The following is a 996439-nucleotide window of genomic DNA, read 5'->3' on the forward strand; positions in this document are numbered from 1 at the left end:
CCCAACCGACGCGCTACGACTTCTTGGGCTTCCGGGGCGTCCGGCTCCCCTTGGCAGACTCATTTCTTGATCATCACTTGATTTGCAACGGTTTTGACAGGATCAAACTATCCGAACCACAGGCATGGTGGGGTGCGTAGCATGCGCTGCTCGATCGCCGGAGGCTTGCCGTCTGAAGACACTGTCTAAAGTGTTATGTTCACTACATTTCCCGTCAGATCATCCTGAAGCACATGTTGCACTATTGGAAGAATTTGAAGTGCAGCTCATCCAGCTAATGTCCAAATGCGGAACCGCGTCCTCTAGTCGTCAGTCAGATCAGGTTGGAAAGCCTTCATCTGAACATCTGAAGTCGCGCTCTCGAACTAGCATCCCAGGTCCACGACGAATGTGCATGAAAACCAGCGAAAGCACGAAAGACAATGCAAATTTAGTGGCCTACCAGCACTGAAAGCCTCGACTCGCTGCGCACGCCACAACCCTACGCCAGGCGCAACTTACCAACTTGGAGCCTTGCTGGCATGGATGGGTTGGGAAACTAGTGTCGGCAAGTCCCTTTGTGGGCAGACTTTGCGACTGTTTGGGGGTGTTATAAATCTCTGACGACAGCGGTTCCGGCCATAGTTGCCAAGCGATGATCCGACACCACTCGCACACAATCGCGCCTTCCAACAAGCAAGCTGCGCGAACAGGACGCCGATTGTGCTTACGTTGCGTTGCAATCTGGTGATGCAAAATTCGGATTCAGCGGAACGCCCGTTTCGCTTCTCTGAATATCCTCTTGACATCTAGCTCTACATCAACTTTTTGCCGTAGTCAGCCATGGTTCAGTTCAGCTCCAACAACATGGGCTCTTGTGCTGGTGGAGACTGAAATCTCGGTGTTTGCGATCCTCGGTCACGGCAGATGTCTTGACTCGGCCTCAGAATGTGATAAGGCTGAACAGTTGCAAAAGACGTCATAAGGGATTAAGTGTTCCTGGTTATGGTCCAAGGGTCAAAGGATCATTATCCTGCGCTTCGAACTACTTGATGGCAGGCCCTGGATGATGACTTTCATCAAGAGATAAGCGAATAAATCATCGCAGCAGTCGCTCATTTGTTCAAAGCTCTCTGCCCGCCATCAACTATTCTATCATCTTGCATGTCGCAATACTGGACCTTAATGAGCTGGAGAAATCCTGGTCAGCCGCTCTTCAGGTACGATTACGAGTCTCGCGCTACCATTCCCCGAGCTGCGAATGCTTAGCAGAGCTGATTCTTCGAGATGAAAGTTGGACTTGCTTGCTCAAGAACTTCCCGGGCTTCCCCATTGCCAACGGCCATTCCTTGGGCTTGCAAGGTATATCATTGGTGCGTGGCTCTCAGCGCCGAAGACGCCCAGCCCAGATCCTCGCGGACCCGCTACCTTCTTCGGGGAAGTGACTTGTTCCTCTCAGCCTAGCAGAACCAGCTCCCACGAAAATGGTAACTACGTCGTCCCGACTAGCCCAGCCTGGAAACCTCGGTTTGTTGTCGAGTCCGAACGCAATCAATTTGAGTCCTCCAAGAGACCGCAGTCGGTACCATGTGTCCTGTGCACAATGCGAAAAAGACCTTTATGTACAGACTCTTGTCTTAGTTGTTGTACAGCCAGTTATCGCTCTTTCAGCTCGTCACTCGTTCAACCACTCACGTCGGATATGCTTTCGAAACTTTCTTTCCTAGTTTTTGGGCTTTCCCACGTTATAATTGTCCAGGTCGCGGCAGCGCCACAGCCGCCACAACAACCGCCCCAAGAACCCCGGGTAGACCTGCCATGCGGTCCTGTCATAGGAAAGCGAGACCCAAGTCTCCCAGTGAATAGCTTCTTGGGGATTCCATACGCTGCCACACCTCCCAAACGGTTTACGCCGCCGGTGGATCCGGCTTCTTGGAGACAGCCTTTGAAGGCAACTGACTACAAGACGACGTGCCCGTCCTTGTATCGTGGTAAGTTCTTTGTACCTGTTTGTCGATCCAAAGTCCCGCGCTCACTGGCATCAGATAATGTGACCACAACCCTTTATAACACGCCCCCACTCGACGATAGCGAAGATTGCCTCTACGTCAACGTGTTCGCTCCAGCCAGCCCGGCTCCTCCGGGTGGACGAGCTGTTGCTTTTTGGATCTATGGAGGCAACTATGAATTCGGCGGTTCCCAGTTCCGCAACTACGATGGCAAATACCTAGCTGCGTATGAAGATCTTGTCATGGTTACGTTCAACTACCGGACAAGCTGTACGTTTCCCGAATTATTGCCTGGTGAAAACTAACAGTGGTCACCAGTTCTCGGCTTCACAATGTCGCCAGACATGCCTCTCGAGGAGCAAAATTTGGGATACTTGGACATGCGGAAAGCCTTGGACTGGGTCCAAAAAAACATCATGTTTTTCGGAGGCGATCCAAGAAAAGTAACCATATTTGGTATCTCCTCTGGCGCCATATCAGTGAAAGACCTCGTTGCATACCCACCCCAACCAGTTCCGTTTCGAGCCGCATACTTTCAGAGTCGAGAACCGGGCCAGTTCCAGCCGAGTGACAGTTGGGCCCGATTAGCCAAGGAGCTGAAGTGTCCAGACACTGCGCGGGAGCGGCTCGACTGCATGGCCCGCCAAGACTACTCCCAGGTGTTCGCTGTCATGCTTCAAAAGTCGATACGCTTTGCCCCTGTTTACGACAGCAAGACGACGGCCAAAAGCCTGGTATGGAGAATTCAACAAGGAAAAGCGGCCAACATCCCCATCTTATACAGCGCTATGTACAACGACGCCGCTGTTTTTGTTCTGCCACGATCGACGTACCAGCCCGTCCTTGACCAGGATCCCAAGATGACGGCTGAGTACGCCATCCGGCAGCACGGTGGTGATCCGAGCAAGGTGCCTGACTTTGTCAAAGCTTATAACGTCGCGCCGCGGCCGGATCCAGAACGAACTCGCGCATCTGTGGCCAAGATTTACACGGACGCACAGTTTATTTGCCCTGCCGAGGGCCTCACGCGCGCAGTTGCTGCTACTGGCCAAAAAGCTTTTCGATTTGTCACAAACGCCACGTTTCCCAACACGCAGTACATCCCGTACATTGGAGATGCGCACCACACCGCGGACACCCCGGAGATATGGGGGACGTATCCTAGGGACGGCGCAACTGAGCAGCAAATCAAGCTGAGCCGGTACATGATGCGCTCTTTCGCCAACTTCGTCAAAAACCCTCAAAAAGGACCTGGATGGCCAGATGTCACCTCGGGCAAGGTGCAGCTGCTGGGTAGTAATGGTGACTTCGGTGGCTACCCGGTGGAAGAGTCGGAAATAGATTCGAGGTGCGCCATCTTCCGGGACGCTATCGCTGCGGTAGGGGGTTAAGCATGATGAAAGTGTTTTCCAGCATCGAGGAACTGCGCAGGCAGCCAGTTTTTGTTACATCAGCGGGGAATATGTCACTCTCGACATACTTTTTAGGTGTCTGAGATTTCAAAAGATCAGTGATGTTTGAAAGACGCGCCGGGAACTATTTTTGCCATGTTTGCTGAGATGTTTGCCGCAGGTTCCGCCATTCTCATGACACGAGCGTACTTGCCAAGTTCGACGCCTCCGCACACAACTAAGTTAACCTAGGCATTTACGCAGTGCTCCACAAAAGCTTGTCGGTTGTGATCAACGATGGAGGCTGAAACAAAGCATTGCGCAATTCTTTCCGTTTTCCAGAACACGCAAGGCTTCTGCTGGAAAGCCATGGCACAGCAAGTGCCGCAGCTAGTCTGTGGTAGCGGTAAGAGTGCGTGCGACTAGCAGTTTGGTTGCAGACCAGTGCGGCGGGGTTTGGTTTTAAGCTTTGAAAACAGCGGCTGATCCCTACCCCGTGTTTTACGCCGCAGATTGCAGTATTCAAGCTTTGAAAACTACCGCATTGGGAGACTCGGCAGCAAGATAAACTGCCAAAATGCAGGGTTGACCTGCCAGTTTCTGACGTGGACCGGTTAAATCCGCGTTGACCAGTCGCGTGCTTCCACTAATGCTTGCAATACAAGCAATGGATCAGCTGGTCGGCAATGGCGTCCTAAATTGATATACACAAAAGGTCGCCGATGTTTGCTTTTGCCGATGAGGCGCTTTCTCCAACAGCGGCAGGCGTAAGTTCACCATCTTCCCTCTTCTACGCCCTCGATCAATTCCAAAGACTTCCATGAAGCACCCGAAAACCGAGGATTCAACATACCGGCTTCAAAGGGAAGGCAAGAGCGACAGTCCCAAATGTCCACGTTCCCTGCCGTCCTCTTGCTAGCTGCGGCCCGGACAGAAACCCCTCCATGCTCGAGCCTCCTGCTTCAACAGACGACCCATCGTCCCATCCTACACAGACATCTTTTGAACTAGTACCTGCACCAGCAAGGTGCCACTTTTCGCATGACCGCGACGAGTCGATGGAGGAGCGCGGTTCATCTTGCAGCCTGCGAGATGGAAAGAGGGCGTGCGATGCAAAGACTTCGAGCGAGAGGCTGAGCAGAAGCAATATCGAGCTTTCCTCGTATGAGCTGGCAACGGCCAATCAAGTAGACTGGGAAGTGGGCGATCCGGGAAACCCAAAGAACTGGACTCGGTGGAGGAAATGGGGTGTAAGTTGGGCCATTGATGCGATTATCGAAGCGCACTGACAAGCGCAGGTCACACTTATTGTTTCCGCATTCGCCTTTATCTCGCCTCTCTCTTCGTCCATCTCCGCACCGGCCCTTTCGCAAATCGGCCAGGAGCTCGACATTCCAGAAGGCTACCGACTCCAAATGGTCTTGTCAATCTTCATGCTGTCTTACGCGGTAGCTCCGTTGGTACTATCGCCATGTTCCGAAATGTTTGGCCGCACGCCCATCATTCGCTTTTCCAACCTCATCTTTGTCGCATTCAACACTGCTTGTGGATTCTCTCGGACTGAGGCGCAACTTACGGTTTTTCGTCTTCTTGCTGGATTCGGAGGTAGCGCAACACAAGGCGTGAGTCCATGGAATGTCCAGTTTGAACACGCGCTGACTGGCTTTTCAGATGGGCGGCGCAATGATCTCGGACTGTTGGCATTCTGAGGAGCGCGGACGAGGCATAAGCATATATCAACTGGGCCCTTTGCTTGGCCCTGCAGTTGGTCCATTTGGTAAGTCTTTCAACTCCGGCCTAGAGAACAGCACTGAATCATGTCGAAGTTGGTGGCTTTATTGTTGAACATACAAGCTGGCGCTGGACATTCTGGGTAACTTCCATTGTCAACGTTCTCATTCAAATTCTCGGACTCTTCTTCCTTCGCGAAACCTATGGACCACGTCTTCTCGCCCTGAAAGCACGCAGGCTCCGACATGAAACTGGAAATCCGCATCTGCACACTGCACACGAGGCGCGCTATCAGGGGTTCTCTGCACATTTGCTCAACCATCTAACCAGGCCATGGAAGCTCTTCTTCTCTAAAATGCTGTTGATGATACTTGCGATACACACAGCGTACAATTACGGCACCATCTATCTGATCATTTCGACGTCACCAAACCTCTGGAAAGACCACTACCACTTCTCACCCTCAAGGGCCAGTCTACACTACCTCTCCCTCGCTCTGGGAACGCTGCTTGGCTCCCAGCTCTTCGGCCCCGTATCCGATCGCCTGTACCGGTGCATCACGAAACGCTACGCACCGAGGCAATGCGACCGTGGAGCATTGCAACCATCTCGCTCGCCATCTCCTCCTCCAACTTCAGGAACCGAGCACAGCCAGACGCCGCTGAACGGCAGCAGTAAAAAAGACGACAGCGGCAGATGCAGCAACGCTAGCATCAGCCATAGTCGACTCGGCAGCGTCGAGACGAACGGTCCACCGCCGTGTCCCCTGGCACGCCTCCCGCTCGTCCCCTTTGCCGCGCTCCTCACGCCCCTCGCACTGCTCCTGTTTGCGCTCACCGCCGCCGCGCGCGCCCCTGTGCCCGTCCCAGACGTCGGCGTCTTTTTCTTCGGCTTCGGCAGCATCGTGGCGTACCTCTGCCTGCAAACCTACATTGTCGAGGCCTTTGGAATACATGCGGCGAGCGCGGCAGCAGGAGCGTCGGCCGTGCGCAACCTTGCGGCTGTGGTTGTACCGTTGTGGGGACGAGGGCTGTTGATAGGGGGCATGGGGTGGGCAAAGGGTGGCGCGCTCATGGCTGGAATAGGGGGCTTCTTGGGTCTTGTTGCTGTGGGTGCTTCTGTGTGGTTTGGGTGGATCAGAGGGATCAAAACGTGGACGAAAGTGGACCTTGGTCGAGGCGGAGCTACGGACGAAGCGGAGGTGAGGTGTTGTGGATGTTCTTGGTTTTGCTCCGACAGCGGCAGTAGAGGGGTACGGAACGTTTGACCAGATCAGGAGGGACCGGATGGTTTCTTCATTTTGCGATGAGGTTGTCCACAAAAGACGGATTTGAGTTGTTTTTCTGGAATCACCCAGTGTCACGATGTAGAGGACCCAGCACATTGGTCCATTTACGACATATGTATAGATGACGACGACATGTAGCCCATACAAATAAGCACAAGCATGTATCAATTCGGCTCGCAGGCTATCTCTTTCGAATCCAATGGAAGAGAATGAAGCTCCCATCCGACCATCGCAAGATTCTCAACCAAACTGCCTTCATTGCACTTCCAACTTCATTGCACTTCCAAGGGGTAACCTCACATGCGCCCCGTCTGTTTCAAATTCCCCGCCGTACACAGAGCAAAACAGAGCTCCAACCTAAAGGTCGAGCAACAACCGACAGACATCCGCTCATCAGAAATCCAGACTGGAGACACACCCGACCCGACATGCCCGTCCCGGCTCAGCACTTTGAAAACATACTTTTCGGGTCCTGGACGGAACGGCCGAATCCGTCTGCATGCCGGCACGCTGCGAGGATCTTCAGGTCGGCCAAACTCCTGGTGTCTCTTCTAGCAAATGAGATGTCTGTGAATGGAGAAAATTGACCAGAGCGTCTAAGGGGCGAAAACGAGAAGTGAAATGGCGACAGACGTTGTTGGTTGCGCTTCTTGGCAGCGTCTCTGCTGAACTCCATACCATCGGTGTTCAAACTTTCTGTGGCTTGATGTCATATGGCTTTCGTCTCGGGACGGCTTGGTTTGAGAAGATGCCTGGAAACTCCCAATCCCTGGAGCGCTGAGTTGCGCTGATGATCTGGCTGCTGTTGCGACGGCGGCGCAATGTCCATAGTATTTGGATACTGCCGAGTTTGTGCCCTCAGGAAAGCATTTCGAAGGTCCCACCGAGGACGTAGTTCGCACAGGACGTGTCTTGTCAGTGCTGGATCTTCGGTCGGGGTTCTGGCAGCGTCTGAAGTGGTCCAAGATATCGGTCAAGTCTTGATGCCGAAAACATGATTAGCGGCACCTGGAGGTGCGTGGCTCGGCTTTGTCAGACTATCGACTGCCGTTGAGCGAGATGTGACGATGCTCGACGATCCAGACTCCCCGGTCTTGAAGCCTTTCTGTCGGTTCCGGAATGGCTAGAGGACTTTGTCCACCACGGTCAGCCTTTTAAGCTCGGGGAAGCTGAACAATGGAGAGTCGAGCCATGAAGACAGAAAGTGGTGAATGGACACTTACCACTTATACAATGAAGCGCATGTCGAAAGACGAGCTCCATGAGAGTAGACTGTCTCGGAACGAAGTTTTGGCATCCACAGGTCAAACCCCACCCCAGCACCCCCTTCGCCGTGGCGAAACGTTCCCGATGAAGCTATCGCGTGCACTTCGTTTTCCTGCTATAAATCCAAACGGCTCAGTAAGGCCTGTCGCCAGTGAAAATTGTTTCTTGAATGTGTACTTACGACTAGCATCTTCATGGCCACGACCTTCCAGCGCCTCCAAAGCCTTGGCTGTGTCACATTGCCTCCTAGCCTTGGCCTCCTCCTCGGTTTCCTTCTCGCCGTTGCTCTCTCCGTCGACATCCTTGGCTTGCTCAACCTCGTGGTGAAAATCACCTTCCAAGCTCTTCAAAGTTTCGTTGCGCCACCACACCTTCGTCGTTTCCGGATCTTCATTTGCATTCAACGGGCCTACTTGGAATCCAACAGCATTGAGGATTTCTGCTTCCAGTGGTGAAATCTCGCTGTCTTCGCAGCCAGTCCCCACTTGATGGCTGCGGTTGGCTCGACGTTGGCTCCGAGGGTCATGATGCGGCTGCTTTGGAGACGTGGGTAGTGCTTCATGATGCTCGAATATCCAGTGATCTTTGGTTGGCTGGTGGTCTTCGGCTGTCTGGAACTCGATGGTTGCTTCGCAGTACTTCGTTGCATCGTAGAGTCCACTTTTCATACCGTTCATGTCGTCTTCAGCGACAAAGTCGACCCTCTTGCCAGATTTTCACTGGACATGTTCCGAGCGGGGTCGAGTGGAAATGTTGTTTTCGTCCCTTGCATTTCTTTCCGAAGTCCAGGCCGGCCCCGCTCCAAACATGCAGACTGCTGATCGCTATAATTAGTAGCCAGATGGATGGCGTGAGCCCAGGCAGGCCATGTTGGAATGGCTCAATAAACCTTCTTGGGCCATGGTCTGCAATGCGACGAAGTTGGGGGAGGAATGGGGGCGATCAAGAGCCACGGCGCGTCGGCCTTTGATCGCGAAACTCAAACAGCATCAACCGCAGAAACCACACCTCGGCCCGAAAGGCTCGAATCATTCACTTCAAAGGAACAAATTAAAACATCCAGTATATTGTTGGCGATAAAGAGAAAATATGGGACCTCCAACGTGGAAAGTGTGCCACAGATACCTCAGCCAATACCCTCACACAGTTCTGTTAGGAGAAAGGCATTGGAAGCGGAGGAGTGGCGTGCTTCTCTGGTATCAAAGCAAAGACAAGACGTCTAGACATTTGACGATTTCCAGAGGCGATTTGCTCTTCGCACACAGACTCGATCAACACGTCATAGAATCTCGTCCATCATGAGATGTAGAGTGGCGTGTCGGCTCAAAGGTGGGCGGTTCAATAGGATGCAAATCTGCTCACTAGCCTTCATTGGCGGTAGCAGTTGAGGGAGGGTCGTCTTCGTCATCTTCGTCGTCGCCTCCAATGTCCATGACTCGATCTGAAGCCTTTTCCAGTGTACGACGAGCCACTACTCGAACAGCTTTCCACAGACCCTGCACAATTAGCAAAAGTTCCAATACCGCCATGTACGACTTACGTATAGGAAGGTTGCAACACCGATCGCGACAGCAAGCCAGCTTATGTTTGCCAGCCTGTCACGACCGGTGTTACCTGTGCGGACGGTGCGGCCGGAGTGCACAACGATCCGGGGTTGAAACAACCGCAGCGGATTTGTCAAGAGGAATTTGATGAAACTCAGCAGCCCCAAAGACGTGAATCCTTTGATGAAATGCAGAGGCCATCCTTCAATGAAGTCTTCAACGGGGAACTCTTCTGAAGGTACTGGATACGTATCGTAATCCGTACCAAAAAAGATGGTTGTAACCGGACTTTGGTACAGATTGATGATTGGGTCAGCAATGAATCCAAGGAGAAAAATGGCCACGAGGAAGACGAAAAGCGTCAGGACGATTTGAGCGGCGGAACTGCTGAGGTAGGCTCCCCACGTCATCCGCTCCAAGCGGTATTTGAAGCCACACGTGGGACACTGCCAATAATTTCTCCGCCCATACGAAGGATCGGCGTGGCGCCAGCCTTGAAGGCAGCCGTCGTGGACATAACGAGATGAGCCTCTGCATTTGCAAGGGCTGATCAAGCGGCCTTCTTCGGATTCGTAGGTCACCTTGGGTGCAGCAGACTGGAATAGACCAGGAAGGTTTTCAGCAATGGGATGAAAGGTAGGCAAGACGGTCTCTAGGCAGATTCGGCAGGTCCGAGGTTTGTAATGCCTTTTCCGTTGCTGTTGTTTCGGTGACTCTTGGGCAGCATCTTGCTCTTTCTCGGTCCAAGGCGGATTGGGTAAGGAGTCCTCTTCTTCGGTCTCGTAGCTTCCTGGGACATTACCTGGCGATGTTGACCGTCGGCGCCGGCGGAATGAGCCCTTTTCCGCAAATGGCGAGCTTTCATCGCCAGCCGTGGAATAGGCTCTGTCTTGCGAGTGTGTCCAGCCAGGGACGTCTTCGCATTCGTTTGATGCCATGTCTTGTTGGTACAGATCGAACGGGGTGCAGGTTGGTTGTGGACAAAGTACAAGGGTCGGAGAGCACTGAGGGGGAAACCTTGAAGTTGTGGCCAGGGTGGCGTCGAGTGAGAGATGCCTAGAGAACAAAGATCGGTTTATATTAGGCAGGTGCAGACAAAACTGCGATACAGGTCGGATCAAGGTGGAATGTTGAGCCCACGAGCATTTCTGGGAGCATTATGGGCCGGGGAGTTGACCATGCAGAATTGTGGTGTGGGTGTTGGGGCGACGTTGAAGGTGGACGAAGAAAATGGCCACTTTTTTCTGGGCGGAGCCGCCCACGTGACCGTCTTGGCCCGCGCGAGCATCCGCGTAACGGAAGCTTGCCTACAGCTCCGACCTGAGCTACCTATCGACAACAGCTTCACACGTCGTCGCCTTCCACCACTCGCTCACTTCCTCCAACGCCGCTCACAGTCGGCGATTCTTCATCGCTCTTCTCTTCTACGCCGTCGTCTTTCCCCTCGTCCAAGCGCTCAACATGGCCGACCGTTACTCCTTCTCGCTCACAACCTTCTCACCCAGGTCAGTCCTGTCATAAGCGCTTAGAAATTGTCAACGTGCTAACCCTTGGAATAGTGGCAAGCTGGTCCAGATCGGTATGCACCATATTCGTGGTTGAACATGTGGTTGAAGAGAGCACCGCTGACGACTTGCGCAGAATATGCCCTCAACGCCGTCAACCAAGGTGTGACCTCATTAGGCATTAAGGGTAAGCTGCCCATCAACCGGGCCAAACGGAACCAGAGCTGATCAGATCTGCAGCGACAAACGGCATCGTTTTGGCAACTGAGAAGAAGTCGTCCTCGCCGCTCATTGACGCGCACTCGTCGTCCAAGATCAGCCTAATAACACCAAACATTGGAATGGTCTACTCGGGCATGGGTCCCGACTACCGCGTTCTCGTCGACAAGGCGCGCAAAGTCTCGCACACGGGCTACAAGCGCATCTACAACGAATACCCACCAACGAGGATATTGGTTCAGGACGTTGCACGGGTCATGCAGGAGGCCACGCAGTCTGGTGGTGTGCGGCCCTACGGCGTCAGCTTGCTGATTGCGGGCTGGGACGATGGCATCGAGCCGGAAGAACAGGCCAAGGAGGGCGAGTCGGAAGCGGAGAAGACCAAGGCCTCTGGAAAGACGGGCGGCATCTTGAAGGGCGGGCCCAGCCTTTACCAAGTCGACCCCAGCGGCAGCTATTTCCCGTGGAAGGCCACTGCCATCGGCAAGAGTGCAACGAGCGCAAAGACTTTCTTGGAGAAGCGCTACACGGAGGGTCTTGAGCTTGAAGATGCAATCCACATTGCTCTGCTCACCTTGAAGGAGACCATTGAGGGCGAGATGAACGGAGATACTGTGGAGATTGGTAGGTTATCGAATCAGAGCGCGAGGTTCTTGCTGACATTTTGCAGGCATTGTTGGCCCGCCGGAAGACCGCCTCCTGGGATACGAGGGAGTTGAGGGCGCTACGGGACCGCGCTTCCGGAAGCTGAGTCCTCAGGAGGTCGAGGACTACCTGACGAACTTGTGATGAATGATTGTTCGGCTGCATCATTTCCATGCATCGCCTCGAGCTGGGAATATGGTCCTGGGTGTGGGAGATGGCAGGCGTTGGTAGTAGAATAATCAGCTATGAACGAAAATACAATGCATCAAAGGCCACGAGAGAGCATTACTTCCGCGTGTTGATTGTTTGATTCTACGAGAAATGTAGAGCAGGTTAACATGGTTAAAGCGCGTCAATGTTATTGACGTTTCTTTCGGAGACCAGTCCTTGAGGGAGAGATGTTGTCAAAGAATCCGCAGATCGCCGCAAATTGCAGACGATTACCCCAAAGAAAATATCATGGGGAGGCTGGGCAGCTATTCAAGCTTCAAGGTGGTTAGACAGGTCGGGGCGTCGGTAGTCATCGGCCTCGGCCTATGGTCCCGCATTCGGGGCATTGTTCGCCCCGGCATCCCGGCAGAAATTCATGACGATTTGACTCATGGATTTGAGAAGACTCCACCATCTGCCACCGTATCTCAATTGCCTCTGCGCGCTCCCCCAGACTACGATCCCCAACCTACTTCGGACGATCGCTTTCAATCATGGCCGACCACATTCGCAAGACGTTCCAGCAATGCAAGAAAGAGCAAAGGGTGCGTGCACGCGACTCTCGTCTCGGTCAATTTCGGTGTACTGATAAGTCAATAGGCGGCTCTCGTCACATACGTGACGGCTGGATTTCCCACGCCGCAGGAGACTCCTGATGTCCTGCTGGCCATGGAGGCCGGTGGTGCTGGTGAGTAGCAGCGAGTGTTCCAGCGCGTCACAAGTTGACTAACGGTATCCAGACGTCATTGAACTCGGCATGCCCTTTACTGATCCCATCGCCGACGGTCCTACGATTCAAAAGGCCAACACCGTACGTTGAAAAGGAAGGGACTCGGGTGCGAATGGCAGCGGCTGACAGGAATCAACAGATTGCGCTCAAGCATGGAGTCAACACCCCTCAGGTCCTGCAGATGGTCCGCGACGCCCGCGCAAAGGGTCTCCGCGCTCCCGTCATGCTCATGGGATACTACAACCCGCTCCTCAGCTACGGCGAGGAGAAGATGCTTCAGGACGCCAAGGAGGCTGGTGTCAATGGCTTCATCATTGTCGATTTGCCGCCCGAGGAGGCCGTGAGGTTCCGCAACTTCTGCTCGACCTACGGGTACGTTACATGATCGAACGACGGAGTATACCGCTGACTTGGGACAGACTTTCCTACATCCCCCTGATTGCCCCTGCGACCTCTGACGCCCGTATGCGCGTCCTGTGCAAGATTGCCGACTCGTTCATCTACGTCGTCTCCCGCATGGGCGTTACTGGTGCCAGCGGCAGCCTCAACGCTGCGCTGCCCGAGCTCCTCAACCGCGTACACAAATACTCAGGCAACATTCCTGCAGCAGTCGGTTTCGGTGTCAGCACAAGAGACCACTTCGTCAGCGTTGGTAAACTGTCCGAGGGTGTCGTCATCGGCAGTCAGATTATCAATGTCCTTGGCGCTGCTCCCGCTGGCGAAGGTGCAAAGAAGGTGCAGGAATACTGTTCATCCATCACCGGTCGTGGTCCCGGCCATAACGGTGTCAACGGTGTCACAAGGGAAGTCGGCATCGTCGAGGCCGTGAACGAGGCTCGGGAGCCCGAGGGCGTCCAGGTGGACAAGGTCATCAAGGACAGCGACGTTCCCTCGGGTCCTGGTCTTGCAGACCAGATCGAGGCTCTCAATGTCGACGGTGCCAACCCTCAGGCTCTTCCTCCCCGCTTTGGCGAGTTTGGTGGCCAGTATGTCCCTGAATCACTCATGGACTGCCTGTCGGAGCTGGAGCAGGGCTTCAACGAGGCCCGGAACGACCCCAAGTTCTGGGAGGAGTACCGAACTTATTACCCTTACATGGGAAGGCCGGGCCAGCTGCATCTGGCGAACCGCTTGACCGAGTACGCTGGTGGCGCAAATATCTGGCTCAAGAGAGAGGATCTCAACCATACGGGATCTCACAAGATTAACAACGCCCTCGGACAGATTCTGCTTGCCCGCAGACTGGGCAAGACGGAGATCATTGCGGAGACTGGCGCTGGTCAACACGGTGTCGCCACCGCAACGGTGTGCGCCAAGTTTGGCATGAAGTGCACCATCTACATGGGTGCCGAGGATGTCAGACGTCAAGCCCTGAACGTGTTCCGCATCAAGCTTCTCGGCGCTCAGGTTGTGGCTGTCGAGGCTGGTTCAAAGACGCTCCGCGACGCCGTCAACGAGGCTCTCCGCGCCTGGGTCGTCAACCTATCCACCACCCACTACATTATTGGTTCTGCTATTGGACCCCACCCCTTCCCCACCATTGTCCGCACTTTCCAGTCCGTCATTGGCAACGAGACCAAGGAGCAGATGCTTGCCAAGCGCGGCAAGCTACCAGACGCAGTCGTTGCTTGCGTCGGCGGCGGCAGCAACGCGGTGGGCATGTTCTACCCCTTCTCCAACGACCCCAGCGTCAAGCTTCTCGGTGTCGAGGCCGGTGGTGATGGTGTCGACACTGCCAGGCACAGCGCCACGCTCAGCGGTGGTACCAAGGGTGTTTTGCACGGAGTGCGCACCTACGTCTTGCAAGACAGGCACGGGCAGATTAGCGAGACTCATTCCGTGTCGGCTGGGCTCGACTACCCCGGTGTCGGGCCGGAGCTGTCGTCTTGGAAGGATTCGGAGAGGGCCAAGTTCATCGCGGCGACGGATGCCGAAGCCTTCACGGGCTTCCGCCTCATCTCGCAGCTCGAGGGCATCATCCCCGCGCTCGAGACGGCGCACGCCATCTACGGGGCTATTGAACTGGCCAAGACGATGGAGAAGGACCAGGACATCGTCATTTGCCTTAGCGGCAGAGGCGACAAGGACGTGCAGAGCGTCGCCGAAGAGCTGCCCAAGCTCGGGCCTAAGATTGGTTGGGATCTGAGGTGTAAGTGTCCTTATCACGTCTTCTATAAAGTCGAGTTTAGTGCTAACGTCTTCGGCACACAGTCTAAGCGGGGATCCTGTACAGGACGCCGGCGCGCGGGGACGGGTAGACGGCAGTGGAGGAGCGGATTGATACTTCTCTTGCACGCGACAAAAATAGAGCCGGTACCAGGGTGGTTGCAAGCAACCTTGTTCCGGTTGAGCCAAACGCAGCGAATGATTTCATCTGTGGCTGTGCCAGTCGACATCGGTGACGGTGAATTTGTGATTCGCTGGGGCGTGGGATCGGAATTGTGGGATGGCGAGTCCGAGACATGGGTTTCCGATCTCAGAGTGAAACCGGGGTCGTCAATGGCCTGACTGCACGTGTGCCCTTCTTGTTTGTTGTGGTCGAGTGGACGTTGTCTACTTGGATACGCGCCTGAATGACGCACATTAACACGGCGCTACTCGGTGCTAGTTCGCCCATTCGGCCTGATGAGGAAGTTTTTATCGTGAGCAGTGGCTGGACTGGCACGTCTCCAGCCATCAGGTATTCCCCGGGCTTGTGGCGGTGTGGTCGTGTGTCGTGGAGCAGACCGGGAGGCAATTCCCCGTCTGAAACAATTCGCAGCGCAAGGTGTTGAGTCGGAAGCAGGCGGTCTGCCTATAGCAACCCACGGCGGGGCGGTAAACGGGCGTGGTGCGCCGGCATTATCCTCGATTGCTCCGCACTCGCGCCAGAAATGAGTGAGGCTGGGCTCTGGCATTGAAGCGGCGTCTTTGTCTTTTGCCAGAGTTTGAGCAGTGATAAGTGAGCAGAGCGTGTGTGGATTGGCGCGGAGGAGCGGATGGAGCGTCAATAAGGCTTTGTCCAGCCAGCTGAAGGCAAGTGGATGGCGGATGGTGGTTGACAAGTGTTGGCAGCGTTAACCGGGGTCGTGGCGCCTCCGGACCACACCCACACCCACCTCAGGGCCTTGACTGCCTAGACCGTTTCAAAAATAAAATGTTTGGACGACGATGAGCGGAGGGCAGGCGTTGGACCTGCACTGCTTCAGCATGCACGCCCGCCTGCAAGCCGTCGACTGCTCCACCTGCATTTGTGCGACAGTTCCTACAATTATTCTCGCCGACGTCACGACGCTGTCCGTCTGTTCGTTCAGTTGTCCCTCTGGTCCCAAGACTCCGATTGATCTACAGGGAGCGTCCTCGTCAAGGGCGCCGCCGCTCGCCCTGATCGCCGTGTAGACACACCTCATCCACGCCCACGCCCACGCCCACGTCCCCTCGCCGCTTCCCTCTCCCGCCGCCTCTCTAAACCTCGTCTCGTCTCGTCGTAGGGTGAACACCTCACCACAGCAACCCTCCGTCTCCACTCTTCGCTCTTCGCCCTCGACCGCCGACAGCCAACGCCCCAGACGCTCCCCACGACTTATGAAACTCACCCCCCGTTGACGCTCTCTGCTCGTCATTTTCTCGACTCTGCGTCACACCATCAACTGCCACAGCCGTCTGACAGCTCCATTCGGGACTAGTAACCATCAGCCCCAAGGACCCCGAATCTTCTAGCTCCGCTCTCGACGCCCGCATAGAGCCAGCCACCTTCCAACCCAATCCAGTCAAAATGGACGGTGATTATTCCAGGCCGCTTACCGCTAGCTCGGACAACGATACTGTGAGTCCCCGTCCCCGCGTGGAGGAGGCTGCAAGGGAACTTTTGGCCCACGTCCAAACCAGGTCGCTAATGCCACCTTCCGTCGACAGGACAACTTCGAAGACGCGAACACGGAAATGGCGAGATCAAACTCGACCGAACGCTCCTTGACTGCCCGCCCGCTCTCTACTGCTTCGTCCTCGACCGCCAATTACAACAACAAGCGGGAAGCCGACTCCCCCGCAAATATGCCCCCTACGCCCATCGAACATCTTTCTCCGAGCCCGCCTCCAGAGTCTCCAATCGAAGCCAGTGACGACGACAAGGACGAAGTTCCTCGGAAAAAGTCCCCCCCTCCGACTTCACACCCTCAAATTTCGACCGAGACTATGGACGAGGTCAACTTGGACGAAGGTAGGCACGCCGCCCACACCAACAAGTCTTTAATCCAAGGGTTTCCAAACTCTCTTCACCGAGAGCTCGTGCCTGCGGCCGACGCGTGTGCTCGCAGGCGCCAACGCACTCTTCAATTTTGACATGCGCCACGAACCCACTCGCTGATGCTCTGCAGAAGCCAAAAAGTCGCCCGAGCACTCTCGCACCACGACCCTCGAGTCTGCCCCACCGAAGACTGTAGAGGAACCGACGATACCGGCCACTGCTCAAAGACCAGCTGTTCAGCTTTCACCGCCGCCCCCACCGCAAGAAAACAAGCCTCCACCTGCCGAAGAAAGACCAACCGCAAAGCGCACATTTACAAGCCCTTTCGCATGGATCGCTCGAGCCAGCGAAAAGAAGTCTTCACCGCCTGGCTCGGCTAGGGGTGATAACAGCCGGCGCGGTACAAATGCGTCAGTCATGACCAATGGTAGCTCTGATCTCATGTTGAGCAGGCTCGAGGACAATGGTTTGTCGAGCAGCACAAGTCACCCACGGTCAAGTCGGAACAGCTTGAAAGACCGTTTCAAATTTGCACGCATGCGGGAAGAGGCCGGAATCACTTTGGACGAGGACAACTTGCCAGACGCCGTCAAGATTTCTACGCCGAATTTCGCAAGCCCGGCCGACGATGGTGAAGGTCAAGCGTCGCCTCCAGGGGGCGGCGTAGCCAGCCCAGGAGGAACCGCCACGTCTCTCGTCAATCCCACTCTTGCGCCCGGGACGGCGTCCGGTACAGCTCTCGGACCAGACGGTGATGCGGCGGCGCCAGTCGACTGGGACTTGTGGCAATCGGTCGTCTACGAAGGTCCCGCGGCAGTGGCACGGACCAGCCCCGAGGAACTCAATGCCGCCATTGCGAGTGGAATTCCTCAGCCGATCCGGGGCGTCGTGTGGCAAGTCCTTGCGCAAAGCAAGAATGAGGGGCTGGAGGAGGTGTACCGGGAGCTGGTGAACCGAGGCACGGACCGCGAACGTGTTGCGTTGAACCTGCCCCAATTGAACCGCAACGACAGCAGCGCTGATGTCAGGAAGAACGAATCGGTGACATCGTCAGCATCTTCGGTCCACTCCAATTACTCGACTCCGGCGACGACCACCACTGGCGGAACTGCTCACGGAAATGGCGTTTCGTCGCCCACAACCAACGGCCAAGACGGTGACATTAGTGACGCTACGGCAAAGCTGCAGGACGAGAAGCGGAAAAAGGCCAAGGCAGAACAGGCGGCCGCCTTGGCAAAGCTTGAAAAGGCCATCAAGCGCGACCTTGGCGCGCGAACGAGCTACTCCAAATATCTAATGGCTGCTGGGTTACAGGATGGGCTGTTCAACTTGTGCAAAGCGTATGCTTTGTTTGACGAGCAGGTCGGATACCCTCAGGGTGTCAACTTCATCGCCATGCCTCTTTTGTTTAATGTGAGTACACCATTCGTCTGATCTGGGTAGCCGCTAACTGGTTTACAGATGCCAGAGGAAGAGGCGTTCTGTCTCCTGGTCAAGCTGATGAACAAGTACGGCCTCCGAGATTTGTTCATTCCAGACATGCCCGGTCTCCACCTCCACCTGTACCAGTTCGAGCGCCTGCTGGAGGAGTTTGAACCAGCACTGTATTGTCATTTGCACCGCCGCGGTGTCAACCCTCAGTTGTACGCCACGCAATGGTTCTTGACCCTCTTTGCCTACCGATTCCCGCTTCAGCTCGTTCTCCGCGTCTTCGACTTGATACTCAGCGAAGGCCTCGAAGGCGCGATTCTCAAGTTTGGTATCTGCCTGATGCAAAAGAACGCGCAGACGCTGCTGGGCATGAAGGACATGTCACAGCTGACCACGTTCCTCAAGGAACGTCTTTTCGACGTCTACATTGACAAGGCACCAACGCAAAAGTCGCTTCTCGAGTCTGGCTTCTTTGGCAGCGCCGCGGGAGTCGACAACGAGACATATCGCGCCGACAGGCTCGTCCAAGATGCTTGTTCTGTCAAGATCACGCCCGAGATGTTGCAAGTGTATCAGAACGAGTGGAGGGAAAAGCAGCATGCCGAGATGATGCGTGAGAATGAGCTTCTCGACTTGAAGTCTTCAGTCGCCTCTCTCACCTCCAAGGTACGCACTCTGGAAGAGCGCGCAGAAAAGTCGGACACGGAGCACGTCGAGCTTGCTTCGGAACTCGTCCGGACAAAGGTCGAGAACGAACGTCTCGAAGACGAGAACGAGTCGCTCAAGGGCCAGGTCGAAGAATTGCGCAAGTTGGTGGACGCCCAGGCTGCCGACGTTGAGGCTCGCATGCAGGGTGAGCTTGAGGCTGCCATGGCCAGGAATGCCGAAGTCCACGACGCGAACCGAGCCCTAGAGGAGCAGCTTTCCGAGATGGAAAGAGAACTTGTAGAGACAAAGATGCAGCATGCACAGGTAAGTTGTCCGACTCGATATCTACAAAACAGCTACTGATTCGTGATAGGTCCATTCGGATCACGAAACGCTTAAGCAGAAGTGGAGTAACATCCAAAGTATGCTTAACGCGCAGTAGTGGGTTCCCCGTTCGTAGCTACTTCCACCCCGTCTTACATATACATCATGTTCTTTCATGTCGTTGTATCCTCTCTATACCACCCTGTCACCACTCCACCCGCCTTTCTTTCCTCTTTTCCGATCGTTCATCTCCGTATCTGGAGGCTTCGTCCACAACATGAATCCAACGAACACATCGAGGAACCACCAGGCTTAACACGACATGCGCGTTCCGCGCTTCGCGCCGCTCCAGCATTCAGAAAACGGTACATTTCTCCGCTACCGCATCCAGCCTGCCATCGTCGTCGACGACACCGTCTTCGCCCACGACGGGCGCCACGCCCCCGACCCTGACCCTCAACACGGGTCTCCCACTGCAGCAGCGTCGCAGCATCATCTACGCGCCCAACTCGCCGCACCGCCCTTCGCCCTCCGAGCTCTTTGGCGCCTTCGACCCGGCGCCGCATCCGCATGTGCGCCACCACTTACACAGCAAGCCAGGCCACCGCCGCTTTGACTCGATTGACGAAAACGCCACGCTTTGGGACTGCGAAGACTTTGCCCTGCCAGCTAGCCCGATGACCACTGGCTTCAGCGGCGCGTCTATTGCTGATGAGGACGGCCTCTCGCTCTTTTCTCCTACAACCAACGGCACGACGGGCGATGATGCTGCGGTCTCTGGTGCTGCTGCGGTCGGGGAGCATTCATCCTCTTCGTCGCAGAGTACTGCTGCTCGACAAAGCATCAGTACCACTACCAAGCGCACTTCGACGTCATCGTTTGCATCTTCTTCCGTTTCGGCGAAGCGGCATAGCAGCAGTGTCGGTCTCGCACCGCTGTCGCAGCGCCACCGCGCTAGCGTTTGCCCGTTTGAAGCCGTCGCGCCGCCTGGCGAGGACGATGCCGATGACCGCAAGGCGTTGAAGAGGGGGAGCTTGTTTGTTGGGTAGGGAGCTATTTAGCTGGCGTATGGGTGGTTTTGCTTTGGGGTGAGTCACGTTTTTCTCTTGATCTGGGTGGGCATCGTGGGTGATGGGGTGTGGGTTATGCTGGACGAAGCATTTGCATGAGGGCAGTGGGCATGATGGGGGAAAAAAATGGATTGGTGGTCTTGATGGCCTTGGGGTATCGGCTTCGTGAGGACATTAAAGGGGGTTTCTTTTTCTTGTGCATTGATATTGTCATTTTCGTCTTTGGGGTGTTTTGTCAGTGGTCTGCGGAGGGAGGGAGAGGCAGGAGAGGTCCAGGACAAGCAGTCTATCAACGTGGTTTGATACTTCACTGAAATTGGCCGATCCTTTCGCACTGCTCCAAGCAGTCAGCCAGGCTGGCAGGAACATCTCTCCAGGCCTTTTCGTTGACAGTATTCAAATGAGTCTTCACAGTAAGCGGCGCAATTGTGGGTACTGGGTTGGCACACAGGGCGTTCCTCTTTTTCTCTATTTAGGTAGTTGGGACTTGAAAGGCTTTTTTCTCTCCTCGTCCCAGTTTATCCATTTGGTATGATTTGGGTGCTGGGTGTATTTGGATGTGTGGGTGTGGAATGCTGTGTTGGATGCGTGCGCATTTGCTACGTGTGGTTGAAGCAGGATTTCCCAGGGAATATTGAAAACGGCATAGGAGTACGGGCAAGGCAATCAATTACTCACTCACCGGTCAGTAGAGTAGGGGTGCGTCGTGGTAGTAGGGACACAGACAGATCAGACAAATAGCACTCGCAGGCCCGATCGCCCATTTCCCGCCACCAGCAGAGCAACCGATGCATGTGTATGTAGGTAGGCACCGGTACGTAGATGCGAGCGAGTAGGGTGTCTCCTCCCCTCCCCTTCCCCTGCCTTCCCTTTTTCTCTCCTCTCTCAGCTTCTCTCATACCCTCTGATTCGCCCGGCCGTGCTCATCGTCGATTTAGGCTGCATTCCACACGTTCACGCCTTCGCGCATTCCAGACATGTGCATGTGCCAGCGGCGGGTGAGTGAGTGCCCCGGTTACCCGCCAACCACCTACTTGAGTGCTCGCGAGCAACGGTCCGGTCCGTGGCGTGGCGTGGCGGGGCGTGGCGCTGCCGTATCACCACGCTCATCCGTCCTGTACTGGTCAAGGGAGAGAGGAGGTCATGCGTGTATTGCCATAGGGCTGCCGCGGCAAGATTGGCGAGTTGTGATGGAGAAAGGAGACGAGAAACGGCACGGCATATGACGGACCAGAAGTGGCCGTGCAAATGCATTGATTGCTTGCCTGGCCGACTGTGTGGCTAGCTAACTCGCAACCGGTAGTAGTCCTCGGTGAGAAAACAAGGAAAAGGCAGTGCTCAAATGATGGACAAGACGAAGCGAAGCGAAGCAAGATAAAATCGCAAGAAAAAAACGAGCGAAAAATCGAAGACTGGAAAGACTGGAAAGACTGGCTGGCAATAGCAATGGCGATGCGTGCATGCTACTGCTGCTGCTGCTGCTGCTGCTGCTGCCGCTGCCGCTGCAAGCCAAAGGAAAACAAAGTAAGGGTGCGTTTAGATATACCTGGTTTGCTATAGATCGGGGGATTTATAAAGGGGGTGTTGGTAGATAATGTTGGAAAAAAGCAAAAGTACTTGGGGGAGAGGGAAGGGAAATTCGTGGCTCATTACCGCCTCTCTCTGCCTGCCTGCCTCTGCCTGCCTCCTTTTGTAGATGTTGTTGTGATGTGAGTGTGAGAAAGGCCCAAAACAAAGGGGGGGAGGGGGGCCAGTCGGTGAAGGCGGTGGTGGTTGGTTAGTTGAAAGCGAATGATGAAATGACAGCTGAGCGAATAACGACAGACGACGACGATGCGAGAGACGAAAGGGACAGTGATGGAGGATACGACGACCGCCTTCTTCTCCAGCCACATGCACATGATGCACATCCTCGCGCATACATCTCTCTCTCTCTCTCTCTCTCTCTCTCACTCACTTACCCCAGCCGCCTACCCTACGCAGCGACAATCTCGCTGTCCCTACACGTCGTCCCCTCAGCAACATCGCCCATATCAATCCACCCACCATGATCACACACGGCAAACCCCATGCCGCCATCGCTCTCGGGCACGCACTGGACGTCGCCGTCGTCAGCGCAGTCGCCGAACGGGCGCGCCCGCACGTATCGGTCGTCGCGGGAGCCGTCGGGCGACAGGAAGGGCAGGCACATCATGCCGGGCGCGACGGGGCGGCTCCAGCCCCACGCCCAGCCGTTGTCGGTGCTGATGTTGAAGAGCTCGGCCGGCTGGTTGCATGTGTAGAAGGCGGATTCGCTGCCGCAGAGGAAGGCGCCCGGCGTGCAGGGGATATAGGGCGATCCGGCTGCGTTGGGGTCCGATGTCACGTACGGAGGGTGGGCGGAGCCCGTTGCCGTGGCCGGAGCCGTGGCCGTCGGGGGCGAGTCGTCGCTGGCAGGCGTCGAGACGTAGGGCGTTGTTTCGGCGAGGTTGGTGATGACTGGTGGGAAGGAGAAGGAGGGGCTGCTGGTGGGCGTGGGAGAAGAGCCTGGGTTTTGTTAGAATGCTGAGAGTTGGGGAATGGTGTTGGAACTTACTGCTGCTGCTGCTGCTAACGACAGTGCTCAACGTGCTCAGTCCCAAGCCTCCACCAACACAGGTGGTGGTGCAGGCATTGACAGGAGAGCAGGTAGCCGGTGCAACGCAGTCGCAGCTGACGAGCGGTGCGGCGCAGGTAGACGCCGGCGCTGGCGCCGTGTAGGTCGAAATGATGGTCGGACGAGGAGGGCAGCTCGAGCTCGAAGAAGCGAGAACGGTGCTGCTGGGAGAAGAGGTGCTGGCAGTCGAGACGCCCTCAACGAAATTGGCAGCAGATGAAGAAGACCCAGAAGTCAGGACGCTCTCGATGAAGTTGTTAATCACGGCCGAGGTCTCTGACTCGGATCCAGACGTGATGGAGACGGTCGTGGTGCTCGTGCTCGAAATGGTCGTGGAAATCGAGGTGGAAGAAGAGCTCGAAGACTGGGTCAGAACGGAGTTGATGAAGCCGTTGATGGCGGACGACGCTGAGGGAGAGCTGGACGAACTCGAAGACGACGACGACTCTGCCGCCGCCGCCGCCGCATTCTCCGCCATGGCAATGCCGCTGTTGCTGTTGGTCTTGGACGAAGACTGCTTTTGCGCGTTGGAGCTCGATCCGCTCGCGCCACAGGTCGAATCCGGGATTTCGCAACTGCCCTTGAAGGCCGGCGACGAGGCAGTCTCGGTGCCGTCATACTCGACATCGGGTCCAGGGTTCGGGTAGACGGCGTCAGTCCCTTCAGGGACCACGCAACTGTTGATGCTGTCCAGATTGGCGACAAAAAGATTGGGCAGCGAGCACAGATTGCCCGAGCCGCTGTTTTGAATGTTGACCACGGCGCAGTTCATGTAAAACTCGCGGTTTCCCGTGTGGTTTATCCACGTCCAGGCGAAGATTGCTTTGCCGGCCGGCGCCGCCTCTGGCATCTGAAAGTCATACGTCGCCGTGCCCATGGTGGGACAGCCACCAATGATGCTCTTAATGACCTTCCACGTCTTCCCCGAGTCGTAGGATAGTGACAGCTGGCAGGAGCCGCCATTGTGGACTGCACTTCCGGCGAGGCTCACAGTGTAGTTTTGGCCGGCTTGATACTTGGCAGTGGCAGTGAGACCAGACAGCTTCGAGGTCATGCCCTGGCAGGGGAAATTCGAGCCGCTCGACTCCAGGGGGGAGGTAATGTCGTAGTCGCGAAGGCCGGCATTGGAAGCTTTGGGGCTATCCCAGGGCAGAGGGTTCGTCATTTGTACATGTGCGCGCACAGTGGGTAGCAGCGCGCTGCTACATAGCGTCGTGAGGAGTAGAGAGCGAATGGAACGGTGGTTAGATAAACTCATGATGGGCGAACGACAGACGCAAGAAACGAATGAATGTGATGGGGATGTGATGCTGGAGTGGAACGAGAGCCAGATGGCAGTCTTAAGAGAGGCCAGCAAGGAGAAATCCTTCAGCCCCCTTCGCCTCGTCGAGGGTGGAATTGACCAGACGCGTCACGGCGAAGTAGGACGAATCGGCCTTGGCTAGAGCAAAGGTCGAACATGTTCAGCCACACAGCCACCGGGACTGCTTCTGGCCAGCTCGCACATTTCTGACACGGTCTTGACTGGTCTGTTGGTCAGCCGGCGGGAGTGTTGCATCGCTCAGGGTGGCTGTGGGACGGGTGCTGCAGATTTTCAGGTGATTCGTGTGGTCCCAAGACACATTCTTCATCCCTTGAAAGTAAGGAATGGCCGTCCACCCCTGCTCTAGCCACCTCCAAGATCGCAAGAGGTCAAAAGAGAACAGTTCACAAATAGCATGGAGCGGATGATCCCGCGCTATTGCAGCGTGAACATGGCGTCGGGGCGCCCATCGCCGGCCACACTAACGAAAGAACCGCATTCCATGACCTAACTGCTTCTCTTTTTTGCTCTTGAAAGAATCCACCAGGCAGACCCTGACCGTACGAGGACCAACGCCACCCAGCCCGACTGCGGAGCGGACGACCCGCCACGGCATTCGACTCAATCCACGAGAAACTCTTCGATATCTTTGTCACTGTCGGCATCTCTTTGAGACTTGAGACGTTCCTCTTGCTTGACCAGCAGGTCGCGAATCATCTTTCTCTGCCGCAGGCGCGCCGTCCGGCCCCAGTCATTCTTTTCCTCCTCTTCGCTGTCGCTGTCCACGCCGGGAATCGCAATCTTCTTTTCTAGTTCATTCCTCCTGGAACCGCCGCGTAGATCGGCGGCCGTCGCGCCGCGTCCGTCTTGCTCACCGTCCATGGTCGCTTGCGAGTCTTTCTGGTGCTGCTTCATCTGCATGTGGGCTCCGAGCTTCATCAGGTATGGCCGCAACAGCGCGTACGCGCCGATGATGACAACCAGACGAATGTAATCCTGAGCGCGGAGGTTGGTGAACTGTGTCAAAGTTAGACGCGTTCATCAACGAAGAAGCAAGACGAACGCACGGTCTTGTGTGTCTGGGTCGTGAAGTTGTTGCCCCAGGTGGAGAGTAATGTCATGATGTCCGGCGTCGAGCCGGGGGTGCTGGTCTGTGTCGAGCGCGGTGGTACGTCGGCCATGGCGGCGATGGTCATCAAAGCGAGGTCAACAGGTCAATGCAAGCAATGCGGATCGCGGGTGCCGTTTGATGAGTGTGTTTGGACGGTCTTGAGGAAAGAAGCGGGTTGAGTTAAGGTAGTGACCTAGCCAACGCGACCAGCGCCTCGCGCAACGCCAGCAGCGCCTTCGCCCAGTCTAACCCCAACATCCCTGCGCACATCATCTCTCCCCGGCCGACGCGTCCTCGTCGCGTCCCCCACATTTTGTTTCTCAACTCGACTAGCCTCGTCTCACCCAGCACGCATCGCCGAAAGCTTTCTTCTACCTTGTAGCCACAGCGGGCGCATAATCAAAACCCAGTGTCCCAACAGTGGTCAGCCACCGCCGTGGACCGAAAGACTCCAAGCGCAACCGCTTCATCACTGCAAACAACCGTCATCACGGCGCTATGGCATCTCGCGACGACCAAGAGGACGCGGCGCTGCGCGAAGAGGTGCGTCCCCTACCAATCCACCCACACGCGCCACACACTAACAGCCCACAGCGGCTCAAATCCACACTCTGGTTCCACCTAGGGCAATACATCGACACATCGCTCCTATCGTCGCCATCATCCTCGACCTCCGTCTCAAACGCAACGCCACAATTCATCGCCGCGCTGACCGAGCTCGTCTACACGCACATTGCCAGCACTTCGCGGGACCTCGAGGCGTTCGCGGCACACGCCGGGCGCCGGCAGATCAGCACCGCCGACGTGCTGCTGCTGGCACGGCGGAACGAGGGGCTGGAGGCGCTGCTGCGCGGCTTTGTCGAGCAGTGGAGGGCAGAGCGGGGCGTCGATGCGCCGGTGGCCGCGGGGAGAGGGCGCGCTGCGCGGGCCCGGGGAAGTGATGGTGAGGACAACGACGAGGGTGCGGGTGCGGCGGGTGCGGTGAGGAGAAGAGGAGGGGGTGCCGCGAGGGGGCGCGGACGGGGGCGGGCGCGCGGAATGGCTGCAGCAGCCGCTGGCAGGGCCAGGGGGAGAGGCAGGGGAAGAGGAGCGGGGTGAGTTCGCGCCGCGAGCCGTCCGCCTTTGATGATATCAAAGAGGTGGTGTCATGGTCACTTGGTACTTGGGAGCATGTGCGGAGTTGTGTGGCTGGTGCTTTTGGGACGGCGTTCAATAGACGCTCTGGACTAAACTTGGCGTCCAAAAGGTCTGCATGATCGATGCTTGGGGACTGCCCAAGGTTTGCTTGGTGTGCACCATGGCAGCTGAAGATGCAGATTGCATTGCTGCCTGCTACTGTGCCCGGGTGGGGTACCAAGAATTGATGGGTGCCAAATCGGACCGGCCAAAGTTTGTTCATCCGTAGCTCCTGATGCGGACGGATGCTTTGATTGCGCTCGTCTTGCGCAGTGCAGTTGATACCGACATGACAGTGATTGTAAGATTCATATTTGTTCATTGGTCTTTCGTGCTTTTGTCGTTATTAGCTGATTCCTGGCATAACCCCGTGTCGGGGCCTTTCCTCCCATCCCTGCCGTCATCCTAGTCATTCGCAGACGCTGTCGTGCGCAAATGTGGTATCCTGCGTAGCATTTATGAAACCAGAAAAGCACCGAAACACCGTCGAAACACCGTCCGTGAGAAACGAAAAAACGCAATGATCGCATGCCAGCAGTGGTGATCATGATGATGTAATGAGAAAAAAGGCATTTCAAGCCGATCCATGCACTCCGGTACTCCGCGGCATGCAGAACTCAAAAGTTGTGATGAGCAGCGGACTTGTCGTAGCCATATGGATTCGACATGGGCGGAGGAGTTTGCTGGGTGAAGTATGGTCCGGTGGTGATGGGCTGAGCGGGAGCTGACGGTCTGTACGGCTCGTACTTGGTTGTACCGCCGTTATTCGGGGCGACTGTCGAGCCCGTGTAGGCCGTCTCGCCGCTGGGCCTTGTTCCAACGGCTTCGGCACCCGAAACGGTAGTTGCGGGAACGCCGGCGCCAAAGTCTCCAAGGGTCGAGTCGCCGTTGTCAACCGTCTTGGCGCGGTTGCGGCGGAAGAATCCCAAGGGATTGCGGCCGCTGCCAGAAGTGTAGTTGTTGGCAGGCGAGGGGCCATAACGCTTTTCCTTTTGCTGGACACGTGCAAAGAAGAATTGGCACAGGGCAGCCAAGAGAAAGAGGAAGCTAGGGTCGTGTGTCAGTTGACAGGTTGCGCTGGGGCGCTCGACAAAGAAGCTCACACTGCAATAATGGCCACTGCGCAACAGACTTTGTTGAATCGACAAGCAGTTCCGAAGGTGGTCTTGTACGTCGTTTGCTCGCCATTGCTGGTGCCGAATCCGCCAGCGCCAAATCCGTTGCCTGCATTGGAGTCTCCGCTGCCAATGGGCGTGTCGATGTTCCTGCCATCACAGGATTTCAGGCCGTCGCGGGTGAGGATAGCCACAGCAATGAAGGCGGCAGCAAAGGCAATGTCGAGGACCATGCCCAGGAAGGCAAAGAAGCGGACGCCGCCGAGACATGGAGTGAGAACAATGGCCACGATGGTGTAGACGACGGCAACGCCAGTAATGCCTTCAACGGCCTTTTCCCATGACGGAATGACAGAGTTTCGGTCGGACAGGACAGCAAGGAAGTAGCTGTAGAAGCCGAGGATGATGGCGGAGCAGGCGAAGCAGAGGAAGTACGGGATGGTCCCCACGAGACGGCCGAAGAAGCCCATGGCGGCGGAGAGGTGTGGTCAGGCTGTGAGAGGTGGTGATTTGGAGGTCGAGATGGAACCGGTCGACGGCGTTGGTGTCGAGGTGACGGAGGCAGGTGGACAAATTGCAACAGAAGTCAAGGCCAGGCCTTTGGGACAGGGTGACAGGGAAGAGGGTGAGGGAGGGAGATTGGATCCAATGTTTTATACAAATGACGCACCGCCCACTTCCCCATACGTCACATGGGGTGTGGCTGCGGGAGAGCGATTGGCTGCGGGCGCGGGGGATGGCGGTGCTGTGGAGAAGCAGAGCAAAGCCTGAGCCCACATTACCCTGGCGATCCAAATTCTAGTCCTTCAACCTCTTTCGCCCTTCGACAACACCTGACTGGCCGCCACGCTTTTGCCGCCGCTGTACGTCCGTTGCTACTACTGCTGCCTCCTCGCCTGCGCCTGCGCCTGCGTGTGCAACCCCCAGCCTCCATTCTCCGCCGTCGTACCGTCTCAGCCGACTTGGCAGCCTGCCGTAGCTTGTCTCTAACCAAAACCCAACGTTGCTCAACACCACCGCATTCGACCTCGCCCTAGCCAATGGCCCGGCCGATGGGAAAAAGAACCGTTACAACCCCAATCTTGCCCAGCTCCCGCTCTCGACAGCGGCTAGCTAGCCATCTCGGTGCACAATGACAACATGGACAAGGACACGTCTTGGTCTTCTCAGCCTAGCCCGGCAAGCTACCACGTAGCTGCAGGCATTGGCCGCGCCCTTGCGCTGCACCTAGCCAGCCACCCGGTATCAAAATTTATTGTCCTCGAGGTCAGAGGAGTTGGGCGCCTTCTTCAGTACAAAGACCGATTTCTGAGCGAGCAGGCTCCAACTGTCCCATGCTACCTTGGCCTCGGGCTGTGACATCATTTCCACCTCACGTGCGCCGTCACCGGCACTCGGCGTCTACGCAATAGAGTAATTCCTTTGTCCTCTTCGCGCCGAATGGACGAGACTGGAGCTGATGGGCATTGTTAGCGGCAGCCTGAGTGACAAGAGATCCCAATTAAGCCTAGCTGCCTCGACACTGGCTTATTTGGGAACAACGCGTCACAGTGGATGTCGAAAGACGTGATATCCCCAGGACCGTGGCCGCGTCCGGGAAGCATCCATTTCCCACCGTGACTGCACTCAAGGAGCATCCGTTCCCCACCACGGCTGTGCTTCAGGAGCTGTCATCCGCTACTACGGTTAGACCAAGGGAGTCTCATTCCATTCGACACCCATTGTGGCGTGGAGTCATTGGAATCTCGCTTTTACCAAGGTCAATTGTGTATCACGCATCGCCCCCTATTCTCTCCTCCTACTTTTTCCGCCAGGTACCAAATGAGATGAGTGGGAGGCCTATCTTCACAGCGCCGCCTTGTACGCGCCCAATTCCGCTGTACAATGCTCCTGTGCTCACGACGGGGGCAGCAAGGCTGGTATGACATGGCAATCAAGTCCATCGGACCCAATGCATTCATTCAATCTGATCTTTCCAAAGCCTTCGAGATGGTCGTCGTATGTAAAGTCTGCAGCACTTCCGCAGGGCCCAACAGCTTCGTCTATCCCATTTTGCTTTTTCGACAAAAAAAGAAAAGTTGTGCCTGTGCCTGTGCCCGCATGGCTTACGTCCTCCTCATGGGCTCGAAAAGGTTTCTGTTATGCGCGGCGGGCGGTTATGCGCGATTCGGACGACTGGCTGGCCGTTCCCCTGTGGTACAGTACGCAGTCCTTCTTCCAAGCTCAAGTCTCGACAGCCATTGGATCCGGCATCTTGCTCGCTCCCACGGTGCGGATCATTAGGACTCTTTCGCCTGTCTTCAACATGGCTACTCGCTCGGATCAAGTCTGTCCACACCACGGATGCGATGCGACCACTCTATGCGAAGTCCGCAAGCTTGGTCGAGCACACCGTGTCCAGATCGTAGCTGTCGTCGGACGTTTTTGACGTCGCCTGATGACTGGCGAGATGTATCCGCCCTGTACGCCAGACAGACAGACACTTGAGAACATCATGCACGCGTATCTTCTCGATTCAAGGATATCGATGACCAAGTTCGACGTGCGGATAATGCGAGTCCGCATACTCTATCTATCTAACAGGGCTGTAGGCTTCCTCTAAACTCCAGATATGAAAGATGCGTGCTTCAAAGACGACCGCGGCGTTTCCACTATCCAGATCTATCTGCCTTTCCTCCTGTCCTCAGCGTGTCAGCCACCGTCCAGCGACCCTTCTTTACTGACACGTCCCAGACCACCCCTTCTCTTCCCAATCAGCACATCCTTCTCCATTCTAGTCAGCACCAGTAACTCAACCGTCCTTCCCTGCTACACCAAAGAAACTCCCTCATAACTCCCCGTCATCCCTCAGGAATCAAATAAAAGCAAGAAACGCAGTAAAGACCCTCCACCGCCATCTCCATTGCTCAAAACTAAGCTCATCGCTATACCCATCACGCTGCCTCTCTGCCAGCCCGATCAACCCCTCGCCTCGCCTCGCCTGCTTCAGCACTGGCAGACCCTAGTAGACACACTCGCCCGTCGGCCAAAAAGCCGCTACGACCGACTCTCCTGTTAACGTCCCCGCTGCTGCGATGCCACTGCTGCTGCTTGGAGATGGGAGATGGTAGGCTGTACGGTAGACGTGAATGTGCGGGGAGAGCAAGAGGGAGAAGGAGAAGAACAAAGATGAAGGAGATGACGATGATCAAGGAGATGGGCAAAGACAAGAAAAAGGCAAAGATGAAGGATAAGGCGAAGGAGAATAACAACGGGACGCAAGCAAATGCAAAAGCCATTTTCTCATTGGGTACCTGTAGAGAGAGCAAGCAATCCCGCAAATCTTTTGACCCCGGACAAAGGGGACTCCTAACCCAAATTCTGTCCTCTGGGAAAAGAAAGAAAAAGAAGAAGACCGCAAATCTTCTGCTCTAGGACAGAAAAGAACTCCCAACCCAAGTTCTGCCCTGAGGAAAGAAAAGGTACCGCAAATCTTCTACCCTGAAACCCAGCCCCAATCTCTTTCCTTGGAAAAGAGACCGCAAACTTTTGCCCTTGGATACAAGGGGACGATCTACCGGGTGGCCAACCACTCGCTCCAGCAGTCTGTAGGGACACTCTGCCACAGGCCAAATGAAAGCTCATCCACGAGCGGGAAAAGAAAAGAATGAGGACCCAAATCAAGGAGCCTCGGGCAGCAAGAGCATGGAGCCCTGCGCAGCGGGCGGCAGTTCGAAAAAGTCGTCTTCGTCGTCCAGAAGCCTCTGCAGCTGGAGGAGCTGGACGCCAGTGTCGGGAGAAGGGACGACGACCTGGTTCGTGATGCGGCCATCAGCCGAGTGCACGAACGCTTCCCGGAGTATGAGGCCCAGGCGCCACGCCGGGCGCAACGTCTCCTTGAAGAGGGCTTGTTCGTCCAGCGACTCGATGCGGAGGTGCTTGAAGAGTGCCTTCCAGAAGGCGCGCTTCAGCTGCTTGTGGTTGTTGTAGAAGACGAAGCCTCCATTTTCCATGGTGGTGTTGTAACCCGTAGACATCTGCACGATGTATAGTTCGTAGCCGAATTGTTCGTACTTGGCCGAGGCCCAGTCGACGAGGCCATTGATCTCGAACGTGGCGGGGTCGACGAGGAAGTTGGTCAGGTTGAGGTCGCCGTGCATAAGGATCTGACCGTGTGAGGGCTCGTGGACGTACGCCATGTTCTGCTCCACAAGTTCGATGTGCTTGCCAACGAATGCGCCCGTTGGAGACTCCCTGAGGAGCTGCATCCTGTCCCAGGTCCTGACGACGCGTGTATCCTGGCTGTCCGGGTGCACGAGGTGGTCAAGTTTGCTCACCCAGCAAGACTTGAAATATCTGCTTGCGGTTAGCCAAGGTCCCAATGTATGGCGGAGCGCAAGGTACTCACTGCGCGAGTCCTTCCATGAACTTCTCCAGCAAGCCATGCTGCGACTTTTTCATCATCGAAGTCGTGGGAGCCAAATCTCTTGGGCAAAGGCCTGCCTTCATCTCCGAGACGTAGACCAGCAGGTTTCCAAGCGGAGCGGCCAGCCAAGTCTCCGGTACGATGTCTCCATGAATGACCCGGGCAGTCTTGATCAATTCCAGATTCAGGCGCGATTCTCCAAGGCGGAATTGCACGACTTCCACGTCGTACCACGTCTCGTCGCCCTCAGGCTTCATCGAGCGGGGTCTGCCTTCGCAGATCAAGGTGTAGCTTTGGCAACCCTGAGCAGACGCCGCCCTGCAGCGCTTGTGACCGGTGATAGACAAGGCATACTTGTCGCATTGCTCTCTCGACGGCGTGCCTGGAACACTGAAGAATGCGTCAAGTCTGGAGGCGGACAGAGTTGCAGAGGCGCGTTCTTGGTCCTGTCCTGGCTCCATCAGAGATGGTTCTGTTGTAAAAAGAAGGTAGGTAGTTCTAGTCGGCGTAATGCAAAGTGGTGTTGTGGGATGAGAGGGAGAGGGTCGACGTCGATGCAGTGTGTCGGCGTTGTCGCCGAAACAGGAAGACGCGACCTTTTATCGACGGTCCTCTTGCCAGCGCAGCTTCGTGTCGAACAGTGCAGAGAGTGGTGGTGTGGGGGAGAAGGGAGTGGGATGTCGACGCAGTCGCCAAAACAGGAAGACGCGACCTTTTTATCGACCACGCTCTTGCCAGCACAACCACATGTGGAATCCAAAGTGTCTGTGCGGCCTAGAGTCAAGTGAAGTCGACAAAAAGCACTCATCTTTAGAAACGTAAACGACCGCGTTTACAATGCTTCCATCATTGCTGGGGTTGGGCAAAAGATAATTGAAGCCAAATACGTAACGCGACAGGGAGACACAATGACAAGATACTACGGCAGTTTCCAGTCAACTAAGGATATCTTCTTCGATAATGTAGCGATGCCAGGCTTCCAAGCCCAAGGTAAGTCAATTTTGCCAATTGGTCTCTCACAGGACGAATTACTCAAACGAGACCACGTCCATTACATCCAAAGGTCCTTGAAATTGATCCGCCAGCAAAAAAGCAAACATTCGTAGATTCGTCAAGCATCGAGCCCGTCATTCACCAACGCATGGAAGGAACAGTGCCTTCCCCCAGGCAGGTAACCAGCCAAACGGGCCTCGTATCTTCCTCGCGGCTCCCTCTCCCCTTCCATTTGGTCATTCACCGCACAAACGCCACAATCTGAACCCAGAATATCCCATCCTCTACGCCGGTGGAGCAAGCATCTCTCCGAAAACGCCCTTCGTCCGCGTTTGCACGCTTGATCCCAAGGAGCGTTGGTTACTCGCCAACGTCATTCGCACGAATCAAGACCTTGACAAGGCGGTCTCTTTCCTCAATCAGACTCTTAAAGCCGCCGTCAAGCACACCCTCGAGCCCCTCGACGCGCTTCGAAATCATGGCTTCGGGGGTTATCAAGCCCTGACTGACGGCGTCAATGACGGCAGCAAAATCGCCCTTGCGATACGTGGCAACGCCCATGTAGGTGCGCTCCTTGAAGCATAGAGAGTTGGCGTCGATGCGTGGCGGCTTCTCCCAAATGGCGACGTTAACGATCTTGCCTTCGGCGCGCACGCTCTCCACCGCGGCATCGAGGCCTGCCTGCACGCCGGCGCAGTCGAAGGCTACGTGGGCGCCCCAACCGCCGGGCGAAAGCTTGCGCACTGTTGCGGGGATATTGGTTGTGAGTGGCGAGAGCACATGTGTCGCGCCAAAGGAGGCAGCGAGCTCGGCTCGTCGTGGGGATGGTTCGGACACGATGATGGTGTGGTTTGGAGAATGGGCGCGCAGCGACTGGATCATGCTGAGACCAATAGGCCCGCCACCGAGGATGAGGGCCGTGATGGCCGTTGGTGGTGGGGGCAATTGGGCAATTTTGACGGCGTGCCAGCCAACGGCGAGAGGCTCGATCAAGGCTGCCGATGGTTAGTTGTGGCATGCGGTCAGGGGTCGTAAGAAATTAGGGAGCATACCGCCAACTTCGAGCGATACATTATCTGGGAGCTTATACACGGCATCGCGCGGAATGACCATGTGTTCGGAGAAACCGCCACCCCAGCCTGCGTGGCTTTTGTGTCAGTACATCAAATCATCGAGTTTGTCGTGTCTCGAGCAAGCATAAGGCTGAGACAAGACATCAACTTACCACTCAAACCGATAAACCCGTTGCTATAACAGCAATTGACCAATCCCGCCTCGCATGCCCCACAAGTTCCGTCGTAGATTATGGGCTGCACGCAGACGCGGTCTCCTGGCCTCAGATCATTTACTCCTTCGCCAACCTCCTCGACCACTCCGCTCAGCTCATGGCCAAATGTAACAGGGACTTTCTCACGCGTGATCGGATGCGGCGTTGTAGGGCAGAGATTAGGCCCACCAAGATACTCGTGGAGGTCTGCCATGCATCAGTATCAGAAGCTTCTTTGATTGGAGCGGAGTTCTGGGGGCCTGCGTGCGTGTGGGGAGCAGTGGCGGTGCAGCTGTTCGCGACTGGGGGTTATGCAGCCCAGCTGCACGACACGTACTCCAGGTCGTCACGCGCTTGCGGCTGAGGGTGTTGGTGGGTAGAAAGATGATTGGCCAAACGTGCACCAACGCGGACAGGCATGTCAGATGAGATGCAGGAGACACGAGAGGGTGTGGCGCTAGCCGGAATTTTGCAAAAGTCTGCTGATGAGCGACGAGTAATTGGCTCGGGAGAGCTGAAGTGAAAGCTTGGTGTTCCAATTTGAAGGCCGACGAAAAAGGAAGCGCGTGGAAGTCATGCGGACAGAGCGGGGGGATGATGAAGAACTGGGGTTGGAAAAGACGAGGCTTGGAGATGAAGCGGGGCTTCTACCTGTTCCGCAAATTCCGACCCAGGCGGGTTTGAGCTGGTGAGGATATCAGCATTTGGCAGGCGGTTTTTGTCGTGTGGGTTTTGGGGGAGGATGCGCAAATGTTGTAATGGCGTACCTTGACTTGGGAGGGACCGACATGCGGCTCTGGGATGTTTTCAAGCCTGAGGTCCCCCTTGCCATGGAAGCGCACGGCCTTCATCAGGGATGGCTTGGAAGAGCCATTGATGCCGTTGGACAGTTCCTGTGGAGCCATTGCGGTCTGGGTATGGTTCGATGCGTGGTCAGGGATGTTTCCGGGGTTTTGTTGGTGAACAGTCGGGTGGGATCTCTTCTGCTTCGTGGGAGCGAAGACGGCGGTGGTAATTCAACCAGCATGGCAGCAGCACGGGAAGTCGAGGGCTTTTAAGGTCGTCGAGGGTCCAAGCCAGAGCCAGAGCCAGAGCCAGAGCCAGAGCCAGAGCATCGTGGGCGGAGCAAGAGTCAAGTGGCCGCAAGCAGGGCGTTTGGTTGGCGAAAGGGCGATGCCCCCGCAAGTCGACAAAGGATTCGTCGGCATGCCAGTCTGGGGAAGATGGAGCCCGTTCCTTGGGTCCCCTGATCACGCTCCGAGAGGCGCAGACGATGGTTTGGCGTTACTCATGAATGGAAGGGCTGAGGGTCCTGTCGTGATGGATGGGCGGGGTCTTGGGTTGGATCTGGGATGGGCGAGCTGGAAGGTGAGCCGAGGGTCCATGTTGTTCTTCCATCAGGCCCCACGGCATCCACCTCGCGTCATTTCATCCGAGTCTCGCTGAGAGAAAACATGAATGCCATCCCACATCTCCATCATTTGCAATTCCCGATCGCTCTGATCCAGATTCGCCCGACAAGGCTCCCGCTAGCCTGCGAACAGGAAGGATCCGCCCGCCGGCGTTGCACGCCATGATTGGTGGTAAAATGCATGACGTCTCCGACCAACGCGACAGCCGCACCAGCTGCGCCAACTGGACCTCTGCGAGACGCGACAGCTCCACCGCCTGCGACTTGGCACGCTGAAATACTCCATCGCCATGAGCCGTCGGAACCTTTGTCGTCGTCTGGATCCACCATTGTGGTGCGTGTTGGCGGGGCCAGCCGTACAACCAGGGCGAGAGTCGATGATGCGCCGTGTCGCCATTGACGCAGATAGCCATGATAGACGGCCTAGGAGCTTTGGGCAGACGCGCCGGCAAGGATGAGCTCACTGCCCAGAAGCCTCTTTTAAACCCCTCCCCCGCCTTCCTCTGCCTGTTTCACCCCTCTACAATCCACCTGTCCTCTCAACTCACATCCGCTCTCCTACAAGCAATCACTCGCCATGCCTTACCCCGAGACCACCACCGGCTTCTGCGTCACCGACATCAAGAACTGGTCCAAGTTTACCAAGCAAGAAGTACTTTCCCCGCATTGCGAGCCCCCCACTCTTTCTGACGCCCTCCAGGTCAAACTGAAGCCCTTTGAGGACCGCGACGTCGACGTTGCCATTGACGCATGTGGCGTTTGCGCCAGGTACGTAGCAGCTCAATTGAATTGTCAAACACCAAACTGACAAACACCGGCAGTGACGTGCATACCATCAGCGGCGGATGGGGCTCCGATATTCCGCTTCCTCTGTGCGTTGGCCATGAAATCGTAGGCAAGGTCGTCAAGGTGGGCAAGGACGTCACCACACTCAAGGTTGGAGACCGCGTTGGCGTTGGAGCTCAAATCGGCGGTGAGTTCATGCGTCTGTGGAGCTTCCTTGGAGCACTGGCTGACGAAATGGTGCAGCCGACCTCACCTGTGGCAACTGCAAAGCAGACCAGGAAAATTACTGCCCCAAATCCATCGACACCTACGGAGCACCATACCCTGACGGCACAATCAGCCAAGGAGGTTATTCTAGCCACATCCGCGCTCACGAGTACTTTACCTTCAAGATTCCGGAAAACATTGAGGACAGCCTTGCGGCGCCCATGCTCTGCGCAGGCCTGACTGTCTACAGTCCCCTCAAGCGTCTGGGCGCTGGTCCAGGCAAGACAATTGGTATCGTCGGAATGTAAGCAACCCACACTGGCCTTCACAGTTCAAGACTAATCTCCTACAGCGGTGGTCTCGGTCACTTTGGCATTCTCTTTGCCAAGGCACTCGGCGCAGATGTCTACGCCATCTCGCACACCCCCAACAAGAAGGAAGATGCGATCAAACTGGGAGCCAAGGGCTTTATCTGTACCAAGGACAAGGACTGGCAGGAGCCGTACAAGTTTGCGTTCGACTTCATCATCAACACGGCCGACGCGACGGACCGGTTCAACCTGCCCGACTACTTTTCGACGCTCAAGGTCAACGGCACGTTCCACATGGTCGGCTTCCCGGACAACCCGCTGCCGCAGATCCAGGCCCAGGTCTTTGCCCCCAACGGCTGCTACATGGGCGCCTCGCACATTGGCAACCGCCCGGAGATGATTGACATGTTTGAGCTGGCCTCGAAGCAGAACATCAAGAGCTGGGTCGAGACGATTGATATTTCCGAGGAGGGCTGCAAGGAGGCCGTCGAGCGCGTCTACAAAAATGACCGCGTGCGCTACCGCTTCACTCTTACTGGCTACGACAAGGTCTTTGGCAAGCGCGCTTAAAAGGGTGCTGTGACTGGTCGACAATGGGGTCAGTTTGGGCGTTACCAACAAGTGAGTGAAGGGCGCGGCTGTTGACGAAGACGAAGACGACGACGATGATGACGATGAGGCTATGATTAGACAATTTGGATGGAAAGTAGAGACTGAATACAGGCGCAAGAGCCGTCAATGACCTGCCATAGCCATACCTTCCTCCTTCGTCCTCATGCTGTCCCCCTACTGAACCTAACAGACACAAGGCTTTTGAAAAGCAAAAACCATTCACATCAAGCCTTCGCTTTCGCTAAAGAAACTCCTCTTCTGCAGTCCATCCATCCATCCATCCGTCGATCCACCCATACAGCATCTCTCCCCTATCTTATCTCCGCCGCGTGCAGCCCACCCACCAGTCAGTCAATTAAGCACTTAGCGTGGCGGGGCGGGCCAGCGACCAGCGGCCACCGTTCGTGCGGACTGGGCCTGGCTCGTCGTCGTGAGCGTCGTTGGTGGGTGGTCGGCTGGAAGCATCGCGAGTACCAGCCCCAAAGCGGCAACCCGGTCCGCGCATACCCGCATCGGGCAACTCGAGCGTTTTTGTCCGCAAGGTAGCTGGCTCGGGTCAGTCGGTCAGCCACCGGTCAACCGCATGCACGCCCTGGGTCTAGGCTCAACTAAGAGGCTAAGCGGCGAGAAGCCTAAACGCTTCGTTTTTCCCCGAGCGCGCCCATCGTACCCAGCGTCGCGGCGCGGTAAAAGCGAGCGAGCGAGCGAGCGAGCGAGCGAGCGAATGGGTGGGTGGGTGGCTCGGGTCGAAAGCGGGGAAATGTAACCACGGCTTGATAGATTGATAGACGTCTTTGGGAGATGGGGAAATGTTGGCGTGCGCGGTGATGATTCGCGTCGGTGTTGCTTTCCTGTCTGTTGATCGGTGGGCGGAGTGGCGGGCTTAGGGCGCGGCGGAGGAGCTTGGCTATCTTAGTTGACGATTGGAGTTGCATTGCGCGGCGGTGCTCCAGGTGAGGTGCTCTTTCATCAAATTGCTTCTTAGGTTTCTTCATTCGGTCTTGACGGCCGAGGCTGAGCACGCTTTCGAGCTGGGCGTGCCTAGCTAGCAGCGAGTATGGGAGGAAGTGCTTGTGTTGACTCTTTTTCGCTTTTCCACGTATTCACTTACCATGTTTGGACTTCATTCTGTTATTTTGTAAAGTGCTATCTAAACATGCAATCTATGTAAACATGCAAACCGGGTTTAGCTCCCTGTGAGCGCTGGCATAAACACGATGCCGGAGCAAAGACATCATGGCTGTCGGGCTGTGATGTGGTTTTTCCTTTGCAGTCCATGTACCTGTGCCTATAGTTCTTGCGGTTCTTGCGGAGCCAGGCAACAACACTTGCTGTTCCAGTGGGATAGGGGGATTCGGCTGCTCAGGCTAGAGGTCAACAAGGACAGTCTACTGATTCCCGGTTGCTTCGTTGGACCTTGAGTAGCCCGTGAGCTGTTTAAGCCTGTCAAGCACTTGCGATATAGTCGTTGCAGCATCCTGCTATGGGTCTCGTTGATTCAATGACGTCGTCACAGTACGAAAAGACGACGTGGGCCACGGAAAGCGTAGGTATGAGTGCCGCGTTGCTGAGTGGATCCTAGCTGCGGCGGAGGTGGAGAAGACAGTGAATGTTTTAGGAGAGCTAAGTCCATAGTAACGTGGAGCGATTCTGTTGCTCGAAGTCTGCTTCAGTGATCAATCAATGTTCCATTTTATCAAGTCAAGTGAAAGCAATGGAAACTGAAGGCTTTTCCAGAGCGGAGTCTCTATTCATGGATTTTCCCGCTACCGAGGCTACCCGCTACCCTTCTCGACGTCTTGAGCGCACCCATCAGCATGAGAATTCTCAGGCTCGGAGTTTTGGTCTTCGCCATGAGAAGGATGCTGAGGTGGTGATGGTGGCGGTGGCGGAACATAAGTGCCGTAGTCACCGAGCTTGTTTCCTTTTATAAAGTGGCCCTTGACTCCGCGGACGCGATATAGGGCCCCCGTTTTCATGTTTCTCAGCTTCCGCGCTTCTTCGACCAGCCTTTTTAGCACCAGTCCACTCACCCGAACCTTACTGTCCATCACTTTCTTCTGTAAGAGCTCTTCCACCTCAGGCTCGCTCTCCATCTCTTCACTTTCAATGTCTTCGGCGTCCATTTCTTCGGCTTCCAGGTCTTTACCCTCCACCTCTACGCCCTCCATCTCTTCACCCTCCTGCTCTTGGCCTTCTGTTTCTTCGCTTTCGAGTCCTTCGTCGTCCATTGGTTCATCCTTCACCTCTTGATCGACCATCTCGTGGTCTTCCATAGCTTTGCTCTCCATCTCCTTGTCCTCCATCTCTTCAATTTCTTCTTCAACGCCTGCCACGTTCTCGCCCCGCTCATATCCGACCTCCTCCTCAAACCTTTCTTTGGCACGGGCATCGAAGAGGTCAAGATCATCTGTACCGTCGTCGGCGGCGTAGAATATTTGATCATCGTCGTCGTCGGGCAGTTCGACCCGTTCTCCCAGGTCCTCGTCAGCGCTCAAGTATACGCTGCTGCTGCTTTCCCGTGACTGTGTTGTTTGGCTTGACCGTGGCTCGAGTTCTGGCGACCAACTCTCTTTAAAGTCTGACGTCGGCTCAGCACGGTCTCGAGCAGTTGCTTTTCTCCCCACAAGATGATACTTGATGCCTTCAGTGGCTGCGCGTCTCATCTTAAGGAACGCCCTATCTGCGCCCTCTCGTATCGCAGCACCCCTTGACTTTGCTTTGACTTCATCCTTCTGGATCAGCACGCGATTATCCAGTAAAATTCTGCTGCTCCAGAGTCCCGTCTCTTCGTCAAAAAATGCATGGAATTTGAACTTATCGCGCAAGTCCGCGGAAACGTAGCGTAGCAGACGTGCACGTTGGCCACCACAGTTGACATTGTCGCGTAAGATCCGGTTGAGAATTTCCAGTAGGCCGAGTCTTTCAAGGAATCCTTCGCAGGCAGACATTCCAGCGGCTTGGCCATCCAGCGGGCTTGGGTCGTCGGCATCTGTATCTGTGCCCGCATCTGCGGCACCAGTGGATGAAGGCGCCGGATTCTGGGCCGAGTCAATGAAAATGGCGCCAAGGATGGCCTCTACAACGTCAGAGGGGACCTTAGTGATGGCTTCCGATGGGTTGAAGAATTTCCAGGGAAAGACATCGTCATTTTGAAGCGCCTCCCAGATCTTGCTGCGCATCTCTTCGTGCTGGGCCTCGCTTTCTTTGAATGTTTGCATCAATGTAGGCGAAGAGTGCCGGATCCAGTGCCACAGCGCAGTGCGCTTATACTCGCCTTGTTCCTCTACTGTGGCCTCACCAGTCTCTTGGTCGACCCTGACGCGATGAATTGGCCGTATCTGCGCGCATTCAAAAACCAGAAAATTGAGGATCCCCTCGTTGACAACAGCAGTCTTGACCGAGTGCATACTTCCCGGACTAAGCTCTTTTCCAAATGCATACACGCGACGGGAGACAAGCATGTCGAGTATCGAGTCGCCCAAAAATTCGAGCCGTTGGTATGAACTGGTTGGAATTCCGTAGGAGCTGTTGGCGCTGCCATGGGTTATGGCTTCGAGGAGAAGATAGGGGTTGTTGAACTTATACCCTAGGAGTTCTTCGAGTTGCTCGAGATGGAGGGGCTTGCCAACTTGTTCGGCTTGCGAGGAGGCATAGCAGGCAAGAACCGAACGACGATCATCCACCGATTTCCAAGAATAGAATGGAAGCAGAGTCTTGACGCAGCGTAAAACCTTGGGCATTCCGCCCTCGACGTATGCTGCACCAATCAGAGATTCGACCACGTCGGCAAGCAGCTTAGAAGACGCCTTTCTCCTGGTAGTCTGTCGGGATTTGGCATCGGAAATGATGTTGAAAGCAGATCTAAGCTTCCAGTGCTTGTCTGAATTGAAAACCTCCTTGACAAGGAACTTGTCCAACCCGACATTCAGGGAAGCCTTTGTGAGAACACTGTTGGATACTATTTTATCTTTCCGTCTTGTAAGATAACTCTCCGGCCACGTCAGGTGCTCGGCATGAATATTCAAGCAAGTGATGAATTTGAGGATGGAATCTCCTAGATTTTCGAGCCGTTCATAGTCCAACTCCATTGCGCCCGAGGCGCTGATGGCGCGAAGTACGAGTTTGGGATCATTGTATCTGATCTCTGCAAGGGTAGTCTTGCATAGCTGATCGGCAACCATGAGCAGCTCCATTTGATGGAGGACGGGAGGTAGGCACCGCGCCAATATTGAGTATCCGAGCGGAATGCTGTCAACCAAACATTCGCTTGCTGGCCTGGACTCAACCTTGCGCTTGTGCACCGCATTGTGGTTGTTATTCTTGAGAAGCACGAGACCTTTGGGCTTCGGACAAGAGGTCAGCTCCATGTTCAAAATCCCTTCTGTCTCGGAAAATCCTTTGAACCGATACCGTGGGCCCATGGGCTCGCTGCGCATAGAAACTAGTCCGATTGTTGGTTTCCCTTGGTTACTCAAGACTTGGTGAACATATTCGGCGGGTAGCTTTGCGCAAGTAAAAGCCCGACCTTCCCTTGGAATGGGGTCCACCCATCGTTCGCAAAGAACGACCGGGTTTTTTGGTTCCTCAACCTGGATGGCAGCAGAGGAAAGCAAAGCATATGTGGAAGCTTGCAAAGTTTCGACCGCCTCGACAGTATAAGTCACAGGTTCTAGGACATTGAACCTCAGCGCGTGTGTCTCGCCCGTATTCCAGTACACCTTGAGCTCAGAAGGCGGTGCAACTACGGGGGCTGGGAGCGACATGACTATTTCAAAATATCCTTCCTCCAGCTCCAAGGAAATCTTGACGCGAGACCACTTCTTCTCTCCATAATTTTGGAGCATATCGGCGGCAATTGGCTCCCATGGGTCAACTCTGTCGGGAATCTGGAGGAGGGATGGTGTGTCGGCAAAAGGGTTCTTGTCGGCGTCGTTGAACGGATCATGGTCGGAATACTCTGTCAAGGGAAGTAGATTGTCGTTCACAAGCCCGGATTGATGAAGAGCCTTGTAAGCTTGAAATGCCGCAGCCTTTCTTGCACATCGTTCTGTTTTCCAGGCGCCTTCGCTTTCATGGTGTCGCAACTTGGCTTCAAGCACTGCAGGGAGATCCACGGAGGCGATAATGAGGCCCGAATCATCTTGTTTGAAGGAGAATTCTGGTCGTGGATCCATGTGAAGAGGTTTGAAGCCCAGCATTGAACAAAAATGATGGAGATGCTGTACACTGTTGTCGAGGTTGAGGGTTGCTCTGTTTGACTTTGGTCAGCTTCTGTCACTGTCACTACGCAAACAGCAGTGGCAAAATGGTTGCTTGTAACCTACCCTGTGCTTTCAATTCGGTATTCAAGATGGCCTTCTTCATCTTGCTGTTCTTGATCCTCTGCGCGTTCAATCTCTCGAAGATGATTCTGATAGACAGCTTGCATTTCCTCCTCCAGGCGAGTCCAATTCTCGGGTGATTTTACGAGCGGCGAATCGTTGGGGAGCATAATGACATATTTGGAGTCCTGTTTTCGTGCCCGCCCCCGGCGTTGGACAAACGACTTCATATTCGGTGGGGCATCAAAACAAATGACCGTGTTGCATGTCGATATGTCGATTCCTTCTTCCAACACGCTTGTCGAAATGATGAGATTCTTCTTGCCGGTCCTGAAATCGTCCAGAGTCTCCTCTTGCTGTTTGACACTGGCCAGGTCACAAAGAGCCAGGCTTGATTTGCGCTTGCCTGCTATAGACGACATTCCTACAAAAGTCCCGATGCTGAACAGCTCTCTAGTCTGAGGGTGATTGGCCAGTAGAAACTGCATTGCGACAACGGTCGCTCTTTGCGTGGCGAAGACGATGCAAGTGAAATCAGGTCGAGCCTCAGAAACAAGGAACTGGATCAAGGCTTCCATTTTTGGCGGAATCCATTCGGTTTGATTGCGTGGACAGCTTTTGAGCTCAGAAAAGATGTTCTTCAAAACTTTTCCTTCCTCATCTGACCAATCGGCAAACATCATACGCATTTTAGAGGCGTAGTTTCCGAATTTTTCGATGACACTTCTCACGTAAAAATCCGTCGCTGCTGCACCGAGCTCGTCGAAGATATTGAGAGCGTGGAGATAGAGTCTCTTCAGCTGATCATGAACGTAGGTCTTTCGATTTTGCAGCAACTCGGTCAATTCGTGGAAAGTTTTTTCTTGAGCATGGCCTGTTTCCTCTAGAGATCTTTGGCGAAGCGAAATAATGTAAGGATCTTGTTCGATGTCATACCCATAATATGCACGGCTTAGAGCAAGGAGTATGGGAGCAGGTTCTTCCTGGAGTCTTGATTCAGAGGCTTCGTAAGAGAGCTGGATCAGTACAGGTTTGTGCGTATACTGAATAAGCTCGGTGCGATGTGTTTTTGGAGCCATGGCCAATGCGTTGAGACTTTTTTCAATGACACTGGCCAGTGTTAGCGTTGGAATGATCAAGGAGGCTTTGAGGGTTACCCTAGATCTTTGCAGCTTGCACTCACCACGGGAGTAGCAGTTAGACCGAGAATGTGGGGGAGGGAGGTCTGCTCGTCGTGGAATCTGTTGGAGTGATAGAAGTCCTGCATGATTTTAGAGGCTGGATGTCTTCCTCTGCACATGTGAGCTGCCAAAGTCAGTCGTTGCAACAAGAGGCTCAAAGAGTGGGATTTGAAAGAACCTTCGTCAAATATAAGGAGGGCTATCTTGCTCATTTTGACAAAGCCATGGCTGAGTGCATCGTGTAGTATTTGTGGAGTAGATACAACAATGCGGGTGTCTTTCAACACGGCATCCCAAATGCCTTGGTTGCTCCAGGAGTCGACATTGTTTTTGCCACTGAGAAAGCGAAGCGTGTATGCCGGCAAGTATCTTTCAAACAGGCGCGCTTGCTGATCGCAGAGAGGGACTGTTGGTGCCAGGAACCATACTAGCTGCTCATATTGTAAGCTTTTTGCCCCATCATCATGGGGCCTAGAAGTGGACAAACCTTGTCAGGATCGCATCTCTGCAATTCGGTATCGGTTCGAGCAATGGCGCTGTTCACGTGTTACCTGAGTGATCTGGACAAGGTCCTGGAGAGCGTACATGTGTGTCTTTCCGCTTCCAGTGTCCATCTAAAGCCAAGGTCAGCAGCATTGACACAGCAAAGACCGGAAAGTTTGCGCACGGTTACGATGATATTCTGCTTCAAGCTCTCCTCTACCATTTCGGTCTGATATGAGCGCAGTCGGAAAGAGAACTGGCTCTTGAGCGGGGATGCACTGTTGACTTCAACCATGGTGATTGTTGGGTTATTAGAGTAAGCTAGCCGACTGCTTGTAAAGCAACGAATTGTGGGAGCGGAGGCGCGTCGAAAGCTACAGCTTTTGGTGGAGGTCACGGCGGCGCGAAGTCTGAGCGAACCGACATGTCGAGATGCAAGGAAAGCACGGGGGAACGTCCGCAGCATGCTCATACCATTGTTGCTTCGGGCCAAGGCGCGTGATGTTGTCGGGGACGGGGACGGGGACGGGACAATCGGAAATATTGTAGGTACCTTTTTCATGGTGCCTGGCAAGCGGCAAGGAAGACGGGAAAGTACGCCCCGGCCGCCACCCGAAAGAGACCTCCGCTGACCCACCTGGCACCTCACGCGTCTCCCCGGCTCCAACCTGGACCCAACCTACATCATCTCTCCTCCCACCAGACCGCTAGCTATGCCAGCGCAACCAAGTCGCGCGCGAAAATCCGCCACCACCGGCAAGCGCCCACGCGGGCGTCCTCCATTGCCGGCGAAATCAAATCCCCCAGTCGTTGCCAAACCAGCAGCAAACAAATCTTTCGGGAACAAGCGCCAACGACAGGTCGCGCCAGACCCTGATGAGGACGAATTGCAAGACGAATCGGGCACGACTTCTCTGCACCGCCCATTGAAAAGGCAGCGCTCCGCACACGCGAACCATGACAGGAATCATTCGGCCGACGAGAGCACCATGTCGGCCAGAAGCCTGTCGAAGCCGCGTGTCAAGTTCCCCCATCTAAAACCGCAGACTCGAAACGTTCCAAAGTCCACGATTGCGTCCAAGTGGAAGGCTGCTCCGATTCCGGCTCAGCAGGCAGCTCGCAACCTGCTCGTCAACGCGAAGCGTGCCGTGATGCTGGACCGCCACGACAACAAGCGTCGAACAGAAGCCGAAATCAACCTCGCCTCGGTCCTGCGCAATCTCGAGAAGAAGCTACCTCGCGTGCCATTCCCTCCCCGCACAGGAGAATCACATTTCGATCTGGACAAGGTGATGGAGCACAACAGGGCGTTGGAAAACGACCTGACGCCGGCAATACATGCGGTTGAGCTTCTGGAAGCAGCTGTGGAGGAAGAGCGGGACCGACTGCATGAAGATGGCCAACGTCTCGCAAAGCTTGAGGAAGACGCTCGAAAAGAAGAGAATTTCCAGAGGCGAGCTTTCAAAATGCATCCACTGTTGAAAGGGCCACATGCGGCTGCAAGTGATGGGCCGGACCACATCAGCTTGGTTGCGCCCAGGGATTTGGAGGACCAAGGCCGGACAGATTGGGTACATGACGAGGACGTGGAACCATTGCTCGGTCAGCTCCGCGACCATGTTTCGTCGTTGAAGACGAACACGGCGCAAGTCGACGGCCTTGACGAAGCAATGGGCGATGGCTATGCGGCAGTGGATGGAGCGTTGACAAAGTATGCGGCATGTGATACCCTGGGTTGATAGTACGGTACGGCTGGAGTTGGGGCGCTCATTGTACTTCGGAATGAAATGAATTATTTTCTCGTGGCGGCCCATAGCCCTACCACATGCTTCTGTCCCGGTCCCTTGTAGGTACATGTAGTGAGTGACATCGGAGAATCAAGTCAAAAGCGACGCGCCAAGCGCCGGCGCAAAGGGAAGGCCATCACACGCCCCGCCTTCGCCCGCGCGCCCTCTTTTGCACCGAGCCTCCACTTGAAGCCCTCCAAGGCTTCATCTCCTCCCACGCCGCACCCGCCAGTCCTCTCGTCCTTCTTCGCCGTCGACCTGACGTTTCCATGTGTCCGCCACAGCTTCTGACGCGCCCTTCCGACGAAGACCCGTATGCGCCTGCGCCGGCGCTGTTCCGATCCGCATCCGCTCCTCAGTCTTTTCCGAGCTCCATAACCCCATTCGATGGTTGAGGCTACACAAGACACCGCCGCAAAGGATTCTAATGGAGCTGCGCCTCCGGTTATGACATCGCCACGGGAATCCGGCTACCAGGGCGACGCCTCCAGCAAATCCTCGGCGTCCAAAGATTCGAAACCCGACTTTGACAAGAGTGCCGATGCCGCAACCAAGAACCAGAGCTCAGCGAAGAAGAGGAGGAAGGTCAATCATGGTGAGCTGAAGACCATAACCGTTTGTCCTAGTTTTGCTGACATTGCCGACCGCCCAGCATGCATCTATTGCAGACGTTCGGTGAGCCGCCGCGACCCTTTCCTGCTGTCCTGCGCCGGGCGCAAGCGTATGTGGGCTGGGCACAGCTGTAGATGAACACGACATGCTGACTATGATGCTATCTGTGTGTCTACAGCACATGACATGCGACCTCGTAAGTCCGAGCCCTATGCGCCGGTGAGGCTGGATGCACGCGCTGACTGCAGCGCCCTGGATACTATTAGGAGCGTCCGTGTACCAGGTGTATCAAGCGGAATATTGGCCATCTTTGCCACGATGAACCGCGCGAGCCTGCAAAGCGCCAAAAGACGGAGCCGCCGGGAGGAACCCCTGGGGATGCGGAAGCTTCGAAAAAGCTGGACCCTACTACGACCCCCGATGGCACACTGCGCCCAATAGATCAGCGTAACAACTCGCAAGACTCAGGGCTAGCTCTCCCGCCGCCTCCAATGCCCCAAGGCATCTCAAACTCTGCTTCCATTGCTCAGCCCGCGCCAGTCTCTGCGCCTCAAGCCTCCAATCTTGCGGGCAGTTCGCAGTCTTGTTCGTGACTTTGACACTTCCCCCTGGTTGACAAATTTGCTAACGCGAGGTTCGGGAAGTCTTGAACTACAATGACTGGAATTTCGGCACCCCTAACAACTTCCAGGACATGCACGCCTTTCATCCATCCTACATGTTCAATTCGAGCGAGGCTTCCAACGAGTACAATCTGCTAAACGACTTTTTGAGCACCAGCTTCTTGGACGATGGCGGCATGTACGCTGGTGAGGATACTCAGCAGGGACAAGTCCTGCCCGATCAATCCTTGACAAACACCATGAACATGCTATCTGGCCCGAATTCCATGCCACCTCCCAACCAGCTTAGTAGCCAACCACAACCGCCCGCCCAACCCAAAGCAGGCAGCCAAATCTCGCGGCCTTCGAGCAGCTTTCCGCTTGACAAAGCTCGCGAAGTCTACTACATGACGGCTGCTGATCCTGCTGGCACCGATGCGCCTGAAGAGCGCATGAACAAGCTGCTCAAGGCCAAGTTTGATGCCGGCTTGCTCAAGCCTTTCAACTATATCAAGGGTTACGCACGGCTCTATCAATACATGGAGCGCAAATTTCACCCAACGTCGCGGCAAAAGATTCTGCGCTGCATGGACAGATTTCGGCCAAAGTTCAGAGAGCGCGTGCAGACACTAACCGACATCGAGCTCGTGCGGGTCGAAATGTGGTTCGAGAGGTGTCTGATGGAGTACGACCGCGTCTTTGCCAGCATGGCTATTCCAGCATGTTGCTGGAGGAGAACGGGCGAGATATTTCGGGCCAACAACGAAATGGCAGAGCTCGTCAAAGTTCCCACCGAGAATCTGCGCGATGTGAGATTGGGTCAGCTATCTACACTTCAGAAATGCTAACACTTTGTAGGGCAAGACTTCTCTCCACGAGATCGTCGAGGAGAAGTCTCTGGTTAGCTACTGGGAAAAGTTTGGCGCCATTGCGTTTGACAGTTCGCAAAAGGCGATCCTGACAAGCTGTCTCTTGAAAAACCCAGACCCGGAATCCAAGGAGCCAGAGATTCGTTGCTGCTTTTCTTTTACCATCCGTCGCGATGCTTACGATATGTAAGTCTTGCAGCCTTGGGCCATGTTTCTGGAACTAATGCGGCTCAGCCCATCCCTAATCATTGGGAATTTCTTGCCTATTATTACCGACAGTGACGACCCTTAATTACTCGATCTTTGGGGTATATACTTGTTGCTTCCTCTCCAGCTCTTTGTGAACATAGACAAAAAGGGATAGGCCAACGGATCAGAAAGGAATTGGGTGGCCATCTGTCGATTCTGGTTTTGCTTTGGAGTTGTCGGGTTTGCGCTGAATAGGTGAATTCGATAAGCTCTGCTAGTAAGTCGCTCTGGGCGAAAGATAGTCTGTAAAATATGCTTGTGCAGGCTGAAATTTCGACAGTCGAGGCGCAGATCGCTAGCCACAGTGACTTGACTCTCAGTCCATCTCGTGTGGTGGGAAAGTTCGAATCCTCTAGCATTTCTGCTCGCAAAACATTGCGCCTCGAGAGAGCGACTCTGCGCGACTGGCCTGCTGCCTCGGACCCAAATTCCGACGATTCTCTACTTTTCCCGCAAAAGTTCCAGCATTCACCCTCCCACCCACAACCCATCCTTTCATCGACATGCACTCCGGCCCCAAGGTCCGCCAAGCTGAGGAAAAGCACATTGCGTCGCTGACCTGTTGGTGCATCGGCGACTCCGTCTTCACGCAGTCTTTGCTAACAGACACTTCGCGCAGCCTTTGCAAGCACCCTTCACCGCCGCTTCCATTCCAACCTTGCCGCTCCAGACCTCCCGCAGGAATTGCAGCACCACATTGACAAGTTTCCACTATCTCAATCCCCAGCGCTCGCGTCCAAAGCCGACATCTTTGATCGGCATGCTACGGAGCTGTGGAATTTCTCCACCCGAATCCTTCGAGACGAGCCGACTAGTAGAGATGAGTCTCGCAGGAAGCTCCTATGTCTCATACGCGTGTTTGCCGTCTTGCTACTGGACTCTGCGCAAACGAGTGGGAGAGCCGTCAAGACCCTGGACAATGTGATACGAGTGTTGAGGGTAGCGCTCAAAGCGGCCAAGTTTTGTCTCGAGCAGGGACATTTGGATGCTTGCACAAAAGCTTTGGAGCGGGCAGCCCACTGGCAAGACGAGTTTGCGGATCAACGTCAGGACTTGGACTCAGATGTCCGAGAAATATACGACAGACTGACCGCCGAGTATTTTGTCCTCCGCACGGCGCATGTGGGTCGCGAAGCATTCTTACCACAACGTCCAAGACTGACATTTGCGTAGGCTTGGAAGCAATCCAGACTCGACCTTGCCGAATACTTCTACTCCAAAAGCGGCCTCGATTCTTCTCACCTTTCGCCTGAGACGGCCGAGATGCTTGCTGACGTCCTCTTTGAAATCGGCAAGGATCTGTTGCAGAAGCAAGAATGCGAAAAGGCTGTTATATGGCTCGACCGGGCCTACAATGTCATTGGCGAGCAAAGCATTGAGGAGCTGACAAATGATGCGAGCGAGCTCCGGCTCGCGGTGCTCAACTACCTCATACGGGCGCACCTCAAGCACAAGAGACCGGATGCTAGAGAAAAGGCGAGCGGTCTCATCGACGTGTTGGAGATGAGCCAAGGGGACAAAACGGTCGTTTCCCTGCTTCGAATGGATCTTCTCACTTCTCAGGAGAATCCAGACGTGGTCAACTACCATGAGGCCTTGGATCGCATGATGAGACTGGTTGTTCTTACAGAGCAAAATTTCAGGACTGTAATCCACCACATCCACAGGCTCATGAATTGGAGCCCAGATCTGTCGTTAAAGACTCTGGACGATCTACTTTACTCACGGCTTTTCGAACACCAAAATAAGGCGTGGATCGAAAAGGCAATCGTCACCAGAATATGGATCACGGTGGAAAGCAACGACCAAGACTCTATCGAGGCCCTCTTCGAGATATTTGACAACGTACATCAGAACATGGGGGAGCCATTTAGTGCCCCAGCAACCCACGCATCCCAAACAATATTATGGAAACGAATCGAGGGAAACTGCAAACAAGAGCAATATGCCCCAGCGGAACGAGTGGCTCGACTGGCGCTGCACCCCATATTTGCCAAATCAGGAGAACAAAATCGAGCCAAGATTGCGCGAAAGACGATAATGTGTGCCACTGCGAGACAGGACTGGGCCGTAGCTCGTGAAATATTTTTCCAAATGTCCGGAGCGGGGAGAAAGGAGCCACTGACGCGATTCCTCATGTACAAAGTGGCTCTCAGGGACCACGACCGAGCCTTTGCTGCCGAATGCCTCGATGTGGTTTGCTCTCAATCGGAAACCGACGCGACCATCCTCTATGCCTGTGTCATGGACGCCCAGGTGGCGGACGACAAGCAGTCTACAATTCTGGCGCTCCAAAGAATTTTGGAAAAGTACGACTACGAACCTCCGCCTGGTGTCCACCTACCGGCTCTGTTGCGCTGCACCGCTCGAATGCTTGTCAATGAGCTCGAGCCGCCGAACTCCTCGACTGACGACGTGATGGGGTACTTGGCAAAGCTGTTCAAGGGTGCTGCGGCGCAAGCAGACAAGCACAAGCCGGGAGAAGGGGGCAAGAGGAATCCCGTCTTCCCTCACGAAGAGCTGGAGTGGTTCTCGCGCAACAGCTACAACATCTGCATTAAGCACCTTGCCTCGATGCATCCCGCGCAGCTCCTTTCGATGCTCGACAGCTGCATCAAATTCACCAGCCTGCTCCAAACGAGCGGCGGGTCTGCCGGCGCGGCATCGTCGTCGACGCCAACGGACATCACCCTGCGCCTCTTGATCGCACACTTCATCGCGGGATCCAGCGCCGTCGTCCTCGCTCGCTCCTCGGACTCGACGCCCGACTCCATCAACGCCTACGCCCGCGTGTCCCAGCACTCCAAAGCGTACCGCGCGCTCCTCCTCGCTTTCACGCCCAACGCCGACCTAGGCGGCTCCAGTCTGTCCGACCTGTTCAGCAAGCGCGCGCAGCTGCTCCGCCATGAGCTCGAGGCGGCGCTCATGTCGCGCAACTGGGACAGCCTCGACGCGCTCTTCACCGAATGCTCCGACCATGACGCGGTGCAGAAGACGGGCGCAGGCGGAGACCAGGCGTGGTATGCGCATCATCTGGCGACGCTAGCGGACCTGGCGCTCAACGCACACGCCGAGCTGTGCAAGCAAGACAGTCGAAACGGGGACGACGCGTCCGCGCTGCCTTCCACGGCGCACCACCGCCGGCGCATCCTAGACGTCCTGCAGCGCATCATCAATGCCAGCTGGCAGGTAAACGGCAGCAGCGGCAGCAACAAGAGCCAAAACGACGTCGCGCACCTCTCGCGCTGGCTGCGCTGCCTCTTCCAACTCTCTCTCGCCACGCCGTCGCTATCATCCACCTCCTCCTCTTCCCCGTCCTCCTCATCCTCTTCTTCCCCCGACACCATCGCCCTCTCCTGCGTCCACCAAGCCACAGCCATCGCGTCTTCCTCCTCGTCACCGGCGGCGGTGGCGTACCCCCAAACCGAACTCGAATGGCTCGCCACCTCGTCGTTCAATCGCGCCGTCGACTTCTACTGCGCCGACGACGACGCGCGGTGTCGTGCGTGGGGCGAGGCGGCCGTGCGTTTAGCGGGCGCGGGTAGGGGCGCGGATAAGGGGCGCTTGGAGGAAGTGCTCAGGCGGAAGCTTGCGGAGTTGAGTTTGGGTGCGTAGGGGGTTGTAGTGGGATGAATAAGTGCTTTTGCAGGAGAAGGAGTGGGTGGGTACGGGAGTCCTTGCTGCTTTTTTGCTTCGTTTGATGTTTGCTGTTTGCTATTTGCCACTGCGCTTGCTCATCATAGCTTACTTATCTTCTTCCTTCGTTGCAGGTTTTGGCGTGCTGTGTCCGTGACTGCTCCCTAGATCTCTCCCACATTGCCTGGCACGTTACCTACATTAATGGAACCTGTGATTTAAGCTTCACCGCAACCCTTTTCCATCCAACATAGATTTCACAGCACACATGCAGCCCAACACCTTTACTTTCACCCTCCAAGCCAATCACTCACTCAATCAAACACATGCATGCATTCATTTTATTCGCATATATAGTTAGTCAATTCGTCGTCGGTGCAGGTGACGGCTCAGCACCGACGAAAAAAGCGGGTATCATTACAGTAAAAGCGCCCACGCGCACACGTACGCGCCTTAAAACACCTGCCTCGCTCCTCCCCTTTTTGGATTCGCTCTTCTCTGCTCTGCTCTGCTTTGCTCTGCTCTCCTCCCTCTCGTTCCCCTTTGCTTCCTTTCTTTTCGCTCTTGTTGAAGGGAGGTGAATGATGGTGTGCTTTCCTTGCCCTCTGGCTCATTTTCCTTTGGTGCGCTGCTTTTTTGGTAGGGGGATGGATAAATGAGAGTTCCATCGGCCCGAGCTCGCCTTGGGGCAGCGGGCAGCTTAGCGCGTTGTTGAATACAACCGACGCAGCCATTGCTACGCGGAGCAGTGGTGTTGAGGCGGTAGAGCGAGTGCCTCGACTTCTGGCACCTACCCACATCCACATCACCCCCCTTTGTCGACCAACCGCTCAATACTGGCAATAAGCTCCCCCACGCGAAACGGCTTGCTAACCACATCGTCCATCCCCGCATCCATCGCAGCCTGCACCTGCTCAACGCGCGCATTCGCCGTAATGGCAATGACGCGGACGGGCCCGGCGCCGCAGCCGCCGAGGCGGCCCTCGCGCTCCAGCGCCCGAATGCGCCGCACGCACGTCAGCCCGTCCATGACGGGCATCTCGATGTCCATGAGAATGACGGTGAGGTCGTCGGCGGCGGCGTCGGTGGTCATGGCCGACGTCTGAGAAGCTGCGGGCGGGCCCTGGCGAGCGAGGCTCGGGCCAGGGGGCCCCAGGAAACTGCCACCGCCGCCTGGGTTGCTGTCGCTGCTACCGTCGGCGTCGCCGGTGGGCGGCGTGAAGAGGACGTGCTCGGGGACGCCGCCGTGGGGCGGGGCGAGCATGCGGTCGTGTTCGGCGCCGGGCGTCTCGGGGGTGAGGGGCCCGTTGCCGCCGGCGATGAGAGGCGATTGCCCGTCCACGAGCGTGTCGTGTCGCCACAGCTTGGTGCCCTTCAGGAACTCGAGTGCTTCGAGGCCGTGGTTCGCCACGTACACCGTGTGGCCCAGCTTGACGAGGCCTTTGGACATGACGGATTGGTTGACCTTGTTGTCTTCAACGATGAGGCAGGTGAACTTGCGCGAGGATGTCGGTTTGGAAGGTCGCGGTTCTGATGGTCGAGACGAGGGTGCCACTTTGTGGCTTTGTTCAGGGGAGGAAGACGGGTCGAGAGGGTCGGTATTGGATGCCGATGAGCTGACAGGGGGCGTGGCAGGGGGTGATTGTTGAGGCCGATGTGGTAGTGACTCTACGGGCATGTAGACGCTGGGCACTCTGGAATCTTTTCTCTGCACCAGAGGCTGCTCAAATGCTTGCTCCAGGTTTTGGCTCTGTCGTTGCGCCGTGGGCTCGACTTCAGCAATATCGCCACAATCCCGCGTCTTGACCTTGACGATTTCTCCAGAAGATGCCCCAGGCCCGCTCTCCAGATGCAGCTCGTGCTCGACGCTTTTCCGCACCTTGAGAAAGAATGCAAACGTCGATCCGCGGTCAGCCTCGGACTCGACGCCAATGCCGCCGCCTTGGAGCTCCGTCAGCTCCCGACAGATGAAAAGGCCCAGACCACTTCCGCCGTAGTGCACCATGGTGCGAGGAGCTTGGGAGAATCGCATGAAGAGCAGTTTCTTCTCGTCGACACTGAGACCGCATCCCGTGTCGGTGACGGAGAACTGGAGGAAGAATGCGTCGCCTGTTCCCCACTCGCGACGGAGAGTAAGGTCCTCGCGCGGTCGGCGCAGCGGCAGGTACTCAATTCCTTCAGGGCTCTGGATGGGCTTTTCCAGCGAAGCGCTGACGCTAATGCTTATTTTTCTGGTTGAAGAGTATTGCGTAAACTTGATGCTATTGGTAACGAGATTGATAAGAATCTGTTTGAGACGTGACGAGTCCATGATGACGTTGTCGATCCCAAGGGCGTTGAAAGATTCTGAGACGTGGGTTGTTGCCGTGATGCCTGCGGCATTGTACTCGCCGGCGAACATTTTGGAAAGATCTTCGAGGAGCCTTATGGGCGCGACCTTGACTGGAACAATGCTAAAGAGCCCCGAGTCCAGTTTGCTTATGGTCAGAATGTCGTCGACTGCTCCTTGTCAGATGGTCCAAATCATCGATGGTCGAGGGCTTACCTATTCGTTTTTGATGCTGACAGCAGTGTAGCACTGTTTGTGCAGCGTCGATGCTGTTTTTGACAACGGTTTCGAAATTCATCGAATCACTCTCAAGGGAGCATAGTGAAGTGATGATGTCGTCCGCTGTACGCAGTCAGCAGAATTCTTCTCTGAGCATGACGCCCATCGCGCTTACCAGATATCATAATCGCACTCAGCGGATTCCTCATCTCGTGACTCGTGACGTCGATGAAGTTCTCCTGTTGCCTCTTCGCCTCCAACGCGTCCTCCATCCTCCTCTTCTGAATGCCCTCGGCCCACTTTACGGCAGTGATGTCCGTCGCACTGCCGACAATACTCCTCAACCACCCGTCTTCTGTGACAATCGAAAATGCGCAGCATAATATCCACGTGCAGGGAAAGCTTTCATCCACAGGCGGCCTAGGGAGGCGATTGACCTTGCTCCGGGGAATGCGAAACTCAAACGAGACTTCCGTCTTCTCCTCCATGAGCTTTCGCCACTCGACACGGACACCGGGCACATCGTCAGGGTGCATGAGCTGCCAGAGAGGCGAGCGCCACGAACCCGTGTCTTCGCGAGTGTCGCCCGTCAGCTCAAACCATTTTTCGTTCCTGTAGCGGTAGGTGCCGGCCATGTTGTCAGGGGTGAATTCGAGGACGAAGATGCCGGTCGGGACACCATCGGCAAAGTGCTTGAGTTGTAACTCGCTTTGTTCAAGCTCCTGAGTGCGCAAACGCAGCAGTTCCTCAATCTTGAATTGGTCGTAGGCGGCTTGCTCAGCAATAGTGCGGCCGCGCCTAGTCTCTTCTTCGAGGAGAAGCACGGAGGCCATGGAGGTGGTGATTTGGCGGTTGAGGAGGTTGATAAAGGTGCGGTACTCTTCGTCGTACGGACGGTGCGAGTTCAAGCCAATGACCAAGAAGCCGACGGCAGTGTCGCGAGTGAGGGCATGGCCGGTGGTTGGCCGGATGGGGCTAATGACGACGGAATCGCAAGGCTCATGCCAGGCACGAGACTCAATTCCTTGCACTAGTGATTCTGGCAGAGTGCCATCCTCGACTCGGAGCAGCAACGGCTCATCGCATTGTGCAGCATTGCGAAAGTAGGCGGTGAAACCGTCTCGACCCTGGGTTACATCGATCGGGGTTGCTCGAGCTGGGTGCCCGTCTGGTACTCCTATGGAACCTTCCAGATCGTATCTCTTCGGACCAGCCGAATCTGGTATTGTAATATGGCCTTCTGCTGTAGAGTCTTGAACCGAGTATAGAACGGCAAAACCAATGTCGTGACTGTTTGTACCCAATGCTTGCAGGACATGCTGCCAGTAAGCCTTGAGATCTTGTGAAGTGGCCAGAATCTCTCCAAGCCGAAGTAGTGTCGACATGCGCCGTTCACTAATCATTTGCTTGGTCGTCTCAAAGACCACCTCGTACCAGCCGACAATTTTGTCCTCTTCCAAGACCGGTGTGAAACTGAACGAGCAGTACATTTCTTCCTTGGGTCCATTTCCGCGGTTGAGAAAGAGCAACATGTTTTCAACCATCGCGCCACGACCAGACACTTCGCAAGTCCGGAAGAAGGGCTCGAAGTCGTCCCAAGCCTCGCTGAAGCCAACCCACGGTGCAGATCCAAGCAGCGCGGGGTGCTTTTCTCCAGCAAGTGGAAGATATTGATCGTTGTATATCATGGTAAGGGAAGGACCATAGAAAAGGATAGCCGGGTTTGGACAGGCCATGAGCAGGTTGCACATGTGTCTTAGAGCATTCGACCATTTGCCAATAGGCCCCAGGGGCGTGGAGGCCCAATCGACACTTCGAGCGAGCTGGATGTGTGGTGAGAGATTTGGAGGTGGTGGTTCACAGGTCCAGTCATGGCGGACACTAGCTGTCAGGGAGCTATGACGGACGTTGGTGCTGGTTCCTGGCGTGACGGGTGCGGCGCTCGTCGGCGGTGGTGAGCTCAACCTTCGCGTCGTCGCAATGGCAGGGACTTGTGGCTTTTGCGACGACGGGTGACTTTCGGTCTTTTCTTCCTGGGCAGTCTCCGCAATCTCTGGCATCCCATGGTCCACTTGTTCTCTCGGTCGATCGTCCGGGATTTGCGCAGCACGAGGCTCCGGTTGCTTCGGCACATTTTCAATCGTAGCCACCGTCCCAACCGCCTTGTTTGCCCAAACAACGTTGGTGTAGTAGCAGGTAATGTCCGACTCGTGGCGATAGGCATCTCCGACAACCACTTTCCACCTCCTTCGCACGGTTGTGGCGTTCCACTTCATCCCACCATACACGATAGAAGTTTTTTTCCTCCTCGGGGCCCAGTCCCTCATGCCATCGTCCATGATCCACGCTCGAAGGACGGAGTAGGTGACCCATGCTGGCTGAGTGTAGGGATCCGCGCTCTTTTTGCCCGTCACGACGTCGAGGAGACCGGGAACATCCAAAAGGAACGGGTTGCAGTATATGATGGGCAGCGACCTTGGCTCGGCTTGGATGTTGGAGTAGATGTCGGGAGCGCTGAAGGCTCTGGCGAGCAAATCGACGACGAATACGGGTTTCTGCTCGACTTCAAAAAAGTCTATGAGCGCGATTTCGCCAAAGACGTCGTCCCTTGCGTAAATGTCGGGCTCGGATTCCGGACCTTGAGGCGAGGCAGACGATGGGGAGCGTAGGCCACCGAATAGATACCACGGCAAGCCGGATACGCTGTGAGACTTTTCCGAGGGTGGACCGGCCTTGTGGTTGTGGGAGGCAGCGGGGCCTTTCGAGGCGAATGAGGCGAGCATCGCGCGTCAACCCATGGGATCGTGCGTCGAGGAGAACCGGCAGCAGCAATTGGTAGAGTGGGTGGTGTAGAGAGGCGGCTCCGATTCGAGACGGCGGAAAGACGGACGGGGAGCAGCGGCGACTAGGGTGCAATGCGAGACACGAGGAGGAGGAGTACAGAGCCTCGTGCTCCTGGGTGAGGTAGGGCTGATGGGCAGCGCAGCTCAGACAGGGACGACAGTAGCACGACCTGACGAGTGTGAAGAGGCGAGAGTTTGGAGAGGAGAGAGCCAGGCAAGGAAGCTAATTCTCAGCGGGCCGGGGCTTCGAACGCGGCAGAGTCATTTCGAATACGGATACTGCTGATATGCGCGGATCGACCGATCTCTGGCTCGACCTAGGCGCGCCGGGTCTCGGGCCGACCAAGAGTCGAGGACCTGAGCCTGAGCCTGAGCCTGAGCGTGACCGGGGGCGGAGAGGGGCGGGAGGAGCTGTTGATGGCTAGAGGGACAAGATGGACAAGAGGGAGATGGGAGTGGCACGGCGAGCGAGGGCGTCGGAGGCCCAAAGGGTCAGACTGAGGTTTGGTGGAGCCGTTACCAGTCGCCCGGGTTTTCCCTGTGCAGATCTGCTCTCCCCGCGCTCCAAAGTCACCTCCGCGCTGCTCCAAAAAGATCGTCACAACGGGCGGGATGCTTGCAGCCCTCAAGTTTCATGCATTACGCCCTCTCACAGCACCACCTCCAACACCCGCTGCCGCCACTCCTGCACTTCTTTGTCCTTGGTCTTCAGCTCCGCCTCTAGCGCCTTGACCCTGTCTCGCAGCTTCTTCTCCTTCTCCGCCTCGTCCTCTTCCTGTTCGCCCTGTGTCTCCTCTTCCTTTTCCGCTTCGGCGCCATCAATGCTCAGACCCTGGATTTTGAACTCACCGCTGCACCCCCCTAAAAGCAAGCTCCAGCTGACATTAAACACTTCCTTGATCTTGCCGTCCTCGCCAGCCGCTGGCGTCCCGTCTGTTTGGCCGTCTTCGTCCTCTTCGTCGTCTATCGGACTCTCGTACCCGTCGCCACTGATTCTGTACTTTTGTACCGCAATCTTCTTCTGGCCCCCGGACACAGGTCCGTTGGCGAAACCGAGCTGCGCCGCATACCCCAGCCAGCAGGCAAAAGCCACCAGTTGCATTTCCAAGTCTGGCTTTCCGCTCGAGGAAAAGACAACTGAGGGCCCGTCATTTTGTGAGCCCAGGCGTTTGAGCAGTGAATCTGCCAGATCCTTTGCTTCCTGGCCACGCAATCGCTTTCGACTTGTCAGGTCGGCACGCAAAAGGTCCGCAACCAAAAGCCGTTTGAGATCTTCCCGCGAGACCCTTGGTGCCGGCTTTCCGGCTGGAGCGAATTGCGGCACTTGATGCGCATGCGGACTGTCCGACTGACCGTTGACAAGCACCGTCGGAGTTACTAGATGTACGGGCCCGCCCTGGTGTTGAGGAACCTGCAAAGACAGACGCTGCCCAGCCCTGTTGTGTGCAGGCGCCATTTGCCCAGCCTGCGTTGCTGATGCTGGTGTCGGCGGGAACTGGTATGCTGGATGGACTTGCCGGCCTTGGTGTTGTGACGCTTCGAGTAGTTGCTGTCCCACGCTCTGGTCAACCGGAGTTTGCCCCGAACTGCTGTGTCGGCGGTAGTCAGATTTCGGTCCTTCTTTGGCGTTTGGATTGGCTGGAAATGTGACGAATGGCCCATTTCGGACGGATCGATTTTGTGGCGGCCTGCCACGAATCTTCCCGCCCCCACCTCCACTGCTGCTAGGCCATGCTGATGAGACGGCCGGGCCATGTCGTCTTCGTTGTCGTTTTGACGTCGACGGTGTTATCGCAGACGACGCGTCGTCGGGGAATGCTGAGTCTGGAGGCCGATCGGTCATTGGACTCACGGCGGACATTGGGTGCGGCGTATGTGGATTGTCTTGGCTGAATCGGAATTGTTGTCCTCCAGGAGCAGTCGCAGCGGATTGTGGCTCGAGACTTCTTTGCGCGTTGGCAACCGACAGCGAGGCCCACGGATCGCTGTAGTCGTTTGGCTGGGCACTCAGTGCAAGAGCACTCTGAGCGTAGGCTGAATGAGGGTGCTGGTGAGGAGTATTCAGGGCAAAGGACGTGTCCAGCTGTGGTCTTTTGGGGGGCGTTGGATTGCTGCCACCATCCACTTCGTCGACTTTTCTCCGACCGCGTTTCGGCCTGAACGTCGGATCGAGAGCCCGTACGGCAAGATCTTCCTCTAGTGCAACTCCATCCCGGACTTCTGGGACCGGTCCGTCTGGAGACGGAATGTTGTTGAGGTAATTGTGCGGCCGACCGCGCAAAAACTCAAAGAAACCATCAACGTGCAGTGCACGCATCCAGCGCTATTTGTGTCAGCTCACAGAGAACAATCTTAAACAAGTAATGTTTGGAGAGATTTGCACAGTGGGTGTCGTAAGAAATGACAGCTCCCTCTGCAGAACGACAGCTCCCTGAACGCTAGCAGTGGTGCGCATGAAGTATCCATGGGCTTGGTAGGCTTCTGAATGACTGCTCCTCGAACGCTCGCTGAGGTATTCCATAGGCATGGCTGCGATGCAGAGTAGTAGCTCCTCAGGCTCAACCACAATGCAGGGTTCTTCCAACGCCCACTTCAAATTGAAACAACAACCATGATGGAAGAAACTCACCTTTAATCGAACTGCGTACTGTTGAACTTTTTGAGCGGACTGGCCAGGACCAGGCGAGTCGACGCCTAGGTCCAAGGCCAATTGAATCCAGGTCTTGATTTCGCCAGATTCGAGCTTGCCGATGAGGCCGTAGAGTTTCCAGAGGTCAAACGTCTTGTTATCGCTCATGGGTGGCTTCTTGAAGATGCGTTTCAGCTCGGTAGTGGCAATGTTGGCGGGCAGATATGGGTTGCAGTAGACAATGAACTGGGCGTAGGCATCGTCGAGGTTGTCGGCAGTGACAGAATCTCTATCGGGCAATGCGCGATCGGTAGGCACGTAGCCATTGTGCTGGGCCGGGCCGGGAGAGCCGTTGAAATGTGGAGATTGGTTGGAGTAAGGAGAGGGAGATGCAGCAACGTGAGAAGAAAGCTGCGACGAGTTGGTGGGAGGGGTCGCGTTGAGACTGGGATCAATCGTCGCAAAGTGGGTGAAGCCAGTGTTGGGTCCACTGGTTTGATGAGCGAAGCTTTGGGCGGCGGTGCCTCCGCTGTTGGAATAATCCATCGTCCAGTCGTCACGCAGTTCCGGTTGGTTGGATGCTAAGGTTAGGTTGGTGCTTGATCTTTTTGGCTTCTACAGGTCTTGTCGCGACTGAGCCCAGGCCAGGCCAGTCCAGTCCAGCGTCAAAGTGAACCCTGACTTGACTTGACCTGACGACAACGCGTACAGCAGAACCAGGCAAGCAACGCGGGCCAGTGCAGGGCAGGAGGATGTCGGAGGGAATTAGTCGCGGACGTGGAGGACGTGATTGTCGTTAAATAGGCCGATTAGCAGAGTTTTGAGATGATTTGGGGACGTCAGGTCGTTGCGGTTTTCCCAGGCAGGCAGGCGAAGCCCCTTTCGAAACACGCCCGGGGCTGGCACAAGGGCGCTAATCGACACACCCACCCACTGGACGAATTGGATGAACAGCCAAAGACGTGACAGTTGGCGACTGGAGGACCATGGATGTTCTCAATCACGGCACCTCAGGCAAATACATGGCGACTTTGAATTGCGCCACCAACTCTTGGGCTTCGTTACGAATACGTCCACGGCTTGCTATCTACGGTCGGGTCGCGGCACGCAGCTTTAAAACGGCGGGCAGGCCGCAAACATGCGCACGGCACGCTCTGTGTAATGCTACATTACATTACCCTGAACTACTGAGCTTGTAAATCGACATGGAAGAGTCAGGGAGTGTCCAAGCTCCAATTTGGTGAGCTTTACGTATGGATGTACATGTAGGGCATGGATCAAATCCAACTAAGGTAGTGGCCTGTGCGCCGCCAAGCTTTCCCCGCTGTGCCGAGGTCATGGAAAGCCGACTGGCCGCGTGCATGCGTGAGGTGCAGTCATGTCGACCAGCAACCATCATTTTATTCATTCCATCATCTACACAACCACCATCTCCAAATCGACTCCATTCCCGCTCAGCCTCCGCTTTGCCCTCCGTCATTGACAGCATCATCCGCTTGGACTCTGAAATTAGCTTCCGCCCTCTCCACCTCTGCCGCTCCACCACGCCCTGCCCCAAAATGTCGTCCGCCCAAGCTCAAGATCTCAAAAAGGCCGACCAAGGCTCCCTCGCCACCTCGACCGCTTCTCAACAGAGCGACAACGTCGCCCATGCCTTGGCCGGGGCTGGCGGAGGCCTGTTCTCCATGGCCTTGACGTACACGCCCCTGCCGGATGACTCCAACACCCATGCTGATGAATGACAGCTACCCGCTCATCACCCTGTCCACCCGCGCACAAGTTGAGTCCAAGCGCGCCCAGTCCTCCACCCTCGACGCCGCGAAGCGCATCGTCCAGCGCGAAGGCATCTCGGGCCTGTACTCCGGCCTCGAATCTGCCCTGTTCGGCATCAGCGTCACCAACTTTGTCTACTATTACTGTGCGTAACATGTGAAGAGAGAGGTTTCGCGCCGTGTCAAATTCCTGACAGCTACAAGGGTACGAGTGGACCAGGGCCGGCTTTGAGAAGGCGGCCATCAAGGCTGGACGAGCCTCCAAGAACCTGACGACCATCGAGTCGATGATTGCCGGTGCCCTGGCCGGCAGCGCCACGGTACTCCTCACCAACCCCATCTGGGTTGTCAACACGCGCATGACGGCCAGGAGCAAGTCCGAGTCGAGCGAGACGCTTCCCGGCGGCGCAAAGCCCAAGGCCCCTTCGACCATTGGCACCCTCGTCTCCATCATCAAGGACGAGGGCTTCACCCGTCTCTTTGCCGGCGTCATGCCCGCCCTGGTGCTCGTCATCAACCCCATCCTGCAATACACCATTTTCGAGCAGCTCAAGAACATGCTGGAGAAGAGGCGGCGCGTGACGCCCAAGGACTCGTTCTACCTGGGTGCGCTTGGCAAGCTGCTGGCCACGTCCATCACCTACCCGTATATCACGGTCAAGAGCCGCATGCACGTAGCAGGCAAGGACGGTCCCAAGGAGGACATGTTCACGAGCTTCCGCCGCATCCTTAAGGAGGAGGGCTGGGGCGGTCTCTACGGAGGTATGTCTCCTCAAAGCACAAACCCACTGGGATCTTTCTAACATTCAACAGGCATCGGACCCAAGGTCACCCAGAGCGTCATCACAGCCGCATTCCTGTTCGCTTTCAAGGACGTGCTCTACGAAATGAGCGTCAACGCCCGGAGGCTCGCAGCGGCAAGGAAGTAACGGCTCCAGCCGAGCACATCAATCAACGCTGCTCCTTGACACCCGGCACCCCAACAGGCTGGGCAGGGATAACTCAACTCAAGCAGCGGCAATTGTATCAATGGACTACTACCATCACATATATGACACGAGCGGGATATCTAGAGCGGCGGCGGACGGCGGCGGGCGGAGGAACCTGTTTTGTTATTTTTTGGAGCGGAAATCTCTTTTCTGGTTTGGAAAGCCCACCTACCTTCTCACATGTGCTGTACCAAACGAAAACCCCTCGCAAATGGAACGTATCCAAATCGACATGTCGACAACAAGGCCAAACGTGCAAGTTTATCCGGTGGCTTGTGTGGTGTTGTTTTTTTGCAGGGCACGAGACCAACCTACGTAGCCCTCGCCGGGCGTGGCGCTTTCACATGCCGCCAGAATAGCTCGGATGGGCCGGGACGGCCGCTAGTCGACGTACGTCACGGCCCGCCCGCACCTACTACTACCTACTGCCGAGCCTGCCGAATGCACCCGAGCGAGCTAGGTGTGTATCAGATGGTGTAGCTGTTTGAGTCTAACCGCATGGGTTATGCGAAGAGATGGATGACCAGACTGGTGCTAGTGTCTTGTAGCAAGCGAGCGAGCATGCGTGCGTCGTGCTACACCGACCCTGCAGAAAAAGAAGAAGACGAAAGGAATGGATGGCTGTCATCTGTTCATGCATGTCGATGTGTGTTTGTCGTAATGAGTTACAAGGAGAAGAGACAAAGAGATGTTCTTTGCCTGTTGTTGACTGGAGATGAGTATGGCAAGGAAAGTCTGCCATATACATAAACATAGATACTCCTTCACAAAATGTTGTGCCCTACCCGCCCCCCCCCCCCCCCCCCCAAAACCAGCGCTTTAATTTTCTCTTTCATTCCTCTTCGCTTACTGTTAGGACGTGAGATGGCGGACAAAGTGCTTACACGCATGGATCTCACAATGCAATTGCTACAACGACAGGCTACAGCCATCTCAGCAGCAGATTCGCTTTTTATTGCACGATGCAACAGGATATTCAAACATTGGATGGCGAATCCAGTCGAGACGTACATACCCGGGCAGATACATGCACGTAAGAGGCAGAGAATCAACGCGATGGCGCAAAGAGGCAGCAAACAAGTACATCATATAGACTCAGGACCACAAGGTACAAATTTCCAGTAAGACACGACAGAAACGGCAGAGGACGAGAAGAGGGGGGACCAAATTATTGTATCATACAATCAAAGCATGCATGCAGAGCTTCAACCTACCTATCCACCTCCCACCACAACCACAACCATCCATCTCATCAAATCAAAATCAAACACAAAGCGCAAAAAAAGGCAATCAAAACAGGTTCAGCAAGTACATAGGTATACAGAACAAACCCGCTCCTGCACCACCCTTTTCCTCTTCCGCAACCCTTCATGATGGCGCAGCTACAGCAGCGGCAGCCTCCCCTATCTACCCTTCAACAACGTCGTCCGCCTCCTGAAAGAAAGGAAGGAAGGAAGGAAGAAAAAATAGAAGAAAGCCAGCAATGCATGCGTGCATAACATGCTATATAACTACCTGCTGTCATGTCCGCATTTTCATTCGCTCGCTCACTCGCATCCCATGCCAACTCATTGCCTTCCCTTGTTTTTTTTATGACTGGCTTGCCAAAGTTCCACCGCCGCCGCACAAGAGAGAGAGAAAGAAGAAAAAGAACCCGTCCTTGAGGATGCAGAAGAAAAGGGGCAAAGGAAGAGGGAAAGAAAAAGAGGGCCGAGTGACCGTATGGTGGATCAAAGGATGAATAGGTAAATGCAAGCAAGCATCCCGACCACCCCCACCACCCCCGTTTACCTCCATCCATAAGAGATAACCCGCCGCTCCGATCAAATTGACCGAAGAAGAAAAGGCGAGAGAAAGAGGGGGAGATGAAGGGTTCCATAATAGTGGAATTACCTCTCCCCGCCTCATACGATCCCCTTCTCGCTTTCGCCCCGCAAGCTATGCAGATTTTTTGAGGAAAAAAGCAGAGTAAAGCCACCACCGATAGTATCCACCGCCATTCCTGGTACAGGGGATTTCCTGATTTGGGTCGAGGGTGCACAAGATGCAGCACGCGAGCAAGGAAAATGGAGAGAGTGGAGCGGTCAAGTGCTCGCAAGACCTGCGCAGCAGGTACTGGGCCGACCACCTATGGTATTCGACCCCAATCAAATGCCAGGCAACTGAAAGCCGAAGCCAGGGACCGGAGGCGGCACGCCAATGGTGTGCGGTTCAGGACGAGGCTCGCCGCCCTGGGGAGGACGGGGGTCCGGCTTGCGGAACCTGGAGCCATGGCCGTCGCCCCCACCGCCGCCACGGTGACCGTGGTGGCCGTGTCTGCCAAAGTGTTTTCCGCCGCCGGGTTCGGGGCCGACGCGCTTGCTCATGGCTGCCAAAGTAATCAGCCTTGGTTTCTTTTTAGCGTTGGAAGTGATTTTGAGCATACCTTTCGACGAGACACCCGTGCCGATCTCAATGTCGGGCTCTTCAATCACCATGCCAGTCTCGAGCGGTCGGCCGCCCGTGCCGCCGTACTCTGAGTTGACGACCCATTTGAGATCAGCCTCGGTTAGGCGGTTGATGGGAATGATGCTAATGCCGGTGCTGTAGTCGCTGCATTCTCGAGGGCCGAATCCAACTCCCCAACGCGTCTGCCAACTGTTAGTCAAAAACGATGACCGCTGCCGCACTGTTGGACTTGCCTGGCGAGCCTTTCCCAGCACTGTCGGATCCTTCATCTTCTCCATGCCTAGCTTGGCAGCAACCGAGTCTGTGCGGTTGACCATTTTGACAAACGCGTGGTGCTTTTCAGCGTTGACAATGCACGTCTGCACTGACCCAAACTGGCTGAAGATGGATCTCAACTCTAGCTCCGTACCACTGCATCCAATTAGCTTGTGAGACGGCGTGTCTTGTCTTCTTAGAAAGCTTACCTGACACCACCAACAAACAAGGTGCGACTAAGAACTTTGATGTTTCCATCAGGGAGAGAAGAGTCGTGCTGGACGTACTTTTCCTGCGGAGGGCCGACAGCCTTTTGCTGTTGTGCTGCTGGGCCTGTGGGAATCGGCGGACCCTGGTTGACGGCAGGGGAGTTGCGGTGTTTGTCACGTTTCTTACCTTTGCGACCACGGCCTCTGGTTGCTGCACCCTGCTGCTCGGCGGGCTGAGCGCTTGGTCCAGCGTTGTTGGCACGAGGTGTGGTGGCAGGGTCGTAGATACCATACGTTGGACTGTCACGTCGATTTACAGGAGACATGCGCCGACGCTTGCGATCAGGAGACGGACTACGATCATGGTTCCTGTCGTGGGTACGGGCATTGCTGTCCCTCAATCTAGGATCTTGAGCAACTTGCTCAATGGATTGGCTCAGACCGTTGGTCCCGACCTGTGCTTGTCCGTTTTGACTGAAGGCGGCCGCATTGCCGGCAGAAGCCGTCTGATTCTGCGCGCCTCCCATGGCAGCGATGATTTGTGCTATTTGCTCCGGTGACCATCCTTGCTGCACCAAGGAGCCTATGAATTGCACAAACTGGTCATTGCCTACACCGGGCATGCCTGGAAGGGCCTGGGGCGCGGGCTGACTAGGCGCAGTGCTCGCCGGCACGGGAGCTGGAGCTGGAATAGGATATCCAGTCGCGCCGTTACCTTGTCCTTGGGCAGGAATACTATATGGTGGCATGGGCGCCGCAGTCACAGAGGGGCCTACGCTATGCTGTTGCGGCTGCTGAGCAGGGGCGACATACTGCGCGCCGTTTTGCTGAACAGCTGTTGGCGTCGGTGTCGAAGGCTGCTTGCCAAGGTTGGCGAGGCTGGCAAGCAGAGAAACTGTACCAGAGGGCTGAGCATTAGAAGTAGCAACAGTTGGTGTTGAAGTCTGCGCTTGACTAATTGGACCGGGACCGAAGTTGATGGGAGTCCCCACTGATTGGTTGGCTGCCAAAGGCTGCATGAGGTTTTGAACATGTGCAGCGCTAGCAGTGTAGGCTTGCGTCGTCTTACGCGCTGCCAGGCGCTGTTTAAAATCGGCGAGCATCTGCTGTGGGAACGTGTTGCCGCGCTCCCAAATCTCGATCATCTTGCTGATTTTTTCCTGCAAAGAAAGAGTGAGTACATTTCACCGTATGGTGGCAGCGAGTCTGGACGAGTTTCGTGACTACAATGTTAAAGAATAACAGCACGACTGGTGTTTTGCGGTCATGGCCTTTTGCTTCGCTGCGGCTTGTTGGGACATACCTTTTGGTCTTCGGGCGCACTCTGAATGAGATCGTTCATCATGGGAGTGAGCATCTGAGTCGCAATACTGACGCCTACAGCGTTGGGAGTTTTGGCGGGGTCATATCCCGATGCCATGGCATCTTCCTTGTTCTGACGCGCCTTTTCGTTCCATTGGCGCACCACAGCGTCCAGTACGTACAGAACGCCCAGCTTGTGTGTTGATTCGGTCGCGGAAAAGCGGTTGCTGATGGCCTGGAGGAGGGCAGGGCATTGCTATCGAGAGGGTCAGCCGTTGCGCAACGACATGGTCAAGGAGCGATCGGAGCGTACTGTGGCGTTGTTGATGCAGAGGTTGGTGATGGTGGTGATTTTGGTCTTGTTCGCTCCTGGGGGTTTCAGCGCAGACAGCGACAGCAGCAGGCTATTCAGCTCTTCCAAAGCCGACATGGTTACTTGTGGGATGGGGCGACGAAGCCCGTGTTATCCTCGATCAAAGGAAGTGTGTGCGCGCAGTCTAGGTCTAGCAAGTTGTGGGGTTGAATAGGTATGGTGGAGCGGGCCGCTACGTCACTTGATCAACCTAGGCAGAAGATGGGAGACGATGCAGAAGAGAGTTGGCGACGTGTAGAGCGAGCAGAGCGCGAGGTGAGGTCGCAAGCTGAAAGACGTCTGGTGCCGCAAGTGGTACGAGGTGTGGAAGCGGCGAGCCCTGACGCGCACGTCCAAGGCGCAGAAGAGGGCAAGCAAGAGGAAGTCGCCTCACACGGCTACTGGCAAGCTGGTGGGAAACGAGGCCGTAGCAGAGTGAGCAGTGAGAAGTGTACCGAAGGTGTAGGACTGCCTGTTCAGGAGGCGTCGGACTGACGATCGATCGCGTTGAGGGCAAGCCGAGAGTGAAACGGCACGTACGCCAAGACCTGCGAGGGCCGCCGGCCGGGAAGGCGGTCACGGGCGGCCTTTCAGTTGTCCGATGCCCTGGTGCTGTGCTGACTGATGGCCTGACGTACGGTACGGTACCAGTCCCTAACCGAATTCAGCGAATCCGTGGGGGAGCGTCGCCCATGCGGCTGGTGGAGCACGACAAGGCGCAATCGGCGGGGACGGAGCAGGCCTGGAGCAGCAGTCGGCGCCAGCTGCAGCGGAGAATGAGAGAGCGAAGGCCGGAGAGGGATGGTGTTGTTGATGACGAGAGAGGTGTGCTGAGGCCGGGGGAAATATTTCGGGGGACGGCTGGAGAAGCGGAGCGCAGGCCCGGGCACAGACGCACACCCGACCCGGCTGTCATCGCCCGCGTCTGCCCGTGCCAAAGCTTTCCGACTGTCCTGCTGCCAACTTCGCCCTCCCTCTCCCTCTGTTGAATTTATCTTCGCTCCTCTCCTCTCCATCTCCCTCTCCTCCCACTGTCCACCCATCCCCCCCACAATGGCTTCTTCCATGCGCCTCGGCTCGGCTGCTCTGCGCTCCTCGTTCAGGACGCCTGTGCGTACCTCGGTTTCCAATGGCCTGCGCTTCTACTCGAGCAAGACCAGCGTAAGCTCCCTTTCCTCCCCCTACGATTGCCTCAATCATGGTAGCTGACCCTCGACCCAAGTCCCTGAAGGAGACCTTTGCCGCCAAGATCCCCGGCGAGGTTGAGAAGATCAAGAAGCTCAAGAAGTAAGCACCCGTCCCCCACCATCCGTGCCGCAGCTCGGTCCTGACGTATAATTGAAGGGAGTACGGCAACAAGGTCGTCGGCGAGGTCACCCTCGACCAGGTCTACGGTGGTGCCCGTGGCATCAAGTCTCTCGTCTGGGAGGTTTGTACATCTAGCGCTGTCGCCATCGTTTAAGCTGACATTGTACCAGGGTTCCGTCCTCGACTCTGAGGAGGGTATCCGCTTCCGCGGCAAGACTGTAAGTCGAATTGTTTGCTACACTAGCACGGCTCATCTGACAGACTTTAGATCCCCGAATGCCAGGAACTTCTCCCCAAGGCCCCTGGCGGCCAGGAGCCCCTCCCCGAAGGTCAGTACCGAAAACCCAAGAGTGGGAGAAGCTGCTAATCGTGGATAGGTCTCTTCTGGCTCCTCCTGACTGGCGAGGTTCCCACTGAGCAGCAGGTCAAGGACCTCTCCGCCGAGTGGGCTGCCCGCTCCGACCTCCCCAAGTTCGTCGAGGAGCTCATTGACCGCTGCCCCAACGACCTCCACCCCATGGCTCAGTTCTCCGTCGCCGTGACTGCTCTCGAGCACGAGTCTAGCTTCTCCAAGGCCTACGCCAAGGGCATGCACAAGTCCCAGTACTGGGAGCACACCTTTGAGGACTCGATGGACCTCATTGCCAAGCTCCCCACCATTGCTGCCCGTATCTACCGCAACGTGTACAAGGACGGCAAGGTCGCCCCTGTCCAGAAGGACAAGGACTACTCGTACAACTTGGCCAACCAGCTTGGCTTTGCCGACAACAAGGACTTTGTTGAGCTCATGAGGTTGTACCTGACGATCCACTCGGACCACGAGGGTGGCAACGTCAGCGCGCACACCACCCACCTGGTCGGCAGCGCCCTCAGCTCTGCATACCTCTCCCTTGCCGCTGGCCTCAACGGTCTGGCCGGTCCCCTGCACGGTCTGGCCAACCAGGAGGTCCTCAAGTGGCTCGTTGAGATGAAGCAGGCCATTGGCAACGACCTCAGCGACGAGAAGATCAAGGAGTACCTCTGGAGCACGCTCAACTCGGGCCGCGTCGTTCCCGGCTACGGCCACGCCGTCCTCCGCAAGACCGACCCCCGCTACGTCTCGCAGCGCGACTTTGCGCTCAAGCACCTGCCCGACGACCCCATGTTCAAGCTCGTCTCGCAGGTCTACAAGATTGCCCCCGGCGTCCTGACGGAGCACGGCAAGACCAAGAACCCCTTCCCCAACGTCGACGCCCACTCTGGTGTCCTCCTCCAGTACTACGGCCTCACGGAGCAAAACTTTTACACTGTGCTGTTTGGCGTGTCGCGCGCCCTCGGCGTGCTTCCCCAGCTCATCATTGACCGTGCCGTCGGCGCGCCCATTGAGAGGCCCAAGTCGTTCAGCACGGCGGCGTATGCCAAGCTGGTCGGCGCCAAGTTGTAGAGGGACCGGGACAAGATCTAGAGAGAAATAGAATGGTTACCCACGTTGTTTGTTCATAGGGAGCAATAAAAGCAGGATCATGGGGTTGGCGCTCTTTCAAACGCGTAGAATGTATTAGCAGTGCAATGTATGTTGATGAATGACGATGCCGGTGCCTTGAAACGCGTGCAGCGCCCAACGGATGGTGAGTGGTGAGCTCCGCTCAGTCGCGGACGCGGCGTGGGTGCGGGTCGCACAAGGACGGCGACGGTCCGGCTGTGGGCGCAAAGTAAAAAAAGGGAGTCGAGGGCCACAGCACAGGGCAGGGCAGGGCGACAATGGGGATTGAGAGCGAGGCCAGGGGCCGGATGGTGCAACCGTGGTTGGCGGACTTGGGTCGAGGGCCGTGCGCTTCTCTGGGGCGTTGGGGTGGTGTTGAGGCCTGGGGAGCCAGCCCGGACACCGAGACTGTTGAGCGGGAATGCCCGCCGCGAAATGAAGTTGACATGCACCACGGCACGCTCGACGGTATTCCCGCCGCCGGGGCTCACTCTCTCTATTGTTGTGCGGCATCGAGCGCAGTCGGCCTGCGAATTCCAGGCCATGGCGCACATGCGGCTGCCCTTTTGCGCGCCGTGGTTGGCTGGTTCATCTACATGCTATGCTCTTAGCCTCAGCTCACCTCACCCACCCTGTGGAGGCGCCCGACAACCGCAGCCCGCTGATTACCACGACCTCCACTGCACCGACAACACCCGAACCGCAGTCAGTGCTCAGTCGACGCTTTTGTTGTTCTGACACCTCGTAACCCTGTTGTGGTGGGTTCCATTTCCGTCACCGGCCCCCCCGGCGTAATTGTACGTAGTCCTAGCTCCAGTCCATCGCAGCGACACGACGCTCGTGCGTTACTCAGCTCCGCTCATATACATTCCGCTGCGCCCACGTCCTGTCCTCCCCTTTCCTCCTCCCTCCATACCATTCCCATTCTCTACTTGCGAAGAAGCACCCTTTTGCCTTGGTCAGGCCCCGTCTCACAGCGTACGCACCAAGATCATGTCCACTCCCGCAGCCACCATGGCAGGCGTCGAAGCGCCCCCCGCAATTGAAAAGAAGCCGGTCAAGTTCAGCAACTTGCTGCTTGGCTCGGGTCTGAACATGTTCGAAGTGTCGACGCTGGGCCAGGTGAGTTACTACCTATCATCCCCATTGAAATCAAGCTAATCCGCGTAGCCTCTGGAAGTGGTCAAGACAACCATGGCGGCCAACCGCGCCGACGGCTTTGGTGGTGCCATTGGTAGAATCTGGGCTCGTGGTGGTGTCCTTGGATGTAAGTACCGGTCTTGTCAGCATATTCAAGTAAACGTCTAACAATGACCCTTCAACAGTCTACCAAGGTCTCATTCCCTGGGCTTGGATCGAAGCCTCGACCAAGGGCGCCGTCCTCCTGTTTGTCGCCTCGGAGGCCGAGTTCCGCGCGCGCACCATGGGCGCCGCCCCCTTCCTCGCCGGCATCACAGGCGGCATGGTCGGTGGTCTGGCGCAGGCCTATGCCACCATGGGCTTCTGCACATGCATGAAGACGGTCGAAATCACCAAGCACAAGGTGGCCGCGGCGGGCATGAAGCCCCCCGGCACCATGGAGACGTTCATGGACATTTACCGTCGCGAGGGCGTCCGCGGCATCAACAAGGGCGTCAACGCCGTCGCCGTGCGCCAAGTCACCAACTGGGGGTCGCGCTTCGGGCTGTCGCGCATCGCCGAGGACGGCATCCGCAAGTTCACCAGCAAGGACCATGGCGAGAAGCTGAGCGTCCTCGAGAAGATCATCGCGTCGACGCTTGGTGGCGGTCTCTCCGCGTGGAACCAGCCCATCGAGGTCATTCGCGTCGAGATGCAGAGCAAGGTCGAGGACCCCAACCGCCCCAAGAAGATGACGGTCGCCAACGCGGCCAAGTACATTTACTCCAGGAACGGCGTCAAGGGCTTGTACAGGGGCGTTACTCCTAGAATTGGTTTGGGCGTTTGGCAGACGGTCTGCATGGTTGCTTTGGGCGATGTGTAAGTCTTTTCTCGATCCTCTCACCCTCACACCAACCTTTGCTAATGTACAACGACAGTGCCAAGGAGTGGGTCGAGAAGGTCACTGGCGACAAGGTCACGGCTAAACACTAGACGGACGGCGTTTTTTTACATATGGTTGGGGGCTCACTTGTCGGTCGGTCAGACTGGGTGGGCCAAGGGTCTGGCGAATGATGGGGGGGGATTGCTACTTCTACGACTTTGTCGGGCTTTTGCGTGCCCGTTGTGGCTGAGACGAGTTACGAGCGCTCCAACAACTACTACATCTACATCATTATCGTCATCATAATTATCAACGACGACTATTTGTCCTTTTTTTTTTTTTCAAGATCGAAGCTCAGATGGGCGGTTGTAACGTTCAACAATTTGCTGCTGCGACAGCAGCCGGAAGCTTTCATTGAACGCCAGCATTACCCTCCTACCTCCTCGCCATTCACAAAAGCAACATGCCAAACACTCATCACTGCGCTTTTCCAGCTCTCATTGTTTGTTGTTGTCGTCGTCCAGCCAGCCAGCAGCCAGACCCTTGAAAACGAGAAGGGAGCTTGGGGCACCCCAGCACAGCTCAGCTCAGGCCAAATAGCTAGGGCCGAGCCAGCGCTCACTCCCTTCCTTCTGACACTATCCTTTTCGCTCCGCTGTGGTTGGCTGGTTGGCTGCTCCCCACTCTATCGTACGGTGGTAGATGGGCAAAAATGGGCATCCGCGGTCCACAAGTGCTTTGCCGCAGCCCGCAGCGTGTGTGACCTGTTTTGTGGAAGAGGCTGTGAGGCGTGTGGGTCGTGAGGTCATTGTGATGTGGTCATTTGCTTTTCTGTTTGCTTGCTGGTGGTAGACGATGCGTGCGAGTGAGTGCTTAGGGTCGCTTTGTGGGTTGGAGGCAGTGTTGGGATGTGTCTCCGCATGTGGTGGATGTCTTGTGTGTAGATTCATATTGTTGCTTTGACCGACTGCTGCTGAAATGCATCCCTCACTCACTCACTCACTCACTCATTCACTCATTCACTCGCCTGGTCGCTCGCTTATCCAACGTGCCCTTGCATGCAATAAGATGAAGAACAAAAAACAGCATGAAGATACGTGCACCCCACTCTCCTACACAGTTCCTCCATCCACGTCCAGTACTCCGGCTTCTGTCCTTCGTGCCATATTTCCTCGGCTGTACGAGAGGAAAGCAAAAAGAAGTCCCTCGCGTGTGTCTACAGCCCCACAAAAGGGCAAAAAGAAACTCTCCCGGACAGGCTTGAACTGTCAACCTCCTGATTGCTATCAACTGCTGAAGCAGTCGAATTAACAGTCAGACGCGCTAGCCAATTGCGCCACGGAAGAAATGGCTGTTTAGCTGTTGTTGAAATCCAGCGCAGAATTTATGAATATATACTGTTATCAAAAAGGACAAATAATTGGGAGCGGTAGCAATTCTTGGGCTTTGTTCTGGGCACAAACGGTTTCTGAAGAGTGTGAAGCAAGTTAGTAAGAACATTAATTTGGGGAGGGTGTAGACAGGCCGTCATAAGGTAGCTATATGCGTGGTGTATGCGTTAAAGGTGAGGGCGGTGATTGATGTTAGGAGGGCGGCCACGACTTTCACAGTCAAGTGGGGTGCACCTGAGAATTGCTGGCCGTGTCCACGAATACAGCGCAACAAATTCATGAATCGAGATGTTTTGGGAAAAGCAAGGGAGGAGGGTAATATGTGGCAGGAAAAGAGATGACGCGCGAAAATCGAGAAAAACGAGCAGAGGGGAAGCAAAAGAAGAATGAGCCGGATTAGATGTCCTAGTGGCGGAAGCTACAGTCCACACACGTTTCTTTTCAGGCGGGAGATGGGAGCTTTTGCTTGTTCGAACAGCAGAGTGATGGAAAGAGTTGACGCGGTTTATGTAATCCACGTGGGAGCATTCGAACGGTTTCGAAAGATGTATTCCGGGAGCATTCAAGCGCCGACTTGTTGACAGGGTAATTGTGTATGACATTGATAGGGAGTATTCAGGGTTGCTTCACCGATGATTTAAGCAGCGAAGGTTGACACAGCGAATTAATCTGAGATGTCCACGCTCCAATTGACCGAGACCACAATGTGGGGTACGAAACTTCGAGGGCAGCATATCCAGCATAATGAACAACAGCAAAAAGAAGAGCCACAACGTGCATTTCACTAGAGAACTCGCTTCTTGGAGCCAAGTCAGTCTGTTTTCACCAGGAAATCCATGCTTGAAACAGCGCGAGGCTTGACGGGCTGGATGAGGCGAGACAAGCCTTTCATCTTCAGCCTCGAATTTCCCAAAAGTCGACCAGCAAGGAATGCGTCAACCAAGAATGAATGAACATCGGCTTTGCAGCCGAAACCAAGACGACCAATTTGCCGGCTGCAGGCATGGATCGACGCCCACCAGCGGCAGTTTTGGCGACGAGAGAGGACCTGCTAGGAGTAGTCTCGAGCGGGCAAGCCGGGTGTGCCCCCACGCGTGGATGATGCTCAGAGGCCGGTCTCCTGCGAACAATTTTCTTAAGACGTGACACACCCGCGAGTCGAGAGACGGCCCGGGGGCAGGCGGGCTGGTTGGTGGTTGTGGAAGTTTGTCGACCAAAAAGAACATCAACGCATACATAGAGCCGGCCAACGCGAAGGAGTGCGGCGTGATGGCCGCCACATTGTGATGGCTCGGCCAGGACGCTCTGATGCGGCTCCCATCTTGCATCATTCCATCTATGGTCGGAGCATGCCGATAAGGTGGGAATACAGATGACGAAAGGTGGCGGCCAAGTAGCGGTCTACCGGCAGCCAACAAGCAGGGCAGGGCAGGGCGTGCAGCGACGGATCCAAGAAGAGCTGGAGCTGGAGCTGGAGCTGGAGCTCCACTGGACGGGAGGGCTCCATTGGAGGCGCTCGGCCGCGATGCTTTCCAGCAAGCCGTCCTTCTTGACCTGCATAGCTTTCTCGGCGCGGACAGAGGTGGTCGTCTGGCAGCGCAAAAATCATCAAGGCGCCCCAGGCCTCGTGTGCCTACTTCCCCACAAAGCGCTAGCATGACCTGGGGAAATGGTCCACGAGCGCAGCTTCTCCAGGCCCACATGACCAGAGTGCAACGAGGATCACGGCGCCTGGTGACAACCGATCTCGAGACCCTTGCCGGGAGCGGAGCATGCTAGAGGCAGCGGACGGGCAGATGATGAACTGAACAAGGGCAACAGCAAAGGCTATTCTTGGGGGGAAACGCTGCGCGTGGCATGATTTTTTATTCTGTCCAAAATATGTATGGCTGGGGACGAATGAAGAGGGCGAGGAACTGTATAGTGCGATATGTCGTGGTGCTCCTGAGGCGGTGCTATCTGACACGGCATTGCGCCCGCGGCGCGCGGCGACTCCGTCAGATAGAGTGAGGTAGGGAGGTGGGCGGTAGCTAGCTGAGGTACCGCACAGTAGCGGGCACAGGAGGGAGGGAGCAGCGCGGACGAGAGAGCTGGAGACACTGGAGTCGAGCAGCAGACAAGTCTCGTTTGTTGTCTTCGAGTCTGGCGTCGTCGTCGATTATATCACATCTGATTCCCTTCCCCGTCCGAGCGGTGTGCGATTCGGTCGTTGGGTGGCCCGGCAGCAGCTGCTGCGTTGCGCTTGGGCGCCCCCGGTCTCTGCCCCAAAGACGTCGCCCGCAGCAGTAGTGTCCGGTCCTTTCCAGTCGTCTCTCAACCCAAGGCACGCCCACAGGCCTACACGAAGCGCTACGTTGCGTCGTCCTGCTTCTTTCAATGCCCGTGATCCACTCGTCAGGCCTGGCCTCCCCAAACCGTCCTACAGCCACCGCCCTCGGACCCTGTGCCCGCGACGTCAGCGGGCCTCTCCTCTCCTAGTCTAGAGAGACTACTGCTACTCACCCGTCATCGTGGAGAGGGCTGCTCCAACCCAGCCCAACGTCCGTCAAGATTTCTCCCCCATCCTCGAGCCGCCGGCCCGCCAATATTCCTCTCCACGCCTTGCGGTCGACCACCTCATCCCACGACGAGAAGACTGGGCCCCGCCATTCCTCGTCCGACTCCGACCACTCGGAATTAGACTCGCTCTGGAGCGAGACGGGCGATCTCGTCGACCAGCTCGCAGACGAAGAAGATCCCTTGCAGGCTCGACTTCGCCAATCGCAAGACCTCGGTGCTGAAGCCCGTCCTCACAAGCGCCATCCGCAGCGCCGCGTACACTACGCCGACGACTCCTCGTCTGGCGCCAACAACGAAAAGGCTGGGCGTATCAAAAAGGAGGACATCCCAGTACCGACTCCCCCACGGAAGGTTGTCTCGCGAGGCGAAAGGTACCGTCGCCCGCCGCAAACGCCGTCTACACTATACTCACAACCATCATCAGGATCCTCGCTGCCATCATGGCTCCTAACGATGGCCCGTCCCGTATGCATGGGTTGCACGGCAAGAAGCTCATGTGCGTCTCCATCCCCTCGACCGCCATTGACTGGCCCAGGGCTGACCTCTATACCAGTTATTTCACCAGTGTATTTGTATCATTAGGGGTTTTCTTGTTTGGATACGACCAGGGCGTCATGTCGGGAATCATCACGTACGTCCAATCCCCCTTGACGGTACGCTTCGGGCTGACGGGTTGTGCGACACAGTGGTTCCTACTTCAAAGACTACTTCAACCAGCCCACCCGCGCTGAAATCGGTACAATGGTGGCCATCTTAGAGATAGGGGCCCTGATAGCATCTCTAAGTGTCGGAAAAATGGGAGATATCTTGGGCCGTCGACGGACCATTCTCTACGGCTCCCTCGTCTTCGTCGTCGGTGGCGCCTTCCAGGCGTTTGCGACGGGCATGCCCATGATGCTGCTGGGAAGGATTATTGCTGGTTTGGGTGTTGGTGCTCTATCCACCATCGTCCCAGTTTACCAGTCCGAAATCTCTCCTCCGCACAACCGCGGAAAGCTGGCCTGCGTCGAGTTCACAGGCAACATTTCTGGCTACGCGGCCAGTGTGTGGGTGGACTACTTTTGCAGCTACATCAAGAATGACTGGGCTTGGCGACTCCCCCTTCTCATGCAATGCGCTATGGGGTCGTTGCTGGCCTTAGGCAGTCTGCTTATTTGCGAATCGCCGAGGTAACATCCAACCCCCACATGGACCATCACCATACTGACGAAAAGTAGATGGTTGCTTGACAATGATCACGATGAGGAGGGTATCGTCGTTATTGCCAACCTATACGGCAAGGGCGACATTCACAACCCCAAGGCCAGAGATGAGTACCGTGAAATCAAGATGAACGTCCTCATGCAGCGCCAAGAGGGCGAGCGGTCTTACAGTGACATGTTCAGGAGATACTACAAGCGCGTCTTCATCGCCATGTCGGCGCAATCTCTCGCTCAACTCAACGGCATCAACGTCATTTCCTACTATGCCCCATTGGTCTTTGAACAAGCCGGTTGGGTTGGTCGCGAGGCCATTCTCATGACTGGCATCAACGGGCTCAGCTACTTGGCCTGTACGATTCCTCCGTGGTACCTTGTCGACTCCTGGGGCCGCAGATTCATTCTCCTATCCGGTGCTGTCGCCATGATAATCTCCCTAAGCGCGATATCATACTTCATCTTCATCGACATACCAGTCTGGACTCCCCGGCTGGTTGTCATTTTCGTCATGATATACAACGGTGCCTTTGGAGCCTCATGGGGACCGATTCCTTGGCTTTACCCGCCGGAAATCCTGCCGCTCAGCATCCGCGCCAAGGGTGCCAGTCTGTCGACCGCGGCCAACTGGGCCTTCAATTGGTTGGTGGGAGAAATGACGCCGATTCTTCAAGAGTGGATTCAATGGCGTCTGTACCTGCTGCACGCATTCTTTTGCGCAGTCAGTTTCGTTGTTGGTAAGTGCTGAAAAAGTGCTGTGGATCACGGCGTGCTGACTTTTGTTCCAGTGTGGTTCATCTACCCCGAAACCGCAAACGTGCGCCTGGAAGACATGAACTCTTTGTTCGGTGATGCGACGTCCCAAATGCCTACTCCCGCGACATTGGCCGAAGCCGAATCCCTGTTCAGCGCAGGATCTCCCGTGCCATCTTTGGACATTCGTCGCAGTGGTGGTCTGGGCGCGGACAATGCCATTCCCGGACTTGACATCAACCCACCCAACGTCAATGTTGAAGGCGGCAAGCCCCAATACAGCAACAACAGCCAACGCAAGGACTCCAATGCCACAAGCCAAAGAGAGGGGCTGGGTGGGTGGATCTCGAACCTCGTTAAGCGCGGCAAGGACAATGGAGAAGGGGACAGCCAGAGTGGCAGTTACCGGCGAATCAACCAGGATGACGAATGAGATTCTAGATGAGCGGTGGACGACATTGCTTTGGGACGGCTTCTGCATGGAGACCCAATAGAGATTCCGCGGCGCATGGGTTCTACACTCTTGGGCTGGCCACGACTAATTGAAGCGGGGCCACGGTGCAGGAGCGAGAGGGAAGAAGAGGGGGTGGCAGGGTCTCAAGGGGGGGGGCAGCAGGCGGGATTTGATCAGTTTGGTTCTCTTTTCTTTTTTCCATTTGGTATAGTGTAGACTGCGGACTCTGCAGCGGCCCAGCGCGCAAACTGCGGCGGAGTCGAGTTGGACGTGTATAGTACAGTAGGTAGGATATATGGGGATTATCATTCATGATGCATCACAGGATCGCGAATCATTGCTTCACATGGGGCCTCGGGACGGGTTGGGACTTGGGCAGGGCCACAGGCACACAGGGCGCGTCTTGCCGTGGAGCGGAGAGAGGGACTGAGGGGAGGGGGCGTAGAGAACACGTTACGAGACGCGCGGAGTTGGACCGAGCCCTGCCCTTGCCTGAGCAGATCGCCGTAAAAAGTGGCCGGGCTGCCCGTGTCCTATTTCCAGCCCAGCATCTCTGCTCCTGTTCCCTGCTCCGCTCACGACTTGGCCCTGCGATTCCCGTTGTGAGCCTTGCGCCCTGCACTGCAAACAACCACCTTTAAACTCAACCTTCCCTCGCTCCCGCACTGCTTATCCATCCTCACCTACCCTCGACCGCCCGGCAGCAGAGGGGCTGCATATCACCATGGCCGACCCCCAGAGCTATGCCTCTGGAGCTGACGCCGCCGTCAACGGCGATGCTCTGCGCAGGAGAAACATTCCCAACGGCAACGGACAGCTCGACCACCACTTGCGCGAGCCCGAGGAAAAGTCGAAACAAAAGGTCAGTCCAGTCGCCGCACGAGCTGTGCCTCCTGCACCTGCATGCCTCTCCCAATGCTGTGGACTGACAGTTGCCCCGCGTCTGCAGACCAAAACTTTCCTCCAGACCCTCGACGAAACCGAACACATCTGGGCGCCCATCCTCTTCACCGCCCTCGCCTTCTTCACCCGTCTCTACAAGATTGGTTTGTCCAACATTGTGACGTGGGACGAAGCTCAGTAAGCCCAAACAATGCCATTGTTTAAGCTGGCAACAGCAGGCTGACTTGCACCCAAAGTTTTGGAAAATTTGGCTCCCACTACCTCAAGCGCGAATTCTATTTCGATGTCCACCCGCCGCTGGGCAAGATGCTGGTCGGCCTGTCCGGTTGGCTGGCTGGTTACAATGGCTCCTTCGAATTCAAGTCTGGCGAGCAGTACCCCGCAGAGCTCAACTACACGTTCATGCGAGCCTTCAACTCGGGCTTCGGCGCCCTCTGCGTCCCGCTGGCCTACTACACTGCAAAGGAGCTCAATTTCAAGCGCCCCGCAGTCTGGCTTGCGACTCTGATGGTTCTATGCGACAACTCCTGGGCTACAATCAGCAGGTTCATCCTCTTGGACTCGATGCTGCTCTTCTTTACATGCACGACCGTCTTTTGCTGGTCCAAGTTCCACAGGCTGCAATACGACCCCTTTTCTCCTGAATGGGGTCTTTGGCTGATGCTCTGCGGTGTTTCGATCGGTTGCGTTACCAGCGTCAAGTGGGTTGGCTTCTTCGTCACGGCTCTCGTTGGCCTGTACACTGCTGAGGATTTGTGGCGCAAATTTGGCGACTTGAAGATGCCCAAGGTAAGAAAAGTGCTGTCCAATATTTCTGCCAAGGCTGACATGGGATAGGCTGAGCTGGGAGCCCATCTTGGATTCCGGGTCTTTTCACTGATTGTGATTCCATTGATGGTCTACATGTTCTCTTTCTGGCTCCACTTCCTCATTCTCGAAAACAGCGGCCCTGGCGACGCGCAAATGAGCTCCCTTTTCCAGGCCAACCTTCGTGGCACAGACGTCGGCAAGGGCAGCCCTCTGGAAATTGCCATCGGCTCTCGGCTCACCCTTAAGAACATGGGTTACGGCGGAGGTCTTTTGCATTCTCACGTCCAGACCTACCCAGAGGGATCGCAGCAGCAGCAAGTCACTTGCTACCACCACAAGGACGCCAACAACGACTGGTTCGTGTACCCCAACCGCTTTGACAATGACTATGTCGTCGGCGAGGATCTCCGCTTCCCCAAGGACCGTGACGTCATTCGTCTGATTCACGCCCAAACTGGCCGCAACCTCCATTCGCACACCATTGCTGCCCCGGTTACCAAGGCCGACTACGAAGTCTCCTCGTATGGCAACGTGACCATTGGTGACACCAAGGACCACTGGACCATCGAAGTTGTGCGCGACGTAGCCTCTAGCGACTACTCCAAGATCCGCACTTTGACGACTGCCTTCCGCCTGAAGCATGTGGACCTTGGGTGTTACCTGCGCGCAGGCACTGTCAACCTGCCGCAGTGGGGTTTTAAGCAAATCGAAGTCACTTGCGACAAGAAGAACAACCCGAGGGACGTCTACACGCACTGGAATGTCGAGAGCCACTGGAATGACAGACTCCCTGCTGGAGACCCTGGCTCGTACAAGTCTCCATTCTTCCGCGACTTTATTCACCTCAACGTGGCCATGATGACCTCGAACAACGCCCTTGTTCCCGACCCTGATAAGCAGGACGATCTTGCCTCCCAATTCTGGCAGTGGCCCATTCTTCACGTCGGCCTTCGCATGTGTGGCTGGAATGACGAGAGTAAGTGACTATTTGGAATTTCTCGAACCATGATGCTAATACTGTCACAGCTGTCAAATACTTCCTCCTCGGAAACCCCTTTGTGTACTGGGCTGGTACTGCCTCGCTTCTTGGTGTTGGCTTGCTCTGCCTGTGGCATCTCATTCGCTGGCAGCGTGGCTACAAGCCCCTGCCCCCTGCTGACTTGGACCACCTCGAGTACTCGGGAGTCTACCCCGTCATCGGATGGTTCCTCCACTACTTTCCCTTCATTGCCATGGCGCGTGTGACGTACGTGCACCACTACTTCCCGGCGCTCTACTTTTCCATCCTGTCCTTCAGCTTCTTGACCGACTGGTTCTCGCGGCGCACCAGCCGCAACGCGCAGATCGCCCTGTACGCGGTGCTGTACACGATTACGATTGGCTTGTTTGTTTACTTCCGCGACATTACATTTGGCATGCAGGGACCCAGCACGCAGTGGAGGCATTTGAAGTGGTTTAATACATGGAGGATCTCGGACTAGATTACTCGCCGGCGTTTTTTCTTTCTTCCTTTCTCCTTCCTTTGCCGCAGTCTTTTGAGACCCCTGATTTGACGCATGGTTGCTGCGATTGCCCCCCGTGGGTGTCTGGCTGGGGTCTGATTCGTAACTCTTTTCAAGCTGCTTATCCTCCTCTCTCTCGTCTCTTACGCTGCTGCTACTACTGCGTCCATGGTTCTCTTGCTGTTTTGCATCGCTGTTGTAATTTTGCTTGTGTCTGTTGTCATGAAACTTTTTGTAAGGGGCATGGATGAATGGGCTGATGGAGCGGGCAGTAGATGTACGGGTACAGACGCCCGGATGGACGGATACATGTATCACTGTCCACGTGGAAGGTTTGTTTGCGTCTTTCATTTCAACGGGGAAAACAACAACAACAACAACAACATCGATGGCTCAGAGCCAGGGAGAAGGTCTGACGACTTGAGACGATGGTAAATCGGATGATTGGTAGGTAAGGCAGGCAGCAGGCAGGCAGGCAGGGCCAACGAGACGGGGGAAAAAGCGAACGATGAGGACACGAAAAACACAAATACGAGACAGCTATGCCGGGAAGAAATAGTAGTCGTCGGGGCGTGCGTGTGTGTGGCAGGGCAGGTAGAAGAAGAAGAGAAAAAGAAGCACGCTGCGTGTAGTTGTTTCTCACTGTCCATCTCTTTTCTGTCTGTTGAGCCATATCTTCTGCGTCTTTTGCATCTTCGCTTTCCTGCCTTTCCAGCATCTCTTTTTACGTAGTCACGGCCTAGGGATCAGCGCAAGGCGTGTTTGTGCGCGTTGGAGTAAGGCAGCTGTAGGGTAGGTAGGAAAGGAGGTGCTGTAGTTGTCAACATCGTCCATCTTTACTGCTGGAGCTGTTTTGCGCGTGCTATCTATGTACTACTGGATTGGTCTGTGATGCATACTGTGTCTGTCTACGGCCCAGAGAGGCAAGTAATGAGATTTGACGTTGAACGTCTTGTCGCTGTCGACGGAGGCCGTCCGGGCTGAGAAGAGATGCCATTTCGAGAGGGAGCGTGTCTGAAGAGAGGAGCATGTCCGAAGTACGGACGACGTCCAGAAACACATCTAGACGTTTGAAGTTGGAGCAAAGACTTGCTCCTTTCGGCTCCGTGGTCCTCCTCTCTGCTGTCTTGGGCCAATCGTGCTGTCATCACATGATCCTCGCGCTCGACATAGTCGCCCATCTGGACGGCCTTCTCTTTCGGACAATCTAGGAGCGAGTGGGGCAAGGAACAAGAAGCCCTTTTGGGTTGCGCGGTGCGTCGGAGACAGATGCTGATAAATCTTCCCTGGATGAAGTTGTCGAGATTGGAAACGGCACCGTTGTACTCTCTGATGAGTGTGCATTCGGGGCGCCGACGAGGATTGCGAAGGTTTTGTTGAGCTCTGGGACTGACTGAGACGGTGAACGAAAGAGTCTGCTGAAAATTTTGAATTACAGAAAGCTCGCTCGCTATTCATAAGTCGTAATATAATGGTGGTGGTCCTGGTATCTTCTCGCCCAATCTGAGAAAAATGCAAACGCTCGCCTGCTCAATCAATCTTCTGCCGAATACGCTATCCTCTAAATCCCAAAACGAAAAGCGTAAAGATCCAACTCGCGGTTCCTCCTGATGTGTGGAGGTTAGACATTAAGTCGCGTCGCAATAACAAAACCATGCATGTGAGAAAGCGTCAAAGCGCAATAAACCCCCCAAAGGAAAAGAATGCACGGCGTTGTGGGAAGTCCATCGTGGAGAAGCGAGTGCGCCTCTACCCAAGCACCGCAGCCAAGACAACGATTAGCAGAATTATCGACGTGCCCACCACGGACATGATGCGATTCAACCTCCTCCAGTATCTCCCCCTAGCAAACGCCCTCTCGGCCTCAGCCTCCCCCAAACGAATGGCGATTGGGGTCCCGCAGCTCGGCCGACCCTCTGGCACATTCAGGTCCTTCTCAACCACCCTTCCAGCATGGACTTCCGCGGCCATCGAAGCCCGCTGCCGATATTCGTCGTCCTGGCCCCTCTCCAGGTCGTCGAGGTACGGATCAGAAGAGGGAGGAGGCGGCGGAAGACGGAGAAAGGCAGCGACTATCCATGCAATCGGGAAGAAGAATCCAAAGGCAAAGAGGTACAGTTGTCGGTCGACTCGGGGATCGTCGTGGGTACGCGATGGAGGCGGCGAGGGTGGTGCCAGAGACCGATACCAAGTTGTCAGGGTTGCCACGGTGTTGGTGTTGCTTTGCACGGAGAATCGTTGGCGACGCGGCTCCGGTTCGGGATCGTAGACTGTGTCGGGCGTGCGCGGATACTCGGGCAATGCTTGGATTCCCATCTCGGAGCTGTTGTCGCCGGAAAGCGAATCAGATTCCTGAGTCAAGGACGAGAGTGCTACTCCATGATGGTTCGGCATGAACGAGGGCCTGGGGACACCGTCGGGGCCAAAAGCCTCTGCAAGCTGATCATCGTCGAGGTTTGCGCTGTAAATTGTGCTGTGCGGTCGGTTGCGGGGACGATGCACACGCGCAATGCTAAATTCAGAAGATGAGGGCGAAGCCGTTTGGGCCGTATTCGACTTGGATGTAGGTCGCGAGAGACCCGACTTGAAAGTGGTTCCATTTGAATGATTGAAATCAATGGCAAACTTTGCCCGTGGAGTTTTTGGAGTTTTAGGAGTCTGTGGGGGGTGAAAATTGCCCAACGAAGTAACTGATTGTGATCGAGAAGACCCAGCATGAAAAGAGTAAGAACTTGGGTTTGTGGTTGAATAAAAGGTCCTGTCATGACTTAGCAGGAGGCGCAGAATCTGTGAGAAAGATCTACATACCGTGCCCATGCGGGCAAAGTTCTAGCAACATTGACAACCGTAGTGTTGCTCGAATTGCTCCCTGGACGCGTCGGTGGCCATGACCTGTCACCGCCAAATCCCATATGAGCAAAGCTCATCGAATCTACCGATTGCCAAGGATTACGGAGAGGTGGAATGTTGGTTGTGTCGTCAGAAGCCTTGCGGGTCCGGTCTGTCATGGTAACGAATGTCGCAGGCGTGGCTGTTCCCTCAACCTTGGTGATTGTCGAAGCGGCCATCGACTTTTGTCCGGTTGGTGGCGGGTCGTCGACATGGACTTTCTCTGCCGCGACGGGCTTCCTCTGGACAACTGGTGTCTTGTTATCGGATGTCGCGCCAACTGTCTTTTCTTCATGTCGAACAGGGGACTTTGGAGGGCTTCCCTGTAGCTTTTCCAGGGTCTGGCTGTTTCGATTCCGTATTCTTGGCACAAAGATTGGCGCTGGCGAGCCATACTCCACCGATGCAAAAGTTCCGGCCGAAGCATCTCGCATTTTGGGATACTGGAGGACAATCTCTTCCGGAGAAGAAACTTCCCTTGACGCCATATGGAGGCGTGATTGAGACCTGGAGTGGCTCAAAAACTGTTCGCTCAAGATTGGTGTGGATGACGGTCGTCTCGTCCTGGTTTGCGACTCGGTGTCGAGAAAGGGCTCAAGAGGATTCCCAAAACTAGTGACTGGCCGCCTCGAATCGGATTCATTGCCAACACAGTGGATGTTGAGCCCTGCGGGTGTCGACGATGGCCGCGCAGACTGGAAGCTTGGAGGCCAGAGTGTCCAGTTGCTTCCGGTAGACTTTCGATCCACATGGCATCTAGTGGAGAGAGTTTCTGAAGACGCCGATGATCTATCAGAAGCACCTGGGAATTTTGACGACGGTGGAGCCAAATCATCGGCGTCTTCAGAGGCTTCGACAGAACGTAGCCCCGAGCGTCGACGGTCCGAGTCTTGGGAATCGGGAGATATGTGACGTGAAGCAGAAGATACAACGTTCCTGTCCCTGTCTGTCACAGATCTTATGGTACTGATGGATTGTCGGTTTTTCGTATCTACAGAATGACGTTTGGGAGAGTCGGCCGGAAGAGAAGGTTCCGAAGAGCCCAAAAGACTATTGAAGAATTCCGGCGTGTCTGTAGAAGCAGACGATCGCTTATCCGACCGACTGCTGGGAGAACCCGGGCCGGGGTGCACTTGGGATGACAGAAACGGAAATGAGGGTCTGGTTTGCGTCGGGGATGGCGCACTCAAATTTCTCGAATGTCGTTTTCCAGGGGAGTCATTTTGTTCCTTTCGTTCTCGAGCTCGCTGAAGTTCCAATTCTCTTTCGACACGAAGAAGTGGTGGCACCACGTTAAATCTTTGCGACGAGTTTGATCTTGCGGTGTTTTGATTGGCCGGTGAAATTTCTCCCAGTGGTTGTCGCCTGGTTGCAAACGCAGATTTTGACCGACGTCGCGAATCCCTTGCGTTTGAGTCTGGATTGAGAATCGATTGAGCATTATCGGATTTGGACCGACTGCGTCCGGCGACCAAATCATTTTCTTGAGAGCCCTGGGATCTTAAAGGCGGCGGTTTGGGGGCTCTGTTTGAAGGCATGGGAGCGAGAGAATCGTAAGACCGATAGAGACACCCGCGGCTGGAAATTTATTGACTGGCAGCTTCGCGACTCGGATGGATCGGTATACAGCAAAGAAGATGGATTCCGGACATGGACGGATGATCAAGGTTGCGCAACAGGAAGAGAAAAATTTGGTAGAACCAGGAGACATGGAGAATCTATAAAGATAAAGTGGCTGCATCAGGTGGCACGTTGGGCACGCCACAAGGACGGCGCAACGCTCCCACCTCTGGACCTTTCCTTCTCCACCATGGCCGCCCAAGAAATTGTCGGTTCTGAAGCATAGCGTAGTTAAGGGCCGGCTCTGTTTGGATTCATATCGTGGCCCGCCACATGAAGGCGGAAGGGGCGCTGAAGAGGCATGGGCAGGCTTGCAAATGCCATGCTGGGGAATGCGATGGAGTTGGGTAGTCCTTGGAAAAAGGGGGACTAGTCGAGACGAAGACACGTCGACGCGTGCTTGGATGTAGCTTTGCGGTCAGCGGCATGCGCAGAAGAGATGGCGATTCCGGGATGGATGGACGAGCAGAGGAACAACCTGGACCGGTACTGGGCTGAGGATGGTGTGTAGGGAAGCGTCGCCATGGTGGAAGAAAGTCGGTCCTGATGGAGAATTGGGCGCACGGGCCTCTTCCTCTTCCTACCTGTGACTCGAGTCAAGTCAACAAACCAACCCAACATCAACACGCCATCTACAATCTCGTCAGCTCCATGTTCAGCCCGTCTTCCTCGTCGGTCCTGCTGCCCTGTCCTTCGCCGACCCGTCGCCCCGAAGACCTCGTCATCATCCCGGGAGATGATCATTCATCAACCAATATGCTGTGTCGGCGAGCTTTGCTGGCTACCATGATCTGAGCGCTGCGCCGGTCGATCCAGCCAATCCTCTGCTCATTCTCTTGTGCGGCTTTCCAGAAGCCACAGATTGTTGCCATCATTCCATCTCCGAGCAAGAATTCCATCTTTTACACGCGGCGCACTATTCCCGGCTGAACAACCCGCCTTTCCCAGACAAGTGATGCTTCCGGTCGGACTGCATGATTCGGAGCTCTACACGACGTCGGAAGCTGTGCTTTGGTCTTTGCTCTTCAGCCTAAAGTCTTGGGAATCAGGCTTACCTTTCCTTTCCTGAACGCATTAGCAACTCTGATTATTGCTACAAATACTGACGTGTCCGCGGGACAATTCAGCTGTCGGCTTGTCTCTTTCCATTGACCGTGCGCGGAGTGACGCAACCTGCTCCGGGTTGCGGGCTGCGGGTTGCTACGCAAGGAGGCCTTCAAGATTTCGGGTTGGCCGAATATACCGACGCACTGCATTATTCTTGAGGAATTGATCCACTAGGCAACGCCTGGTCGACGTGTACCACAAAGCTGCCAGCTCTTTGAAATGTCATGGATCAATCAACTGAACACGAGTACAATGCTCGTTCCCTGAGGTGGTTTGCTGATGGCAGAGAAGCTGAAGCGCTGATGCCAGTCAGGCGCAGACGACTGAAGAGCGTCGTGCAAGGCCTCGTTGTCCTGCTCATTCGACGAACTCTATCCCAAGTCATCGGAACGCCATATAAACAGACTGCCACGAACGCGGAGTGGACCCGAGTAGAGCGCGGTGGCATGATGGGTGACAGATCAATTGGGAAGGAAACCCGGCTTTTCCTTTTATCAGGTCAGCCTCCATGGCCTGGAGGTTCTGCATTGACATTTAGAGGTCACTTACCAAACGGTGAACGAAAAGTGTTGCGGTCTTGTCAATTCCCAGGTCAAGCATCATGGATTTAAATGTTTCAACTGCCTCTTTTCGCACGCACTTCGCCGGGACCATTGCACTTTCACGCTACAAATTCTTGAAACAAAACACAAAAATCATAACAACAGAGGCTGCAAATCCTGCCACCATCTTGATCTTCGGGTGCTCGAACAATCGCAGAACTTACATACTCCATGCCGCCGCACACTGTGCAACATTACGACTTGCAAGCGAGCGACCTCAGCCCCAACGAACAAACTCAATAATCCACCACCAAAGCGTCTTTGCATACCTCTGCGCAATTATTGAAACCACAAACGTCAAACAAAAAAGCTGTCCAAAATCCGGAGACTAAGAAAAATGTCGAAACGCCTAAACGCGCCCACCAGCACCACAAGTCCGACATCTACGCCTTCGCACGTCACACCAAGTCGCGCCACCCAATCAACGCTCTTCCGCCACACCCCACCCCTGCTCATCTCCTTTCCCTCTCCTCTCCCCAACCATCTTATAGCCGCATCGAGAAGCGAAAGGTAGACCGGCTCGTGCCAGTTGAACCACAACGCAGTCTTTTGAGCGAGAATTCAACGGCGTTTGGTAGAGAAAAAGTGTCAGACAAGATGTCTGTCTCCATGATTCCAACGCCCTCGCATCACACATCCCCACCCCGTCCCAACGACCGCCCTCCACCTGCAGCACGCCCATGTCGATGCACGGCCGGCAGGGGGCCGACTCCTCCACGCCCCCTCGCGCCGCGCCGCACCGCGCTGGCGGCCGCTTGATGCTGACGGTACGGCGGTGGTCAGTGGGAATGTTTCACATGTCAGACGTTCAAAGTTCATGCGTTGCGCGGCGAGGCAGAGCGATTTTGGGTCGTGTGCATGATGCCCTGGTAGATTTAGGTACATGAGCGTCTATTGATTGTGCCTTGTGGATGGATGTATGGATGGGTGGGTGGGGTTGTGGAAGGAGGGGGCTGGGGACGGACGGGGCCAAGGAAGCTTGTGGGTGATTTGCTTCGGTCGTGTTTGATACTGAACCCTTCGTGTCGGTTGGCTGCATCGTGTTATGAGAGTGTTCTTTTCCGCGATCAGATGGGTCTTGGCCAGAGGCTGTGGAACCAGAGGGTGGAATTTGCTAGATTCACGGCGTGTTGGAGTTTGTTTAAAGGCAAAAAAAGATCTTCTTCTCTATCAAAGTAACTCTTGAATACCCCCTTGGTACGTCTACTCTGTCTTGCCTCTATAGCTTTGACCTGACATTTTCCCACAAGCTAGGCTTGTCTAGGTTTGCTGGCCCGTCGTAAAGGTCTCGTTCGATTGCGCGGATGTTTACCTAAATCAGGACATAAGTTTTTGGCGATGGTGAGTTGAAGAGTTGTTGGGGGTACTCACATGTTGCAATCCCAGTTGCTCAATCCTCTCGACACCAAGGAGCCTCATCGCTGTCTCCGTCTCTGCTTTCAGGACTGATCGCGGCGTCAGTGCTTGTTCTATCACGGAAATCGTCATGAAAGGACTCGACTTACTCTCCAAGACACGCGCAACACCCTCCTTGCCACTCGCTCCGAGTCCAAAGAGTGCGGCGCGACCAACACCGACACCCTTCGCACCCAGGGCGAGCGCTTTGACGACGTCAGTGCCACGCTTGATTCCTCCATCTACCCAAACCTCAATCTTGTCAAAGACCTCTGGGCAGTACTTTCGAATCTCGAGCAGCGTGTGCACAGCCGGGGGTGCAGTGTCCATCGCCCTACCGCCATGATTGGAGAGGATGATGCCTTTGACTTGAGGAGCATGCAAGGAAGCCAGGTATGCATCCTCGTGTGTCTGCAGGCCCTTCAGAACAATCGGCAGCTTGGTATGCTGGGCCAGCCAAGGCAGCGTCGTTTTCCACGTAAGATCTGGAGCCGTGCCCATGAACAATGCCCTACCGACACCGCCGGAACTCTCCCCACCCTCCTTGGACTGTCCGGCGGTAGCATCCTTGGGATCGGGGCTCGTGGAAGAGGCTGAGCCATCCTGGATGGCAGAGCGGACGGGCAGGTTGGATCCGACATTCTTAGACTTTTCGTCGTGCTCGCGCTTGCCCGGGACAGGAGCATCGAGGGTCAAGCAAATGAACTTGATTTGCGGCAGCTTGGCGATCCGGGCAAGCATGGCTTCACTCTTTTTCCGATCCGTTTGCACGTATAATTGCCATCCGAACGACTGCTCTGGACGGGCGTCTTTGACGATTTGCTCTGGTGTCATGGATGCATTGTTTGAGATCAATTGCAACGCGCCGAACTTGGCGCAGGCCTGCGCAATGCCCCATTCACCGTCGGGGTTCGCAAGCCGTGCCATGGCGGCCGGAGAGACATAGATGGGAATGTTCACCTTGTTGCCAAGGAGTGTTGTGCTGGTGTCGCAATTGGTGCAGTCGACAAAGACGCGCGGCCGCAATAGTATCTGACGGTATGCTGAATTGTTCAACTGCTTGGAGTGCAAGTCATCAGCCGCAGAGTAGTAATATGCCCATGCCTTGTGGCTAATCTGCTTGGTAGCAACCTCCTCAATGTCGTCGAGGTTGAGCAGGGATTCCAAGTCTGGTGGGCCCTCTAGTTCGCCTGCTTGTTCCTGCGCAGGCGATTTCTCCTCAGATGGAAGCGTAGCCTCGTCGAATTTCCCCAGCTTCGCCTCGGCCGGAAGGCTCTCCTCGAGGATGCCTGGAGGGTGGATTGGGTCGTACTCTTCCGTTGCGTCCTTGCCAGCAAGAGACAATATGATTTTGGGGCCGCCTGGATGTTCGGAGAGAAAGGATGTCACGTCGTATACGTTTCCGTAGAGAACAACCCAACAGCTCTCTCGGGTGTTGTGTTTGGAGACTGAGGAATGTTAGCGGCTGGTGCGTAGTCGCCGAGGATCGACGTACCTTCGTCATAGCTGTAGACTTTGGCCATTGTAAGCACACACAGTGAATCAACAAACGATGGAAGCTGGGAACAAGCGTAGTAATTCAAGAAGCGCCGGACGCTGCCACAGGACAACAACGAGGTCAAATCGATTCAAGGCGCGGCATCAAGGTTGGAGAGTCTACAGGACTCGGTCGAAACGTCAGCGACTCTGCGTACAATTGCATTTCGGTGATTGGATGGCGCAATGCCTGATCGGCAAAAGTGGGATACTGCTTCCGTGGCGAGAGAAGGTCAAGTTTCCGCGTCGGCGGTCAAAATCCGATGAGCAACGGAATTGGAACGCGGGGGAACTCGGCACGACTTGCCCCGTCACACGGCTTCCCGCCAACTCGTGAAAATTGTCCCTCCCGGCGTCTGAACACCATCTCCATCCCGGCCTCCTCGACGCACCTCAACTCATGACATTGCAATCCAACGACCGTCCTCCGCACCAGGTCCGACCGCGTGGCGACCGAGGGCGCGGTCGTGGTGGCAGAGGAAGAGGTCGAGGCGGCCGTTCAGCTCCTCCAAGCGCCGCACAAGTTCCAACCATCAACCAAGTCGTTGCGGGTGCACATGTCTCCATTGTCCTCAAAGTTGATCAGCCTACCGGTCGCCAAGTTCAGGGAACAGTCTCCGAAATCTTGACGCGTGGCAATCATCCCAGAGGAATCAAAGTGCGACTCGTCGACGGTCGAGTTGGCCGCGTGCAACGCATGGCGACAGACGTCGAAGCAAGAGATGGATCGCAGGGCCTGGGCAATCTGGGCAGAAATGGAGAGCCCAGCCGAGACTTCGCTTCGACTGGAGTTGGCGCGTCATCCGGATCACGCTTCCAGATCAGGTACCGCGATGTCAGAGAGGAAGAAGAACTCAACGCGCCACCATCGGGGTACAGTTTGGGAGACCTACTCCCCCCGGGACACCCGTTGCGCGAAGAGTCTCAGGAACGTAGTGAGCGCGGATCGTTTGAATCCCCAAGTCTCAACTCTGCTGTTCAAGTCTGCCCTGTCTGCCATCAATTCGAGGGCGATGAGACCGCCGTTGCACACCATGTCAACTCACACTTTGAAGATTGAGTAGCACAGATCCACGAAAAGATTGCAGTTCTGGGCGCAACTTGCCGTTTCGATCCTAGACAGGGAGGCTTCATACGCATGGACCATGACAAGAAGCATTCATACTCCTCTAACGTACCATCGAGACATCCACCGAGATCAATCAAGGGAGCATTCGACTACCTATTCGCCTACTCGTCCTGCTTCAAGGCTTGTTTTACAATTGCTCCGCACAGTCTGGCGTACGGATTCGTCTTGACTGCCATCTGTTTCGCCATTTGATCTCCATACATTCCACCGGCGTAAAATTCTCGGCTTGCTCTCTCTTCCAACTCGTTGCGGTCTTTGCCCTTGATCTCATCCGGGCCAGCCTCTAAACTGCCTTGTCCAGCCGCCTTCGCTGCCTTCAAGAAAAGATATCCGCGGTGGGTATGAGACGTGGCCAAGAGACGAGCTTGCAGAGGAGATACTGCATCTTGTGGAGACTTTGGAGATAGGAGGCGGATGCATTTGGCCAAGTCTCCGAATAACGCGCTCGTAGTTTCCAAATTTTTGGCATGAAAAAAGTCTCCATCGTCGTCGATCAAAAGCCGGAGCGCCTGCGCACGATTCATGTACGCAGAAGCATACTGAGGATTCCTCTCGATCAAGAGACTCAAGGAATCAATTGCAGATTTGATGTCTTTTTTGTCTGGTCGCGTCGACGTCCCTAGCGAACGAATTGCGTCTCGTTCCGTCAATTGGAGGGGTGGTAAGAGTGCGTCGGGAACGTGCGGAAGTTTTTGACAATCACTTTTAATTGTAACGGATGTTGAAGGGGAGGATTCGGGGTCAAAAATTGCAGAAAGAACTTTGGCATCGTTGGAAGAAAGTGCGGTGTTGACGTCTGCCATTGCGGAAACGAAGATTTGGTGGTTCGCGGGTTGGGGTTGGCAGGAGACAGATGTTGTTCTTTCAAAGCAAGCTTGTGGGCTAGCCGACCTACCTGAACGCCTCGAACTTGCGCCCCTCGCCTCCCCGCAGCCGGTCACATTGCGCCAAAAGATGGAATCTGGGGCACGTCGAAAGTCAGTTTCGAGGCACCGCATGCGCTGAGCCGACTAAAGCCGAGACACGTGACGGCTATTCCTGCGCTATCTCCATTGTCTCTATTGAGCTCCTCCTCTAGCCTGGCGCGTTGGCGGCAGGAATCGGCCCAAAGCGGATTTCCGGCATCAGCACTACGCCGGAGGACGCGCTGCTCCGTTGGTTGGGTCAGTAATATTTCCACACCGTGGAACCTCCGGAAGTTGAATTCACAACTTTCTCCCTACCAATTTACTCTTCTCTGGTCGACAAGAATCTCTCCCTGTCCTCCTACGGTATCTGTGTCCACTCGATTTGCAAGATGGCGCCTATGGCTTTACCAACAGAGCAAGACTCTCTGTCCAACTACCAAGGATACCATTCGGTCCACTGGTATGTGGGCAATGCAAAGCAAGCGGCTGCATACTATGTAACGCGGATGGGATTTGAAAGAGTTGCGTACAAGGGCCTTGAGACTGGCTCGCGTGGCATGGCCTCACACGTGGTGAGGAATGGCAAAGTCACTTTCGTTCTTTCCAGCCCTTTGCGAAGCGGCAAGGGTTGCGGAAAGGTAGCCGAGATTGACGAAATAGAAGCAAAGCTGGTTGAGGAGCTACATGCTCACCAAGAAAAGCATGGCGATGCTGTCAAAGGCAAGACCTGGCGCATGACTGGCGATATTTTCCTGGTCAAAGCTAACATTAGTTCAGATGTCACTTTTGAAGTGGATTCTGTTGACGCAGTATACCAGCACGCAGTGGCCAATGGCGCAGTCAGCGTCGCTGCTCCATACACGTTGAGCGATAAAGAAGGATCTGTCCGCTTGGCCACCATCACTACATACGGCGACACTACTCACACGCTGATTGAGACGCGGAATTATAAAGGTTCCTTCCTGCCTGGCTACCGGGCAGAGACGGCGCAAGATCCGATCTCGAAATTCTTGCCCATTGTCGACTTGGAAGCGGTCGACCACTGCGTGGGCAATCAAGACTGGGATGAAATGGAGGATGCTTGCAACTATTATGAACAGGTTCTTGGCTTCCATCGCTTCTGGAGCGTCGACGACAAGGACATTTGCACGTGAGTCTTTCAAACCCTCTCCGCCACTGCGCGCGCATTAACGTCGGTTAGTGATTACTCTGCATTAAAGTCCATCGTCATGGCCTCGCCCAATGAGGTCGTGAAGATGCCAATCAACGAGCCCGCCACTGGCAAGAAGCAATCCCAGATCGAGGAGTACATCAACTTCAACGACGGGCCCGGCGTGCAGCACATTGCGTTGCGCACCCATGACATCATCGCCACCATCACAGCCCTCAAGCAGCGCGGTGTCGAGTTCATCAAAGTACCAGATACTTACTACACGTCCATGCGCGAGCGTTTGGCACGCACAGCGAGCGCCAACAAGTGGCAGCTGCAAGAGGACTTTGACAAGATCCGGGAGTTGGACATTTTGATCGACTTTGACGAGGGAGGCTACCTGCTGCAACTCTTCACCAAGCACCTCATGGACCGACCCACTGTGTTTATCGAAATCATCCAGAGGCGCAACTTTGATGGCTTTGGAGCCGGCAATTTCAAGAGCCTGTTTGAAGCAATCGAAAGAGAGCAAGAGCTGAGGGGCAACTTGGTATGAGGGAATCGTGCAAAGGTCATTGGCGTTTCGTAGCCTGGAATTCCAGTCCTCTCGGTCCATGCTTGTCTCCGTCCGTGACGAATTTTCTGTCTCCGAGGCCGACATTTCGTGCCGACATCTCTTGCCGACAACCAAAACTTGCACACACCGCTGTTGTTCAAGTCAGGTGTCGACTAACGAGATCCATCCTGCGGAGCATCTGACGCCGAATTAGTGTCAACGTCACGGTGTTGAAGGATCCCGTCCGATCCGCCTGTCTCTTCGCCTTGCCAAATTGTCAAAAGGTGGAGGTGGGTGCACAAGGCGGACAGGGTTGCATAACGACTTGCCACTCTCATGCTAGATGGAAGCGTCTTGACAGTCGAACTGCAGGAGGGTCGGATCCGCCAAATCCTGTCCCGCACACCTCCCGCCATTCCAATTTACCCAATCACGATGCAGGTGAACGGCACAAACGCGTCGATCGTATAGTTGACGTCGCTCGTGCTCATCCTTCAAGGCCTGTTTTCCAGATTCGCGAAAATGGCCTCTGTGGGCATCTGTTGCGAGCCAATGCACCGCAACGGTTTGGTCAATTGCCTCGATTCAGACAATTGGTTGGGAAATTCGACCAAGACGCCGTCGCCATCTATATCGTTCGTTGGCCTCACTTTTCTTTTTTGCAATCCGATTGACATTCTCTTCTCCCGGAGGATTATCGCCCAGCTTGTCATCATCCATCGCCGCCCTGCACCGCGGCTCATCGGTCGAATCGTACGAAGCCTCCCTCGGGCTGCTTTTGGATCCGGCCGCCCGCATGGTGGCCCAGACCGACGGCGAGCGACGACATGCTCGGTCTCCCAGCACACCGTCACTCCATCACGGAGAGCGTGCTGACTGGCAGCAGCATCGAGAGAGGACCAAACGGTGAAGCCGTCCATGCTGCCGGCCGGTCCAAGACGAGGCTAGAGCTGCGCGCGAGTGAGTTCGAGGTGCAGCCACAAACCAAGCAGGCTCACCGTAAAGCTGCTGACCGATGAGAGGAGGGCGGCCAGTGGATTGCAGTGAATCGATACCTCCAGGCGCTACGGCTGCGTCTAGCGAGCATTCAGTCAAGACCAGAGTCGCGCGTAGGAGCTGTCGTCCACTATCACAGTTGCGCAGCACGTCATTGGCCGACTGCACCACCTCCGACTCTTTCTTCAACACTCCCACGCGTATTCGTGTTTTGTTCTCCTCGTCTTCAATCACATGGATGACAGCCACCGCCGTTTCATCGGATACCTCACCGTTATCTGATCTGGCGGCATGGCGAGCAAACGGACGCAAAGCATCCAATCTCGCATCTCCATCTGTTTTGATCCGCAAAAAGGGGGCACTTCGTTTTAGCTCCGCGGAGAAGAGAAGCGGCGCCCACTACCACCATCCATGAAAATTTTCCCAGAGCGCCTGTGTGGGCTGCTGTAGCTACGGTCAAAGTGCTTACTCTCGGCCGGCGCTGGATGGACGGATGGATGGATGGATGGATGGAGTGATGGATGAGAGCCAAGATGAATCGGTAAGTCGTTGCGGGGCGAATTGTGTGCGGTGCGAGGGTTGCCAAGAGTTGGCCGAGCATGCAGGCAAGAGCGACGACCAAGACTTTTTGAATTGCCGAAGGGTTGGAATGCCGAAGAGGCTTTGTGGGAGATGTGGGTGGCAATGGTTGGTTGGCGGTTGGTATTCTTCTTGCTGCTGCTACTACTACATGCCCAGCAGACGGAGCGATGGCGGCGGCGGGCACGGCCACGACGACGAGACGACGCGGCATGGCGACCTGCAGGACGGGCGGCGGACGCTTCTGCAGCCATCGTGTCTGTTTCTCCTCTCCATCCGTGGGCCGGCTATTGGTTTGCACGCGGTTGGAGATCGTCGTCATTGTTAAAAGTGGCGATGCGTTGCTTCTGTCTCATGGCTCACCTCTTTTTCTCTCTCTTCATCCCCTTTCCTGCAGTCTCTACCTCGCTGCCCGCTACGGGAACACGAAAGCAGCCGGTCTAGCCTTACAATATTTCTCTCAACTTCTCTTCTCTCGACCTTTGCTTGCTTCTGGAAAGCTCCCGTTGTGGTGCCCGGCAGCACTACTTCTCCCGCGGCGCAATGACGCATCCAAACCTCGAAGAGATAATACCCACACCCGCTCCAATTGCCTCGATCCCACTGCGGACGCAAGCAAGGAGCCTCTCAGGCAGCGGCAGCGGGACACCCACTCCCAAACCCTCAGTTGAGATCAAGAAGCAACCAACAAGCACATCAACCGACATCACACCGGGCGCCATCATTCGCCCAACCCCAGGCCGGACGCTGACATCCTCTTCCTCCTGGCCCAACCCCCCGGATCAAGTCTACAACCGCTTCTCGCCGGGCCGCAAGGCGGCCATCACGGCTGTGTGTTCATTTTGTGGGTTCCTGGCGCAGGCGTCGTCGACGGCCATTTTGGCGGCCATCCCCGAGGTTGCTGATACTTTCCGCACGGGCGGTCCCATCATTGACTTGAGCAATGCCTTTTTCATGCTATTCATGGGGCTGAGCCCGCTGTTCTGGGGTCCGTATGGGCAAATATACGGGCGCCGATGTGTGAGTTAGCCCTCATCCAGGGGGTGAAGAAAAGGGAGAAGACAGGATAAGTCAGCTGACGGCTAGATCAACCAACAGGCATCCCTCACCAGCGCCATCCTCTTCACCATCTTCAGCGCCGGCTCCGCCCTCTCGCCCGACCTCGTCTCCTTCTTCGCCTGCCGCATCCTGACCGCCATCCAGGGCACGGCGTTCCTCGTCATCGGCTCCGCCTGCATCGGCGACATCTACCACCCGACCGAGCGCGGCACGGCGCTGGCGTGGTTCCTGTCGGGCACGCTGGCCGGTCCCGCCTTTGGGCCTTTTCTCGGCGGCATCCTCGTTACGCACGCCTCGTGGCGCCACATTTTGTGGATGCAGACGGGTCTCGGTGGCGTTGGCGTCTTGGGCATTGCGTTTTTGCTGCCCGAGACGACGCACTACCGGCGCTGCGTTGAGTTGAAGGGTTTGAAGCGGAGGGAGAAGGCCGGGCGGTTGTGGGCGTGGATGAATCCGACAAGGGTTGTGCGGTTGTATCGGTATCCGAATTTGATGGCGGCGGTGAGTCTGCCTATGATCCGACTGTCATTGCGTTGCTAATCTTCGTCTGTCATTCAGGGCGTCGCCTCTGCTTCTCTAATCTGGAATATGGTGAGTTTTCATTTACAATGCACACAAGCCCCTGAACACTCACATGGGTGCAGTACTCTCTCCTCACGCCCATCCGCTACGTCCTCAACCCGCGCTTCCACCTGACCTCACCCGCGCAAGTCGGCCTCTTCTACCTCGCACCCGGCTTCGGCTACGTGCTGGGCACCTTCGGGGGCGGGCGCTGGGCGGACCGCACCGTACGCGTGTGGATCAAGAAGCGGGGAGGCCAACGGGTGCCAGAGGACCGGCTGCGCTCGAGCCTGCCATTCATGGGCATCGTGATACCGGCGTGCATCGTCGTGTACGGGTGGACGATTGAGAAGCGCGTCGGTGGCATCGCGCTGCCAGTCATCGTCATGTTCATCCAGGGCGTCGCGCAGCTGTTTTGCTTCCCCAGCCTCAACACGTACTGCCTCGACGTCTTTCAGTCGCGCAGCGCTGAGGTCGTTGCCGGCAACTACGTCGCTCGCTACTTGGCTGCCGCCCTCGCCAGCGCTGTCTGCCTCCCTGCCATTGATCGTGTCGGCATCGGCGCGTATTCCACTCTGAGCGCCGCATTTCTGATGGCTGCTGCTGCCCTGATATGGTTGACAGCCGAGTTTGGCGAGGATTGGCGCAACAAGGTGGATGAGAAGCGGCGGACAAGACGGGATGGAGCGCGCGGTGCTGTGGTTCTGGTTAGCTCCAAGGATAATGCGGAATTGGTATGAGGCAAGCGAGCGAAGCCAAGCTTTGGATTGGATTCGGTGTGGCACGTTACAGGGGTAGAGGTGTTTTTGCATTTGCTGGTACAGGACCTGCCCGTGTTGGACGGTTGAAAAGAGATGAGCATAAGCACAAGCATCGTCATTTACGTCGCTGCTCCACCCAACGAATTTCAGGCCGAGTAACGTTCCGCATTCTGTGAGCTTTGTCTTTCGTACAAATAGACAAGTCGATTGAATATCAGCAACGGTTGGATGTAATGTCGACTGAAAATAGCTGAGACGGCAAGCGGGTATTGCAGATGTGACATTTCGCTTGACATCGACTCTGACAGTGCGATGCCTGCTCCGTCGGAAAGTAACAGCGCGAGTTAGTTTTACTACATGGCGGCCCGGGCCGCAACGTTGCCATCAGGCGGCGCAGATGTCTCCTGGTGGTTCAAGGCGCGATATGATCAGTGCCGTTGAAATACCCCCGTAACCAGGCGTTGGCCAATGAGTTGTAGACTGGCTGAGATGTTTTCGACAACTTGAAAGTCTTGTGCAGTGAGTCTTGGAGACCACCAGTCGCTCCGGGGCCGGTGAAACAAGACGAGGTTCCCGGGTGTATTCCATATATCTGCACCTACCAGACAGAGGTGGGGGCACGGCATGAACCTAATGGCGTAGGACCACGAGGTGCCGTCCCATTGGTAAGGCCTCCTCGTAGACTTAGGACGACATGGAGTTTCGATGGGCAGCATGGAAACAGACGGACAAAGGTCTCGAACCAGCGAGTGGACCGACGGGCTGTGCTTGAGTATTTCCGGTCATAGGAATACGTGACTCGTTATCCAGAGCAGCCGTTCAAGGCTGAGTGGGTTGGTGTTTGGTGGTACTGGACGGTTGCGCTGCATCTTGGCAGGCGTGGACCTCACACAAGTCTGTACCATGTAATTCGAATCATGGCAAAATACGACTTTTTGAAGCAGCAATTTCTTGGTGCTGTGCAGGGAGCCGAGTCAAATTTGTGACGGGAAAGAGGCGCATGCAAGCACAGCAAAAGTCGACGTGTACGGTAAGCTGCAGACGACCGGGTTCCAAACGAAGGTAGTGCTGGAGAAAGAATGCGGAGTAGCACGCGTTCTGGTGGAGCCAGGGTCGGGGCCTGGAATGAGGGCTGGGGATGGGCGGAGCGCGAGGCTGACGATGTGAGCGGGATGGAAGACGAAAGCCTGGACGATTCGATGACCTGTATGATGGAGACAAGAAGCGGAGTTGTTGATGAGAAGAAGGCAGGACGGTGGTGGAGATGGAGGTCCAGGACAGCGGCAGAGGGCCTGAAACGGGGCCAAGAGGCGCCACAGCCGAGCAAGCAAGGCACAGGGAGCGACAACACCAAGACAACCAACCCAAGACAAGACACCACAGTGCAGTGCAGTGCAGGTACCTCCATCCTGCTGCAGGCCAGCCACCCGGCGGCTCTGCTCTGCTGCCCCGCTGTGCCACGCTGTCCAAGAATGCGATGCGATGCCGTCAAAGAAGAAGGAAAAAAGACCCCACTGCTGACGTGCAGCAAGTGGCCGTGTCTGTCTCGCGGCGCGTAACTGAACCAAGGCAGATAATTGCATCCAAGGCCTCAGCATGCAATCATTGCCTGTTCCTGTCGTCGTGGGCGCAAGGAGGGCGGGTCGTGCCACCGCGTCGCTGTGCCTGGCTTGATGGATGCCCTGAGGTGGACACAGAGACGCGGCGCGGCTTCCATCACGCCGCCAGTGTCACTGCAGTGCACATTTTGGACATCATGGCCCACGGCACACCCACTCCACCGTCTGCACTTTTATTCCGCCGCCAGCCTCCTCTCTCTTCTGCGTCCACTCTCTCCACCTTTCTCTCTTTAAAATTCTGGAGTCTGCCTGCGTGCCCTCCGCTCCCACTCTTTTACCTCCTTTCTCTTCTCCTTCGATATGAAGTTGCCTTTGCTTCTTCTGGTGACTCTGTCACTGGCCCTTCTTTCCTTTGCCAATCCCGTCGCTCTCTACCCCAGACAAAATGCCACCGGCGCCAGCGTTGGCTCGCCATGCGCCTCGGTCAGCTCCCTCGTCAGCGCTCAAAGAGCCACTGCTACGCCCACTGTCCCCGCTGCCGTCGCCTACGAATGCATTCAGAGCGTGCCATTGAACAAGACCTCTGCGCTTCACCTCATCAACGACATCAAGCCCTACATCAATTGGCAGAGCACCGTCGCCTACCTCAAGGACCCTCCCTCCGAGTACGTCGAAAAGGTTCAGCCCGCCTGGGACATCTGGGCCGAGCTCGACAAGATTGAGACCAAGGTGCGCAACGACGAGTATTCGGGCGAGTACGACTTTGGATGGGCCCTCTACACTCTGTTTCAATCCGCCCACGACGGTCATTTCGTCTACGTCCCCGACTCGATTGGAGGCATCTTCACCTGGGGCAGGTCCATTGCCATTGTCTCCATTTCCGACGACGGCAAGGAGCTCCCTAAACCATTCGTGTACACTGATATTCTGGCCGCTTCGTTCCCCAACTCTACCTATACTCCTTCGGCAATTACGGAAATCGATGGCGTTGATTTCGCCACCTACCTTGAAAACTGGAGTCAATTCGGTTCGCTCCAGGATCGCGATGCCCTCTACAACAACGTCTTCTACAACTTGGCCCAGGTTCAGCTCGGCGAGTCCGGTGCTGCAACCGGTACCTTTTCTGGCGGTGGACGTGGTAGATGGGTCTATCCCGGTGCTTACACGACTCTGACGTTTGCCAATGGCTCAACCACCACGTACGAAAACTTTGCCAGGGCCCAAGTCTCGTTCCGAAATGTCGAAAATGGAACTTCCCTTGCGGACCACTACTTCTACTATGACTCTGGCGCTACTGCCTCTGCCCTGGCAAAGGCCCAAGGTGAAGCTGAGGTCAAGGTTGAAGCTGACACCACCTCGACCAAGCGCGCTCGCTCAACTCCGGCTCCTGGCTACCCTGAGCCCGTCGAATTTGCCAGCGACAACTCCATCGCCGGTTACTACATTGATGACGACGAGTACTCTGAAATCGCTGTCCTTGCTCTTCCTTCCTTCACCGGCTCATCCATTTCACCTGAAAGCTTTCAAAACATTTCGACAGAATTCATCGCAAAGGCAAAAAAGGCCAACAAGACAAAGTTGATCATCGACGTCAGTGCCAACGGCGGTGGAACGATTCTGCTGGGCTACGACTTGTTCAAGCAGCTGTTCCCCTCCATTCTGCCATATGGCGGGACCCGCTTCCGTGCTCACGAGGCCTTTGACTTGATCGGCCAAAAGTTTTCGTGGATCGCGAGGGACATTCCCCGCACCATCGACGCCGTGGAGGGCAATCTCACCACTCTGGACATTGTGCCGGCTGCTTTCAACTACCGCACCGACGTTGACGTTGACTACAAGCCCTTTGAGTCTTGGCCTGACAAGTTTGGTCCGCACGTCTACCAGCATGACAACTTCACCTCCATCATCCGCTGGAACATGTCGGACCCGATGAACATCATCAATGGCGGTATTCAGATTAGCGGCTACGAAAACCGGTCCAACATGACGACCCAGCCATTCAATGCTGCCGACATTGTCATCATCACCGACGGATACTGCGCGTCAACCTGCACCATCTTCTCTGAGCTGATGCGTCAGCAAGGCAACGTGACGACCATTGCCTTTGGAGGCCGCTCGCAGTACGGAGCAATGCAGGCCGTCGGAGGTGTCAAGGGAACCAACAATTTTTACTGGCAGGACATCAAGTATTGGGCTCGCGAGGCCTACGACCTGGCCAACGATGAGGAGCAGGTCAAGTGGAACCAGTCTTTCCGGGAGAACTACAACTCGTATGTTCCGCTCAACCGCGCGGCGTACACATCCAACCTCAACGTCCGGGACGGCATCCGCGAGGGCGACGAAACGGGCACGCCGCTCCAGTTTGTGTACGAAGAGGCCGACTGCCGCATCTTTTACACGGCTGAGATGACGTTGGACGTGACGGCCATCTGGAAGGCCGCTGCAGACAGCAAGTGGGGCACCATTAGCAGCTGTGTGGCGGGCACGGGAAGCTACGAAGGAGAGGGTGCGGCGGACAGTGGGGTCAGGGTCAAGGCGGCCGTGGCAAAGAAGGGCAAGGTTGATCCGGCTCTGGCAGACAGCCTCAGCCTCTACACCAACCCGAAGAAGGTGAAGTTGGGCGAGGGCTACATGCTGCCTTGAGCGTGGAGCATGGTCTTTCTTCGACGACTTGACGACGGCGCCCATTTTGCTGGTATCGCATTTTGCTCATGGCATTTGAACGGAATAGCTTTGTAATGTTTATCGGGGCGTGGAGGTCTGGGGAGTAGCTGGTACTGGCGGTAGCTATGGAAGTAAATGGAATGAACCAATCACAACCACGAGGCTTGATCGACGTGATGGATGCTCGTCCTTGGAGAATTGACTATGACATGGTAGTCTCCTCATCGAATCTCGTCTCGCGCATCTGATGTGGAGCACATGGGCGGATCTGCTCTTCGCCGAAGCCGTTGGCCATGAGCATATATAGATGCGGGGACCTCAGCTTCCAATGAGCCTTTCTAGCCTTTCAACATGCGTCCCCGTGAGGGCGTCTTGCTTCCACTCCACTCATCTTTGCTCCGGATCTGGAACACTCACATTGAATATTGAACACAGGGCCCAGAAGTAGCAATCAACGTCGACCGCTGGGGAATGATGATGCCGTTTGTTCCGTCCCAAGACGCATGCGCCTTTGGAGAGCCTCTGGGGCAAGCAAACAAGCACGCCGTCGCCGACGAGCACGTTCACACTCAGTCAGCAACCTACCGGTACCTTGGCAGCGCAAGCCCGCCCTCCCGCCAGCCATCCCGCCATCGCCCGACGCGGTTACGACGAAATCCAGAGCGCAGACCAGTCAGACAGCGCGGCAACCAGGAACAAAGGTTTTGTCGGCGGGTGGATCGAAGCAAAGCACAGAGGTCGTCGGCGCGAACCGGGAGGGGCGGGAGATGCGGCACGGGCAGAAGGCGTGGTTGCGGCAGGGCAGACTGTGGGGGAAGGGCTGCTGCGTTGCGGCATCTTCGGCATCTTTCATTCATTCCTTCCTGTCCTTCAGGTCCCGTCGGCACCGATTCGCGGCCGGGCCGTGCCTCGGAAGAGGCGTCCCGGATTGGCCACGATGGTGCCTGGTATTGTAAGTAAACCAATGCTCAGATAATGTGTGGTTGACGCAAGTTTTGCTTGTTTGTTTTGCTGGGAATGCTGGCGGATGAGATGGCATGGTTGTAGAGCGACGATGTGGATTCATGGACATCTGATTCATGCGACGAGGGGAGAGACTGGACTGAGGACCGTTATCTGCCCGCAGTCTGTCCCACGGCGGCACCCCTCTCTCAGGCCAAAATGGGGTGATGATATCAACCTAGACGCCCTGTGCAAGGGGCACATCGAGGGTTGCTGCCGCTGTGCTGGTGCTGCTCGGAAGGCAAGTCTGTGTGTCAGCAAATAATGGTGCTAGGAGTTTCGAAACGGCAAAAGCCTGCCGACGTCATGCAGAGTCAGTCAGTCCCGTTACGTCTCCGCGGCAGGGCCATTGGTTTACCTCAACTTTCGTCACTCCCCCTCCATGTCGTCTGCGCCATCGCCGCTCGACAACTTTTTTTAAAAAGACCCCCTTCGTCTGACTTTTACTCACCACTTCTATCGCACCACTTTTTCCACCTCGACCCATCCGCTTTACCGCCCCCATTGATCCATTGCAACCCGCTGAACCATTACTGTCGCGAGACCTACCTACTACCACATTTACCACGCCAACTTTACAACAATCATGAAGATTCTCACGCCCGAGGAGGAGCAGGCACACTACAAGTAAGTCTCGCACCAGAGTTCCTGTCGAGTCGAGGACTCCATTCGCAACTCGCATCAAGCGCCTCTGCGGCGCAGCAACCGCAGTCAACGAAAGCGAGCGAAGGCTGACAACGGCGCAGTGCCACGGTCAGAGGAGGTTTGACTGGAGGCGCCATCGGTCTGGCGGCCAGTTCGCTCGGCGTGTGGGCAGCCTCTAGGAGATTCCCCATGTTCCGGCAACTGTCGCTGCCCTTCAAGGCGTTCCTGCTCACATCTGGTGGTTCGTTTGCTGGTACGTTGGCCCAAAAGCCGCCCCTCAACGCCCTCCGCTTCACAGACGACTGACGTGCTCTCACCGCAGCAATCATCCAAGCCGACCGTTCCTCGCGGCGATATGACATCGAGACGAACCCGCTCAAGAAGCAGCTGGAGGAAGAAGAGCGGCAACAGGCGGAGCTGCTGGCAGCCAGCAAGGACGGCGCGACGCGGGCCAAGGAGTGGGCGACGGAGAACCGCTACTCGATTGTGTTTGCCGCGTGGCTGGCGTCCATGGGCGCGTCGTTCGGCATCGTCGCCCGCAACCCGTACCTCTCGACGGCGCAGAAGATTGTGCAGGCGCGTGTGTGGGCGCAGGGCCTGACGCTCGCCGTGCTGCTGGCCAGCTTCGCGCTCGAGGCCAACGACGCAAACCAGGGCAAGGGCCGCTGGGAGACGGTCAAGGTGCTCGACCCCAACGACCCCACCCACTCGCACTACGTCGAGAAGAAGATTCACCACGAGAGATATCAGGGCGAGGACATGTGGAGAGGTAAGCCGTGCCACTACTACACTCACTCCGTGCCTGACGCTAACACGCTCCCAGAAATGGTCGAGGCTGAGGAGCGCAAGATGAAGGAGCGCGAAGCCGCCAAGAACAAGCAGCAGCAGCAGGTCCAGCAAAAGGAGCAGCAGCTGCAACAACAGAAGCAGCAGCAGTAAACCAATCAACAGATCTGGACAAGCTGCTCCTCTACCTAATCCATCACCGCCCTCTTGAACCCGCCTTCTCCGAATCCCTCCCTCCTGCAACTCTTCCTGCAAAAAGTGTTGGCGCCTCTTGGTAAACCATTTGCTCGTCGGCTCCGTTCCGCGGAAAAGAAAATCGACGCTTAGGATGTCCTTTTTTTCCCCTTGTTCTCTTATTGGACCATGCGACCAAACGAAACGAAAAAAACGCTAAAAATGGCCGGATGGGGTTGTTGACGAGCGGGGACTAGTGTTGGCGCGGCGAGCAAGCAAGCAAGCGATTCAAGCGAGTCTTTAATTCCATTTCCTGATTTCCATCATCTCAAACGTCATTTCTTTTCCTTTTACTTATGTCTGATCTTTCCACGTTGTTGACGACGTCTGTCTGCTGGAGTCGGCGTGTGGCGGCGCTCTTCCCTTTTTCACCATCTCGTTGTCGTTGTCATTGTATATAGATGGGTCGGTCAGTCGTAGGCGTCGGGTTGCGTTGAGTCGTCTATAAAAATGCTACAATCATCGACCTTGGATGTGTGTTGTTGACTACACCACTCACTCGAGTGCTCGTTGTTTGCGTTGACTGCAGAGATTGGATGCTCCGTTACCCTGTCTATGATACATTTATCCATCACACGTTGAAGCGCACGAATGCTACCTATGTATGTAGCTTGAGCACTTTCTCTCTTCAACCAACTACTCAAAGCCTCTTCGTCTGATGTCCATCCCACCACATGGGGCTAGGCTGATCGCGCCGAGATCATCCATTCGTTCTGTGTCTGACGTTTTGCGCATGCATGAGATGTATGCATGTCGAGATGAACAGTACTCCGGGAGCGGCCGCGTCTAGGTATCAGATGGAAAGAGGAGTACACGAATGCGCGCGCGCGCAGCAGTAAGGCACCTAGGTCTCCAGCCTGGCGGCAACATCCCACTGGCATGCCATCGTGTGCGTGTGGGTGGTGTGGTCCAACATGTCGTCCAGCAAACACGACGGACGACGACGGACGAGCATTGCGTGCTCCCTCCTTCCCTGCCTCGACACTCCTCGGACTCGTGTCGCTTGTTTCACCCTTCGCGTTTCACAGGAATGCGGGAGGCGCCGAACCCTGCTTCTCTGGACTGACGTCTTGTGACGGTGGGACGGCGTCGTCTGATGTGATGTGCTGCGGGCGAGGAGACGAGACGGCGCGATACGACACGATGAAAGACCACTGCGCACCACGCCATGCCACTACCATGACGCCGGAGCGGAGCTGGACTCGGACCCGAATCACGCACGCACGCACGAGAAGTTGCGCTCGACTGATACTGTTCTGGTTGGAATGCGGGGTGCCTGGGCAGGTGGGTTCGTGGGTGGGTGGGTGGATAGATGATGTGCACAAGGTATTGTAACAGACGGGACTGTATGACGATTTGCTTGACTGACTGACTGATCAAGAGAAAGCGAAAGGCAGGGGATGGCACGCGCGGGCGAACCAAAAACACGGGAAGTTGTGGGAAACTCGAGTCTGCCTTCTTGGTACATATTCAGTCTACTTGCGACTCTATCAGTCTGTCTGCTCTACAGAGATGCGCACGTGCTCGGAAACCTTGAATTGGCGCTGTTGAGCGTGACGTGAGAGATTCGTTATATGGCGGGTGGAAAGCTTGATTTGAAAGGTGCAAGGAAAGGTATCGAGCGAGAGAGATGGGCAACGCACGCTTGATGCAGCTGAGGGTGGCTTGGGATGGATTGCTCGCTTGCTCGCTGAGGAAAATGCCTGGCGTCAAAAGGAAAAGCTCATGGAGAAAAATGGTATGAAAGTAGAAGAATGGAAGAAAAGGGCCGGGATCTGGCCAAGAGGCGCAAAATACGTGTCGATACTCCCTGAGTTTAGCGGCCGTGGTGGACAGCTTCTTAGACGCAACTGTGGTGGCGGATGAAAGCCCCCCAGCGTTGTCCGTAGAAGTGCACGAATGATTCCAGATGCAGCCTCAGTGCCACGAGACATCATTTCTTTTGATATCCCCTCTGAACTCTGACCTTACCTCTTCCTCCACCTAACGCACGCCCATGCCACTGCTGCCACGACCACCGACACCCTGCCTATCGCTGCCGCAGCCACTGCCTTGCGGACGAGTTCGTAGTAGCCGTCCAATAGGACGCCGACAGCGCTCGATCTCGTCCGCTTGCGACCCAGGCGGCTGTAGTACCGCTCGACCCCCAGCCCGCTGATGCCAGACTCAGGCGCGGCGTCGGCTTCTCCCTCTTCCGCCTGAACGATGACGACCGACTCGTCATTCCTGGTGCCCACAGCCTCGAGGCCTTCTTCAATGGCCGTGACGCCGCCCGTCGGCTGGGGTACAGGTTCAGGCGTGTCGAGGACCCCGAGCACCTCTTTGGCTTTGCGCGTGCGGAAGCGGTACGACAGGGCCCAGAGAATGAAGCGCACGTCGGGCGAGGTGAACGTCGGGTACGTCCACAAGCGGACCGAGTTGTGCGGGGGAATCAAGTCGAGAAAGTCGGCCATGATGCCGAGCGTGAGGCCCCAGAGTAAGAGCGGCGATTCGGTTGCGGAATCCGTCTGGGCGCCAGAAGCAATGCGGGCGAGCGACATCGAGCCCCAGGCAGAGGAGGAGGACGCTATCGAAGACGACGAAGTAGACGCAGCCGCCACAACATCGTCGGGCACGAAGCCGGGAATCGTCGACGCGAAGCTCGAGTGGCTTGGGATGAGGCGCACCGCCGCAAATATCATCTTGCCCAGCGTGAAGCGCAGAAACGCGCGCTTGAGCCCAAACTCCTGTCGCGCCAGCCGGTTCGATACGTCCTCGTGCCAAAAGGTCCGCTGGCCGGGGCTCAGCAGCGCGCGCACAGAAACCCAGTGCGCGCTGGCGACCTCGCTGGGCTGCAGCCGCAGCGCCGGCGGCTCCGGGCCCGTCATCACGTACACAAAGGGGCACAGCACCATCAGGCTTCTCCACGGTGAGTACATATGGTAAAGTGGCGCGGCGTGGGGTTGGGGCGAGACATACGGCACTTTGCCCCAGGAAGTTGTCACGACGCGCTCGGGCAGGTTGCCCACCGCGATGGAGTTGGCCGCGTCCAGTGATATGCCCACCTCTTCCACCGTCTCGCGCACCGCGGCGGCTCGGTCGCTGTCGTCGGTTGGGTCGCGTCGTCCGCCCGGCAGCGCGACATGGCTTGTCCAGCGGTCACCTGGCCGGTGTGCCCGCTTGATGAACAGGACCTCGGGGTCGCCGTTCTGCACCCACTCTTGACTGAAGAAGGCTTCGAGCCGTTGCTCTACCGTTTGCTGTTCATTGTTGTTTTGATTTCCGGGGGAATAGCTGCCATTGGCATCGGCGGGAGGTGGCGGGTGACTGTAGCGCGGCTGGATGCGTATGATGAGGGCAACGGAAGCCCGTTTTTTGACGTCAGGCGGGTTGGGGACGTGAGGATAAGGGTAACTGGAGAGGTCGAGAAGGACGCTATGGAGGTGGCGAAGTAGGTCCGGGGTCGGAGGAATCTCTGATATCTCGGGAGGACGTGGCATTGTGCTGGCTGTGGAGTTGGTTGTTGACTGGAGTTGAGGCGCGATTGGTGTCGTCTGGTGGTGCTGTACGCGCCGAGCCATTGCGTCAGACCCGCGGCTAGGTATTTCAAGGCGCGCGGCTGCGACTCTTCCCAGCTTTTCAAACAACCCATCAACATCTTCGATTTGGTCATTTCGACAATGATGCTTGGTCAAGGCGTTCAACTGTCTGCATTTTGTTCGGTGTCTGCTGGATTGGACCATTCCTCCCAAACCCTCAAGCGGTACTCAAACATTCCACCGGACCTTGATGAAGCATTGGTGCCAAATGTCGGTATCAGTTCTTGCAGCAAGCCTGGGTATCGGTAAAGTACATGTAATTTCCCTTGATCTCTTATCTTGTGGCATGCTAGCCTCTCAATCGCTTCCTGTCCTCACACTTTCCTACCTTCATTTCTTGTCGCAATGATCTCCCCTCCAGTCCTTTCTAAACCGTCGTTGCTGCTTTGCACGCCGGGCCACTTCTTCACAGGCTTCTTGCAAGCCACATGGGGTGTCCTTAAGCCGAACAATCTATCCGGATGTCGCCCTTGGTGTTTGCTATTGGCTCGCTCGCCTATATACAGCAGCGACTACAGGCTCGTTCTGGAAGCTCCTGGCGACCTTCAACGATGCGTGTAGGAAAACATACATGCCGTCCATCTCCTGCACAGGTTGCTGCCATTGAGGTCACTGCAACGTTGCCACCCTGGCTCTGATGTTCCAGCCCTCTCGGCTAACAGCTCTAGCCCGACCTCGACCTCATCGCCTCCGCTTCAACAAAAGAACGAGCGCCTTTGGAACCCCACAATGATTCTTCCAAAGAACAAAAAGAGCAAAAAGAAAGTGGTTTCTCCCCTCCCAGAATCGAACTAGGGACCTTTCGATGGCATTGAATTCCATTACAGTCGAACGTGATAAACCAACTACACCAAGAGGAGGAACAGCAGTTGTACTACTGTCTTGGTTGAGGAATGATCTCGCATTTAGGGTATATATTTAGGGCAGATTTTGCAGAATGTGCTACAGAGGGCTCTGGGCCTTTTTCAAGCCATTTGAGCATTGGGGCAAGATCACGCAAAATGGTTCGGCTTACTGGGGGCCAGATTTTGCGTGTCTGTGCATGGGGCGCGGTCCGATTGGACAGTAACTGAAGTTGAAAGGAAATACCGACTGCACTCGACCAAACTCTCCGAATGAGCCAGTGTTGAAGGCATTTTGGGAGACGGAGGAGACGCTCGGAGTTTTGCAGAAACATGCCAGGGGTGGCAGACCACAATGCAGCAAATTTCGCCAGCAAGCAGGCTGGGTAGATTAGAGACACAGTCTACCTTACCTCAAATTGCCTCAAAGCAGCGCGCGCCCTAGCAGAGCTGGTAGCAAGATTCTGATGGTGCTGTTTGATAAATAGGGTAGTCAGTGTCTGGAAGCGGGTGGACTTTAATGGTGAAAACTCCAAGAGATTCAAGCATTGAAAGCAGGCTGAATTTGTATGTCGTAGTCGCCTTTTCTGGTCCAACAGTTTTGCCATTTTCTTGTCCACAATAAATCATTGGCATCTCGAATCACAAAATGTGTAAGGACCACCACGCCAAAGCAGGCCAATACAAGCTGACACTCAGCCTGCAGTTGATTTCAAGTTCATGCGTGCTTGCCTCAGGTCAACTTCCATCTGGATCACCCCCGGCCCCGGCCCCTGCAAAGCTAACGCACGGACGCGACCTCGACGCGCGAAGCACGCCCTCCGCGAGCAGCACATCACCACCGAACATTCGCAATGCTTCCGGAAGAGCTGCTCTTCACGTCTCTCAGCGAAGGTTATCCTTGTCGCGCTCTCCAGATCCGTCAATTACTGTATCTGTACAACGTAAGGCGCTCTTGAGACTGTTCTTTCGCATACTGACTTGCATTCAGTCTCCATTGCCCAGTCCTTCCACGCTTGTCATCCACGGCCTTGCCGCTACCGGGAAGAGTACGATCACGAGGGACGTCCTTGAGTCGCGCAAGATCAACCATGCCATCATTCAATCGCGAGAATGTATAACAGGGCGCCATTTGCTGGAGAGGACACTCGCCGCATGCCTTGACGCTGTGGACGACCCAGACCTTGACCGAAGTCCGTACGCTCGATGCGAAAACATTAGCGCACTGTTTGTGCACTTGGGGCGTCTCTTGGAAGGGAGAGAGCGCTTCGTGCTGGTGTTTGATGGTGTCGACAGGCAGCGAGAGACTCCGCCAACCCTCTTGCCCGCGCTGGCGCGACTTGGTGAAGTGGTACGCGGCGGTTGTCCCTACTCAAAGGTTTCACGAGACTGACAGACGCAGATACCGTCGCTGAGTGTCATCCTCATAGTATCAGTTACAAGAGCGGGCTGCCTCCACGCCGCATGCACGCCGTTCATCCACTTTCCGTCTTATACCCGCGACGAGTCGATTCGGATAGTCGCTCGAAACCCGCCAGACATTTTCCTCGAACCACCGTCCCCATCAAAGGAGTATGACGACGAGCTTGCGGCCGAGGATAAAGACTGGTTATGGACAAGATACCTAGGTGTCGTGTGGGACGCTTTAGCCAAAAGTGCGGCCAGAGATGTCAGGAGCTTCGAGGCACTGGCAAGAAAGTTGTGGGATCCGTTCGTCACGCCGATTCGAGACGGCACCTTTGGCACAAGAGACCTGTCAAGGCTCTTGGTCCATCGAAGAGCATTGTTCCAAAGCGAGAGCGCCTTGGTGGAAAGTGTTGTGCCGAGCGAGACAACAGGCGTGTCCAAGCTCAAGTCACAGGGTCAGTCGATGCAGACGCATTTACTTAGTCTTGATGCTGACATTCTATTGACAGTCACGCACGAGCTCCCTTACTACTCCAAATACTTGCTGTGTGCGGCGTACTTGGCATCCTTCAACCCTGCACGCCAGGACACCATATACTTCACCAAAGCTAGCGAGAAGAAGAGGAAGAAAAAGGGCGGAGCAGTCAAAGTTGGCAGAGTACCAAAACATCGAAAGGTCTGTTTACGAAAATAAGCACTCGCAACTTGAAAGCTGACAACTCCAGATACCTCGGAACCTTCTTACCCCGTCGGCATTTCCACTAGACCGTCTGCTATCCATATTCAACGCTATCTTGCCGCATTCTGTTGCTCCGACAGCAGACATTTACACTCAGATTGCGACCCTATCCTCGCTACGCCTGCTTTTGAGGTCTGGAGCAGCCGGAGCGGATCCTCTCGATGGAAGTTGCAAGTGGAGAGTCAACTACGGCTATGAGTTCGTACGAGAACTCGGGCGCAGCGTCAGCTTCGAGATGGGCGAGTTTTTGGCAGGCGGGGAGTAATTCCAATGCATGCTCCTGGACTCTTTGAAGATCAATTTACTCAGATACCCAAGACTGGTGGATTACATTGATGCCGTTGCCCGTGGGCTACCAACATGCCCTTGCGCAGAACTGGCCAATCCGTGCGGTCCCGATAAAGCGAGGTTGTGCAATGTTACTCGCATGCTGAATATGCAGGAGAAGGAGAGACGATCGATCTTGGAATATCATCCAATCACGCCATGACTGCAACAGCCTTTCCAAGCGTCTTGCAGATTTGTACTGCTCGTGTTCTGCTCTTCACCGCAGCCCTCATCCGAGAGAGGCCGAAGTCGGAACAGCAGCGCCAATCGAGACTGTTGCACAGCATGGTCGCACAGTGTGACCCAAACAATGCGAAAAAAAGGATGCATTTCCCGATTCATCTCCCAATATCGATCAGACCTTTCAAGCGCACCAAAGCGCGTGTTGGTAGTCCTTTTCACCAGGGCCCGCTCCGTATTGGCCAACTACCCAAGCAGACAATGGGATACCTGTGACCATCGTTTGATAAACAATTCCAGATCACAGCGGCAGCTGCCCGACACCAAAGACGAGGATTGGTTGATGATCATCCCCTGCAGGGCGCAGCGGCAGGCGGGGGAGAAAGACGCTAATGCAAGTAGCGCATCTCCACACGCAACTCCGGGTACACGCAGATGCTACGTTCAAAGCAACCAACCCGACCAATAGGCTCCGCCCGTCAAACGCATGTAGCCGATGCTTCCATTTGCAGGCGTTCGAAGTTGGACGAGCCGCCAATCAAACAAGAATGGCACGAAGTTTGATGCAAAGTCACACATACATCTCCACTACGTTCAAAGTTGCAGACCGGCGAATCATGCCGCGTCGTGGACTCGCAAAAATACCGCGCTCTGCGTCCGATGTTGCTGGCTGCGCCAATGATCAGAAGGATGCCTGCGTCTTGCGCTTCGCAGACGTCCGAAGTTGCGCGGCCGATCCAATCAGCGCGCTCGCAGCGTCTTGTCGAGGGCGACCTGTGTCTTGTGGTCAGGAGCGTCTTCATTTTGGCCGCGGTGTTTCGCAGCTTGATAGACTGTCCACGTAGTCGATTTCCCAGTAATTTTGAAGACAGCATAATGAGTCGCAGCAGCATTCGGTTGTCGCTTCGCTGAGGACTTGAACGTCTCTTGGCAACTTTCCTAACGCGGCTAGCGCTGCTTTCCGGTCTTCGCAAGGAAGCTTTGCTATGTCACTACACACCTCTTCCTTGCAAATCAAAGGCTTCTCACGGCGTGTCCATGCGAAACTGTACAATTTGGCCTTGGTGCTGCGTAACAACGCCGCAACACGAGTCTGCTGAGAGGCGCCTGCATGCGTCCGAAACTGGAAAGGAACCGCAACTTCAAACGTAGCATTTGCGAAAATCGTTCATAAGTCGTTTGTATCTCGTTCAAAACGTGTTGGACGGGCGGAGATCGCTCGGGCCACCGTCCAGCTTACTGGTTCTGGCGTCCCTTGCCTCGTCTTTGTCCGTGGGCATTGTTTTGGGGGGGAAATGAGCTGCCTGTGCTATCTGCCTGTGTTATCTGCTTGTGCTCCAATCTTGGAACAAGAAGCGAGGTCCTTGTGCGGAGTTGACGCCTTCGGTTGGGGCTGTGGTTGAGGGTGGGGGCAGAAGTGAGGGCACAAGTGAGATCATCTTGGGCCATGAATGGGTACGTCGTCTTGTTCGGATCCCCAACCAATTGGGACCGTGGTTTCCGAGTGCAGGGCTAGAGAAATGATGAAGAGGGACCACATAAGCCTGGTTTTGGCATTGCATGATTTCCCAAAAGGGCTGGCTCCTCGGTCTTCATGACAGGCTACCGGCTCAACAGCACTTCGTCTTTCGACCGTCGGATGCCCAGGGATTCAAGCGTCAACCATGGTTTTTGACCACTCTCACCACCCTCTCTCTTGTGGTTCAGGTTTGTGACCACATCGCAATGCGCACAGACATATCGTCCACCAAGTTCTTTGGTTCGTTGGGCCATCCGTTTCGAGAACAGGGACATTCACGCCCTGGGCATGTCGACCCATGGATTGTCGCGAGAGGCTGTGCTCGAAGACCCAGGTCACATCGACCTGAGGGTTAGCCAGAGAAGCAAATCCAGGGAATCGCAGCTTGAGAAAGTTTCGAGCGTTGGAAATTGTGGCTCTGTAGGCTCAACAGAGAAGGGGGTCCGGAAATTGAACAACGACAATTTTTCAACAAGTGAAGCCCAAACAGGCCCAAACCATCGATGGCTGTGGCAAGCTCAACATGTGGTGGTGATTCGGTCGTCAAAAATGTTGTAGGTAGCATTGCTCGCTGCGCTCTGGCGCACATCGTCTTGACCATAGCCTTATTTTTCTATATTTCCCACTGAAACGGACGCGAGCAACAGGTTCATTTTGCTGAACAATCGGAAAAGAACAAACTGGCCTGCACCCGAGAATGTGCTTACCGTGGTTGACAATTTTCTCCAGCTTGGCGTCTCTGTGGACATCGAGTGTTGAGACGAAGCCCTGAGGCCAGATCTACGTCCAGCTCTGGAACTGATTACGCTCCTGCGTTTGCTTCATGAGATGCATCGGCCAGATAGCATTTGCTCAACGCCGTTTGAGAGCCGTTCTTGCAATTTTGGACGAACAATAGGCGCAGAGATGCTCATCTCGGGGTTGTGTTGATGGGGAGCTTTTCGACATGATAGGTTGGTGGCAGAGGCGAATTCGACAGAGGTCAAAGAAGGAATTACGATGCCACACTCGAAAGCCTGGTATTGACGTGCACACCGAGTCGTTAGAAGGCAGCCGATGTAGATGTAATTGCAGAAAGCCTGAAAGCTGAGGGAGGTGCCAGTGACATTTTTCCTTGCAGGCAGGGATCTCTTGCTTACGTCACGCCTCTCCTGCATCGTGTCCAGACGTGAGCTTCCTCACAACAGCAGTTTGCGACATCCACCACCCAATTCGACCTGGAATCGCCCTCGAGGCTCACACACTGTGCACGATGAACATCTTCAGGTTACTGGGTATGTCTGCATTGCCTTCCTCTCAATGGCCTCGCCCTGAGCCTGCCCAACAAAGCTCGAGCTTGCTGGCAAGCAGAACAAGACCATGCTAACATGAAATCGATTCGCAGGGGACTTGTCCCACCTCATATCGATCTTGATCCTGCTCCAGAAGATGAAATCGACAAACGTACGTCCTTGACCCCGCCAGCGAACGCTATGCTCGAGAGCAAGCAAAGCTCCCGACAGCTCCGTAACGAGCTTGCGACGCGCCCAACACAAACGCGACGCTGACCTGGGGCGACAATTTGGCAGAGCGCAAATGGCATCTCGTTCAAATCGCAGTTCTTGTACCTGATGGTATACGTCACACGCTACATTGACCTCCTCTGGACCTTCTACGACCCCGGCGCGCTCTACAACACCATCTTCAAGATCATCTTCATCTCGTCGGCGGCGTACACCGTCTACCTGATGCTCAACGACTACAAGCCGACTCACGACCCCAACCTCGACACATTCAAGGTCCAATACTTGTTGGGTGCGAGCGCGGTCATGGCCATCTTGTTCCCCTACAAGTACACCCCAACCGAGGTGCGTGAATCCCGTTGGGTTGAAAGGGCAAGCTTGAGGAAAGGCTGACGATTTCAGATGCTCTGGTCATTCTCAATTTGGCTAGAGTCGGTCGCCATCTTGCCGCAGCTCTTCATGCTGCAGCGCACTGGCGAGGCCGAAACGATTACGACCCACTACCTCTTCGCATTGGGCGCATACCGAGCGCTCTACATTCCAAACTGGATATACCGCTATTTCGCCGAGGGCTACGTTGACCCCATCGCTCAAATCGCGGGTATCATCCAGACCATTCTGTACTCGGACTTTTTCTGGATTTACTACACAAAGTGAGTGAAACAACATGGAGGTTGGAGCGTGACGGCGCATGATGCTGACGAAATATTGTCCAGAGTTCTTCAAGGCAAGAAGTTCAACCTCCCCGTATGAGGAGTTTCCGCAAAGTTTTGGGGCGTTCTTCACGCGCGAGAGTATACCCGATGTCGGAACGTACGCACTTTCTAGCATCTACTGTAGTAGTGCGCTGAAAGGGCTTCAGATTGTTGCAGCACGAATCTGCGCAACACCGTCAATACCGGCTGTCTCGCCGATTTGGAGGGGTTGCGCAGATGTCGATTACTCGGCAGCTAGTAAGTACGGGCTTGGAGGACTGTTTTGTTACCCTAGAGAAATGGATATGGATTGAATGAGAATACTTCCTCAGTGATGGTCTAGAAGCTTCTGAGTCCGCAGCAGCTCGTGGAAATTCGAGGGCTTCTGAGCAGGATCGGCTTCCGCGTCACTTGAAGTTGGTTTAGGCGCGCTAGCAGAATGAAACATTCGCTCAGACATCCCCTTTCGACGATGTCTTGACACCGTGGATTGTGCAGATGAACAGTGTGTCTGAACGGCCTCAGCAAACGCTCGAGCGACCGCTCGAATGTGAATTTTGTTGCTCGCCCAATCCCCAATGATGAGCCACAGTTTCCGCCATGAGGCTTTGAGGGGAAACGGTGGATCCGACATCCAGTGGTCACGACCTGAAGTCCTCAACATTGCTTAGTTGAAAACCGCGTCGCCTGCTTTGTGGAGTGGATGTCGCAGACAGAAGTGAAGACAGGCCGAAAGACGCCCCAAAGCTACGTCCAATATAAAGGGAGGGAGTGCCTCGAGGAATAACTCTCGAAGCGCACAAGTCGTGCAAGGCCCTTCCGTCGCGAGCAACCTAAGTGTCTCCACCGCGAGCCCCATCATTTTGGATTGACACCACCGATATTGTCAGGACCCCGTTGCAGTATCATCGGCTCTCGACTCCTTGGTTCGATATGGGCCCCGCGATTCAGACGATCTTCGCGATCTTGACAAGCCCGCCGCCCTTGTTTGTTACTGCGCTGGTAGGACCCTGGCGCGACGACCAAGTCAACCTTATTTGAACGACGATGAAGCGGCTTGTTGCTTTGCGGTGCAACATAGGAGGTTTTCGGCGGTCGCGCGTTGCTGTTGAGGGTACAGGCGCTTGCGTTGCCATTCGAGGCGTGCTGTGAGGTCGATCAGCCGGACTTCTCGTTGACCTCCGTTTGGAAATACTGAAGTGTTCATCAGGACTTTTATTGGCCAGTAACTCGCCTTTGTTCGTACGAAGGTCGCTGGAAAAGCTCAAGTCGCCGAAGTCTGTCAAGCTTTCGGGCTTTTCCAGCGTCGCGACGCGTTTTCGCTCCAAGTTGCGGATAGGCTGCTTGGGACAGGTCCACATCAAGCTGGTCGCTCCAGGATACAAAGGTCGTCATTCGAGGTCTTTTTCCAGTAGGCCTTGTCAGAACACTCGATTTCGAGCAAGAAGAAAGAGCTAGAAGACGTTGAAAATGAAGGAAAGAGAGGGATGGTGATGCAAGAAAAGTATGCGCTTCGGCACCGGAATATCTCCCAAGACCCGGACGAAGTGCCGGTGTAGCAACACCAGAGATGCCCCCATCGGTCTCGGCTTAGGGCACAGACGCGGCGATTCCCATGGTAGAAGAATTTGTCCTGAGGCCAACTCAGTCAGGGGCGCGAATATGCTCCGTATGGATGAACAGCAGCTCGCTTTGAGCTCTGAAAACACGATACCAGTCACAATTCCCAACCACCGATCGCACAAGGACGTCGTCTCCGCTCTCTACTCTTGGTACTGACGCTGTATGGCCTCCTTACTGTCTCCAATATCTTACCAAGACAATTCGACCTACATTGCTGCCCACGATTTGGTGGGAGTACCTGCCGCTGGATGTCGGTCGCCCAGCCATGACTTCTTCGATACCGATGCGCAAATTGGCGTCTTTGGTCTCAATGTTCCGTTCCCATGATCCTCAACGGACATCGTGCTTTCAGGCGTCCCGCTTCGCAACGGAACGCTAGCCCCTTTTGCATAATCCCTTTCGACAGCCACACTTCGCGAGGAGAGAAGTTCAGTCACGAAATACTACAGCCTACCAGCCATCCAGGGCTCTCTTAGGGCTGATCCATATCTTCTCATGCCCGATTTCGACTTTATAGCCTACCAGCCACCCTAGGACTGACCCATCTCTTTTCATCCACGATTCGAGCGTTCGAGTTCTAGCTCAAACTGGCAAGCCCTCGATCGCCCTCATCACTCTCCTGTCCATGGCCATGTTGTTTCCACGGTAGTATGTCATAGTCATATTCCCTTCTCGCTCACTGACCAAAACTCTCCTAGTCTCTCCATAAAAAAACATCTGCGGCAGTCCCAACTGTCGCGGTCGCGATTTCATGTGCTAGATCAGCATGTGTTTTGAGGCTGCTGTCACTTCAGGATGCTTTGAGCTTTGATGCTCGCATTCATCAAAAGAGGCTGGTGAGAGATCAGACTGGCGAAGCATGCGTCACTGTCACCGTTCTGAGTATCCAAAGGGGCCCAGGGTTGCGGGAGACACTGCACTTGTTTTGTCGCAATGGCCATCGGAGTGATTGGATCCCGGACTTTCATCAACCCTGGCTTCACAGCGGTCGATCTCGTTCAGTAGCTAACATTGGTCTTCGTTCGGTTCTAACTCAATTCACTCTCTGGGCATCCGGTACGCTAACGACCCACATTGCACAGCAACGTTGGTGTCGAAGCTTTCCCCATTCGTATACACTCAACGGAGAACTCTGGATCGATGACTGATCAATTCATGTGCAAATGCTCGTCTATGAGCCTGCGGCTTCTTGCACCTTTTCCATCGAAGTTCTCTTTTCCACTTTCACAGCTTTCTCTCTCACAGACGTCCTTTCACAGATTTCTCTTTCACAGCTCTCCAGCTTCCAAGAGACCTTCTCCCCACACATCCACCACTCCTCGTACCCCTTCTCACGGCATCAAGAGATACCACAAGTCTCAGGCATGTCTTCTTCTTCCTCCCCTGTTGACCTGTACAAGCCCCAGCAGCGTGGATACGTCTGGCCCTCTCCCCCGTCATATGCAGAATTTGGTAAGCTTTCTCCCGTCCATAAAGGCAGCTATATTTACTGACTTCCCACAGATCCCAACGTCACCAACGCCGCCGATTATGGCGATCCCTGGGCCGGAGTCAAGGCCCACGGCAGGATGGTGGACGCGGCCGTCTTGAGCGGCAATCCCTGCATCTATGGCAGCCACACGAAGAGGCAGGGCGACTGCAGAGACTGCTCGACCGTCGCTCTTTTCCGGATCCTCAAGGGTCGCAAGGGAAATCTCAAGAAAGAAAGCGGCCAGTCGACGGCCCACAAAGCCGACACGCCATGCCTCGACCTGTACCTCGAGTACACGGCCATGAAGAAGGCGGAGAACGCCGGGAAGTCGAGCTGCAAGGAGTTCGACCAGTTCGTCAACAACGAGCTCAAAGGCCAGGTCCGCGTGTGCGCCAATGCCCCTACAAAGCACTGGGTGAAGACGAACTTCTGGCTCTCGGAAGACGGGGCTCTCTACTGGGGTAACGGTGACGGCAAACAGCGCCAGATCAAGCGGGAGGACGGCTCGAAGACCCAGGGCCGCATCATGCGCGACTACGAAGCAGCAGAGCTGGTCCACGACATCCACCAAAAAGATCACTGTGGGCGAGACGCCTTGATCGCCCGGATCCAGCAAGAGGGCTATAAGCCCCCTGTCAAGGAAGTCGTCACTGCCTGGATCGGCGACTGCACCGGCTGCGACCGCGGCACCAAGAACCGGAAGCGCAGCCGGGACGACTCGACTCCTGCCGCGGTCTCCGGCCCCCCTTCCAAGAGACAGAAGGCCGACCCCCGGGCACCCAAGAGGAAAGAGCGCAAAGATTCAACGAGGCCGACTCCTGATGTCGTCCCCGCAGAAGCCGCCCTGCTCCCCACTGCCCCTGCCCCTGCCACCCCCGCCATCACCGCCGAGCTTCCTGAAGAAGCCATCCAGGAATTTCCAATTGACCCCCTGGACTACCTGCTTTGTCCCTCCTCGGAAGTTCTGGTGGAGCAACACAAAGAAGCGGCCCCTCAAGTCCTTCAAGGCCTCCCCGCGGAAACCCCACAGTTCTTTCCTCTCCTTGCTCCCGCCGCCCCCGCCATCAACGCCGAGCTTCCTCACGAAGCCTTCCAGGACGTGGACGAGTTCGGCGTCGCAAGCTTGGAATTTCTTTTGGAGGGCGTATACGACGAGGCGGAGTTCAACGCAACCGTCGAGAGCGTCGAGAACGCGGCCCAGGAATGGGGCATCCCGGAAAACACCCAAGCCTCCCCCGCCGACTTGGACATTACCTGGTTCGACGTGGACGGCACGCTGGCGAGGCAGGATGCTTCTCGGTCTTCTGGATGATACCCCTTGGCGCTCGGGGTCCTGGATTTCACTCAGATTCTTTGTTTGTTTTGATAACCCCTGGCGCTTGGGACCCTGGATTTCACTCGCCTCTCTTGTTTGCTTTGACAACCATTGTCTTGATCCCCGCTTTTGTTGTTTTTCAACCATTTATTTGCATGCGATACCCCTTTCTATTTGTATGGTTGTTCGGCGCACGCATATGGATGGGCCTCTGCACATTGTTTTTGGTGTTGGAATATAAGCGCATACTTCGCGTTTTTTTTTTTTTCTTTCTTCTCATCTTCTGTTTCTCAACCTGATCGATATCTGCATTTTGCTGGAGTCACATCTGCATTTATTCCACATACCCAAACAGCACACGATCTTGATGAATATCAGCTTTTCCACCCTTCAATATTTTCCCTAAAATGTAACTTTGATCGTGGTGATATGGAACTGTGATGGTCGTGATTTCGCGTGATGAGATACAACAATAGCTCCTTTCAGAGCTTGTTTGCAGCCAGTACTTGACAATGATGTTTGCTGTAGTGCACTATCGATTGCCATGAGTAGTGCTGTGCGGGTGGCATTACCTTGAGTGGCATTACCTTGAGTGGCATTACCTTGGGCGGCATTACCCTTGACCCACGCTTCGTTCATGCGCGCACGGCCGATGGTGCCATGACTCAAAGAGATCAAAACGAGGGCTGTGAAGTGGGCCAGGGAGCATTCGTTGACCTGGGGAGGATAAAGGCAGGAGGGAATCAGGCTACGACCGATCAAGGCGACAAGGAGGCTTCGTGCTTCAAGGTGGGTGTCGTTGGGGAGCATTCACGTCCGTTGACAGCCAGAGTCAAGGGGCATTCATCGGCCTGGGGAGGATGTAGACAGGAGGCAATCAGGCTACGGCCGATCAAGGCGACAAGGAGGCTTCATGCTTCAAGGTGGGTGTCGTTGGGGAGCATTCACGTCCGTTTACAGCCGGAGTCAAGGGGCATTCAAGTGACGGTCGACCAGGGTTCAAGGGGTCTTCAAGCTCTCATGAAGGACGTTCACAAGGAGCATCCGAGCGACAACACGTGGAGATTGCGGTTCAGCCTCAAGATTATAATATCTGTCGGGCAGGACCTGCAGAGCCGGCGCATTGGGAAACCTGTCGAGCTGCACCTCGATGGAACCTTTCCATCCGATGAGAGTACGAAGGCAAACTTCCTGCGCTCTTCTTGTTGCATGTCCAGATCATATCTCTCGACAACGCTGTTCGCGACGCAGTAACAGTTCTTGCAAAGCTTTCCAACAAGACCCTGGTACGCCGGATTGTAGACTTCGCCCCTGACCGTCTCCTCCCAAGTTGAACAGATGCACTCCATTTCAACCGGTTCGACCTTGGAGGCGGCAAATGTTGCCCTCGCCTCCTTCCACTGCTCCAAGTCTTCGACGGTAGCGTCGGGCGCACCATGGAGGTACCAGTATGTGTAGCAGGCGTCGCAACAGAGAAATGCGACTGGTGCTTCCTTGAGTTGCGTGGCCCGGAACGCGCCCTCGATGTCAGCCTTGGGGGAGTTGGGGATCTTGAGCGGTCGGCCACAGACGCATCGGTCGTTCTGGGCTTCGAGTTGGGAAACCCGACCGGCGACGTCGTCTGACTGCTTTCGCCACTTCTTGATGATGAATGGCACCCAGTCACCAAAAGTGTCTTGAGGCGCCGCAACAGAGACGACGCGGTGTTCTTGGCTTGGGCGAGAGCATCTCCTTCCATTGTTATTGCAGCTCCATGTGCTGCGATACTCGTAGGGAGCGTTCATTCGCTACTACGCGTGCGCTTGAGGAGCATTCGTGTACCACTATAGTTGCGCTTAGGAAGCAGTCGGTCATTGCCGCAGCCAGACCGTGGGAGTTTCATTTCTTTCGACACCCGCTGTGGGAGTATTGGTCTGCCGGTCCGACACCTTGTGCCAGTGCATGGGCGTCGTTAAGGTCCTTCCAAAGAGGCTGTTCTATCCCAGGAGGAACGGCCAGTCTCGCTTCCGCGCGTACCGTCGGGGTGCGCTACCTCCCATTGGACTTCGTCTTCGAGATGCAATGTGTTGAAAAGGTCCGTCTGCTGTGGAGAAACCAGGCGTGGGAAACATATCCACGGGCTTGTATGGATACCGACCACCAGAGGCTTCAGCTCGTTTGTAGAGGTGTGAACAGGGAGGCTTCGTATCCATCGGCACGGTACATACGAGGAGGCTCCGAGATTCTCGTCGAGTGATTCGGCTGTCGATACACCCCCGGGTGCGAGAGGTGCGAGGAGTCGTCATGAGGTTTCCCATTGTGATCCGATTGCACATGACCTGACCGGTCACGCCTCCAACGTGTAAGGTAGAGGAAGGTGCTTTGGCGGCTCTTGACAGGCGACCTTGCGAGAGTTTGGCATTGCTGAGTGGCAAGCGCATGGTGGTCGTGCTGTCTGTCTCGATGTTGCTGCAGTTTGTGAGGCGTTGTTGATGGCATATTCGGCCAGGTGGAAGGTGGCGAGGATAGAGTTGTTGGACAGCTTCACGAGAAGACGATGGAAGGGGCAAGCCATGTGGTTGGCATGAGAGAGGCGCATGGAGGGCTCCAGAGAGGTGCGGCGAAGATGGTCGTTGGTAGAGGGCCGTCGCGAGTTCCCAATACGGCTTCAAGCAAAGTCATGGCCAGAGGCGTTCCAGGTGAGCTCAACACGAGGCGGGAGGTCGATGGTCGGAAAGAGACATGTTGACAACGAAGGCCCCAGATGATGACGGCGGGAGTCTCTCATGCTGGCATTAGATGCATTGCTCGAGTCGATGGTTGCGGAGGCAGAGGCGGTGGTGATGGAAAGGCGTGGGTGGCATCAGTCGGGGGAAGGCGCGTTGATTGCGGTGCGGTTTGCAGTTGCGCCCACGAAGACAACATCGTCCAGCGGTTTCCGTAAATAGCACGCGTCCAGAAAGTGAGCAGCAATGGAGACTGCAACAACTTCAACTTCTCTGCCGTGGCATGTCGTCGCTTTAAGCCGACTCTCAACCTTGTTCTTCACTACTCGGCTACCCACTGAATCCCTGCCGCAGATCGCGCCCTGGCCAAATTTTTCTGATGGCCCGCCTCTCGTCTCGCGCTTCGGCCAACCGCCGCCGTCGCCTTCGACAAACTCGTTCCACCAGCGACGATGTCATGACCGTACACCACTTCTCCACCGGCGAAGACGAGGATGCCGTGCTGGAGAAATTCGCCGTCCAGCCCATCGCCGGCAAGCTTGTTGCGCTCAAAACCAAGAGCGAGATTCGCGCAAGCAACGAGACGCGTACGTTACACGGGCGTTTGACCCAACATCCTTGACCACGCCGTAGTTTTAATCCCAGCCACAGTCGAAGTCTATGTCGTGGAACTTCCAGCTAGGGCTGCCAGTGCCGTTGTCCGGTAAGACATATCTACCATCTCAACCATGTCCCAATCTAACAGCAATCAGAGTCCTTCGCGCAGCGCTCCCACATGAGCCCATCGCCGCCCTTCAGCACCTCCGGCGTGTCATAGAACCTTCCTTCCTTCCTGCGCCTGCTCTCGAAGTCATTGAGCCTACCCGAGTCTCTACAAAGGAAGGCCAGGACGACACTCGCATCCTGCTTGTCGGTCCTACAAGCCTTATCCCACAGCCGGAGCTTGAGGACCTACTCAACGCCAACTCACCGTTTTCCGCTACGTCGGCGAGGCCATTTCCACTGGTTGTCCACAAGCTGCCAGTCCCCACGTTCCCTCCGATCTCCACCGAGCAAGCCGAGGCGTGGACTGCACAGTATTGGCCCGTCGGCTATAGGAACGCCAACCCGTTCGGCCCTCATCCACCCAGCGTTGCATATGCAGCGGCAGAGATAGAACCCAAGGTTGGACAATGGCTCGCGGTCGCAGAAGAGGCTGCGAAGCAGTCTTCCGACAAGGGACTGGGAGAAAGGGTCGGCTGCATCATCGTTGAAAGGCGTCTCGATGGCAACGGCAGAGCCACCGAAGCTCCTAAACTCGTGGCCGTAGCTGGAGATGGCCGCAAGTGTGGCCTCGATACTGACGTCTCCGAAGCGGATACGGAGTGCGCTGGTCAAGGCAATGTCATGGCACATGCTGTCATGCGCGCTATCGGCATGGTGGGCGACAAGAGGCTGCGTATCGCCAAGTCGCAACCTCCTTCCACGAAGACGACCACGCTCCCTCGCCCTGAAGAAACGACGCCCGTCTTTCCCACGTTTGCGGTTGAGCCTCGCACCGAAATCGAATCGCACGTCTTCGCCAGGGACAACATGACGCCCGGCGGATATCTCTGCGTCGATCTCGAAATCTACCTCACCCACGAACCTTGCGTCATGTGCTCCATGGCCATTCTCCACTCTCGGTTCAATCGATGTGTGTTCAGAAGGCGCATGTGCAAATCAGGCGGCATGACTGCTGACGACAAGGGTCTGGGCCATGGACTCTTCTGGAGGCCTGCTGAGCTGAACTGGAAGTTCTTGTGCTGGAACTGGAAAGATGATGAAGAGGAGACCACTGGAAAGGAAGTCGGCGTGGCTGAGACCATCAACGCCTAGGTGGTGGATGAAAAGCCCTCCCTGGGCAACTGGAATACGCATGGAGTTTATCGGAAGGCATTGCAACGGATGACTGTAGAATTAGAGCATACACCACTACAGAGTGCATAGAATGGAGTCAACATGATTTTGATATGGGTTCCTTGCTGCCGTGCAGTCGTCATTCCATTTTGCGTATTGCAGTGGGCAGGTGGGTGTAGAGTAAGTACCCCTGAAAAGAAACGCTCAATTCATCTAATCGCTGACACTGATATCTACGAGCTACAGCTGCACTGCAAGGCCCGGCTGTACTTGGGCACATCTCCACAGAACCTCTGCTCCTCCTCTTCATCCAAACCCCACGTCTCATTGAAGGGGTTGAGCGACATGTTCATGACAGTCTTGAGGACGTCGCGCTCATTCTTCTTCTCGACGCGCTCAATCAGCTCGTCCAAAATCCAGCCCTTTGGCACGAACTGCAGCACATTGTCAGATCTCACCGCAAAACTCATTTGGGAAAGGAGAGGTGGCTTACCTTTGGATTCACGCTCTTCATGGCCGCAATTCTGGCCTCGTCCTGCCCCTCGCCCCAGTCCTCCAGCACCCTGGCCCTCCACTTCTCCAGCCACGCAGAAATGCGGTCTTTCGCTGTGTCTTCGCCGCCCGCCACGCCGTCGGCGTGGAAGAAGCGGGCAGCGACGTCTTTGCGCTGCTCTGAAGACTCGATTTGGCCGAGCGGCACGTCGCTCAGCTTGCGGAAGCACTGGTTGAAGTCGAGCTCATGCGCCTCCATGAGGTCCAGCCACTCGGAGAAGAGGTCGTCAAAGTCGCTCTGCTTGTGGGTTTGCAGGCCCAGGCGGGCCGTCATCAGGCGCTTGTACTCGGCCAGGAAGACGGCCTTGTATTCCTCACCTGTCTGCTCGATGAGGTGCTCGGCGCGCTGGACCAGCTCGTCGGCGCGCGCCTGCCGGACGCCTTCTTTGGCGAACTCCTCGTCGTCGCACCACTCGCCGGCGCCCATTTGCTCGCCCAGCGCTTCGCCCAGCCGCACCAGGTTCCACCAGATGATGGTCGGCTGGTTGCGGTAGCTGTAGCGCAGCAGGAAGTCGTCGTGGTTGGGCGTGTACGCCGGGTCGAAATTGTCCATGAAGGCGAATGGCCCGTAGTCCATCGACAGCCCGAGAATCGACGTGTTGTCCGTGTTCAGCACGCCGTTCATGAAGCCATACGCTTGCCAGGCGGCAACGGTCAGCGCATTGCGCCGTGCGATCTCGCGATAGAGCCGCGTGAAGCGGTTTTGAGCTTCCTTGCCTTCGCCCTCCGTCTTCTCCTTTGGCACGCCCCGAGGCACTTCGGTCGAGTCTGGCGACGGAAGCCTGCCTGGCAGCGACTCCCACCCTTTGTATACATTTTCTCCGACATACTCGGCCAGCTCCCGGAGCAATTGTCTGTCGTTGCGGGCGCGCAAGAGGTCAAACGTTCCGAGACGGATCCAACTTTGGGCGAAGCGCGCAACGATTGCTCCAGGCTCAAGCCTTTCTCTTTGCACGCGGGAATTGGGGCAAAGGACCAGGCTCAGCGCGCGGGTCGTCGGGATCTTGATAGCATTCAGGTACTCTGAGACGACAAACTCACGGATGCTCGAGCGCAGCACAGCTTTGCCATCCGCAAATCGCGAGTAGGGCGTCTTCCCTGCACCCTTGAGCTGCAGCTCATAGCGAACGCCAGTGCTCGGATTCGTCGTCTCAAACAGAGAGATGGCGCGTCCATCGCCGAGCTGTCCAGCCCACTGTCCAAATTGGTAGCCACCGTAGCATTGGGCCCACGGATACACACCTTCTCCCGTCTCTTCATCCCAGGATATTATCTCATTCCCCGCCAAGATGTGCGCGAATTCTTCGCTGCGCTCCTCGTCCGGCTTGATCGCAAGGTCTTTCATTGCTGCTCCGCTGACTCCCAGCAGCTCGGGCGACAGTGCGGGTTCCGGGCGCACGTATGTGTACAAGGCGCCCTTGACCATGCGCGGGCCGAGGGTCTCTCGAGGCGCATTGTGTGAGTCCCGCGGCGTGGGAAAGGCTGGATCCGCAGGAAGCTTGGAAGTAAAAACGTTGGACTTGGGGAGTTCGCGAAGGCTGAAGCCGGGCGAGGCGCCGCCCTGTCCCCCGCCGTTGGCACTTCCGCTCGTGCTAAGGTGGCTCGCCATTTGCGCAAGTCGCGTGCGGGGAATCTGGGAGTGGCGGAGTTGCCGCGAGAGCGATAGCATATACGGCGGCGAGTTTTCAGTCGATGGCGAATTTGTTTCTGGGGATTTTCCTTTGCTGGGGCTGGTCAAGGAGGTTGATGAGCTAAGTTGACCGATGTTTTCTGTCGGATGGTGAGGAGGGGAAAAAAGTACAGGAAGGTCATGCTGTGGTTGTCTTCTCCATGTCCGGAGATGGAGATGTTGCTCCGGCTGCGTCATCGAAATGGGCGAGGCAAAGTTCGTATCGATAAGCACGCACGGGCCATCCGCAGTGGTGTTCGGGTGCCGTGGTTCATCGGATGGATGTTTTTATCTTTCTCTTTTTCACCATCTCCAAAGCTCTAGACCACTTGAGCTGTGGTTGGATGATTGCATTAACGCGCTTTACCTTCATCTTGTGGTTGGGGGAGAAGCAGGACTTTCGCCGGTAGCGGCAAGGCAGCCGGCGCACGACGCCTATCATCATGGAGCCTCCAAATATACCGGGCTTCTACTACGGTAAGACTCGGACCCTCCCCTGCCGTCTTCATAGTGGATAACAGCTGTCTAGATCCTGAGAAGAAGAAGTACTTCAAAATTCAAAAGAATCATCACGCGCTGCCGGGGTCGAAATATTCTCAAGATGCTGTCAACAAGCAAGAAACGCTATCCAAGGTGCGCTAAAGGCAGTTCATTTTGAACGATACATTAACAGCTCGTAGAAACGTAAACGAGAGGGGCTTGAAAAGGCTCAACGAGAAGCTCAGACCTTGAAGCGTTCCCCCATGCTCATCAATTCCGCCTCATGGACCATGACAAGAGAAGTTCAAGGACTGCGATCGGACTCAAATACGCGAGCCAAAGCACTGGCAAGCGTGTTTGAGGCAAATTTCTTCCTTGAGCTCCACGACTACTGGTATCGACTAATCCGTCCAAGCAACGTCATTCGAAGCTTCGATTATGACCCTTTTGGTCTGACATTGATCACCGGAATTTCAGGCTCCGACAAATGTTTGGCCAGCACCTTCGTCGACCCCCATCTGGCCCTTCGTGATGGCTTAAGAATTCACCGCAACATAAATGGCCCCAAGAGCGCCCCCTCATGGCACAAGCGAACTTTTATACCCTCTCATTCCGACGTTACCTCGGTCACCGTCGGGCAAAATCGGACCCTCCTCTATACCACCTTGGGAGGTTCAAGTTCTGCTGAAGTCCACCTGTCCTCGTTGAACGCGCACTTGCCTTCAAGAGATGATGAGCAGGAGTATGTGGACTGGTATGTGTCCCTGGGCCCGCACGAACCCGACACAATATGGACAAGTACAGCCAACAAGTTCGTCAAAGACAAGGACGTCTTCACCGTTGGTACTTCAAGCAAGGGTGAGTATTCGGAATGTGGTAGCAACGTCTGAGGAGTTTTTCAACTGACATTCTTTGTCACAGTCGTCAACGTTGAGAATGGTGAGAACGGTGTGCGGTACAGGGCCTTCTCCCCGTACCAGCGAGACCAACGTGACGATAAAGATGATGACGCCCTGGCTCTCGACTGGCTCTCGCCGAATGTCCTTGCCAGTGGCTTTCGTTCAGGGAATATCGTCCTTTACGACCTCAGGACCAGAGACTCTGCCTTACGTCTAAGTCATCCTTCGTCCGTCATAGGAATTCGTCGTGGCGATTCCGAATCTCGTCTCGTCGTTGCAGGTCTGAGAAACAACATGAATCTCTACGATCTGCGCATGGCAGGACCATACAACAAGAAGAAGAGCTCCAGGTAAGAATTGGCCAGACGTCTCACATAAGCAGCTTCAGACTGACATGGACCAGGTCAGTTTTTCGATTCAAGTACTCAAACGAGTATACAGTCTCATCCGGCCTCGACGTCCACCCCGAATCTGGAGTTGTTGCCGCTGCGCAGGGACGACGAGTGCAACTGTACTCGATCAAGAATGGCGCCCAAATTCGCCACTTCGATGCTCGTCCAACGCAATGGCATGGCTTCGAATATCCTGTTCAACCAAACGTGACATGCCTCCGGTTTGTGGAAGATGTCACGGGACCTGAAGCAGGAAGGACGAAGTTGCTGGGGAGCATAGGCACAAGAGTACTACAGTTTCGGTAAATCAACTGGGCCACATGGGGGCACGGTGTTTCTGAAAGATGTGAGAGTCTGGGTCAGAGGAGTTGCAGTGGTGAATGACTGCTCTCCAATCCGTAAGCGCAACCATACGGGCAAACAGCTCTCTGGGTGAAGCTAGCAGTTGTTGAACGCTCTCAGTATGCAGCCGCGTTGCCAGGAGGTCTCACTTCTTTCAACACCGACTGTGGGGCAGGCATGCAGCTGCAGAAAGATAGATGCGGACCAGGAGTAAGTTGTCCGCCGGCTTTTTGGTGTTGTGTAGCGGCATGCGGCAGGCTACGAGATGACGCATTCGACAGCGGAATTCGACCTTCCGATACAGTAGATCGTAGAGCAACCAAAAGACCACAAGGAAGACAAACTAAGTCAAACGATTCATGGTGATGTTTGCTATGTGGTCCAGGGTAATGTGTGACAGCAGCGAGACAGTTCGGTTGATGGGCGCAGTCGGGACAAGCCTGCCTGGAGGGTCTGCAAGGGTCGGTGAATCCTCGGCTCAGGTGTGCTGCGGCGAATCTTCCGTCCCGTCGTATGTTAGACATCATCATCATAGCTCCTCCTTCACTTCACCCGTTCCTTGCTCTTGGTCAGCAACGAACATTGTCTTTCGCTCTCGCGCTGCCGCATTGGCGTGAGGCCTGCCACCATGTCGGACTTGCAGGAGCTCTTTGCCAGGCTGCAAAGCCCGTCAAACTCTGCACACTCGCCTGGCGCTACCACATCTGCCGCCAACCAAAGCAGCACCCTCAATCGTCAGCCAACCATCTCCTCTCCCATCTACAGTCCTCAACCTGGAGGGCCTCAACCTCACCACTCGTCTGCCATCATGAGTCCCAACACCTCGGCCTTGAACACGCCGGCAGCTGAGGCGGGCAACGCTGATCGCACCGTCAACCTCCTCAACCTGCTCAAGTTCAACCAGGCGAACGCGCCGTCGCCTACGGGCCAGGACAATGCCAACGATCGGCGTCCTTCGTCCAACACTTTACCGCAAGCTCAGGCGGGTACACAGGAGCGAGGAATCTCGGCGTCGGACCTGGTGGCTTCGTTCATGCGCAAGCCCTCTGGCACCGCGTCGACGCAGTCGCCACCCATTGCTTCGCCAGCTCCTTCAAAGCCCATCGAAGCTCAGTCAGAAAACCCCCAGGAGCTCCTTCTGAGGCTTCTCAATCAGCCGAAACCGGCCCAAGATGCCTCCAACCAGTCTCTGCCGTCCATTGGAAAAGATGTACCAGAGACCAAGGTCGATGCCCTCGCCCAGAACCTTGCCAACACCACACTCGAGTCTGAAAAGACTGGCACTCAAGGTTCATCCTCGCCGACTGGCGAAAAACCACAATCGACCGCCTTTGTGCCCAAGAACACGCTCTTCACCTACGTCAACCCTTTCGAGCAGCTCTCGGCCTCGTCGCCTCGCAACCGCACCCCTGCGCCCAGGCCCGAGATTCGCTCCGGCACAAGCACTCCGAAGGTCGAGATCTTGAAGCACGGTCGTGACACACCGTCTGTTACGGGCAATTCTGCTCCTGCTTCCAAGTCGAGGAAGCTCTCTGCTACCGGCTCACCTAGCCCGGTCAACGAGCCACATGCACCTGAGACTGTTGCTGAGGCTGTGGCCGAAGTTGGCGAAAAGGTTGACAAGCAGGTGATCGAGGCCATGGCAATCATTGACAAAGAAGCTGGCCGTGAAAACGCGGCGGCCACGCCTCTGGAGAAGGAAGAGCTGGAAAGAGCTGTTCGCGACGTCGCTGCTGATGCGCAGGCGCAGCTTCAGGATAAAGAGACGCGTCGCGAGTTTGAAGAGAGCGTGCCCAAGGAGGTAGCCAAGGCCGTCGAAGAGGTCGTTGAAGACGTGACTCAGGAGAAGGTCGCCGACAGTTGGGAGAGCGCCGAGGACAGCCCTGGCAAAGATGAGGGCGTTCCCGTGTACAACTTTCCTATGAGGCCATTTGTCTCGATTGAGATTCGAAAGTTGCGCGACCCGCCGGTTCCCATCCGTCAGGCAACCATCATGGACATTGCTCGTCTCAAGAAAGAGTTTGACCAGATCGACCGCAACCTGGTGTCCGTATCCAAATTCTTCATTGCTTACGCCATGTCCAAGAACGGTGGCTTCCGCCTGATTCGCCAGGATAATGGCAAGTACAAGCAAGTCTTCAACAACACCAAGGAGCGCATCTTCAACCTGCAGATTTGCACGGGTCCGCCAACCAAGCCAGCCCAGGCGTCCGAAAGCATCCTCGCCACTGGTGTTGACGGAACTGTTTTCTGGGCCAAGGTTGACTGCCAGTCAGGCTCGGACACTTTCAACGATGAAGCCCTGGAAACAAAGGGCTTCATCTTCCCGCCAGTCCCGGCACAAGACGACAACACTTCGGGCGGTCAGCTTAAGACGCGCGCAAAGAAGAGTTCGCGTCACCCGGAATTCATGGGAATTGGCCGCGGCAAGTCAATCTTCGTTGTCTTTCCCAACGTCGCAAAGCATCCTGCGTACACGGATCAAAGGACTCGCATCTGCAACAGCGAGAAGTACCTCGAAGACCGCTCCTTCAGGATCGTTACTGGCAAGGCTGGCAAGGACTTTGCATTCAGCGAGGACGACACTGTCATTGCCTCGCTCGACAAGGCCGGTCGACTCAGGTTCTGGGACATTCGCGAGCTTATCCAGGATGCCAACGATGGCGATGAGCCTGGTCGCTTGCCATCGAGGGAAATCCGCAACCCAATGATGCAGCTTTCAACCGTCGCGCCAGGCGACAAGTCTTGGCCAACATCGGTCTACTTCCTTGACAAGGAGCGTCCATGTGTTAAGGGCACTGCGCTCAGGTATCTCATTGTGGGTTTGAAACAGAACCATACCATTCAGCTTTGGGATATCGGGCTGGGCAAGCCCGTCCAGGAGATCAACTTTCCTCATGAGAATGAGTCGGACGCCATTTGCAGCATTGCATACCACCCAAAGACAGGCATTTTGGCCGTTGGTCACCCTACGAGGAACTCGATCTACTTCATTCACCTGTCCGCCCCAAGATATAACCTCCCTCCCATGTCTCAGGCCAAGTACATTCAGCGCCTTGTTGAGAAGGACCCCGAGCTTCCAAAGCCCGAGTCGACTGCTATTATGAGTGGCATTCGTGAATTCTCCTTCGCCTCCAAGGGTCAGCTCCGCAGTTTTGAGATGCTGCAGGAGCCCGCTGCGTCGCCTGACGCTCCCGATGACGCTGCTCTTTTTGAGCTCTACGTCATGCACTCCAAGGGCGTCACTTGCGTCGGCATCAGGAAAGAGGATCTTGGCTGGAGCAAGGACAGCAAGGTCATGTACCCAGTCGATGCTACTACGAATGGAAGCATCAATCTCAGCGAAATTCGCGTGCTTGCTGCCAGCGAAGCGGCACCCAGCACCACCGAGTCTTCTGCCAACGGAGAGTCTGTGCAGCAGAGCACTTCGAGTGCTCGTACAGTCCGGCCAGCACCAAAGGAGGTCATTAAGAGAGACCCTGTCAACAGGTCCCGGGCGACTTCGCAGACCCCTGAAACGGCGTCCATGATCGCTACCACGCTTGAAAGGGTTGAGAATCAGCAAGATGCCGTCAGAGCCGCAATCATCAACGGCGACAAGGACAAGAAGAAGAAGAAGAAGTCCGTGCCTTCCACCGTCGAGTCTCCGACTCCGATCGCGAGCGCGCCCAAGCCTCCTGCGGCTCCGGCAGCCCTTGGGTCGTATGCCAATGTTGCTCAGCGTGCCAAGACGCCTCCACCCGCTGAGATGCAAAAGAGCGTCGATGAGATTCCTGCATGGGCTACCAAGTTGCTCAACCAGGCTCCATCTAGTGGTCCAGCAGTGACGGCAAGCAGCTCGGTCGATCCTGACTTGGCCAAGAAGGTTGAGGAGGGAGTTACTGCGGAACTTTCAAAGACTTTTGCCAAGGAATTGGAAACCCTCCATCGCCGCCTCGACAGCGACAAGCGTGTCCTGGAAGCTGCTAACTCAGCCAACTTGGACGCCCTCCTGCGTGTGGTCTCCAGCACCTTGACGGAGAACGTAGAACAGAGTCTGTCCCGCATTGTGTCGCAGAACATCCAGAATACTGTCGTCCCTGCGCTCAACGACTTTGTCGGTGCCACTGTTGAGCGCCGCCTCACTGAGATCCTCGCCCAAACGGTGTCCACCACCGTCCCTCGCGAATTCAAGCAGTCCTTCCCCACTGCCATTAACATGGCCATGAAGGATCCCGAGACTTTGCGTCTCATCTCGGACCTCATTTCTCACAAGGTTAACGGACAGATTGACCAGCACCTCTCCATGACTCTTCACAACCTGATGAATAACATCCCCACCAACACTGCTCAGCAGGTCAGTGGCGATATGGAGCGTCGTTTTGCTGAGCAGCTGCGTCAGGCTGAGTACCAGCGCCAGCAAGACGCTGCCAAGATTGAAAGCCTTACCCACATCGTCACTGAGCTGTCCGAGGCTGTTCAATCCATGTCATCTGCGCAAGCCAACTTCCAGTCGGAGATTCGAAACCAGAAGCAGGCTAGTAAGGGAGATGCTTACTCTCAGCCATCAGCGCCTGGATCAACCGTCGGCTCTCAGGTTTACGTGCAAGCCCAGAAGACTGAGGAGGAGCGTGAGCTGGAGGAAATCACGCAGCACATGAGCTCAGGTCAATACGAGGAGGGAACCATAATGGTAAGTGGTCTGTTTCGAAAATGATGTGCCAGTTCTAACGTATGTTTCCAGTGGCTCCACTCTCCGCGCCAAGCAAAGCTCTTTGACGAACTCTTCGTCCATTGCAACCCCGCGTACGTCATGAACCTGAGCCCGCTTGTCGCGCTCTCCGTCTCTGCCGCCGTCACCTCCTCTCTCGATAAGAACGTATTGGAGCGGCTCATGTGGCTCGAGACCGTTTACAACTGCATCAACCCCAGTGATCCCGATATCATGGACGTGGCGCCCAAGATCATGGACGTCCTCTCCACCAGGCTGCAGGGCGCTTACATGCAGATCGCCGAGTCGGATCCGCACAGCCAGGCTCTCCGCAGGATTGCCAACCTGAACAAGAGGACTCAGGAGTTGAAGGCAATGACCGGTTGACTGCGCTGAGTCGCAAGCTGGCTGTCTTTCGGGCCCTCTACGGCTCACAGCAGTATACCCTTTTTCTGGCCTGCGATTTTCGGGGATCCCCTCTGAACGAACGATGAACCGAAAAGGCGCAACGGAGGATGAATACCACCGGGCTTGACTGCCCGTCGGTTGGAATGAATGAAACGGGTGGGAGATGTGGACAGGTGGTAGATCGAGAAGACGCTGGAATACGCTCTTCGGGAGAAAAGCCATCATCTTACATGATTCGCAGTCCTGTGTGTGTACACTCCGAATAACAAAAAATTTCTCCTTTTCGTCCTCTTAACCACACTCCCTGAGATGGCCCAATCTTTCATGTCAGGTTTCTCCAGCAAACCTATTGACCCCCCTTTGGCTGGGAAGCCTTTCTCCCATGATGTCCATGGTCTGAGGCGACAACTCCATTCGTTACTCTTGAAGGGCGAGGTGGCAAGGCGAGGTTTTCGAAATCAGGCGGATGGCGCGGGTTCTTGGTACACACGCCAATCCCGCTTCCGTCGTCAACGGCGTCGACAATCGGTGATGACGACGCGGTAATCCCTTAAAATGTAATGCTCGCTCTATTGCTTCCCTACGTGGCTTTGCGGCCTGCGTGAATGCTGTTTGCTCGTCAATCCTTCTCTCGATCTATTTGCTAGCGAGGAACCGAATTGCTGCTGGTTGTCGTCGGCATGTTGGTAGTCCGCATTGGCTTCGCCACATCCGGCGCATCCCTTCTTCTATGTATTGGCACGGACTCGAAACTTGGGGTTTTGCCATCACGTTCGGTGGATCCACGGATCCTACTTGACTTTGCCTGGTCTCACTAGATCAAGATAGGTACTATCACGGTTGCATGCATGGAGATTTCTCTTGTTGTTGCAGCCAGCTCTAGGGAGTCTCAGATATTTTGATAGCCACTTTCCCAGTGAATTTTGTTCTCCGGTATGCTGGATGTTCTGGTGCAATTAGATGTGGACGTTCGGTGGGTGCTAAAAGTCCTGATCGTCTGCCACAGTTTCCGATTTTGAGGTCAAAAACATTGCATTGATAAACTTACCTTGCCGTCTCTTCTCTCACGTACGACCATAGCAGGTAGAAAACTCGGAACCCCGTCCGCTCTTCCATAGATAAGCTACCTTGCGGCCGATTAGTAGTTGCGTGGGTGACCAGCAGCGAATCCCGGCTGTTGTACGTTTTGCATTTCTTTTTGTCGATCTAGTTTGCGAGGGAAATGATCATTGGAGGAGATGGCGTTGCTGATCTGCTTTTCAGTGGAGCTGCACCGAGGTGTGGCCGTTGGCTGGCGGTGCCATGTGTTGAACAAGGGATTGATGGTCGGAGAGATGGGGGATGGTGTTTGAAGAACTGGCGTTGCTGTCTCTTTGGGTGAGAGTGATGAGGAGGAAGATTTGTTGGCGATAGAGGTGGTGTGGTTTCGGTTCTTGCGCGCTCTGGCGTACTCTTCGTGAGGGAGGATTCAGGAACTCCACAACCTTCAGGCCAGAAAATCAAGACTCTGCTTTTTTTGAGGGCGTCGAGGAAAGAAATTTGATCGTATTCAGGGGAACAGAATGCGGCGGCCGACTTCTAGGAACTTGTGGCCAAGACGTACCTCGGGAGCATCGACCAAACAAGTCGTTCGAGCAGACCATGAGATTCACCCCAAAGAATTGCAGTTGTGCCGGCCTCCATCGGTGATGGTAGTGGAGGGAGAAGTGAGATCTAGGTGTACTGTCTCAGGTCACCAAACTGCGAAGGCGATGAGCAAATCATAGTAAGCCGACAGCCGTGTCCAGCTTTGCTACGCACCATCCACTCCGCACAACGATGCCATCAACGAATCGCACAACAAAGACTCATAGATAACTCTTACCTGACCATCACGGTAGTCGTTGAGACCGAGGAATCAAATTAAGCAGCGACAAGACAACCAGCAAGAGGAGATCAGCAGACGAGCACGCAATCACCATCAAATGAGCGTCCAACAAAAAATAATGCACTGCAGTGCCGTCGATCGCGCCATAACGAAACGCCAAAAGACGGTGCCGGTGTGGAGTTTTGCAGCGGCCGTCGTGCAATGCGCAAAGCAGGTCGGAGCGACGCGTAGGAGGGTCGTGTGCCGCACCGCCAGCCAGTCAGCCAGTCGGGCACCCCCGGGTCGGTTACCGACGACAACGACGATGGATGCTTCAACCAACGACGCAACAGCTGAGAAAGACATCAAAAAAGACGCAGATCTTTCAGCCATTGAGCACTGCCGCTTTGATCGATTGGCTTGAGTTCGGTAGGCTATTGAACGCTGGGCGTTCCCATTGCGCACATTACATCAGGCTAATCGAATAAGACTCGGGACGCGGCAGTCGACGTCTTCGGGCAATGTTGGAGGGACGGACAACGCGGCCTCCTCGGCTCAATGTTCTGCCTAATGCCCTGATCGAGACAATTACTGCGTGGACAGCACCAGCAAAGCGGCAGGAGGAGCACGAGAAGAATTGAACCGGTTGTTGGTCGTCCGCGGGCTAGATTGACTGGTCCCGTCCGGGTCAGCAAGGAACGAAATCCGATTGTTCCCGCGCTCTGCTCGACAGCCACGACGACGACGACCCTTGTTGAGGAGCCATTCCTGGCGATATGCAAGGTGTGCGCCGGCACTGGTGTTTGGCGGTTATCGCGCCATGACTGTTGAATTTGAGGTGCATGTCAAGCCGGCTGGGATGCGGTGACCGAAAATTAAAATACAGAGCCTCTGAAATTTTCCCATCGGTCTGCGTAGAGAGGTCGTGGCAGCCCTGAGTGCGCGTACGACCTGGTGCCAGGTACATACGTGACACGGCAATTTTCCGACGAAGCGGTGGCTATGTTGCTTCCGTCCGGAGGACCACGGCCGAGGATTTGGCATGTACCCACCTGCCTGGGGTTGTGGATGAGCTGCGGGTAAGCACAAAGACTGGGGTTAGCAAAGGGACGTCTCAAGCGAGGTTTCCGGGACATGTACCCGTAAAGTACCATGCGCGTAAATGATGTATTTCTTACTGTTCGTGCTGCGACGTTTTGTGGACATAATCGACAGCATAGCGTACTGTTCGGAGCAAGGGTTTGCGGAGGATAAGACGATGAAGCAGGACAGCAAGGGCGCCGTGTGTCTGTGTCAGCTTGTCTGCGATAATGATGGACCTGACAAAAACCCTCAAAACAACACTTTTGATAGACTGGTCGCGAATCAGACCTTTCTTAGTGTCAGCTTTGGCACGTCTCAAACCAAAAACCAGCGCTTGCCAATGCCTCCGAATTTGGACTGGGGGTATAAAACGAGAAACAATCATGCAAACAAGAAGAAAAGAGGAATTCCCGCAAGACATGCCAAAGCTTGAACCAATGCTCCAACGGACCAAGTTCCATCATTCAACTTCTTCCCACTCCATGGCGTCCTCGACCGCCTCAAAAGGTGCGTCGTCCATATCCATCGCATCATCTTCAAAGTGATTTTCCTCAGTGGTTGAACAAGCAGTGACATCAGCGCCAGCTTCCCTTCCACCAATTTCTTTTTCTTCGCACAAGAGATACGCCTTCTCCAGCGCGCCCATGACGCAGCTCGCCATTTGCTGCAGGGAGAGCTTCATAATGTCCTCACTCCAAGCATGAGCATCGGCGTCGCCTTCAGACTCGACGTCGGCATCCTTCCAGCGGTTGCGGAACGCCTTGGCCGTCTCTAGGTGTTTGCGCACGTCGCCTGCGCCCAGAATCTCACGCAGAGGGTTGTCTCGGCGATCGAGAGCAGCAAGGACATTGGCGTGGTAGCTATGACCGTATGCGCTGAGTGCTTTGGAGCGAAACGTATCCCCGTCTTCGGCCTTAGTCTTTGGAACCGAGATGTGGAAGAAGGCGAGGAGTTGGACGAGAGTGCGCTCGAGAAGCACGTAGTATTCGAAAAAGTCGAGCTTAAACATTGTCATCGGGTTCAAATAAGACGATCGCGGTTGGGCGTCCGCTGGGAGTGAGTCGAGCGCCAAATGCTGAGAGCTGAGAAGGAACTGCGTCTTCCAAGACACACGCGCTATGAGCTTTCTAATGCGCTCGAGGTCAAGCTCGCGTAGCGTCGAGATTTTGGGTTTGGCGTTCTTTTGCGCAGCATTGGGTTGAGTGCCAGTTTCCGAAGCATCCAGTGCCGAAACGGTAGCAGCTCCATTTACATGCAGATTTGGTGTTGTAGTGCCGCTCTTGCTTGGAGAAATCCGCGGCGATGGTGCCGGTGGTGCCCACTTTGATCTGAGTATCGTGGCTTCATCCCAATGTTCCGGTACCCATCTTTTGCCAATTATGTCTCTCTGGTCGTCTTCGATGCTGGAGGTGACGGTGTCTCGCAAAGGTACCAACTCTGGCCTTGAATTTTGACGTCTTGGAGGCAAAGGTCGTGTATGATCTTCTGCAAAGACAGGTGGGACCGATCTGGACTTTGGAACGAGATTTTGTCGCGGCCGTGTCACCCTGCTACCGATCAGGTCGTCACCATGCTCGGAGCTCATGTTGAGGCCGGTAATTTATGCCCTTGCGATCCAAAGAAATTGAGAGAGATGCGTGAGAGCCGTCCGTGGGCGATCAAGTTGTGTTTCTTCGGCGGTCGACGCGTTTGCCTGCGCGCAAGCGCGTAATGTCGACAAAACTACTTGGACAGCAATCCAAGATCAGGTAATAGTCGGTCGTCGTCCGCAAATACGCGTGTGTTGTAGTGATGTTGCCTTTGAAGTACTGCGGTGCTGATTTGGATTCGTCGCGTTAAGAAATACGCTTGAGCTTGAGACATGACCTCATGTTGCGTGTCGATAAAGCTGTCAGATCTCCGGGAAAGACCACGCAATCATCAGCATGGTGTGATGGGGATGGCGAAGGCTACCTGTAGGTCGTGCTTCGAAAATGCAGCCGACGTTGGCATGGATCCGAAACGGCGCCGTAGGGCTGCAGACGCACGCGCAAGAGCCAGAAGCGCCCTGACTAAGCATGAACTCGGATTCGCCGAGCTCCCAGCGCAATATCAAGATGCGAAAACAGACAGACTTTGCGAGGGCTTGATTGATTGAGAACCTAGGAACGCGGCTGGACGGGCTGGTAAAAGTCTTGGCTCGAGCTATGGTGCTTATGATGTCACTCCAGCGTATCGGCATCATCGGCATAAAAATAGAGCGTTCTATTCAACCAGCGATCAAACATGGCACACAGCTTTTGCGGACAGCCGGAAAGGCGCGAAAAGCAGTAGTTGTCCCTTCTATTTTCTGTACAGCTGCAGACAGACCCTCTTGAGTAAACTTGGCGCCGCCTTGGAGTGTGGTAAACGGGCTCTCGGCCAACGAGATACGCTTCAGATTGCGAACGCACTATTACAGAAAACAGAAGAAAGCTTGAAGAAACTCTCCCAAAATCCCTCGATCGTCGTAGGGGGCTCAATGGCGAGCAGTCTAGCTGTCCTTCTTGCCAGGCTTGCTCTGGACGAGCATGCCAGGCGTGCCGGTGATAACCTCGGATCCTTGGTTCTGTGAAGCCATTAGATACTATCCTCAAATTCCAATGCCATCTTTGTATGCTTACCCTGAGGAACTCTTCGGAGGCCTCCTGGTACTCCTTGGTCATGGTCGGGGGCGCGGGGCCGGCGAAGATGCGAGCGAAGGCGAACAGCGCGAACGAGACACCACAGCCAATCATGGTGTAAAGGAAGATCTTCTTGCCTTCACCGGGCGGGGGAAGGGCGCGGGGGCCATGGGGACCGAAAGAAATCCAGTAAGCTGTGTTGTCGGATCAGCTCTGCACTTTGAATTGGTAATAGGAGAGCGTCGGCACATCCAGCAACGGCATCTGCGTTGCCTCGTTGTGGCTATCCATCTTGCGCAACTCCAAAATTTCAACCAGCAGGCTTGGATTGAACATACCAGCCTTCTTCTCCGCCAAAGTCATCTCCTTCCAGTCGACCTTCATGCGGTCCCTCAGAGCCATCCACAAGTCGGCCTGCTCCTGGGGAGGCATAGTCTCCCATCGCTTCTCAATATCGGCCAAGGTCGGGTTCGAGATGGCATGGGCCTGGCGACATTGCTGGAGACCGGAGGCGACGGGCGCGCGAATGGCTTGACGGGCAACCGAGGGAGCAGAGCCGGCGGCCCTGGCGACGGTGGAGCGCAGCATTGTGGAAGAGATTGGAGTGGAGAGTCACACGAGATCGAAAGGGAGGGTGGGTAGACGGCCGTAGGGCTCACCGCGGGGGACCAATTGATCGGGTGGTGGTTGCTTGCAGCTGTCTGAGGTATTGTGACGAGAGGGCGCGCAGATAGTGGAGGTTTTGGAAAATAGGTCACGCCAGCGGGTCCTGCCGGCCGGCGCGAACTCTTCGCAGGATCAGAAAAGCGCCCCATCACCTTTTCTTCACAACGGCGTATGCCAACCACTTGCTACACACGTGCTAGTCCATGGCCAAGTGCCTGCAGCCATATTGTCATCAATTTTGGGGCAGTCTGCGCGCAAATGGTGCGTCTCCATCGCTCGCCCTTGCCAGCCAATCAGAGCCCAACGAGAAAAGCTGGACAAACCGGGTTAGCGCCACCAGCTCTCGACGCCCGTCGTCCATCAAGCTTCGCCGCATTCTAAGCGTGCATGTTGCAAACTACCTTTCACCACAAGCTTCTTCTGCAATTATGCCACCCTGCAGTCACGGGTCAACGTTGCTTGAAAAGCGTCGTTTCTTAAGATGGATTTGAGCTATACCTATCCATCCCATCGAAGCACGTCGAAGCCGTAAATTCCAAGTATTCATCTCAACCATGGCCAGCATACCGCCTCATATAGGTACATTTCAGTCCTCCAGCATATCGATTTATTTTTCTGCCAAACAAATCCAAGGACAATGCTCGCGGGAATCGCCTATGTGATTGCGCGTTAGAAAGTTGCCGACCTGCCGATCCGTTCACGTCAAGAGACGGTCATTTAGAAGCAGTCTTCAGCTTGGAACAGTTCAACGGTTGCTCGCTAGATGCTTCTCATGGCGGCCGTGGAAGCGAACATAAGTGTCCCCAAAAGCTGCGGACTCGAAACAGGCACCGGTCGTGAAATTTGGTGTGCCAATCGACTTTTGATGTTCGGCTTTCGCAGAGCATTTTGATAGCGAGAATAGTAGGCGTTGGGACCGCCAAGACCTGTAAGCTAGCTCCGTTTGAAAACACCAGGGGGCAAACCTCTAGCCACTCGCAGCTAGTGGTCCTCGGAGGGTAAGGAAATGTGTCAATCTAAAGGGTCTGCTTTGCAATTGTCCAGTCTTCCGATAGGGTCCGCCGGAATTTCAAAATAGCGCGTATAAGAAGACTTTTGGGAAGCTCATGTTGACTCGAATTTGAGAGACTAAGAAATGCGAAGGTCAAAGATGTCGAGAACAGCAAAATCCAAAACACGAAAAGGTTGGAAACGCAGTTGAGACTCGAGACAGCGCAAGGAAATTGAATCAACATACCCCTCACAGATCACAGAGCACCTTGAGGGTTTCGGAGGGATTGTTGTTGCAAACTTTCCGACTTGGCGGCTCCAATGTTACTTGTCCCTTTTGAGCTTCCGCGGGTGCCGCAGTGGATAAGTTGTGGAACGATGCATGGCCGATACCGCGTCGACCGGATGCTGAGGTGGACGGGTTTGTTGTTGATGGAAAGATGGACGGCCAACGTATCCTTTATCATTCGGACAAGCAACCCCCAGCAACGACATGATGCCGCCCACCGCCAACGGAGTGGGACACATGAAGCCAGAGTGAAACAAAGAATCGCCCGACTTCGCCTTTTAGCAGCCGTGGTCGGCTCAGGGGCCCAGTCGTGGACAGGTGTTGACGTCGAATCTATCGTGACCTGCTCTGCAAAGCGATAGATTACCGGGCCGACGGTGGGCTCCTCGTCCTATGTCATTCGAGCAATACACGGGGGCTGAGCAGGCCATGACATTCGACGGTGGTCTGCGGTCGAAATTTGGGTGGGGACGCCCGACGCTGGAGCGGCCTGTTGAATAAGCGCCTAGCGAATCGCGCCGGTCATCGAGCGGATGCGCCGTTGGAGCCGTTTGGTTGTGCACCCCATTCCTGTCACAGGCGTATGGAAAGGCGTTACGTGAGGCGAGGTAACGGTCGTCCTGAATCCTGAGTCATCCCGACCGCGGGTGCTGGCCAGGCCGGGCGTTTTCGGGTTGGCGGCCAGCTGCTCCCCCGGGAGAGTCCCGAGGCTGCCGTTGCGGGGACCTGGGAGGACAGACGATCTGTTTGTGTTATGAGATCATATCATGATGTCTTGCCATGCGGTTTCAATGCGAATGCTGTCGAAGAGAGCGCCTTTCTTGGGCTGACCTGAGCGTTGCACAACTTATCAGCGCCCAGCCAGTAGTCACGTCACGGGCGGCGGCCACTAAATAAAATACACTCAGTACACAACAGCTGCCCCGCGGCCGAGAACGCATAAGTAAACCCCACCTCGCCGTCTTGCAAGCCTTTCTCCTCAACATAAATCCCAGAGCCCCTTCGTCGCAGACCTTTCTCCTCCATCACTTCTGCACCTCACATTTCCTCCCAAGCCAATTCTACCCTACATCACTCAAGTGAGTCTTCCATTGTACTCCCTTCTCACTGCAAGAGTCGTGGCTGACGCAACCCTTCCACAGCTGCAATCATGGTCGTCAAGGTACCACACTTGCCCAGGACCCTTTCATGCCTGTAGCAACTGACAGTCCAAACAAGGTCGGAATCAACGGCTTCGGTCGCATTGGCCGTATCGTCTTCCGCAACGCGTAAGTGGGCCGCTGCAAAATCTGGCATCGAGCAGAAGCTGACTTTGGACGCAGGGTCGAGCACCAGGATGTCGACGTCGTCGCCGTCAACGACCCCTTCATTGAGCCCACGTACGCTGTACGTATTATAAATACCACAAGCCAATCTAGTAGGCTGTAAATGGCTAACGGCCCTGTCACTAGGCCTACATGCTCAAGTATGACTCCACCCACGGCCAGTTCAAGGGTGAGATCAAGGTCGATGGCGCCGACCTGGTCATCAACGGCAAGAAGATCCGCTTCTACCAGGAGCGTGACCCCGCCAACATCCCCTGGGCCGAGACTGGTGCCTACTACATCGTCGAGTCCACTGGTGTCTTCACCACCACCGAGAAGGCCTCTGCTCACTTGAAGGGCGGTGCCAAGAAGGTTGTCATCTCTGCTCCTTCTGCTGACGCCCCCATGTTCGTCATGGGCGTCAACAACGAGACCTACAAGTCCGACATCAACATCCTCTCCAACGCCTCTTGCACCACCAACTGCCTTGCTCCCCTCGCCAAGGTCATCCACGACAAGTACACCATCGTTGAGGGTCTTATGACCACCGTCCACTCCTACACTGCTACCCAGAAGACCGTCGACGGTCCCTCTGCCAAGGACTGGCGTGGTGGCCGTACCGCTGCTGCCAACATCATCCCCAGCAGCACCGGTGCCGCCAAGGCTGTCGGCAAGGTCATCCCCGACCTCAACGGCAAGCTCACCGGCATGGCCTTCCGTGTCCCTACCGCCAACGTCTCCGTTGTTGACCTCACTGCTCGCATCGAGAAGGGTGCCAGCTACGAGGAGATCAAGCAGACCATCAAGGCCGCCTCCGAGGGTCCCCTCAAGGGTAAGTCGACTACACACGATAAAACATGAATAAACAAAGCTAATAGGACCAGGAATTCTCGGATACACTGAGGATGAGGTTGTTTCGTCCGATTTGAACGGAGATCTGCACTCGAGCATCTTTGATGCGAAGGCGGGTATTTCCCTTAACCAGAACTTCATTAAGCTTGTCAGCTGGTATGATAACGAGTGGGGTAAGCTACAACAACGATTTCTACTCCAAAACTTAATAAGATGACTGACAATACCTTTCAGGCTACTCCCGCCGCGTCCTGGACCTCCTCCACTACATCGCCAAGGTTGACGGCAACGCTTGAATGCAAGGAGGGAACGAACAAAAGCGGAGACGCCTGTGATGGGCTCCTTACCGATTCAAGGACCGGTTTTTCTTTAATGGTTTCAGCATGAGAAATGACGAATGAAGGGTGCGGACATGTATAGAATGGAATAAAAGGCATCCAAAACACTCCTGAAGGATTCCGTTGCGCGTGACTAACTTGTTCTTTGACTTGTGGGTTGATTAGCTGACAGGCTACCGTGGAGTACTTTCACAGGCAGCGTTGCTTCAAAATTCACAGTGCAATGGGTGTGGTCATGGTGGTGGTGATAGATCGGGAACGGGCTCGGGGTTCTATTGGTCCGCGGCTTCAGCCGAAGATTCCCCGGCCAGAAGGCCCCCAGCCCCCGACGGCTCCTCCGCTCCTCCGTTCCTTGTACGCTACCTCAGCAAGTAGTGTCAACACTCATGTGCTTTCGAGATTTTTGCGCACCGAGAGAAAATAATTGTTACGAGACTTGATTAATTTCTTCGTCTCACTCGTAAATACTTTTTTGGCCGCGACAAGGACACAAATGAAACCAGTCCAAGGGATGGTTCGTCTTGTTAAAGGCTACGTGCTGGGCAAAGTTCGCCGCAAAGCAACGGAAGCCGTGACAACTTACAGTCTCACTAGAAAAATGGGTGCTTGTATGCTTCATGTTTTGAAATCTGGATGCCCTCCTATATCGCTGTCTAGTATTTTCAGTAGTGCCCATCCTTCCCCTCCTGCATGCGTTGAAAAGCGCCGTCTTCGTGTATTCACTGCTCAAGTACAGCAACCATTGGCAGCAAACTTGGGCGCTGTAACGGGGAACGTTTGGGAAATAAGCGGCTGTGATTTCTCTCGCAAACTTGACCATTGAATGCTCGACCAACGCTCATGCTCTACCCGCAACAAGGGATGTAGACAAGATCGCCCGAAGAAGACTGCAAGTTCACACCATACTTCCCAGAGTGAATCGTACGAGGAGCATGGGAAATTTGATTTAGCCAAGCCCTTACTAAGTCTCCAAACCCTTATTGACTGGCTGCGTGTCTTGGTTGCAGAGTCATATCTTGTCATTGAATGCTCATTGAATCGCTCAAACTCATGGCCAAACAGTTCCCTTCTTTTTTCCAAAGACTCGTGAATGGGTGTTTGACTCGCAGAAGACAAGCAAACAAGTAAGTTGGCAAGCAGAATGCTATTTTGGCCGGAAGCGGGTTAGCGTTAGGGCTCGAATCACGGGCGACGCTATGGATTAAGCAACATGGGAAGCCGCAACACCACTCTCTCCCTCACCAACCCTACTCCAAGCACCCGATATTTGACCTTCAAGTCCAAATAAACTCGGCGTTGGAGCTGATCCTAGGTGAGAGTCTGCCCACGCCCTAGCAGCCGCGCATTCCCATTCGTTGCCGCGTCACGTCGCGCAATATCCCGTGGAGTCGCCCGTACCGTGAAGCGGAACCTCTCACCTATCCACTCCACACTCTCCAAGCCTCGCCAAACAAGTTCACAACCACCCGGGTTACTTGAAACTCACACGCCAACGCTGATCCGCTCACCAGTACGGAACCCACCCGATCTGAAAAGTTCCGTCAACAGAGTCTGAACACCTGACGCTCCTGTCCCCTTCAGCAGCGCTCACGTCTCCTGCGTCTGCCTTTGAAGTCAAGTCAGTCGATTTCCCAGTTTCAGCCCATGCATTCGGTTGCCTCTCACGGGCGCCTCGTGTCCCCATTTCACGCCATGTCAACATTCGCTCGGACATCTCTCGGTCGGCGTCTCTTCAAGATGCCCACCTGCTCCGACTACCACGCATCTTGCTAACAGCATGCCAGTCTCGTCAACATTCAACTATGCATCAATGACCGACACGCTTGCCACGTGACTTTCGGTTGGCCTATGAGTCCAGTTTACCATGATGCCAGACGCGGACATGTATGTCGACAATGACAGCGCTGTCATCAAGTCGACAGAGACAAACGGCGCGGCGTCTCAGACTGTGGACCCTTCCTTTCTCAGCGTCGACACCCAAAGCCTGAAAGTCGGTGGTGATTCCGAGCAGGCCTTTCCATCCGCTGCCCAAGATGAGAACTTTGACGCCTTTCCAAAGGTCCTGGATGAGGTTGTGGCGAGCGGCTCGTCGTCAGCATTATCCGTCAAAAGTGAGGAGTTTCGAGAAGAATTTCCCGCATATCGCCAGAGAGCCTTTGTCGTCATCAACAGGGCCCCGCCACCAAAGTCCAAAGCGCTGCCATACAGCTCGAGCAGGACAGGCCTCGTCTACGACGTCCGGATGAGGTTCCACACAGAACCTCTAGATGCCATGCTCAGTGAAGACGATATCCATCCGGAAGACCCAAGAAGAATCATGGAAATTTTCAACGAACTTGGGGAAGCCGGCTTGGTAGAGACATCACAGCATCACGTTTCCGACCCAGACTTTGCTCTATGGCGGATCGACGCGAGAAAAGCGACCCGGGAAGAAGTATGTCTAGTGCACACACCTGAGCACTATGAATGGGTCGCCGGTTTATCAAGTACAGACCTCACTCAGTATTGCTCGATGGAGTGAAGCTAAACTTGCCTCTAGGTAAATCACAAGAAGATCTCAACCTGCTGGCCGGCAAGCTCGATTCCATTTATCTTCACCCCGCCACCTTTTCCTGCGCCAGCCTCTCTGCCGGTGGTGCCATTGAGGCCTGTCGCGCTGTTGTTGCCGGCCACGTAAGGAATGCAGTGGCCGTGATTCGACCTCCTGGCCATCACGCAGAACATGACCACCCAGGTGGATTTTGCTTCTTCAACAACGTTAGCATCGCCGCGCGGGTCTGCCAAGAGGACTTTGGATCTTCATGCCGGAAAATTCTTATTCTTGATTGGGATGTGCATCACGGGAACGGTGTGCAAAGAGCATTTTACGACGACCCCAACGTCCTTTACATATCGATCCACGTCCACATGAACGGTACGTTCTACCCCATGAATAGCTACGGGGACCATACGCACTGCGGCGAAGGCAAGGGAGAAGGTCTGAATGTCAACATCCCTTGGAGCCAACAAGGCATGGGCGACGGTGACTACCTATATGCTTTCCAGCAGATCGTCATGCCCATCGCGCAGGAATTCAATCCCGACCTAGTCATTGTTGCCGCTGGCTTTGATGCTGCAAAGGGAGACAGACTGGGCATGTGTGAAGTAACGCCACCATGTTACGCCCACATGACGCACATGCTCATGTCCCTGGCCAATGGAAAGATTGTCGTCTGCTTAGAAGGCGGCTACAACCTGCAGTCCATTGCAAAATCGACAGTGGCCGTAACTCGGACACTGATGGGAGAGCCTCCAGACAGGTTAGATGATGATGTGGAGCCGAGACCGCTAGGACAAAGCACAGTTGAATTGGTCAAAAGATGGCAATCAAAATACTGGAAATGCATGCACCCAAAGCAAAACGACAATCAGGTTGCAACCAATGCACACGCTAGAAGAGTGCATGACATAGTACGTCAGGCAGACAGCGCGGAATTCTGGGAATCGTTTAGGATGACGGAGCTCTTCATTCTGCGAGATCGCATCTCCAAAAGTTTCGAGAAGCAAGTGCTGGCAACGTGAGTGAAGAGAGTTGCTCATACGACCACGACCAAATTGACAAGACTTGCAGACACAACTTTGCGGAGCCGAGACCTCTGCTCATTATTTTCCACGAGCCGCCAGAGACTACGGCGATGACAGACCCGCAGAGCGCCAAGCTCAGCCTGCACAACATCCTTGTGGTCAGTAAGCTCAAACATCTTCTGCCGTCAAGAAACTAACCTGATGGAGACGGATGTTACCAAGACCTACATCGACTGGGCTGTTAAGAACGGATTCGGCGTGATTGACGTCAACATTCCGGAACATATCACGGATCCAGATGTAAGCGTACTCTGCTTGCTGTCAAGCGTGTGTGCTGATAATCTATCAGATTCCGCCCGAGTTTGTCGAACCAGCTTCGTCCGACGAGCGGGCTGCCCTGACTAGGGAACTGGCGACGTATTTGTGGGACAATTACATATCGTAGGTGCCATACTGGGTGTACAGGTCAACTGGCTTTTGACTGACGCATTTCGACAGGCTAGGAGACACAACCCACAAGTTTTTCATGGGTGTGGGGGCCCCGTATGCTGGTATTCTTGATCTCTTGGGCGAAAAAGGTGAAGCCGCTTCGAAAAGTCTTCTTGTAGATACTAACTCTCTGCAGAGGAATGCCAGGAAGAGACGGACCACTTTTTTGCCTTTGTCGGCAATCAGACGTTGACAGGCATTAAAAGGCCGACAGACGACTATATTTCCAATTGGTACCATTCGGTAAGCATGCTCTCAACTCAAGTCACGAGGCCTCTCTAACCACGCATACCCTACTCCAGCATTCGTCCGTCTTCGTCGTGGACGACCACCCAGCGTTCGACCCGTCTCGACAGCGGCGGCTGCGGAAGCGCTTTGGCAATGTAACGCACTCCCAACAGACAACGATACCAAACATGCTCGAAGCGCACCGAGACGAAGTCATAGAGCAGATGCGCGAGCTTACCGAGGACTGGCGCCTCGAGCAAGAGGAACACAAGGCCAAGCGGCAGCGCGCAGCCGAGACGTCTTCTTCATCCGCCGATGACACGAAGCTTAAGAACCTCGCAGCCGTCGCGTCGAATGCTTCGCGCGCCACGTCCGAGGCCAGCGGCCGCAACACCAACCACGCCGGCAGCGGCCGCAACACGCCAGCCAACTCGACGCACCATCGGCACCGTTCGTCGTACGGTGGGAGCAACGGCGGCGCGGCGGCGCTGCAAATCGACCCGTCTGCCGGCCGCGACCACTCGGCCACCCCGCGCAGTACGCCGGCCGCGCTGCGTAGTCCGCACCGGCCGCCGCCCATGGGCACGTTTACGATAACACCGAACCGTGGTGGCTCTGTGCGTGCGGCCAGCGCCGGGGTGGGTGGCCACAACGGCGGGGCCAGTGGGAGCGCCAGCCCAGCTAAGAGGATGAGGGGCGAGTGAAGCGGAGAGGAGAGGGCGAGGGTTTCTGCTCGTTGTGCGTGGAGCGGCGGTCAGGAGAGGTGTGCTCTGGGATGGTGCGGTGGTTTGCGATGGAGAGAGAAGAGAAGAGGAGAGGAAGAGGCGGGAGAGGTTGCGCCACCTTCGCGATGCGACGCGGATACCTATTTATCCTGGCTGGACATGAACGGGGTCGATGATGCAGGCGTAGCGTAATATATACATTTGCGAAGCCTGCGTTGCACGCGAGTGGATGGCATATTTCTGCTAAGAGAACTTCGTGTCGTCATGGCTGATTCGAGCATCTGGCAGCCCATTCGAACACGGCGGATGGGCGTGGTTAACGCCAACAGGTTTTGCGGCAGGTCTCCATTTCGATGAGGGTTGTTGCTTTTCTGGATGCGCGACCAGGGAGCAGCGGATCTTGGTCTTTCAGATCATTCAGCTCAGCTTTCTGCGGTGGGTATCTACAAATTCCTACGTGTAGCAAACCTCACTGTTCCTCAATACCTCAGCAAACGACAATCCCATGTTCAGAATAGACGGTAGAGGCGTTCCTACTGTCTTGCGCCCGGCGAGGTGAGGGGCGTGGCTCGCTTGTTTGCGGCGTTTTGGCACGTTTTCGCACCAAGCTCGTCATGAGCTCTAACAGCGAGGCAGCGGGAAAAGGTGGTCGAGGAGCGGAGGAACGCAATAAGTGGACCGAAGCAATACATGCCGTCCGTCATCGACGCAAATCACGCCCTCTTCCTCCACCGTCCCTGACGCATTATTCGCCCCTCCATCTCAGTCGACGACACGCTCAGATCTACAGATTGACAGCAGCACGACAGGCATTCGAAGCATTTGATTGGCCAAGGCAGTCGGTGTTCAACCGCTGCGACGGGATTGGGCGGCGCAAACAGAGAGGAAGAGAATTTTCATCTGCTTCGGTTGGGCGCAAGTGATGCAATGAGGAGATGGACGAGGGGGCGATCAATCGTTGGGGAAGAAAGGGGGCCAGTGCCGCGGCGTCAGTGGGAGATACATGTCATCGGCACCCAGCGGACAGCCAGCGGTGTTTTTTGGTGATGCGCAACGAACGAACGAACGTGCGGGCTCGTCGATCGCGGCGTCAGGCGGGCCGCCGCTCGCTGCCGGGTTGGGAAGTTGCTAGGCGGGAGGAGAGATTTGGTGGAGCGGAGAAGGCAGAGTGATGAGCGAACGGCAACAAAGACGTGATGATGGAGTGGAGTGGACCGGATAGGGGTGCGTGGGAAGGGGACCAAGGGGGCGGCGACGGCGGCGGCGGCGGAGCGATGCAAGGGGGTGTGGGGAAGGAGATGAAGGATTGGCGAGCGGCAGGCATGCATGTAGCCAGTGCGCTGGAGTTTGTTTCTGGCTGGGAAGTGATGGCGGGGAACCGCAGCAGCAGTGCGTCGAAGCGTCACTACAAGGTTTTTTTGTTTTTGGTTTGTTGGTTCCGAGCGAGAGCGAGAGAGATCGGGTGGGCGGCAGTCCCAGGTGCGACGATGGGCCAGAGAGGAGGGATATGGAGGGGAGGGAGGGGGAGGTTGTTTCGGGCCGCAGGATGGAGGAGGCGTTTTACAGTTTCGAGTGGCTGAAGACAATCGGCCATGACAGCAGCACAGCGCAGGAGTGGATGCGTCATGGCAAACATGTCGTGTTTGGCGGCGGCGGGGCTTGGCGCAACGGGTCTCGTGGACTTGACAGACGGGAGTCGTCGCAGTCGTCGTAGTCATCGTCGTCGTCGTTGTCTTGGAGGACCAGATTTGTGTTTCAGAGGGCAGGCCGTTGGGCCAACAGGGCGGCCCTGGGAACGACGATGGCCAGCAAATGGCAGCGGTGGGCAGGGCAGCAGAGGGAGCCGGCGCCAATAAAGCACGGGGTTGCGCTCATCAACCCATCCAGCTGGCGAGCACGCGGCGGGAAAGGCCTCGCAGCGGCGGCGGCGTCAATAAAAAGCACGAGCGCTGCATGGCTTTTGGTTCTCGTGTTGCGGAAGCCGAGGCGGTTGCGGCCAGGCGGGCCAGGCGGAGCCGTCTGAAACGAAGGCTGCCAGAGTCAGACCCTTTTTGATGCAGCGCAGGACGGCGGCGACGACGATCGGAATAGCGGGGGGTGAGAGCCGAGGGAGAAGGAGAGAACGAGCGAAACAAGTCGAAGCGCAGCCGTCGTGGGCAGCGGGCGCGGTGTTGGTGATGGCGGTGATGGTGACAGTCGTGGTGGTGGTGGTGGTGGTGGTGGTGGTGGTGGTGGTGGTCGAAGAGATATTCTTAGAAATTGCACTTGCACGGCAGGCAATAAGTCGACTCGCGGCCAATTTGGCTCGCTTCTCAGTTCGAAACACGCGAGCGCAGGCCCTTGTGTAGCTGACACACATGACGGCGACTCTGCGACGGCCAGGAGCGCAGCCTAGCCCCAATCCAGCGCAATCCCCTGCACCCGCCTGGGGTACTAGCCCACTGTCCGAGCGCTAATTCATTCCTCGAGACTCTCTCTCTCTCTCGCTCTCTCTCTCTCTCTCACCTATTATCGTCTCGTCCTCTGCCTGCCCAGCCCAGCCCAGCCCAGCCAGCCCTCGCCATCTCCCGCTCCTCATCCCTCCCTCTCTCACCTCTCTCTACACCTCGACTCTTCAACATCGTCCTCTCCCCCCTCTCTCCCTCTTCATCGACACCATGTCGACCGCCCTCGCTGCCTCGCCCGCCGCGCCCCCGCCCGCTCCAGCCGACCACGCCCACGCCCACGCCCACGCCCATGGCCACGTCTCGCCGCGAAACACGTCCACCATGGGCCTCTCTCCAAACTCCAACCACCAACCCGCTCGCTCCCCCAGCGCTCACTCGTCGCCCACAACCAGCGAAGGCTCCCACAAAAATGCCAAGCGCTCTCCCAACTCGTACGCTCCATCCTACAATATCCGCCCCCCCAAAGCCCGTGTGCATCATGGCTGATTCGTGTGCCGCTGCAGTTCCCGTAACACACATGCGCCAAAGATTGTCGTCAAGAAGGAGCCTTCATCGCCTGACATGCCCGCCTCGCGCCACCGGCCCCGTCGACTCGACCTGTCCAACAACATGTCCGTCAGCTCCGCGACCTTGAGTGCTCGCCCTTCTGCTCCTCTGACCGGCAAGGAGAGCGCCGGCCTAGCCATGCACGACGTCGGCCTCGCATGTCTGTCGCCCGGATTTCACACCCAAGACCCTGCCATGCGTGAGCAGTTGCAACGCAGCATAGACGTGAGGGACAGGCAAAGGCAAATAATCGAGGCTCGCCAAAAGGGCAAAAACGTTCAGATCGAGGCTGGCGATGCGTCGCGACACGATGGAAACCCCTTCAGGAAGATGCCTGCCTCGTCGCGCCGCAAGGGTCCTCCTCCTGGCTTGTCCATCGCGACCCCGTCCGCCCAGCAATTCGCCAATGAGCGTGTCATCCAGTCGGCTCCGCTTAACCAGTCCTTTACAGGCATGAGGGCACCGCAGTTCCAAGCCCTCTCAAGGCAGGTCGCCAACCAACCTTCAAATCTTTCCCAGACCTCGCACATTCACCACGTCCCTGCCAACCAAACCAACAACCGCCTCCCTCCCATTTCAGACGTGTTTGCTGGCGAAGCCCTTGCACCTCAACGCCGGAGCCCCGGAAACGTCCACTCGGCCCACCAGCATCCCCTCCCGTCTCCTGGCTTCCCTCACAACCCCCATGGCCACCCACAGACTGCCCGACCACGCGAACACCGATCTGCCGAGGAAGCTCTCCAACACATGGCCGGCGGCCGCGACGACCTTCTTCCTCGCATCGTGCACTATGGGGGCCACCAGCCGCCTACGCCTCCTTCGCCAATGCCCGGCAAGTCTCAGAGCAACCAAAACCTGCAGCCTGGAGCGGCCGAGGTCCACCGCAGCAGCAGCAGCCGACGCCGCACACGCGAAGAGTATGAACGCGACATGGGCACGCCACCACTTGGTCGCCAGGAGAGGCGACCAGGACCGTTTGGCGAGGGGCGGGATAGCCCGGAAACTCAAAAGAAGAAGAAAGAGGAATTTATCGCCCTCTGCGCCCGTGCATGGGATCTTTTCCACTCTTAAACCGGCCAACGCAACCGCTTTTTCCATGCCGACGCTTTTTGCCAATTTCGATTTTGTCGCAGCTCAGCGTCTTGAACGTCCGCTGCAGCGTTTCGATGTAGAGACGCAGATCTTTCATCTCCCCTTTTGGTGTGGTTCGGTGATGTTGCAGTCTATCGCTACCATTTAATACTCTCGTTATGATTGTAGGAAGTAATATGGGACCAATCTCTCTCGCTTCGTCCTCGCTGCCTCGACAGGCGGCTGAAGAGGAGTCGGATTTGGCGCCTGGACGAACATGTTTCCATGTTCCCACGACTGGATGCCTCGACGACGAGGAACATTCACGCTTTGGAATTTTAGCTCATGCTTTCGGAAACGCTGGGTCGTCCTTTTTTGTTTCGCATTTTGCGCTCCTTCAAGCCCGCTCCACTTTGGAGGATTTCGTCTTTCGTCTTTGAGCTACTTCCTTCTCATCTTCACTGGCCCTCCCCTTGGAGCGGTCGCTGTCTGAGTACGGCTTAGGGTTGCGATTTGGTGATATTCTGGCGTTTCTTCTCTTGTCCATATAGGGTTTTTTCTTTTTTTTTCCGACGGACAAGTGTGCAAGGCCCCGTCTCTGCTCCGGGTCAGGGGGGAATTATCAAAAGGGCGCTCAAGGGGTTGGGGTTTTTGGGAGTCGTCGAATCGAGAAAACACCTTGGTCACCTTGGTGAGATGTCATACGTCGTGTGTGCCAACCGTGCCAGTGTGAGGCGTCGGGACCGCGCGCTGCCTTGTTCATGATGAGATGCATAATGGGCGGTTCCAAGCGCTCGGAAGGCAGCCGATCGACCCGCGCCCGTTGGCTGACAGCGCACCTCACCCGCGGTGGGTTTGCATGTGATCACGCTGGACCCTGAGTTCCCGGATGCAAGATTAATCCGGCCGAGAAACTTCAATGCGCCGCGCTGCGCTGCGCTGCTGTGCCAATAGTCCGCGACTTGCGCGTGGTAGATGCTGTCGGTTTGGCGGACGTCAGCAACGCGTCGCCGCGACGTTATTGCACGTCTACCCCGCCGTCTCCCCAGCTTGTCCGCCGCCCATGCCCGCTTTCAACATTTCTCCCTCAACCCTGTTCCTACGGTCAGACCCTCACCTCTCCAAAACACAGTCGACCGTTCAACTAACTTGCTCGACATCAAGATGGGGAAGAAGAAGAACAAAGTGAAGCAGCCGAGTGCCAACCAGGCTCTCAGTCAACCTCAATCAGCCCCGCTACCTCTGCAGCCATGTGCCAATGCCTCTGCGTCCGCTGCAGTCGCCACGACCGCGCAACCCTCGGGCGCATCGCAACCCAAGAAGCGACGACGCCGAATGCCGAAATCGCAAAAGAAGCAATTGAAGAGGGAGAAGGAGGCAGAGGCGCAGCTGGCTCAAGATCTGAGCGGTCAGACTCTTGGGCCTGCTACGGCGTTCTTCTCACCTGAGCATGCGAGGCAGGACGCAATGTCATCGCGGCGGACCAGGAACAACAGCTTCGTAGGTGATACATTGCTGAATGTGCTGGAAGAGGTTCAGCAGGGAACAAATGGGTCTCGCTCACCGACACGGGCGGCAACGTCAGCGCCAAAGGCATTCGTCGATGGAAGCAACGAGGAGCCGACTCCAAAGAATCGAATGTCCACTGCAGCCTCAGCACAACAGAACGCTCAAAATCCACCACAACCATTCTCCGACGGCTTAACTTCTCAAGCCCTCTCGCCTCCTACCACGTTTCCTGGGTCGGCCCCTGGAACACCGTTCGGTTACAATTTGGCCAATGCAATGTGGAACTGGAACAATCCCTATGCAAGCGTTTTCGCAGCACACGAAAACACAACACAAGCAAGCGGATACCAACAGCAAGCACTGCCCCCAAACGGTCCATCTGGCGCTCCAGGATCGATAGCAGGGGCTTGGGGTCAAGCTTTCACACCCACGGAACAATCCAGTTTTCCAGGAACGCAAATGCAAGCGTCGCCAGCGGCGAGCAAATCCGCATATATCAATCCTTCATGGCGTGTACAGAGCCAGGCCGGTCTTCCAAATTGGATATCACCACATCAGAAGAGAGCAATGTCAGTGCAATCTCATCAAGATTGAACTCTGCCTGCTAACGAAATTAGGGAGCCAACTCAGTATCGCGGCATTGCTACCGACAGTCAGACACCCAGCTGGAGAGTCAATGCCAGCGGGAACGGGCAACTGGCAGGTGTTAAATCACGGCCACAGTCTCCCCCAAAGTCGCCTAAGCGCGAAAAACCGAACAAACCGGGCCCCCCACGTCCTGATCCGTCGCCCACCTACCTAGCTCAATCGGCCATGATCTCGTACCGACTCCCTATTCCGCAACCTCTCCTCATCATCATGGATCTCAACGGCACCCTGCTCTATCGACCCAAAAGGTCAAACTCGTCCCACTTCGTCCAACGACCCTTTACTCCACCCTTTGTCTCCTACCTCTTTGCCAACCACACGGTCATGGTGTGGTCCTCGGCGCGACCCGAAAATGTCAATCGCATGTGCAACGGACTCTTCTCGGCAGCTCAACGCAAGCAGCTCGTTGCAGAATGGGGCCGCGACATGCTGGGTCTGACGCAAAAGCAATTCAACGAAAAGGTGCAGGTCTACAAGCAGTTGGACAAGGTGTGGCAGACAGCCGATACGCAGCAATGGCATCCGTTGCACGCGTACGGACAGAGGTTCAACCAGGCAAACACGTTGCTGATTGACGACAGCGTGGAGAAGGCGGCCTCGGAGCCGTACAATCTGGTCGAGGTGGACGACTTTGAGGGCAAGGAGGAGCAGATGAACCGGGACGTGCTGCGCGAGGTGGCTGGCTACATTGAGGAGGCAAAGTGGCAGAGCAATGTGTCGGCTTGGGTGCGTGCTGGCAACAGATTCGCGTATGGCATGGGTTGGGATCGAGATTGGCAAGACGCCAGTATCCCGCCAGTCGCATCTGGCCTGGCTACGGCACATCATCTCGCCGAAGGACTCGTGTCAGCTCCTGCGCAAGCTCCAGGTGGACGAGTACTGCGCTCTCACACGCGAAAGACGCGTCTGGAATAGGCCAAGCTGGCCCCTTACCAACTATCCATTTACGTGCGACCAACCATGAAGCATTTGCTCCGGAAGCGAGTGGAGCCTGGGTTTTACAGGAAAAGCAACTAGAGGGCCAATATGAGGACGCCGAAGCATGAAGAAGGGCCTCGACAAAGGGGCCATGCAGACATTTCACTTTTGCTGATTTGCATACAGGGCAAGCAAGCTATCGATAGATACCAAATTCCAAGGGTTTTCAGGTGCAGTAAGGTATTTGTCCTTGTCCGTGATCACGCGCTTCTCTTTCTTCCCGTCGCTTTTCAATTTTGATTTCATCACTCTGCGTCAATTCCGCATTTTCCATCCAAGCACTCCCCTCCCGATACCTCGACGCTCATCGCCCTTCCCGTTTCTTTTACTCGCCTTACATGCCCCTCACTTCTGCTGCGGAAACTTCTCCTTATTCCACGCATCAATGATGCCGCGCGCCTGCTTCACAATATCGACGCAACCGGGCGAATCCGAATGGCAGCAAAGCGAGACCTGGTAGCCACCAAGCGGCAACTGGACCGTCTCGCCCGTCACAGCCGTGACAGTGCCCTGATACACCTGCTCCGTAATATGCTTCTCCGCCTCCTCGGCCTTCCACGCCTTCTTGACGCGATCAATCACCAAGCTGCGGTCGGCCCGGTACTTGACGTCGCCGTACAGCTCGGCCACGAACGGCAGCCCCAGCTCGCGCGCCACCTCCTCCTGCTTGGTGCCGGCGAGTCCGAACACCGGGACGCCTTTGGGGACGGCGCTGTAGACGGCGCGGCACAGCGCCGCGTCGCGCGCGATCATGCCGTACAGGATGCCGTGCGGCTTGACGTGGTGCAGGGGCACGTTGGCGGCGGCGAGGAAGCCTTGCAGCGCGCCGATTTGGTACAGCACGATGGCATGCAGTTCGTCGGGCGACATGGCGATTTCGCGGCGGCCGAAGCCCTGTCGGAGATGCATCAACAACAACAGTTGACCAGCGATGTGTATGCACATGTTCAAGAAAAGCAAACGCAAGCATACCTGGATGTCGGGCAAGCCCGGATGCGCGCCGACCTTGACGCCGTGCTGCTTGCACAGCGCCACGGTGCGCGCCATGATGAGCGGGTCGCCGGCGTGGAAGCCGCACGCGACGTTTGCGTGGTCGATGAGCGGGATCAGCTCCTCGTCGGGCCCGCACTTGTAGTTGCCGTAGCCCTCGCCGAGGTCGACGTTGATGGCGATGGGGTGCGAGGATGGCGGCATGGTTCGTCTCTATTTCGTGCCGTGCGTGGTGTGGTTTGTTTGGGGAGAGAGGTGCGAGGGAGGCGAAGGGGGTTGTTTTGGTGCGGTGGTTGAGCAATTGGGAGGTGGAAGAGGATGGGTGATGGGATGGCACATTTGTCAGGCATGTTAGGTTGGCATATGGTCAATCAGTCAATCAACGAGCCAGCCAGCCCTGGATAATAATCCAACGGAAACGTAAACTTCCCTCCGCTCCGCTCCACAGCACTGGTCAATGGGTATCTCCATGCTCCAGGGCACCCGCACCCGCCCCAAAAGCGTGAGCCGAAAAGACAGAAAGACACAGAATTGTCAGGACCACCACGGCTCAAAAGTGGGGTCTCACAAATCGCAATCATTCAAGAATCGATTAGGTAGAGCAGGAGAAGGGGAAGAAACAGCAGAGAAAGGTGGCAGGGATACCTCGACTGACCGGGCGGCGTTGTCTCGTTGCCCGCTCGCTCAATCACTCAAAGATAAAGTCGAAAGGCCGCGCGACAACAGCGGCGGCGGGGTACGAGGAGGGGAGGGGTATGAGGGAGGTGTGTGCATGATGGTGGCTTGAGCTCAAGCTCCCCCACCTCTCTTTTCCGCTTCCATCATTCGCCAATTGGAGTGTGGGACGTCTCTCCAACCTTCCGCCCGCGAGCCCGGCAGGGAACCTAGCCCTATCGTGACGATTCCCGGGATACAGCAAAACGACGTTTCTACGTGGTGGTAATTGCATCTCTTCCTTCTGCTACAGTCGCCATCAACTGAATAGCCTCTCGCACGGCCAGCTAAGTTCTTCTCTCCCCACCCCGCGTCCCTCCAGCTAGAGCAGCAGGCGAATCCATCCATCCATACCCAGCCAACGCCAATCGCCCGTCGGAAGCTTGATCCCTGCCCTGCCCTGCCCCTCTCCCCTCCGCTCTCCCCCTCTTAGCGTCCAAGGACGCTGCTCCTCCTCCTCTTCCATCTCCCTGCTGATACCGCTGTGTTCTGCCACCCGGACTATACCGTTCGTGTGCCATGGCGAGAGCGCGCGGGGTCATTTTGCCTACTCCTCATGCATATTATTGTATCTCCAGATCAACAGTGAGGGCGATCAAAATGCGTCCATGCGCCCCAGTAAGGCAATCGACTGATAGGTGATCGGGAGCGGCATCCGTCCGTCGATCCGTCCGTTCTGCCACCGTAAACGGCGAAACCGAGCGCCAGGATGGTCGTCGGTGCAGCGACTCGCGGACACCACGGTAGGTACCTGACCACACACGCCCGCCGCTGGACGTGGCAGGGAGAGGGCAGGCGGTTCTGCCATTAGTCGCGCTGCTTCCATGGCTTGCTGCCCGCTGCCCGCTGCCCGCCCGGTTCGCTGCCGGTTATCACATATCTCCAGCAACCAAGCAACGGAAACGAGGCTATGCTCGTCATCAGGTTTCCCGCAGATTCTACCGCACACACACTGATTAGGGATAGGGAACACGTAAAAAAAGAACGGACCCGCCAGCCATCTGGTTGATATAGAGCGGACGGGCAGGCGTGCGTGCGTGACCTGGTATCGGGAACCCCATTGACTTAATCTTGTTTGCCTTCTTTTCCTCGCGCGCGCGCGCTCTCACGGCTCGATCAACTACCTACCTTGCACTTTTTGCGCTGTCCAGTCTGGATATCCGCTTTCTTTCTTTGGGGTCTACACAGAGGAAGAGGGTGTTTGACGTACAGTACATGCGCTTTCGCTTGTTTCGTGGCCCGCAGAATTGAGTTGCGTTGTGCTGCAGTAAAAGAGGAAGAAGTGAGAAGACGCAGCTGCGACAAGGCAGAATGGAGGCCATCAAGACGCTGCTGATAGCCAATCGAGGCGAGATTGCGGTAAGTGAAGACCACTCGAGTACCAGCGGAGAAGAATGCTAATCACCTTCAGGTCCGCATAATCCGCACCGCCCAACTCCACCACATCCACACCATCGCAATCTACTCGTCCGCCGACGCCGCCTCCCTGCACGTCTCGCTCGCCGACACGGCCGTGCTGCTCCCCTCGCCCTCGCCCAGCACCGCCTACACCGACACGGCCGCCATCATCGACATCGCCCGCCGCCACCAAGCCGACGCCATCATCCCGGGCTATGGCTTCCTGTCCGAAAACGCCGCCTTCGCGCGCGCCGTCCGCGACGCCGGCATCGCCTGGGTCGGCCCGGGCCCCGACCAGATCGAGGCCTTTGGCGTCAAGCACGTCGCGCGCGACCTGGCGCGCGCCGCCGGCGTGCCCATCGTCCCCGGCTCGCAGGGCCTGGTGCAGGATGCCGACGAGGCGGCGCGCGTGGCGCGCGAGCTGGGCTTCCCGGTCATGCTCAAGGCGACGGGCGGCGGCGGAGGCATGGGGCTGGTGACGTGCGCAAACGAGGATGAAGTCCGAGAGGGCTTTGCCGTCGTCCGCAGCAGAGGCGAGACGCTGTTCAAAGAAGGCGGCGTCTTTCTGGAGCGCTTCTACGCCGAAAGCAGACACGTCGAGGTGCAGGTGTTTGGCAACGGCGCGGGGCAGGCGGTGCACTTTGGCGAGCGCGAGTGCTCGATTCAGCGCAGACACCAGAAGGTCGTCGAGGAATGCCCCAGCCCGTTTGTTGAGAAGAGGCCCGAGTTGAGGCAGAAGCTGGGCGACGCTGCCGTGCTGCTCGCCGAGTCGATCAAGTATGCGTCGGCGGGGACGGTCGAGTTTTTGGTCGACGACAAGACGGGCGACTTTTTCTTCCTCGAGATGAATACGCGGTTGCAGGTCGAACACGGCATTACGGAGCTGTGCTACGGCGTCGACCTGGTCGAAATGATGCTGAAGCAGGCCGACGCTGAAAGAGCAGGAAAAGGTGGATTCGAGGCAAAATACCTAAAGAGTCTGCAGCCTTCGGGACCCAAGGGCGCGGCAATCGAAGTACGAGTGTACGCAGAGAATCCAGTTCGAGACTACGCTCCCAGCCCCGGTCTGCTGCAGCAAGTCAGCTGGAAAGAGGTGCCCGGGACGAGAATCGATACGTGGGTCTTTACGGGGGCGCGAATAACGCCCAACTACGACCCCTTGATCGCCAAAGCCATGGTCCACGCTCCTACTCGCGACGAGGCCATCTCTAAGATCCAACAGGTCCTCTCGGGCTCCAAAATCTGCGGACCGCCGACCAACCTCGAGTTCCTCGAGGCAATAGTCAGCGACGCCAATTTCAAGGCCGGCTACACGCTGACCAGCTTCCTCAAGACCTTTGACTTTGCTCCGCACGCAATCGACGTCATCTCTGCCGGCGCATATACCCTCGTCCAAGACCTCCCCGCGCGGCCCGCCGTGGGCAAGGGGATACCCCACTCAGGACCCATGGACCCGCTGGCCTTTCAAATTGGCAACCTGCTCGTGGGAAACCCGCGCGGCAAGGAAGGACTGGAGATGACGCTCAGTGGCCCTGAGTTGCGCTTCATTGGCCCGGCCGTCGTAGCTCTGTGTGGTGCGCCCATGGAGGCAACCCTCGACGGCGCACCGTTCCCTATGTGGACGCGCAAGGCTATCGTCGCGGGCCAAAAGCTTAAGATTGGCAAGACGACTGGCGGCGGCTGTCGCTCGTACCTGGCCATCTACGGCGGACTTCCCGGCGTGGCAGACTACTTTGGCTCCAAGAGCACGTCGCCGTCAGTCGGCCTAGGCGGATACCAAGGGCGACCACTTGCCCCTGGCGACTTTCTGCAAGTAGCGCGCGAGATACCTTCGGAGCTGGCTACACAGGAAATCAGCATCCCAGAGCACCTGCGGCCCGTCTACACCAACGACTGGAAAGTCAAGGCCATGTCGGGCCCGCACGACGACGGCTTCCTGACTCCCGAGGATATCGAGATGATTTACTCGACCATCTGGAAGGTGTCGCACAATGCAAGCCGCACGGGAATCCGCTTGGTTGGCCCCATTCCCAAATGGGCACGAAAAGACGGCGGCGAAGGCGGCGCCCACCCAAGCAACCTCGTCGAGTACGGGTACCCGCTCGGCACACTCAACTGGACCGGCGACGACCCTTGCATCTTTCCCGTCGACTGCCCCAACTTTGGCGGCTTCGTATCGTCTACGACGGTCGTGCGCGCCGACTGGTGGAAGTTGGGCCAGATCAAGGCTGGCGACAAGCTGCAGTACGAGCGCGTGTCACTCGGGGACGCTTTGGAGCTGAGGGCGCGGCTTGAGAGTTTCCTGAAGAGTTTGGAGAAGGCGGTCGAGACTGGAGGCAAATTTGAGCAGGTCGAGCCTTTTGATGCCCACAGTCAAGCGCCGTCAACGGCAAAGGGGAATTGGGAAAAGGCCGTTCTCTGGCACAGACCTCAAGAAGGCAATCTGCCAGCCGTGACTTATCGACAGGTAAGAAAACCAGCAACGGAAGAGAAAAGTACTGACGATGCAGGGCGGCGACGACCATATCATGGTCGAATACGGCAACCAAAACTTCGACCTCAACCATCGCAGCCGCGTCACCAAGCTCGAGACTCTGCTCCGCGACCCGAGCAAGATACCATCTTGGCTCCATGATGCTCTCATAACCACCATGGGCTGCTGCACAACCCTCACCCTCTTTTACGATGGCGCAGCGCTGCCGCGCGATAAGCTCATCTCGCAGCTCCAAGCCTACGAATCGCAACTGGGTGACCTCTCAACGACCAAGATCCCCTGTAGACGCTTCAAGCTGCCCATCAGCTTCTCCAGCCCCGAACAGCGCGAAGCTGTGGCCCGGTACATGGAGACGCAGCGGCCGCACGCGCCCTACCTCCCGGACAACCTAGCCTTTGTGGCGCGTAACAACGGACTGGAGCCGCAGGATCTGGTCAAGACGTACTTGACGGGCACGTTTGTGGCCGTATGCGTGGGCTTCTACTGCGGCAACACGGTATGCCTGCCAGCAGACCCGCGACATCGTATGAACTGCCCCAAGCAGAACCCGTCGCGCGTCTACACGCCTGCAGGCACCGTGTCGTGGGGAGGCTCTTGCATGAGCCTATACCCGGTCGACAGCCCCGGGGGGTACCAGATGACGGGGCGCACGGTGCCGAGCTTTGACGCGCTGGGGTGGCGCAAGGGATGCAGCCCGGTGCGGCCGTGGGTCTTTCAGGATTGGGATCTTTTGACCTATTCCGAGATCAGCGAGGATGAGATGGGGCGCACGCTGGCCAAGTGGGAGGCTGGATTGTATGAATGGGAGTGGGAGGAGGTCTTGTTCGATGTGGCTGAGCACAACGAATTGCTGAAGAAGACCAAGGACGAGGTCGTGGCTGTCAGGGAGAGGCAGCGCAAAGCGAATGCCGAGATGATGAAGGAGGAGCAGATAAGCCTGGCCAAGTGGAGAGAGGAGAAGAGCAAAGTCGGTCTCGACATGGGGACGGTCGAGAAATTGCTGGACGGTAAGAGTGCCATTTCCACCTCTTCTCATCTTGTTGGTTTACTAAGTTTGCCCAAAGACCCCGCAATCGTGGCCATCGAAGCGCCCGTCGACGCCAATGTCTGGAAGGTCGAGGTCGCCGACGGCGTCGCCCTCGAACCCAATCACCTCGTCTCCATTCTCGAAGCCATGAAGCTCGAGATTGCGGTGCGGCTACCGGATGACATCAAGGCTCCCGCAAAGATTGAAAAGGTGTTGGTCAAGCCCGGCGAGACGGTGAGCGCAGGAGCCAAGATTGCGCTTGTGCGGAGAGGGTGATGGAGAGATGCATGTGGGATGAACCCAGATGGAGGTTTTGGTAGAGTGAGGGGAAGTCCCTGATTTTGGTCGCCTTGGCTAGAGTTTGATTGGCTGACAGAGGTCCTGGTCTGGCATCCATAAGTGTGAGATGCAAAGTGCTTGTTTTTTGCGAATGCTTCGTCCTCTTGGTGCTGCGATATTACGTGTTGGAATGCGTTTCGAACAACCGTATCACGCGTAGAAGCACTGTCGACTTCTTGCCAGGAAGTTCCATCGTTGGATGGTCAGTTTCGAGATTGTGCAGCCGCGGAAACGGTGAGAGCGCCTCCAGCCAGTGGGACTGGTCTTGTGAATCCCCTGCGCAAGCCTCTTCAGCAAGCAGCACAGAGGCGCGAGCAAACGCGTGTGCGTGCGCCGTCCCCTGACGCAAGCAGAGATTACAAAACAAAGGGCGGCGACGGGTGGCTGAGGTGAGCGATGCGAGTGATGAGCAAGAGGCGCGTGGGCCAGCCCGACACCCGAGACCCGACAGCCCGTCACCTCAGCGGCTGGGATGAACCAAGCCCTGCCGAGAGGTTAATGGGGCAATTAATACGCCGACGTATTGACGCCCTGACAAAGACCAAGACGGAGTGACGAAGAGGAGATGAAAGAAGAGACTTCTGGATTTCTCTCCAATGGCTCTCGGACTTCGGGGTCCTCCGTGCGTGCGTGCGCGGCTCGGTCGTTGCCGGACAGAGCGAGGGGAAGGGGAGAGAGGGGGATCGTCATCCGGGCCCGGCGTAGTCGCCAGTGTGATACGAGTACGGAATTTGGCGGAGTTGGTTGTTGCTGCCTGTCTGCGAGGGTGGCTGTAGCAAATGCGAGGAAGCACGACGGGCAAAGGGGCAGAGAGACAGTGTGTGAGAGAGAGATTCCTTCATCAGAGAGGTTTGGGGGGCCAAAAGCTGGTTGGTACACGGTGGCACTGGGCTGGCTCGGCTCGCCACGGGCATTGGTGTTTCTGGCGCCCGCTTGGCAACGGCAAGCCACTCGTTCAGCGTGGACGTTGTTTGCAATGCGGATGGTGTAGTTTGAGTTGGCGTTCGTGTTGTGGTTGACAGGAGCGAGCGGGTGAGCGGGCTCCAACGGTCGACTAGCGGTGGGTTCCGGTCCCTTCACAAAGTCAATTCCAACCTCGCCAGCTAGAGACACCCGTACACCATGTCGACCTTTTCATTTGCAGTCTTGTCGTACAGAGTCCTACACGCGCTCATGCCCTTTGGCCATGGATCTTATCTCCGAAGCGGCGGGCTTCCGGCTGTTTGTGGCTTGGACAAGTGAACACAGCGTGCTGCGGCTGGACCGGAGAGAGGACGAATGCCTGTCCTGATCATGACGATGGGGCTTTCGCTTGGACGCGTCGGCGCAACGGCCAGTTTGGTGAGTTGGGTCGGGTCCGGTCGCTGAGGTGGAGTGGACGTGGGGTGAAGTCGAAGAGAAGTGAAAGTGGTCGCGTGCCCTTGTAGAACACTCCCATCGACCGGACTCCCCGCCAGATCCAACTCCACTTGGCCTACAGCACCTTACGATGCCGAAGCAAACCAGGTCCAGTACACGGATGTCTCTTTGCCGGCTCGGCGCTACGAATGCCATGGCATCGTCAGTCAGCCAACGTAAGGTAATGGACGTCGCCCCGGCTGCACGCGACCTCTTGCCTGCTTAGTCGCTTGCGCAGTGCAGTGCAGCCTGGCTGTCTCTTGCCATCCAAGTCAAACCTGCCCTGCCTGCCCTGCCCTATGGCCCCACCACCCTCTCACCTGGCCTGTCGTCTCATCATCGCTCTCTCACCCTCTTCCCTTTTCTTCTGTTTGCTGCTTTGGGTACCCTCCCACCATCACTCCCCATGTACCAACATTGACGTCTTCTCCAAACCACCACCGCCGCCTTGTCTCTTCTTCTGCTTCTCTTTTCCCTGTAAATATTGCACTTTATCCCTCCCTCCCCCCTCTCCCTTGACACCCTCTGGCTGCCACGTCCCCTGCGGCCGCGTCACCCATTCGTGTGACCTCTGCTGGATACATAATCCCTAGATTGTCTCCTCCTCCCCCTCGACCAAGCCTTGGTCGTCATGAGGGTCTTGGGTCTGCTCACCTCGGCTGCTGTCGTCGTCACAGTCTCGGCCTCAGCCATTCCCACTGCCAAAAATTACAAACATGAACTGGTGCGGCGAGAAGATACAAAATACTTTCGTACGTGGACTGCCCCTTTCCCCTGCCAGGCAACTGAATCATCTAACAGACGACAGACGAGCCTGGGTAAGTCGCCGCGTACCAGTTGATCGTGCTTCGCAAATATTTCTAACACTGAAATCAGCGGCAGCGAGATTCTAGGCCATTACGATTTGAGATATTTCAAGGGCCAGGACAGCTACGAGGACCGCTTGCTCACGCTCCGCCACCTGACGCGAGCCTACCTCACCTGGTTCCGGGAACATGGTCTGGAGACGTGGATCGCGCACGGCACGCTGCTTGGTTGGTGGTGGAGCGGCGGCATGCTGCCGTGGGACTGGGACGTCGACACCCAAGTGGCCGACTCGACCCTCGTCCACCTCGCCCAAAACTACAACATGACGCGCTGGCCGTACGAGTCGGACCTGGGCGACGATGTCAAGCGCGAGTACCTGCTCGACGTGAATCCCTACTCGGCGGAACGCATCCGAGGCGATGGAAACAACGTCATCGACGCTCGATGGATCGACACGAGCAATGGCCTGTACATCGACATTACCGGCCTGACTGAGACGCGGCCAGACGAGGATCCAGGTGTCTGGAGCTGTAAAAACGAGCATCGTTATAGGACGAGGGATTTGTTTCCACTGCGCCCAACCTTGTTTGAGGGTGTTGTTGCTTGGGTACCCTTTAACTACGCCAAAATTCTTGTCGAAGAATACAACAACAAGGCGTTGACACTGGAAGAGTACGAAGGGTAAGTTTGCTGCCCATTTTGGCAAAGCTGGACACTTACACTTGGGCAGTCATCGGTGGGACCAGCAGTCGTTCCAGTGGGTGAAGTTGGAAAAAGAGGGCGAGGGGGGAGACCAGCCTACTTCATGATGTGACGATGGACATTTGCATGTGTGTTTTTGTGGAATGGGTTCTGGTTTTTCAGATGTTTAGCATGATACCCCAGGCGTCTGCCAAGCGACAGCATCAATCGGCGTTGCATGAGCTGCGGAAGCATGGCGACTGCCACCTTGTCAAAGCTGATTCTTTGTAAAGCAATATCAATCAAAAACGTTGGACACAGGAAGTAGTCATGGTCACGACATGACGGTTGGGATTAAGTTGAGGCAAAAGGCGAGGAAGCTTTTTGGCCAAGCCCGAGCCACGCTAAACCGTGTTGATGACCTCATTTGTAATCGGAGACGCTGCGGATGCGACTGGAAATCGGACGAAATCCATCCCCGTCCCCCTCGACATAACCTATACATATCCTCCGTCAGCCGCAACCATGTCGCCTCCTCTCCATACAACCTTCCCTTACGAATCTGGCAAACGACACCGCCATGGCATCGAACGCTGAAGCCTCTACAACTCCTCAATACCAACCCACATCGCCGACTCGAGGTCTACCGTCAAGCGACGACCAGGTAGCCGCCACGAACGACGCTCACGATGAAACCTCGCCCGCGAACGATGACAACCCCCTCTACCTCTCCTCGCCCACGGCCGACTCCATCGCCCTCACCCTAACCCACCACGGGACCAAATACACTCTCCACTTCGCCCCTCGCGCGACGCTCTCCGACCTCTCCTCCGCCATCTCGACGCACCCCTCCTTCCAGCTCCCGCCCACCCACCAGAAGCTGCTCATATCGCCCAAACCGGGGCTCGTCAAGCCGCCCTTCAGCGCCGCACATGCCTCGCTGCCCCTCGCTTCTCTCGTCTCGCGCAAGATCCAACTCCTCGGCCACGCCCCCGCCGCCATCGCCGCCCTGCAACACGCTGTCACGGCCGGCACCACCGCACACGCCGCGCGCTCCAACCGCGCGTACCCCGTCGCGCCCGCCACGCCCGCGCCGACACGGCAGCGCAGCGCGCAAGCGGCGGCCGACGCCACATACACGTTCTCTGCCATCCGGCCGCTGCCACACCTCCCGCACGCCGAGCGCAGCGCGGCCCTCCTGCGGCGCCTCGCCGACGACGCGGGGATCCGCAGCGCGATGCGGACGCACCGGTTCCGCGTCGGGCTGCTGACGGAGATGGACCCGGCGGCGCACACGACGCACGAGTCGCGCACGCTGGGCCTGAACCGCAACCGCGGCGAGGTGGTCGAGCTGCGGCTGCGCACCGACGCGTACGACGGCTACCGCGACTACCGCACCATCCGCCGCACCCTGTGCCACGAGCTGGCGCACAACGTGTGGGGCGACCACGACCGCAACTTTTGGGACTTGTGTCGCGCCATTGAGAAGGAGGTCGAGCGCGCCGATTGGACGAGGGGCGGACGGAGGGTTGGCGGCAGTGGCGGCGATGAGGTGTACGAGCCCCCTGGCGATCCGGAGTTGAGGGGCGATGCCGTCGACCATGGTGGGTGGACGGGCGGGACGTTTGTGCTGGGCGGCGGCGCGAGCGGGACGTTGAGTAGTAGTGTGAGCAGTCCAGCTAGTCGGAGGGAAATGATGGCCAAAGCCGCGGAGGAGAGGGCCAAGAGGGCAAGTCGGGAGAAGGAGGGAGAGAAGTAGGTGGATAAGGGCATCCATCAACGCATAAAAAGATAGCAAACGATTCCCCAATGGCAGCTCATTCACACTTCTCAAAAAAGACTTTTTGCAAGACAAATAGTCATTGGATATCATTCTCCCTGTATCTGGGAACCCTCCCTGCCCATCCTATCCTGAATACCATGCCATGATGCGTTGTTCGTGTCTGCTACATTTTGACCGAAAGACGTGAAGAAACAAAAAAAAAAAAAAGGAAACGCCGAATGCTTTTGCAAAAAAAAGATCCAAGCCACGCAGCAATTTTTGGTTTCGACCCGATAGGGCAAAGCAAAAGCCGGGGCAGCAAAAAGGACGTCAAGAACAAAACCCTCCTTGTACATTACAATGAGCTCATGCCTTGAAAATCTTCTCCAGGCCCTCGAGCAGAATGTCGGCGTGGTGCCTCTGGAAGATCAACATGGGCCGCAGACGGACGGCGGCGGCACCGCTGCCACCAATGTTGATGCCGATAGTCTTGGCCTTGGCCAGCACCTCGTCACGGCGGGGGCTGTCCCAGGCAATGAAGGTGCCCTGGCCCTTGCCCCTGAGGCTCTGGATCTCGTTGGGATACTTTTGCTGCAGTTGCTCGAGTCCCTGGTAGAGGTAGTCGCCAGTGATGGCCGTGTTCTCGACGAGGTTGAGGGCCTCGATTTCCTCAATGATGGCGCGGAAGAGGATGGCGCGGGCAGGGTCACCCATCCAGGTGTTGAACTGGCGGTACGGCTTGTTGGGACGGAGCTCGTTGTTGCCAAAGTAGTAGCCAGCAGTTTGGGCCTTCTTGGAGAAGGTAACCATGTCGGGAGGCGTGGGGAGGTCCCAGTGCTCGTGCGCCCAGAACTTGCCCGTGGCGCCAACACCAGTCTGGACCTCGTCAACAATCATGAGGATGTCGTGCTTCTTTGTAATTTCGCGGAGGCCGCGGAAGAAGGCCGGCGAGGCGTGGTTGTCGCCACCCTCGGACTGAACGGGCTCGATGATGATGGCAGCGGGCGGGTTGTGGTAGGTGGTGAGCAGGCGCTCAGTCTCCTCGAGGCAGCGCTTCTCCTCGGCAGCGTTCTCGGCGGCGTACTGGTCGAGAGGGTACTTGCACATGGGGAAGGGAGCCTGAGGCCAGTCAAAGGCGGGAATGTCGAGCTTGTGGATGGGCTTGCTGCGGGTGGTGGAGAGCGATCCAAACATGCGACCGTGGAAGCCAGACTTGAAGGAGAGGATGGAGAAGTTGGGAGCACCAGGCTGAGCGTTGTTCATGGACGACAGCATCTCCTCCTCGGTGAACTCGACGTGGGCACCACCGCGCTGTTGTTGCCTCTTCCACATGAAAGCGGCCTTGAAGGCCAGCTCGTTGGCATCGGATCCAGACTGGCCGGTAAAGACCTGGTTGCAGCCCTTGGGCGCCACCTTGAGAATGCCAGTCTCGAGAATCTCGGCCCAGTCGTGCTGAGGAAAGTTGCCGAGCGCCGGGCGGTTGATGATGGCGCTGGCCATCTCCGGCGAGGTGGCGGCCTTGAGAAGGGTCGCGTTGTTGTAACCAACGGGGATGGAAGCAATCTGGGCGTAGCTGCAGGAGTCAGCAGAGATTCTCAAGATCAGCATGTCCGACTTACACATCAAGCAGCACGTTGCCGTCCAAGTCGGCAATGTAGTTGCCCGAGCTGGCGCGGTAGTCGGCCATCATGTTCAAGCTGCGCGTGTCAAAGACCTTCTCCAGGCGGTCAATGGCGGGCTTGGTCTGAGGACCCGGAATCTGGGTGCGGATGACGGGGCCGGCGGGCTCATTGTGGAAGAGCGAGGGCTCGGTGCCGTTGGTGGCAGTCGCAGCAGCAGCAGCAGCAGCGGTGGCATACTTCCTGCTGGGCACAGCAACCCTTGCGGAGGCGCGCGCAACAGCAGGAGAAACCTTGGGGACGGAGCGGGCGAAGGAGGCCATGGTGAAGAGTGGCAGTGTGTGTGGGCAGGGAGAACGGATGCCGTGGACGGGCGGAAAAAGGGCAGGAGCGTGGCGGTTTCCCCGCGTTGAAGGTTGGCACGGGCGAAGTTTGTCTGAGGCGGTTGCTGACGGGGGTGAGAAGGGTGGGTAGGTCCAAAGGCTGAGAGTAAGGAAGAGGATGCGATGATTCAGGAACGAGGGCGAGCAGGCGTTTATATCCAGGCTGGTGGTGTTTGGGTGGAGAATTGTTCAGGTCAGGTCAACCAAGACCCCAGGACTATCTGGCGTACCGTAGGGCGTGCAGGGGCGTCGGGGCCGAGCAGCGAATCGACGCACGCCAAGATGGCGCCCTTGACGCCGCGGGGAAAGCCTAGGCCGAGAGTGGGTACTGCATGCGACGGCCATGGCGTGTACGGCGCTCTCTGCACACCAACAGTGCCACGATAAGACGCTCTCTCCCGCAAACAATTACCAAATCTTCACCTGTATCCACTGCTCCGCTGCTCCGTCTCCCGGAGTATCGCAAGAATCGCAAAAACACCACTGCCCCGACCTTCCCCGAATCCTCCCGATGTCGCTGTCGAGATGCAACCAGCCAAGCTAACCATGCTCAAAACGCCTTTTCCATCAGAGCCACCCCACGCCGACTTTTGCGTCGGAACCCAGAACCCAACTGACCATGCAGCAACCGAAGAAAGCATTATTAAAATTTCTGGACAAGTCGAATCGCAACCACTGCCTCCATCATCCCCTCGTCACCTGCCGCTGGTGATGCCCAGCTGCCGCAACCGCTCCGGATTCATGCGATCAAAATTGCCTTCGCACGAGTCGCTGGTCGATGGCGTCGCCAGCTGCATCGGACTGGGATGACCGTTGGCTCCAGACGCGTCTGCACCGTCTACCCTGACAGCCATGTTCCTCTCTACGTTGGCTTCGTTGAGCAGTTTGGTCGAATTCTCCGTAGCCTCGCCATCCGCCGCCATGCCTTGATTTGCGTCGCCACCCTCGAAAGCATCCACGTCGTCTTGCTCGTCCATGGGACTACCATCGGCTGGAGGCGGCGGTGGAGGTGGTGGCGGGGCCAGCTGTGCCATCTTCTGCTTTTTCGATGCCGAGGACACGTCGTCGTCTGGCGAGGTGCCGTTGGGAGTCTCCTCGTCCCTTTTGCGCTTGGAGTGACTGTCGGTCTGCGAGATGGGGGATTCTTCGTTTGCGTCTGCAAACTCGTCGTCGGAAATATCGGGCATCCCTTCGTCTTCTGCTTTGGCGTCCTCTGGGGTCTGCTTGACTCCTGGCTCACCAAGCGGCGTCGTGCTCCCATTCTCTTCGGGAGCCGTGGGCTTCGCCTTTTCTTGCGTCCGCTTGCGATCCTCGCGCTCTTTCCTCTTCTTCACCGCCTTGCCAAGGAACTCCTTGCAGTGCTGTTTGATACCAGCAATTTGCTTCTTGGCTATTTTGGTAGGATCTTGAACCCGGCCGTTTTTGTAATCCGAGTTGGCCAGCTTGTCCGATAGCTGGAACATGTCAGCGACTGAGGTCATTCAGGGCTTGGAAGCTTACCTCTTTGCCAAACCGCTTCAGGTCGTCCCTGGGCAGCTTGTTCTTGAACTCGTGGAGGACGGCATTTATGTGGGGCCACATCTGACAACTGTTAGCATGTCGGCTGAGAACAAGGCCAAAGAGGCTCACAATCTTTTTGTACAGCTTCTTTTGCTGTTCTTCTGTAAGCGTCCTCCACTTCTCCGTGCTCGGCTTCTTCTCCTTTTTCGCAGATTCGGTCGCTTGGGGAGTCGTCGACTCGGCAGGGGTCTGCGTCTTGGGCGTCCCACCCTCCGTGATACTACGGATGATGTCTTCTAATCGCCTAGACTGTTCATTTTCTCGGGGAGGTGGAGGTGGTTGCGCAGCTGGAGCGGTTGGACGTTGCCAGGTAGTTTCGCCGCTGGAACTATAATAATACGGTTTTCCACGATCATTGTGAGCCATGAACCATCCCGGAGGAAGGGGCAATTGAGGCGGACGACGAAATTGTCTTGCTTGCGCAAAAGGTGGTCTTGCAGGGAGCGCGTTGCGAGGAGCGGAGGGGCCCTTGGGAGCTGCTGGTGACTTTGATCGCGACCTTGAACGCTTCCTCTCACGCTCCTCCCGCTCGTTGCGCCTTGATTCGACGACAATGTTTGGATCGCGCTTGACTCGAGGTATGCGGTATTCCATCTTCAGCTGGCTCCATTCGTAAAGGAGGCGACCGGCTTTGCTGGCTACCTGCTCATGCTCGCTACTCTTGAGCTTCTCGACCGTCTCCTCAATATTTGAATTTTGAATCTTGTTGCGGGACAAGCGTGGCATCTTGTCCAGAATTTCCAGAATCTGCAGGCAAACATTGTTGTCGTCAAAGAAGTTGTTGAGGGCGGTTTTGAGGATCTGGTAGCCATGCATGCGAATCACCCGATTCATGACCCTTTCATCGTCGCTGCGCTGAATACGGCTCAGAAGCTTAACGGCAATCCACTTCTCCTTGCACTGCATGAGCGTTGCCATGACTTTGGTGACGCCGCCTTCCTCAAGAGACTTTGGCTGAACATTGTTGACATATTCTTCGTCGTCTTCGGCAACCTTTTTCTTGCGGGGCTTCTTGGCAACGGCGGTATCCCAGCCGTCCGAGTCGTCAATTCCGAGGGCTTCGATGGTGGTGTGCGAGAGCTTGGTGGCCCGTTCGGTCTGCGTCTTGCCTCCAATGTAGCCTGTGCAATTTTGCTCGCCGCAATAGCATGGTTGAGGGTCAGCGCCATAGCGATCGACGTTGTAGTTGAAGACGAGCTCCTCGCCGGCTCTGATGTGTCTCTCGGCAAAGATGCCCATGCGCAGTTTGTCACCGACCACCCACTTGTCGACGTAGCAATTGGGATTGCACGAGTGGTTGCAAAAGCGTCCCAGGTTTCCTTTCTTCGTTGCATCGACAAATTCGCCTTTGGTGAGCGACATGAAATAAAAATGCTTAATGCCCTCGTGGTCGTATTGGGTCATCCGGCGGCGAAAGTGGCCCTCATTAATGACCTCCCCAATGTACTCGAAAACAAAGTCATTTGGCTTCAGGTTGGCGTTTGCACGCAACCCATATCCTTTCTTTTCGGTTTTGATGACTGTCACGTCGGCGTTTTGTTTCCTCAGGAATCGCTGGTTTTGGCAGTTTGGGCCGCAGCCGCAATCGCCGACGCACTCCATCTTGGTAGCGCGGTTGATGCAATCCGAGTCTTCGCCGCACGCGAGGTTTTCCTTGCTCTCCGAGTCTAGAAATGTCAGCAATGCGCAGAGAAACCAAGGCGAGAGCCATACCCCACTCCTCGGCGCAGTCGCACTCGAGGGCGTGCTCGGTCGAGCCCATGTACTTGTTGCCGTAGGTGCATTCCTCGAGAAGAGTAAAAGTCGTGGTAGACTCTAGAGTCTTGTCCTCGTAGTCGAGGAAGAGCGGCGGCGGTTTCTTCTCGATCCTCTGCGACGATGAGCGCGCAAGTTTGGGAGCCTTGCCGGGCTCTAGCTTTACCGTGATGTCGCCACCAACGACTTCTTCGCCCTCCAGGCTCTCGGCGGGGGTTTGGCTGCCGCTCTCCATCTTAGCGGGGGTATGTGGGCTCGATTTGACGGCAGACTTGGGTGGCGAGGCGGATCCATTCGCGGTCAGGGCCTGCTCCTGCCTGTCCGGCTCCAGCTCGCCCTGGTGATGTGCGCCTCCATCGTCTGCGGGGCTCTCAGTCTCAAGCTTCATGTCGCGCACCTCGGGCTCCAATTGAGCGGCTTGCCTGTCGGTTTCGCTTTCCGACATGGTGTGCAGGCGGTCGGAGTTGACGCGGCGAAGAGCGCAGGAGAAGAGGCAAATGGGCGGATGAGGGAAAACAAGCCCCAAGACCGTCGAGCACTAAGCGATGCCGTATCTATACAGACGCTCAACTCGCAGCGGCATGACCCCGCACCACGTCTCTCACTTTGCGCGTCGGATGCGAAATGTTGGCAGGTTCGGCGGATGTCAGGCCAATTCTCAAATCTTGCCCTCGTCGGTTGAGGCACCGGGTGCGCTGCGATGCGGTCGGCGATGTCCAAGGTCGGAGGGAAGGGTCGTCGGTCGCGGGCGTAAGCGATTCGTATCGCGACTGGAGGGTCAAGGAGCCAAAGGAGCGCGCAGGCAATGCCGGTCGTGGTCTGGTAGGGAGCGTGGTGGGAGTGAAGGAGATGGGATGGTTCAGTTGGACCGGCGAAGTCGCGGAGCAGTTGGGCGGACCCCTATGGCATTATAGTTTTGGCGGGTGGTTGACGCGTTCGGCGTAGGACGACCGAAATGTGCTTGCGATCGCTGCAGGTCCCGTCACTGATGCGGTGTTTGCAAACTCCAGACACAGTCCTTGTGGATGGCGACGCAACCTCCACTGAGGCTCTACTGTCGGGTCTTGGCCTTGGACGCATCTCGGCGAAAGCGGGCTCCATGACCGACGGAACGGTACCTGCCTGCCTGCACCTATTCCAGGTCTGACCTCGACGACAGCCAATGGCGAGCGCGTAAACGTCAGAAATGATGGGACATGTTCTGCAAAAGTTTCACAATTTGGTTTGAGTACGTGTCTCGCACCAGCGATTTTTACTCTTTTTTCCCCCCTCCGTCGCTGGTTTATGTAAAAAATATACTATCAATGGGTTTGCAGTGCACAAGTTTCGAGCGTTGAGTTTACTTTGACCAAGTGGCGCAATGAATTGACTCGATCGCTCACGGCTTATGACGCAGACAAGTCGTCGAGCTCAGGACCACGAGAAGATGGATATTATTCATGAAAGTAGAAGTGGCACAGTGGGTGTCGAAAGAAATTAGACCTCCTAGCGATACAAGTGCGCCTAGGGAGCGTTCATTCGCTGCTTCGCCTGCGCTTAAGGAGCATTCATATACCACTGTATGCGCTTAGGAAGTGATCTTTCATTGCCCCGGACAGACGGTGAGAGTCTCATTTCTCTCGACACGCACTGTGGTGGAATGAACGGCACCTCGCGGCTGTGCTACAGCTGGCGTCTTAAAGTAATCGGGCCACGACTCTTTGTTGGACCAACCACGACGACAAGTCAGCGGGGAGTAGAGGCCCGCGGTAATCAGCTCTCGTATAAAGGACGACTCGATAGTGCAAACGTCGTTGGTCGCGTATCATGATTTGCAGCCGAGAGCAGGGGTGGATGGCCAATCCCGTTTGGTCGAGGGGTGCATCATGGACAAGTTCGTTTTTCGTCAGAGGGCTGCGGAACACAAACAAGGTTGGCAAAAGTATGCGATAGTGGGAGCTGCTGCCTGCCTGCCTGGTCAGGAATGAGCCAAAAGGGCGTGAGGCAAGCAAATTAAAAATGCAAAAGCCAGGCGAATTCTGAAATCTGAAGGATTCGAGCAAAGCCTCGTCCAAACAACAGGTGCGACGCCGACATCTGAGTGCCTTGCAGGCTCAGCGACGACATCCAAACGCCCGGCGTGTGTGTAACCAGCGGTTGCACCTCAGACCGGGGGCTCGTCTGCGGAGGTGGCACCAAATCGGCACGGCTGCCGGCGATCAGGAACAGCACAGCTGTTGAACCGAACAGGCCAGAGAGGAACGAAGGAATGCATCTGAGGCAGCATTTCTGGCGGCAATAATTCAGGCCGCAAACGCGATAAGGCTGAGGACGCAGCCGGCAGAAGACAGCTGGGCAGAGGGCTGTAGAGACGTCCGGTGTGGCATTTGCGCCCTTGGCACCGCCGATTACTCAGTGGTTTTGGCTCCCGCTGTGGCTACGGCACTTGGCGGTTGGGCGCGGACGGACTCGCCCGTTTCCCCCGTCGTGTAGTGTAGGACGTGCCGACGATGCAGATGGTCACAGAGGTCGGCTTTGATGTCAGTACCGTACCTGGGCAGCGGGCGGGCTCGGCAGCGGAGTTGTACGTGGGTAGGTAGGTAGGTAGGTAGAAGGTAGGTCGCGGTGCGACGAGTCCCTGCATGCAAGGCCAACGGTGTACGATGGGGAGCCGGCAGTTTGTGTGCAGTATAAAGAGTCAGCCTCGTTTGTACAGTACAGCATGTGGATGGGCTCGCGGAAAACAAAAAGCCAAAAGCAGGACCGGGCCAAAATAGCGGCACATGATCATCAGCCCAGGCCAGGCACAGGTCGATGAGGTCAAGGCCTCTATCCCCATGACCCTGGAGCTGCTGAGACCGGAGACGCCGCACAGGCGTGAAACTGAGCTTAAGATTGAGGGTCAAAGTTTCGACGCGGCGGACGACAAGCCAGTGCTCGGCCATGGGAGGGAAGGATTGCGACGGGCGTTGGGGATGGCGAGGGAGGGAGAAACTCAAGTCGTGGTGGTGGTGGTGGTCTTGGTGGTCGTCGTGGTCGGGAACATTTGATGGCAGTGGGGATGGCACCTCTCGTCGTCGTGGTCGTGGTCGTGTCGCACCCTGGCACTGGCCCTGGCCCTGGCTAGCAACAGTGCTCTAGCCCTGGCCCTGGCACCGGCAGCAGCCCGCCGCCCGTCCTCGCACCACAGAAGCTGCAGCTGGAGCCCATCGCATCGACTCTCTCGACAAAGTCTCCTCTCCTGGTGCCTGCAGCTAATACGCCCCCCCCGCCCCGCCTGCACTGGCTGGGTGCCATGCCATGGCAGATCCGCTTTAGCGTCCGTCCCCGTCCCCGTCCCGGGCGAGAGGTGAGGTGAGGTGGGTGGTGTTGACGACGAGGTCCAAAAACTAACGCGCGACATATGCACGCCATGGCGGTGCTGCAGAGGCAGGGGCATGCGCCCTCCACCAGCGTCCATCCATGTCTTTTTTTCAGAGTTCTGTTGCTTTCGTCCCATCTGTCACCGCTTCCTCTTCTTCTCTCTCGCCCTCGACTCGACTCTCTCATTTCCGTCCTCACCTCTCTCTCTCTCTCTCTCTCTCTCTCTCTCTCTCTCCTTCTTCGCTCGCTACAATCCACCGTCACGCCCCATGGCCTGCCCCGACTGCCCAGCTTCACCATCATCCTAATAATCAATGCCGTCGAGCTGTGCCATCCCTCCGCCTGCAGGCATGTAGCTCGTGCTGTTCCAACCGCTCCAGCTACGCTGCTTTGCTCCCACACGCTCGTTTCAGTCTCACTGCTCATTCGTTTGATCCCGTTGCTTCAAAGCGAGCCCGCCGCCCGGCCTCTGGCGCGCGCCTCTGCATCTCTTGTCGGCCTTGTGATCCGCTTGTTACTCATTTAGTCTGCCTGCATCGACCCCCCAGCGTATAGACCTGAGACTTTACATTTCCTCCCTCTCCGTATCACGCTCCAATCCACGCCATGGAACCCTCGAGGGATATACCTTGGGCCGAACATGAAAAGGTACGCCGTCTTGACCCCAACCACTGCCCATTGAGCTGCTGTCCAACCCCCACCAGGTCTACCTCCTCGCCGAAATAATGAAAGCTGCGCCAGTGTCGTCCGAGACCCTTTTTCAGTTCATCAGGAATGCCGGCATCCAGCCCAAGTGGGCCGAGATAGCCCTCCCCCAAGGTATACCACCACTTCCGCGCCGACCTCTTGCGGTCCCGGATCATGTCTCAAAACACCCAAGTCGCAGCGTCGCTGATGCATCCTAAAGGCCGCTCTCTGCGTCAATGCCAAATGGCTTTCCAGGAGCTTTCGGCCCAATACTCGACAACAGATCCCCGCAGTAGCGCCAGCGCAGGCCCCATCCACTATCCGCATCCTCAACACCAACCACCACAGCAGCCTCCGCAACAGCCGTCAGTATACGCAGTTCCCGCAGATGTTTCTCGAAAACGCCCGCTAGCACCCGACATTTCCACCCCCCAAGGCCGCCTCCTCCAGCCCCGCCCGCCAAATACATATCCCTCGGACGTCCTCTCAAGACCAGCCTACGCCATGAGCCCATCAATCGGCGAAGGCAAAAAGCGTCGCGGACGTCCAACCAAGGCCGAGGCGCAGGCCCGAGCCGCCGAAGCGGCAGCTCGCGGCGAACCCTACCCGCCACCAAAAAGCAAACGCTCGAGTCTAGCAACGATGAGCAGTGGCAGTCCCGGAGACAAGCCCAGCAGCGGAAGCCCTGGAACACCCGCCTCTGGAGCCGTAACGGCCGCGCCCAGGTCTGATCAAATGAGCGTCAGCATGGTCATGTCGGCGCCAGCAGGCGAGAGAAGAGGCGCGGGAGAGTTCGAGGCCGAGCCGCTGGGAAGAAAACCTCTGCCAGAACGCACCGAAGCTGCCGGTCCAATGCTACAACCGCTCCAACGAGAAAGATGGGAAGAAGGCCCGTCCACAGAGGCAGGCGCGCAGATGCCAGAGGAGAGAAGAGAAGGATTGATTTCAAGGCCCTCCCCGGCGCGAGGCTCGACGCCTGTCGGGGAGCAAAAAGAGAGCGGCGCTACGAGAGAACCCAGCGAAGAGCCGTCGCGTCGCGCAACACCGCGCTCATTCAAAGACACGGTCGGCATATGACGCGACGATACGGACGAATTACAGTGTATAATGCCTTGCGAGGCCAGAATGATGTTCTACGAACGGCTGCCCAAGATCGAGACGGTCGAACCAGCGCCAATTCAACTCCTCACGGAATCACGGATATGAGAACCACGCAGCGTTACGCGGCAAATGTCTGTTTCTAGCGCTGTCTCCACCAAGGGCGTCGGTGTTTCCAATCGCGTTTCTCGCTTGTCCATGGTACGTTTCATTAACCCCTCTCCCATTTTACAGGCGTCGCAGCCTCCGACTGGCCAAGATTCTCATTCTCAAGTACCGAGAATGCGTGTGATCCAATGGTCTCTGTCGCGCTAGCAGCGGCAGTTGTCTTAATTCGCATCGGTTTCACGCGCTCATATTACTTGTTACGAACTTTTCCATATTCTGTATGTCTATGCAACTCCAGCGCACGGCCTACGAAGCATGCCTCTCTTTGCGGAACAATCTACTCATGACATTTGGGGACATAAAAAGTCTTGCGGGTTGCCCTGTAGAATACCTTTTTCCTTCTTCCGTTCTCCTGTCCACGCCTGCTTTCCTTGGTTTCTCTTCTCATTGTCCTGAAATGCATGTGTGTAGAATGTATGCTTAGCGCGAGCAGCAGCAAACTTTGGATGTAAACTCTTGCCGACTTGACAAGCTTCCCCTGCGTAGATCTCATCCAGATCAGGTATGCATCTTACCCTAAAAGGGCGCGCCAAAAGAAGGTTGGGTGCCGAGAGGACCATATGTCATGGTACTTCATAATGACCACTCGACTGCTACCTATCTAACCCGTCCCGTCCCTCCCGCTTTACATCTCACTTCCGGGGCCCCGGACTGACGACAGATGCTGCGCCAATCTGACTCGAAACCACCACCTCGGGTCTCCTTGGTCGACGACGTTTGTGGCCTGATACCAATGAGCCTTTCCCATCTCGTCTACAGCACCCATGCATGTACAGGTACATGTACGATCGCAACCGCAGCCTCACCAGGGCTCCCCTCTCAAGAGTCCCACGTGTTGACCGAGACAGCAAACCTGAAAGTCTGTTATCCAGATCGCTCCGCGCGCTGAACGATGTGACATGGAGTCTTCCCGGTTCACAGTCTTGCAGCTGTTTCCTCAGGCCTCCACCCGAGCGACCTTACGACCAGTAGCAGACCAAAAGTCCGCGGAAGGTCTGGCTGAAGCGAAGTTTAAACTCGTCCCTGGGGGGCGTCTGTCATTCGTCCAACCGCTCATCAACCACAACAGACGTCATTTGACAGCGGACAAACAAGCATGGCCCCAGCCAAGCACAAAAAGGCTTCGGCCATCTCTGACGTCTCCCCGGAACTCTCAGGTCCCGGCACGCTCCCCCTCTCTTTCTCAGCTGCCAGCGGCCTATCTGAATACGCATAAACACATATACGCCCAACCAACGCCCATGGTCAATGTTAACTCTCAGCGGAATGACGTGCCTTGGATCCAATTGGTCGTGCACCGCATCTGCCCGCCGGCGGCGCTCTATTAACCATTTGAATGTCGCCGAGCATAAACCTTTTTTCCCTTCGACGCCCATCCAGTCCTTCACCCACTCTTCTTTTACGTCGAGTCTTTACGTATGGCACTAACTACTGAAGCCAGCCACAAAGACGACGACGGCCAGACGGTGAGATCCGGTCTTCTTGTCTCCTTCGCCGCTCCGCATGGTTTCCCTCACCAAACAAACCCTCGCCAATGAAAATGAACGCCACGGATGCGAACAAGCTGCGCTGCGGCTTAATAGCTGAAGCCACCGCGCACGCGCCGAATAACCGCGAACTCAACAGACGGACCAAAAAGAAACAAACCTACGTAAATACCCAGACACATACACACGTCCAACGAACGAACGAGCGGAAAAACCTGGCTTCGGACGGGATCTTCCTCCCCCTTGCGCCTCGCTAGGTCACTCCCGTCCGCGTCCCGTCTTTCCCGTTCGGTTCGGGGAGCCTGGGTGCGGTGTCCCATCCCCTCTCATCCCATCCCGACCCCCACACACACACACACACATCCCAACCCCGCGTCCATGCATTCATTCACTGACCTTGATGATTGAGGTCGCGCGGTTTGTTTCCGCACTTCTTAACATTGTTGAGTTTGAGATGACCCTGCTTGCCTGATTGCCTATCTGTCTGCCAATCTGCTGATTTGCGGATACCGTTATCTGCGCTGAGCCACGAGTCCGCGACGATGATGATTATTCCCGTACCGCGCGCGTGCGTGCAAGCAAGCACACTGGTAGGTCCGTTCGTTCGTTTCTTACGTGCGTACGCAAGCTGCTTCCTTGACCCCAGTACCCAGGACCCAGTCGTCGACCAAACGGCTGGTTAGCGGGCAGGCAGGCAGGCAGGCAGGCGTGCTGTAATAATCAGGGCGGGCTTGGCTACAGTATTTATCCATAGGCACGTGTGCGCCAACCCGCATGCGGAGTACATGCACTTTTGTACCATACCGCGTCACGCCGCACTGCGTCCATTTATTACGGTTTTCTTGTCTCGGTCGTTATCATGTGAAGACTGGAGAGGAGAGATGGATGCCGGAATACGGAAATAAGGCTCGCTCTCTCTCTCTTTCTCTCCCTCTCTCCCTGTTTCCTGTAGGGTGCAGCCAGCCTGGTAATTTGAGAGCCCGTTGGCCGGGGTTGGGGGTTGGTCTTAGCAGTTGAAAGTGACTGGGCGGGCTGCCTGGCTTGCCTAATGGGTTTGTGGCTGTGCTGTAGTTATTGGGGAAGTGTGCAAGGGAGATTGATTGAGGATGGATGGATGAATCGATGGGAGCTAAGGCTTGCTGAAGACTAAGGCGAGTGTAGATTGATAGAGTGTCGTGCGGCCTGTCTCTGTGCGTCGTGCGCGAAGGCAGTAAGACTGGTCCTGGACTGCTACGTGGGAAGTATGTAGGGTCAGGCAGAAATCCACACATTTCTCCGACTGACTCCATTTAAGTGACCTCTCTCCAAAGACCCACGGTTGTTGAAGCTTTTCGTTGTATACCCCTCGGCTCTCCCCATCCCCCGCCCACATGCACACGCGTCGGAAAGACTCAGTCATCTCACCCACCCCCCCCCCCCCCCCCCCCCCTCCCCCCCCCGATCCAATTCGCCGTCCTCCACCAGAGAATCAAGAGCAATTTCGACAAATCCACAACCGTACAACGGTCAGCCGCTCAATCGAGCGGTCACTCAGGCTCCGCACGAAAAGAAGCGATCAAACCAAGATCACGAGGGAGACACGAAAATCCAACCAGTCACTCACTGAAACGACAGTAATTACACGGAAAACCTAGATCCTTTAAAAATCCGGTAAGGGTAGACAAGCGCGATGCGTCGAAGTATCAGTCCGTCAGTGTCCGTCAGTAAGTCCCGCGGCGTCTTCTGTGTAGCATAGCGTGGCAAGGTAGGGTACAACATGTAACAAGGCTTTCTTCCTTTCAATCTTCATTCCGCGCCCTTCTCCCACCTCTCCTTCCTTGGCGACGGCGTGTCTGGCTGCTCGCCCGCACGCTCGTCGGGATATCAGACCGCATGCATAGGGCCGTTGGAACACAGAGTGGGCGAAACCTCCTTGGCCAGTGCCGTCTGTCAACCAGCGCGACGGAGAAAGGTTTGGCGTCCAATTGAACCCCTGACACCAAGGGGTACAAGTTTACATCCCGACAATCCCCACTCCGATTCTGTCTTCGGAGCTTGCTCACTCTCAAGCTCTCAAGCTCCTCATTCCTCCTACATGCTCGGGGCGGCATGGCCGCAGTGCCCCCACCGCCGTCGCTTGCAGAGCAACTTCGGAGGACAGACGCTACATGGGCGATTGGCCAATAGAACTCGAGGCAGTGAAAGACGCCAACGACTTCGGTAAAGCCAAGTCGATTGCTCCGCCCCCCGAAGCCGGATGGACTCATTATATGATTAGATGCTACAGACGGCTGGAATATAGCTGCGAAAGACTCGAACCCGACTCCTCGTTTCCAAGTGAATGAGGTCATGATCCGCCCATATTGCGCCAAATGAGAGCAAGCGAGCAGAAAATTTGTTCCCGCCTTCTTTTTGCACAGAGACCTTTTTCAGTCGCGTCATTACTCCAGCTGGTCGTCAGTCATTACATCCGCACCTCGTATCCCTGACAGCTGCTGTTTTACGTCGCCTTCTCCCCCGAGGCACCAAACACTACGAGCGCGCTCTCGCTCTCCGTTAGTGTCCAGAGCAGTTTGTAAAAGCCAAGTGCTCCGGCCACGAGCAGGATGTAGTATGCTACTGTCCATGCCACGTGAGCCTCACCACTGGCGCCACCGCTATTCTTTCCACCGCACTTGTTGCAGCGGTCACCGTCGCACTTGGTGCATCTGCCATTCACCGGGCCATCGAAGCGTTTGCCTTCGCCATCAACGCCGGCGGGGCCAATGGATACGGCTTCGACCGAGGCGGCGACGGGCTCGTCAAAGGGGTCTGTCGGCGGCGCGACGCGGCCCCAGAGGCGCGGCAATCCCATCCAGTTGCAAAAGGAGTGAGCGGCGATGGCGGCGGGGAGAGAAGCCGTGCGCAGAAAGACAAAGGCAGCGAAGAAGCCAAAGAGCGACGTGTAGGTGAATTGGAAGAGGGAGCGGAAAAGAGCGGCCAGGGGTCCCGTGTGCGGATGCGTCAGGCGAAACTCATAGTAGTGGTGGACGTGGGCAATGCCAAAGTAGAGGGGCGTGGTAAAGACGACGGCGCTGGGGGAGACGTGTGCGTAGAGATGGAGCGGGACAAGCAGACTGCGCCAGACGAGCTCTTCGGTCGTGGGACCCTGTCGGAAGGGGTGGTTAGGTCAGGGGTTGCATGTTGGGGCCGGGTCAAAGAATACGTACAGCAACAAAGTTGCGCCACCCGATCCAGCTGCTCAGCGTCTCGTTGACGTGCCTTCCTTTGATCCAATTGCGCCACTCTCCGTCGACTACTCCATACTCGAACAGAGGACCGGCGAAGAGGACGCACAGCAACAGTATGGTTTTGAAAATGTCAGGGACCGAAATTGGCCACCATCCAAGGTAGTGCAGAGCCTCGGGGAGGGTCGCATGGCCGTGGTGGAACAGGACGTAGAGAGTTATGAGGGTGCTAACGATGCACGAGGATGTCACGGCGCGAATACGAGCGCGGATCACCGAAGGAGCATCTCGGTGAAGGGTTTGAGAGGGCCTCGTGGTCTTGGAGAGGTAAAAAGGGACCACGTAGATGACTGTGAAGAGGACCTGGGCGAGGTGTTAGCGGGAGGCGGGAGTGAGGTCGGCGAAACGTACAGACAGCAGCGCAGCAGAGCGCGGGGAGATGGCAGGTGCGGTGGGGACTGGTGAAACGGCCATGTCAGTAAAGACGCGGTATGTATCTGGGATGCAAGGGTACAGGTGGTGGAAGCGGGAGCGGTGGAGAGTCAATTGCAGCCGCACAGCAACAATGGCAGGTCCACAATAGCAAAAAGACACGCACCGGGGGCTTTGTTGATGCGGAGCTTGAGGCGCTGGAGGAAGTTGATGGGCGCCATGGTCAGCTCCGCGGCGGAGAGGAGCAGTGGCTAGGGCGAGGACAGAGACCTGGCTGTGGGCGGAGCTCGAGGTGGGCAGAAGGTCGTGGTGTTGATGATGTTTCCGCTGCATCGTCATGTCATGGCGGGCGGCAGGCGGAGGCGGAGGCAGAGGCGGAGGAGAGGTGGCCCTTGCGTCTGGCCCGCCTCACCTCTCCAACGGAAACCAACCAACCAACAAACCAACTGGACCCAGCACAACATACAGCTACGAGCCGCTAGCACAGCTACCGACCAGCTAGTCGCGTTTGTCGGCTGGCTGTGCATGGCATGGCTGTCGGACACGACTACCGCTTCGATCACGCCCCATGTCCGATCAAGCTCAATCTCGGCGACGATGCATCAAGACCCGCTGCACGTCTGCCACAAAGGCTCCAGCGCTCGCCTGTCGATTCGCTCACGGCGACTCGCTGCAATCTCACCTCCATCCTCTCATCAGTCACTTCACTTCCACTCGACAAAACACCACAGCTTGCCCTCGCTCCCCCTCAACCAAGCCTCGCCTCGCAACCATCAAGCGCCGGCATCTTGCCTGTATCGCGCCCTGGCCAGCGCCCTGCCTGCGCAGAGAGAAAAGCCCCGTCGTCTCGTTGCGCTGGCCGACTGAAGCTGAGGCTCTGCGCCCTCTCTCCTGACGACAAGGCCTATATACAGCCACCAGCACCCGCCGTCAGCCCTTACAACCACCTGAACCTCCTACCGTCGCCGCCTCTCACGCCCCCTAATCGCCGCCCCCCTGGCGTTTGCCTTCTAACCGCCTCCTCTCCTTGAGCATGCGCGCCTAGCCGCCGCCTGTCGCTTTCTCTTCAGACTATCGATTATCTTCCATTCTTTTTACATTTTTTTTTTTTTTTTTGATTTTCTCCAATTTCGTCATCCCACCCAACTACCCCTCCTTCAGCCGCCGCATGCAAGTAATTTTTTAATGTCTCTGCGGCCCGGCCCTGCTCTGCTTCGTTAGCTTCAAGGCCCTGAGAACATGTCCTACCGGCCTGATGCGGATGTCCGTCCGTCTTCTCCTTCATCTCCCCATGACGCACGGTCGACCTCCCCGCGCCAGCCGCCGCGCCAAAATCAACTCAACGCCGCCACGCGCCCGACCATTCGAGTAGTCGAGGACCCGGGCTCTCCCATACAGGACAAACCTCGGCCTCCGCCTGCCGGTACCCCGTCGCATGCACTTTCGCCAGACCCTGCGCAAGGATCCCGCGTCAACGACCGGGACTCTGTGGTTTCAGATGACACTCATTCAACCAATTCCCGGGCTGCCTCGAGCGCTAGTTCTTTTGTCAGGCAAATGGTGTCCAATTACGAAGTTCGTAGCAAAGAAAACCTCGCGCCACTGCCAAGGCAGACCTCTCAATCTAACCGCGCCTCAACTTCGACCCACAACTCGGACGCAGACACGTTGAACACGCTGACATCAGCTTTTTCCCCCACGGCCTCTACCAGATTCTCACAGGGGACGACGCCCCCCACGTCGCCGATACCCTTTTCAGACCGCAAGCACGACAGCTTTGGTAGCCTAGGTGTAGCCCACGACGACACTCGTAACGTTGGTCCGACCATTCGTCCCATAGTTACCTCCACCTCGACCGCTTCAGGATCCCACGCGCCTTCGTTGGAACCCGCCCTAGAGCTGACTGAACGCGGCTCTCAACCCTCTCTCGTGTCTTCGGATTCTTCTGCCCCCACTGTCACCTACCACGATCAAGACCCCGACACTTCGTGGGCGACTAGCTTCACCGAGCACACATCCGCCGAGAGGCCGCCAACCCGCGGTAAGGATTCGGAAAGCCGAAAGAGCTCGTGGGCTAGCCTGAACGTCGCCCCGCATGAGAGAACCCCTTCCCGCGACAACGACCACTCTCCTGAACGACCTCCCACTCGGGGAAGCAATAGCATTCGGAGTGGGCAGACTGGTCAAACAATTCTGAGGAAAAAGTCGTCAGCGCAGCTGAGGAGTCCCGCCAGAAAAGAGTCGGAACAATCCTTGGCACAATCCGACGACTTTGACGATACCGTCATCCACCACAGCCGGCCAGACTCGTCACCGGTCAGTCCCACACATGATTCGAGGCACGAAGACGACGAAGACGATACCGTTATCCACGAGCCCTTTTCTGGTCCAGGGTCCGAGCGCTTCCAGCGGCCATACCGTATGACGACGCACAGCGGATACTACAGATGGAGCCCTCCTCTGTCGACCATTGAGTCGGCGTCCGAACCGCGGACGGGGTCGGTGGCGAGTACGCTTGCTCTAAGCGGGGCGAGCCAATCGCATAGACGGCAGACTTTGGGAAGTTATGGCTCGTCCCAAATGGGCCCTTCCTCAGGGCCATCGAACGGTCTGCCCTCCACACCGAGCGAGCCGTCTGCCGGCCAACGCCCTCAGTTTACTCCAAAGAATGGGGTGCTTCCAGAAGCTCGTCCAGATTCGAGTGAGGGTGCCGATACGGTTCCAGAGCTCAATCAGCACAACTTGCGCCCATCGCGGTCAGGGATGCTGAGCAGGAATTCCAGTGATGGACGACCAGATACTGCACTCTCTGAGCGTAGTTCTTATACAAGTTTGTTTTTGAACAGTTTGCCGTCGTGGGCAAGGTAAGCTTCCCCACTTTGCAAGCTTTGGCCCCGACAAAAGGGCCGCGCGTCATTTAGAAAGGCCCAGAAAAAATAACTAACGGCTATCTTTAGATTTTACTATCGCAACGGTGACCGCACGTCATTTGGCACGGTTAGTGACAGTACATCAAGCTCGGCCTCCCGCCATTCTCGGTCAGGGACGATGCAGAGCGGTGCTAGCCGCTCTCCCACCGAATCCACGTTCCCGGTCAATCCCATTTGGTCTCCGCGACAACGTCCACTCAAGAACCAACGATCCAAAGCTTCTCACCTCCGTAACATTTCGTCGTCGCAAGATTCTGGAATCAACACCATTCCACCAAGATCAAGAGACCGTCACGGGTCTGCCAGCCACCGTAGCATGGACGAAATCAACTCTGGCGCAAGCGGCCGTCCCGAGACTTATGTACCACACCTCCGCAAAGATCGCAGAAGCGCCGCCCTAAGCATATGGACGGTACCGAGCATTGACACGGCTTTCGGCCACCTCTTCACTGGACGCGGCCAAAAATCCAACAAGTTCATTCTCATGTTCTGCCTCGGCTTCGTCATGCCGCTCACTTGGGTGATTGGAGCCTTTCTGCCCATCGGTCCGCGACCTGGCGAAGAATACGACCCTCAATCGCGCGCAGAAAGAGGCAAAGAGCAGGAGGTGACGACAGACGTCGAGGGAGAACTTCAATGGAGCGACCGGGACTTGGAAATGGAAGAGCGCAAATGGCGCAAGGCGTTGTGGTGGCGACGCGTCAACCGCTGCTTTGCGGTGCTGGGCATCGCAGTCATTGCAGCTGTGGTCGCCGTTGCGCTAACAGCGGAACTGTAACGGTCTTGCGTTCCAAAAATTGTTGCATATTTTCTCATTTCCCGCTAGGTGCGACACATGAGTGGTGGCATATACCCTTGGTTTTTTCTCCTTTTTTCATTTTTCCACGTCTCATGTGCCACGTCACGCACCTCCATCTCCCTTTCGTCTTGAGTCTTCTCGTTGCTCTCTGGCGCTTTTTCAGCACCAGTTCATACATCTCTTCGCCATTTTTTCCTTGTGGTTTTCCGAGTGCCAACTTCCGGCCACCAACAGCTCCACGCTTCCTCATTTCCTTGACTCAGTTTATGCTTCTCCATGCTTTGGTCTCTCTGCGCACAGATTCTGCAAGAGGAGTCTTGCAATTTGCCATTCTTGCTTGGAGTTTGTTCTTCCGTTGGGTTTGTTTCACTGCTCTGCATTTAAATCCGGCATTTGGCAGTCGGACCTAAGGCTCCGTGATGCCCTTGTGCACACATGCTGCCTACCGACTCGTTTGCACTGCTCTGTGCTATGTCATTTGTACTCTTGTACTGTTGTAGATCGGCATGGGCGCGTTTTGGCTTGCTGCAGTGCTTGCTGGCTGATACCCACGGCTCTTGTTACATGTTTGTCTGCATAGTAGACGGTTGTTTATTTCTTTGGTCGCAACTTTGTCAGATTCTGGGTTCGACAGTGCGACGCATCAGTGGTGGATGCCTGAGAGGGCAAAGTTTGACCGTTGAATCTTGGCTCATAGTGCGGGGGTGGAGGTGGGGTGTGCTGGCTGTTGCAGGGTGAGAGCCTGAAATCTACAACCGGGGCAGCTGGTGGTCACTGGCAGGCAGGGAATAATCGAATTGCAAGTGGTTGATGCTGATTACACATCTGGATTACTAAATTCATGTGATGAGCGCAAGACTACATATGAGGGTCATAGTGAGGGCGTCAGAAACCCAAGGCTGCTCTGTTCAGGGGGCATTGGCTGCAAGTCTGTGCGCCCTTGACCCCCCTATCGCCGCTCTACATCTTTCGTCTCGCGAAGGAGGCATCGAATTCCCATCTAATCGCGAGGGGCACCATTGCACGCACCTCGATCTAGTCTAAACAACGCATTGGCTTGCTATTTCTCGATTATCTAAATCTTTTGCTTTATCGATTCTTCAGTTCGACGCCTTTTAGGCCGTTCATCCTGCCTTGCGACATTTTCCTTGACCAAACCAATCGACTCTTCCCACCAGCCTCTTCTTTACATCACTAGTCCTGTAGTCCCACGGCACTCGTGCAATCCCAGCCTGACGCACGCAACCCCAAAACCCTGACGTCGATCTAGGCAACTTTCCGCCTCGCGTCCTCGAAACCAAGCATCTCCAGACCCTGCCATGGGCGCTTGTTCCGTCTCGGAGCGTTTACCCGCGCCGTTGGTGTCTGACCTCTTTGTCCCGTGTCTCATCCAGCCAGCAACAGCTTTCTGTTTCTCGCTCTGTTGGTGGGCGCGAGCGAGGGTCAAAGACACGTCTCCATGACTTCTGCCCAAGCATTGAGACAATGACATAGGATGTATGGATGGATGGATGGGCGACGGACGGGCCGCGCCGCTTTGTTTGTGCCCTGCATGCGTGTCTACCTTGTCCGTCGCCTTCTGCCGGCTGGGTTGCTGGCCAGCCGTTAATCCAATCATTCACTTCACTGCCGGCTGGAGAGAAGGCAAGGCAAAAATCGCGGGTAAGACAGACACACTCGTTGCTAGGTTGGCTTGGCTATCTTGTTTTACTACTACCACCTAACGTCACGTCGCTCTCCTCTCCTTCTCTGATCAGTTTTACGTCTTTCTTTGTCCGCCTGTCACTCATCTCCCCCAAATCTCTCACCAACAAAGCCAAAGCCAAGACCACCCAAGACGCACTGTGTTGCATCAATGAGGCCGTCTGGCCAGCTTTTCTAGACCGTCGTCTCTTCCAGACCACTCTTGACGCACACTGTCATGTCAAGTCACGTCGAGCCGAGCCGCGCCGCGCCAAGGGGACCGTGTCCAGACCCTGGTGGCTCGCTCGCTCTCGTCTGTTTTGAGCGCACGCGAGGGTCTTGTTGATCTAGACCCTGTGTATCTACCTGTCCGTGGGCCTGGCCATTGATCGAGTCGACTGAGACAGATGGACGACGAATGACCAGACAGGCAAGTGGGATATTGGCGAAAGAGGGGGGAAAGGCGATGTTGGTCAGACTGTGCGCGCGCGCCGCTGAGGCGCTGGATTACGGTCTTCTTGGGGAAGTGTTGGTGGTAATGGTCTTCTCCGTTCCCATCTGTCCAGAGTTGAATAGCTTCTTCTTATAACGTAATATGCAGGTGGAGCTTTGCCGCAGATCAACTCACCATGGAAGCTCTTTCCTAGCTCCCATACAGCGAGAGACAGGAGCAACACGACACTATGGCACCTGATCAGACAACAATGGGCGGTGCGACATGAGCGGCATGGAGCGGCCTGGACAGCTTACCATTTCCTTCGTCTCTCTCTCTATCTTTCTCGCGGGACGAGCCAGGCAACAGCAATGGCGGTCGACGACAAAGCCCCAAGACAGTGAGCCAGCCAGCCAGCCCGGCCTATCTGCCTGCCTGCGTGCATGCAGAAGCAAGTGGACGACGCAAGCAAGCAAGCAGCCACCCGCGAATCTTCAAGCAAGGGCGCCGACAGCAACAGACGGAAGCAGCCGTCCGTCCATCTGTCTGCTCGTTTGTCTGTCTGTCTGCCTGTCTGCCTGTCTGCCTGCCTGTGGATGTATCCGCTCACACCCGGCGCGCGGCTTGCTGCCGAGGAAAGGACGGCCATGCACTCCTCATTCACGGCGGTGGTGGCGCATTCTTGTCGAAGCTGTATTGCAGGATCGTGACTTTTTTTCTGCCTTGCCTGCCCGCTTGCTTGCCTGCCTGCGGCACCCACCATCCACCGCTTACGTAGGCCCGGCGTGGCAAACCTTCCGATTCGAGAATTATTTCCCGACTGCGGCGGTAAGTGATATACCCAAGCCAGCACCTCGAGCGGGGCGGGCTAGTCTGGGCAATGAAGGGCGTGACGTGATGTTTGAAGTAAGGGAGTGGCGGAGGTGTGGGGTCGGGTGCGTGTGTAGGTGGGTGGGGAGCATGGAAGCCTGGGTGCTTGGGCACGAGCACGAGCTCTTTCTCTCTCTCGTTTCTGCGCCTGTTTGTCTGGTTTGCCTCGTGCGTGACTGTTTGACTGGTGTCAGTGGGGAAGAAGATGCATCGTTTTTCTGTTTGGTTGTTTGCATCATTGTTGTTGTCGTCATCGTTTGCCGGAAATATCGTGAAACTTGTAGCTGTTGATTCCGAAGGTAGAAATTAGTATGGGTCGGAGAGTGCAGATTTCTGTTCGATCGAGTTCAATTGTCTGTTGGAGGAGAGCTTGCACTGCGTGTGAGAGATGCCCCTTGCGCCGCAACCACAGAAGAACTTCGACAACAGCCAACAACTACTCTTACTTTTGGAAGGGACATCAGCAAAAGCTTCAAGACTGCTCGCCATACTCCCCACTGGAACAGCCAGATATGTCGTCATGACGGCGTGTCCAAAGTTGAGCACCACAAAACACTGACGTCGAAACAGACCTGTCATCCCCGCATTCGACAAAGTCCCACCAGCAACAAAATGGTCCCAGCCATCGACTCAAAGATTGGCGCTGCACTTGCAACCACGATGACCAAGGGCGCAGGATCGGAAAAGACGGCACGCCCCGAGCGAGCGGAACCAACACCACCACCATCACTGCTCGTACAAGCAAAGGCCAGCAGAGCCAGGCAAGGAGAAGGAGGCTGAGCAATTGGTGCTGCCACATCTAAACGACGACGACGGACAGTATACAAGACATTTCACGCCAGCAAATTGTAGGACAAGGAGTATCGAGGACCCGAAAGCCAAACATAGAGATACGTATCTGATGGTCGCTCTCGAGCTACAGTACAAACACACAGTGGTGGCGAGAAAAGGACGCGCGTCTAAAAAATGCAGGACACAGAGCCGAAGCAAAAGCAGCAAGCAGATACAGATAGTTGATGAGGCAAGCAAAAGACGAAGGAAGCCAGAACGCAGAGCCAGAAACAAAAGAACCAAGAAAACGACCGTGGCGCCAATCCATGCAAATGCATGCCTTGCGGCTTGTTGTTTGTTTCCCCCGATCCGGATCAAAAAACTCCAAGCCAGAACCCGACAAGACAGAAGCTGCCGCCGCTGCGAAAGGAGGCGAGCGAGTGGTATACCGCAGCAACGGCAGCAACAGGCAATGAACAGACCAAAGACTCCCCCAGAAGACACTTCCCCCAGCCCGACCAACGACTCCTGAAACAGTGACTTGACAGACGGCGAGAAAGGAGGCAGGGTAAAAGCAAGAAGACTGTAACGCACAACCAAGCAACGCAAGTCAAAGCAGACTTTCCATCGACAGTGCAATTTACCCTCTTATCCCCGACATCTCATCTCCCCGTGCGGGCCAGGCCGACCTACTTGCCCTGCCTGAACTGGCCCCAGAGGTTGTGCATGCGCTGCTGCTGCATGGGGGTAAAGTCCTCATAGCACGAGTCGATCGAGTAGTCCATGTAATTGTGAATGGGGTCGACGCCGGACAGGCCAGGGCACGAGTTCTTCGCGGGCGAGGTAGGGCAGCCGTCGGTGCTCTCGGCCTCGGCGCGAGTGTCGTCGATGAGGTCGCCGTCGCCGTCGCACGAGTTGCCCTCGAACGTGTGCAGCAGGCCCATCCAGTGGCCCGTCTCGTGAACCGCCGTCATGCCCTGGTTGAAGCCCAGCTGGCTGCCGCCGGGCATCGTGCCCGCGTTGACGCTGCACCCGTCCGTGTTGTAGTCCGACGCCGACCCGCCCCCAATGGCCGACGGCATGGTGCAGGTGCCCAGGATCCCGCCCCCCAGGTCCGAGTGGAAGTAGATGTTGAGGCTGGCGTAGCCGCCCTTGCGAAGCGCCTTCTTCATGTCCTTGATGTCCTGGCTGTCCGACTTGGCCGATGCCCACGCGTCGTTCTTGGTCAGCTCCGACCCCTTGAGGTTGAAGCTGATGCCGTGCGAGTTGTACGCCTTGTTCAGGGTCGTCGCTTGGTCGTTGGCCATCTGCTGCCAGTTGGAGAACTGCCCTGCCTTGGCGTTTGTCGTCACGACGTGGAAGTACGTGTCGATGGCAATGTCGCCGCTGTCACGCGCCAGCATGGCGGCACGAGCGGCCGCTGACCCGCCCTTTGCCGTCTGCGCGCTGTGGTGGTCCTTGATGGCCGCCATCAGCTCTTCTTTGGCGTGTCCTTGCTGGGAGCCGCAGTCAAAGTGCGAAAGCTCTGCGTGCCCCGTGCCGTTCCCGGCAAAGGCAAGGCCGCCCAGAGAGGCGAGGAGGAGGATGAACTTGTGCATGCTGGCTCTTGAGGGGCAGTCTTTTGGTTTTGATTGGAAATGACAGATGAGGGAGTTGTGGGATCGGAGGAAATCTGCACTGCTGAATGTGCTGATGATGGACACTTGAGAGCCCCCATCTCCCACTATATATCCTCCTCATGGCGATGGTCTGGATTCCATGCGATATGGTGGACGTCTAGACGTGCACGATGGATGCCTCTCTAGAACGTCCTCGTGGCAATTCTGGAGCTTGACCATTCTGGACGAAAACGGCTTGTTTCCAGGGTATCACTGTACGACAAAGCAGCCCTACACGCAGACCCAACGTCTGGCTCGGCAGGTGAGACCTGGGACTAGTGAGCTTGTGCCTAGAATTTCGATACACGCGGCAAGGAGAGGGCCCAGAAGGAATTTATGCATCATCATTGTGAAACTCGAAAACATCTAGAAGGGAGCAGTCAAAAGCACCTATGCCATCCTTATACAATGTCCCAGGACCGTCAACGCCAGGCGTGCAATAAGTCAAAGAATATCCAAAGAAACGTTATCTTGCAATTTTTCCCATCAAGCCTCGCCCGGTCTCAAGCTTCGGCCGGTGGCGTGGGCCGAGCTGGGGTTGTCGTTATTCCAGGTCAAGTAAGTGTGGTCGCCGAGTTTTCTAGACTCATGTCAGTCGAACGATCGCCGTGGCTTTGTCTGCCGCAGCCGGTACTTGCCTTGGCTTGATCAGGTGGGTAGCCGTGAAGAGGGTGCCCAGAAGTATGCAAAGTCCACCGACCACGACATAGGCGATTCCGAGGAACGGGTTCTTGCCGCCCATCACCGTCCTGGTCGAAATAAGTATGGACTTGGTACCACCATACTCTGTAACGTCGAAGTCTGCGTGCGTCAGCAGGCCCGCCATCTCTGACAACGCCACCCTCACTTACTATCATAAATGTCCATCTGGTACCGTCCAACCCTCATGGTAGCCGTATCATTCCGCAGCGCAAGCTTGCTAAATGCCGGCAATCCGGCTGTCCTCATCCAAACCTGGAAAGACTCGTCTTCGTTGAGGTTTGGGATTGGGTTGTCGTCAGTGTACCCGTCCGGATACCGCTTCCGCCAGTTCGGAGGAGGCGAAACCTGATCATTCGTGTAGGGCGCCTTCTTGTACAATTCCTTGTCGCTTGCCCAAGCGATGCCCTTGTTGGTCATGTTGTAAAACCTCTCGTCGCCGGTTCCCACGGTGATGAGCTCGAGCGGAGTCTTGAAGGTGTCGTTGAACAGTGAGTTTGCAATCAAGCCGCACGGGTAGTAAGCCTTTCCATTTTCATCCAGCTTCAAAGGATCGCAGTCACTGCCGGAGATTGAGCTGTTGCTGCGAAACGTGCCTTGGAGTTGCGTGGCATCTTCCGACTTGACGTAGCGGCGGTGGTTCTGGTAAAAGTCGGTAAGGCGGTAGTACATGAGGACTGGCGGGCCAATGTCGTTTTCAATGTCGAATTGGAGCGAGCAAACCGAGGTGTTGACCGAGACCGAACTCGAGTAGTTGACCATGACTGTGCTGTGAGCCCATTTCGGCCGGCCTCCGGTAACTTGGCGAGACTTGAAGTGGCTGTTGACCCTGTCAGAAGGCACATCGACAAAGTCGCTAGCCTCGGGCGGGTAGCGAAGGTTGGTCGAGTTCTTGGCTTTGGCTGCACAGTCTGAATAGTCAATCGCAATCTGCTCAACCTGCACAGAATCAATACACATTCGGCGGGTTTGGCTTTGTCCAATGCCCGGGCCACGGGCTTAGCAGTAGGGCGACGCACCTGGGCACTCGCCCATATCAGCAGTCCACCGATGGGAGCAAAGATGATTCCGACAACAAAGAAGAGCGGCAGGACGGTCTTGGGTGTGAGGATGGGTCTGCGAAAGGCTGCTGTCAGCAAGTGCAATTCGGGAGCGGCGGCAGCATGCGGGATGGACGACGTACTGCCAGGCCTTGAGGCGCTGCTGGCGAAAGGCGGTGTCTTAATCACAGCAAAGAACCATCAGCACATGAGCATTTTCCGAGGGTTGGCGTGTGGCAGTTGCGTACTCGCAGGTCTCCTGCTCTTTGTCTTCTTTCCATCATCCGAGTGCGGTTCCTGGCTACTGATCGAGTCCGTGTGCTGGACGTTCGTTTGCGACATCATGGGCGGCGGGGCAGCGCGGGCGACAGTGGGCGCATCCGGCAGCGATGGGAGAGAGGAGGGACCGCAGATCCGAGGCGCGCGGTGGAGTTGAGATGCGGTGCTTGCGTGGAGTACGGAGTCGGAGGCGCGTTGGATGGAGGCCGCCCGCTTCGCTCTAGCTATTTTGGGATGTCCGCAGCCCTGAAGTGGCTGCCTGCGTGGCGCAGGCTCTCTGGCCTCGGGCTGTCTGCCGGGGCCCGACTAATCCGCAACTCAACTCCATCGATTCATCATCAACGACATCCGGACGAGTACCGGCGCAGACAACGGAACTCAGGTCGCTCCCGGTCAACTCCATCGACCACGTGAGTGACGGGTCCCTTTCGTCATTGCCAAGCGCCTTCCCGTCCGTCCCGGTGACTTGACAATTGAAGCTCTGCTCTGCCCCATTCCAGCCCTCCAGTTATTCTTAGCCGTTGTGACTCTGACGTGTCAGCAGGAATCCGGACAAGTAAACAGGATCCGGGCCAAGAGTACGCGTCTCCAATTGACTTTCAGCATCCAGATGCTACGCCCAACAGCCTTTCTTTCTGCGCCCGATCTGAGACGGGCGTGCCGTCGACAGGGCGGGGTTATGACTGACCGCTGCAGCGTTTGAAGTCCAGACTCAACTGCACGTCTCCACCAAAGGAGCAAGCTGGCCATTGTACCTGTCTACAAGCATCGATTGCTCCCCTGCTGATTCAATCGTGCTGCGAGCCCCCAACTGGTCACTTTGCCGTCGATGCGCCGCCGTCAATCGGAAAAAGAGTTTGATCATCTTACCATTTTCGTTTCATCACAGCGCTTGCACCATGGCGCATCATTTCATCCATGCTGTGTCTCCTTTATTCGTTGCCTATCTCGTCTAATCTCGCAGCAAAGCCTCGCCATTCCAAGCAAGTTTCCTCCAAATCATGGCCATTCTCGATGGCTCCAGGTATTCTCGCTCCAAATCACCCAGGTGTATCATTTCCTTGCCTCCAGTCAAAACAAAGCAGCACAGCAAGTACAAGTCATTCAATCACATTCCCAGTCACTCGATTCCTCCACCACTCACAGCCCGGCTTCTCCTCGACACCCTGCTGCTCTTCTTCTTCTTGCTCTCCTGGGCCCAGCCCTTCCCACTCGGTCCATGAAACAAGACCATGTGCACAGGCGGCCACCCACAGCAGAAGCGGCTCTTTTCAGGCTTGCGGCGGCCGCAGCTTGCGCACTGCAGCACCAAGCTCCGACTGCCGCTGACCGGCGAGCAAGACCTAGACTCGAGCCCTTTGCGCGTCAAGACGGCCGCGCTCTCGCTGCGGCGCCGCTCCAGCGCTGCCATCATGAGGGCTGCCGCAGCTGGCGGGGTCCGCGGCGGCGTGTCTGGGTTCATGTAGTCGCGGCCGCGCGAGCTGGATGCCGGCGAGCACGGCGCCGCCATGGCCGACGCACGACGCGTGGCGTGGGCATACGGCGAGGGCGAGCGCATGTATGAAGAGGACGAGGCAGACGTGGGTGGCAAGGGGCGGAAGTACGACGAGTGGTTAGGAAAGGGGGTCAGAGGAGACGGGGTGTAGGGACGTCGTGACCCAACTCCTCCACTTCCCGGTAGGTGCAGATGCATCGGGCCAGGCGTGTTGGGAGCGGTGCCAGGGCTCTCAGGGGCCGGCGTGTTCTCTTCGTCGTATGAGGGCAGGCGGGCTAACAAAGGGCAAAAGCTACCCCACGACGACGACAGTGTGGGCGCGGCGGGTGCGCTGGCTCGCCTGTGCACGCCGCCTCCAGCAGCGCTGTCTCCAGGAGTCGTTGTCGAGAAGCCCTTGCCAGCCGTGACGGTAGACGAGGAGCTAGAAGAAGAGTCGGTGGCTGAGGATGACACCGTGGTGGTCGACGACGAAGACCCAGACGACGATGAAGACGACGACGATGTTGAGAAGGACGATGAGAAGGTCAACGTGGCGTACGATGGGCGGCCGTGGTTGCTGGACGCCACGACGTCGCGGTAGTCGAGCTGCTGCTGCTCCTCTTCACTGGCGATGCGGCGAAGCCCAACAACCTCGCCGCCGCCGCCATTTTCGCCTGTCTTGCCATGATCCGTTGTCCGTCGTGGCGAAGCAAAAATGTCCCGCGCCTCGCCTTCTGCCTCATCCTCTTCGTTCGCCTCCACTCCCTGCTCTTCCTCCTTCGCCGCCTCACTTCCCTCGCATAGCCGCTGTGTCTGCAGCAGCGCCGGCGCAGTCACCAGATGTCGATGCTGTTGGGGCCGCAGTGGCTGCGGCGGCACTCGACAGTCGGGCAGAGGCGCCGCCTCCTCGCCGCCGTCGTCCAACCGCGCATGTGGGCAAATAGACGACGGGCACCGCGTCCGCTGCTGTTGCTGCTGTGCAAAGCGGTACGTGCTGGAGTGATAAGAACCAAAACGGCGGTGGTGGTGTTGGGGAGAAGCAGCGGGCGGAGCAGTAGGAGCGGGAGCAATTGTCGAAGGATTGTTATCCCACGCCAACGCCGGCGCCGACGGCGTGACGGACATGGAGCGCAGCGCGGCGTCGAGCGTGGTGAAGGAGCTGAAGGACGTCGTTCGGCTCTGTCGGCGCGACGACTGTTGCTGTTGCTGTTCTTGGCCCGCTGTCGTCTTCGACGGCACTTCCGAGCCTGGCAGTGCTGGAGCCATGTTGCGTGCGTGGGTGCGAGCGTGCGTGTGAATGTAGCAAGGTATCGAGTCCCGTACGTAGTAGGTATGTAGGTAGGTACCAGACAGACGTCCGTAGCTAGCAAGCAAACGAAGAAGACAGCAAGGCCCTCCAGTCTTTCTTATTTCCCTTCTTCTTTCATAAATCCTCTTTCATCCGGAGCCCCCTCCTCTCTCCAAGCTTATGTACATATCAAACCTACCCCACGATCACCGATGCCGCAGTGTTCACTCCGGAAAGAGGTCGCGATCGGACTCAGATTCCACCCGACGCAGCAGGCGCGTTCTTTGTTGACAGAGTAGAGACACTATTTCCGACCAGTGGCGAGTGGCCGTGGCCCGGCACATGCCTCTGGCAGAAAAGGCATCGCGATGCGGCTCCCGCATGACACTTGCATCGAAGATGGCCCATGGCATTCTCGCGCACGCGAGTGCCAATGCGACCGTAATGTGTCTATCACGACGGTCGATTGAGCGATATGGGTCAAAAAGGGCATCCAGCAGGCACGCGAGAGCCAATGCAGCCATGACATGTCTACGGCAAAGGTCGATGTGGGCGATGTGGACGGTTTGGCACAATTAAGCTTGTTCGAGCACTGCAAGAGAATAAAACCCGGTAGATAAGTCTATCTGGTGCCTGCGCTTGTCGCAGCATGCACTAAAGTCTCGCGCAAACTCTCAAACTGGCCCCTGTCTGTCCAAAGGGGCGACTCAAACGAGATCAAAAAGCCGGAATGAGTATGGATAAGTCGTGAACTTGCCGAAGATAATATCTCCTCCTGCTTTCATGAACGTCGCAAAAAAGCGACGGAAAGCAGTCCCAAGACGTGATGGTGTGAAAAAAGTGGATGGTGGGGGTATCAGAGAAGATGACATGGATGGGGATATAATGTGATCCCGCCGGTGCAAAGACGCGAACTGGGTCAAAAAACGGAAACGGAAGCACAAAGGGGCAGGGCAGGGCGGACTGACACCGGCCCAAGCCGAAACAGTAAACCGAAGGTTGTGTCCCAAAACAGGCTCCCCAAAACGCCCCTCATACATATCCAAGAACGCCGCTGTCGTGATGTGTGTGTGTGTGTGTGCGTGTCCCAGCCGTCAGAAAAAGCGGGGAAATGTGCGAAATGTTCCACCGTGTGCGAGCTTGCCGCCAGAAGTTTGTCCTGGAGCAGCTTGGAAGAAGAAACCGAAAACGCCTTACCGTCCAGAATATGCCGAATTGATGAAATGAAAATGCTCCGAACAGTCTGTAATAGCTCCCCAAACACCGTCGTGTCGACAAAGCGTAGAATCTCGACAAGAATCCACTGTTCAAAAGCTTCTTCGGGAATGGTCTCAGAGTTTCACACGGTCAGCGATCGGCCGGCGAACTGCTGCATGCGTCGTACTCGTGCTCGCCATTACTGGTCGAACTCGATGACGCTGCCGAGGTACTTTTGGAAGTGGTGAGGCTTGAACCAGCCAATGCGATCATATGCCGACCACAGCTTGCTCGCCTTGTTTACATCAATCTTGCAGGCCTGCTGCGCCTTGGTCTTGTTGAAATCCTCGCCCTTTTGGAGGGCCTTGACGCGGGCAGCAAAGATGCGGCGCTTGTTGGCAATGTAGGTCGCGCAGCTGAGTCGCAAGACGCCCGCCATGATGAGCTCCGAAGGGTGGAGAAGCTCGCGGTCCGGGTCTGTCGAGAGGTCGAGGGGCGGGCCTTTCCAATCCGTCTTCATAATCTTCCTGCCATCTTCGGGCAAAGTAGACAGAGGTGGCGAGTAGTCCGGAATTGAGCGGAAATCGACGTCATCCCGAGCGGTCACGACTCTCGGTGCTTTGGGTGTGGCGGCAGGCTTGACTTCGAACGAGTCAAGAGGGACCGCCTTGGGGGTTCGCTTAGTGGCGCGAGGCGCGCGAGGGACTCTGGCGGTGGCGGGCTTTGTCTTGCGAACGCCAGCAGGCGCAGGTGCCAATTGCTTCAATGGCTTGCTCCTCTGCTTGTTGCCTGCTCCGCGGCCATAGACGTGCCAGGTGGCGCGCTCGTTTCGCAAGTACTCCCTGGGATTCCTGGAATAGAGGTCGAGAACGCAAGACCTGAAGGAGATGGCCAATTCGTAGTCGGACCTGGAGGGAAGGACCGAGGGGTGGCGGGGAGCCGTGGCGGCGATGTGCTGCGAGATGATGTTGTCGTGCTCAGGAGTCGAAGAGGTGCTTGGGAACAGGGGGGCGGTGGTGTCGATCCTGTCACCGCTCGTGGACGGAGGGAACAGAGGCGGGTCCCTGCTCGTGTCCTCTACCACCGAGCCCTGAGAGTCCTCCTTGTGTGTTTGCTCATAGGGCGAAACAGGTGGAGAGGGAGGCAGGCCTTGGGTCGAGGCGCGCACGTTGCTGGGAACCGCGTGGACGGTCGTGTGCCTGATGGAGTCGGCAAAGGGCGAAGATTTGGCAGGTTCCGGAGCAGAGGCGACATGGTTGGGAATTGGCGATCTGGAGAAGCTGTCGGAGCGCTTCATTTCGGGCGGTGAGAGGAGCGAAGAGACGGAGAAGAGTTTGGCGGGCTTTTGAGTAGTTGGCGGGCGGGAGTCCATTGTTTGCGACCAAGAGTTGGCAGAAGAGCGTAGGTCCAGCTGGGGAGGGCCGGGGGGTGTTTTAGGGCAGCAGGCGGCGCCGGGGAAGGTGCTGGAAGGCGTGCGCTGGAGGGACGGGGTGTTGCGTTGGTCGCTGAGGTGGCGAGCGACTGGCTTGTTATAGGTACTGTAGCTGGAGCCAATAGGGGCAGGGTAGTCTTGGCCGGTCAGAAGTGGAATTAGGCAGAACCAGGACGGTCGGATTGATGGATTGAGAGAGGGAGGGAGGATGAGTGAGTGGGAGCGAGAGAGTCGGAGAGAGAGTTGAAGAAAGCTGAATCGGGAGCGAGCGCGATGGATGTGGCGGACAAAGGCATCCTTATGAACGAAGGCACGCTTGGGCCGCCGCAGAAGGCTGAGAGGCTTAGGCTGGCTGGCTGGCTGGCTGGCTGTGGGCTTTGGAGCTGTCTGGACAGGCTCAGGCTCAGGCTCAGGCTCAGGCTCAGGCAGGGAGCTTGGTCGATGACTGGAAGGAGCAGATGACTGCTGATTAGACATCATGCGGAAGCGTCGCTCGCACAATAGCCCAGGGCAGGACAAAGGACGAAGACGAGGACGAGGGCCGCCACGCGCCGCCCGCAAGGGTTACGAGGAGTGCGACAAGGCGGCAGATCGCTGGTGTCAACTGATAGGGACGAGTGGCAGGGCAGTCCATCATCAGGCACCTGAGGTGAGCCTCTGCTGACGAATGGCACTCGGGGACGGCGAGGGTGTGGCGGAGCGGTGCGCGGCGGCATGATGCCATGGATGGGATTGGCGATGGATGTGATTGAACCGGGTGCTGTGGGTGGATGGGATGAGGCGGCGCTGACTTGACTCCATCGATTGGAAAAGGTTGTGGCGGGACGTGGATGGATCATGGTGGAGGAGACATGACAGAGGCGCTAGCGAGGCGCATCCTTGGGGTTGAGGTGGTTCCATTGCCCATTGCCCATTGCCCATGCTGATTACTCTCTCTCTCTCTCTATCTCTCTCTCTCTCTCTCTCTCTCACATTCCTCTCTCATGGCCGCAATTGATGCCATTGACTCCCCATCTCAAAGCAGCCGTGTGACTGCAGGAATGCGCTCAATGCCCTCCCACGGCCAGGCCAACGAACCACGGTTGTGTCGCATCCCCACCTCCACCCACCCACTCACTCCACGGCCTCACCTCACGCCCCCAACACGCCCGCGCCAAAAACGACCAACGCGTCCGGCGACAGCCTAAACACCATGGCAGCCAACAATGGCGCCTTGGCTCGCGTCGGGTGGCGCGGCCTGTCTCGAGACGCCGACCTGACTGACCCTTGGGTTTGATTTGCACGTGTAGCAGGACAAACCAAGCAACATCAACAACCAATTCCCGTCGCCGTCCGTCAATGCCTGCCCGCCTGCGCGCGACGAGAATGCAAACGGGGCAGCCATTGACGGGCGCAGACTCTCGCAGTCTCGCACCCAACAAGCTCTGCTCCAAACGACTGGGCCCAAGAGCCTGCTGACCGGTTCCTCTCCCCTAACCCGTCGACGTCATACCCGGTCCGTTTCTGGCAAAAAGGGCCTCCTCGTGGACTGCTGGTGCCAAAGGGCGCATGTGAAAGGGCTCCGAAACCTCCTCACCTGACGGCTTATCGCTTCTTGTCGCCATGAGCCCGAGACATTCCAATTGCGATCATGGGGGCACCTCTGCCAGGCCTCTACCGCCGGCCATCTGCCCGCCCAAACACCTCTCCTCTCCCCCACACATCTGTGTTTGCTGCGCGACGGGCGGCTGCACGCCATCACCATACCATGACCATCTGGGTTGATAGGCCCCGCCCGTCGCCTCAGGTCGGCTGCAGAGGTGATCCGTGGGACCCTGCATCTTTTATCGTGCGCCTTCTGCGGGTGTGCTGCCCGCGCAAGCGGAGGCCTCGACCTGGACAACTCTTGATTGCTGCTCGAGCTGCCGTCTCGGGCTAGTGGCCACAATCCAGACTGCCCCCAAGACCCTGGCTTCCATTCCCTCCACTGCCCAACTCCTCCATCACCACCGACCGCAACTTCAACTTCATCGACAGCCGGAGCGAAAGGCGCCTCTGCCGCGGCCCCAATGTCGTCAAATACCCACGTGTGGGGGTGCGGTGCGGTTCGCGCCGACTCCCTCTACCGACACGGACACCAAGACGTCAGGTCAGGCCCCCCTTTCGAAAAAAAGACGTCAAACATCCTCCATCTGGGCTGCTCTTGCACGCGCCCCTCTGCCTCTCCCTCTGCAGTACGAGGCTGTACAGATCGGTCCCGTCCATGCATGTCAATTAAGATTGCTGCAGGCGCGCTGTCGCACAGGCCTCTGGCTTGACAGAGGCCACCAGGTAGGTCGCCTGTGGGACCACCCAGTCAGGACACAGTCTCTTGCCCTCTTTTTTTTTTTTTTTCTTCGTTTTTTTTTCTCTTCGCTTCTTCTCCAGCCTTTTCGCCGTCGGAGCCCCGGTTTTCAGAATTTTCAATTAGGTTGCAGCCGCCGGTTGCTGGTGCCTGAACCCTGTCGGCCCCGAGTGAGTCAGTCAGTCTCCATCCCACTACTACAACACCATCCAAGCCTTCACGGTGGGTTCCACAGCATCTTGCTGCTCGCATTCGCAACCTCTTTTCCAGGCTCACTGCCTCTTTTTTCTTCATCACATGGTCACCGTTGACCTTGTCCTCTCCCCAACGGCACACCCGCGGCAGCATGCTTTGCACGGCATCCGCATTTGCAGCGGAGAATTCCTCCCCGCATTGAACCCGTCCGCACAACTGCTTTGCTCAACCACCATCTACCTCGGAATACCTGCAATCCACCCACAATTGCCCTCCTCCCCGGTTTCCGCAGCCCTGTTGGTGCGACAGGCCCTTTACAGTAGTCTACTCTACGCTTCCCAACATCACCTGCCCCTATCTGCTGCTTCAAGACCCTCACACTGCCTCTGATTCGCGTTGCCCAAATCGGCTTACCCAGACGCTTGGGACCGCTCAACGCTTCCCGCGCCGCTAACTCAACCACCATCACCACCACAACCATGACCATGACCTCACAGATGGCCAATTTCCCTCATCAACACCATGCAGGAAATCATCGCCCGCCTCTCCTCTTCCATCAAGATCACTGCCATGGAATGACCAATCGCCTCTGCTGCGCCGCCATGGTTGCGCCGCCAGGCAACCACATAGTTCAATCACCTCGCTTCAACACACCCATTTGCTGCGCATCCCAGTCCATCTTGTTTCCTGTCGTCCATCCTTCCCGTTCTTCCGAGACACACAACCATCCTATTTGCCCCTACCCAACACCACACGAAGGGGCGGCCAGGCCAGTATCGCCACTTTTCTGGTCTGGCCGGCCATGATCCGTGCAATCAACTCTTCCCCCTCCTCCTTCTCCATCATCTAAATTGTACTGTACCTCCATTTTTGGCCCTTGTGCACCTGGCGTCGCACCGCCGCGCTGCAGCGCTGCAATCACGTACATACAGACGCCGTGTCTCTGTTTCTCCCTCTCCGTCCCTCTCCTTCTCTCTTTCTCTCCTCAACCATGTCATGTCCACTTCTGTCCTGTCTCTGACCCCGGCCGCACACGAGCGAGCACATACGGTGAGAGAAGCCGAGAAGCCGGGGTCCGTCTTGCATCTGGCGTTGTGTCGGACGGGGAGAGACCACCACCACGCATACACACAGACATACAGACATGTCAGGACCCCCCGCCCACCCGCCGACCGGTCTGGAGGCCATGGGGTACATGCGTACATACCGTGTGTATCTCTCGGTCTGTCTCTGTCTTTACACGCCTGCCGTGCGCTCGGACACACGCTTTTGACAGTCCGGATGCCTGCCTCCTCCTGCTGCACACCATCGATGTTGACGATGATGGCTGCCGGACCGGCCGCCTCCCCTCATTCAACGACGCATCGCACGGCGGCCCGCGCAGAGCAGGGCAGGGTCAACGGCTGTATGTATGTGCCGCGGAGATCGGGGTCAGACGAGAGGCGGCATGGCATGGCATGGCATGGCATGATTGTCGATCTCGTTTGCTACCTGCGTGCATCCTCCTCATGTAGGTGCGCGCATGGACGTATGTTTGCTGTGTGCGCGAGATGTGGTTGTGGATGTAGTAAGAAAAGCGGTGGGCGATTGCGATGTGATGTGATTGCGGGATGAGATGGAGATGGGGGAGTGGGGGAGGGGTGAGGAGGAGATGAGGAGACCCGTAGAGAATGACATGATGGGAGGGGAGAGAGGTAGGCGGGAAAGGAGGGCGGCGTTTTGATGGTGAGGTAGGTTGGCAGGCAGTTTCGCCTGCTCATCACACCTTCGAGAAGGACGACCACTCGCTCACAGACCAGAAGCATCAATATATCTACACGTACTGTCGACGAGTAGCATACACACCCATCACCCTCTCGTCAGACAGCTACCCACCCACTAGCTATCTTCATTCATGTTTGAAGAGGTGACGAAGGTGGAGAAGATAGTTGAGAGGTTCTGGTAGACCTGGCTACCCATCTACAAACAAATCTGTCTGTCTGTATGCCCAACACCCATCATGCCACCGCGAGCGCACCACGTCGCTCCAAAAAGCGAAAACCAGTATGAGAATAACCAAGCGCAAGCGCAAGCGCGCGGCAACCTCTACAGCATCCAACCGCTCCTACCTGCTCTATCTAGCTGCGCTTCACTGACTGCACATGGACATATCTCGCCCACCCAGAACTCCGATGTTTGCGAATCATTAGATTTCAGCGAGCGGGCAGCAGATGGAACAGCACACAGGATAGCACACAAGAGATTCAAGTCAGGCTCAACTACCGACTCAATTACCTCACCATGCCTACATGCCTACAGCGGCAACTCAACACATGGCCGTTCATTCGAGAATTCCTGGTCAGTGCTGCCAACTGACCGCAGACGCCGAACCGGCGGGGTACGCGGGAGAAGAGAAGTAGGAAAAAGAATAGGCACAGGAGGAAGGGGGAAAGAAAAAAAAGTAAGGCAGAAAGAGGGAAAAAAGAAAAGAACAGGGGAGGGAAGGGCATGAGCGATGGTTCTTCGGTGCCAGATACTAGCGATCTAGCCTTGCAACTGGAGTAAGCCTGTGTCCTATGCCATGTCCCCTACATGTGTTCGCATATACCCACCATCGCAATCTTCCCTTTCCTTGCCTATTTTCTCCACGGTTTTCCTTTTCCCCGCCGCCGCCGCCGCCGCCGCCACACCGCCACGTTCGGCGCCCTCAAATACTTACTTGCTTTTGGCCCCTCGGAACCCGACACCTTGTCCTCGGTTTTGGATCAGTTCGGTACGCGCTGGAGCGGCTTGCGCGCATTGGACACTGCCTTGGTTGCAAGGAGCGTCGATTGGCGAGCTGCTATGCTGTGCCGTGCCCCGTCGGTCTTGTCAGAGGAGAGAATGGGCATGGAGTGAAGGTATAGTGTGGTGTAATTACTTGCTTCCCAGATACACGCATCGCGGAATATTCTTGATGGGGGTAGATGGACGGTTGAACGAGTTGAGGAGGAGGAGGATGAGGAGGGGCAACAACACGACGATGCAAACCCATTCATCGATCAATCGGTCATTGCAGCGGCGACGGCGTCCAGCAGAGCCCAGCCCGGCGCAATCCAGCCCACTATGCATGTACGACGGGAGGCGGCAGTAAGGCCAGGGCAGGACCGAGCAGAGTAGGCTAGCAAAGGGACGATTTCGAAAAGTGCAAGGACTGCGCTGAGACGAACATCTGGCGGTGAGTGAGTGTGTGGGTGGCATTGATAGTAGCATTGCTGATGGCATGCCCAATGATGCAGAGAGAGATGGAGATGGAGAGAAGGAGACAACGCCGAAGAAAAAGAAAAGAAAAGGACCAAATGGGAAAAGATAAGAAGGCAAGGAAACACCTCCGGCCAGTCAGTCAGTCTGTCGCCAAGCAGCAAGACGAAGCCAGGCAAAGCCTCGCAACGAGGATGATCGAATTATGGAAATGGTCCCATGAACAAAACGAATGATTTTCTTTTGCTTCCCCGTCGACCGTCGCCGCTGCCCATGTGCCATACCGCACATGGATGGCATGCCACCCAGCAATCCCTGCCGAGCTGATGATGTTGCTCCCGCCGTCGCTTGTCCCGTCCATGAAATCAGCAGCACGACGAGGACGACGACGACGCTTATCCCATGAGCTCAAAGAATAAGACAGCAGCACACCCTCATCCAGTGTAGCCAAGAAAGAAACAGGAAGAGGTGAAGAGAGGAAAAGGAAAACAGAGACGGAAACACCTCTTCAGTGCAACATGGGTTTGATTTAGATAGGGTGCCGCCTCCGCCAACACCAACCATTGCTTTTTTCTCTTCTCCGTTATCGACCGCGCGCCACATAAAAGAGAAGAAGAGAACGAACGCCCCCAGAAAGGCCCACCCCCTCTCCAAGCCTCAAAAATGAAGAGAACTGCCGCCTCCACCGCCAAAATTGCCCGCCCGCTCCGACGGCCCGTCAGCGGTGGGTTTGGCGGCGTGACTAAGCTACGCCTCCGACCAGCCATGCCCACCTTTCATCTGGGAGGAGTGAGATGCAGCTGTGATGATCAATCCAGCCGAGGCGGAAAAAGGCGGAGGAGCATGACCACGCCATCATCTATCAAGGCACCCGAATGCCCGGTCTTTCTCGGAAAGTAATGAAAGAAGAGGATTCCGTCCGCCGCGCTCTCCCGACGCATGTCCACCATCCACTCCAAGCCAAAGCTTCGGCGCAATCACATACTCGAGTGTCTGTCTCATTGCAAACCTGGCGTCGTGACAGAGTCGTTTGCTGTTTGGATAAACATGTGCTCTTAACCACGGCGACTACCACCAGCTCGGCCTAGCTTCAAGCGCTTTGCCGCGTCTGACTGACCGACTGACTTGACCGACTGGGTGTTGACAATTGGTTGGCTCTTGGGCGCAATTGTAAAGCTGCGCATCTGGGTCTGTTGACGTGCGCGGTCAAACATGGCTGGCGGTGCGAGAGCCTTGGCACGTGCAGCGGCTGCAGCTTGCTGCTGCGATGATGCCTTGACAGCAGTACGATCGGGAAGGCGCCTGCGGATTTCGGTTAGCATACTCCTTGAGATGGAATTATATGAGACATACGTAGGATCGTAAGCGGCCTCTGTAACCTCCTTCTTGCGGTAGTCATCGGACCGCTTGAGGATTGGTCGAGTCCACTCGGCCATCAGGCGCTCAGCTTGAGTCTTGATGCTGTTCTCTGGTCTCTTGCTCTTTGTGTAGAAGTGAATGACCTTTCCTATGCCACTGGCGACCAGCGAGTCTTTGGTGATGGGAAGTTTCGCCAAGGTAGCAAACAGCTCACGCTGAATATTGTATGCGGGCAGACTGCCGTCATTCAGCGGCTCCAGGAAGAAACGGACCGCCTGGAGCAAGTTGATGTCGGGATCCACCAGGTTATTCTGCAGATTGTTGCGGTTCAGAAGAGCGACCACTTCTGGCAGAAGCTTGAGCTTGTTGGTAGCAGGCAATCCGCGCTCACGGCCCTCGTTGTCAGCCTTTGCAGCGTCAGTCATGCGACGGCGCATGTCGTCAATCTCCGCGTCAGCTTGCGCTTCCAAGTCCTTTTCCCTCGTTAGCAACTCAACAGTCAGATTTGCCATGGAGTACATCACTCACGATACCCTTCTGAACGCGGCGCTTTGTTTTTGGCTTCAAAGCAGCATCCATCTTTGCATCCAGCTCACGCTTGCGACGCTCATCGGGAGGTAGATTCTCCCAGTCCTCTGGCTCTGGGGTTGCCTTTTTCCTGCTCCTCCTCTCCCTCGGACCCGTCTCCACAGGAGTAGCACCAAGGTCATTCTCGTCTTCGCCGCGCCTCTTCCTGCTCTTCTTTGGCTTCTCTCTCCTGCTCTCCTTTCTCTTCTTCCTGCCTCCTTCACCGTCGCCATCGCGCTTCCTCTTGTGTACACCGATCAGATTGACGTTGCTCTCGTCCACCGCGATGGCCGGACGGTCTTCGATGGCGATGGCGTTGGGGTCAAAGTCCTCGAATTGTGCCTCGTCGACGTCTGATAGAACTGAATCTGCGTCGGACAGATCGTCTCCCTTGTTCTCAGCCTCCATGTCGCCCGTGCCTTCTCCAGCTTCCGTGAGCTCCATGTCTTGCTGCGGAGCTCCGATGGGTGGATTTGGGGTGGACGCCTCTTCGTCAATCTCGGGGCGGACAGGCTCTTGCGGGTCGTTGCCAGCTTCCGGCAGCGTGCTGGGGTCGGGAGTCGAGTCGAATTCAACGTCCTCCATGGTTGTCGCAGTATGGATATCGCAGCGTGGAACGGGTGCAGTCGTCAAAGGTTTCACAGAGCGATGTGAGAGCTTGGAGATTCAAAGCGTTCGATCGAAGGGTTTGTGGTGAGGTTGCGGTTGGTTGTCGTTGTGGGAGTTGAGGTACAGCGCGCGCCGAAGGAAAGTCGCTCCGCGTCGGCGGTTGTCCGTGCACGAGGCAGGTATGTAGTAGCCGCACCTAAAGCAGCATCACACGTCATCTGCGGTCACTACTTCTTTGTCGCGCTAGGCTAGCAAGATTTCCGCGCAACCTCGCCGCAGCATCCAGCTCCAGCGCAGCGTCATCGTCATTTGCAATTGAATCCCACTTCACAACACCACCACAATGTTCGGAGGACGTGGGTCATCCAATCAGCCCTTTTTGCGTCTGTGCTAATCTGTCTTGTAGCCCCACCACCGCCCAGCAAGGCCGAGTTGGCCAAGCAAGTCAACGACGCAAACCAGACTCTCAACTTTGCCTACGCAGCCTGCACGCTCCTCTACCTTTGTAAGACTTGCCCGGAGCAAATCCCCGTGTAGCCTTGCTGACGGTATAATTTACTCAGCTCCCTTGGCCGTCGACTACGTCACAAGCTTCTTCGGCCGCTAGACACGGATGCTGTACCAGTACTGGATTGAGATGGTAGGGCGAAAATTGGCACCGGAGCCAGGGTTGGGCGTTTAGCAGGTCTCTCTCAACGGGTCAAGTCTCATTTGCTTTGGGGAATATGCAGCAATGGTCATTAAACCTCTGCATCTGAACTTGCGCGATCTACCTGTGCCATGGTGGTCGGCCTGCTAGAGGCGCCTGCGCAAGCTTCACGGCCTCCGCTCCCTCCCTTCCTCCCACCTTCTTAGAATGCACGGCATGGTATCTTGCGCAACCCAAGACTTATTCAAAGCCGAAAGCTCTCCAACTTCTCTCCATCCCAAAGTGTTATCGGATCATCTCGTGTTCGCAGGTGAAGTGCTGAGGTCGTGCCATTCGGTCCACTCCTTCGTGATCGAAGTCAACTCCTTGCGGAGATGCTCCAACTGCTGGTCAAAGTCGCTGAGAACCTACAAACTGTTAGCAGGGATCTGTTGCGGGGAGTTTGTACGAGCGCCAACCTTCTTTATCGCCTTCACGCTCTCCTCGTCCAGCGGCTCTTCCTCTACCTTGGTCTTCCTTCCCGTCCTTTCGACTTCTTCTTGTAGCCGTCTTGCACTCATCCGAATGCCGTGCAGCTTGCCCCAGATCTCCTCTTGCTTTCCATTCAACATGGGGTCAAAGACCTTTCGCTCGAGCGCCTTGAGCGTCTTCTTGAGCTCTTCTTCCCTGGGATCCATTGCATAGCCCCGATTCCTCAAGACTTGTGCTTTGGCAGCCAGCTGCAGGCATCGCTTGGTGAGCGCAACATGTTTCCTCTTCGCCTCCGTCACGCGAACCGAAACCTCCAAGTCATGCTTCCGGAGAAGCTCGTCTAGCGTGTTGTTCATCTCATGCAAACGAGACTGGAGTGCTCCAACAGCCTTTGCCTGCTGCTCAAGACGTGTGCCAACCGAAGTGAATCCGCGGCCGATGATGGGAATGGCGCCCTCGTTTGGCTTCTTTGCCAGTGCCTCCTCCCATGCTTTGGGATCTTCGTCGGGGGGCGCAACGTAGTATGGTGCCTTTTGGGGCTTCACTTGGTTGTAAAAGTAGTATTGGAACGCAGACGAGCTTTGCGAGGGGTCCCATTTGTTGATGACCTCCTTCATTTGTTCGGGGATGGACTTTTGGTCTTGACAGGGTGAGATCAGCCCATGTGCCGAGAATAGCGGTATTTGGACAAACTTACGAGCCGGAGGTGGTGGCTGCCACACGGAGCTGGAGGCATTGGGTGCCCCCAGAGGTTGCGGGGGAGGCAGAGGAGTACCAAAGACGCTCTGGCCTAGTGGCGCTGATTGGGTGGGCGCAGGCTGGTTCTGTTGTGGGTTTGTAGAGCCTCCAAAAAGGCTGCTTCCTTGAGGTTGCTTTGAACATGATGAGCACCCGATTGCGCCATGGGTCGTTGGATCAATTACCTGATTATTTTGACTGGCGCCGAGGCTGTTGCCGAAGAGCCCAGAGCCACCGCCCTGCTGGCTACCCCCAAAGGTGCTCCCCTGATTCCAAGAAAAAGACATCCTGCTGTATTGCTGTAAAGAAGGAGAATCAACGCAGTCGGCCAGGAAGCAAAGCGCAAAGGCAGGCGCAAAGTCGGCGAGACGCGTCGCTGGTGAGATGTGAGACGAAGAACCGCAAATGTCGCTCTAGGCGTGAGGCTCGGGGAGTGTGGAAAGCGTCTTGAGCCTCAGTCGCGGCGGCTCATGGCGGTGGAGGTGCGGGCCTGGTTGCTTGGGTGCGATGGTCTGTTGTTTCTTTTGGACCAAGCGGGAATCGAGCTTGACGCCGCGCGGCTGATTCTCGGCGGCGAGCTAGGGACTCTGGGGACGAGAGCTCCACACGGTGCTCGCCCGCCAGCTCCGCATCATCCAATAACCTCACCTTGATTCTGGATTATCCACGCCAGAACACTCAACATGGCGGCCCGCGAACCCAGGTACGACTTTTGGAGAAGAGGCTGCTACCATGCTTGACCTCATGAATTGGCCTACCAAAGCCCGTGCTGATTTCGTATCGCAGGTTCAACGACCGCGTGCTGATCGATGTTACTCCTATGCCCGACCACATCCCCAAGGTCAAGGAAGTCGGCTCTACCTCTGCTCCCCTCATGAGCGCTGCGTTCTTCATTGGTGCGAGATGCAAACCCTACAACGACGACTACATGATGTGCAAGGATGATTCCAAAGGACGTGGTGAACTGGAGTGTCTCAAGGAGGGCAGAAAGGTGACGAGATGCGCCACCAGCGTGTAAGCTCTCAATCACATCTGTGCGAATGGTTGCAATTGGAGATGACATGTCCTCCACGACAATCGCGTCCATGCGGGGTGCTCGGGGGACTCGGTACAAGTACGGCGCTGATGACGCTCGTGCCGCAGGCTCGAAGATATCAACAAGCACTGCCTGAACGAGTTTCGGTACCATTGGAACTGTCTCGAGTCAAAGAACCACCAGCTGTGGAAGTGCCGCCGCGCGGAGCGCGTGCTGAACAAGTGTGTCTTTGAAAAGATTGTTCGTCGCCCAAAAGCCATATTCTTTCGGCTTTACAAGACTCTTCGGCGTCTTGCTAACGTGTCAGTAGAACCTGGAGAAAACTATCCCGGATACACCCAAGGGCGAAGTCCCTGTCCATCTGCGTGAGAAGCAGCTATTTGCTGATGACGGCTTCCTTGGATCACCATAGACTACGAGATGCAGGACTCATTTGTTAGACATGGTGCCCGACAGCCTCAATCAGAGATGTGATCCGTCGGTATCCTCAAGAATCAAGAAATACCAAAGCACTTGTCCGACCTTGGGCCCCTTGTTTTCTTCTTCATCGCAGTGGTTACATCTCTGCCGGTTCCACCATAGGCCAGGTTTAAACAAAAGCTCGAGCTTCGGGCAGCAGTTTGTGCATGTTTCTGTGATAGAAAGAGACGGGCGGAAGTCTCCCTTGTCTACGTGGTTTGGATGCTGCATCTCTCTTACAAAGTTTGACAAGCCTACTTCTCTCCATCATCCACATTGTGCGCTATGCCTCGAGGTCGCTCTAGGCAGAAGTGTCTCCCTCAAGTTCTGACCGGCGCGGAGACAGAGACAGAAGTTGCACCAATTTTGTAGATAAAGAAGCATGTCTACTGCAGCTTCTGTCAAAAGGACGGAAGAGGCCAGCGTTATCTCAACTAACCACTCGCCAGTTACGAAAGCATGATAAAAGGTCGACCACTTCTCGACGCACATCGTACATTCCATCGAACGAGGAATCTCTACGGGGGTGAGCAACCGGCACCCGAAACTTGCCAGAAACTCTATCTACACATCGGGATCAACCGAAGTGGAGAGGATTAAGACACCTGCAGGGACCACATTCAGGGAATGTTCAGTCCTTCAGAACCAAGAAAAGAGGCAGGGGTGAAGAGTATTGGAAAACTCTGATGAGAGAGAACTGAGAACTGATGTATCTTCCCATAGCCACCGCCTTTGCCTGCGCGAATACCTCACACCGAGCCTCATTGCTAGACACTCTACGCTACCGCTCCGGACTGAAAAGAAACGAGACCCGAATTGGAAATATCCCACAATCAGGATGCCGGCGTGTAGAAGACATCTTTGCATTTGACTGATGCCAGGCCACAACTTAGGTACCGCATGTGGGTTCATGTCATTGTTCCAATGGCAAGATCTCACTGGAGCACAGCAACTGTATCATGCGTTTGATTGTATTCTTCAAGAAAACTTTCGCGCTTAGGAATATTCGGCGTGGGGAGCTCTTGTTGGTTTGCTGGGTGGGCCTGTTTGGCAGACGTCCGATGTCACATGACGAATACGCCGCGAACGGGGGGCGCCCAAGTCGCTCTTGCAGGATTCTGCTGATGTTGTCGCATGCTGACAGCTTATAAGATTCTGATCATCACTGAATTGATCTTGTCCTCGACGTGGCGTCTTTAGGACAGTCTTGCAATATTGTAAGACCCCTCATCTTCCAGATGTGCTGATATGGACGATACCCCAAGCACTGTCACTCTACAAATACTTCCAACCTGGTTGCTGACGTACCAGACAGGCCGAACACCGAGGAATCACCTCAAAACATGGGTATTCATTGCAAATTCCAAATCCAAGTCTTCAGGTTTTGTACACTATGTTTACATAGAAGCTAATTCTCCATCACCGGCTACCACCAAAGACTCCAAGCCTGAAATAACCGAAAGCCATCGCATCAAGAATCGAAACAACCCGTCTCATCGTCACAGAAAGACACTCTCGGAGGCAACACTTAGGCCTTGTTGGCGGCCGAGAGGTCACGAGCGTGCTGGCGGCCGGAGCCAGACGACTTGAGGATGTTGGCAACGACGTACTCGAACCACTGCATCAGCTGCTTGACGGTGAAGTTGTCAGGCAGCTGGGCGTCGGGCTTGGGGACGCCGGTGGCCGTCGCGACGGCCGTCACGGCCTGGGTAGCGACGGACGTGGGGATGAGCGAGGAGAGGCCGGCAATGTCCGAGGCCGCGGGAGTGGTGGCAGCGGGAGCGGCAGCGGCAGAGGTGACGGCCGAAGAGACTTCGGCGACGCCAACGGCAGAGCTGCTGGCGACGGGGGTGGCCGCCGCGGAAGAAGTAGCTTGAGCAGCGGGAGTGGTGGTGGCGGGCGTAGTAGCCTGAGCAGCCGACGAAGCCGGCGTGGTGGCAGCGGCAGCAGTAGAAGCTCCCGTGGCCGCCGCACCGCTGCCGGCCGTGTACAGAGTAGGACCAGGAATGGTGTAAGAGCTCATGCTGGCGTAGATGTTGACGAGGATACCAGGGTCAGTCTCGCTGTACAGCTTGGTACCCAGAGTACCGCCAGTGGTCAAGTCATCGGAACCGGAGCCGGTGATTTCCAGGTTGACACACTGGGGGTAGTTCTGGGCGCCGTCCTGGCTCTCGGCGCCGTGGAGAGCAATGATTTCGTTGCGGAGGACGTAGTTGCCGGCGGCGATGCTGGACGGGATGGTCGTGACCCAGGAGTTGTTGTTGCTGATCAGTTCGTCCGAGGCCCAGGTACCCGGGACGCTGGAACCGTCAATCAGGCCGGCGGCATCGATCTTGACCCACTCCAGAGTGGTCTTGTCGACAGTGGTGCAGTTGCCATTGCAGTTGGCCAAGTAGCTGATGACCGGGCCATGGTGGCTTTCAGGCCACTCGGTCCATTCAAGAGTGACGTTGCTGCCAGCCGCGACGGATGCCGAGGTCTGGGCGTTGGTGGCGCCCTTGTGGCAGATGATGTTGGCGTCGGTGTAGGCATCAGGAGCCACATAGCCGTTGTCAAGGTCATCGGGAATAGCCCAACCGATGACGACAGGAGCCGGAGTCTGGTACTGCATCGAAGGAGAGTAACCCTGATGGTAGGTACCGTCGGCAACGATGCCCTGGAGGGTTCCGTGGGCGGCGGCCGTGGAAGCAAGAGCACCCAGAAGGGCGGCGTTCTTGAAGATGGCGGACATTTTTGGATTGGGATTTGGAGACAGAACGGCTTGCGTCTGCGATGAAAGAGCGAAGTGTTGTTGGAGGGAACGGAAGTGCTGTCAAAGCAAGAGAGAGTGTATGGATTCCAGCTTCACACAGTGAAGGATAATCCGAAGAAAGAAGGTGATGAGAGAAAGAACGACTGCAGACTGCAAGAGAATATCTTGGTGGAGAACAAAAAGACCCCTCGGGGTAGGAAGAGCGGCTCTATATATCGGTGCTGAGAGGCATGCTGTGGCTCTTGCGTCCAGACCTCCACGGTCGAGGCAAAGTCCTGTGGGCGGACACGAGCAAGGGGCCCTGGAGAGGATACATCAGCTCGGGCAGTTGAAAACGGTATGGTGGCAAGTTGGAGCGTCTCGCCAGTATGCCAACAGTGGTAAGGGCGCAGGACGCGTCGTCACTCGGCCGGTGGGAACAAGTTTAGAAGCGCCGGGGCTTTGATCTGCGCAGGCATTGCTGCTGGCGAGGATCAAAAGGCGAGATTGAAGGATATGGAGGACACGGTATGCATGGCACACCCACCGCTCGCGTGCGTTGCCCTCCTGGGATGCGTTGGTCCTCCTCTCCGCCCTTCGCGAAGGTGTTGAATCTCGCCAGGCTCGTCTCGATTCGCCGCAACCCGGACCCCGGCTATGGCGTGACCACCCCGAGCCTGTAGGGCAGGTCTAGTGTGAGCGGGCCAGAGACATCCTCCGCTTTGATCTGAGTAGAGGGCAATGTCGATATCGCCAGGATTCCCTTCAACCACGCGGTATTGCGCCGACGAGGTGGAGTAGAGGAGGGCCGAATTGCGCAGGCGGCGTCACATCTCACCACGCTCGCCTGCGCGCTGGAGGTATTTCCGACAGATATCAGACAAACGGACTGGCTTGACTCGTAATCGATTCTCACTCAGTACCGCCGGAGAGCATTCTTGGCCCTGGTCCATGACTAGGAAGTGCGGGACAAGCCTTTTGGAATAGGTTCCTCCCGTCCCGAACCGGTAACCTTACCGCCACCTCGCCTCGCAGCGTGAAACAAAAAGCCCCCGCTCCCTCAATCTACCTCACGCACAAAGACTTCTCTGCCTGCTCTCGCCCTCCCGTCTTTTGCTGCAACTTCAACGCCTCTCTCATATCCGCTGCCGACTTACCGAACCGACGGCGTTTGCCGAACAAACAAAACTTTTCAAACTCCCCGAGTGCCACAGCTGCGGTGCATAGTTCGGCCGCTGTCGAGAATGATTCACATCATCGAAACAACGAGAATCACGGAACACCATAGTACACATTGGAGCTCAAAAACGCGCTCGAAAAGAGTCCAGCATAGAAATATCCATGGCCCAATCAAATCCCCGAATCTAGGATAGGCCTGTCCCTCGCCTACAGCTGGCCTCGATTATAGACAGGCTTTGGGCAACACCGAGCCTCTCTACCAAGGCGATATTTCCAATCCCTGTCCCGTGGGGTCTCTGTCTTGCGGTGCGAGACTCCGAACGACCAACACATCGACGAGAGACGTACGTACGTTCATTGGTGGCCTTTTCTCTCGGAAATCCCTGGAGAACTGCGGGCAAAGCCATGCGAATGAAAACGACTGAAGAGTCTTACCGCCTGCTTGGTTGCAGTTCGCGAGCATCAAGAGCGGACCAACACCTGGCTCGACAGCTGGGCCAGAAGACCACCCCTGACCTGCTGCACGCCGCATCCCCTGGACAGACCGCCACGGCGCCAACGTTCGAGGCTGCAGCAAATATGATTGCTCGCAGCAGACGGCACTGCGGCGATGCGTGTGCTCCTGGCAACTTGCGTTCCCTCGCTATGGTTTGCATCTTTGAGAGTCTCCCGTCACGAAAGCCAGCCGAAATTACACAGCAGGAGATTGCCTAGGAGCTTGCGAAGCGACAGCTGTGGACAGCAGAGATTGCACGTCTTTATGCACTCGACGTGCCGATGTCCCGGCCGTCTCCTTTGATCAATGAGTGGGCCTGAAGCCAGCAACTGGCCTTATCCGCGTTCAGAAAAACCCCCCAACATGCCGCTGGAAGACGGAATTGAGAACGACATAGCAGTCAACGGATGGCTGTTCCTACAGGTATGTACATTTCCAATTCCAATCCGACACCATCACCTGTGGTTTAGAGAAGGCAACGACGATTCTGTCGATGATTACCTCGTGCGGTCTTTCTATTTTGCTTTTCCCTGTCGTACAAGTGATCAGCAGTTCGATCAACCGACCCCTCCACACTTCTCCCCACGGCCAATAGCCTTGGCAGAAGCTTGTCCGAAGCTTGTCAAAAAGCTTGTCTCTCGGATCCGACCTTCCGTCGAGATTGCTTGCATTGCGCGTCAGATCTGCGGCTCGCCCTGGAGAGTAACCCTGAAGCAATGGGTGGGTAAGTTGTCTATGTTTGACACGGAAAATTGGAGCCCTCAATTCACCTGTAAGCTCATCTGGCAGCCACGTCCCCTGAGTTTGAATGCGCCAAAACTGCGTGAGGGATCAAGGGAAGATTTTCGAGCGGAAGTCACAGCTCGAGGCTTTGTTCCAGGGCTGTCATCCATGAGGGGCTTATGTCTCTCCAGGTCTACATCTGTGACCGTGATGAATCCTCCCAATCTTCCACCTGCCTCCACCTGCCTTTCTTTCGCATCATTTCCTCCATGGACTTCGAAGCCTGTCTACGGTGGATTTTTAGAGGAACGAGACTTCTCAGCACTAGGTGCAATCTGATGATGCTACGATTCAGGAAGTATCAAATGCTCCAGTCTTTTTAACTATCCCCACTGTCTGAAAATCCAAATTTCTCACTACCAACTCCGCGTCTTACTACGGACATCTTATGAAACAATCGTCTCGACGCATAAGAGTTCCTCCCTCCGCAAGCAAATGCCGCAGGACCGCCACTTGACGAGTGATTCTTCCCAAGCAGCTCCGTTCCAGATCACAGTCAAAATAAAGAGCAGAAGCTCAACAACGAGAGCTTTCTCCTTCCGCTGTTCGTCTCCCTATCTTTCTCTCTTTGACGTAGACCGCTTTATACTACCACGGCCGCACAAAACGCCATGCGCGTTTCTCCTCTCCAAGGAGCTCATACTTACCTCGCCCTCCAGCAGGAAAACCGGCGTCTCTCCATTTCCAACAGTAGTAGCAAGAGCAGTCGTATCGATTGCAATATCACCATCCTGGCAAACCCTCGCCCGTCCCCTCCCCCATTTCCCCTGCCTCCGCCCGCTCATCCACCTACCTACCTACCACTCCGAGCCGCCGCCTGCCGGTCTGGCCCAACCAGATCGCGACCTCAGCCATCCGCTTACATCCGAGCCGCGTCATAATGCTAAAAGCTCGAATGCCTCTTTCGTGACGTCGTTGCTATTGTTTCCGGTCTACAATACCTACCGGTCTCGTCCTTGCGGCGGTCTGTGTCAGGGCCTCTCTTTATCCCTGTCACATCCGAAGCCCGCACGCAGCGTTAGAACACACATCATCAACGCATACGGCGGCGGCGGCGGCGGCGGCAGCAGCAGCAGCTCACCCACAAAAGCAAGCCTTGACACATTCACTCAACCCCCCATTCAATCGATTGTGAGAATTTTTAATTCGGTTTTTGAAAAAGGAGGTTTGCTAGCTAGGGAAGCCTCCGAGCTCCAGCCACCAATCTCCATCCAGCCCTTTTTCCAGCCCTTCAAGTCCTCCCAGATGACCCTCGCCCCCCGTGCGCGCACTTTCCAGGATCCACTCCCAACTCAACTTTTCCCTAGCCAGAAAGCCAAGCCAGGTTGTACCCCCAGGAAGCGTAGTTGTGGTACAAGTTGGGGTGGGGCTACCAGAATTCTAGGGCTCAAAGGGGAAGAAGCGGGTGGTGTGGGTGGTTGATTTTGTTTTCCTCCGCCACCAATGTGACCCTCGTCCGTCGACCGCTCCCCGATTCTGCTGCCCGTCCGCCTTTTTTTTTTTTTGCAAGACTTTTTGAACTTTTGAGTTTTTTTCTCCCATCGCCACTCGTTGGTGTTCGAGTGGTTTCGCTCGGCGGCGAAAGAGGGAAAAAGAGGAAAGCCCACCCGCCCTCCCATGTGAATATGTCCGATGATGTGTGTCGATTGCCGGGGGTGTTTTTGGTCGATCGAGCGATGATGCGTGGATGCAACAAGTAAAGACCCCGGCGCTGTGTTTGGAAAATGAAGAAGACCGCTGAAGAAGAAGGAAGAAGACGAACCGGTCATGAACATGCGAGGGGGATTAGAAAGAGGCAATGTCCATGAAGCAAAGCATCTCGCACGTGGATGCCGCATTGGGGACCCAAGAACAAGTTTCGGAAACCAAGAAGACCAGAGTTGGGGGCGAACGGTGTATGCGAATGGGAATTGTGTGCAAGAAAACAATTGGGGATGGACCAAGACTGACGGGCCCAAGCAGGAGACTGTGGACAAGTCGCCGTCCCGTTGCCAGAAGGTCCCGCAAGCAATGCCGAAAATGCCGAAAAACAAAAGGGAGAAGAGTCGTGCCGACTTTTGTGTGCGTCGTCTGTTATTGTACAAGACGAGGGTCGTATTCGAAGAGCCTCGGTTCGGCGGTAGACCGGTGAAAGTTGAAGTTGGCCATGATGTGTTACTTGCTTTTTGTGGTCATGGTGTATCGTGACTCTGATGCCAGGAGACGAGCTATGCCCATGGAATGAAATTCAATCACAGGGAGAGACCCGCTCTTCCAGAACGAAGAACCTGACCCAACCGGAAGAAATAAGCTGTGATACGTGTCATGCTGGTCGTAAGAGTCGTAAAGTCGTCAGGTACTGGACTTTGAGCGACCGTCTAGTAGCCACCGTTGACATTGCCGTTTACACCGTTGTTGACACCGTTGACGCCGCCGTTGGGACCGCCGTTCATTCCGCCGTTGATGCCGCGGTTGTACGAGAACGTCTGCTGAACAGCAGCCTGAAGGTTGTTGGGCACAGCGGCATTGGTGAGCCGGTGAGGCTGCGGGGAGGCCAGGTTGGAGCCGAATCCGTTGGACATGTTGTTGAACGGCTGACCATTCATCGGCTGGGTGGAGCCAAGCGCCATGGTCGCTGGGTATGCCAGCTGGTTGGGCGCGCCGGTGGCAATGGGAGTGATGTTGCCGCTGGAGCTGCCGCTCATGCGACCATCGAACTCGTGGACCTTGGTCGCGATGCGGCGACCATAAGGCGTAGAGCGAATGGAAGGCAGCATCGGGCGGCAGGCCTCCACGAGGCGGACCTTGGTGGGGGCATCCGAGTAGTCCAGCTACAGCACGTTAGCAAAGTCGGCCGACGTAGGAGAAGGCTACTACTCACAGCAGTCTGGACGACGTAGTTGCCGTAAGAGTCGCGAATCAAACGCTCAAGCTCGCCAACCTGGAGAAGCTCTTCAATCAACGCGCGCTTGGACTCGGCATTGGAGACACGGATGCACTGGAGCTGTTAGCGACGTCAAGGTAGAAGTTGGTTCGAAAACATACCTTTTCCATCACGTTGGAACTGAACTTCTGCTTGGACAGCTGGCAGACACGGCCACGGAAGCTCTGGCACAGAGGGACCGTGAAGCCCTCCTCTTGCAGGTCCAGAATGTATTGCACAACGTAATTGCCGAAGGGATCCTGGACGAGGCTGATGGCGTTGCCCGTGATCTGGGCAATCAGAGTGTTCCTCTGGTGGCCAGAAGAGTGATCGATGCAACGCTGAAGAACGCAGCAACCATGGCGGTGAGTACCAACAATGACACAAGCATCGCCCACAGCATGGAAAATGAAGGCGGCGTCCTCAGAGCCGAGATGGTTCAGGCACTTTTGGATGACGTGGTTACCGTTGAGGTCCTGGATCAGAGTAACGACGTTCTGGCAGAGCGCAGCGATGATGGTGTTGATCTGGTCGCGGGTAGACACGTATTCGATCATCTTCTGCAGAGCCCTCGTGCCATGCTGGTTCAATGCGATAGAAACCATTTGGGGAGCAGCGTTGATGATGAGACGGGTGCGCTGCTCGTCGTTGCAAAACTCCAACATCTTTTGACACAGGTAGTTGGCGAAGGGATCCTGCATGAGGTCGACGACATGCTCCTTGGTGGCGTCGAAGATCTTGCGAACAACGTCCAGGTTGCGACCCTCGATCTGCTTCTGCAAGTAGCGGCAGCCATGCTGATCCTTGCAGAGCTCAACAATGTCGTGGGGCAAAAGCGAATCGAAGTTGTAGTTGGTTTGCGACCGCAGGTGGTCCTGATGGTTCTGCATCCGGCGCTGCTGGATGACGCGGGCCTGGCTGTCGGGGTAGCGAGGCTGAGGTGCCGGGGCCGTGTACTGGCTGTACTGGCCGTACGCGTTGGCGTAAGGGCTGCTGAGCATGCCATTCATGCTAGCGAGGCCGTTCATGGCATTCATACCCGTCATGTTGAGGCCGTTGATGCCGTTCAAGTTGGGCATTGGCATTTGACCGTAGGAGGGCTGGCCGCCCAGAGGCTGGTTGCCATATTGACCGACCTGAGCGCTCAAGTTCAAGTTTTGCATGTTCATGCCCATCATTCCGTAGCCACCGTAGTTGAAGTTGGTGGCAGGGTACTGAGGGGCCTGGGGAGGCGACATGGTGTTGAGCGCGTTGGTGTTGAGAGCGGTTGTGGGGGGCGAAGAAACGGCAGCAGTGCTCGCAGGCATGAGCGCGTTGTTGTTGTTATTGTGATTGGGACCGAACGGAGCGGCACTCGCGTGAAGGCTCGACCGGGGCGAGCGGAAGCTCTGGTGCTGGTCTTGCATCTGATTCTCAGAGGCAGAGACGTCACGGCTGTGAAGCGCGGTCGCGGGAATGCGGCCCATGCTTGCGTTATGCTTGTGAAAGTGATTCTCAGCGTGAGTGTTGATGCCTGTGTTGGAGTTGGAGGTGCCCAGGCCGTTGGCGTTCTTCATGGTGGGGATGTCGTTGGTCGAGTACGACGACGACAGCTTGGGCATGCCGTTGGAGGCGGGCGGGCTAGAGAGCAGACCCGGGCGCTTCTGGTCGCCGAAACCAGTAAATCTGACTTCGGTAGAATGCCTGTTGCTCAGGTTCGTGCGCCCGTCCGAAATGTTGTTGCCAAAATCGAACTCGTCAGACTTGTGAAGATTGTTCGCGGGCATACTGTGCTGGGCGACGTGGCGGCTGCGGGTGGGCTGCCAGTCGTTGGCGGTTGTGGGCACCTCGGGGCCAGGCTCGCCGGGGGAAAGAGCCAGGTCAAGGGCGGCCGAGCTGGCCGACAGGCGCATGGAGCCGTCGCCGTCGCGACGAACCAAGATGGGGAACTTGTCGTCGGTGGTGTTCATCTGGAGATAGCTTTTGACATCGGGCGAAGCGGCAGGGTTGTGATCTCTACCGTTCCTCAGTTGGTCGTCGTCGCCGAAGAAATCCATGTGGCCCAAGACGGATTTGAGGTCCGGAAGGCCAGTGCTGTTGTCGGCGTGGATGCGCTGACGAAGGTCAAGGCCAGTGACGGGGACAGAGTTCCTATTGAGACTTTGACACGATTAGCTTGTGAGCGAGCAGACGCGCAAAACGCGACGGAATGCAGGTTGACGTTAAAGGCCACCGACTGCAAGGGCGAGGCTAGGACCAGCTCGTCGGCGCTCAGTTTGCAGGCGAAGGGGCCAGGTAGAAACGCGAAGCCAAGCAAGAATTTTGCGCGTTGGGGCAGGGTTACACGGTCAGGCGAGGATCTTCAAAAGGGTAAGACTTACGCAGCACCGGTGCGAGGATTCATGTTGGCGATGCTGAGCTCGTGAGAATCTTCTTCCTCGTCCGAACCACGACGAGAGCCAGGCATTGACTTGGATGGCATGTGCGAGATTCCGTGAGAGACGTGCGGAGGCGAGGTGATCTGGGAGCCCGAACGGCTTGGACGGTTCGAGAGCGTGGTGCCCGACTGAGGCGAGGTGAAGCTCTGGACTGAGTAGCGCTGGGGACGGGAGAAGGCAGTAGGGAAGCCGTTGTCGCGGTACTCGGGTGGAGTCGTAGGCTCGGACTGAGGCGCAGGCAGATTGGTGCGATTGATCTCGTCGCCAAAGCGGGAGTAGTCAATCTGCGTGCCCTTGAATGGCTTCTCGTAGCTCTCCATCTCAGCGTCGAACCGCGCACGCTGCTCCTTGAGAGCCTCCAGGTCGTTCTTCTTCTTCTCAAGCTGATGCTTGTTAGCCGACCTGTCGCTACCAATCACAGTCGTAGCACCGCTCGAAAAGTGAGAGTATGCCGAAGACGTATCAGTGGGCAAGGGAACACCTCCAAAACTGTCAGAGGTTGGGGTGTTGAGAGAACCCTCTGAAGGAGGATAAGAAGACATGGTTTGTGCAGTACCGTAGCACGTTACTTTGGGTATCAAAGCCACGGGCAACAGGCGCTGAACTTGAATGCAGAAGTGCGAACCACCAGGGAGCTGGAAGAAGCTCAAGGGTGATGAAGGGACGTAACAACGAAGCAAAGAGAAGGGCAGAGGAGAGGATGATGCGGAGGATGAGAAGATGGTGCGGAGGAGGAGGAGAAAGATCGTGGAGGCGGAGTTTTAACAACCTCATGCGGCCCCCGCTTTGAGCACAGGGCGAGTGACGCCGTTGAACGTCGAGAAGTGAAATGAACTAGCCCATGTTTGGGCGCTGACAGACAAGGCACATGGGAAACGCGCATCGAAATCAAAACGCGAAGAGGAAATACTGCGCCTACCATTTGGACCTTGTGAAATGTCTGTGACAATCAGCCTCGAGTCCCAATTGGCAGCAACTGCTCCTCCATACGAAACCAAATGCCAACGCCAATTGCCAAACGCCAAGGACGATGCCCGAACACCCAGTTCCGCAGCAAGCAGCACCACCCCGGATGACGAGAAAAGAGCAAGGAATGAAGAAGAAGACTCAATTGGAGCTGAAGAGCTGGGGAGAGGTGCCAGAGGCGGATGGGATGAGACGAAGCAGATGGAGAGAGCTTACCGCGGAGGTGAAATCGACGCTCTCTGCGGCCTGTCGGCGCTGCTGGCCAATTGGCGACAATGGGGATATTGTGGGCAATGTTGGTACAGTGTTGGTCGTAAAGCGCCGTGGCAAGGTGGCGCGGGCGTCATTTGCAGTCGACGTGTGGGCCTGCATTTGGCTGGCAAGACTGCGAATGGGGGAGGTAAAGCCAGGGAAAGACGACTCGTCGCGAGGAGACTGGGGACTGCGAAAGCGGCGGTCCTCGGGGCGATCCCCCAGGCCGTTGGAAAAGGCCATGGTGTTCTACCTGAATGGGGCCCGAGACATCAGCATGGGCGTGAAGAAGGGAGACGTGTGGGGTTGGCTGGCTGGTTGGTTGGGGCTGGCGGAGCGGCCAAGCTAAGTCAAGTTGCGCTCGGAACCAGCTCAGTCTCGCAGTCTTGACAGAGGCAGAGAGACGGGGCGCTCACACTCAAAATCGTACACAGGGCGGGCGCCCTCTGAAGTCCGGACTCGACTCGAAATTCGAAGGAGGGCGCACAGGAGACTGCGAGGTGGGCTGCAGAACTACCGCTACGTTGTACAGTGAGACCCCTGGCACTTGGCCGTTGCTGGGACCAGAGGAGGGCCGAGGCGTCGATTCGAGAGGGCGGGACGAGGTATGGTACAGCAAAAATATCGTACAAGTACAGAGGGCCGGGTCGCGAGGTGTTGAGAAGAACAGAACGAACGAGGTAGGTCGCGAGAGAGAGAGAGAGAGAGGAACGGGACGAGTTTCAGGCGGGCGAGGTGCTTAATGCCGGAGACCCTGAGCAGCAGCAAGCCACCACGGAAAAGCATCCCAGCAGCGCAGCACGCCCAGAGTCCAGCACACGCATCGCCCCCATAGCTTCATGGCGTTAGGTTGCCCAGTAGCCGCCGACGCGCGTGCTGCGTGATTGGGGCGAACTCTCTCCCGTTCCCACTCCTCGATCCTCTCTTTGACACCGTCTGCGTCCTCACGTCATTCGCACCACCGACTCGCGATCGACAAGTCCCAGATCAGCACTGCGCCAGCTCCAGCTCCAGTCGGGCGGCAATACTGTGCGGTGTTGTATAGTCACCTACGACCAGTTGAGGCCAGTCCGGCGCCAGCGCCAATAGCTGCCCCCGCACTGCGCGGGCTGGACTCGGCCTGGCCCATATAACGGCGACGCGGCGGCGACTACGACTACGACTACCGGGCGACGACAACGGCTCCCGCGGCTGTAGAGGCGTCGCGTGCTTTGCGGTGTGCCGGTGGTGGTCAATGAGGTGTCGTCGCGGTGGTTGGACGAACCAACCAACCTTACCTTGCTTCGATGCCAACCCACCCACTCACTCGTTCGCCTTCCTGCCACCTTGACCGCGACCCGGACCTGGACCTGGACTGGACCTGGTACAACCAAGCAGCGCATTGCCAAAGAGGCTTTGGCGGCCACTCTACACCGCCTGTCCCCCCAACGGTCCTCGGCGTGTTTGCTCATGGCTGGACTTCTAGTGCCTGACTAGACCGCAACAATGCAAGCGGCGGCATGTAACCGCGTCCCTAATCGATTGTCGGCCTAGGGCGTGGAGCATGGCTACCCAGGCGTGAAACAGCCTTGGCCGCTGACGATGACGACTTTTGGGCGGTCCGAAGCGGCGAGGCGCATGCCGCGGCGATTGAATTGCAGCCGCCGCCCAAAACCGTGGCCATGGCGAGAGTGGAGGTCTTTGGGAACCTGTGAGTCGCGCGAGACGACTCAATCATTTTCTCAACAGCCGCGCCAGCCCTACCGACAGCTTCGACCACCAAGCGGAGCGCGCTCGCGGGCGGGATCTTCTGGATTGTGCCGAGCACGGGGACGATTGCGCGCTCTGCCACCCCGAGATCTCCATGACTTTGCAACGCCTCTGACTCGCTGGCTGCGTCGCGTACCTCTGCTCTGGTATCGTCCGAAAGGAATCGCGGGGCAGCCTTCAGAACTCTCCATACGTGTCCACCTACCTACCCAAACCGCGTTGCGTCGGCCCAATCGTTTGACCATTGTCTGCTAGCTAGCTACCACCTACCTCCGTCAGAAAGTAGCACGTTGCATCCGGTCACTTTTGGCCGCGCCGGCAAGGCGCCGTTCGCCTCTCGTCTTCCTGCTGCAGGCACGAGACTGGACCCACGACAGAGGACCCAGCATCTGCACTCTTCGGCCTTTTCTGGCCGTCATCAAGTCCAGTCCACCGGTCTGTCTGCCTGAATTGGTCAATTTGATGACTCTTAAGTCTGCTCCGAATGCGGAAAGCTGTGACCGCAACGTGGAAAACCGACAGAATGCTCCGAAGCTGTCTTCCCGCTTCTTGCGGCCCAAAAGTTTCGATGACCATATGCTTTCTTCTAACTCCAGTCCATCGCCAAAGTCTATGGAATATCCCAAGCCAAAGATCATGACAGTCCCTCGTTCGCGGTGTCATTTGAAGACAGGGATTTTCTCAACTACTGCTCACAAGTGCTCTTTCCCATACGGACAAGTTTTGCATTGCTGCATCTCGCAAATGAAGGCCTAGAGCAGAGAGAATCATGGTCCCAATCTTTCCAGCATTTTGACAAGCCTTCACTCAATCGAAATACAACGCTAGCCGCTTTGTTGGTTTTCAACTCCAATCATACAAATTTCGTGGAATCTGGTACTTCAGAGGACTCCTGGAAGGACTCCTGGAAGGCTTCTGGAAGAAAAGTAGAAATGGGTTGCGAGTATCAATCCCTTCGAGGAGTAGATTCAATAAAAGTGACCCTGAGAGTATTCTTTGGCCCGCTAGTTCTGTTGACTTGCCCCCTGCTCCAATTTTGCTCAAATGTCCAATGACGAGCATTGCTCAGTGCAGGGCAGCATTCTCACCTGAGAAGTCAAGTTGCAGCGAGATTGACATATAGCTTCGCTGTAAATCAAGCTCACAACATGAACGCAGGGCAACACGTCACACTGCCATTGACGTGCTGACGCGGGGTACGGTAGTTGAGCAGACCTGGGAGCCTCAGGTTGACATGTGTGGCCAAGTCTCATGGTTATCGCCAAGGCATCAAGGCCGAAAGTCTTGGCAGTGCGGGACTCGCGACCGACATCTTCACCCTCGCTGCTCCGCATATCCACAACTCCCCTCTCCAAACCCATCCCTTCACTCTTGCCCACCGTAAATCGCAATCGGCGCGCAAGAAGCCAACATGTCCGCCGGTGCAAAGGCAAAAGCCTCCAAGAACGCTTGGCGACGCGCCAAAAGCAAGGCCGACAAGGCGAAAAAGGCAGAGGTAAGACATCGCACTCGACCTCATTCTCATCTGGATGCCGCTCACAACCACCAGATACCCGCTCCCGAATCGGAGGCCGTTCCCGAAAAGGCCAACGATGGTACCGCCGAACCTCAGGCTGAGCCCAAGACAGGAAATGAGACGGCGACCGCAACCAACGGTCAGCCCGCCGAGGGTGGCAATGACGTCGCCATTGAAATGGAAGTAGACGACCCGCTGTACGAGCAATTCAAAGACATCTTCGATAGGTTTGGCTACGGCGAGCGGCAAGACGAGACCAAGGCCGACGACAAGCCTACCATCTACGAGGCCGAGGACGCCATATTCGACGAGGAGAGGGAGGAAGAACAGGAGCAAACAATTTCGAAAAGAGAGAGAAAGGAGAAGAATAAGTTGTCTGTCGCCGAGCTCAAGGCGCTGGTCAAGAAGCCTGAACTGGTCGATTGGACAGACACATCGTCACCCGACCCTCGCCTGCTGGTTGCCATCAAGGCTCACCGCAACGTCGTCCCTGTTCCCGCCCACTGGTCGCTCAAGCGCGAATACCTATCATCGAAACGTGGTATTGAGAAGCCGCCCTTTGCGCTGCCCAAATTCATCCAGGACACGGGTATCGCCGAGATGAGAGACGCAGTACTCGAGAAGCAAGATCAACAGTCGCTCAAACAAAAGCAAAGGGAGCGGGTGCAGGGAAAGCTGGGAAAGCTTGACATTGACTACCAAAAGCTCTACGAAGCCTTCTTCAGATTTCAAACCAAGCCAGAGCTAACACGATATGGTGAGGTCTACTACGAAGGCAAAGAGTACGAAACCAACCTCAGGCACCTCCGGCCAGGCGAGCTCAGCGAGGAGCTCAAGGAGGCTCTCAACATTCCACCTGGTGCCCCTCCGCCGTGGTTGATCAATCAACAGCGTTTCGGCCCTCCCCCATCCTACCCATCTCTCAAGATTCCCGGTTTGAATGCCCCACCGCCTCCCGGTGCTCAATGGGGCTTCCATCCTGGTGGATATGGTAAGCCTCCCGTGGACGAATACAACAGGCCCCTTTACGGTGGCGATGTCTTTGGTGTGCTTCAACCGCAGCAAGAACAGCCTGCTGGTGAGCCGGTGGAGAGAACACTATGGGGCGAGCTTCAAGAACCCGAGGAAGAGTCTGAGGAAGAGGAAGAGGAAGAGGACGAGGATGGAGAGGACGAGGATGAGGACATGGGTGGTATGCAGACTCCGGGCGGCCTCCAAACGCCCAGTGGCATGACTTCAGCTGTGCCGACCGAGTACGGCGGTACAGAGAGTGTGTCGGGCGAATTCAGCTTGCGCAAACAGAAGCGTGGCACCGAAACAGAGGAGCCGGCGCAACAGCGGTCGGCTTACACGGTCCTTCCTGAACGCGACGTTCGTGCCCAAGGCTTCTTTGGAAGCGAGCGTGCATATGACCTCAAAGCTTCGCAACAGGTGCCTGTGCTTGGCCAAGAGGACAGCAGTAGAAGAAAGAGGAAGGCTGGTGACATCGATGTTAGCGTTGATGTGGATGCGCTCGAGCGTGAAGACAAGCTGAGCAGAGACGAGATCAAGAAGCAGTACGAAGCGCAGCGCCATGCCGAACAGCAGGGAACCTGGGGAGGTTATCAAGACGATCTCAGCTCCATGATTGCCGAAGAGAGCGCGAAGAGGTTGAAGAAGGATCAGGAGCGCCGCAGTAGGCGCTAGAGGCCTGTTGACGAAGAAAAAGATAAAAGTATTACACACGCTGAAGAAGGATCTGGCAAAGCTCCAGACGGTCAAGATACCAATTGAACAACGGAATTGCATTGGGAAAGGGTTCCATAGCCGGCGGGCGTTGGAGGATGGCGAAATTTCCGGAGTGATGGACAGGAGTACCACTAAGAAAATGCTTTGCTCTTTTGCCACGGATCCCGATGTCGACTGCGCTGGAGACAAGACGTGAAACTGTCAAGAAGCACACCTGCTGCCAAGGGAAACTTGATGACGACGAGCCACGCCTTGAGGATAGAGAGCTGACCATGTCTCACTGGATACAGGGCAGTTCCGCGGTCAATTTCCCCACAGGTCTCGCTGGGTTGCGTGGCACAGCGGGCAGCAGAGCCTCTGATCCGCCATGGCCACATCAGACCCAGACCGACGCCGCTCACATGAGCAATGGAGCAGCTGCATGAAGTCCCCAACAAGAAGAGAGGAGACCAAATAGACCGTCATTGAGCCATCCATTCTGACTGGATTGGGATTTGGACTGGCATCAAGTCCGAGCTTGGAGCGCAACCCACCGTCGGAAACGCCTGATCACGTGACTCGAGACTTGGCTGTTGGTCGAGCTCCTTTCTCGTTAGAAAACTTCGGCCATGAAAGCCATACCTACGCAACCGTACTATCGCAACAACCAGGTCACCTCATCTGCACTCAGCATCGTCATGGATCGCGAAAGAGACAGGGATCGCAGGTAAGTCATGCCCAGTGACGGCTTGTTGTGCTGTTGACCCGGCCGCCGCCATCGCCATCGTGGTGGTCGTGCGCGGTTCACAAACACGGCCTCAAGCTACCACAACCACGGCGCCCACCCCCAACGCAGCACGAAACCTGACACAGACAACCCAACAGACCTGGCGGTGAGCGCTACGCTCCAGGAGCTTCTACTTACAGGCCTGGCCGCTCGCCTCCTCCCCGAGACAGCTACCGTTCTACACGATCACCGCCCCGTCGTCCTCCGCCCGCCGACACCTACGTTCCCGCCTCTAGCAGAATGGCACGCCCTCGAAGCCGATCGCCCGCCTTTCGTCGACGCTCTCGCAGCCCTCGCGGTGGATACATGAGGCCAGAAAGTGATACATGGAGGAGGCCAAGGTCACCGCCTCGACGGGAATACTCTCCAAGGCGTGAGTTCTCGCCTCGTCCGGCTCGCTTTGATGACAGGAGGGACACACGACCTAGGTCGCCCCCTCGCGAGTTCATCAGTGACCGGTACGATAGGCGTTCGCCTCCGCGTATCAGAGAGCGTTCGCCGCCTCCATTGAAGCGCAGCAGAGACGTTTCGCCCGTGGGCAGCCGCGGCCGCTCACCCCCGCCAGCAAAGAGAGAGAGGCTGGCTTCGCCGCCGCCTAGAGCGAACAGATATGAAGAACCAAGGCCAAGGGCCTACAGGTACAACAGGATGCCGTGGGGCGGGCCTGACCGTCTGTCTACTTACACTGAACATAGTCCTCCGCGACGTCCCTTCTCCCCGCCTCGTGAGCGGAACTTTCGCCCGCGCTCTCGCTCGCCCCCGCCTCGCGAAGATAGGGTTGATCCGTACGGAGTTGACACTTGGAGGCGTCGGTCTCCGTCTCCACCAAGATTTGCGACGTTGGACGCCGGCGTCCGGTCCGGTCGTGAATCCGTCGCGTCGTCGCGCCGCTCTTCACCTCCCGTTCACCCCAGCAGACTCGGATTGGTTGCCGACGACCGTCCGCCTCGACCTACCGACTTTTCTCCAAGGCCGCGCTCGCCGTACCGCCCTCCGCGCTCGCCGCTTGAGCGAGAACGTTCTCCACCTAGGCGTGAGCCAATGCCGATCCGCGAGCCTCTTCCATCACGGGAACGCGAGTATACAAACGGCAATGGTCCACCCCCCAGCGGTCCTCGTAATGGCGACTTTTCCCGCGTCCCACCCACTGGACCAGCAGGTGGACGCTACGGTCCAGCCATGTCACCTCCGTCAGGTCCCTCCATGTCCATGTCGGCGCACAGCCGCAATGCGAACCCGATACTCAGTGCACCTTCTAGACCTCGCGGTGGTGGACGTGGCAGTTTCGGACGAGACTATTCTCCATATGAGCCTGCTCCTCTAGGACCTCGACGCGGATCGGGCCCGTGGGCAGCACGCGGAGGCGGTCCATCCTATCACAGCGGTCCACCAACGGGACCTCGCGGCGGACACCACGGCGGCTCAGCACCTTTCCGCGGCTCAGCAAACAGCACGTCGACGACGTATCCGCGAACGCAGCGCTTCAACACGACGACCACAACACAGCCTCCGCCAAGCCCAGCCCAGAATTATCTCGCCGACTTGCCACCCATCATCCCTGGCGGCCAGAAGCAAAAGGACGTGGTCGACTCGAGCCGCCTCTCAAAGCTCGAAGACGAAGCCAGGAAGCTCCGCGAGCTCATTGCCGAGAAGGAAGCCGTGGGTCGCCGCGGCAAGCTGGAATGGGATCGCATGGAGCGCGAAGGCGAGACGGCCAGCCTCCGGGCCGACCTGGCGGATGAGCATCTCAGGAACCTCAACGGCGAGCCGATGAGCAACGCGGCGTTTTAGACGGATGCCGCGTCGACGGAGCCGCCGGAGCGCCAGGTATGCAGTAGGGGTTATGCTTGGTGATGCAGACATTGCGATGAATGGCGGATGGTGGTCCAACACTATTTGGTGTACGATTCGACAGAGCGATTTCAACTCGACCACCCGGCCCTTGAATTCACAGCCGCGGTCTGCTGGTTCGACCAAGAGGTACGGCGCCCGGCCGAGACAACAAAAAAACCGAACCTCAAGCTTCCTTGTACCACTACTACTACGACTTGGACCCACTCCGCCCAGTCTTTACGGCAGAATACTCGTCTGCGTCTCTCACGATCACGGATAGTCTATGGCGATCAGAATGCTCCCTCGACTTACGACTAGAGTCCCCGCGGGAATCACGACCGCTTCTACCCCTACCTGCCTCCCATCTTCCCCCTCCCCCCGTCCTTAATCCCACACTTTTCCCCCTCCCGCCCACACTTCTCCCGTCCTTCGTCGGCTTTTTTGTCTCTTTCTTCCCTCCCTCTTCTCCTTCGTCTCTTTCTGGATAATCTGGCGCAGGAGGCGCATGGCGTCTGTCGGTCGTGGCCGTGGTGATGGCTGCGGTGGTGGTGGCCCGTGTCGTTGTCATGGCGCTGAACTGGACTGATGGACTTCTTTTCAAAATGCGGACCGGGATGACGACGGTGTTGTGGCTGGTTCAGTTGGCTGGCTGGTGCGGATGCGATGGCCCGTCTGTCCTTCCGTCCTTCCGGTCTGAATGGAGTTACCCAGTGATAGTAAACAAAAAATTCAATTGATGAATGGCATCATGCATGGATGGAGAGATGGAACGATGGGATGCTCCTGGGTGTGCTGTGTTAATTTGACTTGTCGACTTGTTTTTGATTGGCTCCTGAAGAGGCTTCCTGTCGGGCGACAGCGTGAGAAATGGCGGATTGGTGGTTCGCGGAAAGGAATACCAAGAGCAGCCACAAGTCACATTGCATGATCCATGTTTATCCATTCATCGCACGTGCGCTTTGAAGCTCAAGTTCAATGGGTATTGTTTTTGACTTGCCTATCCAATGCTGACCTATCTGCCAATCACTCATCCCAAGCTCTATCAAGGGCCGTTGAAATGGACGGCCTACCTACTTGGCCCTATTCATCGGCCCCCAGTTGGCACGTGGATTCTGCTGATACCGGACCAACTTCTTGTCATCGCGGTCCTTGCCGAGCTTCTCGTCAAAGACGACGTCCATCTTATGCAGACGCTCCAGCTGCGATTCCTTCTCGACGCCCTGGGTCAGCGGTGCCGTCTCGTCGCTCTGAGCGGCCTTTTCGCCAGCCTCTTCTTCCTGTTCCTTCTCCTTTTCTTGCGCCGTCTCGTTGCTCTGATCGGCGTCTTTGCCAGCCTCTTCTTCCCTTTCTTTTTCTTGCTCCTCCTTTCCAGCCGCCGTCGTCGACTCGCCCTGCAAGCGGCGATTCTTCCACACCCCCCAGCCAGCCGTGCCCTCCTTGACGGCGCCCTCCTTGAACGGCGCCTTCTGCCGCACCCACTCGCGCATAATCTCCCACACAGCGGCCCACGGGGCGTCCGTCTTGATGGCGCCCGCGCGGCAGTGGGTGCGCGTTGTGCGGTAGCCGGCGTGGCGCAGGGCGCCCTTGATGGCCGCGCCCGACGGCGCCTGGCAGTGCAGCACGCGCGCGAGGCCGCTGATGTCGAAGAAGAAGGGGTGCGAGTCGGTCAGCGCCGGGTCGATTTGCGGAATGATGGGAGAGGGTTCTTCGGGCTTTGGTGTTTTTGATGACGGTATATATTGTGGCGCGGATGATGGGACGTAAGGGGATGCGGACTCAGCGGGCGAAAAGAGCGTTTCGTCGTGTGCGGTGCGCAGCATGCCTTCAATGCGCTCGGTCGTCGCGTACACCTCTTTGTCGAGGTCGGGGAGGTAGCCGAGAATCTTCTCAATGAAGGCTGGGTTGTGCAACGGTCCGCCGTACATGGGTCCGGCAATCTGAGGTACAAGTCAGGTCACAAGAGTTCAATATTGACCTTTGTCCACTTACATGAGTCTTGAAACCGCAGTGCGGGCAGTTGGTGGGCGCAGAGGGACCTTGAGCCATGCCGTACTTGTAAAACGGCCCCTTTTTGCCATGGACCGTGGAAGTCTTGCCAATGAATTGCGGCGTCCATGCTCCACAGCCCGAGTCGCAGTTGTATACCAACATTGACTTGCCTGCCAGGAACTTGACATCCGCAGGACTCTTCTTTACTCTCACGAAGACTCTGGCGTAAAAGTCGATGGACAGGGAAAGCAGGGGCTCAATCGCGATTCCGTACTTGGCAGCGGTTGTGGCAATCGAGTGCAGGATGAGGCGCAAGCCGCCTTCATGAGCGTGATGACCCTTGACAGGGAGCCCGCCGTAGAGGCTGTACGCCTTCTCAGGGTAGCCAAATGAGTTGAAGACGCCGGCATCTGTGCATGTGACACACAAGAGACCACCGTCCGTGACTGCCTGCAAGGCGCCATCGAGGAATGGAACTGCCGAGCCATAGGGATCAAGGTCAATGACATGATATTTGGGCTGGGACGCGGTCGCAATGTCTTCTCCGACAAACTGATACATGTGCGCGACGGCATTGCCAGCATTCGGCTTCACAACGTCCTCAACCTGGTTGTGGATGACGTTCAACTTCATGGCCCGAACAGCATCAGGAGAGAGATCATTGCCAGTAATTGAAGTGGCAAATGGTATTTCCTTTGCATATCGGAGAGCTCGGAGACCGGACGCGGAGAGCGCATCCAGAATGCGAAATGCAGGTTTCTTGGCGACGCCATTCGTAGAAGCATTCTGCTCCTCGCTGGCGGGTTGCTCTGTCCGCGGTTCTACGGCTGCAAGCAAATCTTGATCCTTCAGCACCGAGTCATCAAAGTTGGTGATCTCGCCACTGGATTTCTGTTGCTCACTGGCACCTGGTTCCGCCTCTGCCACTTCTGCCTCCTCTGCATTCTTCTCAGCCTCGTCGCCAGTACGCTGCCTCTTGTTTTCGTTACCAGTATGTTGTTCCTCATGTCCATCACCAACAGGCTTCCTCTTTTTGTTTGCCTTTGCCTTTGCCTTTCTTTTATCTTGCTGCTTCCGCTTGGCTTCCTTTTCGGCAAGGAAGGATTCGCCAAAAGCATAGATTGCGAGGACGCTGAGGTCGCGATTGAATTGCTGGATGGGATTGTAAAAGACCTTTTGTCTTTCCTCGTCGGACTCGCCCTTATTGGCTTTCTTCGGGTCTGTCGAAGTTGCGGCGTTGGGCGGGACGAGAATGTGGGCCAGTCCTTCTCTCACGGTAGTATACTCTTTGCCCTCGTGTTGGATGCGTTGGCCAGCCTTGGGGGGGTCGGAGAGCGAGGCGGCAGGGGTGGTAGGTGCCGTGGCGCTTTCCATGGTGGAAGCAGTCGAGCAAAAGTTTCTCGCGGCGGTGTTGTAGGACAAGCGTGGAATCTGGGCCGCTGGGATCACGTAGAAGCCGCGGGAGAAGCGCGGCAGGCGGCAGAGGAGAGCCAATGTTGGGACGTTGGCGCGTGGGCGGGCTTTGGGTATTCGGTGTGGATGGTGGTAGAGATGGTGACTTCACGGCGCATGGCAGACAGTCGACCGCGGTGAGGTGGAGAGTCCCAAAATTTTGGGAGCACGGTCCAGTCTGGTTCAGGTCCCCCCGGCCGGGAAGATCATCCGCGACGTGAGCTTATTTTAGTTGTTGCCGCCTATACGAAAATCCAGCATCTCACTACCATCCATCGGCTCCGTCGTCCAAAGAGGCTTCGTATTTCCGCAGCCATTGGATTTCAACATGAGCTCCGTGCATAACACCTGATAGCGGGGTCTGGGACGGTGGCAGCCGCCGGGCCTAGCTATTTACAGCCTTTGTTGCCTGGTGGCTTGCTCACGGACTATCACCACGACCACGATAAATACTCGCCCCCAGCGCCTCACTCTCCTATTGCCTCCCTGTCATCGCTTGACTTCTTGCAGTCTTTCAGCTTGAACCTCTTTCGCATTGCGAATCATTCTTCCCTTCTTTGCAAGCTAAGAATGGGCCGGCCCGCACCCCCTCCCGTCTACCGCGACGACCCTGACGCTGTTTCTATGCACACTACGCGCGGCGACTATGAATACGACGATAGTCTCCAAGTAGACGATCAGCTGCCTGCGTACTCCGACCATGCAGGTCCCGTCTCAAAGTCAAACATCCCCAGCCAGGGACGAGCATCTCAGCTCCCCGAAGACGAGTACTCTGTGATTGAATGCGGCAACACTCAATACGCCTTCGGAAAACCGGTCAATACCAAGGCCGTGACTTTTCGGATCGATGAGCGTCTCACCGAGCCTTCGTGTCTCTTCAAGTATATTAGCGACGTTCTGACGGTGCTGCCGCCGAAGCCCCTCGTCCAAGTCCACGGCTATCACTGGCAGACGGTGCGCAAGGGCAACAAGAAAGAAAAGAAGCAAGTTGTCGACTTTGACATCAAGCTCAACATGCAAAACTACCTGGGAGAGCCTACCCAGGACTGGTGCAAGCCAAGGACCGTTGGCAGCGCAGAAAAAGCTCTTCGTGGTGGTTTCAGGAAGACTGTTGCGAAGGATCCAAAAGGGGACTTGGAGGTCGGCGACTTGAAGCAGGATCTTTACGATTGGTGCAAAGAGTACTGCAACTCGAATCGGATGCTGAAGAGGTGCGCAAACCACATATCTGGTTCGGAAAGCCCACGCTGACATGAATGCTCCTTGTAGCTTCCGCATCAACCGCACCATCTCCGGTCTTGACACCAACTTGATCCATCAACGCATTGAGGCTCTCATCCGGCAAACCAACTATCGTGGACACGTTCTCATCACTTTCCCGATCGAGAGCCGCGGCGTAGACATTTACAACCCTCATCGCATCAACCGCTGGCGTACCACGCCCTGGATCCGCTGGATTTTCTACCTCTCTTTCCTTTGGCTGTTCACATGGCCACTGCTCTACTTCTTCACTGCCCGTTGGGCCGTCTACACCGTCGACTGGCCCTTTAGTATCTCCATGTCGCAGTCACCGTCTGGCTCGGGACGCAACAACCGCAAGTGGGCGACTGTCAGCGAAGAGGCCTGGTTTCTGAAGCATCGGAAGCTCATTCGGCGCCTGGCGTTGTCGGGACACCAAGGCAATGCTGATGAGCTGGATTTGGACGAGGAGTACGAGGAGCCGAGGGCAATCTCTGGTCGTTCAGGAAATGAGCATGTTGACACCGCTGTTGGCATTATCCAGGCTGGTGTCGCAGGATGGAATGCTGTTCAAAGAGGCATGGGCCGGGACCCAGATGGATGGGGTGCTGACTGCTAAGACCAGACCTTCGCTGGAGGGCACCAAGGAGCATTCATAAGCTGTACCATATTGTATGTACCATGACTTTTGCAACCGCAGCCTGATGCTTGTTCTTTTCTATTTTGTGAAACCAGATTCTTACCAAGGCATACGATGGTGCTTGGAAGGTACTGTTCAAATCTTCGCATCTCCAAGGACTCGCGTGAGAGAGGGCGAGCCGAATGGCCTGCCTTATGTCCGACCGGGAGTCCGACATTTCCGATTCCGAGAGCGAGAGCGAGGACCTGACGCTCCACCGCACGCATGTCTTGGACTTGCGGAGTCAGCCTTGATTGTGGATCGTGTCGGTAGCTTATTTGGACGTCGTCCAAGGCTTGTTGACGAAAGTCATGGGACATGCTACCAATTTCTTGGGTTGGAGTTTGAGTGCTCCCTACTCCCATCACTTGTAGATGCTTGAATAATGCTCCTGATGACTTTGCAACAAGGTAGTATGAATGTCGGTCACCTCTGAGAGCAGAGTGCTCTTCGTACTGCAATGTTTGCAACTCAAGTTGGACGAACGGTGGAACCGGAATGCAACCAGCAGGCGTTGATATTTACAACCTCAATACAAATGCAAGCAACAGCTTCAAGAACCCAACAATTCTCCGGCCATTCTCCCAGAAGTAAAATACAGCAAAACTCGCTAACTGCAGCGCAACAGGAGCAGCATCAGCTCAAAGTCCACCAACTCCTCCTTTGCATGAGAAGTATCCCAAAATGTTCCGTCTAGTACCAAAGCGCCTTGTTCCAAAACAGGCTCTTGTCGTTAGCCAGGTCGTCGTCGGTGATGTACAAGGTGGTGTTGAAGCAAATCTGGTTGCCCTTGGTGTTGTTGTTGGCGTTGTACTTGGGCCAGAAGAGCTTGTCGTCGGCCCACTTAGTGTTGGGGTTGCCCGTCAGCACGAACGACATGAGGTACTTTTGCATCTTGACCTGCATACAATCCCTTGTTAGTATACTTGTTTGCTTTGGTTGGAGTCAGAGTGGAGGAGGTCACTTACGGCAACGGTCGAGTCGATCGAGCTGCTGCCACCCATGCCACCGCCCATGCCGCCGGCGCTGCTGGTCGAGTTGGACGAGGTGGAGTTGGAGGAGCTGGAGGACGACGAGCTGCTGCTGGAGGACAGCGAGTAGGTGGAGTACCCTAACCCAAAACATTAGCAGACAAATCTTTTTGGGGCGGCGAGAACGTCGTACAGTAGTAGCTCTGGTCAGTGCCGTGGGTGGCACTGTCCAAAGAGACCCTCGCGTTCCAGGTGTTGTTCTTCAGAGCGTGGGTCAGGGCAAGGTTCTTGCCAGTCAGGTCGAAGGACTGCTTCATGTCGGCGAAACGAAGACCGGGGCTCTCGTAGTCGTCCTCGGGGTAAAGTTCGAGAAGCTCCTCGACGACGTCGTCGGTGATGGACGGGAAGAAGATGCGGAGCTCGGTCGAGACATCCTCGGTGGTGTTGACGCCCGAGTAGGCCTGGCTGTTGGCCTCGTGCTCCTCGTGCGAGATGACCAGGGGACCGCTGAAGTTGAAGTGGCCGGCGTAGAGGCTGGCCTCGTAGGTGTCGGCGACAATGTCACCATCAACGCGAGGCTGGAACTGGTAGGTGTAGGTGTCCTCGACATCCGTAGCGGCGTCGACCAGAGTGGTGAAGTTGACCTTGCGCATGCAGTCAAGGTTGCCACCCTCACAGCCAACAGTGGAAGAGACGTTCTGCCAGAACTGCTCGCCGTGGTGGTGGCCAGCGCCAGGGACGAAGCCAGGCGACATGATGTAGGCCTTGTTGAAGTTTTGCTCGGCGCGGCCAGCAAAGCGCGTCAGCTGGAACATGACCTGGGAGCCACCGGCAGAGAAACCGACAGCCGTAATGTCATCCGGGTTGCCACCAAACTTGCTAATGTACTTCTTGGTCCAGGCAAAGGCGTGCTGAACATCCCAGATGGCCGTGTTAGAGACACCACCCTGGTGGTTGTAAGTCGGGCCGTTGGCGAGACCAGTCATTCCGAGGCGGTAGTTGTATGCGACGAAAACAAAGTCCTTGGTCAGGTCGAAGAGACCTTCAGGGGTGTTTTCAGACTTGCTGCCTCCAGTGAAACCACCACCGTAGGTCCAAACCATGACGGGAAGGTTCTTGCCCTCGCTGTTGGCGGGGGCCCAAACGTCCATGTACAGGCAGTCCTCTTCGGAGGAGCAGTCGACATCGGCATCGGCTAGGTCACCGGTGTTGACCTCGGTCTCGACAGGGGGCCACTGAGGAGCGGCCCAGCGAAGATCGCCAGTAGGAACAGCAGCGAAACGAATGTTTTGGTACTTGTAGTATCCAAGAGACTCATTACCGGCGGCTGCAATAATAGTGGAGTAGTCGAGAGTGACCGAAGGCAGAGTTGCGTTGGTAGTCGAAGTCGGGGCGGCCTGGCCAACGACGGCCAGGGAAGCGAGAGGAATGATACTCTGGACCTTCATCGTGGTCTCAGTCGGGCAAAAGAGTGTGCTGAGGTTGATGGACCATGACTGCCGCGGAGCGACATTCTGCTCTTATAGATGGACAATCGAAAGTCGGCAGCTCCCGAGAGATTCACTGAGGGCGTGGATCGACGCGTCAGCGTGTGCTGGCGCAGTGTCCATGTGGTAAAGGCGAGCAACTTGACTTGGCTCTAGCGCTGGGGTTCAACAAGGCGTTGCATCTGTATACGCGGCTTCCGGTGCGGTGTAGACAAATCTCCGCAAGGGGAACGCATCATGTTCTAACCAAGTTAGCCCGTAACCGGAGCAGCGCACCCTCGGAATACCGAAGACCGCTAAACCAACGCGGCAGGTTCAGCCTCGTTGTGGCATGCGAACTCGACTGTACAGTGATGGCGAAGCAGGAGCCACAGAGCGATGCTGCGAATCTGGAAAATATACTTAGTTTCCCAAGCAAGGACGAGCCTTGTCCAGAAGCGCTATCAGGCGGGCCGAAGCCGGTGCCACGCTTGCTTGGAAACCGTCTCCTGTTTGTACTACTGTACAATGGTATTTGTGAAACACTTTTTGAAGCTCCTTTGCCTGTTCTTTGCGGTTGCAGTCAATTGAGTTGCTCATCACCATTCAAACAAACTTCAAAGACGATTAAAGAAGAGCCACTCGCCCAGTAAGTAGGGAAGACGGGTGGAAGAAGTAATCCACGAGTCGAGCGTTGGGGGTAAAGTAGATGAGATTCCTTGTCCGCGGCCTTCGCGTATCGCCACGGGTTGACCACAAGGTTCGCGACTGGGGGGCCGCATCGTGTCAATCACACGCCTTTCCAAAGCGGCATCGTCTTGGCTTCTAGTTTTTATGTAAATGTTGGAGGAAAAAAACAATTGATACTCGGAGATAGAAGGGCAGCTCGGGAGCCCGTGGTATGTCCTGGAGATGTTGCTCGGGTCCGAGTTGCCTCGGTGCTAACTCCGCTCGGAGTTGTTCGATGTCCGCCGCTTGGGCGGCGGTCACCAGTTCTGCCACTATCAACACACCATCGCCGAGATATATTCGATTCGGGGACTTTCTCCTGTTCTCCTGGTTTTGAAAGATTGCTTGCTGCACCCGAGGCAGGCGCTGTTGTCGAACTGATGGAGCACTGCGTGGGCGAAGCGATGGGAAAAGGGTCACTCTTGAGCAGGCGGGACGGTATCGTGTCCATATTCCAGAGATCGATCCCGGAGAGGTCGATTGTGGAGCGCTCCTACGGTTGAAGTACACATATTCCCTCGACTTTCAATATAAACAAGTTGATCCTGTTGCTAAGATGAACAGGAATGCCAGAAGTCGGCCATATCTGCGTCTATGATCCCGTCAAGATCAAGAACGCTCCCTATGCGGTATCACCATAAAGTAGACCAAGTCCGAAACGCCCAGAGAAGAGAAACGCCGCTTGCTTTGGCGAATGAGTTGCACAGAAAGAGAAAACCAAAGAGAAAGAGGCCTCACATCTCGTCTTTCCACCGATCCGACTCCCACTTCCTGCAACGACCGAGTGAGTCTGTAAAGACGCATTGTTCCTGCAAAGATGGCGCCGGAGTTATAGTTGACGCTGGAGCCTCGGTGGGAGATGGGTCCACACAGATGAGACCGAACCATTCTTTGGAGCTGCAGCTTGTCGAAGTCGACGATGCCGTGCTTGGAGCATTCGTTGGACTGTTACACCCAAACCAACCAGGACTTTCGCAACCGGCAGTCGAGGTAATCATTGCAGATGTCTGGGACGGCTCGGCCGTGGCCGTGGTGGTGGTGGTCGGATCATTGCAGCCGAACCAACCAGGGGTCTTGCAAGTTGACGTCGAAGAAGAAGATGTCGTAGTAGTTGGCGGCGTCGGCACTGTGGACGTTGTAATGATCGTGTGGGTCTTCTTGTCGTTGCATCCAAACCAACCAGGAGTCTCGCACGTGGTTGTCGTGATTGTTGTGTAGTATGTCGTAGACGGGCCCGAAGTCGTGCTCTCATCAAGACAGCCCCACCAGCCCGGTGTTTTACACGTCTCAGTCCTCGTCCTCGTGGTCGTAGAGGAGCTACTGGACGTCGTAGTTATGTCTGAGCCATTGCTTTCGAAGAACTTCCAGTTGTAGCAGTCAGTGCAGCCCGGATCTTGTCTGCACTCTGGAACGCTGTCATATTTTTCAATCACATCGTCGATGACTCCCCAGATTCGATGCGTTCCGGCACCAACTCTCCATCCAAGATCGCCGACTGTGTCGTATGTGCATTCGGATCCGGTATGACAGACGCTCTGCATCGAGTAGCCAGCAATGGTGCAGACCGAAGTGGCCGTATTACAAAGACCCATGTACATTGGATCCGCCGTATGGCCGAAGTGGTAGACTCCAGTATCGACACGATCTTGGTGACTCCCCAGATGATAATCCGGAGGCGTAGGAAGCCCGAGACGAGCTGCCGCCATGGCCTCACCCGGAGCTTCGAAAGTGATGACAGGAAGTCCGTATGTAAGGCCCAACAAGCTTCCAGTGGCACCACCAAGAGAGTGGCCGGATATCCATACGTCGGACTTCGGATATAGGTCAGTCACATTGTGGTAAAGGTCCTTGACGGCGTAATAGTATCTGTTTTTCTCTCGCAGTTCCTGGACCAGACAGGTAGAGTTGCACGTATATGTAGACGTCATACAACTGCAAACCTGCCGCCACATGTACTGCCCTCCTTGACCACAACAACAACCGAAGAAGAGATTGTCGTTGACCTTGTCATTTGTGGTGGTTTCTGATCCATCGAAAACGGCCGGCGATGTACCCTTGAGGCCAATCACCACGGTGCGGTTCTCAGTGTCGGCAAATATGTGGCCGCGGAGGCCGTCGCCTTCCCATCCAAAGTCTTCGGTGTAGTTGAAGCCACCTTTTACCTGTGACCAATCAGCATGAATTCTTGACCTTTTCTGATCCACGCACATCTCTCCATTCTCCGGTCCCTGGCTCGGTGACATATGCGTCGGCAGCGATGCGCGCATAAGTCAGAACACTCTCTTTGTCTGTCACGTTGGGACCTTGAACTTCGTCTATGGTCCACGCAGACGCAGGCAACGACACGGCCTTTCCAGTAATACGTTTCGTATCTAGAATGTCGTCTATGGTCTCGGGTCGGCGATCAACAAGTCTTTGGATATTCATCGGTTGCGACCTAGCGCGCAAACGTGACGGGTGATGGCGCCTGGAGCCATCATCGTTGGCAATCCACAGAGCAGTCTCGGGCGTTATGTCAAGCCGGCGGTGCAAGTTCGGATACTTGTGAGTGCCGTGGTGGAAGACGTGTTTTAGTTCCTAAAGCGGCAATCATATTAGCCCCGACCATTTCGTCATGACGATTCGGTCCGAGGATACTCACAAAGGTCAGCTCCCTTGGCTGCAGGACTGGCGGATGATGCGCGGCCTCTGGAGGAAGGACTGGAAGTATAGGAATGCCACGTTCCTCTTGGCCAAAAAGCGCGGCGTTGGCTGGTTGGGTCGCGGAGAAGGTGAGGAAGGATAAGAGGAGGTTGGCAGTCAGTCTGCCGGCGGAGGAGCAGTGGCGGCGGGACTTCATGGCGGCGGTCATGATACGCAAGAGGAGGCAGGCATCACAGGACGCGGAAAAGCGAGGGCAGAGTCGCACGGATCGCGTTGACGGGAGTCTTATAGCAGTCTGATGAGAGAAGGTGGCGGAGAGGCAAGCGGGTGGATGGATGGGAGCTAGGAGGAGAGCAGGAGCAGCTCGTACGGACTAGAGGGTCTCATATGACGACGGCGCTTATCGATAAGCTACATGTAGGAGCAGGCACCCAGGCACCCAGGCGCCCAGCGGGGGCGGCGGAGGCGCCATGACAACCATCGCCCGCAAAGTGCCGGTACCTAGCTCTCCATAACCTACTCACGATCCATTCCCACGACTTTCAGACATGGTCTTCACCCCCCTCATTCTCTAGCCATCGCCGTCATGTCCCACGAAGAAGACACCCCGAAGCCGCTGCAGTCCTCCAAATCGTGGTCTCGCTACGACTCAACCCCACAAGGTCACCATCGCGGCCGCGCAAGCACCGTCGGGGCCACCATTCCCGAGATCCTGCACCCCAAGGCCTTTGCCGTTTCCCCCAAGAGCGACACCGGATCCGAGGGTGCCGACGTCTTTACCACTCAGAGTGATGATGGGGAGCATTCACGCGACGACCCTGACGACACGCTCAAATTCCCCCAGACGTTCGAGGAGCTGCCCATTGAGATTAGGAGCCAAGCCGAGAGGTGCGAATTAGCCGCTGCCCGTGATTATCTTTTCCAGCTGACAGTAAAAGCTTCCTCGAATCGCTCTCCGCCCGCGTCCACCCGACTCCAATCGCCATCAACGCCCTCGCCGAGCTCTTTCAAGACTTCTACGTTCGCGCATACTCCTCGATAGACACACACATAGCTGCTCTGTCCACTAGAATATCACGTCATGGCTCAACAACATCGCTCTCTTCCAAAATCTCGCGGAAGGCCGGTCCTGAGCAGCAGATGCTGACCCCAACGGAGATTGCAGACCGGAGAAAAGCGCGGAAGCTGCTTGAGCTCAAGCGCACTGCTCTGGAGGAAGCTGTCGAAAGAGCAGTCTGTGAAAAGGTTGGAACTGCAACATTGCTCAGTTGTAGCCCCTGTATCATGCGTTGCTAAATATAGCTCAGGTTTACTCTAGGATATGGCGACATCGAAGCACCGAAGATGGGGAGCGGGATGAGAAGCTCCGCTCCAGAACAGCTGCGCTTTCGGTTGTTGGCATCGGCTTGAAAGAGCTGCTCGGTCATGGGTCGGATATTACACCAGAAATGCGCAAGTCTTTGGAAGAGAAGGAGGAAAAACTACCTCAGATGTTGTCCGACGCAAGACGGGATATCGAAAGGATGAACAACGAAGAGTACCCACTCGGCAAGCTTACGCACCTTGTAGCGGCTCACAAGAGCATCGTGGAAGCGCTGTCCCAAATATTCCCAACTTCGTCCTCGGCCGATGAGATTCTCCCTACCCTCATTTATACCCTCATTACTTCGTCGCCGGAGAATCTCTGCGCGATCAGCAACCTACACTTCATCAAGAGATTCAGAGCCGTGGGAAAGGTCGACGGCGAAGCAGCATACTGCTTGGTCAATTTAGAGGCATCCATAACCTTTCTGGAGAACGTGGATCTCTCCACGCTTCGCGCAGACGAACTTCCCTCTGGGCCTGGGAAGTCCAAGAGCAGACCAACGACTCCACGCTCAGAGGCACCCCCAATGAATCTTGGAATAACTCCGGCAAAAGCGAACCTCGACCCTGAGGACGCTGCGTTTGACAGAGGCGCATCGGACGGAGACCGTATGTCCCAGCTTGACAGGTCACAGCGGCGCATCTCCCATCTCATCCAGTCCCAAACAAATCGTATCGAAAATGTCAGTGAGGCCGCCCGGCAGGCTGTCCTCGACAGCGCCGACCAAGCCTTTGACAGCATCAACGCAACAGTTGAAAACAGTTTGAAATTTCTCTTTGGCCGTCTCAAAGAGCAACAAGCTGGTGGACCTGCTTCTGCACTCGCGCAACCCAAAACGCTGGAAGATGTGCGCAAGCTGGTCAGTACGCCACCGCCCATTACAGACGACAACGCGTCTGCAACAAGCAGCATCACAGAGGAAGGCAGCGAGCCATTAAACTCTCGGCCTTTTGATCCCAAGGTCACAGACCTATTTGGAGGTCGGCGCCGCGGCACGTCGACGCGTGAACGCTCCTCCGACAGCGCCATGTCGGGCGGCAGCGGCAGTAACAGGCGTTTGGCGTTCACCCCGGCAGACACATCGAACCCCCTGTCAGGTACCCCACCGTTGGCCCCCGACTCCAGTCTCAACAACCCCAACAATGGAGAGGGGCTCAGCCCAGCAGCAGCTGCTCCGACGCCGGCCCCTCCTGTCTCTCCGGGCGCGTCGGCCGTTGAGTCGATGCGTAATCTAGGCAACAGCCTCAACCCATTGCGCGGCTTTGGTGGCATCAACATGCTTCCGCGGTTTGGACGTAGCGTCACAACCCCAATATCACCGTCACCTTCCCTTGCCACCGCGGCACCTACTTCCACCGCTTCTACTAATAATGCGACTGGCGGCGCTGACGCTACTGCTCCAATCAGCTCTGACACCGCTATTGGTGGCCCAATCGGAGGCACCCCAAATAATGCGAAAAAAGATAAAGCCCTCCGCAACATTGAAGAGTTGAGCAAGACGCCGCCGCCTAAACGCAAGTTTATCGATTGCAAAGATGCGCGAGACTTGAAAATTGGAGAAGTTGATGATTTACTAAAAGAGTACCAGCGTCTTGCTGACTTGTTGAGGGGAGTGGTTCGGCTGTCGTAGATATTGCATGAGTGCGGTTGTGGTAGAGAATGATCGCTCCCTAAGTGCAAGTGCAACAGGTCGCAGCTCTCAAAGAGACACTTTGCGGCTGGCAGATGACGTGGGTAGTTGTGACATTCCTATTCGTTCTTGTTCTCTTTTATCTCCTTTACTCCTTCCTTACCTTCTTCGGCGTCTTGGAATCGTTCTCAGGCTGCATAATCCGGCGTTGTTTTCTCCGTCTATTCTTTCTGCTTCTTAGCTCCTCATACGCTTTGTCGACTGTTCAATTTGGATGTAGAGATTCGCGGGCGGGTTTCTATGCTTGTGTTCTTCTGCATCGCACCGGTAGTTAATAGAGGCTCTGAGACTATAAATGAAATTGGCAGGTGGATTTCTTTCTTGACCTTGTAGTATGATCTACCTCTGGAGAGCAGTGAGTGTCTGGGACCAAGGGAGCAAAACTTCTTTCGTGATGTTTGGAGTTGGAACTGATATTTGCGAAATCTTGCCTAAGGCTGTAAGGCAGGTGTTCTGTGCACCAAGGTAGGCATTATACTCCGGAGTTCTGAAGTCCTTGTTATCACGTTCTTGTCATCACATCTCCCCGGACCTCGCACATCCGATGCACGCGCGCGGATCTGACGAGATCGTCACGTCTCGCTCGTTCGCGATGCGAAGTCAAAGTACAGCGTGAGGTACTGAGGCACAAAATGACTACGTCACTGAGACAATGCGAAACGTGAGGCACAGAGGTACTCCACCTCCGCCCTACCCGCTCGCCATGGTTGAAATTCCATCTCATCTCATTCCATCCCATCTCGTAGTCGGACCGCCCGTGACGACAAATATCGCATCTCGTACTCCGCATTTTCGCCACCACCACCACAACAACTCCCAACACCAGCGGCATACGAACACGAATTTCCTGGCCAGAGCTGCTCGGCGTGCGTGCTCGGATCGAGCGCCCACAGACTCACCTACTTCAGTTCCACGACACGGCCAAGCGCTTCCCCTTCTCTCCTGAGATCTCCGTGGCTCTCCGTCCTTCCACTGCCTGGCATCGCGAAACAAAGACGATCTGAAAAGCCACACCCGCAGACTTACTCAGTGCTTACTCGAATGCATAGCAAACCGGGAAACACGAGCAGCCCCATTCAGCCAGCCGCAACCGCACGAATAGACGGGAGCTCCGCGCAGATCAAGGGAACGGATGTGCGCGCGACGGTACGTGCGTGCGTATACCTGCCTGCCTTAGTGAGCCAGTGGAATAATGCAGGGAGCACGGCAATCCCGCCGCCGCATCCGGACGATCCGGGGACGCAATCTGCCTGAGGCTGAAGGTCGGCGCGGAGGCTCGGTTCCGACGGCTCTTGTTCTCTCCTTTGAAATCCAAAGACCCAAGTGATCATCAGCCTTGAACTCGGCGGCGCGAGAGTGGGGTTGGGAAATGATGTGATGGTGGAGGTCTTGGGATGTTGGCGTTTGGTGGTGGCGACGTGATGGGACGAGCGGGCACTGCTGGGGAGCGTCAGTGGCTGGCGCAAACGCGTAGACGCGTGTATCAGCCGCGAGGCTTGTTATCTGCGATTCCAATGACTGCAGATGAATAAGAGAAGAGGTTGGAGATGTGGCGCCGCAGCTGTTGGTCGTGCGTGCTTAGACATTGCTCATTCAAGACGGAGCTGGGCAAAGCGGGGGCGACATAAACAAAGACATTCAGCTAGAATTGGTCCTCGGTACTCATAGGAACGTCGCCAGTTGACACTGCCCAGGCTCGGAAGGGCTTTCCGCAGGTACGTGCGTGCGGTCCTTGGGATGATAGAGTTTAGGTTTGGAGGGCTCCCGTCAAAGGGGCTGGTAATCATTGTCGCGACGCGCTCAGTGCGTTGCCCGCGTTCCGCGCGCACTGGGAAAGGCTTGTCGCTGCTATGCTTACGCAAAGAGGGCCTTATTACCCTATGCTTAAGGCACAGGGCACCGATTCTTGGATAAGCATAACCAAAGCCCGAAGATTCACATTCTCTTGGATCATTTATGCGCGCAGATGGCGTTCTCTCCGGTGCCAGGTCAAACATCCACGGCCTTGATCTGTGGGGATAAACGCCTTTCTCCTTGTCGTTGCGATGGCGTACGCGATTCTCCGCCGCAGACCCTGGGAATAGACGGCTTGGTGTTGAGTCTTCAGCCTCTTCATTGGACGCGATCCGCAGAAACGCACGATTGTATGTTAAGAGTCCTGTAACAAGTTCGGAATGGCGGAGAGCCAAAGCTGTGAATGGGCGAAGTCATGAAACAGCAAATAGTCGAAACACATTGAACTCAAACATCGCCGCCGACATCACCTCTTGCTCTCCGCCCTGCTGTGTCAGCGATGGTCTAGGCTAACACCTGCCAAAATTGGCAGACTTAACCCATTTTGAGACATTGTGCGACATCTTTGCTTCCCAAAATCCGCTGGTGTCGTCTTGTTTGCACCGGTCGAGGATTGGTTCGCAGTTTGGACTGGGCACTTGGCTTTCAGGAACTCGTTTCACTCAGCAGCAACCCCATGCCGTACTGACTAGACTGCATCATTCTTCAAGATCGATGACAGCAGCAGATGTATCGTTGCTTGTCCATGCAGGTGCTATTGTCTTCAAGTGGTGCGTGAGGTTTTGTGGCGTTTTTTGTGCGAGGATTTCGCATAAGGAACATCGTTCGGATCAGGAAAGAACTGGAAAGACAACCGGGGAACGAAAACAGTTGACACACAACTGACCGAAATTGACCTACTCAGTGGCTCTTGATTGGATCCAGCAACGGTAGTCGACGCAGAACAGGGGCGCGTACTTCCCTAATCCTTCACATGGATCTTATGGTACGTCAGCGCCTAGGTACATCTATGATGAAAGTACGCGAGTACATACCTTTTACCTTCTTGGCCAGCCGATGTTTCCCCTCCCAGTCCACCGCAGCCACGGCTTTTGCTCTGCTGAGACAGCAGGAATGCCGACCAATCAGGAGCCCGTGTCCGTACGTACCTGTCATATAGCTGTCGAGACTTTGTGAGCCACGCACAACGGGAATGCCGCAGCAATTCCGCGGGTTCCGAATGCTGAAACAACGTAACAACGCCGTTGTTGCTTTGAGGATACCAAGACAAGCCAGCAATCGCCAGGAGCAGAGCCACGATGGAGTATTGCGCGTTGCAATGGCCACGAAAGGCGTCTTACGCTCTGGCCGGGGGTGGCGAGGAAAAAGTTCTTGAAAATTCTACAGCCACAGTCCGTCGTGTCAACGGCAGATGTACAGGGCTGAAGGCCAAGCCAGCATCGGTGACGACTGCTCCCCCAGAGCTCGCCGGGAAAACAGCAGCCGATTTGTGTGTCTGAAACACCAGCTGTCCGAGCCGCGAGCCAATGACGCCGTCCGCGTCAACCAAGAGCGCGAGAACGTCGCCCTCGCAGCGAGCACGACCCCCGCTGGCCTTGTTTGAGGAAGGCCGTTTGGCTTCGGCGGGGCTTGAGCTTGTTGAACGTTGTCCAAGCCAGCCGCTCAGCCAGCAAGCCAATTCCGTTGGCTCGCAGCACACCTAGGCCTCGACCCCGGTTTCTGGTACCAAGAGTGCAGGGAAGGTGTCCAGGAACCTGCCAAGCCCTGTCCTGTCCGGGCTCTGCACGCTTGCCCTTTTGGGAATTTCTGGGGTATGGGCGTTAGGTTTCTGGTTTGGCAGAGCATTGGCACTGCTGTCTGCTCGCCGGCTCTCTATGCTTCATCTCGATAGAGTTTGGGATGGTTCTTGCTTTTCCCCAGGCGCGGTTTTGCTAAGTAATGTGTTGCGATGACGGTGACGGGCGTGAAGTTCGGTCGAAGTGTTGCTCAAGGTGCAAGGCGAGTATATAAGCCCTGATACCCACCATTTACTCCAGCTCTATCACAAGCAACTGCTTTGAATACCATTTTCCACTCCTTTGAAGACACCCCAACGTTCATTCATCGCTTCTCTTCTCTTCCAACATGAAGACTTCGTTCTTTACCGCTATGGGCCTTCTCGCCCTTGCTGGGTAAGTGCCTTTCGTTGCGATGCTTCTCTGTCTCGACTAATGGACCAAGTTTGGGTGCCACCAATCCAGTTGCCAAGGAAGGAGGGTCAAACAACCAGCCTAGGCCCGAGTCATTCAACAACGAACAACTCAATCAGGGTCCCCCTCCTGGTCGTGGTCGCGGTCGTGGCGGTCCCGACCGCGGTCGTTTGCAGCAGCAACAGCAGTATCTTTTCTACTGCAAGGCTGGTGACCAAGGTGATATTGGTCAGATTTGCGAACAGTGCCAAGGCACTCCCGTTGAGGACCCAAGCTGTGCTCCCGCAAAGCAAGGCGTAAGTGGCAGCTGTCAGCCGTGGAATGAGTTTTGCGATTGTGCTAATCCGTGGGTGTGTACAGTGCAAGGTTAAGGACGATACCTGCTTCACCGATCAGAAGTGCCAGCAGGAGTACGGTCAGGAAGCCAAGGCCCAGCAGTGTGGAAAGCAAGATGGTCTCCAAAACAACCAGCTTCTCAGCACCAACCAGGAGCAGCGCCCCGAGCGCCAGCCGCGTCCCGAGAGCGGTGGCAGCATGGAGGGCTAAATGTAAATATTTTCTAGCCCACCACGGAGGTTCGACTCTCGACTCCACGGCTTGGAGTGGAGGAAAGTGGTTCGACTTCTCATTCTGAGGAAAGAAACATGCGTTTACCGCACCCAGCACTGAATCTGGGTATTGTACTATAGGGTTCAATTCTATTTATCAGATTCTCTTTCCCCATGCTTCAAAACGCCGTACGTACCACAGAAGGGAAGTTAAGAAGCTCTCCAACGCGCAACAATTAGGGCAGAGGATGCTTCCCGAGCGGAACTGTAGTGTCAGATGACACTTCGAGCTGATCCATTCAAGTTTTGAAACGCTCTTGAGCGGTCAATTAAGAATAGCTACCGCCTCGCTTGCGCTGGAATCTCGAATCCTCGGTTCATGAAATCCGTGTTTTTGTTCAAGCCTTTCGCCGGGTCCTTGTTGGAGAAGAGACTGTTGAGGTTGTCGTTATTCTCCATCTTCCTCCTCTTGTTCTTCTCCTCCTGCTCTGCCAATACCTTGGCAGTCAACGATGCTGTGGCGCTATTCTTTATTCCATCTGATGACTTCGCTTCAGTCCTCTTTTTCTTTTCCTTCGATCCACTTGAATCAGATGCCTTCTCGTCGCTGCCATTTGCCGCATCAGCGCCCTTTTTGCGCTTCTTTCCACCAGGCGCCTTTTTGAGCGAGTGTGTAAGTCCGCTGGCATGGAGTGTTTTGTTTCGCTCATCGAGCTTGGTGATATCTTCCTCCGACGTCGGGATTATGGAGATGATATCTCGCGTCTCGTATGCGGTATTGCACTCAAGGCACATGCGATCACCGCCAGCCTCTTTGATAGCAGTCCCACGGAAAGCGTGTCCACATGGTACCAGATAAACCGCCTTCGAGCCCGGTCCGAGCGGCTCTCTCGTGATCGGGCAGACCCAGATCTCTCGGCCGTCCTCGGCCTTGCGCTCCTTGCCAGCATCGTCCTTGTCTGTCTCAAACTTGACCTCCACGACGTCGCGCAGGCTCTTGATGCTGCCTCGAAGGACATTCTCGCTTTGTTCCACTTTGCGCACAGCAGCGTTCGGATCTTCGTCGTCGGCGGGGAGGAGGTACTCGAGGACCGCGTCTTTGTTGTAGAGTTTGCCGTTGCAGTCGGAGACTATGGGTCGCGAGAGTGGTTTGTTGGACAGTGGACATGTGCTCCAGCGGTGAGACTCCTGTTCTTGTTGTGCTGCCTTGATTTCGGTCGTAGTTGGGTTGCGCGCCGCTTCTTTGACAAGCTCGCGGCGAGTCGGAATGCTGGGACTCGTTAGTTAATGATACATTCAGGGTGGTTGCAGGAAGCTACTTACCTGCCACCATCGTTACCCATGTTGCGGTTTTACGAGAATGGGCGATACCAGGTTTGGGGAGGCAAGTTGTTGGAGTACGGACGGGAGTGTGGACTGAGGAGGTAAGGCGGCGATAGCGCGGCCGCCGTCTGAAAGATGCGCTTGGAAAAACGTGGCCGGCCCACGTGGTTTCGCGAAGTCGCGTTCCAAGCCTGAGATGCTGTGTGAAAGGTTTAAAAAGACCTCTTGATGCGTTTTGGAAGTGCTGAAGTCGAAATGACGGTATTGTTCTATATACACATGCAGGCGCTTCTGTCCTGTCTATCTAGGTATCCGTCAAAGAGCTGTTTGAGAGCTCAAGCCTGGACATTGTCGTTAAAAGAGTGGGAGTCCACTTCTAAGCCTGTTGGTGTTATCACCCACGTCAGATCCACGTATCCCCCCCATCACGGTGCAAGCCCGTAGTAGGCAAACCAAGCACCGCCGAGCGAGGGCATCCACATGCCCAAATCGCCCAGCAGTGAAGGCGCCGCTTCACCACCCTGCCGCTTGACTACACCGCCAGGACCAGGCACAGCATTCGACTTGGGCTTCCCCTGCTGCCCACCATTGTCACCACCCGAAGTGCCATCCCCTCTATCACCTCCCAGATCTTTCGACTGTCCCGGAGCCCTGGAGCCTCCGCGGATCTCGGGGACGCGCTCAACGACCGTGGCGTCCGGGCAAGCCCAATCATCGCACCTGGCAGCGTAGCCTGGCGCCGGTGACACCGTCTTGACGACCTCCGACCTGCCCAGCACCTTGCCATGCGCGTCGACGGCCTCCACGTACGCGAACGCAGCGTAGTCGCGCGCCTGGAACGGCGTTTCGAAGCCGCCTTTCTGCGCCGTGCCCAGCTCCACGCCGCTGCCGCCGTTGCCGCCGCGCGACGAAGTCAGTCCGTAGAAGCGCCACTCCGCGACGTCGGTGGCGCCATTCCACGAGACAGCGAAGCTCGTCGGACCCGCGTCGCGATTCTTCGCAAAGGCGTACAGCGCGGGCTGCGTCTTTGGTTTGGCAGTCCAGTTGGCCGAGTAGGCGCGGTAGTTCATGACGGGATAGTCGCCCCATGAGGCAGAGAGCAGCGGGGTGCCGTCGGATGAATGCTCAGAGAGAGCGTTTTTGTTGCCCCAGCCCTGGAAGACGTTCCCGTTGGGGAGGACTTGCGTGTTGGCTTGGCTGGTGGCTATCAATTTGGGGTCTGGCGGAGGTATGCGCTGCACCAGCGACGCGCGCTTCGTTGCGTGGTCGAGGTTTATGATAAGGCCGGCGGAGTTGCTGGATGTTGAGTTGAAGCCGTTGGAAGCGTTGTCGAAGAGCGAGATGATGGTGTTGGTGTCGTTTTCTTTGATGAAGCGTGCGTCATGTTGATAGGAGAAGTTGAAGTTTGTGCAGGCATAGTCTGTATAGTCTCCGCCGGCTGAGAGTGTCCAGATGATGCCTCCGTCTTTGGCACTGATTAGGTAGATTGAAGATACGGAGCGTGCTGAGATCAGGTAGTCACCAGAGCTCGTGGACTTATCAACCGAGTTGATGTGGCTATTTTCAAATCAGCTCGAGACCCGGAAAGAAGCCAAGGACCTGGCTAGGGAGCATCCATGCCCACTCACAAATAATCCCAGGCATCACCAGGAGTCAATCCAGTACCTCCAGTATCGGTGCTATTTGGAAAGACATAAGTAGCCCTCAGACGCACGTGGTCAAGAGAATGCCACTCGAAATTCTTCTTGCCCGACTGAACATCAATGTCTTGTAAAATGCCATCCAAGACGTACCCAACTCCACGTCGGATGCCGAAAGCGCTCAGATCGGCTTCAGTCGGTTTGTACGAGGTAATCAGAGCAGACTTTCCGTCCCCAATCAGGTTGAACTCGTGCATGTCTGCAGCAGTGACGCCACTGCCGCCGAGCTGCACAGATTTGACGACAGTATACGAGTTGTCCAGGATCAAGTCGTTGCCACGGGCGTAGCCCTGGATGGTCATGCCTTGGAAGAAGCAAAGGTGGTCCTCGCCCTGATATTTGCATGGCTTAAAGTTGAATGTCTTTTCTGGGCCTGCGACTGCGTATCCGGACCAAACGAGGTTCTACAAACGCCGTCAGAATATCGCAAATGAGGTCCAAAGCCTTGACACTGACACATTTCTTGTCGTAAATGTAAGGACCACTCTGTGGACCACCATACGGCGAGATGAAAATGTAGCCTGCATCTCAGTCAGTGCCACTCTCCCGTGAATGCTCCTTGCCATACATACCAGGACTGAGTCCGTCTTTGTTGATCTCGCAAGTCAACGCAGGTGGATTGAGATCTGGTCTCTACAGTTACGGAGCATTAGCTGCCAAGCAGACTACCATATCCGAACGGGTCTTACGGAATAAAACGACGATCGAGGTGCAGTTTTGTTGTCGGGCGCAGCGCCAACGCTAGAATCGGCCAAGGCGAGTATCAAAGCGACGTAAAGAATGCATGACTGGACCCGCAGGAGATTCCAAACCATGTTGTGACGAATAGAAGAGAGGCAGAACGAGGAACTGTCGTTATCTGGCGATGCTCAAGGCGAGAGGCATGCCGAGTAATCGGAGGCTTGCGGATTCTTGTTTCTTGCAGCAAGACGCAGAAAGCTGATCACTCGCAGCGGCAGGGTTTGACTTGGCCTGGAAACATGTCCGTAGTACTCCAGGCCTCTGTTCCCCTAGGTAAGCAACGAGAAAGCCGGCAACTTGTTCTCCTGAGACAGACATAAGCTCAGCGACCGGCATGCGAGTTGCTGGCCCGGCGCTCGTCGTCGACATGGAAGATCGTTGCAGAAAGACCAGAAGCGAACCAGACAAGGGAAACGGGGCAAAAGTATGTTCCTTGGAACGCGAGACAGCGTCCGGCGTTGCTTCCGTCCGCCCAGCTAGAAGGAGTAGGAGTTGTGACAAGATTCGGTCCTCACGCCGAGGACGCAGTCAGGAGCTCCTCCTGGCCTATATACCACCGATTTAGTACCGCCTTCTGACGTCTATGGTCGGTGATGGACATGATCAGTAGCATTGGGGCCTTCGTTAGTTGTGAGGACGACCACGTTCAGAGGCTCAAGGTCCTGGTCCAAATAAGGTTTGCTCCCGAGTCAAGGTGATGGGATCCCTGATGAGCGGGAGCTGGCTCATATTGCATTGTTGGCGCTCGTGGCTCGTCGACAAGAGGATGAGACAGAAACGCTGGAAGGGGATGTCGGAGCCAGCCAGCTTTTCTCGTGATGGTGCCATCGAAGGCAAGCGAAGACACCGAGCCTTGGTTGGCTCGCGCCCCACCGGGCGCCATCATGGTGTCTCTCGCACGGCCACATGAGCGCACGAATACAAATTCAGCCCCTCTCCCACACTCACACACAATATTGATGTCTTCACTTTCTTCGACCGTTGACCACCCGCTTTGTTTTTTTGCTGGCTGTTGTCACCATGCCTATCTGATCTTATAGGGGGAATCGAATGCTCCAGAGTCCCATGCCACTCGCCAGACAAAGGAGTCTGCTGCGCACATCGCCGTCTGAATCCACCTCTCTTCCGATCCGACTTTTGCACCGCCGTTTCCGTCGCCGCTCGTCCAATTTGGCCCGGTCCGTCCGTTCATGAGCAGCTCTTTCGAAGCCGCTGTCGAAGAAGAAGAAAAAAAGTGCGAAGTGGGAAATCAAATGTGCTCCATGCTGCCTAAACAAGTTTTTTGGGGGCATTCGCGAGGTCGACCATCTCGGGAGCTGAAGATTCATCGACGCAAGAGAAATGAAAGGTCGTCATCATGAGCGGCCAAGATTTAATCGAGGCCCACCGTCGCTGATACTAGCAGTCTTCTCATCCCCATGGTGCCGGTCGGCTCAGGGCAAGCTTAGTTGGGGCAAGCGGCCTGGACGTGGCCGGGCTGCTTGCACTTGTAGCAAACCCTCTCGGCAGACGTCTCCGAGGGGCAGTCGCGAGACAGGTGACCAATCTCGCCGCCTGTGATTCAAGGTCAGTACGTCTTTGTGGCTCAGCTTGGATGCGAATTTTACTCACAGTTGTAGCACTTCTGGCCCTGGGTGCAGTCGCGAGACATGTGGCCGTAGCCGCCGCACGAGTAGCAGGTCTGACCACGGGGAGCACCAAAGGCACCACCACCGCCGTAGCCGCCACCGTAGCCGCCACCGTATCCGCCGGCACCGGCACCGGCACCGTAGCCGCCGCCCTGCGTGCAGTTGCGGGCAATGTGTCCGACCTTGCCGCACTTGTAGCACTCTTGGCCGCCGCCAATGCCGGGAGCACCGCCCTCGGGGCACTCGCGGGAAAGATGTCCAATCTTGCCGCAACGGTAGCAAGGCTTCTCGGCCTGGGGCTCGCTGCACTCTCTGCTCAAGTGACCCTGCTGACCGCAGTTGTAGCAAGTCGGGGTGCCCTTGGTGGGGCAGTCGCGAGCTTGGTGGCTGACATCACCGCCTTCTCCAGGTTAGCATTGGCTCATGCGGGACTCTTGAGAGAGAATTCGGAACGTGACGACGAAGCCATAACGCCCGAGCCCTTGCGCGGAACGGACAAGGACAATGAAAGGCACGAGGTAGGAAAAGAGGTTGTAGATGCGCGTTCGTATGAACGAGAGATTGGGTTGAAGGCTCGAGTGGCCTGCTCGGTTCCCACGCGATCGATCGACGACGTTGGCATTGGCGCTTGGAGCGCGAACACGACGACTCCAACGAGGATCAAAGACTTGTTCCGGATCGAGCAGCCCAAGAAAGCGTCCCCGCTGGAGGTGAGGCTTAACACGGGTTTGGAAAGGGGGAGGCGTGGGTTGTGCATGTGCTCGCAGGAATGTTTGGGCGGAGGGGCGAAGAGCCGTGGGCGGAGGGCGACCAGGACCCAACGTGTGTGAGAGGCAGACGTACAGTTGTAGCAGCCACGGGCAGGAGGAGCGCTGTAATCCATTTTTGGACGAGGTAGGGATGTGTCGTGTAGAGTCTGCAGCGCAGCGCAAGTTAGCATCAGCACCACCTCGGCAGCGAGGATGAGAGGAAAAAAAATCCTGAGGGCGCGAGGGCGGTGCACGAGAGCGACTTACGGATGTGAAGGCTGAGGAGTTGAGTCGGCACGGGTCTGCAAGCAGGATGTTTAGGTGCTGGCAGAGGTTTGTCGGTGGAGGGAGGGCGAGTGAGGGTGGAAAGGTTTGTCGGTTGGATGTGGTGGTGCTGGCGTGGTGGGTGAAGGGGACGCTAGGCCACGGCAAGACGTCGGGGCCGGCCTTGCTGGGGCTTTTAGCGAGTGCGGTGCGGTGCAGTCAACCGCCGGCCTCCTCAACCAGAAACAAACATCCAGGCCGTCTGCGCCAATGGCTAAATTGAAAGTCCCGACTACTGGCCATGACTTGCTGCCTGCATCCGTTGGCGCGCGCTCTCCTTCATGTCTTCTGCTGATCACCTCGATGCGTGATCGTCGAGGGTCCGGGTCCGCGCAGAATGTGGAGACTGCCTGAGGTGGCTCTTCCGCCAGCTTGCTCCAGCTCCTGCCAGGCAAGGCTCGTGACAGTGCGCCGCGACATGTCCGTCGCACTACAGCTGTCAAGTTTCTTGTGCTCCCAGACGACTGGTGGCTGTTGGCCCCAACGGCTCGTGGATCGACTCTGAGGCACATACATACACCCAAAAGCAATGCGAGCCATCGCACCGCTGCCCATTGCATCTCGATGCCGAGGTCAGAGACTGGCATGATCGCGGATCACGCACGCCACCCTCAATGGCTGCCTCGTCAATCTGGATACCAGAGCAGTTGGGAGGCGGCTCGCATTTCCGACTCAATTACTCGTCAAGGTACCATCCCACTGTGGGTGTAGGAAGAAATGAGACTCCCTGGGTCTAGATGCAGCAGTGAACGGGTGCTCCCTAAGTATGGCTGTACTAGTAAATGAATGCTAGGAGGTCTTTCGCATTTCTTTCGACACCCACTGCGGTTCCGCCAGCGCAATACAGCTGTAGGCCTCGAGACCGGCGCATCATTTGCCCAGAGCATATTACAAACGTACATATAGGTGTGCTTATACACTCGTGAGGTGGCATGTCCGGTAATTCTCGAATGACTCGAGCAAACCATACGGGCTTTTCCATCGCCGGGTTACCCTATCCGGCGCAATGGTGCTTTAGGTAAAATCATAAACGACGAGAGCCTGGTTGCCCTGACCCCACTCCCTCAACACTATGACGTTTTCCTCATCGAAGCCTACCCAGTCGCCTGTACGCGTCCACTCGTCTGCTCGTCGCAAGGCCATGGCGAGGCTCGTTGATACGTCAGGAGCAGCATGGTCCGTCGCGCTCAACTCGTAGGATGACGGTTGCTTCTGGTCGGGTTGGATTCGAATGCTCAATTCTCCAGCTGGTTGGCGCCTCCTGTTCGACGAGGAGCCCATGCCCCCCTCCAACTCCCACACTCTTATCTCGTCTCCCCTCGAACTGACCGAGACAGCTTTGCCCCTAGCAGCAACATGTACTCCAGACACAGACGAAGTGTGACCCCACAACCGAGTCCCAGGTCCAATGGAAAGCGAGTCCTTCGTGGATTTTACCATGTAGAGCGTCAGGGTGTTATCCGGGTGCGAACTCAGGAGGTAGGGATGCGTATATGACAAGGACAGTGGCTTCGAATACGTGGCCGCCGATTTTGAGGTAACGTACCGGGATGATTCATCAGACGGCGAGTTGAAAGGCCGCTTTGACAGAGATTGAAACCCTGAATTTTCGGCAGAGGCTAGTCGAGAGTCGACCAACTTTCCCTCCGATGTGATGCGCATCTCCTGTATTCCGACGGTCCATCCGGAGAGGTATGTTGGCAGCGCGTACGCAATCGATGCGACGAGGTCTTCGCTTGAAGGTCGGATGGAAAGAGAAAGGGGTGGCCAAACAGTATGAGACCTCAGTGAGTAGAGTAATCGGGGCGGGTCAAGCACTTCGTGGCCGGACTCTTCGTTTCGTCTCCTTGGAAATTTGTAGAGCGACATGAGTTGCATACCATTCATTGTCAGCAAATAAGGCCATGCACAAGCCACTGCTGATACTATGCCATTGGAAGAAGCTGGATGGCTGTAGGGTCTCCAGAATTGGCGTATAGTTCTCGATAAACTGTAGATGGAGAAACTGCCGTCCCCGAATCCAATGACCACATCTGTTGAGCCGGACGAATGCTCCTTGTCATCGACGGTCAAACACGTTGGGGCCGGTTGTTGGGGGTCCAGCGCAATGCTTGCGATCAAGTTGCGGCCCTTTCCAGCAGACCACGCTCGAAGTCCCGACTCCAAGTCCGCGGTGTAAATGATTCCATCATGGAAATGAACCAAGATGGGTGATGTCGAGGGTGTCTCCAAAAGAGGTATTTCGGCCACATCGCAGGTACCTCTTGACCAATTATGCCGCAGCTTGTATTGTCGTTTCCAGTTCGTCTCTTTTCCATTCTCAACAAGGCTCGCCTCGTCCAGCCACTTGGAGATCCTGGAGGAGAAGTAGAGGTGTCCAGCAGTATTTACTTCTTTGATTCCAGGTAACCTCGAGGCTCGGGGGCGAACGAAGCGATTGTAGTATGCAGCCTTCCAGAGCTGCGAGTCGCAAGCGATTGCATGGAACCTTTTCGATACTCTATGTCGTGTCAGAGGGGAGAAAAAGATTGTTGCCAACGCGTCTCACCTTTGACAAGCATTGAGGCTGGGTATCGGAAGATATGAAAGGATGCGCAGGAGGGTCTCGTCGCTGAGTTGAGAAAGACGGTCCGTATCTGAGGAACCTCTTGTCCGCTTCCTCGGAGGCGACCCAACTTCGCTCAGAGCGTCGGCAGTACGCTTCGCCATGGTTGCAGCCTTGGCAGGCTCAGAGTGTGGATTTCAAGAGAGCGGCATGGTTTGACCAGAGGCAATGTATTCCAAGAAACATTAGTAACGGCACAATGAACGTCACTGTTGATGGCGGGCAGCCCGCAGCCGGCTCGGAGGCGTCCAGTCGTCGTCTTATCGGACCGGGATCTTATCGGAGATCTCACGTGATCGCGATGGCGCTCGACGCGTTCCGTCTTGTTCCTTTCGCCTCTTTCGGTTCCTTGCATCAATGCTCCCCTGCTGTTGCCTTTAGCACGAGCACCCTTCTCTGCCTTGTACTTAACCACATCATCTCTCTGCATACCAACCCTTCAGCGCACCCGCACTCTCTCTCCTCCCTCTCCGCAGCAATCGTCTGTGATGCCTGACGCGATGCGACGCGTCTGACCTGCACGAGTCATGGATCAGGACGACACGTTCTCCCAGGAGTCACAGGGCCTCTCTGCCGCTCATTTTGAAACCCTTCAAAAGAGCATACGCGATGAGAAAAATCAGTGTATGCGGATGGCCAGCCTGGTGTTTCCAACGATGCACTAACTCACCCATTCAGACAGACATCGGATACGAGTTCTTGAGAGAAACAACTCTACCTTGCTTGTCCGAATCGACGAGCTTGAGCAAGAGAACAAGAGCTTGAAAGATCAACTGGCTGCAGCTTTGGATCATCATTCAAATGCAGGTCGAGTCGACCCGCCGTCGGAAGCGCAAGATGATCTCCCGGATTTCGCAGGCAACTGCCCGGCCAGCTCTCCTCCTGCCACTCACAGCGACACTACCCACGTATCTCACGAAAAGTGGTCAGAGCTCAACCAGAAATACAATGCTCTCGAACAGCAACACCGTCAAGACGCCGTTGCCAAGGAACGGCTTCAAGAGAAGTGCATAGAGTTGAAAGAAAAGGCAAAAATATGGGAAGATTACTTCAGAAAGCACGGAAACCCGAAGAGGTCAGATCCTGGAAGCTCTAAGAGCAGAGGCCCTCCAACGCCGGCCAGTGTGATGTCGCCATTACCTGAGGCTGCGGGTCTGACAGAAGCAGCCCAAATACTAATTCCGCCGGCCACGGAGCAGAACCACCGAATGCCTCCTGCCCATCTCCGACTTCAGAAGAAATGCGCAACGCCAATTGACCAATTGACACAACGTACTCCTCCAGGAACCGTAATGAAGGGCGTTTGGAAAGAACCAGGACACCAAGTCCACCCCAGGTCAGCCATTACTGAACCCGATTCAGAGATTTCGAACGGAAAATTACATCAAGCTTCTGATGATGGGAACGAAGCAGATTTTGATGGTCTCGGGGGTGGCTCAAAAGAAACGCGGTCCAGTCAGACAACCCAAGAGGAGGATCACGAGTCAAATCAGGCAAGGCTGTCTGATGCGAGAGTACAAACATCGGATGATGAAATGCCTCAAATTCTTTCGGAGCGGACACTCAAAAGGAAACGCCGTGGTGCTCGAGAAAATCCCGATTTCACCGTGTTTCAGGACAATTCGAACGCATCGCAATCTAGCCCTGCATCGCATGTACGGGTTAAGAAAGAGCCAGATGAGAGCGTGCCAGTCTCACAAATCTTGGCGCCGTATCGCCCGACTGGTTCGGCGCTGGACCTGGACATGACGAATCAGCTCAAGACACCAAGAAAGCGTCGTCACTTGCGGACTTCAGCGAACTTTTCTCGAAGGAACCGCAAGGTGTATCCAGATGTTCCAGCATTACGACAGGAGAGATCATTCAGCGCTCCTGCCGAGTTAAACCGGCGTCTGCTTCCAGGAGCGCAACGCGCCAGTAATGAGAGACGGGCTACCCGGACTGAGGAGATCCCCGATTCTGATTCCGAACCCATACATAATAGCAGTGGGGACGAAGAAAACACTGGCAAGGTCAACTCTTCTATTGCCAGTCCAAGAAAACACCTCAACACCAGACCATTGATCCAGGTGGACGCCAATCCTCGAGTCCCCCTTCCACAGCCCAAATTTGATTCGCGGCCTGAAAAGAAGCGCGTAAAGCAATCCAGAGGAGCAAAAGTGATAAATACTGTCTCCGAAAGCGGCGAGGAAAAGGCCCCTGAGTGCGAAATGGCCCCAGAGGTGAGCAAGGAGTCGAGGCGCCGATTGGCTAGTCTTCTTGAGGCAGAAACTGTCCTGGAGTCTCTTAAACTCGCAAAGCCCTCAACTCCCGCATCAAGTCGAACCGCTCGACGAGTTCACAAGCCTGATCCTTCTGGAAAGACTCCACAGTCGGAACCTATGCAAAGGAAGACACTGGCATCGACCCCGCAGACCGCGTCGAAGATGCCTCAACGGACATCCAAACGCTTGCTGGAGCGGTACCCCCAGCCACTACGGTCAAAACCGCTTGAACAGCTTGGCATCAATGATTTCAAAATCAATCCGGTTGTCAATGATGGCGTTTCGTTTGCCTACAACCAGGTCATTCGGAACCGAGAGGCGCGTCGGTGTTTGCCAGGATGCATCAGAGAGGAATGCTGCGGCCCAACTTTCCGTGCTCTTGTCGAGTCCGGCGTCGACCCTCCAGTGGAGCAGGGTTTGTGGGAATCGCCCGAAACGGATCTTACCACAGACGACAAGTACCTTCGCGCATATCTTGGCTCTACCTACAACAAGGAGGCTTTTCAGCTGAAACCTCTGGCAGAACAACAGGCAGTTCTGGAAATGGCGAAAATGAAAGCATGGGCAAATCATTCAGGACGCCACAAGCAAGTTTTTCAACGGGAGCGGACACCGCCTGGGTTCTGGAGGACAGATTTCCCAGCCACACAAGAATTGCAACGGGACAGAGAAGCAGCCCGGATGGAAGAGAGGAGGCTTGTAGAGGAGCGATGGAGAGAGGCAATGACAGAAGGGGGACGGTGGCTTTTCCGGGACGAGTGACTGCGTCCTTCTTGTCTGATGTGCTGCCTCGCTTCTCCCCTTTGGGACAATGAATCAACAACATTCACATTCGTGTGGCATGGCCACGAGGCTCCAAATTCGATTGTTACAAGGCATGTTACAAGGCATGGAGAGACTTCATTGCACCGATTGCATGATGGGGAGTAGCTGCATCGCTTTCATCGGGAACATGACTATATTTGGGGACAAGCACGACGACACAATGTTTCTTCCCTGCAGCTTGCACCCGGCTGGAAATGCAAAAATGCTAACTTTGTTTGGACCGTCCAAAGAAAATGCTGACAATCTTCCCTAGAGTGTGATCCCAGTGCTGAACAAACGTTTCCAGTCAAGGTCATGCCGCATCGAGTCCACGGCCATTGGTCTTCTAAGAGTCCTGCCACAGTCTTGTCAGCATCTCTGGTCCACACCCGCAGAGGGGCAAAGGCTACCTTGAGCAGCTCAGAAAATCCTCTGTAGGAGCAGAATGAGGACGTTCGCCCCGAAGATGAGCAAGACGTTGGCGGGGACTTTAATGGCTGCATTGTCATCGCAGTCGTCGCAGTTGTTATCTCCTCCTCCGCCGCCGCCTCCGTCTGGATAACCACCTCCTCCGCCCCCTCCTCCACCTCCTCCGTGGTGCCCATTATTTTCTCCTTCCCAACCACCTCCAGAGTTCCATCCCGGCGCCGGAGCAGGATTGGCTAAAGCGACGGAGGCGGAGAAAAGAGAGAGGAAGACGAGTGTAAGAGAGAGGATGGAAAGGCTTCGAGCATAGAATGAAGCGGCCATTTTGAGTCGAGCGAGCCTGAGTTGAATCGAGGCGGATGTGGGAAGCAGAAATGACAATAGTCTATCAATAGGTCTCTTTTATATATGGCAGCGTGCCGACAATGGGTCAGGCATCAAGAACTCTTGATGCAGCTGACGTGCAGCGGGTTTCTTGTCCAAATCATTGATTACGCTCTTGAGATGCAGAAGCAAGAGTTCGGGCGCTGTTAGCACAGAGACCGCCATGATTCTTGGGTTACATTGCCTTGGTGGTTGGGCACAGGCGCAGAGAAACTACCGTCGAGAGGCAGATGTCATGACGATGGATCCCAGCTCGGTGCGGCGGTGTAGTGCCGGTGAGGGTTGTGTGGCTTGTGTGGCTTGCCCGGCCACGTCGCGTCGTCCCGTCCTCTGCACGACGCGTCTGGCTTTACCACAACCAACTCCAACGCCGACGACAACTCACCATGGACGACCAGATCCCCGACACCCAAGACATTGCTCTTGAGACGCCTGTTGACGACGTCTTTCGTGCGCCCTCGGTCCAGCCCTCGGAAATCTTCAAGGGCGCTTCTTACTCGCACTTTTCCCCTCTCCCTCAGACCATCGCCAGCGATCTCACCACCGAATGCGTTCTCGGCGTCGATGAGGCCGGGAGGGGGCCCGTACTTGGTTATTCCACTTGCAATGTCCGAGACTTCAATCTGGCTAACAGGGACAGGCCCAATGGTGTACGCCTTGCTCTACCTTCCGCTTTCCCTCCACCGCTCCCTCCTAGCCGAGACGCACCACTTCGACGACTCCAAAGTCCTCACTCCGGCCGTGCGGTCCGATTTGATGGAAAAGCTATGCACGACTGGCACCGACCTCTACCAGAATTGCGGCTGGGCCACCAACGTCATGTCCGCGCGCGACATCTCGGCTGGCATGCTGAAGCCCAACGGGACGTACAATCTGAATGCGCAAGCCATGGACGCGACCATTGACTTGATCAAGCAAGTCTTGGCCAAAGGTGTCAATGTCAAAGAAGTCTACATTGATACGATTGGCAATCCCGCAGCGTACCAAAAGAAACTTGAGCGCATCTTCCCCACCTGCAAGATCACCGTGGCGAAAAAGGCCGACTCGCTGTACCCTTGCGTCTCTGCCGCGTCTGTATGTGCCAAGGTGACGAGAGACGCCGCCCTCGACGTCAGCTACGAAGCGTACAAGACCGAAGCCGCAGATGGTTGGGGCTCTGGCTATCCTTCTGACGCGCGGTGCTCAAGCTGGCTCAAGAGAAACAAGGACCCTCTTTTTGGATGGGGCCCTGAGTGTCGCTTTAGTTGGGGTACGGCAAAGGATTTGCTCGAGGACAAGAAGATCAGCTTGAAGGTCGACTGGCCGGTCGATGACGATGCGGAGGGCATGAACATTTCATCCTTCTTCAATAACTCCGACGAGGCGGACGGAAGCGAATTGTCAAACTGGTATGGTAGACCAGTTACTGAAGAAATCTTTTAAACTCAGTGCTGGTCTGCACGAACGTCCATGGTCATATTGGGCCACTCCGCCTGGCGCTGAGTGGAGTTAAATGCTAATCTCAAAGCTGTTGGCAAAGACAACGACAGCTCCTTGAAACAGGGCCCAGTTGTGGTCTCATGCCATGGTCCTGGTCTAAAGTGGCCTCGTCTCCGACTCTAGCGTCGATATTTTAAACTGTGGATTCCAATGTCCAGAGAAGCCCTCCTCGCAACCGCACTCGTGCCTCGTACGAGTCCCTGGGATTCGGACTGAACGACTGTATCAAGACTCGAATTGTCAAGCACTCCCGCAATCTATGGGATGGATCAGCGCCAACTTCAAATCAACATCTTGGCCTGCAGACCAACAATCCTCCACTCTCGAGCCCCGACTTCAGGAGTCAGATCCAAGGAACAGCAGACAGCTCTGCTTGGGGACGCAAATCAGACCAAGCCGCGTCCATAGCGGCAGAATCGACTTGAATGGGATTGGTTCATGCGCGCGGGAAGCATTCGACACAGTCCCAGCAGATAGAGTCGCAGTGATTTTTGGAGGCTGAGGAGCTGCCACGTACCGTGCCCAGTTGTCCAGATGATAGGGGATGTGGCGAAGACTGAAAATTCTGGTATCCTACGCCGCAAGCTGTGGACTGAGCAGAGGATTGAAAACTGCACGCGCAGCTCATGCGCGGTCTTTCTTTGGTTACAGGTCCAGACGTAGACTTGCGATTGTTCTTGTCAGGGCACGGAATTATCAGGTTGATTTGTATCGTTATCCAATCTTCTACCACACGCTCTGTCACCTGGTCGTCATAAACGAGATGTCGCTGTAGAATTGCACCCGTCCAATAACATCATTCACTTTCCTAATCTCTGCAGCCACCGCCGTTGCAAACAAACGAACACACGCATGCTTCACAGCATACATTTTGGGCGCGGCTCTGAGGGGACAACTGTTGGGTAGATAATTGATAGACAATTCATGCTGCAGATTCTGCTTCTATAGGCTTCGCGTTGAAAATGGGCCCTCACGAAGCTTGCTTAATCAATTGCATGTTTTCGTTGCACTTGCTTTTACCAACCATATTTGTTGGCGAGTTGCAAAAATTGTTGCGAAGCTGAAAATCCACGAAGCAAAGATACTAGCGGTGCAACATCTTTTGGGTTACTAGGAGACTGTACTTTGAGCAGTTGTGTTTAGCAGGACCTGTTGGCACTCTAAATATTACCATCACGTCTGTTTCTGTTGACGAGCGTTGTTGTGTAAATGGTCTTGACTCGAATGTGTATGACTTGACCGACCACCACTAGGTTCCGTCACTCTTTCTGGCAGACGCAAACCTCTCAGACGAAAGTTACGACGACACCAATCACGCACGATCTAAGAATGGCACAAGCAGCAAACAACTACGCAGTCCATTCTCGACTTCCACCAAACTGACCGACCAGCCGACCGACTGCTCGACCGACTGAACCCCTTTCTCATATCATTACAAGCCTCTCATTCATCCTTCCTCCCTGCATGGCCTTATTCTCACCAGTCAAGACACAATGACGACCGCTCCCTCAGCCCAGCCTCAATTTCTCACAACTCATAAACGAGCGAGCAGATATTACGACCAGTCCTCCCAGGCGTTCGTTCGTCCGTCCCCAACGCATCGCGCAGAGTGACAGGCTGATTGCTTTTCGCCTTTCGCAGCTTGCATATTCCCATCCATCCATTCTTTGATCTGACCTAGGCTTGCCTTGCCTAGCCTGGTCTAGCCGATCAACCAACCAACCCGACCAATCCCTTTTCCCCTTACCCGCTCATGATACAAGTGACGAATTGAATTTTGGAGACCAAATTAACCAACCAAACCGACCAGGACGCCGAACGCTCCCCCGGTTTGTCAAAATGAATGTGTGTGTGTGAATGTGTATATGTGCAATAGTAGGGGCACGGGAGAAGAGAAAGAGTTGTGAGCAGGTAGAGATAGCTGACCTGCTCAGACTGCATTGGAAACGAACCAGTGGTGCTGAATGTCTGCCCAAATAAAGGACCGCTCAGATGCCGCAATCTAGGAATGCTCCCGGCTTCACCGATCATGCGGCCAAGGCCTGTGTCCACTCGCACTTAAACCCAAATACGCCGCCGCTCCAGCACTCCCGGACCCAGAGCCTGCGGCGTGACCTCCAGAACTGCCAGCACCGCCGTGTGATGCACTAGATGAGGCGCCATTGCCGTAGCCATCGAGCAAGCCCAGGAGCTTGTTCATCTGGTCGACGGCCGTCTTTGCCCTCTCCCGCACATCAAGCTCTGCGTCGCTGAGACAAAGGCGGACGCGCTCCTCGACGCCAATGGCGCGTAGCTCCAGCGCCCGCTGTTTCGCTGCCGGCGTATCGGACTGGTCCTCGATCCAGGTCAAGTTGTTGACGAGCCAGACGCAAGCGACGCGAATGCGACGGTCGGGGTGCCCGAAGAGAGGGAGGAGATGCTGCATCAGCGAAGATTGCGAAATGACTAGTTGCCGGTGGGAGGGCTTGCCGTTGGCGACGTGGACAATGATGAAGGTGGTGGCAAGGAGGATTTCGGGAGGCGCGAGGTGAGAAAAGTTGGCGGGAGCAGATGTAGACCGCTCGTGTGCGGAGGTAGTCCGGCCGTGTGGATCGGGCGAAGAGGACGTCGATCCTACGGGAGCTGGTTGGGACTGTGGAGATGCGTTATTTGGACGTGGTCGCAGTTTGGCCGTCAAGATTTCAAAGAACCTATCCCGTCCAAAGGTTTGTAGGACGTGGTCAATCATGTCGCCCGGGCTCGAGCCAGCGTCAACCATGATAAGGTTGCGGATGAAATCGAGAGCTTGCTCTTGAATGCGCAAGTCTTCCTTTTGAGCGCGTATGAGTGGGTTGGTCTCCGCTTCCTTGATCGCACGAAGCTTGGCTTTGTTCTTAGCTGCGACGCTGCTTTGAGTGCTTCTAGGCCTCAACAACCCGATGCTGTCGACCATCATGTCATCTTCGTCCCCAGAAATCTGGGAATCGTTGTCGACATCCATCGAGGGTTCCTCGGGGGCATTGAGGAGATCAACTTGCTCGCCGGCTGCATTAGGAGTCCCCATCCCAAGCGGAGTCTCTGGCCTCGAGGCCTGGACTCTGACTTTCGAGGGCATCTGCACCTGCTTGGTCTCCCCGTAGACGGTCTGAACCAACCACCCAACGCCAAGCTCTTCCAAGCACTGCGATTTGGTTCCGTTGTTAGCCTGAAGGACGAGGTGCTTCAGTGCCCACATGGAAATAAGACGTATTCTTGAGTCCGCCGAATGTGCGTGCTCGCAGAGTGTCGTCAAGACGCCTGCCTCGATGAGATCCTGGAGTCTGTCAGCGACACGGCCTGTCAAAAAAAACACTAGATTCTCACCTCTCGCATGGGACTGAATTGAAGCAACAGATTGCACAATACGTCCGTGGTTGCAATCTGCACGTCCACGACAGGGTGCTTGAGGAGCCCATAAATTGGCTTTGCAATGTCATAATCCATCATGCTAGTCCGTAACACGCTGACAGATCTGGACATGGCCCGAGCCGCGTTACACGCAGCTATGAGAACAGGGTCCGGATTGCCGTCTTTAGGGCCGTTCGATATGTTCTCTCTGGCCGCCCCTTCCTCGTCATTGGAGTACGGTATGAGAGAGTCTGCGATGCAAGCTACAGCACCGCTTTCGATGATGGTCTTGCGGTGTATATCCTCCTTGTGCGCAAGTCCAGCCAGGGCTAGGAGAGCGGCTTCTCGACACTTGAGCAAGCTCACTATTGACGTTGGAGGACCCACGCTACCTAAAACGTCGTGTCTCTCCATGCCCTCCAGTGTGTCCATATCTTCATCCGGCGAGGGTGTCGGTGACCATCGCTTAGGCTGTGTACCGCCGACCACGTCGAAAGTCTTCTTAAGAGTCTGGCAAACTTTCTTGATGATGCCAGCGTCGGCAGCCGCGTTCTGTATCATCGTGTCATAAACCAGTATGGCGGCGAGCGATTTCATGGCCTCGGTGGCAGTTTCTGACCATGCTTTTGAGTCCGTCTCGTTGATCATACTGGTCAACAAGGGGACGATGAGAACTGCCAATAGCCTTCTTTGGCCTTCCTTCATTTGATCCGTTCTATGGTCAATGGGATTCGTCTCGGCAAACTCCACAAGCAGCGTCAGCAGCCGTACATACGTGAGCCGTTCTTCGTCATGGTGTTCTCGAGCCATGCGAACAAGCCATGCGTAGAGCGGGCTCTCGTACTCTTGCCCTGTGACGGGCTTGGCGTGGCTCTGCGATTGTGATTCGGTGAAAGTTGAAAGCCGGGAACTATCACCGGGCGCTGAAAGGGAACCCAATGCGGGGAAAGCTTTTGAGAAGCTGCTCTCCTTGGTGTGCGCAGCCTGCAGTTGAGGGAGCAAAAACTCAAAGGAGGGCTCCTCTTCGCGATTGCGGTCGTAGAATCTCGACGTAATCATAAACCCGTATTTCTCAAGAGATGCTAGTTGTTTCGTGATCGGAAAGACAGCAACGATTGATGAGCAATACAGGAATCGCGCTGTCCGGTAATCAGAACCCTCTATGATGCTGGAGATGGCAGAAACTAGGTGGAGAAATGTCGCCTTGGACGGGGTAGGAGGCAATCCTTCGATGGCAGAAGCCTCGGCTACGGGGCAAAGGAGAGGCGAGGTGGAAACGTGGGCAGCGAAATGAGCGGCAAGCAGATCCAGCGCTCCAGATTTGACAAGGGAATTCCGATGTTGCTCATCCCGACACGTTTTTTCAATCAGCTCCGCGACCAGAGCGATCTGCTCTTGTACACTGCGTTGCGCAGACCGCTGAGCCAAAATCTCAGTCAAGTAATCGCCCTCGGGCTTCTTGTAGATTGCGCTCGCCACCCGATCTCTGTAATGGCTTGGAAAGAGGTCCGTTCCTGTCGACGAGGCGATGGAGATGAGAGTGCGCAGGGTCGCCGTGAGTAGCCTTGGAGGAGTTTCGTTGGGACAGAGAGCGCTCAAGAGAGGTTCCAAGAGGCCGCCTGCGATGATGGGAGGTATGAATGGAAGGCCACCTGAACAGCATATCTCGGTCAGAGAAACTTGGTCCTGAAGCTCACAGCAGCAAGGATTGAGTAGACATACCCACAGCCAGACTTCCGACTATCAGCGTGGCCTGCAAGCGCTCTTCATCGTCATGGGCCCAGCTTTCTGGGCACTCGGTAGAGGAGGATGCCACAGGTCCGCCATTCAATTGTCTCTGGCGTCTTTTCCCAGCGCTCTTTACATTGGACTGGAGGACTCGGCTGAGTTGGGGTATCAGGCCTCTCCTGACTACCAGCTCCTTCCTGTGGTCGTGGCCGACAATAAAGTTCTTGAGCTGCTTGAGGGCGGCGACTTGCTCGGCGGGGCCCAAGGGTTCTCGCAGCTCGCGGAGAGCTGTGGGGGTTTGTGCGCGTGTCATGTTTGGAGACGTCGAAGGGTGAGCGAAGGGCAACGGGGACCGCTCGCAAGGCGTGGCGATGTCGTGGGTCAGCTCGAACGGAGGCGCAGGTGCGGAGCGCGGAGGGCGGGCGGGCGGGCGGGAGATGAGCGTGTAGGTGGGTTGTCGTGTTATGTGTCGACGCAACGATGTGCCATTAGGATCGGCGGTAGAGACGGGGTTGGGTCGTGGAAAGATGGTGGAGGTGAAAGCGGTCGAGCAGCGGTCTGGTGAAGCTTGTCGGCCGGCAGCAGCGACTGGACCTGCGTGACGTTGATGCCGAGCGCAGCCAGAAGCCAGAAGCCAGAAGCCAGAAGCCAGAACGGAAGCCAGACCTGAGCGGCCCGCCCGCCTGGAACCTCTCAGAGCCAAACGCCCTGCCAAACATTCCGTTTCGCTCAACACCACAAAACATCCAGGTATCTTGTTGGAAGAAATTTCTGAAGTCATGTTTCTGAGGCAGGGATCGAATGCTCCCAAAGAGCAACCATGGTAGCGATTGACAACCCCGTACATGCAAGTAGCGATAAATGCTCCCTGTACCCGAACAGTTGCAAATCCAGCCAGTTCATATTTTCATTATCTGGGCTATCCCATGGTGAATCTAATATTTACGGCTGACTGCTCAGTCCAAACTTCAGGCCTCGTCCCTCTCTCCCGGCTTGCCTCCTTCAGTCAAAATAACAATCCCGATGCAGGCCGCATATGCCTCTCTGATTGCGCAGGCCATGCACGTCTTTTCGATGTTGGCGATGATGGCACTGTGGCCATTATGCGCGCACCATGCTCTCGCCAGCACCTCGTTGTCGCTAACTCCCAGTGCTTCGACAACCAGCACGCATTCCAAGTATGTGTTTGCTGGCTCTGTCTGTGTCAAAAGTGTCGTTTTTGAGCTGTTTCGAGATACCGATCCCGAGCCTTGATTCGCAGATGCGCGAGCCGGGCGGCGTCCCCAGTCGACAATATCCATCAGGCCATCGTCGACTCGGATCGCCCTATAGCTGTAGTCGTAGAACAGAACATGCGGTCCTTGGTGACACGGGTACGCCGAGACGAAGTCGACGTCGTATCTCAGTCTGAAAGACCGGCTCTCTCCTCCACAAGCAAAGATGATTGAAGCGTCCCACCACAAAGGCGCGCCCTCTCCCTGCCGCGACATTGATTGGTCCTTGACTGGAACAAAGCTCAACTTTTGGACCCGAATGTCGTTCGTCACCTCTTCCAATTCGGGCATAACCAATTCAAAATCATCGACAGGGTATTGTTCGTCTGCAGGGCCAAGCGGTTCCGTCCGTTCCTTCATTGTCAGTACGTCAAGCTTGACGACTTTGAACTCGGGTGGAGTGCTCTGTCTGACCTTGACACACTCGGTGCGCTTCAGGTCAGGACTGAAGTTGCATGGACCGATCCAGCCAGCAACTTGACTGACTCCGCGTGACGCACCCAGGACCTTGCCAACGATCGACCTGTATGACCAGTATGTCACGGACTTGTATTGAAAGCCAGAGGCGGGGACGACATGGGTCAGGTACTTGAGCGGAGGACCCGTATCTTTGTCGCAATCAATCAGGGAATTCATGAGAAGCCAGGGAAGAGTCGGCCCTGGCAGAACGACGCCAGTGAACCACGTCATGGCGTCTGCCGAGCGCTCCTCCACTGCAACTTCTCCCCGGCCTTTCTCGTCGAGAATGTAATTCACTTCATCCAAGCCGGGCCACTTGAGTAGCTGCGCGAACCGCCGCAAGGCTTCTCTTTGCCGCCTCTTCATCCGAAGTTCAAAGCCAAAGTGGCTCTCTTTTGATGACGTTTTGACCTTTGTGATGCTCATGCACTGGAGCCATTTCTGAGCGACTGCCAGATCCCACAATATTTTTGGTGGCAGGGCCTGGAACAGGTGTTCCTTGGCCATCTCCTCGTGAGTGTCATGATGCACTCGGAGGTACAGCTCCATGGAAAGAAGCAACTGGTGAAAGAATTTGTGTTTCCTTGCAGGATCTTTGCTGTCGAAGAATTTGGCAACCACCTGATTCTTGGGCAGGCTAAAATCGACCCATTCATGGCTGTTTGAAAGTACCGTTATGAGGTCACTGATTTGCTTTTCCAAGCCTCTTGGTTCATCGTAGTTCAATGGACGCTCGAGCAGCGTTGAGTATAGAGCATGTGCAAGCTCGTCTGGGTGCTAAGACACTGGTTAGCGCGGTCCGTGTTGCTCTCTGCAGCCAGCGTGGGTATGACCAACATCGCTATCAAATCCATTCTCCAAGCTACGCAACCGATCCAACGTATGTAAGATTTTCAGCTTCTTGGGCTTGGCATCTGTGTCGTATTTCAAGATCGTCTTCAGGGTGCCAGCCTGGCCTATACGATAATTCAAGGTCGTCGTGCCCGGGTATTTTCCAAACGCGTAAGCCATGCAAGGCTGTTCCAACGAAGTCCACGGGAACGGAACAGGGCCAAAGATGGTCATGGTGCAGTCTTCGAAAGCCACGTGGGGGGCTTCGGCGCGATCGTTGCCCTCCGCATGCTCGTCCTCCTTGATGGCGAAGAAGCGATAGTGGTCTGGAGGCGCGCCGGGGGCTTGACGGTATTCGCCAGCAAAGGTGGACGCGCCGGCGCAGACGAGATCTTCGGCCTGGACTGGATCGAGCGTGTCCTCCAAAGTATAGCCGCGCGGAGGCCATTCTCGCCGGCGTCGAAAGTCTGCGAGCGGATCGACGGGTCTTGGAGACGGCGGGGGATTGGGACCGTAGAGATGGGCATCATGCGAGCTAGTCTGTCGGTGTCGCACTGGCAGATCCCACTCGTCCTCAACCATTAGAGGCGGCGTAGGGTCAGAGACGTGTCGGTCGGCGCGTGGACGGTGCGCGGGGCGCGGGGCGCGGTGTGGGGTAGGTTTGTGTCGACGCTGGATGAGATGGTAGTCAGTAGTGAACGCAAAGGCGCGCACAAGGTGGTACTGATACCGAAGAGTGAGAAGAAGAGGAAGGAGAGGCATTATACGGTTTCGACCGGCCAACGTCGCTCTTCATGCCGCGATCATGATTATAATACTGTACAAAGGTGCTACGACGTGTCAATGGGTTTACCTGTAATCGGACAAGAAGCAGTCGTGGGCTCGCGTGACGGTTGAGACACACCAAGCAGGTTGGATCAATGTGATCAGCTCAGTGTCGGACTTGGTCCATCGAATCCCACGCGGGGGGTCAGGATCTGGGAGCGCAGCTTTGTAGTCGTTCTGTCCAGCATCCAGATAGACAAGCAGCAAAGAGCGTGGTTTGAACGGTCAGGGCAAATGGGGCTCGAGAGTTTTGTTGGCAGGCGAGGAGGTGAAGGACGGCGGAGGTTGGCTGCCGAGAAAGGGTCGAAGTGGTGAAGGGGAGTGATCCATGGCTGGCCATGCAAAAGCAAAGAGGCATGGAAGAGGGTGGTTGTTTGCGCGTGGCGGCCAGGCCGGCTCTAAACGCAGCGCAACCTCGTCGACACGCCAGCCCATCCTATTGGGCCAGCACAGCACCCGCCTACTGCATGTCCGCGGTACCTACGCCAATTGCTTTCACTTCTTGGCAGCTTGGGAAGAGAAGAAAAAAAGTTAAGGACATCGAGAGGACTTTCTTCGTGGTATCCGCGCTGTGAAATGCCTTGCAATGCTGCCCCCGAACGCCCCAATTGAAAATGCTATCCTCCCTGCCGCTCGTAGACTTGCTCTGCCCGGCTCCGCCTTGTGCTCACTGGTCCGACGCTGCTTCAGCCGCAATCTGCTCAACAATGTAGCCCTGGCCTCGCTCTACCAGACTGGTATAGTAATCAACTAGCACCTCAGGCTTTGGGACGATCCGCCACTCTAGGCGTGTGAGAAACTCCATTTCTAAAAGGGCCAGTTCCCTCGTGCTGACACCGCCGACCCTGGCGTACGTGTTGTTGGTCCAAAAGCTGTCGCTGAGACCCTTGGAGGCAACGGTGGCGGCGGCGATCAGGAACCGGTGCACCGTGAGGCTGCTGATGGTAAATGCGGGGTACAAGAGGCACAGTCGGTCAATGTAGTAGACCATTGAAAGCAAGATGGGCGGAGAGAGTGTCGCATGAACTATGAGACGATTCAAGTAGTCGCCGACTGATATACTCGGAGGAGCCCTGCGGCCAAAGTCAGAAAATTTTGGCGCCAGGTGCATGGCAGGAGGGCTCACCGAGAGTGGAAGCGCGTCAACTGGCCGTCCTGCAGCGGCAATCCGTCGTTCAAGCGGACCAGCTCCATGAGCATGTCGGATATCAGAACGCCCAAGTCTTTGACATTACATGTCTCGTATCGCAAAGGCATCACCTTGACGGCGTCTTGTTCTGGGGCTTGGGTTGGCGTGGGTGAGGGGTCTTGCGGCGGCGGCTGGGGTTCTTCATGCTTCTGCGGTGTAGCGCGAGGGTCCTGCGAGTGGGCATCGTGCAGAGTAGCCTTGACTGCGGCAGTGGTGGTCGTGTCGCCAGAGGGCAGCGTCTCGCGGCGTTTTGTCCTGGCGCGGACTTGAGAGGGATCGAAAGAGGCGCTCGAGGTGCGCTTGCCGGGGGTCGTGCGCTCGGGAGGGGTGTACTGGGTGGCAGCATCGGCCGTCTGGCGCTTCAGTACGGGGGAGCGGGCGGCGGAGGACGGCGAGGCCGTCGCCATGATTGAGGGAGAGGCATCAGTGCGCCTTGCGGCGGGAGTGAAGGGGCGCGGAGAGGGCGCCGACGAGGTCGAGGAGCGACAGGAGGCGTGGGGATTGAGCTGGACGGTGGGCGAGGTGGGCGACGACGAATTAGCTAGCATGGCCGTTTGCCGCGACGCATGTTTTAGTGACGACAGGATTCATCGAGAGGAGCGCGCGCCAGTGCCTCACAACGCGATAGACATTACCTTATATACCGTCCGCCAAGCGTGTGCCTCGCGGGCCAATCACGTCTCCGCATCTGCCACACGCTCTGCTGCCCGCCGCTGCTAAGGCTGGAGCCACGGCCTCTGCTCCACCGGGCCCCAGAATTATGATGAGAATTTGACTGATACAACTGATATACTATCTAGGTACATGACAAGCCGCCTCCAAGTCCAAACTCGATTCACCACCACCGCCCTCCCTTCGGCTCCGCAACCCACTTCCCGACTTCCGCCCTGCTCTAACGCCTACCCGGCCATTTCGTGCACACTCGCCTTCTTCTGGCTGAGACCCCGTGTCTGTATAGGCGGCGGCGGGCTGACGCTGGACGGCAGTTCGTTCCTGTCCCTGATTAGCCCATGTCCGGCATTGCTGGCCTCATCCACGAACCCTGTCTGGTAAAGTCCGACCTCGTGAAAGTTCCCACGGAAGCCGCCCACCGGCGATTGGATCGTGCTGTAGTCGACTGGAGAGTACGTGGGCGGTACTGCTGATGTATATCCGTCGCTTCTCGGAAAGAAAGCGCCTCCTGGACTTTGGTATGTCTGGGGACTGCCAACGGGCGACTTGAGCGCCACCTCCTCCTTGAGGGACTTGTTGCGGCCAAAAAAGAAGAAGAGCGCCCCTATTAGAGCCACCACCGCTATAGCTCCGACCACCAGGCCACCTATGGCTCCTCCAGAAAGGCCCCCACTGTCGTTGCTGGATGTTGGGGAACCAGTGCTCGTAGGGATGGAGCCCCTGACCGAGGTCGAATCGGCTTCCGAGGGAAAGCTCTCACCAGGGCTGAGCGCGTATGAGCTGTCGCCGGCTCTCTCCTTTTGGACCTGTAAAGAGGTCGTCTTGTTCTGTTCAAGTCAGCCTTTGCCATTCCTCAGAGTACAAAGACTTGGAGGTGGTGACGCACAGGATTTATCACTCCAACCATCTCGTAGTTGATACAGCTCCCCGGAGCCGAGCAGTAGAAGAAAATTGGTAGAGTATCATTGACCCTGACCCTGAAAATGGGTGGCTTATGGAAGTTAGTAGCAAGAATCAGCGCGTTAGCTGCCAGACACTCACATCGTTGAGGATAGCATCGACCGGCCGGAATCCAGAGTAAAAACCAGCCTTGCCCACTCCCGTCATCTCATAGGGGACACATGGGTATCCATATTCGGCACGGACAATCGAGTGGTTGACCGGGTAGAATTGGAACTGTATGATGTCGCCGACAGGAGCTTGCACAACGTCTGGTTCAAACTTGTGGTCTAGTTTGCCTACCAGGATCGTATGCGTCGTGACGGCCGAGTTTGTAGCTGATGGTGCTCCCACCCGCGTCACCGAAATGGCCTGAGCGGAAGCTGAGGACCTTGGGGCAGAAACGCCAGATCCATTGGTTGAAATGGTCTGCGACATGGTCTGGCCGTTGGTGCCCATGGCCAGGACCAAAAGGCTTGCGATGGCCGCTGTAAACATCTGCGCTGATCGAGTCATTGCTTTGTCTTGGGATTGACGAGGCGAAGAGGTGAGTGCGAAGTCTCGTGAAGCGCAGAGTCAGCGAGCCATGTGGGTATCATGGTTCGGGACAAAGGACTTGCAGCGACGGTGGTCAAGAAGATCTCGAACGTGATCAAAACGCCTCGAAATGGAACAATCTGGCAGGTTCATTGTCCCGGTAAATGAGTTCTTTGTGCCCTCTGGTGTGTTTGGCGCCGCTGTCCGATCCTGCCTGTCCGTGGAAAGCCTAGTAGATACAGAGAATCATGCTGGTCACTTCGTTGATTTGTGCCTTTTTGTAGTCATACTCGAAGATCAGACCAAAAGAAAGACTGACAGGAAGGCTCCCAGTCGGCAACATGGAAACAACCGTAACTGCCTCCAAACAACACAGCGGTCGACGCTCAGAAGTTTTGGTTTGGTACACAGAACCGAGGTAGAAAACCCGTTGTTGGAGAGCAATACCGGTGAGGCACGATCGCCTTGTATTGGATGGGCCCTTCGAACAAAGCGTCTTGGAAGGAGAGGTCCTGTCACTATTCGGCCATTCTCCGTGCAGCTGGCATCTTCTTGCGCTCCTTTCCAGTGGCCTTCTTCCGCCGCCTCTCCATCAACTTGTCCCGATCCTTGCCCTTCATGTCCTTGAATTTGTCGACAAGGGCTAACTTCTTCGCCTCGGCTGTGATCGATTGGGTTAGCATTTGCGTCTCTGGAGACAAAGCCGGGCTGCTCACATTTCTTGAGGTAGTAAGGCGTCTTGCCCTGCTTGATTTCCTCCTTCTGACTCTTCTTGTGTTCGCGAACAACCTTCTCTTGCCGTTCCTTTGATTCTCTAGCCTTCTTCTGGCTTTCCATGCTCAGCAGCTTGCGCTTCAGAATCTCCTTGTCCTCCTCGTTCTTTGTTTTCTTGATGGTAGCCTTAAGTTCGGCCATTTCCGATTCGCGATACTGGTCCAGGAATGCATATTTATGCTTCACTTTGTTCTCGTCTATAGGGCCAGACATCTTGTCAAAACGCGGGTCCCGAGCCACGCGCTTCTTTGTGGGGACGACTTCTCGCTTGCGACTGACGGGCTTCTTGCTGGTCATAACAGCTGGCGCGTTCTTGGACTTGCGTTTCTTCGAGGACGCCTCTTCTTCAGAGTCTGAGCTTTCAGAGCCATTGTCGGAATCTGATTCCAGTGGTTCCCGCTTGCCGGGCTTCTTTGGGGCTTCGACGTCCATATTGGTGTTTCCCTTGATCTTCTTCAGCTGTCGCAGACGCTCGCGCAAGGCCTGCAGTTTGTCCTCCTGGTCCGCGGTATTTTCTGCGCCTCGCTTGCGTTTCCTCGTGGTGCCATCCTTGTGTAGACTGTCGTGCGCCTTTGCCAGTGTTCCGAACGATATTTTGCTCAGTTGCTCTTGCACGTCTTCATCTTGGTGGGCTTCCGCGTCCGCATCGTCATCGTCATCCGAAGCCGAGTCGGGGTCTGTGCCAATGTCGCCGCCTTCGCCCGTGTCCAACACAGACGGCGAACTGGCTTCGAGCTCGTCGGAGTAAGGTTCGGACGCGGAATCATCGTCTCGGGCTCGCAGGGAGCGGCCCAATGTACGGGAGAGGACCATGGCGACGTTAATCCGGCGGGTTTCAGGGTTGGAATGCGCGTTTTTCGGAGTGAAGATTCAAGGTCGCGACAAGAATCGAACGTCGGGGCCGGGGAAGAGCGGGCCGGGCGCTCATCCCAACTGGGTGGACCCTGAACTCGTACAGCCCTTCCAGCCACAGCAGCCACAGTCATCATGCTGTTCTGTGAAACCCTTGCTGTTCCTACTTCAAGCGTCATCACAACGATTGGTGGTTTGGTTGTTTTATCTTGCGAGCTACCAAGACTCGAACTTTTATCAAATTCCAATTTCATTGATGGGTGACACACCACCATTCAATTCGTGTATTGAGACAGCATAAAGCGCAGAGAGCGATTTCAGTCTTCACATGCCGCACTGTCCGAAGTACTTTCTTATTGGACAGCCCGGTTCACAAACAGACAACACTACTAGAAAGGTTCGAGCTGTGCCATCAGCTCAACATTCGTTGCTGTCTGTCACTAAACCCTAGACTGATAACTCGATTCCCGCTTTCCATTCCTGTGCATGGACAGTCGTTAGTGGGTTGTGGGTCTCAGGAGTCATAAGCTGTAAAAACAAATCATGAAACAAGAACATTTGGAGTTTGCCCTCGAGAAGTGTCATGAATTGTAGCCGAAGCTACGAAGGATTGTGAGCGACATAGCTGCGATATGACTGGTGAAAGCCGCAAGTTGCCAAATGCCAAACCCGTAGCTAGGGAATTGAGAGAATAAGCGACGCATATTCCAGCAGAAATAAAGTGCATAATCATTAAAGTCAATCTACAGTCATCCAATACCGCATCTGAATTTGAAGTCGTAGTCATGAGCTCATGAGCATACGACCATGAGCTTTGCCCCTCCCCATGGTAAAGGGAATCATAACAAATCCCCATGCTGATCCCACCGTCAAGTCATGAAAAATGAGCAGGAAAAGACAGGAACCGGAGATTGCGAGCAGACTTCTCATCGATGGGTGATCGGATGCCAAAGCGCGGCTCGATCCCCTTCTTCATGACGCCAGGTCGCCCCGTTGGTCGCATAAAGTCCAGGAACTGTGTATGCAGCGAATCGAAGGCAGCGAGGCCTTAGCAGCACTTGCCCGCTTGCTTCTCTTGGTCCGCGGAATTGGAAATCTCCAGCGTCGTGCGCTCGCGTCCGATCGGGTTCTGGGCCGATTCGCCCTGGTCCAGTGCCTTGCTCGAGACGATGCGGTAGATTTCTGTAGTTCTGTCAGCATCACGGGAAGAATCCGAGACGGTAACCTTGGGTGTAGAACTGATCCAAGGATGCGGCAACGACCGTTGCCAGCAAGCTCGAGACCAAGGTCTTCGACTTCTGTGGCCAGGCAGAGTGACTGACCGGTTAAGATGTTCTGGAAGGCCAGCTCGACGTTGCTTGCGTCCAGAGCAGACGTCTCGATGAAGGAAAGGTTGTTCTCGCCTAGTGAATCCTGTTAGCAAGGCGAGCCTCTGGCAGATGGATGCCTGGGCATGCTGAGGGTTCCGCACTGGCAAACTGCTTGGCTTCCTCGGTGGGCACCGCCCTCAAGTGTCGCAGATCACTCTTGTTTCCAACGAGCATGATGACAATATTGGAGTCGGCATGGTCTCTGAGCTCCTTCAACCATCTCGTCACGTTCTCATAAGTCTGATGCTTGCTGATGTCGTAGACGAGCAGCGCTCCGACGGCGCCTCTGTAGTATGCCGACGTGATGGCCCTGTAGCGCTCCTGACCAGCAGTATCCCAGATCTGAGCCTTGATGGTTTTGGCGTCGACCTGGATTGAGCGGGTGGCGAACTCGACGCCGATGGTGGACTTGGAATCGAGGTTGAATTCGTTGCGGGTGAATCGGCTCAAGAGGTTCGATTTACCAACACCCGAATCTCCTATGAGGACAACTGAGATGGCGGTGAGCGGGGGATCGGAGGATCAGGGACTGCGGGCAAAGAACCTTTGAAAAGGAACTTGAGTGGGACAAATGTCAGCGTGAACGGAGAGAAAGGGAGCCGGCTAGGCAGAAGAGGGAGGTGCTCACATCGTACTCGTCGTTGGCCATTGTTGCGGAGTCGGGTCTCGACAGATGGCAGCGCGCGGAGTGGAGGGTGGAGGAGTCGCAAATCTAGCGGGAAAAAAAGTGGTGGGACGCAGATGACGGCAACAGAAAGCAGGCCAGGGGAAGGGGAGCAGTCGAGCTTGACGGACTTTGTCGGGGTGTGGAGCAGCTGGACTGGTGGGATGTATGGTGGCCTCCTCGTTGGCTGATGCGACCTTGTCCGGGGCGGTCTACCGGTAAGGTGCTGCAGAGGCACGTGATGGGCGGCGTCACCAACCAATCTGCATTCACCGCCTTGGAGCTCGGGCCCCATGGCTGTCCGCCCGGCTGGACGTCTGCAGAGTGGCACGTGCGCCTGTGTCCACCCCACCGGCACCCGGCCGTTCGTTTGACGACTAAACCACCACTGCAGATAAAGACGCGCCTAGGTGGTCAACAGAGCGGAGCTTGTTACATCGACGGTTCACGGTCCCTGATCCATAAAGCTACTACCGTCCCTGACTTGAGCCCTGCACTTCTCCTCTCCCTGCTGGTCTGCTTGGAATCAACCAACAAACTGTGCCTGACTCGCTCCATCTCCCATCGCCTACCACGAACGTCAATTCTGTAGGTAGTCGCATACATGGATGGTATCAGGCGATGAGCCGGCTGGAGCATTCAAGTGCCTGCAGTCCAAGGCGGACATCCGAGTTTCGGGCCCAGCGTCTGCATCCGATGGTGGTGAATGGTCATGCAGGTCAAGATGAGCTCCAAGGTAATCCATGTGGGTCGGGCTGCTATCCTGGTAGAAAAAAGAAACACCGACTATCATGAACACGTCAAATCCAGTCTATACAGATTTGACGCGTTTCACTCGTCGCTCGCGACCACGAACGACACATCAATTCTTGTAGAGACGGGCCACGCTAAAAACCACACTTCCGCAACTCATCCGCGCGCGTTTTCTGCTGCACCTAGCCGCGACTTGGTTCTGCTCCCGGCCCCGCACAGGTCGAGCTTTCCTTCCTGACCCCAGAGCCAGGGACTGTGGAGACTGCCCTGGAGCGGTACATGACTACATACCGTAGACTTTTCCAGCGCTTGACGCCCTTCCCGTTTCTTCCGCTCTCCACTAGCACATTTCCCTTCGCAAACGGCCCGCCCTAATCCTCCAACACCCAACTACACACATACAGTACCTACACTAGGTACAGCGCGTCCCGCCTCCATTTCGGGCACCTGTCGTCATCCTGCCATTGTTTACTGCTCCCTATCGCATCGCGGTCGCGTCGACGCGCACGTCGTCAATCTCCCTGCCGCCCAAAAGATTACTTCGCCGCCATGGCCTCGAGATGGCGCGACGAGGATTCTGAATGTTCCGATACATCCCTCGCCTCCACCCAGGACAGTGAGCCTGCCGACGACTACACCGTCGAATGTGTCGTTGCTCGAAGGCCCGATGGTGATGGCGATTATGAGTATTTAGTACGCTGGGAAGGTTACCCCGAGCACAGGTAAGGTGCGCCATCTTCCAACTCCGCCTGCAAACTAAGTTGAAAAGGAACACTTGGGAACCAGTTTCTAGCTTTGCTAGTGAACAAGCAGTCAAGGAATTGTGGCGAGAGCGACTGCAAGCAGAGAGGCGCGGCAAGACTCCTCCTTTTGACCTCGACGGGTGGGAGAGGGACCAGTACGATCGCGAGGCGGCGGCTGAACGACGAAGGGCGAAGCGGCGCAAAGAAAGAGCCAGGAGAAAAGCTGCGAAGTCAAAGAGAGCCAGACTCACCCCGAAGAAAAGGAAACTAGACACCTCGAGCGAAACCCATCGTTCAACCAAGAAACTCTCGTCAAAACGCCGTCATGTCTTGCTGGACGACTCTTCCTCTTCCTCTTCCGATGATGATATACCTCTTGTCAAATCCACTTCCAGACAGCCCCGTTCGCAGGATACGAGGACAGATTCGCCAGTCTCAGATCTGATAGACTCTCATCTCTCCACGCCATCCTCAAGCCTTTTCGTCCACAGCAGCGATCTTCCACTCAATCCACCACCTCCTCCAAAACCGAGGCCAATTGCGAACATGAAACCATTGTCTCAACCAACATCAGCGAATCAAAATCAGTCGGGCAATCCGAAGGCTCCCACAGGGGAGCGTCCTGGGCCTCCACCAACACCAGCGAATCAAAATCAGTCGGGCAGTTCAAATACTCCCGGAGTTCAGCAGCCTCAACCAACGAATGCCCCCACAGCGCAGCGTCCTCAGCCTCAATCAACGAACGCTCCCGCAGTGCAGCGTTCTCAACCTCCACCTATCTTCCAGCGTTCGAAACTAATTCAACGCGAGCGCAACAACGGCCCTGGTCGTCCTCGTGGTCCTCAGATGCATAGCAACGGCCGCATACGAACCAATGCCGAATTGTTCCGTATTTTAAACGGCCAGCGGAACCTGAATGAAAGGCCCGATCTCGAGGCCTTGAACTTCATCGACTTGAAAACTGGCCAAGATGACACGGCAACACACGACGCTCTGGTCCGGCAAAGGAATCTCCTCCAACAACAACAGCAATAGCCACAACAATGATGGTGTATGGGACCTGCTTCATAGTGCTTGGGGACCACGGTGCCCAATTACTTCTTCATCGGGAGTTTGAAGAAGTCAGGTGCGGGAAATGGCTGAGTATAGGGAGAATTCGTGCCGAACAACAGCTGTACACAGCGCTTATTGGCTGGATTGAAAACGGCCAACTGGGGAGCCAGGACAGAACTTGGAGGGGAACACCTACCTGAAAAAACGATGTAATGACCTCGCTAAATAATAGCTTCGACGGCACGAAATGTGCGCCACCCATTCTCTAGTGTATTGGGCTTCTGCCACACTTAAAGGAGCATTCATCTACTGCCACAGCCGTACTCAAGAAGCATTCATTCACTGCCACAGCCGCACATTGTGTTGGTTTGCTTAACTCGCGAATTTACGATTCTATGTACAAAAGCTGCAGGTTTGTTGAATTAGCAGCAAAGAACCCTGACACGGAAAGATGAGAGAAAATATTAGCAGCAAAAGTGCGAAGAACCCGAGAAATTTTGCGCCGCCCATGTCTAAAATGACGCCTGCTGTCCAAGGGTATGCCGTTCTCCTCCAGTCCCTCATACTCTGATATAGACAGTGCTGTGTCTGCCACCTTCTCCCTAACAACATCCACCTCCTCGGTTCATTGCGTTCGCAGCCGCCACGTCGTTCATGCCCAAGTTGACCGTTCTCGCCGTATTACCACCACCGGCGTTCGCACTCTTGACACCAGACCTTCGGTCGTTGAGGTCGTACCTGCCAGCCTCGATGTTTTGATAGATGCGCTCTGCGACCTCGAGAAACGCGCGCTCAACGTTCTCCCCACTTTTGGCAGACGTCTCGACGTACTCCATGACTCTGTTTTGCCGACACCACTCCTCGGCCTCCTCGCGCGTCACTTGCCTCTTGTTGTCCTGGTGGGCATGCGGATGCTCTGCTCCGTCGGCTCCTGGAGCTGGCGCCACGGTGCTGGAGGGCGCCAGATCGGCCTTGTTTCCAACAAGCACGACGACGATATTTTCCTCTGCAATCTGCCGCAGGTCTTGTAGCCAAGAAGTTGCGCTTTGGAAGGTGGAGCGGCGCGTAATGTCGAAGACGAGAAGAGCGCCGCTGGCGCCGCGGAAATACGATCGCGTGATGGATTTGTAAGTTTCCTGGCCGGCCGTGTCCCACAGCGAAAGCTTCATGTACTTTTGCGGTTGCACGGCGGCTTTCTTGGCGGTCGCCGTGTGCTGGTCTGCATCCGGGGCCTTGTTGGGATCGTTGATGCCGAGCGCCTGTGACGCCGGGGGGCCAACGGGCACGATGCGCGATCCGAATTCAACGCCGATGGTCACATCGTGATGCGGTGAGAAGCGGCCTTCGCACAGCCGGACCGTTAGCTATGTAGCATTAGCAGAATGTTTGAGTCTGCGGGGGAAGTGGGTTTCTTCTCACACTAGATTTGCCGCATCCAGAGTCGCCCAACGATACTATCTTTGCAATGTAGTGCCACTCTTGCGACATTTATGGAGAAGCGGAGGGAGGTCTTGGGCGGTAGGGCAGACTGGTCAGGTTGACCGAAAATAGGGACAAGGGCGCAAATAGAAGCGGTGGTTTGCCCAAGGACAAAGGACGGGCGTCAATGGTCAAGTAGAGGGCGACAACCGCAGCAAAAGAGAGGCAGACAAGGGCAGAAGCGCACGGTAGCGAGACGACCAAGGCGCAGGACGGTGTGGAGGGGCACAGCAGCGCTGCGGAGTCGATGCAGTACAGTGACAGGGAGCGCAGGACGAGGACGTGCGGGTCGGGCGTTGTGTTGAGGTCTGCTGGGCTGGTTGATCTGATTGATTGCGGTGATGACGTCTCGGGCGAGGATCCGGGGTTGGAGCGATTGCCTGAACTTCGGCGGGAGCCTTCCTTGACCTCGACCTCTCCATCTATTATTCACCTCGAGGTATTATTATCAGTCCTCGCTCCTCCAACGCCACAAACACGTCTCGGTCAGACCCCTCGACCATCACGCAGTCCGGTCCATTGATCCCACGCCACGGTAGGCCGTCGTGGCCCGCTGCCAACGGCTGCCGCCGGTCCCTCGTTGCTTCATCACTCCGCGCCGGCCCATTCACCGCCCGCTAGGCTCGCTGCCTCACTTCGCACTGCCTAGCCTCAACACCACGACCCGTATCCCTTGCCATCTCTCCCAGCTGCGACGGCCTCTCGAGCGCCTACCCGGCCGAGCAAGCCATCATGTTCTCCGAATGTAGGTCACTCACGCAACCACATGCTGCTGCCGTCGCAAGCTCGTGACTGGCCTTGTCTCACCCGCTCGCCTTTGACCTCGCGTGACTGTCCCAAGCTCACCCAATATCTACAGATGCCTCCCGATTCCTCGCGCAGTCTCAGTCGCGTCTTCTCGGCGCCCAGGACAACGCAGATACCCAGTCCCGCACCCGCTCCGCTCGCCATTCCCGAGGACAAGGCCCTGGAGCCTCGAGGCACCACAGCTCTCGATCCTACTTGCAAAAGCCAGCCATGCCAAATCCCTATGGCCCCAGCGGCTCTCAGATGTCGCGCTTCCCGTTTGCTTCGAGAACCTCGGCCGCCCCGGCTCCTCTCTTTTACAGCGCGACCGACGACTTTCGGGAAGAGGACGACGGTGAGGAGCACGAGCGCGAGGTAGCCGACTTTTACGCTTTGCAAAAGTCGCGCAGGCAATTTGGCGGCAGCCATCTCACAGAATCATCCGAAACCGATGGGGATGGAGATCGATCCATGAACAAAAGCCAAGGAGATGAAGATGATGGTAGCGGACCTGCCTTTGGCAGAGGCATTAGAAGCTCTTGGAGGGGTGGTAGAATTACAAGTCGCGGCAGAGACCCCAACATTCAGCCCATCGACGAAGGGGATGGAAGAGGCCGCAGCGTGGGTGCCTCTGATGTCAGCGCTCCAAGCAGTAAAGGGAAAGGCCGGATGGTGGATGTGGAGTTGGCATCGACGGAAAAAGATAGCGCAGATGATGAGTACCAGGAAGACCTATCCGATGACATGGAACCACCACCTACACACCACCATTTCCGGCGGACTCCTGGCATCCAACCTCCGAGGAATCCTCTGCAAAATGCGTTGCCCATTCCGCTAGAGACAGACGAAGAAGCGCTTCTGGGAAATCCAAGGCCGATGAGTCCTGATCGCGAGACAACCGTCACTGTCGTCCCGGACGAGCAACTGGAAAAGCACGACAGCTTCTGGTCCTTCATCTTCTTCATTGCAGCAGCAGCCTATTTTGGAACTGCGGTACTGGTATGGATGCACACTTCGGCGCCAGACAAGAAGAATCCCCTGGGCGACACTGTGTACAGCACGTTGCACTCTTCGTTCCACCTCCTCTCGGCTTACACGCTCGTGTCCATCGTGGTGGCAGCACTATGGTTGGCTTGTCTGGCCTACTTCGTGCGACCTCTCGTCCGACTTATCATGGTAGGGGTACCGATCATTTTGATATCCTTTTTCCTCTATCCGATGATCTCAAGCTATAAAGGAGCGTGGCATGGGCACAGTGTCCAGGACAAAGCTATGCGTTGGCTGTCTCTGCTGCCCGGAATTTGCGCCGTAGTCTGGATATACACAGTCTACCAGGGACGCCGCTCCATCGACAAAGCCTCCAGGATTCTCGAGCTTGCAAGCCGAGTCCTGGGAGCGTGCCCGGCGCTGCTCTTGGTGGGCTTGGGTGTCCTGACCGCAACTGTCATCTGGACCTGGATCTGGATAGGCATCTTTGCTCGACTGTTCCTCGAGGGCCACTTTAAGCGGCGCGATGGAAAGGTCAGTCTGTGGGCTGTCGACTTGAGCACCTGGTGGCTAGGTATCTTCTACATCCTCTTCTACCTCTGGTCCCTCGGCGTCATCTCCGGAATACAGCGCTCCTTGACATCAGCTACTGTCAGCCAATGGTACTTCCACCGCTACGCAGTTCCAAAGCCGACGAGCCACCAGGTTGTCCACGCGTCCTTCTGGCATGCGAGTGGGCCCATGTTCGGAACCATCTGTCTATCAACTTTCCTGACGCTGGCCCTCCGTCTTCCTCTCATCGTTCTTCCTCGCCGCTTCGCTGCCTTCCTCAGCTTCTGCGTTTACCAACTAATTCCATCTTCTGTGGTCACCCTGACAAATCCACTTACTCTCACCTACGCCTCCATTCACTCGATGGACCTGCGTCAAGCCGCCCACGGCCTTGGCCAAATGTCCTTTGTATCGAAATCCTCGCCTACGACGACACTGACGCCGAGATCATTCTCATCGCCTTCCGGTCACGAACTCGTCCCCTACCGGCTCTCGAAGCTTCTCTTGCACGCCACGCGGTTCGTCATGTCGCTCGCATTGGGTTTCGGTGGCTGGGTCTCCACGGCACGAGCTCTCGAGCTCTCAGGGTCAAGCCACCGCGGAAGCCTGTACGCCTACGTCGTCGGGTTGGTAGCAGCAGCAATCGGGTGGGGCGTTCTTGGTGCAATGGAAGGTGTGCTCGGTGGCATTTTGGATGCCTTGATCGTCTGCTGGGGCAGTGAAGTCGGCACCCAAGGTGCTGGACAGAGTAAGTACTGTCGCGAAGCTGGCGAGCTTTTCGGGGAGAGTGAGGGCCGTTGGTCGTGAGATGCATAAGATTTCAGAGACTGCTCATAGTCATGAAGAGATTTGAAAGCATTCAATTGCAACGAGCACTAACGCGAGACACTTGATGCTTGGACGGTTCATCATCACGGGGGTTTTGGCGTTTTCTCTTTGGCAACTTTCATTGGATCACGCGTTTTGCCTTTTTGCTTTGGTTTTCAGAGTTCGGGCTCTAGGCGAGAGACTATAGATGGATCGACTGGGGGGGGGGGGGGGGGGGGGGGGGGGGGGCTCTTCCGGGGTTTGGTTGGATCAAGGCACATTCGTCATCGGCTCTGGCGTAATATTCTCCGTTTTCTTCATTCCTTTGGGGTTCCTGGGGTTTGGTTTGGTTCTCATCCTTTTTGGTTCCTTTGCTCGTCGTCGGATTTGCGCTCAGCGCCGGAGCGCAGCATTCTTCTTGGTCCTTTCTTGCCCATCATTTTTGACCGAGTGCACAGACACAGACGCAGATGAATAGGTTGGATAGATTGAATCGATGCACATATATCTCTCGAGTGGTTGAGCAGGGGTGTACATGGGGAGCATCCCACAGCAGTGAGGTATATGGAGTGGATAAGAACTGGTGCTCCTGAAGAGAATGTCTTGTTTCATTACTTCGTGTCTTGCTGCTGAAATGACCGTCAAACTGCCCCGTACAGGGAATCGGAAGTGTTCTACGAGGTATCATGACGAAGAGAAACAAAGGTTGGAATAAAACAGGTGTGGCGCGAATCCATCACCAAAAGGGCGTGACCATGTCCGAAAACTCGCCAAGCGCGTCGTCGACCTTGAGCGCGAATTCATCGTGCAGGCCATCCAGAGCTGCAAAGTGCTCCGCAAGCTTGAGACCCCTCTGACGTTCCGCCTCGACGTGCTCCCACGTCCACTCCCCAGGGTTGGTGTCTGCGGGCAGTGCGGAGTCTTCCAGGACATCTTCCTTCTCTGCTACCGTCTTTGACTCCGAACCACGCTCCGTCGATTCGTCAGTCTTCTCCGGCAAGAGTCCCGAGTTCCTGAGCACCAGCTCCGGAGCCACGGTCCAGCGGCCCTTTTTGACCACGTACTTGGCGATACTCGTAGCGTAGATGGCGCCCTTCAGCTTCTCCCGCATCTGGTCCTGCTCTTCCTGGCTCAGCGCTTCCACGCGTCGACCTTGGGCGCCAGGTTTCTTCCATGGCTGCAGCGTGAAAGAGCTCGGTTTGGCGACACCCGGCCGGACCATGTGGGACACGAGGTACAGCCACTTGTGATCCCACGCCAGCAGCCTTGTCCAGATTTCGAAGCGCGCGTACGGCTTGACCTCGCGCTTGAAGTGGCAGGTTATACCGCCGAGGGCGATGCTGAAGGCTCCCTTGACATGTTCGGTTCCTGGCGCGCTGTCCTGTGGCGTCTTCTTGGACGAGAGGCGGCGGATCCCAGTGCGGAGCAGGGCGGAGACAAAGTGTGAGCGGCTGATGTCAAGGTCGCTGAAGTACGTGCTGTTGGACTTGTGGAGATTGTAGTCGCACTCGGTGATTGGAGTTCTCGTCGAGGTTATGAGAGGTTGGAAGAGAGCGCGTGGAGGCAGAGGCGTTGGTTGCCAATAGAGGTGGTAGACCAGAGCGCGGAAGAGCCGAATCTGTGCAAGGCATTGGATTAGCAACGAGAGGCTAAAAACTCTGGAGAGAAGCCACTTACGTGCCAGACAAACGGCACGGTCTTGAGATTGAGGAAGACGGATATCAGAGCCACCAGGCGCCAGATGCCACCAGGAGAGTCGGTGCCCAGCACACGCGCGACGACCGCGCGAAACTCTGCGAAAGAACCCATGGATGCGACGAATGCTCCCAGAGATGTTGCGCCGGCGACGAGAAAAGCCACGTACGCCCCCGTCGATGCGGGCGACATGTCAATGCTGGTCGCCAATTGGTCGCGTTGCGGTTCCTCGGTGTGCCTATTTCAGCCGAGGCTTAGGGTAGCACAAGTGTTTGACGGCCAACGAACGCCCTACGTCACCGCCGACTCATCGAACTTCCGCACGTTTGATTCAGTACCACACAACGCTTGGGCTTTGCTTCTCGCCCTTCTCGTTGCAGCGTCAGATTCTCTTGCTGTACCATGCAATCCAGTCGTCTGCCAAACGTCCTGCTCCGCTTTCCCAATCTTCAGCCGATGCCGCTTTGCTATTGGCATGGCGGAATCTCCTGCGGCGCAGCTTAAGCGCCTCACCCACTATGATTGATCCCGTCATGGTCCATTGGTATCCGTTCGAGCCTAGTATGCTGCTTGTCCATTGCCTGGTTGGGCGGGCTTTGGCCCCAAGCGCGATGCGGTCTTGCCGCCGTGTTTACGCGCCCCTGTCTCAAGCATGGTCTGCGATATCTCGCACCAATGAGGCTCAGATTGAGCCAAGGCCAACTGGCATAAGAATCTCAGTGTCCAGCCTCGCGGATCTCTTGGTTCCAATTTCAACTCTTCCTCTACCATGGATACAAAGCCAATTCCAGAGCTGTGGGCGCAGGCAAGAAAACTACTCCAGGAAGAGCTGGGTGAAGATGACTGGAGCCTTTTTACGTCCCAGTTGGATCCAAGTTCTCCAGGAGACGTCATCGATTCCCTCAAAAGAGTAAAGGACCAAGCTCAGAATGAGCACACCACTCACTCCCTAACAATCAAGGGCAAGAAAATCTTCGAGATTAACGTTAGCCGCATCGTGCAACGTTTCCAAATTCTTTCCCAAATGGTGGACTCGACAATCACTTTCGCACCCGAGCCCGCCCAAATCGTATGGACGACTCTCAAATTTCTCACCCAGTTCTTTCTGCAAGATGAACAGCTATGCACACTCGTTACCGCGACGTTCGAGAAAATATCTGATGCAATCTTCTTTTGCGACATATATGCTTCTCGACTCTCCAAAACGGCTTCTGTAATCACGAAGAAGGTTATGGAGAAGATTCCGCCCGTATACATGGCTGTCTTGCAATTCTCTGTCGAGACGAGAAAGCTCTTCCCACAAGAGAACAAGCACCGGCATTGGGACACGACCATTCGCAGCATAAAGGGTGTGTTCGGCAAAACAGGTGAGCTTCATACGCTCGCCAACAAAGTCGACTCTGGGCTGCAGGAACTGCGCGAAATTGCCGGTTTATCGTCCCAAGTCTTGGTTGAAGATGGTGTGGGGGAAACAAATCTGAAGGTGAAGGAGATGACAGAGCTACTTCTTTCTGAGAAGGAAATACTTTCAGAGGAGCGATCAAAGGCAAGAGATGAGCGGGAGAAGAAGGTTCTCGACGAAAAGTACAGCAAAAGATTGAAGTGGTTACAATCTGGAACAGTGCTCGACGTATCGCAACCTCGGCACCAACAGACGGAGAACATCAATGAACGGACTCCCGACACATGCCAGTGGATTTTTGACCACAACGATTATCAAGCCTGGGTTTCAGCCTCTGCTCCAGAAAAGCGCATCCTGTGGCTCCGGGGACCAGCTGGAGCTGGCAAGTCAATATTGTCGTCCTCTATCATCGAGAAAATGAGCACTCAATCAGCCGGTGTGGAGAGACCGCTCGTGGTGTATTTCTTCTGCAAAGTTGGCAATGATGCAAAACAAAACGGCCAAAAGATCATGCACCATCTCCTGCTTCAACTCTTCGAAAGAATCGGCGATGTGAATTCTACAAATGAGTCCAGCACCATTGATGAAGGAAACATCAAGAAGACCTGCGTTGATATCGTCCAGGCAAGAGCTAAGATGGAGGACTCCGGTCAGGCTGACAACCTCAAGATATCCACAACAGCCAGTATGTTTTCCGACATCGCAGGGTCTCTTACGCGCAAAGTTTTCATAATCCTGGATGCTTTGGACGAATGCATAGACTGGTCCGCGGCGGAGTCTAGGCTTCTTCAGTCGCTGATCGATATTACGTCGACCAATTCCAACGTCAGTCTTTTCATTTCCAGCCGCGCTGATGCCGACATTGAGAGGGCGTTCTCAATCCATGCGTGCCGCATCCACGTTGACAAGTCTACAAACAAGAAAGACATCCGGAAATTACTGGATCATAAGCTCGGCCAGGAATGCTTCCGGCCCATTACCAGGGAAGACAAAAAGACAGCCAAGAAGAAGATCTTGGCAAAGAGTGAGGGAATGTTTCAATGTGAGTCACTTCTGCCCGATTCAGTGTAAATTTCATACGCAACTAACCAAGTCTAGACGCTGTGGTGGCTCTCCAATCCCTTAACAGTGGAGAATCGATAGCGAACTTTTCAAGGGCCCTTGACCGGCTTCCACGTGGTATGAATCAGCTCTACGCAAGAAAATACCAATCACTGGAAGACGGACCACGAAGCAATCTGTGCATCATTTTACGATGGCTTGTGTGCGCAGAAGGGGCCATTCAAGCTGCACCCATCGTTGACGAAATTGGCGAAATTTACAACGACCGCGACAAACCAAAAGAATCACATGTGAACGGATTGGACGACTACGACGAATCCGACCAATCCGACGAGTTTCACGAATCCGAAGAAGAGGCTAGTAATGAAAACAGCGGCAATTCCGATGCAAATCAGACAGCTGATGTGGCAGCTACTAGCATGAAGTTACTGATCAAGGACTTCCGCGACTTTGTGAAATTCGACTCCCATACCAATGTAGTCAGTCTGCACCACAAGTCAATCAGAGACTGGATCATTGAAGACGCGAAATGTCCGAAAGTAGTTTCTGATTGTCATGTGTGTCGGGAACGGGATTTAGAAGATTCGGGCAAAACATTGCATATTGCGCCAAAACATGGCCATCTTCATATGGCGTGCAATATTTTGCGCACCCTCAACAATCCCGTGTTCCAGGAAGACTATGCCAAAGACAGAATCTACATGGAAGGGGAGGGGCTTCGATACGAGCTATCGCATTGGACCTTTCACGTTCGGACGGCAGAACAGTATTGGCCGGAACAAGAACGTAGAAATGAAGACGTCGCCGCCAAATGGACCCAGCTTTATAAAGCTATTGAGGATTTCATGTCTTCGAAGATTTTTCCGAAATGGAGCGGTCAGCACCCACTGCACTTTGCTGCCCAGGAGGGACTGCTAGGAACTCTTCGAAGACTTGTTGATAAAGGGGGAAACCTCGGCAATTTGGACGCAAATGGTCGCAATTTGCTGCACATGGTATGCGCGGGGAGAGGGAACTACATTGGCCTTGAATATCTTCTCGAGAGAATGGACCCCCGCCATATCAACCTCCAACAACAATCCACCCGAGAGACGCCTCTGCATACCTTAATTCGCGACAGGCAGGGAGCGGTCAGAGTCACCAATCATGTTCAGCTCCTTCTCGAACATGGAGCAGATCCTGATTTGGGAGGCGGTTATGGGACCTGTCTCCTTCAGGCAGTGCGCCAAATGGATCTCGAGCTCTGCAGAACGCTGCTGGCGACAAAAGAGCTAGATGTGGATAAACCGGACATCCCGAAGTCATCGAGTGGACTCTCCGCTCTACACTACGCACAATCCACTGAAGTAGCTCAACTTCTCATCGACCATGGCGCGGATATCCAGTTCCGAAACGAAGACAACCAGGATCTTCTTTTGACAGCAGCAATCACGGGAAACGTTCAGCTTGCACGCTTTTCCCTCGATCGCGACGCCGATGTCAATGTCAAGTTAAGAAGCTCGGGACGAACAGCGCTCCATGAAGCTGTAATGGATGGCAACTTGACAATTACCCAGCTGCTTGTAAACCATTGTGCGGATATACTTGCAACGAACCACGAGGAGAAGAACCCAATTCATGTGGCTTCCACATTGGACTCCAAAGCTATCTTGGGGTATCTGCTCGAGCAGCAGAAAGTCAGATCCGACGACACTCGTTTCGTGCTGCTGGCAGACCGCACAAGACGGACTGCCTTGCACGAAGCTTCAGGAGCTGGGCACGTCGGAAACGTTCAATTGCTGCTGGAGTTTGGCCAGCCTGATGTGTTGTGCTCACAGAAAGACGACAACGGCCAGACTCCGTTACACGTAGCAGCTCGGGAAGGCCATGAAGATGTCATTCGACTCCTGGTGCAAAGCGACGCTCGTCTCGATTGTGTCGACGATTTTGGACAGACACCCCTTGGACTGACAATCGGTGAGTGGAACCTTTCGATGGGTGACTTAAAGGAGAGTCACGAAAGAATACTACTGTTTCTACTACCCCTGAGTCCAAAGATCATCCAAGAAGTCGAGCTCCTCGAATTGGCAATCGAGAAGGGAGCGGGCAGCATATGTCGCCATCTGATTACGACCAGTCTGGCAAATGAGCCTGATGCTCATGGATGGACACCATTGCTTCTGGCAGTTCAACAGCAGGAGCAACACATCGTTGACACGCTGTCGCAATTCGATACTTCCGGTGTCCTTGAAAGGCTATCCGGCAGAGAAGACGCCGGAATTGGATACCCTCCCACCGGGATAGATCCAAAATATGATAACGAATCGATCGCTATTTCCGGAGATGGACTGACATTGGACCTCGTCGGCAATGATGGTGAGGAATCATATTTTCTCTGGGAGTCATGCTGACATCTTGACTTAGACACGTATTTTTGGGGCGATGGCTCTGCTTTCGCAGACCACCCGATTCCTGCTGGTATTTCCCGCTATTACTATGAGGTGGTATTCCAAGATGGTAATCACCCTGACAAGTAAGAAGCTCTTAGTCTGTTAATGGAGAGGGAAACTTTCACCTGGTGCGGGCAAAAACTGACGACGCCAAATAAAAGGGCCCCCTCATTACGGCTCTACTGTACCTGTGCGATCCCCTGCTCGCTGTTACGAACCTGTCCAGCCCCTCAAAGCCGCCGATCATACATTGCTGCCACCAACACCATCCACCCACGTCCAGGCTCGCGAACCCGCAAACTTCTCCCACCAGCCTCTGCCGCAATTGGCTTCTGCTCCCAATTCTCATCTCTAGAGCATTGGCTTCCAGAGGTGGAAAACAAAGCTTTCTCGCAGTGGGTGTACTATTGGGACAGGGGCAGATACCAGTTTGGCACCAATGTGTCCGACCATTTCGAGGGCCAGGAAGGATTCGGCCACGGAGACGTTGTCGGTGCTGGCATCGATTTTTGCGAGCGCACGGTGTTCTTCACCAAGAATGGTAAAAGACTTGGTAAGTCAGAAGTCATCTCAGCACTGAATTTGAGTTGTTTTGCGTGCCATACATGTTCAAGTCTCAACTTGGTCATTGGGAGGATCTTTTCATACACAGACTTGAAATGTTTTCATTCTCAAACCAAAAGATTGAGAAGTTGCTAATCTATTTTGTCAAAATAGAGGGTGAATTCCACGGTGACCAGGTGAAAGGTCGCCTGTTCCCAGTCATTGGAATGAATGGTTTCAAGGTGCGAGTGAACTTTGGCGCTGAGCCGTTCAAGTACAATTGGTTGCCATGATCACCCACATTCAAGAGGCACCTCGTGCGGTCTGGAGCCAGTGGAGCTGGAAAGCGTCGAGGGTGGCTTACGCTACTCGGTGACGAATGTCGCGGTAGTGGGACATCAAAACTTGGCGACCAGATAGAGCGCGGGTAGGGAGCATTCGTTCGCTCCAACAGAAGATGGGTGACAGGGAGCTGGGAGCATTCAAGATTCAGTTAACGGCAAGCTGCTCGATAACATCAGCAACTCAAATTCCCAACCAGCAAGAAGACCTTGTCCAATAGAAGGTTTTGATGGCTGACTTTCCCCTCCTCTACACATAAGCGAGCATGAGTTCTTCGCCCCGTGAAACAACGCAGCTATCTATCACTTTCACGACGACTCTCTCGGCGCCCTTCCACGTGAAAAACTTCAGTTCGAGATTGCTGCACTGATCGCACGTCGTATATCGAAGGTACCTGGTCCAGTTTCCTGCAACAGCGCGTCAGCACCACGTTAACAAAGCGATGCTCCCTCTGAGCTATGCCCGTACCTTCGGAGTCTTGGGAGATCTGATAGATGACCTCACGACGGCAGACATTCAACGCGCGGGGGTACTCCTCGATGTCCTTCCCGAACGTCACGAGCCCGATGAGCTCGGCGATGATGCTGCCGCCGCGAAAGCATTGCAGTGCCTTTACGGAAAGGGTTGAAGGTTCGACTTCCACGATGTTGACGCTGCTGTCCTTAGGGAAGATGATGGAGGAGAGGCATTGGCAATACATCTCGTCATCGCGCGCGTCCGGCTCCTCCGACTGCTCCCGGTAGCAGACGTCGCAGACGTAGAATTCCGCAGTGTACTGCTGCCGCGGGTCTTCGTCCGGCCACACGGTCCTGTCGACGCGCGACTCGTTGGTGTAGCGGAACGGAGCCTTGTGGCGCAGCATCTCGACGATTCCCCAGCGGCTGAGGTAGAACTGGTCGTTGCGTAGGGCGGCTGGCGTCGTTGGCAAGGGCTTGCTGTCGGAGGGTGGTGGTTTGCTCAAGTATTGACCGCTTCCAAAGTGTGCGGGGTTTCGAGGACGTGACGCTGTGACTCTCTCGAGATTTGACATCGTCCTGCAAGGCTCTGAGATGATTCCGTCCTCTGAATCAGTAGAGTCTTCGACTGCGGCCTCGTCTTCGACTACGACCTCGTCTTCGGCTGTGACCTCATTTTCGACTGAGACCTCGTCTTCGCTGGGAGATGGAGGTTGTTCAGGAACGCTCGGTGGACCACGGCGGGGTGGCTGTTCAGGACCTGGCGGGGGCTGCTGAGGCACGCTTGGTGGTTGCTCAGGAGGTGGCCCACGACTCGGGGGCTCGGATGGGATGGTTGGGAGACGCGGGTCAGGAAGGCTGACGGTGACTTCAGGAGGGTCGGCGGTGCTTTCAGGAGGTCTGGCGGTGACTTCCGGAGGGCTGGCGGGGGCTTGAGAAGACTCGCGGATGAAGGCGTCTGGAGCAAAGAGCTCGTCGTGGTCACCTTCATAATCCAGCGGAGTCAGAGCGACCTACAAAGGCAGGCAAGTAAGCGCAAGTCTCGAAGCATCCAGCTTCGCCGCGGGAAAGCCCAAAGCCACTCACCAAGACATCCGTATGGTGTTGTCCTTCGGGGCCTTCGATGGCGACGGCCAAGGCGATGCGCGAGACGTCGTGGCCGTCTTCGGCGACGTAGCGTAGGACTTCTCGAAGGGTCTGGACGGCACCAGGGTTGATTGAAGCACGGCCGACTTGGCCAGATACTACCAGATCCAAGGCTTCTTCGAGAAGCTGGAGCGCAGGCCCCAGAATTGTCGCATTTCCCGTGGGCTGGTCAGACATTTGAAGCGGTGGTCAGGGTTGGGCGTCGGAGGAAATGTGGGGGGGGGGGGGGGGGGGGGGGGGGCAACGTGTAGAGGAAGTGTCTGCGTGAGTCGCAAGATGTTGAAGTGAATGCTGGCTGTGCTGCGGCGTGTTGAGGAGTGCTCGGCGTTTAGAAAAAGTGTTTAAGTGACTCGCAAGATGTTTACAGTAATTCTGGAAGTACGGCGGCGTGTGAGTGACTGCTCGGCGTCATATTGAGCACTGCGCAGTGCGCTAAGAACTGCTCGACAATCAGAGGAAGCATTAAAAGAGTCGCAGAATCTCTACGGTTCATCAAGTCACGACAGAATCATAAAAGCAGGGGGGTTTTCACTGTGGTTTGGATACTTCCTGCGTCCTACTTCCCATCTCAAAGTGTCCCCAGCAATGATCCCCTGATTATGTGTTCTCCGATACACACGAGTCTCCGTTCGCCGTTGCTGAAGCCACACCTCCATCAGTGTCTCCCACGGTAGTCGTAGATGCCGGGCGAGACCTTTGCTCGTCTGTCGATTTCAAGTGCCGTTGCGGCCTTTTCCACCAACACCTGCTTGGAGCTTGCTGGCTTCAACGTCGTGATGACCAACGAAACCATCGCGACCCTCCTCGTACTCAACCACGTCCATCAGATTGTCAATGAGGTCGGACAAATTCAGAGCGTTGAGCCTCTTCTTGCTGTGGGGATGCATCTCATAGTTCAGCTTGCTGATCAGGGCCTTCTTGGCCGAGACTGGATCCCACCCGGCCCTCTGAGTCAGACTGACAAACTCGGTGACGAATTCTCCAAGCGGGCGGTTGTCTTGCTGCATGAACTCGAGCTTGGTTCGAGCGGCGTGGAGCTTGTCGCGAGTGTCGAAAAATTTGTCGAGGCATTGGACAACTTCAACAGACGACTTGGGGACAGCGGCGCCGGGTCGATTTATGAAAATCGACAGGGCCTGTCCTCGAAGTCGTGTCATGATGTAAGCCGCTTTGTCTTCCTCAAGACCAAGGCGTTTGTCGAAGTCCAACTTGACCTTGAGCTGGTATCGCCAGGCCTCATATTGACTTCTGTCACCCTCGAATTCGGGAATGTCGGGGATTGGAGACGTAAGGTTTTCGCTGGCAACGGCGGTAGGGGCGGATTGCTGTTGAGCCTGGAGGGCGCTGACGACTGCTGCTTCGATGTCTTTCTTGAAATCATCCTTGGTTGCGTACATGGGATGCTCCGCATGATCGTCGATGTCCGTGTTCTCTCTCAAGTAGTCTTGACTATGAGCAGCATCTCCAGTCGTGATTTCCTCGGTGATATGGGGTACGATGGTAATGGTCTTGGGGACCTTGATGAGTCGCGCCTCGTCCTTGGCTTCGCTGATGATGGAAGCAAGCGTAGAAGTCTGAGATTGGCACCAGTTGTTTCGCTTGACGGCGCACCAGTACTCGAGGGAGTCTGACAGATCGTCGAGTAGGAAGAGACATGCAATGTTGTCTTCAACCTTCCAACCAGCAACAGTTCGACAAAGTTTCACTTGATGCTCAAAGGCGTCGATGTACTCGCTGATGGAGCCATAGTCGGCAGGCTTGATGTGTCGGAGGCCATTGATGGTCGCAATCTTTGACTGCAAGCTGGGCTGATCGAACAACTGGTGGAGCCTGTCCCAAATCTCCTTGGCGGTAGTATGGTGGTTGGCAAGCTGCTCTCTCACCTTTTGAGAGCAGTTGCTGTAGAGTAAGGACATGACAACGGCGTCTCTGTGCCTCCATTCCTTTCGCTGGACGGGATTCACGCCATAGGGAAAACTTCCGGTCAAATGCTCTTCGTTGTCCATGGCCTTGACGTGGAGCTCCACGGTTGTCTTCCAAGAGGCCCAATCAGCTCCATCTTTGAGCTCTGGGACGTTGGCCTGCGGATGGCCGTCCAGAGACGGAGCCATGATGGCAGAAGCGTTGGTGAGAGGATGAACGAGGTTGTTAAGAGTTGAAGGGGAAAGTGACGATTGGGGTGTTTTATTTTGCACGTCGTTTGTGGCCCGGCGTCGGGTCGGCTTGGTGCCGGAGGATGGGTTTGGGAAGGAAAGAACGGAACAACTGCCTTGAGACTCCTCAGGTCTAGCTACCCGCACAGCAGCGAATGAACGCTCCCTGGGCGGACTTGTACTGCTAGGGGGTCTAATTTCTTTCGACACCCACTGTGCCTCTTACTTCTTACGTGCCTGCCCATTACAGCCTCTTGACGTCGCCCACACTCCACTGCTCATACGCCTCCACCATCTCGGCTGTAATCCTCTTGGGCACCTTCTCCAGCGCAGCTTCGAAATCCGCCGACTCGACGCACGGAATTCCAGTGTCTTTCCTCTCGATCCGGCGTCTCAACCTCGTCCTCGCCGCTTCTGCACACACCTCCACAATCTCAGCACCGCTGTATCCTTCCAGTCTCTCAGCCAGCACATCCAGGTCCACATCGTCTCCCAATGGCCTCCTGCGCATTCCGGCAACGTTCAGAATCTGTCTGCGGGCTTCCAAACCAGGCGGTCCGACGTATAGAATGGCATCGAAGCGACCAGGGCGCATGAGAGCAGGGTCAAGAATCTCCGGCCGGTTGGTTGCAGCAAGGACGAGCACACCCTTCAAACTCTCGATGCCGTCCATCTCATTGAGGAGTGTTGTCAAGACATTCATGCCGGACAAGTGCGAGCCGGACGTCCTGCTAGCAGCAATGCTGTCGATCTCGTCAAAGAACAAGATGGAGGGCGACGCGGCACGAGCCTTGCTAAAGACGTCGCGCACGGCACGTTCAGTCTCTCCAACGTACATGGATGTCAGCTCCGCGCCTTTGACGGCAAGGAAATTGAGCGACGACTCGGTAGCAATGGCTTTGGCGCACAGAGTCTTGCTGCAGCCCGGTGGTCCATACAGCAGGATTCCTCGCTGCGGTTGGAGATCGAGAGCGTCCATGTCATCTGCGTAGCGGTAGGGCCATTCGGTGACTTCACGCAGGGCTTGCTTGACGCTGTCGGAGCCGCCAATGTCTGACCAGCGAACCTTGGGGGTTTCGAGGAATACTTCGTTCATCGCTGTCGGGCGCACTTGGAGAAGAGCGGCTTCGAAGTCCTCGAGTTTCACTTGGGCAGGCTCCCGGTACACGAAATCTTCGTCATCGAGTTCAATCTCAACGGGCTCCTGGGCGGCCTCTTGCTCCTGCCGCTGCTTTTGAGTGTCGTCGTCCTCCTGTTCTTGAATCTTCATGGCATCGAGCGATTGCTCGAGGTCATCGGCTGATGAATGCTTCTCCTGCTCGAAAAACCTATCCACTGCTCTTTTGAGTGCCTTTTTGTAAAGGGCCGCGAGATCTCGACCTACAAAGCCGTGGGTTCTGCCGCCGATTTCGTCCGCAACCCAGTCACGGATCGGCCAGTCCTGGTCCTGGAGCACCTTGAGAATCTCGACACGGGCTCCAGATTCGGGCACCGGGACTTCGATCTCATCTGAAAAGTGTTGTGGGGTTCTCAGGGCAGGGTCAACATTGACCAGTTTGGTGGTAGTGCCCACAACCATGACACGGGCCGTTCCCAGTTTCTCTATCTCCGCCGCAATGCATCCTGCTAAGCTCACTCTGGAAGAAGCACCATCTTCGATCCGGGGGGCGAAATTCTCGAGTTTTTCGAAAACGAGTAGACTTGGCTGGGCCTTGACGGCCTCGTCAAATGCTTTGCGTAAAGCGCTATGGCTCTTTTCGGATGACCCAGCCGGTTCTTCCACATTGATGACTTTGCGCCATGGTGCTTCGCTCAGTCGACGCAAGAGTAAGCTCTTTCCGGTACCAGACGGACCATGAATTAGAACCCCTGTGCTGGTATTCAGAATAGTCGGATATTTTTGACGGCGCAGGGTGTTGGTAAGGGTTGTCAGGCGTTGATTGAGCTCCAAGACCTGGCGGTGCAGTCCGCCGATGCCCTCGGCGCTCATTTCAAACTTGGTGGGCTCTTGTGCAGTCGTCGTGGACACAGCTTGGCCTGCTTCAAGAAGGCAGACCTCGCTCTTGTAGTCGCAATAGTACGGCACATGGGGTTCCTCGGCTGGAGGCTCGACCTGGCTGACTACAAAGCGTACTTTTCGACCAGACCGAGGGTGTGTGACTGCAAACGTCCCGTTTGGAAGGACAGCATCAAGAGACCCTGCGAGAATTGAATAAGAGAAAGGACTGGATAAGGGCACGCGGGATAGAGACACGGAAACAAGGGACTTTCAAATTGCAGAGGTCTGCTTACACAATGCTACTTTGGCTAGCAATTCCAAAGCCTCCTTGGGCAGCCTGATGCTTCCAGGCTCCAGCTCTTGGATATGAAGTTTTTGGGCATGGCGCAGTCTCTGCGGTTCAAATTTGGAAACGGTGACCTTGTCTTCCAGTTTCAGACCAAACAGGTCCTTCAGGGGCTCTTCTATGAAGGCAATGCGGTTCTGGTCCTTTGGGTCGGCCTTGGTATTCCAGGCCACGCCTACGGCTTTGGGGTTTCCATTGGGCTGATCAAGGAGGCAGTAGTCGCCAACTTCGAGACCCAGAGACTTGAGGTTTTTCATGGACATCAAGACCCTCAGACCGCCTGCGTCCAGGGCGCGGGGCGGCGTGGAGGCCTTGGCCGAGGCCCAGCGGAGGCGGAATGGAGAAATATCCATGTCGGGGGGGCTGGCACGGTGGGAGGGGGAGCGGGAGCGGTCGTGGGCGTGGTCGAACTTTTTTTTTTTTTTCCAGATGTGGTGGGAGTTGACCAGTCAGAGCCAATCAACGGGCTCAGAATTTGCACTGATCAGCCCCTCGTTGACGTCGGTCTCGGGCGTCTCCAGATCAGCTCAGAGTCAGGGACAGGAGAGTCAGAGCTTCCGGTTGCCCTGGGTGGCCGCTCTCCGTCGCTCCCCGCCCGTCCGTCCGTGCTCGGGCGCTCGGGCCGAGTGAAGCTCCCGTCGTGCCGCCCCCGTGTCCGCATCTCCAGCAAGCCCAGCTTGACGCGACTCTCCAAGCAAACTGACCTCCCACGCTTTCCACCTGGCCCGATTTGGCCCAATACGCCCTTCCTCCGCCTCAACCCATGCCGCCAACTCGGCAGCTACCCTTGGATTCTCTCCATCCTCTATCAATCGCCCTACGGAACTGCCTCGGCATCACCGATCGTCGCCTGCTCACCCGAGCTCTCCACGTTTCTCCAAGAACCTCTCCAGACGTGCGGCGCGTCGTGTACTCTAGCAAAGAAAACGGTCCTGGGGAGGAACTTCCCCAAATCGCGTCTGCACAAGGCCGCAGGATATCCCGACTGGCGCAATTGGATGAGGAGTTTGTCAAAATCGTGGAAAGAGGGCCTCGCGCATCGCCGACTGCAGGAAACTACAGCGAGAGGCGCCGACGGCTGACAGGTGCTCAATCAGATACGCAGAGCTCGCATGAAGCGGAGACCGTGGAAACAACGGAAAAGCGCTCTCGAATAATAGAACCAGGAGCGCCGCTTAGCTTGCAGCAACCGATTGGACAAAGTACGGGAGATGACGAGAAGCGCGGCATGTCTTCGTGGTCTCCCGAGTTGCTCAAAGAGACACCGAAAGGGCAGAGTCCGAGTCCGAGCCCTCATGTACAAGTCGACATGATGGAGAAGCAAGATTGGACTGGAATCTCGTACAACGAGGCCATGCAAAACCTCGACATTGAGCAAGTATCAGCTACGACTGAAGATCCAGTCGTACTAGATCAGGTCGCAAGGACGTTGCGCCAGAGCAACGAAGAAGCATTCCAGGACAAATCCATTCTCGGAACACAAACGGAAGTGGCAGATAGTTCAGGTGAACAGGGAGCTGCTCAGGCGTCTGAGTACCGTGGTCGAGATTTGGAAGTCGAAGAGGTTGTACAGCAGGATCAGCCTCCGCAGCTGCGTTTGGAGAAAGGGCAGCACACTACCACTGTGGAAAATCAAGGCGGCCTGCTAGCGGCCCTGTTTCCTGAAATGAGCGGCGCACCAGATACTGAGAACCGAACCGTCGAGCAACAAGAGGAAGCGGATGCCCTGGAAATCCCAGGAGGACTGGTGGCTGCAATGTTTCCCGATTTGACAGAATCATCGGAAAACGAGAACAAGGCCGTTGAAGACGACCCCAATGAACTATTGGACATGTTGTTCCCCGAACTCAGTACAAAGCAATCCAAAGCCGAGCGAACACCCACAAAAACTAGCCCGGATTCGAAAGAGGACCCGGGAAGTGGAGTAGGAAAGTTTAAGTGGTCATTCCCTGAAGAGACTTGGGGGCGAAATGGGCAGCTTCCACAGGCCATCCTGCAGCAGAAATCTGCAAGAATGAATTCTGACCAGAAGTCGACAAAGAAACCCAAGGACACAGTGAAAGTCAAAAGAGACTCGAAACCGGTCGATGACTCTGGGACAACAAAAGAGCCAGTTGACCGCAACTTGAACTACCATGACGTTGTTCCAGAGAATCTGCTCGAGGAACTCTTCCCGGAAGAGTCCAAGACGCAGAGCAAAATGGAGGTGGCCAAACGACGAGAATTTGAGGTTCCGAAAATGAGACTCGACTTGGCAGCAGGGCCTCAGCTGAGACACTACATCCGCTCTGGGGAGATCAAAACCCCACGACAAGAACATACCTGCATCGTTAATCTGCAAGCCGTCAGTCCTCGACTGACCGAAGAAGACATTCGAGGCCTGCTCCCACCCACAATGCACATTGAGGGCTGGAGCTCCGAGTACATAAAAAGTGAGCCACGCCCGTCTTTCCTTTCTCGCCTTTGCTGACTCCTCTAGCTATCCCAATACGTGACCCAACCACGCTCGCTCGAAAGGACGCGTACAATATTCTCTTTCGCAGCGCATACGGCGCTCTAGACTTCCAAAAGCGCTTACGCAGGCTACACGACATTCTCTTCAAACAAGCACCAACATCAATGCTCTCGCCGCGCACACATCCACTCAGCCTGACGGACCCCGAAACGGGCGAAAACTTCAGGGCATCGCTTAAGCTGTACACACTGGGGCCGCCAAGCCAGCGCGGCAACGTCTACGCGAAGGTCCTGGGCGAGCCATGGCCGCACGAAACGGCGCGCCTGGTACACAATGGCGGGTATCCGCAGGTCATGGACCTCGCGCCCGGCATCGCCGCCAAGGTGCTGCTGCACTTTGACGGCATGCAGCCCACCAAGTACGAGATCGTCGACGCCATCCGCGCCGATGGCCACGACCGCGGCGTCCCCTGGGACATACCCGGTGGCCACAACGGCGGGCCCACCGTCGTGGCTGGCGTGGTGCAGCTGAGCACGGCGCGTCGAGACGACGCGTATTCGGATACGTCTGCCCTTATGCGCAAGTTGCCGCCGAGGTGGCTGATCAGTTTTCGGTCCAAAGCTGAGGCGCATCGTTTCGTGAGGAGGTGGCATCGGAGGCCTTTTCCGTGGCAGCCTAAGGAGTATAGTGAGTATGGCGAGGATCTGCCTACGGTGAGGGCTGAGGTGCTGTGGTAGGCTGGGAGTCAGTTGGTGCTGTAAATAGCGTGAAACCTCGTAGATACAATGAGGAGCAATCCGTCAGGGTCTTGGACGAGAATCAGAGTATGATTGATGATGCAGATCAAAAAGGACGGCAATAATGTATTGAGCGTTTTGATATTCATCTGGCGTCTCCAGCCATGAATGTCCTTTGCTGCATATAAACAATGCCCCGTCATAAAAGATCCCAACGCCGCGCTATGCCAATGCGCTCCCGATTGAAGTTCCCAAAGTCAGCCAGAAGCGCCTTTCATCAGTCCCACGCCTATTCATCCATCTGCCATGCGTACTCCAGGTCCCTCCGATTGGCGCGCGCATTCCTCGACTTGAACCACTCCCTCTCAAAGCCATTGCTGCGATCAACGCCATCCCAGCGGTGACCGGGGCGGATACCATAGCGATTGGGCTCAAACGCGCCCTTGTACAACGGCTTGCCCGTCCGGCTCTTCTTCTCCTTTTTGGTCGTCAAAAACTGCATCGCAGGATCATTCCAGCGCTCGACCTCCTTCATCTCCTCGTTGATCTCCTTGTCGTCGGCGGTGCGCGCAAAGGGCATGTACTTTGCCTCGGCGAGGGCCTGGCGGCGAGCCTCCTTTTCGGCGCGCTGCACGTCGCCCTTGGCCTCCTCCTCCTCCTGGCGCTTCTTGGCCTCGGCCTCGTTGGCCGCGCGCCGCGCCTCCGCCCGCTTCATCGCCACGTTGATGATGCGTCCGCTGGCGTCGCGGTAGATGGTCTCGCCCGCCGCCGCGCCCGCTTCGCGCATGGCCGCTTCCATGTGCTTGCGCTCCTCGCGCTGCCGCTTCTCGAGCGCCGCTGCCACCTGCGATGCTGTTTGTAGACCCGCCGCCGCGCCGGAGTCCATGACCGGGCCATCTTGGTTGTCGGCGACCGTGGGTGCTTCGTCGTCTGCGGCGCCTGAGGCTCGGTTTTCTGCTGCGGCCGAGGCGATGATGGCGTCGGCGGCGGCTTGGTCGGCGTTTGTGGGCGCGCTGCTGCCAACGGTTTTCCAGCCGGAAGTCTTCTTTTTGCGGAACTCGGCGCTGGTTCCGGCGACTGGAAGGATTGTCAATTACTGGTTGGCGCAGAGTGGGCGTGTACTCTGGAAGAAGTCGAATATGCGTGGTGGGATGATTGGGAAGACGTACCGTTCATGGGCGCTTCATCGTCGTCGTTGGTCTGCGGACCTGAATTCCAGTCCGTGGCATCGTCGTCGGCAATGACAAGGCCGCCGCTGGCTTCGGCCTCCTTTCTTTTGCGCTTTTTGCTCTTCTTCTTTTCCGCAGGACCGTCGGCAGTCAGGTACTTCTTAGCGAGGTAATCGGCAAGGGACATGATGCTTCCAAAGACGGGGACAGTTGACGGGGAGCTTTCGAAGCTTTCGGAGGTGACGTCCTGCCGCGCTAGCGGAGCGATGATGGTCTGTGCATTTGGACAAACATGGCAAACCTCAGGCAGGCGCCACTGCTCCCTCCCCCGGTGAAACGCTACTCGAAGAACTGAAGTCTATCTCCACCAGGATTCTGCAACTTGACTTTCAAAGCCCATGTCGATCGAACTTGATCGAATCTTGCGAGTTTCAATCCAAACCCAAGATTTACTTTTTGTTCTGACTGTTCAGTAGCTGAAGCATCGCAAAAGACGAGTCACTCGCAGGCAGAAGTCGTGGCCGGTCGTCTTGCGGCCTGGCATTCTTGACGTGCTCTATTCCTACGAGGCCCACCCGGTGACCAGCTTCGACAACTTTGGAGCCATGTCTCGCCGGTCCGAAGAGGCGGCTGCGTGGTTTGCAGCCGTATATCAGGCAGTCCAAGAAGTGCCCTACGGCAAAGTCACGTCCTATGGGCACATTGCGCGACTGGTGGGAAGACGTAGGTGACAACCTCGAGTCAATGTATCTGTAGTCGACGACTGACCTGTTTCCACGACCAGCCGAGTGCCCAAGGTGCGTGACACGGTCTGGGGGCGTTGGTGGTGAGGTCTGACCATGACCCTTGCAGGCAAGTCGGTGTCTATCTCAAACACCTGGCGTCGTCACCGAACGCAGCCGATGAGAGCAGCCGGAGCAGGCCGAAGTGGCATACAGCCAACGTACCATGGCAGCGCGTCATCAACTCCAAGGGCATCATCAGTCCGAGGTAAGCGCCTTGAATTCCTTGTCTCACGCATGTCCCGTGACTTTTGGGGCGCTCGAGGCTGACTTGTCGACAAAGAGGCCCGTCGGGTGCGAGCAGGCAGGCAGCTGCCCTACGCGCCGAGGGCGTCCACGTGGATAGGGGCAGCTTGGGAGAGTATTTAGTCAGTTTGGAAACCTACGGCTGGTTTCCCGACATGCTGCCCAGCGAGGAGGCGGAGCTGGAGAGCAGCGACCCGGACAGCGACAGCGACATGGGCGAGGGCAATGACGTCGAGCGCGCAGCAAGGTAGGCGGAGGGGGAGGATGACATGGACTAGATCCGGCGGGGACCCAAGTGCTGCTTTGCTTACGGGGGTGGGTGGATCCGGAATGCAGAGAGATTTCGGGGGGCTTCGCGGCTTGGGTGGCTACGGGCGTATAGCGAAGCGCAATTCAAAGGTGTAGATGCGGCGTTGGATGGGGAAACGCGGAGGATCATCGGCCAAGGACTTGTGGTTGGTCGTGATGCGGGCACCTCACCTCCCTCGGGGCACGGCCGCCCGCTACTGTACACCCAAACTCCATTACCACCAAGGTGCTGAACTGCGACGACCCACGACAACCCAACGCCCCCATGTGCGCGAGTGAGGCGCGATAATCGACGGCCGGGCCGGAGCCGGACCTGGGGCATGGCCAGGTGGAGAGGCTGACAGACAGCAGCAGCAGCAGCAGCAGCAGCACTGGCAGGCCGGGCCCGGCTTCGCGCTCTCTCCGCTCCCCCTATCAGCGCGCCGCGAGCTGAAGCGTGGATGGCTTTCAGGGCACCAGGAGGGATGGTCCCGTGTCCATCTGCCACAACCAAGGCTGCTCCTTATCTCGACCTGTCCTAGTCCCTTTGTCCCAACTTAGAAGCCCGCTGGCGTCATCCGCCGTACATAAACAACAACACCGCACCCGCCTTTATCCTGCCTTGCGCCCCCCGCAAACTGCTATTCCCAAACCACGCTGCCCATCCATTGCTGTCCGCATCCGCATCCGCATCCGTGCAAACACCGCCCTGCCCTTCTAGGAAAGCCCCCTCCTTTTCGAGACGCCGCTAGACCTCCCCTCCCCGCCGCACCGCCACTGCTCCATTCGGCCACGGCAGTGACTCAGCTGGCCCGAGTCATCCTCTGGACCGGTCACGACCTCCGTCGACCCTCTTGACCTATAAGACAACTTGCACCTACTAGCTCGCCTCTTAACCTCGACCTCCACCGCATTCCAGCCATCCCAACCGACCTCCATTCACCTCACCCATTCTACCTCACCACAAGTCGTTCCCTTCCTGCAACCAAGCATCCCATCACGTCGACCATGGCTCCCGAGCAGTCCTTCTCTAACGATCTCCGCTCCGCTGCCGTCGACTACAACCGCGACCACGAACAGAAGCACAAGTGGGCCTTGGGTGGCCAGCACGGCCCCGGCCGGATGGGCGAACAACCCAGGCCCTTCCGCTATGCTTCGGGGTAAGTCGCGCATGGCGGGGAGAAGCTGCCGACGTTGACACGGACTGACGTGATTGCTAGTATGAACGCCGCCTTCAAGCGCGACAATGCCAAGACCGCCAACCGCGCTGCGAAGCTCCGCAAGCAGGAGATTCTCCCAAGCGAGCCCTACACATCCAGCGACTCATCGGCCGACGAGGAACCCGTCGAGGCCTCGGCCGCGCCCGAACCTGATGCCGAGATTACATATTCGTTTGATGCGGAGCGGGGTCCTAGCCAAGGCAGCCAAATCCTGAACCAGGCGCTTGTCCAGGCCATCGAACGCTTTGAGGATCGCAAGACGCACGAGCTGGTCGAAGAAGAATACGAAGTTCTCGATGAGAACGGCGAGGCCGCACAGGTCAAGGCGCGTCGTTCGGCCAAGGGCAAGAAGAAGGCTTCAAAGTCGGACGACGACGACTTTGTCGTGGTCTAGCGGGGCGATTAGGCTCGAGGGCGGTCTCTTGTGCTGCAGTGATTCGGGTTTCGGCATGGCGTTTTGGTAATCGACGGCCTGTTACGAGCGGCCAGATTGGGTTTGATTCTGACTAGCATGGATACGGGCATTTCAGGAGAGGAGCTCTGGGTTTTGCTGTTTCTCGAGGAACTGATGGGCCCGGATAGTCAGCGACGGGCATGGGCTTTTTTTCGCGGGGAATGGCATGGTAGATGATTGCTTTTCGATGATGCGCTGATAGGCGCCATACGAACGCTCGCAGATTGCTCATGGTGCAACATGAACCTGGACAAGGCGGCAGCTACGTGAAGTGAACGAAAGCATGACGATAAGGGCTGCAAAGGTGGAGGCGTGGAGCTGGCGACGTCCACTGACGATCCCGGGGTCGGGAATGCCAAGGCTCGCGCAACATGCTAGACCCCGGTTACGTCATGCGGCTGGACCACCCGTTACCTTGGACGGCCTATCGCCATTCCTCCGCTACCTAACCGCTCACTATTCTTCCTCCTCCTTGCAAACATCTGGTCGACTGACCTGACTGTACCCTCAACGACTCCTCTGTTTTTGCCTCTTCTGGAGCGCTAATGCACTCGCCTTCGCTGACTCGTCTCTGACCACGTCTCCCCACTCTTGCCCTTTCTTGTACTGTACACTTTTCTGGACATGGCCAAGTCCAATCCCCCAGTCTCCAAGGCACCGCGCCCGCGATGGGTGCTTCACCTCCAGGCTCAAGTCTGGCGCGTTCTCATGCAGATCGGCATGATACTCCATCGCTTCGCGCCGCCCCGTCCTCCTAAACCTTCGTTCTCGCGGACCGTTCCAACAACCGTTTCTCCCACAAAGGGCCAGTTCACTCTCCAATTCTACACTCCCGAGGATTACGACATCCAAAAGCGTCTGCGATCTAAAAAATTCCCCGTCGTCGTCAACTTCCACGGTGGCGGCTTCACACTCGGCACAGCCCATGACGATGCCCGCTGGTGCGCAACTGTCGTGCAAGAGGTCGGCGCCATTGTGGTGGGCGTCGACTACCGCCGCGCCCCTGAGCACCCGTTTCCTACGGCCGTCGAAGATGGAGTGGACGCCATTCTCTATCTGGCCGAGAATGCAGAATCACTCAACATCGACATCGAGCGCGTTGCCGTCTCTGGATTCAGCAGTGGAGGCAACATGTCGTTGACGGTGCCTCTGCGGCTGCAAGGCGAAACAATTCCCGAACCACCAAACGCCGAGACGCCCTACGGCATGCAGCGTGTTCCACCCTCGACAGACAACATACCACAAAAGACGCTATCGGCGGGGCGAACGCTAGTCAACGTGCGGCGCGAGCTCTGCATCAAGGCAATAGTGGCGTGGTATCCGTCAGTCGACTACACGCAAACACGCGAGCAGCGCCGCATGACGTGCGTGCGGACCGACCAGGAGCTCCCTGCCATCTTCACCAAGCTCTTCGACGAGTCCTACCTGCAGCCGCCGACCATGGACATGGCGAACCCGTACCTCTCGCCCGGCGTTGCGCCCACGGCCATGCTCGCCGGTCTGCCAGAAGACATCATCCTCTTTACGTGCGAGTGGGACATGCTGCTCGCCGAGGGCGAGCGCCTTCGCGACAGGCTGACCAACGAAGTCAAGAAAAAGGTCGTCTACACCTGCATCCCAGGCGTTCCTCACGGGTGGGACAAGGCGCCAAATCCCATGAAGCCGACACCTGGCGTGCAGGATTACTATCTCAAGGCGTGTGCAGAGTTGCGCAGGGTCTTCCACGAGAAAATGCCAGACACGGCCGTCGAACGCGATTTCGAGGGCTTCGAGGACAGCGACGAGGCCGAGTCGAGCAGCGCGGGCAGTGGTGTGGGCATGACGGCCGAAGAGGCGAGGAGGAGTAGCCGGCACGCTAAGAGACAAAGTGTCGTCAATTAGCACGGGAAAGTTGTCGGTCTTTGTCGGTGTTGGTGTTTGATTCGTTCATGTTACCCTGTTGTCCATCATTGCGCGGTGTTTGCTTATGGGTTTCCTGTTCTCTTTGTCTCCGTGCCGTTTGGACGTTCGAGAATTTTCGTTTTTCCTCTTCCTGTCTCGTCACTTCAGTCTTTCTCTGCGTAGACAAAAAGTCGTCCAATCAACGTCATCGATCCTCGTCGAACCTCTGCACTCTCCCTCTCTGATTATCTTCTGCCCCGTGTCGACTCGGCGAGGCTAAGGCATTTCGTGCGCTGTCAAACTCGGATGCTCTTCAAACTTCAGCATCAGGACGAAAACGGCAAAAGGTCAAGACGGCTGGCATCGCAAGCAAGAGGCAGACAACAGTAGAAGAAACAAGACCTGAGCTCGGCTTCAGACATGCACGCTCCTACTTATATCACATACTTATCCCGCCCGCCATCCGCCCTTGCTTGGATTGACATGTCAGCAGCAGCAGCAAGTGGCGGTGCAGCATCATGTGCCCATGTCCGCCTCGCTTTATTGGTTGGTTGGTTGGCTGGCTGCCATCACATCAACGTACGGCTTGCCCAGCTTCCTTCCTGTCGAGTCATGGTTGAGTGTCGGATTTCCCTCCTGCTGCTGATGGCTGCCTACGCACATGCATGGAAAAGACCAATGCCGTCTTTCCCTAGACTTCCGCTTCCTGAGTGACGAGTCAGGTGGATGCACTACGCAAGACTGCGCTGTCGTTTTCTCTCTTCGTGTGCATGTGGAATTTCCTGGCCGTATGTGTACGTATACATGTATTTGGGCTGGTAGCTCGCCTACGGACTGCGTTTGATAGATCGCTGTGTGCAAGACAGGTGATCTGTCTCCCCATCTGTATACCTACCATGCTAACCCTTGGTCTGGCATGAACAGGACGTTCTGATCCTGTTGTATGGCAAGGCAAGGTGCGTGTGTAAAATAGATGATCCTTTGTAGAAGTCTATGGTCTGACTGCGCTGCTCCACTCTCTGTGGTCAGTTCGTCATTGAGGCATTCCTGCGCCGGGCATTGGCGACGACTGGAAATTCAAGTCCTTCCTCGTAAGTACGAAGAGATCCGAGCGGAGCTAAATGACTGCGCGAGTAAGTCTGCAAAAAGACACACCACCGTCATGCCCTTCTCCTTTGGGGGCGGGATGGTACATGGTACTGGTGGGTCTTCTGGACTCCCGGGACAGCAGAAAGAGCCGGTCAACATAGGGCTGGAAGAGCCGCATCCTTGGAACTCAAACGCCCGCGGGGCGTGGGGTCCTTGTGCGAAGAAGCCGTCGCAACCGATACTCTTGCTTGGGATGATGCTGAAAGGGGCTACTACTAGAGGGCCACAGTGGGTGTCGAAAGAAATGCGACAGACCTCCTGGCAATAAGAGTGCACTTGGGGAGCATTCATTCGCTACTATAGTCACACTTAGGGAGTATTCATCTGCTACTATAGTCACGCTTAAGGAGCATTCATTTACTACTATAACCACACTTGGGGAGCATCCGTTCACTACTGCATCCAGACTCGGGGAGTCTCATTTCTTTCTACACCCACTGTGGGGCCATGATCTGACTTGGGACGATCCTCATCCAAAGCGGCAGTAATCGACTTGCTTAGAGCAGCGAGCGCATTGGGAAAGGCAAGGTCCGAGCTTTTCCTTTGGGATACAGGTGTGAGGAATCAGGCGGGCTCGGTAGTTTGTTCTCAAGATGACTTTGATGTGTTGTTTCTTCCAAACGGTCGGTCGACGGTCTTGAGAGACAATCCTCAGCCCTCCAGAATCAACACGGGCGATTCAACTTGTCTCGTAGGCGGTCAGCGCGGTTGCGTCTGCAGAGGTTTCCTGAAGATGCATTAGCTATTGTACTGATTGAGCCCTATGACCCAAACATTCGCACAGCTAACTCGATCAAAGTTCACCTTGCGAACTAAGCATTGCTAAGCATTAAGCCCTGCGCAAGGAACTTCAGCCCCAACAACTGTTCATCGCCCCGGCATTTCAGCCCCCATCGTCTTTTTGCAGGTGTCGTCTCCACAATTTCTGGCCCCCAACCGTCAGGCACCAGGCAGGCCCTGCGCCTTTCTCGATGCTCCATCCAGCAGTGCCGAACATGAGAATAGCTCAGACTGTTCACCACCAAGGGAAGTGATGGACATTGTACGTACCTTCGGACCAGAGTTCGTCGCCCCAAAGTAGCGGAAACGCGCGTTGAATGGAGACCCACTGCTCGAGATGGAAATCTACGGCGACGGTGAATGTGTATAAAGAAGTTGAGTCTTTTTCTCGTCCAGCAGAACATCAACTCATTCTCCAACACCATCCACAAGCGCATTACACTCAAGAAATACCTTTGACAAGTCTTTACATCCACCACCGCAACAATGCAGTACAAAGTCGCCCTTTTCTCTTTCTTTGCCGCTCTGGCCATGGCTGCTCCCACCCCCGACGGCCTCCCTGACGGCACCACTTGCACCATCGACAGCACCACGACGACCAAGTGTGTTGACGGTAAGCGATTGGTGGACAATTCCCGGAAAAGACCAGCGCTGATTTGATCGTACAGGCACCTGCTATGCAGTGAACGAGGGATGCAGCAGCCGTATCTGCGCAGTGCCCAGCGGATCCGAGATTGGCTCCTGTCAGACTGAGACCAAGAAGCTGAGGAGAGGTCTCCCCGACGGCACGACCTGCACCATTGGAAGCACCACGACAACCAAATGTGTTGATGGTACGTAAACATACCGCTTGGCAAGGAACGACAGTGCTAACTTGCCTTCCAGGCACTTGCTACGCTGTGAACGAAGGATGCAGCAGCCGCATTTGTGCCGTCCCCAGCGGATCCGAAGTTGGCACTTGCCAGACTGAGACCAAGAAGAGGGAGGCGGCGCCGGAGCTCCTTGAGAAGAGGTGCACCGCCAACGGTGGCTCTTGCACTCAGCTCAGCCAGTGCTGCAGCGGAAATTGCGAGTACGACTCTTCCATTGGCCTCGTCTGTAAGGCCTAAGCAGTTCGACTTGAGGCAGTGGAGGGTAGACGAGCTCAAACAAGGCGAACGGAAATGGGCGCTTATTACGACGTTACGTGGAGCGAATGGAGAAATTGAAATGACAGACTACGAAGAACCTAAATATTAGAAGATGAGAAGCACGCAACTGCTTGACAACATGTCGTCGTGAATCACCTCATGCCTCTTTCTCTCTTGTGATGCTAGACTTGGGGTCCAAGGGGGCGAATCCTCTGATGGATCTGATTGGATCGTGGCGTTCAAAGGCTCAAGGTGATGGGAGCCGTTCACCTAGGTACCTTTATGCGTCCGGGGCGATCCGTAAAGTGTTTTGTGCAGACTGGGAGTGCTATGAAAACTGCGACTGGTCTTCAGGACACTATTTGCTTTTTCCTTGGCGAGAAACCGCGCCAATGATGCCGCTTTGGCTCCTGTTTGCGGACATGGCGGAAACGGAGATGCCGCATGAGACTGTAAGGTGAATGAAGCAGGTGCAGATTCCGTATGGCTGCACCTTGGATATCGGCTTGTGTTTTCTTTCAACTGTCGCACGACTGCTTGCCGGGTGGTTCGAGTCATGCCATTTGCTCTGCGGTGTTCTAGCTGTCTACTGAGCAGTCATTGGTGGAGCTGTGCAGAATCCGGCGTGTTGATGTTGTTGACAAGGCTGAGGAATGCAAGGCTGTCTGATCTTGGGCCTGATGATCGAATGGGTTCGGTGGGCGGAAGAGGACCGACATCGGATTGCAATTCCAAAGCCAACAACATGGATCTTTTTTCTTAACCCAAACTCTGGTACACCCAACGAAATCTTAGAGTATTGAAGTTGGATATTTATAATCGACAGCGGAACCATTCCTCGCCAATGAAGCATTGTGGGGGCGTCTTCCGTCGTCAAGACACCTGACGTCATGCACGTGATGGTCAGCTCAGCCGAGAACCACCGACAACGGGGGCAGGCATTGGAGTCCTTTCGGCTTCCGAAGCTCAGATATCAAGACAACAAGGCCGTCTCGTCTGCATCTCACGGGCGGCGCCCGAACACCTCACCTATGACCCTCGCCCGCCACCATGGACGACGACGGCGTCTCGCCCAAGAACCGGAAGCCTTCGCTGCTCGACCTGCCCGTGGAGCTGCATCTCCGCTGGATGTCGTTTGCCGGCGACGCCGTCATCACAATGCGCCAAGTAAACAAGCACTTTGCGAACATCATCGAAGCCAACGAGCGTGTCCTGGCTGACCGTATTTTCTGCCATACGGCAGTGGGCCGTGCCGTCGTCGACAAATGGGGAGTGGCATGTGACAGCTACCGCAAGTCGACCAACTGGCGCAAAAACGCCATGTTCTACCGCAAGTTTTGGCGCGTCTTTGGATGCAAGAAGATTTACGACGGTTGCTACACTTCCAACACCGGTTTTCCTTTTCTTGACCTCGAGGTCTTTGACGGCGTCCTCATGCGCTCACCCCTTGCGCTGGCCTGTATCTTTGCCAAGATGGATCCCGTGGTCGAAGACAATCCTAAGTGGTTTTTGGTCTCGCTCAAGGAGTCGCGCAGAAAGCCGGTCGACAATGGGAAAGTGGGGAATTGAGCCGGGTCGTTCGGCACGGGTTTCTCAAGAGTTGGAAAGGACACCAAACCTTATGTTGTCGACGATACCAATTCGAAAACGACGAACGACCAAGACAAGACCAAGAAGAGGATGCGGGTAGAAGGCTAGGAAAAGGGATTCCATTTCGAGGGTCAACCGAGGTCACTGAAAGCACTGACGCACCATGCTTCCAGCCGCGGAAATCAACTTGTCCAGAGCTTCAGTGCGATGCGAGACTACCTGACACAACTTTACCCCACCATGATGAGATGGTATCCCGACCGGCGTCAGGAACGCTTCCGATGTGGACGATCTGATCAAGCCAAAAAACGGTTTTCCCGCTTGAGAACACCACCAATCAAATCAACTCGCAAAGGATCACCGTCGAGGCTCATGGTGTGATCCACGCCTAGTCGGAAACTATCCAAAGCTTCCGAGGATCCCTGTATTTTAACAGCGGTTTCCCCAGATCGTCATCTAAAACGACATCTTAAGGAACATCGGAGCACCGTCAAGGTTTATCAAGTACCTTGGGGCTCCAGCTCAAGAAAGTTTCGGGGATCAGGAGCCATCAGCTGCACATCTTACTTGTCCACTGTCCGCCTTTGACGTATCTCACTGTGGATTAACAACAAAGGTTGATGCCAATCAGACGGGCGCTTTCGGATTCCGGACCGACGTCAACCTAGAAGCTGATGGCCTGCAGCATTGGTTGGCTACAGAACAGAACCAAAGATTCACGGTGGTACACATCGACTTGGACCTGTGGCTGTCTGTCACCATGGAATTCATGCAGCTTGTGGCGCCAATCCATGAGCGAAAGCAAGCTGGATGGCGTGCATATTACATGCCGAGCTCTCATGAGCTGAACCAAAGACTAGCTTCTTGCGAGCTTGTAGCCTGATGCGGTCAGTTTGGCGAGCCGCTAGGCGGAATGGCGCAGCGCAGGTCTTGCCGAGTACCAGAGACACCAACCCCACTTCAAATGGTTTTGAGCGGATGAGCTCCCGCGGCTTGGCCAAACTACTTGGGTGTTCAGCGTTGGGCGTGTAGGTAAGGGCTTTGTTGCTCCGGCGGCCCGATGGGGAGCTAGGATCTCCCAGCGCAATTCGCAAGGGGAGGAGGAACCGAATTTCAAAGTTGCTTGTTCCGCGCTACCAGGGTCGACTACGAAGAGGTCATGAGGCTATCAGAGTTGACTGAACATCCCCTCCAATCATGAATTTCGTACACTACTGCCCATTGCTCCGTGCAACCATGGACTTGGTACGGTGAGATTCGAAAGACAAGTCCAGCACCCTGTATATACGAGTAAAAAAAGTGCCATTGCAAAGATGAGTGCTGCGAAGGGGTACATGGGCCGTCCTCGTCAAGGATAGACCCCGGAACATTGAAATCAACAACATGCGACGGACTCGCTCAAGGCCCAGATCCATGCTTTGTGTATCTCTTATTCTGGTCCTTATACTTTGTGGGAGCGTTCGACATCTGGCTCAACTTCAACTACTGCGGTGCCGATAGCACATTCGCTCGTCCGAAATCCTTCACCCACCGGCGACGATCGCTAGCTTGTTGCGGGAATTTACGCCACTCCACACCTTGAGAATCAGGACCGTCGAAGAACGACTACATGGCCGAGACTTCCGCAGCGACACGGACCTTCCTGAGCTAGGCAAAGCGTACCAGACAAGTCTCGAGGTTTCGCATGTAAAAACATCGCCGACCTTTGATCGCACGGAGGACACAACCTACCAAACGTCCGTTCCCACCCTGCATTGCACTGCCGTCATGGTTTCTGGCAGAGAGGCAACAGTTGCCTGCCTTGTGTCGTCAGGAATCGCCACTGGGTTTGTCGGATTACGCCTCTACACTCGCTTCAGGATCAGTCGCCATCCGGGGTGGGATGACACAGTGATTGTCATTGCCGACATCTTCTCGATAGCACTGTGTCCCATATATCTCTATCGTAAGTTTGCTCTTGCTCGCCATAAGAAGTGCCGCCTCGTATAACTCACGCGCAGCAGAGCTCAAGTATGGAATGGGTCAGCCCATAGCGAGTCTGACGCCCGAAGCACTCGTCACGCTGCAAGAGTGGTTTTGGGTGTCCACTTGGGTATATGTCTTAGGAGTTGCCTTTGCTAAGGTGTCGATTCTCATCCAATTCTTGCGGATCTTCGTCGACTTCAAGACGAGGTTCGCTTCCTGGTTTACCATTCTATTCATCGTAACTTGTTGTACTGTATGCTTTTTTGGGGGAATCTTCGCCTGTAACCCTGTGCACAAGTTCTGGGAGCAGTCATTGTCGGGGACATGTATCAATTACATGGCAATTTGGTTAGTTGAACCTCCCCTTGAGTCTACCCCCCATGACTAACGGCAGTTGACAGGTACATGCACGCGGGCATGTCAATACTCAGCGACATTCTCATCATCATTACTCCGCTTCCCATAATATTCAACATGAACCTTGAGAAAAAGAAGAAAATCAGTTTGGCAGTAACTTTTGCGATAGGTGGATTGTAAGCCATGCCCAGCACCAATCTGTTGTGCCAACTGACCATCGCCAGTGGCCTCATCACCTCTGTAATTCGGCTCTACTACCTGCATAAGCTCTTCTTGGTAACCGACAAGACGCTCTACAACCCGCTTCCCGCACTCTGGTCGGCCGTCGAGCTAAACACCGTTATCATCTGCGGCTGCCTAATCACGCTTCATCCTCTTCTCTCTATCGTCATCGGTCCCATCCGACGTTATGCATCATCCTCGTCACCTTCCAACTCCCATGGCAACACCATCGTTGGCCAACTTGGCAGCGATGGCGCAAACTCGAGTCGTCCGCGTCTTTGGGGCACGTCAGCGCGAGCCGCCGGACCGAAGTTCAAAAGCGATGAGGATCAAGGCAGTCTGAAGCCTCTGTATCCAAATTTGGCGGACGGCGTCAAGATTACGACGACGATAGACATGCGGTCGACGCGGAGAGGCTCCCTGGCCGGCAGCAGACACCTCTACAGCGCGGGCGAGCTGGATCCCAGCAGACAGCTGTCCTCGGCGTCCCAGAAGAGCACAGAGATGCGAGAAGTGGTATGACCGCGTCTACGTTGTCTTTCAGTGCTTTCAACACGCTTATGAATTGACTTCTACGCGGGTGTTGATTAGGTCGTCGGTCTTGCGCATCCGTTGCACTTTGTAAGAGTGCGTTCTTGTACTATGTTTCTGTCTACACAGCGAGCTATTTTGTTGGACTTTTGTGGCAATACCCCTTTTCTAAAAGTAATTTTTCGAACAAGCAACCATTTATCACCATTAGTCAACCTTTTCCTTGGCTCCGAGAGACACGTACCTTCCACTACTCAGGTACAGATTTTCAATGATGTAGGAGGTCCTTGTCCATTGAGACTGCTTAAACAGATGCCACTGCCCCCTAACTCCGTCGCCTTTCCCCCTTCAACCGGCACGTCGCTTTCGCCTCCGCGTACCCGCTAGACAGGACATGCAGCCATCTTCGCCCTTATCTACGCCCCGTACGGCGACCTCCCCCATCCGAGCGCGACAACGAAACCACTGTCAGGACCACCGTCAGGACCACCGCTCCCACTAGCACCCTGCTGCGAGCCACCACCTCCCCCTCCACCTGCGGAGCCATGCTGCCCATACCACCCCGGATGACCCGGCCCTCCAGGAGCTGGGCCATACCAACTCGAACTCGACTGCGCAACCGGAAAACCGTATCCTTGGCTCCCTGGACCAACAGAGGGACCGCAGACGAAATCACGCCGATCTACCCTCAGGCCTACCATCGCGGCCGTCGTTCCTGGCCCGTATCCTGCGGCAGACGGGGCGGCGCCGCCGCCGCCGCCACTGCCGCCACTGCCGTTACCGTTGTGGCCTCCGTACGGGCTGTAGTGGTAGTGGTTGTGGATCGTCTGGTGCAGACCGCTGCCACCACCATTTTGCCAATGTTGACCCTGACCTTGGCCGTGGCCGCGCGGAGCGAGCGGTGGAAGAGAATACGGCTGAAGATGTGAGTGGAGAGAACCGGATCCGGATGTGCCAGAGTTACCGGACAGAGCTGCGGCTGCGTCGGGCGAGCGCGGACGACGGTTGCGCCGTTTTCTGGTTGTCGGTGGAACGGAAGAGGAAGAGTTGTCGTTGTTGCTCATGGCTTTGGCTCGATGATGGCGTCGCTTTCTGAGATGCTGCGTGCAATGGGGGTCAGAGGCAAGTGTCTTGATGAAGCCGGTGAAGTTCGTCGAGTAAGAATTGAACAGTCGAGCGGGAAGTCCAGTGGAAAGAGATCAACAAGGACGCTGATGGACGCTGACTGACGAAGTGTGTAGGGGAACCTGGAAGCTGCCCGGCACCGCTGGTTTTATATCATGTGAAGTGACTGCTGCGTTTTCGCTTGCTCTCGTTGTCTGTCTGCTTTTGCTGCACAACAATGATGCTAGCTGGACACGCCGAACTGTCTCTTCCTCGTTGCCTCTGGTCTGGTCGTGGGACTGCCAGCTTGCCAGCCAGACAGACAACGCATGTAGGGAACTGTTGGCCCGTCTGTCTTACCGGCTTCCTGGGTAGTTCGCTGCGTGTTTGTTTGTCCTGTCAGGCTGTCTACGCCAGCTTAGGAAGACGAGATCAAGCAACAATGCAGACGAGGTCAAGACGGAGCAAAGTGTTTGGGCCAACGGAAATCCTCACACATGCAGACATGCATTGCAGCAATGACGAAAAGAATGGCGCGAAAACGACTGCAACTGAACAAAGAGAACAAAGAGAAGGCGGGATTGTGATGTCGCCGGCAAGGAGTAGCAAACAACGTGCGCAGGCAGAACAGCACGCAGGCACCCACGGCTTCTTCGTTTGCACTCTTTGTTTTATCTGAACAACGGCGAAGAGACCGAAAAGCCTCGAAACAAAGCAAAGAGAGGTGATGAGACAGGTGGCAGCGAGTCCACTCATTTAGTCGTTCAAAACGCATTTGCCGTGGAAATTCACACGGAATTGGCATAACGTTTGGTGAAGATGCGACTGCTAGACTGCTTTTTTCTTCTCTCCGTTTACATTTCCACTTTCAAATCTCTCCACCTCTCCGCCTGTTTTCCTCCGTCTTGACACCCTTCCACCGCTATCAGATAGACAGACTAATTGTCGACCCTGAAGTTGACAAATGAGCACCGAGCCTAGGCTATCATGCTTCCCACTACCCCTTTTGATTCCTCTTTGCTCCAGCACAGTGGGTGCCGAGAGAAATCAGACCTCTTGGCAATACGAGTGCGTATAGGGAGCGTTCATCCGCTACTACAGCTGCGCTTGGGGAGCAGTCTCCAGACCCAGGGCGTAGAGATTGCAGTCCCTGCCGACAATGGACAACGCGAGCATGGCGAAAAGGACAGATCGAAGAAACTCAAATGTGCAGTACCACATTTGCCAATGCTAAGGACGCTTGTAGGCAGTAGAGATTGCTTCATTGGAGCATGGATAGTGAGAGGGCGAAACGACGCAACTCAACGCAATGCGGACAAATGCGCCCGAGTGCCAAACTATATTGGTGGACCGCACAACAAAAGAAAGGCAGAGAAAACCCCCCCCAGTGAATGGTGTGCACACAATGAGGACGGACGGATGACATCATTGGCAATGGCAATGGCAAAAGCAACAACAGGCAAGGCATATGTAGAAGAGAAGAGAGAAAAAGCACGCTAGACGACACCACCACCTCAAAATAGTGGGAGGCGGGGCAAAATAGGACTAGGGAGAAGAGTGGTGAACAACAATAAGCAAAAAGCAGACCATGATGAATCATGATACGGTAATGAGCCCGACCGGCCAGCTGGCTGACTGCAAAGCATTCCATCCCGTCCCGTCCTATTCCAGGCATCCCGCTCGAAAATTCAGCACGCAGTGCGAATGGAAAACGCAGGCAAAGGGGAAAAACAAAAGCCAATCCCGGACCAACCCCGACCGAACCGACAATGTATTGACTGACTGGCTGACTGACTGGCTGACTGACTGACTGCTGCTGCCGATGGGCAATGTGCCCCATCAAATCTACTACTTGCTGTTACTACTGCGTGGCTTCCCTTCCTTCCTGTGCATGTTCATCTACTCGTACGTCGCTGTATCCCTTGTGGGGCAGTCCGCCATCTGCTTCAAGGGCGTTGGATTTGGCGGCCATGCTCGGGTTGTCGGGCGGGCTCGCCGGTGTCGTCATGATGACTGGAGGGACGGCGCTGACAGGGGTGAGAGGCTCTTGATCCGCTTGGGGAGATTCCAACGAGCCCGTCAAGTCACCTGCCTTTTCTGAATTGTTGTGTGTACTGCTGCCCTCGGCGATATCTGGGACGTTGGGAAGCTGCTTCGGCGATTCATCGAGAGGCGTTGAATGTTCTTCGGCTGGCGGAGACGGCGACCCAACGTCCTCAATGTGTTCTGTATTTTCGTTCCTCCGAGAGCCACCACTCTTGGCTCGCTCCTCTTCGTTGCCAATCACTGCTGCCAAGCTTCGAAAGTTGAACATGGGCTCTGTGCCCGCGCCTCCGCCAGGCGGCGTCTCTGCAGCGAAGGCGGGATCGCCCGGACTGTTGTTACCTGTACCTAGGCTCAGGCCCGAGGCGTTGGGTGAAGGCTCAAATGAGGATCCTGATGCAATGCCAGGTGCACCATTGTTGCGAACAGAGTCGCGCTCAGATTCGGACTCGGCAAATGAAGATCCGGAAGAAGAAGCATTGGACAGCTGACGGAGCATTGTCCGGTGAGAGGGCGCATTTTGAGAGTCTTGGGGTGAGGGAGGAGTTGTCACGTCGGGAGCGTTGGAGGACTGCGAGGAGTGGATGCGAGCGCGGCTTTCCTCGAGATGGCGTTGTGGATCAATACGCGCCGACGAGGAGCCAACGGTGGAGGTCGGTTCGCTCAGAGGGTTGAAGCCGACGCCCGACCTGTCAATGGCCTTACCCTTGAAATCGTTTTGGCTGGACGGACCAGCTTGTGATGAATCATCCTCGGGCACGTCAACGGGGAAGAAACCAGACTTGCGCGTGTTTTTGGTCATCTTCTTTTCCTCCTTGGCCTTCTTCTTTTCCTCCTTCTTGGCTTGCTTGGCTGCCTCCTTTTCCTCCTTCTTTTTTCTCTCCTCTTCCGCCGCTAGACTCAATCTGATTGCCTCCATCATCATGAGCTCTTCGAGATCTTCCATTCTCGTCCTACGTGAACTATGCCGTCCTGGAGGGTTTTCATGGTTGTCGCCGCTTCTGCTCGTGTTTGACAGCAGCTGCGTCAGCGGATCGCTCGAGCCGTTCCGCGGGGTGCCTTGGCCGCTGCTGTTGGGACTGTCTCCAGAGAACAAGGTTCTTCTTCTCCTGCCAAGGCCAAACCCTCGGCTCTCTGAAGGGTTGTTGCCAATGACGTAGGCTGCATTGTGTAGCGCAGTGGCGGCGGCGGACCTGCGCAACGCATGCGCGCGGGCGTCGTTGAGCTTCTTGGCCCAGTCTGGTCGTATCATGTCGGTTGTAATGACGCCAGGAGAGTTGGCAGAAAGAGATTTTCCACGCTTTCGTGCACCCTCTCCATCAGAGATTCCAGGAGAGCTGAGCGAAGATGAAGATGACATGGCGGAAGGGTGAGAAAGCTGGCCCTGGTAAGCCAGCCCTCTTCTGAATGGCGGAGGTTCGTAGGTCACACCGAATTCCGGTTGTACACAAAATGGGCATGCGGCAGGCTCGGAAATCAACATGCAATCATCCTGCGGCTCCTGCGAGGCACTGGGATCGTTTGGGTCATGGTGTTCGGGAGGATGGGGATCAGGACGTTTAATCTGCACGAAGCACTCGGAGCAGATGGGTTGGTCGCAACATCTTGTCCTGTTCAAGTACGGAGGGTAATATAAGAAACAGATGGGGCACTCGGATGCGTCCTTGTAAAGGAATGCCTCTATTGGCTGGCCGTTCACGTAGGGATCTTTGGGCAACATGATCTCTTGAGGAGTCATGTCAGCTTGAGAGTTGTTCTTGGACGTGGTGCTGAGAGCCGCAAGGGTCTTTGCGCGCGTCCGAATGAAGGGGTTGGACGAGGTTGTTTTACCGGCAGGCGAGCTTGGCGATGGGAGCGAAAACCCTCCGTATCCGGGCGAAAGACGTCCTGAAGTGTCAGAGGTGGCAGAGGGGGAGCGAGCAGTGATGGGGACCATGAGGCCATTGAGGTTCGTGTCGGAGGCTTTGGGACTGGCATGCGCCGATGGCTTGTTTTCCAATTCCGGAGGAACCTCGTCTGCAGGAGGAATCGGCATGCCACGAACAGCAGCGACCAGTTGATGTTCAGCCCATGAGTCGTTGTGGTCGTTGAGTCCTTTCCAGAAGGGCGCTATCCGACGTTCAATCTGCGGGCGTTAGCCGTGCGCCCAGTCACAAGGCGTTTGAACATACCATGAGCTGTCTGACGATTTGCTTGTTAAAGTCTTCTGTTCCGGTGTAGGTTCCCAATGTAACTAAATATCCTCCGTCTACGCCCTCCTCCTGCATGCTCCGCTCGCGTTCCTTTTCCCTTAGCTCGCGCTCTTTGGCAAGCTTCCTAGCTTCGCGCTCGGCCTTGGTTTCGCGGCGCGTGTATCCTTCAGGAGGATCTCTACTGGAGCCAGGGCCGATGCCCAGGAACGATAGGTCGGGTCCACTGCCGCGGCCGGTGCGGGACGAGTAGATGCGATCGCCAGAGGCGTGCGACGAGTGAGAGGTGGCGGCGTGCGAAGCATCGCCAGCTCTGGAGTGGCCTGAATGACCGACGGAGGCCGTGGGACGACCCTCTCTGCTCGAGTTGTTACCCATGGTGGAGGTCCAGAGCTACAAGTCGGAGTGGTTGGAAAGGGATCGAGTTTCAACAGGTAAACATTCGATAGCTCGAGCAAAGCGGGGGACCCAGGTCGATGGCTCGAGTGTCACCAGGACTGCGAGAGGGGAAGTTGGTCATCCGCGGCGCATCGTGGGTGTGGTCGAATTGGGTGAGCGACCGGAGCTTGTGCAAGTTGCGAGAGGTAAGGTAGTGGTAACGGTGAGAGGTTGGCGGGTTGGCGGGGAGGCAGGTGGAGGATGAGTGAGGCTTGTTGTGGACGGGCCGAGGACTGGCTCTGGATGGATGCGGGAGCGGGTGCGCTGGCTCCAGCTGCGACGGCGGCCTCTGCTGTGCCTCGTAGAATGTTTCTTTTGCGACAGGATTCGCGGGGCGTGCTTTTCGAAAATTGGGTGCCGTGGGTTGGATGCGTGCGTCTGGTCTTGTCTTGTCTTGTCTTGGGTTGTGCGAGTCTGAAGCTGTGTGAAAGGCGCGCCGGGTCCGGCCTTGTTCCCGTGCTTGTGCCTTGATTACCTGGTCGCTTTGCAGCGCCGCCCTACAATCAAATCATCATTCAATCATCATCCCGGCTCGCCCTTATTCGACTTCAGTTACGTCAGTCTGGGTGGCCTCGCAGCATAGCATCATGTCGCCCTCCGCTGCTCCCGCTGCATCACCCCCGTGATCACTTCTCACGCGACCGCATGCCACTCGTCATAAAGACTGAATTGTTCCCGAACCGCGATCCCATGCCAAAACTCCACACTCCACCAGCGCCGTTCGCAATGTATCTATCGTGTACACGTAATCCCGTCAACGCAGCGGCAGGTCTTTCATGTCTGCGGCTTCTGGCTCCGGGCTCGCTGCAGGAGTTGGCCATGGGGCTTCGGACTCGACTTCCGTGACCGCTTTCTTGGTCGTCCTTTTGCTAACAAAGCCCTCCGACGGCGACTCCCACGTGTAGTCGACAAAAGATCCAAGACATTCCTGCACGCCCTCGGCCAAGATCTGGACGGCGTGCTTCCTGTTGCGACTCCACTCGTGGGCTCGCCGCCAGCGACCAGCGCGGTCGGCGATTCCCTGGCCATCCTCCAGCCCATCCAATATGCTCCTCCAGACCGTCATGGTTTTCTCCAGCTCGGAAGCTTTGCTAACGCCAATGACGCTCACTCCCAGCTTCTTGCCGCCCACTTGCTCAATCGTCTCCCTGGTCAGCGGCACTCCGGAAGCAGGATCGCCAAGAGATCCAACAAGCGCACCCGTCTGCAGCCAAGTCTCGAGCGCAAAGCGGATGGCGAGGACCTCGAGCTTCTCCCCGTACTTGTCGCAAAAGTCGGAAGCGTCGCGCACCGCAGCGCGCAACTCTCTACTAGCCGGGTGAAAATCCCCCATGGAGCCGACCGGTACGCCTTCTCTCCGCAATAGACCCATGCCCAGAGGGCTGGCGTTGGGCACCACGTCGACGCCCGCATTCACCAGCCGCTCTATTCCCTTGGTTGCCAGTGTTGTGTTTTGCAAGGTAAAGTTGGCGTAGTTTTGAACAATGTCCAGCGGCTCTCCAGTCTCACCGAGGACTCTCTCCGAGATGCGACACAAAGTGTCGACAGGGTATCCAGAGATCCCTACGTACTTGACGGTCCCCGTCTCGTCGCGAATCCGGCGCAATTCGCGAATGGCACCCAGCACTTCATCCTCGCTCACGAACTCTACGTCATGGCAATACACGGCATCCAGGTATGGTGTCCTGAGCCGCTCGAGGCTCCGTGCGACCGATGCGCGCACCCATTCCGGGCTGTAGTCGAACTCGTCCGAGGAAACGCGACCAACTTTGGTCAACAGAAAGTATTCCTCGCGCGGAACCGACGCGCGCACAAAGGGCGTCGCGAGGGCGGCGCCCAGCAATGACTCGGAGGGCCCGTAATAGGGCGAGGTGTCGAATGCGCGAATGCCCAACTCGAGCGCAGACTGGACGAGTCCAACAGTGTCGAGCGCATAGGGATCTTTGTTGTATTGGTGGTTGAAGGTGGCGGTGCCAAAGATGAGGGGCGGCAGGCTGGCCGACAAGGGCGTCTTTGCTTTTGCTGCTAGGGACATGATTTTGAATTTTACGGTTGATGGCGAGTAAGGCGGCAGCAGGACCGAGGGCGGGCGTGAGCCAATGGGCGAGTGAGGCTGCAGAGGTAGGTTGGCGGCTGAAGTTTATTGTCGCGAGTCGAGGCAGAATCGATGAGGCTCTTCCGGGCGGCCTGGGGATGGAAAAGAAGGTTCAAGGTGTTGTCGGGTGCAGCAGCGGGAACGCTTTCTGAGAGGCCGGGCGTTTGAAGACAATCCAGAGAGCCGGAGAGAGCGAGAAGGGAGACGGACCCTGAAAAGAAGAGAAGAGGGACGCGCAGACATGGCAGCGAGGTCCGCCGTCCGCCGTCCGCCAACAGCCCAGCCAGCGAGCCCAGACGTTCGGCCGATCGCGCTCAAGTCGTTGACGTGCTTGATTATTTGATGCCTGAAGATGAAATGTCGTGGCCGCGCTAATGCAGGAACCACACCGCAATCAGCGTCTTCAATCCACCAATTCATGATTCTACGCGGCACCGACTTTGGCCAGGCTGGCCGCTCTGGGCCCGCTTTGCTTCCATGGCGCTTGTGATTGCTAACACGGCCGCCCCGATCCTCCACCATCTACAACCTCCCAGGTTCAGCTCGGCAACCGACCGAACACAGAACCCTGATCGACACTGCCATGGTCGACACGACGCCAACGGCTGGCATGCGTGGCTGGCTGGTTGGCTACTATAGTCATCTCATCGAATTGGGCCTCGGACTTGGCTATAAGCACTATCTGCCACGCAGAAGATGGATGCGGCGCTGGCCCAGACTGTCGTTGCTGGAGTCTGAATGCCATGCGCCGCTCCGGGTCGGGATGGATCGGGTGCTGCGCAAACATGGTGTTGTGGGGGAACCAACACGCTGTCTGCTATGGCGGGATTGCGCAACGTGCAGTGTGTAGATCATGTCCTGGCCGGCGGGATTGTGGTGGTTGCGGGAGGCTCCTATCGCTGCAGGATAGAATACAAGAGAGCCTGCAAAACTTGCTCGAAATATTCACAGAGCTTACCGTCACTTTTGCAAATCCTCCATCTCGCGGCAAGCTCGAGTCCAACTCAGCATTAGTCGCCAAATCTTCACCGAGTCAAAAATCAAACTGCTCGAGCATACGTCCTTCTACTCGGCTCCGTCTCCTTCTCCGACTGCTAGATCAGATACGCTGGCGGTCTGCCAGCTCCCAGAGCAGCCAGCAAGCAAGGTATATGCCAGACCACTTTATCGCACGCAGCAGCGCGTTGCAGGCGGACGTGCGTCATCTTGCAGTCCGATCTATGGCGTCAGCAACACCCCGTCGAGTAACACCGCCTCTGCACTCATTTGTAAGCCTCGCCCACGATCAAGCCAAGCCAGTCACTTTTCCGCCAACATCGGGTGGTGCTTGGTGTCTTGAGCGGAAGGTAGTGGATCAGACAGATGTGACGAGTCCTCTGCGCCATTGTCCGTTTGTCAATCTCGAGTAAGCTTTGCTCGCGCACCCCCGCTAGCTTGGTCCATTGCTTGGTATTCTTGTCTGGCGCGGGAGAGATCCGTGGCTGTGGCGGGCCATGTTTCGCGTCTCGGCGCGTGGCCGGTTACACAGTCATGCCTTGATAATGCGCGAAGCTGCTGGGATGGTGGTTTTGATAGGACGAGTTTGCCCCTTTTGTTTCGAAGACTGCACTCCTCCTTTGACTTCACCCCTTACCATCCTCCTCATTTTCAAGCGGTCGGTCATCTGCGTGAGTCCGAGTCCGAGGGGTTTGAAAGAATTTGGTGGTTGAGCAGCGCGATCGGTTCCGCGACACAACTCAACTACCCAACACCATCACTTCCACCCCACAGACTTTCCGCATCACGAACAGACCTCTTCTTGTCTTCTTCCGCTTTGTCTAGCACGGTCCTCGACGCGTGCGACTCGGATTGTAGCTGGGAAGACGCCCTCGCGTTCTCGTAGCTCCACGTTGATATTATTGTTTCACCTCTTTCTTTTCCATCCTTTTCCACCCACTAGTCCTACCCTTTGTCATTGGGGTTATGCCTTTACTCCAGCGTTTCCTTCTCGCCGGCTGCCGCAAATTCGCCGCCTGGCACGGAGAAGCTGTGTCAACTTCCTAAGCCCCTTATTTTATGATTTATATAATGTCACAAGCATCTCTCTTCCATCAATTCACAAGCGGGGTTGGTGTAGTTGGTTATCACGTCAGTCTAACATCGAGTTTCCGAGCAATTGGAGCTTGTGTCAGAGCACTGAAGGTCGCGAGTTCAAGTCTCGCATCCCGTACTTTTTGCCCACCACAATCCCGGCGAGAAAGGGCCGAGCCTGCTTTTTGCCGGATCCCAAGGCGAAGGAGAAGCCATATCACAACGGGGAAAGGGAGGGAAGGGGGTTCTCTGGCTTCAATAATAGAATGGGGTGTAAGTGTCGACACAAAACCCCCTTTCCCCCCTTCTCCTCCCCCTTTTATGTGTTTGTCGGACTGGGTATGATGTGTGAGACCTGCTTGCTCATTTTTGGTTCACACTGCTATCTGCGAATTGAATTCTAGCCGCTTACCCTCGTCCTCGCGAATATTTAAAGATGCAGATCACGGCTTAAAGCTACCTCAGCCTTGAGTTCACCGTGTTTCTAATATGTCTAGTCATTAACACGCGCTACCACTAAGGCTTTTTTGGTCTTGTAGGCGTTTCTATCGTCTTTCGGATACTTAAGCACCAAAAGGTGGGGCGATGTGCTCGCTAGACAAGCGAGGGGCCAGAGAGGAGGGTTGACAAACTTAAAGATAAAGGAACGTGCGAGAGATGGATGGCTGTCATGATAAGGCGGTGCTTGGCTCCAGTCACAAGACAAAGAAGACTTGAGATTGTGTGGTGGTCACAAAGACAATAGATCTACATTTTGATTGTTCGAGGCGGATGAGGGATGAAGGTGGAGACTGGGTCGAATGTGTAATTGCACGACGAGGAACCTCTTCACTTGTTACACAACAGACGAGGGAGGTGGAAAACCGCTCCAGACCGAGTAATGCGATCCCTCGTTTTTGGTGAGGGATTGGCTAGCGAAATCCATCTTTCCATCAATCTTTAAGATAGCAACTCATGGCGAGCTTCACAGCTTCGGGCTTCCCTTCTCCTTCTCCGCCTTCAATCGCGCATCCCTTTCCCGCACCGCGCTCTTCAGCAACGCATATACCGTCTGCAACCGCGGCAGTTCGACGCCTCTCTGGCGCGCGATGCGGATGGGGAGGCCGAGAATGACCTCCAACTCCAGTGGCTGGCCGCGCTCCCAATCAAGCAGCATGCTCGGCTTGCCGCCCTTGTTGCGCTCGGTGCTCTTCAAAATGGCGTCGGGCCCTGCCAGCTTGTCCGGAAAAGGACGGCCGAGGATGCGCGGCGCGGCGTCGTAGAGCTCGGCCATGATGCCGTGCAGGTGCGCGCGCAGCTCCGCGTCCGTCACCATGTCTGCGTTGCCGCGGCCGCCGCTGAGAATCGCCGACGGGTTGAAGGCGGCGTTGATGAGCAGCTTGTGCCACCGCACCTGCTGCAGCGACACCTCATCGTAAAATTCGGCGTCGCGCAGCCCGCCCAGGTCGTTGAAGAGGTGCACGAGCTCGCGCACGCACGCGTCGCCGCGCTGCGATAGCTGATGCTTCTCATCCTGCTGCGGCGTCGATTCGTCCGCGCCCAGCCCGTCTGTAAACGCGCCCATGCTGATGCGCGTCCAGCGATTCTGCCTCACGACGCCGTGCCGCACCTGCTCCGCCGAGATGACCGTGACGGCTGAGATGACGGGGTTGCGTGGAAAACGCTTGCGATGCGCCTCTTCGATGCCGACTCCGTTTTGAATCAGCACAATGCACGTCGCGCCCGCGCCAACCACGGGCTCGATTGCCGCCGCGTCGTCCGTCACGTCCGGGAGCGCCTTGGTCGTCACAATCACGTAGGACCATCCCGACGCCGGCGTGGCCGCGGCCGCTTCGTCGATGGAGGCATAGACGGCGTGCGGCGCAAAGTGGTAGTTGCCAAAGTTGCGCGTTTCGAGCTCGATGCCGGAGCGCGAGAGGGCGGGGTAGTTGGAGCGCGCGACCAGGGAGACGTGTATATTTTTAGATGGCTACATCAATGATTTCGTTAGAGCTCGCCGTCGAGTTGATATCAGAGGTCAGGCACACACGTGATGAAGTCGTGATGCGTAAAAGCAGCCTACTGCGCCAGCGCCGACGAAGAGGATATGGATGGGCCTGGCATGGTTGTTAGCATGGGTCCAGATGTCGGCAGACAAAAGAGAGTTGAATAATGCGCATCTTACTTTGCATCCGACCGCTCGGCTGATGCCATGATGTAGGTGAGATCTCAAAGGAAACAGGGCTTTTGCGACGAGTTGGTTGAGAACGCTACAAACAGAGGCTGGAAGACTGGAGAAATGAAAATTTGACAAAGCCTGGAGAAATTCAAGCTGTAATGTGGCGTCTCATAGACTGCGATGCAGCAGACCAGATGCAACTGACAACGAGAGAGACCATCACGTGGAGTGACGACTTTCAGACGGGACCTCGGGAGATGATTCGGAGATGCTCTCTCACCATCCCGTCTCACCAGGCCGTCAGTAGGCAAGCATCAGGCCACAAGTTGAAACCCCAAGGCTAACGTAAATACTAAATTTTTACCGTGCTATGCAAAGTTGCGTCTAGGATATATGGCCAATAAAGTCTCTCGCAAAATTCCACCAAGCGCCATTTTCCCATAAACCGTGAATCTGATGACTACGTTATCCAAAATTCTTCCTGATTTTCTACAGCCAATGAGCTTAGAGCTTGGGCTTCTCCAGGCCTTGCCAACCAGCGGCCTCGGCAACGAGCTCAGCGCAGCGCTCACCGATGCTCAGCACCGTAAGCATGGGGTTGATGGTGACCATCTCGGGGAAAACACCAGCGTCCGCAATACGGAGGTTCTTAATACCGCGGACGTTGAGCTGAGGGTCGACGACGGCGAAAGGGTCCTTGGTGACGTCGCCCATCTTGGTGGTACCGGCCGGGTGGTAGACGGTGTGGTGGACGCGACGGCCGTATTCGCTGAGCTCCTCGTCCGTCTGGATCTTGGGGCCAGGGGCAACCTCGCGCTTGATCCACGACCGGAAGGGTTCCTGCTCGGCAATCTGGCGAGCGGCCTTGAGACCTGCAACAATCGTGGCGGCGTCGTAACCCTCGGGGTCGGTAAAGTAGCGGAAGTCGAGCGCGGGCTTGACGTTGGGGTCGGAAGACGTCAGGTAGAGACGGCCGCGAGAGCGGGGGCGGGGAATGTTGGGGGTCATGCAAAAGGCGTCGATGGGGGTGTCGTAGCCAAGGCTGGTCGGAGTCAGTTTTCGGCAGTCACAGTTGTACAAAGGACGCTTACCGAGCGGTGTTGTAAACAAAGGGAATCTGGTAGCAGTGGCACATAATGTCCGCAATGTCCTTGTCGTCGCCATTGGCGTTGGGGATCTCGCGGCGGAGAAAGATGGCGGCGTCAGAGTCCATGGTGGTCTGGTCGGCGGGCACAGGCTTGTTCAGCTCCCACATGATGATACTCTCGGGGTGGTCGAGCAGGTTCTCGCCAACACCGGGAATGTCACGGACGACGTTGATGCCCAGGCTCTGGAGCTGCTCCTTGGGACCAAGACCGGAGAGCAGCATCAGACGGGGAGTGTCGACGGCACCGTTGCAGATGATGGTCTCGTGCTTGGCACGAACGGTGCGCTTCTGGCCGTCAAAGAGAGTAATGTTGACGCCAGTCGCGCGGTCACCTTCGATGTTGATCTTGCTGACCCAGGCGTTGGTCAAGATGGTCAGGTTGGGCTTCTTCTCCTCGCCGCGGAGAATGGGGTGGATGTAGGCAACAGAAGCACTGCTCCGGCGGCCATCGTCGGGGTTGTAGGCAACGGAGAGGAAACCAACGCCCTGCTTGAGGTGGCCTTCACGCTTAATCTCAGCGTTGAAGTCGTGCAGGATGGGAATGTCGAGGGCCTTGGCGGAAGCAACAATCCAGTCCTTGCAAAGCTGGTTCCGGTGGCGCTCGTGGACGGGCTGGACAGTGTTGCGGAGGTTGTCCTGGCTTAAAGTTAGTTCATGACGTAGTACATGTCCACGCGGCACGTTACCAAAAGACGGTTGATGGTCTTGAAGTCCCATCCTTTGCAGCCCAGCTGCTGCCACCTTTGCATGTCATAGTCAAAGGTGCGGAAGGAGATCAGGGTGTTGTGGCTGGAGCAACCACCGAGGACCTTGGCGCGAGAGTGCCTGATGTGCGAGTTGCCCATGGGCTGCTCGGTGGTGCCGTAGTCGTAGTCAAACTCGCCGCCGAGGAGGTTGAGCCACTCCTTGAGCAGGAGCACGCGGTCATCCTGGTAGTCCGAGGGGCCGCCCTCGACCAGGAGGATCTTCTTGTTGGGCAGGTACTCGGCCAGGCGGCTGGCAACGACACAGCCAGCGGTTCCACCGCCGGCAATGACAAAGTCATAGTCGTTGACGGTGTGGGCGGGCAGCTTGGTGGTGGTGGACATTTTGGCGGGGCTACGACTATCAACGGAGCAGACGAGGAAAAAGAGGGACGGTTGCGGTTAGGACGAAGGACAGAAACAAGGAAAGGCGACGGGGAAAAGTCTCTTGAAGAGTTTTCGGGAGAGAGGATATGCAGGGCCCTCTGGGATCACCCTCGGAACTTTGGCAGAGGTTGTCAGGCCTCGATCGCACCGTTGTCAGTCGACCTGACGAAACGGCCGTCGGTCTGTTCCTGGCGCGGGACTAGAGCGCAAGCCGCGTGGTGGGGAGCGCGCGGGTGTCTTTGCTGAAAACGGGCAACAATGGAGTGCATCGATAGCACACGCTAAACAATTTTTCTCGACCACCGCTGTGCATCGCGATCCCGCGCCGCATTGCACTTTCTCTGCATTGACGTCGCCCTGTGTCGTTCCCCACTAAATCCAGTCCCGCCGCCGTCCGCCGCCCTCAGCTCTCACGTCCGCCTCCGTGCTCTTACGATCAACCGTCATCGCTTTGTTGTCACCACCATTGTTGAGTTCCCACCACCACCGCCATGTCGCAAACCTACGGTACGCGCCAGCTCTACTGGGACGGCAAGTCTCAGCCTGCCTCCTCCGGCAAGACGTTCGAGTCCATCGACCCGTCAACCGCCAAGCCCATCGCCACCGTCCATGCAGCCTCCCACGCCGACGTCGATTCAGCCGTCGCCAGCGCCCAAGCCGCCTTTCCCGGCTGGTCCTCTACACCCGCAGCCCAGCGCGCTCGTATTCTGCAACGGGCTGTCCAGCTTCTGCGCGAGCGCAACGACGAGATTGCCAAGACCGAGACGCACGATACGGGCAAGGCCTACAGCGAGACGAGCTGCGTCGATGTCGTGACGGGAGCCGATGTGCTCGAATATTTTGCCAACATGGTTGGTAGCGGTGGGTTGAACGGCGAGACGATACAGCTGAGGGACGATGCGTGGGCATACACGAAGAAGGAGCCGTTGGGTGTGTGCGCTGGCATTGGTGCTTGGAACTATCCTATTCAAATGTGCGTTATACTCATCAGCATCTCTTTGCGCTTCAATTCCATGTGCGATGCATGCCGTGAGTGCTAATGTGTCGACGCAGCGCCCTCTGGAAGTCTGCGCCGTGTCTGGCCGCAGGCAACACCATGGTGTACAAGCCCTCCGAATTCACCCCCCTCCACGGCGAGACCCTCGCCCAAATCTACACCGAGGCTGGCGTTCCTCCCGGTGTCTTTAACATTGTCCACGGTGCTGGGGATGTCGGTGCGTACCTGACGCAACACTCGGGGATCGCAAAGGTGTCTTTCACCGGACAAGTGAGCACCGGGTCCAAGGTTGCTGCGTCGGCCGCTGGCGGCATGAAGTATGTGACCATGGAGCTGGGCGGCAAGTCCCCAGTCATCATTCTCGAGGATGCGGAGCTCGAGAACGCAGTCGATGGTGCTATGATGGCCAACTTTTATTCGACCGGCCAGGTCTGCACCAACGGCACGCGCGTATTCGTCCCCGAGGCGTTGCTGCCGGCTTTTGAGAAGCGACTTCTCGAGAAGATTCAGTACGTGCGCTTGGGCGACCTGTTCGACATGAACACCAACATGGGTCCGCTGGTGAGCAAGGTGCACTACGAAAAGGTCCTGTCGTACATTAAGCACGGCATCGAGAACGACAAGGCCAAACTTCTCTGCGGAGGCGCCGAGGCTCCCGCGAACCTGCCATCGGAGCTCAAGGACGGCTTCTGGGTGCAACCGACCGTCTTCACTAACTGCACCGACGACATGAAGATTGTCCAGGAAGAAATCTTCGGGCCTGTCATGAGCATCCTGCCGTACAAGACGGTCGACGAGGCCGTTGCCCGAGCCAACAAGACCCAGATGGGGTTGGCGGCTGGTGTCTTCACCAAGGACCTCAACGCCGGCCACAAGGTGATTCAGCAGCTGCAGGCTGGTATCACCTGGATGAACACGTGGGGCGAGTCGCCAGCTGAGATGAGCGTGGGCGGATGGAAGAAGAGCGGCGTCGGCGTCGAGAATGGCAGACGTGGACTCGAGGCGTGGGTGCGCAACAAGAGCACGCTGATCGACATGAGCGGGCAGGTCGCGACGGTGTTTGCGAAGCTGTAAGCGCGCACTCTCCTGCTGGGTAGCAGCATTTAACCGGCGTTTGGCGGCTAATTGGCATCGCGCTGCGGAACTTGATCGAGCATTCGTCCTGGAATTATGTGGCGAACTCGTGGAGGAGCGTTGGGGATGTGCGGACCGGGAGCGGCCCGTCCCGTTTGTGGACTGAGAGGAGGGGCCCGTTGGAAATGAAATGCCTTGACCAGATGTTGGCGGTCGGCGCCTATTTAGTAGGCAGGACCAAGAACAGAGCAAATCCAAAGACATCTGTCGTGTACTGTGCCCCTCACTTGCATGCATGCGTTCAATACTCCCTGCTTCATCCGGGGCCTGACGTCACTTCTTATGCTCAGGATGCGCTTTTATTCTTAAAGCTGGTCAACATTACTCTTGTCTTGCCAACACCACGTCTGCTGTCGACCGAACAGACCCGCAACAATCCCTGGTGTTGGCTTCCGTCGATCGAATAAAAGGATGGTTCGATATCAACCGCTAAGCGCCCTCGCCCCGACCCCTGCCCAAATCAGTTTGCCGGGACCCACTCCAACACTGCAGCATCGCGGCACCGAAGACGCTGAATCTCAAAACTCCAACTGAAGCTGATGAGTCGCACGGGGCCGAGAGATACTTCAGAGGGCTCAAAAAATTGATATCAATGCTCCCAAGCTCTATGCAAGAAATTGGTAGCGCATATGTTAGGTTGAGGCGCGACAGGAAGCGTTCATGCACGCTGGTGGAGCGCAGAAAGGGAGCTTTTGAAGCCCCATATCCAATGCCATGGACATCAATGAGAGCAAGATAGAGCCCAATGACTGGTGAGATGGGTTGGATTACTCAACCATGTGTGTGTTTGATCCTGTCGGACTACAGTTCCGTGAGCGAAAAGTCTTTCAACCTCTTCATTGTTATAGAGCTTCTCGCGACATTCTTTGTCAACCTTTTCAACACCTTCATATCTTTGGTAACGGCAGAGTGAGTTTGCAGCATCCAGAACCCCAGTCTACTTGCCCCCTCGGCTTCATTTCCGTAGTTCCAGGGAAAAGATAACACCCAGGATGCATTACTTGGACGCCAAGCTGAAAACTCGTGTTAGAAGATATGTAGCGTTGGCTTATACATACTGCTGGCACGTTTCGGAAAAGAGGAAGTTTGACGAGAGGGCAGCTACAGTACACTGCCTGCAGCAATTGGGCACAATTTTACACCAAAAAAGCTTGAAATTGAAGCTGCCTTGGATTACGGCGTGTAGACGGAGAGACGGGGGGCTTGGATTTCTAGATGCCCCATGTTTCTGTAGGACCGTCCCTGTGAGCGGATCATGTCCTTGGCTTGGCCATGTCTTGTCGTCCACATATCCACCTTTTGCCCGTATTCGTGCTCGTTTTCGAGTTTGTTTACGGCAGCTACCTAAACACGTACCAAGGTAGTTTAAGAGGCGTCGGGATCAGCGTAAGTGCGCATGGTATGACTGGCCAAGCCGCAAGTACCACGGATACCTACAGTGATATCCTACTCATGTATTACGGTATCCGCACGTGAACAACGTGCGATTTCCACTCTCCACAAGACTTGGCATTTCCTGATGACCTTATTAACCGCCAAGCGCGCCCGAAAGCTTGAGTGGGGTGTCAGCAATCAGCCCTGAGGTTCGGTTGGCCTTGATTGAAGATCAACGGCCACCTAGTTTGAACCGCAGTGCGAAACCAGGCGCAGACACTGTTGCCTGCGCCATGGACGATGAGCCGAATCTGCATTGACTCTCTCTAGATGGCGTCAAAGATTATTCCCGTACTCGTAGTTTTGCAGATGATGCTTTTTCAAATCCAAGCCGACAGGCTCAACGGCTCCCCCACAGTAAACGTAAACCGCATAAGGGAACATGCCGGCGGGGGGCACGTGTTTTGGATGTCGCAGCGTCTTTCCCCGCGCATTTCGAAAGCAAACTTCGAGGACTTCGAATTTGTTGAAGTTCGTCTACGCGCAATGTTGCAAGACGATGAACGATTAGTGCTGTTGTACAAGTGGCGGAGCGCTAGCGGTGCGGGTGCGGCGGAACCTGCGTCAGCGCGTAGCCAGGCCACAGCGAGGCGGGACGCGGAATTTCTGGGACGGGATCAGATGTGGATGAGACGACGGATTGAAGAGTTAGAGCATTCGGGCAGTCGAGCATCCGTTGTGGTGGTGGAGGGGAGAAGTGTGTTGCCTAGTGCGCCGTCGTCGGCCATAAATTCAACGGCTCGGAACCTCGCCTCGCGTTCGTATTGCCTCCCGAACCCCCATTCCCACTCACCTGCGAATCGCAATGAGCCCAACCGAAACCGATATGCTGCCCTCTGCCTCACGCAAGCCCCATCGCAAGAGCCGAAATGGCTGTGGACATTGCAAAAGAAGAAAAATAAAGGTCAGTCGGTTTTTGTCCACTGCCAATCGCCCCGCTCGACCCTCGTCAACGTCCAACGCTTTCTAGCCCCTTTTGCACCCTGTCGTGTCTCTTGCTCCACGCGCCACGAGCTGTGACACTGCTCCATCAGGGCTTCCGCCATCTCAGGGTTGACTGGACGTTCACCTCTTGATCCGGACGCCTTCACTCACACCTTCACGTGATGACGCCGCTGACCAGCTCCAATTCAGTGCGACGAGACGAAGCCTGTTTGCAGGAATTGTGTAAAGCACGCAATACAATGCGATTATCCAGATATCATGGCCCGGAAGGCCGCGTCGTCTTCGAGGAGCCCGCAAACGCTGCCGTCGTTGCCACCATCGAGCGCCCACCTTCACTTCCCCGCAACTCTGCCCGACACGAGCGCCACGAGCAGTCCGCTTGTCAATGGCGAAGTGGCCCTTCTCGAAGACGAGGAACACATGCGACTCAACATGGTTGACTTGGAGCTGCTTCACAATTTTTCGACGTCGACGAGCCATACCATCACTGCGAACCCTGAGCTTCGGACCTTATGGAGAGTGGAGGTGCCATGTCTGGCCTTCAAGTACGACTTCGTCATGCGTGCCATCCTCGCCGTATCAGCTCTCCACATGGGATACTGGAAACCCGAGAGCGCCGAATTTTACGTCCAGCGAGCCATTGCCCACCACAAGATTGGACTTCGCGGACCTACGGCTATTCTCCCCCACGTAACTCGAGACAACTGCTCGCCGCTTTACGTCTTCTCCGCCCTAACTGCCATGCTGTCGCTCGCCATGCCTCGAAAGTCGGACGACTTTCTGTTTGTCGGCACCGAGGGCGTGGCCGACTGGCTCTTCCTGATGCGCGGCATCACGTCCATAATAGAGTCTTCCCGTGACTGGATCCTATCTGGCAGCATTGGCGCAATGCTACATCGGGTCAACCGCGATGGCTTTGACCCGCACACCAGCAACACCGAGCCCCGGCCTCCCGAAGAAGACCACCTGGCGGACCTCCGGCGGTTCGTCGAGCGCGAGATGGCCGGGAAGCCAGAAGATCGCGAGATCTACGTCGGCGCGCTGGACGAGTTGAGCAAAAGCTACCACATTGTGCACAGTCTGGGCCCGACGGACTGTCGCATGCGGCCCATCTTCAGCTGGTCTTGTCAGGTGTCCAACGAGTACCTGACGCGCCTCACAAGTCACGAGTCCATGTCGTTGGTCATCTTTGCTCACTACGCCGTGTTGCTGCACCGGCTCGACCACCTTTGGTGGGTCAAGGGCTGGGGCACGCATCTCATCACCAAGATCTACGCGCTGGTAGAGTCGGTCTACCGGCAGTGGTTGCGATGGCCGGTCGAGGAGATTGGCTGGGTGCCCAGGTAAGGTCTGACTGTTTTGTTTCTTGCTTGCCCGCGGCGACTCGCACTCGCCAGACGCGCAGTTGAGTGACGCGCTGAATCGCAGCCACGGCGGTCTCGCAGCGCCGGGGACATCTTCCCCGTGGTCGTGATGGGACGTTGCTGTCCCTCGACCACGTTCGTATACCGACTCGACACCCGTCTTTGGATACCCGCGGAGATCCCACACCGCGTTCCAATCCTTCCGCGTCGAGCTTCTTCGAGCCAGTGGAACATGACGGACCTTTTCGATCTTTCCAGACGTGGAACGTTCGCTACTGCCGCAGATCGAGTCGGCAACAAGCCCCTAAAGTCTGGGCGGAGGCCAAAAGATAAGAGTAGAGCGAATCCGGGCCCGCGCGTTGGCCAACGACAATGTTGTGAACAAAATATGGCAAGGAAAGAAAATTACAGTGCCTCTCCGGAACCAAGAGCTGGTGATGGGGCGGAGGAAAAGAAAGAGTAACGGCCTGGGAGGGGGAATGGGCGGCAGCAAGCACGCACTTTCGCTGCGGAAAATTTCCAGACAACATGTATGATTACCTGTACAACAATGCAACAGAAGATGTTTGTGCCTGTACAATTCGACACGATCGTCAATGAAATATCCAAACCACGAAGTCAACCACATTGGGCCTTTGCGGCCAAAGTTCTCCCGCCCTCTCTCCTGGTGCTAAGTGAGGCGAGTTCACTTCGACAGTTGGTTGGTTTCCCTTCGAGGAATTGGTTGGTGTTGAGGTCGAGCGCCGATCAACCCCCCCGAATGCTTCCAAATGACACACCCGCCACTGCATACCCTACTGCTCAACTTTTCGCACGGTACCGCCATTTCTGACTGCAGACAGACTCAACACCCTAAGCCATCTGACCTTAAAACCCCCTTGACTCCCCGTCCCTCCCCCTACCACTATTGTTATAATCCTTTTTTCCAGATCCAACCACCACGTACGACCATAGCACGTAGAGAATTCGGAACCCCGTCTGCTCTTCCATAGACAAGCTGCGTTGCGGGCGATTAGTAGTTGCGTGGGTGACCAGCAGCGAATCCCGTCTGTTGTACGTTTTGTGTTTCTTTTTTTGATCCGTGGTGTTGTGGAGATTTTTGTCCTTTTGTGGGGCGGATGGTCGGTTGGTGGTGCACGGGCATTTGGGGATGACGACGGACGATAGGAAGAGAAGGACCGGACTGGTGAGGAAGTTGTTTTGATCAATGTGAAGGGAGGTCATGTTTTAGATAAAGAATTCTGTCTATTGCATGTGTATGGTTGTGTGCCTCTTCTATATGCGGCAAAATGCTGGCGATGCTCAATGCTGGTATATGTGCAGTGAGGGAGTGACGCGAATGCTATACAATCCACGCGCCGCTTATCTCTTCCCCCCTGAATGCTGCTTGGAAATGAAAGACACTCGTAAGAAGGAGATGATGCGAATGCGAACTCAAACAGAAAAAAATCAAGAGAGCAAGGACACAAGGAAACAACCAACCCCATCACCACACTCGAACCTCGACAGCTCGCATCCTCTACTCGTCGTCGACCCTCCTCCTCACCCACAGCATAGCGCTCGGATCAGGGGTAATGCTGTCGCCCCTCTCGCGCGAGGCCGGCCTCAGCTCCTGGCCAGCCTGCCCGCGCTCGCCCAGCGCAACGTCCCACCCCTGCACGAGGAACGCAAAGACGAGCTTGATCTCCATGGCGGCGAAGAAGCGGCCAGGGCAGCTGTGGCGGCCGAAGCCAAAATGCAAGCTGTTCTTCGTGGACGCGGTGAGGGCGTTGCGCGTGGTCGTGGCGGCGGTGGTGCCGTGGGCGGCGGGCGAAGCAGTCCCCGACGTCTTGAGGAAGCGCTCTGGTCGGAAGGATAGCGGGTCGGCGTACATGGACGGGTCGGTGCCGACGGCTTCGCTGGGGCACGCAACGTGCGTGCCGGCGGGCAGCGTGATGCCGTTGGAGAGGGGGATGGGCTGCAGAGCGACGCGCTTGCCGATGACGAGAAGGACGGGCGAGAGGCGCTGCGATTCCTTGATGAGTGCATCGAGGAGGGCGCACGAGGACAGTGTTGATTTGGTGAAGGTTGGAGGGTCGCTGGGGGACAGGGACAGTGCGGCATCGAGTTCGTTGCGCAGAGGGGTTAGGACCGAGGGGTGCGCGGCGAGGTCGAGAAGGCTGTTAGAGCGGAGGTGTTAGTTGATAGATGGCGTGTGGGATGCAGATGGGCTTACGCTTGTGTGGCCGTGATGGTCGTGCTGTGAATGGCAACCATGCTTAAGCTCAACTGAGACATGGCAATTGCGTCATCATCGTAGCCATATTGGTCCGCCTTTTCCAGCATCCACTGCAGACAGTCGTCCGGCTTCTCCCACGACCCGTCATTGCTAGCCATCATCTGCCTCCGCTTCTCAATAATGGGCCGCATGTACTGCTTAACGTTCTCACGATGCTCAGTGATGCGCTTAAGCTCCGGGGCCCAGCCCAGCTTGATGGCAAGTGGACGCAGGACTGAGGGCAGGATCTTGAGCTTTTCGGCCGCAATGAAGACGTCCATCGTGTACTGCGTTGATAGGTGAATCCATTCTTCCTTGCGGCAAAGGTCCGTGCCAACAAAGGTAGATCCAGAGGCGATAGCCACAACGCGGAGCAGAACCTTGTTAAGGTTGATGGCCGTCCATTCTTTGGATGATGGGAGTTCTGTGCGGAGAGCACTTTGGACTTCTGCGGACAAAACAGGCATTATACGACCTAAATGTTCAGCTCAAAGACCCAAACCAATTGACTTTGGCTAACAAACGTACCCAGATTTGGCGTCAGATCATTTCTGATAGTCTCGGCCACCATAGTGTCGTTCGTGAGGCCAGTGTATTCGACTTGCATGTCCTGCTCGGCCAGTCAGGCACTTGTGCCACAAACGGCATCTGGGGAACAAACATGTTTGACAGGCTCCATGAAGCTAATCATCTCGTCCGGCTTTTTGATAATCTCATCCATGACATCTCTGGACACGACAACCGTAGGGCCAAACTGGGTCGTGAGCCGGAACATGCCTTGAGGAAACTTGCGGTAGCCTTCGCGGAGGAGCTCTTTGCCGTGCTTGAGGTACTTTGCCTTGCGCTGGAAGCCGAGTTTGAAACGCTCGTCCATGCTTGGAATCTTGCTCAGTCCGGAGTTGTCCCTCCATGTCGAAAACAGGTATGCAATGCTGAAAATGGCCGCAACAGCGGATAAAAGGAGCGCCGAAGGACTGAGTCCCAGTTGGTTGAAAACCGCCGTTTCCATGTTGAAAGATAGATGTTTGCGAATGATTTCCAATCTAAAAGAGCGCGTAAAAGCGTGGGTCCATCCTGTTGCTCCCTGGCCTCTATATTTTTATAGCAAGCGCTCGCCCCCTTGGGCGCTGGTGGTAAACCTGAAATCGTCATCTTTCAGGCTGTCGCGTGGCACAGATCCCTTGAATGACCGAAGTTGTACGCATCGCCGCGCGTGGTGTGGCCTTGCCATGCAAACGAGGGCGAAGCCGAGACCAGAAGTGGAGGAGTGGTGGCGTGGAGTGGTAGGAGGCCGAACCAGATCAGCGTTGATTGTTGCACACACCGGCAGAATTAAAGAGCCGTGCGGGACGTGACCCAGTAGAAAAGATGCTGCCTTGCCAGTGCCTAGCCTACAAAAGGACAAGAGGCTAGGTGCGTTGGTGGTGTTATCCGAATCCGATTTCTCTGTCCGAAAACGAGCGCGAACCCGAGTCCTCCAACGCGGGGATGTGGAGTTGACATTTCGAGCATTGGCGACCCGAGCATGCACCAGCAATGCGGTTGTGTCGCAACGTCCACAGGCAGTGTTGACGATGCCGTTACACGCACTGCATGCCCTATTTGGACAATGCCGAAGGAGAATCGAAGCGTGTGTAACTGTGTTGAAATCTAAATGCCAGCGGGACACGACGTAGAAGCCGTGTCTGGTTTGTCGTTCTCGGAAAGCTTTTTCGTATCGGACCCTGAAAGAAGCCGTCGAAAGTATTTCCCATTTTCTAGGCACCGAAATTTCAATGGCCAGCATCAATCCACGCCAGTTGGCCGCCTCCCAAGGCGCAGTTGGGTCCGCTGTTTCTGTGTGCCTATTGTTTGGCGGAGCGTGCTGGACCGTGTGAATTTGATACTGCTTTTTCCCGGTGACTTGAGGCGTTGCTCGGGAACCCGAGCTGGAAATGGCTGAGCCAGCTGCGGACGGGGAGAGCGTGTCAACGCATGTGCTCAACACCTCGACATCCTGGTAAAGAAGGCGCCATGATACATGCCCTCAAGGTTTTACGGGAAACGCTTCTGCCTAATCCTAAATATTCCGTCAACAGTCGATTATAAGATGCCAAAGGAGTTCTCTTGTCGAGACCTTTGAAAACCACAGCCTTCTCCAGCATTCGACCATTCGAACGACACTCTACCTTATCACTCGACGAATTGAAATACTTCCAACCCGACAACGTAGGGACTCGCAACGTTAGAACAAGATGGCCAAAGAGTTTATACTTTACCACTACGACCCATCCACTGCCTTGGCCGCAGTCTTCATCTTCCTCTTCAGCAATGGATCACTGGCGCACGGATGGTTCTTGTGGAGACATAGGACTTGGTACTTTATTCCGTTCATCATTGGCGGCATTTGTAAGTTGATATTATACATTAAAGAGGTCGAGTTCCTCGCTAACTCGAGAATAGTCGAGCTTATTGGATATGCGGGCCGCTTCATCTCATCGCGACAGTCACCCAACTGGGCCACTTGGCCTTACGTCATGCAGAGCTTGATGATTTTGCTGGCGCCAATCTTTTTCGCGGCTTCGATATACATGGTCCTCGGCCGAATTATCCGCCTCGTTGACGCCAATTCTTACTCTCCCATCCGAGTGAACTGGCTGACGAAGATTTTTGTGGCGGGAGACATCATTTCCTTCTTTGTCCAAGCGGCAGGTGAGTAAATGTTTTTGCCATGGTTGAGCCTGAAGCTGATTGCCCTAGGCGGTGGAATGATTTCCAAGGCGAAGGACGATGACCAGGCCAAGTGGGGCGAGCGCATCATCATCGCCGGTCTCGTGATCCAGCTCATCTTCTTTGGTCTCTTCGTGGTCGCGGCCTGGGTCTTCCATTGGCGCATCATCCGGGCGCCCACGCAAAAGGCCGAGGCGGTTTGGGGGCTGTTGCGACAGTACATGCTGGTGCTTTACGCTGCCAGCTTCCTGATCATTGCCCGCAATGCCTTCAGGGTAATTGAGTATGTCCAGGGATCCGATGGAGAGCTCATGAGCAAGGAGATGTGGATCTACATTTTCGATGCCACGCTCATGTTCCTCGTCATGCTGCTCTTCGTCATCTGGCACCCGAGCCGCATCATCAACAGGAGCGCAGTCGCCTCCTCGACCGACGTTGAATCAGCGAGCGGAAGCCACTCCATGGTCACATTCTGGAAGCGAGGCACTGTGCAGAGGGAGTCATCTGTGCGGTGATTCCTCTCATGCAAAAGTGGATTTGCGGCGGATCATGTGGAGGCGTTCGCGGAGTGATCTGGTACTGCGCATGCTTTTTGTGTTCGGAGCGCCTGTTTGCGCCTCAACGGCCGACACGCGGGTCATGCGTGCGATCGACTCTGTACCCTTTTGGCTTTCTCTTTCCAACCAGGCAGCGAGGTCTTTTTCAAATTGTTCCCCGTTGAATTTCTTCGGCCATCCATTTCGAGCGTAGAGTCGTTTAATTTCCGTGTCGGACCCGGGCAGAGACGAGGAGAGCTGGAAGCCGCTGAGGCCTCGCATGGGGACCAGGGTCAAGGTGGTGAAGCTGTCGGCAAGGTCGCCGAGGACTTTTGCGGCTGGACGGGGGCTGAGACGGTCAAACTCATTGCGGCCTTGCTCTTTGCTGTACAGTTGGAATGGCGTGGCGAGTTTCATAGTCTGAGAGCTGACGTTGTAGACATAGAAGTTTCCGAAATCGGAGCAGGATTTGAACAAGAGAATCTCGTCGGGGCGTGACACTTCGAGCATGTCCTCGGCCTCGCCAGAATCAAGGTAGTTGATGCCGTAGGTGCCGTGATCCAGCTCGGGGCTGGCGCGTTGAATGACGGTGTTTTTCAAAAAAGGAATGTGGCACAGGATCTGGATCACGCGGCTGTCGAAGCCCAGCGGAGCCAGGACGGAGTGGATTTTGTCGTGCGGCGGCCAAATGAGCTCAGAGTCTGGAATGTAGCGCATGGCCACCAAAAGATTGTAAATGCGGCGCACGCCCTGGATGAAGTCGCGATGAGGCTCCAGGGTGGGCGGGAGCTGGGCATGCTGGTCATCCTTGTCGACTTTGCGCAGGTCGAGGGAATCAGCGTCGTAATCGCAGCCATGAGTGCCTGGACCAAGTCAGCGGCGTAAGAAGGATTAGCGGGCGGCCGAGTGGTTGACGTACAGCGCGGTTTGTCACCGTCGCACTGGGGCTGGTGCTTGGAGCACAGCGAACATGCCGAGTCAGCAACCGACGGGGGCGGTGAGGGCGGCTTGGCGCGTTCGGTGTAGAAGTTGGCGCGCGTGCAATTTGGGCCTAACGCAGGTCTGGGTTAGCTCCGTGTCCGACCCCAAGGCGACATGGAAACAGAAAACGCACAGTCGAGGGATTGGTCGCCAAGAACTGGCAGGGCGCCGCAGGCATTGCAGTTCTGGGGGCTCTGCCAGCCGTCGACGCCCAAGGTGGCGGGGTAGCTAGCGACCGACATGGTGGTTTACAGAGGTAGAGGTAGAGATGGAGTGGAGAGTTGCTGGCGTGCGCGTTGCGTTGGTTTGCCGGGTTCCGCGGAAAAGTCGTCGGGGTGAGGGTCGGCAACGGCGACGGCGCTGACGGCGAATGGTGGAACGCGGGGCGACCAAGTTACGGAACCATGGGAAAGGTGAATGAGGATGTTGGGAAGGGTTGGGTTGGGGGGAGGAGGATGAAGAAGTAGAAGTAGAAGTAGGAGCACAGGAAGAAGCGAGCAGGCTGGGCATAGATAGCAGTTGGGATGGGATGGGATGGGATGGGATGGGATGGCGCTTGAGAGATTATTCCGGATCCAGTTGAGGTTACCCTCCCAGCAGCACCGCACCGCAGCGCACTTAGGGGCGCCACCAGCTCGGCCGAATAGCCGATACCGTGTCATAATAACAACTGAACTCCACCGCCGTGCTCGTCATCGCCATGACCAACTCATCTGCCACCCCACGGCCGCCTCACGCTGGCGACCACGAGCTGGGTGCGAGATATCCCCTAGGTAGCCCGTACGTCAGACTGCCGCTTCTCCGTCTTTGTCTTTGCGCGTCTTCCTCTTGCCCAACCTCACCTTTACGACTACTCCTCCCCAATCTCCAAGCCCAGGGTGCTTGTGCTTGTGCTTGTGCCCACTCCACCCGGACTGCCAGGCGCCAGGTCCTGGCCTCAGCTCTGATCCAGGTGCGGTTCCCGAGGGCCAACGCTCCAGGTTCGCTTTGCGTCGCCTGCTCTGCTCAGGGCCGCTGCACTCGCCGCGGCAGCCCCCGTGCCCACCGAAATCCAGCCTCTCACATCCCGCACGCCTACACCACGGTCTCCACCGGCGCAGAGCCTACATGTACGTCGTCTGGGGCGGCCACCGTCCTCGTCAAGTCACCAGTGCAACAATTGACATCACTCGGCGCCTCCCAGCTGCCTTTTCTGGACTCCCATTTGCCTCTCATCCCTCTGTCGCCCCCTTCCTCTGTCTCGCCTGCACAGTCCCGTCCCCCCAGAGCACCTCACTCCTTTCCCCAGATTGAAACCTAAATAAACTGAGAGGCGGAGTCGGGGTAATTCGCACGCCCCTTCGTGCATCCCGTCGAGCATGATTTCGACATCACTTGGCCCCCTCGATCGACCTGCGCTGCCATTCAGCCTCACTCGTCCTTGTCCCTGTCCCTGTCCCTCCCTGTCAGCCTGGGCTTCCCTCGGGTCGTCATTCTGCCTTGCACGTGGTTCGCCAGGAGGTGGGATATTCCAACTCGCCTTCCAGAAACAAGGCTCTTGGCAAGGCTACACCCAAGATTGCCAATCCGGCCATGCATTTCGCCGCGCTTCCTTCGCAAACACAAGTCGATTGGCCAAGCGAATCCAGAGCTTTCTTTCCCTCCCCGGGACTGCTCCAGGTCAAGCAGCCCAGAAAACAGGAACGTTGCAGCGCATGTCCCCCTCCTGAACATGAACACGTCCGGATGGATGGAGGTTGCTGGGTACGTTACTTCTCTTGGTTGTGCACCACGAGGCCGTTGCATTTCAGGCCCCTTTTCCCAGCCAGTGATCTTCCATCATCTCCACTGTTGAGCACAGATATCCCCAAGTCTTGGCACTGCACCCTCCTGTTTTGCCCACCATCAGCACCGCAGCCGCCTGCCTTTGGACAAAATACGGCCATGGCTATTATTCGTGTTGCGAAGCGGAACTTCGTCGGACTGCGCGTCGCCAATCAAACAGGTTGATCAAGTCATTGTCGTTGACAGCGTGTCTCTCTCGTCGTGGCCCCCCTAATGGGACACGCCAAATGCGTCCCTTCCCACGCCTGAGACTCTTTGAAACGGAGTGAAGGTTTGGCGCTGTCAAAAGTTCCAGCTTTCTGGGCCATCTTTTGTCGTCTCAAGGACAGCTCCCCAAGCTTCCGTCGTCGCAAGGTCTGGTCAATCTGGGACGCGGCCACGGACCGAATAGCAGAATCCACGGCGGCCACTGAGGGAAGCACATTCCAGGCTCGCGGGGTAGCAAGTCCTCGCAAGCCTTGCCCTGCAGCTGATGGTGTGCGGAATCGCGATGCTTGACTCGGCGCCGGACGGCCATCTGCCTGCTTTTGGTCCAGTCCAATGACAAGGTTCGTCGACGACCCGCTGTAATTCAACCCGTTTCATTGGTTTGCCCACAACATCCCTTGGACCTTGGAATCTGCCAGTCTCAGTGGTTTGCTTCTGGGCCAAACCTATCCCAACTCAGACACCAAGGCCCCTATTCCAAAGGAGTATAGTATCGACCCACGCTCGCCGTTGCAGGACATGGACAGTACGACGTGGCACGGCATGCCAATTGAAATTGGACTGTGGAGTCCCGAGACAGACGCATAAACAATGGACGCCCCGCAGACTCAATCCTCCACACGGCTGTGGTACATACACACATGTACGGGGGTTCTGATGGTGTACCTAACAAACGGAAAAGAGATAGGGCGTGACGTCAGCTGACGGGAATTCCGCTGGCCCAAGACTTGGCAGGCAGCGGACATGATGCGCCAAGCATCCGAGTGGGAGTTGACGAGGCTACGGACATGCACCGATGCATTTTTATTCCCACCAGTCGTGCCGTTGATGAAACGCCAAGTTGACCCGTTTCAAGCACACCGAGCCGCGACAGCGCCGCGAAGCAGCCGACGACGACGCCGTTCGCGGCCTGCCATCTGTTGCCGACATCCGGCCCAGACTGCTCGACGTGAAGAATTACGCTCGAAAATGACAGCCTCAATGTGCGCGCCAATGGCAATGAATGGCAATCAGATGGATGGCCTGCCATGCCACTCAAATCCGCCTCCGCCTCCGACTCCTCCAGTCCAAGATCTTCTGGCTCCCACACCACGGCCTCGCTCACCGCCGAACCTCACCGTCTTGCTTGAAATCTTTGCACCCAGCCCGCCGCAAACAACTCACACCATGATGCCCACCACCTGCTGCCACTCAAGTGGAGCCCGCATCTCCCGTCCTGTCCTGTCCTGCCGCCGCAACCGTGCCGCGCCGAGTTCGCGTCTCTCGCGTCGTCCCGCCTGGCACTGGCAGCACCCACGCCAACGCCAACGGCAGCTCATCTCGCCTGGCGACTGCCGAACGAACCACGACCCTTTCGCCAAACGACCCGACGGCTTCCCACAAAAAATGTCAAGTCCCAGTCAAGCATGCTTATCTCTTGACGACGCGGCGAGTCAGATCCCAACTTGACGGATGCCCGTCTCCCTCAATTTTGAACCCAACCTCTCTCACCGTCAAAAGGACACCCTCAGGAACGGGGCGACGGTCGTGCCATCGCCATCGGCCGAAACCTGGTGACAGACGGACAGTCGGTACATTCCTGGGCATCCTGACGTCAGCATCCGCTCGAGGCACGAGACAGTAACGCCATTCGGTTGCGGCGGGATTGTGAGATGGTGAGAGTGAACTGGTTCGTTTCTCCGGAAACGCCTCGGGGGAGGGGCGCGCTGGCTGACGACCCCAACCTCGTACGCTTGTCTCTGTTGGGCTCAAGTCGCTGTGGCACAATCACGTCGCGACGTTCGACGTTCGTTTGTCGCCCCCGTTTGTTGCTGAAAATAATGCCGACGGCGGCGAGCGCGAGCGCTGGCGGATTTCCGCAAACGTCAGCTTCCGTTCCTCACCACGTGTCCTTCGCCACGTGCCATGACATGTGTCTGACGAACTTGCTGGGACGATGAGGTGAGTGCTGTGGCTTTGTGTCTTTGTACCTGCTGCAGTTGTCTGCAGGTGTCTTTAAGGCGTCAACGCAATGCGTCTGCCATGAGCGAGGAGAATGGTCCATTTGCGGTCAAAGGAAATTCTACATCTTGATTCAATGATCTGCTCTCACGACGACACGGTCATGACCACGCTTCCTTCCAACTTGCGGGATGCCTCTTTCGTCAGCCAGTCCCTACAAATGAGACGACCTTGTCTTCTTCAGCGCCTCGTCGATGACAGCCGCCACCGCCAATAGCTTCTCGTCCTGGAATGTCGGCGCAGCCAATTGAATCACAGTGGGCGCACCGTCAATCTCTTCAGGCACATCTGTTTCTGTCAGCTCTACGTTCTGCCGCGAGGAAGACCAGTCTTACAGTCAGGGCCCTTTACCCGGTCACCGATGACCATGGGCTCAGGGTCAAGTTCCTTTGACGCCTTTCCGACAGGCAAAATAGCCGCGGGGTACTACATAGAGTCAGCATGGATGTGAGCGATTTTACCGGAAAACTTGCATTCAAGAGGTTCCAGATGGCCGTGTAAGGCGGCAGGATATACTGGTCATGCCTGACAGCCGTGTGCTGCGCTGCCGGCGCCATTATTACGTCCAGGCCCTTCTGCAACCACAGGCTGTGCCACGCCTCGACAAACTTGTACCTGGCCACGTTGAGGTCGGCCAGCTGGTCGATCGTCATGGCGGGCTTGTCGCCGCCCCCCAAGCTGCGACCAGTCGCCACACTCGGGACAAACGGCTCGCCGCTCTTGCGAACGTGCTCGCCAGAACTGTCGAGCGGATCCATGGTAAAGTACTTGAAGGACACACGAGTTGCATGGCCCACGCCTTCCTCCTCGACAAACGGCAGTGGAACGATCTTGTGGCCGGCACTCGCCAGCGCCGCCGCTGCGTCGGCCAACGCGCGCTTGACGGGAGGGTGCAGCGGCGCCGCCGGGTCCTCTGGCAGCACGCCAATCGTCAGCGGACGCTTGCTCAACTCGGCGTCTGCATCGCCTCGCAGGCCGCCGAGCCAGGGGACGCTGCTCGCGGTGGCGTCGTAAGTCCACGGGGCGGCGTCAATGATAGCCTTGAATAACAAGCGCAGGTCGGCAAAGCTGTTTGCCAACGGGCCTGCCACTGCCGTGATGGGGTGTGGTGCTCCCACGAGTCCCGGGTGCGCTTGTCCCCCGTACGGGATCCGATCCGCTGTTGGCTTGAAGCCGTAGGTGCCGTTGCAGAGGGCTGGAATGCGGATCGATCCGGCAATGTCGGTGCCGATTCCCAAAGGAGAGCCGCGCAGGGCGAGGAGGGCACCTTCGCCGCCGGACGACCCTCCTGCTGTAAGGTAAGTCTTGTGCGGGTTGAGCGTGCGCCCGAAGACGTTGTTGTCCGAGTCGGCGGTCTGCGATCAAGTTGGCAATGGTGAGTATTCCGCAAGCATCGTAAGAAGCAAGACCTGAAGCATCCTGCGCACACTCACCATCAAAGTCTGCGGTATGTTCGTCTTGACGTAAATCACTGCTCCCAATGAAAGCAAAATGTCAACCACCGCCGCATTGCGCTTTGCCGGACGATCCAGAAACGACACGTAGCCGATGCTGCTGTCGACGCCTTTGATGAAGAAGCTGTCCTTGACGCTGACGGGCAGTCCATGCAGAGGCCCGAACGGCTTCTTCTCGCGCGCCAGGTACTCGTCGAGGAAGCGGGCCCGCTCAATGGCCGTGTCGTAGAGGGTTTCGGTGAGGCAGTTTGTCTAGAGTCGCAGTTTAATTAGCGCAGGTGCCCCTGAAGTGCAGTGTACAGGGAGCATTCATGGTTTGTTTCTCTCCTCTCCTCATTCATCTACTTCATCAGACTTGCCATAAGTCGGCTTCCATCTCCAGCCATGCAGAATGAGCAGGAAAGGGCTCAAAGAAGAGCAAAGGGAATAAAATAAATCCAACTCACCAGCTGCCCCGCAACACACGCTCTCTTGCAGTACGCCGTAACAACCTCCTCGGAGCTTATTTCGCCTTTACTCATCTTTTCGACCAGCGCGCTCGCCGTCGCGCCCTCTGTCAGCGCCAGCTCGCGCTCACTCAGCACCCCACTCTTGCGGACTACGTCGCCGGCGATGAGCTGCGTCGGCTCCGTAGCGCTGGCGTTGATTGCCTCAATGAAAGACGGCGACAGCTGCCATGCCGCGGGAATTTGCGATGAGAGGGTTGCGCGCTTGCGGGCGACGAGGGTCTGCCAGTCTGTCGAGCTTGCCATTGTTGCTGTTGTCGTGGTCGGCTGCGGTGAATCAATGCGTTCGTCGTGCGTTTTTGGCGAGCCGTTTATTTGGTGTTGTGAAGACTACACAAAGGTGTGTGTGGCGTTACGATGAGACTGACAGGCAAGTACCTTAGTGTTTTGGTCTGGCTCGAAAGTGTCAACGCATGCGTTGACGAGCAAGTAGGTACCTACCCACCTTGATGTATGCAGTAGGTGGGGTGGAGCGGGGTGGAGCACAGCTATCTTTAACCACCTGCCGTCAGCTTTCTTCCTTTGCAGGCAGAGTAGCGGGGCGGAGAGACTTGCCAACCCTTTCTTTTTTTCTGCGATTTGCTCCTGAAGTCAGCTAGTCAGTCAATCAGCGAGCGAATTTGTTTATCGAAGCAGCGGAGGGCTGGCAGGAGCAGACTAAGAAATTGGCACAATGACAGTCCCGCTTGCTTTCACTCGCTCCCCTCTTCTTTTTGAATGCTTAACCGGAAAGGCCTTGGAGCTCGTCTACCTAGGTCCGCATTCATGCCTGCACTCCATCCGCCATGCCCACACCAAACGGAGGACGGAAGACGGAACGGAAAAGCTCCGCGGAGCCGTGCAAACAGTAGATGGCTGCCCAGCCATGATTGGCCAAGACGCACTCCGGCCGATACGTCAGAAAGGCGGAGGGGAGGGGGCGCGCGACGCAAGCAAGAGCGGGGCGGGGCAACGTGGTCTTGGGGGCTGCAACAATAATTGCCGCGGTTGATGAGAGCCAAAGTGGTGTTGGTGGGGTATGTGAGATGAGGTGGGTGGGCAGCAAGAGATGGCGGACGATTTTCCGCTGTAGAGACAGGGTAGTAGCTACTTGCCTCTTTTGTAGGGGAGGGGGGCAGCAGCAGCCGTAGAGCTGGCGGACCGAACTGACCGAACTGATGAGGGCAAGCGGGAGGGCGAGGCGGCTGGAGTACTGCAGCGCCAATTCGCGATTGGAGTGCTGTGTGTGATGGGTCGTGAGATCGAGAAGTGGTGGTCTGCAAGTCAGGCGAGCTGGTCGATTTTCACACTTGTGCTTCCAGTTTGCTGCTGTATATATGTATCTCATCCACCGCACTTGCCGCCCCCAGCCAGACTGTCAGCTCAGCTCCACAAACGACGCAGCCAGTGGCAAGGATCTCTGATAACGCAATAGAAAGGCAACAACGTAGATCATAAGCTCAGCTTACCACATGGCACGCGAGCAGGTGTTTGATAAACACAGCAACGGTGGGGTGGATAACGGAAGAGGACGTATCCTCCGAGCGGGCGAGCAAGAAAGGAAGCGATCACGTAGCAGGGAGGGGAGAGAAGTCAAGAGAGAGAAAGTATGAATGAGAGGACGAAATCTAGCATGTGCTAGCACCAAAACCTCACGAATGCCGACACAGCGGGCGTCGAAAGAAACCCACGGTCTATCTACGGCAGTAAATGACTACCTGTATGAATGCTCCCTATACGCATTCTACTCCTAGGAGGTTTAATTTCTTTCGACACCCACTGTGGCGGTCAATGACACCTGGGTGATACGATACGCCCAAAGAGTACACGGAGAGAACGAAGGAGATTGAGTTGAGATTCGGTGTGGTGGTCAAGAACTCATCACAGGCTAGAAGGGCACGCACGTTGATCACACCGAGCCGATGAAGCTGCGTACAACATTCTATTCGATCATGTGGCTACATCCAGCAGGTCAGGAACCACTCGAATGCTCGACAGCTGGGACTATCCTCTTCGTCCCAGCCAACTGTCCTCCTAACGGTTTGAGAAGAAGAAGAAGAAGAAGAAGAAAGGGGGTGTAGAGAAGCAGAAGGTAAATGCAGCCGTCACGTTTGATGCACCCATCCAGTCAGTCCACCAACCCAATTCGTTCCATGAAGCGCAAAAAGACGGCAGTCGCAAAAGAAGGAAAAGAACAAGATGCGCCCCGCGCCCGTCCCGCACAACGCCGCGCGTTTTCAACGGGACAACATAGAGAAGCGTTCGTGCCAAAGGGCCCTGTGTCCCGAGGAGACTCGGTGCTCAGGCAACGCGCAAGGAGGCAGGCAGGCTACGAAGGAAGCAAAAGAAAGCAAAAGCCTGATGGAGAAGAAAAGAAAAAGGGAACAGAACACACTCCAGCGCTGTGCAAATTACACAAAAAGTATAGTCTGAAAACACCCCAGGTGGAAATGAAAGATGAAACCGCTGGGTATAACTCGCTACCACTGCTGTGGGAAAGGGGAATACAGATGAAGGAAAGTTATAGGTGAAAACAAAAAAGGCGATATCTGGAGAACGTTAAGTATCGGCAGAGCCGATTGTTTTCGTCGGTATGCGACACGTGTCAGTCATCCCTTGTCCACAGCGAATGACTGCTCCTTGAGCGTCGTTGTGACCACAGACACCTCCGATCCCATTAAAAAACCGTCGAATCATTCTGCACTTTGACCGGGCCCCTAATCTTGAGGCCTGCAGGAACCTGTTCCAATTCACTCTCATCGGCTTCATCGACGCGATATGCAGACCTGGGAGCTGCATTGCTACCACCTCGCATGACCTTGGCTTTGGACTTCCGCGAATCTCTCGAGTCATCGTCTGTGCTCGGCCGGCCATCCGATCCCGTCGAAGTGCTGCCATGCGAATTGCTACGGCCGAAGCCGAAGCGGCGACGCTTGGGGTTGACGGGTGGCACAGGAGGAGGGTCCATCATGCCGTTTCGTAGGCTGGCACCGGCAGGAAGCTCAATCGTGTCGACAACCGAGGTAGACGAAAGAAACATGGGTTCCGAGATTATGGATTTTTGAATCGACTTCTTGCGTGGCAGATCCGTCTTGCTGCGGCTCGATGACTGCATTGGGACTGGAGGGGGTGCGCGATCCGGGGCAAAGTCAGAGATTTCGGGAGGAAAACTGTTGATTTGGGGCGCCGAGTGATTTGGCTGCTGGCCAAACAGTGACTGGGGCTTGCGTGGAAGAGGGCTCGGTGCCAGAGGAGTACCACCAGGTGAGCGTCCCGTGCCCACGTAACCCCTGTGAGCATTCATGCCGGATGGTATGGCGGAACGGTGGCCCTGCGCAGGCCCTGGACTGCGAGCCGGTCCCGGCGGAAGCATAGACGTCTGCAAGGACGTCTTGCTGCTCTTGGGAGCGATTCCTCGGGACCCCGGTGAACGCTCGCCAGACAGACCAACTGCAGGTGAGCTTGGCCGAGGGTCCGGAACAGGCAGAGAAGCGGTAGAAATCTGGTCAGGGACAGGGGGTAGATCAGCTTCGCTGGGACGAGGAGGACGGCTCTGCGCGCGGCCCGAGACAAGCGATCCAGAGCGGCTCCTAGGGCCGCTGGTGATGGAAGAGGACCTGCTCTTGGATGCTCCCAGGGTCAAACGCTCCTCAAAGTCGCGGCGATATCCGTCATCCGGCGAACCAATAGGCTTGGGCGACCTGCCAAAAGGTCGATTCCACGTGTCTTCGCTCGTGCGGGCCAGGGAAGCAGAGCTAGGACTTGCGAGGCCAAGCAGTGCCGTCGTTTTGGACGGACCCTGCCGCGTTGCAAGAGAGTCGCGGCTCGTTTTGGGGCGCAACATGCCCAAGGCTTTAAACGCTCCTCCAACGCTAGGAGTAGGGCTACTAGAACGACTCTCAGCCTCGACCTTGTTACGAAGCGTTTCCTGGATTGCCTTTTGACGCTCCGCAAGCTCCTTTTCAAATGCCGCGCGCTCAGCTTGTGTCGCATGGCTGACGTTGCGGTGATGCTTGCTGCGCGTCTCTGACTCGGACTCGGAGCCTCCCCGAGCGCGAACAGGTTCCATCTTGGCTCCCCTCATGGCCCCAGGGCCTCTGTTGGTAGTGTCGATTGGGCTGACCGAACTTAGACTATCCACGTCGGCGTAGCGGTCAATATCCTCCAGATCCCAGGGATTCGAGTGGCTATAGCTCGACGTTGCGGGAGTGTCAGACAGCTGGTTTGCGCGACCCTTGGGTGATTTGGCGTCTGGCTCCGGGCCGTACAGCGAAGACTGGTCGCTTTGAGAGCGAAGATGTTGTCGAATCATTCCGCTCAACCCTCCGGCTGGGCCCAACGTGGGCGAGTCTACATCAGTGGCATCTGACTTCACAACAGTGGAAATTGAAGATTTGCCCTCAGAGTCCACAGGTGAAGTCCAGCTGTTGTTGGGCTCCTTCGGGTCTGGCTTGGGTGATGTCAAGTACTGGGCTCGCATAGCTGGGTGCTCCTCAAGGTGTGGGGAAGTGAGCGGAGGAGAGAGGACGCCAGCTCCGGGAACAGTGACAATGTTTCTCGGCGGCGTATATTTCTGGGACATAGTCGAAGGAGTTTGCTGCGCGGCAGGACGAGGCGCTTGCTCTGGACTTGAAAACTGCTCACTGTCACTGCCCCCCGACTCAATCGGAGACATGGGCCGCTCGTCTTCACTATCAGCCGTGCTGGCTGCACGCATTTTGCTAGCAGCCTTTTGGAATACTGAAAAGGGTGTTGGTTTATCGTCTTCGTCCTCTTGTGCCTGTTGGACAGGTGTAGGCGGGAGATTCTTAGTCTGGATCGGACTCGGAAAGGTATTGCTGGAACTAGTTCCAGGACGACTATTACCCGAAGGACGACGACTGTTCGCAGCACGACTGCTCCCAGGGCGACTGACTGGTTCATTAGTCGTCAATGGCTGCAAGGGAGCAGGCGGCCCGTTGCTGGTACCTGGGCGGCTGGCGTGGCCTGTGCTAGGACGGCTGGCAGGTCCATTACTCGTACCTGGACGACTACCAGCAGCAGACCCGTTGCTCGTGCCCGGGCGACTTGATGTCTCAAACTTTTCACGCTTTTCCAGGAACGAGCGAGGAGGCGCTGACGGGGGTGACTGATCAACAATCTCGAATCCAGCAAGCTCATCCTGCAGGGCGTCGAGTCGTGCCCGGGCACTCTGAGCCTGAGTCGTCGGTGTCTTAGACCTCTGGGGCAACGATTCCGGTGACTTGGGCTGTGGGCTGATTGCGGGTGGTGCTTGCCTGAGAGCTTCGGCTGCCCTCTCTTGGTTGATTTGCCTCTGGCGCTCCAAGTACTCCTTTTCGTCAAACCTTTGCGCGGGTTTGTTGAAAGCACCCATGGCCGTGGCTTTGCCGCGATCATTTGGGTCGATAGCGCGAGAGAGGGGGCTATTCTCGTCCGAAGGCGTAACTGGCATGAAGGGGCTAGTTGGGGTGCCGGCACCTGGGCTCGAAGTACCAGAGTCGCTGTCCACGATGCTATGCACAATGGCGCGGTTGTGTGCAATGGCAGTCGGGGATGGACTTGACGGCCTGAATCGATTGTTGTAGCGCTCATTGAGATTCGAAGTACTTTTGGCTTGACTCAAAGGAACAGGTCTGCCACCTGCGCGGGAGTTCAAGCGGCGCATTGCCGAGTTTTGCTGTTCCAGCATACTCCGATCCAGCCCCACCTCGTAAAGGCGTTTATTCTTGGTCCCTTGACGCTCGAGGCCTGGAGAAGGTATTGGAACAGCGCTCGCGCCTTGGGATGCTCCCTGGGATGCTATCGAAGTGGCCGCAGTCGAAACGCGCGTACCGCCTCCTGAGGTGGTCGAAGAATTGGTCCCTCGTCGGCGCAAGGAGCTCGAATATGAAGAGTTGACCTTGTCATCCGACATGTCCTCGTCGACAAGGCCATCTTGTCCGGTCAGCTTTTCTGCTGCTCTCATTCTCTGCCACGGCGACAATGTGACGTCCTCGTCGAAAACAGTACGATTACCGAGGTAGACCCGCGAACGGCCTCCAAACATGACGTTGCTCTCACCTGGCCGAGGCCTTGACATGATGCTGCCACTCTTCATGGATGCTCCGTCGTCGGAGCCGTAGCCGTCGGCCGAGTCGTGCCTGCCATAGAATGTGGGCCGACCTGATCCGGTGATGGACGATACCTCGGCAATGTCGCCCAAGTTCCCCTGAGGAGTATATCCAAAGTCGCCCAGGCGGGAGGTGCGTTTCGGATGCAAGACGCTGTCGTCCATGGCCTTGCCCATCAGAGATTCCGGGTTGTCTTGATCTCGGAGCATGGAGAAGCGTTTCGACAGATTCGGCATAATCAGGCTTGTGCGGAACGTGTCGCTGGAAGGGAGGGACAGCTCCATGCTGACCTCGGGCTTGGGCTCCTCCAGAGTCTTTTTGCTCTTCTTACCCTTCTTGGAAGAGAGGAGCCCATTGCCGCCGTCCAACGTCTCCTGGGTCTTTTTGCGCGTCAAGAATCGACTCATGGTCGCCTTGTAGAGGTTAGTCACTCGGGATCTGTCGGTGGCGACGGGATCGCTGCGCGTGGAGCGAGCAGAGTCCTGCGAGGTCTTTGCCGCGAGTGGAAGCGGCATTGGCGCTCGAGGGGTGCCCATGGCGCAGCGAGAGCAAATACGTACAATGTCGGATTATGAGCGAGTGACAGACAGGAACGAACGGGCGCTGCGGGGAGCGCGAGCTGCGAAGTAGACGTCGATCAATGGGCGGGCTCTGGCAGAGCAACGGGTGGATCGGACTTTTGGGGGAACCCGTAGGAGACATACGTGTACTGGGTGGTGTTTATCTGGAGAAGGCGTGACGTTGCACTGCAGCGGCCATGCAGCTGTCTTGTCGTGTCTTGTCGTGTCGAGTCGAGTAGGGTTGGGGTCGTGTCGCGACGACTGGAGGTCAAGGAGCGGAGTCGGGGTAGATCAGACGGTGGTGTTGGGCGTTTTGGCGTGAGGAGTGGCGCAGTCAAAAAATTGGGGAGAGAAAAGCGGTCGTCCTTTGGGAATGCGTAATGAATGGATGTGCGAGGATTAGCTCGCGACGGCGCGAGGGGCGGAGGGGGGCGAGTTGGAGCGACCGAGGCGTCGAAGTAGCGAGCGGCGAGAGAAGGACGAGAGGCGGAGAGAAGAGACGCGGTGGATTCGAATTCGAATGGAGTGTGGATTGGAGAGCAGCGAGAGAAGATCTGAAGCGCGATGGATGGCGAGGGCAGCGTCAATGGTTGACGAGCAAACGGGCTTGATTGGTCAGAAGGCGAGTCGGGGTGGAGGAGCAATTTCGCGGGACGGGGGCGCACGGACACGCAAGGGGGCAGCCCGTCAATTTCCACTTTGGGACCGACGGACTTGGTGAGGTGAGGTGAAGATGTTGAGGGCCAGAGACACAGACAATGCCATCTCTCCACCACATGCCTCTCCATCTGAACTGCAGTTTCATCCCCGCCCGGCCTGCAACTGGAATCCCGCAGACGCGCGCATGAACAGGGCCTGGCTGGCTGACACCTCCTCAGTCGGCACCACCAACGCTCCAGGCCCTGTCGCGTCGCATCCCATCCCATCCCAACCCATCCCATCCTCTCCGTCGATAAAGGCGCCTCATTGTCGAGGTGCTTGTCCCAACATGGGTCATGCTGGGGCCTTCCCGCCGCGGCTCTTTCCTCTTCCTCGGTCGTGGCCCATCTCCCGCTCATCTCCTTCGCCGTACAAGTCGACGCCGCAAGGACCAAAGAACACCACGTCCGCCTATATTGATGTTTCTGGCCTCCTACCCAGAATCCGCATTTCCGTCCTTCGGCGCGCCTTGTGAGACTTTGCACCGAGGCCGCCCGCCCAAATCCCAGCTTCTCTCGGCGCCGTGCCCTTTTTCTTGCGGTTTCATCCGTGACACCCACCAACACTGGTCAGCCCAAAGCCGCCGCATCCCAGCTCTCGTCTCAGGTAAACTCTCCCCCCATTTCTCCTCTCGACCTGCATCATCGACATCACGCTCCACCGCTCCTCAAAACGATCAAAAAGATCACATCATGGTATCCGCCCGATCCACTGCTCCGGCCTTCCGCGCCAAAAACAAGTCTCGCTGCTCGTCGGCACGACAACTCAACCCTCCCGTCACTTGTTTCCAGCGTGCAGAAGAAGCGGGGTATGGACGGCATCAAAAGAAATCTGATCTGGCGACACCCGAATTCCAGTCGCTGTTGCTGTGTGGCTTCGTTTGCGCGCCAAAAAGCCCACCACATGGGCTCACAGACTCATGCCTGGTCACCTGTGGCCATGACTCGGGAACCCCAGATCAGCAGCACGCTCCTCCTTCACGCGTGCCATGGATCGTCATCCCAATCTGTCACCTTCGCAACGTGAACAGAAGAAAAAAGTTTAAACAGACGCCAGCGCTAGTCCTGTCGCTTCTCGCCCCACCTGTCATGACGCCTGTAGGTTCTGTCAAAATCCAGACGTCTCGATCGCTCGTCTCCTGCCGCTCGGCTCGACGAGACGAACAGAAGAATCTGGGAATCCAATCTTACGGCGGAGACCATGTTCGGCCAAATCTACGACACGCATGACCTCTGTCCATCGCGTCGCACCTTGGACCAGCCAACCCCAACATGCTCGCGCCCATGACAATCTGCTGGAGCACCCTCACTCAGTTGACAATGGCAGCAGTGGCGCATCATGAAGAGCAGTAGACGCAGAAAAACATGACTACGAGTGATAAAAACAGAGGGGGCCTCAAAAAAGAAAGAAAGAAAAAATAATGGACCATGGCCGACTCGCACAAGGCAGGATCCTTGCCTGGTGCTTGCCCCTGGCGCGCGTTCCTGCATTAGGCATGCCGCTTTGGTACGCCACGGCTCTCGGATGGTTGGTTTCACAGGGTTCTAGGGTACAACCTGACTACTCAACTAGCCCGTAAGCTTAACTGCGCGGGAGCTAGGCTAGGCTCGTGTATGTGCAAGTCCAACCAAAGGCGATGACTACATCATGGACAGCGAGCTGAGTCTGCAAGCAAGGCGCAAACAGCTCGTGTAAGCTGAAAATATTAGGGTGCGCGTATATTCTCGTGTTATTCTCGTGGCGAGCGCCGTCGCTGTCAAAGACGCCGCCGCCACTGACAGTTCTTTCGCATTATCTGACAGTGTTGGTCAAGGGGCAGGAGGCGTTTGGTGGCGGCGGAGCTTTCGCCGTTGGTTGTACAACGATACCTGGAGCAAACAAGCACGCCTCTTCGGCTGGACCGCAACCCTCGCCGAGAGAGGAAGACGAGGGATCTGCTAGTGCACCACGCTCATCTCCATTGTCTCCATTGTCCTTGCGCCGGCGTAAGGTGACGCTAGCCCACCTGTTGAACAGGACATCCAAGAGTCTGCCACTTGACGTCCGACACTTCTTTTTTGGCTAGAGTTGCAGGTCCCGCCGACGTATCTCCTTAGACCACACCGAAGAGCCTCCATCCAGGTGTGTGCTCATCAGAGCTTTAGGTCACTAACTTCAAAGTAAGCAGCTATGCCCTCATGCAGACACCAAGCGTGCAAAAGAAAACTTTACACAGTTAGCAACCAAACAATCAAACCCCGCCTGCAACACCAAAGTATCTCGTCAAGCCCAATCGCGAGCAAGAGCAATGATCCCTCGCAGTCTTCACACCGCAACAAAAGCGCCGTCACAACAGTTGCCGAAGCAGTCTCCAATCCAGACGCAAAACCCAACCCGCCAAAACCCTGAGCGCCCCCTTGCAAACTTTGCTTGAACCCTGAAACGCAAAACACACGCACCCACGCACGCCGCCAACAACAAGCGGCAGGAAGAAAACAACCTCAAACTCCATGCACGCGCCGTTGACCCGTCGCCTTGGTCTGCTCGCCATCGACTTCGCGCCATCATCGCCATCGCCGGCTGCCCCGGATCACTCCGAACCCGACAGACCCGTTGGAATGGTTCGCTCACCGGCGGCGGCTTGTTTCTGATCGCGACCGCCTCCCTCGCTCGCTTGTTTGCTCGCTCGTTGAAGAAACTAAACTTGCGTCGACTGGTGGCTAGCCAAAGCAAATCTGCGAATGTGAGACAATGGGGTCTGGGCCTGCATACATGACTACTAGTAGGACGGGGGAAAGGAGGTGGTGTGACGTCATTACGCCCCCTCCGGGTGCCAGCACAGGTATCGGAATGCCTAGTCTTAAAAGTCGTGGCACACGCAACGCTGGGAGGAGCCAGTCAAGGCGTATTCACATACACTTCAACAGATACCCAACAGGGAGCATTCGAGCCCCAGTCAGAAGAGCTTTATGGTTATGTGTGCAATGACTTTTGCTACCAAGCCTCGTACGCACAGAGAGGTGACGACCGTATGCATATGATTGTATATACCGGTCCCTGGTTGTAGCTTTTGGCTAGGAGATCTTTGTAGGTGTCTAGATCGGAATGGCTGGCAGACGGTTCTTGCATGAGTGGACTGGAAGTGGACTGGCGAGTCTCATACTTGATCATATTGAACACAAGGTAGGCAGTTATCGAAAGCAAACTTTGATAATACAACTCGTCAAAGTTGTTGTTTTGTCATATATGCGCGCTCGACTCCGCTATATCTTTACCATGAACGCCAATGACCTAAGAGACAGCTAAAAGGAAAATCAGAGCAAAGGAAAAAAGCGCCAGAGAGTGCGTGCGTGCCTGCTTCTTTTCTAGACGGATAGCAAAGCAACTAGCTAGCCCATGGGTGCTCATCTCATCTTGTCTTGTCTCGTGTCAGTCTTTTGATAATCGCCATCAACAGCGGCGCTGCCAACCTGTCGCCTCTCAACTTGTACATCAGAAACAACGCTCTGGGCAAGACTTCAACAACGGGCTCAACTTCTCAGGGAACACTCCCGTTCGACGCTCCTGCAGCCCCAACGAGCCCCTCACAGCTCATCCTTATTTCCATCCTTCTTCGCCGACCCATTGGCGCCGCCAACAGCACCCGGGCCACAGACAGCCGGCGTGCCCACCTCCATGCGATACACGCACTTCTCCTCCTCGCGGACCTTCCAAATCTCGTCATTCTCCGCACAGCCAAGGATGACGGTAGTCATGCGGTTAGGGCCGTTCCAGCAGTGCTGGCCATTCTCGTACTTGATGGCCCAGCGCTCGCCGGATCCTAGGCCGCGGCCGTCCGGCCCAACGTCCTCGTCGACCGTGACGGTCGTGAAGCCGGCAAAGTTGCCCATGTTGACGTGCGCGCCGCCCTTCTTCGGCTTTTGCATCGTCTTGGACAGAAAGCAGTGCTCGTACTCGTACTCGCCGCTGTCGACCGACGTGCAGCGCGACTTGAGCGCGCGGAACACGCCGTCCGGTCCGTAGTCGGTCGTCAGGTCGCTGCTGTGCTTTTCAATCTCCTTTTGGCCGTTGTCGCGATCGCGTTCGGCTGCGTGGAGGCGGTCTCGGGCTTCCTGCACGGCCTTGGTTTCGGAGACCGAGTCGCCGTCCGCGTCCTGTCCAGGAAGGACGCCGTTGTCGATTAGGAACGCCCGCAGAGAGCGCAGCTGTGCATCGACAAAGCTGCGAAGCGGCGCAGGGAGGTAAGCTGTGATGGAGTAGACTTGTAGAGTTAGTACCGAGTTCACCTGGCTTGGGGCAAAAACTTACGGACGTCGACGTCGCTTTCGGCGTCGCGCTCAAAGTCATCCCAGTTCAGGCCTTCAATCTCGGGCTTGAGGAACTCATCCAGATCCCGATCTTGTGCGGCGTTGTCTTCGGCTGTCTTGGAGGCGGCGTAGTCCAACCATGAGTTCACCGCCCTCTTTACACCCTCGTCGTTGAAGTTGGGGTTGTACTCTTCGGAAAAGCGAGAGAGGATGGCCTCCAGCTCCTTGACCTTCTCCCGACTGGCATCCCTCTCGCCCCTGACACGGGTCAAAGCCTCTATCAGTTCGTCGATCCGTTGCTTTGCCAGTCCCGCCAAAACTGCAAACTTTCCACCCTTCTTGCCTCCCTTGGCAATCCTGGCCTTCTCCTGCGCCTCGACTTCTTGCAGCTCCTTCTCCATATTTTCAGCCTTGATCCTGTGGCCCTCGAGCTCTGTTGCCAGTGTCTGCAGCCGATCCTCGACTTCCTTCTTCATACGTGCTGCCTCAGCCACCAACTCCTTCCTCTTAACTCGTGCCGCGTTTAACGACTTTTGGCGAGCCTCGTCATGCTTCCGCCACTCAGCACCAATCTCCTTGCACCGGTCCGCACATTTGACCCCGCCGACCCCCTCCCACTCATCGCTACCATCGCAGCACAGCTCATAATCACAGACACCGTCGTTGACCGAGACGAAGGGAACGTAGGCCGGAATGTGTCCCTTGTTCTTGCAGTAGAAGCCGGGAAGCGTAGTGTTTGGGTCGGCGGAGGAGGGGTCGGCTGAGAGAGCGACGCCGCCAGCGGTGCGAGGAGAGAGAGGAGAAAGGTAAGCGCAAGCACTGGTACCTGGCTCATCACTGCCATCGGGGCAGTCACAGTAGTCATCGTTCAAGCGGGAGACGGGGAGCACGATGCTCGGGTGGGAGATGCAGGCAAACTGAGCAGGGTCCTTGTAATATTTGGCAACTTGAAAATAGTCAGGTCAGTGACTGATGGCTGTATATAGAGCGGCTCGAAAATTGGATGCGGGACGGAGGGGCAGGTAAGCTGGAGCTCCCGGCTGTTTACTTACACTCGGGACCTACTCCACGCGGCCTGGAGCTGCCTTCAGCCGCCCGGGCTGCGGGGGCAATGGCAGATCCGAGGAGCAGGAGAGCTTCGATTGACGTGCTCCTCATCGTGGGACGTCACGGCGGTGGTTGGAAGGAGATCGGGGATGTTTGGGCTGGAGAGGGAGCTGGAGCTGTCGAGGCCAGCTTGCTGTGACGATGGTTTGCCTGGTCCGAGCTTCCATGCGGAGAAAACTGGGACTCGCCTGGTGCAACCACCACGACCACGCCGACCTCGACCACCCATCAACTCCCGATCTGAGTGACAATGAGCAATTGTGGTCCGGGTACTCGGGATCATTCGTTGTCAGGATGCACATGTGCAATGCCTGGGCTCCGAGGAAGCGCTTCACGGAGCGAGGCCTCCTCCACCTGGGAAAGTACCACACGATGGCCAGCTGAGCATGGCAACTATAAAGTGCTCACAAATGCACCTTCCTCCGCTCAGTCAAGCCGATACGTTCACTGACTGACCATCTCCTTCGATGCTTCACCTCCCCTCTCCTTCGTCCTGCAAAGCCTAATCGACGCATCCCTTTCATCTTCATCAGTCGCTGCCTCGCTATCGCTGGTCGATAGACGGTTCACTCATTGATTCGGCTCACATCGACACAGCAGATTTTACCAGAACAGCTCAATCCTCAGCCATGGCTGACAAGATGAACCCGTGGCTGGATCCATCAGCAGACGAGAATGTTGAAGTATCAACGCCAGCCACGGCCAGCGACTCTGACCCCCTGCAAATGACGCCCGAACGCGAGGAGCATGCACTCACCAAAAGCACATCTGACAACCAAACGCGAGGCAGCATACCGGATGAAGAGGAGTTGGACGCTCCAATGCGGTGGCCAATCAGGCACAACTCAGCATCCTCGGACCCAGTTACTCGTGAGCGTCGAGTGAAGAGACTGGGCCACTTGATCGAAAGAGCCAAACACCGCGCAGCGCCTGAGAGGAAACCCTTGCAGACACCAGTCGAGACAGTCCGTGTTCACCGTGTCCATGCCGTGGCAAACCCTGGCAAAAGGCGCACTTCTGCCACGGTTACTCCAAAGCTCCTATGGCTGACAAGACCTTTGGGCCACCACCAAGCGGGAGCGGAAAGATTGCTTCGACGTGCTGGCCGTCACATGAAGCCAAAATCCGGCTCTCATGCGGAGGGCACTTTGCCCATCTTGACGCCTTCAGAGGAGAGTGACCGTTCTCGAATCTCGGCTCCCGAGTATGCTGTGCTATCGCGCCGTGCAAGTTCTGGCGGACTGAGCAGCAGGAGCATTCCAAACATTGAGCCTTTGGGATACAGTCATCGTCACGAACGCCAACCATCCCTTCAGCTCCTATCCGAGGGTTACAGAAATAGAAAGGATAGCCTTTTTGTCAATCCTTCATCATCGCCCAGGTCTAGCATTACTCCATCAACAGACAGTGGCTCGCGTGGCTCGCGGCGTTCTGTAAAGAGCACGTGTGCTGACGTCGCGATAACAAAGGCGGATGTTCAAGCCGTCACAGTCTCGCCTACGCGTGGCAGCGACGACTCCTCTTCCTGTGATACTCAACCCTCGGTCAAGCATGTAGTCGAGTCGGGACATGGCGCCTACGAAATAGTTTGGGACGACCATTCTTCTGCTTTCGACGCAGACGAATCGTCTTCTCGGCCGCGCTCGAATTCAGATCCATGTGCTTCTCGGCCCAGTCTTTCTGCATCGCGACGGGGCTCCTATCATTCATCACCTCCAGGCCTGATGGGCGTCAACACGAAGCTCGAAGAGTGGTGCTTTGCCGCGCGCGAGGCTACCGCGCTTGATCGCACTCGTAGCCATCCCCATTTCCGCTCCTACGTGGAAGTGTATCAAGATCCAGAAGTGCCGACATTCGATTTTGAGGAAGATTCCTCCGAAAACCTCACCATGGCGCCGCCAAACAGCGCGCTCCACTCAACCCTCGCATCTCGTCGAGCCAGCATGGATACAACACCTAGATCTTTACTTGGATCCGCATCTCCTAGCCCTCAGCACACGAACGCTTCCGATTCCGAGACCGAAGACTTATCCGTAGAATACAGGCCTTATACTCCCTTAGTCGACCTGTACGAACCAGAGCTCATCATTCCCAGCGGCTACTATTCGCCGCGCCCAAACAGACGCGTCAGATCCAGCGATCGGCTGAAGCCGCAATCGCGAAGCTTCTCGGGCCTCTCATCTCTTTCAGAAGACACGCACGACCTGCTCTCTGTTCCCCAAACCTACTCATCCAATCCCTATTGCGATACGCCTACGGTGGGCACAACTCACCAACAACGACAAATTTTTCGTCTGCAGCAAGAGCGGTACCCCTTCCTCCCGAATCCGCCGCTTGGCGGTGACTTGCTCAACGCTGCTCACCGCGACAGCATCGTCTTGGCCAAAGACCGCATCCGCAGGAAGCACGCTGCCGCCGCCGGCCCCATTCGCGACCTTCCGATCCCGAAGCAGCCGGGCTCGACTGCGCCCGCATTCACGACTGGCCCGATTATCATCCCCGTTCCTCGTCCCCCTTCGCAGCTTACGTTTGTCGGTGCTTTGAGTCCCATTCCTGATGGCAGTCCGCCGAATTGGGTGAAGGGAATCGAAGAGAGGGCCCAGGAAGAAGAGGATAGGAAGAAGGCGGTGGAGGCGGCGGAGGCAGCGACGCATCAGGACGAGGATGAACTCAAGAAAAAGGATGACGATGGACATGACGATGTGGAAGAAAGTGCTGCTGTCAACGCAACCGAAGGTCAGTCTTAATTGATGGGGCCTGTCGACACTGTGTTGAGCCGCTTTCGCCGGATGAGAAGGAAGTGGCGGCTTGTGACTAAGATTGTTGCCGTTCGTGTTTGGTGGCAGACTGCTAGAATGAAGTATTTTTCCTCTCATGGTGTGCGTCTGGGGCCTCATACCACTCGAGTGATCATGCTCTGCTCAAGAAGCATCCAAGTCCTCTAAATTATTACTCATGTTCCTCGGAGAAGGTGTCACAGTGGGTGTCGAAAGAAATGAGACCTCCTGGCAATGTGAGTGCGTCTAGGGAGCATTCATACACTGCCGTAGCTACGTCCAGGAAACAGTCATTCATTGGCGCAGCTAGAAGCAAGGCGTCGCATCTCTTTCGACACCCACTGTATGGCCTCTGACATGATATTCACACGTATCCATACAGCTTCCCTGTACACTGAATACAAGGCCAAAGCAAGCCTGATCTCGAGCCTTTCGGACCCCTGAATGTGGCTTACTCATCCACGTTCTCGACAGCCACCTGCGGGACACCAGTGGCCTTTTGTTCCCTCTCCTCCAAAAGCTCGCGCTCCCTCTCCGCCGCCGCCTTCTCAGCCGCGCGCCTCAGGCTCCTCTCCCTCAACGCCGCACGATCGACCCAGCCATCTCCCCTCAACATGCCCATTCCCTTCCTTACGACACCGCCCGTGACGGCCTTGGGGTCGCGCTCGTAGACGGCATTGATGAGCGCCAGGCTGGCGACGAAGAGCAGCACGTCGCCGTTGCGGACGCCGCGCCACCACTTGTGCTTGACGCCGACCTTCCAGAAGCTGTCGATGCTGGCGCGCAGCGAGTAGAGGAACGTGGCGCGGCCGTTGTCGCGCTCGAGGATGGCCCACAGGCCGGCCAGCATGCCGCCGAGCACGAAGCGGCCCTGCGGCAGGAAGCTGCGCGGCAGCCAGGCCTGGAAGAAGCAGATGCTGGCCCACGCGGAGCCGATGGAGCCCGTCGCGAAGAGCGTCATGCGCAGGACGTTGGCCGCCAGCTTGTGCAGCGTGGCGAAGGGCGCGTTGACGAAGGACTTGTAGCGCGGCAGGCTGAAGATGGTGAAGATGATGGCGAAGAAGCGTGCCGCGGCGGGGACGGCCGTGATGAAGTAGGTTATGTAGGTGCGGGCGCAGGAGGGATCGTGAGGGTGGAGGAGCGCGCACGAGAGGGATTTGATGGCCGGGTGCGCTGGCGAGGTTATTGGAGAAATAGTTGTCAGAGTTCGGGGAAGGGTACGTTTGTGGGGGAAGAGGATTGGAGACGTGAAGGGACTGAAAATGTTAGCCGGTATTTCGCGGTCGAGAAGCAGAGAACTTACGGCCAGCGGAGACGCGCAATTTCTCCAATGCTGTCGACGATGGAATAGGTGTCGGGCCAGGGAAGATTGCCTCTGTAGTTGTGAGGCCGCTGCTGGATATATTGCGGCGATTGCTTGAGGATGAAGCGGCCGTAGGCCTCGGGGAAACAGTCCCTGTCAAATACAAATGCATGCAGCAACTGACCGCATGTTGCAGGAAATATCAGCCACGAGCCAAACCACCATGGCGTGTCCTTGAACCACCCTCTGTCTTCCAATCCGTTGTACGCGAACTCTAAAGATCTAGTCAAGACATAAATGGCGATGGTGACGCGCAATTGATCCGCTGGATAGAGACCAAGGAAGAAGCCCGAGAGACTGGCGCCTATGGCTGGCGCAAGTCTGGCTGTCAAGACCCGGGTGACACGGGGATTGCGCCGCCTGAAGGGTCTGGCATTGTCATCCAGAATCGTGTCTCGCAGGCGATTGAAGAAGCGGTGGAGGATGCGGTGGAAGAAGAGGATCAACGCGAGGGAACTCGAAAGACGCAAATTGGACGACTTCCAGAACGGAACCTTTGATCGCCTGCTTGATCATGAGCAAACTGGGTAAACGTGTTGGACGGGAAGCGTACGGTGGTGGATGTCCTCTAGTCAGAAACCTCGACTTTATCGTCTCCCACAATCTGAGCGCAGCATATGTGGAGAGTCCAAGACGGACTGACGCACGAATGGCAGCGGCATTGTAGTCGTCTGTGCCCTTTGCAATGGCCTCGTAGCGGCGCGGCGAAGGGGCCTTTTTGCGCGCGGCCGGAGCGCGCGAGATCAAGTACTGGTGGAGTAGGCGGTACTCTCGCGCGCTGAGAGTGTAGCGGAGAGCATTTCGCAGAACGGGATCGACCTTGTCAGGTTTGCCAGACGACGAAGACGAGGCGACGGACGTCATGTTCAAGATGGTCGGGGAGGCATGGCACCACAAGGGACGTGGAGTGGGTCAACAGTGAAGGTCCGAGTGGAATGCGGGACATGGTACCCATGACTCGCGAGCCTCGGCTCCACCCGATCCCGTCACTCGCTGGCGTCGGTTTCGGTGAGCCGAACGGAAGCTTGTGAAGACGACGGCCTGAAACTCGCTCTGGCGTCTACACATATTCTATCAAGGCGGACGCTCTTCTCGAACAAATTCTCCGAGTGTCGCTGCGTTGCCAAGCCAGATCATTACCACCTGGATAGTATCAACACCCAGCTGCGACCTGTATCAATCAGCCACACGAGCACTTGGAGCGCCAGGCTGAAGTCGAAAAGCAAGGAGTACTCCCACTCCTACCTGCAGGAACCAACGCTCTGTTCGCCGTACCGTCGGTCAACACAGCCCTCGGATTGCAGCTTCGGGACATGACGTCGTTCCTGGCCATCGCCTGCTGTGGACCACGTGCGTTGAGCCATGAGTCTGTCCCCGGGTTTCGTTCTCTTGCTACTCGTTTGCAGGCTCCAAGGGAGTCTCCATCAGCATGGCGCAGCAACGTTTTGCCAGATGTGAAATGATGGCTCAATAGATGGCCCCCAGAAAAGCCTCTCGCCCCCACTGGGGCTGAATCCCTTTCACAGTCCACCAGCTGTTGATCCCTTGTGGAACGTGGCCATGAGCCATGCCCGTAAGAGCATAGGCTGTCCAAATTTGTACACCCTCTGTGGCTTGCACGCGCTGCTGACAGGCGCCGATACCAAGCCTTTGCCCTGAATTGGCATGGTGTGTGTCCCAATCAGCCCTTCGACGACCCTGAGATTTGCAGAAGGCCGCCGCATGCAAACCACTGCCTAGAAATTGAGGGCACAAAAATATTCCTTCTTTCTTCTGTGGACCCTGCGCTACGCCCTTGGGGACTAAGTCGACCGTCTACATAAGGTCTCTTTGTCCGCTACAGATTCTTGCACGCTACCAACCCACCAACTCTCCTCGTTTCCCCAAACTACACCGTTGCCGCGCGCAGTCTCACGTTTATACCAAGACTTCTGCCTAGAATTACGTCAATTCGACACGAGAAGATGGAGAAACAAGCCAATGGCGGTAGGTCCTCTCTGCTTCCCTGTCAGCATCCTCCTTGAACGGCCAGCCCGAGTGCACAACGACTCAGCTCTCCATTTCTTTATCCGAAGACCCACTTGGCAGCGAGAGTATATCTCTGGCGATTTCCCAAACGAAGCTCAATCTGGGGAAGCGTTCAGTGCAGCACTCCAAGGCAGATACAAAAACACACCTCCCCCGTGATCCGTCTCGAACTTCCCTTGGCGTTCAAGACTTTCAACATCACCTCCACACATACACGCCGCCATGGACGTCAAGACCGCCGAGAGGCCCAGCTCGATGGAGCTTCCGACCTACAGCAAAACCGACCCACAATCAGAATCCTCACGGTGTTCGTTCGCCGCCTGCCCGCTCCATTAGCACATCACCGAAACCACGACTCCGTCCACAGGCTAACGCCACCATTTTCGCAGCACCAATCATGACGCCCGACCAGACCGGGCAGACGATGCCCATGTCGCAGATTCAGCCAGACCACCAGACTTTTGCCCGTGAGGGTTACGTCGACCCCAACCAAGGCTTTGTCGGCCAGCAACCCGTCGGCGGCGACCAACAATTCCGCACCGCCACGCCGCTGGCCAACCTGCAGCGCTCCGCCGCGCCCGTCGACTGCCCCGCCTGCGGCGCGCGCGCCCTGACCGTCACGAAGTTCAAGACGGGCAACACGACGCAGTAAGTAACCTCAACGGCTGCTCAGCACGAAAAAACACGCCCAGCCGGTCTGGCGTACAATGGCGCGCAGTTGTTATTTGGATGGGATATGGTTGACTGACTGTCTGGACAACAGCGCCTGGGCCTTTGGTGTCTGCATCTGCGTCTGCCTCGGATGCATCCCGTACCTGGTCAAGGGCACCAAGGACGTCGAGCACCGCTGCGGCAAGTGCAGCAAGCACCTCGCGACGTGGCACCGTAGCGGCACCACCGAGGTGCTGGCGCACGCTTGAGCAAGCCGTCCACCTACCTCGACTCGCTCGCGAACATCGATACTTTTTTGGGTTTCTCCGGCGCGGTTGTTGGCGGCGTGTGGCTATCCTGGGTGCCTCCTCTTTTCTTTTCTTGATCTTTCATTCGTCGTTCTGGGACTGGACTGGATGGATTGGATGACTTCGGCGACTCGGAAAGACTGCAATGTACGAATAACGGACGGATGTGTTTGGGCCGGGTAGGGAGTGGCATTGGGAAGCGGTCGGAGCTTGGTATATACCCACAGAACGAGACGGTGTGAAATGAGGCGGTTTAGACTCGCTGACTAGGTATATCTCTCTTCCTCGGCTTTGCAGCCTTCCGCGTCGTGAAAATGGGGCCAAGAGAGACTAGTCCTCATGATTCCATCTCTTGACACAAGATCGCTCTTCTTATTTCCCCGGCTCTTTGTGTCTGTCGCGGCTCACCGATCTCCGTTGCCTGTCTTGGACGCGCCAATTCCTTTGCATGACGTCGTCGCAAGAAGTGATCGCCTCGGAATGACCGGAGGAAAGAGTGAATGTGGACAAAGAGGACAAAGACCAGCCTGGCGTGGAAACACAGACATGCTTCAGATGATTATGCGTCTTGTTCACACCAACAGCCGGAATTCAATCAGTGTTCAGGTCCGGGTTGGGTCCGGGTGCAGCTCGCATGCGCAATGCGGTCCGTGCGCAGATCACGTGCGTGGTCCAAAAAAATTCGACGCAACACCAAATAAATTGATCTCCAGCTTATTGACACATCAAAAGAGAAGGTCAAAAGGAATTCCGTCGCCGGGAATTGAACCCGGGCCTTGCCGGCGCTTCACAGAGCGAGTCGGACCCTCTTTGAGACTCTTTGAGAGCGGCAAATCCTAGCCACTAGACCACAACGGATTTCATGAGAAGGCGCTCAAACAATGCGCATATAACTTACAAATTGACACCAGGTTTGATGATCATTCTCTTGCAACTCTTTGTCCATTCCCTCCATTCCGGTTAGATCTGAAGCCATGCAGAAGTGATGAAGCGGGGACACGGGAAAGTCTTTGTAGCCGGCCGGGGGGCTTGTGGGTGGCGTTCGCTGGCCGCTTCCAGAACCCCAGTCAAGTCAGGCAAGAAGCCGACCACGACTGGCCATTCTGCATATCAAAGAAACCGCAATAGATCTCCGAGTTGAAGCTGTGACGCTTGAGCATTTTCAAATGTGATATCCGCAAGCTGGTACCTTTGCGCGTGTGAGGAAAGTCTGACGAAGCGGTTCTGCCGGTGGAATGCTCGTGGCATCTCGCGCATTGAAAGTCCTAGTCTAAAATCACTTGTCCGAGTTTCAAGCTCCAAATGTGGAGCTTACGGGAGATCGTTGTATCAGATGAAGTTGAGATGTTGGACCGCGTGGTTGTAACTCGTTGAGATTACAGCGCGACTCACTGATGAAAGTCTCAAACTTCTTCATGTGCATTTTTCAGGCAAAGGCTATACGCAAAGCTTGTCGTTTCCTGGAAATTTAGCCCCTCGGCAAGGCTGTTGGCATGTTGGATCTAATGCTGGAAAAAACTGTACATTATTGGTTGGAGGTTCATGTCTTGATCGCACGAGCGTTTTAGGACCTTTCTGGCATGTGAGTTGGACAAAGTGGAGGTGTTCCCATACGGCAGTTGTAGGTCACATTCAAGCGCAGTCGCGTTGCGTCAGTACGTACATTTTCAAGCCTTCGCAATGCATACCGATGAGGAGTGTTCAAGACCCAGTTCGCAAAAGCTGCGACCGTATGCCATGACACCAAGCCTCGCTTGCATAAATTTAGAAGATGTGCCTGGATTCGGCTACTTCTCGGCGCAAGTGGCCATGAACATAGGCATCATGACGTAGGTATAGCAGCCGACTGAAGAACGAATGGCTTTCGATGTCCAAGAGTGGTTTGTCTTTGCTCCGCTTTTCGGTAAGTGATGGATTGATTGGGCTCAGGTCAGAGAGTCCTGGGGCTGCCGCGAGGCTCGAGCAATGGCTCAAGGGTGAGCAGCCTGTAATGCATCTACAATTGGGAGGGGTTGCTCCGCTATCAGACGAGGCCAAGGCGTTGGAGTGGAGGAGCGAGCGGCCATCGACACTTATACGAGCAGCAGGCTCAAGAGCAAGGAAAGTGCCCAGCGTGTGGGACGACAGACATTCCGTTGCATTGACTGTAGCTAGGCGCCGTTATCAGTTCGGAACGGGAATCGGTCTCGGAGAGGGCGGCGAAGCATGTTACACAGATGTACAAGTCGGGGTACCAAGGGTGTCGAAAGTTCGGAGGTGGGCAGTGCGCTGTAGATCCAGAAGCGCATTGCCAGAGCATGGCTAAAACTCGCAAGAACTTGTGGTCAAAACGAGAGACAATGGCAGCGCGACTTACATTGGCATTGACGGGGTTCTGGTGGCATCATCGGGAGCATTCGATAAGGACTCCCACGCCGCGTAGCAGGAGAACAGAATAAGCAGGCGATCGGCAATGCACACATATGGTCCCTGGCCCGGACAGAAAAACACGAGAGGCGAGGTCAGATAAGGCGCACCCTCGAGTGTTTTTTTTTTATTTTTTTCGCGCGTCTCTTCGCAGCAGAAAATGTTGAGAGGGTCAGGGTGGGGATCCATGTGGTGTTGTACTGGATCTCTCAGAGTGGAAGGCAGGCTATTTTTGGTTTGTCGCGCAGTGGCACCCGCAGGACCCGCAGTTGCAGGTTTGGTGTCAGGGCGGAACGATTTTGCTGCGACACGAGCTGGATTCGTGTTTGCGCGCGGTGGAGGTCCAAAACGCAGAGGTGTTGGTTTTGCAGAGGCACGACACGAGTAGGAGTAGAGGCGTAGAGGCGAAGAGTCGGGTGTCTCCTGTTGATTGACGGCGGACCAGGTTGGAGGCCGTGGAGAGAGTTGTGGAGACGTCGACAAGAGGTGAAGATAAGGTAAGCGGCGTGGAAGTGGCTGAGACACTAGGCCACAAGGGGAAATGCAGACGAAGCGGGCGACGATTGGCGCAGAAGCGCTGCACTGCACATCCCGGACCATCACACTGGACACTGGACACTGCGCTCCGCTCCGCGTTGCCTCACCAGCCACTCACCCACCTCACCCATGCCCTCCCTGACTCTCCAGCTGCGGCGAACGACCTCTGACATTCCTCTTCCGACGTGCTGATGCGTCACCTCCGTCGCAGAATGCTGGCATCCACCACTCACTGCAAACGTCGGCTGCCCGCCCATTACCCACAAATTCGCCAGACACGTAACCTGCCGCGCCCACGGCCGCCAGCCATGCCCTCTGCTTCCAATGGCAGCTCCCTCCTGCCCGTCTCCATCGCTATTTTGAGATGGCCCTTCCCATCTTCCCTGCTTTGCCCTTTGCGACCATCCTGCGTGACGATCGCTCTGCCACTATCTGCTCCCTGGCCCGCTCCTCGGTGCTGCTCCCACTCCACGTCTCCCGTACTGCCTGCCTCTGCCTTCGTCTCACTCCACTCTGCTCGTACTTTGCTCTCGACTCCGGATACATAATTCTGCCCCTCGCCTGCCATGCGTGACCCCGGGTTTACCGCTTCCTACTGCGCAGTCGACATGTCTACCGCCGCAAACCAGTCTCACGTCCAGCAGCAGCCTCAGAACCTGCCTCCTCCGTACAATATCGACTACACAGATGAAAAGGCAACTCGAGAGTACTCCAAGTGGCACCCCAAGTCATGGGGGAAGAACACGAAACGAGCCGCCTTCTTTGGCGTGTGCGCCATCATCGTCGCCATCATCTGCGGCGCCTACTTTGGTGTTCGTGCAAACAAGTACCCCAACTACAACAAGCTAAATTACACTTTGCGAGACACATGTAAGTTTACCGCACTACTGGTCAAGCAAACCTGACAATATCAGACTCTGGCTCCGACTTTTTCGATCGCTTTGAATACTTTACAGGTTATGATCCCACCTCTGGTTTCGTCCAGTGAGTCTCTCTACTCTCTGCTCAGCGGATTATACTGACGAATGATCCCAGCTACGTCGACAATGCCACAGCTTCATCCATGAATCTGACCTATGCCTCCACTGAACGTGCAATTCTTCGGGTCGACACTTCTGAACAGAGCGCAACCACTGGCCGTAAATCCGTGCGCATCACGTCGAAGCAAACGTACGACAGCGGTCTCTTCATCTTCGACATTGCGCATACGCCCTACGGTTGCGGCACTTGGCCCGCTGTTTGGCTGTCGGATCCTGCCAACTGGCCTTACAATGGCGAGATTGACGTGGTGGAAGCAGTCAATAGCGTGCCACATGGCCAAGTGCAAATGACCCTGCACACCACTAAGAACTGCGACATGAACCGGAAGCGCAAGATGAGCGGCACCAACATCAAGTCAAACTGCTACAACGGCACCAACGACAATGCCGGCTGTGGCGTCTATGGCGAGCAAAACACCTTTGGCGCGGGTTTCAACGCTGCTGGCGGCGGAGTGTACGCCATGGAATGGCGCGACGCTGGCATTCGCATCTGGTTCTTCGATCGCAATTCACTCCCCTCGGATCTTTCCGCCGCCATCGATGTCTCGGGCGACACTTCGTCATCGTCAAACTCGACCACCGCTGCCCCTGATCCGTCCGGCTGGGGCGAGGCCATGGCCGACTTTCCCGGCACAAACTGCGACATCAGCTCGCATTTCCGCAATCAGAGCATCATTGCGAACATTGACTTGTGCGGGAGCTGGGCTGGTACGGAGACCGTGTACAACGGACTTGACTCGTGCCCCGGCACTTGCACCGACTACGTTGCGACCAATTACAGTGCCTTCACCAACGCGTACTGGGAGTTCAACAGCTTCAGAGTTTTCCAGGCCGAGTAAACGCGGGTATTTCGTTTTTTCAACACGGCAGCTTGCTCCGCCCGTCTGCTGGTCGACTGGTGGCGATGGCTGCCCGCCATATTCTTACGATATGAATTTGATGATTTGATGGGGCTTACTTGAAGAGTGGGTGGGGTTTTGGCTTTCAGTTCCTGGATCATGGCATAGGCATGGCATTTTTCTTCTTCGGGTTTGGTTAATGACGTTGTCGAGGGTAATAAGCACATGGAGAGGCACAGGTTTGGTGTGCTGAGTGCTGGATGGTGGATGGTCATAGATACCCAAAAGTGACGCTCACGCTGCGTGTATAGATTGGTTGGATAGGCGGCAAATTATTGTCTTTGTATCTTTCACTGTGAACTGCTTTTTCTTGAGTCGTTCTCCTACTCCAGATTCCTTCGACACGGCCCTTCATTGTTCGCAGCCAAACCTGCAAATTGAAATTTTGCAGATAAACCGGTTTCAAGCGCTAGTTTGACTGGCTACGTCGTCTGCACCTATCCAGACATGTGCACATTGCACGTTTCCAACGCCAACGCAACATCCTTCTCGGGACCAACGACACGCACACATGTGCCTGACCGTCTAGTGGCGCCATTCAGAGAGTGCCTGCTCCCAACGAACCACCAGACCCTGTGATGTCACACCAGACTGCAAACTCCCGTTGCGGTGTGCAGCGGGGAAGGGGGACGCGTCACCGACCGGCGGCCGCGCAGCCCTGCCCATGCCCTATTCCCCTCCCATTTGCTCCGTCGTCTATCGTGCTGCGTTAACTCGAAACGCCACCTGCCCGCCGTGGTCGGCCACCCGCGGATGCCGTGCTCGCTCATGGGCGGCGGGGCGTGGCATGGCGTGCGCGGCAAGCGGAGCTTCTACATGCACGGCGGGACCAGCACATTGGGTACAATTTTGATCGTGATTGGGCTTAAGTGAGGCGACGGTGTTGGGAGCTTGACGGGTAGGAGCAGATGGCGAGAAGATGCGTTCATGATGGAGTGATTTCAAAGGGCAGAGTAGTCAAGAGAAACTGGAGCCAGTTGATGACGTCGAAGCATTATGAACAATCATCTGTAGGAGTGACAATTTCCTCGAAAGTCTTGTTCATCATCCTCGGATTGCGAAACGTGAAAACGAAGGGTTCTGTGGACGAGACTGGTGCGAAGAAGAGCATCAAACCATTAAGCCTGCGGGACAAAAACGAATGACCGAAAGAGAATCCCATGCCTTTCAGACGGCACGTAGTACAGCAAAAATTGATGGAGACTGGAAAGCGATTTGTAGACTCTAGGTTCTGAAGACGTTTTGAAGGAAGAGTTGAGATACAAGAAAAGGTCAGAATTGAGTTGAAATAAGGTTGTGTTGGCAAAACCTTGAACACCAGCCACACTACTCGTAAGGCGTCGACTGGGGCTGGCATCCGTATGCTTGGCAGGAAAGCCCTGAGTACGGAGATCGAGTCGCGCTCGTCTAGAATGGCGAACAAGGGCAAATTCAGATGTTTGCAAATCAAAGCCATAGATGGAAAAGTGGTGAGAGAATGGTCGACGAGAACGCTTGGAGAAAACGTTGCCGGTCACGTGAAGATCTTGGCACCTCCGAAATTCTGGAGCTCCGCAACCCAACACGACCTCCATCTGTGCATTATCGAGTCGCCTTCCACAACCAAAATGCGGCAACTCACTCGTCTTACGCGGTCAATTGATCGCACGCTCGAATCTACCGTCCGACCTTCAGCTTTCTCCCCCGTTTGCAGCACCTGCCGCCAAACAGCCGCGCCGTTTTCCACCTCGTCGACGCGCGCCGCCGATCTGCCCAAGAAGTCAAGCCAAGGTCTCGAGGCCATCCGCAGGAAGCTATGGGGCACCGCCACACCGCCTGGTCGCGAAGATCCTTACGACCCCAAATCGCCCATGCGCCAGATTGAAGAGACGGAATCGAAGCCGGTACGGCCAGGACAAGCGGCGACTGCCGAGACCACCGCGGAAGCGGAAGAGGACACCAATTTGCCGAAAGTGGGACCTAGGAGAATCAACCGATCATCAGGAGACGGATATCAGCCCGCGAGGACGTGGGAAGGTTTGGAATGGGTCGGCACTCCCGATTGGGCTTGGAAGCAGAAGTCGATACCAAGCTTCAAAGGGCAAGTAGGCCCCTATTGGACTGCTCTGTGCGAGGATGGTACCAGAAGCGCTGACTCCAGTCTCACAGTCGTCTAAGCGCAGACCCAGAGCAACAGGCGGGCGATATCCAGGCGGCACTCCGGAAGGCGCTGATCGAGGTGGTTGCTCAGAAAGAAGTATTTCGGTACGTCATCATAGCGGCGAAACAGGGAGGAAAGCCAAATTGGACAGACCGGGTCCAATTGGACGTCGACAGGAACAAAAAATTGGTGCTCAGATACATCAAGAAGACCAAGGACGCGCAGGCGCTGGAGGGCGAAAAACCTGCTTGGTTTGATGCATCACTTAGGGATCCCGGATTCAAGTTCCAGGTAATCTCAAGCGCAGGTTTTGACCGGATTGCATGCTGACGCCAACAGGTTGCCAAGAGGTTTTTGAAAGCTACCGGAATTCCCGTTTCCGACATTGCTCTCCAACAGAGCAACGACCCAGTGCTTTTACTTCACGCCATCAAGAAACAAATCAACGTTACGAAGAAGGAGAAGCTCGCTGAAACCTTGAAGAACAGCTCTCGCTTCCAGGAGCTGACGAACGTCAAGATTGTGGACAGAAGAGTCACCCCAATTGACAAGGAGAAGGAGGTTGGCAGGTGGAAGCTCATTGAAGATGAGCTACTTGAGAGGGGCTTACCCGTCACCGGAAGGCCTGTGGTTCAGTAATGGAGACTTGGAGGCTCACAAATATTGCATCTTTGCATGGCAACCGCCAACGGGCGGGGGACTTGAAACATCCAACGCCTTTCCCGCTTCGATGACCGGAGCGGTGGCCACCTCGAGTTCTCCAAGTCCTGAAAATGAGGAACAGTCTGGAATCCACTCAAACACGGTGGAGGGCTTTGTAAGATGCCGGAAAAAGGTCTCGCGGTTGTTGTGCTACCCGGACCAGAGCAGTGCCACTCAGAGAATCAACTACGATCAGTTTTGCTCCAACCACCGTTTCACAGTCAAGCGCAAAGCGGCAATGGTGATTGCTCACATTTGGAGGTGAAGCTCGAATACTGTACATTCTGCAATGCGGTGCAGTTCAACAATAAGATCCAACCCTCCAGGATCGACCAACAGCAGGTGCCGGTGTCCACATGCCCCCTCCCGCTGGCAACTGTCGGAATGCCAGCGTTTCTGAATGCTCACTAGATTCACCGGCTGCTGGTTCGGTAAAACCGAACTAGCTTTTGTCACACCATGAATCATCAGTTCGATTTTAAGTGGAGTTCTGGAATCTAGGCAGGGAGCATTCCTCCGCCCGTCGTCGTCTGTTTTCCTATCTTGAAATCTCTTTCCATTCCAAGAACACTACACGGTTTCTGCTCGTGTGACTACCACATGGGAGACGGGTGTGGCGGCGTGTATGGCGATCAACTTCGCACAGAAAGCAACCCATTACTGACTGGCCTTGAATCGTGTACTCTCATACTAGAGCCCTTCTCGTCGTACCCAAACATTCAGTGGAAAATCATTTGAGAAGAACGCCCACCTGCAACTTTGGATATTAATAACAGGGCGCCTCGTTTACGCTCGAGTGCAGCACGCGCATCCAGGAAATGCGAGGTCTGGGCTTGGAGCTGCTGCATGTCGCGGGAGGACCCGGCGCCGCGAAATTGCAGCATCTCGCGCGAACAACCCTTGCCAGACTTCCATCATCACGCCGGAGGTAGAAGACGTCACATTTGGACTCGAAATCTAGTGTCAGATCGAACAGTGCTACCGCGGGTTGGACACGGAATGTTGACTTCCAGTAGACCACAGGCATTCACAAAATTGCTTTTCCGGTCAATCTCGAGGCTACACGCCCAGGCCGGTGGGCCTTATCTGCAAGACGCGGCGGGTTACAACTTTTGCAGCGCCGTAAATGCAAGACTTGCAAAAAGTACGTACCAATTCCACGGGAGCAGACAGAACAGCTCATGATGCGTCTGCTATGACTGCAACCTCTCAACAATATAGCGCGCTGCCTGGGGTGCTACAATTTATGCCGTCTGCCAGCGCTATATTGAAAAAAGGTGAAGCCATAGGTTGGAATGCTCATGACGAAACTGGCTGCAGCCAATGAGGTACACTGCATGGCAATCCCAGCGTCGTGCAGCTTGACCGGCCCATCAGCCTCTTCTGCCTGAGCTGCAAATCAGGTTTCTGCAGCGAGGTGGGTGGCTTGCAATATTTCACCTATGGTACATTGCTTTGCAGTATCTCTCGGCTCGGGACTGCGCATGTCTTGCTTGGCGCAGCCCTACAATTACTTTGGATTTGCAGGACAACCACTCGAGTGTGATTCAGACGCCGGAAGCTCCTCTCGACTGCACGTCATTCAGCTTTCACGGAGCGATGGAGCGCAGAGGATCCAGGCGTTCATCCCCTGCATGCGGTTCGGCGCGACACCCTCCCTTCTCATCAGCTTGTCATCCACACCGCCGACCGCGGAGTCATGCCCGCCTGCCTGGAGGTACCAAGTAGCGGCGTATCTACTACGAGAGTTCATCTTGGTGAGCGAAAAGCCGCGCTCCGTCGCTTCCAAGAGATGCGCTAAAGCAAGTCAGGAGACACGCTTCGCCAAAGTCACCGTCTGACTGGTGAGCAACGCGTGCTTGAAGCCAGCCCGTGGTTGCTCAAATAACACCGTCAGCTAGAATTGTCGCTATACGGAGTCAAAGACGGATCCTCCTCCGAAAATCGCTTCGTCTGAGGAAGCACAGGGCTCGATTGCCAGCAGCAGCGTGCGTCTGTGGCCTGAGACCTTTTCTCCCCCCAAGCGCGGTAATCGAAGGCCCTGGTTCGGGATAATGGATGATTGGACCTTTCCAGCCCACAGATCGAAAGATCCCTCGCAGGGCCAATCACCTCGACGGAGCTGCCGTAAGCCATCTCATAGAGGTCTGCAGGAACACCAGAAGATACGGTGGCGGTGCGCAAAGTCTTTGCTCGAACCCTAAAGAACCGCCAAACGCCACCATGTATTTTGGGCGGCAGGGAGCTGACGTCGCGGCATGTCATGAGACGTGGCTCGGTCAAGGACTTGGTCTTTACCGGATATCTGGACAGCGCTGGAGGATGAGAAGTGAACTAAGACTCAGCCCCGGCCTGATTGGTGATCACGACCTGACGTACCTAGGAACCCGGTGAAAGGGGAAAACGAGCACGGCAGCGCCACGGTGAGGCAAAACGTGGTCAAGATTAATTGTCCGAGCGCCCTCTTGCCCACCCAGGGCGCGCTAAGCTTGTCACTTTGCTTTTCCTGTTGGTCGAGTCCGAGGTGCAGTCGAGGCGGAGCGGAGCAGAACAAGTGGTCGTGTCTTTCGGACTGCATTCGTGCTCAGGCGACTGGCCGTCCCGAAGGTCGCGCAAGTCCCAAGCAATCTTTTTATTCCTTTGTGGCGAATGGTATGCAGGTAACATCTGCATGCGCCGGAGATCCCGCATGGGTGTCAAGCAGAAAGCCTCATTCGACAATGGCCTCGTCACGGTGCTTGCACCGCGAGGCATAACTTTTGCTTGGAGAAGGTATATAAAGGTTGGTGGGATTCACCTGGAGAGCATCATCAGTTCATTCCATCGAGCCATCAACAGTTCTCACCATCAAGACTTTCCTGAAAACCTCCACTTCACCTCTTTCCGCCGCTCCAAACATGGCCTTTTCCCAGAACAACTCTCAAGCAACTCGCCAGGCACAGCGTGGTCCAAAGGACCCGTGGCCCAGAGACCCGCCTCAGGGAACTTCTTAAATCAACACCTCCAGCATCTGGTATGTCTCAGTAAACACTTTATCAAAGCATCCTCAATGTTGACATTAGCTTCGGAAGCAGTCACAAGTCAGTCCTCAGAAAGAGCAAGACCGAAAAACCTCTACCTTCAATCAACGCAAAAAAATCCCTCACGGTCTCAAAAATCATTCGGCTGCGACCATCCTCGACAGGATGGTCGCACGTACACGGCGTTGGCAGAACGGCTGCCTGAAGATTTGATAGATGTCATAGACGGAGCTAAAAAAAAATTGGGGAACAATGATTGGACTTTTTCTCAGTGCAGGAGTTTTTTCGAACGGGCGTCCTTGCTTTTTAGAGTCTAGACTTACTCTCCTCTGCTGCTCATCACCACCCTAATGTTTAATCTGCATATTAATACTTTGGAGGTATACTTTCTGTGTCTCACACGCTTGCGACTCCGCTTTGCCTCTGCTTCTGTGATGGATGTGGCCGGTACCATTCCAGACCATGGGCCCAAGAAATAGCTGCAGCAGATCATCGCCGGTCACTGCTTGATCACGATGCATTATCCTCCGATTGGCTGCTGTCCAGTAGCTCACGAAACGTGACTCACGACCAACCGTTACGCTAACCTCTGATTCCTCTCACGCAGGCACTTGAAAACGGCTCATGGCAACCATGGCAACGAGGGAAAAACGCCTTTGACGTATAAGCTTTGTAGCTCCTTGCCTGGGCTGCCTGCGGTGGTTCGTTGTGACGGTCGGCCTCTGAACTTTCTCCGAAGCTGACGGAGAGCGTACCATCGAGGAGGAGGAGGAGGAGCGTAAGGAGCATCCCTCAGCTTCCAGCAGTCACCCGGCGGCCGCACGACTTCTCCACTTACCGCCGCATTCTTCTCAAGTGAGCTCATGTCCAAATCTCCTGACCGAGCATCCACACTACACGCGTACATTAGTCTCGTAGCAAAGACAACAACCATCATAGGGCATTGGTGCCCAACAGTAGCGAGGAAAAGCGTTGAAAGCAAGACTGCGAGTCCGCCTGCTTGGGTTTGCTTTGTGCACCCTCTGGTTGCTGCTGCTGTTGCTGCTGGGCCTCGAGGGAGATCAGCAGTCGTGCACACACACCTTGGTACCCGAGACTAAATTTGCGAGTGTGGGTGTGGGCGTGGGCGGCGCGTGCGAGGCCTTTGCATATGTATGTACCATGCGGGATCGAGCGAGCGAGCGAGCGCGAAAGAGAGTAGAAAAAAAAAAAATGCAGTGCGACAACAGGCTGCGCCTGCTGCGGACGCACCGCGGTCTCTTCCCCAAATTGACGCGCGCCGTATTCCTCAGCTCTTTCTTTGTTGATGTTCGAGTTGGACCCACTCCACCGCGTTGCGTGTGGTGGTAGAGAATGAAAGTGACTGTCTTGCCGTCGGGCAAGCCGATGCAAGAGAGAATGAGACGCGGATGCAGCGTGTCGTACGGACAAGGCCGAAGACGGCTGAGACGAACGGGTTTGTAGTTGCGCCACTCGTCGTCAGGTCTTGGCTCGCCTGGCTCGCGTGCGCTGTGGATAGACAGACCAGACGAGTTAGATGACGGTGGGGTGGCGATGGTAAAGGGATCAGTGAAAGTCGGAAGGGAAAGGGGAAGCACGAGGGAGCTCGCAGCGGCTGCAAGCCACAAGACCACCATACCTTGAGATCGCCGCAGGGGTTCTCTGGTTCTCTCCTGGTGTTGGAAGCCACGAATGCTCCGGGTTTGGGGCAAACCATCCATTTCGCAATCATGCCATGCCTCCAGATCTTCTAAATCGTGTTAAATGATGAATGAAGAGGATTACACCAAATGGCTAAGCCGGAATGAATTGATCCCACAAAGATTCTACCAATGGCTGTCCAAAATATGATGGCATCCACCTTTCAAAACGCCAATCGCACAATCAACCCCGTCCCAAAGTGCTCCCAGATCCGCAGTCCTCGCCTACCTACTTATATAAAAATTGTCATGAAACTATCCCATCATGCTCAAGCAGCACCACCTGCTGTAGCAGATCGCTGCCTGTATTCCTGAAAGTCTCGTATGCTCTGCTCGCCTTCCTTGTCGCCGTCGCCAGCCTGCTCTCGCCTCCACTCCTCCTCTTCCTTCTCCAACATGGCCTGGAACCGCGGTTGCTGGCCGCGGCTCACGTAGACCGGTCGACTCCTCCGAAGCGCCGCGTCCCGCGTCAGCAGTATGTGCTTCGTCGTACTGCCTGGGCACTCGAACATGGCTTCACCGAGCAGGCGCTCCATCACTGTGCGCAGACCACGGGCGCCTGTGCTCATCTTGCCGGCCGCTCGTGCGATTTCACGGAGCGCCGGAGAAGTGAATTTGAGCTCGATTCCTGACAACGACAGGAGTTGTTCATACTGCTTGACAAGCGAGTTCCGCGGCTCAGTCAAGACCCGCACGAGTGAATCCTCATCCAGTGCCGAAAGTGCGCATGAGATGGGAATGCGGCCAACAAGTTCTGGAATGATGCCGTACTTTTGTAGGTCAGCGGGTTCAACAAGATCAAGAGTGTTGATGTCACGGCTGGAGGCCGAGGACGAAGTGGAGTTGGACGGAGGATCAGCCATGTAGAAGGGAACGTGCTTGCGATAAAGCGCCTCTTCGCCCTTGAAAGCCGTTTCCATCGCTCCAGTTTCAGGGTTGGAGGCGCGGACTGGTGCGCCAAAGCCAATGCTGCCTTTGGAAATGCGGTCAAGGACAATCTTGCTCAGACCGTTGAAAGCCCCGGCGCAGATGAACAGGATGTTGTCGGTGCGGACATTGAAGACTTCACTCCGCGGGGGTGATTGTCCCGTGTTCATGCCGCCTGCTCCTCCGCCACCAGTACCACCAGGTGGGCTGTAGGTGTAGCCCGAGGGGTGTCCTCCAGAACTTTTGGGGCCGCTAGCGGCGCCCCGCTCAGGCTTTGCTTGTATTTGCAAAGTTGTACCCTCAATAATCTTGAGGAGAGCTTGTTGAACGCCTTCTCCGCTGACGTCCTTGCCATGGCTGACGCGGGCCGTGGCTATTTTGTCTATTTCATCCAGCACGATGATGCCTCGTTCAGCGGCCTCGACGTCGTAGTTGGCAGCAGCCAAGAGTCTTTGTACGCAGACGTCGGCATCCTCGCCAATGTATCCCGCTTGGGTAAAGGGCGTGCAGTCAGACATGCTAAAAGGAACAGCAAGCACCCGAGCAAGCGTCTTGGCCATCAACGTCTTTCCAACTCCCGAGGGTCCAAACAGAAGAATGTTCGATTTCTCAATGGTCATGGGGCTTTCATCCACTATGGGTGCATCGCCAAGTTTAGGGTGGGCGGGCGGCGCCGGCGATGGAGAGGGAGGCTCGACAGGGTAAGAATGGTCCCAGTCGTTGGTGGTTTGTTGCTGGCCAGGGAACTCATCTGAAGCAGACAAGTCAGCAGCGCGCGAGAGGTTGTCGGCGGTGCCATGGCTACCTTCGACTGGGTGGCGGTGCCCCATGGTTCTCCGGGCTTGCTGCTGCAGGCGCTCATTCTCCTCTTCTTCTAGCCGTTGCAGCTCCTGTACCCGCTTGTAGTGGTTGTATACGGCTACACTCAGGACCCTTTTTGCCCTCTCTTGGCCCACGACAAACTGGTCCAGATGTTGCTTGAGCGCTTTTGGAGTTAGCCGCGGGGCGCCGAGGTTGCTCGCTCCTCCCAGGGGTCCCGCAGTTGGAAGTCCAGGCTCATAGGTGCTCGTGAAGCCGCTGGTAAAGTCTGCGCGGTCATAGTAGCCCGAAGACGACCGCGAGGCCGAGGTTTTGAAGCCGCGACTTATGGAAGCCAGAGAGAGATAGGACAGGCGGAGCGGAGGCGCCGAGTGTATGGTGAGGCTGGCAGCAAAAGCCATGTTGGGCAACCGAACGGGAGCAGTCGTGGTCGGATGACGCAGGCAGTCCTCAGCTTGTAAGCAGCGTCAGTGGCAGGGTTGCGCGAGATGTATGAAATGAAGGCTCATCGCATGGCGATGGCTTCACTCCAGCGCGGGTACCCGCTTGAGTCAGCGCGGCGGGGTCAGCGCGGCGGGGAACAGGCAGCGGGCAGAGGCAGAGAGGAGGCTGGGGCCGCGATGAGAGGAGAGAGAAAGACGAGAAGGGGCAGCGAGGCACAGGAGATAAGAGGGAGAGGGAGAGCGACGTCGAGATGTTCGCGGCCATGGATGGGTGCCGGTGCCGTCGTGATTGAGCTCTTGACGCGCGCGATCCAAGCTCCTTACCCCAGGCGGGGCTAGCCCCGTTGCGGCAAGGCGCGGCGGATGACGTCTGGGCGAGCCGTATGTTTGCCAAAGGGTGCGGGTGCATCTCAGAGGCGACTGGGCGCAGGGAATGCGCTACTGTATGCCCGCAGGTGGAGAGAATTCATACTCTTCTCAATCCCTACCCGCTACACCTGCAGCCTCTACTTAAGCCTCGCCCGCCGTCGCGTTGTCTGCTTGCTGTGCTCATCTCAACCATCCCTCAACGTACCCACTCCTCTCCGCATGCCACTCTGATCTTCCCCACCCGCCATGGAAATCAACAACGCCTCTGACAACTCGGTCGTGGGCGACTCTGCCGGCTCTCTGCCCTCTGATGGCACCGGTATCTTATCTCGCCCGTCTCCAATCCGCTGCGCCGTCGTCTGACCTGACCAGGCATTGTATCCCTCGATCCGTGGCTGTCGCCCTTCAAGGACGGTCTCCGCACCAGGTACAAGAAGGCCCAAGACTGGATCAAGACCATTGGCGACAATGAAGGTGGTCTGGCCAGCTTCAGCAAGGTAAGGTGGCGGAAGCTCCCCCCCCAGCGCCTGTGCTGATCCCGCCTGCAGGGATTCGACAAGTTCGGGTTCAACGTCAACGCAAACAACGACATTGTCTACCGCGAGTGGGCCCCCAACGCCCTGCGCGCCTATCTGATTGGCGATTTCAGTAAGCCGTCCGCTTTTGCAGTGTCAATGGCAACAACTGACGTGAAATCTCACAGATGGCTGGAACCGGGACTCGCATCAGATGACCAAGGACAACTTCGGCGTCTTTGAAATCATCCTCCCCGCCGTCAATGGCCAGCCTGCCATTCCGCACGATTCGAAAATCAAGGTACTGCAGCTTGCCGTGGTTGGGATGCAAGGCTAATGGCTTGACAGATATCACTGGTCGTTCCAAATGACCATGCGCGGCAGGAGCGCATCCCCGCATGGATTACACGAGTAACACAAGAGCTCTCCGTCTCCCCCGTCTACGATGCCCGATTCTGGAACCCACCCAAGGAGCAAAAGTATGTCTTCAAGCATCCGAGGCCGCCCAAGCCTGCAAGCGCCCGCATCTACGAAGCCCACGTTGGCATTTCATCGCCCGAGGGCAAGGTTGCGACCTACAAAGAGTTTACGGCCAATGTTCTCCCCCGGATCAAGCATTTGGGATACAATGTCATCCAGCTCATGGCTGTCATGGAGCATGCTTACTACGCCAGCTTTGGGTACCAGGTCAACAGCTTTTTCGCGGCTAGCAGCCGCTACGGTTACCCCGATGATTTGAAGGAACTGATTGACACGGCCCACAGCATGGGCATCTCCGTCCTGCTAGACGTCGTCCACAGCCACGCGTCGAAGAATGTCTTGGATGGTCTCAACATGTTCGATGGCAGCGATCACCAATATTTCCACGAAGGTGCAAAAGGCAGACATGAGCTGTGGGATAGCAGGCTGTTCAACTACGGCAGCTACGAGGTCCTGAGATTTCTCCTCAGCAATCTTCGCTTTTGGATGGATGAATATCAGTTTGACGGTTTCCGATTCGATGGTGTCACGAGCATGCTGTACACCCACCACGGCATCGGAACGTAAGTCTGATTTCGAGTCCTCTTATCGTGTGTATGCTGAATTTGTCTAGGGGTTTCTCCGGAGGGTACCACGAGTACTTTGGTGACAACGTTGACGAAGAGGGCGTTGTGTACCTGATGCTGGCAAACGAGCTGCTTCATAGTCTCTACCCTAGCGTCATCACCATCGCCGAAGACGTGTCTGGCATGCCAGGACTGTGCGTTGCGCTCTCTCTGGGCGGGATCGGATTCGATTACAGACTGGCCATGGCGATTCCGGATCTTTACATCAAGTGGCTGAAGGAGAAGCAAGACATTGATTGGGACATGGGGGCCCTGACCTTCACTCTGACCAATCGTCGGCACGGCGAAAAGACGATTGCTTACGCCGAGAGCCACGACCAAGCGTAAGTGTCCCGGTTGCTTGATTTGTTCAAGGCTGATGTTTGTAGGCTCGTTGGCGACAAGTCACTGCTCATGTGGCTTTGCGACGCTCAGCTCTACACCAACATGTCTGTCCTCACTGAGCTAACACCGGCCATTGACCGAGGTCTTTCGCTCCACAAGATGATTCGCCTCGTCACCCATGGCCTTGGTGGAGAGGGCTACCTCAACTTCGAAGGAAACGAATTTGGCCATCCAGAGTGGCTCGACTTTCCGCGCGAAGGCAACGGCAACAGCTTCCACTACGCACGTCGACAATTCAACTTGGTGGATGACCAATTACTTCGCTACCGCTTCTTGAACGAATTCGACAGCAAGATGCAGTGGACCGAGGAGAAGTATGGCTGGCTCCACAGCCCTCAGGCATATATCAGTCTCAAGCATGATGGAGACAAGGTCATTGTCTTTGAGCGTGCGGGGCTGCTTTGGATTTTCAATTTCCATCCCTCAAGCAGCTTCACTGACTACCGGGTGGGCGTCGAGCAAGAAGGCACGTACCGAATCGTCATCAATACGGATTCAAAGGACTTTGGCGGTCACGGAAACGTCGACGACACCACGCGTTTCTTCACGACACCATTCAATTGGAATGACCGCAAAAACTTTTTGCAGGTCTACATTCCTTCAAGAACGGCAATTGTAAGTCGTATCCATTGGTGGCATTTTCAAGATGGAGCTAACATCGATAGGTCCTTGCGCTCGAAAATACCCTGTAATTGTGAGAAGGAGGGGTCGAACGGACAAGTTTCGGGAGTGGATGCGAGATGGAGATGTCGGATGGAAGGCGTTGGTTGCTAGCTACAGATGGGCATAGATTCACAAAAATTCAACTCACCCCCTCTTCATAGTCGTCGAGGGGAGTTTTGGCCCAAACTTGACCTTGCTAGCATCCAAGGGGCCGAGAGAGCGGTTACGAATGGAGGCGAATGGAGTTTGGTCCGAGTTCGGCCCCAACGCGGGGGCTTGCCTTGAATTTGCCATGAGTGATGTATCCGCAGTTCGGCACAGGCGCGTTGACGCTCTCGAGAAGCGGTTGACATGCGAGCTGCTTGACCAGGCGGCTCGACTTGCCGCAATGGTAGAAAGGGCCGGCCGTGGTCAGCATACCAGCAAGCTGCGAGGGGAAGGCTGGCGAGGACGTAAATCGGGGCAAAGGCTGCCGGTGCAAGTCGGGGAGGCCCGAGGCAAACATGTCTGTACCAGCCACGTCGGCGAGGACGGTTAAGCGGTAAAGACGACAGTTGTGCAAGAAGCTACTCCTGTCGAGCACCTTGGAGCATTCGATGGTGCATTCAAACAGTAAATACGCAGATGAAGCTTGTTGGAGCTGCTGAAGACCCGAGTGTTTCCGGCGTTACTGGCTCATCACGTGCTGCTCTTGGCGTCAACTCGTCCGGCAGAGTGTGAAGCTCCGCCCTTCGACGTCGGCACGAATCTTCTCTCCTACACACCTCTCCGCTCCCATCATCACCCCCCTCCGTCGCATTTCAAAATGCTCAAAAGGTACTAATTGAGCCGGTCTCCGATGCAATTGGTCCCCCGTTGGATGCTAATCTGATGATACAGCCTTGCGAGGTCCTCGCTGAGGGCTTCCTACCGGCCTGCTGTTCGCAGCGCCTTCAGGCCCATCCAGAAGAACTTCGCCCCGGCACTTGCTGCCCGCTTCGCCAGCACCGATGCTGCCCAGGGCGGCAAGATTCACCAGGTCATTGGTGCCGTCGTTGACGGTATGCGAAAAACTTTTCCGTCCGGCCTGCTCCCGTAGCTACGACTGGACGAGCCCGCCATCTCCATCATCGCTGCTAACGCCCTCATCTAGTCAAGTTCGAGGGCGAGAAGCTCCCTTCCATTCTCAATGCGTTGACGACCGAGAACGGTGGCCAGAAGCTGGTCTTGGAGGTCGCGGTAAGAAAGCTGCACGGACGGCCCTGGGGAGCTCCGAACGGTAGCTAAACTCGGTTACAGCAACACTTGGGTGAGAACGTCGTCAGGTGCATTGCCATGGACGGTCAGTATACCTTTGGAACAGTCGCGTGGAACGGGGGTTGACAACATCCACAGGTACCGAAGGTCTCGTCCGTGGTGCCGCCGCCCTCGACACCGGCGCCCCCATCACGATTCCTGTCGGCCCTGCCACCCTTGGCCGTATCATCAACGTCACTGGTGACCCCATCGACGAGCGTGGTCCCCTCAAGACCGACAAGTTCGCTCCCATCCACGCCGAAGCCCCTTCCTTCAGTGAGCAGTCCACCTCGGCCGAGATTCTCGTTACCGGTATCAAGGTCGTCGACCTGCTCGCTCCCTACGCTCGTGGTGGAAAGATTGGTCTTTTCGGTGGTGCCGGTGTCGGCAAGACTGTCTTCATTCAGGAGCTGATTGTAAGGCTTTCCGGACAAGGAAGGAACTGTTGGGCAGCGGCTGACTTGGGCACAGAACAACATCGCCAAGGCCCACGGTGGTTTCTCTGTCTTCACTGGTGTCGGTGAGCGTACCCGTGAGGGTAACGACCTGTACCACGAAATGCAGGAGACTGGTGTCATCAACCTCGACGGTGAATCCAAGGTCGCCCTGGTGTTCGGTCAGATGAACGAGCCCCCAGGAGCTCGTGCCCGTGTCGCCCTTACCGGTGTATGTGAACCCCCCTCCCTCCGCTCACCACCCCTCACCATAACACCACAACAACACCACAACAACATCATGATCATGAAGGACAATATATTAACGACGCAATGAAACAGCTTACAGTTGCGGAGCACTTCAGGGATGTTGAAGGCCAGGACGTGCTTCTCTTCATTGACAACATCTTCCGTTTCACCCAGGCCGGTTCTGAGGTGTCTGCGCTCCTTGGCCGTATCCCCTCTGCCGTCGGTTACCAGCCCACCCTCGCCGTCGACATGGGTGGTATGCAGGAGCGTATCACCACCACCCAGAAGGGATCCATTACTTCCGTCCAGGCCGTCTACGTGCCCGCTGACGACTTGACTGACCCCGCCCCCGCCACTACCTTCGCTCACTTGGACGCCACGACTGTCTTGTCCCGTGGTATCTCTGAGTTGGGTATCTACCCCGCTGTCGACCCTCTCGACTCCAAGTCTCGTATGCTCGACCCCCGTATTGTCGGCCAGGAGCACTACGACACCGCCACCCGCGTCCAGCAGATTCTCCAGGAGTACAAGTCGCTGCAGGACATCATCGCCATTCTGGGTATGGACGAGCTGTCGGAAGCTGACAAGCTTACCGTCGAGCGTGCCCGTAAGATCCAGAGGTTCCTGTCCCAGCCCTTCACCGTCGCCCAGGTCTTCACTGGTATCGAGGGTCAGCTGGTCGACCTCAAGGAGACCATCAGGTCTTTCAAGGCCATCCTCAGCGGTGAGGGTGACGACCTTCCCGAGGGTAAGTTTCACGAATTTTTGATTTGATATGATGACGCTAACAATGCCTCAGGTGCCTTCTACATGGTTGGTGACCTCGAGTCTGCCCGCGCCAAGGGTGAGAAGATTCTTGCCGACCTCGAGAAGTCCACGTAATCGGGGTCTTTTAGTGGTTGAGTAGGGACAAAGCCCATTTTTGGGGTGTGCAAGTCGACAAGGTTGCCGCACATGCAGACGGAGCCTCGATGTGGGTTAGAATCTCCGAGATGAGGTTAGGTCTGCTTTGGGGGAACCGATTTTTTTTTAGCGAGACCGCCTCACAAATTTTTGTTGTACAGAGAGCAAAAAAGGAGATTCTAAAGCGGATGGGGCATCTGGCACGAAATATGTCTCATGTGCATCCCCCCGGAGGCGTGTAATCTTAAGTGAAAGACTTTTTTCGTGAACAACAGCAGCAGCATGGAAGCAATATGTTTTGTCGTTTGGCCCAAATACTGGCAATTCTCGCCGCAATGTTGAGGACGTGATGTACGCATGCACTGCGTCCCGGGGTGATGGGCTTAGTACTGACAGTGGGCGAAAGAAATGAAACTCCCTGGGTCTAGCTATGGCAGCAAACCACAGCCCGGGCTCATCTGTGATGGCGGATGAGTGCTCCCTAGGTATTACTATGAGAGTAGATGACTGCTCCTCAGGCGTTACTGTAATGACAGGTGACTGCTCCCTGAGCGCAATAGTGGCAGCGAACAATGTCCAACGCTTTCGACACCCACTGAGGCTACGTCATATTGAGTGGAGAACGTGTCCAAGTCGTTATAGCGTTGTCTACTCCGTCATCTCATGTCTGTAAAACAAGTAAAATGCTATCACTCTTCTAAATGAAAGCCAGAGTGGCTGATTGTTTGATTTGTTGGGCCGCTGTAGATATGTCGCCGAGATGTTGGCGTTGGATAGACGGCCTGTCGTCGTGTTTGGGTATTGATGAAGAGAAGGGAGAAGGGGGTGTGTCGTTAAGCAATCACTCAATCACTTCTTCCAATAAGTACTGTTCTTCTATTTCATTTGGATTTGGAGAGCTATACTACCCTAAAGAACAAGACCACCATGGAAAGCCACAGAAAACCACCTTGATGACCCAAGACAGTATGTGAAATATACGGGATAAGCAGGAGCTGTAACGTGGGATGAATGAACTCCGTTTACAAGACTTGCAGTCGGAAAGAAACCAATATATCCTCCTTGCTGACGTGGTATGAGCAAAATGGAAAGAGCATTGCCTCGCCATAGGGAAAAAGGCTGGGGTGATGGCTTGAGACTGGCAACCTCCACGGACGTCGCTAGCCGCCAAGTCTGGCTGTCTTTCCGAGATCATGACTAGCAGCTACGATGACCTCGCTCCACTCAACGAATGGAAGCGTTGCTTTTTCAAAAGATAGCAATCCAACCCCTGCCGAACGCAGAGCAGGGCCGCTCATCCGCCAGGCCGGCAGCAGCAGCCCTACTCGAAAAGCAAGTCGGCGACGCGCCGCAGGGCCGCCTCGTCGTAGCTCTGGGTGCGCACGACGGCCGTGCCCGCGCCCATGGCCGTCACCAGCTCGTCGACCTGCGCCGTGGCTTCCTCGCTCTCGGCGTCGTCGTCGACCAGGACCAGCACCGTCGGCAGCTCGCGCAGGCGCTCGAGCACGACGGCGCCGTCGAGGGTCGGCGCCAGCATCTCGATTGGCGGTTTGGGCGAGTCTGCCTCCAAATCGTCGTCGTCGTCGTGATGATGGTGGCTGTCGGCGACGGCGACGGCTGGATCCATCTTTAGGAGACTCTCCACGGGAGGCAAGCGTCGGCGTTCTTGGGGGTAGTTTGTGAAGATCACTAACACTACTGCGGCGGCGTGCTGCAGGAATGCCAGGTGTGTTGGGGTAAGGCCGTTCTCTGGCACGTAGACGGTATGGCGGACCTCCTGGTGATAGGCGTGCAGCGCGCGGCCCAAAGGCTCAAATGGGTCTGACTTTGAGGGGAACGGAAGATATGGGGTGAAGAGCCATAGATTCTGAAGGGATAGAAGATTTCGGATCCCTGAAAGACAGGCCGGGTCTCGGTTCAAGAAGCGTGCTGTTGCTTGGACTGTTGGGGGAAGCTCCTCTTTTTCGTGCAGAGAGTCCCGGCGAGCTGCTCTGCGGTGGACAAACTTGAGCTCTCCCATGGCGAATATCTTCCGAGACTAGTGTATAGATGTCGAGAGCTGGAGGCACAGATTTGGGACGGCTACCGAAGACGAGAAAAAAACTGACGGCAGATTTGACGAGGTAGGGTATCGAGGAGAGAAAATGACGCTAAAAGGATGACGATTGAACAAAAAATGCGGCTTGCAAAAATCCTCCCAAGGAAGCAAAGTAACTGAACAAAAAGTGTTGATAAACGCGATGCTGAAAACTCAATGATATGCTTTGGCGATGGATCTCTGTGGCTTTCGATATCTTGAGGCGAGACTGGACGAAAAGGTCGACATCTGGGCGACTATTATAGTGGCTCGAGAGGCGTCGTTGGGCAAGTATCGATGACTATGGAAGGAATGAGAGCGATTGGTGACACAGCCATGGCGGTTGTACAACATGCTATGGATAGATGATCGAAAAATACACCAAATAATGGCTCAGGGGGCGGCACAGCCAGTGCGACTCGGCGAGGGACAGGGGGGAGTATGTGTGGGCTTCGTCTCGTCGCTCCCAGGACAGACTGAATGAGCGGGATGAGGTGACGCAGGAGCAGAGTCGAACGGGAAGACGATGCAGCTGGTGGCGGAGGAGCTGGAAATAGGAATAACCATCCAGGTCAAGGCAGAGAGCAATGTCGGCTCGAGGTATTCAATCCGCGTGGACCGGGCGAAGAAGGTCGCACAAGACGTCCAATAATTCGCGGGCGCTGGCGAATTGAAGCTGGCGAGGGCTGAGGCCGGTGCAACGCCGTCAGACGGCGAGTGGAGCATGCGAAGTGACTGATGCAGCAGGATGCCAGCGATGAGCAAAGAGGCAGTCCGCGCCGCGTTGTTCCTGGGCCGCTGTGGGAGTTGGACGACGTCGTTTCGCGCGCTTTGCCTCTTTCGGCCACGCGTCGGCTGGCAACAACATGGGCTTCTGTACGGACCCTCTCGCTCGCTCGCATCCATGCCCACGGCATGCTCCTCCATGCGCTCCACCTCCACGCCGTTGCTCCCTCGCGCCTTCTGCAATGCCTGCACCGACTCATGGTCACTTGATTCCCCTCCTGTCCAACCACCACACTCGAATCCCGCTAAGCATGCCTCCAGACACGAATACCGACGCGAACCGTGCCATTGAGGCCCTCGCTGTAGGTCCGTCGCTTTCGTTCTGTGCCACGCCTGCTCGGGGATTGCCGCTGATCATCTTTCGACCAAAGCCTCCAGGACTGCTGCAAAGCACCGCAAGGACAAGGTCAACACTGTTGTCGACCCAATCTGCAATTATGCGTACCAGAATGGCCTTGATCGCCAACAGCTCAGGGCCATCGTCTACCTCGTCACGCGCAAGACGGAACTCGACCAGTCCACTTGCACCACGCTCATCAAGAACTTGTATCCCCGCCAAAGTGTTTCTCCCCAGGTCGTCATTAGGGTCGTCACCGGTTTTGGTCAAGGCCAAACCAAGCCTTCCATTGCTACCCAGAGCGCCCTGTTGAAATGGCTCATTGCCGTGCTCGACGTGCTAGAAGACCCCTCGGTCCTGTCCAAGCTCTACGGCGTCCTCTTCAACCAGCTGGATGTCATGGGCACCAGAACTCCGTTGTGCCAATTGCTCAGCCTAATCACCAGGCGCAAGCACGTGCGGCCTTTTCGCATCCAGCAGCTTCTCGAAATGGTCCACCTTACAGGACAGGATCCCGCCCTGGTCGGCCTCTTGCACGTCTTCAAGGACTATTATCCCGACATCATCATCGGCAATGCCGCCAAGAGCCGAACATCCCTCCCAGCGCCGTCCCATGACGAGTGGAGACAGCGCCTGCAAGCCATCCAAGAAGCCGACGTGGACAGGGCTGAGCAGCTCCTGACGCAGCCGGGTGGCTTCAAGGTTGTCCGCCGGGGAGCAAAACGAAGTAAGGCGTCCATTGTGCCTGAAGTGCACACGTCTCACGCAGGAGCATCGTCCGTGACGCTCGAGGAGATTGACAATGCCGATGGCCTCGTGAAGAACCTACACAAGATTGAATTGCCGAATCAAGTTTTGGCTGCATTGAAGGACCCTCTGTTTCAAAAGTATTTGATACTGAATCCCTCTGATGCAGCTCTCCGCCGCATTGAACTGTGGTTGGAAAGCTATCTCCGCGAAGTCGTCGACGCGGCGGCGAATAGGACGCCTACCCCACCACACCTGTCTGAGCTGCTCCAAGGACTCCTCACTTTTACGCAAGCCACAAAGGTGCGGATCTCAGATCCATGTGATAATCACTTCTAATGGACGCACAGACGCTTCTGCCAACTGCCCAAGTGTTTCTCGAGACGTACCTCCCCCTGTGGAGCGGAGACCAGGACTCTGACGCAATCCTGGGACTCGTTGCCTATTGTCCAATCCAGAAATTCAAAGGTGGTCATATCCAGCATCAGCAAGGGCTGTAATACTGACTTCCTGCAGCCTTCCGAAAGTCAATTCTCGAACCTGCCGAGCAAGCCGTCATTTCCAAAAGCGGCGCAGACGACGACTACACGCGCATCATCACGCTCTACACGCAGCTTAGCATCAACTGGAACCTCGCGGCCAACAACGGCTCCAATGGCCCAGGCCCTTCCGACGGCGATGCCGCGGCGCAGAACTTTGCCCTCCTCACCTCGCACATTCATGCCTCGATACTCTCCCTCCTCGTGGCCTACCCCCCTCCCCCAACCACCGCCATCACCAGCGCCCTGCACCACTACACGACGCTGGCGTCATTATCCAGCGCGGCGACTCCACTAGCCATCCCACCGTCACACACACTGTACACACTTCTCTTCCAACCCTCCCTCGCCACGCTTTCGTCGACATGTGCGCTTTTAGCAACGTACAAGCGCGCCTTTGAAAGCGGGCAGCACGCGGCGACGCTGCCGCGCGAGACCACAAACGCCTTCAACGGCTACCTCATGGACGTGGCCAATCTGCTCTGGCGCAACCGCGCCCTCACCAGCCACGACCCCAACGCCCTTGCCTGCCTATGCGCCCCACCGCTGGCCGCCTGTCTCAATGCCTACCTCGCAGCGCTACCGCCAGTCCCGAGCACCACACTGCCGCCTGGCAATGCCGCCGGCGGAGCAGCGGACGAGGCCGCAGCGGCGACGGGGACGGGCCCCGAATACGCGCTCGCCGCGCTCTTTGGGCTCCCCTTCAACGCGCTGACGGCAGCCATGGCGCTCGCGGCCTTTCGACGCGTCGAAGACGCCGCAGCTGCCGCAGCTTCAACCGCGACAACGACGATAGCTACGGGTGTCCGCCATCCTCCTGGCCCTGTGACGCAGCGCAGCCTGCATCGCGTGGCCAAGGCTGGCGGGCTGGTCACCGAGCTCAGCTGGAAGGCGTATCGCGTCGAGGTGCTGCGGTGGCTGGTGGCGCGGGGAGCGCGCGGGATGCGCGATTTCATGTTTGTCACTATGAAGGATTTGATGAGGGAGGGATTGCCGGCGGCGGGGTCTGGGGGTGGAGCGTAGGCGTTAGGAAGTGGTAAGGAGATTTTCAGGACTTTGATTGTGGATTGTACTGGTCTTTGTACGGTCTTGTATCGTGTTGCTTTGCCGAGGTACATTCAACAGCTCGATCCATGCCTAGTCAGTTTGATAAACCGTGTTGGATCTTCGTACCAGAACGAGACGTTGTCCGGATCTGGCTACACGCTCAGGTACCGCACCATTACTCCGTAGCACAAGACCAGCTTCACGGTTGCGAATACACAAGTATGATCCCATGTGTGTGTACTATACATACAAACGATTTGGCACGCTTCTTATGTTGACCAACCCTGCCCCTTTCAATCACCAACCATCGGAGAACCAAGACGAAGATTGAAGGTATAAAAATTCGTTTAGGAAGGTATTACAAACCGTGTATATGAATGATATGAACAAATCGCCTGCGCGAATTTCCCTTTTCGTTTCCCATTGCGCCGCGTCTCAGTGACCATGTCATGATTTCCTGTCCCATCTTGGCTTGGCAAAGAAGCCGCTCAACGCCGTCGCCGCGAGGGAGATCCAAATGCCGCGCTGCTATGCTCTGCTCTGCTCTACCTTCTCTGATCGTCCAAAAAAGAGGCCAGCTTTCATCCGCTCCACCACATTAATTTATCGTCACCTTTCCCACTCGGCACCAGGCAAGGGTCCTAGAGCTCCCCAGCAGCAGCGACGGGCCCCGTAGCGGCATTGGCAGCCGAGCCGGCACTGCCAGCGCCGACGACGCTCGACCGGACGGCCTCGGCGGCGGCGGTCGCGGCGGCCTTGACGGCAGCCACGGCGCTGGCGCTGCTAGCCCTGGCGTTCTCGGCCAGGTGGGCGGCGGCCGACGCCGGGTGGTCGCCCGACAGGTAGTACAGGGCGCGGTCGGCCAGGAAGGATATGTGTTCGGGCAGGTAGAGCGAGGCGGCGATTATGATCATGCTGAGGAAGAGGAAGAGGAATGAATCTGTGAGGGCGGGCGTGTTAGCGGTCGGGTCCGATTTAATTCATTCGCACGGTAGCTGAATATTGGGAAGCGGAGAGTGGACGAGGAGAGCTGAGGTCAAGTGGTGCGACGCTGATGTTGTTGCGTCTACGTCGGGTGCAGTGGAATGCGTGTATGAGCATCGGGACCGGGGCAAGCAGTGGTCACACGTACTGAAGATGAACTTTTCGGTGGGCGTTAGCATGTACAGCGAAAAAGTGACCTCGTACTGGTAGCGCTTGCGCTGCAGCCAGCGCAGCACGGCCGTCGGGAAAAGCATCAGGGCAAGGAGTAGGAGGCTGGCTGACGCGGCGATAAAGGCGTATGTGAGGGTTGACGTGTAGTAGTAGACGGTTTCGCTGAGGACGCTGTCGTCGCCCGGCATGTGTCTGCGTGGGTCGGGAGCAGATTCGGCGTGCAAGGCGCAGCGCTGGGGTACGGGTCGAGGTCGATTGAAAGTATATGTCGAGCCCAGGCCGAGTGGTGTTGATAAGACGGATTATTTCGGACGGTGCGGACGCGCGGCTGGGCGGATGCGGCGGAGTGTTTAAGGATTCGGCCGGGTGGTCTAGCAGTCTCTGCGAAGAGCACGTCTGGGACGAAGGAATACGTGTGGGGATAGGCGCGGAGTCGACTGGAGTGTTGAGCAGAGTGGAGCGGCGTGGGTTGTGCGTGCAGTAGGAAAAGGAGCGAATCGAAAGGCGGCGCGCCTGGTCCCTGCCGAGACCCTGCGATCCGCGGCTCGTGCGCTCTCGCGTCTCCCGACAGGCTGATGGCTGCTCTCTCGCCTCGACATCTCAAAACGACTCGCAGCATGGCATCTCTGCTTGCGCGACATGCCGGCCATGTGATGCGAAATAGCCCATGCCTCAAAGCGCCCACTCGAGCCTTGTCCGCTGCCGCAGTGCTTTGCGGCAAGCCTTTGCCGCCGCGCATCCCGATCAACGAAGATGATATTACCGAAAGCTTTCTCAAAGGCTCAGGGCCGGGCGGTCAGAAGATTGTACGCCAAAGCAGGTCATACATTTGAATCATTGTTGACCGTTGGCTCCAGAACAAAACGTCTTCGGCCGTGCAGCTGAAGCACCTTCCCACGGGCATTGTCATCAAGTTTCAGGGCACGCGGTCTCGCGAGCAAAACCGCAAGACTGCACGCAAAATGCTGTCAGAGAGGCTGGAAGAGATGGAGTTGGGGGACCAGAGCCGGACGGCCATCAAGCGCGCCAGCGCTGCAAAGAAAAAGGCAAGCAAGTCGAAGAAGTCGAGGCGCAAGTACCGCGCTTTGGACGAGGCCAAGAAGGCCGCGACTGAGGACGAAGGCGAGGAGGATGGCGACGCTGAAGGGGGCCAAGATGGTGTGCGGGAAGAGCAAGATGACGCAAAAGAGGAGGGGACAAGCAAGTCGTGACGAGCCTCGAGGTTAGTGAGTAAGGATTACGAACATCCCTATCAACCATTTGCTCTACTTGCGGATATTCTCTCGGGCTACCGTCGTCAGGTTGTCCCTTGATCTATGCAAGTCTAGAGAAACACTGGATGGATGTCAGCCCAATGGTACACGAGGGATCGGCCCGGGAAGTCACACATGAGCCCAGCGGCATCACAGCATTGGTGTCGAGATACCGTGCCATGTATCTGCGGGTCCGAGAATGCTTGATGGAGGGGAAACAGGCTCACCCATGACACCAGCGGCAACTTTAAGGGCTCGCAATTTGAAGAATTCAGCCTAGGAAGTTTCTTGCGAAAAAAGCAAAAAAGGTCTTGCTTTCTCAATAGCGGCTTGTTGATGGAGACGGGCCAGCAGTGTCACATTTCCGGCACCATGCACGTCCAGTTGCAGCGTGGAAAGCCCACGGCGCATGCCATCAGATACGAAGGCCCAATCACATGGACATGCTTCTTGAAAGCCCAGGCCCGGGGTATCACAAGCTGGAGTGTGGTGGAACGGGTAAACATGGCGGGATCTGATTGTTTACTGCAAATGAGCAGACGACTTGAGCCAACGCGGGGCAACCAGACGGGATTGGACTTGGGCAGCTTCAAGCGCGGCACGGCATGGATGGTCCCCGTCAACAGTACGCTTCTTACCATTTGGCGTTAGGCCGGCGGGTTGGGCGTGGAAGGGACAAAAGTAGGAGCCGACGCGCAGGTTGTCAAGTGTCAAGCTCTGTCGTTTCATCAGGGAAGTGAAACGCAACCGGTCAAGGCAAGGACAGATGGAAGCAGATGCAATGCGTGGCAACGCAACGGCTACATAGACGGAGACGAGCACCGGTTGCGGAGAGGTGCGTACAGATGCCCGGTTTTTCGGGGGAGGGTCTTCTCGAAGTCGAAGGGCATTATCAGATCAGAAGCGCCTTTGGCCCGCCACCTCCTGGGTGAGCAAGGACTTTTTTCGGGGGGGTGGTGCGGTCGATCCCTGGCGAAAGCATCCAGGTGGCGGGCGGGCGCACGCACCGAGGATGCTCGCAAAAGTGATTCCTGCCCTGCCCTGCCCTGCTCGCTGGCAGAATGGGGTGAAGGTAAGGAGACGGACAGGCGCATGTGGGGGGGCCAAAGTGTTGAAGGCCCCAACAACTTCTTTCGTAACTCGACCTGGGGTCGGTGGCCTGCAGCCCGGCGCCCTGATTGTCGCCGTGCGTGATATGCCGACGGCATCTTTTTGTCCTTGGCTCGACTGGCCGTCTAGCGTCCTGTGAGGTAGGTAGTGCATTATTGCCGTCCTTCTCGCCTTGTCCTGCCCTGCGCCAAAGAGAACTAGGTCGCTAGCAGCGCCGGCGGATAGCCAAGCGTAGCAGCGGACAGCGGAGCGGCACCATCAAGCCAACACACATGTGCCACGCTGGAGAATCGGTACGGTACGGTACGGTACCCCACAGGCAGTCTGTGTGCAGCGCTTTGGCGGTCTGCTGCAGCCACTGTCGACGCGCCGATATCACATTTGCAGACGGTGTGTGCGTCGGCGGCGGCGACGGTGAGAGCTGGGGCTCCGGACGGCGACAAAGTGTGAGAATGTCTGACGGAGCTGAGATCAGGCTCGGGCTCAGGCTGGCTGTGCTGGATACACGACGTGACTGAGTGGCGGCCGTGAGATGGGCTGTTGGACTGCGGCTCGTTCGCGGTTTCGGTGCCGGGGGGTGGTGAGCAGTGGACCCCTGACCTGACCGACCGAGAACGCGCCTCGGCTGCCCTGCGCGACCCGGACCTCTGTCCTTCTAACCCACGGTTCACCAATTTTGCCATATGGCCATGCCAGAATCCGCACTAACGTAGATAATATCCCTCCGTCCGCCCTCGACTGTCTTCAAAACTCTTCCTTCTCTTGACAGGGCCCCTCCTCTGTCCAAGTCCTCTCCTCCACTCCCTCCCTCTCGCGCTCTCCCTTCCTCTCCCTCCAACCTCTCAACAACACCTCTCGCCCAACAAACTTTCCGCCGCAGACCCCCGCCGCCCTCTCTGCTCTGCTGCCACCCCTCCTCAGAGCACACCCGTCTCTCGCATCGCTCTTTCTTTCTTTCTTTCCAATTCCTCGAAACCATGGCCTCCACCACGGCTATGCCTCAGAACCCGGTTCTGAAGCGCAACATCACCAGCTCCACCACCTCGTCCTCGGTGCCCTCCGTGGCCGCTTCTCCCAACGATTCGCCCACCCAGTCTCCTTCGTCGACCTCGCTGTCTTCGCTGGGCTCCATCGACGACGTCAAGAACGCCCGTGGAAAGCTGCTCGACACGTACGGCAACGAGTTCGAGATCCCCGACTACACCATCAAGCAAATCCACGACGCCATCCCCAAGCACTGCTTCGAGCGTTCTGCCATTCGCTCCCTTGGCTACGTTGCCCGGGACTTTGCCGTTCTTGCGTCCATCTTTTACGTCACCTACAAGTTCAACACCCCCGAACATGTTCCCTCGACTGCTCTTCGCGCCGTTTGGTGGGCCGTCTACTCGGTCGTCCAGGGTCTGTTTGCTACCGGCGTCTGGGTCCTCGCCCACGAGTGCGGTCATCAAGCCTTTTCTCCATCCAAGGTTCTGAACGACACGGTTGGCTGGTTCTGCCACTCGCTTCTGCTGGTCCCGTACTTTTCCTGGAAAATCTCCCATGGCAAGCACCACAAGGCGACCGGCCACCTTACTCGCGACATGGTTTTCGTTCCGAAAACTCGCGAAGAGTATGCCTCTCGCATTGGCCGCTTCGTCCACGAGCTGCACGAATTAACCGAGGAGACTCCGATTGCGACCGCCATTCACATGTTCAGCCAGCAGATTGCCGGTTGGCTCATGTACCTCTCCACCAACGTCACTGGCCACAACCAGCACGAGCGTCAGCGCGAGGGCAGGGGCAAGGGCAAGAAGAATGGCCTCTGGACCGGTGTCAACCACTTCAACCCGACGAGCCCCTTGTACGAGGCCAAGGATGAGAAGCTCATTCTTCTGAGCGACGTGGGTCTTGCCATTACCGCTAGCATCCTTTACTGGATTGGTTCGACGTTTGGCTTCACCAACCTCCTGCTCTGGTACATTCTGCCCTATCTCTGGGTCAACCACTGGCTGGGTACGCATTCCACATGCCAAATCTGACGGACCAAAAGCTAATCAGAACAGTTGCCATCACTTACCTCCAGCACACCGACCCCTCGCTGCCCCACTACGAGCCTCACACCTGGAACTTCACTCGCGGTGCTGCTGCAACCATCGACCGCGAGTTCGGCTTCGTTGGCAAGCACATTCTCCACGACATCATCGAGACCCACGTCCTGCACCACTACATCTCCACCATCCCCTTTTACAATGCCCGCGAGGCCAGCGATGCCATCAGGCCCGTCATGGGCAAGCACTACCGCTCCGATACCAAGGACGGTATGATGGGATTTTTCAAGGCCATGTGGAAGAGCGCTCGTTGGTGCCAGTGGGTTGAGCCCAGCGAGGGTGCCCAGGGTGAGGGCCAGGGCGTTCTCTTCTTCCGCAACAGGAACGGTCTCGGTGTTCCGCCAGCAAAGATTGCCGCCCCCACCGAGAAGAAGGGCAACGGCGTCGTCATCGGCAGCGAAAGCGACGTCGACGCATAAGCGCTCATGTCCGAAACGGCTGACCTCATGGATAACGCATCTCTTTTTCTCGCCGGGATTATCTCCGCGTCATTTGCCGTCAAAGAATAGATGAGGTCGTCCGCATTGGAAGTATCTCGACGAAGACGATGTTGAGAGTTGGCATCGTCCTACCCCGCCGGCTTTTCGGCTGCGTCGTCGCTCGTTCTGACACCCCGGACACATGGACCTCCTGACCTAACCCCAGCCTCACCGCCCTCTCGTTGCACCGCCGTACCGCCACCGCTACGAGCTCGGCTACCTTAGTTTGGACCCTTCTCAGCCATCGTCACCATCATCGTCCGTTTTTGCAGTAACACCACCAACACATCCTTCCTATCGATCGTTTCTCGTTGGACATGCCGAATAATGGTGCGTGGAAAACCGAGACAGCAGCACAAAAAAACTTTAGGGATATGGACATGAGGGGTACCGGGAGACGCATTTTAGACATAGAGACAGACTTTACTCGCCACGCTTTTTTCAAGCTTTGTCGGGGTTGTCTTTTTTCTGTTTGCTACAAAAAACAGTAGACGCGTGGAAGATCCACGCACCAAGCAAGAGGAGGAGGTATCAACGTAGGCTCTTTGCCTCGTGGCCTCATCTACAATCGAAACGCTTTTCTTCTTCACTTTGCACTCCCTTGACTGAGACATCGTGTTTCATGCCTTTGAGATGACGGTTGAATCAGTGATGACCCGAAAACCAACTATGTAGCCAAATGAATGGGCCAAAAGTTTGCTGCATTTTCTGATTCCGCCCTCTGGCCACTCTTGTTAATGCCCACTTTCCATTGGTCGGCCACTTGCTGTCCCCTCGCAAGCAAATCTGGAATGTCACCAACCCCTCTCTCCTTACCCTCCTGCGCTGCCACCTCCCACCACTCGCTCTCCATTTTCCGGTAGTAACTCGTCCTTGGTACGTAGCAGCCGAGGCAAACTGGCTGACTGACAGACTGAATGACCGACCAAACGGCATGGAGTATGAGACACTTCGACGAGCCGAGACTAATGCACGCTAGACAAGGCAAGGTAGGTAGGCAGGTATGTAGGCGTGTGGGGATGTTGTTCTCTGTAAGCTGAGTAGCTACCTACAACTACCACGTGGGTACGTACGTTGTTAGTTGCTTTCAAGTTGCAGATGTCGCTTGGGCAGATGGCCAGTCAAGTGTTTGGCATTGTGTTGTTGACGCATCTTGATCTCAGTTGGTACGACCACACGGCGTGCGTGTGTGCGCCAACATGAGTGCGGTAGTATGTCTGATTAGCTCGCAGCGTCATCATCACAATATGGAATATGGACTTTACTCTCCGTCTCAACAAATGCACCACCACACACACTTCCGTAGATAGTACCTCATCACCCGTCGCCACCGGTCCAGTGATCTGCGGCCGCCGTAGCTATCTACTGTACATGTAGCCAGCCACCCAGCTACCTCGCTCTACTGGCCTACTCCTACTACTCCCGTCCGTCCTACCTTACCTTACCCAGAGCGATCCGTGCCACAAGTAACGGGCAGGCAGTTACCTACCCAAAGCAGCTAGCCAGCTGCCCAGCCGCGCGGGCTCCTTGGGACAGGGCACCAGCTGATGCCCTTTCAATTGCCACGACTGAGCCTCGACCACGGCTCCGCCCCCCGCCGCCACCACCACCACTACCACCACCCCGCCCGCGTGCCTGGACTAGTGGATGCAAGCTTGACATGCTGACCGACTACTGCACGTAAGTACGTACGTGCTTTGCCCACCTGTTCGTCGCCACCGCGCTGCTTGCTGTCTGTTGTTGGTGCGATTGCTCCTGCCTGGAGGAGGCGAGGTAAGCCAGATAGACGGGGGCGACGGGCAGATTCCTGACCACCTACTCGTGGAGCCCGGGCACTTGCGGATGGTTAACTTCAATGACATCATTCGCATCTCACTTGGCTGGACAACAGACAACAATGGATTGAAAGTCAGAAGTTTCGTCTCGTTTTCCATGGGGTTTCCCCAAAACATCCGACCGCGTGTCATTGTGTTCTCCGTGCAACTTCTAGCCCTCGATATTACCAGTGACAGGCCAAACATACGTACAGTGCCCTGCTCTGACCTGCCCACCGTGACGTCCTCTGCCGTGCGCTGCCGTGCATGCCGTGTGGCCGTGTTCTGTCTTTTCTCTCCCTCTTTCCCCTTTCTAGCCAGATGTCCGCGTGTATTTCCCATGATGAAAATGAAAGAAGGGGATGAGGGGAGAGGTATGGAGCATAGTGGAGCGGAGTGGAGTGGAGAGGAGAGTAGAAGGGCGCAGGGAATGGCCAAAGACATGTCTCTTTTGGAATCCACTGCGAAGGGGAGTAGACAGGGAAAGGGATAGATTGAGAGCGTGTAGTTTGCCTTCAGTCCGTGACGCGCCTAGATGGGCTTTTCTTCCTCATCTCGTTCTTCATTTTCCTCGTCCTGTTCCCTTTTGACGGCTCACTTTCTTGTTTTCGCGCGTAAAATGGCGTCGCTTCGAGTACAAATTCTTCTTGTTTGATATCGATGACAAGTTTTTGGCTTTTGACTGTCCGATCTCCGCAGAGACTGGAGATGAAAATGCTGGGTCCAACAAACGCCTGAAATATGCAGAATTCGTGGGTGTTGACCTTTTCCTTTTTTCGTTTTTGATTGTGGATAGGAACGGAGACGCTTCTTTGCTTCCCCGTCTCCCTTACTCCTCGCCCCAATTCAGCTTGAAGCGGCCCTCGGCGATCTTGTATTCCTTCAAGCATTGAATGACCTCTTCAGAATCCAGAGCCTCGACCATGATGCCGGCGTTGGTAGGGGCTATAAAGCCACTGCTGACGGCGTTCTTGACCCACGTAATGAGGCCGTCCCAGTAGCCGTCGACATTGAAGACGACGATGCCGCGATTGTGAATGCCAAGCTGGTTCCAAGTTATGACCTCCATGAGCTCTTCGGCGGTCCCGAATCCTCCGCTGAGGGCGACAAAGCCGCCGCCAGGTCCGCCGCGGATCACTTCTTGTGCCATCATCTGCTTGCGGGTGTGCATGTCCTTGACGACGGTGGTGCGGCCGTACAGCTGCTCATTGATGACGTTGCGGGGTCCCGACGCGGACGGCGGCAGGCCATTGTCGAGAGCCTCCTGCTCGGCCTGCTTGGAGGCTTCCTCGTAGTTTTGCTCCAGCTTGACCAGCGCCGCTGGGATGATGCCGTGCACGGCTGAGGGCCCGGACAGCGATACCAGGGTCCGGGCGACCTCGCCCATCAGGCCGACGGTGCCGCCGCCGTACACAAGCCGCATGTCGTTTTTGTGGAGGGCATGGGCGAGTGCGCGGGCCGCTGCCATGTGCTTCGGGGAAGTGCCGCTACTGGCGCCGCAAAAGACGCAGACGACGGGGCGCGGATCTGTCGGCGTATTCGTCACGGACGAGGCGGCAGCTGCGCTTGACATGGCGGCGGAGAAGGTCATGGTGGGCGAGGAGGAAGAGGGCGTCGTCGAGAGGTGGCGGCGGCGTCTTTTTGAAAGATGGGCAGTGACAGAAGGATCGTGATGTTGAGTCAGGACGTCAAGTTGCGGGAGAATACGGTGCACCTGAGGGCGGGTGGAAGCAGAGAATCATCCATCGGGGGCAACTCCATGGTATATATACGGAAGCCAAGTACAGAGGACAAGTCAGTTGATCTGTTGACGTGCGCAAGCTTGCTCAATCGTCGGATCCGCCCCGCTGCCCGACGCTGGCCGGTCCCGCCTCCGCCCCAGCCAGCCCCAACCCAGCTCTGCTCTGCTGTGCCTCCGTCTCTTGAACTCTTCACCTTGCAAGTCAACCTCTCGAGCACCCTCGAGACGACCAAGGCACCCCTCTCCACCATGCCCGAACAAAGGCGCGAGGAGCAGAGCCAGCAGAGCGTACAGTGTGCCCCAATCCGAAGTCCCCGACTCTTCTAACAGTCCTCGCAGTTCCTGCGCACAGCCGCTCAGAGCGTCGGCATCTTCCTGCTGATGCAGTTTGCGGCTAAACAAATCTTCGGCATCGGTTCAGGCTCTTCGGATCAGGGCGCCTCTGTCCCCGGTTCAAACGTCGCAATCCCAGACTTCAAATCGAGGCCCGCCGGCCTCAACCCGGACGCCCATTACAGCGCAATTCCCAATGCCATTGCGCCAATATGGCAGCCGGGCACGCCGCTCGACATCAACATTTACGTGTCGCCCTCCATGGTCATGCCCTCTCTCAAGTCAATGCCCAAGGACTCGCTCGTTGTAGACGAAAAGGCGTTCGAATACGGTGACTGGAAAGACCAGCGTGAAATTGATACCACGATCCAGGTTCCCAAGGAGGCGCAGGCTGGTGGTCCCATCTGGGCGCATTTCTTCATCGCGCAGTCGGGAAAGCAGATGGACCCCGCCGCGCCCGACTATGACTCCTCCTTAGCATACAACTTTGCACGTCCGCTGACCCAGCAGCTGCCTAAGCGCAAGCAAAAGAAGGCGAGGAACCTGCTGGCGGACAAAAACGACGTGTTGGAAGAACCCGAGCCCGAGTCCCAGGGCTTGCAGGTCGCCAATTACTATCATCCAAACCACACCTTTTCTTTCATTCCTGACGCGGGCGTGCAAAAATTCCCCTCGCTCCACCCAGGATTGCGCCAGTTCTTCCAACTCGAGGCATCTGGCGCCCGGGACGTTACGGGCCAGAACGGCTGGTACTATCCCATCCTGTTTGTCAACACGTTTTGGCAGCTCAAGGACCACATGATGGAGCTCAACTCCACTGTCAAGGAGGTCCCGCTGCGTATCACGCTCAACCAGCAGTCGTTTTGGAAATTCAGCATCATTGCCAGCATCGACACCAATGTCAAGTCGAACGGCATCAACGCCGCTGCTAATCCTGGCCAAATGTCCATGAGCGGAGACGGCGCCGAATTTGAAGAGGTCAAGCGCATCATTCTCGACAGCAACGTGTACTTGCTAGCGACCACTGGTGTCGTGTCTGTCCTCCACATGATCTTCGAAATGCTTGCGTTCAAGAGTGACGTCTCTCACTGGCGCAACAAGAAAGACAACGTAGGCACCTCTGTCCGCACCATCATCGCCAATGTCTTCATGCAGACTGTCATTTTCTTGTACCTCATGGACAACAATGAAAACACGTCCTGGATGATTCTCTTTGGGCAAGGCACAGGCATCCTCATTGAGGCCTGGAAAGTCACCAAAACGGCCGACATTCGCATTCGACAGGCCCCTGAAGGCTCCTTGATCCCCTACAGAATCACCTTTGAGGACAAGCATCAGCTGTCTGAGACGGAGAAGGAGACGCAAGAGTATGACCGCATCGCTTTCAAGTACCTTTACGTGATAGCGGTGCCGCTACTACTGGCGTATGCCGGCTACTCGCTCATCTATGAGACGCACAAGTCGTGGTACAGCTTCACCATCGCCACGCTGGTCGGCAGCGTCTATGCCTACGGCTTCTTGATGATGGTGCCGTCGCTGTACATCAACTACCGCCTCAAGAGCGTGGCACACATGCCGCGCAAGGCCATGACGTACAAGTTCCTCAACACCTTCATCGACGACCTGTTTGCCTTTACCATCAAGATGCCCACCTTGCACCGTCTCGCTACCTTGCGCGACGACGTCATATTCTTCGTCTACCTGTACCAGTGCTGGGTCTACCGCGTCGACTATTCGCGTGTCAACGAGTTCGGTCAGGGTGGCGAAGACGAGGTTGACGAGAAGAAGGATGCTGACACGTCTGCCGGTGCTCTGACAGAGGGCGAGAAGACGAAGACGGATGGCGAGGCGAAGACGACAGGTGCGGCGAAGGAGGGCAAGGCGAAGAAGAGAAAGTGAGGGGTTGGTCAGTGTTGTTGGGCGTCGATGTGTATATGGATTGAAGAAGGAAAAGTTCTTGTTGATTATCTAGGATGGTCTTGCTTCTCTATGTCCGCTAAAGACATGATGAGTGGAACCTTCGTAGGTTGAGTAGATGTGTCAGTAAGGAATGGATGTGGATCGACAGGAACTATGTGGAAGTTTATGTGATGTTAAATGAAGCATGTTTGTGCTTAGGTTTAACTTCCAAAGCTTACCCTACAGCACGATAGATAAAGTGATCCTCTGTGTTGGAATACGAAAACAAGTCATCGACGATGGGATGAGTATTTTGAGTAAATCGAGGCAGTTGCTTCCCGGCCACCACATCCCTGCAGTGCGAAGTTACGGCGTTCGACGCGCACCATTCCCACATCCACCATCCCACCTCGCCGGCCATCTATCGGACTTCACCCACCTCAGCCACGGCCTTCACCTCACCAAACCAACCAGCCCATCATGCGTCTAACACCACGCAGCAGCGGAAGCTCCCGCAGCTGTTCTCACAGCTTGCTCACCGCCGCGACCGCCGCCGCGCTGCTCTCGTCCTCCGCCGTCGTCTCCGCCGCCAACATCACGCTCAGCATCGGCACCGCACACGCCGCAGTTCCCTCTCTCCTCGGCGCCTCGACGCACGCGACGCTGCACTCGGCGGGCCCCGCGTTGTCGGCGCCGCTGCGCCGCGACAACTCGTTTGCGTTCGACGACGTGGCGCCGGGCAGCTACCTGCTCAGCGTGCACAGCCGCGACTACGCTTTCGAGAACTTGAGGGTCGACGTTGCGATCGAGGGCGCCGAGGCTGGGCAGGAGGAGGTTGTCCGCGCGTGGCAGACGTTCCGCGGCAACGAGTGGGACAATCGCGGCGAGAAGCGCGGAGAGGGTCGCGGCGGCAGGGCGACCCTCGAGGTGCGCGTGCTGGGTGGGAAGGAGTACTATATCCAGAGAGGTGGATGTGAGTGTTTGCCTGCCGTTGCGTTTACATCCTCCACGACTGCCCGCTTTTGGTCTCACGGAGATGTGGTTGACTAAATGCTGATTATGTGACACGCAGTCTCGCCACTCTCTTTCCTCAAGAATCCCATGATTCTCATGGGTCTCTTCTCTCTTGGTCTCATAGTCGGCATGCCGTACCTGATGGACAACAGTAAGCCGCCACTCCCTTTCCTACAGCCCAGCCCATAAAGGCCACCCGCTCACCAACCTCCTACAGTGGACGAAGAAACCCGCGCCGAATTCGAGGAAATGCAAAAGAAGAGCCCCCTCGCCTCCGCCGGCAATCCTGCCGCCCAGCTGCAAAACTTCGACCTGGCATCCTTCTTGGCCGGCAAGACCAACGATGGCGGTCAACAGCAAAGTGCAGGGGAGACTCGAGGGGAGAAAAGCGGCGGCGGTGGTTCGAGGAAGAGAGGTTGATGGGAACGAGACAAAAAGAGGAGGAGGAGATCCTGGATGAGGGGCCGCTGTATCAGTGGTAAACTGATCGAGTGCGTCAGGGTAGACGGGTAGGGCTTGGTTGGCTACGAGCCACAAAAAGTAGAGCGGAAGCAGGACTTTGAAGTTGCTTCAACTTTCTCAGAGGAGACAAAATGATGAAGACACGAGCAACCCACGTCACGTCAATGTCGTCTTGTCGTCAGTTGTCACGAAGACAATTAACGGAGCACGAAAGTTCGTCGCAACTTTGAACTTTTTTCGCCTCCTAGCTGCCATCGTACCACATTACATACATGTACCTGACCCGTCCCCCAGAGGAGAGAAAGCCACAACGAAAGGAACACATGAAAAAGGACAATCAAGAAGAACTTTTAATCAAAAGACCAACATGATAGTAGTCTGCCAGCCCAACGCTATGATCGTCCGGTGTCCCACCGCATTGATGCCAGAGAATGCCGCCGAGACGCAAAATGAGTAGAAAAAAGTGCCGCCCTGTCGCTTTTGGTGTTGTTTTTAGAGAAATGAAAGATCCTCCGAGTGTCTGCCTTCCCCTCCACTTTCGCATCCTCTGCGTTTCTGGTACGCCTCATCGAGTTATCTTTCCACCTCCAACATAGGCGACTTCTTTGGTTGAGTTGCGAATGTGTGTATGTACTGAGCTGGCTGCGTGCATCTTGAGTGCGCCAGCCGTAGTCCCCCACCGAGGCTTTGCTTGTGCCGCGACAACTTTTACGTGAATGTTGAGAGAGAAATCAAAGAAAGAGTGCAGTCCCCCCTGATTGAACGAGAACTTTTGCGCCAAAGACAGCTTGTTACTCAAGTCTTTCCCTTTCAGCGTACATGATGGATGCACTTTCAGCCGCCTCGCAAGTGTTTGTTTTCTACGAAGTGGGAAAGAGAAAAGAGAGCGCAGAGGATCCAGGGGATGGAAAGGGGTTTGCTTGATCCACGTTGACAGGACATTGGCGAGCAGACTGAATGAAGAGAGTAAAAAGGACAAAGAGACAGAAAGACAAGGGGATGTACAACGCCCGGAAGGGTATCACAGTGTGTAGCAAGGAAAAAGCAAGACTGGAAAGGATGGAACAAAATCAATGTCCGATCCGGGGAAACAGGAGGGGAATTTGTCGTTGACAAGAGGCGAAAATTTTGATCGTGTCATGTCTTGAGTATGGCACTGCAAGCCAGGATGAATCCAACACCAAGTGCAGGATGACCATTGTGGGAGATGTGTAAGTCCTGGGCCTTTCAATGGGAGCAATCAAGAATCTTGCGTCCTCATTCACTCGTGCTGCCAACGCTTGCAAAGCTCTGTCTCTGCCCAAACGGCGCTCCAGGAGCGGCCAGCCCGCCACCGACCGCGGATCCTGCCCCAGCTGCCGACAACCCCGTGACAGGAGGTGTTGGGGTTGCAGCGACAACGGCGGGGGGAGGCGCATGCTTATCCCACAGTCGTTTAATCTCGCGAAGCCTGTTGCGCCATGGCGAGACGTACTCCCCCGCTTCACGGGCAGACCAGACTTGGCAGAACACCGAGGCGTTGAGCGCAAGCATACGAACGTAAGCGGGTAAACCACGACCGGAGATAATTTTGGTTTCCGAGGCAGGCGAAATCTCTGGGAATCCAGGACGGGTGAGTACTTGGACTTTGTAGTAAGCGTCGAGGTGTCGGCGTTGGTGATGTGAGTAGTGTTGATTTGGATGGACTGACTGATCGACAGGCTCAGATTGCGGCGGCGGGATGAGTGTGGGATGCGATTCTGGAGTAATGACAATGTACACATAGTTGAACTGTGAGGGGAACATGTCGAAATGGAACGGGTTTCCTGAGTTGTTGAAGACGATGTTGATGAAGTCATTGCCAATGTGCCGTTTTTTGTTGATGCAGAGGGGATCCATTTCGAGATTGGTTGGCATCAATGTAAGAACGTGGAAGATGATCTCAACTGCTCGATCACGCCAGCAGATGGCGAACTCGCCGTCCATGTCCATGGAAGTGTCCAGGCCTTGCGTGTTGAACTTCGCGTCTTTCAAGCGCATAGCTTTGTTTTCTCCCAGGGCAAGAACAAATGATGTGTAATCACCGGTACCCATGACGTTGGCGAGTACTTCTTGTTCTGTTGTTTGTCCTTCTCCGATAAATATGACGCCGACTTTGTGGCCGTCGACGGTTGGAGAGCGATCGAGAGCTGCGATGGAGCGCTGCGTGGCAGCATCGTCAGGTAATTGAATCCATGGGTTCTTTTCTCCGGCATTCGGGTCGAGGAGCGTGATCGGCGCGAAAAACCCTTGGAAGATGTCTTCCGGAAGGACTCCAACATAGGATGAAGTGTAGAACGCTTCAGCAGCCAAGCCAGTGAGCAATGGCACCTGATGCATGGGCGTCGGGGCAAGGGACGGGCGGTAGATGCCATAGCTGGTGTAGGACTGCTCAAGTCAGCATGCTGATCGAAAAGTCGACGGGGAAACTTACTGGTCTGCGTTTGATCATCTGAGTGACACCAGTTCGAGCCGCAGTCTCAAATGTCAGCAGCATCTCTTTGCCAATCACCCAGGACATTTTGGAAACTGGGCCATCTGCCTCCGAAGAAAATTGTTCCGTGTACTTGGTCTCGTCACGATCAGTGTGCGCACGGCTATGCAACATGTCGATTGTGATCTGAGCTTGCTCTTCCAAAGTCTCGCGGCCGAAGCGATCGGTATGGACCAGTCTCCTTACGATCCACGGGACAAACTGTTTCCGATCCTCGAGTTTCATGGCCATGAACCAGAAGGTAATGACGTGGTAAGCCAGAGCATGAACGTATTGGGAGAGGTCGTCAACTTGGGCCCGGGTATCTGATAGGCGATCTCTCTTAGAGCTCTGCTGTTCAGACATTTTTGAATCTCGAAGATCGCGAGACGGCCCACTGTGTCTCAATGCACCACCGCTCAACCGAGCAGATGCAAGCTGACCTTTCTCCGCCTGATCACGAACGTAGTCCAGGTAGCGGAAGCATACACCAAACACCATCTTGAACTCGTCATCTCTGAAGTTGACGTACAGGTCTGGCAATCGGACGAGGTGGGTCAAAAACTCCAGAATGTGAATGGCGATCTGTGGCTGGGTGATGATTTGAGACATCCTTTGGACAAAGTTCTGAAGATGCTTTGTTGTCGACTCTGGTATTTCGTGACAGCAGACTGTAAGAGCATGGATGCACCACTTAGATGTTCTCTCCCACGTGCCCATGCCGAGCAAGAAGGACTTGACCAATTCGTCTTGCTCGCTCTTTTCAAAGTTTTTGTGGTAGCTGAGCAGTATGGTCAAAATGTGGAAATAGCACACTGCAACATCCGCCCTTTTGAGGGAGGTGTAGGACGGCGGTTCCGGGACTGAGTTGTTGCGAATCTGCTCACAGATTACATTGCGCAACATCTTCATCGCAGGAACGCTATTCCTCCACGCAGTATGATTGCAGAGTTGCGGCCCAATATGGACAAGAAGATAGCTCAGAACCTCCCAGTCGGTGCAGTTTTGGAAAAGCTTGATGACTGTCTCAATCCAAAGACCAATGTCGAACACCGCACGCGTGGTTGGGACCAAAGGCAACTTCAGCTCAGACTCGGTCCCGTTGCTCTGTGGTTCTTTCTCCTCATCGTGTTGGACCACTGCTGGCTCCAAGTGCGTGAACAAAACCAGACTCGAACTTGATGGGGGGTCTTCTGGAAGTCCTGGTTGACCGGCGCCATACATCCACAAAGGTTGCACCGGCCTTGGCTTTGCCATACCGCTGGAGACTCGAGAAGGCACTCGAGAGTTGGGGCCCGTAGACACACCCGGCACACCCTTACCGCTAGCAACAGATCCACGATCGCGAGATGGAGCACGTTCTTCGACACTTGTTGGGCTGATGGCTTCCACGGCGGGAGCGGCGACATCCTCTTTCTGCGCCGCGGCAGCTGTGTCCGCCGTGCGACACAACACGGCCGCCATACTCTCACCTTCCGCCGCAAGACTGATCCGCAGTCCATGGTCAGCGTCACTCCGGAGACGGGACAGGAATTTGACGGCAGTGATCCGTGCATCCATGTCGCATTTGTCAGTGGCTGCGACCCAGATGATGAGCTCATATGCTTTGTTCGTTTTCCAAACCGAAGTTCGAAAGTTCCTAATGAAGATGCGAACAAGGGCTTTCGTGAGGACATTGCTCGGGGACATTGGATTCTCCGCAAGTATCCAATCCTCCTTGGATTTCTCGGGCAAGCTCCCGATGAACTCCCACAAGTAGACCTGGAAGATGTCCATGGAGTACTCGACTAATTCTTCCGACCCTTCCGAAATCACCTTGACTGCGGCATCGGTGAGGACTTCAAGAACAGCCGGATGGGTCTCTTCGTTGATGTGGTCGATGACCAATTTGGCGCATTCAACCTGCACCTCAGTTGGAAGGACAGCGGCCACGTAGTCATATGCTTCCACTATAGCGCGTATGCTGTAGATACGAAGCACTGAAGACCGCTGTTTATCCCTAAAGAATGGGCCAAGCAAGTGTTCCCAGGTGTCCTTCCACGACGGATTTGGCGGCTGTAAGAGGCGTTCATCTCGGTGGAAATCAATGACCCCCTTTGCAACGTCGTCCGGAAGCTTTCCGCCAAGTCGAACAAGGAGAGCCATAGTCTCCAGTCTCTGAAAAATATCCAGTTGATCACGGATTTCGTAAAGCCGAAGCAGGATGCCGCGCAAGGGAACTGATGGATGAAGGTTTTCGCTCTCCTCGCTGTCGACTGATTGGGGGAAGCTGTGATGTTCAATGCCGTCGAAATCGCGTACGTCATGATCCGGAACCTCGAACGAGCATTTGAGAATGATCTCGAGGAATATGGTCCAATCATACTCATCAAAGAGTTGGCGTTTGTACTTGTTCTTGTCGCTTGCGGTGAGCAATTTCCATATAATGATGAGGACATCAGCATCTAGATGTAAATTGTCCGTCTTCATCTTGAGCAAGACCCGCTCATCTTCAGTCTTGAATTCGTTGCCCTGCCGATGGCCGTTTTCATCGGTGATAAGCTCACTCAGGGCCGGCAAAAATAGCGACAACTGCAGCTCGGCAAGATGCTCAGCCCTCTCGCTGAAGAGCAAATCATCAAGCACCTTCACGGCCCCTCGCACAACGTTGGTGCGTTGTTTGGGCGAGCTCAACTTTCCATACAAAATGTTGAGAAAGTCGAAGACCGCCGCCGGAGCAACGTGTGAGCCATATAGGTTGACAATGACTCTTTCGGCAAGATCTCGCAAATCACCCAGTTGAAGCAGCCGGTTGCATACGGAACAGAGAAGCTCCAAGCAGGGCTGGAGATGCTTCTGCGGGATGTCCTTGTATGTGATGAGAGTATCAATGACCACAATGCCGTTTCTGAGGTCGGGCTTCCTTGTGGTACGCCGTGAGATGAACAGCACCTTTTCCAAAAGATCTTCGATATGCCTGTCGGACAGGAGCTTCGCATTGAATTTAATCAAGTCAATCAATAGTCGGAAGACTTCTTCCAACTGGACATCCTCAGCGAGAGCGACATCAGCTTTGGCATTCCGATGGGTATCTCTTGCTGTCCGCGCCACGGCGAAGCACTTGTCCAACAGTCGGCAGAGTACGGGGGTAACTTTTGTCTCCAAGGCATCGATATTGCGACCTCCGCTTGTCAGGGAGTTCAAGAGCTGTAGCCTCATGCCCGCTATTTGTTCATGTTCGCTCGTCGCTATGAGGGAGAAGAAGTTGCTTCTCTCGGCGGACGACAGGGTCGGAAGCTTGACCAAAGAGTACAAGAGCCGATATGCTGCTTGAGCAGCATCCGGGTTCTCTGACCTAAGCAAAGACTCTTGCGCGAGAATCCATATACCCCAGACACCTTTTATCGCATATTGATCGAGGATGGGACAAAGCCTGTGCGCCGCATCTATGCGTTGAAGGAGGGGTGCTCTGGGGCTAAGCTCTTCGATGTATTGAGAGAGTTCCGGGGGGCCTCCCATGACCGGAGGGATTGTAATTCCAGAAGCGTCGAAATGGCTTGGTCGCGAGCGTACGACGTGCCGACCCGGCGTAGGTTCCGTACCGTCGGCGGAAGCTGGCTCGAGATGTCGGGGAAGGAATGAGACACTAGGTCGCCTTGCGAATATGCCTTGGACGGGAGCTCCGCTGGTCACCGACGAGGGGATGTCTGTTGTCGATTGGCGATTGCGGCCGATGAGATCCTTGAACAGGTTGGAAATGGAGCTCGCAGACGCCTGGTTGCGGATGGGTGTCTCGGGAGACTTTGGAGGCTGAGGCAGAGCCTCGGGCGGCGGAGACGGAGACGACATGGCGGCGGGCACAGGAGCTGAAGGAAGGAGCTGGTCTGAGGCCATGGTTAGTGGGAATTCGAGCGATGGGTATGGCGGAGGCGAGCGTACAGCCAAGGGTCGCTCTCGAGTTGGATCAAGCAAGACTCAGTCAGCCTGAAGCATGAGAGAGCCTGCCCAGCCCAGTGTCCCGACAGCAGGCCCGTACCAGCAAAGGGCGAAGGTACGAGGGCGCACCCTCAGGATTGCTCGAGCTGACGTCCAGGAGTTGGCAGGTGCGGGTCGCGACAGGGCCGTGTTGGAGATGTTGTTGGAGAGGTCGAGTCCGGGGCGGCAGAAAAGTCCATGAGGGCGATCGGCGGCATGCGGACCAGGCGGCGAAGTCAGACGGGAGCCCAAGCCCTCGGCCCAACAGCGAGAAGAAGCGAGGGAGAGGGGCAACGGCGAGGTTGGAGAGGGAGGAGAGGCCAGGTACGCAGCGAAGGAAAGACAGAATGGAGAATCAAAGGCGCAAGTTAGACAAACCGACCCGAGTGACTTGCAAGTTCCAACTACTACTGACGGCATCGACAGCCACCGTGGGGTAAGCGGACACTAAACCCAAAGCTCGCTAGTTCCACCGCCGGGCTTGCAAGGCCTCCCTCGTCGCTCTATTTACATGCACTCGACGCGTCTTAGCCCTCCTCTACACCATGGCTGTCTCTGGGCGCATCCGTCGTCCTCGTCCACCAAAAGCCATGTATTCCATAAATGCTCCGTCCAGCTGACGAGCAGCTTTGAGACACCCATCCAACGCCCGCCGCGCCATCATCCCATGTCTCTCCATTTCCCCGCAATGGCTCCTGACCCCCCTCCTCTCAGACCATCACCTGAATCGCGCACAGTGGATTTGCGTGATGTCCAGGGAATGGCCCCTCGGTAATATCCACGCCCAGCTCTACCTTCATTCCGGGCATTACTCCCAAAGGCAGCACAATGTCGGCTTCGAGCTGCTGGACCGCGTGTGGTTCCAGCGTGATCAATTTCGCCCAGTGCAGCAGCTCCTTGCGAATTTCGCTTTTGATCATCTCCAGCGGGTCAACGCCGTCATCATGCCACACGTTGACCTCGGGAAAGAGCTGAAATTCGTAGTTTGTCGCACTCGTATTCTTCAACGTCACGCTCAGCTGGACGCGCTTCCCGCGGCCCACGCAGTAGAGTGGCACCGCGGAAAAGGTGGCCTGGAGGTGCCGGCCGTGTGCATCCAGGACCAAATGATATTCATCTCCAGCGGGCAGGGCTAAGCGCTCGGAGCCGGGTATCGAAAACTGGATGTCCAGAATGCCCATGACAGCTCCAACGTCTTGAGGTGTTAGACTAAGAGCCTGGCAATTCACTTGGCCGGCACGGCCGGCACGGTCGCGCCAGTTGCAGTGAAGACACTCGAGAAGCTTTTGTCGGTACCAAAAGCACATCTTGTCTTCGCGCGAAATCTGTTGGACATCGGTGAGGACAAACTGGCGATCTTGAGCCGCTGGGATCGCTTCGTTCGCGTAATCCAAGAAAATCCGAGGAAGCAAGACTGCCATACTGCTAGTCTGGCCAGGCTCAAGAAAGTCAGAACGAGCAGTGAGTTCAAGGGCTTGATTCTCGGCCGAGGCACCATCGCTGTACCAGGCGTCGACCGAAAGCTCCCGGTCGGAAGCGTTGGTGTAATCGAATAGAAGCACGAAGTGGCTGTCGAGGTCCGCACTTGGATATTTTGCCCCGATGATCTCGCTTGCTGCCTTGCCTGGAAGAATCGAAAAGTTCGATGTCGTGATGGAAGGCTGCACGGTGACGGAGATATCTTGTGACGCTCTACTTGTAATGTAGAATCGCTCAATTTCTGGGGGTGGATTGGTCGCGGCATACTCGACGCTTATCGTGCCTTTGGTGAGACCTTGTACACCGTACACGTCGACTGAAAAGGCCATTATGCCGTTCGGCACAAGCTCAGCGGATGGGCGAAAGTCTTGCGACTTCCACTCAGCCTGGGCAATGTCCAGTCCAAGCTCGTATATTTTCGAAGGAACATTGCTTGCTCTCCTCAGTCCTTTCAAAGCGTCGGCAATGTCATTACGTGAATGAAATTGCAGCACATGAGCAAGACAGGATGGGTCCTTTTCGCTATGAGCGAGCGTGGCCTCGAATTTCTTCGTCTCTCCCTCTAAAAGAGCCAGCGTGTTTTGGACCAGGTCGGTCTTCATGAGCAGTGTTGGCTGTCTTGGAACGACCGAAACAGATGGCATGAGCGGCTCACCGCTGGGCTGCAGCTTCACTGTGGAGGCAGTCCCAGGGCGAGAGGATTCATCTGACTTGGGATACTTTACAGCATCATGGCCTGTTTGTTTCATCTTTTCGAGCTCTTCCGGTGCGACGCCACTGACTGATACCTCAAAGTCATGCTCGCGGCAGTCTTCCAGCTTGATCCGCACTCTTGTCAGATTGTGTATGTCTGAAATGTCGGCAACCACTGGAACTCTCAAAGGCTGAACGGCTGATCCCGGGACGTCGTATTTGAGGTTTGGCAGGCAGTATATTTCGACCCCCCTGTCTGACACAAGCTTGATCGAATTGACGGTCAGAGAGAAAGCAAAAGGGTTGCGGAGGGTAATGATGAATTCAGCAGGCTCCCCAGCAACGAGCGGCACGATTACTGCACCCTTCGACTGGTTCCCAAAGGCTTGATGTTCGAATCTGGCGCTGCCCCTCTGATTTGGATCATCTCCGTCTAGGTTCTTGCGCAAGTGAAGATCTCGCTCTGCGCGCTCGTGGTCGTACTTGACGCTGTGGACGAGATGGTCGTACCAAAAGATGGCTTCAAGCTCTGAAAGATCCTCTCCCATGGTCTTTGCGAAGCCCAGAGTGCGCCTGATGTTCTCTCGGAGGCGCTGCTGGTCGTCTCTCGGCAGAATACATCGAAATCCAGGATCGTTCTCTTCTAGAGGCTCCTGGGGAGCTGTAATGTAGAGAAATGCAGACGAGAAGTCGACGACACCTTTCAAGTCTCCCATGGCTTCGCAAACTTTGATGCATCGTCGCAGAACTTCGGCCTTCAACACCAAGCTTCCATAGGTACGGAATTCATCTTGCCTCTTGATGTGAGGGTCTATTCTCCTTCGCGGAGGAACGCCGTAGTCGCGGATAAATTGTTCAAGGAAGATGAACACCGTTTCGCCATGCTTCTTGTCGCCAGGAGGGACGATTCCTCCAGAGAGCATACCAGCTGCAGGATGGATACCCAACTCTGCAGCACCGAGCTTACGAGCTTGAAGCAGTGCAGGAACCAAGATGTCCATGAGAAGGGTGACGACAAAAGCCCTCTTTCTGGATAGTCCCAGCCTGGCCAGGCAGCCCGCAGCTTCAGAATAAACAGTTGCGCGCTCGGCATCTGTCACTGCATTCGACTGGTTGACCTCTTCGATGGCCTCCGACAGGATGTTTGAAATGTGCACAACCTTTTCTGAACTTCCTTTAAGGGGACGCAGCGAACTGCTGTCTTCGCTCCCTTCCAGTAGAGACATGAAATCTTCTGATGTTGGCACTTCTGTCTTGCCTATTCTTTCAATCGTTGTCAAGAGTTTTGCGGTGCGGATTTTATTCTCCGAGTCGATAAGGGCTAGCAACTGTGCTGAGTCGGCTTTGAAAGACAACTTGTAAAAGCTTGTAACGCGCGACGTAAGATCTGGCGTCCACTCAATGATGCTTGATATGTTGCCTGCCACAGCCACCCCCTTTGTGCTTGGTGTGCAAGACGTGGGTATCTGTTCGAATATAGCGTCAGATGATTTCTGGCCAAATTGGCGAAGTGTTTGCCATACCTCAAATTCTTGGCCCTGTCCGATGAGGACTAGACTACAGATGACCATTTGCTCCAGCGTCTTCGCCATGACTAGATGATCATTGATTGACTCGGCTCTGAGATGGACCTCGTGCGACCTTTTTAATGCTTCGAGAACGTGCCCTGCCATCAGGCAGACTTGAGCATCAACCATGTCATGGCGGCATGCGTTGCTCAGCCGAGCTCTTTCCTCCATGCTTCCAGACCCAAAACCTTGAATGGAGAATCGCTGTAACGCGCGAGGCCTGGAAATGGACTCCATTGTTGGAGTGGTCTCTCCAGATCTTCCACCGGAGGGCTCTTCAGCTGGCGAAAGTCCTTCCGGTGGACTAGGTCGTTGCGTTTCATTTGGCAAAGTCAAGCGCAGCGGCACCGGGGACGCGCGGTTTACCGAGTCCCTGTTCAGCTGTGCCGGAGAGACTGAACGAGAGCCCGGACTGTCGGGAGTACCAATACCAAAGGATGATTGACGCCGAACAAGCGAGAAAGGAGATTTGGGTGGTTGCTGAGGGACGTTGGCGCTGGAGATGGTAATCTCTGGTAGTGCTTGAAGGGATTTTGCGAGTGTTGTCATTTCGGCGAGAAGTAGCGAAGACAAGTCGCACATGACCGTCTTCATTGTTGTTTTCTTCGATTCCGAGAGCGGAGGAACCAAGATTGTCTCCTCGGGGCACCAAGATGGCAAGGAAGGGAGCACGCTATCAAACAAAAGAAGACTGTGCACCAGTGCTCTTGAGTACTGCTCTCGAAGGACATCGACGGCTTCATTCAATTCCTCTCTTTTCAATGCCACGTTGGTGCTGTCTACCACAGCGCCTGACGAGCCTTCCTTCTCCAGGGTTTGATATTCTTGACCGTCAGCAATACCTAGAATCATGAGCGGCTCCCTGTACAGCTCAAAAGGAGACAGAGCAAGATAAGAAGGTGGAGGCATAGACGCTGTGAAATGATAGAGAAGCATGCCATGTGGATTGCGTAGCGGAGAGAAGGTTGCTTTTGGTCGCACCATTAGTATCGTCATCTTGCAATACATGTTTCTTTCTGAGTGGCAGGGACGGCCTACTTCTATCCGGCCGCGGGTCCGGGCTTATGTCTCCCAGGCGTATGGCATGCTCCGGTTGTAGACGTTCAACAAAAGAGGTAAATCTTGAGCGCTTGATCTTGCCCGCAGGCACCACCAAGACCCTGATGCGGGCCGGGGCGATGGGAGAGAATGGATCAACGGCCATGGTGACATCTGGTATGTGTCGTGACGCTCAAGCAGGGACAATGAGAGGAACAGTCCGGTGGTAGGTCGGGCCGGTCACGGGTGGGCGAGATACATGAGAGCGAATGTGCTCTGACAGATCGCTTGGCTCTCCAGCATAGGCGAAATCGGGAGGATGCAGGGTAGAGGCCAAAGGGGTAGAGTTTGATGCGATGAGAGCCCCCTGCTGCTGTAGGATCCAGTAGCGCCACGGGGCATCCAGAGGCGGTGAGGTGGCGGAAGTTCGTTGACGCGGCGGGTTTCGGGGGTTTGCGGGCCGACAGACACGCGGGCGGGCAAGGAACAGCCAGGAAGGATCCCAGGCACCCAGGCACCCAGGTAGCCTATGGGTCGCGGTTTGGAGCCAAAAGTCGTGGCGTAAACAACCGCGCCCGCGTGCCACTCGCATGGGCCACGACCTTTGGAGATCGACTTGAGACATGACTCGCTGCGCTTTGCACTCGACGTCCGGCCATCAACACTCACCCAACAACACCCCTCTCCTCCATCCCTTCTACCGCACCTGATCAGTCCATCTTTGGCTCCTTATATCTTCCGTGCCATCCGCCGCCCTAAGTCTCCTTTCGTCGTTGAAACTCATCCGCTCATCAATCTTCTTCAACGACCTGGCCTTTGCTTCCCTCGGACGCATACATTATCGGATGCGCGCTGTCATTCAGTACCTTGTACATACGCAGCTTCTTGGACCGATTCACCTTGGACGCCACTGGGCGCTTGCCATCTCTCTTGGGGGGAAATCTTGCTCCGGCCTCGCGCCATCGCCACCACTTTTGCCCGTTGACTCTGAAAAGTCGCCACCATGGCCGGTGTCAACTATGCTCGCATGCGCGAGCTGACTTTGCAGGAAGGTCAAGATGATACCGTCACGGTCAACACACGTGCCTTGATCGACAAAGTCCTCGCCCGCTACTCTGCCGAATTCACGACACTCAGGGAACTCGTGCAAAATGCCGCGGACGCTGGCGCGTCCAAGGTGACTATCAAGTTCGAAACAGATCCATCAACAAAGGTGCCTTTCCCAAGCGATCAGGAGCCGGGCACAGTCCTACGCCACGTGATTAAGCATCACAACTTGAGGAGCATGGATGTGTCCAACAACGGCAAGCCCTTTACTGATCCGGACTGGGCCCGCTTGCGATGCATTGCCGAAGGAAATCCTGACGAGACCAAGGTCGGGGCATTCGGTGTAGGGTTTTACTCTGTTTTCAGCGAGTGCGATGAGCCTTTTGTCATTTCGGGCAACAAGACCATGGCATTCTTCTGGAAAGGAAACACGCTGGCCGTGCGTTCATCATCTCTGCCTGCTGATCAAGCCTCTTCCTCTACTCGTTTCATACTGGACTACCGCAAATCATCCGAGAAGGAAGGGGAATTTACTCCATCGGGAATACCTGACCTTTTCGAACTCTCCAAATTTTTGACGACGAGTCTTACCTTCCTTGCTCTTGAATCAATAGAGCTTCATGTTGATAGCTTCAAGATATTAGAGCTCACCAAAACCATTTCCACAGCTGTTGCTGCGGCTATCCCGTCTCATATTACAACGACCTCTCAGAACGGCATTATGAAGATCCGCCAGGTCACGCATCAAACGGCAAACATTCGAGCAGACTGGAGCAACGCCGTTGCATGGGATAAGAGCGAGCCAACTCAAGAGACTGCTGTGCAAGAACCGCCACCCAGCATTCCTTCGATCAAAGGCTTCTTCGCCAAGTTCAATATTGGTACAGCTAGCAAGAGGGAACAGGAACAACGGGCTGCAAGAGAGATTGCGGCCGCAAAGCAACGTGCGATTGCTGAAGACGTGGCCGGGCGGTCGCAGGCGACGATCTCCCTCAACATCAACTCCGTCAACATCGCAACAAAGGTTCCACCAACTCTCTCCCGGGAGCTCCTTCGTGCCACCAAGAAGCCTCCACCGCAGCAGACTTCGCTGTCGATCCTCACTACTCCCCACACCCACTTGGAACATTTACTGTCCAATGCCGAAGGACTTACCGTCGACCGTGCAGCAGACTTGTTCGCGTCTGCGTTACCCATGAAACACGGGCGCGTTTTCATCGGCTTTCCAACTGGACAAACCACCGGCTATCAGTGTCATATCTTTGCCCCATCGCTAATACCCACTGTCGAGCGCGAAAGTATCGACCTCTCAAACAGACATGTGTCGATCTGGAATGAGAGCATGCTGGAAATCGCGGGCATTGCATGCCGCATGGCGTTTGATAAAGGGATGAGTACAGTCAAGGAGAAAATGGACGAGGTGCTGAAAGCCGAGGGCGTCAAAAGGCCCACCGACGCCCATGTTACCAAAACAATCCCAGATACTGTCCACGTCCTAGCGCAATGGACTGCGAAAGAAGCAACGCCCTCTGCCCTTGTCGGCAAGTGTGTCGAAGAAGGATTCTGGAAAGCGTCAAACAGGGCAGAAATTATGTCCACGCTCGGGGTCCTTCCTTGCCAGGAAGTGCGCGTGTCCGTCATGAAGCTCAACTTTTTGCGCGACCTCGCAATGATTCCAGAGGAGCTGATAGAACAGAGCTGGGCATTCATCGAAAAGCTCGCCAATCGCCGCATCATCCAGTATCTCACGGTTGAAGATATTGTCCAGAGATTGGAGAACAAGCCTCTGGACGAAGAAGAGATGCGGGAATTCCTCAAATTCACGGCGCGCATGTCCAACTCGGAAGTCATCGATGCGAGCGACCTGAAAAAATTGTTCAATGCCGCAGTTTTGTCCACCGAACAGTCAATAATTGCACTCGGAAGCATCAGCTACTATCTCGTCCCCTCGAAGTATCCACCTGAGCTCCCGTATCCGATTACGGTAATGCCTCTTCGGTACACTAAAGATTTCAGCCGTGCAGAATTGGAAGGCTTTGGATGGAACGAACTCCCTGTCGAGGAGTGGGTTCGTTTCCTTCTTGACTTCAACCAACGGACGGGTCCTAAATCGATCACCAAAGACTCTGAATTCGCCACCCAGGTTCTCAAAGTCATCTCAAAGCAGTGGGATCAGATGAGGACCAACCAGAGGAACGAGGTAATTGCGATGCTCCAACCACATGCCGTCATGCCGACGAAGAACGGCATGCAAAAGCCTCAGCAAACCTATCACCCAAATGTCAAGCTTTTCGAGGATCTTCCCAACTTGATTGTCCCTGGCCTCAAACCAAGATTCCTCGAAGCTCTGGGTCTTCGCCAAACCATTGATCTCGATTATGTCTTCACTCGCCTATTGGCAGGACCAAATACATCGTCCTCAGATTCCAAGCCGAGATGGAGCCATATGGATTTGATAGAATATTTGACCCAAGTGCGCGATTCAATTCCCCAAAAGGACCGCGCAACCCTGGCTGAGAAGCAAATCTGGCCTGTCGAGGACTATCCTGGCTTCCGGGGCGATGCCTCCAAACTTTATCAGCTCCAGAAGCTCCATGAGCCTGTCAAGGAGAATAAAGAATTGGGATTGCCCGTAATCAAATGGAAATCCAACGTGGAATATCGCTCTTTTGACCCAAAGGCAAGATTTCTCAAGGATCTGGGCATGCGTGGATTGCCCACTTGGATTGAACTCGTCGAGATGATGACTCAATCTGTGAAGGAAAAGGACGCTGCTCACTATGAAACTATCCTCAAGCACTTTGTGGCCAATCGTCAACAATGGCCGAGCTCGACTATTGAGGTCCTGGCCGAGAAGAGGATCTTGCCCGTGGAGAGCAAGCCCTTTCCGTTTCTTGTTCGGTCTATCGACTGTGTGACCAACAACCAGGCCTCTATTTTCGGTTACAACATTCTCCGAAGAGATCTTCAGCCATTTTCCAGTCTACTAGGCGTTCGCCGTGATCCACCCGTCGAAGTTTGTGCGAATTACATCATCAACACTCCACCAGGGAATCAAATAGAAGCTGCAGTATTTTTCGGATACATGGCTGGAAGGGTTGCCGACATCCAGAGCTCACGTCTCGTTGCGCAGGAGCTCGGCAGCGCTCCCATTGTGCCTATGGAGAGTCCTGGCGCGAAGAAAGTTCGTTACATTGCACCTCAGTCGTGCTTCGTAGGCAAGAGCAAGGAATTTGGGAACATATTGAACTTTGTGGACTTTGGAAGCATTTCGAATGCGTTCCTTCGAACTGTCGGAGCCAAGGATCATCCGAGTATTTTGGAGCTTGCCCGCATGGTGATTGAGAATCCCTCCAGGGTTTTACAGGAGCTTCAAGCATCAAAATACTTGGACCTCCTGAGGCAATTTGCTGTTGACGAAAAGGAGCTCAGGTCTGACAAGGTCGTTTGGAATGCTTTCAGGTCGAAACCTGTACTTCTGGCGCTAAAGGATGAGGTACATGGGGCCAAGGCACCCGAGGAAAAGGAGAAGGATCTTCTCGGAGACGACAGCGACGACGATGACGAATCCGCAGCCCAACAGGTCATGGTCAGCGCTGCAGCATCCCAAATTGCCATTCGCGACAACGTCCAGTACTACGCCGTCTTCAGAGGCTCGATTCTGATTGCGCCAGAGGACGATGTCATAGAGCAATTTTACATGCGGCTCGGGGCTGAAAAGCTAAGCGTCCGCGTACAGGTCGAGAAGATTGCCGGGAATCCAGTCCACGGTGGCGATCAACAAGCAGCGGCGCTGCAGAAGATGATTGTCGAACGCGTCCCCATTTTCTTGACACAGTACGACAAGAACCAAATTCACCACGACGCTCGTTGGCTTGAGCGCAACTTGGAAGTCAAGGTGGTCTCGCACCTCACTCACAAGCTACAACTTCCAGGACATCGCCCTGTGTCGTTGAAGACGACTGCTGGTCTGCTCCGTCCAAAGTCTCGGTTCGGTTCGGTCACGACTTTATATGTGATGCCTCAATATGACTTTTACGAAGTCAGTCGGGAGCTGGTCCCCCTGCTCTTGGTCCGTCAAAATCCAAAGCATGAGGTATTGATTCTCGAAACCATCCTCAGCAATAGTCTGCGGAGGCTGCGCGACAAAGGGTACGATGTCCAGCGCATTCTCGCCCGGAAAGAGAAGCAAAAGGCTTTGATGGATGCTCGGCTTGCTGAGGAAGAAAAGCAACGTCTCGCACAAGCGCCAGTCGCTGAACCCCCTGCATCTCCGCCCGTCGCTCGGCAGCCCCCACAGATCGAGGCGGCAGCCAATCAGCCTCCACCAAATCCTCGTCCGGCTACACCTGAGCAGAACAAGATGCCAGGAGGATTCGAAACTCCAAGTCCCGAGCGTGAGAAGCACGAAAATGAAATCACCAATCCTCGCAGGCGGAGTAATGACTCAACAGCTTCAGGGCCAGCAGACAAGCTCTTATCAAATCTTCCATCAGGATGGTCCAAGACCATACGAGACGCTTTTAACCGAACCACGGCAGCCGGTGGCCAGCCGAGTAGCCAGGGCAACAATACCGATTCTCGTCCCGAACGTCGTCGCCAGAACCCCAACAGCCTTTCTTCCGACATTCAATCCAACCTCTCTGCAGCAATTGAAAAATGCCGTGCCCACAACTCTGATAGTGTCCAATCATCGGCCAAAACCAAGGAAATCGAAGAAGCAAAGGGCTCTTACTGTGACAGCAGTACAAGCACGGACCTCAGCAGATGGAACGTTACAGCGAACGGCATCACCGTCTTCTTGACCAACCGTCCGCACGACCCCATTCCCATCGCAGATGAAGCGTTCAAGTCTGGCATCGGAACGTTCGCCAACCTGCTGGAGCGCATCGGAGGACTCTTCCGTCTGAGCAACAGCGTCATCAACATTTTCTACGAAGACGCCAGCAGCACCATTGCGTTCAATAAAGGCGGCTCGCTATTCTTCAACTATTTCTACTTCTTCAACCTGCACGCTCGGAACGTTGGAGGAGGTGGCGCGGCTGATGCTACGTTGTATTGGTGGGAGGTGTTTTGCCACGAGATTGCGCACAACTTGAGTGCGGAGCACTCGGCGAAGCACGTCTATTATGAGGGAAGCTTCGTCAAGGCGACTTTCAGGAATGTGGCCAGCTTGATTGGCGAGTCTTGAGTCGAAGGACTGTTGGTGGCCGTATAGAGATTTCCTATTCCCTGCAAATTCATATGGCATGAATACCATTGGCTAGAAAGATTCAACGTCTGGTTGTCCCTGCTGTGTTCGACTTTCAGAATCTGGTTTGTTCAATCATCAACCAGTCTTTACATTTCAAGCCCTCAAGAGCATCCTTATCCGCCGCCATTCGACTGTCAAAACATTTTGATTTTGAGTCTTTTCGATTTCGTAGGCAGCATTGGTGCTCTAGGTTCCTGCTGTCCTAGGTCTGCTAAATCACTGCCCTTTGGTCTTTTCGCACGTCTCTCCAACAGCTTGGACCTCCCGCCAACCCATTGCCGCCACCCATTGCTGACCGAAACAGCCTGGCCGAAGTACGACCGCCCGTAGCACAACGACTAGAGGTCCTTTTGCCCGTCCTTCCAGGACGCAGCCCTCTGCCCTCAATCAGGCACACAACTCTTCCAAGTCAGCAATGGTGCCAAAACAGAACAACTCGCCCCTCAAGCCTTGTGCTCCGTCATGAAAAGGGAGTATCGACGACAAACGAGCAACAGAAACGGCGTGCAAAACGGCAAAAAGGAATGCTTCCACTGAGATTTGAACTCAGGACCTCGGCATCGCTGATGAAGATCAGCTACTAGTGCCGCGCTCTACCAACTGAGCCATAGAAGCGGCTGCAAGCTGATTGCTTGGTGAGAGAAAGCGCTGCAATCCTGAATTATATTCTGCAAGCCTTATCCTGACTGTTTGTTCTGGAAGGCTCATCATCGAATTGCGGTCACCACAGATCAAACACGCTGTCAAGGAACGTGCGTGCGAGCGTGCGTGGATGCAAAGATTTTCTCGTCGGCGACGCCAGGGGTGTGGAGCAAGATCTGCTTGCCATTCTGGGTTTAGCGCCTGCGAGGGGACGGGCCGGCGCCGCGATGGGCAGGGTCTTGGTCGCCTCGTGGGTGACAACAAGCCAGAACAGACACCATTTTCTCGACCAAAATGGCTGCTCTGCACTTGTTTGTTGAACGATATTTCGAGTGGTCTGGTCAAGTTTGCCACGCCTTGACGGCATTGCTGATCGCGTGGAGCCAAAACGCTTGTTGGTCTTTGCGAACCACGTCAACACGGGGCAGCACCCAACGGCATTGGTCTTTACCAGCTCTGTCAAGTTTTTCACCGACTGTGGGGCGAGATCTTTGATGGCGAATCAATACTCGTTGCACCAGAGGAATGTTAAGGCCGCAGAGCCTCGTCACGTCCCCTTTCTGAATGTTCGCTCGCACCAACGCCCTCGCGAGCCTGTCGGATTCTGCCTCGATTATAGTGCGGACATGATTCATCATGCCTTCGAAAATCGATCGATCATTCGAGTCTATAGCGTCGCCGCTCGGACCCGATCATCTCGCGCAAGACCTTTTGGATCCCTCAGAAGTTGGTCGTATTCTATGGGATGAGGCAAAGAGCAAGGTCAAGAGCGAGGAGTTGAAGCAGCTTGATTCCAAGCAAGATGAGACCCCAGAAGCTGTAATCCAGGAACTTCAAGAAGCAAAGAAGCAAGTTGAGCCTTACCACCATGGGACATTCGACAGCATCATTGGGCGATTCAACATATTTTGTGACATGGCGAGCACCCCCATGAGTTTCGCCCCGCAGACGATTCAGATCGTTTGGACTGTCTTCGGATTGCTCATGAAGTTCGTCACGGCCTACAAAGAGCTTCGCGGAGTCATGATCGATGCTGCAGATGCCATTTCGGACGCAATGTTTTTTTGCGGCATTTACATCAGCCAGTGCCGCCAGTGGACCACAACCCAAAACATCACAGAAAAAGTTCGCGGGAGAATTCTCAATGTCTATTGCGAAGTTCTCTGTCTTTCCACCCGAATCATGAAATGGGCCGTCAAAAGCGACCGCTATGGACGACTCGGTTTGATGTGGAAAGTTGTCAAGGATTCTGTCGAGGCGGTATTCTGGAAGACAAGCGAGCTCAGCGCGATCGTGCAAAGTCTGAGAGCACAGCTTGAAGAGCTCCGTCAACTCAATGCAGAGAAGAGCCGCATGTTCGAGGAGAATGCTTTCAGAGCACTCGGAGAGAGAATGAAAGACAACACCGAAAAAATCTCTCAGCTGGCTAGCAATTTTGGCTTGGTAACGAAGCAGAATCAAGCATTTTTCAAGGAACTGGCCGAGAAACAAACGCACCTTCTGGACGTGTACAAGGAGACCGAAGAATTGAGGAGTGAAGAGAGGGAAGAAGACAAGATCAACGAGGAGTACATGGCGAAACTAGAATGGCTGAAGGCTGGAACGACACTGGGAGCCTCACAACCAGACGATCAACGACAAGAGAAAACAACAAACATGAGTTCAGGGACTTGCGAATGGATACTGGCCGAGGAAGATTTTGTTTCGTGGAAAAGAGGTGCGGGTAACAGGATCATCTGGATCTTTGGAAAAGCAGGATCAGGCAAAACGTTTCTGTGCTCCTCGGTCATCACCCATCTGACGGAACAAACAACTCCAAACGACGCAGCGCCCATATTGACGTATTTCTTCTGCAAGATTGATGATTCTCGCAGATCCAAGGGTGAAAATATCATGCTCCACCTGCTCATGCAGCTGTTCGGAGCACTGGGCAGCCTAGACAAAAAGTTCGCAGTCCCCATCCATTCTGGAGATCGCCGTGCCAAGACGAATATCATGCAAATTCTTGCAGAAGAAGCAAAGGACAAGAAACGGGCTGATGAACTTGGTCTTGCTGTTTGTGCGCGTATCTTTCAAAGGATAGCAAAAGAGTTTGACCGCAAGATTTTCATCGTCCTCGACGGCTTGGACGAGTGTACGGACCGACAGAACAGTGGAGTTTTCAATGCCCTGACCCAAAAGATTGGGCAGGAACCGAATGTTCAACTCCTGATAGCAAGCAGAGATGAAAACGACATAAGAGCAGCCTTCATGTCGGAACACACACCTATTCCCCCTTTCTACACCATCGAAGTCAGCGAAACCGCGACAAGAGAAGACATTGCCAGTTACGTGGCTCAAAGCCTCAACAGATATCGTCTGACAGATCCGGAGTGGGCGCATCGAGAAATTCTGGAACGTTCCGAAGGAATATTTCAGTGTGAGTCAAGTTCGGAGCTACCTCTGCGCAAAATTTTAATTCTCTACAGATGCTGCGATGGCACTTCGGATCCTTGAATCAGACCCCGTGACAATGAGTGGAAACCCTGCCGTGGCCATTAAAAGACTTCCCAAGGGATTGAACGAACTCTACGACCAGCGATTATCCCAAATGAATTCAGCATCAAGAAGAAGCCTCAAAATAATGCTTCGCTGGCTAGCATATGCAGAAGGATCTTCTGTCAAACTCATTCCAGTCATCGATGAGATCATCGAGCGCTATCGACATGAAGAAGACGAAATTCTCACAGGACCGGATCTAGAAGATACAGAAGAAGACAAGAGGAAAACTGCGCGACATTTCTGGGAGATTTTATACCCTGAAGTCCGGGACTTCGTCAAGTACAACGACGATAGAATTGTCATCGAAGCGCAGCATAAGTCCATTCTCGACTGGATCCGAACGCCTGTCCAAGATCCTTCGGTGTGCGGGAAATGTGGCCAGGGGCAGGCGGGTGAAGCACCTACTTGGGACGTTTCCCCCCCACGTGGACGATTCATTATGGCCCGTGGTGTCATGAAAACCCTTACACACCCCAGATTCCTAGAAAAGTATCTCAATTCGAACGATAAGAACCTGTCGCGAAGGTACGAGCTTGAATACTGGTGGCTCCTTATTCACGGCGCCGAAAGTGAAGCAAGTGGGGAAGACCGAGAAAGAGACGAATGGAAACGCCTTTATGAAGATATCGACAAATTTGTCTACGAAAAGAGCAACAGAATCTACTTTGAACATTGGCGAGCTCAGCGACAGAACCTCGGCTACCTCCCCTTTCCAGAACAGCCACTGTCTATTGCGGCAAAGATCGGGAGTCTGGGTTATTTCAAACGACACTTCGGGTTTGCCCTCGATTACGAGCAGAATGATGTTCTCAGTCAGAAGGACAGTCTAGGGCTTTCACCTTTACACTGGGCTTGCCGCTTGGGAAACATTGAGATTCTAAGATTCATTCTCGATGAAGACCAATCTCATGTCAACGTTCAAGGCGGCGATGAGCACAGGACCCCTTTTCATTTGATGCTCAGCGAACGTCAGTATTTGAGAAAAGACTCCATAACTGTTGAGCACGTCAGGCTCCTTTTCCGTAAGGGCGCACGCGCAGATATACAGGATTCGAGTGGTGACACTTCCCTCCACGCGGTTCTCGAATCAGGAGACTTGGACATTTGCAAAGAGATCCTCCGGAATGGGGAAGTCGACATCAATGCCAAAAACAAGTGGGGTGAAACGCCAATTTTAAAGCTTGGCCGAGACGCGAAAGATCTCATGAACATAACTCGATTGCTGCTAGACGAGGGAGCCAGCCTGCAAGTTAAACGATGGGACAACCAAACCCTGCTCATCAAAGCTGTTTTTTGGAATAACCTCGAACTTGCCAATCTTGTTCTTAAGGAAGCACCCGAGATAGTGAACGTGACGGGGCGTTCCCAAGCGGAGACAGCACTACATGCAGCCGCGTGCATGCTCAACAAGAGCATGGTGGAATTGCTGCTGGAGAAAAATGCGGACATCTCTCACAGAAACTCTAGTGGCTTGATACCTCTTCAGGTCGCTCTTGTGTCATATGCTACTTGGGCACGAAAAGATACTGGTACGGCCGATGCGCTCCATGTGTTCTTGAACAAGACTCCTCCCGGCGAAAACGACATCGAAGTCCTGAACACCGCCATTGAGCATGATCTTCCCGAGGTCTGCAAACGTTTTGCACACCTCACCAATCACCTCGACAGACACGGCTGGCCTCCGCTGGTGCTTGCAAAACAAAGAGAAAGAGAACGTATCTACGAAATGCTGTTCAAGAACTCAGACACAAAATGTTTACAAAAGTCAAACCAAGCGAATTGCCTCCGGAGTCCTCAGTTCCCCAGTTCTTGGAACAGAGACAGTGCAAGAGGTCTTTTGTCTGTGGCTAATAATGGTGTGACTATTTCTGGGGCCCTAGGTAAGTCCAATGAAATACTCCAAGGCTATCCTCGAGCATACATCACTAAGATTGACAGATGGCAAAGGCGAAAACGGACCCAAGGCCGATCCAGTGGTCAGAGGAAACCATCCCATACCCCCAGGACAGCGGTTCTATTTTGAAATCAAAATCGACGAGCTCTTTGGACAAAAATATCATAAAAGGTAAGCAGCACTTCCTCAGATTGACGTGCCAGGTCAAAACAGAGATGCTAATCATGTTGCGAGGCAGAGAAATTGACATCGGGTACTGTTCGCAAACATCGATACTGCGAAGATCTCTCGAATCAAGGCGAGACGGCGAACGTGTCCCATCCTGGGAGTATCCGTCTTACAGTGACAAAGCTTGCGCATTTCGCCACGGTTATCAGCGTTTAGAGGCGCTCAGCACCTATTTTACCTGCGGTGATGTTTTAGGGGCTGGGATCGACTGTGCTGCCAAGAAAAGCTGGTTCACGAGGAACGGGGAGCGCTTGGGTAAGCAATTCTGGACTTCCAAAAGATCCATTCTAATGCAAAAGTTTTCAACATGCTAATCAAACAGATGCCACTTTCGAACGCAGTTGTATGAGAGGGAAGCTCTTTCCCATCATTCAGATGGTCAATGTTGGCGTCAAGATCACTGCAAACTTTGGGACGCCGGGATCGCCGCCGTTCAAGTACAAGTGGGAAGATTACCTTCAAACCAAGGAGCAAGGCTAGATAGCAGAAGTCGTGGCATGCAGTACCCCTCGAAAGCTCCCTTTTTCCATCCGCCACAGAGCTTCAATGCTTCCAAATCCCTTGATGATGAGGTGATTTGAACGGTCCCAATTGAGCCGATGAATCAGAATCTTGAATGTCCTCCGTTCACTTTTTTTTGGCTTGTGCGTGCCACCCTGGCTCGTATGCGGCAACTCCGAAGTGCAGTGCAGCATCTGTCTGGAACAAAGTCTTCCACAGTTCATGTCCCCTTGCAGCAACTTCAAGTGTAGCAAATAACGTGCTCGGCCATGCAAGATGTTTAGTATGGGCGGCGAAGAATGAAAAATAAAGTCCATTTTCTTGCTTGGAAATTGACTTGTGGGGTATCTTTTAGACTAAGACGAACGACTTCCGCCGACAGCTTATCCAGAGGAAAATTTTCTTGCCAGCCAGTTGCTTCCATTCTCCATGTAGTCTTCCCTGGTCACGGCCAAGCTCTTCAACAGGTCTGTGTTCTGCGCTAGCTTCACACCGCCAAGCCATGTATACGTGATGGGATCGTCTGGCCGTCTGATTCTCAAAGGCCACTCTCCAGGCATAATGCTCCTCAACTCTGCCTCCAACTTCTCCATAAAGCCAGGTATCAGGGAGTTTCCACCGACAACTACGACGTTGGCTAACATAGCTGGCCAAAGCCCTTCTGGCAGTTGCTGGAGGCACTGAAGTATTGCCTCTGGGATGCCAGGTTCCTGGAGCCCAACATCCAGCGGATTGAACAGCAGCTCTGGGACCGCAAAGCGCTCATTTCCCAGTGGCAGAATGTCTTCCTTTGGCCCGCCCGACATTCCCAGTCGTTTTGCTTTTGCTGCTGCCGAGGGATCATGAGGGCGCGCATATCCACGTTGTCTGTCGGTGTAGTCGGGGAGGATGTAGTCGACAACGACGGATGTGTCGACGGGTTTATTTGCGCGCGTCCAGGTGCGTTCGAGGTCGACGGCAAACTGCGACGAAACGAAGCAAACGTCCTCCTTGATCTCGTTGACGAGATGTGTTTCGTCCATGAAGTTCAAATGACGCAGAGAGATGAGTTCCTTCATGTAGTTTGTCAAGAACTTCCCACCGACCGAGAGACGGCGAATGGCCGAGTGAAACGGACGGCCTTTGTGGAGCGGTGTGATGGTTGTATGGCTGTAGCCAGAGTCGACGAGTAGGAGGTATTCGGTAGGTGGAAATTGTGACGGGGAGACGGAATCCGAGAATAATGAGGGTATGTCGTTGTAGGTGTTGAGGGAGGGTCCCAGGATACGTAGGTACGACGCGAATTCGTACTCTTCAAAGATCATCTGGTCGCAGTTTGCTTGCAGGGCAGCCGGCGAATTCGGCGCCTCAGTGAGAATGAGATTTGTGTCGGACGGATCGCACTTTACGGTCAGCCTCTTCCTGACTTGTGTGTACTGGGCTCAGCTCTACCTTGAGCTTCGCGTCGTCTCCAAAGAATTCATGTTCCCATACTGCCTTTTCACCTTCCCAGTTCACGACATATCCCTTCTCCACAGGCCTACGAAAGGCCATCTCTCCAAAGTCTTTGCATCCATCTAGTTGAGAGCCGATCCAGACGCGTCGGTCTCGCGCGCGTGCGATGCAATTGGGCGTAATGCGGCATTGGGAGGGGTCGGCGTGTTCTGTTGCAAATCCGGCCTTAATGTTGTAGGCGCCGTTGTCAATGACCAATGTCTGCGACGGGAAGGATGGTTTGGATGGTCTGGAGCCACGGGGCATCGTGTGCTGCCTGGAAGGAAGATGTGAAGATCAAACTCGGCGGTGCGACGCGTCCGTGGTGACGTAGGCTGGGAAAATTGATGGCGGGGAAGGCTCGGATCTTGCCCTGCCCGTGGTCAACAACCACTCCACCCCGTCTTCCATGAACTGGTCTCGACCCTCCACCTTTTCGCAGCTTTTCGCGCTCTGCTGGTTGCTTCGAAAGCTGTACGACCCAGCTGACGGGATTTTGACTCCGCGTCTTACAACATTATCGGAAAACTCCAAACTGATGCCCGAATCCCGAGCGCGCCTGATGGAGGCTCACACCGATTTGTTGAACGCTCTGACAAGGTCTCGAGGATTGTCCGAAGGGTACGAAGCAACACAATGCAGGACCAGAAGCCAATCTCACCAAGTGTCCATACCAAGCCGTGCCTGCTCTTCAGATTGACCGACTCCGGTGGACCAAAAAGAGTTTGATCTAGCAAGCCAATTTTTAACCAGCACAACGCTCAACAATGAAAAGACGCTTATGTATCTGAAAATATCTACAATCTCAGATCATAGCCTAGAGATCCGGTGCCACTCTACGGTCCGTTCTGGATTCACTGGTTACTGGCGCTTGTAAGATGCACAATGTTGGCAGGAACTTGGCGGACTTCTTACTGCTTACACGTCGGCAAGGAGTTGTCACCCACGCTGTTTGAAGCGTCAAAAGCCACTGTCAAGGGATCAGCCGCTTTTCTTACTGTACTTGCAGGTAACTCACACAGATGAAGAGTTGGCATTCACACGTCCAGGGAGCGAAGTTCTCTGCAAGGTACAACAAGACCGGGTAAGCGAATGCAAACGTCTCAGCTTGATTCAGTCATAACCGGACCTGCAAAATGGCGGATCAGACGGGCTGACCCCCGCCGCTCCGGTTCAATGTTGAAGGCTGGTCGTCACCGAAGACGCCGTCTCTACAAGGCGTGAACTACCTCCATGCCAAATTTTCGTCAGTCGGCTGACGAGTGGATGCAGCTAGGATGGATCAGACACGCCAATTAAGCCTGCATGTACTTCTGCAGCCTTGGCAGTCCCTGAGTGCTTCATTTGCAAGCCCGCCACAACTTTTTGCCTTGAATCCTCGAATTGGACGTCACGCAGCAACACCCTGCATACACTCAAACGCCGCGACGCGTGTGCACCGAGCAGCCGTTTTTCCGGCACTGACCAACGGCTTTGGCATCTCGAGACACGGTGGCAGGTGGTGGATGTCACGTAATCCTACAACTTGGCCGGATTTCAACGTGGACTTTCAATATCGGGACTCATGTCAGACGGTCCACGCTCACGTCCGGCAATTCAGGCGCTCTTGACATTTTCGTGATGCAGGGACCGCTGACGACTCCAGTTCTGCGCAAATACACTGTGACGCAATGTTGGAAGATGTCGAAATGTCAAACATCCTTAGAGGCAGGCCTGTCGAGCGGGAGTCGTCCAGTCAAAAGCCGCGTATCTCTGACTTCGATTTTTGCTCCGCATAGGCTATGCCTGAAGGAGAGCTAGGCTGTCCAAGAAGAGGAAAGGTAGGAGGATCGCGACAACTTCTGGCGCAGTGGCACCGGGTGGCGCCGTCGCTTGCCGCTAATGCGGTTTACGTGAAAATGGCACATTGGCACCAGGAAATCGCGGTACGCAGCTTGGCCATCCAAGACTTGCACTGTCGGTCCTCTGAATTACCAGTCCGGCATTCTGGCGAAGCTATAAGCGTGGGCGCTGATCATGAGGCTAGCTGACCTAGAGACGACAAAGCCCTTGATACTGCATGTTCGCAGCGCCCGAAAGCTGATCGTCTTTTTTTCAAGATGCTGAACGAATCGAGATCCTTCAGAAGCTTACCCGAATCTCACAAGACCGGCATTAGAGACTACAGCGAGGTCGACGGAGTGGACCCCTAGTCACATTCTGACGGCATCCGCAGACAGCGGGATCTTCGCAACCGTCTTATTTTTTCCTTGGTCAGAAACACTTTCAAATGGCTGGTAGCCATGTGGACGAAGCCTATATCAACAGCCGCATCTCAGATCCACTAGCTCCCCAGCGTCTCCCTCCTCAAGGGCTCTCAGACCCTCGTTTGAAGCTGCCTCTAATCCAAGTCATTCATGGCTCTCTTGCAAAATATTTTCCCTTTCCTCTTATTCGCCGTCATTAGTGGCGCCCTTTTCCTTGTCTATAACCAATCAGTGCTATATCTCCATCGGCGAAAGGTCATCCGCGAGAATGGTTGCGAGCCTCCAACTGCGGCCAAACTCTTGGACCCTGTCCTCGGAATCGACAACATAATTACACTGGCCCGCGAGTCTCGCAATCACAACCTACTCGGACACATCTCGAATCGCTTCAAACAATATGGCCAAACGTACTCAACACTCCGTCTAGGTACGCCACTCATCATGACCAATGAGCCTGCAAATCTGCAAGCAGTGCTGGCGACACGCTTCAAGGACTTCGCACTGGGCCCGTTCCGACAGCCGGCAATGGGCCACTTTTTGGGAAAAGGAATCTTCACGACGGACGGAGCGCACTGGGCGGCATCGCGCGCCATGATTCGGCCTAACTTTGCACGAGATCAGGTTGCAGACCTGGCGATGCTGGAGAGCCACGTGCAGGACCTCCTAGCGGTGTTGCCGCGCGACGGGCATACCGAAGTTGACCTGCAAGAGCTCTTCTTCCGGCTGACAATCGACTCTGCCACGGCTTTCCTCTTTGGCAAGAGCGCCGATACGCTCAAGGAGAAGCTGTACAGCAATGATCCGGCCATGACGCGACAGGGTGCCAAGTTTGCGGCGGCGTTCGCGGCGGCGCAAGAGGAGTGTCTGAGTTTCGTTCAGATGGGCCCGTTGGCTGCACTCTTGAAATGCAAAGCGAAGGTTGGCGACGGCGAACTGGCTGTCGACGTTGTGCATAGCTACGTGGACCAGTTTGTCGACGAAGCCGTTCGCTACCGCCAATCCCTGGACGAGAAACAGCATGCCTTTGGCGCCGCGGACAGCCCCAAGGAAGACAAGTACGTCTTCTTGCACGAGCTGGCCAAGCAGACGACGGATAAGCGGCGCATCCGCGACGAGTTGCTCAACGTGCTGCTTGCCGGACGTGACACGACTGCATCGCTGTTGGGAAACCTGTTCTTTGTGCTCGCGCGCCGCCCCGACGTCTGGGCCAAGCTGAAGCAGGAGATTGCCGTGCTGGATGGCAGAACGCCGACATACGAAGAGCTGCGTGGTTTCCGATACCTCAAGTGGTGTTTGAACGAATGTACGTTACCCCCTGACCAACCCCTCCCTATCTACCCCTTTCCCTGTTCATAGAGCTCTCACTAAAGCACCAACCACCCCTTTCGAACACACAACTCAAGATTGAGAAAACAAACTAACCCCTCCACAGCCCTTCGCATCCATCCCGTCGTCCCAATCAACACGCGCCTTGCCACCGCCGACACAATGCTGCCCGTCGGCGGCGGGCCCAGTGGCACATCTCCCATCTTCGTCAAGCGCGGCACCGCCGTCGTCTACTGCCCCTTCACCCTGCACCGCCGCCGCGACGTGTGGGGCGCGGATGCCGACGTGTTCCGCCCCGAACGTTGGGAGGGCCTCAAGGTCGGCTGGGAATATCTACCTTTCAACGGCGGTCCGCGCATCTGCGTCGGCCAGCAATACGCGCTGACCGAGGCCGGCTACGCGACGGTGAGGATGGTGCAGGAGTTTGAGGCGCTAGAGGGCTGTCGGGGGGAGGAGTGGCATGAGTTGGTGACGTTGACGCTTTGTGGCAAAGGTGGGTGCTGGGTAAAGCTTAGGGGGTTGGGCGTCGGCGAGCCGAGGGCGTAGAGTGGATGCCTTGATGGGTGGCGCAGACGGGCAGTCCGTGGACAAGGAAAGTCTTTGGATTGAGCGCTGACGCAGGCGGATTTAGCTATGTGGTGGAGGGAGGGAGTGAGGCAGGCAAGGACAAAGGTTAGCGAGTGAGGCATTTTTCGTTCGATGAGGCAAAGCTTCTGCTGCTGCGTTTGGTTGAGCGTTTGTTGCGCCGATCAGGCTTTCTCGACAGGCATGGAAAACAAACGGCTTGAAGCAGACGGCGCGGGTCTGGCAAATCGAGGCAAGAGGAGGAAAGCGACGGTTTGTGATTGGCAAGGAATCGTCCTGTATGGATGGTATGAGCATGCGTCTCAAACTTGGTAGTTTCTGTAAAATGTAGTTGAGATTCAGTCTACAGGATGATTGCAACTCGTGCATGTTTGACGTTGCCAAAGGCGAAACCAATCAACGAAATAGGCCATGGCCTTCTCGCCTGATTGTTCTGAAGCAACCAGTCATCCATCCACTGCCATTCCTTTGCTTTCCTCCGATTACCCGTCGAGTCATTTGCTCTTAGTCGAGTGCATTTTCCCACCGTCGTCTACAACACTGCAGCCGCCAGCCCCACAACGCCTGCGATTCCCATGAACGCTGAACCTGCATCCACCGCTGCAGCGGCATTCGATGGCGTCGCCGTCGACGTGCCGGAGCGCGAAGACGAGTGGGTCGACGTCGAATTAGCGGCGGCAGCGTCGTTCTTGAGCGTGCCGGTTGCGGTGGTGCTGGCAGTGGCAGCGCCGACGGAACCGCCCGAAGACGACTCGTTGAAGCCAGGCACCGTGTTGCAAAACTCTGAGGCTTGCTCGGGGATTTCTGGCAAGAAGGTTAGTTTAGTGTTTGGGATAGGGTTCAGCTGGTGAGGGAACGGGAACGGGACTAGACGATTCTAGGGGCCTAGACGGCAAAAGTAAAGAGCCCGGGGTGACCATGGTGAAAAGACAAAACTATGGGGCTGTAGGGGAATGGCGGGTGCTTACGCGCAATCTGAGTCTCGGAGCAGGTACCCGGGTGGTTGGAGAGGTACTCGGTGATGTAGTTGTCGTACCAGTCCTTGCCGGTCGTGCAGACGCAGAGGAAGTCCGTGGTTTGACATGGCCGGTCTGACGACGAGCTAGCGGCTTCGAACGCTCCGGACGCGCATGAGTCTTCGAGGATTTTCAGGTCCTGGGCCATGGCCGTCGCAGCCAGTAGCGTGACCGAAAGGAGGGAGAGCGTGTACTTCATTGTAGAGGAGATCTGTGATTGAGGTGGATCGAGTCTGGATGGGACATTTCGAATGCATGGCGACGAGACAGTTAAGAGCTCTCGCAGAGCTGGTCAACAATGGAACGCAGGGAGGAATTCACAGCTGAGCAGATGGAGTACTGGACGAGCTAGAGCCGCGCCCCCAATGAACCAATAACTCTGAGCATTCAATTGATTTTTTCCACCCATCGCAGAAGGAGCATGGAGCAGGCTGATCCAGACCGTGGAGTTTCGCAGTCCAAGGGTGCTGCTGGAGGCGTCCCGGCGCTAACGTCGAATATTCGTGGCAAAAGCGGTCCTTTTCAGGGACGGTCATGAAGAAGAGTAGTCCCTGAACAGGGACAGGGCAGGTTATAGTCCACATGCGGAAATCAGCCCTGGGGAGAGGCATCAGCACTGGCGTTTGCGGCATAAAGCACGTGGTAAGGTTAAAAGTCGAGACGCGACTTGGGGGGATTTTTGACGGAGCGCATGGATCAGTTGGCTCTATCAGCCGCGGGGAATTTCTTTGATGTTTAAGTGGAGCCAGTTGTTGATAGGGCGGGCGATGGCGATGGCCGGGGGCCCGCGATGGATCTGGTGTCGTGGTTCCTGTTAGAGGCGCTCGACTTGCGGACTGGACGACTGACGGCGCAGGAAGATGGTGTTGTCGACTGGTGCCGTCGTCGGGTCGGGTGTGCATGGTGCATGGTGGGAAGCGGGGGATCCGGAGAGGTAAGCAGACGATCGGGACAGAGGGAACGGAAGGCGGTGACAGCAGCCATGGTGTCAGAGGTCAGAGGTGGTGACTTCACCACGGGAGTGCTGAGAGAGGCGCATGGCATTGGCATGCAATCGACAGAGGCGGAGTGGTTTTGCAATTGAGTCTCGAGGCCAATAGCGTCGCAGTCTCGTACGAAGTGCTGGAGTAGTGGGACGACGCGCGCCAGAAGAGTCGACGTGATGCGACGCCAAGCGAAGCGGAGCTCCCTCAGTCTTGTCTCTGCTCTGCTCTGCTCTGCTCTGCTCTGCTCTCACCCTCCCCCCATCTCTGCCGTCCTTCGTCCCAGTCCGCCGCCATGTCGCCCGTCAGTTGAAAACTTGTTCGTCTGCTTATCCACGGCCCTCTCCGCCCAAGGCAAGGCTCGCCAATCCCGCCTCGCCATGCTGACCTGATATTTCTTCCTCTTTGTTCGGTCGTGCCGTGACTGAAATTCCATGACGCCCGCTCCGTCCTCGTCCTCGTCCTCGTCCTCGCACTCTAATCAACCATGGCCGCGCCAACTCTGCTGCTGCTCTGCCGCCTCGCCCTGGTCAGCCTCATGGCCGCACCGCTGGCTTCCGCCGCGACCGTGACACCCTCCAACACCACCGACGCCTCTGCCGAAGACGATGGCATTGTGCTGCTGGTCAGCCACGGAGAAGGCATGGTGCCCGCATCCACCGTCGCACCCTTGACCTCCGTCGCGGCCAACGGTCTCGAAGTACGTACATGATAGCAAAACTCTATTAACCCTTCGCATCTTCTAAGCTTTTGCCTACCCCACAGCCACCAGGACGGACCGGGGAGCTATTCCTTGCAACCGACAGTACCGCCCAAAACGTTAATAGTTCAAACATTGCCTATATCAACTGTGAACCCTCTGCCTACGCGGGCAACATTGCCGCCTCGGATGTGCTAAGCACAGTCATCGAAAAGGGCGTCGCCGGTGCCCTCTTCTTCAGTCCTTCCGCCGCCTACTGCAACGTTACCGGCATCGACAGTACTACCGCCTACGTTTATTCCATGACCGACGCGAGTGTCGCAAGGAGCGTACTTTCCGACCTCGAAAACACCACAAACAACCTCAAGTACTTTGCTACCATCCAGCCGCGCTCGGATGTAAACAATACCGACAACATGAGCGGCAACAATACCACAACCTCCGACTATTCCGGGTCGAGCAATCCGCTCGGCCCCTCACCGTCCACGGCTGTCGCCATGATTATCTTGTACAGCATCACCGGAGTCATCACGGCGCTATTCCTCATTATAATCATCACTGGCGCTTTGCGCGCACACCGTCATCCCGAGCGGTACGGCGCCGGAGTCGTGCTTGGTGGAAACCGCGAAGGCCAGCGACAGACACGCGTGCGCGGACTGGCGCGGGCCATGCTGGAAACGATACCCATCGTCAAGTTTGGCGAGCAGCAAGGGAACCAGCAAAACAAGCGTGAGGATGTGGAGATGGGCGAGGCAAGAACAAGACGCAGCAATGAGGCGCTCCGCACGAGCGAGGACAATGGTCGTCGGAGCCAGGGCACCAGGGGGTCCGAAGAACGCTCGGCCGGCGCAAATGGTAGCACAGCGGAAGCGGATGATGGCATTGCCGCGGCGACGCCCGCTGCGAGCGCGGAGAACCTGGGTAAATCGGGCGGCGACGTCTACACGGGCTGCACCATCTGTACCGACGAATTCGAGCCTGGAGAAGACATCCGCGTCCTCCCGTGCGATCACAGGTTCCACCCTGCCTGCGTCGACCCCTGGCTGCTTAATGTCAGCGGCACTTGTCCATTGTGGTATGTTGACTGATCCAATTCCCAATTTCGTGCACTGGCTGATTTGATTCGCAGTCGCATCGACCTTCATCCTGCTTGCGAGGGCGCTACGGATAACGACCGCCCCGGCTCGGATCTAGCGCCTCCATTGTCTCCCACCGATGCTGCCGCTGCAAACATTCCCTCGACCCATCGACATCGTCGACACACGCTCCGAAACATTTTCCACATCCGCCCAGAAACACTAGAGGAGCGGCTCGCGACGGCCCGTAGTCTCCGGCTCCACGGCTTTACAGGCGGCGACTCGGAAGACACGGCACCACCTTCGCGCAGCGAGCGTGAAGCCCAGCAGGGCGTCGCTGGCGGAGAGGAGCGGCATCGACGGCGGTTGAGCGGTCTTTTCAACCACGGTGACGATGGTAGCAGTCGGACTAGAATCATCTCGAGTATTCCTCTGCTAGGACGGAGACGGGCAGGGTCGACGCGCTCCGCAACGCCTGCCGACGCATCCGCAGGCCCAGCCGCCGCTCCAGCCGCTGTTGAAGAGCGCCGCACTGGGTCGCGCTCTGGTTCGCTGCCGCGTGCAGATACGGTCTCGAGGACTGGCACGAGTACACCGCCGCGCAACGGCAGCCCTCTCCGGAATGGGACTCCCCCGCGCAGTGGAAGTCTCCCGCGCAGCAATGGCAGCCCATCTCGCAACGAGAGTCCTCCACGTATAGCGACTCCGCCACGCGTCAGCACGCCACCGGCGCCATCATCGCGCCGAGCAAGCGACGAGCACCAGAGGTAGTCTCGGCGGCGACGCGGTTGCGATCTTGGGCGTGGACGAGTCGAGTAGTTGATCTTATCCCCTTTTGCGTTCATGGTTTCTCTCGACGGCACCCCCGGCCGTTGTCTTTCACTCTCCACGTTAGCCTCTAGACGGGCACAGATTCTGTCTCCTTCGTTCTCATCTTTCTCGACACGACATGAATGGGGCATGGTCACGGCGTTGACGGCGTTTTAGCGCAATGGGCGGCATGGTGGCGGTAGCATCGTCATCATGATCATCATTTTCACTGTGAGCGCCTACCGGTCCACAGACATTTACATTGGACGGGACAGGGCAGATCAGGACCGAACAGAACGGGCGGCAGCACTGAGACTACGGCATGGCGGATTCTTCGTGATACCTATCTGTTCACCAGACGGCTGGGTCGGATGGTCATTTCTTTCTCCCAAGTCTTTTTTCATCGCTTGGATGTTTCCTCTCTCTCTTTTGCTCAATCTTTTGGCCTGTCTGCGGCATGTTTTCAATGCGCACGACGGAAGGCCCCGGGCATGCCTGGAATAGCACAGGTGGATAGACGGGATGGACACGGTCAGTGACGGTCGGACTGAGGAACTGTGTGTGTGGCGTGGCCAAACGTACTGGCTATGGGCGTACATGCGCACGCACGGCTGAACGGCCGAGATGGAATATACCACAGTGATGAACGTCAAAAAGAATTGAGAAGTCATTCACTACCACGGTGACGCTTAAGGAGCAGTCATCCATCGCCACAGATACTCGTAAGGAGCCGCCCGTGGTCTGTCAATGCAGCCAAAGCCGTCGTCATCGTGCAAGTCCGTCCGTCCCGGCTAGCAAGGCACATATCAACAATTCTCCCCCTTAGTCTCCTCCCCGGATGACCATATATACCGCTGAAGCAACACAAATTATCGGGTGGATAGGAGCACCAAGGATGCCCACATTCATTCTTGGTGCTCCTGTCCACTCACTCAATCTTTTTGCCAATTTCCTTTAATAAGCTAACCGCAGCGTGGAGCTTTTCCCCAAGCGATAGCAGGCGGCACCCGCATTGGGAAGTGCGCGCGGCGTGTGTTCGAGTCCGCGGGTGCGCTGTGTGTGCTTTTTTTTTGGGGTGTGTCGTTCGTGATGTATGTGTGTGTGTGTTTTTGCCGAGGGCTGGACGTGTGGGCGTGAGTGGTGGTAAATGTGATCTGGTGGGCTGAGGTTGGGTGTGGGTAAGTAAGGGAAGTCAGAGGTCAAGTCAAATTCTGCGTCAACATCTGCGGCTCTCATTCTATCTATATTCTTCTGATTACCTGGATCTAGGCTGTGTGTCTCGACGCGTCTTCTCACCGCTGCGGCCATCAAGGCGAGTGGGAGGAGCATTCGTGCGTGGAAATGAGGTTTTAAATTAGAGTGAGCGATGGTGGTGCTCTTCAAAACTTGCTTGACCTGGTCCTTTCAGGACAGTCAGTTCGCACGCGCTTGAGCTATCAGGACATATCTTTCTCACTGGTCGTCCAGTCCTCCATGCTAGATGTAGAGTAGAGATGGAATTGCCGCAAACAAGGAGACAAAGAGAAAGACACAACGCAGGGGTTGAAAGCGAGGCAAACGGACAAGGTCGTGCGCTCAGAACAAAGAGCAGGGAGTCCCTTTGTCAGTGCTCTCTGTCAACGCCGGATTCGACCATCTTCATGCTCTCGCTGGAGGCTATGTCCTCATCATTCACTTGAGCCTCAGTGTTCAGCAGCTCTTTCTAACAAAGCACAAGGAGGGAGACGACTGTCTTTGTTGGACTTTCGTTTTCATATGTCCGCCCGACGATACATTCACTTGGTCCACAAGGCATTCTCATCCTCGCACTGCTCAAACTTTCGCATTTCTCAAGAAGATTCACCCACCGACACATCGACGCCATGGCGAAGACGCCCCCGCTTCCCGGCCAACGAGTGATACCATTCTGGGGACAAATCGAAGAGCCCGAGGACCCGACGCCAATCTGCAGCCTCTGCCTCGACGTGCCCATCGGGTGGATCCGACCCGGGGACCCAGCAGACCACCACGACACGCTGCGGCTCAAGACGTGCGGGCACGTATTCGGGCGAAACTGCCTGCTGGACTACTACGACGCCGACGTGCGCGTGCACAAGTGCCCGACGTGCCGCCAGGCCTTCCGCCCGCCGCGCTCCCTCGTCTACGACCCCTCCGAGGACCTCATCGTGCCCGAGGACGGCAACTGGGCCATGAACGTGCCGGGCCGGCCGGGCATGCGCATCCAGGGCGAGTACGCGGGCCGGCTGCGCAGCGTCGAGGACTCGTTTTACGACCTCGAGTTCTTCGACCGCGCGGATGATATCCGGCTCGCGCGACGCACCCTGCCTCCTGCGTTCTATGTGAGCGGCAACTACGGCGCGTTCAAGGGCAATGTGCGGGAAGCGCAGAGGGACGAGAGGAGGATCCTGTTCACCCATGGAAACGAGTCGATTGGGGAGGCCGAGTTTGACCGGTTGATCGCTTTCGCAAAGCTGCCGCGCGTTGAGGCGGACCCGATGGTTCCCAAGGACTTTGAGCGAGTGCGGTACCAGTGGGTGACGGTCCGGGCGCAACACATGTCGAAGAACCTGATGACTCTGTGGAGCCAGATGCACTTCAGGCCCGAGTACGGAATCCGGATGGGCTCGCCGCTACACGCAGTCGTTCTTGAGGTCCTCGCTGCGCTCGAGCAATGGTGCGGCGAGTACGATGGCATGATGTGCCAGTTGGAGACTCTGCAGGAGAACATGGTTACGACGCTGAGCAATACCTGGCCGACTGTGACGAGGGATGAGTGTCCACAAGGCGCGGAGCTGCTTTTCACACACATTGTGCAGTGCCTGGCGTTGGCCAGGTTGACTCGTGAGATGGAGGCGTTTGGTCGTCTGCCATAGGTTGAGGGCAGAAGCAGGTCAGGGACACTAGTCGATTTGTCTTATTGAGCACTTTTTCTTTGCGATTGATGTTTTGATCATGTTGACAAGTCGATACGGTCAAGTAGAGGTGGTTGACGGCGCTAGCACGGATAGCTGAGACGACGGGCCAGAAGCCAAAATAAATTTTCACCTGCGACAGTCAATGCTAGTGGGGCAGCGAGCAGAAGTGACCGAGCCTAAGCAATCAATGTATGGGGTCCCCAGACAGACGCAAGTACAGCGGTGGGGCTCGGGCGTCTTGCTTGAAATTTGGCACCAAGCGCCGTTGAAGGAGGACTTGTTGGCTGGCACCAAAATGATGTCATGGCGCAAGAGAGAAGAAGAACGACGAGATGGAGAGGCGATTGCGCAGAGGGTTCGAGAAGTAGATTTTGGAGGTGGAGAAGACGTGTCCCTGTGCATCAGTGGGACCAGTAGGGCCCAGGCCCCCTTGGCCGAATATGCGGGGACACGGGGCGGCTTGGGCGACAACACAGATACCACGTCGCAGAGCACAGCCAGGGCGAGGGTTGGAAGGAGATGGCGATGGTGTAGCTAGAGCTGATTGTTGCTTTGACTGTATGGCGCGGGCTGAAAGGCGCGATGTTGTACGGTTTAGGCGCCGCACGTCAACAACAGCCAACCAACCACAGGCGGCACCGGCACGACGCATCCCCCGGCTCGGAGAAACTCACGGGGCAGTGGCGGTGCAGGGGGGCTGCCATTGGCTGGTGGTGGAGATGTGTCGTCATGGGGGCTGATGCTGGGGCTGGTGCTAGTGCTGCCCTCGGCTGGGTGGTCAGTGGCAGCAGGAGCGGCCCGAGCGCCCGGAGAAAGTTGGCAGCAACGCAAGCAACCACCTGCACCCACGGCACTAGAGTAGGAGTCCGGTAGCTACCGTACATTACAGTACATGTTCCTGACTGCTAGGGCACCCGCTACTCACAGGTACTAAGACCCCCTTCTCGCCCGCTTGCCCAGACCCTCACTCCCCAATCTCGGCCATCTGTTTGCGGTGCCTGCCCTTGGTCACTGACCACTGACAGCCCAGCCAAGCCTCTCGGCATGCGTAAGTCTTCGGTTCTTTCCACCGCCACACCCACACAAGCCACTCTTCGTGTTGGGGCCTGCCCGCTGCCGCCTGCCCTGCCCTGCCCTGCCCTGCCTTATCTAATGCTCTCTCTCCCTTATAACCGCCCTCTTTGTCCTCTCCCTACTCTGCTCCTCTTGTTCCACCTTCACCACTTCTCGCCTGTCGCGACCCTCCATCGATGGGAGATCCTTCTAATACCGACCTAGACCGTATCAACTCGTGGGCTCATGCGCATGCCTCAAACCGCACCCAGAGACCTGACCGACGCCCACCTCAGCCGCTGAGGTCCACGCCCAGCAATGGCACAAATCCTTCTGACAAGTCGCCTGCCTCGCAGTCCGACCCCAACTCAACCTCCACCTCCCGCCAACCCCCAGACAATACCCAGCTTGATGGAGCTTCGCCTGCCGCCGTAGAAGGCAACCCCAAGTTGCCTCCCCTCACTCGCGCCAAAAATGGCACTTTTCGATTCGTCAAACATTTCATCGATGCCCTGTGCTACAGCTGGGTGAATGTGCTCCTGGTCTTCGTGCCCATCGGCATAGCTACCAAGCCTGCTCACATGTCCGAAGAGCTGGTCTTCTCCATGAACGCCATTGCCATTATCCCGCTCGCCGGCTTGCTTAGCCACGCCACTGAGAGCGTGGCATCAAGGCTGGGAGACACTCTCGGCGCCCTGCTCAACGTATCCTTTGGAAATGCTGTCGAGTTGATCCTGTTCATCATTCTTCTGGCTAAGGACCAGATTCGTGTTGTCCAGGCTTCGCTGCTGGGCTCCATCCTGGCAAACTTGCTTCTGATTCTGGGCATGGCCTTTTTGCTTGGTGGCCTGCGCTTCCAGGAACAAGTCTACAACAACACCGTGACAAACATGAGTGCCTGTTTGCTTAGTCTTGCAGTCATGAGTCTGCTCTTGCCGGTAGGTCCTTGTTGATTTGTTCGACAAGACTGCCCATTGCGAATACTGACCACAAACAGACGGCCTTTCACGCCTCCTTCTCCAACGAGGCGAATGCAGATGTCAAGACTCTCAAGGTCAGCCGTGGCACCAGCGTCGTGCTCCTCGTCGTCTACGTCCTCTACTTGCTGTTTCAACTCAAGTCCCACTCGTACCTCTACGAAAGCACGCCCCAACACATTATCGACGAGGAGTCTCATCCTGGTGTGCTTGCCGACATGCTCAATTCCAGCTCATCCGACTCGTCCAGCTCTTCTAGTGACTCTAGCGACACCGACACGTCTTCTGGCTCGAACACGACGGCGAAACGGATCAAGCGCGCCTTTCGACACCGCAAGCGAAGAAAGTCGAGCGCAAGCTCGAGGACTAGCCCGTCCATGCCCTCGGCAGCATCCGTCATCACTAGCCCTTCGGTCGAGAATCACCGCGCATACTTTGACTCTCAGGCACACGCCAGCTCAGGCCAGACTGATGGGCCGTCTCGCGGCGAATCGGCCCTTGGTGCCATCCTGAGCGGCGATGAGGCCGACAATGACGAGGAGAAGCCCGAAGGCATGCCCCGCGTACGCGACTTTGAACAAGGCTCCTCGGTCTCTCCTCCTGTCGAAAAGCCCCGCAAGAAGGAAAAGAAGAAGCACAAAAAGTCGCGCTCCCACAAGGCTGCCGAGGGACAGTTGAACGAAAAGACTGCCGGAGTCAGCGAGCATCCTCAGGGCTCTGCAAGGCAACAAAAGGCCGTCGATCGTCCACACGTCGGATTCGCAGATGGCACAGCCGAAGCAGCACCCGAGACTGCGACCCAAAACAAGCGCCCGTTCAACATTCGTCAGCTTTCCGGACGACCCCCAAGGCTCCCCTCGCTCCTGTCCAACAATGTCTTTGTCACACCGTCGTCCAATGTTCCTCAGACGCATGCAAACACGGCTCGTGGCGCAGGATTGCGCCGCACAGCTTCTCTTCCGGATCGCCTGAACCGACCTTCGCCGGCAGTTGCTGGCCCACCAGCTCCTGGCCAGGTCAGACCCGTCAATTCCGAGCACGAGTCGCAGGAAGAAGAAGAGCACGGCGAAATGTCGCGCACGTGCGCCATTGTCATGCTGGTCATCTCGACTGGACTGGTTGCCGTCTGCGCCGACTTTATGAGTGACGCCATCCAGCCTCTGGTCGAGACGACGGGTGTCAGCCAGGCCTTTATCGGTCTCATCATTCTCCCCATTGTCGGCAATGCTGCAGAGCACGTCACTGCCGTGACAGTGGCCGCAAAGAATAAAATGGACCTTGCAATTGGTGTCGCCGTGGGCAGCAGTATTCAGATTGCCATCTTCGTCACTCCAATCATCGTACTGCTGGGCTGGATCATGGGCAAGGAAATGTCGCTCTACTTCAACATTTTCGAGACCGTCTCGCTGTTTGTGACGGCCTTTGTCATCAACTTTTTGATTCTCGACGGCCGCAGCAACTATCTCGAGGGCTCCCTGTTGATTGCGGCCTACATTATCATTGCGTAAGTTGGATGCACGTTGCTAGACATGGTATAAACTAACTCGTGTCTAGGGTTGCTTCCTTCTTCTATCCCGACGGCTGCGATGCCAGCCAGATCGGTGGCTCGACTGGATCTTGCTAAGGCTTGACCTGGCCGTAGCTTTTCAACTTCTTTTCTTTTCTTCCAAAGGCGAGGGCGTCGGCATGTCAGTGAGCAGTGAATGGATTGCTTCAAAAGCATGAGAGGGATACTCAAGCATTGACGAAGGTATTGAACGGAGACGCGGATATGTGAGGCTGGGGCAGAATCGAGTCGAGTAGTATTCGGGGTAGGGCTTGCTAGGTGTTTGCTTCTTTGATGTCGAGATGAGGCTTTTACGATGAGATACCAACTGATTCATTCTTTCACTCTTACCCTGCCCATTTCTTCATTCTCACATGACATTCCATAATTGTTCCAATAATGGAGCTTAATTCATACCAAGTTCAACACCAGACGCCGTTCCCGTCGTGCCTGTTTGCATTTTTTCAATCTATGTGGTCGTTTCAATCGTACAGTCTGAAAGTATTACAAGGCGGACAGCCAATGTCCGAGTGGAAGCGAGCGCAGGATATGAAAAGCGCAGCGCCGTGGTCCCCACGAAAGAAATGATGCCGCAATCTTCCTCCCATCTCCACCGCCGGCTTACCTTTTATCCTACGCCGCCGCAACGCGTGCCCCCATGCGCTGAAAGACGACAGCGTCATCATCCACGTCGTCGACGACGGGCGACTCGACGGGACTGATGCGGCTGCCCATGCGGTCCAGCGCCGGCTCAGGCGTCGTGCTTCGGCTGATGCTCGTGGGTTGCGGGTTCGGGTGCAAAAGGGGGACGTTGAGGCCGGAATTGACCTCTTGGGACTGGGGCTTCCCCGAGTCCGACGGCTTCGTCTTGGTCGGGGTGACCATCAAGCTGTCCTTCCGGCCCCTGGCGCCCTCGCCCCTGCGCATGGCGGCGACCTCGTCCTCGACGCGGCGCAGCATGTCCTGCTCGGCGCGCGGGTCGCCGAGGACCTGCAGCATGCCCTCGCGGGTGGCGACGCGCTCGATGCTGCCGAAGTACTTGACCGTCTTGACCTTGAGCTCGAGGGTGGCGTCGTCGTCGGCGACGACCATGGCGTGCGGGTGCATCTGCAGGGCGCTCAGGGTCCACATGTGCGAGACGCCGTCCTCGACGCAGCGCTGCAGGGCGGCGGCCTTGTGGGCGCCCGTCACGATGGCGACGACCTCGCGCGCGTCCAGCACGGTGCCGACGCCGACCGTCAGCGCCATGCTCGGCACGGCGGCCACGTCGTTGTCGAAGAAGCGCGCGTTGGCCAGCTGCGTGTCGTAGGCCAGCGTCTTGACGCGCGTGCGGCTGGCCAGCGACGAGCCCGGCTCGTTGAAGGCAATGTGCCCGTCGCTGCCGATGCCGGCCAGGAACAGCTCGATGCCGCCGTAGCTGCGGATCAGGGCCTCGTAGCGCGCGCACTCGGCGGCGAGGTTGGGCGCGTTGCCGTTGAGCAGGTGGGTTTGGCTGGGGGGCAGGTCGGTGTGGGAGAAGAGGTGCGTGTACATGAAGGTGTGGTAGGACTGGGGGTGGTCGCGCGGGAGGGAGACGTATTCGTCCTGCGTGGTGTTAGTCCATGGGGGCACCAGGGGTAAGGGGGAGGAAGAAGTGAGGAAGTGACGAGAGGAGAAGGAAGGAATGGCGGTGTGAGAAGAGAGACGATGCAGAGTCAGTCTCTCTGCAGCCCCGGGGCACGAGACATGTTTCGACTGGTGCCTCGTTCATGCATGGCATCAAGGGCAGCGAATGGCGAGGCCGACGCCATGTATAAGGGGGCGGGTGGCTGGCTGGACAGAGACATCATACCATGTTGAACGTGACAACATTTTGGAACGACAGCTCGCCCCTCTTGTACTTTTCGACCAGCAGCTTGTATATGATCTCCGGGCTGCTGCCCGTGGGCAGGCCCAGGACGAAGGGGCGCTCGGGGGTGGGGTCAAAGGACCTGATGCGCTCTACGACTAGATGAGCATCCATCCCATCGTCTTATCTATACCGCAAGTGACGCACCGACGATGTAGTCTGCAATGTACTGCGAGGCGGCGGTGGGGTCGTCGCGGATGATGAGCCTCCTGGATGGTGGTGTTGGTCAGCGCTAGTCCGCGAACAGGACGACAGGGCCACGGATCGAGTCGTACATGGTGATGAGCGGCGCCGGGATGCGATTGAGCGGTAGGCTGGTGCTAAAAGCGGATACGGAAGCCGGTCGGAGGAATTTGGGAGCAGTTTGGATCGTCTGGTACCAGAGGTCAGTGGTAGGAAACGGCCGGGCAGGTACATTTGACCTATCTATTTAGACTCTCGGGCAGACGTCATGGACGAGTGGATGCAACGGGTGCGGAGAAGAGAGGGTGCATCAGCGTGTTACTACGGAGCGTCGCTGCAGTGCAGTGCAGTGCTATCGCTGAGCTTAATCGTGACATGACTGATGGCCCCGGTGGGCCCTGATGGAGCGCGCCGAAGGGCCCAGGGTCAGGGTCAGGGTCAGGGTCCGCCTGGGTGCGGGCTGCAGTGCGGAGAGACGGCCACGGGCAGCAGAGTGGCTGATCAAACGGTTACATTGAGGCTGAAGGATAATCAATGTTTCCCTCGTCGAGTCCGACCATGTTATCTGCTGTCGCTGACATGGGCACGTTTGTCCTCTCCCTCTCCCTCTCCGCAACCGAAGCTCGACTCTTCCATTCTCTTCAGCCCCTGGACCACGTCCCATTCGCCCACACGCCTCGGCCCTTCCGTATTTGGGCCACACCTATCGTCCAGCCTAGCCTATCGCGCTGATAGCTCCATGCGGCACAGACGAAGACGCATGTCACCCCAGCTGCCAATCATCCAATCCACCCCCCGCGCCACCACTGGATATATACCCTCTTCACCTGCATACCACGCCATGCAACCGAAACAATTCCTCGCCTGGTCCTCTGCGTCCCCAAGACCGGTTCCCGCCCCTCCCTGCGCTACCTATATCCAACCACCACATGCTCCATGACAACCGAGTAGCCACATCACCACGAACCCACCCCGACATCCTCGCAATGGCTGCGTCCGACGTCGAGAAGACGACGCCCGCCAACGAGCGCCCGGCCTCGGACACCCATTCCGCTGAGGAAGCTGGCATTGCCGACTCGCGCCCGCGCTCGTGGAAGTACCGCGAGTTCAACATCCTGGGCCACCGCGTGTGGTACGCGTCGCCGCCAGCCCAGCTCCTCATCGTCTCGCTCGTCTGTTTCTTGTGTCCTGGCATGTTCAATGCCCTGTCCGGCATGGGCGGCGGCGGCCAGGTCGACACGTCGGCCGCGAACAAGGCCAACATCGCCCTCTACTCGACCTTTGCCGTCGTCGGCTTCATGGCCGGCACCATCGCCAACACCCTGGGCATCAAGTTCGCCCTTGGCTTTGGCGGTCTGGGCTACAGCATCTACGTCGCATCTTTCCTGTCCTTTTCGCACACGAGCAATTACGGCTTCACCATCTTTGCCGGCGCCTTCTTGGGCGTGTGCGCCGGCCTGTTGTGGTGCGCGCAGGGCGCCATCATGATGTCGTATCCCGCCGAGGAGTCCAAGGGCCGCTACATTTCCTGGTTTTGGATGATTTTCAACCTGGGAGCCGTCATTGGAAGCCTGGTAAGCCGAGCCCGCTGCGCTGGGTTGTGGTGCTGGCCACGAGCTCACAGTCAACATCCCTTGCTAACCATGGCGCGTTTCGTCACGCCTGCAGATTCCCCTCGGCCAGAATATCCACACCACAACCGACAGCACCGTCTCCGATGGCACCTACATTGGATTTTTGATTCTTACCCTGCTGGGCGCCGCCCTGGCTTTTGCTCTCGTCGATGCCAAGAGTGTGGTGCGCGAGGACGGCTCACGTGTCATCCTCATGAAGAACCCAACGTTCAAGTCTGAAATCATGGGCATGTATGAGACGTTCCTTACTGATCCGTACATCATCGTGCTTTTCCCCATGTTCTTCGCCAGCAACTGGTTCTACACGTACCAGTTCAACGATGTCAATTCGGCCTATTTCAACACCCGCACCCGCGCCCTCAACAACACGCTCTACTATCTGATGCAGATTGTCGGCGCCTTCATTTTCGGCTACGCCCTCGACTATCGGTCCGTCCGGCGTTCAGTTCGCGCCAAGGCTGTCTGGGGTGTCCTGTTTGTGATTACTATGGTGCTCTGGGGCGGCGGCTACGAGTTCCAAAAGGGCTACACGCGCGCCGACAAGGCCTCCGGCGACCTCAAGCCCAAGGACTGGAGTGACTCGGGCTACATTGGACCCATGTTCTTGTACATGTTTTACGGCTTCTACGACGCCGCGTGGCAGACCACTGTATACTGGTGCGTCCCCTCTCCCTCCCTTCTCCCGTTCCCAACTTGTCTGACATCTCACCAGGCTCATGGGCGCCATGACCAACAACGGGCGCAAACTGGCCAACTTTGCCGGCTTCTACAAGGGCATCCAGTCGGCGGGCGCGGCCGTCATCTGGTCGCTCGACCTCGACGGCAAGCCCTACATGAACCTCTTCGCGTCGTGCTGGGGCTTGCTCGGCGGCTCGCTCATCATCGCCGCCCCGCTCATCTGGCTCAAGATCAAGGACCACGTCAACCTGGCCGACGATCTGCGCTTCACCGACGAGACGGCCAGCGATGTGGCGCCCGATGGCAGCGCGGGCGGCGCCGTCGTCGAGGAGACGCTCGGCTTTGGGCCGACCGCGGCGGCCAAGGCGGAGAAGAGTGAAGGCGCAGCAGTGCATTAAAGAAGGGGAAGAAAGAAAAAGAAGAAGTGAAGCAGCGCGAGGGTGGCGGTGAGTGATTGAGCGAGCGTCTTGTCCGTCTGTGTTGCATTTTGGCCGGTTTGGGATCTTTTGCGTCTTGTGTGTGTGCGTCTCTCTCTCTCTCTCTCTCTCTCTCTCTCTCTCTCTCTCTTGGTTCCCTCTCGAGAATGACGACGACGACGAGATATTTATATACCACTTTTCTTCTTTTGTTCTTGGTGGTTAGTTGGCAGGAGGTGTATGATGACGATTGGAGAGGGGGGGAGAGAGAGAGAAGGAGGGAGAGTACAGTGGCAGGATGGCTTCGCTGGCTTCGCACATACATGTACCGTCTGTCTGCGCGTATCTGAAGCAAAAGAAGAACGGGAGATACCGGCGGTGGGAGAATGGGCTGGAAGGATCTAAGGACGAGGCAAGGATGGCATGGCACGGCGCGCGGCGGAATCGATTATCGGTACACCCGCAACTTCTTCTGTAGTTAATTGCAGTTTAATGACTTGTCCATTCTCTTCTTTGCACGTTTTTCCTCCACTCACTTTTATCACCTCCTTTCTTCCAATTGTTTTGGCCTTTTTCCCTTTACTCTCGTTTTATGTTTGATTCAGTGTACAGATTGCATATATCTCAATTTAGTAAACATCCATGACTCTTTCTAGCTATCGAATGCTTGATTATAAGCCACGAGCAAATCATGATGCAGTGGCTACACCGAGAAAAGCAATTATTTGATTGAAATCCACGGAACAGGATTCATCTCGACATACGATGCAACAAGTCAGCATTTTGACCGTACGTTCCCGTTTGGCTTTTGAAACTCGGGATCAGGGCAGAGTAGGTTGAAAACTGATGTGTTGGCCGTGGGAATGGTGGAGAGCAGGTAATCGTAATCATCTATATACCACACGAAGCATTTGCCCAGCACAGACGAAGGAGCCGGCACGTAGCAGTGGCAGTTGCGGTGGCGTGACCAGGTAGGATATGCACATACACGAGCTGGATGAACGACCTAGAGAGTACGGTACTTGCGGTAAGCGGTCCAAGCTACGCCTTTCGTGGGTACTCGAGATACCTCGGTACTTTCCTCGCAATGGCAGCAAGCAGCCAGCTGCCCGTTCCGTGGAATGTAGTGTGTGTGTGTGTACAGCGCCGGCCGGGCCGTTGGGATCCACGACACCAACCTAACGGGCGGAGCGGCCGACGGATATGTAAGGTTGAGCACGCTACTGTCTGCTCTGTGGATTTCCCCGGGGTTACGGCAATGCAAGGTCGCTCGCTGCTCGGCCAGATGGCCGGTTGGCCGGTTGGTCGAGGGGGTGTCTGGTCTACGTCTGTCGAAGTTGAGGAATTGAGGCTCTGGCGAGCCGTGGGATTTGGTTGGCGAGGTTTTGGGTTGGTGGGTTGATTACCTCGTTTGGGGGTAGGCTTGATGTATACCTATGTCGACAATGGTGCGTGTGGTCTGCGAGCAAAAAGATACATGGCACGAAAGGAAGAGAGATGGAGGGAAATGGAAAGTGACGGTACTCGAGCATGAAGAGATCGAATGTCCTTCCCAATCAGGCAGTCGGGTGCGTCAGGGCCGACACCTGGCTGGCTGAGTCTCTCCCCGCAACGTGACGCAGATCTGGCCGATGAGACGTGTATGCGGCTCAGGTGGTGGTGGCGGTCAAGGACTGTCTCGGCGTGGAATCTTGCCATGACCCAGTCTCTTTAGGTCTCGTGATAAACGGCGAGACTGAGAATGAGATGCAGTGGCGTGCGACTTTGTCATGGTTTGGTTCTCTTGTTTCATCGTCGCGATGCTACTACACTGCTCGAATACGCATGATCCTGGCAGGCTTATGATGCTGCCTGCCGTTGGTGGCGGCGGCTGGCCTCGAGACATGGCGGCCATTGTTTATGCGAAGAAGTCGACATCTGCCGGATGGCATGCAGGGTGAACAATGACGAGACGTCAAGCCGCTCCATCGTGGCAGCGGTCAAGCCGAAGCGACATCAACGTCTGTGAGGGATCCTCTGGCGTGGCTTCCCGGCTGTGAGGGATGGGGCAAAAAGACCATGCAAACGACGCCACGTCTGTATGTGATGGCGATGGCGCAAATGCTTCAGCATCTGCGAGGGATGGCGAGTATGGCCATGGGATGGGCGAAGAAAGTGGCACAGAAAAGGAGAGGTGAGGCCTGACGCATGAGGCAAGTCGCAGGCCGGGCAGGGCAGGCTGGAGCTCGCTCGGCAAGGCTGGGTCGAGGGTTCCACGGCGGCCAGGTCACGTCGGGACGTGAGATGGTGGCACCGAGGAGCGTCGACGTTTTGGGACTTGTTCGGCTTCATGGTCACAGATGCAACCGAAGGCCAAGGCTCCTGAAGGGGATATAAGCAATGGGGCAGCGAGGTTGCACGCAGCAGGATGGGCTCGATGGGGCGAGTGGAGTGCGACCTGGGTGGACTTTGATAGGCGACAGCGTGACATTCGGCAATCTGCGATGGGAGAAGTGGAGACGGGCGTTGTCTGATTGCAGGACCTCAGCGGGCAGAGTTACACCCAACGGGCGGGAGCATGGTGTTGAAGTTTTGAACATGTCGCGGAGAGCAGAGGTGAGAGGTGAGAGGTGAGAGGAAGGGCCGCACGTGGGCTTGGCTGCGGGCGGGTCGCGGGGGCTGCATCGGGCTAGCTGCGTTGCATCGTCTCGTATCATTTCGACGACGGCAGTGATGTGCCTTGCCTACCTTACCATAGCGACATGGCTAGACACTACACAATGCCCATACCAGTTGGTTTTCTCCTGCTCTGGCCTCCTCCGCCTCCTCCTCCTTCTCCTCCTCCCGCCCCGACTTATATACCGACGCGCCACCGGGTCCATTGACTCCCTCTCCGCCATCCCAGTCCCAGTCCTCTCCCGTCATGCTCCCCTCGCCCATCCACGCCGTGCTCCCCCCGTCTCTGTCTTCCTCTCCGAAGCGCGTCCACAATGTAGTTCGCGCCTGCGACCTCTCCATGGACGACTTTCTGCGTGACGTCCACCGTCAGTTTGACGCCCCTCTCCGCCCTGAGCGCCTCGTCACCATGTCGGCCAAGCTGCAGCACCAGTTTGCCCAAAAGCTTCAGACCTCGTCCATGTGCATGCTGCCGTCCTACAACCACACGCTGCCCACTGGTCACGAACGCGGCACCTATCTCGCCCTCGACGTCGGCGGCTCGACTTTCCGCGTGGCCCTCGTCAAACTCGGCTCCAAGCGCATGGACCTGGTCACCATCTTTTGCTTCCCCATCACCAACGCCGTGCGCGCCCTCGAAGGTCCCGCCTTTTTCGACTGGATGGCCGACCGCATCGCCGAAACTCTGCTGGACCCGCAGGTCCAATCCCATTGTGACAGCGCCCAGACGCTGCCCATGGGCGTGGCCTGGTCCTTCCCCATCGAGTAGGCTAGCAGCATTCCTTTGGCCCCTGCAAACAAGACTGACGGCTCAGACAAACTTCGACTCGCAGCGGCATTCTCTTAGGCATGGGCAAGGGGTTTCGCGCAACCAACGGCGTCCTCGGCCAGGACTTGGGCGACTTGATTCAGCAGGCGTGTGTGAGAAGGGTGGGCATAATATACCTGTCAAGCCAGACTCGTGCTAATCGTGACAGAACCTCAATGTTCGTATGGATGCCATTGTCAATGATTCGTCGGCCACTCTGCTCTCGCGCGCCTACGAGGACGAGTCAACCCGGTTGGCGTTGATTTTGGGCACCGGATTGAACGCCTCTGTCCATTTGCCCGTGACTGTTTTGTCCCGCGAAAAGTTTGGCCAGAGACCTCAAGAGTGGCACGACCAGGCAGAGCGCGTGCTCGTCAACACGGAATTGAGCATGTTTGGCAAAGACATTCTACCCACTTCGCGATGGGACGATTATCTCAACGCCAATCATGACCATCCGGATTTCCAGCCTTACGAGCATTTGATCAGCGGCCGCTACATGGGCGAAATCGTGCGTCTGATTCTGCTCGAGGCCATTCAAAGAGCCGGGTTGTTCGGCGGAAACATTCCTGAAAAGTTCAGCGAGCCGTACAGCTTCGACACGGGCATCATGGCCGTTTTCGAATCGTAAGGTTCTCGACCGATTATTTCATACAACCCATTGCTAACGAAAATGCAGCGATGAAACGCCTACCCTATCCAAGGCCTGCACAACCCTCCAAGCGGCGCACCCCCTGCCCACGCCGCCGACCTACGCCGATCTCGTCCACGTCCGGCGTATCTGCCAGCTCGTATCACACCGTGCCGCGGCGTACCTGGCGACGGGCGTGCACGCGCTCTGGGAGCTGCGCAACAAGGCCGAAAACCTGACCCCCGCCACAGTCGGCCACGTCTCCATCAGCTGCAACGGGTCCGTCATTGAAAAGTACCCGGAATTCAGGTCTCTTGCCCAGCGCTACATCAACGAGCTCACGACGTTGAGCGGCGCCGATCCCGCCGGCTGCGTCGACCTTGAGCTCGCGTACGAGTCGTCCATCTTTGGCGCTGCCGTCGCCGTGTGCTGCCTCGAGGACCATGATGATCATGTCTCGTAGAGCCAAAGTCAATCGAGCGCGTTGCACCATGCGAGAGCGGGGCGGGGCAAGAGCAAGGTATTTAGTGCATTGCTCGAGTCTCGATGGCCTCCCTGCGATGCGACGCTACCCGTTGGGTGGTCGCCCCAGGAGGCACCGCTACCGCTCGCCCGGGATCGTTGCGGCTGCACCCGCATTCTGCGCTGCTGCAGCCAGACTCGCCGCGCCGCGCCGACGTGTCCAGTTGGTTGGCGCACATTCTCGGCGCCTTTGCTGCGTGCGGTGCTCAGTCCATCACCCCCTGCTCCGCTCTAGGGGTACGTGTTTCGGAGCAAGCCAGCAAGCCAGTCAGCGATGGCTGCATGACGTCGAGCGGTCGAGGGAGATGGAACTCGAGTCCATGTTGACGACGTCGTCGTTCTCGTCGCACCACAGCTGTGACTAGCCCCTCTGCTACCACCCAACTTCTCCACCCGATGCGCTGCGATGCGATGCGCAGCCCAACTCAGCGGCGCCCGACACGCTGGTACGTCGCGACCGAGCGTGTGGGAGCCCGCAGCTTTGGGGCGTCACTCGCAGTGTTGATTGGATTGGCACGTCGTTCTTATCGCAAGCCGCATGGTAGTTAGAGATGCCGTGGCAACGTTGGGCCCAGTCTTTCAATCACGACAGATGTACATGTATACATGGAGACGAACAGAGACGGACAGACGAGAAAGGCATACGATCAGAAATGTAGACTGTGAGACCGTCCAATGAGAACATGGCGATGATGCGATCAATCTCTCTGCAATCCGCCGCCTGCGTGAACCAAGTCTAGATATGTTTCATCACCGCAGTGGAAGAGGAATTTCGCCAGAGGCTTGGAAAAACGCTCTTGTCTGAATGTGGCGGAGCTCGGATTTGAGTTATCCAATTTTTCCCCCTTTCAACTTGTATGTACGTAAACGTCTCTCTGCGAGCTTCATAGTTGGGCGAATGCTCCTTGACACGTCATGTAGTTAGCCACGTAGTTATGCACGCAATCAGATAGAAGCAAAGAAGGAAAACAAATGATGGACTGTAATTCATCAACTCTCCTCTCCGTCAGTCAGTCAGACCATGCATGCCGTTAATGATACTATGCCATGCTTGCTTGCTTGCTTGCTTGCACTGCGCCAACAATGACCGCATGCCTCCTCCATGATGCGAGGTGGGTTGCTACCATACCAACCCAACCCCCCAGGGCATGCCCATCACCAGATCCTGCTGCCCCTAGAGCACACCCAAGTCCCCCAAACCGCCATCCCAAATACCAGAACAGTAAACAGACAACACAACAATACAAACAACGCGCGACTGGCAGACCGGGCCAGCCAGTCAACCGATTCGAGCAGCAAACAAACTAACAACCAACCAACCAAACCAAGCCAAATCAAAAGGATGTGCTAGAGGTAAAGCCGCGAGCGAGACGCAAAGCACAGCGAGCAACGATTTGTTGCGCGTAAAGTCGTCAAACCACAGATTTGAGTCCTTGACTCGCTTTCTTGCCGCCTCCTCTCCACTCACAGGTACTAACCCCAGTCAGCCACCCCCAGCGAGCTAGTCAGTCGGTCGGGTGAGAGCCAGCCAACGATCTGGCCAAGTAGTGCAGTGCGTTGGCTGACATGGCTCAGCGCTGCTCCGCCCAGACGACCCGTCCCGTGCCGTCCATGGCAGCCCATTCCCTCGGGTACGCAACGCCCCGGCAAGGTTTCAGATTCAGCGGCAAGCCGTCAGCTTTTTGAAAAAAAAATAACTCCAGCGATTTAGAGTTTGGATTGAAGCGCTGGCGGGATGACGCGGGGCGGGGCGGAGCGGGGCGGGACCATGGCTTTCCCGGCGCTTTTTTTTCTTCGTCTGATCTATTGCCGACGGCAGGGCGTAAAGGTGAGGCTACGCGCATAAGGGAATCTTCCTTGCCGCCTCCAAACTGAGCGGAAGAAGTGAGGCGGTCTCATCCTCAGCGTGTGTGAGGGGACCTTTGACTCGGCTTTCATCGTCGCAGATGTCAAGCGAGAAAGGCCGAGTGTCCAACTGCCAAAGAGAACAAGTCGTAGCTCCTGCAGGAATTGTGTCCTCAGCAGAATCTCCATTCTCCACGAAATCTCTGTTCCCCACAGCGCAGCTTCTGCCATCCCAGGCGGACTTCGCGCAACGGCCCACTGTAATACCGCAGAGCGGTCCAATATTCCAACAAGATGCATGTCTGTTGCATTCGGGTATCCCAAGACAAACAACAACGCAATTGAAAAGAAAAGAAGAGCAGTCGTAATGTCGTAACCAAAGCCTTTCTTCCTCTTGAGCAGGTTCCAAGGCCTGCGGCGGCAATCGCTTGTCAACATGTCGAATTCCATTCATCGAGCAAAAATCCACCCCCCGGCTCACGGTGATTGCTCTGAAAAGTAGCGCTTACTCCTGTTCCGCACCGCCATGGCCTTGGGATCCTGCGGAAGGTTGGTGTGGTGAACAACATGCGGCCGGTACACGGCATCGACCGGCGGCATCCAATCATCTAGACCAAGAGGAAAGTACTCGTAGAGCAGGTCGGCGCTCTCGTCGGGACTGCTAATCAGGTTGAGGGAAAATGACGGCGTTCGCGGTGTCGGCTGGCTCAGCTTAGGAAGCTTCTTATGAGCTTCGGAGACCGAGTCGGGCTTCTTGGCTACCTCTTCGGTGAGGGACAAGGCAATAGGCTGTGGCAAAGCTGGCCGTTGCCGCGCGCCATGATTGTGACGTGAGACTTCTGGGCTGGACTGTGCGTAGGGTGGACCGGATTGCATGCCGTATGACGGAGGGGCGGGGGGAATGGCAGTCATGGGGCCGTTTTGCGCTGTGGGTATTTTCCATTCGAAAAAGTCGGGGGACACCAGGGTGTCGTTAGGGTCGAAATGGAAAGGCATCTGCGGGATTTCAACAGTCGTGGCTTGCGAAGCTTCGCGCTTGTGGCCGTGGCCATGGTTTGAATCGCCAGTAGAGGCCCTTGTCGTTGGCTGTGCAGGAGTGTGTGGTTTCCGAGCTGTGCTGCCGCTCCCGCTGATCGGAAAGTCTTTTCGAGACTGAAAGTTTCTCGGGCTGCGTCCTCTCACTATGATGGCGCCAGACTGCACTTCACAGATTGGCGCGCGTACTCCTGATGCCAACGTGGCCATGAGCTTGAGTCTGACGACAAAATGCTGTTGGAGCTCCTTCCGGCGGCCGTTGTTGGCCGTTGCAATTCGGAACTGCAGCCTCTTCCATGCGATGGGAAAGCTGACATATTCAGAATCTAGCTCCTGACCGTTGGCCATGTCTAGGGGTATCGAAGGCGGCTCTTTTTCAGTCTTGTCTTCAACAAGCTGTGTGCTGCCTGCCGGGGTTTTCCATGGCACCGAAATGATCTTCACCGGGTTGCCTTCGACTGACTCAGTTGCTGAAATGACCAATTCTTGCGCCAAAATTGGGACTTGCTCTCCCTGCTCGGTGATGATGTAGTTCAAGCCGCGCGGCAAAGTGATGGTTCCTGTCACCTGGAACAGGTTGCGCCGGTAGCACGTCAGCTCGGTGGGTGGCGGGTTGCCATTGTCGCCCGAAGCCCACGGCGACTCTGCGAGAAAGAACATGCCGCGCAACTGCGCGACGAGCGAAATGGTGTTGCGGCGGCAAGCATAGTCGAGCAGCGGGTACGGCAGTGTCGGAGCGGAGAAGCCGAGCAACTTGTTATCGCGGTCGACCGAGTCGGCTTCGGCAACGACCGAGTCGGCGTGAGTTGGGTGCTCAAAGGCACTGAACGTGTCGGAAAAAGGGTCTTCGTAGGCGGCGCTAGCAAAGGATCGCAAGGGGGCCTGCTGGTGGGGCGGCAGGGGGTGGTGAGTATAGGTCGCATCCTCGCTCCTGAGGGAGACGGATTAGCATGGTTTTGGGATGGCGCGGGCCGTGACAGGTCGCGTACCCAGCAAAAGTTTCGGCGTCGAAATTGGAGTGGCGGTCGAGGTTATCCAGCGGCAACATGGGCGCGTCGAGGGCGTCTTGGGCGGTTACGTTGGACAGTTGCATTGGCGCAGCGAGATAGGACATGGTGATGGTGTCGAAGCCGTCCATGTCTGCTGTCGTGGTGCAGGCGGGCGCAAGGCGCGCTCATTCGGGCAGGGCGAGAGAGCAAATGGCGTGGGCATACGGGAGATGGGGGAGCGGGCGAGGGAGATGGCGAGAGCGAGGTGAGCGAGAGGAGAGGAGAGGAGATAGATGGAAGATGGAGGTCAAAGTGAAGAGCAGCCGTTGGCCTGGGCTGGGCGGGCAGCCGGGGTGGAGTCTGGAGAAGCTTGACTAAACCTGGAGGCCACGGCCACGGCCACGGACGGCCTAACTGCCTGGCCTGCCCTGCCCTGCCCTGCACAGTACAACAACTCACCACACCACGGCTGATCTAAGATTGGAAGCCTGTGTATTCTGTGCCACGGCGGCCGCTCCCCTTGCGGTCACACGCAGCCGCCGACGTCTGAAGCTGATGAGGCACGATAACCACCCACGATCGAGAGTCCCAAGGGTCCCAAGGGTCCATCCCAAGCCCTCTACGCAAGGGCTTCCTCGACTCCGTCTCCGACTCCGACTCCTCATCCACCTCCACCTCCACCCCCACGTCCCGTCTAGGTACCTCTCCACTCCACGCCTGACCGCCTCACGACGGTGGCACCATGGTCCACGTCGCCGCATCGCAGCTGACTTCCTCAAAGTTATGCAGCACATCGAAGCCCATGGATGACAGCCCGTCAATGTTGCCGTCGCCGTCAATCTGCGCCCGTCAGTCCTGTAGCCTTGCTGCAAGGGAGCCGCGCTTACATAGTCGAGGATGCACGCGTTGCACGCCTGCTGTTTGAACTGCCGCATCCCCAGCAAAATCAGCCCCTGCAGCAGCGTCGAATACTCGCCCACTGCGGGCGAGATGACCGGTGACGAAATCCCTCCCGTCATCTCGCCCGTGTCCTTCATGGCCGGCACAAATTCTGCCAGGCTCGAGTCCATGTTGTAGAGTACCACGGTCCCCACCAGCGCCCCGTCCTCGGATCTCTTGGCTCGGATGACGCCACACGCCCCTGGGTCTGCAAGCGCGAGCTTGTACACTTCGGCCAAGCCTTGCCGGTTGCTTGTCTTGATGTGGTCCAGCACCGCCTGCGAATACTCCCACCCATACACCAGATCAAACTCGACCCCGGCGCTGCCCAGGCTCTTGGCCATTCCCTCGGGCGGCGTCCAAGTCGATAGATTGCGAGCCACCATGCTGCACACCGGCCTAGACAGAGCCGTGTTCCACCCAATATTAGCAAACCACGCCCGTAGTCGTTTTCGCTCCGCGCCGTGCCCAGTCGGGATGCCGAGGAAGATGCTCGGTAGCCTGGAGCCGAGCTGAAATCGCTTGATTCCTTCACGTTGGAGGAGCGTCCGAATGGCGCGGTTGTGCAGCGAGTGACCAATCGAAAGCTTTCGTCTTGCTGGGTCCACGAATAGTGCGCCTATTACTCCTGTTCCCGTCGCCCTGAAAAAGTAGGTCGAACAAAACCCGTATAGTGCCTGCGTCGTGCTATTCCTGACGACAAAGTGCGACTCGATGACTTCTGGATGGTGTAGCAAAAATGAATTCGAAGTGGCGCTGGCGAGCTCTGACCGTTGATTCGGTGGCATGCTCTCGGTAATGGCCTTGATCAAATTATCCAGCGCATTGGCGTCTCTTTCGTCGTTGAATATTTCCACGAGCCAATGCTGCCGCGACTGGTGCAGTTTCTGACTTTGGCTGATTGTACCAGGCAGCGTGCCTGAGGGGTTGTGCTCTCCGTAGAGAATCTTGACAAGGGAATTAAGTGCCGTCTCTGTAAAGTCATATGTACAAATGTAGGTGCCAATCAATGGGTCCATGGCAAAGTCGTAGGGAGAGCTCACCGCCACGACGATGAGCGGCTTCTCTCTTCGTTCGCCTCCAGCCGTGTACTGCATGTTGCAAATCATGGAGACGTGTTTGGTGAAGCCTTGCTGGTACAGATTGCGGTTCGCATCGGCAGTGAGAATTATGATGGCGCTCGCCCTGTTGATCAAGTTTTCGTGCACTGGCCGGACACCGTTAGCTGTGTATGAAGTATGAAGGACTCGCCCGTTGCGCTGCCGCGCCAAAGATCTGCCAAGTTCGCGGAAGACGCGCTCTCCGCTCATGACAGAAGCACTCCGTTCCCAGACGGCTGGCTCCGGTGAACCGGCCGATACCGTTTCTGACAAGGCATATGAGGCTGCCGATGCAGGAAGTGGTTTTACCAGGGGTGTAAGTAGAAGAAGCTCTTCGTCAGGCTCGATAATGTTGGACAGGGGCAGAAAGCGGTTCTTATCCCGAACGACGGTAATGGACTTGTTGTACGCCTTGGTGGACAGAGCAGTGTGGGAAGGTTGCATTGTCGAGAGGATACTTATGCCGGGAGGATTCAGCGCCTTTTCCCAAGACGTGCACTTTGACTTCATGGTCAAAACCCGGCGAAGCGACTCTCTTACCCTGTCAATGGTAATGGCAGAGTTTTCGAAGCCGACCTTGAGGCCATCGATTGCTTCTTTCTGGACAGAAAATGAGCGGCACAGCAGCACAATGTCGCAGCCGGCATTGACAGCCATGACGGTTCCACCACCGACGCCAATGTTGTGGCTCAGTGCCTCCATTTCCAGGCACTCGGAGACGACGACGCCCTCAAACTTGAGGTCTGAGCGCAGTAGACCTTCGACGACTTGGTCGGAGAGGCAGGCATGCATAATGTTGAGACCGGCAGAGGACATGGCACATCCTCCAACCATCATCGAGTCCAGTCCTTGGGAAATGGCATTACGGAAGGGAACGAGGGCACTCAAGCTAAGCTGCTCGAGCGTTTCTGTAATGATGGGGACGTCGAGCGCGGAGCCCAGAAACTCCAAATTGCCATACGAGGGGAAGTGCTTGCCCATGGTGACGAGGCCGGCCTCTTTGTAGCCCTTCATGAAGGCTACGCCGTAGGCCGAGACCTCTTGCGGGTCATCACCAGTGGTTCTGACTCCTAGAGGTTGATTTCGCGCATTGGTTAAGACGTCAAGGCAGGGGCCCATGATCCAATTGATGCCGCAGGCCGAGATCTCCTGGGCGGTGGCCTTGGCCACTTCAAAGGCCAGATCCGTAGAGCCGGTAGCGGCAATGCCCATGGCGCTGGGATACTGACGAATGTAGATTTCGTCAAAGAGGCTGTTGACGCCTCCATTCTCCTGGTCCACGCCAATGGCTAGCGGGACCGGGTGGCCGGCGTCGCGGGCACATTTCTGCAGTTCATAACACAATCTGGTGGTTTCTTCTGCGGCTTTGAAGGTTTAGCAACCATGCGCTGCTACGCTGGCCTGGCGGCAGACAGGGCCCATCTTACATTTAAGGTTTTTTGCCGTCAAAAGAATCGAGCCGATGTGATGCTGCTCTATCAGTTGGCGGATCTGCGGGGTGACTGTGGTCCCATCGAAGCCCATCATAAACAATTGGCCCTGTACGATGCGGCGTCAGAGGTACATTGCGAGCTCGCCATGGCCTGAGCAGACATACCAGGGTCCTGCGAGCCAACGTCAACAATCCGGGCCGTCACATGGCGAGGCGTGGATGGGGCTCTTACCAGTCCAAATTGTCCCAAAAGGGATCGAGGTGGGCCTGCTTGCCGACCATGGTGGTGGTGGTCGTCGGCGACGAATGACAGGGAGCGTCTTGCTCAGATGCGGAGCCTCTCACTGCGACGTCGAGTAAGTAGTATTGAGCATGTCTGCAACGTGAGGACTGGACGGTCGGCGGTCGCTATGTAACACCAGTCATCCCTTGCCCTCTGCGACTGTAATGGCGAAGGACGGGCGTAACAAGCTGACAGTCGTCGACGTTACATCTGCCGCCGGGCCCGCCGTCCCTCTCGGCTTCGACCGCCAATGCCCGCCCAAACCTCAACCACGTTACCCCGTCCAACTTTCGTCCCTGCGATAAGCTCCATTGCGACCATGACCATGACGTTTGACGCCCCATGTGCCGTCCTCGCGCTGCGACGCTGCTCCGCAGCTTGTGAAGGGGAAAAGTTTGTGCAATTTGCCAGTCAAATCATGTTTTCCTGTCCTTGAGCCGTTTTTGCCTTCTCTTCGCTCTGCATCCAATCTTCTTGTCCTTCAGTCAACATTTTCTCCCATCATGCCGTCGGCGATTCCCATCTCTCCCGTCCGCGAACCTAGCGGCATCACCAAATTCACAAACTGCCGCGTCGTCCGGGACAATGCCCTGGTGTACGACGACCTGTGGTTCAGCTCCGTAGCCGGCAAAGTCCTCCACAGCCAACAAGTATTCTACGAGCACCAGTTGGTGCCAGACGAGGTCATCGACCTAGGCGGCCGTATCGTGGCACCAGGCTTCATCGACGTGCAGCTCAATGGAGGCTTCGGCTTTGACTTTTCGGTCGTCCCAGACGACATTTCCCACTACGCCAAAGGCGTACGGCGCGTCAACAGGAGTCTGATTCGCACAGGCGTCACATCCTATCTTCCAACTCTGACCAGCCAGGACAAAAACGTCTACCACAAGGTCAGCTAAACTCCCAGCTCACCACACAAAAAAGAAGGACGCCGGCGCTGACACTGGAGATCAAATCAGGCACTCCCCTTTCTCGGACCCTCGGGCTCGCGACGCAACGCAGCCGATGGCTCAGAATCTCTTGGTGCGCACTGCGAAGGGCCATTCCTGAACCCGACCAAAAACGGTGTACACAGTGTTTCGGTCCTGCGAACAGCACCCCGAGGCATGGCCGATCTTGAAGAGTGCTATGGCGCCGAAAACATGCAAGGTGGAGGCGACACCAACACGCGCGGTCAAATCCGGCTCATCACGCTCGCGCCCGAGTTGCCCGGCACGCTGTCTTGCATTCCAGCGCTACGGGCCCGCGGCATCGATGTATCAATCGGACACTCGGAAGCGACCTTTGAAGAGGCCAGCGCGGCCATCTCGTCCGGCGCAGCCATGATAACGCACCTCTTTAACGCCATGCGACCCCTGCACCACCGTAACCCAGGCATCTTCGGGGTCCTCGGGACAGCAGCGACAACGACGCAGACGAAGCCATTCTTTGGGCTCATTGCCGACGGGATCCACCTGCATCCGACCACGGTCAAAATAGCGTGGCAAGCGCACCCGGCGGGCATGGTGCTGGTGACAGACGCCATGGCGCTGGCGGGGCTGGGCGACGGCGTCTACGACTGGACCAATGGGTCGCGCATCATCAAGCGTGGGTCGGTCCTCACTCAGCAGGAAACCGGCCGCATCGCCGGCAGCGCCGTCTCGCTCATCGAGTGCGTCAACAACTTCCTCAACTGGTCTGGCGCCAGCGTCCCCGAGGCTATCGGCGCGGTTACTCGCACTCCCGCCCGCATGCTTGGCCTCCAGCACACCAAGGGCTCGTTGCTACCCGGTGCCGACGCCGACTTTGTCGTTCTGAGCGAGGACGCGATGCCGGGTGCCGAGGGCGAGGGCCCGGTGCGCAGATTGAATGTCGATCAGGTGTGGAAGTTTGGCAGGCGCGCGTTTGACGTTGCCGACGAGGAGGAAGAAGTCGCGACGAAGTAGACTCGCAAGGTGAGACAACAAACGATGTTATGAATGCTGATCGGGTTAGATTGTAGCATCGCTTTACTTTCTCTGCAGCTTTCCCCTTTCCCCTTTCTTCCACTGCGGCGACGCATTTTACCTTAGATTTCACATTACAACATGGGCTGTAGCGCTGTGCACTACGCAATAGAACTATCAAGGCACAGAGTAGACATGTATCTGTATTACGGGCGTCGTAGATGCGCTTAGGGGTGACGTGGGATTCCTATCCTGATCCAGGGACGGTTTATTTAGAACATATCTTAGTAATCGGCTATGGCTTTGCCTTGGGAGCATTCATTCACGACCACGGCTGCGCTGAAGGAGCTGTTGTCAACTCCAGGCACCAGATCTCCGCATCCAGTCACATTTCCGCCTCTCTTTCCTCATACAGTCGAGCCCCTTTGTATAAGTCCATTCCGCGAGTCTAATACTTCATCCACAGCAAAAGAGACGCGAATCATCTGGCCGGTCCGCGGCGCGCTCTCCCACCCATGTTTTGAGATTCTCTTTTGTCCTAATTAGGAAATGCTGCGGTCGTGCGTTCGAGTACGAGTTGCTTCAGATGTTGCCTGCTAAGGCGTCGCTTTTCCATTCTTTTTAGATGGGCATTGCTATGCGATATGCTGAATTGAGGTCACATCCTAGGGACCAGTCGTGAGCACACCATCATAGTTCTGTCTTGGGGGCATTCGTTCATGGCCACGGCTGCACTGGAGGAGCAGTCATGAACTGTCACAGTTGTGTTCAGGGAGCATTCATGTACAGTATACCACTGGAGCATTCAAGGAGCAGTCATGAATCACTACAGTACAGATGTGTTCAGGGAGCATTCATCCGCATCTACGGTCGCGCTCAAGGAGCAGTCATTCATAACTGCTGGTGCGTTCAGGGAGCAGTCATCAACCATTACAGCTATGTTTAGGGAGCAGTCATAAACCGCTACAGAACAGCCATGTTCAGGGAGCATTCACTCGCACCTACGGCCGCACTTAGGGAGCAGTCATTGATCAGCCACGAAGGCTAGGTAATGGTGGTCTTGTTCAAAAATATCATCTAGGTAGGACAAAGATGGGACAAAGGAAGACGACCAGAAAGACAAGACGGATATCTCTTGCACAATAGCGCTTGCGATACGAGAGCTCGCTGTAACTAAGCATGCCGTCAGCCAGCTTAAACGCTCCATCTAACAAATGAATCAAAATTCCAAACAAAAGAAAAAGTTGGAAAGTCCAAGCCATCCATCTTCGTCTATGCAAACCATGACGCGTTCACCTTCTTCTCGCTTCTCCTGTATCCAGAGTCTACATTGGCAACACCGCCAGGACACACGTGGTAGTCTTTACAGTTTCGACTTCTCCTTGGGGCCTGATAATGGGTCGTAGACGTTGAGGGCAAGAGTGTCGGACGGCACGCCCGCACTGTGGAAGCTTAGGCCGCGCGTATCGAGCAGGCTGGGGTTGAGCTGGTCGACGCTAGACGCGCCGATGAGGCGCATGTTCATTTCCATTTCGTCCTGTATGCGAGGAAGGCGGTTAGTTGAAGTTACCCAAGAAAAGCAGGATGTCGACAGGAAAGTAGAGAGAACGAAAAGTGAGAATCTTGACTTGCCTTGAGCAGCTGCATGGCGCGGTCCACGCCCGCGAGGCCGTACGCAGACATGGCGTAGAGGAACGGACGACCGATGCCAACGCCCTTTGCGCCGAGACACAGAGCCTTGATGATGTCGGTAGCGCGGCGGATACCACCGTCAATGTAAACTTCGATGCGCTTGTCCCAGCCGCGCTCGCGCAGGACAGGCATGACCTCGGCGAGCACCTCGACGCCGGAACGCGCGAAGTCGAGCTGGCGGCCGCCGTGGTTGCTCAACACGACGCCCTGCACGCCGTATTCGACAGCCTTGAGCACGTCCTCGACGCACTGCACGCCCTTGAGGATGATGGGCATCGACGTGATGGATTTGAACCATGCAATGTCCTTCCAGCTCAGGCTAGGGTCGATGAAGGACGATATGGCACGCGCGGCCCCCTGCGAGCGATCCACGTTGTCGCCTGTTGAGCTCTGCACGTTGGATCCCACGTCGTCGAACTTGGACCGCATGTCCTTCTCGCGGCGGCCCAGCTGTGGCGCATCGACTGTGATAAACAGCCCCTTGCACCCGCGCTTCTCGGCGTGCTCTACGATGCGTTTGGTGATTTTGCGGTCCTTGTTGACGTAGAGCTGCAGCCATTGCACTTGTCCTTCGCCCGCCGCGTCAACGATTTCGTCGAACGAACACGACGCCAGCGTCGGAATCATCTGGATTACGTTGTGCTTGTGAGCGCCTCTCGTCAGGACGACTTCGCCTTCGGGGTTGCCGAGTTTGCCCAGTGCAGTTGCTGTCACGTAAAAGGGAATAGAGACTGGTGTTCCGAGCATGGTGGTTGAGAAGTCAACCTTTTCTACGTCGACGAGAACGCGTGGACGGAACCAGATTTTGTGGAAAGCAGAGTGGTTTTCACGGAGTGTCTGGGCAAGTTAGCATACCAGCTTACCCTTTGAATGTATGGAGGTTGGGGGTTTGAGCTCCATGACCGCGGGCTTCTTACAATCTCATCGTCTGCACCACTTGAGTAATATGCCCATGCAGTCTTCTTCATTGTCTTCCTGGCCACGGCCTCAAAGTCCATCAGGTTGTAGCATTGCTCCAGTATGGGCATGGTCTTTAACCTCTCCTGACGTTCCCTCTCTTCTGGATCATCTGCCTTCTCTTCCTGCTCCACTGTGTTCATGTCCACCTCACCCAAATGCTTATCCGCCTCCAAGTACTTGTCCAGCGTGTCCGGAGGGTGGATCGGCTCGAATTCCTCGGTGGCGTCCTTGCCCGCATACTTGAGGATAATCTTGGAGCCACCAGGGTGTTCAGGGAGAAATTCGGTTACATCGTATGCTCGGCCGTGGACAATGACCCAGCAGCTGTCGGCGGAATCGTGTTTGGCCACATCGGCGCCGGTCAGCTTTACCGGCTGCGTGGCGTTGCCCTTGCGATTCATGGTGAAGAGGGGGAGAGAATGGAGTCGGACGAAGGGGAAGGCGGAGACGTCGGGGCGATAATAAAGTCACTTGGGTGAGGGATGGATCAAAAAGACATCATGATATCAGGACGAGGTGGCGTATAAAGTTGAAGTCGACGGACAACGGGACGTGGACATGACTAGTCGATGCGACTGGCGCGGACAAGCTCGGTTGATCGTAGCGCGAGAGTGTGGGGTAAAGACCGACGAGGCCAGCCGTGGGCCAATGGCTCGGCGACGTTTGCTAAGCATTCCCGGCACCCACCACCCGAACGACGCGCCGATCCGGGACCTGACCTGAGCGACTCTCAGTCTTGGGCCCGTTTGCCCGAACAAGACAAAGAAGCCAGTCCCACGTTTTCGACTCCAACAATTCGGTATCATTCACGACACGGTGCCGCAAGAATGGCCTTTGGCCGAGTTCTTCTCCTTTCAACCCACCTTTTCTGAAACCTACATGTGCTCAAAACCTGGTGTTTGTAGAAGAGGCACTCATCTCAATCTGTTCACTCGTCGCTGATTTTGGTGTATTGTACCCATCCCAAGACATTTCGATGGGGTTTGTCCAGAGTGCTTCGATTTCGACATGACCGAACTGTTGCCTTGAAGTTTGTAACCCTAGGATGAGAGAACGAAAAGTAGAGCTGGTCCTCATGGGGTCGGGACGAGGACTTCCATGATATCAAAGCGGCTTTGAGAGAATTCGAGGTGAGTCTGAAGAAACCATCGACAGAGGCCGTGTCGCTTGTGAGATGAGTACGGCTTTGCAGACCAAGCCTAGGGGCAGTGGCGGTAGCTCGGTAATTCTCGCCAGTCACTTCAATGATGCCCACAACCAAGCTGCCTGCCAGCCTCTTCTTCCAATCGTACAGTGAAGAATGCGCACTTCCAGCCATGTCGACGGTCGACTTTGTCAGGAATTCCTATTGCGGGTCAATTCGAGGTATGGCCATGGTTGGAACAGCGGGACAGTGTTGATCCGGGATAGTAATGTAGCACAGACTGGAGTACAGCACTTGAATCGAACTGGGGCGCATTGGAAGACAATCAGTCGGCTTGGCAACGGCGCAAGAGGCGTGACGTCGGTTTGTTGTTGCGGTGGAGCTGACGGGAGGGCCTCATGTTTTCCGACAGGGATGGTGGTTAGTAAGCAGCCGTCGCGGGACATGCGGCCGGGCAGGCCCGAGGGTGGCTCTTACACGCCAACACCGATCGGATGGCACCAAACGACCATGGCAGCAACGGAGAAGACATGGCGACATTATGGATTTGCACCAACGTGCCTGGCGTCAATGGCAAAAGACCCATGGGGCGGCTCGACGGCCACTCGGCTTGTTGTTTGCGACAGCACGAGGCGCCGGCCAAGACAATGGCGGCTTGCCGTGGACACGCGCAACTTTTAGCTTGGGCCTAGGTGGTCGCCTGGCACATGGATCGGACCACTCCATTACAACGACTTCCTCAACACCATAGCCCCCTCGTCTTCTTCGCTCGCTGCTATACCAAACGGGGCCATGCTGAGGCCGCTTATGGCCCTTCAACGCTTCCCGCGCCTTTCCTTCTCTCATTTTCTGTCCGCGCCGCCTTCGTGAAGTGCCGATCGACCAGCCTAGAGCCCACCTCATCGCCCAGCGCCGCACTTGCAGCACCAGGAAAAGCCAGCGTCCCATCATCAGGCTCCCACTACACTACCGACCGTACCTTACCCTTCCACGCTACTCCTGACCTGTCTCACTCCCTCAAACACTTGCCCCTCGAAACAAGACTGCCCCCATCCCGTCTCTCTCCACGTCCCGCACCGCAGAGCCCGCCGAACATGGCCGGCACCGACCTCGAGGCCAAGATCGTCGTCTTGGGTTCTCAAGGTGTCGGCAAAACAAGCTTGGTCCACCGTTACGTCAAGAACAACTTTGCAAACACCACCTCGACCGTCGGCGCCTCGTTCCTCACCAAAAAGGTTGTTGACATCGACACCTCGACCGTCGTGCGCCTGCAGATATGGGACACGGCCGGCCAGGAGCGGTACCGCAGCATCTCCAAACTGTACTACCGGGGTACGTGCTCTATCCACTTGGACCCTGTATAGACAAACAGACCCTGCATCTTAGCGCCGCATGCTCGTCTTACTCCCCACGCCGTTTGCTGACTGTCATTCGCGTAGGAGCCAATGCCGCCGTCCTCTGCTACGACATTACCGATCCCAAATCCTTTGAGGAAATGGGCCGCTGGCTTCTCGAGCTAAAGAAGAATCTTGGCGACGACATTATCCTGCACGTCGTTGGCACAAAGTCTGACAAGGTAGCCGAGGACCCTACCCTGCGCAAGGTACCTTTCGAGCGCTGCATAGCCTACGTCGCCGAGAACCTGTACCCGCAACACCAGCCACACGACAAGCCGACGACGCCGATACCGAGGAGCCTCTGGGGTGTCGCAAACGGCGGCAAGGACGACAGCGGCATGGCGAGCCCGCAGAGCAACCGCAGCAGCGGGTTCTGGGGCCAAGACATTGGCTGGGACTGTTGTCACGAAATCAGTGCCAAGGACGGCGAGGGAGTGGAGGAGGTCTTTCGCGTCATTACGCGCAAGTTGGTCGAGCAGCGCAATAAGGTCATGGAGCTCGAGATGCTGAGCACCCGCGGCGTCACTCCAGCAGCAAGCGGCTACTCGAATCAAAACGGCTACTTTGAGTACAGCAATGCCAATCCAAATGGCAGCTTCAGGGTGGGCATCGGCGACAAACGAAGAAGCTGGCTGGGCTTTCCCTCGCCAGCCGTCGCCAATCCGCAGAGCGCTGGCGCCGACGCCTTGGCTGCGGACGTTGAGCGGCGTGAGAAGAAGAGCGGCAAATGCTGTTGACCGTCCCTGACACGCACATTTCTTCATGTCGTGAGCACAGCTTCTTCGGGGGGTGCCGAATCTGGAGTTTGGAGTTTCGTTTTCTTGCTGGCAGGTTCCATCATTCGTCTCGTCTTCAGACTGTCATTCTTCTGGCCCGGTCGATACGTCATTCTCCGCACGAATTCCTTTTGTTTTGTCGTCTTTCTAGTTCCTGTTCACCGCAAGCGACGTTTATCATTTCCGGACCATTTCTTGGTACTATGTTCTTCTCAAGAGGCGTTTTCCCGGTGGTCTCTTCGTTCTGTAGCACTTCGTCTATTTTACTTTTTTCCTTGGTCCATAATCCTGTCCCTGATTGTCAGAAGTCTGTTGCACTTATCTGTATAGCGAGCTCACGCAGCTGGACGTGTGTTCGCTGTGCTCTTTTATAGCCGTCAAAGATACCCCTTTGGATATCCGCCCTTTGAATCTTCAACTGTCGTGAGTCACGTTGACCAAGGTGTTGCTTCTCGCATCAGCCAAGCTGTGTCACTCCCCTCCGCAAACAGGGCCAAGAATTGACTGCTCCGTTGCGGCCAGCAGCGTATGGAGGACTGGCCTGGATGAGCATCTTCATTTGATTTGGCAGTCCGGCTTGATTCTGCTTTACCGCTGCCGCCAACTTCAAGCTGTCGCGTGGAAGCCATCGACGACACTAACATTTGTTGTGTGTATATTTGCCCTTGCTTGCTCCCTTGAGGATAATCTCTTCATGCCATATACATTAGCCATTGTATCCAGTGGCGGATAGTTAACTTCTACGGCCATCACAAGCATGCTTGTAGGTAATATCAATGTTCTCGTCTTGGACGCGTGCTTAAGGAAAATCTAAAGCTTGACGCGGAAACGCGGTTCTATTTTCTTCCTTCTGGAATTTTCCCCATGGGTATATCATCCTACTCCTTTCCACCGCCTGCCACGACCTGCAGCACCAAGAAGAGTGCAATAGCCCACCAATACCTATTGAGCGAGCGTCAGCATCTACGGCAAATTAGACCTTCCACTTCGGCACCACTCACTTTTGCAAAAACGTCTTTTCTGGCACCTCCTGGCCGGCCACCTTGCCGCTCTCGTCCAAAACGACAGGCTTGTTCAGCACAGGAGCAGGGCCCTTCTTGACATGCTCGACGCGCACATCGACCTCTTCATCTGCTTCGTTCGTACGGGGAACGGCACCGAGACCGACAGTGAAGATGTCGTCACCGTTGGGCGCGGCGTGTAGCACCAATGTCTTCTTATAATACGGGGTCAGGGCAGCGGCGGAGGTGAGGATGGAGGACGAGGAGTCGGACGAGAGGCCGATGCGGACGAGCGTGGAGAGGTCGGAGGGGCTGGTAGGCGGGGACCACGAGAGCAGCGCAGCGGACGCGTTGGCGGCGTCGTAGGAGACCTTGGCGAGGGGCTGCGGCTGGGCTTTGCCTTCACCGAGCGGCCAGGCGAAGACGGTGAGGGTCGCCGCGTCGGCAGTGCTGCTGGCTGCCAAAGCAAAAGTGCTGAGGAGGAAGAGGACAGCGGCGATAAGACGCACGGGCGCCGCGAGTGTTGATGCGGGAGCCATGGAGAGTGATGCAGACGCGATTGCTGGCTGGGCTGGGCTGGGCTGGGGTGCGCGATGCGGACGTTGGCGGTTGACGTTGGTGTGGCGAACCGACGGCGGCGGGATGATGTTGGCGGCCCACTGTATTACATCGACGCCGGGTCATCAACGAGCGGGAGGTGCGGTAGGGCTGCACTGGTTGACGGAGCCAAGTGCGAAGTGCGCCGCGCGAAAAGGACCTGCAGCTGTAGCCAACGCCTTGGTTTCTGGAGTGCCAATTCTTGGACACGTTGGCGGCGGACAGCAGGCCAGGTCAGAATGCCGCGCAGCTCGTGGTACAAGAGGGTGCAGCAGCAGCTCCGAGTCAAGGCGGACCGGGGGAGAGCCCAATGGCGGGTGGTGGCGGAGACACCGGGGCCAGTGGGTCCTTGTCTAGACGAAAATCGCGACCATCGTGGGGAAAGCTCTGGTGTTTCCAGGCACCGCCGGTGGGGATTGGCGCAACGCTGAGGTGTGTGCCGTGGTCCATTCATTCCTAAATGCTGGTTACGACATGGCTTCGAGCTCCCCCGGTCAGGTCTCAAGCTCAGGGTGCCTGCCTGCTTCTCGACTGCTCAACAAAAAGCTTCTTTGCCAGCTCTTCCCTCCTCTGACCTCAAAACCTTCTTCACACTCCTCCCTCACCCCTCCTTGTGACACTCAGACATACCCCTCAGCTTCCCTCAGCTTCAATTGACACATTGGCTACCCCTCACCACTCCCACCTCCTCCCTCACCTCAGCTGTCAACTCGTCTTGACACCTGACACTTGTCTCCAATTCCATCGAGCCGTCTCTTGAAGCTCTCACCTCTACCATCATGACTTCTCTTCCTTTCCGCCAGCCTCCCTCGAGGAAGCAGTCCAGGCAGCTGTCGACGGACCCTCACAATGAGTTGCGTCCCTTCGAGGACCACTACATCGGCATTGATGTGGGAACCGGCAGCGCCCGCGCCTGCATCATGAACGAGAAGGGTGACATTGTCGGCCTCGCCTCGGAGAACATTGGCCTCTGGCAGCCCCAGACAGGCTACTACGTAAGTGAGCTGGAGGCGAGCTCTCACCGGAATATGCCCGCTGACGTCACTGCAGGAACAATCGACGACCGACATTTGGCGCTGCATTTGCTCGTCCATTCGTCGCGCTCTCGACCAGCACAATGTGGATGCCAGCACCGTTCGCGGCATTGGCTTTGATGCCACTTGCTCTCTCACCGTCTTCAATGGCGTGACTGACGAGCCCGTCTGCATTACTGGGCCCAGCTTTGACAACAAGGACGGCAACGACCGCAATGTTGTCCTGTGGCTGGATCACCGCCCCATCGACGAGACAGTCAAGATCAACAACACGAAGCACAACCTCCTGCGCTATGTCGGTGGTAAGATGTCCATCGAGATGGAAATCCCCAAGGTCCTGTGGCTCAAGAACAACATGCCACCCGAGCTTTTCAAGAAGTGCAAGTTTTACGACTTGACGGATGCCTTGACCCACATGGCCACTGGCGCCGAGACTCGCAGCTTCTGCAGTGTTGTCTGCAAGCAAGGTTTCGTGCCCGTTGGCGTCGACGGCAGTGTCAAGGGCTGGCAAGAGGACTTCCTCAAGGAGATTGGGTTGGAGGACCTTGTCGAGGACAACTTTAAGCGGATAGGAGGAGTCAACGGGGTGGTTAGCCTTCCCCACACATCTTTGAACAAGAAAGTGACTAATCCATTCGCAGAACAACGAGTATTCGACCGCCGGCGAGCTCGTCGGTACCCTCAGCGAGCGTGCTGCCCAAGACATGGGTCTTCCCGCCGGCATCGCTGTTGGCAGCGGTGTCATTGACGCCTACGCCGGCTGGATCGGAACTGTTGGCGCCAAGGTCAGACTGAGCGCGGAGGAACTTAACTCGGACGCGCCCAAGAACGACGTCTCGCAGGCTTTCACCCGTCTGGCTGCCGTGGCCGGTACCTCGACTTGCCACTTGGCCATGTCGCGCGAGCCCGTCTTCGTTCCCGGTGTGTGGGGACCTTACCGCGATGTCCTGCTGCCAGGATACTGGATGGCCGAAGGTGGACAGAGTGCAACTGGCGAACTTCTGAAGTACGTCATTGAGACGCACCCAGCCTTCAACGAGGCCATGACGGTGGCCGAAACGTTCAACACCAATATCTACGATTACTTGAACGAGCACCTGCGCGAGATGGCTGAAAAGCACAACGCGCCCTCGGTCAGCTGGCTTGGCCGTCACTTCTTCATGTACGGCGACTTCTTCGGAAACCGCTCTCCTATTGCCGACCCCAACATGAAGGGATCAATTGTCGGTCTCAGTAGCGACAAGTCGCTGGACAGCCTTGCGCTCTACTACCTTGGCACCTTGGAGTTCATCGCCCTCCAGACCCACCAGATCGTGACGGTCATGAATGAGTGCGGACACCAGCTCTCTTCCATCTTCATGTCTGGCTCGCAGTGCCAGAACGACATTCTCATGCACCTCATCGCCACGGCCTGCGACATGCCCGTATTGATCCCACGCTATGTTCACGCTGCTGTCGTCCACGGTGCGGCCATGCTGGGTGCCAAGGCTGCTTCTGCCGACAAGGAGGGCAAGACAACTCCTCTGTGGGAGATCATGGACCGTTACAGCAAGCCTGGCAAGATGATCAAGCCATCGACCAACGAGGGCGAGAAGAAGCTGCTGGCGGCCAAGTACAAGGTCTTCCTCGAGCAGCTTGACAACCAGCAGCGCTACAGGCAGCTGGTTGACGAAGCTGTCACCGGCTGGAAGGCTTGAACAAAAATGGACGATATGGATGAATGTTTGGGACGACAGTGGATGCTTGGACATGATATCACGGTAAAAGGGACCATCTGCCTATTTTCGGCATTTGCATGGAAAATCATCTAGATGGCCCTTAGATTAAACATTTTTTTGACACTTGGGGTAATTAATCCGGTTTTTGATGCTTGCCTTCGACTTGAATGCTTGTGAAATTGATGCTCCATCGTCTCCAATCCCGATGAGGTCATTGATAGCAACCCGAGCTTCCTTGCGATAAGAAAGCTGGAGCTGGCCTAAGCTGCGTGGTGTGTGCCCGGGCACGGGCCCAAGCGTCAGGTTGCACTTGGTTCGCTCGAAACTTCGGACGCGAATCCCGGCCACAATCTTCCAACACCAACTCCGTAACTTACAATGAGCTCCCCTTTCGTCCGGCGGGCCGCCTCTGGCTTTTGCAGAAGTCTCCAGACTCCACGAGCTTCCAACCAAGTCCTCTTGTTCCGGAGCAGCATTGCCCAACGCAGCTACGTGAACGAAACCAACCCGCGTCCGCAGTACGCCACCACGAACACGCCTCCAGCACGCCGTGCCACGCCTGCTCCCGCAAGCTCTTCAAACACATATACCAATTCGAAGCCAGCGCCGACACGGTCCAGTTACTCGAGTAACACCACCAATTCGACTCCTTCCGCAACACCCGCCACCAGCACAAATGGCAGCCCGAACGGCAACATCAACGGCAACGGCGCGCCGCCGACGCGTTCTCTCGATGAAGGGCTCTTGGACAAGCCGCTCGACCTGCCTTCGCCCCCGGATGCTGACACAAGCGCACAACCCGACTGGTCACGCAGCTTCCACGGGCTCTCGGCCACACCCTTCAGCGCCGAAGCAGCGCGCGCCCTGCTCGAACCGCTCAACGCAGACGACATTGAAATCAAGCCCGACGGCATCGTGTACCTCCCCGAGATCAAGTACCGGCGCATCCTGAACCGGGCGTTCGGGCCCGGCGGCTGGGGCCTCGCGCCGCGCGGCGAGACCATCGTCACGCCCAAGCTCGTGACGCGCGAGTACGGGCTCGTGGTCGGCGGGCGGCTGGTCAGCGTCGCGCGCGGCGAGCAGCAGTACTTCGACCCGGACGGCATCCCGACGGCGACCGAGGGCTGCAAGAGCAACGCCCTCATGCGCTGCTGCAAGGACCTCGGCGTCGCCAGCGAGCTGTGGGATCCGCGGTTCATCCGGAAGTTTACCAAGGAGTATGGCAAGAAGGTTTGGGCCGAGCACGTCGTCAACAAGAAAAAGAAGCAGATTTGGCTCCGCAAGGACGACGAGTTGCCGTACCCGTTCAAGGAGAGCAAGTTCTGAGCTAGTTGTTGAGCCATGTGGTCCATGTGGATTGGAGTGGGATGGAAGCGGAGGGAGGCAAACTTGGGCCCAACACTGCCTGTCTGCCGGCGTGCTACGAATATTTTGTGTTGATTGTGCTCAGTTTCAGGTTTCTTTTTGGGGCCACGAGAAGTATGGCCTGCGGGGCAGAGGGAGCAGATGGAATCAATCGTCCGGCCAAAAGAGCACAGGGAGATCTGATCACCATCACTGGAGTTTCGTTCAAGCGGAAGCATAGTCTGCGGACTTGCACAGGCCGTGGGTGTAAGCAGGCGGCTGTACAGCACAGTGATATGATATGTACCCACCAGCTATCAGGCATGGCTAAAAAAAAGAAGGGCAAAGGAAAAGCAACACCAGACAGATAAAAGCGACTCTCATCTCCGCGCGCGTCCCTTGGCCTTCTCATCGTCCTGCATCTTCGCGAAACCCAAGCTACGCAATAGACACACATTTACTTGCCTTGCCCACGTTCCGATCTAGAGCTTCCTACTATCAGAAAGCACTTGCTTCAAGACAACAATGAGCAGCAGCGCGCGCGAAACTTTGTAACTCAACTTGCTTGCAGCAATGCAAGGTCGCGCGTTTCTTCGATTGAATTACCTACCTAAATATCCGTACGTTGGTTTGTCCGTCCGCGTGGCATTCCTCCTCTTTCTTCTGTTGACCTAAGTCTGCCTGTGATGAACAGGACAGATCCGAGTGGAGTGACTCGCCATGGTCGCACGCTCTATTTGTGCGTGCGTGCGTGCGTGCGTGCGTGCCAGCCAACGAAGCGACCGACCTAGCTGCTTGCTGCGAGCATCTGTTGCTGTTCCTTCCCTGCTTGAATCGTCCGAGTCGTTGAATCCGCCCCGAGCCTTGTGTGACGCCATGATGAAAACGCAAAACCAGCCTACCTAACTGCCCATCCTAGGTCTCCGTGCCAGACCGTTCTGGAAGAATACCCCCTTCCGTCAAACCCGACCTCCCTGAGGAAACCAGAGCCAAGACCGTATGTACGCCGTTGTCGTAATAGAACGTTGAGATTTAGCTTGAAGAGACAGCATCATCAGTACGCCAGGTCGGTGCCACTCGACCTGGCTCTGTCCTCGCGTGAGCGCTCCCTGCTGGTGGACCCGCTGGCATGACCTCCAGCACTGCTGCCGGCACCGCTGCCGCCCCACTGCCACGGCATCCACCCGCCGCTCGCGGTCCGCTGGCCCATCTTGCCCAGATGCTGCTGTTGTCCGTGGCTGTGGTCCTCGCCCAGGGCCTCGTCATACTCGACGCGATCAAACTCCAATTCGCTCTTGCTCTTGGACAGGAAGCCCTCGCCGCTGTCGCGGAATTCGCCCGGCGTCCGGTTCTCGCTGGTGCTGGTCGACAGGTGGTCGGCCTCGCGGTCAAACGCCTGCATCAACATGCGCAGCTGGTCGCGTTTGGACGAAATGTACGAGAGGCGCTCCTCGGGCGAGCTGCGAGACAGCTCCTCAGGGATCAGCGCCTCGGGCCCATCACCGCGCGCGGTGCTGCCAGACTTTTGCCAGGCCGCGGCGCCCTGCAAGGCGCCGGCCACCAATCCGTAAAAGTCGCCGGCCGGGGCGGCGAGTCCCTGGCCGGCGGCGGGCAGGTTGAAGCGGGAGAAGAGGTTCTGGGCGTAGGAGCCGGCGGCGGCACCTGCGGCGCCGGCGCGCGAGGGCGGCGGGGTGGGCTCGCGGGGCGGCAGGCCCAGGACGTTGACCTTGAGGAACTCGATGGCCTGCTTGAGGTAGTTGAGGCCGGCGCGCTTGGCATTGTCGTGGGCCTCGCTGATGAAGCGGTCGATTTCGGCCTCGTGCTCGGCCAGGAACGGGTGGACGTAGGTCGTGTACAGGTGCGGCGCGCCCTCTGCTCCTGGGGCTACGAGGTAGCAGTAGGCGCCGAAGCGCACCCAGGCGTAAAAGGGCAGCCAGTCGACGGCCCAGCCGGCGTAGGCCTCAGTGGTTTGGGCGATGGTGAAGACGACCCAGTACATGAGCCATGGGGTCAGCTGGGCGGGATCGCGCGTCCGCAGGGCCTTGTAGGAGGCGAAGATGGGGAAGAGGGTGGATACTCCGGTGCTGTTAGGAGCTCTGTCAGCATCGACTCGTAGATTCTGAGGTGTCGGGGTTGAGGCGACAGGGAGCATGAGGGGCAGATGGACCATGTAGACCCGACGTACGTGAGGAGATTGGGGAAGATGTCGAATATTCCGAAAAACATGGTTGCAGGATCCCTCACGGCGATGGGCGGGAGGTGTCGGGAGCAGTGTCGGGACGAGGTGTCGAGGTGGGGAGGTGGAGGAGTGGGAGGAGGAGGAGGAGTGGTAGACAAAGATTGAGTGCCTGAAGGCTACCTGAGCCTTGGGTGACGACGATTGTGCCGCTCGAAGATCAGTCACTCACAGGCTCCATCCGCGGCGCCATGGCCTCGCTCACCGCCCGCTTGCAGCTGGAGCTTCGGCACGGGCCATGGACCGCGATAACGTCACGATTGGGATCAGACAAACCGCCACGGCAGCCAGGGCTGTGACTGTGACGAGCTCATGTCTGCTACACCTCAGCTCTCCATCTCAACCTCATTGTCTTCCAGCTCCTCGATTCAACCCGGGCCTGACGGTGCCGTACTACCACCTCCAGGACATGCTCCCAATCAGCCGACGCTACGCGCATCCACTGTCTCAACAGGGATAGCGTGCCTGTCATGACCATGTATTTTTGGGGACAGACGCTTTCTGCGACATTGTCGCCTGCGGCTCTTTGACGACGATAAATCATCCAAAACCACGAGGCCTTCCGTCACTCATCCACCGGTACACATGTGGCATCACGATATAGGTCTTGCTGCACTGGACGGCTACAGCCCGCAGCAGCGAAAAAGCCCGAGGTGCTTCCACGTCACGAGCAATGCCAACTGAACCTTGGACGCGCCCTCAACCAGTCCACCTACATTACCACCTGTACATACTCGACCTGCTCATGTGAGGGTCTTCCCACGACGCCGCTCACTCTTCTTTATATTCCTTTGGCCTCGTTTCGTTTTGGCACCGTCCTCCTACAGTCCTTGTCCAACGCCCAAGGTCACCAGGCACACTAGCTCTCCACCACCCGACTACGTCGGTTCGCATGCCGTAATGTGTATCGCCATTGTGACGACCGCACATCCAGACTACCCCTTTATCCTCTTAAACAACCGCGACGTACGCCCACTTGCGCTCCTCTCCTGCCCCTCGACTCCCGTTCTGACTGATTGCAGGAGTACCTTCGCCGCCCCACCGCTCCGGCCCAGTGGTGGGCGCCTCCACATGACCACGTTCTTGGTGGCTACGACCTGCACCGCCCCGCCCACGGCACCTGGTTGGGAATCACCCGCCAGGGCCGTCTGGCCGTCCTGACCAACTTCCGTGAGGAGGGCGTTGTCATTTGTGAGGAAAAGAGCCGCGGCGCCATTCCCAATGCGTGGTTGAAGCTGCCACCCACCTCGACCGAGACGACGGCCGACTTTGGCCAGCGGCTGGTCGAGGAAGAGCAGGTCAAGGGCGTCGGTGGCTTCAGTCTACTGTATGGTCGTCTCCAAGACGTTGTTCAAAAGCGTCACGACGACGGTCATGCCAATGGCGCAAATAGCAGCGGTTCAAAGCACCGCAAAGGTCTCGCCATCCTCTCCAACCGCACGCCCGACGTCCACGGCTTGATTTGGGTCGCCGGCGAGCCGGGCGAGACTCACGCCCTCAGCAACTCGCATTACGGCGACAACTCGTGGCCCAAGATTGTCCGCGGCAAGGAAGCCACCAAAGCCGCCGTCGAAGCCAGTGTGGCTGCGGGCGAGACGCGCGACCAGCTGCTCGAGCGCCTCTTTGGCGTGCTCAGTCAAGACAGCTTGCCCAAACACCGGTCCGGCGAAGCTTGGGAGATTTATCTGCGCCAACTGCGCAACAGCATCTTCATCCCAGACATTGGCCGCGAGGGCGACGGTGTCGTGACCAAGCCGACGGAGGATATGTCCTTTGCAAAGAACGGAGATGAGACTGCGACGACCGCGGCCAGCGGTATCTACGGCACCCAGCGGCAGTCGCTAGTGGTGGTTGACCGCGACGGCAACGTCACGTTTGTCGAGAGATCTTTGTTCGATGCACAGGGCAGGCCCGTTGAGAGGGGCAAGGGGGACCACAAATTTGAATTCCAAATTGAGGGATGGTGATGCTGGCATTTTGGAGTTGAGGAGTGCTTCATTGTCAAAGATACCTCCTGGAGCGTTCAGTACAGCACAGCACAGCAGGCGCATGAATGCACGGTTGAATTGCCCTTTGGCTGAGTCGGTGCCCAACTGGATCTTGGTATTCTCGGTTGTCTTGTGTACATGTAGAATGGCCCGCCCCGTCCAAAGTGGTACAGAACAGACGTGCAGTGCAGTATGCATGCCGGCAGCCGGCAGCGGGCATACTGACACTGCATCAGCATACTCTTCTTACCGCCACACTCTTCTCAGACAATGTACAAAGCTCTTGCCAACTCTCCACTTTGACAAATGGTCTTTTCTGCCGGTGATGTTGGGCCCTCGACGAATTTGAGACTATTAAACAACAGCAGCATTGAGTAAAGCATGCTTACGTATCTCTTGCCCCTGTCTCCTCTTATCTCAAAGGATACCCACAGCGGCCCCAGCACGTAGCCGAGTTGCCTTCTCCTGATTTGCGTGGATGTACGTGGAATCCTTTGCTTACGCTTCACCGCTGCTCCGTATGATGCTTCCTACGCGGCGCCAGTTAGCCAGCCAGCCAGGTGCTGATAGACTGTCATGACTCCATCTATTCATTCACCTGCATGCACGTGTCCTCTATCCAGCATGTGCAGCCGTAAAAGCTTCGCCTGGAGATCCGCTGACAAAATGCTCGTAATCACGTACCATCACCAAACGCTGCATGCGCCTCTCCGCAACCAAGTCCCGCCGAACCGTCGATAAAACGCAAAAACGCCGCCTCCCCTCCAACAACAAGCGGGAGTGGCCTAGTGGTTAAGGCGCTGCTTTCCCATCATTTGGTTTCGCCTCTAAGCGAAAGAGACAAGCAGAAACCGCGAGGTAAGTGCCCGCCTTCCGCATGGGGATGAATGTCGGCTAACGGGCGCTCTACAGTTCGAATCTTGCCTTCCGCACATCTTTTTTGGCTTTTTGACGGCTGGAAAAGTGACTGGGGAGAGGGGGCTCGTTCAAGGTGTTTCTTCTGTCCGGATTATCATTTTGGTCTTTGAGATAGCGGAGGGTTTAGAAGCTGCAACCGAGTGAGCCACAACGGGAGTAGAGAAGAAGCCTACAGGTGGGAAACTAGAACAACTGCTTCTTTTCGTTGTCTCGTAGAGGAGCTCATCACCAGGAGAGGGAATATTTGGTAGTCTTCGGAGGCAGTCCATTTGGTTTTTTGGGACGCCGTTTGATCCAATGGCGATGACGGACGGGGTTTTTCTTCGTCTTCCTCCTCCTCTAATGCAGTATATCTGTTAAGACCCCTTTTGAGTTTCGCGGCCCAGGTAGAAAGCTCTTCACACCCCATCCAGCAGCCCCCGCCTCTTCTCAGGTTTTCATGCCGTGGCATCCATGGAGCCCAAAAGAAATGGAGTAGCAACGTCCCTCTCACACCACACCCTCTCTTAATCCTCTACTCCCTCTGCAACACAACCGTCAAGCCCATCAAGCCCAGCATGACCGTCTTCAACCACGGGTACTCGCTAAGCAGGATCGTCACGTATCCGACCCACGGGATGAAGCCAAATACGCTGCCAATGACGTCCTTTTCGCGGTTCAAAAACGACTGGCCGCGCGCGTACAGCTCCGTGTCGTCGGCGACGTTGTTGTCGCCCTTGGTCAACAGGCGCAGAGGGTTGGGTCTAGGTACGTCAGTTCATGGTTCTTCAGCCAGCCGACTCCAATCCACCACTGTTTCTCCCCCTCCATTCTCCTCTCCGTCTTTGCAGCGACCCAAGAAAAGAAGGAAAGCAGGCCCAACTCACCCTCCTCCAAACCTCCTCACGACGCGATGCACAATCGGAATGTCCTTGCCGCGCACGTTGTACACGACGACCTCGCCAATCCGCGTGTCCATGGCCCGATTCCACAGGAACAGCAGGTCGCCGCGCTGGAACGCCGGCTCCATGCTGCCCGACAGCACCACGACGATCGGCGACGGCGAGTTGGTGGCCACCGACAGCCCCTTCCACAGCATGAACGCCGTGCTGAGCACCAGAGCGAAGTTGAGGATCTGCGCCGCGATCTGCCGCGACTGCAGCCCCGCGAGCGGTCCGAGCAGGTCGTTGAGCATCGTATCGTGGGCCTGGTTGCCGTGGTTTGCTTTCGTGTCGTCGCCGAGGGCGGTACGCGCGCGTTCGTTGCGATGGAAGAGGCGACTAGTCGGGCAGAGATGCGTGGGCCAAAACTTGGCGAGTGGATTTACGGAGCTGCTCGGTGGGCAGGTGTGTTGGTCGATTGGTGTGTCTTGTGTGTTCGGCCGGCGCGGCCGTCAACGCTGTGGAATTGATGAAGCCAGGTGTTGACAAGGGTAGCTCGGTACAGAGGTAGGTGCGCAGGGCAGCGCCGCCGCGGCGGAGATCCCCGCCAAGAGTTACTATGCCTTTAAATACTCGCGGCGTCAAGAAGCCATTTGCAAAGACTGTTGACCTTGAACAGTGTCAATTGGTGCTAAATTCACTTTTGAATTTCTCAACGCTCTACAGTACAGTCCACTGCTCCAGTTTCCGTGTTTGACGTCCTTCCCTTAAAGAGGCCCTCATGATCGATGCAAAGGTATCTTTTGCCCCTTCCTCGTCCAATATCTAACCACCCACCGCAAAAATTAAAGCCCTAGGGCGCCAGGCTTTCCTTGCTTCGTTTCGAGGCCAAGTAAAAGACATTCGCCAGGCGTAGACAGAACCAAAAATCATTACTCAGAACCCGGGTTGCGGAAGTTGGCAACGAGGTTCGTGTATTGATGCGTCAACTCTAGCACGTGCTGCGGTAGGCTCGTTCCCTGAATGATGCTGCGGACCTTCAATGTTCCCTCTTCTTCGATGAGCCTGCGGATCATGAAGAGCAGCGACGGGGAGAACTGTTGCCATGTCAGAAAGCTCAGCGCAGATTTTGCTATTTGCCAACTTACCTCGGAGTACCACCTGTATTGCCAGCAAACAAGGCGGATGAGAGCTCCGAGCATCATTCTGATGTTGCCCTGCTGCTCGTACAATTTCAACATGCCCCGCATAGCCTTGGGCGAGAATTTGATGTTAAGACACGCCTGGTAGGCTTCCACGGCCTCATCATCGTGGTGCAGCCTCTCTGCGAGCTCGCCGAGAATCTCCCACTCCTCAGGGTTTTTCTTGTACAGCAATTGCTGCTGACGGTACTGCGCCATCTCAGTTCTCCAGATGGTGTACACGCGCAAGTCTTCGTAGAGAACCATGAAGAGGTTATCGAGCCAGCGCTCGCAGAGGCGCTTGTTGTGAAACTGTGTGTACTGGTTGTGGGAAGGATCAGGCTCGTCACTTCCGGCCTTGACTTCTTCTGAAGCAACAGTATTGGATGGTTTCTCCAAGGAATTCCCAGCCTCATTTGCGTCACTCTTGGTCTCTCCGTCTGGTGTAGGCTCGCCATTCTCTCCATCGCCATGGCCATTGGTTTGCGGGCTCGGAGACCTTATCGCGCTAGTGCTGGCATTCCGGCTTGGAGGGGGCTGCGGTTGTTGCGTCACCGCCTGCTTCTCGTGTCGATATTCCTCCTCCATGACAAAGACTTGGCTTCGTATCCTCAACAGTTGGTCCCATCCAATTTTCTTGGTTATCTTGGTAAGAAGCATGTAAGCCTTCAAAAAGGTTCCTCTGAAACCCGCAGCGTGAAGCTTCTTCAATGTCGGGTGGACTGCATCGACATCATTGGGACCGGTGCTATCGTCGATTTCATCGCACACGCTCTCGGGCATGAGAGGAAGGTTGATCTTGAATGGCTCCGGTATGCGAGGTGCGTCTTTGTCTTGATAGGTGAACATTGGGCAGGAATTGAGGGTCAGAAGCGCGAGATCCCATTGCTCCAGGCTGACATAAATCTCGGCCAATCTAGCCCAAGTGCTGAACTCACTTGGCGCAGACACAACACTCCTCTTCGCAATCTCCAGCGCCATATCAGCGCGTCCCTTCTTGTTGAGAAAATCAGCCTGGCAATCCAACAGAGAATAGTCCATGGGGAGCTCCTGGATCGCGTCGTGCAACAGCTGAACAGCCTTGACTTCTTCGTCGGCCGAAATGTAGACTCGGGCGAGCAGTGATGAAATTTCCGGGTCTCGGGAGCGAAGCTTTTCGAAAAGGTTGATTCCCGACGCGTAGCGGCCGCTGGTATGAATATAATTGAGAAGGCCAGTCGTCAGGTGGTTGGAAACGAGGTTTGGAACCTGGATTTCTGGATCGGAACCGAGTTGCCAGCCTAGAATGTGTCAGAATTGAAGTGCGGCCAACTGGGACTGGGGCAGACCATTGAAGAAGAGCCGCTCAGCGGCATCCAAAAATTTGTGCTCGGCCTCGGTGCTTGTGATGGGGTTGAATCTTCTGACTCCGATGATCTTCTTGATTTGGTCGCCCGAGCCGTCATCTGCGTACGAATATGCCCGCAGCACGCTGCAAAGATACGTCTCAAGCCACAGCTCATCTGACGCAACGCGCTTCTCTCCCCGCTCATCGATGCAGTAGCTCTCCACCGTTCCGGGAATCGCTACCTGGACACGCATGTCCAGCCGTGAAAAGGCATTGTAACAGCTTGATCCGTCAGCTTGGATCCACGTAGGCTTCGGTGATGTTTTACCAGTATAGTCCAGAGACGACCTTGTGGGTTTTGTCATTTGGGGAGTAGGTCAAGGTGTTTATGTAGGCTGCAAGACTTGCGGACGAGGAGGCATCGACGCCGGTTATGTGGTGGTATACTCCGGCCTGTACGTTGGTTAGCCCGGCTGCCTAACCCAAGCGTGATTTGCGCCTAATGGAAGATCGAGTCGACGGACCTTGTTCGCAGACCCCTTTTGCTGTTTTACTAGGTGGACCAAGTCAGGAGGACCCAATTCACGCAGGGTCTGCAAGCTTTCTGTGCGGAGATCGACGACGGATTGTATGTCGTCCTCATAGATCCTGAGAGAAGACACGTCAGCATGATAATCGCAATTGAGGACCCAACTGGCATTGACGCCGACAGCCACAAAGTATGAGGATATTTCAATGGGAGGTCAAATTCGAGCGACGGCAGTATCCAATGCATGCGCGAGAGGTGCTGACGGCGGGGGCTGCATAGCTGGCCAGTAAACGGGATTTGACCTACTCGGGGACCGCTGGTTGAGGAACCATGGCTGTCGGGCAGAATGGTGTGTTTGAGCGTTGCTATAGCGGCAGCATCAATTATCGACGGAGCTGTTTAGACGAGATGGAGGGAGAAGACGAGAGACGTCCAGGCGCATTGCTGTTGAAGGTCGCAGCGCAGCTCCGCCGTCCTGACCTGGAGCCCCCAGCCCGGCAGGGCGTGCACGGGCCGCAACGCCGACGCGGGAGCTGCGCATCATCCCTCCGGCCCAGATCCACCTCACTCTACACGTTCACCGCGGCACCCAACCCCACATCCAGCCCTCGGTTTGGATCGTGGGCGCGCACAATGGCAAGTTCTTCCCTCTCAAGTCGCTTTTCCAGCTTCAACTGACGCGTAACGCGACGCAGTCGGCCTTCAAAGCGCTCAATATTGAATCTGACGTCGAGTCTGATGATGAAATCGACAACACCAAGGAAATCCAGATTGAGGAAGCTCTGAAGCTCTACCAGACGGCGCTCAAATACCACTCGGAGGGACCTCGTTCTTTCAGTCAAGCTGCGGAAGCCTACAAGGCCCTATTTGAATCCGAAATCTTCAACTACACCGAATCATTGTCCGAATTCCGCCGCAGCGCTCTCCATGGCGACCCCGACTTCGACTTGCTCTTTCAAGAAGACTTCGATGCCGGTCCAGTGCAGGCAGCAGGCGGCGCAGACTCGGCTCCCAATACACTGCCCCAGATCCTGCACCTCTCATACAAAAATCACGGACAATTCTTGTTGGAAGCGCTTCATCATGAGCTGGGAACCTCTCAGCTATCGTCCTCATCAGACGCTCCGTTGCAACTCTTCGCCGAGGCTCTGGATAAAGATGATACGGATCTAGACCTGTGGTCGCGGGCTGCCTCAGTGGCCGCATTGGCAGGCAGTAGCAGGATCACAAGGTTTTGCCTTGAGGCCGTTCTCGAAGGCGACGACGAGGGCCTGGACAGCATTATGAGGCTTCCTGGACTAGAAGAAGGATTTGCGGGCCAACAACTTCGAGAATTAGTGGAAAAATTAAAAGATGAACTGTCTCTCGCGCTGGCGCCACTTTCCGATTTGCGACGGAAGCGACTTTCAGCTGCAATAAAGAAGCGTCTGGCCCCTCTTACTTTTGCTCCACTCCCGGCCGAAGTGCAATTGCGCAAAAAGCTACAAGACGCGTTTGACAGCCCACCTTTTCAAGTCACCTTGACCCCAATATCAGCCACCTGGGCTCACGTCGGCGATGCCATATTGACCGAATACATTCAAGGGCTCCAACAGCAAACAGAAACAGGACCTGGTGCATTAGTGGCACTCCAGCTTTCAGCCCACGAGTCTGTCCCCGTCAACCGCCCTGGAGGCAAGCCAGAAGCGAAGCAGGATTTTCAAGATGGCGACGGTCAAGACACGAAAGAGCAACTCCAAACAATAGCGGCCGCAAATGGGGACAGTGAGATGAAAGATGCCGGGGACGACACACGGACTTCAAAACCCGCAGCGGCAACAAACGGCCATGGCGCAGCGATCGATCAATCAGAGAGGCCAGGTGGTCCTTCCAGGAAGCGCTCAACTGAGTCTGCCGGCCTGGCTGAGACAGCTGACAGTGGTCGCGTCAGGAGCAAGAGGATACGGGCACGTGAATCCGTTGGGGATAGCGTGCTCGGCACCGTCCCTGACACATCTCACCAGTTCTATGAGTCGGATATTACTCAGTACGAGCAGGCAGATGACTGGCTCTTTGAGATCACTGGCGAGATTCTTGCAAAGTTAGGCATCAATAGCCTGGGCTCCCCCAGAAAGCTGCGAGATGTGCTTCGGAGTCAAGGCGAATTCGAAGAGTCTCGAAACGCCAGGTTGGACATTGCCGCGAAGGATCTTTATTCGGTCCTCCAAAACTGCACACCGCAAGCAGCAGCCATCCTTACAAGCGGAGATTCAATTGACTTGCTGGGTGGCGCTTCACGCGAAGCAGGCCTAAACGCGTTCCTTGGCTATACCAAGTCCCCGGGCGCGAATTCCTCGACCGGACCCCTTCTCGTTGATGAAGGATTGCTGGCTTGGTCGCAAGGTATCGAGACTGGTCGTCCAGCCAAGGAACTGCTATGGTCATGGTTGCAGGCTATGATGAGATCTGATGGCATGTCGACAAATAGATACCAGACGGACCAAAGGTCCAGCTATTTGCGTCACCAGTGGTCCGAGGATCTGAAAAGAATCGTCGTCCAAGCGATTGTCAACGCCGATGATCTTATCTACCAAAGGCTCTCAGAGGAAACTGCAAGGCTGGATTCGAGACTTCTACAAGCCCAGGCCTCGAAAAAAGGTATTGAACTTGACGAGCAGGAAACGTCTATGATTGAAATGGTTCAATCGGTTTTTGAATTGCACCTCGATGTGTACTCCTTGATCAGACATCCAACGTCGAGCGTGGACATTTCGACCCAGACTTTGCAGCGAGAACGACTTGAAAGGTGGGTCTTGCTTGCCCGCGACGCCATTGCCTACCGTTCAAGCTGCAAGAAAACTTCAAGCATTGACGAGTTGGATTTCCGACATCTCTGGTCTTCCATTTTCCATCTCAGCGTCTCCGAAGACACGTCTCAGGATTACATCGTTGCATGCATCGAGGAGTTGAAGACCATTGCCGGCCTTCTTGATATTCCAGTGGTACATTTGCAAAACAACGCAATCATGCCCGAGCTTTCAGTCGACGCGGCCCAGCGTGAATTGACCAAGATTAACATGAAGGACGCATTCATGAAAGTCTTCCAGCAAGACGAAAATGATCCGGTCACTGTCATTGAAAGCCTGGAGCCGATATTGGAATCATCGTGTCAAGGAGACTCTCAGCAAAATAATCGACATTCTGGCAGATTGGAAGTCGCAGACAGCCAAGACGACTTTGATAACTCCTCGCAACAATCTGATCTGGGTGACAAGAACGAGCAGACGGCAGCCCAAGTCAGGCCTGGTCCTTTGCAGGCCATGATCCAATTCGTCTCCAACGCCAACGTATCGTTGCGTCTTTCATTGTGGCAACGTCTTCGGCAGGCATACGATGCAATCGACTATCCTCCAAAAGTTGTTTCGTGCTACTTGCGTAGTGTCGAGATACTCGTCGAGGACGTGAAGAGCGCGGCTTACACCGAAGATGCTCCAGAGCAGAGGTCAGCTGAGCTGCTTAAATGGCTTCGCATCATCGACGAGATTTTTGTCAAAATCCTCAAAAATTTTGGGTTGGAAAACATGTTCGAGTGCATTGACGAGGCTCACATGCGTTCGTCTTTGAACGCCATAGGCGAATTGCTCTGGCTTCTCAACACGACTAACGTCTACGAGGACCTGGTCCGAGTCGGTCAGCTCAGTCAACCCACGTTGGAAGGCCGACCTAGCCCTGTGCATCATACAGTTCTGGCCAAGCTCCACGAGATTCAGCTTCGTGGCTGGATGGTTCAGTGGCTTCTCCTAGGCGACGCAATGGAGTCCAACCCAGAGTTGTTTCCGAATCCGAATGAGGACAAGTTTGAGTATCTTCGCCACCTGCACCATGCCTCTGGTGTTCGAGGATTCTGCGCTGCTTCAAACAAGCTTCTTCTCAGGGTCACGAAAGATCAGCTTTTGCGCTGGTTCAAAGACGGTGAAATCGCGGATGTTGATACGCGAGACACGGTGCTCTGCCAGGTCCTCTACGACTTATACAACTTGTTTTGCTTCACAAAACCAGCAGACAAGGCTGACCATCCCAGCGAATATGATCCGATGGATCAGAAAGCTGCTCTAAAGCTGCTCGATTTTGTCATGTACCAGACGCGTAAAGTAAGCCTCAAAGACTTGCACAAGACGCAACTTGGTGCTTCAATCGACGTGGTACATGGCCATCTTGCCCGAACCAAGCCAGCAGGGGCCGACGATCTTGCGTTCAACAGGTTGAAGTACATGTCGTTCATCAAGTCGCCCATCAGAGATACCGACCTATACCGCTGCGCAAGGGGCGTCGGGGCACTATCGACAAAGCCAATAGCCTCCAAAAACGCTCGGATCGCATCAAAAGGATGGTACTTTCTCATGGGCAGCCTTGCGCTGAACCGTTTCAGGTCCCAGAATCAGAAGCGACAGGCTCCCGTTCCCACAGAAGATCTCAACATTGCTTCGGCGTTCTTTGTCCAAGACCTAGAGTATGATTCTGAGCGCTGGGAGACTTGGTACTTGCAAGCGCTCTCATACGACTACCAAATCGATGAGATGGTGGCGTGGTCGGCTGAGAAAGTCAACAGAAATGACCCTGATTTAATACAACACCAGAGGGCAGCGATACATTGCTACGCAATGGCAGTGGCCACGGCTATCCGACACGCGGACTCTTCCGACAGAACCCAAGACAAATTGGCGCAACTCTATGCCGACTATGGCATGAGAATGTATGCATCTACGAGGGATCCGTTTGCAATGCAGGTGTTCGCTTTCAAGGAAGCCGAGACCAGGTTCTTCAGCAAGCATCAGGTTTTGAGGGAGGCCCCATTCAAGCCCATGTCCGAATATTCGGCCTGGAATTTCGCTGCTGGACTGTTCCAAAGGGCAATCAATCGCAGGCCCGACTACTGGCTCAATTACTACATGCTGGGCAAGTGTCGTTGGAAAATTCAACACAGGGTCTATCATTCCCACCTCCAGGTCGCGACTGAAGCTACTCTGAATGCGTTCAAACGAGCTATAGAGGAGCTTCCAGAAAAGAGGGGGTCAAGGGATGCAATCCTCGAGCCACATTACAAGCTGCTATCGGTGCTCCACAAAATGGTCCACGCGAAAGACGGACATATGAGGTCGCCATACCACGCCATGGTAGATCTTCAGATCACGCCCTACGCGAGACAGGTCCCCATGCCTCTTTCCAAACATAGTCATATTATGGAGGGTGATCACGAGGCATGGGACGACTACTGTCTCAAGGTGTTGAAGGTCATTCGGCAGGCCGACAAGTCCAACTGGCATCACAGAATGACCGCAAGGGCTGCCCAGATCCAGTATGGCGATCCACGACCAGAAGAAGCCTTCATGTCGGCCCTCGCCGCCAAGACTGAGCTCACACAGCAAATATTCACCAAAACAATGCAGCTACAAGTATGGAAGCCAGAGTACGAGCGTTTGGGTCGTCATTTTGTCTACACCACACGCTATACGACATTCTTCATCGAGCTGCTAGCTCAGACAAATGACAGAGCAGGAATGGAGGCACTGGCCAAGAGAGTGAGACGACGAAATCACGAATTCTACCAGCACGCAAGACTTTGGCAGTCTCTGTGCCAAACCTATCTCAAGGTAAGTGTCTACCCCCAAAGGCAGACCTCTTTTGTTTCTAACATTGCTCGTAGATGCTTCGAAAAGCTGCAAAGATTCCCGAAGGCCATGAGGATGCTGTCTTCAAGGCCATTAATCACGAAGAATGGCTCTTCTGGGCCGGCAAACTCGAAGTGTGGTGTCGAACGCAGGGACACACGTCGCCTGTCTATGAGGTCCTCACAGAAGCCATCGAGCTTCGGCGCTTGAACAATAACCTCATGAAGGCAACGCTGATTGACGACCTCATTGGCGACACCTACGCACTGCTGTACCAACAGGTCGTGCCGGAACTGATGGCCGAATCTGGTCCTGCTCCCACATCTGAAACAACGCAGCCTCAAACTGGTGCTCTGGCAGCTCCTGAGCGGACCAACATGATGTCCATGCACAACATTATGAACATGGACGGAACTTCGGATCCTCAGGGACAAAACCCAGCATTCCATGTCTTGAACCTGCAGTCCTCGGCACAGCCGCAGCCAACACCAGCGGAACCCCCCACGACAACAGCCGGTCCCAAGACCCGGGTTAAGGGTGTCGGGCGTCGAGAGCTCATGCGCAAAGCTGATGCCGCCGTCACCCGTCCAGCCGCTGCTGCTTCCACAACAACCATTCCCATACGCGCAACGCCGACACCAAAGTCGGTGCCGCCCGCAGCTGATGCCACTGCCGGTGCAGCTGAGGATCGGGAAAAGGTTAAGGAGGAGCCAGAAGCAGAAGGCGAAGCAGAGGTAGAGGGCGAGGCAGAGGCCGAAGCCGAAGGCCAGGACGAGCAGCAAGAAGCCGCGCAGGAGACGGCAGAAGAGGGGACGCAGGAGGAGACGGAGACGGGGACCGGCGCTGCGGAACCGAGCGCGCCGGCCAGCGGGCACGACAGCGCGGGCGACAACGCCGACGACGAGAGCGAGTTGAGTGATTTGGACGAGGACATGGAAGAGCCGGAGGAAGAGAATGCGGAGGGCTTTGCCAAACACAACGGGGCTGGTCCCAGTTGAGCAGCCGGTGTTGGTCTCGAGGCAAGGCAGCTTTTCCTATCTAAGCCGGGCGATACGGGAAGAACGTGTGGAAATTGAGGTCTGTTATGAGCAGGTGAACTCGAGAGATGCTCTAATCATTGCTGCATGAGCTGACGGAGTGCGTCCGTCATCGTCCCTGGCGTCGGGCGCTGGCATTGGCGCAAAGAGCATACATACACACCATCGGTTTAATGGTGAGCTTTGTTGATTTCTTGTCTGGAGACTTTTCGAGCTGCCCAGGCTTCCTTCCCACGTGCTTGTCAGAAGGCCCAAGTCCAAGTGCTTGCTTTCTACATTGGACGACAGTGAAAGGTATTCGCCTACAATTAACTTCTCTGGTGGTGCACTGCATGTGTCATTTTCAATGTGTATTCCATGCCCATCCTCTAATACTGTGCAGTAAGCTAAGGGAGATCACATGGCGTGTCGGACGAGGTAGTAGGTACCTTATTCTTTCATACTTTTTAGTCACAAGCTACGAGTGTGGATGGGACTTGTGTGGCGGGAAGGAAGTAATCATGAGCAGCACACTGTGAGATGGGCGCTGGATAGTAATCATTCATAAGCAGACCTTTGATTTCTCCCCGCCTATTGAAGATGCTAGTAAAACGAGAGCAAGCAGAGTCAAAAAGTCGAACCGCCTTGTAAAATCGACTGTGAAACGGACGCGCTGTTCATCCTCCTCTCGAGCAGATTAAATACACATCGCGCTGACAGACCACATATTACAACTTACTCCCCGTCTTCCCCTTGACACCCGTAACCCTCACGACCGCCCGACCATTGCTCAACACGACCTTGCCGCCCTCGACCCTCGTGACAAACCTGACCTCGTCCCAGCCCTGCGGCTCGCCCTCGGCGGGGCCCGTCCGCCAGAAGTCGCTGACGAGCGTGTCGCCCGGGCGCACGGGGCTGGCGAAGCGCGCCTGGAACGACTTGAGGTTGGCCGGGTCGGAGCCGCCAAACGACGCCAGCAGCCCGTGCGCCGTGGTGTTCCACGAGTACAGCCCGTGCATGATGGGCCCGCCGAAGCCCATGGCTTTGCCTGGCTCCGGCGTGGCGTGCAGAGGGTTGTAGTCGCCGTTGAGACTGCGGGCGTGGGGGGGTTAGTGTTTGGTCGGGAGGGGAAGGGGCGACATACCGGTATAAGTGGGCGGTCTCTGGACCGGTCTTTTGGACAAAGGTTGCGTCGGGCGAGCGGTCCGTGGGTGGCGGGTAGTTTACTGCCTTGGGACCTGTGCGTTGTGCGTAAGTAGAGGTCGTTGCTGCCTTCGTTTTGCAGGCGCGTCTCCCGGGCTGTGCCTCTCTCAACTCTCTCCTCCCCTGAGTTTTTTTTTTTTCTTTTTCCTTTGATGTTCCGTCCCATCACTCCAAATCCAGGGTTCCCATCCAACAAGAAATCAGGATAGTCAAAAACTCACCCTTCGGTCCTCCCCAACCCCCCTGGCCAACATAAAACCCGCTCCCAACAACCCGGCTATACACCTCCCCAGTGCTCTTCTCCACCAGCAGCGTCTCCGTCTCGACCACGGTGCCCGGCTTGCCCTTGTCGTAGACGCCCAGCACCTTCTGGCGGATCTCAAAGGTGCGGCCGGCGCTGGTGACGGGCAGGGGCTTGAGGACCTCGATGCGGCGCTCGCCGTCGACGGTGCGCTTCGAGTCGAAGGCCGGCACGCCGGGGATCGGGGGCCCGCCGCCGGTACGCGCGTAAAAGTCGACGACTTCTTGGTCGGTGAGCTTGAAGGGCAGGATCAGGGGGTACGTCGGGAACGCGGCGAATTTGGGATGCAGTTCCTGCGGCGAAGCGCGTCAGCTACGTGATGTTGACTGCTTGGATGCTATATATGTATACGACTAGACTCACGTAGAGAAAGTGCAGCTCGTCGACCGTGCAGCCGATGCTGTTGGCGAAGAGCAGCAGGTCCCGCTTCAACCAGGCGACCTCGATGGGCGGGTATTCGAAGCCTACACCCGGACCTTGGTTTTGGTTGCTCATTTTGGCTCTTTCTTTCTCTTTCTTGGCGTTGGATAGATTGATGACTTTTGGATGCCTCCTCTTTATGGTTGGCTTGCTACGATGGAAAACCTGGTCGTAGTAAGAAGCGACCAAAAGGCAAGAATGGATGATGATTCTCTCGGCGTTCTTCAGGCGGTGTCAAGACACAATTCGGTGTAAGAGCAGCCACTCAAATGCAGGATCTCACAATCAAGCCCAAGGAATCAAGGTAGAGGGGGAGAGAGAGCAGGAAGAAGTACGCAATGCTGTCAAGCAAAAGTGTCTGTCCGTCGGCGGGGAAGCTGGGGGGGTTATGCTGTTCCCCGTGCACTGGCCAATGCGTCTCGCTTGCTGACGTGCTGCTGCGGTGGGGTGCAGACTGCCGATACCGAGGCATCAGCCGGGGTCCGAGGGGTCGTCTGGTCTGTCGACTAATCCAACTCCTCTTTGCCAGGCTGCTTGGGTCCACATTGCTTGACATTTTTATCGCGAGCACAGGGGACTTGAGTTGTATCTAGAAGGGTGACGAAAGCCTCCAGGAAGTATCATTGCGTGTGAAGTTTACGTGCTTCTGACCTGACCTAATCCGAAGCTTTGCTCGTGAGTATCAAGATGGACACAGGCAGCATCCAGCATAAGTAGGAGATGGTAGGAGATGGGAGGATGCAACTGCCTATGCCGTTGCCTCGGAATATGGGCGAAATGGATACATTTTAACGTGCTGCTCTGTCGACTGACAAGAAGCCGATATCAGGCTGAAAGTATCAATCTATAGTGACTTTTGTCCTCACAACTCTTTCTGAACAAGTTCATTACCAAAATTCACCCTGTTTTTTGTTTTGGATGCGCCAGCCTAGGTACACTCAGTCCATTCCATCCCAGCCAGCCCAGCCAACGCCTCTGCGTTGCTGGCCACGGACAAATTGTTTCACAACCTATGTACAGTACATGGCTCTTCCATTCCATCCTTTACCACCGCCGCCACTATACCACCATATCCATTACACCTCGTCACGTGTCTTTGGTTTCATGGTGGGAACGTTTTGATTCCTCGCTGTTTGTTGTTCGTCATTGGGGGTTGAATGGTTGCCGGAACTCAATCGCGCGCGAAACACTGAAAACAAGAAACCGAACAAGGAAAAATTGACGTGGAAGAAAAGGGCAAAGGGGCGCTGAAGTTAAATTGAATCGAGCGAGACCGCGACGAGAAAAACATGCTATGATGCTCCGTCCAATGCAAGGTTTGATGGAGGAAAGGGGGAAATAAGAAATCAAGGAAGTAGGGGGCCAAGTGCGGACGAACAACTCCAGCGTGGAAGTGCAAAAGTCAAGGGGCTGTTGGCTTCCCGCCAAAAGGGCTTCGCAGTGGCAAGCTCCAGGCCTCTCGAAGCGCGTGCCGTTTCCGTGAGCAAGCAGCGACCCTGGTGTTGTTCGCAATCTTCCACCGAAGCCGGTGGTTTGATTACCTGATAAGATGAGCGCCAGGGTATCGCGAGAATAGCAGAAACCGCCCATCAAGCATTGTTTGCTTTGTCATTTCATAGTGACCAAACCGGTAACCGAAACCATTTGAATCAACTTTTGACCCAAAAACCCGAACGAAGCCGAACTGTCCGAACAGCAACGAAAGGCAGGAATAATGCCCTCATGTAGTGAAAAGCGCAAGAACCCTCTCGACCCAAGCATACTTGCCCCGGTCTCAAGGCCAATTTTGAAGCCCGGGATCCTCACGGTGCCGTCTCCTGTCAGACCTCAAACCCAGCACCGTTGGAGTTGTTGAAGATGCTTTCATCTGTCTCTGGATGCCCGCCAGACTCGATGCCAGTCATTCTATCGCCACGCGGCTGCTTCGGCGACTGTGTCCAAGGCTCCTGGACCTTTACGTCCTCGTCCATGGGATCCATATTACCAAAGTGCTCTTCCATGTGGCTGTCGTCGACGAAAGTGAAGCCCTTGAAGTTGGCTTGTACTGTGGGTGAGAGAGGCGTCGAAGCAGGGTTCATGCCCGCAGCAAGTGCGGCCGCACGGGCGTTGAGAGACGTTGCTTGGTTCAAAGCATTGGTGAATTCGGGATCAAAGTTGGACGTGTCCAGTTCAGACTTCAACTTGGGTTTGAAAGGCGGGACCAGGTTCTTCTTGGATAAGGCCTCCCAATCAATGTCGGCGAAAAAAGGATGGGCCTTGAGCTCCTCGGCGTCTCGATTCGCACCCAGCCTGTGCTTCGGGTTGCGGTTGAGCAGGCCTTTGACAAAGTTGCGGCCTTCGGTGCTGAGTGCATCGCGAGGGAAACGAACCTTGCCGAATGCGATGTTCTTGTACATTTGCTGCGTGTCTTCGGCATAGAAAGGGCTCCAGCCGCAGCACATCTCAAAGACCAATACACCGAGAGACCAAAAGTCGACCATCTTGGTGTATCCATGCTCGTCGAGAAGAACTTCGGGGGCAAGGTATTCCGTAGTGCCGCAAAATGTGTTGGTTGTGGAGTCCTCGGTCAGATTGGCCTTGGAGAGACCAAAGTCGCAGAGAGCAATGTGGCCATTGGCGTCCAGGAGGATGTTTTCAGGCTTAAGGTCTCTGTAGACAATGTCGTGTTCGTGAAGGTGCTGCAGAGCGAGGATGAGTTCGGCAATGTAAAACTTGGCGCGGGCCTCGTTGAAGCGTCCTTCCTTTTGCAAGTGCCAAAACAGCTCTCCTCCAGACATGTAATCAGTTACCAAATACAGGTCGGTTGGCGTTTGGAACGAGAATTTGAGCCCAACGATGAAAGGCGAGTCTGCCATGGCAGTCCGCACCAGGATGTTGCGCTCTCCCAGCGTGTGGGCAACCTCCTTCTTTTGCACAATGACCTTCTTCGAAAGCACCTTCATCGCGTAAATACGGCCCGTATCCTTCTTGCGCACCTGGAACACTTGGCCAAACGTGCCCTTGCCGATCAGCTTGAGTATCTGGAAATCTTCGGGTCCAAATTGCTTCTTCTCTGCCCGCTGGAATTTTAGACGCAGGCGAATCTCTCCCGTGACGAGATCTTGTTCGCCTTCTCTTGGCTCGAGGTGAAACCATGTGTCCAGGCCCTTTTCGTGTTCCACCAGAGCGGGGCAAAATCTGACGTGTCCCAGGAACGCCTCCTGGTTGGACTTGTCATACACCGAAACATCTATCTCGGCATGATCACCCACGACGTCACTTCGAGCGCGTCAGCCAAATGCATCGACAAGTTGAGCAAGTGACTTACAAGGTCGCCTCGTGGTCCCATTTGGGGTTTGTAGTTTCATCAAGTCTCTCCCGAGAATCGAATCCGTGGCTGGAGCTCTGCCGGCTCCGCATGGGAATCGCCATGGGCCTTCCAGAGTCGCTGTCGGTGCGCATCATGGCCATGGATCCCCTTGGTGGTTCTTCCTCCTTCTTTGGTCCGGCGGAAATATCCTCTGCCCATTGGAACTGACACACAACATACGGATCCACGCTCGGCTTGAGCCCTCGGCCCTCGACGATGGAGACTACAAGCTTTCCCTTGAGCGCGGCGCAGTTGCCGGTTCCCGCGCCGTTGGAAGTGCTGCTACGCGTGGATTGCGAGGGGTTGGAGACGACGGGCGGCGGCTGCTTTGTTTCTTGAGATTGTGTCCTCGGAGTTTGCGGTGGCGTGTTCTGAGTACGAGCCGCGCTTTCAGTTAGCGTCCTGCTATCCTCGTGGTGTGCTGATGCCGAGGGGCGCCGCGAATCAGAAGGGGTAGCAACGGCAGGGCTAGACTGGGAGTTTGGCGTGGTTTTAGTTACTGGACTCGCAGGGTTCGCAATGTGTGCAGCGGAGACGGAAGGGTTCGTGATGGTGCTGGAGAGTGGGCTGGAGGGCGTGATGGTGTGCCGGCGAGCGGTGGGGACAGAAGTGCTCTCAACTTTACCGTTCGCGGAGCGCGAGCGGAGAGGTGCTGGTGTTGTTGTTGTTGTTGTTGTGGTGGTGGTGGGCCGATCTTGAGCGCTTCCTTCGTCCTTGCTCGCTCTGTGCAGGGAGGATGCAGATGAGATTGGAGGAGTTGGCAAAGAAAAGGATGGAGTGTCCTGAGGCGCCGCAGCGCGAGAAGCGGGGATGCCCATCTGCTCGTGCGGGAGCAGTGGTGGACTGTGCTCGCTGCTGCTGCCGCCAGACCTGCTGGGCGAGCTAGGAGCAGTCGGCAGAGCGTTGGCGCCTACCTTTTGTCCCGCACTCTGCAGCGCTCGGCCATCTCCATCCGCGTGTGCTGTGTTGGTGGTGCTTTGCATGGGTTGGGTGGAGGGCTCAGGGAGCGACGGTCTGGGACGGAAAACCAAAGGAATCGATGGGATGGAAGAACGAACCTGGCCAAAGTAGCTGAGTATGCCTGGCTGTCGCTTGTCTGTCGGGTCGGGGCGAGGTGTTGCGGCGCCCGGGGGCGTGGAGCTGTTGGAGCCGATGTGGTCGTGCTCGTCGTCGCCGACGCGGCTGGGAGCGGCAACGTGGTCAGCGGACGGCATGGTTGGGTAGATGGAGGGGAGAGGAGTCGAGGAGAAGGAGAGGGGGGTGGTGGTGGTGGTTGAGGAGGGAGTTGAAGATGGGGAAGTGGAGTAGATGATGAAATGCGAGAGAAGGCTATTATTCTATTTCAAGAAAAATTGGGCGGATCGCAAAATCGAACCACTGGTCCCCTTGCTAAGCGAAGAGAAATGGCGTAGATCCATCCAAGCTAGGGCGGAGGGACTCAACGGCGGCGGCGGACTCGATGCAGCCTCGAACTTTTGACCGCATGGCGGCGGCCAGAAGTGCGATGGTGCGGGCGAGCGACGACGGGGGAAGGCAGAGAGCGTGGGTGGGTGGGTGCGGTGGTGCCGCAACGCAGCGCAGCGCAGCGCAGCGCAGGGCAGCGCAGGAGGAGCGTAGCGGTAGTAGCCGCGGGCAACAGAGGCGGCGCGCTTCACACTTACCTCTGACTGATGGCCTGTCGCAGCAGGTCGGTCGCTGAATGCGGGTTCAGGTCGTGGGATGTCGTCGTCATGTTCCTGGCGAGCCTCGGGCTGGGTTTTGAAAACGAGGACGGCGAGACGGACGACAGGGTCGGCAGAGCGCTGGCACTCTTGGAGGGCGAGGACAAGTCGGGTCGCAGGTTGGGACGGCGCGGCGGTTGTGATGGTGTTGATGAAAATTGTGGATGTGGTGGTGGAGGAGGATGAGTAGACGCAGACGGCGGACGAGGAATTACGGCGGGCGGAGGTTGGATGTTCTCGCGGGCATTTGTTGCGTTTGAATTCAGTATCGATGGCTTCGTCATTTTCGGACCTAGCTTGACCCGTCGGTCGCAGGGGGAGGACCGAACGGGAAGTTGATTGGGCCGGCCAAGGAGAGAGTGGGTCGTGGTCGAGGTGAAGGGGGCAACAGTAGACTCGAGAGAAGAGAGAGAGTATACCTAGAGAGAAAGCGCCCCACCCCGTTTCTTCACTTGACCGCTCGTTTGGAGGCCGACCAGGCCTTGCCCTTGGGCCAGCGAAAACAGCAGGGCGCCACCACCACCACCACTACTCCCACCACCCGGTGCGGCCCAAGCCGCTGACGGGGTCCTTTCAACACCGGAAGGGCATAATGTCAGGGCACACGATGAGGTGCATGAACTCTTCAGCTAACTACTTGACAGATCCCAAAGGACGCCGTGTACAATGACGGTCGACATATGTAGTGTATCTATGCTGTGCTGCTCGCCTGATAGGAAACACAAGCTGAAGAGAAGACGACGGCCAAATGCCCAGCCTGCCAGCTCAGTCGCTCCACCGAGGCCAGGGATGACCTGTGCCATGTCTGTCTCGCCGTTTAAACAAGTGGCTGGTGGCGCGGCTGGAAATAGCTTCACGTCAGCCAGCAGAGATGGATGATTATTCTGTGAATCCAAAGGAAAGGAAATCAGCGTCAGGCGGCCAAGGACTGACCTGACTGACTGAGCAGAGGGTACGGCCGGAGAGGAGAGCCATGCTGCTTTGAAATGGATAACCTGCTTCCCGCAGGTCCTGGTCTGGTCTGCAAGCAGATAAGCAACCGCGCGCACCTCAGGCACGCACCGGACGGCAAAGAAACGGAAGCTTCACGTCCAGCAGAGCCAGGGCAAGGAACTATGACGCGATGACGGCAGGGTCTCTCGGTGCGCGGCGGTGCTGTGCTGGCGTCAGCGGCACTCGCCGGAGATGGCTGGGCTCCGATTCGTGCGAGATAAGATTAGATCAGTCCGAATCAGATTAGATCAGATAAGATAAGATGCACCGTGGTCTTGGCAATCTCGACTTCGGACTTCAGTTGGTTGTCGTCTCGTCTCGCCTCGCCTCTGCTTCGCGCAAACACCTGCCCTGCCGACGCGCTTGCTCACCTCCGTGCACCACCGCCCACCGCACACCTCACCATGCCTCCCCGACGCTCGCGCGCCGCCGCCGCCCGTACGCCCCCCGCTCACCCGACGCCCGCCTTTTTTTCCTTTCTCTTCCCTTCTAACAACAACCTCTCCCATGGCAGGTACTCCCACGCCTCTCGTCAACGACTCCGACCTCGACCTTGCAGACGCGCCCGAATCCGCACAAGACACGCCTCAGCCAACCGATGTCGACCCCGACGCCCCCACCCCGGCCCAGGAACCCGACGATGACGACCATGTCGAACCAGACGTAGACCCAGACCCGTCCGAACGCTCCTCGCCCGTCGTCCAGCAATTCCCGCGCAAACGCCGCCTAGGACGCCCGCCCAAAAATCGCCCGCCCGACTGGGACAACGCCGATTCCAACAATGACAACGACTCGCAGAGAGGCACCCCGGCTAAGCGCCGTCGCGGTCGTCCTTCGACTGGCGGCTTCAGAGGCAGACCGCGCGGAGGCCCGTCGCACGTCACCCGCGTCCCCATTGACAAGGAAGGAAACATGATGGATGTGGTTGATGACGAGGTCGCCTTGCCTGAAGATCCCGAAGGCGAGCAAAAGGTGGACAAGATGGGCAACCTCAAGGGCGGCAGGGACTACAGGGTGCGCGTCTTCACCATCAGCGGCCGCGGCGACCGCCTGTACATGCTTTCCACCGAGCCCGCGAGATGCTGTGGCTTCAGGGACAGTTACCTCTTCTTCACCAAGCACATGCAACTCTACAAAATCATCGTGACCGACGAGGAAAAGCGCGACCTGATAGACCGCGAAATCATCCCCCATTCCTACAAGGGTCGTGCCATTGGTGTCGTCACCGCCAGGTCCGTCTTTCGCGAGTTTGGCGCTCGAATCATCATTGCCGGCAAGAAGGTCATCGACGACTATTATGCTCAGGCAGCACGCGCCAGGGGTGATATCGAGGGCGAGCTTGCGGATCCCAACGACCGTCTGCCGCCACCTGGCGAACCCTACAACAAGAACCAATATGTTGCATGGCACGGTGCTAGCGCCGTCTACCACACTGGTGGTCCCAGCGTACCTCTCCAAAATGGCAAAGCTCACCAAGTCAAGCGGAGGATAAACATCACATCAGCAAATTGGCAGTTTGAACATGCCCGTTCTGCCAGGCAAGTATCTCGGTAGCCATGCCCGTGGTGCTCTCGCTAACTCTGTGCAGTCGCTTCAATAGCATCCTCGTGGAAGCTCGACGGCTGAACCTCGCTGGCGCCTACGACCCCCACACGAATCAACTGCATTTTCCCAAGATCATGCAGCCGACACATGCCCGCTGGGAGCATCTACCGGCCGAGTCTGAAGAAATCGTTGAAGAGGACGTCTCCAAACAGACCAACGGGGTCAATGGTGTCAACGGCACGGCTCACAAGCAGAAACATGTCGACTCGACCTTTGGCAAGGTTCCTACTGTAGTGTCCCGCAATTTCTTGGTCATCGACACCCACTTCCAATCTGCGCCCATGACTGGCTTGGGAGTGCCTGGGCCGGACGGCGACTTTCGTGATGTTGGCGTCAACGGCTTGCCAAATCCATCTGAAGAGATCCTAGAAGATTTGCCAGAAGAGTGCCGCAAGGCACTGCAAGAGGCCAAGGAGAAGGAGCGCGAGTGGAAAAGAAGTTGGGGCTCGGAAGCCGTCGACGGTTGCAGGAACCAGCTCAAAATTGGGTTCCTAGGCGTGCCCGTTTGAGCTCCGAGTGCAAGCTTTACCAAGGATTCATGGATGGCGTTTGGGCGACGATGATTCGTTACGACTGATCTGATATCCCACTCGAACTTGTACACTAGGCGTGTGCCAATACCCGGCATGGCACCGTGGGAGCATTAACATTGATAGAGGCTAAACAAAAGCTCATGCTTGACCTCATTTCCTTTGCCTATCTAGTCCACCCCCTGCCCTTCCTTGCCTTTGAGATTGCGCCTGTCCGAGAATGTACACGCAAGACGAAAATAAACCCACTCGCTCGTGGTTGCGCAATGCATGGCGGGACCTTGGCCCAGACTTGGCATTCTCCAAACAGCATGCTTGCGGCGTCATGGAGAACAAAAACGTCCACAATGGCTTTTTTTTCTTTCATCTCGCCTCTGGCCATGTTCGTCCTTGTCTCGTCCCTCTCTAGACCTTTTCTTTCCCCGTACATATTCTCTCAGACAGGATCGAGTCTGCATCAACATCCAGGTTTTGCGGATAGCGACAATGTCTAGCACCAACGCTGTTGTGTGTCCAATTCCATTCGTCCCGGACACGGATTATCCCAACAGCAAAGGCTGTAAGTGTCATTCTGGAAACGGACTTGGTCGGTACTGACTTGAACAGACCTCGACGGCCGGTTTTGCGGCCTTAATCCATCGGGATCCGGACAGAAATGTTGTCTGCCATGTCCTATCCAAGATTGGGTATACAGTGACGGTAAGCCGACATTCAGAGACGAGTGATCCGCTTCAGCTTCTAACTGTCTAGGTTTCCTCTCCCATTTACAGACGGCCAACTGGCTTGGAGTTGCCTCGTTCTCCTTTATTTGCTTTCTCTTAATATCTTACTTGGTCTTGCCATCGAACAAGAGCGGCCGGCACTATCTCACAATTGGTACTGCCATTGCCGTCTTGTTCCAGACGGTACGTCGTTTCAAAGGGCCGCGGTGACTCTGCTGATATGCTCTAGCTCGGTCTATTCATACCACTTGGCACGAAGCCAGACCTGTGCTACGACAACATTACGCCGAACTGGCAGGCAACTGATAACTCCTGCGCGTGGTCCGGAGCGCTGCTTTCTCTCGGTTCGGTTGGAGTCGCATACTGGGGTGAGTTGTGGACAAAGACAAACTCTCGCCACATTGCTGACCGCCACAGTCATGTTGCGCGCCATCTGGCTCAACATTCGCGTCTGCTGGGACAAAGACCCAGGCAAATGGTTCATGATTTTCGCCATTGCCAGCGGCATCGCTTTGCCTGTCTTGTTTACGGCGCTCTCCGTCTCCATCACGGGTGTGGCCTACCGCGTGGGGCTGACTTGCTTACCCAACCATGATCATGCCATGGAGACCCTTTGGGTGTGGCAAATCATTTTTTCCGTCGCATCGCTTGTGATCCAGCTCGTCACAACCTTGTATTGCGTCTACATCTATGCACGCGTTCTGGTGCAATCGCGCGGACAGACCTTCGGCTCGAATTCGTATGGCCAGAATGCCCAGAAGCCTCAGACTGCGTGGCGGCGACTTAGACAGCTTCTGCTTCTCCAATGGCGGACCATCACGCTGACCCTCATCGTCACCATTGAGACTCTGTACTTTGTCCTGATTTTTTGGGCACAGGACAGGCGATTTGGTGAGGTCAATACAGCCGTTACGACAGCTAGCACTGTCCGCACTTGGAGCGCATGTCTAGTCCTGTCCCAAGGCAACAAGAACGACTGCATTCACTACACCAACAAGATTCGGCTGCCCGAATCGTCGGTGATGGGGTCGCTTGTATTGCTCGGGGTAAGTGACCCAAACTCTCTGGATCCGCTGTACTGACATTCTGTAGCTCATTGGAATGCAACACTTTCTCCTCCTCGCACAGCCGCGCCTCTTCCACGGTTGGTGGAATTTGATCAAGACGCACGGCTTCCGTCGCCGCGGCTCGGATGTGCCCTTGACCTCTCTGCTTCCACAAAACGCACAAAACCAGCGCGATAGCGCTACCTCTGCGCTACGCAGCCCGACTCCTAATACCGGCGGCACCGGCGGCAATGGCGGGAAAGATTTGGGCACACCCACAGCTGCTTCGCCCGCATCAAACACTGGCGCCAACATCAACGCATCCGACAAGACTCCTCCGAAAACTACAAATTCGACAACCACGACGCCTACGACTACCACACAAAAGTCCCTCCTTTCAGCCGAGACTACGCCAACTACTCCCAAGACCCCGGCCACGAGTCTCAACCTCTCTTCGCGTCCATCATTCTTCTCCCGCCGCGCCTCATCCCACACTCGGTCTCCGTCCCGCGGTGGCGCCATTGCGCGCTCCCTCGCCAACACGCCAACGCACCCGCACGACGGCTACGACGAATTCGACTCGGACGACGTGTACGGGCCAGATTCGGGGCACGCGCCGCCGCGCACTATCTCGCACCCATACGGATTCGCGCTGCCGTCGGAGCGAGCCAGCACCGTGACGGATCCGGCAGAGCGGCGGCGGCTGGCGCGGTCGGGCGACATTGTCGACTTTGACTTCCAGCAGTACGACCACGATGTGCGCAACAGCCGGAGCAGTGCGGGCAGCTTCGACGAAGCAGCGCGCGGCAACATGCGAGACAGCGGGAGCAGCTTCGGCACGCAGGGCATAGGTCTGGGCATTGCGTTGCCCGTGGGAGGGCTTGGGACGGGCCCGTGGAATACGCCCGCCGCTGCGCATACCGCTGGCAGGGGTTTGGACGAGGAGGAGGGAAGGCGCGCCACCAGTCCTGTCTCACACCCCTTGCCCCTGTCCAACCATCCAGAGTACTATGCTGCCTTTTCGTCGGCGACGGATGATTGGGACCATCATCGCCCGGTTACTCCACCCCCTCCTCCCCTACCTCTCAACTTTTCGCGAAGAGGTAGGGGAAATGGTACTGGAGGTCCTGGTCGCGGCGCTGGCGGTCCTGGTCCTGGTACCACGTCGACCGTGCCCAACAGCGGTGGAATGCATCCCACGGCTGCCGGACAGCGCAAAGCATCGTGGGCCGGATCTAGCGGGGCTGTGTCGTCCGTCGGGTCTTCCGTCGGGATGGGTGGCTCTGCCAAAGAACGAGACAGCATGGGCGCGAGTACTGGTCGCAGTGTATCCCCATTTGCGACGGGCGACTGGGAAAGAGTTGATCCCCATCATGTCGCTGCTGGGACGGGCCACGGTATCCAAGTATCCGACTACGCATCTTTTGAAGCCCAGCAGCAGCAGCAACACCATCGTCGGCCGCCCTCGCTCTCTCACAACCTCGCGCCCACGACGCCGCCTCCTTCGAGCGGGCTGCCGTCTATCCCTGGGCCCTCTTCGCCTCCACAATCGCCCATCCAGTCAGCTGCTTCGCGCACGCCCGCCTCTCGCACCTCGCTCGCCACGCCCCTCAAGGCGCCGTACCAGCACCCTCCCCAGGCCCCTAACCCCCACAACGTCCACCCGTCCATCTCGCCCTTCTCCTTCCAAGCCCACCAGCCCCAGCACCTCTTCACCCCACCCGACTCGTCATCGCCCAGCAGCACCAAAGTCGCCCCGGCGTCGGTGCTCTCCACCGCTTCGACGGGCTCCGCCTCGTCTTCCCTGCCGCCCACGCCCACTCCCGCGCCCAAGACGCGCGGTGGAGCCACGTCGGCATCGGTTCCGCACCTCTCGACCGGGACGTCGCCGTCGTCGCCCAGAATCATCAAGCTAGGCCGCTCGGCCACGACGGCTGCGCTGCCGCCGCCCGGCTCCAAGAGCGGCGGCAGTGGAATAGCGAACCCGCACCGCCTGCCCAGCTGGGCGCGCGACACGGCGAGCACGCTTGGCTTCAAGCTGGCCAAGTCGACGAACGACGAGACGGCACGGCAGCAGAAGCAACAGCAGCCTGGCTTCACGTCGCCGCAGTCTGTCCGCGACGCCGTGAGGCACCCGGGCCGCGGCCGCGGCGGATTGGGAATGCACCCCGTCAGCCCGGAGCCGCCCGAGGTGCTCGACGAAGAGGACGAGTACGAGGCGATAGCCAACGCGGCGGCCGAGGCGAACAAGCGCGTCGTCCTCGGCGGCGGCGGCGGCGGCGGCGGCGGCAGCAAGGACGACAACGACATCGACGACGCCAAGGGCACAGCGGCGGCATGGCGCAGCAGTCGCTTCAGCGGCAGCTCGTCGTCGGTCGGCAGCGGGTACGTCGATGCCGTCGCTGACGTCGGCGACGCGGCCGGCCAGCAGACCAACAAGGCGAACAATGCGCGGGCCAGCGGGAGCGGGAGCGGTGGCGGGTTTCTGGGCGTGGGGAGCAGCAGGAGGTGGAGCGGTGGCAGCTGGGTCAATGGGAAGAGGCGGAGTGGGCAGAGCGTCTTCAGCTCGTTGAGCGGGATCAGTAACGGGAGCGCGAATGCGACGGGGAACAGCGGCGGTGGCGGTGGCGGTGAGTGCGTCAGGAAGAGGAGCGTGTAGCTGTAGCTGTTGTTTTTGTGTTGTGTACTTTGAGGAGAAGGAGATGGAGGAGTTGAATTGCTTCGGGAAAGTTGATGGAGTTTTTCCTGTCTTCAGTTCTCTCTACATCATTTCGCTGTTTCTGTTCGGCTGGCTGTCTCCATTTCGAAGCAATTTGGATTGATTGAATTTTCAGTCTATCTGTCATTAATCCTCTCCTCCACCATCCACGAAGCCCATCTAATTCAATGTATCCGCCATGTCATCCCCCTTCCTCACTTCCTCGTCCCGCCGCTGCTCCTCATATGCCTGCTTCACCTACAACAATAAATGCACACGCCATGTTCCATTACATTGCTATTCCATTACTGATTATGTAGCGTTCACGTTATTTGCTCATTACATCGTCATTCATATTGCCTGCTACTCTTATCTGCTGCTGCTACGGTACTGCTCCTTCATTTACTCATCCATTGCCAGGTAACTTGGGTGCAAACCACCGCCAGTCGTCCGTCTGTCCACATCGCTCCGGCCCGTGTGTGTATGATTACGTACACCACGCCCACCCAACAAATGAGCAGAGGCACCACAACGACGCATAGTATCCGAAATGAAGACGACTGTTGAGCAAAAAGCGAAAAGCGATAGCACGACAAACGCATATGCGAGAGCAGCAGAGGGTAGCAGCAACAACAAACACAACAACACTTCAGAGACGAAAACTTCTCCCAAACCAATGCATGAATGTAGGCACAGACGAGAAGTGAAGAAAAGAGGAAGGAAAGAAAAAGGGGATTGGAAAGAAAAAGGCCGCCTGCTGTCCACCCATCCGTCCATCCACAGCATCGTCGTTCCATCTGGCCATCCAGCCCACCCCCACCGTGACACCCCTTCGCCCAGTCGTTTCTGGTCCACGGTCTGTTCACTCAGCCTGACCTTGTCGATGCCACCATTTCCACTGGACGACGGCGATGAATGGAATCACCTGCTCGCATGCGCATCCCTCGGCCCCCGTCCGATTCACTGCCCTCGAAGAAGTGGGCCCCGCCCGTCTGCCCGACTCCTGGTAGTAGTCTAGATTATACATGATCCATGATACATCTCATAGTAGTAGCGTCCGTCCATCCATTCATCCTTCGGCATCCAACGCTTTCTACACACATACGCACGGCGACGACTCGCAAGGAAAGAAAGGGAAAAGAGACATGGGGAAATAGAGCATATTCTTAGCAGCACTTGCCGGCCATGCCGGCGCCAGCACCACCTTGGTCACTGACGTTGACGCCCGTGTTCTGGGCCGGGGTCGATGTCTGCGCCGTGTCGATGATGCGCTTCTTGATGTCAGCGGCAAGGCTGTAAAACGCCTTGTCGACGTTAATGTTGCTCTTAGCGGACACTTCGAGGAACGGGATGCCCAGCTCATCGGCCAACGCCTGCCCTTGCTCCGTCGACACGGCCCGCTTCTCTTCCCAGTCGCACTTGTTGCCAATCAGAATCTTGTTGACGCCTTCTGTTGCGTGCTGCTCCACGTTCGAGAACCATGTCCTGATGTCTGCGAAAAGGGTGTCAGCATGATACGCAAGAAAAACGTCGCTCCGCAAGTGAGCGAAGAAGGAGTGAGAGGAGAAGCGGGAGGGAGGGGCAAGGGGGACGCACTGTTGAAGGAGCGCTCGTCGGTGACATCATACACCAGCAGGATACCCATGGCGCCGCGGTAATATGCCGTGGTAATGGTGCGGAAGCGCTCCTGCCCTGCCGTATCCCAGATCTGCAGCTTCACCCGCTTGCCGTCCAGCTCAATGGTCCGGATCTTGAAGTCGATGCCGATGGTGGTGATGAACGAGGGCGTGAACGAGTCTTCGCTGAAGCGCAGCAAGCAGCACGACTTGCCGACGCCCGAGTCGCCTATCAGCAGCAGTTTGATCTGGCAAAAGTCGCGGTGAGGTCAGCGAAGGCGAACGAACGGTGGGTTGCGGTAGCGGCGACGGAGAGGGCGGCGGGGCGGGGGCGGAACAAAGGGACAGGCTGCGGGGATGAGCTTACGAGGAAGTCATAGTTTCTCGTGCCCGACATGACTGCTGGGAGTAGAAAAGTGCGGCGAGGGTGATGGGCGTAAGTGTCGAGGCGGGCGGTTGAGGTGTGTCGTGGTTACGTGGGCCGAGCTCTGCCCGGGAGAGAGGGAGGGAGTGCGGTGACGAAGGAGGGAGAACGGCGGAAGCGAGGACTCGGAGTCGGAATCAGGGCAGGCTAGATCGCGGAAAAGTCGCCTGTAGTGTTGCGGTCGAGCGCAGTGTCTGGGGAGCAGAGGGTTGATGGTTGGGGGAGTCTTTGTCGAGACGTGGAGGTTATGTTGGCAGTTGATGCCGCAGCCAGTGCTCGACTCCTGGCACCGGGGAAGGAGCCAAGACTTGAGTTGACCGCCTGAGACTGAGACCCGTCACCTTCTCCACACACACCACCTGCACCCACCCACCTTGCTTGACCCGCCGCCTTTATTCTCACCGTCTCCTCTCCTCGTGAAGATTCTGCCGCTCTCGCGCTTCACCATGCTCCATTCACTATCTGGGTATTTTGCCTATCGAATGCTCCCTGTCCTCTCCTCACCACCACTTGGCATACGCCCACCGCATGCGCTTCAGCACCTTCCGCTGCTTTGCCACCCCGGTGCGAATATCCACCAGCGCGTCCGTCTCTTCGATAAAGTCATGAAAGATGCGTACGGGCAACACCTTTCCGGCAAGCTCCCGCAACACGTGGACTTCGCAAAGCAGCAATCCGTGGTCTTTGTAGAGGAGCTCGCCGAAGCTGTTCGGCTGCGCCGAGACAAGGATGCGGTCAATGTTCCTGGCCGCAATCGTCAGTGCGAGACAGTAGACAAAAGGACATGTTTTCCTACCTCATGACCCGCACGATTTGGCTCGACAGCTGAGTCTTTTCCCATCCGCGCCGATCACCAAAGGTGCTTTGCAGCCATCGCGTAACAGCGAAGCACACAAGCACTCCGGGCGTCAGGCCGATGAAGCTGTCCCTGTCAGTGCCCGAAATGGTACATGCTTCTCGGCGATGCGCTGCATGACTTACCCAAACAAAAGCTCCTGACTCTTGAGAATCGAGTCAATGCCGCTCATGGCCACCTCGACGTCGACCTTGGTCTTTTGGATCTGTATGAGCAACGCACGAATCAGGTTACCCGAAAGCGCGCCCACAATGGGCTTCTGCATATCTTTTTCATACGCCCTTAGCACTGGTGTCAAGTCGCCCTCTCTGACCCTGGCCCTAATGTCGATGATATCAGCTTCGGAAAGATTGCCCTTGTTGTCCGGGTTCTGCACGGCAAAGTCGACAACCATTCGTTCGAGGCTGGCGCGGTCGCCCTCGAGACTGCGCTTGCTCATGATGGAGACCTCGCTATCCTCGTCGTGACGGATTGTCCCGATGATGCGTTTCGTCGGCTCGAGCACCCAATTGTTGAAGAAGTCTATTGTTGTTCGGCCGAGGTCGCGGATCGAGTCGACAATCTCTGCCCTGTGGCCCATGATGATACGGTATATGGTGGTCGAGGAGATGAGAAGCGCCGTTGCCGGTAGCCAGTAGCGAACGAAGCCAGAAGGCCGTCCATGCTGCCTTGAGCGCGCCTGGAACTGAGTGGAATAGCTCGACAGATGATTGTCCAAGATACTCGTCAGCCGCTCTGCCACCACCGTCGGGTTCAGCGACAGCGCCGTCTGCCCGGTCGTTTCCAGCATCTGATAGTACTCGTCATTGTAGGTCTGGGAAGCCACTTCGCTGTCAAAATCGTCGACAGCGACATTGACCTTGCTGACTTCGCCAAGAACAATGTCCATGAGGGCGATGGACCGCGTGACGGCTCCCTTCCACTTGTGAAGACTCTGCTCGGCCGTGTTGACTGTAGGGGTGCGGAGTCCCTCGTGAGTGCTGCTGTCTTGTCAGCCAGCCCGTTATCATGGCCCCAGTACTTCATGAATCAACCCACCTGTGATTGCTCAAGCCCTCACCCAGCAGCACGCCCAACGCATTGGCATTGACGAGCTGCAGCTTCTTCAATGCCGATTGCTTCGCCCTGGCTTCGTTCCTCACTCTGGCCAACGGCGACAGCACCCTGCGCTGCAAATCCTCGACGTTTCTCTCACGCACCACTTCCTTGACCATGCCGTAAAACTCTGCCCAACCGTCCCCCAAGCCACCGCGGCTCACCACGTCGCCGTAGATGTCCTTGGTCCACGACCACAGCCGCACGGGCGACGTCTGCACCGAGTATAGTCCGGCGTGACGGTAGCTGCCCAGCACGTCGTCCCAGTACCAAATGTCGTCGGCCAGCGGCAGCGTCTGCTCGAGGATCGTGTTGAGGACGAGTCCATACGTATGCACCGCCGCCTTGCTCAGGAGCAGCCACTCGAGCTCGTGCTCATACGAGTCCTCAACATCGCCTTCATGCGCCGCCGCCGCGATTGTGGAGGGCGCAAAGTGTACTTCGCATGTTGGACACTGCTCCGCGATGCGGGCTTGTCCCAGCACGCCTCGGATCCGCTCAGCGCTCAGCAAGCGCTTCTTCTGCCCCACGCCCGCCGCTGAGAGGCTCTTGACGAGCGCCTGTAGGTGCGCGATGCGCGGCGTCGAGGGTTTGTATCCAGGGCCGTAAGGGTGCGAGAGGAGGTCTTGGGCGGCGGACGCTGCTGCAGATGCCCCGGCTGCGACAAAAGCAGCGCCAGTGGTATTCGTGGGGCTACTGGCGAGGAGCGGCAGACGGTCGATTTGACTGTCAATGCGGTTGATTTGGCTAAGGATTACAGAAGTCTGAGGTTAGCGGGACCTGCTCTGTGACGGTCGTTTGGCAGACCCTGGATCGACTCACTCTACCACGAAGGACATGATGAATGCTCCTTGTCGGCTCGCGACGTCAGTCCTTTTGTTCCTTCCGTCCAAGATGTAGCGTGTATGTGGTCTGTGGGCTGCGCAAGAGGTCCCGTATACGTCTTCTCGTCTCAGTCGTGTGGAGGCGCGTCGCGTCGCCTATGCGGGTCGTCTCGTCTCGTCTCGTCTCGTCTCGCGTCCTTTCGTGTCGTATGATTCGTTTCGTCGTGGTCGTGGTCGTACGTCATTCAGCCTTCCCAGGCAGCCCTTTGCTCTCTAGCAATCCAGCTCTTCCGCTCGTGCCTCTGCAGCAGGTTCTTGCGTCCAATGAGTGCGCGCTTGTAGTATTCGAACCCCAGCCCAAGCCCGATGCAACACGCGCAACGCAGGAGGCGCCTACTCGAGCAGGCGCATGTGTGGAGGATGTATGTACGGGGGGGACGAATGCGGAAGCGCGGACGACGGATGGCCCAGACAGCCAAAAGCAAAAGCAAATAAAAGCAGACGGTCGGATCGAGGCGAGGTTGTACGACTTTAGAGGACGAACGAAGAAGAGGCAGAAGACAATGTTGTTTGTATGCCCGGTGGGCCTGGGTCCCACGCCACGACGACGTACGCACGCCCCTCCAAGCTCGCTCGATACAGCACAATGCGACGCTATGTGCTGCGACACTCACCGTCGAGCTCACCAGCAAAAGCCCCGTCTGCTAAGCCTACAGGTGGGTGCTCTTAACGCTTCTTGCCTGAGCACTTGTAAAGCTTCAGTGCGAGCGGTGGTATGCTTGTTTGCTGTGGTGTAAATGAGCTGTTCTGCAGGCCCCACCGCTAGTTTGCTCTCCTTCGTTCAAGTTTAAGCTTCCCTTTCCTTCCCTGCAGCTGGTTGGCTGTCGAGCGACAAAGCCGTGGACAATAAGACGTCGTGCATGCGGTTTGTTTGTGAGCTGAATCGAGGGAGTGGTGAGCAGCACAACTAAGGACAGGCACGACAGAAGGCTGATTGCCTAGACAAGGCGGTGGAGGAGGTATGTGGGCAGATGGAGGTGGGGCGGCCCGCTGCCCGACCGCTTGCGGCGGCGGTCAACGCTGGAAGCCTGTGTGACGTAAGACTGCATGCCTTGCATATGCTAGGCATGTCTAATTTGATGGTGCGGGGGACCTTGCATAAGGAGCATTTGTACCTACGTTCTCTGCTCCTATGCAGGAGTGAGCAAATAGGCCAAGGGGGAAAGTGTAATGGTGCTGCTCACTTGTTCAAGGTGAAGAGCAAGAGGAAACGTAGAGATCATATATTGGAGTTCGTAAAGACAGTCGTGTTACACATTTGGATGGCCAGTTATACAACTGGCTGATCATGCTCCATCATCATTTCTTGGTCTGGATACCCGTCCAAAGTTCATGGTTAGCAAGGCCCAGAGCATAAACACCTAATAAACCAAAGCGCATCCAAAGATGGTGTGCAGATCGCACTTGATTCGTTCTCATGCCGTCTTTTCTTGTTTCCTTTGCTGTCTGCTTTCTAGCCTGCCACCTCTTTTCCTTTCGCGAAGAAGAAATGACCAGGAACACCGAGGTAACTAAACACAAGTACAGAATGTGATGCGCGTGAGGAAGAGAGGGAAAATGTGTAAATCCTCAAGTACCAAGATCCAGTAGACTTGTGTAGGATGTCGACGTGGTGAAAGAAGTAAGTAGGGCAAAGAGAGAACGGCCGTTTTTCGATGATAGTTGAGCAAATGTCGACATGCCAACATGATGTTAAGCAGAGGTGCGTGTAAACAAGAAGACCGTGTAAAGAGAAGTGACGGAGCAAAGACGAGAAGCAAGGAAATGTGAGAAAATGATGTCGCAAGAAATGCCACTAACAACCAGTGCAAGCGCGTTTGAATGAAGAAGATTGATCGTCATATGTGAGTGTGGTGGAGGCGTTCGTCGAGAAAGGATGGCACGGGGGATAGAAACAATTCTCCCCGAGTCCAACCGCAGTGGTCAAAGTAGATAGGGCGGCCCGGCAAGTCTGAAAGATCCAAGAAAATAAAAAATAAACAGTAGCCAACCGAGCAGCGCCGTGCTGCAGCAGCCAGAAGTCTGGTATCCAAAAAGCAAGCTTCCCGCCATCGAACGCCGCCATTAACGCCGTTGCCAAATAAACTTCGCCAACTCTACTGTTGCACTTGATCTGTCCGAGCTCTCTTCTTGCCCTTCAGCTTTTTGGACGCTACCCTTCGTACCGTCGCTGCTGTTTTGGGCCTGCTGAAGATGCTCATGGATTCCGTTTCTTTCGGGGGCGGAGGTCTGCCCCAAGCACCGCTGATGCGCACCATGTCCTTTTGGTGAGCCTTGCGACGCTCTATCCTTCGGTTGTCAATCGTGTTTTGCGAAACGTGGCCGAAGCCGTTGCGACGCCGGAAACAGGCCTCCATGAGGGTGTTGGGGTCAATGAGACGGCGGGGGATTGTTTGAATGATTTGAAAGATTTCCATGGGGTCGTGGATGGCGCGGATTTCAGCTTCGCCCATCTTAAGGACGGCGAGAGCGATGCGGAATAGGGTCTTGGAGCCTTCGTAAAAGAACGAGTCCCAGACGCGGAGAACAGTTTCAATTGGAAAGTTGCCGACGAAGAGCGACATGAACCAGGAGGTCATGGCGAGAGAGACGGTGGGCAGGCGCGCGGCGCCGGTCGAAATGTTGGGCTCCATGTCCTTTGTGTCGTCAATCTTGTTCCAGATTGCAGGCATGGACTCGCGGATGCATTGCATCAGGACGCCAATGTCGATGTTGGCTTCCAACACACGGCCGTGAGTACCAGGAAGGTGGATGCTGGTAATGATGTCTAGCAGGATGAACGCCTTTTCCTCGTCTTCGTCCAGGAATACAAGAAGCAGGCCGGCAAGGAAATTGAGCGACTGGCAGTATCCAATTCCAGGATTGTGCACAGCAAAAGCCTGGAGCACTCGGCGCAGCGCGCGCAAAATGGGCGTCTCACACTCTGGCGTGAGCTCCGTTGCACGCGTGTCAAGCAAATGGGCGGCATTCATTGACGCGCGCGACTCGGGCCTGAACCTGACGTTGTCGGGAAAGGTACGATTGAGATCCCGCTCAATGTGCTCCTGGTCCTGCTCGCTGAGCTTGCCGTCACCCACCTGCTCGATCAAGTCCCAGTAAAGGCCCGGATTTTGCTCCAGCCGTGCAGGCCCGCCGCCGTACCAAAACCATGCCTGCCCACGCCATTCGGGTGGAATGCCCTTGCGGATATACCTCTTCATCTTCTCCGACCGGGGAGGGAAGCGCGTGGGTTGCTCCGTCGGCAAGCCATTGGACTTCATGAGGAGCTGCCACTTTTTGCGGCGGCGCTCGACGTATTCCGTGTATGGCTTGTTCCAAGCGTCGTACTGGTCGACGGTAATGTACTGGGTTGCCTTTTTGAATCCATAACGATCGCGCGGGATCGACGAAGAGTCCTTCAAGCGGGCGTAGGCTCGTTCTGGCCGTGGTTGAGTGACGGGACGTGGTTTGGGCGGGGGGATTGGTGCGGCGGATTTGGCCGATGTTGTGGATGAGGGGGGCTCTATCTTCATTGCTTCTTCCTGAGCAGCCATGATCTTGGAGGTTCGGGAGATGCGAGAGGGCGTGACGTAAGGAATGTCGTTGTCAGGGGGGAGTTCCGGCCCTAAGGCGGAATCTCGTACAGCGTTGGTGGAATGCCTTCGCACCCTTGGCGGGGTTTGATGTTCTTCGGGACCAGGGTAAGTGGGAACCTGAGACGAATACCCCTCGTCAGATCCGTCGGGGATTTCCTCAGCGGGGAGATCGTCCGTGAAACCCTGCTCGTACATGTCGATGGCATCTTCCACAGTCATGCCTTGTTCAGACTCGGCATCACTGTGCTCGAGGTCGGTGTGATCGGATGCTTGGCGCTCAGGGTCGGGGTGGGTGGTGGTGGTGGTGTTGGCGGAAACGCTTCGGGACGAGACGATGCTGCTGCGAGTGGTTCCAACGGCGCCGGACGATGCGATGGTGAAGCCTGAACGGTAGCTGGAGCGAAAGTCGGCGAGGGCTGGACGGACGGGGGGTTCCCGACGAAGCATGGAGACGTAGCTGTCACGGACGGGCGTCGAGGCAGTCGTCTTGTCCCATCGGTGGGCGGCGGCAGACTGGCGCTCGCCGAACTTGACCAGATTGGGAATCGAGGCCGAGGTCCTCAGCTGGCGATGGGGCTTGATGAGGGTGTGAGACGAGGCTCGCGGACGGGGGAGCGGGCGGGCAAGGTCATGGGCGACGACGTCGTCTTGGTCTTGGGGCGAGAAGGGCGCCGGGGAACCAAAGGGCGAGGGATGCACACTTGGGCCAGGGGAGGTGTCGTCGGTATATGGGCGCGAGGCGATGCTAGTGGCGCGGGAGCGGCCGGCGGAGGTCGAGATGGGTGAGGACGGGGGTTCGACGGAGCGGGGGATACGATGAGTTTCGCGGATAGGGGACCCCAGGCAAGGCGCGGCCGGGGATTGGGCGCGCTGCCGAAGTCGTTGGGAGGACTGTTTGCGGAGCGGGAGGTGCGGGAGGGGAGCGGCAAATGCCAAGGGGCGGTCGACCATGGAAATGGACTCGCGAGACTCGTTGGACGAGATGGACTCGGGCGGCGTATCGATTATTCCCAAGGGCGGGCCAACTGGAGCGTCGATGGGATGCATCCCCAGGCCGTTCAACAGGCGTGGGGAGTGCGGCGCGCTCGTAGGTGTCGATCTCCCGGAGCGGACGACGTCGACGTGCTGCAGAGCGTCGGGACGCCTCTTGGGCTGATGGTGGTGGTGGTGATTGTGGTGATTGTGGTGGTGAAGGATGCTGTGCAGGGCATCGTGGACCGGGTGAAGGTCGACCTGGGGGCCCATGGTAGGCGCGAGACGTGGGCGAGGGCCAGGCGGAGCATTCCCTGCGACGGATTCGGCTTCAGGCCAGGTTCAGGTTCAGGTTCGGATTCAGGTTCAGTGCAGCGCAGTCGGGTCAGGTCAGGTCCAGTCCAGGTCGTCGACTCCAGGATACCGCTGGCGGCTTGACAAAGGCGAGTCGCCAGTAGTTAACGCATTGAAGGAGCAAGCGCTAACAGGAGCCGGAGATTCACTTTGTGGCGCTCGAGCGTCGAGATGAGGAGCAGAGGACCGGGAGCAGCCCTAGCCTTGGGGCCCTCCTGATGCCACGATGTCCGCCGCGCTGACGGCCTGGTCCTGGCAATAAGAGAAGAAAAGTCGTGAAAAGTCAAAAGCTCTGAGCGTCGTGAGAACCTGGGGACTCTGCTGCAGACTGTGCTGGGGCACCAACAGCGCGTCACGTACATGGCACTTTGTTCTACACATGCACTGCACCGTACTGTAGGTAGGCGCTGTCAGTTGGACGCAAGAGGATGGCAGATCTTCCCACCAGCGGCGGGCCGCGCGAGACACGGAATCCCCCTGCAGATGGATCGGCTTGGCGGCCCATGTGTTTTTTTTTTTTTTTTTTTTCTGCCAGTCGTACCGAGAGCATGCACCTCTTCCAAAGAGACGGCTGCGCCGGGTGTGGAGTCGACTGCTCGCGCTTCGCTCAGTTGAAACATACGAGCCCGAAGCTTGAGTTTTGGCTTTGTTGTGGGCGGCGCCTACACCACCAGTCGCCGTATGTATGTTACGTTGCGCCTCTGAAATTGCAGAAATGCATCGTTCCATCGCTCTCATTGGTCCAGTTTCCAAAATTTCAACGGGCAGATTACATTTCACCCGAGCTCCGAATTACTAACCCCAATCCCCAACACCGCCGCACGCGCACCAAACAAGCCACTTCAAACCTACCAACCTTGGCCGTGGTCAACCACGCATAAACAACAAATTCAACACAACAACGGCAGTGTCCACGCTTTCGTCCCCGCCGCCGCAAGTCGTCTCAGCGCTCGCTTCCCATGGCCGAAAGAATCCACCTCCCACGCGCTCAACAGGTCGTTTAATGTCCGCCCTGTCCTTGCTTCCGACGAGCCCGTCGGCATCGTTCCACCACAGCGTGGCCCGCGTCCTCTCACAGCAAACGTCAGCGGCTTTCCTTCCACCCTGCCAAACACAAGACACGAGGAGCACGTCTCAGCCAAGAACCCAAAACCTCATGTGCCGAGCATTCCACATGCAATCAACAACATTACATCATCGTCGCCATCATCGCTCGTTGCTCGTTGCTAGAAAAAGATCAGGAAAAGCTTGCCTTGCCGATCATCTCCCGCCTTGTACTCCCAGCCAATCCGCCGCATCCATGGCCAGTCGTGTTCTGCCCATCGCCTTCTCCAAAAGGCCGAGCAGTAGTCGTGCGTAGGGCGACGGACGGGAACCTCCCGTCCGCAGCTCGCTCGCTGATGAATCGCTTGCTCGCTGGTTGCCTGACCACCTTTGGCGGATCCATGACTGACTCTGACTACTGGCAGGAAGTGACGGGAGTGACTGGCGACAGCGTCCAAATTTCGCATCCATGGCGTTTGTCCGCGGACCTCGCAAGGCTGTCATCGATGAACCACTGAGGCGGAATCACAGCTCACGGGCCGTTGCTACATTGACTACGCCTACACGCATCCACTACAGTACTCCTCAAGTCTGAATAAAAAAAAAGAAAGCACTTGCCCAGAGCATGTCATTGACCACGCTTCCCACTCCCCCGACAACCGCACCTGCAAGCAATTTCGGCGAGCAGGGAGATCAACAAGCAGATGAGCGCCGAGCTTGCCGCCCCTGCTTGCATACCGTGCGCGCACAGCGAATGTCAACGGGGAAATCTCGAAGCCGCGTTAGAAAAGGATTGACATGTTCTAGAAGGCTATCGACAGAAACTTTTTTCTTCTTGCTTTTTGATGAGATTGTCATCTCTTTAAAAGTTTTCCCCGCATACCCGGTTACGAGCGGACGGACTTGACCGTAGACATGGCTGCTCTGCTCTTACAAAACATTTGCTCTTACGCGAGTCGCCTATGATGTTGTGTAGGGTGTCTACAGGACTGGGCACCAGCGATGTCTGTTGTGAGCGCACGGTTCGACCAGGGGCATTGCTGCTGTTGCTTGCGGTTGAATAGGAGGCCGATGGCCATGACAACGCGGCTAACAAAGCGAATAATAATGGATGCAGTTGCACACGCATGCCAACCCTGATACCTGTCTGATGCGACAATGCGAGATCCATGGCCTTGTTGGAAGCAGAGGGACTGTCGTTGGAAAAAGCATAAAGAGGTTAGATGGAATGAGAAGAAAACAAGCTCGCAGGATATAAAAAGAAGCAGAAAAGCATGACGGTTACTACCGTCTTACAAACTTCTGCTTACAAGTCTGTTGATCATACTTCCCGAATGCTGCAAGCCCTCGTGAGTCCAAGAAAGCAGCATGCTTCCGAGTCGCCACGAAATTCAATATGAACGAGGCAGCTTTACTATCAGCACCTGCTTCTCCACAACCAAATCCGCCAAATCCCACCGCCAATAGAGAGAGACTCTTGATCAAAGCAACGTCTCGCCCCTTTCCTTTTCACCCCTGTCTACCATTTCATGAACATCATCAGCTGCATAATTGGTCCCATGCTGCCACGACTCATCACTAACTGCTCTTCCCTCCTCCCCTTACTCCTATACAGCTTGGCCACGTAGTCCACGACGCTTTCGAAATTACTGCATTTGCCCCCCTTTTCTTTCTCCTCGCTTTTCATCTCCGCAGCAATGAGTCTGCAACAGTTTGAAGCGGAACTGTTCTCAATTTTTTGTCTTTCCTACTGAAGACGTACTCGTAGCAGGTGCTTGGATTTCTTGCAAGGAAGCGAGGTAGACTGTTATGTAGACCAAGAAAAAGTGGAAGGCAGACATGATGGGTGACAAAATAATGTATCTATCCATCAATCAATCAACTCCGTCCTCAATTGTCTGTCTGTCTATACACTGTCCTAGAATTGTTTGCCCCGATGTTCGTTTGTTCCATAGTTCGAAGATGGCCGACTGTCCGTCTGCCATCTACTGCCACTCCTTCCGTGCGGTCTTTCCAGTTCAGGTTCTCGAACACAGCTACATCCTGTGTTCTGTGGCACAGTTTCCTAGCACATGCCTCACTGCCTTGCCAGACAGCATCGAGCTGCTTTCTGGCTTCTATGCTCGCTCGACTCGCCAACAACGCACATGCAATCTCGCCCAAATCCGGACTGGCCTCTTCCAACAACGCGGCATAGCCGCGCTTCGGGAGCCACAGACAGCCCAAGCCCGCACATCCTCTCCCATCCATCTCGCACTCGGCAGGCCTACTTCCTCTGCGCATACCGCTTGACCCACTCCTTGGCCGTCTTCTCAAACTCCTTCTTGTCGCGCTTGTAGACGTCCGCGATGGCGGCCTCGACGGGGTCGCTGACGTCGGGCTCGATCAGCAGGTTGTACACCATGTCGAGCACGGCGCTCAGCTTGTTGGGCGGCTTCCACGAGTCCGGCCGCAGCATGCCCAGGCACATGAGCCCCTTGTCGTCGTTGGACACGTTGGGGTGGTAGATCTTGGTGTGGAACGAGAGCGTCGGCGGCTTGAAGGGGTACTCCTTTGGGAGAGTGATGACGAGCTTGAATTGGCCGCCCTGAGTTTGCGTGCACTGTTAGAATGCTTCCGAGTAGTGGTTTGAGCGCTGCTGGTGCCGCTGACTGCTGGGAGCGAGGGAGTTTATGACGTGGGGGCCTTGGGACCGAGGGAAACATACCGCGTACGCTGATTGCTCTGGTCCGTCAATCAACACCTCCCATATGTGCAGGTTGGCACCCCCGTCGCCGAGCGTGACCTTCATGCCCGCGGGCGGCGCGTTGGTGACTTCAGCCAGCTCCTGTCTACGAGTCAGCCGTCACTGTTGCCGCCAAAAAGACAAGCGCGAAAGACGCGCAGAAATCTCGTCGGGGAGTCTTCCAGACGCAGATGTATCGCGTGAGACGTACCTTGCTGATGCGGCGCTGCGCTCCGGATGCCATGGTGGGCAACGACAGGTAGCAGCGGGTGGATTTTTGGCTACGGGCTGGGTTCCTGCTGGGCGTCGGCGGCAGAGATATCAACGATTTGCGGCGGCAGAGATGAGGCGGGCGAGAAGTGAGGTTAGAGAGTGTGTGGATAAGTGGAACGCGAGTCGGTTTTGGCTGGTCGCTGGAACCGGTGGTGGACACCGCCTTGGGATGGCTGGCTTGTCCGAGCGCAGTGGTGACAAATGTTGACAAACGATAGGAGAGGCAGCTGGTGATGACGGGCAGCCTGAGCTCGCTGACAGATGGACGCTCCTGGTGGCGAATCGAAGAAGCAGGCTGGCTGGTATTTTTCGGAGAGGTGAACGGAAATAGTCGTGGTGCAAAACAATCTACACGTACAGCGGAGACATCACGGTGGTGGGGTAACTATGCACATGCATGCAGGCGAGAGGTACGGAACAGCTGCTATTTTAGCTTCCTGGACAAGCCATCTGTCTCCTTGGATACCATAAATGCAGACTGGCGCCAAATGTACAACAAAGACGCTGGCGATGGATTCAACTGCCATCTTCAGCTCTTCCATTGAGCATTTTCACAATTCCCGGCTTCGATAACCACTGCGATAAGGTGCGGCCCCACCTGATTCGAGTCATCTGGGCGACATCATGCCTGTTTAAACGTGTCATGCGAGACATCCACCTTGGATATATGTACCTTAGCTTTCATGTCGACGTCACAGACATTCGACGTTTCCCTGGCATTTGTCAAAAGCACCTCCTCTTTGGTCCAATACACCCTCATCCGTCTCAAAGGACGTGCGCAATCGGCCATGTCCCCTTAGCAACTCAGGACTTCTCCTTTTCAACCAGGACACGACAGCAGAACTGAAACCAGCATCACCGCACAGAGGAATCCGACAACAAAATGGTCGATCTGCCGAAGCCGCTGAGTCACCCTCTATCCGTAGCCTTTGAGTATTCTGATCGACGTTCTGGAAAAGGAGGATCGCCCTTCGCTAAATCTGTTCGGGGATGAAGACGCTGTGAACGCTTTTCAGTCCCGAGTCCCGTTCACCAAGTAAACATAAGCGACGGCCTTTCTTCGAGGGACATGTCAGTAGTTTCATGACTACAGCTGTTGTTTCAGTAGCTGTTATAAGTGTATAGACAGACGTGTCTTCACCAGTGGCGCAATATCGAAAAGAAGTGCGTCTGTTGAAGCTGCTGCCGTTGACCGCACTCTTGTTTTCCAAAGAACTGTCCCATCTGGTGAGCTACATCCGCTGGAATGTGCTGGCGAGACTTTGGCATTCCAGGAGAAGTCTCACGGGTGCAAGTCTTTCACCAATGCACAGACTAGACAAGTGGTCACTCCAATAGGCGAGTTGATCTAGGAGTAGACGTCCGTCTTTCCAGATGATCATCACGGTCCACACGTGCGGGATCAGCCTTTCCCGCCGTGCGTGGCATGCGCCCCTGGATGTGTTTGTCCTGGTGTGCAGCGCTCCGCAAGTCATCCTTGCCATGGCGGCATTCCTTTTTTTGGGGTCAACCTGGCAGCGTCGCAGGAACACGTGTGGCACCGTGTCTCTGTCTGGGCTCTGCAGATGCGACGATATGCCCAACCAGAGACGTTGGAGGAACTTTCGTGATAAGCGCGCGAAGCGATGGCATGGTGGTCTCGTGAGCTGGATGCTGCCGTGGTACGTCTTGGTCAGGACCAGGCCCTGATGACGCCTTGTTCAAAGCGGTCGTCCGGTCCCCGCCTGTTCGCATCGCGCAAGCTGCGGGATGGTTCAGATGCTGGCTGGCTTGCAGATAGGCTGTGTTTTGTTGTGGAATGAGGCCAGCATGCATGGTAAACGGAGATGCAGACCAGGTGAGTAGAACGGACGGCGCGCTGTGGCCACAGTAATCGAAAAGAGAACGAACATGTTCAGGAGAGGGGATGTGGAAGGTGTTAGGTAGAGATGTCGGACTGAGGTCAGGGCGATCCCAGGCGGTCAGCGAAGTCCCGACTGGCAGCCGGACCGGGAGGCGTGAGACTGAGAGGAGGGGCACTGCGCTGGTAAGCACTGGAGGCCCCCACTCGACCACTCAACTCGCCAACATCGAAACCCTATTCCTTCTCCTGCTCTTCCATTCACTCTTCACCAGTACATAGCTCCGACACCTACCCTCGACTCCTCGTCTCCTCAACAACCACCAACCCACCTCATCTCCTCTCACAATGTCTTGGCAAGGTACGTTGCTCCTTCTGCCTGCCCCTCTTCGCGCCACTGGAGCTTTCATCAACTGACGCCCCCTCCAGCATACGTTGACACGAGGTACTGCTCGCCCGCCTGATCCAGAGTCGACTGGACCCGCGCATGCTGACTATCGCACCACAGCCTCGTCGGCACCGGCAACCTTGACAAGGCCGCCATCTTCAACGCCGAGGGCAACAGCGTCTGGGCTGCATCGGCCGGCTTCACCGTACGTCCATCGCATCCCTTATGCGGCATCCACGAGCCCACCAGGCGCAGAACTGGGTCGCGGACTCGGGCACAAGAAGAGGCCAAGGCAATGAAGCACGTGGGCTGACGTAGCATATCAGGTTGCCCCCAATGAGATGCAGGAGATTGTGAACGCGTACAAGGACAAGGGCGATGCCAACGGCATCAAGCAGGTCCAGAGCACTGGTCTGCACGTTGCCGGCGAGCGGTTCGTTGTGCTCAAGGCTGACGAGCGGAGTCTGTACGGAAAGAAGGTGCGGCGCAACATCCCCTTTGTCGAGCCAAGTATGCTAACACGGCCGCGAAATCTAGGGCAAGGAGGGTCTCGTCATTGTCAAGACTACCCAGGCCATTCTCGTCACCCACTACCCCGAGACTGTGCAGCCCGGCGCTGCCGCCAACACGGTCGAGCAGCTGGCCGACTACCTCATCAGCGTTGGATACTAAGGGCGCTGGGAGGAGCATAGCGGAGGTCGACGCCGTCGCGCGCACAACCAGCAAGCGACCGAGAGCGGCCAAAGACGGCGATTCTCGACGGAAATGAGTGCGCTGTTGATGTTGTAAACAATTTAACTGGCATTACCCACCCCCTTCCTGGCGAGAGGGCTCAGGTTCCAAGTTCGGTTCGGTTCCGACTTTTATAGAGAAGCGCAAGCAGAAAGCGACGGAGCAGAAGCAGTCGCCCGGCCGGTCGATTGGGTCATTGGTGGGTGTTGGACGTTCTACTACCGGCAATGAATGGATTCCCCCCAAAACTTTTTTGCTCCCATCCTTCCTCGACATGAGCGCCTGACCATCGACAAGCTTTCACAAGTAGCGCTGCCAAGGGCACTGCAGACAAGCCTTTTGGCCTAGACACACTCCACGAGCAAAGCACTCCCTGTAGCATCGCTGAACATACACAGCCACGGACGGGCCGACCCTCATTAGTTGGTCCGTTCCCTTTCAGTCCACCACGATTGGCAAGGCCACTTTCTTGCCATTTGCTCGTCAGGAGTAATCTCGCCCGCTTCTTCCGCAAATTCATCCTCTCTTCTATCACCACTCAATAGACGTGGATGCACCATGGAATGAAAATTCGTAGATATATGTTAGTAGTGGAAGTGGTGATTTTTGAATGTCTACGGAGCTTTGATCAGTCTGGTCGCTGCACATTGGGTGTCAGAAGAAATGATATCTCCTGGTACTGCTTTTCATCCAGCGAGCATCCATCCACTACCAAATTTGCAGTTAGGGAGCTGTCTTTCGCTGCGGACGCTCGACCTAGAGAGTATCACTTCTTTCGGAACGCCTTATGACTGGCCTCTCACTCGCGAAATCACAAGATGCGCCCCGCTCCACAAGATTGAAGGGTCATTCCTCGTCTTCGAACCGACCGCCCGATTCAACACTCCTTCGACTACATACGGTTCATCACAGACATCTAAATATTTTCTGGCACTGGCGTCTCAGTCCCACTCGTATTCCTACCGCTGTCCTCTGCTCCTGCCTTCTTCTCTTCAACAGCGGTGTCCCGTGCTGGGATGTCTTGAGATGCTTCTTCATCGTTCAAGGTGTCTTCGTCTTCGTCGGTCGTCATGAACGCCTCGCCGTCCAAGTGCTTGTATCTGAACCAGAAGATGCCCGTCTGCACGAAAAGGGCAATGGCCGGGCCGGCCCAGACCCAGATGAGGTAGGGCTATCAAGAAAATATGTCAGTACATGCCTCTCTCGTATTGCGCTATTCGGTTTAGGACAGCAGGAAAGAAGGAGAAGAGGGGACTCACATCCTTAATAACAGGGCTCAGAATCTCGCCGAGGGCGCTCGACAGCGCCGTGGTGAACAAGAAGAGCGACACGACTAGCGCACGCATGCTCTTGGGGCTGCGCGCGTACGCCAGCTCGTACGCCGTCACATTGCAAAAACACTCCGACAGGGCGCCCAGCGAGTAGACGGGCACCTGCCACCAGATGCGAATTGGGCTGACCTTGCCGTCGGACACGCACGACGTAGCCTGGTAGCCGCAGGGGTTGGTCTCGTAGACGCGGTACTGCACGATGGTGCCGATGACACCCGACAGACACGCAATGCAGAAGCCGAAGGTGATGCGCTTGATGGGACCGAAGGCGATCTTGTTGCGGCGAAGGAAGGGATAGACAACCATATTCAAAATTGGGACCGCGACAATGATCGTGATGGGGTTGAAGTTGGAGAGCAGGTCGTTGGGTGCGCCTTTGCTGAGCATAGTTGAGCCTGTGGCGTGCGTTAGCTTTCTACTCCTGCGTGCGCAATCCTGAGGATTAAACGGGAATGAATTCCAGCCAGTGCAGGGAAATTAGGTGCTTTCGAACGTGCTTCAGACATAGTAGAGCTCAGCGTACCTTGGTTATTCGCAACACTGCCAATGCCATTGTCGTTGAGGTTGTAAATGGGGAAGTAGAGGAAGATCTTGCACGCGTCAAGCATGCGCGAGACATCATCGACGAATTTGTCGGACCAGCGAATGGGCTTGCCGCCAAACGTTGTGATGCCTTTTTCGGCGAGCTTGGAGGGCATAGCTGCGGCCCAGTAATCCTTCTTCCAGAACTTGAAGCCGTTTTCCTTGACAACGACGCTGCACACTTGGACGAATTTTGTCAACTCGGATCCGCTTGGAGGCACCTTGACCAGCCGCTTGTACATGAACGCAAGCAGCAATGGGAGGAGCATGAAGAGGATGGTGGGAAGGAGGAAGGCGAGCCAATATCCAACGTCCTTTTCCGCATATGTTGTTGCAAGGGCGAAGAAGGCTCCGACGTTGATGAGGGCTAGTAAAGTCAGCACTTGTCCGACTTGAGCTCGTGATCTTGGTCGTACCATAGAAGACCAGCATGATCTGGTTGACCGTGGCTTCGGGATCAACAATGACCTTCTCGCCCGAGTCCAGAACCCTCGTGTAAGGCTTCTGGGCCGTGTACTGATCCAATATCAAAGGAGCAACGTTTGGTTTGAAAATACCTAGTTCGGTTAGATGGAATTTAAGAGGGAAATACCAGATGCTCACCTGCGCCCAACGCAAGCACTAACAGACTGACGATAAAGGGTGCCAGTCCCTTATACGCTTGCAAAACACTCGGCAGCGCACCAAATATCATGATGATGTGGGAGACGAAACAAATGACAACTCCGATGGCAATTGTCTTGAATCTTCCGTACTTGACGTCGGCAAGCCACGCTCCTCCGATGGGAACGACGTAGGCCAGGAAGCTGAAGAGCAACACAAAAGCGTTGGCAAATTGGAGCCCTTTGCCCAGGGCGCCCGCAGTCTGTTCAGAGCCCTTCTTGATGGCACCTGCTCCGTTTCCTGGTGCATGTCAGTTTAACTCGACGTTCTAGACGTTTAGGAACAGACCTCCTTTCGGTAACGGATATTCCAAAAAGTTGGTAAACACCGTTTTGGCACCGTAGAATGAAGCCCGCTCTGCAAACTCGACTAAACACAGCAGCCAGCATACCATAGGAATGGAGCCGGGAACTTTTCGTAGGGTGAGCTGTTCCTCGGGGGTCGGATTTGGCAGTCCATCATGACTGCTAGGGGGCACAGAAACGGCGTCGACGGTGCCTCGAAACTTCTTGTCCAAAGATGTTGCTCTATCGCTTGAGCCGTCACTAATTCCAGCGAGCGTCTCGGCCGTGTGTCCCTGGGCGACTGCGGCAGGTACTTGGGTAGACAAGATGTCGGCCGTCACCGAGTCTGATGTAGCGCCCGCTGTATTCTGGTTAGCAAAAGCCTCTGTATCAAGAGTATATCAAGAGTGGGCGAGCGTACACATGCTGGGTCGATTTACGCCGATTTCGAAGCTGCGTGCAAAGAAGGAGGACCTGGGCGCGCTCTCCTTCACGAAACGGCCATACTCTACTTATATGAACAAGATACATCCATATCATGGTGACTTGGGCCTTGACTTAAGACACAGTCGACGGACCGAATTCCTCTCTGGTCGAAGCAGCGGCGCAACGCGGCCCCATGCACACCATCCACGCGGCCGATAGTCGTCGACCGCGCCAACTCCCCGCATGGCGACTTGGTCTACTTTGCCGCAAACTAAACCGATGATTAGCGACTGTGATCACCGCCATAGTGGAGAGCGTCGGGACTAGATCTCGAAATGCAAAATGACCGGGGGGTTCTTCGTCATGCTCCCTATCTGAGATAACAATCGTCTTTGCAGGCGCAATCAGAAGAGCCGTTTCGGAGAACCACGCCCCGAGTCGAGAATACTCTCTGCACTTCAAACCGATTCGATATTGCCGGAGGTCGAGTTGTCGAGGTCCGCTAGGTCTGCAACGCTTCGCGGCGCCTTACGTCGGATCCGGCAGGTGTCGCCAAAAAGCGGATGGCGTGATAATGCTATTTTGTTTCGCGAACATGGCGAATGGCGAAAACTCGAACAAATGCGCGGCTCTTTCGAAATACTTCAATCATATGACAGCATCTTTCTCCGCCGACCCCGGCACCACTGAGCGCGAGATGTGTAATGCCAACTCTTTGTGTGGCATCTAGATGAACGGCGACTGCCGATGCGGCCAGCGAATTTCAAGATGGATGTCCAGAAGATCGGCATTCTCTCCATGATGGTTTGAATTGGAGCGAATCATAGTGGAGATGAAGATCCAGAGATAGGAAAAGTAGCCTGATGAAGGCAGCGATAGCCGCGAAGAAGCGTGTTTGCGCTGGCTGGCGAGGCCCTGAGCACGACACGATCAGCATTGTGCACAGCAGATTCGGTTCCAAGCCAAAGGTTTGACGATGATGAGAGTTCTCGAAGAGCAGGGTTTGTTGTTGTCTGCACAGAGGCTGATGCGAAGGCGGATGCGGCTTGAGTGACTTGCTGACTCAAAGAACCCTGCTACATGTACACGCTGACGCGCTTCGCCGCTTCCTCTCCGACCTCACTCAACCATCTCGACACATAGTCCGCACAAGCTTTGACTCTGTTTCCATCATTCACTTGCGACGGATATCCAGACAAGAAAGAGATTCCGTTGCAAATGGGAGAGAAGGCTCGATGAATGAACAGCTCACTAGACCGCAGAATTGGCCGTACTCCGGATCTTCTTAGGCTCATATTCCGTTCTGACCATTTCGCACACGTCGCTTCCCAGGACCCAGCCTCGCTGCAGGCCTCCAAGCTGGCCGGCCACATATTGGGCGCTCGATATCGCTAGAAAGAAATGGACCGCTCCATCGTACAGGAACAGCGAAAACAGCCTTCAGCAAGCACAAAGGACCTTCGAAAGCTCAGGAATCATTGCCGCTTGATCGGATATTTTGCTCCACAGGCTTCTATGTTCAAAATGTTTGCAATCAGCGAATCGCTGTACCACAAATGCGCGCCATTGATGGGAGCAGGTCCTGGATCGGCCTTCGCATTGCAATGCTGATGGCGTCGTCAGTCGAACTCATGCAATGTCAACCTCTCAAACTCACCTCCGGGTCAACGCCCTCACACCGAAAGGTCGTCTCCGGTCCGTTGGTCCTATCGTGGCTCTGCCAGTATTCAATTCCATGATGCCGGTAGCCCAGTACCTTTGGCGGAATCTGGGGAACGCCGTCGTTGGCATGTGTCACGCGGAAGTGGCGTTCAGGCGAGATCATGGCGTCGGCATAGTGTGCGAATGCAGGATTGCCGTTGCGCGGCTCACCGTACGTATAGACCGTCGGATTCAGACCAAGGCCCTTCAACGACACGGCTGCTATGGCAGCAATGGCACCGCCAAGCGAGTGGCCTGTCACGACTAGCGATGCCGATGGATTGCAGTATTCCTCGTTGTGTAGGGTTTGGATTATGTCTTGGGCGACCGAGGCGTAGGCTTCGGAAAAGCCTTTGTGGACCTGAGAACAAGCATTGATGAGTCCACCACTTGTTCCATTTTCCCTTTTGAGGATATCTCACCTTGCAGGGGGTACAGTCTGTTCCTGGCGCGTCAAGAGGTACCAGTTGCCATGAGATGTCAGTATCCAAATCTCTGACGCTCTCAGTCCCCCGAAAGGCCAGCACAACTTCGTTTGCGCTTGGCCAGCGATACAAGTAGGCCTGCGTATCCGTCCGGGGGTCGTCGAAGTATTTGAGTATTCGCGAGCCAAACGGGGGACTTTCACAGTCTACCGCGTAAGAAGCAGCGGAGAATTGGTTGTACTGCACAATCTTGTCGTACACATTGGGCGAGACTGGGCCAGAGTCAGCAGCGCCATTCCACGTAGCGCGTCGCGATGCGCTTACCAGCTATTGGCGCGTGAGCTCTTGCGCCTTGAAATCCATCAGCGCCTGAAGCATTGGAGCTGTAGAGGACGCTTTGCGCCGCGAGATTTGGAGATGTTGCGATGCCGAAAATGGGCTGCTGTGGTGAGTTGAGAAGATCCATGGTGATGGACTGGTCGGCGATTCCCCTCGCTTCTGCGGAATTTGTTTCTCTCAAATCCAATCGTCTTCCCCCAAGCCGACTTGAGCTGTTGCCTCGACAGGCTCTCTGCAGTAGAGGCGGGGTTCTGCGGCCGAGACAGGTGGGAGTGGGATCAAGGTTGACACTCCCTAGTCGCTGTTCCGTGCCGCCAGTCATCCTCCGCTGCTAGTCTCAGGAACGAACGCTTTTCATCTGTCTTCTCTGGAGCCGAGGTTCATGATTTTTTGATCTTGACCCCAGCCCAAATCGCCTCCAAAACATCTCCGCGAGACGCGTCAATCGCATTCTGAATCTATCGTCCAAGCGACACGACCACCACAATGCGACCTTTTTTGCTCCTTGTCTTCATCCTCACCGTCTTCTTCAACTACGCCTCCGCCGACAACACCTTGCCCAGCGTCTCCTTCACCCGAATTCTTAAAGGCGTCAGCAACATCCAAGACGGCACAGTCGACCTCACACACAACACTGGCTATGTGATTTCTGGGCCATTGGGCGTCGCGCCCGCACTTCAAGTCCATTCGACCGCCGTCAAACTTCACAAGCGCCTCAAGTCGACATCCGACCTTTTGCGAGCCTTTCCCACAGCCACCTTCTCGCCGCCGCAGTCACTTCAGGTGGCGCTCAAGATGCTCTCGCTGCAGGTCGCGGTGCGCAAGAGCCTCAAGACGACGGCGGCCAAGGCCGACGCCTTTGGCGAGCTGAGCCCCATTGTGCAGGCCACGCTGCTGCAATTGAGACACGATACGGCGGTTTTTGGGCAAGAGCTGGTGCCGCGCTTGGGGCGCTTCGAGCGTCTCCTTGCGCCTGCACTGATCAAGATGATTGATGGCTACTTCAAAGACGCATTGGCAGCCTTTGGGGGATGAGGTGGAGAGCGTCATTACGGACGTATGTCTGGTTACTCTCCCCCTTCTGCAAGGACGGCATGGAAGAATTGGCTCGGCGTCCTGTAGGCAGTTGTCTGCGATCCAATCACGGCTCAGATTGAGCTGTCAACCCTCGTTGCCTGTCCACATTCTTCGACGTCGCTCACCGAGTTCTTCCTTTTCCGAAGCCAAAAAGACCTGGCTGGGACAGTACCTCTTCCCCGCGCTCCATTGAGGCCGAGGCACTGGTCCGACTGCGCCATTTTGAAGCTATGAACCAATTCATGAGATGCTTTCACATGGGAAGAAAAGGTGCATCAAAACATGTCCACAAGCTGATTTTGACCAGACCACACAGATGGACTCGGTTACTCTGCAAGTGAGCCCATCTACGCTTTCCTGGTGCTTCGACTAAAGATTCCGGGCCAGCCCTGCATGCGGGCGGGACGGGTGCGAACTAAGGTTCGGGATGCAGGGGTGCGACGTCTTCGCCCATACCACATGCAGCCGATTACTCGCGGCATGTGCCTTCTCTGCTGTCTGGAGTGCCTACCGTACGTAGTGCCATCCATCGCCAACCCGTGCGTCTGTTTGGAAGCCGCCTCCAGCTGTGGTGATTACCTTCTGAGGTGTGCCGCACTTGGATTCGGATTCGACAACTTTTCGGCATCTCATCCAGTCGTTCCAAGCCTACCGTCCAGATTGCTCCCACCTTCGAGACGAAGCAATTCAGCGTCAACCACCAACAGCCATGCGTCTTTTTCTGCTGCCGGTCTTGTTCCCTTTCCTGCTCTTCTTCCTGCTCACTCCACGCGCCGCGAAAGCAGACAGCTCTCCACACGCTGCCGACCAACTTCTCGCCGACATTTACCAAATATCGTCCCTCCTCGCCTCACTGGGCCGCCAATTGACTCCACTCGCCATCACGCCTGCGCCTCCCGCATCAACCATCCAAGCCATCCGCTCCTCAATGCAGCAGACGACGGCGCAAATTGCTGCTTCGTCGCGCAGCGCAGCCGCCGCCCAGCCCTTCGACGACGCAGCCTCGGCCGCCATCGCAAACGCCATTGCCGACCTCAAAGACGCTGCGTTTGCTGCGCTCGACGTCCTCGAGTCCCGCCGCATGGTGTTTGATGCTACGAGCGCGGGCGCTTTGGGCTTCGTCAGCGCGCGTCGCTTCGTTCGCACCGATTTATTGGCGTTGGGAGAGGCTACGACGGCGTTTGGCAGCAATCTCATGGGGAAGATGGTCAAGGGCGTCAGGATTGCCGCGCCTCTCGTCGTTGGCGATTTGCATTGGCATTTTACGAGGGTTGTGGATGTCATGTCGTAGAGTTGCGAGACACCAAGTGGGGATTGGGCGAGTCGACTTGTTGGAAGAGTTTCTCTATCTTCTACCATCTTGAAGAGCAGGGATCTACGTTTGTTTGCGAGCTTGCCTGCTACGAATCAGTGACAGCGGAAAGGGAACGCCAGTGGAGATGCTTTTGAACGAGATTTGAAGAGGAGGCGCAAGAGATGCTCGAGACGGACGTTTCGGTCTTTCGGTCTAATGAGGAAGCATGGCCTTCGGATATCTTCAGGACCCACTCCCAGATTACGCCACCAACACCAAGGATGATTCGTGCGACAGCGGGGTAGACTTCTGGATTATTTAGCCACATGACTCCGCCGCTATTCGTATACGAAGGCGAGTCCCTCCAAACAATAATAACACGACTGTGTCGCGATGGAACAGGTCTGCCTTTGCGCGAGTTCGGTTTGAAGGAACCAATTCCAACTCACCGTGGATATGGCCAACAACCACCCAACACCATTGAATGACGTCACGTCAGCCTCCAGCAGCAATCTTGGTGCCATGTCCGCTCAAACGCTCTCCGCCGTCGTTCCCCCAGTCGTCCTGGGCGGCGCTGGATTCAGCAATCAATTGCACCCAGATCCAGCGTCGCTACCATCCCGCGCCATCATTTCTCGGGCCTTTGAGCTCGGCGTGCGCGCCATCGACACATCGCCATACTATGGGCCCTCTGAAATCATACTCGGCGATGCCCTTTCCCAGCCAGCCGTTACAGCCAAATACCCTCGCTCCTCGTACCTGCTCTTCAGCAAAGCGGGCCGCATTGGAGCAGACCAGTTTGACTACTCGTCAGCATGGATCCGCAAGTCTGTTAAGCGCAGCCTTGAGAGGCTACGTACGCCGTATCTGGATGTCGTGTTTGCGCACGACGTCGAGTTCGTGACCGAAGACGAGGCTATCGCCGCTGTAGGCGAGCTCTTCCGACTTGCGGACGAGGGTTTCGCGCGCTTCGTTGGGATCTCTGGATATCCCATTCCGCGACTCTTGTCTGTTGCGCGCAAAGTTCGGGAACGTCATGGGCGCTCGCTCGACGCGGTGCAAATCTGGGGCCAGCTGACGCTACAAAACACGCGGTTGCTGGAAAGCGGTTGGCTGGACCAATTGAAGGATGCAGGTGTCAACTGCATCTTCTGCTCCAGCCCACTCGCGATTGGTCTGCTACGCTCTGGAGGTGTTCCCGTCGGCGACTTGGGAGACTTCCATCCGGCTCCCAAAGGCCTTAGGGAGGCCGCGGCAAGGGCGTCGGAGATTGTCGAGGAGCGAGGCGGCAATTTGGCTGAGCTGGCACTAACTTTTGCCATTACTACGGCCTTGTCTGTCAAGGCTCGGACCGGGACCAGCGTCAATGTCGTCGTGGCGGCTGGGAGCATTGCGGAACTCGAAGCAAATTGGAAAGTGGCATCCACGGTGCCGAGGCGCGATTCGAGGGACAGTCACGAGCAAACGAAAGGCCGTGACATCGACAGCCTGAGAAACGGAAACGACCTGTTAAGCCCTAAAGAAGCTGAGTTGGTCCGGAAAGTCCGAGAGATTCTCGGTGAATGGATCGACCACAGTCTTGGGGACTGATCCGGGACGACGTCATCTCACTGGCTCTAGAACGGCAAAGACGCAAACAAGCTGTGGATTTTAGAGGACACCACTCAGTCGAAGTATCGAGATGCAAGTTCGACTGTTGCCTGAACTGGAGAGCCAAAGAAGTCCAAGCAGAATTGCAACTCCGCAATCATTGCAGGATAGCGAGACGGCAACTGCTCGTCAAAGTGGATCCACAACAAAAGCCAAACATTGGACGTTGAGGTATTGTGGAATGATGTTGGTCTCCAGATCTGGCTGGCAGTGGATAGTAAGCAGTCCAAATACCAAAGACCTAGACCTTGATGCTTCAGTCAGCTTCCAACCGACGATCCCGTATCACCACTTGGGGTACCTGACCAAGATTTCGGATCTATCGGCGCCACAAGTGAGACGTTTGCCAAAATTCCAGGGAACCACCCAGAAGCCGAGGATCGGGATGCGATATTAAAGCCGGCCTGACGCGTCAACGATGAGCTCGTGGTGGTGAGAGACGTGCATCAGCGGAGAAGGCGCGGAGAAGACGTCGCCAGCAGCCCGGGATGGACAGTCAATGAAGATCTTGCCACCCCCAGACAACAGGCCACATGGACGCAGTGATCGAGGCTGATTGGAAGCGATTCGTATGGGGAAAAGAGAAAATTGGTGAGAAAAAGCCACCGAAATCACCATTCTCTCGGTCGCCACTACGCTGCGATTGCTGCTAGTGACGGGAGGATGGCGTTGAAAGGACGTCACTTGTGGCTGCGGGAGAGCCGCTCGGCTCGAAAAAAGCTCGGGCCTCTTGGTGCGGCTCCTACTCCTCTACATCGACTCCGCTTCACTCTATCTCGATCGGATCTTCTGCGCCATCTCACCAGCGACTTCGCCCTCACTACATGTCCCGAAGTCTGGATTCTGCTGGTTAATCAGCCTCCTGTCCCGGCTCCGACCCGCAGCTCGCCATGCACCCACGCCCGAGTCGCATGGCAAACGGCTCTTCAGCTTGGAGCACTCCACCAACGATTGATCGCAAATGCCCGACTTCGGTCCATTACCCTGCTGTGCATCTCTCATCAGGCCTACTAGTCGTCCCTGTCCTTGGTGTCATCGATGTGGACGCACGCGACGTGACGGCCTCTGCACTTCGCCCATTGGTCGCTCACCGGGTGGCTGCCCATAATCCCTGCCACTCAATGTCATCCAGGCCAGCTTTGGCCCAGTGTTGGCGTCCGGCACGCTCGACCGTTCCTCTTCCAGATGGTCATGAAGTCACAGCAACGCACTTTCCCATGTCTCCAGCAAACATTGCCATCGGACCATGCGCCGGCCACTATGTCATTGCACTATAGCCGTTGTAATCCATCTCCAAACTTGCGATGTTGTAGCTATAAGATGACCAGCTCCTCTTGGCCGTTTTTCAAGCACCAACCACCACGATCCTCAATCTCCAACTTCCACAATGCTCTCGAGAAGTCTCTTGACCGGCGCTGCCCTGGCCTCTTTGGCCGCAGCTGCTCCTGCTCCTGCATCTGACGTTCCTGGTTATACGGATGCGGATGCGCCATACGCCACCGAAACGCCTGCACCTGTCACCAAGCTCGCTACTTCGTTCGGTCTGGATTCTCAAATCTCCGCTACCTTTACCACTCCTTCGACCGAGCCCCCGAGAGTGAGCAGTGACGTGACTGGCCACACGAGCCACGGTCCATACTCTGGTACCCCGACTACCACCGGTGCTGTTCAGGCCCCTACAACCTTGGCCTCTACCGTTTCGGCTTTGCCTCCCAACCCTACCGCGACCTACTACAACAAGGACGGTACTCTCACTGAGCCTGCACCTGCACCCTACGTTCCTGCAGGTGGATTGGGAACCAACGGCACCGAACCTCGTTACATGGTAAACTCAGACTTTGATTTCGAGTCCATCCTGCTCGGTCTGTACCAGGAATGGATCGAGTTGGACCTCTTCAACAACGGCCTTGCGACATTCAGTGAGGAGGACTTCCTTGCCGCTGGTCTGACGGCTGAGCACCGCGAACTGATCCGCTTCATGGCGGACCAGGAGACTGGTCACGCAACGCTGTTGAGCCGCATGCTTGGAGAGGCAGCGGCTCCACAGTGCACGTACAACTACCCCTTTACCACGGTCCGCGAATTCATCGACTTCAACGCGAAGCTGACGCGATGGGGTGAATCTGGAGTTTGTAAGTCAATCCAAGGTCTTTCGACCCATACAATACTAACTGTGGAGCCAGGGGGCTTTATCAACCACCTTGACTCGCGCGAAGTTGGTCAAATGTTGTCCCAGTCTATTGCCACCGAGGCTCGCCAGGAAATGTCCTTCCGCCAGATGCTTGGCCTGCACCCTCAGCCCGTCTGGTTCGAGACCGGCATCCCTCAGTCGTGGGCCTGGACCTACCTCGCGCCTTACATCTCGTCTTGTCCAGAGGGAACGACGCGCCTGGCATGGCAAAACTTCCCCGCGCTGCATGTTGTCAACAACCCCAACCCGAACCGTCTCTCGGCCAACGACACCAAGGACTTTGAGGTCGTTGGTAACCGCACGGCCGACCCGTCCGACTCGCGCATTCCTTCGGATGAGTCGTGCGTCAACCTCAATGTGACGGGCTACAACTGTGGACCGGCCATCTCCCGCAACCGCAGCGAGCCCCTGTCCTTTCCCGGCCGCCAAGTGCGCTTCACGTGGGACGAGCCTGGCCAGGCTGTTGGACCCAACAACAGTTACGTTACTTCGTCGACCGCTGGCGACCCCAAGTTTGTCGCCTGGGTCAGCCAGCTCAACCTGACTTACACGCCGCTCGAGGTTACGGGCCAGAACAAGGGTTTCACGTACCAGCCTCCCGACGTTGTCTACCAAGGTGAAGGTGCTGTCAACGAGACTGTTTTCGTCGCGTTGACCGACTCGGACCTCTACCTGACGCCTTTCAACTTGAGCATGATCAACCCTCATGTTAAGGCTTTGGGTCTGTACACGGCCGGCTAAGCGCTTCTCTGGGGGAAGACAGACGTGGATGTTCAAAAGCACTGCTTGAAGCCTATAGTCTTTTGGAAGGTGATGATACCTCATCTGTACGAGTAATACGAACTTAATATTCAAGACTTTGTTTACCACATCAAACCACGATATTCATCAAACTGTGTACGAAACTTGAGGATCCGAAAAATTGCTGAAAAGGAAGTTCTAAGCACAGAATGAACTGTGGCGCCGAACGACATGTTCAGGCTGACGTGATCGAGCCTGCTGGAAGCATCCACTCAGACGCCAGTGGCCTGTCCGCCCTCCTCGACGCGCCTGCCCTGGCGGTCGAAGCTGACGCTACGGCCCTCCCACAGCGCCTTCTGCAGAGCCCAGCCAATTTCCATGCCCTTCAGTCCCAGCTCCAGTCCTACGGGGACGGGCTTGTCCTCAGCAACGCTCTCCAGGAACTCATTGGCTTCGGTAGCAAAGGCATGCTCAAAGCGATCCCAGTACTCGCTCTGGACCTCGTTCGCGATGCCATCGGGGGTCGCGACTTGGGTAAAGTCGGCGCGGGGATGGACATTGACAAAGAGCTTGCCCTTGTCGCCAATGACCTCGGTGGCAACGTCGTGGCCGTGTGTCTGAGTGCGGCTGGCGTAGAAGTAGGCCATCTTACCGTCCCAGTACTCGACGACGGCGATGCCGTTGTCGATGTCGTTGGACTTGGCCAGGCCCTCATAGTGCGTGATGGTGCCGACAGCGAAGACGCGCTTAGGCACGACGTCTTCGCCCAGATACCACAGCGACAGGTCGATGTCGTGGATGGTGCAGTCGACGAAGATGGCGCCGTTCTTTTGCGCGTAGGCTTCGAAAAAGCCGCTGTCGTCGCGCAGGTCGCCCGTCTGGCTGCGCACGATGAAGGGCCGTCCGATGGTGCCCGCGTCAATCTGCGCCTTGGCTGATCGGTACGACGCATCGAAGCGGCGCGAGTAGCCGGCCATGATCTTCAATTCGGGGTGCTGCTTTGCGAGGGCGACGACGGCGCGTGCCTGCAGGCGATCACTTTGCGCGTGAGTTTAGGTCGTCAAGCCTCGATGGTTTTGAGCTACGTACCTCTTCCAGATCGTACGACAGCGGCTTCTCGCATAGCACGTGTAGCTTCTTGTGAATGGCGGCCGTCGTGATGCGCGCGTGGAGGTCGGTGCTGGTGCTGACCCAGACGGCCTGCAGGCCCGGCTGCTCCAGCATCTTCTCGTACGAGTCGAACACCTCGACGCCGCTCTCGGGCCCAAAGAACTTGCGCGCCCACTCGAGCTCCGCCGGCGCTGGTGTGCAGACTGCTGTCAACTTGGCGCGCGGCGCGCGGTAGATGAGTGTCTTGCAGTGTCGCTTGCCCATGCGGCCGAGACCGACGACACCAATGTTGACTTGAGGGGCCGGGAACTTGTCGGGCATGCTGCTGAGAGCATCCACGCTCTGCGGCTTGACCTGAGGCATGTTGGATATGTGGGGCGCGGCGGGATAAGGATTGCGGAGATGGACGAAAAGGGAACTTCTTGAAGCTCTTGTCTTGAGGACAATGGAGAAATGAGAATTGAGATGATTGACTTTCAGAGAGACGCTGGCGCCCTTGGTTTTATAGCTCTTGACTCCCGTACCGCTCATTGAAGCCGTCCTGGACAGCAGAGCTTCCGGGCATCACCATCGGGGAATACCTTCTCTTCAAGGCACCTTACTTCTCGGAAGGCCAAATCCATCGCCAACCTCGGGCCAAACTTGCTTCTTCAGCACGGATTATGGGTCTCTAGTCCCCACGGCATCCAGTCGAGGGCAGTTTCGCGGTCCTCAATGACGAATATCGAGGTCTTTGATTGGATCTCGTCGTGGTCGTCTCCATCTTTTGCGGTCGTTGCATGCGGGGTTCTGCAGAGTAACGAGTCTTTGAACGACATTACTTTCCTTTTGGCGTCCAGGTGAGCGGAAATCGTAGTGGAGAATTCTTAAGCGGATACGGTGAGGTTTTGAGGGCATGGAAAACAGATGCCGACGTCTGGAGTATCCAAATTCACATCCAAGCGCGGGGTTGCGGGGTCAGGGTCTCGCTTATTTGACGTCATTTCGGGCTTAGATTGAAGATATCCCTGTCAGACATCTGGGGCTTCTCCTCAACACGTGATGGGAACAAATTCTGCGTATATTCTGATACGTCGGGAAGCCATGAGTACAACGTTTGGTTCTTCCATTCGCCGTTGCGCTCGTGTAAGTTGGCTCTAAATTTGGGGAGGAGAGCTGGTTCTAAATGCACGTCGTTGGAACATGCATATCCACGAGCCGGGGGTATCCAGCACGTCGGTCTTCTCAAACTCTCTCTTCCCAGGCCTTGCAAACAGTGGTCCAATAGCGGTCCGGGTCTTCCCTCATGTGTCCAACGTGAGGGCTCTTTCCAAAATTCTCCCTATGCACGACCAATCCCTTGGCTTCCGCTTCTGCTGCGTGCTCTTCGACGTCGCCTGCCGGAATAATCTGATCGCCATTACTGTACACGTACCACCTGGGTGCTTCCTTGCGGATGACTTCTGGCGACGTCGAGTTCAGTTGGTGCCTCAACAACGTTGCCATTGTCGGAAAGCCAAACATTGGGGGGATTTGGTAGAAGATTAGGAGGAGGGTTCCGATGGCGAATTGCATTGGCCACCGCACGTAGAATTGTTTTGGAAGAGCCATGCTCATGGCCGTTATTGCAGGCAGCAATCTTGAATGACCGGGCGCTGAGTCGAGGATAAGAGTCTGCGCCGGCAGTGGTCTTTCTGTGATGAAGCGGTACTGCTCAGCCAAGAGGATCAAGTTGCCGCTGCCTCCGTTCGACATTGCGTGCACGAAAAGTCCATCCGAGTCGGGCGTCGGAATGAAGTTGTGGAGAGCGGCCAGTGCGGGAGCGAGATCCTTCTTTTGACGGGCCTTGTTGTTGAAGAAGAAATCCGACGTCGACGACGTGAGGAGCAGAATCGGCGTGCTGGGCCAAAGCTGTTGGTAGTACAGAACGTACTTGGAAACGTGCTTGACATTTGCATCCATCCAACTTGACAGAAGCACCAACTTCGGATCCTTAGCATGCCGAGATGCTCTCGTCTCCTTTTCCTCTGGCGTGTAGAGGTGCGTCTTGTTGTTGAGGGACTTGAAGCCCGGCAAGACCGAGGCTGCGGCGACGGTCGACATGGTGCGGTACGTAGCTCTGGTGCCACCCGGAATTGACCTCGTTGACAGTGCAGTTCCACGCCAGAGCGTGAGAGGAAATCGGCTTTGGAAGCGATAAAACATCTCGTCTCTCTTTCTTTTGCACGGACTCGAGGCGTTCAACCGCTCCGGTCTTCGGCCGGGAGAGAATGTTACTAATCACGACCCTCGGCTTGAGGTCTTGATCGCTTCAAGACGACTTCCGCTAAACCCTTACTTCAACTGCGATTTTCTTAGCTTCCGTAAAGCCAGCACCCAAAAACCCTGCTGCTTATGCGGTCGCCAATGGCAGAGACGACCGGTCTGGACGATGGCCCGTGACGGGCGCTCACGCAATGCCCTCGTTGTCTACTTGGCGTTTGCCATCAAAGCGACGACTCGTGGACCGATAACAAAGCCCGAGAATCGATGGACCCTTGTGCTGCCTACTATTTTGAGATTGGCGGCAGCCACGTTCACGTCCATTTTCGCCAGCAAACACAAAGCCTTGAAAAGAGACGCTTGGAGCGCAGTACAAATACAACATGGGGCTGTCGTCTGAATCAAAGTTTTCCGTCCTCAATATTTCATTCTTTTCCCCCTCGCTCTTTTCATATTTTTCCTTCTCTCGGCCCTGGTGGCGTATTCTCGTACTTCAAAATGAGCCGTACTCAAGTCTTCAACCGCAAAGACTTCTCCAAGAGTTTAGCAGAAGGCCTCAAAGCCTATGGCTTCGTCTCAGCTTATGGCTGCAGTCCGTTGGTCATCGCGGTATGGGATGCCGTCCGCCCGTATTTACATGGCTCTATTTATGCATCTGGATGCATAATGATCCTCCTTCCGATGTTATGTTCAGCCGCCACTGGGCTAGTGTCTGGAATCGCTGGAATACCGGAATTGCTCAACAAGTTTTACACGACGTACTGGACAAGTTCAGTCACCATTGACGATAGCCGATGGGATGTTTTGCACAAGGTCATCGCTTGGGCCAATCACAACATTCCGGCCACTGGAAGAAACATCAAGGTCACAGACAAGAGAGTCACCGGCCTCAACGAGCAGACGATTGATTTTGGAACCGCTGGAAGACAAGGATTCATCCACAAGAATCTCCGTTTCTGGTTGGAACACACGACGACAAAGGTCAATTCAAATGATGAAGTCGACAACGTGACCATCACATGCGGAGGTAGAGATACACGGCCTCTGCAAGACTTTGTCAGAATGTGCGAGACTTTTACCGACGAGCTCATCAGCGAGGCAGTCTCGGTTTCCAAGCCAGACGACCGATTCCGCCACTTTCAACCCCCAATCTACACTCGTAGACGAGACATGTCGTCGGTCGACATGGAAGAAGACGTCAAAGCGGCTTTGATCAGAGATGCACGGAATTACTTCCACCCTGCCTCCAAGGCCTATTACGCTAATCAAGGCATTCCTCTTCGCCGGGGCTATCTCTTCTGGGGTCCTCCGGGTTGCGGCAAGACATCCATCTGTGTCGCTCTTGCCAGCCTGCTCCAAGTGAAGCTCTTCTCCATTTCTCTGGCCTCTGCAAATGCCAACGACCGCAACCTGGAAAAGCTCTTCTCTGATCTCCCAAACAAGTGCGTCGTGCTGCTCGAAGACATTGACAGCGCGGGCATTAGCCGCGAGAACATGGCCCAATCCACGAGCAAGAAGTCTGCGGACAGGCAGAAGGGTTTCGACGACGAACATCTCCCGCCGCGCGTCACCCTGAGCGGCCTCTTGAACGTCATCGACGGCGCCGGAGCCGCCGAGGGCCGCCTCATCATCATGACGTCCAACCACCCGGAGACGCTCGATCACGCCCTCATCCGCCCCGGCCGCATCGACAAGCAAGTCTACTTTGGCCGCGTCTCCAAGAACGTCGCGGCGGCCATGTTCAAGCGCATCTACAACAGCTACGACGACGACGAGCAGCAGGATGCCGACTTTGACGACTTCATGACGGACGTCGATGCCGTCGAGGACCTGGATCTCCTGGCCGCTGAGTTTGCCCGCCAGGTCCAGGAAGACACACTGACGCCGGCTAAGTTGCAGTGCTTCCTCTTGGAGCGCCGCACTTCGCCTTGGGATGCCCTGCGAGATTTTCCACAGTGGGCAGCAAAGACCCAAGCAAAGCAATGGGAGGCGAGAGCGCACAGCATCGCCGTGGAGAGTGAGTCCTCTTCAGACGACGAGGTTTACTATTCGGCCAGATCGCGCTTCAGCCCCTGATTGTCCGCATCGCTGCAGGTATGTCACCAAGCTTCTTTCTGTTGACGGTAAATAGTCACGTCTAAGGCGCTGGTATTCTAAACATTCAATGTCAAACTTACATCCCACGTACTTTCGTCTTTACAGCCGTGCTCATTCAAGTCTGAAGTTGTCAAGGCAGATGTCGCAAAAGGTGATTAACAACAGCGAGCAAGTTCCAGAACGACATTTCCTTTGTTTCGTAGCGCCCCTCAGCCTCCACATTTGCGATCAAAGACGGTGCAGTAAAGACATGACAAAGAGAGAGGTTTTTGATTTCTTCTCGCTGGGGGCACAGTCTTAACTCTTCTAGAAGCACAATCAGCAAAATCCTCTTCTGACAGGATGTTCCAGCCATTTCCGCCAAGAGTAATAGCTCTCAACGCCTCAAGGTTTGACATGACATGTTGTGACACTCATGTGTGGAAAAATAGGGAGCATCGATCTGCTTTTCCCAATGTACAGTCGCAGGCAATCAAGAGTGCCATGGTCAGAGGATTCTGAGGAGCGTCCCCAGCCATCACATCTGTAAAGGAGGTCGCCAACAAGGAGCAATCACAAACCTGCGGAATGTGCAGCGCGTGCCACGACTTTTGCGCCCAAGCCTCACTCCTTCTCGGCCCTCTCATTGGACGGTAGACTTCATCTAGACGTTAGACGTTGGACAACGCTGCGACGCACCGGCTCAATCAACACAACACGCACATGGCGCGACAATCTACCGCCGCCGTCTGATGCTAAGAATAGCGCCACCCCTACCGCACTCGACGTGGGGATGCGGCAGCTCTGCAAGCGGCCGACGTACGGTACACGGCTCCAGGAGATCCCCAGAAATAAAGTCACGGCGGAGAAGGGGAACACCTCGAGGTGAGCAGGGATGCTCCCAAGGCGCTGCTGTAACGTCGCGCACCAATCAAAGTTTGATTTGCACTCATTCGCCGCATGCTTGGTCGGCTTCTCCGAAATCACTGTAAATCTCTCGAAAGTACAGGTCAAAGTCTTATTATTGTGCTTATGGTTTAGCCGCAATAAAGAAGGCCCTTTTTTTATATTTGATGGTTTTGATCTAGACAAGAGTGGTTTGGTACAATGCGGTACCATCTGTTTCGACACCTGAAACAATCAGGAGCGTCAACGGTATGTATGCGAGAGAAGCGAAATGGTTCAAAGAAGAGAAGCGGAAAGGTTCTCAAAGTAGAAGCCTCTGCTGCCCAGCATCTCCAACAGATCCGTCCTCAACACCCTGTATGCTCCGCGTCTTAGAAGGACTGGCGGACTTCTTGGGAAAGAGAGCGGTTGAAGGAGATCGCGCTGGGACGGCAAGATCAGAATGTAGAGTCAGCGGGCCAGGTACCAGGGGCACCTCATTCTCCCAGCCACCGCGCCGTACCGTGCCGCGTGAGACCAGAAGATCGGCAAGCGCGGGAGAGCCGTGACGTGCGTGAAGACTGTCGAGTGTGAAACTCGAAACGAACAGAACAGAATTAACACGCAGCGGGGTCCTGGCCCGCGTCAGGAACATGTAGAAACAATAGTGTAGAACGTGAAGATGATCAAAGGACAGCGAGGCAATGAGACAGTACGAAAGAACCCCGACAAGACGAAAAGAAATGCCGTACAAAGCCAAACGAAACTGATAGATAGCTTGCACAATGAGTGTCTTGACAAACATGCTTTAGCTGGGGTATTTGCAGCATTTGGTGGTATAATTTATGCAAAGAGCAAGACAGAGCAAACAGCGGCGACAATTCCACCAAAATCCATCACCTTAATCCACAATCCATTTAGCAACCAACGAGCAAGAAAGGAGTCACGAAACAGAAAAGGAAGAACGAAGCAATCCGAATGCAATTAGTGTGTTATAGAAGAGAAGAGTGAATTCGAGGCAAACCCGGCAAGCGTGCTGAAAGACAGGCGCTATAGGCGCCGCGTTGGCAGGCAAGCCGTGGAGGGAATCGAAAAAGTCGTCAAGTTTGGGGATGCTCGTGCTGTGCAAACGGCATTAGGCGTGTGCGTGTGGTGAAGTGGTGAAGACGGAAAATGGCTGACCATCGCCGGGGAGACCGGAGGGGAAAGCCCGAGGAAGAAACAAAACCGGATATCGCAGAAGAGTAAAAAAGGAAACGCGGCCAGAGGAAGGAACAGCGGCGGACTCTGAAAGGACCTCGGGGGCCAAGACGCGGAAGGTGGACCGAAGGCGAGTAAGAGAGCCAGCGCGGTGGTTGCCGACTTGTCGACGGAAAGGAGGGGACCTGATCCACTAGCCCAGGCGCGGCATGAAGAGCAGAATTTTCAACGCGCATAGTGCAACCGAAAAAGCCCCGTCGCGGCAAGAGCCCAACCATCAACACCCCGTCCAACCAACAGTAATGTTCCCCCCACCCGAGCCGTATGGTCTAATCGCAGCTCAACAGGCGAAAACAAAAAAACCCTAACCATCCCAGTGAAATCTACGCAAGCCAGAGAGCAATTTGGGGGATGCGCATGCCGTAATCGTCAAAGCCAATCCGGTGTTGAGGCGCCGGTGTCGAAGTGTAGTGCAAGGAAAAGCTGCGTCTGCGCAAGCGTGCCGTCGTCAAAAACAAAGAAACCAGAATCTCGGTATCGACAGGGAGGAGACCGGAGTAGGAGAGAAGGGAAAATGCGCAAAGCTTTTGAAAAACAATCCCCCAAAACTTTTTCAATGCCAATTCGCTGCAAAAGCAAAGCGAAACAAGTCTGAGGCTTATTGACAGCAGTCAAGAGTCAGACAGCCCATGCTGCGGGCGCCCGGCAAGCCCTGGCGTCTTTGGTGCATCAGCCGGCGACAGACTGAGGGAAGCCGGTTGCCATGAAGTAAGGCGGGTGCTGACGGGCGCAGTACATGCAGTTGCAGCCGACGCCGTGGCCGCTCCACATGTGGTGGCCGTAAACAGGGGTGTACGCCGAAGGGGTGAAGAGCGGAGCCTGCTCCTGCGGGCTGGGCAGCTGATGGTAGGGAGGGAAACCGAAGACGCTGCGACGTGTGTAACCCTCGGGAGGAGCCCAAGTTCCAGGTCCGCCGTAGTACTCTGGAGTGGTAGGTCCAGTGTGGGGCGCAGACGAAGGAGAGCGCTCGGTCGTAGTGCGGGACACGCCCCAGGGGTCGTGCTGAGCGTAACCAGGCGTGCCGTGCTGCGACAAAGAGTCGCACGAGGACAGGGACTTGGCATACGTCGATTGAACGGGAGACGGCAGCTTCGGAAGCGAACGCAAACGGTTCATGTTGTGCTGAACCCTGGTGTCAATGGGAGCAAGCTTCGTCTGGTTAGCGACGCGAGCGGCAGCGCGGGCCTCAAATTCCTTCCAGTGCTCGTTCCAAGAGTTGAAGCCACGGGGTTCGTTGGGCTGGCGATGCAGGTTGAACCCGAGTTTTTCAAGCCAGTCGCGCTCCAGATGGTTCAGTTCGACGACGTTGATGCCGCTGACTTCGGACCAAGACCTGTTGATGAACGTGTTGTCGTCGAGGAACTTGCTTCCCAACATCAAAGCAGTCGTCAAAAGACGATAGATTTGAGAGTCGGGTCCCTTGAGCGGCGCACCAGTCGAAAGCATGTCCATGCGAATCGACAAGTAGTTGAGGCTCAGCATGATCGTAGCCGAGGGGAGGCGGGTCGCACAGAGAACCTGGTGGACCCACTTCCTGAAGGACGGAGGCGATTGACGACCTGGTTGGATGCTTCGCACAAGGTCAATATCTGCAAGGCAGATCGGGGAGTTGAGCAGAGCATACATTCCCTGTGCCATCTCGGACACGAAATCCGTCATGGTCTCCATTTCGTAGTCGAGCTTGGCACTGACGCCACCAACGGGCTTTTCTTCCTTCAAGGCCATGTCCACGCGAGGCTGTTCTTGCATCGTACGCTGCATATTCATTTCGGGCATGGGGAGAGGTAAGATGGGGGCGCCAACAGACTCGTAGTAAGCAGGAGGCTGGAAGGTGGACGTATTCGCATTCTGGTATCCCGCATGCTGGGGGTACGCCATGTGCTGGGGAGCCATGCCGGAGGGGTGGCCGTAGCGGTCTGAAAAGTCGTAGCGATGCTCCTCATGATTTCCGATGCCGGGCTGAGCGGAGTAGTGGTGTTGCTGGTACTGCATATTTCCACAACCGTTGTTGTTGTTGGCGTTGTAGCTCGGAACGAATTCTGGCGGCGACAAGGGAAGGTGCCGCGGCATGGGAGGGCGGAAGAAGGAAGGCATCCTGGACTAAACAGGCGCAGTGAAATAAAAGAAACAGTGCGCAGACACTCTGGGACGGTCAGAAGAGGAAGTCTTGAGCGGTTTTGGGAGGACTGACCGTTTCTTTTACCTCCGACCGAAGCGAACTTTGAGCAAAAGCTCTGAAGGCGACCCTGAAAAGCGAATCTAGTAACAGTGTCTCATGCGCGGGCGAAGATTACGAGTTGGCTGAGGATGTGTTGCGAAGACTGGCGAGTTGTCGATGTTGAGTTAAGATGAGCGGAGACAGCAAAGGAGCCGACCTATGCGCGAGTGTTGTTGACGTGTGGTCCGGGTGTTGTTGAGTTCACAAGAGAGTTGTGAAGGTGAAAACCAGGGCCAAACAGCAGTCGGGGCCTTGACAAGCACGGGTCGAAAGACAACGGCGACGCGTTTTGCTCGACGAGACGTGCGAGTGCTTTCTGTCTTTGGGAACAGAATGTCGGTGGGTAGGCCGAGACGATTCTAAGTAAATAGCTCGTCGTGGGTAGCCTCTTCTCGACCGCCTTTTCGGTCAAGCCGGCCTACAACAAAGAAGGCGGCTCGCAGGATTCGCTGGAAGATGCGGCTCAGAGCGACGAGAACGGGACGATGATTGTGCGTTCGTGTTGCTGCGGCGTCAGGCAGGGAAAAGAAGATGAGGAGGGAGGAGAGGAAGAAGGTGCAATCGGTCGGTCGGTCGGTCGGTCGGTCGGTCGGGCGACGGGAGAGAGAACCGTGGCTTGGAGAAGAATCTGCTGGAGTCGGCGCAGCGCACGGGACTTTTGCAGATGATTCTCACGATGCCAGATCTCGAGCCACGGCAGAGAGGAGAGAGGATGGAGGAGGATGCGAGTGGATGGCGGCGACAAACGGAGGGCGGAAGCAGGACTTGTATCTTTTCGACGGCGGTCCGAGGCAAAGTCGGGGCCAGGAACGATGAGCAGCGTCACAGCCGGTGGGGACGGAGGAAGGGGAGCGCTGTGGCCAGGGCGCTGATGTCGAATGATTTGGCGGCGCAAGGAGGAGATGGTTGGGGAGGGAGAGAAGAAAAGAGGCGAGAGAGGGGAGGGTGGATCGAGAAGGGACATATGAGACCGGACGGACGAGGGACGGGAGTCGAGTCGGGGCCGTGGTGATTCATCAGCCCGCCCCCAGTCCCAACCTGAGCGTCTGGCCCTTCAGTTCGGGCACCAGACGCAGCCTACATGTACAGTGCCCTTCCTGTGGCTTACATCATGTCATCTGTGTTGTGGCTGTGGTTGTGGCTGCGCCTGTTGGCCACAATGAACGCCCGCCGCACAACCTCCAACGCACACGATGCATCGCTCGAAGACAAGGAGGCCAACACAGACAGAAGCTTGATAAGAGTGCCAGGACATGATCAATCCATTCAAACTCCCTCCGTCTAATTCGTCCCAGGCTCCGTTACTTTTTCTACCTCTGCAGTGGCACCCGAACGCCCAGCTCTAAACGAGTTCAACCAGCATTTTACCTCCCCAAAGAGGTCCTTACAAGCCGGATACGTACTTTTCGCCGGTCGCATGTCCACCCTCGGCATCTAGGTAAGCAGCTCTGGTCACATTGACGGTGCGGTCAGCGGCGCTGTCAACACCAATCGAGCCCCAGGCCAGGATACCAGCCGTAATGTCGGAACTGTCAAGGTAGATGTACTCCACGAACGGGTCGTACTCATTGGTGGCCTGGCCACCTGAAAAGCGGTCCTCGTTGTTCGACGTCACTGCGATCGTGTTGGTGTTGTAGGGGGCCGTGGCCTCAACAGCCGAGCGCAGCGTCTCGTCAAAGTAGAGCTGGCCAATGTGGGCAACCGTACCGCCAGTCGAGGTGCTGTTTGCAAGCGCCTTGGATCCAACGTGGACGACGACGTGCTCGTGAGTAGTACGGCCGAGGTAGTGACCTTGATGGCAGTTAGCAGAGTCCACCAACGTACAGAGCCATGGATTGCGCACCGGGGAATATGGTGTCAAAATCAACGATACCATCAACGTTGGTTGACTGGACGCCACGCAAGAAGGTCGAGTTGAAGCCGCCTTGGACGCTACCGTCAATGCTGACGCCGATGCCGGAGTAGACACCAGTGGCGTTGCACTACAAACACCGATCAGTACATGCTGACAAGCTCAAAGATTGAACCAGACTCACCCCCCAAATGTCGACAAAGGCTTCGGGAAGAGGCTCGCAAGTGGTGGTGTCGATGAACTGCATCTCAAGGTGGAGGGGAACACCAGGCTGCTCCTCAGTCACATCAGCGCGGATGTACTCACCAGAGACAAAGTAGGGGCCAATGGTGGTCTCTGGGGTGAGGATGCAGCTGGTATTCGCGCCAAATAGATCGGCGTCGGCGGCGACAATGCCCGTCTCATTGTGGTTGACATTTCCCCAAGCCACAAAGTCATCGAGATTGCGACGGTGCTTGATGCTGTTAGTAATGCCACGCTCCTTACGCAGACGCTGAAGAGTGGCAGCACGGCGCTCAATGGCCCGCTCCTGGGTCCTCTTCATCTTCTCCGAGCCAGCACACTTTTCAAGGGAGCGAGTCTGCTGGCTGGCGATGGCGTTGCGGTATTCAATCTCACGCTTGACCTGAGTATGGGTGCGGTGAGGCTCAGGGTGGGCTATAGCCAGAGTTGAGAGAGCCGCCACAGCAGCAACAGCAGAAAGGTTAACCATTTTGGAAAAAGAGGAGGAGAACGGCTGTCAAGGCAAAGCTTAGACTGGAGTGATGGTGCTGTCTACGAGGATATGTTGGATTGTCGCCCGGATCTTATACACGGCCTGAGCAACGTCCTCAAGATTTTTGCAACAGTCGACAGCCGTACACAGGTCCACGCCGCTGTCAGGCCCCAGCATTGCGGTACTTTGGTGCCGGTCAATAACGGGAAGCTGATTCAATCGACCTGCAGAATAGAGCGTAGTAAGTGGACCAGGGACCTCTATCGTGCACGTACGGCCGGGGAACTTCCTCATATTGCAGCAATCGGCTGTCGTCCACGCCGCCACCAGGCTCAAGCATTTTGGCACTTCAGCGCTGGTCAATCATGGGGAAGCTGATACAATCAACCCGCAGAAAAGAGCGGGAAAGTGGACCGAAGAGGCACCTCTACGGTGCACTATTCTCATCAACTCATTTGGTGTTTGGCACGTGCAGCCTTGGCCGAAGCCGTGCAGTGTTCGAAACGCTCTTAGCACTGCCGTTTTGTCGGGGACCTATCTCCAACGACCACTTAAAGACAGCTGCTTTGTAGGGCAAAGAGTTGACCCACTGCTCGCTCGCTGCGGAACAAAGGCGACGTATCACTGCCGCCCTCCAGAACTGCTTGATAGGTCGGTACACAATCTGCAGGCTCCCAGGCTGTGGGCGCGTGATTGGCAGGTTTCAAGGAATGCTCCCAATGTAGGCGACATATCGGCCAAGCCCGGCCGCGATTCAGCTGGTAGGTTGCGGCTCCGCTGGAAAAATCTACCGACGCTACCCAAGTCAGCAAGATGTCACTTTAATACTCCTCTCAGCGCACCTTTTCGGCGCAAGTCTTTACGCCCACACTGAGGGTAGAGAGGAAGGAATCTCTCTTGGTCGGTTGTTGGTTGGTTAGGGTGGTTAGGGTGGCTAGGGTAAGTGTGTAAGGAGGAGAAGCGTATGGAGAGTGGGTTTAGGTTTAGCCTGGGTGCTGACTACCTGGAAGAAACCTTGGCCGCATCCACATTTTAGGTCAGGGGCTGTCGAAAAGGCCAATTCAACAGCTGTCCATCTGTCTTGCACGTCATCCGTAACTGAATTGCGTTGTGCTTCTTTTCGGCGTCGGGCCAGTGACGGTGGGTTTGACGGGGGCCGTTTGGCGCACTACAGGCAGGCATGGGGATATCGCTACTGGGCACGATGGTGGAGTAACCACATGCAGAGCAGTCGCTCCAAGCTCTCTCTGCGTTTCGCTTCTGGCTACCGTACTCTGGCGACTCTGGCGCTGATCGTTGTGCACCCAGCGGAGGCTCCAACGGAACAGCTGCCACATGAGCTTCGCTGGTGGTCCCTCGGTGCGCTTCTGTCGAGGCTATTCGGACTGCATCACGTCCCTTCTTCGCTAACGACGTCGGCAAGCGCACCAGGCACGGGCGAGAGCCGAATTTTGCAGCCTGAGCGTGACATAATCAAGGGCGCGAGCAAGCCTCGGCGGGGCTAGTGGCCATCATGAAGGGCATTGAGGATGAGCAGCGAAGGGGCAACGAACGGGCGGGGCTTCTGGCTACCGTATTCTCTGGCAACCAACCAACGAGTCAAGTGTCATGTATAATTTTATCCGCGACTCTCTGCCCTGGGGGCTGGCGGCGAAATTACTTGGTCGCTCCTGGCCTGGCTGTGTCAAGCCAAGTTCGTTCAATCAAGCAGTCAATGCAATTTTGCCCGCGACCTGACCCCTTGGACGTCGTCACACGCGAGATCCATGGCGCCCGTCACGATCGCGTCCGTCGTGGTGGCAATGGAAGAAATGGATGCTGCTGCCTCCCCTCCCATCCATCAAATGAGCCACGCCGCGTCTGACCACACCAGACCAGACCTTGCGCCGGCTGAGACAGGTTTCATTCCTGGCCTTGCGACTCCTCTCCTCGCTGCCGCCATGCCTAGGTACTGTACGGACTTCTCTCTCTCTCTCTCTCTGTCCTGACTCTCCCGTCCACCCGCCAGGCTGCCGTCTTTTGGTAGTTCTTAGTGGTCCTCTTGACTCTGCGCCATGCAGCGCCAGGCGAGCACATGGCGGCGTCAACGCCAAAGGACAACGACAACGGGCTGCCAGGCTGCGCCTCCATTCCTCAGCGCTCGTTTCCGGGTGGGTTCGGTTTGCACGTGCACCAACGATTCCCCGTTGCCTCAGCTCGCTCATGTGCGTGCCTCTGAAAATTCCAAAGGCCCTGCGTATGCGGCATGGGGATCCTGCGGGACACGTCTGGGCGCCGGACCATCACTCCTGACACGGGCCAAATGCTGCTGCCATGAAATTATTTCGATGGCGTTTGAGAGACTGTCCTGATTGCTGAGTGATGACTGACTGGGCAACACAGTCCTGCCTCAACAACACGTGGATATTCAAGGGGACGCGTTTAAGCGCTGTGGCTGTCTCCTATGGCACACTGACCTAATCACCGCAACCCGTCTCACACAAAAATCAACCATCTCACCAGCCAGCCAGTATGGTAGATATGTGTTTTGCCACTCGTACGGTAGGTAGGTCGTGCTGTGGTGCAGTGCTCCACCATTGGTACCCAACCCAACCCACCTCAACGACATCATCACACGCAACCATCCACCAGAACCAACACCAAGCATTTTCCGTCGCATTGTCCCCTCTTCTCCGACGTCATTGCGCGCTCCGAGTCCAGATCCTACCGGACCCGGACACCCGACAAACCCCGCCGGCCATGTGCTTAGGTTGGCTGCTTCCTGCTCTCCCACCACTCACAAGCCTCGCGCCGTGCAGCTGATAATTGTCTCTGCCGTCTGCTTAGTTTTCCAGGCGGCCTCCGCGCACTACCAAGGCGACATCGTATCGTTGCCATCTTGGCCCAAGGTTCGAGTCAACGCGCCTGTGAGCCGACTGGTCGACTACAACCGCAGGAAATGCCTAGTTGTATCCCTCACCCTCTCCTGCATATGGTGCCCACCAACAAGTCATCTATCCAGACCATCCGCCCTCGGCAGCAGATGACCTCACTGCACAGCGGCTTGTTCCTCTCCTGCCTTTTCCTCCCATACTCAATCGGCTGTCATCGCATCGCCTTTCTATAGTTCTGACTCTTCCTTCGATCCCCGCCCAGCTGCACCAAACTTCGTATCTCTCGCTATTCACCCCTTGCACCTTTTCAAGTCAAGGCAATTCCATGAATCTCACAACCAATCTCACAACCCCTGCCCTGGCCGCTGTGCGCCGACAACTACATCTCGACATCTTCCAAAAAACCCCAGTCCGCTCCCGGTTACCTCCGTCTCTGCTCTTCCGGCGGCGGCGCGGCAGCGGACGTGGCCGCACTGCCCCCCGCATCCGTCCGTTCATGTAGCCCACCACGTTCTTCTCCCCGCCCATCACAGAACCCCTTGGGCTGCCCAGCCTTTCCAACTCGCACACGCTGCACACCACCTCCGCCTCTGGTTTTTCGACTTTGCCGATCCAACTCATTTGATCTGTATGGCCCTGCCATGACAAATCAGCATTTGAACCTACCTTTGCCGTGGAGGCGGCCTGAGGGCCTTGCACGTTTCCCGTCAACCACTGCCGACACCACATGGGATGCGGCCCACTTCATCCGGAAAGGCAGTCTTACCCCTACCACACCACCACCCTACATACCTACCCTACCCTACACCCAGCCAACTATCACCTCCCTAGCCATTCACCCACGCCCGTCCACCCAACCAGAGGCACCCAACCAATCCATCTACGCGGTGCCGCTAGCTGCATGCAAGCTTGCTGCACCTGCATACCTATGCATGTATGTCCTATGCGCAGACACGTACGGACATGCCAGCTGCAACGTGCGCGTGCCTGCCCGCCGCCCGCCCGCCCATCGTCGTCTGCGTATTCGTCGACCGACCGACTGCCCTGGGCTGGGCTGGGCTGCGCTGCGCTGCGCTGCTAAGAAAAGAAAAGCCGCGGCATCTTCCGCTCGGGGCTGGATGGTGAAGATGGGCTGTCTGTGGTGGGGCCAGGTACGTACGATAGATAGGACCACGACGATATGGTGTGCTTTGTAAGGCGAGAGGACGCTGGTCGATCGCTCAGATGAGGCTCGTGATGAAGATGGGTGGAGAAGTAGGTGAACTTGGTAGTGAGTGCTTGCGGCTGTAGAGACCCCTGAATTTCCTCCAGGCTGTGAAGAGACTCGCCTTCGATTCTAATTTCGTCATCGTCATGCTCATTGCTATTCATTTCCCTCTCTACCTTTCGTTCGCGCCAACTCTACCCAAAAAAGGAAGTCACCTGGGCTGTAAATGCCAGCCAGCCAACGACTGTCGCCTAGTCGGCTGCCACGCTGATTGTAGTCATGTTACGTGTTTGGTTGAGACGCCGACGTTGCTCGCATCCTTCTTATTCTACTTCCGAATGCTATTTTGAAGTGTTCTTCTTCCTCTTCACTTTGTTGTGATTTTGGAGGTGCAGATTGCAGCGAGGCAGACGTGACACGGGATGCAGGGGTTCGATGAAGGGCACGCAGACAGATGAGGTGATTTGAAGAAAATGTTAGATGTGGCGCATGAAACTGTGGCGAAGAGCAGGAAATTAAATGCAGGTAGACGCGAAGCATTATTGCCATCACGGCCTGTGTAGCGCACGATTGAGGGAATGGTGGGCAATCGGGTACGTGAGAAGGAACGAAGGGGACAGAGTTGGACAGAGTGCAAGGGAGGTTCGGTCAAGCAGTCAGGCAAAAAGAAGGAATGCAATCTCTGCTCGCTCAATATCAGACCAGCGAGGTTTTTTGGCGTTGGGAAGAGGGGAGAGTGGATGAAGGTCAAGGGTCGGAATCACAGAGATTGATGGACATGGGCGATGGGAATGCAATAGTACAGCAGCGAGGACAACTTCATCACAGTGAGGACGACAACGTGAAAAAAGTGGAACCACTCGATTCGCGGTACTCCAGACGCCAATAAAGGATGAGCGGCCCAGCGGCTCCCATGGTATTTAGCCAGCTACCCTACGATACGAAGACGCCTTAGCCTTGCCCGTCGTAACCCATCCCAATAAAAAACAGCTTTTTGATTGCCCATCACGCAGCAGCATGCCGTAGCAGCCGCACTTAGTTCATCTGGCGGATGAGGGCGTTGATGTGGTCCTCACGGTTGCCAAGGTCACCACCCTCGACGAAGTGCTTGAACTTGCGGGGACGGAAGCCACCAGTGGGGTTGGACAGCTTGAAGGGCCACAGGAAGTTGCAGGCCTGCTTGAAGTTGGGGCCGACGGTGTAGATCTCGTGGATCAGGTCCTCGATGCAGACAATGCCGAGCTGGCCGAGGTTCTCCTCGATGATGGCGTTGTCGGTCAGCGGGATGCGCTGCTTGTTGACCTTGCCGTAACCGCGCTTGTAGATGAGCTCGCGGACGGACTTGAGGTTGGGGTAACCGTAGGCGATGTAGGGCTCGACGATCTTGAGCATCTCCGAGGTGGCCTTGGTGAGCTTGACGAAGACACCGTTGTTGATCTGGAGCAGACGGAGGAGCTGGAGGGTCTTGCGCTTCTTGGGGTCGATCTTGTTGATACCCTTGATGCGGGTCACGAAGACGAGCCTGGACTCGGCGGGGACGTAGAAAGAGCCCTCCTGCTTGGCAACACGAGCAAGGCGGACCTTCTCGCGCTCGGCATCGCGGTACTCCTTGACGTAGGACTCGGCGCGCTTGAAGATAACCTCACGCTTCTTCTTGTTGGCCTATTGTCATGTTAGTCTGAATCTTCGAGACAACAAAACGGGCGCTGGAGAAGCAGCCATTGTCATTCCCGAAAGATGGTTAACGTAGAGACAGCATTGACCCGAGGGTCTAGTCGTCTTGGTTGGTAGTTTGAATCATCCAGGCTGCTTCTCCGTCGCAAAATGTAAAGACTGTACTGACCTCACGCTTCTTCTGGAGGTCGGCAGCACGGGCCTCCTGGTCCTTCTGCTGAGTCTTGCGCTTCTTGAGAAGCGTCTCAGGGACGAGGACTTGGTCCTTGGTGGGGATGGTGCTACATGAACCGGCATGTCAGCAGGCTGGCCTTTCGGTGAGCAGAGCGCTCCCAGACGAGAACTGCGGCAAGTGCGGCATTCCCGACTGAAGATGGACTCGATTGAGAATTTTAATCGATGAGGAACCTAGCCAGCGCGGCAGGAATTACCCTCAAGCGACAAGACCTCGAGCAAAGCTCGAGACAGGATGCGCGCACGTAGGGAGAGCGTGGTTTTACCCAGCTCAGCTACGGCGGCAATTCCATTTCAGGGAGAAGACACCTTCAGCCCCAAGACCCTAGCCATGCATTCTCAACCGCCATGCGAACAGCATGGTCAGAGGAGGACCATGGCCCAGGAGTGTGTATCGAGCTGGTACTGTCGCGACAGTATTCTCCAGCAGGAAAGGCCGAACCAGCTGCGTCCTCGTCTCGGGTTCAACGCGACGGGCAGAGGTAGACGTACGACTTGACGGAGACCATTTTGACGGGTTGCCGGCGGTGCTGCTGGTGAGTTAGTCGTGAGGCGTGGAGAAGAAAAAGTCGCGGCTCGCCGAAATTTGGATGAGGTGCGCCCTTAGCGAAGGCGGTCTGCGATGGTCCGAGCGTCGCATGGATCTGCCGGTGCCGCTAGGCGGGAGCTGAACGACAGCTACACCACCGTCAACCGTTGCCTTCGGTTCTCCCATCTCCAGACTCTGAGACTTGCTCACATCGTTCTAACAAATTGCTGCTTCTCTGTCAGGATACAAATCATGTCCTCCAACCGTCGCGGCGTCGGCCTCTCCGCCTTTGACCAACACCGCATCACTCAAGCCCAATATGCCTCGCACGGCACCAACATGCGCGCGCAGCACCTGTCGTCGTTACAAACCCAACTCTCCGTCTTCCAGTCACTGCTGCACCAGTTCAGCATCACACATGCCAAAGACATCCGTTCCAACCCCACCTTCCGCGCCGAATTTGCCCGCATGTGCAACGCCATAGGCGTGGACCCGCTAGCATCATCGAACCGCAAAGGTGACGGCGGGAACAAGTCAGGAGGGGGCGGTAGCTTTTGGGCGCAAATGCTGGGCGGCAGCGTCAACGACTTCTACTTCGAACTTGCCGTCCGCGTTGTCGAGGTGTGTCGCGAGACGCGGGCGGAGAATGGAGGCATGATTGCGCTGCTCGAGGTCCGGCAGAGGGTACAAAAGGGTAGGGGCATCGGTGGCGGTATGGAAGTCTCAGAGTACGTAGTTCGAATCATGGCTGTATCCACGAATGCTCATGCGATGACAGTGACGACATTTTGCGAGCCGTCAAGTCGTTGGAGCCTCTGGGCTCAGGCTTCACAATTATGAAACTGGGCCACAAGCAAATGATTCGGTCAGTGCCAAAGGAGCTCAACACCGACCAGTCGGCAGTCCTAGAAGCCATACAAGTGCTGGGATACGTGACGGTGTCGATGTTGCAAATCAACTTGGGCTGGGAACGAGCACGATGCATGGCCATCATGGACGACCTCATGACCGACTCGTTGGTCTGGGTGGATAAACAAACGGAAGAGACCGAGTACTGGTCGCCAACATTTATACACGATGCAGCGGCAGGCGAAGAAGTTGCATGAAGAATTGGCCATTTTGGTCTAGCACTTTTATGATACCCATCAAGCTAGCGCGATGCCTTACGCATCTCTCATGAGCCGTTAGAAAACCTGCATGAATCCTGAATGAAGGTCAGAAAAGCATTCCTCCCCGCGTCTAAGCCTGAATCGCCCTTCCCAATGCACCGCCAGTGAATTGACCGCCCCGGGTTCCACCGCCGAGACCACCCCTGCCACGACCGCGACCGCCACCACGGCCTCCACGGCCGCCACGGCCGCCTTGGCCACCCTGTCTCTCGAAAGCATTTGCCATGCCCTGTGTTCGCTGCTCCAGAGTCTTCTCGTTTGCTTCGATGAGACCGCTGGCCTTGTCGCTAAGGGTGAGGGCGAGGCTCTGCAGGCGCGAGAGCTCGACACCCTTGCGGAAGATGATGGCATTGTTGACTTGGTCGAGGGCGGCGGCAAGCTCCTCGTGAGAAATCATCTTGCTGACAACGGCAGCGACCTTGCGGTCAGACAGCTCGAACATGGAGGCGAGAGTCTTGATGGAGAGGGTGTCGTAAAAGGGGGCGTAGGTGAAGAGGTAGGTCCTGAGACCCTCCTCCTGGATTTGCTCGGCGAGCATGGCCTTGATCTTGTCCGGCTGGGCCATGAGGTCCCAGATCTTGATGGCGCTGATGAGGTCGACAGCCTTCTTCCACTCGCCGGCAGCCAGGGCCTTGGAGGCTTGCATGACGTGGTCGCGAGTGTTCTCAGGAGGGCCGGTGAAGATTTGCCTCTCGTGGTACTCTAAGAGCCTGCGGAAAGTCTTGCTGATGACCCTCTTCCGCACATCAGGCGACGAGCCAACCTGTGCGAGCAGCGGGATCTCGAGAAGCATGGAGCACGTCAGGTAGACGCACTCCAGAAGCTCCAGGTTGATGTGCATGTGGAAGGGAAGCTGACGCTGCCTCTCCAACCGCTCCTGCTCGGGCGAGATCTGGGAGTACCTCTGCATCTGCAGACCCTGCGCCAGCAGCTCCTTTTGCCTGTTGCTACCGCAGATTTCCTGGAGGGAGGTTTGGGCCTCGTAGATGAGACCGGCGCGGAAGGCGCAGAGACCGACCTGGACCAGGGTCCTGTTGAAAAGGATCTGAGTGTTGACGTCGAAGTTGGAAATCGTCTCCTGGAGATGGGACATGAGCATCATGTCACGGGCCTTGTAGTAGTGGTCATGCAGCGCCAAGTGGTAAATCTGGCAAAGCATCGCCCTAGCCCTGATGATGCCCTCGCTGTGCTGGAAGAGGTACGTGCAGAGAGTGGCGAGGAGGTTGGTGATGTCGGAAACCTGTGCGCGGGGGGCGACCGAGGAGTCGAGCTGCGAGGGAATCGTCTTCCAGGAGTTCTCTTCGAGGATGGTGACAACTTGGGAGGGCTGGAAAAGTTAGCAGTTTTATCATCAGACCGCTGTTTGCTCCTTACCTTGAAGTAGACGTGCTCCAGACGGCGCATGACGATGCGGTTGACACTCTCCTGGGGACCCTGGTGCGACTTCTTGATCTCCTCGACGTAGAGCTGAGCGCGAACGATGCTGCTGTAAAGGGCGGTCTCATCCGTGAGCCTCTCGACGTACTCGGCAGTGTGAGGGTCGATGTGTTGCAACGCGCGAGTGAGCTCGTCGTCCAGACGCTCGATGAAAGACACGATGCTGCCGGGGACCTTGAAGACCTCGCCTTCCTTGAGGACCGGCTGCTTGTCGTCATCTTCCCATTCCTCGGCGCCCTCAATGACAATAATGTCGCGGTTGTTCTCGAGGGTCAGGAGGAGCTCCTTGAACTCGGACTCGGCGCTGCAGCAGGTTAGCACTCGTTCGATGGGTGAATACGCAAGACGTACCTCTTCCATTGCTCCTGGGCCATTTGGTTGCCAGTGCCGGAGGTCAGGTCGAAACGAGTGGGAATAACGGTAAGCAGAACGCGGATTTTTTGGTAATCGGTGTTGGCGACATCAACAAGCTTCTCCATGGTGCGAATCTGCTCGAGGCGGTCCGTGTTCTTGCGACCACGGGCCTCGACAATGGTCCGGAGGTGCTTCAGAATGCTCTCCGGGGTGTATGTCATGGCCTTGCCGCCGGCACCGACCATGGTGAAGCCGTCATCGTCGGCATCCTTGTCGTCGGTCGAGGCCAGAAGAGACGCCTTCTTGGACTTCTTGGGAGTCGGGGCCACCTCCTCGACGACTTCTTCCACCATGAACTTGTCCGGGTCGGCCCTGTACTGCTCAATCTCCTTGGCGTGGTCCTGCTTGAGCTTGCGCACGCGCTGGCGGACGGCGTTAAGACCACGCGTCATGGTTGCGTTCATCTTCTTGGGCGTGACCTTTTGCTTCTCAATCGTCTCCAGCATCTTGGTCTCGAGGTCCGAAATGGCCTTGATGTACACCTTGGGCGTCTTGCCATCGTTTTGCCTGACGAGCGCGGGGACCTGGCGGATCATCTTGTCGAACTCTGTAGCGTAGTTAGTCTCGCTGCCATCCATCCAGCTTGTCGCGTCACGAACCCGTCGAAATGACTGCCCAGTCGTTGATCTTTTCCGCATTCTCAATCAGCTTGATGGTGCCTTCGAGCTCCTCGAAACGCTTGTCCTTTGCGCTCTTGACGACCGTCGTCCGCTCCTCATCCTCAGAGTCCGACTCATCCGAGACGTCCTTCAAGAATTTGGACGCGCCGACGCGGCCACCCTCCTCGTCGCTGGACGAATCATCGTCGCTGTCCTCTTCTTCCTCCTCCTCAGAGCTAGATTCCTCCGCGCTTTGTTCTTCCTCCTCCTCGCCGTAGAGCTCCTCCTCCTCGGAGGACGACTCGGACGAGCTGTCGCCGGCAAAGAATCGAGACATGGTTGCGGATGGCGTTGATCCGGCGAGTCGACTGCGGCTGGGTGGTAGGTGGGGTGGCGCGTGTGGGAGTCGCGGGGATTATTTTGCCTTGTGAGCCCGATAGCATTTCGTGTTGAAGCGAACGCACCGCATTTTCGGTCTGCGGTGGTCCGTGCGTATCACGTGCATGTCCTTCGCCTGGTCTGCTACCGGTACCGGTTCCCCATTGTTTATCATTCGGAAGCATAGTGTGGGGAGCAAATAAAGCATCATGCGATCTGGATGCAAGTCCTAGCCTCTGCGTATGGCTGCTGTCAATCTTTTCCTGCACTTCGTTACACAACCTGCCAAACACGTCTTCACCAGCAACACCATTCCATGATGTTTGATTCATCGACCACTTGAGAAATATCTATACCACAGTCTCTTCTCAATCAGTAACAGGCAACAGCATCTTGTGGAATTCAAACCAAACATGCAAACGGAAAAAACTCCCAGCGCCAACAAAGCCAGCCCTTTTTTCCATTCCTTGATCAACCCTCCTCCTTGTCCATGTCATCACGACCTCTCTTCCCAGCGCCCCGCCGCCCGCGCAACACACTTCCCTTCTTTCCTCTGTTATCGTGCAGGTCCTTCATCTCCCTAACAGCCACTCTTTGTGCCTCGCCCACCCTATCACTCAGCACCATCACCTCATCCTTGACCACCGGCTCCTCTTCGAGTTTCTTGCTCAGTGCGTTCTCAATTCGCAGCCAAATCTCCACATCGTACTGTGTAACGAGCGACATCGCCTTGCCCGACTTGCCGGCACGCGCCGTGCGGCCGACTCGGTGGACATATGTCTTAGAGTCGGGGGGCAGGTCGTAGTTGATGACGTAGGAAACGCTTGGGATATCGAGACCACGCGCCGCAACATCGGTGGCGACGAGGATGTCGCGGGACTTGCTGCGGAACTTTCCAAGTGCGCCGAGACGCGCAGACTGCGAGAGTTGGCCGTGGAGCGGGATTGCGCCAAAGCCAAGGGTGCGCAACAGGATTGCGATTCTTTGCGTCTCGTTGACAGTGCGGGTGAATATGATGACGGGATGGCCAATCATGTCGTTAAGGAGGTGAATGAGATAGAGGTCCTTGTGCTTGTGAGGGATGAAGAGGTACCGCTGAATCAGGGTAGACACGGTCTGGTGGGAAGAGCTCGAGATGGAAACCTTGAGAGGGTTGCTCAAACTGGCGCGCTGCAAGCTCTCGACCTTGGAGCTGATGGTGGCCGAGAAAAGATACGTTCTCCTTCCCTCCTTGGGCAGGACTTTGAGGATCTTGTCGAGGATGGGACCAAAGTCAAGGTCGAGCAGTCTGTCGGCTTCGTCCATGACAAGGTACTTGAGATGCCTGAGCGAGAAGCCCTTGGTGTTTTCCAAGTGGTCCAACAGACGACCCGGGGTCGCGACAATGATGTGCGGATTCTTGCCCAGGGCAATCTGCTGGGGCGTCATGTCCATGCCTCCGACCAGTACCGCGCACTTGACGCCAATCAGACTGCCGAGCGCCTCGAACTGCTGCGAAATTTGGTATGCCAATTCGCGAGTCGGGGCGAGAACCAGTCCAAACAGCTTCTGCTGCCTCTCCATGAGATCTTGTAGAATGGGCAACGCAAAGGCAGCCGTCTTTCCGGATCCCGTCTCAGCCAGTCCGATCAGATCGCGACCCTCAAGGGCGAGCGGGATGGATTCGACCTGGACTGGCGTTGGGTGCTTGTATCCTAGTGCCTCGCAGCTGTTGCATAGCTCTTCTATGATGCCAAGATCGCGAAAGGTCTTCTTAGGCTGGGTTTCCTCGCCGTCCGGGCTTTCATTTTGGGGTTGCGATTCGTCGCTCTCGCTTTGCGCATCGTTGGCAACAGGTTCGACGGGAGCGCTCTTCTTCTCGGGGACGGATTCAGAGGAGGTTCTTGATTTGGTCGCCTTGGGCTTCGCGGCAGCCTTCTCAGAGTCGATCTTGCGCTTCTTGATTGCGGGCATTTTGCGTGGTGTAGGTGGTAGGTCGTCGAGTCGGCGCGAGCTGCCAGGATGAGCGATTGATGGGCCCGCGCGAAAAAAGTCGTTATCGATAAGTATTTTTCAACAAGCTCCATTATTGCGCTTCGGAGGAACTGCAACACCAAACAAACCCATCCGACAAAAATGGTAAAGAAGAGAACAAAAACAAGGACGCACGCCGGTGCCAACAAGCCCAAGGCGGCTATCCAGGCCAATGATGGTAACCCCAGGAGCATGGTCATCCGAGTGGGAGCCGGAGAAGTCGGACCCAGCGTGTCGCAACTGGTTAGGGACATGAGGCTGGTCATGGAGCCAAACACGGCGGCTCGATTGAAGGTATGCCACACGATCCTGGCTATCAACTTCGTGGCTAACCTGTCGACAGGAGCGCAAATCGAACAAGCTGCGCGACTACACGACCATGGCGGGCCCGCTGGGCGTAACGCATCTCCTCCTCTTCTCCAAATCGGAATCGGGAAACACAAATCTGCGGTTGGCAAAGAGTCCTCGCGGACCAACACTACATTTCCGCGTCGAGAAATACTCGCTGTGCAAGGACATCCAGCGCGCGCAGAAGCACCCCATCACCGGCGGCCCTGAGTACCACACGGCGCCGCTGCTCGTCATGAACAACTTCACCTCCACGCAAACCGCCACGACACCCTCGGCCACCAACCCCGTCCCCAAGCACCTCGAGGCCCTCACAACCACCATGTTCCAATCCCTCTTCCCGCCCATCTCGCCCGCCGCCACGCCGCTCACCTCGATCCGCCGCGTCCTCCTGCTCAACCGCGTGCCCGACCCGTCCGACCCCAACGCCTACATCATCCAGTTCCGGCACTACGCCATCACGACCAAGTCCGTCCGCAAGGACGTCCCGCGCTCGCTGCGCCGCCTCGATCGCGCCACCCGCGACGCGAAGCACCGCGGCCTGCCCAACCTGGGCCGCCTCGAGGACGCTGCCGACTACCTGCTCGACCCGGAGGCTGACACGGGCGCCGGCGGCTACACCAGCGCTAGCGAGACCGAGATTGAGACGGACGCCGAGGTCGAGGTGCTCGAGACGACGCGCAAGGTGCTGAACCGCAAGGAGAAGCAGCGCGCTGCCGCTGCCGCGGCCGCGGACGGTTCGTCGAAAACGCCGAACGTGAGAAGCAGCGTGGAGAAGAAGGCTGTCAAGCTGGTCGAGTTGGGTCCTCGCATGACTCTGCGGCTGCAGAAGGTTGAGGAGGGCCTGTGTGGCGGCAAGGTCATGTGGCACGAGCGCATCTCCAAGAGTGCCGACGAGGTGCGTGCCATGGACAAGATGTGGGAGGGCCGGCGCCAGGAGAAGGAGGAGAGGAAGCGTGTGCAACGGGAGAATGTGGAGAGGAAGAAGAAGGAGAAGGATGAGCTGAGAAAGAAGGGCCAGGAGGTTAGTGAGAGTGAAGAGGGCGAAGAAATGGACGTGGATAGCGAAGGGGACGAATGGGATAGCGAGGGCTTGGAAGGCGACGACGTTGAGGAAGATGAAGACGAGGAGATGGCAGATGGTGGGAGGTAGTTCATGTGATCTATTCCTTTATCAAAAGTACATTTTCGTGTGCCCACTGACTACAACTTGAATGCTTTTGATTTTCCTCCATGCTGTGTTCCAAGGTTCTCTTTCAATTGTCAGTATCATCACCCGACCACTCCATCCTGCTCCATTTCTCCCGACGCGTTTAACCAAGAATGGAGGACCCAAAAGCGATCATCGCCATCACCGTCCTTACACAGGAGAGTGCCCACATCCGCGAATTCCGAGAGTCAAGATCCCCCTGAAAACGTCCCATGAGGGACGGGGATCTTTCTACAGAAGCGTCACACACAGCTTTCCCTTTTCTCCTCTCTGAAGAAAGCGTGCTCGCATATCCGGTTGCATTTCTCCTTTGGCGAGGCTTGTCAAATGGCCCCTCCTCTCCTTTTGTTTGGTTGTTTTCCTTCTTCGGTCATGACAAGGAGTTTTCATCATCATCCGCTGGAATCTGTCTTTTTGGTCGTGTCGTCGACGTCGAGAGGAGTCGGGGCGCCACGCGCAGCAGAGGAATCCTGCTCCTCCTGTTTCCGCGCCGCACCACCATCACCACCGCCACCATCCTCTAATGACGGCACGGGCTTAGAGCGGCTCTCTTTGTCACCGTACAGCGACCTCTCGTCATACTCGCCATCGTCAAAGTCGGCATCCATGTCCGACTTAAAGCCCTGCTGCCTCTGCAGCTTCTCCTCCCTCCTCGCCGCAACCTCGTCCAACATCTTCTTCTTCTCCCGTTTCCATTTGTTGACTGCACTGTCGGGGACAAAGATCGGGACGTGTTGCATCTCTGGCAGCCGCTTGAGCAACTTGCCGCGCTTTCGCTGGAGTGCGCGCTGCTGCCGCACCTCCAGGGACTGTGTAATTTGCTGTTCTTGTTGCTGCTCGGGTTTTGGAGGAGTGTCGTTTTCGCGGATTGCTTGTAGGTTTGATGGTCGCAGGAAGGAGGTCGATTCGTTGGTGAGGTGGCTTTTGACGCCTGTGGCTCGCCATTCGGCGCTGTTGGCTTTGATGATGGCACGGCGAGATCGTGGCGGTTGTGGTGATGATGATGATGATGAGGGCGAAGAAGATGATGGAGAAGCAATCGTGTCCTCAGATCCCGACGATTGTTGCTGAGGTGTTGACGGAGCGGTGTACTTTACCTGGCCTGCATCATACTTTTCAGGCGTGCTTTGGCGCATTTGCTCCTCAACAGCGCGCTCGTACACCGCGGCCAGCTTCTCCGGGTCTAACTCCAGCTTCTTGCGGTCCTGATGCTCCCTTCTCCTAGCTTCCTTCTCGAGCCTCTCCCGACCTTCTTTCGAGTCCTCACTAATCTCCACCTCCACGTTTTGCAGCTCGCACCAGTCATTTACGATCTTCTTGACGCCGCGCATCAAGTCGATGCAGCGCGGCGTCTTGTCGCGGCTCAACGCGTCCTCCTCCTCGGGGTGGAGATACCTCAGGAACGCGTGGTCCTCGTACACCAGCGCCTTCCACCCAGCATTCGCGGCTGCAACGGCGTCCTTGTTGATGTCGTCGCCAACGTGCAGCCGGTAGAAGGGGTACGGCCACGGGTGCAGCAGGCTGTGCGTCGCCGGCGCCGGCAGCCGCCGCATCATGTCGGCCGCGTACCGCTCGGCCAGGCCAAATATCTCGCGCTCCGGCTTTTGATACTCGGCGTCGTAGCTTGCCAGCACGAAGTCAAAGTCGGGCCGCTTGGCGCGGTCGATGAGCGGCGGTTGCGGCCGCTGCTCCTCCTGCTCCTGCGCCGACGAGCTCGAGTACAAAGTGTTTGCAACGGGCTGGATGTGGCGCATTGGCTCGTCGTCGCCGACGCTGAAGCCAAGGGACCGCAGGATCGACGCGATGCGTGGGTCCGAGTTTGATATGACGCCAATTATGACTGGGAAGTCGGAGTTGGCTTCGATGTTGCGCAGGGTTTTGATGGTCGAAGGTACCGACTTCATGTAGTGGTAAAATGCGGACCCGGAGAAGCGGTTGATGAGGTCTGAGGCGAGATGTTGAGGCACCTTTTGTCCTGGGGCCGCGCAGGCTTTGAATGTCTCGTTCACTACCTGTCATCTTGATTAGCTAGACACGTTTGGCAAAAGCACGCAGATAGCGGAGATTGGCTTCTGAAAGAGGTTGAAAGGAATCTACTAACCCTGGACCACCATTCGTCTGGCGAGTTGAGGTTATTCTTTCCGTAATTCGGATAGATACTCTGGTTCTCTCGCAGGGCTGCATCTCGCCACATCAGTCATCAGCATCTCATCCTCGTAAATATCATCATTCTTGGGCAGGCTTTCAGCGCCAGAAGACGAAGGAGAGCCCTCGAAGAAAAACGAAAAAGCCGAAGAGTGAAGGGAGCGCAGATAGAAGCAATTGTCCTACTCTCAAACAACTCGTTGCACTAACCTTTCCCAAACTCTTCATTCAACTTCTCTGGTCCCTGAATGAGCATCCCATGCTCTTTAGCCACGGCCTCGTACATCAAATGGATCGGCGCGCGCGGCCGGTACAGCGTGCCGTAAGCATCAAAGGTAACGAGCAGCGGCCGACTCAGCCGCTTGACGCGCGCGATGCGTGTGAGGCTCATATTCCCTTGCTCTTGCTTCACCAATTTTCTGGCCGGAGTTGACGTCGAGCTTGGTTCCTGGGATTGTGTTGATGATTGATGGTCCGGCGGGCCAGATTAGGTGGCGAAGGGGGTCCTGGTGGATGGGATTAATGACAGGAGAAGAAGTCAGTCCATGTTGTTTGACTGCTGTGTTTCCGAGGTATCAATGGGCCCGTATTTGATGGTTTGACTCTTTCCGAGATTTGTTGGAAAATTGGAGCTTGCGACAGCTTTTTTTCTTTCTCTCTTCTTTTTCTCTCGAGCTCTCTTAGAAGATCGATTCAAGTTTCCGTGGCCCCAAAGCTGTCAAGGAGAGGAAGCGGTTTTTGAGATGCGGCACATGGTCTTTCGTTCAATCTCGAGTGTTGAAATGGTCGTTTTCACTGGTTTGGGAAAACGTCACGATTGTCGTCCGTCGTCAGGTGTCTTCGATTACTCAGCCACCCGCAGACCGCCAAGGCGCTAGCGAACTGCCAATCATTTGACCTCCTGGATCTCTCAAAAGCTACATCGAACCTAATGACGTCTCTGTAAGAAGAGTTGCCAGAATTCGCACTGGTGGTTTTCTCATCGTCCCGCTGGATATCAGCGTTTAAGCGAGGCACAGGTACTACACAGCACATATTCGAAGCACCCACGGGTTGGATAAACCAGATTTTGATTACTACCGTACAGTTGAAAGAAAGCGGAAAGGGGAATGGACGAGAAACAGAGCGCTGAAGTCCAAAAGGGGAAACGCTTTTGATCACCCATCAATCACGGAAAGAGCCACGACACCTTTCCATCCTGCCCAGATACCCCACTATCCCGAGATTCCTTGAACAAGAGGTGTCTCGTCACATCGCGCCTCGACCCGGAAGAACTGTGAAATCCATCGAAAAAGACGCCTCGAAAAACTTGAAATCGGAAAAGGAAAAAGGGAACGGCGAGTGAAGGAGACAGACTGAAAAGTTGGAGAAAAAGGCGGAACAGCAGCCAGATGAGCAGGCGAGGTGTGTAGCGTAGGCGATTGCAAGTAGACATTAAGGGAGGCCTTTAAGTCCAGTTCGTCCTATCGTACAGGATGCGGGCAACGACTCGCAGGCGGCCTTCAACCCTAAGGATCAGGCCAAGGAAACGAAAACTTCGAGGTCCTGGAGCGCAAGTGACTTTTTTGGATATGCTCTCCGATATTGCCGCTGCTGTTTCGAATTGAAAAAAGCTCAAGGAAAGAGTAGTACGTGGTATTCTTGATGAAAGGTTCCAAAAACGTTGTGATGCGCCGCGCTCCAAGACCGTAACGTCGTAACGTCATCAGGAACATTGCATGGCTTGATGTGTGCCTCGCGATGCCGAGCATAGGGCCTGCTCTTATGCAGATGGCGTCCTGTTAAACAGATCACGCTGGCTTTCAACCAGAACCCGAAACGAAAGCTGCTTCGTGCCCGAGTCGGATGAGTAAAAGCCAGCGCCAAGAGAGCCCTGCTCCCCGACTCCAGAAGAAAAAGAGGATTGCAGTGTCTATCTCTAGACACGACGAGGGGCGAACGTCCCCGCAATGGGACCAGTCTTTCTGGCCAGAGGGCTGGCGCGCGGCTGCAAGGTATCTGGGTCCTTGGCACGCTTCTTCTTACGCATGGGCGTAATGATTGCGTCGGCAGAGGCGCCGGTGCGTACGGGGCGGGAGGCGGACGCGCGCAGGGCAGGGTCGTCAGGGAGGCGAGCAATATCGCGGTAGCGGTTCTGATTCCGGCGGAAAGACGTGACGTTGCCGCGATCAAAGTGCTGAAGCATCTTCTCACTCATTTCGTGGGCCGCCGACTTGGCAGGCGTGTGTCCAGCATGAGCTTTGGTAGGGGAGCCGTCAGTAGGGGCATCAGTCTCGTCGGCCTCCTCGCTGTCACTCTGGCCGAAGTCGATAAAGTCCGCGACGTCGAGCATGTTTTCCATGTCGTCATCGTCATCGTCTTCATCAAAATCTTCGTCAATGAGGTCATCGTCGCCCATAGCCGACCATTGGTTAGACATGGTCAGGGCCAGGTCGAGATCTGTACCAAAAAAGCCACCGAGGGCCATCAGGTTTGACAAGGTCTGGTTGTTGGTGTCACTGAACTCGCTCTCATCCGCGTTCATCAGCTGGCTCTTGGGGCTATTGTTGGCCGTGCTGCTGGCCGTGCTGACGGCCCAGGACGAGCCGTCCCTGACACGCCCCGGGATGAGCACCATGCGCTTGCCAGTACCGTCAATGTAAGCCAGGGCTCTCTTGGGGTCAACTGCGAAAAAGCCACGCATGGGGCCTTTGCGCTTATTGGGCTTCTTTGGGGGTAGCATCTTTCTGGTGCGCGGCAGCGGCTTCGGGGTGGCGCTACTGGTTGAGGAGGTTGAGTCACGGTGAATACGAGCCGGTGTGGTAATGGTAGGCGGTGGCGGGAGTTCTTCATCAGTAGTGTCTCCTTCGTCGGCTTCAACATTGTCAGCGTGGATCTAGAAACAAGGAAATCCTGAACCCTACTCTCGTAGCCACTGGAGCCAGCCTCTGACTCCGAGTCTGACTCTGCATTCTCGTCTTGATCATCGTCCCAGTCACTAAGCTTGTCCTTGTCGTCTCCAAAGTCCCAGTAAGATCGTTCGCTGTCACTAGCAGTCTCATCAAGTACGTTCTCGGGATCGTTGCTGGCTCGAAAAACAAGAGGATCGTTCTGGAACAGATCAGGCCAGTAGCTGTTGAGGTCCTCGGACGACGTCTCGTCGCTGTCAATGTCCGACACCGTGTGCACCTGATCGTCGAACCTGACGCGCCTCGTCGTCGGCTTTTCTTCAGGGTTGAGTGCATTGGCGGTTTCTTCGTGGACAGGCCACTCGTCGTCCCAGTAAGAACTAGGAAACGCTGGGGCGGAGTCGTCGTCAATGGTAAAGAATTCGTCGTCAATCAGGCCATTTTGGAGCAACATGGAGACATCGGGCCCGTCTCCATCGACCTCGCCAAAGTCGCTCTCGTCGTCCGAAGAATTCTTGAAGGCCTTGCGAATAGCTTTCTCTTCCAGGGTCTCATCAATGTACTCGTCATTGTCCGAAGGGTCAATGTCCTCGACAGCCTTGTAAATCTCGTCGTCGTCGGACGAGTCGAGTACGTGCTCAGGAACACCAGCTGGGATGCCCTTTTGCTCGCCTTCGTAGGCCATGAGGCCTAGTTCGTCTTCGCCAAGCGTACGGGCCATCTTCCTGCGAGGATAGTCTGCGTCTCGCTGGCCATGTTCGTCATGGTGGCTCTCTAGATTAGACAGGATGCTAGTTGAGCTAAAGGTACGCTTCTTGTTGGGGCCTGGCGCAAGCCCATTTTCCTGGGTTGTCCCCGCCTTGCGGCCTTCTTCCCGACTCATGTCGACAGAGTCAATGCGGATGCCAGGGCGCTTCCCTTTGCCCAAGCCAGAGCCGCCAGACGGGGCAATTATCCTTCCTTCGTCTTCCTCAGCATCCGCCTCATCCGCACCCTCGTCGTCGCCTTGGCCTTGGCCTTGGTCATTGTCTGAGCCTTCACTAGTGTTTGGCTGGATTCCATTGGTTGAAATGTTGTTTTGGGCAGTCTGCTTGGATGGCGACTGACTGCTTGCCTTTGAAGGGGTAATTTGGTGGTTGCTGGCCAGGAGGTCGGCCGAGCCGCTCTCTGGAGTAGATCTTCCGGCACGTGCCGATGCCATTTTGCGTCGAGATTGAGTGATTGAAGTGTTTTGGTAGCAGTCGAGCGACGGTCGTCGTTGGTTGAGGTGGAGTCGCAAGGGAGAAAAGGGTGAGAGGTGTCAGGTAAGGAGGTTGAGAGGTGGTGTTGAAGGCGCAGCAAGTCAAAATGTCGAGGGCCTTCGTCTTCGGACGATGCTGATGATGCGTTTTGTAATCTGTGGGACCTGAAGGAGCCTGGAGGGCGGGCGATCAGGCCGTGGAGTCGTCGAGCCCGTCAGGAAAGGCGGGCAATGAAGTTTTGCCGCTGTACTCGTGAAGCTCCGGGGCGAAATGGAAGTATTTCTGCAGAATACGAATGGACTTCAGGCGGGTTGCTTGAAGCAATCGGAGCTGGGGATCGTCGTAGAGTAGATGTAATTCTCGATGGGCTGCCGGGACTGGAGGGCGCACCAGGACGCGCACCCTCCAGCGGGGGATTTACAGCTCAGCGACAGCCTGCGGCATTGTTCTCGACGAAGTTGGGGTCTCTGGATGGATTGGGATTGTAGGTGTTGGTTTGGTAGGGCGACTTCGTTGTCTGGCGTAGAATGGTGATGTTGGAGGGAGAGGAGGGTCGGGCGAGAGGTGGTCGAACATTTTGTGAGGGCTGCCCTTGGGACGCTAGGACCAAAAGGGGCAAGCGGTAAACAGGGGTGCGGGCCTGCTTCAGGCGCGCGAGTCCGGCATTTGCGCGCCCTGCGGCCCCTCCATTCCATTGATTGCCTCGACGTCTAGACGGCATTGTTGGAGTGTCTACATGTACTCGGATTGTCCATTTGATCAAGTCTCTCTGCGAGGCCGTTGGAGAGGGAGCGAGGGAAAAAAGTGCTGTCGCCCGTTGATCCAAAATTAAGGCTGCATGTCGGGAGAGCGGGCCAGCCACAAAATGAGCCAATCAGGCGGCGCTGGCATGATGCACATGCAAACCTCCATCATGGCTGCAGGCCAATAACTGAATTGGCAACTCAAGAGTCATCTACTACATGTACTCTCTTGCTCTAGTGTGCACCCGTCAGCTCGACTGCTGTCTTCGCTCGTTGTTTGGTTTCGTCGTCGACTCATCTCTCGCGGCCCCACTCGGCCTTGGGATGTCGTTTCCCTCAGATGCCATCACCACCCACGTCCTCAGCTGAGCCGCCGATGAGCGGTGTGGGTGACGAGGCTGCTTGCACTGCACTGCACTGCACTGCACACCTCACCCAGGTCAGTTCCATCTGCGCCATCTCACCGTCTGGGCAACGCCTGCGCTGTCCTGTACGACATGGGCCACGCTGGCCGATACTGTCTGCTAGCTTCACTTCCGTTGGCCTAGCTCTGGCTTCTTCCCTGCCCTTGGCGCCCGTCGGCCCTGCGTCTGCGTCCCCCTTGCATTCCTCTGCTTCCACTCCTCCACCAAACTCCACCTCCGCCAATCACGCCTCATGCAAAACCACTACCCACGTCAATCGCCTCCTCGCTTCCGTCACTCTCGGATCAATTTACGTGAGTCTTTGCTCTTCCAGACCCTGACTTGGCCTCTGTCGTGGTCGTGAGACATCACGCTTCCAACCACGCTTTCCACGAGCTGTCCGACACCGCACTCCTGCGTTGTGAGGGAGCAGAAAGAAAAAAAAAAAAAAAAAACCCCCTCCTTCCCTCTGAACCCTTTCTGTCTTTGGCATGCAAACGCCACCTACGCCCAGCCTTGTCTTCTGCCCTGCGCATTCCTCTGTCCACGCAGCTTATCCCATCATTCGACCGTTTCTCCAAAACCCTTGGTCCAAACAAGCTTTCATTCTCCCCACCATCATCACGATCCCCATCGGTGCCCCCTTGCCACCTCTGCACGTCATTGCCCCTCGCCCCCGCAAACCACTCCAAATCACGTTGCCCTTGCGCCCCAGTTTTGTTCCGGACCTCTGTGCTTTCCGCCTTCCTCTCAGGACTTTTTTTTTTTTTTTTTTTTTTCCTTCTCACCCCCTTCCTCCGTTCTGCTGATATCGTATCACGCACGTTCGCACGGGACCTTCCTCGGCTGCAGAATTTTTCTTTTTTTCTTCTCCGTCAATCATCATGCGGGGCATCCGAAAAGAGCAGCAATGCTGTCATGCGTTTCGAATTGATGGTGATTGCGCAGGTTGCTACTCCATCGGTCGAGAGGCATGAGATGCTGCTGCTGTTGCTGCATGCAAGGCGGCGCGCTCCGACATCTTCAAGGGTCTGCACCAAGGACATGCGCACGCAAAGAAGCCTCATACCTGTTCTCTGCAGCGATGCACACGACGAAGCTTCACGCATCGAGCACCCTCTCGCGCATGTCGCAGGCAGCCCTTCGGGGCGGATCGCAACCTGTCTCGAACAAACTCTTCACGGCTCCTTCAAACCTCACCTTGGACCGCGAACAGTAGAACTGTGCACCCGCAGCGAAGATTCACCCTTGTTCTATTGGCGCCACCGGAATTGGACATTTGCAAGCAATGATGTCTGACAATCGGCATTCTGGATACCGGATTCGCTATGAATGACATGACTCAATGTCTACACATTGTGCCGATAGCTGACTACGATTCATGCAGATAGGTCCACCACTGAAGAAGGTGGAGCCAGAACCGCAAGACTGGACAGCTAGCTGTGAAGTATGGATTCGGAGGTAGACTCGGGAGAGCGCAGGCATGAATTGGCCGCTACGATTCACGTCGAGTTGCCTGTCGTCCCGGAAGTGCGCTTTACGGCCGCTGCCCATGAAAAGGAGATCCGTCTCCCGGACGCTGCAGATGACGGGTTGGGGGTAGACACGCAAGACAAAACGACATCAACTCACGCTGGCTTCACGCCTACCACCTGATGTCCCAAGTGCGCTCTTTGAGCTCCTACAACGAACCAAATCTTGCAGTCATTGCAGATGGGAAGTTGTTTGTCAGTCTTTACGGAATTCCGAATTTTCAGGCGCATTTGATCGAAGTCGGTGCCTGAAGAAGTGGTTCCTGGTCAGGAATTGTCATGCTGTTACTTTGTCCTCGTCGACTCTTCTGCGCTTTGTAATGAAACTGGGACTTTGGGACTTGCGCTTGACTAGCCACACTTGGGTTGAATCTTGTGGTGGTTCTGTCGGGTTGAAGTGTGCAGGCGGAAGGCTCCAAGGCTCGAATTGAAGGCATTTCCACCCCGGAAAGCTAAAGTTGCTTGAGCCTGGGTAGAAGGAGACTCAGTTTGCTGTGACGATGTGTGGATCAAAGGATGAGTTGAGGCGGACTGCGCAAGTGCTAGAAGCTTCATGGCTATTGCTACCACCTGCGCCTTCTGCCAGCAGGTCTCCCGTCGAAAATGGGAGCTAGAACTTACACCGCTACCTCTCACCATGGAGCCTTGCTGGCATGCAACCAGCGACTGTGGACTGCCTGGGCTTCAAACAGGACTCGGCAGGAAATCAAACAAGACCTCGAGATCCAACACCCCCTGTCCAGCTGCTACGCGAAGAGAGAAACGCTCGAATTTGACATCTGCGACGCCGCGGTATGCATGAGACCATTACTCCCGACGTCATCAATACCCTCAGACGGATGGTAGATGATGTCTGATTAATAAAAATCCCGGAACATCATTTGTATCAAACAATCAGTTGACGAACAGGAAGCACTTCAGCTTTTCAAACTTGCAACATAAAAAACATCTGGAGCATCCATCTACCTGCAAGTCAGTGTATGGAGAACGCAATTAGCGGAAGCCCAGGTACGGTCTTTGTCACCAAGCATCGACGAGACAGTTTCATTGTGTGAACAATAGAGGCATACACCAACAGATAAATTGCTATACAGTTGATCGAGGGGTATGAACTCAAACGCTGTACAAGTACAAAAGCCAAAAAATCGTCATGCCATCATAATGCATTGCCAAACCCGTCCATCCATCCAGATATGCAATTAATTAGTCAATCCTCTCCACACGTTTACGAGGTGGTGGTCTTGACACGGGGGTCAAGCTTGTTGAGGATGTTGGACTTGTGGGGCGGGTGGCTGCCCTCCTTGACGTGGGTGGTGTTGGTGTTGTCCTCGTGCTCGTGGGTGCCTGTGGCAGCGTGTCCCGAGTCGGGGCGGGTGTGCTTGGAGGTGTCGGTCTCGAGGCCCTCGGACCCGTAGCTGCCGGGCGTTGCGCCGGTGCCCACATTGCCCGTGCCGGTGGTGTGGTGGCTCTTGGTGCCAGTGGTGCCGGTGCCGGTGGTGTTGTGGGTGTTGTGAGTGCTGGTCGCGAGGTCGTCGCTGCCGTAGCTGCCAGGAGTCACGCCGTGGAGGCCAGCAGCGCGGTTGTCGCGATCAGAGTCGATGCGGGGGTCGGCCTTGTTGGCGGCGCCGGAGGAGTGAGGTCCAGCAGCAGCGCCGGTCGAGGTGCCCGTCAGGCCGCGGTTGTCGCGGTCAGAGTCGATGCGAGGGTCCGCCTTGTTGGCGGCGTTGGAGCCGTGAGGGCCAGCGTTGGTAGAGGAAGTAGTACCCTGACCAGCCTCCCTCAGGACGCCGTTGTTGTCCTCACGAGTGGGGAGACCTGCGTTGCTGGGGCGCGAGACACCAGTCGGGTCGCCGTGAGTCTTGCCCTCCTTGCTGGGACCAGTCGAGCCAGTGTGGTAAGCGCCAGAGCTGTGCTCGGAGCCAGTCGGGTGAGCTCCACGGTTGTCGCGGTCAGAGTCGACGCGAGGATCGATCTTGTTGGCAAGGTTGGAAGAGTGAGGACCAGCAGCGGCGCCAGTTTGGTTGCCGGTCAGGCCACGGTTGTCGCGGTCAGAGTCGATACGGGGATCCGTCTTGTTGAGCACGTTGGAGCCGTGAGGGCCAGCGTTGGTGGACGATGGGTTGCCGTACGCTCCAGTGGGGTTGTGAGTGGCATGAGAGGCGTTTCCAGTGCCATAAGCACCAGTGTGACCGCGGTTGCTCAGGTCCGAGTCGACACGAGGGTCGACAGTGTTGGTAACGTTGGAAGAGTGCGGGCCTGCGTTGGTAGAAGAGTGGCCGTAGGTGCCAGTGGTGCCACGGTTGCTCAAGTCAGAGTCAACACGCGGGTCGGCAGAGTTGGCGACGTTGGAGCCGTGAGGGCCAGCGTTGGTAGATGAAGGGTGTCCGTAGGTGCCAGTGGTTCCGCGGCCGCTCAAATCAGAGTCAACACGCGGGTCGGCGGTGTTGGCGACGTTGGAGCCGTGCGGGCCAGCATTGGTGGATGAAGGGTGGCCGTAGGTGCCAGTGGTCGAGGTAGTGTTGGAGCCCCAGTTGTCGGCGGCAGGGTTTCCTCTGAGCTCACCAGCTCTCACGTCGGAGGGGTGCTTGTCGAAAGACGATCCGGGGTTGTGGGTACGGCTGCCGGTCTGGAATTCATTGACTCCGCGGTCCGCAATGGTCTGGTTCTGGGCAGCGCTGTCGTTGCTGCCTACGGCAGAGTCAGCAAAGGCGTTGATTTGTCCGCGAATGGCCTCGCCGGCTCCTCGGGTGGTGTCAGTGGAAGCCCCAATAGACTTGCCAAAAGAGGGGGTAGGGGTTAAGGAGGTGGGTGGAAGGGGGATACGTACCGTGAACGCTGTGGACGCCGCCCCTGAGACCGCTGCCTGCGTTGGATCCAATGTTCGACATGTTGATTGATTGAGTTGTTTGGGTATCAAAAAAGGTTCAAGTTCGTAAAGTGCGTTTAGATGAGCGTGAAAGTGCGTTGGGTAGTTGAGAGTGTTGGTTGAGTTGTTTGTTCTGAAGATGCCGTTTGAAAGTTCCAGGTCCATCAGGTATATATGGATAGAAAAAGACAAAGTGTGACGTCAATGGTTGTCAAGTAGTTGTCAATGCACGTCCAAGTTGGAGATGGATGTGGCGTCGTGATGTGGCTGGAAGCGGGAACGGGCGACGATCTCTGCTGGGCGGAGCGTCATGGCGACGAGGCGTGACATCACTTTGTGGCTGCGGGGTCGCCGCATGAAGGACGACTTGGCCAGCGATGGCAGCGATCAACCTGACCCTGAGCCATCTTTAGCAACCAAACAGGGCAGCTGCCGCATCCCGTCGGTTTGATTCGATTCTTATGGCGTAAGGCTGGTGTCACCTCGCGGAACCGAACGCGCAACCATCCCTCGCGGCGGTACCTCCTGCTCGGCCTGTTTGTCCAACATCCACCTCGAATCCTGTCAGCTTCACAAAGAAATGCCGTCGGCACGGAAGCCCATGGCGAACCAGCAGTGGGGGACCTGTTGTGGCGTCATGTCTCCTCGTCATGTCTTGATTCAATACCTGATTCTTGTCCGCGTTCCAGCTGCTATGCTGTGCCGCGCCGCGACGAATTCAATGCCTTACCATTTACCCAATGACACCATATGACCCCTTTCCGTCCTTGTTGTACGCCTGTTCCCCGCAAAACGCCTCCAGCCCCCATTCCAACTACTCCGAGTCGCTGTCCACCAGGAATCCTGCCCGCCTCCTCACGGGCCGCCGGACTGGAGCATCTTCGTCTTCGTCGCCATCTGCCATGTCAACTTCCTTTGTGACTTTGGTGGAAATTTCGTCAGGTTCCTTGTCCATGTCGCCAACAGGCCCGGGACCAGAGACCTGTTGCGAAGAAAGGGACGTGTCTGAAACGTCTGAATCCGAGTCATCATCGCTGTTGATCGTTATAGGCGGAGCAGGCGCCTCGGACGAAGAGCGACTGCTCAATGCAACAATGTCGTCTCCGCCATCGTGATCCTCGTCAGACCCCGATGTCTTGGTCCTCTTCCTGCCTTTTGCATTTTTGCCCAGCGATTTCCTCTTCTTTTCGTTTCCAGAAGCTTCTTCGAGCTTCGTGTTGAGCAGCGCCTTGACGATTGCTTTGCTCGTGTTTTTTCTACGTTCCTCTTCTGCTGCGAAAAAAGCCTTGTCCTTTTCTTCGTCCGACTCCTCGTCCGAAGAGTGAATGAGTACGTCACTCTTGATCTTCCGCCTCTTCTCCAGCTCCTTCAATTGACGAGCCTTTCTTCGTCCCTCCTTCTCTGCGTCGTCCAGCTCCTCACTGGAATTCCTTGTGCGCCTTCTCTTCGTTTTCTTCTCTTCCACAGAGTCCGACTTGCGCGCCGTGGGACCTCCTGCAGGGAACAGCTCCTCATCATCCAAGGCGTCGGGTCCATCGTCCTCGTCAGACAAATCCGTGTCATCGCGTAGTGTGAGTCGCTGGCGTCTTGTGCGCACCATATCTTCAGCAGATTTGTCCTCAAAAGTGGGCGGATCCCATTCAGCCTGCTGAATCAGGCGCTCGCTTTCACGCAGCTCCTCCGACGTGAGGCTGGATGGGACAATCCAGCTGGCCTCGGTGTCGTCATCAAGTCCAATACGCATGAAGCCAACTACCTTGAGCAACAATCTGAGTTTGTTGTCTTTGAAAAGGGCAATACGACGTTCATCATGGTCCGGTTTGACCATGATAGAGGGTGCCTTGGAGGCCTCATCGTCGTCTTGAGTCGTTTCTTGGCCATCAGAGGTTGTCTTTCTGGCTTCACTTTCCTTTTCCCATGCCTCTCTGTCCGTAGCGGCTGATGAAAGTGCGCTCCTGAGCCAAGCCAGGTGATCCATCTTGTTTTGACTGATCAAAAGGCTCACAGCAACACCAATCTGTTCTTTCTTGTCCAAGTCTCCTTTGACCTCGAGTTCTGCGGGCGGTCTTGGTGCCCTTGTTGCAATCTCCTTTTCATGGCCGTACTCCAGGTAATACATGGTGGATGGAATTTTGCTGAAGAGCATCTCCACAACGAGTCCAGGTCTTTCCTGAACTTTTCTGACACATTTCTTGAACAACTGCTTTACAAACTCTTGCCATTCCCGGAAGACAGGCAAGTCTGAGGGTAGGCCGTCAGGTCCCTTGATCATCTTGTTGAACAAGCTGATTATGTCGACTCGGTAAAGCAAAACGGCAAGTTCGTTTTTAAAGGCCAGACGGTAAAAGAAGCGATGTGCCCGCTTTAATTGCTCCGGGTCAAGGTCATTGTAGAAGCGTGTGAAAGCCACGAATGTGTCGACGCAGCCCTGTGTCATGAAGCGTGCGGAAAAGCGTGTGAAATCAAACTTTCGCTCTGTTGAGACGCGATGCGCCTCGACCTCGTCATTCGCTGCGTCTCCATGATCTTCTGCGTCCCCATTGGCTTGAGCAGCTGCTTTGGCTTTTTTCCGTGCTCGCCGACGCGTTCGCACTTGTAGATCAACGTTTTGCTTTGCGTAGCGTTCGAGCATGCGGATAAAGACGTGCGCCAGCTCGGTACAAGCGTCGAGATAGCCAAAGCCCTGATCTTTGTAGCTCCGGAGAAGGGTAATGATACGGTCATGGGTCGATTCTTCGTAGAATATGCGGTTCAGGATGTTTTCAGCAATCTCCTGGTCGTCTTCACTTGTGGAGTCTGCCATTTCCTGGGTGGTGTGCAGAATACTGGTTAGGCATTTCATGCTGGCATTCAGGTCCCTCCAAGATTTTTCGTCAGCACTACGCTGCATGAAGCGATTGAGGAAGATGAAGGTTTCTTGGTTCATGACCGACGCAATAAGCGCAAAGCTATCATCTTCAGAAGCGCTGGAACCATTGGCTTTCTCAGTCCTCTTCTTATTCCTTGCGCGGCGAGCACATTCGGCCTGGAGAAACCAAGATATCAGATAGCAAAACTGTCGCCTGTGATTTGAGCAGAGTCGAGGTGCTTCTACTTCCATGGCTTTTCGGAGATGCGTGAAGAGGGGGTTGAATGAGGAGTCGAGAAAATCCTCAACGAATTCGCGGAGAATTTGTCGCGCTGTACTGTTGAGTCGCTCCTTCTTGTCAAACTCATCCAGCGAAGTGTTGTCGATTTTGGAGCCACGATGCCTGGGTTTGTTCCACTTCTTGGTCTTGTCCATTTTGTCCATACTCCGTTCATGGCTGCTCAAGACGTCCTGACCAGATAAAGTCGAAACCTTGTCCTCATCCCGTTTGACCCAAATCATGGTGCCGAAGCGATTGTGCCGTGTTGGAGCGTGTTTTGCGTATCCTGCAAGCATCGCCTTTTCTTTCTGAATCAAGCCCTTCAACTCGTTGGTGTTTGAGCTGGCGAGCTTCTCTTCTTCCATGAAGAGCTTGTCTGCGTCGATACCCTTGATCAGGTGGAACAGTATCTCAAGTATCACCACGTCTTGTTGGACAAATTCGTCGCCGATGCTCGACGCGACGGTGAGGAGCACCGGGAATATGTCCTGCTTGTCGAAAGCTTCGATGGTCGCCGAACGTGACACTTCAGCTCCATCTCCGTCGTACGGTACGTTGCCTGGGATGGATATTGATGCGATGTTTCGCAGGAAATATAGGGCAATCGTGATGATGCCGTCGTCTCTCGGGCTTCTTTCGCGCCGCGGCTCGTTCATCGAAGGCAGTGCGAGGCGCACAGCCGTGCGAAGAATCATTGCATCATGTTGGAGGATGGTACGTTTGTAATTTGTTTGCGCCAGCTGGAGATATGGAGTGTGTTTGAGGTGGTTCATGGATGGTTCGTCGTCGAGGAACTCAAGCGGCCAGGTCAAGGGGACGAGGATCTCCACTGCGGTAGATTAGCCACCTGCACTGCATCGTCTCTTGGTGCACCTACAAGCCGCCATGGCTGCTTTGGAGCGCAGAACATCGTTTGCCCTGTCCTCTGTCCAAAGGGCCAGGATCTCGCACAGATCTCCTTTGACAATATTGGCCTCGGCCAGACATCTTGCAACGTCGTGTGAATCTTGCTTGTTGTCGTGAACTCGAAGCCAGCGACGGATATCCTTCAAGCATGCAAGAGCGTCGTCTCCGAGTACGTAGCGGCCATCGGTCTCGAGGCTAGAGCCACCAACCTGTGTGCCGTCAGTGGCCGCAACTGTCTCCTGGTGAGTAGAGGCATACAGCTGAAACAAGACTGTAGACGTGTCCGCGAATGACGGGATCGACGGTCTCAACCGTAACCCAGCCGTCGAGACTCATGGTGCTGGCGACTATCGCATTTGGCGATGTTGCGGGCAAATTGAGTGTCCGGACGCGTCGAGCGCGTCGCAGCGCGTAAATGGATGGCGGAAATAAAGTCGTGGCCGGCGTCCTGAGCCGAGGATAGATGACTTGTGACGGCTGACGTCGGTCCGCATAGGTGCTTCCCCAGCCAACCCGCACTGCTCTCCCTCGCCTTCTTGCATCAATTAACCGTGTCAACCATCTTTAATTTCAACATGTCGTTCCTAGCCTATTCTCGTCGTGCTGTACGGCACACAGGGCTTGCTCATGTGCGCACATTTAGCTCCACCCCCGCGGCTGGAGCTGCCGCCCAGGTCAAGAAGCTGGGTGTGATCGGTGCGGGACAGATGGTCAGCGCCCAGTATCAACTCTGTCATCTATTCATCTTCTCACAACCACCAGGGCCTTGGAATTGCTCTTGTCGCTGCGCAAAAAGCTCAAGTTCCGGTCAAGCTCATCGACAATTCGCAAGCATCAATCGACAAGGGCTTAAAGTTTGCAGGTACGCGGAGAAAGCCCAATAGACAGGCATCGAGTTATTGATTGCGGGTAGACAAACTCTTGGAAAAGGATGTGTCGAAACAAAGAATCTCAAAAGATGAAGCCACTGCTGCTCGAGAAAGACTGAGCGCCAGCACCAGCATGGACGAGCTTTCTGGGGTGGACTTTGTCATTGAAGCTGTGCCAGTAAGATTGAGCGACGGTCTCGCGGAGCATTCTGACACAAAGATCAGGAAATACCAGATCTCAAGACCAAGATCTTTTCGCAGCTTGCCAAAACATGTCCTTCTCACGCCATCCTTGCGACCAACACGTCGTCCATTTCGATCACCCGCATTGCGGCATCAACGACTGAAGATCCGACAGACCTCTCTGCGCCATCGCGTGTGATTAGTACACACTTTATGAATCCTGTACCAGTGCAAAAGGGAGTGGAGATCATCACGGGCCTCCAGACGTCCCAAGACACGGTTGACACGGCCGTGGAGTTTTGCAAGAAGATGGGCAAGATTCCGTCACAGTCTGCGGATTCTCCTGGGTTCCTGGCGAATCGCATTCTGATGCCATACATCAACGAGGCCATTATTTGTCTCGAAACAGGAGTCGGTACCAAGGAAGACATCGATGCCATCATGAAGAACGGTACCAATGTGCCAATGGGCCCTCTGCAGCTGGCCGACTTTATTGGCATCGACACTTGCCTGGCCATTATGCGGGTCCTGTACGAAGAAACGGGTGACAGCAAGTACCGACCGGCTGTGCTGTTGAAGAAGATGGTCGACGCGGGCTGGCTGGGCAAGAAGAGCGCCAAGGGATTCTACGACTATTGAGACGAAGACGTAGGAACGTAATGCAATAAGAGACGATGATGCAATGGTGTTGTGTCGTGGCGCATGTGAAAGTCTGGGGCTCGTGGGTAGGGCTTAGCGGCGGCAACAAGCGAGGGACCTGTGTTTGTTTACCGCGCCCTTCCCAGCCACCTCTCAGCTGTTGGTTCCTGTTGCTCCCTGCCAGCCTCCGCATATCTGACCAGCCCTCTCCAACCCCAACGCCGCCAAAATGGCTGGCGAGCGGGTTCCTGGCAGCTTTGTGCCTCAGCAAACAGAAAACAGTCGCCTTCTCCACCCTCTTCTGCATCTGCAATCACCGTAGCCTGGCCAGACTGGGCGCTTGCATCTCGTCCATCTCTTTGTCAACCCCCAAATCCTCGAGTCATCAATATACTTTCGTTGATCGTCCGCCCTGAACTCTGTGCCGTCCCGCTGGTACAGGTCCCCAGCATGCGCTCGTCTGTTAGCCTGCTCTTCTGCCTCTTGCTAGCCTGCGCATTTGCGAAACCGCTACCACTCGACGCGCGAAACGCTGCAGATCACCAAGACAAGACGCCAAAGATTTACGATGTCGTCAATGTCGACGGCACATCCAATCTCAACCTACGCGCGCCGCCACCCCTTGACGAAAACAAGAACATTGACTCGAGATCACCCAAAAAGTCATACTCGGTAGTCAATGTCGACGGCGACGCTACAGAAACTCCGGAGCCAACAACCGTCGTCCTCACGTCAACGGCCGTCATTACCGCCTCTGCCATTCCCACCACTCAGGTCATCGTCAGTACCGAGGAGCCCCAGACGCAGACGCTGGTTTACACCGTCACCGTCGACGTCTCAAACACTCCTGCTCCCACCACGAATGCAGGAGCTGCTCCCAGCGAGACGCAGCCTTCGGTCATTGTTGTCACGACGACCGTCTCTCCCACGGATACCACGTCCTACTACGACAATGGCATGTGGCATACATACTATCCTGTAAAGACTTGGCCGACTGATGGGCCTGCACCCAAGGCATGATGACGAGCGATTGGATCATGAGCGCCGAGTTGCTCTTCATTGACGAGAGATGATGACGAGACGCAGCATTGTAATGTTTACTTGACGACTTGAGAGACGGAAAGCGATCTGCTGGATAGAAGCATCAAGAGCGACACGTAGACGGAGCGCACTTGCCGGTAATTTGCATCGGATCGGGACAGGAAAGGAAAGGAAAGCACACGGAGGAGGACCTCATGCAATTCATGTAGATAGTTTACTCTTTGTCAATACATACGTACCTTTTACCGCAATGCAGAACGTGGCGTCTCCAACCCTTCGATATCGCACTGGCGGGGTGGCACGTGTGGCGGTGGGCGGGCGCGGCGGACTGGGATGGCGGCTCCCGCTTGGGCGCTCCAAGTCGCCAACGGAGACGGAGACGCCATCGCAGCGTCGTCATCCCCAGCTCAAGCATCACCCGGACCGACCTCCTCCGCAAGACTGCCCCCCACCCGTCTCCAAACACCACCAGACTCCGACAGCAGCCAACATGGCGTCGCCGACGCCCGTCGAAGACCAGTCGCGCCTGCTGGAGGATGCCTTGGGCGTGGTGCGCCAGCAGACGATGCTAATGCGGCGCTGCCTGGAGACTCCCGGGAAACTCATGGACGCGCTCAAGTGCTGGTGAGCCGCACGCCTCCTGATCGCGAGTTTCAAAACATGACTGCTGACTGCCGCCTTCCATAGCTCCACTCTAGTTTCCGAGCTGCGCACCAGCAGTCTGGGCCCCAAGCAGTACTACGAGCTGTACATGTCCGTCTTTGATGCGCTACGATATCTCTCCGTATACCTTCGCGACAACCACCCCGTAAACCACCTCGCCGACCTCTACGAGCTCGTGCAGTATGCTGGCAACATTATCCCCCGCTTGTACCTCATGATCACCGTCGGCACCGTCTACATGGCCATTGAGGACGCACCCGTCAAGGAAATCATGAAGGACATGATGGAGATGAGCCGTGGCGTCCAACATCCAGTCCGTGGCTTGTTTTTGCGCTACTACCTCTCAGGCCAGGCCCGCGACTACCTGCCGGCCGGCGATGGCGATGGACCCGAGGGCAATCTGCAAGACTCCATCAGCTTCATTCTGACCAACTTTGTGGAAATGAATAAGCTGTGGGTGCGATTCCAACATCAGGGCCACTCCAGGGAAAGAGAACAGAGGACCAAGGAGAGAAAGGAGCTTCAATTGCTCGTTGGCAGCAACCTGGTTCGGCTGAGCCAGCTGGTAGACTTGGAAAATTACAAGAAGATCTTGGGACCCCTTTTGGAGCAGGTGGTGCAGTGTAGAGATGTCCTGGCACAGGAATATCTGTTGGAAGGTAAAATTCCGCCAAATTGCTGCCCGAGTGCTTTGTTGATGTTGGGCAGTCGTCATTCAAGTGTTTCCTGACGAGTTCCACCTTCACACGCTCGACCAATTCCTCTCCGCAACATCACGGCTGAATCCTCACGTAAACGTCAAGGCCATAGTCATTGGATTGATGGACCGTCTGTCTTCATATGCGGCGAGAGAGTCCGAGCAGGAGTCTCCTGAGCAGCGGTTGAAGACAGAAGAGGAGGCAGCAACAAAGCTTCTTGAGCAGTTGAGGATATCAAAAGAGACAGGCATAGAACCAACAAGGAATGGCGATGCATCAAGCCACATTGAAAGTGTGGCAGATTCAACTGCTCCCTCGGAGACCACCGCTGTCGAGCCGTCTGAAAATGCCGAAACGGAGTCGCCAGAGACGCCGGCCGCAGAAGACGCAGACGACAAAAAGAACCGCGGCATTCCAGAGAATGTCCAGCTCTTTGAAATCTTCTACGAGCAGGTTGCGACGCTGGTCAAGATGCAACGACTGCCAATTCAAGATACAATTGCGCTTCTTCACTCTCTTACGAACCTCGCCCTGTAAGATCTGCAGACGCATTCTCCTGTTGTTGCTAATGTAACCCAGGAACATCTACCCCGATCGCCTGGACTACGTAGATCGCGTGCTCTCGTTTGCAAACGAAAAGGTTGCACAGTACGCTAACAGTGCTGACTTGCACTCTCAAGCCTCCCAATCCAACGTCCTGAACCTCCTCCTGGCCCCTATCAAAGCATACATTTCCCTATTTACTGCTTTGGCCTTGCCAAGCTTTGTTCCTCTTCTCCACTCGCAACCCTATCCCACAAGAAGGGCAGTTGCTGGCGAGGTTGCCCGTAGTCTGCTGAGGAATCGGACCAAGGTCACATCGACAGAAAACCTGGAGGCAGTGCTGGAGATTGTCAAGGTCCTCATTCGAGAGGGCGCACAACAATCGACGGGATACACAGGAGGCCCGCTTCAGAGGAAAGGCATGGAGACGGACGAGACGATTGAAGAGCAAGGGTGGCTGGCACGACTTGTGCACCTGATTCAAGGTCCCGACAACGACACTCAATTCAAGGTACATCTTCCGCTTCCCAGACCATATGCAATTAGCTCACAGTCGACAGCTTCTCCAAATCGCACGCAAGGCTTTTGCAGACGGTAACGAACGTGTCAAGTACACCTCCCCAGCCCTAATCACTGCCTCTCTCAAACTCGCGCGCAAATTCAAGGCGCGGGAGCACTATGACGAGAACTGGAATTCGCAATCCAGCGCGCTGTACAAATTCGCCCATTCGGCACTCTCGACACTCTACGCACGCGTGGCCGGCGCCGCAGACCTATCGCTGCGTCTTTTTGTTGGCTGCGGCCAAGTTGCCGACCAAACGGGCCACGAGGAAATCGCCTACGAGTTCTTTGCTCAGGCTTTCACCATTTACGAGGAGGCCATCAGCGATAGCCGCGCGCAGTTCCAGGCCGTGTGCGTGATTGCCGGCGGGCTGCACACAACGCGCAACTTCTCCCGCGACAACTACGACACGCTCATCACCAAGTGCGCGCTGCATGGCAGCAAGCTGCTCAAGAAGCCAGATCAGTGTCGCGCCGTATACCTTGCCAGCCATTTGTGGTGGGCGACGGAGATTCGTGCACTAGGCGAAGAGGATGCGAAGGACGTCAGTGTTTTCCTGCCTTGAGAGCCTCGTTTGATGATGCTGACTTTCTATCTTGTAGCTCTACCGCGACGGAAAGCGCGTACTCGAGTGCCTACAGCGCGCACTGCGCGTCGCCGATGCATGCATGGATACAGCTGTCAGCGTCGAGTTGTTTGTCGAGATATTGAACCGCTATGTGTACTACTTTGACCAGGAGAACGATGCTGTATGTGGATCATCTAGTCCCGTCGAAGGTCAAGCTCAACTGACGCGTGTACAACAGGTGACGACAAAGTACCTCAACGGCCTCATTGAGCTCATCCACTCCAACCTCAACACCAACGAGGCGACTAGCAGCCTCGACAACCCGCGCAAGCACTTTGAACGCACCCTCGATTACATTGCGACCCGCGAGTACGAGGGCGTCGTTACTGAGGCCAAGTAGGGAAGGCAAGTAATATGAGTACGTGGGGACTGGGAAGGACTGGCCGCAGTCGGACTTTTTCACTCGCTGTAATGTAGATTAAGGTGTGGAATGAGGATGCGGTGGTTGGCTGCCGAGCATTTCCTGCGGTGTCGATTTTGATGGTAATGTGCCTCTTCCCCGGCACAGTGGGTGTCGAAAAAAATTGGAACTCCTGGCGATGCTGCGTTCGCTGCCAGTCATGCGTAGAGAGACGTCCGCCATAAGAAGTTGCGTTTAGGGATCAGTCGACTGCTATTGAGGCTGTGCTTGAGCTTTCGTCCACCATTGCCGCTAGATTCGGGGAGTATCACTTCTTTCTACCCCACTCTGCACTCGCTGTCCGAATGGGGGGGTCCGCTGACGGCGCACAGACTTCGTCTCATCAGGTAAGATCGACCCACTCAACTGCTACGTGGTGGTGGCAAGCACGAAAGGCAACACACCAAGACACCTTTTAACTTCGTACGCATCCTATCCCTCAGCCTCCTAGACATCACCAATTGCTCGGCTAGACATCATCAATCCACATGGCTGCGCCTCCGCCATGGCAAAGAGCTTGGGAACGAATCGAAAGGGAAAAGAAGGGCACCGTCAAATCGGAAGTATGGCGAGCATTCGAAACAATGGACGGGGACGAAAAAGCCCCGGAAAGCTTCATCCAACAGCTCAAACATGTGCGGAGTCAAGTCGACGAAAAATACTCGCCAAGATTCTGTCGAGCTGTCGAGCTTCTGGATCTCGTCCGGACCACAGGCGGACAAGTTGTTCAGTACGGGCCACAAACAGTCGGAATCGCATTCACGGCATTCAGCTTCGTCTTTGAGTTTGTCACAGCCGACAAGGATTTGTGTGATACAATCAGCATGACGATTGAGAGTGTCATCCATTGGATATTCCTGGGTGAAATCTTCACGAGAAGATACAGCCACGAGATCGAAGATGCGTCGAGCCGAAGCAATGCCCAAGAGCTGGCAAACGCAATGATTGAGGGGACAATCGATCTTTTTGTCATAATCCTTGAGATCTGTTTGAAAATTGTTCGCTTGAAGCTCAGATATGACGCAGAAGCTACTAGCGATGATTCCAAAGACAAAGATGAATCAGTCCCTTGGATCCGTACCAAGTGCCGTGTAAAGAAGACCACGGAGCGAGTATCCAACTCGCTTTTCAGACGTGTCTTGGCTTTCTTCGGCAAAGGAAGTGAAATCCAGGGGATGCTGGAATATGGCAAGGAGAAGCTTGCTGTGTTGCAGCGAAACGCTGGTTTGAGCTTCCAAGAGATAGCTGAAAGCCAGCTCAAGGATCTCAAAAGAGACATCCAGGACCTTCCCCAAAGACTGCACAGGGCTCTGGACCCATTGCAAGAGAGTCTCAACAGAGTCGAATGGACGGTCATGGAAACCAAAGCGAAAATGGAGCGAATGGAGAGAAGACTCGGCCAAGATGAGTTCAACGAGAATCTTCTATGGCTTCAATCGGGTACCGCGCTCCCCATTGCGCAGCCTCGCGACCGGCAACGCGAGTTGAAGCCTGCTGCAGGAACCTGCGACTGGATTTTCAACCACGAGAGATATCAATCGTGGAAATCAAGCAAAGCACACGTATGTTGGCTTTTTGGAGAGGCTGGAGTAGGAAAGTCCTACGTCACATCCTCAGTCATCGAGAAGTTTGTAGAGGAAAACGACGATTCCCTTGTTCTCTCCTTCTTCTGCCAAACAGGAAGCGAGTCATCTAGCAGGTGTAAATATATCCTGCTTCATCTGCTGATTCAGCTATTTCGGAGTTGCACAGCGCTGGAGCCATACGAGGACCGTAGGGAATGTTTGGAGATCATCAAAAGAGCGAGATTTGGCCAAGGCGGAGACGAGTATCGAGAGAAGATTCAAAGAGAAGAGAGAAAGCCTAACATGATGTTGATGGAAGAAATCCAAGCCGCTTTTTTTGGCTTGCTGAGGGTATTCCGAAAGAAGGTCTTCATCATCGTGGACGCTTTTGATGAGTGCATCGATCCCAAAGCTGGTGGACTAGTAGATGCTTTGGTCGAAAAACGAACACCGAAAGGACAGCAGAATGTCTTCCTGTGGATTTCAAGCCGACCTGAGGATCACCTGAGAGAGGTAGCGGACAAGGGGATAGCGGAAGGACAGTTCAATGTGGTTGAGATGAAGACAGAAGACAACGATGACAACATTCGCGCATATCTCAAAGCCGCATTCAAGGAGATGAGCCACCTTCCGCAGAATCGACGAGATCGAGCTCAAAAAATCATTCTTGAACAATCCCGCGGTTCATTTCTACGTAAGAAAACATTCCGATAACTGAGCAGTGGCTAATGAATGCAGGTGCGAGCACGGCAATCAATGCCCTTTGCGGAGAGAAGGCCATTTTCGATATCATGCAGGCATTGGACGACTTACCGATGGACATGAATCGATCATGGCAGCAAAAATGGGAGAGCCTCTCCCTTTTTCAAAGGAAATGGCTGTCGATTGCCTTCCGTTGGCTCGTACATGCCTACGGGACTATTACCACGACACTTATTGCGGATGAAATCGAAAAGAAATATTACCATCGGCTCCAGGAAGAGCAGGAATTAGGAAACGCCGAAAATGACAATCCAGACCAGCGGATTTCCAAAAGCGATGGTGAAGACGATGAAATCACCGAAGAGACAATCGTCCTGCAACCATTGGAGCGTCCGTCAATCAAAGCCTTGAGGGAATTCGCAAGAGATTTCCTGGAGTTTCATGTGCCCGACAGAATTCAGTTGAGGTCTCGCGATATACGAGATTGGCTTCTGGATGGCAAGAAGGAGGAATATTATGAAAGTTCTCGGCACTGCCCAAGGTGTTCGGGACACATGCAGTCCGCTTCCATTGAGGAGGTTGTGTCCAAAAATGGCTCACTTGGGATGGCTTTATACATCCTGCGAACCATCAACAACAGGGAATTCCAAAAGGAGCATCTTTTCCGCTCTGGCATTGAAAATGAAGATTACAACATGTTTATGGACGAAAAAATGTATCCCGACGGTAATGTCCTGCTGCAGGATTGGTTCACATCTACAGCAAGCGACAAAGCCAAATCTTCGAAAGCTACACAAGGCCACAAGGGGGGTCAAATCGGCGGGGCCAAAAAAACAAAACAGTACCATGATACGCTTTCAGTGGTCGAGGCCGAAGCAACAGACTACGCATCCGATGCAGGCTCAGAAGATGGTGCACTTATTGCTCAGATTGCCCACTTGGATTATTTGGAAGGTCCTCCGGACAACTTGAACGAAGATACGGGGCCTCGCTACGAGTTCTACTATTGGGAGGCTCATATGAGAGATGCTGAAGAACAGTGGCGGCTCGACGAGCGGACTTCAAAGGACTGGGATGAGTTGTACTCTCTCGCCGAGAAGTTCTTGGATGGACGTTCGCCAGCCTTTAGAGCCTGGATGAGGGAGTATGTTACCGATCAAACGAGGCCTGTGACATACGACGTTCGTCTACATGATGCAGCCGGATACGGAATTGTCGGTTTGATGGACAGGTTCATCGACCAAGGCGATAGCATGTCAAAAATGATTGACGGCTACGGAACACCTCTCCATGCAGCTTGTCGACAGATTGAAGGAGAGCAACGTCTGAATATAAATCAGTACAAGGAAATTTTCGACAGGTCCAACTTCGCAATCAACATTCAAGAAGTTCGAGGGGAGACACCCGTTTTTCTTCTTGTCAAGCGAAGAGCTCCACTGGAGATCATTGAACTTATTGTCGAGAAGTATGGCGCAAGACTCGATATTCCACTACGGTGGAGGAGGGATTTTCCAATACACTGGGCTATCGTTCACCCAGATGCTGGGGTGTGTCGATACCTATTGGGACAACCGGATTGCAGTCCAAATGTTGTAGACCAAGAGGGGGAGACGCCCCTTCATTGGCTTCTCCATCTGCACAACGCGTCGCCTCAGATTGCGAAGATTCTCATCGATCACGGAGCAAATGTTTGCGCAAAGGACAACCAAAACCAACAACCCTTGTACGAGGCTGCTCGAACTGATAACTTCGTCATTGGGGAAATGCTCCTTCAACACAACGCATGCGTAGACGATATCGAGAACACCAGGAATTGGACTGCCCTACACCAAGCGGTGTCCAAAGGACACGTCGATTTCGTCAACATGTTGCTCCGACATAGTCCAGGCCCAGACATCACACTGGAAGACAAAAGATCAAGGACAGCGCTGCACTTGGCGGCCAAATACGGCCACCAAGAAATCCTGAAAGCAATGCTGAAGTACTTAGCGGGCAGCCTGCAAGGGAACGCTGAGGAAGGTCCAGCAAACAGTGATCGCGAAACGCAAGCGCATCCTTATGATGAGATTTTGCGGACTGAAATGGACAGTGGCGATAAGATCAAAGCGCTTTTGGAGAAGCCAGATTATCGCGGCAACACTCCCCTCCATAAAGCAGCTGCGTATGGTCATGTTGACTGTATGAAGCTCATCATCGGAATCGGAAACGCGAAAGAGTTGTGCTCAATGAAAAATGACGTCGGCGCTACTCCACTCCACTTGCCCATCAAAGTGCTTCTACACTCAAAGCACGATCTTAGAAAAGACGTCGACAAGGCCCAGTCCAGTCACAACGGGAAAATAGACGGGGAACATATCAGGAGTTGCATGCAGCTCCTCCTTAAAAACGGGGCTGATCCAAATGCACAGGATAAGAGCGGTAAGACCCCGCTTCGCCTTGCCGTGGATGCAAAAGACAGTCGGTCTGTTCAGCTTCTTGTACTCGCAGGTGCGGATCCGATGCAACCGGTCTGCTCCAGTGATGAGACCACAGTTCTTCAAAAGATAGTCGAGCCTTGGAGAGACCAAGATATGACGTCAAACGACAACGAAGAACTCGTCAAAGCCCTCTTGAGGAGTAGCAAAAAGCTTCCACAGGAGGTCTGCGTCAACATCTTGAACATTGCTCTGGAGAGGCGCGCGGTCGAGGTACTGAAGAGCTTCACAGCTCGCTTTGATGACAAGGATCAACATGGATGGTCAATACTCGCTTTAGCAGTCCAGTTCCGGGAAGGGTCGCTCATTGACCGCATCCTCCTTCCTCGGCCTGAAAGCTACTTTCCAAAATGGAGTAGTACTGACAGACACGAAGATGTCATCGTCTCTGAAGATGGAATGGAAGTTTCTTGCCCTCGATTGAGAGAGGAGCCTCAAGGCGAAGGATGTCGAGCTGTGCGAGCCGACTTTCCAATTCCTCCGGGGGTGGATCGCTATTACTACGAGATTGAAATCGTAGAGTGTGGATCGATTGGGACGACTGAAAGGTATGAGGAGTCTCGATAGCGGCGCGGAACTCCGCAAAGCGAAGGCCTTGGTGCCTTTGAGTGTCTTTTAGCTAACATGAAGTTGCAGCGCTATCGGTGTTGGATTCGCCTCGCAATTCTTGCGCCTCGACACCATGCCCGGCTGGAGTTCTCCATACCAGTCATGGGGATACCATGGCGATGATGGCCACAAATACGACAATATGTCCATAATCGAGGATGGTCATCCATACGGACAAGGAGACACCGTCGGGGCAGGTGTGGACTTTGCGAACCGGGAAATCTTCTTCACCAAGAATGGCAAGAGACTGGGTAAGTTATCTGCATCCCGGCGCCTGGATCTGTGTATTCTGTGAAGCTAACAACTCGGGACTTTGTGCAGGGACCTCGTTCTCTGGAGAAAATGTAAAGGGGAAGCTGTTTCCGATGGTTGGCTTCCACGCGTGCGGGGTCAAGATTCGTACCAATTTCGGGACGCGGGAGTTCAAGCATCCAGTCGACTGGTGCAAAGTACAGCCGGCAGGTGAGGCGCCGGCTGCGTAAAACGTTGACTGTATTTTCGGAAGAACTATCAATGGGCAGATTGTGAACAGGAGTCGAAAATGGGAGAGGGCAGCCGTGATTCAATGCGATGGCCGCCCTGAACTGGGAAGGTAGAATAGAAACGTGAGCGAAGTTTGTTTCCTAGTTGATTGCCCATTCGCAGGACGATTGCAGTAACAGCTATTCAGCAAAATAATGGACTGGAGTTTGGTCGTTCAGCTGTGTGTCTTTGTCGAAATTGATTACACATTTTTTGCATCCAGCCATGAACTTGAATTCTTCTATGCGCCGCCGGACATGCCCTCTGACTTTCAAGTTCTGATACCCGCATCTACACTCATTCTGCTTTCATTCTACCCCTCCAATGCAGTCTCAGCTTCTCAGTTGGAAGCTTCTCCAGGCTCTGGAGGCATGACGACAATTGTAAATCAAAATATAATGCAAGATTTTGGTCTATTGCTCCACGTACGACCATAGCAGGTAGAAAACTCGGAACCCCGTCCGCTCTTCCATAGATAAGCTACCTTACGGCCGATTAGTAGTTGCGTGGGTGACCAGCAGCGAATCCCGGCTGTTGTACGTTTTGCATTTTGTTTTGGTGGGTCAGTGTTGATTGAGGCTGTGGGGGCGAAAGGGGGTTCTTCGGCTCAGGGGTAAGCGAGGACCGAGGATAGCCGACGACGAGTCGAAGAAAAGTCGTGGCCCATGCAACGACAAACAAGCGAGCAGATAGGGAGCATTCGCACGCTTCGACGGGCGAGTGAAGGTGAGATAGTACAGCTCAATTTAATGGAATTCTCTTATTTTGTGTGCCATGGCGATCCAACCTCGGGCGGAGGGACTGCTCTTTTGCAGTCAGATTGCTGAGTTGTCGGCTTGTCCTCTTCTCTACTGCTCCAGTCCAGAAGTGTTGGGTTTTCTGACCATGTTTCGCTGTTGAGGCGACCTGGACGACAACGTAAAGCGACTGGTCTAGTAACCAGGGAAAGCGAGGAAGCTTCTAGTACACCCTCCCTATGCGTCAAAATGTCAAGGGAAGGATGCGGATTCACTGCCACTGACGTTACAGCCTCAACACTTCCAACTCACGGAGGACTACTCCGACGGCAACACGGGACTCCGAAAGACCAGAAAGAAGTACGACAGGACAAGAAGCAATGATTCCGTCGCCCTCAGGGCAACGGACAAGGCGAAAAAACAAGCAGGCAAAAGGAATCCGGTTTCACTTACCTCTGTGCCTTGGCTCGACGTGATGACGATGACGATGATATTTTTGGGCGAATCGATTCCTGCCTGTCGGCTAGGTGCTGACGCTACCGATGCATGGAGCATTTGAATTTGTGCGCCAGCTTCCGACTGACAGTTTGCGAAACGTTGATGTCGAGGATGAAAGCTTGTTGACGAGGTGATGATGTGGCTTGCCGGTCAGCACTTTGTTCTTGGGGTGCATGGTGGCGTCATTAGATGATGCCCTTTGCTGCAGGCCTTGATTTGGCATCTTCCTCTTTTGAGATGGAACAAGGAACCAAGGAAACAAGGTAGAGCGGGTGTGGCGCAAAACGAGGCGGAGAGGCGGCGGTGTTGCACGCGGCGGCTGCGAAGCATGCGAGGGCTCCGTTTACGCGTCGCGTCGCCACGGCAGGGACTTGTTCAACCGTTCCAACGAGCAGCTGTTCCTACCGCATACCATGCACTCGCCACTGCCGAGATGCATACAGTATCGACCATGGAAGGGATCGCGCACGCGTGTGGTACCGCAGACGGGACAGCACCGCCCGTGTGCCGAGATCAAACACGCGTCCGCAGGCGGCAGCGTTTCGTTTGGCTTGCGCGGCTCCGATTGCAGGAGAAACAAGAAACGCAGGTGAACTCGTCGCCTCGCAATTTCCATCGGCATGAATCCTCGGCCACGTGTCCCTGTTGAGAAGGTGTCCGAGGCGAGGGAGTAAACAAACGGGTGGTTGCGTTGGCGGATATGGCTTCGGAAGGAAAGGGGCGTTGCATGTGCGGGGTCGCGTGCTGCGAATAGCACTGCGGCAAGGGACAAGATTGTGAATGAGTGATGAGGTTAGCCTGTCCGTGATTGAAGACAGAAGTGGTGGGACATGTGATAGCACCAACAAGTTTGATGAGGAAGAGACAGAGCTAAACAAAAGATGATTTTTGGAAAAAGTGAGGGGCAATTGCTGGGTGTTGCTTTCGATCTGAGCGTCCCGGATCGTTGAACATTTCCCGGCCGAACGCCTGCAGGGTGCGAAAGGGTTGAGGTCGAGCATGATGCCGATGTTTCTGTTTCGAGAATTGCAATTGCTCGAGCGGTGTGCTTGGGGAGTTAATGCGCAGCGTGCGAAGCGGAGGCCAAACCAAACAAGGTCGGAACGGGCAATGTCTAGGGGAATTCTGCCATGCCCGCGAGGAACTATCCAAGATGTGTTCCTGACCGGTGCGACAGCTCATCAAAAAAATTGAGGCGTGGAGGCGATTCGCGTCGGCGCTTGGAGGACAGTTGGCTGTGGCAGTGATTGTTGACCGGTACTCCATTCCCTGCCACGTCTCGACGCTAGCTGCAGGGGCAGAGGGCAGAAGAAACCGACCCGGCAGAGTGGAAAAAGAAAAAACGGCCACTGTGCTTTTCTGCAAGTCATGATGTCGTGTCTTGCTCCACTCCCGCCGGTCGGCTCCACGACAACCCATACACCGCCTCATCGATTGCTGCCCGTCTCTGAATCCGTGAATCTGTGAGGCTGGGAATGTGGTCTGTCCTTTGTGCCTTGCAGGCATGGAAAGTGTGTGTCTTGGTTGCTCGAGGCTTGTAGAGTCGTGCTGGTTCATACATATCTGGTCGCGTTTTGTGGCTTCCATGGTAAAGTAAACAGAGAACGCACAGACCAGCTTCTCAAAAACTACGGAAGGAACTGTCAGTCTCGCACAACACCATCAATAAGGTTTGTCTTTCATGTTAGAGCACCAATTTTGAGATCGTTCTCTGTTCTTTTAAAATATTACCCCCATATACTCTCGAGTTCCCGCATTCTTTCTGGAAGATCCAGGGGAAGGCTGTTCCGCCCAAAGCTCCAAAAACATGACATTGATATATTTTAAACATTGTACCTTTCTCAACAACATCTTCGATGGTCTAGTGGTGATGATTTCCGCTTGTCATTACAGCGTAGTGCAAGCGCGGGAGACCGGGGTTCGATTCCCCGTCGGAGAGACCGTCCCAACTCGTTAGATTTGGCTGTTGTTTTGCTTTTTGTTGTTGGAGTGGATAACCTGCATTTTGACAATTACCAGGAGTACCTTCTGCAGGAAGTGGATTCTGCAATGGAAGGTGGTCTGTTGGAGTGACCGTCCTAGCTAGTCCCTTCGACTGGGTTTTCTTTTTGTCGCTTCACTTTGTCGGAGTGAAGTGGACTTCCTGCCCCCTGACGTCATATCTCTTTGGTAGGAGCATCCCGGTCTCTGTAAGGGCAGGAGCCAGGATATGCGAAGGGGAACCGCGTCGTGCTTCGAGTAGTGTTCGCATTTTCACCCCCTGACTACTCCAAGAAGAACTACCAATTCAAAGTCCATTTGTCATTCGTCTTAGTGGACGATTTCTGAAGCGTCTTCTCGCTAATTGCCCAACCACGGCTGAACAGCTGTCTGCCAGGGTTTATTCCATGCCGGTTAAAGTTAGTTGCAGGTGCAACAATCATGATTGAGAATCGACTCCCCCGAAACTTCTACACTGGAAGTCACGCCATGGACGTTGGACTGTCCCTTCCCGACCTTCTCTGTTCTAGCGCCGTGTGGTTTCCTCTGCCGCCAGGAGTCAATCTGGCATGACATCTTCACGGCGTCGAAGTCCTCGCCATGACACAACATTGCGGCCCAATCGCTGAAAATGCAGCATTACTGTCACTGTTTCCTCCATTGGGGATCTTAGAGCCAAAGGTCACATATCCGATCCCGTCACAACGCCGAGACTCTGCGCATCCGTCCAAATACGTCCTCTCATTGAAGGATGAAACACGATGTGCCCAGGCATTCGCCATCTTGTTGGCGGATTCAATCGATCCGGATAGAATCGGAGCAGTATGCATCGAAGAGGAGCCCGTGGGAGAGGGCCTCACGGTTAGGATCGCTTCCAATTCGGGATCCCAGTTGAAACGAGTCGATCGCTTGCAAAGAGTTGCGGACAAGTTGAAGCATGTCTCAATGACAGGTAAGTCATTTCAAATCCACATGTCCATATGTTGATTGGACTGCCAGAGGACATAAGCACTCAGATCTACAAGATGACGGGCGAGATGATTGCTATGTTGCAAAACCGACTACTTAGCCGCCTAGGATCAAAACACGCGGAAGGCTGCAAAAGATTTCGCAAAAAGCCAATCCTGCCGAAGCTAGAGTCTTCTATGCCGCATCTAGACAAAGCAGGTTGCCAATCAAGAGAATACAAGATTTTCTGCAAATTTGCCCGATCTTTGGTCGATAAGTTCAACGGATTAGAACATCTTTCTCATGAACATGCACATTCGGCTAGAGGGGGGGAATTCATACACGAGATTCTCCTCACAATCGAAGAGATGCTAAGATCTGTTAACATCTCGTCCATCCTGAAACCGATTCCAAGGAATGTGGATTCCTGGAGTGGCGATTCCCGCGAAATGCTTGTCGGGAGTCTTGAAAAGCTCGTCCAGCACCTGGCCGCAACTCGAGATCTGGTTCGTATGGCACAAAAATACGCTGTAGTCCGGAACATCAAAGTAGAGCAATTGCCCAACTCGTCCTTCCCAACAAGCACACGAAGTGCTGAGCCAACTTCCGTCGACAAAGGATTTCTTCGGCGCTGCATGCCAGACGAGGACAAGACACGACGTGTCAAGAGTCTGCGCAGGCTCGAATTACGTTGGAAAAAACCTGCGATGGTGATCAAAAGGGAGGCCGAGGACCGCGCAAGAGAATCCAAAAAAGTCCACGCAGAGATCCAATTGCTGCTCTACTACGAACAGCGTCCCGAAATCGAGAATCCGCCGCGGGTCGTGTGCTCCAGCAAATACGCGTGTTTCCTGTGCGACTTGTTCATCAAGACCCACAAGGGCCTTCACACTCCTGGATCCCACGGGCGATGCTACCCGAACTGGAGGCTCCCGATGCCTGAGGAACTGAACCTGCCTGAAAGTTCCAAGTTGAGATACTTGCAGTGCTTGGTCGACTTCAATCAAGAGCTCGAGCTCCAAATCCAAAAACTTCTGCGGCAGAATCCGACCAAGAAGATGGCACAGCCCGCGGAAAGTATAATATACAATCCAGGATCGATTACACCGTCGACTTTGTCCGTGAAAGAAAAAGTCGGGCTGGGAGAACATGCAGATGTACCTGGAGAAACCGACTGGGATCTGCAAGTTTTGCGTACTACAGAGTCTTTGAGGACACCGGTGCCTTCCGAAATAGCCAGATCGTCTGGAGTCGTGGCAAGTGATCCGTTGGCACGAATTCAGAGTCAGAATGCGCTGCCGAATACCGGGATGGCTCCAGTCCAGACACTCATCGACTCAACAGATTCAGTCGACTGTAGAAGCAGTGTGACAGTCATGGGAACATGTACTGCACACGAGAGTCCGGAGCAATTACATCAAATGCGCTACGAAAGACCATTAACTGTGGTCTTTTCTCCTGGTTCGTTGGCACGCTTCCACACAAGCCGAATCCACGTGGAGTTGAGCTATGATGACGCCATATCTCTTGCATCAAGCGTTTCGACATCTGAGCCATCTGTTGATACCCACGAGTCTGACGTAGTGGTACGAATTGAATGGGTCCACCCTACCTCCTGCAGTGTCCCAGAGACCAACTTCGACCTCGGTGTGCAGTGGAGCCGCATGCATGTTCATAGAGACACTCTATCTGGAGAAACGCGGTTCGCACTGAGCAAGGCTGATGAGATGCTGGTCATAAGTGCCAAGTCTTGTTATGAGGGGCATCAGAAGTAATCTTTTTGGCTGAAAACGTACCCGTGTGCGGTGGACCTCCTCACCTGACGGGGACGTAGAAGAATTGCCATTGAAAGAAATCGATCGGGGTTGATGGCATCCGTGAGTTAAAAGAGCAAGGCGGCAACAGAGCCATAACCTAAGGGAAGTCGTGGGATCTCCTTCTCAGTTCGAACAATCAGCTGGTATTGTCTGCCATTTCCCTGTCTCTGCGCTGGTTGCTTCCTTTCGTTCGTTCGCCGGGAGTCGTCGGTGAGTACTTGATGATGTAAGTGGTGAGGACCATTCTGTTTTTCCGGAGAAACTGGGCGTGGCTTGAGGTCTGGATGTGGAATCTTTTGACAGCTTACCTACCAGAACCTGGTGAAATAGTCGTAGTCCGCACCAGGTAGAGCTTGAATGCTCCCTGTCATACCTGCTCATCCATCGAGTGCCACGAATTTCGGCACCAAGCTTCGCACGATAATGGCTTTTGAGTGCCAGCACAATGTTAGCGATGGAATCAGCAGCAGCAGCAACGTCACCGAGCCAGCTTTTTGAGAAAAGACAGCGACTGGCTCCCACAAACGGCAAGAGGCTGTGCAGGCCAGCCCGGCGCCACAACCCCACAGCACAGGGCGGCAAATCAGCGAGTGCGAGACAGCCCCACAAGGCCCCAAATGGATGGGAGGGATCAGCGGCAGGGGTGGGGGCCTCAATGGTCAAGCACAGACAGACGCTCCTACCTGCGGTTCTCCCGTGTCCATGTAGGAAGTCCACCGCGCACGATCCGGGATAGGAGATGATTCGTCTGGAGGGGGTGGGCGAGGGAGTGTGGGCTGCCATGGGGGCCGGCGCAAAATAGCAATCCACGTCAGATGAAGGGGCTGCAGATCTCAACTTGGAATCGTCGTCGTTGTTGGCAGAGAAGCGAAAGGGAGGATTCTTGGCCTCCGCCCGCACATGACCGACGCCCAGACAGCGTGCAATTTCAAAAACGAGGAAAAAGACGATGCGGAATCGATAGTCTGAAGGGCAAGCAAAGAGTCGAGTGCCATGGACGAGAGCGCTGATCAGAGACGGTCATGGATGAATCAGAGTGAATGAGGAGCGACAAACGGAGCTTGGTCCGCTTTGTTGGTTGCTGGAGTCCATGGCGACGATTCGGGGCATAAGCAGCGACGTAGGGACCGTCGAATCAGAGCAAGGTTGGACAAAAGAGGCCGCCGCCCGTCTCCCTGGCTTCGGGAGAGCCGCAGCTCACGCGCCGGCTCGTTGCTTTGGCAGAGAAGGCGCCTGGACCGCATAGCAGCAGTAGCAGCAGCAGCAACAGCGGCGCGACCCCTGCACTTGCGGCTCTGCAGCGTCGGGAGTTGACAGGAACAGAGGCGGAGAAGGGTTCGAGAGAGGGACAAGAGGGAACAAAGACGTCATAGGCGGCCCTCGGCCCTCGGGTCGTACCGGTGGTAGAGCAGGTCGATGAGATGGAGTTTTGGGGCAGGTTATTGGTCGGCAGCGGGTTGTCCGGCGTCCGTCTCCGTGTCGGCGTCGAACCACGGGCCGGGCGATGCTTGAAATAGCCACAAGCGTCACACGGACGAGAGCGACGGACGAGGCAGCGATCCGGTTCCGTAGGACAGGATAATGCGGGGGAGCCAGAGCACTGGGAGGGAGTGGAAGAGACAAAGCAAAGATTCAGGAACGCAGGAGTCGCTGCATGTGCGTGTCCAGCTGGCCGGGCTGTGTTACTCAGCTGAGCCCTGAGGTGCTGCCTTGGGACACATGGCGCGAGGGCTCACCGTACGCGATATTTGATGCCGTCGCATTGCATGACTGTCGTCGTCGGACAGGCCGAGGAGAATTCTTAATCAAGCCGACCAAGCAGAGTTTGCGCATCGAAAATTCCTGATGCGGAGGTTTTGTCATCTGGCAGCCCTACGCTCCGACCGTCTGGGGATGGAGTTAAGGCAGCAAAAACCGCCAATGGCGCACAAGGGCATAAGTAATCGCCGTGCAGGCTTTGTCGCCGACTTTGTAGCTAGCAAGAGTTAGTCATTCAGAGCAAGAGTGTGGCTGAATTGTGTGTGCAGTGCAGAGAAAAGCAAAGTACGGCGGGACGGAAGCGAAAGCGAGGCCTGAGCCTGGGCTGCCGGAAGCCAGAGCGTGTGCCTGGAGAGAAAGGTACATGTACATTGCATTAGTTACAGCCTGAGAAATTGGCACGGACGAGGCGTTGCCGAGCCAGAAGGACGAAGCTCGCGGGTCGCGGCAGCCAAAATCCGACCGCCGAGAAAACCTCCCCTCATCAGCCGCCCGGGGCTCGCAGCTTACCTGGTGGATTACTGTTCAGATGTCCGCTTGCAGCCATGAGTCAACTCGACCGGAAGAGGGCAACGCTGCGGACGAATTGCGAAAAGTCGAGCGACGATGCGATGCGACAGTCTGCATTCTGTCTGCCTGGCCTGGTGGCTTGTAACGCGCAGCCCTGCAAATTGCGCGTTCCGCTTCCGCTCGAGAGCGGTGGGGACTCGGCGTCGAGCGAGGGCAGGCTGGAGGGCAGCAAAGAACACGCCCGCGGCCGGGGCGACCGAAGACGGACGGACGGACACACAGGCAGCGACTTGGCGCTGTCTAAGCCAAGGCAGGGCAGGGTCGGGTCGTCGACGTCGCTCTCGGACCCGATGACAATCCAGCAGCGGTGAGCAGGGGGCGCGCCCACGGCATCCACCTCGCCCTAACGCCGTCTTCCCGAGCGAGCGACCATCACCCTCACCGGCACCACCATCCTGCCTCGAAACATAAGAACAGCCCGCGCCCTCCGCCACATCTCGTCCCATCATCCACTCCACTCCAACAGCTCTCCAACAACGACATCTCGACTCGAGCAAACACCCACTCCCACTTCGCAAACATCTCCGCTGCTTGTCCCTGCCAACAGCCCACCCCGGCCCACCACCACGCAGATCCACCGCCCTGCCGCCCTCTCACCGCCCGCCTCTCAGGTACGTCTCCGCCTAGTCCTCTTCGTCATCCAAGCATTTATTGACTCACTCCCCAGGCTCTCCACACATACAAAGCCGCCCACAATGCCTTCCCACCTCCGCATACAATCCTCTTTTGAGCCCTTCACCGCCGAGACCACCCGCTCCATCTACCCTTCTCAAGCTCCTCCTGCAAAGAAGCAAAAGATGAGCCTCTCGCAAACCTACTACATTGCCGCCTCGGCGCGCTCAAAGCTCACCCACGAGGCCCAAAAGAGCGACCACGACCTTCGCTTGCTCGTCGGCCACGCCAACCTTCTCGACTCGCTCATGCTCGACCTTGCCGATGCCGAGCGCGAGCAAGAAGCCTGGTTCAACAAGACTGTCAACAACGCCGCCCGCTCCCAGCAAAAGCACATCCAGTGGGTCGACACCATCGACGAGGAGGCCATGGAGGACTACGACGACGACGACGCCTCCGACAGTGACTCCGACTCAGAGTACGACGAGGACGCCGAGGCCTTTGACATGATCCCTCCCCTCCGCGGAATTGCTCAGGCTCCCGTTGTCGTCACCACCACTGAAGTCGACGACGACGACGACGAGGATGACGAGTACGTCGACGACGAGTTTGACGAGGCACACGCTCTCACCCGCACGCCCTCGCAACAACATCCTCCCGAGCTGGTCCACGAAGAGGACAGCGACTCTGACGAGGAGCCTCCCACCACGCCGCCTCAGCCTGCCGCTCTCGAATACAGCGAAAAGGAGAGGCAAGCCATCACAACAACGGCCTTTTACGACCGCAAAGACGCCGCCCACATGAGCGACGACTACATCATACCGCAACAAAACGCACCAATGATTGCAACATGTTAACTGCCTGTCCATCACAACATCTTTTGATTAATCCGACTGGGCTTTTTTCAGCAATCATTAGCGCGGCGTTCATGGGCACTCTTGTTTGATACCTATTTCCTTTTGTCACGAACAAGAAGCATCGGCGGGTCTGGATGGGATGGATCAAGGATTCGAAACAAAGGATTTTGATGCGCGATGGGAAATTCCGCGCCGGCGTTTACTGGTCTTGTTGTCCATTGTCTGCAGCGGTTCTCCCTCTGCCCTTTGTTATGCACGCAGACGGTCGAGACCCCAGACGGCTTTGATTTTTCTCTTTACCCCACCACACTCTACAACTATTGCAAGCTACAATCCAACCAATCCAATTCAAAACCGACCTATCCGCCACGCTCTGTGCTTGCTTGCTGCATTCCTTGATGACTGTGACTGTGACTGACTGACTGCTTGCATGCATGCACTTTAGATTGATCAAAGCGACTCATCTCATTCTTGTCCTCATCCGCCCAACACAAGACTACTAACAGGTACTGTTGGCACAATGCCCACAACCGACGCGCTTCGCTTCCCTTCCCTTCCCTTTCCGCGCGCAAGTCATCCCGCTCTCACCCACGCCCACCCCACCCGCACCGTAAACAAAAAACCCGACATGTGACCACCCAACCGACCGCTTGCCCCTCTTCGCCTCGCCTCGCCTCGCCTCCGTTCCCGCCCGCTCTCCGTTCGTCCTACCTACCGTACCTACCCACGCACGCGCTCACCTAACCGCCCCCCACACGGGTTGGGCTGCTGAGCAATGGTGAGCGAGTGGGCGAGGCACGCGCGACAGGACAGATGGGTGGTAGGCAGGGCGTCATGTCATCGGCATCGCATCCCGCCTCATCCGCCGGAGAGAGAGAAAGAGAGAAGAATAGAGAGCGTTCCGGTGTCGGATGTTGCTGCTGCTTGCTGCCGCGCTGCCCCTCCATCTACCTCACCCCATGTCGCTTCGTCGACAGGGTACCTATGTACAGAGGCGGGCAAGGCAAGCGAGAAATGAATGAATGGTGGAAGACGAGCGAAGCCGACAGTCTCATTTCAATACAGATGGATGGCTGGATCAGTGGATGCGTGGGAGTGTCCTTAGGGCAAAGTGGGCGCGGAGAGCGTGCCGACCGCCGTCTATCTTCTTCCACGCTCCTCTGGCGTTTCGCGTTGGTTGTGTGTTCGAGACGAGACGAGACGAGACGAGATGCGGTGGTTGCGGTGGTGGCTTGCCCCGGCTGCCTGCATGGGCAGACACCCGCCGCCAAACGTTTTCCCATTCATTCCTTGCTACATACCTACAAGTGCACCGCCCTGAATGCCTTCGGAGCATCATCCATGCTTTCGAGGCGGTGCGAAAGGACTTGGAGGAGAGAAGACCTGAGGCGCAGGCAGGCAGGCAGGCAGGCAGTCAGCTTGATGAGCGGCCAGACAGGCAGCATCGACCATAAACCAGCGCGCGTCAATATCGAGCATGTTTCCGCTCTCACTCGCTCCGCGTCCCTCTCCCTGCCACGCGAGGTCTTTAACGCGCGAGAATAAGGGACAGGGAAAGGGAAAGCAAGGCGGGGTAGGCAGGCACGGTGCTTTACGCGCGAGAAACGCGACCGCGGTCAGCCAGCCAAGGAAGCAAGGTAGGAGAGAGCTTGTTTGGTGGTTTGTTGCGGCCGTTGCACGAATAATGGAACCAAGCAGAGTCGCTTTCTTGTCTTTCTGCCTTGTACTACAGTGTGTACAGACAGATGAGTGCGCATGTATGTACCTGACCGCGTGCGCGTCTACTGCCTGGGCAATGGGTTCGCATGCAAGGTAAGGAGGTGAGGGTCCGGAAGCGTGCCCTGACCTGAGGCACGAGGCCCCCCTTCCTCTTTCCTTCTGTCTGTGACACATGTTCCTCTCCAAACCAGCCCGGCTCACGTTCAACCCTCACTCAGCTCAGTCTCAGTCTCGCTGCTGCTGTCGTGTTTGCAACTCCCAGTAGATATGTACCTACCACAACGCCCTCCCGCGCGCACGCGCAAACGGAACTGCCCAACAAGGCAACCCATCCCGACCTCCTCCCCCCCCTCCACCCCACCTGACCCGGACGGAAACGCGGATACAAGCGAGCCCGGCCGCGGGGCGTGCATCCCGTTCGTTTTCGGAGCGGAGCGGAGCAAAGCAGAGCAAAGCAAGAGCCAGCCAGCAGTGCGCGAGCTGCTAAAGGGGTGTTAAGGGGTTGACCGCCTCGCCGGTCGGTCTGAGCCTCAGGCCGACAAGGCAACAGGGCGAAGACGGGGTAGAGAGAGGAAAAGAGGGGAACAGAGGTACACTGGGAGAGGGACTGGAGCTTAGGCAAGTTGATGATGTTGAGTCCTGACGTATGCAGGAGAGCAGAGCACCTTGGTGGTGATGTGCGACATTGGGTATATGTGACATCATGGAAGCTCCAGAGGACCTAGGTACCGTAGATCCCGCCATCCATGTCGCTTCCATGTGGCATTGATGTCAGTGGTAGACACTACTGCTGCTCTTCTCTTCTCTGCTGCTTCCAGACTACTCCCGCCACTAGGTGATGATCCAATGGCGAATGCTGTCAGCAGCAATGAAGTCGTCAACACCAAAGCTATGACACTTGCGTCGCGGGCGCGCATTGGCTGGAAGCTAGACTTCTCCGCTCTCCCACCCTCTGCTCAACCTCACCTCACCCACTTCACCGTGAACATGCTGATTCACTTCCTCACACGCTCCCTGCCTCGGACCTATCCATTAACTCCATCTCAAGTGCACCACGCCCGATACTTCCGCTCATCCGCAGGCCGCCAAGACGCACTCTTTCTCTAAACTCCATTGCCCGCCGCGCTCTCCCCTCTCCGTCCCGCCGTCTGCATAGCTAATCCACGAGAGCCAACCACCCGACAGGTAGGAAAGCACGGCGGATACGGGCGGAGGCGGAGAAAGGAGGGAAAGGCAGGCGGAGAAGGGTGTTTGCACGACTCTTGCGAGCAAACAAAAGGGCTCGGCATGACACAATGCTCCGGTACAGCGGCGGCGGGGATGGAGCGCATGCACGTACACGGCGTGGACGAGAAGCGGAGGTGTCAGTAGGGGCCAAGCTTTGTTCGATTTGTGATGACAAAGTATGTATGGGGTGGTAGTAGCAGCGGGCCGGGGCGTGAGCGGAACGATGAATGACGGCGGGGTCGAGCCGAGTCAATTGGATTCGGGATAGACTTTCTTTGATGTCGGTCGTCGCCATGTTCGTCGGTGCCTCCGAAGGTGAGCTTGTTTGGTAAATCCGCTCTGCTGGCCTTGGGCTTTGGCTCTCGTCTTTGTTTCACTGACAAAGAGATGAGTTCGCCTCAACCCCAAGGCAACCTTCATCGTTCCCATGTGCTTTTTGTTCTTCAATCGAGGTAGACAACAAAACCGCAGTTCTTCTTGTAGAGCATCCGTGCCTCGGAAGACGACAGGACCAGACCCTGTGGCGCAGCCGTAAAGCCAACCGCAGCCGTAGCAAGCCACAGCCACTCCCGCGGTATTCCTACCCACTGCCTGTACCGGCCGGGCCACGCAGGCTACTGGTGGCGCGGAAGCGTTTCGTTCCGCGCACCAGAAGACATCATCCCGTCTGTCAGTCTCAACTGTCCGGTGCTCAGCCAACATGCCAAAATCTGGCGCCGAGCCCGAAAGAAGGGCAGTCAACAATCTTCCGTATTCGCTCCTGAGTGGACGATGTTTCCTTGGGTCGCGTACCGTCGGATGGGTAACTATATGCCAATAGGCACCGCCGAACGACGAGACAGACGGAGACCGAGCTTACCGGCGCGCGCGTGTGCCTCGGTCGAGCAAATCGAGTCGGCTGCGTTCCGGCCGCTATGCAGAGCACCCAAGTGGCTTTCCATTCATTTTGCTGTCGTCGGCGTCGCCGAACCGTGGTTCAGCGCATTGGATTACTCACCTCCGATGCATGCCCTTTTCGCAGGCACGCTATCCATGCTCGCTTTGCGCCGGGTAGTATGTAGCCGCTAGTTCAGCGACGCCCGGCAGTTTCTGCCGTGCTCGTTCCTTTCGCATTCTCGTACCCTCCTCCGCTGTAATACCATGGTCGGCAGATCAGGTATTTTGAGCATTGAGAGAAACGAATACGACGCGCGCGTGCCTGCGCTTGGCCTCGTGTGTGGCTTGCGAGGTCTTGGCTCTGGCTTGTTTGCTCGTCGATCATCAAAGGCGGTGTTCTGCTTGTTCCTGTCTGGCTTTCTCTTGTGGCTTTGATTTGCTTCGCTTTGTGTCAACATTGTTGCACGGATCCATGTGGAGACGCTGAATGTGGTAGTAGGATAGGGAGAATGAGCATTCCATCTGTAGCAACGCACCGCGACGCACTCTTCATTCACTCCGGAATGGGCACTTGCGCCTCTGTCCAGGTGCTCCATTGTCCACGTGCAGCTGGCTCGATATCAACGAGCCTCCCTGCATACAAACGGGCAACAGAGATGCAGCATGTTCACTGTGACTTTTGCTCAACCTAAACCACAAGACCGCAGTGACTGACAGCTGCGCCCTACGCCGCACATCTGCCTGCGCAGGCGTAAGGTTTGCAGCAGCAGCATGTAGCTAGCCAGGGCAAGTGTGGGGAAGACGATGAGTTGTTCCCCTCGCCGTTCATGCACTGAATGCATGCTCTCTGCAGTAGTCAAGAAACTACTAGTCGTTCTATGCCATGGCCCTGTGTGCACCCTCGCTAAACAAAATCTGCCTTACGGATACGCCTGACAGACTGGCAGGCACAACGCGGGACGAGCGTGCCGGAGGATCATTCGCGATTTTCCTCCTTGCTGCGCGCTCAGAGCCTCTGAGAAAGAAAGAGGGATGGCGGACAATTTCCCCAATACGGATGTACGAATGGGATCGGCGCGCCGGGCAGATCATCAATCATCAACTGCGATCATGTGTACGGTATGTACGTGCTCTGCTCTGCTCTGCAAATCGATAGAAGGATATGTAGAAAGCACGGGAACAGAAGATTCCGGACAGTTGGGGGTCACGGGCCTATGCGCGCCTTGCCTTGCCCTGTCGGTTTGACGAAGCGCGCGTGCTGAGGGTTGATGATGAGGCGCGTGGTTCGCTCCTCTTCACTTCGTATGTCGAAACGAGAAATGAGGAAACGAGAAAGTGAGCACCGTAGCGAAATGCGCTCAACGAGAAACCGCAGAGTCATCGCCCTCATGCAATGGCTGTGTGTACAATCCAGCCAGCCCTACATGTCCGGCAGGCCTGCCTCGGCAAGCGAATCCGCGTCGCGGGCGGCAGGCAACCGGAAACAAGCGGTGACGGGATGACTATTCGACAAGGGCGTGTCAGCAGAAAAGAGATGCGATGCCGCGAAGCCGTGCTGCGCTGCCGCGGGTGACGGTCGGCGGGCGGCGGGCAGCGGGGCTGGCAGGCTAAGGCACGGTGCCCGGTGCCCACACTTTCTACGAATTGCCATGCCCTTTGTTCATATTTTGCATGCCCTCGGTGTCAGTTTTCGCTCGCCACAAGTCGACGATGACGAGAATCAAAAGTGGTGGTGTTGCGGGGCGGGGAGAATTTGACCGGGCCGGATTTGTGGATGTAGCGAGAGATGTTGCGAGACGGAGGCGAATCAGATCCATTTTTATTCGACTTTTTTTCTTTCCTTCTCTTCGTCTTCCCTGTTCTCTCTCACGATGAACGCTTGTTGAGCCTTGGTTGGTCAGTTTGCTCTTTAGTTGTTGGTGTTGGTTGGGACAGCGGCCGTGGGGGCTGCAATCTTTTGCTCTCTCCACAATTTCCGCCGTTCAACATGATGGCTTCGTCGCTGTGGCTTGTTGGTCTCAACGAGGGTCTCCGCGGATTGATTGCTCTCATCCGAAAGTCGCGAGAGACAGACATCAAGGTTCCCGCCTCGCGCGGATGCCGCTGCCGCTGCCGGTCAGGCAGTCACTGAGGACTGGCGAGATGCAGTCCAAACCCTGTGGCGGCGGGATGAAGAGTTTTCAAAAGGGCGTCCCGGATCACTTTCGACGCTTTTCATTATCAATTTCTTGTCCAGCAAAATTTTCTCGCCGTCTCGTCCCTGCCCAGCAACACCAACCGCGCCAGGAACCTTCTGCCCTGTACAGGGACGGGAGCTCGGAGCGGAGGCTGTACCTGGCGCACAGACCACATCTTCTGCGTTGCCCGTGCGAGGGATTGCCGCCATGGATCCATCCGCCATCGTGTAATCAACATCTTTTCGCTTCTTCGCTTTTCATCTTCATTTCTCATCCGTTTTGTCACGCCCGTGCGGTCGCTACTGCCCTTTCCTGCCCTCCACCCTATTGACTCTCCAAGCACATGCCCGCGCAGTCGAGTGCTGTGAGCAATTTGGGATCCGGGCGGAGCTCGGCGTTTGTCCAGTCCACAGAGAGCGAGCTTGAGGACCCTGCCTCACCTCCCGGCTGCGACCGGCTCGCACGTCTTCTTCCTTGTTGAACATCTCTCCCCCGGCTCTTCTTTGTCGTTGGTGGTTCGCCGCGGCTTTCGGCCGGCGTCCGGACGAAAAATGGCTGGCTAGATTTGTGCCCCGACGAACTTGACCATGCCATGTGTCGAGTGCTGACATTTGGCTGTGTCTGCTGCACCAATTTGTCACTCTCCAGTCACCTTCTGGAGCGTTGTTGACTGGTTGGTTGGTTGGTCGTTTGCGGAGACCTGTTTGGCGCGGATGCGACCGCACCAACACCTGCGGTGGCCGGTTTCAGCACCTCGGCCTCGGCCTGTCAGCAACACTTGACCCTTTCATCTCATCAATCAAGTCCGCACAACGATGCTGACACTTCTCCGCTGTTGTGCCCGATTAGAGAGACGACTCCCATCCATCGCACGCAGCTTGGGCTCGTGAATGCCCATCCAACATTTTCTGCCGGCAGAACCACCACCACATCCTTCGCCCAAAATAGCCACCACCACCTCCCACATGGCATGCAATCGAAACAGACCGCTTCTTCCACCAACCTCTCCCCCACCAACCAGCCTGTCAGCCAATCTCCCACACGACGCCTCCTCGCGATGCTACCCCACGGCCTGGAAAGCTGGCCGCATCGCACCGCGTGGTCCACGGGCGCCGCGAGCCCCCGCGTTTGTTTCGCGCGGAATTACCATTTGTGGCAAAGCGACCATGGAGCCCGGGTAGACGGCGACCTCTCCGCCAGCCCAGCCAGCCCACCGGGCTCTAGTTTTCCTGACGTGTGGGGGTTGTGGTATAGCAGAACGCCGACCCTTTTTCGCTACTTGTCCCTGGTAAACACTTCCAGCATCGTCACGGCGCCTTGTCATCAGATCGGTCAGGGACGAGGTGTGCGCGGGATCCCTTTCGCGATGTGGCATCCCACGCCTTCCCCCGAGTACTGCGACATCGGGCATGCTTCAGGTTGACCACCACTGCAGCACTCAAGTCTCGTGGCTGCCTGTTTGCCCTGCCCGTCTTCACGACGCGCGGAACTAGGCTGTGGTGGGAGGCTCAGTTGAGACAGGCCTCGGTCAATCAAGTGAATAGGGCTATACGTACGAGTACGGGGAATATTTGTGCACCTATTTTGCTACCTGTCCGCCCGTTAGCGAAGACGCCAACATGGGACAGTGCCACTACGGCTTCAGGGACCCTCCAAGATGCCGCGTGTGTGTCCTCGACACGAGGATTGTGTGCCTGGTGCACAGCTGCCGGGGATCAGCCCTCCAGCTGACTGCTCAGTGCTTCACAGCCGTGTCGCCGTTTTCCCCATCCAAGCGTCCCCAGCCCATGTCCACCTCCACAGAGCTTCTCGCACTTGACCACATCGCCATCCCATCTGATCTGCTCGATGCAGTTCGTCATAGCCGTCAACAGACTTCAAGATCAGCTCCCGTCTGCATCTCATCTGCTCACGTTCTGCGCTTGGCCTACATCATGCTCGTCGATCTCCCGGAGTCCTGTCCACGACCACCCCGTCTGGAGGTGCCGCTTCCGGTAGGCATTGGCGTCGTTTGCTGGGAGGTGTTTGCTCCGCTGCAACTTTAATTGTGCTCTCGAGTCGCTGAGCTGCACAGTCTCGGCCTCTCCCCGTCCCGTTGGCCCGTACGAGTCAAACGGCCAATTTCCACCCTCTCATTTGCTGCCGTCATTGTTGCGCCCGCTACTCTTGCGTCATAAGCGTTCGTCGTCGACGCTATCATCCGGCCTGGACGATAACCTGTGAAGGGTTTTTTTTTTTCTGCCGGCAGAATCAGACTCGCGGTTGACGTTCTCCAGTTCTTTTTGTCGCAGAAAATCGGATGCTTTGCGATCCATGACGTACGTGTGCTGTTCGTTGACGCGCAGCACCAGGCAGATCAAGTTCGCAATCCACACCCACATTACCGAGCGCGACCAAGTCTCGACCGCGCAACCAACGGCGACGACAGGCCCAGCCCAGCTTAGCCTTCTGACTTCCCGCCCGCACGTGGCACTGGGCAGGTCCAGTCGTTTACTATTCATTCCCTGGAGGTTTCGTCATTTGAATGTCGACCTGATGCGACGAGTTCGCAATCAAGCTTGCGTCCATCCTTGACCAAGGCAAGCACCGTGGCCATCAAACAACCTGCCCTTTGTGGTATGCCCTGTCGCATCGGTCACCGAACCGCTGTCCTGGCGGAATGGTACCTCGACGGGACCCCTCCGCCCACTCGCGGCGGCGGCCCGTACCTGCACGCTAGCACAACACGAGCTACCTGCCCTGACCACGAACCGTAATCTTGGATGGCTCTGTTTCGAATGCTCGGCCAATGGTTCTCCGTTCGTTTGAAAGATGGCGCTCAGCAGATTCCGGACGCATCGCAGAATGGCCCAGACGGTCGGGCTCCTCTGCGAGATGCTTACTGCGAGTAAGCGGTATCAAAGCGCGTCGAAGCCGTATTGCGCTTTGCACCAGAGATAGCAATCGGTTTGTCCATGCTGCGGGCCGCAGACCTCCGTCTGGGGTAGGTATTCGGCTTGTGTCTGCGCGGAGAGAAGAACGACGAGAGCCAGCCCGGGTCGTTGTCGCCCGATGCCATTCCAGCTCGCCTGAGTGCCCGAATGCTCGCCTGCTTGTTTGAGTGCCCGCGTGGTGACGTTGGAGTGCCGACCTGTTGCAAAGGCTCTGTGTGAAGTCTGGCATTGGATTCGTGAGTCAGGACCTGAGGCTGAGTTGAGATCTGGGGTAACGGAGCTCGGTTGGTACGTACCGCATTCGACCTTCTCTAGTTGAGGGCATGCCGGTCAGAGCTATCAGTCTGGCTCTGTACCGTGGAGAGCGAGGAGTGGAGATTTGAGTGGCTCTTTTGTAACCTTGAGGCCAGTTTTCTACTCAGCAAGGCACGCACCAGTCAAGCAATCAACAACCGCGCCGCCTAAAACGATGGCAGGCTGTTCCGTAAGCCAGAGGAGCGAATAATGGCTGGAAATACCTGCCGGTGTAAAAGAGCTTGGGATGCGGAGTGAATTGGTTGAGTTCAAAGAGTAGGAAAAAATGCGGATGGGGAAAGACGAAACCAGCGTCGGGTGTAGTCATGGAGGCAAATGAGATGGCGCCAGAACGGGCAGGCGCTGCGTCGAGAAAATATGCGCAAAGCCCCATCTATCGTCTTTTCCCTACAACATCTTCATCACCATTCAAATTCGAAACAAACGCCATTTGATCCTTGAACTTCGACCGTCGACGATTTCACCACCAGAGAGCTTCAGCGCACGGGCTTTCGATCGAAAAGGGCCACAAATTCGCGCCTTGGGTCCTGATCTAGGCTGGAGAGAATCGGACATGATGCTCAGCCCCAACTTTATTGACTCAAATAGGCTAAGCACCCCTGGAATCAGTGATGAGCGACCACATCAGCGTTGGCGATGCTTTGTCATGCCCAAAAATGCGTGTGGCTTCGGCAACTGACCTCTAACTGCCATGATCTCCTTTGGGGCCGAAATGATAGGACGGCGCCGCAAGAAGTCTGCATGCGTGAATATCACAGTGCATGAATCCCCACCGACGGAATAGATTGGTTTGACCTTAACCAACGCTTTAAGCGCCTTCACTGATGTCTTTGCGCATAACTGTCGACGGCCATCATTCAGAGAAACCTTTTAAATTCTCCAACATTGAGATCTAGGGAGTCTTGCTTGAATATGGGTTGGTGGGATGACTTCGCCAACAATCTTGCCACGGACCTTGGTCCCCTCATCGCGCTCTTTGGAGAAGCGCCGACAAAACAGTACCTTAGCGAAACAACAATGCCGGAAGACATTGTCATTTTCGCAATGGCGCCTATTGGAATTCTAACTGCGGTCGTGTCAGCGATTCGTGTCTGCGGGTCACCGTCTCTACGGGCTTTCATTGGGCGAGCACAGGAAGGAGAAGGAAATGCGGAAGTCGAGCTCTGTTCTTCTACCAGCCGGAACGTTGGTGAATTGTACAACAACGGAGGCATCGCTCGTGTCTTTGGCACCCCGAAACTCCTCGAAATCATCTTTGATCCTGAAGCACTGAAAGAGGACTTTTATCCAAACTATTTCAAAAAAGCAAGTGCGGGAATCCATCTGCCGAGGGACTATTTCAACAATCTCAGGAAAGAATCAGAGTGGACCGAAAAAGGCACGAGGAGAGGCAAAAACACTGTGGAAGACGGTACCGAAACGCAACACACGAAAGACTTTGCGCCAAATCCAAATCTCTCTCTCAACGTCGGAATTCAGGAGCGTCCTAGGCCCTGGTTTTTGGTGGCTGCTTGCCTGGGAGTTACTCTGCAATGTGGAGTATTGGTGTGGGCCGGTTTTTCAAGATACACCCTCCACCTCATTCAGAGCAATCCTACAGCGGAGTACGCTGTACCAATGACTGTCACTGGAACAATACTCGTGAGCTTTGGGGTAGGTCTATGCGCTCTATTGGTGGACAGCACGACTGGAGAACGACGGTTCAAGAGAAACGGAAATTTGACGAACTACCAATCTCAGATGTACTGGATTCAACCAGGGAACCAGAAAATCGGCGATCAAGCTTTCGACTCATTCGCGTACACCAAAGACAAGAGTACATCAGAGTACATCACTTCATGGAAGAAGAAGCCGGATGGGATGGAAAAGAATCGTGTCGAAGCTTTGGTCTGGCTTGCCGTCGGATCCTCAATTGTTGGTTTCATCCTGCAATTTCTGGGGCTAAGAGCATGTCACTCGTCTGTGTCCGTAGCTCAATTGGGAGTCATGCTCGTGATGAGCATTGTCCGTGCGGGCCTCCGGACGCAACGGTTAAAAGACGAGCAAAATCTTATTGGCAAGGACTCGGACACCTTCAAAGGCCACGAACTTGATTGGCTCGCACTCCAGCTAGGAAGAGACGCCAGAAGCCAACGTAAATGGCGGATCGCCTATGTTGGGACCGACTATTCACAAGTGGCCGCCTTTTTTGGGGACAAAAACCGGAAGTCGCTTTGCATCGGGGAAGAGTACCAGTTGGTCGGATTTCGACCGACAGACACCAACCATGAAGAAGCCGGGCTGAATCATTTTCCAGAGGGATGGCTCAAGGACTTCCAGAGCACCAGAGAAGGATCGCCCCCGCATGATGCCGTCAAAACATTTCTTTATCGATGTCGACTGGCACGAATTACCGATCATTGGACAGAGGCCCTGGTTCCTGTGCGAGAGACTGCCGCTGCACTAGCGAGAGCGATAGAAGGAACTGCCGACTTCATTTTCGCTGCTTACGACATCAAAGACGACTGGGACGAGGTTTATGCCATGTACTGGCCGATCAAGTGCGAGCTGCTGGGCCAGACTACCAAGCCTGGTGACGGAGCGATGGAGGTTTTCATCTCACTTAAACGCCATGTCGATTGGAATGGAAGCATCTCTGGAAATTGGAAGGTAGATGTGCCCGAGCTGGAGGCGGTGCTTGGACTTCAACTGTTGGCATTGGACGAATACCGAAGAAGGAATCAATACGCAGAAGAAACGAAAAGCTCTCGAGAAATTCAGAGCATGCGGATTCTTTGGCAACTTCCCGACAATGCGGATTTCGACCTGCAATGCATGGAATACGACATGTGGCGAGAGAGCAGACAACCCAAAATCCGCAACGACGAAGTGGACCCACCATGGTCGAGAGACAAGTCCTCTCTACGGACCGAATCCATTCCAATGCCTTTGCGATTCGGTTGGCGAAACATATGTCAAAAGGACCAGAATTCTGCGAGAGTGCGCGTTTTGGCACTGCCCACAAACCTACCTCTTCCAAAACTCTGTGCACAAGACATGTACTCGTCTTTTTTCATGGCAATTCTTCGCATCATTGCGGATTTGGAAGGTTATTCTTCTCCAGAAGGGCTTTGTTTGAAATGGGACATCATCTCACGGGCCCAAAACATATTCGGAGAGAGCGGCCTGGGCTCTGCGGACGACGCTTTAATATGTGCAGTTCCAGCTCTTAAACTGCAGAAGAAAACGCCAACCCCGCTCCACGTTGCTGTTCAACCTCAATTTGTAGGCTGGAAGGTCTTCTTGGATCTCTTGGATATTCAAGCCAATCAAGATCCAAAAGTAAAAAACAGGGACACAAGCTCAGACGACCTCAAACAACATGAGAAAGTGGTCGATCTTCTATTGCGCAGAAATGTCGACGTCGATGCGAAAGATGACGACGGGCGCACTCCTCTTTCTTATGCTGCATATGAGGGGGCACCATCAATAGTCAAGCTTCTCTTGGACAATAAAGCCGATGTCAATGCAAAGGACGAGAGCTTTGGAGATACAGCTCTACTAGACGCGTTGAAAGGCGATCCCGACTTGATCGACAGACGGCAGAGCCAGAAAGCGGACATCGTTAAACTCCTATTGCGAAGAGGAGCTGATCCGAACTCGAAAAACCACCGGGAGTTTACACCATTGCACTTGGCCGCAAGTTTCGGGAGACTAGACATCATTCAGGAATTGCTTGAGAGAGGAGCTGACCCGAACTCGGAAAACCATGCAGGGTATACGCCATTGCACGTGGCCACGGATTGCGGGGAATCAGACATCGTTCATGAATTGCTTGAGAGAGGAGCTGACCCGATCTCGAAAAACCATGAAGGGGTTACGCCATTGCACTTGGCTGTGAATTTCGGGAAAACAGACATCATTCAAGAATTGCTTGAGAGAGGAGCAGATCCAAGCTCACGAAATGACTCTGGACTGACTCCGTTGGATTTTGCACGAGAGTCTGGGGATACGAGCGCTATTGAGCTTCTAGAACGAAAACTGGGGATACGTACAGCGGTGGAAGAAGAATCCGACGGCGACTCGAGTTCGAATTCGAGCGATGCGGAAACGGATAGCCAGGGTGTGCGGTTGCCTGTCACTTCTTCAGACAATGGAAGGCAGAGTGCTCGCTTTCGTCAAAGTTCGACAACCCACGAGATCACCATCAACATCAGAACGTAGAGTTCCACGCTACTCGAAACCAGGTCAATCAACGTGTAGTTCCGGCCAGGAATCAAATTTATATCACGGAATCCAGATCCACTCGAGCAATTCGCCTCATTTCATCGTTCGCCTTTCATGTAGTAGCATCGGAAGCTGCTTGGCAGCCATGGTTCAAAACGGACCATTCAATTCGGCCCTGTACTGGAACAAAAGTTGTGATACACAAAACGGAGAGCATGATGAGCCAGAAGAAATGGAGTCCAGAAACAGGAACACAAACCTCCTCAAAGGATACGAACTTGAGCAGAAGTGTGGCGGCTTTTACCATCGAGCCTCGCATCGTGATCGATTTCCAGCGGCATTGGGGTTGCACTGAAGCAAGATTGGACGAAACGCTTGGGTGGCCGATTGAGTTTCTTTCAAGCCGAGTCTAGTCGCTTGGATCTTTGATCGCCGTCTTTGGTGTCGTGAGGCTGTGGCTAGCGGCGCCGTCCCTATTGAGGCCCCCTTGCGTCCTGGTTCGCTGCCACCAAAACCCAATCGACTCGGACTTGACAAAGAATTTCCTCGACGACTCTACGCATTCTCCACGCTTCGCAGGCTTGAGAGAAGCTCCACAAGCTCATCAAAATGCTGTTTATATCTATTGTTTTCCAGCATTCTTCCATCAGCACCACAAAACATCAACTGGGTCTGTGGTCTAGGGGTATGACACTCCCTTAGCATCTGGATGGTCTACGATCACCTGGATCCTGAGCTGGGAGAGGTCCCGGGTTCAATTCCCGGCGGATCCATTCCTTTTTGGCATCTCGTGATAGAGATCGTGGTGTTGTGGTGTTGCGGTGATGGTGTTGAGTTTTTGGGGATGAGGTGTGGGACCTTTTTTTTTTTTTTTTTTTCCTTTGCCCACCACGGGCACGAGACCTCATGACCTTGCGACTCCAGTTCAATGTTGATTAAATGAACAGGATGCACAGGTAGGGAATGCAAATTTGCGCGTGGTTGATTGGTCGTCGCGAAGTGAGTGGATTTTTTCGTTGTGCGCTCGTGGAGGCGGAGAAAGGGCCGACAGCCGGCGGCTGCTAAGCGCGCTCGTGTTCCCCAGTCCCCCACCCCAACAGTCGGCACGCGAAAGGTTCCATCTTCGGTTGGTCTTGCTCTGCGCTTGCATGCTCTGAAAAGGGCCACAATGATTGGTCGAAATCGCGTCGCTGATGGAAACAAAGCAAGGATGAGATGGAATCGCTTCTTATTTTCTTTTCCCCGCTGGCGACGAGTTGCTGATCTGGAAGCTGCACTGCCGCTACGAGAGCTTTTGAGTCCGCCTGAGATGATAACACCGTCCAACACCCGGCCTGATAGCCTTGAATTTGCAAGCTCCTGGAAAGTGCCCGTCGTTCAAAATAAAGGAAAGCCAATTCAACCGCTCTTCGAGATCTCAGCGGTGCTTGATGGCTTCCTCGCAGAAATGGCGACGTACCGCCAGCGTCCCTGTCCCCGGTATGATTCCACTCCGGCCACAGTATTGATGAAATATTTCTCTAGCCCCAAAAGAGTGATTATGAGGAACGGGAGGTAGGCGAGTATGTAGAACAGCCTCGTCATGGGCCTGATGTTCTCAGAATAATCCCGGACGACGATGTCGGTGAACCTAACTTCCTTAAGCATCTCTTCGAATACGCCCGGATGCGACAGAGCATTCGTCGGCATGGCGGCAAAGTCGTTGATCTTGCGCATTGATGCCGCCATCGCCTCGGGCGAGCTTTCGACGAGTTCGTGGTCATATTCGAATTGCGACAGACGACCGCCAGGGCGAAGAAGACGGTAGAAGCCAGCGAGCACCGCCTTTGGGTCGGTCGCATGCACAAACGTCTCCATCGTGTAGATGCCGTCGAATGACTCCGTCTCCAGGCTTTCCAAGTGATGGTAATCCATTTTGCCAACCGTCACCTGGCCTGAAGGGAGGCCGGAACGAGCAATGTTGCGATTTGACTTTTTCAGGTGATGGTCCACAATGTCGATTCCTTGCACCCTGTACCCGTGCTCCTTTGCAAGACGGATTGCGACATGACCGACTCCACACCCAGCGTCGAGAACTCGCGCTCCTGGTGGGAGGTCCAGCGAGGTCGCCATTTTGTCTTCCATGGCTCGTAGCGAACGACTGAGAGGAAATGGCCAACGTGTGTCCTGCTCATAGTAGCCAAAGTGCCGGGTACCTCCAAGAAACAACCGATATCCAATCCTTGATTCAATCGCGTGGTAGTAGGATTGCAACTTTGGGTTGCTATTGATTAAAGGTTGACGTTCGGTTTCGGGCTCCATTTTGTTCATGGAAACAGACATGTTGCGAGATGTGGTTTGGCAATGATGTTTCCGCATGGATGAGGGCAGAGCATTTTATAACAAGAAGAACAATGTCTTCCACCCCAAGCGACATGGCAAAGAGGAAAATGTGTGACAGGAAACTGGAAGTGACTGGCGTGGGTCCAGCGGCTATCTCAAAGACTTGACTGGCTCAAAATACGTTGGCTATTGATAGTGACCAGGCGGCACAGTTCCATCGCTAAACAAATCCTTGCTCTTTCCAACTCGATTTGGACGAACATCTCCAAGTAGTAAAATCGCGAGCTCAGGAGCGCCTGTCCTGTCCTGACCGTATCGAGCAATGCTGTCATGGGCAGCTCTACGATTTCCGTGCGGAGCAGTTGGTGTGGTGGCGGATTGCCGCGGCCCATCAAGGAAGCCGAAGAATGGCGGAGTTGATTCTGAACATTTGCAGGACATAGCAGCCCATCACCTGGATCCATTGTTTGCTTCCAAAGCACCAACATCTTTCAGACATGTGTTACCAGACGACAAATCAGTTCATCGGCCGCATCAAATTTCGAACCGGTGCCCACTGGTACTACAAGGTCGGGTTGGCGCAGATGATGCCATTCCATTCACCTCTAGGCCCATAGTGTCGCAGCCCTGGAAGCGGTTTCCACAAGACGACTGACCCTGCCAGGGAATCTCGTTGGCTCCTCTGGACGCCGTCGTACCGATTGTCTTCAGCAGTCTCTTCCTCTGTGCGTGGGTTTTGGATTCTCCGACCAAGTTGAGCAGCTACTGTGGAAGATCTTTAGCGTCTGCCATGTGTTCTTTCGCTTTTACGACAGACTGTATGATTTGGTTGAGGTGTTTACTTGCCACCGACGGGCAAAATCCTCAAAACAGGAGCGGCCATGGCCTCTTGTTGGAGATCTGGAGTCCTAGGAAACGGCTTTCTTCTAGTGACATGCCGAGTCTGGTATGCGTGAACGTTTCAAGCAATGACTCGGACGCACTCGATCTGTAGATAACGTTTTCCTGATCCAAGACCCAATCGGAAAGTGCCCCTCTGAATCATCATACCTGTAACGTTTGCTTGTTTCCTTCACTTTCCGGCGCTATTGAGAAAATTTGTCGCCCGCGAGTGCCATGTTCGGGTGTGTAAGTAACGTCGACAAATTCTTTCCATCCGTAGGGACATGAAGGGCTACTCCATTGATTTTTGTGGTGTGGCAATTTCGTCGGCCCAAAGGGGGTTCGAGGTTCAGGAAACAGTTGGTATCAGAGGAATTGGTGAGTCCTGGAACTGCGGGATGGACCAAGATTGCTGTCATTCCTGTGGAGACTTATTATGGGGAGGGGACTCGCAGAGCTAGAATTCGTTGCGACCGTAATACTGCACCTATTGTCCCTCGACTATACCGACGTACACCTTTTCAAATAATCCTTCGTCACAATGCAGCTTTTCTGCGATTCCATCTTGCTGTCAAGTGCAGGGTCTCTTGACGAGAGGATCGCGCGCATAACCGTAACGTTGTAAACGGAGGATCGCAGGCCAAATTTCTGGCACAAACAGGTCTTTCGAGATTATACCGGCCCAGATTGCAATCAAATGGTGCAAGAGATGTCTAAATTCTACTGAATCAATTTGACTAAGTGAGGGCAAATCACCGCGCAGGCTACACCAGCTTGAGTTGAAAGCCAGCCCCACCCTCTTCTCTTGAGGAGAATATCCCACTAAAGTCCACGTCGCCTCCAATCCTCGGCGCGTCTCCTCTCTGGGGTGCTTGTGGACTTGCTCTTTTCCGCCTCTTCTCTTGGCCAGCCTTGCTTGGGAATGTGGGAAACATGGCCGTCGATTTTGGTCTTGGGTTTTCCGAAAAGTATGCATGCTTCAGGACCTCGGAAGCTAAAGGGCGCGAGTCCGGATTTAGAGAGAGAAGCGAAGTGAGGAGAGAGGCACCTGCGGCGGTCAAGAAGGGAAACTTCGAGCGGATAACGGCGCCGGTCGTATGCGGGTTGCGAGGCAGACGAAGTGACTTCGCATTGGGGAGACGTCGGAACCCTGGCCAGGTATCTTCGGTAGGGATGCCGCACAGCTCGAATATCTGACACCAGATTAGCATTTGCGCCTCTCTGTCTGACATGGAGAATACCTTTGACAGCTCATCGACCTCGTTTTTGCCTTGCAGCAGCGGTTCTTTGGTCAAAAGCTCGCCGAAGATGCAGCCCACACTCCACATGTCAATGGCCTGGCCATATTCCCTTGCTCCGAGGAGAAGCTCTGGTGCTCGGTACCACAGAGTGACCACCAGCTGGGTGAGATCCGGTGGTGGAGGATCGCCAGCATACCTCGCCATTCCAAAGTCGGCAATCTTGATCTCGCCCCGATTGTTCATGAGGATGTTTGACGTCTTCAAATCTCGATGTAGTATCCAGTGATCATGCAGATAGCCGACGGCGCTGGTCAGTTGCAGCATCAATGTCTTGATCTCCGACGGAAGAAACGGCTCTGGCATCTCCTCCTGCAGCGTCTTGAGATCGTGCTCCAAGAATTCCATGACCAGAAAGACATCATTCAGGGTGTCCCCGACGACCACTTCCCGCAAATCGACAACGTGCCGGTGCCGCGACTCCTTGAGGCATTGAATCTCGCGCAGCGCCGTGACGGGGAATCCATCATTGAGGTTTTCCATTTTCAACTTTTTGAGCGCCACGATCTCTCCCGTTGCGGTCTCCTTTGCACGCGAAACCCATCCATATGACCCTTCCTCAATGTGGTTCAGTCTCTCAAAATTGTCCACTCGGCGGCACGGTCCCCACTCGGGCGCCGCAAACCTGAGCAGCCTCCGTGGTTGATCTTTGGCATCCTGTGGTTCCTCTGGCGTAGACGACAGCTTTCTGCGTTTAGCTGGTCGGTCATCTTGTTCGCGTGCGGCGGCTTCGACTTCGGCCTTCTTGCGTTCTTCCGCAGCACGAGCGGCTTCCTCGAGCTTGCGTTGTTTCTCGGCTTTGGCGCGTTTCTTCTCCTCCTTTTCGCGTTTGCGTCGTGCCTCCAATTCTGCGTCTTCTTCGTCATCTGCCCAACGTGATTTGCTGGCCATTGTTGCGATGGGTGGGCTGTGGAGCCGGGTGGGGTAGTCAGTGTTCGGAGTTCGGAGGTGGTGCGGCGAGCGGGAAAGTCGAGCAGGAGCTTGAGCTTTGGACGTCATGAGTCGGAGCGTCGGAGCTTCCACCAAACACCACAACTCGTCGCCATCATGCTCGCAGCCACCAACTTCACCCACCGCGCTCTGAGTCGTACTCTCGCTCGTCCCAAAAATGGCACAAGATTATGCTACTTGATCCGAAGATGGTCATCTACCTCTGCAGAACGCTATTCGACGCCCCTCGCGAAAACGCTCGCGCAGGCTATCGATGTACGGTCTCTCTCAAAATTCTGGATTTGCGCTGACACGAACAAAGGCGACCGGACCTATTCCTGTCGCAACGTACATGCGCCAATGCCTGACAGCCCCGGAGAGCGGATACTACACAAGACGAATCGAAGGGGCAGATCAATTCGGCCAAAAAGGCGACTTCGTTACCTCTCCCGAGATATCACAGATTTTTGGAGAATTGGTAGGACTATGGATGATAACAGAGTGGATGAGTCAGGGCAGAAAGAGTTCAGGCATTCAGTTGATGGAGGTTGGCCCTGGCAGGGGCACTCTGATGGATGACATACTCAGAGTACGACTTGTGTCCAATCGAGACGGCTGTATTGACAATACAGTAGACCATCCGCAACTTCAAGCCATTCTCCTCGTCGATTGAGAAGGTCTACCTGGTCGAAGCCAGCCCTTCCTTGCGAGACGCACAGCAAAAACTGCTCTGCGGCGCTAATCCCATGAAGGAGACGGAGATAGGACATGAAAGCGTGTCAAAGTACTCGGACATAAGGATTGTGTGGACAGAGGATATCAGACTCGTACCGAGAGGTGATTCGGAGAAGCCCCACCTCGTTTCAGAAGCTGACCGTTAAAGACGACGGCAAGACCCCCTTCATTGTTGCCCACGAGTTCTTCGACGCCCTCCCAGTCCACGTCTTCCAAAATGTCAAACCTTCGCCCACAAAGCCTGCGGAACACCCGAAAGATTTTTCTCAAGAGGAGATCATGGCATCGAGTAACATGATGCACAAGAGGCCGCGAGATCCCAATGCCAACGAATGGCGTGAGCTTCTGGTAGCTCCAACATCTCCGGATTCGACTCACGCCTCTCTCAACACCCCCATGTCTCTTCGCGACCACACGCCGGTACCCGACTTTCAGCTAATTCTCAGCAAAGGACCTACTCCGCACAGCATGTACTTGCCTCATACATCGCCCCGCTATAAGGCTTTGCAAAGCACTCCAGACTCTGTCATTGAAATATCGCCCGAATCCGCGGCTTACGCCTCCGACTTTGCCGTTCGCATCGGTGGCACTGCCGCGACTTCCCGCGAAAGGAGCTCTGGAGCTTTAGGTTCTGCATCTTTAGACTCCAGAACTACTTCCCGGACCAAATCGCAACCCTCTGGCGCTGCTCTGATCCTTGATTACGGGCCGGCATCCACTATTCCCACCAACTCGCTCCGCGGCATCCGCGGCCACAAGGCCGTGTCTCCTTTCGCGCTCCCCGGAGAAGTCGATGTCAGCGCAGACGTCGATTTCACTGCTCTTGCCGAATCAGCCATCAATGCCTCGCCCAACGTCGAAGTGCATGGCCCGGTGGACCAGTCGCACTTTTTGGAGTCTATGGGAATCCGAGAACGTGCTGAAATGCTACTAAATCATGCCGCAAGCCGGACCGGCGTCACCGAGGAGGAGAAGAGGCAATTCCGGGAACGCATTGATGCCGGCTGGAAGCGACTGGTAGACAGAGGGCCGAACGGGATGGGAAAGCTGTATAAAGTCCTCGCAATCGTGCCGTATCGACCTGACGGCGCAGTCCGGAGGCCGGTTGGATTTGGTGGTGATGTGCAGGTATGAGATGGGGAGGTGAGTGTGCTAATTGCCATGACGCGGCCTTTTGCAACAGCACTCTTCGATTTGACTCGTGAGTACCCACGAGAAGCTCGACTGGACTTTTCCGTGTTGCATTCGATCGACGTCAATCGAGGGCCTAGTCATGGTTGGAGGATCAAGAAAATCAAACCCCTCAACGAGTCAAGCTAATGGCGTCGGGGCTGGCCGACTGCAACTTGAGCAGACGGCCCTAGGAGTTTCTGCACAACTCTTCAGCAAACACCGGCCTTGCTTGAGTCTCAGCCGCAAAATCTTGTTTCTAGGAGAGTCCGTGGAAGACGCAAAGCCCAGGAAACTTCATCCACCATTATCAAATTTGTGTTAGGGAACATTCTCCATTCCCTCTTTCTTCGCAACCCTCTCAGGGACCTCTATGCTCTGGATTCTCTTTCGCGGGTCTGTGTCTTTCTCGAGCGCGCCTTCGGAAGCACATCATCGATGCCGACGACGTTCGGGAGCCGTTCCGAGATCGCATCATTCTGGCCTAGGGAGAGCTGAAATTAGGACTTGAAGAGATTTTTCGCTCCTTCTCAATTCAGTTGTGCACCCTGGAGATGGAACGACAAAACGCCAAGACTGGCCTGAGTGGGTCGGTGACCGACGCCACCACCATCCGGCGTCCTCTCCTGACTAGACAGCCGAAGGCTTGAGCAAAGGCTTGAGCAGAACCCCATGACTCGTTGTCATTCGGCGATCAGATCACGTTCGCGGTGGCGCCAGGCCTTTTAGGAAGAAACCTCCAAGGGGTCCATGAGAAAAAAATGGGTCCTAAGCGATTGAGCGGCTAGATTCCGCAGGGCCCTACTAAACGTTCTATGGACGACAACAACGACGTTCCTACCTTCGTTGTCAAGTTGAACACCATGGCGACCAGAAACCAGGACCACGAAAAGGCGCCGGAAGCCGCCACTGCTCCATCCCTGGCAACAAGTCAAGGGAACTCTTCGGAGGATGAGCCTGTGCCTGTGGTTCTGCAACCCGCAGCCGCGCCTCCTGCTTCGCCAAATGGCGGATATGGCTGGGTCTGTTGCTTTGCAATATTCTGGATCAATGCACACACCTGGGGAATCAACAGCGCAAGTCTCCCATCCAAATCAGATTGTTTATCGATCCTGCGGCGTCACGTTCAACCTACGTGGCCAATCAATCTCGTCATGAACGCGACGAATGATGGATTGATGAACAACCTGTTTCGATTACCTGGCTTGTACCATCTGACTTTATCTCAAGGCTTACGGAATTTTTCTCGCGCATTTCCTGACTACAAACACCTTCCCTGGAGCCACGCGTCTTGACTTTGCATTCGTCGCCGGCCTCTCTCTTTCGATGGCACAGCTGATTTCGCCCATCGCGACCATCTCGACACGCAAGTTCGGCACTCGCGTGACCTTGTTGATCGGCGTATTCTTTGAAACCCTGGCCTTGATTGGCGCTTCATTTGCGACAAAGACCTGGCACCTTTTCCTTTCGCAAGGCGTCTGCTTCGGGTGGGGAATGGGTCTGCTGTTTACAGGGTCCGTCGGAGTGATACCGCAATGGTTCACTACCCGCCGCTCTTTTGCCAACGGCATTGCCACTTCGGGAACGGGCATCGGCGGACTCACCTACTCGCTAGCCACTGGTGCCATCATTCAGAACATCGGGGTTGGTTGGGCCTATCGTATCCTGGGCATTTGCGCCTTTTCTGCCAACCTGATAAGTGCGCTGCTCGTTCGGGACCGCAACAAGCAGGTGAGTAACTTTTTACTATCGGCCAATTTCTCTACAACGCTGACATAACCTTGTAGATTGGAAGCTCCCAACTTGCCTTTGACTACACACTCCTCAAACGAAAGGAATACCTGCTACTCCTGGGATATGGCATCCTGAGCATCCTGGGCTATGTCGTCCTGCTCTTTTCTCTTCCAAACTATGCGACTTCGATAGGCCTTACCGCGCACCAAGGCTCGGTAGTAGGAGCCATTTTAAACCTCGGTCAAGCTCTAGGCCGCTCACCCATCGGCTATTTCAGCGATTCAGTTGGCCGCCTGAACATGGCTGGCTCCATGACCTTTCTTGCTGGCCTCTTTTCATTGGTTATCTGGACCAACGCGCACACCTACGGCGTGCTTATTTTCTTCGCTCTCGTTGCAGGCATGGTCGCAGGCACGTACTGGGCCATCGTGGCACCTGTCACGACCGAAATTATCGGATTGGCAAACCTTCCATCGGCACTGTGCATCACTTGGCTATCTCTTGTGATCCCGACTACATTTTCGGAAGCTATAGCCCTCCAGATCACGGCATCGAGCGGCAGCTATCTCGGGACTCAACTCTTTGCTGGCTTCATGTTCATTGGAGCCGCTACGCTGATGTGGATACTGCGCGCTTGGAAGATTGGGCAGCTGGAGAAATCTGGGGAGAAAACAGAAACAGTGCAGCACAAAACCTTCGTCGCGAGGTTGTTCGCGATGACGAGAGTGTAAACAATTAAGACGGGGAGGAGTAGACCAAAAAATTCGAACAGACGACCAACGATTATGTTTCGAGCATCGGCTCAAGAGAGGATCAAATGAACAGCGAGTCCTGGCACTAACTAGCTCACGAAGCTTCATCAAAACCGCCTTGGGAGCTGTTGCTCACCACCACAGCCACATCAACCACGCTGGCATTCATCGGCACGACTGCGCTAATGGAACTCCCATTACTTTCACACTTTTCTTGCAATAATTTAATGTTCATTGTCTACGACGACTCCAGTCTTCCAGAGGAAATAAATGAGAAGTTTTCAGAAAGAATTTCGACTTAAACGCGAAGAAAACGCCCAATAGGAGAGATGCGCGTCAACAAAAGAAAAAAGATCACACAGACTATGCCCCGAAAATTCCTTCAAAATATCCAGTGGGGTCTTCCCCAGCATACCCATTGTACATGTCGGGTCTCACCACCACGTACCCCGCGGTCCCCGCGTCTACTGCCTTCTCGCCACCATCCTCGCTCAGGCGAGCAAAGAACTTGCTGGTGCCGATCTGCTCTCCACCAGAAACAGCAGGGGATACTTTCCATGAATCCACAAAGCTGGCCCATTCAGCACCTGTAGGCGGAGTCCACGGTGCCGCATCTCCCAATGACAGCACGATGAACTTTCCGTAGGAAGGAATGGTGTAGAGGCGTCTTCCAGGACTGTTGGACTGCTCGTGGAAGTAGATATCCGGCGTTCTTTGGCCAGGCACGAAGATGCCTGCGGGTGCGCCTTGAAGAATTGGCGTATCGGCGGCGTAGTTGACGCCCATGCCTATAGGGGCCGTGTGAGTGCCAAGTCATGCAAAACCTGCGGGAAGGGAGGCCGAAATGATAGAGTGGGGACCTACCAGTAATGTACGCCGCGTTTCTCTCGATCAGATCGACATACTCAGTTGCCGTCTTGACGGTCATCCGCACCAACTTCGCCGCCACGTCGATGATTCCCACTGCGCTAGTTCGTCGCTCCGTCTCGTACGACTCAAGAACCTCCGGGAACCCCCGTGTCGCGAGATTCAGGCGCCATGCGAGCGCAAACGCGTCCGCAAGTCCAGTGTTAAGTCCCTGGCCTCCGTTGACGGCGTGCACGTGTGCCGCATCGCCTGCGAGCGCAATGCGGCCCTTCGGCGAGAAGTAGGTGCGCGCAACGCGCTCTTTGATCTCAAAGGTGCTGAACCACTCGGTGGCGCGAAAGTCAACACGGTGGGGCTCCAGGAACTTGCGAATCTCTTCCTCAACGGCTGATTGTGGCCTACGTGTTTGTCCATCATCGAAAAGGACGTAGAACCGCGCCATGCCACGCTCTCTGTCCGTCGAATCATGGTCAGTCAAACTGCTACAAGTGGATTTCTGGGCATGTCGCAAACTACGACTTGGCAGACGAACCTTGGAATCCAGCTCACGCGCGCCTGTCCGTTGACTTGGAACGTGATGATTTCTGGGGCTACGGGGAAGTCTGTGTCGAGAAACGTGTCGAGAACGTGCCAGATCATGTTTGGCTTTGTTCCCTCAAACGGGATGTCAAGCTGGCTCCGAATAATGGACTTTGCACCGTCTGCGCCAACGGCATACTTGCTGATTACGACAGTATTTGGAAATTCTGTCCGAACAAGGTCTTCGCCGTCGATGCTGATCTCCTCGATTCTGGTTGCTTCGCTATTGCGGTGCACAGGAGTGGCGAGCTTCAACTCCAGAGCACGCTCAATGTCGGCTTGTCCAATCATCAGGAAATTGGGACGGTGGCAATGCTTCAAACCTGTCCACCAGTGGCTCTGTCTAGAGACGAATTCACCATTGGCGAAGGTGGAGCTGGCTGTCATTTGGTAAGTCAAGGCGCACGAGTCGAAGAATGGAGATACATACTGTTGCACTTCAAACCATATGGTTCGAGCTGATCAAGGACGCCCATCAACTCCAGGGACTGCTGTGTTCGTGCATTGAGTGCGTCTGCGCGACCAAGCTGAAGAGCTGTAGCTGATATGTCTACCGGTAATGGCAATTAAGCTTCTATCCTGGCAACAAATGTACCATTTGATCTCCATACCTGCGATGAACACTGACAGTCCCAGATTCTGGGCCAACAAGGCGAGAGTAAGACCAGTCGGTCCAGCTGTTTCCAGAAGTCAGCAAATTGCAGAGATAGCCATAGGAGGTGGGTTCAGCATACCCCCGATTATTGTCAGGTCTGCATGTATTTCCTTTACCGTCATGGTGATGTTGTTGTTGCTCAGTTTGTTTCTTGACGCTTTTCAAAGACGAAAGAAGAAAGTAAAATACACAAGTCTGCAGCGAAGGGGACGGGGTCTTGATTTTCCCTCTTTATGGTTTGCAATTTATGAGGTCTAATAGAAGAGTCTTCAGGCAGGCTGGTCGCCGCGACATCCCATCCTACCACAACAGGCTAGACTCTCCTGCGAATTCCGTGTCGACCGGATCTCGCCTTGTTTGTGCCCATCCCCGCGAGCTTTGACGATTGTTCCTTTTCGGGCAAAAGGCCTGGAGGTGGTGGTTTAAGGGCCTCCGAATACGAGGGGAAGCCCAAGATGTCACCCACCCTGAACAATATCTCGCGTGAGACTGAGTCGATTAGGAAGGACCTTGGTCATTCGTCATTCGGTGCTTTCCGGGGCAATACCTAGTCATGAAGCGAGGTAGCCGCGTGCTTCAGGTACCTTGCTGCAGATAATCGTTATCTGATGGAAACCAAAACACGAGATATGCCCGAGAGGTCACCCACCAGTTAGACTGTCTCTGGTGAGCCTGAGTCGAGCAAGGGCGGGAATCATCCTTCACTCGGGGAAGGCCGGGGATCTACGTCGGTGAGTATTTACTCAGCCCGTCCTGCTAGTCCATGTTCGCTTACTGCTGAAGAAACGAATCAGACTGCCAATATTACTACGTCTCGACCGGCTAATAATACGCCAACATCGCGGAAAGCTGCAGACTCCTACTATAAACTCTTACCATGAGTGGGAATAAGCTTGGTGATCCGATAAACTTTTTCGAGCGGGCCGGCCCGACGTCCCACCCTGGTGTTTTGCAAATTTCCAAAAGTCTCTTGGCGGCAGGGGGACCTGAAGCGGAACCCTACCGCGCGGCTTACGAACAATAGTCTGGATTACTCTGTACAGGTGGCTATCGTGATCACGGTCCGATTGGTGGTGCAAGAGAAGAAGAAATCAGGTTTGATCACAGGCCTTACAACTCAGGCGGCACAGGCCATGGCGAGGTTCTCGGCAATTGAGCGTGATGGGTCGAGACGAGGGCGGAGCCTCAACCCCCTACTTACCGTATATGGCAAGTAGCCAAGGGAACATTCCGTCGGCACCGACCCAGCCCGTTGTATCGGAGGTGTCCATCATGGAGCAGTTCCTGAAAACGGAGTGCTAGGGTAGGGTCAGTTGTCCTCGGAGGCTGTTACCAACTGAAGAACCTGCTGTGACATGATGGATGGCCAGAGACGGGCTGAATTCTCAGTTGATCGACGAGGACGCGAAAATTGTTCGCAACTTACCCCATGATAAAAGAGAGCTGCATTCTTTCGAGATGCGTGGTTTGTTTCCCCAATCTTCTCAGCCACTACCGAGGTCTCGCTACACTTCTTTGCATTTCTTTGCTTGTTGTTCATCATGGCACTCCACAACAAGGGACTGTCGCAGGTGGCCGACTCTGTTCTTTCTGTCATTGAATCCTACCGTTTGAGGGCCTCTCCTTTCGAGCCCAAGACGGTCCAGGATGCGAGAGATACATTCCTCCCCTACCTCACAAGCACGGTACAAGCAGAACAGCCCATAGTTCTGGTCCTGCCAGCTTTTCCATTCAAGTCGCCAAACTCCAAAGACAAGGTTCTCGGCGCACTGCCCGACAAGGCGGAGGAAGTCTCGCTCCTCCACCTCCAGTCACTGTGCAACAACATCAAGGACGTTTACGCCCCAGGAGCCGAGTTGTGGATTGTCTCAGATGGCATCGTCTACAATGGTGGGGATGGATCTCTGTTTGATCACGACGGCTACTGACAATCATGGCAGACCTTCTTGGAGTCCCTGATGAGACCGTCTACACCTTCGGAGAGACTCTCCGGACCATGGCCAAGGACCTTGGCTGCTCTTCGATCAAGTTTGCAAGACTTTCCCAGATGCCTTCCCTCGAAAAGAACCTCCCCATCGAAATGCTCGAGTACTCGGACAGCCGCAGCTACGAGAGGATTGCGCCGTTGGTGCGCCAGAGCCTGGTATCGGCCTTTGGCTCCGCCGACCATGATGTGGACAAGGACATTGCATCCAACCCGGATATTCGGGCAACATACATGGGATACCTCAAGTACCTTTCCCACGACCTGAAAAAGAATGAGTTGGACTCTGGAGAGGTGTCTGAGTCGTCGGCTTCTTCGACTGCTTCGTCCGACAGCGAGGTGCCCAAGACCAGCCGCAAGAGCTTCAAGAGACACGTCTCGAGAGTTGCAAAGAGCATGATATATCGTGGCAAATGCTACGCAGCATGTGTGCAACAGTGGTATCCGAATGCGGTCCGCCTTTCCATCCACGCCGCCAACTCTTCGACAAAGATTCCAATCTCCGTCATCCCAAGCACGAACGGAAGGCCCATTACGCCGTGGCACTCGACCATGGTCTGCCGCTTGGACGGTACTTTCCAACCCATGACGAGGAGCGAGGCCGAAGCTTGCTCAGATCTTGAATTGATCTACCGCGATGGACAGCCTTGGTGTTTCCGCGAAAAGTCCTCTCTCTACGACATTCCCAACACCACCATCGAGCATGTGTACCCCTGTGGACTGTTGATCAAGGCCGCCAAAGGAACTCACATCTCCGACGTCGACATCATGAAGGTGCGCCAACTGGCAGAACGCAACTCGCCGGTGGTTCTGCGTGACTTTGATGGTACTACGGACCGCCCGACCTTTGTGGACACCGGCCGCAAGATGGGACCCATCATGAAGTGGAAATTTGGCGAGCTGCTTGAAGTCAAGGATGGCGGAGACAACACCAGGGGACTCAACAACGTCTTGAGCACTGAGGTAAGCTTTCAGCCCTGAGAATCCTCAACATGCACTGACAATTTCAGCCTATGCCGATGCACTACGACGGTCTTTTCAAGATGGTCAACGGAGTCTCGACGCCGCCCAACTTCCAAATGTTTACAGCTCCTACCGCGTCTCCCAAGGGACTGGGCCGCACTCTCTTTGCCCACTCCAAGCTCGTCTTTCAGTACTTGGCCGAGCCATACACGGCGGATTCTCTTCGAGGCAGGACGTGGCGCGTCGAGACGCACTCCTTCGACGAAAGCCACTTTGGAAACCTGCCCTTGATCGTGGACCACCCGAAAACCAAGGAACCTTGCATCCGCTATCACGAAGACTGGCCTCAAGAGCGGACTGCGTTCGAGCCGACCCGCATTCACATTGAGGACGCACCACCGGCAGAAGATGACAGCATCCGCGAAGCCATTGAGAGGGTACTGTATGACTGGCGCGTCTGCCTGCGCATGGAATGGGAGCAGGGTGACCTCCTCGTCAGCGACAACATTCTCATGATGCACACGCGCGAGGGCTACAAAGCATCCTTCCCGCGCGAGCTCTGGAGGCTTCACATTGACTGAGGGGTGGTGTCGCTTCTTTGATGTGATGCCGCAGAGCTTCTCGTTCACGTCCTTCATCGCTCTCCTTTAATACCCCTTAGATTGTCTCTGCATCATCGCTGAAAGAAAGTATTTCAGCGATGTCAAAATTCTCATACAGCGAAGAGACGCAATTTATTTAGGCGGTGCTTTCTTCATCCAAAGTTTGAATCAACCTTTTGACGGAAAATGGGAGTTACATAGCATGGTTGGAATTCTGAGCAATTTTCTGATTTTACGAGCAATCAATCCTTTGGTAACAGCGCAGTCGAAAATCCTGTCCGCTCCCCCTGAGTAGAGACCCATGTGAAAGACAGTCTTCCGCTTGACAGCGGCGACCGCTCGAATCAGGTGTCCGAGGCCCTGCTTGAGTAGTGCACCGAGCGAATAGAGAACTTTAGCAGATTAGTAATAGTGGCTGCCGACGAAGTTGTCCGAAGAGGAAGGCGCTTTGGGCCACCGAACTGCCGGTCTCTCGAGGCAAGTCCTACCGCACTGTGCGAGAAGAATTCGCCCCATCCGCGATTCATGTTGATGCCGAGATCCTTCATCTGACTCGGCCTGGTAGCTGCTGCTGCCCTGTGTCAACCGGTGATGAAAACGAATACGAAGCCGACGGTAACAGAAAGTGTTCTCCCCTGCCGAGCCTGGACAAAAGCTTCGGCAGAATTGGGAGAGGGGATGAACATCGAAGCTGCGGATCTACAGACGCCTGGAAAATGTACAATTGGGGAAGTCGTCGAGGGGAAATGAGTAGGGCAAGAGGCAAGTGCGGGACCAAAACCGCGCTATCCGCGGCCGTGAGACATGGAGATAAAACTTCAGTTTGTTGTCGTAGTGAATGCTTTGCATAAACCAAAGTTCAGTTAATGTGAGGATGAGTCCCCTGGTGGAGAGTTATGGCGTAGATGGACAGTGGCAAGTGTTGGGGAAAAAGCATGCCAGTGGGAGATTAACGAGGAAGCAATGTATAAAATGAACAAATAATATCTTCGAGTCTGTACAAAACAAACACTTCGCCTGTCTACAAAGAGATTGCCTCGCCCAAATATCTGTCGAACCCTCTAGTTACAAGTATACGCCTAACGCCGTTGTTGATGCAATCGCTTCCTGCACAGCGAGCCGATTCGCTCATGTACACATCCTCTTCTTCGCCTCCTTCGGCACTGCCAAAGCACCGAAGATGAGGCCACTGCTCTTGCTCAAGGAATGTAGTATTTCTTGCTTACTGATCCCGCTCTTGGGACCGCTGTTCCGGTGACAGCGGCGCATCTGGATCAGCGTCCTTTTGCTCAGTCTCTGCGTCAATCATTTCCGTCTCCTTTGACGGCGTATCCGGGCCAGGCTCCTCGTCTTGGCTTGTAACCGCCTGCTCCTGGTCCTGTGTCACTTGCCCTTCTCTCTCTAAGCTCCTCGCGGGGCTCATTTCGAAGTCTGCATTGCCCCGCTTTGCCCACTCCATCTCAGCCAGATCGTTCTTTGCCATTTCCGCCATGAGTGCCAGCGCCTCGGACGGCCGCGGCCCGAGCTCGTGATCAATTTCGCTCGCCTTCATGCCGGTATTGCGCAGCGCGCGCGTCGCCCAGATCCAGACCTGGACACGGTCTGCTTGGTAGTGGTCGTCCACAAAGTCGTCACCTTTCTTGACCCGAGTGGATTGCTCTTCGTCCTCGAGCGACGCCTGGTGGTACACGATGCGCAAAAGGGGCAGCGAGGCACGCGACTTGCGGCCCCGCAGCTGCACGCGCGGCGACACGTCGATGACGCTGGTGTTTGCAAGCTGCCGCAGCGGTGACGGGCTCAGCTGCTGCCGGTAGTGCCAGGGCTCGGGGGAGCGAGCAAACGTCGACACTTGCCACGGCTTGGAGGGCTCCTCGGTCGAACACCACGTCGTGACGAGGCGCATTGCATCCCAGGAGCCACGCGCACGCGCGACGCCCTCGATCATCTCACGCAAGTCTTCCTCCATGATGCAGTTTTCGATCTTGCGGTAGTGCGAGCGGAGGAGCGACGGGCTGAAGAGCGAGTTGCAGAATGTTTGCCATTCGGGGCCGACGGTGGCGAGAACGCTGAGAATGCCATGGAAGCGGTCGCGGTCGTTGAGCGGCGAAGTACCGCCAAGGGTGCCCTTAACCAGGCGGCGGAATATCACGGAAGCCGCTTCGAGATGATCCATACGCGTTTCTACTTTTTTGTACACGTCCTCTTTCTGCAGAAACAGTATGTATTTGGCGAGTTTGGCGGCCACACGAGCCAGGAAGTCGCGATCTTGTTCTTGAGAAAGTATGGTCAGCACGTCCTCAACAGAGCTCCAATCGCCTTGATGCATTTGCGTTTCGAGCATCGCCTCGATGACGCGAATGGACATTTCTGACTCGGAGTGCCGGTTGAGGGCGTTGACAATAAGCCGCTGGTTGCCCGTGGCACGTCCAAATTGGATGACTTCGGCCGCGATGCTGGGATGGTCGTACAGTGACTCTGGGATGAGAGGTCCATCAATGTCCTTGGAGAATAGCAGCCACTCCCCGAATTTGAAGGCCTCTGATTGGCGAGCAAGCGCGAGCAGTGCAGCTAGAATAGCAGGAGGAAACTGAGGATACAAGACGGGATCTGGCCCTCGAGCCAAGTTGCTGTCGAATTGTGCGGGGACTTGCTGGAGTGTGTGTCTCGGACCCGCACTCCATTTCTTGAGGTTGCGGAAAAACCTCTCCGTCACGACCTTTTTATTGGAGTCTGTAAGCTTCACCAAAGCCTCAACGGCCTTGACAGCTTTGATTTGATCGCCATTCTTGATGTACGACCAGATCACCGAGTGAAAGATTCCTAGAGGAGCCGCCGAGGGGTCCATGATATATGACGGTGCGCCCAAAGACTGAGAACCCTCTTGAGGAGCGTTCTTGTATCTGGGCGTACCTGGATAAGTGACTGCAAAGTAGCCCAGAAGCTTCTCGGTGACTTGCGGGTCCATGTCGGGGTTCGCCACGCCAGCCTCCACGAGGCGGAAAATGATGGAATCCCAGGTAGCGCCAATGAGACCCTGGCTCGATCTTTCAAGAAACCCCTTGAGCTCATTGATCTTGTTGATAATGGCATCGATACTCCATCCAATGTGACCGGCTTTGGTCCCCACGTTGATGCTATTGAGCAGAGCGTCGATGGACGCTGCAACCACCTCGACGGTGACAGTCCCTTCGACAAGATCGGAGTCTGCCTTTTCTGGGTGCATCCTCTCAAATCTTGCCTTGTCTTGCCAAGTGATATCGACCGGATCATCCACCTGCTGCCCTGCGAGGTTGCTCCAATAGATAGCGCCCCACTTTTTGCCGTTGGCAAGGGTAGAGCTTTTGAGATTGACGAGTATCTCAATGCCGTCCGTTATCCAAGGCCCGCGCAGGCATGACCAGAGAATCAATTCGAGCCAGACCTCTGGCCCGAGTCCATACGTCGTGCGCACAGTCGGTCGCGCACTGGGTCTTGAAAGTCCGAAAAATGATAAAGGGCCTCTGGTTTCGGATTCAGAATCACGCAGTTGCGCTTGTACTGCAGCGTCAGAAATGGCTGTGTAGATCCTGGGCGCCAGCAATGGCAAAACCGGTGGTTGGCAGAGCGAGAATGGCATGTGCGGCGGCACATGCTCGTAGACAGACTCTGGAATGACTCCGTTGTGATGCATATGAGCAATGAATTCAAGCACGTGGGTCATTATAATCTCCCTTTCCTCTGGATGGCTTCTGACAGCAATAGCGATCATATTGCCCAGGCTCTGCCATACGCGGCCTATCGCGCCGTTGCGATCGCGGACCCATCTGGCTGGAGACCAATTCACGATGCCGGCTATGGAGCTTGTCAGAGTCTCGTCGGTGACCCTTTCAGCCCAAATTGCTTGTCCAGTCGCCTCTTGCAGGGAAGTTGGCGCGTCTGCCCATTGAATTGCGGAGAAGGGGTCTACATGTTCGAGCTGGACTGGGGCAGGCGGCTTGAACTCGGTTACTGCCTTCACAATCCAGGTCACAGTGTCCCACCTCCCCTCGGTAACAGCCAAATGTGTCAGAAAGTCGACAGGTTTATCTTGGCGCGACTCGTCCAGGAAGAAACAGACAATCTTTGTCAACAGGTAATCGGGCTCGCCCTCGGTCTCGCCCTGGGTTGTGTGGTCGGGGTCGTCTAGATGCGTCTTTCGGAGGCTCAGAGGCAGGTAGCGGTCGAACTCTTCGGCCCAGGCTTTTGGATTAGGACCCAGCTTTTTTCGCAATGATTTTGGAAAGCGGAGACTGGAAAGGGGAGCCGCCGTTGTGGAAGAGGCGTCGGCGCGACATGATGCGGAATAGGAGAGAAATCTGGGAGCGAAAGTCGGGCGGATTGTAGCAGCGCAGGCAAGGACTCTGCTGGTCACCGGCCGCAGAGAGGATCGACTGGGCGCATAGCGAAGGGTCAGGTACATCTGCGGTATTGGCGGAGCATTGCTAGACGCGCGCGGCGGCGAAAGGTTGTGGTGTCGGAGAGGTTAAGAAAAAGTTAATGAAGTCGTCATGATTTGCACCACGGCATTGGCGGCGGCGGCGGCGGGGGGCGGCCACCAATTCCGGGAGGTCCAAGCTCCAGCTCAGCTCCGGCTCGGTTGCGACGACGACAACAACAACGGACCTCTACCTCTGCTCTTCGCTCCACCACCCTGACCCATCCTCCCCTCTCTGAAATTTTCCCTCTCTTTGCTGAGCTTCGCAATCGCCTCGGCAATCCAGGTCCACCCTTGGATCTCGGTGTTTTCTTCAAGCTCACCACCTGAGCTTCCTCCAGACACCTACCGATAAACATCCTTGCTCCGGCAAGCTCACACCAGCCATCATGCCTACTGGTTACAAAGTCGGTACGTTCTTGCCCACCACAATTTCCTCTGCGACACACTCATTCCCTTCCATTGCCTGACCTTCCTCCCTCTACTCCCCACTATTTGCTGACGATCGCTTAGAGCTTAGCCCGAACAAGCGCGCCGTCTGCAAGGTCACCCATTGCCAGAAAGAAGGAATCAAGATCGAGAAGGGCGAACTCCGCTTCGGTACCCTCGTCACCATCAAGGAAAACACGTCTTGGACCTACAAGCACTGGTATGTCACATGATGAAAGGCCCCTCTGACAATCTCCCTCATTCAACGCTAACTTGCCCAGGGGATGCATCACTCCACAAGTCTTGCAGAACGTCTCGAGCTATCTCGATGGCGACTTTGACCTGCTTGAAGGCTTTGATGCGCTTCCTGAAGACTTTCAGGAAAAGGTGACCGAGGCCATCTCTCTGGGCCACGTCGACGACGGCGATTGGCGTGGAGTAAGTTTGCTACCCTGTTTGACGTTCCCCAACTTGCCGTCTCCCGCTGTTACGAAAAACACCAAAGCCTTGGAATTCAGTCCCTAACTTGTTCACAGGACGTCCAAATGAACCGCCCCGGTGTCGGTTCGGGCATGTTCTTGACCAAGGCCGCCAAGAAGCGTCTCGACATCACGAGCGTAAGTACTTCCCAAAGTTCAGTTGCAGAAGATGCTAAATAGGACAAGGACGAGGACGATTCCGACGAGAAAGTTCCCAAGCAGAAGTCAAAGAAGCGCTCTCGCACCAAGGACGCCGACGAGTCTGAAGAGGAAGCTCCCCCTGCCAAGAAGGGCCGTGGAAAGAAGGGTGCCAAGGCTGTCAAGGGCGACGACGAAGAAGAGGCTCCGGCTCCCAAGAAGGGCCGTGGAAAGAAGGTTGCCCAAAACGTCGAGGTTGAGGATAAAGAGGACGCCGAGCCCAAGCCGAAGAAGCGTGGCAAGAAGGCTGCTCCCAAAGTCGAATCGGATGAAGAGGTCGCCACGGAGGAGCCCGAGGAGGTCCCTGCTCCCAAGGCGAAGAAGTCTCGTTCTAAGAAGACCGCCGCCCCCAAGGCCGTCTCCGATGATGAATCTGCTCCTGCTGCCGAGGTGAATGAGGACCCCCCCACTCGCAAGTCCAAGCGTAGCAACAAGAGCAAGGCCGTTGTTGAGGATACTGACCGCACTGAACAGAAGCCTGCCCCCAAGCCCAAGAGCGGCAAGAAGTCCAAGGCTGTGGTTGAGGAGGAGGTCCCTACTGTCGAAGAGGAGCCTAAGCCCGCTCCCAAGACCAAGCGCGGCAAAAAGTCCAAGGCCGCCGTCGAGACTGCAGAGACCGCCGCTGTCGATGGTGCCAACGACGAGCCTGAACCCGAGACTGACACCAAGTCCAAGCGCGGAAAGAAGGCCAACGCCGTTGCTGAGGAGGCTCCTGAGGAGCCGAAGCCAGCTCCCAAGAAGAGGTAGGTTCTTCTCTGCTCAAGTCTCATTACACTCGTCTGGCACCTGCTAACACCGTGAAGGGGCAGGAAGGCCAAGGCCTAAAGGCTGGTTGCTAGCCGACCTCTATGCGGATTTAATCCAAGTCGGACATGAGGACGCTCATATCCACCCTTGCGACATTCACGATCATGACCACGACGCGAAACAACAAGTACAGGCGCCAAAGCCTTTTGCTTCCTAAACGCCGCTGGTTGCCTCTCTTCCACTACATCATCCACGGGTCAAGTATTTCACATGGCGGATACCCTTTCAGCGTTGCTTGGCTGCTCTCAGGTTCCTTTTCTCGGTTTTCAAAAAGCAGGTAGTCTGGTTATTTGGGACACAAGTTTCCTTTTACCTCTCCTGTTTCTCCATAGCACTTTGTAGCAGAGTCAAATGGTCATGGCCGGTTCTACATTGGTTGCTTCTAGATCGCGCATTGTTACTTGGACTGCGACTCACCTTCGAGAGAGTACTAGAAGTATTGTTGACGAAAATACAGACCGTCATCACGGCACGGAGGTCGTCCCCAAGGGGTAAACTCACTTGCTATGTCAGCGTCATAAAGACCCAACACGGCCACTGATCAACAGCGACAGCACGTACATCCACTGGCTACGATCTAGAGAAGCTAGCCTAATTCACGCAACTTTGTGGTTTCAACGCCATGGCTCAGCATGTGCGATGCCTGCCGCAGCCGACGTCAAGACCCGAAGATGTGGGTTAGCTTCAGGAACGGGGCTGCGGATGTGGCTCCCAGCCACAAGCGCCGCGGTCCCCACATCAAACGTCCAGACACTCGGAAATTGCCTAGCTCTTCTTCGTGGGTCCTGTTGGCGTAGACAGCCAGAGACGCTAGTCATTGAATGGCTAGACGCCGGTCGTTGAAATCCATCTCCGCTTTGCAAGTGCTGACACTGACGCCAAACACGGTCGATTGGGTACAGAATATTCCGATCAGCACCATAGCACTTGCCTCATCCACATCTCACTTTGCGATCAGCCCCGGATCAGAAACTCTCGCGGCTGCATCGTCATGGCTGTCAGAGTCGCGTCATGAGGTCATTGTGGTAGCTCCACCACAAACACACAAGCACCTAAACCAATTCGATCCAACATAGTCCGAAGTAAAAGACGGTTGAGATGGGCGCGATACGTGACATCACTGAAGAGATTAGCGCTGGTGTAGGTGAGAAAGGAGCACAGCGGTGACGTACGCAGAAAGTACATAAAAGAGACCTCTCCACCACCAACAGGCCATCTCATCATCCGCAACACAATTCCCACATCTCACTCTCCAATCAGCCAAACCAACCAAAGCCACCAAACCCGCACAAACATCCATCTCCAACACCATCACCATGTCCGACAGCCCCGTCAACGAGACCCCCGTCGACAACTCGTACACCTCGCGCCCAGGGCAGCAAAAAGCCGGCGTCCCCGTGCAATCAGACGACGCGCCCATCGACGACCCCGTCGCCAACTCCAACGTCGATCCCGACTCGGACGAGCAGCTTGGTAAATACCCCCATCCATCTTCGTCGCCAAAAGACAGGTTTCTCACGCCGTGCGCAGAAAAGGACGAAAACGCTGCCATTGACGAGTCGAACATTCTCGACGGCGGCAAGACTAGGGGCGTCAAGGTGCCGCCGGGAACGTACAAGGAGCCGGGTGATGAGGAGGGTTTGCCGACTGAGGATGGAACGAGTGCTGGAAGGCAGTAAATGCTGCCAATGCTTGTATGTGGTGACTGTGTGAGGAGTGTGATGATGAGGGGAGAGTGGAAAGAGAGTGTGGAGCTGTATGAATGAAGTCTATTTCTAAGCTGCCGTGTTTTCATTGACAGAGGTGATGTTGAAATTGATGATTGTTGCTTTTGAACCCTGACGCGATCAATCCTTCCACTAACAGGCAGCCTCAATAGCCAGTACATCTTTTCCCCCTCTCGCGTGTCAGACGAAATGTCAACTTCTTGGATGCAGCAAACGGGAGGAGTAAATGCAGGCACGATTCTGCAAGGCACCAGCATTTCTTTGGACATTGTGCAGTAATCAATAATGAATTTCTTTCTCTCTCTACGGTACAACTCAAGCAGACTTTTAACCCACACCCGGCCCCGACCGAAGCAAGGAGCTTCTTCATCGTCCACCGTCATATGCACATCGAGCAGATGCAAACAAGTGCAAAGCAAACAAAAGGTCAAAACAATGGAACGAGACCAAGTAGAACCGAAAGTACCTACACACGCAGGAAAAGCCGAGCAACCAGCCCACGGGGAGCATGAAGCAGCACGGCCAATCCGAGTAGACGCCAGCAAGACCCCAGGCCCACATTGCTGCCATTCCTCTAATGGAAACGCATCCTTCCTGCCTTTCCTAGCTACAGGTACCTGACCGCCCGCCTGACGAGCCTCTCAATCAGTCCCTGCCCCTGCCCCTCTCATAGCTAATGTCCAAACTCCACAAAGAATCAAAGAAGCCGCTCCGTCGCTTCGGCTGCTCCTCTGCTGGCGCCTGTCCCTGCACCGGCGCATCCGCACCTCGCCCTTGCGTGCTCTTGCCAACAGCGTCGCTGCTGGCACTGGCGCTTCTCCTGTCAGCTCGTTCGCTGCGGAGACGGTGCGGGACGCTGGATGCGGTGGGGACAGACGACGAGGCCGAAGCCAAGGCCTGCTGGGCGCGGCTGGGTGTAGGTGTTGCTGCCGCGGATGACGATGGCGGCGGGGGCTGAGATAGTGTAGGCGTGGAGAGCGTTGACGATGTAACGATTGGCGATGAGGCAAAGTCGGTCTGCATTAGAAATTAAGTCAGTACTGTTGTATTATGCAACGCAACCATGATCGGCCGCCAGTCTGCCAGTCTACTCGTCGTCCGTTGCCCCCTTGTCGGTGTCAAGAGCTGCGGGACAAACGAAAATCAAGAAATGGGCAGACTACATGTTTGCGGCGGGTCGTCACGGCCCCAGGAGCTGATCTGTCCTGACCTGTTCGATGGCAGCGTCGCCATTGTCTTCTCCGCCATTGGCATCGCCAACATGCGTCTGGTTGCCAGGACCAGCCGTCGAACTACTGCTGCTTCCTGCCGTCGTCACGTCGTTGCTCGATCCGCCGTTGGTAATTTCGGGTCCGCTGGCCATGGCCGTCGCTGTCGTTGTCGCGGTAGTGCCATTGCGAGCTGCTGTCGTGGTTGCGGCCGGGACGCTGCGCTTGCTGGTGCCGCTGCTGCGTCGTGAATCCAGGCTCTTGTTCAGCGTCTTGCTGGCATCGTTTCCAATCAAGCCCTTCTTCATGCGGATACTACCGCGGGCGTCGATTTTGGTACTGTCCACTGTGACTTTGCCCAACCCGGGCGTCAGCGGTGCGCCTACTTTTTCCTCAGCTGCTTCGACCAGATGCCAGCGGAGACCATCCGAAAGTTCAAAGGGATTGTCGTCTTCAAAGGAGATACCAGAACGCTCCGAAGTGATGCTCCGACGATCGCTATTGATGCCACGTGTGCCATCCATAGTCTTCGAAAGGTCCACGACACGCTCTTCCACCTTGGTGATACGGGCCACAAGCCATTCCTTATTATGAAGGCGATGGCTCTCTTGTTCATGGAGAAAATAGTGAGGTGCACCGACGTTGAAAGCAGCCCAAGGTCTTGTAGCCTGGTTCCTGGTAGGTAAGAACAAGGCAAGGTCGCCCTCCTTGAAGCCGCGAATCGCTATCTTTTCGTGAGCCTCCGACTGGTAGCGATGTGACTTGTCGCGATACGTTCGCGCTTCGCGCTGCCACTTGCGGGCGGTGTGCTCCATGTCGCGCATTCGCTTGGTGATGGTGTCGCTAAACAACTCGACGTCGAAACGCGAAAGGGCCTCGAGGAACGAGGCATATCCAGCAGAGTCATCTGCGCCATCTTGCTGGGTCCATTTGAGCAGAGACTCAATCTCCCCCTCGTCAACAAGCTTCTTGCTCATCAGGCTGTTTGACTGGCTGCGAGCCATCGCCACTGATCCGTCAGGCAGGACGGTGCTGATACTGGCCATCTTGGATGCCCGATGAATCACCATGTGATTGTCTTGATGCGTTACGACGAAACCAAGATTTTCGAGCAGTCTGTGGAGGCGGTCGTTGTTGGCAAGGAGCTTCTCGGAAAGCTCGCGCGTTCGCTTTGCATGTAGCTCTGACAGAGAAGCACCGTTCGTGGAACTGGCTTGTAGCGAGTTGTGTTTGTCCTGGAGCTCATCCAGAGACTTCTGCAGGCTCTCAACATGAGCCTTCGCCTCGGCGAGCTCCAGGGAAAGCCGTTCGACCTTTGATTCTTCTTCTGAGACGCGTTGACGCAGCGTCTCGGCTCCAGCCTCACCCTCGGCGAACTTGGCTCGAAGATCTTCGAGATGACCACGCTCGTCTTTGAGGTCATTAGCAAGTGCCAGAGCCCGTGCACTCTCGGCGGCGAGTTCGTTGCTCTTCTTGAAAATATCTGCCTCGCGAGACTTGATGTCAGCCTCCAATTCGTTCCGCTGCTTCGCAGCAGCGGACGTCAGAGCATCATTCTCCGCCCTCGCTTTTTCCACGGCTTCGGCCAGCTCGCGGGCATATTCTTTTGAACGTAAAGCCACCTTCTCGAGCTCAGCTGCCAGCAAGGCGCTGCTGTCCGGAAGAGGGTCGTCCTTGGAGAGCGAAGTGAAGGCATTCACCAGAGTGGTGTGTCTTTCAGCGCTAGCCGCCTCACGCTCCTGTATGGCTTGCTGAAGCTCTTGGAGTTCGATTGTTGCCTTTTCAGCGCGCTGCTTCTCGCTTTCCAGCTCGCCGGCCACCTCCTTTCTCAGCTGCTCCATGTCCGCCTCTATTGATTGCGTTCTGGTTTCGTGTTCGACCCGTTCATTGTCTCTGCTGCCGAGGTTCCTATCAAGTTCCTCCTCCAGCTCTTCGTTTCGGTATTTCAACCTCCTCATTTCTGCCTCGAGTGATCGTCGCTCCTCGGCCCAGTCCTTTTGCATCGACTCCATATTTTCCATGAGATCTTTGTTGGTGGAAGTGCGCTCATCTACATGCCGCTGGAGGTCGTCGTGGCGGGCCGAGTGCTCCTTTTCGAGGCCCATCCTGGCATCTCTTTCCGTCGCAAGTTCGGCCTCTAGTTGAGCGATGCGCTTCACCAGCGCCTTCTCATCTGCAGTCCGGGTGGCCGAATAACGGCGTGACGATACTGAAGAATGACGTGAAAGATTCTCTTGTGGCCTTGGCGAAGACGCAGTTGGATACGGCTCCATCGTTGGAGTATCGGGGGTTTGCGACGACGGCGGCGGTGCACCTCCGCTGGCAATGGAGAGGCGGCTGATGGTACTTTGACGGTGAAGCAGATCCTCGAGCTTTCGGACTCTGCTCTTTGAGCCCTTAAGTTCCTCCTCCATCTTGGCCATGGTCTCTCTTAACACCCGAGTTTCATTTTCCCCGCGCATCAAAAGAGAGCCCTTACCCAAAGTCGCTTCGTGAATGCTTCCCGTCTTGAAGCCCTTGGCGTGCTTGATCTGCTGCCGGGTGGGTCGGTCGAGATCCTTGAAGAGTTGGACTAGCGGTTCCACAATCTGCTCAAATCCACCAATGCTCCCAATCAAGCTGAGGTAGTCTTGAAATTCTTGCCGTGTAACCATGGGCCATCCAACATCTTGACCGCGCACGTTGATGTCGATCCCGAGGGCACTGTCGTGCGCGGCGTCGACATTGATGACGTCCGAATTATTCTTTAGCCAGCGCTTTCTTCTGCGATCTTCTTCTTCCCTGTAACCAGCAATCTCCTCCACCAAAGTCGATGAATCTTTCCGCAGCCTCTCAGCCCACTCGTGTCTTCTCACACCCTCAATGAGGAGAACCCCATAGATATATGGAACCTTGGAAATGATGGACAACGCTTCCAGCGCTTCTTGGCTTTCAGGAGCAATGTCGATTGATGACAGAGACTGATTTGCGGACGCGAGAGTAGATTCAATGGTAGCAATCGTCTGCATATGCTCGATAGCCCGACGGACAGCGTGGTTCTTTTGCTCAACAGCACGACGCTCGCATTCGCTAATCTCCTTGGCAACCTCTGCAAGGTTGGGCAGATAGCTGCGCGTATGTAGCAAGGCCATTTTGGAAACCTGGGTGGTTGACTTGGGGCTTGCAGGCAGACCAAGCACGTGCTCATAATCGGAAGCCACCTTCTTGACAATTACATCGACCTCCTCCATGAGGCGCTGGGGTTCTTCCCTGTACGAGTATTGTGACCGCGACTGGCTTTGATCGATTGCTTCCTGGAATTGGTTGTAGTCCCCTCTAATCCTGTCAATCTGGTTGTCCATGTCTGTGATCTTGGCTCCCAACTCTTCCAACACGGTGTTGCTAAGTGAAGCGGCGCGTCGCGCTCTCTCAGCATTCGCAAATGTATCCAGAGTGGTGCGAGCATCACCTTTCCGCATCTTCTTCGGCGTGTCGTCATTGGTCGCCAAAAAGCGCTTGAATGGCTCGCGCGCGGGAATGGCCTTGAGCTTCACCAAATCTGCCTCCCAGGACTTGAGGCATTCCTCCTGCTCTTTCGCTACTGCCTCAAACCAGGCACGCGCCTCCGCTTGCTTTTGTTCTAGACTTTGAATATGCGCCTCATGATTGCTGGCTGCGACGCGCACTCCACGCTCGACTACTGCTAGTTCCTCGATGTACAGTGTGGCGCTTTGTGCGATCCCGCGACAGAGGCCCTGGAGGTTCAGCGCCCAGTCGCGGCGCGCTCTGTACAGATCCTGCCATGACGACAGAACGTTGGGATTCTCTAACGTGTCGGGCGGATTCGCTGGGACGAAGGGTTCTGGCGAGGGAGCGGGGGGGACGATTGCATCAACGTCTTGTGGGGCCGGGAGCGCAAAAAGGTCGCGGTCGTATAGGAATATCTCTTTCTAGGTTGCGAGTTAGAAAGCGCGGATTTTAGGAAAGCGACATGGACATGCCTCTGTGAGAAGGGTTTGGAGTTTGACATGCTTGCCGCGCGGGGTGAGCAGTATCTGGTCCGGGGGCGGGATCTTGGTGGCATTGTTGATCCAGCTCTTCAAGGCATCCAGGGAGCTGAAGACGACCGGGGCGGCTTCGAGGCGCTGGCCCGAGTGGGCGACGAAGACTAGCAACGACATGCGCCTCTCCCGGTAGTTGTCGTGGTCGCGGTGGGCAGCGGTGGCATTCAACAAGCATGGACTTGCGGCCAGGAGGGCCGTCGGGCGGTGATGATAATGGGAGGTAGGGAAGGGAAGGGTAACGGCGAAGTGAGGTAAGCCGCCCATAAGGCCATGCCACATTTCGTCAAGTGACGGCAGTAGCTGGCGCCACGCGACCACTAGCCACACCTCAAACCACCACCATTCCGCCCGAGACAACCAACGACATCGTCACGCGTCGCCATGGACCCCGACGCGCCCTCTCACGCGCAGCTTGTTGATCTCGACTCGCTCGACACGCCCGAAAGCGACCACGTCACGCTGACAGCAAAAGAGCAGCTCGTGCTGCGTCTGTGGGACCAACTGCGCGAGCTGGAGTTGGAACGCGCCCTGCTAAAGGCGGGAAGCAAAGGCAAGTAGTATTCTCTTCCTCATGTCTACCAATAACTTTGTCCTAAGAATTCAAAAAATTGCGCCTCGTCGAATCACCGTTAACAGTCCACAGAAACACCACCATCCCCCACAGACACTTCACCAGACGCGCTTCTCACCGCCGAGCGTGCCGCCCTCGACTCTCGTGCAACCTATCTGTTGCGCAACAGAATAACCGACCAAGTTCTCATCACCGACCCCATCCTCAAGGCCGTCCATGCCACTAATAGTGCATCCAACACCGCACCTAACCTCTTTGCTCCATTCAACTACCGCCTCCTCCCCCTGATTCACACTCGCGATGTTCTTTCCCTCTCACACGCCCAACTCACCACGGACCTTAGCGCGAGAACCACGACGCTCGCCAACGTCGGCACAGCCGTCACCGCTGCCAACGCGCGCAACAAGGTGCTGGCAGCGACGTTGCTCGAGCTCGCGGCGCGCAAGAGCAAAAAGAACCGAGGAGCCGATTCAGTGCGCGAGTATCTGGAGGCACTAGAAGGGCCCTCAACAGGCGGCGGAGAAGCACTTGATGATGAGGCGATGCAAGGAGTCGAATCTGCTTCCGTCATTCCCAATGCGCTCAAGGCAGAACTCGAAGCGGCTGAGCGCGAGATGCGGGAGGCGCAGCGACGATGGCGTGTTATGAAGGGCGTAGCAGCTGGCGTCGTGGTGGGAAGCGGGGTGGACTGGGCTGAGGACGAGGGGTTGAGGGGCTTAGTAATGGGCGCAGACGACGACGACGAGCTCGGATTCGAGGGCGATGATGAAGTGATGAAAGAGTAGGGGGCCCAAAGAGCCATCCGAAAGATGGGCGCGCGAGAGCCTGCACTTTGCTTTAGATACCCCTGTTGTTTTCAATTGTCTCTCGAACGACCTGAGTGTGGGCATGCAAGTGATGCGCAATGTTTTCTATTGGAATCTACACTCTGCTTGTGGTTGGACCTCACACGCATGCTCATTTTAGATTTTGTTGTGTTGTTGCCTATGGATGTCTTGCTCTGCCGCACTTGGCGCGGCCGGATTCGGATCTAGCTTTTGGTGGTTGGAAAATTCAACAATCCACACCAGGTCTTGGATCACCACTTTCGGGCAATTCGCACCTATCAACAGGCAGATTCGATGGACGCGCTCTGTCCATTCGGCATTGGAGCGTGGAGTGGTATTGACAATCGTTGGCGCCCGACTCGCGCGGCCGCAAAAGGCCGGCTTGGACATGTCTCCAGCGAACTCGCCGTTCACTGGCCATCCATGCGTATTCGGTCGCGTTGATTCAGAGGTCGGGTTGTCGGACTCTTTTTCAAGCAGGACCTGGTTCCGACGCCTCGAGCATCTGCCTCCTTTCTAACTCTGCCTCCACATCCTCCAGATTCATGGGAACCTTTCTCCTTCCCCACTTGCTCTTCTCTTCTTGGACGAAACCGGCGACACTCATCAGAGCAACAACGAGAAAGCCCAGCTCTTCTCGATCCGTGTCAAAAACCTCCCACCACTCCTCGCCAGGCAGTTTGACCTGGACCTCGCGCGCGGCCAAGTAAATGGCCGCTGTTGCAATTTGCGCCGGCTGGTGGGTAAGATAGAGAAGCTGTGGGCTGAGCAAGGCAGTGTTGAGATGCGCAAACGCACGCCTAGCGAGGTTCTGCCCAGCGGGAATATCCAGTTTGATGCCGAGCGCTTGGAGGTAGTTGATGCACAGGGTGTAGGGCAGTGCGATGTGAGTGTCAAATCCAAGCACGCGCAGAATGTGGGCTTCTGTCCTCATGAGTAGAGAACGGAGCGCATGATAGGTTCCTTCTGAGACGTAGTGGGATTCTGCGTCTGTCGACTCCTGGAATTTTGAAGATTCGACAAAGGTGGAAGGGAACGAGTCCAGATAGACGTAGACATTGATCACGTTCCTTGGACTTTTTGGAAAAGCAGAGAGCTTGGATACCATGTACAGGCAAGCGGCAGAGACGTCCTGGCATGGCATTAATTCAAGTCCAACCATTGAATCACGTGGAGTTTGAGGGGCGCAGGTAACCTTTGCCCCGTATTCCAAAAGACTTTCCCCCTCAGCGCCGATCCAGAACCGCATAAAGACGACAATGGCCTGAGCGATGACATCTTGCGGCAAGCGAAGCAGCACACCGGCCAGCTGGGTCAGACGGGCGCCTGCGAAGCGAATCGAGTCTTCGAGGTCGGCAGGAACGCCATCCAGTTGAGATCCTGATTGAGCAAGCTGTGCGGGAGAAGCGAGGGGGTTTGAGAGTTGCGAGGTTTGAGCAGGCGCCATGGCTGCGGCGGGCAATATCTGGAGTTGAAGATGATTGATCGGGATGCCGTCCGGCAGCGAGCCGACCTGGACCTGAGCGCCGCAATGGATCGCGTCCGGCGGAACGTCGGTCCGTCGAAATTAGCGCCGACGGCCCCGGGCCCCTTTCAAGGAAGACATAGGTCGTTTACTTGGACGTCTGTCGACTCTGATGCTTTTCTGCTCCATACCAAGTCTCGACCTCGTCATCATTTGGAACCTAGAGGAGCATAATCTCGCCTACAATCTACAATTGATTGCACTTTTCCTCCATCTCTGTCTTTTTTTCCTTCTGTCAAAATTTTTCCAGCCACTTTGGCGCACACTGAAAGCCTGCACTAACGTCAAACAGCAAGACTTTGGGCCCAGCACCATCATCCTCATCTCGTCATCTGCGGCAGCTCGACCCCGTGCGCAGCGCCGCGGCCAGACGGGTCCAGAAGTTGTAGTAAACATGAGACAAGCATTGGCGAGGCACGCCCCCTTGACGTCTCTTAGCGAGCCTACTTTGCGACAACATGCGCACGGAGACGGCTAGGAGCCAGGCACAGCGTCTTGAGCACCTCCAGCCTCACCCTTCCAGCATACAGCCGCCCAATCAATGAAACGTCTGCTGGTATCCGCAGTCTTTTGCGGCCTGCCCGCCGCCGGTCGAGCTTCCCCATCCAGCACTTCTCCAGGAGAGCGTGCACAAAGCTCCCTCGAGGTAGGTATATTTGACCTTGGATCCGCCTCGCAAGGCTGTTTTCCTTTCGTTCTCTACACCAAGGCGTGCCATCCATATCTCCTCTTACCTTCTCTCGCTCTTTCCGGTCTGTGACCACTCTTCTCTCTCTACACCTACATTCTTTTCCTCTGGTACAGGTACCAGCAGTCGTGAAACCTCGTCAGCTTGACGCTACACTCATTCCAACAACCAAGAAGACCAATTCGCCAAAATGAAGTCGTCCTTCGTCGTCCTCCCGGCTCTTGCCTCCGCCGTCTACGGCCACGGTTTCGTCACCACTCCCCAGGCCCGCATGCCCGGTACGGCCATGTCCTCTGCCTGCGGTGAGCAGGTCTACAACAACCAAAAGTCGGACAACTACGGCAACGTCCAGGGCGAGCTCCAGGTCGCCTCGTCGCAGAGCGACTACAAGGCCGCCGAATGCAACATTTGGCTCTGCAAGGGCTACAAGTTTGCCGACAACAAGGACAACGTCCAGGCGTACACCGCCGGCCAGAAGGTGTCGATGGTCGTCGACGTCCGCGCTCCCCACACCGGTGTTGCCAACGTCTCGATTGTCGACACGGCCAGCAACTCGGTCATCGGCAGCGCGCTCAAGAGCTGGGACGTCTACGCCTCGACCGCGACGGGCGTCACCGACGACGACAAGAACTTCGACATCACCATCCCCAGCGACATCGGCTCCAAGTGCAGCACCGCCGGCGACTGCGTCATCCAGTGGTACTGGTACGCCGAGTCCATTGACCAGACCTACGAGTCGTGCGTCGACTTCACCGTCTCGGGCTCTGGATCTGGATCCACGACCAGCTCGAGCGCTACCTCCGGCACTTCGGCCAGCGCTGCCGCTGCCAACGTCGTCAGCACCCCTTCGGCCTCCAAGAAGGCTTGCTCCAAGAAGGCCAAGCGCCACGCCCGCGACTTCATGGCCTAAGCGCCTCGCTCGCAGCAAGCACGTGTCTACGGCGTACCTGACACGCCGCCGCAAGGCTAGAAACACAACACGTGTGGGGGAACTGTACGCATGGATTGGAGATCATTTTTGCGCGGATTTTATTCAGAAGAAAGCGGCAGATATGGATTGGATGCTACAACGCCTTTTCTTGCAGTCCGATTGATCGAGATTTGAAACCCCTTCAATGTGAATATTAACTACTGCAATATTTGGTATATACATTCCTACCTACCTCGCTTGACGGCATTTATGCCATTTGCCAATTGTTTCAGTGCCGTGACTTCAGGGACCGTCAGAAATCCTTAGCTTCCAACGCCTCCATGTGCATTTCAAGACCGCTCCTTTGCTGCCGTTCCCGTCCATCCTCCTGGACTCCCTTTCCCGCCGCCTCTTCCGCGTACCCGCGCCACCCACCCACTATTTACCCCGTTTCCCTCACAAGCCCCACTTGCACAGCATATAGCCCCACGACCCATCAGGCACGCGCCTAACTTGTCTCAAACCGCCCCCGCAAAAAGCACATCCAGCAGGCTTAACCAGATGGAGTTAAGCGACTGGCTATCTTCAAAGGGGAAGGGGATGGTCGGACCTCCGGGTCAATGGATCGCCCGTGGCCAAGAAAGCTTAAGGTTGTTGGCCCGGCCCGGGACGGCGGTAAGGTGCCCTGCCATGCCTCTTCAGGGCAGCGCATTGAAGGAGGTTGGAATAGAGCGATTTGGAGGAGGTTCGCAGTGAGTTGATGGGTAGTTCAGCAGGGGAAAGAGGGCGCGTGGTTTAGGGCGCTTATTCATTGAAGAAGTGGTTTAGACTTCGTGCTGCGCAAGAATTTTGTGCCATTGTAGAGGTGGGAGAAGGCAAAAGTACAGTAATATTGGCCAGAGTACTGAAAGGTGGGTCAAGCGAGGGGGCTAAAGTAGATGTCCAAAAGAATCCAATTCAAAAACAATATTCTCACCGCGAACACATCGGGTGCTTGTGGTTGGGTATCAAGTCTGTCTCCTTTCCACTTCCATCTCCTGTCGAATCGTACAAGCGTCCTTCCCCAGTCTTCATGGACTCATTACAAGCAACAGCGATCCGCTCATTGCATCAACTCTCCTCGCCCACGACTTTGGCGTGTCGAAAATACTTCATGCCAACCCAGGCAACGACGACCCACACCCACGCCATGACGGCTGTGAGCACCATCAGGGCCGGGTAGTATCCGACGATTGGGAGAGTTGGGTCGTCTTCCAGCTCAGGTGGTGCGTACGGTGTCTCGCCCACGTCCCACGCCCAGCTCCAGACGCCCATGCAGCTGCCCATGCCGACGACGAATACGACCCACGTCACAATGACGACGACCCAGCCCCACCACTCTGTCTCGCTGTAGTCCCACTCGTCAATGTCCAGCGTCGCGGGTGGCAGCGCAAGCGGAGACGAGTGGCGCGTGGCCGGCGTGATTGTCTTTGTGGAGCGACGCCGTTGGACGGAGCTCGGGGGAAAGTAGCTCGAGGAGAGATGGTTCGGGACGGACGGACGAGAGGGATAGGGTAGCGAGTCGTTGTCGTCGTCAGTGGTGCTGGCGTACGGATTTGACACGGGCGACGAGATGGGTGAGGCCAGGGCGGGACGCGAGGGTTCGTGTTCTGGTGACATGGTTTTGGAGGGAGCACTCCAGCCACTCTCGGAAGACGAAGTGGCAGAGGGATTCGAATAGGTAAAGGGCCGCGGTGGGTGGTGCGATTGTTGCTGAGTTTGATGTTGCTGCTGTATTTCCTGCGCAGGCTGTTGGCTCGAGGCCAGATTATCCTTGAGCGAGGAAGCCATGCGCTGCGAGTCGTTGGAGCGTCGACGGCCGGTGCCGAGGAGCGCAGTCTTTCTCAATGAGCCCTTGCGACGGCGGCCGGTGGTCTGGCGCACGGCTTGGAGGTGTGCGGACGGAGTGATGCGTTTTGGGGTTGTTCCAGTTCCAGTTGGGGGCGCCTCCTCCGTTCGGGCCTCGGCGGGGAGAGGGAGGGAGAGAGGCAGGTCCTCACACGAGCTGCGCAGGAACGGCAGCTTGGAGAGGATATTTCCGGACAGCGTGCGTCCATGACCGCTCGCGACCTTTCCTCTCTTCAAATGGACATCGAGATTGTCGACGCTGCTGGTGTTTGGCCCTCTGGCGGTCTGCTCCATCTCCCATGTCTTTATCGCATCGTTATGACACCAATTGGCGGACGGCGGAGCGGGCGACGGGCATCGGGTTGTCACCAAGGCGATGGAAGACGGTGTTGTAGAGAAGAAGAAGAAGAAGAGCAGCAGTGCAAGGCGTCCTGCGCAGCGGCATCGAATGGAGCCTGAGGTGCGGTCGCCGTGCGACTCATGAGGCGACAGGGATCTCGACCGCGTGCTATCGCTCTGTGGCTCCTCCGCGCTTCGCCCTCCGCGTCTCCTCCACCATCTCCCGCCGTCTTGGTTCTCGCAGGAGCTGTCTTTGTCCGGCACGGCCAATCGCTGCGCGGGATCTCTCTCCTCAGCTCTGTCGCCATGGCCTCCGCCTCCGACATCCCGATTCTTGTCCCACCGCGCACGCCCACGCCATCTTCCGATGATGATCACCAAGTGGGCCTCGGATTGAACGGGCCTCCTGTCGTCGAGCTATCGCAGGACCCCGATGCCCTCTCACCGCTCTCTGCGACCTTTCCTCAGACCGTCTCAGCACCAGCCGGTGGCGCCTCGAGCTCTTCTCGTGGACAACTCTCTCCGCGCACGCCTACAAGATACACCTTTATGGATTCCTCACCTGGGGACGGCGCTCCCTCGGGCGGAAACAGCCCGGAGCTTTCGAGGAACCCGTTCAACTTTCAGCCGCAGCAATATGTCGTAGGCGGCAAATCTCCTCCGAAATCTGTGAGTGGGCTTTCCAATCGACCCAGAAGCACTCTTCGTGCTAAGACGTTTCTCAGGACCTCGGAAGACGTCGCGGCCACAAGTACAAACACAGCAGCGTCTCCCACCAGATCTTCCTTGAACCCACTCCCCGCGAACCCCTCAAGGTCCCAGCATCACTGCCCCTACCCACGTTCGCCGAAGTCCGCAGTAGCATGACCCCCGAGCAAAAGCTCCGAGTCCTTTGGTGTGGGTGCCATCTACTTGTGGGTGGCTTTGTCAAATACAGCGCCCAAGGCTCGACTGCCATGACGGCCTTATCGCACCTCATGTTCTACGACTTTGTCGGCGCAGGCGTTTGCTGTATTGCGGATATTGGGAGCAACTTTGAGTGTTGGAGGCGCACGAGCCTGAAGCGGCCGTTTGGGTATGTTGGGCCCACGGGCAGAACCCAGTCTGGGCACATGGCTGACAGCGATCTAGGTTTGAGAGGTTTGAGGTGCTCGCGGGTCTGGCAATGGCTGTAATTCTTCTTTTTACAGGCTTTGACTTGGTCAGCCATAATCTGCAGCATGCTCTCGAGAACAGCGGTGGTCACGAAGCCCATCATGCCCACCCGGACCATTCCAATGAGCGAGTCTCGGCGGGCAGCGTCGATACTGCTGCCCTGGCTGCCATTGTGGCCACGCTCATATCGGCACTTGTGCTGAAGAATCACGCCCGAATCTCCAAGGTTTTGCGCTTTGCATACCTCGAGTCACTGCCATCGGTCCTCAGCAACCCTTCTCATTTTCTCACCCTCTCTTGCTCCTCGCTTCTCCTACTCCTCCCGCTCCTCTCAATTAAGATGTACATTTGGTTGGACCGTACAATCACTGCTACGGTCGCCATTTCGATGACCACCTTGGGCTGCAGGCTCATGTGGAATCTTGGTCGTATCCTGATGATGTCTTACTCCGGCCCCGGCCTGGAGAGTCTTTTGCGGATGATCGAAGCCGATCCAGCCGTGTCAAATGTCGAAGAAGCCAAAGTTTGGCAAGTCCACTATGGTCTGTGTCAAGCAAACTTCAAGCTGCGGGTTCGAAGTTTAGATGACATGGCCAGACTGCGGGAACGCATTCAAAGTCTTGTGCGCAACAAGCTTGGCGGAGGGTACGGAGCTGGTGGGCAGAAATGGGAAGTGAGTACCCAATTACTGTTGGACAAGGACTAAAAAGAACAAACAAAACACACGCAAGGGTGGGCTTGCTGCCCACGATCCAGAGCACTGACCGCAGCAAATCGACATTTTGCGGCAATGCCCAACGTCTGCGATCCAGTCGATGATGTCAATTGATGTCTTGTGGCAAGGCTGAGACTCTTGTCTTCCATTATACCCCTGGGATCACGTGGAGCGGAGACCTGGAGGCCGCTCATCTCCGACTGTCCACACACTTGGTCAGCCACAGCCACGCGCTCGCTCCTCAAAAGTTCGCGAGCCATGGCATAAATCTTGGATGTTTTTCCGTCTGCATTCAGGGTAGACCCCGGCCATGAGATCGTCGTCCCAGATCCCTGTCTGCTGACCACGCCTGCTTGATCGAACCTTAAGTGGCTAAACGGCTGGTGTCCAACCGTCGACTTTCTCTCTTGGCACCTCAATTACCAATTATTCGTCATGGACCACTTCCTTACGTTATTTGCATATTCACTTGGGGCCTTCAGCCTGTTGGAAACTAAACACCAACCCCCGTCAATATACGTGCTTCACTGCGGCCGGTCCCCGCCCCTCCCGAGCCTTGAATAGTGAGCTTGGCCGATTTTGCGAGGCATCCGGACGAGCCGTTCTCGGAAACTGCCAATGCCCGGGTCGTCTGAATGGTCTAGTATAGTCGTCATCCATTTCTTCGTGCCTCGCGCCCCTCGCGCCAATGTCTTTGGGTGTGCCACAGCCAGCGGGCCAGCCTGTGTGATGGGTCGGAGAATGCGGCGGAGCATCCTGGTCTAATAGACTGTTAGCTTTGTGGATACCTTCTCGAATCGTGCTTGCTTAAATATGAGATGTGCCCATTGTTCTCCCGCGGTAAGTGTTGAAGCCTACAGTCAAAGACATCAAGATGCATTTCAAGAACATCCTTTTGACGGCATTCGCCAGCGTTGCCTCAGTCCACGCCCAGACCATCGTCGACGTCTTGAACAACACTCCTGAGCTTTCAACCCTCAGGTCGCTCATCACCCAATTCCAAGACCTTGTCGACACTCTCTCACAGGCGAGAGACATCACCGTTGTTGCTCCGAGCAACGACGCTTTCACCAAGTTCCTGAACGAAAACCCAGGCGCGGATCAGAATCAAGATCTTGTCAAGAACTTGCTCACTTAGTAAGTCGTGGCAAGCAGAGTCCCCCCCACAAGAGACTAACTCGGAAAAAGCCATGTAATCAGCGGAACTTTCGATGCTGCGGCTATTACGGGTAGCCCAGGTCCAGTTTTCCCCCCTACCTTGCTTACAGATTCGGATTACACTCTGGTCAGCGGAGGTCAAAGGGTGAAGGGTGCGGCCGAGGGTAGCAGCGTTGTCTTCACCTCGGGACTTTTGAAGACGTCTACTGTCACTCAGGCTGTAAGTTACATGACTTTGTATATGATTGTAATGCTGACCCGGTGCACAGGATGTCCGGTTCGAGGGTGGTGTCGCCCATATTGTCGACACAGTCTTGACCATTCCGGCAAAGACTTCCGAGACTGCATCGGCGGCTGGTCTTACCCAGCTTGTTGGAGCTCTTCAGACCGCTAATCTGGTTGACGCTGTCGATACAACCCCCGATATCACGGTTTTTGCTCCCAACGACGACGCTTTCAATGCTATCGCTAGCACTGTTTCTGGACTATCCCAACAGGATCTTGTCAATATTCTTACCTACCACGTTGTCGCTGGCACTGTTGCCTTCAGCCCATCTCTCTCGGACGGCCAGCAGATCCCAACGCTCAACGGCGCTTCCGTCACTGTCCGTAAAGAAGGCAACACCGTGCGAATCAATGACGCAACAGTCGTCACTGCTGATGTGCTCCTGAAGGGTGGTGTCGCCCACGTGATTGACCAGTAAGTACCACTCCAAGCATGCCCTTTTTCCCTAGCCCTCCCTCTGCCTGTTCGTCCTTGCGCCCCTTGGTCGGTCTTGTTTGAATGCGCGAGTCCTCACACGGCCTTTTACTCCGCTTAGGGTCCTCCAACCCTCGTCCGGAGGAGGAAGAAGAGGTGGTCGGCGCAAGAAGTATTCTAAGGGCGGCTCCTGCGGTGGAGACCACCCATACGAGGTCTAGATCAAGGTTCGACTTTGACCATAAGGATTTGCGCCGACCACCACAATTGCTGCCCTTCCCCACAAAAATTCTCCAAACAAAACCTCCGTCATTCCTTCCGACCTCCTGTCGTCCCCCGCCTCCTCCGAGATCGAGACTGCCGCGGCGAATACCGTTCAGAATCCACCGGCGCACTGGAATCTTCCTCTCCTTCTTCTCCGTCTTTCATTTCTCTCATCTACATGACATTCGCACGCCAAAATCAAAACTAACACACGCTTCCCTTACTCAGAGTTCTCCAACCTTCGGGTCAGGCTGGCGCCGGAACAGGCCCGGGTGCCACGGGCGGCGGTGCGGGAGGTGGTATGGTTGGCGGTGGCATGAACAATCAGACCAACGTCACCGTCCCTGGAACCAACTTCACCGCCCCTGGTGCGCCCACCCCGACAACTACGCCTGTCGTCTCTACCGGAGCTGCTGTAGCCAGCTGGGCAGGCATGGCTATCGACAAAGCCATGGCTGCCGGTCTTGCGGCTCTGGCTATCGGCGCCGCTATTTAAGCCACGACAATCGCACGCGTTCGCTGTGTACCACTCAGCGGGAGACACTGCGTGGCTCGGCGGTTTGGCGGCTCTCCCTTCTCTTTCAACCCCCTCATTGAAGTACTGCGGATGGAAACGGTAATGCTTAGTGCCCAGGGGTTCCTTCTTTCATTTCTCTCGTCTCTCGGATGGAACAAGACGACAGAGGCAACAGACTTGACGGCGGCAAAAATCATGTATCGAGTTGGGTGGAATCGTCGCTGCATATACATATCTTTGAAAGGGGTAATTGTGGTGGCTCGCAGCAGCAACAACCTTGTGATTACGAGTCGTTTGCTTGGGGCCTTTTCCTTCTGTTTGTGTATTCTCCTTCGCGTCAGTCTTTCAGCGACCATAGCCTTGGTCAGTGGATATTGGTCCAACGGACCGTCCAAACGAATCGTCTGAAGTCCTTGTCTGTTCTCCAGATGCTTGAAGTGATGATTCAAAATTTCGAAGACAGCAGCTCACAGGTATCATGATACAACAATCCAGAGGCCTTTTCCGGCCTGCCTTCCAACAACCACGATTTCCCACAAAACTCGGAGAGTTCTCTGCTCAGATGATAAACCCAACCGCGGCACATTTGTCACAAAGCCCAGTGACAGCCTTACAGGTTATCTTGTAATCCAAAGTTCGCTGATCACTAAATCGACGAGTGTTCTCCACAGCGAAGTCTGAATTTCGCAATCCAACGCCACTCCCCTCCGCACGTCGTCCGGATACAAACTCCCCACACAGCCTCCCCATCCCTGCTCGACCCGCCGCACTCGCACAACGCTTCTCCGCCCGCCCCTCTCAAAGCCACCACTCGAGCATCCATGCCCCTGCAATCCGTCTCGGCAAATCTTCCTGCGCGGAACTTGCAACCCAGCTCGCGAGCTCGCTAGCTTGTGTGTCCAAGGCAGTCCCAGCCCAACCCACCCCTACAACACACTGCACAGTCAGTCAGGGGTCAGCGATGGAGGCAGGCGGGACGATCCGAGCGTGGTTGGTTGGTTGGACCTGTCGAGAGAGGAAAGGGCGGAGATGGGGACGAGCGCGCAAGTTAAGCCAATTGTACTGGCATGTGTGCGAGTCAAAACGAGCGAGATGCCGCGACGTCGTGACGTGATGATGACAATGTTATGTTGGGACGGACGTATGTACTCCACACCAACTCCGACCCAGGCTGGCCGGCCACCTCTGACGAGACGCAAGCGCAAAGATCGAGGACAAGGGCCGACGGGTCAAAAGAAAGGTTGAACGCGCGTTTTGGCCAGTGCAGGAAGCGGGATCGGCGAGCCAAATGTACAGCGTGCGCTGAAGATGCTCAGCCCGTGCTGTCGTGGTCCGTCGTGCATTTTCCGCTGCTGTCGGGCTGTCGGTGGCGACCGGGGCCGTTGCTTTTTCTTCTCCGACCGTGAAGGCCGACTGAGTTTGAGCCGTCTCGGTGCATAGACGAGTGTTGGGACGGCGGCGGTTGGCGGGTTGGCGGGTTGGCATTTCTGTCCTTGGCTGATGCTGGCATGGCGGAAGTGTTGGCATTGGCGGCGCCAGCCTCTTTCTTGTCGCGTCGGCTTGTCATTGTGTTGTCACTGTTAGTGGGAATTCGCTCATTTCAGACAGACTTGAAGCGATTGCACTGCCTAACGGAGGGGGATGCCCAGAAATTGCGTGATAGAATGCCCTGTTGTTGCTCTGCACTTGCCAGCATGGATTCCCCAAGATGAAGGAGTCGAAATAGAAAAGCAAGCAAACACTGAACGCATTCAATCGATCAGAAAGAGCAGCGACGACTACACCAGTACCCAAACGCCAATCCTTCTCGCTGCTTGTTCGTCCGAAGTCGTACTGCAGTACGAAGAACGAGTCGCTCCCCTGCCGGCAGGCACAGGTACAATAAGCTTAATCCGCCCAGCCCAGCTCAATTCAAAGAGCCGATGCTTGAATCAAGGACTTTGACTGGCGCACGAGGCAGACAAGCCGCCGGACACGCAGTAGCCAAACGGCTCGGAACGGCAGTCTGTTCCGAGTCTCCGCGCGTGGCATGGCTCCATCGCGAGGTCAGGTTGCGTGCTGCGCCGCTGGGCGTGTCAGGTAAGGCTGCTAAATAAGGCACAGAACAAACAATATGTTCGCATGCGTCCACTGTGGCTTGGTATCCTTTTGGCGATCGGATTGGCGTGCGGGGTGATGAGTCGTTGGATAGTTGATTGACTTTTCGCGTCGCCCCGCAGATCTAGTCCACTGGCCAAACGATGGTGTTCCCACGGTCTCTGGAATGTTCCCTGGATAGCTAGAATGCTGCGCCTCTTGGTGTACTGTCATTGGAAGCGTCATGTCTGCAACATTGCGTCCTATTGATGAGTTGGCGCCGATGTAGCCAAGTGTCAGAGCTGAAGTCCACGAGTGACAGCTCCTTACACATCAGATCTGCATGCTTCCAGCACAAAAGTACGTGTATGTTCATAAGCACTACTGCAGATGGTTCAAGACATGACTGAGTTTCGCCGTCATGACCCCTGCTCTCCAAGACAGGGGTAGCTTTTGGAAAACGGCAACTTGTAACGGAACTCTGGTTGTCGTATTTTCGGGAGTGACGCTAGAAGCAGTAGTCTTTCCATAAACGCAGTTTGAAGGCGCCACCGCTGGATGATGCAGTTGAGTTGTGGTTTGTAAACTAATCGATCTGGGGCATCAAGGTTGAGGCGGCAGACGTTAATGAGATTCGTTACGAATGGGAGGGAGCTCACTAATCTTGTGTATATTTCAATTGTAAGCGCTTCTCGAGTCGAGGCAAAACAAATATACTGCTGCTACGCTTGCTCTGAGGCGTGGAAACATAACCTCTCCGACCTGATGCCTGATTCTGCGCCTGTGATCCACGTCAAAGTGACATCCACCTATCCAGGTTTCCTCAAATCAAGAAGTGCAGCAAGCTTTACCTCATTCTTCTGGCCCCAACCGGCGACTCCTCCCGATACCTCTGGCCGAACGTTGACATACCAGTTCCATGCTCTCTTATCCAGGTCTTCTTTGTTCAAAGTTTTGGCCCAGGACTGAAGAAGAAGGTCCAGCGCTCCCAACAGCAGACCTAGATTGTGATCCTTCTCAGCCTGCTTCGAGACAGCCGATTGCTTGCCCGGATTCTTTTTCTCACGAACATGAAGGGAATCGAAAGATTTAAGTAGATATGCGCGGGCGGACTCGGCGTTGTGTATTGGAAGGCCACTTGGGTTTGAGGGTGCTTTTTTCGAGGATCCGAGCTTCCGGAGTGCTTCGAGGTCAACTCCCCACAGAGGTGGCTCGTAGGTAGAAGCATTCTCTTCAACCTGTGGAACTGCTTCAACCTTGGCATCTGCAAAGCCCTCCTGCTTTGCAACCTGCGCTTCCGAATCTTGGGTCGTGTTTGCCTTGCCCTGTCGATCATCCTCAGATCGCCATTCGTATCCCTCTCTTTTCATTACACGAATCTCTCTGCCCATGACTTTAGCCGTCGGCTGCCCTTCTCCCCAACCCTCTTGCTCCGCAGTCTTGCCGTTGTCGAGTCCGAGGCTCTGTGCCTTGGTCTGGCTATTCGCGCTGACAACGGCTTGAGCCAAGCTCAATCGGCTAGAAGGCGGTTGGTCGGGCTTGGTGTAGTTCAAAAGTTGAACGGCAAACGCCAACAGTAAGGGGGCTCTGTTTGTCACCAGGACGGTATTTCGCAGTTCCTCTTCATCGGTGACAGGCTCCGGCAGTTCCAGCGATGCCTCAACGGCTGCTGGAGTGTCGGGCGCGTGCTCTACTTTTGCCTTCTTGCTCGCTCCATGATCGACCAAGGAAGTGCGCTTCTTGCTGACGCGTTTCGCAGCATTCAACACCTGCTTTGCCAACTTCTCGTCCTGAAACACGTTTTGGAGGGTCTCAACTTTGCCTTTGGAAATGTCGGTCGAACTGCCGCGCCAACTGTCTTAGCTTCGTGCCGATATATCGTAAATGCAAAGTTCAGCCATAGTAGGGGAGTGGGTTGTTGTAAGTCGCGGCGCATCCACAATGCATTGCGTCATACCTTGAAAGGCCTGCTTTCTGAAGCTCTTGGACTTTGTTCATGGCAGCTGACAATGGAACTTTGGCCTCTTGGGTGAGGAATCGGAGGAGTGCATGAAAATCGCCAGCTGAAGACATGTTATCGGGGTGGATGGAGAGTTGTGGCTAGAAGGGCGGGTGATTGTTTTGGAACAGCATGGCACGCTTGCGCGGTCTCACATGTCTGCATCGGAATTACTTCGGTGATGGTCGCGTCCGAGCGTGGCCGGCGGCATGCCTGTTGACCTGACGCTCCCTCGACACTGAGGCTCCGGAAGCTTGTTGCGTCCATAGCTCTGGTCTGTACTCCTCGTCCTCTGACGCTCGACCCTCAGGCATCCTGACAAGAGCTTCCACGAGAGACACGGTAAGCTGTCGAATCTCTTTCTTAAACGTCAATACACACAAATGGCGTGCTGCAACTAACTTGGTCCAGGATTATCTGCAACTCTACCTCATCACCAGCTGCAGTCCAGCTCTCCTCTCTCCATGTCCCTTCAGACTCGATAGCACTCGCCCCTGAGCCGATTTCCTTTCGAACCAACCTTTCGCCGCATAAGACTCATTCCCGTCTGCGGATCGATCGTCGTATTAGAAAGTTGTTTCGCGAAGCTCGCTATGGACAAGAAAGAGTCATCGGGGACGAAGGATTTCTTCGATGTGTCGGAGAAGCTCAGCGCGCCAGGCAAGAAATCTTTGCGCGAGCGCCAGCGTGAAGAAGCGGAAGCGAAGCGATTGCGAGACCTCAAGGAAACAGAAGCCACACTCGAAGACTTCCGTAAATCTTTTGGAGTTGACGACGATGAAGACCCGAGTCCCATACTCAGCAGCTCAGGGCCCCCTCGGATGGGTACGGGCAGGCACTTTGCTCCACGCGGACCGAGAGGTGCCAGTGGACCAGGGTCACTGGGACCACCACCTCCTTCGAGGAAAAGGGCTTTCGATGGGGCGCCAAGGGAAGAAAGCAGAGCACTTCCTGGACATAACAACGCTAGCGGTCCAATAGATGCCGCAAAAGCCTTTCAGGAGTCGGATGATGAGGATGATGGTGCCAAAGGCTCAAAGATCACAGAAAAAGCGTTGCCCAAACCAACTATGCGCTTGTCGTCTCTCCCACCAAATGTCACTCAGGCGGAAATCCGGAAGTTAATTCCTTCGACACTTTCCGTGGAAGCTGTGAGAATTACGCCTTCTCAAGATCCGGGATCAATGGACCGTAGGTCAGCGTCAGCCATTGTGACCCTTTCGCAAAACACACCCGCCAAAGATATTGATGCCGTCGTCAATGTCCTGGAGAAACGCTATCTTGGCTTTGGATACAATCTGTCCATCTCTCGGCACTTGTCTTCGGCAGCACTGGAATCGACCACGGCCAATCTTCCAACAATCGCTTCCTCATCTCAGCCTTTCGGCGCCAAGACCAAAGTCGCATCCAATCCACAAGGGGCGTCTTTGAGCCGAGCACCACCACCGCCTTCGCTGCGCGGCGCAATCCCGCCCCCAGCATTCTATGGATCGCCAGGCTACCAAGGCCAATATGGTAGAGCTTCGGTACCAACGCAAGTCTCGGTCAAACCTCCTTCCGACCTTAAGCAGGTCAAGCTGATCAACCGGACCATCGAGTCACTCATCAACCTAGGCCCTGAGTTTGAGGCTTTGCTCATGAGCCGTCCGGATGTTCAACGGAGTCAGAGGTGGGAGTGGCTTTGGAACCCACGATCACCAGCCGGAGTTTGGTACAGGTGGCGGCTCTGGCAGATCATTACCGGGGACGAATCGCGAAGTACTCGCTTCAGGACCCTTGAGCAGAAGCTTTTCCAAGAGGGAGTGCCTTGGGTCGCTCCAGAACAACAGCTTCCATTCGAATTCACCACGAAATTTGAGGACATTGTGACCGATCCGGACTACGATTCCTCTGACGAAGAGGCTTCTGATGATGAGTCGAGAAGGCCAAACATTGGTGTTGCGCAACCCGAGAGCGGACTAGATCAGGATGATCTCAAAGCCTTCCTCAACCCGTTGAAAAAGAGTAAACTCACACATCTACTCGCTCGATTGCCGACTTCTACAGCCAGGCTTCGCAAAGGAGACGTTGCAAGGGTCTCTGCGTTTGCCATTAGTCACGCAGACAAGGGAGCCGATGAAATTGTGGAAATGCTCATCGACAATATCATGAAGCCTTTCGCCTTAAGCAAGGCCAACCCTGATGTCCAGGCGCGTCAAGATGAGGAGAGGAAGGAGGACGAAGAAGCAGAAGCGCGAGGCGAGAAGAAGCCCGAGCATGATCCCTCTTCAGCCAAGTTGATTGGTCTTTTCATCATTTCGGACATTTTTGCTTCATGCGGCATCTCAGGCGTCAGGCAAGCATGGCGCTATCGAGAATGGTTCGAGGCAGGATTTAAGAAGCGAAAGGTCTTTGAGCATCTGGGGCGACTTGACAAGGAGTTGCAGTGGGGCAGGCTCCGAGCTGAGAAGTGGAAACGCAGCATCAACAACCTGCTCAATGCTTGGGACAGTGGAAACGTCTTTTCACCGGCCGGTCTAGCGCATTTTGTGGAAATCTTCAACAATCCACCGCCCACCGAAGAGGAAAAGCGGGCAGCCGAGAAGATTGAGCTAGAAGCGACCAAGGCTGCAACGAAATCGAAGTGGAAAACGGTAGACGTGAGCACTCCACCCCAGCAGGAATCGAGCAAACCTGCGGCACCCCCTGATGGCACTCATGCCGTTGATGAAGACGTGGACGGGGAGCCAATGGCTGGCGACGACGTAGATGGCGAGCCGATGGACGGAGATGTAGATGGCGAACCGATGGAGGCTGATGATGCCGACGGGGAGCCAATGGAGGACGTTACACCAGGGGAACAAGGCGAGGTCAACGGTCAAGCCATAGAGAGAGACGCACGAAATGGGTCCGACGGCCAGCCGGTGAAGGATGAGCCAGGCCTGGCCGGTGAGACGGAGGCAGCCAAAGCACGGAGGAAGCGACCCAGGGCTGAGGACATGTTTGCAGATTCGGACGGAGAGTAGGATGGATAATCGTAGTCAGTATCAAAACCCATGATCTGGATGTACACACTGCACTTCACCGAGTCGTGACATGATTGGTGAGAGCGCGGGGTAGCAGGAGCAAGGGTCTTCGGCTCAACCTCGGATGCTGGAACGCCTGGTGGACTGGGAGAGCACATGATGAAGCTGCCCAAGTTCAACTTCGATACAACACATCTTACTGCGCAACTACAACCCTCGTCCTCCAAGATCCTACAAAAGCTCCTGGCCCTTCACCCTCGATCCCTACACTCATACACCCTCGGATGGCAGCATCTCCCCTCTCCCCGCGACACTGAACGGCCCGGAGGCCACCGTCAACATGGCGCAAGCTTCGCCCGAGACCGTGGACCGGTTGTTCAACGACCTGAAGTCGAGGTAAGGCCCTGTACGCTGTGAGGTTGGCGATAGGGGCTAACGCCGTCAGGAACGGTGATGCGAGAGAAAACGCGGCCAAGGCTCTGCGCCAAAGCCTGGAGGCGGCCCATCGAGGTAAGTAGCCTCCAACCAATGTCTGGACCTCCCAAGCTCACCTCTGGTTGCAGAACTGCCCCCCGGACAATTTGCAAACTACTACGACAGAGTATGCAACCGAATAAATGGTCTTGTGGTGCAAGGCAGTGAAACAAATGAACGACTCGGTGGTATCCAAGCCCTCGACCAGCTCATCGACTTCAAAGGCGATGACGCCGGCCAAAAGACGACGCGATTTGCGAGCTACTTGCGCGCCATTTCACAGGGAAACGATAATGCCGCCATCGACGCCGCATCACACGCGCTGGGAAGACTGGCAAAACCAGGAGGAACGCTCACTGCGGAGCTTGTGGAGGCGGAGGTGAAGAGCGCACTTGAATGGCTGCAGATGGATCGCCAGGAGAATCGCCGCTTCGCCGCAGTGTCCAACCTGCGGGAACTGGCCAAAAACTCGCCAACTTTGATGTACCAATGGGTTGCTCAAATCTTCGAGGTCATCTGGTACGCTCTGCGAGATCCCAAGGTCCGCATTCGACAGGCCGCCGCAGAAGCCATAAGTTCCTGTTTGGAGATCATCTCAGCGCGCGACCAGCAGATGCGATCACACTTTTTCAACAAAGTATACGAGCAAGTCCTCCACGGTTTCTCGGTAAATACGGTCGAGTCCATTCACGGTTCCATCCTCGCCATGAAAGAGTTGCTGAGAAGGGGTGCCATGTTCATGCATGGCACGAGGTACATTGAGGCCTGCAACAATGTTTTGCGCTACAAGGACCACAGAGACCTACTCATCCGGCAAGAAGTAATCATCACCATCCCGCTGCTTGCCGCATATTCTCCCAACGACTTCTCTCAACACTACCTTCATACCTGCATGCTTCACCTCCAGGGTCTCTTGCGCGAAGAGAACAAAGACCGCAGCGCAGCCTTCATCGTCGTCGGCAAAATTGCCGGCGCTGTCGGCAGCCACTTTGGCAAGTACATTGACGGCACGCTGAACGTGATCAAGAATACTCTCATTCGCAAGACGCGATACAGGGCGCAGGAAGAGCCTGCAATCTTCGAATGTCTCAGTATGCTGGCGATTGCAGTTGAGCAGGCGCTCAGCAAGCACGTGGATTCGCTCCTTGATCCCATGTTCTCGTGCGGACTGAGTGACCCTCTCACGCAGTGCCTCGTGGACATGGCGCATTACGTGCCATCGAGTCGGGCTGCCATCCAAGAGCGTCTTCTAGACCTTCTCAGCCAGGTCCTTTGTGGAAGGCCATTCGTGCCCATGGGCAGTCCACAGCATCACAACGCACCACCTCCCCAGATTTGGACTCGCGACCACAAGCCTCCGGAGGCCATTCGGCAGAAAGAAGGAGAAATTGCCCTGGCCCTTAAGACACTTGGCGACTTCAACTTCTCTGGGCACGTGCTGAACGAATTTGTTCGCGACGTCGCAATCAGATACGTCGAGGCTGACAACCGGGAAATTCGCAAGGCTGCCGCCCTCACAGCCTGCCAGCTCTTCATCGCCGATCCCATTGTGACGCAGCAAAGTCAGCATGCCATTCAGGTTGTCGGAGACGTCATTGAGAAGCTCTTGACTTGCGGTGTGGCAGATGTCGACCCCGACATTCGTCATACTGTCCTCAGAGCTCTCGACTATCGCTTCGATCGCCACCTTGGCAAAGCTGAAAATGTCCGAAGTCTCTTCTTGGCCCTCAATGACGAAGTATTTGAGATTCGGGAGGCCGCCATGAACATTATCGGACGTTTGACCTCCATCAACCCAGCATACGTCTTTCCCTCGCTGCGCAAAGTGCTTGTGCAGCTTTTGACGGAGATCGAGTATTCAAACAGCGCACGCGACAAGCAAGAAAGTGCCAGGTTGATTAGTACTCTCGTTGGTGCCTCGTCGAAGTTGATCAAGCCATACGTGGATCCCATGATCACCGTCCTTTTGCCAAAAGCAAGGGACCACAATCCGGAGGTCGCTTCGACTACCTTGAAAGCGATAGGTGATCTCGCCGGAGTTGGAGGTGAAGATATGAAGCAATACGTCCCTGAACTAATGGAAATCATCATCGAAAATCTCCAGGACCTGAGCTCTGAGTCCAAAAGGATGGCTGCCTTGATCACTCTGAGCCAGTTGGCGGCCAACGCTGGTTACGTGATAGAACCGTACAAGGAACACACGGAGCTTCTCACAATTCTAATCAACATTGTCCGCACAGAGCCGGCCAATACCCTCAGGAAAGAGACTGTCAAGCTCATGGGCGTGCTTGGTGCTCTAGACCCTGATGAGTATCAGAACATTGTCGAAAAGTCGCCCGAGTACAACCTCATGGCAGAGGCACAAGCGGTGACTGACGTTTCTCTGATCATGAGCGGTATCACTCCCTCTAATGAGGAATTCTACCCAACGGTTGTCATCAACACGCTTATGGGACTTCTCAAGGACACGTCGCTGCAGCAATATCACTCGGCCGTGGTCGACGCTGTGATGAACATCTATGCCACCATGGGCTTGAAGTGTGTGCCTTTTCTTCCGCAGGTGGTTCCTGGATTTCTGGGCGTCATCAGAGGAGCACCAGCGGGCCGCGTCGAAGGTTACTTTAACCAGTTGAGCCAGCTGGTCAGAATTGTGCGGCAACATATCCGACCCTTTCTGACTTCCATCTTGGACACGGTTCAGGAATTTTGGAATGGGGGCATTCAACTCCAAGCCACTATCTTGTCGCTCATCGAAGCCATCGCTCGGGCTCTCGAAGGAGAATTCAAGATTTATCTTGCAAACGTTCTTCCCTTGATGCTGGGAGTTCTCGATCAAGACAACTCGGTGAAGCGGCTCCCTTCGGAACGCGTCCTCCACGCCTTCCTGGTTTTCGGTTCCAGTGCCGAGGAGTACATGCATCTCATCATCCCGGTCATTGTGCGCATGTTCGACAAGCCGGGCCAACCTCATCTCTTGCGGAAGTCGGCAATTGAGACAATTGGGCGCCTCTCCCGTCAGGTGAACATTTCGGAATTCGCTGCAATGATCATCCATCCGATTTCTCGCGTCTTGGGAGGGAGCGACAGTGCTCTGAAGCAGACCGCGCTCGACACCTTATCCGCTCTCATATTCCAGCTTGGCCCGGATTACATCCACTTCATCCCTACAATCAACAAGATCCTAGTTCAACACAAGGTGCCTCATTCGAATTACGCACTCATTGTGTCAAAACTCCAAAGAGGCGAACCGCTCCCTCAAGATCTCAGTCCAGATGAACGTTATGGCGACGATGACGAGGACCTCAATTCGACGGAAATCTCCACCAAGAAGCTGGCAGTCAACCAGCAGCATTTGAAAAATGCCTGGGACGCTACCCAAAAGACAACCCGTGAGGACTGGATAGAGTGGATGAGACGCTTCAGTGTCGAGCTCCTGAGGGAATCGCCACAGCAAGCGCTCCGTGCATGCACGCCACTCGCCAGCGTCTACAATCCAATCGCAAAAAGTCTCTTCAACTCGGCCTTTGTTAGCTGCTGGACCGAGCTTTACGATCAATACCAGGAGGAACTGGTGAGATCGATAGAGATTGCGTTGGCGTCTCCCAACATTCCGCCCGAAATCCTCCAAATTCTTCTCAATTTGGCAGAGTTCATGGAACACGACGACAAGGCGCTTCCAATCGACGTTCGCTCCCTGGGCATGTATGCCGCTCGTTGTCATGCGTACGCCAAAGCACTGCACTACAAAGAGCTCGAGTTCAATGCAGAGCAGAATGCCAGGGCCGTCGAAGCCTTGATCAGCATCAACAACCAGCTTCAGCAGACTGATGCCGCCTTTGGTATTCTTCGCAAGGCGCAAAATTACCAGGACGTGGAACTCAAAGAAACGTGGTTTGAAAAGCTGGAGAAGTGGGAAGAGGCGCTCAAGTCTTACCAGCGGCGCGAAAGAGACGAGCCCGACTCGTTTGAGATCACCATGGGCAAGATGAAGTGCCTTCACGCACTTGGCGAGTGGGAGGTCCTGTCCACGTTGGCTCAGGACAAGTGGATCCACGCGCCTCAAGAGTACCGTAGGACGATTGCTCCTCTGGCAGCAGCTGCTGCCTGGGCGCTCGGACAATGGGAGCTGATGGACCAATACCTCTCGGTCATGAAGTCGTCCTCTCCTGATTGGTCCTTCTTTGGTGCCATTTTGGCCATCCACCGCAACCAGTTCGAGGAGGCACAGAGGCACATCTCCAAGGCCCGCGACGGCTTGGACACACAGCTGAGTGCCGTCTTTGGGGAGTCGTATCAACGGGCTTACTTGCCTCTTGTTCGCGTCCAAATGCTTGCAGAGCTCGAGGAAATCATCACCTACAAGCAAAACAACAGCCACCCCGAGAAGCAAGCAAGCATGCGGGCTACTTGGGACAAGCGTTTGCGCGGCTGTCAGCCCAACCCTGAAGTCTGGCAGAGGATGCTCAAGGTGCGCGCTTTGGTCATTTCTCCAAGAGAAAACATGCACATGTGGATCAAATTCACAAACCTCTGCCGCAAGAACCAGAGAGTTGGTGTGGCTGAAAAATCCTTGCGATCGCTCTTGGGCGGCACTCACGAAGACATTTTCACCTATGTCCGGAACCACGCTCATGAAATCCCGCATCCCATTTCCTACGCCGTGTTCAAGTTCATGTGGTCTTCTGAGCGCACCGAGGAGGCCCTCGATCTGTTGAAGGACTTTACTGCACGGGTCGCCGACGACTTGCAGATAAAGTCGAGGGACAACATGGGCCCGAATGGTACCTTGACGAACGGCGTCAATGGCGTGCATGCTGTTAATGGTGTGCATGGTCTCACTAGCATGGTCAATGGCCTAAGCCTCAACTCAAACCACGGCCATGGTTCGCAACAGTACGACTTGGCCGAAACGCAGAAGCTGCTCGCAAAATGCTACCTCAAGCAAGGAGAGTGGCAGACGCACCTTCATCACGGCGACTGGACCCACGAACAAGTTCACGAAATCCTCTCCTCATACGCAGCTGCGACAAGGTACAACCAGAACTGGTACAAGGCATGGCACGCCTGGGCACTTGCCAACTTCGAGGTGGTCAACGCGATGACAACTGGCGAGAGGGCCACTCCCGAGCTTCCTCCCAGCGCTGTCCACGAGCACATTGTCCCGGCCATCCACGGATTCTTCAAGTCAATTTCGCTGTCATCCACCAGCTCTTTGCAAGACACGCTGCGTCTGCTCACCTTGTGGTTTGCTCATGGCGGCCACCCTGAAGTCAATTCAGCCGTCACGGAAGGCGTTAGCACTGTCAGCATTGACACCTGGCTTGAAGTCATCCCACAACTGCTGGCGCGCATCAACCAGCCCAATGTCAGAGTGCGGCAGTCAATCCACAATTTGCTGTCCGAGGTTGGACGAGCCCATCCGCAGGCGCTTGTGTTCCCTCTCACCGTCTCGATGAAGTCCGACGTGTCTAGGAGATCACGGTCGGCTACGGCTCTCATGGACGCCATGCGCCAGCATTCTCCAAAACTTGTGGACCAGGCCGACCTCGTTAGCCACGAACTCATTCGCATTGCAGTGCTTTGGCACGAGCAATGGCACGAGGGACTCGAGGAAGCATCCAGGCTGTACTTTGGCGACCGCAACATCGAAGGCATGTTTGCCACTCTTGCGCCGCTTCACGCCATGCTCGACAGAGGCCCGGAAACTCTGCGCGAGATTTCCTTCATCCAGTCATTCGGGCGCGAGCTTCAAGAGGCGCGTGACTGGTGTCAGACTTTCCGAAACTCTGGCGAAGAGGGCGACTTGAACCAGGCTTGGGACCTCTACTACCAAGTCTTCCGGAAGATTGCTCGACAATTGCCATCGCTCATGACGCTCGAGTTGCAATACGTCTCGCCCAAGCTGAAGGATGTGCATGACCTCGACTTGGCGGTACCAGGCACTTACCAGAGCGGCAAGCCGATCATTCGCATCCAGTCTTTCGACCCCGTGTCAACCGTTATTCAGTCGAAACAGCGTCCAAGGAAGCTCGTGATCAGGGGAAGCGATGGTGTCAACTACATGTACGCCCTCAAGGGACACGAAGATATTCGTCAAGACGAGCGCGTCATGCAGCTGTTTGGCCTTGTCAACACACTGCTCGAGCACGACGCCGAGTCTCGCAAGCGCCACCTCAACATTCAACGTTACCCTGCAATCCCGTTGTCGACGCAGTCAGGTCTACTTGGATGGGTCCCCAACAGCGATACCCTCCACGTGCTAATTAGGGAATACCGTGAGAGCCGTAAAATTCTGCTCAACATCGAGCATCGAATCATGCTGCAAATGGCCCCCGACTACGACTGCCTGACGCTGATGCAAAAGGTCGAAGTCTTTGGATATGCACTGGACAACACGACCGGCCAAGACCTGTACAGAGTGCTCTGGCTTAAGAGCAAGAGCTCGGAGGCCTGGCTTGATCGTCGAACCAACTACACGCGCTCGCTTGCTGTCATGTCCATGGTCGGATACATCCTCGGCTTGGGCGACCGCCACCCGTCCAACCTGATGCTTGATAAGGTCACTGGCAAGATTATCCACATTGACTTTGGAGATTGCTTCGAGGTTGCCATGCACCGAGAGAAATACCCCGAGCGCGTGCCTTTCCGTCTCACTCGCATGCTCACGTACGCCATGGAAGTTAGCAACATTGAAGGTAGCTACCGCACCACATGCGAGCACGTCATGCGCGTGCTGCGCTCCAACAAGGAGTCCGTCATGGCGGTGCTTGAAGCTGTGAGTCACTTCGCCGTCCATTTTTTCGTCCAAATACTGATAGTTACAGTTTATTCACGACCCCCTTCTCAACTGGCGTCTGGGCAATCGCGAGTCACCGCCAGAGCCCTCATTCCAGTCGCAACGCCGCGCCAGCATCATTGGCGCCGAGATCGCACCTGGCGAGCGTCCCGAATCGTCCTTCAGGCCTCGCCACCGCTCGAGCGTCGTTCCACCCGGCGATCCAGAGGCCAGGGAAGAGCAAAATGCGCGCGCGTTGCAGGTCCTGAGCCGCGTCAAGCAGAAGCTCACGGGCAGGGACTTCCGTCCTTCCGAGGAGCTCAGGGTCAACGACCAAGTCGACCGCCTCATTCGCGAGGCCACGAACCTGGAGAACCTCTGCCAGCACTACATAGGATGGTGCAGCTTCTGGTGATTCCAAACACCCGACCAAAAAAGATTGTTTTGTACAATATGCAAAGTCGGTAGGCGAGGGAGGAAAATGGCGATGCTTAATGGGGGGTGCTTTTGGTCGTTTCTTGCACTTGCGTTTCCTTTGCCCAACTTCTTCACAACCCATTTTCCCTTTTCTTTTCAGTCAAGGGACTGGAGCACGGTATGGACTGGCGTGCCATGGAAGGCGATCGGAGGCTTCTTTTTTGCTTTTTTCTGCTTCTGAATCATTACAGGCTCGGCATGACGACTGGCGTCATTAGTGGAAATTGCTCTTTATTCCCCCTCCCTCGGTGCCGTCCTGCGGGCCTTCCATTTCTTTGGTCTCACATTTTTCCTTCCTCTACTTTTGCTTGCCGTTCCATCCCATCTGACCCTAGATTGATCCTTTCCTCCCGTTCGTCAACTTCCCGATTCCCCTCCCCCCCCCTTGGTTGCGGTCTGGTTGATGCATGCATGCTCGCGCATTCTCCTTTGCTTCGATTTGCTTTCTCGAGCGCTGCTTTTTCATCACGATACCTCCTACACATTTCTCGCTTTCGCGATGTGGCCAGCCTCCTCCCCTTGAAAAATGATCTTGGCGATTCCACGTTCCCTCATCTCTCTCGCTCTCTCCTTTCTCTTTGCTGGACGGCTGATCATGATGATTGAGCGGAGGGATGATTGCATTTCACTATTGATTCCCTTTGGCTGGTGGGGGTTGACAGGGCGAGGCCAGGCCGGCATAGAAAAATGTCATTTATCTGGGGCTTTGAGCGTGCAAGCAAGTGTGAGCGTGGGTTAGCGCGTGTGTCGGCGGACGAGTGAGCAGTCTAAATCTCTGCAACCACCTTTGGATTCAGAGGCAGGAAAACACCACAGAGTGGCGCGTGATGGGTGCGTCTCTTCGCAGTCCAACTCCAACCCTCCTCCCATATGCAGTGCTCCTTCACGAACTAATCATCTGGCCATGGATGCAGCGCGTTGAGATGTTCCCATGCCACAGTTCTCGTGCCGCGCCAAAGCCGCTGGGGACTGAATGCGCCTTTGTCTGGTCTCACCCCGTCCTCGCCGCAGAGCCATCGACGTCAGATCTCGCACTACCGCGATTCCCGGTGCTGAAAGGGATTTTCTGTTGATGAGTGTTTGTCGCTCACTTGTGTGCTGAGCGTGTACCGGGCAGAGTCAGGTGCGCAGAAGAAATCCATGTCCCGTTGCTGCTTTCTTTTCAAGTCGAAGGCGACGGTCGCCGAAATGGCTCTGTTGCATGGACGTGAAAGTGATGCATTATTGCTGCGGTGCGCGAGATGAGGCCATGTGACTACCGAAGCGAGAGCTCTTCCTCTCACACGTCAAATTGCGCCCCTCATTCGTCTTGCCATTCGTCTTTCATTTTTTCCTTCGGCCTTTTGCAAGGTCGTCTGCGGTACGGCGAACGCTGCTCTTCATCTTTTGCTGCACGTTTCCCATTCTTTCCATCTCCCTCTCCCTCCCCATCTTCCACGAAGAATTTGCATGAAACGCGAGACGAACTCATACTGGTCCTTGCGCCACTGCCACCACCACGTTGCTACTCGAGTACAAAAGAAGCTTTCTTCGGTCGCATCTCGAGCCACATCGAGAAGTCGACGAATCCGAGACCAATCGGGCGAGACACTCCACTATCCAGCGTTTCGATAGCCATGACGCAAAAGTAATCGACGTCATGTTCCTCGCGATTCCACTTGTCGAGCTCAAGCACGAGGCATTGCAAGATCTCCACGTCAGGATTCTGTTTGCCGAACTGTGAAAAAAGGCCACGCTTCCAGCGCCTGGAAGCCCATATGGACACAAACTGAACCTCTTTCGTGCTCTTGAGCTTCTCTCGCCCATGGCTTTGGTCATCGAACGAGACCATCCCGGCTTTCTCACCTCCAATATACACTCCGCATCTGTTTCCTCCTTCCAAAGGTTCGCCATGCTCGAGTGCCTGCAAAGTAGGAGAGTCGTCCAAAGTTCGTCCGAAGCGAGTCTGTAGCGTCGGCGACTTTCGTGCGTCGTTAAGACATGGGTGAAAAACGGTCTCCGAGTCCTCCCAAGCTTCGATAGGCAATACAGCAGCCTGAGAGAAAACGAGGACGCGTCCCGGACTCGCAGCAAGCCGCTTCTGCTCTTCCGGAATTTCCGCAAGATAAGCTGGCGACCCGCTTTCGTCGAATGCCTGGCAGCCTTCCCAGAACTCTTTGGGCGATCGCCATTTGGACTCTATGTAACGTGCTTCGGTCCCGCTACCCGGCTCGTAGGGGAGCAACGTGGGAGGTACCGTGGGCATGCAGCCAGAGCGGCAAGCCCAACCCGCTACAGAAACCACTGTGTGCCATTGACCGGGATCTAGGACGTCCAATGTCAGAGCTGAAGGATCCAAATGCCGAGTGGAGACTTGCCTGGTGGTCTTGGAAAGGACATTGAAGCTTTTCCAGACGTGTTGATCCGATCTACGAAAACCCAGGATGACACCGGGAGTGTATCTGTGCCCCATTTTCCAAGGTCTTCACTCGAGTCGATGGATATTTGCCCTTTGACAGAAATCCAGGACCAGGTTGGGAAGATGTGTTGGCCTTGAGAGGGCCTCCTCTCGTGTTCGTCGTGGACTGGCAGCCAACTGACTGCATTGTGAAAACTGTTCAGGGGAATGCCGAATCGATGGTCCTCGTCAAACAAATAGTCGCAGACTCCATGGAAAGCATTCAAAACGTCGTTCAGGTTGCTTAATGCTCGTTGTGTGTAATTCGAGACAGCCTGACGGTAGGTAATAGCAGGACCGTGAAACCAATGGAATGACGAGGGTACGCGGTGAAGGGGGTCCTTTTCACGCTCAAAGAATACGTCGCTTGCGGTAAACATCATGAGTTGGCGAGAAAGTATTGCTTCTTGATATGTCCAGCCACGCTTGGCCCATTTCGATACCCCAATGGCAGAGTCTTTCATATCGAACGATCGCCAGAAGTGTTGCGTACGAATTAGGCTTTTCGATACTCCACGTAATCCAGAATTTGCGTCTTCACCCTCCGTTGCGGCAAGGCCAACGAACGCATGACTGTAGATGCGGCCCATGTTGTCGATTTGCGCCTGTTTCTCCCCGTCCGGATCATCGTCGTCTTGTATGATACAGAGTCGGTCCACCCAGAGATAGCCTATACCCAGACGGCGGCATGCAGTCATTGCATCTCGAATCGTTGCAGGGACATCTTTGTGCGCAAGACTCCCTTCTCTTTCAAGCAGATGGATACTTTCTCGCGTAGCTTGGTAACTTGTGGTTTGTCCCCAGACGTAACTTAGACAGGCGTACTTCAAGTGCGTCGAAAATGGCGGCGCTCGAACGACGCTTTTACTTTGCACGTCAATGAGGCGGAATCCGGCGGGAATTGGTTCTAACGTCGAGGTAGGACGCTTTAGATCAAGCCATGACCTTGCCCATGTCCAGTCAAGCTCGCCTTTTCGACTGTCAGGATATGGGCGCTGCCTCGGACACTTGGCCAAGTCTTCGTCCATCTTGGATGTCGATCGCTTGGATTTGGCCAGTGAACAAATTTGCGCCGTTGTTTGGCGACGCTGTTGAATGTGTTTTGTGTCGGGCGTGCGGTCTGGGGCTCGCGGAGACGCGCTCATTGAAGAGAAGAAAAGAACCGGTTGGTTCATGCAATGAGAAGTGGCTCGAGTTTCTTCGACGGCGCTACCCACGAGGTCTTGTCAGCAGTATCGAAACTTATTTGGCCAATGGGATATGCATCTCGAGGTGGCTCGGGTGATCATCTCATACTTCGCCCCCAACTCCACAGACTTCCAGTAGGACTGACGAAATGTAAGCGCCGTAGCGAAGGGGATGCGAAGAGTCAAACTGCAGTCAAGCCAGAAAATGAACTTGCCAGGGCATCTTCCCCCGCAAAGTCCTGACAGACTGATGAGTACTCTCCGGGGTGAATATTAGCGCCAGCGTAAGCCACGAGACTCTGTAGATCCGTAGATCTGTTGCGCCGCCGCCGCCGCCGCCCCATCTTCGAGTCGAGACAGGTGAGACTTTGAACCGTTGTGTCGTGACCTGCGAAGGAGGAAATGGATGCGCATCGCTGTTGACTGAGAGCTGACGTCCAGCACCGCAGACAACCAAGACGAACCCACCCGTCCCGCTTCGCCATCGCGTCCGCACACAGTCGGGACATCCACAGCTTCAAAAGGAGATGATGGTGGAAGCGAGAGAAATGTCGCCTACCACACAAAGATGGATCTGCAAGGCTGGGCACTGTTTGCTGCTTGCGCGCATTGCAGAGAAGTGGAAGGAGGGAAGGAGGGACCGGATAGTCCGACTGCGCGCAGTACTCCAGCAGACGTGCAAGCACACCGCGATTAGAAGTGACGACCCAACAAGTCCTCCACAATGAGTGTGGAAAGATGAGCCTCCCTGGGTCTAGTCGCAGCAATGAACGACTATTTCTTGAGCATGAATGTTGTAGCAAATGAATTTTTCATGACAGCGTCAAGCGCACGCTACCGGATCATCCATCCCTGAAAGACAGCCTGCGCGGCACAGAAAGTGAAGTCGCGCGTAGCGCTCTGCTGGAGACAACAGGCGCAAGGATTTGGAGAGAGAAAAGGAGAAGAGAATGAAGGGAGGGATAGTGGAAATCTCGGGAAGGCTTTGCAGCAGCTGAAAGAGGTGGATGCTCGAACTCAGAGCCGTGTTTCTGGGCACGTAGAAAGACGCAGAAGGGAAAGTCGACGCGAGACGCGAAAAGCAATGAATTCTATGCGGAATGGGTGAAGTCGGGTAAAGAGTCCACTTTCATTGATTAACCAAACGGAGAGCCAAATGACAGGTGTATTCATCGCGGCCTTGGGAGTACATAGGGGAGAAAGGGAACAAGGGGCCTTTGACTGAAGACCTAACTGGCGTTCCGGTCTCGCAACAGACCACCCACCTGACGCCACAGACTGGCTCGATGTCGCTGACCACCATCAACATTTACCCACGAAATTCTCATCAAGACACACATACACATACACGCACAATCCAAAGCAGCGCAACCTCAGCTCTACTTGTCTTGGCCTGGCCTGGCCAGGCCCAGCTCGGGACAGCACACGGCCAAGAAATCGGAGCTTGCTGTCCGGAAGCAAAGACTTTTCTCAGTTCGATCTGCTTGCGTAGTCACAAGCGTGCCGTTCGCCTGCCATGATCACAGCCACCACCGCATCCACCGCTGCGGCATCTTGTCACTGTCACGTCCAGTCGTATTTGTCACGCTCGACTCATCCTGTCTGGCAAGCTGTGCGCGTCATCATCGATGGCAATAGAAGACGTCCAGCGCCGGGCCGGCGCCGCCGCAGTAGCCAAGGCATTCTCCTCTGATCCCTCATCTTGGGTCACGAAAAAGAGGGTGAAGCGAGAGGGGGAGACGACGAAATCCCCAAGACCCAAGAGCGGCGGCGAAGCGTGGCGCGGCTCACACACACCACACGCTCTCGCTCTGAGTCAACGCCCATCCATCCGCTCTCGCGGGCTGCTTGATTCATCGCTTGCTGACTGGCTGGCTGGCTGGCTGGCTGGCTGGCTGGCATGTCATGGCGGCGTCACAGACACCTACAAGCCTCATCCCGCAACAGTCACCCGGCGGCGCCCGAGGAGCAGTCATCTCGAGTCGCTGAGTGCCGTCTTCCCAGTCAGGGGCGAAAGAGCCCACCGTCATCGAAGGCCGACGTGGACGGGCCGAGAGCTGGTCGGAGGCGACGGGCAGGAGGACGGCACGCAGCCGTTGGCTGACAGGTGCCATGGGCAGGTCACCGGGACGCATGCGAAACGCGACGGGCGAGCCGAAGCGGCAAAGGACTAGTCAGAGCAACGAGACGAGACAGGAGACAGGAGACGACGCGACGAAACGGGTCGAAACGAAACGAGACGAGGCGGCTAGATGCGGCTTTTGCGTCGCATGTGGTTGACGGGCTAGACGGATAGATGGCAAACTGTTTGCTACGCGGCGCGCCGTGGTGTGGCAGCGATTGCAGTGGTAGAGGTAAAGAAGGTGGCGATGGTCGTGGTGATGGCAGCAACGCCACTTGCTTTTGGGAGGCTTCTGTTTCCAAACTCTTGACCGGTGACGAAAATGCTGCGCACTTGGAGCCTTGACGACGGGTGACCCATCGAAGCGGTTGGAAGCAAACCCGGAGATGCGACAGGACAAGACGAGACGAGCCGTCTGAAGACAGGGAGGCAGCAATGATGACGAAGAACGAAACAAACGAAACGGCAAAAGGAGACGAGGACTGAGCCGGGATGGGCGAGTTTGGCCCGTTCCTGAGCCAAGTGCTGCGCACTATTGGGTAGCGCGTGGCGGTACGGAAGAGGTTTCAGGATCGGGGGGTTCGCAGTCTCAGTAGGTGTTGACGTGGTTGAATGACAGCCCATTCAGGTGTGCTTTTTTCTGTTTTAGGGGGGGGGGGGGGGGGGGGGGGGGGGGGGGCAAATCAGTTGGATAGGAGCCAAGCTGGCCGGGATCCGTCGCCCTATTCTGACCTGTCGTCTTCAAGAAGCGATGGGAGATGAGTTGCGATTCGGCCTCGTCGAAAATGAACTTCTCCAGTCTCCAATTCCTCTTGACCGACCCGCGCTCATTTTCCCACGTGCGAAGTGTGCTAGAGGGCATTGCCGTGGCCTAAGAGCCCTCGGCCCGCTGCAAGATCTCCAATTCTCAAACGGCGGGTCTGTACCATGGTCAGTCATGAATTTGGTGGTTGGTTGCGAGCGCGCCTGTGACATCAACCCAAGTGCTTTGTATCCATTGGTCCAACCAATGCTGCAGTTGGTATGCCGTCTCCCAAGACATATGACTCCCCCACGTCGGTGTTTTTCCACTGTCGATGCCGTCTCGCCGCATCAGCCGGGCCATTGGCTGCGCGTTGCGACACACCAGAAAGCCCAATGGGTGATGGCGTCGGCAACAGCAGGCCGACAAAGTTTGTCTGGCAAGTCGCAACGGCTGGCCTCCACGAGGCAAAAAAGCGCAGGGCTGGAGAAGCAGCCGCTTGGGTGGCTGTCTGCGTGCCTAAGGCGCTTGTCGCGGCGCTGAAACAAACCTTGACAGGCACCAATGACATCACAACGAGTCGCCTGGGTCGCCAGAGGGAGGAAAGAAGGGTCACGGGAAAGGCAGAAAAAAGTGCGCGGGACACGCGGATCGTGGGTATTTGCGATTCAGGCAGGCCGAGGGGGGCAGTGCGAGCGCACATCAGGCGGGGTGGTGGTGGTGATGATGACGAGCTGCGGCTGGGTTGTAGCGTCGCTGTGTGAGCGGAAAAAGGAGCATGGTGGCAGTGGTCGAGGTCGAGGTTGATTGCATTCTGGCCTAGCGTGAGAGACGACGGTGCGCGGAGAGGTGGTTGTTTTTTTTTTTTCCAAGAGGCTGGTGGGTCGAGGTGGAAAGATGTTCTAGAATGCGCATCGAAGGCGGGGGAAGGGTCATGGATCGACGAGAGCATGCTTAAACGACGTCGTATTTTCACTCGGGGTGGAATTCTAGCGGCATGTGTGGCAGCTCGTGTTTGCGGCCAAGGGACGGAGGCGTGCGGGTGAGAGGAGAGAAAGGAGATTCGAGATTCGAGAGAGGAGAGATTGCGCGGTGTGGCAGGCTTTGCGGACATGAGCCTGGTTGGCTGGGCAATTTCTTTGCAGAGGTTGCGATGGATGGATGAGATTAAGCATGCCGACGTGGGGACGGCGTCGAGGGTCGTGATTGGACGGTCGCAAGCCACTGGTGGTTATTTTGAGAAGACCTACCTACGCTACAGCTGGTCAGGCTGCGAGGTCTCGGACTTCACCTCAGCCCTATATTCCAACAGAGTGTTTCTATTCTATTCTGCGCTGTCTCGCCCCAAAGGGATACCGTGTTTGTCGTTCCGTAACCGTCACGGCGCGGCGTTTGGATTGCGAGAGACGGTGTTTCAGGGATTGTAGAGAAGAGTGGTTCTGTTGTTGTCGTGGGATTGAGGCGTTTCAAAGGCCGGGAAGCTCGTGGCCGGCGCATCCGCTCGCTTGGGACGGTGGGGCGGCCAAGATTATTTCGCCCACCACTCACTCCATGTCGGCTGCATCTCTCGACCTGTACAACCACCAAACCCACATACATGTGCTTCCAACACGAACCCGGCGGGACCACGAAAACCAGCGCCCGTGTCCGTCTCTCCATCAAGAGCTGGCTCATGGCCTCGTCGACTGGACTGGACTGTACGCCGTTGCCCCCCGCCTCTACCTGAAACATGTCCCGCGTCGACCGGTCATGGCTCCCGGACGCCTCAACGTCACCCAGCCCAGCCCTGCCGAGTCTCGTGTCGTGCTTGCGTCTGCTCTGCTCGGAGCGCTCCGCCGACATCAAGGGCCTGGCCTGGCCCTGGCCCCCCGAAGCTTGCTGAGAATTGCGGCCCACCCTCTGCGCGGGGAGCATCCCAGCAAACCAAGGCCGGCCCCTTCATTTGCGTGAGACTGCCACCTCGACAGGCCTCACTGCACCGCGAACCGTTGCTGCGGCCCTAACTTTCGACTTCTGACCGCTACCCTTTTGTATTGCGGCTCCCCTCTCCTCCTGCTCGTACCAAGCACCTTGTCACGACTCGATCCACGCACGCGCTATCTCAACTTTCTTACCCTGTTGGCACTGGAGCCGTCCTATCCTTTCAACATCCTTCCCACCCTTCCGCCTCCTCCTTCGACCCTACAGCTCTCCCGATCCGCTCCTCCTGATGGCCACAAAGTCCCTGTCACGCTCCAAGTCCATGAACCTGAAGCGCTCCAAGCGCTCCGACCAAAAAGCCACTGTCCCCGACTTGTCTGCGCCACGCGTCGCCGTCCCTGATGTGAAGCCCCGCCGTGACGCCCGGAACACCAACAACCCTCCTCGAGATCATCCACACCGTGCAGATAGTGGCACAGCCTCGGGGAACGAATCCGAGCTGCAACGACCAAAGACGGCCACCGCCAAATCCCACCAGGAACCAGCTCCTCAGGACCACCAAGTTCGCATTGTGCTCAACGCCGACGCTGAGCCCGCAAAAGATCCCACGCCTGCTCCCGCCGCCGTCGTCAAGGACTCTGCCGAAATTTTACGCCAGGAAACCAACATGCCCATCGGGATGGCGCTTGGTAGCCCGTCCCACATCACGCCGGGCATGTGGAAGCAATTCAACCCTCCAACGCCCTCCCAGACTGACTTCACCGCCGAGCAGACTCTGGCACCCGCCGCGCGTCCCATGACGAGCGACGGCGGCAAGAAGAAGTCAAACATCTGGAAGAGTCTGTTTGGTGCGAAGCAGGCCCCGAAGACTCCCCAACCATTCTACCAGTTGCAGGCTGCACCTCTACAAAAGACGGTGAAGCCTCCATCGCCACCGAGCTTGGAAAAGAATGGAGACAAGCACACTGTCATTCCCGTGGATCCTTCTTTGACCACTCAACAGAACAAGATGACCGAGGGTCGGAAACTAAGCAAGGCACACAGGACAGAAAAGCATGGCAAGAGCAGGTCGAGAAGCAAGAGCAATGCAGACGGCAAGACTTTGGATGCTCTCAATTCCACCGTGCCCCCACCTACGATTGAAGAAGACGGCTTGACCCCGGCCCAGAGGGCTGCAACAAGTCCTCTGTTGAACGTCGATATTCCGAATGTGGAGATGGAGCGTTACAGCATCATGTTTGGCAACGTCTTGAAGCGTGAACCCTCGTCCAACCTCCTCCAGCGTCGTCAGGGCAACAAAGACGTCCTGAAGCCGCTGAATTCGGAATCGCTCAGAGTAAGCAGATTCACTAGCATGCGTCGTTCTGTTTCGCTGCGTTTTCGCAAGCGGGGCAAGCTCACTAACTCGGGCCGTCAGCGCGCCGACCAGAGCATCTGCCAGCAAGAGAAGCTGGAGCGCCCTGAAGATACACTGCGACCTGCGGAGCCCAAGCGACGGGCAACTTCTCCAGGCTCCCCGTCATTCGCGCCCCCTTCCTCTGGCCTCTCACTCTTTCCCCGGAAATCCATGCAGGACTCGCGGACAAATTCGCCGGCCCCAACTCCCAAGACGTCGGCCTCGCCACTGAGAAAACCACCGCAAAGAGCCTTTACTGATCCACCGACTCCGATCAAATTTTCCACCTCGCCCAACTTGGCGCGCGACGGCAACGGACGGAAAGGTAGCGATGCTGTGAACGAACAGGCCAAGTCGAAGCAAACCAAAACAACGCCTGCCAAGATCGACCCCGTTCAGCAGGCTGAACCACCTCAGGCTCCTAAAGAGCCTGTACCTGAGCTTTCGCCGGATACTTCAGCCCGAGGCAGTCTTGACAGCGCGCAATCCTTTGAGACGGCCATTGGTGCACAACAGGGGCATCAGAGTGACGCTGGTCACGACGGCCGCCACCCTTTGAGCAGTCACGCTGCTGGCGCCGCGTGGGATATGCTGAACCCGGCGCTCAAAATCAGGAGCGCGGCGCACTCTGGATCCGGGACCACCTCCATGTCAGACTCGACGCTCTCGTTGCAAAGCCAGAGCCCGCTGAGCAGCTTGTCGGGTCAAAGCATCGCGGCAGCGCAGGAAAAGGTGGCGAGAGAAAACGAAGCGAGGGCGCTGGAACGCGAGCGCATCCGCAGAATGGAGAAAGAATACGGGCAGCCAAAGATCAAGCCAAAAAGGAGCTACAGCGACGCGCAAGCCCACGTTGGCAACATTGGCACGATTGACATGACTAACGGCAAGGTTAAGCGGCACACTGATAGGGACACCACCGATGGGAGCGGTATCAAGCGGCAGCCCACTCTCAAGGAGCGTGCTGAAGAGGTTCAAAATGCCACCCGGGTCGCCATTGCGCGGCAAGTGTCCATTAGTCGCCAGCGCGCCCAAGCCGAGACGATCCGCGCGAGTCGCGCGGAGCGGGCAGCTGAAAGAGCTGCGGAGAGGGAACGGGTCCGCGCGAATGAGGAAGCTGAGCAGCCGCAGCAAGAGTCAGGGACAGGGGCGCAGGCGAGGGTAACGGGAGACATTCCAGCGGCATCGACTTCCGCGGCTGACGACATGGCTGTTAGCAACAGCGGCAATCGCAACGAGTTTCAACGGAGCCCGATTCGCCGGAGTAAGACGACAAGTACAGTGCGCCCGCGTCTCGAGACCACGGTCCGGCCTGGCACGGCCAGCTCGCACACTGGAACTGCCATTGCGACGACGCCTACCGCAACACCCTCGCTACAAAGGGGCGCCTCGCTCTTGGTTGTCCAGCGAAGCCCAACTGGTGAACGACTTGTCGAGCGTCGCAACCTCACCCCAGTCCTCGTCGACATTCCCAACCGCAAGAGCGCGTATGGACAGGTCGTTGACGCTTGAAATGGCGGCGCCTTCTCTTCTCACACAAATTTGTTACAGCACACACTTCTATTTCTTTTGTTATTTTGCTTTGTTGCACTCATGAATGACCTCTGAGCATTTGTATCATCCATCGGCTGGCTGGCGGTTGTTTGTTTGCGGTTCATCATCTTTTCTCGTCCATGTTCGTATGGGCTGCCTGCGGTGCGAAAAAGTCGCTGTGGCACCTACCACATGTCTGTTCTCCTCAATCTTCTGATTTTCTTATTTCCTTGGCTTGCACTGGCTCATTGGAGATCGATACCCTAGCGGAGGTACGGTTTGGATTGGATTGGGACTGGAATTTCTTCGCTTTGCTCTGGGGCTCGCCCACACCTTGTACTCTCATCTCTTTCTTCTTGTTCAATATGACACTACATACTTTTCGATCTCTCCAACCCTTCCTCTCGTGGTGAGGACTGAGTCTGCTTCCTGCTGGGCTCCAAACCGCAAATACCCCGCGGCGGCCCTCTTCGCCCTACGTAAACAGCTGGAGGTGGCTCGTCTGACGTACCCAGCTGCGCGCGGACAGACGATGAGCGTTCCTGGGCCGTCCGCGAAATTAGCTGACGAGGCGTCCACCCAGCGCGCAGTGAGTGACGTCGATCCCAAAAGTCTCGACTCGCAACAAACAGGTCCAGAATCAGGGCACACACATGTGGAACCCCACATACCCGTACGCGCGCACACACGCACGGCGGCAGCAATGGACCTGCAAATCTTTTGTTGTTAGCCCGCTGAAAAAAAAAAAAAAAAAAGGGCAGCATCAAGCATTATTGGAGAAGACTCCGAATGTTCACACGGCGCCCCCACCCGAGCTCGCTTCTGGCAAAACATCACCACTGGGCTCACGCCCGTCTCAAGGACCCTTCGCTTGCTTTGGTCGGTTGCGAGAGCATGATTTTCTACCACGCGCTCGCAAAGACATGGTCCAACACCACTTCCCTCATCAAACAATGAACACGGCAAATTGATTGCAGCTGCCGACTGCGGGGCGTCTGGCTGAAATCACGTCGTTGTCAGCGCGCGCAAATTCCCATGGATTAGCGGACATGAAGGAAAATGCGGGGGGCAACGGCGGCGAAGAAGAACTTGATGAAGCGTTGCTTGCATTATTGCATTGCGAAGTATTGCCGTGAGAGCACGCGCCCCCCCTCCAACTTCCGAGATGCCCTGCTTTGCCGTGCCCTGCTCTGCTCTGCCCTGGCTGGCCACCGCAACAACCTTGCCGCCGCTCTGCTGCTATGTAAGGCTGCTGCGGGCCTTTTTTTTTTTTTTTTTTTTTTTTTTTTTTTTGTTGCGTGCATATTTCGCTTGGGTGCTTCGCCAACTGCCTGTCACGCCTCGGCTATCGCGACTGCTGCTACGGTGGGGTCGGTCGGGCGGCAGTCCACTTGTCTTCTGCGGAACATATACGCAAATGCGGATACTTGCGAGCATGCATCATCGGCGGTCTCCACTGCGGAGGAGACAAGAGTTTCTGACGGATGGTGGGCGCATCGTTCGTCAAGGATGGCAGCCGCAGACAGAGTGCTTGCGTGCAGGAAGAGGGGCAACTGGACGACGGGTGATAAGAGGGCGCACATGTTGCGATGCATGCATGGTGTTTGTGTCTCAGCTCCCTGCGCAGCAACGTAGCTGTCCATGTGCTGCTCTCTCCCCTCTCTTTCCCCTCAATCATCTCTTCATCTTGTTTTGCTGCTCCGTTGCGCCGATGCCGCGCTGCGTCGACTTTTATCGCCATCCCACATTGTACCGGTAGGTGTGTAGGGTTCACGTATATGGACCAATCGAGCACACTGACGTCTCGGCTACCTTGCCTATTCAGGCAATCAGTCTGCGCGACGTGCGTTTGATGTGCGCCCGACCTAAAACACCACCGCAAACGGTTCCTTCGTCCCTTCGTCCCTTCCGCTCCTCTGCCTTGACCTTGGACGTGATGTCACGGCACGTCACTCACTTTCCCAATTGCCTCGGACACCAGTCAATCCATTAACGACACCCGCAACCAAGTCCGCATGACCACCACCATCCTCCACAGAATCGTCTGTAGACTGTGGTAGGTAATGTAGGGATGATGCAGTGGTTGGGCGCGCGGCGGGCCTTTTTACGTGCTTGAAATAGCAGCATTGCAGGCAAACAGCCAGCGCAATAAATTTGGCCCAAGCCTTCTTTTCCTTGCGCCCCCCCGGCTGCCAACCGGAAGCTAATCCATCCCTTCCTCCAACCTACCTTGAAATACCTACCTGCGTATATCGCGACACGACGGCGCAGACCAACAGGATACTGTTCCTGTGCTTTAGAAGCAGCAGTAGCAGCAGCAGTAGCAGCAGCAGCGAAACCACAGCACGCAATCAATTCACCATGCCGACCGCAGTAAGCAACGCAGGCCATCTCAAACACAACATCCGCCAAAATTTTTTAAGTTGGTCGCAATATTATCACCACAGGGGACTAGGGAGAAGGGAAAGCTTGTTGTTGGTCGAGTCGTGCCGCCGCCGCCGCCGCCGCCGCCAGCCGCCGGCCGGGTTGGCGAATTTTCCAGACGCAGTAGTCGGGGCAGCAGGCTCGTGCAGCGTTAAGCTTACTGGCGGGATCCCTTCTTTTCGGTCAGGGATGCGAGCTCGAGCTCTGCCAAATATAGATCGTGCGGACCCTGCTTCTGCTTGATATCGTTGTCCGTCCGCCGACGCTGTACCTTGTTGGTTGAAGCATGTGCGCGACTGCTCATCAGACGATACATAGTTTTTGCGGGATGGTGATGGAGGGTGTCGTGCCGCCGGGCTACAGTACTTTTGGCGCACGTGAAGGGGATAGACCAGTTGTGGGCAATAATGGAGGACGGCATTCCGAAATTTGGTCGTGCCGCGCTCAACGGCTGCGGCTGTCTACCGAGGTACTTACTCTACTTGCAACCAACTGCTTACCGTGCGCGTGCCCTGGACGTCTCGCCCGCCGCTCCTGCTTGAATAAGCAAGCCACACTTACCGGGACGATGGCACACCCACCCATCAGGACCGGGAACGGGAAAAACGATGTCCAGTACTTCCCGGGAAATTGAGAAAAGGCACCTGAAGCTTGAGGCAATGCACGCGACACCGCCGCCGCCGTCCATGCAAAAAAAGCCCGCGCTAGGAAATGAATCTGAGAGACGTGGTGGCTAAGCACTTGCTCGTATCGGGGGATCTGAGATATGCTTGGTGACGGCGGCAAGCAAGCCTAGGTGAGATCTAGTCGAGCTTCGCCGAACGAAGCTCCCGGAGCGTCGACGCCGACTGCAGAATCTCCTGCAGCAGTTTGGCGTAGTCCCATCCCAGACCGCTGGCGGCGAGGGCGCACAGGCTTGCCTGGTCCTCCCGGCCAGGTCGACCCGGTCCAGTCATGTTCTAGAAGCCAGGATGGTCAGTAGGGAGAGAGAGGTAAAAAGCGAGAGCACCAAGTGTAAAAAGGACCAACCGGCTTCATGTTGATGTCGAACAGTGCAAAGGGGCTGCCCGGCTCGTCGCTGAATCGCCGAATGTCGATTCGGATTGGGGCCTTGGTCTTGAGCAACTCTGCGACGCCGGCACACTCGCGAGATGCTTGCTTGTAGGTCGGGTCTGCCGCCTCTTCCTCTTCAGTCAGTGTCCGTGAGTTAGCCGTCACCGCCACGACGCCACTGTACGGCGCGATGCCTGCAACGTGGTTGAACCTGGTCACAATGGGCATGGCCCAGTACGTCGGCCGCTCTGCCGACGGCGGCATCACCGTGATGGTGGCTTCCTGTCCCGCGAGGTACTCCTCCAATATCACGGACGGAGACTCTTTCCACAGGCTCTGGACGTGGCGCTCCAGTTCGTCGAGGGATTGGCAGAGCTTCACGCCATGGCTGCCGCGCCCACGAACTGGCTTCGCAATGACTGGACGCCCGCTCAGCTGTTCCCGCTCGAGCACAGCCGCGAGGTCGTCGCCCGCGTTTGCCAAACAGGAGACGGGAATGGTGAAGCGACCCTGCTCCTTCAAGATGCGGTTCACCAGCGCCTTGTCGTCGTACGTTTCGGCCAACAAGGGCGGCTGTCCCACGACGCGTACGTCATCCTGGTGCGCGTCCAACGCGGCAGACGTCTGCAGCGGGTGCTCCTTGAAGAGCACCGTGTTTGCCCACAGGTGCGTCGCGCCGGCGCGCACTGCGTCCAAGATGCCAGCCTCGTCATCCCCAAAAGACCAGTCGGCGTCTTTTGCTGGATCTGGTGTCGCAGCGGGCGTGGCCACGGCGAATCCGCCAGAACGGGCGACAGTGTAGGCTATGTCGGCGCAAGAGTCGACGTAGCCGTTGGGCTTCTTGGGCTTTTGCACGCCATTGAGGACAGGCGGGTCGAGCGCCTGGTAGAGTACGGCGAGACGGGGCTTCATCTGGCTGGAGAAGAGACGGAGTGAGCTCGCGATGACGGGATGGCGCATAGCGTGGCGGTGGTGTACGACGGGCTCGTAATGTGTGTTCAGCTAGCTCGAAATTCTGGATGAGTTCGACGGCGATCAAGGTTTTGGAGTTAAGTACCTGTAGGACAGCAACACAGCAATCTCGACGCAGTGGATGGCATGGTGGTTTCCCCGCATCGTGGTCGACGGGGTAAGAGGACGTCCGACGTGCGGACTTTGGCGCTCGACCCTTCGGAGATAGCGTCATGGTAGCACAATGATGGAATCCCCGAAGGTTTGCCGGACGCGAAACCACCAACCAAGGCAGGCAAGGCACGTCGTCGTTGGCAAGTGACGCGTCGTACGACACCATACCCTCGTCCGCCTATCATTTTTTGATCAAGTCTCTGCCCCGTCGATTTTGCTATGAGCACGGATTCAATCCAGATTGACCGTATCGCTGCCAGCCGCGTCTTTCCAACCTACAGGTATGCAACGAGTAGGGAGCTCGACGGGCGTCTGGTGGATCAATGCCCTCTCGACAATGGACGTCATGTTTGCGATGACTATGCGGAGCACATCGACTTGGGCGATTTCGAAAAGCTCCCCCTTGAAATTCGTCAAAGTGTTCTCGTGAAGCTCGACCTCCGCACGTTGACAGATATTCGACGCGTCAACAAGCGCGCAATGCAGGTCGTCGACACGGTCAAACACGCCTCCATTGTTCTTCGGGCTATTCTCAGTGTTGAAGTGGCATCTTTCATCTCTTGCGAAGACCTTTACAGCGAGCTCAGCCGGAGAGACTGCAGACAATGTGGTCATGTTGCTGCCTATCTCCATCTCCTGGCCGCGGAAAGAATCTGTGACTTCTGCTTGAATAGAGCCCGTTCGATTCGAATGATGTAAGAAAGATATCTTTACACACTTTCTTCCGAGACAGAATTCAAAGATCTGGATCACACGATGGAAAAGTTCCCTTCATACGAACTTTACCCAGAGTAGGACGACATGCAAAATCTGTGCGGGTCGTTTTGGCGAAGCTTCCCTGTGATGCACTTGCGGCAGGCGATCCCTAGCTTGGAAATTCAGAAAGTCCTTGAAACTGGAAGGCTGGCTGGAAAGTCGAGGGTTGGGGTTGAAAGGAAAGTCCGACCAATCGTTGGTGTGCCAATCATCAAACCTGGCGCCGCAAATGCAGAGTGGACCTTTTCATGCCCTGGATGCGATCTTGTAAAAGGCACTCACTCCCCCGCCTGAGCTTCGCAACGGGCATCGATGGCTCAACCTACGTCTCACGCACTATACCCAGGAGACCTTTTCAGACCAAATCGAGAAGCTTGGTGAGATTACTGTAGCTTCAATACCAGAGGTCGGGGCAGGTACTTTCACGCAGAGTACCCTACAAAATGGCAGCCACTGTGGGACCCTATTTACAAATGGATATTGCCGGCAGGTCCAGGATTGCAGCTGCACAATTGAAGCTTCAATTCCTCTGCTGGGCAAAGACCTTTTCCCAGCTCCACAATCAGCCTGCAAAACCTCTCCTCGCACGTAGTGAAAAGGGAAATATTGTTCAAGATGGAGAGACTATTCCACAGCGTCCAAAGGAGGCGATACTACCTCTGCTCTGGGGCCAGACATTCGAATGCAAGGTATCTTCTCAACTAGACTGTCGATTTTTTCCCATTCTCCCGCTCACTTTTTCTCCAAATCAAGTACGATGGTATAATTACCTTTTCTCATTCTTCCTCTGGCCTAAATATAGTAAAATGGTGTCAACATGCACACTAGACAGCTCAGCCTTGCACGATGGGTGGTATGTCTTGTACAGGGCTGGCCCCCACGTGTTACGAGAAGCCCCTTGGGCAACCCCGCCGAAACTTCAAAAACCACGAGGCTATGGGCTGTGAACGATAAAATCTCCTCTTTACAATCAAAATGTCGACTGAACCTGATCTCGACCGTCTCGTCCGGCAGACGACGGAAGTGCCCCGAACAAATTCGGCGCGGTCAACACAGAATTCGGAATCTACCATGATCAGCGAGGTGGAGGATGCTCTGCGGGCATCCAGCGAGGCTACAGGAGCCAAAAGCCCCGAAACAAACACTGCTCAGTCCACAAACTCCCACCAGAATCGGCGGCCGGAACTCAACAGTCTTCTCGAGATCGGACTGGAGAAAAAGAGGAATCGCTATTTGGACAAGAAATTGATCCGAGATGCGTGGGTTTGGGAAACGCTGAGCATTGCCATGTCTTTCATAGCCCTGGCTGCAATGGCTGGTATTCTGTACAAAATCGACGACAAGCCACTCGACTGGTGGACTTTGCCAATCCGTCCCAACTCTCTCATATCGATTCCAGCGGCCATCGCAAAGGCATCTTTAATCTTGCCGGCCACTGAATCCATCAGCCAGTTGAAGTGGTTGTACTTTAGCAGCAGCTCCCGCCGGTTGACCGATCTTCAACGTTTCGATGACGCGAGCCGAGGGCCTTGGGGATCATTCACATTCCTCGTTTACTTCCATTTCAAAAAGCCCACCATTCTCGCCTCCTTGGGTTGCATCATTATTGTCGCAGCGCTGGCTCTTGATAGCTTTACCCAGCAAATCATCAGCTATCCCTCGAGGTCAATTACCGCTGTTGGGACCACGGCTTCAACACCAAGCGCATACGCTTACGATGCCGGCATAGTGCGGGAGTCTGGATCAACCTTCGACTCTGGTAGGTCTCTTCTGCTGAATGGACGAAAAATTGCTGACATGTTGCAGAATCCAGAGACGATCAGATGCAAGGTGCGATTTTCGCAGGTGCCTACGGGCTGTCATCCGGTTCGCTCCTGCAATGTCCCACCGGAAATTGCACATGGGACCCTTTTATCACGCTTGGAGTCTGTTCAAGCTGTCTGAATATCACAGCCGAATGCAATCGAAGTTGCTCTCCCGACACCGAGGAGCAAAATGATTCAGTCAAAACTTGCAGCTACACCACAAAGGACGGTATGACTTTGAGTGCAGAATCCAAGACGGAAGGACTGTTCCAGTACACGATGCTTAACTCCACCGTCAGAACTGGCGTCTCTCCCACACACGCAAAAATTGCTCGATCCATTATTTTGCGGACTCCCCCTGTCGTTACGGGGACGAACGATATCCCACTTCCAGAGGATGCGGAAATCCAACAGTGCACCTTTTCTTGGTGTTTGCGAGACTACCCGGCCCAATTCATGGAGAATGCAGAAGCCGCTCCAGTCTCTAGCGTTGATATCGAGCTGCACTTTGCTGCCAATAGCACGGACACTTCATTAGTAACGGGCGTCGGGAAGCAATTCTACACAGTGATCTCGTACGATGGGGACGGCTATCAGATCAGTGTCTCCAATCACCAAGACACCTCAAATCTTCTCACCAGTCTCTTGAACATAGAGATGAGCTTCGAGATTCCTACAGGTGCAACAAGCAACCAAAGATTTGGACTCGACCGGACGCTCTACAAGTCCTCGAATCTTTCTGCTTTGTTTCAAAATATGGCAGACCAAATGACCGATCGATTGCGAAGAAGCGACAACATCACTCAGGTTTCTGGCAACGCCACAAAGACAGAGACTTACATTCATGTCGACTGGCTGTGGTTTATCCTTCCGGTTGCTCTTGCCTTGGGGACATTTCTGCTTCTTCAGCTTTCCATGGTCAGCACGAAGCGCGCGAAAAACTCCTTGTGGAAATCTTCGCTCATGCCTCTTTTATTTCATGGAATCCAGGGAGATTACGAAGAGGCCGGAGCGACAGATGCACTGTCGGGAATGGAGACGATTGCAGAGTCCTTGAAGTCGCGGCTTCGGCGCAACGATGACGAAGAACTCAAGCTCATGCTCGAACCTCGATAGAATGGAGCCTTGAAGATGAAGATCTGGTCGGAAAGGCTGACGAAGGCGCCTTGGACAGTTTCCTCACCGAATAGAGAAACTGAGTTCTTTATGCCATGTTTGCCCAACAGAGTTTGCTTGTCAGGACAGAACCAACAGAGAATCGTTATGACGAACAACATCTTGTGACTTTCGCATTCCAACATGTGTCGTTGATTCATATCGCTTGTTCCCTTGCGTCTTTGCGGAAGCTTCGGTCAGCCATCAGACAATGAGCAATCAGATTGCTGTCTCTTGACCAGTGCAGATGCACGGGCAGGTACTGGAGTATCGAAACGTTTCCGTTGACTCGGCTTGAGGACCGGGCTTCATGGCAAAAATGAGCTAGAACATTTTGATGAGTTGGATCTTGGCTCTGCGGACTTTTGCGTTCACATAATTCTGGCCTAAGTTGTCCCGACTGTTGGAGTGTATGAAAGCTCCCCGTCTGCTTTCCCGTTTCTTTGCTGTGTCACAACTTTTTCACCAAGCCTCGGTTGCTCAATCGCCACACAAAGAACCCCGCGCAAAGAGGGGCATCTAGAGTCGCAAAACAAATGTGCAGACAGAACCAACTTGTACGCAACAAGAAGTCCTGTTTGGGGCGACTCGAGACAGAAACATGGACACTCTGCACTACCCCGCGGATCGCACAATCGACAAGTTCAGCGTCATCGACCAAAAATGGGCAACACGAAGAGGCGCGTGATGGTGCAGAGTAAGAATGCCGAGAATATCAGAGCCTTAACGGTTCTTCCAGGCTCTGCAAGCCACGCTGACTGCAGCTTACTACGAGGTAATACCAGCGCTCCTTCCTTATTGTCTGCTGATATTAGCGAAAAGCGAACATTCATCCCAGGGATTCTTTCCAATCGGTGTCGGACAGCTTCAGCCACGCGTATTTTGCTGCTCCATGGCTATACACCATCCTTTCGCGCAAACCCACTGTGAGATCTTGGGTGCTCTGACAGTGTTGAACAGCCACGCTCGGCAGGTTGACTTGAACTGTACGGTTTGCGGCGAGACAGCGCCTCAGTCGCGGCGGCCCCCAACCTACTGCACCAACAGAGCCTCGACAGGAAGCAAGCTGCATTCTCGCCGCGGATCCCGATGGCAATGCTGATAGCAATCCGACTGGAGCGTGTATGAATAAACACCTGGTCAACTTGCCACCCGTGTTGGTGCGATTCCAGCAGCGAAAGATGTCCTCAGTCCAACAATAGTTAGTCAGCCAGTCTCTCACCCTCCCGCATCATCTACTCTTTCTTTCTCTCTGCTCTCCAATTCATACCCGCACCAACGCCATTTTCGGGCTCCCCCTCTCACCCCGCTTTCGACGTCACTCGAGCTATTCTCAGCATGATCCTCTATTCCTGATGTCTTTGAATCACTTGTTCGCCCGCGAAGACTACGGATTCGGTTGTCCGGACGGAGGAGAATGGTATTCCTGCGGAAGTGGAACAAAATTTGTCGGCTGTTGTACCAAAGACCCCTGCAATGATGTCGGATGCGGCGATGGGACTTTGAAAAAGGCGACCTTCGACTCGTCGAAATACGGAGAGTTTCCGGACCTCTCATGCAACGCTGGCAATTTCTACACTTGCAACTTCACGTCACCGCCGTTCTGGGGATGCTGTACGGAATCCCCCTGCGGAAACACCACAGGCTGTCCTCAGAGCGATCTCGCGGCGGCATTTCTACCAAACAACGCGGCGCAAGCAAGCCCGTACTCTCCCACCGGAGGACCATCGACAACAGCTACATCGACTGCGACTTCAACTCCCTCCTCCGGCGACGACTCTCATGGCACCGGAACGGTCATCGGAGCGGCTGTTGGCGGAGCAGTGGCAGGCTGCCTCATCCTTGGACTAGCAATATGGTTCTGTCTTCGACATCGGCGCAAGACTCGAGCAAAACAAACCAAGGACGACATTCCCGCCGAGGAGATACCAGCAGTCAAGCCCGAGCTTTCAGCAAGTGACTCCGTGAGAATCAAAGGTTTGAGACACTCTCACCACAAGATCAAAGCCTCAACTAACGCGATCCAATTGCAGGAGCGGTCTACCCACCGCGCTACTCTTCCATTGTCAACACCGAAGCATTTGAGCTGGAAGACACAGGGCGAGGGACCTCTGAGCTCCAGGGCGACGACGCATCGCACATCCGGCCCGAGCTGGATGGAAGTGACGTCGGCGACACCATGTCCGAGTTGGATGGCAGCTCCGCTCCATCATCACCACGTGGCTTGCGCCGCTCCGCCATGGTGGCTGCAGCCAGAGTCAAGAAACTAGCCCCGTCGCATGGGGGCGGCGGCGACGAAAAGTCGGAACTATCCGTGTCAGCCCACGGCAGTCCAAAATCGTCGCCCTCGCCGCATAGCATGTCTTTTCCGAGGGACAGTGACAGCGCCGTCAGCAGCGAGGCCTCGTCACCTTTGACCCCGAGATTCCTCGCCCCGCACGCGTCGCCGAAGCATCCGCCGATTATCGAGGAGACGAGAGAGGATCATGGGTGAGCTGTACTCTGTTGTTATCTTTTGTCTGGTGGTTCAGATGTTATTGATCATCCGCGCGTTTCTTGACGCAGAAGCGTCGACTGTTTGAGGAGCCGCTCGGCTGTTGTTGCCATATTCGTCTCGAAGATATTGATTGGGCGTTTCTTATTCTCGACTATTCTTGTAAATAGATTGTAATCACTTTGAAAATGATACAACATACTGGAAACCTTCTGCCTCCAGCAATCCACCACTCTCAATCGCATCCAAGACAGTTCAACAAGGTCACAGATCAACAGATGCTGGGACCCCGCACTGACCGACGAGGCTGAAGATCACCGCAGGCTAAAGGCCCTCAGCTGCAGCTTACCTTACTGAACGCCAAACGCTAACTTGTTTTTGGCAGTTGCTGGAGCTCGAAGCCCTACAACATCGACGCCAAGGGCTGTGAATATTGATCAGACTATAGCCCACGCCGGGCATTGGCACTCTTGGGAGAATCGTATTAGAGCAATTGTGGCCGATGTGTCGGTACTTGGCGCGGGAGTGGGTCGCCACTTGGCCCTGTGGGAAACGTTGCCTGCGTTATCGCGCACAGCTGCAGGGCGCGGAGGACGTGGCGAGCTGGTGCCATGTCCGCCCCAGCCGGCTGCGACGAGTAACAGAGTGCCTGAAACGTAGACCTGAGACCTGGTTCTTCACCAACCGTGCAAAGTTGTGGCCAATGTAAAATCAGGATACTTTCATGAATGCCCAAGTTCGTGTCAAGTGTCCTTCTTCGTAGAGGCTGAGGTCTCGGTAAGCCAGAAACAAGGGTCTAAGCCAGATGCATTCGCAATCGGGACTGTCTTACCTGTAGCCTACACATGGCTTTTTTGACTGCATCTGAAGAGGTAACATGAGAAGAAAATGTCTTTTGCAAGGACATGGCCTTGTGGCGGACATCTGCTCAAAAGGCTGAAAGAGCCGCAGGCCGCAAAGACGGCCGCCGATCTTCTGTTTTGCATCCAGAACAGTCTCGAAAATGTTTCTCAAGTCAATTCTGTGCGCAATCTGTTTGTTGCACTTTTTTCAAGTCGTTGGAGCCGCTAACACCACTCTGTCGTGGAATGCATCGACAACGGGGTCAAGTCCCTACCCAGTGGACACCGTGAGCGCAACATGCGGAAAGTCTGCCGGTTTCATGTGTAAATCGGACGGAGTGTCGCCTTGCTGCAGTCAATTCGGGTATGTCGACCACATTTCGCGTTCTTTGCTTGGACTAACGCGACATCAAACACCAGACAATGCGGAGGAACAGCAGAATTTTGCGGCTCAGGTTGCCAGGACGAATTTGGCAGTTGCAGAGTACCGAATGCTACCCTCGGCAACCCAGCATGTAGCTGGGCCGGCGAAGGCACAAGTCCACGTTGTGACGGGCGCTGTGGAAGCCAATTCAACGGCTCCATCTGCAACGAAGACGCTGGTCCCAATGATTTTGCTCGATACGGCGTCTATCAGTATGGACAGTGCTGCAGTTCTTCCGGGTAAGCCAGGTCCGGACTAATGTTGTTAAATCCTCATCTCATGGCGTTCCCAGATTTTGTGGAAGCACATCCCTCCATTGCGAAGCGGACAAGGGCTGCCAAAGCGGGTGCGACGGAGAGTCTCCGTCTGCATCTTCAAGCGGGGCAACGGTCACAGTTACGGCATCTGGATCGCAAGCTAGCTCCACCTCCGGAGCTGTTGCCATCTTGAAAAGTGCTGGTCCTGGTGTTGGGTACCTGGCGCTGCTCTTGTCGTTGTTTGGGATATTGCTCCAATAATTTTGGTCTTGGCGGGGTCGAATGATGGAGAACTTGATCAATCGTTTCTATTGCTTCTTGTCTGTGTAGACTGTAAAGATGTTTGTTCTATAAATTTCAAGATCAAATCTAGAGCCTGAAAGCCGATTCCAAATGCATCCAAGGCCTCAAAGGGGGCTGTGTGGATTGATTGCGCGTCTCGCCGTCTCCTAGTAACCCAGTGTCGATTTTCGAGGCCACCGAGCTCATTCGGATAACGTCAGATTTGAACAAGCCAAGCTGCAAGTGATGCATGTGGAGCAGGGAAGCTGCTCGAGCTGGACTGCTCGAGTTCTCGCCAGCTGAACGCATCAAGGTTGAATGGCTCTTCTTCGTGCGGGAGACAGGGACATCACGAAGAGGCTTTGGCTTGCGGATGACGTCGCAGTGCTGCCTTGACTAGGGCGTTGTCCGTAAACCGACCAGCGACGCAAAAGGGAAACGCTGCAGCTGGCCGGAACTGGCCCTAGAATCGATCGCTAGTGCGGCTCGTGGTGTTAAAACTTTCGGCAACGTGGAGAGAGAGGCGTTGCAAGGCCCAGGCGGGCCCCAACCTCGTGCATGATGTGGAGCCAACTACATGGGAGCCGACAGCCGTGCGGTCGGTCGTCGCCTTTGCATGAGGCCGTTTATCCAAATGGACTTCAGTCTAAGCAAGATGCATGCAGACTTGCTCATCTCCGGGAGACATGCAACTGAATTTCCGAAGCGATGGAGCAGTATGAGAAGCTATACTGCAGTTCCGGGTTTGACCAGACCCTGAAACTCCATGGCTGATTTCGTCAATCTTCGAAGTCGATCTCGAGGGCGGCGCTCCGAACAGCGTTCTTGATGTTCTTTTTGATATTCTCTTCGACGTCTTTCATCTCTTCGCTTACAAAGTCCCGCAGCTCGATTTTGGCATCCAGGAATTGGTCTTCAAAATTATCCTTTGTATCGCCATCCAGTTCGTAGCGAAGGTCGTCCAGTTCGATAGCCAGGCGGTCATCAAATGCTTCAGTGGATTCCTGGACAGCCCGATGAACGGTATCGTCGAGTTGAGAGGGTAGGGATTCCTGGATTTGGCATACTGCCCCTCTCAGGGCAGCTATACTTCGTTCAGCCATTTCAAGGCGATCCTCAACACCGTCCTCAACAGTGCTGACAGTACTCAAGGACTCCTGCGTCCCATTTGGGGCCTCGAAATTCGGGAGCTCTTCGGTCTGAGTAGAAGCATCCGCAGTGTTTTTGCGGCGAGCATGCAACACAGTTTGCAGGGCGACTACTTGTTCAGAAAGCAAAGCGAACTGTTTCGCGTGCTCTGCCAAAGCCTCCTGCCAAGACTCTCGATTTTCCATGAGCTGTGGCGCCTCCTTCGGGGATTGGCTTGAGATCTCTTCTCGTGGTTTCTTTGCCGAAGAGCATTGTGTAGGATCCGTAGATAAATGCGGTGACCCATCTTCACGTTTTCGCCGTCGTGAACTCTGTGTTTTGGGCGAAGTCGCCTCAACATAGGGCGGCGGGCTTTCCAATTTCTCATTAAAAAGTCGTAAAGAATCGGGCGCAGAGAGGTCTTGGAGACTCTGTAGGCAGCGACCACCCTCACCCGCATACAGCGTGTCGATGATGTGGTTGTCGAATTTGAGGAGGCCATCAAGGAGGCTCCTTCGCATGTGCTCTAGTCGCAAAGCGTTGATAGAAGTCAAGGGTAGGTAGATGATGAGCGCATTGGACTGGCCGAGCGAGAAGAGGGTTTCCAGAATTTTTCGCGACGCCGCCGTTTTGGGAGAAGTTGCAGTCTTTGGACCAATGACATGGCCTGGAGCATGGAGAGTCATCCGCAATCCAACAATGTCTTCCGACGATGAACACTTATCACCATGCACAAAAGCGCTGACAACATTCTCAGGCACAAATCCATTTAATATTTCCAGATCCAGAAAATGGTTGGGCTCAAGCAAGTGGTACACGGGGACCTTTTTGTCGGAGCTCTTCAACTTCACAGAAACCCGCAGTCTGCAATACATGCAGAGGGACTTTTCATCAAAGCTGACGTCGAGTATAGCTGGGCCGGAAGACTTATCGCCGACGAATCGCTGCTCGCCGCTCTCTGCGTTCCACTGCGCTACGGCGGGAGCGTTCGATATCAGGGAGCCACTCGACGAAGGATGAGCCATTACGGAGCGATGGCAGAGATCAAGGTGAGAGTCAACGGGAGTTCAATGTGATGATCTGCAAATGAAAATCAGCGAACAACTCGAAGATGGATCGCATTAGACACCCTGCGCATTTCAGCGCAGAATCCCTCCCGCCCAGGCTTTGCGAATGTTGGATTCTGAGCAGCCTTAACTCTGCAGAAGACGACCATGCCGGACCGCTAGAACTCTGGATGTTCCGAGAGAATCCACGACCGGAGCCGCATGGCCCCTACAGACCCCAAGACCTTTGGCACAGACATTTCAGACTAGCCTCCGGGTTCCTGGAAGGATGGCCTGCTCGCAGACTCTCAAGTTCCAACTTGAGCCCCAGCAGACAAGCACGATGATCCGCGCGATGCGAATATCTGTGGATTCGTTCTGCAATGTGCCGCGACCTACCCCATCCACCCGACCGAGCTTTGTAGAGCAGCTCTGACTCTGTGAAGGAGATGTGTTGTCGGAATTACATTTGAGAAACCGTGTAGAGTGGAAGGCAAGGCCAGAGTGCGGTCGCGTCAGGGCTTCGTTCGGTCGGCAGTGTGGGCTATGACATCAAAAGGCGCATGGCGAAAGACTCGACCAAAACCGAAAGGCGCGGCACGGCCGAAGAGTGCGGCAGTGATGCAGAGATGGTGACCGGCGATGGTAGGCAATGGTGGCTGGGATGAACGGTGTGAAGCAGACGACTGGTGGCTGGGAGTCGCAGCGGGAGAGGGGCGGAAGACGGAAGATTGGTTTCTCCGGTGGCGGAGCGGAGCGGAGCGGAGGCGGACAAAGCGACCGTCAGATGCCCCGCCCAGCCCAAGCAACAACAAACATGTCGACGCGACGGCAAATGATGACCAGAGCGTCAAAAAATGCTGAGATTTCATTGATTTGCTTTCCACTAACAGCTATGCTAATCATTCACCAAGCTTTCTCTCCCGTCTGATGGTGGACATGTTGGAGCGGAGGATTCGCCGAGCAGTGCAGTCTCGCGTTTCGATCAACCAGACCATGTCTTCGACGTGCAGATGTATTCAGAAGGAAAAAGCAGAGAAAAAGTTTTGATCGCCGGAGCAACAAAGTCGTGTGAAGGAGGGAAAGAAAGGTTGCGAAGGGGTTTCCAAATTGCAAGGTGCTTCCAATGTCTACTCGTAGGCATCGATAGCCTCGTCCAAAGTACCATCGATCGCAGATTTCTGGCCCTTGGCGCACTCGGAGCGCGCTGGAATCAGGTCGATGAGGGCGAATGCGAGCTGGTCAACGATACCCTCCACACCGCGCAAGACGGCCGCAATCGTTGAGCCGACGGTGTTGAACTGGCGCGCTTCGAGCGAAGCAGATCCTCCGTCCGCACTCAAAAAGGCCGTGACTTCGGCGGCGTAGGCGGCCTCGGCAAAAGGGCTACTCTCCAGCAATCCAGACCGGCCGATGATGATGTTCAAGAGAGCCTGGTGAACGCGAACAAACGAAGTCAATGCGACCACGATTGCATCCGTATCACAGCCTGGAGGAAATGGAGGGAGTACCGTGATGCGCGGAACCGCAGGTGTCAATGTGCTGATGACCTCGCGCAATCCCCTCAAAAGATCGGTGAGTGGAGTGAGTGGGGCTCGAGTGTCCAGAAAGCCAGGCTCAGAACGCCTGCCGTTTGCACTGGTTGAATCTGCAAAGAGCTGTTTCGCCGCAGGCTGGAGGTTTTCCGAGAGAAGAGTGACTTTGTTGATGGCCTCGATGACGGACTGGCCGGCCTTGTTGACGCCTGCAGCACAGCCTTTGAGAGGGCATGCGGACGTCGCAGAAGTATCAGGACCGGTCGAAGTTCCACTCGGAAGAGCGAATGGCTCGCAAGTTCCACCGAGCGGAGTGGCGACGACAACTTGGGTGGCGTTCAAAGAGAGGTTGATGAAGGTCGAAGTAGTCGGTTCGGCTTGTGGAGGCAGGAAGATGGTCTGAGTTCCCGGAACAAAGTCTCCATTGGGAACTGCGACCACGACGAATGCAGAAACAGTTTCCCCACAAGCAGGAACGGTGCTGGTGAATGCCGATCCTTCGGTGGGAACAGGCACCGTCAAAGTCTCCAGAGCAGGCTTGAAGGCGCGAGCAAAGGCGCCAATAAACAGCGGGAAGGCAGCAAAGACAGTCTTCATCGTGAAAGTATAGTGAGTGAATCTTGAACAGAGTGGAATCTGGCTGATGATTTGAGAAACAGGGTGCTTGAGGGCTTTTTTATACACTTCAGTCCGATCTTGAGCGAAGTAGACACCAGATGTGATCGGCGAGCCGGTACCTGAGCAAATGCAGTACGAGTTACGTGACTCCAACTTGGACTTGTGGCTTCAGATCCACAGACACTCGTCGGCGTTGCCGGAGCAAGTCTGTGTGACGAGGGCCTCCTGTCATGACGACGATCGCCACTCCATTCTTCAGAATGAGGATGCTCCCGCCTCCCTACGTACTTACGACTGGTCATATTCCATCAGAGCCGCGGGGTTGTCGTGCGAATTTCAACGGTTGGTGTTGCGGTACGGCACGGGCCGGTTGCCGGTGTCGTTGCGCAAGATTGGCACTACGTTGGACCACTCCCAAGTAAGTTTCCCCGCTGTGTAATTTAGGCAGGAAACCCAAGTGTCGTTCCGTCAAGTAATTTAAAGCTGCCAGGAGCCGCAAGACACTGCAGAAGTGAATCCTGATGCAACTAAGGTTTTGTGATACAATTGCCCAAGCAGGCTAGCGTACCGAGTCTACGACAGCAGTGAGAAACAACTCGACCAGTGCTGGACTCACTTGTATCCAGAATCATGATATGGCTCGGAATTCGTTGAGACTTTTCCCTGGGGTCAAAACACTTGCAGTGGCCGTGGCTGTTGGAAGAACTACCCACTATTTCTTCCGCGTTATGATGAACCGTCACGCGTAGAATGAAAGACTCTTGGTCACCCAAAGCCTGGAGACTGGCGACACAGGACAGGAAGACCGCTTGGGATCCGTGTGAAGGAGTCTCGACGATCCACGACTGCACAACCAGCTTGGTACGACTTTTTTGCCAGACTTGACGGATACCCGACTCGACTCACCGTCTAAGCGGCTCACGGCATTTCGGAGGGACCGACTAGCCAAGGCACGCCGAAGCGGAAGTTGATTGCAAGCAGAGAAATATTCCCGCGAGTCAATGTCAAAGAGCCGAAGCCTCCTGGTCCTGGGGCTCTATTTAGGAACCATTGGTTCGCAGTTGAAGCCAGATCAGAAGATTACAACTGGCTTCGACACCCAATATGGCCCAACAAGAAACAAGCAAAAGCTGGACCCATTTCGATGGTGATGGCTATGGAGAACAGCATCGGATCGGTGCAGCCGTCTCCAAATAATACGATGGTGCTCGGCCACATTCGGAATATGATGGCTCACAATTTTGGCCTTCAACCCGCAGTTGGTGAGGGCAAAATTCCCTCTTCTGCAGTGATGACGCTTATATCGGACGCCCGCAACTCCTGCCCCTCCTAGTGAGAGGCCAGCTCCAAGTTTCGAGGAGGACTTGTTCCATTGTATCACGACAACACAATGAAGTCCACATACCACGGAACCATGCTCAGACCGGCAATTTCGAGGAGGCACGGCTTGCCAACGTTGTCTATGGTTGCCTACGATCCTGCTCTTTTCGACATACGACGTTTCAGTGCGAAGGGAACTCATCAGAAGCCCGCTGTCAAGAGCATCGCCGTATTGGGAGGCGGGATCACGGGGCTGGCGGCTGCTTTCTTTGCGCACAGAAAATTTCCACAAGCTCAAATCACCCTTTTCGAAGTTTCCAATCGACTTGGGGGCGTAATCGACTCTTTGGCGGTTGACGCAGGCGGAGGTAGAGAAATCATCTGCGAGACTGGCCCTCGCACCCTTCGTGCGAACGCGGCTCGATCAATCGTTACGGTCGACTTGGTACGGTGCCCTGTCTGCCTGTCGTGGCTCTACGCAACCCGCTAATGGAACGACGCAAATTCCACAGCTCAACTCTCTTGGCAAGCATCTCCCGCTTTCAAACCTGCTCTTCACTCCTCGGTCTTCTGTTTCGGCATGTTCGCGCTACATTTTCCACCCGCCTTCTCCTGTCCCACTGCCCCCTGTCGACGTGTTCTACTCGATATCGGAGCGGCCCATGTTTCATCCTCAGTCTATCGTCATGGGGCTCAAGTCTGCTCACGCCATCCTCACACATCCATTCTTCGATGGTGGAGTCTCTGGGATCTTTCGCGACACCTTCCTGGCTCAACGTCCTCAAAATGTCGCCGAAGCAGGCGATGAGAGCATCCGCTCATTTGCGACGCGAAGATTTGGCCAGAGGATTGCTGACCACGTCATTGCGCCTTTGATAGCTCATGGTCTGTATGCCGGCGATGCTGATCGATTGAGCGCTAGGACTTTGCTGCCCGGGATGTGGGACGCCGAAACCAGAGCGGAAGAGCGAGGAGGACTAGGTAGAGGAGTTGTTGGGGAGATGCTTCTAGGTCATTTGTGTCCCAGTATTCTCGGGAAAGATCACAAGTTTGGCAATGGAGCTGGACAGCGTCTTGAGAACGCGGAGCAGCAGCCCTTTGCAAGCCACGCACGCAAGAGAGAGGCTGAACTTCTCGAAAGGCTGCGAAAGGGAACGGCAGGCGACTTGGAAAAGCTGCTCTTCAGAGATGTGGCCTGGTTCAGTTTCAAGCGCGGCGTGGCAGACCTGACAAGGGCTCTGGAGGCAGCCCTTCAGGAAAAAGCGCACGTCATATCGATTGAGAAAGGCTCCAGAGTGGAAAGCATTTCCAAATGTCAAGACGGTACTCTATTGGTCACGGTATGACTGTCTGGCCGAAGTACCCTCGCAATTGACTGACAGTCCGTAGGCGCGCTCCTCTTCCACCACCCAGACTCAGACTTTCACGCACGTCATCGCAACTACGCCCTTGAACTCTCTCCTCTCCATGACTTCCAACCCCCAGTCTCCTACCCCAACACACCCGGATCTCTCTCAAGAATCAAACTCCGTCATGATCGTGACCCTCTTCTACGCCTCTCCCGCCGCAAACCACCGCTACCGCGGCTTCGGCTACCTCATCCCAGCCTGCATCCCGCACTGCTGGAACCCGGAGCGCGCGCTCGCCGTCGTCTTCGACTCGGACGCCATTGACGGGCAGGATGCCGGGCCGCGCGGCACCAAGATCAGCGTGGTTCTGGGAGGCCACTACTGGTCTGCCGCGTCGCAGCGCTCGATGTCGGGCTTGAGAGGAGAAGGAGAAGAACGCTTTCCCAGTCGGGACGAAGCTGTGGCCATGGCGAAGCAGCTGCTTGGACGGCATATCGGGCTGGTGGATGAGCCTGTGGTGGCGGTTGCGACGCTCCAGCGGGACGCGCTGCCTCAGTATACGGTGGGCCATCATGCTCGCGTGGCGCGAGTGCGCGAGTGGTTGCTTGCGAGTTTTGCGGGGAGGCTGCGCGTTGCGGGAAAATCGTATGGCGGGATTGGCGTTCATGATTGTGTTTTCTCTGCGCGAAGCGTTGTTGAAGGGTTGGAAGTGGAGAATGAGACCGGCCTTGAATGAACGAGGCAAAACTGAGTACTCCAGCTTTTGGTAGCTTGAATGCTGCCTCCTGATCGTCGTTGAAGCGCACAAGTGGTTCGACCTGTGGCGCGGCATTGAAGACACTCGACTCTCGAGATTAGCTCAATGCAAACTTCTCACTACCATCCCCTTTGCACTGCGCGTCCATGCTCGCAACAGCATCGCGGATCCTCGACAGCATCCACCCCGACGTCGTCGTCTGCGAGCCATCCGACGGCTTCTCCTCGCCCAAGCGCACCACATTGGCCGTCTTGCATGTCCACGCCGGGTCCACGTAAGCCCACGTCAGACAGTCGGACTGCGACTCGCAGACCTGCCGGCAAGCTTCTGCAGACTGGACTGCCTCCGGCTCGGCGTCGCCGGCCATGTTGTCCCAGTCTTGCCTTTGCTCTACGACGAGCTCGGGGGCGATAAAGTGCTTGAAGATGTGGTGGTGGCATATGGGCGATGTTGACTGCTCGCTTGTTAGACACACGGTGCGTTCGGGACCGCACCAGCGACTGGACTTACAGATTCGTTATTGTTCAACCATGCTTGCTCATAGTCCCACATTTTCTCGATCCACTCGGGTGGCATATGATGATAAGAGACAACGGGGTAGCAGAAATGGTGCTCGGTGTAGTCGAGCGTGTACGGAGTCTCTCCTTGAAGACGGGGCCAGGACTTGGTCAAGGGGATGTCAATATTTTTGAATGCTTTGGCGAGGACAAAGTCGCCAGCCCACTCCATCTTGGTAAGTTGGTTGTATCGCTCCGTTTTGGAAGTATACTCGGCGACAATCATGTTCATGGCCTTGTTTGAGACGACAAAGCCAGTTCCGCCATGGGCGAACCAGGTGCCGCGAATGTAGGATTGGCCGCCTTGTTAAGAGTCAGCTACCGTGCCGAGTGGAAAAGACTAGACTCACCAATGTAGAGTGGCTTGTGATGGTCAAATTGCTGAAGGAACGAGAGCAGATTGGACCACACAAGATACGTGTCGGCCTCGATGAAGACGAACCACTTTGCCGATGGACGCGTTTGCAAGGCCTTTTTCATGAGTGGAAGGAATTTGTACTTGTCGAGATTCCAGGCACTTTTGTGTGTATCCCAATCTTTTTCAAAGTCCGGGAATCCGTCTTCACTCCATTTCCGCAGCTGGCGGTAGAGTTCAAAGTCGTTGTGCTCCTCCCGAAGCGATGGATCAGTTTCGTTCAAGACATCGTGGACGACGTGGCCCTGAATGTCCTGCTCCAAGTCCGAGAACAGAACGTAATGGGGAGTGCAGGAGAAGGTCGTGTTGAAATGGACGGGCAGCTTCTCGCTTGCTTCGGTGGCACCCGTCTTGAGTACCACAAGGACATCTTTTGCGCCGGGAAGTGCCCGACAAGGCAGATGAGACCCCGAGTCCGTCGTCTCCTCCGAATCCTCCAATTCCAGGGCTTCGGATGCGTCAGGACGCTCGGTATTGGCAAATTGGGTGCGCAGCACGCAAAAGAAAAACAAGACTGCGATGGCAAAGACGAAGACGCGCGCGCGATGGCGCGGAAGGAAAGACGGAGAAGACATGCGGCTAAGAGTTAAGGCGGAAGGAGCGCAAGAAGAGAGAGAATGAACAAGGCCAAAGAATGAAGCGAGACTGAATATCCAACAGCTTATAGGAACATGAAGGCTCAAGATACGGGATGGGATGTAGCTGAAGAGAAATGAGGGTTGGCGCGGAGCGTCATGATCGCCCAAATGATGGCGCCCCACTAGGGGCTTGAGCCGACTGCTGCGCCACACCCGCAAGTCGTGCACCTCCAGCTGCCAACGACGTCCATTTCTCCCGACTCCAAATCCCAAAATACGGCATCGCTTGACTATGACTACAGCGTAATTCTGAGCTGCCTGCGAAAATGCGTCGTCATCGGTTGTGTGTGAGTTGCTGGCCGGAAGAACGGACAGAACGCGACGTCGCGGAAATAGAAGGTGTGCCTTGTCCGATCAACACGATCAAACAGAGCAAAGATGAACAGCCTGATCGCTCGTGAAGCGAACATCCCAAGTTGCGCGACAACCTTCTCGTTGATGCGACCAGTCAAACGCAAAGCCTGCGGGATTCCAGTTTGATCTTGTTCCGGACGCGCGACGCAGCAACACCACTCTCTCGTCCGACGCTTGCCAACGCCCGACACTGCGCATCATGGAAAAAATCCCAACAAATGCAAACTTGAGGCTCCTCACCAAGGTAGCTTTCGCGGCTTCGACTACGATGCGCTTTGGCCTATGATACGCGCGCTGCGGGCTCTTTGCAGACTGTTTAAACGCCTTGACCCCACAAACGCTGCACAACAGGCGTGCCTGTCTCCCTCGTCCCCAGCCGACTGTCCCAATCTTTTTGCGGTCTAGAGAGACAGACGTTGGTGGGGAGCAGGCTCTTTCGATTCTCGGAAACGCTTTACTATACAACATCGCCTCACTGCTCTCGCATATTGAAGAGTTTCGGAGCCAAAAAGTACCCGCATCTTTCGAATCTCCCTATCCTCAATTACCTCCCTTTTCGAATCGAAACAGATGCGCGTCGACCAAGACCTTCAGAACACAAACTTGGCCGTCGAAAAAGAATGGATCCTGCTCCCCTCCGTGGTGGCTTTCGGGCACTGGGCCATTCGAGTGAAACAAGGAAGAACAAAAAGACTACGAAGCCAAAATGGAAATCTTCTTGGGCGGACTGGAAGAGGAGTAGACGGTCCGTGGCGACCGCCCACACGCGCTATCTGCTTCATGCGCGAATGCTGGGCCGACGGCTCTTTTTGGTACAACGTCGCAGTCCGCGAGAGTGTCAGCTTCCCCAGGTCATGACGCATTGTCTGCGCATTGAGCCGTTTCGGAGTTTCCTGCAGAAACCGAGTTGGGATGTGGAAGACGACTTCGATACGATTATGCTGCCCTTGGATTGTATGAAGTTCAAGCCCGGAAAGTAGCGAGTGAGTTCTCTCATTCTGTGAATCAGGAAAGTGACCCGATTTGGAAAGTTACACACAAATTGTCATGATGCGTGGGTATCAGCGTTCCAGATGACCATCGCCACACTGTCAACCCAGCCAATGAAACAGATGGTCATTGCCTTCAGTCTTGCCAGAGGCCGAGTTCTTGCAAGAGGCTGAACTCTTGCAAGAGGTTGAACATGGCCACGCTTTTCACCATGTCCATCGCACTCTGACCTCCATCCGTCACGAGATCCATTGAGAGGTCACGTCCTCCAAGTTCGATGAGCACTTCGACAACCTCGACCAGGTCTAAGTAGACTGCCGTGTGCAAAGCAGACCATCCCCCTGCGTTTTGCGCGTTGATGTCGACCCGAGCACCGACCAGAGCACGAACAACTCCCAAGCGGTCGGGATCGTGGACCTGCGAGCCATAGCCGGAAATCGCAACTTGGAGAAGTGGATCAGGAAAATACTCGTTTGCATCAGCCCCAAAGTTTATCAGACTCTGCGTTGCCTCGGTCAATCCATTTTCCACGGCTAAGCGGAGAGGAGAACGACCGTCTGCATTTTGAGCACCGATCTGATCCAAAAGAGAGCCGTCTTGTTCCATTGAACACAGTACATCATCCAGGCTTTGACCCCATTCCACCAACTGGTGCAGAATGTTGCCTCCTGTTTGCCGTCAGAGCTTTATTAAATGATTACATAGCTCGCATGCTTACCCGTACTTGTCTTAAGCTCCTGTCCACTTTGGTCGCGAAATTCTGAGGTGGTCTCGAGCTCCTGTCCACTTTGGTCGTGAAACTCTGAGGTGTTCTCGAGCTCCTAGCCCCATTCGTCGTAAAACTCTGAAGGTACCTGGGCTTGCATGTCTTCACTAGGTCCATCCTGTGCTGAGTCTTCCCCGACGTGAAACTCTGAGGTGTTCTCGAGCTCCTAGTCCCATTCGTCGTAAAACTCTGAAGGTGCCTGGGCTTGCATGTCTTCGCTGGGTCCATCCTGTGCTGAGTTTTCCCCGGCGTGAGAGTCGTCCTCAACGGCTGGTTCGGATTGGTGCTTCATAAAAAGGGACTGAAAAGGCGCCCTCAGGATGTTTTCGACTTGAGAAGCAATGGCTGACACTGTAGGATTCTGCGCCTTCTAAGCGATGCCATGCCTCCGAAGAATGGCGACCACTTCGTCGTCTTCTGCTCGACGAAGATCGTATATCCACCTTTGAAGCGTCAAAAGGGCAAATTCCACGTTCAGTCGGGGTTATTGACTCACTTCGTGTGGCCGGTGCCGGGCATGAAGAAAAAGCAGGCTGTGCCGCCTAGCTTATTTGCAAATTGACGGAACACAATCCCTTGTTTTGCCCACACCCAAAGATGCCGTGCAATTTTCGCGCTGCTGAATTCTGAATTTTCTCTGATGGCCGCAGCGACGAGCGAAATGCCCCTCTTGGTGATGACATGTCTCGTGTATCTCTTCGGGCGAGAAAGTGCGGATATGACGTCGAAGTATACGGTTACAACGAACCTCCGCAAAACCGTTGATGGTTCCGCGTCTGATTGCAGTTCTTGTGTCAATTTATAATGTTCCCCAAGCGATGTAGCGTTTAGAAAGCTGGGTGTTTCCCCAGACGACGTGAGTCTTCGCCAGCTGGTATTCGGACTGCATAAGAGAGCTGCAGGCTGCTCCTTCTGGAATAGTTTCTCGACCTCCGGAGGAAGCCTGACGTCTTCTTCCTTGGTTTTGCGCAGGGACAAGAGTGTGTCTGAGTCCTCCTGTGTATCGCTTTCACTCCAGAATGTTTCGTAGGCTCCACTTGAAGGTCCCGGAAATGAATGCGGGTGTGCCGCATTTGAAGGACCCTGAAATGAGTGCGGGTGTGCTGCATTTGAAGGATCCTGAAATGAATGCGGGAATGCCGCATTTGAAGAACCCTGAAATGAATGCGGGTGTGCAGCATTTAAAGTAACCTGAAATGAATGCAGGTGTGCCTCGAAGGATCCTGCGCCGTGTGGAGCACTCGGTGAAGGGACGGGTAACTCAGGGGTCTCTCTTTCTTGCATTTTCGCTGAGGATGTGGGCTTCTCTCCTTGGTTCTTGAATATAATGCGGAATAGACAAGGTGACGACGAACGTAGTATATCGTTGACAATAGGATATCAGAGCTTCCGCCAGCAAATCATCCTGTCCTGTCCGGTGAAGTCGTGAAGAGCAGTTTTCGCTGAGTTGAGCACCCGTCCTGGGAAGTGACAAGAAGATTTCTACGAAGCAACTTCCAGTTTTGATCAAATAGTCCATGGTCAAAAACAGGAAAGGGGTAGGCGTGTCGACTCCCACGCTTTCCGATTCTCTGTTGGGTTTGGACAGCTCTGCTCCTTGGTTGCGTCAGCTACCACTCGTCAGTCACCACCGAAATAGAAAGAACGCTTTCAATACACGACGAGTGGTTTCTTATTCAACACAAGTCGGCAACGGTGCGCGCGCCTGCTCCAACCGTACCAGAGAGTTCCAGAGTGATGGATAGCATCACCCCAGATTCGCAAGACTCCTTGTCTGACGCTTCTCAGGCTACACAGTGAGGTTTCGACTCGTAGCGACATCTTTAGACTCAAAATTTAAGGGTTGGTTTCCTGAGTCTGTCAGCAGCGGGATGCTAAGGTTAGCAGGGCGGGTTTGAAGTAATTCGGGGTTGAAGCTCTGCACGAGGGGACAAATTACGATAAATTATCTCGGTACTTGGCGTCATCTATAAGAAGCCAAAGCTTTCAAGCTTCCGAAGACACTTCGATGTGCTTAGGCACACATCGACATATGTTCCACCTTCAAAAATGCTCTCAAAGCTTCGACTCTCGAGGCACGTTGTACCCAAACTTCTCCGTCGGGTCGCCCGACCTCTTGAACAACGGTGATTGCACGACACGCGCCCAGTCATGTAGCATCTCGGTGTTCTGCACTGACGTGCGGACCTCGTCGCCGCCGCGCTCGACAATTTCCTGCTGGTACGCATCGATGGCATCGGCCCAGGATTGTGTGCCGGAGACTGCGGCTGCAACGCAGCGTTTGAGCTTCGACGCGTCGGCGATGCAGTGGTTGAGGCCTTGGCCGCGCTCTGGTGCACTGGGTCAGTTCACATCGATCATGCGTATACAAGGGCGAGGAATAGGGGAAAAGGCTTACGGAACGTCATGGGATGCGCCGCATCGCCGGCCAGGACAACGCGGCCTTGGTGGTTGTCCCACGGCTCTGTCACCCACCACGACACCTTGTTCTCAAAGATCCGCGTCCCCTCGGGTATCCACTGCACGGCGGAGCGCCAAGGCTCCGCAAACGACTGCGCCATTTCCTTCAGGCGGGCGAGCGACGTCACGTCTTCCCCTTCCCGCGGCTTCCAGGTGCTCATCAGCTGGAAAATCCAAGTCGATGCATCGGTTGGGTCTGGGACTTCTTGGACTGTGCAACTAATCAGTCACCGCGGTGGTTTTTTGCTAGCTGATAGATGGACGTACTTGAGATCCAGATCCAGTAGCCATCAGGGTGAATCGCATGCCCCATGAGCGGGTGGATTTGGCGGACATATTTGGCCTTGTCCGCGTCTTTGTACGCAATGTGCGTGTTGATGGCCGAAAAGGGGATGCGCTTCGCTCTGCCCGCTTCGCCGAGGAGATGCATTCGCACCGCCGAATGGACGCCGTCGGCGCCAACGAGCAGCGTCCCTACCGCTTCAGTCCCGTCTTGGAACCTGGTCGTTACGCCGTTGTCGTGATACAAAATGTCTTTGATAATTTTGCCGTACTGATGGTGGGTCAGGCAGGTACCAAAAGGGGTGGATGCAACCGGACCTTGACCTCGATTCCTTCGGCGCAGAGACTGCGAAATCCGCGCCGCGTTACGCGATACAAGAGAGGCAGCGTAATGTCTTTCATGTGCTCGCCCGTCTTGCCGTTGAATGTTGGCAGCAGAAGCGTCTCGGGTGGGTCATAAAACGGGTCGACAGTCGTGGACCGGACGCGAGCCAAAAGCTCATCTGAAAGGCAGTCTTGCAGCAAAGGGAGCCTTTTCTTGTGAGCCGAGTTCGCGATGACCTTGAGTATACTCACGCCCAGTGTATTGACATGCCCCATTCGCGTGGACGGTAGTGGGTCGCAGAGGGTTCTGCTTCGAAGACGGTGCAGCGAATTCCTTCCTGGACAGCGTCAGAGCTGCGATGTACGCTAGGATGAGAAACCCCTCACCTTCTTCAGGCTTTGAGCGATCAAGAGACCGGTGATTCCTATCAAGTTCAGCACTCTACAGCGCAAGGGGATGCACTATCAAGCTCACCGGCTCCAACGATCAAGACATGAGGCATGCTTGCTTTTTGCTGCATCTTTGCGACAGGAGGTGAAGAAGGAGGATGACGAGAACATCTGCAACCTTATCCCGTATCGATTGATCTGCGACTGTGCCGCGCTCGCGGATTGTTTTAGTGGAGATTGCGGAGACTGGCTCCATTTGGGTTATGTGCCCGATTCAACATGGGGTCCGGGTTGATATGGCTTTGGCTGTCATCATGGCTTCCTGTACTGATCTAGACCGACATCGTGCATGATCCTGGGGCTGAACTGCCAACGTCGTACTTCAAAAGCAATGACATTTTGAATGGAAAAAGATCGAGCAACAGGATAGCAAAATATTTTCAGCTTTTTGATATCAGAGGTGGGGATGCGTGAGGCTGAGAGATGAATGCTCCTCGTGAAACTCGGCCGTGCAACTTGGGATTCAGCTTTTCCGTCGTAAACGCGTCTCAGTCATTACTCGTCTGCGAATCAGTGGCCGGCAGTCTCTGCCCGAGAAAGCGTCGAGCCAGCCTCTTCCTTCTCAAGTGTCATGTTCACGGGTGCCGGCTTGCTCTGTCGCCTCTTGCGGAGGAACCAGAAAAGACCTGCACCCAGAATAGCAAGGCCACCAACAATCGAGCCAACCGCGATGCCAGCCTTGTCTCCGCCACTCAGGCTGCTCTTTGAAGATACAGAGGAAGCCGAAGGTGTTGCGCTGCTAGTAGACGAGCTGCTTGGCGATTCAAAGTCCGAGGCGGTGACGTTGAAGCAAGGGACCTGAGCAGTGAAGGCGGACGTCTCGACAAACGTCTATTACTTGTCAGTAGAGTTCAACAGCCAAGGCCGTCCGACTCACAATATCTGCGCAAGCGTAAAAGGTCTGATTCCTGTCCGAGTCGTACTCGGCCCAGTATTCGAGCTGAATAGTGGCATTTGTACCCGCCGTCACATTGCTTGGGAGTGCGTCGAGCTTGTAGCACTCGTGGCCAGGCTCTACCTCTGAGATGTTGCTCACGACCTGCTCTTGAAAGTCGCTTTGGCTGGTGGGATCTACGATGCGTTAGTTCCAAGGCTCTAGTGACATTCCATTGTTTTCGTGTCACTTACTGTTTCCAAACGCAATGTGGAACTCGACGTTCCAAGCTTCTTGTGCAATGGTCAAAGCGACCGAGCCTTGCTCTGTGGTCTGTCAGACAAGGTACCATCACACGAGTCGAGATGCTAACCAAGCGGGAACTGGGTGCGATTGGTGGCTGTTGCGGCGCTGCCGCAGGGAGGGGTGTTGTCGTTTGCCGCCGACCAGGTCCGGTATGTTGGCCAGAGAAAATCAACGGGACCCATGATGGATCCCTCAGCACCTTCGCCGTGGGCTGCCAGCGCAACAGGCAGAGCAGCTAGCAGACATGCTGCTGAAATCTTCTTGAAGCCAGACATTAAGACGGCGCTTGGTGTTCAGGACTGATGAAGGAGATGATGACAATGAAAACATGAAATGATGCCAGAGGTATTTGTAGATGGATGGCTGCATACCGCAAGGCCGGGGATCGGCGTTAAGTTTGCTGTCGGACAACCTTTGTCGACCCAGACAGCTGGAGCGTTAGTTGCCGTGGATCCATGTGGGCGGTTGGCCAAAAGTTTACGAGCTCGCTTGGGAATTGCCGGAGAAAATGGCTGCTTGTTGCCGCAAAGAGTCGGGCGAGTCCATTGTCCGGACCTTGCAACGAGTGGGCTGGTGTTGGTTGTGGAGAGGGGATTGGTCGGGTGGTACAGGCCTTGGAAGCGAGTCTGCTTGTTATCAGATCATCTGATACTCCATCACCGATATCGTCCCGCTAGTTCATGCAACCCGCACCACTCCGCCAGCCACCAACTCTGTCACGACAAGAACTTGCCCAAACCCATGGAATCTTGTGCCTCTTCCGGTCCTCCCTCCGCATGAACGCTTCCTCGCCTGCCGTCGCGATGCCTGTCACCTGTCGGGGTTGTCGTTACCTCCGATGACACCCCGAAGACCTCTGGCCACAAGCTCCTATCGCGGCTTGCTCTTGAAGCTTTAAAGACCTCGCGGCTTCCACCACTCTCTCGCCATCAAGCGAATCAAACTCCATCAACATGTTGCGCCAATTGATCGCCTTCGCCTTTCTCTCGGCCGCGTGTGCCGAATTCTTGGGCAAACGCCAGGACAATGACACGGCCAATTACAACTGCCACGACAACTGCGGTAACCAACACATGCTCCTCTTGGGGAAACTTTCTGACGGCAATTAGGCGAGGCAATTCTGCTTGTCAAGGCCGGCTGCAATGTCTGCACCGATGAAGCCTTCCTCAACGACTACAAGAATTGCCTGCAGTGCGCCGGCTCGGACAACCAAGACATTTGGCAATACTACGGGCCCTCCCTGACCAGCGCTGCCGCGAATTGCAGTTTGGCAACGACACCTCTCACTGGTAGCCAAGCCACAGTGGCTTCTGCTACACCCGCGCCGACAGGTTCAGCCGCAAACTCCTTTGCCGCCTGTCCCACCACGGCAAGTTCTTCAGCGGCGTCGGCATCCGCAACGAGCACGGCGTCCGGCACCGCATCGGCGGCAAGTATCCCACTCAAAGACGACGTCGGCAAGACTGACAGTACTAGGCGTCCGCGTCGTCAACCTCTGCAAGCTCCGCTCTCGACTGGAATCCCTTGCTCTTGTTCATTCTCGCATCGGCTGCGGGTTGGTCGATGTAAATTGTTGATTAAATCTTTACTGGCAGTCTGGAACGAAACAAAAGTTTTTTTGGCCATCACCTGCTCTGCATCCACTCGAGTACCACGGCCGCAATCTCGTCACTGTTCTTCTCCAGGTACATGAAATGTCCGTTACCCAAAATGCCCCGGTCTTCCAGCTTGATCCACTCGGGATCCACGCCCACCTGCTTGAGGTAATTGATGATGCAATGGTCGTATGTAATGTGCGGGCTAGCAGCTCCAGTGATTGCCACATAGGGCACCTTTGCAATGTTGGGCAGCTGTCGAGCAGGCTCCGTTTGCATCACGCAAGAACGATTTCCAGCAAGGTCGTCTCCGACCCAGACCGTCTCGAGGTCCGCAGAGCTGTTCAACGCTGGCACGTAACCAATCTCGGTTGTCGTCAGACCGTATGGGCGCGCAGACGTCCGGCCGACAGCCGGAACAGTCGAGTTGCCCACCAAACTCTGAAACGGTGTGTTTCCCGGCTCAATGTTTACATTTGCCTTGATGAGATTTGGACACTGATCACTCAACAGGGTAGCATAAGTGGAGCCGGCGGAGTGGCTGATGAGAAAGGACGAACCAATCATCTCCAACAACTGACATCCAGCCTTGCGCATCGACAGCTCCAGACTTGTTGCGTTTGACGTCAATGGAATCATGGAAGCCATGAAGGAATCAAAAATAGCATCTCCACGAATACCGGTCTGCAACAGTCAGCACTCATCTTTATCAACCAACATCCAACTTACACCAGGCCATTGTGTGTGGTTTATCGCTTGCGGGTACGGCATAATTGTCTCTGGCGATGTGTAACAGTTCCTGGTGATGTTGTCCGTCGAACCAATCTTCAACGGATAGATGGAAAACTGCGGTTGGCTGCTACGGCCGACAGAGGTGATGTCCAGGATGTACACCTGGTAGCCATGATCCAGGAAATAGGACGCCCAACCTCTTCGGTTGTCGAGGGTGTTCAACCACACCTGAGAAGTCGTTAGCGAACAACGCACGCAAGGGCATGAATCAGTCACTTACTGCTCCTGAAGGCACTCCGGCCGATATAAAAACAATGGGGTTTGTTTGATTCACCCCTGTTTGAGGCGTCAACTTTTCCACGTACAGCTGATCCGAAAAGATGCTCCCGCTGAGCGACTCGCTGTACACATATTCGCCGCCAATGTAAAAGTAGTCCCTCTTATACGCGACCTCTTTCGAGGTGCAGTTGGGGCTCACAGCCGAGACGCCGGTGCACGACGTAGCGTGGGCGAGACGAGCCAGGGCACCAAACCCCAGCGAAATGGTCGTCAGCCAGCGCATGATGTCAAACACGCAGACTCTGCAGGCCTGACAACTTGCAGTATTCGAGGATGTAAAAAGTCATTCTTCATGCTACGAGCAGGGGGAAAAGGGGCCCAGTCAGCCCATGACCGAGATGAAATGATACGACGGCCGGAGCCGTTGAGCGGTGAGATTGCCGATTCAGGTCCACCCCGAGGCGGTGAGGCCGTCTGTGCGCCCACGGCCTCTACTTTGTCACCCCATATTTGTCCGCGTTTCGAACAAAATACTAATTCTGGGCTTAGGGACGTTTTACAGATTGTTATAGATGGGTTGTACAGGGGACGACGCTTCTGTTCCCTTGGTCCGCCCAAGTCGTGGCTGGAGCTCGCTTCGTCAAGACGCCGAGGTGACATCACGCCGCGCAAACCTTTTCTCGGCTTGAAGAAAGACGGAAGGAATCTGCACGCCCACGAGGCCGCCCCATTGATCGTCCTCCGCATTCAGGAAGCCGAGTTCGGGTTGTTGATGATCACAAAATAATCCATCAACCACTTTTGCGCCTCGTACTTGCCTCTCTTCCTCTGATGAAAGGCGCGATTTGAGGGACGACGTTTCTACGAGTCGTAGTTTGGCTTCGACGGGCCGTGCTACGCCCGGTAGAGTTTGAAACCCTGGACCCTCCCCGCTGCAGGTCGAGGTCGGAATTGGCAGGTTGTCAAGGAAGTAAGCGAGAGCACAGGTCTCGACTCCGGATTCGCAAGCGTTTTCTACACAGCCAGACCATGTTATTATAGGGTGGTGCGCCTGAAAAGACAGACAGCCCTATCAACGGCGCGACTTGGTCTCTCTCCCACTTGTACTCTGGATGGATCGCACACGCTACCGTTGACACCTCTTGCCATTCCGGCTTCCGCTTCGACAAAGGCTGGTCCTCTGGACCTCCTCGCTCTCCGCTCAGATGTCCGCTTTCATCAACGACCCTCCAAACACCGAAACGGACTACTGGGTAGCAAAGGCGCTTTTGCAATCCGCCGGATTGTATGATGTCGACCCGAAGAAGGGCGCGCATCTCGCGCCGAAGCGGCCTGATGGTTACGTCTTTGAGACCAAGGGCCCCAGAATCGTCGCGGGCTTGGCTGTCTGCATCGCCATTATGATCATCGTCACTGGGCTGCGGCTCTTCCTGCGCTATCACGTCCGCAGGCTGAAATGGGGCATTGACGACACGTTGATGGTCCCGGGACTTGTAAGACTGTTGAAAGCTTGGTTTGGCAAATGCTGACAATCTTAGGTTATGGCCGTGGCCTATCCCGCGCTCCAAATCGCTATGGTTCAGTACGGCGGCGCCGGGAAGCACATGTTTGACGTTACTTATGAGTGAGTATTTCAAGATTGAATCCGCACCGTGTGTCAAAGATGGCCTTCTGGCATTCTTTGGCCTTTGGATGAAGATATAGCGGTTGTCTACCGACCATTTCTTTTGGAATTCACGGTTTCTGCGCAACTCTTGCTGACCGATGCAGGAACTACTACTACTACCACTGGGTAGGCCAGTCGCTGCATATTACCGCAAACGCTGCTAACTCCCACAGCTCGCACTGGTCGCGCAAATCGACTTTTTCGTCTGCATCGGCGTCGTCAAAATGTCAATCGTTGTCTTTAACATGCGCTTGACGTCGTTCGTCTCGCGTGCCTGGACCACCGGCAACTGGAGTTTCTTCGCCATAGTCTGCTGTTACGTCGTCGTCGCCTTTTTCCTCAACGTCTTCCAATGCACGCCGCCGTCTGCAAACTTTGACTACGTCGTCGCGGGCAAGATGGCCAGCGCGCCCAAGTGCTTGGGCGTGGCGAGGATGGGAACGATTCTCCGCGCCATCAACATCACGCTCGACTACCTCCTCCTGGCCGTCCCGATCATCGTCCTTTGGAAACTCAAAATGTCCTGGCAGCAAAAGCTACGGCTCTGCGCCCTCTTCTCCGTCGGCGCCATTGCTTGTATCGGATCGGCCATGACGCTAGTCGCCAAATCTCGCCTAAAGAGCGACGCGCTCTGTCCGTGCCCCCCTCGTCCCTTGATGGTGAATGAAATGATGCGCAGGGTTGCTGACAAGCGTGTCAACAGGGAACTACACGGATCTGCTGGCCTGGTCGCTGGTGGAGCTCGTGTGCAGCGTGCTCGCGGCCTCACTCCCCACTCTTGGCAGCGTCTTTGCGCGCGGCGGCGGCCATGATTCGGGCGCCTCGGGCAGCTACGAGAGCCACTACACGTTTGGGTCGAGCGACTATCGCGCCAGCCAGTACCGCTCGGCCGATGGTGTTGGTGGTGTTGGTGGTGGCATTGGCAAGACGACCAAGTCGCGCCACGACACGCACCACTCGGGATCGTCGGATGTCGAGAGCGACACGCTGGGCATCATGCGCCGTGACGAGATTGAGCTGACGAGCGAAGTCGATCCCACCGAGCAGCGCAACTCGTTTCGCTTCTCGGATTCGAGGACCTGGAGTAATAGCAAGAGTAGATTGAATGAATACCCCGAGACTTGAGACAACGACGACGACGCTGGTCCACGCTGCTGTCCGCGCATTCTTGCATGAGCTGATGTCTGTTTCAGGGGGCAGGGCGGAGTTGGTGTCGAGGTTGCAGTGTTGGTGGTCGCAAAGGCAAGTTCCGCCATCTTCATGCGCCGACCGACGACTCGAGCGGAGCGTCAAAGCGGAAACCAGCGCCGCAGTGCAGAGTCAAGATGCGTGAAAACCGTCCCTTGTGATGAGGCGGATCCAGGGCGGCCGACAAGGCGCACTGATCGAAAGCGATTCCATTTTCCCGCCATCCGCCGGCGGGTATATCCCGCCTCTTTGACCTCGCGTCAATCCAAGCGCTGCCTGCCTGGCTCGGGAAAACCGAAGTCCCCACCCATGCACTTTACCTACCTCCGCTGCTAAAAGAAGGCAGGCTATATTGCAAAGAACACGCAGGCAGGGTCTCTGATGACTCGTCGGCGACCCTGTCGTTGTTTCACAGTCAGTCTTCTTCATCTTGTTAGACCACGACTACAGCACGAACGGCTACCAAAGATGAGGCAAGGACCGAGGGGAGATGACTGATGGCAGCTTTGCAAGTGGCGTGACGAGTTTTACCCACGACCAACAAGAAGTCCGGCGCGCGATCTCGATTTTTCCACCAGAGGAGAGTCTGGCCATCTTCTGGAGCCATCTCTTGACATGGTCTCGTTCGCTCGATGAGGCCGTGCTCCGACTTCTGTCTGAGTCGTCTTCGAGAAGGGTCTGGCCCATGGAGTAACGACGCGAACCGGAGGTGTCGTGTGCACTGCATTGCAGAGCCTGCAGGTCATTTCCCTATTTTTCTTCTTTTTCTACTACCCTGTCTGCGACGGAAGAACACTCCGGTGAGGTTCTTTGTGCAGTGGTGGATCGAAGGGTCACTCTAAGGCTCCTTTGATGTTTGTCAGTCCCATGTACCCCGAAGCGAGCGCTACACCGCGGCATGGATGTCTTGCGACAATCGAAAAATGCGGAGCGCGGAACATCGATAGGCTGTGAATCGATACCGTGACCTTGCGGTGCAGCGGAGGCAAGAAAAGAAATCAGGGTGAGTGGAAGGGGGTATTTGGAGAATCAAAATGGTGGGGAGAAACGACTCGCACTTGGAAGAGGGGAGCAAGCGAGAGGAAGACGCGTCGTGGCCACGAGTGTTCGAGACGGGTCACGCAATGGCGAAAGTCATGGCTCACAAAGAAGAATCTGTCAATTTGGAGCTTGGGGATGCTCCTCGTGACAATCCCTCGAAGAATTTGAGGAACTTGACTACTCCCGAGCACTCTGGTATTCTGGAGCTTGAACACCCCGCCTGTAGTCCATCTGCTCATCTACTTTTCGACAAATGCGCCACGAATCTTGTTACTGAGTCTTGGCCCACTGAGATCTGTAACGTGAGCAACGAATGCAGCAGAGAATGGCGAATGGCACGAACGACAAAGTAAAGCAAGGGAGAAAATTGAGGGGAGATTGAGAAATCTTTTTGTTACCACGACTATTGTTTGCTGAGGACTTCAAAGCAAGCCCTCACTCAACAGCCCCGGAAAAGGAAAAGCAAATGAGGAGAGTCAATCCATCACCATTGGACTAGTGTCCGCTGCCAATGAACCAAGCAATCAGATGATCGTTCAAGCCGACTTTATGCCATCATGCCCACCATTGCAAGCTGGTGGGCCATTGACTATTGCCGTCCAACTATTCCGCTTCCATGTCGTCATCGTCGGACTCAGCCGGCTGGCCAGCCTCCAGAATCTTCTGCCGAAGAGCCAGAGAACTGTCCTTGTGGTGACTGACCGGCTCGAAGAAACCGTCAGTCGTTCCGAAAGTGGTGGTGGTCCAGTCCTGCAAAGCGACGGGCTCCTCGTCGATGGGGAGGTAGTCGGCTCCGGTGGCGAAGATGTCAGTCAGTCCTGCAGTGTTGTTGCCCATGCCCTGGAACGCGACAGGCTGTTCACCGACGGAGAAATCGTTGGCTCCAATGCCGGGGAGCTGCATGTCGAGAGGATAGGCGTTGGCTCCAATGCCGGGGAGCTGCATGTCGAGAGAATAGGCGTTGGCTCCAATGCCAGGGAGCTGCATGTCGAGAGGATAGACGCTGTCCAAGAGGAACTGCTCTGCGAGAGAAGTCTTGGCACCAGGAAGGAGATTGGCTTCAGTAGCGGGGTGGCCGAGGTCGAGAATCACGGGGTCGGACACGTAGGGACGACTGAGCAATTCGTCCAGGCGATTGCGCTTGTTCTCGTTGACCTCGCCTCCAGCAGAGCCATCATTCATCTCCTCTGCCATGCCCTGCATTCCCTGATGCTCGGCAGGCTTCATCTCGTTCGCGTCCTCCAAGGCTTTGGCAGCGAGCTTCTCGTTGCGCTTGAGCATCTGGCGCTGCCTCTTGGCATTCTTCCTCAACTTCTTCGCATTGGCCGTGCTCTGCATGTTGACCTCTCCGTCACCATCCGAATCATCGTCGGTCAACTTGGGATCCTTCGTCTGCTGGCGCTTGTCGCGCATGGACGCCTTGGAATCCTTGCCTTCGCGACGCAGCGACTTGAAGTAGTCCGCCATGATGTCGTCCTTGGAAGGAGCGTTGGCGAAAGGGGGAGGAATCGGCATCGAGTCGTCAACGGGAGGAATGTCAGTTCCGAAGAGGGAGCTGCGACGGGGCAGAGTGAAGAAGTCGTCATCACGGTGAGGCTCGACCGGCAAGTCAGAGTTGGGCTGCCATTTGACCAGAGTGTAGTGGACGAGGCTGAGGTGTTCGTGAATGAAGCGGTTCCAGAGGCGGCGCGTAGGTGGAACGGGGTCGGAGAGCATGGTTTCACCGGTGCCGATGTGGACGGAGAGGATCTTGGGGTGAGGGTACATGTCTTTGTAGTCGGTATCAAAGTAGAGCTTGACGCGCTTCAGGTCGCTCGGAAGTTCCGTCTTGTACGGAGGGAAATCGTGAAGGAGGTAGTTGCGGACAGGGGAGCTAGAGGGCGTCTTGGGCGCAATCGTCGAGGGCCAGTAGCGAAGGTCGAAACTCTCCTTGGGCAGAGAATCGAATCGGTTGCCGGTGCTAGTCATCGTCGCGTTTTGCTCCATCGTGTTGTATTGAGACTGTCGAGTTTGCCTTGTCTGGCGGTTGGCCATGGCTCCGAGCACACTCTGCTTGTTGTAGTTGTTGTTGGTGTTGTCGGGACGGACCAAAGAGAAATTGAAGGTGGGACAAGATGCTGAGGTACGCCGGAATGGTCTGGCTCGGCAGGCTAGGGAGAGCACATGGCGGCGTGGTTCGACGACACAATGAGAACAGATGATTTGAAAAACAAAAAGAAGCCTTAGCATAGAGGCATAAAAGCTACTTACATCAAAGACCCATGAACGAAGATGTACCTGGTAGCTGGATCAAGGCAGAAGGCTTACTATTCGTGCTTGTGAATGAATGGCTGGTCCAGTCGTACCTCCATGACCAAATCTCTACTACCCTCGCCATTGGGCAGCATGCTCAAAGAAAGAAGTCTTGCCGAAACAGGAAACGATTTCGTCAACCGCCATTCTGTAGTACATCTTGCTGGGGCTGGAGACTGCCTGGTCAATGGCTATCCGCCATTCTGCAATCCATCTTGCTGGGGCTGGTGACTGTCTGGTCAATGGCCATTCCACAATCCAGCTGGGCCATGCAATCGTTTTGGCTGTCCATGGCCACATCTTCACCGTCAGCACCATCGTCTCCGAGGTCACCCATCATTACGTCGGGCTTGGGGTCGTGCTTCTGCTTGGTCCTTGATCTCCTCAGCCTGGTCTTTTCGACGCGGCCATTGTTGACTTTGCCACCACGGACCTCCTGTTTCTTCTCGTCGTCACTTTGTCGATCTCTCTTGCGCAACCTCTTGGTCCACTTCGTGTAGGCTGGTGAAGTCTTGAAACGAGACGCAATCTCGGAGTCGCTGATGCTAAGGGCTGCGGCATGAGTGGCGAGGGAATCCACGGCCTTGTTGTCGTTGGCATGAGTCTCGGCTTGGCCCAAGTACATGTGTCGGGAACTCTCTGAGAGTGGCGGCTTGATTACGCCGAAGGTTTGGCACACTTGATCGATCCAGTCAAGGGTGAATTTTCCCAAGTTTATTCGTGATATTGGAATGTGAGTCGAGACAATCATCTGGCCAGTCTTGACATAGACGGCAGTCAACCTCGATTGGCGGCCCTTGGCCTTTTTGCTCGCAGGGATGTGCTGTCCATCCAAGAAGTAGCGTACTAGCCCGGCGAGGTCTCCAGGTGTGGAGCGTGCGACAACTGGGACGATAGGCTGCTCTCCATTGAAGTTCACGACGGGGGCTTCTGTGGCGCTGACGATGGGGAATGACGAGAAACTTCCGGTGACCTTGCTTGAAGAAGGAGATGGAACGATGAAGGCAGAGGCGGCGCCTCTATCGATAGCCATGTTGTCGTCCTCCATGACCGAGAATGGCTACTTGGCTGGCGCGTGTAAAGGCGTAAGTTGGTGGATTTGGTGGTGAACGGAGGGTAGAGGCGCCCGAGCCCTAAATTGTGAAAATTGTTGATGTCCAGAAAGCAGTCGAGCCGAGTTATTCCGGAGGCGCGCGTGAATGCTTTTGGGTTTGGCACCAACACATCAACACATGGCCGTCACCTGTCTCTGCGTGTGATCAGTTTCTTGTTCACATCCCAATGACAGCTGGATAATCTGAAAATAGAGGGGGCTTCGGTGTATTTGTATCTGTCAAGATTGCGGTTTTGCCCACTGGCATTCAACCATTTTTTTCTTATTAGCGTCGAACACCGATCCTTGGTCACAACCAGAGGCGGCCGCTAGCTTAGGCAACAAACAGGGGATTCTGGATAGCCTCGTTCCGGTCAAGATTGTTCCAAGCTCTTCGATATTCTGGAAAATTTCACGCGCTCCATCCCTGGACTCAAGGAGAGACGTGAGAACATGAAAAGCCGACGACGCGCAGATGAATGAATGGAAGAAATGAAAAGGTATTGCCAATCAAGAGTCCAGCAGTGGTTGGTATGCCCAAACAGGTTCGACTGTGTCAAAAGTGGTGGAAAGATCGGGCTTTGGCTCGCAACGGATGGTTCTCGTTCTCCTTTGTGTTCCATGGACGGCGTTGTTGAGTTGAGCACATAGCTCCAAGAGAACCATGGAATTTTTGTTCCGCTCTGGAGTCGGCCTCCCTGCTCCTCATTCTGCGCACCTTCAGACCTTCAGGCGTATTTGAAGCCAACTAGAGAGCCGTTCTGTGGGGGTCTTCCGATGAGGCGATTCAACCAGCATCTGTGCCATCATTTCTGCGCCATTCTGACAACAATGATGTCCATCTCAGCAAACGAGGTGGATTCTGGTAGAATGACCTGGACGGCGATATGAGTCGGCTCTTCTCACAGAGTCCGGTCGGCGGTTGAGGTGAGAGGATGAGGTTCAGATGGCGGAGGGTCGGCAAGAGAAAGGCCGGACCCGGGCCAAGACGGACGTCCAGGTTGGGCGGTGACGGCCGCGCGGATCTCCAGCCTGTCCTCTACTCTGCACGGGCGCACTCTCACAACGATCCCTCAACAATAAAACCGTCCGCGCCGCCTCACGCGTCTCTCCGTTCTCTTCATCCTCGCGCCCGTCCATCTGCCCAGGTCACAGCCTCTTCGTCAAAATGGTCAACCCTCAGATGTAAGTCTGCCGTTTGGCGCCGTCGGGATTTCGAGATAGCGTGCTAACCCGTCTTGCGACAGAACCAACCTCGCCATCATCTTGTACGTGTTTGGTCCGGCTCTGCGCTAGAACATCTCTGACTTCTTTCAGGGTGATGATGCAGGTTTCCAAAAAGATTCCCTTTGAGGACCCCAATGTCCTTAACGGCATCCGCGCCCTCTACATCGTGTCGAACCTGATAATCGCCGGCGTTTACCTTTACGTCAAGATGCAAATCGACAAGAAGAAGGGTGCGTCCCCCACCTTTGCGCACGGTTGGCTCGGTACTGACCAAAACCAGACATGAACGTCCTCAAGTACGTCGAGCCCGCGCCCCCGGGCAGCGGCGAGGAGCCCAAGGCCGTGACGACGACTGTCCACGCATACGACTTGCAACAATTGAAGCAGCTGTGGAAGGCGCAGCTGATGGGCGTTGGCATGATGGGCGTCATGCACGTGTACTTCAAGTACACCAACCCTCTGCTCATCCAGTCCATCATCCCCGTCAAGGGCGCGTTTGAGGGTAACCTCGTCAAGATTCACCTCCTCGGCCAGCCCGCTGTCGGCGACCTCAAGCGCCCCTGGAAGGCCGGCGGCGGCCTCATGGGTGCCATGTCTGGCGGTGACATCAAGACGGACAAGAAGAGCATTGAGCAGGCCGAGAGGGCTGGCCGTGGCGGCGTCAAGGACGAGTAAGCTTGCTTGCTAGAGAGCGGAGTGAACATTGGGCATTTCGATGGGTGGTGGTGTTTCGTAGAAATTTTGGAGGCTACCTGGACATTTGATGAGTGGAGGATATGAAAAAATAGAGGAAAGTCATTTCGCTCTGCGCGATGTCGCGCCTGTCTCGTCGCAAGAATACATACCATGGTCATGGCAAGTGTTTGCGCCATTTGCTGATCCTTGCCCAGGGTCCAGTGCAGTGACAGGGATGTTGCGCTTCACCTTGAATCCCGTTGCTCGCGCTGTGCTGGTTCGATCTTACTGACGTCTTTTGACAACAACATCTAGTCGCCAGGACCGTCCAATCGCTCCTCGCCAAGATGACCACACTGCCGTAACACACGTTGGCAGCCCGCCGTTCGTGGCCCCAGGCGACTCACACCGGCAGGATGTGCCCTCTAAGACTGGCCAGAGCTTGATATTGTCTCGTCAGCCACGATCAGCATGTCCGCCTCGATATCGCCACCTTACGATTTCTCCATGCGCGGGAAGGGGTCGCGCGCCATGTCGTTGCGACAAGACGTTGGTGCACTGTACGGCATTCCAACCTTGCTCTGCTGCTCATCGATTGCTTCTGGCCTCGATCCATGATGTCTATGATCCAATGTGCGCAATGTGGTTTCATTCGCATCCAGCGCGTTAAACGGTGTAGAAAGAGCCGGAACCGTTCCCGGCCCCACGAGCGAGTAATTGGAGGCGTCCGCGGTCCTCCCAGGTTGTGGAGAAAATCTGCTGAACAAGCTGGCTTGGCCTGCGGTAAAGAGGATTTGTATTTGCGCCGTTGGAGAGACATGGAGAAGCTGCAGTTGGTCTGCCTTTCGCTGTCGGCCTCGAGAAGGGGCTGTGAGCCAAGGCGGCCAACTGGCACTGGATCTCTCGAAATGAACGCATGGACCGTTCGCCGTGCTTTCGAAATCCACCAGCAGGAATTTGGAAGCTCTGGGTTAGCTTTTGGGCCCAGAACAGATGATGGGAGTATTCTTCTTGCCTGGTCATATCTGGCTCGCAACAGTTGGCCCACTCTCTCCAAGACAGCAAGGGCTAGGAACCACCGGTCAGTATTTTGAATGGGTGCGGATGGAGCTTTGGATGCGAAGGAAAAGCTTCACAGTGGTTTCGTTGACATGGTTTTCCGACCCATTGATCGGTTCCGGCGGACAACAGACAGGCACGGCACCCACCCACCCGTGACTGGAGAGAGAGACCGCCGCGACAGGAGAGGACTGTCTACACCCACCATATGGCAACACATCAGCAGCACCAACAGCAAAAGAATTCAACTCCGATGAACACTTTGAGGAGCTAGATGAGCAGGTGTCCGTAACTAACGGACACTGCCGCGACTAGAAGCGACTGCATTGACACATCTTATTCAAGCACATGCGAGTACCTGGCCATGGCAAAAGTCTTTTCGACATCTCCAAATCCAGTAGCAAGGACATGCACTCATCTTTGCCGTGTTTGGCCTGATTGAACCATCCAGAACATTTGTGTTTTCTCTAACTTCGTAGTTCCTCAACGACAGCCCTATTTCCCGTGTCCTCCTCACCCTGCCATACAGTACCTCATTGAACGCAACATTTGGACGCATCCTCCTCTTTGATATCACTTGCTTCGACCGTCTCTACGACCATTTCCTCCACTCCACCAACGACACTGTCCTGGTGCTCCCCGTCCTCTGCAAACTCAAACACCGCGTATCCCCCCTTCGCCAAAACTCTGACCGCCAATCCCACCCCGTCGTCCCTGCACTGCCTCTCCGCCACCTCATCCGCAGACAACTTGCGTTGCGCTGGCGCAAGGAGCTGCTCTGGGTCTTCGCTCGGGAAGAGACTGAGGAGAAGCCGGCCGATCATGTCGTCGTCAGCCAGAGCCAACTCGGTGACAGCAGAAACGTTGATGCTTGACGATGGGGGTGCTCCGGGGGTGTCAGAATCGGACGTGGGAATTTTGAGGCCGTCGATGCTGTCAGATCTGTAATGCGGCGACGGCGACGGCGCGGCGGAGCGCACGCTGCGCTGTGAGGTGGACATGGCGCTGGTACGTGGGGTTTGTTTTGCGCGTTGGAGTATTCGGCGTCGCAAGAGGCGTAGCACGCGTTGGCTTGGGTTGGATGTTGATGGACAAGATAGCGAATCTCAAGCGGGACAGGGTATACGTTTTCGTTGGAACCAGAGGCGTGGAGCAGAGTATCGGAAAGCTTCGCGCGTTGTAAATTCGCTTGGAGGCTTTGCCGATTTTTGAGGCAGTCTTGTGGTATCGCCGGATGATTTTCGCCGGATGATTCGTCGCGGTAAAGACAGATGGGAGACCTTGAAGTCGTGGCGCGACGGCGGGCAGATTCTATCTTTCTTGGTGAGCAGTGCGAAAACAGGTCAAGAGGAAGCGCATCATTTACCTCGCGCTGTACTTGAGAAGTGTTGGTTGGTCGAGAGGTCTGTTGGTCAAGGTTCAAAGCGCCATGGAGGTGGACATGCGCGGACGACCAAAACACGTCTCTATCATCGATGGTGGAAACGAGGAAAACCTAATGTTGCGATGTGTGGGCGAGCAAATTGTAGAAAGACGGTGGTGCTGGCAAACACTGGAAGTCTGCTCTGACAACTTCCGGCAGATTCGCTTCGACTACACCGATGTGGCCATGCATTTAGAGCACCATCTAGAAGCAAAACTTTTGGCGCACAGTATTCCCTCGCCCATTTTACAATCAAATCACGCAGCATGAGTCAAGTTAAGTAAGACCGTGAGGTCGATTGATTCCCAAGTCTAATTCCCAAGAGACCATCAACTTCAGGCTCCCATTTTTGAGCCATATGCATCCCCTTCAGAAGAATTGTTTTGACCCCCGCAGGCTACCGTATGTCCTGCAAAAGCGCACGTTTTGTCTCCAGAAGCAATCAGTCGAGCTCCATATCCGACAGAGCAGACCACCAAGAGACTTTTGATCCAACGGCAGACAACCACGCACTAGTCGTAGTAATCTTCGATGAGGGCAATGTAGTCGATGTTGTCGAGGTCCTCTTCGTCGTCGTCTTCGGCCTTGATGTCGTCGTCTTCGGTCTTGTCCAGAGGAGAGTGGGCCTTGGTGCGGACCGGGGTGACGGGCTCCTCGTAGAACGGGTCGCGGGGGCCTCCAGTAGCGGCGCTCATGACCTCGAAGGCAGTGCCGGCGTAGAGCGGGCCCTGCGAGCGTTCACCAGCGGTCGCACCGTTGGACAGCAGACGCTTCGCAGGAGACTCGTCCTGCATGGGAGTGTCTTCGGCGACGGGGCGGAAGCCGATGTCGTCGAGGACGCGCTTCCTCTTCTTCTCGGTGTTGGCAGGGGTGGAAGAAGCAGAGGCGTTGCCCTTGCCCTTGGCTTTCTTGTCCGGGGTGACGGGGATGCCAGCGTTCTTCTTGGCGGATTTGGTGAGCTTTCCGGCCTCGGCAACCATGTTGTTGATGTTGTTGGCGTGATTTCCGTCATTGCCTGAAGGAATCTTGCCGGCCGCGACGTCGGTCTTGAGCTTGTCCATGTGACGGCTGACGGCTTTGCCAGTGAGGCTGTCTGCAAGCCAAAAGGTCAGTGCAAAGCCAGGAAGACGAAGCTTGGGATACTCGCCGGCTACGCCCATCGCGACGAGGTCGCTAGCAATCGCTCCCCAAGGAATGGGCTTCTCATAGTGATTGAATAGAGCTATCAGAAGCTGCGACTTGTCAGTGACCCCATAGCGCGCGCAGGATGTTCAGACAAACCTTCTGGTCGACCTGGGCAGTCCAGGCGACCATGGTGGGCAGCTTCAACGTTCCTGGAAGATGGGCGAGTCAGTTTGACATCGCCAGAAGGCAGAGCTTGAGGAATATTCGTTTGCTTGTCCCATCCGCAGTGCGAGTTGAACAAGGAGGCGGGGAAGGGTACTGACAGGCTTGGTTCAAGGGTTGAGAAGCGAGGAGCGGTGAAGATGAAGAAGGGCGGAGTTGTGGCCAGCTCTGGAACTCTTTTTGTTGTGGGGATTTTTTGCACGGCGTCGTGAGGCGGGTGCTCGCGGCGCGGTGCCTACCAAGTATTCCCGGGTGATGATATTGTCACAACTGGCTCTAGAAACTCCAGGACAATCAAGACGGAACAGAGAGATCGTGGCGCTTGTCAAGACTGGGACTATTTCTGTCTTGGGTGCTCTTAATACACGTATCTGGCGTCTTTGGCACATTCACCCCAGGATCCCAATTGTTGTGGTGGTGGCTGGTGACTGCGTCGAGGGAGCACTTTGAGGTGTCAACCGACACTTAAATACTTGGGGGCTTTGCCAGTCCTGTTCCGCTTTGCGGGCGCTCCGACTTTTGGTCAGAAAATTCGCCTTGGTTTCTTTTTGTTGTGGGATTTTTTGGTGCGATCCCGTGAGGCGGGTGCTCTCGGCGCGGCGACGATCTCGCATCACCGGATGAGGATTGTATCCAGGGAGCATTCACGATGTCTGCAATCTTTGGGTTTTGCCAGTCTGGTCTTGCGAGTCGGTACTTATAGCGAGGTTTCTACTCTGTACTCCCAGGTAAAGTCATTCTTGCAACTGCCTCCAGCAACTCCAAGACAGAACAGATTGCGTTGTCTGTCAAAGCCGCGGCGGATTTTGTTTCGAGACAAGTGGCACGTATAGGGTACCTCAGGCAAACTCACCACGGGATCCATTGTTGAGTGCGTCCAGGGGGCATTCGTTCTGGTGGCAACATTGGAATCTTTCACTTTTGACTTTTCCAGTCCAATCCAACAAGGCGGGAGCTCGCGCCGCACGTATGGTTCCTACCCCTTCTTGAGGGTGTGCCTGGTGTGCTTCGATGAGGCGGGCGCTTGCGCGCACGCCTACCTGCCGCCGCATAGTAGAATAAACAGAGTGCAGAGGGTGACTGGGAAAAGGAAAAGAGAAAAGACCAAAAGAAGGAAAAAAGACGGAGACGAAAAAACTACCTCTTGACACTACGGCTGCATTCAGGAAGCATTCATCTGCTACCATCAGTCACGCTGATCGGGCATTCATCCGCTGCGAAAGCTACGCCTTGGAGGCTGTCGTTTGGTGCGAAACCTACATCCAGCGAACATTGTCTCCAAGATGTCTGTCCCAAATTTTTCTGTTTGCGCAGGCGCCTTGTACCGCCGCTGCTGCCGTTGCCAGCAGCGTGCTCGTCGGGCAGATTGAACATGTCGCAGCGAAGTGGGAAATTCAAGCGGCGACGAAATAATCCTGCAGACGATGAAATGGGAACAATGCGTTTAATATGTACCAGGTATCTCTGTCGTCGAAGCTGCGTCGCGGGATGTCAGAGTAGAGTCGAAGGTCCGTGCGCACTAGCGCGGACGCTGATTGCCCCCTTCCACGTGACCCGCGAACAACACAGCCCCCTTGGGATACCAAAGCCAGAACTATCCCTATAAATCGTATCTCATAAAAGCACTGAAGCCTCCCACATGACAAGGTATATCCCCAGTAGATGAAACATAAAGAAAGGGGGGAATCTCGCGCGCTCTCCTTGCTCCACTTAAACCTTCTCAACCCTGACGTCCTCGGTGGCGACACCCTCGCGCTTGACGCGTGCCAGGTCTGCTGCGTCGTTGAGAGACATGCCCTTGCCGTCGTTGACGTCGTCGATATCTTGGAAGCTGATTTGCGGCTTGAAGCCCTTGCTCTTCCAGGCGCAGCTGACGGTCGAGTACAATTCGTCGACCTGCTCGAGGGAGAGGTTCTTCGTCTCGTAACTGCTGGAGTATTAGTTTATATGACCAAAGAGCTTGAAAAGGGTATACATTCATCATCAGATATACAAACAGTATCGCAAAAATACAGAAGGAACCCCAGATGACTGCTTCGATTAGCGCGGAACAAGTTTATCCAAAGGGGGGCACTCACAAAACACCTTGCTCTGAAGATCTCCATACTCCTCATCTACCATGTAGGGTGTCGCGTAAGCAACTATAACGCGTCAGTAAACGATAATAGAGCATGAAAGAATAACGTACTAGCCCAGTTGAGCAGCCAGTTGGAGGCAGTGGTCATAGAGAGACACTTGGCGCGGACCTTGAGCGAGAAGAGTTCGCCAGTAACGACCCAAGCGACAGGACCCCAGGTAGACGCAAAGAAGAAGATGTAGATGCAGACGAAAGCAATCATGGCCCTCTGTGCCGGCAGGTTGTCGACGGAGGAGACAGTTCCGGTGATGGCGACGATGAACTGACACACGGCCATACCGATGGCACCATAGAACAACAGGTTGCGGCGGCCCATCTTGTCAATGGCAGCAAGACCAGGGAGGGTGGACACGACGTTGACCGAGTTGGTGATGACGGTGATAATGAAGGGGTTGTTGAAGCCGGCGTTTTGGAAGTACGAAGTACCGTAGTAGAACTGCAGAGCATAAGTAACACTTCGACACAGGTAGAGTGTATTTCAACATACGATAAAGTTCACACCAACGAGCTGCTGCAGGGCCTGGAGAGCGCAACCAGTCAACAGACGCTTGCCAATGGTGCCCCTGAAGCACTCGAGGTAGCTAGCGGAGCCGACGCTCATCTCGTAGTGGTGGTTGGCAACAATCTCGTTGAGCTCCTCAACGACGGCTGGGTGGTTGGAGTCGAGGCGGCGCAGCTTCCCCAGAGATTTGGCCGCAGCCTCATGCTTGTCGCGCTTGACCAGGTAGCGGGGTGTCTCAGGGAGGAAGATCAGACCGCCGACGAGGACTATTGCCCACGCGAACTGCACGGCAATCGGGATGCGATAGGATCCAGAGTCGTTGCGGTCCTTGGTTGCGTTGTTGACGATGGCGGCGAGCAGGAGACCAATGGTGATGGCCAACTGGTAAGATCCTACGATAGCGCCTCTGATCCACTTAGGAGCCGTCTCGGACTGGTACATGGGGACTGGTCGAGGTTAGACAGAAAACAAACCGGTCGAGGCAAACTTACTCATGGCAGAAATGAGACCGACACCGTAACCGGCAAAGAAACGGCCAGCAATGAACAGAGGTTGCGAGGTGGAAATGGTCTGATACGTTAGCACAGTCCCCTTGAATAATCAAGTGTACAGTACACACCTGCATAATGACACCAGCGCAGAAGACAATTGTTGTCGAAGCCATAAGACCAATGCGGCGACCGAGGATATCGGCGCAAGGCGAAGCAGTGAGCGCGCCAAGAAACGTTCCGACGGACAAGATGGATACAATCAGGGAGTCCTCGCCCGCAGTGAGAGTGCCGTCAGATTGTGTTGAAAACAACTTGAGCCAATACTTCATGGCCAAAATTCCGGAAACTATTTTCACAATTAGGTCTACCCAGCATCAAGGACTCAAAATGCATACTCGTTCCAGTATCGTACCCATATAATACACCGCCGAAGGCTACAAATAGGCCAATCATAATGGCTGGCCTGGTAACAGTCAGCTTGTGTAGTGGTGGTTGGTGGTGGTGGAACAAGTAACTTACCATGCCGCACCGGGCACGTCCTTTGGCTTTTCGAAACCAAAACCCATAGTGACAGTGTTTCTAAAGTCAAGGAAGGTCCGGGGAAGAGAGGAGGAGTGAGATGCAAACAAAACATGGGGAGGCAGGTCAATTTTAAATCAACGGCAACAGTGGAGAAGAGACTCTAAAGCACAGGCCTTAAGGCGAGTCCATGCAGTCATCCAACACTAGCAGCAGACGTACGTCTGGAGAAAGCGAGCGGGCCCGCGTGATGGTGGGTCGCCATGGTCTGTCGAGAAGGGGGCCCCGTGGAGAGTCTAGCCATCACCGTGTCCGGGGCTGAGGCCCATGCCACCACGGCCGTAGGTACAGCGCACGCGGTGTTTGAAAATACGCAGCTAAGAAATGCAGGTAAAAAGTATGAATTGACGTCAAATAAGCAAAAGTCGTGCTAGCGGCTAAAGACGTCGAAACTACATGTTGCCTACCTTTCACCACTTTCAAATTGTGAACCGCACGACTTCTGACCGCCTGGCTGCCCCAAGCCTCGAATACCCCGGGATGGGGCCTGGGGTATCGGGCCGGGGTACTTACGCTTCTCCCCAGGTTATCTCTCGGGAGCCGAGCGACGTCGCGGCAGCGCCCAAAGAGGCAAGCTTTGGCGTCGTAGAAACGAGGACTGGGGGCCGCCTGACGGCCTGGGCGACGAGAGACGACATGGTGATAGGCTGGACAACGAGCCGGGCCACAATGACCAAGCGCGCGGCATTTGGAAAAGAGGCGTCCCCCGCTGGCTTGGGGAGGTCTTGGGGAGAGGAGCTGACCAGCGCGTTAGTCCCGAGTGAGAGGGTGCTCCGGCGCGATAATGCCGAGTATCGATCGGGCCGCGTCTCTGCGGATGGGTGGCGAGGTGTTGCGGCTGAGGAGCGTTCGTCAGCGGATTCTGGACCGGGCTGGCCGCAAATGGTCCTTTCGAGAAGACGCGGGGATGGCAAACGACGGAGCCTCTGTTGCCGAGAAAGGGGAATACACGACAAGGACCGCTCGGATGGACCGGGGTAATGGTGACGAAGTGATGTTGTTGCTGTTGGTCAAGCGGAGTATTCCGTCGGCCGAGCGCACAAGAAAGACTGCGGAGGAAAAACAGTGGGGATGGAGACGAACCTGGAGAAAAGCGGAACCTCAACAACAACTCCAAGACTCTCGGCAGACGACGCTGATAACACCTCTCGCACGTCATGTTTCTGCACTGGTGTTGCATTCGCTCAACCTCAAACTCTGCCTTTGCCAGGCCACCGTTCCATCTCTTCGCCCCAGAAAATTCTTTCCTGTCCGGCCCATGTCCGCCAAACGCCACATACAAGGCACAGGTACCGCCAGCGACCAATGCCGCCCGTCAGGATGCCCGTATGACTCGGACATTGCAGCCAGAGCGGCCGTTCTCCGGCCTGGGTTGGACAGCGAGTTCGAAGCATGTCTGCGGTTGAGTAAGGAGTGCTCGCCGCACGCAAGTTGAAATCTCAAGAAAGTTGATGAGGTGGCATTGAGTCGTGTCTGTTGACCTTTTCGGTGATAGTACAAGCAAAAGATGATCAAAACGCCTCCCATCGTCCCATCGTCAAAATTCCCAGTACGCCAGAAACCCAAACGCCTTACTCGTCATCTTCCTCGTCAGACTCAATGTCCTGCTCCTCATCCTCCTCCCACAAGTCGACCAACTCCTCCTGGTCGAGAGGCTGGCCCAAACCGACGGCAAGCTTCATGCCCTCTTGACCTTCGACGTCCAAGTTGAGCCATTCAAACTTCAAGTCGGCCTTCTTTTGGGGCATCTCCTCGTTGGTCAGCTTGACGCGGACCTCCCTCAGCTCCAACCCCAATACGTCCGTCTTGGTGTGCGTCGGCTTCTCAAACGCTGAATCCCTCCTCTTCATCGGCCGCATGTTCTTCGTGGCGTCGCCGCTCATATCAATGGCCTCCTCGCTGGGGTCTGACGGCGAGCGAACCTCCTTCTCGACCTCGAGCAGGCCGTTGCCGGCATCGCGGGCAAGGGCATGGGAATACTTGGCGTTGACAACCTCCTGGACGGCGGCAACGAAGTAGACGGGCTTGCGAGACTCGGCAGCCTTGAGCAGCCACTGCTTGGCGCCCTCGCTGGAGACAGCCTTCTCAAAGGCGTCCGTGTTGGACTTGAAGCCACGGACAGCCGCACGCTCCGCCTCGATGCTGCAAAAGCCAACGTCGGCACGCTTGGGGCGCCTCACAAGCAGCTCGCCGCCCAGCGAGCGGGCAAAGTTGCCGCTGGCCGGTGACACGGTTGCAATATCCTTGTACCAGGCAGTTGTGCGTGTGTCGTCGTAGTCGCGGTCGGAGAGAACGCCCTTGGGACGGTGCAAGGTCGGAGCAGCCGGGTTGGTGGGGTCGGTGAGGAGATCGCCCACGACATAGGTTGCAGACGGGAACGGCTTGGGAAGCAGAGCGGGACGCTTGTGAGGGAGAAGGCGGCCGGTGGGAGAGGTGGCCGAGTGGGTGGTAGGAGCCACGCTGGTGTTGACAGCCAGCGGGGTAGCAGCCATTGCACTCATCTTGCCGGTATTGTTGATGGTTGGTTTGGAGGAGAAGGTGGGTGGTTGGTGGACGTCAAAAGAGGATGATGTTTGGTAAGTTGATGGATTGGATGAACGACCGGCCTTGAACAACGGGGTCGACAGTGGTGGACGATGAAGCTTCGTTGTCAGTGGATGATGTATCGCAGAAACGATGAACCTTTCCAAGACTGGGAGGCCACGGTATCTATATAGCGGAGCTGTCCAGCTCAGCTCCCGGTACCTGCGGCACGCCATTGGCATTATTCGCTCACGAAGCGTGTCACCCTACCCCAGCAGGCGTGGCCATTATTCGCCAGCGCCCCCGTGATCATCATGCCATTAATGGATCCGGTCAGGTCAGGCAGGCTGCACGGCGCCAAGTGATGCGGGGGAGCAAGACAAAGCACGCACGCCAGAGTTAACGGAAAGCTAGGGGAGCCCAGGGGCGCCCAGTGCCTCCGCCGTCACGCCGCGCCTCAGTCTGGGGACGGCTGGAGGAGCCGTAGGAGCTTATTTTCGGGGTGCATATGGCTTGTCAGACCCTGCCGCAGCTTGAACGAGGCCATTGACGCTGTCTGGGAGGACAACGATGCTCATTGAGGTGCTGGATGGCGAGGGAGCTCCAGTTCATCGCTTCCTCATTCAGAGGCCGCAAACGGAAGGGCGGGCTGTCGCGTGATGATGTATGTGGAGTGACGGGGTGACGGGGCCTGCGCTTGCGTATAGTGCGGGGAAAGCTATGCAGGGAGCGCAGTGGACTGACATCACCCCAGTCGTACCAACACGGCTAGCGCCATCGGACCTATGAACTTCGTCCTCATTCCCTTCGTTCCTCAGTCCTCAACCTCGATTCTTCAACGTGCATCTGCGAGGGACGACAATGACGACGTTCAGGAACGTGGCCGCCTTTGCGTCGTCATCCCTCGTCCACGTCGCTTCGTCCATTGTATCGAGAGGCGAGATCCACGTTTTGTCAAGATCCATCGATTTCTGGCTGATGTTGGCTGTAGCCATCGCCAAAGATCGTTGAGCATGTGGAGATCAATCAAGAGCTTGGATAGACCTTTTGAGTCAACTCCCCATCGTTCCGTGGATACCTCTGTCGATCATGCGCTGGGCGCAAACAAAGCGTTTACTGGCGCACCCCTGGGCGTTGCTCGCGTGTCTGGGTGTTGCCAAGGCTATGCTGCCTTTGTTTGTGCGGGTACCGTGGTACTTGCAGAGTGGATCAGACAGAGTTCCAACTTGGGGCTGCTGCGAAACCGGCTGCGGATCCACAACACCAATAGACCGCATGGCGAGATCGTTGGCGAGTGGGGGCAACTAAAGACGGACCACGTGGATTGAAGCAGCGATGCCGCAATGGAAATCTTCCCCCGCGTTCACCGTTCTTTGTGAGTTGTTGGCTTGGGCCTGCTTTTACGTCTGTCGCCACACATTTCACTCTAAAACACCTTTGCAAAGGCTATTTCCTCGGGAAAATCACCCAAGAGTTGATGTGAGGTCAGATTCTGTCTATACAATCTACTAAATTTGACTCAAATCTTGACCTGGAACCCGATCGAAGACGCTATCGGGCCCGACCAATTGCACGCCCACTGGTCTATGGGAGCAGAGATGAGGTTCCAAGAGGCTCGAACAATCCTTTTGCCCATTTTGGAGAGCTCAGATGCCTGTTCAGGTAATTTCGTGAGCTGCAGGCCGAATCCCGGTGCGAGCGTTGAATAATCTTGCAAAAAGGGGTTGGGCTCATACCTTCATTCAGTATTACGCTCAACTCGCAGCCCCGCTCGAGCTGGAGAAGAACAGTCCGCTTGAGGAGGCCCGCAAGCGCGGACTTCAGCGAAGCGCAAGGCCCGCCTTCGCGCCACGTACCGCGCATTCGTTCGAGGTCGACGCGTCCAGACAGTCATTGGAAATCCGAGGTGGGAGTTTGACGACATCACGTTGAAATAAATGAGACTCCCCCGGTCCGTCTGCGGCAACGAACCACGGTTTCCCAAGTGCAATTGCAGTTGTACATGAATGCTCCTTGAGCGCAGGCGTATCAGCGAGTGAATGCTCCTCAAGAGCAACCATAGGAGTGAATGAACGCCCCCTGGACGCGCTTATATTGCCAGGAGGTCAACTTTCTTTCGACACCCACTGGGACACGCGCATCGAGTTGGTATGAGCAGCTCCCATCTCTCTCTCCAAGTAAGACTCAGGAGTTCCAGGCCAACTTCTCTTTCCTTATCTACCGGGCCATCTACCTACTTTGCGAGAGGTCACCAAACTACTGGGTCCCAGGCGCAGGCACCAACAAGTCGTCTGCAATCACAAGGCTAGTCGCATGCTACCTTGCCTTTATAAAACGCCAATCTGCGATACAAACCACCGCAGACTCCTTACTGCAAGGCATTCCTCAAGACGTCCAGAACATTATCGGAAATCCAGACTGGGAGTTTGACGATATGCGCTTTGTGAACCCAGTTAGTACACTCAATGCCGGGGTGTACATGCATGGACTCGCTCAATACGCAAAGCAAGAAGGCGCAGTATGTTGGCAGCACTTGCTGCTTCGCAAAGCGCCTTTTTACTTACGATTGCGTCGCCTATGGGAAGAAAATGACCGAGAAAGGCCTTCACCACGCTCACCTCGCATCAACCGGATCCGCTGCGCATTTTAGACCCCTTGCAGTGTGGAACCCTCAAGACCTTCCGGCCCCAGTCCTACTCATCCTGACGGAAGGCATCTTCAATGGTGCTTCTCCAGACAGTATCAGACATAGGAACGCGCAACATGGTCATTTCTGATGAGATGTACCAGTTATTCCAGGAGTGCATCTTCCCGGAGCTAGGAAACCCCCGAGAAAGCAGTCTCAACACGGCCTGGTGTTTTTACCAGGGTGTCAAATGAGGGAATTTGGAGGCCCAAGAGCGTGAGGACTGCAAGATGTGCATTAGGAAGAGAAATGCCGCATGGTGCCCTCTCGATCCGACCCAGATGTGGTGCCATGAGCGCGGTCTCAGTGCCTGCCTTAGTATGCCAGCTACAGCGTCGAACGAATGCTCCTTGGACGCCGACAGCTTCCGTTCCCACGTTGGGCGGCATTGAGTGACAGCTACATGAACGCGGCACATCACGCCTTCTGTCATGCAGCAATGTGGCAGCGGAACAATGGCTTCGACCGCCTAGATTTCATTTTCCCCGTTTGTTACTGAATGGCTACAGTATGTACAAGGACTACTAGTCCACAAGCCCACCGACCTCCCGTGGGACAACCTTACACATGAGCCGCGGCTTTTCCCACAGCGTGTACACCTTCTGCCTGACCCAATCCCTACTCTCCTCTCGCAGCTGCAAATCAAAGCGCCAAAGCACATTTGCCGCAATGAGGCGCATCTCATGGTACGCCAAATTCTTCCCAAGACAATTGCGCGGACCGAAGCTAAACGGCTGCAGCAAGGTCTTCTCTTCGCGAGTGAAACGGTCCTCGAGCCACCGCTCGGGAATGAACTTGTCGGGCTCGTGAAAGTTGAGCGGCGAGTGGTACGCCGCCCATTGCGACACCATGACGCTGGTGCCGCCGGGCACGTGCTTGCCGCACACGATGCGGCCGCCGGGCGGGACGACGCGCGGGAGGCCGACGGGGACGGGCGGGTAGATGCGCAGGGCTTCTTCGATGCAGGCGCAGAGGTAGGGCAGCGACGCGAGGGCCGACATGTTCATTTTGTCTGGATGGCAAAAGGCGGAGCGGATTTCGTTGGTCAGTTTGGCGTAGACGGGTGGGTTGAGCAGGAGGTGGTAGGTCAAGCCGGACAAGAGGGTTGCGGTCGTTTCGGTGCCGGCAATCATCAGTGTCGACCCGTTGGCGTGCATCTCTGGCAGAGTCATGCTCATGTTCGCCTTGGGATCCGCGCCGTGCTGGTGCCTCAAAACGAAGCCCCAAATATCAGGACGCTCGGTCTTTCGTGCGAGGCGGCGATCCACACGCTCAATGCTGTGCTGGGCGTGAATTCGGTTGCGCTCCTTCATGTTCTCGGTGACGAAGATTTTCTTCAAGAGGGTCGAAAATAGTGGGAAATTAAGCGTGATGGTGTTTCTGATGTTGTTCGTCTTGATGGTGCCAAAGACTGCAGCGACCCACGGTGTGTAGTCTGACTTTTCGAGGAGTCCCAGCGGCTCGCCAAAGGCCAGGTCTCCCATAATATCGAACGTGCAGCAGTTGAGATATCGCACCATGTCAAGTGTGGCATCCGCCGTCTTTGCGATTTCACCCATTTTTTCTGACAAGAGGTCCACATACCGCTGAATAAGAGGTTCCTGGTCACGGAGGGCGCGGTCTGAAAAGGCATGGGCAAGCAGGCGTCGCTGTCGTGCGTGGTCGGTGTCGTTTGTGCGAATAATGCTGTTTGAGCCTACAGTGTCTGGTCCGTAGAAAGACAAGTCCTTTTCAAGACCACCTCTGCCGCCAATCTTGTGTCCATAGATGTCCCGCCAGGCTTCTGCCGTAATGTAGGAAAGCTCCCTTGGTGACACTCGCACCACAGGTCCATATCTTGCGTGCAACGCGGCAACGTGTGCCGGTACTTCGCCTCGGATCCTGGCCCACGCGTACGGGAACTTTGTCCCTGCAGAAAGCTTGGGTCCTGGATAATTGCGGAGAGGGTGAAAGTAGACATTGTAGATGAATGACCCAAGCAAATAGAGGAGCTGCAACTGTTAGCTTGGAGTAAGGAAAGTAATATTTCTCATACAAGAAGGGTGCCGGCCGCAGTAGCAGCTGTGCTTGAGAAGTAGACTGATGCCATCATGGGAGTTGGAACATGTGGTCGTGGCGCTGTTCCGTGGATGTTGGTGTCTCGAGCTATGGTTGTGAGTGAATGTTCCCTGGGCGCGACTGTGGTGGAAGTTGACAGCTCCCTAGGCCGAGACTTGTGGTATTGAATACTCTGCTGAAGGCCTTGATCTGACATGAACTGGAAGTTGTCCGATTGAAACAAAAAATGCTGATAACCAGACGATTTTATATGTTGGAATGTTCGGCGATGCCTTCCGCCAGTTATTTCGCACTCGGAACAGAGCAAATCATGGCTCCCTATTTGTGTAGTTGAGCGGATGATCTGCAGCCCTCCATGCAGGCGGACCCATGTCACCAACGGCGAGAGGATCAAGCTTCGTTTGACCAAGCTTTTGAACGGCTTACGGCGCTTGCGCAACCCGGGTAACGGTTCGCCCTTCAAGAACCCGAAGTAGTCCGAGGTCAAATGTTTGGTTCTTACGCACCCTCCTTAAAGCGGCTAATCGGCACAACCGTTGCATAATGTGCGGGGTCTCATTTGGCGATCGAGTGGAGACCTCAGAAAACTGGAGAAGATGCATCTTGAGTATTGTTCTCTGGACACTGATTTTAAGACCGAGGCCGAAAGGCGAAACACATACTGCATGAGGTCAGGTCATTCAGACAGCTGGGGCACCACTGGGTTGGAAACCTGGGGACAGTGTCCATCTTGAGCAACGATGAGCCAAATTGACCGCAGGATAGGGCACGCGTGCTGCTTCTAGGCCAGTGTTTGTCCCTGATCTCTGCATATTCCACGGGACCCGGAAGAGAGTGCGATCCGAGATTATCGTCACCCCTTTCGTCATGGCCTGTTTGAGCTCTTTGTGTTGATGGCGGATGACAGCTCCCTGAACGCGACTGTGGCAGTGATCGAATGCTCCCTTGATGCAGCTCTGGTCGGTGTGCTTGCTCTCCGGTCCGCTTTCTACCAACGGCTTGCGTGGCGGATTCAACAAGGCTTACTGGGCTGCGGGGAACAGGGTCATGAGCCGCTGGTCGCGCGCCGGTCCATGTTGCCGAGCAGTCACTTTTGACTCGAGATGGTCTTATCATATACTGGATTTTGGCGTGCTTGTTCCAAAGACTGAATGATGTACAAGTTAGCTCAGGATGTGGCTTGGGGAAGGACTCGCTTACTCTTGGCAGGGCATCTACTAAGCGTCGAGCGTCTTCGCAGACTGATTGATTGAGTGGTTTCGCCTTGTTGTTCAACTCTTCTACTCTTACTCTTTGATGTTTGATTAGCGGAAACACCTGGAGGCTAGCATTGTCAAGGATGGTCCTCAAATCAATTAGCCTGCCCACAAAAGTCAGGAACTCCGCTGAGACGGCCCAGCAGTGCTGCATTCCCTCGGTAAGCCCCAGCACAATATGAGCTTGCACGGAGCCGGTTCGTGCACCGGTCAGGCCAACACTGCCCAAATCTAGGCCTTTTCTGGGCCACACCATAGGTTCGTCCTCGCGGATATTTCAATCCCGGCCCGAGTCCCATGAAGCACAGGTACCGTCCAAGCTGCATGTCCACACGTCATTTCATGTCTACAGGCGCTTAGCTCGAGTCTTTGCCACCGGATCACGCTTGCCCCGCCTTTGCTGACGCGGGATGACTGACTGGTCGACTAGACAATGTGAGCTAAATATTTGAGGTCCTGAGGTCAAGATATGGCGCCAAATTAATGGACACAACCTTGGGGTTCTCTGGATGGGCACTTGAATGTTCCCTTGAATTGCCCCTCAAAGACGCTGGAATACTCCTGGATACTGTGGGCTAGGGTTGCTTGAATGCTCCCTGTCAAGTCGTTCGTTGAAGCGGATGGAAATTTCCCGACTTCTCCTCTCTTGGGCACAGGTTCTCTGAGTGTCTTGCCATCTGAACTTCTAATACGGTCACGCTTGTGCTCGTAATGAAGTTGGCTGGCTAGCGGTCTGAAGTCTGCACATTTCCTTTGGGCATATGGATAATATCCATGCAGTACTCACCGAGACGAAAGGCAACTTCAAGGTCAACGTCCCTTACAAAACTGCATGCGTCTTTGCCAGAAGGCTCTTTGTACGTCAAATGACTGCCATTGCGCTTCAACCGCAGCCCAATGCCCCTTTACCAACCAAATTTGTGTTTGGAATAATTGCTTGCTTGTGGGATGGGACTCGTGATTGACCATGTTTCCGGGGCATCGTAGGCACAGAACCAAGTTGCAACTGCTCCCTAAGCGCAACCGTGACAGCGGATGACTGCTCCCAAATCGTGCCTGCACAAGCGCAAGACAAGGTTCCAGATGTCACTGGCAGTGAACGAGTTCTCGCTGTGGGCAGCCCGATTGCCAAGAGGCCCTCTTCTTTCAACACACATTGTCCCTCCGAAACCATGTGGAGGCAAAGGACAAGGCTTTGAGTCTCGAGATGGCGAACCGTCCCAACATTCTCACTCTCGCGGATGAACAGTATTCCTGTGGCATTTTGCAGCTCGACTGTTGTTGTCGGAGCGATGACGACACCGGCTCTCGAAACCGCACGTCGGGGGAGCGTCAATCGAGGGCGTCGAGAACAACGAGGGCTCGTTTGGTCGGCAAGGCAGCGTGCGGGATCGGTATTGCAGGCGAGCAGGCGAGGGCTTTCGAGTGATTGCTAGGAAAACTGACGAGGTGAAGACGACGAACGGAGACTGGAGGCTGGGAAGTGGAGAGATGTCGGCGCAAGGGTCGAGGTCGAGGTCGATGTCTGGACGACCTGAGTCGGTTGGCAGTGCACGGACCCGCAAAGCTACCTACGGCAAGTGCGCTCACTGCGTCGGCGTCGGAGGGCAGCTAGCACCACAGCACTCCCTCTCTCCACGCTCCACCAACGCTGCGCGTCTCTTTGCTGCGTGCTCCGACTCTATTCGCCTTCCCTATCCCCCAATCCTCTCATCGCTCAGTCTTCAATCGCCATCTGTCCTGTCCCTCTTTGACAGCGCCGACCCTGGCACCTCCAACGACACCCGACACATCTGGTCAACAACACTCGGCACGCCAATACCACATCCCTCTGCATGACCGCCCCGGATCCACTTGATTCTCGCACAACTTGATCTCGCGGCGCGCGATGGCCTGGCAGTCTCCGTCCGCGATGAGCAATGGGGGCCCTGGCGGCGAGGCCACTGGGCCCGTCGGCACAGAGTATACGTTACAGGGTACGTCTTCACTCGCCACCCCTAGCTTCCCTGGCAGTCTTTCTGTCTACTGTAGCCGGTACTGACTGATTCTGCAGGCGTGATGCGCTTCCTCCAGCTCGAATGGCACAATCACGAAAGAGCCCGCAACGCATGGGACATTGAGCGCGCCGAGATGAAGGCAAAGATTGCAAAGCAGGAGGGTGAGGTTAGGAGCGCCAAGAAGCTCAACGAGCAGCTGGAGAAGCATGTTCGCATGCTGGAAAATGCATTGAAGAACGAGAGGGCCAAGAACAAGGGTGTGGAAAAGCAGTCTGAACAGGACAAGGCCGATGCAAAGGGCAAGGAGCGTTTGAGCGCCGATCCCAAGAGAATCGGTAAGTTTTGAATGTTGCGTGTTTGATGTAGGCTGACGGTTAAGCCCTCGGCAAAGGCCACAACTCGTTTCTCGACATTGAACCGGAATCTCAAGAGCAATCCGAGGCCGAACGAGAGGCACAGCGCGACAGGGCGAGGCACTATCTCACGAAATGCGTCGAGGAAATATCCTACCTTCTCCAGCCTCCGGCCCATCCTCCACCTACCCAAGCTCAGCTTCAGTCTTTAAACCAAAATGCGTTCATGAGCCAGGATCCTTCGATGCCTCTCGAAGAGGCGTACCTGCACCAGCAGCGACAAAAGGCTCATCAATCGGGCATGGGATTGCCCCAGCAAGCGCCGATCCCCAATCATCAGCCGCCACCTGTGCCATCCGTTGCCGACATGTCCAATTATTCGCATGGTCCCCAGATGCCCCAGCAAGCTCCATACATGTCGCGGGAGCCTGCCAGCTCACAGTCCATGCAGCCAATGCAGATGCACGAAGCCGGCCAGCCACCCCACGAGACCGACCCAAACTTTGCGCTTCCCGAGGAAGAGGTTGAAAAGGTCACGCACAGTTATGACGCGTACGGTCGACCTGTGCCGGCTAGAGAAAGCGAACCAGCAGCGAGAGGCTCGATGACGGACGACTATGAGGGGTGGAATTTTGATGAGACGGCACCCCCGCCCGAGCCGCCACCAGAGATTCCGCCACCGCGCCGCCCCGACACGGACGCTTTCCCGAGCGCAAACAGCATACCCGCAAAGTCGCCGCCTCGCGGCGGTCCACACTCGCATAGGCGCAAGAGCTCTGGAGCGACGGCCATGTCGCGGAGGAGGAGCCAAGGTCAAGAGTCGAGCGAAAATGCGAGCGCACCTGGCGCCAAGACGGATCTTCAGCAATTCAAGGTTCGGTATGCGCTTCGAGGGCACTTGGACGTTGTCCGTTCCGTGATTTTTACCGGTGGAGGCACACCTTCAGAGCCAGAGATTTGCACGGCTGGCGACGACGGCACCATCAAGAGATGGATCATCCCAGCCAGCTACGGCGCAGGACAACACGGCGGGCTGGGCGGCGACATTGACATTCAGAGCTATTTTACGCATCGGGGGCACGAAGGCGTCGTCACATCGCTGGCGGCGTCGAACGCCAACTTTTCGACTGGGGGACGGGCAACGGGCGACGGGTGGATCTTCTCGGGTGGCCAAGACGCTACCGTCAGGGTCTGGGAACGCGGACGGGTCGATCCGAAGGCGACCCTGGATGGCCACACGGACGCTGTTTGGGCCGTGTGCGTGCTGCCAACCACTTGCGGCCAACTCTTTGGCCAGAACAGCAGCAACTTTGGCGGCCCCGACCGTGTCTTGCTCGCCTCTGGATCTGCCGATGGTACCATCAAAATCTGGGCCGTCAGTGCCCCGCCGCAGCTCGTCTCTCCGTCGAGTGGTTCGAGACGCGGCGTCGGTGGCAGCCGCAGGCACTCGGTCACCTCTGGTTCAAACTTTCCATCGTCACCCCAACCCAGCATTGCCACTTCGACACCGTTTCACCACACCTTGATCCACTCGATTGAACGGGCCGGCGCCCCTTCACCAACATGCATCACGCCGCTATCAAAGACGGGCGAGACGATTGTTGTATCATTCACGGACTCTTCCATTCTCATTTTCGACACGCGAACCGGCGAAGAAATTATTGGCATGGCCAGCGGTGAGACCTATGACGGCACGACCCAGACGGGCATCAATGCCATTGTGGCGTCGCCTTCGATAGAATCGCCCGCACACCAAGAGGTAGGACGCTCGAGCGACGACGACGGAGGTCTCCACGGCGCGACGGGATCGGCGGGAGGAGTCGAGGGTGTGGTTATCAGTGGGCACGAAGACCGCTTCATCCGCTTCTTCGATGCCAACAGTGGTAAGTCTCGGTTTGACATGGAAGCGTACGCAGGCTAACAATTCAGGACAATGCACTTACTCGATGCTGGCCCATCCCGCCGCCATTTCTGCCCTCCACCTCTCCCCCGACGGACGCGAAGCCGTATCCGCCGGCCACGACGCCTCGATCCGATTCTGGTCGCTCGAAAAGAGAATCTGCACTCAGGAACTCACAAGCCACCGCATCATGCGCGGCGAGGGTATTTGCAGCGTCGTCTGGAGTCAAGACTCGCGCCTCGTAGTGTCGGCCGGTGGCGACGGAGTCGTCAAGGTGTTTGTACGAGCCGCGTGACGCCCGTGATGTTAAGCATGAAGACGTGGAATGTGTAATAGATGAGGGATGACGATTTTTCAAACGACGAGGATGGCCTTGCAAAAGCGCTGCGCTCATGTCATACGCATATTGGGGCATTGGGGAGGAAGAGACGCACAGCGCGCCGCTCCAATGCGGCCGGTTCGATACCCTCCTCCCTTTCAGTTACGCGAGGAATTTCTGTTGCAAATACCATTTAATTGTCTTTCCTTTCTCAGCCACATTGTTGTTGCTCATGTCCCCCTTTTTATTTCTTTTGCCCTGGCATTTCTGGCTTTTGCTGGCATTCATAGGGATGTGGCTGTTGGCGTGTACAGGAACATGTCGATAGAGAACCGTGGCATCGGCGGATTGCTGATGGAGAATCCAAGGCATTCAACTCTGAGCTGACGTGGTGGCATGACCGGTGAGGGGACAAGCCAAATCTGACTGGCGCAGAACAAGGTGGCAATTGATGTGCATCTGCATTTGTCTCGACGAAAACGGAAGCCACGATGTGCATAGGCGGTTGTTCCCCGCATTTTGCTTTCATCCCTTGCTTCCGTCGTGTTTGGGTCGCAAGCCAAGCTGGAATACAAAAAGCTGAAACACCGCCGTCAACCCCAGACAAGACCCTCGCACCAGCAAAATTCCGTAATTAGTCGAGGCCCTACAAGCTATATTACAACCCAATCCTTTTTGTGCGACGAGAGACGCCGCCAAGGATGAGGTTGAATTCCAGAAACTAGAAGAACGTCTGAGCGACTCGAACACGAAGCTGAAGAGCATCCCCATCCAACCGCCATTGACACGTCGTCTTGCTCCTGCAGGAACACACGGCGGACTCCCGCGTCTGCATGCTTACGCCTGATAAGCCGGGCTGTCCTACTGGCCGTTGACCGGACCTTTGCCACCACCACCTCCACCACGGTACCTCGACCGCTTTTTAACAACGCCACAACCGTGACCCCGGACTTTCACCACTCCACCTTCTCAACCCAATCGCTTTTGGGAACCATGGCCATCCATCTCTCGTCTGTTTCAACATATTCCGGAGACGCGGCGGCTGCGGAAGCAAAGGCGATGGGCAAGAATCACGAGCACGATCGCAGAGACTCCAAGGCGGACGAGGCGGACTGGCAACACGACTGTCAGCTCCAATCTTCTACTCTCTCACCCGCAAAAGAGGAGGTCTCATCTGCCGCTGCAACCTTCAGATCATGCCCGGATTTCAATGTCGCCAACTCCGACAGCCCCGCCGCCCGAGCCTACTGGGACGAAGTCCTCGACCTCTGCACGCCCGCGACGCTCATCCACGCGCCATTGGGTTATGACGATGATATCGACGGAGGCGAACTTATTGGCCGCTTCATCTACGCCGTCGGCAATGTTGTCGTCAAGACGGGCGTGATGTCAGGAAAAGAAGTGCAAGTCAAAAGGAAGAATTATGATGGCGTTGATCAGAACGAAGTCGAAGCTGTTGCACTTGTCAAGAAGAAATGTGGCAACGCAGTTCCTGTCGCAGAGATTCTGTTTGCTGGCAAGGTGTTTCTTCTCCACTTCCTTTGTTTGCTTCGAACAATGGCTAACTGGTGTGCAGCTCCGCGGCTCATCCACTCTCATCCAACGCCGCATTGAAGGACCAACCCTCGCAGCTGCATGGCCCTCTCTCACCATTTGCCAAAGAAAGGAGTTGAAGCAGCAAACTCGGCAACTAATTGCCAAGCTCGCCCACCGCGTTGGCTCTTCACCAACTGGAAAACGCGCTTACCTTATCGATGATTATGCTGCAATCTGGGCACGCAATTTGACACCGGGTGAGCGGCGCGTCATGCTACCGCCCGCACCACCGTCTAGGCCCTCAGCTGTAAGAGCCAACTCAGGCACCGTGGAGAGCGTCCGGCGGCGCGACTTGTGGGCCACGGAGGGCGAGCAGCAAGAGGCTGGGCAGGGGCTGCGCAGTAAGAGCTTCAGTGGAGGCAAACGAGATGTATTCACCTCTGGAAACGGCTTTACAACCGATGGATTCACCAGAGGCGATGTCTTTGCTTCAGGCACTCGCAAGCCTGACATCACAGCCGCTGGTTCTACCACAGGCATTGGTTTCCGGCGTGGTAATGGCTTCACGCGCGGCGATGCATTCAGCAAGCCGCCGTCACTGAGCATGACGAGCGCCAATACGCCGGCCCGCAGAAGCATCTTTACCAAACCAACCACGCTCTCCCTCGCCGACTCAGCCATCATTACTAGCCCACCCTCCTCTGCCGCCGCCTCACCGTCCATCTCGTCACCACGCACAACCACTGAGCGCGACGCTGACGCCATGGCCGCTGACCCTGACACATCCTTCACGCACAACGACCTCTCCCCCAGCAACATCATCATATCACCTGACTTCGAGCGTCCAGCCATCCACGCGCTGATTGACTGGGAGCAGGCAGGGTGGATCGGCGTCAAGACGGCAGGGATGATTCATAGGCGGTGGCGCGCCGACATTGAGGGGGAAGAGGATGCGGGGGAGGGGGGGAAGGTGGGCTGGAAGGATCTTTATGAGTTTGAGTGGAGAGATGAGGAGCATTCGGGAATGTGATGGGGTGCTGGGTTGTGACGCGCAGGGAGCATTCGTGCGTGGGTGGTGGCGTGCAGTAGGGTGTGACGCGTAGGGAGCGCTCATGTGCGTGGAGGAGTGCTGGGTCGTCATGTACAGGGAGCAGTCGTGGTGCTGGGCTGAAATGCGCAGGGAGCATTCATGCGCGTGAAGCAGTGCTGGATGGTGATGTGCGGGAAGCATTCAAGGTGTGGAGGATTACGATGGACTTGGGGCGTTCATGGCCCAAGTGAGAGCATGGATACGGAGCATTCTTCCCAGTTAACACCATTGAAGAGGTGGTAGAGACGGTCAAGACATTATGCATTAAGCATTACCTCAATCTACAACCCCAAATCCGATCCTATGAATTGAAGAAGAAAAGACTTGCTCGCTGAGTCAAGCAGACCCTACAAAGCCAACCCCATCACGCTCACAGCCATGACCAGGGCCAGAAGCTGACCACCAACCATGACCGAAAGCTGCGTCGCGGCGCCCGTCTGCCTAGCACCGGCCGTCGACGTGGACGTCGCCGTCCCCGTCAGTGTCGAGACAGCGCTGCCGTTGACCGAGGCCTTGGAGTTCGAGCGCTGGAGGACGATAGACCCATTTACCAGCGGCGCGAGAACAGCATCAAAGGCCGAGAGCTGCTGGCCAAGACCGGTGAAGGAGCTGATGTCGCCCACATCCCTCTCTTCGCTCAGGTCAAACCAGCGGCCCGTACACAGCTCCGCGCCCTCGCAGCGCTGCTGCGCCGCGGACGCCGTGCCGGCAATCTTGCTCGCGACGCGCGCCGGGATGTTCATGGCGGCGGGGGCGCTGACGGCGGCCCAGGCGAGCCAGCGCGCGGCGAGACCCTTGAAGGCGGTTTGTTCTGAGTTGCAGGTGGCGACGGGCTCGCAGGCGGCTTCGACGAGGACGGAGGCGTTGTTGTTTTTGCTCGTGGCGGGCACGGCGTTTGGCGATGTCGGGTAGAAGACGTTTTCGATGCCGGAGAGGAGCGTCAGGCTGCGGGTCTGCCAGACGGAGTCGGTCGTAATGTTGGCCATGATGAGCGCGCCTTCGAGGAGCGCGGCGGGCGTGTGGCTCCATTGCAGATGGTCAAAGTTGGACGAGTCGGAACAGTCGCCTGAGGATGACGGTGAGTACGACGACGTCGAGGACGACGACCACGCGGACGTCGTGGACGAGGACAAGGACGAGGAGTAGTCTGTGAGCCCGTCGTACACGAAGCCGTCGGCATCGACCAGGCCAGTTTTTTCGAGCCAATCGTACGTCATGACCGCCGCGTCAGTGTATGTCGCATTGCCAGTGTAGCGGGCGAGGCGCGCGGACAGCTGGAAAAAGAGCGCAGTCGACAGGGTATTCTTGTACTCGTAAAGAGTGTCAAACGTGAAGAGCCCCATGCGCAGCCCTCCAGCGGGAGTGCCGCACGAGTTCGCGGTGCTGTTGTCCCATCGAGCCAAGAGCGACTCGAATGCTGTGATGGAGAGGTCGATGTAGTTTGTGCCATTGATAGATGGAAAACCGCGCTCTGCCGCTGTCACGCCTGCAAGGGCCCAGATGGCCTGCTCGTCGTTGGTGATCGACGCGGTCTGATTGAGAGGCTGGAATCCAAGATCGCTCTGGGCAATCAGTGCGTTTTCGACGTCGCTGTTGTATGTCGCATCGCCGGTCAAGAACCAGTAGTTGATGAGAGCATCGTGGGCGCTTCCAGACTCCCACCAAAGCGCGCGTTTGCCGAAGAGACCGACGCCATATTCTGAATCGTAGAAAGAGAAGAGACCGCTGGCAATTTGTTTGGCAGCGGCAGCCACAGAATCTGCAGTCAGTCAGGAGAGAGAATTTTGGACATGTCAGATCAGCTGACCTCTGTTCGTCGGATCGAAGCTAGAAGCACTCGACAAAGTCGCGACAGAAGCCGTCAAAAGGAGTGGAGAAGAGTTGAGCTTCATTTCGATATGGATACAACAAAGAAGAAAAATCAAAAGAGAGAATGGCGCCAGAAAACGTGGCAGACGGAGAGATGATATTGGAAGGGGTACATTTCCACGGTGGATGTGGCTGCAAACAGATGCTTGGCGGGGGCCAAAACGAAGGCAGTAAAATCCTTCGCGCCCAGTAGAAGTGATGGAACCCACCCTTTTCAACACCTGGCCAGCGCTACACGGAACGAGGGTCGAAACTGGAAACTTGGCCCTCGATGGCGTTCAAAACTCGCCGGAGAAGCAAATGTTGGAAGCTGGAAAAAAAAAAAAAAAAAACGTTGATCCTATTGTCCGCACGGAAGAGGCCGGCGACTTGATAGCGATAGGAAGACGCGAGAGCGTCGAGTGACCTGCCTGTACAGTTGCGCCTCGCGAGGAGCGGGGTATGCGGTGTTTGACTCTTATATTACTTGACACCCATCACGAAGACAGAGCCGGGTGGAGAGCCGAAGTCGTGAAAGGGGGAGAAACTTGGACATGTGTTGTTCGATGGTGGCCTTGGCAGCAGAGATGGCGGTCTTGGGCCAGGAGAGAGGTGCAGCTGAGAAGACGGTGGTGGTGAGCGAGTGGAGGCAGTGCTTTGGTTGGAGTAGAGATGGCGGACGGGACCTGAGGGACCTGAGCGTTGGTTCCATCGCGGAGCCCGGCCGCCCGTCGCCAAACGGCCCGTGCTTTGATCCGTCCCGAGACCTCGACCGAGACGGCGCCCACGACCGTCCGTCCCTCCCACTCCACCTCGTTCACCACCACTGACCACTCTGCTTCCCCGCGCCCTAGTTTGCAGATGCAGTCCGCTAGGGCTGTCCATTGAAAACCTCACCGTGCCATGGCCCGTCGCACCGCATGCTGCCGGTGTCTCCGCCGCGTGACGTTCGCTTCTCGTTCTCGTCGCGCAGCTTTCCGACCCTGTCGGTTGGCCCCCCCGTGCTGCACCTCGTCGACTTGGGACAGAAAAACAAACCGTACGACCTTCTCTCAGATCTTGTGGGTCCCTTGACGCGATCTTTTCATAGCCTACAGATCAAGTCAATTGCCCCAGGGGCCCTGGCCGCAGCTCTCCCCTTTTGGTCTCGACACGAGCTTCTTCCCATCTTTAGACCCTCTTCCTTTCCGTCTGGAGATCGGCCCCGTCCGCTTCGGGCATTTCGACGTCCGGGCGGCCTGACAAACTGCCCGAGTCTACTGTCCTCGACACCAAGGAACCAACCGGTCAATTTTCGGATCGCCTTCTCTCCGTCCTTGGTGCATTCCAACACACGTACTCCGCCTGGGATCTCCAATGTCTGCTTTGGGTCACGCTATCTTGTCACTACGCACGCTGCCACCTTGACGGTTGCTGCCTCATCATCTGGCAGGCGCCATAAGCCGGCCCGCTGGTGTTGTGTAAATCTGGACCTTGACTGTGGGTGACTTGTCAATCGATGACCTCAAGGCTGAATGTCTGGCTTGCTTTTGTCTGGCTGGCAACCTCGTTTCGTCACCATTCGAGACATTCACAGGGCAGAGCCTCAAGTTCATGTGCCACGGCATCAGCTCGTGCTCCATCTGGAATCGCCTTCCATGTATTGCTCATGGAAATGCAGGCGTAGTGCGCGCTAGTGCATGAACATTGCCTAGAGTAGACCACCACGAAAATAGGTTGCCTCTGGCTCATGCTTCTTGCATGAGAGGTTGCAATCATGACTTTGACGTCGATAAGGTTGGCCACCATGATGCCATTCTTAGTCCGGCTCTCTTACTCTCCGACGACTTTTGATATTTATAAGACTTGCCCTGACCTTTTGTTTCAAACAGCGTCCAGCGTTCAGTCTTCATCCGTTAACATGCATTCTGCCACACTTCTATCTCTGCTCTCTGCTTTTCAATTCTCAAATGTCAATGCTGCACCAGCTGTTCCTCATTCTCGATCCAGTTCACAACACTCGGCCCCTCTAACATCAACCCTTTCGACCCTTTTGAGGAGGTCTGATTATCATGGTCCGGCCTTGTTGAGTAGTGGAACTTCCTCACTCGAACCGGCGCTGGACCCAACAAAGAACAATGGAGCCTCCTTATGGGGCACCCTCGATGCCCCCACCTATGGAAGATACCTTCCTGCTGGAAGCTCCCGGCGCCGGGACACGCAATCAGACTTGCCCTGGGGCTCCCGTACAGCAAACGGTTCAAATCCCTACACGGATATGCCTGACACCGGAGTCACTCGATATTACGAGTTTACTGTCTCGTACTTGAATATCAGCCCCGATGGAGTCGACAAGGCTGGGCTCGTGATCAATGGCCAGTACCCTGGTCCTTTGATAGAGGCCAATTGGGGTGATTGGATTGAAGTAAAGGTAAGACCAACCAACGTCTTTTGCAACATTACTGGAACCCCGACTTACTGACCCTGTCCCAGGTCAACAACGCTCTGCCGGACGAAGGAACTGCAATCCACTGGCACGGCCTTTTGCAAAAGGAGACCGGCTGGGAAGACGGTGTACCAGCCGTTACCCAGTGCCCAATAGCGCCCAACGACACATATGTCTATCGCTTCCAGGCTGACCTGTACGGCACGAGCTTTTATCACAGTCACTACAGCAGCCAATTCCTAGGCAAGTAGCTTGACAACTCCATCCTGAACGTTCCTGAGCTGACTGAATTCAGGTGGTGCTTTTGGGCCCTTGATTATCCATGGACCCAACAATGCAGACTACGATATAGATGTTGGTCCCGTTTTGATCAACGACTGGTACCATTCAGACTACTACGAGTTTGTTGAAGAAGTTATGGCGGGTGGGGCGCCAAAGACCAACAACAATCTGATCCAAGGCCGGATGAACTATCCTTGTGCCAACACGACCGCAAAGTGTACTCCCAACGCTGGAATTTCCAAGTTTGCCTTCCAGACGGGCAAGCGTCACCGCTTGCGGCTGATTAACGGCTCTGGCGAAGGGCTCCAAAAATTCGAGATCGACAACCATACCTTGACAGTCATTGCGCAAGACTTTGTCCCAGTTGTCCCGTTCACTGTCGACTACCTCACTCTGGGACCTGGTCAGCGTGCAGACGTCGTTGTAGAAGCCACTTCCAAGCCCGGCTCTGCCGTTTGGATGAGAAGCCATTTGACCAACGACTGCTCCTTGACTGATTCCGTCTCTCCAGTGGCCGTAGCCGCCATTTACTACGACGGGGCAGACACGAACGCGATTCCCGACACAAAGAGCAGCATCACCGAAGATCAACTCAAATATTGCGGCAACGATGACCTCGACAAGAGCGAGCCGCTGTTCTCCATCACGCCAGATCCCGCACCAGCCGTCACCCTCGATGTTGACATCAAGTTCCAGTGGAACGGAACCAACAATGTGTGGACATTGAACAACCACTCTTTCCACGGCGATTACAATGCCCCAATACTCCCGGCCGCAGTTGCTGGTCAAACAAGTTTTGCTCCTGAATTGAACGTGTTCAATCTCGACACGAAGTCATCGGAATCCGAGGTCCGCGTCACGTTCTACAATCACGCCTCTTTTACCTCTCACCCCATGCATTTGCACGGAAGCGACAGCACCATTTTGTCTATTGGCGCTGGAGTCCCCGACTACGCTTCTCTCTACGCATCCAACAACACTTCCACTCTCCGCTCCCGATCAAACTCTACACAATCCTCATCTGGCTTCGTCACGTCATCAAACCGCGTCAATCCTCCGCGTCGTGATGTGATCGTCCTACCTCCAGCACCAAGCGACGATGTCCCGTCCCATCTCGTCGTCCAGTTCAAGACCGACAACCCCGGCGCGTGGGCTTGGCATTGCCACACTGCTGCTCATGTTAGCAACGGGCTCTACATGACTGTCATCCAGCGCCAGGACGAGTTGGTGGCCCGCACGAAAGGCCAGGTACCACAGGGCACTCAAGACCTCTGCAAACGCTGGAGTGATTGGTGCACTTTGGGCGAGGGCAACGGCAATAATGGCACCGTCGGGCAGATTGACTCTGGGCTGTAAGTGATGTCAAGATGCATCATCTTTCCTTTCATCTCCTCTGTCGTCTTTAGATTTTTTGGGAGGGTGATTTCCTCTCCTGTTTTTCACAAACGGCGTTTCAGTCGCCCACCTCGCCTGGAGTCTCGGAGAATCTTCCTTGTTTAGCGGCCTCTCTGTATTTGACGACCTGGCGAACATGCACGATACCACGAGCGGCTGTTTTTGCATCTTTCACTCTTTCATCCATGCCTTTGGAGGCTGCATAGGTACATGGTACATAATTACTCGTAATCATTAATGTAATTTCTGAATGCACTTTGCTTTGGGGTCTCGTTTGTCTTCTCTTCGTCCTCTTTCCTCCTCCGATCAAAAGACCAAGTGTCTTGTCTCGCTGGCTGCCAGCTTCTGCCCTTCAAATGTCCCACTGTCTTCCGCAGGTTAATGAGCATTCGCGTCCTGCAGCAGCGACAACTCGGGCAGATAGAGAAGTCAAGCTTGGCTCGCCTGCGGGGGTTCACAGCCGAGCCTCATCTTCAGGAGCCAACATTGGAGACCTGATCCTACACAGTTGGCATGATTCACATCCACGAGACACAGTCCGTGCCACAATCGCCTTAACCACCCAAATGTCTCGCTCTCCTCCTTCATAACTCCACTCAAACCTGTTTTTCTCCATTTCCAGCAACCATCCCGACACTCCATTTTCAAACATCCAGCCCGCAAAATCTCCCCCCATGACACTCACATACTACACCGTCAACAACCTCGAGGCCAGCACAGAGCAGCCAATGTGCATGATCTGCCTTGATGTACTCTCTGCGGGTGAAAGAGCCGCTAAGCATAGGGGCCCTTGCACGGCCAGAGCACACGCCAAGTGCTTGCATTCTTTCAAAAAGGCTACCGCACGCAATTGGAATCCCAGGCTCCGCTGCCGTTGTGGTTTACACATTTCTGCAAACTCGATTAAAGGACCCGCAACTCCTTTGCAGGAGCGGGGGCAACGCCAACCCGCCTCTCGCAATGCGAGGCTCCCAGAGCCCAGCCTCGCTGAATCGCCGTCGCCTACCTTTCCTCGTTGGGAGTAACAAGGGGAGAGATCTATCTATGCGCAAATCGAAGACGATGTCGCAGCGTTTATCGTTGATGTTTTGATGCTTCTTTTTCTTCTTGCCATACCTTTCGCTCTCTTCGGTCTTGCGCGATACTTGAGTAATCTGTATCTGTGACGACAGAGGAGAAGAAAAGTTCAATTCCTTTGCAATGCGTTTTCGGTTTTTCTTTTCTCGCGGCTTCAGCGTTGTTTCACTGTTTCGACTACGACCTGCTGCTAAGAGACTTGTCGTTCGCTACAATGAATGCGCTTAGGAAGCAGTCATCTGCCAACACGATCACGCTCAGGAAGCTGTATTTCATAACTACAGCTTGGCCGAGGGAGTCTCATTTCTCTCGACACTCGCTATCACTGTGGCTCTATTTCTGCCTCGACCTCGACTTTCCCACCATCCCCTCCTACGTCTGCGACCCCAGACTCCGCCGTCCCTCCGCCGCTCAAGGCGCTTCCGTCCTGCGCTGGCGAGTCCCATCCCCTCATTTCCACTCAGCAGCGGATTGCTGACGGTGGCATCTTCTGCATCTTCCCAGAGCTGCCGACCCCTTCTGAGGATCTCGAAATCCCTCTCATGGAAGGTCAAAGGGACATCTCCACCGTCGTTCTTTTTTTTTTGGCGTCTCGCTCTCCCTCATTTTTCGCTTCCTATTCAGCCGCAGAGGCCCGTCGAATGGTTCCGCAGCGTAGTTCTCGCCATCGTCAGGAGCCGATGGCGCATCTCAGGTCCGATGTTTTCTGATTGCGCCTGTTTCTCTATCCATGATGGCTGCAGCTCCGAAGGCGTTGTTTTATCGCCGCGGCAAGTTCCTGATGGAGTCGATGAGCTGCGTGCGCAGTTGAGACCCAGTGTCGGAAGTTTCGGGGCTACGTTGCTGTCCTCCAGAGTACCACGTTCTTGGTCTGTAATTGCCAAAAGCACGAGGTGCATGCAGTCTCCACTGGAATGCTGTTGAAAAGCCCAAGGCGAGCATGAATGAAAGAACAAAGCATCGCCGGTGCCAATGTGGGTAGAGGGGTTCCTGGTTTCATCCGGGAATACATCGTCGTAAAACTCGTGGGGCCGCTTGGACTCGCTCACTTGCGTTTCTTTCCACTCTTCGATCCGTTGGTGGAAACCGGGCAAGGTTTGAATGCGACGGGCGCCTTGCAACTGGACCATTGCTTGGACGCAACGGGAAAAGTGGCCCTGAGCCAACAACGTCGTCAATGACAGAAAATTTGCCACGTCCCTGTCTCCGGCGCAATTCATCGGCGTAGGGTACCAGGTCAGCTTGTACTGGCTGTCCTTGCGAAGCGAGACGATCTCCTTCCGAATTCGAGGATTGCATGCGATGGCTTGCTGGACGGTACTGAAGACCATGGTTTCAATCTTGCCGTCTAGCTCGTCGTTCAAGCTATGATTGTGCTCGTGGTAGACACACAACTCGTCACTGACCCGTTTGTCGACATTGGAGAGGAAGCGCCGGAGGTCATTGGAGTTCTTATGACCATCGTTGTCCCAGCCTTCATGGCTTTCCAGGATTCTGCGCCTTTAATTCGACCCCAAGACTTCACCTGTACTGAATATCTTGGCCCCCTTGGGAGTCGTGACGTTCTCCAGTAACTTGATCTGGGATGCGACTGGCATAACTGGCGACCGAGAGCCCTGAAAGGTAAAACCATTCTTCAAGAGGCCGTCAAAGCTGAGTCCTAGGAGGAGTAGAAGACAAATTCGTCGTTCTAAGAATGGATATCCAACGGAGGGAGGCACCAGGCGACAAGGAAGTGGCGCAAGGTGGATAGGGTGGACAGATTCGGTCAAGTTAGACTTGATGCAAGATGGCGTACGAGGAGGCTAGTTCCGAGGGTGCTGAAGGAGGATGGCGGTGGGTCGTAGAGGTTCGGTGATTGAGGTGTTGTCAGGGAGATGGCCAGGCGAATAAACACGAGAATATTGCCCTGCGATGCCGAGCAAACACAACAAATTCACCACGACGCTCTTTCCCAGTCACGCCTACGGACCGCCAACCGCCAATCGCCAACACTGGCTCCCAAACTCCGCCTGCGCCTGCGCCTGCACCTTTGCCCCCGCCTTTGCCTCTGCCGACTTTAACGCCCCACAACCCTCTCTCTTATTTCGCCTTTTCGGTCTTGACACGCGTCGTCGTGCCTTTGCCAAATCTCGCTCTTCGTCTTCGACCTCGCTGCACCGCCGCCGCTTACCCTCTCTCACCTGGGGCTTGCCGATCAGGCAGTCCCTTGTGGAAACGTCAAAATCTTGCCCTCTTTTTGACAGCTCCTTGCTCTCGACCTCCGCCGTACCTTGAGAAATGTCGAGCACGCCACCCGAAAGCTGGCGCATGGAGCGTCGCCTAGATGCACCTCCAGGTGGCAGAAACGCTTCTTCTCTTGTGGTCTTCCAGGGTTGGTACAGACACTTCAACGTCGATGTTGTCTGTGGCAGGGATAAGCTCTCATCGGGCGAAGAATATTCGATTCAATTGTCATTCAACACATCTCCACTCCAATCATACATCGAACTCCGCCTGAACTTGAGGCCAAGACAGTCCAATGTCGACGAAACGCTCACAGCACGGTTTCTGACATACCTCGATAAGGATCATGGCGACAATTTTGGCCCAGACAGGGTAGCTCATACCTTTACTGGACCACATGGTACCTTGCCCCCTGGCCCCTTCAACTTTGGACGGTCGATATTCGACTTGGTATACTCGCAATATCTGGGCAGTCCTGCCAGCCAAGTGGTAAGAATCCCAGTGAGACTCGGAGCATCTGAGGCTTAGTGAGGAAGTTTCGTTGTGTACGCCGCGAATTTTGCTTTCAGACCTCATTCTCTATCTCAACCAGGCTTTTCTAATAAGGCATAGATTCAGCTTCCCGAGGGAGAAGCCGAGAAGTGTGTGGTATTTTCCTGGAAGAGCCAGCACTGCGCCCGGATGGCTTTTAGTCGTCCAACTCAACACCTGAGTCCCTCTACGACCTTGGCCGTTCAAAAGTTTGTGGCCATCATCGACAATGCCATAAACCAGGGACAGGACATCCATGCTCTGGTCAAGTCGCCGAACCGACGGCTCAACACCTCTTTTCAGTTCTTCGTGTCCTTGCCTTCTCCAACACCGGTATCATATTGGCCTTGGATGCGCCGATTGATCCACGAACGCAAGGCCGAGTCGGGGGAAGAGTTGTTTGAGTTTTCCGCGCGCACCTTCGAGCTGCATGAGGAGTACATTGACATGGCATTGGCGATGAGGAAAGGGACTTGGTACAAGGCCCCCGGCGCGCTGCTCATTCCTGACCCGCTTAACATTGAACGTCTGCCACAAGTCATTCGTTTCAATGACGAACGCCAGTACCTGGCGTATGTACTTGGGGGCCATGCATATGAATACCAGGCGGAACAGATGCGAGTCGCCAATTTCAGCACCGGGACGCACACTTGCGCGGTCTACCCCCACAAAGGCGGTTCCTCAAAGTACGTCATACTACTCAGCATCCGCCCCGGCTTGGAATCCCAAGGAAAGTCTAGTTCGGTAGCTTTGATGGCGCTCGAGTCGGATGAGCACACCCTTCCACAGGTTGGAGAGCGCGTCCTCATGGACATTACCGTGGATGCCGAGAACGGCCAAGAAGCATGGACTGGAGCTGTCATCAAAGTCCCGAAGCCTTACTTGAAAGAGGGCTGTAATGTTGCAATTGCCGCTGAACGTCCACCTTTCAAGGATGGGTGGGTGTTAGAACCAGACACCTACCAAGCCGACTTCTTCTTCGGACACCACGGCCAGTCGCCCTCGCCAGTTCGCACTCGACTCATTGAATTCATGACATTTCCTCCAAAAGACCATATGTGGCTCTTCAAACTGCTTCTCGCTCACGACAACTTTGGCAAAAATCTCATCAAGTCTATAATCAAGCCTGAGGTGCTGTCAAAGATCAACGAAAGGTGCGCCGCCCGCGGTTTAAACGCGGAACAAAAGCAAGCCGTCATGCAGTACTTTAGCCAAAAGATCTCTCTCGTGGTCGGTCCCGGAGGCACGGGCAAGTCTACTTTGGTTGACACAATCGTTGAAATTGAGGCAAGCTTAGAGACCCGGCTGTGGGTCTGCACCGAGAGCAACACTGCTGTAGACGTGCTAGCCGCAAAGTTCATTCGCACCAGGAATGAGGCCAACCCACACCGCTTCTTCCGCGTTAGGACAATGTTTGACGAGAAGCTTAGCGACGACAAGGACGTTGGACAGCTTACCGCTGTCGCACAGGGATTTTCCGACGAAGACAAGGAGGTCCAGGAAATTCTCAAGCGCCTGGCTACTGGGGACGACTCTGTCAGACCAATGTCCCTCGATCGAGCCATTAGGGAGCGCCTCCACGCCTTGAAGTCCGGAAATCACTTCAAATCCTGGTACGATGATGAAGCTGAACATCTAGACGCGTTGAACAATGCACGCGTAGATATTACTCGGCCAAGCCCTCAAGGAGTTGCCAGCCCTAGCGTGGAGGATCTACGTTCCGCTGAGCACAAGGCTCTTAGGAAGCTGCAAAACATGTATCTTCGTCTTGCCAACGGCGTGTTCTCAACCGCCGCCACTGCCTCAGGACCGCTTTTGCGGGGCTTCAAGCCCAGAGGCCTGATTATGGACGAGGCTTCTCAATTCAACGAAGCATCGGCTTTGGCTGCCATACTCCATGCCCTCAATGGTGGCAAGCTGGAACGCATTCTGCTGATTGGTGATCATCACCAGCTGCCCCCAACGACAACCGCAATCAGAAATCCATTCTCGCTCAACTCAAGGTCTTCGCTTTTTGAACGCCTAATCCTCGCAGGAACGCCCCATCTGCAGTTGAGGGAGCAATTTCGTATGCATCCCTCAATCTCTGACGTGGTCAACAAGACCATTTACGGTGGTACGCTTATCGACCATCCGTCGACGTTGTCACGCCCGGGGGTCGACCAGTTCAAAGGATTTGTCCAAGCTCTTGCGAAAGAATGCAGAACCACTGCATCCAAGGAAAGCTGTGCGGTCGTCATCTCTCCTACCAAGTCTAATGATGAGCCTCCAAGGTACCCATGGGGCCCGCGCAAGGTACATGGGTCGACGTCTTTTCACAACGCCCAAACGGCGGCGATAACCATGCACCTGTGCTACCTCCTCATCTCCAAGTTCAAGTTCAAGGCGCAGGACATCCTGATTGACGCCTTTTACGCCGACCAAGTCAAATTCTACAAGGCTCTCTTCGCAGGATTCCCTGCATTCAATGGCATTGGCTTCAGCACTGTTGATGGATCGCAGGGGCAAGAAGCGAACATAGTCATCGTTGATTGCGTGATACTTGGGCGGGTAGTACCCGGTGGAAACATGGGCTTTCTTGGTGGTGAGACGCATCGGTTCAACGTTGGCATGAGCAGAGCCCGAATTGGTCGCATCACGCTGTGTCATGAGAGGTTCGCCGATATCAGCGATAGCCCCTGCTGGAAGACTCTTCTCCTTGATGCTCAACGGGACCATTGCCTCTTCCAAGACACGTACTTCCATAGGGATTTCGAGGTCACAGACTTCAATATACGCTTCAAGGACGTTTCGACCAACTACGGCAAAAGGACGCAGATCGGCCACCGTAACAGGACGAAATATCAGCCTACCCAGCCCCTCCAGCGATCAACAACGTTGAACAGCAGCACGAGCCAGTTGGATCACGCTAAGAAGACCTTCGCCGACCTTACTGGAGCTGATGCGGTTACCGTGGTGGAGTACCTTGAGGCTACAGGAGGCGACCTTGCCCACGCCGTCAACCGGTACTTTGAGGACTTTCCTGGTGCTTTTCAGGGCGAAGGTGAAGAGATCGAGAGAGTTGATGGCCAAGTCAATGCTACAGGCTCTGACTCTGACCTTGTCATCTGTCCCGACCCCGGCCACGGCCTCACCGACCAAGTTGGAGAGAGTGAGGAGGCTGAGGAAGCCGAGAGAGTCTTGAAATCTCCTCGGCCTATCACCCTATCTGGCGAGATCCTCGCAGCTGTTCCTGGTGCTGCTGCTGCTGCCTCAAGTCCGAAGAGTTCAGTGGAGCCTGGATGTGGAGAAAGTTATGGCACGGTCTCGCGCGCAGAACACGAAGCACTCAAGAAGGAGAACCGACAGCTTCGCAAAGACCTTGAAGATCTTCGAGCAGATTATGAGCAGTCTGCGGCGAACTTCGAAGAGGTTTTAGCCACGATCATGGACTCGCTCAATAAAAGGTAAAGGGATGGAGATCAGTGTAACAAAGCACTTGGAATACAAATCAATGGTTACTATGCCGTTCAGTCTTGAAAACAAGGTTTGCAAGTCTGATTGCTGTGTTAATTGCGCGAAATGGTGCCGGTTTGGACACTCAGCTACTGGCCCCCACAGAGGGGCAAAAGCGAGGTACCAACGTCGTCCAATCCTTGTGATAATTCTAGGTTATCTCCGTTCCAATGTCCAAAAAGACCTTGTAGTCTCGCGCTCTCTTGCCGTCAGCCGAGCACCGAAGAAAGTTTCTATGGATTCCATGTATTTTGATGGTTGAATAAGTCTTGCTACCTGCTGAAAGACCTTGCACGCTTTGCGCGTAAACCCCCAGGCACCACCTGGCAAAGTAAGCCCCCGACCAACCAGTCTCGACAAAGAGCCCTGTTTTTGCCCTCGGCGTACAAGCATCACTGAGCGGACGCTTGACGTAGACGGCTCGGTGGGCTGCAGTCTTTGCCGTAGTGGTCGCGGTCGGCGTCCTTCAAATCCTCAAGGCAAATTTCGAAGCTCCTCTGCAACCGAGACTCGATATTCGCAACGTACTTGTTCCACTCCGTCTGGTCATCCGCGAAAGCCTGGCGGACAATCCTCTGGACTGGAGCAGCGTCCCAGGAGAGACGGCCCATGACTGCATCTCCAAGGGGTCCAACGTTGGTCAAGTGCCGAGACAATGGACTGGGGTAGTACTCGTCGTCTATGAACCTTTCGCCGGCAAGGCTCTTCGGAATCGAAAAGCACGCGAGAGACTTCTTCAGCTCCGCGTATGTGGGGCCGACATTTGTGCCCTCCAGAGTACCCTGCGCCTTGTCTGTGATTGCGAGCAGCACCAGGTGCATGACGTGTCCGCAGGCTTCAGGGTGGATCTTCCAAGGGGAGTTCGCATGCAAGAACTCGACGTGACCAGTCTCGCGCATGGTCGTAATTCTATCAGTTTTGTCGAGGATTTCGCAACAGTAATCATGGGTGCAATAGTCCTCTTCGGTCATACCATCCCGATCCTTCACTTCCTGGAGCCGTTTACGAAAGGCAGGCATAGTCTCCATCATCCAGTCTGCATGCAACTGGACCAGGGCGTGCACACAGCTCGAAAAGTGACCCTGGTCCAGCAGGTCGCCTGAAGTGAGAAAGCTGGATATCCTTTTGTGTTGAGTGAATATCGGCGTAGGGTACCAAATGAGCCTGTACTGTCCATCCTTGCGAAGAGAGACGATAGCTTTCCAGAGTCTGGGGTTGCATGCCACGAACTGTTGAGTCAAGGCGAAGGTAGCGTTGATCAGTATAGAGATCGTGGGGCCGACGATAGTCTTGAAGTGATTCTCGAAGATCTCGATTTCCTCCTCAATGACTACTCCCACTTTGTTGATGGTGTCGTGGAGCCCGTCGAATTCGGCGTAGCCATCTCTCTCCCAATCTGGGTGAGCCGCAATCATCCGCTGCCTCTCGGATGAGCTCAGGACATACTCCTCAGTGACAACTGGCGCGGCCTGCTGGTGGTGGGCTTCTTGATGAAAGTCCATGGTTCATTGTCCTTCAACGGGTCAAGACGCGGCTGTTCCGGGGTTCAAGGCATGCGATTGTTCCCGAGAGTCGAGGTCGAAGATTTCGGTGGCCTTGGAGTGCCGGAGTATGTGATTGCGAAGGTTGTAAGACGGAGAAGGGCGGGGAGGAACGGTGGGAGGAAGAGAAAAGAAAGTTTGGAAGAGTGCTGCAGCGAACACGAAGCATTAGCAAGGGCACAGTCCAAAAGCCTGATGCTGGAATTACCAAAATCCAAGCGCCTCGCGAAGCCACAAAGTGGACGGCGCAAATGTGTGGCCAACGGCAGCTCCAGTGGGTAGCCGAAGATGGAAAAGGACTCAAATGTCGTCTGGAAGAAGATGCAGCCGTCAGCAATCCACCGATGGGTAGAAATGAAGGGTCGACTAACGAGCGCAGGACGGAAGCGCCGTGAGCGGCGGAGGGGCGGAGGAGTGTAGGTCTGCAGACGCAGAGAGACGGAAGAGCCCGAGCTCGCAAGTGGAGGGAGCAGGTGTGGATGCGGAGCCTGGGCCCGCGGATGAAGGTCGAGGTGAGGAGTGGGTGGTGGAGAGGAAAGGTTGAAGCAGAACGGGCTGGAAACAAACACTCAGATCATAGACCACCGCCGGCACCATTGCTTGCACCGCAACCGCACTGCACTGCCGTGGCACTGCCAAAGGCAGTGACGTGCAAGAAAGGCCGCCGGGGCGTCGCTCACGCGATATTGGACAACTCGCAACCTTTCAGAAGTGCAGCAGATTCTGACGGTTCAAAATCCAGGATTGATTTTCTTTCTTTCTTTCTCAAGAGGCAGGTATCCGTTACAAATTCAACGCTTGCGCGGTATGCAGGTGTATAGAGAGGACTTGACGAAATGGAATTTCCGTAGCTTGTCTGCTTGATCCATGCAGACCGTCTCGAATGCTCCCAAATCTGCGTAACAACGCGGCCACTGGCTACGCCGTGAAGGGAGCAGAAACAAGCAAAAATAAAAGGTAGAAGCAGGAAACTCGCGAGAATGCGATCCAGAACCAGCATGAAAGATCATTATTACTTACGTGCTCCCGTACATGCTACTTACATCCCAGCCCACTGCCGTGCCAACTACGCCGGGGGTCCCAGGATGAGCGGCAACGGTCCGCCGGGGACAATGCCGCTGCCGCTGACAGCGGCGTACCCTCTTCTGAAGCTATCAAAATCCGTCGACGTCTTGAAGGCGCCACCGCGGGTCCTCTCGCTCTCGTCCCAGTACAGTGTGCGCAGCCAGCGGTCGATGAGAGGGTAATCGTGACGAATCATCTTGAGGTTGCACTTGAACAGCGTGTAGTAAGCGCTGTCGAAGCGTACAATGGTTGGGAAAAGACGAATGTCGGCCTCGGTAATGTGCGCGCCAAAAAGATACGGACCAGACGACTTTCCGAGATGAGCTTCCAGCCGGTCGAAAGCTGCAAACAGCGGGCCTATGTTGGCGTCGTATGCCGCTTGTGAGGCGGCGAATCCAATCTTGTACACGCCGTTGTTGATTTCACTGTAGACCCACTCGTTCATGGCGTCAATGGAGGGGCGCAGGGAGGGCGGATAGAGCCCGGCGTCGCCTTTTGTGTCCTCGCGCAAGTGGTCTGGCAGCAGCTTGTCAAACGCGCTGTAGAACATGCGGATGATCTCGCTAGACTCGTTGTTGACAATGGTCTCGTTCTTCTTATCCCAGAGCGTGGGTACCGTCACCCGTCCGACATATTCCGGATCCGCCTTGTTGTAGAACTCGCGTAGGTATCTGAAGCCGTACAGAGGGTCCTTGGTTTTCTCAAATGTCCAGCCTTTGCCCGGCCCGAATTCCATCCCGTCGAGTTCTATCAGCTGGATTATGTCCTCCAGGCCCTTGATCTGGCGCACGATGACGGTCCGGTGAGCCCACGGACAACCGCGATGCCAAAGCAATGCGTATCGGTCTTTTTCGGGCGCGAACTGTGGTGAGGGGATCTGGTGGCGGAATGTCGATTGCGCCCTTCTGAAATGGCCGTCACCGTCAGCCTGGCGCTGGGCGGCGGTCAGCGGTTGACCATGATGATGTGGGGTTGGGATTTCGTACCATGATGTCGCCTTCTTTGTGGACGTTGGATTGTGACATGATAGAGCGGTATTCGGAGCCTTGGCTACAGAAATCGAGTCGGGCAAGTGGTGATGAATTGGAGGATGAGGCCTACAAGCGCGGTAAGTAGTCTTTCATATCTAGGGCCAAGTTGCAAGGGTCAGGTCGGAGCCTGGTCGCAAGTCGGGGTAGGGCTGGTAGGATGTTTCGGGCTCGCGCTTAGGTTGATGCCGGGTATAGCCGTTCTTCTTGGCCTTTGCTCAGGTGTGCGAATCATCGGGGCGTTTTGGGCTCGGATGGGATGGACATGGGACTGAGTGAGGTGACTTGGGGTACGGTCCGGTTCGGTAGCGGGGAAGCCCGCAAAATGCACCGCCACGCCCGGACGTCGGCCTCCGGCGTCGAAACTGGAAACCCAGGCCGCAGGCCATCGCTGTTCATCACCTCACTTCTTGCGAAACCACTGCCTTTTGATTCGCTCTCTGTCGCAACAACAACAACGGCCTCAGGTTACAAGACGAAACCGCTCCTCCTTCATCAAGAATTGCACTTGCTTCCGAGTAATCAGAGTTTTGCTCCGCCTGCAATCTTCACTCCACCAATCCGGCCTTCCTTGAACTCTGTGGCCATTTGACCAAACGTCATCCATTCAACTCCCTCGTGTTTGTTGATGTAATCGATGATTCTACAGAGGTCAACAAGCACGTTTCCAACCCCACTTCAGCTGCTCACCTTTCATGCATCAGAATATTCTGCGGCTTTCCAGAGACCTGCGGGTGGATGCTCATTGGGAACAGGAAAACATCATGCTCTCGGTACGCAAAGTCAAACTGCTCCATCCACAACTTTTCAACGACCGACGTGTCGACAAATCCATGCTGGTTTGGTGGTCAGTCACAATAGGTCATGGACAAAGGATCCCGTACCGCTGGAGATCCGGGCTTTGCTTGAAGCGGAGGCCAGTCGTCCTGCAGGAAGGATCAGCCCAGACACTCTCCTCACAATCAGACCAACCGACCAGATGCCAGTTTGAAGAAATCTCGACAACTTGACTCGCCCGGAGCGTTGTCATCGGCTTCATCCAACTCTTCGCTTCCTTCCTGAGGTCGACATTTACCCACTCATGACTGGAGTCGGGAGCCCAGTATGCCATGAAGTCGTGGTGCATGAATGAATGATCGAAAAGAATGCCGAGCTCTTGCAACTGTGGAATCAGCTCTTTACTGGTGAACCACATTGGCGCCGTGTACCCAAGCGGCTTCTTTCCGGTAAACTTGGTCAAGATATTGATTGACTTCGTTAGTGTGTCATACTGCTGCTGCGCAGTCAATTGGCCTGGTGCCCTGGCCTCTTTTCAGCACGCAGTTCACATTGGCCATGGATTGACCGACTCATGAGTGTAGCCGTGGAGCCCAATCTCATGCCCAGCATCGCGGACTTTGGCCATCTGCTCTGGAAACGACTCGACTGTGTGCCCTGGAACGAACCACGTCGCTTTGATTCCGTTTTTTTCGAACAATTTGAGCAGTCGGTCAACACCAACAGTGGCACCATATATTCCTCGAGAAACGTTTGTTGGATCTGCTGCTGACCCATCGCCTGTGTTGATCCTGAGAACAGGTTAGTATTCTGAGCCTCGCAATGAATGGACTTTATACCAATGGGCAACGGCGTCAACATCGACTGAAGCATCATCAGCGACGGCACACAACGAGGTTGCCGAGTTGCTCACTGCCATATCCTACCAGCACTCTTTTGTTTGGCATTTTGGAGATTCCTTGAATCGGAGTGTGTCGACAAGAGAACTCATCACTGATTTCAGCTACGTTGCTGTCGATTTGCGACCCCGCAGATAATCAGAAGCTTAACAAACTCAGCAAGAGACTACGTCATGCATGCTGCGCTAACCAGTCGAGGCTTGGTAGCAAAAGACGTGGCATGCGAAATCCAACAAGATTCTGCGAGTGGGGTCTGTTGAAGCGTACGACTACTCCTTGATGGGCCGCCCCTAAACGACTTTTGCGACCAAGCCTCACATCACGAAATCCTGTCGGTTCGGCGTCCCACCAACTCCGACCAAAGGTCAGTAATCAACGGCCGTCTTGACGTTTTGCGAACAGGGTGCATCGCCGTGGCCAAATGCGGCTAGCCTGGTTCGGAAAGAGTGTGGATCGCGCCGAGGATTGATAGGTGGGGTTTATCTCGAGGCCGAATGCGAGACTTGCCTCGAAAGTCGTGACAAATACAACCAAATGTCTGGAGACAGGCCATGTGCTGGAAAGCCTTTGCATTCTTAAATCTCTGAATGGTTTGAATGCCGCGACTATCTACAGCTCCGAAAAGCTTAACTGCCTCGTATCAGCTATCCGCAAAGACTTTCGGGTCTCCAAGCTCCCTTTCTGCGCCACGACATTGCTGTGGCTGCTGGCGGGGCTGAGTAAGAGCTCGATGACGATAAGCGGGGTAGCACTGTCTGTCGTGATTGCTCTTCGTCGAGCGATCTCATAAACTACACAGATTGTCGTCGAAGCGGAATCGACTCTAACGCTTGAAACTTGTAGAAGGCGCCAAAGCATCGGAAAATTAACAGTGGTCAATACATCGAAAGAGAAGGATTGACTCCTCTGCTAGTCAAAATGCTTCGAATACACTGCGAGGGCACGCCCTATGAAGTCAGTCATTCCAGCCTGAAACAAACCCCAACTAACGTCTTCCAGATTGGATATACACATGGCAGCAAAGCAGCGGAATCGGTCCGCGGCAGCCTCAAATTCTACGCCTCCATGTTCCAGGAGACGGCGAAGCTCTCGTGGTCAGAAGTGAGGGAGACGGCTCTCGAATTCTTGCCTTACATTGAGGAAAACTGTCCCGACTTTGTCGAAGAGATGCGCGGCATCGCCGATGGGACGGGCAATGGGACCACTCTTGCCGACATTGTTGCGCTCAATGTGCGTACCGAAATCGCATTCGGCCTATTCAGCGACGGCTGCACGATGCTGGCATGGCACACGGCAGGAGCTAGCGGCAACAAAAAGGCGTTCATAGCCCAGAACTGGGACTGGCGGGCCGCGCAGTCCGGGAACCTGGTTTGCTTGACAGTCAAAGCGCCAGGCAAGCCCGTCTTGCACACACTGACCGAGGCTGGGTTGCTCGCTAAGGTTGGTTTCAATTCGAATGGAGTCGGTGTCACTCTGAATGCAATCAGGGCGCTCGGAGTCTCCCGAAACCGCCTGCCCACCCATCTAGCGCTGCGGACGGCACTGGAGAGCCGTTCCGTTGCCGGATTCCGCGCGACGCTTGATAGTCTGGGCGGCTGCGCGGCGGCCTGCACGATTGGTGTGGCGGACCGCGACGAAGCCGTCTCTCTGGAGTGCAGCGCGTTCGACATCGTGGCGTTGCGGCCAGAGTCGCTCAAGGCCGGCTCTTCGTCGTTTCTCGCACACACCAACCATTATGTCCTTCCGCATGCGCAGGGCGTGGCCGAGATACCCTATCTTGAGGACAGTCGACCGCGGCTGGCGCGCGTGCGCGAGTTGTGCGAGGGCCTGGCGTGGGGACGCCAGGAGCCAACCGTGAACGGACTGCGAGTCGTTTTTGGTGACGAAAAGGGGAGACCATTTGCTATTAACCGGTAAGTCTCCGCATGACTATTTTGAGCGTTGCTGATGTCTTCTTTTCCAGTGGCGGCGACAAGGAGGGCGATGTTCTCAGAAATACAGAAGGCTCAGTGACGCTGTTCAATGTCATCATGGATCTAGTCGCGAGGCGCGCGTGGGTCAAGGTTGGGAGACCGACGGAAGGAGGCGACGACTTTGAATTGGGATTTGAATGAGATGGTTTGGAGAGTATGTGGTTGTGTATCAATTGACCGGACATGTTAGCAATAAGCTTTCGATCAGGAGTTGGGGAGTTTTGGTCTCTGGTGCAACAAGACCGACAAAGCGCGTAGCTCATCCACCTTATCAGCCTCTCCGCCTGCATATAAGGAGCATCCGTCCACTGCTGCGGATGAAATAGGGAGCAGTCGTCCGCTGCCTGTACCACAACCAGACCGCAGCAGCTGTTCACCACCACCGCTCGCCGGATGAATATCATTCCTCTCGACACCCACTTTGACACGACGTCTCTCATTCTTCCAGAAATTCAGCCTTGCACGCCTGAAAGCGCGCAATCTCAGCCAAGAGCCGCCGCCCCAGTGTTTAAACTCTACCAGCCACGCCGGCCTGACTCCAGCATCCAATCATCACGGCCGAGCAGCACAGCAGCGGCGCAGCACAGACACACCAGTGTTTGCTTTTCGCCAGCAGACGTTGGAAGTTACGCCGGAGCAGATGCTTGATACAGCGAGCTGCAGAGGCACTAAGGCTAGAAGAGGCTGCAGCTGCGGGCGTGGGAAGCATTCCGGCGGCCCGCGGAGAGCATAGTTTGGACCATCCCCGCCGTACAAACACGTTGGAAAAATTAACTCTCTGCGGCGGTCGATCTCGCAGCACGTCTTCCTTATCCAGAAATCCAAAGAGTGTCGTCCTCTATGACCGCCTTGGACCCACTGTTCCACAATGACTGGGGAAGCACCTGCATTCAAGACCGAAGCAGGCGGAAATGGTGCTCCCTCCGCAGATGAAGAGCAACAGCGCGCTCGGAAACGGCCCAAGATTCGGCGAACGACGTTTGCATGCTATCGCTGCCATCGGCGCAAAATCAAATGCGATGGGCAGAAGCCGGCGTGCTCCAACTGCGTCCAGGCGAAGCAGCCATGCCACGGCATCCTCGACGGCGAGTCCAAGACGGTCATTCCGCGCAGCATCGCGCAGTACCTGCGAGACAAGATTTCGGAAAAGGAGCGGCTGCTGCAAAAGCTGGGCGTCGAATATGACGACGGACCGCCGATCCCTCTGCTGCCGACGCCGTTGTCCAGTTCGGAGACAAGATTGGACTCGAGATCTCCGGGTATCGCCGAGCTTGATACTAGAATTACTCTCCAGCGATATGACCTCGCGTCCGAAGCTTTTGCCTCGTTTGGAGCCGATCTGGGAGGATCCATCATCAACTCCAAAACCAAGTTTCCATGCGGCACCTTTTTGTTTGCATCATCTCACCTACCGTCGGCGACGCCGCTGCCTGTGGATGACCAATTCAGGGATGAATATCTCAAACCCAAAGCGTCCAACGCCCTCGATCAGATACCGCAAGATGTCAAGGAGCGGCTTATTGCCTTGTACACTGACAAGATACTCCCCTTGTATCCCTTTGTGGAGCGATCAGCGCTTTGGGCAGCCTTTCATCGTGTGCAGGCTGGGGGAGCATCCACATACGACATCTTCATCGTCTCCATGATGATTGCCGTAAGCATGATGACGTCCAAATTCAACGATTCGGCCAAGATTGCCTCCGTCTCGCAACGAGTCTTTTACCATGCGTTGCTGCATACCGATTCCCTGTTCGAGACGTCGTTGCAAAACGTGCAAGGCATTCTTTTTCTATCCGAATACTCGTATCTGATGCCAAGGGCCGCTCGGGTTTGGGATACCATCGGGCTGGGAATGAGGATGGCTTTGGAACTGGGGCTCCATCGAGATCCAGAAGAGACATGTGGCCGGGGGCTGAGCGAGTCTGAAAGGGAAATGAGACGCTGCATATTTTGGACCCTTTACATTTTCGACCGCTCCACGTGCGTTACGAGCCACCGTCGTCTTGGTGTAGCCGATGATTCGATATCGACCAAGTATCCAAGCGGGATGGAGGGATCCTTCTTCATCAACAACATTCGATTCCGACGAATTCAGTCAGAGCTGTGGACGGTAAACTACCTCCGCAGAGGACTTCCGCTCTTGACGGAGCCTGGCAGCTACGAGGCGTGGGCCCAAAATATCGAGAGCCGCATGAAGGCATGGGAGGGAGAAGTTCTCGGGAAGTCATGCAATTCCTGGGGGTGTGATTGGTTCAACATTGCCGTTGCGCACGGAATCGTTTTCCTACGCCGGCCAACGCCGCGAAATCCACATCCTGGACCAGATTCTCTGCTCAAGTGCTTCGACGCGGCGACGATGGTGGCATCCGGATACTGGGAAAATGCTCACTACGGCTTCCTCAAGTACAGCTGGCATGCCGTGCACCACGGATTCGAAGCCGCAATTGCAATGCTTTTCGCAGTCCGGCATTGCAAAGAAAAATTGATTGAAAAATTTGGAGTCCAAAAGATTCTCGACACCATGCATCTTTTCAGTTCGCTGTTGGTCCTGATGAGTAAACGATGGTCCCAAGCGAATGCTAGTCTCGAGTCATACGAGCGGTGCAAAACAGTCGTTTTGCTCGAGTTCATGTCGCCTCAAGTCGACTCGCCGGTGAGGAATGACGAGTTGGATCGGCTCATCTTGCCGCATCAGGCGCTGGCTGACCAGGCGGAACATCCTGGCAAGCGCGTTCTAAGACCAGAACACCATTCGACCTCGAATAATCAGCAAAGGTCTTTGCAGGCAGAGACCAGGTCGGCTACAGGAGGTTTGGCGCAATCTTCGAGCAGTCAACAAGCACTGCAGTTCAGCAAGCAACAACAGACCTCTTTCCCTTTGGAATCTATTAGTATTCCCTTCGACTTCAGTTTTCCTCTTCCCCCCGAATTCGTGCCCGGTTCGAGTGCGACATGGAAAGACAATTGGGTGCCAGGTGGACCAGCCATGCTGAATCAAAAAATGGAATGGGATGAGATTCAACCGGACGCTAGCGGCGTCGACGGTATGATATGGTCAATGTAAATCGGAAAGCTAAGGAAGCAGCTGAAGTGTCAACGATTACCACATGTCTTGTCATGAGCCGAGCATGGAGAACTGAAAATCTAGACCGAGGCAGACTGTTAAACAGATGCCCAACAGACATGGAAATAAAGCAAAGTTGCCGTATCGACACACGGCAGTTAGACGGGAAGGCTGCCGCGTAAAGCCGAACATGGATATAGATGGCCAAGCTGCGACATGATTTGTGCATTTCTGTCGCAAAGCCCTGAAGAACGAGAACGAGGTCTGAACGATTCAATCTTTGCTCATTCCCATCGGAGGATTTTTACCGCTTCACCGATCTGCAGTGTATAAAGAGACCTCTGCTCCGCATCTGACCGCTCGTTCGCTAGGCGTTGAACTCTCTTGTTGAAACTGAACTTTGCCTACCTTTTGCAACCGCAAATCTTTTGTTTCCAGCCTCCAAGTCACCTTTAAAGTAGGTGTTGAAAAGCGAGACTTCCTGGACCTAGCTGAATTGATCATTGTCAGCTCCCAAAGTGCATCTGTGATGGCGGATGACAGCCCCCTAGGCGTAACTCTTGCAGTGAACGAACGCTCCTTGCCATCCATGTTGCCAGGAAGTCTCGTTTCTTTCAACAGCCACTGTGTCCGCCCTAATGACCACCCATGAGACGGAGATGTCGGCGATGGTTCGGTTCCCAATTTGTTCGCTCGACGGGATCGAGATCTCCCCGCCCGCGGACCCAGTGGAAAAGGTTGTCAATGAACCATGTTTTTCGGAGCTTCGCCGGGGCTTGGCCTTGGACCTGCCAGACAATATACATTGGGACGGAAAAGAATAACCCGAGAAATCTCAAGCGCATGGGTATTTTGCCAAAAAAAATCATGTCGTCGACACTTGTCGAATTGCACGACGAGTCGACGAATTTCCCCCCCAACGCCTCGTGAAAAGCAGGGACAAGCCAAGACTCAAGTGGCGACCCAAGGTCCTCTTGCTTTGGACAAGCTTCTGCCCTACCAAACAAGGCTTCATGTCGGTCCTTGGCGAGCACCTTGGAGCAACGGAGAGATTTGCATCGCGAGGTGCATCGCGAGGTGCCTGCGAGATTTGCCCACCACCTCATGGAACCGCAAATCAGTACGGAGAATGTGCAGGCGGCGCTCAACTCTCTGTCATCATGCATCCGCTGCCGCGAGCGGCGAGTTGGCTGCGATCGTTTGCTGCCAAGTTGCCAGGCGTGTGTAGCCATCGGAGTCGAATGCGAGCAGAATGATCCTTTTTTGGAAACCAGGTTCCCTCGAAGGTCGGTACGCGGCCATAACTCTGCGCTTCTCCTTTTCTGAGTAGAGCAACAGCTATCTCCAGGCTCTGTATTTGAGACTCCAACACCTGGAGGCCATTGAAGCCCACGTGGCACCTCAACTGCAGGCTCGTGCCGTTGTTGCGGCTGCAAACATAACTTCTCCGTCGCGGCAACCGACAAGTTTTCCATCTCTTGCTTCCAACTCTCCGTCCGTTTCAGAAGGCTCGTCCACTTCCATGGCTGGATCTTCAAACTCTCATCCCTCTCATCCCCAACGCCTTACCGAAGTCAAAACCAGGCATGAAGTGTTTAGTGAATGGGGGCCTTCTTCTGCCATGGCACATCTCCGACTAGTTGCCACTCTTCTCAATGTTCAAATCGCCCGTCCTCTTCACAAGGTGGTGGAATTCCCTGTCGACATTCCCTCGGCACGAGCACCTGCTCCGACTAGCGACACAAAACCTCAACTACCACCAATCCAGACTAGCCAATTCCTTCTCGAGTTTTATTACCAGTGTGTGGACAAGTTTCAGCCAATCCTGGGCAGAGAACTGGGAGACCGCGACCTGGAGCGATTATATGCAGGCAGAGGAACCCCAGAGACCTTTCGACCATGCACGCGAGCACGACTGGCTCTTGCAATCGCAGCACGATGCCTTTTCAGGAGTACCACAACACAAGGGGTCTCCCAAGCCGCCAAATCACAAGGACCCTCCCAGTCACAAGCCTATCTCGAACTTTCAGACAACATGTTCGAGGCAGCCGTTTCCAACCTGAGAATCGTTTTCCAAGATTCCAACTCCCTCTTGGAAGTCGTCTCATCGTCGGCTTTCGAAAATGAAGAAGCTCACGCCATGGCAAAACTTCAAATCGTACTGCTCATGGTGTGCTACGTCCTGACTGCTCCCGGCAAGGGCAACATATGGCAGCTTCTGGGGTTTGCAGAGCGTCTTTGGCGGAGCATTCAAAACGCCCGATCTCAACTGAGACGAAGCAGTGGCCAGGCCCAACTCTTCAACAACACTACGTCAACGCCGAATTTTCTCTATACCAGCTTCATCTCCTTGGAGCGCATGGTGGGCATGGCATTCGGGAGGCCGATAGACTTCCTAGATTTCGCAGAGGATGACGAGCCCACTTTTAGCCCGCAAGACACGACGGTACCCGCTCTCCATGCGGCAATTTTGGAAATCCGGCAGAAAGTTCATTCGACCTTTCTGAGCTGTACCGGTCCACAAGAGTCGCGGAGGGGAATCCTGAGCTCGATTGACAACGCAACTGGGAGCTTGGAGTGGTATTTTACCATTCGTGACCGTGCTGACGAGTGGTTTGATAAATGGCAAAAGACAGTCGAACAGATGAGTGGTGAATCTGCTTCGAATCGAGGCCCGCCTCGGCAAAGTGGCGATGGCAGTAAAGACTTTATGGTTCTGACCGGCTGCAAGTTCAGAGACGAGACTCTACACCTTGCGTTTTGTTTGCTGCTTCAAAAGCAGGCCAACGCGGTGCCGCAGGTTCATGGTGGGCCGGTCCAAAATCCGATGGCCAACAATTTCCGGTTCAGACGGAGAGTCTCAATTTTACCTCCTGACGTCCTTGCCGAAGGCAGAGGCATCGTTCATCGGCTCACCAGCCACCTCACAGTCCTTCTTCGCCGTGCTTTTTATATTCAGGATCCGCCGTCGTTGAGGCACGTGCCGCTGGTTTTTCCACGAACATGGATAGCTGACATAGAGATCTTTCGCGTGGCTGTCACTGCAGCCTACCTTTCCAAGTGTTCGCTCCGCCCGGAAGACACGAGCAGCGCAAGATCTGGGGTTCGAGAGATGGACATGACTTGGGAGGTGGCTTCTTGTATAAAACTGTTGAACCAAACAAGCGCCGAGGTCAACACAGAAGGACTCACGGAGGCGGTTTTATCTTTGGTACAGAATGATGGCGCTCCAACGACGTAGAGGTAATGGGACGCCTGTTTGGTTCAAGAAGAATAGAGCTGGAGTGTAGAAGCCATTGTTAATAGAATAGATAGTGGAGTGGTTTCGGAGACGGAAGTCCGAAGACCGAGCTTACCCTTGTCCCGCGTTTCCCTGCGTCATTATTGCAACCATCTTTCCCGTCCATCTCAAGCCGCTTCACCAATTATCGACTTCTTCCACCAACCTTGTATCATCGCCTTGAACACAAAATGTCAGACCGTCCCTCTACACCGCCCAGGCAGACGAACCAAGGAAACGCGGCGCCACTGACTCCGGAACAAGTCCGACAGCTCGAGATCAACCGCCTCAAAGCCAAAGCCCTACGCGACCAAACCGCCACCTCTTCGAGATCACAAACCCCCCAGATCGCTGGCCAGAAGCGGTCCTTTTCTTCAACATCTCAACCCAACGCCACCCGTAACCACCTCGATGCCAGAACACCTGGTGCTCAACCCGGCGCCATGTCGCAACCCTCCGATGATGCGCACATTCGTCCGGCGGCCAAATACCGCAAATCCGCATACATCGAGTACGACCTTTCCGCCATGACCGACACCAAAGGTGGCTTCCTCTCAGCAACCGACGACCCGCACAACCGAGCCTTGCACGGCTCGAACCGGGGGAAAGATGACGCAGAGGAAAAGCCGGCTCACATGACGCTCGAGGAATGGCAGCGGCACCGGCTACTCCAAAAGCTGCGCGCGACCAAATCAGGCCCCTTCGAGCCCGGCATATCGGTACTAGACAAGGACACGGACGGGGCAGGCAAGAGCAAGCAGCTGGTCTGCCGCGAGTGCGGGACGCCCGAGCTGGACTGGACATTCCAAACGACCTTCAACCTGCTCGTGTGCAACCGGTGCAAGGAAGAGCACGCGGACAAGTACAGCCTGCTGACCAAGACCGAAGCGCGCGAGGACTACCTGCTCACGGAGCCGGAGCTGCGCGATGAGGAGTTGCTGCCGCGCATGGAACGGCCCAACCCGCACAAGGCGAGCTTTCACAGCATGCAGCTGTTTGTCCGCTGCCAGGTGGAAGAGTATGCGTTTAGCGCGCGCAAGTGGGGGAGCGCCGAGGCTCTTGATGACGAGTTTGAGCGGAGAGAGATTCAGAAGAAGGATCGCAAGGAGAAAAAGTGGAAGAACAAGTTGGAGGAGTTGAAGAAACGGACGCGCGTGGATGCGTATAGGCGGCAAAAGGCGGCCGGCATAGCACCGACTGGCGGCGACGGGAGAGAGGCTCAATTTGGTGACAAGGTCAAGGGACGGTTTGACAAGCACGAGCACGAGTGGGGCCGCTCGGTGGAAGATCCGGAGACGGGTGCTGTCAAGAAGAGGTGTATAGATTGTGGGATGGAGGTCGAAGAGCTGGAGTTTTGAAGTTCTTTCACGAATTAGAACCATTGACTGTCTCATATCACCCCAGCGAAGAGCGCTGATGCTGCCTAGCCCATTTGGCCATGTCCATTGCGCCGATAGCCTTCCATCTTGTACGCCATTCATATCCCTGAGAAGCCCATGAAGCAAAATAATAAGTACTGGAAATGCAGGTAGACGGCAGCCGGTGAGGGCATGTTTTTCCCATGGCGCTCCGCTGCAGAAGCAACCCCGTCTTAGACTTATTTGTCGCCTTTCTTCTTGCCCCTCAAAGTCTTTCCCTCGCCCTCAAACCGAGGCTTGTCACTGTCGTCGCCAGCCGCCCCCTCTTTTCCTTTGACTGGCTTGATCTCATACCCAAAGAAGAGCTTGCCTGGCGGTAAACGCAACGGCTGCGGACCGTTGTTTCTTCGCACCGGAGCAGCGCCGTACGGCTGTGGCTGGCTGTTTGTGCTCTTGCCCTGCACAGGAGTCGATGGAGTGGGTGTAGGCGCCTTGCTCCCTCCCGCCGTCTTCTTGGTCGATGAGAGCTTGTGGCCGCCGGTCAAAAAGTTGGACGACACAGCTTTGGCGCCAGCCGCAGCCGACGTGGACGATGGTGCTATCGCCGCGTAGTTGATTGCCTGCGACATGGTGCCGGCTGCATGTACGAGGCCGCCACCTGGCAGGCTAGCCGCGCTACGCGGCGTGCTGGTGCCGCTACCGCCGATGCCTGCCACCTTCTTTGGCTCCTCGTAGCCGACCGGCGGCGCAAAGTCGACCGAGAGATCCGTTTCCAGTGTGCAAATTGCGTGTGTTGAAGTGTCGGGCTTGACTTCGAGGACTCGGATCGAGTAGACTTGATCATTGTAGGCAAAGGTGAAGACGTCGCCGACAGTCAGGCACGAGAAGTTGCGGAAGGCTTGTTCAAGGACGGCTTTCGGGTCGGAAATGTCGAGAAAGGCGGGCGACTGCGGTTCCAGCTTGATAAATGTACCCAAAGGCAGGTCAGTCGACTTGACCTGCAAGAGGTCGCCGGGCTCGAGCGAAAGCGTTTGCATGAGCTAGAATAGTCAGTACAAGCTCTGATAGAGCAGAAGACCACGCACCCAATACGGCAGATAGATCTTGCCCTCTTCCGCAATGAATTCCAACACACCAGCGTGTGTCGTCTTCTGCGCTGCGCCGTTGATGAGCTCAAAGAGCATGGGGTATGTAATGTGGAGCCGAGTGAGCTTGTCGAGGGCCGACGGAGGCAGAAACACTTTGCCGCCGTGGTTTGCGTCTTCGCGTTCCGGACCGGGCATCATGACGACTGGGTAACAGCGAAAGTATTCATCGAAACGACGGGGTGCGCCGCCGCGCATGCCCATGGCTGCTTGGTACATTGCCATGGGATCGTCCGAGTCCATGTAGTTGCCGCCAAACTGTGTGGCGGTTATTTTCTAGTCAGGAGTTTGGAAGAGGTGACGAACCATGGTGGATGTGAGGTTGAGGAGGGATTCGGGTGAGCGGAGTACGTGAAGGTGAGTGGCAGGAAGTGGGAGATGAAAAGTTGTAGAGGGGAGTAGTAATGATCGGTGGTGTTGAGCTTCCGATGGAATGACGAAACCCGCCAAGACGTGGAGAGCTCCGCGCAAAAGCTGACCCTCGCAGAGCTCCAACTCCACACTTCCCTGCTCCATCTGTCATTTCCACGTTTCGCTTCAAACCAAACAATCAGAGCTTCGGAAACTCGCAATTCGACCATCCACAACACACGCATCGGTTAACAACATGGCCGGCCGTCCTCACCGCGGCGCGCCTCGCCCGAAGCGTCCACCTCCAGACCTCCCCTTCCCGGTTGACTCTTCGACAAAACAGGACTCCAAAAAGCCTAGATTCGACTACCGAAACCCTTCCACACTCGCCGCAGATGCCCCAGAGGAGGATACGGTCCTTGAGCTCGACGAAATTGGAAAAGGTGGTGCTCAGACCAAGCGCAATGCAGTCAACCTCGACGGTTATGACTCAGATTCCTCGGAAGAAAACTTTGATGCGCGGGCAGCTGAAAAGGAGCGAGCTTCGAAGCAGCAGCAGAAGAGCAAGGATGAGGAGGATGCGGACATGTTTGCCGATCTGGAGGACGATTTGAAGGACGGCGATGATGATGAAGACTTGAGTCGAGAAGGCAAAAAGAAAAAGGACGTGCGGTTTCTGGATGAAGACGACATTGAGGGACAAATCGCAGACAGCAAGTCGGGTGGGCACGTTTCGGCGAATTTCAAGCTGGACGAAAAGGGCAAAGGCAAATCGGCTGGACGAGATGACGAGAGCAGCAGCGAAAGTGGTGGAGACGAAGAGCGCGATAGAGTCGGAAGCGAAGTCGACGAGGAGCTTGGGGCTGGTTCAAAGAAGAAGCACGCGCCAAAGCTGGATGCCTTCAACATGAAGGCTGAAAACGAAGAGGGTCGATTTGATGAGTCGGGCAATTACATTCGCAAAGCAGATCCGGACGCAATTCACGACACATGGATGGATGGCTTGACAAAGAGGGATATGAAGGCGGCCAAGGCGGCCGAGGAGAAGCGGGAACAGGATCGACGGAAGCGCGCCCTGGCCGACGACTCCCTCTTGGCGAGTGACCTTTTGTCAACTCTCATCACACGCATGGAGCGCGGCGAGACTGTACTAGAGGCCTTGCAACGCCTGGGTACGGGCAAGAAGAAGGAAAAGCCCAAACCAAAATGGCAAAAGAACAAACGCAAGACTTCCGACGGCGCTAATGGTCACGAAGACGACGATGCCATGGACGTCGATGCTGCGCCCAAAGAGGAGGATCCGGCAGAAAAGAAACGCCGCGAGACGGTCGAGGCAATTACCGGTGCCGCAGACCAACTCTTCTCGCGCGGCCAGACAGAAATTTACGAGGCCGAGCGCGAATTATTGATCCGGCAATACAAACGTGAGACGGGTGAGGAATGGGTCGAGCAAGAGAAGGAGGACGAACAGGGCGAGACGAAGATGTGGGAATACCGATGGAGCGACGCGCGAGATGGTGGCGAGAAGCATGGGCCGTATGATGGGCCAACGATGACGGCGTGGAATGATGCTGGGTACTTTGGGAAGGCTGTCGAGTTTAGAAGGGTGGGAGACACGGGATGGGAGAAGGTCGTTGTGAGCTTCACGTAGGACTTGGGAGCATTCGTGACTTTTGGCAGTCCAGGTCAAGGATACCAACCTGCTGATTCCTGTGCACCACATAGCCCCAAACCGATGGCGAGGCAAGCCTGTGCACTATTAGGATGCTAGAAAGGGAACAATCCAAGTACCTATGTACCTGGACGGCACTGGAGTAACAATATCTGGAGTTCTTGGAGTTGGATGTCCGACTCGGAGACGTAACTTCCCTTCCGCTTCCAGCGCACCCACAACACGAACAACAACCCTCCCAGCTGCCAACGCCAATCGCCATCTCGTGGCAAGAAGGATCTCAACATGGCAATCCAAGAGACGAGCTGGCAATGGAGCGATGGTATTCAACACCATCAACCCACTCCAATGATCCAAGCTTACACGCACAGCGCTATGTCGAAACCTCGTCGACAGAGCCACGAGGGTCGTCCTCCGAAACACGCGACTTTCTCAGCGGCCCATCGCATTCCAGACGCTAGGCGAAGCTGGTGAATTCGTGAGTAAGAAGCTACCACTGCACAACTTCACCATGCCACACCTTTACAACATGGATGAGGCCACTGCCTTTACCCACGTCACGTGTGGCACGGCGAAGCGACTCAGAGATGAGGGCTACATCGCATACCCGGACAGCGAGGAGGAGCCTCTGGAAGTGCAGCAGCAGCCGCGGGAGCAGAGCAACTACAGAGCGCGTTCGCAGCTCATCGAAAGGGAAACGGAAATGTCCCCGAAGACGACGCCCGAGGCACAGTACTTGCAAGAGGAGAACAGGCAGCTCAAGGCCGAAAACGCGAGGCTCAAACTCCTCTGGGAGAATGCGCAGCTCAGGGCCGAAAACGCGCGCCTGCGCCAGTCTCTGGTCGACCAGACTCTCAAGGCTTCAATCGCAGCCTCCAGCACCATTGAAAGGGACTACGACTTGCTTTCGGAGCCAATCTCGGACCTGCAGGGCTTTGACACGATTCCAGCATCCCGCGCTGACTCGCAGACTGCAGAGCAGGTAAGCTTGCAAGGGCTCGCGATTGGATTTTGCTGACATGCACGTGAAGGACACATTGTCGGATACTAAGTTCGACAGTGCGTCAGCGAGTCTAGCTGAATGGTTGCCTCAGTAGATTCCGGCCATTCTCGTACAAAGCGCCAGTACAGCATGATCAGCACAGTTTGAAAAGCAATGAAGCAGCGCGCTGCTAGCTCATACGGTTGCAAGCTGCGTCACTATCAGAACAAGGCCAAACACCAACACGATGGGTTTCACAGGAGATGTTTGCTAAGATTGATGTTGTGTTGCTCAATGAAGCCTGGAAGGAGCATGGAGCCACGCGTTAGTTCGCGAATGGGTTTGAAGTAGCTCGCGTGAGATAGCTAGGAGGCAGGTAGAGGGAAAACTATGGTTGAATCTACACTCTATCAGAGGTGAAGCCTTGTATGCTTCTCTCCCACAGTCGATGTCAAAAGAAATGATACTCTGGGCCAGTAGCTTCGTCCGCAGCAGTACACGAACGCTCCCTACGCCGAGGTGTAGCGCCGGGAATATTCATTTCTCTTGACGCACACCGTGTCCTATCTTGTCTTCCAGGCCTCTCTGTACGTTTGCACTGCCTATCGTTCACCTCATACGATCTGTCTCTGACGTGCTTCTTCAATGCGATTCTCAGGAAAAAGGCCACGCGAGAGCGGTAAACGGAAAGAAAAAGAATAGAGTTTGCCGGTCTCTTAAAGACCGGGTGGGTATCTTAGTGCTGCACTCAAGCCGAGGTATCAAGCAGTAAGCCAGCACAAGAGCGAGATTCAAAAAGGGGGGCCCGGCGTGCATTCATGAGAGCAGAGAAGAAGAAGCAAAACAAACAAACGCAAGAAAGAAACGCTCGCCAAACTTAACACCACCATCAACCCAAAAACAGCCCGCAACCCAGAAGGCCCGCGAAACGAAAAAAAAGCCAAAACGAAGCAAAGCTCAGCAGCCGAGGTCCCAGTCTCTCTCAAGAGGAAGCTAAATACAAGACAGCGCATCGTCACACCCGCGCCTCGCCTCCCATCCACCCAAACGCCCAAAATCCCACCGCCTGGGCCCCACACAAAGGAAAAAAGGTGCAGCGACGCGCAATTTCTACCTTCTCGCCAAAAATCCACTAGTCTAAAATCCGCAATAAGTCTTCCGATTCGGCTGGGCGACCGCCGCTGGCTCAATTCTTTTTGTCCGGGTCTGAGTTCGACTCCGGGCCTGGGTGATTCTTTTTGCTCTTTATTTTGCTGCACTGGTCGCCAACTGCTTGAAAATATTGAAAGGTGCCCAGGGCGAAATCTTTCAATGGCATATGCTGTGAGATTTTGCTCAGAAATTGCTCCGAGAATGTTTGTGTGGAAAGATCGAGGCCCTTGAAAGGAATTGAACGGACGACTGAAGAGAAAGGAAAAGGCCGGCAGCAGAGACTGCAGTTTGTCAAACAAACAAGGTCACAGTGGCAAAGTTCCACTCGTAACAACGTCGTCCTGGACATTTGCAAGATGGACCGAATGCCGAGTCAACCGCGATCCAGCCAAGGGTCGACGTAACGTTGGAGTCGTACAGACATCGCCATTGCCGAGATCGACGTGTCCCTGACAAGTGCGCCGTATGACTGGGACGACCGAGAGGGTCAGCACGTGGTGGAGGGGAAAGGTGGAGAGAGACCAGCGCGTCACAGTGGGTGTCAATAGAAATGAGGCTCTCCCGGTCTGTCTGCCGTAACAAACGACCACTTCCTAAGCGCATGTATAGGTATATGAATGCTCCTTAAATATAGGTAGAGTAGTAAATAAATGCTCCTTAGGCGCAGGCGAAGCAGTAAATGAACGCTCCCTAGATACACTTGTATTGCCAGGAGTTGTAATTTCTTTCGACACCCACTGTGGCGTGGTCAAGATGTCAACGTGGGATCCGTATCGCCTTGGCCCAGATTCAGGCCGAAGACTCGCTGACACGTGAATCGCAGGGCTGAGACGATTCCAAGGAGCTTTCGAAACGAAACGATAGATCTGCGACGGCGACACCGACGAAGGGGAGAGGTGGAGAGGGAGGTGAGGTTGAGGGTGGGCGGTGAGTGCGGCTAGCACAAAGGGGGCAAAAGAGAGGCGCTGAGCCACACCGAGCAGCCACACAGGGCAGCCACGGCCTTGATACGAGCGCGAAACCGTCACCCGAGTCCCGAAGTCTCAACACCGTCACATCATTCGTGAGGTCAAGGCCAGTCCCGGTCCCGTCTCCTCCACCTCACTGCAGTCATGACGCACCATCCCCACGACCGAGCCGCCTGCCTCGCTTCAGCCCGGCCGACGGATGCGGCCTGCCTCGTCGGCCTCAAAAAGCAACAATCGTCAACCGAAACCTCGTGTGTGCCGAGATCGCCAGGTACGAGCGCTCGTCAGGTGACCTGACCCTCGCAGTATCGACACTTTGACACCCGTCTGTACCGAGGAGCCAATTTCCACAATTGCGATCGGCCGAAAAAGCCTTGCGGCTGCTGTGGTGCCAAAAATACGCCGTCCGCAGCAGTCGAGGGCGGCAACCTCTCGCGACCGTCTCGAGAGAGGGAACGGAAGGAAACAAAGCCTCGTGGGATTGCATTGCATCGGACTCCTCCCGACGCCAACCTCACGTCACGCAAGACGTAGCCAACCACGTTGCGCACGCCGGGGCCGTTTGTTGCGTAGGCAGCCTCCACAGTGATGCCTCTTCCCCTTCGGCCATGGGCGTAGCCGGGCTTCTGCGCTGCGCCTCTACCTTGGCCCCTCCGCCGTCGGCTCTCTCTCGTTTGCGCCGCCCCGTCTTGCCCGATGCAGCATCCACATTGCCAGGCACGGCAACTTGGTCGGCGGATGGGCGGCCGTCAGCCTCAGCCGTGGCTAGTGGGCTCTATTATCAGCACCCGAAGGCCGTGCTGCACATCTATACACTGTACTGCCGCACCGCAGCGCCGCAACACCATGGACACAGACACTCAAGATTCACGATCTGGCTACTGCTCTACCTCTACTCTTTCCAAATCAAGTTTTGCTCTACTCGTATAAAGTTTTGACTGATCACGATGTTCGACTTCACTCTTCGGCGTCACCGACAACCCTCTCCCTCTCGATCCCCATCTCCTCCACCAGAGCGCTCGCGCTTCTTCTCTTCGTCTTGGTGGCCGTTGGACTTGATAACAGCTTCTTCTCTCGTCCAGTCCGTCTCCGACTTATTTATTTCTCTATTCGACCTGTCGTTGCAATTCACCATTGCCCTCTTCAGCATTTTTGAATAGCTCGACTACCTCTTTACCGGACCTCATCAACACCACTTGTCCCTTGCATCAGAACGCGCGGCACCAGCAACCAATCGCCACGACTTCCGCGTCATCCTTGGACCAGGAAGAAACATTTCAATTGCAGTCCGCGTCAGCTTTCAAGACTGTTTTTTTGGAGATCGAGTACCTCAGCACTCAAGATCAACAACACATCACCAACCTCACCATGTGTATCCGAATTGTCGAGCAATACGCCGCTTGCGGTTGCGTCTACCATGTGCACGCCGTCGACGCCTGCGCCGCTGTTGGAAGACATGCCGTTCAAGACAAGGTCATCCACGTTGGGTACACCTGTGCGAACCACTCTGGCGGCAGCGGCAAATGATCAAACACCTCCGACTCGGGATTCGAATCGCAAGAGTCAAAACCAGGAAGAGATACTCTCGCTCTACCTGACCAATGGACGACCTGAGCCTATTCGACCACTGGACTATACCAAGCGGTCCAATGAAACGCTACACCATCCTCGGACGGACCTCAGCACAGACTCCACAAGCGACGCACTGGGGACGAATGACGCAGGGTCTTGCCCCACAGACCACCAACCCGACCACCAAAGACGCCTTCAACACTCGTTCGAGCCCAGCAAAGCAGGCCTTTGCTCAAAAGCGCTCTCACCGCAACCCTCAACTCGCCCCTCTTTCAACTATTAGTCGCTCTCCTGGCTGGCCCAGGACATGTACGCACGGAGGAGGCGTTGTCATGGAGGTAGGCGGCCGGTCCGCCTGCCTCAACGGATCTTTTGATTGAAGGGGAGCATCGGGTCCGTGATGTGGACGGAGGATCGAGATGAAGAGGGAGAGACACTTCCCGTCAGGGGGCATGGAGCATCCGCAAGCGAGAGTGGTCAACCATTAATTGGAGATGGGAAGCGCATGGGTGGTGAATAGGATAGATGGTCGGTTGGTGTGTTGGTTGGGTCAATTTTGTCGTTGTCGTTTGGCTTTTTCTGTTTTTGTTGCGCAAGATCCAAAGATACCCCACGATATAACCCACATAAATAGCTTTTCATGGCGGGCAAAAAAACGTCAAATCTACATGTAGTGAGCACCCTTTGCCGTGAAGTGACTTGCTTGTCCGCTTCCTACACGTACCTTACTTGCTCCCTCCTTTGATGAACTCAGCCACTTCGATCGTGGCTCAGGGGTCGCTTGCTTGCGTACGTCTTCATCCCTTGCTGCGATGATGAACCTGCCCCATCTGCTCCCCACTGCCCTCGTCCGCAACGCATGGATGCTCCTCATGTGCGTCCCACGAGTGAAGTCCAGCCAAGCAAGTAGACCTAGCGGCACCGCGAAATCATCAGCCCTTCTTCATCATCTCGCGTCCCTCACCCCGACTTTTAACTATGCCCAGCTTCTCCTTCACACAGCCATTACAGCCAAAGCAGTTTACCAGTGAATGCATTACTCATCAATACCGACACCAATGTCAATGTCAATCTGTCCCGTCCAGTCCAGTCCAGTCCAGTCCGTCGTCACACATCTCTCTCTGTTTGCGCCGTGCACCCGAACCATGCAACTAACCAACTGACCAACCAACAAATCAACCCAACGACCCAATCAACCCCGGCTGCTCGCATAGATACGTGAACAGCTTTCATCCTACTCGTCCCTCCCTGTCTCAGCGCACTCGCTCACTCGTTGACTGACTGATTGCCTCCATTCCCGGACGACTCGGCCGGTTGAGTCTGCCTGGCTGGCATCTACGACAAGGAGAGAGGGAAGGAGAGAGAGAGAGGGAAGGAGAGATGGGGGAGAAAAGGGAGAAAGCTGCACAGCAATAGCAGCAGCAGCAGCAGCTCGACAACCAAAAGAACGCCCTGCTCCATCCAGTCCATCCATCCGTCCGTTCGTCCGTCCGTCAATCCGATCCAGTCCTTCATCAATTCATCGATCCCTTCCGCAACAGTATGACTGCTACTCTTCGTTCCTCTGATAAACATCCCCTTCCCCTGATTTCCCCCACCACCACCACCACCACCACCACTCTACCGCCCCTCTCAATTGCCGAAGAACAACCTCATAGCGCTCAGCACCCTGCGGCGACAGACCGGACACGCATCCACGCGCCTGGCGCAATTCAAACAAGCGACGACATGGCCGCAATCGTAGAAAGCGGCATCGGCCGGGTCCTCCCAGCAGATGCGGCACAGGCGCTCCACCTCCTGCGCCTGGCGCCAGTGCGTGACGCCCTCGCCGAAGCGCTTGCCCGCGCGCCAGCCGCCGTGGTACGCGTTGCCCGTGGCGCGCTCGACGAGCGACCCCACGCCGTGCGGCGCGTCGGCCGCCCACGCGCCCGTGTACACGTCGCCGTTGGCGAAGGTGAGCGAGCCGCAGGCGCCCTGGCGCTCGCCGAGGCAGAATGGGCCCGAGTAGTGCGAGCCGTCGAAGTAGATGCGGCGGCCGTGGCCGTGGGGCCGCCCGTTGCGGAGCAGGCCGACGTAGTGCTCGCTGCTGAAGTAGTCGAGGGTGAAGTGGCCGGTGAGGGGCGGCGTCGTGCGCGTGGCAAAGCGGGCGCGGAGGGCGTGCTGGACGGCGTCGTCGGCGCTGGTGAAGAGGCCGGCGCTGGCGAGCGAGGAGCGCGATGATGAGGGGAGTACGACGTTGGCGATGAGGACGGCAGGTGACACGATGCTGGTTTGGCCAAAGGTTGTTGTTGGACGTAGGCTCAGCTTGCCAGAGCGTGTTGCGAGGATTTCGGCCTCGTCCCATAGCTCGAGCGCCGTTGACGCGTCCCAGCCGAGAATCTTGCGGATGCTGGCTTCGACACGATCGTTGAATTTCACTACAAAGCTGCTGTGAGCCTTGAGGGTGGATGCTTCGGCGTCAAACACTTTGAGCATAACATATGTCTCGCCTCTCGGGTTGACATTGGCGCTGAACCAAGCATACGGATCTTTGGGATTCGCCGGGGTGGTAGGAGAATCACGCTTGGGATTTTGAGGAGCTTGCGAAGACGTCAGTAGGGCTTGCGGAGGAGGCGGCAGCGGAGGGAGCATTCCTGTGCCACTTGATTCGGAATTGTATTCCTCGATGCGTGTCGCCGCAATTCCGAATTCCAGCTGCAGGCGGCTCCTGGCGACTTCTTGGGCAGCGGCCTGCTGATCTCCCTCCAATTGGTGGTGCAAACGCGCAGCCTGTGCCGCCAGTCCTTCGGTGATAACAAGATCCATATTTTCATTGACGTCGTCTTCGCGATCACTCATTGGCGTATCCTCTGCCGAGTCTTGCCCATCGTCCGAAGAACTACTGCTTTTCTGCGTGTCGCGGGGGACATCGTCTTCCTTTGCAATGTGAGCCCAGATCCACCTCCCCGGCGTCTTCTCCAGGCTGTCTTCGAATTGAGTCCTTCGCATCCAAGGGTCAGACGGTCGCGGGCAGTGGGGGGCCTCCCCGCTGACCATGCGCTTCAATACCGGGCGGTAGGCACTGCCTTCAGCATAGTCCATGGACCAAAAGTTGATGCGTCTCGCGTCCTCGATTCCAAACTCGTCAGCCAGTGCATGGCGAATACGGTTGACCGAGTCGTTTGAAGAAAACTGAAGCGTCCTGACGCATTCGGACGTGGCCCATTTTGAATCTGTCGGGTCAATGACTCCTGGACCTTCGTGCTGATCAAAGGCTGTTGAAAGAAAGACCTTGTACTCTTGTGGCTTGTTTGATAGGGGCAAGTCAACCTCCGTGTCGGAATCGTCGTGGGGTAGCCAATCCGGAATATCCCAAGTACTCTCCTCCTTGCTGAATTGCTTGTGCACAATGTCTTGCCGAATGTACAGAAGAATGTAAGCAACGGCAGACTTTTCTGACCCTCCGCCTTCGTGTTTGTCGATGGCTTGTTGCTTGGTTATGCAGGCCACGCGACTGTCCTTGTCATCGTAGTGCGCATACCATTTGGTTCCAGGGCCGCGTGGGCGGACCACCGCATAGTAACAGCCCGACTGCAAGCTGTCTCGGTGTGCGATGAACCCGTGAAGAATGTATGGTGTTCTGTTGGCGGTGATGCGGTCCAGTATCTTGACCTTGTCTGCCAACTTCTTCACGGAACGCTGACCCTCGTCAAATTCCTGGCGTTCCAGCTCAATGTGCAGCAATTCTGGAGGGGGGGCCGTCGGATCTATCAAATCGCGCGCCTTGTCCACAGCGGCCTGTACATCTCCACAACCCTTGATGGCGGCACGATACGTCGGCGTATTGAGCGTACGATCCCTCTCTGGACCAAATATCGAGTCGAGTCGACCCTCCAAAGGCGTGCCCCGAAGCTCAATCTCTAGCTTTGCTCTCAAGACTTCCCAAACTTCAATGACGTCCATCTTTTCAAAGCAATGAGTCTCGCCGTACCATTCCAGGGCCATGGCAACGTATTCGAGGTCAATCGGCTCGCGCTTTCCGTTCCACGGTGCGCATCGCATCTTGTACACAGTGCGTATCAAGGCTGTAAGAAGCGGCTTGGGAGTTGCGCGAGCCTCGCGCTCTGGGTGGGGGATATGAGCACTGTACAGGAATTGGCGAAAAGGTTTGAACGTGAGCCAAGGCCAGATGGCAGCGAGCAGGCCACTGGAGTTGGCACACATGCTGTGGAGGCCGGTCATGGCAAAACTGTCCCACGAGTTTTCTCCGCTGTGGTGTTCCCAGAGACACTCGGTCGCGTCGTTGACAGTCCGGATGTAGGCTCGAAAGGCAAGAGTGTCGTTGCGAAGCAGCGCTTGCCGCTGTCCTCGATGGCGGTAGTGGATTTCGTAGTGTGGGCCGTGGAAACGTGTCCAGCCCCAGTCGGGCGAGTCTGGGCAGAACCTGTGAGCGCAGGAACGGTAAAAGTTGACGCGCGGCTCGTTGGGATTGTACAAAACAACCGCTACCTGCGCTGCGACGCTGGGGCGCTTCGGGATTTTGGTGTCTCCAAGCAAAGGGATGGGCGTGGATCGGTACTCTACAGAACCAGAATTCGAGCTTTGCGGTTGGCCGGTTGAGCTTGATGACGGGGTTTGGGGACCGCTTTTGTGGGATTCTGGAGTCTTCTTCTTCTTGACTGACAGGCATTCGACGTAAATGCTCAGAGAGTCAGTATCGTTTCCACGTGGATAAAATTTGATTTGCCAATCGTATCCCGCAACCCGAGCCACCGGCGACTTCATGACGAGCTCCTTGTTTGGGTTTTCTTTGGTTCCATTGAAATTGTTGACCGTCCACTCCAGCCTCCCGCTCGGACCTGGCTTGTATTCTGGGTCGTCTAGCTCAACGAAGGTTTTGGCCTCCCAGTGTGCATCTAAAAGTGGTTAGCACAGCATCAGCATGATGTTGGAAAGCCTTACGGTCGTGAGCGCTGAATTCTTCCGCCGCCTCAATCTCCTTGATTTCAACCTCGTCTGGGGCCGAGCGATCTTCTCCCATCTCGTGCCAACGAGGCGCGTCCTCGTCATCCGACGACTCATCCGGCTCCATGACGGAGCCCTCTTCACGTGGAGAATCAGAGGGACCAGGTGGTGGAGGAAGGACGACTGGAGGAGGCGGAAGCGATGTTGGGGGCGGGGTTGAAGGATGCACTCCCGGATAGCCCATGCTGTCTACCGAGCTGCCATGAGAGTTGACGCGCACCAGCCGCGGAGCTCCCAGAGGTTCTTCTATTTGCGGTGGCGGAGGCGGCGGTGGGACAACAGCCGACTGTGGGGTTGTCGCAGAGACGGTATTTGACGATGAAGCGTCAGCAAAGGCAAGAGCGCCAGGAGAATCTGGAGTGGTGTCCATGGCGTCGTGATCTACAGGCGCGGGCGGCGGTGCATTTGTGCTTGTCGGATTGAGGTTGAAGACGTTTGCCGTCGACATGTCCATTTCGTCGGCTGAATCGGCTGGAGGAAGACCTTGGTGGAGAGCGCCATCAAAGCTGTCCATGGAATCCTCCTCCATTTCCGAATCCTCACTTTCACTGGATTGTACGTGTGCGTTGGCACTCATGTGGGAGTCGTTTGCAGGTGGGCGCGGAGAGGTCGGAGCAGAAGGGGATCGAGGGCTTTGGGAGCCGTTTTGTGAAAAGGCGTGGAAGACGGGCGGCGAGGGTGAGCGTTGTCCAAAGAGCAGAGGAGGAGGATCGACGCTGGCGGAGCTGGTGGTGACGCTCATGGTCGGGGCACGTCAGTGCGCGGCGGGCCGGCGCGGTGTGGGGGACGACGGCGGCAGTGCGAGGTGTGGAGCAGATGGTGGCGATGGTTTTGCAATGATTGCGGACGTTTGCCAGAACAATCAGGACCAGGGAGATGGCGGTTGGATGCAGACAGTAGGTGAGAGCAGTGCGGATAGGCGGCGGGTGGTGAGGTGGTACTGGTATGCATGTACAGCAGCAAGCACAGGCACGCGCGCAGGGCAGGGCAGGGCAGGGCGGGGCAGGGCAGGGCGAGTTTGGTTGCCGTCGGCAGAGGAGGTTGAATGGCCTGGTATTGAGGTCAAAGAGTAGAGGATCGGAATGGTTCTGGCAGAGGGAGGGTTTGGGCAGGGTGAGGTAGGGTGCAGGCATGAGACGGGTAGCGGGAGCGGTGCGGTAGCATATATTCCAGTCGCAGCCTCAGCTTTTCCATTGGAGCTTAGCTCCATGTCTGCTCGACTTAGCTTGCAGGGGGTGACTAATTGGTGATGACTCGCTCGCTCCCCACTCCCGTCCCTGCAACTCTCGTCTCTGCCTGTTAGGTTGGCGTTGGCGTTGGCTGCTCCACCGGTCAACAGTACAGTCAACACATCCAACACAACAAACCCTCCCTTCTGCCTTGTCTTCGCCCTGTCATGTGGCGCCTCGACTCGTACCAACCGTTGGGCCCCGCCACGGCATTGCCTCCCCATGCCAGTCTCACCCTCAGCCCTCGTGAAACGCCCATGGCCGGCTGTTGTCTGAACGCTCCTTACCATGTCGTTCGTTTCCCTTGTTTCGACCTGCTCTGCTATCTGATCGATGCTAATCCGCCCGCGATGCCTTTGCAAACGTCGCCGCCACAATCATTGGAAACACCACCGTCGCCTCGGCGTACACCTTGACGCTGTCGCCATCCGCTCTGATCTTCCCCCAACTCACGGCCTCGTCTGGCCGTGCCCCTGCGTCGCTGCCGTCAAACTCCTGCGCCGTGTTGATGTATACGGCGCTCTCGGCCCCGTTGCGCATCAGGTTGGCGTTGGCAATGTGGTGCTTGACTATGCCGCCGCCCAGGATAATCATGCCCGTGCGCTTGGCGCGAACAGCCAACGTGTTGATGCGCCGAATGTCTTGGACAATGTCAATCCGCAATTGCTGCGGGCTCGCTTTGAACGTGTGGAAATACAGCATGTCGCCCAGCGAGCCGTCTGTCAGGGCCGGGCAAAACACGGGAATGTCGTTCTTCCACGCCCAGTAGTAGACGCTCCGCTCGTCGTTGATTTCCTTGCCCAAGCGCGCAATGACTTTGCTGGGAGTCCAGTTGATGGGCTCCTCGTCGTCCTTGGTCGCCTCTTGCTCGGCCAGCATGGCGTCGAGAATGGGCACGACCCAATCCTCAAAGGCACAATAGTTGGAGTTTGGCACAAGCAGGTTGCCAATGCGATTCATGCCCTTTGCGCGCAGATCGGCTCCGCGCGTGTGGAACGAGCCCAGGTACGTGGGCGCCAGGCATTTGATAAAGTCCTCCTCGACGCCACCGGCCGTCGTCACAATGGCCGACACGTGCCGGTGCTGGACCAGGTAGCGCAGCGTCTCGCGCAGGCCTGACGAGATGAGGTTGGACGTGTAGCCGAGGAAAATGGTGGTGCCCTCGCCCGTCTCGGGATCGCGCCAGGTTCGCTGCAAGTTCAAGGTCAGGTGATGGAAGTAGAAGAGGTTCTCAATTGGCTGCGCACCATGCTCTCGATGACGCGCACGGCCTGTCCTACCGACGTTGCCTGGAAGCCCATGGTCTCCATGCCCGCGACCAGGTCTTCGACGGTGATGGAGCGGCCGCTGCGCGCATAGTCGTCAAACTCGATGCCCTTGACTTGGCGAGCGCCTTCGGGCACGGGGTCAGACGGCTTGAGCACAGCATCTGTGGCGGTGGAAGGGGCGTTTGCCGGGGCTGTGGTGGGCGGAGGATTTGCGCTCGGGGACGACATTTTTATATTTTTTTAAAATTTGGACCAAGGGGATGCGGGTGGTTTTGGGAAGCGGCCGGGAATATCTCAGTCAGTCGACGGAGAAGGCTCGGCAGGGTTTCGAATCTGTGCGGTGCGGTGCGGTGCGGAGGCGAGCGAGGGCACGGGAGCCGAGCAGGCACACGAGACGCTGGAGATGATAAGATGGAAGCCCTTAGGACCACGCGATGGGCATCAACGGAAAAGTCGAAGAGGGAGCAGGGAAGGGAGAGAGGGGAGAGGAGAAAAGGAAAAAACAAAAAACAAAAAAAAAAAGACAGGTAGAGACCAGCCCCAGTTGGCGCCAATTGCGCGTGGCGGATCGAAGCCGCAACCCCAATCCCAAAGGAATTGGTTCTGTGCCACAATGCCACAATCTCGCAGCCGGGCGGCATGCATGACATGATGCAGTCGGAGACAGACGAAAAGCGTCGTCAGGCCTTGTGCGGCTCGACGACGGGGATTGGCCTGCAAGTGACAGGGTGGTTGTTCGGCTGCCCTGTCGTGGGGCCACAGCGCAGCACCCGACGCTCAGGTCCAGTCTGGGGGCTCCGGTCGTCATGTCATGCACGAGGGGCGGGCAGTGGAAGGGAGAGCGAGCGAGCGCGAGAGACGTGACGGCAGTCGAGCAGAGTCGCAGACAATAAAGGAAGCACGCTCCAGGCACACAGCCGTCACCGTTTCAGCCAGGATGAGGTGCATCATCTTCAGAAAGGTTCTAGGACCTGTCCTGTGCGTCACCTTTCGGCCTTGCCAAAAACGATGCAAGGAAGCCAAGCGGATGCACGACTAACTAATGTACGGTACAGTGCTTTAGCGATGGCTCAGGGCCGTCCTCCGTCTTTTCGTTCCTCCACCACCACACCACACCACACCAACCCTCCGTACTCTACCTACGCAACCACCCCACAGGACTCGACTCGCCTCGCCTCGCCGCTGCGCTCGCTGCTGCCATCATCGCCCTGCTCTGCCCTGCTCCGCTCCGCTCTGCTCTGCTCTGCTCGCTGCCACACCGCCCGCCGGCCGCCAAAGCCGCCGCCGCCCCAGACCCCCGCCCCTTCGAGAAGCCAGCCGCCACGTCAAACTCCAGCCGTCCAGGGTGCAGCGCAGCACAGCAACCATCGCCATCTCTCCACCCACGCACCGCAGCTGGCTGGTGTCGAAGGCCTAGGCTGGCGGGCAGCTCAACCAAGTCCACGTCGTCGACTCAAGCCAAGCCAGCAGAGGGGGAGGTCCAGGTCCAGGTCCAGGTTCAGTTCCTTCCGGTCCGGCTGGCGGCTTCCGTCCAGGTCGCAGTTGCATCTCCAGACACCACACCCACGCACGCGTGCCCCGATCCCGCTTGGCACCCTAGCCCGCTTTGGGCCTAGCGCCCTATCGTTCCAACTCTCGCCTTTCCTCGACGTCGGCTCCCTCCAACCGTGAGTCTCCCCAACCTCTGTTCGCCCATTGCGCCCTTGCTGCTGCTCGCCCACCCATCCAATGCCCCTTCTTCGCTCCCGTCTCGTCCTTTTCATGATCTGCTCCATGAGTGTCTGAAGCCCCGGCGTTGTGCACCTGTGCCCTCGGCACTTTTTCAGCCGTGTCGACCAGTGCCCGCGTACACACCTTGATCCCCCTCCAGTCCCATGGTTGACTGACCAGCGTCGTTTAGGCCCTCGCCGGCACTCGGGCGCACATGCTGGCATCCTAATAGACATTGCAAGGATATTTTCCCATCATTCATCACTTCTTCACAGCCGGAGCATGTCATCAAGATACCCTTCCAACGACTCGAGATACACTTCGCGTGACCGGACCCCGCCTCGGTATACAGACAGACGACCATCCGTAGCTCACGGTTCCAGCTTTGTTCCTAGAAACGATGACGTCAGCAGTTCCAGGACCTATCCCGACTCCATCAGCGGTTCCGCATCTCGAGACGTTCCACGAGGACCCAAGGCCCTCGCCGACTCTGCTCGAGGTCCACCGCCTGGCGGAGGCTCATCGGTGCCTGCCGGACCACGGGGTCGCGGTTTCGGAGGACGATCCGAGTACCGCGAATTGAGAGACGCTCCCCCGCTGAGTGACGGCCGAGGGGGCTCGTCCTGGCGCGGATCGGATCGAGACCGTCACTTTGACAGACGCGACAGAGCCATTTCGCCCCGTGCAAGATCACCTGGCAGAGACTCGCGCGACTCGCGCGACTCACGAGACTTTCCGCCAAGAGAGCTGGACATTGACCGCGCAAGACGAAGTGGAAGGGATGGTCCTCCATCAGCAGGTTCCAATTACTCCGACCCTCCCTCTAGCCAATTTGGCTTTTACGGTGGACGTGGAGGATTTGGTGGCCGCGGTCGCGGCAGGGGTGATTGGGATGATCGTGGCCGAGGAAGAGGTTCCTTTGCCGACAGAAACTCGTTCAGGCCGCGAAGCAGATCGCCTCGCCCGCGCTGGGAAAAAGACTCGAGGGACGACCGCATCAGCGACAGACGGGATGATCGCAGGTTTGATCGCCGAGACGACGACCGTCCATTCTACAGAGATGACCGCGAGGTGGATCGATACAAACGAGACCCCGGCCCGAGAGATGCAGACATCCGCCGGGCGAGCGTCGTTACCGAAGGACGATATGGACCGACGCCAAATTCGACCACGCACCATAGCCCTCGCCATGCCTCCATCTCCGTTGGCCATACCAACAATTCGGCGCCCGACCTGACCAGAGACTTGCTGCCCAGCAGACGAACCTCGGTTGCGCAAGAGCCAAGCTCGACAAAAACCCATTCGGACAAACCAGAGTACATTGCCGCTCGCGCAGAGGCATCGCGAGACCGTTATGGTCCACGCGCCTCTTCCCCACCGCCTTCCGCCCCACAAGTTCCCGCATTCGGATCCGTAGCGTCGTTCCAGAAGCCTGCTACTACTTTTAGCACTCCCACCTCGAACGTGTGGAGGCCCCCACCGCAGCCGCCCACGTCCTCGTCCGCCTCTGCTCCAGCGAAAATCCCTCCAAGCGCACCCAAAGCTCCATCATCCATTCCGCCTACCGCACCGACAGGACCAAAAGCATCTCGGCCGCTGGAGAAGCCTGTCGAAAAGCCCGTCGAGCCTCCAGCAAGCAGTCCCGTCAAGGAGCTAGCCAAGTCGAGAACTGAGACTCCTCCAGCACCGTCAAGTCAACTTCTACCAGCCCCTCGGGTTGCTTCTGCGGAGCCTCACGATGCTCTGTCCCGCTCTCGCCCGCCGTCCCCACCAGCTGTACCTCCAACAGGTCCTGCTGCATTACAACCGCGGCTCCCTGCGACCGTTCCTCCCACTGGCCCTCGCGGACTCGTCTCTCCTCAACAGCCGCACAGCCGTCTCGTTCCTCCTCTCGGACCACCTCGGGATGTTGCCTCTTCGAACATTCCTCTCGGTCCCAGAGCGACGGTGCCCTTTAGCACTCCGCCCCGAGGACCCTCGGCAGGCCCAGTCCCTCCTCCTGGTCCCGCGATCCCTACTGGCCCAAAAGCTGACCGTGCACCGCCTGCCGGACCACGTGCTGCCTTGGGACCAAACAATGCTCGGCCGCCGATGATGGGCGTACCTGGCCGGAATCTGCAGTGGATTCGGCCTGATGCGCCGCGATATGGTCGTCCCAGCCCTGTTGTGCCTGCGAAGCGCGACTACGACGGCGACGAAAAAGACAGGGGCTCGTCTTCAAGACCAAGGTCTCCAGCTATCCCAATGGGCTCGCCTGTGTCGGGACCAGCAACCCCTTCGCCTGCCATTGCTGCTGAGCCCGTTGCCCAGAGGAGAAGATCTGCCGGTGAAATTCGTTCTCGTGATGAGACTTCGTCGTCCATCGCCCGCCGCAATTCCGCTTTTGCCTCTTCAGATCCAGTCAAAACAGAAGACTCGCCCCCACCTCCGTTATCCAAACAGGAATCGCAGTCTGACGAAGCCAGTGAAGACGATGATGAGATGGACCTTGACGATGAAGATTTCTTTGGTCAGAGCAAAATTACCTATGAGCGTGAAAAGGCCCGTCTAGAAGCTCGTTTGAAAAACTTGCAAGACGCAAGTTTACGTTTTCTTGTACCGTTACGTTCATTGTTAAGATTGTCGCGCGTCGCCGACGCACACATCCCTCAGCCAGACCCAGTCGTGGCGCCCGAGCCAACCCCCGCCGTGGAGACCGTTCCAGAACCGGAAAGAGTCGAGCAACCTGCTATCGAGGAAGAAAAGCAAGAAGAGCCTGATGTGTCAATGGAGGATGAGAAAGAGGACAAGGCGTCACCTGTGGTCGAGACGCCGGCCGCACCCGAACCCGAACCTGAACCGTCAAAACTTCCTACACCAAAAGCAGATGAGCATGAAGACGTAGAGATGCCAGACTTGGTTGCGCATCGTGCAGATGAAGACGTTGAGGACGAGACATCATCGACGTCGGAGGATTCAATCACCGAGGCACAATTACAGTCGCTTCCATACCTTCACCGCGGACCTCCCACTCCTCTTTCTGATCCTGATCAGGAGGCATTCGGATTGAAGCCAAACGTCTTGGCGTCCATCAAAGGCAAGCTATTTGAGGCCTGTCAGGCGGAAAGAGAATTCCAAGATTCTGCGCTGCAGACCTTTAGAGTCGTCTACAAAGAATGGGGGCTCGAGACGGCACAGCGCGAAAAGGAGCTTGTGGCCAGGGAAGAAAAGGAAAAGACGGAAGAGCAAGAGACGGCCGTCTCGCCCATTGAGCCACCAATTGGAAATCAGCCCGTCATTCGGCAACGGCACGTGACTGATTACGACTTGGAAAACATCATGAAGGAATCGATGAGGCTGGAAGAAGAAAGAAAGGAAAAACAGCGCCGCGAAGAAGAGGCCAAAAATCCTTTCTCGGGCGGCCAAGCCCCGATTCCCGACATGCTCCCAGATGACGAGTTGCGGCGCTGCAAGTTCGTCAACACCAACCGTCTGCGCGAGCCGAGCAAGGGCATCATCACCTTTGGTTTTGAGCCTCCCGACGACGACTTCTCTCCCGAAGAGCACAAGGCGCTCGTGGTTGCATACCACCAAACACCCAAAGATTGGGGTGAAATTGCCAAGGCGCTTCCTGGTCGCGACTTTAGAGAGTGCATTGCCCACTACTATTCGACCAAGTGGAATGGCGAGTACAAGCCGCCCACTGGCAGGCGCAAGGCAAAGCGCAAGGCACCAGCCAACCCTCGCAAGACGAAGCCACCGTTCGCTAGCACCGAAAAGGACGACGTCACGGGTGAAGACGGTGCCCCAGCTACGACGACAGAAAGAGGGAGACCTCGGCGTGCTGCTGCGCCAACCTTTGGCGACAAGGAAGTTCAGGAGCATGAGCACGCCACGCCAACCCCTACACCCGGACGCCAAAGAGGCACATCGACGCGGGGCGAAACCGTGGAGCCAACGACGGAGAAGCCGACTAAGAGACAGCGGGCAACCAAGGACAAGAGCAACAAAAAGTCGCGAACACAAAACCTTGCACCGGCGCCGTCAGCCTCTCCCCAAAAAATGGACCGGGATATCAAGGACATGTACCAGACAGAGGTACCTGGCGATCTTTCCCACCTGCCGCGCACCTCGGAAGACCCTGGCATGCTGCCGGCGCCTTCTCAACTCGAGATACCTCACCTCGGTCCAGATGCGCCTATGCTGCATCCTGCCGGTGCACCAGAGCCTGCCGAGCGACCAAGGGCGCGAACGGCTAATTCCCGTGCCGGAGGCATGTCAAGTTACTGGTCTGTCAATGAGTCGACCGACTTTCGAAACTATCTGCATTACTTTGGAACCGACTTCGCTGCGATCGCGCGGCAAATGGGGACCAAGACCCCTGCCATGGTGAGTTTTTAACGGTAATTTTCTATCATTGCTGACGAATGCAGGTCAAGAATGAGTACACTCGAAAGACGGACACAGGCAAAAATCATGAGTTGGTCGAGATCGCACAAACTGCAGACGAGAAGAGGAAGCGCGGAGAAGACATGGGCCAGCCACCTGCACCGACTGCAACGACCAAACGCCGTGATTACAGTTCTCAGCCTCCAATTCCCCGCACATTGGCTCCGACGCCAACTGACGCCGTTGAAGATTCGCGGTCTCCAACCAAACAGCCAGAAGTCCCCCCGCAAACGTCGTCTCCTCACCCCCAGGCCATGTCTCGTTTCCCCCCTCTGGCTCAAGCTGCGCCTCCAATGTCGACGGCTGCAATCCAACCTGCTGTATCTGGCCCAGCTGCAACTCAAGCACCGCCCCATCATCACGGCTATGCCCGGCCGCAACACGATGCCCGCGGTCCAGCTCGAGGTTACTTTTCTCAGCGAGAGCCTACGCGTCCGCCTCTAATCCAACCCGAGATGCGACAGCACGCTCCTGAGCCGATGCGTGATATTCATCCTGAACATCACCAAATGCCTTTTGGCCAAAGCATGCCGCAACCGATGCAAGACCAGCGGTACCCTCGCCTTGCTGTCGACCATCGTGAGCGGGAGGCTATGCCAGAGCCTGTGACGACTGCCCTACACCCTCAGGCTAGCTTTCGGACAGGCTCGAAGCATCTTGTGCGCGATCCCCGTTCCGACCCTCCCACTCCCAACACGGAGCCTCGACCGCCGGTGCATCTCACTGCCATTCCCCGTCAGCCTCCGCCGCTTCGGCATCTCGTCGAGACTCCCAGTCAACTTCCAGTTGCCCAAGGGCCGCCACACCATGTTTCTCGACCGTCGTCGCCCAAGAGAGAAGAGCCACAACCGCCCTTTGTCTCTCAAGCTCCAACGCCAGCTCAGGCACCACCTCGTCCCGCAGAGCCACCAAGGAGGTCCAATCTAGCCGACTTGCTGAATCCCGCCTCGTCGGAGCCATCGAAACCCAAAGAGCCAAAGCTCGAGGAGCGCCCAAGTGTTGTCCCACAGGAGCGACCGTTTTCAGCTCAAGGCAGGCCAATCCGGCAGACGGGTCCTCCGCCTCAACCGGCCTCCATGGCTTCCAGCTCCCCGGCATTCCACCGTGGGGAACTCTATGTAGAATCTCCCAAGCCTGGAAGTCCTTTTGCCAGGCCTGCTTACATCCAGCCGCCCACTCAACAGATGTCGGTTCCACCATCCTCGCGTCGTAACATGGAACCTGTTCGCGAGCAATCTCAGCCACCGCCGGCCCGCGACTGGGCTCGTCCATCCTTTTCTCAACCTCCGCAAAGCAGCTCACCCCACCCTGCCGCCATGCAAACCCAGCCCCCTCTGACGATTGACACTCGGTCTCAACAGTTCCAAGGCAATCACCGTGCAGCTCTGTCTCAGTTGAATGGACAGCAACGCAACATGCATTCTCCGACGCCTTCGCACACGCCTGTTGCGCATTCTCGTACGCCGTCATATTCTCACGCGCAGCCCGCCCGTCAGCAGGCCCCGACGCCAATTCCCCACGGTGTTCCTGCCGCGCCCAGCCCGGCGAGGGAGATGGCGCCAGGACCCGTCTTGCAGTCGAATCCCTATGCACAAATGACGCCCCCGCAAAATATCCAGCAGCCAGCGGCGCCACTCGCACAACAAATTGGACGGAACGAAGCGCATAGCCGCAATCTATCGTACAATCGCGCCGATGAGAGGGCGTATGATAGTGTTCGTGGCCGGGATCGGGCGCTGATGGAGCAAGAGAGGCGCGAGTATGAGTTTGCTCGGGAGCGCGAGGTCCAAGTACAGTCGATTGCCCAAGCAAGAGCAGTGCAAGCGCAGGCCGAAGCGCAGCGCCATGATGCACTCATGCAGCAGCATTACTTGCGCCAACCGACGCCGACCCAGGCAGACCAGGCGGCCGCTCGCTACTCGTCTGCTGGCCCAGGTGGCGTCCAAGGCCCCTCTCGCGGCTCCGCCCATACGCCCACCAGCCACATGGGCTACCCGCCTCCCCCTGCTCCACCTGGAGGCCCTCAGCTCGGTCTCCCGCCCCCAGGCCCAGCCAGCCAGCAGGATCGCCACGCGCCTCCACACCACAACTTTCCCTCGCCGTTCCCCTCGGCCGCACAACGAGGCTTTGAGGCTATGACGAGGGCCGAGGAGGCCCAGTATCTGAGGCAACAAGAAGCCCAACACGTCCAGCATGCTCAGGCCCACGCCGCTCACGCTCAAGCTCAAGCACATGCTGATCAGCGCTACCGCGAGGAAGCTGCTGCGGCCCAGGCCGCCCACCAACACGCCGCCCAGCAAGCCCAAGCTCAAGCAGTGCAGCAGCAACAAATACAACAACACCAACAGGCAGCCGCTGCTCACGCGGCTGCTGCAGAGCAAGACCTTCACTTGCGCCGCAACCACGCGCATGCTGCCCACGCCGCCGCCGCGCACCACCACTCGCAGCAGCAGCAACAGCCGCCTCTGTCGGAAGCCTTGGCGGATAAGGAGCGCCGTGATCGTGACCACCGAGACCGCGAACACCACCACCGCGCCCGCCAGAGCCAGGCCCAGGCCGAATTCCAAATGTCGGTGTCGGCAGCAAGGGCTCAACAGCAGCAGCAGCAGCAGCAGCAGCAACAACAGCAACAACAGCAGCAGCAGCAGGCCCAAGCGCTCCAGCAACACCAACAGCACCCGCATCAGCCGGCTGACATGCGTGAGTGGCAACGCATTCGCGATCGTGATCGCGATGTTTTTGGTGGCCGGGACGGGCGAAGCGGCTTGTTTGGGCCAGGGCCGAGGAAAGCATAGACTTTCTATGATTCGGTGACAATGCTAGGTGGTATGGGCCACCGTCGTTGAGCACGAGAAAAGCGATGATTTTTGTGATCCTTGTCCGCTGTCAAAAACACTTCTGTCTGGATTGACGGGTGTCGACAGCTTTACAGTGCGGTGTGGTGTGGTGTGGCTTCAATACCGCCATGCCGCGTGTGTATTCTATCTAGATTCCTGAGACGTGTGTGGTACCGGTGGTGAGGTGTGTGTATGTTTCGTTTTTGGGCAGGGCTGCGCTCGTTCCTTGGGTACCTTTCGTATCGGTACGGTCATGGGAAGGAGGAGCCTTTGTTTCTTTTAGAAGCGGGTGATGAATGAGGGGATTGTAAGTGGAATGTTTGGTCGGTCGGTCGGTCGGTGGGATGGCTCGTTGTCGCCTTTTTATCGCTGAACCTGTATATAAATACATCAAGCGAATGAGATGAGTCGTGATGAGATCCGAGAAGTACACTGTTGTTGCCCATCACAGTGGGTGTCAAAAGAAATGAGGCTCTCCTGGTCTGTCTGCTGCAATGAACGACCACTTCCTAAGCGCATGTATAGGTGTATGAATGCTCCTTAAGCACAGGCGGAGTAGTGAATGAATGCTCCTTGAGCGCAGGCGAAGCAGCGAATGAACGCTCCCTAGACACACTTGTTGTATTGCCAGGAGTTGTAATTTCTTTCGACACCCACTGTGCCATCGCTGCAGCAGTGATACCTGTGAGGCTGTGCGCTCCACTCATCATCTGTGGTTGAGGGGTTTAGCAGACATTATCATTTTTTGGTTTCTTCGCTTTTTGTTGTTGTGTAAACACTCCCTACTCCTGCCGGCCGGTGTGTGCGACTGCTGACGCGCCATCAGCGACGTGGTGCGCCGAATCGCTCCATCTCGTCATCTTCCGTTAGTTTCCCCCGTCTCTTTTCTTCTTTCTTCTTCCCTCATCCCAACAGAAAAAGCATGCGTGGATGCATGCCAGCCTTGCCATGCCACGCTGAACAAAAAAAGAAAAAACAAGAAAAAACAAAGGCCTTCGCCCCCACTCCGCTACCCTACAAACGGCCGTAACGAGTAATGAAAAGTCTCATCAGCATCACTCCCTCATTCACACCTTACAGCATCTCCTGTCCTTCCCTCTTCATGAAACATTCCATCATCACTTTCTCCAAGTCAGCATCACCTCCTCTCTTATCTCTTTTCACTGGTGGCCAATGTTCAAATCACTCAAAACACCATCCACCTGTTCGCGTTCGGCGTCGCCGAGGTGGTCGATCAAGTCCTGCCCGGCGTCAACGATTCCGTCTATCAGGCCTGCGAGCGGGTTGGCTGGAGTGCTGGTGGTGGTCGTGCTGGTGCTGGTGCTGGAAGGAGGGGTGGTGGCAGTGGCAGAGGCTGGTGGTGCTGTTGTTGCTGTGCTGGGCGGGGTGACTGACGATGCTGTTGATGGAGTGGCCGATGGCGTCGATGAGGATCCGGTGGAAGACGAGGATGCGTCGGCTTTGATGAGGTCGGCGGCCTAGATTCAAGTGCGCCAGCACGGCGCTGCAGTCAGTGAATGCTCCAAGACAGCAAGAAAGGAGGGGCAAGGAATAGCTGGTAAAGTGTCGTCCCGATGGGGGCTTTATCATCTCACCTTTTCAGCAACGCCGTAAATGCAAGCCTGCAAGTGCGCGGCCGGAATCATGGGCATCACGCTTCCGTCGACGATGCGCAGGTTCTGCGTGCCGTACACCTTCAGGCGGGCATCGACGACGCCGCCCAGGTCGAGCGGCAGCATCGACGCCGTGCCCGTCGGGTGGTACTCGGTGAAGATGCCCTGCTTGATGAGCGTCATGAGCTGCGCGTCGTCGGCGACCTGGGCGGCCGTGGGGTACGACTCGGACGGCTGCAGCTCCGCCATGGCGTCCGTGGCCTGCAGCCGCGAGTTGAAGCGCAGCGCCTCCATGAAGAACTGCAGGTCGATGGGGTTGCTGCCGTAGCGGGGGTCGATGACGGGAGTGTCGAAGGGGTTCCTGCTGCGGATGCGGACCTGGCCGCGGCCGAAGGGCCGCATCACGCTGTACGTCAGGTGGCCGGCGTTGTCGTTGAGGATCTCCAACTGGCTGCGGTTCTCGTTCTGCAGGTTGGCGACAAGGAGCGCCTTTTGCTTTTCGTAGCCTGCAATCACCGTGTCGTCGAGGTTGTCGGCGAGGTACTGTCCGCTGGTCTGCCCCTGAGCCGAGCTCGCAATGGTGCTGTAGTTGGTCGTCATGGACTTGAGCGACGGGAACGCGACGCCGTTGGGTGCTCCAGCCGTCCAGGGGCCAGTTTGGCTGCTGTAAAACTCGTTGCGGTTTGATACGTCAGCAACGGAGTCGGCGCCGTACGATTCGCAGACGGGGAAGCTTTCGTTGCCGTAGGGGGCGTATGTCGCGATCTGGAAGTGATCCTGGTAGTTGTTTCCAACGCCAGGCAGATCAACGGCCGTCGTCACGTTCATCGACGACAAGAAGGATTCGTCACCGATACCAGACAGCTGGAGCAAAAGGGGTGTGTGGATGGCACCGGCGGCCAAGATGACTTCACGGCGGGCAGTGATGTTTTGGCGCGTAGCACCGGCATCAGTACCGTACTCGACGCCAGTGATGCGGACGTTGGGCAAGGCGCGCTTCTCCTTCTTCTCGCGCTTGGGCATAGGCCTAGGGGGAGAACGCTTAACCTTCCGGAGACCAAAGAGGTCCTTCAAGCTGCCAACGGGCATCAAGTTGAAAATGTTAACGTTCTTGGACAAGACGTTGACCAACGAGTTGAGTTTGAGACCAGGGTGGTCACCTTGACCCCGCGAAGTCGTGCGGACAGAGGCTTCGTTGGCGGGCTGCACAACGTTCTCAATGTTGAGCTTGGTGACGAACTGGCCGTTGGAAATGTAGAGGTTGTCCCTGGACGCGACGGGGTCGTACAAGGCTCTCCGCGCGTCTGATCGAGTCTTGGACGTGGGATCCATGGACATGGGCAAAAAGGAGTTGCCAGCCGACTGTCCGTTGTTGGGATCAGAGGAGTCGGTGGGCACGCCGAGTTCATTCAGGGCGGCATAGACGTTTTGTGTGGCAGGGTAGAAGTACCCCTGGAAGCTGACGTTGACTGGCCCTGAAGTCCCATGAACACTAGAGTCCGTTGCCGGGATCGAGTACCCTGAGGCGTCCGAGGCAGTGACGTCGGTGGCGAATTTCTCATTCTAATACAGTCAGTATAAGACTACGCTTGACAGCCAAAGGCGGTCGCGGTCAGGGGGTCGGATGTTTACCTTTTCAAAGTACTGCAGCATATTATCCCAGTTCCAGCCGTCGTTACCCAGGGTCTCCCACTCATCATAGTCTCCGGCGTTGCCCCTGTTCCACAAGAAACCGTTGATCAGGGTGCCACCGCCAATTCCACGGCCGAGCGGATAGTGACGAGTTGCTCCATCGAGCGAAGTTTGCTCTTCGGTTCCAAAGTTCCAGTCGTAGTCAAGGTGTCCCGAGAGTGCTTCTGCAGGAGGCGAGGGATCGTTGCCCATAAAGTATGGTACACGGATCCACTCCTCATTCTGATCCGAGGGCCCGGCTTCGAGAATGAGGACTGTCACGCTGGAGTCCTCGGTCAATCGGTTGGCTACAGTCAATCCACTTGCGCCTGATAGGGTCAACTGAAGCTCTATTGAGCTGGTCCGTGAGACTCACCACCACCGACAACTAAAAAGGTCAGCCAAATACTCGGGTGTCCAGTAGACAGTCACTTACTAATATAGTCATACTCATCCAATAGGGTGTCATTAATCGGCCGTGCCAGGGAAGGAAGTGCAACAGCGAGCAAAAGAGCGAGCTGCGAAAACATAACGAAGGACAGGTCGAATTACTACGTTGGACCAATGAAAGACGGAATGGCGCTGCGTAAAACGACCAATAATTACGAAACAAACGACGGGACGCTATAGCGAAGGTAGCGGGGAAGAAAGAAGGACGACAGCCGTACGGATGGAGCAAGAGGAGCGTACTCCGCGGGACAGTCTACTTATCCACGGTGGCTGCATCCACGTCGGTGTGCCTTGTTTGCCTACAGCCCTTTCATAATTGTCCTGTGGAGCGCCATGGCTCCAAGCCAGGCGTCAGACACACCGTGTTCGGCGGTATTATTTTTCGAGAGCTGGCTTCGCGGGCTGCTGCGGCCCCAGGTTGCCCTCTGCGGATCCGCACAGGTACCTGCAGCGGTCCGCCCATGATTGGCCGGCAGACCATCCGGCATCTTATGCAGATCTGCCAGAGACGGCAAGCCGGCGTCAAACAAATTTAGAATGGGCCACTGCCGCCATTGTTTTTTCGTTGGAGCCGCGGATGGTGTTGGCAGGCGTTGCAGCGTTTGTTTTGGCCACCGACTCCTTTTCGCCCGTGGAGCTCGTGGCTGGGTCTTCCCTGCTCTTTTCCTCAAACCCTTGTCCAACCACCAAGTTCCCCATTTTTGTTTCACGCCGCATCCCAAAATGGAGACTTTCCTCTTCTGGTCTTCAACGAGGCAACAAGGTCCATCTGCACGCCAGTGGAGCTTCAAACGGGTGCTGAGACTGCGGCCGAGTATCAGATGCGCCGTTCTCCAGTGGCCTTTGGGGGCGAGCAATCCTTCAATCAACGTCACTCCGGTCTTCCTTCTGACCATTCCCCGAGGCAGATGCCGGATGACATCGTAACGCCGTGCCGTGGAGCGCTCGGATATGGCAGAAGGAGCTCGCATGTCGTTCGATCAGGCAGTCTTGCCGCTGCCACTTGCCACGCTGCGCGCAGTGCTGATCGCAATGTCTGTGCACCCTGGAAGTAGATCTTTCAGGTACCGCTTCACCACAAGCGCGTGAACGCTCCTCAAAGATAAACCATGTCCCATCAGGACTAGTGAAGTTGGCATTTTTCTTCGTATTTGTTTCCGAACTCCCGGGGCCCGGTTGACTTCTGCCCCCTCAAAGCTTTGCATAAGTCTTGATGCAGAAATTATTGGCGTAGCACATTGCTGGGTCGATTGTCGTAAAGGAAGCGTCGACAAAATTGTAGCGGTGTATTACTAAAATCGGGTCTGGTTGTGGCCTCGGTATTCTAGCAGCTCGTAGTGTTCCTGATTTCTCAGCGTCAGAGCGTGCGAAGATATCCGTCAGTCCCTCAGGCCGTGAGACAGTCAACAGGGCGGTGCCAAGTGCAGCCATGTGTCAAGCAAACACCACGCTTATCCGGGGCCAGCCTAATAACTCTAAAGTCGCGAGTGTGATGGATGGACTGATGGAAACTGGGGTTAGCATCAGGAATTGCGTGGAGTGACAATGAGCTGTTGCGCTCTTTCTCCAGGAAGCAGTCAGCTGTCAGTACGCGTTTAGTCCGCCGACCCGCAAAAACCCCCAGTCACCCGCCCTTTCGATCCGCAAAAGAAAAGAGGCAGTACCGGATGTGGGTGTGAAGTGGGTGGTGGCCAAATTCTTGGGAATCCTTCCCCACGAGCCGCACAGCGACCTAAGGCATCCCTTCAGGTCTCCTCCCAAGGAAGCCGACAAGCATCCGTGTGCCTGTCGATTTTGCGTGGAGGCGATTGCTGGCGAGGCAGTGCTCCTCGCTTGTTTACCCATCGTGACGCCACGGTGGTTGACAAACGAATTCGGCTAGCAGGACTGTGGTGTTGCCCCTATTCTGCGGACCCGTAGCTCCGTCTCGATGCGGCTCGTCGCTCTACGACCGAGTTTGCGACCTTAAACCCCAACAACGGTCGTCGAGGCAAAAGGCCGATGGGCGAAAATACGGCCAGCCAAGCACGTCTTTGCGGCATCCATGGTCTGCGGCCTCGTTGTGTCGTTGGTCTCGTCTTAGGTCACAGTGACGGCGGGAAGCAGCGGATAGCGAATCTTCGTGCGCGAGCCACCACGGACCGGTGACGCTGATGACGTCCGTTGAAGACCGAGGTTGGAAGTGGGAAAGACGAAGTTGGCGGAGAACTGGCACCTGGACGACCTGAGGGTTAGATTCGCTTCGCTCGTGCCAACAGTCATGATCTCATGGGGCGGTGTCTCCTGGAGTAGTGTAGGGCTGTACGCGAGGCTGCCCATGCCCGTTGTCAATGATGGAATTGCTGGATGCAAGTCACAGGAGGTGCACTATGGGTGTTCGTATCGATAGCGGTTCCTGACTCTTGTCCACCGACGTCCAGCTCAATCTGCTCGTGCGGCGTGCGGATTGTTTGCGCAATCAGGCAAACTCGCCTGCCACGGCAAGAGCCCAAGGATTTCGCCACTGCTTGGGCACGGTCTTGTGGTGGATGACTGAATCTTAGATAGACGTGGAAGTAAACAACACTCTACAGCGGATCGAAAGAAATGAGACTCCCTGGATCTGACTGCAGCAATGAACGACTGCTCCCTAGACATGACTGCGGTAGTGAATGAATGCGCCCCGAGTGCACTAGCACTGCCGCAAGGTCTCATTCCGCTCAACACCCACTGCGACTCGTCAAATCTATCAGCACTTCAACTCCTCGATTCAGCATCACCAGGCAGACAGCACAATGTAGGACAAAAACATCTATTAGATATCCATGTCCCTTATTTTTTTTAGTTTTCTTTCTTTCTTCCTACCCGGTCAAAAGGTCCCCTCAACCCCGCGTCATCTACTCTTCGTGTCCAACGAAAGCATGAGAGAGAAAAAAATCCTCGTGTCCCATTCTCGTCGTCCATGCCGTCCTGTCCCGTCCGTATGCCGAAGCCCCAAGAGTTCAAGGAAAAGCCAAATGATAATGCTCCGTAAACCCCATGAACTTGGGTATCATCGTTGAGACGCATCAGGACCAGCCGGTGGCTCCGTCTTTCCAGTGATATGAATCAAAAAAAACTCCCCGATCCAGAGCACCTGGCCTTTTTTCTCAACGTTTCCCGTTCAAGTCAAGGCTGTTGCAAAATCATCCCGCCCGTCCCGTCGATGGTGAACAAAGTAGAGGAAAGAGTAGTAGATGAGCCGCGTGTGAGGAGAGGAGGCAAAGGAGCGAATTAAAGTGGGTAGGTGAAGCAAAGTTGTATGTACCAGAAGAGGGAAAACAAAAAAAACAGCAAAACAGAAACACCGCGACTCCAGGGGAGAAAAGGAAAAGAGTAGAAGCAGGAAATGAAAGCTCAAATGCCCTCAAGACTCGAGGCTGCGAGTGTGGTCCGCCAAAAAAATCCCGGGACATCAACTGCAGCCCTCAAAGGACCCGAAAATCCATCATGCAGACGGAAAACGAAAACGCCCCGCAGCACAAAGCATGAACGGATCAAACCCTGAGACCCCGTCGCTGGTGCAGTCGAAGAAGAAAAAAGTCCTAGAGAGCAGAGAGATGAAGATACCCAGCGCCGTACAATTACAAAAGAGATTCTTAGATCTGAAAAGAGCCCGGCACCATGCGCATGAATGCTCCGAGCCGGACGACTCGGGAGATGGAATCAAAAGAGGAGTGCAAAAGTCCCCAGATCCAAGATATCCTGAGCACCAAAACGCCCGTTGCACTAGGTATCGACAAGTTGAAGCTTGAGGAGACGCTTGAGGTCGTTTTCGATCGTCTTGGCGTCAGTCTGGGCGGAATCATTTCTGGCTGGCGAGGAAGAGTTGTGGTGGAATGGAGATCCGAGTCCAGAGTGAGGTGGGGTCCCGACCGCCTGCGGCATGTGGAGACGGTCCGGAAGCGGCGAGCGCTGGACGTGAGAGTTCAAGTAGTTGCGCGAAGCAGCGTCAGCGTCAAGCTTGTGCTGTGCGGGAGTCTTCAGCACAGGCTCAGAGCGAGATGCAAGCTCCGCAGTGTTGGAAGGAGAAACGTCTAATTCCTGACGGAGGTTGGAAGACCGCTTGGCAGAATCACCACGAGCGGCCTGGAAAAGAGGAGAGAGATTGCGGTTTCCATAGTAGAACGGATTGGCTTCGAGGTTGATCTGGTTTGCGGGCGTGACGGGAGCCTTGTTGATTGATCCTGGGTTGTAAAATGGCGAAGGAGTGTGGAAATCAGGACCTTGGCGAGACGGAGTGCCACCACCTTGGCTGGGCGCTGGAGATTGGGAATGAGCCTTTTTGGAAGACGAAAAGAGTTCCTTGAGCGCCTGCGGGTAGTTTTCGGAATCTTGATTGTTCCTCGGAAGTGACGAAGGCGCCGTGACGGACCTTGCGGCAGACAGGCGCTCCCGCGACACAATTGGGCTGGGAGAGGCGGGCTTTGGCGTAGAGGCAACCGCATGGTCCATCTCCATGTTGAAGACGCCATTTGAAGTGTTGCGGCCGTGAGCCCTTCCGTTGATTTGCGGAGGGGCTTTGCCTGGAGGAGTAGAATTTCCGGCAGCGTTAGCCTTGCGGGCCTTTTCCGCCTTGTCCGCCCTGAAGAAAAAGTCTAGAGGCGAAGATTCATCACGAAGAGGAGCGCGCTCCGCCGGAGTGGCCTCTGTGGCAAGCGTAGCATCCGTGTTGGTGGGGGATTCGGTATTCTCACTACCACTGCTGCTGTCGGATTCTTGGTCCAACCGCGACTGAAAGGTTGCTGGAGCGGCATTTGCTGGAACCGACTTGGAAAACAGTCGCGGCATGGGAAGAGCGGATGGCGCTGGGGAGGCATGAAACGCAGGGCCGGCGTAGGCGCTATCCCTGGCCGGGGTCGCTGCAGAGAGATCCTTGGGCGGCGACATGCGGCCATTGCCGTATCGCTGCTGCTGAGGCTGCTGCTTGCCCCGGCGATTCTTCTGGCCAGCCGCGGGAGCTGGGCTGTCGGAGACAGATCCTTCGTAGGTGTGCGCTGAAGTCATGTTGTGGCCCTCGGAAACGTAACCGGGTACGACTGCGGGGTCGGCGTTGGACAGACGTTTATTGTTGTGGTTGCTACCGTCGCGATTCTTACGCGGACGACGTTGGCTGGATCGCGCAGGCGTGGAGATGGCGTCGGAAGGGTTGGGGGCTGTCCTCGCAGGTGTTTCGCTGTTGGAGTGATAGTGGACCTTGGAGCCCCTCGATGGTGTCGAAATGAGGTCTGACATTGTGGGGAAGTAGGTCGGTAGCGAACGAACGGAGAGAGGAGCGGTTCAAGGGTCTACGGGATTCTCTGTTGAGGCCGATGGTTGTGGTAGAGTGACGTGTGGTTGGAACAGGAGCCGTGGTTGGCTATGTTGGCGTTTGTGGACGTGGCGGGGGTCGAGAGTGGGTCAGGTGAGGGGCGGTCGAAGTTGCGCAGAGGTTGGGGCTCATGTATAAGAATGGGCGGACGATGGAAAGCAGCGGGAGAGAGCTGATAATCATGGCCACTTGCGCGCGAGGTGAGTGGAGCGAAGGTGAAGGGTGTGGGAGAGGGAGAGGGAGAGTGGGAGACGAGTTGTCACGGCTTCTTGCCTTTGCCGGGCGGCGACGGCGACGGCGGCTGACCCGGCCCGCCCTGAACCCCGGGCCCACTGGGCTGCCCGTAGCGGGCTGTCAGCGGCGCCAGCCAACTTCGGTTGGGAGCTCCCTCCAGTCGACTCTACCTGGACCTACCGTCATACCTACCTATCTACCGGACTCTGCGCATCCATCGACAACCACCACCAACACCTCCATTCGACCGCCGTCTGCCACGCTCCAGGGTCCACCATCGCACCTCCGCCCCGGCGCTCCATTCCTCCGTCATCTTCACCCCGCCAGCGCATAAAACCCCACCATCCTCCATATCCACACCATGGCCGACGTCGACATGACTGATGCTCCTCCCACCAAGGCCAAGGCCTCCAAGTCTGCCGAGGGTGCCAGCGAGGGCAAGAAGAAGTTCGAGGTCAAAAAGGTGGGAGCAACCGCAAAGCCTGGGGAACATCAACACTGACACGCGCAGTGGAACGCCGTCGCGCTGTGGGCCTGGGACATTGTCGTCGACAACTGCGCCATCTGCCGCAACCACATCATGGACCTCTGTATGCAGCGATTACAGCTCCCGTATAACACATCTGACGAGTGGCAGGCATTGAGTGTCAAGCAAACCAAGCTTCGGCGGCTAGCGAGGAGTGCACCGTGGCCTGGGGTCTCTGCAACGTAAGATGATAGCTTGGAAATACGAATGGGAGCTAACGGCGACTAGCACGCGTTCCACTTTCACTGCATTTCGCGATGGCTCAAGACGCGTCAAGTCTGCCCGCTCGACAACCGCGATTGGGAATTCCAGAAATACGGACGCTAAGCGCGCCGCAAAGTCCGTAGGTTTCGGGGCAGGAATGGTTCAAAAGAGGGTCGTCTGATGATAATGACGCGTGCACTGGCGGCGTTGGGGCAAAATAGTCAAGAGGGTTACATTGAGCTTCGGTGGCTCTAGCAAACACAATCCCAAGCCCTTTGGGCTACCAACGCCTGTCCCATGCTCAAGACTTCTATGTGACTCGCTGGCCATCTACCTCGACTTCAAGACCGCCCAGCCCCGACGAGTGCGAGGGTAGCCATGTGACGGGGTTCTTGTTGAAAAATGGCCAGGGTGGAACGACGACGAGGAAGGTAACGGCTGCGCCGGCGAGGAGAATCCACAGGGTCAGGGCAATGTTCTGGGTCGAGTAGCCGACGAGAAAGGCGACAACCTGGAAAGGTTAGAAAGGAAGGAAACAGCCCGGGTGGGTGGGGCTTACGCCGGCAGTGGTGAGGAGAGCTGTCGTCAAGAGCTCGGCGAGGCGCTGGCCGTCGAAGTCCTGGAGAATCAAGTCAGATGGTGAAGCTGCGGCAGGGGGTGTGACCAACTATTTGGCCCTCGAAGACGTCGCGGGCCTTGTCGAGCAAATTGTCGGCCATGATTGTGATGGTGAGAGGGGAATGGACGACGTGGAGCGAGCTCAGCCCAAAGGCCAAGAGACCGGAAGGGAGCGTCCGTTCGCGACGGGTGATGATTGCCGGGATGGTGACGGCGAGCGCGCGAGCGGTCGGGTTGGCGCAGTTGGCGCGGCGATAGCGCAGCTGCACAACGATGAGGAGGAGGAGCAGGAGGAGCAGAAGTAATTCGCGCGTTCTACAACAGAGCAGCCAACGAGTGGACGTGAGGCTTTGAGGGAATTTGATGCGGCTGTCATGCATCTCAGGGCCCTCCAGGTCCAGGTCCAGGTCCACCTAAGCTTCTGGTCTTCCCGAAGCGGCCTAGGGCGACGGCAAAGCTTTGTGCCAAGGCCGTCCTACTCTTCCGTTTTCCTCTCCACCCACGGCCCACGGCTCTCAACACTTCCCCAAGAATTCTTGCCGTCCCCCATCAGTCTCTCTCGCTGCCGGTCGAGTTGCACCGAACGCCCACTTTCCATCGCTCACTCGGCTTTATTCCCTCATAATCTACACGTCGCATCGTATCTCGTTCCCGCCGTTGCGGCCTGCGTTCGCGCTCGCTGTCAGTCTTGTCTGACCGACCGCCTCCTCGTCCGCAGCCCCAAGCCCGTAGTGGCTGACCGCGCCCCGTCGCCAAAACAAGTTTCTTCATTCCCGGCACCGCGCCGTCTCTACACTCTCAAATCCACCAAGTTGGCGGGCATCAAGGTTCTCAGGCTCTCCTTCATCCGTCCTCTCCTCGGCCCGTCCCTCTGGGTCAGCGGAGGCGACAAGAAGCCTCCATAACTGGCCCTCTTGCTTCCTCGGCCCCTTGGCTTGCAGCTGAACACCACATCTTAATACTACGTACGCTTCCGACGGTGGAAGAGGTATTACTACCTCACCAGGAAAAGAGACAACCGGCTTAGTGTAGGGCGGATCCCTACGCCGAGCCAAACAGTCAAGTTGAGCGCCTTCACGCGGTGAGCGCTCACAAGCGGCTCGCCAAGTCTGTCCGACGACGCTTCGCACAAACACTGCCGCACTTAGCGCAATCCAACTCGACGTAAGACGTCAAAATGACCGACACGCCCAGGTCGGGTCACTCCCACACGCGCTTCAGCACTCCCGTGTCTGAACTCGACGACCATCGAAACCAGCCGCAATCCCTCCCGCTCGCCACGGACAATCCAAGCCCCCAGGCTTCCCGTCGCGGCACTGCCAACAGCCAGCACTTGACTCACGCCGAGCGGAGGGATCTCTTGACCGTCAACGATGCTCTGGAACGGCACGGCCTGATTGCGCGAGATTTTGAAAACGCCATCGTGGATGACGACCGCAGCCCGCTCGACTCCGACAACGCAGGCTTCTTTGGCCGACGGGGCTCTATCAGCCCCATGACCCAGCGAAAGGACACCTTTCGCCGTCCAAGGGACGTGACGCTGGTCCCAGAGGCCACCCGGTCAAAGTCGCGGTCCTCTTCCAAGTCGTCTCGCTCCGTTTCTCCGCCAAACTCAGTCGACGCCTTTGCCGACCCGCGCCGTCGCGATCGCGCTGGAACGATTACCTCACAGCGCGCCCCCTCTGACGTCGAATTGCGTCTTCAGCGAACCGTGTCCCAGAACACCCAGAGGCGCCGGCCCACCTTTAGCGAGGAGAGTCGCCACGGTACCATCAATGACACCAACTCGCGGCACAGCTCGGCTGAAGAAGACGTCTGCTTCCCGGTTCCACCAGAAACTGGAAAGACGTATGGCATCGACTTTGAAGAGCTAGAGGAGTTCGTTGCCGAGAGCGGCCGCCGGACAAAGAACCCAATTGTGCTCCCGCTCTCGCGCAAGCCTAGCAAGGCCAGTGTCAAGTCGTCCAACTCCAAGCGCGTCTTTCACGACTTGCGCCAGAAGCCTTCGTTGGCCGACGTTGCCAAGATTTCCGGGTCGGCTGATGCTTACATGCCGCATCCTGATGCTGTCGATAGCGGTGCCGAACTTCAAGAAAAGAAGGCCGATGTCAATATTCAAAACCCGGGCCTAATCACAAACACGCTCGACGGATACCCGAACAGGTGGACGTTTTTCTCATCTGAGCTCGACGACACCATTCACGCTGCTGACTTAGGCGGTCTTCTGATGCCGGGCGAGTCTTTCAGGGACTTATTCGAGCTCCCGCCCGACTCCGGCATGTGGTGGCTCGACATACTCTGTCCCACTGAGGAGGAAGTCTTTGCCATCTGCAAGGCTTTCGGCGTCCATCCCCTTACCAGAGAGGACATTCTCACCCAAGAGGCCCGCGAAAAGGTGGAGCTTTTCAAGCAATACTATTTCATCTGTTTCCGCTCCTTCTTCCAGGTGGACAAGGCCAGCGAGGACTTTTTGGAGCCCGTCAATGTTTACGCCGTCGTCTTCCGCGAGGGTCTTTTGACTTTCACGTTTGCGCCAAACCCGCACGCATCCAACGTGCGGAAGAGGATTGGCCGGCTCAAGGATTACATTTCCCTGTCCGCTGATTGGATCTGCTATGCTCTCATGTAAGTCAATCATCCCTACGACGTGTCCCTCTGCTAACCAAATTAGTGACGACATTGTCGACAGCTTCGGTCCCGTTATCCGAGACATTGAACACGAGACCGATGGGATCGAAGACCAGGTCTTTACTGCGCGCGCCGAAGACAGTCGGGCAATCTTGCGTTGCATTGGCGAATGCCGCAAAAAGGTCATGTCAATGATGCGACTCCTCGGCGGCAAGGCCGACGTCATTAAAGGCTTCGCCAAGCGTTGCAATGAGCAGTACGACATGGCTCCTCGTGGCGACGTCGGTCTCTACCTCAGCGACATTCAAGACCACGTTGTGACCATGATGAGCAACCTCAGTCATTTCGAAAAGATGTTGTCGCGCAGCCACTCCAACTACCTGGCGCAGATTTCGGTCGACCACCTGACGCAGGGCAACAGTGTCAACGAGATGCTGGGCAAAATCACCCTCATTGCAACCATTCTCGTCCCGCTCAATCTCATCTGCGGTCTGTTCGGCATGAATATTCCCGTCCCGGGCCAGGAAAGCGGCACGCTGGCTTGGTTCTTTGGGGTCTTGGGTGTCATGGCTGCCTTTGTGTGCACATGCCTGATCATTGCGAGGAAGATGAAGTATGTGTGAGGAGAAAGAGATTCTTGGTGTGTGTCTGGTCAAAAAGATTTCTCTGGCGTGGTCTCCGGTTGAGTTTCTTGCTACTTTCTTGGGTTCAGTTTCTAATTCAACGTTTGCCCCAATCTGTTCTTCTGCTCCCGTTCCATTTTTTTGATTCGCCAGCTCATCTTCTTTCCGTTCTGCCTTCTCTTCTGCTTGCTATGTAATCCTTTGAGCTTCGTCAACCTCGTCCCCCAAACCCCCTTTCCTCATCTCATTGGCAAAAAGGCGCAAACGAGCGAGCGAGCATGCATGTGCACAGCAAGCGAGCGAGCGAGACGCCATTTCAATCTCTTTGGTCGTCGTTGTCGTTGTTGCATCCTCAAATGAATTTTTTCATCCCCTGCCTGGAATCAATCAACCAACCCATACTCCCTCCTCCTAGCGCTGCCGATTCGTTTGAGTTGTCATCTTCTTGATTCGATCTTGTTGGCCTGTAGATGGGTAGATGACTTTGGCCTTTTTCTTGGCTTTCGATGTTTTTTGAAGAGGAGTTGGAATAGGAGGATCAGGATGGGAGTTGGCAAAGGTTCAGGTTGGTTGGATGTGCGAATGGTGCGATGGCGATGGCGATGCGATGCGTGCTTTCTGGCTTCTCTTCCCCTGCCCTCCCACGTATATACATAGTCTACCTACCCACCCGTATAGTTTAGTACAAAAAAAGCGTAAACCCTCGTGTTGTTATGAGCGTGATGGTAAAAGTAGCTGATTGTTTGCCGCATCTCGTCCATGCACATGTGTTGTCCGCTGACTCACTCCCTACTCACCTCACATACACAATTTTTCTCGTTCCTGTCATCTAGTGCCCAAGTCAGTCAAACCGATCTTCGTTCTATCGAGATGATGTTTCCTGGCCTGGCTCCCTTTTCACCATTTGAACGTCACTCAAGACTCAAGTGTTGAATACTGACATCGCGACTCACAGAACACACACACTTACACACATCAAGCACACCATCTCCTTCCGCTGTTTTTGGCTACAAAACTTTTAGTTCGAACGATGGAGCGAGTGCGTCAACGTACACGGGCTCAACACCTGACAAGCTGCGCCACACTAATCCGCACAAGATTCAATTGGCGTCTCGGCTCGAATTGCCACTTTTCTCTTGGTTTGCTTTCCTCTCCTGCTTTGTTGATTCCCGTCGTGCCACACGTGTGAACATTGCCCTTCGTTCTGCGCAGGCATCCTGCTTCGGCAGAGCACCCTTCTATGCCGACGGTTTACGCTTTTAGGCGGCCTTTGGGGCCTAGCAATGATCCAGACACCTAACAAGCCAAATCTCTCGTTGCTCATGTCCTTGACGCCTTCCGAGCAAGTGTTGGACGAGCATTTGCTCTCGCGAAAGAGTGCCAAGGAGCGGCCGTGTCGGGGATGACGGCCAAAGATGTTGACAGAATGCCAGCGGTGGGACAAAGGCATATCCATGCGTCTAGGGAGGGGGGCTAGAGATGTGTGGCTGAGGCCGCGAGGCGAGCTCCTGCTTGGCAGTGGAAGAGACTGATGCGGATAGTGGTGAACTGAGTCGGGGACACGGTGATGGGATGCTTGGTCAGGAGAGAGGGGGAGCTCTTGGCATATGAAAAATGGAAAAGGAATGTTCTGAAAAGCAAGTAATGGGACTGCTCATTCTCTTCGCAGATACTTATCAAGATGCCTCCGTGCCAATCGCAACAGCATCGGGCTTTAACAGCCGAGAGACTTCCTGTTGCCGTTGCAGATGCTGATCAAGGAAGTTCCCAAGATGCCCCCATGCCAATTGCAATAGTGGCAAACATTGACAGACGAATCAGCAGGTTGCAAGACCACGGAACCAGAACTCCTCATGGGGTTCACGATAGACACTGCGAGAGGAAAAGGCTGTAGCTGCTTCGGGGCTTAAAATCCGAGCGGCGCCACCTCGTTCTTCGAAATGAGGGCAAGCAAAGGAGCAGGACGAAAAAAGGGACGGCCACAAATGACACAAAACGTTTGTGATGGGATGGGAATTGAAAAGGCATGTCTGGACATCCAATTTTCTTGCCATTGCATCAGTGGACTGCGAACTCTGGAAAGTCAATACCACGTGTCGGCGTCGGGACGGCAGGTTTTGGACATCATCTGGACTAACAGCGAGTCAGCTGTGGGACAGTCCCTTTGCCGATGGCGGCACAGCGGGTGTCGAAAGAAATGAGACTTGACTTCCTGGGTCTGACTGCGGCAATGAATGACTGCTCCCTAAGCGCAGCTCAGTCGTGGTCAATGAATGCTGCTGAGGCGTAACTGTGGCAGCAAAGGAATGCTCCCTAGATGCACTCGCATTGCCAGGTCTCATTTCTGTCGACACCCACTGTGGCGGCACGTCTCCTGTCATGGCGCGGTCAAGCCGTTTTGCTCGCACACAGGACCAATTCCGCAGCTGACAAACTTTAATGGTCGCATGGGGTAATGAGTGCAGCCCTGCCGGACGGGCGTGCCGGCGTACCGTGTGTTCCGATTGGAGCTCACGAGGATGACCGGGATAAAAAATGACGGGGGCTGGGTTGTTTGCAAAAGGGAAAATGCCATCTGTCCGACCCGGGTAGGCTCATGGGAAATTCCAGCTCCCCCTCAGAATACCATGGCGCCAAACATGCTTTTTTTTCTTTCAAATGCGCGGGTTCCGCTGCTTGTCGGGGTGGCCTGCTTGGCTTCCTTGCTTGATGCAATGTACCGCACATGCTCGTGGCACAACCTGATGACAGGAGAGGTGCACAAATGCCTGGGCCCACGGTCTAGTCTCGATGGTGGTCAGAGTCCGCAAAAACCGCTAGTAAGCGATGGGATGAGGTTGCAACAAGGTAGGTGCAAGCAGCGAGTCAGGACCCAGGGCATCCAGGGCAACGATCGAGATCCAACTGATAACGAGCTCTTCAGCGCGGAGAGGGCAGTGGTCTAGCCAGCATCGTAGAAGCTTGGGCAAGAGGGAGTAGGACCGATTCGCGTTGATGACGAGGAGAGATGGCCGGCCAGATGCTGGACCTGATCTGGCAGTGTAACCGGACAGGCGGTTCAAAGTTTCGTCTTTTGAAGCGGCACAGCCGAGGATGAGAGGCCTGATGGTGCTGGAGCAGTCGAGGCATTGTCATTGGACTAGGACTGCAGTCGTCGGCTGGGGGGGGGGGGGGGGGGGGGGCGGGGGCTTGGGATGCTCTTGTAGCGCATAAAGGAACCAACATGGCGGGCCCGAGCTAGCGCATCATGGTGACGGCGATATTGCCGGCCATGACGGGCCACGAGAAGCAACAAAGAAAGACGATGGCGATGGTGGTGAAGAGAGGCAACAAGTAGCGGGATGTGGTGGTGGCTTGGTCGGCGGGCAAGACTGGAGTTCCTGGGGCTCGAGTCAGCCGTCGTCTTTGGCCGTTGCCCGCAATCAGCAGATCCACTTTCCCATGGCAAAGACGGGTTGATGGACAGCGTAGAATCCGATCCGTATCAACATTTCGATCCGACGTCGTCGTTGGTTTTCCCCGAGCAATATGCCCTGCCCGCCAAGAAGCGCCGAACACGTGCCGTGCTGGACCGCCCAGGTGCGATGGATGCGCGGCTGTCCCAGGCCGCCATCGCATCACATTGCTCTGACTTCACCTCCAACGTCTGCCACCACCAACGATTCCTCATTTACCGTCTTCCTGCGCCGCTCCAGCCTGCTTCGCCGCTCACGAACCCTGTTCTCCTCTTTTTGGGTCGTTCCTCCCATTCCTCCCCGAGACACCGCCCCGCCCGCCCTTCTGCTGCCGCCGCCCGCCCTTCAAATCCGACTTTTTGCGACCTAGACAAAAGACGCCTTGTGCTTCTGCTTCTCGAACTATTCCAGCAATCGCCCCTGACACAGTTGCAACCGCACAATCGCTTCCTTGGTTGCAAACCGCCCGTCTTTGAGCGCCCGCTGCCTCGTGGAAACAACTTCTTTGATGACTGCTGCCGCAGCCTTCTAAAGCACTGCACCGAGCCTACCTCTTTCCAGCCGCTGCTCGCACCTCTTCCGCCCCACAAATTCTGCCTGTCGGCCGTCACATCGCTATCGACATAGCATCTGCCCGGATTTTCCACCTGAGCCCAATCCAGGGCCTCGAGACGCACGCACGACGGTGCTACCACGGTACCTGAGCGACGCGAACTCTGCAACCAAACTTTCTCCGATGGTCCAACAAACAGCCACGGCACAGGGTGCCATGGGCCCGGCCTACCCCGACGACCAGTACATGGGTTGGAACGAGTCGACCATGAACGGCGTGTCCGCTTACCCCGAAGGACCCCTGTACGATCCCAACGTCCTCTCGTCGCTCCAAAACGGCGTCTACCCGGACGGACAAGTGTCGAGCACGCAGCTTGTACGCCGCCCAAATAATCACCAGTTGACGACCCGCGATTTTGGAGGTTATGGGTCCGTGTCACAAAATGGATGGCAGGAGGAGGAAGAAGAAGACTTGGAAGCCATGGCGCTCAAGGCCAAAAAGGAAGCCCAAGCCAAGAGAAAGCAAATCCCACCGTTTGTGCAAAAGCTCAGCAGGTACGCTGCCCGCCCAAGAGTCCGTTTTGCCACTAACTGTTGCAGCTTCCTCGACAATTCAAACCACACCGACCTCATCCGCTGGTCCGACGACGGCAACTCCTTCGTCGTCCTCGACGAGGACGAATTTGCCAAGACCCTCATCCCAGAGCTTTTCAAACACAACAATTATGCCTCATTTGTCCGCCAGCTAAACATGTATGGCTTCCACAAGAAGGTCGGCCTTTCCGACAATTCCATGAAGCAGGCCGAGAGAAGAGACAAGAAGACGCCAAGCGAGTACTTTAACAAGTACTTCAAGAGAGGTCGGCCCGAGTTGCTCTGGTTAATTCAAAAGCCGAAGAACCCGCTGTCTGGCGCCAAGCGCAAGCGTGACGACGATAAGAAGCCCGACAGCGATGAAGAGGGACGCAAGCTCGAGGGTGAGGGTATCGACAATCAGGAGATGCAGCTCATTCCCAAAACCGAATACAATTCGATGCGCAGCGAGATTCGCCAGCTTCAGCAACAGCAAAAACTGATTTCGGGCATTATCCAGCAAATGCGTCGCCAAAACGAGCAGTGGTTCCAACAGGCCAGCCAATTCCAAAAGATGCACGAGCGCCACGAAAACTCGATCAATGCGATCCTGACGTTTCTTGCGACGTTTTACAACCGCAGTCTTGAAGGTCAGAGCGGTGTGAACATGAATATTGCCGACATGTTTCCCCAGTCCATCTCGCAAACCACCCAGAATCAAGGAAGCGTGGTTGACATGGGCGATTTTCAGGAGGTCGAAGTGCCCAAGACCACGCCCGGGCCGCGACACAACAAGAGACCACTTGCGCTGCTCCCTCCGCCTGCCGCCACCGAACAGTCGCCCAGTCCTCGCATCTCACCGGCCAATGGCTCTTCACGCCCGAGCGCCAGCCCCAGGAGTCAGCCAACGCGGACGCCAAGCTTCTGCAAAAGGCAGCAGCAGCAGCAGCAGCAGCATGGGTCCCGCATGAGTGCCAGCCCGCAGACACCCCTGGAGAACCAGTTTTCGTCGGCAACTGCTAGCCCGGCCATCAAAGCAGAAACTCCGCCGTCTTTGCACATTCCAGGCACATCTGACGACATGATGTCTGTGATCAACTCGGTAAATGCCAGTTCCAACGCCCCGAATGGTCCGCAATTTGATTTCCCTGCTGCGCTATCGCACTTCCAGACAGCCGACGGGAACACCCCACTGACTCAGCAACAACGCGAAGATATGTTGTCGTTGATGAATGCGGCTTCTCCCGGTCTGAACGGCCAGAACAACAATGCCCTCATGAACCCTACTCCTCCACCAATGCCATCCCTGGAGCACTTTGGTGCGCACCAGGAGCAGCTCGATGTGCTTCAACGGCTGCAAGAAGAGCAAAATGCACGTGTGCAACACCTCTCTGACCGGCTAGCGCCAATGAGCCCACACGGCGCCATTCCCGGCCTCGCGTCGTATGATGGATCCTTGAACGGACAAGCCAATGCTCCCCCAAGCGACTTTGACCTTGACTCGTACATTCACACAGACGCCGACAACTACTTTGGTGACACCACATCTGCGACAAACGGCTCAAACTTCACGCCGCTGCCCAACGACGATAATCCCGACTTTGACTTTGGAACCTTTGGCGCAGAGTTGGCAGCAGCGCAAGATCGAGATGCCAGTCTCTTTGGCACTGAGAGCCCGCCGGACGCAGCACATAATGGTGGTGTGGTTGAGAGCATTCCGAGTGAAGGTGCTACGCCTTCTGAGACAGAAATTGTGAATGCAGACAAAGCGCCGGCGGCACCGAAGTCGCCGAGAAAAAAGAGAAAGACGGGTTGAGTCGCTTTGCTTTCGACACGAAAATCATCCAGGAATTGAATTTGACGGTGTGAGCGGATTTCTCGGCGGCTACATTTGCGCAAAGAGCAGGCGTATGGATGGAGCACAGGTACAGCACAATGGGATATGCACAACTGGGTCTCTGGCTATTGCGGTTTTGGTTTGGCGGCTTACCATTTATGAACTACTATTATCATGACTTCCTCTTCTGGCATTCCTGGACTTGATTTGAAGAAACGACTGCTAAACCCAGCATTCTAGGACACGCCACGGTTCAGACGATTCTTCATTGACAGCACTCGCAGGATTGAGCAGGGTCAGGAGGCGTTCCATTGGTTGTTGAGGCGCATTTTCACAAGCATTCCCCGGAAGCGAACAAAAGCCTCGCGACGAGGCCAGAGAAGGAATAATACGAATATTCACGACTCACGCATGAATCCACGTCGACATTTGGATGGGGCCGCTCACGACGACAAGTACAGGCTAGGCTCAGAGCTCCGGTTGTTTAACTGACGTCATACGCCAATCCACATCCCCTCTGGACCCTCTGCTAGGCAATGAGCATCGATCAGGCACACACAGGTACATGTGATTCGCTCATGCACGGCAGGATGATCCGGTACCTCCTCGTCCTTCCCTGATCCTGCGACAAGCTTCTCGAGCCCTCTCGAATCAGCGACTTCCTTGGCGGGGAGCTGGGATGAGAAGATAAATTACCCTCTTGCCCGCATTCGTCGACCTGACCAACCAACCAACCTTCAGTCTCTTCCACAGCCGAGTTTACGATCGCTCGATGAAGGAGCACAGTCATCCGTTTTGCTCCTCCAGACACTGCATCCTTTCCTCCTTGCTCCGCCAGCCACCAGTGTCTCTTCCGAGTCTACCCCTCCACCTATCGGTTGCCGCGCTTTGCGATTTTTGTGGGCCGCATCCTCTCCAATCTCACCAAGTCCGCTGAAAGGTCAACAGCAGCGCAGCAGTGGGACTTCAGTGGCTGCCTGTCCGGAACGATACGAAATACCCGAGACGACACGATATGATATCTGACGAGGGCTGGGCACGCTCGACAGGAGTGTTGAGACGAAAAGGCGTAGTCGAAGCGGAACTGCTCCGTGTCTCTGTGGGTGCCAGTCAAAACAGCTGACTGGTCAAAACAAAGGCATGTAAGCAGGTGCATGAGCAAGGAATATCCCAGCACTGGTCGCAGCACACCATCTGGCCAATCGTCGTCGTTTATCAAACCAGACAGACATCATGTCCGGGTCGAGCCACAAGAGAAAAACGAGCATCGCTACAAGCCACGACTGCGACAACAGTCTCCGAGCCAACGAGCTGTGGCTGATGGAAACACACACGCCTCTGCTGCGTGGCGCCGCAAAGCGCCGGTATATTCCTATCCGGTGGAGTCCGTTCGGGGATACTGCGGTGCCCAGCCGATTTGCTTTTGAGCTCGGAGTCGCGGCGAGGACATCACGAGAAAAGCGCGCATTCCGACCCGGGTGCAAGATGGTCGTCACGGATCTGCAACCATGTTGTCGTGGGGGCGGCTGCCAAGTGGGAGGGACAGGGCTGTCGGGGCGTTGGGGAAGGATTGCGGGAGGATGAGGGATGAATGGGTGTGGTGGAGCGTTTCCAAAGCCACGACCTAGTGTGGCGCAGGCACGATGCTCGGTGGCCGTATGAGACACATTCCCTCAAGCCCTTGGGCGACGAGAAAGGATGTATTCTGGTCCATGAAGGGCTGCTTTGAGGCGCTGAATAGCAGAGTGTTGGATTGGATTGAGGAACTCTGCACAATCTCAGACAGCTTCTCTTGCCGACGGGCAGGCAGGCAGGCAGGCGATGAAGAGATTCCCGTCATCAGGGTGCTGTCTACAACGTTTTGTTTTCCGATGAGAGCACCACACGGAGCGGATGCCTTTGACATGGACTTCAACACATCCACGCGTTGCTCCACACCACAATCATGGCCGACAATCCTGGCTCACAATCCTGGCTCACGAGCCGTCAAACTCTCTACACTGCCTCACCACAACTTGCCACCACCTCTCCTACTGCCCCAAGTCCACCCCCAAGTCCGGCCACAAGCACTGCTCACGCCTCCCAGCTTCAACAACCTTCCCATCACAGAAAGTTCGAGAAACTTCGCGAACCTTCGCCGTCCTTCCACATCCTTCTCCAGCCATGCGTAAAACGGTGGCAGTCAAGAATGCTCCCTCCCGTCGACGACCAACCCATTAACCCATTATTCATCCCTGGCTGCGGCTTGATAAGCAAACAAAGGCCATATGCAGGGACCAAGGGGCAATGGCGATGGGGTGCAAGGCCTTGACCCCGTGTGACCAGCGGCTGGATTGCCGGTATGATTGTTGGCTCCTTTTGCAGTGGCTGGTTACTGAACCATCCCCTGTTTCCCATGCGCTATGTGGGAAGTGATGATACAGCATGCTTCTCTCCGAGGGACTATGTTGGAAGGCTTGCATTATCCTTCCTCACCGAGCAGGGCCCTGTCTGGCCTTTGGCATCGCGCCTATCAGCTACAGGGCCAGGGTCTTTCCCAAAAAGATCTTTCAAGCTTTCCACGCAAGCACATGCGGCCGAAAAGAAACTAACCGGACGAGAGAACGGAAGGCTTGCCTCCAGACTAGCTGAGGTCGATTTCAGTCTCGACTTACAGGTTAAGCACATGTTTCGAGACGAGGTCTCGCCCACCAACCTACCAAATAGACGACATGAACTGTGGGGCTTGACGAGCCACGGCAGACCGGAGAAGCCTAGTCATTCCAAGACAGCTAATCAGGCCAGCGCGAACGGCGGCCTTGTTTCCCATGTCCCCGTTCCCTTCTTCGCAACGCCATCATGCTTCCTCCGGAGCAGACGAACCGAAACCAAGCACCGGCGGACACCATTCCAGCTTGCCCATTGGACACCCACGCATGACCGACCGTGGGATCCGCAATCAAGCAGGGACCAGGGTACAACACGACAAGGTTGGACGTCGCGAGAGCCATGGAAAAGTGCACTTTCCCATGGCCGATTCCCATGGCCGCAGTCTGGAATCCGGTTTGCGCGCAGGAGCGTGGCTGCGGCTGGAGCCGTTGCGGACGGATGGACTTGTGGCTGCTGTGGTGGGTCTGGGAGGGTCGAGGGTCGTCTTTGGGTGCTGTGGGGCCTCCCTCGTCGGCCGTCCGAGAGACGCGAGCGCTGCTGGTAGACTTCTCCTGCACGGCTACGTCCACGGCAGCTGCTGCTGTTGTGGTCGTCTGCTCATGCATGCGGCGGTGGATACCAAGTCGACGGTGTCTCCGTGGCGGCTTTGGTGCTGTCTTCACCGATTGATTGAGTCAATGACGTCCGGTCCTCATTTCGCAGTCCATGCATACAAAATCTGCTGGAACATTTCCCCTCTGTATCGCGATATACGCGTGGATCGATGATTTCCGACGAGGAGAGGGCGTCAGAGGCAACATGAGAAAGCAGGGTTTGTCCGTATACGCGCAATGTGTGTGGGCTCGGCTGTGCGGCAGCAGATTGGGAGCGGAGGGTAGTGCAGGGCAGGGCAGGAGAACGGCCCCGTCAGTGCGGCCGACGGCCACATCCACAGTGAGCTGGCAGTGATACTGGTCACCATGGCATCATTCCCAGGCATGGTGATGTAGTCAGTGTCGAAATTGCGGGATGGGAGTGGGCGTCAGGCTCGGCCGAGTCCACAATTTCGACCTTCACTTCTGCCTCCAAGGGCCACCTCACGATACGGGACACCACGATTGGTTGGGATCGGCCCAACGGGCAGTGAAGATGGTCATGGGATCCTCGGACATGTGCAGCTAGCTACGGATCTCATTTGCCGTCGAAGTCGCGCGTGTAAAGTTCTGTTTGATTCAGGTTTTTGTGGGTTGAGGGACACGAAAGGGGTGACCTTGACCAACCAGCAGATCGAACGTTTGTATGATGATCTGGTGAGTCACTGAAGCACTGTAGCTCTAGGCTGGCAGTCATGGCCGGGGTTGTATGCTTCATGGTAAGTGGCGGTGGCGCGTGGGTGGATTGGGCTTAGGGGATGATGTCTATTTTTTGGCCAAGGTCGAGACAGAGGACAGGTGTCCGGCTTGTCGCCACCGCTTGGGATATAGTCATGCCTGCAATTTGTGTTAATGCTTTGTTTGTCCTGGTTTGCTTCGGTTTGTGAGCGGAGGGGAGTGAGACGTGGCCCCTGAAAGTTTTTCGCTTCCTCTTTCTCGGCATTTCGGTATTACCTTTGGTCATCAATACGGTTCTTACGCTTTCTTCATGCGAGCTTCGGCATGTTTCAAGAGCTTGGAAGGTTCTTCGGGGTGGCCTTTGGACAAATGCCGTGTTTGTCCAGTCAGAGATTGCTGGAAGCTGTCAGAGCAACCTGCGATTATGATTCTGTCCACGAGAAGGTCCTGGCCTATTCCCGGCTGCGGCCTCGCAAAAGCCATATCCAAGAATCCATCCATATCTGGTCATCTATGAAAACCATTTCATGGAATAGAGAGATTTCAAGTCTCAGTTTGATCCAGGTCATACTCACCAGCCCACGAATTCTGTAAATTCAGTCTATTCTTGCATCTTTGAATTCTTCATGAGATCTTCATATCACCGCTTGATCGACAGGGTTGGTAGTACGTACAGTACGCGCCGGTTGGTTGCGTCTTTACGCCGCGCTCGAAGAAGACGCATAAGCACCATCGAAAAGCTCCCCCTAGACCTTCTCTGGATCATATTCGAGCAACTTGCTTCGCAGAAGATGTTCCTGAACCTCACAAAAACGTCAAAGGCGCTCTGCTGGGCCGTGGAGCCGTTTGTGTACGACAAGATTTCCATCGGCCAGAGGAGGCGGTCGGATTCGGATGTCCACCAAATTTCTCACGCCCAGTCGAGATTGCTTTTCCAACAGTTGCGGCTTCATCCGCAGCTGGGCAGGCGGGTTCAACAGCTTTCGGTGTTTGTCCCTCCTTCCCAGTGGCGTTGGGATGAGCCTCTGTTGTGGTACGACTTTCTCCGCCTCCTTTCGAAAATGCCAAACATCAAAAGGCTCGAGGTCCGCTGGCAAATGCTCAATATTCTTTGGTTGTTTCGACATTGTCAGGGCAAGAAGTGCTCACCTGAGTCGTCTCCTCAGTTGATCGCTCATCCTCAGGGCACATTTTCTCATAGATTTGAGCGCCTCGCGGACTTGACCTTAGGTCCCGGAATCTACGAAAAAGGGAGACTTCGTTTGGAAAGGTTGAGTGACTTCGTTCCTATACTGCGCCTGTCCGCACTCGAAAAGTTGACGCTCCATTCGTTTGGCATGATTTGGACTTGCAAGGAAGACTTCCAGATGCCAGCGCTCAGCTCAGGAATTCAGTCATTGAAGTTGGTGGACACGACGTTGTCCGGATTTTCAATTATTTCAAAACAGTCTGACCCTCAGCCAAGAACGCTCCTTGGTCCGGGTCGGTTGGTCGTACTTGAGCCTGCTATCGGAGCCTTCCTGGGCGCCATCAAGAAGTTGAAAGAATTCACATGGCTGTACAACCCTGTACAGCTTTCGCAGCGCAAATTCGATTTCTCAACGCTGTTGTCGGATTTGGAATGCCACGCAGCCACTCTTGAGCGACTGACCATCGATGCAATGTCGTTTTATCGGCATCGAGTCCAGCACATTGGTTCGATGAAAAAATTTCCCAACCTCACTTCTTTGACTTTGCCACACGGTGCGCTGATTGATGAGCGCTTTTTTCCTCTCGAGCACGCATTCAAAAATGAAGAGACTGCAATCGACGTCGTACCATCACGGCTTCCCCCAAAGCTGCAAGAGCTTGTCATTTGTCCGTCCGAAGGTTACCTAGAGCCCGCAGTCCGCCTCGCCGTGTTTTTGGAAGAGAAACGGCGCAACGAATCTTGCTTCCATGCACCAGAAAGTCTCTGGATCGGGTTCCGCAGCAAGCGGTACGGCAAATTTAGGACCACCCTCTCGACGGTCAATGCGTGGACGAGCAACGATTGCATTGACATGTTGGTGGACGAGACCTTCGTGGACGAGGAGTATCTTGAGGGGATTGCACCCATGCCGTATGGGGATGAGGACAAGTTCTTCTTCCGGTCGTGGAACGTGACGGTAGCGTTGCGGGGCGTGTCCGAGAGCTTCAGGAGTTATATCGGGCATTACATGAAGATGTATCATGATCATTTGCGGGCTGAACTGGAGGATTCGGAGGACTCAGACTGAGAAGATTCAGGAAAATCTCAAAATTCAGGAGATTTCGCAGTTGGTGTTGAAAGAAATGGGGCCTCCCAGTAAGGCGGCTGCATGCGGGGAGCATTCATTCACTGCCAGTTATGCAGAGATCTTTATCCTCTGCCATTGCTGTTGCGCTGTGGGAGCGGTCATCCATTGTCGCGGTTCGTGTCCAGGGAGCATTCGTTTATCACTGCGGGTCTTCTGACCCAGGGAGTCTCTTTTCTTTCCACATCCACTGTGAATTAATTGAAGGGTGGGACGCAGGAACTGTATTTTGATTGAGTATATGGGTTGTTTGTTGAGAATGCAGAGTGGTTGTACTGTACTGGTTGATTTCCTCTTTTGCTTTACATTGTCGTCTCACTTGCGTTCCTCTGTGTCTATAGTGTCGCCTGCTCTGTGTCCAAAACTATCAGGCTCTCCGACCGCCAACTCCCGTTCGAAGGCCCTCGACTCCCAGGTTTGGTGATCATTCGATCCAGGAAGCCTGCTTGCGTCTCGGTCGTGCTCTTGCTCTTTGCCTCTGCCATCACTTGACTCGACCTGTCCAACTTTTTCCTGGGTTGACGCGACTTTTTTCTGTGCTTCTCTTGCCTCTAATTCCACCGGCAATGACACGCCGTCCTTTTCTGATGCCAATCTTGCATGCCGCGATACACAAGACCAATCGCAATCATTGTGGTGGCAGCATCCTCCGTCTACACTATCTGTGCCACGACCCCATGTGATGTTCATTCCACTGCCGCGGAACCCTGAAGCATCCGATCCAAAATGGAGCGCTGCTGAGTTGATGGCGGGGTGCGCCGGCATGTCCGGTGATGCGGTCATGTTTGGCGTCGAAATGATGGAGCCGCCTGCTGCTTTGGGAAAGCCGTCGAGTTCGGGTACAGCAGACGGCTTTTCTCTTCCACCTTTTGCGCCGGCCTTGAATGCTCCGTGGGCGTCCGAAGGCTCTGAGGAGCTGGTTTTTGAAGATCGCCCGGAGGAAAAGAGGTGCATGACCAAGTAGCGAGCTCGATGAGAGATTGAACGATTTTGATGAGGCTGCGACCTTTGATCTACATTGTAGGTGTTACTTTGGATGCATATTTGATTCCTCTTTCTGCGTTGCCTCCGGAGCAAGAGTAGAATGGCCGTTCCAATAAGAAAGGGGACTGCGATTCCAACCGAGAGAGCGATAACAAGCGTGGGCTTCTTGGACCGAGATGAGTCTTCTTCTTCGCCGCTTCCATCGCTTCCGGGAAGCCGGCAGCCTGTACCTCCTTTGTAGTAAGTTGTGCAATCGGTAAGTGGAATGTATTCCTTGACCGTAGTTGTAGAGACTTTTCCGTCAGAATTTGTCGTGACAGCAATAGAGATCTCGGTTGACGAAGACGGCTCTGGAGAAGACGGCTCTGGAGTTATACTCGGCTCTGCTGTGCCCACAGGAGTTGGAAAGTCAACGCTCAGGATTGTTGCGATTGGAGACATGGGAAGCTCTCCTAGATTGATAGTCTGCGGATGTTCGTCATGTGCACATTTCCTGAAAAACTTTAGCCAATGAAAGCTCTAAAGATTGCTGCTCGCAGTTTTCTCACCCAGAGTTGTCTCCGTTGCAGCAGTATATGCCTTCGCCGTATCGCTCTATCCCGCAGTTTCCAGAATCTGTACTGTTGATACCTGGGGGATTGCCTATGTACGAGTAGTGTTAGTTTCATTCTTTTCTTTTCCGTGCCCACTCCGAGAACCCAACCGCATATCAGAGAGTGTCGCACCTACTCCCATCGCAGAACTTTGGACAGGCGTCTGATGCCCAATTCCTGTCGGTGCAAGTGAAGCGCCCGAGCTGTCTTGTTTCCAGGTTTCGGCACATGAAATTTGCCAGACAAGCCCAATTCAAAGGACAGCACATGCTGGCTCCATTGTGGTTACAGGGTCCATCGTTCTGCTTCCCATTTGCGTCTAAGCTCAGCTCTCCGTTCGGATAGTAGCAATTTTGCCCCGACGCGACGAGTGGGTTGTACGTTGTGATGAGAATGGTTTGAAGCAGAAGGGATTTCTGAAGCATCGTGCTCTTGTTCGTTCGAGGCGGAATCTAGAGATTGTGGTCGCAAGTGTGAAAAAGTCCCAAAAATTGTGAAATGAGAAGAAAGCAGGAGGCGCGACGAAATGAAATGGACGCAAAGGGTGATGTACAAGCGGGAAAAAGCCAGTCATGGCGCAGGGTAGCACACAACCACAAACAAACACAACGTGAGGATCGAGAGAGGACTGGCACGAGAGCGTGTCCATGGCATCAAGTGACACAGACGCATACTCCAATCTGAAGCAAACCGGAACGCGTTTTGAGCTTAGCCAAGGTTACATCTCGGGTAGTAGCAGGTCGGTGAAGGCCACCGCTAAAGCTGATTTGTTTTCGGCAAAGGATTTGCAAAAGGCGCAGAGGACTGCCCACCTTGGTACTTGAAGCACGTCATTCCGGTGTGGCAGAGTGATCAGTGACAATGGTGTCACGGTGGTGTTGAAAGAGATGAGACTAGCTACAGCAGTGAACGACTGCTCCCTCAGCGTGGCTGTAGTAGCAAATGAATGCTCCCGAAGTGCACTCGTACTGCCAAAAGGTCTCTTTTCTTTCGACACCTACTGTGGTGTGGTTGAACTAATTGGCAGGTTAATGGAGCCGCCAGTTCCGCTGTGCGGCAAGTCGCAGCTCGCAACCTCCTCCATTCTATCATGATGAGTGGGGCCGGATCGCTTCTCCGAGTCCAACTCTTAATTCTGGTGATAGCGTCCTCAAGATTTGTGCGTGTATTGGCTTGGCCTTCAGTGCAGCAGTAACAACATGTTTGATTTGGAGAATAAAGTATCCTGTCGTCCAAATAGGCGACAGGCTTGCATAACGCCTGCACAACTCAACTAGAATTCCCCAGGAAGCCATTGCCGCCTGGAAACCACTGAGGAGCGATGGTATTTGCTGTCGACAATGAACCTTCAATTTCATCGGTGAGAATCATACCCAAAGGTCGTGACCCACCTATTCGGATGCTCTGCAGACGTCGGATGAGAGGCAGTCAACGACGGATATGGGACCAAGACGCAACTGGGATCAAGCTTAAAGCATTCAAGCAATTGCCGGGAAACAGTCGAATGCGGAGGTGTTTGAGTTGCGCACCTTACCCATTTGTTCGATGGCGGCGCTTCTTCCCCACAGCCTTCCTTGTACGCTGCCATCGCCGAGCCCGCTTCCGTTGCGCCGCTAGCATGAAATCCATCCTACGATTCCCCGTGAGGCCTCGGCCGCGGCTCTGTATTTGCTGTCGTCGGGCTACTTCGGCGTCCGTGTTCATTTCAGTAGCTATAAGATAAATGGCGGGATGCGTCTTGAGTATGAAAGCGTACGTCCTGGACGGAGGGATTCCAGACTTCTTTCCTGGCGTGTCGTCCCTTTGATAAATCTTGCCAGATTTACTTGTCCGTCATGTCTTCAAAAAAGCCCGTCCTCGTCTTTGCACCCGCCGCCTGGCACGGTCCAGACTGCTTCGAATCCACCATTGACCATCTCTCCAAGGCCGGCTACACCTGCGTCAGCTGCAACTTGCCTAGCTTGGGCGCCAAGCCACCGCTGGAGAGTTGGGATCCAGACGTCGCTGCGATTCGCAAAACAGTGAAGGAGGTGATTGACACGGGGCGCGACGCTGTTGTCATTTTCCACTCGTATTCTGGGCTTCCCGGTGGAGAGGCGATGGAGGGTCTGGATCGCACCTCACGCGCGCAAGCTGGGCTCAAGGGAGCAGTCGTCCGGCTGGTGTACCTGGCTGCATTTTTCGCGGAGACAGGTATGGCGTTGATTGACTATTTGGGCGGTCAAGATCTCCAATGGTTCGACGTCCAAGTAAGCCGGGCCCCGTCCGTCCGCTATGTCTTGCTCTTGCTGATGTTGCCACTTAGGACAAGAAAGTGAGGCCTCGGAATGCCCAGGAAATCTTTTATAACGACCTCTCCCCTGTTGATGCGGACAAATGGGCGGCCAAAATCCCCCACCACTGCTATCGCACCTTTTACTCCAGGGTGACGTATCCGGCTTTCAAAAACGTGCCGAGCACTTATCTGGTATGCGAAGCAGACAATGCTATTCCGTTGGAGGCGCAGGAGTCGATGCTGGAGAAAGTTGGGCAGGGCAGGTTCGATATCGAGAGATGCGGCGCTGGTCACAGTCCATTCTTGAGCATGCCAAGATTGACCTCAGAGGTCATTCGGAGAGCAGCAGGCGAGGTAATCTTGGACGGTAACACGAGGAAGGACAGCGTTAATTTGTGAGCTGTGTTGTACGCTTGTCGGGGTGGATCTGTAAATTTGAAATTGAAGATAGCTTCGAAACGAAGTCAGACGCGGAATAGCGCAAATGAAAAGAAACAAGAAACATCACGAAAGGTGAGCAGCTGGCCAGGCGCGCAAGATAGCCTACGGTAGCTGGCAGATCGGCATGTTTGAAGATGAGGTGATGACAAAAGAAGGTGGTGAGCGGATCATCGGCGCAACTTGGCCGCCATACCCAAAAGGTCAACGCATCTTTTCGTCATTGCCAGAGCATCTCAAAGCTTCGCATCGCAAACACAACACAACTACACTACCAACACTCTAGCACCAGCCTCCTCTACGAACGCCTTCTCGCGCCACCGACCGCATTGCCCTTCGCACACGAGACCGGCACCTCCCCACACACGCCCATCATGGATAGCATCGGCGGCAGCGAAGTCGCGTCCAAGCTGAACAACCTCTCGCCGGGAGAGATGAAGGAGCTGCAGCAATTCGTCGAAGCTGAGTCGCAAAAGGCACGCATGCAGTCGAGTACGTTTTCCCATGGCCCCTCCCGCTGTGCCTCGCGGACAGAGCTGCAATTGTGCGATCCAGAGAAACAACCGCTGACTGCCGTTTGTGTGCCTTAGCTGTGCACGAGCTCACCAACGTTTGCTTCCGCAAGTGCATTACCAGCAAGATTTCGTCGGGAAAGCTCGACAAGTACGAGGAGCCCTGCATGCAAAACTGTGTGGATCGCTGGATCGACGCCAACCAGACCATCATCAAGTCGCTGGAGAATTTGAAGCACTAGGTTGAAGATCGCGGACTATATGAGCAAGAGCTGGTTGGAAAGCTGGTCTACATGGACACGAAGAAAGCAAAAGACCGTCGTTGGAGGGAGAGCATAGAGTGGACATGGTAAAAAGCACGGCGCGGCGCCATGTACGATAGGCACATCAAGGCTGGAGATCCCAACTCCCCGAGAATTCCACAAAAATCACAATTCAAAAGGCAATGTGCTTCATTGGCAAAGCTGAAGCGGGTATCGAAATCTTTTTGTTTCCCGTCATGACAGTAGATTGGCTGTTCCGAGCGCTATCCACGAATAACCCAGAGGACCGATTTTTCCCGGCGGCGCGCAAAGCCTGTGACAGCCGCTAAAACTCCTGCCCTGTCCTAATTCATGCCCATAGTTCAAAGACTCGCTTAAACAATGTTGAGCTTGGAGGCGGCAATGTCGAGAGCGTCAGCGTCAGGGGTGAGGCGGACGAAAGCCTTCTTCCTGCCGTCGGGGCTGGAAATTGTCAGTATGCGCCGCACAAAGACCGCAAATTTGAGCATACCGGATCAGGGTGTTGATCTTGACGGTGTCGACGTCGTAGAGCTTCTTGAGAGCCTCCTTGATTTGGCGCTTGTTGGCCTTGGTGTCGACGATGAAGACGAGGGTGTTGTTCTCCTCAATCTTCTTCATGGCGCTCTCGGTGTTGAGCGGGTGGATGATGACCTTGGAGGCATCGAGGCGGGGCTCGTGGGGAACGCTCTTGCGGGCGTACTTGGGCGAGCGCGAGAGCTGGAGCGTCTTGGGGCGGTGGAAGGACGTGCTAAGGCGAACCTTGCGGACCTTGTGCGAGTTGACCTAGAAAACCAGGCCGTGAGCGATTGGTGCTCACACGCCACTTGAAAGTGTCCTTACGCCGCGAAGAGTAGCCTTGGCCGCGGCAGAGGCCTTAGCGGAAGGCTTGGAGGCTGCAAAATGTTAGCATTTGGTCTGAATCTCTGGTGTCGCGACTGGTTTTGGCGGAACTTCGCGTTCGCGACATGAACGCAGTCGACGCGGAGAGTTTGATACTCACGCTTCTTGTTGTCCTTGGGGGCCATTGCTACTGTCGTTGTCCGGGAGGAGAGTCGTCGGTGATAGAGCAAAGGGTGGTGAGCGAAATCGAAGTTTGAGTGCCGCGCAGACTCGCTTGCCGTTCCCGAAGCGGCTTAGTCTGCCAAGACCGAAGCAACGCCCTGCGAGCGCCTCCCCCATCACCTTTCACAATTCTACATCCAAGATGCCGTGAACACCAATGGTTGCGTCCAAGCGCAAGGTCAAGGGCCGCACGCCAGGCCTTCTCTCGCACACTCGCTCGCCGCATCTCGTCACCAACAAGTCCAAGCCAGGCCTATCTGCGAAAACGACCGCCTCCATTATCCGAACGCACCACCAACTGCAAAAGGCACATGCGCAGGCCGTAAAATCGGGCGACCAGGCCAAGGCGGCCGAGATCCAAAAGCAGATTGAAGCCAATGGAGGATTGAAAAAATATCAAGTGGCCAGCATAACGGGGCAGAGCGCAGAGCGCGGCGGCGACAGCAGTCGGGTTCTGGTAGATTGGCTCGAAGAGCTACGACTCCCCGGCGCAAAAAAGGGCAAAGGCGCAGATGACGGCGATCAGTCTGTGTCGCGATGTGTGTACGACCTCCTTGAAGTCGGCGCCCTCTCGACGACAAACGCCTGCTCCCAGCGGCGCTACCTCTCCGTCACGCGCATCGACCTAAACTCGCAGAGCCCGGGCATCCAGCAGCAGGACTTCATGGCCAGGCCGCTGCCAAAGAGCGATGACGACCGTTTCGACATCATCTCGCTGTCGCTCGTGCTGAACTATGTCCCGGACGCCGAGGGCCGCGGTGAGATGCTCAAGCGGACGTGCCAGTTTCTTCGCGCCACAGCAGAGGACGCCAGCGAGCGTCCAACGCCGTGCCTCTTTTTCGTGCTGCCCGCGCCATGCTTGACCAATTCGCGGTACCTCGACCGCCCGCGCCTCGCGCGCATCATGGAGAGCCTGGGCTACGTGCTGCTGCGGGACAAGGTGACGTCCAAGCTGGTATACCAGCTGTGGAAATGGACAGGCAAGCCGCAGGGCAAGCCGCAAAAGTTTGCAAAAGTTGAGGTCAACCCGGGGCCTAAGAGGAACAACTTTTGCGTCGTGCTCAAATGAGGCGGAATTAGAAGTCGTAGCATCTGTAGCATAGCCAGCGCAAATGCATGCTCTGTCAAGCTAAGATTAAGAAACACCATATGTTCGTGAAAGATTGCAATCTTTGGACGCCAGTGACCATCTCCATTGCTTCCTTCAATCCTATCACCAAACTCAATCCTCGTCGGTAGATCCACAGAACAGCACAGACGGCCGTTACCAAAATTTCCCCTAGCCGCCGCTCTCCACGCCGCACCAAACGCAGCGCGCCCCGTGCCCCGCCTCGCCTCACAGTGGAGACGGGCGCAGACGGCGGAGAGCAGCCGACCTCACGCGATCCATCAATCAGGGCAGACTGATGATTGATTGATTGATAATTTCTGCATCGGGAGTCTAGACGCCGCTGAGGAGCGCAGGGGGCGGAGATGGGGACGATAAGGAGGGCGAAGATGACGGGACTGAGTTTTTCTTGGTGGATGGAGTGGGTTCTAAGGGGCCTGGCGGCTGGGGCGCGTACGTTTCTGTTACGTAGTTTGGCATGCGGGGGGGGGGGAGCAATTGTGCTGTGTTTCTATTTTGTGTGAGAAATGGTGGTATGTAGGCAGTCGGCAGGTATATTTGTTTTGATAGAAAGCCATCCTCCAGCGCCGGGCAATGCGGGTGACGAGTGACAGAACGTATGTAGGTAGGTGTTGAGAACACACACAGAGGTAGACGGCAGCAGTAGATACAAAAAAAAGTAGCCAAAAAGGTAGTTCCACAAAAGAGAGAAAGCTTGGAGAATATAGAACAGGAAACAAAGCGCCTCGACTCGACTCATCAACCCATATTCATAATGACTTCTTTCGGCAAGCACGCAAACACGGTGCTCACGAGCGCCATGATGGAACTGACGATAATCAGCACCCACGTCCCCCAGCGCTCGAAGCTGCCAATCTCTTTGCCAAAAAGCTGCAGATGGAACGCTAGGGGCAAGATGATGCAAATGGTGAAGCAAGCAACGGCGCCCAGCAGCGCCATGATGCGATCGAATGCCGGAAAGACGATGGCAATGGCGACGAACGCGACGGTAGTGCCGAGGCGGACGGCCAGCTTTTGGATGCCGCGGTTGAGGCCGCTGGCGCCTACGAGGGCGTTCGTTGCGGGAAGCGATCGCGGGTCGAGGCCGAGGAATAGCTCGACGGTCGAGATGATGGGGCGCGCGTTGAGCGGGATCTTGGTCAACGGGATGATGGCGATTCCGGCGACGATGAGGACCGACAGCGCGCGCGGATAGCCCGGTGTTGTGAGGATGTTGGATGTGATTTCGTCACTCACCGCGTCGCCGAACATGAGGAGACCCACGACGGCCATGGAAAGGTCTAGCAGGAAAGTGAAGATGTAGGTGATGTTGACGCCGCGCTGGTACTTGTATGGGTGCCGCATGTCCCTCATAATGTTCGGGAAGACGGAATGCCCGCCCCAGGGTGACATGAGTAGTCCGAAGCTGAGTGGTACTGTTGTCCAGCGCTCGGGAAAAAGGTATGTTTTTGCAGGTTCTTGCAGAGACCCCGGCTGGTGTGGTTTGATGGCGCCGTCGACAAAGACCATGAGGACAACTGGGCTGATCAGCAACTATTGAGACGGGTAAATGCAGATAGGAAAGGGGGCAGTCAGCGGCTTTGGAGATCAACTTACTTCCCAGACAGCACAGTATACCCAGGACGCTGGTGAAGCTGAGCAAACGCAGAGGCAAGAAGCCAAGGGGTATCAAGATAATGCCGCAGACGATTTTCCACGCAATGACGCCAATGTCGGGAAATAGCCCGTTCAGGGTATCCGCGAACAAGACAACCAACGCAACGCACGTCGCTACGAGCTCGAGCGTGAATAGGATGCTGACTGCAACTCTTGCGCGCTGACCAAACGAGACGTACGCCAAGTCTGCAAACGTAATCAAGGAACTGTCTACATCTAGACATTTGGCCAAAAGCTTGGCCGTGTAAGAGGTGGTGACGGCCGAAAAGACGAAAAAGACAAGGCCAATGACCCAGCCTGAATATTTGAGGGCCAGTGGCAGACTGAGTAGGCCAACGCCAATGAGAACATTGACGGAGTTGAAAATGGTTTGCGGCAGCGTCGACTGCCCAACCACGACGTTGATGATTTGGCCGTCTTCTTCAACCTGCTTGACGAGCAGCGGCTCGCGATCCTGGTCGGGCTGGCTGGCACCCTTGGCTTGCTGCTCTTGAAATAGTCGGCCCGCATGGCGCATCGAAGGTTCATTGAGGCGGTCCCTCAGGCCGCTGCTGAAACTGGTGCCATAGCTGCCGCCGAAAGGGGAAGACAGCGAAGGCTCAATGGTAAAGATGTTGTCGTCGCGCAGCGAGCCGGTCCGCGAGGCATTAAGGCGGTCCTGGGGGGTTGAGGCGGTCGTAATGATGCTGGGGAAATGCGAGTCGTCGACGCCGGGGTCGTCTTCGGTCACAAGGGCATGATCGGGAGACCGTTGCGACTCATTCTCAAAAGCGGCGCGGAGCAACGACCGGCGCTCTCCTGGGGAGGCTTCGACGTCGCCATGTCTCTCCTGGCCGACTTCATCGCCCTGCTCGGAAAAGCGAAATGTGTGCTGGACCGGGGTAACTTCGTAGAAACCGGCGGCTCGCTGCCAGGAGCGGGCGAAATTGTCCAAGCTGTTGACTCCACCGGCGGCGCGGATCGAGTTGAAGCGCATTGATAGGGAGGATCTGGCGGAATGAGCGCGGATTTCATGCAACGAAGACCAAGATAACGACTACCTTCGCTCCCTCAACTGATGGTCTTCGAGGCCATTGTTTTCACGGCTGCGGCCTTGACGGACCGGCTCCTCGTCCCACTGGATGCGACTGCTGGCCGTGGAGCCAAAGGATCCGGCGCGGACTCCGTCATACTCGTCCCAGGTGGAAGGCTGCTTGCGGGGGACGTCCATGAGAAACAACGACTGGCAGGGAGAAAGGAAAGACGCGCAGGAGAGAAGAGCAGGAGCAGTTGTATAAAAGCTGCCGGGGTGGTGGGCCGGCGTTGGGCGATAACTAGCTTGGTTTATCTGGTGGAGCTAATGTTTGACACGCGCGAATTAGACGACGTTGGCGGCGGCGGGAATTATATAGAGAACTGAAGTATAGATTGGAAAGATGGTTATCGACGAGCAAAGAAGGATGCGCCGCGAGCATGCACTCCACAGCATTGATCGGAGCCGCGTCCACGGGAGACGGCTGTGATGCGCCAAGGCGCGGGCTTCAGGGATGCGGGGGCAAAATTTTTTGTGCAGGTGGCCAGGCGTGCAGGAAGGACGAGAGCCGAAATGTTTTTTTGTTTTTGGTCTGATCCGACCTGGTTGCTCGGATTCGGGCTGCTGTGGCCGTGGTGTTTGGATTGGATTGGATCGCTGCACTGGCGAGTGGTGGCGGCGGCCAACGTCTTGGGCACTGGTCGCTTACCCGTCGACTCTCGTGCCTGTGGGAGTCCAGTCGGTGGATCCGCATGACGCCCGCTGGAGCACAACAAGCGACGCAATAATAGCAGAACAGAGCCCAAAGCACCAAGTTTTGTCCCCTCGTCCCCATTGTCCGTCCCCCAACCGTCCTCTCCCTTCCTCCACCACCTCTCCCCCCATCTCTCGACGCACAGCTCCCCCCGCAGTCGTCGAGCCCCGTCGCTGGCCTTTTTCGCTCCAGCACCAGCGCATCCGTGTGCCCACCGCGCTGCAAAACTCGCCTCTGCTCGACCCCGCCGTCCTTCGGCACCACCGCCATCATGAGCTCCCAGCAGCAGCAGGCCAACGACGCCGAGAAGAACATTGAGATATGGAAGGTCAAGAAGCTCATCAAACGCCTCGAAGCCGCCCGTGGCAACGGCACCAGCATGATTTCGCTCATCATCCGTGAGTCGCTCTCGCTCTCGCCCACGCCTCGCGCTGCCTGGCTCCCACACAAGTGCTGACTGTAGCTCGCAGCCCCCAAGGACCAGATTTCGCGCATCTCCAAAATGTTGGCTGAAGAATACGTGCGTCGGCGCCCACACTAACTGCCTGTGCTCCCGCTGAAAGTCTTTAGGGTACCGCCTCCAACATCAAATCGCGCGTCAACCGTCTCTCCGTCCTTTCCGCCATTACCTCGACCCAACAGCGCCTGAAGCTTTACTCCAAAGTCCCGCCGAATGGCCTCGTTGTCTACTGTGGTGAAATCATCACCCAGGAGGGCAAGGAGCGCAAGATCAACATCGACTTTGAGCCGTTCAAGCCAATCAACACCTCGCTCTACCTCTGCGACAACAAGTTCCACACCGAGGCCCTGAGCGAGCTGCTCGAGTCGGACCAAAAGTTTGGCTTCATCATCATGGACGGTAACGGAGCTCTGTTTGGTACTCTGAGCGGCAACACTCGCGAGGTCATCCAAAAGTTCTCGGTCGACCTGCCCAAGAAGCACGGCCGTGGTGGTCAGTCTGCGCTGCGTTTCGCACGTCTGCGTGAGGAAAAGCGTCACAACTACGTCCGCAAGGTGGCCGAGTTGGCCGTCCAAAACTTCATCACCAACGACAAGGTCAACGTGGCTGGTCTGATTCTGGCTGGTTCCGCCGACTTCAAGAACGACTTGAACCAGTCCGACCTGTTCGATGGGCGCCTGCAGGCCAAGGTCATCAAGGTCGTCGACGTCTCGTATGGCGGAGAGAACGGGTTCAACCAGGCCATCGAACTGGCTTCCGAGACTCTGAGCAACGTCAAGTTTATCCAGGAGAAGAAGCTCATCAACAAGTACTTTGAGGAGATTTCCCAAGACAGCGGCAAGGTCTGCTACGGCATCGAAGATACGCTCAAGGCTCTCGAGCTCGGTGCGGCCGAGATTCTGATCGTCTACGAGAACTTGGAAATCACGCGCTGGACCTTGAAGAGCTCCGAGGGCGCCGAGGTTATTCTTCACACCAACAAAACGCAGGAGGAAGACCGTAGCCTCTTCATGGACAAGTTGACTGGCCAAGAGATGGAGATTGTCGACCAGCAGTCCTTCCTCGAGTGGCTCGCCGAAAAGTACAGCGACTTTGGTGCTACCCTCGAGTTCGTCTCGGACCGCTCCTCCGAGGGCAACCAGTTTGTCAAGGGCTTTGGTGGAATCGGTGCCATTCTGCGCTACAAGGTCAACTTTGAACAGCTCGCCGATTACAGTGACGATGACGAATTCTACGATGATTGACGGTTTGGTACCCTCGCAGTGAGCGAGGAAGCTCTCCCAGAGAAGGCTACTCCCGGCACTCTGACGGCTCTTCCTCGCGTCGAGCGTCGCGTTGGCGCTCAGGAGCTGGAGAATGGTGTCGCACCGTTCCCATGCCGCTCCATGTTGTAGGGAGTCGAGAAACAAAGACCTCGGTGAGTATTGGAAACACGTGCTCCAGGCGTAGCTAATTCGCCAGAATGCTCGAGAAAGCATCAGATGAACTAGTCTGGACGGTACTTGCTCGGACTCGTGATACCCACGGCACGGCTTGGAGCCGGGAGCGCGCAGGGCGTCCTCGCTCCAAGACGAAAAGAAGCGGGCAGGTGGCGGTTACACTTTCAATGTAGCAGCAGAGGTCTTTTTTTGATTACCTCGAATTGATTTCAGATTGTCAAGTAGTGATCCAGTGGGTCAGCAATAAAGAAGTGGTTTCCTTGCCTATGTACCCGCCAGCACCTTGAGATTTTGCCCACCGCAGTCTGCCTCACCGCTCGGCCCGATGCGTTTAGCGCCTCGGGCATTTTTACACGGTCATCGGTCTTCAAAGACGTCGATAAAAGGCACTCCAAGCGGCTACCATGATATCAGGGTCAAATTGACTTTTTGACTCTCCTTTACAACGGTCATCATGACTCAAGAAACCGTCGCCTTCCTGGGGCCCAGGGCTTCGTATACACACCAGGTATTAGCTTTTTGTATTGTCATTTTCACGTACCCTTTCGCTAGCGCTCCACAAGCATGGCCTGTCTCTTTATCAACTGTCCCCGATCTCGCAGCACTAAGGATTTCAGGCAGCGCTCGATTCGTTTGACGAGCAAAAGTACAAGTTGCGGCCGGTGGTCAACATCGAAGACGTCTTTGCGGCCGTCCAACACGACGAGGCCTCATATGGAGTCGTGCCGGTGGAAAACTCGTCCAACGGGGCCGTCATCTTCACGCTGGATCTCTTTGCCGACTTGAAAGACCGATATCCAGATATTTTGATTTGCGGCGAAGCCTACGTCCGCATCCAACATTGTCTGCTTGGCCGAGCACCGCCCAAGTCACCATTTGCCAGCGATGTCCTCTCTTCTCCAAGCGATTCTGGCGCCGCAACTCCCACGCTGGACTCTCCGGATCCCGCAAAGCCGCAAACCAAGCCGTTGGTCAACATCAGTCACGTGAAGAAGCTGTACTCGCACCCTCAAGCGTGGGGCCAATGCAAAAACTTCCTCAACACGTATCTCAAGGGTATCGAGAGGCAGGACTGCTCGTCGACGTCGCGGGCTGCGGAGGAAGCCGCAAAGGACGAGACGGGACGCAGCGCGGCCATTTCGAGTGCCACGGCGGCCAAATTGCACGGGCTTGACTTTTTAGCCCAAGGAATTAACGACTTTGACGACAACACGACGCGCTTCTTTGTACTGCGGCGGCGAAGCTCGTCCGAAATGGAGACGCTTGCCGACTCCTTCTCCCCGCGAGACTTTGCTGCAGGCGCATCGGACGACGACATGGACAGCTACAAGTCGCTCGTCTCGTTCACGGTTGAAGAACACAACCCAGGCGCTCTGGCCGACTCTCTCGGCGTCTTCAAGCCGTATAGACTCAACCTCACCAGTGTCAATACCAGGCCGAGCGGCGTGGAGAAGTGGAACTACATTTTCTTCGTCGAGTTCCGTGGCAGGCGGCTCGAAGGCACGCGCGGGGCTGTCAACAGCGCGCTGAGGGATCTGGGCAAGGTGGCCAAGAGCTGGAGATGGCTGGGTAGCTGGCAGAGCAAGCCAAGCGCGTGATGGCACAAAAGCATTTCCTGATGAACATACTGGATTGCCGCTTTGGGCACCGCACGCGGGGACGGACGGGGATAGACGGGAATAACGCAGGGCAATGTTGCCGCGACCTCGGGTTCCTGCACTTCGACTCATCACCACCGCTATGTAGACCCTCCACTTCTGCTCTGCCTCTGGCAGTCAATCCAAACCAAAGCAAACCAATTCCACGCCATTTCCAGCCATGGTCGCCGTCGCTTCTCTCACACGTCCAGTCTTGCGGCGCGCACCTGTGTTGCGCTTGTCGACGTCCTCGCGCTGCATCTCCACCTCGAACCTCAGAGACACGCTCTTCCCGCATCGTCTGCCTCCCGTGTACTCTGATCTGACGCCGTCCTCCTCGCACGCCCTCGCCATTACGCTCTCGTCCTTTCTTCCTGCCGACTGGACACTCAAAAGCCCTGTCGCCGCGCTGCCTCGCAACAACGCCGGCACCCCCGCCTTGCCGCCGCCCTCGCCCTCGCTGCCGCTAGCGCCCGCCCACCACCTCGTCTACTTTAACCCAGCCCTCCCCGCCGAGCGTTTGCTTCCAGATGGAACCGACCCGCTGCAAAGTCCTGGCGAGCAGTATCCGCGGCGCATGTGGGCAGGTGGACACGTCCGCTGGGGCGAGCGCCCGGTGCCGCTAGACGGGAAGAGGTGGGTTTGCGTAGAAGGCATTCGAGACGTGACAGTCAAGGGGCGCGAGGGCGAGGAAAAGGTATTCGTGGGGATCGAGCGGCGCATCGGGCAGGCGGATGGCGTGGTTGAGGGTAAAGAGGGATCTGAGGAAGAAGTGCGGCAGAAGCTGTGGACGGAGAACGAGGATGATTTGGGAGAGGCTTGGGTAATTGAGAGGAGAAACATTGTCTTCATGCGTGGGCGCAGCCCGGAGCAAGCAAAAACGGAGGTCAGCAAGGGCGGCAAGGTGGTCAAGCGTAGGTTTTGTCTCAAGACACACTCGAGCTGAGGATTGACGACGACGACAGCGCCACACGCCCCCGACTTTTCGCACACCATTGTACCCACGCCATCTCTCCTCTTCCGCTACAGTGCTCTCACCTTTAATGCCCACGCTATCCACCTGGACCCTGCCTACTGCCGCGATGTCGAGGGCCACCGCGATCTACTCTTCCACGGCCCGCTGTCCTTCACTTTTCTCGCCACGCTGCTGCACAACAACATCGGCCCTGGCAAGCGCATTGCATCCCTCGAGTACCGCAATGTCGCTCCGCTGTACTGCAACGAGCCCATCAAGTTTTGCGGACGAAAGGTTGAGAAGGGAAATGGCGGCCTCGAGAGGTACGATGTGTGGGCTGAGACGCCCGAAGGTGGGTTGGCCGTCAAGGGGACAGCCTGGACGACGTAGAGTGTTCTAGGACGCTGGTGAAGTGCGTTCGTGAGGATTGAAAGACGGAGATGGCTATTGCTTGAGCGAGCAGCAAAAGAGAAGAAGAGCGATCAAAATTGAAAAAGTTGCTGCTACCGGATGGCAGGTCGGAACTTGGTAAGAGCGTAACATGGCGACTAGACAAACGCGTGCCCGCCATGGAGCAGTACCTATTGTCCGGAAAGTCCAGTCGCTATTTTCCTTCTGCATGTCTTTTCGTGGGCTGTGGCCGTTCATGCTTCACTGACTGGCCTTCACTGACCGACTTGAGAACTATGAGTCTTCTGACTGTTGGCCTGTCATCGGCAACAACTGAAGATTTTCTAATGAACCTTCCGACATCGCGGTGTACTCCCCGGGAATCCGCTGACCTGTGCCTGTCATCTTATCGCCCTATTTTGATGGGACTCGACGTCATTTGCACCAGACGAGAAAGTGTCCGCGGCGAGTCCCGGTTCTTCGTCTCTGGTGCTTTGGTAGCTTTACGGATAGCTCCAAACCACGCGCAATGTGGCTAGTGGACCACGTTTTCAATCCCCGCAAATAGAAGTATCCGCACATCTGGGCGTGGTGTGTCCTTTCGGGAAAGGTTTTGCCGCCCTCATGCATCCCATTCCTGGGAAAGGGGCAGAGTCGCCCATTTGCCGAAGGACGGCTGTCATTTTGGCAGACCCTTTGCCCGCGGGATGATGAGATGAGCGCGTGGCTGTGGCTGTGGCCGATGGGATACGGAGCAATTTTGTCCAAGCCAGAAATCTGGGGCAAAGATGAAAGATTGTCTCATGCTGAAAATGCTAATTTTTGAGACAGAGGGTTGAATTGTCATTAGGGAGTCCTCGAGCCTCTTACAACGAACAATCTGGTGAACAGTGAGAACCTCGTTCATGTCTAAGCGTGCTTTCTCCAGACAATTTATCTCTCGAACAACACTGGACAGCGTACCTGCATTTCCCACAAAAAGGGTCCATCAAATTAGCGCTTAGAAGCTTCAAGCCACGTCCGTACCGCAACCAGGAGCCATGGACAGGACCACATGCAAAGCCATGGCATCAACCATATTCCATCCCCTCGCTCTGAGGGTACTCACAAATCACCATTTCAGCCTAGCAAGCAAGAAAAAAATACATCATGGCCGCAGACGAGAAGGCTCCCGCTACAGAGCGCTTCAGCACGCTCGAAGTCGACCACAGCAGCGAGCTGCCCGAGGTAGCCCTCAAGGCCGCAGACAAACAAGCAGACCGACCGCCGAACGATGACGGCAGCAGCGCCCCCGAAGTCGTCAACCTCGCCTCGTCGCCTCAGTCCATGTCGACGCTGTCGCCAAAAATCGACGCATCCTCGGATCCACGCTACTCGTACACGTCGGTGCCTGGCTACGCCAACAGCAGCGGCACGCCTGACGCGCGCTTCTCACACGCCTCGGTGCCGGTTGACGGTTTTGCTGTTCCTCCTACGCCGCTCGAGGGCCCGGAGCCCAAGGGCGCTGTCGAGAATGGCCGCAAAAGGACTATCTGCGGCATCCGGCGCCGCACATTCTGGCTATGCCTCAGCATCGTGCTGGTATTCATCGCCGCAGCGGCAATAGGGGGCGGCGTGGGCGGTGTCGTGGGGAACCGGAAGTTCTCGTCGTCGTCGTCGTCGTCGTCGTCGAACACCAACAACGGCGTGACGGCCACGACGGCTGGGACGGGCGCAGCCAATCTGACGACGACGACGACGACAACGCGCCTGTTGCCCAGCTCGAAACTCGCGGCTGTCAATTACACGGACAGCAGGGGCGCCAATTACAATCGGCTGTACTATCAGACGGCAAGCTTGGAGATTGCGGTGGCGGAATGGGACACCGCGTCGTTAAATTGGTCGATTCCGGCGATCGTCAAGTTGAGTGGGAGTGACAGCAATACCAAGATCGAGGCAAAAAATGGCACCCCGATTGCGGCATACGTGTATTGGCGCGCTGACGGGAAAGTGAGTACATCCCCTCTCCTAGAAACTTTCCCCCACTGTTTGGCCCCTGAATCGCCGGCGCAAGGCGAAGGACACAAGACTTGAAAATAGAAGCTGAACTGCTCGCCTGTAGCACACCTTCGAACTCGCCTTTCTCGACAAGACCAACCTGATCCGCGCCTACTCTTCCAACATCTCCGCCCCGTCGACGTGGAGCCTCAGCTCCGCCGATTCGCTCGTGCGCGCCGCGGGAGATAGCAGCCTCGCAGCGTACGCTACGGGCTGCAGCGTGTGCCTCAGCGGCGCGCAATGGCTGCTCTACCAAGACGACGACGGCAGCGTCAACGTGCTGGCCGCGCAGAACGGAACCAATTCCACCGACGACGACAACGACGGGAAAGCTCCAACGTGGAGCAGTCCCGTGACGATCCTGCCCTCGGCCGTGCCAGGCACCGCGCTCGCCGCCATCCCCATCTTCCCCGTGCAGGGCAACGAGCCCAAGGCCGCCGTCTACGCCAACGCCAACGCGCTCAAGGAGGTCTACTTCATCGCGTCGGCGTCGCCGCAGTGGGCGCCGCTGACCAGCATCGCCGAGTCGAGCGCGGCGTCGGCCGCGCTGAGCCCGGCCGCGGGCATCGCCGCCTTCGCCCGCGACGTCGACGACGAGCTCGACATCGCCGTGCTGACGACCAAGGGCGGCGCCGCCGGCGGCGTGGCCGTCACGTGGTGGGACGGCGCGAAGGCGACGTGGGGCCGCGTCGCGAGCGTGGCGGGCATGGAGGGCGTCAATGCGAACAGTCCGGTCGCGGCGAACCAGGCCGGGAGCGTGTTTGCGTTTGCGGATGGCGGCGATGGGACGCAGGTTACCGAGTGGCGGTTTGCCGGGGGCGCGGGGACGGGGGATGCGGCCGGGGCGGCGAGGTGGGACAAGTTTGGTGTTGTGCCGCTGCTGTCGGGTTGATTGGTTCTGTTGGTTCATTTTTGGTCGGTGTTGAAGAAGGCGGAGTTGGACTGGAAAGGGGGTGGAAGTAGGGCGTCAGGGGTCAGACTTGGCTTTACCAGGATCATTCAAATTGTGCATCAACAAAGCGCTGGATTCAAGTACGTATTTGCTCTCTACATTTCCATGTCCTTCGTCTAATTGGCAGAGACTTGACAACTCCTGACCACACTGACCTGTCAGGTGATTGATAGATTTTGAAAGACTAATGGCACACATTAGAAAAAGGCGGGAAAGCACTCAAGCCGCTCGGTACAACAGGGACAGGCAGCATTCAAGCTCCCCGACAAGACGGATGACCACGGACAGGGAGCTATCAAAAAAGTCACATTGCATCTGCCACGACTTGAGATTCTTTTTCATCGTGAACTCACATCTCTCGACCCCTCCAGTACTCGCAACCGCTCATTCCCTAAACCTAATACCCAGCAACGAAATACCCCTCCAACCTCTCGACGCCCCTGCCTACCCTCCCCTCCTCACTCATGCGCGGCCACTCCTCGACAACGAAGCCCTCCTCCTCGCCCACAACTTCGAAACTGACGCTGCGGCCCTCACCCAACATGTCCGCCTCCTCGCCCTCGACGCCAACCTCGATGCTGTACGTGCCGGGCCAGACCTTCTTGTCGCCGTGCTCGTCGGCGCGCGCCAGGCGGCCCAGGTCCAGCGCCACGCCGACGGTCTGCGTGCTGCCGGGCGCCAGGTCGTGGAGGCGCGTGTACGCGACGAGCGTCTTGAGCGGGACGGGCTGCGGACCGACGGCCGCGGGGAAGCGCGCAAAGAGCAGCGCGGCGTAGTCGGACGTCGTGTTGCCCGTGTTCGTGACGGCGAGGGAGAGCGGCGGCAGGGCGCACGCGTCGAGGTGCGTGGTGGCGTTGCAGGACGACGTGACGGCGGCGAGGTCGACGGCGTCGGTGCCGTCGGGGAGCGCCAGCGAGGCCGAGAACGTCGTGTAGTGCAGCCCCCAGCCGAACGGGTACGTCGCCGTGCCGTTGTACCACATGTACGTCCGCCCTGGGCTGCCCGTCTCGTCGTTCGGCCGCAGACTCATGTCCGTCATGGGCACCTGGCTCACGTAGCGCGCTGGATACTGCGTCGTCGGGAGACGGCCGGCCGGCGCCACCTTGCCAGTCAAGATGTCCAGCAGCGCCGTGCCGCCCGATTGCCCCGGGTATCCGGCCCACACGATGGCGCTGATGTTGGGGTTGGCTACGAGCGGCGCGCTGTCGATCTGCCCGCCGCCCATGGCGACGACGATGGTGGGCTTGCCTTGGGATGCCAGGCGCGATATCAAATCTAGTTGCGGCCCGCTCCATCCGATTGTCACGCGGTCCATGCCTTCGAGCTCGACGTCGTTGTCGATACCGCCAATGTAAACAATCACGTCGGCAGATGAGGCTGCGGGCCAGATCTCATTCCATTTTCCCGTAGTCGGGTCTCCTTGTCCGTTGCCGTTGGCATAGCTGACGTTGAGGCCGGCTTCTTGTGCTGCCATGAGTGGTGATATCAGGAAGGGCTTGCTACTGGTCAGCTACTGCCACTGTATGAGTAGTATGTGAAAGACTTACCGCGGTGCCAGCATAGTTCCCCTGAGCTTGTGTGGTCGCGTTGGCCCACTCTCCTATAAGCGCGATGGAGGTCTCGGGCGTGAGAGACAGAGGCAGGGCGTTGTCGGTGTTCTTGAGCAGCGTGATGCCTTCTTGGGCCGCCTTCAGCGCCAGCTTCTGCGCATGCTCCGTGTTGACGCTGCTCCAGTTGAGCGCGCGATACGGCTGGACAGACGCCGGGTCAAAGTATCCTAGCTGCACAAGCCCAGAGTAAACGCGCGTCAGAGCCCTGTCGAGCGTGGTTTCGTTGATGAGACCTTGCTCATAGGCCAAGGGAAGGTAGGTTTGATAGTAGGTACCGCAGTCGAGGTCTACTGGCGTCAGTGAAACAGGCCTTGCATGTATTTGAAGTAAAACGACTCACCAACACCGGCGTTGAGCGAGTCTGCCGCCGCCTCCTCCTGTGACGAAGCCCACTGGTGGGGCAGGTAGACGTTCTGGATGGAATCACAGTCCGAGACGACGTATTGATTGTCGTTGGTCCAGCCCCAGTGCTCACGCAGCAGCGTCGTCTGGAGGTATGGGTCGGCACAAGTTGGAACGCCATTGACTGCATTGTACGTGCACATGAAGGAGCCAACGTTGGCGTCGCGCGCGCAGCTGGCGAAAGGAGGGGAGTAGTAGTCGGACAAGTCCTGAGGCGTGATTTGTGCATCGAATTGATATCGCCAGTTGCCATTCCAGCTCTCAATGTCATATCCTGATGATGGTTAGCCCTGGCTAGGGTGCATCTCGCGTACCGAAAGATGAACTTACCCAAAAAGTGTTTGCATGTTGCCACAATCTTTTTGTACTTGGGGTGGACTCCTCCCTGCAGTCCATCCAGCAGAGCGCGCACATAGCTTGCAATGTGGAATGGATCCTCTCCAGGCGTCTCCTGTCCGCGGCCCCAGCGAGAATCACGGAAAGGGTTGACGTTGGGAGTCCAAGCATCAATGCCAAACTGCCCGGCGTTGCTGAAAGCACGAGACTCGGTGCTCACGACATCAGCGACAGCGCGAATCAACTCGTCATCGAAGGCCGCGCCCATGAGAATCGGCTGCGGGAAGCTCGTTGCGTGCGTAAACTGATCCGTGTCATTGGCGTCTCTAAAAACCTCCACGTCGTACGAGTATGCCACGCCGTGCAGCGCCTCGTTCCACCATTGGTACGGTGGAATCCCTAGCCGCGGCACGCCCGGCGCCGTGTTGCCTGTGTTGCTGAACTTTTCTTCGAGCGTGAGCGCGGCGACGAGGGCGGCGGCGCGGGCTTTGGGTGCTGTGGTGGATCTTGTTAGTCAATTGCTCGTGGGCTTGCCATTAGACGAGAGGAAAATGTCAACGTACTCGCTGTGGTGTCGCAGACCAAGTTCTCTTTGAGTGGCCCATTCTCGCAATCGGGAAAGCCGTATAACCTCAAACCAGCCACGGCATCAATGCCCACCGCCAGGAGAGTCGCGAGACGCGTCAAGCTGTACGGCGCCATGGCTCTTAGCAATCAGACCGAGAACAAGCCCAAAGCTTTGCGGAAAGAGGAGGAAGAACAACAATCAAGAGACCTGGCCATGGCCGTATTTAAGTCCCAGATCATCTGGTCACTCGCGCTGCGAAGGCGTGGGAGACAACTCGCGTTCTCCGCATTGTACCCCAGGAAACCCGCCGACTTGTGGGGACGTCATACTGCGGGGTCGCAAATCCAGAGGACTCCTTCGTACGGTTATTCTTCACGACTCGGCGAGAGGAGGGGCAGTCTGACCGACGGCAGTCCGAATCTCGCATCTTCTGATGTCGAGCTGCGAGAAAAAGTAGAAAACATGCCACTCCTTTATCCACGACGTAGGCAAAGATTTGCATTCTTCCACGACCATCTTGCTCGGTGCCTGCATCGCGTCATCAATTCCCTTGGCAGATGTCGACCAGTGCGGTGGAGTGGTTTACCAGCTCGCTTGTCGGTGCTGCATCTGCCGACGACGTCAAAAGGTCAGATTAAGCTTACCCGCAAAAGGCGACGAAAGAGGCATTTCGCACCGCAGCTCTCAAAATGCGGCTGTTGCGCAGCAGTGTGCATGTGCCTGTCAGTGGGTAAGAAATAAATCTGCATGCGTCTTTAGCCGCGAATTCAGCCGGAAATCGGGTCAATCTCAGCTCACCTCTCAAGTGGACTGTACACTGGGTTAGACCATAATAGGGTCAGATCATGTCCACTGGCGGACCTTTTTTTGTTTTCTTTCAACCATTTCGAAAGTAGAGTGAGACACACGAAGAAAAAGTCAGGTCTTTGCAAGATGTTGGAAATACCTCTTGTCACTTCTTACACTCACCACAGAGCAGAACGTCTTGCCTTGAACTGAACAATTGCATTCAACTGGACAATATAAGCCTCAAATCGAGCCAATCGATTAAACTCGGGGGACAATCAACAAAAGAATCGCACAGTCAATCGGGGAAAAAAAAAAAAAAAAGAATAAACGGAGGGGGAGTACCGGTATCGGGGGGTTGATGTGTAACGACAGAGGCGCATAGACTACTTTGTTTGACTGGACTCGTTCACACACGGACGGCCAAAAGATCAACGAAAGAAAAAAATCCCCGGCAAAAGTAATGACAGGTGAGAAAGAAAAACGGAAAAACTGTGGTTCAAATAATACAATGCAAGATCCCGCCCGCCTTGAAAAGATGTCGCGTAGGATATGTAGGATACACAGTGGATGTGGGAAGAAAGCAAACTCCCTGGGTCTTGCGGCAGTGAAAGACAGCTCCCGAGACGCGACTGTGATAGCGTGTGCAAGCTCCATAGCTTCATCTGTGACGATGATGAAAGCTCCTGGACACAGGCGCCGTACCAGGTATCCAACTGTTGACGGATGGGTCTTGACCACTCGGGCTGGAGAAGGCACTAGCGAGGATGAATAGTTGCGGTGGGAAGACTTCACGTGTGGTGAAGGTGAGAAGCAGCAGAAGAGAAACAACGACCGTACCGCAATGCGGCAGAGCAAGAGGAGAGGAAAAAAGACGTGAAAAGAGCACCAGCGCAAGAAACCCAATCAAGGTCGATTATTCAAACGCACACAACCAGCCGCTACCAACCAGCCACCTCGTCAATGCTTTTTTTGTGTTTGATCTCGTCTCTCTTCCAGAAAGGGTACCCAACGTTTGTCGCGTCAAAACGTCTCTTGTTCGGATATCAATAGATGATGGAGTGTCGAATATCTCATGTGATGATGATGATGACAATGATGATGTAGGCTCTCGTCGTGCAAAGAGGAAGGCAGGGGAATGCGGAGCGCGAACTCCATCAGTGTTTAGTGTCTACGTTTCGTAGCGTCATTCGTCGTCGTATGCGTCATGAAAGCCCCCTTTCTTGCTTGCAATTAAGAGCGGGCTCCTCCGTGATTTTTTTAGGCCGTTCCTTCTTGAGTGCATATACGGGCGTGAGTTTCTGCTGTTTTCACTCCACCACAATCTCGACGCCGGACTGGGAAGAGAGCTCATCGCTGCCGCGGCCATGGTGGCCGTTTTGTCTGGTCCGCGAAAAGCCGGAGCCGCGCTCGGGAATGGGACCGCGCGGCTGGCGAGTGGGCAAGCCCTGGCTGCGGTCGCGGTTCTGTTCATTCTCGTAGTTGGTGCTGAAAGATCTGTGGCTGCCAATCGGACCGGGATTCCTGTCCGAATCCCAAGAGACCATGCCGCGCAAGCCGCGGGGGCTGCCGCTCTGGCCAAAGCCGCCGCCGAGGTTCATGTTGCTGAGGCCATTGACGAGCAAGTTGTCCTCCTTGCCGAGCGTGGCGGTCGGCGTCAGGCTAGGGTTGGTCGATGAGGAGCTGTGTCCATAATCCTGGTACCTGTTAATGTTGCCACTGAGCGTCGCCGGGAAGCTGGCAGTGGAAGGTACCGGAGAAGGCGTGTAGGAGCGCAGGTCGGCGTACGACTTTGCAGCTCTGAGATTCGGTGCAGCTGTAAGACCACCACCCGGCGAATCGGGAAAACCTAGCAGGCCGGACGACTGGCGACCGAGAGTGCCGCCGTAAAAGTTCTCGCGCACGTCGCTAAAGTCCGTCGTGGCAGCGCGGTTGAGACCGCGGCGCTGGGCATCGAGGGGATGGCTAGTCGGCGCCATCTGGGGCATCGGGGGGCTCGTGTTGGGGTCTCCGTACTTGTAGACGTGCACCTGGCGCGAGTCACCCATGCCTTTGGAGCTGTGCGACAGGCCCATAGTATGGGCAATCGTGTGGCAGATGCGGCGCTGGGCAGGCGTGAGGGTCGAGGGAAAGACGAGCACCTCGCGGTTGGGGTCCTCCTTGAACAAGAGGAGCTGCGAGTAGAATTGGAGGTGCTGGGGGTCGTTCATGTCTACCTCTGTTCCGGCGTTGTTAGCCCACGAAGGGCCAGTCATGACGTCCAACTCACCAGGCTTCCTACCATTGACGGGTGATGGAGAAGCGGCCGACTGGACGTGAGACGACATGGAGGACAGCGAGGGCTGGGTGTGAAGCTGCGAGGAAGGCAAAGGCCGGTGCTGCTCCTCCAGCTGACCCCGGCGCTCCCTCTTCTCACGCTCAATGCGCTCCCTCTCTGCCAGCGGAAGCATCTTCTTGTACTCGACGCGGAGCTTGCGGCCTTGCAGCTCAAAGTGGTTCATGGTCTCGATGACGGCCGCAGTCTCTTCGGGAGTGGTAAAGTTGGCAAAGGCCAGGCCGCGAAAGACGCCATTGTCAAAGTGATAGTTGAAGGCGTAGGGCAGCGGCAGGCGAAGGTCGGTCATGAGCTGCACGAGCTGCTCCTTTTTGACGGCAAACGGTATATTCTTGATGACGATGGCGGTGGGGATGAGCTCCTCGTCGGCGTCTGTCGAGCTGTAGGGGTCGGGGCGGCCCATCTGTCCCTGAGCAATGCCCTGCGGCAGGTTTTGGCCGAGGCCGTGGTGCTGGCCGATTCCGAGCGACGACGCTCCGAGGCCAGAAAAGGCGTTGGAAACGTTTGGCAGAGGCGGCTGCTGGTCGAGCCACGGCTGTAGAGTTGCGAGTCAGCAGGCGGATGAAGCAGAGTTTGTCCGAGCAACTTACCGAAGGCAGAGCAGAGCGCGCGCGAGACGAGGGCTTCATCCTCGTGGTCGCGTTGAGGGCGGCCAGGCCGTTGCTGCCGGCAAAGGCGTTGGCGTTCCATCCCTGGGCGCCGCCCAGTTCGTAGCCAGTGTAGCCGGCGTGGATGGTCGCGTTGAGCCTATCGTTGTAGCGCGACGAGTCGTAGCGCGTTTGGTGGTCGTCCTGGGGGTAGAGGCCCGAGTTGAGCTGGCCGTAGGCGTCAAACTGGCGCGAGGGCTGGCGGTGCAGTGTTTGCGGCTGATGACGATGCGAGCCCGGCGAGCGGGATGATTGATTCTCGTAATACATGTCGTGGGAATGACTGGTCATTATACAGAGGGAGTGGGCGGGGGAAGGTGGGGGATGGTCCGAGGCTGGAGATGAATTTTTTTTCTTGGATGCAGACGTGGGCGTCGTCAGTCCTGGGCTCCTCTCGCGTCGTGTCGGTCGTTAGGCGGAGCGGTGCGCGGGGTGCGGCATCCGAGAAACGGGACTCTAGCGAAGAGGAGAGTCGTCGGCGAGCAGGATGGGAGGGGTTTGGCGGATGCAGCGGTGTTGGGGTCAGCACTGCTGGGGGTGGAGGAGAGGTGGTGGTGGTGGTGGTGGTGGTGGTGGTGGTGTTTGGCGAGATCCGGTTGAGTGCGAGGAGAGAGTACCGCACGGCAGCAGCTGCTGACTACACACGGGACTAGACTAGGTAGGCAATGTGGTAAGGCAGACCTGGCAACGCGGCACTAGACAGCTGTCTCAGCGATGATGCAGAGCAGTGACAGCGACGTTGACAGCGGGCGGGCGGCGGCGGCGGCGGCGGCGGCGGCGGCGGCGGGGACTACGGCCTAGTGTAGTGGCGAGCGAGTGGATCTTGTGGTGTTGGACTTGACTTGGTCTGCGGCGGTGGTGGTGGTGTTCACATCAGTTGGTAGACTGAGCTATGCACTGCTTAAGACCTGCTTCGAACCCCTATCCCCTCGCTCCCCCTACGCCGACGACTTGACGACGACAATTGAGACAGACGAGGTCCGGTCGGCCCGGCCGTCCACCACAGATTGCATGCTGCCCGTGCAGGCCGTCTTCATCTCTTTTGCTCCATGATGCTCAAAGGGGCGCTCCCGTATCAAGACCGATCCTGCCCGACCATGCCAACCACACCGCCCGGCAACCCAACACAACACCACCTTACCACGCCCATCCTCGCTGGGTGCCGTTGCCACGACGCGTCGACTGTTTACTTCGGGCTCACGTCCAGTCTTGGAATTCCCACGTCGCACTCCTCTACCGACCCTCGTCGCACACCACTGGGTCGACACATCCATCTCAGACCTGCTCACCCCATCTCGTCTGTCCGCCGCGTCTCGTCTCACCTCTGCCACCCTCTCACTCACTTCCTCACCACCACCACCAACCAAACACTCCCCGCGAGTCATCTCGACGCCTCTGCCTCGTCCACCTGACCACCACTCTCTCGCTCACTCCAACATATCCAACAACCCTCGCTCCACGCACGCATGATTGATTGCCGCCCACCCACCTTCCCCATCCATCCTCCTACGCCAGACGCAATCCATGTCTGCCTGCGCTGCGCCCCACCCTCGCGCATACACTCCCATAACTATACCATGTCCACGCCTACATACAGCATCTGCCTTAACCAGCTACATGCGTGCCCGCCCCGCCTCGCCTCGCCTACCGCCCCTACATACCACCGCCGGCAGCCACTTGCACCTCATCACACGCCGCACGCAGCAAGCGCCGGTCATGTGACGCCGTCCTCCTTGCTGGGTGGGTGGTTCACCTCACCCCAGCAGCTTACTCACGCGCCCATCTGATTACTGACGAGAGCCAAAATTACCCCTCTGCCCTTCACTCTCGTATCGCCGTGAAAGATTGAGCTTGAGCCATACATCATCCACTGTCGCGGGGCCGTCTCGGATGTCAACATGCGGACGTGCCAAGCTGCTCTGATCTGTCCATGTACCTGTCTGTGTCCATGTGCAGATATACGAGTCGAGAAGAACGTGCCGTAGCGCACGTCCCCAGGCGCCATGGGACAGGGCTGCATGGTGGACTAGAGCCAAAGGCTACATTTGTAAGACTGTCTCCTGTGAAGCGTCAACTACGTCGACGTGGGCAAGAAAAGGGAAAGCAGGTTTCCAACATGTGCTGCCCAAGTGCTGGACGTCGAGCTGCCCTATGTTCCTCATTTCCTCGTCCCTTCCTCCCTTTTGAGATTTTTTTAATTTTTTTTTTCTTCCCCCTCTCTTGATTTTCTGTTCACGTGTGAAAGCCACTTGATCACAACTGCAGACCAATCATGAGGAAACAGGATGACATCCATTCTACAAAATAGCAACCTCGCGCCCTGCTTCCCGCCGTCGTGCATCCAGCAAGTACTCGAACACCGCCACCGCCGGGAAGCAGGACCAAGGAGAGAGCGAAGGACGGAGCCGCATACGTCCAAGCCACAAAGCAAAGCAGGCCACTGAGTCCCACCCGTCCTCATGGCAGAAGAGAGTCAAAACACTTTCTCAATCCCAGAACATGTCCTCCACCTGAAATAGCAATCCAGCGTCCGACACGGAACAAAAACATCTTTTTCGTCGCGGCGGGCATCCACCGCGTTTCTCTTTGCCACTGCCGTTCCACTTTCTTTGTGCTGCTGTGCGTGCGCGCCGTCCATGTGATGTGCCTACAGTGCCGAGTCATTGCTGTTGCGGATCCCATCAAAGCCATCCGACCAGCTCGCCGCCTCCCCTCGATATTGGCATCTTGTCTTGTGCGTTTCTTGTGGTTCCCATTAAGAGCCGGGTATTCCTGTCATTTCGTGGCCCAGTCCGCCAGTCCCCTCCTCACTGGCGCCTTCCTCAACACGGCCGATTCATGCCAATCCGCAGCACGCATGCGCCAACGACTAGGCCTCCATCAGGTTCTTCTTGCCCTTCTTTTGTTCCACCTTGAGCAGCAGTGCGCGGTTGATGTGCGGCAGGACACCTCCAAAGGCGATGGTAGCGCGGATGAGTGTGTCGAGTTCCTCGTCGCCGCGGATGGCCAGTTGCAAGTGGCGTGGCGTGATGCGCTTGACTTTGAGGTCTTTGGCGGCGTTTCCTGCCAACTCGAGTACTTCGGCAGTCAAATATTCGAGGACAGCGGTGAGGTAGACGGCGGCCTTGGCTCCGATGCGCGTACGCTGGCGCGTAATGTTGCGAAGGTGACGCTTGATGCGACCGCAGGGGAACTGTGCAGCGTCTATCGTCAGCTCTGTGCGATGGTGAAGCCCGCATACGTGATGAGAAATGCGTGTCGTGACGTGGCGCGTCGACTTGGGGACCGTGATAGCCTTACCTGGAGCCCGGCCTTTGCGGAGTGCGACTTGGTAGTCTTGACTTGGGAGTCTCCGCCCTTGCCACCAGTCTTGCCGCCAGTTTTGCCTGTGAAGCGCAACAAAATAGACGCGTTAGCCGTTGCATCAGCCCTCGCAAGACGCGATTTTGCTCACCTTTTCCGCCCGGCATTATTGTCGTTGGATATCAAGTGCAAGTTGAAATGGGTCAGGTCGATCAATGCGATCCTAGGAATGGAAGTTTGGTAATGGAAGCTTTTCGTGGTGCGGGGCGGGAGGTGGTGGTCGTGGACGTGGTTGGTACGGCTCGATTGTGAAGACGCGAAGTGGCAGCCACGGCTAGGTAAGGTAGGAATTCACCTCAGAGTCATGGCACGTGACATCAAAGGCAGCATTCCACAGCGCGACAAAGGCAACAAGACGTGCTACGAATTGTTCTGAAAGACGTCAGCCGATATCAAGTCCGTTGTCCATACTCTGCCTGGTTGGCCAACGGCATTTTTTTGCCGGTCGCCGCGCCCGAGTCCAGCCAGTCACGTGCCCTTGCAGGAGAGCTCGAGACCCGATGTGCTCGCATTGGCTTGGTTGAGCAAATCGTCCGGTTAGAGCTGAGTAGCTTACTATTTGGTTCGCAGTTGCATGGAGCATGTAGATCAAGAAGCCTTTGTAAGCCAAATACTTGATCTCGCCCGTGAAGTCCCTTGGACGTTGACATGGCTGCGAAGGCGGCGGTTTGTCACGGCCATGGCCAAGGCATTAGCGGCAAGACAGCCCCGTCAGCTTCTCAAGTAGTCTGGAACAGGATGTCAGAGATGGACTTGAGCAGGTTTAGCATGTACAGTAGGTGCCAAAGCTTACCTTGGGTTTGGCTGGCTTCGTTGCTTTCAGTGTCGACAGTCTCGCCGCATGTCAAGACTCTGTCTCGAGCAATTTGCATGCAAGCAGCCGTGGAGGGCGCAATGGCAGCGCAGCATGATTGTAACTGGGCATCTCTGAGGACAGCAAAGGTCGTAGCAGCAACACAGCCGCGGTTTGAGGATGCGGCCAACCTTGAGCTTGCAGTCCATCTGTTCTGGCGTTGGTAGACCTGAGAGCCACTGAGCCATGTCGGAGCACTCGTCGCCGGCCTCCGGACCAACGTCATGCCCTCGGCTCCCTGCCACGCCCGCACTGCTCCAGACTGGTCCTCCGCAACATCCATCATCCAGCTCTTGCGCCTCCTGATCTGCCGCCTGGACTCGCCGCTCTGCAATATCGCGACAATTTCGCTCCGGTCCAAGAATGGGCTTTGCTGCTCCCGTGCCGCTGATGGGCTTCGAGGCGAATCCTCCAGCCTGCCGCTGCTATCTGAACCTGGCCGCCGCATACCAACGTGTCCACTGAACATCCTGATTCTTGCTAACGATTTATGGCTGCCAATGGTCTGCAGTGCGCGACTTTTGATCCATCTAGTCCTCTTGGAGCAAGCCAATCTGCCATCTGTTGCCATGCCGGCGTGCCAGAATCTCTCCGCGAAGTGTGGTCCCCTGAGCTCGGCAGGCTAACCAGTACTGCGGCGCTGGTGGCACAGCTGCAAAAAACGGCTGCCGAGTCCTCAAGTGCTTGGTCTACCTGGAAACAGTAAAGCTCCCTCTGAACTTCTCCTCGGATTGACTTCTACATGGCCGCTACTTGGATGCGATTCACCACTTCTCAATGAATCCCGTGACGGACCAACGGCAGCGGAGCCTCACATTTCTATCCTTATTTGTTCTGTGTTGCAACAAAAGCCGTAAAGGTTGTCTCCACTGTGGCACGCGTGTGCTTTGCGTGGGAGATTTGGGAAGCATTCCTCAGTATCCACAAGTTTTTGTGGCTGCGGATTCTGTCTAATTCTGCTCTCGGTTGACATCCGATTGGGTTCCCTGTCGCCAGTCGGTCTATCCACTGCCGTGGCAGCGTCGCTTTCGCAATCGTACGCCGTACACGTAGCGACAGAAGATCAAGCACGTCATATGTAAGATCAGACGGCAAGGGCGGGAGGATGTATGGCTCTTGAAGAGCTTCCACGTGGGCGAGATGGCATTCTTGAACATTAACAGTGGTAGCTCGGTTGCAGTCTATTGAGTTTTGGATGGGCCAGCGGTCTGGATGCTTCCACTGCGCTGGGTCGAACGGCTTGCCCAAGGCCGGGCTTGCCCAAAGGAGCCAAGGGTCCAGTGGAGTCTTGGTCGAGGAACGGGTAGAGTTGCACTGCGGATGGGAAGAATGGGAGTCGACGTCGCGCCGTCCCGCCAAAACCACCCATCACCCCGCAAGTCCCAGTGGGTCGGGAGCAGGTCCGAAGATGCAATGCCACAGAGGAAGCGGGACTCGGCTGGGGCGTTACTGCAAGCAGTCTAGCATGACTTTGATCATCTCGCATCCCGTCAGGTCGGTCACATCTGCCAGTCAGTGTCAGGTCGGCACTCGAGTGCAGCCGTGGTTCAGTCCCAGTCGTCGCGGCTCCGGGCCGCCTGGCTTGGTTGTCTCTGCGCCCTGGAGCACGGAGCAGCCCAAGGATTCAGACCACGGCATCAGCTCACCGACCTCTGTCTTCCACGGCATGACAAACGGTATCGCTGACTGGCAACTTGACCGCCAACCCGTGCAAGCCCAATTGTAATTTTCATGGCCTCAGACCGGTGCGCCGCTGATGACTCAGGTCGTTGCTCCACCACCTGCGGCAAATTCGCCCTACGCGTCTCTTAGGCCGCCGCCTCCATCCCCGTCAACACGCTCTGTAAACAAACTGGCTCCCCTTTTTTTCGATACCGGCATACCATGGTGGGTCGACGTGACTCTCCACTGTCCACCGTCTCCATGTCGCCGTCCTTACTATAAAGCCGCCTCGTCGGTCCGGTGCATGTCGCGCATCATCCTGTCTCCCCCAGTGCCCTTTTTTGCTCCCCGCCGCATCCTCTCCAATACATCCTCTCAAGTGCCATTCGCGACGAGTCGCAAAGCTTCAGCTAGCGCGACTGGGCGCCCGCAACATGGTGCGTATCCGCTGCTCGATCCAAGGCCTACCTTTTTGCTAATTCTGCGACAGGCTTCCAGCGCCGTTTCCACGTTCCCGCAGCAAGTGGCCAAGATGCTCTCCCGAAAGAGCGTCGCCATTCCAATCGCCGCAGGCTCAATCATCCTCTTCCTCCAATGGCGCAAGAGGAGGTCGCAGACGTCGTGGCTCAAGTCGAGCCAGCCGGAACAAACGCCCGAGTCGCAAAAGCCACACGACGAGACCAAACCCGTGGAAGCGCGGAGCAAAGAGACGGAGGCGACTGCAGATCATACGACTGTCCCGCAGGCACGCCTTTGGTCTTCGCAGGAAGAGCTTGGGACCGCGTACCTGAACGCCAAAAGACCGCGCCTAGATACCGGCGAGGGCGTTCGCCAGGCCCCCACGGATGAGAAGCCATATATGGAAGTCCGAACGGATTCTTTCCTTCCCGTGCTGGATATATCCTCGCCAGCGCCCACGCCAGCCTCCCGCCGCGAGTCGCGTCGCGAATCCATTCAGGTTGACACTACGGTTCAACTCACGTACGAGACGGCACCATGGCCAGGCAGCGCCGGGATGGCTCCGACCTTTTCGACGATTGTCGAGGCCGCGGAAGCGGAACCGCTGTCGGCGGCTTCTTCCATCTTTTCCAACCCGTTCAAGGACGAGACTTCGGCAGTGCCCACGCCAGACACGTCGTTTGGCGACTTCAACTTTGGCCGGCGCGACACCCTCACGCCGAACAACGACGCCCGCTTCGCGCGCAAGCAGTCTATCCAGGTCGACACCATCGTGGAACACTCGGTAGAGACGACAGAGGCCGATGTGAAGCCCTGGGTTGAGACTGTCGTTCATGCGACTGGATCCACCCCGGGCAGCGACGAGGACGACGAGGACGAGGCAAACATGGGCGTCGAGCTGCCGCCCCATGAGGCCTTTGGCCGCCGCCAGTCAATTCAAGTAGATACAGTTGTTTCGCGCACCGTATCTCCCGCGCCTCCATCCAGCGACTCCATCCCTCGCGTCGAAAGCATTGTCGAAGCGGACGCCTATCTCGACCCCCTGGACCCCCTGGCACCCACGCCTCTGCAGCCCCCTCAACTCAAAGTCGACACGCCGCAGGACACAGCATCGCCAGCGCTGTCGGCAGCGCGCTCGTCCGACGCCGAGCTGGACCCGCTCTCGCCGCTGCCGCCGTCGTCGACGTCGCCGCTGAGCACCAGCAACCACAACAGTCTGCTCGCGCAGCCGCCCGTGGACCGCCTCGTCCACGTCTACAGCGACGACGACGCCCCGCTCAAGCACCTGCCCGGCATGGGCGTGCCCAACAGCGCGCGCGACGCCCTCGTCATGCGCGTGCGCCAGCACTCGGTCGCCGACGCCGTCGTGGAGGCCGAGGAGGCCCTGGACGATGCCCGCAGCCGCGAGGGCCTCGTCGCTGTGCTTGAGGGCGCGGTGGCGCCGCCACCCAGGGAGCCCGTGGGCGCTGTCGTCCCTGAGCGCGAATGGCTGCCTGGCTTTGGCGTGCCGAACGCTTGAGATGGCGATAGCAAGGGCGAGGTGATGACACACATCTGACGGACGTGACGACGGACACGAAGTAACGGCCGATCAATCCGCGCGCCACTGACGGGACGGACGGACAGAAGGACTGCTCCCTGCATGAGAGCATTCAGGCGGGCGAGCGAGCTGGAAAACCACCGCCGTGGGAAAAGGGGAAACGAAACATGTTGGCAGGCTGATCACGTCGCATCACTTGCCTTGTACTACGCGCCCATGTACCACCATCAACATGATTCTTGGAGTTGGAGGAGGAGCGGAGTTGGAAGCGTTGGAGGAGCAGCGTTACGCATAAACGCACGCACTTACCTTAGAAACACAAGACCTCACAAAGATCGTTGAAAAGGCGTTCGCACAGGAAGACAGGCATTTTTGGGCATAGATCATCCACACGAATAAGACATTGAGCTGGAATGCTTTGGGCATTTGCGCAGCTGGCTTGACTACACATCTGGCATTTGGTCTGTTTTCCTTCTTCGTTGTGCAGCCGCAGTGCTTGTGGTTGGTGCTTCTTCCACCACCCACCGTAAATTCAAGAAGAACCAAAGGGGAGCCATCAAATGGAGATGAAGATGATGATACAGCGCCTCCCTCGTGCACCATCCACCCCACGCCTGTCAACGCCGGAATATGGCAATAGTCCGCCATCCCTGAGCCTAACATCGGTGCTAGTGCAGAAGACAAATTCCTCCCTCCCCCCGTTCGCCCGAGACAGACGTAGCTGGTGATCAGCAAATAAAGGATAAAAGTACAGCGTCCCAATCGTGACTAGATCAGACCAGCCCCATGGTACCAAACCTCGCGTGCCGTCCGTCGCCGAAATCCGCCCATCATCATCCGTCCATCCGTCCCAGCTTGATGCGAGAATTCCAAACTACCAAGCTCGTGGCATATCTCTTTTTTCTCTCGAACCTGATGTGCGCGTGAGATAGTTTGTTCACAGACAGGTTGTTCACGCGTCGCCCCAGGCGCCGCGGATGCGTCGTGCCAGCTGGATGTCCTTTTGCATAATGGTGACGCGCTTGGCGTGGATGGCGCAGAGGTTGGTGTCTTCGAAGACGCCGACAATGTACGCCTCGGCGGCTTCCTGGAGCGCGCCAATTGCCGACGACTGCCAGCGCAGAGACTCGCCTGGGGGTATCATGTTGTGGGCGATTTCGCGAACCTGGCGGGGGGAGAAAAGACGTCAGCGCCGTCGTTTGAGCACGGGGGCGATTTTTGCTGCGGAGCTGGGACTTACGAGGCGCGCAAACGGGAGCTTGCGGAGTAGCAGGTCCGTCGTCTTTTGGTAGCGTTTGATTTCCCTGAGAGCCACGGTGCCGGGCTTGTAGCGCGTCTGCTTCCTGGGTGTGGGGTCGCCGGCTGTGGGGCAGTCAGTCACTTAGTTCTGGGGAGGGCCGCAGGAGCGATTGATGGGGAGGCGTATTTACGCTGGGCACCGGATGACCTGCGTCTCTTTGGGGTCGTCGCTGCGGCGGATCCAGTCGATTTGCGCGGTCCTTTGCCGCCGGTGGACTTGCGGCCGGTGGAGTGTCGGCCTCCTCTGGTGGGTTTGGGCGGCATTTCTGTTGCTCAAAGAATAGATTGGCTCGAGCGGCGCGATCTGAGACGCGTTGATTGCGCTGTTTGTAGGCAATGGGTGGTCGCAATGGCTGGAGTTGGGCAGCTGTCGCGAGCGCGTCAGAGCGCGTTGTTGATGAGCCAAAGACGACCAACGGGCGGGGAAAAAGCGGCAAGGGCCAATTGGAGTCGAGGCGGGGTTGTAACGGGAGTTGAGGGGCTGCGGCGAGGCCTCTGTCCGGCAACCTGAGGGTTTCGGTCGTGGTGGATGTACACAAAGCGAATAACTGGGAGGTTGGGATGGATGGATCTGATGCGTGCGACGGCAGGGATGAGCTAATCTTAGCGGCCTTGCGGCTTGGTGGGCAGGCAGGGCACTTGTGGCTTATCTCCGCGCCTCCGCATCGCTACAGTCCACGTTTGTTTCTTCCATCATCTTAGCTACATGTAGATATCCACAACATCTACGTACCTCACATACAGATCGCTCCCCTCGAAGTTCCTCGCCGCCTCGTCCACCTCTTTACCTGCCTCGTCCAACTCTTTCCGCTCGCTTCCGCCGCCTACCTCACGCTTCACTCCAACTGCCGTCCATCCGCCGCCATGGCCGGAATGCTTGGGCCCGGTGAGGGCATGATGGGACAGTTTCCGCTCGAACAGTGGTTCTACGAGCTGCCCGTCTGCACTCGCTGGTGGACGACCATAACTGTGGTTCTGAGCGTGCTCGTCCAGTGCCACGTCGTCTCTCCCTTTCAGCTCTTCTACAGCTTCCGCGCTGTCTACTTCAAAAGCCAGGTTCGCTTGTGATAACGCAGGCATTGTTTGTTGTACTGACAAGACATTGTAGTATTGGCGCATTCTTACCACATTCTTCTACTTCGGCCCTCTCAGCTTGGACCTATTGTTCCACGTCTTCTTCCTTCAGCGCTATTCACGCCTCCTAGAAGAAGGCTTTGGCAGGTCGCCCGCGCACTTTTCATGGCTCCTTGCCTTTTCCTCTGCCGTACTCCTCATCATCGGGCCGTGGTTCTCCATGGGTTTCCTCGGGTCCGCCCTTAACAGCGTACTGGTCTACATCTGGAGTAGGAAGAATCCGGACACCAACTTGAGCTTTTTGGGGCTGGTTGTCTTCAAAGCGCCGTTTCTGCCGTGGGTGCTCGCCTTGTTCAGCATGGCTGTCCATGGCTCAGTACCCAAGGACGACTTGTGTGGCATCATCATTGGGCACCGTAAGCCGAACCCTCACCAACGGGCCTCTTCGTGATAGCTGACATTTGCAGTGTGGTACTTTTTCAACGATGTGTACCCTCCGATGAACCGTGGCTCTCGTCCGTTGGATCCGCCCTCGTGGTGGATCCGTCTTTGGGAAGGTCGGCCAGCCAACGAAGACAACACACCCGCTGGACCCATCGACCACGGCATTGCTGCCGTACCTGCTCCAGAAATAAGATGAACAAAACATCTTCGCTTCGTTTCAAAAGTTGCTCAGATACCCGGCGATGAGGAGGCAACTTGGCGCAAGGAAATCTTTTCTGGTTATGTCGGAGTTTGGGATAAGAAAGGAAGAACTGGGTCTGGTATGTTTAAAACTGGAGGTCGCCTGTGATGAGGGTGGCTTGAATGCCCGCAATCAGTCGTCTATCGAAGCGGAAGAATATTGCCTGACTACTCCCCTACTGGTGTGTGTGCCACGACTTGCGACCAAGTCTCGCTCCCTTGCCCTTGTGCATACTCTGAATGGCTTATCTCCAACAGTTTTCGTCAATGATCATGTAGCGATACTCCCCAAGTCGCATGAAGATCGAGTCGATGCTGGAAATTGTCCACGATCAAGAGAACAAGGTATCCATATCATATAAGAAGGCCTTTTACATCACACCTTCCTATTTGCTGCTGTTTTCCGGCCTTGGCTCTACTGGCGCTGTCGTGCCAGCTTCCTTTGTCCAAGCTGCATCATGGCCGGAATAACTATCCATGCGAAATCCTCATCTCAGCTGACTACTCTCCATATAGCGGTTTGCAATCGGCAGCATATTACACGTCAAAGGGCCTGGCGGACGGCGTACCTCCCGAAAACATCCCGCTGGTCGTGTGCCCTCGGCCCGCCTGACTGGAATGTAACCGGTTGGACTAGCCTCCACCGCCACACCTTGGCTCCCCCTCGCTGCATCAAAGCACTCGGCTCAAGAGGACGACAACTGGTCACACTCCACGTGGAAATCGCAAAGGAATACATTCACATGTTCTCGAATCCAGTCCAAGCCTTGCGCTGCACCACCAAAGTACATGCAAGGTACGGAAGGAGCCTATATTCAACGATGCACGTCCAATATTGCAGCTGGGAGACACGTCTGGCCCCGTCGACGCGACTCGTGTCGCTTGATTCCTTTTGTCTTTGCTTTCGCCGAAAAAGTGAGGAATTGGATGCGCATCACGAGGCATAGGTGGGGAGATACAGCATGCCGCAGCCGCAGGCAACGGGCAAACCGTGAAAACGCAGTGGGGAAGAGCTGGAGAACCCTAGTCCTCATCAGTAAGTTGCTTAAGCATTTGTGGTCGAGAAAATCTCCCGTCGTATCCATGTCGCCCTAGTGTAACAGTGGGGTCCCCTGTCAGCTTGCGACGACTCTCAATATGCACTTCGCTCTTCTAGTTACCATTCTCAGACATTTGCTCGAATCCGGTATGAAGATTCTGCGACTCCGCCCTACCCACCCTCGACCGGTCTCCTTGCTTTGTCATTGGGTCTTCTCTCAACCTCAGTTCATGTCTACGTATCTGACCAACCTGACCACGCTCGCAGGACGCACGCACCTGGACTTGACATCCCGCGCTCGTCATCGTTATCAGCGAGATATCCAGTTTGCTGGGCATACCTGTGGCGCTTGATAGTTTGAAACTCTGTGCTACTCTTCGACAGTGTCTTTGCCAGGTTCCGTCTGCACCCCGGAAAGGCGTTGATGTTTTGGAGCCACTTTCGCAATTACACTCCACTATGCGCAGTCGAATCCATATGCAGGCCAGATCTTAGAACGCCACATCCTCCGAGTCTCCTGGGTCTGACCAAGACGCCGCATTTGGATTTTCATCCCTCCTGTTGGCGCAGTAAACCCACATTCTCGACTCCTGAAGGACCCCGCGTCTCCAGCCTTTTCATGTCGCACTTGCGCCTAGCAATTCTGGACGACTAACCTCGCTGTCTCCGAACTATTCTGTGGTTTATGGGCAGCTCATCCTGCCAGCTCAACTGACGTCTCATCACGGGACTGCGTCACACTTGCTCCCGCGACTGCCTAGACGCAACACTAGCATGAAACATGGCTAATATCTTCAGCTGTTGAGCGTTCGCAGGGACGTTGAGTCCCGGGTCGCGATCGTTGTCGCCCATTGCGACTTGCCCTGCTTTGGTGCTCAGTCCGCCCGTGCGCCATGGGCAACAGGTTATACGATGAAATCCCTCATCAAAAACATTCTCGACACGCCAGCCACTTTGCGACGTGTCGATAACTCCGAGAAAGATTCTTGTTCGCAGATTGCGCGGCCGTGAGTTCTAGACGCGATTCAAGGCGCAGCTACACTGGAGGAGCATTTCCAGTTGAACAAGCCCAAAAACAGAATGATTTCCCAGCTGTTGGCTATCGAAGAGTTCAGCGGCCTAGGAAGAGATCTCTGGAAGCCCCCACGGGCTATCAACGAGGATGGCATTGCGGACATCGCATTCAACATCTTGACAACGTTTCTGCCTCCCGTCCACCCTCTCAGACGAACATCTTGTGATTTCTAGCCCAGCCTGGTACAACTCCGAAAGCTCGGCTCGGCGTCCCCATTCGCATCTCGGCCCATCCCCACCGACGCCCACGTTACCTCTACCGCATGTCATCCGTCAACCTGTGCCATTCTCCGCCCCTGTCAGAAGAATGGGCCGGCCCGCCATACCCAACAGATAGGGCGCTCGGATGCCCAAGCCCGAGGCAGGGCGATATGGCACCCGCCTCTCCCCTGCATGAGCTCCCACGAGGTTATCTGGGTCTTAGCCGCGCGATCATACCGGAGCAGTTACTACAGTAATGATGGTGGGCTGGATCACTTGTTGTCAGTCCTGCGCCTCATGGTTTTTGTAGTCGTGGGTATAAAGAATCCAGGTTGGACGCCGACTTGAAAGCTCATCGCCAGCCTTTGCACATCTCTGTCTTTGCGGTCCTAAGCAACAGTCTCCGTACTTTCGTTCGGTAGACTTGCCCTGCCACCACCTTCCGGGTACACTGTCCACGGCTCCAGTCCTTTACCAACTGTACAAGATGATCACTACTTCGCGTCTCGCCTCCCTGGCAGCTGCTTTTGTCACTGTGAGACACGCTTCTGCTGGATTCAATCCGTCCTCGAAGAACAATGTCGCCGTCTATTGGGGTTTGTGATGTTCGTGGTTGGTGAAGCAATAATGACTGACTGGCTGCAGGGCAAAACTCTCATGGGAGGGGAGGTGATGATCCTGAGGCTCAGAAGAGACTGGCTTATTACTGTGCAAGTATGATCCACCGTGGCACTGATCAAGCACGGCGAAGCTGACCAACGTGACCACAGATTCCGACATCGATGTACGCAAACTTTGAAGTCTTCTTGTTTCCATCTGACTCTCATTTAGGTCATCCCCATGGCTTTCATGACAAAGATTGGCGGCGCCGATGCCCTGCCGGAGTTGAATTTTGCAAACCAAGGAGACCCGTGCGGCATGTTCGATGGGACAAACTTGAAGAACTGTCCCCAGATTGCGTGAGCTTCCCCTGACACTGCCTTTGATCCAGCTGCTGATGTTCCTCCAGTGAAGACATTGTAACATGTCAAGAGCAGTACGGAAAGACGATACTTTTGTCGATTGGAGGTGCTACATATACCGAGGGAGGATTCCAAAGCGAATCCGCCGCTGTCACTGCAGCCAACAAAGTTTGGGACATTTTCGGCCCCTATAATTCGGGAAGCAGTGCCCTCCGGCCCTTTAATAACTCTGCAGTTGACGGGTTCGACTTTGATTTCGAGTCTACTGTCCAGAACATGGTACCCTTTGTGCGACAGCTGCGCACTCTTGTGGATTCCGCGTCTGATGGAAAGAAGCGTTACCTCACTGCAGCACCACAGTGCCCATACCCTGACGCCGCAGACCAGCAATTTCTCGACGCCGTCGGAATGGACGCCGTCTTTGTGCAGTTTTACAACAACTACTGCGGCGTGCAGTCGTACAGCCCGGGATCGAGCCAACAGAACAACTTCAACTTTGACACCTGGGACAAGTGGGCCACGCAGACTTCGCCCAACAAGAACGTCAAGGTCTTTCTTGGGATTCCGGCCAGCTCGACGGCTGCTGGAAGCGGTTACCTGGAGCCGACGGCCCTCGCGCCCGTCATTTCGTACGTCAAGAACTTTTCGAGCATGGGTGGCGTCATGATGTGGGATGCCAGTCAGGCGCTCTCCAACAAGGACTTCCTGGCGCAGGTCGCAGGCGAGCTTGACACTTCGTCAGCGCAATCCACGTCTGCTGCCACTAGCGCTGTGGCTTCCAGCACGGGGACAAGCAGCTCGGCCTCGCAGCGCTCCACCGGCGTCTCGTCCTCTTTGTCGTCCTCGGCGGCGTCCAGGAGCAGCGCCGCTTCGACCCTCGTCACAAGCGTGCGCAGCTCCTCCCTCACCTCGTCTTCTTCGGTTGCTGCCCCGTCCTACGACGCGCCTCCCGTCACCAGCCAACCGCAGCAAATTCTCTCTCGCGCCACGGACGCTCCGTCTGAGGCTGCCAGGTCGGGATATGGAATCAGCAGTGGCAGCAGCAGCAGCGTTGTACCCGCCTCCTCGATCCAGGCAGTGCTGCCCCCTTTCCACCATGGCCCGCCTCCGCCTATGCGCTCTTCTTCTTCCACAAGAGGCAAGCCGCATCGCTTTGTCTGCGAGGAGATCGTCGACGATGATGCCGGCGAAGCGGCTTAGATTGGTTTGTAGGTGCTAGATAGAACAGCCTGGGTGTCTCTATCGTCATAACGATCGCTAAAGACGGGATGAATTTGTTTTTGGCTCAGTGGCGTGGCATGTCATGATATGACGACGCACACGCACATGAGATGGAGTCTGGCAGATGGACACGGCCGCAGATATGGTATAGGCTTGATGCTTCTCGGAGTCGTTCTTCGCACATTTTGTACTTCTCTCGCTCAAGAGGCGGATGCTTTGCTCTCTTCCATTTCTTCTGTCTTTCGCTTCTCCATGTCCCCCCTTTCCACATCTTCGTTTGCTCCTATGTCTCTCTCGGTCAAGGTGTCTTTCGCTGCATCTTCCATTCAAACATTCCATCACTCGCTTAGACAGATAGCCGTATATGCTTGTATCTTTGCCTAGGCGCCCTGCTTTTGTCTTTGTCCTTCCCCATCCCCCTCCCCACATTTGTCTTTGTATCTTTCTGTGCATACGTTTCACTCGCTTGTTCCCGTCACTGGCTAAGCAACCTTCTATCCCCTCGTTAGATCTCAGCTGAGCTGGAATTTCGTCCTCTCCAACTTTCGCTTTAAGAGATAGGGCGCTATGTAGTATTATGAGAATAGAACTTTCTCACTGATCAAAAGTTTCTCTTCTTCGGCACGTGCGTCCGATGCCTTGGAGTACACTTAACGCATGGTATCGGAAAATCTCTGCTTCATTGATTGAAGTCATTCGTGGGAGGTAGTAGGTACAGAGACACACGGCGTGGCATTAACAAGACACCCCACTCCCATCCACTTTCTCGTCACGCTGCATACCACACGCGTATATCCTTCCACGACGCGTCCATCATAGCTAGCGTATTGACGTCACGAACAGCGGAGATACAGGGGTTCTCACAGATAAACAGCCAAGTCAGAAGCTCCATTCCACTGCTCGCCCCCGCTATGCTGTGGCGGCATCTGGACTCGTCCATCCAGGCCTGCAAAAGCCCATTTCGCGGCGCGTGTATCATGTGTCGCGGCCACCTGGTCCGAGAAGAGGGGCTCCGGTTGTGGGCCAGCCAGACAGGCGTGGGGATCGTGGTCACCAATGACCGCATCCCAGCCCGGTTCGGTCCGCTCCTTGTGGAGGGAGTGGGGTGCTGAGTAGCGTGGAGATTCATGACACGACGGAAAGCTTCTTAATGGACGATGGATGTGCTGCGCTGTCATGTGGTCTTTGTGACGACTCGATTGCGGTATATCTGAGGGGCTCTTTTCACAGGATCAGCGGAAGGTAGAGCGTGCTGTGGCTCGACCCGGCGCGGGTGCTGGATGTGGCGCGTTGGCTTGCTTCGTGGGCGGAGAGGGTCGCGTGGGCGCGGAGACAGGAGGAGGAGAAGGAGTACCACTTTCCGCGTTGAAAACTTCGATGACGACTGGAATGGAAGACGGTGGTGGAAGAGCGTAATCGGTAATCGGGGCAGACAAACGAAGAAGATGGTGGAAAGGCAAGTTGTAGTCCACAGATTTCGGCGAGGGCGCGCGTTTGGAAACTGTCTCGCGTTGCCGGTGGGTGCTGTTTGTTTTGTTGATTTGTTTGACGTCTGCATAATGCCAACCCTGTCGCACTCTGCGGCGCTCGCTCGCGCTCTAGTCTGCCACTGTCGTCTCAGGTGGACCCCCTCGCTCTCCACGCTTTCTTCTCAGTCCGTCGACGTCGACCTCATACCTACACATCACGGCCTCCTCTCCCCGCGGACGAGCACGCGACCACTCTCCTTATCCTGCCGTGACATGCCCAGAAGCCTGTCGACCTAACCTCCACCTCCTCCGTCTTCCAATGCAACATGGATGCTCCACGGGCATCCCGTCACCATTGCTATTCTCAAATCTTCCTCTTCTGGCGCGTCGGCGCGGCAGACAGGGAGCATCCATGCCGTTCATGCGACGTCCCTCTTCAGCCTCGAAAGATGGGATCCCGGTGTTGCTGCATGCAACGCCGCTTCGGAGGCGTCTTTGTGCCATGCGGAGCAGCAGTAGCGGCAGCCATATGGCGTCACGTTCGTACCAACCACTATCCGGTTTGCGCCGGCTTGTTGGATGTTGTCTGGATATCTGGCTGACTCGTTTCTGTCACTTGAAGCCTGCGCTACGTGGGAGGGCAGTTCGGCCGTAGAGAGACGGCGAGAGAGCGCTCATGAAGCTGATTATGGGGTGAGAAGGTGGGGTGTGGCGATTTAGGTCAGGAGATTGAAAAGGTGGTAGAAAGGCGCCGTGGCGATGTAAGTGGCGTTTTCTTGCGCCCGTCGTCTACTCACGACGAGCCTGACAGATAGCAAGCGCCTACGCAGGGGATCAAAGAGAAGAGATATCTTGCAGCACTGCTGTCACCTCCAGGGCGCATTGCATGCCACAGCTAGAGGGATTGTTGCTCATTGCTTCACTCGCGCCGAGGGAGCGGACATCCTGCATTGCAAAACGCTTCGAGGTCAAGAGTCCCGTATTCATTGATCAGTGCTCAAGAGAGGCTAGCCAGTAAGCAACCGCCCACACAGAGAAAAAACCCACGAGACCCAAGTAAAGCAAGGCAAGTACCGATCCAACCGCTTTTCAAATGTCATCCGAGCAGAGCAAGACTTTTTGGGAAACCAGGTCTGGAGACGCCCCCATCCGACGTGCCTGGTTCCTCTTTTAATGAAATTGACTTTGTCGTTGTGTTCGGCAAGGACTGTCCTATTGTCGAAGAGAAGCCTCATTCTTTTGTGGCGCCGAGCCAACAGGTTCGGGGCTGGGGTGTTTGGTTGGGTTCTGAATGGAGTGTCAAGTGTTCGGGCAAAAGACTCAATGCTCAGACTTCTTCGACCAAGTTGTTCTCCCAAGCCGAAACGTCCGAGTCGGCTTCGCTGGTCACCTCGTCATTAGCAGCTTCGTTCTCCTCGTCGTCATTCTCGTCAGTCGTGATCTGCTCCTCTTTGATGTAGTTGGCGATCTTGGCGCTAGCAGCACGGCGGGGAGTAGAGCGGAAAGCAGTCGTCTCAGCAGGGCTGGCGGTGTCAGCGGGAGTTGGGTATCCCACACGCTCATTGACGCTGCCGTTGGCCGTGACGCTCTGGTCCTCGGAGCCGTTGGGAAGGACACAGGTCGTTGCAACATTCTTGTTCGCCCTCTTCTTGGGCGTTGGGGAGCCACCACCAAGCTCCTTCAGCTCCTTGCGCGTGCTCGACGGAGCTGGCGAGTCTGAATCAGAGCTGTCGTCGAACCTCTTACGCTTCTTCGCAGAGCGGGGAGTCGCCTTCGGCTGGGGAGTGGCCTTGGGCCTGGCGTTGGTGACCTTGACGGGAGTCGTGGTAGCAGAAGTACCGCCAGACTTGGTGGCGACGTTCTTCTTGATTTTTCCCAGGATTTCTTTGATCGCGCGTGCGGTCGGCTTCTCATCGCCATCACCAGCTGCAGCTGGTTAGCGAGACGGCGGAAATTTGTGAGTGAGGCAACTTACGCCAGGCATCGACCACCCTCTGCGCGTCGACGGCGACCTGATGGGTGTTCATGATGGTCACAAACAACTGGGACCCAGTCAGTGGAGTCTGGAAGGGAAAGTGAAGAGCATACCGTAACTTTCTTGTCCGAATCCCAACGCACAGGCATTTTGACGAAGTGTAGTGAGGCTGTGCAGGTCAGCTTGGATTGTTTGCATTGTGTCTCACGTGCGAGGATTGGGGAGTTTCATGGCAAGCATTGGGGTGGGAGCGACAGTCATGTGAAGTGACTGCGCAACAGCCATGCCAAGGTTTGCTTGAATGTGGATGTCACATTGTGAACGGGAGTTGGACATACCAATTGAGAGGAGCTTTGTCCAAGTGCTGTGAGCAAGATGGTTGATGCTGACGTGTGCAAGGTGGTGTTGAGAAGGTCGGAAGTTGAAGTGCGGTGGGCGGAAGAGGTGGAGGTTGAGGTCTGGATACGCAGCAGAGCGGAACTTTAAGGTGAAGAAAGTGACCCACGCTCCGGCGTTACGCGAATTATCCACGGTCTTGCCCCGTTCAGTGCGAGGGCGCGTCCTACCACCGCGTTTTCTACGGCGCAGCGGAAGTCATGGCCTGGCAGAGGCTGGCAACTCACAAAGACAGGTTCCGCAAGAGCTTCTGTATCTTGGGGATGCATTTCAAAGTATAAACCAAGCCGGGGGAGCCGACTGAACATTGGCCTGGCAACTCAACCTCGACCTACTGAAACGCTGGTAAGATGGGGAATTGCGAATCATGATTGCAGCGACCTTTGGCACTTCTAGCATCAAAGTCAGCGACGAAAGCCAAACGTGCAGATGGGCTATTGAATCTCCCGATCATTGAAGAGAATCGCGTGTCAAGCCAGGGGCGCACACTTCGGTCATGGCACAATGTGTGCTCGCGTAGCATCATACGGACTTCAAGGCGCTAATTTATGTGCACTCTGTATCACTCTCCGGACGAGTCCAGGCTTATCATCAACTCTAGCTGATAACCACTTTGATTGAGATGACTCTTATTTGAGTGTACAAGGAAAGCCTTGAAGGGCCAAGGCTCCCTGCACGTCACACCTGGAGTGGTCGTCGTAAGTCCTATGGAGCTTCGGAGGAATTTGTCAAAGCTTACGGACTTCCACAGAAGATAATTCAGCCCATTTATGATACCCGACTAACATACCGAAAACGCAGCATCAGAGGAACGGAAAAAGAGGAAAAAGACCCCAATTTGAAAGGTCTTCCTTGTAAAACCAGTTGAGGAGCGCAAAATGGACAAAAAGACACAATATTGACAATGTGAGAAGGCCTACCCTTCCTTGAGATAGATGAGGACAGGTCAAGAGCAGTCAAAAGATGTGGGTTGTCGTAAAGCACAACCCCAAACCACTGCTCGGCAATGCGGGGCAAAGTTAACGAACACGACATGTATGCCGTCAAAGGCAAAAGTAAAGTGGGCACAGAAAGTAAATGTGCCAGGCCAATCAGATTGGCGTCGGAGATACAGAAAGGAGGCAAGTGTGCCCATCATGCGTGGCGTGTATCATCAACGGCATGGGTAGGCGCGGAAAGTGCAAGAGAAGGCTGGAAATATGCACGTTGTGAGGACGGACAAGCTGTGGTCGTGCACAGCGGAGGAGGAAGATTGGTAGAGAAGTTGGCAAAGACTTCGAGGATGCTGTCAAGACCCACCCGGCGCCGTATTTCTCCGGATTCGCGACCAAGCGGTGCACCGTGTCAAAGTACGTGCAGCCGGCCCTGGGCTTTGTCCTACGCATCTGCAAGCGCCCAATCTCCTTTGCCTCCTCCTGCACATCTCTTTTTCCTACGCAGCCAACTCGCCGATCTGTCACATCTCGCCGACGGGATGGCTGCACATCGAAACAGCTCCTTTCCGCAAACGCAAGCCCTCGCATCCAGTCGTTCCACCGCGACATGTTTTAAGACGCTCAATGTGCGGTCGGCCCGTCAGGGAACTGCTGCTCTCCCGCCTCTAGCAAGGGTCTGATGTCCGTAAACTTTATTAGCAGTTCAAGGGGCCGTTGCATTGGCAACGGGCGCAAGTCATGGCCTTTTGGAGCTGGAACTCTACGTGTTCATGTGTACTCAGGATCTCCCACCACCAAATTTCTATGGTGAACGGCGAATCCCACACCAGCCGCCGTGAACTTTCAGTTTGCACAAGAGAAGCTTTTGGGCCGTAAGCCAGGATCCCGTTGCTTTTACGCCAGACCCTGGTGCTCCTTCCGCCCCATTCGGTTGGGATTCTTTCTTTTACGACAGACCGTTTGTCTGGAAATTTTCGAAACACCAACGCACTGTCTCCATCGTGATCTGGATACATATTTTTTGTTTTGTAATATCTCTGGCATAAGCATCGCTTTTGCCCGATTTTCTCTTTTGACTTCAGATTGATCCACTTGCTTTGACCGTGGGCAACGAGCGCAGTGTGAAGAAAGTAGAAAAGAAGATCAGTGTGTGGCACGCTTCTGCAAAGCTTTTGCAAGGCCTTCCAAAGCTGGTTCTCAATGTTGAGTATCTAAGTATCTACACTCATCTGCGACAAATCGTTTTCCGATGAGTGAATTTCGACCGCGAAGTGGACATCCTTGAAGGGTGGTCAATGATCACAAGTCCTGCAATTGCTCCTCCAAAATTGAACTCGCAGTCGCAGCTGGGTGCTCCATCGCAGCATCGTGGTTGATTCGGCGTGCCAATTGCACCAGAAACAGTAAGTTCATCAGACCCAAATGATACAAAGCAGCAAGACATTCACATTGAAAGCTGAGTTGCAGAAATCATGGAATCGCATTCATCATTTTTGGTGGTCAGAAGCCCAGGTGCGAACTGGCCCTTTTCCAACCCCACTGCTGCCGATACCGCAAGCAACATATGTGCTTTTGAGGTTGCCAGAGGAAACCGTGCAAGTGTTCCCAGGCTGAAATCAAACAATTCCGAGACTCCGTTACCGAACCGTCCTCCAGCTCGATTTGCTGGCAAATGGAAACTTAAAGACGCACTCCTGAGTTGTCGGCGACCACGTTTTGTAGACTCCGATAAATCCGCCCCAGAACTCCACCGAAAAAAAAAATTGAAAATTGAAAACGTTCCAGAGTCGCATCTCTACTCGATCGTGTGGTAATCATCAAACCTCCTGGTATTCCTCGGAAACGTCGTTGGAGAGAGCGCCAGGGTTCACGAAGCCAATTTCGCTGTAGTCGAAGAACGTATTTTCGTTCTGCGCCACAATGTCAGAATCCCAGGACGACGGCGTGGCAGCTGCGGAGGAAGAGCTGTCGAGCTCCAGCTTGATAATTGGAGACATGTTGCCAGCAGTGCTCTTCTTCGACTTCTTGGAAGGCGACTTCGCGACCCTTCCAGACTTGACACCTGCGTAATAATTGAGAACAATGAGCAGAAAGGGGGGCGTAGAGGGACTTACGATTCTCGGTAGACGGCGTAGCCTTGGGCTTGCGGGGAGTCGAGACCGCCGACTTCGGGCGCGTCACTGGCATCTGACGACCTTCGTCCACAGCCTCTTTCTGGAGGAGCTTTGCCTCCTTTCTGGCATGGCGGAATCGACCCTCAATGGCGTCGTAGGTGGCACCCTGGCCGTAGTAGTAGGCGACCTTCTTGAAATCAATCTGCGGTGAAGCGGACCCTGGTTAGCAAAGCCGATCTTTTCTTTGCATATTGTTGAATGTGTTGATGCCAGTTCGGCTAGTTCGGGCAGTTCAAGTGAGGTCGGGCAGTACAAGTGGGTTGGAGTTCGAGAAGACCAAGTGAGTTCGGGCAGTCCAGGTGAATTCGGACAGACCAGGTGAGTTCGGGCAGATCAAGTGAGTCCCGGATAAGAAATTGTAGACTTACATTGCCTTCTGCGGAAGCACACATAGCAGCCAACAGGCGCCTGTAGGATTCGGGGGTCTTCCAATCGATGGGCATGGTGAATTGATGTTTGAGGCTGGAAGTTTTCAGTATGGAGAAAGGCGTCTGGATGTGATGAGAGTAGTGGTTGTAGAGTGTTGTGTGATCGCGTGAAGTGATTGTGGGATGTGGGAGGTCTAAGCTAAATACCCCTACGACGGCAGTGGATCCTGCTCCCGGTTGACGGGATTGGCAGACGGGGACAGCTCTTCCCACAACCACACATATCACCGACAAGTCCAGAGTAGCCTCACAGTCATTTGCCTCGCAACACCAACCACTGCCAAAGACCGCGTATCCTACGTCATGCAGGGGTCATTGGCATGGCTCTGTCGAACAAAAAAAGGTAGCTCGCGTCTTCCTGCCTCGAATTAACGCGAGAGCGCGTCGCGGGAGCCTCCGGGTGTCCGCGGGAAGTGCACGCATATCTGCCCTGATCTCATTCTGAACATTGCACTCACCCTAAACTACTCCTACTGCGCTAACACCCTGGTCGGGCTTCGTTTTGGTGCGAGTGCGACACATGCGATGCGGGCATGGGTCCTCCCGTTTGGTGGTGTGTGCCATCCTTGCAGTGCCCAAGGTCCAAGGGTGCCTTGCATATGCCATTGACGACGTTGTCGTGCAACATGGATTGTGAAATCGACACATCTTACAATGAGTATTATCTCATCCATTGTGCGGCATTCGACTGACCAAATGAAGAGGCGAAGACTAGAGGACTCTGTAACACTACAGCCGTAAAGCACAGTCAGAGTCCGTTACATCAATCATTTATTACAAAAAGTTTCCTCTGCTGAAATTCAAATCTTCGAGCAGATTCAGTCCACACCTACTTCAATGTCAATCTCTTATTCTCAGCGTCACCAAGGCACAGTTTTTCTAATATATCGCCAGGCTCCAAGACAAGGCACTTGTGAGCAAAGTCCCCATTCTACCAACGATATATACTTGAAGAGATTCATATGTTCAAGAAAATCTCGACTTCACTGTTACGGTTTTGACGATTGACGACTGATTGATAGCATTTTCCCTTTGTGTCCAACACTCATTTACCTACTTGCTTGCCTATTCAGGCATAGCGCTTTTCTACTCTAGTTTAGCCTTTATCATTTGCAGTTAGCGGCCGCGGCTCACCAAGCGTCTTAATGCTTCGCGAAGCCTGCGACCTCCAAAGAATCAACTTTTACTTCATCTCCATCCTCGCTCTTCCTACAGGCAGGAGATCTCTGAGGATATGGGAGCGAGGTGTCATGGTGGCGAAGTTACGCAAAGGTGTTGAGCTCGCAGCCTGAAGATGAGCCAGCAGCAACATCCATCCTGAACCCTACCCAGTTGTCGAAAAGAAGAAGTCACAGAGCTTGGGATGTCCCTCCGTTCCTTCGCTACGACCACACCAAATTTTGTAGCTGCCGCATCGTATCAGACTTGACAGCTCTCCAAGGAAAAACAATGCGGTAGATGGTCTGGAATTATCGAATCGCTCCCAAGAAACCCAATGGCCCAAAGAAAGTAGAAGGAGGCAATGCTTCCCCGGTAAAGGAATATCTTTGATGGTGGTTGGCAAAAGAATGCACTGCAGAGGTCGACCCAATCTGACAGCAACTCAAATTCCATCAGGTCGGCGGTAGGCTGAATGAAGGGAGATTCTTTTTGGGACTTTACTCAAGTGCAAAATCTGCGCGTCAGTGAAGTCGCCTTGCTGGAAAGCAAACGTTGAGAGAAAGTTCCATGCGTCGATCGCCGAGAAGAACAAAGGATTCTCGGGTGCCAACGGCGCATGCACTGCATAGCTCCATTGTCAAGAAGAACAACAACACTCTTAAATGTCTGCGACATTCCATTCTTTGATGTCTCTTTCAAAGCTGTGCTGCACAGTCTTCAAGCAGTTTGACCAATTTTCGCGCAACGGCGACAAGCAAACTCCGTAATCCGGGTCTCTGTCTCTTAGGCACCGTTTGTTCGTTTGTCTTCCATCTCCTTGTAGAATTTGCACCGATTCTTTCTTTGATACTGCGCATTCAGAGCGCAATGAAAAGATCACGCTCCCACAGTCATCGTGTCTGTCAACCTGTTCAATTTTAAACCTCTGGAAATACAGGAGACTGGAGCTCAACGCATCATCCCTCAAGACCTTTGCCATTCGCAGAACGTACCTGATCTATTTTGCTCTTCCCGAATACCGTCGTCGTTGCTTCTGTCCTTTTGCGTTTTCATCGACTCGGAGGTATATCCGCTTCAAGATGCCGACGGACAAATCGAATGCCGATATGCTCTACTCGATCCTCAAACAGTTGGACCTGAAATATGTAAGTAGCCATTTCGCTTTCGCTATTCCGAGCGCAAGCAGTCTGCTCCCGTCATCTTCGTTTCTGCATCTTTTCCCAATGTCTCTCCATCTTCTCCTAACACTATGTCTCCCCTAGATCGACTGGAAAATCATTGCCGAGGAATGCAAAATCTCGAATGGTCATGCCGCCCGTATGCGATACCACCGCTTCCGCCAGACCATGGAAAACATCCAGCCCTCCAAGCGGGGTCCTCGAGCGCCCAAGGGCTCCTCCAAGCGCCAAAAGCTTTCCAAGTGCAAGGGAGCTCTGAGCGATGACGACGACGAGGACAAGTACTTTGTGAAGCCGGAGGAGGAGGACAGCAAGCTCGGCATCAAGGACGAGCCCAAGACCGAAGCGTGGAGCGACGACGACATTCCGCTCTCGAGGGTCCCGCGCGTCAAGCGGGAGATCAAAGAGGAGACCATGGAGGACCTGGATCGCGAGGTCAAGGCTCCAGAGCGGGAGATGGATGTGGAAAAGGATGCGGAGCCGGTGGTCGAAGCCCAGGTCTTGCTCAAGAAGGAGCCTCTTGTGTGGTCTTGAGGTACTGTGTATTTATTCGGTTGTCAGCTCAAACCCCAGGCTCAGGTATCTGGGGGAAAGGTAATGGTGTTGGCGGTGTGGGGTTTCAAACTTGTTTGGCCTGGACAGGCCCTGGGTTGCGAAGCGGAGAAGGCGTTTGTGGAAGGCACATGGATTGAATGGCAAGAATTTCTGCTTGAAGCAGCGATATCGAGACTGGGAAGAAAGTCCCTGGCGTTGTCAAGACGTAGACTTTGCGCTGCTGATTGGAAATGTAGAAGTGGTGGGCAAAGTGGGCTTTGCGAGCCGACACTTCGCTGCTCTTGAATTCTCCTTCCCTCTGCAAACAGTGACTGTCTTCCTGACTCACCAGTGGGCCATACCCTTTTTCAAATTCCCTGGCACAGTGAGTGTCGAAAGAAATGAGGGAACCCCGGCAGTGCGAGTGCATCTAGGGAGCATCCATTTACCGCTACAGCTGCGGTTAGGGAGCAGTGATCCATTGCTGCAGCTAGATCCAGGAGGTTAGTCTCATCAAATATGTTCCCTTGCTGAAATCTCTGCCGCCCTGTCATTTCGACATTTTGTCGCCATGTGCTGAGGTTAGTCCAAAGAAGGCGGTTGCTGCCGTTGGCGTCCGTCACGTCCAGCGCCAAGAAACTACAAACCTATTCTTTTCAACTCCAAATCTTTCCACTTCCACACCATGACACAGCCCAACATGTATCTGCTACTGACCAATTGTGGCTGTGGATCTAGAGGCCTTTTGCTCCAGAGCATATGGAGAATTCGTTTCCTCTCACTCGCCGCGATGTTGCGAAAGGCTAACGCAATCTCAGTGACCGCGAATGAGGCCTGTCGCCTGCGTACCTCAAATTCGCCCCGAAGTCCCAGCTCCTTCTCGCATCCCATCTGACCCTGGGTTCCGCTCACGACGAATGCTCCTCGTCACCCCGCACGACCGTCGGTGTTACTCGCAATAATACCAAGATCCAAGCACTGGGCTCCACAACATTCAAGAAACTTGCTCGGTACCTTTTGGCCACTTGCTTGGCACCGCATGATGAAGCCCTTGTCTCGTTCGTTTGAATCAATTAGCCCCTTGGTGGTTGTTGAAACAAAACCCAATGTCGCAACTCGTCTCTGATCCCTTGGTATTCAGAGCAGGAGATATTGTTCTTTTGTGACCTGTCGCTGACTCTCAAAGAAGTGCAGGTCCTAGCGGGCGGACGAGCATTGAGCAACGAACAAACCTTTCTGAAACGAGTGTGCCCCGAACTCCTCCATGCAACGCTTTGAAGCTGTCTCGTTTTGTTGCAAGTCAAAATTTCAGCACCGGTTTAAAGCTGCGCGAAACGAAAGGGGCTTAGCCCTTGTCAAGGTGGCCGACGAGGTGGCCTAGTGCTTCAAGCGCGGCGGCGGCGGCGGCGGCGACGGAGGGAGGTGGCAACTGTGGGTTGCTGGAGTCTGGCCCTAGAGCCTCATCGAGATTCTAGACAAATTTGGAGTGGAAGCGTGAAAAGATCAAATTTCACGGTCTGGAGTTGGAAACGAAGGTTGGGCGTTTGGAAGACGCCCCCACTTCGGCAACCCGCTTTTTCCTTCCCGCAAGCTGCTAACCGGAACCTAACCACCAACGACATGCTTCGACCACACACAACGTCTCGACCTACAGCTCTTCCATCCGGCAAAGCGTCTGCGTTCAATACCGGCTCTTCAAGACAACCTTTCCGTCATTGACAGTTGATGTTGTTGAAGATGACACTTCCGAAGCAAAATCCTAGGAGCTGTTGGCACAGAGACCGACGCTCCAGCGAGCCCCCCTTCCCACGGCATCTTCTTTCCTGTTGTCAAATTCTTTCAACTTTTATCAAGTCCACCTCCCTTGTTTTCATCTCTCGCTTTCTTATTTAACACTATGAGCACGTTTGTCACTTTGAACTCGAGCCATCTATTGGGGATTCGTCCAGAGCGCCAAGGAACCTGCTCGAATCCGCCAGCCATATGATCTTTCTCTCTTCCGCCCCAAATTCTGAAACTTATTTTGCAGAAAAACGCTGACCGGGGGCGTGAGATGTTCTTTCCTTGCTCTCATCACTCTGCCCCGCATGAGAAGCAGCGCTTCGCAAAGGATCTGGATGTCATGATGTCTTGGAAAACGCGCGCGCTGCTTTGCGGTAGTAAAAGACAGTATTGCTAAACCAACGTCAAAGTTCCGAAAGAGTTATTTCCTGAAATGATTCTGGCCGTTATTCTTTCATCAAAGGGCTGTTTCCCAGACATTGTGGAAAGATTGTTTGTCCAAGAAGCGCCGGTGACACTTACCACTGACGGCCGCAAAGAACTCATTGCAGCTCGACAATCGGAAGTACCTATTGCTTAACGCCATACCGGTAGGTAGGCAGCCTTTATGGTGTTGATACAGGCGCCGAAGTGCTGCCGCACCGGAGGTTAGACGGCGGTGTTCAAATGGGTTCACTGCCTCTTGCTGGACGCTCTGCTGAATGCTCCCGAATCACATTCACGCAGCCTCTCCGTTCAGGCTTCGGCATCGGATTATCAACAAGCCGTCATCGCTCCCGGTGATTGAAGGTGGTGTTCTATCGCGTTTGTTGTCAATCTCTCACCACCACACTTCTCACCTTACCCGCCTCGTGTCTTCTCAAACTGCCTTTCACTCGCATTGCATCACGCTCTTGTGTGGCTCTGAGACATTACTCTTCGCAATTCCTAGCAGTAAGTGCCTTTGCAAGAAACTGGCTCTCATCACAATCCTCTCACCCGCCTTGCGGCTCCCGCGGGAGACTCACCATGAGACCAAGAAGCGCTGACTTCCGCAATCTCTCCCTGCTGCACTCCCTCTCAACCTCTTCTTGGCAGTGCGTTGCGGCCCATTATTGACTCAGCTAACAACAACATTTGCGCCTCTTCAGCCGATAGCCTGCAGGAGTGTCGCATAGCTACGCCTGGTCGTACCGCTTTGGGAAAACTTGGAGAGACCACCCAAGCTCAAAAAGAATACTGGTCACCTCATTTCTCAAACTCCACAACTCTTGGAGCCTCACGGTGGTTGTCGCGACGACACAGCTCTGTTGTGCGCCAAAAGTCCAAGGGCCAAAACGGATCTGCGCAATGTCTGGGGGACAACGTGCCCCCCGCATGCGGGCAATGGCCAACCTGGAGCCCGGTAAGCCTTCTTGATTGTCGCAACGCCGAGCCCTTTTTCCATTGGGAGACTTGAACGACTATGGCCAGGTCTTCTCATGATCTGTCGTTGAACGTGGCTGCTTCTCAATCGAGTACGTCGTTAGACTGATATCATTGTTCTGCAGTGCCCTCTACGTCGTCGCGCGGTAGGACGATGACTCCAAGGAGAAACGCTACGCCCAATACCTTGATGTCGAACAAGAAAAGTCCTGCCCCTTCTTCTGTGCCGAGCAACATGTCCGCTACGGCGCCTACACCTTTCCAGGACAAAGATGATCGAGGTTCCCCAAAGGAGCGTTTGAGCTCTACCAACGAGACGGCTGAAGATGCCGAAGGAAGTGTATATGGGGAGACTGCCGATGGACATCCTGAGCATAGCGATTCAGAAGCACAATCCGACGTGGAATCCGAGCCGGGACGCGTCGTCTCGGTCAGCCGCTCCCAGATCAAGTATGGCCCAAACCACAACGGTGGTCTGCCCGTGGCGGGAGCGAGCAGCCAGAACACCGCCGATCAATCTGATGGACATGATGTTGGCCAGCCCGTGGCGGAATCCAGCAGCCAGGACGTCGCTGGTCTCAATGATGGCCAGAATGACGAGGAGGAAATCCTTCTTGGGCGCGATGCTCCTCAGAATGTCAGATGCCTGCCCTGGCGCACCAAATTTCGGATCGCCAAGCGGACACTCATCAGCTGGGACGGTAGGTTTCTTCGGTGCGGACCTCGTGGATGAGTTTACTGACAAAAGTCAGCGGAAATGTACACCCATTCGTTGCTGTCGTTGCTCTGGATCATGGAGACATATGATTACCCAATACCATGGCAGGAGATGGCGGCTTTGGTAAACCCCGGGGCCACTGGCGAGGCCTTCAAGCAAGCCATGGTCAAGTTGAGGAATCGCAGAGTTGCGGAGGGACTGAGAGTGCCGCCGCCGAGGCCCAGCAAAGATCATCCGCGCTCTTCGTGCAAGTTGGAGTTGGCGGAGATGATGCGCACCGCTGGAATGAGCTCTGAACCTTCAGTCCCGGAGTATGGAAGTGGTGCGTTGACGACGAAGGAAAATCCTTATGTTGCCGAGCTTCGTGCATCCACCCAGCCAGGCGCGCAACACTCAACCCGGAATAAGCCTCGAGCTACCCACCAGGTGTCCCAAGTGAGAGAAGAGCTCAACTCTCGTCGCCCAAGCTACTTGCCAACAAATTTTCACCCTGACAGCCAAGTTGAATTTGAGGATCTCTCGGTGGTCCACTCACGCCCCTTCACCACTGCTCTTGAGCCATACCAGCCTGCGATCACCAAGAACCCCAAACCAAAGCTGATCTTCGTGGCCCACATTGGATCAAAAAACTCCCGTCTCCACTCCACTCGCCTAGACCAGAAGCTCATCTCTGAAGTCGCCAACAACGTGGTCAACGGACGCTTCGCCAAGCCAACGGTCCCCAACCTTGTCCTTCTCCTCGATACGGTCCCTGCCGAATTCAACACCGAGGGCTTGGAATCCTGCCTTGAAGAACTTGGCCCCGAATTCACGATGGTTAAAAACTCTCAGCAAAAACGCAAGCGCAGCATTGCGAGCTCGGGCAGTCCACTCATGTCACCAATGTCGCCTTCAGACAACGTAGGACTTCTCACAGCTTTCAACCTCGAGCACCCGGAGCGTTCAAACGCAGAGGACCTCGATCACACAAACCATTCAAGTGGAGACGCGGCCCCAAGCTGTCTGTTCCCAGAACCACGTGAGCCCGCCTCTGCGACGCAATGCTCCAAGAAGCGCAAGATCGACGACACGGATTTTGGAGATGGCATAGATGCTGCGGCCGATGCCGAGATGATGCTCAACCCGGCTTACGCGGTTTCTCCGGGCACGTATTTTCGCCCCCCTCCTTTCGTCCAGATGTTGGACATCAACATGTCCTCACGCAAGAATTTGAACGTGGGGCTTTCGTACTCGCCGACCCGCCAGCCCCATGGCCATGCGGAAGATTCTTTTGGCGATAGCATGATGCAGGCGGACACCGACCAAGCGATGGCTTCTGTACCGGACATGGACATCAACGCAAGCAGTGGTACAGAAATGGACATGGACATGGGAATGGGAATGGGAATGGCGTCTGTCGGCTTCAACTACGCAGAGCAGCTGGGTTACAGTCAGGACACAGGTGACCGTTTCAGCTACGAAGGTCCATTCATGGGTGCCTGCTCCGATTTGGACTTGACCCTCGACAGCGCCACGTCTGAACAGGAGAGGGCTCTGTTGTCTAGCACTTCTGAATGGCGCTCCAACACCAGCCTCTTCGAAGTCAGCTCCAGCAAACGCCGTCTGGCCAGCCTCCAGCCTGTTCCGGGCGACAGCGACTACGTCGACTTTGAACAGCTCAGTGAGAAGTTCCTGGCCGAGAATCCGCACCACAAGGATCGGGGCATGCTCAACAAAAGGACTGCCGACGAGCCTGTCTTCGTACCACCTTCACTCGCCGACGAGGAGCTGTCTCGCGTGAGTTCGCAGGACGACAACGAAGATTTGTAAACGGCATTCTCCCGGCCAGGTCTTCATTGCTCTCTCTCAACAAGTGAGCCCTTTTTGAACCGTAGCACTGCCTCGGTTCCTTTTCCTTCAACCATTTGCATTTCCTTCAACGTGCTCTTGGCCTACCAAGTGCACCTTTCATTCAATTTCACTTTTCGTTCGACTTTGAGTTTTCATTCGGCCTGCACATTCGGCCTTGCTCTGTGGCATTCGGCCCATCGGAATCGCCAGGTCGGGCAGCAGGGGTCTGCATTTTACACTACTCACCAACACAGTCCTGAAGGACTCTCTGGTAGCGCCATGGAATGTCCCCGTCTCCAATTGCGGACAACGACTACATTCATCACGGCATCATGATGTCGGAAGCCAACAAATCTGGACACGGAACAATACCAGGCCACTTCCTTTATCACTGGACTCCGAAAGCACGCAACTGCTGGACTTCACCAAACTACTTTTCGATGAAATGCGCTTCACGATCCCTCGACCTTTCGTTCTGCACAACAGATTCTCCACTTTGCTTTATACCCCGGATTGACGATCCCATGGCACGACACCTCGACTGTACTGGTTGCGCTGCTATTCGCTCTCCGCGAGTCGCAGGCTGGCAGGAATACGGAGGCCGGTGCTGACACTTTGCTTACCTTCTGCTTTCTCTTTTTCCACTCAGTCCCTTTTTTTTCCCTCCTAGGATCAGCGCATCGGTCGGCTGGCCAGTTGATTCAAGTGCTGATCAGCCCTCGGGCTGGCTGGCTAGTCGGCTGATAGGACCCATGAAGCGGTTACGACACGGAGACACTGCGATGATGCGATTAATGATTGCTGCGTTAGATAGAAAAATTAGAAAAGCCTTTGGCACCAATGTTGGTTCTTATCAGATTGGTGAAAAGGCGGAACGCTCAAGGAGCCGCAACAATGACTGACCCTGATGCAAAGAAGAGGCGGCGAAGACAAAGCCATTGTTCCTTTTCGAGAGCACACGGTCGAGTCTGCAGCTGGCCAGCAGCGATTGCTCGGGCAACCTCTCAAACCTACGAGCGCTGATTGGACGGCGGAACTACCCCGAGTCATGTCCTCGGGCCAGTGGAGGCGGCGGATGGCCATCTCAGGCATTGCCTCGGTCCCCAGCACGAGTAAGGACGGCGAGAGAAGAAGTTTTAAAGTTGTTCAAGTCCAGATCTGGAGAGGAGCACTGCAGAGAGCCACGGAGAAAATGTTTGGCTGCGTGGCTGCAGGACGGCGGCGCCGGGAGAGCCGCAGGGTTGGCCAAAGCTTGCTATGCGGTGCTGAAGAACGTAGGTAGGTAGGTGTCAAGTTTGGCCCAGCAGAGAGCACCAGGTAGCAGACTGCAGAAATCCATAGACATTTTCCAATTGCAACCATCGATCGACACTAGCCATAAACCACCCAGCGTTAGAGTGCCCAGGGGGACCGTATGGCTAGCGCGACCCCGGTGCATCGCATCTTCTTCGCCGTGACGCACGGACGCAATCGAGCCCTAGAACATTCTCCAGCTTGACTTTTTCCTCCAGCTTCATTGACCAACACCATTCACCCTCTTTCTCATCTACACACGCTCTATCCAAGTCTCCTCAGACTACTTTCACAGGTGCTCAAGACTTAGGTGTCATTGTCGCCTCCTCAATTTCTCCTCCGCAACTCGTACCTTCTTCTCCACTTACCACCATGCAGCGCATGCTCACCTCGAGGGCGCGCGCCTCGGCCGCCTCTTCTCTCAGCGCCAGAAGCTTCAACCTGACCCAGCAGAGGTTTGCGCACAAGGTACGAAACCCCCATTGGCTCATTGGCCGCCGCATGATCGAATCTCGCAAGAACCGTCAGAAGCTGATACAACTACCAACAGGAGCTCAAGTTTGGCGTCGAGGGCCGCGCTGCTCTGCTGAACGGTGTCGACACCCTGGCCAGGGCCGTTGCCACGACCCTCGGTCCCAAGGGCAGGAACGTCCTCATCGACCAGAGCTACGGCTCCCCAAAGATCACAAAGGGTACGGAAGCCCGGATATGGATTACAAATGGGCAGATTCTGACGCGTCTACAGACGGTGTGACTGTTGCAAAGTCCATCTCCCTCAAGGACAAGTTTGAGAACCTGGGCGTCAGGCTCATTCAGGATGTCGCCTCCAAGACGAACGAGGTTGCCGGTGACGGTACTACCACCGCCACCGTCCTCGCCCGCGCCATCTTCGCCGAGACGGTGAAGAACGTTGCCGCTGGCTGCAACCCCATGGATCTGAGGAGGGGTATTCAGGCCGCCGTCGAGGCCGTCGTCGAGTACCTCCGCCAGAACAAGAGGGATATTACCACCAGCGCGGAGATTTCTCAGGTCGCCACCATCTCGGCCAACGGCGACCTCCACATTGGCAAGCTCCTCTCCAACGCCATGGAAAAGGTCGGCAAGGAGGGTGTCATTACCGTCAAGGAGGGCAAGACGATTGATGACGAGCTCGAGATCACCGAGGGCATGAAGTTTGACCGCGGCTTCATCTCCCCCTACTTCATCACCGACACCAAGTCCCAGAAGATTGAGTTTGAGAAGCCTTTGATCCTCCTCTCTGAGAAGAAGATCTCTGCCGTCCAGGATATTGTCCCCGCTCTTGAGGCCTCCCAGCAGCTCCGCCGCCCTCTGGTCATCATTGCTGAGGACATTGAGGGCGAGGCTCTTGCCGTCTGCATTCTGAACAAGCTCCGCGGCCAGCTCCAGGTTGCCGCCGTCAAGGCCCCCGGCTTTGGTGACAACCGCAAGTCCATCCTCGGCGACTTGGGCGTTTTGACCAACGGCACCGTCTTTACCGACGAGCTCGAGCTCAAGCTCGAGAAGCTCACTCCCGACCAACTCGGCTCCACCGGCTCCATCACCATCACCAAGGAGGACACTGTCGTTCTCAACGGCGAGGGCAGCAAGGACGCCGTTGCCCAGCGCTGCGAGCAGATTCGCGGCGTCATGGCCGACCCCACCACCTCTGACTACGAGAAGGAGAAGCTCCAGGAGCGTCTTGCCAAGCTCTCTGGTGGTGTTGCCGTCATCAAGGTCGGTGGCTCCTCCGAGGTCGAGGTCGGTGAGAAGAAGGACCGCATCGTCGATGCTCTCAACGCCACCCGCGCTGCCGTCGAGGAGGGTATCCTTCCCGGTGGTGGCACTGCCCTGCTCAAGGCTGCCGCCAATGCGCTCCAGGGCGTCCCCTTCGCCAACTTTGACCAGCAGCTCGGTATCTCGATCATCAAGAACGCCATCACCAAGCCCACTCGCTCCATTGTCGAGAACGCCGGTGCTGAGGGCAGCGTCGTCGTTGGCAAGCTCATGGACGAGTATGGTGCCGACTTCAACAAGGGCTACGACAGCGCCAAGGGCGAGTACGTGGACATGATCCAGGCCGGTATTCTCGACCCCTTCAAGGTCACCAGGACGGCGCTGGTCGACGCCTCTGGCGTTGCCTCGCTGCTGGGCACGACCGAGGTTGCCATTGTCGACGCACCCGAGGACAAGCCCGCTGGCGGCATGCCTGCTGGTGGCATGGGCGGCATGGGCGGTATGGGTGGCATGGGTGGCGGCATGTTCTAAGCTGCGTCGCCCGGCCGAGTGAATGAAGAACAAAAAAGCGTGTTTCCTCCATATACCCCCCGCCGGCTCCTTCTACCCACTACCTACATGTAGTCTCGTCATGTTTTCGAGATTGTCTATATACACATGCACGCACCCTCTACCCTCTCCTCTCCCCACTCTGGATGGATTTTTCGTTGTACTTGGGCATTGCGGAGGGGGAGTTTGGCTGTACGATAAATAAGTAGCAAAAAAAAAAGGGAATTATTGAAATGTAAACTGGTCATGCCACGTGTGATGTCATTGGGTTTGGGGCGAGACGTCCAGGTATCTACTCTGCTGCCTGCCAAAAGGTGCCGCGTGGCGGATGTTCAACATGAGGGAGACATGTATCGCAGCCAAGCGTGACGGCTGGACGGGCGCATTGACGGGCTCTGGCGGTGGGTGGCAGTGGGTGGCAGCGCAGGTAAGCGCCCGGAAATGATGGTGGAGCGTAAAGGTGGTCAAATCATGTTGGATTTGCACCGGGGCCAGCGGCCTTGTTTACCGTGCTGCCAAGATGGGCCGAAGTGGTGGGCTGCCCTCCGCTGCAGTGCCCCTCTGCCCTACTCCCCAAACCTCACCACCACCGCCATCATCATCTCTCTCTTCCCCCTCTCCAACGCACACCTGCGCCTGCCCTCATGTGAGTTGATTTCGACGCCGCATTGCTCATGTCTCGATGCAGCTTGCTCCGCACCTAGACCAGCGCATCCTTACTACCTGCTGCTGTTGCTGACGCTGACGGTTCCGCCTGATAGCACGCTACAAATTGACAACTCCCCACAACACATCCTTTTCCCCATCCAACCCTCGCAATGGTAAGCCTCAATGCTGCGACCTCCTCGTGCTTCATCTGCTAACGTCGCTGCGTCGTTGCGTCCAGGCCTCCTCCGGGTTCGTCTTCTTGTCCCCTACCTTGCCCCTCCACCCCTCAGAGCTGCGCTCGCAAACTTCGGCAGTCGCCATCGCAGCCATCCGCGAGGCGCCACCGACTGGCGCAACCAACATCAGCTGTGCGCGCCGGAAAATGAATGCTAACCGCGGTTCCTCACAGTGTCTCTGTCGCTCCTGACTGCGTTCAGGTCTTCAACGACCTCAAGCTCGGCAAGGACCTCAAGTGGATCGTGTACCAGATTGCAGACAATGGCAAGGAGATAGTGGTTGAGAAGACGGAGAAGAAGTCCAGCGAGACGGAAGAGGAGCAGTGGAACAAGTTCCGCGAGTTCCTGCTCAACTCCAAGACCAAAAACAAGGCCGGCGTCGAGGGTGCTGGTGCGCGGTACGCCGTCTACGACGTCGAGTACGAGGCGCCCGGCGGCAGCTACGGCGAGGGCACGAGGTACGTTTCGAGCTTTTCCCAAATTTTCCCCAAATTTTTTTCTTCCGTTGGTGTCTCTGTTTACACCTTTGCCTTGGCCAACGGCCGGAGCCTCTCCTTGACTCAGGGCCGCCGCCCGGACGACGCCAAATTGATTGATGCTGATGATGCCTCAGGAACAAGATTACCTTCCTCTCCTGGATCCCCGACACCCTTGCTCCCTGGGTAAGCCGACACCACCTAGCCCCGCATTCCTCACTGTTCACCATGTGCTAACGATAATTGCTGCTGTAGCCCAAGATGGTCTACTCGTCGTCGAAGGATGCCCTGAAGCGCGCGCTCAATGGCATCGCCGTCGACATTCAGGCCAACGACGAAGCCGACATTGAGTTCGACGCCATCCTGTCCCACGTCTCCAAGGGTCGCTTCTAAGCGGCGCGGTGGTGACATTTTTGCCGTTGCGGTCCCTCCAGTCCCTTTTGACACCCTAATCCCCCTCGCGCCTCTCCCTGACCTTTCTCGCGGATGATGAACTGGCCTCTTTTTGGTGTTCGTTTTGAACAGCGGCGGCGGCGGCAGCGGCGGCGGTAGTGACGGTGGCGGGGCAGGGCATCCAAAGAAAGTGATTTATAGCGAATCGGAATTGTTCTTTCTTCTTTCTGCACTACTTGTTCTCTGTCTCTTGCGCAGGGCATGGGGCTGGCTGAATCGAGATGGGGGTTGAGGATCGAGGGGGCATTTCAGTGAGGGATGGTGTACCTAGAAGGAGTCGAAAGGGGGAAATACCTATCAGGCTGGGAGGGGTGGAGGGCATCTTAGACCGCCTCGTCGACGTGGCGAAGGAAATTTTGGTGGTATTGAAGTCTTACATACCTTTTGCAAGGCTTCTCGCTCTCCTTTGCCCCGAATCGTGAGCAGAGAGCACGCCAATCGACGGACAGACCTGGATCTCACGCTTCCTTCTGCCTGCTCGGTACCGAATTGGTCCTTTGAGCATGATTAACCACCTCCCTATCGACAACCGGGAGACGAGTGTCCGGATGACTCGTGATGTGATACCCAGCTGGTTTTCTCCATGTTCTGGTCCTTCGGCTTCGCTGCTGCCCGAAAGTCGATTGCATGCATGTGGTATGTGTAGCTACACGCGATCGAAACGGAGGCAAGGCAAGGGTGACGAGTTGTAGCTCATGTTAGTATGTTGATTTTGGATTGAATATTGACATGCTCGACTCCTCCTGGCTCGGTTTTTCTCCTCTCATGTCTTCAGCGGCATTTACCTTTGGCCATCAGATCCGCTCGCCGCCCCATTCCCCGTCCTTCCCTTGATGAATTTCACCCAACCCGCTCGACTACCTTGACTCCCTGTCCCATGCCCCCTTGAACACTCCCGCCATGCGCCGCGCCACAGCCTCGTCCTTGAGCCTCTGCCCCAGGAAGCCCTCCAGATCGCTCCAGAAAGCCTCGCTCTTCGCAACATCCTCCCCAGTGACGACCGGTTCCGCCAACGGCACCCCCGCCGCCGCACCCACTGCCGGCGCCTCCACGCCAGGCGACGCAACGCGCTCAGGCGTTGCCGCCGGAGACGCCGCCGCGGCCGCAGCAGCCGCTCCCCCCAGGACAATGACGCCAAACTCGGCGTCGGCAGAGACGTCGTCGCCCAGCACGTCCTTGAGCGTCTTGGTGTCGCCGACGGGCTTCTTCTTGTGCAGCAGCTTGATCTTGTCGACGGGCAGGCCCGACGCCGCCGCGTATGCCGTCTTGAGCGCGTGCATGGACGTGTGCGGCGGCTGCGGCGAGGGCAGCGTGAGCGACGGCGTCGAAGGCGAGGGCCGTGTCGGCTTGAGCGTTACCGTCGTGCCGGGTGCGCTGCCGGCGGCGTTGGGCGAGGACGAGGGAGATTCGGCGCTGGGTTGCGCGCGGCGTAGCCGTGTTCCGGAGGCGGGCTTGGGGAGGATGAACTAGGTGGGTTGGTTAGCTTTTGCGTGGAGTGTTCGCAGAGGTGGCTCGCACGGCTGGCTGTGCTGGGTACTCGCGCGCATCGGCGACGTGGTCGGGCGAGATGCGCATGGGGCGCGCGTCCAGCGCGGACAGGAATTGTTTTGCAAAGGCGAGCTCAGTCATGTTTGCGTGAAGCTCTCAGGATTCGGAGAGGACTGGACCGGGCAGGAGAAGGCACAAGAGTGATGTCGCAGCAGACCAAGCTATCATGAGCTTGGTTCCTAGCGTGGTGTTGAGGGGCTCACCGCCCAGACTTACGAAAGGTTTCTGCCGGGCTAAAAAACGCACTGACCCGAAATTATTTCCTGCGCAAAACCAAGTGCTTCCTTCTAGCGCGCCCGCTGCCGTTTTCTCCCTCACACAGCTTGATATTTTCGCGCCACCATGGGTCCCTCGCGTCGTCTCAAGCATCAGGGCGTTCCCGCCCCCCTCCAAGACAAGTCCGCCAACCGCAAACGCAAGAGCGCGCCCGAAGCGCCGGCGCCCGCATTCGCCAATGGCAAGAAGAAGCGCAGGACCTCCGAGGCCGAGGACGCGGCCGTGAAGCCGGTCAAGCAGGCCAAGCAAGATGTTCAGAAGGCTACCCCGAAGGCTGCCCCCAAGAAGGGCGACACCAACGGCAAGGCCAAGGGAAAGCCAGAGGTGAATGGCGCCGCCAAGGCCAAGAAGGGAAAACAGGCAAAGGAGCCGGAGCCAGAGCCGGAGAGTGAGGACGAGGATATGGACGAGTGGGAGAGCGCCGAAGATTCTGGCGAGGAAGTGAAGAAGGCTGGCTTCGATGCGCTGAGTTCCGACGACGACGACGACGACGAAATGCCCGACGACGAGTTTGACGACTTGTCCGACGACGACGTGGTGGACTCGGATGACGACGCTGGCGCAAAGCAGCTGTGGTCGGAGGACGAGGACGACGATGCCGATGCAGAGGAGCAGCTCACGGCCGCCAACATTGAGGGTCTCACGCGGAAGCTGGACATGCAACGAGCCCAGGAGGAGGCCGAGGCGCAGGCTGAGTTGGAGGAGGCGGCGATACAGACCAACATTGCCGGCGACAGGCCCAAGGTGCTCCTGGACGACGACGAGGATGACGATGGCCCTTCAAGAATTGCTCCAGACCTCCAATTGCTTAGGACCCGCATCTCGGACACCCTCCGCGTTCTGACAGACTTTCAAAACCTGGCCGAGCCCGGCCGGTCAAGAGCAGAGTACAATTCTCAGCTGCTCAAGGATATTTGCGCGTACTACGGATACTCGCCGTTCATGGCGGAGAAGCTGTGGGGACTTTTCCCTCCCAGCGAGGCCTTTGCCTTTTTCGAGGCCAACGAGACTCCCCGTCCCCTGGTCATCAGAACAAACACTCTCCGCACCCACCGTCGTCAACTCGCCCAGGCCCTCATCAACCGCGGTGTGACTCTCGAGCCGGTCGGCAAATGGTCCAAGGTTGGCTTGCAAATCTTCGAAGCCACCGTCCCCATTGGTGCCACTCCCGAATATCTCGCTGGTCACTACATCATCCAGGCCGCATCGTCGTTTCTTCCCGTCATGGCCCTCGCCCCTCAGGAGCACGAACGCGTCCTCGATATGGCATCTGCCCCCGGTGGTAAGACGACACACATTGCGGCGCTCATGAAGAACACTGGATGCATCTTTGCCAACGATGCCAACAAGGACCGTGCCAAGGGTCTGATTGGTAACATCCACCGCATGGGCGTCAAGAACACGATTGTCTGCAACTACGATGCATTGGAATTCCCCAAGGTCATTGGCGGCTTTGACCGCGTGCTGCTCGATGCGCCCTGCTCGGGAACCGGTGTTATTGCCAAGGATGCCTCTGTCAAGACGAACAAGACTGAGTTGGACTTTATGCGCCTGCCCCACCTGCAAAAGCAGCTTTTGCTCCACGCCATTGACTCGGTCGACCACGCGTCCAAGACGGGCGGCTACATTGTCTACTCGACGTGTAGCGTGACGGTCGAGGAGAACGAGCGCGTCGTCCAGTACGCCCTCGACAGGCGGCCCAACGTCAAGCTCGTGTCGACGGGTCTGACGTTTGGCAAGGAAGGCTTCACCAACTTTCAAGGCCGCCAATTCCACCCCAGCTTGAAGGAGACCCGGCGTTACTACCCTCACGCGTACAACGTCGATGGCTTCTTCGTTGCCAAGTTCAAGAAGACGGGTCCTACGCCTGCCAACGCCGTCCTTGCTGAAAATGCAAGCACAAAGTCGTCCAAGGGAGCAAGCAAGAAGGCGGCGGATGAGCTGCCGGCGGTTGCTGACCACGCCCCTGTCACTGAGGAAGAGCAGGAAGAGGACGAGTTTGGTGGCTTTGATGACGAGGAGGACCAGGTCTACATTGAGCGGAGCATCAAGCACCAGCTCAGGAAAAAGGGCAAGAACCCCAAGGCGGTGCTGGGCAGGAAGAGCAGCAGCAGCAGCAGCGAGAAGCCGACGGAAGACGAGGACGCTGGCGACAAGGAGAGCGAGAAGGCTGAAAAGGGAGCTGTGAAGGAGAAGTCAAAGGTGGAGACCACGGAAGCTGCCGCCAAGGAAAGCAAGAAGCCTAAGAAGGAAGTTGTGAAGGAGCAGTCGAAAGTAGAGACCAAGGAGCCGAAGGTCAAGGAGTCGAAGGCCAAGGAGTCAAAGGCCAAGGAGGAAGCCGCACAACAGGCCAGTCCAAAGGAGCAACCAGAAGCCAAAAAGGCCAAAAAGGAGAAGAAGAAGGGCAGGAAGTCGGTGTAGGGTGGGAGTGTAGCATTTTCGATTGTCATCAAAAGTACCAGACATGGGATTCTGGAGTTGTTGTTTCCCACAAGAAGGGCGGTGTCATGAGAGCCCAAAGGGGAAGGGATGGACGGGCGAGTGGAGAGCAGGCGTCGTCACAGGCTGGGTCCAAGGCCCAAGCTGCCCCGAGTCCTGAGTCCTGAGTCCTGAGTCCTGAGTCCTGTCCTGACCGGCACCGCCGCGTTGAAGCCGACGGCCGTGCAGGATTTGGACTCCTCACCACCGCCGCGCAGTCTGATGTTTTCGTTGTGGCCCCTGACCTGACGGCTGGGGAACTGGAGGCGCGGCGCTGCAGAAAAAAACAGCGACGTCATTCCGTGCGAAATTTCTAGACACCGGGCAGCGGAACCAGAACCCACTTTCCAGTCCGGTCGTCCTGGCCTGTCCTGTCCTCGTGCTGTCCTGTCTGCCTGTCCTGCCGTCTCTTCATTCCCGCCCGTCTGCCTGCATCTGTCCGATCCATAGCACACGCACACGCACACGCACACACGCACACCTGAAGCCACACTGCCCGTTTCGAAACGCCTCGACTTTTTCCGGCCGCCCACATACCGTACCCAGCCAACCCCCCGTCGCAGAAATGCGGACCTCCAAGTCGAGGTCCTCGACCTCCAGGTACGCTGCAGCATCTAGACCCTCTCCTCCCCAGCATATGCCTGCCGTCCCATCCGAGATGCCTCCGCCAATATTTTTCCTCTGGTCCATTCCACCCCTCCCCCGCGTCTCGACAACGTCGTCTCCCCGCCACAATGTGACTACGTAGCTAACTCCCGCCGCGGCACCGCACCAACAGCCGCGAAAACAATGCCTTTATCGCCAATCCGGGCTCCCGCCCGCTGCTCTCCGAAGACATGCCCTCGCTCCCCGAAGACGCCATCGACCTGTTCCCGCGCAAGCTAGGCCCGCGCATCCTGTGGCTGCCGTCGTCGCAGGCCATTCTGAAAAAGGGCCCCATGGTGCGCATGGCCGAGGCCGAGGCCATGCGCTTCATCCGCCCGCGCACGAGGGCCCCCGTCCCCGAGGTGTACCAGGCGTTTGTCAGAGACGGCATCGGCTACATCCTCATGGAGCGCATGCACGGCGTGCCGCTCGAGGAGCGCTGGAAAGACCTAGACCCGGCGAGGAGGGAGACGGTGGTGAATGAGCTGAGGGAGTATGTGCAAGAGTGGAGGCAACTGCGGGGTGAGTGGTTTGGGACGCTGGCCGAAGGGAGTGGCGACGCGGTGGCAGAAGAAGCAGACGCAGGAGCAGCAGCAATCGAAGAAGAAGTCGAAGGAGAAGAGATGGATCTGGAAGAGGACGATGCAGCGGATGCAGAGAGCCCAGTGATATACACGCCAGGGATAGGCCGCGGCGGGCCCTGCGAGGACCTCTGTTTCAAGCACCTCTGCCTGGCGTCACCGTCGGGCTCCGAATCCGGGGGTTCCAGAGGCGGCGGAGGGCTAGGTGACGTGGGGGATGGCTGCGAACAGCGGTACGGGCCGTACCGCACCAAATCCGAGTACAATTCCGGGGTCGTCGAGGCGCTGCGTAACTCGCGGCCGCAGGGCCACCTGTCGGGAGCCGACCAAAAGCTGGCCGCCCGCATCCTGGCCAACGGCGGCGAAGACAAGGTGTGGACGCACGGCGACTTCATCCTCGCAAACATACTCGTCGAGGTCGACGAGAAGCCCAGGCCCCGGCGCCACCCCCTGGCCAACGGCACCAGCTGCGACGAGGTCGACGACGGCGCCAAAAGGTTCAAATCCAACGACTACCATGACAATGCCGGAACCTCCCCTGACCCCGGCGGCATCCGCGTCACGGGCATCCTCGACTGGGAGGCTGCCGGCTTCAGCCCCACGGAGCGCGAGTACTGCGAAGCGCGCAGCAAGGTGCGCGAGCGCGACAAGGACTGGCGCGTAGCCCTCGACTCCATGTTTGACGCCGAGGTGCGCGCCAAGTGGCCGCTGTGGCGCGAGATCGACTGGGCCATCGTCGCCCATAGCATCCTGTGACAGATACGGCTGCGTTCCTCGCGCAAGCGGACTTTGTGGTCGTCGTTGATGGATAGAGGGTGATGGTGAAGGAAACCTCGGCAGAAGCTGGGCAGTGAAAACACTGGCTTGCTCTTCCGTTCTTCGCCCTTTCCATCATGCTCGTCGCCACCGTCGTCGTCCGTCCTGCTTCTATCCTGCCGTCCACACCTCGATCAACTTGATCAATCAAGTACTCCCTCAAACCGCGCACCCACTCGCGGATCAAACCTCACTCGAACCCACATCATGACCTCGCCACCACCACCACTCATCACCACTTCAACTAGGAGACCGAGACAAGGAGAAGAATGAGAAGAAGAGATGTTGCCATGCTAGCCAGCCAGCCAGCCAGCCAGCCAGTGACAGACAAACAGACAGATACAAACCCATCCATCATCACCATGACCATCTTACACAGAGAAAGCAAACAAGTAGATAAGCAAGCAAGCAGAGGCGTTGGCCGGTATTGTCGGTTGTTGGGTTTTATTTATACCGGTGTTCTCAGGGAAGAAGGGCAGCGTCGGTGTGTAGGGTTTCCATCCATCTCCTTCCTTCCATCCTTTCAGCAAAAATGTATCCCATTTCAACATGGCACATGCTTTTCCCCCTGACGAGTGAGTGTCTCGTTCGTTCATTTGTTCGTATGCGTGGGTTGGTGGGGGCATCGGGGTGGGGAGCTGGAGCTGGAGGTGGAGATGCAGCTGTGGCGGGGCGGGTCGTCCCGTATTCCCTCTCGTATCGTGTGGAGTACATACGGGAGGTGGTGGTTTGTGGCGTATGGAGAGGGAATAAATTGACCAAACTAGACTAGCTCTTGGGAACTTCCATTTCTCCCCAGATACCGCTCCAGACGTGTGGAGTAGAGGTCAGTTATAATACATATCATCATAGGTTCTTTCCATGCCACGTGCCTCATGACCAACCACTCACCTGGGAGCCTGCCGCCTAGGTGTGCACCAGGCACCAGCGCACGAGGAACCTCCCTACGCGTCACCACTACCACCCACTACCACCACGTGAAGCATAGACGACGTGACTTGACGCGCGTGAGTGCATGCCGTGACTCATGGTGCGTGTGTGTTCCAGGCGCCAGCACTCCAAACCTCGACTATAAAAGCAGCGCCGCCGCCTCCTCGCTCTTCCTTCCTCCAGCAAAACACGGCAAAGGCCGACTCCGCACGGAGGAGAGCTATGGCAGAGGAGCTTTCAGCACTCTTGGAGTCTTCCAGCTCGTCGAACCACTGGGGTGCGGCCGGCTGGTTGGCTGGCGGGTTGGTTTGGTCTGGGTTTGGTGGATTGGTCTGGGTTGATGTGGAGGGACATCCGTCGACAGCATTATTCGATAATGGTGGGAAACATGGCTGTGTGAAGGTGATGTTGGGTATTAGTGATGGTGAAGGTTCAGGTCACTTCCGTCAGGATGGGGGGTTGGAAGACATGGCCGCTCCTTGGGTGCAGCAGTAGTGGTGGATGAATGCTCCTTGAGTGGAGCCGTTGTCCTGGATGAATTCTCCCTGGGTGCTGCTGTAGTCTTGGATGAATGCTCCCCTGGTCTAGCTTTGAGGGTGGGTGGATGGAAGCTCCTCGATAATACCCCTGGTGCCATGAGTTGGTGATGCGCTTAAAGACGAGACCATCTGGAGCTGTATAAAACAATGTATGGACAGACCCAGTCCAGGGCCACAACTTCATCTATATGAACAATGCAACAAGACGTCCAGAATCCTCACAATCCTCTAGTCCAACCACACCGCATTAGCACAGCACCCACCATCCTCAATCCTGACCTCCGCAACGACCTTCGCATCAACGCCCACACCAGCATCACTGCTCGCATTCCGCTCCAGCTTCCACACCTGCACGAAGCGCTCCTGCGTGTCGGTGAGCGCGACGTACGAGTCGGCCCACGGCGCGGCGGCGAGGGCGTTGGCGGACCCGCCCGACGTCGTCGTGGGCTGCAGCAGCAGCTGCTGCGCGATGGACCCGTCGCTGCTGAGCGCGAACGCCGAGATGTAGCCCGTGCTGTTGGTGTCGCGCGCGCGCGACGACGCGTACAGGAAGCAGCCGCTGGGCGAGACGGCTACGTCGTCGGACCAGTAGAGCGAGTCGTCGAGGCCTAGTTGAGAGCGGGGGATGTCAGCTTTGATATGGGGGGGAAGACTGTAATAAGGGGGTCGTTCATACCGTCTGCGATCAGGGGGTATGTCACGTTGCTGAAGACGGGCTTGCCCGACGCCTGGTCGATCCTGTACTGCGCCAGCTCGTTGCTCTCCTCGAGGACTACGTACAAGAAGCCACCGAGGGGGTGCACGGCGGCGTGGCGCGGATTGGCGCCCGTGGACGGCGCATCCGTCTTCGCAACGAGGTCGAGCAGCCCTGTACCGTTGGCGATGGAGTGCGTCCACACGGCGTTGCCGCTGTCGTCGGCGCTGTACAGGTACTTGCCCGACGGGTGCAGCGCCAGACCGTGGACGCCTGATGACCCGCTCGTGTAGCTGACGTTCTGCGCGACGGCGGACAGCGCTCCCGTGCGTCCGTCGACGGATACCACGTTCGCACAGTCGCCAAAGGGGTCGGCGTACACATTGTACGGCGGGACCGTGTTGCCGATGATGTAGATGCCGCGGTCAGATTGGCAGTCACCAGAGATGGGGACTGATGCACTGTGCTTCAGGTTTGGTGACGAGCCGTTGTTGAGCACGCTGTACGAGTGCCAGGAGCCGTCGTCGGTGGCGTAGAGGGCTTTCTTGTCGTGCGAGAGCGAGATCCATGGGTGTGGTCCAGCAGCGGTGATGTGAGGAAATGCTTGAAAGAAGCTTAAATCATGTGAGCATGTATCGAGCTTCAAAAGCTAACCCGGGCAAGGAGGCATCGCGTGTGTCGTTTTAGGGTATCTATGCAGGTTCATCGATTCCTCCCACGAGGACCATCGCCAGTGATCTTATTCCTCTTCTGATTCTTCAGAACTTTCTGCTTTCTCGGGTCCACCTGATTTCGTAGAACCCTTCGGTGTATCAGCATCCGTGAAAGCCTTCTCCGTCTCCTCTCTCTCCCTCTGCGCCCTCTTCTCCGCGTCAAACTTGCGCTTTGCCACCACAGCCTGTGCAATTTGCTCACCAGGACCGCCGGGCGTGAGCCAGTTGAGATTGTTCATGGCATCCAAGGCAGCTGCACCACCTGCATTCTTCTTGCTCTTGGCAGCCCCAACGCCCATCTTCAGGTTCTCAAATCCCCAGCCTGTGAGATATACCGCCTGCTTCATCTCGTCCCTGCTGTCGCTAGGCACGTCCTCGTAGGTGATTTTGATGCCGACACCGCCCAACAGAGCCGCAAGCTTCGTCTTGGCCTGAGAAACGTCTTGGAAATTGTCACTGTTGCGATTCTCGCTCAGAATCGGCTTCCAGAGCTCCAACATCCAGTCGCGAATACGAGCCTCGCCGTTTTCCGGATCGTCCTTGTAGATGGCGCCGACGTACGCTTCAAAGATGTCGGCTTCGATCTTTGGCCACTTGCTCGTTCGCTCGATGCCTGGAGTGGCATGGACTATCTTGGACGGAAAGTTGTACCGTTGTGAATATTCACGGAGCGTGCTGTTGCAGACCAGAGCTTCGCGCACGGTGGACTTTTGTCCCGCCGAGAAGTGGTCAAAATCTTTGGCGATGATCTTGGTTGCTACGAAGTGCAGAACAGAATCGCCAAACCACTCCAGTCCTTCGTAGCAGCGCGAGTGCCAATCTGTTTGGCCGTCCACAGATGATGAGTGAATGAATGGCAGTCTTTGGAGCTCTGGGTCCCTGATCTCGGGGAGCGGAGGTAGAGGCCAACGAGGCCTGTTGGAAGAATTTTGTGACCTTTGGCCTTTGCTTCGATTCCTATCGTAGTTGCTGCCGCTAGGAGGATTTCTTGGCCTGCCAGAGTAGTCATGATTCGCCGGCTTGGGACGATGGGAAAAATCGTTCTTCCTGTAGGGACTGTTGCCATGGCCATGACCTCCGGGTGCGGAATTTCCTTGCATGGCAACGCCTCTGCCATCTGGGGCTTTGTGTTTCTTTGGGTAGCTGGAATTGGGGCCCCCTTCGGCATTAGCGCCCGTCAAAGGCCGCTTCAACTGCGACGAAGACATGGAGAGATGGGTCCAGAAATCTCATGCGCTTGGAACTCTGGCAGCATGGAAGTGAGACCCAGTCGATGAAGAAAATAGTATCGGAGAGTGTGAGAGTTGAAGCCTTTAGAGCCGCCAAGGTAGCTCTTCGGACTCAGAGAAAAACTTCGAGAGGTGGTCAAGTAATCGAGAGCTGGCGAAGGAAAGCGCGTCCAATTTGAGTCCCGCGGGCAGGGACGCGATGGGCCGCTTTGCCATGTCGGGCATCGCTCCCGCAGGCGGTGAAGAACGGCAAAAAGCCCACGTCGCGCGCTCTCAGGTCCAGATACCATCGATCCACAGGACCGACGTTGAGCAGCGAGCGTTGCCGTCCACCAGCCATCATGACCGTCCCACGCCATCGCATTGTCGACCTGATGAGGGTAAAGACTCCATTCCCGCTGCCATCTTACTTCCCACCGCCTATCCTGCGAGACACGACGCTCTGCGCCCAGAACCCAACCTATATCCACTACGCCGCTACCTTGACTTACCCGCGCTGACGCCGCAATCACAGGCCCAATGCAAAGTCTTCAACAACGTCTTCAACCCCGAGGGCTTGCGCATGGGCACCAGCGTGCTGCGCCAGCGCCTGATCGGTCCCTCGGTCGCATCCTACTACCCGCGCAAGGTCGGCACGTACCAGGACTTCAAGAAGCTGTACGCCGAGTGGGAGAGCATTGATATTGACGAGTTTGAGCGCGAGGAGCACGTCGCTGGGTATGACTCTTCTGCTCCCTGGGACTTTTGGGGGTTTTTGATATACTGGTTAGTGGAAAGTGTTGCTGACAACGGTGTGCAGACGCAAGGCGCGTGGAAAGGGCGCACCCAAGAAGAAGCGGACGGCGCCGGATTTCAAAAAGGGTGGCAAGAAGAGATAAAGAAATCTGTCAAAAATGGAGGCGTGAGGGGTGTTATACCAAAGACAATTGGAGGAGCATTTGCGACGGCGTTGAATTGGGTTGTCTTTTGTGGGCATGGCAAGAAGCATCGGAATTTCTGTGTGCACGTCGAAAATTTACAAATTTTGTCCTACAGGACCCAATCTACTGACCCAAAAAGCAAGATTCGCAAAAATTCCTGGACACCTACGCCCGAGCATCCATACTCCATTTGCCCTGACCTACCAGAAATGCCAATCAAAGCGATGCTGAATCAGACGCCTACTGGGCTTTCTCTGTGGGCTTCTCTGCCGCCTTCTTACTCTTTTTCATCTCCGTTCCAGGAGGCACTTTGAGGGTTCCAAACACTAGACCACAGACGCCAACAACGCCTGCACCGCCGACAGCGTAAGCGAACTCACGACCGGCCCACCAGTACAGGCTGCAGAAGATGAGCGGTCCTAGAGACCGGCCAATCTGTCCTGTGGCACGTTAGTAGCCGTTGAAGAAAAGATCAGGTGGATTGAGCATACCCCAGCTACGGTGGCTTCCCAACCGTCCACCACGTTCGTCATCAGCTGCCTCGAAACTGCTCAAGCTGTTCAGTCCCGTCACTACAGTGGCGCTTGTCACTGCCAAGCATGTAGCCGCCGCATACAAGCCCCCTTGCGTCGTTATCCTGCCAAGTAGTAAGAAACCCACTGCGCAGGCCAGCACGCCCGTCTGCACAACGCGCAGCGGGTGGAGCCTGCGTGTAACACTGCCCTGAAGGATCGACGCCACGAGGCCAATGTAGCCCAATAGGCGACCAGACTGTTTCTGGTCGTAGGAGAAGAGGTCGTACGTCATGAACGGCAGCGAGAACTCCATGCCCGAGAAGAACAAGATGAAGATGAAGTGCGTGAAGTTGAGCAGCGTGTGCGAGTTGGTACGGACGCGACGCTGGGCCGGCTGGTCTTCCTTGTCCTTGTTCGCGCTGGCGTTGGCAGACGACCCCTGCTCGGTTGTCGCGGGAAGCGTTTCTGGCAGCGCCAACCACAGGTACACGGTTTCGGTGACGATGAGAAACAGCGAGAACCCCGCGGCCGTTGCAAACGGGTTCGCGGCGAAGGTGGTGATGCTGGACAGCCAGGCGCCGAGCGCGGGGCCAAAGGTAAAGGCGATGCTGAAGCAGGCGCCGACGAGAGCCATGGTTGCGCCGCGCTGAGAGTGGTCGCTGATGTCTGTCGCAATGGCCGTCGCGAGCTGCACATTGCCCTCACTCAGCCCACCGACGACGCGGGACGCCAGAAATGTGCGGAAATCCGTCGCTGCGACCCACAGCGCCACGCTGAGAATGTTGCCAACCATGCTCCAGAGAAGCGCTGTGCGCCGGCCATGCTTGTCCGATAGTTTGCCAATTATAGGAGAGGCGATGGCCTGGAGAAAGGAGAAGAGCGAGCCGAGAGCCCCGCCCAGCAGCACAATGTCGTAGCGGTCATTGATGGGCTTGGAGAAGGAATTCTTGTATGCGTTGAGTCCAGCGAAAATGCGGTTCAAGACGGTATTGGAAGACGAGTGCGTAGCTTCGTGGTGACGGTAGAATTCGAGGAGCTTGGGGAACAAGGGGAGGATAAAGGTAAAGGAAATCTGCGGAGTCGTCAGTCAATCGCTTGATTCCAGAAAGAAACACTGGAGGGATGTCTTACCAGGTCTAATAATAGAGAGATGAAGAGAACGCGCAGCACCTTTCGCCGCAATTCCGGGGTAACGGGCGGTGACGCCATTGTTTTGGCGGTCTCGTAGGGGCGATGCGCAGCACCGAATTGAAACAACAACGAAGAGAAGAAGTAAGGGGGGAGCAGAGAGTGACAGAAGAGGACGAATGTGCAGAGTAGGAAGCAGACAACGGGAAGAAGAAGAAGAAAGACAGCGTGTCGTGAGCAGTGACGAAGCGAGCGAGAGATGACCGGGGATGTGTGATCAGCTTGGCCGACGTTTCGAGACGCGGTCATTGGCCGACCCTCCACAAAAATCCATGTCGCACTCCCGTTACCTCCGGCCCGAGGCTCTCCATCGCGGACTTCCGAGAGGGGTTGTCCTGGAAATAATATCAATCCCAGCCTCTCTCTCGTCCTTTGCTTTGCAATGAGCAGACGCTTTCTTCGACATGGCCGACAAGTCTGAGGCCAGGGCCAAGGCCATGCGCGCCATCCAACAGGGCCTGTTCGATCGGTACGCTAACAACGTGCATCCCCTTTGTTTGGGACAACGCTCACACCACGGCCCACAGCTACGAGCTGATCGCGGCCCAGCGCCCTGCAGACCATGTGGTTTGTGTAGTCCGAGCAGAGTCTCACCACGGCGGTATCAGCGGGCGGGGATCCGCTAATTCTTGGCTTCCGCTGACAGGACTTTGACCATGTTGTCATGTCTAAATTGAGGCTGGTCGACGCCGCTTTGGACGGCTTCTCCCAGTACGAGTTTACCGTGTCCAAGGAATTTTCCAATCTCAATGATGTCATGCATGGTGGAGCTTATGGTGTTGTTTTTGGTACGTCTGGTGTTCTCCGCCCTCACAGGGGCTTGCTGACTGCTCAGATATGGCAACCACTTCTGCATTGAATCCTTTGGCGAGACCGGATTTTTACTTGTACGTGCCGGTTCCTGCTACTTTATCATTTTCTGATTCTCACGAGTCCAGCTTCATGGGCGGTGTGACCCGGATTCTTCATATTTCATACCTTCGAGGCGTTTCGATCGGCACTAAAGTCCTGCTCTCGTCAAAGGTCGTCCAAATTGGCAAGAAAATGGCCATGATCAAGGGAGAAATGACGTCTCTCGACGGCAAAACCGTCTACGCGACAGCTGAACATCACAAAGTCAATGCGCTGCCGAATCCGCAGCACCTGGAATTCCGAGTGCCTTGGGATGATGAAGTCGAAGCAGATATAAAAGGAGAGAACGCAAAAAAGAAAGCGGCGAAACTGTAAATAATTGAAGCTTCACTGGCAATGGTCCGGGGCTCAGCTGAAGAAACATCTTCAAGCGAGAAAGTGGGTAAGTTTTGCGGTGCTGCGTCATTGGTTCGGTAGTGACATTCTGCAGGCTGACTGAGAAGCACCATGATCTGGAGGCTGTGAGAGCCCTGAGCTTAGTCAGTGGCTTCTCTATATTCGTGGCTGTGGTGCTTTCTTTCCTTCATGGACACCTCCCATCTCCTCTCCTATCTATTCCTTTGCGCCAATCGGAATTTGCTCGCCCATGCACCGGGAGCGCTGCCACCGCATTTCTGTATCTGGCCTTTCTCTCGAAACCCGCTTGTCCGGTCCACTCGATTCCATTCTCGTTGAAAGCAAAGCCCCGCGGCGAGGCTGTTCTGGCGTACCACGTAGCCCTGCTACGCTTTGCTTGTCCTGCACCACGTGTCCTACAGCAGCCCCTCTTCATCTTTCAGCCTTTCCGTCCCCAACATATTCGGCACAAACGATTCCGCGCGCTGTATAGATGGCGTCCAGCAACGCACAACCTGGGCCTCCTCAGGTACTCCCTCAGTAAGCTCCTCTGACCCGCCACAGCCTAAATCAAAGTTGATTCGCTTAAAGCGCATCGAACCAGCTCTGGGAAAAAGCTGCCAAAAGCCTGAGCGAAGACGATCGGCAAACCATCGACGCATCAAGGGCCAACAAAATCGACGTGCTCAACGACGTGCTCACGCTGGTCGAATCGAAGAGACAACTCTGTCGGGACAAGGCATGGAGATGGCCGAAATCTAACGGAGAGCAAATCATTCTGCGCGATTTGTGTGAGAAGACTATCAGATGGGTCGACAAATTCAAGCAGGTAGGAGATGTCGCTGTGCAATACGATCCTGTACACGCTTCCTTACCATGGGCTGGCGTCCGTTTCATCCTTCAGTTGGTCGTGAGCGACTCAAGGTTATTTGCAACAATGATGGAAGGAGTCGAGGGCGCATCTCGTCTTATCACCCACTGCGCGATTCTGGAGGACCTCTGTCTCAGATCATCCTCGCCAGCAATCAGCAACCTCGCGGAAGCTTTGGTCAAGTTATACGCTGCTATCCTGCTCCATCTCGCAAAGGCAGGAAGATACTTCGGTAGAAGTACACTGAGTATGTGTCTGTTCTTCTGTTTGCTAGTCCTTTACTGGCCACAGTAAGCAGAACGTATAGGACAAAGCCTTGTCGAGACTGAAGACAGTGTCAAATCTCAATGGAATGTTGTCATCGAAGCCGAGAAGGATGTGGAGCGGTGCTTTGGAGCAGTCGGACACGAGACTTTGGTTGCCGTTGACACGAAACTTGACGACCTGCTCCAATCTCTCGACCAACCGATCAACCGAATGGTCTCTCAATTATCTGAGCTTCACGACTCTTTCAAAAAAGAGGAAAGACAAGCACTTCTTCAGTGGTTGTCCAGAATCCCCTACAAAGAGCATCATAAGCGAATCAATGACGAACGCCTTTCTGGATCGGGGGACTGGCTCCTCAAAAAACAAGCCTTTGCGCAATGGATTCAATCCAGTAGTTCCTCAATCTTCTGGCTTCATGGTGCCCCAGGAGCTGGCAAGACGCACCTAACTTCACTAGTGATCGACCGCTACCTCAAGCAAGGAAATCGCCAATCGCCCATGGGGCTTTCTGCTTTTTTCTACTGCAATCTTGGCGAGGCAGGTCGCTCTAGCCCCGAGGAGATCCTGAGATGCCTTCTGAAGCAACTTTGCTCAGCAACAGCCAAGGAGCCTATTCGGGAGCCAGTCGCGACCACTTACAGACGCAGGAAAGAAGAGGCTGATGACGATGGTGGCGATCCCTTCAAGTTATCAATCAAGGAATGCGTGAGCCAAATTGTGGCAATTTTCGACGAAAACCCCGGAATTCTGGTCGTCGACGCTCTGGACGAATGCGACCCATCTCGGAGATATTATCTGCTTGAAGCTTTGGACGAAATCATTCAACTATCGTCGAATCTTGTCAAGATCTTTGTCTCGAGCCGAAACGACGACGACATTGTTAGACGGTTGCAAAAGTGGAGAAATATACAGGTTCATGTCGAAGACAATGGGGACGATATCAAAGACTTCGTGAACTTAGAGTTGAGGAAAGCCATCACCAGTGGCCGCCTCCTCAAAGGCGCTGTCTCTCGACAAATGGAGAGCGAAATACGCGAAGCGCTCATCAAGGGCTCCCAGGGCATGTAAGTCTCGAATGTGTCTTCGTTTACTGGGTCACAAGACTAACCAGGACTCCCTCAAGGTTCCTTTGGGCCAGTCTTCAAATTCAAAACATCACTGATCACCAACGCTTCAAACTCGAAGCCGACGTTAGAGCCGAACTAGGAAAGCTTCCAGACTCCCTGAAAGGATCCTACCACAAGATCTATCAGCAAATACTCAACTCCGGTCCACAAAGCAGATCATTGGCTCAAAGCGCTCTCGCATGGATCATGTGTTGGCAAAGTTACCCAGACGCTCATAACCTTTTATCCGCCATCAAATTCAGCAGCGACGATTGCAAATATGCTTCAATGTCCGACGTGCTTGATGTGTGTTGCAACTTGGTCATACTCGACAGTCCGACGTCATCCGATCCCGGTTTTCGTTTCGCTCATCTATCTGTACAAGAGTTCCTCATGGACTTGGAGGATTTCACGCCATTCAAGATTCACTTACAAGCCGCGAAATATTGCCTCTACATAATGGATCTCGGCTACCAGAGGAGACTCTCTTTGCTGGGCACACGACTTTTCTACGACCCTCTAAGCAATGCTCTTCGCTATTTTTCTACTCACGCTCGCTTCTTTCAAGACGTTTGGAGAGAAAATGACGACGTTAAATCCATCCTGGAGAAATTTGCGGAGCTTTACATCTCAGTTCCCAGGAAGAGGCTCTACATGGATCTTCCGCCGGAATATGTTCCGCTACCATGTTCTGTATTATCGGCCGCATCGGTGAATCTCTCGTCTCTCGTCGACATACAACACAGCCAAGGCCGGCTGAATCTAAGTCCAGCGCAGCAATTTGAATGCCTTCGGAAATCCGCATGGCTTGGAAATTCAGACTCATTCTGGACATTCGTGCGTCATTTTGGGCTCCGATCTGCTGATCTCATATACCTGGCGGCCGACGCTGTGAGCTTACAAAAACGTCGGGACTACTGTGAAAAAGCTCGGCAACAAAACCGTCCCCAAATCATGCTTCGGCTTTTGGAGTACGACAAATTGCCATTCTCGAAGGTTGTTCTTCACGCTCTCATAAACGACCACTCATTCGCCTGTCATCTGAAATCCTATGTCACTGGTTGGGCAATAGACAATGGCAATAAGCTGTCGAAACCAAGTTCTTTCTTGGAAGTGACCCAAGGCCATAATAGGGAGGTCTTGATGGGACTTCTCGACTCAGACCTGCTGCTAAGACCTGCGGATATTGAGGAGTTGATGAAAGAACTACAATCGGATGAAGAAGTCATGCAGCTACTTGTCTCCAAGAAGCAATCGGTCCAGGATGCGATCGCTGCCTTTCAGGAAGATCAAGAACCACGTAATTGGTATTTCTCTGATTTGTCCAATGAAGGATTCACAATGCTTCCGGCCTTCTTCGTGGAGCTTTGGTTTTCGTTTGGTTTTCACGATTTTGGTCTTGGTGATGGCAGAACCGTCTCTGTATTGGTTTCCGAACTCCAGCAACATCGAGGATGGATCAAGCTCTCAGACGCTGGCACTGAAGTATTGAGGAGAGAAATAAAAGCAAGGGAAATCGATGAAAACAACATTGAACGAAGCGAAGCGAGGTACGAGAAGAAGAGGAGATACGAGATACGGAACAGAAGAGGTTATAACTAAAGATCAAAACCGACTCTTTACTACCGTGCTTACAGCAACAGCAACCTCTCATTCCCCAACTCTGCTGGCATCAGGGGAGCATTCATGCATGCGGTGCAGGATGGTGATCATGCGCGGGCAGTGGTTGTGTGACGGACTTTTTTCTTGTTCCAACGATCTGTCTTAGGTCTTCAAGTGTCAGACTCTCCTTCCGAGGACCTTTTCTCAGCTTCGGAGTGATGGAATGGTTGATAGCAGCAGACTTCATCGCATAGAAGAATTCTAAGAGAAGTGTTTCCTAACAGCCGCAATTTTGCTCAACGAAGTTGGCAACTCTAGCGTCTGCACTTGGGAAGCATTCGTTTGCTAACATTGTTGTGCCTAGGGAGCAGTCATCTGCAGTTACAGTTGGTGTTTATGGCGCTGTTGTTTATTCATGCAGCCAGGCACAGGGAGTTTCGTTTCTTCCAATACCCCCCTTGAATTGCAGCCCTGAGGAACTGGAACCTGTCTGAAGATTTACGGACATCATCATAAAAGTCTAATGATCTGCACATGCCACACTGTATGTGACATCCCCCACAAAACCCCTACGCCGTCCACTATCTGTCTGCTCTCCCGACATCAATGCCAAACCTCTTCGCCTCGCCCTGCACTCCCGAACTCCACCAGCCAAGCGAAAAGACGTAGCCCTGCCACACGCCGCGTCGTTCCAACTCCTCATTGTCCCACCACTGCGCCTCGCCATGGAATTTCTCCGAGCTGAACATCTCCATGTTGCCAGCCAGCAGGCTCGCGCCCGCCGCAATCGACGCCGGATTCTTGGGCAGCACGCGGCGCGTGTCCATGACCCAGAACGACAAGCCGATGCACAGCGCCAGGGCGAGGAGCAAGCCGTCGAGGATGCGCGTCGACACGGCGCTCTGCTTAAGCCGATAGACGTGCGGGTTCGTCAGCGTCGCTGTCGTCGTGGCGGCAGGGGCGCGCGGCGCGTTGGCGTCGAACGGGACGCGGATGGCCAGGTTGGCCGTCTGCGCGACCACGATGCGATAAATGTGCGTCAAGCGCGCCACGATCTTGCTGAGTCCGGAGTCGTCCATGTATTCGCGCATTGGAAAGGCTTTGGGGTCCTCGGTGGTGCCCAACTGATAGATGACGGCTTGGAAGGCGGGGTCGTAGAAGCCGGATGTGGGCCCCGCGAAGTTGGCGGAGCCGAAGATGGAGGGAATCATGGCCGAGGGGAAAGCGGGCATGAAATCCGTGGCAAAGGTCTGGTTGGAGAAGGTCAGGGGTGGGATGCTGGTGTCGATTTCTGCGTCGAGAATGGCGAGGGACGTTGCGGAGAGAGTGACGGAGGTGGAAAATTGTTGAATCTTAAAGGCGCAAGTGAAGGCGCGCCAGTTGGAGTCGTTTGTTCCGTAGGCTCCGCAAAGAGTGTTGCCAAAGGTGGCGTCCGTGTCGTCCGTGTTGGCAATGTCAAAGAAGCCAAAGGCATCAGATCCAGGCAACGGCCATGCTCCTTGCATGCTACAACCCAGATCCGTGTATTGGGTGAAGTTGACATTGCCGTAGAGCCAGTCTGAGATATTTTTTGGTGCTCCAGGGGTTTGCGAACAGTTGAGATCGCCCCTAATTGCTGCAAGTCGTGTAAACAGCTTGCTTCCGTCGTTGGCAGTAAAGTTTGAGAGACGATCTTGCATCACTGCGTCCTGAAATTTGACCTCAGGAAAAGCCAGCTCTTGATGCGTCCAGGCCGGAAAGGAAAAGTTTTGTGTTGTGAGCAGTCCAATGTTGAGCGAGGCTTGCTTGAAGGCATCGTAATTTGCCCCTTGGCCCAAGTCGTCTGCCCGAAAAGACGAGTTGAACTGATTGACAGTGGATAATGTGACGAGCTGACGAGTCTCTGTTGGCTGTGCAGTGTAAAGACCGCTGACGACGATCGTCAAAAGAGGAGCCATGAGCATGGTGACAGCCATCAGGAATACGGGAAAGTGCCCATTCATCGCGGAATGCCAGAGAGACTGCACCGCCGTCTTCGAAACATATTCCCTGACAATGTCGTCGCGCGTACTGGAATACTTGGTGCGCAGGACGTAGAATGGAAAGATAAAGACAACGCCAAAGGCAATCGTTCCAACCAAAGTTTGTGCAATCAACATCACAATGGCAGGGACATAGACCCAAACGAAGCGGATGTATCCTTGAGCGTCGACTTGGGCCAGTCCGTTTCTTTGCTCGGATTTCCAGTAGAGGATTTCAAGAGCGACAGCCACCAGAACGAGTGAAACCGCAACAATGATCTTGAAGATGGGCAAGATTGACAGCGGACGCCACCACTTGATTTTCTTGTCCTTCTCCCGGGTATTCTCCACAGAAGATACGTCGCCCTTGTTTTCTGTGAGTATCTCGACCGAGAAGTGGCACCTGCTTTCGGCATTCTTGACTACACTTTGGCATTTGGTCCCCAATAGGTGTGAACGAATGCTTTCGATTTCGGAAGAGCCTTGGTGACATAGCCTATCCAGGAGCGAGGGACTGTTGGCAAGAATGAGTGCCAGGCTTCCGATGGTGGAGGGATCGCGGGGTGTAAAGTTGCGGGGCGCAATGGAGAGCATCGCAAGAGCAACACCAATTTTCAAGACCAGGGAAGCTGCCATGAGGTACAGCGAGAGTCCTCTGACGCGAAGACGTTGCGCTGTCGAGTAGCATGTCCCAGTCAATTCCTTTTTGACTGGATTCATGAGATCTTGCCGGGCCATTTGCGCGGTTGCCATACGGAACAGATCGTTCGAGGTTTTTTTCAAAGTGTCGGGACTTTTGAGCTCACTCATAGTGTATGTGTTGTTCGCGAAGGTCTCCAGAAATGCCCACATCTGCAACCAAGGCTTCGCAGCCAGTGAGCTGTACGCGTATGGATTGTCCAGGATTAATCCCGCAGCTTCGGTTGATGTCTGAAGGCCCTCCAACAAATCCCATCCAGCGAATCCAAGGGACCCAGCAGCGGGCTTTGAGTCTTTGGAAGCGTTACCAAGGAGATTACCGGCCAAGTCTGTCCTGACGAGCACATTGCTGATCTTGTATGTGGGATTGCAAACAAGAGTCGTGGTTTGATCCGGAAGTATCGTCGTGTTGAACGAATACCCGGAGACATTCTGGTAGATGCGGCCAACTACGACTACAAGGCGTCTTGGGTCCGGATTTTCCGTCGTCGACGTGCAATTGATTGGGAACACATCTCCGAAATCGCACTCATCACTTGCGGGATCACTGTCATTACAACCGTTCCCATAGGTCATGTTTCTGACTTGACATGAGGGCGAGTCGATGTCAATGTGTACGTCAATGCTGTGGCAATGGACATCTGAGCAGAAGGTGTCGTAAGACTTGATCTTGGCCGTCTCACAATTCAGCTCTCCTTGGAAAGCGCGAGCGAAGCTCTCAATCTGGAAATTTCCAGAATCTGAATGATTGTGAGCAATCAAAAATCCTTCTTGAAATTAGAAAGAACTTACCAGGAAAGGGGCTGGATAGGTTGAGTGTTTGAAATGCCAAGTTTCTAGTTGTACCAGGCGTGTAAGCCAAAGTTCCATTGTTTATCGCGAGGGTTGACAGGACCGGGGAACTTCCAATCGCGGACGATTCGAAGCTATTGACAAAATCATTTGAGGCGATCAGTTGGCAGTTTGGATGCACGATCTGAGTGTTTTGAAGAACCAAGAGGCCGGTGGACGCGACTGTGAGCAGCTTGATCAGGAGCGAGCCGATAATTGTGATTACAACGGGCCAATGGGCGTGGCGCAAAGACTTGAAAAAAGCCTCAGTCTCCGACACGGTGATGTAGTCGATTAAGAGGGTGTCGGATGAAGATGTCGGCTTCTTTTGAAGTAAAACCCACGGTATCGCCTGCTTTGTCCTGTGCTCAACTTGGCCCCATAACGCTGCGGCGATTGCCAGCACTGTTGAAATCGTCAGCGGCCTGGATATGACGACGAGAGCGAAGGAATTACCAGCGGTTGGACCATATGTCCACAGATAATGGTTCGTGGACTTTGCCGTCGCGATTCCATTCTTTTTGGTGTCCACAGCCGCCAAAACAACAAGTCCAAGCAGGAGGACAAGGTAGCAAGCAACAAAGCCGAGTATGCTCTTCTTTTGCAGGAATGACGGCGTCCATCCTGGCAAAGTTTCGCTCATTCTTTCTGTTTCGACGTCGTGGAAGCTAGATAAGCTTGCACTTTGGATATGTTCTCTTCTTCCTTTGGTTTTCGTGGTGCTTTCCTTGGGAGATGCGACCTGCGACATCGCCATGTGGGAGTCGAGTTGGTACCGCAGATGAGTGCACAAATGCCTCCGAGGGACCACATAGCATTTGCCAGAGACTTTCCGGTATCTTGTGGACAGTCTAAACAAGCCATGATGAGGTGGTGGCGTCGTGGAACTTTGAAGGTTGAGCCACAAAGGGTGTCGAAAGAGATGAGATACGGCAGTGAACGAATGCTCCAAGCGCAACTGCAGCAGTGCATGAACGCTTTTTAAGCGCAGCTGCAGCAGCATATGAATGCTTCTTGAGTGCAGTCATGGTAGCGAACGAATGCTCCCTAGACGCACTCATGCTTCTAGGAGGTCTTGTTTCTTCGACAATCACTGTGGGGCGAAACCTCGCGCCAAATGCTTAGCGCTGACAAGACGATGGGATAAAACAAGACCAGATCCGCGACAGGCACAAGCGCCGCCAACACGACTATTTTTACCCAGTGCGAATGCCAACATCTCGAGCGCTGTCGGAAGATTCGCGGTCGTGATGAAGCAAACTTCTACGACCGTCCTGTTTCTTTGCTCACAGACTCATTTATACTTCCAAGGCAAAATTTTCCTGATAGAATCGAGCGTCGTCCTATCCTAGATGTGGAAAACGCTTGGGATTAGGACATCGAAATTGAGATGCGCAAATGGGAAGACAAGGAGCTTACTTAAAAGATTGTCCTCAGCAACCGCTCCCTGGCCGCAACTGTGAGAGCAAACGGACACTCCTGGTATGTACACAGCCAGCTCCATCCGGGAGGCGGTGGAAAGAAGGAAGAAATTACAATATTATGTAGAGTAGGTAGGTAGTAGTTATTTAAAAGGGGTACGTCCGAATCGAAGCCTGTACGTCCATCTGTCCGTTTATCTGACCATTCCCATCAATCCTTCCGTATCCATGACCATAACCATGTCCGAGAAAACCACATGAGGAGGCTCCGATGCCAACCTCGACGTCTGTACTGAAGTTATGTAGGAAATATGGTCCTGTGCTCGCTGGCTTGCTTGCTCGCTCGCAGTAAAGACCGTAGAGATGGAGAGCAAGCTGCTGCGGTGATATTGTCGTCGCCCAAACGCCAGATTTGCACACATGAATACATCCACGCCACGCCACGCCAAAGAAAGCTGTCGCAACTCGAATCGATGTCATTCCTCCGCCGCGCTGCTGCAACTACATTACACAGCATTTGTCCTTTCCCTCGCCGACCTCGCCCGCCTGCGCCCCCGTCCCGTGGCCATCAGGGATGCGATCAATCAAGCGCCCACCAGCTGCACCACCAGCTCCAGTCGTCTGCCGCCGCCCTCTGCCCCTCGCCACCATCGCCGCGCCGCGGCCCCTGCCAGATCCGCGACCCTCGCCACCGAGGTAGTAGCTCTGTGACGTGGAGGCATACGCCGACTGGCCACGGCCGTGTCGCGCAGCAGCAGGATTGCTGGGAGGGTTCGGCAAGCCCGAGGGCGGATTGTAGACGGGCGAGTTTTGCGCCTGTTCGTAGGTCGGCGGCGGCGGTTCGTCGCCATCGTCGGCAGGACGATGCGTTGTTTGGGCTTGTTGTGGACCGGTGCGGCGGGGCGGGATGAGAGGGCGAATGTCGTTGTTCCGGATTGTGTCCATGATGCGCGAGGGGTTCGGGTTCGGGCTGGGGTTGGGGTTGGGGCTGGGGCTGGAGGCGGAGCGCTGGTTGTTGCGCGAGGCTTCGTTGCCGAGAAACGACTGCGAGAGCTCGTTTTCGCGTCGCCGTCGTGCTTCGGTCTCGCGGCGGTGACGATCCTCTTCTTCCTCCTGAAGTTGCAGAGCGAGGGCAAGATCGGCATCTTCCTGCTCGGTGCGGGAGCTTTTGACCTGACCCGAGGAGTCGAGGGTGCCGGATTCCTGAGGAGAGGTGACGCCGGCGTCGGTATGAATGTTGCCAGCGCCACTGGTATGCCGTTTTCGATGCTGAACAGGTTGCCAGCCGCTATCGTCATCCACAACGGCGTCGTTTCGACGGTCTCCCGTCGACCTCTCTGCTTGTTGACCGTGAGAGACGGGTCTAAAATCGCCAGAGAAAAGCTCCGACCCCTGCCCCTTTACATCAACGAGACTCTCCCACACAATCTCCTCATGGCTTGCGTAGCCAGCATCTGTAACAAGCGAAAGGATTCTCTCGGTCTTGGGATGTTTGTATACGGTGGAAAAGTGGTCGTTGCGGAACAAGATGGCAATTTGGCCCGACTTCAAGGTTCTTCTCATGACTTCCAGACCATGATCCGTCAACTGTGTCGAGTAGTTCCTGAAAAAGTCCTCCATCGTCAAAAGATCTTCGTAAAGCGCCTGCTCGTCCGAGGAAAGCCCAGTCGACGTCAGCTTGATATCAAGCTCCTCCTTATGGAACTGGACATTTTGCGCATCTTCATATGTTTTTGCGCGCCGATCGAAAGCCGCATAGGCCCGAGAATCCCGAGGAGGCAGCCATCCATGAATGAGGGGAACGCCAAATGTGCTGTAAAGGCGCATCTCTCGCGTCTGCTCGAAATCGCCTGCCGCTGAAGAGTCCGATGCGACAAATCGGGGGTTGACATTCATGCCAGTGTGTAGTGCGAGAAGAAAGGCGTACAAGTCACCCACGTCTGGGAGACTCTGAGCCGCGGCGCTATTAGGACCAGACATCAATTCTTCAAACACGGCGTCCAAGAGGAGGCCAAGGCTGACTGTTTCCCGATTTTCCAGTGTTTCCATAAGTGGAGTCTGCCGGCCCTCTGGCGCATTAAGGATGAGCGCATTCACCAGCGCAAGCAAGGGGCAGGGACCATTAGCATTTTGGGTCAAGACGGGGGCGTGGCGCAATTTGTTTGTTCGTGAGTCGAGCCAACGAACATGTCTGATCGAGTAGTGTTCTCTTCTTTGCCGTGATTGTTGGCTCGCAGGGGTCTCAGCAGTCGGGCTTGCTTCTTGCGGGCGTGCTGGCTTTGGAGGAGGAATGTCGTCTTGCGCTCTTCGCGGTGGCAACGCAGGTGGTATATCCTCTTGCTTCATCGGCGGCATGACAGGCGCGGTTTGAGCCTCTGGCTCCATTTCCGTTTCCAAAGCCATCATCGCTGGTTGAATACGTTCATCCGGTACTACCGACTGCGATGGCGCAGCATTTTGCTTCCCGTCTGCAGGCTCTTCGTCGACAGGAGCGTCCAACAGATGCGATTCTTGTCTTTGGGGATTCTGATCGACGAGAGACATTTTTGAAAAGGCATCTACCGGCGTGCTGTTGTCCAACGGCATTTCCACCGGCACTTGCTGTACTGCTGCCGCGGCAGAGCCTTCCCACAATGGCTTCCTCTCTCCCTCGTCGCTGCTTTGTCCAGTTGTCTGAAGGCGCAAATACGGATTTTGCGACTGGAGCGGTATCGTCGGTCGGTGTTGAGCCGAGGGCGATTCATCTTTCTTTGGCGACTCCTCATTCTTTGGGGCTTCGTCGTTCTTGGCGTCGGGTGTGGGCGTCTGGACTTCAGGGAAAGGTGGCCGATCTTCGTCCTCGACAGATATCCTGGGTACTGGGCTCCCGCTCGGTGGCCCAACTCTCAACGGTGCTGGCAGGGTCGCATCTTTGTTCGCCGCTATACTGGACTGCCGCCGACCAGCGCCCACCTTCAATGGAGCGGGGACCTCATCGTCCGAGTCTCCAGGCTCTTCCCAGTCCGAAGTCTCGCTGGCGGAGGAGTTGGTTCTCGAGGTAGCCGGGCGAGCGTCTTCGTGGTTGACGAATTGGTAGGCCGAGGCATCGTAGGGAGATGAGAGTGGGGGAGGGTGCTCGTCTGGCGGCGTGGTGGGGTAAGGTGGATTATGCATGGCCTGGGAGAGGGGCACTGGGACGAGATCTGGTTTGCGGACCATGTGGCCGTCCGAACAAGTAACTAAGGGAAGGATTCAAGATTGGCGAAGTGGTATGCAGGCAGCCACGGAGCTGACGGCCTGTCTGCGGCGCGATTCCGCGTTGGGTATTTTGGGATGCGACAGAGGATACGAATAGGTGGAGAGGTCGGAGAGGGACGAGGTGGCGAGAGGGAGGTAGAGGAGGAAGAGGCGGAAGAGGCGTGAGAGGAGCCGATGGCTTAAGTCTGCGTCGAGAGGACACGGGCTCAGCAGGTGGTGGTGGTGGTTAGGTACATGTAGGTTGGCGCCGCCGGCCGATGACGCGGAGCGGCTGTGTGGCTGAGCACTCGTTCTTAATGGCCACAAGTTTTGGAGTTTCACAACATTGCCGAAGCCGTGCCCTTTCAACAAGACGGAATCGCGACATGTCTTTCCAAATTGAATGACTTCCCTTGTACCTCGCAGTAGCTACATGTAAACAACCGAAGAAGCCCAAAAGATCTCTCGTTATTCTTCCTTCCAGTAACCAATATAACGTCAGCACTGTAGCCACACCCATCTGCCGGGATTCTACCGAAAGTGGCGGTGCACCATCACAAAGTCTAGGTGGTCCGTGCGCTTGTCGGAGACGATCCGCCCGCGGGCTTGTTCACAATTTCTACCTCGACATTCTTCACAGTCGCAACTCCACCTCCCCACTGAATTTAGGGCCATGGCTTAATACATACAGCAGCGTCAAAGCCACCACCTCACTTGGCTCGTCGAAATTTCCATCATGGTTCATTCTCACATCCGTCCGCACACCCACATTGTGCTGCGCCTCCCCTCAGGCCTTCTCAAAGTCGTCGAAATCGCTCCAAACCTGTAGGTCACTGTCGAAATGAGTGAGCCGTCGCTCCCGCTCCATGACCAGCCACATCGGCTTCCCCGACGCCAGCATGCTGACCTCCAGGCAGCACCATTTCTATCGGCAAATTCGGAAGCTTCCCTGCAAACCAGCTCCTTGGCCGGCCCTACAACCTGACCTATGAGATTCTGGATCGCGAGGATGGAAAGGACAAGATTGAGTTGCGCGTCGTACCCGCGTCCGAGTTGCACGAGGAGGTTATCAAATCCGAGGAGTTGGAGGCGCAACCCGAGGGCGCTACGCCAACAGCTCTAACGAACGAGGGCGAAAATGGCGGGGTCGAGTTCGACATTGTCGCCGAAGATGGCTCGGTCTTGATGCGCTCGAATCGCTTGACTGTTGACGATCCGACCCGGCAAGCGCTCTCCATGGAGGAGATCGAGGAGCTCAAAAAGGCAGGGACCAGCTCCGGCATGGACATCATCAAGAAGATCATGGCAGCACACAAGGCTTTGGACGAAAAGACGAGCTTCAGTCTTGCCAAGTACACCCTGAGAAAGAGCAAAAAGTACCTCAAGAGGTTCGAAGTTTTGCCAATGGATGTCGGCATGTTGACCGAAGTCATGCTGGAAAAGGAGGCTCACAGAATAATGGAAGCAAGGGAAGAGATGCTTGGTCTGATTGGTGCATGGAGTAACGTCCACTATGGAGGCGCAAGCACACCGGTCGAGCTAGGGGACGGCGCAATGATAGGGGGCGGAAGATGGCTAGTGGTAGATGAGACGGGAGGGCTCATCGTCGCCTCTTTGGCCGAAAAGATGGGGATTCTGTACCCACCAGAGGAGGAGGATGGCGAGTTTTCGGAGGAAGACGAAGCGCAAGGCGACGAGGACATGCCAGACGCACCGGCAGAAGAAGACGCAGCACAAGATCAGCCCGAGACTCTGGACGCGAATGCTGAAACCGCAGAATCGAAACCGGAACCGCCGAATGGCGATGCCAAATCAACAAAGCCCAAAACCTCAAAAGCACACCACAACAACATACTCGCCCAATCTGCTACCACAAATAGCATAACGCTGCTCCACTCGGCGGCGCAACCCAATCTCGGTCTCCTCAAGTACTTCAACTACGACGCCTCCTCCCCCGCGCAGTCTCCTACACATCCTTTACACAAACACCTCAAGACCATATCCTGGCTCCAACTCCTCGACCCCACTGCCGATGTGTCTTACGAAGAGCCCGAGACCGTAGCACCCGATGTCCTTGCGACATGGAAGTCTGGAAAGCGCGGGACATATTACCGCAAACGCCGCAGGTGGGAGCGTATCCGACGCGTCATTGCCGAGACTAGAGGCGGTGGCTTCGACGGTTTGATTGTTGCGTCGTGGATGAATCCGACTAGCGTGTTGCGGCACACTGTTCCTCTCTTGCGCGGCGGCGCTCAGGTCGTCGCGTACAGCCCGACCATCGAGCCTCTTTCCGAAGTCATGGATTATTACTCTCGCGAACGCAAAGCCGCATTCATCCAACGCACCATCAATGCCGACAGGCCATACAACCCTGACACCGCGACCGACGAGGAGAAGCGCGAGTTTGACGAGGACTTTCCTGTCAATCCGACTCTCCTTCTTGCGCCCATGCTACAGACGAGCCGTGTTCGAGCATGGCAAGTGTTGCCGGGTCGCACACATCCGCTCATGACAAGCAAGGGCGGTGCAGAGGGCTTTGTCTTCACTGGCACACGAGTAGTGCCTGCAGAGGGCCCCATCGCAGCAAGAGGCAACTTTGGCAAGAAAAGGAAGACAGCAGAAAAGACTGATGGCCAGACAGAAGGTGAGAAAGAAGCAAAGAAGACAAAGGTCAATGGTGAGCACCCGGAGGGCGAAGGCGCAACGCCAGTGGCCGAAGCATGAGAGGTAAAAGATGGACTCATTATTTGGACCGGCCCTTTGGATCATAGATGGCGTTGGTGGTATTTTTGCACTCACTATACACATTCCCCATCGCATGGCGGTGCTTATTGAATGATATGGGTGCAGGCCTTGGTCTCGGTCCTTGGACGAAAAGACAATTTTGGCGCAGTACAACCACACTGTCCTCATTCTGTGTTTCCAACTTCATCTTCATGGTCTTCAATTGTGTTTTCGGGGGCAGCGAGCAGCCCCTGGTTTCTCGCCCCGGTCCTGTCGGCAGCTAATATCATTGGGGGCGAAGGCTTCAACCCAGGTGCCAGGATACCATCCCCCACACATGGCTGACAAAGCTCTATCATAGCGCCATGTGGACCAGTATCTCACTCAGCCTTGCCACGGCTATCTCTTCAACACGGCAAAAGGCTGACGCTTCGATCTCCCTTCAGGAGAGTGTCGCCAACGAACAACCTTGAGTCGAACTCCTCCTTCCCGTCCGTCGATGCCTACGCCTGCATTGGATCACGGAGCCAAGGGCGGATAAAGCTCCTGTATCGCCGGCAAGAATGTCTTCAAAGCGACCATACCGAACATGCAACCAGTACTCCATCGGTCTTATTACTGCGCTTGCCATCGAGCTGGCAGCGGTCAACGCGATGCTCGATGAGACGCATGACTATCCTCAAGACTTGGATGCAGTCTCTGATGACAACAACTATCAATTCGGGCGAATCGGATCCCACAACGTGGTGATCGCGTCGCTGCCAGCCAAAGTTCATGGAAAAGTCTCGGCGGCCACCACGGCAATTCAAACGGCAAAAGCCTTTCCGCATATACGTTTCGGTCTCTTCATCGGCATCGGCGGAGGTGTGCCAAACCTGGATCTGGAACAAGACGTTCGACTTGGGGACGTCGTCGTCGGTCTACCTGGGGGGACGAGTGGAGGCATCATACAATATGATCTTGGGAAGGTCACGAATCAAGGCTTCAAACGAACTGGAACGCTTTCGAAGCCGCCGAAAAAGCTCTTGGCCGCAGTCCAGTCCTTGCAAGCGAAGCATGAGGGCGAAGATTCCAGAATACCCGCGCTGATTGAGGAGGCCTTCCAGAAGTATCCGAAACTGAAAAGATCAAATCCGGGTTACTCATTCCAGGGAGCTGAGAACGACAATCTGTTTCAATCCGACTATGAGCATGCAGGCGGCACCAAATGTACCAACTGTAGAAAGGACCGAACTATTTTCCGTGAGGAACGGGTGGAGCCAGAGCAGCCACGAATCCATTACGGCATGATTGCCTCCGGAGACAGCGTGATAAAGAGCGCCAAAGTACGAGACTCAGTTGCACAAGCGTTGAAAGTCGAAAACGACGTCAATTGTCTTTGTTTCGAAATGGAGGCCGCTGGACTAGAGGACTTCCCTTCCCTTGTTGTTAGGGGGGTCAGTGACTATGCGGATTCGCACAAGAACGACAGATGGCAACGGTATGCCGCGATGACAGCGGCCGCTTTCGCCAAGGAAGTTCTGCAAAATATCGGGGCAAAGCAAGTTGAAGCCATTTCAACAATCAGAGAAGTTGTGAATGGACTTGACCAATGTTAGTAATCCGAGAGCTTGATTTTTTGAGCCTTTGTGAGAAATGCGTCTTACTCCTGGATAGATGTTCGAAAGACCGGGGAGGAACTCGTTGATTCCAAACGGATGGGAGAGATAAAGGCGTGGTTGAATGCTCCCAGCCCGTCGATCAATTCTGGCAGGGCTCTCTCTTTGCGACATCCAAATACCGGAACCTGGCTATTACAAAGCCCCGCTTTTCAGACCTTCAAATCCTCCAGGAATTGCCAGTTCATATGGCTCCAGGGACTAAGCGGGTGTGGGAAAACCAGCCTTGCCGCTTCGGTGGTCCAAAACTTGGAAGCACAACACCAAGCAAGCACTGGCGAAAAAAGGCCTGTTTTAAACTTCTTCTTCGACTTTCGAGATCCCAAAAAACAGTCACTTGACGGACTTGTTCGCTCCCTGATTGAACAGCTGTTCTTTGGGTCATCGGATGGAAGAGCCAAAAAAATCATCCATCAGTTTTTCTTGGACTGCAATAATGGAACAATCCAGCCGTCAACCGGAGACCTAGAGAAAACGTTTGATTGCGCAATCGCCACTCTTGGCGAGATACAACTGGTTTTAGATGCTCTTGACGAATGTCCGCAAGGAAGCAAGTCAAGAAGGCCAATAATGGAATGGATATCCGCTCGTTTCAGAGATGAGAAGGCCCAGAATCCGCGTTGGAAACTATTCGTCACCAGTCGCAGTGGGCAGCCTGATATCGAGAGCAGGTTCGATGCCCTCAGAGTCACAACGAATTATCTCTCTGTTGACGCCAGAGACGACATTTGCGAATTCGTGGAAAGTAGGCTTGAAGAGGAGGAATTCCAAAGATGGCACGCCAGCCCAGATATTCGAGACAGTATAAGGTCGACAGTAACAGAGAAAGCGGGAAACATGTGAGTTTAGTGAAGCGGCGCCAATTACAACCGGGAAAGTCTAATAGACGTAGGTTCCGTCTAGCAGAGCTCCACATGAGCCAACTCGAGAAATGCGGCTCAGCATTCGCTGTTGAAGAGGCGCTCCAAACACTGCCAAACGACTTGAATGAATTTTACGAAAGAAGCCTATTGCAGGTCCCGGTCTACTATCGAAAAGGCGTCCTCCGACTACTCCAGTTCCTCTTGTACTCGGAAGGCTTAAGAGGTTCGACTGCACTCGATTTCATGGCGATCGATCCAGACGCCAAAAATCCTGAGGATGCCTTCAATGAACGGAAAGTCTTGAAAGACTTTGGGCCAATATCCTCAGTTCTCTCCAGCCTCATCAGCATCATTGATGGTGATCATGTGATACTTGCACACGCGTCAGTCAAAGACTTCCTCGTGTCTTCTTCGAACAAGGCCCATTTCGCTACCGATTTCTCCGAGAGATCAGCAAAATCAAGCATTACGAGAGCTCTTCTGTCATATGTAGTGTTCGTCTCGCCTAAAATTGCAAGAGACCCAACTTATACCGACTATTATGAAGCAAATCGCGACTTGGGATACACAACGCTCGACGACTTAGTCTGTGAACTGAAAAGAATCAAAGACGACGACGTGGACGAAACTACCCAGGAGTATATGACTCAGTTCTTTCTGGACCACAGGTTCGCTAGCCTCGCGCTAATACCAAGGATAAACGGCGAGGTTCTGTACAGAATGTACAAACCTGGCGAAGAATTTGACGCGCTAAAGTGTGAGCTTTTGGACCAGACGCCCCACGATTCCCTCCACGCGGTATGTGCATTGATTTGCGTCGATTACGGCTGGAACCGAACGCTCCGGAGTCTGCGTGACAGACTAGATATCAACGCAGCTCACACAAAGGTCATACATCCTCCCCTGAACGTTATATGTTATTACGACAACATGCTCGAGGATAAGGTCGCACCTCTTCTCGAGGCAGGTGCTAGTCCAAACCTGCCAGGTCCGGATACATGTGGGTCCGCGTTGCTTGCTTTCATATATGGCCAAATCAAAGCCTTGAAACTTGCCTACTATCGTGACGAATTTCAAACTGGTGGCAGCCAAAAAGCTATGCCAGTCCGACAAATCGAATCACTCATCACCAAGGGCGTGAATCTGGAACTTTCAGGAGGACAGAGAACTGCCTTGCAGTTACTTTGTTCCATGTTGGTGGACTTGTTCTACGTCGAACTGCTCCTCCAAGCCGGTGCGAACCCGAACTACTACGAAGTTTCGCGAAGCCCTCTCTCCATAGCATGTTCTCGAAAGAACACGACTCTTGTCAAGATGCTCCTTGAGTCTGGCGCCGATCCGAACAAGCAAGAAGGCTCAGGGTACCTGCTCTCAACAATATCGAGTCCATGGGACACATCATTGACCAGAGGGCTTTCCGACTACGCCAACTACATCGTGTCCATTCGGGCAAAAAAGAGTTTTATTTCGTCTATCATCCATCACGATATCCCTGAAATACCCGAAATCATGCGACTACTCCTTGTCCATGGCGCAGACGTCGGCCTGGCGATGTCGGTCTTACATGAAGATGACCCCATGAGAAACATCTTGGCGGCTGCTGGTGTAAGTGTTGTCCTAAGGAGACACTGCGAAACAGCATCGCTCGAGAGTTTGTCAGAGGAAACCCGAATGGAATTGCGTGCCATTGCCATGGAAATGGATTGGTAAAAATTCTACCTGCAGGAAGCCCTGGTCGCATATAGTATCATCATCGACATGCTGCACTGGCTTGCAAGCAGTAGGGCAATCAGTCAATGCAGGGAAAATAGAGGTTGACAAGGTCAAGGGAAAGCTTCGATTCAAAAGACAAGACACCGATTTCACAGTGGTATCGCACAATGGGAAGGATAAGACATTACGACTCAAACGAATCAACAACAGGGTATTCGCCAATCCAAAAACAATCCCTTCCCCACCAACACACCTCCCGTAATCCCCTACGACAGCCCACGCAAAGCGTTCACGCTCTATTTCTTCCCCGCCTTCTTCGGATCCTCCTCAAACAGTCTACACCACTTCTCCCACTCCCTCGCGCCCTTGCTCATGATCCCCTTGAAGTCCTCCTTCACCTCTTGCACCTCCCACCGCTCGTCCTCCCAGTTGCGCGTGGCGCCATCGGTCTGGCTGGGAGCCCACGCTATGGCCTCGAGAACCTCGGTCTCGGTGGGCGCGGCGCCGGACGGGTAGGGGAAGAAGGTCGGGCTACGTTCGTGGCACCGGTGCGCGAGATACCGCTGTAGCGTGGAAAGGCGCGAGGAGGGCGTGAACTCGAGCGCGAGCTTGGGGTCGTCGTCCTTCTTTGCCTTCGTCTTCTCCTTTTCTTTGCCCTTGGCCTTGCCTTTTTCCTTGTCATCCACGGGGGGCACCTGAGCATGGCCATCTGCGTCGACGGCAGCACCATCATCGTCCGCTTCCGTCGTCGCCTGCAGTCTCTTGGTCGTGGAGCGGGCGATCTTCGCGCCCCGGATCGAGCTGTAGGCCCAGACGGCGTCGGCCTCGAACAGGCCGCCAAACGGCCAGACAAACATGATGAGCGTGTCGACGACGACGCTGACGGGGAGGAGCCCTGTGGCGAGGATGGAGTCGCGCTGTGCTTTCGACTTGGTCCGCAGCATGCTGTTGATGAACTCGCGGCGCAATTCTGCGGGCGTGTATGGCAGCGAAGACGGGTAAACGAGCGTCAGGTGCGTCAGGGGGACGGCTTTGCTGGGGCCATCCTTCTCCTTGTCGGCAGCGGCACTGTCGGCGGTGGCTGGTGCAGAAGCATCCTCAGATTGCTCGATGGCTTTCGGCGCATTGGTGCCGTCGGCGGGAGTAGACCCCGTCATGCGATTAACAAAGTCGAGGTTAGAGCTAGTCGTCTGCTTAATGGCCCAATCTATGCCCTTGGTAGCTTTGCTGCGGATGCCCTGCCAGCTAGCGGCCTTTGCCTTGCTGGTTTTGGCATTGCGCACCTCCTCTTGCCATTTGCGCTGCACCTTGTGCACACGGCCCTCTTTTTCGCCCTCGGCCGGTTTGGTCAGCGGAGGAGGCGGCGGCGTGTAGATGAGGAAGCGGTCTGGGATGCTTTCGGCGGACACCTTGTTCAGCTTGGGCTTCGGGAAGGGGATGAGGTAGGCTATGAGCTTGTGTGGGTCCCGCGTGTAGTGGATGGGGTTGGCAGGATCATCGTCTTCAACATTTTGATAAGATCGACGCGGAGGGAGAGGAGGCCGGTAGTCCGCTGGTCGGGGTGGAAAAGGTGGAGGCGTTTCATCTTCCGACTGTGCGTACTCTGTTGGTGCGGCCGGTACATGCTTGGTGTCTGGTGGATAGTATTCCTTGATCTCTGAGGGACCATCTTGCGCTCCGTCCAAAGCTGGCGGGTGAATTTCGTGATACGCTGGCGGCGGCTGTTCTTCGAACTCATGCGGCGCCTCCGTTGACTCATGCAATGCATTTTTGTTGTCAGGTGGATACCCTGAAGATGCTGGAGCTGGGTTTGGTTCCTGAAAGGCGGTTTTGGTGTCAGGCGGGAATCCAGAGTATGGCGAAGCTTGATAAGGCTCCTGGAAAGAATGCTTGTTGTCAGGCGGGTATTCAGAAGACGCTGCAGCTGGATGCGGCTCCTGGAAAGCGGTCTTGTTGTCTGGTGGGAATCCAGAAAAGGGCGAAGCTTGATACGGCTCCTGGAAAGAACTCTTGTTGCCAGGCGGGTAATCAGGAAATTGTGGTGCTGTTTGCGACTCTTGAAAATCACCCTTGTTATCAGGAGGGTATTCGGAAGCTACTGGAGCTACCTTGCTGCCTTGTGGATCTTCCTTGATTTTTGGCGGCAATGCGGGAGGCACTTCATGGGGCAAGTCGTAGATGCCATCCGCGGGGTCCTCTGGCGCTGCCGAAGTTGAAGGGATGGGATTCCCTTGCGGTTGATGCTGTTGAAGATGCCCTGTCGGCTCCGGCTGCACATCTTTGGTCTCCGGAGAGTGATCGTGGTCCTCGGATGGCGCAATCACGATTTGCGGCACAGAATCATTCACCGCCGCCGGCACTTGCTGGGCCTGGGGCGAAAATGGCCGATACTGCTGTGCAGGCTCGGGCTTCGCATTCACGACTTCTGGTTCGTGATGCCTGTTCGCAAGTTCGGTCGGGGAGTCTCTTCTCTCGGGAGCCGCCGAAGGCTGCTGAGCCTCGGGAGAGAAAGCCCGATACTGCTCCTTGCTCTCGGGTTTGGGCTGCGCATTCTCGGTTCCTGGCAAGCCATTCTCGTTCCCGGACTCCGGTGGCGGGCTTTTTCGTTTATGAGGCGCAGACACCGTGAGCGCCTCGGGAAGTCGATGCGGGTCGTCTTTGACTTGATAGTTGTCTTCAGATGCACCCGGGGAGCCATTTCGGTCTGGGGAACCCTGTTGAACTGGTCGGTAAGGCAAGTATGCCGACTCTTTCTGTTGCTCCGATGTGGAAGATGCAGATGCTGGATTGTAAGGCTTGTAAGACTGATAACCCGGCGCGGACGGCGCAGGGTCCTGTGACGCAGAATAAGGTTGGTAGGGATGGTAGGGTTGCTGGGCGTGTTCTTGGGGCTTGTCGTCGGCCATGCTGATAAAGACTTGATCTAAAAACCAAGAAGAGAGAAATAGGATGTGATGAAAGACTCCAAAGCGTCTGCCTGGAAACTGGAGGGGGTTTTGTAGTGTACAGCGGGCAAGAAGGACATGACGTCGGACAGGGTTTGCAGGGACCAAGTAATGCGTGCAGGCAGACGCGTGGCACACGGCCAACTTTGGAGGGTGTGGCGCAGTCTCCGTCCATTATGCCCCCAATTCTCACTTCATCAACAATCGTCGCGTCTTCTTCGACCGATCAGCTGAAAGAAGAGGGGCCCAGTGGAGGGGCAAAACCACTGACGCAATTGTACATGTACACCTCTCGCTTAGTCCCGCCAGATGCGTGTCGGAAATAAAACATTCGCATTCCCGACTACCATGAACCAACGGTCCAGAGTTTCCCCTGTCGAAGGCCTCGCATCTTCTTCTCCGCATTATTGGTCCAAGCGGACTAGATACAACGGGAAAGAGCGGATCCAAAGTTCAAATATAGATCCAGTTGTGGGCCACGGTGCTAACTCCGCAACACTCTCCGTCAGTACTCCCCCTAACCGCTTCCTATATAGATTCCGCATTCCGCTACATCCTCGCATCATTGCACCTGTTTTGAGAAACTCCATACATCAAGCCTCACGCCACATCCGCAAAAGATCGTCGTTGCCTGACAACACCATCATCACCAGCAATGGCCCACCCGCATCCTCCCATCAAACCAGCCCCGTCAGACAAGGTCTACATCCAAGGTCACTCGCAGGCCGTCGTCGACGCACACAGCCGCCGCACGGCGCAAACCTGCGCCGCCTACCTTCTGCCCCATCTCAAGCCCTCGCACAAGGTGCTCGACGTAGGCTGTGGGCCAGGCAGCATCACAACAACACTGGCACCATTCGTACCAGAAGGCCACGTGACAGGCGTCGACTACTCCCCGGATGTGATAGCTCACGCCGAACGGCTGGCTGCCCCTTCGGGCGTGGCAAACGTATCATTCCAGACAGCCGACGCATTCGCGCTGCCCTTTGCCGACGGCACCTTTGACGTCGTGCACGCGCACCAGGTCGTGCAGCACGTGGCGGACCCGGTGGGCTTGCTGCGCGAGATGCGCCGCGTAGCCAAGCCAGATGGCGGCATCGTTGCCGTGCGCGAGGGCGACGCGCACATTTGGTTCCCGGACGAGAGCGAGCAGGGCCCTGGCAGGAAGCTGGGCGTGTGGTTTGCCCTCTGGATGCGCATGGCGCGCGACCAGGGAACGGAGCCCATGACTGGCAGGCGCTTGAAGCGGCTGGGCATGAAGGCTGCATTTGCTGCGCAGGACATCAATGTACAGGCTGGCTCAAGTTTCTTTCAGCAGGAGAGCTTGGTCCAGTGGTGTGAGACATGGGCGAGGCGGGTGACCGAGAGCGAGTTTGCATCTCGGGCGCTAGATGGCAATTATACCACAAGGGAAGAGCTGGAAAATCTGGCAAAGGCGTGGAGGGAATTCGCCCAGCTGGATGACGCCTGGTACAACAACACTCAGGGGGAAGCCATTTTTACCCGCAGAGACTAGTTTCCAAAACTTGGATTTCGATACCAGACAAGTCGCTGATATTATCCAATGCCCTGTCAATAATCATGCTGTTTGGGCTGCTTTCGGCGGTTGGGAGAGCTCGCAATACTGCCCTGTGGATACCGTCGTCCACCCTACAGATTCCTCATGATCCTCTCCCGCCGATTCTCTTTGTCTTTCCCATCACTCCTCCAGTTGTCATCCCGGCCGCGTCCCCTCTCAGATCGCCCACCTCTTCCTCTGTCGGCCCTTCTCTCCCTGTCTGCATCTCTCCTGTCTCTGTCGCCATCTCTCTTCCCTTTCTTCTCTCCGACAATCTCCTTGACTTTTTCCCTGGGATCAATCACAACCAACTCCTCGTCGTTCTTCCTCTTCCACTCCAAGTCTTTGCCAAGGCGATCTTTTTCAAAGCTCAGCGCATGATTCATCCATCCCACATCGTTGGCATCCTCGTCTTCCTGCGCTGCGCCGGGGGCGTCCCAAGCCTTGCAGGACTGGCAGTTTGGTATAAAATGCAAGTCGCACAAAGTCGCTTCCGGGTCCTCGTCCGCGTCACCATTCGCACTAGATTTCTGCTCAGGTGGCTCGTCTTTCTTCTCGTCCCGCTCAAGCACTGATTCCTTTGGCGCGCTCGCGAGCTTGCTCCTAAAGGCACTCAGAATGTCCAACGCTCGCTGATCCGAGCGTGGGTCGCTGGCTCCTCCGCCTCGCCGCTTGCGACCTCTCGTCGCGGTCTCGGGAATCAAGGCTTCCAATGCAGACTTTTTCTTGGGGGCTTCTTTTGGGGCATTAGTCGTGCGTTTCATGCTAGCCTTGAGCGCCGCAATCTCCGCGTTCGTGCGCTCCAGGGCAGAGTTCACTTTTTGGGCAGTTTCATCTTCGGACTCGGAGCCTGAGCTTGATGGGGAGCGAGACGAGCGGCGAGGAGGCTGAACAGGCGCGGATGGCTTTGGTGGGGGCGAGGCAGACTTTTTTCGCATTGTACGTGTACGTTCCTCAGATGGCACGGGGGGCGACGGGCTTGGCTTGCGAGCTGGTTTGGGGGGCTTTGGTTCAGGTGCTTTAGCATTCCCCTTGTCACCAATGGCTTTGGTGTCGTCCTCTGCGCTGACAAGCTTGGGGTTGAACTTGGGTTTCTTGACGACAGGCGCGAAGCCTGCGTCATCGCCCTCGTCGCCACCAAAACTGAGCAGCTGCTTAGCTGCCTTCCTCTTGGTCTTCTTGGGACCCTTTTTCTCCTGCGCCACCGGTTGTGCAATCTGCACCCGCTTGACCATGTCATCGAAGAAATTCACCACAATTTCTGTGTTTATAATCTTGGTGGGATACAGCGGCCTTTCACTGCCCTCTTCTTCGGTCAGGTCGGCCTCGCCCATCTTCATCAAATTGTAGATGGTGTCGCCCTCGACGCGTCCAAACATTGTATTCTTGCCAGTAAGATCCGGCGTCGCCCCCAGCGTCATGAAGAACTGGCTTCCGTTGTCGTCCTTTTGACCCGTGTTCGCCATTCCCAGGAGACCTCGCCGGTTGAACTTGAGGCGGGAATGGAACTCGTCTGCAAAAGGCTCGCCATCGTAGCTGCTCTCGCCGCCAGATCCCGTGCCCGTCGGATCACCACCCTGTATGATGAAGCCTGGGACCAGGCGATGGAAGATGGTGTTGTCATAGTAGCCGTCGAGACACAGCTGGAGAAAGTTGCGCGACGTGACGGGGGTCTGTTTGGCGAAGAGCTCGAGGGCAATGTCTCCGGCGGTGGTGTGCAAGATGACCTTGGCCGTGGGCTGCGGCTCCAGGTTATAGACTGAAGACATGGCGGGGGGCGCGGGACCGGAGCGCTGACGCTGGTGGACCGAGGAGTGGTGGTGAATCGCGGTAGGATTGCTGGCGTTGAGGCGCGAGGGCGCGTGGGAGTCGAAAGCGAGCGCAGGTGTTGGCGGGGAATAAACACATGGCCGCCGACACCGGTTATTCTCCGAAAAAACGCGGTCACTATATTCACCGCCCATGTCCGTGCGTGCTCCGGTGCGAGGACGTCACTGGCCTCCCGTGGGACACAAAGTAAACTCCCACCACGCCTGTTCTCTTTCTCTTAAACCCCCCAGGATGCGGTGAATCCAGAGCCTCTTTGACCAGCAGCTTCACCACCCCCACCATGCTGCCCTACATCAACCTCCGTACGCCACAGCTTCCAAAGCCTCGCTCTCAGCCGGAAAAGCTACTAACCTTCTGGTCTAGCTTTCGAGTACGTTGCAAACGTGCTGGGAGCTTCTACCGACGAGCGTGCGCCCCTCCGCCCCTTTCAAAAACATGTTTGTCTGCTAACTCGCGCAGTCAAGCTCATCGCATCCTTTCTACTCGCCTATCCGCTCGCTGGTGTTCTTAAGCGCATACCAGATTCGAAACCATGGCAGAAGAACCTCTTTATAATAACGTGCGTCTTTTCCGGGCGTGCATGTGCGAGAGACGGGTGCTGAGTTTACAAGGGTCGCGCTATTCTACCTCGTCGGCCTGTTCGACCTTTGGACAGGTCTGCGGACGCTCTTCATCAGCTCCGCGGGGGCCTATGCTATTGCAAGATACGTTGATGGCCCATTTATGCCTTGGATTGGCTTCGTGTTCCTCATGGGCCACATGTCCGTCAACCACCTCGACAGACAATTTCGGAACGCGCCAGACACGGTCGACATTACTGGAGCACAAATGGTCCTGGTCATGAAGCTGACTGCTTTTTGCTGGAATGTCCATGATGGTCGGCTGCCAGAGAGCGAGCTCTCAGACTACCAAAAGGAGCGCGCCATACGCGAATTCCCGTCGCTGGTAGACTATGCCGGATACGTGCTCTTCTTCCCGTCTCTGTTCGCAGGTCCTGCTTTCGACTTTGTCGACTACCGCCAGTGGCTCACGACGAGCATGTTCAAATTGCCGCCTGGAGTTGACCCGACTCATGCTCCGCCAACCCGCAAGCAGCGCAAGATTCCTCGTAGTGGTACGCCGGCTACATGGAAGGCCATCTATGGTCTCATCTGGATCTTTGCATTTCTCAAGTTTTCCGCATGGTACTACCCTGAAATGCTACTCAGCGACGAGTACATGAAACACAACTTCTTCAAGCGTGTATTCCAGCTCCACATGCTGGGTCTCACAACTCGCATGAAATACTATGGAGTCTGGCTGTTGACCGAGGGAGCCTGTATACTCAGTGGTATTGGATACAAGGGAGTAGACCCCAAGACTGGCCGCGTCAACTGGAATAGGCTCCAGAACGTCAAGCCTCTTGGAATCGAGCTTGCTCAAAACACCCATGCGTATTTGGGCAACTGGAACGTTAACACCAACCTGTGGCTCAAGAACTACATGTACTTGCGCGTTACTCCTAAGGGGAAGAAGCCTGGCTTCCGCGCAACCCTGGCGACATTTGTCACTTCGGCCTTTTGGCATGGCTTTTATCCTGGATACTACATGGCCTTTGTTCTTGCAAGCTTCCTGCAAACTATTGCAAAGCGCAAGTTTCCGCCGATCCCTTTGAAATGGCAACGTGCTAACATGACTGTAGATGGACGTCGTCTCCTCCGTCCCTTCTTCCTCACACCCGACGGCCAACGCCCGCTACCCAACAAAATCTACTACGACCTCTTCACCTGGCTCGTGACGCAGCTCGCCTTTTCCTACACCGTCGCCCCGTTTATCCTTCTCAGCTTTTCCGACTCCTTCCTTGTCTGGAAGCGCGTCTACTTTTATACCATTGTCGGTGTGGGACTCTGCTTCGGCTTCCTCAACAGCTCCGGCAAGGCCATTCTGCAAAAGAAGCTCAGGCAACGCGCCGCAAAGGGCCAGTCCGCCGGTCCGGGTGTGGGCGCCAAGGCACCCGAACGCGCCACCGCTTCCGGCGGCTCTGCTGCCCTGTCGCCCGAGAAGCTCAAGCAACGCAAGACGACGCCGGCGTCGTTCACGGCAGACGACTTGCTCGAGGAGAAGATTCTCGGCGAGGCTCTGGGTGCCAAGCCGGGCCTCAGCCGCAACACCAGCACCGAGAGCTTCGGTGGTATCAACAGGCAAGAGACGTACCTCGGTCTTCCCGACGACCCGGAGAAGGAGGTGCAGGACGCCATTGATGAGGCCAAGGCTGAGATTCAGCGGAGGAAGGCGTCTGGCGAGGGACCGCCTGGCGTGGCCGAGGTAAGGGAGTGGGTCGAGGAGAAGATGAAGGGGAAGAAGCATTAGGTGGCATTCAAGAGAGTTGTGTAAAGACAGACAGGTGGTGGATGGTAAAGGAAGTTGTCGATGGGGCTGGGTAATAGCAATTTTTGCCGCCTCACTCTTTGCCCGCGTTCCAGTCAAAATGTCCGAGGAGTAAGTGGGTGATGTTTTGTTTCGTTGTCTTTGGTCGAGTCTTGGTGGTTGGAAACCGTGGTTGGTCGGGTTGGTAAGTCTGTCTGTTTTTCACCTTGTGCATACATGTAGCCAAATCAACAATCATCAAACCATTGCCCCCTCTGGCATGCAATGATGTTTGTATCAAAAGCAAAGCAAAGCTCGACGTCTCTCCAAGTTCTCTCCAAGGTGCTCCTCTTTGCAGAGCTCACGGGTGCATAGTGGGTGTCGAAAGAAATGATACGACTTGGCACTATGGCCGCATCTGGGGAGCATCCATTCTGCGTTACAGCTACCGTGTTCAAGAAGCAGTCATCTGCAATGTTGATTACGCCTACATAGGGAGCTGTCGTGAAGTATAACGGTCAGACCCAGGCTGTCCTATTTCTTTCGACACCTGCTGTTCTGTCGCATGTGAGAGCACGTTTACAAGTGGAAATCCGCTTCTGACGCAAGAGATGAGCGAAGATAGAATGAGAAGGAGCTAGAAAGCGGGAATCGCCCAGCACAGCTCGCGGTGCGTGCTTAGGTAGCGTTGATGCCTCCAGGCCATCACTGGGCCTGCGATTCGTCCCCCTTGCGAGTCAAGTAGATGGTCAAAGCGGGATGTCGGGAATAGCTATACAAGAGGCACGCCGCTTCGCATAGAGCCCAATATTGTCCAGCACTGGAAAGCACAGCGTGGCTGGTGCCCTTGCTGCTCCTTGAAATGCCGCTGATTTGGTGGGCTGGAGAGGAAGGTTTGAGCGGTGGGTCCACTCTCTTCTGTTAAACTGTTGTGTTTTTGCCCTCTGTTGATAGCATTGTTTGATGTTGAAGCATGCCGACGTCAAAATACTAGCTGCATGCCGTTGGCGAGCATGTTGGTCCTCAAGCACCGGTGACGAGTACTTGAGTTCCCAGTTCTGGAAAAGTCCAAAAAGAGTTCGCCAGCATCACCCTGATGATGCTTGGTTTCTCCCCCCTCATCATCACCACGTCCCGTAGTGGACCCACAAAAGAGCAAAAAGTAATCGATAATCCGCGCTGAGCGCGGAAGCACCATGCTGGCGATGCTGGGAATCGAACCCAGGTCGGGTCGGGTTCGTGAACATCCATAGGTTAACAACCAAGCTGGGCTTGGTGTTGTGGACACTCCACAACGACACATGCTACCCCTACACCACATCACCTGTGGGTTGTATTATGTAATTTGAAAATGCCAAATTTTCATATATCTTGCAAAAGTTGAGCCTGAGAATGCAGAACGGGAATCGAGTGCGGTGGAGGCCAATGAAAGGGTCAAATGGCGGCTGCTGGTGGTGGCGGCGCAGTGGGAGCTGGCAAAGATCGGACCGTTGCTCGGTTCGCCTGCGTTGTGGGGTCGGACTGGCTGGATGTCTGGTGCTGGGTTCGGACGGTCGATGACGACAAGAAAGACTTGATTAATCCGCACGGGAATCAAAGTGTTGTGGAGAGAATATGTCGGGTCGAACCCGCATGATGACTTCTGGACATTTCCTGGTTGTACTGGTACAATGAAACAGGGGTTGTTTTTGTGCGACGGAACAGCCGGAAAGTGGCAAAGGAAAGAAAAGGGAGAAGAACGGCCCATTGAATGGATGTGGTAGGTGCAATAGCCAAAAAAGAAAGGCAACGTGGAAAGGAACATTGGTGAGAGTCCGACGTGTGAAAAGAAAGGTGGATGCGAATGTGGTCACTCTGGTTGAATGGAATGCTCACAATCCCTCCAATCGATTCGAGATTCGCCAAAGACTCTTGTGAAGGACCAGAAACAAGATTGCAATTTTGTCTTCAAGGTTGATGAGCAGATGGACGTCGGGAGGCTCTGCAGCCGAACTGAAGGGACTGGACCGGAGGAGCCGACCAATGCAGGAACACAGCATGCCAGTGACGTCATGACCATCCCAAATGGACTGACAGGAAGACAGGGAGAAGCGGCGTGTAAGCAGTCTAGCGCCGAGCTGCGGGAGAAACGACGCCCGTCAACCCTAAATCAGACCGTCTCACGATGTGACTTCCAGCCTCAATACCCAGCAAGCCACCTTGTTGTCTTGACAGCCAAACCTTCACGGGACGACCCGTCTCCCGCTCACCACCTGCATCCAGCTCCCGCTAGCCTCACCTGCCCCGCTTCTGCTTCCCAAGCTCCAACCATGGCCTCCATCATCGGTATTATGTCTCAGCCTAGCTCTCCCAGCTCAATTGGGGCCGCACGGTTCCTCAATGGCTGCTAATAGACTCCCACAGACACAGTAACCAGCGTTGCTGACGCCTACCTCAACCCGCTTCTCGACGGCGGATACATACCCTCGCGCGTCATCCGCATCGGCATCCGATCGCAGCTGCGCCAGCGGCTCCTCTCGCTCGCGTCGACGACGCTGGCCGCCGACTACGCCCGCAAGATGGAGTACGTGGCGCAGCTGCGGTCGCGGCCGATTGCCATCGAGACGGCGACGGCCAACACCCAGCACTACGAGGTTGGCACCGGCGTGCTGGCTGCGTGCTTGGGCCCGCGCATGAAATATTCGTGCTGCTTATACGAGAAGGGCAGCGAGACTTTGGGCGAGGCTGAAGTGGCCATGATGGGGCTATATGTCAAAAGAGCAGGGATTGGGCCAGGGATGAAGATCCTGGATTTAGGGTAGGTTTTCCTTTGCCACCTTCTCATCACGCTTTACTTGCTCCTCCCACAATTTCTGCCGACGGTCCTGACGCTTCCAGGTGTGGCTGGGGCTCTGCCTCTCTTTACTTGGCCGAGGTGTTTCCCACATGCCAAATCACGGCCTTTTCCAACTCGCGCACCCAAAAGGAATACATCGATGCGTGCGCTGTAGAAAAGGGGCTCAAGAACCTCGAAGTCATCACAGGGGACGTGGTTGACTACGAATTTGAGCCCGAGACATATGACCGTGTCGTGTCAATCGAGCTGTTTGAGCACATGAAGAACTACGAGCTGTTGATGGCCAAGGTAGCAAGGACGCTGAAGCCTGGAGGCAAGCTATTCGTGCATATTTTCGCGCACAAGAGCATGCCGTACGATTTTGAGAGCGGATGGATGACGGAGCACTTCTTCACTGGCGGAACCATGCCAAGCGCGGACCTTTTGCTGTACTTCCAGCGCGATCTGACTGTCAAGGAACAGTGGTGGGTCAATGGGCAGCATTATGCCAAAACATGCGAGGTGCGGCAAATCCCCAATGCGTCGAGAACAGACTGACACTGGACAGGACTGGTTGGCCAAGATGACAGCCAACAAGAAAGCCATTTGGCCGCATCTGCAAGAGACGTATGGCAAGGAGAACGCGACGACGTGGTTCCATCGCTGGCAGATCTTTTACATGGCTTGCGCAGAGTTGTTTGCACACGAGGGCGGCGATACATGGGGAGTGACGCACTACTTGTTCGAAAAGGCCGAGAAGTAATGGTAGCTACTCGAAAGCTGCAGATGTCTCGAATAATGTTTAGTAGCTAGATTGAGAGGTGGAATTCGTGGTGTTGTGTTGCCGCCTGATCGATTGAAATAGTTCGTTTTGCGCCAGAACACACAATAAGCTCGAATTGATGATGTGCATCGAAAGTTTGATTTCTTTGGTGGATAAAGGGCAATGCTGATCCGCCCGACAGAGCACTGGCACGAGGCTGGACGACGGAGATCTTGATCTAGGTGCGCAGACGACATGGGAAAAACCACTCTTCTTGATTCGCCAGACACTGTCATTCCAGGAATATATCCATTCGATCCCAAAGCGCCGGTTGCAAATGTCACGTCTCTCATGCTCGTCTTCGGCCCGGCTAGTTCAATGGTCCCAAGGGTGTTTCCGTCCAAGCAGCACGGCGCCGTTCTTCTTCCAGCTGTACAAGACCTTTGAGCTGCGTCAGCATTGTTCACGGGTGGGCGTACAAGGCGTACCCAGAACCACATGGCAGCGCCTAGACCAGTGGCGAAGAAACGGTAGAAAGGACGCGCCGGGTGGACGTGGACGGGGTGGCTGCCGGGGCCACGAGCAGGACCGGGGCCGTGACCAGACATTGTGATGTGGATTGCCTGGGCAGTGTCAATTGCGAGTATGCCGATGATCGGAGGGCACGGAGAAGCTCACGATGGAGTTGTCTGGAGCTCGGGAGATGTGCGGAGGTCGATGGGAGTGATCTTGAGGAGTGGTCGACGGTCGGCGAGCGGTGGTGGAGCTGGCCCGACGGCCTTGGCGATCGATAACGGTTCAAGGCCGCAGCTAGGAACGGCACGATTGACCGTCGAACAACGTACCAACACGCGCCCATCGTCTTGCCCACCCCTCGCTCTCCGGCATTTGCTCGCCATCATCGTTGCCGACACGGACTCTATCTCTCCTGGGGGCATGCGCGTTTGAATCGCGCGCACATGGCGCCGGGTCCTCACAGTTTCCGCCACATTAACATTCACTTCACTTGCTGCGCGCCGCCTACATGTCGCGATTGAAGATCGGTCCGCTCCACCACTCTAAATCTCAACATCTGTCCAGTCTCCTCTGAGTCCGCTCCGTCGAACCTACACTGGCCACACATACATATTCACCTCTCCACACTCCTGCTGCCGCGCAGCATGGCAACTCCATCAACAGTGCCCGCGCCGGGCCTGGTCCATCGCAAGTTCCAGGGTTGCTCAAAAATTGGCGATTATGAGGTCATGGGCAAGCTCGGCGAGGGAACCTTTGGGTCAGTCTACGCTCGGCCCTGAGCCGCTCTGAGAAAGTTGTACTGACTGGTTTCAGTGAGGTTCACAAGGCGCGATCGCGACGAACGAGCGCCATTGTTGCGCTCAAGAAGATTCTCATGCACAACGAAAAGGATGGCGTAAGTTTGTGCCAAATCTTCCTTGGGCTTTTACTGATGGTGCTGCAGTTTCCCATCACTGCCCTCCGTGAGATCAAGCTGCTGAAGCTGCTGAGCCATCCCAACGTTCTGAAACTCGAAGAAATGGCCGTCGAGAGAAGCAAAGGTACCGAGCGGTCCGTTCTGGTATCACCAGAAAGAGGCTTACAATGTAATGTGTCAGGCGAAGGTCGCAAGCGGGCGATTCTCTACATGGTCACGCCGTACATGGACCACGACCTTTCGGGTCTGCTCGACAACCCCGAAGTGCGCTTCGTCGAGCCGCAAATCAAGTGCTACATGCTGCAGCTGTTGGAGGGCCTCAGGTATCTACATGACGTATGTCACCCAAGCCACGGATTCGTAACAAAAACTTTAACACTCACCTGCTACAGAATCAGATTCTGCACCGTGATATGAAAGGTGAGTTCACCTGAGCGCGCCTATGCGCAACATTGCTGACGCTAGTAGCCGCCAACTTATTGATTAACAACCGTGGAGTCTTGCAAATTGCCGACTTTGGTCTTGCGCGTCACTACGATGAGCCCGTGCCGCAGGCAGGCAAAGGTTGTGGTGAAGCTCAGAGAGACTACACCGCTCTTGTAGTGACGCGTTGGTACCGCCCACCGGAGTTGCTTCTCCAGCTGCGGCGCTACACCCCTGCCATTGACATGTGGGGAGCTGGGTAAGATGCTCGACACGCCGCTTCTCAGACATGTCTAACCTGGCGTAGTTGCGTGTTTGGAGAGATGTTCAAACGAAAACCGATCCTGGCCGGAAACAGTGACATCAATCAAGCCCAGATCATCTTTGATTTGGTCGGATCGCCCAACGAGGACAACATGCCCGGCTGGAGCCAGCTGCCTGGATGCGATGGCGTCAAACAGTTTGCCCCACGTAAGGGCAATCTCCAGAGCGTTTTCCGAGAGTTCGTGTAACCATCTTGGTGAAGACATGGGCGTAGCTAACTTTTTGTTCAGCCAAGATCCCCTGGCAATCTCGCTTCTCAACGACCTATTGAAACTCGACTGGAGAAAGCGACTTAATGCTATTGACGCGCTAAACCACCCATACTTTAAAGCGCGACCCCTGCCGGCAAAGCCGGAAGATTTGCCTCGCTTCGCAGACTCTCATGAGCTTGATCGCAGAACCGCCCGGGGCAAGCAACAAGCACTACCACCAGCACCGGCAGGCGGCACAGTCGGCATGGGACCTAATCCCAACGGCGAATGGCCCGTCGGCCCGCCAAATGGAGCAGCTTTCGCGAACGGCGACCGTTATCCTCCGCGCGATAGAGGACCGCCAGGCACTGGTTCGATAGGTCATCATTACCGCGGAAGCTATGACGGTCGGGTTCCACCACCACCAGGACCTTATGATCACCGAGGGCCTCCGCCAGATCGAAGAAGGCCGTGGGACAGTGACAGTCGCCGAGGCAACATGCCTTACGGTCCTCCGCCAAATGCGAGACTGCCACCTCCGCCTCCCGAGGGCAGCATGCATCCTCTTCCACACCCTCCGTCAAATCGGCCGTATTCTGGTGCTCGGCGTGGGGTCGGAAACGCCAACGTGGACACTTACATTCCCAGCTATGCTGATGGCGGCCGGCGCAACAGCACCGACCGAGGGTCTACGGAACGAGAAGATCATCGCAGTTCTCGCGATCGGAGCAGACCGCCGTCCAGAGACGATCGTCGAGGATTTCGGGAGCGCGACTGGAGCCTCGACTACGAAGAGGGGTCGCACCGCCGGACGCGTAGCAGGAGTCCGGTGAGCAGTGAAGCTCACGAGCGACGCGAGCGAGAACGGAGGGACCGGGACAGAGAGATTTACAGCAGGAGATAGGAGCCATTGACGAAAAAGGATTGGACGTGTTGGTCAGATTTTTCCGTCATGAGAGGCTACCGCATAAGCCTCTGGCGTTTTTGATTGGAGCATTTGGGGTTTCTTTGCAGGGTTTGATCGGTATGCATAGCGTGGCGCATTTTTGCGGATAAAGGCTTGATGGAATTGGGGGGAGGAGGTATAGGGAGAGGGATCACGAGAGGACCTATACCCACGAGGACTGTAGCGTAAGGTAGAAGAGAGCGACAAGCAAACATCAAGATTGCAGAAGATCCACATTGGTGACTTTCCATCGACCTACGTCAGGAACAGGAACAGGACAGAGCGGGACGGGAACAAAGGAACCAGGATGGGTGGGGCGGTGGCAGAAAAATGACTGAGGGACAATATGACGGCCACTCAGGGTTTGTCGATTCCTTTATGCGCCCCGCCGCCGCCGAACTCGGTCCACGTCTTTGGGTCCCCACGCTGTCTTGCCTGTGACTCTTCTTTTAACCATCGCCCGACTCTCACGACAGCACCCCCACTGCACCCATTGCGCCCTTAAATCCACCCGCGCCCCGCCCAACTCCTCGTCCACAATGAACGGCACAATGATCAACGGCACTTCGAGAATAAATCACACCGAGGAGAAGGACCTGCCCGGCGGCTGGGTCGTGTTGAAATTCGGCGGAACGAGCGTCGGCAAGTTTGCCGTCAACATAGCAGAGATTGTCAAGTGAGCCTGCTCTCCCTCATTCCTTCTGAGCTGTCCTGCTAATCGCTGCTTGAAGGGCAGGTCTTGAGAACAACCGCGTTGCAATCGTCTGCTCCGCCCGCAGCAACAATACGAAGCTCGAGGGCACCACCAACCGGTACCACCACCACCATCCGCGCAGTGTAACCCAAGGCGTCGCTGACTATTCAGGCTGATCCGCTCCGCACGCGAGGCTGAGATCCCCGGTTCCAGAGGCTACATCGAAATCGTCGAGGCCATCCGCACCGACCACATTCAGGCCGCCGCCGACACCATCAAGACGCCCGAGATCCTCGAGCAATTTACGAAGGATGTCAACGAAGAATGCAGCACGCTTGTCAAGATTCTCGAGTCTGCCCAGCACCTCGAGGAGGTCAGCATCAGGGTCGAGGACAAGATCATCAGCAAGGGCGAGAAGCTGAGCTGTCGCTACATGGCTGCGTTGCTCGAAGAGATGGGCGTCCCGGCCCAGTATGTCGACCTCTCGCAAGTCTTGAGGGGCACTCCCAGCCAAAAGGCGTTGGACGAGACCTTTTACGCCGGACTGGCCACTACCCTGGGCGACGAGCTGCGCTCCTGCGGCAACAAGGTCCCCGTCGTGACGGGATACTTTGGCAATGTCCCTGGAGGCATTTTGAATGCTGTCGGACGTGGCTACACTGATCTTTGTGCGGCCCTCTGCGCCGTTGGCACTCGTGCGCAAGAGCTCCAGATTTGGAAGGAGGTCGACGGCATCTTTACAGCGGACCCCCGCAAGGTCCCTACTGCGGCGCTCTTGTCGTCCGTCACGCCCTCTGAAGCGGCCGAGCTGACCTTTTATGGCTCTGAGGTTATCCACCCCTTTACCATGGAACAGGTCATCCGGGCCCGCATTCCCATCCGGATCAAGAACGTCATGAACCCGCGCAACGCTGGGACCATCATCTTCCCGGACACGGAGGATGAGCTTGACCCCAAGGCTCCTCTCCACGACCCCAAGCTGTTCCGCACCCGTTCCACCGTCAATGTACAGGCCGTCAAGGGTCCCAAGCGTCCTACGGCTGTTACCATCAAGCGTGGCATTGTGGTGTTGAACGTGCACAGCAACAAGCGCACCCGCGCTCCCGGCTTTCTCCGCAACATCTTTTCCATCCTGGACAAGTGGAACATGTCAGTCGACCTCATATCGTCGTCCGAGGTCCACGTGTCGCTGGTGCTGCACTCGGAGTTGAGCATGCTGAGCTACGGCACCGACGAGGAATACCACATCCAGGATGAGGACCTCCGCGGCTGCGTCGTCGACCTGAGCGACATTGGAACCATTGACTTGGTGCCCAACATGGCCATTGTGAGCTTGGTTGGTAAGCAGCTAAAGAACATGGTTGGCATCAGTGGACGCTTCTTCAGCGTGCTGGGTGAGAACAACGTCAACATTGAGATGATTTCCCAAGGTAGGTGCCACGCTTGATTGATTTGATCCTAGACTTACTGTTGAATAGGTGCCAGCGAGATCAACATCTCGTGCGTCATTGAAGAGAGGGACGCCGACCGCGCCCTGAACGTTGTACATACGAACCTTTTTACGTTTCTAGACTAGATGAGCGAGTAGCATGAGCGGGCGTTTGTGTTGGGTACAGCTTGTCATTTCCACGCGCCATACTCACGAGAGACGTAAGTAAGCAGAAGAGACAGCAGGGGATAGACGTCGAGACACCACAAGTACCCCGCAGGCATTCACACCTGCAAGTTGTTCGGGCATTTACAAATGGTGGTAAGCACGTTGGATTGTGCTGGATTGGATTTCGGTGGATACTGTCAAAAGTCAGTCTGATAGAGCCGCTTTCGGGCAATATTTTGCATAGACCAAATCAAATTGTGTATCTAAGGGTGCAGTGCTCTGCGTGCAACTGTAAGAGCAAGGAAGAGAAATGGTCAAGGCGGTAGGGTAGGTATGGCCTTTGGATGGCATAAAATAAACTCTGACCTAGGACGGGCAGACTTGGATCTTCGAAGAGAAATCAAGCCAGAGTCGACGGACTGTGGCTGCGTGGCGCTTGCCTTGGTGGTCTGCTTGCCTCTTGCCCCTTGCCATTGGCAATTCGCACACCCACCGATGCTGACCTCGACACAAATAATTAACACAACACGACTCATCCAGATCCACAACTCGCGCATGCTCGTCTCGTCGTGGAATTTCTCAAGTCCTTTGGCTCTGCCCACGTCCCAACACACGCCTTCGCATTTTTCATTCATACACCCTCGTTTCCCTCAACACCACGCTACCTTGACGCTCAGCTTCAGCACTGCCGTCCGTTTGACCCTACCGCGAAGATGGCCCCGTCTCGTCGCGGAGGCAGACATGATAGCCTCCGCCGCCAAGTGAGCCAACTCTTCAACGCGTCTGCAGACAAAGCCGACGTGCCGCCTGTTCCACCCATCTCGCAATCGTTGCCTGCTACTCCAAGGCAAGAAGGAAAACCGCTTGAGCAGCAGCGGCAACAGCGGCGAAAAGGACAACCACCTGTCGCCAAAACTGAAGGCATATCACGAGGAGCTCGTAAGCGCGACAAGCTGGCCGACGAGCAACACGCGAGGCATCCCCCCACGAAGAGTCCTTCTGCGCCCACCAATAGTCGCCCGACGCCGTCTACGTCCACTGCCCCAGCATTTCCCTCTAAAGCTGGCCACACCTCGCGCGACATGCCCCGACCTTCTCGTTCAAAGAAACAGCCTGACACTCCTGCCATTACGGGAACCCATCATTTCAAGCCAAAGGCAAAGATATTCCCCCAAGAACAAGATGACTCGGCTGCAGACGCCACTACGCGTCTTGCTATGCGCCAAGCGCTCGCAAACCTATCTGGCTTCGTCTATAAGCCGACTTATGAACATCACGATTTGAGGTCCAAGCCGCAATGCAGGTCGCCCCAGCTCTTGCCGAGTGATGCCAAGATGAAGGAGGAGGAAGAGAGGCAGAAGAGGATGAAATCTCCCGACGAAGCAATGGAGGCCTCTGAAGATGAGACGGAGCTCTCTGATGAGGAGATTGAACATCTGCTTCACGTTGCAAGGAGGATGAAGGAGGAAGATCAAGAGCAGAGGGTGCGAGATATCGAGGCTTCCAAGGAAAAGCTCAAACATTTGTTTGATGCGGAGAGTGATGATCCCGTATCGGTCGACGTGGCTGTTCCATCTATGCCTGGAGCAAGCCCGATGGAAGCGCGCAACAGTCGCCCACAGGTGGTCAAGAAGCGTGCCAAGCAGAAGGCAAAGAAGAAGAAGAAGAAGACCACAGCGTCAGAGAAAACGCCGGGCGTTGGTGTTGCAAGAGATGTCCCAGTCGTCATTGGTTGGCCTGGTAAGTTTGCCTTCCTCTACATCTCAAGAAGGATTACTAAAGCAGACCTCTACAGCTGGTGTCAAAATGCCCGATAAACTCAGGACTTCTTTCGGCCGCGATGAAGTCTTTTCGACTTCTCACGCCGTCAAGATTGCCCACCGTCCAAACACAATGGCGGACTTGCTTTCCGAAGGACACGAGCTCACGCTGCATGCCGAGGCCCCTGCGGCCACGACGTCTTCACCAACGTCCAGCACTTCCAAAGGCTCTACCGTCACGAGAATTCCCCGCCCCAAGGCGAACTCGGTCTTGTCTTCAGCAAGGTCTGCAGTCTCAGATGATACTGTATTGACAATGATTCCCCTTCATCGAAGACGCACCGATTCTTCTTCGATTACAGCGGCATCCAGAGCATCATCATCACCTCTGCTCTTCTTGGGCCCACCTATGCCCGAGGATTCTGACTCCGATAATGAAGACGCCCTGTCCATTTCAACCATGGACGATGCTAAAAACACTGCTGAAGACGAAGCTGCCCCAGACGAGTTTACCAAGCTACTTGCTTCTGACCTCGTTCACCCTTGGCCCAACTTGTGGGAAAAAGATCCGTCCGGGTGGTCCCAGGATACCCGCCGTGAGGATGAAGATGCCTATGATCAAGTCCGTCAGCTGCTCATAGATGTCTGGATGGCACTTACTGGCCAGAAGAAGGCCACTCAGGAGGTGGCGGACGTCTTTGCATCCATGCTCCCAGACAATTCCGATTCTAATCCATCCTCCAAGCGATCGTCCAAGGACAGTGTAAAGAAGCGCTTCTCCAGAGACTCGTTCAAATTGAAGAGAATCAGCAGCTCAAGCGCCAAAGTCCCTGCTGTCGATGACCTCAAGACTCTGAACCATCCCTACAATGATTCTCCATTGGGAAGTCTTGCTTTGAAGTCTCCCATGGATACCAGGCTTTCGTTCGGTAGTAACAAAAGTGTCATCGCGAGCTTTGATAAGCGTCACTCTGGAAACACCGACATTGAGAGCCTTCAGCCCAGCAATATCAGTCAAAGAAGCAGTGGTGGGCACGGCGGGATTTTCTCTCCCATCAACGCCATTTTCAAGCGCAAAGAAGGTAGTCAGCCGAACCTTGGCCAGCGGAACAGTTGCCCAGATTCGATTTTCTCGACAAGCCAGCCCGTTCTCGCTCGCAAGGAAAGCAATCTCTCCTTTGTCCGCAAAGTCAGCAGTGGCGACGAAACAATCACGGGTGAGAAATCTAGGGGCCCTCCGATGGGCAATCTACATAGCCGCAAGCCTAACCTGACCATCCGCACTTCCAAGAGTAGCACGGAGCTGCGGTCTCCTGGCCTCGAGGGGGCGACGTCGGCTACAGAAACGGCTACACCTACAAAGCGCAGCCGCTTCATGGGGTCTTTGGAAAACCTGTTTACGCCCAAGAAGTCTTCGAGCACGGCCAGGGGTTCTTTTGAAGCCGACGACTACTTTGCTACCACGCCCTTCGACGCCCCGCCCGTGCCCAAGCTGCCCCCTGAGTATGCTCACAACGCATCTCAAATTTCGACTCCGTTGCCTTCCACGCCCAACGGTAGCTTTTTGAGCCACAAGACATCACGGGTTGCTACTCCAGTACCTCTTACTCCCGGATCAGCTCGATTCAAGCGAAGTATGTCGCAGCTTTCTACGTGTACGACGGTGCCTCCTTCCCCTGGTAGCAGTCAATTGAACCGCAGCACATCGCAGCTCTCTACTGAAGTACCTCCTGCCCGCGGTAGTAGTCTCTTTCACCGAAGCACATCACAGCTGTCTACTATAGAGCCAACTACTCCTGGCAGCAGCTTTTTTGGCCGCAGCACACCAAATCTCGCAGGATCGATCCCTCCCACTCCTGGAAGCGTTCGCTCCAAGTCTAGGAGTTTCACTAGAATTTTCCGCAGCCTGGGCGGCAAGAAGAAAGAAGAGGAGGAGGAGGAGGAATACCACGAGCCACTCACTCACGTCGACCCAGCCATCTTCGAAGAGCTGCTCGAGGAACTCATCGTCTCCTTCACCAACTGGCACAACTCCAACATGCCTACTTCGTTCCCTCTGACTGGCCTCGCCGTCCAAGCGGCCCGCGCTCTTGTCGCCTACACATCGACGATTCTCGAGTCCTTGCATGATTTTGACGACGACTGTGACAACATTGATCACCAACACGCGCGCCTCATCTGGATTACCGAAAACCTTGACGTCCCGTTGAGTTCCTGTCCGTTTGAAAAGGCCCCAGAAATGTCGCCTGAGTACATAGCCGCCGGCCATTGCGATGTCTGGGCCATGAAGTTCCTCGCGTGGGCAGAGGAGCAGGACGAGTTGGTGCGCTACATCGAGCACGATGTCCCGGCAACTTTCTTCGACGACGACAACACCGAAAACATCGAGAAAGACAGCAGCAGGAAAACGACGACTGCCGACGGCAGCGGCAGCCCTCGTTCGCGCGCGGCGAATCGTCGCAAGGGCCTCGACGCGCCCGGCCGTTGCGAAACCCTCAAGCGCCGTCTCGACTGGTGCGAGATCGACTCCAGGCTGGCCACCCACCTCAACTTCGACGGACCCCTCGAGCTGACGACGGCCGAGGTCGCCGAAGCAGGAGGCGAAGGCCGACCGCTCACCGCTGCGGCCGCCCGCAAGCGCTTCGAAGCCCTGGTGCACGAGGTCGGCAACGACGCGCGCTGGGCCGTGTGCGCGGAGCAGATTGCGCGGCTGGCGGGCTTGGTCGGCCGCGACGCGATTGCGGGCATGGAGGCCAAGCGCCTGGTCAAGGTGTGGGAGGAGCAGAACGAACAGGATCGAGTGGAGCGCAAGAAGATGGAGAAGAAGAGGCGCCAGGAGAAGGCCACGAAGATGATGATGGTCGGCATGGGTAGGAGGGGCATGGGCGTGTCGCGCGCGGCTGGCGATTCGAACTTGAAGATCAAGAAGAGGGAGGACGTGGTTGTGGATGGCAAGGAGAAAGAAAGGAAGGATACGAAAGAGAAAGAGAAGAAGGACAAGGAGAGGGAGAGGGTGGAAAAGAAGGAGAAGGAGAGAGCGAAGAAAGAAAGGGAGAAGGCCAGGGGAAAAGGCAAGCACAAGATCCACATGCCTTGGAAGTAGGCGATGGACGGAGTGCTCTATCAACGGACGAAATGAGCGGTACGAATGGGTAGTCTGACAGTGCCAGGCATTCGTGTCGGCTGATGCGAGCAAAGGAGTTACTGTGGTTTGCTTGCTGGCTGTATTGAGCAACATGGCGAAACGGGAGATAGAGCTCGCATCTGTGTTGGTTGCTTGGAACTTGGGTGGGTCAAACGGGCACAGTCAATCTGTTTTGATTTCAGCATCAACATGTGGGTTGCATGTGTGGTGTTTCCAGGTCGAACAGACAAATACAATTGCCTTGAATCAATCAGTTTTCCTGAGTAGCCTACACATGTGTCAGCCACCGTAAGTCTCCATCTGCCTGCGCGCCTTGCAAAGAAGCAAATAGAACGTAACACAGTCCTGATAAATATCCCTTAAAGTACGTATCCACGTCAACGCCTAAGCCGTAGCTCGCAATGCAACACTCGCTTCATTTTTCATTCATCACTCCAGATCTTGCCGAAAAACTCGTCCCCTGCCTTCCTGGGCTTTTCATGCAGCTATTTGGCCTTGACAGCCGCAAGCTCTGCGCCATTTCTGACCACGCCGACAACGGCACCCGTCTGCACCGTCTCATTGCCGCCGCCGCTCAGCCTATACTCGACCTCACTCAGACCCTCCAGCCACATGACGCGCGTTTGGGGTGGGACATCAAGCTGTGCAAGACGCTCGCTCAGTGCCGACAGGATGTCTGCCAACGCGAGGCCCTTGTTGGCCTTGAGCTGGTTGATGGACTGCAGGCAGCTGCGGACATTGCGCGTCTCGAGCAGGGTGCGCATGATGAAATCGATGTCCTGGGGATGCGGCGCAGCGATGCAGTCGTAAATGGTAGCCTCGGTGATGGTATCGCGAGGCGGGGGCATCCAGTCTGCGGCTTTGATGCCGGGGGCGCGAAGCGGCGTGCTGCTTGCATGGCAGGCCTGCAGCACGTTGAGAGCGCGGCGCATGTCGCCCTTGCTCAGCGTGACGAGGCTGTCGACGGCGTCGGGCGTGATCTGCACCTCCTCCTTCTCGACGACTTCGTCGACGAGCCGCCGGATGTCGTCTTCCTTGAGCGGCGAGAAGCGGAACCGAGTGCAACGCGACAGCAGCGCTGGCGACAGCTTGTGCGTGTAGTTGGCGATGATGCAGAAGCGCGTGTTGGCCGTGTACTTCTCCATGATTCGCCGCAACGCCATTTGCGCGGCCGACGTCATGGCGTCGGCTTCGTCGAGGATGATGAGCTTGAAGGATGCCAGGGCGGAGCCGCCCGACGAGGGTGCTGTGCTGAAGATTTGACGTGTGCTGGAGAAGGTCTTGATTTGTTCCCTGGATGAAGTCAGTACACGGATTGAAAGCAGATAACGAGTCGATTGCTTACCGCACAACGTCAATGCCGCGGTCATCGCTAGCATTGAGCTCCAGCACCATCTGTCTCATGTTCTTGTTCCCATATATGCGTCGTGCCAGCGCAAGCACGGTAGATGTCTTTCCCGTACCTGGCGGTCCATAGAGCAGGAGATGCGGCAGTCGGTTCGATTCGACGAACTTGTTGATGGTTGCGAGAATGTCCTGGTGGCCGGAGACGTCGTCGAGAGTATCGGGGCGGTATTTTTCTACCCTGGAAAGGATTAGACTACTGGCTGAACAGGTGATGAGGGACACTTACCATGGCAGAGTGTCTTCGGCTTCGACGGGCAGATTGGCGGCGGTCCTCTTGCCTTTGGAGCTGGCGTTTGCAGAGCTGAATTCGATGCCGCTCGTCGAGGGCTTGTCGACATCCATCTCGTCGTCTTCGTAGTCTGACATGTTGACGAGTTGCAGGGGAGTTGAGGCGAATTGGGCGAAAAGGGCAGCAGAGGATGTGGAGTGAAGATGCAGACGCGTGGTGGGGAGACGCGACGGGCGGGAGGACAAGCGCGTAAATTGGTGCAAACAGGACAAACCCGTCTCAGCCCTACAGAACCGCTCGCTTGCCTGGCGACGTCGCTGACCTCACTCCCGTGTTGCTCCATCTCCCCAGAGACACCCCGTGCTTCGTCACTCCCTTCCAACATCGCCAACATGCCTGTAAGTCTTGCTCTTGGATGTTTGCAAGTCACAGCTGACCCATGCCCCAGGCCTACCACTCCGTCTTTCTCGATGAGCCCAACCAGCACATAATAGGTACGCCGCACTCCCCGGAAGCTCCCCGCAGGCACCATCGAGCTCCAGAGTCCGCCTCTGCCCTCCACCCTCTACCGCCGAATACAATCCCCGCTTTCGAGCTTCATTTGACATGGACCAGGCAACTTTGCCTTGCTGCCGCTCCGCACGCGCACTCGTGGCCCTGCTATGCAGCTGCCCCCTCTCCCGGCCGACGTCACCGAGCTCACCGTTGATGCCTCGCACGAATCGTACGACCCCGTCGACGAGATCATCGCCCTCTTCCGCGCCAACACCTTCTTCCGCAACTTTGAGATCAAGGGCCCGGCCGACCGCGTCCTGATTTATGGCATTCTGTTTGTGAGCGAGGCGTTGGGCAAGATCAAGCCGGGCACGACCAGGAGGGATGCTGAGAAGGTGCGTTGTGACCTCCTCCTAAATTTCCAGTGGACATGTTGCGTGGGACAATTAAAGGAGTGACTCTGCCGAGTGGGAAAGCAATGGCTGACAGACGAGTCAACCAGGCGGTCCTGAACTTGGCCCTCGACAACAACTTTGCTATCCCCGGAGACGCCAGTTTCCCACTCAACCAGGCCTTTGAGCCGCCCGCCACCCGGCAAGACGCCGAAGTCCTTCGCCAGTACATTTCGCAGGTCCGTCAGGAGATTGCCGTGCGGTTGCTGAATCGGGTGTATGGCGAGGAGGCTACCCCCAGCAAGTTCTGGCTCAGCTTCACAAAGAGGAAGTTCATGAACAAGGCCTTGTAGGTTGGTAGCTCTGGCAATGGGACTTCTCCAGCAATTTGATACCATGGTGCGGTAAGCAGCAGGAGAATGCATTGGAGGGCGTGCTCGTCTACCAAAAGCAGTCCTGGTCTTTCTATTACAATTTCAATATCAAGCCTTTCGAGACTTCAAAGACGATTGTTTGCTAGCTCCTGGTTGATTCCCCGACTATCCCCCTCTTATCTAATTCCTCTTTCCTTCTCCAACGTTATGGCATTACCTTCCTAAAGGGGCTTCTTCAAATCCCCATACTGCAAACAAAACAGTTCTCAGAAACATTTCCTTGTCGAGTCTTTACACGTGGTTATATATCTTTTCAGATGCTAATCACGAGAATTCTCCCGCGAGTCGATGTGAAAGGCCGGTTGTCCCGATCCTGTGCCAAAACCGGCCGGCCGCATGATCTGGAAACCAACTGGAAGCAGGCACGTCACGCACGGACCGCAGAGTGTATTTATCCTATTCTTGAGATCTACTCTCTTCATCCCTCTTCACCATCGACTCGATTGATGCTGCTTGGTTGTTCAGCTTGATCTTGGATTCACGAAGCTCCGAACAATGAACCCGTTCAAGTTTGACCCGGTAAGTGACTTGAAGCTCACCAAACTTCAATAGATATCAACATCTGACATTGAATAGGCTTGGGTCCACTACCTGGCTCTGCAAAATGTGGAGGACTCCAACATCCCCTTCTACACGATTCAGGTGTGGAACATGGCCTGCTTTGGCAAGCTCGCCGCCATCGCCGACAGAGCATATCACCATACGGTCACGAGCTATCCCGGTCCTCAAGATAGCAAGGTTACGCCGCAGGTAGAGCACGTCCAACTCTTTCCGCGCTTGAATGATCACGCCACATGGCCAGAAAAGAGATTCGTAGCCTGGCAAGTCGCCTTGACGGGTGCCGACTACGCCTACTTTGCGGCCGCTTGTGAGCAGGAGTTCAAGGCATACGGCACAAGACACCTCGCCGCGCAAGTCGTTGGCTTTGGTTCCAACCCCAAGCAGTCGCATGCCCTCGACGACGACGACATCAGACGCGCCCGGTTCCTGACCTACCCGGTTGAGGACTTGAAAAACCTGGGCCCCGGGGAGATACCAACATGCCGCCGTTGCTTGTCGAACGACGGACACATGAGCGGGTGCAGGGCAGACATCTGCACCACCTGCTTCCGCCACCAAGATGAGCACACGTCATTTCCAGTCTGCTTGTTTTCCAAGGGATGGTTTCGGTGGTCCGACGGCGCCATCATCCCACTCGTCAAACCAACCACCATCGACTTGCAAGAAATTCGATCTTCTGTTGTCAAACCTCGCGTCTTGCACCCTCGCGAATTCCCTGAATTTAGTTCGCAATTTTTCTCTTCCACCCTTTCCCGAGATGACTGGGCCTCTCTCGTTGGTCCTGGTGCTCGCGGCCTTGCTCAAGGTATGTTCAACGAAAACAATCATGGCTGTTGCTAATGATCTGAAAGGCCCACCAAAGGAAGCCTGCTTAAAGAGGCTCAGCGACGAGTTTAGTTTCCAGAAGCGGCTAGACCGCGGCGTCAACTACCTTAAGTCGAGAATGGTCGAGAACAATATCAACCATGTCATGTTGGCGAAAGCCTGTGCGCACCACAACATGTCACCATATGGCGGCGCGCTCTACGCCGTCGAGGCTGCCGACGGACCTGCCGACATTGAGAGAAAGCAGGTGCAGGCCATGGATGACCTGCTCAGCGGTCGGCTGCTGCCTCCCCGCGGCAGCGGCGTAGGCACGCCTACGGCGCAGGATGTTGGCAGCGTCAGCCCCCTATTCCCGGCGCGCGTCGACAGCCTGACCGCGTCGTCGGAGGACGGCGGGGTCTCCTTGCCGGCGAAGGAGAGGGAGCAGGAGGAGGATGTGGAGATGGGGGAAGAGGAGGAGAACGAGAAGGAGGAGGAAGAGGAGAACGACCACGACGAGGACGATGACGACTCCGGCGGCGTGCGTCTCCGGGCCCCGGGTGGTCAACCCACTTGGGCCACCAAGAGCATCCCAGCTTTTGGTGGCTGCAGTGGTGTTGGCGCGCTCGAAGGCTCCGAGCGCTGCGTCGTCGGTGGAGGCGTGGGTGTGGAGAGTGGGGAGAGTGAGGAGGAAGACGAGGAGAGTGGTGGTGTGCTGCTGCCGGAGCCTGATGACTCCTCGGACGAGGACTATGTGGAGTGAGGGGGGGGCGTGGGTAGAGCATTGGTGGTGATGGTGGTAGGGTCACGCGGGGGGAGCGTTCGTGGGCGTGGGCATGGGCGGCGTATTGGTGTTTTGATACCCAGGGGCATGGCACAGCACAGCATAGCATGGCATCAGGTTGAGCAATGGGAGGGAAAGCTTCTTCTTCAGGTTCGTAGCTAGATGGTATAAAACTTTTCAAGCAAGGGGAAACTCCGGAGAAATGAGCAGCTATCTGTGGGAACATGGAGGTGAAAGACGAGCAACGGCAAGGTTCTCGAGCCATGAAATCAGCAGATGGGATGGAGGTTTGCAGGTCAGGCCGTGAAAGCAAAGAAGCAAGTAAATTGGTGGGTTTGAAGCAACAACATCGCAGCCTTTCCTCCCTTTTCCTCTGCAACAGCACAGCCCCCATGGACCAGCAAACGCGTGGGCGCGCATGAAGAAATCAACCCGTCGTTTGCATAAACGCGCAAACGCGGGGGCGGATGGACGGGACGGCAGCACCCACTACCCAGCTAACGGTAGCGCAAGCGCACCCTCTTAGCCGCAGGGTCTAGCAAGCTATCGTGGACCACTTTGACCGACTCGACCAACTGCTGCTGCTGCGCCTCGTCGAGATCGTCATCCATGTCGATGATGGCGCCGTTGTCGTCATCGTCAAAGTCGAACGAGCGCTGCCGCTTGTTTGACGAAGCAGATGCTGCCTCCGCGCCGTCGTTGGTTTGGGGGTCGTGCTGAAAGGCAAAGGCGAAGCCATTGTCGTTGCGTGGGGGCGCGAGGTAACGCGGTGGTGGGACGACTGAGACAAGCTGTTGCAACTGCGGCGGCGGATCTTTGAGGGTCTTTTGGGGCGCAGAGGTCGGTTCGCTGTCGAGCATGTAAGAAGGCGGTGGAAGGAACGGAGCCGAGTCTTCCAAGGAGACAGGGAAGCGCGCAGTGGAGGTACTGAGCGGCGGGCGCATGGAGTGCTCAACATTTGTTGAGTCCTGTGTGGTAGCCGTGTTGAAACTGGGGAACGACGGGGAGACGCGCGTGCTGAATTGGGTAGGTCCTCGCGTGAGGTTAGCATCTGGATCTGGATGGGCCTGGGCGTCGGCGAGACGATCCGGTGAAGCTTGGGTGCCGGATCCATCGAGATCGTCCTGTGTCACAGAATCGGCATCATATGATGGTTTCAGGATCTTGTTTGCAGCGTGCGTGGGCGAGGCCTCTTCTTGGATAGTGCTCAGCCCTCCTTTTCGGGATCCCTGTGTAAAGTCAACGCTTTTGGACACTGGCGGAGAAGCGATGCGTGACGTGGAGAAGAACTGTGACCGGCGAAGCTCCATCTTTGGCCGTGGCGACTCAATGTACTCCATGATCCTGAAAGTCTTTTGACGTGGCTTCCAGTCTTTGATCGAGTGCTGGTACAAAGTCTCGTGGTCCTCTGCATGCGCCTTGTTGGTGAACCATGGATGGGCAAGTGCGTCTTTGACAGTCATTCTCGCGTTTTCATCAAGCACCAGGACCTTTTTGATGAAGTCTTTGGCGCGAGATCCAACCTGCTCCCAATTCGGATGTTCATCGAGAACCGCAAGATTTACGTTTCTGGCCATGTCCAGAATCACTCGATGGGGGCATCGTTCAAACTCCGGGTGAGTACGGTCAACGTAAAAGACGTCCCCGCTGATGATTGCGCTGGCGATACATCCAATTGACCACATGTCGATGGCCTTGCCCCAGTATCCTTTCCCTGGGCTCATCCTGTCGGTTGTGCTCACTTCACTGTCCAGCGTCAGACCGCTAATATAGAAATTCAAAGATTTCACACGTACGGAGCGGCGAACTCTGCGGTTCCAACCATGGAAAACAGTCTCTGTCTAGAGATTTTGGCATTCTGGTCCGTTGCTGGTCCATTGCAAATCTTCCTCGCACTGCCGAAATCGGTCAGAATCACGCGATAGCGACCTTTTGTAGACGTCAGAAGTATATTGTCAGGCTTGATGTCGCGATGAACGATGTCCTGATCATGGAGGTACTCGAGTCCCTTCAAGACTTGTCGCAGGATGACCGCTGCTTCAACGGTCGGTATACCAAAGTCGCCTCTTTTTGTGATGTAGGAAAAGAGGTCACCGCCAGTAATCAGCTCCTGGAAAATGTAGCTGTGGACGCATTAGAATGGCTCGTATATCAGCGTTAGTGACAACTTACATGCCGTTGATGCTGAAAAAGACCTTTTCAAGCCGAACAATGTTTGGCTGCGTGCTGTCAGCCACAGAGAAAGAATGCGGAGGCGCTGGACAAACATGATCAAGCTCCTTGAGCACTCGACATTCTCGAAAAAGTCCCTCCAGACAGGCGCTTTTGGTCTTGGCTTGGGCGCCATTTGCTCTGGATTGAGAGGCCGAAGGGGGCGCAAGGGGTGCCCTTCCGCCTTCCAATTCGAGATCTGTCAAATCAATTACTTTGCAAGCTTGCTGCTGTTGAGTCCTTCGATGTATCGCAACATAGACGCTGCCATGACCACCGGAGCCGAGACTCCGATTCGTTACATGATACCTATCCTTGATCGTCTTGGCTGCTTAGTATGAGACAAAGATTTCCTTAGAGTTAGTTCACCTTGCTGTCATGTGCATGGATTGGAGACGGCTTGTCGCGCTGGCCTTGAAATCTTTTGAGGATATGGTCTGAGACGTGATAGCGAAGAACGATCCGCGGCGCTGGCCAAAGCTCGTCGCCGTGCTCGAGCAGGGTTGAATTTATTTTCCGGCCCATCAAAATGCCGCGGACGTCGTCATGTGGACAGTCTTTTCTGTTGATCCTCTGCAAGAAGGTACCGTTTGAGGAAATGTCTTGGGCGTAGACCAAAGGAGCAATGCTCTCGTCATACAGCACGGTGTGAATTTTGACATGTCGCTTGGAGATGGTGGCGCTGACGCCAGGAGATTCTGAAAGATTGCATTTCCTGTGGAGTTGTTTAATCAAGGTCAAATCACACAGTGGATCACGGTACCCGTTGGTGGAGCATCTGCCTAGATGAAAATCTTCATTGGCGTGAATTGGTATGGAGGTAAAGGGAACTGAAGCAAATGAGCGCGAGCAGAGAGGCCAAGACTTTGACGCCTGGACAAACGTGAGTCTCTGCTGTCGTAGTCATATTCTGCGTCACGAAATTCCAAGGAGCCGATGGGACGTGCCGGTTCCTGGGGGGGCGCGTGGTGCAAGCCCATGGTGAATGAGATGGTGTTGCAGTAAGGTGGACTGGAGAAATAGACGACTCGGCGTAATTGGCTGGAGGGGAGAGGTCGAGCAGCTGTGTGCGTCAGGCCTACGTCGCCGGGCTAGCGCGGCTGAGTCATCACGCTAACCGGATTGGAGCTAGACTCGCTTAAGCAACACACAAGTAAGTTGCGGAGCTGCGCGCAACCATCTTCTTTCCTCACCAACCTTCCTCATCTCGACAACCAGGTACGTTGCTCCCAAGGGCTTCTGCTCGTCGGAGCTTGTGTCTTGCAAGGCTCTGCTGCTTGCTCGCTGCAATTCCCTCGACAATGCCCGTTCTTTCATCGCCGCAAGCTAATTCTCCCCAGTTCTTCTAGTTATCGAAGATGAGAGCGAAGTGGAGGAAGAAGCGCGTTCGTCGCCTCAAGCGTAAGCGCAGAAAGATGCGTGCCCGCAGGTAAGCTTACCACCAATGGATTGCAGCCTCGACGCTCTCGCTCACAAATTTTCCAGCAAATAAACGTCTCGTCCCCTCGACACTGTCAACCCCACATCCTACACCGGCGACGTCTTGACGACATAGCGGCTACTCCAAAAATCACACGCTTTTCTCCATGAGCTTTCGACGCTCCCGGCATTACGTCATCCTTCGACAATCACGGCACGATCTGCCCTGGCGCTCAATGCCACGCGGGTGATGGTGGAGGATTATGGGGCAACCTGGTTGAAATCTTCGAGGAAAACCGGCGTTTGCTGTTCGGCAGACTCACTCTTACACCGGCCATTCAGCCTTTGAGACCCGTCTAGCCTTTTGCCGATTAGGAACGAATACATGACCTGATCCGCACCACGCTCCCGATGCTCCCTCGTGAAGACTACTCGTGACCTACTGCCACTTCCGGAACATTGTCACGCCCAGCTCAAACTACCATTTTGATTTGGGCCCTCAATTAAATTTTCGTTCCAAGAGCGACACGGTGCGACAAATTGACTTGGCGGTCGCTTTACCGACGCCCGGCCAGGTCTCATTCCGCACCGACAATGCCTTCTACCTACTCCATTTTGCTAGGCACGAACCGCTTTTTATCTCCCAGGCTCGTTGCTGCTTCTGAGTACGGGTAAAAGGTGAAACCATGAGGCGCTCCAGGGTAGAGCTTCAAAACTGCTTCTTTACCGCTCATCTGCCATTTCGCAGCCATCATGATGCTATCATCCACCATAGGATCCTCCGTTCCAACTTTGAAGAGCGCTGGAGGCAAAGCTCCTCTACTCAATCGGGCGTAAATGGGCGAGATTGATGGGTTTCGGCGTTGCTCAATCGAGTGGTCGGGCAAAAAGGTGTTGATGCAAAGCTCAATGTTTGGTCTGTCGGTAACGAGGTTTTTGTCGCAGAGGTGGACTGCCGGAAGCAAAGTCGCAAGCTCGTAGATTCCGTAGTGGAGAATGAGACCCTTCAAAGCAAAGCTAGGCTGAGCCCTGTGGGGATGGAGGGCGGTGACCACAGAAAGATGTGCACCGGCCGACTGTCAACATCAATTCGATCAGCCATTGAACATCAATGCAGACGGACCTGTGGCGTCATACCTCGCCGCCTATGAATTGCAGGTGTGCCCCATAATTTGGCCTCGCTATTCTCACCAACCATTCAGCGGCGTCGATGCAATTAGGGATGCTCTGGAGCCAGCCGATACCCAACGCTGACGAACGACTGCGAGGCCGCAATTGTCGGCCATCCATTTGAGCAGCTCGTCGTTTGAATCTTCTCCCTTGAAAACCCAGCCGCCGCCATGAAGATGCATCATGACGCCTTTGACTTGTCCGCCTTCCGGCTTGGAGAGGCGACAGCGAATCTCGCGTCCAACCTCGCGCGACGGTATCTTGAAGTTCACCCCCGATTCGAGCACAACGACCTTGGGCAGCGACCCTTCGCCGTTCCGACGCATTTCTCGATATTGAGCGGCTCCAATCTGCAGCGCTATAAGTCACCATTGTTTCTCACGAAGCCGAGGGCGGTGTTCTTTTGGTACCTCATGCCAGAAACGTGCTGCTTCAGAGTTGGCCTCGCATGCTTCGTTGAGTTCGATTGTCTGTCGGCTGATCGCCTTAGGGTCAAACTTGAACGCATCAAGCACCAAATCACTGGCAAGAGACATGGTGCCGGCCGAGTATGAAGCTCAACGGCAGGGCCCCAATCGTGCGCATCTCCACCGGGTCCTCTTAAGGACGGTGCATGCAGATTCCATCAGCCTCTTGCTTCCAAAGTGACACAGGCATGGTGTTGGCGCGTAGTACTGCGTCTACTCGATCCGGACGTTGGCAAACCGGACAATCGTCACGAACACAAGCGCGGGGTCGGACGGCCCCAAAAGCTTCACGGCTCCGCTGTCACCTTTCAGCTCCAACCTCTTTCGTTTGAGCACCAAAGTGCCCGGTGTTGCAGCTGCCATAGCAGTGCCATAGCAGGTCACCGGCTTTGATCGTCGCTGCTAACCAAATGTCTTCTCCTTTGCAGGTTTTCAAGCTTCCTTTTCCAGCCGCTCCGCCAATGGGTACAAGGACCGGAATACTAGACGCGCACGCCAATGCAGCTCGAATCCTACGACTCGATTGGGCAAGCATGGCTCGAAATCATGTGAAAATACGTCAAGACATGGGTTCGACTGGATTGGTCCAACGTTTCTTTGTTATCCGTCTGCCAAGCGGATGATGAAGAGCGTCACGAGACGACCCTTGCATCCACGAATCGCAGCGCAAGCTTCCCACGCCATCTCCTTAACCAGGAAACAAGTCAGGCGTCTCCTCAAGCCCGTTCTCCATTGTTCCAGTGCGCCGAAGCGCCAGAGTGCAGTGTGTTCGTGGCGATTGGGAGCTGACTGGCGTTTGGCATCCTCTCCACCACAGGTCTGCTGACGATTAGGTGTTTTATCTGGGGAGGGCCAAGCAGCCGAGCCATGCAAAGCCTTGGAGAGCCCCGCTTTCCGTGAGCTCGCCGTCTCTTGACATCGGCCCTGGCTGGCGGAACCTGGCGGCCGCCCACGCGTGCGTCAGTACCTCCCATGAGGCTACCAACAAAGCTGCCGCTAGGCTATCGTCCTCATGCTTGGATAGTTTGGATACGCTATTTAACTACTACTCTATCCGCTGTCCCCCGTCGGCCGCGTGCGCTGTTCTTGCTTGCACTGCCCTTCTTAAACACATCCACCAGCAGCCAGCCTCACCAATCAGCTCTCGGCCAAGCCTCTACTTCTTTGCAAACTTAGTGAATGGGGATAGAGGACTCTACCCTTGATGTCGAGGAGTCGACTGAACCTCCTTTAGGTGGCTCTTCGAGCAACCTAAACAACACTGAAAAACTCGCCTATCGAGGGCTGAAGTCGGACGAGACTGTGGGCATATCGAGCAAGACCCTCACGCCCGGGCTCTCATCCATCTCGTCGTTTGAGAGCCTCTGCAACGAAAAGGGCTACTACGCCGACTCGCACACGGTACCTGCGGCTATCGTCGCCCAGGTCCTTGGCGTTGACCCCAAGTACAACCACCGTCCTTGATCCCCATTCATTGGCAGGCTGAGTCTAACTGTGCCAATAGACATGGACTCGCTCGTGCCGAGGCCGCATCGCGTCTGCATCGCGATGGGCCTAACAAGGTTGAGGGAACTAAAGGGCTTTCCATGTGGAAAATTCTGTTAAGACAAGTCTCGAACAGTCTGACCTTAGTACGTGGAAAACCGCAAAACAAAGACGGCAGCCCAATCATTACAATGCGGCATTGAAAGGCGACGAGCGCAATCCTGGGTCCTCCGCTCCATGGCAGGCCCCAGCGAAGCGCTGAACGCCACTCTCTAACTGAAGTTTAGGTCCTCTTCATTGTCATGGGCTTAGGCTTTGGTATTGATGACTACATCGAAGGCGGCGTCGTGACGGCAGTCATTGTGCTCAACGTGGTTGTTGGGTATGGCATTATCTGCCCCAAGAAATCCGCTGATGCTAATTTTGGCTAGGTTCGTCCAAGACTACCATGCGGAGAAGGCCATCATGTCCCTGTACGCTCTGTCCGCTCCCGTGTCCAAGGTGATACGGGATGGCAACGTGGACCAAGTCAAGGCAGAGACGCTGGTCATTGGCGATGTCGTCCAACTAAACGTGGGCGACATTGTCCCCGCCGACGTGAGGCTTGTTGACGGCATCAACATTTCTACTGACGAGGCTCTTCTGACAGGCGAGTCGATGCCTGTCTCCAAGAACCCGAGCAAAATCTTCGAAGCCCCTGATATACCCATCGGGGACCGCATCAACATGGCCTACTCTGCGACTACCGTGACTCAAGGAAGGGCCACGGGCATTGTGATTGCGACTGGAACCAAGACGGAGATTGGCAAAATTGCAGAAATGCTGCGCGGTGATGGCACTCCCAAAGAAGAGAGCCGACTCAAGCGCAGCTGGACGAAATTCAAGAATGCAACCATGGTGATTCTTGGCTTGGAAGGCACTCCACTGCAAGTCAAGCTTAGCAAGTTTGCGCTGCTCCTCTTTGCCCTGGCCATCACATTGGCCATCATTGTCTTTTCCTCGGCCAAGTTCAAGCTACGGGGCGAGGTCCTGATTTACGGCATTTGCGTCGGCGTGGCTGTCATTCCAGAATCGCTGATTGCCGTCCTCACCATTACCATTGCTGCGGGTACAAAGGCCATGGCAAAGGGAAATGTCATCGTCCGAAAATTGGCCTCTCTCGAGGCTGTAGGCGGCGTCACAAACATCTGCTCGGATAAGACCGGCACTCTCACTCAGGGCAAAATGGTGGCCAGAAAGGCTTGGATTCCAGAGACGGGCACGCTGACTGTGCACGACACGAACAACCCTTTTGACCCAACGAGTGGCTTTGTAAAGATCAACGACGTCGAGGTTGGGCTGGGAGAGGATGAAAAGACGCCGGAGCCCCTGGATCTGTTCCTCAGGGCGATTGCACTTTGCAACCTGGCGTCCGTCTTCAAGACTTCGCCAGACGATGCATCCATCAGCACTGCCTCCACGTACGGATCTGACTGGGTCACCGTTGGTGAGCCGACCGAGATTGCCCTCCAGGTTCTTGCCATGCGTCTCAACTCGGGCAAGGCGTCGCTAATGGGAGACTATAGCCTGGAGCTCCTGAATGAATATCCCTTCGACTCGAACTTCAAGCGCATGTCCGTCGTCTACGGCGACAAGTCGGAAAATGGCATCCACGTCTACGCAAAAGGCGCGCTCGAAGTCATGCTGCCATCTCTTCGGGCTCCAGACGCTGAAAAGGCCAAGATTAGTGCCACGGCAGAGGAAATGGCCGGCCAGGGACTTCGAGTGCTCTGCGTAGCGCACAAGCTCGTCCAGTACCATGAAGAAGATCAAGTTGCTGAGCGCTCGTCCGCAGAGTCCAACCTCAACTGTGTCGGGCTCGTCGGCATTTACGACCCTCCCCGGCCAGAGACTGCCGAAGCCGTGCGGCGATGCCAGATAGCGGGCATCACGGTGCACATGCTGACGGGCGACCACATCAAGACGGCGACGGCCATTGCCCACGAGGTCGGTATCTTGAAGTCGTTTGGATCCAGAGCGGCTGCTTCGGCCATCATGGCGGCTGCGGACTTTGACCGGCTTTCTGACGACGAGATTGACGCGCTGGAGACTTTGCCCTTGGTTCTCGCTCGCTGCAGCCCGTCGACCAAGGTCCGCATGGTCGAGGCCATGCACCGCCGCAAGGCCTTTTGCGCCATGACTGGCGACGGTGTCAACGATTCTCCTGCTTTGAAGCGCTCTCCTATCGGCATCGCTATGGGTCTCAACGGGTCTGATGTGGCCAAGGAGGCCGCCGATGTTGTGCTGACTGATGACAATTTCGCGTCCATTGTCAAGGCGATTGAAGAAGGGCGAAGGCTTTTTGACAACATCCAGAAGGTACGCTTATCACTCAATCTTTAAGTGGTGCAATCTAACCAAACCATCGCAGTTCCTCTTGCACCTCCTCATCTCCAACATCTCGCAAGTGATTCTCCTCCTCATCGGCCTCGCCTTCAAAGACTCGGGCGGCCACTCCGTGTTCCCGCTCTCCCCGCTCGAAATCCTGTGGGTCAACCTCATCACGTCGTCGTTCCTGGCGCTGGGCCTGGGCGTCGAGGAAGCCCAGCCCGACATCATGTACCGGCCGCCGCACTCGCTGCAGGTCGGCGTCTTCACGCGCGAGCTCATCGTCGACAAGTTCATCTACGGCTCCTTCATGGGCGGCCTGTGCCTGGCATCCTTCACGTCGGTGGCGTACGGTGCCGGCCACGGCGACCTCGGCCACAACTGCAACGTCAGCTACAACGACAGCTGCGACTACGTGTTCCGCGCCCGCGCGACCACGTACGCCACCATCTCGTTCCTGCTGCTCGTCACGGCGTGGGAGGTCAAGCACTTTTCGCGCTCGCTGTTCAACCTGCACCCGCACTCGCCGGCCGAAGGGGCCGAAGACGAGCGCACGTTCGTCCAGAAATACCTCTCCGTCTTCGCCGCCGTCTGGCGCAACCGCTTCCTGTTCTGGGCCGTCGTCGCCGGCTTCGTCATCACGTTCCCCGTCGTCTACATCCCCGTCGTCAACCGCGTCGTCTTCAAGCACAAGGACATCACGTGGGAGTGGGGCATCGTCGTGGCGTGCGTCGTGTCGTACCTGGCGGCCGTCGAGAGCTGGAAGGCGGTCAAGAGGCGCATGGGCTGGGGCAGTGGCCGGTACGGCAAGGCCTTGACCGCTGGCGAGGCGGAGTTGAGAGCTGGGTTGTAGGCCGACCCTGGCGGTGGATGATTTTGTGGGGCCAAATTGAAGAAGAGGGAGACAATCAACAAATTGGAGACAAACACTGATGGTCGTAATTGCGAGACTTTGGGAGTTCACAACTAAATTGGCACTGTTTGGAATCTGGGAGGTCGGTTTCTTTGTCTTGTCGCCCACGCTCGTTTTGTTTCGGTTTTTGTGTCTTGGTAGCAGTCGCTCGTTTATAATGTTGACAGATTGAATAAAGAAGTCTGCTTGCCTGGCTAGTCTGACCTTTGGATGCGCTGCGGTTCATCGTCTGGTGATGTCGAGGCTTGGTGCCGGAAGCCGTGGCACGCACGAGGAGATTGTCCGGGTTGGATAACAAATGGTGAGCATTCACACATTCCAACCGGAAACCGACAGAGAGCATTCAATCACGATCAAGACATAACGGTGAAGCAAACAACTGATTGTGATTTATAGGTGAAAACCCCCAGTAAACTGGGATACCCACCCGCCCAGGCTTTTGAGGAGACGAGCAGCCCTGACTCGACTTCCACTTCCAAGAACAGGTGTCCGAGGATGGGGTATACAGGAGGGGGTTTGTGATACAGGCGGGGAAAAGGAGAAGGAAAAAAAGGAAAAAAAGAAAACAAAAGTTGTCCCCCCAGGAGAAACTCACACTGGGTTACCCACCCGCCCAGGCTTTGGAGGAGAGGAGCAGCCGCGACTCGACTTCCACTTCCAAGGACAGAGTCCGAGGATGGGGTATGAAGGAAACAAAAAGAAAAAGGGAGAAAAGGAGAAAAGGAAAAAAGGAAAACAAAAAATGTCCCCCAAGAGAAACTCAAACTGGGAACCCGCCCGCCCAGGCTTTTGGGGACCGAGCAGCCGCGACTCGTTTTTTCCGCTTCCAAGGACGAATCCGAGGATGGGAATTGGGGGATGCAAAAGAGAGAAGGGAGAGAGAAAGAGAGAGAAGAGAGAGGAGAGAGGAGAGAGAGGAGAGAGAAGAGAGAAAGAGGAGTCACATCGCCCGCCGCTTCCAGGGACGAGTCCGAGGATGGGAATTGGGGGATGGAGAGAGAGAGAGAAAGGAGAGACAGAGAGAGAGGAGAGAGAGAGGTCACATCACCCGCCGCTTCCAAGGACGAGTCCGAGGATGGGATTTGGGGACGGAGAGGAGAAAGAAAGAAAATACAGGAGGGGTGCTGGAGGAGAAGGAGGAAAGGTTCTGGGCGGGGAGGCCGCAAAGCTTTATACTTTTGCGGACTGGGCCAGGGGGGGCTACGTAGGCAAGCAAACGAAGGGTCGGATCACTTGTTGAGATGGGGATATGATTCCGTGGGTTGAGAGATGGAAGTTTGGTACAGGGACACTTTTTTTTGGGGCGAGCGCCGGAGCGAAGTTGGGTACAGGGTCATCTCAGACACATCCAAGGGAGGGAATCGGGGGGCGGAGCATCCACGCCAACAAGAGAGGGCGAGTAGGAAGCGTTCAGGACTCATCGATGATTGTTGAGTGCGGCATTTCAAGGTTGCGTGTGACATTTCCTTGGGACGGTGCTTCGGACAAAACATGGTAAGAGGGAAGAAGAGGAGTAACATTAATACGAAGGTAAAACTACCCAACGACTCACCTTCTATCCACGGAACCTTCCCTACTCCTGCTGCTACCTGCACTTACGACCGCAACGGTACCAGCAGCACCAACCAACTGGGAAACCAGTAAATAGCCAGAAGGGCTGTCCCCTTTCCCCCTTTCCCCCTTTCCCCCGTCGCAACCTCTCCTGCTCCCCTTCGAATATTTACCACAGGAACAACAGTAATAGCAAAGGAAAACCCCTAGACAGACACAAGCGCGTAAGAACTACAGAAGAAAAGAAACCTTGTTTACTTGACCATCGTCTTCCTCTTGTTCCCCAAAGAATCCGTCCGTCCTTTAGTCTATAAGGCAAGGTACAAGAGGCGCGGTTGCTACAGCAACCGGTGGGGAATCCACTGTCCAACTTCCCTCAATCCATATACAGCCTTCGACTCTAATCCTCCCTAGCCGCTGCCTTCGCTGCCTTGACCCTCGCCTCACTCGCCCTCTTCGCATCCTTCTCCAGCACAGCCAAGTCACCACTCATCTCGCACATTCCACGGAAGACGCCCTTCTTCTGGCGTACCAGGTCCCAGGGGTCACCGTACTCGACGACCTCGCCGCGGTCGAGCACAAGCACCTTGTCGTAGTCGATGATGGTCTGCAGGCGGTGTGCAATGGTGATGGTGGTGTTGCGAATCTCGCGAATCGTCTCTTGGATCTTGGCGTCGGTCGCATAGTCGATGGAGGCCGTCGCTTCGTCCATGAGCAGCACCTTGGGCGCCTTGAGCAGAGCGCGCGCCAGGCAGAGTAGCTGCCGCTGGCCCTGCGAGAGGTTGGACCCAGACTCGGCCACAACCGACGAGAGGTTGAGGAAGATGTTCTTGTTGTCTGGCAGCAGGTCTATGGTGCTCGACGCGGGCGTCGCGGCGATGCTGCTGTTGCCGTTCTTGCCTCTTGCTGGCGAGCCCTTGGGTAGTTCGAGCTTGTTGGTGCTGCCCGACGGCGAGGGCGGACGCGTCGTGTTTGCTGATGCTGTGGCAGAGCCCACAAGTTGCACGCGGCGAAGGGCAGTGAAGATTTCTTCGTCGGTGAAGAGGTCGAAGGGATCGAGATTGCTGCGAATTGTGCCGCTAAATAGCGTGGGATCTGTATCGAGTTAGTTGACGTCTTTCGAATCAGGAGAAAATCTCACCTTGCGGGACCATGACGATGTTCTCCCGCAAATCCTGCAGGCCAATCAAACCAATGTCGACATCGTCGACGAGGATCTTGCCTTCCTCGGCCTCGAGCGCTCGGAATAGGGCGAGTGCCAGAGAGCTCTTGCCAGCACCTGTGCGACCAACAACACCCACCTTTTCTCCTGGGAGAATCTTGAAGGTGATGCGCTTGAGCACAAAGTCAAAGTCTTGCCTGTAGCGAGTGCTGTAACCGATAAACTCGACGGCGCCCTTGCTCGGCCAGTTCGCCGGAGGCCTGTTTTCCTCGACGACTGGCGGAGCCTCTTGATCCACATCCAGATACTCCTTGATACGTTCCACCGAATTCATGTTTTGCTCATTGGCGGCATACAGGCGGACGAACCAGAGAACGTTGTCGGTGAATGTCACAGCGTAAGTCATGGCGAGACCGGCCGCACCCGCATCCAGTTTGCCTATGCTCGAAATGACAAACGCACCGGCGAAGAAGGAAACCATGGAGCCAATGACATCGACACGGAACGCGAGCCATCTGTTAGCAGCCCAGAGGTAGATGAAAGGTCTGTTGTGCGTATTGATGCGGCCGAGATTCTCGCGGATGAACCGACGCTCGTCACCGTAGGCACGGATGGTGGTCATGCCTGACAAGGTCTCTCCGAATTGTTGGTAGAGCGGGCTGCGCTGTACCGATTCTAGACGCTTCAAGTCGCGAGATGAATTAATGTAGAACATGCCAATCAGGAAGAATAGGGCAGTGATGAAGATGCCAGCGAGCAAGAAAGCCGGAATGATAACAGAGATGAGGACGACGACGGTGATGATGGAGGCCAGGCAGTGGACTACGCCGATTGCGACTGGTGCAATCTCCTGATCAATGGATTCGATGTCCTTGGAGAACCTGTTCATGAGCTGACCCAGGGGAGTCTGGTCAAAGAAGCGGAACTTGGCGTGCATGACCGTCTGAACGAGGCGTTCATGAATCCTGCGAGACGCGGCCAGGGATCCGGCAAAGAGAACGCCCTCTCTGAGCAGCGTGATGATGCAAAAAACGACACCGAGCAACGCATAGACGCCGAGATAATAGCCAGCATTGACGTAGCTGCTGCTGCCAGAAGTCATGGAAATTTGGAGGGCATCACTGGCGGCATGGTCGGGCTTTGGCTGGGAGAACCACGGAATCGGCCAGACGCATGTTCCACTGGTCAAGCAGGATCCAATTCCGTTGGCAGTCCCCAAATGAGTTATGTGCTCAGAATGCTTTTCGGCGCCGAAGATGCCAACTTGCTTGACCTGGTAGGCATTGGCCCACTGGCGGATCCAGACGTTTGTTGAGACGGAAGCACCCTGTTGAGCAGCAAAGACGGCAAAAGCGGCCAGCCAGTACCACCATGTGCCCATGGATTTGAGGTACATGATGATGATGCTCATCTTGACACCGCCGACTGCCTTGGTCTCCTCCTGCGAGTCTGGCTTCTTTTCCTTGGCGACCGTTCCATTGGCAGATCCATTCGCATTGCCGTTCGCGTGGCCATTCTCTCCTATAGCCTCCTCGCCTCCAACATCAGAAGGCACTCGAGATGCAATGCGCGAGGGTCCACGCGATACGGGTCGCGATTTGGAGAGGTCCTCGCTGAGCTTTCCGGAATCAATGACTTCGGTGGGCGTGCCCTGAGCAGCAATTTTGCCATTTTCGAGGACGATGGCGAACTCGGAGTGAGGCAGACAGAGGGAAACATTGTGCGTGACCAAGACGCAAGTCCTGTTGTACATGAGGGGGCCCAACAGCGCCTGGTCAAAGATCCACTTGGCCGTATGCGAATCGACTGCACTAAGGACATCGTCGAGCAACACATGACGGGCCTTGCTATAGAGTGCACGAGCGAGAGAGATGCGTTGCTTTTGGCCTCCAGACAAGGTGACGCCCTTTTCGCCGACGAGCGTCTGATCCCCAGCATCGAGAATCTCCAAGTCCCTCTGAAGCGAGCAAGCAATAATTACATTCTTGTATCGCTTCGGGTCAAAGGGGCCGTTGAAGACAATGTTCTCCTTGATGGTGCCATTCATCAACCAAGCCTGCTGAGCACAGTACGCGACGCTTTCGGTGAGGCCAGTTTCGGGGTCAGGGACCAAGTCCTCGCGGCAACGCGCGCCCGGCAGGGACACTTTTCCGTCAATCAACGTCATCTCGCCGAGAAGTGCCATGAGCAACGAAGTCTTGCCGCATCCCGTAGGTCCCACAATGACGTTCAGGTGTCCGACGTGGAATCGAAAGTCTAGATCCATCAGCTTGAAAGCATCGTCAACATCGCCCTCTTCCGACTCGCCGGTACCCCAGCTAAAGGTGCCGTGCGCAAATCCAATGACGGGGTCGCCATTTTCGTCCGTGTCCTCGTTTTTGAGCTGCCTGTACTTGTCCGTCTCGGGCTCGCTTAGATATTCTTCGATACGGTCGACGGAAACCTTGGATTCTTGAACGTGCGCAACCATGTCTGCGAGCTGGTCGAGCGGGATGCGGAGAAGCTGGAAGAGGGACAGCGACGTGAATGCTACTGATGGGATGAGATCCTTCTTCTCCACCGTGGTGTATACGAGGAACGACAAGAACGTGATGATGATCGGGGCCCCAGACCAGACCGTGGCGGCGGTGGCCCACCACTGATATCTCCGGCGGAGGTGGCGGAGCTCGACCGCGCGCTTCTCATCAACCTGGGCCTTGAACCGCTGTTCCCAGGCAAAGTACTTGATGATTCGAATGTTGGTCAGGATTTCGTTGGTGGTGTTGATACGGGCATCCGTGGCTGCGAGGATTTGTTTCTGAATGGCGGAAAACTTCTTCGAGATGAGCATGTTGACAGGCAAGAGTAGGACCATGGTGCAAATGCCAGCAATAGAGCTCCAACCGAGGATGCGGTATAGCAGGGCCACCGAAACGACGACTTGAACCGGAGTGCTCGCCCAGAGAAAGTGAAGATAGGCAGAAATCTCGGCAACCTTGAACGAATCCACAGCCATGAGGTTGATGATGGCGCCGGACGTGACCTGAGACTCGACAACATTGGCGCTCTTTGTGGTTCCAGACTTGGGCTTGCCCCGGCCCAAGGATAGCATGCGCTTCAACTTCTGACGCTTGGTTTCGGTCCATTCGGGATCGCGTTTCTCGCCTAGAATCTTGTCGGCACCAGAAGCGGCTCTGCGCTTGAGCGCCTTGGCATAGATTTCTCCAATGATGATGGCGCGGATCCGAATGCAAATCTTGCGGCCAATCCACAGTGCTTGCCCGTCGGCCAAGGCGGAAATGACGCCAGACAGGAAGAGCAGAATGACGTAGAACCAAGCAGCATTCTTGGGTGTCGCATTTGGATTCTCAACGTACTCGAGGATGAGCTTCAGGAGAATGGTGGGAACGAACAAGAACGCGCCAGAGCACGCAGCCCAAACGGCCTGGATCAAGAGACCGCGGCGGAAGTACCTGAGGAGGTGCCAGGCGAGGGCCTGCGTCTTTTTGAACTGCCGGTAGTCGGATAAAATGGCTGTAGACTTGTCCTTGGCCGGGAGATTCCACACGTCCTTGAGCTCCAGTGTCCGTTTCCATCCCCGAAGGACTAGGGAATCGACCCAAGCAAACGTGGCCAGTGAGAGCACGCTCGCGGTGGCTTCCTTGGAGGGCTGAATGTCTGCTTCATATTCCAGCTCCACGGCACGGTTACCTTTGCGCGAGAGAAGCGCAATCACGGCCAGGAGGGTGTTGACACAAAAATCCGCAGTGGTCAAGTCCAGGGCCAGCGGGGAGGGAGGGTGGATCAGGACCGAGCGGAAGAGAAGAATGCCTATAAGCCATTGCCAGATGTAGATAAATGCTGTGTGGTACCACAGACGAGGAAACGAGAACTTGCTCGTGTTGGAGAACAAGAGTCGCGCCGACGCCAGCGTAGTGACGTAGCCCCAGACGACGACGCCTGCGATACCTGCAGTTCTATTTCCTTGGCCAGTGACCAGCTCTGCGACGTGAATGGCCAATTCTCCAAGGACCGCGACCTCTTCTACGACGACCAAGAGCACCTCGCCGCGCGGCTTGTCCACCTCGACGACCGAGTCATTTGTGATGGTTGGGACCAGAGCGAGGTCGGCGTTGCGGTCGAACTCGTCTTCGGTTTCGGAGTCGTCTTGGAGAAGATTTGCGGTCCTCGCAGATGATTGGTTGGAGAAGGAATTGCGCCACGAGTCGAGAGGGTTATAGGGCGTTGGCTTGCGTGATTGTCGCCATGAGCGTAGCAGTTGTGAGGACAGGTAGAGGGCCGAGAGGACGCATGCTAAGAGGGGCAAAAGCGTCTCGAGGTAGCTGTTTGACAGATGACACGGTTAGCGGGGGCGCATAAGGCTCAATGCAGGGCAGAGGAAACGTACTCTTGCAGGAAGCAGCGGGAAAAGTCATCTGTGCCCCAGACTGGACCTTTGCAGTTGGCGAACATGTTCTGCGGTCGTCGGGTCGCCTATGGTTGAGCCAGCCAATGGTGGGGGCAGTCAGGCTGGGCAGCGCACAACCTCTGACAAAAGACACGACGTGTTTGGCGACGTCTTTAGGGTTGCATGGGACGCAGGGACGTGAGTATTGACAGGAGATGGTTGTCGGGTCGCAGTGCAGGATTGGTGGCAGAGGGACGGCGTAAATACCGTGCGGTGCGGTGCGGTGCGGTCGAGCGGCGTCTGCGTCTGACGTATCCAGGACCCAGCAAAACTAGCACGTAGGTAGGTACGGTACCTAGTTATAAGATTATGTTATTCACCGAGCGGAGCAACTGCGGTAACCCGGACGAGCAGGAGCAGAAGCAGAAGCAGACACCGACGGGACTCCCGTCTGCAGCGGAGGCCAGGGCAGAGAAGACGTCGCGGCGAAAGCTGGTCCGGCGGTCGAAGAAGAGAGAGGGCCGAGGACAGGATCACGACATGCATGGGGAGGATAGGACTTAACCTATACACCGACTCTTGACGGCTCCGATCCGACAGCGGCACCACTACAGGTACCAGGGAGGGCCATCCTCAGCCTTCTCGAGCGCCAAAGAAGCTCCAGCGACCCCACATGCATGTTCATCAACCTAGCCTGCTGTGCTGCACCGCACCGGGATTCGGCCTCGAACACCGTTGGACCGGCGGATCTGCCGCGCATCATGAGGAGATCTCTGCTGGCCGTCACGACCCGGCAGCTTTCCTCCGCGTCTATTCGCTTCATCGCTTCATTCCTTCAACAACCACTTTTTCGACGCGTGGCTTCGACGAGGTCCAAATTAGCATGGTCAGCGTGGTTTCACGGCGTAGGCGTTAGCAGCTGGGGAACCGATGTCGCCGCCTCGTTGCCCGGTAACTAACAACCCACCCATGATGCTACTGTACGGGCAATGACTCCGCGCGTGCAGCCCAAGTTTATCTCGCCCAATCACGTCCGCCTTCTTCGTGCTTACATACGCCTTCCATGTATCCAACCGCCTCTCGCACACCACTCGGAGCCCTATTCCGCTCCGCCAAACCTCCTGGCTGGTATGCGCCCATTCCCAACACTACCGATCGGAAACCATTCACCAGAAGTATATTTCATGTCGCATGTGAAGAGTTCTAGGCACGGCTTGATCTGTTCTACACTTCCCAACTCCCAACTCCTCGTAAATCGGCCCCATCTATTGGCGCGGCGCAGCAACCGGCGTCCACGCAGCGTACTTGGGCTTGGTCCTGTATCTTGTCACTAACCCACCTCTCCATGACTGCAATCAACTTACGTGCTGTACGGCTTGTACGCAGAACGTCCCAGGGTAAGGACGGGCCTGTGCGTCTTGGGCTCCCATTCGCGAACCTGTCTCTGGAGAATGGGGTCCGCACTCGGCGGCTTGTCGACCAAGTACGACATCCAGGCGTGCCTGCTATCCATCAGTCGCTGCTAGAGATTGATCTTTCCAGCTCGAAAAATACCAGCCTGGCTCAATCTGCGACCTGTCCGCAGTCAGTATCATGTCAACAATCCTCAGGAGCTTGCATCCTCACGCATCGTATTCCTTGTCCTTGTAGTCCACCCAGCGTGTCCTCACTATCATTCGCGTCAATTGTTCAATCCTTGAGAAATTGGGACGATCCACTGACGAGGCAGTTCCTCCTCCAAGTTCTCAAAGTACTTGTTGCCGTACTTGTCCATCCCAATCAGAGTGCCGGCCTTGGTATCGCCTGTGCTCAAATCAGCATTTTGCCGCTGCAAACTTGAGATTGATGGGCGGACCAATGTTCTACAGTTCCAGACAATGTGCGGTCAGCTTCGACGTGCAAAGGCGTCCGCGGGCAGCAGTGGGAGGCGTACCTGCATCTGGTGGGCGGCGTCCTACGATCAAGTTAGCGTTCAGGTCAGGGCAACGAGTCCAGGAATCCAACCTTGAAGCCAACTCGGCGCAGGTTGCGCAGCGTGCGCAGAATGGTAGACATGTTGGATGGTGCGGAGGACGATGCGGTGGACGATCCCGGCGAGACACCGTGGTGGTGATGGGATGATGCGGAGGGCTCCGCTTGGCGACCAGAAGGCGGAGGTCCCGTCCGTCTGGGGTCGCTCCGACGCAATTCCGCCCAGGGCATGGTTCGGTTTCCGCCCTCCAACACCACCCGACCCTAGACCAGAGCTGCCTTGCGTTGCGCGCCCACCCGCAGGCAAGCTGACTCCCTCTTGCACATGAAAATGTTTGCCAGGGGCGTTGTCAGATGTGCACGGCTTCGGTCTCCCGCACATTCGCTGAAACGCGCGACACCTGGAGCCCAAGTTGTCAAGAGATATTCTTCCACTTCTGCAGCTGCGGCCAACACGCCGGCCCCGGCCCAGTCGGGCGCCTCGCTCCTGGGGAGCTTGACCACTGAACTTGACAAGATTTCCCCCAGGTTTGAAGTGGAGCCGGAACAGATAGAAATCTTGAAAACCCCGTCTGAATTTTATGAGACGCTCAAGGTCAGCAATTTTTGAATTTTTCCCCCTCTTAGCTTCCAGTGCACTATCTCCCTCAGTCTTCTTAATAGTACAAAATGCTCGAAAAATAACAGGGCTAACGTATTAGGTCAGGCAAAAATTTCAACTGCACAACGGAGAATCTACCTCTCTACTCTTTACATTGGCAAAACTGAGCATGAGCTGGTACGTGACCTCGACAGTGTTGCTTTGGACATAGAGCCCAGTCCTGACTGGCATAGATATCAGTCATATGGGACGCGCTCCAGCGCAACCCGAAACTCAAAGTCTCATTCCTTACAGACGCTCTCCGCGGCACGAGAGAGACGCCGGAACCATCATGCGCGTCTCTGCTGGCGCCCCTGATCACCGAGTTTGGAGAGGACCGTGTTGAGATTCGCATGTTCCACACGCCAAACCTACACGGGCTGCGGAAGAAGTTGATTCCCAAGCGCATCAACGAGGGCTGGGGCTTGCAGCACATGAAGCTATACGGCGTCGACGATGAGTTGATCATGTCAGGGTGAGTGACCAAGAAGCTTACATGGGGGGACAGCAATCAACCCCAAAGACCAACAACATCTGTATCGACTGACAAACGAAAAACGCAGTGCCAACCTCTCCAACGACTACTTCACGAACCGACAAGACCGCTACCACGTCTTCCACTCCGCCGCCATCGCCGACTACTTTGCCCGCATCCACGCGGCCGTCTGCAAGCTGTCGTACCAGATTCTGCCAGCCCCCAAGGACGAGCCCGCCGGATACACGATGAGCTGGCCAGCAAGCAATCCAAGCCCATCTCCGCTCGACGACCGACACGCCTTCAAGCGCGCGGCATCGACGCTCCTGACGCCGCTGATCCGGCCCAGCACGCCGCCTCCGCCCTCCCCCTTTATCCGCTCGTCTTCCTCCTCATTGTCAACGACGACACTAATCTACCCGCTCCTCCAATTCACGCCCATCCTGCCCTCGTCGACCGACACATCGACCGAGCTCCCCGCGCTAACCTCGCTCCTCACGCTCCTCACGCAGCCGGCCCACCACGGCAGCACGTGGACCTTCACGGCGGGCTACTTCAACATGACGCCGCACATGCGCAACCTGCTGCTGGGCAGCAACCCGGCGCGCGGCACCGTCATCGCCGCCAGCCCGCGCGCCAACGGCTTCTACGGCTCCCCCGGCGTCAGCGGCCTGCTGCCGCCCGCCTACACGCACCTGGCCGAGGTCTTCCTGCGCGCCGTCGAGCGCGCCCACCTCGCCGCCCGCGTCCGCCTCATGGAGTGGCAGCGCGGCTCCGTCGGCGAGCCCGGCGGCTGGACGTACCACGCCAAGGGGCTGTGGGTGTCGTCGCCGCCTTCGCCTCAATCCCGACAACACCAACAAGACCGCAATGACAACGCCCCACGCCCCCTCCCGCAAGTCTCGCTCATCGGCTCCTCAAACTACACGGCGCGATCGCACGCGCTCGACCTCGAGGCCAACGTGCTCGTCGTGACGCGCTCGCCCGACCTGATGCGGCGGCTGGGCGACGAGGAGGCGCTGCTGCGCGCCTACGCGCGCGACGTGGGCTGGGACGAGTTCGCCAAGGTCGAGAGGAGGGTCGGCCTGCATGTGCGATTGGCCATGGGCATTGTGAGGGTTTTGGGTGGCGCGCTGTAGGCATTTTGGCACGTTTGGTGTTGAACAATGAGGGGGAAGAAGAAAGAACACATGTGAAGAGGGTTGTACGATTAACGAGAGATGTACAGGAGGCATGCATTCCAAGAAAGCGAGTGGGGACGTTGAGCTCTGGTGGCCATGACGCATTTGTGTATCGGTACATGTAGACGGCGCGATGAGCATACTTAGACAGGTTTCATGTTGGCAACGAGGTGTAAACTTTCAGGGCTGGTCACTGCTTTCTATCCTATCCTGGAACCATGGAATACTCTGAAAAGGAAAAAACTGCGCCTTGTGCAGACCCCCGAGAATCGGCAGATACAAACGAAGTGCTGCTCTTTTAGTGGTGGGTGGTAGAATGATGGATGGGGGGAAAGGAGAGCAGCAACTTTGATCTGGACCGAGCAAGCAAGCAAGCAGCCGCCGCCCAGGCTTGGTAAAACCCGAACCGTTGACCTTGGGTTAAACATACACCGAAACACCAGTCACCCAGGCAAGAAGACCACTGCGTTCTAGCGTTGTGGGATCCCCAGTCGCCGAGTGAAAACCATCCCGCGAAATTATTCGAAGTCCGGACAGGCGCCGTCATATCGACGACCAAGGAAGTTTCAGAGGTTAAGCGCAAATTCTAGGTCATGTTGCGACCTTTGGACGGAGGAGCAGATGACGTGAGGACGATGGCTTAGCGGCTGTTGTCTTGTCAGTACTTGGGCCTCGCTTAACCATGGATTTCTACTCACTCTTCGGCCCACTCGTTCTCGCGGCGAATCTGGTCTTCCTCCTCCGGGGTGAAGTCGTTCTGAATGTTGAACGTCTTGCGGATCTCATCGGGCGACTTGCCCTTGATCATGTTGGCGACGGTCTTGCAGCCAACATCAAGAAGCGCCTTGATGTCGAGGTAGTTGGCAGCCTGCAAATACGTCAGTACGCGGCCAGCTATTCAAGCGCCATTATTTGTTTGTATCTTACCAGGATAATCTCAAACAGCATCTCCTGGTCGACCTGCATAAACTTCTGGTCCCACTCATCAATGTCCGTCGACTTCTTACGCGAGTCGGAGTCGTCATCGGCAGAGGCGGGCGGGTCCTTCTTGTGCTGCTCGCACCACTCGAGAACCTTGCGCATGACCTGCTCGTTGACCTGGGCGGGCGTCAGCAGTGTTGGAGAGAGGAGACGGCGGACAGCGTACGTTGGGGATGGGGATGGGCTCTCCGGAGTCGGCTCCCAAGTCCTCGAGCAAGTTCTTGATCAGAATGGAGCGTTCAGCGACCTGGCGCTCTGGGTACAGTCAGTTGAGGAGCAATGACGCCAGAGGGCGGGCGCGAGCGGGGAGCGGAACGTACCGACTTCAATGTCGACGCCGTCGCTGGTGGTGAGGACGATCTTCTGCGAAGACATGGTGCAGGGCGAGACAGACGTGTAGTCGTTGCAGTCGTGTGCGGTGGTGGTTGAAGAAAGGTTGTGGTGGTGTCGGCGTGGCGGCGGGTGGACTTTGAGGTGCTGTGCTTGGGGTCGGAGCTAAGAGAAGCCGCGGGTCAGGTTGTGGATGATCTGGGCTGGCGTGGGTATATATGTGGCCGCACCCAAGACAAGACTTTCAGAGTGGTAAGATGAGGCGACGTGGGGGAGATGGTTGGAGTAGTGTTGGATGATGAGTGGAAGAGGAGACGAACGAAGAAGAGGGATGGCTCTAGCTAGTATCGCAGGCGCCGCTGGCAGGGCCGGTACAGTCAACCACGGCAGGCAGTAGGTACCAACTGTAAGCGAGCACGGGCGTTGGTTGTGTTGTAGGGGAAGCGTAAGGTGGAGCCAGGCAGCGCATGCAACAGATGCAATCCACGCTCTTTTGGACCGACCGAGTGTCTATTCTACTCTACACTGCGCCGTGTCTTGCTTGGTTCTCTTCACTTCGTTCGTCCGTCGTGGTTTGTTGTTTACATTTGCCGTGTGACCACCCAGGCATGTCTTCTTTGACCACGGCGCCCAACTGCATGCGCAAACATCAAATCGGCATGCAACAACTCAAATCGTCGAACAAAACATGTAGACCAGCTGTCGCAGCACACTGCGCGACTCGCATCCATGGAAATGTCCCCGCGCGGTCATCCGGTGAGCTTAAGCCAAGGTCGCCGCCCACGTGAAGCCCAGGGCCTCACGGCAGCGGCCTCTTGCATCCACCAACGCGCCAACGACCATTGTGCTGCCAGGCACGCGTCCAGCTGCTCAAACAAACCGAACCTACCGGAACATGCCCAACCTGCATGTCACTCGCAAACTCTACTCACGTCATGTGTAATCATCTCCCAACCTATCGCCCGCCTCCCCTTATCACCTCTCCGTCGAGTCGCACAGCGATCACAAAACACCTTTCCTCTGCAACATGCTCCGACGACGACTGTCCCTAACCCCAAAGCTATGTGGCGCAGGGTTTACCTCTTCCTCCTGCTGGTGCGCCTCTACTTTGCCCTCTCGCCGAGCTATCTGCATCCCGATGAAAACTTCCAGGGCCCCGAGGTCATAGCAGGTACCACCCTCTTTGCTTTGCGCCGCTCCAGAACATGCCACTAACAGCTTTCCAGGCCGAGTTTTTTCCTACCCCGTCCATCTCACTTGGGAGTTCACAGCCCAAAATCCCATCCGGAGCTCTTTTCCGCTATGGATCTGCTACGGCATCCCAATGTTCACCCTGCGCGTCGTCTGGGACGGCTTCGCCCAGGGCACCGTTCCTCCGCACGTCGTATACTGGACCCTGCGCTTCCTCATGTTCACCTTGAGCATGGTCCTTGAGGACTGGGCCATCCTGGAGCTCATATCCTCTCCGCGCCAGCGCAAAGTTGCCCAGATGCTGGTTGCCTCCTCATACGTGACCTGGACATTGCAAACCCACACCTTTTCCAACTCGCTCGAGACTCTGGCCCTGATCTGGTGCATGGTATTGATCCAGCGCATCGAACACGATAAAAGGCACTCGAGCCTGCCAGCATCCGCCGTGCTCGGATTCCTCGCTGTCGTCGGAGTCTTCAATCGCATCACCTTTCCGGCCTATCTTGTGGTTCCTGCGCTACAGCTCCTCTCTCACTTTCAGCGCAAACCGCTCTCGCTCATTGTGCTGCTACTCTCAGCAGCCCTGACGGCCATGGTCGCTATTGCCTTTGACACGTCTTTTTACACCCAAGGCGAGATAACTCTCTCCGACCTCGTCCTGCGCCCCGTCATTACGCCGCTCAACAACCTCCTCTACAACTCATCCGCTTCCAACCTGGCCAAACACGGCCTACATCCCTACTACCAGCACCTGGTCGCCAACCTGCCACAGCTCCTCGGACCCACTTACCCGCTCATTTTCCTCTCGTTCCGCAAGAACCTGCGTACAGCCGCTGCTGTGACGGGCATCACGCTGCTCTCCGTCTTCCCGCACCAAGAAGCGCGCTTCCTGCTGCCCACGATCCCGCTGCTCCTCACGTCCATCCGCCTGCCCGACCCCCTCGTCAATCGCCGCCTCTGGCGCGCCTGGCTCGCCTCTTGGATTGCCTTCAACGCCGTCATGGGTGTCCTCATGGGCGTCTACCACCAGGGCGGCGTTGTCCCCGCCCAAATGTGGATTGCCCGTCACGGCGAGCCTGGCCTCGCCCGCGTCTTCTGGTGGAAGACGTACAGCCCGCCTGTGTGGCTGCTCAACGGGCGCAACACTGTCGTCGACACTGTCGACCTCATGGGCATGCCCCGTGCCGACATGGTTACCCGCGTTGTCGATGGCTCCGCGTGCTCGGATCAGGATCATCACGCCAACAACTTGACCTACCTTGTTGCCCCCAGTAGTGCGACGTTCCTGGACCGCTTTCGCCAAGACGCCGGTGACACTGACGAGCAGGTTCCCTTCCGTCTCGACCAAGTGTGGTCGTACGGCAAGCACATCAACCTGGACGACATGGACTTTGGCGACGACGGCGTTGTACCGACGCTCTCGCGAGTGGTTGGGAGGCGGGGCATCTCGGTGTGGAGAGTACGGAAGCAATGCTGAGGTACATGAAGTTGCGAGGGATCCAAAGACGTCGATATTTTGACATTTCTGGCGTCAGGTTGGCCGGAAATGATAGGACACGGACGGAGCTTCATCTTGGAGTCGTCAATGGCGTCTACATTTGTTGTATTTCTGCTGTATACCCCTCAGATACATAAATCTCAACCCCTTTTCCCAACATCCGAGCAAGCAGTCAATCTGATTTTCATTGTTCGTCATCTCTCGTAGATCCAACGTTACGCACACGTTCTACAGCCCTGAACCTACCTCTTGCGTGCTCACAGCTTGGCCTTGCCCGTCGAGCGCTCCAAGGCCAATACGTCGATCTTCTTCAGCCCACGCGCCTCAAACAAGCTGTCCGACTTCTTGAGCTGCGCCTCGAGGCGGCGCTTGAGCGCCTCGCCGCGCTTGTTCTCATTGCGACCGAGCTGCAAGCAGTGCACCTCGTCGGGCCCATCAACGATGCGCATCGTGCGACCATTCGCGTACATGCCGGCAAGCGGAGTCTCCTGGCTGACACCAGCGCCGCCATACGCCTGGATAGCGGCATCAATGACGCGCAGGGCCATGGCGGGAACCAAGACCTTGACCTCAGCAATCTCCTTGAGGGCGCGCTTGGCGCCGACGAGGTCCATCTTGACGGCGGCGTTGAGCACCGACAGGCGGGCGGCGTCGATGTCGATGCGGCTGCGGGCGACGCGGTCCAGCATGACGCCGTGGGCGCTGAGCAGCTGGCCAAAGGGCTTCTTGCGCGGGTCGTTGAGGCGCGCGAGGAACCACTCGAGCGCGCGCTCCGCGGCGCCGATGCTGCGCATGGCGTGGTGGATGCGGCCGGGCCCCAGTCGGCCCTGGATCACCTCGAACCCGCGGCCCGGCCCCAGCACGATGTTGGCCGCCGGCACGCGCACGTCGGTGAAGCTGATGTGCCCGTGCCCGTGCGGCGCGTCGTCGTAGCCCATGACCGACAGCATGCGGTGCACCGTTATCCCCGGCGTGTCGGCCGGCACCAGGATGATGGATTGTTGCGCGTACGCCGACGCGTTGGTCGGGTCGGATTTGCCCAGGACGATGTAGACTTGGCAGCGCGGGTCGCCGGCGCCAGAGGACCACCATTTCTGTTGGAAGCGGTGGTTAGTAGGTGGTGGTTGTTTGAGAAGTAGAGTGTGGGCAAGGGGTGTCAGGGGGCAGGGTATGTAGGTTACCAGGGGTACTAACCTGGCCATTCAGAACCCACTCGTCGCCCTCGCGGCGAATGCTCATCTCAATGTTCGTAGCATCGCTGCTGGCAACCTGGGGCTCAGTCATCAAGAAGGCGCTGCGAATCTCGCCGCGCAGCAACGGGTCGAGCCAGCGGCGCTTCTGCGCTTCCGTCCCGTACTTTGCCAGCACCTCCATGTTGCCCGTGTCGGGCGCCGAGCAGTTGACAGCCTCCGACGCCGTCCGCGACTTGCCCAGGTACTCGGCCATGAGCCCGTACTCGAGGTTCGAGAAGCCCGCCCCCTCCTTGAAGTGGCCCTTGGGCAGGAACATGTTCCACAGCCCCAGCTGTTGCGCCTTGGCCTTGAGCTCTTCCAGGATCGGCGGATGTGCTGAGAAGCGGGCTTGCACGCCTTCGCCCAGTTGTTGCATGAAGACGGCGTCGGCCGGGATGCATTCTTCTTCGACGAAGCGCTCGACCTATATATCCGCATGTGTGAGCCTGCTGTTCAATCCTGTGGGAACAGTTCTGCTGCGTACGAGGTCCAATGTCTTCTTTGCGCGCTCGCTGACATATGGCAGCGCAATGGGTGGGATGCGTTCCGAGGCGGGCACGTAGCCCTTTTCGCTGTTGACAAGCAAATCCGACGACGACATGATGGCGGTGGTGGAATTCAATCGGGTGGGGATGGGATGGTTGAGGGCGAGAGAAGCATTGAACAATGTCTCCGGGGGTCCATTGTAGTTGTATGGCTGGCGATGCGGGAGCAACGGGGTTAGCGAGGAGCCCGTCTGCCCGCTTTTGCTCCACCGAGGCGTTGGCTTTTTGCGGGGAAGTACCGAGGCAGGCGGCGTCCCCGACGATTACTCCAGGACTGGCGCCACCATCACGACACTGGAAAAATTAATCAGAAGCATTGCATGGCTACTGCGTCGCTAGGTGAAGCATCTCAAACTGCGTCCTGGAACGCCGCCTTCCATCGTGCCGAGTGCCGCAAAGATCGTGAGCGTTTCCCATTCGGATAAGACTCAAGCTCAGATTGTATCCCACTCAACCAGACTCACAACGCCTAAAATGCAGACCATTGACCGCCCCATTTTCCCACCGTCTCGTAATCAAGCTCACAAGTCGTAGCCGCCGCCCCTGTTCCTGACCTTTTCTCTCCTGTTGGCCTTAAAATGCTTCTTGCCAGTCATCTTCACCTCGGACGGGTCCACGTCGTTTTCCAACGCCTGCACAACCCTGGCCTTTCTCCCGGTCAAGTTCCTGCCCGACGCTTGTCCTTGCTCGCTGTACTTTTCGTGGAAAGGCCTCGTCAAGTGGCCAGCATTGCCTTGAGGCGCAAAGAACCTCTTGTCGAGAGTCTTGGTCTTGGCTCCCTGCACAACATTCTTGCCCAGGGGCACCACGTCGGCATCGTCCATTAAAGAGGCCTCTTCGATGGGCTCGCCCGAAACGTTGCTCTCTTCGCGGAGAGCAAAAGCAGCCCGCCGCTTCTCGGGCAAGTGGGCCTCGTCGTACAGCTCGCGATTGAAGAGCCTGCCATCAATGGGCGGGTCCACGGGTGGCGGGTGGCAGTACAGGAGCTTGCCATTGACATAGTCTTTCAACACGTACCGAGCGGCTCTCGACTCGTCAGGCTGGCCATGACTGCCAGTGGTGCAAAAGCCGCGCGCGCTAGCATACGCTGCAAGCAGCTCGGAAGCAGTGGGAATGCCCGTGCCACCCTCCTCAACTGCACGAATGTTGATCTTCATACCGTAGATGGCCTCGAGGAAAGCATGCGGGATGCGATGCGCAACGAGACCGGCAGGGCCAGTGAACTCGCGCAGCTGGTCAATGGGTAAAACACCACAGCAGACGAGTTCCGCCTTTGTTGTCGCAAAGTTGGGGAATACGAGACCAGGACAATCGCACAGGATGACCTTGTCGCTGAGGTGAATGGTCTGGAAGTGCTTGGTTTTACCAGGGGTGGCAGATACAGACACCTTTTTGGCGCCGATCAGGGCGTTGATGGTGGACGACTTTCCGACGTTGGGGTAACCAACAAGACCGATTTGGACTTTCCGCGGCTTGTTGTCGGGGCCTGTGTCAATTTCAGGCGAGTGCTCGAGGAAGAGAGCCTCAAGTTCATCGGTGGTCAAAATCCGTACTGCTTCGCCATCGCCCAGAGACTCGTCTGCCTCGTGGCCAACCTTTTCTTCGTCGACCCATTGCTTTTCTTCGTCACCCTTGTCCTGAAGGTCCATCTTCTTGGCCTCTTGCGCGAGCTTGTCGTCTTCTTGTTGTGCTTCTTCTCTCTCCTCCTCTTCGGCCGCCTTGATTTCCTCCTCTTCCTCGTCGTCCAGGTCCTCGGCCTCGTTCAGTTCTTTCGCCAGAGCCGCCGAGAAGAATTTGTAGTTGATGCCGCGCTCGATGAAATAATTTGCCCATGTTTGCCTTTGTTCCAGGGTCATCATGTCGGCCTTGTTGACCAACAGCAGGTTGTTCTTCGACTTGTCCACTTCCTTGACGTAATTCTCCAGGTCTTCGGACCTAAACAGCAGCGGATTACGCGCGTCCACAATTTGGACAACAAGGTCTGATCGCTCGATGACACGCCACAGCTGCCGCCACACTTCGATGTTGCGCTCAAACGGAGTCAGCAGCAAATCGTTGCTCTCTTGCAGCTCGGCCAAGCCCCTTCTCCATTGCAGCAGGCTCTCCCTCTCCCTCATGTCCAACTCTTGCGGTGTAGTGTGCTCGTCCCACGCTGGACGGCGCGGCACAGTCAGATTTCTCTTGTGCGCATCCTGCTTACGGACCGCAGCGCGCTCCTCGGCGGCGGAGAGCAAGTAGGGATTCTTTTGGTCCTTGTGAATAATCTTGACATTGTTCATCTTCTCTGCCGTGAAGTCGGTACCCGCAAGCTCGGCAGTCGAAAGGAATTCATCGAGGGCAGCCTGCTCTGTGACACTGCGCATCTTGACCCATGAAGCCTCTTTCTTGCCGTTGGTAACGTACTAAACCCGTGTTAGCAAGGCGACCAAACTCCAGATACCATGTCGCGTACCGTTTCACCATTTTGTCCTTTGCGCGTAATACCATTGGGGTCGTAGTTTCCGCGGCGCATGTCTGAGCCTTTGCCTTTGCCGAACCGGTCGTTCATCAGGCTGTTGCCCAGCCCGACTGAGTTTTTGGATTTTGCGAGCACCATTTTGCCTGCTCTGTATTGCTGTCGGCGGTGTTTCAGTGGGTTTTGTGGGAAAAGACCACGGTCGGTCGGTTGTGGTGTTCAAGAGGAGGGGTGTAGAGGCGAGCGGCGAATGCGTCACTTTTTTTGAGCCGCACTTTGTCAGCAACATTTCTCAACCACCACCAAGCCGGCCAACTCCTTCCACATTTTACAAAGCAAACAGCTGCGCCCCGTACCGACACTGCCCGCCATGCCGCCTCGCAGAAAAGTCTTGTCAGTGTCCCACTACGGCCCATCCTTGGCCCTAAAATTCTCTGCTAACGACCGCAAAGCGATAAGAAGAATGCGCAAAACTTCCACCTCGTCTTTCGCTCCCAAAATGACCCTCGCATCCACGATCCCGATGCGCCTGACATGGTCTTTGCCGAAGTCCCGGCGCCAAACACAAACAAGCATCGCAATGACGACTGGGACGCGCCAACCAGCAGCGGCGCGAGCACGCTCAGCAGTGTTAGCCGAAGCAGCAAGATCAAATCAAGACGGGACCTGGAGGGCGAATTTGGAGGGCGCGTAAGAGTGAATGAAGGCGAAGCCGCCAACTACGGCATCTTCTACGACGACTCCAGATACGATTACATGCAACACTTGAGAGAGCTGGGAACGAGCGGACATGCCACCTTTGTGCCAGCCAAGGTTGCCGAGGAAAAGGGCAAGAAGAAAATGAAGCTCGAGGATATGCTGGAGAATATGCACATGGGCGACGGCCAAAGCGAGGCTGATATGAGCATGTCATCCACTGCAAGCTCCAGCGCTGCCGACCTGTTTGGAGAGGACATGGCGCCAAGCGAGTTTGTCAGACCATCGACCTACCAGGACCAGCAAAGCATTCCCGACGCCATCGCTGGATTTCAGCCGGATATGGATCCGCGGTTGAGGGAAGTTTTGGAGGCGCTCGAGGACGAAGCCTATGTCGATGACGAGGATGACATTTTCGATGAGCTAGCCAAAGATGGACAGGAGGTTGATTCCAGGGCGTGGCAAGACGAGGACGACTTTGACGAGGAAGATGACGGATGGGCTACGGACGACACCATCAAACCCACAAAAGAAAGCAAGTCTCCGCGGGATGCTGTGTCAAAAGAGGGCGTCGAGCTGCCTCCTGCGGATGGCCCAGCCCCGGACATGGATGACGCTGATGATGACTGGATGGCCGAGTTCAACAAGTTCAAAAAAGACGCCAAAGCCTCCAAAGCCCAAAAGCAGGTCGCTCCGTCTGAATTGCAGTCCTTTGTCACTGGTACCGACATGACTGGTGGCCGCCGCAAGAAGCGCAAGGGTGCAAAGACTTCAACCTCCAACTACAGTATGACTTCCTCGGCGCTCTTCCGCACCGACCAACAGAGTCTGCTGGACGAACGTTTCGACAAGATAGAAGAGGAGTACGCCAACGACGGCTTTGGCGATGACGACATGTCCTTGGCCTCCGGCATGTCTGGAATTTCCGTCTACAGCAAAGCGTCGGAAATGGGCGGGCAGGCTCCGGGCTTGAGGACCGACTTTGACTCGATACTTGACGAGTTCTCCGGACAATATGTCGATAGTGGCCGCAAAAGGGGAAACAAGAAGAATGGATACAAGGATGGTCTGGCGCAGCTAGACGACGTTCGAAAGGGCTTGGGACCGGCCAAGCTCAAGCAGTCCCCCAAGGCTCGTTGAGCGCTGGTCGTCAGGTTTGCATGGAATCATGGTAACGACAGGCGTTGGGGCTCAAAAATGACGCATATGGGCATGGCAAAGGCAGGATACCTTGAAAATTTACTAAACTGGAACGTACCAATTGGCGCAACGAATGAGCGACTGATGACTTGCGTGCAGACCATGCGGACCCTACCGGTGCCTGTATGAAATCACCGTCCGATTGGCCACTCGGCACATGCGAAACTAACTTGGCCGTTGATCGTGGAACGCGGAAAAGCTTATGGCGGGACGAACCTAGTGTGTGTGCAGTAGCTCCCAGGTTCCCGGCAGGGAAACGCAAACACGGGGGACAGCCCTCTATTTGCTATGAACACATTCTCTAGATCGCCGGACATAACAGTCGTTCTCGAGCGCTTTGACGATTTTTCATCGGTCGACTGTCGCTTTCTCGACGCATGGGCTATGGCGTCAGGCAGGGTACCGCCGGCATCTGACGGCACCCCTAGAGACGCACAGCGAATCGTCAATTCAGCATACCCGATGACCTTTTCGGCCCCACACGTTCACATTCGGCGACCTCTTTGACGGAACTTTCGCGCCCGCGTCCGCGTTCTCAGGAGACGCCATTGGTCGAGTGCTCAAAGAACGACCTAGATGCGCTCCGAGAGCTTTCCTTTGGCGCGTCGACACTTGTTCGAGACGACGAGGTGAGCGGATGTCGGGGTTGAGATGCTCCACAACATTGAGATGTGAGGAGATCTAGTATGGAAGTGCCGCAGAATATATAATGCTTCATGTCTGTCCAAAATCCCCAGACAACGAGTTCTCCGCATCTTTAATTCTCCGCATCTTTAGTTCTCCGCATCTCCAGACATGGCGACTCCACTACCAGCTCCGAGCAGATATTTCGAGTCTCCTATCCACCTAACAGGCGTCCTTGTGTTATTTACAGTCCTCTTCTGGGTGTTTCAAGTAAGCCACTCTATACCTTGCACGAATACTAGCTAAGAAGAATTACAGAGGATCTATGCTGCCCTTACTTCGCCACTGCGCAAAGTACCTGGACCGTTTTGGTCGCATCTGACGCGCTACCCCTTGAAATGGGCCGTCATTACGGGGCAGCGCACGCTATTCATACACAAGCTGCATGAAAGGTATGGGCCGTTGGTGCGCATCTCGCCGTGGGAGGTGTCGTGCAGCGATCCCGAGGCAGTGCGGGCAATCCACAAGCCCAATTCGGGCTTCGTCAAGACGGATTGGTACACGGCCCTTGTTGAGACGGACGAGGGCATCTTCAGCACGAGTGACCCGAAGAAGCACGCGTCGTATCGCCGATTGATGGCGCGGGCGTTTTCCAACAGCGAGATTCGCACACACTGGGAGCCCATGGTGCATGCCAAGGCGAAGCTGGCGGTCCACCAGATTGAGAACGAGTGTCGACGGGCTGGTGAGGCCGATGTGCTCAAGTGGTGGACGTTTATGGCAACGGACGTCAGTGGCACGTTGATGTTTGGCGAGAGCTTCAACATGCTCGAATATGGCAAGGTAACGTCACGACCGATCGCGCCCAAATAAGTGTCGACGGCATTCCTGACTTGCTTGTCAATTCCACAGAAAAACGAGTACATCCACGTCCTCGAGCTGGCCATGACGGCCGGCGGCATCCGCGCCGAGCTCCCCCTGGTCGACGCCATTGGCAAACTGCTTCCCATCCCCGCATGCCGGACATTCTTCCACGCATTCAAGAAGCTCACCAGCTACGGCTCCAAGGCCGTCGCCAACAGCCGGCGCACCAAAGACGACGGCACGACCAACACGACCATCTTCGCGCAGCTGGACCCGGACGAGCTGGCGCAAACGACGTGCCCCTTGAAGACTGACGCCGACATCTTCCGCGAAGCCGGCGGCTTGATCGTCGCCGGGAGCGACACGACGGCCATCACGCTGACCTACCTGACGTGGTGCGTCCTGCAGCGGCCGCAGCTGCACCGCGCCCTCGAGGCCGAAGTCGCCGCACTCCCTGCCTTCACCGACGCCCAGCTCGAGACGCAGTGCCCGCTCCTCACGGCCAGCATCAACGAGGCCCTGCGCCTCTACGGCGCCGCGCCCTGCAGCCTGCCGCGCCGCTCCGTCGCGCCACAGGGCACAACGCTCGCCGGCTTCTTCGTCCCGCCCGGCACCACCGTGTCCACCCAGGCGTGGACCCTGCACCGCGACGCCGCCTTCTGGCGCGACCCGGAGACCTTCACGCCCGCGCGCTGGCTCGACCTGGCCCCGACGACGGCGCCGGCGAGTCTGCACTTCCAGCCGTTCAACTCCGGGCCGCGCATCTGCTTGGGGCTGCACCTCGCCATGATGGAGCTGCGGGTTGCGTTTGCGGTGTTCTTGAGGGAGTTTCGCGGCCGCGTGGCGTTGGGCGAGAGCATGCGGGGCGAGAAGGGGGAGGAGTGTATGCGGGTGAAGGATTATTTCTTGATCAGGCCGAAGGGGGAGAGGTGCATGGTTGCTGTCGGCGAGGAGGAGCAGAAGAGGGAGATGGAGTGAGTGAGGCTGAGGGGAGTCAACTTGACGTCGCTGTTCCATCCATGTAGAAGGTGCGATGGCGGTGTTTGAGAGAATTTCAGGGGGGCGTTGGGTCGGGTAAGAGAGCATGCGAGGTAGGAAGGGGGGAGGGCCAGAAGAGGCACATAGATTGAGTTGAGTGAATAGAAAGTGACCAAGGAGAATTTGACTTCCTCTTAATGCTCTTGAGGGAAAGGTGCAATTTTGTCCTCCACACCACACCGAGGTCTTCTCAGGGCGTTTCCTTCATCTTGACAGCACCACACCACATCTGTTTGTTTAAATGCGCCTGGCTACAGCCTCCCATGGCAACAAAAGCGGCATCCATCTTGATGAAGCCACCAGCCAGCATTCGGCGTGACCTTTATTCAAAAGGTAGTACATCCACAACTGCCAGTGCCCCAATATGTAGCTAGCTAGCAACACTGAGGAGGCCAGCCAAAAGCTCTACGCAAGTACTCACTGTACGACTCGAAAACCAACGACAGTAACCCCGTCGTCCAAGAAAGAACCGACCCACTCATCCGTCGATCTATAAAAATAGAGTTTCAGCAAAAGAAAAGACAGACGCCTACGGCAAAGGAAGCACAGGAAAGCTAAATGTTAAGCTTAACTTTATTTCCGACTGCTTTCCCCACTACGTGCACGTAACATCATGGATTTCGCATCTCGCCCATCCACGCATCGTCTTACGCCACTATTGTCGATATGATATGTTTACACTTGCATGGCTATTTCTCCGACTTCATGCTCGTGTGCGGGTGCTGCTGCTGGCGGGGAGTGCATCATGTAGCGGGGTCTGGGGACAGCTCAAAAATGCTGCATGCTTTCATTTGCTGCTGTCGTGTTTTCTCTTTCTCCCTCTTTTTCTCTCGCTCCCAAACAGTCGCTCCCAAACAGGCAGCCCAGTCGACCATTCGTCCGGCCAGGCAGGCGGTCCGACTACTGGTCCCGCACCACCTACCTACCTACCGCCCGGCACAGGCTTTCCGAGACGGCCGAGTTCAAGTCGATGCAACACGTTTGACTCGGCAGGGAATTTTCGGTTTGCTGTTCAGTTGGCTTGAAATGCCCCCCCGCCTATAGTGCAAGGGGAAAGATAGACGAGGTGTGACGTGTGGTCGACGGCGTAGAGGTAATGTGGCAGCAACAAGTCGACAAAACAACGCAACGAGTCATCAGAGCGACAGCAGCTTGCCAGTTCGCGCCAAAGTGGAAGGAGCCCACGTGCGCGGTTGTGCGCCCAGAACCCAAGGCAAATGCAATATAACATGCGATGCCTGCCATGCCACTATGCGTAGGGACCACAACTTGCAAGCATACGGCCGCGCCGTACATAGGCCGATGAGACCGTCGTGACTTGACAGCGACGGGGCGAGTCATGGAGATGGTCGGGCGATCTGGTGGGTGGTCTGATCTGCTCCACATGGCAAAGACGGCGGCGACCCTTAGCATTCACCGCGACCGCGCGACCGCAACCGCAACCGGAAGTTGTGATGGTTGAGGTGGTGGTAGATTGATGGTGCTGGGACAGACAGGCAGGCAGGCAGGAAGGCCGAGCGGCGACCCGTGTGTCGTTTTCTCATCTCATCTCGTCCTTGGTGGGAGTCCGTGTGGTCGTGGTCGTGGTCCAGTCGTCGATGGTCGCTTCGCGGGGCTCGGGGTTTGGTACGTGTCCGCGCCTTTGAGGAAGGAGGTATTTCCTAGGCGTGTAGGTGGCTGTCTTTTGCTGACAAGAACAAGAAAGAGGGACGTCAAGAGAATTCAAGAGACTCACCTCCTACCTACCCCTTTTCGCCCACTGAGTTATATCCCTTGTCCGCTGCCGCTCCAGCTCTCCCCGTTGGCCGACCAATAGCAGCAAGCAGATTGGTCCATGATTTGGGCCTGTTGGCAAGTCAGTGAGCCAGCTAGACCTATCACTCAATCAAACCGGTCAACAACAATCAGAAAACGAGCACCATGATGTCCCTCACGCCCATGCTGGCATCAAATAATCAGGACTGGGCGGGCCAGGCTAGACCGCGTGGATGACAATGATTGACAGACAGGGAGGGGACTCGTCGACGCGCCGCCCGCCGCGCCGCTCTACCTGCCCATTCTCTGCACCACGAGCATCCGCTTGAATCGACGAGATGAGTCGAGACGACAGGGAGGGAGAAAGGCGCCAGGAGCGAATCCTGGCTCGGCCGCTTCTGGTGCCAATGCCAATGAGGAGATGGTAGGGCGGAGCGTGCGGCGCAAGTGGTGCGGTGCGTGGAGCACCTAAGGCGCTCTACCACCACCGCCCGCCACTGCCACAACGTGGCCCCTGACCGGGGAACGAAAGCGAGCGAACAAATGAATTGACTTGAGCGACAAGATGCGAGATACGATCAGAGCCACCACGCGCGCCGGCGGAACGGACAGACCATGTGGCTGGCTGGCTGCAAAGATGGCTGCCACGCGCTGCTGGCTGCTGCTGTTGCTGCACGGGCATGGTGGCTCTCGCTTTTGATGGTCTGGCATGGCACGTTCGCACCGCCATAATGCCGGCCCACCACATGGCATGTCTGCAGGGGAGCAGCAGCTGAGAGATCAACGATACGGATGACGACGACGACGTCGTGGTCATTACCAACGTCTGGCTGGGCACGTCTTGTTGTGTCAGCGAAGATGGTTTGTTGTCGTCCAGTCGGATCGCGTGCCTCCGTGTCTTGCATCTTGTCGTCGTCCGTCGGAGCTCTCGTGTTCGGCCACTGGGAAACGATGGCTTTTCTGCGATGCGCGTGTGCTGACGACAGCCAGGCATCCCCTTTGATGCGGGGAAAAGACCAAAGTGGTGTACGGGGCCAACAGTCGACCTGCTTCGTCTGCCGTGGTCTGCCAGTCGCCATGAGCAGACATGACGACGAACGCACATGGGCTGTCTTGGCAGAGGCAGCGGCGTCAACGGCCAAGCAATCACAGGTCAAAGCAGGGCGCAGCAGCTCTCTCAAGGTAGCGCACCGAGCCGTACCGTAACCTACCGGTGACTGGGGTGGGGAAATGCCTGGTGCCCAACGTGTCTGGCGAGTCGTGGTGATGAAATGAGGTTGAGACAGTGGGGAACCGTGCGTGCGGTACGGGACTTGAATTGACCAGGAAAGCAGCCGTGCGTGGGCGACGCTCGCTTGGGTGGGTAGCGGATCTCGCCTGTGGAATGGCAGATCTCTATTGCCACATGATGCGTGCGTGCGTCGGTCGGTTCGTGCGTCGCCAATGTGTGGGGAGGTGGGCCTGCGCGCCATGGCCATCAATAGTCGTTTTGAAAAGGTCGAGGCGAGAAGATAGTGAACAACGAAGTTGGAAAGGGGGATAGAACTGCTGCCGTGTAACTCTTGCAGAGGTTGCTATCGCCTTGTGCTGTGGCGATGACGCGCTAAGCGAAGCCGTGCAGCACGACCACAACCACATTGAAATCGAGTTGCAGACCCAAGGTTTTCCGGGGAGATTCGGCAATCTCAAGACTGCTTCGCCGGACTCTTGCGTGTGAGATGGGCGACCCAGCTTCCAGCCAGTAATCCAAGGCTATATACTTTGGAGTTTTGACAGGGACAAAAAGGACTTGGAAAAACGACTGTGGCTGGTTGTAGGAGAAGGTTGTCTGTGACAGGTTCCACAACCTACCTTCGGAGAATAAACTGTGGCACCCTGGCAACAACTTTAAACACGCCTTCTCGCTGCAATGCAAAGAAGCTGTTGTCGCTGGCAACTGGCTCAGAAGCCACAGGTCCAGTTTGCATATTTCCAACGACTGCAATTCGGAAATGGACCACCATCAATTGCGCCATGACTCGGGCTGTTTCGAACGCGCCAACGGCACAACGCGTGGCAAGACGATCGCGTCCCAAAATCCAAGCCTAGCACGTCATATTTCGACGAGTACAGCGCGGCCTGCTTGGTGGCTGCTCACCGACGTGTGGCTAGAGACACTGGCACTCGTGGTTTTGACTCGGGTCCAAACACTCGCTTGCCGTCTGCCTTGACCGCGTTGGGTTGGGGTGCTGTGTCAATGACGAACCCGCCTGCTTTCCTGCGCGTCGCCTCGCACTAACGGCGCTCACCCCTCAAGGCCGCTCCTCTCCCGTCGCATGCAAGAGAGCCGGGCGCTCACCACCAGCTCGGGGCGGACTCGGCCGAGACTGAGACGCCGTCTGCGAGGGATGGCACGCCGAAGAGGAATTCCGAGGCGGCATGTCCCTTTTCGATGAGGTCTGCCGTTGTGGGGACGAGTGCTAGTATGCGGATTTTGGTGAGACGGTGAAGACGCGGATCACTGCGTCACCAGCTGTCTGAGTGGTTGGAAATGACCCCTGTGGCATTGGACATGTTGACGATGCAGAGCAGAGGTCAGCAGGTAGGACCTTTTTCGAAACGCCGCAGTTCCAACTGGACCAGATATGTCGAATGCGCGACAGGTGGCAGCTCTCGGATTGTCCCACTCGCGCAGCAGGATCTGAAATGGGGTGGCCGGGCTCACACTGACACGTGAGATGATTTGCAAAGGCGTCCAACGTCGTATCTACTGCCACGATACAATGGCAGCGACATGGGCTTCATCCCGCAAGAGGTGGGGGACGATTGACCTGGGCGCACAGCAAACGGCTGCATATTCAAGTCCCCATTCGGCATGGCGAAGTTGGATTTGAGGTTGTTTGTCTCGTTTGACGTCTGGGGCAGGGTGGCGACGCGCTAAACCGAGAGCTTGCTCTAGGGCTGAGAGCTCCAGCGGACGGAACTGGGTGATGCGGCTCAGATCTTAGTTTGAAACCAGGGATTTTTCCAACCTAGACTGCTCAAGGCAAAGACTCCGTCTGTCAAGCTTATGCTTACTTGGATGGGAAAGACTTGGAATCCACCTGCACGCAAGACGGTTTCGTTTCCAACATGTTTAATGCCCTCAAACCAACGTTTGGGAAATCAACGCGAGCGGCAGGCAGTGCGCCGGCTTCGGCAAGGCTTGACGGCCATGCGCATGTCCGATCCCATTTCGCATTCCAGTGCAGCTGAAGGAAGGAATTGGCCAATCCCAGTCCACCTGACCGGGACGAATTGCGAGATTTGAAAGTACCTACCCGCCTGCTTTTGAAAAGTGGAGAAGATGGAGGCGGTTCTGCAGCGCGCCGAATAATGGACCAATCGCTCCAACGGCCTCGAGGGCAACATCGAGAGCAGAGACGACGGATCAGCCGAGGATCCCGTCTACTGCAAGGGCGAGGCGACTCGAGGGTCAGGGCAAATGAATCAATGAATGGGCGCATGTCGGTCGACACATTTTTTTTTTTTTTTTTTTTCCTTTGCCCTGCCGCAAAGTCGCGCACTGGGCTGTACCATGCAGGCGAGAACGGTTTCGAGACAGGTTGCAGAAGGCGGATGTGCAACGGGTGGACTTAGCGTTTCAGCTTGGATGATGCAGCACGTGGATATGGTAACCAGAGGAACATGGAGGAGGATTTCGGCGCCAACGAGCTAATTGCCGCGCCATAGCCGCGGTAGCTACCGCAAGCCGCCCAGCCGCATCTGCAGCAAAAGTGCCGACGATGGGTAGGTTAATGGGACCGAACTGATAAGGAGCGCCACCACAAAGCTGTTCAGGCCTCGGGACTAGCGGTGGATGGCGTCCGGAGAAGAAAAAACCGGTGTGAATAGGGCAAGCCGCTTAGGACCACATGTGGTGGGTGCCAGACAACATGACTCTCTGGCAGAGGCTAGCAGACGCTGCTGTCGTCGTGGTCGTGAAACTGCCATGGCACGTGTTGGGAGCAGGCAGTCAAGAGTCAGATGCGGGTCAGTGCTCGGGTTGCAAATATAGAAAGATTTGGCAGCAGCGGTTGGCAATTGGAGGACAGCGCATCCCCAGAGCTGCGCAGCTAGGAGTCTGGGGTGTTGAGTTGGCCTAGCATGGCAGGACAGAAGCTGGCCTGAGAGCGGAGCGATAGGTCTTTGCCGAAACACATACATGGTCAAGTCAGGACGCGGAGCTGGCGGAGCTGGCGGAGGCGGACTGGTGCAAATTGCCAAGTGACCGAAAGAGTCCAGATGCGAAAGGGACGACCATGACAGCGTCAGGAACGGCACTGCATCGAAGGGGACTTGGTTGTCACATGAGGATGGGCAACCCTTGTTGCAAGCCAAATGAGACGGGTACGTACGTGGACAGTGACGATGGTGAGTTTTGCCGGACCATGGTGGTTACATGACCATGGGGCGGAACAGCGAAGAGAGCAGACAGAGACGACAGGGCCTAGACGTGTTTAGCGCGGGGCGTTGGTTGCGAGAGGGGATTGAACGAAGGGCCGATGGTGGTGGAGGACCTGAAGAAAACGGCGGCCGACGAGGCAGAGCAGGTTGAGAGAAGCTGACCACACAGAGACGGCGGAAGGCCAACAGTTGAGGCCGATCGTTATGGCGCAGAGGGAGCAGCGTGCATGCTGGTCTTGATCGAGAGATGAGGAGCAGCCCTGTCGTCGGGCGAAAAGGGCACCCCCCTGCTCTGGCGCCAGGAGAGAGAGCCAGGCATGGAGGCGGGAAACGGAGAGGGAGGGAGGTAGATGCGGTGCGATGCGATGCGATGCGAAGCGAAGCGATGCGATGCGATGGCGCAGGACTTGGACGTGGTCGTGAGAGATGCAAGCGGGGCGAGGGCAGCGAGAATGCAGAGGAGCTCACTCAGAGAGAGAGAGAGGGTCGAGTGATGGCTGGGCTGGGCTGCGGTGGGCTGGGCAGGCGGGCAGCAGCAGCGCTTGGACGTAGTAGTAGTAGGTGCGTGGATGCGGAGCGGAGGATGTGGATGGGATGTGGATGGGTCTGGGATGGCCTCGCTGACATGGGACGTGAATGTTTTGGCGATATTGCGCGCTGCAGCCTGACTAAGCTGCGACTGAGGGCGAGTCAGTTAGGTTCCTTGGTGGGTGCCGTGCTGGGGCCGCGGGCAGCCACTTGCTGGCGATGTGCGAGGTGATGATTTGGGTGTTATTTGGGAGGGAGAGAGAGAGGGCGAGACGGAGAAAGAGAGAGAGAGAGAGAGAGAGAGAGAGAGAGAGAGAGAGAGAGAGAGAGAGAGAGAGAGAGAGAGAGAGAGAGAGAGAGAGAGAGAAACAAACCGGGACGAGGAAAAGAGTGGTCGACGACGAGGACTGGCTACAGTACCATACCTGACAGGCTGTAGAAACAAACAACACCATGGCCAGAGAGGGCAGAGGGCAGAGGGCAGAGGGCACCACCGGCAGCAGCACCAGCACCAGCGGCTTTGCGCGGGACGGCTACAAGTGCAATCCATGGGGCCAGTGATTGGATTTGGCTCTCGCAACGGCGCGCGCGATTCCAGAACGAATCGCGCACCAAACCCCCCCCCTCCCCCCTCGTCGCCGTCGGAGCCTCCCGCGCGCGGTGCCTGGCCTCTGCGCTCTCTCTCCTCTTCACCTCTGAACGCCAACGCCAACGCCAACGCAAGGGCTCCAGCTGGGAGTATCCACCCGCTACCGGCCAAACACCCCATCCCTATCCCTGAAGCGGCATCGCCTGAAGCCCCGCGAGGATCATCCTGTCCCGACTCCACCGTGCCCTGCTTCCCATCATCCCACACCTAAAAGGGACCGCGCGCCGACCTCGTCTATCCATCACTCGCCCTCCCGAGCCCAACGCCCTACCACTCCTCACACACACCTCTATTGCTTTTGTAAGACGCCCGTCCTCCGCCCATTCCTCTCCGTCTCACCTCCGCCGCTACCTCGACCTCGCGTTGGCCCGACACGTGAGCGTCGTCACCTCCCCGCCGCCCACTCCACCACCCGACTGCGCTATATGCTGCGCGTTCTGCACCCCGAGTCCCGCTTTGGTGGGGACCACTACCGTGAAAACGTGGTGGGAAGAGACGCCTTCGCCGGCTCCCTTCACCTCAACTCGCTCAAGCATCCTTCGTCCTCGCCGCCCTCGTCGGTAAGTTCACTCCTCTCTCTCGCTCTCGACAACACCCCCGGCTCCGCCTCATGCCCGCCCGCATAAGCTCCACCCTTCTTTAAGCTCCACGTCCTTCCCCTTCTGGCTCCACCACCGATCCACCGTTGCCTAATCCAGTGTCCAGACCGCTGCCATGGACTTCCACGACGATCATAGGGCTGCCACTGCCACTACTCCGCGCAACCTCGTCCCCATGCGCTCTGCCGGTGGATATATGCCCCCCACCAGCAGTCCTGCCCACTCCCCGAGCGGGCCCTACCCGCCCTCCATCACTGGCGTCCGTCACGACAGCACCTTTTCTCCTCCATACGGCGCCGACTCTCCCCTCAATTCCTCCCCGTCCTACTTTCCTCAGGCAATTTCAACCCCCAAGAACTTGGGCCTGATTCCACGCTCGAACCCCATTCCCAGCCACGCCCTCAGCCAGCAGCGTTTTGCCACCGGGAGCTATGCCGACTCTCAGACCAGCGACAGCGACCGCGGTGTTGCAACCAGGCACACGAGCGCCTCTCCCGCCGCTCCTCACGTCGGCTCAATCCCCCCCGTCCCCTCCAATCTCAATGCAAACATGCAGCCAACCTGGCATGGCTTCGTCCACACCACTTCAGACGCCTTGACCATCATCGAGGCATGTTTGAACGGTACCCTCATCCATTGCCCGCGACGGCCCCACGACAGGGAGAGGGCGTCATTGATTCGCAGCGGCTCCGTCTTTGTCTATGAGGAAACGACGTCGGGAATCAAGAGGTGGACCGACGGTCTCTCTTGGAGTCCGAGCCGAATCATGGGCAACTTCCTGGTCTATCGCGAGCTCGAGCGCCCGTTCCCACCAGGAGAGAAGAAGCGGGCGAATCGGGCCAGAAACAAGAGCGCCCGCTCGGAGCCATATTCGCGCACCAGCAACCCGACGCACTACAACGAAGAACCGCCATTTGAGATTCCCAATTCCAAGGACCGCAAAATCACCGGCTCCCTGGTTGATTCGTACGACTTCAAACGCGGGGGCTTGCTCAAGCGGACGCTCAGCGTCACCGTCAACGGTTGCACTCACCACCTGATTGCCTACTACACCATCGAAGACGCCAAAGACAACTCGACGTTGTTCCGCCCCGGTCACGACCATCGCCTGGCCAACTGCCACCCTCGCAAGGAGCTCGTCACCGACCAAAAATTCAGGAGTAAGTGCCCTGATTCCACTAGACACAATTTTTTTCTGACGAGGCCAGGTCCCATTCAAGACCCTGACGATGTTGTGCCCTATGGCGCTCCCTTTATGTCCATGGGCCCCATGCCTGGAGCGCACCTAGGGTCGTACGCCTCCCAGTACCATCCACAGCATTCGTACCAGCCCGTCATCCCTGGACTGCCGGCCCACACAGCTTGGGGGCACACTTCATCTCAGTCAATGGGCAGTCTGTCCGCATCGTCCAGCGGATCCTACGGCGGGTTGCCTTCGAGCTCTCCAAGTCCTGGAAGCATGTTTGGAGGCATGGGTCATGGCGCGCATTTGATACATGGAAGTCGACCGTCTGGTGAGCTTGTCAGTCCGCTGAATAGTCTCCACTTGAGCTCCTCCCCTGGGCACCAGTCGCGGTACCCGGTTGAAAATGTTGCACCACCTCCCGTCTCCGGGTCGTCTCTCGATTATCAAAGTTTCTCGGCTGAGTCTTCCTACCCGACGGCACAGGGTTCAGGTTTTAGTCACGGCTTCGGTTTTGATCAGTCCGGTCAGGCGATGCCTCACCAGAACCATTTCCATGGCGGCGTAGGCGAGGTCAAGGAGGAACCTCAGGTCGCATCCGAAAGTTATCTGGGCGAAGGTCCCGGCCAAATGCTCACATCTGGGTGTTTTCCTGGTTACCCAAACTCGGACCCGCACCACACACGACACGACACGATGAGCGCCTTTGACGAAAAGGCGCCAAACTTTTCCAACCATTTCAACTAGCCTCGACGTCTCCCCTTTCTGTTCTGACGAAGTTAAGGTCTGGCGTTTGGTGTAGTGTATCAGATGTTGACTGTCCCGATTTCTGGTTTATACTTGGCGCGTTCGACCACATCGATCCGGGTCAAACTTCCCGTAATTAGGAGTTTGTGTTATCAACGGATATGTCGAATGTTTTGTCTTTGATCACCTGGGGAGCGCATTGCTTTCTTACCACGTTCGGGAGCTGTGCATGGACTTGTCCAGGTGATTTCACGATACCCCAGTTCAAGCGCGCCGTCAAAAAATAATCATTCCTTGCTGCAACTTTTGTTGTTCTAGTCGATGCCTGACGGCTTTTGTGTGCGCTTTGTCCACTTGCTGGGCCCGTAGCGTGGGCGGAAAATGAGAATTTTGATCAATACTTCTCGAGCGTCTGTGATGGTGATTGGAATGGCACAGGGGCAAGCACGCGGTCCTGGGAGGACAGTGCTTGTGCGGGTAGTTTCAGTGAGCGGGGAGGAGGTTGCATGCGGGCTTCAGTAGCGACAGAGCAGAGGGGCTCCAAGAATAGCGGCACATCTCGATGAATGAACAAGTCTCGAGCATATTGCGCAGTGGTTCGTGCGGATGGTTTGGGCGTGGACACGGAGACCCCGTTTTCCCCAGATTCGACTGGCTTGGGTTGGGTTGGGGGTGCACGGGGCGCGTGGGCGCAAGGAGCGGCCTCTCAGGGCTCGGGCGCGGCAGGCACGCGGTCAGGAAGGCCAGGTTGGCAACCGGACGGTGCTGAGTTTGTGTCAGCCTCGATGTGATTGATGATGGTGGGGGGTTGTGGATATGCTTTGAGCTACCGACGTCGACGTGCCGACGTCTGCTGGCCACCTCCCTTACTTACCATACCTTAGCGACGTCGAGCCGGCCCGCCGAGCGGCGCGCGTCAACCACTTCTCGAGCTCGCCCGGTGAGTTTCTTTTGAGTGCCGTCGGTACTGCGAGACGACAACGACTGGCAGAGCAAGAAACACGACGACGACGACGACGACGACGACGACGACGACCAAGCCGACGGCCGGCACGTATGAACGAGTCGAGCGGACGGCTCGCTACACAACTCTGCGCGACGCACGCGCCCTCTGCTCGCGGCATCTTCGCACGTCCGTCAGGTCCTCCCTCCATCAACCTCTACCGACCACCACTCCCCCGTCTCGAATCGTCAAATCCCGACCAGCCATGCCATGGAAGCAATGGCTCGTCTCTTGCCCATTTCCAGAAGCCTGCCTGCTTCAGTAACCCCCCGATGTCTGCAGGCTTCCGGCTTCTCCCACATCGACCTGTCCGTCGGGCACCACTACCGCACGTGCTGTCGTCCAGCCTCTCACCTCGACCGGAGCCGTCGGAGTCTGTTGGGCCTGCACACCTCCAAGGACCCTCGCTCCATGCTCGCAGCAACCAAACGGCTCACCAGCTCTGCCTTCCCTACCCTTCTGAGGTCAGTCCGTGGACTTCTCCGCCGTGTCGTCACATCTTGATACCACCCCAACTCGTCATTACTCATGCGCAGAGCAGGTCGCTGTCCTCGACTGCTATCAAAAGTGCTTCTCCGGGAAAGCCCAGCAAGCCGCCAGGGGAACAACCCTCTCAGAAGGTGAGCCGACTCTCTAAACTCATCTATCCGTCTTCCTATCTCAAGA

The 996439-nt window shown here is 55.7% G+C and overlaps 367 protein-coding genes, 8 non-coding genes and 1 pseudogene across 376 annotated transcripts in view; 190 read left to right on the forward strand and 186 right to left on the reverse strand.

Moving 5' to 3' along the window:
* Window positions 1-1681: 1681 nt before the first annotated feature.
* Window positions 1682-3379, forward strand: J3D65DRAFT_556614 (Carboxylesterase; the record flags this gene model as incomplete). The annotated part of the gene is made up of 2 exons (XM_066797272.1): window positions 1682-2258; window positions 2307-3379. 2 exons carry the CDS (start codon window positions 1682-1684, stop codon window positions 3377-3379), a joined length of 1650 nt encoding a protein of 549 aa, XP_066652989.1.
* Window positions 3380-3991: 612 nt separating this feature from the next.
* On the forward strand, window positions 3992-6550 carry J3D65DRAFT_660365 (major facilitator superfamily domain-containing protein). The gene is made up of 4 exons (XM_066802573.1): window positions 3992-4629; window positions 4678-5001; window positions 5051-5156; window positions 5188-6550. Exons 1-4 carry the CDS (start codon window positions 4324-4326, stop codon window positions 6375-6377), a joined length of 1926 nt encoding a protein of 641 aa, XP_066652990.1. The 5' UTR covers window positions 3992-4323; the 3' UTR covers window positions 6378-6550.
* Window positions 6551-7744: 1194 nt separating this feature from the next.
* J3D65DRAFT_631920 (uncharacterized protein) lies at window positions 7745-8276 on the forward strand. The gene is made up of 2 exons (XM_066800959.1): window positions 7745-7779; window positions 7846-8276. Exon 2 carries the CDS (start codon window positions 7859-7861, stop codon window positions 8117-8119), a length of 261 nt encoding a protein of 86 aa, XP_066652991.1. The 5' UTR covers window positions 7745-7779; window positions 7846-7858; the 3' UTR covers window positions 8120-8276.
* Window positions 8277-8956: 680 nt separating this feature from the next.
* Window positions 8957-10235, reverse strand: J3D65DRAFT_464314 (uncharacterized protein). Its single transcript, XM_066796459.1, has 2 exons — window positions 9205-10235; window positions 8957-9160 (listed from the first exon to the last, which is right to left on the reverse strand). The coding sequence occupies exons 1-2, from the start codon at window positions 10144-10146 to the stop codon at window positions 9026-9028; spliced, it is 1077 nt and encodes a 358-aa protein (XP_066652992.1). The 5' UTR covers window positions 10147-10235; the 3' UTR covers window positions 8957-9025.
* A 298-nt stretch (window positions 10236-10533) lies between these two features.
* Window positions 10534-11860, forward strand: J3D65DRAFT_631923 (nucleophile aminohydrolase). The gene is made up of 4 exons (XM_066800960.1): window positions 10534-10713; window positions 10768-10787; window positions 10850-10900; window positions 10954-11860. The coding sequence occupies exons 1-4, from the start codon at window positions 10670-10672 to the stop codon at window positions 11649-11651; spliced, it is 813 nt and encodes a 270-aa protein (XP_066652993.1). The 5' UTR covers window positions 10534-10669; the 3' UTR covers window positions 11652-11860.
* A 131-nt stretch (window positions 11861-11991) lies between these two features.
* On the forward strand, window positions 11992-15290 carry J3D65DRAFT_652522 (tryptophan synthase-like protein). Its single transcript, XM_066802453.1, has 6 exons — window positions 11992-12332; window positions 12388-12475; window positions 12528-12598; window positions 12657-12889; window positions 12937-14666; window positions 14707-15290. The coding sequence occupies exons 1-6, from the start codon at window positions 12282-12284 to the stop codon at window positions 14796-14798; spliced, it is 2265 nt and encodes a 754-aa protein (XP_066652994.1). The 5' UTR covers window positions 11992-12281; the 3' UTR covers window positions 14799-15290.
* Window positions 15291-16083: 793 nt separating this feature from the next.
* Window positions 16084-19543, forward strand: J3D65DRAFT_464283 (GTPase-activating protein-like protein GYP5). The gene is made up of 5 exons (XM_066796458.1): window positions 16084-16322; window positions 16412-16715; window positions 16873-18155; window positions 18204-19145; window positions 19195-19543. The coding sequence occupies exons 1-5, from the start codon at window positions 16272-16274 to the stop codon at window positions 19261-19263; spliced, it is 2649 nt and encodes an 882-aa protein (XP_066652995.1). The 5' UTR covers window positions 16084-16271; the 3' UTR covers window positions 19264-19543.
* A 2286-nt stretch (window positions 19544-21829) lies between these two features.
* Window positions 21830-24210, reverse strand: J3D65DRAFT_464361 (uncharacterized protein). Its single transcript, XM_066796460.1, has 2 exons — window positions 22791-24210; window positions 21830-22741 (listed from the first exon to the last, which is right to left on the reverse strand). Exons 1-2 carry the CDS (start codon window positions 24106-24108, stop codon window positions 22191-22193), a joined length of 1869 nt encoding a protein of 622 aa, XP_066652996.1. The 5' UTR covers window positions 24109-24210; the 3' UTR covers window positions 21830-22190.
* A 564-nt stretch (window positions 24211-24774) lies between these two features.
* On the reverse strand, window positions 24775-25334 carry J3D65DRAFT_604998 (protein trafficking Pga2; the record flags this gene model as incomplete). Its single annotated transcript, XM_066798318.1, has 2 exons — window positions 24775-25170; window positions 25221-25334. The coding sequence occupies 2 exons, from the start codon at window positions 25332-25334 to the stop codon at window positions 24775-24777; spliced, it is 510 nt and encodes a 169-aa protein (XP_066652997.1).
* Window positions 25335-25537: 203 nt separating this feature from the next.
* Window positions 25538-26751, forward strand: J3D65DRAFT_631936 (kinetochore component CENP-S-domain-containing protein). Its single transcript, XM_066800961.1, has 2 exons — window positions 25538-25807; window positions 25859-26751. The coding sequence occupies exons 1-2, from the start codon at window positions 25763-25765 to the stop codon at window positions 26360-26362; spliced, it is 549 nt and encodes a 182-aa protein (XP_066652998.1). The 5' UTR covers window positions 25538-25762; the 3' UTR covers window positions 26363-26751.
* Window positions 26741-28296, reverse strand: J3D65DRAFT_631937 (uncharacterized protein). The gene is made up of 2 exons (XM_066800962.1): window positions 27544-28296; window positions 26741-27487 (listed from the first exon to the last, which is right to left on the reverse strand). Exons 1-2 carry the CDS (start codon window positions 28023-28025, stop codon window positions 27058-27060), a joined length of 912 nt encoding a protein of 303 aa, XP_066652999.1. The 5' UTR covers window positions 28026-28296; the 3' UTR covers window positions 26741-27057.
* A 1922-nt stretch (window positions 28297-30218) lies between these two features.
* Window positions 30219-31247, reverse strand: J3D65DRAFT_631940 (uncharacterized protein). Its single transcript, XM_066800963.1, has one exon. It carries the CDS (start codon window positions 30831-30833, stop codon window positions 30489-30491), a length of 345 nt encoding a protein of 114 aa, XP_066653000.1. The 5' UTR covers window positions 30834-31247; the 3' UTR covers window positions 30219-30488.
* On the reverse strand, window positions 30975-32629 carry J3D65DRAFT_700489 (uncharacterized protein). The gene is made up of 2 exons (XM_066804079.1): window positions 31943-32629; window positions 30975-31890 (listed from the first exon to the last, which is right to left on the reverse strand). Exons 1-2 carry the CDS (start codon window positions 32419-32421, stop codon window positions 31215-31217), a joined length of 1155 nt encoding a protein of 384 aa, XP_066653001.1. The 5' UTR covers window positions 32422-32629; the 3' UTR covers window positions 30975-31214.
* Window positions 32630-32852: 223 nt separating this feature from the next.
* Window positions 32853-35318, reverse strand: J3D65DRAFT_631945 (sorbitol dehydrogenase). The gene is made up of 5 exons (XM_066800964.1): window positions 34988-35318; window positions 34872-34905; window positions 34179-34427; window positions 34006-34092; window positions 32853-33948 (listed from the first exon to the last, which is right to left on the reverse strand). Exons 1-5 carry the CDS (start codon window positions 35123-35125, stop codon window positions 33314-33316), a joined length of 1143 nt encoding a protein of 380 aa, XP_066653002.1. The 5' UTR covers window positions 35126-35318; the 3' UTR covers window positions 32853-33313.
* An 800-nt stretch (window positions 35319-36118) lies between these two features.
* On the forward strand, window positions 36119-37589 carry J3D65DRAFT_464660 (chaperonin 10-like protein). Its single transcript, XM_066796461.1, has 5 exons — window positions 36119-36283; window positions 36332-36399; window positions 36453-36604; window positions 36661-36928; window positions 36977-37589. The coding sequence occupies exons 1-5, from the start codon at window positions 36209-36211 to the stop codon at window positions 37503-37505; spliced, it is 1092 nt and encodes a 363-aa protein (XP_066653003.1). The 5' UTR covers window positions 36119-36208; the 3' UTR covers window positions 37506-37589.
* Window positions 37590-39276: 1687 nt separating this feature from the next.
* On the reverse strand, window positions 39277-45235 carry J3D65DRAFT_631953 (uncharacterized protein). Its single transcript, XM_066800965.1, has 7 exons — window positions 44720-45235; window positions 44638-44666; window positions 44540-44588; window positions 44231-44483; window positions 44029-44176; window positions 42875-43981; window positions 39277-42800 (listed from the first exon to the last, which is right to left on the reverse strand). Exons 1-7 carry the CDS (start codon window positions 45095-45097, stop codon window positions 39323-39325), a joined length of 5442 nt encoding a protein of 1813 aa, XP_066653004.1. The 5' UTR covers window positions 45098-45235; the 3' UTR covers window positions 39277-39322.
* Window positions 44948-46344, forward strand: J3D65DRAFT_631956 (CENP-Q, a CENPA-CAD centromere complex subunit-domain-containing protein). Its single transcript, XM_066800966.1, has one exon. The coding sequence runs from the start codon at window positions 45249-45251 to the stop codon at window positions 46272-46274; it is 1026 nt and encodes a 341-aa protein (XP_066653005.1). The 5' UTR covers window positions 44948-45248; the 3' UTR covers window positions 46275-46344.
* Window positions 46345-46361: 17 nt separating this feature from the next.
* Window positions 46362-48871, forward strand: J3D65DRAFT_631959 (uncharacterized protein). Its single transcript, XM_066800967.1, has 6 exons — window positions 46362-46917; window positions 46975-46997; window positions 47113-47130; window positions 47201-47519; window positions 47579-48345; window positions 48395-48871. The coding sequence occupies exons 1-6, from the start codon at window positions 46710-46712 to the stop codon at window positions 48593-48595; spliced, it is 1536 nt and encodes a 511-aa protein (XP_066653006.1). The 5' UTR covers window positions 46362-46709; the 3' UTR covers window positions 48596-48871.
* Window positions 48872-48959: 88 nt separating this feature from the next.
* Window positions 48960-52519, forward strand: J3D65DRAFT_464862 (meiosis protein SPO22/ZIP4 like-domain-containing protein). The gene is made up of 3 exons (XM_066796462.1): window positions 48960-49215; window positions 49274-49776; window positions 49828-52519. The coding sequence occupies exons 1-3, from the start codon at window positions 49158-49160 to the stop codon at window positions 52267-52269; spliced, it is 3003 nt and encodes a 1000-aa protein (XP_066653007.1). The 5' UTR covers window positions 48960-49157; the 3' UTR covers window positions 52270-52519.
* A 98-nt stretch (window positions 52520-52617) lies between these two features.
* J3D65DRAFT_700503 (uncharacterized protein) lies at window positions 52618-57621 on the reverse strand (the record flags this gene model as incomplete). Its single annotated transcript, XM_066804080.1, has 3 exons — window positions 52618-54795; window positions 54836-54961; window positions 55014-57621. The coding sequence occupies 3 exons, from the start codon at window positions 57619-57621 to the stop codon at window positions 53096-53098; spliced, it is 4434 nt and encodes a 1477-aa protein (XP_066653008.1). The 3' UTR covers window positions 52618-53095.
* Window positions 57622-58148: 527 nt separating this feature from the next.
* J3D65DRAFT_464873 (ARS binding protein 2-domain-containing protein) lies at window positions 58149-61076 on the reverse strand. The gene is made up of 2 exons (XM_066796463.1): window positions 60311-61076; window positions 58149-60004 (listed from the first exon to the last, which is right to left on the reverse strand). The coding sequence occupies exons 1-2, from the start codon at window positions 60854-60856 to the stop codon at window positions 58331-58333; spliced, it is 2220 nt and encodes a 739-aa protein (XP_066653009.1). The 5' UTR covers window positions 60857-61076; the 3' UTR covers window positions 58149-58330.
* Window positions 61077-61869: 793 nt separating this feature from the next.
* Window positions 61870-63011, forward strand: J3D65DRAFT_556871 (mitochondrial carrier domain-containing protein; the record flags this gene model as incomplete). The annotated part of the gene is made up of 4 exons (XM_066797282.1): window positions 61870-62006; window positions 62056-62228; window positions 62287-62844; window positions 62896-63011. 4 exons carry the CDS (start codon window positions 61870-61872, stop codon window positions 63009-63011), a joined length of 984 nt encoding a protein of 327 aa, XP_066653010.1.
* Window positions 63012-65218: 2207 nt separating this feature from the next.
* Window positions 65219-67715, reverse strand: J3D65DRAFT_669687 (uncharacterized protein; the record flags this gene model as incomplete). Its single annotated transcript, XM_066803219.1, has 6 exons — window positions 65219-65439; window positions 65497-65701; window positions 65741-65930; window positions 65984-67143; window positions 67287-67541; window positions 67599-67715. 6 exons carry the CDS (start codon window positions 67713-67715, stop codon window positions 65219-65221), a joined length of 2148 nt encoding a protein of 715 aa, XP_066653011.1.
* Window positions 67716-68411: 696 nt separating this feature from the next.
* J3D65DRAFT_464924 (citrate synthase-like protein) lies at window positions 68412-70407 on the forward strand. The gene is made up of 6 exons (XM_066796464.1): window positions 68412-68798; window positions 68860-68924; window positions 68982-69066; window positions 69116-69163; window positions 69214-69274; window positions 69323-70407. The coding sequence occupies exons 1-6, from the start codon at window positions 68691-68693 to the stop codon at window positions 70366-70368; spliced, it is 1413 nt and encodes a 470-aa protein (XP_066653012.1). The 5' UTR covers window positions 68412-68690; the 3' UTR covers window positions 70369-70407.
* Window positions 70408-71041: 634 nt separating this feature from the next.
* On the forward strand, window positions 71042-72538 carry J3D65DRAFT_631988 (mitochondrial carrier domain-containing protein). The gene is made up of 5 exons (XM_066800969.1): window positions 71042-71204; window positions 71398-71529; window positions 71578-71674; window positions 71733-72405; window positions 72465-72538. Exons 2-5 carry the CDS (start codon window positions 71401-71403, stop codon window positions 72517-72519), a joined length of 954 nt encoding a protein of 317 aa, XP_066653013.1. The 5' UTR covers window positions 71042-71204; window positions 71398-71400; the 3' UTR covers window positions 72520-72538.
* Window positions 72539-73654: 1116 nt separating this feature from the next.
* On the reverse strand, window positions 73655-73755 carry J3D65DRAFT_t118. Its single transcript has one exon. It is a non-coding gene; the product is annotated as a tRNA-Asn (tRNA).
* An 813-nt stretch (window positions 73756-74568) lies between these two features.
* Window positions 74569-75839, reverse strand: J3D65DRAFT_465062 (uncharacterized protein). Its single transcript, XM_066796465.1, has one exon. The coding sequence runs from the start codon at window positions 75501-75503 to the stop codon at window positions 74736-74738; it is 768 nt and encodes a 255-aa protein (XP_066653014.1). The 5' UTR covers window positions 75504-75839; the 3' UTR covers window positions 74569-74735.
* Window positions 75840-76176: 337 nt separating this feature from the next.
* Window positions 76177-79081, forward strand: J3D65DRAFT_652531 (uncharacterized protein; the record flags this gene model as incomplete). Its single annotated transcript, XM_066802454.1, has 7 exons — window positions 76177-76277; window positions 76335-76730; window positions 76784-76855; window positions 76913-76990; window positions 77046-77528; window positions 77577-78292; window positions 78344-79081. 7 exons carry the CDS (start codon window positions 76177-76179, stop codon window positions 78739-78741), a joined length of 2244 nt encoding a protein of 747 aa, XP_066653015.1. The 3' UTR covers window positions 78742-79081.
* A 145-nt stretch (window positions 79082-79226) lies between these two features.
* J3D65DRAFT_465426 (Dolichyl-phosphate-mannose-protein mannosyltransferase-domain-containing protein) lies at window positions 79227-82143 on the forward strand. Its single transcript, XM_066796467.1, has 5 exons — window positions 79227-79624; window positions 79712-79842; window positions 79902-80454; window positions 80503-81451; window positions 81502-82143. The coding sequence occupies exons 1-5, from the start codon at window positions 79487-79489 to the stop codon at window positions 81954-81956; spliced, it is 2226 nt and encodes a 741-aa protein (XP_066653016.1). The 5' UTR covers window positions 79227-79486; the 3' UTR covers window positions 81957-82143.
* Window positions 82144-83726: 1583 nt separating this feature from the next.
* On the reverse strand, window positions 83727-85300 carry J3D65DRAFT_669692 (uncharacterized protein; the record flags this gene model as incomplete). Its single annotated transcript, XM_066803220.1, has 2 exons — window positions 83727-84735; window positions 84786-85300. 2 exons carry the CDS (start codon window positions 85298-85300, stop codon window positions 83727-83729), a joined length of 1524 nt encoding a protein of 507 aa, XP_066653017.1.
* A 2523-nt stretch (window positions 85301-87823) lies between these two features.
* Window positions 87824-88783, forward strand: J3D65DRAFT_632014 (uncharacterized protein). The gene is made up of 2 exons (XM_066800970.1): window positions 87824-88081; window positions 88143-88783. The coding sequence occupies exons 1-2, from the start codon at window positions 87896-87898 to the stop codon at window positions 88479-88481; spliced, it is 525 nt and encodes a 174-aa protein (XP_066653018.1). The 5' UTR covers window positions 87824-87895; the 3' UTR covers window positions 88482-88783.
* Window positions 88784-89394: 611 nt separating this feature from the next.
* J3D65DRAFT_465501 (FMN-dependent dehydrogenase-domain-containing protein) lies at window positions 89395-91319 on the reverse strand. The gene is made up of 4 exons (XM_066796471.1): window positions 91086-91319; window positions 89701-91038; window positions 89567-89640; window positions 89395-89507 (listed from the first exon to the last, which is right to left on the reverse strand). The coding sequence occupies exons 1-4, from the start codon at window positions 91111-91113 to the stop codon at window positions 89415-89417; spliced, it is 1533 nt and encodes a 510-aa protein (XP_066653019.1). The 5' UTR covers window positions 91114-91319; the 3' UTR covers window positions 89395-89414.
* Window positions 91320-91786: 467 nt separating this feature from the next.
* Window positions 91787-92193, forward strand: J3D65DRAFT_632022 (uncharacterized protein). The gene is made up of 2 exons (XM_066800971.1): window positions 91787-92110; window positions 92173-92193. The coding sequence occupies exons 1-2, from the start codon at window positions 91824-91826 to the stop codon at window positions 92177-92179; spliced, it is 294 nt and encodes a 97-aa protein (XP_066653020.1). The 5' UTR covers window positions 91787-91823; the 3' UTR covers window positions 92180-92193.
* Window positions 92096-93115, reverse strand: J3D65DRAFT_632023 (uncharacterized protein). Its single transcript, XM_066800972.1, has 2 exons — window positions 92173-93115; window positions 92096-92115 (listed from the first exon to the last, which is right to left on the reverse strand). Exon 1 carries the CDS (start codon window positions 93056-93058, stop codon window positions 92357-92359), a length of 702 nt encoding a protein of 233 aa, XP_066653021.1. The 5' UTR covers window positions 93059-93115; the 3' UTR covers window positions 92096-92115; window positions 92173-92356.
* A 288-nt stretch (window positions 93116-93403) lies between these two features.
* Window positions 93404-94956, forward strand: J3D65DRAFT_465509 (Glyoxalase/Bleomycin resistance protein/Dihydroxybiphenyl dioxygenase). Its single transcript, XM_066796472.1, has 3 exons — window positions 93404-93883; window positions 93941-94313; window positions 94365-94956. Exons 1-3 carry the CDS (start codon window positions 93553-93555, stop codon window positions 94867-94869), a joined length of 1209 nt encoding a protein of 402 aa, XP_066653022.1. The 5' UTR covers window positions 93404-93552; the 3' UTR covers window positions 94870-94956.
* A 763-nt stretch (window positions 94957-95719) lies between these two features.
* On the reverse strand, window positions 95720-96766 carry J3D65DRAFT_605018 (uncharacterized protein; the record flags this gene model as incomplete). The annotated part of the gene is made up of 3 exons (XM_066798319.1): window positions 95720-95819; window positions 95855-96264; window positions 96335-96766. 3 exons carry the CDS (start codon window positions 96764-96766, stop codon window positions 95720-95722), a joined length of 942 nt encoding a protein of 313 aa, XP_066653023.1.
* Window positions 96767-96843: 77 nt separating this feature from the next.
* J3D65DRAFT_465475 (major facilitator superfamily domain-containing protein) lies at window positions 96844-99029 on the forward strand. Its single transcript, XM_066796468.1, has 4 exons — window positions 96844-97464; window positions 97543-98004; window positions 98062-98094; window positions 98148-99029. The coding sequence occupies exons 1-4, from the start codon at window positions 96988-96990 to the stop codon at window positions 98802-98804; spliced, it is 1629 nt and encodes a 542-aa protein (XP_066653024.1). The 5' UTR covers window positions 96844-96987; the 3' UTR covers window positions 98805-99029.
* Window positions 99030-99670: 641 nt separating this feature from the next.
* Window positions 99671-100584, reverse strand: J3D65DRAFT_465477 (uncharacterized protein). The gene has a single exon (XM_066796469.1). It carries the CDS (start codon window positions 100421-100423, stop codon window positions 99800-99802), a length of 624 nt encoding a protein of 207 aa, XP_066653025.1. The 5' UTR covers window positions 100424-100584; the 3' UTR covers window positions 99671-99799.
* J3D65DRAFT_465489 (peptidase S41 family protein) lies at window positions 100584-103273 on the forward strand. The gene has a single exon (XM_066796470.1). The coding sequence runs from the start codon at window positions 100745-100747 to the stop codon at window positions 103025-103027; it is 2283 nt and encodes a 760-aa protein (XP_066653026.1). The 5' UTR covers window positions 100584-100744; the 3' UTR covers window positions 103028-103273.
* A 1049-nt stretch (window positions 103274-104322) lies between these two features.
* J3D65DRAFT_465572 (uncharacterized protein) lies at window positions 104323-105880 on the forward strand. Its single transcript, XM_066796473.1, has 4 exons — window positions 104323-104677; window positions 104797-104948; window positions 105018-105464; window positions 105519-105880. Exons 1-4 carry the CDS (start codon window positions 104637-104639, stop codon window positions 105632-105634), a joined length of 756 nt encoding a protein of 251 aa, XP_066653027.1. The 5' UTR covers window positions 104323-104636; the 3' UTR covers window positions 105635-105880.
* Window positions 105881-107682: 1802 nt separating this feature from the next.
* On the reverse strand, window positions 107683-109194 carry J3D65DRAFT_556617 (nudix family hydrolase-like protein; the record flags this gene model as incomplete). The annotated part of the gene is made up of 2 exons (XM_066797274.1): window positions 107683-108613; window positions 108674-109194. The coding sequence occupies 2 exons, from the start codon at window positions 109192-109194 to the stop codon at window positions 107683-107685; spliced, it is 1452 nt and encodes a 483-aa protein (XP_066653028.1).
* Window positions 109195-110064: 870 nt separating this feature from the next.
* J3D65DRAFT_t117 lies at window positions 110065-110153 on the reverse strand. The gene has a single exon. It is a non-coding gene; the product is annotated as a tRNA-Tyr (tRNA).
* Window positions 110154-110924: 771 nt separating this feature from the next.
* Window positions 110925-112781, forward strand: J3D65DRAFT_632043 (origin recognition complex subunit 5 C-terminus-domain-containing protein). Its single transcript, XM_066800973.1, has 5 exons — window positions 110925-111079; window positions 111127-111486; window positions 111538-111997; window positions 112052-112218; window positions 112268-112781. The coding sequence occupies exons 1-5, from the start codon at window positions 110990-110992 to the stop codon at window positions 112544-112546; spliced, it is 1356 nt and encodes a 451-aa protein (XP_066653029.1). The 5' UTR covers window positions 110925-110989; the 3' UTR covers window positions 112547-112781.
* A 2705-nt stretch (window positions 112782-115486) lies between these two features.
* Window positions 115487-116993, forward strand: J3D65DRAFT_632054 (er lumen protein-like protein retaining receptor). The gene is made up of 5 exons (XM_066800974.1): window positions 115487-115581; window positions 115692-115750; window positions 115876-116154; window positions 116212-116462; window positions 116526-116993. The coding sequence occupies exons 1-5, from the start codon at window positions 115560-115562 to the stop codon at window positions 116560-116562; spliced, it is 648 nt and encodes a 215-aa protein (XP_066653030.1). The 5' UTR covers window positions 115487-115559; the 3' UTR covers window positions 116563-116993.
* Window positions 116994-118897: 1904 nt separating this feature from the next.
* Window positions 118898-120981, forward strand: J3D65DRAFT_466044 (uncharacterized protein). The gene is made up of 2 exons (XM_066796474.1): window positions 118898-119579; window positions 119631-120981. The coding sequence occupies exons 1-2, from the start codon at window positions 119291-119293 to the stop codon at window positions 120908-120910; spliced, it is 1569 nt and encodes a 522-aa protein (XP_066653031.1). The 5' UTR covers window positions 118898-119290; the 3' UTR covers window positions 120911-120981.
* A 989-nt stretch (window positions 120982-121970) lies between these two features.
* On the reverse strand, window positions 121971-122705 carry J3D65DRAFT_632062 (uncharacterized protein). The gene has a single exon (XM_066800975.1). It carries the CDS (start codon window positions 122649-122651, stop codon window positions 121998-122000), a length of 654 nt encoding a protein of 217 aa, XP_066653032.1. The 5' UTR covers window positions 122652-122705; the 3' UTR covers window positions 121971-121997.
* A 1332-nt stretch (window positions 122706-124037) lies between these two features.
* Window positions 124038-125608, forward strand: J3D65DRAFT_632067 (cytidine deaminase-like protein). The gene is made up of 3 exons (XM_066800976.1): window positions 124038-124205; window positions 124270-124321; window positions 124371-125608. Exons 1-3 carry the CDS (start codon window positions 124076-124078, stop codon window positions 125473-125475), a joined length of 1287 nt encoding a protein of 428 aa, XP_066653033.1. The 5' UTR covers window positions 124038-124075; the 3' UTR covers window positions 125476-125608.
* A 77-nt stretch (window positions 125609-125685) lies between these two features.
* J3D65DRAFT_632069 (YdiU domain-containing protein) lies at window positions 125686-127879 on the reverse strand. Its single transcript, XM_066800977.1, has 2 exons — window positions 125990-127879; window positions 125686-125930 (listed from the first exon to the last, which is right to left on the reverse strand). Exons 1-2 carry the CDS (start codon window positions 127715-127717, stop codon window positions 125730-125732), a joined length of 1929 nt encoding a protein of 642 aa, XP_066653034.1. The 5' UTR covers window positions 127718-127879; the 3' UTR covers window positions 125686-125729.
* A 144-nt stretch (window positions 127880-128023) lies between these two features.
* Window positions 128024-130170, forward strand: J3D65DRAFT_632072 (uncharacterized protein). Its single transcript, XM_066800978.1, has 5 exons — window positions 128024-128194; window positions 128247-128350; window positions 128398-129055; window positions 129119-129446; window positions 129500-130170. The coding sequence occupies exons 1-5, from the start codon at window positions 128161-128163 to the stop codon at window positions 129792-129794; spliced, it is 1419 nt and encodes a 472-aa protein (XP_066653035.1). The 5' UTR covers window positions 128024-128160; the 3' UTR covers window positions 129795-130170.
* A 288-nt stretch (window positions 130171-130458) lies between these two features.
* Window positions 130459-134907, forward strand: J3D65DRAFT_557393 (uncharacterized protein; the record flags this gene model as incomplete). The annotated part of the gene is made up of 2 exons (XM_066797306.1): window positions 130459-134502; window positions 134554-134907. 2 exons carry the CDS (start codon window positions 130459-130461, stop codon window positions 134905-134907), a joined length of 4398 nt encoding a protein of 1465 aa, XP_066653036.1.
* A 3189-nt stretch (window positions 134908-138096) lies between these two features.
* On the reverse strand, window positions 138097-139110 carry J3D65DRAFT_632085 (uncharacterized protein; the record flags this gene model as incomplete). Its single annotated transcript, XM_066800979.1, has 2 exons — window positions 138443-139110; window positions 138097-138364 (listed from the first exon to the last, which is right to left on the reverse strand). Coding segments are annotated over exons 1-2 (473 nt in total), but the record flags the coding sequence as incomplete, so codon positions are not given.
* A 985-nt stretch (window positions 139111-140095) lies between these two features.
* J3D65DRAFT_632087 (mitochondrial cytochrome c oxidase-like protein subunit V) lies at window positions 140096-141281 on the reverse strand. Its single transcript, XM_066800980.1, has 3 exons — window positions 140838-141281; window positions 140500-140693; window positions 140096-140444 (listed from the first exon to the last, which is right to left on the reverse strand). Exons 1-3 carry the CDS (start codon window positions 141085-141087, stop codon window positions 140370-140372), a joined length of 519 nt encoding a protein of 172 aa, XP_066653038.1. The 5' UTR covers window positions 141088-141281; the 3' UTR covers window positions 140096-140369.
* Window positions 141282-143211: 1930 nt separating this feature from the next.
* J3D65DRAFT_632092 (glyceraldehyde-3-phosphate dehydrogenase) lies at window positions 143212-145055 on the forward strand. Its single transcript, XM_066800981.1, has 7 exons — window positions 143212-143387; window positions 143440-143606; window positions 143663-143712; window positions 143767-143830; window positions 143896-144580; window positions 144633-144773; window positions 144835-145055. Exons 2-7 carry the CDS (start codon window positions 143595-143597, stop codon window positions 144894-144896), a joined length of 1014 nt encoding a protein of 337 aa, XP_066653039.1. The 5' UTR covers window positions 143212-143387; window positions 143440-143594; the 3' UTR covers window positions 144897-145055.
* A 1750-nt stretch (window positions 145056-146805) lies between these two features.
* J3D65DRAFT_669710 (uncharacterized protein) lies at window positions 146806-149923 on the forward strand (the record flags this gene model as incomplete). The annotated part of the gene is made up of 8 exons (XM_066803221.1): window positions 146806-147424; window positions 147478-148495; window positions 148549-148660; window positions 148710-148802; window positions 148852-148943; window positions 149001-149080; window positions 149128-149234; window positions 149294-149923. 8 exons carry the CDS (start codon window positions 146806-146808, stop codon window positions 149921-149923), a joined length of 2751 nt encoding a protein of 916 aa, XP_066653040.1.
* A 769-nt stretch (window positions 149924-150692) lies between these two features.
* On the reverse strand, window positions 150693-151768 carry J3D65DRAFT_466843 (uncharacterized protein). Its single transcript, XM_066796475.1, has one exon. The coding sequence runs from the start codon at window positions 151660-151662 to the stop codon at window positions 150934-150936; it is 729 nt and encodes a 242-aa protein (XP_066653041.1). The 5' UTR covers window positions 151663-151768; the 3' UTR covers window positions 150693-150933.
* Window positions 151769-152470: 702 nt separating this feature from the next.
* Window positions 152471-154098, forward strand: J3D65DRAFT_466888 (uncharacterized protein). The gene is made up of 2 exons (XM_066796476.1): window positions 152471-152822; window positions 152895-154098. The coding sequence occupies exons 1-2, from the start codon at window positions 152602-152604 to the stop codon at window positions 154006-154008; spliced, it is 1335 nt and encodes a 444-aa protein (XP_066653042.1). The 5' UTR covers window positions 152471-152601; the 3' UTR covers window positions 154009-154098.
* Window positions 154099-155172: 1074 nt separating this feature from the next.
* Window positions 155173-157080, forward strand: J3D65DRAFT_669712 (uncharacterized protein; the record flags this gene model as incomplete). The annotated part of the gene is made up of 2 exons (XM_066803222.1): window positions 155173-156086; window positions 156135-157080. The coding sequence occupies 2 exons, from the start codon at window positions 155173-155175 to the stop codon at window positions 157078-157080; spliced, it is 1860 nt and encodes a 619-aa protein (XP_066653043.1).
* Window positions 157081-157329: 249 nt separating this feature from the next.
* On the reverse strand, window positions 157330-158510 carry J3D65DRAFT_467188 (uncharacterized protein). The gene is made up of 2 exons (XM_066796481.1): window positions 158116-158510; window positions 157330-158037 (listed from the first exon to the last, which is right to left on the reverse strand). The coding sequence occupies exons 1-2, from the start codon at window positions 158335-158337 to the stop codon at window positions 157489-157491; spliced, it is 771 nt and encodes a 256-aa protein (XP_066653044.1). The 5' UTR covers window positions 158338-158510; the 3' UTR covers window positions 157330-157488.
* A 1375-nt stretch (window positions 158511-159885) lies between these two features.
* Window positions 159886-164272, forward strand: J3D65DRAFT_467007 (allophanate hydrolase subunit 2-domain-containing protein). The gene is made up of 4 exons (XM_066796479.1): window positions 159886-160206; window positions 160259-162712; window positions 162756-163746; window positions 163804-164272. Exons 1-4 carry the CDS (start codon window positions 160159-160161, stop codon window positions 164040-164042), a joined length of 3732 nt encoding a protein of 1243 aa, XP_066653045.1. The 5' UTR covers window positions 159886-160158; the 3' UTR covers window positions 164043-164272.
* Window positions 164273-165832: 1560 nt separating this feature from the next.
* Window positions 165833-167312, forward strand: J3D65DRAFT_632127 (LicD family-domain-containing protein). The gene is made up of 4 exons (XM_066800982.1): window positions 165833-166255; window positions 166312-166321; window positions 166380-166991; window positions 167041-167312. Exons 1-4 carry the CDS (start codon window positions 166135-166137, stop codon window positions 167117-167119), a joined length of 822 nt encoding a protein of 273 aa, XP_066653046.1. The 5' UTR covers window positions 165833-166134; the 3' UTR covers window positions 167120-167312.
* A 183-nt stretch (window positions 167313-167495) lies between these two features.
* J3D65DRAFT_632129 (WLM domain-containing protein) lies at window positions 167496-168829 on the forward strand. The gene has a single exon (XM_066800983.1). It carries the CDS (start codon window positions 167572-167574, stop codon window positions 168748-168750), a length of 1179 nt encoding a protein of 392 aa, XP_066653047.1. The 5' UTR covers window positions 167496-167571; the 3' UTR covers window positions 168751-168829.
* On the reverse strand, window positions 168806-169247 carry J3D65DRAFT_467131 (uncharacterized protein). The gene has a single exon (XM_066796480.1). The coding sequence runs from the start codon at window positions 169107-169109 to the stop codon at window positions 168861-168863; it is 249 nt and encodes an 82-aa protein (XP_066653048.1). The 5' UTR covers window positions 169110-169247; the 3' UTR covers window positions 168806-168860.
* On the reverse strand, window positions 169120-170695 carry J3D65DRAFT_647056 (aminotransferase class-III-domain-containing protein; the record flags this gene model as incomplete). The annotated part of the gene is made up of 2 exons (XM_066802317.1): window positions 169120-170326; window positions 170373-170695. 2 exons carry the CDS (start codon window positions 170693-170695, stop codon window positions 169120-169122), a joined length of 1530 nt encoding a protein of 509 aa, XP_066653049.1.
* Window positions 170696-171275: 580 nt separating this feature from the next.
* On the reverse strand, window positions 171276-174604 carry J3D65DRAFT_466904 (uncharacterized protein). The gene is made up of 4 exons (XM_066796477.1): window positions 174029-174604; window positions 172385-173982; window positions 172256-172336; window positions 171276-172209 (listed from the first exon to the last, which is right to left on the reverse strand). Exons 1-4 carry the CDS (start codon window positions 174513-174515, stop codon window positions 171451-171453), a joined length of 2925 nt encoding a protein of 974 aa, XP_066653050.1. The 5' UTR covers window positions 174516-174604; the 3' UTR covers window positions 171276-171450.
* A 2414-nt stretch (window positions 174605-177018) lies between these two features.
* Window positions 177019-178306, reverse strand: J3D65DRAFT_632134 (uncharacterized protein). The gene is made up of 2 exons (XM_066800984.1): window positions 178117-178306; window positions 177019-178060 (listed from the first exon to the last, which is right to left on the reverse strand). The coding sequence occupies exon 2, from the start codon at window positions 177836-177838 to the stop codon at window positions 177173-177175; it is 666 nt and encodes a 221-aa protein (XP_066653051.1). The 5' UTR covers window positions 177839-178060; window positions 178117-178306; the 3' UTR covers window positions 177019-177172.
* J3D65DRAFT_467348 (uncharacterized protein) lies at window positions 177929-179381 on the forward strand. The gene is made up of 3 exons (XM_066796483.1): window positions 177929-178060; window positions 178117-178231; window positions 178320-179381. Exons 1-3 carry the CDS (start codon window positions 178019-178021, stop codon window positions 179174-179176), a joined length of 1014 nt encoding a protein of 337 aa, XP_066653052.1. The 5' UTR covers window positions 177929-178018; the 3' UTR covers window positions 179177-179381.
* Window positions 179382-183331: 3950 nt separating this feature from the next.
* Window positions 183332-184532, reverse strand: J3D65DRAFT_647058 (CaaX prenyl proteinase Rce1; the record flags this gene model as incomplete). Its single annotated transcript, XM_066802318.1, has 3 exons — window positions 183332-183979; window positions 184041-184421; window positions 184470-184532. The coding sequence occupies 3 exons, from the start codon at window positions 184530-184532 to the stop codon at window positions 183332-183334; spliced, it is 1092 nt and encodes a 363-aa protein (XP_066653053.1).
* Window positions 184497-185543, forward strand: J3D65DRAFT_467384 (uncharacterized protein). The gene has a single exon (XM_066796484.1). It carries the CDS (start codon window positions 184806-184808, stop codon window positions 185355-185357), a length of 552 nt encoding a protein of 183 aa, XP_066653054.1. The 5' UTR covers window positions 184497-184805; the 3' UTR covers window positions 185358-185543.
* J3D65DRAFT_467385 (uncharacterized protein) lies at window positions 185544-188426 on the forward strand. Its single transcript, XM_066796485.1, has 2 exons — window positions 185544-187354; window positions 187448-188426. The coding sequence occupies exons 1-2, from the start codon at window positions 185730-185732 to the stop codon at window positions 188196-188198; spliced, it is 2376 nt and encodes a 791-aa protein (XP_066653055.1). The 5' UTR covers window positions 185544-185729; the 3' UTR covers window positions 188199-188426.
* Window positions 188427-191405: 2979 nt separating this feature from the next.
* Window positions 191406-192177, reverse strand: J3D65DRAFT_632143 (uncharacterized protein). Its single transcript, XM_066800985.1, has one exon. It carries the CDS (start codon window positions 192002-192004, stop codon window positions 191678-191680), a length of 327 nt encoding a protein of 108 aa, XP_066653056.1. The 5' UTR covers window positions 192005-192177; the 3' UTR covers window positions 191406-191677.
* Window positions 192178-192665: 488 nt separating this feature from the next.
* J3D65DRAFT_556504 (uncharacterized protein) lies at window positions 192666-193379 on the reverse strand (the record flags this gene model as incomplete). Its single annotated transcript, XM_066797267.1, has 1 exon — window positions 192666-193379. One exon carries the CDS (start codon window positions 193377-193379, stop codon window positions 192666-192668), a length of 714 nt encoding a protein of 237 aa, XP_066653057.1.
* Window positions 193380-193957: 578 nt separating this feature from the next.
* Window positions 193958-195350, reverse strand: J3D65DRAFT_632145 (CDC50/LEM3 family). Its single transcript, XM_066800986.1, has 3 exons — window positions 194486-195350; window positions 194273-194435; window positions 193958-194214 (listed from the first exon to the last, which is right to left on the reverse strand). Exons 1-3 carry the CDS (start codon window positions 195291-195293, stop codon window positions 194121-194123), a joined length of 1065 nt encoding a protein of 354 aa, XP_066653058.1. The 5' UTR covers window positions 195294-195350; the 3' UTR covers window positions 193958-194120.
* Window positions 195351-196579: 1229 nt separating this feature from the next.
* Window positions 196580-198439, reverse strand: J3D65DRAFT_632156 (uncharacterized protein). Its single transcript, XM_066800987.1, has one exon. It carries the CDS (start codon window positions 198390-198392, stop codon window positions 196773-196775), a length of 1620 nt encoding a protein of 539 aa, XP_066653059.1. The 5' UTR covers window positions 198393-198439; the 3' UTR covers window positions 196580-196772.
* Window positions 198440-198647: 208 nt separating this feature from the next.
* J3D65DRAFT_632158 (uncharacterized protein) lies at window positions 198648-198959 on the reverse strand. Its single transcript, XM_066800988.1, has one exon. The coding sequence runs from the start codon at window positions 198941-198943 to the stop codon at window positions 198719-198721; it is 225 nt and encodes a 74-aa protein (XP_066653060.1). The 5' UTR covers window positions 198944-198959; the 3' UTR covers window positions 198648-198718.
* Window positions 198960-199810: 851 nt separating this feature from the next.
* On the reverse strand, window positions 199811-200983 carry J3D65DRAFT_557426 (uncharacterized protein; the record flags this gene model as incomplete). Its single annotated transcript, XM_066797309.1, has 1 exon — window positions 199811-200983. One exon carries the CDS (start codon window positions 200981-200983, stop codon window positions 199811-199813), a length of 1173 nt encoding a protein of 390 aa, XP_066653061.1.
* A 3319-nt stretch (window positions 200984-204302) lies between these two features.
* J3D65DRAFT_467427 (uncharacterized protein) lies at window positions 204303-205258 on the forward strand. Its single transcript, XM_066796487.1, has one exon. The coding sequence runs from the start codon at window positions 204558-204560 to the stop codon at window positions 205173-205175; it is 618 nt and encodes a 205-aa protein (XP_066653062.1). The 5' UTR covers window positions 204303-204557; the 3' UTR covers window positions 205176-205258.
* Window positions 205259-205944: 686 nt separating this feature from the next.
* Window positions 205945-206847, forward strand: J3D65DRAFT_632168 (uncharacterized protein). The gene has a single exon (XM_066800989.1). It carries the CDS (start codon window positions 206122-206124, stop codon window positions 206671-206673), a length of 552 nt encoding a protein of 183 aa, XP_066653063.1. The 5' UTR covers window positions 205945-206121; the 3' UTR covers window positions 206674-206847.
* A 641-nt stretch (window positions 206848-207488) lies between these two features.
* J3D65DRAFT_467424 (uncharacterized protein) lies at window positions 207489-209774 on the reverse strand. The gene is made up of 3 exons (XM_066796486.1): window positions 208668-209774; window positions 208134-208612; window positions 207489-208082 (listed from the first exon to the last, which is right to left on the reverse strand). Exons 1-3 carry the CDS (start codon window positions 209289-209291, stop codon window positions 207836-207838), a joined length of 1350 nt encoding a protein of 449 aa, XP_066653064.1. The 5' UTR covers window positions 209292-209774; the 3' UTR covers window positions 207489-207835.
* On the forward strand, window positions 209609-210237 carry J3D65DRAFT_632173 (uncharacterized protein). The gene is made up of 3 exons (XM_066800990.1): window positions 209609-209671; window positions 209722-209820; window positions 209879-210237. Exons 1-3 carry the CDS (start codon window positions 209659-209661, stop codon window positions 209920-209922), a joined length of 156 nt encoding a protein of 51 aa, XP_066653065.1. The 5' UTR covers window positions 209609-209658; the 3' UTR covers window positions 209923-210237.
* J3D65DRAFT_632175 (nucleoporin complex subunit 54-domain-containing protein) lies at window positions 210015-211691 on the reverse strand. The gene is made up of 4 exons (XM_066800991.1): window positions 211359-211691; window positions 211133-211307; window positions 210423-211075; window positions 210015-210371 (listed from the first exon to the last, which is right to left on the reverse strand). The coding sequence occupies exons 1-4, from the start codon at window positions 211458-211460 to the stop codon at window positions 210258-210260; spliced, it is 1044 nt and encodes a 347-aa protein (XP_066653066.1). The 5' UTR covers window positions 211461-211691; the 3' UTR covers window positions 210015-210257.
* A 100-nt stretch (window positions 211692-211791) lies between these two features.
* J3D65DRAFT_467933 (uncharacterized protein) lies at window positions 211792-212646 on the forward strand. The gene is made up of 4 exons (XM_066796488.1): window positions 211792-211876; window positions 211960-212187; window positions 212317-212449; window positions 212520-212646. The coding sequence occupies exons 1-4, from the start codon at window positions 211857-211859 to the stop codon at window positions 212619-212621; spliced, it is 483 nt and encodes a 160-aa protein (XP_066653067.1). The 5' UTR covers window positions 211792-211856; the 3' UTR covers window positions 212622-212646.
* A 1396-nt stretch (window positions 212647-214042) lies between these two features.
* Window positions 214043-215587, reverse strand: J3D65DRAFT_632182 (endoglucanase-4). The gene has a single exon (XM_066800992.1). It carries the CDS (start codon window positions 215397-215399, stop codon window positions 214197-214199), a length of 1203 nt encoding a protein of 400 aa, XP_066653068.1. The 5' UTR covers window positions 215400-215587; the 3' UTR covers window positions 214043-214196.
* A 4627-nt stretch (window positions 215588-220214) lies between these two features.
* On the reverse strand, window positions 220215-223718 carry J3D65DRAFT_605053 (uncharacterized protein; the record flags this gene model as incomplete). The annotated part of the gene is made up of 5 exons (XM_066798320.1): window positions 220215-220667; window positions 220718-220840; window positions 220882-222852; window positions 222900-223098; window positions 223120-223718. The coding sequence occupies 5 exons, from the start codon at window positions 223716-223718 to the stop codon at window positions 220215-220217; spliced, it is 3345 nt and encodes a 1114-aa protein (XP_066653069.1).
* Window positions 223719-224283: 565 nt separating this feature from the next.
* J3D65DRAFT_669731 (uncharacterized protein) lies at window positions 224284-224637 on the reverse strand (the record flags this gene model as incomplete). Its single annotated transcript, XM_066803224.1, has 2 exons — window positions 224284-224301; window positions 224359-224637. The coding sequence occupies 2 exons, from the start codon at window positions 224635-224637 to the stop codon at window positions 224284-224286; spliced, it is 297 nt and encodes a 98-aa protein (XP_066653070.1).
* Window positions 224638-227341: 2704 nt separating this feature from the next.
* Window positions 227342-229450, forward strand: J3D65DRAFT_468159 (splicing factor 3b). The gene is made up of 2 exons (XM_066796490.1): window positions 227342-227638; window positions 227693-229450. The coding sequence occupies exons 1-2, from the start codon at window positions 227555-227557 to the stop codon at window positions 229343-229345; spliced, it is 1737 nt and encodes a 578-aa protein (XP_066653071.1). The 5' UTR covers window positions 227342-227554; the 3' UTR covers window positions 229346-229450.
* A 1398-nt stretch (window positions 229451-230848) lies between these two features.
* J3D65DRAFT_632201 (uncharacterized protein) lies at window positions 230849-232438 on the forward strand. Its single transcript, XM_066800993.1, has one exon. The coding sequence runs from the start codon at window positions 231195-231197 to the stop codon at window positions 231942-231944; it is 750 nt and encodes a 249-aa protein (XP_066653072.1). The 5' UTR covers window positions 230849-231194; the 3' UTR covers window positions 231945-232438.
* A 501-nt stretch (window positions 232439-232939) lies between these two features.
* On the reverse strand, window positions 232940-235622 carry J3D65DRAFT_632205 (S-adenosyl-L-methionine-dependent methyltransferase). Its single transcript, XM_066800994.1, has 3 exons — window positions 234965-235622; window positions 233976-234913; window positions 232940-233923 (listed from the first exon to the last, which is right to left on the reverse strand). Exons 1-3 carry the CDS (start codon window positions 235347-235349, stop codon window positions 233057-233059), a joined length of 2190 nt encoding a protein of 729 aa, XP_066653073.1. The 5' UTR covers window positions 235350-235622; the 3' UTR covers window positions 232940-233056.
* A 266-nt stretch (window positions 235623-235888) lies between these two features.
* Window positions 235889-237740, forward strand: J3D65DRAFT_468251 (uncharacterized protein). The gene is made up of 3 exons (XM_066796493.1): window positions 235889-236638; window positions 236697-237338; window positions 237435-237740. Exons 1-2 carry the CDS (start codon window positions 235998-236000, stop codon window positions 237283-237285), a joined length of 1230 nt encoding a protein of 409 aa, XP_066653074.1. The 5' UTR covers window positions 235889-235997; the 3' UTR covers window positions 237286-237338; window positions 237435-237740.
* A 40-nt stretch (window positions 237741-237780) lies between these two features.
* Window positions 237781-239972, reverse strand: J3D65DRAFT_468245 (esterase). Its single transcript, XM_066796491.1, has 3 exons — window positions 238510-239972; window positions 238314-238456; window positions 237781-238245 (listed from the first exon to the last, which is right to left on the reverse strand). The coding sequence occupies exons 1-3, from the start codon at window positions 239762-239764 to the stop codon at window positions 238039-238041; spliced, it is 1605 nt and encodes a 534-aa protein (XP_066653075.1). The 5' UTR covers window positions 239765-239972; the 3' UTR covers window positions 237781-238038.
* Window positions 239973-241245: 1273 nt separating this feature from the next.
* Window positions 241246-243350, reverse strand: J3D65DRAFT_557124 (autophagy related lipase-like protein Atg15; the record flags this gene model as incomplete). Its single annotated transcript, XM_066797300.1, has 3 exons — window positions 241246-242673; window positions 242720-243088; window positions 243180-243350. 3 exons carry the CDS (start codon window positions 243348-243350, stop codon window positions 241246-241248), a joined length of 1968 nt encoding a protein of 655 aa, XP_066653076.1.
* A 390-nt stretch (window positions 243351-243740) lies between these two features.
* On the forward strand, window positions 243741-246150 carry J3D65DRAFT_669738 (uncharacterized protein; the record flags this gene model as incomplete). Its single annotated transcript, XM_066803225.1, has 3 exons — window positions 243741-244042; window positions 244093-244399; window positions 244462-246150. 3 exons carry the CDS (start codon window positions 243741-243743, stop codon window positions 246148-246150), a joined length of 2298 nt encoding a protein of 765 aa, XP_066653077.1.
* Window positions 246151-250128: 3978 nt separating this feature from the next.
* J3D65DRAFT_605062 (uncharacterized protein) lies at window positions 250129-250739 on the forward strand (the record flags this gene model as incomplete). The annotated part of the gene is made up of 3 exons (XM_066798321.1): window positions 250129-250175; window positions 250225-250489; window positions 250554-250739. The coding sequence occupies 3 exons, from the start codon at window positions 250129-250131 to the stop codon at window positions 250737-250739; spliced, it is 498 nt and encodes a 165-aa protein (XP_066653078.1).
* A 287-nt stretch (window positions 250740-251026) lies between these two features.
* Window positions 251027-252144, reverse strand: J3D65DRAFT_652568 (Rtf2 RING-finger-domain-containing protein). The gene is made up of 2 exons (XM_066802455.1): window positions 252065-252144; window positions 251027-252011 (listed from the first exon to the last, which is right to left on the reverse strand). The coding sequence occupies exons 1-2, from the start codon at window positions 252082-252084 to the stop codon at window positions 251081-251083; spliced, it is 951 nt and encodes a 316-aa protein (XP_066653079.1). The 5' UTR covers window positions 252085-252144; the 3' UTR covers window positions 251027-251080.
* A 345-nt stretch (window positions 252145-252489) lies between these two features.
* Window positions 252490-254579, reverse strand: J3D65DRAFT_605064 (ASST-domain-containing protein; the record flags this gene model as incomplete). Its single annotated transcript, XM_066798322.1, has 5 exons — window positions 252490-253621; window positions 253693-254168; window positions 254221-254285; window positions 254337-254397; window positions 254454-254579. 5 exons carry the CDS (start codon window positions 254577-254579, stop codon window positions 252490-252492), a joined length of 1860 nt encoding a protein of 619 aa, XP_066653080.1.
* A 1558-nt stretch (window positions 254580-256137) lies between these two features.
* J3D65DRAFT_468433 (uncharacterized protein) lies at window positions 256138-257081 on the forward strand. Its single transcript, XM_066796495.1, has one exon. It carries the CDS (start codon window positions 256388-256390, stop codon window positions 256961-256963), a length of 576 nt encoding a protein of 191 aa, XP_066653081.1. The 5' UTR covers window positions 256138-256387; the 3' UTR covers window positions 256964-257081.
* A 1139-nt stretch (window positions 257082-258220) lies between these two features.
* On the reverse strand, window positions 258221-259915 carry J3D65DRAFT_605066 (F-box domain-containing protein; the record flags this gene model as incomplete). Its single annotated transcript, XM_066798323.1, has 2 exons — window positions 258221-259706; window positions 259755-259915. The coding sequence occupies 2 exons, from the start codon at window positions 259913-259915 to the stop codon at window positions 258221-258223; spliced, it is 1647 nt and encodes a 548-aa protein (XP_066653082.1).
* Window positions 259916-260338: 423 nt separating this feature from the next.
* J3D65DRAFT_700659 (DNA repair protein endonuclease SAE2/CtIP C-terminus-domain-containing protein) lies at window positions 260339-262934 on the forward strand (the record flags this gene model as incomplete). Its single annotated transcript, XM_066804081.1, has 2 exons — window positions 260339-260435; window positions 260490-262934. 2 exons carry the CDS (start codon window positions 260339-260341, stop codon window positions 262835-262837), a joined length of 2445 nt encoding a protein of 814 aa, XP_066653083.1. The 3' UTR covers window positions 262838-262934.
* A 46-nt stretch (window positions 262935-262980) lies between these two features.
* On the reverse strand, window positions 262981-263927 carry J3D65DRAFT_632238 (uncharacterized protein). The gene is made up of 2 exons (XM_066800995.1): window positions 263290-263927; window positions 262981-263234 (listed from the first exon to the last, which is right to left on the reverse strand). The coding sequence occupies exon 1, from the start codon at window positions 263627-263629 to the stop codon at window positions 263300-263302; it is 330 nt and encodes a 109-aa protein (XP_066653084.1). The 5' UTR covers window positions 263630-263927; the 3' UTR covers window positions 262981-263234; window positions 263290-263299.
* A 148-nt stretch (window positions 263928-264075) lies between these two features.
* J3D65DRAFT_669745 (ribonuclease H-like domain-containing protein) lies at window positions 264076-265111 on the forward strand (the record flags this gene model as incomplete). The annotated part of the gene is made up of 2 exons (XM_066803226.1): window positions 264076-264280; window positions 264330-265111. 2 exons carry the CDS (start codon window positions 264076-264078, stop codon window positions 265109-265111), a joined length of 987 nt encoding a protein of 328 aa, XP_066653085.1.
* Window positions 265112-267188: 2077 nt separating this feature from the next.
* Window positions 267189-270575, reverse strand: J3D65DRAFT_647076 (armadillo repeat domain-containing protein; the record flags this gene model as incomplete). Its single annotated transcript, XM_066802319.1, has 3 exons — window positions 267189-268460; window positions 268511-270186; window positions 270257-270575. 3 exons carry the CDS (start codon window positions 270573-270575, stop codon window positions 267189-267191), a joined length of 3267 nt encoding a protein of 1088 aa, XP_066653086.1.
* Window positions 270576-271174: 599 nt separating this feature from the next.
* On the reverse strand, window positions 271175-274076 carry J3D65DRAFT_632246 (uncharacterized protein). The gene is made up of 3 exons (XM_066800996.1): window positions 273557-274076; window positions 272833-273498; window positions 271175-272772 (listed from the first exon to the last, which is right to left on the reverse strand). The coding sequence occupies exons 1-3, from the start codon at window positions 273620-273622 to the stop codon at window positions 271231-271233; spliced, it is 2274 nt and encodes a 757-aa protein (XP_066653087.1). The 5' UTR covers window positions 273623-274076; the 3' UTR covers window positions 271175-271230.
* Window positions 274077-274106: 30 nt separating this feature from the next.
* J3D65DRAFT_632248 (cyclin-domain-containing protein) lies at window positions 274107-275436 on the reverse strand. The gene is made up of 2 exons (XM_066800997.1): window positions 274778-275436; window positions 274107-274724 (listed from the first exon to the last, which is right to left on the reverse strand). Exons 1-2 carry the CDS (start codon window positions 275386-275388, stop codon window positions 274319-274321), a joined length of 1017 nt encoding a protein of 338 aa, XP_066653088.1. The 5' UTR covers window positions 275389-275436; the 3' UTR covers window positions 274107-274318.
* Window positions 275437-275570: 134 nt separating this feature from the next.
* On the reverse strand, window positions 275571-276967 carry J3D65DRAFT_700665 (uncharacterized protein; the record flags this gene model as incomplete). The annotated part of the gene is made up of 3 exons (XM_066804082.1): window positions 275571-276318; window positions 276399-276503; window positions 276554-276967. The coding sequence occupies 3 exons, from the start codon at window positions 276965-276967 to the stop codon at window positions 275740-275742; spliced, it is 1098 nt and encodes a 365-aa protein (XP_066653089.1). The 3' UTR covers window positions 275571-275739.
* Window positions 276968-277506: 539 nt separating this feature from the next.
* J3D65DRAFT_557107 (uncharacterized protein) lies at window positions 277507-278575 on the reverse strand (the record flags this gene model as incomplete). The annotated part of the gene is made up of 2 exons (XM_066797296.1): window positions 277507-277649; window positions 277705-278575. The coding sequence occupies 2 exons, from the start codon at window positions 278573-278575 to the stop codon at window positions 277507-277509; spliced, it is 1014 nt and encodes a 337-aa protein (XP_066653090.1).
* A 1087-nt stretch (window positions 278576-279662) lies between these two features.
* J3D65DRAFT_669751 (ras-related protein rab-like protein-11B) lies at window positions 279663-280633 on the reverse strand (the record flags this gene model as incomplete). Its single annotated transcript, XM_066803227.1, has 5 exons — window positions 279663-279796; window positions 279877-280017; window positions 280086-280475; window positions 280529-280541; window positions 280613-280633. 5 exons carry the CDS (start codon window positions 280631-280633, stop codon window positions 279663-279665), a joined length of 699 nt encoding a protein of 232 aa, XP_066653091.1.
* Window positions 280634-281950: 1317 nt separating this feature from the next.
* Window positions 281951-283179, forward strand: J3D65DRAFT_605076 (uncharacterized protein; the record flags this gene model as incomplete). The annotated part of the gene is made up of 2 exons (XM_066798324.1): window positions 281951-282123; window positions 282171-283179. 2 exons carry the CDS (start codon window positions 281951-281953, stop codon window positions 283177-283179), a joined length of 1182 nt encoding a protein of 393 aa, XP_066653092.1.
* Window positions 283180-283541: 362 nt separating this feature from the next.
* Window positions 283542-285120, reverse strand: J3D65DRAFT_632262 (P-loop containing nucleoside triphosphate hydrolase protein). Its single transcript, XM_066800998.1, has 2 exons — window positions 284617-285120; window positions 283542-284561 (listed from the first exon to the last, which is right to left on the reverse strand). The coding sequence occupies exons 1-2, from the start codon at window positions 284683-284685 to the stop codon at window positions 283800-283802; spliced, it is 831 nt and encodes a 276-aa protein (XP_066653093.1). The 5' UTR covers window positions 284686-285120; the 3' UTR covers window positions 283542-283799.
* J3D65DRAFT_632264 (uncharacterized protein) lies at window positions 285099-288031 on the forward strand. The gene is made up of 2 exons (XM_066800999.1): window positions 285099-285421; window positions 285536-288031. The coding sequence occupies exons 1-2, from the start codon at window positions 285409-285411 to the stop codon at window positions 287806-287808; spliced, it is 2286 nt and encodes a 761-aa protein (XP_066653094.1). The 5' UTR covers window positions 285099-285408; the 3' UTR covers window positions 287809-288031.
* Window positions 288032-288146: 115 nt separating this feature from the next.
* J3D65DRAFT_632267 (uncharacterized protein) lies at window positions 288147-289726 on the reverse strand. The gene is made up of 2 exons (XM_066801000.1): window positions 289486-289726; window positions 288147-289426 (listed from the first exon to the last, which is right to left on the reverse strand). The coding sequence occupies exons 1-2, from the start codon at window positions 289693-289695 to the stop codon at window positions 288545-288547; spliced, it is 1092 nt and encodes a 363-aa protein (XP_066653095.1). The 5' UTR covers window positions 289696-289726; the 3' UTR covers window positions 288147-288544.
* A 546-nt stretch (window positions 289727-290272) lies between these two features.
* Window positions 290273-295232, forward strand: J3D65DRAFT_605080 (uncharacterized protein; the record flags this gene model as incomplete). The annotated part of the gene is made up of 5 exons (XM_066798325.1): window positions 290273-291947; window positions 292004-294322; window positions 294371-294463; window positions 294623-294949; window positions 295114-295232. The coding sequence occupies 5 exons, from the start codon at window positions 290273-290275 to the stop codon at window positions 295230-295232; spliced, it is 4533 nt and encodes a 1510-aa protein (XP_066653096.1).
* A 298-nt stretch (window positions 295233-295530) lies between these two features.
* Window positions 295531-297088, reverse strand: J3D65DRAFT_679033 (uncharacterized protein; the record flags this gene model as incomplete). Its single annotated transcript, XM_066803675.1, has 3 exons — window positions 296823-297088; window positions 295750-296749; window positions 295531-295688 (listed from the first exon to the last, which is right to left on the reverse strand). Exons 1-3 carry the CDS (start codon window positions 297057-297059, stop codon window positions 295531-295533), a joined length of 1395 nt encoding a protein of 464 aa, XP_066653097.1. The 5' UTR covers window positions 297060-297088.
* A 1996-nt stretch (window positions 297089-299084) lies between these two features.
* J3D65DRAFT_632272 (AAA family ATPase) lies at window positions 299085-301902 on the reverse strand. Its single transcript, XM_066801001.1, has 2 exons — window positions 301328-301902; window positions 299085-301234 (listed from the first exon to the last, which is right to left on the reverse strand). Exons 1-2 carry the CDS (start codon window positions 301731-301733, stop codon window positions 299280-299282), a joined length of 2361 nt encoding a protein of 786 aa, XP_066653098.1. The 5' UTR covers window positions 301734-301902; the 3' UTR covers window positions 299085-299279.
* A 706-nt stretch (window positions 301903-302608) lies between these two features.
* On the forward strand, window positions 302609-304572 carry J3D65DRAFT_605084 (uncharacterized protein; the record flags this gene model as incomplete). The annotated part of the gene is made up of 2 exons (XM_066798326.1): window positions 302609-303812; window positions 303860-304572. The coding sequence occupies 2 exons, from the start codon at window positions 302609-302611 to the stop codon at window positions 304570-304572; spliced, it is 1917 nt and encodes a 638-aa protein (XP_066653099.1).
* A 144-nt stretch (window positions 304573-304716) lies between these two features.
* J3D65DRAFT_468978 (Pre-mRNA-splicing factor cwc26) lies at window positions 304717-306254 on the reverse strand. Its single transcript, XM_066796496.1, has 2 exons — window positions 305742-306254; window positions 304717-305649 (listed from the first exon to the last, which is right to left on the reverse strand). The coding sequence occupies exons 1-2, from the start codon at window positions 305926-305928 to the stop codon at window positions 304862-304864; spliced, it is 975 nt and encodes a 324-aa protein (XP_066653100.1). The 5' UTR covers window positions 305929-306254; the 3' UTR covers window positions 304717-304861.
* J3D65DRAFT_632279 (MGMT family protein) lies at window positions 306049-307294 on the forward strand. Its single transcript, XM_066801002.1, has 5 exons — window positions 306049-306165; window positions 306218-306464; window positions 306526-306538; window positions 306594-306731; window positions 306807-307294. Exons 2-5 carry the CDS (start codon window positions 306347-306349, stop codon window positions 307018-307020), a joined length of 483 nt encoding a protein of 160 aa, XP_066653101.1. The 5' UTR covers window positions 306049-306165; window positions 306218-306346; the 3' UTR covers window positions 307021-307294.
* Window positions 307295-308066: 772 nt separating this feature from the next.
* Window positions 308067-309088, forward strand: J3D65DRAFT_632283 (uncharacterized protein). Its single transcript, XM_066801003.1, has 2 exons — window positions 308067-308217; window positions 308278-309088. Exons 1-2 carry the CDS (start codon window positions 308180-308182, stop codon window positions 308669-308671), a joined length of 432 nt encoding a protein of 143 aa, XP_066653102.1. The 5' UTR covers window positions 308067-308179; the 3' UTR covers window positions 308672-309088.
* A 99-nt stretch (window positions 309089-309187) lies between these two features.
* Window positions 309188-311009, forward strand: J3D65DRAFT_632286 (Alpha/Beta hydrolase protein). Its single transcript, XM_066801004.1, has one exon. It carries the CDS (start codon window positions 309356-309358, stop codon window positions 310610-310612), a length of 1257 nt encoding a protein of 418 aa, XP_066653103.1. The 5' UTR covers window positions 309188-309355; the 3' UTR covers window positions 310613-311009.
* A 1071-nt stretch (window positions 311010-312080) lies between these two features.
* J3D65DRAFT_469251 (uncharacterized protein) lies at window positions 312081-313663 on the reverse strand. Its single transcript, XM_066796498.1, has 2 exons — window positions 312551-313663; window positions 312081-312488 (listed from the first exon to the last, which is right to left on the reverse strand). Exon 1 carries the CDS (start codon window positions 313384-313386, stop codon window positions 312574-312576), a length of 813 nt encoding a protein of 270 aa, XP_066653104.1. The 5' UTR covers window positions 313387-313663; the 3' UTR covers window positions 312081-312488; window positions 312551-312573.
* A 3189-nt stretch (window positions 313664-316852) lies between these two features.
* J3D65DRAFT_469158 (uncharacterized protein) lies at window positions 316853-318540 on the forward strand. Its single transcript, XM_066796497.1, has 4 exons — window positions 316853-317206; window positions 317265-317574; window positions 317628-317759; window positions 317808-318540. The coding sequence occupies exons 1-4, from the start codon at window positions 317029-317031 to the stop codon at window positions 318325-318327; spliced, it is 1140 nt and encodes a 379-aa protein (XP_066653105.1). The 5' UTR covers window positions 316853-317028; the 3' UTR covers window positions 318328-318540.
* A 212-nt stretch (window positions 318541-318752) lies between these two features.
* Window positions 318753-319400, reverse strand: J3D65DRAFT_605092 (uncharacterized protein; the record flags this gene model as incomplete). Its single annotated transcript, XM_066798327.1, has 1 exon — window positions 318753-319400. The coding sequence occupies one exon, from the start codon at window positions 319398-319400 to the stop codon at window positions 318753-318755; it is 648 nt and encodes a 215-aa protein (XP_066653106.1).
* Window positions 319401-321386: 1986 nt separating this feature from the next.
* On the reverse strand, window positions 321387-324050 carry J3D65DRAFT_647092 (protein SIP5; the record flags this gene model as incomplete). Its single annotated transcript, XM_066802320.1, has 4 exons — window positions 321387-321495; window positions 321648-322422; window positions 322447-323608; window positions 323655-324050. The coding sequence occupies 4 exons, from the start codon at window positions 324048-324050 to the stop codon at window positions 321387-321389; spliced, it is 2442 nt and encodes an 813-aa protein (XP_066653107.1).
* Window positions 324051-324693: 643 nt separating this feature from the next.
* J3D65DRAFT_632301 (L-galactose dehydrogenase (L-GalDH)) lies at window positions 324694-326503 on the reverse strand. Its single transcript, XM_066801005.1, has one exon. The coding sequence runs from the start codon at window positions 326143-326145 to the stop codon at window positions 324865-324867; it is 1281 nt and encodes a 426-aa protein (XP_066653108.1). The 5' UTR covers window positions 326146-326503; the 3' UTR covers window positions 324694-324864.
* A 1803-nt stretch (window positions 326504-328306) lies between these two features.
* J3D65DRAFT_t105 lies at window positions 328307-328414 on the forward strand. The gene has a single exon. It is a non-coding gene; the product is annotated as a tRNA-Val (tRNA).
* A 582-nt stretch (window positions 328415-328996) lies between these two features.
* Window positions 328997-330676, reverse strand: J3D65DRAFT_632303 (2-dehydropantoate 2-reductase). The gene is made up of 3 exons (XM_066801006.1): window positions 330440-330676; window positions 330305-330371; window positions 328997-330244 (listed from the first exon to the last, which is right to left on the reverse strand). Exons 1-3 carry the CDS (start codon window positions 330466-330468, stop codon window positions 329240-329242), a joined length of 1101 nt encoding a protein of 366 aa, XP_066653109.1. The 5' UTR covers window positions 330469-330676; the 3' UTR covers window positions 328997-329239.
* Window positions 330677-330937: 261 nt separating this feature from the next.
* On the reverse strand, window positions 330938-332668 carry J3D65DRAFT_556530 (uncharacterized protein; the record flags this gene model as incomplete). Its single annotated transcript, XM_066797269.1, has 3 exons — window positions 330938-331475; window positions 331525-332216; window positions 332267-332668. 3 exons carry the CDS (start codon window positions 332666-332668, stop codon window positions 330938-330940), a joined length of 1632 nt encoding a protein of 543 aa, XP_066653110.1.
* A 352-nt stretch (window positions 332669-333020) lies between these two features.
* Window positions 333021-335053, forward strand: J3D65DRAFT_632308 (aldehyde dehydrogenase domain-containing protein). The gene is made up of 2 exons (XM_066801007.1): window positions 333021-333683; window positions 333764-335053. Exons 1-2 carry the CDS (start codon window positions 333202-333204, stop codon window positions 334779-334781), a joined length of 1500 nt encoding a protein of 499 aa, XP_066653111.1. The 5' UTR covers window positions 333021-333201; the 3' UTR covers window positions 334782-335053.
* Window positions 335054-336905: 1852 nt separating this feature from the next.
* J3D65DRAFT_632314 (uncharacterized protein) lies at window positions 336906-339194 on the forward strand. The gene is made up of 3 exons (XM_066801008.1): window positions 336906-337179; window positions 337410-338563; window positions 338649-339194. The coding sequence occupies exons 1-3, from the start codon at window positions 337081-337083 to the stop codon at window positions 338692-338694; spliced, it is 1299 nt and encodes a 432-aa protein (XP_066653112.1). The 5' UTR covers window positions 336906-337080; the 3' UTR covers window positions 338695-339194.
* Window positions 339195-340006: 812 nt separating this feature from the next.
* On the reverse strand, window positions 340007-342172 carry J3D65DRAFT_469432 (cytochrome P450). The gene is made up of 4 exons (XM_066796499.1): window positions 341503-342172; window positions 341370-341451; window positions 340800-341316; window positions 340007-340743 (listed from the first exon to the last, which is right to left on the reverse strand). Exons 1-4 carry the CDS (start codon window positions 341848-341850, stop codon window positions 340104-340106), a joined length of 1587 nt encoding a protein of 528 aa, XP_066653113.1. The 5' UTR covers window positions 341851-342172; the 3' UTR covers window positions 340007-340103.
* Window positions 341871-342851, reverse strand: J3D65DRAFT_470152 (uncharacterized protein). Its single transcript, XM_066796501.1, has one exon. The coding sequence runs from the start codon at window positions 342625-342627 to the stop codon at window positions 341941-341943; it is 687 nt and encodes a 228-aa protein (XP_066653114.1). The 5' UTR covers window positions 342628-342851; the 3' UTR covers window positions 341871-341940.
* Window positions 342852-342978: 127 nt separating this feature from the next.
* J3D65DRAFT_593016 (RTA1 like protein-domain-containing protein) lies at window positions 342979-344065 on the forward strand (the record flags this gene model as incomplete). Its single annotated transcript, XM_066797805.1, has 3 exons — window positions 342979-343229; window positions 343284-343532; window positions 343581-344065. Exons 1-3 carry the CDS (start codon window positions 343076-343078, stop codon window positions 344063-344065), a joined length of 888 nt encoding a protein of 295 aa, XP_066653115.1. The 5' UTR covers window positions 342979-343075.
* J3D65DRAFT_470154 (uncharacterized protein) lies at window positions 343807-345049 on the reverse strand. The gene has a single exon (XM_066796502.1). The coding sequence runs from the start codon at window positions 344801-344803 to the stop codon at window positions 344072-344074; it is 732 nt and encodes a 243-aa protein (XP_066653116.1). The 5' UTR covers window positions 344804-345049; the 3' UTR covers window positions 343807-344071.
* A 718-nt stretch (window positions 345050-345767) lies between these two features.
* Window positions 345768-346367, forward strand: J3D65DRAFT_605101 (uncharacterized protein; the record flags this gene model as incomplete). The annotated part of the gene is made up of 1 exon (XM_066798328.1): window positions 345768-346367. One exon carries the CDS (start codon window positions 345768-345770, stop codon window positions 346365-346367), a length of 600 nt encoding a protein of 199 aa, XP_066653117.1.
* Window positions 346368-347659: 1292 nt separating this feature from the next.
* On the forward strand, window positions 347660-348900 carry J3D65DRAFT_470656 (uncharacterized protein). Its single transcript, XM_066796505.1, has one exon. It carries the CDS (start codon window positions 347843-347845, stop codon window positions 348545-348547), a length of 705 nt encoding a protein of 234 aa, XP_066653118.1. The 5' UTR covers window positions 347660-347842; the 3' UTR covers window positions 348548-348900.
* Window positions 348901-351563, reverse strand: J3D65DRAFT_470655 (fatty-acid amide hydrolase). Its single transcript, XM_066796504.1, has 5 exons — window positions 351000-351563; window positions 350533-350805; window positions 349573-350454; window positions 349435-349525; window positions 348901-349387 (listed from the first exon to the last, which is right to left on the reverse strand). The coding sequence occupies exons 1-5, from the start codon at window positions 351303-351305 to the stop codon at window positions 349254-349256; spliced, it is 1686 nt and encodes a 561-aa protein (XP_066653119.1). The 5' UTR covers window positions 351306-351563; the 3' UTR covers window positions 348901-349253.
* A 2152-nt stretch (window positions 351564-353715) lies between these two features.
* J3D65DRAFT_556952 (uncharacterized protein) lies at window positions 353716-357555 on the reverse strand (the record flags this gene model as incomplete). Its single annotated transcript, XM_066797288.1, has 3 exons — window positions 353716-355571; window positions 355683-355936; window positions 356141-357555. The coding sequence occupies 3 exons, from the start codon at window positions 357553-357555 to the stop codon at window positions 353716-353718; spliced, it is 3525 nt and encodes a 1174-aa protein (XP_066653120.1).
* A 906-nt stretch (window positions 357556-358461) lies between these two features.
* On the forward strand, window positions 358462-360019 carry J3D65DRAFT_632353 (uncharacterized protein). The gene has a single exon (XM_066801009.1). The coding sequence runs from the start codon at window positions 358704-358706 to the stop codon at window positions 359634-359636; it is 933 nt and encodes a 310-aa protein (XP_066653121.1). The 5' UTR covers window positions 358462-358703; the 3' UTR covers window positions 359637-360019.
* Window positions 359828-361225, forward strand: J3D65DRAFT_700705 (uncharacterized protein; the record flags this gene model as incomplete). Its single annotated transcript, XM_066804083.1, has 5 exons — window positions 359828-359913; window positions 359948-360018; window positions 360117-360392; window positions 360473-360528; window positions 360575-361225. 5 exons carry the CDS (start codon window positions 359828-359830, stop codon window positions 360818-360820), a joined length of 735 nt encoding a protein of 244 aa, XP_066653122.1. The 3' UTR covers window positions 360821-361225.
* Window positions 361226-361580: 355 nt separating this feature from the next.
* Window positions 361581-363978, reverse strand: J3D65DRAFT_632359 (glucosidase II beta subunit-like protein-domain-containing protein). The gene is made up of 3 exons (XM_066801010.1): window positions 363746-363978; window positions 362695-363639; window positions 361581-362647 (listed from the first exon to the last, which is right to left on the reverse strand). Exons 1-3 carry the CDS (start codon window positions 363849-363851, stop codon window positions 361971-361973), a joined length of 1728 nt encoding a protein of 575 aa, XP_066653123.1. The 5' UTR covers window positions 363852-363978; the 3' UTR covers window positions 361581-361970.
* On the forward strand, window positions 363932-366662 carry J3D65DRAFT_632361 (uncharacterized protein). The gene has a single exon (XM_066801011.1). It carries the CDS (start codon window positions 364430-364432, stop codon window positions 366545-366547), a length of 2118 nt encoding a protein of 705 aa, XP_066653124.1. The 5' UTR covers window positions 363932-364429; the 3' UTR covers window positions 366548-366662.
* A 125-nt stretch (window positions 366663-366787) lies between these two features.
* Window positions 366788-369069, reverse strand: J3D65DRAFT_470803 (uncharacterized protein). The gene is made up of 3 exons (XM_066796506.1): window positions 368494-369069; window positions 367881-368444; window positions 366788-367833 (listed from the first exon to the last, which is right to left on the reverse strand). The coding sequence occupies exons 1-3, from the start codon at window positions 368802-368804 to the stop codon at window positions 367029-367031; spliced, it is 1680 nt and encodes a 559-aa protein (XP_066653125.1). The 5' UTR covers window positions 368805-369069; the 3' UTR covers window positions 366788-367028.
* A 657-nt stretch (window positions 369070-369726) lies between these two features.
* Window positions 369727-371339, forward strand: J3D65DRAFT_632368 (LITAF-like zinc ribbon domain-containing protein). Its single transcript, XM_066801012.1, has 3 exons — window positions 369727-369926; window positions 370358-370616; window positions 370732-371339. The coding sequence occupies exons 1-3, from the start codon at window positions 369905-369907 to the stop codon at window positions 370886-370888; spliced, it is 438 nt and encodes a 145-aa protein (XP_066653126.1). The 5' UTR covers window positions 369727-369904; the 3' UTR covers window positions 370889-371339.
* Window positions 371340-371675: 336 nt separating this feature from the next.
* Window positions 371676-371785, reverse strand: J3D65DRAFT_t116. The gene has a single exon. It is a non-coding gene; the product is annotated as a tRNA-Glu (tRNA).
* A 708-nt stretch (window positions 371786-372493) lies between these two features.
* J3D65DRAFT_632374 (uncharacterized protein) lies at window positions 372494-373476 on the reverse strand. The gene is made up of 2 exons (XM_066801013.1): window positions 373284-373476; window positions 372494-373077 (listed from the first exon to the last, which is right to left on the reverse strand). The coding sequence occupies exons 1-2, from the start codon at window positions 373387-373389 to the stop codon at window positions 372692-372694; spliced, it is 492 nt and encodes a 163-aa protein (XP_066653127.1). The 5' UTR covers window positions 373390-373476; the 3' UTR covers window positions 372494-372691.
* Window positions 373477-373966: 490 nt separating this feature from the next.
* Window positions 373967-376209, forward strand: J3D65DRAFT_632378 (glycoside hydrolase family 16 protein). The gene is made up of 3 exons (XM_066801014.1): window positions 373967-374740; window positions 374785-374854; window positions 374906-376209. Exons 1-3 carry the CDS (start codon window positions 374437-374439, stop codon window positions 375747-375749), a joined length of 1218 nt encoding a protein of 405 aa, XP_066653128.1. The 5' UTR covers window positions 373967-374436; the 3' UTR covers window positions 375750-376209.
* Window positions 376210-377416: 1207 nt separating this feature from the next.
* J3D65DRAFT_669784 (uncharacterized protein) lies at window positions 377417-378588 on the forward strand (the record flags this gene model as incomplete). The annotated part of the gene is made up of 3 exons (XM_066803228.1): window positions 377417-377927; window positions 377978-378240; window positions 378289-378588. 3 exons carry the CDS (start codon window positions 377417-377419, stop codon window positions 378586-378588), a joined length of 1074 nt encoding a protein of 357 aa, XP_066653129.1.
* Window positions 378589-380424: 1836 nt separating this feature from the next.
* J3D65DRAFT_632394 (uncharacterized protein) lies at window positions 380425-381291 on the reverse strand (the record flags this gene model as incomplete). The annotated part of the gene is made up of 2 exons (XM_066801015.1): window positions 381031-381291; window positions 380425-380966 (listed from the first exon to the last, which is right to left on the reverse strand). Coding segments are annotated over exons 1-2 (617 nt in total), but the record flags the coding sequence as incomplete, so codon positions are not given.
* Window positions 381292-383392: 2101 nt separating this feature from the next.
* On the reverse strand, window positions 383393-385838 carry J3D65DRAFT_632399 (P-loop containing nucleoside triphosphate hydrolase protein). The gene is made up of 2 exons (XM_066801016.1): window positions 385104-385838; window positions 383393-385049 (listed from the first exon to the last, which is right to left on the reverse strand). Exons 1-2 carry the CDS (start codon window positions 385516-385518, stop codon window positions 383641-383643), a joined length of 1824 nt encoding a protein of 607 aa, XP_066653131.1. The 5' UTR covers window positions 385519-385838; the 3' UTR covers window positions 383393-383640.
* Window positions 385839-386175: 337 nt separating this feature from the next.
* On the forward strand, window positions 386176-388626 carry J3D65DRAFT_605113 (1,4-alpha-glucan-branching enzyme; the record flags this gene model as incomplete). The annotated part of the gene is made up of 8 exons (XM_066798329.1): window positions 386176-386248; window positions 386302-386426; window positions 386478-386577; window positions 386633-386745; window positions 386793-387487; window positions 387538-387873; window positions 387919-388549; window positions 388600-388626. The coding sequence occupies 8 exons, from the start codon at window positions 386176-386178 to the stop codon at window positions 388624-388626; spliced, it is 2100 nt and encodes a 699-aa protein (XP_066653132.1).
* Window positions 388627-389402: 776 nt separating this feature from the next.
* On the forward strand, window positions 389403-391930 carry J3D65DRAFT_700731 (P-loop containing nucleoside triphosphate hydrolase protein; the record flags this gene model as incomplete). The annotated part of the gene is made up of 8 exons (XM_066804084.1): window positions 389403-389413; window positions 389477-389637; window positions 389730-389815; window positions 389876-389918; window positions 389972-390288; window positions 390344-390538; window positions 390649-391303; window positions 391355-391930. The coding sequence occupies 8 exons, from the start codon at window positions 389403-389405 to the stop codon at window positions 391435-391437; spliced, it is 1551 nt and encodes a 516-aa protein (XP_066653133.1). The 3' UTR covers window positions 391438-391930.
* Window positions 391931-392291: 361 nt separating this feature from the next.
* J3D65DRAFT_471784 (uncharacterized protein) lies at window positions 392292-393677 on the reverse strand. The gene is made up of 3 exons (XM_066796510.1): window positions 393068-393677; window positions 392727-392804; window positions 392292-392604 (listed from the first exon to the last, which is right to left on the reverse strand). The coding sequence occupies exons 1-3, from the start codon at window positions 393476-393478 to the stop codon at window positions 392368-392370; spliced, it is 726 nt and encodes a 241-aa protein (XP_066653134.1). The 5' UTR covers window positions 393479-393677; the 3' UTR covers window positions 392292-392367.
* A 565-nt stretch (window positions 393678-394242) lies between these two features.
* On the forward strand, window positions 394243-397324 carry J3D65DRAFT_632412 (Mis6-domain-containing protein). Its single transcript, XM_066801017.1, has 5 exons — window positions 394243-394522; window positions 394583-394627; window positions 394693-395708; window positions 395756-395873; window positions 395922-397324. Exons 1-5 carry the CDS (start codon window positions 394402-394404, stop codon window positions 396965-396967), a joined length of 2346 nt encoding a protein of 781 aa, XP_066653135.1. The 5' UTR covers window positions 394243-394401; the 3' UTR covers window positions 396968-397324.
* Window positions 397325-397632: 308 nt separating this feature from the next.
* On the reverse strand, window positions 397633-398334 carry J3D65DRAFT_669790 (uncharacterized protein; the record flags this gene model as incomplete). Its single annotated transcript, XM_066803229.1, has 2 exons — window positions 397633-397931; window positions 398124-398334. 2 exons carry the CDS (start codon window positions 398332-398334, stop codon window positions 397633-397635), a joined length of 510 nt encoding a protein of 169 aa, XP_066653136.1.
* Window positions 398335-398564: 230 nt separating this feature from the next.
* Window positions 398565-399546, forward strand: J3D65DRAFT_471751 (peptidyl-tRNA hydrolase). Its single transcript, XM_066796508.1, has 2 exons — window positions 398565-398952; window positions 399004-399546. The coding sequence occupies exons 1-2, from the start codon at window positions 398722-398724 to the stop codon at window positions 399355-399357; spliced, it is 585 nt and encodes a 194-aa protein (XP_066653137.1). The 5' UTR covers window positions 398565-398721; the 3' UTR covers window positions 399358-399546.
* A 1793-nt stretch (window positions 399547-401339) lies between these two features.
* Window positions 401340-403204, forward strand: J3D65DRAFT_471755 (fatty acid desaturase-domain-containing protein). The gene is made up of 2 exons (XM_066796509.1): window positions 401340-402501; window positions 402552-403204. Exons 1-2 carry the CDS (start codon window positions 401487-401489, stop codon window positions 403013-403015), a joined length of 1479 nt encoding a protein of 492 aa, XP_066653138.1. The 5' UTR covers window positions 401340-401486; the 3' UTR covers window positions 403016-403204.
* Window positions 403205-405718: 2514 nt separating this feature from the next.
* J3D65DRAFT_557443 (uncharacterized protein) lies at window positions 405719-406462 on the reverse strand (the record flags this gene model as incomplete). Its single annotated transcript, XM_066797310.1, has 1 exon — window positions 405719-406462. One exon carries the CDS (start codon window positions 406460-406462, stop codon window positions 405719-405721), a length of 744 nt encoding a protein of 247 aa, XP_066653139.1.
* Window positions 406463-406811: 349 nt separating this feature from the next.
* On the forward strand, window positions 406812-409152 carry J3D65DRAFT_632432 (CLPTM1 domain protein). Its single transcript, XM_066801018.1, has 2 exons — window positions 406812-406918; window positions 406970-409152. Exons 1-2 carry the CDS (start codon window positions 406880-406882, stop codon window positions 408860-408862), a joined length of 1932 nt encoding a protein of 643 aa, XP_066653140.1. The 5' UTR covers window positions 406812-406879; the 3' UTR covers window positions 408863-409152.
* Window positions 409153-409194: 42 nt separating this feature from the next.
* J3D65DRAFT_632433 (uncharacterized protein) lies at window positions 409195-410699 on the forward strand. The gene is made up of 3 exons (XM_066801019.1): window positions 409195-409835; window positions 409935-410027; window positions 410094-410699. The coding sequence occupies exons 1-3, from the start codon at window positions 409343-409345 to the stop codon at window positions 410294-410296; spliced, it is 789 nt and encodes a 262-aa protein (XP_066653141.1). The 5' UTR covers window positions 409195-409342; the 3' UTR covers window positions 410297-410699.
* An 896-nt stretch (window positions 410700-411595) lies between these two features.
* J3D65DRAFT_669796 (uncharacterized protein) lies at window positions 411596-416702 on the reverse strand (the record flags this gene model as incomplete). Its single annotated transcript, XM_066803230.1, has 2 exons — window positions 411596-412744; window positions 412791-416702. 2 exons carry the CDS (start codon window positions 416700-416702, stop codon window positions 411596-411598), a joined length of 5061 nt encoding a protein of 1686 aa, XP_066653142.1.
* A 462-nt stretch (window positions 416703-417164) lies between these two features.
* Window positions 417165-421957, reverse strand: J3D65DRAFT_632438 (TRAPP II complex). Its single transcript, XM_066801020.1, has 3 exons — window positions 421562-421957; window positions 420479-421491; window positions 417165-420421 (listed from the first exon to the last, which is right to left on the reverse strand). The coding sequence occupies exons 1-3, from the start codon at window positions 421725-421727 to the stop codon at window positions 417494-417496; spliced, it is 4107 nt and encodes a 1368-aa protein (XP_066653143.1). The 5' UTR covers window positions 421728-421957; the 3' UTR covers window positions 417165-417493.
* A 263-nt stretch (window positions 421958-422220) lies between these two features.
* Window positions 422221-427805, forward strand: J3D65DRAFT_632440 (uncharacterized protein). Its single transcript, XM_066801021.1, has one exon. It carries the CDS (start codon window positions 422565-422567, stop codon window positions 427797-427799), a length of 5235 nt encoding a protein of 1744 aa, XP_066653144.1. The 5' UTR covers window positions 422221-422564; the 3' UTR covers window positions 427800-427805.
* Window positions 427806-428387: 582 nt separating this feature from the next.
* J3D65DRAFT_t115 lies at window positions 428388-428477 on the reverse strand. Its single transcript has one exon. It is a non-coding gene; the product is annotated as a tRNA-Thr (tRNA).
* Window positions 428478-432415: 3938 nt separating this feature from the next.
* On the forward strand, window positions 432416-433766 carry J3D65DRAFT_632443 (concanavalin A-like lectin/glucanase domain-containing protein). The gene is made up of 4 exons (XM_066801022.1): window positions 432416-432925; window positions 432984-433110; window positions 433178-433422; window positions 433490-433766. Exons 1-4 carry the CDS (start codon window positions 432445-432447, stop codon window positions 433645-433647), a joined length of 1011 nt encoding a protein of 336 aa, XP_066653145.1. The 5' UTR covers window positions 432416-432444; the 3' UTR covers window positions 433648-433766.
* Window positions 433767-433954: 188 nt separating this feature from the next.
* J3D65DRAFT_632446 (actin family) lies at window positions 433955-435630 on the reverse strand. The gene is made up of 2 exons (XM_066801023.1): window positions 435100-435630; window positions 433955-435050 (listed from the first exon to the last, which is right to left on the reverse strand). Exons 1-2 carry the CDS (start codon window positions 435406-435408, stop codon window positions 434052-434054), a joined length of 1308 nt encoding a protein of 435 aa, XP_066653146.1. The 5' UTR covers window positions 435409-435630; the 3' UTR covers window positions 433955-434051.
* A 1858-nt stretch (window positions 435631-437488) lies between these two features.
* J3D65DRAFT_593062 (cytochrome P450) lies at window positions 437489-439649 on the forward strand. The gene is made up of 2 exons (XM_066797806.1): window positions 437489-438690; window positions 438820-439649. The coding sequence occupies exons 1-2, from the start codon at window positions 437538-437540 to the stop codon at window positions 439257-439259; spliced, it is 1593 nt and encodes a 530-aa protein (XP_066653147.1). The 5' UTR covers window positions 437489-437537; the 3' UTR covers window positions 439260-439649.
* Window positions 439650-439830: 181 nt separating this feature from the next.
* On the reverse strand, window positions 439831-440513 carry J3D65DRAFT_605128 (uncharacterized protein; the record flags this gene model as incomplete). Its single annotated transcript, XM_066798330.1, has 2 exons — window positions 439831-440102; window positions 440267-440513. The coding sequence occupies 2 exons, from the start codon at window positions 440511-440513 to the stop codon at window positions 439831-439833; spliced, it is 519 nt and encodes a 172-aa protein (XP_066653148.1).
* Window positions 440514-441346: 833 nt separating this feature from the next.
* On the forward strand, window positions 441347-441733 carry J3D65DRAFT_473022 (uncharacterized protein). Its single transcript, XM_066796513.1, has one exon. It carries the CDS (start codon window positions 441477-441479, stop codon window positions 441687-441689), a length of 213 nt encoding a protein of 70 aa, XP_066653149.1. The 5' UTR covers window positions 441347-441476; the 3' UTR covers window positions 441690-441733.
* A 51-nt stretch (window positions 441734-441784) lies between these two features.
* J3D65DRAFT_556927 (uncharacterized protein) lies at window positions 441785-443331 on the forward strand (the record flags this gene model as incomplete). Its single annotated transcript, XM_066797287.1, has 3 exons — window positions 441785-441989; window positions 442070-443072; window positions 443127-443331. Coding segments are annotated over 3 exons (1413 nt in total), but the record flags the coding sequence as incomplete, so codon positions are not given.
* Window positions 443332-445745: 2414 nt separating this feature from the next.
* Window positions 445746-446756, forward strand: J3D65DRAFT_605130 (uncharacterized protein; the record flags this gene model as incomplete). Its single annotated transcript, XM_066798331.1, has 1 exon — window positions 445746-446756. The coding sequence occupies one exon, from the start codon at window positions 445746-445748 to the stop codon at window positions 446754-446756; it is 1011 nt and encodes a 336-aa protein (XP_066653151.1).
* An 893-nt stretch (window positions 446757-447649) lies between these two features.
* Window positions 447650-450801, forward strand: J3D65DRAFT_632467 (membrane bound cation transporter). Its single transcript, XM_066801024.1, has 4 exons — window positions 447650-447846; window positions 448077-448789; window positions 448849-450332; window positions 450383-450801. Exons 1-4 carry the CDS (start codon window positions 447843-447845, stop codon window positions 450450-450452), a joined length of 2271 nt encoding a protein of 756 aa, XP_066653152.1. The 5' UTR covers window positions 447650-447842; the 3' UTR covers window positions 450453-450801.
* J3D65DRAFT_632472 (glucosamine-6-phosphate deaminase) lies at window positions 450714-452953 on the reverse strand. The gene is made up of 5 exons (XM_066801025.1): window positions 452689-452953; window positions 452538-452638; window positions 452410-452471; window positions 452206-452354; window positions 450714-451958 (listed from the first exon to the last, which is right to left on the reverse strand). Coding segments are annotated over exons 2-5 (1164 nt in total). The 5' UTR covers window positions 452540-452638; window positions 452689-452953; the 3' UTR covers window positions 450714-451007.
* Window positions 452954-453277: 324 nt separating this feature from the next.
* On the forward strand, window positions 453278-455307 carry J3D65DRAFT_632481 (major facilitator superfamily domain-containing protein). Its single transcript, XM_066801026.1, has 3 exons — window positions 453278-454019; window positions 454114-454736; window positions 454792-455307. Exons 1-3 carry the CDS (start codon window positions 453375-453377, stop codon window positions 455153-455155), a joined length of 1632 nt encoding a protein of 543 aa, XP_066653154.1. The 5' UTR covers window positions 453278-453374; the 3' UTR covers window positions 455156-455307.
* Window positions 455308-458075: 2768 nt separating this feature from the next.
* On the forward strand, window positions 458076-459730 carry J3D65DRAFT_647115 (uncharacterized protein; the record flags this gene model as incomplete). Its single annotated transcript, XM_066802321.1, has 4 exons — window positions 458076-458593; window positions 458644-458758; window positions 458806-459263; window positions 459316-459730. The coding sequence occupies 4 exons, from the start codon at window positions 458076-458078 to the stop codon at window positions 459728-459730; spliced, it is 1506 nt and encodes a 501-aa protein (XP_066653155.1).
* A 2142-nt stretch (window positions 459731-461872) lies between these two features.
* J3D65DRAFT_473961 (acid phosphatase) lies at window positions 461873-464019 on the reverse strand. Its single transcript, XM_066796517.1, has 2 exons — window positions 463659-464019; window positions 461873-463600 (listed from the first exon to the last, which is right to left on the reverse strand). Exons 1-2 carry the CDS (start codon window positions 463805-463807, stop codon window positions 462112-462114), a joined length of 1638 nt encoding a protein of 545 aa, XP_066653156.1. The 5' UTR covers window positions 463808-464019; the 3' UTR covers window positions 461873-462111.
* A 365-nt stretch (window positions 464020-464384) lies between these two features.
* On the reverse strand, window positions 464385-467702 carry J3D65DRAFT_700789 (glycoside hydrolase superfamily; the record flags this gene model as incomplete). Its single annotated transcript, XM_066804085.1, has 5 exons — window positions 467362-467702; window positions 467295-467301; window positions 467125-467236; window positions 464546-467061; window positions 464385-464498 (listed from the first exon to the last, which is right to left on the reverse strand). Exons 1-5 carry the CDS (start codon window positions 467409-467411, stop codon window positions 464385-464387), a joined length of 2799 nt encoding a protein of 932 aa, XP_066653157.1. The 5' UTR covers window positions 467412-467702.
* J3D65DRAFT_473863 (N-acetylglucosamine-6-phosphate deacetylase) lies at window positions 467703-469711 on the forward strand. Its single transcript, XM_066796516.1, has 2 exons — window positions 467703-468302; window positions 468372-469711. The coding sequence occupies exons 1-2, from the start codon at window positions 467916-467918 to the stop codon at window positions 469335-469337; spliced, it is 1353 nt and encodes a 450-aa protein (XP_066653158.1). The 5' UTR covers window positions 467703-467915; the 3' UTR covers window positions 469338-469711.
* Window positions 469712-470366: 655 nt separating this feature from the next.
* On the reverse strand, window positions 470367-472590 carry J3D65DRAFT_632502 (FMN-dependent dehydrogenase-domain-containing protein). Its single transcript, XM_066801027.1, has 3 exons — window positions 471947-472590; window positions 470970-471866; window positions 470367-470874 (listed from the first exon to the last, which is right to left on the reverse strand). Exons 1-3 carry the CDS (start codon window positions 472388-472390, stop codon window positions 470701-470703), a joined length of 1515 nt encoding a protein of 504 aa, XP_066653159.1. The 5' UTR covers window positions 472391-472590; the 3' UTR covers window positions 470367-470700.
* Window positions 472591-474227: 1637 nt separating this feature from the next.
* Window positions 474228-475267, forward strand: J3D65DRAFT_669813 (GTP-binding protein yptV5; the record flags this gene model as incomplete). Its single annotated transcript, XM_066803231.1, has 2 exons — window positions 474228-474465; window positions 474573-475267. 2 exons carry the CDS (start codon window positions 474228-474230, stop codon window positions 475265-475267), a joined length of 933 nt encoding a protein of 310 aa, XP_066653160.1.
* A 592-nt stretch (window positions 475268-475859) lies between these two features.
* Window positions 475860-476846, reverse strand: J3D65DRAFT_660509 (uncharacterized protein; the record flags this gene model as incomplete). The annotated part of the gene is made up of 2 exons (XM_066802574.1): window positions 475860-476248; window positions 476308-476846. 2 exons carry the CDS (start codon window positions 476844-476846, stop codon window positions 476185-476187), a joined length of 603 nt encoding a protein of 200 aa, XP_066653161.1. The 3' UTR covers window positions 475860-476184.
* Window positions 476847-477245: 399 nt separating this feature from the next.
* J3D65DRAFT_632510 (FGGY family of carbohydrate kinase) lies at window positions 477246-479807 on the forward strand. The gene is made up of 3 exons (XM_066801028.1): window positions 477246-477899; window positions 477955-478527; window positions 478580-479807. Exons 1-3 carry the CDS (start codon window positions 477684-477686, stop codon window positions 479633-479635), a joined length of 1845 nt encoding a protein of 614 aa, XP_066653162.1. The 5' UTR covers window positions 477246-477683; the 3' UTR covers window positions 479636-479807.
* A 156-nt stretch (window positions 479808-479963) lies between these two features.
* Window positions 479964-480982, forward strand: J3D65DRAFT_652616 (mitochondrial genome maintenance MGM101-domain-containing protein; the record flags this gene model as incomplete). Its single annotated transcript, XM_066802456.1, has 2 exons — window positions 479964-480109; window positions 480176-480982. Exons 1-2 carry the CDS (start codon window positions 480035-480037, stop codon window positions 480980-480982), a joined length of 882 nt encoding a protein of 293 aa, XP_066653163.1. The 5' UTR covers window positions 479964-480034.
* Window positions 480983-481678: 696 nt separating this feature from the next.
* Window positions 481679-483561, reverse strand: J3D65DRAFT_632514 (TB2/DP1, HVA22 family-domain-containing protein). Its single transcript, XM_066801029.1, has 2 exons — window positions 483186-483561; window positions 481679-483084 (listed from the first exon to the last, which is right to left on the reverse strand). The coding sequence occupies exons 1-2, from the start codon at window positions 483224-483226 to the stop codon at window positions 482055-482057; spliced, it is 1071 nt and encodes a 356-aa protein (XP_066653164.1). The 5' UTR covers window positions 483227-483561; the 3' UTR covers window positions 481679-482054.
* A 575-nt stretch (window positions 483562-484136) lies between these two features.
* On the forward strand, window positions 484137-485203 carry J3D65DRAFT_556511 (NRDE protein-domain-containing protein; the record flags this gene model as incomplete). The annotated part of the gene is made up of 3 exons (XM_066797268.1): window positions 484137-484202; window positions 484259-484607; window positions 484653-485203. The coding sequence occupies 3 exons, from the start codon at window positions 484137-484139 to the stop codon at window positions 485201-485203; spliced, it is 966 nt and encodes a 321-aa protein (XP_066653165.1).
* A 795-nt stretch (window positions 485204-485998) lies between these two features.
* Window positions 485999-486102, forward strand: J3D65DRAFT_t106 (annotated as a pseudogene). The gene has a single exon. The product of its transcript is annotated as a tRNA-OTHER (tRNA).
* A 554-nt stretch (window positions 486103-486656) lies between these two features.
* On the reverse strand, window positions 486657-487316 carry J3D65DRAFT_556977 (signal peptidase complex catalytic subunit sec11; the record flags this gene model as incomplete). Its single annotated transcript, XM_066797289.1, has 2 exons — window positions 486657-486885; window positions 487009-487316. 2 exons carry the CDS (start codon window positions 487314-487316, stop codon window positions 486657-486659), a joined length of 537 nt encoding a protein of 178 aa, XP_066653166.1.
* A 371-nt stretch (window positions 487317-487687) lies between these two features.
* Window positions 487688-490473, reverse strand: J3D65DRAFT_593103 (Chs5p-Arf1p-binding proteins-domain-containing protein). The gene is made up of 6 exons (XM_066797808.1): window positions 490346-490473; window positions 490035-490158; window positions 489839-489963; window positions 489512-489792; window positions 488151-489463; window positions 487688-488099 (listed from the first exon to the last, which is right to left on the reverse strand). Exons 1-6 carry the CDS (start codon window positions 490369-490371, stop codon window positions 487935-487937), a joined length of 2034 nt encoding a protein of 677 aa, XP_066653167.1. The 5' UTR covers window positions 490372-490473; the 3' UTR covers window positions 487688-487934.
* Window positions 490474-490619: 146 nt separating this feature from the next.
* Window positions 490620-497053, forward strand: J3D65DRAFT_632529 (uncharacterized protein). The gene is made up of 3 exons (XM_066801030.1): window positions 490620-490675; window positions 490735-495669; window positions 495723-497053. The coding sequence occupies exons 1-3, from the start codon at window positions 490673-490675 to the stop codon at window positions 496683-496685; spliced, it is 5901 nt and encodes a 1966-aa protein (XP_066653168.1). The 5' UTR covers window positions 490620-490672; the 3' UTR covers window positions 496686-497053.
* A 211-nt stretch (window positions 497054-497264) lies between these two features.
* Window positions 497265-499005, reverse strand: J3D65DRAFT_632535 (HotDog domain-containing protein). Its single transcript, XM_066801031.1, has 4 exons — window positions 498571-499005; window positions 498128-498500; window positions 497848-497941; window positions 497265-497795 (listed from the first exon to the last, which is right to left on the reverse strand). The coding sequence occupies exons 1-4, from the start codon at window positions 498700-498702 to the stop codon at window positions 497432-497434; spliced, it is 963 nt and encodes a 320-aa protein (XP_066653169.1). The 5' UTR covers window positions 498703-499005; the 3' UTR covers window positions 497265-497431.
* A 1442-nt stretch (window positions 499006-500447) lies between these two features.
* On the reverse strand, window positions 500448-503190 carry J3D65DRAFT_669823 (putative camp-dependent protein kinase-like protein; the record flags this gene model as incomplete). The annotated part of the gene is made up of 2 exons (XM_066803232.1): window positions 500448-501885; window positions 501935-503190. The coding sequence occupies 2 exons, from the start codon at window positions 503188-503190 to the stop codon at window positions 500448-500450; spliced, it is 2694 nt and encodes an 897-aa protein (XP_066653170.1).
* Window positions 503191-505031: 1841 nt separating this feature from the next.
* On the forward strand, window positions 505032-506950 carry J3D65DRAFT_474822 (nuclear localization protein-like protein NPL6). Its single transcript, XM_066796518.1, has 3 exons — window positions 505032-505128; window positions 505205-506228; window positions 506279-506950. Exons 1-3 carry the CDS (start codon window positions 505095-505097, stop codon window positions 506802-506804), a joined length of 1584 nt encoding a protein of 527 aa, XP_066653171.1. The 5' UTR covers window positions 505032-505094; the 3' UTR covers window positions 506805-506950.
* Window positions 506671-511547, forward strand: J3D65DRAFT_474836 (uncharacterized protein). The gene is made up of 6 exons (XM_066796519.1): window positions 506671-507384; window positions 507432-507524; window positions 507576-507730; window positions 507777-507915; window positions 507965-508593; window positions 508640-511547. The coding sequence occupies exons 1-6, from the start codon at window positions 507096-507098 to the stop codon at window positions 511250-511252; spliced, it is 3918 nt and encodes a 1305-aa protein (XP_066653172.1). The 5' UTR covers window positions 506671-507095; the 3' UTR covers window positions 511253-511547.
* A 910-nt stretch (window positions 511548-512457) lies between these two features.
* On the reverse strand, window positions 512458-516121 carry J3D65DRAFT_647130 (ATP synthase regulation protein NCA2-domain-containing protein; the record flags this gene model as incomplete). Its single annotated transcript, XM_066802322.1, has 7 exons — window positions 512458-512783; window positions 512888-513093; window positions 513857-514075; window positions 514128-514253; window positions 514313-515167; window positions 515226-516029; window positions 516105-516121. The coding sequence occupies 7 exons, from the start codon at window positions 516119-516121 to the stop codon at window positions 512458-512460; spliced, it is 2553 nt and encodes an 850-aa protein (XP_066653173.1).
* J3D65DRAFT_474935 (uncharacterized protein) lies at window positions 516062-517020 on the forward strand. Its single transcript, XM_066796522.1, has one exon. It carries the CDS (start codon window positions 516127-516129, stop codon window positions 516901-516903), a length of 777 nt encoding a protein of 258 aa, XP_066653174.1. The 5' UTR covers window positions 516062-516126; the 3' UTR covers window positions 516904-517020.
* Window positions 517021-518262: 1242 nt separating this feature from the next.
* Window positions 518263-519678, reverse strand: J3D65DRAFT_556771 (rab-GTPase-TBC domain-containing protein; the record flags this gene model as incomplete). Its single annotated transcript, XM_066797277.1, has 1 exon — window positions 518263-519678. One exon carries the CDS (start codon window positions 519676-519678, stop codon window positions 518263-518265), a length of 1416 nt encoding a protein of 471 aa, XP_066653175.1.
* Window positions 519679-520166: 488 nt separating this feature from the next.
* J3D65DRAFT_474908 (uncharacterized protein) lies at window positions 520167-521289 on the forward strand. The gene has a single exon (XM_066796521.1). It carries the CDS (start codon window positions 520558-520560, stop codon window positions 521149-521151), a length of 594 nt encoding a protein of 197 aa, XP_066653176.1. The 5' UTR covers window positions 520167-520557; the 3' UTR covers window positions 521152-521289.
* Window positions 521290-524377: 3088 nt separating this feature from the next.
* J3D65DRAFT_669829 (ubiquitin-conjugating enzyme/RWD-like protein) lies at window positions 524378-525080 on the reverse strand (the record flags this gene model as incomplete). Its single annotated transcript, XM_066803233.1, has 3 exons — window positions 524378-524698; window positions 524819-524938; window positions 525048-525080. 3 exons carry the CDS (start codon window positions 525078-525080, stop codon window positions 524378-524380), a joined length of 474 nt encoding a protein of 157 aa, XP_066653177.1.
* A 2177-nt stretch (window positions 525081-527257) lies between these two features.
* On the forward strand, window positions 527258-528145 carry J3D65DRAFT_475005 (profilin). The gene is made up of 5 exons (XM_066796523.1): window positions 527258-527310; window positions 527379-527394; window positions 527458-527542; window positions 527664-527816; window positions 527875-528145. Exons 1-5 carry the CDS (start codon window positions 527298-527300, stop codon window positions 528007-528009), a joined length of 402 nt encoding a protein of 133 aa, XP_066653178.1. The 5' UTR covers window positions 527258-527297; the 3' UTR covers window positions 528010-528145.
* A 642-nt stretch (window positions 528146-528787) lies between these two features.
* J3D65DRAFT_475103 (POT family-domain-containing protein) lies at window positions 528788-531819 on the reverse strand. Its single transcript, XM_066796524.1, has 7 exons — window positions 531351-531819; window positions 530934-531290; window positions 530586-530885; window positions 530399-530539; window positions 529924-530349; window positions 529329-529795; window positions 528788-529240 (listed from the first exon to the last, which is right to left on the reverse strand). The coding sequence occupies exons 1-7, from the start codon at window positions 531352-531354 to the stop codon at window positions 528986-528988; spliced, it is 1950 nt and encodes a 649-aa protein (XP_066653179.1). The 5' UTR covers window positions 531355-531819; the 3' UTR covers window positions 528788-528985.
* A 746-nt stretch (window positions 531820-532565) lies between these two features.
* Window positions 532566-534194, reverse strand: J3D65DRAFT_632567 (Alpha/Beta hydrolase protein). Its single transcript, XM_066801032.1, has 4 exons — window positions 533806-534194; window positions 533479-533753; window positions 533013-533417; window positions 532566-532962 (listed from the first exon to the last, which is right to left on the reverse strand). Exons 1-4 carry the CDS (start codon window positions 534140-534142, stop codon window positions 532831-532833), a joined length of 1149 nt encoding a protein of 382 aa, XP_066653180.1. The 5' UTR covers window positions 534143-534194; the 3' UTR covers window positions 532566-532830.
* J3D65DRAFT_475458 (uncharacterized protein) lies at window positions 533981-535000 on the forward strand. Its single transcript, XM_066796526.1, has one exon. The coding sequence runs from the start codon at window positions 534307-534309 to the stop codon at window positions 534853-534855; it is 549 nt and encodes a 182-aa protein (XP_066653181.1). The 5' UTR covers window positions 533981-534306; the 3' UTR covers window positions 534856-535000.
* A 606-nt stretch (window positions 535001-535606) lies between these two features.
* Window positions 535607-536188, forward strand: J3D65DRAFT_605159 (uncharacterized protein; the record flags this gene model as incomplete). The annotated part of the gene is made up of 1 exon (XM_066798332.1): window positions 535607-536188. The coding sequence occupies one exon, from the start codon at window positions 535607-535609 to the stop codon at window positions 536186-536188; it is 582 nt and encodes a 193-aa protein (XP_066653182.1).
* A 525-nt stretch (window positions 536189-536713) lies between these two features.
* On the forward strand, window positions 536714-537781 carry J3D65DRAFT_605160 (NADP-dependent oxidoreductase domain-containing protein; the record flags this gene model as incomplete). The annotated part of the gene is made up of 1 exon (XM_066798333.1): window positions 536714-537781. The coding sequence occupies one exon, from the start codon at window positions 536714-536716 to the stop codon at window positions 537779-537781; it is 1068 nt and encodes a 355-aa protein (XP_066653183.1).
* Window positions 537782-539228: 1447 nt separating this feature from the next.
* On the forward strand, window positions 539229-540773 carry J3D65DRAFT_669834 (stress response protein Rds1; the record flags this gene model as incomplete). The annotated part of the gene is made up of 2 exons (XM_066803234.1): window positions 539229-539973; window positions 540025-540773. 2 exons carry the CDS (start codon window positions 539229-539231, stop codon window positions 540771-540773), a joined length of 1494 nt encoding a protein of 497 aa, XP_066653184.1.
* Window positions 540758-542777, reverse strand: J3D65DRAFT_632570 (uncharacterized protein). The gene is made up of 2 exons (XM_066801033.1): window positions 541863-542777; window positions 540758-541798 (listed from the first exon to the last, which is right to left on the reverse strand). The coding sequence occupies exons 1-2, from the start codon at window positions 542412-542414 to the stop codon at window positions 541046-541048; spliced, it is 1305 nt and encodes a 434-aa protein (XP_066653185.1). The 5' UTR covers window positions 542415-542777; the 3' UTR covers window positions 540758-541045.
* On the reverse strand, window positions 542778-544117 carry J3D65DRAFT_632573 (uncharacterized protein). Its single transcript, XM_066801034.1, has one exon. The coding sequence runs from the start codon at window positions 544065-544067 to the stop codon at window positions 543108-543110; it is 960 nt and encodes a 319-aa protein (XP_066653186.1). The 5' UTR covers window positions 544068-544117; the 3' UTR covers window positions 542778-543107.
* A 505-nt stretch (window positions 544118-544622) lies between these two features.
* On the forward strand, window positions 544623-546200 carry J3D65DRAFT_669837 (P-loop containing nucleoside triphosphate hydrolase protein; the record flags this gene model as incomplete). Its single annotated transcript, XM_066803235.1, has 1 exon — window positions 544623-546200. One exon carries the CDS (start codon window positions 544623-544625, stop codon window positions 546198-546200), a length of 1578 nt encoding a protein of 525 aa, XP_066653187.1.
* A 1171-nt stretch (window positions 546201-547371) lies between these two features.
* On the reverse strand, window positions 547372-548200 carry J3D65DRAFT_475516 (uncharacterized protein). Its single transcript, XM_066796527.1, has one exon. The coding sequence runs from the start codon at window positions 547888-547890 to the stop codon at window positions 547408-547410; it is 483 nt and encodes a 160-aa protein (XP_066653188.1). The 5' UTR covers window positions 547891-548200; the 3' UTR covers window positions 547372-547407.
* Window positions 548201-549014: 814 nt separating this feature from the next.
* On the reverse strand, window positions 549015-550439 carry J3D65DRAFT_647134 (uncharacterized protein; the record flags this gene model as incomplete). The annotated part of the gene is made up of 2 exons (XM_066802323.1): window positions 549015-549915; window positions 549970-550439. 2 exons carry the CDS (start codon window positions 550437-550439, stop codon window positions 549015-549017), a joined length of 1371 nt encoding a protein of 456 aa, XP_066653189.1.
* A 1325-nt stretch (window positions 550440-551764) lies between these two features.
* On the reverse strand, window positions 551765-553184 carry J3D65DRAFT_632585 (Intradiol ring-cleavage dioxygenase). Its single transcript, XM_066801035.1, has 3 exons — window positions 552600-553184; window positions 552407-552545; window positions 551765-552354 (listed from the first exon to the last, which is right to left on the reverse strand). The coding sequence occupies exons 1-3, from the start codon at window positions 553125-553127 to the stop codon at window positions 551948-551950; spliced, it is 1074 nt and encodes a 357-aa protein (XP_066653190.1). The 5' UTR covers window positions 553128-553184; the 3' UTR covers window positions 551765-551947.
* Window positions 553185-558002: 4818 nt separating this feature from the next.
* Window positions 558003-559627, reverse strand: J3D65DRAFT_700837 (60S ribosomal protein uL30; the record flags this gene model as incomplete). Its single annotated transcript, XM_066804086.1, has 3 exons — window positions 558003-558872; window positions 559054-559165; window positions 559611-559627. The coding sequence occupies 3 exons, from the start codon at window positions 559625-559627 to the stop codon at window positions 558246-558248; spliced, it is 756 nt and encodes a 251-aa protein (XP_066653191.1). The 3' UTR covers window positions 558003-558245.
* A 184-nt stretch (window positions 559628-559811) lies between these two features.
* J3D65DRAFT_632601 (EAP30 family protein) lies at window positions 559812-560872 on the forward strand. Its single transcript, XM_066801036.1, has 2 exons — window positions 559812-560375; window positions 560426-560872. Exons 1-2 carry the CDS (start codon window positions 559900-559902, stop codon window positions 560751-560753), a joined length of 804 nt encoding a protein of 267 aa, XP_066653192.1. The 5' UTR covers window positions 559812-559899; the 3' UTR covers window positions 560754-560872.
* J3D65DRAFT_475710 (eukaryotic translation initiation factor 3 subunit C) lies at window positions 560687-563760 on the reverse strand. The gene is made up of 4 exons (XM_066796529.1): window positions 563267-563760; window positions 562605-563214; window positions 562191-562557; window positions 560687-562143 (listed from the first exon to the last, which is right to left on the reverse strand). Exons 1-4 carry the CDS (start codon window positions 563601-563603, stop codon window positions 560887-560889), a joined length of 2571 nt encoding a protein of 856 aa, XP_066653193.1. The 5' UTR covers window positions 563604-563760; the 3' UTR covers window positions 560687-560886.
* On the reverse strand, window positions 563759-565655 carry J3D65DRAFT_475709 (ATP-dependent rRNA helicase RRP3). The gene has a single exon (XM_066796528.1). It carries the CDS (start codon window positions 565595-565597, stop codon window positions 564116-564118), a length of 1482 nt encoding a protein of 493 aa, XP_066653194.1. The 5' UTR covers window positions 565598-565655; the 3' UTR covers window positions 563759-564115.
* An 86-nt stretch (window positions 565656-565741) lies between these two features.
* J3D65DRAFT_660542 (brix domain-containing protein c) lies at window positions 565742-567203 on the forward strand. Its single transcript, XM_066802575.1, has 2 exons — window positions 565742-565951; window positions 566001-567203. Exons 1-2 carry the CDS (start codon window positions 565760-565762, stop codon window positions 567156-567158), a joined length of 1350 nt encoding a protein of 449 aa, XP_066653195.1. The 5' UTR covers window positions 565742-565759; the 3' UTR covers window positions 567159-567203.
* Window positions 567204-567382: 179 nt separating this feature from the next.
* J3D65DRAFT_475745 (uncharacterized protein) lies at window positions 567383-569756 on the reverse strand. Its single transcript, XM_066796530.1, has 2 exons — window positions 569317-569756; window positions 567383-569227 (listed from the first exon to the last, which is right to left on the reverse strand). Exons 1-2 carry the CDS (start codon window positions 569407-569409, stop codon window positions 567608-567610), a joined length of 1713 nt encoding a protein of 570 aa, XP_066653196.1. The 5' UTR covers window positions 569410-569756; the 3' UTR covers window positions 567383-567607.
* A 1280-nt stretch (window positions 569757-571036) lies between these two features.
* J3D65DRAFT_475749 (uncharacterized protein) lies at window positions 571037-573620 on the reverse strand. The gene is made up of 2 exons (XM_066796531.1): window positions 572264-573620; window positions 571037-572213 (listed from the first exon to the last, which is right to left on the reverse strand). Exons 1-2 carry the CDS (start codon window positions 573447-573449, stop codon window positions 571279-571281), a joined length of 2121 nt encoding a protein of 706 aa, XP_066653197.1. The 5' UTR covers window positions 573450-573620; the 3' UTR covers window positions 571037-571278.
* Window positions 573621-577239: 3619 nt separating this feature from the next.
* J3D65DRAFT_632616 (uncharacterized protein) lies at window positions 577240-579173 on the reverse strand. The gene is made up of 2 exons (XM_066801037.1): window positions 578996-579173; window positions 577240-578856 (listed from the first exon to the last, which is right to left on the reverse strand). The coding sequence occupies exons 1-2, from the start codon at window positions 579054-579056 to the stop codon at window positions 577394-577396; spliced, it is 1524 nt and encodes a 507-aa protein (XP_066653198.1). The 5' UTR covers window positions 579057-579173; the 3' UTR covers window positions 577240-577393.
* A 675-nt stretch (window positions 579174-579848) lies between these two features.
* Window positions 579849-583404, reverse strand: J3D65DRAFT_557118 (timeless protein-domain-containing protein; the record flags this gene model as incomplete). The annotated part of the gene is made up of 3 exons (XM_066797299.1): window positions 579849-582991; window positions 583040-583277; window positions 583327-583404. 3 exons carry the CDS (start codon window positions 583402-583404, stop codon window positions 579849-579851), a joined length of 3459 nt encoding a protein of 1152 aa, XP_066653199.1.
* Window positions 583405-583643: 239 nt separating this feature from the next.
* J3D65DRAFT_556869 (3-hydroxyacyl-CoA dehydrogenase) lies at window positions 583644-584759 on the forward strand (the record flags this gene model as incomplete). Its single annotated transcript, XM_066797281.1, has 4 exons — window positions 583644-583778; window positions 583831-583930; window positions 583982-584115; window positions 584163-584759. 4 exons carry the CDS (start codon window positions 583644-583646, stop codon window positions 584757-584759), a joined length of 966 nt encoding a protein of 321 aa, XP_066653200.1.
* A 5-nt stretch (window positions 584760-584764) lies between these two features.
* J3D65DRAFT_475920 (uncharacterized protein) lies at window positions 584765-585915 on the forward strand. Its single transcript, XM_066796532.1, has one exon. It carries the CDS (start codon window positions 585210-585212, stop codon window positions 585777-585779), a length of 570 nt encoding a protein of 189 aa, XP_066653201.1. The 5' UTR covers window positions 584765-585209; the 3' UTR covers window positions 585780-585915.
* Window positions 585916-586035: 120 nt separating this feature from the next.
* Window positions 586036-589621, forward strand: J3D65DRAFT_632628 (vacuolar protein sorting-associated protein 35). Its single transcript, XM_066801038.1, has 7 exons — window positions 586036-586424; window positions 586488-587122; window positions 587172-587694; window positions 587741-588215; window positions 588265-588810; window positions 588869-589015; window positions 589073-589621. Exons 1-7 carry the CDS (start codon window positions 586051-586053, stop codon window positions 589232-589234), a joined length of 2862 nt encoding a protein of 953 aa, XP_066653202.1. The 5' UTR covers window positions 586036-586050; the 3' UTR covers window positions 589235-589621.
* Window positions 589622-594576: 4955 nt separating this feature from the next.
* J3D65DRAFT_632631 (concanavalin A-like lectin/glucanase domain-containing protein) lies at window positions 594577-595332 on the forward strand. Its single transcript, XM_066801039.1, has 2 exons — window positions 594577-594895; window positions 594966-595332. The coding sequence occupies exons 1-2, from the start codon at window positions 594718-594720 to the stop codon at window positions 595124-595126; spliced, it is 339 nt and encodes a 112-aa protein (XP_066653203.1). The 5' UTR covers window positions 594577-594717; the 3' UTR covers window positions 595127-595332.
* Window positions 595333-596752: 1420 nt separating this feature from the next.
* Window positions 596753-597438, reverse strand: J3D65DRAFT_476017 (uncharacterized protein). Its single transcript, XM_066796534.1, has one exon. It carries the CDS (start codon window positions 597400-597402, stop codon window positions 596803-596805), a length of 600 nt encoding a protein of 199 aa, XP_066653204.1. The 5' UTR covers window positions 597403-597438; the 3' UTR covers window positions 596753-596802.
* Window positions 597439-598251: 813 nt separating this feature from the next.
* J3D65DRAFT_t107 lies at window positions 598252-598340 on the forward strand. Its single transcript has one exon. It is a non-coding gene; the product is annotated as a tRNA-Asp (tRNA).
* Window positions 598341-598981: 641 nt separating this feature from the next.
* On the forward strand, window positions 598982-601104 carry J3D65DRAFT_605180 (uncharacterized protein; the record flags this gene model as incomplete). Its single annotated transcript, XM_066798334.1, has 2 exons — window positions 598982-599333; window positions 599381-601104. The coding sequence occupies 2 exons, from the start codon at window positions 598982-598984 to the stop codon at window positions 601102-601104; spliced, it is 2076 nt and encodes a 691-aa protein (XP_066653205.1).
* Window positions 601105-601187: 83 nt separating this feature from the next.
* J3D65DRAFT_476076 (uncharacterized protein) lies at window positions 601188-602105 on the reverse strand. Its single transcript, XM_066796538.1, has one exon. The coding sequence runs from the start codon at window positions 601927-601929 to the stop codon at window positions 601270-601272; it is 660 nt and encodes a 219-aa protein (XP_066653206.1). The 5' UTR covers window positions 601930-602105; the 3' UTR covers window positions 601188-601269.
* J3D65DRAFT_476048 (uncharacterized protein) lies at window positions 602106-603259 on the reverse strand. The gene is made up of 2 exons (XM_066796535.1): window positions 602883-603259; window positions 602106-602823 (listed from the first exon to the last, which is right to left on the reverse strand). The coding sequence occupies exons 1-2, from the start codon at window positions 603007-603009 to the stop codon at window positions 602282-602284; spliced, it is 669 nt and encodes a 222-aa protein (XP_066653207.1). The 5' UTR covers window positions 603010-603259; the 3' UTR covers window positions 602106-602281.
* Window positions 603216-604046, reverse strand: J3D65DRAFT_476069 (uncharacterized protein). Its single transcript, XM_066796537.1, has one exon. It carries the CDS (start codon window positions 603921-603923, stop codon window positions 603423-603425), a length of 501 nt encoding a protein of 166 aa, XP_066653208.1. The 5' UTR covers window positions 603924-604046; the 3' UTR covers window positions 603216-603422.
* On the forward strand, window positions 603919-605359 carry J3D65DRAFT_632643 (uncharacterized protein). The gene is made up of 2 exons (XM_066801040.1): window positions 603919-604085; window positions 604142-605359. Exon 2 carries the CDS (start codon window positions 604170-604172, stop codon window positions 604941-604943), a length of 774 nt encoding a protein of 257 aa, XP_066653209.1. The 5' UTR covers window positions 603919-604085; window positions 604142-604169; the 3' UTR covers window positions 604944-605359.
* Window positions 605360-605558: 199 nt separating this feature from the next.
* On the forward strand, window positions 605559-606701 carry J3D65DRAFT_476066 (uncharacterized protein). The gene has a single exon (XM_066796536.1). The coding sequence runs from the start codon at window positions 605757-605759 to the stop codon at window positions 606486-606488; it is 732 nt and encodes a 243-aa protein (XP_066653210.1). The 5' UTR covers window positions 605559-605756; the 3' UTR covers window positions 606489-606701.
* Window positions 606702-607430: 729 nt separating this feature from the next.
* Window positions 607431-607769, forward strand: J3D65DRAFT_605182 (uncharacterized protein; the record flags this gene model as incomplete). Its single annotated transcript, XM_066798335.1, has 1 exon — window positions 607431-607769. One exon carries the CDS (start codon window positions 607431-607433, stop codon window positions 607767-607769), a length of 339 nt encoding a protein of 112 aa, XP_066653211.1.
* Window positions 607770-607779: 10 nt separating this feature from the next.
* On the reverse strand, window positions 607780-608929 carry J3D65DRAFT_476177 (uncharacterized protein). The gene is made up of 2 exons (XM_066796539.1): window positions 608749-608929; window positions 607780-608695 (listed from the first exon to the last, which is right to left on the reverse strand). Exons 1-2 carry the CDS (start codon window positions 608828-608830, stop codon window positions 608139-608141), a joined length of 639 nt encoding a protein of 212 aa, XP_066653212.1. The 5' UTR covers window positions 608831-608929; the 3' UTR covers window positions 607780-608138.
* Window positions 608930-615102: 6173 nt separating this feature from the next.
* Window positions 615103-618393, forward strand: J3D65DRAFT_605183 (ankyrin repeat domain-containing protein 28; the record flags this gene model as incomplete). The annotated part of the gene is made up of 1 exon (XM_066798336.1): window positions 615103-618393. The coding sequence occupies one exon, from the start codon at window positions 615103-615105 to the stop codon at window positions 618391-618393; it is 3291 nt and encodes a 1096-aa protein (XP_066653213.1).
* Window positions 618394-619064: 671 nt separating this feature from the next.
* J3D65DRAFT_t108 lies at window positions 619065-619169 on the forward strand. The gene has a single exon. It is a non-coding gene; the product is annotated as a tRNA-Ala (tRNA).
* Window positions 619170-619401: 232 nt separating this feature from the next.
* Window positions 619402-620794, reverse strand: J3D65DRAFT_632662 (S-adenosyl-L-methionine-dependent methyltransferase). The gene has a single exon (XM_066801041.1). The coding sequence runs from the start codon at window positions 620752-620754 to the stop codon at window positions 619795-619797; it is 960 nt and encodes a 319-aa protein (XP_066653214.1). The 5' UTR covers window positions 620755-620794; the 3' UTR covers window positions 619402-619794.
* A 1290-nt stretch (window positions 620795-622084) lies between these two features.
* Window positions 622085-623844, reverse strand: J3D65DRAFT_679134 (serine/threonine protein kinase, CMGC family, CDC2/CDK subfamily). Its single transcript, XM_066803676.1, has 2 exons — window positions 622842-623844; window positions 622085-622793 (listed from the first exon to the last, which is right to left on the reverse strand). Exons 1-2 carry the CDS (start codon window positions 623787-623789, stop codon window positions 622365-622367), a joined length of 1377 nt encoding a protein of 458 aa, XP_066653215.1. The 5' UTR covers window positions 623790-623844; the 3' UTR covers window positions 622085-622364.
* A 101-nt stretch (window positions 623845-623945) lies between these two features.
* Window positions 623946-625697, forward strand: J3D65DRAFT_557113 (S-adenosyl-L-methionine-dependent methyltransferase; the record flags this gene model as incomplete). Its single annotated transcript, XM_066797297.1, has 4 exons — window positions 623946-624104; window positions 624151-624417; window positions 624464-624665; window positions 624712-625697. The coding sequence occupies 4 exons, from the start codon at window positions 623946-623948 to the stop codon at window positions 625695-625697; spliced, it is 1614 nt and encodes a 537-aa protein (XP_066653216.1).
* Window positions 625698-626123: 426 nt separating this feature from the next.
* J3D65DRAFT_476322 (major facilitator superfamily domain-containing protein) lies at window positions 626124-628499 on the forward strand. Its single transcript, XM_066796540.1, has 3 exons — window positions 626124-626809; window positions 626964-627464; window positions 627521-628499. The coding sequence occupies exons 1-3, from the start codon at window positions 626549-626551 to the stop codon at window positions 628196-628198; spliced, it is 1440 nt and encodes a 479-aa protein (XP_066653217.1). The 5' UTR covers window positions 626124-626548; the 3' UTR covers window positions 628199-628499.
* Window positions 628500-628550: 51 nt separating this feature from the next.
* On the reverse strand, window positions 628551-631677 carry J3D65DRAFT_679137 (putative monooxygenase; the record flags this gene model as incomplete). The annotated part of the gene is made up of 7 exons (XM_066803677.1): window positions 628551-629007; window positions 629084-629538; window positions 629619-630045; window positions 630096-630215; window positions 630277-630342; window positions 631522-631618; window positions 631666-631677. 7 exons carry the CDS (start codon window positions 631675-631677, stop codon window positions 628583-628585), a joined length of 1602 nt encoding a protein of 533 aa, XP_066653218.1. The 3' UTR covers window positions 628551-628582.
* Window positions 631678-631861: 184 nt separating this feature from the next.
* On the forward strand, window positions 631862-633848 carry J3D65DRAFT_605189 (putative pyoverdine/dityrosine biosynthesis protein; the record flags this gene model as incomplete). Its single annotated transcript, XM_066798337.1, has 3 exons — window positions 631862-632210; window positions 632261-633267; window positions 633315-633848. 3 exons carry the CDS (start codon window positions 631862-631864, stop codon window positions 633846-633848), a joined length of 1890 nt encoding a protein of 629 aa, XP_066653219.1.
* Window positions 633849-634829: 981 nt separating this feature from the next.
* Window positions 634830-638367, reverse strand: J3D65DRAFT_632669 (uncharacterized protein). The gene has a single exon (XM_066801042.1). It carries the CDS (start codon window positions 638305-638307, stop codon window positions 635092-635094), a length of 3216 nt encoding a protein of 1071 aa, XP_066653220.1. The 5' UTR covers window positions 638308-638367; the 3' UTR covers window positions 634830-635091.
* A 132-nt stretch (window positions 638368-638499) lies between these two features.
* On the forward strand, window positions 638500-640399 carry J3D65DRAFT_476383 (uncharacterized protein). The gene is made up of 6 exons (XM_066796541.1): window positions 638500-638733; window positions 638836-638971; window positions 639033-639189; window positions 639288-639368; window positions 639417-640171; window positions 640232-640399. The coding sequence occupies exons 1-6, from the start codon at window positions 638712-638714 to the stop codon at window positions 640251-640253; spliced, it is 1173 nt and encodes a 390-aa protein (XP_066653221.1). The 5' UTR covers window positions 638500-638711; the 3' UTR covers window positions 640254-640399.
* Window positions 640400-641338: 939 nt separating this feature from the next.
* J3D65DRAFT_476386 (uncharacterized protein) lies at window positions 641339-641976 on the forward strand. The gene is made up of 2 exons (XM_066796542.1): window positions 641339-641708; window positions 641766-641976. The coding sequence occupies exons 1-2, from the start codon at window positions 641552-641554 to the stop codon at window positions 641912-641914; spliced, it is 306 nt and encodes a 101-aa protein (XP_066653222.1). The 5' UTR covers window positions 641339-641551; the 3' UTR covers window positions 641915-641976.
* Window positions 641977-642235: 259 nt separating this feature from the next.
* J3D65DRAFT_632676 (autophagy-related protein 11-domain-containing protein) lies at window positions 642236-647424 on the reverse strand. The gene is made up of 3 exons (XM_066801043.1): window positions 647151-647424; window positions 643173-647099; window positions 642236-642979 (listed from the first exon to the last, which is right to left on the reverse strand). The coding sequence occupies exons 1-3, from the start codon at window positions 647328-647330 to the stop codon at window positions 642608-642610; spliced, it is 4479 nt and encodes a 1492-aa protein (XP_066653223.1). The 5' UTR covers window positions 647331-647424; the 3' UTR covers window positions 642236-642607.
* A 111-nt stretch (window positions 647425-647535) lies between these two features.
* J3D65DRAFT_632677 (uncharacterized protein) lies at window positions 647536-648764 on the forward strand. Its single transcript, XM_066801044.1, has 2 exons — window positions 647536-647763; window positions 647857-648764. The coding sequence occupies exons 1-2, from the start codon at window positions 647595-647597 to the stop codon at window positions 648567-648569; spliced, it is 882 nt and encodes a 293-aa protein (XP_066653224.1). The 5' UTR covers window positions 647536-647594; the 3' UTR covers window positions 648570-648764.
* J3D65DRAFT_632681 (cyclin-like protein) lies at window positions 648629-650168 on the reverse strand. The gene is made up of 2 exons (XM_066801045.1): window positions 649807-650168; window positions 648629-649743 (listed from the first exon to the last, which is right to left on the reverse strand). Exons 1-2 carry the CDS (start codon window positions 650056-650058, stop codon window positions 649084-649086), a joined length of 912 nt encoding a protein of 303 aa, XP_066653225.1. The 5' UTR covers window positions 650059-650168; the 3' UTR covers window positions 648629-649083.
* Window positions 650169-650814: 646 nt separating this feature from the next.
* Window positions 650815-652157, forward strand: J3D65DRAFT_476491 (chitin binding domain-containing protein). Its single transcript, XM_066796543.1, has one exon. The coding sequence runs from the start codon at window positions 651015-651017 to the stop codon at window positions 651732-651734; it is 720 nt and encodes a 239-aa protein (XP_066653226.1). The 5' UTR covers window positions 650815-651014; the 3' UTR covers window positions 651735-652157.
* Window positions 652158-652552: 395 nt separating this feature from the next.
* J3D65DRAFT_476514 (uncharacterized protein) lies at window positions 652553-654008 on the reverse strand. Its single transcript, XM_066796544.1, has one exon. The coding sequence runs from the start codon at window positions 653913-653915 to the stop codon at window positions 652845-652847; it is 1071 nt and encodes a 356-aa protein (XP_066653227.1). The 5' UTR covers window positions 653916-654008; the 3' UTR covers window positions 652553-652844.
* A 501-nt stretch (window positions 654009-654509) lies between these two features.
* On the forward strand, window positions 654510-655821 carry J3D65DRAFT_556829 (cation efflux family-domain-containing protein; the record flags this gene model as incomplete). Its single annotated transcript, XM_066797280.1, has 3 exons — window positions 654510-654633; window positions 654675-655035; window positions 655092-655821. The coding sequence occupies 3 exons, from the start codon at window positions 654510-654512 to the stop codon at window positions 655819-655821; spliced, it is 1215 nt and encodes a 404-aa protein (XP_066653228.1).
* An 883-nt stretch (window positions 655822-656704) lies between these two features.
* Window positions 656705-658448, forward strand: J3D65DRAFT_605199 (FAS1 domain-containing protein; the record flags this gene model as incomplete). Its single annotated transcript, XM_066798338.1, has 6 exons — window positions 656705-656967; window positions 657019-657208; window positions 657258-657688; window positions 657724-657737; window positions 657810-657915; window positions 658181-658448. The coding sequence occupies 6 exons, from the start codon at window positions 656705-656707 to the stop codon at window positions 658446-658448; spliced, it is 1272 nt and encodes a 423-aa protein (XP_066653229.1).
* A 2694-nt stretch (window positions 658449-661142) lies between these two features.
* On the reverse strand, window positions 661143-662657 carry J3D65DRAFT_632700 (uncharacterized protein). The gene is made up of 2 exons (XM_066801046.1): window positions 662503-662657; window positions 661143-662387 (listed from the first exon to the last, which is right to left on the reverse strand). Exons 1-2 carry the CDS (start codon window positions 662616-662618, stop codon window positions 661355-661357), a joined length of 1149 nt encoding a protein of 382 aa, XP_066653230.1. The 5' UTR covers window positions 662619-662657; the 3' UTR covers window positions 661143-661354.
* J3D65DRAFT_632702 (uncharacterized protein) lies at window positions 662652-665590 on the forward strand. The gene has a single exon (XM_066801047.1). It carries the CDS (start codon window positions 663138-663140, stop codon window positions 665547-665549), a length of 2412 nt encoding a protein of 803 aa, XP_066653231.1. The 5' UTR covers window positions 662652-663137; the 3' UTR covers window positions 665550-665590.
* Window positions 665591-665889: 299 nt separating this feature from the next.
* J3D65DRAFT_605202 (armadillo-type protein) lies at window positions 665890-673213 on the forward strand (the record flags this gene model as incomplete). The annotated part of the gene is made up of 4 exons (XM_066798339.1): window positions 665890-665945; window positions 665995-666059; window positions 666113-672798; window positions 672848-673213. The coding sequence occupies 4 exons, from the start codon at window positions 665890-665892 to the stop codon at window positions 673211-673213; spliced, it is 7173 nt and encodes a 2390-aa protein (XP_066653232.1).
* Window positions 673214-674312: 1099 nt separating this feature from the next.
* On the reverse strand, window positions 674313-677257 carry J3D65DRAFT_632706 (heterokaryon incompatibility protein-domain-containing protein). Its single transcript, XM_066801048.1, has 2 exons — window positions 675633-677257; window positions 674313-675579 (listed from the first exon to the last, which is right to left on the reverse strand). Exons 1-2 carry the CDS (start codon window positions 676885-676887, stop codon window positions 674780-674782), a joined length of 2055 nt encoding a protein of 684 aa, XP_066653233.1. The 5' UTR covers window positions 676888-677257; the 3' UTR covers window positions 674313-674779.
* Window positions 677258-680964: 3707 nt separating this feature from the next.
* On the reverse strand, window positions 680965-681825 carry J3D65DRAFT_476638 (uncharacterized protein). Its single transcript, XM_066796546.1, has one exon. The coding sequence runs from the start codon at window positions 681675-681677 to the stop codon at window positions 681051-681053; it is 627 nt and encodes a 208-aa protein (XP_066653234.1). The 5' UTR covers window positions 681678-681825; the 3' UTR covers window positions 680965-681050.
* Window positions 681826-684784, forward strand: J3D65DRAFT_476645 (uncharacterized protein). The gene is made up of 2 exons (XM_066796547.1): window positions 681826-683019; window positions 683101-684784. Exons 1-2 carry the CDS (start codon window positions 681973-681975, stop codon window positions 684586-684588), a joined length of 2535 nt encoding a protein of 844 aa, XP_066653235.1. The 5' UTR covers window positions 681826-681972; the 3' UTR covers window positions 684589-684784.
* Window positions 684785-686558: 1774 nt separating this feature from the next.
* Window positions 686559-687000, reverse strand: J3D65DRAFT_605206 (uncharacterized protein; the record flags this gene model as incomplete). Its single annotated transcript, XM_066798340.1, has 2 exons — window positions 686559-686798; window positions 686839-687000. The coding sequence occupies 2 exons, from the start codon at window positions 686998-687000 to the stop codon at window positions 686559-686561; spliced, it is 402 nt and encodes a 133-aa protein (XP_066653236.1).
* Window positions 687001-687836: 836 nt separating this feature from the next.
* J3D65DRAFT_669876 (uncharacterized protein) lies at window positions 687837-689826 on the reverse strand (the record flags this gene model as incomplete). The annotated part of the gene is made up of 3 exons (XM_066803236.1): window positions 687837-687992; window positions 688063-689070; window positions 689491-689826. 3 exons carry the CDS (start codon window positions 689824-689826, stop codon window positions 687837-687839), a joined length of 1500 nt encoding a protein of 499 aa, XP_066653237.1.
* A 1116-nt stretch (window positions 689827-690942) lies between these two features.
* On the forward strand, window positions 690943-692888 carry J3D65DRAFT_669877 (uncharacterized protein; the record flags this gene model as incomplete). The annotated part of the gene is made up of 2 exons (XM_066803237.1): window positions 690943-691726; window positions 691774-692888. The coding sequence occupies 2 exons, from the start codon at window positions 690943-690945 to the stop codon at window positions 692886-692888; spliced, it is 1899 nt and encodes a 632-aa protein (XP_066653238.1).
* Window positions 692889-694025: 1137 nt separating this feature from the next.
* Window positions 694026-695445, forward strand: J3D65DRAFT_476924 (uncharacterized protein). Its single transcript, XM_066796550.1, has 3 exons — window positions 694026-694128; window positions 694219-694904; window positions 694961-695445. Exons 2-3 carry the CDS (start codon window positions 694283-694285, stop codon window positions 695419-695421), a joined length of 1083 nt encoding a protein of 360 aa, XP_066653239.1. The 5' UTR covers window positions 694026-694128; window positions 694219-694282; the 3' UTR covers window positions 695422-695445.
* Window positions 695446-696277: 832 nt separating this feature from the next.
* J3D65DRAFT_476759 (uncharacterized protein) lies at window positions 696278-697504 on the forward strand. The gene is made up of 3 exons (XM_066796549.1): window positions 696278-696627; window positions 696684-696926; window positions 696980-697504. The coding sequence occupies exons 1-3, from the start codon at window positions 696425-696427 to the stop codon at window positions 697203-697205; spliced, it is 672 nt and encodes a 223-aa protein (XP_066653240.1). The 5' UTR covers window positions 696278-696424; the 3' UTR covers window positions 697206-697504.
* A 383-nt stretch (window positions 697505-697887) lies between these two features.
* Window positions 697888-698775, reverse strand: J3D65DRAFT_632737 (uncharacterized protein). The gene has a single exon (XM_066801049.1). The coding sequence runs from the start codon at window positions 698558-698560 to the stop codon at window positions 698006-698008; it is 555 nt and encodes a 184-aa protein (XP_066653241.1). The 5' UTR covers window positions 698561-698775; the 3' UTR covers window positions 697888-698005.
* A 1484-nt stretch (window positions 698776-700259) lies between these two features.
* J3D65DRAFT_632745 (uncharacterized protein) lies at window positions 700260-701624 on the reverse strand. The gene has a single exon (XM_066801050.1). The coding sequence runs from the start codon at window positions 701530-701532 to the stop codon at window positions 700531-700533; it is 1002 nt and encodes a 333-aa protein (XP_066653242.1). The 5' UTR covers window positions 701533-701624; the 3' UTR covers window positions 700260-700530.
* A 1391-nt stretch (window positions 701625-703015) lies between these two features.
* Window positions 703016-704958, forward strand: J3D65DRAFT_557425 (uncharacterized protein; the record flags this gene model as incomplete). Its single annotated transcript, XM_066797308.1, has 5 exons — window positions 703016-703318; window positions 703386-703502; window positions 703551-703891; window positions 703979-704213; window positions 704287-704958. The coding sequence occupies 5 exons, from the start codon at window positions 703016-703018 to the stop codon at window positions 704956-704958; spliced, it is 1668 nt and encodes a 555-aa protein (XP_066653243.1).
* Window positions 704959-705034: 76 nt separating this feature from the next.
* J3D65DRAFT_476699 (uncharacterized protein) lies at window positions 705035-706695 on the reverse strand. Its single transcript, XM_066796548.1, has 3 exons — window positions 705887-706695; window positions 705490-705839; window positions 705035-705433 (listed from the first exon to the last, which is right to left on the reverse strand). The coding sequence occupies exons 1-3, from the start codon at window positions 706524-706526 to the stop codon at window positions 705077-705079; spliced, it is 1347 nt and encodes a 448-aa protein (XP_066653244.1). The 5' UTR covers window positions 706527-706695; the 3' UTR covers window positions 705035-705076.
* A 1246-nt stretch (window positions 706696-707941) lies between these two features.
* On the reverse strand, window positions 707942-708595 carry J3D65DRAFT_632751 (ankyrin repeat-containing domain protein). Its single transcript, XM_066801051.1, has one exon. It carries the CDS (start codon window positions 708537-708539, stop codon window positions 708069-708071), a length of 471 nt encoding a protein of 156 aa, XP_066653245.1. The 5' UTR covers window positions 708540-708595; the 3' UTR covers window positions 707942-708068.
* Window positions 708596-708656: 61 nt separating this feature from the next.
* Window positions 708657-709983, reverse strand: J3D65DRAFT_660587 (uncharacterized protein; the record flags this gene model as incomplete). Its single annotated transcript, XM_066802576.1, has 2 exons — window positions 708657-709142; window positions 709196-709983. The coding sequence occupies 2 exons, from the start codon at window positions 709981-709983 to the stop codon at window positions 709070-709072; spliced, it is 861 nt and encodes a 286-aa protein (XP_066653246.1). The 3' UTR covers window positions 708657-709069.
* A 640-nt stretch (window positions 709984-710623) lies between these two features.
* On the reverse strand, window positions 710624-712566 carry J3D65DRAFT_632754 (monooxygenase). Its single transcript, XM_066801052.1, has 7 exons — window positions 712241-712566; window positions 712153-712190; window positions 712018-712103; window positions 711760-711973; window positions 711427-711712; window positions 711098-711370; window positions 710624-711029 (listed from the first exon to the last, which is right to left on the reverse strand). Exons 1-7 carry the CDS (start codon window positions 712284-712286, stop codon window positions 710755-710757), a joined length of 1218 nt encoding a protein of 405 aa, XP_066653247.1. The 5' UTR covers window positions 712287-712566; the 3' UTR covers window positions 710624-710754.
* Window positions 712567-713978, reverse strand: J3D65DRAFT_632760 (uncharacterized protein). The gene is made up of 4 exons (XM_066801053.1): window positions 713463-713978; window positions 713344-713415; window positions 713093-713286; window positions 712567-713046 (listed from the first exon to the last, which is right to left on the reverse strand). Exons 1-4 carry the CDS (start codon window positions 713668-713670, stop codon window positions 712726-712728), a joined length of 795 nt encoding a protein of 264 aa, XP_066653248.1. The 5' UTR covers window positions 713671-713978; the 3' UTR covers window positions 712567-712725.
* Window positions 713979-714348: 370 nt separating this feature from the next.
* J3D65DRAFT_669886 (uncharacterized protein) lies at window positions 714349-714972 on the forward strand (the record flags this gene model as incomplete). The annotated part of the gene is made up of 3 exons (XM_066803238.1): window positions 714349-714457; window positions 714505-714828; window positions 714872-714972. 3 exons carry the CDS (start codon window positions 714349-714351, stop codon window positions 714970-714972), a joined length of 534 nt encoding a protein of 177 aa, XP_066653249.1.
* A 13-nt stretch (window positions 714973-714985) lies between these two features.
* Window positions 714986-716358, reverse strand: J3D65DRAFT_632767 (Alpha/Beta hydrolase protein). Its single transcript, XM_066801054.1, has 3 exons — window positions 716003-716358; window positions 715720-715950; window positions 714986-715674 (listed from the first exon to the last, which is right to left on the reverse strand). Exons 1-3 carry the CDS (start codon window positions 716282-716284, stop codon window positions 715021-715023), a joined length of 1167 nt encoding a protein of 388 aa, XP_066653250.1. The 5' UTR covers window positions 716285-716358; the 3' UTR covers window positions 714986-715020.
* A 619-nt stretch (window positions 716359-716977) lies between these two features.
* On the forward strand, window positions 716978-719087 carry J3D65DRAFT_477270 (uncharacterized protein). The gene is made up of 5 exons (XM_066796553.1): window positions 716978-717494; window positions 717540-717625; window positions 717772-717793; window positions 717841-718300; window positions 718371-719087. Exons 1-5 carry the CDS (start codon window positions 717207-717209, stop codon window positions 718790-718792), a joined length of 1278 nt encoding a protein of 425 aa, XP_066653251.1. The 5' UTR covers window positions 716978-717206; the 3' UTR covers window positions 718793-719087.
* A 996-nt stretch (window positions 719088-720083) lies between these two features.
* On the reverse strand, window positions 720084-721418 carry J3D65DRAFT_632769 (uncharacterized protein). The gene has a single exon (XM_066801055.1). It carries the CDS (start codon window positions 721409-721411, stop codon window positions 720500-720502), a length of 912 nt encoding a protein of 303 aa, XP_066653252.1. The 5' UTR covers window positions 721412-721418; the 3' UTR covers window positions 720084-720499.
* Window positions 721419-722084: 666 nt separating this feature from the next.
* J3D65DRAFT_477187 (uncharacterized protein) lies at window positions 722085-723446 on the reverse strand. The gene has a single exon (XM_066796552.1). The coding sequence runs from the start codon at window positions 723234-723236 to the stop codon at window positions 722373-722375; it is 864 nt and encodes a 287-aa protein (XP_066653253.1). The 5' UTR covers window positions 723237-723446; the 3' UTR covers window positions 722085-722372.
* Window positions 723447-724308: 862 nt separating this feature from the next.
* On the forward strand, window positions 724309-725359 carry J3D65DRAFT_632775 (inorganic phosphate transporter Pho88). Its single transcript, XM_066801056.1, has 4 exons — window positions 724309-724466; window positions 724529-724549; window positions 724599-724738; window positions 724789-725359. Exons 1-4 carry the CDS (start codon window positions 724450-724452, stop codon window positions 725181-725183), a joined length of 573 nt encoding a protein of 190 aa, XP_066653254.1. The 5' UTR covers window positions 724309-724449; the 3' UTR covers window positions 725184-725359.
* A 5363-nt stretch (window positions 725360-730722) lies between these two features.
* Window positions 730723-732708, reverse strand: J3D65DRAFT_556922 (glucose transporter-like protein; the record flags this gene model as incomplete). Its single annotated transcript, XM_066797285.1, has 9 exons — window positions 730723-730932; window positions 730988-731043; window positions 731091-731153; window positions 731201-731585; window positions 731637-732097; window positions 732143-732221; window positions 732271-732488; window positions 732538-732605; window positions 732662-732708. 9 exons carry the CDS (start codon window positions 732706-732708, stop codon window positions 730723-730725), a joined length of 1587 nt encoding a protein of 528 aa, XP_066653255.1.
* Window positions 732709-733012: 304 nt separating this feature from the next.
* On the reverse strand, window positions 733013-734251 carry J3D65DRAFT_477432 (uncharacterized protein). Its single transcript, XM_066796555.1, has one exon. The coding sequence runs from the start codon at window positions 733899-733901 to the stop codon at window positions 733248-733250; it is 654 nt and encodes a 217-aa protein (XP_066653256.1). The 5' UTR covers window positions 733902-734251; the 3' UTR covers window positions 733013-733247.
* Window positions 734252-734418: 167 nt separating this feature from the next.
* On the reverse strand, window positions 734419-735457 carry J3D65DRAFT_632786 (uncharacterized protein; the record flags this gene model as incomplete). The annotated part of the gene is made up of 1 exon (XM_066801057.1): window positions 734419-735457. A coding segment is annotated over exon 1 (416 nt), but the record flags the coding sequence as incomplete, so codon positions are not given.
* A 2997-nt stretch (window positions 735458-738454) lies between these two features.
* Window positions 738455-740019, reverse strand: J3D65DRAFT_647160 (cytochrome P450; the record flags this gene model as incomplete). Its single annotated transcript, XM_066802324.1, has 2 exons — window positions 738455-739927; window positions 739966-740019. 2 exons carry the CDS (start codon window positions 740017-740019, stop codon window positions 738455-738457), a joined length of 1527 nt encoding a protein of 508 aa, XP_066653258.1.
* A 2756-nt stretch (window positions 740020-742775) lies between these two features.
* J3D65DRAFT_477363 (striatin Pro11) lies at window positions 742776-745923 on the forward strand. Its single transcript, XM_066796554.1, has 4 exons — window positions 742776-743220; window positions 743298-743576; window positions 743621-745477; window positions 745524-745923. Exons 1-4 carry the CDS (start codon window positions 743133-743135, stop codon window positions 745787-745789), a joined length of 2490 nt encoding a protein of 829 aa, XP_066653259.1. The 5' UTR covers window positions 742776-743132; the 3' UTR covers window positions 745790-745923.
* Window positions 745924-746574: 651 nt separating this feature from the next.
* On the forward strand, window positions 746575-748613 carry J3D65DRAFT_477718 (uncharacterized protein). The gene is made up of 2 exons (XM_066796557.1): window positions 746575-747334; window positions 747390-748613. Exons 1-2 carry the CDS (start codon window positions 746807-746809, stop codon window positions 748377-748379), a joined length of 1518 nt encoding a protein of 505 aa, XP_066653260.1. The 5' UTR covers window positions 746575-746806; the 3' UTR covers window positions 748380-748613.
* On the reverse strand, window positions 748558-750376 carry J3D65DRAFT_632803 (glycoside hydrolase). The gene is made up of 2 exons (XM_066801058.1): window positions 750247-750376; window positions 748558-750198 (listed from the first exon to the last, which is right to left on the reverse strand). Exons 1-2 carry the CDS (start codon window positions 750329-750331, stop codon window positions 748787-748789), a joined length of 1497 nt encoding a protein of 498 aa, XP_066653261.1. The 5' UTR covers window positions 750332-750376; the 3' UTR covers window positions 748558-748786.
* Window positions 750377-752544: 2168 nt separating this feature from the next.
* On the forward strand, window positions 752545-754350 carry J3D65DRAFT_669900 (laccase-1 precursor; the record flags this gene model as incomplete). The annotated part of the gene is made up of 3 exons (XM_066803239.1): window positions 752545-752697; window positions 752760-752931; window positions 753008-754350. The coding sequence occupies 3 exons, from the start codon at window positions 752545-752547 to the stop codon at window positions 754348-754350; spliced, it is 1668 nt and encodes a 555-aa protein (XP_066653262.1).
* Window positions 754351-756086: 1736 nt separating this feature from the next.
* J3D65DRAFT_669901 (uncharacterized protein) lies at window positions 756087-757064 on the reverse strand (the record flags this gene model as incomplete). Its single annotated transcript, XM_066803240.1, has 2 exons — window positions 756087-756940; window positions 756998-757064. The coding sequence occupies 2 exons, from the start codon at window positions 757062-757064 to the stop codon at window positions 756087-756089; spliced, it is 921 nt and encodes a 306-aa protein (XP_066653263.1).
* A 682-nt stretch (window positions 757065-757746) lies between these two features.
* J3D65DRAFT_660603 (uncharacterized protein) lies at window positions 757747-761673 on the forward strand (the record flags this gene model as incomplete). The annotated part of the gene is made up of 2 exons (XM_066802577.1): window positions 757747-758181; window positions 758305-761673. 2 exons carry the CDS (start codon window positions 757747-757749, stop codon window positions 761671-761673), a joined length of 3804 nt encoding a protein of 1267 aa, XP_066653264.1.
* A 27-nt stretch (window positions 761674-761700) lies between these two features.
* J3D65DRAFT_660604 (uncharacterized protein) lies at window positions 761701-763589 on the reverse strand. The gene is made up of 2 exons (XM_066802578.1): window positions 763468-763589; window positions 761701-763408 (listed from the first exon to the last, which is right to left on the reverse strand). The coding sequence occupies exon 2, from the start codon at window positions 763218-763220 to the stop codon at window positions 762111-762113; it is 1110 nt and encodes a 369-aa protein (XP_066653265.1). The 5' UTR covers window positions 763221-763408; window positions 763468-763589; the 3' UTR covers window positions 761701-762110.
* A 478-nt stretch (window positions 763590-764067) lies between these two features.
* Window positions 764068-765678, reverse strand: J3D65DRAFT_632811 (glutathione transferase). The gene is made up of 2 exons (XM_066801059.1): window positions 765311-765678; window positions 764068-765258 (listed from the first exon to the last, which is right to left on the reverse strand). The coding sequence occupies exons 1-2, from the start codon at window positions 765347-765349 to the stop codon at window positions 764326-764328; spliced, it is 972 nt and encodes a 323-aa protein (XP_066653266.1). The 5' UTR covers window positions 765350-765678; the 3' UTR covers window positions 764068-764325.
* J3D65DRAFT_632813 (glucose 1-dehydrogenase) lies at window positions 765679-767343 on the reverse strand. The gene is made up of 7 exons (XM_066801060.1): window positions 767043-767343; window positions 766969-766993; window positions 766702-766920; window positions 766329-766653; window positions 766237-766278; window positions 766043-766188; window positions 765679-765995 (listed from the first exon to the last, which is right to left on the reverse strand). Exons 1-7 carry the CDS (start codon window positions 767074-767076, stop codon window positions 765875-765877), a joined length of 912 nt encoding a protein of 303 aa, XP_066653267.1. The 5' UTR covers window positions 767077-767343; the 3' UTR covers window positions 765679-765874.
* A 603-nt stretch (window positions 767344-767946) lies between these two features.
* On the forward strand, window positions 767947-769142 carry J3D65DRAFT_669906 (isopenicillin-N N-acyltransferase; the record flags this gene model as incomplete). The annotated part of the gene is made up of 3 exons (XM_066803241.1): window positions 767947-767982; window positions 768028-768941; window positions 768992-769142. 3 exons carry the CDS (start codon window positions 767947-767949, stop codon window positions 769140-769142), a joined length of 1101 nt encoding a protein of 366 aa, XP_066653268.1.
* Window positions 769143-769600: 458 nt separating this feature from the next.
* On the forward strand, window positions 769601-772441 carry J3D65DRAFT_478320 (fungal-specific transcription factor domain-containing protein). Its single transcript, XM_066796559.1, has one exon. It carries the CDS (start codon window positions 769870-769872, stop codon window positions 772063-772065), a length of 2196 nt encoding a protein of 731 aa, XP_066653269.1. The 5' UTR covers window positions 769601-769869; the 3' UTR covers window positions 772066-772441.
* A 1146-nt stretch (window positions 772442-773587) lies between these two features.
* J3D65DRAFT_605241 (uncharacterized protein) lies at window positions 773588-775306 on the forward strand (the record flags this gene model as incomplete). Its single annotated transcript, XM_066798341.1, has 1 exon — window positions 773588-775306. The coding sequence occupies one exon, from the start codon at window positions 773588-773590 to the stop codon at window positions 775304-775306; it is 1719 nt and encodes a 572-aa protein (XP_066653270.1).
* Window positions 775307-775471: 165 nt separating this feature from the next.
* J3D65DRAFT_632825 (XPA protein C-terminus-domain-containing protein) lies at window positions 775472-776798 on the forward strand. The gene has a single exon (XM_066801061.1). It carries the CDS (start codon window positions 775537-775539, stop codon window positions 776701-776703), a length of 1167 nt encoding a protein of 388 aa, XP_066653271.1. The 5' UTR covers window positions 775472-775536; the 3' UTR covers window positions 776704-776798.
* On the reverse strand, window positions 776663-778304 carry J3D65DRAFT_632828 (ubiquitin fusion degradation protein). Its single transcript, XM_066801062.1, has 3 exons — window positions 778155-778304; window positions 777789-778106; window positions 776663-777743 (listed from the first exon to the last, which is right to left on the reverse strand). The coding sequence occupies exons 1-3, from the start codon at window positions 778155-778157 to the stop codon at window positions 776943-776945; spliced, it is 1122 nt and encodes a 373-aa protein (XP_066653272.1). The 5' UTR covers window positions 778158-778304; the 3' UTR covers window positions 776663-776942.
* A 151-nt stretch (window positions 778305-778455) lies between these two features.
* J3D65DRAFT_647167 (uncharacterized protein) lies at window positions 778456-779850 on the forward strand (the record flags this gene model as incomplete). Its single annotated transcript, XM_066802325.1, has 1 exon — window positions 778456-779850. The coding sequence occupies one exon, from the start codon at window positions 778456-778458 to the stop codon at window positions 779848-779850; it is 1395 nt and encodes a 464-aa protein (XP_066653273.1).
* Window positions 779851-780156: 306 nt separating this feature from the next.
* J3D65DRAFT_669912 (uncharacterized protein) lies at window positions 780157-780968 on the forward strand (the record flags this gene model as incomplete). The annotated part of the gene is made up of 3 exons (XM_066803242.1): window positions 780157-780193; window positions 780243-780853; window positions 780903-780968. The coding sequence occupies 3 exons, from the start codon at window positions 780157-780159 to the stop codon at window positions 780966-780968; spliced, it is 714 nt and encodes a 237-aa protein (XP_066653274.1).
* Window positions 780969-781541: 573 nt separating this feature from the next.
* On the reverse strand, window positions 781542-782146 carry J3D65DRAFT_632834 (uncharacterized protein). The gene has a single exon (XM_066801063.1). It carries the CDS (start codon window positions 781864-781866, stop codon window positions 781645-781647), a length of 222 nt encoding a protein of 73 aa, XP_066653275.1. The 5' UTR covers window positions 781867-782146; the 3' UTR covers window positions 781542-781644.
* A 3952-nt stretch (window positions 782147-786098) lies between these two features.
* On the reverse strand, window positions 786099-790751 carry J3D65DRAFT_632840 (uncharacterized protein). Its single transcript, XM_066801064.1, has 3 exons — window positions 789487-790751; window positions 787181-789440; window positions 786099-787126 (listed from the first exon to the last, which is right to left on the reverse strand). The coding sequence occupies exons 1-3, from the start codon at window positions 790289-790291 to the stop codon at window positions 786178-786180; spliced, it is 4014 nt and encodes a 1337-aa protein (XP_066653276.1). The 5' UTR covers window positions 790292-790751; the 3' UTR covers window positions 786099-786177.
* Window positions 790752-792521, reverse strand: J3D65DRAFT_632844 (Deoxyhypusine synthase). The gene is made up of 2 exons (XM_066801065.1): window positions 792026-792521; window positions 790752-791969 (listed from the first exon to the last, which is right to left on the reverse strand). The coding sequence occupies exons 1-2, from the start codon at window positions 792272-792274 to the stop codon at window positions 791115-791117; spliced, it is 1104 nt and encodes a 367-aa protein (XP_066653277.1). The 5' UTR covers window positions 792275-792521; the 3' UTR covers window positions 790752-791114.
* Window positions 792522-792885: 364 nt separating this feature from the next.
* J3D65DRAFT_478656 (uncharacterized protein) lies at window positions 792886-793877 on the forward strand. The gene has a single exon (XM_066796560.1). It carries the CDS (start codon window positions 793055-793057, stop codon window positions 793715-793717), a length of 663 nt encoding a protein of 220 aa, XP_066653278.1. The 5' UTR covers window positions 792886-793054; the 3' UTR covers window positions 793718-793877.
* Window positions 793878-794038: 161 nt separating this feature from the next.
* J3D65DRAFT_669915 (uncharacterized protein) lies at window positions 794039-800979 on the forward strand (the record flags this gene model as incomplete). The annotated part of the gene is made up of 2 exons (XM_066803243.1): window positions 794039-798124; window positions 798169-800979. 2 exons carry the CDS (start codon window positions 794039-794041, stop codon window positions 800977-800979), a joined length of 6897 nt encoding a protein of 2298 aa, XP_066653279.1.
* Window positions 800980-802517: 1538 nt separating this feature from the next.
* Window positions 802518-804944, reverse strand: J3D65DRAFT_478727 (uncharacterized protein). The gene is made up of 4 exons (XM_066796561.1): window positions 804742-804944; window positions 804682-804693; window positions 804267-804634; window positions 802518-804197 (listed from the first exon to the last, which is right to left on the reverse strand). The coding sequence occupies exons 1-4, from the start codon at window positions 804833-804835 to the stop codon at window positions 802608-802610; spliced, it is 2064 nt and encodes a 687-aa protein (XP_066653280.1). The 5' UTR covers window positions 804836-804944; the 3' UTR covers window positions 802518-802607.
* Window positions 804714-805991, reverse strand: J3D65DRAFT_478738 (uncharacterized protein). The gene has a single exon (XM_066796562.1). It carries the CDS (start codon window positions 805724-805726, stop codon window positions 805055-805057), a length of 672 nt encoding a protein of 223 aa, XP_066653281.1. The 5' UTR covers window positions 805727-805991; the 3' UTR covers window positions 804714-805054.
* Window positions 805992-810487: 4496 nt separating this feature from the next.
* Window positions 810488-811340, forward strand: J3D65DRAFT_632859 (uncharacterized protein). The gene is made up of 4 exons (XM_066801066.1): window positions 810488-810781; window positions 810830-810908; window positions 810956-811026; window positions 811073-811340. The coding sequence occupies exons 1-4, from the start codon at window positions 810680-810682 to the stop codon at window positions 811169-811171; spliced, it is 351 nt and encodes a 116-aa protein (XP_066653282.1). The 5' UTR covers window positions 810488-810679; the 3' UTR covers window positions 811172-811340.
* On the reverse strand, window positions 811136-812051 carry J3D65DRAFT_632861 (microsomal signal peptidase 12 kDa subunit-domain-containing protein). Its single transcript, XM_066801067.1, has 3 exons — window positions 811717-812051; window positions 811608-811667; window positions 811136-811559 (listed from the first exon to the last, which is right to left on the reverse strand). The coding sequence occupies exons 1-3, from the start codon at window positions 812044-812046 to the stop codon at window positions 811359-811361; spliced, it is 591 nt and encodes a 196-aa protein (XP_066653283.1). The 5' UTR covers window positions 812047-812051; the 3' UTR covers window positions 811136-811358.
* Window positions 812052-812707: 656 nt separating this feature from the next.
* On the forward strand, window positions 812708-815056 carry J3D65DRAFT_478757 (cora family metal ion transporter-like protein). The gene is made up of 2 exons (XM_066796563.1): window positions 812708-814291; window positions 814338-815056. Exons 1-2 carry the CDS (start codon window positions 812844-812846, stop codon window positions 814915-814917), a joined length of 2028 nt encoding a protein of 675 aa, XP_066653284.1. The 5' UTR covers window positions 812708-812843; the 3' UTR covers window positions 814918-815056.
* Window positions 815057-818124: 3068 nt separating this feature from the next.
* Window positions 818125-818760, forward strand: J3D65DRAFT_632870 (uncharacterized protein; the record flags this gene model as incomplete). The annotated part of the gene is made up of 1 exon (XM_066801069.1): window positions 818125-818760. A coding segment is annotated over exon 1 (438 nt), but the record flags the coding sequence as incomplete, so codon positions are not given.
* Window positions 818761-819141: 381 nt separating this feature from the next.
* On the forward strand, window positions 819142-821313 carry J3D65DRAFT_556810 (uncharacterized protein; the record flags this gene model as incomplete). The annotated part of the gene is made up of 2 exons (XM_066797279.1): window positions 819142-819479; window positions 819525-821313. The coding sequence occupies 2 exons, from the start codon at window positions 819142-819144 to the stop codon at window positions 821311-821313; spliced, it is 2127 nt and encodes a 708-aa protein (XP_066653286.1).
* Window positions 821314-823590: 2277 nt separating this feature from the next.
* J3D65DRAFT_478985 (uncharacterized protein) lies at window positions 823591-824648 on the forward strand. The gene has a single exon (XM_066796565.1). It carries the CDS (start codon window positions 823676-823678, stop codon window positions 824525-824527), a length of 852 nt encoding a protein of 283 aa, XP_066653287.1. The 5' UTR covers window positions 823591-823675; the 3' UTR covers window positions 824528-824648.
* Window positions 824649-825871: 1223 nt separating this feature from the next.
* Window positions 825872-827657, forward strand: J3D65DRAFT_700998 (uncharacterized protein). Its single transcript, XM_066804087.1, has one exon. The coding sequence runs from the start codon at window positions 825920-825922 to the stop codon at window positions 827549-827551; it is 1632 nt and encodes a 543-aa protein (XP_066653288.1). The 5' UTR covers window positions 825872-825919; the 3' UTR covers window positions 827552-827657.
* Window positions 827658-827923: 266 nt separating this feature from the next.
* J3D65DRAFT_605254 (uncharacterized protein) lies at window positions 827924-829033 on the reverse strand (the record flags this gene model as incomplete). The annotated part of the gene is made up of 1 exon (XM_066798342.1): window positions 827924-829033. One exon carries the CDS (start codon window positions 829031-829033, stop codon window positions 827924-827926), a length of 1110 nt encoding a protein of 369 aa, XP_066653289.1.
* A 1987-nt stretch (window positions 829034-831020) lies between these two features.
* On the forward strand, window positions 831021-832227 carry J3D65DRAFT_701008 (Alpha/beta hydrolase fold-1; the record flags this gene model as incomplete). Its single annotated transcript, XM_066804088.1, has 2 exons — window positions 831021-831434; window positions 831491-832227. 2 exons carry the CDS (start codon window positions 831021-831023, stop codon window positions 831857-831859), a joined length of 783 nt encoding a protein of 260 aa, XP_066653290.1. The 3' UTR covers window positions 831860-832227.
* J3D65DRAFT_632883 (Tim10/DDP family zinc finger-domain-containing protein) lies at window positions 832062-832861 on the forward strand. The gene is made up of 2 exons (XM_066801071.1): window positions 832062-832390; window positions 832489-832861. Exons 1-2 carry the CDS (start codon window positions 832273-832275, stop codon window positions 832650-832652), a joined length of 282 nt encoding a protein of 93 aa, XP_066653291.1. The 5' UTR covers window positions 832062-832272; the 3' UTR covers window positions 832653-832861.
* J3D65DRAFT_632885 (60S ribosomal protein uL23) lies at window positions 832731-833757 on the reverse strand. Its single transcript, XM_066801072.1, has 4 exons — window positions 833695-833757; window positions 833535-833587; window positions 833185-833477; window positions 832731-833135 (listed from the first exon to the last, which is right to left on the reverse strand). Exons 1-4 carry the CDS (start codon window positions 833717-833719, stop codon window positions 833048-833050), a joined length of 459 nt encoding a protein of 152 aa, XP_066653292.1. The 5' UTR covers window positions 833720-833757; the 3' UTR covers window positions 832731-833047.
* Window positions 833758-833900: 143 nt separating this feature from the next.
* On the forward strand, window positions 833901-834885 carry J3D65DRAFT_632888 (putative methyltransferase-domain-containing protein). Its single transcript, XM_066801073.1, has one exon. It carries the CDS (start codon window positions 833914-833916, stop codon window positions 834823-834825), a length of 912 nt encoding a protein of 303 aa, XP_066653293.1. The 5' UTR covers window positions 833901-833913; the 3' UTR covers window positions 834826-834885.
* Window positions 834886-835303: 418 nt separating this feature from the next.
* J3D65DRAFT_479096 (transmembrane amino acid transporter protein-domain-containing protein) lies at window positions 835304-837792 on the reverse strand. Its single transcript, XM_066796568.1, has 2 exons — window positions 836482-837792; window positions 835304-836402 (listed from the first exon to the last, which is right to left on the reverse strand). Exons 1-2 carry the CDS (start codon window positions 837515-837517, stop codon window positions 835624-835626), a joined length of 1815 nt encoding a protein of 604 aa, XP_066653294.1. The 5' UTR covers window positions 837518-837792; the 3' UTR covers window positions 835304-835623.
* Window positions 837793-838578: 786 nt separating this feature from the next.
* Window positions 838579-840011, forward strand: J3D65DRAFT_647174 (eukaryotic peptide chain release factor subunit 1; the record flags this gene model as incomplete). Its single annotated transcript, XM_066802326.1, has 3 exons — window positions 838579-838705; window positions 838778-838827; window positions 838878-840011. The coding sequence occupies 3 exons, from the start codon at window positions 838579-838581 to the stop codon at window positions 840009-840011; spliced, it is 1311 nt and encodes a 436-aa protein (XP_066653295.1).
* A 347-nt stretch (window positions 840012-840358) lies between these two features.
* On the forward strand, window positions 840359-841914 carry J3D65DRAFT_479121 (prephenate dehydratase). The gene is made up of 2 exons (XM_066796569.1): window positions 840359-840714; window positions 840824-841914. The coding sequence occupies exons 1-2, from the start codon at window positions 840661-840663 to the stop codon at window positions 841802-841804; spliced, it is 1035 nt and encodes a 344-aa protein (XP_066653296.1). The 5' UTR covers window positions 840359-840660; the 3' UTR covers window positions 841805-841914.
* J3D65DRAFT_479072 (uncharacterized protein) lies at window positions 841915-843278 on the forward strand. Its single transcript, XM_066796566.1, has 2 exons — window positions 841915-842757; window positions 842809-843278. Exons 1-2 carry the CDS (start codon window positions 842025-842027, stop codon window positions 843186-843188), a joined length of 1113 nt encoding a protein of 370 aa, XP_066653297.1. The 5' UTR covers window positions 841915-842024; the 3' UTR covers window positions 843189-843278.
* A 938-nt stretch (window positions 843279-844216) lies between these two features.
* On the forward strand, window positions 844217-846217 carry J3D65DRAFT_479334 (uncharacterized protein). Its single transcript, XM_066796570.1, has 2 exons — window positions 844217-845177; window positions 845290-846217. The coding sequence occupies exons 1-2, from the start codon at window positions 844338-844340 to the stop codon at window positions 846115-846117; spliced, it is 1668 nt and encodes a 555-aa protein (XP_066653298.1). The 5' UTR covers window positions 844217-844337; the 3' UTR covers window positions 846118-846217.
* Window positions 846218-846354: 137 nt separating this feature from the next.
* On the reverse strand, window positions 846355-849366 carry J3D65DRAFT_479085 (glycoside hydrolase superfamily). The gene is made up of 5 exons (XM_066796567.1): window positions 849089-849366; window positions 848520-849020; window positions 848128-848463; window positions 847725-848074; window positions 846355-847672 (listed from the first exon to the last, which is right to left on the reverse strand). The coding sequence occupies exons 1-5, from the start codon at window positions 849225-849227 to the stop codon at window positions 846575-846577; spliced, it is 2424 nt and encodes an 807-aa protein (XP_066653299.1). The 5' UTR covers window positions 849228-849366; the 3' UTR covers window positions 846355-846574.
* A 1823-nt stretch (window positions 849367-851189) lies between these two features.
* J3D65DRAFT_557228 (uncharacterized protein) lies at window positions 851190-853131 on the reverse strand (the record flags this gene model as incomplete). The annotated part of the gene is made up of 3 exons (XM_066797304.1): window positions 851190-852095; window positions 852138-852665; window positions 852748-853131. The coding sequence occupies 3 exons, from the start codon at window positions 853129-853131 to the stop codon at window positions 851190-851192; spliced, it is 1818 nt and encodes a 605-aa protein (XP_066653300.1).
* A 2162-nt stretch (window positions 853132-855293) lies between these two features.
* J3D65DRAFT_479356 (histone-fold-containing protein) lies at window positions 855294-856648 on the reverse strand. The gene is made up of 3 exons (XM_066796572.1): window positions 856316-856648; window positions 856162-856247; window positions 855294-856054 (listed from the first exon to the last, which is right to left on the reverse strand). The coding sequence occupies exons 1-3, from the start codon at window positions 856329-856331 to the stop codon at window positions 855731-855733; spliced, it is 426 nt and encodes a 141-aa protein (XP_066653301.1). The 5' UTR covers window positions 856332-856648; the 3' UTR covers window positions 855294-855730.
* Window positions 856649-857751, reverse strand: J3D65DRAFT_479355 (uncharacterized protein). Its single transcript, XM_066796571.1, has 2 exons — window positions 857018-857751; window positions 856649-856952 (listed from the first exon to the last, which is right to left on the reverse strand). Exons 1-2 carry the CDS (start codon window positions 857646-857648, stop codon window positions 856936-856938), a joined length of 648 nt encoding a protein of 215 aa, XP_066653302.1. The 5' UTR covers window positions 857649-857751; the 3' UTR covers window positions 856649-856935.
* A 401-nt stretch (window positions 857752-858152) lies between these two features.
* On the forward strand, window positions 858153-859281 carry J3D65DRAFT_479456 (uncharacterized protein). Its single transcript, XM_066796573.1, has 3 exons — window positions 858153-858799; window positions 858843-859176; window positions 859230-859281. The coding sequence occupies exons 1-2, from the start codon at window positions 858273-858275 to the stop codon at window positions 858922-858924; spliced, it is 609 nt and encodes a 202-aa protein (XP_066653303.1). The 5' UTR covers window positions 858153-858272; the 3' UTR covers window positions 858925-859176; window positions 859230-859281.
* On the forward strand, window positions 859272-860717 carry J3D65DRAFT_669935 (uncharacterized protein; the record flags this gene model as incomplete). Its single annotated transcript, XM_066803244.1, has 1 exon — window positions 859272-860717. The coding sequence occupies one exon, from the start codon at window positions 859272-859274 to the stop codon at window positions 860715-860717; it is 1446 nt and encodes a 481-aa protein (XP_066653304.1).
* Window positions 860718-861690: 973 nt separating this feature from the next.
* Window positions 861691-862301, reverse strand: J3D65DRAFT_647180 (histone H3; the record flags this gene model as incomplete). The annotated part of the gene is made up of 3 exons (XM_066802327.1): window positions 861691-861903; window positions 861979-862100; window positions 862169-862301. The coding sequence occupies 3 exons, from the start codon at window positions 862299-862301 to the stop codon at window positions 861691-861693; spliced, it is 468 nt and encodes a 155-aa protein (XP_066653305.1).
* A 600-nt stretch (window positions 862302-862901) lies between these two features.
* On the forward strand, window positions 862902-863751 carry J3D65DRAFT_556926 (ER-associated proteolytic system protein Der1; the record flags this gene model as incomplete). The annotated part of the gene is made up of 3 exons (XM_066797286.1): window positions 862902-863093; window positions 863146-863527; window positions 863579-863751. 3 exons carry the CDS (start codon window positions 862902-862904, stop codon window positions 863749-863751), a joined length of 747 nt encoding a protein of 248 aa, XP_066653306.1.
* Window positions 863752-866339: 2588 nt separating this feature from the next.
* Window positions 866340-868300, forward strand: J3D65DRAFT_479482 (glycoside hydrolase superfamily). Its single transcript, XM_066796574.1, has 5 exons — window positions 866340-866705; window positions 866755-866823; window positions 866880-866893; window positions 866941-867068; window positions 867119-868300. Exons 1-5 carry the CDS (start codon window positions 866597-866599, stop codon window positions 868269-868271), a joined length of 1473 nt encoding a protein of 490 aa, XP_066653307.1. The 5' UTR covers window positions 866340-866596; the 3' UTR covers window positions 868272-868300.
* A 2452-nt stretch (window positions 868301-870752) lies between these two features.
* On the reverse strand, window positions 870753-872051 carry J3D65DRAFT_479557 (uncharacterized protein). Its single transcript, XM_066796575.1, has 3 exons — window positions 871850-872051; window positions 871737-871803; window positions 870753-871687 (listed from the first exon to the last, which is right to left on the reverse strand). The coding sequence occupies exons 1-3, from the start codon at window positions 871883-871885 to the stop codon at window positions 871089-871091; spliced, it is 702 nt and encodes a 233-aa protein (XP_066653308.1). The 5' UTR covers window positions 871886-872051; the 3' UTR covers window positions 870753-871088.
* Window positions 872052-874419: 2368 nt separating this feature from the next.
* On the reverse strand, window positions 874420-875773 carry J3D65DRAFT_632932 (uncharacterized protein). Its single transcript, XM_066801074.1, has 3 exons — window positions 875610-875773; window positions 875182-875383; window positions 874420-875129 (listed from the first exon to the last, which is right to left on the reverse strand). Exons 1-3 carry the CDS (start codon window positions 875682-875684, stop codon window positions 874885-874887), a joined length of 522 nt encoding a protein of 173 aa, XP_066653309.1. The 5' UTR covers window positions 875685-875773; the 3' UTR covers window positions 874420-874884.
* A 1724-nt stretch (window positions 875774-877497) lies between these two features.
* J3D65DRAFT_660638 (uncharacterized protein) lies at window positions 877498-878542 on the forward strand (the record flags this gene model as incomplete). The annotated part of the gene is made up of 2 exons (XM_066802579.1): window positions 877498-877975; window positions 878093-878542. The coding sequence occupies exons 1-2, from the start codon at window positions 877910-877912 to the stop codon at window positions 878540-878542; spliced, it is 516 nt and encodes a 171-aa protein (XP_066653310.1). The 5' UTR covers window positions 877498-877909.
* Window positions 878543-882924: 4382 nt separating this feature from the next.
* Window positions 882925-884303, forward strand: J3D65DRAFT_632944 (uncharacterized protein). Its single transcript, XM_066801075.1, has one exon. The coding sequence runs from the start codon at window positions 883260-883262 to the stop codon at window positions 884253-884255; it is 996 nt and encodes a 331-aa protein (XP_066653311.1). The 5' UTR covers window positions 882925-883259; the 3' UTR covers window positions 884256-884303.
* Window positions 884304-885803: 1500 nt separating this feature from the next.
* On the forward strand, window positions 885804-888077 carry J3D65DRAFT_632946 (chaperonin Cpn60/TCP-1 family). The gene is made up of 3 exons (XM_066801076.1): window positions 885804-886037; window positions 886120-886261; window positions 886315-888077. Exons 1-3 carry the CDS (start codon window positions 885942-885944, stop codon window positions 887832-887834), a joined length of 1758 nt encoding a protein of 585 aa, XP_066653312.1. The 5' UTR covers window positions 885804-885941; the 3' UTR covers window positions 887835-888077.
* Window positions 888078-888189: 112 nt separating this feature from the next.
* On the forward strand, window positions 888190-890018 carry J3D65DRAFT_701072 (uncharacterized protein; the record flags this gene model as incomplete). The annotated part of the gene is made up of 6 exons (XM_066804089.1): window positions 888190-888279; window positions 888348-888498; window positions 888541-888673; window positions 888910-889194; window positions 889350-889398; window positions 889468-890018. The coding sequence occupies 6 exons, from the start codon at window positions 888190-888192 to the stop codon at window positions 889603-889605; spliced, it is 846 nt and encodes a 281-aa protein (XP_066653313.1). The 3' UTR covers window positions 889606-890018.
* A 97-nt stretch (window positions 890019-890115) lies between these two features.
* Window positions 890116-891384, reverse strand: J3D65DRAFT_632952 (cell-cycle control medial ring component). The gene is made up of 2 exons (XM_066801077.1): window positions 891184-891384; window positions 890116-891131 (listed from the first exon to the last, which is right to left on the reverse strand). The coding sequence occupies exons 1-2, from the start codon at window positions 891292-891294 to the stop codon at window positions 890523-890525; spliced, it is 720 nt and encodes a 239-aa protein (XP_066653314.1). The 5' UTR covers window positions 891295-891384; the 3' UTR covers window positions 890116-890522.
* A 95-nt stretch (window positions 891385-891479) lies between these two features.
* Window positions 891480-893979, forward strand: J3D65DRAFT_479665 (cytosine-5--methyltransferase NCL1). The gene has a single exon (XM_066796576.1). The coding sequence runs from the start codon at window positions 891556-891558 to the stop codon at window positions 893908-893910; it is 2355 nt and encodes a 784-aa protein (XP_066653315.1). The 5' UTR covers window positions 891480-891555; the 3' UTR covers window positions 893911-893979.
* On the reverse strand, window positions 893980-894797 carry J3D65DRAFT_479941 (uncharacterized protein). Its single transcript, XM_066796578.1, has one exon. The coding sequence runs from the start codon at window positions 894579-894581 to the stop codon at window positions 894048-894050; it is 534 nt and encodes a 177-aa protein (XP_066653316.1). The 5' UTR covers window positions 894582-894797; the 3' UTR covers window positions 893980-894047.
* J3D65DRAFT_479780 (uncharacterized protein) lies at window positions 894693-896164 on the forward strand. Its single transcript, XM_066796577.1, has one exon. It carries the CDS (start codon window positions 894804-894806, stop codon window positions 895947-895949), a length of 1146 nt encoding a protein of 381 aa, XP_066653317.1. The 5' UTR covers window positions 894693-894803; the 3' UTR covers window positions 895950-896164.
* A 1432-nt stretch (window positions 896165-897596) lies between these two features.
* On the reverse strand, window positions 897597-899985 carry J3D65DRAFT_660645 (uncharacterized protein; the record flags this gene model as incomplete). The annotated part of the gene is made up of 3 exons (XM_066802580.1): window positions 897597-898086; window positions 898155-898775; window positions 898938-899985. The coding sequence occupies 3 exons, from the start codon at window positions 899983-899985 to the stop codon at window positions 897707-897709; spliced, it is 2049 nt and encodes a 682-aa protein (XP_066653318.1). The 3' UTR covers window positions 897597-897706.
* A 435-nt stretch (window positions 899986-900420) lies between these two features.
* J3D65DRAFT_632961 (mitochondrial 37S ribosomal protein mS33) lies at window positions 900421-901162 on the forward strand. Its single transcript, XM_066801078.1, has 3 exons — window positions 900421-900494; window positions 900629-900831; window positions 900914-901162. Exons 1-3 carry the CDS (start codon window positions 900456-900458, stop codon window positions 900990-900992), a joined length of 321 nt encoding a protein of 106 aa, XP_066653319.1. The 5' UTR covers window positions 900421-900455; the 3' UTR covers window positions 900993-901162.
* A 112-nt stretch (window positions 901163-901274) lies between these two features.
* On the reverse strand, window positions 901275-902758 carry J3D65DRAFT_669949 (major facilitator superfamily domain-containing protein; the record flags this gene model as incomplete). The annotated part of the gene is made up of 3 exons (XM_066803245.1): window positions 901275-901474; window positions 901526-902621; window positions 902681-902758. The coding sequence occupies 3 exons, from the start codon at window positions 902756-902758 to the stop codon at window positions 901275-901277; spliced, it is 1374 nt and encodes a 457-aa protein (XP_066653320.1).
* Window positions 902759-903141: 383 nt separating this feature from the next.
* J3D65DRAFT_647185 (HotDog domain-containing protein) lies at window positions 903142-903964 on the forward strand (the record flags this gene model as incomplete). The annotated part of the gene is made up of 5 exons (XM_066802328.1): window positions 903142-903206; window positions 903265-903304; window positions 903384-903525; window positions 903573-903624; window positions 903676-903964. The coding sequence occupies 5 exons, from the start codon at window positions 903142-903144 to the stop codon at window positions 903962-903964; spliced, it is 588 nt and encodes a 195-aa protein (XP_066653321.1).
* Window positions 903965-904478: 514 nt separating this feature from the next.
* J3D65DRAFT_605282 (uncharacterized protein) lies at window positions 904479-907831 on the forward strand (the record flags this gene model as incomplete). Its single annotated transcript, XM_066798343.1, has 4 exons — window positions 904479-904525; window positions 904577-905103; window positions 905155-906187; window positions 906226-907831. 4 exons carry the CDS (start codon window positions 904479-904481, stop codon window positions 907829-907831), a joined length of 3213 nt encoding a protein of 1070 aa, XP_066653322.1.
* Window positions 907832-908344: 513 nt separating this feature from the next.
* Window positions 908345-912004, reverse strand: J3D65DRAFT_679225 (uncharacterized protein; the record flags this gene model as incomplete). The annotated part of the gene is made up of 3 exons (XM_066803678.1): window positions 908345-911270; window positions 911323-911766; window positions 911818-912004. The coding sequence occupies 3 exons, from the start codon at window positions 912002-912004 to the stop codon at window positions 908413-908415; spliced, it is 3489 nt and encodes a 1162-aa protein (XP_066653323.1). The 3' UTR covers window positions 908345-908412.
* An 896-nt stretch (window positions 912005-912900) lies between these two features.
* Window positions 912901-915980, reverse strand: J3D65DRAFT_593303 (uncharacterized protein; the record flags this gene model as incomplete). Its single annotated transcript, XM_066797809.1, has 2 exons — window positions 912901-915587; window positions 915642-915980. The coding sequence occupies 2 exons, from the start codon at window positions 915978-915980 to the stop codon at window positions 913284-913286; spliced, it is 2643 nt and encodes an 880-aa protein (XP_066653324.1). The 3' UTR covers window positions 912901-913283.
* Window positions 915981-916734: 754 nt separating this feature from the next.
* J3D65DRAFT_669953 (Gcd10p family-domain-containing protein) lies at window positions 916735-918722 on the forward strand (the record flags this gene model as incomplete). The annotated part of the gene is made up of 2 exons (XM_066803246.1): window positions 916735-916823; window positions 916916-918722. 2 exons carry the CDS (start codon window positions 916735-916737, stop codon window positions 918720-918722), a joined length of 1896 nt encoding a protein of 631 aa, XP_066653325.1.
* Window positions 918723-919285: 563 nt separating this feature from the next.
* On the forward strand, window positions 919286-922953 carry J3D65DRAFT_605286 (uncharacterized protein; the record flags this gene model as incomplete). Its single annotated transcript, XM_066798344.1, has 3 exons — window positions 919286-920315; window positions 920379-921219; window positions 921267-922953. 3 exons carry the CDS (start codon window positions 919286-919288, stop codon window positions 922951-922953), a joined length of 3558 nt encoding a protein of 1185 aa, XP_066653326.1.
* Window positions 922954-923106: 153 nt separating this feature from the next.
* J3D65DRAFT_632985 (uncharacterized protein) lies at window positions 923107-925993 on the reverse strand. The gene has a single exon (XM_066801079.1). The coding sequence runs from the start codon at window positions 925860-925862 to the stop codon at window positions 923253-923255; it is 2610 nt and encodes an 869-aa protein (XP_066653327.1). The 5' UTR covers window positions 925863-925993; the 3' UTR covers window positions 923107-923252.
* Window positions 925994-926093: 100 nt separating this feature from the next.
* Window positions 926094-927471, forward strand: J3D65DRAFT_632988 (UbiE family methyltransferase). Its single transcript, XM_066801080.1, has 2 exons — window positions 926094-926382; window positions 926438-927471. Exon 2 carries the CDS (start codon window positions 926557-926559, stop codon window positions 927415-927417), a length of 861 nt encoding a protein of 286 aa, XP_066653328.1. The 5' UTR covers window positions 926094-926382; window positions 926438-926556; the 3' UTR covers window positions 927418-927471.
* On the reverse strand, window positions 927110-929301 carry J3D65DRAFT_632989 (cyclophilin-like domain-containing protein). Its single transcript, XM_066801081.1, has one exon. The coding sequence runs from the start codon at window positions 929226-929228 to the stop codon at window positions 927552-927554; it is 1677 nt and encodes a 558-aa protein (XP_066653329.1). The 5' UTR covers window positions 929229-929301; the 3' UTR covers window positions 927110-927551.
* A 140-nt stretch (window positions 929302-929441) lies between these two features.
* On the forward strand, window positions 929442-932014 carry J3D65DRAFT_632990 (MBOAT, membrane-bound O-acyltransferase family-domain-containing protein). Its single transcript, XM_066801082.1, has 5 exons — window positions 929442-929591; window positions 929653-929697; window positions 929749-929848; window positions 929901-930919; window positions 930971-932014. Exons 1-5 carry the CDS (start codon window positions 929570-929572, stop codon window positions 931636-931638), a joined length of 1854 nt encoding a protein of 617 aa, XP_066653330.1. The 5' UTR covers window positions 929442-929569; the 3' UTR covers window positions 931639-932014.
* An 821-nt stretch (window positions 932015-932835) lies between these two features.
* Window positions 932836-932960, reverse strand: J3D65DRAFT_t114. The gene has a single exon. It is a non-coding gene; the product is annotated as a tRNA-His (tRNA).
* Window positions 932961-933778: 818 nt separating this feature from the next.
* Window positions 933779-935361, forward strand: J3D65DRAFT_632993 (cyclopropane-fatty-acyl-phospholipid synthase-like protein). Its single transcript, XM_066801083.1, has 4 exons — window positions 933779-933960; window positions 934039-934432; window positions 934513-934972; window positions 935019-935361. Exons 1-4 carry the CDS (start codon window positions 933945-933947, stop codon window positions 935211-935213), a joined length of 1065 nt encoding a protein of 354 aa, XP_066653331.1. The 5' UTR covers window positions 933779-933944; the 3' UTR covers window positions 935214-935361.
* Window positions 935362-935588: 227 nt separating this feature from the next.
* On the reverse strand, window positions 935589-935821 carry J3D65DRAFT_669961 (uncharacterized protein; the record flags this gene model as incomplete). The annotated part of the gene is made up of 2 exons (XM_066803247.1): window positions 935589-935654; window positions 935702-935821. The coding sequence occupies 2 exons, from the start codon at window positions 935819-935821 to the stop codon at window positions 935589-935591; spliced, it is 186 nt and encodes a 61-aa protein (XP_066653332.1).
* Window positions 935822-936050: 229 nt separating this feature from the next.
* Window positions 936051-938747, forward strand: J3D65DRAFT_633000 (kinase-like domain-containing protein). Its single transcript, XM_066801084.1, has 8 exons — window positions 936051-936486; window positions 936543-936624; window positions 936673-936769; window positions 936827-936981; window positions 937038-937065; window positions 937114-937327; window positions 937376-937570; window positions 937623-938747. The coding sequence occupies exons 1-8, from the start codon at window positions 936374-936376 to the stop codon at window positions 938485-938487; spliced, it is 1749 nt and encodes a 582-aa protein (XP_066653333.1). The 5' UTR covers window positions 936051-936373; the 3' UTR covers window positions 938488-938747.
* Window positions 938748-938917: 170 nt separating this feature from the next.
* J3D65DRAFT_480455 (Aspartate/glutamate/uridylate kinase) lies at window positions 938918-940976 on the forward strand. Its single transcript, XM_066796579.1, has 4 exons — window positions 938918-939205; window positions 939261-939341; window positions 939395-940653; window positions 940702-940976. Exons 1-4 carry the CDS (start codon window positions 939069-939071, stop codon window positions 940797-940799), a joined length of 1575 nt encoding a protein of 524 aa, XP_066653334.1. The 5' UTR covers window positions 938918-939068; the 3' UTR covers window positions 940800-940976.
* Window positions 940977-941533: 557 nt separating this feature from the next.
* Window positions 941534-945966, forward strand: J3D65DRAFT_679238 (uncharacterized protein; the record flags this gene model as incomplete). The annotated part of the gene is made up of 2 exons (XM_066803679.1): window positions 941534-942560; window positions 942616-945966. The coding sequence occupies 2 exons, from the start codon at window positions 941534-941536 to the stop codon at window positions 945681-945683; spliced, it is 4095 nt and encodes a 1364-aa protein (XP_066653335.1). The 3' UTR covers window positions 945684-945966.
* Window positions 945932-947588, reverse strand: J3D65DRAFT_652689 (putative DNA replication factor C subunit Rfc3). Its single transcript, XM_066802457.1, has 3 exons — window positions 947359-947588; window positions 947071-947310; window positions 945932-947018 (listed from the first exon to the last, which is right to left on the reverse strand). Exons 1-3 carry the CDS (start codon window positions 947496-947498, stop codon window positions 946211-946213), a joined length of 1188 nt encoding a protein of 395 aa, XP_066653336.1. The 5' UTR covers window positions 947499-947588; the 3' UTR covers window positions 945932-946210.
* A 165-nt stretch (window positions 947589-947753) lies between these two features.
* J3D65DRAFT_647196 (actin-related protein 2/3 complex subunit 3) lies at window positions 947754-948601 on the forward strand (the record flags this gene model as incomplete). The annotated part of the gene is made up of 4 exons (XM_066802329.1): window positions 947754-947759; window positions 947810-947855; window positions 947977-948251; window positions 948359-948601. 4 exons carry the CDS (start codon window positions 947754-947756, stop codon window positions 948599-948601), a joined length of 570 nt encoding a protein of 189 aa, XP_066653337.1.
* A 411-nt stretch (window positions 948602-949012) lies between these two features.
* J3D65DRAFT_480566 (uncharacterized protein) lies at window positions 949013-951069 on the forward strand. The gene is made up of 3 exons (XM_066796580.1): window positions 949013-949201; window positions 949259-950048; window positions 950095-951069. Exons 1-3 carry the CDS (start codon window positions 949178-949180, stop codon window positions 950808-950810), a joined length of 1530 nt encoding a protein of 509 aa, XP_066653338.1. The 5' UTR covers window positions 949013-949177; the 3' UTR covers window positions 950811-951069.
* Window positions 951070-951117: 48 nt separating this feature from the next.
* Window positions 951118-953720, reverse strand: J3D65DRAFT_701125 (kinase-like domain-containing protein; the record flags this gene model as incomplete). The annotated part of the gene is made up of 5 exons (XM_066804090.1): window positions 951118-952577; window positions 952628-952954; window positions 953004-953050; window positions 953099-953365; window positions 953412-953720. Coding segments are annotated over 5 exons (2199 nt in total), but the record flags the coding sequence as incomplete, so codon positions are not given.
* A 1346-nt stretch (window positions 953721-955066) lies between these two features.
* Window positions 955067-956167, reverse strand: J3D65DRAFT_647197 (Alpha/Beta hydrolase protein; the record flags this gene model as incomplete). Its single annotated transcript, XM_066802330.1, has 4 exons — window positions 955067-955537; window positions 955599-955688; window positions 955721-955989; window positions 956014-956167. 4 exons carry the CDS (start codon window positions 956165-956167, stop codon window positions 955067-955069), a joined length of 984 nt encoding a protein of 327 aa, XP_066653340.1.
* A 1557-nt stretch (window positions 956168-957724) lies between these two features.
* On the forward strand, window positions 957725-961067 carry J3D65DRAFT_480732 (uncharacterized protein). Its single transcript, XM_066796581.1, has 3 exons — window positions 957725-957965; window positions 958015-959941; window positions 959994-961067. Exons 1-3 carry the CDS (start codon window positions 957886-957888, stop codon window positions 960801-960803), a joined length of 2817 nt encoding a protein of 938 aa, XP_066653341.1. The 5' UTR covers window positions 957725-957885; the 3' UTR covers window positions 960804-961067.
* A 1747-nt stretch (window positions 961068-962814) lies between these two features.
* Window positions 962815-968028, reverse strand: J3D65DRAFT_605301 (ATP-dependent bile acid permease-like protein; the record flags this gene model as incomplete). Its single annotated transcript, XM_066798345.1, has 3 exons — window positions 962815-963509; window positions 963556-967898; window positions 967964-968028. 3 exons carry the CDS (start codon window positions 968026-968028, stop codon window positions 962815-962817), a joined length of 5103 nt encoding a protein of 1700 aa, XP_066653342.1.
* Window positions 968029-969228: 1200 nt separating this feature from the next.
* On the reverse strand, window positions 969229-970018 carry J3D65DRAFT_669972 (NADH ubiquinone oxidoreductase subunit NDUFA12-domain-containing protein; the record flags this gene model as incomplete). The annotated part of the gene is made up of 8 exons (XM_066803248.1): window positions 969229-969280; window positions 969328-969465; window positions 969518-969538; window positions 969590-969632; window positions 969686-969766; window positions 969819-969825; window positions 969897-969917; window positions 969968-970018. The coding sequence occupies 8 exons, from the start codon at window positions 970016-970018 to the stop codon at window positions 969229-969231; spliced, it is 414 nt and encodes a 137-aa protein (XP_066653343.1).
* Window positions 970019-970081: 63 nt separating this feature from the next.
* On the forward strand, window positions 970082-972534 carry J3D65DRAFT_633042 (uncharacterized protein). The gene is made up of 4 exons (XM_066801085.1): window positions 970082-970529; window positions 970641-970712; window positions 970769-971049; window positions 971138-972534. The coding sequence occupies exons 1-4, from the start codon at window positions 970260-970262 to the stop codon at window positions 972186-972188; spliced, it is 1674 nt and encodes a 557-aa protein (XP_066653344.1). The 5' UTR covers window positions 970082-970259; the 3' UTR covers window positions 972189-972534.
* Window positions 972535-972764: 230 nt separating this feature from the next.
* J3D65DRAFT_481030 (E3 ubiquitin ligase complex SCF subunit sconC) lies at window positions 972765-974005 on the reverse strand. The gene is made up of 6 exons (XM_066796583.1): window positions 973862-974005; window positions 973532-973706; window positions 973378-973466; window positions 973158-973328; window positions 972929-973098; window positions 972765-972877 (listed from the first exon to the last, which is right to left on the reverse strand). The coding sequence occupies exons 2-6, from the start codon at window positions 973584-973586 to the stop codon at window positions 972871-972873; spliced, it is 492 nt and encodes a 163-aa protein (XP_066653345.1). The 5' UTR covers window positions 973587-973706; window positions 973862-974005; the 3' UTR covers window positions 972765-972870.
* A 598-nt stretch (window positions 974006-974603) lies between these two features.
* J3D65DRAFT_669975 (glycosyltransferase family 22 protein) lies at window positions 974604-976209 on the forward strand (the record flags this gene model as incomplete). The annotated part of the gene is made up of 2 exons (XM_066803249.1): window positions 974604-974712; window positions 974768-976209. 2 exons carry the CDS (start codon window positions 974604-974606, stop codon window positions 976207-976209), a joined length of 1551 nt encoding a protein of 516 aa, XP_066653346.1.
* Window positions 976210-976310: 101 nt separating this feature from the next.
* On the reverse strand, window positions 976311-978202 carry J3D65DRAFT_633050 (acyl-CoA dehydrogenase/oxidase). Its single transcript, XM_066801086.1, has 3 exons — window positions 977947-978202; window positions 977425-977886; window positions 976311-977324 (listed from the first exon to the last, which is right to left on the reverse strand). Exons 1-3 carry the CDS (start codon window positions 978061-978063, stop codon window positions 976488-976490), a joined length of 1416 nt encoding a protein of 471 aa, XP_066653347.1. The 5' UTR covers window positions 978064-978202; the 3' UTR covers window positions 976311-976487.
* Window positions 978203-978296: 94 nt separating this feature from the next.
* Window positions 978297-980672, reverse strand: J3D65DRAFT_593349 (nucleolar GTP-binding protein 2). Its single transcript, XM_066797810.1, has 2 exons — window positions 980460-980672; window positions 978297-980409 (listed from the first exon to the last, which is right to left on the reverse strand). The coding sequence occupies exons 1-2, from the start codon at window positions 980601-980603 to the stop codon at window positions 978529-978531; spliced, it is 2025 nt and encodes a 674-aa protein (XP_066653348.1). The 5' UTR covers window positions 980604-980672; the 3' UTR covers window positions 978297-978528.
* A 50-nt stretch (window positions 980673-980722) lies between these two features.
* J3D65DRAFT_481236 (low-temperature viability protein-like protein ltv1) lies at window positions 980723-982765 on the forward strand. Its single transcript, XM_066796585.1, has 3 exons — window positions 980723-980855; window positions 980915-982379; window positions 982458-982765. Exons 1-2 carry the CDS (start codon window positions 980833-980835, stop codon window positions 982296-982298), a joined length of 1407 nt encoding a protein of 468 aa, XP_066653349.1. The 5' UTR covers window positions 980723-980832; the 3' UTR covers window positions 982299-982379; window positions 982458-982765.
* Window positions 982766-982897: 132 nt separating this feature from the next.
* Window positions 982898-985002, forward strand: J3D65DRAFT_633056 (sterigmatocystin biosynthesis P450 monooxygenase). The gene is made up of 3 exons (XM_066801087.1): window positions 982898-983252; window positions 983301-983825; window positions 983895-985002. Exons 1-3 carry the CDS (start codon window positions 983154-983156, stop codon window positions 984822-984824), a joined length of 1554 nt encoding a protein of 517 aa, XP_066653350.1. The 5' UTR covers window positions 982898-983153; the 3' UTR covers window positions 984825-985002.
* Window positions 985003-986959: 1957 nt separating this feature from the next.
* J3D65DRAFT_481206 (uncharacterized protein) lies at window positions 986960-988374 on the reverse strand. The gene has a single exon (XM_066796584.1). It carries the CDS (start codon window positions 988115-988117, stop codon window positions 987218-987220), a length of 900 nt encoding a protein of 299 aa, XP_066653351.1. The 5' UTR covers window positions 988118-988374; the 3' UTR covers window positions 986960-987217.
* A 1090-nt stretch (window positions 988375-989464) lies between these two features.
* On the reverse strand, window positions 989465-990295 carry J3D65DRAFT_481303 (uncharacterized protein). Its single transcript, XM_066796587.1, has 2 exons — window positions 989697-990295; window positions 989465-989601 (listed from the first exon to the last, which is right to left on the reverse strand). Exons 1-2 carry the CDS (start codon window positions 990122-990124, stop codon window positions 989574-989576), a joined length of 456 nt encoding a protein of 151 aa, XP_066653352.1. The 5' UTR covers window positions 990125-990295; the 3' UTR covers window positions 989465-989573.
* Window positions 990296-991067: 772 nt separating this feature from the next.
* Window positions 991068-992139, reverse strand: J3D65DRAFT_481285 (uncharacterized protein). The gene is made up of 2 exons (XM_066796586.1): window positions 991967-992139; window positions 991068-991743 (listed from the first exon to the last, which is right to left on the reverse strand). The coding sequence occupies exons 1-2, from the start codon at window positions 992045-992047 to the stop codon at window positions 991267-991269; spliced, it is 558 nt and encodes a 185-aa protein (XP_066653353.1). The 5' UTR covers window positions 992048-992139; the 3' UTR covers window positions 991068-991266.
* Window positions 992140-992559: 420 nt separating this feature from the next.
* J3D65DRAFT_481362 (Gti1/Pac2 family-domain-containing protein) lies at window positions 992560-995053 on the forward strand. The gene is made up of 3 exons (XM_066796589.1): window positions 992560-992801; window positions 992947-994000; window positions 994049-995053. Exons 1-3 carry the CDS (start codon window positions 992667-992669, stop codon window positions 994768-994770), a joined length of 1911 nt encoding a protein of 636 aa, XP_066653354.1. The 5' UTR covers window positions 992560-992666; the 3' UTR covers window positions 994771-995053.
* Window positions 995054-995798: 745 nt separating this feature from the next.
* J3D65DRAFT_481384 (CDP-alcohol phosphatidyltransferase-domain-containing protein) overlaps window positions 995799-996439 on the forward strand; it is a 2614-nt gene continuing 1973 nt past the window's right edge. Inside the window, exons 1-2 of the mRNA XM_066796591.1 lie at window positions 995799-996237; window positions 996315-996393. Of these exons, the coding sequence (XP_066653355.1) occupies window positions 995984-996237; window positions 996315-996393 (333 nt within the window). The 5' untranslated portion in view covers window positions 995799-995983. The remainder of the gene's footprint in view (window positions 996238-996314; window positions 996394-996439) is intronic.

The sequence above is a fragment of the Phyllosticta citribraziliensis genome (assembly GCF_038025025.1).
Source record: "Phyllosticta citribraziliensis strain CPC 17464 chromosome Unknown J3D65scaffold_9, whole genome shotgun sequence".
NCBI classification, from domain to species: domain Eukaryota; kingdom Fungi; phylum Ascomycota; class Dothideomycetes; order Botryosphaeriales; family Phyllostictaceae; genus Phyllosticta; species Phyllosticta citribraziliensis.

Bases quoted from the DNA above. Each gene is read 5' to 3' on its own strand.
- J3D65DRAFT_632616 (XM_066801037.1), bottom strand. From the start codon at position 579,056: ATGTCGAACATTGGATCCAACGCAGGCAGCGGTCTCAGGGGCGGCGTC. The intron at 578,857-578,995 runs GTACGTATCCCC...ACTCTGCCGTAG, and splicing joins CGGCGTCCACAGCGTTCACG to GCAGCAACGACAGCGCTGCC.
- J3D65DRAFT_631936 (XM_066800961.1), top strand. From the start codon at position 25,763: ATGGCATCTCGCGACGACCAAGAGGACGCGGCGCTGCGCGAAGAG. The intron at 25,808-25,858 runs GTGCGTCCCCTA...AACAGCCCACAG, and splicing joins ACGCGGCGCTGCGCGAAGAG to CGGCTCAAATCCACACTCTG.
- J3D65DRAFT_479355 (XM_066796571.1), bottom strand. From the start codon at position 857,648: ATGGCAACAGATGGCAGATTGGCTTGCTCCAAGAGGACTAGATGGATC.
- J3D65DRAFT_479072 (XM_066796566.1), top strand. From the start codon at position 842,025: ATGGTCGCCGTCGCTTCTCTCACACGTCCAGTCTTGCGGCGCGCACCT. The intron at 842,758-842,808 runs GTAGGTTTTGTC...CGACGACGACAG, and splicing joins GGGCGGCAAGGTGGTCAAGC to CGCCACACGCCCCCGACTTT.
- J3D65DRAFT_632706 (XM_066801048.1), bottom strand. From the start codon at position 676,887: ATGAACCAACCGGTTCTTTTCTTCTCTTCAATGAGCGCGTCTCCGCGA. The intron at 675,580-675,632 runs GCAAGTCTCCAC...TGGACGTCCTAG, and splicing joins GTCCTTTCCAAGACCACCAG to ATCCCGGTCAATGGCACACA.
- J3D65DRAFT_632156 (XM_066800987.1), bottom strand. From the start codon at position 198,392: ATGGCTCCAGCACTGCCAGGCTCGGAAGTGCCGTCGAAGACGACAGCG.
- J3D65DRAFT_632570 (XM_066801033.1), bottom strand. From the start codon at position 542,414: ATGAGCGGTACGGGAGTCAAGAGCTATAAAACCAAGGGCGCCAGCGTC. The intron at 541,799-541,862 runs GTACGTAGCTCA...GATCGCCTGCAG, and splicing joins TGTCGTACGATCTGGAAGAG to GCACGCGCCGTCGTCGCCCT.
- J3D65DRAFT_632631 (XM_066801039.1), top strand. From the start codon at position 594,718: ATGCCCGGCTGGAGTTCTCCATACCAGTCATGGGGATACCATGGCGAT. The intron at 594,896-594,965 runs GTAAGTTATCTG...GACTTTGTGCAG, and splicing joins CAAGAATGGCAAGAGACTGG to GGACCTCGTTCTCTGGAGAA.
- J3D65DRAFT_632246 (XM_066800996.1), bottom strand. From the start codon at position 273,622: ATGAAGAGCGACGTTGGCCGGTCGAAACCGTATAATGCCTCTCCTTCC. The intron at 273,499-273,556 runs GTATCAGTACCA...CATCTCATCCAG, and splicing joins CCTCTTCTTCTCACTCTTCG to CGTCGACACAAACCTACCCC. The intron at 272,773-272,832 runs GTTGGTCATACC...CCAGTGTCTTAG, and splicing joins AGAATGGATTTGATAGCGAT to CACCCAGACGAGCTTGCACA.
- J3D65DRAFT_632129 (XM_066800983.1), top strand. From the start codon at position 167,572: ATGGCATCGAACGCTGAAGCCTCTACAACTCCTCAATACCAACCCACA.
- J3D65DRAFT_470655 (XM_066796504.1), bottom strand. From the start codon at position 351,305: ATGGCAAGCTCGACAGACTGGCAGACCCTCGTCGCCCGCAAGCGCGCA. The intron at 350,455-350,532 runs GTGAGTGTGCGC...ACTTGATCGCAG, and splicing joins ACATACCGCAGACTTTGATG to ACCGCCGACTCGGACAACAA. The intron at 349,526-349,572 runs GCAAGTTTTCCG...GACTCTATGTAG, and splicing joins CCATCTGGAACCTCTTGAAT to TACCCCGCGGCTATTTTGCC.
- J3D65DRAFT_632267 (XM_066801000.1), bottom strand. From the start codon at position 289,695: ATGTCGCCCGCATCGACGGGGGCGTACGTGGCTTTTCTCGTCGCCGGC. The intron at 289,427-289,485 runs GTAAGTGGCTTC...TGCCTTGCACAG, and splicing joins CCGTGCCGTTTGTCTGGCAC to ATTCGGCTCTTCCGCGCTCT.
- J3D65DRAFT_632859 (XM_066801066.1), top strand. From the start codon at position 810,680: ATGGCCGACGTCGACATGACTGATGCTCCTCCCACCAAGGCCAAGGCC. The intron at 810,782-810,829 runs GTGGGAGCAACC...TGACACGCGCAG, and splicing joins AGAAGTTCGAGGTCAAAAAG to TGGAACGCCGTCGCGCTGTG. The intron at 811,027-811,072 runs GTAAGATGATAG...AACGGCGACTAG, and splicing joins TGGCCTGGGGTCTCTGCAAC to CACGCGTTCCACTTTCACTG.
- J3D65DRAFT_632283 (XM_066801003.1), top strand. From the start codon at position 308,180: ATGGGCGAACAACCCAGGCCCTTCCGCTATGCTTCGGG. The intron at 308,218-308,277 runs GTAAGTCGCGCA...CGTGATTGCTAG, and splicing joins CCCTTCCGCTATGCTTCGGG to TATGAACGCCGCCTTCAAGC.
- J3D65DRAFT_632438 (XM_066801020.1), bottom strand. From the start codon at position 421,727: ATGGCCGTTGATCCATTCTCTCCCATCGCCCCGGCCCGCATCAGGGTC. The intron at 421,492-421,561 runs GTAGGCCGTCCC...TGCGACCAAAAG, and splicing joins GGACCCGCGGCCGGATAGAA to CAACCTTCTCTCCGCTACGC. The intron at 420,422-420,478 runs GTATGGCAAACA...ATATTCGAACAG, and splicing joins GACAGGGCCAAGAATTTGAG to ATACCCACGTCTTGCACACC.
- J3D65DRAFT_467424 (XM_066796486.1), bottom strand. From the start codon at position 209,291: ATGGAGGACGTTGAATTCGACTCGACTCCCGACCCCAGCACGCTGCCG. The intron at 208,613-208,667 runs GTGAGTGATGTA...ACGAGGGAAAAG, and splicing joins GCCGCGTTCAGAAGGGTATC to GACTTGGAAGCGCAAGCTGA. The intron at 208,083-208,133 runs GTATGTCTCATA...CGAAATCCGCAG, and splicing joins GAGGCCGCTTACGATCCTAC to GCGCCTTCCCGATCGTACTG.
- J3D65DRAFT_632745 (XM_066801050.1), bottom strand. From the start codon at position 701,532: ATGAAGACTGTCTTTGCTGCCTTCCCGCTGTTTATTGGCGCCTTTGCT.
- J3D65DRAFT_479557 (XM_066796575.1), bottom strand. From the start codon at position 871,885: ATGCCTGTGCGTTGGGATTCGGACAAGAAAGTTACG. The intron at 871,804-871,849 runs GTATGCTCTTCA...ACTGGGTCCCAG, and splicing joins ATTCGGACAAGAAAGTTACG to TTGTTTGTGACCATCATGAA. The intron at 871,688-871,736 runs GTAAGTTGCCTC...AACCAGCTGCAG, and splicing joins GAGGGTGGTCGATGCCTGGC to CTGGTGATGGCGATGAGAAG.
- J3D65DRAFT_465489 (XM_066796470.1), top strand. From the start codon at position 100,745: ATGAAGTTGCCTTTGCTTCTTCTGGTGACTCTGTCACTGGCCCTTCTT.
- J3D65DRAFT_632205 (XM_066800994.1), bottom strand. From the start codon at position 235,349: ATGGAAAGCGCCACGGCACCTACCACCCCTGCCGCCTCGCTCTCCGAC. The intron at 234,914-234,964 runs GTAACGAAAACA...AGAAGAATGCAG, and splicing joins ACATGAGGAACAACATACTG to AGGAGGCAGAAGTGGCAGAG. The intron at 233,924-233,975 runs GTAAGTGGACAA...CTTGTACCTCAG, and splicing joins ACTGCGGTTTCAAGACTCAT to ATTGCCGGACCCATGTACGG.
- J3D65DRAFT_632932 (XM_066801074.1), bottom strand. From the start codon at position 875,684: ATGCCCATCGATTGGAAGACCCCCGAATCCTACAGGCGCCTGTTGGCT. The intron at 875,384-875,609 runs GTAAGTCTACAA...GCTTCACCGCAG, and splicing joins GTGCTTCCGCAGAAGGCAAT to ATTGATTTCAAGAAGGTCGC. The intron at 875,130-875,181 runs GTAAGTCCCTCT...ATTATTACGCAG, and splicing joins TACGCCGTCTACCGAGAATC to GTGTCAAGTCTGGAAGGGTC.
- J3D65DRAFT_632681 (XM_066801045.1), bottom strand. From the start codon at position 650,058: ATGGCGCCTGCTCAAACCTCGCAACTCTCAAACCCCCTCGCTTCTCCC. The intron at 649,744-649,806 runs GTTACCTGCGCC...ATGCCATGCCAG, and splicing joins TTTTGGAATACGGGGCAAAG to GACGTCTCTGCCGCTTGCCT.
- J3D65DRAFT_633000 (XM_066801084.1), top strand. From the start codon at position 936,374: ATGGCAACTCCATCAACAGTGCCCGCGCCGGGCCTGGTCCATCGCAAG. The intron at 936,487-936,542 runs GTCAGTCTACGC...GACTGGTTTCAG, and splicing joins CTCGGCGAGGGAACCTTTGG to TGAGGTTCACAAGGCGCGAT. The intron at 936,770-936,826 runs GTACCGAGCGGT...GTAATGTGTCAG, and splicing joins GGCCGTCGAGAGAAGCAAAG to GCGAAGGTCGCAAGCGGGCG.
- J3D65DRAFT_632811 (XM_066801059.1), bottom strand. From the start codon at position 765,349: ATGTCACAATCCAACGTCCACAAAGAAGGCGACATCATG. The intron at 765,259-765,310 runs GTACGAAATCCC...ACCGCCGCCCAG, and splicing joins ACAAAGAAGGCGACATCATG to CGCCAGGCTGACGGTGACGG.
- J3D65DRAFT_632828 (XM_066801062.1), bottom strand. The intron at 777,744-777,788 runs GTGCGTGGTCTT...TGACTATTCTAG, and splicing joins AGATCTATCTGCCGTATTGG to CTCATGCAAACGCTTTCGCT.
- J3D65DRAFT_632399 (XM_066801016.1), bottom strand. From the start codon at position 385,518: ATGGCTTTTGCTGCCAGCCTCACCATACACTCGGCGCCTCCGCTCCGC. The intron at 385,050-385,103 runs GTAGCCATGGCA...TGTCTGCTTCAG, and splicing joins GCACCGCCACCCAGTCGAAG to ATGAGTTCCCTGGCCAGCAA.
- J3D65DRAFT_464314 (XM_066796459.1), bottom strand. From the start codon at position 10,146: ATGGCATCAAACGAATGCGAAGACGTCCCTGGCTGGACACACTCGCAA. The intron at 9,161-9,204 runs GTAAGTCGTACA...CTAATTGTGCAG, and splicing joins GTGTTGCAACCTTCCTATAC to GGTCTGTGGAAAGCTGTTCG.
- J3D65DRAFT_476638 (XM_066796546.1), bottom strand. From the start codon at position 681,677: ATGCTCCCCGCGCAGAGGGTGGGCCGCAATTCTCAGCAAGCTTCGGGG.
- J3D65DRAFT_474822 (XM_066796518.1), top strand. From the start codon at position 505,095: ATGCCTCCCCGACGCTCGCGCGCCGCCGCCGCCC. The intron at 505,129-505,204 runs GTACGCCCCCCG...CTCCCATGGCAG, and splicing joins CTCGCGCGCCGCCGCCGCCC to GTACTCCCACGCCTCTCGTC. The intron at 506,229-506,278 runs GCAAGTATCTCG...AACTCTGTGCAG, and splicing joins GAACATGCCCGTTCTGCCAG to TCGCTTCAATAGCATCCTCG.
- J3D65DRAFT_632989 (XM_066801081.1), bottom strand. From the start codon at position 929,228: ATGTCTTCAGTCTATAACCTGGAGCCGCAGCCCACGGCCAAGGTCATC.
- J3D65DRAFT_476322 (XM_066796540.1), top strand. From the start codon at position 626,549: ATGGACGACAACAACGACGTTCCTACCTTCGTTGTCAAGTTGAACACC. The intron at 626,810-626,963 runs GCAAGTCTCCCA...CTTTATCTCAAG, and splicing joins ACACCTGGGGAATCAACAGC to GCTTACGGAATTTTTCTCGC. The intron at 627,465-627,520 runs GTGAGTAACTTT...ATAACCTTGTAG, and splicing joins TTCGGGACCGCAACAAGCAG to ATTGGAAGCTCCCAACTTGC.
- J3D65DRAFT_632238 (XM_066800995.1), bottom strand. From the start codon at position 263,629: ATGGCCGCTTCATTCTATGCTCGAAGCCTTTCCATCCTCTCTCTTACA.
- J3D65DRAFT_481030 (XM_066796583.1), bottom strand. From the start codon at position 973,586: ATGTCTTCGCAGAAGATCGTCCTCACCACCAGCGACGGCGTCGACATT. The intron at 973,467-973,531 runs GTACGTTCCGCT...GACTGTACCCAG, and splicing joins CGGCGTCGACATTGAAGTCG to AGCGCCAGGTCGCTGAACGC. The intron at 973,099-973,157 runs GTAAGATACAAA...ACGTATTTGCAG, and splicing joins TGCTGTTTGAGATTATCCTG to GCTGCCAACTACCTCGACAT.
- J3D65DRAFT_632514 (XM_066801029.1), bottom strand. From the start codon at position 483,226: ATGTTTTTCGGAATATTCGACATCTTCCCCAATCTCCTCAC. The intron at 483,085-483,185 runs GTACGTCGGGTC...AGCTCCTAACAG, and splicing joins ATCTTCCCCAATCTCCTCAC to CACCGGAGTATCCACCCTCT.
- J3D65DRAFT_660365 (XM_066802573.1), top strand. From the start codon at position 4,324: ATGCTCGAGCCTCCTGCTTCAACAGACGACCCATCGTCCCATCCTACA. The intron at 4,630-4,677 runs GTAAGTTGGGCC...TGACAAGCGCAG, and splicing joins CTCGGTGGAGGAAATGGGGT to GTCACACTTATTGTTTCCGC. The intron at 5,157-5,187 runs GTAAGTCTTTCA...CCTAGAGAACAG, and splicing joins CCCTGCAGTTGGTCCATTTG to CACTGAATCATGTCGAAGTT.
- J3D65DRAFT_632502 (XM_066801027.1), bottom strand. From the start codon at position 472,390: ATGAATCGCAAGGGCAACGCCACGCAGCCGGTAAAGCTGACCGGCGCC. The intron at 471,867-471,946 runs GTAAGAAGCCCG...TAACTTGCCCAG, and splicing joins GTGGTGCAGACGATGAGATT to ACACTCCGTGAAAACCACTC. The intron at 470,875-470,969 runs GCAAGTCAAGAT...CCTCGCATACAG, and splicing joins GCGCCATGCAGCTGCTCAAG to GACGAAATGGAAATGAACAT.
- J3D65DRAFT_632737 (XM_066801049.1), bottom strand. From the start codon at position 698,560: ATGGAAAATCGAGAGTCTTGGCAGGAGGCTTTGGCAGAGCACGCGAAA.
- J3D65DRAFT_632510 (XM_066801028.1), top strand. From the start codon at position 477,684: ATGACTTCTCTTCCTTTCCGCCAGCCTCCCTCGAGGAAGCAGTCCAGG. The intron at 477,900-477,954 runs GTAAGTGAGCTG...ACGTCACTGCAG, and splicing joins AGCCCCAGACAGGCTACTAC to GAACAATCGACGACCGACAT. The intron at 478,528-478,579 runs GTTAGCCTTCCC...ATCCATTCGCAG, and splicing joins TAGGAGGAGTCAACGGGGTG to AACAACGAGTATTCGACCGC.
- J3D65DRAFT_633050 (XM_066801086.1), bottom strand. From the start codon at position 978,063: ATGTCGTCGTCGGATTTGCTTGTCAACAGCGAAAAGGGCTACGTGCCC. The intron at 977,887-977,946 runs GTACGCAGCAGA...GCGGATATATAG, and splicing joins CAAAGAAGACATTGGACCTC to GTCGAGCGCTTCGTCGAAGA. The intron at 977,325-977,424 runs GTTAGTACCCCT...CGCTTCCAACAG, and splicing joins AGTGGGTTCTGAATGGCCAG to AAATGGTGGTCCTCTGGCGC.
- J3D65DRAFT_479780 (XM_066796577.1), top strand. From the start codon at position 894,804: ATGCCCTCGCTCCCCGAAGACGCCATCGACCTGTTCCCGCGCAAGCTA.
- J3D65DRAFT_632813 (XM_066801060.1), bottom strand. From the start codon at position 767,076: ATGCCAAACAAAAGAGTGCTGGTAGGATATGGCA. The intron at 766,994-767,042 runs GTGAGCAACTCG...ATGATGCTTCAG, and splicing joins AGTGCTGGTAGGATATGGCA to TCGATGTTGACGCCGTTGCC. The intron at 766,921-766,968 runs GTATAAAGTCCA...ACCTGTTCTCAG, and splicing joins GTTGACGCCGTTGCCCATTG to GATCAACACAGGCGATGGGT.
- J3D65DRAFT_632092 (XM_066800981.1), top strand. The intron at 143,713-143,766 runs GTAAGTGGGCCG...CTTTGGACGCAG, and splicing joins CGTATCGTCTTCCGCAACGC to GGTCGAGCACCAGGATGTCG. The intron at 144,774-144,834 runs GTAAGCTACAAC...AATACCTTTCAG, and splicing joins CTGGTATGATAACGAGTGGG to GCTACTCCCGCCGCGTCCTG.
- J3D65DRAFT_465572 (XM_066796473.1), top strand. From the start codon at position 104,637: ATGAAGATTCTCACGCCCGAGGAGGAGCAGGCACACTACAA. The intron at 104,678-104,796 runs GTAAGTCTCGCA...ACAACGGCGCAG, and splicing joins GAGGAGCAGGCACACTACAA to TGCCACGGTCAGAGGAGGTT. The intron at 104,949-105,017 runs GTACGTTGGCCC...CTCTCACCGCAG, and splicing joins ATCTGGTGGTTCGTTTGCTG to CAATCATCCAAGCCGACCGT.
- J3D65DRAFT_478738 (XM_066796562.1), bottom strand. From the start codon at position 805,726: ATGCGAGCTCCTTCTGCCATATCCGAGCGCTCCACGGCACGGCGTTAC.
- J3D65DRAFT_481206 (XM_066796584.1), bottom strand. From the start codon at position 988,117: ATGGCCATGGCGCGCAGGCCCACCTCCCCACACATTGGCGACGCACGA.
- J3D65DRAFT_631937 (XM_066800962.1), bottom strand. From the start codon at position 28,025: ATGGGCTTCTTCGGCCGTCTCGTGGGGACCATCCCGTACTTCCTCTGC. The intron at 27,488-27,543 runs GTGAGCTTCTTT...ACACGACCCTAG, and splicing joins GCAGTGGCCATTATTGCAGT to CTTCCTCTTTCTCTTGGCTG.
- J3D65DRAFT_466888 (XM_066796476.1), top strand. From the start codon at position 152,602: ATGTCGACCGCCCTCGCTGCCTCGCCCGCCGCGCCCCCGCCCGCTCCA. The intron at 152,823-152,894 runs GTACGCTCCATC...GTGCCGCTGCAG, and splicing joins GCCAAGCGCTCTCCCAACTC to TTCCCGTAACACACATGCGC.
- J3D65DRAFT_631956 (XM_066800966.1), top strand. From the start codon at position 45,249: ATGCCAGCGCAACCAAGTCGCGCGCGAAAATCCGCCACCACCGGCAAG.
- J3D65DRAFT_632529 (XM_066801030.1), top strand. The intron at 495,670-495,722 runs GTAAGTGTCTAC...CATTGCTCGTAG, and splicing joins TGTGCCAAACCTATCTCAAG to ATGCTTCGAAAAGCTGCAAA.
- J3D65DRAFT_632985 (XM_066801079.1), bottom strand. From the start codon at position 925,862: ATGGCCGACGACAAGCCCCAAGAACACGCCCAGCAACCCTACCATCCC.
- J3D65DRAFT_476514 (XM_066796544.1), bottom strand. From the start codon at position 653,915: ATGGAGCAGACCGCCAGAGGGCCAAACACCAGCAGCGTCGACAATCTC.
- J3D65DRAFT_467348 (XM_066796483.1), top strand. From the start codon at position 178,019: ATGGAACCCTCGAGGGATATACCTTGGGCCGAACATGAAAAG. The intron at 178,061-178,116 runs GTACGCCGTCTT...AACCCCCACCAG, and splicing joins CTTGGGCCGAACATGAAAAG to GTCTACCTCCTCGCCGAAAT. The intron at 178,232-178,319 runs GTATACCACCAC...TGCATCCTAAAG, and splicing joins CGAGATAGCCCTCCCCCAAG to GCCGCTCTCTGCGTCAATGC.
- J3D65DRAFT_473961 (XM_066796517.1), bottom strand. From the start codon at position 463,807: ATGGACGGCTTCGACACCATCACCATGTCCTATCTCGCTGCGCCAATG. The intron at 463,601-463,658 runs GTACGCGACCTG...CGTCTCCCTCAG, and splicing joins GACGCCGAAACTTTTGCTGG to GAGCGAGGATGCGACCTATA.
- J3D65DRAFT_467007 (XM_066796479.1), top strand. From the start codon at position 160,159: ATGGAGGCCATCAAGACGCTGCTGATAGCCAATCGAGGCGAGATTGCG. The intron at 160,207-160,258 runs GTAAGTGAAGAC...AATCACCTTCAG, and splicing joins CCAATCGAGGCGAGATTGCG to GTCCGCATAATCCGCACCGC. The intron at 162,713-162,755 runs GTAAGAAAACCA...CTGACGATGCAG, and splicing joins CAGCCGTGACTTATCGACAG to GGCGGCGACGACCATATCAT.
- J3D65DRAFT_632175 (XM_066800991.1), bottom strand. From the start codon at position 211,460: ATGTCTTTTTCTTGGAATCAGGGGAGCACCTTTGGGGGTAGCCAGCAG. The intron at 211,308-211,358 runs GTAATTGATCCA...TCATGTTCAAAG, and splicing joins GCGCCAGTCAAAATAATCAG to CAACCTCAAGGAAGCAGCCT. The intron at 211,076-211,132 runs GTAAGTTTGTCC...CACCCTGTCAAG, and splicing joins GCAGCCACCACCTCCGGCTC to ACCAAAAGTCCATCCCCGAA.
- J3D65DRAFT_632353 (XM_066801009.1), top strand. From the start codon at position 358,704: ATGCTGGGGCCTTCCCGCCGCGGCTCTTTCCTCTTCCTCGGTCGTGGC.
- J3D65DRAFT_476924 (XM_066796550.1), top strand. From the start codon at position 694,283: ATGTCTTTGAATCACTTGTTCGCCCGCGAAGACTACGGATTCGGTTGT. The intron at 694,905-694,960 runs GTTTGAGACACT...ATCCAATTGCAG, and splicing joins TGACTCCGTGAGAATCAAAG to GAGCGGTCTACCCACCGCGC.
- J3D65DRAFT_632769 (XM_066801055.1), bottom strand. From the start codon at position 721,411: ATGCCGATTCCTCCCCCTTTCGCCAACGCTCCTTCCAAGGACGACATC.
- J3D65DRAFT_632143 (XM_066800985.1), bottom strand. From the start codon at position 192,004: ATGTGGCAGCACCAATTGCTCAGCCTCCTTCTCCTTGCCTGGCTCTGC.
- J3D65DRAFT_633056 (XM_066801087.1), top strand. From the start codon at position 983,154: ATGGCGACTCCACTACCAGCTCCGAGCAGATATTTCGAGTCTCCTATC. The intron at 983,253-983,300 runs GTAAGCCACTCT...GAAGAATTACAG, and splicing joins TCCTCTTCTGGGTGTTTCAA to AGGATCTATGCTGCCCTTAC. The intron at 983,826-983,894 runs GTAACGTCACGA...TCAATTCCACAG, and splicing joins ACATGCTCGAATATGGCAAG to AAAAACGAGTACATCCACGT.
- J3D65DRAFT_632573 (XM_066801034.1), bottom strand. From the start codon at position 544,067: ATGTTTTATCGCTTCCAAAGCCGATTTCCTCTCACGCTCTGGCGTGGA.
- J3D65DRAFT_464283 (XM_066796458.1), top strand. From the start codon at position 16,272: ATGGACGGTGATTATTCCAGGCCGCTTACCGCTAGCTCGGACAACGAT. The intron at 16,323-16,411 runs GTGAGTCCCCGT...TTCCGTCGACAG, and splicing joins CTAGCTCGGACAACGATACT to GACAACTTCGAAGACGCGAA. The intron at 18,156-18,203 runs GTGAGTACACCA...ACTGGTTTACAG, and splicing joins CCATGCCTCTTTTGTTTAAT to ATGCCAGAGGAAGAGGCGTT.
- J3D65DRAFT_632361 (XM_066801011.1), top strand. From the start codon at position 364,430: ATGGCTGACAAGATGAACCCGTGGCTGGATCCATCAGCAGACGAGAAT.
- J3D65DRAFT_464361 (XM_066796460.1), bottom strand. From the start codon at position 24,108: ATGAGTTTATCTAACCACCGTTCCATTCGCTCTCTACTCCTCACGACG. The intron at 22,742-22,790 runs GTAAGTTCCAAC...AACAAAACCCAG, and splicing joins CGTTAGCAGCAGCAGCAGCA to GCTCTTCTCCCACGCCCACC.
- J3D65DRAFT_469251 (XM_066796498.1), bottom strand. From the start codon at position 313,386: ATGTTTACGTACCATCAACACATTTGGTTGTCGTGGTGCTTCCAATGG.
- J3D65DRAFT_475103 (XM_066796524.1), bottom strand. The intron at 530,540-530,585 runs GTGAGCATCTGG...TAACCGAACTAG, and splicing joins AGTGCTTGCGTTGGGCGCAG to GTATTTTCAAACCAAACGTT. The intron at 529,796-529,923 runs GTACGCTGAGCT...CGCACGCCACAG, and splicing joins CAGTGTTGCGAATAACCAAG to GCTCAACTATGCTCAGCAAA.
- J3D65DRAFT_632535 (XM_066801031.1), bottom strand. From the start codon at position 498,702: ATGAGCAACCAAAACCAAGGTCCGGGTGTAGGCTTCGAATACCCGCCC. The intron at 498,501-498,570 runs GTGAGTCTAGTC...GCTTCGCCGCAG, and splicing joins ACGAGCTGCACTTTCTCTAC to GAACTGCATCCCAAATTCGC. The intron at 497,942-498,127 runs GTGAGTTTTTGA...CACAACGCACAG, and splicing joins GGGTTGGGGAGGACCGAAGG to GTCCCAAGGCAGTAAACTAC.
- J3D65DRAFT_470656 (XM_066796505.1), top strand. From the start codon at position 347,843: ATGATGCGCCAAGCATCCGAGTGGGAGTTGACGAGGCTACGGACATGC.
- J3D65DRAFT_467131 (XM_066796480.1), bottom strand. From the start codon at position 169,109: ATGTACAAGGAGGGTTTTGTTCTTGACGTCCTTTTTGCTGCCCCGGCT.
- J3D65DRAFT_480732 (XM_066796581.1), top strand. From the start codon at position 957,886: ATGGGCTTAGGCTTTGGTATTGATGACTACATCGAAGGCGGCGTCGTG. The intron at 957,966-958,014 runs GTATGGCATTAT...AATTTTGGCTAG, and splicing joins GTGCTCAACGTGGTTGTTGG to GTTCGTCCAAGACTACCATG. The intron at 959,942-959,993 runs GTACGCTTATCA...AAACCATCGCAG, and splicing joins TTTTTGACAACATCCAGAAG to TTCCTCTTGCACCTCCTCAT.
- J3D65DRAFT_465501 (XM_066796471.1), bottom strand. From the start codon at position 91,113: ATGGCCAAAGTCTACAGCTATGACGAAG. The intron at 91,039-91,085 runs GTACGTCGATCC...AACATTCCTCAG, and splicing joins AGTCTACAGCTATGACGAAG to TCTCCAAACACAACACCCGA. The intron at 89,508-89,566 runs GTGAGTACCCCC...GTCCTGATTTAG, and splicing joins AGCAACTGGGATTGCAACAT to GTAAACATCCGCGCAATCGA.
- J3D65DRAFT_632022 (XM_066800971.1), top strand. From the start codon at position 91,824: ATGGCGACAGACGTCGAAGCAAGAGATGGATCGCAGGGCCTGGGCAAT.
- J3D65DRAFT_479085 (XM_066796567.1), bottom strand. From the start codon at position 849,227: ATGGCGCCGTACAGCTTGACGCGTCTCGCGACTCTCCTGGCGGTGGGC. The intron at 849,021-849,088 runs GTACGTTGACAT...GATCCACCACAG, and splicing joins GGTCTGCGACACCACAGCGA to CACCCAAAGCCCGCGCCGCC. The intron at 848,464-848,519 runs GTAAGTTCATCT...AACCATCATCAG, and splicing joins AACATGCAAACACTTTTTGG to GATATGACATTGAGAGCTGG.
- J3D65DRAFT_632314 (XM_066801008.1), top strand. From the start codon at position 337,081: ATGAGCCCAACCGAAACCGATATGCTGCCCTCTGCCTCACGCAAGCCC. The intron at 337,180-337,409 runs GTCAGTCGGTTT...GCTCCAATTCAG, and splicing joins GCAAAAGAAGAAAAATAAAG to TGCGACGAGACGAAGCCTGT. The intron at 338,564-338,648 runs GTAAGGTCTGAC...GCTGAATCGCAG, and splicing joins GAGATTGGCTGGGTGCCCAG to CCACGGCGGTCTCGCAGCGC.
- J3D65DRAFT_679134 (XM_066803676.1), bottom strand. From the start codon at position 623,789: ATGGCCAGCAAATCACGTTGGGCAGATGACGAAGAAGACGCAGAATTG. The intron at 622,794-622,841 runs GTATTCTCCATG...ATCTGGTGTCAG, and splicing joins AGGTCGATGAGCTGTCAAAG to ATATTCGAGCTGTGCGGCAT.
- J3D65DRAFT_632944 (XM_066801075.1), top strand. From the start codon at position 883,260: ATGGTTAAAAACTCTCAGCAAAAACGCAAGCGCAGCATTGCGAGCTCG.
- J3D65DRAFT_469158 (XM_066796497.1), top strand. From the start codon at position 317,029: ATGGTTTCTGGCAGAGAGGCAACAGTTGCCTGCCTTGTGTCGTCAGGA. The intron at 317,207-317,264 runs GTAAGTTTGCTC...CACGCGCAGCAG, and splicing joins GTGTCCCATATATCTCTATC to AGCTCAAGTATGGAATGGGT. The intron at 317,760-317,807 runs GTAAGCCATGCC...GACCATCGCCAG, and splicing joins ACTTTTGCGATAGGTGGATT to TGGCCTCATCACCTCTGTAA.
- J3D65DRAFT_466843 (XM_066796475.1), bottom strand. From the start codon at position 151,662: ATGACTACGACGACTGCGACGACTCCCGTCTGTCAAGTCCACGAGACC.
- J3D65DRAFT_478320 (XM_066796559.1), top strand. From the start codon at position 769,870: ATGACTGGGGAAGCACCTGCATTCAAGACCGAAGCAGGCGGAAATGGT.
- J3D65DRAFT_632883 (XM_066801071.1), top strand. From the start codon at position 832,273: ATGGATAGCATCGGCGGCAGCGAAGTCGCGTCCAAGCTGAACAACCTC. The intron at 832,391-832,488 runs GTACGTTTTCCC...TGTGTGCCTTAG, and splicing joins AAAGGCACGCATGCAGTCGA to CTGTGCACGAGCTCACCAAC.
- J3D65DRAFT_632054 (XM_066800974.1), top strand. From the start codon at position 115,560: ATGAACATCTTCAGGTTACTGG. The intron at 115,582-115,691 runs GTATGTCTGCAT...ATCGATTCGCAG, and splicing joins GAACATCTTCAGGTTACTGG to GGGACTTGTCCCACCTCATA. The intron at 115,751-115,875 runs GTACGTCCTTGA...ACAATTTGGCAG, and splicing joins AGAAGATGAAATCGACAAAC to AGCGCAAATGGCATCTCGTT.
- J3D65DRAFT_476177 (XM_066796539.1), bottom strand. From the start codon at position 608,830: ATGGAAAGCCACTTGGGTGCTCTGCATAGCGGCCGGAACGCAGCCGAC. The intron at 608,696-608,748 runs GTAAGCTCGGTC...ATTGGCATATAG, and splicing joins CGAGGCACACGCGCGCGCCG to TTACCCATCCGACGGTACGC.
- J3D65DRAFT_474908 (XM_066796521.1), top strand. From the start codon at position 520,558: ATGAGTTTCGCGGATAGGGGACCCCAGGCAAGGCGCGGCCGGGGATTG.
- J3D65DRAFT_479096 (XM_066796568.1), bottom strand. From the start codon at position 837,517: ATGCGCTTCAACTCGATCCGCGCCGCCGGTGGAGTCAACAGCTTGGAC. The intron at 836,403-836,481 runs GTAAGTTGATCT...TGATCAGCCCAG, and splicing joins TATACTGTGCTGTCTGGGAA to TTGTCCTCATGGTCTTTGTC.
- J3D65DRAFT_631959 (XM_066800967.1), top strand. From the start codon at position 46,710: ATGGTTGAGGCTACACAAGACACCGCCGCAAAGGATTCTAATGGAGCT. The intron at 46,918-46,974 runs GTGAGCTGAAGA...CCGACCGCCCAG, and splicing joins GAGGAGGAAGGTCAATCATG to CATGCATCTATTGCAGACGT. The intron at 47,520-47,578 runs GTTCGTGACTTT...AGGTTCGGGAAG, and splicing joins TGCGGGCAGTTCGCAGTCTT to TCTTGAACTACAATGACTGG.
- J3D65DRAFT_632446 (XM_066801023.1), bottom strand. From the start codon at position 435,408: ATGCCCCGTGGCTCCAGACCATCCAAACCATCCTTCCCGTCGCAGACA. The intron at 435,051-435,099 runs GTAGAGCTGAGC...CTGACCGTAAAG, and splicing joins GAGACGACGCGAAGCTCAAG to TGCGATCCGTCCGACACAAA.
- J3D65DRAFT_479121 (XM_066796569.1), top strand. From the start codon at position 840,661: ATGACTCAAGAAACCGTCGCCTTCCTGGGGCCCAGGGCTTCGTATACA. The intron at 840,715-840,823 runs GTATTAGCTTTT...TAAGGATTTCAG, and splicing joins GGGCTTCGTATACACACCAG to GCAGCGCTCGATTCGTTTGA.
- J3D65DRAFT_471751 (XM_066796508.1), top strand. From the start codon at position 398,722: ATGGCTGCTCTCTCGCCTCGACATCTCAAAACGACTCGCAGCATGGCA. The intron at 398,953-399,003 runs GTACGCCAAAGC...CGTTGGCTCCAG, and splicing joins GGCCGGGCGGTCAGAAGATT to AACAAAACGTCTTCGGCCGT.
- J3D65DRAFT_466904 (XM_066796477.1), bottom strand. From the start codon at position 174,515: ATGTCGGAAAGCGAAACCGACAGGCAAGCCGCTCAATTGGAGCCCGAG. The intron at 172,337-172,384 runs GTGAGCCTCTTT...AACAGTTGTCAG, and splicing joins AGAAGCTGTACAAAAAGATT to ATGTGGCCCCACATAAATGC. The intron at 172,210-172,255 runs GTAAGCTTCCAA...GACATGTTCCAG, and splicing joins TGAAGCGGTTTGGCAAAGAG to CTATCGGACAAGCTGGCCAA.
- J3D65DRAFT_632677 (XM_066801044.1), top strand. From the start codon at position 647,595: ATGGACCCCGACGCGCCCTCTCACGCGCAGCTTGTTGATCTCGACTCG. The intron at 647,764-647,856 runs GCAAGTAGTATT...AACAGTCCACAG, and splicing joins GCTAAAGGCGGGAAGCAAAG to AAACACCACCATCCCCCACA.
- J3D65DRAFT_481303 (XM_066796587.1), bottom strand. From the start codon at position 990,124: ATGCGCCCATTCATTGATTCATTTGCCCTGACCCTCGAGTCGCCTCGC. The intron at 989,602-989,696 runs GTAAGCATAAGC...CGCATCACCCAG, and splicing joins TCCAAGTCTTTCCCATCCAA to TTCCGTCCGCTGGAGCTCTC.
- J3D65DRAFT_481236 (XM_066796585.1), top strand. From the start codon at position 980,833: ATGCCGCCTCGCAGAAAAGTCTT. The intron at 980,856-980,914 runs GTCAGTGTCCCA...ACGACCGCAAAG, and splicing joins CCGCCTCGCAGAAAAGTCTT to CGATAAGAAGAATGCGCAAA.
- J3D65DRAFT_632072 (XM_066800978.1), top strand. From the start codon at position 128,161: ATGGAGCCTCCAAATATACCGGGCTTCTACTACG. The intron at 128,195-128,246 runs GTAAGACTCGGA...ACAGCTGTCTAG, and splicing joins TATACCGGGCTTCTACTACG to ATCCTGAGAAGAAGAAGTAC. The intron at 128,351-128,397 runs GTGCGCTAAAGG...AACAGCTCGTAG, and splicing joins AGCAAGAAACGCTATCCAAG to AAACGTAAACGAGAGGGGCT.
- J3D65DRAFT_475005 (XM_066796523.1), top strand. The intron at 527,543-527,663 runs GTACGTCCATCG...GTAGCATATCAG, and splicing joins CTGCATCGGCCGGCTTCACC to GTTGCCCCCAATGAGATGCA. The intron at 527,817-527,874 runs GTGCGGCGCAAC...CGCGAAATCTAG, and splicing joins GGAGTCTGTACGGAAAGAAG to GGCAAGGAGGGTCTCGTCAT.
- J3D65DRAFT_632754 (XM_066801052.1), bottom strand. From the start codon at position 712,286: ATGCAGCAAAAAGCAAGCATGCCTCATGTCTTGATCGTTGGAGCCG. The intron at 712,191-712,240 runs GTGAGCTTGATA...TGAACTTGATAG, and splicing joins TGTCTTGATCGTTGGAGCCG to GAATCACCGGTCTCTTGATC. The intron at 711,974-712,017 runs GTGAGTATACTC...TCACAAGAAAAG, and splicing joins GGCATGTCAATACACTGGGC to GCTCCCTTTGCTGCAAGACT.
- J3D65DRAFT_632368 (XM_066801012.1), top strand. From the start codon at position 369,905: ATGGAGAAACAAGCCAATGGCG. The intron at 369,927-370,357 runs GTAGGTCCTCTC...CCATTTTCGCAG, and splicing joins GGAGAAACAAGCCAATGGCG to CACCAATCATGACGCCCGAC. The intron at 370,617-370,731 runs GTAAGTAACCTC...TCTGGACAACAG, and splicing joins AAGACGGGCAACACGACGCA to CGCCTGGGCCTTTGGTGTCT.
- J3D65DRAFT_477187 (XM_066796552.1), bottom strand. From the start codon at position 723,236: ATGGAGGACGACAACATGGCTATCGATAGAGGCGCCGCCTCTGCCTTC.
- J3D65DRAFT_477432 (XM_066796555.1), bottom strand. From the start codon at position 733,901: ATGCAACACCAGTGCAGAAACATGACGTGCGAGAGGTGTTATCAGCGT.
- J3D65DRAFT_475920 (XM_066796532.1), top strand. From the start codon at position 585,210: ATGCGCTCGTCTGTTAGCCTGCTCTTCTGCCTCTTGCTAGCCTGCGCA.
- J3D65DRAFT_632433 (XM_066801019.1), top strand. From the start codon at position 409,343: ATGCGTCTAACACCACGCAGCAGCGGAAGCTCCCGCAGCTGTTCTCAC. The intron at 409,836-409,934 runs GTGAGTGTTTGC...TGTGACACGCAG, and splicing joins CTATATCCAGAGAGGTGGAT to TCTCGCCACTCTCTTTCCTC. The intron at 410,028-410,093 runs GTAAGCCGCCAC...AACCTCCTACAG, and splicing joins GCCGTACCTGATGGACAACA to TGGACGAAGAAACCCGCGCC.
- J3D65DRAFT_700998 (XM_066804087.1), top strand. From the start codon at position 825,920: ATGAGATCTTCATATCACCGCTTGATCGACAGGGTTGGTAGTACGTAC.
- J3D65DRAFT_632751 (XM_066801051.1), bottom strand. From the start codon at position 708,539: ATGGAACAAGACGGCTCTCTTTTGGATCAGATCGGTGCTCAAAATGCA.
- J3D65DRAFT_631923 (XM_066800960.1), top strand. From the start codon at position 10,670: ATGGCCGACCGTTACTCCTTCTCGCTCACAACCTTCTCACCCAG. The intron at 10,714-10,767 runs GTCAGTCCTGTC...CCCTTGGAATAG, and splicing joins CTCACAACCTTCTCACCCAG to TGGCAAGCTGGTCCAGATCG. The intron at 10,901-10,953 runs GTAAGCTGCCCA...TCAGATCTGCAG, and splicing joins GACCTCATTAGGCATTAAGG to CGACAAACGGCATCGTTTTG.
- J3D65DRAFT_479456 (XM_066796573.1), top strand. From the start codon at position 858,273: ATGGGCCAGCGGTCTGGATGCTTCCACTGCGCTGGGTCGAACGGCTTG. The intron at 858,800-858,842 runs GTAATTTTCATG...CTGATGACTCAG, and splicing joins CAACCCGTGCAAGCCCAATT to GTCGTTGCTCCACCACCTGC.
- J3D65DRAFT_660542 (XM_066802575.1), top strand. From the start codon at position 565,760: ATGGTAAAGAAGAGAACAAAAACAAGGACGCACGCCGGTGCCAACAAG. The intron at 565,952-566,000 runs GTATGCCACACG...ACCTGTCGACAG, and splicing joins ACACGGCGGCTCGATTGAAG to GAGCGCAAATCGAACAAGCT.
- J3D65DRAFT_632601 (XM_066801036.1), top strand. From the start codon at position 559,900: ATGTCCTCCAACCGTCGCGGCGTCGGCCTCTCCGCCTTTGACCAACAC. The intron at 560,376-560,425 runs GTACGTAGTTCG...ATGCGATGACAG, and splicing joins GGCGGTATGGAAGTCTCAGA to TGACGACATTTTGCGAGCCG.
- J3D65DRAFT_468159 (XM_066796490.1), top strand. From the start codon at position 227,555: ATGTCCGCCGGTGCAAAGGCAAAAGCCTCCAAGAACGCTTGGCGACGC. The intron at 227,639-227,692 runs GTAAGACATCGC...CACAACCACCAG, and splicing joins ACAAGGCGAAAAAGGCAGAG to ATACCCGCTCCCGAATCGGA.
- J3D65DRAFT_477270 (XM_066796553.1), top strand. From the start codon at position 717,207: ATGTCCGCTTTCATCAACGACCCTCCAAACACCGAAACGGACTACTGG. The intron at 717,495-717,539 runs GTAAGACTGTTG...TGACAATCTTAG, and splicing joins CGTTGATGGTCCCGGGACTT to GTTATGGCCGTGGCCTATCC. The intron at 717,626-717,771 runs GTGAGTATTTCA...TGACCGATGCAG, and splicing joins ATGTTTGACGTTACTTATGA to GAACTACTACTACTACCACT.
- J3D65DRAFT_632443 (XM_066801022.1), top strand. From the start codon at position 432,445: ATGCTCAACAAGAGCATGGTGGAATTGCTGCTGGAGAAAAATGCGGAC. The intron at 432,926-432,983 runs GTAAGTCCAATG...TAAGATTGACAG, and splicing joins GACTATTTCTGGGGCCCTAG to ATGGCAAAGGCGAAAACGGA. The intron at 433,111-433,177 runs GTAAGCAGCACT...GTTGCGAGGCAG, and splicing joins GGACAAAAATATCATAAAAG to AGAAATTGACATCGGGTACT.
- J3D65DRAFT_632840 (XM_066801064.1), bottom strand. From the start codon at position 790,291: ATGAGCGTCACCACCAGCTCCGCCAGCGTCGATCCTCCTCCTCTGCTC. The intron at 789,441-789,486 runs GTAAGGCTTTCC...AACCACTTTTAG, and splicing joins AGAATTCAGCGCTCACGACC to ATGCACACTGGGAGGCCAAA. The intron at 787,127-787,180 runs AGGAATGCTCCC...GACGTCTTCGCA, and splicing joins AATTCCGAATCAAGTGGCAC to AGCTCCTCAAAATCCCAAGC.
- J3D65DRAFT_593349 (XM_066797810.1), bottom strand. From the start codon at position 980,603: ATGGTGCTCGCAAAATCCAAAAACTCAGTCGGGCTGGGCAACAGCCTG. The intron at 980,410-980,459 runs GTACGCGACATG...ACACGGGTTTAG, and splicing joins AAGGACAAAATGGTGAAACG to TACGTTACCAACGGCAAGAA.
- J3D65DRAFT_632888 (XM_066801073.1), top strand. From the start codon at position 833,914: ATGGTTGCGTCCAAGCGCAAGGTCAAGGGCCGCACGCCAGGCCTTCTC.
- J3D65DRAFT_632990 (XM_066801082.1), top strand. From the start codon at position 929,570: ATGCTGCCCTACATCAACCTCC. The intron at 929,592-929,652 runs GTACGCCACAGC...CTTCTGGTCTAG, and splicing joins GCTGCCCTACATCAACCTCC to CTTTCGAGTACGTTGCAAAC. The intron at 929,849-929,900 runs GTGCGTCTTTTC...TGAGTTTACAAG, and splicing joins AAGAACCTCTTTATAATAAC to GGTCGCGCTATTCTACCTCG.
- J3D65DRAFT_467188 (XM_066796481.1), bottom strand. From the start codon at position 158,337: ATGCCGCCATCCTCGCACCCCATCGCCATCAACGTCGACCTCGGCGAG. The intron at 158,038-158,115 runs GTATGCTTGCGT...CATCTCCGACAG, and splicing joins CGGGCTTGCCCGACATCCAG to GGCTTCGGCCGCCGCGAAAT.
- J3D65DRAFT_476076 (XM_066796538.1), bottom strand. From the start codon at position 601,929: ATGGCAGCCCACACTCCCTCGCCCACCCCCTCCAGACGAATCATCTCC.
- J3D65DRAFT_632201 (XM_066800993.1), top strand. From the start codon at position 231,195: ATGCCGATCCGCGAGCCTCTTCCATCACGGGAACGCGAGTATACAAAC.
- J3D65DRAFT_632676 (XM_066801043.1), bottom strand. From the start codon at position 647,330: ATGTCGTTGCTAGTCTTCGTCGCCCACTCGGGCCAGCGCCTCGAAGCC. The intron at 647,100-647,150 runs GCATGTCCATGT...CTCGCAACCTAG, and splicing joins TCCAAACCCTTCTCACAGAG to AAAGAGATATTCCTATACGA. The intron at 642,980-643,172 runs GTCAGGACAGAT...TTTCTAATGCAG, and splicing joins GCGACGCTGCCATCGAACAG to ACCGACTTTGCCTCATCGCC.
- J3D65DRAFT_480566 (XM_066796580.1), top strand. From the start codon at position 949,178: ATGAACCCGTTCAAGTTTGACCCG. The intron at 949,202-949,258 runs GTAAGTGACTTG...GACATTGAATAG, and splicing joins ACCCGTTCAAGTTTGACCCG to GCTTGGGTCCACTACCTGGC. The intron at 950,049-950,094 runs GTATGTTCAACG...ATGATCTGAAAG, and splicing joins TGCTCGCGGCCTTGCTCAAG to GCCCACCAAAGGAAGCCTGC.
- J3D65DRAFT_474935 (XM_066796522.1), top strand. From the start codon at position 516,127: ATGCTCCTTGTCGGCTCGCGACGTCAGTCCTTTTGTTCCTTCCGTCCA.
- J3D65DRAFT_652568 (XM_066802455.1), bottom strand. From the start codon at position 252,084: ATGGGTAACGATGGTGGCAG. The intron at 252,012-252,064 runs GTAAGTAGCTTC...AACGAGTCCCAG, and splicing joins ATGGGTAACGATGGTGGCAG to CATTCCGACTCGCCGCGAGC.
- J3D65DRAFT_631940 (XM_066800963.1), bottom strand. From the start codon at position 30,833: ATGGCTTTTGCATTTGCTTGCGTCCCGTTGTTATTCTCCTTCGCCTTA.
- J3D65DRAFT_477718 (XM_066796557.1), top strand. From the start codon at position 746,807: ATGGCCATCCATCTCTCGTCTGTTTCAACATATTCCGGAGACGCGGCG. The intron at 747,335-747,389 runs GTGTTTCTTCTC...ACTGGTGTGCAG, and splicing joins AGATTCTGTTTGCTGGCAAG to CTCCGCGGCTCATCCACTCT.
- J3D65DRAFT_475458 (XM_066796526.1), top strand. From the start codon at position 534,307: ATGCGACCTTTTTTGCTCCTTGTCTTCATCCTCACCGTCTTCTTCAAC.
- J3D65DRAFT_631953 (XM_066800965.1), bottom strand. From the start codon at position 45,097: ATGAAAAAGGTACCTACAATATTTCCGATTGTCCCGTCCCCGTCCCCG. The intron at 44,667-44,719 runs GTGCGCAAACTT...CCTTGGCTTTAG, and splicing joins AGCAGAATATCATCGTAACC to ATGGACACTGGAAGCGGAAA. The intron at 44,589-44,637 runs GTACGCTCTCCA...ACACGTGAACAG, and splicing joins GGAAGCGGAAAGACACACAT to CGCCATTGCTCGAACCGATA.
- J3D65DRAFT_632700 (XM_066801046.1), bottom strand. From the start codon at position 662,618: ATGTCTTCAGCTGGCGATTTTCATGCACTCCTCCGATTCCTCACCCAA. The intron at 662,388-662,502 runs GTATGACGCAAT...TTGGCGCGGCAG, and splicing joins CAGAAAGCAGGCCTTTCAAG to TTCGACCGACATTTCCAAAG.
- J3D65DRAFT_479941 (XM_066796578.1), bottom strand. From the start codon at position 894,581: ATGCTGCAGCGTACCTGGAGGTCGAGGACCTCGACTTGGAGGTCCGCA.
- J3D65DRAFT_632567 (XM_066801032.1), bottom strand. From the start codon at position 534,142: ATGACTGGCGGCACGGAACAGCGACTAGGGAGTGTCAACCTTGATCCC. The intron at 533,754-533,805 runs GTAAGCGCATCG...ACTCTGGCCCAG, and splicing joins AGCTCACGCGCCAATAGCTG to TCTCGCCCAATGTGTACGAC. The intron at 532,963-533,012 runs GTGAGTTTGAGA...CGACGCCATCAG, and splicing joins GTGAGGGCGTTGACCCGGAG to CATTGCAATGCGAAGGCCGA.
- J3D65DRAFT_652522 (XM_066802453.1), top strand. From the start codon at position 12,282: ATGGCCGACCACATTCGCAAGACGTTCCAGCAATGCAAGAAAGAGCAA. The intron at 12,890-12,936 runs GTACGTTACATG...GACTTGGGACAG, and splicing joins AACTTCTGCTCGACCTACGG to ACTTTCCTACATCCCCCTGA. The intron at 14,667-14,706 runs GTAAGTGTCCTT...AGTCGAGTTTAG, and splicing joins GATTGGTTGGGATCTGAGGT to TGCTAACGTCTTCGGCACAC.
- J3D65DRAFT_632628 (XM_066801038.1), top strand. From the start codon at position 586,051: ATGCAGAACGTGGCGTCTCCAACCCTTCGATATCGCACTGGCGGGGTG. The intron at 586,425-586,487 runs GTGAGCCGCACG...CGCCTTCCATAG, and splicing joins ATGGACGCGCTCAAGTGCTG to CTCCACTCTAGTTTCCGAGC. The intron at 587,123-587,171 runs GTAAAATTCCGC...GATGTTGGGCAG, and splicing joins ACAGGAATATCTGTTGGAAG to TCGTCATTCAAGTGTTTCCT.
- J3D65DRAFT_632272 (XM_066801001.1), bottom strand. From the start codon at position 301,733: ATGGATATTTCTCCATTCCGCCTCCGCTGGGCCTCGGCCAAGGCCTCC. The intron at 301,235-301,327 runs GTAAGCAGACCT...CAATTCTCGCAG, and splicing joins GCTAGCCAAAGTAGCATTGT to GGTCTCTTGATGCTGTCCTT.
- J3D65DRAFT_478985 (XM_066796565.1), top strand. From the start codon at position 823,676: ATGATTGTTGGCTCCTTTTGCAGTGGCTGGTTACTGAACCATCCCCTG.
- J3D65DRAFT_632467 (XM_066801024.1), top strand. The intron at 448,790-448,848 runs GTAGGTCCTTGT...GACCACAAACAG, and splicing joins TCATGAGTCTGCTCTTGCCG to ACGGCCTTTCACGCCTCCTT. The intron at 450,333-450,382 runs GTAAGTTGGATG...ACTCGTGTCTAG, and splicing joins GCGGCCTACATTATCATTGC to GGTTGCTTCCTTCTTCTATC.
- J3D65DRAFT_660604 (XM_066802578.1), bottom strand. From the start codon at position 763,220: ATGGACTTTCATCAAGAAGCCCACCACCAGCAGGCCGCGCCAGTTGTC.
- J3D65DRAFT_632262 (XM_066800998.1), bottom strand. From the start codon at position 284,685: ATGTCGCAAGAGTGGCACTACATTGCAAAGATAGTATCGTTGGGCGAC. The intron at 284,562-284,616 runs GTGAGAAGAAAC...AATGCTACATAG, and splicing joins CTGGATGCGGCAAATCTAGT to CTAACGGTCCGGCTGTGCGA.
- J3D65DRAFT_465475 (XM_066796468.1), top strand. From the start codon at position 96,988: ATGACGCATCCAAACCTCGAAGAGATAATACCCACACCCGCTCCAATT. The intron at 98,005-98,061 runs GTGAGTCTGCCT...TCTGTCATTCAG, and splicing joins ATCCGAATTTGATGGCGGCG to GGCGTCGCCTCTGCTTCTCT. The intron at 98,095-98,147 runs GTGAGTTTTCAT...ACATGGGTGCAG, and splicing joins CTTCTCTAATCTGGAATATG to TACTCTCTCCTCACGCCCAT.
- J3D65DRAFT_470152 (XM_066796501.1), bottom strand. From the start codon at position 342,627: ATGCTGGCCATTGAAATTTCGGTGCCTAGAAAATGGGAAATACTTTCG.
- J3D65DRAFT_468978 (XM_066796496.1), bottom strand. From the start codon at position 305,928: ATGTCCCTTGCCGATTACCTCGCTAAGAAGTACCTGACTGCCGACGGT. The intron at 305,650-305,741 runs GTACGTCTTCCC...CAATCCTTCCAG, and splicing joins CGATGAAGCGCCCATGAACG to TCGCCGGAACCAGCGCCGAG.
- J3D65DRAFT_476645 (XM_066796547.1), top strand. From the start codon at position 681,973: ATGGCCACAAAGTCCCTGTCACGCTCCAAGTCCATGAACCTGAAGCGC. The intron at 683,020-683,100 runs GTAAGCAGATTC...TCGGGCCGTCAG, and splicing joins TGAATTCGGAATCGCTCAGA to CGCGCCGACCAGAGCATCTG.
- J3D65DRAFT_632961 (XM_066801078.1), top strand. From the start codon at position 900,456: ATGACCGTCCCACGCCATCGCATTGTCGACCTGATGAGG. The intron at 900,495-900,628 runs GTAAAGACTCCA...CCGCAATCACAG, and splicing joins GCATTGTCGACCTGATGAGG to GCCCAATGCAAAGTCTTCAA. The intron at 900,832-900,913 runs GTATGACTCTTC...AACGGTGTGCAG, and splicing joins CGCGAGGAGCACGTCGCTGG to ACGCAAGGCGCGTGGAAAGG.
- J3D65DRAFT_467427 (XM_066796487.1), top strand. From the start codon at position 204,558: ATGTCCACTTCTGTCCTGTCTCTGACCCCGGCCGCACACGAGCGAGCA.
- J3D65DRAFT_466044 (XM_066796474.1), top strand. From the start codon at position 119,291: ATGCTCGTCTATGAGCCTGCGGCTTCTTGCACCTTTTCCATCGAAGTT. The intron at 119,580-119,630 runs GTAAGCTTTCTC...GACTTCCCACAG, and splicing joins CCCGTCATATGCAGAATTTG to ATCCCAACGTCACCAACGCC.
- J3D65DRAFT_632662 (XM_066801041.1), bottom strand. From the start codon at position 620,754: ATGCGGAAACATCATTGCCAAACCACATCTCGCAACATGTCTGTTTCC.
- J3D65DRAFT_632303 (XM_066801006.1), bottom strand. From the start codon at position 330,468: ATGGCATCAGCCGAGCGGTCGGATGCAAA. The intron at 330,372-330,439 runs GTAAGATGCGCA...CAACCATGCCAG, and splicing joins GCCGAGCGGTCGGATGCAAA to GCCCATCCATATCCTCTTCG. The intron at 330,245-330,304 runs GTGTGTGCCTGA...TCATTGATGTAG, and splicing joins ACGCATCACGACTTCATCAC to CCATCTAAAAATATACACGT.
- J3D65DRAFT_632043 (XM_066800973.1), top strand. From the start codon at position 110,990: ATGCTTCCGGAAGAGCTGCTCTTCACGTCTCTCAGCGAAGGTTATCCT. The intron at 111,487-111,537 runs GTACGCGGCGGT...TGACAGACGCAG, and splicing joins TGGCGCGACTTGGTGAAGTG to ATACCGTCGCTGAGTGTCAT. The intron at 111,998-112,051 runs GTCAGTCGATGC...TTCTATTGACAG, and splicing joins GTCCAAGCTCAAGTCACAGG to TCACGCACGAGCTCCCTTAC.
- J3D65DRAFT_632412 (XM_066801017.1), top strand. From the start codon at position 394,402: ATGGGCTTCTGTACGGACCCTCTCGCTCGCTCGCATCCATGCCCACGG. The intron at 395,709-395,755 runs GTGCGGATCTCA...ATGGACGCACAG, and splicing joins CTTTTACGCAAGCCACAAAG to ACGCTTCTGCCAACTGCCCA. The intron at 395,874-395,921 runs GTGGTCATATCC...GACTTCCTGCAG, and splicing joins TCCAATCCAGAAATTCAAAG to CCTTCCGAAAGTCAATTCTC.
- J3D65DRAFT_479334 (XM_066796570.1), top strand. From the start codon at position 844,338: ATGGCCGCAGACGAGAAGGCTCCCGCTACAGAGCGCTTCAGCACGCTC. The intron at 845,178-845,289 runs GTGAGTACATCC...GCTCGCCTGTAG, and splicing joins ATTGGCGCGCTGACGGGAAA to CACACCTTCGAACTCGCCTT.
- J3D65DRAFT_632825 (XM_066801061.1), top strand. From the start codon at position 775,537: ATGTCAGACCGTCCCTCTACACCGCCCAGGCAGACGAACCAAGGAAAC.
- J3D65DRAFT_477363 (XM_066796554.1), top strand. From the start codon at position 743,133: ATGGCCTGGCAGTCTCCGTCCGCGATGAGCAATGGGGGCCCTGGCGGC. The intron at 743,577-743,620 runs GTAAGTTTTGAA...CTGACGGTTAAG, and splicing joins CGCCGATCCCAAGAGAATCG to CCCTCGGCAAAGGCCACAAC. The intron at 745,478-745,523 runs GTAAGTCTCGGT...CTAACAATTCAG, and splicing joins CTTCTTCGATGCCAACAGTG to GACAATGCACTTACTCGATG.
- J3D65DRAFT_632844 (XM_066801065.1), bottom strand. From the start codon at position 792,274: ATGTCGTCCCCGAGCGCAAATCCTCCGCCCACCACAGCCCCGGCAAAC. The intron at 791,970-792,025 runs GTGCGCAGCCAA...TTGAACTTGCAG, and splicing joins TGCGCGTCATCGAGAGCATG to CGAACCTGGCGCGATCCCGA.
- J3D65DRAFT_464862 (XM_066796462.1), top strand. From the start codon at position 49,158: ATGCACTCCGGCCCCAAGGTCCGCCAAGCTGAGGAAAAGCACATTGCG. The intron at 49,216-49,273 runs GTTGGTGCATCG...CACTTCGCGCAG, and splicing joins GCACATTGCGTCGCTGACCT to CCTTTGCAAGCACCCTTCAC. The intron at 49,777-49,827 runs GTGGGTCGCGAA...ACATTTGCGTAG, and splicing joins TTGTCCTCCGCACGGCGCAT to GCTTGGAAGCAATCCAGACT.
- J3D65DRAFT_700489 (XM_066804079.1), bottom strand. From the start codon at position 32,421: ATGGAGCCAGGACAGGACCAAGAACGCGCCTCTGCAACTCTGTCCGCC. The intron at 31,891-31,942 runs GTGAGTACCTTG...AACCGCAAGCAG, and splicing joins TTCATGGAAGGACTCGCGCA to ATATTTCAAGTCTTGCTGGG.
- J3D65DRAFT_632014 (XM_066800970.1), top strand. From the start codon at position 87,896: ATGCCAGTCAGGCGCAGACGACTGAAGAGCGTCGTGCAAGGCCTCGTT. The intron at 88,082-88,142 runs CTTTTATCAGGT...GAGGTCACTTAC, and splicing joins GGAAGGAAACCCGGCTTTTC to CAAACGGTGAACGAAAAGTG.
- J3D65DRAFT_632767 (XM_066801054.1), bottom strand. From the start codon at position 716,284: ATGCGCTGGCTGACGACCATTTCGCTGGGGTTTGGTGCCCTGGCTCGT. The intron at 715,951-716,002 runs GTAAGTGACTGA...ACGACTTCTCAG, and splicing joins CCGGAGTGCCTTCAGGAGCA to GTGTGGTTGAACACCCTCGA. The intron at 715,675-715,719 runs GTAAGTTGGATG...TGACTGTTGCAG, and splicing joins ACCACACACAATGGCCTGGT to ACCGGTATTCGTGGAGATGC.
- J3D65DRAFT_476491 (XM_066796543.1), top strand. From the start codon at position 651,015: ATGAAGTCGTCCTTCGTCGTCCTCCCGGCTCTTGCCTCCGCCGTCTAC.
- J3D65DRAFT_476386 (XM_066796542.1), top strand. From the start codon at position 641,552: ATGTCCGACAGCCCCGTCAACGAGACCCCCGTCGACAACTCGTACACC. The intron at 641,709-641,765 runs GTAAATACCCCC...CGCCGTGCGCAG, and splicing joins CGACTCGGACGAGCAGCTTG to AAAAGGACGAAAACGCTGCC.
- J3D65DRAFT_467384 (XM_066796484.1), top strand. From the start codon at position 184,806: ATGATGTTTCCGCTGCATCGTCATGTCATGGCGGGCGGCAGGCGGAGG.
- J3D65DRAFT_476699 (XM_066796548.1), bottom strand. From the start codon at position 706,526: ATGTCTTCTCCGTCTTTCCTTCCGCGCCATCGCGCGCGCGTCTTCGTC. The intron at 705,840-705,886 runs GTGAGTCTAGTC...ACTCTTAACAAG, and splicing joins TCACAAGCCACTCTACATTG to GCGGCCAATCCTACATTCGC. The intron at 705,434-705,489 runs GTAAGTCCAGTC...ACAAGCGAGCAG, and splicing joins GGTTGAACAATAACGAATCT to TCAACATCGCCCATATGCCA.
- J3D65DRAFT_475749 (XM_066796531.1), bottom strand. From the start codon at position 573,449: ATGGCATCGGCACGTGCCGGAAGATCTACTCCAGAGAGCGGCTCGGCC. The intron at 572,214-572,263 runs GTAGGGTTCAGG...ACAATGTTGAAG, and splicing joins TGGCTCCAGTGGCTACGAGA to CCGACGAAGGAGACACTACT.
- J3D65DRAFT_632481 (XM_066801026.1), top strand. From the start codon at position 453,375: ATGCTCCATGACAACCGAGTAGCCACATCACCACGAACCCACCCCGAC. The intron at 454,020-454,113 runs GTAAGCCGAGCC...TCACGCCTGCAG, and splicing joins GAGCCGTCATTGGAAGCCTG to ATTCCCCTCGGCCAGAATAT. The intron at 454,737-454,791 runs GTGCGTCCCCTC...ACATCTCACCAG, and splicing joins TGGCAGACCACTGTATACTG to GCTCATGGGCGCCATGACCA.
- J3D65DRAFT_632248 (XM_066800997.1), bottom strand. From the start codon at position 275,388: ATGCTAGCTAATTCGTCGTCGCCCACCTCGCCCACCGTCCAGCTCAAT. The intron at 274,725-274,777 runs GTGAGCCCTCCT...CTTTGGCCGCAG, and splicing joins TTGACGCGCTTCCACTCTCG to GGCTCCTCCGAGTATATCAG.
- J3D65DRAFT_475710 (XM_066796529.1), bottom strand. From the start codon at position 563,603: ATGTCTCGATTCTTTGCCGGCGACAGCTCGTCCGAGTCGTCCTCCGAG. The intron at 562,558-562,604 runs GTACGTCTTGCG...AACCTGCTGCAG, and splicing joins GCCCAGGAGCAATGGAAGAG to CGCCGAGTCCGAGTTCAAGG. The intron at 562,144-562,190 runs GTAAGGAGCAAA...TAACTTTTCCAG, and splicing joins TGGAGCACGTCTACTTCAAG to CCCTCCCAAGTTGTCACCAT.
- J3D65DRAFT_632182 (XM_066800992.1), bottom strand. From the start codon at position 215,399: ATGTCCGCCATCTTCAAGAACGCCGCCCTTCTGGGTGCTCTTGCTTCC.
- J3D65DRAFT_467933 (XM_066796488.1), top strand. From the start codon at position 211,857: ATGGCGGCCCGCGAACCCAG. The intron at 212,188-212,316 runs GTAAGCTCTCAA...CTCGTGCCGCAG, and splicing joins ACGAGATGCGCCACCAGCGT to GCTCGAAGATATCAACAAGC. The intron at 212,450-212,519 runs GTTCGTCGCCCA...ACGTGTCAGTAG, and splicing joins AGTGTGTCTTTGAAAAGATT to AACCTGGAGAAAACTATCCC.
- J3D65DRAFT_632946 (XM_066801076.1), top strand. From the start codon at position 885,942: ATGCAGCGCATGCTCACCTCGAGGGCGCGCGCCTCGGCCGCCTCTTCT. The intron at 886,038-886,119 runs GTACGAAACCCC...AACTACCAACAG, and splicing joins AGCAGAGGTTTGCGCACAAG to GAGCTCAAGTTTGGCGTCGA. The intron at 886,262-886,314 runs GTACGGAAGCCC...ACGCGTCTACAG, and splicing joins CTCCCCAAAGATCACAAAGG to ACGGTGTGACTGTTGCAAAG.
- J3D65DRAFT_632062 (XM_066800975.1), bottom strand. From the start codon at position 122,651: ATGGAAGGAGATGCTCTCGCCCAAGCCAAGAACACCGCGTCGTCTCTG.
- J3D65DRAFT_632432 (XM_066801018.1), top strand. From the start codon at position 406,880: ATGCCCGAACAAAGGCGCGAGGAGCAGAGCCAGCAGAGC. The intron at 406,919-406,969 runs GTACAGTGTGCC...CAGTCCTCGCAG, and splicing joins AGGAGCAGAGCCAGCAGAGC to TTCCTGCGCACAGCCGCTCA.
- J3D65DRAFT_476017 (XM_066796534.1), bottom strand. From the start codon at position 597,402: ATGCTCGACCTCAACCCTTTCGCACCCTGCAGGCGTTCGGCCGGGAAA.
- J3D65DRAFT_481285 (XM_066796586.1), bottom strand. From the start codon at position 992,047: ATGGTGTTGTTTGTTTCTACAGCCTGTCAGGTATGGTACTGTAGCCAG. The intron at 991,744-991,966 runs GTTTGTTTCTCT...ACTCGCCCTCAG, and splicing joins CCACTCTTTTCCTCGTCCCG to TCGCAGCTTAGTCAGGCTGC.
- J3D65DRAFT_464873 (XM_066796463.1), bottom strand. From the start codon at position 60,856: ATGGATTATTCCAACAGCGGAGGCACCGCCGCCCAAAGCTTCGCTCAT. The intron at 60,005-60,310 runs GTGAGTTTCTTC...TGACACAAATAG, and splicing joins AGTACGCAGTTCGATTAAAG to CGCTGGATGCGTGCACTGCA.
- J3D65DRAFT_632585 (XM_066801035.1), bottom strand. From the start codon at position 553,127: ATGGTTAACCTTTCTGCTGTTGCTGCTGTGGCGGCTCTCTCAACTCTG. The intron at 552,546-552,599 runs GTGAGTCTGGTT...CGGTGTTTGTAG, and splicing joins CCTTTGTCGACATTTGGGGG to TGCAACGCCACTGGTGTCTA. The intron at 552,355-552,406 runs GTGCGCAATCCA...ACTGCCATCAAG, and splicing joins TTTTGACACCATATTCCCCG to GTCACTACCTCGGCCGTACT.
- J3D65DRAFT_468433 (XM_066796495.1), top strand. From the start codon at position 256,388: ATGTCCAATCTTGCCGCAACGGTAGCAAGGCTTCTCGGCCTGGGGCTC.
- J3D65DRAFT_632952 (XM_066801077.1), bottom strand. From the start codon at position 891,294: ATGACTGAGCTCGCCTTTGCAAAACAATTCCTGTCCGCGCTGGACGCG. The intron at 891,132-891,183 runs GTGCGAGCCACC...CAACCCACCTAG, and splicing joins AGTACCCAGCACAGCCAGCC to TTCATCCTCCCCAAGCCCGC.
- J3D65DRAFT_632993 (XM_066801083.1), top strand. The intron at 934,433-934,512 runs GTAGGTTTTCCT...TGACGCTTCCAG, and splicing joins ATGAAGATCCTGGATTTAGG to GTGTGGCTGGGGCTCTGCCT. The intron at 934,973-935,018 runs GTGCGGCAAATC...GACACTGGACAG, and splicing joins ATTATGCCAAAACATGCGAG to GACTGGTTGGCCAAGATGAC.
- J3D65DRAFT_632359 (XM_066801010.1), bottom strand. From the start codon at position 363,851: ATGAGGAGCACGTCAATCGAAGCTCTCCTGCTCCTCGGATCTGCCATT. The intron at 363,640-363,745 runs GTAAGTAAACAG...ACTATTTTCAAG, and splicing joins GCGTGGAGTAGGTCCCGAGT to TTGCCAAATATTACAAGGAC. The intron at 362,648-362,694 runs GTAAGTTTTTGC...TAACTCTACAAG, and splicing joins CGAAAGCGACGTCGACGTCC to TCTACTCCATCACAGCTTAC.
- J3D65DRAFT_632988 (XM_066801080.1), top strand. From the start codon at position 926,557: ATGGCCCACCCGCATCCTCCCATCAAACCAGCCCCGTCAGACAAGGTC.
- J3D65DRAFT_467385 (XM_066796485.1), top strand. From the start codon at position 185,730: ATGTCCTACCGGCCTGATGCGGATGTCCGTCCGTCTTCTCCTTCATCT. The intron at 187,355-187,447 runs GTAAGCTTCCCC...GGCTATCTTTAG, and splicing joins AGTTTGCCGTCGTGGGCAAG to ATTTTACTATCGCAACGGTG.
- J3D65DRAFT_632279 (XM_066801002.1), top strand. From the start codon at position 306,347: ATGTCTCGCCGGTCCGAAGAGGCGGCTGCGTGGTTTGCAGCCGTATAT. The intron at 306,732-306,806 runs GTAAGCGCCTTG...TTGTCGACAAAG, and splicing joins AAGGGCATCATCAGTCCGAG to AGGCCCGTCGGGTGCGAGCA.
- J3D65DRAFT_632023 (XM_066800972.1), bottom strand. From the start codon at position 93,058: ATGGCAGACGTCAACACCGCACTTTCTTCCAACGATGCCAAAGTTCTT.
- J3D65DRAFT_633042 (XM_066801085.1), top strand. From the start codon at position 970,260: ATGAAAATGTTTGCCAGGGGCGTTGTCAGATGTGCACGGCTTCGGTCT. The intron at 970,530-970,640 runs GTCAGCAATTTT...GTATTAGGTCAG, and splicing joins AATTTTATGAGACGCTCAAG to GCAAAAATTTCAACTGCACA. The intron at 970,713-970,768 runs GTACGTGACCTC...TGACTGGCATAG, and splicing joins GCAAAACTGAGCATGAGCTG to ATATCAGTCATATGGGACGC.
- J3D65DRAFT_473022 (XM_066796513.1), top strand. From the start codon at position 441,477: ATGCGACGCCAAGCGAAGCGGAGCTCCCTCAGTCTTGTCTCTGCTCTG.
- J3D65DRAFT_468245 (XM_066796491.1), bottom strand. From the start codon at position 239,764: ATGAAGGTCCAGAGTATCATTCCTCTCGCTTCCCTGGCCGTCGTTGGC. The intron at 238,457-238,509 runs GTACGACGTTCT...GTTTTGGGTTAG, and splicing joins CACTGACCAGAGCTACTACT to GGTACTCCACCTACTCGCTG. The intron at 238,246-238,313 runs GTAAGTGACCTC...GATTGTATGCAG, and splicing joins CGATCGACTCGACCGTTGCC to GTCAAGATGCAAAAGTACCT.
- J3D65DRAFT_632702 (XM_066801047.1), top strand. From the start codon at position 663,138: ATGGACAAGAAAGAGTCATCGGGGACGAAGGATTTCTTCGATGTGTCG.
- J3D65DRAFT_631988 (XM_066800969.1), top strand. From the start codon at position 71,401: ATGTCCACTCCCGCAGCCACCATGGCAGGCGTCGAAGCGCCCCCCGCA. The intron at 71,675-71,732 runs GTAAGTACCGGT...ACCCTTCAACAG, and splicing joins TCGTGGTGGTGTCCTTGGAT to TCTACCAAGGTCTCATTCCC. The intron at 72,406-72,464 runs GTAAGTCTTTTC...GTACAACGACAG, and splicing joins ATGGTTGCTTTGGGCGATGT to TGCCAAGGAGTGGGTCGAGA.
- J3D65DRAFT_465426 (XM_066796467.1), top strand. From the start codon at position 79,487: ATGGCCGACCCCCAGAGCTATGCCTCTGGAGCTGACGCCGCCGTCAAC. The intron at 79,625-79,711 runs GTCAGTCCAGTC...CCGCGTCTGCAG, and splicing joins AGGAAAAGTCGAAACAAAAG to ACCAAAACTTTCCTCCAGAC. The intron at 80,455-80,502 runs GTAAGAAAAGTG...GACATGGGATAG, and splicing joins GCGACTTGAAGATGCCCAAG to GCTGAGCTGGGAGCCCATCT.
- J3D65DRAFT_632378 (XM_066801014.1), top strand. From the start codon at position 374,437: ATGCGTGACCCCGGGTTTACCGCTTCCTACTGCGCAGTCGACATGTCT. The intron at 374,741-374,784 runs GTAAGTTTACCG...TGACAATATCAG, and splicing joins TTACACTTTGCGAGACACAT to ACTCTGGCTCCGACTTTTTC. The intron at 374,855-374,905 runs GTGAGTCTCTCT...GAATGATCCCAG, and splicing joins CCCACCTCTGGTTTCGTCCA to CTACGTCGACAATGCCACAG.
- J3D65DRAFT_632301 (XM_066801005.1), bottom strand. From the start codon at position 326,145: ATGTCCCTAGCAGCAAAAGCAAAGACGCCCTTGTCGGCCAGCCTGCCG.
- J3D65DRAFT_632127 (XM_066800982.1), top strand. From the start codon at position 166,135: ATGAGGGTCTTGGGTCTGCTCACCTCGGCTGCTGTCGTCGTCACAGTC. The intron at 166,992-167,040 runs GTAAGTTTGCTG...ACACTTGGGCAG, and splicing joins ACACTGGAAGAGTACGAAGG to TCATCGGTGGGACCAGCAGT.
- J3D65DRAFT_468251 (XM_066796493.1), top strand. From the start codon at position 235,998: ATGGGCCGGCCCGCACCCCCTCCCGTCTACCGCGACGACCCTGACGCT. The intron at 236,639-236,696 runs GTGCGCAAACCA...TGCTCCTTGTAG, and splicing joins TCGAATCGGATGCTGAAGAG to CTTCCGCATCAACCGCACCA.
- J3D65DRAFT_475709 (XM_066796528.1), bottom strand. From the start codon at position 565,597: ATGCCCGCAATCAAGAAGCGCAAGATCGACTCTGAGAAGGCTGCCGCG.
- J3D65DRAFT_464660 (XM_066796461.1), top strand. From the start codon at position 36,209: ATGCCTTACCCCGAGACCACCACCGGCTTCTGCGTCACCGACATCAAG. The intron at 36,400-36,452 runs GTACGTAGCAGC...AAACACCGGCAG, and splicing joins GCATGTGGCGTTTGCGCCAG to TGACGTGCATACCATCAGCG. The intron at 36,605-36,660 runs GTGAGTTCATGC...GAAATGGTGCAG, and splicing joins CGTTGGAGCTCAAATCGGCG to CCGACCTCACCTGTGGCAAC.
- J3D65DRAFT_652689 (XM_066802457.1), bottom strand. From the start codon at position 947,498: ATGTCAGACTACGAAGACGACGAGATGGATGTCGACAAGCCCTCGACG. The intron at 947,311-947,358 runs GTAAGTGTCCCT...AATCCTTTCCAG, and splicing joins GCCGAAGACACTCTGCCATG to GGTAGAAAAATACCGCCCCG. The intron at 947,019-947,070 runs GTAAGCAATCGA...GACTTCATCCAG, and splicing joins CGCGGCATTGACGTTGTGCG to GGAACAAATCAAGACCTTCT.
- J3D65DRAFT_593103 (XM_066797808.1), bottom strand. From the start codon at position 490,371: ATGGTTCCTCAACCAGCGGTCCCCGA. The intron at 490,159-490,345 runs GTAGGTCAAATC...GTCTTCTCTCAG, and splicing joins CCTCAACCAGCGGTCCCCGA to GATCTATGAGGACGACATAC. The intron at 489,793-489,838 runs GTAAAACATCAC...TGACGGATCAAG, and splicing joins GTCGTCTCTGGACTATACTG to CTGTTACAATGCCTTTTCAC.
- J3D65DRAFT_465477 (XM_066796469.1), bottom strand. From the start codon at position 100,423: ATGCTGAGGCCTTGGATGCAATTATCTGCCTTGGTTCAGTTACGCGCC.
- J3D65DRAFT_464924 (XM_066796464.1), top strand. From the start codon at position 68,691: ATGGCTTCTTCCATGCGCCTCGGCTCGGCTGCTCTGCGCTCCTCGTTC. The intron at 68,799-68,859 runs GTAAGCTCCCTT...CCTCGACCCAAG, and splicing joins TCTACTCGAGCAAGACCAGC to TCCCTGAAGGAGACCTTTGC. The intron at 69,275-69,322 runs GTCAGTACCGAA...AATCGTGGATAG, and splicing joins CCAGGAGCCCCTCCCCGAAG to GTCTCTTCTGGCTCCTCCTG.
- J3D65DRAFT_478727 (XM_066796561.1), bottom strand. From the start codon at position 804,835: ATGTTTTCGCAGCTCGCTCTTTTGCTCGCTGTTGCACTTCCTTCCCTG. The intron at 804,198-804,266 runs GTAAACATCCGA...TGACTGTATTAG, and splicing joins TGCTGCAGTACTTTGAAAAG to AATGAGAAATTCGCCACCGA.
- J3D65DRAFT_470154 (XM_066796502.1), bottom strand. From the start codon at position 344,803: ATGCGCTACATTCCAGACTCTGAGCTCATTTGGCCGCCGCACGACAAA.
- J3D65DRAFT_475516 (XM_066796527.1), bottom strand. From the start codon at position 547,890: ATGTTTGTCAAGACACTCATTGTGCAAGCTATCTATCAGTTTCGTTTG.
- J3D65DRAFT_479665 (XM_066796576.1), top strand. From the start codon at position 891,556: ATGGGTCCCTCGCGTCGTCTCAAGCATCAGGGCGTTCCCGCCCCCCTC.
- J3D65DRAFT_465509 (XM_066796472.1), top strand. From the start codon at position 93,553: ATGGCGCCTATGGCTTTACCAACAGAGCAAGACTCTCTGTCCAACTAC. The intron at 93,884-93,940 runs GCAAGACCTGGC...ACATTAGTTCAG, and splicing joins GCATGGCGATGCTGTCAAAG to ATGTCACTTTTGAAGTGGAT. The intron at 94,314-94,364 runs GTGAGTCTTTCA...AACGTCGGTTAG, and splicing joins GACGACAAGGACATTTGCAC to TGATTACTCTGCATTAAAGT.
- J3D65DRAFT_632158 (XM_066800988.1), bottom strand. From the start codon at position 198,943: ATGTCATGGCTGCATTGGCTCTCGCGTGCCTGCTGGATGCCCTTTTTG.
- J3D65DRAFT_469432 (XM_066796499.1), bottom strand. From the start codon at position 341,850: ATGGAAACGGCGGTTTTCAACCAACTGGGACTCAGTCCTTCGGCGCTC. The intron at 341,452-341,502 runs GTTTGTTCCCCA...CTGGCCGAGCAG, and splicing joins TCATGGAGCCTGTCAAACAT to GACATGCAAGTCGAATACAC. The intron at 341,317-341,369 runs GTACGTTTGTTA...CTGAACATTTAG, and splicing joins TGATCTGACGCCAAATCTGG to GTCGTATAATGCCTGTTTTG.
- J3D65DRAFT_632134 (XM_066800984.1), bottom strand. From the start codon at position 177,838: ATGAGCAGTGAGACTGAAACGAGCGTGTGGGAGCAAAGCAGCGTAGCT.
- J3D65DRAFT_632168 (XM_066800989.1), top strand. From the start codon at position 206,122: ATGTCCCCTACATGTGTTCGCATATACCCACCATCGCAATCTTCCCTT.
- J3D65DRAFT_632885 (XM_066801072.1), bottom strand. From the start codon at position 833,719: ATGGCCCCCAAGGACAACAAGAAGC. The intron at 833,478-833,534 runs GTAAGGACACTT...CTGGTTTTCTAG, and splicing joins CCAAGGCTACTCTTCGCGGC to GTCAACTCGCACAAGGTCCG. The intron at 833,136-833,184 runs GTATGCTCAAAT...GACAATTTCCAG, and splicing joins AAGATCAACACCCTGATCCG to CCCCGACGGCAGGAAGAAGG.
- J3D65DRAFT_631945 (XM_066800964.1), bottom strand. From the start codon at position 35,125: ATGGCTCCACAGGAACTGTCCAACGGCATCAATGGCTCTTCCAAGCCA. The intron at 34,428-34,871 runs GTAGAAGCCCCG...GATGCATGGCAG, and splicing joins GGTCGGAATTTGCGGAACAG to ACCTCCACGAGTATCTTGGT. The intron at 33,949-34,005 runs GTATGCTCCCTA...AACCATCGGCAG, and splicing joins TGTATCGCTCGAAGTTGGCG to CCTTGATCGAGCCTCTCGCC.
- J3D65DRAFT_470803 (XM_066796506.1), bottom strand. From the start codon at position 368,804: ATGACGTCCGTCGCCTCGTCTTCGTCGTCTGGCAAACCTGACAAGGTC. The intron at 368,445-368,493 runs GTACGCTTCCCG...ATGATCAAGCAG, and splicing joins ACTAGAGGACATCCACCACC to GCGATCAAAGGTTCCGTTCT. The intron at 367,834-367,880 runs GTAAGTTCTCTG...TAACATTTTCAG, and splicing joins ATTGCGCGTCTCCGCTGGCC to TCCCTTCACGTCTCCAATCC.
- J3D65DRAFT_476383 (XM_066796541.1), top strand. From the start codon at position 638,712: ATGCCTACTGGTTACAAAGTCG. The intron at 638,734-638,835 runs GTACGTTCTTGC...ACGATCGCTTAG, and splicing joins GCCTACTGGTTACAAAGTCG to AGCTTAGCCCGAACAAGCGC. The intron at 639,369-639,416 runs GTAAGTACTTCC...AAATAGGACAAG, and splicing joins AGCGTCTCGACATCACGAGC to GACGAGGACGATTCCGACGA.
- J3D65DRAFT_481362 (XM_066796589.1), top strand. From the start codon at position 992,667: ATGCTGCGCGTTCTGCACCCCGAGTCCCGCTTTGGTGGGGACCACTAC. The intron at 992,802-992,946 runs GTAAGTTCACTC...TCCAGTGTCCAG, and splicing joins CGTCCTCGCCGCCCTCGTCG to ACCGCTGCCATGGACTTCCA. The intron at 994,001-994,048 runs GTAAGTGCCCTG...TGACGAGGCCAG, and splicing joins CACCGACCAAAAATTCAGGA to GTCCCATTCAAGACCCTGAC.
- J3D65DRAFT_471755 (XM_066796509.1), top strand. From the start codon at position 401,487: ATGGCCTCCACCACGGCTATGCCTCAGAACCCGGTTCTGAAGCGCAAC. The intron at 402,502-402,551 runs GTACGCATTCCA...TAATCAGAACAG, and splicing joins CTGGGTCAACCACTGGCTGG to TTGCCATCACTTACCTCCAG.
- J3D65DRAFT_471784 (XM_066796510.1), bottom strand. From the start codon at position 393,478: ATGGGAGAGCTCAAGTTTGTCCACCGCAGAGCAGCTCGCCGGGACTCT. The intron at 392,805-393,067 runs GTCGCCGACAGC...GGCCCTGCGGCG, and splicing joins AGATGGATCCAGCCGTCGCC to CGTCGCCGACTTGCTTTTCG. The intron at 392,605-392,726 runs GTTGGATTGCTA...ACGTCCGTGGAG, and splicing joins CTGCTCTGCGTTCGGCAGGG to GTTGCCAGTCTCAAGCCATC.
- J3D65DRAFT_632803 (XM_066801058.1), bottom strand. From the start codon at position 750,331: ATGAAGCTCAACTCTTCTCCACTCCTTTTGACGGCTTCTGTCGCGACT. The intron at 750,199-750,246 runs GTCAGCTGATCT...GACTGACTGCAG, and splicing joins CTTCGATCCGACGAACAGAG to ATTCTGTGGCTGCCGCTGCC.
- J3D65DRAFT_476048 (XM_066796535.1), bottom strand. From the start codon at position 603,009: ATGACAAAACCTCCGCATCAGGAATTTTCGATGCGCAAACTCTGCTTG. The intron at 602,824-602,882 runs GTGAGCCCTCGC...TGAGTAACACAG, and splicing joins GGCATCAAATATCGCGTACG to CCCGGCCAGCTGGACACGCA.
- J3D65DRAFT_475745 (XM_066796530.1), bottom strand. From the start codon at position 569,409: ATGTGGCGAGATGCAGCCCTGCGAGAGAACCAGAGTATCTATCCGAAT. The intron at 569,228-569,316 runs GTTAGTAGATTC...TCAAGATGACAG, and splicing joins CAGACGAATGGTGGTCCAGG to GTAGTGAACGAGACATTCAA.
- J3D65DRAFT_632286 (XM_066801004.1), top strand. From the start codon at position 309,356: ATGGCCAAGTCCAATCCCCCAGTCTCCAAGGCACCGCGCCCGCGATGG.
- J3D65DRAFT_476066 (XM_066796536.1), top strand. From the start codon at position 605,757: ATGGGTGGTAGGCAGGGCGTCATGTCATCGGCATCGCATCCCGCCTCA.
- J3D65DRAFT_632308 (XM_066801007.1), top strand. From the start codon at position 333,202: ATGTCGCAAACCTACGGTACGCGCCAGCTCTACTGGGACGGCAAGTCT. The intron at 333,684-333,763 runs GTGCGTTATACT...GTGTCGACGCAG, and splicing joins TGGAACTATCCTATTCAAAT to CGCCCTCTGGAAGTCTGCGC.
- J3D65DRAFT_479356 (XM_066796572.1), bottom strand. The intron at 856,055-856,161 runs GTAAGGCTATCA...GACGCTGCACAG, and splicing joins CCGCAAAGGCCGGGCTCCAG to TTCCCCTGCGGTCGCATCAA.
- J3D65DRAFT_474836 (XM_066796519.1), top strand. From the start codon at position 507,096: ATGGCGGGACCTTGGCCCAGACTTGGCATTCTCCAAACAGCATGCTTG. The intron at 507,385-507,431 runs GTAAGTGTCATT...TGACTTGAACAG, and splicing joins TTATCCCAACAGCAAAGGCT to ACCTCGACGGCCGGTTTTGC. The intron at 507,916-507,964 runs GTGAGTTGTGGA...TGACCGCCACAG, and splicing joins GGTTGGAGTCGCATACTGGG to TCATGTTGCGCGCCATCTGG.
- J3D65DRAFT_632067 (XM_066800976.1), top strand. From the start codon at position 124,076: ATGACCGTACACCACTTCTCCACCGGCGAAGACGAGGATGCCGTGCTG. The intron at 124,206-124,269 runs GTACGTTACACG...TCCCAGCCACAG, and splicing joins TCGCGCAAGCAACGAGACGC to TCGAAGTCTATGTCGTGGAA. The intron at 124,322-124,370 runs GTAAGACATATC...AACAGCAATCAG, and splicing joins GCTGCCAGTGCCGTTGTCCG to AGTCCTTCGCGCAGCGCTCC.
- J3D65DRAFT_593062 (XM_066797806.1), top strand. From the start codon at position 437,538: ATGGCTCTCTTGCAAAATATTTTCCCTTTCCTCTTATTCGCCGTCATT. The intron at 438,691-438,819 runs GTACGTTACCCC...ACCCCTCCACAG, and splicing joins CAAGTGGTGTTTGAACGAAT to CCCTTCGCATCCATCCCGTC.
- J3D65DRAFT_478656 (XM_066796560.1), top strand. From the start codon at position 793,055: ATGCAAGGAAGCCAAGCGGATGCACGACTAACTAATGTACGGTACAGT.
- J3D65DRAFT_632440 (XM_066801021.1), top strand. From the start codon at position 422,565: ATGGCCGGTGTCAACTATGCTCGCATGCGCGAGCTGACTTTGCAGGAA.
- J3D65DRAFT_632173 (XM_066800990.1), top strand. The intron at 209,821-209,878 runs GTAAGACTTGCC...TAATTTACTCAG, and splicing joins CTGCACGCTCCTCTACCTTT to CTCCCTTGGCCGTCGACTAC.
- J3D65DRAFT_465062 (XM_066796465.1), bottom strand. From the start codon at position 75,503: ATGTGGGCCTGGAGAAGCTGCGCTCGTGGACCATTTCCCCAGGTCATG.
- J3D65DRAFT_478757 (XM_066796563.1), top strand. From the start codon at position 812,844: ATGACCGACACGCCCAGGTCGGGTCACTCCCACACGCGCTTCAGCACT. The intron at 814,292-814,337 runs GTAAGTCAATCA...TAACCAAATTAG, and splicing joins TGGATCTGCTATGCTCTCAT to TGACGACATTGTCGACAGCT.
- J3D65DRAFT_632643 (XM_066801040.1), top strand. From the start codon at position 604,170: ATGCCTTCCCACCTCCGCATACAATCCTCTTTTGAGCCCTTCACCGCC.
- J3D65DRAFT_476759 (XM_066796549.1), top strand. From the start codon at position 696,425: ATGTTTCTCAAGTCAATTCTGTGCGCAATCTGTTTGTTGCACTTTTTT. The intron at 696,628-696,683 runs GTATGTCGACCA...ATCAAACACCAG, and splicing joins CCTTGCTGCAGTCAATTCGG to ACAATGCGGAGGAACAGCAG. The intron at 696,927-696,979 runs GTAAGCCAGGTC...TGGCGTTCCCAG, and splicing joins CAGTGCTGCAGTTCTTCCGG to ATTTTGTGGAAGCACATCCC.
- J3D65DRAFT_632472 (XM_066801025.1), bottom strand. The intron at 452,355-452,409 runs GTGCGTCACTTG...ATCTAGTCGTAG, and splicing joins CATTGCAGACTACATCGTCG to AGCGCATCAGGTCCTTTGAC. The intron at 451,959-452,205 runs GTATGATGTCTC...AACACCACGCAG, and splicing joins ATGTTGTCACGTTCAACATG to GACGAATACGTCTCCCTCCC.
- J3D65DRAFT_632374 (XM_066801013.1), bottom strand. From the start codon at position 373,389: ATGTGTGCATTGCCGATCGCCTGCTTATTCTGTTCTCCTGCTACGCGG. The intron at 373,078-373,283 runs GTAAGTCGCGCT...AACGGCGCCTAG, and splicing joins AGAACCCCGTCAATGCCAAT to CTACAGTCAATGCAACGGAA.
- J3D65DRAFT_473863 (XM_066796516.1), top strand. From the start codon at position 467,916: ATGCCGTCGGCGATTCCCATCTCTCCCGTCCGCGAACCTAGCGGCATC. The intron at 468,303-468,371 runs GTCAGCTAAACT...AGATCAAATCAG, and splicing joins ACAAAAACGTCTACCACAAG to GCACTCCCCTTTCTCGGACC.
- J3D65DRAFT_476069 (XM_066796537.1), bottom strand. From the start codon at position 603,923: ATGATGGGACGAGATGTGGCGGAGGGCGCGGGCTGTTCTTATGTTTCG.
- J3D65DRAFT_632760 (XM_066801053.1), bottom strand. From the start codon at position 713,670: ATGTCTGGCTTCAAGAAGATTTCAGCAGCATGTCTGCTAGCTGCTCTG. The intron at 713,416-713,462 runs GTTAGCATCTCG...GACAGACCACAG, and splicing joins TCGCACCCAGTTCCCGCTTG to AGCAAGGCTCGGTCGCTTTG. The intron at 713,287-713,343 runs GTAAGTGACACG...AACGCATCGTAG, and splicing joins CCACATTGCGTTTGGAAACA to ATCCCACCAGCCAAAGCGAC.
- J3D65DRAFT_632775 (XM_066801056.1), top strand. The intron at 724,550-724,598 runs GTACGTGTTTGG...GACTTCTTTCAG, and splicing joins ACCAACCTCGCCATCATCTT to GGTGATGATGCAGGTTTCCA. The intron at 724,739-724,788 runs GTGCGTCCCCCA...GACCAAAACCAG, and splicing joins GCAAATCGACAAGAAGAAGG to ACATGAACGTCCTCAAGTAC.
- J3D65DRAFT_632087 (XM_066800980.1), bottom strand. From the start codon at position 141,087: ATGCTGCGCTCCACCGTCGCCAGGGCCGCCGGCTCTGCTCCCTCGGTT. The intron at 140,694-140,837 runs GTATGTTCAATC...CCGACAACACAG, and splicing joins TTTGGCGGAGAAGAAGGCTG to CTTACTGGATTTCTTTCGGT. The intron at 140,445-140,499 runs GTAAGCATACAA...ATGGCTTCACAG, and splicing joins CCTCCGAAGAGTTCCTCAGG to AACCAAGGATCCGAGGTTAT.
- J3D65DRAFT_632669 (XM_066801042.1), bottom strand. From the start codon at position 638,307: ATGTACCTGACCCTTCGCTATGCGCCCAGTCGATCCTCTCTGCGGCCG.
- J3D65DRAFT_632145 (XM_066800986.1), bottom strand. From the start codon at position 195,293: ATGTGTATTGATTCTGTGCAGGTTGAGCAGATTGCGATTGACTATTCA. The intron at 194,436-194,485 runs GTAAGTGAGGGT...TGACGCACGCAG, and splicing joins CCAGATGGACATTTATGATA to ACTTCGACGTTACAGAGTAT. The intron at 194,215-194,272 runs GCAAGTACCGGC...ACATGAGTCTAG, and splicing joins ACCCACCTGATCAAGCCAAG to AAAACTCGGCGACCACACTT.
- J3D65DRAFT_632834 (XM_066801063.1), bottom strand. From the start codon at position 781,866: ATGCGCTGTCTTGTATTTAGCTTCCTCTTGAGAGAGACTGGGACCTCG.
- J3D65DRAFT_632861 (XM_066801067.1), bottom strand. From the start codon at position 812,046: ATGCATGACAGCCGCATCAAATTCCCTCAAAGCCTCACGTCCACTCGT. The intron at 811,668-811,716 runs GTTGGTCACACC...TTGATTCTCCAG, and splicing joins ACGTCTTCGAGGGCCAAATA to GACTTCGACGGCCAGCGCCT. The intron at 811,560-811,607 runs GTAAGCCCCACC...TAACCTTTCCAG, and splicing joins CTCTCCTCACCACTGCCGGC to GTTGTCGCCTTTCTCGTCGG.
- J3D65DRAFT_480455 (XM_066796579.1), top strand. From the start codon at position 939,069: ATGAACGGCACAATGATCAACGGCACTTCGAGAATAAATCACACCGAG. The intron at 939,342-939,394 runs GTACCACCACCA...CTGACTATTCAG, and splicing joins CTCGAGGGCACCACCAACCG to GCTGATCCGCTCCGCACGCG. The intron at 940,654-940,701 runs GTAGGTGCCACG...ACTGTTGAATAG, and splicing joins CATTGAGATGATTTCCCAAG to GTGCCAGCGAGATCAACATC.
- J3D65DRAFT_479482 (XM_066796574.1), top strand. From the start codon at position 866,597: ATGATCACTACTTCGCGTCTCGCCTCCCTGGCAGCTGCTTTTGTCACT. The intron at 866,706-866,754 runs GTTTGTGATGTT...GACTGGCTGCAG, and splicing joins CAATGTCGCCGTCTATTGGG to GGCAAAACTCTCATGGGAGG. The intron at 867,069-867,118 runs GTGAGCTTCCCC...ATGTTCCTCCAG, and splicing joins AAGAACTGTCCCCAGATTGC to TGAAGACATTGTAACATGTC.
- J3D65DRAFT_632069 (XM_066800977.1), bottom strand. From the start codon at position 127,717: ATGCTATCGCTCTCGCGGCAACTCCGCCACTCCCAGATTCCCCGCACG. The intron at 125,931-125,989 runs GTAAGCCACCTC...AATGTGCTGCAG, and splicing joins TGAAGAGCGTGAATCCAAAG to TTCGTGCCAAAGGGCTGGAT.
- J3D65DRAFT_631920 (XM_066800959.1), top strand. From the start codon at position 7,859: ATGGCCACGACCTTCCAGCGCCTCCAAAGCCTTGGCTGTGTCACATTG.